The sequence below is a fragment of the Mastigoproctus giganteus genome, chromosome 11 (assembly GCF_048544385.1).
Source record: "Mastigoproctus giganteus isolate SK-2022 chromosome 11, ASM4854438v1, whole genome shotgun sequence".
Classification (NCBI taxonomy): Eukaryota; Metazoa; Arthropoda; class Arachnida; order Uropygi; family Thelyphonidae; genus Mastigoproctus; species Mastigoproctus giganteus.
Window position 1 is genome coordinate 145,160,953 of NC_143585.1, and position 1,153,433 is coordinate 146,314,385.

At 37.7% G+C, this 1,153,433-nt stretch overlaps 7 protein-coding genes across 16 annotated transcripts in view; 3 read left to right on the forward strand and 4 right to left on the reverse strand.

Moving 5' to 3' along the window:
* Positions 1-36,028: 36,028 nt before the first annotated feature.
* Positions 36,029-50,650, forward strand: LOC150078497 (intracellular coagulation inhibitor 3-like). Its single transcript, XM_090384306.1, has 2 exons — positions 36,029-36,346; positions 49,227-50,650. Exons 1-2 carry the CDS (start codon positions 36,318-36,320, stop codon positions 50,428-50,430), a joined length of 1,233 nt encoding a protein of 410 aa, XP_090240432.1. The 5' UTR covers positions 36,029-36,317; the 3' UTR covers positions 50,431-50,650.
* Positions 50,651-87,278: 36,628 nt separating this feature from the next.
* Positions 87,279-463,423, reverse strand: LOC150078498 (tRNA:m(4)X modification enzyme TRM13 homolog). 3 transcript variants are annotated; one of them, XM_090385143.1, is made up of 13 exons: positions 463,165-463,423; positions 444,279-444,322; positions 404,971-405,037; positions 359,537-359,593; positions 345,575-345,644; positions 321,793-321,978; positions 258,070-258,158; positions 257,913-257,988; positions 227,812-227,886; positions 166,990-167,059; positions 142,329-142,489; positions 114,276-114,333; positions 87,279-88,131 (listed from the first exon to the last, which is right to left on the reverse strand). In XM_090385143.1, exons 1-13 carry the CDS (start codon positions 463,312-463,314, stop codon positions 87,921-87,923), a joined length of 1,314 nt encoding a protein of 437 aa, XP_090241269.1. In that variant the 5' UTR covers positions 463,315-463,423; the 3' UTR covers positions 87,279-87,920. The 3 variants fall into 3 exon arrangements, with proteins under 3 accessions (XP_090241269.1, XP_090241270.1, XP_090241271.1); XM_090385144.1 differs by lacking the exons at positions 87,279-88,131; positions 114,276-114,333 and having other exon boundaries at positions 142,336-142,481; XM_090385145.1 differs by lacking the exons at positions 87,279-88,131; positions 114,276-114,333; positions 142,329-142,489 and adding an exon at positions 163,362-163,444.
* A 232-nt stretch (positions 463,424-463,655) lies between these two features.
* On the forward strand, positions 463,656-744,273 carry LOC150078499 (lysine-specific demethylase RAD23A-like). Of its 7 annotated transcripts, none has more exons than XM_090385152.1 (9): positions 463,736-463,827; positions 512,274-512,397; positions 616,411-616,489; positions 640,460-640,539; positions 665,446-665,672; positions 686,720-686,903; positions 712,298-712,406; positions 724,696-725,021; positions 743,720-744,273. In XM_090385152.1, exons 4-9 carry the CDS (start codon positions 640,528-640,530, stop codon positions 743,828-743,830), a joined length of 969 nt encoding a protein of 322 aa, XP_090241278.1. In that variant the 5' UTR covers positions 463,736-463,827; positions 512,274-512,397; positions 616,411-616,489; positions 640,460-640,527; the 3' UTR covers positions 743,831-744,273. The 7 variants fall into 7 exon arrangements, with proteins under 7 accessions (XP_090241272.1, XP_090241278.1, XP_090241275.1 ...); XM_090385149.1 differs by having other exon boundaries at positions 512,274-512,393; XM_090385151.1 differs by lacking the exon at positions 463,736-463,827 and adding an exon at positions 463,847-464,017 and having other exon boundaries at positions 512,274-512,393.
* Positions 744,274-794,357: 50,084 nt separating this feature from the next.
* Coa7 (Cytochrome c oxidase assembly factor 7) lies at positions 794,358-836,888 on the reverse strand. 2 transcript variants are annotated; one of them, XM_090384776.1, is made up of 3 exons: positions 836,694-836,888; positions 820,616-820,756; positions 794,358-794,918 (listed from the first exon to the last, which is right to left on the reverse strand). In XM_090384776.1, exons 1-3 carry the CDS (start codon positions 836,746-836,748, stop codon positions 794,485-794,487), a joined length of 630 nt encoding a protein of 209 aa, XP_090240902.1. In that variant the 5' UTR covers positions 836,749-836,888; the 3' UTR covers positions 794,358-794,484. The 2 variants fall into 2 exon arrangements, with proteins under 2 accessions (XP_090240902.1, XP_090240901.1); XM_090384775.1 differs by having other exon boundaries at positions 836,649-836,888.
* A 35,355-nt stretch (positions 836,889-872,243) lies between these two features.
* Positions 872,244-874,025, forward strand: Gabat (4-aminobutyrate aminotransferase). The gene has a single exon (XM_090385555.1). The coding sequence runs from the start codon at positions 872,387-872,389 to the stop codon at positions 873,929-873,931; it is 1,545 nt and encodes a 514-aa protein (XP_090241681.1). The 5' UTR covers positions 872,244-872,386; the 3' UTR covers positions 873,932-874,025.
* Positions 874,026-957,205: 83,180 nt separating this feature from the next.
* LOC150078502 (store-operated calcium entry-associated regulatory factor-like) lies at positions 957,206-1,107,445 on the reverse strand. Its single transcript, XM_090384289.1, has 8 exons — positions 1,107,123-1,107,445; positions 1,088,443-1,088,627; positions 1,045,417-1,045,527; positions 1,031,300-1,031,382; positions 998,502-998,737; positions 987,322-987,412; positions 966,807-966,910; positions 957,206-957,400 (listed from the first exon to the last, which is right to left on the reverse strand). Exons 1-8 carry the CDS (start codon positions 1,107,211-1,107,213, stop codon positions 957,375-957,377), a joined length of 927 nt encoding a protein of 308 aa, XP_090240415.1. The 5' UTR covers positions 1,107,214-1,107,445; the 3' UTR covers positions 957,206-957,374.
* A 42,020-nt stretch (positions 1,107,446-1,149,465) lies between these two features.
* Positions 1,149,466-1,153,433, reverse strand: part of LOC150078503 (DEP domain-containing protein 1A-like) — a 205,152-nt gene continuing 201,184 nt past the window's right edge. Inside the window, exon 7 of the mRNA XM_090384587.1 lies at positions 1,149,466-1,149,579. Coding sequence (XP_090240713.1) covers positions 1,149,466-1,149,579 — 114 coding nt within the window. The remainder of the gene's footprint in view (positions 1,149,580-1,153,433) is intronic.

Below are 1,153,433 nucleotides of genomic sequence, written 5' to 3' on the forward strand. Positions count from 1 at the left end.
ATGTGTATTTACAGTATTGCATAATTGTGAAAAGAGAGCAGTATTACATACTTTTTTCAAAAAGATCTGCTTATTGCACAGGGTGGACTAAATATCATGTTATGATAATCCAAATACTCTATTATCCTGAATGCAAATTATAAAAGTTGTGCTTTTTCTAACAGGTTATTCAATGAATACACCATTGTATTCCTGACAAGTGCAGGGAAAAGATGTAAGCAGATTTCATGACATAGTTTGATAAAGAAACCACCCCACCCCATTCTCAAAAAAAAAAAATAAATAAAAAACTCTTCTGCATTCAGAAGCATATGAGATCTGTTAATAAATGTTTCTGGATTAAATCAATAATTTTTTATTGTAAATTAACCAGTGATGTTTTGCTGTCATGCTTCAAAGAACTTTGAAAGCTGTTTTCTGAAAGGCCATTTAGCTACTTGTGGTTACTGATATTAATCCAGAATGCTTCTTGTGAACTTTGTGCTTTCAGTCTTTTAAACAAAAGGAGAAAAAAATTGTAAGGAAACACCTAAGTAGTAATTGTGGTCTTGCACAGTTTTTAAATGCCTTCTAGGATGGGCCATATGTGCAAAAGCACTGTTTATGATAAAAAAAAATCTGGTATTTTGGTGCAAGCACTTGTCTACTATGCATTACATTTTTTCTCAAATATTTATCTAATACAGCCAGATAAAATGCTTATTTCACAGACTGTCTGAAGAAACAACCTCCTTGTGAATTACTTTGATGTTAAAAAAGTGGAGGAAAAAAAAAGTGTGTGTACCCTGACCGCACGAAAGATGTGAAAACAACTTTGACGAAAATCAGAACCTTTTTAACATTGAACAGCTAGAACCGAGGTTATGAACAATGTAACGTTTTATGCTCACACCCGCTACTTACTCTACCGAATCAATGTTAGTGACTGAGTTAGCATCATTTAGGAATTAGTAGGTATGAGATTATGCTCACACCCCGCTACTTCCTAAATGTCATCCCACATTTTTTTACCAATCGGTTTACTTCAGTCCAATATATTTAGTAATAATGATATAATATTTTATACTTACTCCCACTATTTACTCAACCGAATCAACATTAGTAATGGAAATGATGTCATTTCCTTCACTATTTTCATTACCAATTGGTCACAAAACTGTCTTCCTAAAGCCATCAAGAATCAATGAATGAAGTAACTGAATTAGAGTCATTTAGGAAGTGACGTAATTTGTGTCATTTTCGTGACAAATTGGTTTTACTTCAGTCTGTAATTTAGTAGGTGCCGCCAAAGATGTTTTCACATAAAAAAAAAAAAAAAAAGAGAGAGAGAGAGAGAGAGAGATAAAGTTTACCAAGTACACAAAGCATGTACTGAGATGGCAGATAAGCACTGATGTGTCCATGGAAATTTGGAAGAGTACACTTTGAACAAGCCACTTTGATTCCTGCTTAGGTCCTGGGTGAGCTATCCCAGCATCTCCCATGTTGCTCAACAATGTCGATGCCAAACCTCTATCCTCATGGTCTGAGGACAGGATTCAGGCTGGCATAGTTATGGCCCACCCCAAGTGCATTTATTGCTTGCCAAGTAGTGGGCATCCCTTTAGGCTCTGTGGTGGGTATGGAGCCCAAGCACTGAAACAATTAAAATCCTTTATGAATCCAGATAAACTGAATCTTTCTTTCTATAATTCCGAATTGCCCCCTATCAGAAAATAATAGTTGTGATCCAAATATTGTCACCTCAGCAAAGAAGACCAGAATTGAAACTCTATCAGGTGACCTTCTAAAAATGTCACCCTTCTTTATTTGGAAGGGTTTAGACAAGTTGGCAGCCCCCCCCCTAAATCTGTAAAATTGCTGCATTCTAGGGAATCCTCATTGAAAGTAAATGTGAGAAGCACTCAAAAACAACCCCTCTGAGCAACTTCTACTGGAAAATACCAATTACATAACACCCCACAAGACATTCAGCTCATCTCAAGGCATCATCTCAGAATGGAATCTGCACTGATTAAGCTATGTGCTCCTAACCCACTGAATGCTTTATGTGCCAGAAATACAGATGCACTCAAATGGCCTTCTGTAGTTCACATGAATGCTTTCAGTATAGTGCAAAGGACCACAAAATCACAGTATGTTAGCTCCAAAATCAACATGCATACTCCCAAGCATGATAGCAGTAGAAAATGATCCTATCATTGTTTGCTTCCTCCTTCAAGCAGAGCTCAACATGTCATATCAAAGAGGCAAGAAAATGGGCAAAACCTATAAACAAACCGTCATACACTGAGAAGGTAGATGTTCAGTCAGAACACAAACTGAAATGACTATTTTACCTAAATTTCCATATTATTTATTAAGCTTTCACAAACCCACATAAAGCCCTATCAGCTACCTAGCCTCTTTTGTGCCTTTCAGTCACAAAGGAGGTTAAGAAAGCTAAAAGCAGATTACAAGTCTCTGGCAAACAATACAAGGAAAAGCTGCAAAGACTTCTTTACTTATGGTAAACACTACAAGGAAGGGGGTATGACTCACGTTGGTCAACTAGATATGATTGGTTTAACTGTTGATGATCCTGTTAAGGTTGTTAACAAACTTAATGGACATTTTGCATCTATATTAATGTATGAAGAATTATTTACGTATGGGGATGCCAATATTCTAAAAACAGATCTAAAGGAAAGTGGAAGAGTAATTGTTGAAGCTAAACATAAAAAAGCACCTGAGGGGAATGGGAACTATCTGACTATATTAAAGGAGGCAGCAAAAGAAGTAAACAAACCTTTAATCATAATTAGAGAGCATCCTTAGATTCAGGGAAGGTCCACGTGGAGATGTGAAAATGTAGCCCAATTCATGAAATAGGGGAGGGGGATCAAAGGGTGACATGAGTAATTACAGACCTATTAACTTCAGCTCCAGGAAAAATAATGGAAACACTGGTTAAAGAATTAATGCAGGATCATCTAGACTAGTGGTGTCCAACCTTTTCCCATACAGGGGCCCATATTCAAAGTTAGATTTGTTTCACAGGCCACACTGGGTGATTTGAGAAAAATTAGTGTTACATTTTCAATGAAGTGCACTGCACATACACTTTTGTGCAGCCACCAAGATCAAACAGAAGGCACACCATAATTGGTGTGTCTTCTGTTTGAGTCTGGGAACATTTTGATAACACCTTGTATATACACACATACTTCTGGTCAAGCATGTGCATATTTTATACAAAACATAGATAAAAGAAACAGCTACATACTCACAACACTAACACGTGGCTTCGTAACTTCAACACTCTCACATATTCACCACAACAAGTGCAGAGCCCCTAGTTATTATTATAAAAACGTATTCTCTTTTTATGGGAATTTTTTCCACCCCATGTTGAGCAATAGTACCAAGTGCGTGGGGTGGTTGGTTGTGTCCAGTTACTATTATTTTTATTATTACTGTTGGTTGTTCAAGTACGCTCTTACTACCCTACATGTGTTCATTATCACAGCTTTCTGTAGTTCCATGTAAGTGTTCTCTGAGAGATCTATTGCTGATAGGTTCTTGTGGAAGCTCTCTAGCACCATCCTTGTGGTTGACAATGTCATCGTGTTGGTCATTACTTGTTCCATATGCCACATTTCTTTGACTTCCTGTCTTAAGTCTGTGTACTTCCCATTCTCTTCCTCATATGTTTTCTAGAGGTTGCTGCTGTTGTTCACCACTATGTAAATCAGGTATGTAGCCCTTTCCTTCTTGTCAATGACAGTTATATCTGGTCTGTTGTGCTGGATTGCCTTGTCTGTTATTATGGCATGGTCACAGTATAGTTTGTGAGTATGGGTCTCTAGTACAGCCTGAGGTTCATACTAATAATATGGTACACTTCCTTTGATCAACTATTATTTTTGTGCTAGCTTCTGGTGTATTATCCTAGCCACCTGCTCGTGTCTGTGAGTGTACTCCATCTGAGGTGATCACCCCGCATGTAGTTCCTGGTATTGATCACCTGGATGTGGATGTCCCCTTTGGTCCCCATGACCGAAGGGGAAATCCCATGTCTCTATGTGAGCCATGTGTTGGAAGCCATCTTATCTGTGTAGTCTTAATGGAGGTCATTTAGTCTGCCATGGAGTGCCTTCTTGGCCCATCTTTCTTCTGTCAGTGTGAGTGGGGTCTCCTTGTTAAGTTCAAGTATTGCATGCTGTGTATCTGTCTTTCTTATGGCTTGGTAGATTGGTGCTGTTTTCCTGGATGTAATCCTGCAGGTTCTTAATGGCCTTCTCTTATTTAGTGAGGTCAGTCTTGATGGCCAACTTCAGTGGTGTTGCCAGCCAGCTCTTCATCATCATTATCCTGGTTAATGTCATAATCTCCTCCAGCTTGGTACTAGTCCAATCTATGATCCTAAAGGAGTGTTAGTACTGGAACTGTATAAGTATTTTTGATCGTGACCATGTTCCTTCCATTCAGCTTTGATTTTAGCAAGCTTCTCCGCCTGTGATGGTATATCTCAGTCAGGTGGGCCTTGATTTCCTTGTGTTCTAATTGATGAGTCTGCATCATCCCCAGATATTTGGTCTGTCCCTCTGTCATGGCTTCAATCTCTTCATGGGTCTTCAGCTGGTAGTTTAGTCCAACTGGATGTCCTTGATGCATTCCATGAGTCTTACATTTTTCTAGGACAAACTGCATCCTGATGTCAATGCTGAATTCTTCGACGATGTGAGGTAACTACTGGAGTTGAATCTCGGTTGTGGCATAGATTTTGATGTCATCCATGTATATCAGGTGAGAGAGGATTACAGGTTCTTCTTCCATTCTTTCAGAATATATCTGTACTAGCTGTTATTGACCTTGGTGGACACTGGGTTGATTGCTGGTCAAAACCACACTCGGCTGAGGGTATCTCCCTGGAAGATTCCACTTCTGATGGGTATTGGTCTGGTTGTCATGTTCTCAACCTTGGTGATGGTCCTCCATTTCACCATGGTTGCTTCTAGGAAAGGTGTCAGTGTTAGGTTGACTTTGTAGATCTTCAGTGTCCCTATCAGTCAACTATGGGGTGCAGAGTTGAAGGCTTTGCTGTAGTCAATGTAGGCCGTGTGTAGGATGCAGTGCTTTTTTGTAGGCTTGTTCGATAACTACAGCATCAGCAGTCAACTGTTCCTTGCATCCTTTGCTCATCTGCTTACATCCCTTCTGCTGCTCAGCCATTATTCTAGCTCTCCAAGTGGTTTGATATCTTCTTAGTTATGCAGCTGGTCAGGATCTTGTGCATTGTTGAGAGAGGTGACTGATCTGTCTTTAGTGGGTTTGTGATGTCTTTGTCCTTAATCTTCAGGTAGGTGATTCCTTGAATCAGTGACTCTGGGATTGTGTCAAGATGACTTATTATCTGGGTGTGAACTTCACTACGTGCCTGTGTGTACATCAAAACTTAGTGTACCAGTAATTGTGGATGTTATCTATTTCTGAGGTTTGCCAGTTGTGGGACTTCCTGATCGAATGTTATACTCGTCCTCCCAAATTTCCCATTCTATCATCTCTTGTACATCCTTGGTTTTCTTCCAATTTAGATCTATACAGGGGGATGGCCTTTGTGGCTAAATTCAGTGTATCATCCGCACAGTAAATGGCTGTGTGGATGATACCTAGTGTTACTTTGTTTTTGTTGAGGAAATCCAATATTATTTTCCAATTAAAGTGGTCTGTGACTTGCCACAGAATTCTGTTAGGTCTCTGCTTTGGTATGAATGTGGGGTCCACACCTTCAAATTCTGCTAGGGCCTTCTTCCACTCTTCTATTCTGGATGTTGCAATCTTGTCTGTTTCAACTTTGGCTGCTCTGAGTTGTAGTTCTTGCACTTAGTGGAAGTTCTTGCCTTTTGAGGAAAGACAGATGTAGGATAGACGTGCGGAAATTTGCCTTTAGCCAGCGGGTGGTTGGTTGGTGGAACAGACTGCCATCCCTTGTGGTGGAGGTTGATAGCCTAAATAAGTTTAAGGCTCAGCTGGACAGGTATTAGCATTAGCAGAGGCATATGATGCAAGAAAGCAAGCTTATTCAGCATCAGCCAAAAAAAAAAAAAAACCCACTCCCATTTCACCCCTCCGTTCGTTCGAAATACCTGTCCAGTTGAGCTTTAAATTTGTTTAGGCTATCAACTTCAACAACAAGTGATGGAAGTCGGTTCCACCAACCAACCACCCGCTGGCCAAAGGCAAATTTCCGCACATCTATCCGACATCCGTCCTTCCTCAATTTGAATTTATGCCCTCTGAGGTGATTATTCTGAGAAAGATGAAGAATCCCATTGGCATTGAGCATGCTCAAACCATTCAAAGCCTTATACACCTCTATCAGATCACCTCGCCGGTGCCTAGTCTCCAAACTCTGTAATTTGCAAAACTTAAGCCTTTCTTCGTAAGAGCAACCCTTTGTTCCATTTACTAATCTTGTTGCCCTTCTCTGTACCCGTTCCAGCAGCTCTACATCCTTCTTGAAATGAGGCCTCCAGACCTGTATACAGTATTCAAGATGTGGCCTTACCATTGCCTTATACAAGGGAATAATCACCTCCTTATCCCTGCTAGAAAAATTCCTGTATATCATTGACAAGACACCATGAGCTACTCTTGCAGCTCGTCTGCACTGCTCAGAGAACTTCATATCTGCCTGCACAATTACCCCAGGTCCTTTTCATTCTCCACCACTGTCAGTGTAGTACCGCAGAGTTGATACGTTGCTCTGGGGTTACTGTTTCCCATATGCAGCACTTTACATTTGTCGATGTTAAACCTCATTTGCCACCTCTCAGCCCATCTGTTCAACCTTTCCAGATCCTGTTGCAGCAGCATAGCGTCAGTATTGTCCTTAACGACCCTGCCAACCTTTGTATCATCTGCAAACTTGGACATTAAACTTGATATCCCATCATCAATATCATTCATAAACACCGAAAACAACAACGGACCCAACACTGAACCTTGAGGAACTCCACTAATAACATTAGTCCACGTTGAGCAGTGTCCATTGATTACCACTCTCTGTCTTCTGCCACTCAACCATCCCCTTATCCATAGCAGCAATTTGCCTCCAATGCCACACTGCTCCAATTTGTGCAGCAGTCTTCCATGTGCAACAGTATCAAAAGCCTTTCTAAGATCCAAATATATAATATCAAAGTTATTCCCTGCATCCAGTTCTTTTGTGACTACATCATAGTATCCAATCAAATTGGTCAGGCAAGACCTGCCCTTAACAAAACCATGCTGTGTCTGAGCTATAACTGAATTCTTGTCTAGATGATCCTGCAGTGCTTCTTTAACCAGTGCCTCCATTAATTTACCTGGAACAGAAGTTAAACTAACAGGTCTATAATTACTTGTGTCAGCCTTTGATCCTCCTTTGTGAATTGGGGTTACATTTGCACATCTCCAGTCTATGGGTACCTCCCCTGAGTCCAAAGAAGCTCTCATAATTATGGCTAGGGGTTTGCATACTTCCTTTGCTGCGTCCTTTAATATAACTGGATAGATCCCATCCACCCCAGGTGCCTTTTTTATGTTTATCCTCAACAATCTCTCCTCCACTTTCCTCTCAGTTATTACAAAATCATCCAGCTCACTGCCAATGTTTACTTTACCTACATCATTCTCCTTCCTGAATAACTCCTCATGCGTGAATGTAGATGCAAAATACTTGTTTAGATTGTTAGCCACCTGAGCAGGATCCTCAACTGTTGAACCATCAATATCCAGTGGACCAATCTGATTCATCCCTTTCCTTTTCGAGTTCAAGTATGTAAAGAACTCTTTTCTGTTTTTCTTTGCATCCTTTGCCAAGGATTTTTCATAGTCTGCCTTTGCCTGCCTAATCTCCTTTGTGACTTGGTTACAGACCAACTTATATCTATCATAGGCTTCCATGTCACCCATTAATTTGTATGTATCCCATGCATTTTTCTTCTCTGCCACATGTCTCATTAGTTCATCTGACAACCATTTAGGCCTAAACCTTGAACAATACCTTGAACAGTATTTTGAACGAACAGAGGGGTAAAGTGGAAGTGGGTTTTTTTTTTTTTTTTTTTGGCTGATGCTGCATAAGTTTGCTTTCTTGCATCAAATGCCTCTACTAATGCTAATGCTAGTGTCCCTCATCCAGTTCTGGTTCAGTTGTGTCTGTATTCTTTGCTGTCTGTAGTTGGTTGCTCACATCCTGCTTCATTCTTTTCAAGCTTGCAGGAACTAGAAAGTCTTCTTGACAATGGTCCATCTCTGGTCTGCTATTCAATGTTTCATGACCTGAACAGTCAGGAACCATTCCAACCACCTGGTGTGTAGTTTGATCCTGTACGTTGTCATGTCTGTCTCTAGATTTGTTACTTCATAATATGCTCACATGATGAAAGAATTCAATTTTATGCTCCACTTCATGTATTGATTTCTTCTTCCTACCTGGATGATCTCTAGCACAGTTGTGCAGGAAGCACTTCCAGTTGGTTGGGCAGGTGGGGCTTGCCCTTCAGTCGTGGTAGCCATACAGGAAACAGTGTCACTTCCTCCACTGTTGTCCACAGGAGACAGTCTCCAACTTTTCGAACCAACCCCTCTGCTTAAGGCCTTTAAACTATACCACACTCGCAGTGTGTTCAATATTTCTACTTCTCACCTTCATACAGCTATGGGGTGGACCTGTTTCATCCTTGGCTTTTGCATCCAGTGGTTGGGGATAGTCACTGAGAGCAATGCCACATGATACTACTCTCTGCTCAGCCAATACTGCTCAGCCAATACTGGCCAATGTTGGTGACTCTATTGTCAGGGAAACGGGGAACATGCTTTGTAAAAAGGATAGGTGGAATAGGACCAGGGTATGTCTGCCAGGGGCAAAGGTTGATGACGTTGTAGAGCGGATATCATCTTTTAAGGGCACAAAAGGTGATATAGTTGTACACGTTGGCACGAATGATATTAAGAGTAGGAGACCGGCGGAATTACTTAGCAAGTACAGGTCACTGCTGAAAAAAAGCCGTGAATTAGGGTTGAACTTGAAAGTGTCTGCAATTCTGCCCAGACACGATAGGAGGGAGTATATGATGAGAGCCTTGTCGATCAATTCGGCCCTGGAGGGATTGTGCAAGGCTCAAGGGGTAGAATTTTTTTCAGCCTGGACTGTACTTGTTAACAGGAGAGATTGCTTCTACAGGGATGGGATACACTTAAATAGAAAGGGTGCAAGAATTTTTGCTGATGCTGTCGAGGCAGTGTTAGGTGGGTCGGAAAACTGCTAGTTGGGGGGGATACAAGGACTAATAGATTAACAGTAGCCACTGGCAGAGGTGGAAGTGATTCTTGCACTGCTTCTATTGATATGAGCAGAAGTCTGAAAAACAAGATGCAGGATATTTCAGAGACTGCTGGTAGTCATTGCGGTACAAGTAAACACATGGGTTGCGTTAGGGTAGCAAAGAATAGAAACAGGTGCATGTATACCTGCGTGTACACCAATGCTAGGAGTTTGGTAAATAAATTTGATGAATTTGAGGTATTGCTCAAAACATCAAAGGCAGATATTGTTGGGATATCAGAGACGTGGTGTCACACAGATATAAGTAATGCGGAACTGGAATTTGGGGAATACAATGTGTATAGAAAGGATAGACAGGACAGGAGGGGAGGAGGGGTTATGCTATTAATTAAGAAACACATAAAGTCCAAGGAAGTGAAGCCAGTTGACATCGATGGACAGGGCAGTGCCGAATCAGTTTGGTGTGACATAAGCATAGGGAAATCAAAATTGAGAGTAGGAGTGTGCTATAGGCCTAATGACTCTGATGAGTATAATAAGATATTGTACAGGGAAATAGAGTGGGCCAGTAAATCAGAGAGTCTTATAATGGGGGATTTTAATTTCCCAGATATTGACTGGAATTTGTGGGTTGGTCACTCGCACACTAGCAAGGCTTTTGTGGATTTATTGGACGATTGTTTTCTACATCAGCATGTTCGTGAGGCAACAAGAGGGAGCAATACTCTTGATCTGATTATCAGTAGTGACTCTTCGTGCATTAAGAACCTGCAGATAAATGAACCACTAGGTGGCAGTGATCACAGTGTGTTGAAGTGGGATTTACTCAAGGAGGTAACTACCATCAGAGGTAAAGGGAAGGGTTTTTGTTTTCGTAAAGGCGACTATGATGGTCTGAGACAGTATTTAAATTCGGTACAGTGGGACCAACTGATGATGTTACCAACAGCAAACTCTAAATGGGAAGCATTCAAGGAACTAATCTTGGAGGCTACCAGGCTTTACATACCAACTAAGAAATATTGTTCAAGGTTTAGGCCTAAATGGTTGTCAGATGAACTAATGAGACATGTGGCAGAGAAGAAAAATGCATGGGATACATATAAATTAATGGGTGACATGGAAGCCTATGATAGATATAAGTTGGTCTGTAACCAAGTCACAAAGGAGATTAGGCAGGCAAAGGCAGACTACGAAAAATCCTTGGCAAAGGATGCAAAGAAAAACAGAAAAGAGTTCTTTACATACTTGAACTCGAGAAGGAAAGGGATGAATCAGATTGGTCCACTGGATATTGATGGTTCAACAGTTGAGGATCCTGCTCAGGTGGCTAACAATCTAAACGAGTATTTTGCATCTACATTCACGCATGAGGAGTTATTCAGGAAGGAGAATGATGTAGGTAAAGTAAACATTGGCAGTGAGCTGGATGATTTTGTAATAACTGAGAGGAAAGTGGAGGAGAGATTGTTGAGGATAAACATAAAAAAGGCACCTGGGGTGGATGGGATCTATCCAGTTATATTAAAGGAGGCAGCAAAGGAAGTATGCAAACCCCTAGCCATAATTATGAGAGCTTCTTTGGACTCAGGGGAGGTACCCATAGACTGGAGATGTGCAAATGTAACCCCAATTCACAAAGGAGGATCAAAGGCTGACACAAGTAATTATAGACCTGTTAGTTTAACTTCTGTTCCAGGTAAATTAATGGAGGCACTGGTTAAAGAAGCACTGCAGGATCATCTAGACAAGAATTCAGTTATAGCTCAGACGCAGCATGGTTTTGTTAAGGGCAGGTCTTGCCTGACCAATTTGATTGGATACTATGATGTAGTCACAAAAGAACTGGATGCAGGGAATAACTTTGATATTATATATTTGGATCTTAGAAAGGCTTTTGATACTGTTGCACATGGAAGACTGCTGCACAAATTGGAGCAGTGTGGCATTGGAGGCAAATTGCTACTATGGATAAGGGGATGGTTGAGTGGCAGAAGACAGAGAGTGGTAATCAATGGACACTGCTCAACGTGGACTAATGTTATTAGTGGAGTTCCTCAAGGTTCAGTGTTGGGTCCGTTGTTGTTTTCGGTGTTTATGAATGATATTGATGATGGGATATCAAGTTTAATGTCCAAGTTTGCAGATGATACAAAGGTTGGCAGGGTCGTTAAGGACACTACTGACGCTATGCTGCTGCAACAGGATCTGGAAAGGTTGAACAGATGGGCTGAGAGGTGGCAAATGAAGTTTAACATTGACAAATGTAAAGTACTACATATGGGAAACAGTAACCCCAGAGCAACGTATCAACTCTGCGGTACTGCACTGACAGTGGTGGAGAATGAAAAGGACCTGGGGGTAATTGTGCAGGGAGATATGAAGTTCTCTGAGCAGTGCAGACGAGCTGCAAGAGTAGCTCATGGTGTCTTGTCAATGATATACAGGAATTTTTCTAGCAGGGATAAGGAGGTGATTATTCCCTTGTATAAGGCAATGGTTAGGCCACATCTTGAGTACTGTATACAGGTCTGGAGGCCTCATTTCAAGAAGGATGTAGAGCTGCTGGAACGGGTACAGAGAAGGGCAACAAGATTAGTAAATGGAACAAAGGGTTGCTCTTACGAAGAAAGGCTTAAGTTTTGCAAATTACAGAGTCTGGAGACTAGGCACCGGCGAGGTGATCTGATAGAGGTGTATAAGGCCTTGAATGGTTTGAGCATGCTCAATGCCAATGGGATTCTTCATCTTTCTCAGAATAATCACCTCAGAGGGCATAAATTCAAATTGAGGAAGGACGGATGTCGGATAGATGTGCGGAAATTTGCCTTTGGCCAGCGGGTGGTTGGTTGGTGGAACCGACTTCCATCACTTGTTGTTGAAGTTGATAGCCTAAACAAATTTAAAGCTCAACTGGACAGGTATTTCGAACGAACGGAGGGGTGAAATGGGAGTGGGTTTTTTTTTTTTTTTTTTTTGGCTGATGCTGAATAAGCTTGCTTTCTTGCATCGTATGCCTCTACTAATGCTAATGCTAATGCTAATGCTAATACCTTGGAGGAAGTAATCCAATGAACTAACTTTCAAGATTATTATTATTTCTCCCTGAGAGGAAGGGGTGGTTACCACCCCATGGTGGTGGTGGTGGTGGTGGTGGTTAAGTCCAGCTATTACTGTTGGCCAAGGAACTCTGACTATCCTACGGGTGTTCGGGATTGTGACTTTCTATTCCTTGTAGGTGTTCTCTGGGAGGCTTATTGCTGCTAGGCTGATGTTTAGGATACTTGGCACCATTTCAGTGGTTGACACTGATTGGGATTGGACATTACTTGTTCCATATGCCACATTTCTTTGACTCTGTGTTAGTTCTGTGTACTTCCTGATCTTTTCCTAGTAGGTTTTCTGCAGGTTGCTCATGTTGAGTACCACTATGTTGATCAGGTAGGTAGCCATTTCCTTCTTGTCAATGAGGGATATGTCTGGGCTATTGTACAGGATCATCTTGTTCATTATTATGACACAATTCCACTACAGTTTGTGAATAGGGGTCTCTAGTATAGTCTAAGGTTTGTACTTGTAATACACTTTCTTTGATTGTGTGGTATTTTTGTACTAGCTTTTTTGTATTATTATTCTGGCAACCTTGTCATGTCCGAGAATGTACTCTGTCTGGGTGATCACCCTGCAGCTGGCGGTGATGAGCTGGATTGTTTCTGAGACCAGATGGCATTGTCGACATGCGTCATCTGCACGCCGGGGTCCTTGGCAATGTATTTCCTGGTGTTGATTACCTAGTCTTGGATGGTGAGCAGAATCCTTCGGTCTTGGGAAAGGTTTTCCTCCTAGTGATATTTATTCGAGCCAATGGGAGAAGAGGGCAGGGCAATTACGTCACTTATTTGAACCATAACTGCCTCCATAACATTCACCACCCTCACACACATGCTTCACTGTCTAATACATGACCACGTGTGGCATCATTTGATGTTCCATTGTAATGTTAGCTGATGAAGGGACCCGATATAATTTGTATATTTGTAAATATTTTAGTTAAATAATTTAGTCCTGCTTTTTCAAATGCAACAATATTCTTCATGCATTATGGAACCCAAAGCAAAAGGCCCTTTCCTAAGTGACCTATGTAAATGCAGGTAAATAATTACATAGTGATATTTATTCAACTTTGAGAATGCCGTGTGGTAGGGGATGGGAGAAGAGGGATGCAGGTCACGTGGTACATGTGAGTGGGGGAAATTACGTCACTACAAATAAACAGGTAAATAATTGCATAGGTTATTTCCTGATTAGATATCAATCAGTGCGTTTCGACAGGTGTATCTTTTACATAGAAAAGATTTGACTTTCTCAGTCATACCTCTACATTTTACATAGAAAAGTATAAATTAAAGCCTTTCTTCATAAGAGTACCCCTTTGTTCCCCTCACCAGCCTTGTTGCCCCTTCTCTGTATGCAGTATTCAAGGTGAGGCCTGCCTTATACAAGTGGGATAAGCACCTCCTTATCCCTGCTCGCAAAATTCCTGTATATCATTGACAAGGCCCCCATGACCTACTCTGGCAGCCTGCCTGCACTGCCCCAAAAACTTCATATCTGACTGCACAATTACCTCCAGGTCTCTTTCATTCTCCACTACCCTGAATGTAGCTAATAATAATAATAAAAATAAAGACGAGTAACTCGCCTGGTGAAATTGACAAAAGGGTGTCCATATGAAGAAAGACTTCGAATATGTGGGTTGCAGAGTCTGGAAACTAGACACTTTAGAGGAGATTTGATTGAGGTGTTTAAGGCTCTGAGAGGCATCAGTAAAATGAATGAGGACGAAATTTTCAAGGTTATAAATGATGCTAGAACTAGGGGACATAAATTCAAGTTACGGGGGGAAATGTTTAGATTGGACTGCAGGAAGTTTTATTTTAGCCAGCAAGTTATAAATTACTGGAATAAGTTGCCTACATGGGTGGTAGAGGCTGACAGTTTGGGGAATTCAAAGTACTTTCGGGTCAGGGTAGCGCATAGAATGATAAGTTTAATTTCCTTTTCTTTTACAAATTATTATTTATTTTATTTTATATCTTTTTTTTTTTTTGGCTGGTGCAGCATAAGCCATAGGCTTTCTTGCACCATGTGGCCATTACTAATACTAAAGTGCGAGTGCTGGCAGTGCCAGGAAACGAAACAAAATAAATTTATTTAGAAATGAAGATGGAAAATGATTAAGAAGTATGAAGCAGGACAAAGTTTGTCATCTATTGCACAGGAATTAGGTCTCGCTGTTTCAACAGTGAATACTATTTTAAGGGATAGTGCGCGTGTCTTGTTTTTTTCTTTTTTTTTTATGTACACCTCAAACACGACAGGTATTAGAACCTATAGTACTTAGTACCGTGCTTGGGTTGGAGGTTGACAAGACGAAAGAAGATATTTGTTGACATTGGACTTGAACTTCTGTAGACTAATTTTCAGGAAATAAGTATAAAGGAAGGTTGTTCCAGAAAACGGCAGTGGAATGAATAAACGAGGATGATGAAAACTTGGTTCTGTGAGTTTGAAGTTGGGCAGTAAATGGATGTTGGCTGGTGGCGGCACGTGGTCGGACTGTTTTGAAAGAGAGAGCGGGAATTATAGAAGCCAATTCAGAAGAACAGTGCCCATGAGAGAGACTGTTACAGAGGAGTCGTTAATTAACCTAATTGCCCTCTTCTGAATGGAATCAAGCAGCCTGAGAGGTTTGGGGGCACCACCCCAGAAGTGGGAAGACTATTCCATGGCAGCGCGTATTTGCGATTTATACAGAGGGAGCAGCTGTTTGGAAGAAAAGTAACGCTGAGAGCGAAAGAGAAAACCAAGTTTTTAGATGCAGAAGAATCAATATTTGTAATGTGCTTGTGCCAAGAGAGATTAGAATTCAGGGTAATCCCCAAAAAAAGATGTATAATTTTGGCTAGAAATTGGAGTGTCACTAAGGATAAGCATAGGAGCAAAAGAATCCTTTTTGCGAGATATAAGACAAGACTGAGTTTTGGAAGGGTTGAAATCAACTAAGTTGTTTTTGCCCCACTGGAGAATTACCTGAAGATCGGCATTTAAGGAATTGGTAGCAGATTTTCGAGAAGTTGAAGCTGATTGAGCAGGACAAGATTTCTCAAAATGGAAAGTAGAATGCAATGTACTATCATCGGCAAAACTATGGATAGGATTTCCAGTCAATGGAAGAAGGTCATTGATATACAAGAGGAAAAGAGTGGGGGAAAGAACTGAACCATGGGGGACACCAGCATTCGTGGATAAGTTAGAAGACAGAGAGCCATCAGAAAGAAAACTGGATAACCAATTACTTAAAACGGTTGGAAAACCATAAGATGGAAGCTTGTTTAGAAGACCTTTATGCGAAACACGATCGAAAGCCTTCGAGATGTCAAGAGCAACTACTTGTGTTTCACCAAACCTTTCCATTGAATTAGTCCATAAACGGGTAACATAAAGCCAGAATATCACTAGTGGATCGACACTTATGGAATCCATGCTGGCGATCGTTGATCAGATAGATAGTTTCTGGGTAGTTTAAGAGTTGGCGGTTAATTGATTTCTCCATTATTTTAGAAAGAGTAGAAGTAAATGCAATGGGACGATAATTGGATGGGAGAGATTTGTCACCCTTTTTAGGAACTGGCTGGATATGAGCAAATTTCCAAGCAGAAGGAAAAACACCTTTGGAATAAGAAAATGAAAAAAAAAAAAAAAAAAGGTGGCAAAGAATAGGAGTAAGTTCAGGAGCACAGGTTTTGAGAACAAGTGGAGAAATACCATTGGGACCTGGAGCTTTCTTAGCATCAAAATTCGTCAAAATCCTTCTGATATCCTATTGACGGAAGACCAGAGGAGGCATTGAATGGAGCGTGTTGGGAACGGTGGGAGGTGTTTTACCAAGATCGTTAATACATGAGTTGGAAGAAAAATGGGATGCTAGCAGGTCAGCTTTATCCTTGGCTGAAGTGACAACAAAACCATCTGGTTTGGACAGAGGTGGGAGCACAGATGGGCAAAAGTTGCGGCCAATAGCTTTGGCAAGAGACCAGAATGCTTGGCTACCATTACGGCAAGAAACAAGTTTTCTACTCTTAGCCTGTTCAAACTCTAGTTTGGACTGATAACTGCTTTACAATTGTTGTGAGCTTTGGTGTAGGCAGAAAATGAAACTGAAGAATTAGAAACAAGCCAATTACGATATGCAACATTCTTCTCTTGAACAGCCTTAGCACATTTATTGGAAAACCAAGGTTTATATAAAGGACGAGATTTTAAAGTGGAGTGTGGGATAAAGGATTCCATTCCTGCAAGAATAATTTCACTGACACGATCTGAGCAAACGTTGACATCAGATGTTTTAAAACAGTAATCCAACCAAGCAACAGAAGAAAAGGAGTCTTGCAGGTCATCCTATTTTACATTCTTGTAATGCCAAACAACACGAGGTTCGGAGTAGCCATGAGATAAATATTCCATTGGAGAAGAGACAATCACCAAGTTGTGATCTGAGATACCTAAAGGACCTCTCACTTCGACCGTGTACTTAGAAGGGTTGTTTGAAAAAGATCAAGCGTGTTGGCTGTATGATTAGGATTGTCCGGTATTCTTGTAGGTAAATGAATAATCTGTGCAAGGTCATTAGTAATTGCAAAAGCCTCAGCATCTCGACCAGCTGGGTCAGTGTGACTAGAAAACGGAAGCCAGCTGGAGTTGTCAACATTAAAATCACCAAGGAAAATTACCTCCCTGTTAGGAACGTTGGCCTGGACAAAGTCAAGTTGCAAAGAGAGAAAGTCAAAGAGCTCCACGTGATTAGTGGAGTTGGGAGAACGGTAGAGACAACAGATGAATTTGACACAATGAGGTAGAGAGATTTTAAGCCAGAGAAGATCAAAGAAGGAGATTCCAAATTGCCAACTGATGGGAATATCAGAATGGACATTTGCACAAGTACCACCTTTGAGGCAAAAGGAATCATACAGCGAATAATTTGGGCATCTGAGATGAGCAGTAGTTGAATCAACCGATAATTGAGATTCTGTCAGGAAAAAGTACATGGGGTTTGGCTGACTGCAAGTGGAAATGGATATCGTTGAGATTAGAATTGAGACCACGTATATCTGTGAAATGAATTAGGAAGTGTTTGGGAGGTTTAGATCTTTTTGCAGATAAGCTTGCTCTATTAGTTCAACAATTCATGGTGTATTCAATAGTAAGAAAAAGTGGGTGGGACATGCTATAAGAAGTAATGCAATTTTTGGATATGGCGTACACATTAGCATTAGCATTAGTAGAGGCATATGATGCAAGAAAGCAAGCTTATTCAGCATCAGCCAAAAAAAAAAAACACACACACACACCACTCCCATTTCACCCCTCCGTTCATTCAAAATACCTGTCCAGTTGAGCTTTAAATTTGTTTAGGCTATCAACTTCAACAACAAGTGATGGAAGTCGGTTCCACCAACCAACCACCCGCTGGCCAAAGGCAAATTTCCGCACATCTATCCGACATCCGTCCTTCCTCAATTTGAATTTATGCCCTCTGAGGTGATTATTCTGAGAAAGATGAAGAATCCCATTGGCATTGAGCATGCTCAAACCATTCAAAGCCTTATACACCTCTATCAGATCACCTCGCTGGTGCCTAGTCTCCAGACTCTGTAATTTGCAAAACTTAAGCCTTTCTTCGTAAGAGCAACCCTTTGTTCCATTTACTAATCTTGTTGCCCTTCTCTGTACCCGTTCCAGCAGCTCTACATCCTTCTTGAAATGAGGCCTCCAGACCTGTATACAGTACTCAAGACGTGGCCTAACCATTGCCTTATACAAGGGAATAATCACCTCCTTATCCCTGCTAGAAAAATTCCTGTATATCATTGACAAGACACCATGAGCTACTCTTGCAGCTCGTCTGCACTGCTCAGAGAACTTCATATCTGCCTGCACAATTACCCCCAGGTCCTTTTCATTCTCCACCACTGTCAGTGTAGTACCGCTGAGTTGATACATTGCTCTGGGGTTACTGTTACCCATATGTAGTACTTTACATTTGTCAATGTTAAACTTCATTTGCCACCTCTCAGCCCATCTGTTCAACCTTTCCAGATCCTGTTGCAGCAGCATAGCGTCAGTATTGTCCTTAACGACCTTGCCAACCTTTGTATCATCTGCAAACTTGGACATTAAACTTGATATCCCATCATCAATATCATTCATAAACACCGAAAACAACAACGGACCCAACACTGAACCTTGAGGAACTCCACTAATAACATTAGTCCACGTTGAGCAGTGTCCATTGATTACCACTCTCTGTCTTCTGCCACTCAACCATCCCCTTATCCATAGCAGCAATTTGCCTCCAATGCCACACTGCTCCAATTTGTGCAGCAGTCTTCCATGTGCAACAGTATCAAAAGCCTTTCTAAAATCCAAATATATAATATCAAAGTTATTCCCTGCATTCAGTTCTTTTGTGACTACATCATAGTATCCAATCAAATTGGTCAGGCAAGACCTGCCCTTAACAAAACCATGCTGCGTCTGAGCTATAACTGAATTCTTGTCTAGATGATCCTGCAGTGCTTCTTTAACCAGTGCCTCCATTAATTTACCTGGAACAGAAGTTAAACTAACAGGTCTATAATTACTTGTGTCAGCCTTTGATCCTCCTTTGTGAATTGGGGTTACATTTGCACATCTCCAGTCTATGGGTACCTCCCCTGAGTCCAAAGAAGCTCTCATAATTATGGCTAGGGGTTTGCATACTTCCTTTGCTGCCTCCTTTAATATAACTGGATAGATTCCATCCACCCCAGGTGCCTTTTTTATGTTTATCCTCAACAATCTCTCCTCCACTTTCCTCTCAGTTATTACAAAATCATCCAGCTCACTGCCAATGTTTACTTTACCTACATCATTCTCCTTCCTGAATAACTCCTCATGCGTGAATGTAGATGCAAAATACTCGTTTAGATTGTTAGCCACCTGAGCAGGATCCTCAACTGTTGAACCATCAATATCCAGTGGACCAATCTGATTCATCCCTTTCCTTCTCGAGTTCAAGTATGTAAAGAACTCCTTTCTGTTTTTCTTTGCATCCTTTTCCAAGGATTTTTCGTAGTCTGCCTTTGCCTGCCTAATCTCCTTTGTGACTTGGTTACAGACCAACTTATATCTATCATAGGCTTCCATGTCACCCATTAATTTGTATGTATCCCATGCATTTTTCTTCTCTGCCACATGTCTCATTAGTCCATCTGACAACCATTTAGGCCTAAACCTTGAACAATATTTCTTAGTTGGTATGTAAAGCCTGGTAGCCACCAAGATTAGTTCCTTGAATGCTTCCCATTTTGAGTTTGCTGTTGGTAACATCATCAGTTGGTCCCACTGTATAGAATTTAAATACTGTCTCGGACCATCATAGTCGCCTTTACGAAAACAAAAACCCTTCCCTTTACCTCTGATGGTAGTTACCTCCTTGAGTAAATCCCACTTCAACACACTGTGATCACTGCCACCTAGTGGTTCATTTATCTGCAGGTTCTTAATGCATGAAGAATCACTACTGATAATCAGATCAAGAGTATTGCTCCCTCTTGTTGCCTCACGAACATGCTGATGTAGAAAACAATCATCCAATAAATCCACAAAAGCCTTGCTAGTGTGCGAGTGACCAACCCACAAATTCCACTCAATATCTGGGAAATTAAAATCCCCCATTATAAGACTCTCTGATTTACTGGCCCACTCTATTTCCCTGTACAATATATTATTATACTCATCAGAGTCATTAGGCCTATAGCACACTCCTACTCTCAATTTTTATTTCCCTATGCTTATGTCACACCAAACTGACTCGACCCTGCCCTGTCCATCGATGTCAACTGGCTTCACTTCCTTTGACTTTATGTGTTTCTTAATTAATAGCATAACCCCTCCTCCCCTCCTGTCCTGTCTATCCTTTCTATATACATTGTATTCCCCAAATTCCAGTTCCGCATTACTTATATCTGTGTGACACCACGTCTCTGATATCCCAACAATATCTGCCTTTGATGTTTTGAGCAATACCTCAAATTCATCAAATTTATTTACCAAACTCCTAGCATTGGTGTACACGCAGGTATACATGCACCTGTTTCTATTCTTAGCTACCCTAACACAACCCATGTGTTTACTTGTAAGGCAATGACTACCAGCAGTCTCTGAAATATCCTGCATCTTGTTTTTCAGACTTCTGCTCATTTGAATAGAAGCAGTGCAAGAATCACTTCCACCTCTGCCAGTGGCTACTGTTAATCTATTAGTCCTTGTATCCCCCCCAACTAGCAGTTTTCCGACCCACCTAACACTGCCTCGACAGCATCAGCAAAAATTCTTGCACCCTTTCTATTTAAGTGTATCCCATGGTAAGAATATACCCAGATCCTTGACATAACATGGCCTCGATAATGCCCCCACATATACACTACTCGGACTCCCTCCAGTCACTATCTGGCAGAGTAGAGGTAGCAAGATTATACACTACCTGATCTGGAAGCCTCCTAGAGAGTTACCAATAGGTTCAGTCCGATGTACTAACTAGCGGCCGGCCTGCGAACACTGTTTTAGAGCTGTGCCTTCGAAATATAAGGAATATTGGATCTCGACACGATGTTCATCATAACCTCAAAAGTCATCAATCATACTGCATGATTGAAGAGATAGGGAAGGGTTGACTGGAACTTAGCTTTAGAGACTAAACATGGGTTCCAACACTTCAAGCCTCCAATAAGCAAAGTGGTGGTATTGCACCGGTTGATGAGTCATCTACCACCTAGTACTGCCTGGTAACATAGAGGGGCGTTATTCCTCAATGTGGTGTGGGCCACACACCTCGACCCCTGATTACATTGGTTCACACCTGGGTGGTCACCCACCATGTACCATGGAGGTTATACCCAGGATTACTAACAGTCCCACCATCGTGAAGGTGCAAGCAGAGGATTTGGCTGTTACAGACCGTCCGGACATCGCAGAAATTGTGTCCATTTGACTTAAGTGTCACCCGAATATCAGTTCCATCAGGGTTTTAGACTCCCAGGTAGGAAGTACAGCTTTTTCTTTTTGGCATATCTGAGAGAATGTCTGTGACAATCTCAAGGACCTTGTTAAAGATCAATGCACTTAAGATCAACGGAGATCACTAAACAGCATTCAGGTGCTATATCGAAGATAAGTTATTAATAATTTGGATGGAAAATCAGATTCAGAAGAAAGTACTCCTGAGTCCATTGGCCATTCAAGCAAAAAGTATTAATGACGATATTAAGGATAATTACAGCGAACCCCAAGCCATGTTTGTGGCAAGCAACGGGTGGTTTAATAGGTTCAAGCATTGCACTGGTTTCCACAACATTAAAGTATGCAGTGAAGTCGCCAGTGCCGATTCTGCAGCTGTAGAGAAATTTTGTTATGTGTTGGAAAATATTGTTGATGAAGGCGGCTATTCAACATAGCAAATGTTTAAAGTTGACAAGACTGCTTTGTATTGGAAAAAAATGCTGGATCGAACATACATTGCCAAAGAGGAAAAGACAATGCCAGGTTTCAAGGCTTCAAAATATAGAGCCCCGGTCTTGCTTGGGGCTAATGCAGCAGGAGATTACAGATTAATACCACTGCTTGTGTACCATTCTGGAAATCCTCGTGCATTTAAGGGCATCAATAAAGCCACTCTACCCGTGCATTTCCGATCGAACCAGAGAGCATGGATAACAATATTTCTCTCTCTGAGGATTGGTTTAAATGCTGCTTCATTCCCGAGGTTAAAAAATATTGTAAAGACAATGACGTTCCTTTCAAGATTTTGCTTCTATTAGATAATGCTCATTGGACATCCTACGCATCTAGATGATTTAAATTCGAATGTAAGAGTCATATTTCTACCACCAACCAAGACTCGACTCAGCCAACATATGGATCACCGGTGTTATTTCGAATTTAAAAGCATACTATTTACGCACATTTGCTCAGGCATTGTCTGCAGTAGACTGTGAGAAAAATTTTACATTAAGAGACTTTTGGAAATCTTACAATGTTTATCACGCCATCTTAAACATTAATAAGACCTAGGCAGAAATTACTAAAAGTTGTTTAAAATGTTGCATTGAAGAAAAAATTTCCAGGGCACGTAAAAGGCTTCAAAAGATTTGAAAGAGACGAATCATATAAAGAGGTTACAGATAAGATTGTAAAGGTTGCAGAGCTACTTCAGTTGGAGGCTGATGCCAAAGGCATGGAGGAGTTAATAGAGGAAGAAGAGAAGGAATTATATAACGAAGAACTTATTGACTTGCAGGCAGCAATAGTGAAAGAAGAAAATGCTGAAGAAGCTCAAGATGAACCAAATGAGGTGCCGAGACGTTTCATCACCAAAGATATGGCAATGGCGAGGTTTGAGAAAATGGATCCTGACAGCGAACGATTCTTAAAAGTTAACAGAGGGATGAATGATATACTTGCTGCTACAAATAAATCTACAATGAAAAGAAAAGAGCCACCATCCAGTCATCCATTAATATGTTCTTTCAACATAGCAAATGGAGGGGTTGAGTGGCCGACCCCTTCTAAATCTCCACAGCAGCGTACTTCTCAACTGAAGACATCAATTCTGGCAACAATGCTCGACAAGTAAATCTTACCGACATTATTCCTGTCTCCTCTCTTTTTTTGTAATTTTATAATTTTTGAAATTTTTTAAAATTACACGCTTTTGTAATTTTTCCGGCACGAGATAAAAAAATTGAATAAATACAATAAATAATTCTGTTCACACGTCGAACATTTCTTTTTTGATTCAATCAATTCAGCAAGCACAGTTGCGAGTGCTGCACAAGCGTGGGGAAAATTCCGACTTACGTAGAGTTCCGTGGAACACAATCCTTATGCAATTTTAAACTTTCATAACTTCCATTCTATACATGAAAAAACCAATCCGTGAAAAACGTTAGAAATGTAATTTAGTGAAGTTTAGTATGTACTAAGTAGTGATTCATTTATTTTATTCTGGTTTAGCAAAAATTTTATTATTATTTTTTATTTTATTTTTTTTTGCAGAATTAGGCTTAACCAAATGGCTTCAATAGAAGAGAAAGTAAATTGTGTGCTGTGGTTGGCCGAGTTAAAGTCTGTAATCACAGTACAAAAAAGATTCAGAACCCATTATAACAGATGCACGACACAGAAATTCCATAACTAACTGGATGAAAAATTTTAAATAAACAGGTTCCGTCAATGATAAACTGCGATCTGGAAGGCCAAGGGCGGGTTGCTAATAATGAGAGTTATTTGGAAATGCTGCAGAATTAATTTATTCCTTAACTAACAACCAACATCTTTAGGACTTATAGGTGATACAGTGCTTCAGCAAGACGGTGCACCTTGCCATTTTGCTCTCAGTGTTAGGAAGTTTCTGAATGAAAGTTTTCCTAACAGATCATTGTCATTATCAGCCATATGGTGCAAGGAAGCCTGAGGCTTTTGCTGCACTAGGCAAAAAAAAAAAAAATTCTGAATTACCCTGAGAGAGAGAGAGAGAGAGAGAGAGAGAGAGAGAGAGAGAGAGAGAGAGTTAAAAGGGAATCACCAAGAAAGAGAAGAATGATGATATCCAGCTCAGGACCCTGGGTGTGCCAAGCCCATACTCACCACATGCGACCGATTGGAAGAGGTGGACCGCTCTCTTAGTTACCGTGTCCACCAAATTTGAGCCCACTGGATTTTTTCTATGGGGACATGTTAAGACTTGTTTATTCAACAAAACCTTGCTCCGTAAACGATCTTCAGACTAGGATAACTAATGTGATTCAGGGTATTCTGAAAATCAACTGCAAAATGTATTTGTAGTACTTCAGAATCGTATCTCAGTTTGTATATGTAATTATGGTGGACATATTGCTAAATAACAATCCCAATAATAAATGTATGTAAAACTGTAATAAATTATTTTCCTTACCCTTTTTACAGATTGATTTTATCATGTATAGGACGGAAGTTATGAAAATAACTGCACAAGGACTTTATAATGATCCTGTATGTATGTAAAAATAAGAATGAAGTTGAGTTGTTTTAAACATAAAACTTTGAATTTTCTTTTCAAAAAACCCCGTGGTCATATATATATATACATACAGAGAAATATTTGGTGAAACTCAGGCATACAGGGGTCCACAAACTTTTTTTGATTTTTGAAAGGGTCAGTAGATCTCATTAGTTTGGGAACCACTGATCCAACACAAACTATAGACAAAGTGCACCAATGTTCTGAACCTCCTATGCCCATTTCATCTAATAACTTGGTAGCAGATCACTGCACTCTTCACCTCTATCGTGCACTTCTCTGCAGTCTTCCCAGTACAGTACACTATCTGAGAAGATTCTCCACCGCATTAAAGCTAGTAGCTGAGTGGTCAGGAGCAGGAGTGCAATAACACACACTCTTTGAGTAGACCAGGGTTCAAGCCCCGACTGCTAAATACGGTTGATCTGCCAACCCGCACTGGACCAGCGTGGCAGATTATGGTCCATTTCCCTCAACATGAATTGTTGAGGAAGCTTCCATCCTACAATGGGTTGATAATGGCTGCAGTTTACTTTTTTTTTTTTTATCAAAGGTGTATGGTATACACAGATTCCCTAAGTGCATTACAGGCTTTATCAAGGTGAGATATAATCGGTATCCAGTCCCATTCGGAGTTCAACAAAAGTTATATTCTCTTTTTGAATCTACTGTCAACATCCACTTCTTCTGGATCGCAAGCCACCTTGGTATCAAGGGTAAATAAAATAAAACAAGTAGACAAAAATAAATAAAATTCAAAACCAATGAACTGGCTGACACTACACTAGATCACCACAACTACAGCCTGTACAGACTACAGGCGAATAATTTGCAATAGATTACTCTCAGTGGCAACAATCATGGCATAGGCAGGTCACAAACAAGCTGTATCAGATTAAGCCTGTAATCCAAACTTGGCAGTCTATAGTCTGCACAGGAACCATAGAGGAAGTTGTTCTTGCTCACCTCTACATAGAACATAGTCATTTAACCCCAGGGGCTCACATCTGGTGGTATGGGCTTGGCACACACACCAGGGTCCTGAGCTGGATATGATTCTTTCTTTTCCTCTCTCTCTCTCGAATTTTTTTTGGCTGGTGCAGCATAAGCCTCGGACTTCCTTGCACAATATAGCTAATAATAATAATCTTGCACATTCTTTCCTGCTGAGGGCTGATGACCCTCCTATGTGTGAGGATTGCAACACATTTTTAACTAAATGTCCACATTCTATACATTACCACTTTAAATCATCTCACTGAGCCTCTGTATACTCAGTCATATACTGTACAAGTAGATCACCATGTGTCAAGTAGATCAACAATGACCATGTGTCAGCTGTTTTTATCTATTTAAAACTATTGGATATTTTTAAACTGATCTAAAATTTACTTTTTACACTTATTCATACACTTATATATATATATATTTATATATATATATATATAATTCAAATAGCAGAAGACTACTATAGAGAATTATACAAGGAGCAGGGGAATGATGCCGGCAGTGGGGAAGATGGATTGCAAAGTAGCAACACATACGACATACCCAATATTCTTCCTGATGAGGTAGAGCATGCATTGAAGAAAATGAAGAATCAGAAAGCCCCGGGGGAAGATGAAGTTACTGTAGAGTTGTTAAAATTGGGAGGAAGAGACATAACACAAAAACTGGCAAGGCTCTTCACAAAGTGCATTAGAAAAGGTGTGACGCCTAAGCAGTGGGATAATGGAATCATAGTTTTGCTGCATAAGAAAGGAGATAAATCAGAAATTGGAAATTATAGACCAATTAGCTTGTTATCCCACATCTACAAGTTGTTCACAAGGGTCATTACTAACAGATTAGAAAGAATACTGGATGAGAATCAACCGAAAGAGCAAGCTGGCTTTAGGACAGGATTCTCAACTATGGATCACCTTCATGTAATATCACAGCTAATGGAGAAAGCAAATGAATATAAAACACCATTATGCCTGGCATTTGTGGATTATGAAAAGGCATTTGACTCCATACAGCATAAGGCAATGTTTCGGGCACTGGAAAGACAAGGCATTGATACCCCATATATTATGATTTTGAAGAAAATATACGAGAGTGCTACCTCCTTTATTAGACTAGACAAAGACAGTAGGAAATTTAAAATTGAGAAAGGAGTTCGACAAGGAGACACAATATCTCCGAAGCTGTTTACTGCTGCCCTTGAGGAAGCTTTCAGAAGATTAGACTGGTCGCAGAAAGGAGTCAATGTGAATGGAGAGTACCTAAACCATTTACGATTTGCAGATGACATTGTGGTCATAAGCCATGATCCCAAAGAATTAGAGGAAAATCTTAATCAGTTATGCACAGCTAGTAAGGATTTTGGACTAAAGATGAATATGGCTAAAACAAAAGTAATGATGAACAAGTATGCCACAGAAAGGGAAATAATGATTGAAGGAGCAGTAATTGAAAAGGTGGAGTCATATACTTATCTGGGACAAGTTATTAGCTGTAATAATGATAAATGGCTGGAAGTCAAGAGAAGAATAAATTTTGGATGGATAGCATTCAGGAAATATAGTCACATACTGAAGAGCAATATCCCAGTTTGTCTGAAACGTAAAATAATGGACCAATGTATACTCCTCATCATGACTTATGGAAGTGAAACTTGGGCACTCACCAAAAGAATGGAAGAGAAGCTGAGAACTACACAGCGAAGAATGGAACGAATCATATTGGGAATAAGACTGTTAGATAAGAAGAGAAACACATGGATTAGGCAACAAACTCAAGTAAAGGACATTCTTATCAAAACTAAAGAACTAAAATGGTCTTGGGCAGGACACATAGCTCGAAGACATGATGACAGATGGACTAAGAAAATAACAGAATGGTATCCAAGAGGAGCTAGAAGAAAACCTGGAAGACAAAGGCGGAGATGGATAGATGAAATTCATGAGTTTGTGGGTAGTAAATGGATGTCCAGTGCTCAAAACAGAAGGAACTGGAAAGTTGCTGGAGAGGCCTTCATCCTGCAGTGGATTGAAAATGGCTGATGATGATGATGATATATATATATATATATATATATATATATATATATATATATATATAAAGTACCATGTTTCTATATTTTTAACTATATAGCCTAATATTAGTGCGCAAGATATATATATATATATATATATATATATATATATTATTTTTTTTTTTTTTAGAATATACCAATTAGTTAAAATTTTGCGGTGCCCTGAAGGTAGCACCAGTTCCAAATTACGTGAAATATCACTAAAAACGGAGACGACGACCGACTACACTTGACCAACAAAATAAAAAAATAATAAATAAATAAATTAGACTGACCATTATACCCCATCTCGAATTATGCATAATGACGGCACATGGGTCTGACAGACCACTTGCCATCATTTATATTTCTAACAGATTCTGCCAGATTCATTTTACACACAATTCCTAGAAAACTGTTATTACTCTTATAACTGTTAAAATCATGTTAATACTTCCAATCTGAGTAAGAATATGTGTATAATTAGGAATGTAGAGAGAGTTACAGCCATTAATCTTGAACCAGCAATTAATGCACAATAGATATTTTGCTGAGGAGGCTGTCGGACCAGGCACCACAGTGGCCAGATTAAATCTTGCATGGCTTGATGCTACATAATGCTGCATGACAGTGACTCATTTAGACATTGATTATACATAATTACTAAGCTTTTTAGGTAAATTATCAAGAATTCCAAATAAAGTATTTTTATTACATTATTGAAATAAAAAAAGCATAAAATATGTTCTTTAAATCTGCATTATTTTAATATAAGAACTTGAACTCGCCAAATCTCATAATAGCCAAATCTACTAAATTCCATCATCATCTCTGCCATTGTCCACTTTGTTACAACAATTGTGCAATTTAAATATGTTCAAGATGTAATAATTCTCCATAGGTTAGGGGATGGACAATTAACATGACAATTACATAATACTGACATGCTAGTTCATAACAAAAAATCATTTTGGTTCATTTACCCTTTTTTGTTATTATTGCTGTGTGCATAATTTTTTTATATGCATAGCTGCCAACTCTCCAGATTTATGAGGGAGAATCTGCATTTTTTACTTAATTCGACCATTCTCTGTCACACGAATTTGTGACAAAGGGTTTCTCTCTTTTTATTTTTCACAAAATAAAAAATTATAATAGAAATAAGTTAAAATTGGATTTTTTTTTTTTTTTTTTCAGTTAAGATGCCAAAGAAATACCATGTAAAATTTCAGAAGAAAATTTCAGAATACAAGTTTTCACGTATTGCAAAATCTGAAAGAGGTAATATGTTTGCCTTGTGTACCATATGTACGTATGATATTTCAAGCAGTGTAAAGTAAGATGTAATTGGACAAATAAATAAGCATAATGGCAGCACGCAGTGCATAGAAAGAAATTCAAAAACAGATGGTGCATTTCATGGTGACGACCAGGGCCTAACTTGAGGATATGCAGGCCCCAGGCAAAAAGTATTTTTGGGGTCCGTGTTTTTCCAAAAACATTAAATGAAATGACATTTAATGTTTTTGGATTAATAATAATGATAAATAGATAGGTTTTGGTGCCGCTCCGCTTTGTGAAGTCATTGCGCATTCAAAGGCAAATATATGGGATCTCTCGTGTGATTGTCATGAGTGCATGACAATTTTGGAGTCACGGGTAAGAAAAAGTTGGATCCCCTGGGCTAAAGTCCGATAATGCCACTGGTGCAGTGGCATCTTTGGCTGTCTTCTGTTTTTGTAATTTTCATTAACTAAGTAGGGCCCCGAACATGTTCTTTGCCTCCGGGCCCAAAAAAGGGTAGCTACTCTAGTGCACTGGTGTATACAAGCATTCATACACAAATAGCAATAACTCGGTTCATGCACTTATCTAGACTCAAGTGGATTCACCAATGGCTAAAGCAAAATTGTGATGAAGGGAACTCTGAAAGTTTCCAGAAGAAGGCATTTTCTTTGGCCGTAATCACCGAGGAAAAACAGTTGGCATCCCATTATCCGTAGTTTTAAGGTTCTCACAGCAGCAAAGCGTACTATAGTAGAATTTTGTGTTTTTTGAATTGTAAATAAAAAATTTTATTTTATGATTAGAGGGGACCGGGCCCCGTGATTTTATGGGCCCTAGACAACTGCCTTGTTTGCCTAGGGTTAAGATTGGCCATGGTGACAATAATGTCATACATGCCAAATGTTTTTTTTTTGCACCTTTTGTCCTAGAATACAATCTTCCTCTGCACTGTGCTTATCATGCAAGCATGTTGTTTAGAAATATGTTTCCCTGATAGTGATATAACAAAACAGTATGGTTGTGGAAAAACTAAAGCATTGGTAGTGAAACTGCACAGATAGGGAAAGAAGAGGTAGTGATGGCTCTGAAAAATGAGCCATTTTCAATTGCTACAGATGGCAGTAACCAAAGCAACTCGAAGCTATATTCCATTGTGGATACTTTTGGGGGGAAAAAATCATAAAATTGAAAGCAACTCTGCAGGGTACAAACATCGGACATCTTCTTGACAGAACTTGAAAGCATGTGAGATCCCGTCAAAAAATAGTCCAGCAGTTAGTGTTGATAACCTGCCTCTTATGGTAACCCTAAATATTATAGTAGCAAGGGTATTAACAGAGGAGGTTGAGATGGGAAGATTTTTTTTTTTTTTTTTTTTTTGGCTGATGCTGTATAAGCTTGCTTTCTTGTGTCATATGCCTCTAGTAATGCTAATCATGACCAAGACTACAGCTGTGAAGCAAAGATCACAGACTAGCAAGAGTGCTGTGACTCGGGGGAGAAACGAAGGAGGCGATTCTCCAACACATCACAGTCTCAAAAAATGTGCGAAATGTGAAATATTTGCCGACCTTTCTGAAACAGAACATGGTCTAGCCAAGGAGGATGCCTTTGTGTGTGTGCTAGGTGTCCAAAGTGTCAAAAAATTAGGTGCCAGCATTCTGATGGGCGTCTATGAGAGCTTGAGGTGTAGGGTAAATGCCCAGATTTAAAAACAAAAAACCGGGAGACTATGAAATGCAGGTCTATCTATATGTTAGGGGCAAATCTATATTTTCGAGCGCAAATACTTTTGATCGACTTTTTAAAGAAGTGTACATGCATGAAGTAAATATACATATAAGGAAATAACTATTTTGAAAAGGAACGAGACAATTCACATATGAAAAATTAATAAAGAGAATATTAAGTATAAATAAGAAAAACACTAAAAAATCATATAACCACTCATATTTTTTTATTAATCCCTTCCCCATCCTTCGCAGTCGCAGTTCATACTCTATAATCATTAATTTGTACAACTTTTTCTCTCCCTCCTTATGATTGACTGGTTGCTGGATGACATGTTGTTATATACGTATTCTCGCTTTCATCACTTCTGACTTATTCAAATAATTAACTTTTTCTAAAAGCTTTAGGTCTTTAGATATAAAATCAAAAAACTCTGAACGTGGTACGTCCTTATAATGAGTTTTAACAATCAAAATTGATTTAACTGTGTCCAGCTGAAGGCGGTTTTTCCCATCAATCCAAAAAGAATACATTAAAGTTAAAATACGTTCTACTGAGGCATTTGATCCTGGTAGAGTAAGACAAAAATCCACAAGTAACTTTATTTCATTACAGGTTATTTGTTCTTTCTGAAAATGAGCAAATACTTCTTTCCATCTGTCTGCAGTCTTACAATTATTATTATTCCATTCAGTCATTTTATTCTCCGTTGAATACAATTTCACATTACTGTAGTCATCAAAGAGACTTTCTTCATTTATACTGAGATTATGTAAGATAATATTTATTTCCTCAGAAAATTCTGTGAAACTTTCCCAACAAAAGTATTCCCTCAGTGAAATCCGTTCCATTTTTTTCAAATACACTAAACGAATGAACGGTCCCTTCTTGAATATACTGAAGTGCAGTATTATAACAATTTGCAGAATTTTATTTTGAACGATTCTTCAGTCATCACACCTTCTTTATGAACACTTTTAAGTTCAGTTCACATCACTGTGCAAGAACATTTCATTTCGTCGCATTATAAGATTGTAATGGGGAAATCTATTTCTTTCTTAACATCAAAACCTGTCGCCTCTTCACATTCTCGCTGAATAGCATCAGAAAATATATCTTTATCTGACTTCTCAGAAATAGAAGAAATACAAAAGATTTCCTGTTGTTAAAAAAAAAAAAAATCATAAAATATTTGGACATTTATCCTGACTCAAGAAATAATTCGTCCATCGTGAAGTTCAATAAATTGATTCCAAGTTCGTTCCAGTGACAACCATCGTGTTTTTCTATGCCCTACAACAGTTTTATACTCGCTGTCCACAAAACCACGCCGACCGGGCTAGCCGAGTGGGTAAAGTACCTGCCCGGCAACCCAAAGTTCGCGGGTTCGATTCCCGCCTCGGGCTTGGATCAAAGTACTGCAAAAACCTTGAGAGGTGCAATATGGCCACAGAAGCCGATGCGCCAACAACTACCAAATCAAAAAAAAAAAAAAAAACCCACAAAACCACAAAAAGATTTCAAATATTTTACTCTGACTGTGAAATGGTGAAAATACTGAACAACTTTCCACAGAATCGCCTGAACGTCTATAGGTAATACATCAACCGCAATTTGTACACTATTATGAATAATGTGTGCTGCACAGCCTACACCTATTATTCTTCTGGAATTTTCGTAAAAATATTGTTTTTGCCTTTCCTTTTTAATCCACTAAAGTTTGTATTGGTATTATCTGCTGAAATACTTATCATTTTATCAACAATGGCATGCTTATTAACAACTTTTAAAATGTAGTCAACAATAAGATTGGAGGTTTCTCCAGGGAGACTCCAAAATTCTAATATTTCTGTTGCAATGCCTTTCTCCGGAATAAAATACCTCACTAAAATCGGTAAAATTACGTTAATGATTGACTGGAGGATTCTGCAGCCACAGAAGCCTTATGGTTTTTTTTTTTTTTTTTTTTTTTGTGCTGACATGATCAAATACTGTATATCTGCCTTTCCTCCATGACCAACATTAAACACAGCACAAGGAACACTCCACTTTTGAGGAATCACCATTAACACTACTTTCGTTTACAAATGGGAATTGCTCCTTTAAACTGTTAGTAAACATGCATTTTCTCTTCGGCATTTTAAAGAAGGATTATTTATATATTCAAAATATAAAAACTGAAGATAAGAAAGAGGAAAGACACTAGTGTATCTATAATTTACAGGCTACTACAATATTTATAACACTAATCTACAATATTATGTCTACAAAGAATACCGCTAGTAAAATCCTGAGCCATGAGGAAATAGTTTTAAAGAAAACTCCAGCTGTGGGAGCAGTCAGATAATTACAATCAATCAAATAGATTTTATATACGTAGTATGGTACCATCAACAATCCTCTCAACAAGGAATCCTATTCGGGAGAGGAGAACAGGAGCAAATATAGTCCTGATCTATTATTTTAAGAAAATCTATCTTAATCTAGGGAAAAATTTGATAATAACATAAAAACAATTATTTCTAAGCCATTTGAGCTTGTCTATTTAAATACTATAAGCATCTACCTTATAAGATAATTTAGCGATCTAAACAAGGCTTGATTACAACAGCAACCTGCAGCAAAACCATTTAACAAACACACGACTACTCACAATCTGAAGATTTCAGAAAATTTTGGAAATTACACAGATTCACTTCACCTCAAATACCAGTTGGTCTACAAGTTAGAGGAAATCAACAAAGCCACAATCAAATTACGGCCAAGCTAAATATAATACATATCAGAATCACCTATTGTAAATAGGTGATAGGCTGATGCCTACCAAGTCAAAACCAAAAAGGAGCAATTTACTTCTCTGCTGGTTATATTTCGCATAAATTTGGACTTGGTGCCCATCAGAGGGGGCGCCGTTAAATTTCTATTTAATTGTCTTTCAAAATTTAGTCGATTATTATCTTTGTATTTAGAATTTCTAAATTATCTTTGAAATTTTCTGCCGCAATATTTTTACTCTTGTTACCCTTCTCTTCCCTCCCTGTTGGTTTGATCGTTATGTTTAATTTTGACGATTTTCGCTTTTCTGTCTTGCCATGCTACGGGCATTATTTTTATTTTATTTTTTTTTAATTATCACTCTGATTTACTTTACTTTTATATATATATATATATAGCGGGGAAAAATATGTATATATATATATATATATATAGTGGATATGGCAATAGTTAAGTTATAAACGTAAGATAATTAATTATAATGGTGATACAATAAGTGTAAACCTAAACAAAGGACCTGACAAGGGAGAGAAGAGCTGATTAATGCCATCAATGTCTAGATAAAACATTACATCAGTCTTAATATCTATGAACTTATTGTGAATGAGCAGGTGGTAACTAAGTGCTGTGATAGCTGTCATAGCTGTCTCTGGTCCATGGTAATAACCTGGTAGGGAAACATAGTGGTTATATGCAAAAATGAAACATATATATATATAAGGATAATTACTAAATACTATGTCCAGCCAATTGTGGTAAAGATAGGGTGGACACATTGCAAAGGACTTTATCGAGGGCTAACCCTTACAATGTGTCCTCCTACAATTGGCGAGCTATCAGTTTCTGTCATCATCTGCCTGTTATTCCTGACGAATGGTAAATAGATATCATAATGATATCTGTAAGGATATATATATATATATATATATATATATATATATATATATATATATATATATATATATATATGTCACATGACGTGTTATTGTCTTATTCTTTTTCCTTTCTTTTTGCCTTTTATAAGTGGTTGGAGAGGAATATTAAAATATAGTAATATAGATTATGGACTAGGGACACTGCGTATACTGGCAAAAGGCAAAACCCAACGACCATAATGAATATATAAATTAGATGATAGAGACGACCAGAATAAGTAATGAGCTACCAAACGCGAATTGGAGCAACGGAAAACACTGAAAGACATAGGAAGAATTCCCATTCTAGGTTTTACAGCATTAAGTACTTCTTTTTATTCATCCCATATTTTATATATATATATATTGAAACACCCATCGTGAGCAGTGTTGAATCCAGAGCGTTTGCACCCGGGGGAAGAATGTAAATTTCGGCGGGTGGGTACATGTAGTATATTTTTTTATTATTTACAACATATGTATATGTTACAAACAAATCTGTATATTTATATTTATGCATATTTATGAATGCTATTATAAGAGAATATGAGAATAAGAAACAAACGGAAATATTTATTATTTAATATCTAAATGCTAATAGTCAAAAACCACATTACTGACAATAATCACAATTTGGATCAGAAAATTAAACTAATAAGAATGTATGAAAATGGTCAAATATTAACAAGTACCGCGCTGAGTTCAGATTTGTCAATAATAATATAGTAGCAATATATTAGCCATTCCCGAGTTAAGTAAAACGCAACAAAGTAAGACGTTAGGTCTTATGTTGCTCTTACGAATGTCGAGGACTTCTGTATTTTTGGATTAACCCGAAAATTGATTATCCGGGATTTGTTTTTTTTTTTTTTTTTTTTTACCATCTATCCCGGAACATCGAGTCTACTGTATTTTGAAAATTTCGTGTCTTGAATTTTAGAGATTTATATTCGCTGTCTACCACCTAACAAGTACCACACTTAGTTGATGTGATTTTTCGTGTTGTTTATTTGACATAAATTTATTGAATTCGTGTTTTATAAAATAAAAATTACTATTTTTCACCGGAGGAACTCATCCCCGGTAACCCACCTGGATTCAACACCACTACCATAGCTACCCTTTTTCGGGCCCGGTGGCAATTGCCTTGCCTTGCCTACATTGGTAGCTACACCACTGTTAACCCTGATTGTGAGGAAGAAGACGAAGAATCTTTATTGCGCTGTACTGGCAACGATGACCATTTGGTAGTCACGTTATTATGCGAGTGACAGGTCGGTATATATATACAATGTATATATATATATAGTAGGCTAGTAATTCCAAATTAAGTAATGCAAAACTTGATTCTTCGGGAAATTAAGTTCATTTAACCATAATGAAATTACATTTGAATACAATTTTATGAATGTGAAGTTAGTTAAAATGAAAAGATCAGTATGGAAAATTATTGAATGTGCGTGCGTGAGAGAGACAGAGAAAGGGATGTAAAACTGGTGCTAATAATGATTAGCAGCAAATTCCGAAACGTGAAAGTTTTTTCACTTTCCTGATGATCAAGTAGCACTAGCTCTAAATCTACAAGTTCAAAAGTATATCCATTTGTAATTTAACATTGGTTAGAACGCGAAAGTTCTTGGAAGTCCTCTCACATCACATAAAGTTCAGAAAGGTCACCGCAAAGGAAAAAAAAAAAAAAAAAAAAGAAGAGTCTAAACAGGTTAGACAACTACAAATACTACATACAACGTCACATGAACCCCCTATACAGAATTGCCTCAAGACTAAAATTTAACCGACAGTCTACACGACTCTTTCGCCCTCCCTATTTCATCATTACTAGTAGAGTTGGTTTCGTAGGTGCACTGACCTTGAACAAGTATCTTCTGCCGCGAGTGAACAATTTTCCATTAGCAAACCAAGTTATATAAAATCAATTAACGCTTCCAAACGTCAGACTTGAAGATCAAGACAAGGATTCCTATAATGTTCTTGAGTCTTCACAGAGGCAAGCTTTAGGCATAATAAATTATAAGTATAAAGTTATACATCACTATTCAGTTAAAAAAAATAAACTACATGTCTAAAGTGGTTAACGGATCTTCCAGGTATGCTTGTCCATATTCATTGAAAAATTGTATCAAAAATACTTTTGTTACAGTTTTGTGTTATGAAATTACTTTGTAAACAGTTAAGGGGATGGGACTGGAAAGAAAACACCCAGAAAGGGGGAAAAATAGGTATATATATATATATATATATATATTGTACATATTTAAAGAATTTATTTCTTTGTTTGTGAGTACCGAGGCTTTCCGAGATCTTTCTGGGAGTCATTGGGTGCGGTCTGATTTTGTTTTCAAAATTCTATTTTAATTTATTTCTTTATTGCTTAAATTCCCTATAGCTTGGACGAATTCACTTGTAAAAAAATCGTTTACATTACATACTTACTGTCACGGAGAGATTGGGACCATAAAGTGCTAAATGAATTTTATCGTGATGTAAGGAGTGTAGGTGATTTGTATCAGTCTTTGTGCGTGGATGAATTATATTTCTAATAGGCCATATTTTCTGACAATTCTTTGGCAACATTTCAAAAAATTTCGCCATATTATTCACCATGGTTAGACAGCTTATATTTGCAGGAGGTCTGGAATTTTAATACCATGCAAGAAAATCATGAATGAAACGACACATGGAAATTTATTCCAGCAAACAGCCATCCGCTGGCTAAAGGCAAATTTCCGATGTCAGAATTCTGCTGTTTATCAAATTGTACAATCAAAAATGGAGTCAAGAATGACAAATATTTTGAGACATTGGGCAATAACTACTGTATTTTTTGTTTAAAGCCAGCAATTCCCAAATGTTTTAAACTTAACGCTCGCCCCTTTACTAAGTATTATTTAATAATGCTCCTTTATGGAAATCAAAATAAATTTTCTGCTTAAAACTATTTAAAACAATATTTATTGTGGATATGAGTATGTATTTTAATTGTATCTTTATGATTTTCCTGTAGAAACAAAATATGCATAACTATGTTAATTAAGCTAAGACTATTTGTTATTCTTTGTAACCTATTTCCATTGAAAAACTCGATATGTTTATAATCTTTGGTAGATATGGAAATAAAAAAAAATGTATTTGATATAATATGTATAAATATACACATAAATTAAATAAATTTAATATCATTAATTATATTTATTTAAAAAGCACTTCTGATAAGATCCCTGAGCTTCATGCAGCTCAGCTAGTTTACGAATTTTTGGGTCTGCGGTAATGCCTCCATTATCGGTCTCATAAACAAATCATTCGGAAATTTCTAATACGTGCCCTAGAAATAAGGCGCCCTCCTCCCTTGGTACTACTGTTTTAAAACAAGCGAAATAATTTACCCAAAAGATTAAATGTTTCATTATCTACGTGAGTTAAATGTTTCGTTATTCTTGCTCATCAACCACATGTAAGTACAGTACATTAAACCCTTTCTTCATTGCGACTATACGACACAGCAAAATCAATTTCCTAAACATCACAGTATAAAAGCGGCAAAGTACAGTATTACAACTTCAAACGTTTTATTAATTTCACAACATTCTAGCAATTTCTGAAACTTTATGTATTTCTTCCGAGTTTAACTGAGGATCGGATTTAGCGGACAGCTCTTACTTCCATATAGTCCTCAAAAGCGAGCAGGAGCTCAAATCTGGTGAGTATGGGCTTGGCACACCCAGAGTCCTGAAGTGGATATTATCATTCTCTCTCTCTCTCTCTCTCTCTCTCTCTCTCTCTCTCTCTCTCCCCGCTTAATCCGATCCCGGTAAATCGAGATTCTGCTGTATCATAAATTCAGACTTTTCTGGATTTATTTTTAGTCCAAACTGATTCAGGTAGTTTGCAAATTTTAGGAGTATTGTTAATTGATGCTCTTATCATGAGATCATCATGTGGAGAAATCAGTGTGAGGAGTTTCATATCATCAGCATAACATAGAGTATCATGCCTGGACTCAACAAGCGGCGAGATAAGTGCTGTAAACAAGAGCCCAGATAACATCGCTCGTATGTTTGGCCGTGGCAGTAAGCCGGATTATTATATTTTGAAGGAGTGAAATGAGGAACTGTAGAGTGTCTCACTTGATTTGATAATTGTCTGAAAGTAGCTTCAGCATTGCAGGAACGTTTATTGAGTCGAAAGCTGCTTCGAGGTCTACACAGGTGACTGCAAGTTCTGCATGAGATTCAAATGCAAAGAGGACAGAGCTGGTGGTGGCTAAGAGATTAGTCACAGTGGATCTATGAGGAATGGAGTAGTGGATTTGATGAAGCTGATGTGGAAGCATGAGGCGTTGGAGATTGGCCAGTAATGCTTTAGAGTAGGAGATTGAATTTTGGGTATAGGCTCACAAGGTAGATGTTCCACTGCTGGGGAAAGAAATGACTTGACAAAAATAGCATTAAATATAGTTAGAAGGGGACCCAAAATGTATGGGCTAAGACCTAAGATGGAATACCCCAATTCATTTAACAATGAATTGGAGTATTCCATCTGCACCTGCCTTAGCAGAAGCGGGTGTAGAATTTATGGCAGCAATAAGCTGTTCCCTGGAGATTGATACTGCAGACAGCTTGTCAGGTGGGATTCCAGTTGTTGGTGTCTGAAGATCAGCACATTGTTCCTAGTTCGAAGCAAATCTAGATATAAAGCCTGGCCACTGGTCAGGTTCAAAATTTAGGGAGAAATCAGAAGACCGCTCAAAGTAGGGGGTTTTCCCTCTACGAAGGGTAGTGTCCATATAATTCTTAATTGCTTGAGATTTCAGCTTGTTGAATGTTGCACGGGCTCTAGAGTAGGCTATCCTGTCTTGAACACTTTGAGAGTGCTTCCATATTTTGTGTAGTTGCTATTTTAATCTGAAGCTCATATGAAGATGGGAAGTCCACCATGCTCTGGACCGAAGCATAACAGAAATTCTCTTTGATGATGCCAATGTTGCAATCGTCTTAAGTAAGCAGATTCACTGCAATTTCAAGATCACAGTTTTCTAGGACTGACCACGGGAAGGCAGACGCAGCCTCAACTCAAAAATCTGGGACTAACTATTACTCTAGTGTTAGTTGAATTCACAACATTGAAGTTTGGAGCAGGTATCTGTAAAAGAACAATAATTGGCTCGTGTTCCGAATTAAAATAAGTCTCTTTCAGGTAATCAGGTGTGCAAGGAAAGGAGGCAAGAGTTACCTCTGGTCGGGAAGTCGTTGATCATTTGTAACAAGATAGGTTTGACAGGAGCATTTTCTGAAGGTTAGCTAGCTGGGTAGGAAGATTAAAGTCTCCACAGACAAAGTGCAAGGCTGAAGTATGAAGCTGTTTAATGATCCAGTTTGATATTTCATGAATGGCGTCATATGAAGGTGATGGGGGTATACATATAGCAATTACATCATAAGGACGCTATGGTAGCTGAGAGTAACAGCGAGTGCTTCATATGCTGGTGTTTGGCTAGAAACTTGATGAACAAGTGAGGCCTGTGAAAATGGCAACACCGCCTCCTCTTTGGCCAACTCTAGAAGTAAACGTTTCTGTGACACGAAGAATATCGATATCACTAGCGATCAGAATTTGATCAATGGTATCCAGTCTGTTGCAGAGGCTTCTAAGATTCTGGTATAAGACTCTGATTATGCAAGTTTTATGGATCTTTTTAAGGCAGGCGTCTCTGCCATTTTTATTCAAGGCAGGCTTCCGAGTTTGTCGATTCGTGACCCACGTTGGGATGAGCATTCCCGAACTGTTTATCATTGGTGATTGAAGCCGGATGGTACCAATTTGATGATGCCAATGTTTGTCACCACTGGTATAATTTTGAATTATGCTGCGCACATTTTAAGAAATTGCCCGGATGTGGGGCATTCATGCTTGTTTCCTTGCAGCATTGATTGCTATCGAGGAGAATGAATTAGTTGAGGTTGTTGATGGGGGCTCTTTTTCTCAGAAAATGGTCTGATATATTATACCTTGGGGCCAGGAGGCTGGATCTATAACCTTTTGGTAGACAGTGGGTGAACACATAAGGAAGGAAGCGTAGCGTGTTTGCCGGCTTTTAAGCTGTTTAACCTGAACTGAGAGGTTATGTTCCTCTTTAAACATTCTCCTTACAGATTCGAGAGATGTTCTAGGTCCAAATCTGGACACAAAAATCTTGGCTCTGGTGGAAACTATGGAGATGTTATATTTCTCGGCCAGTGTCAGACGATATTTGCAGGCTGTTTTTTGATGTAAGGAGATCTGGTTATGAATATTAGCGTGATGGGGAAGGCAATAAATATTGGTATCAGGAAGGCATCCAGAGGAATGTGAGGCAGGATTGGCTGTGGTCATGAGGGAATTTTGTGTTTCTCCAGATGGGACGTAAGTATCGCTAGAATTGCTGTTGGTAAGTATACCAGCAAATGACGTGGGCAGAGCTTGATGGGCGTTAATTGAATTACTGTTTGGTTCTTCGGCTTGTAGGGATTGTTTGTTATTTTCTGGTGGGTTCTCTGGCTTGGATACTTCTTCACAAGATTGCATCTGTGGTTGGTCACCAGCCTTCTGCTGAGTGCATGACTGGGCACTGCTAATGTGCTCAATCGGAGTCTGGAGATCTATCTACTAATTGTCTCGAGTGAATTTGAGCGTGGGAGCCAGACTTTATAAGGCTAAGATGTTTGACAGGTTGAGTAGTTTTTTTCCGTTTAGGTATTATTGGTGGCTGAGATGTCAGCTTGCCATTTCCGATCACCAAAGAGCAGAGGTCGGAGAGCATATGAGTGATATGTTTATTTTGGTACCTCAGCGAGTAAACCTCATCCTTCAGATCCTCAATTTGGGACCTCAACTGGTCAATTAAGAGGATCAAGAAGTCTATGCTGTCTGGCTGTAGAGGAGGGGTCGACACTGACTTCGGCGTTAATTCTTGGAGAATCATATTCACTTTGAAAAGTACCTGTTGCGACTAGTGTCTGGTTTGAGCTGCAGAACACGTTACCGACCGAGGCACAGTTTTGATCATTAGTTTCTGATGGAGAATTGGACTGATGAGCGCTGCATATATCGTGGTTGGCAATCCCGTCAGGTGGTGTTTCGTTGCCTACTGTTTCGTCGCATCCGATTGTCATAGGTTCAGGCAAACCTGAACTTATGACAATCGGATGCGACTTATGTGAATGTTGAACGCGATCAGTGAACATCTGGTCGACAGGGCTAGTTTCAGTCTGGGACAGAGGAAGTTCAGATATGTCTTCTCCAAGGCATTTGTCACATGCGAACCTTCGACGTAGTTTAGAAAGATGTGTGATGTTTGTTTTAACTGAATGGGCACAAAAGATTAATTTGCATACATAAAATCGAATGGTTGGCTCCTTTCCGTCGCGGCAGGCTAGGCAGACGGATTGTTGCAAGTTATTCTGTTTCTGTGACATGCCTGATTTCGGTTCTTTAAATCACTTGGAAGCAGTGAGCAATGTTCAGTTTTAAGAGTTAGTCTTTAATTCCGAGTAGTTTGCTTGCTCTGCCACTATTAAGCTTGCAGCTTTTATATTCGCGTTTCCAAAGAGATTACTGAGAGAACACAAGAAAGCATAAATGGTTGAGACAGGTGTGCTAAGAAGACAGAAGAGAGGGAGGATTTCCCTAGGGAACTCAGTAATGACGATGTTTTGTGACTCGGTCAAGGTTGACTCATTGTCACCTTAAGTCTTTTGGGTAGTGGGGCATTTGCTAGATTCATGAGGGCTAAAGCGCTGTGCATACATCGTAATGAAGGACTTCAAATGTGAGCAGGAATAATTAACAAAACAGAAATACCTGTTTATCATATCATGAAGATGTTACCACAAGCTTGAGCAGAGGAAGAGGAATTCAATAGTGGGCGAATCATTTTATAACGTTAGGTATAACTAATCTAAAACTGAATTAATATCAGGAGCGTAAACGAACACCGTATGCCACAACTCGCGCACGGGCATCATTTCCTGGCCACTTATCCCTTCCTGGTTCTGAACAAGCCTAATAACCTGCCTACCTGTTCCAGCACTCTGTGGGAATCCACAATAGATATCTCCATAGCCACACGATCCATTGCCAGCAAAATTTCTGGGTGGCAGGTCAATGAGGCCTGGACCACCTCAGATCACAGAGCTATTACATTTAAACTCACAAAATCCATTGATCCAACTCCACCACCTCACTACAATATTAGTCGCTATGCCATTAACAAGGCCAATTGGGAAATCTTTTGCTCCACGCTGCAGACCATGATCCGGGACCACAATTATTCTTATCTTCCAGCACTGGACCGCCAACCAACAAACTCACAACAGATATCATCATCCAGGCCTGCAATCAATCAATCAATTAGAAAGAAAAGATCAATGTCTAATGCCGTCTCATGGTGGTTCCCAGAGCTCGAGCACCTTCGCCGAATTGTACCTCCAAAAGAAAAGCCTTTCAGAGAGCTCGTACCTCTTGGCCCCCAAATGAAGTAAACACCCTCCATGAAGAATATCGAAGAGTCAGAAACGACTACACCTCCTTTATAAAGAAGCGTAAATGATCATCTTGGGAACGACTCGTGAAAACGACTGGCAATACTGAACCCTGGGGGAAGGTGTACCGCATCACCAACTACATCACCCCAGGAGTAAAGTTATCCAATCCACTTTCACACCAAAAGGCACTATGACTACATCGTGGTAGCAATCTATGGTCAATATTCTGGACACTTTTTGACACAGATACTGAACTTCTGACAGTACAACAGCAAGAAATATGCCAGGCAAACAACACCTACTTCAGCAATGCTGTAGAAGACCAATTTACCACCGATGAACTGCAGCAGGCTCTTACCAAAATGAAGGACAGGAAATTCCCCGGACCAGACCTCATTGAACCTGAAGTCCTTAAGACCACCAAATCAACATCCAGTTTCTAGTCGACCTCTTTAATAAGTGCTTTTCCCCTGGATCTTTCCCAGAAGAATGGAAAAACGCCAATGTAAAGCTGATCATAAAATATCCGTCTAAACTGTTCCAACAACCAGAGTCATATCGATCCATTGCTCTTTTATCCATGGTCAGTAAACTGTTTGAACGTCTATTCCTAGTATGGCTCCAAGACCATTAACACCAAAGCCGGGCTCCAGTCCAACTTCCAGTTTGGATTTCGACCGAGGCGTTGCACAGAAGACGCACTGCAAAGGATCATCTCTGCAGTTTCAACTTCTACCTTCAAATACTACCTACTAATAGCAATAGATTTCGCTGGAGCCTTCGAAAGGCTCTGGTGGGCAAGTATTCTTCACAGACTTAGGCAAGCAAATATTCCATTAAATTTATACAAATGCATCCAAAACTACTTATCAAATAGGAAAATTAAAATCTCCTCAACATACCAAAAAATCATCAGGTCTGTCTACAGAGGTTGCCCCTAGGGTTGTCTTTGGTCCTTTTCTGTGGAATATTGCCCTGTAGCTATACAAGCCTTTGCTGATAATGTCACCATCTCCATTGAGGCTGACAGCAGAGCTTCTCTGGAAACCAGAGGAAACCAGGCACTTCAAATCCTTCAGAACTGGGCAGCCCTACACAAGCTAAGATTCTCACCCCAAAAGACACAATCCATTCTCCTGAAGGGATCACTGCAGCCTACTAGAAACCCCACTATCAAACTTCAAGGCCAAACCATGAAGCTTGTTTCCATGTTAAAACTACTGGGAATAGTACTTGACCTTAAGCTCACTTTCTCTCCGTATCTTGTACACCTCCACGCGAAAGTGAGAAACTTCACTGTTCTCATTGCACGGGTGATTGGGGATTGAATCGGCGCACCCTTAAGGTTCTGTACAAATCAATCTTCCTTCCATTCATAACGTATGGTCTGGTTTCGCAGGGCAACACTTTACAACAACAAACGTAAACTGGAAACCATCCAGTGCACAATCCTCCTGACTAGTATAAGGGCATACTGCACAGTTAGCAACCCAGCCCTTCAGGTTCTTGCGGGTGGCCTTCCGCTCGATCTGGAGGTTATTCGAAGGGGCCTCCACTACTGTCTATCCAGGGGTATACCAGCAACTATCCTTGGACACTCCATCAATAACCCTGAATGAAATCAGGCAGGAAAAGAAACAAATTGCCATCCTACTACTTCAGACTTGGCAGAACAGATGGACTGCTACCGACAAGGGCCCAATCACCAAGAAATTTATACCTTATGTGAATGCCGTATTTCTCAAATCTCCAAATTGGTTCCTCTCCTGGTCTTTATACCACAAGGAGAGAACTTCATTACCGGACACGGATGAATAAACCACAAATCCATGGGAATCATTGACAACCCCTATGTGGTGAAATAGAAGACTGGAACCATCTAGTATATACCTGTCAATACTATGAGGACCTCCGCAGCATCCTGTTTACTCGTATACAAGATAACCCTCAAGAAAATGAACACTTATTCATCACAGAAGAAAACTACTACTATCAGTTTACCAAGTTTGCACAAGCCCTCTTCACAAGACGGAGCACCCTATTGCCAACACAAAATAGGAATACCCCAAACAACTGATCCTTACCTAACTGGCCAACCGATCTTAATCTGGATAGGATCAATTGGCCTATGGGCCACCTGATTCGTCAGTGGCAACCTACACGCAGCTCTCTTGCTGTGTCTTATTTATCCTCCTCCCCGGGTTCCCCTTTCACCTGATGGTGCTCATTGCTCCATTGATAACGTGGAGGATGCCTTCTTCTACATCCATATTTCTAGCCTTACCCTCATTTTTGCGTACACTCTGTACTTCTCCGACTCTGCCTTTTTTTTTTTTTTTTTTTTTGTCTCCGTCCAGGAAGCTCTGGCGATCCTGGCAGAGACAAGCCAGAGAATAATGGGCAGCCTAGCTACCCCCTAGTGGTGTGTGCGGGCAACCTGGAGTCCCACCAGGGGCCCTGCGGCCAAATGCCAGGACACACAACAGAACCTAACGCAATGTCATATACAACACTTTTCTGACATTTACAGTAGTACTGTATTTCTTCACAGCGTAAATATGGCCCAGATGTGAGAAACTACGGGTGGCGCCTGACCCTAATACTATGCACACTATGCGGTCCAGATCATGGTGGATTATGTTACAACCTTTCATAATAATGTGAGTTATCTTTACTGCAGAAATAAACATTCCTCTTACGAGTGCTTCGATAAATTGCACATTCATTTGAGAATAAACTTAACGGAGTTGCGGGAGCATTACAAAAATCTGGAGTAACTTTGTACTTTCTATACTTCTCGTTTCACACAGCATCATCTCTAAGTGATAATGACTTAATGATGATCGCTTAATGTTAATGCGTTCGTTAATGAACGCAGGCCTGAAGGATTCAGGTGGTTATAATTGAAGATTACATATCATGTGTTTAGTAATGTGGGTTATGGAAGCAAACAACAACAACAAGAACAACAGCAGCAAAAAACTGTCATACTAATGCTAACTAGGACGAACTTATAAGACTACGTGTCTTATAAGTGTCTTATAATTGAGTGTGTGGACGTGTGTATGTAAGGGCGGCACCTAGAACGTTTGTTCAACTCCGCCTCGTATCTCTGTGAAGAACAGTATCACTACAAATGGGCCAGATGTGTGTGACGTAGGTTTGTGTGTATTATGTGTGTGTGTTCTGTTGTTATGTTCTGACCTCTTGGCTACCTAGAAGCATCAGTCACCTAGACAGATGATTCTGGGTACTCGTCCACACCATGGGAAGGTGGTTGGCCAGTTCCAGCAAAACACGTACTGTCTCAAGAGAAACTCTGACCCAACCTAGAGTTGCCTGGTGGGCCAGATTCCCCTGGAGGCCCATTCCAGAGGGAGGAGGAAAAAAGAAAGAGGGGAAAAAATAAATAAGAGGTAAAAAGGAAGGGGAAAAAAAACCACCCGTGGTGCACTTAGGAAAAAAAATAATAAAAATTAATTAGTTAATTAATTAAAAATAATAAATAATAATAAAAATAACAATGAAATAAATTGGCTGCGTGAGTACTCAAGGCAGAGCGCGTGAAGAAAAAAAAATAAAATAATGAAGTAAATAAAAATAATAAATAAATAAAATATTAATAAAAAATAATAATAATAAATAAATAAATAAAAGTAATAAAATAATAATAAATAAATAAAATAATAATAAATAAATAAATAGAAATAAAAATAATAAAATAAAATAAATAAAGAAAAAATAAAATAATGAATAAATAAACTAGCTGCACTAGAGTGGGAACTCCAGACAGAGTACATGGAAAAAAAAAAAAAAGAAGAAGGTGGTGGAATGCGAATATGGAACCCGTAAGTCACTGAAGAGGTATTGTTAGGTGAAGTAACAACTATGTAGCTCTGCTTCCTGCGCTCAAAGACTTCGGATGCATAGGATTGCATAGCCTTTAGATGGTCAAGTGTTTGGAGTAGAGGCTCTGGTTGCTGTTCCGAGATACCTGGCACAGCCTGCAGCAGGGTCCTTCTTAAGTCGTCGTACAACCTGCATTCGAAAAGAAGATGTTTCCAATTTTCTGACCTGATGCAGAAACAGCGATCTTTGGTAGCAAACCTAGCAGATGTAACTTTTCGTTGAGGGACACGTGTCCGGTAACCAATAAAAATTAATTAGTTAATTAATTTAAAAAAATAATAAAAATAACAATGAAATAAATTGGCTGCGTGAGTACTCAAGCAGCGAGCTCTTTCTGCTATGGGGTTAGCATTGAAATTTAGTTCTAGGCCCTGTATCTTCGTTGGTATTTTCTTTTTAATTCTGAAGTAGTTAAGCCCTCTGAAGATTACAAATAGATCAAGCAGCAAAGTTCCAGCTATCACCTGGATGGCAGCTGTAGACACTGTTCGGCATAATCTGTGCATGGCCAGGAGCATAGCACGGTGAATGGAGTTGGCCTTGATTTTCATATTTACTCGTTGAACCCGGTGAAACCACGCTCCTGCTGCGTAGGTCACAATAGGGATGAAAACGGCTCTATAATACAAAGAGTGTTTTGTTGGAGTCCCCAGTTACTCTTGGAGATCCTCATGATTGCACTGAAAATCGTTTCGACCCCTAGGTATTATAGATGTGGAAGGAAGTTCAACTTATGGTCAATGACCACTCCTAGGACTTTAGCCTGTGTCATAATAGGAAGCTCTTTGAAGGAAATCTTGATTTGTGGTGGGCGGCGTAGGTCAAGCTTTGATTTAAAAAGCATCATTGTTGTTTTGCTGGTACTGATTTGAAGCTTGTTAAGAACGTCCAGGAGTAGAGATCTGCTAGGACAAGATTTGCTTTGTTTTCAAGGTAGGAGCGTGATTTTCCAGAAACAACCACTGTCAGGTCGTCTGCAAACGCCACAATTTTGCATCCTTCAAAAGATTTAGAAAGCCAGCTGTGCAGGACCATGTTCCACACAAAGGGCCCCAGCACAGAACCTTGTGAGTACCCCCGAGAGGTTGGTTTAGTTATCTGCAGAAGATTGGATTTAACCACGACAGTGCGCTCTGAGAAATAGTTCTGGAAGAGCTTATAAAGATGGGAGGTACAGTTAGCTAGGCGGAGGGGTGCCAATGCACTGTCCCACCAGACACTGCCAAAGGCACCTTCAAAATCCACCAAGATGGCCAGTTCAAATTTAGATGTGGAGTTTTCAATAGGGAAGACGAAGTCAAACAGCGCTCTTCTGTAAATCGCCCTGGTGTGAAGCTATACTGTGCTGGGGAGAATAGGTTCTGTTCCTGGAATAGTTCTGTGATTCGGAGAGCCATGAGCCTTTCTAGTACTTTGTCTAGGTTTGCCAAGGGTACAATTGGCCTAATGGAGCGCGGATCTCCTGGGGATTTGCCAGACTTCCTAATGAGTTGCAGTAAGGCCACTTTCCATGCCTTGGGAAAAACCCCCCTCAAGTAGGCATTTGTTGTAGAGCAGTTGGAGATATAGGGGTCTAAGCTTGAATAAACGATAAATTTGGTGTGTTATGTCCATAAATTGAGTGTGTTGTCTGGCGGGCCTTTTCCTGATGGGGAGAGGATGGCGACTATAGCCACTATGTTAGTCTCTACAGTTTATTTGTAAATAGTCCAAAATAGCACTACGCGCAGTTTTAGTCCTTAGGGCAGACAAAGGTTTTAGGGGTCCACCTCCTGGTGGACAGGGATACACTTAGTTGTGGTCCACCTCCCTTTGGTGTAGACGGACATTGGGCAGGCTTTCCAAGTGACAGAGAGGCCAGAAACAACTAAACAACACACACACTGCATAAACATAACATTACACTCATTTCTGGAAGTTTTACAGAGTTTCTGTATCATCACAAAGTACCTGGGTGGGGTTGAACTAAAGTTCCGGAGCCGCTGTACATAATATACTATACATACAAAAGTCAAAAATGACTATTCTGAGCACTAAATGTCACCCCTATTACATATTGTCTGTTGTGCTGACAGTTATCCAATTTTTTTTTTTTTTTTTTTTTTTTAAGCTAGAATTGGTTCAGTCGTGAACAGCTAACGTTCACATTGGAATATTATTGTTTTAGGAGGGATTTCTTTTTTGCGGAAAAATCCTGTTGCATTTTTTTTTTTTTTTTTTTACCGAAATACGTTCGTCAGCCCTACAGTCATATCTACACCCACACTCACAACGACCCGCTCCTCTGCATTATTGCAGCTTGTCTCAGCCATTGTCCCTACTTCTCATAACTGTACCTAAATTTACTCCTTCAAAGAAAAATATGGTAGTAACAAGACTTTCGGCCTATCCTCAATGGAAAATTTTACTTTATATTAAATTCTATGGGTAGAAATGTTTTCAAATGACATGACCAAAAGAAAAATTACATTGACAGATGCCTTTTTATATAATAAAAACATTTTTTCTGTTATTTATTATCCATTATTTTGTTATGCAGGGTCGCCATGATTCCATCCTCAAGGACGTCGAGTTTCATCATCGCCCTGGTTGTTATCTTCAGTCATACTACGAACTGCAATCTGTCCAAAGTTGCTAAAACATTAGTCGAATCCAACAACAGATTTGGGATTTCTCTGTTTAATGCTTTGCTTGCCGACAACAGTAACATTATGCTATCTCCTTGGAGTTTATCATTAGCGCTAGGAATGCTATATCTAGGCGCTGGAGGAGATTCAGCACGTGAAATGGAAAAAGTTATGTATTTGTCCTCGAATAATTCTGAAATTGTTCATTATGGATTCTATGAACTACGTGAATTACTAGAAGAAAGTAATGGAGAATATGAAATGAATATATTCAATGCAGCAATAATTCAAGAGAACTATAACATCTCAGGTCTTTACAGAGAGCAACTGCAAAGGTTTTACAAGGCCGATTTATTTGAAGTAAATTTTGAAAGGTATGGTGATCTCATTATGGAATGGCTAAATGCATGGGCCAAACTGAAAACGGAAGGGAAAATACAAAATATCTTGACCAGCGTGCCTAGTACAACAACCCGACTACTTTTGTTGAATGCAAACCATTTTAAAGGAATGTGGCAATATGAGTTCAATCCAGAAAACACAACCCAGTCTACGTTTTATAATAAGGGAACAGATGAAATCAAAGTACCAATGATGATGATCACAGGAAACTTTTCTATTTATACTGAGGAAGCACTGGACATTCAAGCAATAACACTACCGATGAAAGGAGGTATTACATTTTTACTAATGATGCCTATTAGCAATGAATATTTTCAGGAGCTAGAGAAGAATCTTACAACTGCTTTCTTGGAAGAAGTTATTGAAAACCTAAGCATGAAGCAAGTTCAAGTATTCCTCCCTAAATTCCAACTAGAAAGTAAGTTTTACGTCCAGAATCAACTGAAGGCCCTCGGGATGGATAGTATTTTCAAAGCAACCACAGCGGACCTGCAAGGTATAAGTAAATCTAACGATCTTTATGTCGATGAAATAATTCATCAGGTTAACATAAATGTGAAGGAAGAGGGTTCTGAAGCCTCAGCCATCTCCGTTGTGGGTATAGTGAGCAGAAATCGTTTTACTGTTCTTGAATTTAATCGCCCATTTTTATATTTCATCGTTGATGAAATGAGCGGATCTATTTTATACATGGGACGTGTAATGGAACTTTGATGAGACTGTGATCACTACAGAAAGTCAAAAAAGGAAAGGACCGATGCTGAATGGGAAATTTTTATTTTTTTAACTTTATGCATATTATCTCTCTTTGATAGAGTAAGATAGATAGTGTAAAATAATAAGGAAAATGAAAATATTTTCAAGTTGGATATAATTACGAAATACATTTTCAATTACGAGAGCTTTGTTTGAATAAAGTATGTATGTAGCATAAGCTTCATTTTCGTAACTTTGCTTTATACATGTTTGGTTATTTTAAATGCATAATTTAAAGAAGCTACAGCAGGTGTAAATTGAAAACTAAAATAATTCATCATCATAAAATAAAACATTAAGACAACACCCGTGGAGAAGCGTATCTCTCAAAAGTATGGTAATGAAAAGACAGGAATATAGCGAAAATTCGAAATGAACAAAATTAAAATTACAACACAGATTGCAGAAACTGCAGCAGGAGAAAGCCAGTAATTAAAGCCAAAAATTAGTGTTACTAGCAAAAGTTCGCACTACCATAGAATACGGTTCCTTCCCTGACGATTCAAACAAGAAATACAATATTTAGTGCAGGCCTTTTGCTCACGGAAAAGCAGCGATCACCAGTCCGTCCATCTAACAGTTTTTCTAGCTTTTCCTTGAATTTCATTGAAATTTATTCAACCTACCAAAACATCAGATGGGAGGTTGTTCCAATAATCAACAACCCGTTGGCTGAAGGCAAATATCAGCACATTTATCCGACAACTGTCCTTCCCTCCTCCCTCCCTCCCAAATGTGTATTTAAGTGCCCTCATAGTCTCCGAAAGAGGAAGGATCAGTCAACAATGAGTTTAGTTAATCCATTCAAAGGCTTAAACACCTCAATAAAATCAGATCTACTCGCAAGTGCCAAGAGGCCAGACGGCGCAATTTGCAGCAGGAGTCTTTCTTGGTAAAGCACCATTTTATTACTGTCGCTAATCTTGTTGCTCGTCTCCGCATCCGTCATAGTAATTGAGGCATGTGATGCAAGAAAGCAGGAGTATGAGCTTATGTAGCATCACCCAAAAAAAAAAAAAAAAAAAAAAAAAAAAAAATTTTCACACATTCATTCCCTCTAAAAGTTTGTCCAGTTCCTACTTGATTTATTTAAGCTTTCATCTTCCACAGCGACAGATAGAAGTTTGTTCCAACAAATAACCACCCTCTGGCTAAAGGCAAATTTCCGCACATCTATTCTATAACTGTCTTTCCTCAATTTGAATCTGTGTCCCCCTCAGGTTCTTAATCTGAGCAAGTGGAAGAATTCCATCGGCATTCAAGCTTGCTCAAGCCATTCAAGGCCTTATACACCTCTATGAGATCACCTCGCCGGTGTCTATGCTTCATGCACTGCAATTTGCAGAACTTAAGTTTTTCTTGGTAAGAGCACCCCTTTTTATCCCCTCACCAATCTTCTTGCCCTTCTTTGTACTCGTTCTAGCAACTCTACATCCTCCCTAAAATGAGGCTTTCAGACCTGTACGCAGTACTCAAGGCGTAGCTTGACCATTGCCTTATACAGAGGGATAATCACCTCCTTTTCCCTACTAGCAAAATCCCTGTATATCATTAACAATATCCCACTACCTGCTCTGGGAATCTGTCTGCACTGTTCAGAAAACTTCATATCTGACTGCACAATTACTCCCAGGTCTTTTTCATTTTCTACCACCCTAAATGTAGTACCACACAGTTGGTACGTTTTCTGGAGTTACTTCTACCCATATGCAGTACTTTGCATTTGTCAATGTTAAACTTCAGTTGCCACTTCTCAGCCCATCTGCCCAAATTTTCTAGATTCTATTGCCGTAGCATACTGCCATTAACAACCCTGCTAACCTCTGTATCATCTGCCTGATATACGTTCATCAATATCATTGATACATATACAAAACAACAGTGAGCCCAACACCGAACCCCGCGGGACTCGACTAATCACATTAGTCCACGAAGAGCAACGTCCATTGATTACCGCGCTCTGTCTTCTCCCACTCAACAACCCTTTTAAAAATAAAATCATTGTAGCAACCTAATACCATACTGCTTAATACCATTACCCGTAATACCATACTGCTCCATTTTTGTACAGTAGTCTTCCATGAGCAACAGTGTCAAAAGCTTCCCTGAAATCCAAGTATATGATATCAAAATTATTTTTTGCCTCCATTTCCTTTGTAACCACATCATAGTATCCAATCAGATTTGTCAAACAAGACTTTCCCTTAAGAAACTCATGTTGCGTCTGAAATTTTACTGCAGTCTTGTCTAGATGATCCTGCAAAGCATCTTTAACAAGTGACTCCATTATTTTTCCTGGAACAGAAGTTAAAATAATTGGTCTGTAATTACTCGTGTCACTCTTAGATCCTCCTTTGGGAATTGGGAATACATTTGCACATCTCCAGTCTGTGGGGACTTCCCCTGAGTCCAAGGATGCTCTCAAAATTATGGCTACGGGTTTGCTTACTTCCGTTGCCGCCTCCTTTAATATAACTGAATAGATCCCATCCATCCCAGGAGGTGCCTTTCTTATGTTTAACTTTAACAATTTCTCCTCCACTTTGCTCTCAGTTATTATAAAATCATTAAACATCCTGTAAAATCAGGCTTCCAGAACTGCATGTAATACTTATATAACGGGATAACCGCCTGCCTAGCACTGCTTGCAAAATTCCTGTATATCTTTGACAAACCCTATGAGCTGTTCCTATAGCCTGAGTACACAGCTCAGATAACTTATTATCTGACTACACAATTACCATGAGGACCCTTATATTTCCCACAATGCTGAGTATGGTTTCAAACTATATTAACTACGCTGTCAACCAACGTATCCTCTGCAAACATTAAGATTGATAATTTCATCAATGTTATTAATAAATATAGAAATCAACAAGCCCAGACCTTAGCTAGGGGGAATTCAGCTAATAACATTAGTCCAAGAAGAGCAGTGCCCATTGATAACCACTCTGTCTTTTCCCACTCAACCATCCCTTTATACATTACAGAATCTTGTCCATAATGCTACAAAGTAGCAATTTGTACAGCAGTCCTTTACGTACAACAGTACGTAAAGGACTGCTGTGAGACCGAAAGTTTAACTTCCTCACTAGTCTTATAATCACGGGAGTCAGAAGCTCTTACAACTACAACATGTTTACTCTTTAATCCCTGAGAAATTAAATTACCATCTGATTTTATGGCCGTGCCGGAAGCAACCATAGAAGCATAACACTGATCGCCGAAGGGGCAGCAGGCAAAATCTTACTCTCTGTGTTCTGGCACTTACACACTCTAAAACCTTGGTTTTAAGTTTTTCATTTTCAATTGTCAAGTCCAAGACAAGTCTCTCAAGGTTGTTCCAGATCTTACAAGCATCAACGGGCATAGAGGGCGAAAACTGAGCACTCTCCTTAAGTGTGTCGAGCAGATTATTTTTTAATCCATACGTCAATTCCAATACAGCAGTACAATTAGTCTGGTCCAAGTCACACAACCCACTTGAATTAAGATCACGAACAAAAGAATGATCCAAACGAAGATGTGGAACGTCCTCCACCATTTTGACATCCGCCAGAGGCTCGCCAATCTCCAAGTCAGGAGCCAGAGTAAGATCCCCAGGCATCTCAACCATAGAAGCAGTCATCAGTCATAACAAAATGTAATTTTGAGACGATAGAAAACACAATACCCTCAAGGGCAACTCAGTGGACACAATATAAACAATATTCCAGTTTAACAAAATATTAAGAAATATATTCTCGTCACTGCAAACTCAGTGGACAGGAGAGCAATACTATATATTTAAGCAGTTTCAGTACACTGTCCCAGCTGCTAACGCAGTGGACAAGCAATTTCCATAGTAGTTAGACCACATGTACAAAATAAACCTCAAAATATTACACAACCTTTCCCAGCCAGAAAATCAGTTCTAATTCAAAGGTCCTTACCCCAATGCAGTGGACAAGATATTTACTCCTCAAATAATGAGATGACAACGTTTACAACATAATAAATTATATAATTTAATCTGCAAAGTAACCTTAATTTCGACTGTTTAAAATTATATTCCACAACACCAGAGGGCGCCACAAAATTTACGAAAATTAAGTAATTTGTCCATTAATCTATTGGCCAAAGCACAGGTCATTTCGACCAATAGGAGTTGAGATATTAAAGGTTAAAAATGTATCCACTGTCAGCCCAAAAGAGCCCAATAATAAGTTGAATGGCATTTTTGTACAGAATGTAAAAAACCTTATTAAACTTTTGATCTAATGATCCAATTTGCAAAAAACTTGGTAGAGGGGATACTCAGGGCCTATAGCAAACATATACACTAAGTTCAAAAAATTAGGGTCACCTACAAAGAAACTTCAATTTATGTTACAAATATTTTTAACACTACCCCCACACACACACACACTATGGTATACATACTGGTATCTATTTTGTGAACACGATTAATTACGTAATCACTGAGAGAAATCCAATCAGAGCACAGCATTCAGTATCAAACAATTGGGCAACTACAGTCCATAGGAATAACTTCAGTCATAATATTTTGTCATCGATTGTATAAGCTATGACGTTCCAGATGACGACCTCCTATAACAGGTTTCCCTCCAAAAAGCACACGTTACGACGCCATGTTGTCAGTAAGAAGGGAGGAGACAAGATGGCAGCATAAGAATAACAACAATACATTTTGTGTAGCTAGAGCCAACGATTATCAAAAATTAAAATTGGCTGGCTATTGGTGGAAAAAATGTCATAAAAAGTAACCCACCACCACAATCGGCCACCCTGCAGTCCAAAATGAGTGTCAAATCTGTTGTCCAACCCAAGTTTTAGGAAGAACAAACCTAAGAATAAAATATTCACAAGCTGACAGTTAAGAAATAAAGTTCTCTATGGTAGCCATTATGCCACACAACAGTTTCAGAATTCGAAATAAACGCCCAATTGAATCAATTATATAATGTCAACCTCTCAACTGTTAGCAAAACCAAAGGTATCAGTCAACTCACCCAAAGTTTACTTTCTTCTAGGACATATTTAGAACTAGGGGGATAGCCAGAAAACACAATATTACAATGAAAATCCAGGAGCTAACTAATCAACATCTAACACCGACAAAACCGTGGTAAAAAGTACGAACTAACATAAGCAAAACATTCCCAGTGAACATCGGGCCGCAAATGAAGCGTTTTCGAGATAATGCACGTTTTCTGTTAAGATCCGCCACTGACTATGGGAGCACTAGTTTAGCAAAAAACTTGAATCCTTTGTTAAAGGTGTTTTTAATAAACATAAGATAATAAATTTTTAATTTTTGGTTTCAACACCACAGGATTTTACAGGATGTTCTTTCTAACACCCTTTCCTCAACATCAGGTGCATGCTTCTGGGCCTACCTGCTCGTAGTGCGAAGCGTCCATGTTCTCTAAGGCGTTGATGTACCCTGCTGCACAGAATAGTAAGATACAAAGTGTCACCTCCCATAGACGATAATGTTAATTCCGGTTACACGTTAAAATGCATAAAAATTGACGCCACCAATTTCGGACCTAAGAAACGGGCTATAACATTACGAAGAGTGTGGAGAATTTTCTGACCAAATCAACTTCAGCTTTGTAATTGTGATGGACATATCAATTCACCGATTGTTAGTATGAACTATTCACAATTAATTATTGTTTCAATACAAAAAAAAAAAAAAAAAAAGACAGTGCAAAAGACGGAAGAATAATAAAATATCGGCAATCTTAAACTAAAAGTTGATAGTCGTGTGGTAACACTAAAATCAGGAATTTCCTTCCTCCTCAGTTTATAACTCTCTTTTAAACCCAAGTACCTTTTTTCTCCCTTCTTTTAATTTAAATTCTTTTCTCAAGTATACACATGGTAATTTACGTGTTTTGAGTTTTTTAATTTAATTCTTTTCCTTTATTTATTTATTACTTTTGCTATATCATCTATGAAATGAACACTGCATCATATGCTGCTAACCTCAGTGATTTGGAGTTGACCAATCAACAGAATTCCATCCAATTGAAATGAAATTGTATCTTATTTGTGGATTTGTCATGTTTTATGTAGTTCAGAATAGTCAGTTAATATGAATTCATATTCTTCTTCATATTAATTAATGTAATAAGTTTGGAATTAGTTAATAATTAGCTATTCAGTAGTGTTTTTTTTTTTTTTTCTTTTTCTTTTTTCATTTAATTAAATATTCCCTCGTTCTATCAATTATGATAAATTACCTTAAATGTCCTTTCGGAAATCAGTATAATCGCACTCGGATTTATTACATGAGAAGCACTTCTCTTCATAATGACAGAAGACAAATCCAAAAAAAAAAAAAAAAAAAAAGAAGGAAGATGATAATAATAATGCACAAAAATAATTATAATGATAGTAACCAAAATGCAATGAAAAATGAAATCGCTACGCTAATAATAATACACAAATAATTATAATAATAGTAACCGAAATGCAATGAAAAATTAACTCGCTACTCTAATAATAATACGATACGCCAAAAATAATACACAAATATTTAAAATAATAGTAACCAAAATGCAAAGGAAAATGAACTCGCTACGCTCAAAGAATTAATCTTTCCAAACCAGTACCAATTTTATTAGCAATGGGCTAATAAAATTGGTACTGGTTTGGATGCGCGTTAGCACTCTGTGGATTTTGATGGCCGCGTTAGTTTATAGGTCCGAAATTGGTGGCGCTGGGAGTAATTCAGAGAGTTGACACTATATCTTATTACTCTGTGCCCTGATGAATGTGCGCCTGTTGAGCTGCCTTTGGCGGGGAAATGCTTCTTGATACAAACATGCAGCCTCGAGTGTACTGCCGTTGGCTTTACCATACATGTCCGCTTACTCTTCGTTGCTGTAACATCTTTCCATGTTGACTATCTTTTGACAAGTACTAGTATGCCTGCTACGTCTCAGAGCATTGAGAGAGGGGAAAGAAAGAGAATGAACATAACCTGACCTAAACAAACAAGTCAGTGGTGGATCTCAACTCTGTACAGTTCAATTTGTCAGTGGTGGATCCCAACTAGAAATGTGAAATATCTCGAAAATGATTCACTTAAGGACCCATGTTTACTAGGATATTTTTTGCGTATTGTAGTCTGTACAGTTCACCTTTAAATTATCGAAACACCCTGTATACTTGTATAGGGTGGCACCAGACACATGTCTATCTCCAGCTATTCTGTATCGACGTAGTACTACTATAAATAGGCCTGCAGTGTAATGTGTAGTGTGTTGTCTACTAATCTGTCAATTAGTGTAGTGAAATGTGTCAATGCACATTTCACTATATTCCCGCACCCACCGAAGATAGTGCAATACTGGTGAGTGCCAGCAATCCTGCTCCCAGGCTGGACCTGGAAGCCAGCGAAAAAAAAAAAAAAAAAATAATAATAATAATAAATAATAATAATTAAATTCAAAAAATAAAATAAAATAATAATAATAAATAATAATAATTAAATTCAAAAAATAAAAATAAATAAATAAATAAGGTTTCCCGCATTCACCGGAGGCAACCAAGAACGGTAGATGCTTAAATCTCATTCCCACACTGCTTGCGCCAGGAGCCCGCAAAAAAAAAAAAAATAAAAAATAAATAAATAAAATCAATAATAATAAAAAGTAATAATAAAATAAAAAATAATAATAAAAAAAAGTGTACAGTTAAACTAGCTAGTATCAATAACAACTGAAATTAGCCTCCTTTTTCTAAACACCTGCCTGCAATATTCTTGAAAAACCAAAGTGTTCTTCAGAAGATAGCCACACAGCCTCAAAACCACTGTTAAAATCCGGCTGTAATTTTTTTAAATACGCATCTAAATTCGTCGTATAACGGACAATCACATAAAATGTGGTCTCAAGTTTCAAGCCTACCTCATATACAAAATGGTTACTCCTCTAATCCTAGTTGAAATAACTTATTTCTTAGGGAATGGCTCCCTAAGAAATAAGTAGGCAATTACAGGGCGTGGCTCCCTAAGAAATAAGTTATTTCTTAGGGAGCCATGCCCTGTAATCAAATATGAGACCTCCGTACATGGGTAAAACCATCTATTCAGTTTATTATTACAATTAGAGCCTACATTAGGGATAAAAAAATATGTCGTTTTGCCAGTCAAGCTACTGACCCAACGAGTTTGCAAAATGTCAATTAATTTTAGCATAATATTTTTCTTTTCCTGATTAATTCTGACTGTCAAATCGTTAGAAACACTCATAAACGATATCCGTCTCCCTTTACGCAAAAAATAGCAAAATGCTCTATATAAGCCTGCAAAATCCAACGGAAGAGTTTCTGCAATAACTTGCGGAGAATTCGTCGACACTGTTTTGCAGATCTTTAATATTGTCGATAGAATTATTCTTTGGATGGATATTACCTTCTGTGTAAATTTCACTTTATTTATTCGAACGTATCAATTCAATGCACCGTATACCACTATTGGGAGAAACATAGCCTTGTAATAAAGGTTCAAAACTCTTTTGCCTAACCTCCAATCTTTCATAGTGATCCTCGCCATAGAGACAGTATAATGTTTTAATCTTATTACTCAAATGCTCTAAGTGATCTTATATATAGATCACTTAGAGCTGTTACTTTTTGGACAGCTCCTATAAACATCTCTACTATAAGTTAAATGAGGAGATCTTACAATCATTCTCCTACCTGTAAGGTAGCTCCTAATAATGTTATATAACAAGTTCGGGCATGACAGAGTCTTTCAAGCTGAAAGGACATTTTGATACCACAAAGTATCAGAGGCCCCTTCGAAATCTATATATAAGACCATTACATACTTTTAATTGGAATTATGACTATAACTAATCAAATCATTTATTGCATCTTCTGTAGAACAAATTTTTAAAAACCATACTGATAATCAAAATTCAACTTCTTAAGATTAAACAATTTTTCCAACCTTAATAATATCAGACAGTCAAATATTTTTCCTAAATTAGCCAGTAATGAAATTCGTCTTTAGGCACGTGGATCTGTCATCAATTTACCAGGTTTTTGAATTAACTTAAGCAACGCAACCTTCCAGAAACCTCGAAAAGTTGTTCAATAATACATTTGTTAAACAAATTTACCAATATATCAGGAAAAATCACAACAAATTTTTTAATACAACTGTTTTTTAACAAGTTAATTTTTGGTGTTTTATTTATTTTAATACTACCACAAATTGTTTTGTGGTAGTATTAATTAAATTGCATAAACAATCGTTATTATTATTATTTTTTTATGAAAACCCGAAACACGAGAGCTATTAGAACCAATAGTACTTAGTACCGTGCATGGATTGGAGATTGAGAAAGACGAAAGATGATATTTGTTGACATTTGACGAACTTCCGTAGACTGTAATTTTCAGGAAATACGTATGAAGGAAGGTTGTCGTTCCAGAAAACGGCAGTTGAATGAATAGACGAGGAAGAAGAAAAGTTGGTTCTGTGAGTTTGAAGTTGGACAGTAAATGGATGTTGGCTGGTGGCGGCACGTGTTCAGACTGTTTTGAATGAGAGAGAGCGGGAATTAAAGAAGCCAATTCAGAAGAACAATGCCCATGGAAGTATCTGTAGAAAAGGCATGCAGCAGAAACAGTATGTCTATAGTGCTAGACATAGAGTTGAGACACTATGCTAGAGATGAGTCATTAATTAAACTAACTGGCCTCTACTGAATGGAATCTAGAAGCCTGAGAGAGGTTTTGGGGGCACCGCCCCAGATGTGGAAACAATATTCCATGGTAGGGCGGATTTGAGATTTGTACAGAGTGAACAGCTGTTTGGAAGAAAACTAACGAAAGAGAGCGAAAGAGAAAACTAAGTTTTTGGATGCTGAAGAAACAATATTTGTAATGTGCTTGTGATGAGAGAGAGATTAGAAGCCAAGGTACTCCCCAAAAAGAGATATATCTTTTGCTAGAATTCAGAGTGTCACCAAGATAAGCACAGGAACAGAAGAATCCTTTTTGCGTGATATAAGACTGGACTGAGTTTAAAAAGGATTGAAATCAACTAGGTTGTCTTTGCCCCACAGGAGAATAACCTGGAGATCGGCATTTAAGGAATTGGTAGCGCATATTCGAGAAGTTAAAGCTGATTGAGCAGGACGAGGTTTTCTCAAACTGGAAAGTGGAATGCAATGTGCTATTATGAGCAAAACTATGGATAAGATTTCCAGTAAATGGAAGAAGGTCATTCATATACAAGAGGAAAAGGGTGGGGGAAAAGAACTGAACCTTCGGGGACACCAGCATTAATGGAGAAGTTAGAAGACAGAGAGCCATCTACCATTACCCTCAGTGAGCGATCAGAGAGAAAACTGGATAACCAATTATAAAAAACAGTTGGCAAACCATAAGATGGAAGCTTGTTTAGAAGACCTTTACGCCAAACATGATCGAAAGCCTTTGAGATGTGAAGAGCAACTGCTTGTGTTTCATCGAACTTTACTATTGACTGTCCATAAATGAGTAACATAAGCCAGAATACCACCATTGGATCATTGACTGAATCCATACTGGCGATCGATGATCACACGGAAGGTTTCTAGATAGTCAAGCGTTGGCAGTTAATTAATTTCTATATTACCTTAGAAAGAGTAGAAGTAACTGCAAGCGGACGATAATTAGATGGGAGGGATTTGTCACCGTTTTTAGGCTGGATATGAGCAAATTTCCAAGCAGAAGGAAAAACACCTTTGGAATAAGAAAGTGAAAAAAGGCGGAAAAGGCGGATAAGTTCAGGAGCACATTATATTGTGGGAACTGTACACCCACTCTAAAAAGTACGCGGCTACCCAATGGTATATAAGATTTTACAGTCTGAGGAAGACACTCCTTGGGCTGCCATTGTGGTTCATTGTCCCAACTTTACAGTAACCAGAGTAAGCCAACTATGCATAGCCTGGGCCGCATGTGCTCACATCTTAACCCCACTGGGTCCCTTCTATGCTGTCGCACTGTACTGCAGACCGGAGGATGAGATCATTTTTGCCACCAGGTACCTGCAGTTGCTGCTTGACACACTCCCAAACCAGAGAATCATAGTTGGGGCGGATATCAACTGTCGGTCCCTGGCCTGGCACACTCAAACTCCTGATCAAAGAACTAGGAATGGGCAGCTCCTTGAGGAGTTCCTGGTAAACTCAACCATGGTTGTCTTGAACAAGCTACACCAATTACCTACATTTTGTAACACTCTGTGGGAGTCCACCACTAATGTCACGATGGCAAATGGGAACATCGCTGGCTATGTCACGGACTGGACAGTTCAAGATTCCTGGATGACATCCGACCACAGAATAATTACTTATGAAACCCAACTATCCCTTACCAGGACACCAGTAATCAAACAGACGGGTAACCAGTTTCCGGTTAATAAAGGAATCTGGAAGCTCTTTGTTGAGTTGCTCGCACTGGCTGCGGCCCAACATCTAGTTGCAACGAACATGTAACCTGATCCAAACGAAACAAAAGAGAGTTACCAGGATAATCACAACCATCAGTGAGGCGCCAATCAAATGCAAGACATCAGATCCAGACTTTGAGACGCAAAGTGATTAAAAGAAGGAAGCAGTTTTAGAGGGCGCGGTGATTGTGGCCAGCTGCTAAGTTGCGGCAATGAGGGAAAACTATAGGAATGTAAGAAATAGATACACAGGTCTGATAACGAAGAGCAAACGCAAACCTTGGGAGCATTTGGTCAGTACTGCAGGAAATACTGATCCCTGGGGAGTGGCATACAGAGTCACAACAAACAAGCTCCCCAGAGGAGAGGTTATTACTACTACACAGACACCATTACTACATGGAAACAATCAATCCATATCATATTAGATGCAATCGTCCAAGAACTAGCCACTCCGACTCTACTGGAGCAGCTCGAAATCTGCACTGATAATAACACATATATGACAGAACAGCAAGAACCAGCCTTTATCTTGGAGGAACTACAACAGGCCACCAACTTAATTAGAAATAGGAAATGTCCAGGCCCAGATCAACTGGAGCCAGAAATCATCAAAAAAAGTAGTAGAAACTACACCAAATCTCCTCCTCACCTTATTTAATACATGTATCAAAACAAGGACCTTTCCAAGTGAATGGAAGACAGCAAACAAAAAAAAAAACTTATCCTGAAAAATCCCACCAAGCTCCCTGACGTGCCGGATTCATATCGCTCAATAGCTTTGTTACCAGTTGTCAGTAAACTCTTTGAAAGATTGCTGCATAAAAGGACTAGCCATCACCATGAAGCAGCAAATCGAACTATGCCAACTCAGTTTGGGTTCAAACCTGGATGTTCCACTATTGAAGCTCTGAGAAATCTGGATTCTGCATCCACTTGCGAAAAGATGTATTTTCTTGTCATAACTATTGATTTTGCTGGGGCGTTTGATACCATCTGGTGGCTGAGCGTCCGTGCCCGGTGAGATGCGTCCAAACCTCAATTAATCTCTACCTAACAATCAAGTTCTACCTCTCGCAGAGAAAAATAAATGTAGTCACACCACACAAAAAGCTCACCAGACTGGTTCGCAGGGGCTGCCCCCAGGGATATGTTCAGGGGCCGCTCCTCTGAAATATGATTCTGTTGTTGTTTGTTATTTGGTTTTTAGGAGCATTAGCAACTAAGGCCATATTGCTCCGGGATATGCGGTGGTCATTCCCTGACCTTTCCGCATTCTCCGTATTTGGTGGTGACGGGCTCGAACCCCGGTCTAATCAAGAAGCGTGTGCTATGCACTGCTGCTCCTTCCCACCTGGCTACGGAGGCGCCCAAAAATATGATTCTAGATGAGTTCCTGGCTATGGACCTTGGTGACAGCTCCCCGGCTTTTGGTGATGACTTAATTTTGATGATTGCTGCAGAGAGCAGGGCCCAGCTTGAAACTAAGGCAAACCAGACATTGAGGAACCTACAAGACTGGGCACAAACCCACCTCTTAAAAATCTTACCAAGACGTCCTCCATTTTACTTAAGGGAAGCCTCAACCTACAAAAACACCACAGATAAAAGTTGATAATACAACTATAAAACTGGTAAACCAGCTAAAATATCTTAGCGTCATCTTGGACCCTAATCATTTGAAGCACATAAGAACAAAGATTAAGAATTATTCTGCGCTGTTTGCCAGAATCACAAGACGGGATTGGGGACTCAATAAGCGCATCCTGTCACTCTATTATAAAACTACATTCCTACCTGCAATAATTTACGCTTCTCCTGTTTGGTTCCATAAAGCTGTAACCGCAGTAAACTGAAGAACATTGGGCACAATCCAGCGGTCGATACTACTCGCCATCACCCGTGCCTGCCGTACAACCAGTACACACGCCCTTCAGGTCCTTGCTGGGGCCCTCGCTCTGGACCTTGAGATAATCCGCTGCGGTATGGCTTATTACATTCCCAAGGGATTGCCCTGCACCTTTCACCATAGACCCAACAGCGAATCAGAAGGCAGAGAAAACTAGACTCCAAAGGCATCTACAGCAGGCATGACAGGATCGATGGACTGCGTCAACAAAAGGCGAAATCACAAAAAAGTTCTTACCCAGTATTGACAAGGTGTATCCAAAGCCCCCAACTTGGTTCCATCTCGAACTATTCGCAACTTACCTACTTCCGGCCATGGATCATTCAACGCAAAATTAACCAACTTGGGGATCATTGAGGACCCATGCTGCACATGTGGGGAAGGCAGAGACCTGGCACCACATTATGTTTGACTGTACCCATATGAGGACCTTCGCTGCCTGCCGGTTAATGACAACAATCCCTTACTTCCCACGGAATCTGGAATCACATCTCCTCGACTCACCAGAAGAGTACAAGGCTTTTATTAAGTATGCACAGGAACTTTTTGCCCGATGCAGGACATTAATTGCCATCCACAGAGACCACTGGCATGCACCTTACTGATGAATGCCATGGAATTGACTATAGGACTAAACTGAACAGAAATGGACAAACTACGTAGATCAACTGACCTGACATAAATGACCAACAAAATAAATACTTCTAATGAAAGGCAACTGAAAAATGACTATTTGACAACCAGGGACTTGAAACTGTTAGCTCACGGACACTAACATGGACCTTTTAAATGCATGCTATGGAACACTGACCAGAAATTGACAAACCATTTGGACGAACTGACAACGTGATGCTTTCAATGAGACACATAGGGATCAGCACCTAACTGTGACTTTGTTAGAGGCAACTAAACTGGACCTGACCTTTCCAGACAACGGCCATTGATAAGGCAAGGAAGACCCAAGAAACACCCGAGGAAGCAAAATAACACCAAATGCCAGCCTCCTGAAAGTACTTCTTGTCTGGATTAATGGATCCATTACCTGACAGTGACTGTTGACATTGGCGACCTGAACGGGGAACTCTTGCCCAGTTCACTTTTAATCCCCATCCCTTGGGCAGGGAGGAGGGGATGGTTTTCGTCCCCTCCCCTCCCTGCTCCCTCTTTTCTCCTGGTGGGGCTTGTCCCCACTGACCAAGCTGGGGTTGCCTTCCCTATTATCCCCATGTTTCTACCTTCCCCCCTTCAGACTATTCCTGCCCTAAACTTGTCTTGCATTTTTTATTTATTTATTTATTTTTATTATTTTTATGTATTATTTGTTTAGGCCCTTGCCCCTGAAATTAGGTGGCAGGGCCTGCCAGAGTATTTAAGCGATCCCCCTAGTGCCTGACCTGCCTCCTCAGGGCTAAGTGTGGGCAACGGAGGGTCTCACTAGGGGCCTGGCAGCTAATGGTCAGAAGAACAACATAACATGACACTACACAACGCTAACACATACATTACACTTTTTAAACCTCTGGCCTTCACAGAGTTCTGTGCTACACAACCAGAGTACACAATGTGGAGATGGAAGAAACCCCTGGGGCCGTTAGATATTGAACACTTTACACTATACTTATACCCCATGGGCAGGAACATCGCTACATAATTGACGAAACCAACTACAAAGCCTTCACCACTTTTGCCCAGACTGTATTTGAAATTCATCAAATCCACCTACAGAAAACTGTTAAGCACACTTCCATCTTATAATGGACCCACAACTGAATTCACAGAACGTCTTCTGAATGGAATCAAAGAAAACACCATCAGGATACTGATCTTTATCCTCACATAACAACAATCTCTCTATGCTCACAAAGGGAATTTTCTTACAAACCCACCAACCCAAATGACTTCTCTACATTAGACACAAGTACTCCAAGCAATCCTTGAGCTTGAAGAATCCCTGTCCTACACTCATCCCCTAACTTGTGAAGACAACCCATATCCCCTGCCCAGCGAGGACACTGTTCATTGCCTTCAAATTACCCTTGGCTGAGGAAGATTTAATTGCTGAAGTGGATCCCACCCTGGGCAATTTAATTTAATTGCCCAGGGTGGGATCCACTCACTTGCTGGCACCTCTTCTCTTCGAGGTGTGGGACAATATCTGCTTTTCCTATTAGAGAAGGAATGCACATAAATACTTCTCTAGGAGAGGGACTGGCATTTGGCTTGTGAAATGCAGGGTCATGCCATTAGGCAACCTGACTTTGTGGGTCACTTGACCTCCGAATTTTTTCTCCTTTTCCTGGGGTTGGGTGGGATTCTCCCATGGGGGACACCCTACCTCGCACTCTCTCTTCTGCTTACTATCTTTCTTCTCCTCAGTCTCTCACCCCCTCTCCAATTTGGGGGGTTGGGTTATTCATCACTTGAGCTGTGAGACTCAAGTGATGGACAACTTTCTTCATAATCCATGTTAGCTACTTTGGAAGATTAACTTTTTTGCCAAGCTTATGGTCCCGCAACAGGGAGGCAGAAGCAGTGCCTGGTGTGACCAAGACACTCTGCTCCCCAGGCCATAGAAAGGAGGTAGTAGTAGGGTTTTAGGAGCATCAGCGACTAAGGCCATATTCATATTGCTGGGTATATGCTGTCTGTAAATTGTGTGTTCTGTGATGGATTTTCTGTTTGCTGGACGAAAAATCAGTTTTTCCAACCATGCCATCCTCGCCTGAGATCAATTGACTCAGCCAAGTTTCGAAACAGGCTTTTAAAAAATTCCTCACGTCATTGACGGGACCGTATAAAGGACATGTAAAGATAATGTGTGTCATATATAAAGTAGCACTAGGAATTTTGAGTTCAACACCAGTGTATAACATTGTGAAGATTCTGACTGTGTAGAAGAGGCCAATCTGTGAGGGAAGTGTTGTTTGCGTGCATGTGTCATGTTCTGTTGCAGTGTCGTTTGGCCTCTTTGCTGCAGGGAAGCAATGATTACTTAGAGAGATGCTTCCAAATGCCAGTCGCTGGGGCAAAGAGCAGGTTGTGCACAGATACAGAGCTCGACAGGGAAGGCAGAAAAAAAACTGTCATATTAGGAAATGAAAGATCTAACTTATATGTGCATGTGCATTATGTTCATAAATTGCATGTGTTCTCTGGTCGATTTGACTTTTTTTGCCGAAAGAAAAATCAGTTTCTGTGTTAAAAACCTTACTGTCCGCTTCTCAGACAGACTGTTATAATCACTCTGCTACCAGGTATTCGAAATGGTCATTTCCACCTCGCTGTGGAGAGAACATTGATTATAATCACTCTGCTACCATGTAGACTATACAGAATGGACAGGAAAGAAGGTAGGGGGCCATGCTCTTAATTAAAAATTACATTAAATTTAAGGCTGTGCATACAGTTGACACTGGTGGCCAGTACAATTTCAGTTTAGTGTGGCATACCTACTGGGAAAATGTTGAATTATGTTATAGGACTAACGACTCTGATCAGTATAACAAACAACTAAAAATAAATATATTTTCTGTTTATACTCCGGGACGACCAAACGGTAAGAGGAGTTCACAAGATAGACAGAATACAAGAAACAGCAACATATTCAGCAGTCACGGGCTTGAACCCCGGTCACTCAAGGCGCGTGTCCTTATGCACCCGTGCGCCTGACTGCTACGAACATATAAAGTAGGCCAGTAAATCAATGTGCTATTATGAGAGTAACTTTCCAGATATTGACTTGACCTTTTAAATTGATCACTCACACAGTAGCAAAAATTTGTGGATTTAGTGGTCTGACGTCAACAGTGACCCTTCAGGCATTACGATTCTGCAGCTAATAGACCCACTAGGTGGCAGAGATCACAGTGTATCGATGTGGAATTTACGTATAGACATGTGCGTCCGCAGAGGGGGGAATGGGGCACTTGCACCCCCCCAGAGAGATTTAAATACATTATGTATGTGTTCTTGTATTGATGCAGCACTGTTTTCTATAATCTACTGGTGAAAAAAATCTCCCCAAAAATATTAAACAAAAATTTATTGACGTAATTGTCTCCAAAGAAATGAAAGAGGTGAAAGACTTGTGGAATTTGCAGAATCTCAAGGACTGTCAGTAATGAACACTTTTTTCAAGAAAAGGGTGAACAGAAAGTGGACATGGAAGAGTCCAAATGGATTAACTACTAATGAAATCGACTTCATCCTCACTAACAGAAGATATATTGTGAATGATGTTACCGTCCTGAATAAGGTAAATGTTGGAAGTGATCACAGAATGGTAAGATGTACACTTGATATAGATGTAGGAAAGGAAAGGAAAAAACTGACTCGAGTAAATAATACAAAGGTCTTTGAGATAACAGAAGAGGGGAAAAAGCAGTATGTACTGGAATGTAAGAACAGGTTTGAGCTTCTGCAGACTGCTCACGACCAAGATATCGACAAGGAATATTACAACTTTCTGAAAGTGATAAAGCCCAAAAAACCTATATGGAAAAAGAAATCCAAAGAAGAAAAAATTAGTCAAGAAACACTTGATGTCACGACAAATGAAGAGCAAGAAAAACACTGACAGGGAGAATATTGAGTATACTGAGTTATGCAAAGCCTTTAGAAAGAGACTCAGAGAGGACATAAGAAGATTCAACACAAGAAAAGTAGAAAAAGCATTAAGGGAAAACAAAGGATTTAAATCAGCAGCCATGAGCACTAATACAGAAAGACAAATGATACTGAAACTGAAGAATAGCGATGGTGTACTTATAAACAGCAGAGAAGGCATAATTCAAATAGCAGAAGATTACTATAGAGAATTATACAAGGAGCAGGAGAATGATGCCAGCAGTGGGGAAGATGGATTGCAAAGTAGCAACATATACGACATATCTGATATTCTTCCTGATGTGGTAGAACATGCATTGAAGAAAATGAAGAATCAGAAAGCCCCAGGGGAAGATGAAGTTACTGTAGAGTTGTTAAAATTGGGAGGAAGAGACATAACACAAAAACTGGGCAAGGCTCTTCACAAAGTGCATTAGAAAAGGTGTGACGCCCTAAGCAGTGGAATAATGCAATCAGAGTTTTTCTGCATAAGAAAGGAGATAAATCAGAAATTGGAAATTACAGACCAATTAGCTTGTTATCCCACATCTACAAGTTGTTCGCAAGGGTCATTACTAACAGATTAGAAAGAATACTTTATGAGAATCAACCGAAAGAGCAAGCTGGCTTTAGGACAGGATTCTCAACTATGGATCACCTTCACGTAATATCACAGCTAATGGAGAAAGCAAATGAATATAAAACACCGTTATGCCTGGCATTTGTGGATTATGAAAAGGCATTTGACTCCATACAGCATAAGGCAATGTTTCGGGCACTGGAAAGACAAGGCATAGATACCCCATATATTATGATTTTGAAGAAAATATATGAGAGTGCTACCTCATTTATTAGACTAGACAAAGACAGTAGAAAATTTAAAATCGAGAAAGGAGTTCGACAAGGAGACACAATATCTCCGAAGCTGTTTACTGCTGCTCTTGAGGAAGCTTTCAGAAGATTAGACTGGTCGCAGAAAGGAATCAATGTGAACGGAGAGTACCTAAACCATTTACATTTGCAGATGACATTGCGGTCATAAGCCACGATCCCAAAGAATTAGAGGAAAATCTTAATTGCACAGTTAGTAAGGATTTTGAACTAAAGATGAATATGGCTAAAACGAAAGTAATGATGAACAAGTATGCCACAGAAAGGGAAATAATGATTGAAGGAGCAGTAATTGAAAAGGTGGAGTCATATACTTATCTGGGACAAGTTATTAGCTGTAATAATGATAAATGGCTGGAAGTCAAGAGAAGAATAAATTTTGGATGGATAGCATTCAGGAAATAGTCACATACTGAAGAGCAATATCCCAGTCTGTCTGAAACGTAAAATAATGAACTAATGTATACTCCCCACCATGACATGGAAGTGAAACTTGGGCACTCACCAAAAGAATGCAAGAGAAGCTGAGAACTACACAGCGAAGAATGGAACGAATTATATTGGGAATCAGACTGTTAGTTAAGAAGAGAAACACATGGATTAGGCAGCAAACTCAAGTAAAGGACATTGTTATCAAAACTAAAGAACTAAATGGTCTTGGGCAGGACACATAGCTCGAAGACATGATGACAGATGGACTAAGAAAATAACAGAATGGTATCCAAGAGGAGCTAGAAGAAAACCTGGAAGACAAAGGCGGAGATGGATAGATGAAATTCATGAGTTTGTGGGTAGTAAATGGATGGCCAGTGCTCAAAACAGAAGGAACTGGAAAGTTGCTGGAGAGGCCTTCATCCTGCAGTGGATTGAAAATGGCTGATGATGATGTCTCCAAGCCCCCCCCCCCAGAAAATTTTTTGTGGACGCCCATGCTTAGAGATGTAACTACAGTCAAAAGCAAGGGAAAAGGGCTTTTGTAAAGGTCACTCCTATGGTCTGTTCTAAAATTCTATAGTGAGACCAACTGGTGATGTCACCAACAGCAAATTCTAAATGGAAACATTCAGAGAAATAATGGAGGTAGTAGACATTTTATACCAATTAAGAGATACCAGTCAAGGCTAAGACCTAAATGGTTGCGATATAAATTGACGAGAAAAGATAAATGTATGAGATGCACATAACTTATCAGGTGACACCAATCTATTATTATTATTATTAGCTATATGGTGCAAGGAAGCCTGAGGGTTATGCTGCACCTGCCAAAGATTTCTCAGTTACCCTGAGAGAGAGAAAACAACAATCAAATGTAGAAGAGAATCACCACGAAAGAGAAGGATGATGATATCCAGCTCAGGACCCTGAGTGTACCAGGCCCATACTCACCAGATGCGAGTCCCTGGGGTTCACTAGTTAGAGACCACTTCAACCTGCCAAGTAACTGCATCTTTCAGGACGCCTCTGCTGCTTGTCATCGGGTGAAAAATGCAAGTAGGCACTTTTGTAGTTACGTCAGATTCATTTCCGCATTAGAGGTTCAAGAGTAATGTGTATACATTTGTTTTTTTACAGGTGAAAAAATGGTTGGAAGAATGGTCCATTACAACTCTTAGCTGACCAGGAAACAGCCCGGACCTGAATCTTATAAAGAACTGTTGGCATCGTGTGGAATCTGCAGTTGCCAGAAAAAGACCAAAGACCCTTTGTGAACTTCATAATTAGTGTTTGGAACCACAAATTATCAGTTGATTATCTTCAGAAATTTATCTTGTTAATGCCTCGACAGTGTTGTTTTTGTTTGTTTTGTTATTTTGGGTTTTAGGAGCATTAGCAACTAAGGCCATATTGCTCTGGGATATGCGGTGGTCATTCCCTGACCTTTCCACATCCTTCGTATTTGGTGGTGACGGGCTCGAACTCCGGTCTAATCAAGAAACGTGTGCTACGCACTGCTGCTCCTTCCCACCTGGCTATGGAGGCACCTTCTCGACAGTGTGCTGCTGTCATCAGGGCCAGAGGCAGTTCAACTAAATATTAGTTTGTACCTGGTGAACTTTTTATTTTGTTTTCCATTTACATTTAAAATGATAAACTGATGCAAATTGAGGACTTCTGATAACATTTCAGCCATAATTGTCGTCTTTACCAAAACTGTTGTATAAAGGTTGCAAATGCTAATTTTGGAATACTTTGAAAGCACCTGTCAAATATTACTTAGTTTTGCCTTAACTATTATTAAGTATCTTTTGTTTATATTTCTATTTGCAATGCTAGTCATTAATGTAACATACCATCACGAAAAAGGGTTAGAAATGTGAAATTCCTAGGTAATGCATTCCTTTGAACACCAGTGTACAGTACCGTGTAAGGGCACACGTTCTTAGCCTGCCCACAGAGCAGTAGTGCCTAGGGGCCTTAAAGAGAAGACGACTGAATTCAGTGACACAAATCTTGTTACGAAGTACAAAGCCCAAGCATAAATTACTTGAAAGTTTCCTTGGGGGTACGACTAGTCATGTCCACTAGAAAAAATATGCGTGACAGAACCATTGGGAGGGGTCTTATCTAATCTGCTACTCACTAGCAAGTCGTTGCCAGCACTTGAATTTTTTCTTTTTCATTTTACTCCAGATATTGATTTGGATGCCAAAGAAATCAGGTGGAATCAGCCTCTTAATCAAATATGATATACAATGTGCAAGTCAAGAGATAAAGTACCTGTCAATAGTGTGAAGAGATAATGTGAAGTGCAGCAGTAGACACTAAGGTACACTAGCAAGATTGACAATAACATTCTTTGCTGGATATCCATAACCAGCCATTCCATTTTACATTTGCTAGCTCACACAAACAGGAATGTTTATCAAGTCCATCAATGAGGTGTGGGGGGCACCCACCACTGGGCCATCCACTCTTGGAACATATCAACTACAACACTCGAGCAAACAGCCTACAAGATTCGCAGTTTCCATAATACTGCTACCCTTCAACTGTTTCTCAACAATCATCACTTTTTCAGTCTGTCATGTCACATCCCTTTCAAAGTCGATCAAGTACTTCATATGGACACTTTGTAGTATCACTTTTACTGGTTCTCAGTAAAAGTGATACTACAAGGTCATTCATTCATGGAAAATCCTGAATTTGGGGAGTACAGTGTGTACTCCCCAAATTCAGGATAGGAAGGGAGAGAGGAGGAGATATGCTATTAGTTCAGAAACACATAAAATCCAAGGAAGTGAAACCAGTCGACATCGCTGGACAGTGCAGTGTCGAGTCAGTTTGGTGTGACATAAGCATTGGGAGATCAAAATTGAGTAGGAGAGTGTTACAGGGCTAATGACTCTGATGAGTATAATAAGAAACTGTAGAAACAGAGTGGGCCAGTAAATCAGAATCTTATAATGGGGGATTTTAATTTCCCAGATATTGACTGGAATTTGTGGGTTATTTATTATTATTAGCTTTATGGTGCAAGGAAGCTTGAAGCTTATGCTGCACCAGGCAAAAAAAAATAATAAAATAAAATAAAAATTTCTGAATTACTCCGAGACAGAGATAGAGAGAAGTAGAAGGGAATCACAAAGAAAGAGAAGAATGATGATATCCAGCTCAGGACCCTGGGTGTGCCAAGCCCATACTGGGTGTGAGCCCCTGGGGTTGGTTGGTCACTCACACTCTAGCAAGGCTTTTGTGGATTTATTGGATGATTCTTTTCTACAGCAGTATGTTTGGGAGGCAACTAGAGGAGGAAATTAAGATCAAGAGAAATTAGCATTTCTCTTGATCTGATTATCGGTAGTGATTCTTCATGCCTTAGGAATCTGCAGATAAAGGAACCACTAGGTGGCAGTGATCACAGTGTGCTGAAGTAACATTTAGTCAAACAGGTAACAGGAAAGGTTTTTGCTTTCGTAAAGGTGACTACAGTGGTCTTAGAGTTTTTAAATTCTATATGGTGGGACCAACTGATGATGTTACCAACAGCAAACTCAAAATGGGAAGCATTCAAAGAATTAATCTTGGAAGCTACTAGGCTTTTCATACCAACTAAGAAATATTGTTCAAGGTTTAGTCTTAAATGGATGTCAGATGAACTAATGGCATATGTGGTAAAGAAGAAAAATGCATGGGATACATATAAATTAACAGGTGACACGGAAGCCTATGATAGATATAAGCTGATCTGTAACTAAGTCACAAAGGAGGTTATAGGCAGGCAGTGGATGGGTGAAATGAAAAAGTTTTTTTATTTTTTTTTATTTTGGCATATTCTATATAAGCTTGCTTTGTTGCATCATGTGCCTTTACTAATGCTAATACCTTTGCTTGGCCTGGCCATTAGCATTAGTAAAGGCACATGATGCAACAAAGCAAGCTTATATAGCATCAGCCAAAAAAAAAAAAAAAAAAATCCCTTCTCATTTCACCCATCCACTTGCTCCAAATGTTAGTTCTGCCTTGAATCTATTTAAGCTAACTTCTACAATGACAAATGGAAGTTTGTTTCAGCAATCAATCACCCGCTGGCTAAAGGCAAACTTCGGCACAACTATCCTACCACTGTCTTTCCTCAATTTGAATTTAGTCCTCTCAGGCAATTATTCTGAGCAAGAGGAAGAATCCCATCAGTATTGAGCTTGCTCAAACCATTCAAGGTTTTATACACCTCAATTCAATTACCTTGCAGGTGCCTAGTCTCCAGAAGCTGCAATTTGCAGCACTTTAGCATTTTTTTTTTGTTAACACCAACCCTTTGTTCCACTCACCAATTTCATTGCCCTTCTCTGTATTCATTCCAACAGCTTTACATCTTTCCTAAAATGAGGCCTCCAGACCTATGTACAGTACTCAAGGTTTGGCCCGACCATTGCTTTATACAAGGGGATAATTATCTCATCCCTGCTAGAAAAATTCCTGTATATCACTGAACAAGACGCCACAAGCTACTCTTGCAGACCATCTGCACTGCTCACAAAACTTTATATCTGCCTGCACAATTACCCCAGGTCCTTTTCATTCTCTACCATTGTCAATGTAGTACTGTGCTGGTGATCCTGCAGGAATGGACGACGACTCACTGCCTAAAGATATCAACGATGAAGACTTGGTGAATCCTACTGAAGGGCACGCTTGATATCAGAAAACCACTCCAAATTAAGCTCCAAAGGAGCACGATAAAACTGATGAAGCAAGTGAAATATCTCGGACTTATCATAGACAACAACCTGTCCTTTAAACTGCACTTCATATACTTAAAAGAAAAAATAAGGAAATACGCGGCCACAGTTGCCAGGGTGTCAAGATGAGATCGGGGGCTAAAAAGACATACCCTGTCTCTGTACTACAAGAGGGGGACTAAAGAAGAGGGCCCTCTCCCTTCTATACAAAGCTCTCTTCATCTCTATTCTTACCTATGGTGCAGGTATCAGAAAGCAAACACGTCAACAAGAAAAAGCTGGAGTCGATCCACCGATCCATACTATTGACAATTAGAGCCTGCTGCACTGTGAGCACCCATGTACTCCAAGTCCTGGTGGGCTTCCTTCCCCTGGACCTGTGCTGTGGGCTGCTACAATAACATTTGAAAGGAAGAACCACAACTTATCTAGACTATACAATAGATCCACAGAAAAGCAAATCATCATAAAATAAGAGGTTAACTGAACATCTCCAATCTATCTGGCAAAATAGGTGGACTCTTATCACAAAAAAGCAAGTCACCAAAAAATTTATACACAATGTCAGTAGGGTATATCATATCTCCGTCCTGGTTTCCCCTGACTTGCACACCACTGGACACAGCTCCTTCAGAGGGAAACTCCACGAGCTGGGAATCTCCGACAACCCGAGCTGTAACTGCGGTCAGGAGGAAACCTGGGAACATCTTATCCATGACTGTGACAACTATGAGGACCTCAGATGTCAGCTATATACATGCTCACCTCCTTGCTAAGAAACCGAGAAGAAATAATATTGCAAGAAGATAATTACTGGCCTTTCACTGTCTTTGCCCGCGAACTCTTTGAAAGACAAAAATCCCTGCCACATCATCACTAACCTATGAAAACACAGATGAATCTACCTGAGATTACTGCAAAACTCTGAACTAGTGACCACCTGAAGTAGATACAACACATGAACGTAACGAACTGGACCTGACTTCTGGACTTGGACCTCCACCGGACTAATGCAAAGACGAAGATTGCAACTTGGTCTCAGACCTCCGAAGGACCCAAACACAAAGGTGAAGATTGCATCTTATGATGCCATACAGCCATATGGCGCCCTGGCTCTGTCTAGCCCGCTTTTTACTCCTATTTCCCTAACGGGGGGGGAAACACCAGTTGAAATAGTATTTGATGTACAAATGCACATTATACGAAGACCTAAGATGTATACTTATTACACAAATCACGTACCTGCCTAAAAACCGGGAACACCAACTCCTTGAATCCGAGGATGAATATAAAGCCTTCAGCACATATGAACAAAAACTATTTGCAAGAAGACAGCGAGCGGTCCCATAAAACAACATGCAGAACGCACTACCAGCTGGTGGGCGCCTCCGTAGCCAGGTGGGAAGGAGCAGCAGTGCGTAGCACATGCTTCTTGATTAGACCAGGGTTCGAGCCCGTCACCACTAAATACGGAGGATGCGGAAAGGTGAGGGAATGACCACTGCATATCCCGGAGCAATATGGCCTTAGTTGCTAATGCTCCTAAAAACCAAATAACAACAAATCAAGTAGAAGAGACAAAATCATGGAGCTGACAGAAGCTGCTACCTCATGACGCAGGAACCACAAAGAAGAACTACAAAACCAAGGATTAAAGTGCACCCACACTGTTGACAAAACATCAATGAACTGAAAGGAAAAACGTCCCATGAGTGATCACAAGACTAACCCTCGCTGAACTTTGTCGTTCACTGAGCTATATCAGCGTTCTCACCTCCACCCACTCAAGTGACAACCAGGTGCGGGGCACCAGCATGAGGACAAAGAACCTACCAGGCCTCACCTACCACAATATGTCCACACAGATGAAGATGACTCCACCTACAAATGGATGAAACTGCACCACAAGTGCAACCAAAGCCTATATGGCTCTGATCACACCGGGCAAGAATCTGGTCCCATAACTTCCAAATTCTGGTGACCCGGATAGGAATAACATGACGGCAAAAGAGAGAAGCAGCATTGCTTTATGGCAAAATTTGCCTTCCTGACTACACTCCCTTGTGTGGTCCTATCTTTCCCCTCCCCCCAGGTGGGGGGTAGGTTCTGCAGTCTCTTCCCTCCGTGTTATTTGCCTGTGAGGCATGGGCCTGCCTCACTGACAATCTGGGGACTCCTCTATCGTCCCCATACTTCTGCCTTTCACTCCCAGCCTTCAGTTCTTTACCCCACTCTAGCTATACGCTAGCACATGTCCCACACTGTAAAACTCTAACAATTTCTAACACCAGTTCCATAAATCACATTAATCTTTTCTGCTTATCTTATTCCTAATGTCGCCTTCCTTGATAAGTTTTTGATAAATAAATATATTTTTGTCTTCATTTTTGTTGTATTTACTGAATTGTACACATTGAACAAAATGATTATAATGCAAGTCAATCTCTCGGTTATCTGGCCCATCGTGAAAAAGGTTTGGTGACCGCTGGTCTAGTCTAATAAAGGAGGTAGTATTCTCATATATTTTCTTCAAAACCATAATATATGGGGTATCTATGTCTTGTCTTTCCAGTGCCTGAAACATTGCCTTATGATGTATGGAGCCTTTTCATAATCCACAAATGCCAAGTATAACGGTGTTTTTTATTCATTTGCTTTTTCCATTAGCTGACATTACGTGAAGGTGATCCATAATTGAGAATCCAGCTTGCTCTTTCGGTTGATTCTCATCAAGTATTCTTTCTAATCTGTTAGTAATGACCCTTGTGAACAACTTGTAGATGTGGGATAACAAGCTAATTGGTCTATAATTTCCAATTTCTGATTCATTTCCTTTCTTATGCAGCAAAAGTACGATTGCACTGTTCCACTCCTTAGACGTCACACCTTTTCTAATGCATTTTGTGAAGAGTCTTGCCAGTTTTTGTGTCATGTGTCTTCCTCCCAATTTTAACAATTCTACAGTAACTTCATCTTTAACCCCGGGGCTCACATCTGGTGAGTATGGGCTTGGCACACCCAGGGTTCTGAGCTGGATATCATCAATCTTCTCTTTCTTGGTGATTCCCTTCTACTTTTGACTCTCTCTCTCTCATGGCTACTCGGGAACTTTTATTTTTCCTGGTGCAGCATAAGCCTCAGGCTTCCTTGCATCATCATAATAATAATAATCTTCCCCCGGGGCTTTCTGATTCTTCATTTTCTTCAATGCATGTTCTACCTCATCAGGAAGTATATCAGGTATGTTGTATGAGTTACTAATTTACAATCTTCCCCACTACTGGCATCATTCCCTCGCACCTTGTATAACTCTTTATAGTATTCTTCTGCCTTCTCTGCTATTTATAAGTACACCAACGCTATTCTTCAGTTTCAGTATCATTTGTCTTTCTGTATTACTGCTCATGGCTGCTGATTTAAATACTTTGTTTTCCCTTAATGCTTGTTCTACTTTTCTTGTGTTAAATTTTCTCATGTCCTCTCTGAGTCTCTTTCATAACTCAGTATTAGTAAAACAATAAGAGGAGTATACCTCAATATAGTACGTAGAACACTTCCGTATGATACCCTCCAGAAATTAAAACGAAAAAAAAATCGACAACTTACCGGTACATTAGAGTAAAATATAAATAATTAAATAATCAATTTAACACAATTCAAATCAATTTAAAACAATTAAAAATCAAATTAACACAATTAAAAGAATCTAACGAAAATATTCAAAACGATTTTCCTTCCTGAAGCTGACAACGCTTTTTGACCGTATGTCGTGATCACAGGAATGAAAATTCCTATGATATATTACATAGGTTTCTTGGGCTTTATCACTTTCAGAGTTTTAATATTCCACGTCGATATCTTGGTCGTGAACAGTCTGCAGAAACTCAAACTTGTTCTTACATTCCAGTACATACTGCTTTTTCCCCTCTTCTGTTATCTCGAAGACCTTTGTATTATTTACCCGAGTCAGTTTTTCCCTTTCTTTTCTTACATCTATATCGTTGCCGACCGGGCTAGCCGAGTGGGTAAAGTACCTGCCCGGCAACCCAAAGGTCGCGGGTTCGATTCCCGCCTCGGGCTTGGATCAAAGTACTGCAAAAACCTTGGGAGGTGCAATATGGCCACAGAAGCCGATGCACCAACAACTACCAAATCAAAAAAAAAAAAAAAACATCTATATCGTGTGCATCTTACCATTCTGTGATCACTTCCAATTTTCATTTCTGTGATCACGACATACGGTCAAAAAGCGTTGCCAGCTTCAGGAAGGAAAATCGTTTTGAATATTTTCGTTAGATTCTTTTAATTGCGTTAATTTGATTTTTAACTGTTTTAAATTGATTTGAATTGTGTTAAATTGATTATTTATATTTTACTCTAATGTACCGGTAAGTTGTCGATTTTTTCGTTTTAATTTCTGGAGGGTATCATACGAAAGTGTTCTATGAACTATATTGAGGAATACTCCTCTTATTATTTTACTAATATTATTATCAAAGTAGAACATATTGAGTAGTACAGCTCTGATTCATACTATCTTCATAACTCAGTATACTCAATTTTCTCCTTGCCAGTGTTTTTTTTGCTCTTCATTTGTCGTCTTTGGTTCATCATGACAAGTGTTTCTTGACTAATTTTTTCTTCTTTGGATTTCTTTTTACCTATAGGTTTCTTGGGCTTTATCACTTTCAGTAAGTTGTAATATTCCTCGTCGATATCTTGGTCGTGAAGTCTGCAGAAACTCAAACTTGTTCTTACATTCCAGTACATACTGCTTTTTCCCCTCTTCTGTTATCTCGAAGACCTTTGTATTATTTACTCGAGTCAGTTTTTCCCTTTCTTTTCTTACATCTATATCGTGTGCATCTTACCATTCTGTGATCACTTCCAACATTTACATTGTTCAGGACAGTAACATCATTCACAATATATCTTCTGTTAGTGAGGATGAAGTCTATTTCATTAGTTGTTAATCCATTTGGGATTAACTCTGCCATGTCCACTTTCTGTTCACCCTTTTCTTGAAAAAAGTGTTCATTACTGACATTCCTCAAGATTCTGCAAATTCCACAAGTCTTTCACTTCTTTCCTTTTCTTTCACCAATTACAAAATTTCCTATAGTTCCCCTTTCTGCACTGTTTTGTCTCTTTCCAACCTTAGCATTGAAGTCCCCCATAATGATAGTGTAGTGAGTTTTCTGTTCCTCTAGAAGGCTCTCAATTTCGGTGTACATTCTTCAACCTCTTCATCATCATGGCTCGATGTTGGTGCATAAATCATTATAACCTTTAGCTTATACCTATTAGAAATCCTGAGTAGTAGTCTTGACACCCTTGGTGATGTACTTTTGAATTCCAAAACATTGTTTTTTATATCTTTATGGACCAGAAAGCCAACTCCAACTTCATTCCTTCCACTGGTTCCATTGGTGTACAGCAGATTTCCACTTGATAAACTTATAAGTGATTAATTTCTTCTTCTTGTTTCCGCCAAACTGATGATATTCCAATTCACATATTATAATTCTTTTTCCAGCTCTAATATCCTGTCTTCACCGATGAGCGATCTTTCGTTGTAACAGGCCAAGTTCAGTTTCCGTACACGGCAGCCTGGTCGTACTCAGAGATTCTTAGCACCCTCTGCTTCCACTCTAATACTCTTGGTGCTGTAAGAGGGGGAGTGAAAGCCGCTGGGGACTGAGGGCCATTTGTTTCGTTTTACTGTCATGTGCTGGAGGATTTGGTCTTTTTCTCTTCACACTGACCAGGCATCTTGAAGAGAACCACTCTACACTTTCGTTGCCACCTAAGTGACATAACAGGGCTTACCATTGAGAAAGTATGCATGAGTGGATTTTAGGGAGGCAGGCCAACTGGACTTCTCCTAAATCTTCTGAAATAGAAAGATATTGGATCCATCAGTGTTTTAGACTGTGTCTGATAACACACAGAATGCTTGTTAAAGCATTCTGTGTGTTACCAAACTCCTAGCATTGGTGTACACGCAAGTATACATGCACCTGTTCCTATTCTTAGCTACCCTAACACAGCCCCCATGTGTTAGGGTAGCTAACAATGACTCCCAGCAGTTTTTGAAATCCCCTGAACCTCTTTTTCCAGGCTGCTGCTCATTCCAATAGAAGCAGTCAGTGCAAGAATCACCTTCACCTCTGCCAGCGGCTACTGTTAATCTATTAGTCTGTGTATCTCCCCAAGCTAGCAGTTTTCTGACCCACCTAACACTGCCTCGATAGTATTAGCAAATATTCTTGCATCGTCCCTGTAGAAGCAGCCTCTCCTGTTAACAAGCAAATTAATAGAATCACCAGTCCAATTGGAACCTGCATCATTTCTGATTTAGCTTTGTGTATGCAGGCTATCTGATTTCTTTTTATTTTATTTTCATTTTTTGGTTGAAGTCCTGATTATTCTTGTTTTCTTGTGAGTTTACATCATTCATTGGCTTGAGCCATTATTCTTTTTAAAGATGTAAATGGTGCATCATCATCATCACGAGTCATTTTCTTACACACAATATAGATAAGAGCTCATACTTCTAGAGACCAACATGAGTTGTCAATGGCGAGATCTAATTTAAAATGTTCTTCTAGAGATAAAAACAAGAAGCTAGTTCAAAAGCACATCAACAGAAGGTGCCGCAATCATCCACAAACAGTCTTAATGAATGCCCAAGCAAAACATCCTTCTGTATGCTCAAATTAAGGCTTGGTGATGGACCCCCTCTTCTGAGTTTTAGAAAGCCAAGGAAACTAAGTCAAGACGTGGGTAATACAACTCAAAGTAACTCTCAAACAGGTGTCAATATTTTCAGGAACTCCTAACTATCTGACAAACTGCTTCCAATTGTTCAACAGTTTATTTTTTTACAGCTAAATATCAATGGTCCAGATTAGTTTGCGACAAGATCCAGAAAGCTGAGTCATTATGACATTAATGCTCAGGAGCCTCACTAGCATAACAGTCAAGTATCTGGTTATGCTTTGACGGAATAATGCAGTCAGACCACCTAGAACCATGATTAGCCTTTGTAATTATTAACAAAAAGATGTTACAAAAATTGGAAACTTAGCTGCACAACAAGTGGTCTGTATCCAAGTTACTGGTCCTCCAGACTCTCCCTCCACTTGGTATCTTTATAGTGTCTTCCACTTCAGATTTGAGATTACATGATTAAGATACTGCATCTGCAGTATCTTAATCATGAATGGCATTCATGATTAAGATTTTTGCCATTCCTTAAATGGCAAAAACATTTGTGTCCTGTAGTTTTTCATACAATATCATTAAAGATCTGACTGGACTGTTGGAACAGGAACATGTTTCAATGACCATCAGACCATTACCTTTGAGCTCCAAGAATGTTCTCCCTCTAGCTATTATCTTCAGGATGTAAAATGCTTCTCCTTAAGAACCACAGAGGCTCACATCTGGTGACTATGGGCTTGGCACACCCAGCGTCCTGAGCTGGATATCATCATTCTTCTCTTCCTTGATGATTCCTTTCTACTTCTGACTTGCGCGCTCTCTCTCTCTCTCTCTCACAGGGTAACTCGGAAATTTTTTTTGGCTGATGCAGCATAAGCCTCAGGCTTCCTTGCATCATATGGCTAATAATAATAATAATATACTCGTGGCATTGTTTTGATGTTTTCAACTTCTCTGACTTGCCCTCCTTGTTTATGATTTCTCTTTATAATTTGACTGACAGAATTTGCAACCTACTTTCGATGAGCCTTATTTTGCATCGGTCCCCACTCATTAAGAAGAATGTTGTCACCCCCATCATTCTGATTGTTGCCATCTTCTATCGACATGTCCATAACGCATGACATTTGAACGGTATTGAAAAAAAAAAAATCTAGTTTGCCTCAGATTTTGAACAGCTAAAAGCCAATTATCAGGAACTTACAAGGCAGTATGTTAAAGAAATTGAGAATATTAAAAGAAGAAATATGTGGCAAAAATTTCTGGAATTCATTTGTGGATGATTTATCATTTAACATGCCATAAACTATACCTATAGACCTACACTCACCTAAAAGTCTGGAATCACATTTCATTTTTCTTAATTTTCAAAGTTTTTCTTAAAATATTTTCTATTCTATATAAAATTTAAAAATTTAAGAAATTTCTAGAAGATTCCCTGAATGTGGCAGAATGCTGTAGATGATTCTAGAAAATTGGAGTATTGTTTCATTATTATAGATGATTGTAGTTTTGTGTTTCGTGATAAACCCGGCAAGAAATATGGAAATGAGTGTCGTAATTACCATTTGACAATTCAAGCGACTGGTATTTAAATGACAAACCAAGATCAGGACTGTGCATAACAAATTAAGCATATGACAAGACCATAACAATGATTTCTAAATGCAGTTGACTTACTGAACCTGAAATGAGTTTCTACATTCACTGTAAACTTTGTTGTAAACAAGCAGGACTTAGTGGTTGAAAACCATTATTAAAACCAGAAAATCAAAAGAAATGGCTGGCTTGGGCTATGAGCCATCAACTTTGGACAAATGAAAAGTAGAAAAAAACATACTGCGGATGGATCCAAATTTGAAATTTTTGGATCCAAGTGTAGAGTTTATGTGAGATGATCAACTGAAGGAACAAATGGTGGCAAATTGTTTAACACCTAGTCAAGCAGTAGTGGTTCTATCATGATCTGGGGTTATTTCTGGAGTAGGTGACTATCAAAATTGAAGGAATTTTAAGAAAAGGCAAATCTTCAATATTTGCTGGACTTTGTGGAAGAAATTTTATATTACAAGAGAGTGACCTGAAGCACAGCTCTAAACTGTGCAGGGACTTTCTATTAACTAAAAAACAGGAGAGGGTACTGCAAATTATGGTGTGGCCACCCCAACTGCCTGACTTAAACCCAACAGAGCTTTTATAGAATCACCTAGACTGCAAAGTCCACGAAGCCTGCCCATCTTCACAAAATTTATGGGGAACTTGCACCACTTGGAATAACGTTAGGCAAGACACTATTATAAAATTAATCATAGAATGCCACATCTGTGTAAAGAATGATAAAATCTTGTAGATGGTATTTTGATGAAAAATCAGCATAGTCGTTAATATTAATCATTTCAACGTTTTTTCTGCAAATTTTTCAATGCTTAATAAAAACTTAAAATACTTCTGTTTTTTTTTTTTTTTTTTTAAGAATAACCTTACATTTTCATAGCTGATTTAAAAAAAAAAATTAACAAAACTGTTGTCATATGCTGCGATTCCACACTTTTAGGCAGAAGTGTATATTCTGAAATCTACAGTTGTATTCTTTGTAAGATTTCTGAAATTGTTACTTGATCCGATACTATTAATGCTATTCTGGATTCTTTACTACTCTCTGATAATATAAGATGACCTTCCAGTATACCAGCAGATCAAGACTACTTAAGATAATTTCTATTTAAGTTCTGTTGATACTCCTTTATTCACACAAGCTGAAGTTGACTTTACTGTCAATAAAATCAACAATTCCATTGTCTCAACTTGAACTGTCTAGATGACATCTACATGAACTCTCTTATTGGGGAGGGGGGGAGGTTCTCATCAATTTGGAAAGTGGCTTTGCTGAAACTTGTAACTAAACTGACTAGTTTGCCTGCTCACAATTCCTACTGACCCATAGTCCTTTTAGCTAATCTGGGCAAACACCTCATTGCCTTCTGATTCAATGATTTGTCTGAAGTCAGGCTTTCACTTCACTTGACCAATATGGTTTTCAATCTGACCACAGCATATGATTGGTGATCAGAATGGAAGCAGCCTGGTACTGAAAGGAAATGACTTGAAAAACCTCTGAAGCTGATGGAATATGAGAGCAGAGCACTGCAAAGAATTATTCACTTAGAACATAGGCTGATGTCATTGCAACGCACACATCACCAGTAAGATGACTGGGGCACATCAGCACTGGTATAGTGCACAGGATGCTGCACGAAATAGGTCAGTCATGCAGCCTTCTGTAAACCCCAAATCACTCTGACTAATATCAGATGCTATACTGGTAGACCATATGTGTTAGAGTATAGGGTCTACCAGTCTGATGATCATGTTTGGTATGGCAGATGACTGGAAAAAGCTACCTGTAAATTGTACTGACTCCAAAATGAAGTTTGACAGAGGTATACTGATGTTCTGGTGCTGTTTGGCATGTGTTAGAATGCAAGTTACATTCTAATCACTGCTTTATATAATGGAATAATCATCTCTTTATCTCTCTTGGAAAGTTTCAATGTATCACTGACAGAACCCCATGGGCTGTCCCAGAAGCCTATCTACACCGTTCAGAAAACTTCATATCAGGGTTGTACAGTTACTCCCCCCCCCCTTTTTTTTTTTAAACTATATTCTTCAATGTGGTGGTGCCAAATACTACCACAAAGATGCAAGACCTTGCATATTTCAGCATTAAACTTCACAGATATGCTATATTGGCTGATCCACATAATTTATCTGTTTTGTTAAAGTAGTGTACCCTGATTACTGTCATTAACTACTCTGCCACCTTTCTATCATCAGAAAATTTAGACATGAAATACATATACCAACATCATTAATAAATATTAAAAACAGTAAGGAGACCAAGAACCAAATGCGATACTCTACTAATAACAATTGTCCCTTTAACTGTCTTTTTATTCATAAGCGTAATTTCTCCTCATGCCACTTTTCTCCAATATTATATAATTCTATATTCTATGCTTTATATAATTCTATAATTTTAATTTTTCTTCCTTTTTCCCTCTCTTTCCTTTCCTTTGTTATGTTGTGCAGGACGGTGTCATAATACTGCTTTATATAATTTGTGTTACTCATCGTGATTTCAATTATGATGCCATATGCTTTGAGAGTTGAGAAAGAGAAGACAAATGCTGTGAAAGCTACTCCTTTATCTTTGTGTATATTATTCACTTTTAGTAATTATGTGTTTGTTTTTATATTTCCCATTCTTTGTTTTGAAAAATTTATTATTATTTTTTATTCGTGTTCAGTGGCTGCAATCATATTTTATTAATGATCATATAGGAACATAGTTCCATAACAGAATTGCTGGAATGATTAACAGAAAACTTATTTGGCAGCTCTGCTGTGCTGCTTGCATTTCTTAATTACAGATATTAAAAAATAACTTGAGTTCTTCTGATTTTCTGACAGGGCCTACACTTGAACTTGGCTAAAACTACATTTGGTGAATGTGTCATACTAATAATACAAAGTCCAATATCATTTGCAAAAATGAAATTTAAGGTGTGAATTGTAAACTCAAAGTAAGATTTTAATCATAATGCAACACTCCATTTTTTTATATTTGATTTCAGTCAACTTTTATTAAGAATGCTTTTTCATGCATAACCAAATTTAAAAAAAAAAAAAAAAAAAAAACATTTTTAAAGAAAACTATTATTTATCTGGCTCTTATTTCAATTTGGATAAAATTTGTGTAATCCTCCAGCAGATGTATAACAAATTTTAGTTTAGGAGATTAACACATCTTGCATATTATTCAGAATTTTTAAACCATCATATGCTATTCTTTTTATTAACATTTTTTAAAATTGCACAATATAATTCAAATACATATTACAATAAAAGTGCAGATTGGTGAACTTTTTGTGGGGTTTAATTCAAATCATTGACAATCAATATATCAAAAAATGGCATCCAAAATAGCAACATTTCAACATGCTAATGGTTCAAAACAACAACTTCCTCAAACCACGGACCCAGAAATATCAACAAGTTCAAAATGCTAAAAAGATCAGAATGCCCAAGTCTTTAAATGCACAAAACAATACATGGTTATTACACAAAATATCATCTGTTATTAATAATTTATACAAAATTTCTGATGGGAAAGTTTGACGAATTTCATACATTATCATGAAGTGATAAATCGTTTTCATGAAAAAAATTATATTGGACACAAAATTATTTTCTACAATAGTTTTAGTGGAATCAACTTTTACTTTTTTCTCACTCATTCTTAAGTTTTCCTTTTATTTTTTTCCCATTTTTTTTCAATTTATAGGAAGGGTGGATTTTAGAATCCAGTCCAATTTTGAAAATAATTTAATCATTATGTAATATCATTTATAAATGCACTACACCAAGCTGAACCATAATTGAGCCCCACAACTGGAACTTATCACTGACATTATCACAGCTTCTCCCTAACCTGCAACAAAAATGAAATTGGCATTAGGGATCCTCCAGTCTTAGAGACAATCCACATCTCCTTTCAGTAGCAAAATAAGACCCCACTTCATAAACAGGTTCATTCCAAATCAGATAATTCACAAACTAGATGCTGACCTTTTGCAATTGTCAAAGAGCTAGATATCACAGAGACATCTGGGATAGACTTACACAACTAATTTCTGATCATCTAACTTTTCTTTACATTCTGCTAATTCCTAATCATTCTGCAGATTCTCTGTTTCTTCACTTTCCCAATATTTCAACATACAAACCCATTAGTTAACAAAAGACCTTTGGGGTTTTAAGAAAACTAATGCCCTGAAGAGGAGGCATTTGAATGGTATGACTGTGCTTTAAAAATATAACAAAAGCATACTCTGTCATGATCCATATGTAAGAAACAGATGTATTAATAAAGATGATATTTAGTTGTTTATACACCCAAATCATCATGGTTACCACTAGTGTGTGCCTATCTGCAGATGGGTGGGGGGGAAGTGATCTTTTCTGATGTAGCTTTTTTTTTTTTTTTGAGTAGTTTACATTTGCAACATTCTGAAAGAACTTCACTTTCTAATGGATTCCATTGAAAAAGTGGTATTCTATATTTTTTATGACCTAAACTTAGTTTTTAAGTTAATGTATTTTGAGGCTTTGGTTGTTAATATATATTGCTGTTAGTGTTGAATCATAAGATATAATATTTTTGAAATTTTTGATTATCCAGCTATCCTAAAGTTCTATGAAACCTAGATAAACAAAAATAGATGAAATGCCATAAAAATATAATAAAAGCATTTGTGTGTACCCGTCACGATTCTTACATAGGAGATAAAAGTGTAATAAAGATAATATTCAATTGTTTACACATCAAAATCATCAAGATTATCACTGATGTTTGCCCTTTCTGAAGATTTGAGAAAGGGAAGATAGATTTTCTCTGGACTTCTACAATGGATTTATCTAATGGTACACTATCGTGAGCTTGGGTCTGGTGGAATATCTGCAGATATTCCATTACACAGTTACTACATATATAGTTACCCCAGTTGTATGATGTGTGTTGATCATATGAAATCTGAATTTAAACTATAGAAATCATGTATTATATTAAGACTAAACAACTTATTCAACGTAAGATTTTTTTCATGGAAATTTAAGGTATATGCAAATCACTGGTATGTTTATGGGTAGGCACTGCAACCAATGCCACATTTTCCAAAGAGGAAGATAAATCAACATAAAAAATGAGTTCACTGTGAAAATTGTATTGTTCAAGATACTTCATTCTTCCAATGTCTAAGAGCTGTTTACACTTCTTTCCAATTTCTTCTCTTTGTTGAGGAAGTAATTTCAACCTTTTATACCTTAAAAGGAGAGAAAAAGAAAAAAAAAAAAAAAGGATGCAGAAGGAAAGAATACTTTTAAAATAAAAATAAAACTTAAATATGAAATTCTGAGTATAACACATTAAATACTTTATTCAAATTTCAACACTGGTCAGATCTTAGAATAAAGTATTTTACTCTAAGATTACTGCTACCCAGATGTAGGACCTTGCATTTTTCAGTGTTAAACAACAGCTACCACATATCAGTTAATTCAAATAACTTATCTGTCTTGTTTAAGTAGCATCCCCTCATTACTGTCATTAACTACCCTGCCCACCTTTGTATGGTCAGCAAATTTAGACAGTAAACTTGAAATACCTACGCCAGTATCATTAATAAATATGAAAAACAGCATATGAAAAATATGAAAAACATAACATCACTACTCCAATCATATTTTCTATGGCTGGATATTTGATATTATCATCAGTAATCTGTAATTTACTTGGGTCTGCTAGGTTTCTTGCCAACATTTTATTTAGCTATTGTCTTTCTGTCTTCTTTGTATGGGACTTGGTGATTGTTTACAAAAAAAAAAAGTGTTGTGACTGACTTGGTTGCCTGGTTGTCTGTAATTCATTGCTGTGAATTCTTATACAGGAATTTGGCAGAATTGGATATCTTTCTTTCTTTGATAAATTTCACTAAGTCGTAGATTTGCAATAGTGGGAGTCACCAAGAAGATTTCTTGGCAATGTCACCTTCTCTTATTATCCTCTGAATTTTCAATTAAAATATTTTAAATGCAATGTATTCTAAAGTCACTGCTCTTTCCCAGCTAATGTTATAGGGTTTTTATATGCATTTTAGCAAATAATTCAAAATATGGTTAAAAAGAATACAATGATATAAACCAGTAAAACGTATTTAATAAATAACACAATAAAAATTTTTTGTGTTATCTATTAAATACGTTTTACTGGTTTATATCATTGTATTCTTTTTAACCATGGGCCCCAGTACACCAGGCCCATTTATCATAATTCAAAATATGTCTACAGTGAAATTCAAAGTCTAAATTGAGTCTGTTAACTTTTGACATATCCTCCAGAATTGTGCAGAGAATCAGAGAAAATTTACAAAGATTTACAGAGGAGAACTGGCTACAGTTGACCAAGGCAGCAACACAACAACATTGTACCCCCATTCTACTTCTTGCAGCAGTAACGCATAAACACTATTAGTCCCAGAGACAATCGCTGCCTAGGCCAGTCTGCCACTGCTTCTAAGTCATGAATCTATAATCTACTTTGTTCTCATCACTGAAACTACAATGAACTGCAATCACTAATGATACATTGCCATTGCAGGTGCTGTACATCTCTATATTTAAATACTGCACTGTATATACTCAAAATAAGAATGATAATGTGCTTCACAGAAAAAATACCTTCACAATGGAGGATAAAATTTACTTGTTCCTCTTAAGGAATTCTTAGATTTTTGTATGCAATAATAATGATCACTGAGTTAGCATTAGCAGAGGCATATAATGCAAAAAAAAAAAAAAAAAATGATTATTGAGTACCAGCTAAAAAAAAAAAAAAAAAAAAAAAAAAAAAATCCCATTTAACCCATCCATTTGCTCCAAAAGTTTCTCTAGTTCTTCCTTCAATTTATTTAAGCTATCAACTTAAAAAATGACAGATGGAAGTTTGCTCCAGCAATCAAGCACCCACTGGCTAAATGTAAGTTGTTCCTCAATTTGAATTTATGCTCCCTCAGGTGAGTAATCTGAGCAAGAGGAAGAATCCTATCAGCATCGAGCTTGCTCAGACCATTCAAGGATTTATAACACCTTGATCAGATCACCTTGCAGGCACCTAATCTCCAGCTGCTGCAATTTTTAGAACTCAAGACTTTCTTGGTAAGAGCAACCCTTTGTTCTCCTCACCAATCTTGTTACTCTTCTCTGTACTCATTCCAGCAGCTCTACATCCTTTCTAAAATGAGGCCTCCAGACTTGTATGCAGTACTCAAGGTGTGGCCTTACTATCGCCTTATAATATACTATCTGCCTGAGCAGTGCAGGCAGGCAGACTGCTGTTCTAGCAGTCCGCCTGCACTGCTCAGAAAACTTCATATCTGACTGTACAATAACCCCCCCCACAGGTCTTTTTCATTATTCACTACCCTGAGTGTAGTACCGCACAGTTGTTGTTGTTGTTTGGTTTTTTTTTTTTTAAGGAGCATTAGCAACTAAGCCATATTGCTCCGGGATACGTGGTGGTCATTCCCTGACCTTTCCGCATCCTCCGTATTTGGTGGTGACCGCACAGTTGGTATGTTACTCTGGGGCTACTGCTACCCATATGAACTACTTTGTATATGTCAATGTTAAACTTCAGTTGCCACCTCTCAGCCCATCTATCCAACTTTTCTAGATCCTGTGGCAGTAGCATACTGCCATTAACAACCCTGCTTAGCTTGCCTGCCAACCTTCGCATCAGCAAACTTGGAAATTAAGCCTGATATGCCTTTATCAACATAATTGATAAATACAGAAAGCAACAAAGGGCCCAACACTGAACCCTGAGGAACTCCAATAATAACATTAATCCATGAAAAGCAATGTCCACTGATTACCACTCTCTGTCTTCTCCTACTCAGCCATCCCTTTATCCACAGCAGCAACTTGCCTTTAATGTCACACTATTTTAAATTAAAATACATCAGACTTTTATGTGCAACAGTATAAAAAGCTTTCCTGAAATCAAAGTACATGATATCAAAATAATTTTTTGCATCCAGTTCCTTTGTGACCACATCATAGTATCTAGTCAACTTGTTCAGACAAGATAAAAACCTTAAAACCCATGCTGTGTCTGGACTATAACTGCAGTCTTAGCATTAGTAGAGGCATATGATGCAAGAAATCAAGCTTAAACAGAATCACCAAAAAAAAAAAAAAAAAAAAAAAAAAATAAAATAAATAAATAAATAAATAAAACCACCTTCCCATTTCACCCATTCATTTTCTCCAAATGTTTGTCTAGTTCTGCCTTGAATTTATTTAAACTGTCAACTTTTACAATGACAGATGGAAATTTTCTGTACATCTATTCTACAACAGTCTTTCCTCAATTCAAATTTGTCCCCCGAGGCGATTAATCTGGACAAGAGGAAGAATCCCATCAGCATTGAGCATACTCAGACCATTCAATGTCTTATACACTTCAATCAGATCAACTCACAGGTGACTAGTCTCCAGACACTGTAATTTGCAAAACTAAAGCCTTTCTTTGTAAGTGCAACCCTTTGTTCCATTCATTAATATTGTTGCCCTTCTCTGTGCTCGTTCCAGCAACTCTACATCCTTTCTAAAATGTGGCCTCCAGAGCTGTATACAGTACTCAAGGTGTGGCCTGACCATTTCCTTATAAAACGGGAAAATCACATCCTTTTCCCTTCTAGAAAAATTCTGTATATCACTGACAAGACACCCTGAGCTACTCTTGCACACTGTCTATACTGTTCAGAAAACTTCATATCTGACAGCACAATTACCCTCAGATCCTTTTTATTCTCTACCATTGTCAGTGTGGTACCACACAACTGATATGGTATTCCTGGGGTTACTGCTACTCATATGCAGTATTTTACATTTGACAATTACTCCCAGGTCTTTTTCTCCTTCTACCACCTTAAGTGTAGTGCTACACAGTTGGTATGTTTCTCTGGGGTTATTTTTACCCATATTAAACTTCAGTTGCCACTTTTCAGCCCATCTGCCCAAAATTCAGTTGCCACCTCTCAGCCCATGTGCTCATCTTTTCTAGATCCTGTTGCAGTAGCATACTGTCATTAACAACCCTGCCTACCTTTGTTTCGCCTGCAAACCTAGATATAAAGTCTGATATTCCATCATCAATATCATTAATAAATACAGAAAACAATAATGGACCCAACATTGAACCCAGGGGGACTCCGCTAATAACATTAGTCCACGAAGAGCAGTGACCACTGATTACCACTCCCTGTCTTTTCCCAATCAACCATCCCTTCATCTATAGCGGCAATATGCCTCCAATGCCACACTGCTCCAAATTGTGCAGCAGTCGTCCATGTGCAAAAGAATCAAAAGCCTTCCCAAGATCCAAGTATATGATATTAAAATTATTCTTTGCATCTAGATCCTTTGTAACCACATCATAGTATCCAATCAACTTGATCAGACAAGACTTCCCCTTAACAAACCCATGCTGTGTCCGAACTATAACCGAAGTCTTGTCCAGATGATTCTGCAATGCATCTTTAACCAGTGCCACCATTAATTTCTCCAGAACAGAAGTAGTAGTAATAGTGGCATGTGATGCACAAAAGCAAGTGTATGAGCTTATCCAGAACCAGGCGGGAAAAAAAAAAAAAAAAAAAAATTCACAAAACAATTCTCTCTAAATGTTTGTCCAGTTCCTCCTTAAATTTATTTAACCTATCAACTTCCACAACGACAGATGGAGGTTTGTTCCAGCAATTAACCACTCTCTGGCTAAAGGCAAATTTCCACACATCTATTCTACATCTGTCTTTCCTTAATTTGAATTTATGCCCCCATGGTTCGTAATCTGAACAAGTGAAAAAATCCCATCAGAATTCATCGTGCTCACCCATTCAAGATCATATACACTTCAATAAGATCACCTCACAGGTGCCTAGTCTCCAGCCATTGCAATTTGCAGAACTTAGCCTGTCTTGGTAAGAGGATCCCTTCATTCCCCTCACCAATCTTGTTGCTAGCAAAATTCCTATATATCATTGACAAAACCCTATGACCTGCCCTGGCAGCTTGTCTGCATTGTTCAGAAAACTTTAAATCTGACAATTACTCCCAGGTCTTTTTCTCCTTCTACCACCTTAAGTGTAGTGCTACACAGTTGGTATGTTTCTCTGGGGTTATTTATACCCATATTAAACTTCAATTGCCACTTTTCAGCCCATCTGCCTAAATTTTCTAGATCCTGTTGCAGTAGCACACTGCCACTGCTGTCATTAACTACCCTGCCAACCTTTGTATCATCTGCAAACTTCGACATTAAGCCTGATATACCTTCATCAATATCATTGATAAATATACAAAACAACAGTGGACCCAACATCGAACCCCGTGGGACTCCACTAATAACATTAGTCCACGAAGAGAAGCACCCATTGATTACTATCTTCTGTCTTCTCCCACTCAACCATCCTTTTATCCATTGTAGCAATTTACCCTTAATACCATTCTGCTCCAATTTGTACAGTAGTCTGCCATGCACAACAGTGTCAAAAGCTTACCTGAAATCCAAGTATATATTAAAATTATTTTTTGCATCCAGTTCCTTTGTAACCACATCATAATAACCAATCAAATTCGTCAGACAAGACTTTCCCTTAACAAACACCTTGCTGTGTCTGAATTATTGCTGCAGTCTTGTCTAGATGATCCTGCAATGCATCTTTAACCAGTGACCCCATTATTTTACCCGGAACAGAAGATCCCCTTTTGTGAATTGGGGATACATTTGCAGATCTCCAGTCCGTGGGGACCTCCCCTGAGTCCAAGGATGCTCTCATAATTATGGCTAAGGGTTTTCTTACTTCCTTTGCTGCCTTTCTTATGTTTAACTTGAACAATTTCTCCTCCACTTTGCTCTCAGTTATTACAAAATCATTAAGCACCTTGCTACAATTTGATAACCTTCTGGCATTTTCAAACCTTAATAATTCCTCATGTGCAAATGTATATGCAAAATACTCATTCAGTTTGTTTACTATCTGAGCAGGATCATCAACAGTCGAACCATTGATATCATGTGGACCAATCAGATTCATCCCCTTAATTTTAGAGTTATATAAGTAAATAAATCCTTGCTATTTTTCTTAGCATCCTTTGCCAAAGATTTCTCATAATCTGCCTTCGCCTGCCTAACCTCCTTTGTGACCCAATTACAGATCCCATCCTTCCTTGAATGCTTTCCATTTAGAATTTGCTTTTGGTAACATCATCAGTTGGTCCCACTGTAGAATTTAAAAACTGTGTCAGACCACCGTAGTCACATTTATGAAAGCAAAAACCCTTCCCTTCCCTTTATAGCAGATAACTCTGAGTAAAATCCTCACCGCACACTGTGATCACTGCCACCTAGTAGTTCCTTTATCTGCAGATTCTTATATTTACTTAATGCATGAAGAATCACTACTGATAATCAGATCAAGAGTGTTACATCTACGCTCATTCCAATAGAAGCAGTGCAAGAATCACTTTCACCTCTGCCAGTGGCTATTATTTATTCTATCAGTCTGTGTATCCCCCCCAAGCTTTTCGACCCACCTATCATCCAATAAACCCACAAAAGCCTTGCTAGTGTGTGAGGGACCAAACTACAAGTTCCAGTCAATATCTAGGAAATTAAAATCCTTCATTATAAGACAATCTGATTTACTGGCCCATTCTATTTCTCTGTTCAGTTGTTCATTATACTCATCAGAGTCATTCGGCCTATAACAGACTACTACTCTCAATTTTGTTTACACAGTGCTTACCTCAGGGGCTCTTATCTGGTGAGTATGGGCTTGGCACACCCAGAAGTCCTGAGCTGGATATCATCATTCTTCTCTTTCTTGGTGATTCCCTTTTAACTCTCTCTCTCTCTCTCTCTCTCTCTCACAGGGTAACTCAAATTTTTTTTTGGCTGGTGCAGCATAAGCGTCAGGCTTCCTTGCACCATATAGCTAGTAATAATATCACACCAAACTGACTTGACATTGCACTGTTCACCCATGTCAACTGGCTGCACTTCCTTAGATTTTGTGTGTTTCTTGACTAATAGCATAACCCCTCCTCCCTTCCTATCATGCCTATCCTTCTTGTACACATTGTACTCTCCAAATTCCAATTCTGCATTCCTTATATTTGTGTGACACATCTATGATATTCCAACAATATCTGCCATTGTTGTTCTGAGCAACACCTCAAATTCATCAAATTTATTTACCAAATTCACAGACAATGTATTTACTTATTCCATGACAATTCCCAGCAGTCTCTGAAATCCTCCACATCTTGTTTTCCAGCCTACGCTCATTCCAATAGAAGCAGTGCAAGAATCACTTTCACCTCTGCCAGTGGCTATTATTTATTCTATCAGTCTGTGTATCCCCCCCAAGCTTTTCGACCCACCTAACACTGCCTTGATAGCATCAGCAAATATTCTTGTGCACCTCATCTCCGTAGAAGCAGTTTCTCCTGTTAACAAGCACAGACCACACTGAGAAAAATTCTACCCCACGAGCCTTGCACAATTCTTCTAGGGCCAAATTGTAGACACTTTCAAATTCAATCCTAATTTGCAACTTTTTTTTTTTTTTTTCAATGTTGCCCTGTACTTATTAAGTAAATCTGTACATCTACTCTGTAATGTCATTAGTGACCAATGCAGATATCACCTTTTGCCCCTGGCAGACACCCTGGTCCTATTCCACCTATCCCTTTTACACAAAATATTTCCTGTTCACATTTTCATACTATAAGAGTTTTATATTTTGTAACTATAACAGTCATATAGCACAATAGAGTAAACTCCCACTATTCACGGGGGTTACATTCCTGAGAAATGCCACAAATACTGTATCATGGCTCCCATAGTAATAAAGGGGTTCCGTTCCAAAGTATGAAATATATAAGAAAACGTAGTCTAAAATTTTGTCTATGTATGTATTATATGTACCTTCATAATATGACTATGTACATAGACAGTACATAGTGAAATGCAAGCATATGGCATCGAAATGAAAATAAGAAACAATTTAATATTAAATGTAATATTTATTAGAAATTTCAAACCAGCGCCTTTGCTAGCTAAAAAACTTATCCCGCCAGTGCTATCACCAGTTCGCTAAAGTGTTGATAAAAGAGTTTTGCCTTTTCACGAATGATGAGTGAACTTAAGGGAATTTTATTTTGAGTTTGATCTTCTACCCACAGATTTAAAGCCTCTTCCGTTTTTTCTAATTTAACATCACAAGTTACAGAGCAAATTTTTGAAGCAATTAGCGCGTTTTCACCGACACTATGGCAGATTTTTTTCTTCCGATTTCTTGATTGATCGTACCGCTGACTCATTGATTTTATAATGTTTTGCCACTGAGGAGACATTTTCACCATTAGAAATTTTATCTAATAACTCAATTTTATTCGCTAATGTCATCACCTTCTTTGATCTTTTCACATTTCCCTTGTTATTCATAGCCATATTTTTGTACGGGTTAGAAAGAACTTGTCCACAATAAAGTCACTTTCTTCCGTTAACACACTCGAAAAAGTCTGTTTTACACTGCAAAACGGTAGATTTATCATTTTTGTAAGCATATCACAATTTATAAATTGATAAATTTATGCAATTTATAAGTATAAAAATTAAAAGCAACGAAACCTTCCACGACAAGCGCATAACGCATACTGAACAAGGATTAGCAAGAAACATACACGCAAGTGATTTTGTCACCCCTCTCCCCCCACCCACTGAACGCTGTTTGACCGGGAAAGATAATTTTAGCCACGCCCATGTTTTTTTATGGCGGAAAAATGTTCACAGCGTTTTAAAATTCACATTTTTTAGGTTTCATTTTATATTAAATCAGCGACCGCGAATACAGTTACCACAAATAGAGGGGGTTTACTGTATATACAAGTTGTACATTAAAAGAAATGCTCTGTTGTTTATCATTTTTAACTTTCAAAATAATGAGAGGCATTACCTCAATATAGGAAAAGAAGAAAACACTACTCAGCACACCGGGTGACCGTTGGTCAGATGGCTGTAGTTCAAAGTGCTCCGTATTTTTTTAATCAAAAAAAGTAGTTCAAAATGCTCCAACTGAACTTACATTGTGTTCTTTGGATTCCTTAAGTGATGGTGAGTCCTCAGATATCTTTATATTGCCAAACTTCTAAGGCGTTTTGAAATTATTACTATTTTTCAAATTCTTGCTGTTGTCGTGGTCACTCACGAATGCCAGTGTTGTAATGCCATATAGGTTTGGCCATTGTGTATTATAGGATTCTTTTACTTTCTTCTATTGGTGATATATTCCTTGTAGTTGAATTTAGGTAATGAACATTGTTCCCTGAACTTTCAACTTGACGTCCGATTTTAAAATATATAATTTTTGAAATGTATAACTTAGTTATTTTGGAGTTATGGCTCACTATGTTTTTGTGTACAATAATTCAGTTACCTGGTGGCAGCCATACCCTCTTCCTTGAGTGTTGAGAACAAAGGCATTTGTTCTCAGCCAATCAGGCAGGAGTCTTCCACAGCCTGATTGGCTGGGGAAGACTCCTGCTTACTAACGGAACTCAGTGATGTTGCTCAAGTGAATAAAGTGTCTTTGTATCTATAATATGAAAATGAGGAATGAATTATTAATGAGGATTATTAATTAATGATAGTATTAGGAAATTATGATGCAATAGCTACTCCATCCTTAATAACTTTTAGCTATAATAATCTGATTAATATGTCTAAAGTGTGTTGTGCATATTGCCTACTGTGACGTCACTCTGTATGTGGCACACGTGTTACTAGTACGTGTGGACAAATAGTGTTCCCTAACTGATTTCCTTAGAACTACAAAATTCAGGAGCTTTGTTCCTCTTCCTGTAGACCTTTCAGAAGAAATCAAATTTACTCAAAAGCAACCCTTTACAATTGCTTTATTATAACTTTATTGGTCTTTCACCCCAACCATACAACCCTTAGACATGAGCTCAAGAGAAGCATCCTCATCATCAGCTGACGAGAATGTTGTAGCAGACGATTCAGACCAAGTTGGCCTCCAGCCTCCCCCAAAGTCAACAAGTCCAAGAAAAATAAACAGAAAAGTAAGAGGAGAGCAAAAACCAGGACACCCCGGTCTCCTCAAACCATACTAGAATTTCTCAACAAAGTGCCTCTTGATGAATCTGAACCTGTGATCTCATCTAAGTTTCAATTTAACACCTCAACGCCAGTTGCAGATCGCCTAGCCCCTGTTCCTCCTACTCTGCAACCTTCACAGGCAAGCTCTCCCTACACTGGGAAATTACAAACCACTCTCTCTTCAACAGTAAAAGTACTCCTGCCTCCCAGGCAGCTTCAGGGCCCTCCCCCAATCTATCTGAGAGTCCTAGCACAGTATCTGCAGCCAAACTATCAACTAATCTTCCTACCCCATCAGGGGCCCCCTAAGACCTCCTCTGCCAAACAACCAGAGGGACCACGCACAGCATTAGATCAGACTGAGGCAAAAGGCCTCCCCCAATCCAGAAAACTAACCATCACAGCAACTACACCTTCTGCATACCTTACAACTCACAAACCTATAGATGAAGAAGACCCATCAAATAAAATCTGCTTTACATAGGAATCTTGTGACCTTTCTTAATCAAGACAGTAGTCGATTCACCAGACAAGCGGCAAGTTATGTCCAGGAACTCTGGGCCACCATTGAATCTATTACCACTGCCCTCCTCATCAACAGAGAGAAACTAAAAACCACTAACGAGGAACTTAAAACAAGAACCTCCATGCTTGAGGAGGTGCTGGACACTTTACCGAATCTTCCTACACCACAGTCTCCACAGCGTATTCCCACATATGCACAAGCACTGAGGAATCCAAACAACAAAGTCAAACCCAAAGGCCCCACAACCTAGAAAACAACCGCTGCTTCGAACACCAAACCTTGTTGTCCTCAGACCAGCAGAGATAGAAGGAACACAAACAAGTGAGGATTTTAAAACCACCATAATGAAAAAACTGAAGGATGATTTAAAGACAACAAAGAAAAAAGTGAATAGAAAGACGAGAAATGTAGGGGTAATAATAGAAACAGAGTCAAGGGAGGATATCAAGAATATCGTGGAAAACCCCAAGATAGCCACACTGGGTATCACTGCAGAGCCACCCAAGAGAAGAGGGCCATCAATCTTAATTTTCGATGTCAACAAAGATGTGACACCTGCCCAACTTGCGGAGGAAGTGCTAACTCGTAATCTACAAGGGATAAATCAAGACATGACAAATCTTGTGCGACCAAGATATTCAAAAAAGTCAAAGTCCGGAGAAAACAACTGGATAGTGAAACTGGCTCCTGCCGCTTGGCAGATTCTAAAACACCAGACAAGACTCTATATTGAGTGGTGTAGCCATAGGTTCAGGGAGCATGTGACCGTGCCTAAATGCTATAAATGCTGCAGGTATGGCCACACCTCCCATACATACACTCGGATCACACCAACTTGCGGACACTGCTCTAGCAAAGGGCATGAATACAACAGTTGTCCAAACAAGGAGCAAGAACCAGTTTGTGTGAATTGTAAATCCTCAAAGCTTGTACATACCCATTCCATCAGGGACCCAAAATGTCCGATGTACAACAAGATAAAGAGTTTATACCAAATGACGACCGACTATGGCAATACAATTTAAAAAGTTCAATACAACCAAGCTGTTAATACTACAACAAAATGCACACCATGCCAGAGCAGTGCCTGAACAACTCAGAAAAATAGCAGACAAGGAAAATTCCGACATCCTCTTGTTGCAGGAACCCACTCCAAAAAACCCACTACACTACACCCACTCCAAAAAAGTAAAGGGCTATCCAATAGCACATACAGGCTGAGTATGAGACCCCAAAAGCGGCCATAGTGATCAGCAATCCAGCCATTACTGCTACCCGTATCACACAACTCTGCACAGGCTGGGCTGCTTGTGCCCATGTAATATCACCCCTGGGATCCTTCTACGCGATTGCCTTGTATTGTAAGCTGGGGGAAGAAATAACATTTGCCACGAGATACCTCCAGGTTGTGTTGGACACTCTCCCAGGCCAATGGATCTTGGTAGGGGCAGATGTAAACTGCCGCTCCCCAGCTTGGCACAGCCAAACACTGGAAATGGGCAGCGTCTCGAGGAGCTCCTGGCAAATTCTCCCTTGACAGTCCTAAACAGGCCTCACCATCTATCTACCTACGTTTTGTAACACTCTGTGGGAGGCAACAATTGACATCACCCTTGCCACAGGAAACCATGCAGGACACATCACTGGCTGGACAGTCCAAGACTCCTGGACCACGTCTGACCACAGAGTGATTACCTTCCAAATCAACCGATCTCTCTACAGAGCACTAATAGCCAAACAGATGCTTAACCGCTTTGCAGTAAACAAAGCTGACTGGAGACTCTTTGGGGAACTGCTGACTCAAACCTTATGCCAACACCACATTGAAGCGGATCGACAAGAAGACCCAGACAACATCCAGAGAAAAATTACCAAGACCATAATAGCGGCCAGTGAGGCTGCGATGAAGCGAAAATTGCTCACACCTGGTGCAGTCCCTTGGTGGACTCGGGACATCCAGAACCTTAGAAGAGAAGTCATAAAGGCAAGAAAACAATTCCAAAGGGCAAGATGTACCTGGCTGGAAGTGGAAGTAACAGCACTCAGACAAAGATACGCAGCAGTAGAAACAGATACACTGAGTTAATATGAAAAAGTAAGCAGAAGGCCCGGGAGCAATTAGTCAGCACGACTGGAAATGCCGACCCCTGGGGGGGGTGTACAAAGTCACTACGAATAAGCTCCCCAGGGGTGAGGTCATGACCTCCACCCGCACCCTGCAGGGAACGTTGGCCACCACCTGGAAACAGTCTATCATCGACATCCTCAATGTGATTTTCCAAAAACCAACACACCCGCAACTACCAGAACAACTGCAGATCTGCGATGGAAATAAAGCATATCACAATGGAACCACTTTTTGCCCTAGAAGAACTACAACAGGCAGCACAACAAATAAGGAATAAAAAATGCCTAGGCCCAGATCTTCTGGAGCCGGAGATTATTAAAAAAGTAGTAGACATCTTCCCACAGTCTTTACTAAACCTCTTCAACACATGCCTGAAGACTGGAGTCTTTCCAACCGACTGGAAAATGGCCAACGTCAAATTAATTCTAAAAAAAAATCCTATGAAGCCACCCGAACAACCTGAATCATACCGGTCAATTGCCCTGCTCCCAGTTGCTAGTAAACTCCTTGAAAGCCGACCGGCTAGCCGAGTGGGTAAAGTACCTGCCCGGCAACCCAAAGGTCGCGGGTTCGATTCCCGCCTCAGGCTTGGATCAAAGTACTGCAAAAACCTTGGGAGGTGCAATATGGCCACAGAAGCCGATGCGCCAACAACTACCAAATCAATCAAAATCAACTCCTTGAAAAGATGCTCCATAAGTGACTCCTGCACCACTATGAAGCTGAATAGTGGTGCCCACACAGTTTGGGTTTAAACCCGGAACCTCAACAGTGGATGCTCTCAACAGCCTCCTAAGTTTGGCTGCTGCCTGTGATAGGAAGTATTTCTTGGTTATTTCGGTTGATTTTACTGGGGCATTCGACACCATCTGGTGGCCGAGCGTCCTGGCCAGACTGCAGAAAGCAAAAACACCCATCAACCTTTATAAAATGAAGTCATATTTATCCAAGAGAAAAATACAAGTAGTGACTCCGTACAAGAAACTGACCAGGCCTGTTTACAGGTGCTGCCCCCAGGGCTCGGTACTGGGACCGCTCCTCTGGAGTATGGTATTGGATGAGTTTCTGTCCTTCGACCTGGGGGAAGTCCACTCACAGGCATTTGCAGATGACCTGATACTGACTGTTGCCACAGACAACTGACTTCAATTAGAAACCCAGGCAAATCGAGCAATTCAAATTCTACAAGACTGGATGAAGGTCCATTTTCTTAAGATCTCAACGGGAAAAACCTACTCAATGCTACTGAAAGGAACATTAAATCTCCGTAGACCACCGCAAATTAAAGTAGAAAATACAACTATCAAACTACTCAGTGAGATGAAATATCTAGGAATCATACTGAACAGGAACCAATCTTTCAACCCATACTTGAAACATATCCGAGCGAAAATCAGGAGATATTCTGCCCTACTTGCAAGAATAGCTAAAAGGGATTGGGGACTCAAGAGGCACACCTTGGGACTGTATTACAAAACGACATTTATACCAGTCATAATTTATGCATCACCCATCTGGTTCCAGAAAGCAACTACTGCAGTTAACAGACGGACACTAGATTCCATCCAGCGGACAATACTCCTCTCTATTACATTGGCCTGCTGCACTGTGAGTACACATGATCTGCAGGTTCTGGCGGGAGCACTCCCCCCCCCTTGACTTCGAGGTGGTGCGTTGTGCCATGGCACAGCATCTTGCAAAAGGGCTTCCCTGCACCTACCTGCGCCACTCCACTGACCCCTACAGGAAACCTGAAAAGAGAGAAAACAAAACTCGCCACCCACCTGCAGCAGGTCAGGTGGTCAGAATCCACAAAATGGGAAATAACGAGGAAATTTCTGCCTGATGTCGGAAGACTATACCCAAAAGCACCATCATGGTTTCACCCTGGACTGTACACTACGTATCTTTTAACAGGTCATGGGGCCCTGAATGCCAAACTAAGCAGTTTTAAATTAGTAAACGATCCCCGCTGTGTCTGTGGGGAAGTGGAGACATGGTCTCACATAATGTACAACTGCGAAAACTATGGGGATCTCCGCTGCCTCCTGATGACAAAGCTGACTTACTTCCCTCGTGACAGGGAATCAAACCTGTTGGACTCACAAGAGGAGTATAAGGAGTTGACAAAATTTGCCCAGGGACTGTTCACCCGAAGGAGGACACTTATTGCTATCTACAGGGATTAAGAACAGGTGCCACGACTAAACTAACCACCCTTGGACTCAACGAAACTGGCTCTCACCCAGATACAAGACCTTCCTTTGGGACTGAACTAGCATAAGAAAGGACTCGCAGGACCCGACCCAAGGAACCCACTCAAGATTAATTTTTTTTCCCCCCTTTTGGTAGTTGTTGGCACATAGGCTTCTGTGGCCATAATGCACTTCCCAAGGTTTTTGCAGTACTTTGATCCAAGTCCGAAGCGGGAATCGAACCTACAACCTTTGGGTTGCCAGGCAAGCACTTTACCCACCCGGCTAGCCCGATCGGCTCAAGATTAATACCACGGACCTGACAAACCACAGATGGACTCCAAAGACCGGGCTGCATGGATGGGATTTATCCCACGAATGACCTTATAATTGGTCTCATCCCTGCTGGGATCAGACTGGGACAACCGGACAGATCGCACCTCTGCTGCCAAATGCTATTGGGTGATCTGAATAGGGTGCTCTAACCCTATTCACATTTAATTACCAAATCCCTGGCAGGGGAGACTTTTCCCACCCTCCCTTTCCTGCTGTGTTTTTTTTTTTTTTTTTTTTTAGCCACACTCCCTTGTGTGGCCTTTTGCCTCCACTCCCTGGGCGAGATGACTTCTGGGCTCCTCCTCTCGCCACCCCTTTCGTGGGGCATGGGCCCGCTCCACTGATTTGGGGGGGTCATCTTCTCTATGGACCCCTTATTTCTGTCTTTTCCCCCCAGCCTTCAGTCCCCCCCTCTCTCTCTTTTAATTATAATTACTAGTGTCTGAACCATTGTTAAATTGCTTGAGCCCTACACCCAAAAACTTAACATCTATTTGCATAAATAGTACTTCTTTTTGGCTGACCCATAACTATAACGGTTTATTTTATTTTATTATTATTTTTTAAAATTTATTTATTTATTATATTTTTTAAGGTCCAAGCCGCTGAAATCTCAGGAAATTAGGTGACAGGACCTGCTAGAGTAAATAACTATAATAGTGGTGTACCTGGTCTGCCTCCACGAGGCAGAGTGTGGACAACGTTGGGTCCCATTAGGGGCCCAGTGGCTAAATGACCAGAGGAACATCGGTACATGACACTACACATGTACAAAATCCATACACTTTTAAACCTCTGGCATTGACAGTGTTCTGTTTCACACCCACGATGTACAGCACGCGGAGATGGGGGAAACCCCTGGTGCCGTTTGACACTATACACACTCTACCTCAATATATACATATAGGACATTTCTTCCCTAACACTCTCTTTGAATTTATTGAATATTAAAATAATGAAATTTATTTTACCCATGGAGGCAAACCATTAGAGGTCCAATGTATCGGGCTTCCAAGGTCCAAGGCTTCTAAACTAGTCACCAAAATACAGTCAGTTCTTCTATAACACGAATTTGCTCCAAAGCTATTGATATATTAGGGAACAATGAAAGTATAACATGATTTTTGCATTGGCTCATGCGTGATTTCATCTAAGAGTAACACCAGGTGAAAAACTGGTGTTACTATGTTCAGCTTGGTGCCCAAAACTGGGCACCAAGCTGAACATAGCGACCTGCGCAGCAATACAACAAGTTTATGAAGCTTAAAAAATGTCAAACGTGAGATGCATGACACCAATGTTTCCTGTAGTTGTATTGGTCAAAGACACACTGTTGTCAATTTGCTGTATTCAAAAGATAATTGGTGATATTGTAGCCTGACTCACATTTTTCTGGAGGTAACTACCAGAAAACAATAAAAAAAAAAAAAAAAAAAAAATTGCAGTTCCTGGTTTATTGGAAATAAGGAAAATGAATCAAAAGGGAAGCTGGTGCTGATCCATCAAATACAGCTGTGATGGAAGCACAAGACACCATTAAGAATTTCATCTATTCTAGAGGACTGCTGCAACTGGGAGATTCTTTGGCCTATAGAAAATGGTGTAATAGCAGAAAGATGCAAAACCACTAAGCAAAACACTTTATTTGATATTTTTAAGATTGCATAAAAGAGACCATCAGTTATTTTCTTACCGGGAACATTTTGATTTCAGTACTGTGCATGTTTGTTATGGGAAAATTGGATGTTAATTTAAAAATCTATAGCATGTCATTTAGCCACTTTGTAGACAATGTATTATCATTTACATTATTAGAGGATAGTTTTGATGGGTTTAATTATAGTTACTGTAAAGTGTTTTCATTTCTGTGTTTTTTCTTCTATAAAAAAGATAGGAAAAATTTGTTTATGCTATAAATTTATTAATATATCGTTACATAAACAAATCAATCAAAAAACAAATCTCATGAACATGCATATGGAAGATAGTCATAGTGCCAACACATGCATCTTTGTCACCATGACAGCTCTTGGCCCTTAATCTTGCATACCAATAATTGCATATAATGATGGATCACACATTTTACTAGGAAAAAATTACCATGCAAGTGATTTTTTCCGAGTAAAATGTGTAAGCTGGTAATTCGAGCTCCTGATACTTTGTATAATTTAAGTGTTTAAAGTGGAATACATCTGGAATTATGTTCTCCCTAGATGAGTTTTAGAAGAGGATTCCATTGGTGAGACTCTTGGTGTTTTCTGGGATCTGTTTGCTAGATATTAACATTAGTTATTCAACGTCTTTGCCAATTGGTTAGGTTGTCATGCCACCATTGGCAGGAAATTGAAGAGGTTGGTTTTCGATCTTTTTTGGAGCTGCCACTCTAATATCTAGCAAACTGTGACTGGGGAGGGGAACACCCCCTGTGTGTTTTTAGTCAGCAATTGTCTGCTCAAGATAATATGCTTAACAAGGTCAAGGACAACGTCAATTTGGCAACAAGGTTAGGGATTATACCTTCTCCACACTACCTGTACTTTTCTCCTCTTATGACCCACAGGCACAACATTTTCTGAAACTTTCCGCTTGATTTAAACTAACTTTATGATGTTTTTTGTATGCTCCCCCCAACTCTGTGGCACATGGGGGAGCATACAAAACGTGCCAGAAACTTCCCCAGGGCTTACCCTGCAAGAAAATGAAGAGTGCTATCGTATTTCTTGTCCCCAAAAAACTTCTAAAAAAAAAAAAAAAAATCACCTTGTTCTGTTAATTTAGAGGTTTTTTCCACTTGGGCTCTTCCTTTTTCCCATTCGTTTTTCCCAACGAAGTTTTGGTGACTATCACCAGAAGGTGATAGTCACCAAAACTTCGTTGGGACATTGCTCGGTTCCTATTTATTTTAGAGACTTGCTTCAACCATCATTTTCCATTGTTGTTGCTCCTTTTTAGGAGAACACAACGGCGACCCAATTATCCGGAAACCCCTGTTTTCCGTATTTTGAAAATCATGTCTACTGCAGACCATAATATCATTGATGAAAACCAGGAAATTACTCCTGAAACTATCCTAACTGTAGGCCTATGGGATGATATGGAGGACTCCAGGCCTACACCAGCCTCCAAGAAGCCTAATAAGAAAACATTTCTGAAATCAGAAAGGGAAACCTGATCCCAAAGTGAATGAAAGGAACTCAAGACCAACCTTCCCAGCAAGGAGAAAATAAGGATGAAGAGACCACCATTGGATCCCACTTACCTGTGGGTCCCATTTTAGAGCAGGTTATCTACCTGAGAACTGCACTTGACCAACAGCAGTCAGTACAGCTCTGTGCGCATACATAGTTTTCCTATGGACGAAGTTGGAAACCAACTTACTTGCAATGCACCTCGAATGCGAGAAGACAGTGGCTAATCTCGAGGCATACCTTGATGGCAGGGATAATCAAATGCAACAGTGCCCTACCTATGCAGATGCGCTGAGGATCCCCAGAAGCAGAGAACAAACAACTGAATCAGGAAACTCTTCTACACAAACCACATCTGGTCATTATTAGACCTACTTCTACAGAAGATCTTCACACAAGTGAGGAAGTACAAAATAGAATGGTTACAAATTTAGCAGAAGACCTGAAAATGACAAAAATTAATCTGTGCGGAAGACACATAATATTGGTGTCATCATTGAAACTGAGACGAAAGAGGAAGCTAACAAAATCGTTAGTAACTCCAAAATACAAACACTTGGTCTAGAGGCTGCACCCTCGAAAAGAAAGGGGCCCAGCATAATAATTTATGACACCAAAAAGGACCTAACCCCAACAACACTCCAGGACCTAATCCCAAAAACACACTAAGGATGAACTATACAGAAGAAACCTCCAGCAGGACCACCCTGATGTTGAACCAAATGACCTCGTTTTCCCGAAATTTAAAAAAAAGGCCAGGGTGGGAAATTCTACCAACTGGTATTGGAGCTTTTCCCCACAGCCTGGAGAACAATGTCAACAAACTAGTCTTCATAAATTAGGGCAGTCACTGCTTTAAGGAGCATTTGGCTGTCCCCAAATGCTAGAAGCGTTGTCGTTTTGGGCACACGACACACACGTGTACCCAAGCTCAACTTACATGTGGACACTGTGTGAGAGGAACCATGACTTTAACTCGTGGCCTAAAAAAGAAGACCCACCCACTTGCAAAAACTGCAAATCAATGAAAGTGCAGATCATTCCATCCGGGGCAAAAAATAAATGCCCAGTCTACACAAAAGCTAAGAGCACATACCAACTAAGGCTCGATTATGGGGACTTACCTTAAATCATTTAATACTACCACTGTAAAATTTGCACAGATTAATGCCCAATGAGCTAAAGCAGTTGCAGCACAGTTGAGGAAAAAGGCAGATGAAGAGAACCTTGACATCCTCTTTCTTCCAGAGCCATACTCCCATAGTAAGAAGTCAGATGGGGTATCCATTGACTTATAAGATTGTTCAAGTGGACAGGATACCCCGTGGGCAGCTATTCTGGCCAGGAATCCTGATCTCACTGTCACCAAAATATCACATTACTGCCTTCCCTGGACAGCCTGTGCCCATATCATCACCCCTTAGGGTAATTTGCCTTCCTGATCATTAGATACTTACAAAGCTCACTGGAATTCCCAAATGCAAAAATAATCACTGGCGCTGACGTAAACTGCCGGTCACCAGCTTGGTTTCTGGAGGTTGCTGTTCGGCCCCGTTATGTCTGGTCTGTTGTGCAGCATCATTTTTTCTGTTATTATGATACAGTCCCAGTGTAGTTAATGAGTAGCAGTCTCTAGAACGGCCTGTGGTTCATACTTGTAATATTGTATACTTTCTTTGATCAACTGATAGTTTTGCGCTTACTTCTGATCTATTATCCTGGTCACCTGGTCATGTCTCTGAGTGTACTCCATCTGGGTGATCATAGTGTGCTGCATTGCATCTAGGTCCACATGGCATTGTCAACATGTGTTGACTGTCACTCCAAGATTAAAGGAAAATGGGCCTGTAGTATGGGATTCCATGGTTTAAGATGATAATAAAACAGCACATCCAGTAGAGACAATAACTAGATTTTTAATAACTAAGTAAGTACTCCATGGTTCTTGGCAGTGTATTTCCTGTAGTTCCTGGTGTTGATTAACTGGCCTTGGATGGTGAGTATGAATCCTTCACTGTCAGGAAAGATAGTCTTGTTGGAGGTTATTGTAGAGTCTGCCATGGAGTGCCTTCTTCGACCATCTTTCTTTGTTTCTTCTGTCTGTGAGTTAGTCTCCTTGTTAAGTTTGAATTTTGCATGCCATGTGTCTGTCTTTCTTATGGTTTGGTAGATTAGTGTTGTGTTTTCCTCTGCAGGTTCTTAATTGCCTTCCTGTCTTGTGCATAGAGGTCAATCAGTCTCCTATCCTTTCTGGTTTGTGATCAGTCTCTCAATGGCCAACTTCAGGTGGTTCTTTGTCACCATTATCCTGTTTAATCTGTTAATTTCCTGAAGGAGTACTGGGACTGCATAAGTGTTTATGGTTGTGACCATGTTCCTGCCATTTAGCTTTGATTTTAGCAGACTTCTCACTTTCTGATGGTATTTCTCAGTCGGGTGGGTCTTGATCTCCTTGTGTTCTAACTAGTGAGAACACAAGGAGAACACATCATCCTCAGATATTTGTAGGTCTCTCTCTCTTTCTGTCATGGCTTCAATCTTTTCATCTGACTAAGTATCCTTGATGCAATCCCATTAGTCTTGCTAGGCCATTTTTCTAGGCCAATTTGCAGAACAATTATTTTATGGAAAGAATACCCCCTTCTGTTCTTGACTAATCTGGTTGGTCTTTTCTGCTCTTTCTTAAAATGACGCTTCCAAACCTGTATACAGTACTTGAGACATGGCAAGTCATTGCTATAATGTTCAAGGTATTTTTTTTTTTTTTTTTTAAGATTTGAATGATGAACAGATTGGATTAGTGGCAGAGAACAAAAATAAATAGAATGATTATAAATTATCAGGGAGTGCAAAAATTTAGTCAGTATAAGCTAATCTGCAGTAGAGTTACTAATATGGTTAGGTAATAAAAGCGTTTGAGCATAAAGAAGTTTTCAGGGATGAGGATACTAGACAAAAAGTGGAAGAGAAATTCTTTAAGCTAAAAGTAAATAAGGCACCTGGGGTTGAAGGAATCTACCCATTTATATCAAAAAAGAGGTAAGGAAACCAGGAAAATAATGGAGTTAATTGCTGAAGAAGTAAAAACTGCAGCCATTATCAACCCACTGCAGGATGGAAGCCTCCTCAACAATTCACGTTGAGGGAAATGGACCACAATCTGGCACGCTGGTCCAGTGCGGGTTGGCAGATCGACCGTATTTAGCAGTCAGGGGCTTGAACCCTGGTCTACTCAAGCTAACAAACTAAATGAATATTTTGCATCGACATTCACACATGAGGAGTTATTCAGCAAGGGGAATGCCAGAGGTGTATTCAACTATAGCAGTAATCTAGAGAATCTTGAAATAACTGGGAGTAAAGTGGAGGAGAAACTGTTGAAGATAAACACAAGAAAGGCACCCGGGGTGGATGGGATCTATCCAGTTATATTAAAGGAGGCAGCAAAGCAAGTAAGCAAACCCTTAGCCATAATTATGAGAGCTTCCTTGGACTCAGGGGAGGTACCCATAGACTGGAAATGTGCAAATGTGACCCCAATTCACAAAGGAGGATCAAAGGCTGACACAAGTAATTATAGACCTGTGAGCTTAACTTCTGTTCCAGGAAAATTAATGGAGGCACTGGTTAAAGAAGCACTGCAGGATCATTTAGACAAGACTTCAGTTATAGCTCGGACACAGCATGGTTTTGTTAAGGGGAAGTCTTGCCTGACCAACTTGATTGGATACTATGATGCAGTTACAAAAGAACTGGATGCAGGGAATAACTCTGATATAATATACTTGGATCTTAGAAAGACTTTTGATACTGTTGCACATGGAAGACTGCTACACAAATTGGAGCAGTGTGAAATTGGAGGCAAATTGCTGCTATGGATAAAGGGGTGGTTGAGGGGGAGAAGACAGAGAGTGGTAATCAATGGACACTGCTCATCGTGGACTAATGTTATTAGTGGAGTCCCTCAGGGCTCAGTGTTGGGTCCATTATTGTTTTCTGTATTTATAAATGATATTGATGATGGTATATCAAGCTTAATGTCCAAGTTTGCAGACGATACAAAGGTTGGCAGGGTTGTCAAGGACACTACTGACACTATGCTGCTGCAACAGGATCTGGAAAGGTTGAACAGATGGGCTGAGAGGTGGCAAATGAAGTTTAACATTGACAAATGTAAAGTACTACACATGGGAAACAGCAACCCCAGAGCAACGTATCAACTCTGTGGTACTACACTGACAGTGGTAGAGAATGAAAGGGACTTGGGGGTGGTTGTGCAGGCAGATATGAAGTTCTCTGAGCAGTGCAGACGGGCTGCAAGAGTAGCTCATGGAGTATTGTCAATGATATACAGGAATTTTTCCAGCAGGGATAAGGAGGTGATTATTCCATTGTATAAGGCAATGGTCAGGCCACACCTAGAGTACTGTATACAGGTCTGGAGGCCTCATTTCAAGAAGGATGTAGAGCTGCTGGAACGAGTACAGAGAAGGGCAACAAGATTAGTGAATGGAACAAAGGGGTGCTCTTACGAAGAAAGGCTTAAGTTTTGCAAATTACAGTGTCTGGAGACTAGGCACCAGCGAGGTGATCTGATAGAGGTGTTTAAAGCCTTGAATGGTTTAAGCATGCTCAATGCTGATGGGATTCTTCCTCTAGCTCAGAAAAATCACCTGAGAGGGCATAAATTGAAATTGAGGAAAGACAGATGTAGGATAGACGTGCGGAAATTTGCCTTTAGCCAGCGGGTGGTTGGTTGGTGGAACAGACTTCCATCCCTTGTAGTGGAGGTTGATAGCCTAAATAAGTTTAAGGCTCAGCTGGACAGGTATTTTGAACGAACAGAGGGGTGAAGTGGAAGTGGGTTTTTTTTTTTTTTTTTTGGCTGATGCTGCATAAGCTTGCTTTCTTGCATCAAATGCCTCTACTAATGCTAATGCTAATGCTAAAGGAGCGTGTGCTACTGCACTCCCGTTCCTGACCACTCAGCTATGGAGGCTGAAGAAGTAATGCATGATCAAGGTGACAGACAGACAGTGTGATCAGCACAAACTCAAAATTCCTTCATAAGGAGGGAAAGTTGATTCTTTTAATGTCTTTAATGGCCACTGCTCTTTAGTTGTTACTTGTAGAGTCATTCAGAATTCACTGATGGGCCCCCTTTATTTTTTTTTTTTAATATGTATTAACAATGTTAATGAGACCATACTTAATGTCTAAGGTCTACGGTTATTAATGATTTACAGGATGGTTAATGATTCAGGAATAAGGGAGTGCTGCCACAACTAGACAGATAAACATTTGCAGTTTACATTGATAAATGCAAGGTACTACTGGCATTTATTTAATTGGGTGGTATCACACTCAGTATGGTGATGATCGAAAAAAAAATTAGAGTACAGTCTGCAGTTCAAACAGTGCGACAAGCTGCTAGGATAGTTAACCAGCTCTACTTTGTAGGGAATGTAACAAATGCAACCTTTTCACTTTTTAAATAGAATCCACTTGTAGAACCTTTTAGTACAATCATATAGTTCTGACCATATAACCATGGCATGAAAAACTCAGAGAAAGCCATTATTTTTCCACTAAACATCTATACAAACAATGAGCTTGCATTGTGGAAGTAGGTAGTTAGAATAAGTTAGAGAGATGAGGGGTATAAATAAGGCGGATATTTTTTATTTTGGCTGATGCAATATAATTGGTTCATTGCATCATTTCCCACTATTAATACTAATTCACACAAACATCCTGTGACTAGCTTTTATACCTGTATTTTGTAACAACAGTAATATACTAAAATACAGATAATCTCTCCCTTTAGCTGGTGTTGTGTGTATAGTTTTAGGCTGGTGCATCAAAAGCTTTAGGCTTTTGATGCACCAGCCAAAAATTAAAAAAAAAAAAAAAAAAAAAAAACTGAGAGAGAGAGAGAGAGAGAGAGAGAGAAAAAAAAACATGCATCAGCAGCAGAAGGGAATCACCAAGAAACAGAAGAATGATGATATCCAGTTCAGGACCCTGGATGTAAGCCCATACTCACTGGATGTGAGTCTCTGGGGTTAATACATGATTAGTAAATGAAAGAGCAATAAGGGTCAGTATGTTCTATGTTATTAATCAATTTTCAAAATAATGAGAGGAATTACCTCAATATATACATGTAGGACTTTTCTTCACTAACACTCTCCTTGAATATAAATGAATATTAAAATAACAAAATGAATTTTACCCTCGGAGACAAATCATTAGTGATCCAATGTACCCGGCTTTCATGGTCTGAGAGTTCTAAACCCATCACCAAAATACATCAGAACTCCAATTAACAACGAGTGGGAAAAAACATTGTGTTTATAAATTAAAATGAATACAAATAACTGACTTCCGAAATTCCTAAAAATTCTTAAACCTTATTTACTTTCCTTAAGTGGACAGGACTTTTCGAATTTAGTCATGATCACAGGATAGTAAACTTAAAATGAATCGTTGAATTTATATATGAGAGATTATTTGCTGACATGAAGCATGCACATAAATGACCAGGAATCGGAAACAGGGCAGGGGTGTCATGCGTTAATTGAATTACGAGTTAATCTAATTGCCAGTATTTCAGCTATTAATAATTTTTGTATCAATAATTAAAAATTCAACCCTATATAGCACCTTCTACTGTTCTAAAGCCTATCAATGTTGGGAATGATACCATTTCTAGTGCACTATGACAGGAAGCATTTCCACACCCAAACTGTCCATCTGAACCAGTGTGTAGCAAAATTCTTCATTACATAGCACCTGACATTATTCTAGATTCCATCAAAGTCAGGAAAGACGCCATTCTGCACTGGTGGAATTTATTGAGCTTATGTGCAGCTGAATATCACAGTCATCCCTACCACTGAAGACAATGCCATGCAGTTCCCTACGAATGGTTGATGTACTGATGGATGTTTGTGTGGTCTCTTGTACTTGCTTCATGATATATTCTGCAGATTTATTTATGGTTTTTTTTCGAAATCATTGATCTTCTTTGAACATCTTCTATGAATTCGAGGCTGTCAAACTCTTTTCATTGAGATACCTAGTCCTCCATCTTCGAATAACATCCAGTACAATGGATTTTGAGAAGTTCAGTCAAGTCAGTTTTACACAAAGAAAAGCATGATGTGACATCAAAAGTCCAAGTTCAATCCATAATGTGTAGTGGTTTCTAATGCACTATACCTGCATAGGCACTCATGAGATTTATATTGGCATGTCTGAGCCAAGACACAAGTGCAGGAGACGTGTGATACAGTACAAGGAGGGGTGTCGAAAATAAGTTTTGTCACGTATAAAGGTAGATACAGCTTTCTAAATATCAATGCAAATCCAAAAAGCATTCTACAGAGCTGGCATCTTTCTTAGTAACCTTTCACTTAAGTTGCAATTTCAAAAATTTCATCTACTTTTAAGAATTAAATTTTAAAATTAATATTAAACTAGGGATGCTGCACTCACTTCTTTTGATAAAATAAAATAAAATATTTATTTTATTTTATCAGTCTCTCTTCCTCGACTATGAATACATAAATACATTACATATGGAAATCAAGAATGATACCGCGTGATCATGCTAGATCAACAAAGCACGTACACGAGGTTTATCTAGCATGATCACGCTAAAACAGAAGCTTGTTTTACCACAGAAAAACAAGCTTCTGTTATTTATTTCACATTTCTCTTCCCCCATTGGCTAAATATCACTTGGAGGAAGATTATTTTAATGTATAGAAAGATATGTCTTTTTAATTGAAAAATCAATATTTTAATTTTTTTTTTCCATTAAGAAAGAAGATTTTTTCATACCTATTTATTTTTATTCCACCTATACTGCCACTTTCATGAAAATAGTTCTTATCAGCACCTGCATAAGAAAAAAAAAAAAAAAAAAAAATATATATATATATATATATATATATATAAAAATCTCATTTTAATTTATTCTTAGCTTTTGCCCTCCTTTTGTAATTTATATTTCATGGTTTTCATATCTTTACCCTGCTACTATATCACTATTTCATATTACTATTATTTCTTAATTTGATATATACATGTATATATCAAAACACGACTGCTCAATATGTTTTAGTAATCCGCCATTCCTCCACACATAGGGGAACACATGTGGTGATAACCAGTAAGTGGAATATTGCAAGTTCATGGCATACAGTTCATACAACGTACCTGAATGACATGGGCAAGGGACATAATCCAACACATTTCAAAAAAAGGGAAGATTTTTGGTACTGGTTAAAAGGGGAAGGGGAACAGTATTGTGGGAAATGTGAATAATGTGGGCTGTTCACAGAGTGTTGTAGTTAAGGTGTCCCCAAGAGTGGACAGAGCAAGTTGCACAGCCAATGGTGTTTCCAGCACCTTATTGATGGTTGTGGTGAATAGGCTGTCCCACCTTGTGTGACCTAATGGAAAATGGTGGCATGCCTGACCATGGACTTTAATCAGGGGATGACCAAGGTGTTTCCAAGCCCACAATGCAATGAACTTTCCACTGTATGGACCATCAGAGTAGGCACCCATGCTTATGAACCATCGTCAATGATGCCTAAAGTCTGCATCTGAATGGCACTATTAGACCACCGATGACAGGAAAAAAAAAATGTTGGCTTTTCTGATCAATCATGTTTCCTGTTATGTTGTATGGACAACAGCTTTGGAGGTGTGCACAGGTAACAGTTATTACTGCATAATTTAAATAGATATACACAGTCACAGAAGAAACACTTTTCTAGTTTATGCTCATATTGATTAGCTGCTAGTCTCCTTTTACAAATGATACTGCAGTATGACTGAACTAATGAAACACTTTCTGTGCCTTATACAACTACAGTAAAAGTGTTCATCATAAAAAACAAGAAATGACTTCAAAATGAACAGCAAACAGTTCTCCAGGAAATAAATTAAATAAAAATTGAAAATACAGTAAGTGCCGGTTATAGTGATTATGTTTGCAAACTGAATTTTGATTCTAATAAATGCCAATTCTAATAAGCGAAAATCGATGAATATTATCCTCCACAGGCTATAAAAATAAAGATAAGAACGAATTTACACTTTATTACCAAAAGTTCAATACCAATTAAATGATAGGTGAAAATCAGAAAAATATTATCCACAGGTTAGCAAAATAAAAATAAATTTATACTTATGCACGCTATGTCTTATATTTAATTAATATACATATTGGCGCCTCCGTAGCCAGGTGGGAAGGAGCACACGCTTCTTGATTAGACCGGGGTTCGAACCCGTCACCACCAAATAAGGAGGATGCGGAAAGGTCAAGGGAATGACCAGCGTATATTTCCGGAGCAATATGGCCTTAGTTGCTAATGCTCCTAAAAACCAAATAACAAACAATAACAACAATATACATATTAATTAAATATAACACTTTGTAATATGATTATAATTTAAAATAGTCACTTATTTTAGATTGGTTTAAGTTGTCACTACAAAATCTGTTTATAGATTTTTCAATATTGTATAACAGTCTATACTCATGATCATTTACACCAGTTTTTTCCAATGCTCGCCTCTAGATGCTACAGCTTCATGAGTTTGCCGTTTTGTAATTCGTTTAGGTTCATCTTCATTTTCATCCTCCTCTGCAAAATTATCAGACTGGACAATTTCTTCATCTATTAAAGCTGTAGTAACTTGTAGGTCACCATCTATGTCCACCCAATCATTAAACTCCTGTTCAACATGTCTTCAGGCTTTTAACGCAGTAAGTATCGTGACTTAGTTGTTGTATGTTTCTATAATTCGTAACTTATCTTTTACACTCAAATTCACTCTCTTTCTGTTCACTTATTTATTTATTTATTTATTTTTGATAGTAAAATTTAAAACACAGTAAAAAAGATAAGCGTCAATCAACAACAAAGCACACACAAATTGGAACTATATCACACGGAAGTGAGATATCAAGTAAAAAGTTTATAGAGTTTAGATAGAGGAATGAGGAGCAGATTTCAGTGAAGGGAAAACACATTTCATTGTAATAATGTAAAAACAGCTATCGGTATTACTGCAAATGCAATAAGATCGAGTTTATAACACATTGTACAAACAAAAAAAAAAATCCAATATACCAAAAACTGCAAATTGTTTTTATATTTTATAGTTGTGACCACCAGAAACGTGCTTTAGAAAAATATCAGAGGAGTTTTCAAAATTGATTCTTATAAACAAAGATGTGATTCTAATAAACGATGAAAGTGTAGTGCATTTTATTGATTTTAATCGGTTTTTTTTTAAAAATTGATTCTATAAAGCGGCTGATTCTAATAACCAGTGATAAATGGGCTTACTGTATTTCATTCTTACTCATTTTACTTTCAAATGATAAATTTATTAAGTTGGGGAAATGTCTACAAATTGAGATGCAAATTCTTAAATTGGATGTTCATAAAATGGGGGGGGGGTCACTGTAGTCAAAATTTATTAAAAATTAGACAAAAAAAACTTGCACCTATTTCTTCCTGGTATACTAAATAATATTGCATTCTTCTCAATATTTCAGATCCAACACTGGATACTGTTATCAAGAAAGAGGTGAGCAGGTTAATGGGTTTCCAAATTTGCTCAAAGTTGGAGACCTGTTATTATTATATATTATTATCAAGTGAAAGATCCAACTTTGGGTACTATTATCAAGAAAGAGGTGAGCAGGTTAACAGATCTCCAATTTTGCTCAAACAAATTTGAAGGAGACCTGTTATTATCAAGTTTTTTTTTTAAATTTTTTTTTTATCGTATGATGTGAGCAATACACGAAGGAACCAATTTTTTCCTGCTTCTTTCGTGTATCGTGGCCATGAGATCCAACCGGATAGTGCGGCACCATTGTGATATCCAAGCCCGAGGCGGGATTCGAACCCGCGACCTTTGGGTTGCCAGGTAGGCACTTTACCCACCTGGCTAGCCCGGTTGGCTATTATCAAGTAAAAGAACCCTTAAGAACAGCTGGTAAAAAGGTGGTTTTTGTTTCTGTACAAACAAAACATATTAAAGATGATAATTCACATCTTAAAAGTTATAAGGTATCTTTTACTGGCACAGAACAATTTTTTTTTCTGAAAAATACTATGACTGAAAGGAATTTGATTACACCACTGAACCAACAGAGAAAGACCACTAACTTAGCAGCAGTGACACCAACAATTCTTAAAATCACAGTGCAGCCTGGTCTCACAGAACAAAATTATACTTTTTTTTTTATTTATGAAAAAAAAAAAAAAAGAAAAAGAAAAAAAAAAAGTGTTTTTCTTTTGAATTTTACCACGACTAGACCTCTTTTACTAAAGGATTGCAATACTCATTAAATATAATTATTTTTCAATGAAAAATTTAAAAATGTTATATTTCTTTAAACCTGTTATTTTCAGCAAAACAAAAAACTTCATTGTACTATAGTTTCATGCTTAGCAGAGCTAAAGATGAAACTACAGTAAAATGTTGTTACAATGAATAACAGATTCCAATAACATCCTCTCCCATAAAAATGTTTCATTTTAGGTAGTATAAAAAGTTAGAACACTGCTGGGATTTCAAAGTAAAAATAATTTACTAAATGGGCCTGCTCTCAGATATACAGGTTTAAAAATAAAAAAACTATATACAGCAGCAGAATCCTGAAACAGAGTAATTAAAAAAGTGTTCTAACTTTTATAGTACTTATGTCATGTTACCTGATGCAGAAGACTGCTCTTTAACTCCTTTACATTTCATTTCATATTACATTTCATTTTAACAAATATCATAACAAAAACATCAGTTCAGCACAATAAAAATTCATACTGGTATGAAAAAATACAATGATTACAACAAAATATATAAAAAGGAAATCCTTAAACAATGATACACCTCTTGTTCTTTGGTCTTACGCACCTGGTAGTGCTTTAATAAGTGAACAGTTATTTGCCTGTTTGCGATTAGCAAATCTTGATCTGTCTTACTTGAGTAATTTTTGAAGGGGTTGTTTACAAATTTAAATATGTAGTGAAGTGTGCTGGAAAATGAGGCACCAGCATTGAAACTATGTTCATTTACAGTTTTATGCAAATAAGTACATTTAAATTATATCATCTGAAATTGCACTTATTATGGTATAAATTTGAAAATGGAACAGTTTCATGTTTATGTTTTTCTATTTTTACAGGCAGAATTGATAGAAGCTTTGTTTGACTGAAAATAATAATAAAATACTAATTTTTTTAAATATTTTATTAAAAAATATAAAACTGCATTTAATAAGAAAGTTTCATTATACAATGGATTCCGGTATAGGGGCCACTGGTTAATCGGGGCAACCATTTATTTGGGGAAAATCTTAAAAAACAGAACCCAATCGTGAAAATAGCCAGAATTTATTTCACTTAATTGGTGCAGGAAACCGCAGCACTGGAGATTACCCTATGATTGTCTCCGACAGAACCACGTGGTTCGGTCGGATTTCTGGAGGTCACAACCATAAAATAATTAGCAGTCACCTGTTTATTGGGCTTTTCTGTTAGTGTATTCTATGATAAACAGATAGTAAACTTGATCTTATTGAATTTGCAATAATACCGATTTCTGGAATTCTGTGGGTTATTAGGGTGAAATGTGTTTACACTTCCATAGAATCTTCTCTTCATTCCTATTTTTAAAGCTTCGTAACTTGTTACTCTGTTCTCACTTGCGCGTATCGTGTTACTTGCAATTTGTGTGTGTGTGCCGTGTTCTTTGTTATTGATTGCTTATCTTTTTACTTTTTTACATTTTAACCCCCACCCACAAATGTCAGTGAACAGAAATGTATTACAGTACGTATTAATTATTCCGATTATCACGTATCATTTAATTATTTTAATTGGTAAGGTGATAAAGGGTAAATTTGTGCTAAATATATCTTTACTTTTATAGCCTGTGGATAACATTTCCTCCTATTTTCGCTAATTAGAATCACTGCTTATTAGAATTAAAATTCAATTCACAAACGTGATCACAATGGCCGGCGCTTACTACACATCGCATAGTGAACGGTACTTTACTATGGTGACTAGGTTCATAATCTCAGCAAGCAGACGAATCCCATCAGAATTCAGCGTGCTCAACCCATTCAAGGCCTGATACACTTCAATCAGATCACAATGCAGGTGCCTAGTCTCCAGCCATTGCAATTTGCAGAACTTAAGCCTCTCTTGGTAAGAGGACCCCCTTCGTTCCCCTCACCAATCTTGTTGTCCTTCTCTGTACATGTTCAAGCAAATCTACACCCTTCCTAAAATGAGGACTATAGACCTGTATGCAGTACTCAAGACATGGTCTGACCATTGCCTTATACAGAGGGACAATCACCTCCTTTTCCCTGCTAGCAAAATTCCTATATATCATTGACAAAACCCCATGACCTGCCCTGGCAGCCTGTCTGCATTGCTCAGAAAACTTCGTATCTGACTGCACAATTACTCCCAGGTCTTTTTCATTTTCTACCACCTTAAGTGTAGTACTACACAGTTGGTACACTCCTCTGGGGTTACTTCTACCCATATACAGTACTTTGCAGTTGTCAATGTTAAACTTCAATTGCCCCTTCTCAGACCATCTGCCCAAATTTCCTAGATTCTGTTGCAGTAGCACACTGCCATTACTGTCATTAACAACCCTGCACTCCTTTGTATCATCTGCAAACTTGGACATTAAGCCTGATATACCTTCATCAATATCATTGATAAATATACAAAACAACAGTGGGCCCATCACCGAACCCCGTGGGATTCCACTAATAACATTATTCCACGAAGCGTTCATTGATTACCACACAACCACCCTTTTATCCATTGTACCAACTTACCCTTAATACCATTCTGCTCCAATTTGTACAGTAGTCTTCCATGCACAACAGTGTCAAAAGCTTTCCTGAAATCCAAGTATATGATATCAAAATTATATTTTGCATCCAGTTCCTTTGTAACCACATCATAGTATCCAATCAAATTTGTCAGACAAGACTTTCCTTTAACAAACCCATGCTGTGTCTGAATTATTTCTCCAGTCTTGTCTAGATGATCCTGCAATGCATCTTTAACCAGTGATTCCATTATTTTACCTGGAACAGAAGTTAAACTAACTGGTCTGTAATTACTCATGTCACCCTTCAATCCTCCTTTGTGAACTGGGGATACATTTGCACATCTCCAGTCCGTGGGGACTTCCCCCGAATTCAAGGATGCTCTTATAATTATGGCTAAGGGCTTGCTTAGTTCCTTTGCCGCCTTCTTTGATATAACTGGATATATTCCATCGACCCCAGGAGCATTTCTTATGTTTAACTTCAACAATTTCTCCTCAACTTTGCTTTCAATTATTACAAAATCATCAAGCACCCTGTTACAGTTTGATAAACTTCTGGCATTTTCCTCCCTTAATAACTCCTTATGTGTGAATGTAGATGCAGAATACTCATTCAGTTTGTTAGCTATTTGAGCAGGATCATCAACAGTCAAACCATCGATATCAAGTGGACCAATCTAATTCATCCCCTTTCTTTTAGAGTTTATATAAGAATGATATAAATGCAATTTAGTAGAACTAGACATCTTTTTAATTCTAGAGGTGCAGTTTTAGTATTTAAATATTTAGAGGTACATGTTCAGTGTTTTGGCAATTTCTGATTAGAAGAGATGGACAAATCCAGCAAAAATTATGATATAGCTATAGTTTCACCTCAAGAATACTGCATATATGTATATAGAGCAGTGTGCAAAAACATAGTACACCGAGTACTGTTCAGCTTCACACTGTAGAAAAATAAGTTAAAAATCAATTATTAAACAGTATTATATCTTTAAATAGCGATCTGTTTTCCAAACATAGAATTTTATCATCAACGTTAGTAGAGACATATGATGCAAGAAAGCAAGCATATATAGCATCAGCCAAAAAAAAAAAAAAAAAAAAAAAAAACCATTTCATTATCTCCAAATATTTGTCTAGTTCTGCCTTCAACTATCTACCACCTGCTGGCTAAAGCCAAATTTCTATACATCTATTCTACAACTGTCTTTCCTCAATTTGAATTTATATCCCCTGAAGTGATTTGAGAAAGAGGAAAAATCCCATCAGCATTGAGCTTGCTCAAACCATTCAAAGCCTTATTAGACCACATCGCAGGTGCCTAGTCTCAGGAAGCAGCAATTATGCCTTTCTTGGTAACAGCAACCCTTTGTTCCACTCACTAATCTCATTGCCCCTCTTTGTACTTGTTTCAGCAGCTCTACATCTTTCCTAAAATGAGGCCTCCAGAACTATATACAGTACTTAAGGTGTGGCCTGATCATTTCTTTAAAAAAGGTGATAATCCCTTATCCCTGCTAGCAAAATTCCTGTATATCATTGACAAGACATCACGAGCTACTCTTGCAGCCTGTCTGCACTGCTCAGAAAACTTCATATCTGACTGCATAATTAGGTCCCCCAGGTCCTTTTCATTCTCCACTACCCTGAGTGTAGTACCACCCAGTTGATACGTTACTCTGGGGTTACTGCTACCCGTATGCAGTACTTTACATTTGTCAATGTTAAACTTCAGTTGCCACCGCTCAGCTCATCTGTTTAACTTTTCCAGATCCTGTTGCAGAAGCGTACTATCATTACTGTCAATTAACAACTGTGCCAACCTTCGTATCATCTGCAAACTTAAACATTAATCCTGATATACCTTCATCAATATCATTAATAAATCCTGAAAACAACAATGAACCAACACTGAACCCTGGGGGATTCCACTAATAACACTAGTCCATGAAGAGCAGTGTCCATTGATAAGCACCACTCTGTATCTTCTCCCACTCAAACTTTCTTTCACCTATTATAGCAACTTGCCCTTAATGCCATACTGCTCCAATTTGTACAATAATCTTCCATGTGCCACAGTATCAAAGGCTTTCCTAAAATCCAAGTCATCATCATCATCAACCATTTTCAATCCAATGCAGGATGAAGGCCTCTCCAGCAACTTTCCAGTTCTTTCTGTTTTGAGCACTGGCCATCCATTTACTACCCACAAACTCATGAATTTCATCTATCCATCTCCGCCTTTGTCTTCCAGGTTTTCTTCTAGCTCCTCTTGGGTACCATTCTGTTATTTTCTTAGTCCATCTGTCATCATGTCTTCGAGCTATGTGTCCTGCCCAAGACCATTTTAGTTCTTTCGTTTTGATAAGAATGTCCTTTACTTGAGTTTGCTGCCTAATCCATGTGTTTCTCTTCTTATCTAACAGTCTGATTCCCAATATAATTTGTTCCATTCTTTGCTGTGTAATTCTCAGCTTCTCTTCCATTCTTTTGGTAAGTGCCCAAGTGTCACTTCGATAAGTCATGGTGGGGAGGATACATTGGTTCATTATTTTACGTTTCAGACAAACTGGGATATTGCTCTTCAGTATGTGACTATATTTCCTGAATGCTATCCATCCAAAATTTATTCTTCTCTTGACTTCCAGCCATTTATCATTATTACAGCTAATAACTTGTCCCAGATAAGTATATGCCTCCACCTTTTCAATTACTGCTCCTTCAATCATTATTTACCTTTTTACATGTTCATTTTTACTTGTTCATCATTACTTTTGTTTTAGCCATATTCATCTTTAGTCCAAAATCCTTACTAACTGTGCATAACTGGTTAAGATTTTTCTCCAATTCTTTGGGATTGTGGCTTATGACCACAATGTCATCTGCAAATCGTAAATAGTTTAGGTACTCTCCATTCACATTGACTCCTTTCTGCGACCAGTCTAATCTTCTGAAAGCTTCCTCAAGGGCAGCAGTAAACAGCTTCGGAGATATTGTGTCTCCTTGTCGAACTCCTTTCTTGATTTTAAATTTCCTACTGTCTTTGTCTAGTCTAATAAAGGAGGTAGCATTCTCATATATTTTCTTCAAAATCATAATATGTGGAGTATCTATGTCTTGTCTTTCCAGTACCCGAAACATTGCCTTATGCTGTATGATGTCAAATGCCATGCAAAATGGTGTTTTATATTCATTTGCTTTCTCCATTAGCTGTGATATTACGTGAAGGTGATCCATAGTTGAGAATCCTGTCCTAAAGCCAGCTTTCTCTTTCGGTTGATTCTCATCAAGTTTTCTTTCTAATCTGTTAGTAATGACCCTTGTGAACAACTTGTAGATGTGGGATAACAAGCTTGGTCTATAATTTCCAATTTCTGATTTATCTCCTTTCTTATGCAGCAAAACTATAATTGCATGAAAATCCAAGTATATGATATCAAAATTATTTTTTGCATCCAGTTCCTTTGTGACCACCTCATAATATCCAATCAGATTTCTCAGACAAGACTTTCCCTTAACAAACCCATGCTGTGTCTGAATTATAACCACAATTTTGTCTAGATGATCATGCATCGCTTCCTTAACCAGTGACTCCATTAGTTTCCCTGGAACAGAAGTTAGACTAACAGATCTGTAATTACTTGTGTCTCCCGTTGTGAAATTGGGGCACGTTTGCATATCTCCATAATGACCTTCCCTGAGTACTTGACCAGGTTTTGGTGCATTATAGCCTTAGTTGCTAATTCGCCAATAAAACCCACCCACCCAACCAACCAACCCTGAGTCCAAGAAAGCTTTCATAATTAAGGCTAAGGATTTGCTTACACCCTTTATTTAATATAACTGGATAAATTCCATCCACCCCCAGGTGCCTTTCTTATGTTCAATTTCAACCATTTCTCCTCCACTTTGCTCTCAGTTATTACAAAATCATTTATCTCTGTACCAGAGTTTGATAAACTTCTGGCATTCCCCTACTGGAATAACTCCTCATGTGTGAATGTAGATGCAAAATAGTCATTCAGTTTGTCAACTACCTCAGCAGGTTCATCAACAATCGAACTGTCGATGTCAAGTGGACTAATCTGATTCATCCCCTTCCTTCTAGAGTTTACATAAGTAAAGAAGACTTGACTGTTTTTCTTTGCATCGTTTGTCAAAGATTTCTCATAATCTGATTTTGTTTGCCTAATCTCCTTAGTGACTATCTTATATCTACCACACGCATCTGTGTCTTCTGATAATTTATATGCATTCCATGCATTTTTCTTTTCTGCCATGAGTCTCACTAGGTAGTCTGACATCGATATAGGCCTAAACCTTGAACAGTATTTCTTAACTGGTATGAAAAGCTTAATAGCTTCCAAGATTAATTCCTTGAATGATTCCCATTTAGAATTTTCTGTTGGTAACATCATCAGTTGGTCCCACTGTATAGAATTTAAAAACACCACTGTAGTCACCTTTACGAAAGCAAAGGTGTGTGTGTGTGTGTGTGTGTGTGTGTGTGTGTGTGTGTGTGTGTGTGTGTGTGTAGGGAACTGATAGGGTAATTACGGACCTATCAGCCTGACTTGTGTTCCAGCGAAAATAATGGAGTCACTCATTAAAGAAGTAATGTAGGACAATCTATATGGGAATGCAGTTACACTACAGTCACAATAGGATTTGTTGAGTGGGGGGGGGGGATCGTGTTTGACCAATATGAATAGATACTATGATAAATCACAAAGGAAGTGGAAGCAATAAACAATTTTCACATCATATATTTATATTTCAGAAATGATTTTGACACTGTTCAACATAAAAGACTGCTGAAGAAATGAGAGCACAGCTGCATTAATAGCAAGTTACTGCTGTGGATAAATGGATGACTGAGAAGGAGAATACAGTGAGTGGTTAACAATGGGCAGTGCTCTTCTTGGACTAAATATTACGAGTGGAGTCGCCTAGGATTCAGATATGAAGGATGGCATAGTGGTCAATGAGAACAATCAGAGTATGCTACTGCAACAAGATCTAGAAAAATTAGGCCAATGGGCTGAGAAATGGTAGCTGAAGTTTTTAACACTGACAAATGCAAGGTACTTCATATGGTAGCAGTAATCCCAGATTAACATAACAACTCAGTGGTACAACACGGGTATTTGATTGCTTTGCTGGAACAGACTTCCATCTGTTGTGGAAGTTGATAGCTTAAATAAATTTAAGGCTGAACTAGACAAACATTTGGAGTAACTGAATGAGTGAAATGGGAAGGGTTTTTTTTTTTTTAGTTGATATAAGCTTGCTTTCTTGCATCATATGCCTCAACTAATGCTAACACTCAGGGTAGTGGAGGATGAAAAATGTCTTGGAATAATTGTGCAGTCAGATACGAAATTCTTTGAGCACTGTAGATAGGCTGCCAGAACAGCTCACAGGGTTTTGTCAATGATATACAGAATTTTGAAATTAGGGATAAGGATGTGATTCTTCCTTTGTATAAGGCAATGGCTGGGCCACATCTTGAGTATTGCATGCAGGTCTGGAGGCCTCATTTGTGGAAGGGTGGTGCCTCCGTAGTCAGGTGGAAAGGAGCAGCAGTGCGTAGCACACGCTTCTTGATTAGACCGGGGTTTGAGCCTGTCACCACCAAATACGGAGGATGCGGAAAGGTCAAGGAATGACCACCGCATATTCCCGGAGCAATATGGCCTTAGTTGCTAATGCTACTAAAAACCAAATTATAACAATAACAATTTGTGGAAGGCAGTGGTTCTATTGGAATGAATGCAGGAAAAGCAACAAGATTAGTGAGAAGCAAATCTGTGGGTTTCAATTCTGCAAAAATTGTAGTGCCAGAGACTAAGCACTTGAAGGAGACCTAATTAAGGCTATAAGCAGATTGAGTAAACTTAACAATGAAGGCAACTCTTTTCCAGACAATGCACAAAAGGGGGACAAAAACTGAAAAATGATACCTACAGGATAGAAAAATCATGTATCACTTTTCATTTGTGTGAAATGTGCTTTCAGGAAGTGAATAATTGATTGCTGAAACAAAGGTGCTTCCGTAGCCAGGTGGGCAGGAGCAGCAGTGTGTAGCACACTTCTTGATTAGACTGGGGTTCGAGCCCATGACCACCAAATACGGAGGATGCAGAAAGGTCACTGCATATCCCCGGAGCAATATGGCCTTAGTTGCTAATGCTCCTAAAAACCAAAAAGTAACAAATAACATAGCTGGAACAAACCACCATCAGGTGTTATGAATTTTTTTTAATTCAAAGGTCCAGCTGACCATTGAATTTCCCAAAATTGTCAGCCTCTACCACCCATGTAGGTAACTTATTCCAATAATTTATATTACTCGCTGGCTAAAATAAAACTTCCTGAAATCCAGTCTAAACATCTCCTCCATAACTTGAAATTATATCCCCTTGTTCCAGAATCATTTATAACTGTGAAAATTTTGTCCTTATTCATTTTGCTTATGCCTCTCAGAGTCTTAAACACCTCAATCAAGTCTCCTCTAAGGTGCCTAGTTTCCAAGCTCTGCAACAAACATATTCAAAGTCTTTCCTCATATGAACACTCTTTTGCCGATCTCACCAGGTGAATTACCTGTCTTTGGACAATTTCAAGAAGCTAAATGTCTTTTTTTAAGTGCGGTCTCCACACGTGAACACAGTATTCCAAGTGTGGTCTAACAATAGCCTTATATAATGGGATTATGATGTCCTTATCTCTACTTGCAAACGCTTGATAAATCATCGATAGAACACCATGGGCCTTCCTTACAACCAGTCTACAACGCTTGGAGAACTTCATGTCTGATCCTATTGTAATACCAAAGTCCTTTTCCTCCAGTACCGGATTTAGTTCAACTTTGCCAAGTGTTGGGGGTTACTGTTCCCCAGGTGCAATACATTACACACTGCTTGATTAAAGCATAGCTGCCATTTTTCTGACCATCTCCGAAGTCTATCTAGGTCACTCTGAAGAAGCTCTAGGTCACTCTGCTTGGCAGTGATCATTTACTACTCTACCAATCTTTACATCATCTGCAAATTTAGATATTATGCCCTCTATCCCTTCATCGATGTCATTCACGAAAATCAAAAACAACAGTGTTCCTAATACTGATCCTTGGGGAATCTCACTTCTTACTTCAACTCAATCTGAGGAATAACCATTTATCACAACCCTCTGCCTCCTGCCCTGAAGCCATCCTGCTATCCATCTAAGGATGTTCCCTGATTCCAACATGTTCCAGCTTATAAAGTAACTGCTCATGTGAGACTGAGTCAAATACTTTGCTGAAATCCAAATAAACAATGTCAAAATTATTCCCTTAGTCTAGCTCTTGAGTGATCGTGTCAAAATAGCTAACCAGATTAGTTAAATTTGATTTTCCCTTTACAAAACCATGCTGAGTATCCTTCAGAATTACATTTCTATTTAATGATCCTGAATTCAACCCTTGATCATTGTCTCCATGACTTTCCCTACTAATGACAGGGTGGGATACACTTAAATAGAAAGGGTGCACAAATATTTGCTGATGCTATCGAGGCAGTGTTAGGTGGGTCGGAAAACTGCTAGCTTGGGGGGAGACAAAGACCAATAGATTGACAGTAGCCACTGGCAGAGGTGAAAGAGATTCTTGCACTGCTTCTATTAGAATAAGCAGAAGCCTGAAAAACAAGATGCATAATATTTCAGAGACTGCTGGAAGCCATTGCGGTACAAGTAAACACATGGGTTCTGTTAGGGTAGCTAAGAATAGAAACAGGTGCAGGTATACTTGCGTGTACACCAGTGCTAGGAGTTTAGTAAATAAATTTGATGAATTTGAGGTATTGCTCAAAACATCAAAGGCAGATATTGTTGGGATATCAGAGACGTGGTGTCACACAGATATAAGGGATGCAGAACTGGAATTTGGGGAGTACAACGTCTACAGAAAGGATAGACAGGATAGGAAGGGGGGAGGGGTTATGCTATTAGTTAAGAAACACATAAAAACCAAGGAAGTGAACACTGCACTGTCCAGTCGACATCGCTGGATAGTGCAGTGTTGAGTCAGTTTGGTGTGACATAAGCATTGGGAGATCAAAATTGAGAGTAGGAGTGTGCTATAGGCCTAATGACTCTGATGAGTATAATAAGAAACTGTACAGGGAAATAGAGTGGTCCAGTAAATCAGAGAGTCTTATAATGGGAGATTTTAATTTCCCAGATATTGAATGGAATTTGGGGGCTGGTCTCTTACACACTAGCAGGGCTTTTGTGGATTTATTGGATGATTGTTTTCTACATCAGCATGTTCGGGAGGCAACTAGAGGGAGTAATACTCTTGATTTGATTATCAGCAGTGATTCTTCATGCATTAAGAATCTGCAGATAAATGAACCACTAGGTGGCAGTGATCACAGTGTGCTGAAGTGGGATTTACTCAAAGAGGTAACTACCATTAGGGGTAAAGGGAAGGGTTATTGCTTCCGTAAAGGCAACTACGATGGACTGAGACAGTATTTAAATTCTATACAGTGGGACCAACTGATGATGTTACCAACAGCAAATTCAAAATGAGAAGCATTCAAAGAACTTATCTTGGAAGCTACTAGGCTTTACATACCAACTAAGAAATATTGTTCAAGGTTCAGGCCTAAATGGATGTCAGATGAACTAATGAGACATATGGCAGAGAAGAAAAATGCATGGGATACATATAAATTAACATGTGACACAGAAGCCTATGATAGATACAAGTTGATATGCAACCAAGTTACAAAGGAGTTTAGGCAGGCGAAGGCAGATTACGAGAAATCCTTGGCAAGGGATGCAAAGAAAAACAGCAAAGAGTTCTTTACCTATGTAAACTCTAGAAGGAAGGGAATGAATCCGATTGGTCCACTTGATATTGATGGGTCAACTGTTGATGATCCTGCTCAGGTAGCTAACAAACTAAATGAATATTTTGCATCGACATTCACACATGAGGAGTTATTCAGCGAGGGGAATGCCAGAGGTGTATTCAACTCTAGCAGTAAGCTACACAATCTTGAAATAACTGGGAATCTTGAAATAACTTGAAATAACTGAAATAAGTGGAGGATAAACTGTTGAAGATAAACACAAGAAAGGCACCCGGGGTGGATGGGATCTATCCAGTTATATTAAAGGAGGCAGCAAAGGAAGTAAGCAAACCCTTAGCCATAATTATGAGAGCTTCCTTGGACTCAGGGGAAGTACCCATAGACTGGAAATGTGCAAATGTGACCCCAATTCACAAAGGAGGATCAAGGCTGACACAAGTAATTATAGACAAGTGAGCTTAACTTCTGTTCCAGGAAAATTATTGGAGGCACTTCTTCTTCTTCTTCTTCTTCTTTGGTCCTTAGCTGGCAGCTGGGGGAGGCGGTTGGCCACGCAACCAGTATGCTGCTGTAGGTGCTGCAGGGTTTCGGACTTGCTCTGTGATGTTCTTCCATACCTTACGATCCATGGCTTCAGTCGTGGCCTGGTTAAGGTCGAGACGTCGGCTCTTCAAGTCATCTTCCACTTGCTTGGCCCACGTTTTCCTAGGCGCGGTCCGTTGGATGCTCCATTGGGTGGGTCGTTGTCTCCAAAGGAGTGTGGATGGTATTCTGTTCGTGCCCATTCTACATACGTGGCCAAACCATCTGAGCCTTCGCTTCTGGATTTGGTCGGCAATGGTTGGTTGCTGTTGGCATCTGGCGCGGATGGTATCATTAGTGATGCGGTCGCGAAGAGAGATGCCCAAGATCTGCCGCAGGCATCGCATTTGGAATACCTCAAGTTTGTTCAAATCTAACTTGAGACAAATCCATGTTTCCGATCCGTAAAGAAGAATGGGCAGGATCAAAGTCCGGAAGAGTCCGATTTTATTCTTTGTGGAAATGTTGGTCCTCTTCCACAGACACCATTTGAGCGAGGCGAACGCAGTGGCCGCCTGTCCAATTCTGCTGTGGATTTCCATGGTGGATGCAACTTTCTTCTCCTGGACCAGCGACCCAAGGTATTTAAAGTCCTGCACTTGCTCGATCTGGATGCCTTCGAGATAGATGGTGGCTTGCGACCCATCTGTTGTCAGGGCCTTTGTCTTACCAGCATTGATCTTCAAACCGTATGGCCGGGCAATGCGGGCAATGTCGTAGAGGATGTCCGTGGCTTCAGCGTCGTTACCGGCAAGGATAGCACTATCATCAGCAAACATCAGGTCAGTCACATAGTGATCCTTGTCATATTGTATGCCCTGTCTGTTTCTGAATGCTTGCCTCATAATGGCGTCAACCACGATGTTGAAAAGCAACGGGGAGGCTACATCCCCTTGGCGGACTCCAGTTTGGATGGTAAATTCCTCTGATAAATCGTTCTGGATGCGCACCTGGCTGGTTAAACCGTTGTATGCAGTTTGGAGGAGTGTGATGACTTTTCGAGGTACATGTTCAACCTCAAGTAGTTTCCATAAGGCAGGCCGGTGGACACAGTCGAAAGCAGACTTAAAGTCAATGAAAACAATGACGGTTCGCTGTCCACACCGGATCCTCTCCTCCACCAGCTGACGAATGGCAAAGATTTGATCACAGCATCCTCGCCCGGGTCTAAATCCTGCCTGTTCTTCTCGACTGGGTTGCTCGCGATGTTTTTGCAGTCTTGACTGGATGATCTTCATAAAGACCTTTCCGATGATGGAAAGGAGGCTGATGCCACGGTAGTTCTTGCAGTCCCGGTTATCACCTTTCTTGTGGATCGGTACGATAATGGCTTTCCTCCATGTTAACGGAATTTGTTCAGTGCACCAGATGGTTTTGAGGAGTGAGTGTGGTCGGCGAAGCAGTACATCTCCCCCGGCTTTGATCGCTTCTGTGGTGACTTGGTCCACTCCTGGTGCCCTGCCATGCTTCAGGGATTGTATGGCTGCTTTCACTTCTTCTACTGTAGGCTCAACATCGACCATGGAGACCTCAGGGGGGTCGATCGAGAGTGCTGTTGCTGGCGGTCCCTGAGGTGGGTCGTGATTATACAAAGCTTTGAAGAATTCACTCCATCGTTGCAGGCGTTCGGATGGTGATCACACGAAGGTCCCATCAGCATTCTTGATGTTGTCACTAGTCAATTTGGTCTTTCCACTCAGACATCTGAGGGTGCGGTAGAGAGTGCGATACTCGTTTCTGGATGCCGCCACTTCAAGATCGTCTGCCACTTGGTTCCAGTATGCTTCTCTTTCTGCTGTCATTCTTTGTCGGACTTCTCGGTTTAGCTGCCGGTACCGTTCAAAGTCGACCAACTTTGCCTGTTTCCGTTTGTCCACGAGGTCGAGGCACTCGTCTGATATCCATGGTTGCGTTCGACGTCGGGCAGGTGGACATAGGGGCTTGGCACATTCCAGGATGGCATCAGAGATCTGCTTTTCTTCTTCATTTATATCCTCGGGCACGGCCAGCATCTCGAAGCGGTTGGATAGGGCGATCTGATATGCCTGTTTGTTGGCAGCATTCATTAGCTGCCTCCAGTCCAGCTTGGCTGACCGAGATGATCTTTTTGCATGCCGTAATTTGAGCTGCACCTTAGCCCGGATGAGGTAGTGATCAGATCCGCAATCAGGTCCCCTCATGGCACGAACGTCCATGAGTGATGAGCGAAATCTGGCATTGATCAAAATGTAGTCCAGGATTGCTGAGTCCTTGCCAGATGGATTTCGCCATGTAAGTTGATGTTTTTGAGGGTGCTGGAAATGGCTGTTTCCAATGATCAGGTTGTTAGATGCGGCAAAGGACAACAAACGTAACCCGTTGTCATTGATCTTCCCATGGCCAAACTTGCCCATTGTTGTTTCCCAACCAGATCTGTCCACGCCAATATGGGCATTAAAGTCCCCTGTGAGGATGATCACTTCTGTCTTCGGAATTGAATCCAGCGTATGTTGGAGCTGGTTGTAGAAGTCATTCTTGGTCGGGTCCAGGCTAGTCTCAGTTGGCTCATAGGCGGAGATATGATAGGGGTCTTGATGGTGCCCTTGACAGTAAGGACTGCCAGGCGGTCCGATATTGGTTGGAAAGCGATCACACTACTGGTGGCCTGAGCATCGACCATAAAGCCCACTCCTGCTTCTCGTTTCTCACCACCAGAATAGAATAGCATAACCGCTTCATTAGGTGCTGGTGGTTGGATGATCATCGTTCCAGACCCGGTGAGCCTTAATTCGGATAATGCCGCGATTGATATCTTACACCTAAGTAGTTCTTGGGCAATGATTTCCTTTTGTCCAACGTGGTGCCCCGTTCGAACATTCCATTCGCCAATGTTAATTGTCCTTTTTGGCGTAGTAAGCTTATTGCTGTGGCCAGTGATCCACTTCACACCAGCACCCTGGGTCCCCAGTGCTGGCGCATCGGCTACCCCGGATGCGGTAACATTGTTATAACAGCTTGTTCTGTGGCCAGTGGTCCACTTCACACCAGTACCCTGGGTCCCCAGTGCTGGCGCATCGGCTACCCCGGATGCGGTAACATTGTTGTAAGAGATTGTTCCGAATTTCATGCGGTTTCTTGCCTAGTTTCCCCGGTTTCCCGGTTCTGGTCATTTCGGCAGGATGACCACCCTCCTCCTTTTGCAGCCGGGCTTGGGACCGTCCATGGCGGAGTTATTGGAGGCACTGGTTAAAGAAGCACTGCAGGATCATTTAGACAAGACTTCAGTTATAGCTCGGACACGGCATGGTTTTGTTAAGGGGAAGTCTTGCCTGACCAATTTGATTGGATATTATGATGCAGTCACAAAAGAACTGGATGCAGGGAATAGCTTTGATATTATATACTTGGATCTTAAAAAGGCTTTTGATACTGTTGCACATGGAAGACTACTACACAAATTGGAGCAGTGTGACATTGGAGGCAAATTGCTGCTATGGATAAAGGGGTGGTTGAGGGGGAGAAGACAGAGAGTGGTAATCGATGGACACTGCTCATCGTAGACTAATGTTATTAGTGGAGTCCCTCAGGGCTCAGTGTTGGGTCCATTATTGTTTTCTGTGTTTATAAATGATATTGATGATGGTATATCAAGCTTAATGTCCAAGTTTGCAGACGATACAAAGGTTGGCAGGGTTGTCAAGGACACTACTGACACTATGCTGCTGCAACAGGATCTGGAAAGATTGAGCAGATGGGCCGAGAGGTGGCAAATGAAGTTTAACATTGACAAATGTAAACTACTACACATGGGAAACAGCAACCCCAGAGCAACGTATCAACTCTGTGGTACTACACTGACAGTGGTAGAGAATGAAAGGGACTTGGGGGTGGTTGTGCAGGCAGATATGAAGTTCTCTGAGCAGTGCGGACGGGCTGCAAGAGTAGCTCATGGAGTATTGTCAATGATATACACGAATTTTTCCAGCAGGGATAAGGAGGTGATTAATCCCTTGTATAAGGCAATGGTCAGGCCACACCTAGAGTACTGTATACAGGTCTGGAGGCCTCATTTCAAGAAGGATGTAAAGCTGCTGGAACGAGTACAGAGAAGGGCAACAAGATTAGTGAATGGAACAAAGGGGTGCTCTTATGAAGAAAGGCTTAAGTTTTGCAAATTACAGTGTCTGGAGACTAGGCACCAGTGAGGTGATCTGATAGAGGTGTATAAAGCCTTGAATGGTTTGAGCATGCTCAATGCTGATGGGATTCTTCCTCTAGCTCAGAATAATCACCTGAGAGGGCATAAATTCAAATTGAGGAAAGACAGATGTAGGATAGACGTGCGGAAATTTGCCTTTAGCCAGCGGGTGGTTGGTTGGTGGAACAGACTTCCATCCCTTGTAGTGGAGGTTGATAGCCTAAATAAGTTTAAGGCTCAGCTGGACAGTATTTTGAACGAAGAGAGGGGTGAAGTGGAAGTGGTTTTTTTTTTTTTTTTTTGGCTGATGCTGCATAAGCTTGCTTTCTTGCATCAAATGCCCCTACTAATGCTAATGCTATATAACTTTATTGTTGGTTGGTTGATATGTTGTTTAATGGCACAAGGGCTGCAAAGGCCATATTGTGTCTGATTCTATTCGGTACTGCAATTACCAGTTAAAATCTGTAAAATGATCCCATCTGCTTTAAGAAATAAAAGAACTCAGCTAGATTTGCATTGTCTCTAATCAGATGAGATAATGTCAAAGGTTCTTGCAGATGTGAAAGCGATTAGAAAATTTTGTTTCGATAATTATTATAATGATTGCAATTTATTAGAATATGGCTCACTGTAAGTGTAGTCTGACAAAATGTACAAATAGGTGGATCTTCCCCCTTGAGTAGATAAATATGGGTTAGATACGTATGCCCAATATGTGTCCTAGCCAGGATCACCACCTCTTGCCTATTTGATCACATGCTTCATGGCCACAACTTAGGTTCTGGTTAAATTGAAGCAGTTTATTGCCGCACTGAGCCTGCCAGATTTGCAACCATTGCTCTTCACACACACACACACACGTTTTTTATGACTAATTTGTAGTCTGTATATGGCACTTGGTAGTTAGGAGATCTTGCAATGATTGGATGTTTAGCGGCTTGATCTGCGTATTCATTTCCTTTGACGCCTACATAACCTGGCATCCAACAGAAACTGACTGATTGGTTTACAGCTTGTAACGCAATAATCAGTGATCTAATTTCCTTCGACAGGGTATAACTTTATTGTATTTAGTAATGAAAGGGTGCAAGAATATTTGCTGATGCTATCGAGGCAGCGTTTGGTGGGTCGGAAAACTGCTAGCTTGGGGGATACAAGGACTAACAGATTAACAGTAGCCACTGGCAGAGGTAAAAGTGATTCTTGCACTGCTTCTACTGGAATGAGCAGAAGCCTGGAAAACAAAATGCAGGATATTTCAGAGACTGCTGGGAGTCATTGCGGTACAAGTAAACACATGATATGTGTTAGGGTAACTAAGAATAGAAACAGGTGCATGTATACGTGCGTGTACACCAATGCTATGAGTTTGGTAAATAAATTTGATGAATTTGAGGTATTGCTCAAAGCATCAAACGTGGATATTGTTGGGGTATCATAGAATAGACGTGGTGTCACACAGATATAAGGAATGCAGTACTGAAATTTGGGGAGTACAATGTCTACAGAAAGGACAGACAGGATAGGAAGGGAGGAGGGGTTATGCTATTAGTTAAGAAACACATAAAATCCAAGGAAGTGAAGCCAGTTGACATCGCTAGACAGTGCAGTGTCGAGTCAGTTTGGTGTGACATAAGCATTGGGAGATCAAAATTGAGAGGAGGAGTGTGCTATAGGCCTAATGACTCTGATGAGTATAATAAGAAACTGTACAGGGAAATAGAGTGGTCCAGTAAATCAGAGAGTCTTATAATGGGGGATTTTAATTTCCCAGATACTGACTGGAATTTGTGGGTTGGTCACTCACACACTAGCAAGGCTTTTGTGGATTTATTGGGTGAGTGTTTTCTACATCAGATTGTTCGGGAGGCAACTAGAGGGAGTAATAATCTTGATTTGATTATCAGTAGTGATTCTTCATGCATTAAGAATCTGCAGATAAAGGAACCACTAGGTGGCAGTGATCACAGTGTGCTGAAGTGGGATTTACTCAAAGAGGTAACTACCATCAGGGGTAAAGGGAAGGGTTATTGCTTTCGTAAAGGCGACTACGATGGTCTGAGACAGTATTTAAATTCTATACGGTGGGACCAACTGATGATGTTACCAATAGCAAATTCAAAATGGGAAGCATTCAAAGAACTTGTCTTGGAAGCTACTAGGCTTTACATACCAACTAAGAAATATTGTTCAAGGCCTAAATGGATGTCAGATGAACTAATGAGACATATGGCAGAGAAGAAAAATGCATGGGATATATATAAATTAACACGTGACACAGAAGCCTATGATAGATACAAGTTGATCTGTAACCAAGTTACAAAGGAGGTAAGGCAGGCGAAGGGAGATTACGAGCAATCTTCGGCAAGGGATGCAAAGAAACACAGCAAAGAGTTCTTTACTTATGTAAACTCTAGAAGGAAGGGGATGAATCAGATTGGTCCACTTGATATCGATGGTTCAACTGTTGATGATCCTGCTCAGGTAGCTAACAAACTAAATGAATATTATGCATCAACATTCACACATGAGGAGTTATTCAGCGAGGGGAATGCCAGAGGTGTATTCAACTCTGGCAGTAAGCCTGATAATCTTGTAATAACTGAGAGTAAAGTGGAGGAGGAATTGTTGAAGATAAACTCAAGAAAGGCACCTGGGGTGGATGGGATCTATCCAGTTATATTAAAGGAGGCAGCAAAGGAAGTGAGCAAACACTTATCCTTAATTATGAGAGCTTCCTTGGACTCAGGGGAGGTACCCATAGACTGGAGATGTGCAAATGTGACCCCAATTCACAAAGGAGGATCAAAGTCTGACACAAGTAATTATAGACGTGTGAGTTTAACTTCTGTTCCCGGAAAATTAATGGAGGCACTGGTTAAAGAAGCACTGCAGGATCATCTAGACTAGACTTCAGTTATAGCTTGGACACAGCATGGTTTTGTTAAGGGGGAAGCCTTGCCTGACCAATTTGATTGGATACTATGATGCAGGGAATAACTTTGATATTATATACAGTAAACCCCCACTATTCGTGGTATCACGTATTCGCGGTCGCTGATTTAATATAAAATGGAACCTAAAAGATTGTGAATTTTAAAGCACCGTGATCATTTTCTGCCATAAAAATACATGGGCGTGGCTAAAATTATCTCTCCCGGTCAAAACAGGGCTCATTGGGTGGGGGAGAGGGGTGACAAAATCGCGAATGTAGATGTTTCTCACTAATCCTTGTTCAGTATGTGTTGTGCACTTGACATGGAAGGTTTCGTCATTTGCTTTTAATTTATATATGCTTATAAATTGAATAAATTTATCAATTCATAATTTGATATGCTTACAAAAGTGATAAATCTACCATTTTGCAATGTAAAACAGACTTTTTCGAATGTGTTAACGGAAGAAAGTTACTTTATTGTGGACAAGTTCTTTCTAACCCCCTACAAAAATATGGCTACGAATAACAAGGGAAATGTGAAAATATCAAAGAAGGTGATGACATTAGCGAATAAAATTGAGTTATTAGACAAAATTTCTAATGGTGAAAGTGTCTACTCAGTGGCAAAACATTATAAAATCAATGAGTCAACGGTACGATCAATCTAGAAATCGGAAGAAAAAATCCACCGTAGTGTCTGTGAAAACGCGCTAATTGCTTCAAAAATTTGCACTGTAACTCAATGTTAAATTAGAAAAAATGGAAATGGGTTTAAATCTGTGGAGGGAAGACCGAATTCAGAATAAAATTCCCTTACGTTCACTCATCATTCGTGAAAAGGCAAAACTCCTTTATCAACACTTTAGCGAAACTGGTGAGAGCACTGGCGGGATAAGTTTTTTAGCTAGCAAAGGCGCTGGTTTGAAATTTCTAATAAATATTACATTTAATATTAAATTGTTTCTTATTTTCATTTCGATGCCTTATGCTTGCATTTCACTATGTACTGTCTATGTACATAGTAATATTATGAAGGTACATATAATACATACATAGACAAAATTTTAGACTAGTTTTTCTTATATATTTCCTACTTTGGAACGGAACCCCTTAATTACAATGGGAGCCATAACTCAGTATTCATGGCATTTTTCAGGAACGCAACCCCTGCGAATAGCGGGGGTTTACTGTATTTAGATCTTAGAAAGGCTTTTGATACTATTGCACATGGAAGACTGCTGCACAAATTGGGGCAGTGTGGCATTGGTGGCAAATTGCTGCTATGGATTAAGGGGTGGTTGAGGGGGAGAAGACAGAGTGATAATCAATGGACACTGCTCATCGTGGACTAATGTTATTAGTGGAGTCCCTCAGGGTTCAGTTTTGGGTCCATTATTGTTTTCAGTATTTATAAATAATACTGATGATGGTATATCAAGCTTAATGTCCAAGTTGTCAGACGATACAAAGGTTGGCAGGGTTGTTAAGGCCACTATTGACGCTATGCTGCTGCTGCAACAGGATCTGGAAAGGTTGAGCAGTGGGCTGAGAGGTGTCAAATGAAGTTTAACATTGACAAATGTAAAGTACTATATATGGGAAACAGCAACCCCAGAGAAACGTATCAACTTTATGGTACTACACTGACAGCGGTAGAAAATGAAAGGGACCCGGGGGTAATTGTGCAGGCAGATATGAATTTCTCTGAGCAGTGCAGGTGGGCTGCAAGAGTAGCTCATGCTGTCTTGTCAATGATATACAGGAATTTTTCTAGCAGGGATAAGGAGGTGATTATTTCCTTGTATAAGGCAATGGTCAGGCCACACCTTGAGTACTGTATACAGGTCTGGAGGCCTCATTTCAAGAAGGATGTAGAGCTGCTGGAATGAGTACAGAGAAGGGCTAGTTATTAGGGTTTTTAGGAGCATTAGCAAATAAGGCCATATTGCTCCGGGATATGCGGTGGTCATTCCCTGACCTTTCCACATCCTCTGTATTTGGTGGTGACGGGCTCGAACCCCGGTCTAATCAAGAAGTATGTGCTATGCACTACTGCTCCTTCCCACCTACAGAGAAGGGCAACAAGATTAGTGAATGGAACAAAGGGTTGCTCTTACGAAGAAAGGCTTAAATTTTGCAAATTACAGTGTCTGGAGACTAGACACCGGCAAGGTGATCTGATAGAGGTGTATAAAGCATTGAATGGTTTGAGAATGCTCAATGCTGATGGGATTCTTCCCCTTGCTCAGAATAATCACCTGAGAGGACAAATTCAAATTGAGGAAAGACAGATGTAGGATAGATGTGCGGAAATTTGCCTTTATCCAGCGGGTAGTTGGTTGGTGGAACAGACTTCCATCCCTTGTTGTGGAAGTTGATAGCCTAAATAAATTTAAGGCTCAGCTGGACAGGTATTTCGAACGAACAGAGAGGTGAAGTGGAAGTGGTTATTTTATTTTTTTTTTTTTGGCTGATGCTGCATAAGCTTGCTTTCTTGCATCATATGCCTCTACTAATGCTAATGACAAACTGATAGGATTACATTTTCATATATCAAAAAAAATACGTAAATAGTAAGAAGTTTTAATCAAAATTCTGAAATTTTCATTAATCAGACCTTCATCTCTTTGTTTGAAAAGAACGTTTAATCGTTCTTTTCAAACGATTGTGCCAGGTTTCTCTCTTTTTAAACACCAGCAGTAGTCAGCCATCATGCTTGTATTCTATCTTCTCTGGTAACTCTGCTCCATTTCCTTTATGTCCTGATGGAATCTTTGCTCATTTGTGCAAGATTTTAAGGGAAAAAATCAAGATGGGCATGCAAAAAGTGAATTTTGATGCTCATATTGCAACCTAAATTGTGAAGCTTTTCGAGCATATTTTGAATAATTTTCTCATAATCCTGTGATTTATGATTTCCTAGAAAGTTTTCCATTATACTTTTAAAAGCACTCCAGGCTTCCCTTTCAACATCAGTTATAGTAGTTTCAAACTGACCGTCTAAAACCAATTTTCTAATTTGGGGACCAATGAAGATATCCTCCTTAAGTTTTGCGTCAGATAAACCAGGAAATTTACTGCAAAGGTAATTAAAGCAGTTGCCATCCTTATTCAATGCTTTAACAAATTGCTTCATTATGCCTAACTTGATATGCAGTGGAGGTAAAAGTATTTTATCTGGCTTCAAACTTTCGTGCACAATATTTTTTGACCCCAGTGTAAGATTGTGCCTCCGAGGCCATTGCTTCTTTGTCCAATGCAGTGCTTTAGCTCTGCTATCCCATTCACAAATAAAGCATGCCATTTTAGTGTACCCACCCTGTTGCCCCAAAAACATACCTAACACTTTTAAGTCTCCAGATAGTTGGCATTCGTGATCTTGATATCTAATTTTCTCCAGAAGCAACTTTAGATTGTCATAAGTTTCTTTTAAATAGACTGAATGAGCAACTGGCACAGATGTGTACTTATCTCCATTATACAAGAGAACACCTTTTAAACTAGTCTTAGAAGAGTCCATAAATAGTCTCCATTCACTAGAATATATGATAGAGCTCCTAAGGCACTTATTAAATCAGCGATATCACTGCAATATACGAGAGGACTTTGGTGTTCGACACATGTATGGCATACTTTATGCGGTGTATAACGTATGCCATACATGTATCCCACGATTTATCCTGATTGCCTAGTTTTATGCCAAAGTATGCATAATATGATTTTTTTACAAAATCGGTAATATTTTGCCTCTGCTTTACAGGAATAAAACAACCACATATGTAACAAAAATATGTCGGGACTGTTTATACACTTTCTTGTTGCCATACTAAAAGAAAACTAACACACAATGAGAGCTCACAACGTTTTTTACAGGAGTACTGTGACCGCATGAGGGATGTGCCACTTATATAGGCTCTGTGGTTGAGTGGACTGTACAAACAAGTGAGGTCATGCTCAGACAAGTTTAACCCGTAACTACGCACAGGAGTCTCCAAGACTCCACTTGGAAAATAAAATTCTGGGAATCACAGTTGGGCCAGAAGAACAGGGTGGGGGGGGGGGCATTTACCTTCCTGGGTCAAGGTCAGCTACCTTGCAATGTGTGTAGTTACGGATTAAACATGCACAATCTGTTGTATCTGAGGCAAATATTTGATACTGATTACGAATATAGGGGTACAAAACTTGGAAAAATTGTGAAAAATCTTTACATGATAGAAACAAACGGACTTCGGTTTAGTAATCAATAAACATGCATAAATAACTGCCACATACTTTTACTCAAACTCCAGATACACTGTAAACCAGTGTAATGTTTGTTTTTGGAGCACCTGCCAGACCCTTCCAAACCCTTCTATATAGAGAAGACATTCTTCCTATGGTCTTTTCATTTGTTGAATATATAATCAGACATCAAGGTGTTGGATCTGATATATCTTTAGGTTCTGGTGTCTCTCTCTCTCTCTCTCTCTGCTGAGGTCACTTTCCTGTGCCATTGGCAGAGTTACCTAGTAGGTAGGAACCTTGTAGAGTTATCAACGAGTTCCTCCAACATATGTACAGTTATCAACAAGTTCCTACAAATCTCCCAAAGAGGAAAAAATTCCAGAGAATTAAGATCAAGACACCCTTAGTAGCCAGGAATAGCACATGCTCTATCCATTTCCCTGGGAATGCCATATCCTAATGCTGTATTGAACAAAACTTTACAGTAACTACATTTTGTTCAATACAGCATTCCAATCTATATAAAGGGTTTTTTATAAAAAACAGAAAAGGATTCATACAAAAATAAACAAAACCGATCTGAATGTTGAAATCAGAGGTTTTGAAAACCAACAGCATGCCTATGTCTCCAAGAACAAAAGTAATACTTCATTCAGTACCAATATGAAGACATTAGAGGCTAAACATACACTTATACCACCCCTCAAGTGTAATTTGTGTGTGAACTGGTTTGTTCTCTGGCCAGTTTGCTGAATGAAAAATTGGTTTCCAGGAGAAAACCCTCATCTGATGCTGACTAACCCAGCCATACTATTAATAAAAGCTTATAAAAAATTCCTTGGGTAATTGATGGGATTTGTACTTGGGCATTTCTATCTGTTTTGGAGGAAGGTGGTTATAACTACTGTGCTACCCATGTTGAGTCTCATAGCACACAAGCAGAGACTACATCACAAACATTTGTCCAAGAACATTACATTAAAACTTTCATGTGCTATACTTGAAAATGACCACCCTTAATTCAAAAATTCTCCAGAGTATTTTATTCATATTTTCCCCTCAAACATTCGGTCCATTAGGTTTTGCATGCAATTTATTGCATACCCTGTATATTAAATGTATATGCACTTTATGTGGCTGTTTATTTCTTTTTTTTTTTAAAGGAACTAAATATCAAGATGTATATTAACTGTATATTTTAAACTTACTGGTTAAAAGCTTATTGCCACATGTTGCCCAACTAGCCATTGCAGTCATCAACTGAAAATCTTTTTTGCTAAACCCCAAATCTTGTAAGAATTGTTGTCCAACATAGTTGTCCCATTCACAGCGATGATGACAGCAGAGAGCAATTAAAATACCTGTAAGACTTAAAGTTTTTGACGAGGTAACAAAACTGAGCATAAATGTTCAGTAATTGCAAAAGTTATCTAAAATATGAATGGTAACAATCATATACATCAAGTGACTAAATAATAGTTGAATAAAATTATTAATTTTTTACTCTAACAGAAAATTCACATGTAAAATTTGAACAGTGAAATGGAAGCAGTACAATCTCGATACAACCTAAGCTTAAAGTTCTCATTTGTACAAAATCCATACCATTCCCCGTGTGAAAGGATAGGCTTTTCTATGTAAACATATTCATTTATCACAAAATTCAGTTAATATTAAACAATGTCTGTTTTTACCCTGGCAAAAATAAACAATGTCATTTTGTGGGATTAATTAGTATTAGCATCAGTAGAGCCTCATGATGTAAGAAAGCAAGCTTACACAGCATCAACCAAAAAAAAAAAAAAAAAAAACTTCCCATTTCACTGATCTATTCATTCAAATGTTTGTCTAGTTCTGCCTTGAATTTATTTAAGCTATCAACTTCCACAACAACAGATGGAACTTTGTGCCAGCAATCAACTACCCGATGTCTAAAGGCAAACTTCTACACATCTATTCTACAACTGTCTTTCCTCAGTTTGAATCAATGCCCTCTCAAGTTTGTACTCTGAGCAAGAGGCAGAATCCCATCAGAATCGAGCCTGCTCAATCCATTCAAGGCCTTATACACCTCAATCAGATCGCCTCGTTAGTTATTTGGTTTTTAGGAGCATTAGCAACTAAGGCCATATTGCTCCGGAATATGCAGTGGTCATTCCCTGACCTTTCCACATCCTCCGTATTTGGTGGTGACAGGCTCGAACCCCGGTCTAATCAAGAAGCGTGTGCTACGCACTGCTGCTCCTTCCCACCTGGCTACGGAGGCGCCCGATCGCCTCGCAGGTGCCTAGTCTCCAGAAGCTGCAATTTTCAGAACTTAAGCCTTTCTTCATAAGAACACCCCTTTGTTCCTTTCACCAGTTTTGTTGCCTAAAATGAGGCTTCCAGACCTGTACGCAGTACACAAGGTGTGGCCTGACCACTGCCTTATACAAGGGGATAATCACCTCCTTATCCGTGCTAGCAAAGTTCCTGTATATCACTGACTAAACCCCCATGACCTACTCTGGCAGCATGTCTGCACACACACTCAGAAAACTTCATACCTGCACAGAAAACTACACCATTCCCAGGTCTCTTTCATTCGCCACTAACCAGAGTGTAACACCACCCAGTTAGTACATTTCTGTGGAGTTACTGCTACCCATATGCAGTACTTTGCATTTGTCAATGGTAAACTTCAGTTGCCACTTCTCAGCCCATCTACCCAACTTTTCCAGATTCTGTTACGGCAGCATACTGCCATTGCTGTTATTAACAAGGACAGTATACCCTGCTAACCTTTGTATCAACTGTTTCCTTAATGTCTGCAAACTTTGACATTAAGCTTGATATACCTTCATCAATATCATTGATAAATATACAAAACAACAATCGCCCAACACAGAACCCTGAGAGACACCACCACCAATAACAATAGTCCACGTAGAGCAGTATCCATCAATTACCACTCTGTCTTCTCCCATTCAACCATCCGTTTATCCATTGTAGCAACTTGCCTTTAATGCCATACAGCTACAGTAGTCTTCCATGTGGAACAGTAGCAAAAGCTTTCCTGAAATCCAAATATATGATATCAAAATTATTTTTTGCATCCAGTTCCTTTGTGACCACATCATAGTATCCAATCAAATTGGTCAGACAAGACTTCCCCTTGACAAACCCATGCTGTGTCTGAATTACTGAATTATTATTGCTGTCTTGTCTAGATGATCCTGCAATGCTTCTTTAACCAGTGACTCCATTATTTTCCCTGGAACATAAGTCAATCTAACAGGCCTGTAATTACTCATGTCCCCCTTTGATCCCCCTTCGTGAATTGGAGATATATTTGCACATTTGCAGTCCATGGGGATTTCCCCCAAGTCCAAGGATGCTCTCATAATTAGTAAGTAAGCATACAAAGCTTAGTACAGTTGTTCCATTACTGCCCCACCACCAGCAGCATGCATGTGTGTGTCCACCTGGTTCTGCATTTCCAGAAAGAATGCACTGATTTGTTAATTTGAAATTGACTTGTCAACAGAAATATAACAACAGTAGGTCACCTGCAATTGTTGCACTGTGTTCAGAGCCTTTTGTTATAATATATTTTTTGTGCCATTTTTAAAAAATCTGAGCTGATATCTTTTTTGGTCCTGGTGTCTGTAAATTAATTTAAGTCTGTTTATATTAAAGCCTCATCTAGAAGTTATGATCACAAAGTGTAAAAACAAAGGTCGATAGGTTGGAATGAAGTAAAACTGGCATTGTGAAAAAATACATCCCCTTACCAATAGCTCTACTGCCACGAGAATGAAATCAAGGTCACTGCTATACATAGTCTATTTAAGAGATAGAGAAATTAGTGAACTATAGGAAAAGGAGGATAAATGCAGATATCATATTATAGATCAACTTCCTTAGATCTCCTTCCTTGGTCCCCAAGGCTTGTTACAGACATTCTTACAGGTACGACAAGATAGGGCTTACTAATTGAGAGTCTAAAATGTTGTTTGAACTGATATTTAGCTGACATTTGTGAGTCAACTGGACTGAATTTCAGTGAAGTCTGGTCATTCTGCGGCAAGTAAATCCTATGTTTCACCTTCATGATGGTGGGACTGTTAGTAATCCTGGATACAATCCCCCCCCCCACCCATGTGCAATTTCTAAAACACTGGAGATGAATTCATGCCCAAAGCAAACGTGGGCACAGGTGTGCTATCCACACCATGCAGAGTAATGATGTCCCATCTATGTTACAAAATACAAGGTTACAGATGACTCTCATCAACCAGTGCAATACCACACTAGCTTAGTGCAGGCCTGAAGTGGTGAAACCCATGTTTAGCCACAAGAGCAAAGTGCTGGCAATCCTCCATCTCTTCCATCACACTGTCTTTTAAGGATATGATGGGCATAATGGTCAAAACCTGCTTACATTGAGGGTACAGCTCTAAAACACTATTCGTAGGCCAGCTACTGAACTGAACCTATTGCTAACTTTCTCAGAGGCATCCAAGGTCAGGACATGTATAATATTGCTGCCTCTACTGTGCCAACTAGCGTTTGGAGGGAGTCCAAGTAGTGTGTATACATGGGACATTGTTAAGCCACATTATGTCGAGGAGCTGAGTATATTCTCACTGTGTATGCCATATCCAAAAATGTCATTGTTTCATACAACACGCACTCCCTCTACTTTTACTTTGTCTATTGAATGTATCACGAATAGTCAAACTAATAGAACAAACTTATCTGCAAAAAAAAAAAAAAAAAAAAAACCCAACAAACACTTCCTCATTCATTTCACAAATATATACGGTTTCAGTTCCAATCTCAATGAATTCCATTTCCATTTACAGTCTGCCTAGCTTCAACTAGTTTATCTGACAGAATACTAATTATCAGTTGCATCAACCAGTGCTCATAACAGCTGTTCTAACTATTTGCTGTGCAATTCCTTTTGTTTCCAAGTATGCTCTGATACTGCCTGTCAAAGACAGTAATTTTGAACCTTCTCTGGCTTCAAGTCTCACTACCCAATCTGTCAAATTTACCTGTTTCCTTTATCATTCTCCCAACTCCAGTAATCACTTGGAACTTTAACTTCTTTTCTCTGAAACTCAGCTTTCTCCAGTCCAACTTTCATTGGTAAAATTCACAACTCCAGCTAGCTTCAGTTTTCTAGTTATACAGAACCAGCTGATCAGGATGCTGAGGCTTTTGCAATTACTAATGACCTTGCAGAGATTGTTCATTAAGCCACATGAATACCAGACAATCCTAACCACAGGATCAACACTCTTGATCTTTTTCTCATAAACAACCCTTCCAAGTACAGGGTCAAGGTGAGTGGTCCTCTAGGCACCTCAGATTACAACTTGGTGATGGTCGCTTCTCCAATGGAGCCTTTCCTCTTGTGGCCATTCTCAATCTTATGTTGTTTGGCATCACAAGAATGCAAAATGGGATGATCTCAGAGATTTATATTCTTTTCTCCCTTGATTGGATTATGGTTTTAAATCTTCCGATGTAAATATTTCCTCAGTTCATGCTGGTGAACTTATTCTTTTAGGGATGAAATCCTTTATTCCACACTCCACCTTAAAATCCCGTCCTTTTTCTAAATCTTTGTTTTCCAATAAATGTGCCAAAGTTGTTCATGATAAGAATATGGCATATTGCAATTAGCTCATCCAAATCTCCATGTTCATTTCTTTCTTATAATAAATCTTGCAGCAATTGTAAAGCAGTTATTAATCAATCTAAACTAGTTTTAAATAGGCTACGAGTAAAAAACATGCTTCTCCAATGGTAGTTGATCATTTTGGTCTCTTTCCAAAGATACTGGAAGCAATTTTTGCCCATATATACCTGCATCCCATTGGTAAACCCTGATCGTTAAAAACTTAAGTGTACTGCAAATTTTACTGACCAAACTTATGACATATTTGCTATTATCGAGATCTGGCTTGTTAAAACAATTTTAAGTGACAAATTCTCAGTCTTCAGTTATGCAACTTAAGCAGTTGCTGTTGACATTTTTACTCTTTTCTTCATGTTTGCACAAAGGTCTTCTAAACAAACTTCCATCTTACGGACTGCCAATTGTTTTTTTGCAATTCTGTTCCCAGTTTTCTCTCTAACCACTCTCTGCAGGTGATTGTAGATAGCATTCTATCTTCTAGTTTCTCCATAAATGCTGGTGTTCGCCAAGGTTCAGTTTTTCTCTCATTATTTTTGTTTTTTATATTAATGACTTTCATTTGATGACTAGAAATCCTATTCATAGTTTTCTGATGATAGCATGTTACATTCCTTCCACCTTCCAGTTTCAATAACCCTGCCCTAGACAAACAGCCCCAACCTTTTGAATATCCAGCACCAATACCTTAAATGCTGACCTATAGATTTCTCCAGTAGGCAAAGTTAACTTCAATCTTTCTAAAACTAAGTCCTTACATTTTGCCTAAAGCAGTACTACTGCTATGCTTATCTTCAATGATACACAGATTTCTAGACAAGATTGCATATCTCTATTAGGATTTACTCTGGTTTCTAATCTCTCTTGCCACAAGTATATCACAAATATTGTTTCCTCCGCATCTAAAAAACTGAGTGTTCTCTTTTCCTTTCAGTGTTACTTTTCTTCTAAACAACTACTCATTCTGTACAAATCTCAAATCTGCCCTATCAGGGAATACTGTACCCAACGCCTCTCCTATTGTTGAAGATAAACATAAGAAAGGCATCTGGAGCAGATGGAATCTATCCAGTTATATTAAAGGAGGCAGCAAAGGAAGTAAGGAAGTAAGCAAACCTTTAGACATAATTATGACAGTTACCTTGGACTCGGAGGAAGTTACCCATGGACTGGAAATGTGAAAATGTGATCCAAATCCACAAAGGAGGATCAAAGGGAGGCACTGGTTAAGGAAGCACTGCAGGATCATCTAGACAAGACTTCAGTTAAAGCTCGGACACAGCATGGGTTTGTTAAGGGGAAGTCTTGTCTGACCAATTTGATTGGATACTATGATGTGGTCACAAAGGAACTGGATGAAAAGAATAATTTTGATATCATATATATGGATCTTAGAAAGGCTTTTGATATTGTCGCACATGGAACACTGCTGCACAAATTGGAGCATTGGCTTAATGATATTGATTATGGTATATCAGGTTTGCAGACTATATGAAGGTCGGCAGGGTTGTTAATGACACTAATGACAGTATGCTGCTGCAACAAGATCTAGAAAAGTTGAGTAGATGGGCTGAGAGGTAGCAACTGAAGTTTAACATTGACAAATGTAAAGTACTGCATATGGGAAGCAGTAACCCCAGAGTAGCATATCAACTCTGTGGTACCACACTGACAGTAGTAGAGAATGAAAAGGACCTGGGGGTAATTGTGCAGGTAGATATGAAGTTTTCTGAGCAGTGCAGACCATCTGCACTGCTCAGAATGGTGTCTTGTCAATGATATACTGGAATTTTTCTAGCAGGGATATGGAGGGGATTATCCCCTTGTATAAGGCAATGGTCAGGCCACACCCTGATATACATATATCCTGTATATCAGGGTGTATACAGTATACAGGCCTCCAGACCTGTATACTGTATACAGGTCTGGAGGCCTCATTTTAAGAAGGATGTAGAGCTGTTGGAACGAGTACAAAGGGGAACGAGTACAGAGAAGGGCAACAAGATTAGTGAATGGAATAAGGAGTTGCTCTTATGAAGAAAGGCTAAGTTTTGCAAATTACAGTGTCTGGAGACTAGGCACTTGCGAGGTGATCTGATTGAGGTGTATAATGCCTTGAATGGTTTGAGCATGCTCAATGCTGATGGGATTCTTCCTCTTGATAAATTCAAATTTAGGAAAGACAGTTGTAGGACAGATGTGCCGAAGTTTGCCTTTATCCAGTGGGTGGTTGATTGCTGGAACAAACTTCCATCTGTTGTTGTAGAAGTTGATGGCTTAAACAGATTCAAGGCAGAACTAGACAAACATTTGGAGCAGGTGGATGAGTGAAATTTGATTTGATTCGATTTGGATTTTATTGGCGCATTAGCAACTAAGGCTATAATGCGGCAAATCCAGGTCATATATAAAAGGTTAAACATTCAGTGGCCTAATTAGTTAGGCCACCATGTCGAGATATAACATAGATATAAAAGGTATAAAAGTAAAAAAATATATCAACAAAGAAATAACAATACAAGGTAAATTTTAAATACAAGTCAAAACGTTTACTGATTTTAAATAGCTAAAAACAGCAGACACGTTGTCATTGTCGGATAAAATATGACTGAGTGTATAAGGCTCAGCCAGATGACTAAAAGCGGTAAAATAAAAATCACATTCGTGTCTAAAACGTGGACACTCGGTTAAAACGTGACGAATACTTAAATATCTATCCCAGTTCTCACACATATGAGAGTCATTTGCCCTCAGCAGAAATGCATGTGTAAGATGACTGTGTCCTGTGCGGAGTTGAGCTAGAACAACTTCCTCTCTGCGATTCCTGCACAGACTAGACTGCCAACGTTGGATTACAGGCTTCATCTGATAGAGCTTGTTTGTGACTTGCTCATGCCAAGATTGTTGCCATTGGGACAGTAATTTAGTGCATATTAGCTGCCTGTAGTCTGTATAGTGGACTAACAGGCAATAAGTGTTGTGGGGTTCTGGTGCCTGGCCGCAGCATCTGCCAGTTCATTTTCCCCAATCCCAATGTGGCTTGGAATCCAGCAGAAACGAATGTCGAAAGAACACTCGGACAGAGAGTGTAGCGTCTGCTGAATCCGGGTCACAATTGGATGAGGATTATACCTTATACCCGATAAAGCCTGCAGTGTACTTAGAAAGTCAGCATATACAATACACCTTTGATACCTATGGGTTTTAATGTGGTCCAAGGCTAACTCTATAGCATACAACTCAGCTGTATATATGCTGCATTCTTGGGGAATCTTTCCCGATATAGAATGACCTGGAAAGATAGCAGCAGATCCAACAGAGAACTCAGACTTTGAGCCATCAGTGAAGACAGGCAAGAAGTCAGAATATTCGGCCCGGTGGGCAGCGTAGAGTTGGTGGTAGACAGAAGATGGAATTATGGACTTACCCCAATTTTTAAGGGAGAAGTCGCATGATGGTAAGTGAGCATGCCAGGGTGGAAGTGGTTGCCTTGGTGACTGGGCAACATGATGTCTACCATGATGTCGAGCTCTCTGAGCAGCTCTTGGACACGGATACCAAAAGGCTGGTTGGCAGTCTGACGAGTGTTATATAGGTTTTTCCATCGTGGCTTGAAAACGGATGTCCACGTAGGTTTGTCTGGCAGGGATTTTAATTTAAAGGTATATTTTAAAGACAATTGCTTTCGTCGAAATGACAGTGGTGGTTCAGTTGCTTCAACATATAAACTCTGGATAGGGGATGTTTTAAATGCTCCAGTAGCAATACTGATGGCTTGGTGGTGAACTGGGTCCAGCCATCTATGTATGCTGATTCTAACCGATGTGTACACTTGAGACCCACAGTCTAGTTTCGATCGGACAAGTGCAAGATAGGGGCTGAGTAAAGTGGAGCAGTCTGCTCCCCATTTATTGGAGGAAATAGAGCGTAAGAGATTCAACCCTCTTGTGCACTTTGTCCACAGTTTATGAATATAAGGTAAAAATGTCAACTTCTTGTTGAAAATGAGCCCCAAGAATTTTGTCTTGGGTGCTACTGGAATGATGTCTTGTCCAAGTTTAAGTTCTGGTTCAGGGTGAAGGTTCCATTTGCGACAAAAGTGTACATAGACAGTCTTTTGTGGCGAGAACCTAAATCCATTAGTCACTGCCCAAGAGAGATGTGGTCTATGGCATGCTGCAATTGTCTTTCAATGACCCTCATATTGCATGACTGCAAAAAGATGCTAAAGTCATCTACAAAGAGGGCACTGTTTACGGGTGGAGGAAGTTGTTCAGTTATAGAGTTAACTTTGATAGCAAAAAGCATAACACTTAAAACTGATGCTTGTGGAACTTCCTCTTCTTGGCAGAATGGCCGGGACAGAGGGTGGATCCTACACGAACTTGTAAAGACCGGTCTGTGAGGAAGTTTTTAATAAAGAGGACAATGTGTCCCCCTAAGACCAAAGTTATATATGTCTTTTAAAATTCCACATATCCAAGCCATGTCGTATGCTTTTTCCATATCAAAGAAAACTGACACCTGGTGCTCACATTTCAGGAAAGCATCACGTATATGTGTTTCCAAGCAGATTAAATGGTCAAGTGTTGACCTGTTCCTTCGGAAGCCACACTGTATCCTGGAAAGGAGGTCATTAGCTTCTAAATACCACAAAAGACGAGCATTGACCATTCTTTCCAGGATTTTGCACAAGAAGCTCATCAGAGCGATAGGATGGTAATTTTTTGGTATTTTTGGATCCTTTCCTGGTTTCGGAAAGGGAAGGACGGTTGCCATATGCCATGAGTCCGGAAATGTCTCTTCAATATAGATTCTATTATAGAGACAGAACAAACGATCCATGGATTCCAATGAAAGGTGTTTAATCATCTCATAATGGATGTCGTCTGGCCCAACAGCACTCGCCTTGGATAGTGAGAGTACTGCTTTCAGCTCCCACTGTTTAAAGGGCTGATTGTATTCCTCGCAATTGTTAGAGAACAGTTTCAGGTGATGTTTTTCTGACCTTTGTTTGATCGCGAGGAACTCTGGGGGGTATGATGTTTCTGAAGACACTTTAGCGAATGTCTCCCTGAGAGTATTTGCAATTGCAGTTAGATCTGCAATTGTACATCCATTATGTTCCAGGATCGATGAAGGGTGTGAGGTGTATTTGCTCTTCATTTTCCGAACTTTGTCCCAGATGGCTTTAGAATTGGCAGCCTGTGTAAGGGGAGATGAAAATTTGATCCAAGATTCCTTTTGGCTCTGACGTCTAATGTACAGTGCTTTGGCATGTGCATGCTTGAAGCTTATTAAATTATCTGTGGTGGTGTAACGATGAAATATTACCCATGCTTTGTTTTGAGCCTTCCTAGCTGCTGTGCATTCTCCATTCCACCATGGTTTTGGAAAACATGGAAAGCAGGACGATGTCCTTGAAACTGCAACTGCTGCTGCTGCTGCCTGGACTATACTTTCTGTGATGTGTTTTACTGACTCATTAACTGGCTCCTGGCCGACTATAGTGGTATTCAACTTGCCAGATGATGAAAGGCATTCCAGTCGGGATGATCGATCTTCCAACGTGGTATCCTTGACTGGTGACATTGTCTCCCATTTGAAATGGTGGATAATACGGGGAAGTGATCACTACCATAAAGGTTTTCTTCAACCTCCCATGTACTCAGAGGCAGGAGGGAAGGGGAGCAGATGGAAAGGTCAATGGCAGTAAATGTACAGGTAGCTGTGTGGAAAAGAGTGTTAGATCCCACATTTAAAAGGGCCAGATCATTGTTTTCGAGCAATCGCTCGATAATCCAACCTCTTCTATTGATGTCAGAACTACCCCACAGCGGATTATGCCCACTGAAATCCCCTAATAATAGAAAAGGGGGTGGCAGTTGCTTAATGAGATCATCCAGGTCTGCCTGGGCGGTGTCGTTCCCAGGTGGCAAATAAATGGAGCAAACAGTTAAAAGGAACCCTACTGTAAGACGAACTGCTACAGGCTCTAGATTAGTGGTAAAAAGCACAGCTTTTTTTTTTTTTTTTTTTTATGAAAACCCGAAACACGAAAGGTATCAAAACCTACAGTACTTAGTACCTTGCATGGGTTAAAGGAGAAGTATGGGGGAAGGGGGGGGGGGGGGCAGTGCTGGAAACTTTGCTCTAGAGACTAAACATGGGTTTCACCACTTCAAGTCTCCAAATAAGCAAAGTGGTGGTATTTCACCGGTTTTGAAAGGGGCTGTGGATACCCACAAGGATAGCGACTCCTCCATGGGAGGTCCATCCCCAGCTCTGTCTCTGCGAATAATTGAGCAGTTAAGTAAGTAAAGGTCCTCATTTGCTTTAAATACGCCTCCTGTTAGCAAAAGCAAGTTGGTTCGTGCTTACTCAGGAGAGCCTTGATATCATCTCTATTTCTACGAAATCCACGGCAATTCCATTGGAGAAATTTAAATGTACCCATTATTTTGATTTATCGGGTCTGTCTGGTGGCTTCCGAAGGGCTGAGGGCTTCATTTCCTCAGTCCTGGGTTTATCTCTCTTTGGAAAGACTGGACGTTGGCCTGTATCCATTTCTTCTTCTTCTTCTTTCACAAAGGATTCCAGGACACACTCGTCCTGTACCTCCTTATCTTCAACATCCATCGTCTCTTGGATTGTAGATGTCTGTTCCCCTTTCTTCGGAGTTTCTTTAGCACTCTGTTTTGGAAGTGGTGGAGCACTAGGAGGTACGGATATAGAAGTGGCAGCTGATTGTGATTTTTGGGAACTTAATAAACAGCACGCAATGGGGTTATTGACTCCCTTGGTGGAATACTCATATCAGTCTGAGTACCAATGGTACTTTTTCCCAGAAGCTTTCTGGGCGTATGAGGGCTTGGCGCTATTTATAGGTTGGATGCGTTTTCTGGCCTCCTGATAGATGTTTAGCTCTGTTTTGAGATTTTTAATTTCCTTCTCATCTTTCCACCGCTGGCATGCTCGAGAGTATGCAGGATGTTCTTGGCAGTTAGTACAACTTGGCTTAGAAGCTAAACATTCCTTGCTCTCGTGGTCTTTAGCACCACACCAGGCACAGGCAGGGGTGTCACGACAAGCTGTTTGAGAGTGGCCATACTTTTGGCATTTAAAACACCTCAGTAGGTTCGGGATATAAATCCTCACTGGGCAGTTTAAATAGCCTGCTTTTATAGAACTTGGAGGTGTTGAATGTTATGATGAGAACTCAGATAGGGACGAGATTCCCATCCTTCCGCATCGATATTCTTTTGACAGCCGTCACTCCTTGGTCTAAGTTCAGAGCAGATCTCTTCTTCAGAAACACGAAGAAGGTCCCACTCTGATATTACACCGCACGAGAAATTCAAGGTTTTATGGGGAGTAACGATGATGGGTAATCCCCCTAACGATGTGGCTTTCAGTAATTGCTGTGCATGTTTTTGGCTTGCAGCCTCAACTAAAATGTCTCCAGAACGTAGCCTTTTGACAGATTTTGGAGATCCTGTCAACCCTTCTAATCCTTTCTGGATGAAAAAGGGGGACATTTTCCCGAGTGCCTGCTCTCTGGTGGAATGGAGAATGAGGAAAAGCGGTGTCACAGATGGTAGTCTCTCTCTCTCTCCTCAGTTCTGGGCCTTTTTGAGCTGCAGTTATTGGTATCTTCCGATCGGTAAGGTAGGGGCCTTGTTGGGGCCCCAGAAGAAATAGAATTTAAATTACTCACGAGTAAGATAAAAATTTCAGATGCCCTAAGTACCTCACCCACCATAGAGCCCTACGAGTGGATGCCCACTCATTAACTAGCAGGTTCTGTGTACACGAATGGGATGCCAAGTTCGCTTAGGAGCACCATATCCATGTATCCAATAAGCCTTGATCCCGTCCCATGATCAAAGGGAGAGAGACTTATTGGAATGCATTTGACCCAAGCAGTAAGAACCACACGCTGATTGATCCCAGTCGGGCTGGTCCAGGACCACCCGTCTTGTCGAAGCAGGGGCCAAAGTGGTGTATCAAGGCTGGGGTCCCTCAACCACCAGGATCCCCCTTTCCGAGTTCGTGGCGCATGGCTGCACACGCCGGATTCCAAAGATGTAACCCTGGAACCAAGGTATGGGCATTAGAGCCCAGTGATGCTAATCTGGAAGCCCAGCAGTATCACTGGGAGGTCTCCTCACCACGTTCAGGTGTCCACATCGAAAGGGATGAGTGAAATGAGAAGGGGGGTGTGTGATTTTTTTTGGCTGATGCTATATAAGCTAGCTTTCCTACATCATGCGCCCTTGCTAATCCTATGGCTTCCAGACTCCACTCAAAGAAGGATAGTCTGGCTAATTAATGCTTGATGTCTTAAAGAGTCTCTCTACAGTCTGTCTCATAGACTTTGCTTGCTTCTGCCACATGCTTTTTCTATTGATATTTCCATGGACACCATTCTTCTGAATCAACATCTGTAATTCACCCTTTCTCTTCCAGTTTAATTACTTAATTATTATTTTGGTTTAAATGAACTGCATACCCCCTGATTGAATTATAGGTTGGATGCGTTTTCTGGCCTCCCGATAGGAGATGTTTAGCTCTGTTTTGAGATTTTGAATTTCCTTCTCATCTTTCCACCGCTGGCATGCTCGAGAGTATGTAGGGTGTTCTCATGGATGAATGGAACAAAAAAAAAAAAAAAAAAAAAGTATAAAAAATTTGTAAAATGTAAAAACTATAAAATGCCTTTAAAATGTAGGGAAAAAACTATAAAACATAAAATGTAAGGAAAAAGTATAAAATATAAAATGCAAAAAAAAAAAATAAAAAATAAAAATAGTATGTGCAAGAGAATGATGAGTGAAGTGATATTAATTGCATTTTCTATTCCAGCCATTGTACTCGATAGACGGATGGCAATGGGAACCTTATGGACCCCAAGATCATCCATGCTGTTCGCTTTTCCTAGCCAGCATGGAATGGTATGGGATATGCTGACACTGGCCACTTGTTTGATGCGGACTTCATACCCATAGGGATCCCTTTCCCCATGTTCTTTCATTCCTACCACATGGGTGGTGGGAATGAAAGAACATGGGGAAAGATGGTGGGGTTAACCTGGTGGTTAACCCCACCATCCTCTTACACACACCCCAGGACCAGGATGGGCTTCCTGTTGGGAACCCTTTACTGTCATCCCTTTCCAAACACTTGGGCTCCTTTGCTACAGTCCCCTCTTTTCCTCTTCCCCCTTATTTCCTTTCCAATAAAATTTAATTTTTTATTTTTCTGGGCACTCCCTGGAAGCCTAGGCTATCCCAGGGTTTTCTCTGCCAGAGCTATTCTCTCCTACAGTCTTGGCCCGCCTCCCCGTGGCGATGATGGAAACGGGGTTGGTGGCTCTCCACATGCCCCCTGGCCAGGTGGCCAAAAGAACAAAACCCACACTAATATCTCACAAAGCATGGATGGCCTTATAAAGGGTATTCTACACAATGAAGAGTTGGAGGAAAACCCCAGTGCTGCCAGACAAAAGCACTATGTCACTATGTTTTTTGAGTAGACCTGGGTTCAAGCCCCTGACTGCTAAATACGGTCGATCTGCCAACCCACACTAGACCAGCATGGCAGATTACAGTCCATTTCCCTCAACATGAATTGTTGAAGAGGCTTCCATCCTGCAGTGGTTTGATATAATGTGCAGGTTACAATAACTGAAATAGCTAATTAGTTGAAACAAGGGGTGTTACATAGTTATTCATCTCATGGATGTGAAATACAATAAGTGACAACAATCTAGCATGTGTAAAGATAAGCAGTTTTACAGGATGTTAGAAATTTAATTGAACACAACTGAACAGAAACGTTTAAATACTTTGTCATTCTAACAGGCCTGTTAGAATGGCTCCTACACTGATATGGAATGAAAACTATGGCTTTCAGTAGTTTTCAATGCACCCATTGCTTATTTTATTTCATATCCATAAAACAGTTAAATGAAATATATTGAAGGTGGTTATGGGGTTGCATAAAACGTTTTGATGAATCGACCATTTTCCAAGGGCTGTGCATCACTGCATGGCCTTTTCTATTTTATCCTACCATTTTAGTATATGTGAAATGGGAGGTTTAAAAAAAAAAAAAAAACAATCACGTCCAATTTTTTAAGTCAATCATATTCCATAAAATAATCTTCATTGCCAGAATGCTTGCATTAGAATTAGTAGAGGAATATGATGGAAGAAAGCAAGCTTATGCAGCATCAGCAAAAAAAAAAAAACCCACTTCCATTTCACCCTTCCGTTCGTTCAAAATACCTGTCCAGCTGAGTCTTAAATTTATTTAGACTATCAACTTCCACAACAAGGGATGGAAGTCTGTTCAACCAACCAACTACCCGCTGGCTAAAGGCACACATCTATCCTATATCTGTCTTTCCTCAATTTTAATTTATGCCCTCTCAGGTGATTATTCTGAGCAAGAGGAAAATCCCATCGACATTGAGCATGCTCAAACCATTCAGGGCTTTATATACCTCTATCAGATCACCTCGCCGGTGCCTAGTCTCCAGACACTGTAATTTCCAAAACTTAAGCCTTTCTTCGTAAGAGCACCCCTTTGTTCCATTCACTAATCTTGTTGCCCTTCTCTGTACTCGTTCCAGCAGCTCTACATTATTCTTGAAATGAGGCCTCCAGATCTGTACACAGTACTCATGGTGTGGCCTGACCATTGCCTTATACAAGGGAATAATCACCTCCTCATCCCTGCTAGAAACATTCCTGTATATCATTGACAAGACACCATGAGCTACTCTTGCAGCCCATCTGCACTGCTCAGAGAACTTCATATCTGCCTGCACAATTACCCCCAGGTCCTTTTCATTCTCTACCACTCTCAGTGTAGTACCACAGAGTTGATAAGCTGCTCTGGGGTTGCTGTTTCCCATATGTAGTACTTTACATTTGTCAATGTTAAACTTCATTTGCCACCTCTCAGTCCATCTGCTCAACCTTTCCAGATCCTGTTGCAGCAGCATAGCGTCAGTATTGTCCTTAACAACCCTGCCAACCTTTGTATTGTCTGCAAACTTGGACATTAAGCTTGATATACCATCATCAATATTATTTATAAATACAGAAAACAATAATGGACCCAACAATGAACCCTGAGGGACTCCACTAATAACATTAGTCCACGATGAGCAGTGTCCATTGATTACCACTCTGTCTTCTCCCCATCAACCACCCCTTTATCCATAGCAGCAATTTGCCTCCACTGCCACACTGCTCCAACTTGTGCAGCAGTATTCCATGTGCAACAGTATCAAAAGCCTTTCTAAGATCCAAGTATATAATATCAAAGTTATTCCCTGCATCCAGTTCTTTTGTGACTGCATCATAGTATCCACTCAAATTGGTCAGGCAAGACTTCCCCTCAACAAAACCATGCTGTATCTGAGCTATAACTGAAGTCTTGTCTAGATGATCCTGCAGTGTTTCTTTAACCAGTGCCTCCATTAATTTTCCAGGAACAGAAGTTAAACTAACAGGTCTATAATTACTTGTGTTGCCCTTTGATCCTCCTTTGTGAATTGGGGTCACATTTGCACATCTCCAGTCCATGGGTACTTCCCCTGAGTCCAAGAAAGCTCTCATAATTATGGCTCCTTTAATATGACTGGATAGATCCCATCCACCCCAGGTGCCTTTCTTGTATTTATCTTCAACAATTTCTCCTCCACTTTACTCTCAGTTATTACAAGATTCTCTAGCTTACTTGCCAGAGTTGAATACACCTCTGGCATTCCCCTTGCTGAATAACTCCTCATGTGTGAATGTCGATGCAAAATATTCATTCAGTTTGTTAGCTACCTGAGCAGGATCATCAACAGTTGACGCATCGATATCAAGTGGACCAATCTTATTCATCCCCTTCCTTCTAGAGTTTATATAAGTAAAGAACTCTTTGCTGTTTTTCTTTGCATCCCTTGCCAAAGATTTCTCATAATCTGCCTTCGCCTGCCTAACCTCCTTTGTAACTTGGTTACAGATCAACTTGTATCTATCATAGGCTTCTGTGTCATGTGTTAATTTGTATGTATCCCATGCATTTTTCTTCTCTGCAATATGTCTCATTAGTTCATCTGACATCCACTTAGGCCTAAACCTTGAACAATATTTCTTGGTATGTAAAGCCTAGTAGCTTCCAAGATAAGTTCTTTGAATGCTTCCCATTTTGAATTTGCTGTTGGTAACATCATCAGTTGGTCCCACTGTATAGAATTTAAATACTGTCTCAGACCATCATAGTCACCTTTATGAAAGCAAAAACCCTTCCCTTTACCCCCGATGGTAGTCTAATGCATTAAGGGCTTATGCCTCAAGCTGTGTAAGAGTTAGACAATGTATATCTTAGTGCAACTGAATCATTTATACACAGCCAATTATAGATTAGCAAATTTGCAATAGCGGCATTGTCTAAGTTACATCTCATATTGATGGTAGTTACCTCTTTGAGTAAATCCCACTTCAGCACACTGTGATCACTGCGACTTAGTGGTTCCTTTATCTGCAGATTCTTAATGCATGAAGAATCACTACTGATAATCAAATCAAGAGCACTGCTCCCTCTAGTTGCCTCCCGAACATGCTGATTTAGAAAACAATCATCCAATCATCCATTTTGTTCCCCCCTCTTTCCAAACTTGTCTGTAGTATTAGAAAAAGGGGGCAAATATGCGGCCTTTTATCGTAATACTAGTAGACAGGGTAGTCCCTACACAGTGTAAAAAATGTAAATTAAAATAAATACAAATTTACAAAAGTGTAATGTGGAATATAATACAAATGTATGTGAAGTGTATGAAAAAGTATAGACAAGCAAATGGTAAATTTTAGGTGAGGGGAAGGGGAGAAAAGATGTTCAAAACAAGGCAAAAATAGTGATAGGATTTAGGATAGACGGAACGTTCGTGTCACCCTCGTATTGCACTAATAGTTTAAGAACGGGGAAAAATATAGAAAAAGACAGCATAAAGAAAAAAAAGTGTAGAAAAAGTCATTAAAAATACTGAACTTACTGGGTGTGTAAGGCCCAACCTTAAAGAAAGGGTTCTGGTATAAGCAAGCATTAGTAAAAATGGGTGTTAATACCATAGGCTTGTAGAGAAGAAGGGAAATTGAAACCAAAACAAACTAAAACTAAAAAGAAACAGAAAACAGAACAAGAATAATTATGAACTACAAGAGATTAAAATCTGGTAAAATTTAGATGATCAGATAACAGGGTTTATAGATTACAGCTTCAAACTTCGAAGATGACAAACCATGGTAGAAAGAGAAAAGCAGAATTAGGCACATTGATTCACTAAACCTCCAATCAACTGCAGATGTGCCTAACTGTGCTTTTCTCTTTCTACTGCGATTTGTCATCTTGGAAGTTTGGAGCCGTAATCTATAAACCCTGTTATCTGATCATCTAAATTTTACCAGATTTTTATCTCCTGTAGTTCGGAATTATTTTTGCTCTATTTTCTGTTTTGCATGTTCCTTCACATTTTGGTATGTCTGCAGCCTTCTGTCTGACGTTTCATGTTTTTAGGCCATCTTTCCCAAATTTTTTTCAATGATAGAGGTCATCCCTATCTGTTTCTCTAAATCTATAAAAACTCTGACTTGTCATTGTTTCTCCCTTTCGCATCTTGGCTGTGTACGTCGCTCCTCCACTCTACTTAATGACTCCAGGTAACCTTTCCCAAATTTTTTTCAATGATAGAGGTCATCCCTATCTGTTTCTCTAAATCTATAAAAACTCTGACTTGTCATTGTTTCTCCCTTTCGCATCTTGGCTGTGTACATTGCTCCTCCACTCTACTTAATGACTCCAGGTAACTTTTAGTTTTGGTTTCGATTTCCTTTCTTCTCTACAAGCCTATAGTATTAACACCTATTTTTACTAATGCTTGCTTATACCAGAACCCTTTCTTTAAGGTTGGGCCTTAAACGCCCAGTAAGTTCAGTATTTTTATGGCTTTTTTTTACACTTTTTTTTTCTTTATACTATCTTTTTCTATATTTTTCCCCATTCTTGAACTATTAGTGCAATACGAGGGTGATACGAACGTTCTGTCTATCCTAAATCCTATCGCTATTTTTGCCTTCTTTTGAACATCTTTTTTCCCCTTCCCCTCTCCTAAAATTTACCATTCCCTATACCATTTGCTTGTCTATACTTTTTCATGCACTTCACATACATTTGTATTATATTCCACATTACGCTTTTGTAAATTTGTATATATTTGTATTTATTTTAATTTACATTTTTTACACTGTATAGAGACTACCTTGTCTACTAGTATTATGATAAAAGGCTGCATATTTGCCCCCTTTTTCTAATACTACAGACAAGTTTGGAAACGCAGTGCCTGATACATGGTCAGGAGTAGTCTCCTGATGAATTTCTTGGCTATGTATCATATTTTCATCTACTATATTCAGATCCTGCATATTTGCCATCCCCTGATTTGATCTCTTACTAATTTGCCCTCCCATATCTGAATATGGTGTTGTTTATTTACTTGTATATTCCTTATTTTTTTATTCCCCCCCCCCAGTCCCAGTTCATATTTGTACTAGGTTTTTCAAATTCTTTCACCTGTTTAACCACTACTTCACTTCCACTTTCTACTATCCCTTAACCTTCTCTTAGTTCTGGCACCTTTTGTACTTTTCACTTCCATTTTCACAGACACTTTATTTATTCTACAAACCATACATTATTTATTTTTATATATATATGCTATTTTGCTTGCAATCCTGGCTGCTGACACCTGAAGGGAGGCCGATTTTGTAACATTCTCATTTTGTCAATTTTATGATTTCTTATTATGCATATTTTATTTGTTATCTTTCTATCTGCCTTCTATTTTCCTTTCTTTCCTCATTATTTTTCTTCCCCCCTTGCTTTATTGTCCATGCACTGCTTAGGTTTTAGTATTTGCTGCCCCTGACTTCACTAGATTACTTCCCAATTTTTCTACCTTCTTATTTCCACTTTCTTGTTATTCTATTCAATACATACATACATACATATATATATAAAGAGCAAGAAGCAAACTTTTATGCATGTACCGAGAGCATTTCATTGCTGTTCTTCTACCATATTGCCCATTTATTCCTCCAATCAGTGTACAGTAAGTAACAAACATACCTAGTGCTTCAACTATAATTTATATGGTATGTGGATGGCTTATGTGATACGTATGAAAAAATAAATAATAATTGCCAGATTTCTATTGGTCTTAATTTTGGATGGCTTGACAAGTCTCTCTCTCTCTCTCTCTCTCTCTCTCTCTAAAATTCCATCCACTGGGGACTCAACATTATTATATGCAGACAGATGGGCAAGGAAATAATAATTCTGGGATTTCTATTGGTGAGATTTTAATGAAATTGGAGACAGCTTGACAAATTTTTCTGAAACTATCAGAACATTTCAAGCATTTAATATCAGAAAAGGACTGCAATTCCTAGAAAATATATTGGATGATATTTTTCAAATGGGAAATTTATCAAAGAGTTTTGTTGAGTGGTACAAAAGAATACTAACCAACAAAAAAATTACATTTTTAAAATGCCACCAGAGTGTTCAAGTATATATAGTGCACAGGTTTTTGTCTATGTTCTATACCTGTACATTAATTTTGTACATTAATTCCATCCGGTATACGCAGTATATTTTTTTATGGAATTAATGTATTATATATGCAGTGTGTGGATACCATTCATTTCTTAACAGAATAAGTCACAATCATATCTGAGTGGACAGCATGCAATTACAGATGTATACATGATTGAATTCAATGTGATTCTGTTTATACTCTGCAACTGCCATGTAGGGTTACCTATATGGCAGTTCCAGATCTGTTTCCACAAAGGCTGATTTTAGAACTTGAATGATTTCAAATAATTTGGCGTATTTTGTGTACCATATGGATTCAAGCATAGGATGAGTACCTCTGAACTTTTACACTAACCACTAGGCCGCGATCATGGTTTACTGCTTATGTGCACTCTATGCCATGATGATTTTTTTTTTTTTTTTTTTTTTTAAATATTCACAGATGTAGGACACTTAATTTAAAATTGCTCAAAAAGTATCCACTATATTATAAATGAAATGCTGCCTGAAAATTATCACATTTGAAATGAAATTGGATATTCCAAAAAGATCAGATTTGGGAGAGCATTAAATTTACCTGTGATAAGTAATTAATTTAATAGAATTGACTATTAGAATGGTAGTAAAAAAAAAAAAAAAAAAAAAACCACCTCAGGATGTGATATAACTTCCTACCTACTGGTAACAATTGATTCACATCAGGGTTAAGTTCCTGGGGGGACAGGCGCAAATGGAACCTTTTATATAATGGAGTTAATCGGAAATCACAGGGTTACGTTCTGGGCACAAAAACTTTTATCTACCAACCTTGCCTCAATTGTTTTATTTTATTAGCATTCTTCATAGCTGTAGTAATAGTTGACAGAGGCATATTCATATTATGCCTTACATACATTAGGGCGGTTTTCACCAGATTCCATCCTCCGAATATTGCACTAGGATTCAATGAACTTCTTTTACCAGACATGGCATCTCTTTATTCTATTAAATTAAAAACTTTATAACATGACTGGCAAAAACAGCACACTAGTATCACTATTATCATTATTTAATTTATTAATAGCACAATTAATAAAAAATGTTAGCGTAACAAATTTAAAACACGTGTAAATAGCGTAAACAACAGCGAACTGAATGGTTCACCACATGGACTTTACTGCCCGCATCCACGAGTGGTTACTTTGAGGGCGGGAATCTTTCTCGTTTCTGATATGGATGCACTAATTGCTGATTGCCTCAGATTGTTGTAAATCACGTGAATAGCGCACAGCACAGTATGATGCCAACAAATTTTGTCTGATAATTTTAAACTTTCAATTTATAAAAAATTTGCAAAAAAAAAAAAAAAAAAATTTGCAAAAATAAATAAAAAAGGCATTGTGGTTAGTGATTGGTGCAAATCAGACCAGCGTAAAGTAAGGACACATTTTTTAATGCTCTGTAAATTTTGCTTTGAAAATGTGTATTTTTTGCAGATTTCAGTCGAGTTTTTGTGCACACAGTAAGATCTCAAGTGGAACACTGTGGTAAGAAAAATTTTGTGATTCTTCTGGGATATTTACCGGATTTCAATGTTATTCTCTGTTTCCTTTGTTCTGGGGACTGTATGGTCACCATGCAGCTCACAACAGAGAAGGCGCCTCGGTAGCCAGGTGGGAAGGAGCAGCAGTGCGTAGCACACACTTCTTGATTAGACCGGGGTTCGAGCCCGTCACCACCAAATACGGAAGATGCGGAAAGGTCAGGGAATGACCACCGCATATCCCGGAGCAATATGGCCTTAGTTACTAATGCTCCTAAAATCCAAATAACAAACAAACAAACAACAGAGAAATAGGGAAATGTACCGATATAATGCGGTTGCCATGCTGAAGTCTGGACCTAGACTGGGGTGCTACCGAACTGTTAGTAACCTTGGATTGAACTGGTTAATGCTACCATTGTCACTGCCGTCCCCAGAAACCCCACAGCAAAGTAGTTACGTTGTTCTAGAACCATTTTCACATCTGACTGTTCCCCCCCCATAAGTGCCGAGGGGGATAGCCCAAAAACTTAAAGGCACATAACTCGCCTTCTGTTTGTGCTACGAACTTGTAATGGGTATCACTTGTCTTCATTCCAAGCAGCCATTCTGCATATAGCATCTGTAATCCGATAATCCGAATTGTCCGATTATCCAGAGCAAGTGGAAATAGAGGAGAAAACAAACAGAGTATAGAGTGTGTTAAGTGTCAAATGGCACCAAGGGTTCCCCCCCCCCATCCCTGCTAAACAAGCAAAGACTGGGATCCCTGACCAAGAACCAGGACAAAGGCTGTGACGTCATCATCGATCAACCAGAGGAAGGGGAGGACACCCGATCGAAGTCTCCCCAAACCAGGCGGTAAATCCACAAAAAGGCCGTGACAAGGTCGGAAACGTGCTCCCAGACGAAGACAAAGGAACAGGAAGAAATCACCACATCTCAAAACGACGACAAACAGCAGGAGCCACCCTTGAATCCCACACTGCCGGAGGGTACCATTTATGAGAAACTCTCATTCTGAAAACGGCCCTCGAGAACATCTTAAAGGAGTACCCCAATAGTGTCCACAGGGCTAAGATCCCAAATCATCACCATTTTCCACAAAATGTAAACACTAATACATGTAACGTGTACTTGAAGCCGCTACACTAATACGTGTAGCGGCTTCAAGCCTACAAGGAATGTGTGGCAAACAAAATGCCACAGCACACCTCACATATGCCCAAGTGCTGAAATATATACCAAACGAGGCAGAGAAAACAAACAAAGGGGAAATCCAACGAAAGAAAGCATTACTGAAAACCCCAAACATCGTCACACTGAGACCAACCGGAGAAGAGAGGCCCCTCCAGTGAACAAATAGAGCAAAAAGTCATAAACAATCTCAAAGAGGACTTTGAAGGCACTAGGATAAAGTCTATCCAGAAAACAAGAAGTCCTGGTATCGTAATTGAGATGGAAAGCAAGGAGGAAGCCGAGGGGATAATAACTAACCCCAAACTAAATGCCCTGGGACTCATGGCTAAGGCCCCAAAATAGAAAGGCCCATCAATAGTTATTTTCAATGTGGACCAAAAATCTACAACAACAGCAACTTGTGGAAGAAACCTAAAAAGACCTACCGAATCAAGAAGGGACGGCACTGCTGACCCCAAAATACAGAACCCAGTCCAAAACAAATGAAGGATATAAGTTGAGCTGACCCCCGCCTGCCTGGCAGGTCCTAAAAAACCAAAGCAGGATTTTTATCGAGTGGAGCTACTTCTGTTTTAGAGAATATGTGGCCATACCGACGTGCTTTAGATGTTGCAAACATGGCCATACCACTCACACCTGCACCCAAAAGGAACCAACCTGCGGCCGCTGCTCAGAGAGGGACATATTTTAAGAACTGCCCCAACAAAACTCAGGAACCCATCTGTACCAATTGCAAAAGTCTCAGAACGGAACACAACCACTCCATCCGAGATGCAAACTGTCCCATTTACCTCAAGGTAAAAGGCACCTACCAACAAAGAATCGATTATGGGAATACACCATAAAAAATACAATTACGGCATACTAAAGATACACAACTAATAGAGTAAGCTTATCTGCAAAAAGATCTAAACCTCCCGAACACTTCCTAATTTATTTCACAAATATACGTGGTCTCAATTCTAATCTCAACAATGTCCATTTCCACTTGCAGTCGGCCAAACCCCATGTACTTTTTCTGACAGAATCTCAGTTATCGGTTGATTCAACTACTGCTCATCTCAGTTGCCCAAATTATTCGCTATATGATTCCTTTCGCCTCAAAGGTGGTACTTGTGCATATGTCCGTTCCAATATTCCCTGTTAGAGACTTGGTAATTTGGAATCTCCTCTTTTCGATCTTCTCTGGCTTAAAATCTCTCTACCTCATTGTGTCAAATTCATCTGTTGTCTCGACCGTTCTCCCAATTCCATTAATCACTTGGAGCTCTTTGACTTCCTCTCTTTGCAACTTGACTTTCTGCAGTCCAACTTTCCTAACACTGACGTAATTTTCCTTGCTGATTTTAATGTTCACAACTCTAGCTGGCTTCCGTTTTCTAGTCACACCGACCCAGCTGGTCGAGATGCCGAGGCTTTTGCAATTACTAATGACCTTGCACAGATTGTTCATTTACCTACAAGAATACCGGACAATCCTAACCATACAGCCAACATGCTTGATCTTTTTCTCACAAACAACCCTTCTAAGTACATGGTCGACGTGAGAGGTCCTTTAGGTCCCTCAGATCACAACTTGGTGATTGTCTCTTCTCCAATGGAGCCTTTATCTCAGCTAAATTGGGTCCACCCCTACATCACTTGTCTATGACTCCTAATCGAATGTTGTTACTTAAAATTTTTTCTTTTTAATTTTTTGAAATATAAATAGTGTTACGATAAGTTCATGTTGGCTGGGGGGGTTTCTGTTTGTATTTGGTGTATGTGTGTGCTCATTAAAGGCAAAATCAATTGTTACACTCACCTGGACTCAAGGGGAGTATTGCAGCTATCTTTAGAAGTTAAAGTTTCCATCAAGCATCTAAGGGATAAATCTGTAAGGAAATAAGGATGAAAAATCTATCAGAGTTAAACATGTGTAGGTCATTGGTATATTATTCTCCAACCTGTTTTATGTAATAGATTTAGATACAAACTTCTTCGGAGAACACAAATCATTTCTATGTACTGAAACCGTCCTAATGAATGTTAACCAAACATTAATTTATAGCAATCAGCATTTGTTGAGATAAGTTCTGTACTTTTTTAAGCGTAAGGAAGTAGTAATTTCTACTTTATTTTACTTAAATATTGACTTGAGAATCAATATTAAAATTAGGGCATCTGTAAGTCACTTCCTATTTTTAAATTATCATAACTGCTTTATGTTTTAACTGACTTTAATTAAACCAATATTAAATGATTTATAACTTATTGAAGTTTTTGACACTATTTTTAAATTCAACCCAGGCATTCTGACATATTTCCTTAAACAGACTGATATGTTTCTCTACTGTCGATTGCAAAAAGTTAATTGTAATTTCTATGAGTACATTAGTGATTGTATATTTCAGTTCGTTCAAGCTGTCCCCCCCAATAAATATTCCTTGGCCCCTCCTCATACAAAAATAAATAAATAAATAAATAAAAAAAATTACGTACCAGGTACATAATGAGTTGCTGCTGCTCTACTCTGAGACTGATGGCGTCACTGATAATGTCACAGCAGCAGCCGTTAAAAATGTCTTTACTGCAGGAACTCATTATGAAACTGGTACAGTAAAATAAATAAATAAAAAGTATTGCTGCATTTTTTTATTGAAAAAATAATTTCAGTACAATGAAATAATTCGTATAAAATATATTATAATAACACTAAAATTATTGGTCTATGGTAACTGAAATAAGATATATAATTTTGACACTCAAATGATTTTAATTCCCGAGTGAATGCTCCATCGATTGTCATTCCATTACGTGTAGTACTTACTAAAGTATTTGACTTAATATCTGAATTGACGACATCTTTCATAAATTAACAAAACTTCTTTCCAGCTTCAGAATTTCATTCTAGATTGAAATCACCAGCGAGAACTACAGGCATATGATCCAGTGGATCTTCCAATAATTTTGCACCTTCAATGGAATATGGCATCAAATTCTTGTTTATGAATTTTTGAATTATATCTAACGACATTCCTGGAGTGATGTATATGGCAACGATGAAAATAGATTCAATATTGAATTTGCACAAAGATCCACAAATGTCTCCAATTTCATCTGAGAAAATCTGTCTCCAATTTCAATTACCGCTGTCGCATTGCTGCTATAATATTGTGCAAAGATTTGTGGTGTACTGATGATAGTTGAACATTCGTGTTGATATATCGCAACGCCACCACTACGAACACCCGACCTTTTAAACTGAGTCACACACTGGAATGGTTTAAGTAATATATGATCATCATTATCCAACCACGTTTCACTTAATATCAATAGTTTGGATTGCTGTCAGATTGTGTCTGTTTCGATATCTCGAACATGGGCCTGTAAACTTTGTACGTTCATTGACGATATACCACTCTGTATGAAATCTTGCAGTTCATCCTGTACAGACGGTAGCTTATTATTTTTCGAGCGATCTAGTTCAGCACGAAGTTCTATATTACTAGTAGCTTTGCCATGATGAAATGTGAAATCGTCGTGGGGATTTGTAATATATAAACCTTGGAATGAGGTCACTCGAGATAACGCCACGTATACAAGTTGCTGTCGATGATCTTTCTCATAATTATATACAACTATATAACTTTGTCGAAGGTCCCTCCTTCAGATTTATGTATAGTCAAAGCACTGGAAACACAAAGGAAATTGTGTACATCTACATGCTAATTTCCTATTGTTCTTGAATGGAATCTTAGTTGATCGTTTTATAATAGGTACAGATTGACTAGGTAAATGTTTATCTTTCACATTACTGTTTATAATGAGATTGAAGTTATGTTCTATTTTTGAAAAGTACCAATTGCACCATTTACCAATCCATCGACCACATCTATATTTGTAGTAATCATGTACGCTTCTCCTTTCAATAATGGTAGAATGTATAGAAGTCCTGCAGTTTCAGTCACTGCATTTTATGAATTTTATTTCACATACTTGCTAATTGTTCTTCAGAATGATATCCGTGGTATAAATCTTGGGCAACCACTTCATGGGTTTCATCTGCAGCTAAAGCATTTGTATTATAGGCATTCACACCACTATTTCTTAAAAATAGTTGAATCCCTTGCGGACATAAATTAGTAGCATCTTCTTTGGTAACAAATCTCGATTCTATAATTTTAAGTTCATCTGGTAATAACGCATCTCCATTGCCTATTTTTGTAAGAATTTTACAAAATGTACTATCGGACTGTCGAACAACTTGTACTAATTCATGAAATTGTAGTGAATGCCATAATTCCGGAGCAATCTCTAATGACTTGTTCATAAATTCTTTCGATTCCAATATAGAACGAGTAATGTTAGCTGTTATTCCTACTGATTTAAATGCAATTTGAAAATTTTCTGCCGTACGCACTCACATAATTTTCATTGTCATATAGAGCAAATGTTAGGGAGTTACTCCACGATGATCAGATCTACGAATTTCACTTGATGCCATCATAAAGGGAGTAATTTTAAATCCGTTTTTAAATTTTTGTGCATGTCCCAAATATATAGCTGGATTCTGCATGTACACGTTGTTAAAATTAAAGTATCCCTATGTAGAGGGCTCTGGAGCAAGTTCTGAGGCTCATACTGAACAGAAATTTGGACAACGGGTACAATAAAGAATGCGCTTGGCATTTATTGGAAAAAGAAATTAGTGACAAATACAGCACATACAGCACCACTACTCAGCTCTACTGTACTGTATAAAAGCAAAGCAGTCTCTTCAAAATCATACGGTAGATGTTTGCCTGCTCTACAGCAGCAACGCCAACAATTGCAGGAAAAGGCACTATTAGTGAAGCTGTCTATCAGACAGCAACAATGCAGCTGCGGCTATAAAGAATTAGCATTAGCATTAGTAGAGGCATTTGATGCAAGAAAGCAAGCTTATGCAGCATCAGCCAAAAAAAAAAAAAAAAAAAAACCCACTTTCACTTCACCCCTCTGTTTGTTCAAAATACCTGTCCAGCTGAGCCTTAAACTTATTTAGGCTATCAACCTCTGCCACAAGGGATGGAAGTCTGTTCCACCAACCAACCACCCGCTGGCTAAAGGCAAATTTCCGCACGTCTATCCTACATCTGTCTTTCCTCAATTTGAATTTATGCCCTCTCAGGTGATTTTTCTGAGCTAGAGGAAGAATCCCATAAGCATTGAGCATGATTAAACCATTCAAGGCTTTATACACCTCTATCAGATCACCTCGCTGGTGCCTAGTCTCCAGACACTGTAATTTGCAAAACTTAAGCCTTTCTTCGTAAGAGCACCCCTTTGTTCCATTCACTAATCTTGTTGCCCTTCTCTGTACTCGTTCCAGCAGCTCTACATCTTTCTTGAAATGAGGCCTCCAGACCTGTATACAGTACTCTAGGTGTGGCCTGACCATTGCCTTATACAATGGAATAATCACCTCCTTATCCCTGCTGGAAAAATTCCTGTATATCATTGACAATACTCCATGAGCTACTCTTGCAGCCCGTCTGCACTGCTCAGAGAACTTCATATCTGCCTGCACAACCATCCCCAAGTCCCTTTCATTCTCTACCACTGTCAGAGTAGTACCACAGAGTTGATACGTTGCTCTGGGGTTGCTGTTTCCCATGTGTAGTACTTCACATTTGTCAATGTTAAACTTCATTTGCCACCTCTCAGTCCATCTGCTCAACCTTTCCAGATCCTGTTGCAGCAGCATAGTGTCAGTAGTGTCCTTGACAACCCTGCCAACCTTTGTATCGTCTGCAAACTTGGACATTAAGCTTGATATACCATCATCAATATCATTTATAAATACAGAAAACAATAATGGACTCAGCCCTGAGGGACTCCACTAATAACATTAGTCCATGATGAGCAGTGTCCATTGATTACCACTCTCTGTCTTCTCCCCCTCAACCACCCTTATCCATAGCAATTTGCCTCCAATGTCACACTGCTCCAATTTGTGTAGCAGTCTTCCATGTGCAACAGTATCAAAAGCCTTTCTAAGATCCAAGTATATAATATCAAAGTTATTCCCTGCATCCAGTTCTTTTGTGACTGCATCATAGTATCCAATCAAGTTGGTCAGGCAAGACTTCCCCTTAACAAAACCATGCTGTGTCTGAGCTATAACTGAAGTCTTGTCTAAATGATCCTGCAGTGCTTCTTTAACCAGTGCCTCCATTAATTTTCCTGGAACAGAAGTTAAGCTCACAGGTCTATAATTACTTGTGTCAGCCTTTGATCCCCCTTTGTGAATTGGGGTCACATTTGCAATTCCGCCGTCAGAAGTGCATAAGGCGTAGACCTATGAATGTTTGTGCTGTCCGCAAAATGATTGCAAAATTTGAAGTGACAGAACATCTTGGAGTTCAAACAGGTAGAGGTAGAAAATGAGTGGACTCCTCTCGTGTTGAAGATGTGGCTATGGCTGTTGTGGATTTATCAAGTCAATCTCCATGTGGTAACACAAGTGTGCCAGCTGTTTTTCGTGAAGTGGACGTGCCGTATTCCAATGTAAGGCTAGTAATGCGTCAGGTGTTGCAGTACTATCCTTACAAGATGCACATGCTACAGCAGCTATTCGTTTCACACACGCACTTCAGTTTCTGGCACGAATGACAGCCCCGGAACATCCTTTGGAGTGATGAAGCCCACTTCTGCTTAAATAGGCAAGGGAATAAGCACAACTGTCGCATTTGGGCAGAAAACCCTAGAGTTATCGAAGAGGTCTCATTGCATTCTCCAAAAGTGACAGTGTGGTGTGGATTTTAGGCCACATTCATGATCAAGCCATATTTATTTGAACAGGTAACACTGACTGGCCCACGCACCTGCTCCATCACTGGACAGCAATATTATGAAATGTTGGCAAATTTTGCAATGCCAGAGCTGCAACAACGTGGGTGCCTTCAGGATACCATATTGATGCAAGATGGTGCACCACCCCCACATCCACCATTGTGTCCAAATATTGCTAAGATATTTGGATACAACATTGCTAAGATAAGACATCTTGGCCACACCAATCACTGGACCACACCTCATGTGACTTCTGGTTGTGGGGTTTTTTGAAGAACCAGGTGTATCGGGAAGGATGTTAAACTCTGGCAGATCGGAAGGACAGCATTAGACGTCATGCGTTGGCTATTCCAGTTGACATGTTACATTCTGCTGCAGAAAATGCTGTTCTTCGAATGTAAACTGTTGTTGACCAAAATGGAGGTAACATTGAACAATTGTAGCGCTGTTCAAATGATTTGTATTGTCACAGCGCCACATAGTGACAAATTTTGTAACTATTTTTTTTTTTTTTTTTTCAATAAATGGCGAGCACATTCTTTATTGAACCTGTTGTCCAAATTTCTCTTCAGCACAAGCCTTAGAACTCGTGCCAGAGCCCTCTACGTAGGGATAATTTTAACAACCCTGTATATCAAATATGAAACTTGTTGGAAATGATTTCTGACCCAGTGCTATACATAAATATTTATCTTCAGATCATAATAATGTTTGTTGTTGAATTAACAGTAGTTCATCATTGTTAACAGGTTCCACAATTTCATCTGAATGTTCCTGTTCACTATCATAATTTGTCCCCAAAGAAATCGTCACTCACTTTTATACCATAGAATTTATACAAAGGTGAATTTATCAAATACCATAACCATATTTTCACTACTTTCTTCTGCACACATCCTTGTAGATATGATGATTTATGTATAAGTCTTTGTTTTATATATACATTAATGGCATAATCGTCATCTAATACTCTAGGTAATTGATGAACCATCGTATTTATATTAACTGGTACATTTATTACTTGTCCAATGATCCCATATTGTTCATGTTCATAACGTAAATGACGTTATGAACTTATGTATTCCATAGTTGGTATCTGTCCCTCTTTTAATGAAGTATGACATGTATTACACATCATGAAAGTACTCACTTTTTGTAAATGAAATTCATTTCCAATAACTTCATATGAAGTTGTTGGAAATGGTTTCAAATCTAATTTAAACCATAAACGATCACAAACATTACAACTAAATACAAATGGGTTTTTGAACACTAGTTTTTCAAATTCACTGTCAGCTCGTGTAGACACTATAGGGAAGTAATCAGGAATCTCATTATTAGCTATTTCTAATTTCGCTTTTTTTTGTGCACGATATTCCTTCATTCATTCTGCTGGAGTTTTAGATTCCTGCTAAGTATCAGGCAAGTAGAATTCTGTGGTTGAATTTCATTATTATTCGGAATTGTTTGAATTTCTAATTTTTTTTCTTCCGTTCACGACATTTCATCATTATTTCAGCTCGAGTTTTTTTTTTGGGTGCAGTTTGAGAATTTCCAGGCATAACGAAACACTCTTGTTGAATTTCATCTGATTCACATTTCTGTCCAACTTTCCTTTCTTTCTACACTGGGTTGTAGATTTTGGCAGTCACTCGCATGTTAATCATTATGCTCATATAATGGTATAACATAGAGCATCACTGTACTTGTTGCAATACAATTGAGTTTTCTTGGGTGCATGCAGTGTACTTGTGTCACTGCAGCAACAAGTATAATGCACGGGCATTGGGTTTCATGACGATTTCTAGGTAATGCAACACTTTTTTTTTCATATGACATCAGCAAAAACGTTTTTAACGTTAAAAATCACAGAGCTTCAGATCCATCCTGTGGGTAGGTCATCTGTGCACATTGTGTCTACCAATACATTGTCCTGGAAAATGTCTTCCTATTATCTATCTGCCTTCCTTATCTTTACTCCCCCCCTACTTCCCTACACTCAACTATCATCCCCGCATTCCCTTTCAAATAAAAACTTGCAGAGTTCTTTCTCTCTCCACCACCTCAGAACCCTCCTTGGCAAGCTCAGGCAACACCCTAAGCCAGTCTTTACTTATAACCTATACCCTACTTCCTCGTGATGTTGGATGGCCAATGGGGGGATCCCAAAGCTAAATGGCCGGAGGAACAACATATCAACACAACACTACGTATACTACACCAACACTCACACTATCGCTATCTCTGGCCTTTACAAATTTTAACTGTGTATCATGAAGAGTATACTATGGGGAGTTGGGAAGGAGGACCCCTGATGCTACTTAACAAGAAAAACTATATCCTTGAAAATGATTATGCAGTGAATTATAGACATCATTTGCAAAATGGGGGATGGTGTATAAAATTATGTATAAAATGAAGGGTTTGTGTGAAATAACTGGTCACACAAGATTTTGTAACATTGAGGTATCCTTTGGCATTCATTGTGTCTTGCAGAATGAAAGGTCCAATGATTATGGATGATGTGATACCACACAAGATTGTTACCTTAGGATTACCCCAAGCCTTTTGGCATTATGGTATAGATTTTCTGCTGTCCAATAACGGCAATTGTGTCAATTAACAAAACCACAAATAAGAAACATGTCCCAATGTTATCAAAAAGCTTTGGCCATTCTTCCACCATCAGCATAATTTTTGCAAATTCCATCCATGCAATGGGTAACATAAGGCAGTATACCACTAGTTGATCAACACTGACAGAATCCATACTGGTGATAGTTGATCAGATGGCAGTCGTTTAGATAATTTAAGATTGCTGGTTAATTGATCTCTTCAGTACTTAAAAGTGAAATGGGACGATAATAGGATGAAAGGAGTTGTCACCTTTTGTAGGAACTGGCTGGATATCAGCAAATTTCCAATCAGAAGGGAAAGCACCTGTGGAATAAGAAAGTGAAAAAAGGTGACAGAGAAGAGGAGTAAGCAAAATGCGCAAAGGTTTCGAGAACAAGTGGAGATATACCATCAGGACCTGGAGCTTTCTTAGTATCAAGATTGTTCAAAATCCTTCTAACATCTTTTTGACGGAAGACCACAGGAGGCATTGAATGGCGTGTACTGGGAATGGTTTACAAAGATCATCATTTGCTTTATTTTAAACTTCAGTTGAAGATAAAGCAGGTCAGCTTTTATCTTCAACTGAAGAGGCAACAGAACTACCTGGTTTTGACAGAGGTGGGAATAGAGATGGGCAAAAGTTGCAGACAATAGCTTTGGCAAAAGACTAGAATACTCAACTACCATTTGGACAAGAAGCAAGTTTCCTACTCTTAGTCTGTTTGAAATCTAGTTTGGACTGATTGATAACCGCTTTACAATCGTTGCAAGCTTTGTTGTAAGCAGAAAATTAACCTGGAGATTTGGTTACAAGCCAATTGCAATATGCAATATTCTTATCTTGAATAACTCTAGCACAATACTGGAAAACCAAGGTTTAGATGAAAGACAAGATTTTAAGGTGGCGTGTGGAATAAAGGATTTCATTCCTACAAGAATAATTTTGTTACGATCTGAGCAAATTTTGACATCAGAAGACAAATGAGTAATCCGCCCAAGGAAAAGAAGAAGAGAAATCTTGCAGATCACCCCATTTTGCATTCTTGTAATGCCAGACAACACAAGATTGAGAATGACCATGAGAGAAAGGCTTCATTGGAGAAGAGTCCTTCACCAATTTGTGATCTGAGTTGCCTCGACTGTGTACTTAGAAGGGTCATCTGTGAGAAAAAGATCAAGCGTGCTGGCTTGTGGTTAGCACTGTCTGGTATTCTGGTAAGTAAATGAACAATCTGAGGTCGTTAGTAATTGCAAATACCTCAGAAGTTAAACCAGCTGGGTCTATTTGACCAGAAAATAGAATATCTGGAGTTGTGAACATTAAAATCATCAAGAAAAATTACCTCACTGTGAAGAAAGTTGATCTAGAGAAAGTCAAGTTTCAAAGAGAGGAAGTCAAAGAGTTCCAAGTGATTAGTGGAGTTGGGAGAACAATAGAGGCAAGAGAGGAATTTGATAGAATGCAGAAAAGAGATTTTAAGCCATAGAAGATTGAAAAAAGGAGATTCCAAATTACTAAGTCTCTGACATGGAATATCACAATGGATATATGCACAAATAACATATTTGAAGCAAAAGGAATCATATAATGAATAATTGGGACAACTGAGATGAGCAGAGATTGAATAAAATTTTAAATTTATGTCAACCTAGTATGTCATCTTACAAATGATATGGTTGCCATCAAAAGCCTTAAACACTTCAATAAGTTCTCACAGATGCCACAGGTGTTGTCAAGCATGTAAGTTTAACCGAATATGTTCAAGGGATAGGGCATCATTACCTCCTCCCTTAAAGTAATAATGGATTCTTCCTATTATTTAAGGTAAGACATATTTTTTCATTTCTGGGATTTTCAAACAGCAATCCATATCCTCGGTAAGCTACGCTTTGAAAGCATACCATATTGGTAAACAATCGTATGTGTATATTTTTTAATATAAAATTTTAATTTTGCGTGAAATTTAATTCCTAGTCTTTGTAGACAGAAATGTTCCTGCCTTTTCTGAAAAATATGTTTTTCACCTGTTTTGGCCCAAAAATCTGCTGTTTTCTTCCCGCTTACAAACCTGATCTCCAGTTTTGAAAGAGAAAAATTTGCTTTTGTGTGCAATATGAAACAAATATATTATAAGAATGTGCATCAGTATGTGATTTCTAGTCCGGAAACATTTCTATCTTTTAATATGTAAATATTTAAAAATTAAAAAAAAAAAAAAAAAATGACGTATTATTATTATCCATATGGTGCAAGGAAGCCCGAGGCTTATGCTGTGCACCAGCCAAAAAAAATTCCCAAGTTATCGAGAGAGAGAGAGAGAGAGAGAGAAGAATCATCAAAAAAGAGAAGAACGATGACATCCAGCACAGATTAGTTTTTTATAATTTTCTATATTTTATTTTTCATAAATGCTTAAATTTTTTCTGTAAAAAAAGCTGTTTACACTTTTTTATTCTCTCTCTCTCTGAATTTTATATACAGGTTATCTGATAAAAGACTCCCTATTTTTAAATTATTGTTCTTTTGTGTTGTAATGTTAGTTTCTTTTAATCATGTAAATCATGTCTCCAGTTTTGAGTGTTCAAGAGAGTGCCAAAATCGCAGCCTGCTGTGAGGTTCGGGGCTCCATTAAGATTTCAAAGATGGTGGAGAGCTGAATATGGAATCCATGCAACGCTGGATGCAAAAACAATAATAATAATAAAAAAAATTACCACACAAGTTAATAACAATGGGCTGTGTCACCAATGGAAAGAGAACAGGAGGGCCATCAACCTTGTGCACTCTAGAGAACATTGCGACAGTCATGCGAGAGTCCACTTTCACTGCTAGTGAAAGTGGACTCTCCCATTATGCAGTTGCAACCATCTTCGGGAAAGAATGTCATTCAAAACATGGAAGAAGCAACTTTTCATTTAGCAATTATTTCCTGATGATAGTACATTGCATTCCACCTTCCAGTTTGAGAAACCCTTTCCCTGCATAAACAGCTCCAACTTCTTGACTATCCACTAACAATTCCTTAAATGATAATCTCCAGTGGGGCAAAGATAACTTAGTTGATTTCAATCTTTCTAAAACTCAATCCTGTCTTATATCTCACAAAAAGGATTATTCTGCTCCAATACTTATATTTGATGACACTGATTTGTAGACAAGATCATATACCTCTATTGGGGATTTTACTCTAACTTCAAATTTCTTTTGGCATAACTGCATTACAAATACTGCTCCCTATGCATCTAAAAAACTGAATTTTCACTCTCGGTTACTTTTCTTCCAAACAGCTGTTCACTTGTACAAATCGCAAATCCGTGCTACCATGGAATATTATTCACATCAGGGGCAGTGCTACAAAAAACTTTCTCAGGCTTCTAGATCCATTCAAAAGAGGGCAGTTAATTTTAATTAATGACTTATCTTTAACAAAGTCTCTCCACTCTCTGTCTCATAGATATTCTGTTTCTGCTGCATGCATTTTCTATAGATGCTTCCATTGGCACTGTTCTTCTGAATTTAGTTCAATAATTCTCACTAACTCTTCCAAAACAGTCCAAACAGTAAGAAAATTCTGCCACCAGTCAACATTCTTTAACTGCCCAAATTCAAGTTCACAGAACCAATTTTTTTTCGTCCTTATTTATTCATTCTACTTCTGTTTTCTGGAAAAATCTTCCATCATACCTATTTCCTAAAATTACAATCCATAGAAATTCAAGTCTAATGTCAACAAATATCTTTCATTTTCTCAACCTTCAACCCATGTACTAAGCATGTATAGGTTCGAAAATCTCTTGTGCTTGGGGCTCCCATAAAAGAAACAGATGGAATGTTTTGGAAGAAGCCTTTGCCCAGCAATAGCTAAAAAGAAGTATCACCTATACAACCTATAATCTGCGCAGGCAGCACAGTGGTATCGCCACCATCCTCCCCACCCAGGTTTGAACCCTGTCAATGACTCAAGGAACTTTAATGGGCTTTTTTCATTCTGTGGCTGAGTTAATTGGTCTCAGGCATAGATAGCAAGGTTTCCCCCCCCCCTAGAAAAACAGGTAAATCGACCAGAGAACACACGCAATTTACAGATATATGTAAATTACATACGGGTATATGTAAATAATTACAGGTAGCCCTAATATAATAATTTGTATTTTTGTTTTTATACAACCTACACACTACTGTACTGAGAAATTGCTCTGGTCAACTGCTATCTATGTGTCCACAGCCATTGGCAAAGATTAGGACATATTCCCAATGCAGACATTGGGTCTGGTCAACCTGTTTAACAGCGTAAACATCCTATTAGAGAATTAGGAGAGAGTGATGTTTCTTAATCCCGGAAATTCATCTGTTATTTCGAACAAATGAGTCATCCACACTTTCACTAAATTTCACCTGTCTCTGTTTATATGGTAGGTATAAGTGGTCTCTAAATCAGTTTTGTTTTGGCTGCTGTGCAAGTAATCTTGCAATGTCTAAGAGAAAACATTGAGTGTAGTGTGAAAAAGTGGAAAGTGCTTAATAGTGTAGATTGGGGCATTAAAAAAAAAAAAAGGAAGAAAAATAGAAATTGCTTTAAAATAGCGGTATGTGAATTCAGTAATCCTGCCAGTAGAGTGTTAACCATTCTGAAAAACTGTTTCAATTTTCAAACTGTTTGACGAAATGGGACCCAGTCAGAAGCGTGCAAAATTATGCCTGTGTGAAGATGTAGATGAAGCAGTTTTTAAGTGGATGAAGTTCATTCGGGACCAAAACGTACCAATATCAGGGCCATGATATTGGCACGTTTTGGTGGCAAAATAAAAGAAAAGGCTATGGAGTATGCATCTTTTCTGTGGCATAAAACATTCAAAGCCAGTTCTGGTTGGCTGGACAAATTTAAAGAGCACCATGGCTTACTCCAAAAAGATATTTCTTATGAAAGTGGAAAGAAACAGTTTTGAAAATAATTATGGAGAACTAAGAGCAAAAATGAAAAAAAAAACAAGTCTATTTTTTAAATGTTTGTCGGACAAGACACTAACTTTTAAAGGTGAAAAATGTTTAGGTGGTAAAAATAGTAAGGAGACAATTACAGTTTTGGTTGGTGCAAATATGGCTGGTAATGAAATACTGAAGCTTTTGGTAAAGACAAAAGAAAACAACCCCAATGTTTCAAAGGTTGGACTACACCAAAAAAATCTTTGATGACAAGTGAAATTTTTAAGCAGTGGATTTTCAATTTTGTTTTAAAGATGATGAAAGAAAACAGAAAAATCGCTTAGATTGTCGACAACTGCCCTGCCCACCTTCACTCGGTAATTGCGAAACTTACAAGTGTGAAGCTTGTTTTCTTCCCTCTGAATACCTTGTCTAAACTGAAGCTAATGGGACAAGGCATTATCAAGAATTTGAAAATGCACTACCAAAGGCTCACACTGAAAAAAATTATACTGAGAATAGAAACCAACCAACCTATAGATACTTATATGCTTGCAGATGTGCATATCAGAGTTGGCAAAAGTGTTGATCAAGATGTGATGGAAACAACGATTAAGAATTATTTCACAAAAGCAGGTTTTGCTAAAACACTAATTAACAATGATGAGAGGGATGAACTACTACAAGACATTGAGCAATCTTGGGAAGAGTCCCAAGCAAGGTTTGATCAGTAGAGAAATTGTTCTTGACGAATTTTTAGGTGATGATGTCATAATAGCTGAATATCTGAGGGACTCCCAACATTTTGGAGCGCACTTAAAGAACTAGTGATAATATCGACAATGAGTTGGATGAAAATGAGGGTAATATTAAGCCTTCCAAACAAGAAATGTTGGCAGCATTTGAAACTTTGCATTGAGGCCTTCAGTGGGAAGAAAATGTGCCAGAGTGTTTAAACAAATGCAAACATTTTTAAGATTGGTGTATAGTAGAATCCAGCGTACAACAAAAAATAACCAAAAATTTTGCGACATAATTCTTAAAAATGTACTAATACATTGTACACATCATGTAAGTAATCATTTCTTAATATTATTATTAGCCATATGGTACAAGGAAGCCTGAAGCTCATGCTGCACCAGCCAAAAAAAAAAAAAAAAAAAAAATTGAGTACTCAGAGAGAGAGAGAGAGAGAGAGAGAGAGAGAGAGAGAGAGAGAGAGAGAATCACATAAAAAGAGAAATTGTTTGTTTGTTATTTGGTTTTTAGGAGCATTAGCAACTAAGGCCATATTGCTCCAGGGATATGCGGTGGTCATACCCTGACCTTTCCGCATCCTCCGTATTTGGTGGTCACAGGCTCGAACCCCGGTCTAATCAAGAAGCGTGTGCTACGCATTGCTGCTCCTGTCCATCTGGCTACGGAAGCGCCCCGTAAAAAGAGGAGACTGATGATATCCAGCTCAGGACCCTGGGTGGGGAAAGCCCATACTCACCAGATGTGAGTCCTGGGGTTAATATATATATGTATGTATTAATAAATTAGTTTTAAAATGTTAGAAAATTTATTCATTACCATTTATTTCTGAATTTACAGTAAAATTTCTGTTTAATGAATTTTTTTCAAGGGAACAATTGATTTTGTTATATAGAAGTCCGACTGCATGTCCAAAAAATGTGATTTTAGCCAAAGTAACTAATTATTAAAACAACCTTCCCTCTTGTGTTGTTGGAAGTGAATAGTGTGAATATATTTTAAAGACGGATTAAAAAAAATTATTAGAAGGGTGGGGACAAAATGAAATGAGGTTTTTTTTTTTTTTTTGATGCTATATAAATGCCAGACTCAAACTTCAATTTATCATAATTACAATTTAATTATCCTTCGCAGATGCCATTAAAAAAAAAAAAAAAAAAAAAAAAGATTCATTTAGCATTTTCAACGTTTCTTGTTCACAATACTATGTGAATTACAACAATATAAGCTCACGCCGACAAAAGAAACGTTTCACCCATAAACTGAACCCTTTCCAAAGGAATACAACTTTGGTTTTGCTTACTTGTAAATATGACTTAGGTATTATATTTCAAAACAAGTTTACTTTGATGGTTATAAAAGAGAACAAAAATGCATACAATCTTTCGGTTTTTCTATAAAACTGATTACAGTATTGATAAAAGAAAGCAAGACCAGTCATTCCATTAGCTGAAAGTTAAATTTGTTTTATTGAGAAAATTTTATCGTTGATAGTAAACTATCAGAACTGAGGCAGTTATGTCAACAGGTCACAAACAGACAAAAAGCATGACTCATTGGAAGCTATCCATTATTTCTAAGTTCATTAAATTGAGAGGTTACCATATGTCTCAACTGATTAACTAATGTGAACAGACATACTAAAAGCTATGAGGATTGTTTGAATGATCAGTAACAGATTAGGTAATAAAAAGCATATACACCTAATTCTGTTTTTACACGATAGATACGTTCCTGAAAAATACGTGTAAAAAAAATTCGTGTAAAAAAAGACATTGTATTTATGGAAGGAAAGACGATTGGTTCCGGATCTAAAAAATCAGTAAAAATAATTAAAAAAAAAAAACACATAAAAATATTCTTTTTAAGCTTATTATTTTATTTCAACAAAATACACATGTAATAATATGTAATGAAAATGTATTAAAGTAAATTTGTATGCATATGAAATGAAAAAAATTCTTCATGAACAAAAAAAATCTGTTTTACACATAACAAGATTTTATTCATTTTCACTTTCTGATAATAAACGGCGCATACGTTTGCGTACGACTGGAATATCACTAGAAATGTTGTGGACATGGTCATACATGGGTATGAAATTCTATCTGTGATCTCTTGAGAAAAATCAGCACGAGTCTCCTCTGGTGCTGATGTTTCACCGGTTTTTACGAACGAATTCAGTTATTAATCGTTGTGTTCGTGTTTTGGTTAGGCCGTTATATAATTCTCTGTAAGAGGCTGTCAACAACTTCAGTTCACGTTGAAACTTCCCAGCGCGTTCTTCATTAGGGTCATGTTTGACAAAATGATTACCTAATTTTCTGGCCAGTTCCAGACCTTCTTTTATTAAATCTGCATTTAGAACAGAATCATTTTCTTCATTATCACTACGTTCTGTGGGATAAGGAGTCCCAAGGACAACCTCTAATATTTCATCTTTGCTTAGGGCTTTGTCGGTTAACAATTCATCAATATCTTCAAACGATAGATCATCGAATCCTTCTCCACCAATTTTGTGTGCCATTGTAATGATGTTGGGAAATTCGGTCGTATTAGGGATGATGGGATCTTTGCTTTTTACACATTGTGGCCAAACCGCTTTCCAACATGCATTTAAAGTTGCTGGTTTTAATTCAGTTAGCGCTAATCCAACTTGATTGATACAATCCATAATTGAGAATTTCTTCCACACATTAATGACTGTTAGTGTTTCATCATTCAGTTTGTCCAAAACGTGTTGGAATGTTCGTTTTACGTAGTATGTTTTAATTGTCGCAATTATACCTTAGTCTAGCAGTTGTATCAAAGATGTAGTATTAGGTGGCAGAAATAAAATTTGTATGTTTGGGTGTTCCAAGACAGGATGGCCGGGTGCATTGTCAAGAAATCAGAAGAACTTTAAATTCGAGACCTTTCAAATTTATATAACATCTGACTTCTGGGGTGAAACATTTGTTGAACCATTCTGTAAAGATAGCAGTTGTCACCCAGGCCTTCTTGTTTGACATCCAGTGAACAGGCAGTTTATTGATATCTACACCTTTCATTGAACGTGGGTTTAGGGCTCGATTTACCAGCAGTGGTTTCAACATACGATCTCCTGAAGCGTTGGAGGAAAATAACAAGGTCACACGATCCTTAGCTACCTTAAAACCACCAGCAGTTTTCTGCGATTTGGCTACATACGTTCTGTTCGGCATTCGTTTCCAGAAGAAACCAGTTTCATCTGCATTCCACACTTGATCAGGAGTGTATCCTCCGTCTTCAATAATTTTTGCAAGTTCCTGCGGGAATACTTTAGTGGCCGGTTCATCTACAGATGCAGTTTCACCTTTAATTTTTATATTGGGAAGAGCATTCCTTTTAAGAAACCCTATCGTCCAACCTGTACTCGCAGAAAATTCATACTTTCTGTTTAACTTTCTGTTTTTTGTTTGAGATGAAGTGCTTGGCTTCTTTTCTTTAATCTGTCTGTAAATTCTTAGTGCTGTTTGCTTGATGGCATTTCCATCTACTGGTACTCTTTTTTGTGACTGATCTTCTATCCATATTACCAGAGCCTTTTCCATTTTTTCCTTGACAATATCTCTTGTATATGATGATGAATTAACACTTACTTTTGTTCCAGAACATACCGACTTCCTAATTGCAGCTTCATTTTTCTTAATAGTTCTGACGGTAGCTTCATGTACACCAAAATGCTTTCCTACAGACGTAGCCCCTTGTCCAGTTGCAAGACGATCTAAAATTTGAATTTTAAGTTCCAAAGAACTCGCTTTCCTTTTCATTTTGGTAATAGGCGAATTATTCGACATTATATAAGGGCTACCGAAAAATATCTCAGTTATAGTTAATAAAAAAAGTATGAAAAATTTGTAAACTTGCAATTTATTGACTATAGGCAAAATTAATAAATTTATATGTGCACAAATTTCACTAAAGATTCTTTCACTTTGAAATAGAGCTTACTACTAAATGTCTTTCGAAGATACAATGCACGAATACCGTAGATGTGCACCAAATTCAATAAAAACGTTGATGATTCATAGATACCTAGACGTACACACTGGTAAACAAAAGCACGCATTTCAAAACGCACACACTGGCTAATCCATCACACTAATAAATAGCTGATAATCACACTAATCTATTGGTGCGTGTAATATAGAAATGATACTAATATGCCACAAATAAAAAAAAAATTCTTAGAATTTAGGCAAAAAAAAATTCATAGAAATCGTGTTAAATCAAAATGACTCGTGTAAAAAGAGATTGAAATATTTATTTTGAATTCGTGTTAAATCAAATTCGTGTGAAAAAAGTTCGTGCAAAAACAGAATTAGGTGTATATATATGAAACATACACATTTTAGATATACAGTGGAACTTCTCTATTACGAACTTCTATTTAACGAGTTTCTCTATATTATGAATATTTTCGAAAACATTGCACCTTGAAATGAAACTAAATGTAAAATTAACCCCATATAACGAAGTGTTAGTCTCTCTATAACGAATTTTTAAAAAAATTAGTAAAAGCAGTTTTGAAGATTTTCAAGCATTTATTGCTAAACAGCCACTCAAATATACTGCCTCCTTCCTCCCGAAATTGCGCATTAGCATCTGGAATTAAATAATCATCCTTTTAGTGAACACATGTGGCCATTGACGCCCGTAGGAGGGTCTTTGTTTCATTTTTGTTACAGTTATTAAACCAAATGGATTTTCTTAAAAGTGGTCTTAAACTTTACAATAAATAGGGTAGATTTGTAAATTGATGTTGGCTCAGGGGAAAACGAAATTCGCTGCGGTAAACCTTTAGCATGCTGCGGCAGCAATACATAGAATGCCACCATAGTCGGTTTTTAGTAACACCTACTGAGTGACATTCGCTTCTCACCTCAACTGTACCACGTGACTTTCCTGTCAATCATTATGTGGTACGTCCGTTCTCTTCTAACTGGACTCCCAGTAGATGGTTTTCATGAATTTTTTTTTTTTATTTTTATTTCGTTCGTCATCAATCACATAGGCTATATGCTCTTGTATTTTTTTATTATTTTTTTTTTTTTTTCTGAAAAGTAACATACAGCATACGTTAATCACAAATTTTCTTTTGTGTATACAGTGAAACTTCCCTTTAACGGACACCATGGGGAGCGAAAATGTGTCCGTTAGAGAGAAGTGTCCGCTAACAAGAAGTCTGAGGGAGAAAAAAAAAAAGAAAAAAAAAAAAGAAAAAAAAAAAAGAGAAAAATCGTTAAACGTTTAATGTAAAATTAAATTAAAATATATACAGATTTTGAACAATATATTTGTAAATAATATACATACAATTGTGCTATGCATATTATGACTTTATCTTAAGAAAAATACATACAGTAATCACTTATTTTCTTCTGCACTTTCTTCCGGCTGATAATTTTGTTTTCAACATTTGTTTGGAGTGAAGAAACCATCGAAATTCCTTCAGTATCCTCTTCAGCAGCGAAAAACATTTTTAAACGATTGATTTGTACGAGCGCTTCTTCTATTTTCATTGGTGGTTCGTCGTTAATATATTCTTCGACAGAATGACCTCCTCCTATTTCTTCATCTTCGTGAGGAACTTCTTGAAAAATATCGAAGATAATGTTGTTGATATCTAGAACACCATCTTCTGTAGTGAGGTTAGAGTCTATATCTTTGTAGCCAGAGTCACTTGTAGCTGAAGTATCGTACGTTATCAATAGATGTTGAAGTTCTTGTTCTTCTTGGTGCTCCACATTTCTGTTCACAACTTCAATTTTTGTGTTTGAGAAGCCAGACTTTACAAAACAGTTCACGACAGTTTGTTTTCTAATTGCGTTTACTGAAGAGGAAATCCACTGAATCGCATCTAGGATGCTGATTTTCTTTGCAAGGTCACTCGCACATGTTACATCGTTCATGTTTGCAATGAGATGTCTTAAAACATGTTTTCTGTAGTGAAGTTTAAATTTTTTTATTATCCCTTGATCCAAGGGCTGACACTCTGCAGATGTGTTTGGTGGTAGAAAAACGATTTGAATGTTGCACCATTCAATGTGCGGGTGAGATGCAGCATTATCCATGAAAAGAATATAATTTTTCTGTTTTGACGAATCATGTTTTGGTTAAAATGACTTATTCATTCGCTCGTGATATCTCGTGTCATCCACGCTTTTTTATTAGACTTCCAGTCAACATTCAAAAGATTCAACTTTATGCCCTTGAAACAACGAGGATTTTGTGGTTTTCCTATAACAAGAGGTTGTTCAAAGTCTCCCAGCATATTTGTACACAATAGTACAGTCAAGCGTTCCTTAGAAATTTTTCCACCCTAGCACTTTTCGTTTTTTAGACCCATTGTTTTTTCAGGAAGAGCTTTAAAAAACAACCCTGTTTCGTCACAGTCTTAAATATCCTTAGCTTCAAAATCACGACATAAATCTTCCAATTTGACGGTCCACTCTGTTACAACCCCAGTATCAACAGATCCACCTTCACCACTTACGGTTTTCCAAGAAATTTTATGCCGAGTTTTGAACTTGTCTAGCCATCCCACAGAAGCTTTGAACTCATTTACTCCCATAGATTTCGCAACCTCCAAAGCCTTTTCCCTAATAATAGGCCCATTAATGGGAATTTTTTTAGCACGTTCGCGACAAAACCACTCATACGTAACATTTTCAATTTGAAGTCCAACAGTTTTTGGGAATCATTTTTGAACCTGATCATTTAAAATCTTTTAAAGTTAAATGTTTACGAGAAGACATTGTGCACTTCACACGACACTGAACAAAACTGAAAACTGAAAAGATGAAAGGCAGACCATATTCCGCCCCCCCCTGCACACACCGAATTCATCAGAAGTTTTACACATGCCTTAAAATTCTTGAAAAAGGGTTTAGAACCGCGACGTAGACCTTGATAAAATTCAGAGAATCGGAAATAGAAAATAAACACACAATTGAGGCAATACGTGGAAGAAAAGTTCCTAAAAAAGGGCCGTAAGCTCGCCCACTGTCCGTTATGGGGAGATCAAATTAAGTGCTAATCTAAACGAAACAGTGCAGATTGCCTGTCCGCATCCGTTACAGAGAATGTCCGATAGACAGAAGCTGCAAACACGTTAAAACCAATAGAGGTGAGTTGGGGAATTTGAAAATGTCCGTTGTAGAGAGATGTCTGTTAGGAGAAGTTTCACTGTATATGAATGAAAGCAGAATAAAAGAAATTCACAAAGTCATATATTTCTTCAAAGCGAGTGATACTGTTGAATTGGCAAGCGAACGTCATTGAGTAGGTGGTACCTGTACTAACAACTCACTGTATGGCCAGCGCAGCAAAGTTTGCGGTGTATGTATTGGCAAGAACTGCAGTAGAGTAATTTTTATAATTGCGGAAACAATGTCGAAGAGAAAGTATTTATGATAAAGCAAAGATTGTTATGATATTGACCAGGATTTTAAGAAAAAATATGTTGCGGAGAAATATGGCATCTGCAAGCAGTTTATCCACGATTTAAAAAAAAAACCGAGAATCAATTTTAAATATAATTGAAGGAGGAGGAGCAGACAAGAAGCGAATTAAGTTGTGTATATACGAAGATGTTGATAAAGCTGTTCTAAAATGGGTGCAAATGATACGTGAAAAGAATATCACAATATCGGGCCTAATAATTAAGCAACAAGCTCTGAAATTTTCACAGTCCCTTGGACATACAGAATTTAATGCGAGCACTGGGTGGCTAGATAAATTTAAGAAGTGCCACAGAATTGTGGAAAAGGTTATTTGTGGAGAAAATGTTAATGTAAGCAAAGAAGATCGTAACGGTTGGAGGAACAATACCTTAAAGAAGATTTTGGAAGAATGAGCGTAAGGATGTTTTTAATGCTGACAAAATGGGTTTATTCTTTAAATGTTTACCGAATAGAACACTTGCTTTTAAGGATGATAAATGTTTTGGCGGAAAACAAAGCAAAGAAAGAATCACTGTGCTAGTTGGAGCAAATATGACAGGAAGTGAAAAATTAAGACTTTTAGTCATCAGAATATCAAAAAACCCAAGATGTTTTAGAGGCACAAAATCTTTGGAAGTTGACTACACCTATTAATAAAAAAGCATGGATGACAAGTGATATTTTTGAAGAATGGATATTAAAACTAGACAAGCGTATAACAAAAGAAAAAAGGAAAATCGTGTTGGTAACTGACAACTGTCCTGCACATCCTGCCAATATTTCTGCCAAACTTAAAAGTGCAAAGTTGTTTTTATCACCAAACGTAACGGCAAAACTCCAGCCAATGGACCAAGGCATTATTAAAAATTTTAAATTTCTTCATCGAAAGAGAATAATAATGAAGATTGTCAATGCGTTATCAGAAAATAGAAACTTGGAGGTTACAATTAACCTTAGAGATTGCATCTGTGAACTGCAAAAGTCTGGACAAACGATATCACTCAATACACTATTCAAAATTGTTTTTCGAAAGCGGGATTTGCATTGAATACAGAAGTCGAACAACGACTGGACGAACAAGATGAACTGCCCCTTTCACAACTGAAAAATTTTTGGACATTATTAGAATCGTCTGGAAACATCGAAAATGAAATAACATTGGATAGTTATGTTTATGTAGATCACAGCAGAACATCCAAATGAAGATGAAATACTGCTGAACAGTGTTAGATGCGACCTGATCACGAAGAAATTAACGATGACTCCGAAGACACATCAGAACAACCGGAAGAAAAGCCAACTCGCGAAGAAATGATTAACGCTTTTAAAATGGTACGTATGAGTCTACAGTTTTGTGAAAATGTTCCTGATGTTTTTAATGCTCTGAACAAATATGAGGTTTTCTTTGAGAATCAGACAATTTTTAATTGTACTGTGCAAACGAACATTACAGGTTTTTTTAATTTGTGATATTTACCGGCGAAAATTGTGTAAACGTAATTTAAATAAGCGTTTTTGAAATAAAATACATTAAAAATAAATGTAGATTCGTTTTAATTTTCTAATTAGATAACAATTTCTAATAAAAAAGATATTCTCTGTATAACGAAATTTCTCTATAACGAATTTTTTTGCCGGATTTATCGAATTCGTTATAGGGAAGTTCGACTGTATATGATTTTTATTCCTCAGATTTTGTGAGAACCCATCTAATTGGTTCAACTACAATACATGATAAATCCAAATAAGATTTCGCGAAAATCCATTTTCCTGGGATTTGAGTAGTTGCAGATGTGGTAAAGACATAATATTCTATTATGCATAACAATTTAGCACATTTTTTTGCCAGCAAAAACTTATGTAAAGTCGAATTTACAGAAGTCAAGTATTATGTAAGTCGGGGAGTGCCTGTAGTTTGGGAACCCACTGGATTAGAGTACTGATCTTTGCTACAAGTAAACAAGCTAAAAAAAAAAATTCAGAAAAAGAAATCCTCCCCCCCCCCAAAAAAGAAGAAAATAAATTATATCCTCCTTGGGATGATGATAATAATAATAATAATAATAATAATAAAATTGTTTCCAATGCATGGCTCACAAGCGGGACACTCTTCCCTGAGACTGAAGGATTCATGCTCACCATCCAAGACCAGGAAAATCAATGCCAGAAACTATAGAAAATACATCGCCAAGGAGTCCAGAGTGTCAGATGACACATGTCGATGATGCCACATGGACTCAGAAATGATCTAACACATCAATGAGGAATGCAAGGTACTGAGTGTACCTTGCATCAATACTATGTGATGATTTATTAAAAATTCCCAAGTAATTACATTTATAATAGTTTCAGTAGAATGAAGAAAATTTCCATATAATGAATGGGTTATGAGACTTTACTGGGAACACATTGTTTGCACCTCTGGCCTTCAGGCAATTGAGTCAATTAGTGCTGCTGCTAGGCACGAATTAAGAGCCACAGGGATTATTCTGTAACTTAATGTTACTCTTAAAACCTAACCAACCGCATGTCTCAAATACGCAGGTCGCTCTGGTCATCTGATTGGTTTTATATAAAGAGATGATCAACGAGACTTCCATCAGCTACCAGTATTCAACACAGCAGGTAAATAATTCATTTCAAATAAATACAGTACATGAAATTGCAGACATGTTAAGTTGCTTATCTGGATCTGTGTTTCATATTTACATTTTGCAGTTATAAAATCCTCTTTTTCTTCAAGTTCTCTGCCCTCAGGCAGGTTCAGGGCTCCACTGGTGCCATGCTTCTCAATCTTGTGCTATACTTTTAATTCCTATATAATTTTCTCTTACCATTTAATCCATCATTCTAATTCTCCTTCTCCCATATCTACCCCTCAATCCCTTTCCTCTACATGCTTTCCCTTCTCAATACATGTGCTATAAAATTATTTTGTCTCCTTAATTCTTTACTAAAGTTCTCTCTTCTACTTTCCTCAAAATCTCATTACTCACTGTGTCCATCCATTTCACCCTTTCCATTCTCCTCCACACCCACATCTTGAAAGTTTCTAGGCGACTAATCTCCTCTTTCCCAGAGCAATATAGTACAATAGTCCATATTAATGTTTTTACCATTTGCTTTCTTAATTCCTTCTTGAAATTTCTTCTAAATAGTTCTTTTCTATTACTAAATGCCTTTTCCCATTGCAATTCTTGTTTTTATTTCTTACAGGCCTTTTCAATTTTCTGTCATTATGCTTCCCAAGTACAGTCAGTCAGTCTTCGTATAACACGTGTTTACACTACATGAATTCAATCATACACGATTTATAAATAGGAGAACAATATCGTACATAAGCGCCTACGTAGCCAAGTGGTCAGGAGCGGGAGTGCAGTAGCACACGCTCTTTGAGTTGACCAGGGTTCAAGCCCCTGACTGCTGAATAAGGTCAATCTGCCAACCTGCACTGGACCAGCATGGCAGATTATGGTCCATTTCCCTCAACATGAATTGTTGAGGAGGCTTCCATCCTGCAGTGGGTTGATAATGGCTGCCCTTTGCCTTTTTTTATCGTACATAACATGAACCGAATTGGCTTATGCACGAATCGCCTTTGTGTTTACAAAAAATGGCAGGCGAACATGGAATCACCCCAACTGAATGCAACATGACAGGAATGAAGAGAAGGTTCTGAAAATGTATTCGTTTTTCATATCAGTGAAGGGGAAACACATTTCACCATAACAACGTAAAAACCCACACAATTCCAGCTATTGTATTATTGCAAATGCAATTAGATCGAGTTTACTACCAGATTATAACAGATTCCACTAGCAGAAACGCAACTGGAAGTTGTTTTTATTGTTTTTATCGTAGAGGATTTATTGTAGTAACCCCCAGAAATGTGCTTTAGTAAAATGTGAGCTAGTGAGGTGTTAATAGTGTGTACTGCCTTTATGGTGTTGTTTATTCTATTCAGTTGCTACATTTGCACAGCTTTGTTTATGTGTATCAAGGTTGCCTCCTCATTTTGTAATTGTGCTTTATTCCCTAAAAACGAGTAAAATTCTTAAAAGGTGTGAAGAGGAAGCGTCCTGGTGAAGACACTACAGATTCAGAGAGAAAAAGAAAAGCAATATCGACAGACAGAGGCGGTGGGTCAAAAATTCTTACCCGGGAAAATTTGTAGCGGCTTCATACTACTGTGATTTTAGCCATAAACGGCATTTATGGCTAAAATCACACCGGCCTCCATAGCCTCTGGCCCACCGGGGTTTCTCTGGGCTTATGGCCAGTCCGTTGTATTGATTCTCTGTCAATAGAGAAAAATATATGAAATTGTGAAACGTTTTGAGCGAAATGAACGAACATGTGATATTGCATGTGCTACAGGCCTAAATGACTTTCGTAGCAGGAGAAACTCAAAGTACGTGTCTTTTTTTTTTTTTTTTTGGCTGATGTTATATAAGCTTGCTACCTTGCACACGTGCCTTTGCTAATGCTAAAAATCCATTAGATCAAGACACAAAGAATTGGAAGAGATGGAAAGGCTGTCATCTGCTTGGATAGAAAATCAAACAAAGAACAAGTTTGCTTACAATAGAAGCAAAAGCATTAGAAATATTTTATTACGTAATAAAATTGATGAATTATGAATAATAAATATGTAAGTATTTTATTACGAATATTTATTTGTGTCTGGTAATGTTTTGGTTACAAAGGTGTGTTCAAATCTTGGGTGGTCGGCACCTAACCCTATTTTTCCCATAGGGCCTGTTGTTTATATTGCATGATTTTGCATTGCAAGAGAGTTTCTAGGAACACAACTATTGTACTATTATACAAGGACTGACTGTACCTGTAGACCTGTTCCAATATTATTCCATCTAATGTTGTATTGATTCTTCTTCCTGGCCTCTTTGAAATTAACATTACCTTGGTTTTATTGCTGATAATCTTCATATTTTACTCCTTTATTGTGCTATTCAAGATGTCCAAGGAGCTCTGTAATTCTTCATTATTAGCAATCAATACCTAGTCATCTGCAAATCTTATTTTCTTTATCTTCTCCCCTCCTACTTTTACACCTCCTTTCAGCTCTTTGAATTCTTTCATCAATGCTTCTGTGTATGAATCAAACACTATGGGGGACATGGAACATCCTTGCCTTACATTCCAACTAATGGGAATTCATGGAATATTTTCAAGTAAATAGAACAGAGGAAGCATTCCATAAAATTCTTGATTTGGCTAATTGTTATGGCTATTATCATTGGCATTGCCGCTTAGTGTCCAGAAGTAAACACTGTAAGGAAAAGACTGAAAAGGCACCATTTCGATTATGAAAGTAGAAGGAAACTATTTAGGATCTGCAACAAAATTTCAAAATTAATTTTTTCTCTCAAATTATGGACACAATTTTCTCATTTGTTTGTTATTTGGTTTTTAGGAGCATTAGCAACTAAGGCCATATTGCTCCGTAAATATGCGGTGGTCATTCCTGACCTTTCCACATCCTCCGTATTTGGTGGTGAGACAGAATTTTCTCGTTAACTGAAAGGTTTAGAAATATAAAAGAATACGTAGAAATATTTTATAATATTTCTGAATTTAAAAAAAAAAAAGATTTCTTAAATCTTTGCAAAGATTTACATATTAAATTAAGTGACATCGATCATAATGAGTCTGATATTGATGGTTTAGCATTATTTGAAGAACTTAAGAGTATTTATATTTTTATTAAAGACAATATTACTCCACCATGAGGTGTTACAATATATTTTTAAAAATGATTTTAAAAATACTTTTCCAAATATAGCAGCTGCATTAAGAATTTATGCAAATGAGGGGAACAGAGGGATGCTCTTACCAAGAAAGGCTTTAAGTTCTGCAAATTGCAGCATCTGGAGACTATGTGCCTGCGAGGCTATCTGATTGAGGTGTATAAGGCCTTGAATGGGTTGGGCAGGCTCAGTGCTGATAGGATTCTTCCTCTAGCTCAGATTATGCACTTGAGAGCATAAATTCAAATGGAGAAAAGAAGTTGCAGAATAGATGTTCTAAAATTTGCATTTAGCCAGCAAATGGTTGAATGCTGGAACAAACTTCTATCTGTCGTTGTGGATTGTTGTTGTTGTTGTTATTTGGTTTTTAGGAGAATTAGCAACAAAAGCCATATTGCTCTGGGGATATGCGGTGGTCATTCCCTGACCTTTCTGCATCCTCTGCATTTGGTTGTCACGGGCTCTAACCCCAGTCTAATCAAGAAGCGTGTGCTATGCACTGCTGCTCCTACCCACCTGGCTATGGAGGCGCCATGTCGTCATTGTGGAAGTTGATAGCTTAAATAAATTCAAGGAAGAACTGGACAAACCTTTGGAGTGGATGGAGAGGTGAATGGGAAATGGGTTTTTCCTTTTTTTTGGTTGATGCATCTCCGTATAAGCTTAATTTCTTGCATCATGCCACTACTAATGCTAATTTTTCTGACTTTACCAGTTTCTGTTGCATCAGGTTAATGGAGTTTTTCAAAATTAAAATAAATCAAAAATTATTTACGATCGACAATATCTCAACAACGACTCTAATTTGGCAATAATTTCAATAAAAAATGATCATTAGGAACAAATAAAATAATTAATAAATTTGCATCTCTTAAAGAAGCAAGGAAACATAAATTAGTATAATTTTCCTTTTTTTTATTATTGTAATTGAATATGATTACTGTGATTTAGAATTTAAAGTTTATTTACAGAATTTCAGATTAATTTTGTTATTTTTCTTTGTTGTTTCATTATATGTGAGATATGTTGTAATTCTTTCCTTTTTTCAATAAATTAATAATAATTATTTATGCATTATTTTATTTTTTAATCAAAATATTTTGGGGCAGAAAATTTGATTTCGCTTACTAGCGGCACACAGGGTCGCAGCGGCCCTGGACAAGCAGGACACTCTTCCCAGAGACTGAAGGATTCGTGCTCGGCATCCAAGACCAGGATAATCAATGCCAGAAACTATAGAAAATACATCGCCAAGGAGTCCAGAGTATCAAATGACACATGCTGACAATGCCGCCTGGCCTCAGAAATGATCCAACACATCAATGCGAGATGCAAGGTAATAAGTGTACTCGTTACTGACCGTACTCAGTAATGAGTACATTCTGTAGGTAGCTAGGATAATACATTAGAAGCTAGCAAGGAAATGCCAGTTGATCAAAGAAAGTGTATCATATTACAAGTATGAACCCCAGGCAGTGCTAGAAATTCCAACCCACAAGCCGTACTGGGACTGTGTCATAATAAAGGACAAGACAAGACAAACCGGACATAACCCTTTTTGACAAGAAGGAAAAGGCTTCCTAACTGATTGACATAGTGGTGCCCAACACTAGCAACCTCTAGAAAATGCATGAGTTAAAAATCAGGAAGTACATGAACCTAAGACAGGAGAAAAGAGATGTGGCATAGGCAACAAGTAACGACCATCTTGATCATTGTGTCAACTACAGTTAGCATTAGCAAAGGCACATGATGCAAGAAAGCAAGCTTATATAGCATCAGCCAAAAAAAAAAAAAACCCTCATTTCACCCATCCACTCGCTCCAAATGTTTGTCAAGTTCTGCCTTGAATCTATTTAAGCTATCAACTTCTACGACAGACGGAAGTTTGTTCCAGCAATCAACCACCCGTTGGCTAAAGGCAAACTTCCGCACATCTATCCTATAACAGTCTTTCCTCAATTTGAATTTATGCCCTCTCAGGTGATTATTCCGAGCAAGAGGAAGAATCCCTTCCACACTGAGCATGCTCAAACCATTCAATCAGATCACCTCGCAGGTGCCTAGTCTCCAGACACTGTAATTTGCAAAACTTAAGCCTTTCTTCGTAAAAGCAACCCTTTGTTCCATTCACTAATCTTGTTGCCCTTCTCTGTACTCAGCTCTACATCCTTCTTAAAATGAGGTCTCCAGACCTGTATACAGTACTCAAGGTGTGGCCTGACCATTGCCTTATACAAGGGGATAATCACCTCCATATCCCTGCTAGAAAAATTCTTGTATATCATTGACAAGACACCATGAGTTACTCTTGCAGACCATCTGCACTGCTCAGAAAACTTCATATCTGCCTGCACAATTAACCCCAGGTCCTTTTCATTCTCTACCACTGTCAGTGCGGTACCACAGAGTTGATACACTATTCTAGGATTACTGCTTCCCATATGTAGTACTTTACATTTGTCAATGTTAAACTTCAGTTACGGTGCTAAAGACCCTGCATAACAGCTTAGCAGCAATAGGCGTCTCAGAGAACACCTACAAGGAACTCCAGAAAGTTGCAATTCTGAACACCTGTAGGATAGTCAGGGAGTTCCTCGACCAATGGTAATAACAGACATAACAACCACCTTGTGTACTTGGTAGCAATACCCATCATGGGGGGTGGAACACCCCTGGTCAGGGAGAAATAATATAAGAGCAACAATATAATAATAAAGAGACCGGACATAACCCTTGTCAACAAGAAGGAAAAAGGCTACCAATAAGATTGGCAGAGTGGAGCCCAACACTGGCAACCTCCAGAAAACCCACGAGGAAAAAATCAAGAAGTACGCGAACTAAGAATTGAGATCAAAGTGACATAGCATATGCAACAAGTAACAACCATCTCAATCATCGTGTCAACCACCAGTATGGTGCCAAAGATCCTACAATACAGCCTAGCAGCAATAGGTCTCTCAGAGAATATCTACAAGGAACTCAAGAAAGTCGTACTCGTGAACACCTGTAGGATAGTCGGAGAGTTCCTCGACCAACAGTAATACCACCAACAACAACCTTGTGTACTTGGTAGCTATAACCATCACAGAGTGGAATCTCCCAGTCAGAGAGAAAAAATATAAGAGCAACAATATAATAATAATAAGAGTTTGATTTATGCCCTCATCCTCAGCGAGTAGATATTACCAGCTGGCAAGTAGCTACAGACTAGACAAAACAAAATGTTTTTGAGACCATGTCAAATGTCATTGAATGACAAACAACGATAACTACCACTACACAACACATATGCTATCCTGGTCTCCATTGGTGCGTGGTTGGGGTTACATGAACCACACTGGCAGCACGGTGGTTGGCAGCACAAGCTCAGTCACATTTTTGCCATTGTATAGTGCCATATGGTGTTTTGTTTAATAGCTGGCCAGCACCTTTCATATTTGATTAATAATTTTTCTTCATATTTCTGCTTGTGTGCTTATGTTCGCATTGATTGATTGGCAATCAATAATTTAAAATTGAAATATTTTATTCTAAATTTTAAACATTAAGATGAGTAAAAAGAATAAAAAGTAAAAAAGAAAGATGAGTAAAAAGAAAACAAATCCATATGCTTTTTGGAGATAAAAGCACTGGCAAAACAAGGAAAAGATGCACATTGTCAACCACACAAAGAACTTAAATAATCCTCCTAAATATTAAATAATCCTTCTAAAGATTCTGGTCAAATGGAAGTGAAGTTAATTCATAAAATACAAAATTTCTAAGTCAAGTGGGTAGAAGAATAATTTACATGATTAAAATGACAGTGATTCTGACATGGCATTGTGTAGTATTTAATCTGACAGTGTTCAATGTCAACTCAAATTTCATGGAGGGGGCCCATCATCATGGATTCCATCAGTGTCGATCCACTGGAGATATTCTTCTGGCTTATGTTACCCATTTATGGACAAATTCAATGGAAAAATTTGGTGAAACACAAGCAGTTGCTCTTGACATCTCAAAGGCTTTTGATCGTGTTTGGCATAAAGATTTTCTAAACAAGCTTCCATCTTATGGTTTACCAACTGCTTTCTGTAATTGGTTATCCAGTTTTCTCTCTGACCGCTCAACTGAGAGTAATGGTAGATGGCTCTCTGACTTCTAACTTCTCCACTGTTGTCCCCCCCCATGGTTCAGATCTTTCTCCCACTCTTTTCCGCTTGTACATTAACGACCTTCTTCCATTGACCGGAAATCCTATCCATAGTTTTGCTGATGATAACAGATTGCATTCCACTTTCCAGTTTGAGAAACCTCGGTCTGCTCAATCAGCTTCAATTTCTCGAATATCCACTACCAATTCCTTAAATGCCATCTCCAGGTAATCTCCAGTGGAGCAAAGACAACTTACTTCTATCGAGGCAATGTTAGGTGGGTTAGAAAACTGCTAGCTTTGGGGGGGGGGGATTCACAGATTAATAACTAAAGTAGCCGCAGGTAGAGCTGGAAACAATTCTTGCACTCCTTCTATTTGAAACCCCGGAAAGCCAGTTGTAGGGGACTTCAGGAACTTCTGGGAATCATGAAACAAGTAAATACATGGGCTGCATTAGAGTAGCTAAGTAAGAGTAAGAACAGGTGCATGTATACTTGCAAGTACACCAATGCTAGGAGTATAGTAAATAATTTGATGAATTTGAAGTGCTGGTTAAGACATCCAAGGTGGATATTGTTGGGATATCAGAGACACAGTGCTACTCAGACATAAGGGATGCAGAATTTGAATTTGGGGAGTACAATGTGTACAGAAAGGTGGACAGTGCAGCGTTTGGTGTGACATAAGCACAGGGAAAGCAAAATTGAGAGTAGGAGTGTGTGTTTCTACCCTAATGACTCTGATGAGTATAATGAACAACTGTACAGAGAAATAAAGTTGGCCAGTAAATCAGATTGTCTTATAATGGGGGATTTTAATTTCCCAGATATTGACTGGAACTTGTGGGTTGGTCACTCAAACACTAGCAAGGCTTTTGTGGGGTTTATTGGATGATTGTTTTCTAAAAGCATCATGTTCGGGAGGCAACCAAAGGGAGTAATACACTTGATTATCAGTAGTGATTCTTCATGTATTAAGAATCTGCATATAAAGGAACCACTAGTGACAGTGTGCTGGTTTGGGATTTACTCATTGTTAACTCACATCAGGGGTAAAGGATAGGGTTTTTGCTTTCGTAAAGGTGACTACGGTGGGCTGAGACAGTTTTTAAATTCTATAAGTCGGACCAATTAATGATGTTACCAAAAGCAAATTCTAAATGCATTCAAGGAAGGAAGTAATACTGGAAGCTACTAGGCTTTTTGTTCCAACTAAGAAATATTGTTCAAGGTTTAGAAAATGGATGTCATATGAACTAATGAGATATGAGGCAGGGAAGAAAAATGCGTGGGATACATATAAAGTAAAAGGTGACACAGAAGCCTATGGTAGATATAAGCTGGTCTGTAATCAAATCATAAAGGATATTAGGCAGACAATGACAGATTACAAGAAATCTTTGGCAAAGGATGCAAAGAAACATAGCAAACAGGTCTTTACTTATTAAATTCAAGAAGGAAAGGATGAATCAGATTGGTCCCCTTGATATCCATGGTTCAACTCTTGATGATCCTGCTCAGGTAGCTAACAAACTGAATGAGTATTTTGCATCAATATTTACACAATGGGAGTTATTCAGGGAGGGAAATGCCAGAGGTGTATTAAACTCTAAATGATTTTGTAATAGCTGAGGGGAAAGAGGGAAACAACTTTCTTATGTTGAAAATAAAAATAAGAAAGGCACCTGGGGTGGTGGGATCTATCCAGTTATAATAAAGGAGGCGGCAAAGGAAGTAAGCAAACCTTTAGCCATAATTATAAGATATTCCTAAGACTCAGGGGAGGTACCCAATGACTGGAGATGTGCAAATATGGGCCCAATTCACAAATCAGGATCAAAGGGTGACACAAGTAATTACAGACCTGCTAGTTTAACTTCGGTTCCAGGGAAAATAATGGAGTCACTGGTTAAAGAGGCAATGCAGGATCATCTAGACAAGACTGCAGTTATAGTTCAGACACTGCATGGGTTTGTTAATGGAAGTCCTGTCTGACAAATTTGATTGGATACTATGATGTGGTCACAAAGGAAGTGGATGCAAAAAATAATTTTGATATCATATACTTGGATCTTAGGAAGGCTTTTGATACTGTTGCACATGGAAAACTGCTGTACAAATTCCAACAGTGTGGCATTAAGGGCAAGTTGCTGCTATGAATAACGGGATGGTTGAGTGGAAGAAGACAGAGTGGTAATCAATGGACACTGCTCTTCGTCGTAGACTAAAATCATGGAGTCCCCAGGGTTTAGTGTTGGGTCCATTGTTGTTTTCTGTATTTATTAATGATATTGTTGAAGGTACATCAGGCTTGATGTCTAAGTTTGCAGACGATATGAATGTTGGCAGGTTGTTAATACACTAATGACAATACCCTACTGCATCAGGATCTAGAAAAGTTGAGCAGATGGGCTGAGAGGTGGCAACTGAAGTTTAATCTTGACAAATTAAAGTAATGCATATGGGTAGCAGTAACCCCTATAAGAACTTATCAACTGTGTGGTACTACACTCAGGGTGGTAGTGAATGAAAAGGACATGGGGTAATTGTGTAGTCACACATGAAGTTTTCTGAGCAGTATAGAGGGTCTTCAAGAGTAGTTCATGGTGTCTTGTCAATGATATGCAGGAATTTTTCTAGCAGGGAAAAAGAGGTGATTATCCCCTTGTATAAGGCAATGGTCAGGCCATATGTTGAGTACTGTATTCAAGTCTGGAGGCCTCATTTCACAAAGGATGTAGGGTTGCTAGAACGATTACAGAGAGGGCAACAAGATTAGTGAATGGAAGAAAGGTTTTGGAAATTACAGTGTCTGGAGACTAGGCACTTGCGAGGCGACCTGATTGACGCAATATAATAAAGTCTTGAATGGTTTGAGCAAGCTCAATGCTGATGGGATTCTTCCTCTTGTCCAGATTAATCGCCTGAGGGCACATACATTCAAACCGAGGAAAGAGTTGTAGAATAGATGTGCAGAAATTTGCCTTTAGCTAGCGGTTGGTTGATTGCTGGAACAAACTTCCATGTGTCGTAGAAGTTGAGAGCTTAAATAAATTCAAGGCAGAACAAAACAAACATTTGGAGCGAATGGATAGGTGAATTAGGAAGGTTTTTTATTTTTATTTTTGGCTGATGCCGTATAAGCTTGTTTTCTTGCATCATATACCTCTACTAGTGCTAATGTTAACATATCAAGTGTGTTGAAAGTTTGGGTGTCCAATTGAATCCAGGAAGGGAAAAAAAACAAACCCCAGATGGTGCTAAGTTTGTAAAAGATGGAAGGTGAAAAGTTTCAACAAATGTGCATTATTTTCAATACAGCTTATTATAATGCTAAAAATAATAAACCATTCAGCAACATGAAAGAACTGTTAAATCATGCACACAAACTGGATGTTAATGTTCTTGAGCAACAACATGACAATGATAACAGGTGTGCAGAATTCATATAATTTACTGCTGAAATGATAAGAAATGACATTACAACCCAATTAAAACTTATTCAGTTCTTTAGTATATTAACTGATGGTTCTATTGCCAAATCTATAACTGAGCAATTGATAATGTAAATGAAATATTGTAATGCAAAAGAAAAGGAGTCAATGAAAAGAAAAACATTTGTAAGCATAGTTAAATTAAAGGATGTTATTGAAGAAAGATATTTTGATGTAGTTCAAGAAGGATTATGTAAATCTGGACTTGACTGGAGAGAGACTGAGCAGTTAGTAATATTAGGGACAGATGGAGTGCAAGCATTTGAGGAAGTGTTAATGGAGCTGCAGCAAGTGAAAAATGAAGTGAAACATTTGATTTTGTGCAATCTTAGTTCATAAATTACAATTGCATGTGCTGAAATCTGTGAAAGATGCTCCTTACAAAAGAGACAATATTTTTATTGGATATTTCAAATTTTATGGAAGTTCTCCAAAAAAGGCAACACGAACTTCAAAATTTTGCTAAATCTTAGCCTGCAAAAATTTTAAAATACAGCCTATTCATCAAGTTCAATGGGTTGCTAGTAAAACTGGGGCTCTCAAATCCATATGGAATCTATTATGCAGTCAGGAAACACAGTTGAATCTGACTATTGCAAAGGATTTCTGAAGATGATGAAAAATTTTAAGTTCTTACTAACAGCACATTTCTTACTAGATTTCCTTCCAATTTTTAAAAATTGGTCCCTAATTTTTCAGCAAGAAAATCTTTTATTAAGCCATGTAAAATTGCATATGGAAGGTACAATACATTTTTTAGAGAAACTGGAACATATTTTTTTTTTTTTTTTTTTTATGAAAACCCCAAACACGAAAGGTATCAAAACCTATAGTACTTAGTACCGTGCATGGGTTGGAGGAGAAGTATGGGGGGAGGGGAGGGGGATGCCGAAAACTTTGCTCTAGAGACTAAACATGGGTTTCACCACTTCAAGCCTCCAATAAGCAAAGTGGTGGTATTTCACCGGTTGATGAAAGTCATCTACAACATATGGTAAGAGAGGTAGATAAATCATTTCTTGATAACACATTTATGTCCAGGAAATTTAAAAAAGGTAGATTATCTGGAATATCACATCATAGGGAAAACTGGAATATCAACAGGACAGAATTAAATTAATTAAAGCAGGTATAAAAATTTTAAATAACAGATTTTTGGGCAATAATCACTGTAAAGTATCTGGCACCTGCACTGTATTCAATACCATTTTGTTGCTGTCTGGCTGTGACAGATGCTATGGCTCAGAAGCTATTCTTAATGAATGGTTTAAAGTTAAAGTATTATATAAGCATTACAACCTAATAGATACACTAAAATCAATATAATCACACATAGAAAGATTACAAGTTTACATCTATAATAGCAGTTCTTCCAACTTCAACAGCATCATGAATTTAATTAAATCCAAGAACAGATCCATTCTACTGAGTTCTATAGAAGACATCTTGATAAGTGGCGTTTTTCAAGTGAAATGAGTCACGTAAAGGGCCACTCAAGTGGCACAAATTGAAATATATGACATGAATATTGTAGAAATTTAATATAATAAATTATATTATTAAAAACTATTGTTATTACTGTTCTTTCTCTTATTAGGACTTTATGCCATAAAAAAAAAAACCACTTTGGAGGGGGGGGGTCCCATTTTTTGAGTGGAAAATAGGGTTTGCATAACTTGTTGAGCCCTGATAATACTAAAAAAAAAAAGTACACTTTTGAGCATCTGTGTTATTTGGTTGGTGTGAGCATTCTCAACTAGTGACGGGCATAATGAATAATTTTTTTAATCAAATTCTTAATAATTGATTCTGAAATCAAGAAAAATACTGACTGACTGACTGCCTGCCAGAGTGGTAACAACAGTTTATTAACTTCTGTAACACTTCTCATGCACAGTCACCTTATTTGAATTTTCATTTTTCATCACAAAATGAGTATTGCCATTCAATCTCTCTTCTGTATCTGAAAATAATAGCCTCCTTCTAGAAATGGCATCCTTTACTAGCTGAACCAAAACTTTTTTCGAAATTGGTTGTGACAGTTTCTTTGAGATGGATCTGTCATATTCATCAGGATGACATTATTCAAAATTGAGACCTCTCAAAGCCAGAAAAACAACTTCCTCCAGCATTTCATTTATTTTTAACTGAATGAATGACCAGCACAGTAATGGTCAGCACCCACATTTATTCTGTATTCGCAAATAACTTGCTTTTCAACTTGAAAAGCAAGTCATTATTATTTATCAGCTGTTATTTCACTTTCAGTATTATACAAAAAGCATAAGTACACTTATTTTGTCTTTCCATGAGAAAAAGCAATGATCCTGCATCTAATTTTCTTTGCAGTTTTCATCTCTGGTGGCAATCCCTTTCTGTTTCCCATAACAGTGTCTGTTAGGTGTATATTTAGATTATGAATGTGTCAGTGAATAAATGAAAGCCACTACCCCAACACTGCATGGGTGAGACAGAGCATGGTCCTTGAGAAGTCGTGTCACCGCATTAAGTGTCGTTATTGTTGTTGTTATTTGGTTTTTTTTAGGAGCATTAGCAACTAAGGCCATATTGCTCCGGGATATGCGGTGGTCATTCCTTGACCTTTCCGCATATTCCGTATTTGGTGGTGACGGGCTCGAACCCCGGTCTAATCAAGAAGCGTGTGCTACGCACTGCTGCTCCTTCCCACCTGGCTACGGAGGCGCACATTAAGTGTCAGTAGTAGGTATTCCAAAACAAGGTACAGTACAATAAATGCCATTTGATCTGTTTCTGAGTTCTCTAAAATAAATACACAAAGGCTCCACTTCATTCACTTTTGAGGATTATAACATTTGAATAAAATTCTACTCTTGAAACTAATAATATTTCAATCTAATGCAATAATCCTGGAACAAAATATCCACAAAACTTTCATCAAGATAACTAACAATATATTTTACTTTAGAGTCACTACTTTGAAGCTGGTGTTCGGTGCTGCTATATCAATCAGGTAGATAGTTTTTTCCTTCTTGTCAGTGAGAGTTTGTCTGATCTGTTGTGCAGAATTGTCTTGTCCTTTATTACGGTATGGACTCAGTTTGTGAGCAGGGTTCTCTAGTATGGCCTGGGGGTTCATATCTGAAATATCGTACACTTTCTTTAATCAACTGGTATTTTTTGTGCTATCTTCAAATTTATTATCCTGGCATCTATGTCATGTCTATGAGTGTACTCTGACCATGTGATAACCCCACATTCCATGGTGATGTGCTCGATTGTTTCTGGGGCAAGGTGGCATTGCAAAGGTGTCAATATGGCACTCCGGGGTCCTTGTAAATGTATTTCCTGGTGTTGATAACCTGATCTTGGATGGTAACCTAATCATGAATCCTTCCACAGTCACAACTGGATGAAGATGAGAAGTAAAAATATTGAACATACTAGATCAAGGGTGGCTCAGGATAAAGTCACTTGTGTTCAGGCCTTAGACACAGTGTTCAAGCTTGCAAAATTGGAGAGACTCCCAAGAAAAATGGTGGAGAAAGTGATGCTGTCTCCACATACGGATACAACTGAAGGGCAAGATCATCAATGAAGGAAGAAAGAGCCAATGCATGAAATGGGGCACCGAAATGAATATGTTCTATGAGAACATAGTACAAACTAATCAAGCCAGAGGTGGAAATGAGAATGTACAGGATGAAACTACACACCAAGTGGTTGGAATGGTTCCTGACTGTTCAGGTCATCAAATAGCAGACCAGAGATGGACTATTGTCATGAAGAACCTGATAGCTCCTGCAGTCTTGGAAAAAAAATCAAGTATGGTGTGAGCAATCAACTAAAAAGAATAAGGATAAAACCAAACCAGAACAGGAGGAAGAGCAAATATAAGAAATATAACCAAGTGCAGACGAAGTGAAATGAAACAAAGTTGCAATAATAAGAAGAGAAGGTCCTAGCAAAATGAGGGAATGGACCTCACAGAGACCCATGCCACACAGAAGGAGAAACCCCAAAAGAATCCTGTGGCAAGTCACAGACCACCTCAACCAGTGAATAATACTGGATTACTTGAACAACACAGTAACACTAGATACTAACTGCACAGCCATTTAGTGTGCTGCTCTAGCAGGAGAAACAGAAGGGAAACCAGAGACAATGCAAAATAAAATACAAAGAAAAGGAACCAACAACCTGGGAAAGAAAGCTACAGCAGAAGATAGCACGCCAACTGAGCCAGTACTAACAAGGCAACAGAAGAAACTGAGCAGAAAAGTGACGCCCATCCAAAGAAAGAAAATATCTACACAAAACACAAGTCCTATGATTAGAGGATTGAAAAACACCTTGACAACCTCAAGCAGAGCCTCCTGGCACTCATCAGGAGACTTTGCCCATACAGGGAGAGAGAGAGTCCCTGTATGGGGAAAACAGCCAACTGGATATTCAATTAATACTAGAGAGCCTTCTACAGGAAAATCGGCCCCGAGAGGAGAAGGAAGACAACACCCCCCACCCCAACAAGAAGCACTCAAGGAATTCTGGGGTAACCTGTGAGGCAGCAAAGTTAGTCTTAATGGCCATGCGCTGGATATACCTAGAACGGAAGAAAGAAATCCAAGGACATACAAGAGACGAGACAACGGGAGATTTAGGGGTGGGGTGGGAGAGAGAACAACAGCCAATCAGGAAATCATGCAACTAGTGAATTCAAGGGATAGATAACATCCACACTTAGGGGTACAAGTTCAACAACACATAAGAGGCATACAGTGGAGCAGTTCACTCAGATAAAGCACTTTGACACAATCCCAGAGTTTCTTTTTTTTGTTAGTTGTTGATGCATCAGCTTCTGTATCCATAATGAACCTCCCAAAGTTCTTACATTTTACTCTGATCCAAGCCCGAGGCAGAATTTGAACCCGCAACCCTAAGGTTGCGGGTTCAAATTCTTGTGGTACTTAGGGCAGCCTGATCAGCCCAGAGTTTCTGATTCAAGGATTCACTTATCTGAAAAGTAAATGACACACCATTAACCTGGTAAAATACAATACAGAACAATCAACAGGTTTGTGGCTTCTTTGTATTAGTATCAGCAGAAGGATATAAGCAGATGAGTAAAGGATGCAAGGAGCAGCTGACCATCAATGTGGCAGCTATGGAACAAAGCTAGAAGCAGCACTGGATCCTATACACTGCCTACATCGACTACTTCAGGGTATTCCACTATGTGCCATAGCTAGCTGATGTTGACATTGAAAATCTATGAAATCAACCCATCACTGGCACATACTTCCTAGGAGCAACCATGATCAAATGGAGGATGACCATCAAGGTTGAGAACATCACGGCTAGGCCAAATGACATCAGAAGAGCAGTCCTCAAGGGAGATGCCTTGAGCCCACTGTAGTTCTATCTAGCACTCAACCACTCCCCAACATACACAATGTACAGGTAAATGCTGAAAAAAAAAAATTGCGAGTTGGGGTTAACTTTGAAAGTATTTGCAATTCTGCCCAGACATGATAGGAAGGAGTATATAATGAGAGCCTTCTCAATCAATTCGGCCCTGGAGAGATTGTGCAAGGCTCACAGAGTAGAATTTTTTTCATCGTGGTCTGTGCTTGCTAAAAGGAGAGCTAATTCTAAAGGGAAGGGATGGGATACACATAAATAGAAAGGATGCAAAAATATTAACAGTAGCCACAGGGCAGGGGCAAAAGTGATTCTTGCACTGCTTCTATTGTAATGAGCAGCAGCCTAGAGAGCAAGTTGCTGGGGATTTCAAGAGCTGCTGGAAGTCATCATGGAACAAGTAAATACATATGCTGTGTTAGGATAACTAAGAGTAAGAACGGGTGCATGTATACGTACATGTACACCAACGCTAAAAGTATAGTAAATAAATGTAATAAATCTGAAGCTGATCAAGGCATCAAAGGCAGATATTGTTAGGATATCAGAGTACAGAATTGAAATTTGGGGAGTACACAGTGCAGAATTGAAATTTGGGGAGTACAATGTGTACAGAAAGGATAGACAGGATAGGATGGCAGGAGAGGTTACGCTGTTAGTTAAGAAACACAAAATCTGGGGAAGTGCATCCAGTTGACATGGGTGAATAGTGCAATGATGAGTCTATTTGGTGTGACAAAAACTGGAAAAGGGAAAATGAGAATAGAAGTGTGTTATAGGCATAATGACTCTGATGAGTACAACGAATAATTGTGAAAAGAAATAGAGTGAGCAAATAAATCAGAATGTCTTGTAATGGGGATTTTAACTTTACAGATATTGACAAACTTGTGGGTTAGTCACTCACCTGCTAGCAAGACTTTTGTGAATTTATTGGAGGATTTTTTTTTTTTTTTTTTTTGTTAGTGGTGCATCGGCTTCTGTGGCCATAGCGCATCTCCCAAAGTTTTTGCATTTTACTCTGATCCAAGCCCGAGGCGGGATTCGAACCCGCGACCTTTGGGTTGCCAGGCAGGCACTTTACCCACCTGGCTAGCCCGGTCGGCATTGGAGGATTGCTTTCTACAGCAACATGTTCGAGGGTTGTTATGTTATTGTTATTTTGGTTTTTAGGAGCATTAGCATCTAAGGCCATATTGCTCTGGGATATGCGGTGGTCATTCCCTGACCTTTCTGCATCCTCTGTATTTGGTGGTGACGGGCTCGAACCCCGGCCTAATCAAGAAGCGTGTGCTACGCACTGCTGCTCCTTCCCACCTGGCTACGGAGGCGCCTCATGTTCGAGGGAGTAATATTCATGATCTGATTATCAGCAGTGATGATTCATGAATTAAGAATTTGCAGATAAAGGAACCACTAGTTGACAGTGATCGCAGTGTACTGATGTGGGATTTATTTAAACGTGTTGATATGGAGGTTTGATGGCGCATAAGCTACTTTGGCTATAATGCATTTAAACGGGTAATTACCATCCAAGGAAAAGGGAAGGGTTTTTGCTTTTGTAAAAGTGACTACAATGGTCTCACAGATTTTTTTCGGTTCTATACAGTGGGACCAACTGATGATGTTACCAACAGCAAATTCTAAATGGGAAGCATTCAAGGAATTAATCTTGGAAGCTACTAGGCTTTTCATGCCAACTAAGAAAACCTGTTCAAGTTTCAGGCCTAAATGGAGGTCCAATGAATTAATGAAGCTCGTGGCACAGAAGAAAAATGCATGGGATGCCTATAAATTATCAGGTGACACAGAAGCTTACGCCAGATATAAGCTAGTCTGTAATCAAGTCACAAAGGAGGTTAGGCAGGCAAAGGCAGATTGCGAGAAATCTTTGGCAAAGGATGCAAAGAAAAACAGCAAAGAGTTCTTTACTTATGTAAACTCCAGAAGGAAGGGGATGAATCAGATAAGTTCATTTGATGTTGGTGGTTCGACTAATGATGATCCTGCTCACACAGACAGAAAGCTGACAAACTGAATGAGTATTCTGCATTTACATTCACGCATGATGAATTCTGTAAGGAAGGGGAGGACAGAAGTTTACTAAACACTAACAGGGAGCTAAGTGATTTTGTAATAACTGAGAGAAAAGTGGAAGAGAAATTGTTGAAGTTAAACATAAAAAAGGCACCTGGGGCAGATGGAATCTATCCAGTTATATTGAAGGGAAATTAGCAAACCCATAGCCATAATTATGAGTGCATCCTTAGATTCAATGGAGATCCTCATGGACTGGAGTTGTGCAAATTTATCCTCCATTCACAAAGGGGGTTGAAACGGTGATGTAAATAATTATAGACCTGTTAGTTTAAACTTCTGTTCCAGAGAAAATAATGGAGTCACTGGTAAAGAAGTGATGCAGGATCACCTAGACAAGATTGCAATAATAGTTCAGACACAGCATGGGTTTGTTAATGGGAAGTCTTGTCTGACCAACTTGATTAGATACTATAATGTAGTCACAAAGGAATTGGATGCAAAAGATAATTTTGATATCATATACTTGGATTTCAGGAAAGCTTTTGATCCTGTTGCACATGGAAGACTGCTGTACAAATTGGAGCAGTATGGCATTAAGGGCAAGTTGCTGTAATGGATAAAGGAATGGTTGAGTGTGAGACAGCAGAGAGTGGTAATAAATGGACACTGCTTTACGGGGACTAATGTTATTAGTGGAGTCCCCCAGGGGTCAGTGCTGAGCCGATCGTTGCTTTGGTATTTATCAATGATATTGATGAAGGTATATTAGACTTAATGTCCAAGTTTGCAGATGATACAAAGGTTGGCGGGGTTGATAACAACAGTAATGACGGTATGCTACTGCAACAGGAACAAGAAAAGTTTGGCAGATGGGCTAAGAAGTGGCAACTGAAGTTTAATATTGACAAATGCAAAGTACTGCATATGGGTAGCACTAACCCAAGAGAAATGTACCAACTGTGTGGTACATTTCTCTTCAGGGAGTGTAGTACCACATATATTGTCTTCCAGAAATTTGTGAATTATGAATAAAATATTTACAATACAAAATCTCCTTTATTTCGTAATCAATATATACAAATCAAAATATCTAAAAGAAACGCAAACCATGTTTCACATAAAACTATCTACGTACTCGGCAGACGTGCAACTTTTTTTTTTTTTTTTTTTTTTTTTTTACAACTAGGGAAATATAATGGATACATTTTTTTCATGATAAAATTTTAATATTGCAAATAAAAAATAACATGAAATATTTCCCATATCAGAAATAACAAATTATCACAAAACATTCTAGAATATAAAAACAAATACATAAAAAAACAAAATGTTCTAGAAAAGGTACACAAAAATCACAGATTACATGAAAAAAATCATTACACAAATATTCAAGAAAAATTTATTCTACAAATTGCGTATGCAATTTACTTCTTTATTAATATTTGTTTTCGATCTTCTTCTTTGCTCAATAGCTGAGCTATTATTATGGAGGAATGATTTGACATAACAATCCGGATCAACTTGAAGCAATGGTTTTATTATTCATTCATTTATTCACACAATATTATTCATTATTCTGAAAGCTTGCTCAGATTCAGCACTGCTAATCGCAATGGTTTCAAAGATATTTCTGGCTTTCTTAATTGAAAAGGGAATTTCACTCGAATTTAAAGATAAATTGTCTTCGACAAAAACTCTAAAATCATTAATTTTTATTTCATATTTTATCAGAAAACAAATTTCTTATTTGGTTTTCACCATCTTGCCACCGAGACGAAAGTTCTTTCATATTCCATGATTTCCGATAGCATATGTTTAAAATTTCTTCCAGAAATTTCTTTCATTATTTTCTTTATTTAATTTAAAATCACTCTGTTGCGTTAATAACTTATCCTTTAAGAATAAAACAATGCATTTAATAACTTGTTACGAGATAACTTTACTGTTCTTACTTTCGATTTTGATTCCTTCAAATTCTTTCCACTTCAACATGCTCTCAATTTTAGCTTCATAATTTCCTTCAAAATTTTTTAAATTAGCAATAGCATTGATAGTTCGAATAATTAATTTATCTGCTTTTACCATAGTGAATCTGTAAAGCTTCTGAAAGGTAAGAGAGCTCCTGCAGGATGCTGATCATTAGTGCTAAATGGTTAAAAAATTCCAGATTTAAAAAGATTTAATAATCCAGAATATTTAACTTCCGATTCAAAATGTTTGCACAATTCAAGATAATTTCCTTAACCCGCAATTACCATCCGCAAGGTACAGACTGCTCATCACAGCCCAAACACACGAACAATCTTTATAGTTTCCACATCAAGTTCTTTAGCAATCATCTTTAATTCGGTGGTTTTTTGGAGATTGGTGATATCCCAGAGTACTACTCTGTGGGCAATATAATGCATACAGTTTTTTTTTTAATTATTGCCCCTATGCCATTATATTTTAGAACATTTTCTACAGTAAAAGGTTTGACGAAATTTCAAAATCTGCTAACATTTCATCTTCGTAAAGTTTATATATTTTCTTAGTTGTCTTAATCCCCCCCCCCTCCCCACGTTGCTACAGATCACTAGTTCTTGCGAATATTGTGCAAAATGTCAAAATCACACGGATATTATTCAGCTGCTGTGACAATGTAAACATAGACAGGAGAAATTTACTGGAAGGCGTGGATCACTCACTTCTCCGAAAAACATACGCCCGTTTGTCGGAGTAAAGAGGAACCACAACACAGCTAGACCAGAGGCTATTATCCATGTCAGGAATCTTCTTAATCCTCTGACTGGCTATGGAAAGCCATATTGGCTTGCGTGACTTCTGGGAATGGGACTGCATAGGTTTTACGGACACTACTAACATTGTGAAATGGTACTTTCACCCTTAATTCGCGCTTTCTAATTACCTAAATTGCCTAAAGGAGAACAATACATACAAAGTCGTCTTCCCCTAACTGTTCGTTACGTGGAAATTTTCTTCGTTCAACGGAAACTTCTGTATTTTAAATGCAATTACCAAGAGGAATTTTAAAAATTAAATAAAAAATGAAGCAATTTTAAAATACATAACTGATCGATTGCGCACTAAAATACTGGAAATGGGGCCCCGCTTGTCCCACCGTAGTTTCGGCGCTGGATACTCAATAATTGCATCCAGGATTTCATTTGTAAAATAAATGATCATCCCAACAATGGGCTCGCAAATTTTCAAGGAAAATAACAATGGGCTCTCGCGAGCTCATGAGAGCCCACTATAGCTCACCACTGTGTACTCATAGAGTACTTACTTGCTGAACAAAAGAAAAGTATGTTCTCCTCTCATTTTAGATTCTCCACAAACCAGCTTCACAATAGATATGCCTGTGATTATGAATCTTCTTTCTGGTTTAGTCTGCTATGGTAATCAATTTCCAAAATGGAGGTGGAACATTTTAAAACTTTTGGTAAAATAAATTTGCATACGATATTTTTCAACACACCTAAGAGTAATGACCTTGGTATATGGATGTAAGTTATGTTGGAATGAAAAACTAAGTACAGTCAGTCCTCGTATAGCACGATAGTTGTGTTCCTATAAACCCTCATGCAATGCAAAATCGTGCAATATAAACAACAGGCCCTATGGGAAAAATAGGGTTAGGTGCCGACCACCCAAGATTGAACACACACATTTGTAACCAAAACATTACCAAACACAATAAATAATCGTAATAAAATACTTACGTATTTTATTACGTAAGTATTTTATTACGATTAGTCATAATAGTCGTAATAAAATACTTACGTATTTTATTACGACTATTACGTAATAAAATATTGCTACTGCTTTTTCTTCTATCGTAAGCAAACTTGTTTTTTGTTTGATTTTCTATCCAAACAGATGACAGCTGTTCCATCTCTTCTAATTCTTTGTCTTAATCTAATGGATTTTAATTACACTTTGAGTTGTTCCTGCTATGAAAATTTTTTTTCTCTGCATTCTTTGTAATTCTCGGCATTGCCTCATTTAGGCCTGTCGCACATGCAATATCACATGGTCTTTCATTTCGCTCAAAGCGTTTCACAATTTCATATTTTTTCTCTATCGACAGAGGCGGACTGGCCATAAGCTTTACCGGGGAAACCCCGGTGGGCCGGAGGCCGGTGTGATTTTGGCCATAAACGCTAGTATGAGGCCACTACAAATTTTCCCGGGTAAGAATTTTTTGACCCAGTCCGCCCCTGTTTATCGATATTGCTTTTCTTTTTCTCTCTGAATCTGCAGTGTCTTCACCAGGATGCTTCCTGTTCACACCTTTTAAGAATTTTACTCGTTTTTAGGGAATAAAGCACAATTACAAAACGAAGAGGCAAGCTTGATACACATAAACAAAGCTGCGTGCGTGTAGCAACTGAATAAACAACACCATAAAGGCAGAGATACACTATTAACACCTCACATTTTACTAAAGCACATTTCTAGGGGTTACTACCATAAAACAATAAAAACAATTTCCAGTTGCGTTTCTGCCAGTGGAATCTGTTATAAACTGGTAGTAAACTTGATCTAATTGCATTTGCGATTATACCGATAGCTGGAATTGTGTTGGTTTTTACATTATTATATTGAAATGTGTTTCCCCTTCACTGATATAAAAAACATAAATACATTTTCAGAATTTTCTCTTCATTCCTATCGTGTTGCGTTCGGTTGGGGTGACTCCGCGTTCGACTGCCATTTCTTGTAAACACAAAGGCGAATCGTGCATAAGCGAATTCGGTTCGTGTTATACAAGATATCGTTCCCCTATTTATAAATCGTGTATGACCGAATTCGTGAGTGTAAACACGTGTTATACGAGGACTGACTGTATGGGTTTTCAAATGTTGCCATAATGTTTAAAAGAGTTGGGATAACATGCCTAAAATGTTTGGACGTTTGGTGCTGCTTTCACCAGAAGTTTGAGTCTCCTTGGGGAGATCATTAATTTGTTTTCCTTCAGAACTGCTTCTGGATCAGAACTGTTTCTGGATCACAAAATGAATTTGGATATGAGTCAATGGCACTCACTAGTGATGGCTTCTTGTAGTTTTCAATATAGTAACTCTGAAAACTGCTCACATCACTTTTCTGACCACTTCCAGCCTTTTCTTTAAATATACCTGTCAAAGTTTGCCACTGTTCTACCATTATAGTTAACATTTAACAGAATGTCAGCTAAAGTGTACACCCAAGCTTAAAAAACTTTATTTCAGCGGAATGCATCTGTTCAAAGCCATCTTTACTTTTAGCAACTCTCTCTCTCTCTCTCTCTCTCTCTCTCTCTCTCTCTCTCTCTCTCTCTCTCTCTCTCTCTCTCTCTCCCCCCTAGTAAATGTTACATCCAAAAGTAGCCATATTTCACATGAAAGCATGCAACTGCCTCCTCAGCGCACAAATTAAAAAGAATGCAAGGACAACCTATTACCAAGTGCTCAATCTCCTCTCTTAATACCTTTGTTACTCTAGTTTTCATGCCTACCAATACACCACTCTGCATGGTTTTTGATATTTGAAAACTAATAACTGTTTTTTTAGAAATGTTATTAATTTTTTTTCCCTATCACGTGCCGTTTTTTCACAAATCACTTAAGTTGATGTCATGAGTTGTATTATTGAATGTATTAAGTTACAAATAAATTCTGTGAATTTGTAAACTAAATCTTCACATGTTGGCAATCATTTGTTTCTCGACTTAGAGAGCTCCACACAGCAGTGTTTATCAGTGAGTAAAATATCTTCATGCAAGTGTTTGAACAATCCAAACTTATTTTGTTTCATTTGTGGAAGTTATGCAGTAGCCCTCAAGCAAAGACAAGATATTACAGAATTTGTAAAAAAATGTGTATTGTGCTTATTTTGGAGTGAAACTAGATGACCAATATAAACAATGGGCTCCATATAAAGTTCGTGGAACAACCTGCATTGAAGCATTGAGATTGTGAAAAAAATTATAAAAAAAAAAAAAGGCCCTGCCTTCTGCAATTCCCATGATTTGTTTTATGGGAACCTATAAACCACTATAATGACTGTTACTTTTGCTTAGTAAGTGTAAAGGAATGTGAGGGGCATCGTTAATCCTAATATTCCATCTGCCATTAGACCAGTCCCACATGGAGATAACCTGATGATTCCATGCTTTCCACTCATATTGGAGAATGTAGCAGCAGATAGAGTGCTGAAAGTGAAGCTTCAGATGAAACTGAAGTCTACACAGCTGGAGACATTGAGTCCAGCCATCTGAGTCTATGTTTTCACAGCATGAACTGAATGATCTGTAAGAGATTTAAATTATCAAAGAATCTGCAGATCTCCTTGGTTCTAGACATAGGTCAAAAAATCCAGCACATGGGATTTTTCCCATGCTACAGAGAATGAGAACTATTCCCCTACTTTTCTGAGAATGATTCTACAGTTTTTTGTAGTAATATAAATGACTTAACAAACTATTTAGAAATTAGTTACGATCCTACACAGTGGAGACTTTTAACTGACCCAAAGAGGAGTCTCAAAGGTGTGTTACTCCAAAATGGAAATAAATATGGGTCAATACCAATAGATCACTATGTGCATTTGAAAAAAAAACATAAGAAAACTTGAATGATAGGCACATAACTTGGATAGCAATCTGGCTACACAAAAATGCTTTGCTTTTTGTGTTAGTGGGACACTTGAGCAGAGAATAAGCACTGGGATGTCAAGGTCTGGACAAAGAGGGGCAGTTCATTACATGGATCAAAGAACAGAGTTCACAAACCACTGTTCATAAACCTCCCCATCCATTAAATTTTACTAACAATGCATGTTGTTTCTGTCCTTACAGAACTTTTTTTTATTTCACTATCAGCACAACTCAGAGGAAGATTATGTTCTATGATAAAAGAAGCAAATAAAACATTTGGCACGTATGACATCATCTATTTTCACATTTCTTTCTATGTGTATCTGTTTGTAAATGTACGATTACATCACATTTCCCACTGTGAAATTGAAAAATTACATCTATACATAGTACACAAGGTAAATGTATTACCTCATTTTGGTTTTAAAATCCATGGAAAATCTTTTGTATGTCTTCTGAATTTTACATCATATTTCTTTGGCATCCTATGAAAGACTGTTAATTATATTTGCACTGCACAAATACTATGAAACTGAAATTATCGCATTAACAGAGAACAATACTATTATCATACTTTCTATTTTGCGACACTGACAACATTGCACATCTACTGACCAACTTGTTAAGCAAAATAACCAGTAATTTGCAAAATTTTAAAAACTTACAATTTTATTGTAGTTTTATTATTTTTGTTGTGAAAAGAAAAAGCCAGAGAAAGGTTGTCACCAAAGTGAGATAAAGAACGGTGAAATCAAGTAAAATGATGGAGTCTCCACCATACATCTAGAGTGGTGCAGCTATGATTTTGTTTTTGGTTTCACCCTTGAAAATTTGGCACCTTAAATTGTAGTCAGCTTTGCATAAATGGTATATGCACACTGCATGCAAGGATATGGCCACCGTGATGAAAGGAGAACTGCCCCCTGGCAATCCCCACCAACACTGTTCAAGCTTGAGATATAAAATTTGGTTACAAGATTATGTTAAAACTACAGCACTATGCCTGAACACTAACAGTAATCCCACAGCAATATTTGCTAAAGAATTTACATTTATATATTTAATGTAATACAAGTATGTATTACATTAAATATATAAATGTAACTTTTGTTACATCTACAGAATTATACTTATTTCCTATAAACTAATTTTAAAATTCCTTTATTATATTAGTTTTAAAATCTAACTACTCACCCAATCAGAAAAAATAAATATACCTGCTTAGTCAGAACAGAAACAATAAGATAGCTACCATGAAAGGCAAAGGAAGAGATTTTGCTTTTGAAAATGTGATTACAATGATCAAAATTTTTCCCACATGAATATAGATACAAAATATCAATTACAGTCTGTCATGTTTTTCAACAGTCCAAACAAGCTACTAGGATTGCTCATGGAGTTCTGTCATTGACATAAAGGAATTCTCAAGCAGGGAGAAGAAGCTGATTATCCCACTGTATAAGGCAATGGTTAGGCTACAACTTGAGTACTGCATGCAAGTCTGAAATTTTCATTTTAAAAAGGATGTGGATCTGTGGGAATGGTGTAGAAAAGAGCAACAAGGTTAATCAGGAAACACAAAATGGTATTCTCACCAAAAAAGACTTAAAATTGCAGTGTTTAAGGCTCAAATGGACTTAGTAAACTAAATGCTGATAGCATCCTTAATCTTTCTTGGACAACACTTATATAAACACTAGAAAGAAGGGGATGGATCAGGTTGGTCCATTTGATAGCAATGGTTTGACTGCATGATGACACTGCTCAGATAGCTGACAAACTGAATGAGTATTTTGCATCTACATTCACACATGAGAAATTCTGTAGGGAAGTGGAGGACAGAAGCTTATTAAACTTTAACAGGGAGCTTAATGATTTTGTAATAATTAAGAGCAAAGTGGAGGAGAAGTTGTTGAAGTTAAATATAAGAAATGCACCTGGGGTGGATGGGATCGATCCAGTTATATTGAAGGAGGCAACAAAGTAAGCAAGCAAACCCTTAGCCATAATTATGAGAGCATTCTTGGAATCAGGGGGTCCCCATGGACTGGAGATGTGTAAATATATTCCCAATTCACAAAGGTTGACACGAGTAATTACAGACCTGTTAGTTTAACTTCCATTCCAGGGAAAATAATGGAGTCATTGGTTAAAGAAGCATTGCAGGATCATCTAGACAAGACTGCAGTAATAATTCAGAGAGAGCATGGGTTTGATAAGGGGAAGTCTTGTCTGACCAATTTGAGTGGATATTATGATGTGGTCACAAAGAAACTGGAAGCAAAAAATAATTTTGATTTCATATACAGTAAGTGCTGGTTATAGTGGTCACTGGTTATTAGAATCAGCCGCTTTAGAGAAACAAATTCCAAAGAACTGATGGAAATCAATAAAATACACTACAATTTTATTGTTTATTAGAATCACATCTTCGGTTATAAGCATCAGTTTTGAACGCTTCTGTGATATTTTTCTAAAGCACATTTCTGAAGGTTACAATCATAAAACAATAAAAACAATTCACAGTTTTTGGTTTATTGGGCCTTTTTCTTTGTAAATCTGTTGTAAATGAGTAGTTGTTGTTGCTATTTGGTTTTTAGGAGCATTGGCAACTAAGGCCATATTGCTCTGGGGATATGCGGTGGTCATTCCCTGACTTTTCCGCATCCTCCGTATTTGGTGGTCATGGGCTTAAACCCCTATCTAATCAAGAAGCGTGTGCTACGCACTGCTGCTCCTGCCCACCTGGCTACGGAGGTGCCAAAACGAGTAGTTACTACAGCTTTAACAAAAGAAGAAATTGCCTAGTCTGTTACAGATAATTTCACAAAGGAGGATAAAAATGATGATGAACCCAAACAAATTCCAGCAACAAAATGACAAACTCGTAAGGCTATAGCCGTTCTCAGAAGAGTGTTGGAAGCAACAGATCGTGAATATAGACTATTATACAATAATGAAAAATCTATAAATAGATTTTGTAGCAATAATTTAAATAAATCTAAAATAAGTGACTATTTAAAATTATAATCATTTACAAAGTGTTATGTGTAATTAATATGTATAATAATTAAGCTACGTACGTAAGTATAAATTTATTTTTATTTTGCTAACCTATGGATAATATTCTTCCGATTTTCATGCATCATTTAATTAGTAATAAACTTTTGATAATAAAGTGAAAATCTGTGCTTTATATCTTTATTTTTATAGCCTGTGGATCATATTCCTCGATTTTCGCTTATTAGAATCAAAATTCAATTTGCAAACGTGATCACTATAACTGGCACTTACTGTACTTGGATTTCAGGAAAGCTTTTGATACTGTTGAACATGGAAGACTGCTGTACAAACTGGAGCAATATAGCATTAACGGCAAGTTGCTACGGTAGATAAAAAGTGGTTGAGTGGGAGAAGATAGAAAGTGGACACTGCTTTTTATGGACTAATGTTATTAGTTGAGTCCCCCCAGGGTTCATTGTTGGGCCCATTTTTGTTTTCTGAATTTATCAACGATATTGATGAAGGTATATCAGGCTTAATGTGCAAGGCTGCAGATGATACAAAGGTTGGCAGGGTTATTAATAACAGCATGCTACAGCAACAGGATCTAGAAAGGATGGGCAGATGGGATGAGAAGTGGCAACTGAAGTTTAAAATTGACAAATGCAAAGTACTGCATAGTAGAAGTAACCCCAGAGAAACATACTAACCGTGTGGTACTACACTCAGGGTGGTAGAGAATGAAAAAGACCTGGAGATAATTGTGCAGTCAGATATGAAATTTTCTGAGCCCTGCAGGCAGGCTGCAGGAGCAGGTCATGGGGTCTCGTCAATGATATACAGGAACTTTGCTCGCAGGAATAAGGAGGTGTTTTCCCTTTTTAATAAGGCAATGGTCAGCCATGCCTTGAGTACTGCATACCGGTATGGAGGCTTCATTTTAGGAAGGATGTAGAGTTGCTAGAACGAGCAGAGAAGGGCAACGAGTGATGAGGGAAACAAACGATTGGTCTCAATAGAAATGGCTTAAGTTGTGTAAACTGCAGTGTCTGGAGACTAGGCACCTGCGAGGTGATCTCATTGAGGTGTATAAGGCCTTGAATGGGTTGAGCACGCTCAAATGTTGATGGGATTCTTCCTCTTGCTCAGATTACGAACCTTGAGAAAAGACAGTTGTAGATTAGACGTGCAGAAATTTACCATTAGCCAGCGGGTAGTTGATTGCTGGAACAACTGGACAAATGTTTAGAGCAAATGGATGTGTGAAGTGGGATGTTTTTTGGCTTATACTGTATAAGCTTGCTTTCTTGCATCACATGCCTCTAATAACGCTAACATACCACATAGCATTAGCATTAGTAGAGGCATTTGATGCAAGAAAGCAAGCTTATGCAGCATCAACAAAAAAAAAAAACAAAAAAAACAAACCACTTCCACTTCACCCCTCTGTTCATTCGAAATACCTGCCCAGCTTAGCCTTAAATTTATGTAGGCTATCAACTTCCACGACAAGGGATGTAAGTCTGTTCAACCAACCAACTACCTGCTGGCTAAAGGCAAATTTCCTCACGTCTATCCTACATCTGTCTTTACTCAATTTGAATTTATGCCCTCTCAGGTGATTATTCTGAGCAAGAGGAAGAATCTCATCAGCACTGAGCATGCTCAAACCATTCAAGGCTTTATACACCTCTATCAGATCACCTCGCTGGTGCCTAGTCTCCAGACATTGTAATTTGCAAAACTTAAGCCTTTCTTCGTAAGAACACCCCTTTGTTCCATTCACTAATCTTGTTGCCTTTCTCTGTACTCATTCCAGCAGCTCTACATCCTTCTTGAAATGAGGCCTCCAGACCTGTATACAGTACTCTAGGTGTGGCCTGACCATTGCCTTATACAAGGGAATAATCACCTCCTTATCCCCTAGAAAAATTCCTGTATATCATTGACAATACACCATGAGCTACTCTTGTAGCCCGTCTGCACTGCTCAGAGAACTACATTTCTGCCTGCACAATTACCACCAGGTCCCATTCATTCTCTAAATAACTGTCAGTGTAGTACCATAGAGTTGATACATTGCTCTGGGGTTGCTGTTTCCCATATGTAGTACTTTACATTTGTCAATGTTAAACTTCATTTACCACCTCTCAGCCCATCTGCTCAACCTTTCCAGATCCTGCTGCAGCAGCATAGTGTCAGTGGTGTCCTTGACAACCCTGCCAACCTTTGTATTGTCTGCAAACTTGGACATTAAGCTTGATATACCATCATCAATATCATTTATAAATACAGAAAACAATAATGGACCCAACACTGAACCCTGAGGGACTGCACTAATACCATTAGTCCACGATGAACAGTGTCGATTGATTACCACTCTCTGTCTTCTCCACCTCAACCACCCCTTTATCCATAGCAGCAATTTGCCTCCAATGCCACACTGCTCCAATTTGTACAGCAGTCTTCCATGTGCAACAGTATCAAAAGCCTTTCTAAGATCCAAGTATATAATATCAAAGTTATTCCCTGCTTCCAGTTCTTTTGTGACTGCATCATAGTATCCAATTAAATTGGTCAGGCAAGACTTCCCTTAACAAAACCATGCTGTGTCCGAGCTATAACTGAAGTCTTGTCTAGATGATCCTGCAGTGCTTCTTTAACCAGTGCCTCCATAAATTTTCCCGGAACAGAAATTAAACTCACCGGTCTATAATTACTTGTGTCAGCCTTTGATCCTTCTTTGTGAATTGGGGTCACATTAGCACATCTCCAGTCTGTGGGTACCTCCCCTGAATCCAAGGAAGCTCTCATAATTATGGCTAAGGGTTTGCTTACTTCCTTTGCTGCCTCCTTTAATATAACTGGATAGATCTCATCCACCCCAGGTGCCTTTCTTGTGTTTATTTTCAACAATTTCTCCTCCACTTTACTCTCAGTTATTACAAGATTCTCTAACTTACTGCCAGAGTTGAATTCACCTCTGGCATTCCCTTTGCTGAATAACTCCTCAAGTGTGAGTGTCGATGCAAAATATTCATTTAGTTTGTTAGCTACCTGAGCAGGATCATCAACAGTTGACCCACCGATATCAAGTGGACCAATCTGATTCATCCCCTTCTTTCTAGAGTTTACATAAGTAAAGAATTCTTTGCTGTGTTTCTTTGCATCCCTTGCCAAGGATTTCTCGTAATCTGCCTTTGCCTGCCTAACCTCCTTTGTAACTTGGTTACAAATGTTTAGAGCGAATAGATGTGTGAAATGGGATGTTTTTTGGCTTATACTGTATAAGCTTGCTTTCTTGCATCACATGCCTCTAATAATGCTAACATACACACATAAGGGGACATAAATTTAAATTTAAAAAGCATGATTGCAGGAGAACTATGCATTCAGCCAGAGTGACTGATTGTTGGAAAATCTTCCACTGAAATTGTGAAAGTGGCTACTTTGAACAAATTTAAGGAAGAATTAGACAAATTATTAGAGGGGATAGAAAGATGTGGTGAGAATGTGTCCCCCCCCCACAACTGATGTTGTTTAAGCTTGCTTCCATGCATCATTTGCTGCCTCTAATACTAATATTTATATCAATATCATTAATAAATATTAAACACAATAAGGGCCCTGATGTATCCCATGCATAATGTTAGCCCAAAAAAAGTGGTGGCTACTTTTAACTCTGTCTTCTCCCACTTAACCATCTCTTTATCCACAGTAATAACTTGGCCCTAATGTCAAACTGCCCACTTTATAAAACAATTATGAACAAATCCATGCCTGTGATTGCCTTATAGCTCTAGTCATATCAAAGTGATCTTGCATTACTTGTTTAACTACTAACTCCATTATTTTCCCTAGCACAGCAGTCAATCTTATAGGTCTCTTTATTTAGTTATCCACGTTATTGTTTGAACCACCACTGTAAACAGGAGAGACATTTACTGATCTCAAATCTACAGGTTCCTCCCTTAAATAACAGGCTCAACTGCCTGCACGGTTGCAGCTTTTAATGTAATTGAGTAGATCCCTCAACCTCTAAACACCTGTAATTTTAAGGTACATCAATTTTTCTTCAATTTCCTTTCAATTATCCTAAAATTATTTAACTCTCCATCAGCATTAGACAGCCTTCTGATATCCCCATGTCATAAAAATTCATGACTGTAGATGAAGAGTATTTATTCAATTTTCAGCAACCTGTATGGGATCATCACTCATATCAAATGACCAATGTGATTCATTCTTTTCCTTTTAGTGTTAAGATATGCAAAGAAATACCTGCTACTATTAATTGAATTCCTTGCCAAAATTTTTTTTCTCATCAGCATGGCATGCATAAGCTATGAATCATTTGATTACAGAGTAATTTGTATTTATGATAGGCATCCTCTATAACAGTATATTGGTTTGGCCACTTATCACTCATTTGGAGAGGTCTAGATTCGAGTACAGTCATAGAATGGAGGAATTTTGTAATCTTAGAATGAAGGAGTAGGGTTTTTCAGTTTGCACAACATGCAAATCTGTCTGTGAAAAAACATACACATACTTGTACAGACATAATAAATAATAGTGCAATATGATCTAATGTGCCTAAAATCCAACAACAACTATTACTTCACAATGCATAATTATTGTACATATTTTTATCACAATTAAACTTATCAGTTCATCTGGCATCCATTTTGATTGATGCCAGATATCATGAACAATATCTCTTACTCAGTACAAAAAGCTTAGTAGCTTCTACTTAGAGCACTTCCCATTTAGCATTCATATTTGTTAACAACATTCTGGACCGTTGGAAAAAAAAAAAAATTAAAACTATTATAATCTCCTTTGCAAAAGCAAAATTTCTTCCTTTTATCCTTAACAGCAGTTATTTATTTATATTAACCTTTAAATAAATCCCACACTGATAACACGATGATCACTGTAGCCTAGTTTTTTTTTAACTGAAGATTCCTCTGTGGTCCAATGCAGTGTCCCCTGTTGGCATGATTCCAATTAAAACACTTGTTTTTTTTTGCTGTTGGTACAAATATTGTATTGCCATTTATGATGTTTATATTCAATTGTTATTGGCGAGTGTTTTTTTTTTTAAGTCTTCTTCCGGTTGGATGTTGTAGTCACTGCAACCACCAGCGTTACTGATTATGAAATTTGTTTTCTTGCTGTGCTGGCATCTATTTATACTTCATATAAACTATCTGAAAAACTAATTTGATGTTTATTCATGTTTATGAAGGGCACTGAAAAGTTTGTGAAAGGGTAGTGGTTTAGTTTTAAAAATGTCTGTGCTTAACATATAACACTTCAGTTAAACATTAAGTAAGTTTCATGTGGTTTCAATAATGCATTTTTTTAAAAAAAATTACAACCCAAAGACAATGGATTTGTGTGATGAAAATGATGACGAAAGATAGTCACCCAATATCTGGGAAAAAAGGGACTAACATCGAAGGCAATTCACGAGGGTATGGTATAATACTGGGGGAGGAGGTCCCTACCTATTCCATGGTTAGGAGATAAGTGGATAGCAGAATTTAAACAAGGGTGGAAGAGCCCGGAAGATGACACATGCTGTGGAAGACTTGCAATGTCAATCACTCCAGAAGTTGTTAACAATGTGCATGATCTGGAGATGAGTGGTCAACAATTGACACTTCGGTATATTGCCAGTTTCTTAGGCATTTCATCTGAACATGTGTACATAATAACAGAGGTCCTCACTATGAAATAGATGTCAGCACAATGGTCCTAAAGTTTACAAGAAATCAAAAAAAATGCACAAGAGTTCAAGTGAAGGCAAAGTATTTAAATATCTGCATCATTTTCAAGCAGATCCAGCAAATTTTCTTGCAAAATTTGTGACCATGGATGAAATACGGATCCATCACTTTTGGCCAGAGACAAAGGAGCAGTCACTTGACTTTCTTTGGAGGAAGTCAAGTTAATTTCTTCTGCTGGCAAGTGACTGCACTGGTTTTATAGGATTCTGATGTAGCATTGCTCTAGTGAATAATCTTCAGAAAGGCCAGTCAGTCACAGGCATATTACACACACACCTTGTGAATTGTTTGCAAGAAAACAAAGGAAAAACACAGAGGAAAACTTGGCAAAGAAGTCTTGTTCCACCATGGCAATGCACTTACTCAACAAGTTTGTCATTGCTGCACTGCATGAGTGTGGTTTTGAAATCTTGGATCATTCCCCTCCTCCCATATTCACCAGATCTAGCATCAAACTTTAATTTATTTCCTAATTTGAAAAAATACCTGGCTATCCATTTTTCATTTTCCCATCAACTGTGACATCACTACTACAGTGGATGCACTAAAGCAATGGTGGCAAAAGTGCAGTGACTCCAAAGGGGAGTATGTTGAAAAGTAATATGTTATCAGACTCTTCAAATAAACCCTTCAGACTCAGGCCAAGAGCTTTTCAAATGCCTCTCACATATTCATTTGATAATGGCAGGTGGGTAGCACTGTTTTACCTCCCACCCACCCCTAGTTCCGAGTCCAATGAAATTTGTATTTCTGCTGTGCTGATGCAATTATTATACTGTCCTCTATTTATACTTCATATAAACAGTACGAAAAACTACAGGGGTACTGATGTTTATATTGAACTATTAATTGTTAGGTTCCCCTCTTCAGTGCAGAAGTTGCAGAGTAATTTATACTTTGTCAGAGTGAAACATTTAGACATGCTGTTAAGATCTCATAAAGGTCTTTCTGAAGAAGAAATTGAGCAACTGCTGGACCTTTTTGATGAAGAAATTGATGAGAGAGGGAAAAAAAAGGAAACTTTCACTCAAGACAGTTTCACCCTCTTTCCATATTGATGGGACTGGGTTTCAGTTTCAATTAAACAAATTAAAGGCATTTTTGATCTAATGGACACGTACCCCCTAGGGGTACTTTGGGTGTTGCATTCAAAAGGCAGATTTTCATATGCTTAGTTTTTAGTAAAGTATTTATCAGCTAATTGAAAACCTTCACTTATTTTACTGTGTACAGTAAACCCCTGCTATTTGCGGGGGTTACGTTCCTGAGAAATGCCATGAATACCGAAAACGCAAATACTGAGTTATGGCTCCCATAGTAATAAAGGGGTTCCATTCCAAAGTATGAAATATATAAGAAAAACTAGTCTAAAATTTTGTCTATGTATGTATTATATGTATCTTCATAATATGACTATGTACATAGACAGTACATAGTGAAATGCAAGCATATGGCATCGAAATGAAAATAAGAAACAATTTAATATTAAATGTAATATTTATTAGAAATTTCAAACAAATCTTTCAAACCAGCGCCTTTGCTAGCTAAAAAACTTATCCCGCCAGTGCTATCACCAGTTTTGCTAAAGCGTTGATAAAGGAGTTTTGCCTTTTCACGAATGATGAGTGAACTTAATGGAATTTTATTTTGAGTTCGGTCTTCTATCTACAGATTTAAAGCCTTTTCCGTTTTTTCTAATTTAACATCACGTGTTACAGAGCAAATTTTTGAAGCAATTAGCGCATTTTAACGGACACTACGGTGGATTTTTTCTTCCGATTTCTAGATCGATCGTACCGTTGACTCATTGATTTTATAATGTTTTGCCACTGAGGAGACACTTTCACCATTAGAAATTTTGTCTAATAACTCAATTTTATTCGCTAATGTCATCACCTTCTTTGATCTTTTCACATTTCCCTTGTTATTCGTGGCCATATTTTTCTACGGGTTAGAAAGAACTTGTCAACAATAAAGTCACTTTCTTCCGTTAACACATTCGAAAAAGTCTGTTTTACACTGCAAAACGGTAAATTTATCACTTTTGTAAGTATATCAATTTATAAGCATATAAATTAAAAGCAAACGACGAAACCTTCCATGACAAGCGCATAACACATACTGAACAAGGAGTAGCAAGAAACATCCACGCCGGGATTTTGTCACCCCTCTCCCCCCATCCACTGAGGGCTGTTTTGACCGGGAAAGATAATTTTAGCCACGCCCATGTTTTTTTATGGCAATAATGTTCACAGCGTTTCAAAATTCACATTTTTTTTAGGTTTCATTTTATATTAAATCAGCGACCGCGAATACGCGAATAGAGGGAGTTTACTGTATTTACATTTCTGATGCCCTAAAATTTATCTTGTTTTGAGAAAACTAAATCAACTAATTCTGACTTGACAGAAGAAAGACATGACATGACATGACATTTTTATTAAGCAACCTCTGCCAGAAGCTGACTAATTCAATCATAGTGAGAAGAAAGTGCAAAAATGTCTCTGTCCTCCCCAATCCAGATTGAAAAAAGGTTGTCAGAAAAGCCTGCAATAAAAGTGTCAAATCATTTTAATAATTTACCCACTATCATGTTATTATCAACATGGGACTAAATGAAATACTGATACCAAAACCAAACCAATCAGATAATTCACTCTTGAGAATCAGATCAAGAATATTGTTTTCTCTTATAGCCACTCTAAGCAGTCATCTAGCAAGTCCAGATGTATTCTACTAAATAACAAACAGCTGATCCAGTAATTCCAATATGAAATCAGTAACAGAAAAGTTAAAATCCCCCACAATAAGACATTCTGATTTGATTTCCCATTATTTGTCTATATACTCATTCATTATACCCACTGCATTCATTTGGCATACAACTCTCATTGTTTTTTTCCCAGTGCTTATGTCCAAACAGAGTGACTTAACATTGCACTGGCAATCTGTATTGACTGGTGATACTATTTTTGGAATTAAAATACACTAAAATAAACCGGGATAAAAACGATAAAAATCAGGAGCTTTCGGAAGCATCGGCTTCCTTCCTCAGCAGTAGCAAAACTTCCTGCAGCACGTCCTTATATAACAGGCTCACGGTACTTATACATGTGGTTCAGTCGGTGCATGGTCTGAACTGAAAGCGGAAACAGCTCGGGAACAGTTCAAGCAAAACCGTTCATCCGTACTTAGGATGATAGTTTCAAACAGAGGATGCATACGCATGCCTCTGTCCCTATTCATAATATTGTGATTGGATGAACAGATTTGTAGGCTCTTGAGCCATTTACGGTTCCAGAACCCATGCGCTCGATCCACAATAACCGCATCCTCTGGGGAGATTTGATGCTGCTTCAAATCTTCCCAGAGACATAACTGGCATGTGGTCATTATATTAAAATGAGCAGAGCTGTTATTGAATGAATTCACAGAATTGCAATTGAAAAAAAAAAATAATAATAAATAAATAAAATAAAAGAAAACAACATATCTGCATATTTCAAAAATAAAAAACAGCTAAAAATCAGAAGAAAACTAAACCTAACAACAAAAAAAAAAAAAAAAAAAAAGGCAGAAGACACATCCGACTACTGAAATTTTTCTAACTAAATTGGAAGAGTTCAGAGGTATGAACACCATTTTGGTTTAAATTTCAATGGCAGAACAAATTATGATATCATATCTGATGTCCCCTTTCTCATACAGGAGAGACTATGGTTTTGTAAAGCTGCAACCTAGCACAGATTGCATCAAACTTACCGGTAGCTGCTCCACACAAATGTTTACTAACCGCAGTAACTCTTTTTCCATGAGACAATATGTTAGGCACTTTACCTACAATTTAAGAAAATTGATTTGAAATACACTTTAAAAATTTCACTCTTATCAATGTTATCTCTATATACAAAAAATCATCTCTCTCTGTCTCTTAAACATGCTAAAATTAAAAATAATTATATTTTTTAAGAAAAAAAAAAAAAAAAAAAAAACCAAGCAAAAAACAGTAGGTTGAAGCTAATATGATTAGATAAAATTTCCCATTTTTAATTATTTCATAAACTATTCATTTACGCAGGAAATAATTTTGTCATTTAAACACACCACTCTCTGTAAAATAACTAAGAAACCTTAAGTTCTTGTAAGGTTTACAGTTTTACAAATGCAATAAATTACCTCTCTGTAAAAACATCCCATCTCCCTTAAAAATGGTTATTTTCCTAATATAAACAATAATTTGAAAAACATGTTTTAACAGAAATAACCATAAAAATTTCCGTTTTAATAATTTCATACTATTAATTCACATATAAAATTAAAAGCACTGTTCTAATTCCATTATACACAACTTATATAACTGTTGCACGTGCGTGCACATGTGCATGTAGTATAGAAGCTACTAGCCTTTTTATACCAACTAAGAAATACTCTTCGAGGCTTAGACCTAAATGTATGTTAGATGAACTGATAAGATTTGTGGAAGAGAAGAAAAATGCGTGGGGTGCATATAAATTATCAGGTGATACAGAAATCTATGGTAGACATAAACTAGTCTGTGATCAAGTCACATAGGAGGTTAGGAAAGTTAATGCAGATTATGAGAAATCTTTGGCAAAGAATGCAAAGAAAAACAGCAAAGACTTCTTTACTTAACAAACACTAAAAGGACTGGGATTAATCATATTAGCCCAGTTGATATCAAAGGTTCAACTGGTGATAATCCTGCACAGGTTGCTGACAAACTGAGCAAGTATTCTGCATCTATATTCACATGAGGAATACCTTAGCAAAGTGAATGCCAGAAGTTTATCAACCTCTAATAGAAGGCTAAATGATTTTGTAATAACTGAGAGGAAAGTGGAAGAGAAACTGTTCAAGTTAAGAGGAACAGGAGTGGATGAGATCTATTTAATTATATTAAGGGAGGCAGCAAAGAAGGTAAGCAAAAACACTTAGCCATAATTATATGAGAATCCTAGGATTCAGGGAAGTCTAAGTGGACTGGAGATGTGCAAATTTATCTCCAATTCATAAAGAGGGAATATTAAAGGCTGACATAAGTGATTACAGACTGGTTAGCTTCTGTTCCAGGGAAAATAATGAGGTCAGTGGTTAAAGAAGTAATGCAGGCCCATCCAGGCAGGGGTGCAGATATATAACATCATGTTATATAGGTTCAGTAACATCATGGGTTTGTTAAGGGGAAATCTTGTCTGACCAATCTGAATGGACACGATGATGCAGTCATGAACTGGATAAAAGATAATACTTGGATTTCAGGAAAGCTTTCAATACTGTTGCACATAAGACTGTTACATAAATTAGAGCAATTTGGCACTAAAGGAAAGTTACTGCTATGGACACAAGCGATGGGGTTGAGTGGGTTATCATGTACATTGTTCTTTGTGGATTAATGTTATTAGTGGAGTCTACCAGGATTTGGTGCTGGGCTTGTTTTTTTTTTTTTTTTTTTCCCTGCATTTATTAATGATATTTATGATTAACCCAAGGAGCTCACATCTGGTTAGTATGGGCTTGGCACACCCAGGGTCTTGAGCTGGATATCATCATCACTCTCCTTCTTGGTGATTCCTCCCTCCCTCTCTCCCTCTCTCTCTCTCTCTCTCTCTCCAGGTAACTCGGAAATTTTTTTTTTGGCTGGTGCAGCATAAGCCTCAGGTTTCCTTGCTCATTATGTGCCTTTCTGTGGCATACTTGTTCATCATTACTTTTGTTTTAACCATATTCATCTTTAGTCCAAAATCCTTACTAACTGTGCATAACTGATTTTTCTCCAATTCTTTGGGATTGTGGCTTATGACCACAATGTCATCTGCAAATCATAAATAGTTTAGGTACTTTCCATTCACGTTCACTCCTTTCTGCAACCAGTCTAATCTTCTGAAAGCTTCCTCAAGGGCAGCAGTAAACAGCTTCGGAGATATTGTGTCTCCTTGTCGAACTCCTTTCTCGATTTTAAATTTCCTACTGTCTTTGTCTAGTCTAATAAAGGAGGTAGCGTTCTCATATATTTTCTTCAAAATCATAATATATGGGGTATCTATGCCTTGTCTTTCCAGTACCCGAAACATTGCCTTATGCTGTATGGAGTCAAATGCCTTTTCATAATCCACAAATGCCAGGCATAATGGTGTTTTATATTCATTTGCTTTCTCCATTAGCTGTGATATTACATGAAGGTGATCCATAGTTGAGAATCCTGTCCTAAAGCCAGCTTTCTCTTTCGGTTGATTCTTATCAAGTATTCTTTCTAATCTGTTAGTAATGACCCTTGTGAACAACTTGTAGATGTAAGATAACAAGCTAATTGGTCTATAATTTCCAATTTCTGATTTATCTCCTTTCTTATGCAGCAAAACTATGATTGCATTATTCCACTGCTTAGGCGTCACATCTTTTCTAATGCGCTTTGTGAAGAGCCTTGCCAGTTTTTGTGTTATGTCTCTTCCTCCCAATTTTAACAACTCTACAGTAACTTCATCTTCCCCCGGGGCTTTAGAATATTTTAAAAGACTACAGGTCTCTACTAGAAAACAAGGAACAGAATTTTATAGTATGGCTAAAATATCTGATAAAGCTTAAGAAGCCTTTTGAGTAGGCGAACTTGTGGGGGAAAAAAAAAAAAAATTTCAACTGATCGCAGAAAGTGATTTTACCAGCATGTCAGGTAATTGCAAAAAGTATTTTGGGAGAGGAAGCTGAAAAAAAAAAAATAAAAAATAATAATAATGATAGATCACTTTCAAACAGCACAATTAGCAGGCATATAAAAGAAATGTCCGATGACATCGAAGGAAAATTTGTTCGAAATATTAATAATTTTAGGCGACTGTTTGAATTGCAAGTAGATAATTCTACAGATATTAGCGGGAAAGCTCAATTAACAGCATTTGTCAGGTTTATCGAAAATGGCACAATTAATATTATTATTATTTATTTTTTAGTTGTAAATAACTCACCGGCCAACATATTTCCAAAGTAATGAATAATTATTTACAAAAGCGTGATATATTATGGAAGTCGTGTGTAGGCATTTGTACTGATAGTGCTCCCGCAATGACAGGAGCACTAAAAGGATGTGTAAACTTAGTAAAAACGACACAATTCAAATATTATTACAACACACTGTTTTTGACTCAGAGAAGTTCTAGCAGTGAAGATAGTCATACCCGATTTAAAACTTGTACTTGATCAAGCAGTTAAAACACTCAATTATATCAAAAGTAGATCACAAAAAATATGCATTTTCAGAAAATTATGCAAGGAACTGGAGTCTGATCATGATCACAAATGCATACAGAAGTTCAGTGGCTATCAAAAGGAAAGATACTTATGCGTATGTACGAGTTGCGTAAGGAAATGCTAAAATTTTTTCACTGGAGCAATCAGAATTTTGTGATTATTTAAGTGATGAAATTTGGTGCTGTAAATTAGCTTTTATAGCAGATTTATTCACGCAGATTAATAAATTAAATATCAGCAGGCAAGGCAAACAGGAACATTTACTCACTTCTACTGACAAGTTATTCACCTTTAAAGAAAAGTTGAGTACATGGGGAAAAATGTGTAAATGAAAAAAATTTAGATGTTTCTCTTGACTGTCAAAATGAATTATACTAAAATAATTAATGTAATAAGCGAAATATTAGAGTTGTTAAAGACAAAAAACTAGGCATTACTTTCATTCCTTTGATACCAAAAAATATTTGTGGGTATTTGTAATCCATTTGCAACAAACAACCTTCCAACGTTAGAACTTAATTTGCAAGAGGAAGAAGAAATTGGTTGAGATCTGTAGTGGCCAGTCACTGGAAAATTCACTTTAATTACACTAATATGGGCAAATTTTGGATCAAAATTCAAAATGAATTTCCACGAATTTCGGAAAAGGCAATTAGAAATTTATTGCCGTTTTTCACTTCCTACTTGTGCAAAACAGGGTTTTCCACTTTAAACGAGATTAAACAAAAAAAGATAGACTGAAGTCGGTAGAATAGAAGCTGAGAGTAAGCCTATCCACAACAAACCCTCATATTAAAAAACTGTGCCTCTCACATCAAACCAACCGTTTCACTGATTAAAATGTTATAATTGTATATTTGTTTGTTTTTATATAATTATGTTCATTTTTTACTATATAATATTGGTATAGACGTACCATAGTTTACCCATAAATTAAACTACTTATATAGTGCGAAAGGCATCCTTTTTGTGCTATATCATGGAAGCAAAATTCAATGTGAAATTGACATTGGATTTATTGTCTCAAGTGTGAAGTTTTGAATGCTTCTTCCTCCATTAACTGTGAAGAATAGTCCAATAATAGGGGAGTAATATTTGAACATGTGTGTCATTGCCTAAACACACAAGGAAAACTTAAGTTTCAAAGATTACGCAGAAGTGGACGCAGACACTGAACGTTTCAGGATATGCGTGAACGAAGAGGAACTCACTGCAGATGTAATGTAATCTTTCGAAATTTGTAGTTATGAAGATGACAAGCCTATTGTGGTTGAACAAAAAGTTTCAGTGAAAGATACTCATCAATGGTCTGAACTTGTACTTTGATTTTTTCACGTGCAACCTAAATGCAAAATTGAAATAACTGCTATCATGCACCTACATAATTCTCTTTTAAAACATGCTCTACCATTGAAACAGCAGGTTTTCACAAATTATTTTAAAGTATGAAACAGTTCTCTTGTTAGGTCCTGACAGGTATGTAACCTATTTAGTGAAATTTACAATTTAATTGTAACCTTACTGCACTCTACAATCAACGCAAAATTTACAATCATAATTTTCTTGTTTAATACTGAAGTACATATTATAAATAAGATTACACTACATTAGATTAATAGAATTACATTAAAATTTCAAGCTTTTACTTGTTTTGTTGCTCATTTTATGAACAATTGACATAACATCCTTCCGATATAAATACCATTTTTCACAATCCCCTGGGGGTTGTCATATAGAGCTTAGACTGTATTTTGTATTTTTTACTTTGGTAGTATGCATCAATTGAAATTGCCGACCTTTCCTTTTAGCAGTTCTTTGCAGATAGCAGTAAATTTCCACTAAATATTCATCCACTTTTTTCCTTTTTTTTTTTTTTTTTTTTAAATGAAAGGTGACCGCAATGGGAAATAGCATGGAATCACTTTGATTACTGCCATCTGTTTCATTTGAAAATAGTATATTTTTCAAAGCCATTACCACTTCTTCACTCCCTAACAATTCCTACTGTTTTTAGATCTTTCACAACCATATTTTTTGCTATTTCACTATTGAGAACCATACTTCTGGACATGCCTGCATGATCAGCACAACCCAGAGGAAGATTATGTTCTTTAACAAAAGATTTAAATAACCATTAGGCATCTTAGGCAAGTAAATGAACATTAGCCATCTTAGTGTTGTAATCATTGTCGTTAACATATATTTTTGAATTTCTTTCTGTGCACTGCATACTGTCCTTATGCTTATTTGTTAAAATATATACACTGTACAATTAAAACTGCTCAATAACTAAAACAAAGTTTATATACAATTTTAAAAACACAATAATACACTGATATGAAAGTTTTCATCAATTGGATGTTGTGATCAGCAGTCACATCTTCTCTTTCTTGGTGATTCTCTTCTACTTTTGACTCTCTCTCTCAGGGTAATTTGGACATTTTTTTTGGCTGGTGCAGCATAAGCCTCAGACTTCCTTGCACCATATGGCTAATAATAATAACAACAAATAACAATATGACAACTCTCCAATGCATCACAACCGAAAAAAATGTGCAACTTGTGAAATGTTTGCAGACTTTCTAAAACAGGAAATGATTTAGCCAAGGAGGATGTCTGTGTGTGTGTGTGTGTGCTAGATGCAAAGAGTGTCAAGAAATTAGGAGCCAACTCAGCGTTCAGATGGACGTCTATGAGAGTTTGAAGAGAAGGGTAGATGCCCTTGAAAGAATTGAAATGGAGACCCCATCAAACTCGCAGCTGCCCAACTCAATACCAGAGCTCAATGTTGTGCATCAGGCAACACAGTGGCAACCTTCAGGGTAGAATGTGCTGGTACCACAGGAGCTGGTTATTGTCAATGACTCAATTGTCTAGAAATATATTCTGCAAAAAGGATAGGTGGATTAGGACCACGGTATGTTTGCCAGGGGCAAATGTTGATGATGTTGTAAAGCAGATTTCATCTTTTAAGGGCACAAAGGGTGATACTGTTGTACTTGTTGCACAAATGACATCAAGAGTAGATCTGTAGAATTATTTAACAAGTACAGGTCAATATTGAAATAAAAAAGTCAGGAGTTAAGGTTTAAATTTGTAATGGTCTGCAATTCTGCAGACATGAGAGGGAGTATATGACAGAGCCTCATCCATCAATTCGGCCAAGAGAGAGATTGTGCAAGGCCCATGGGGTCAAATTTTTCTCAGTGTGGTCTGTGATTGTTAACAGCAGAGATTGTTTCTAAAGGGATGGGATACACTTAAATAGAAAGGGTGCAAGAATATTTGCTGATGCTATCGATGCAGAGTTAGGTGGGTCGGAAAACTGCTAGCTTGGGGGGGGGATTCACACACCAATAGATTAACAGTAGCCACAGGCAGATGCGAAAGTGATTCTTGCACTGCTTCTATTGGAATGAGTAGCAGCCCGGAAAGCGAGGTGCTGGAGATTTCAAGGAGTGCTGGAATCATCTTGGAACAAATAAGTACGTGGATAGTGCCAGGGTACCTAAGAGTAAGAACAGGTGCATGTATACCTGCATGTACACCAATGCTAGGAGTATAATATATAAATTTCATGAATTTGAGGTGCTGGTGAAGACATCAAAAGCTGATACTGTTGGGATATCAGAGTCATGTTGTCACACAGAGATAAGGAATGCAGATTTGGAATTCGGGGAGTACAATGTGCACAGAAAGACAGAAGGGGAGGAGGGGATGCTGTTAAGAAATGCATAAAATCTAAGGAAGTGCATCCAGTTGACATGGACGGACAGTCGAGTTTTGAGCCAGTTTGGTGTGACATAAGCACTGGGAAAGGAAAGTTGAGAGTAGGAGTGTGTTATGGGCCTAATGACTCTGATGAGTACAACGAAAAACTGTACAGAGAAATACAGAGCGGGTCAGTAAATCAGATTGGCTTATAATGGGGGGTTTTAACTTCCCAGATATAGACTGGAACTTGTGGGTAGAAAGGCTATTGTAGATTTATTGGATGATTGTTTTCTACAGAAGCATGTTTGAGAGGCAACCAGAGGGAGTAATACTCTTGATCTGATTACCAGCAGGGATTATTCATGCATTAAGAATCTGCAGATAAAGTAACCACAGATAAAGGTGACTACAGTGGTCTCAGAGATTTTTTAAATTCTATGCAGTCGGACCAACTGATGACGTTACCAACATCATCATCATCAACCATTTTTAATCCACTGCAGGATGATGGCCTCTGCAGCAACTTTCCAGTTCCTTTTGTTTTGTGCAATAGCCATCCATTTACTACTCACTAACTCATTAATTTCATCTGTCCATCTCCGTCGTCGTCTTCCAGGTTTTCTTCTGGTTCCTCTTGGGTGTCATTCTGTTATTATCTTAGTTCATCTGTCATGTCTTCGAGCTTTGTGTCCTACCCAAGACCATTTTAGTTTTAGTTCTTTAGTTTTGATAGGAATGTCCGCTACTTGAGTTTGCTACCTAATCCATGTGCTTCTTATCTAACAGATTCCTAATATAATTCATTCCATTCTTCAGCAGACACCTCCGTAGCCAGGTAGGAAGGAGCGGCAGTGCGTAGCACACGATTCTTGTTTAGACCGGGGTTCGAGCCTGTCACAACCAAATACGGAGAATGCGGAAAGGTCAGGGAATGATGACCGCATATCCCCGAGCAATATGGCCTTAGTTGCTAATGCTCCTAAAAACCAAAATAACAAATAACCATTCTTCAGTGTGTAGTTCTCAGCTTTTCTTCCATTCTTTTGGTGAATGCCCAAGTTTCATTTCTATAAGTCATGGTGGGGAGTATACATTGGTTTATTAGCATTAGCATTAGCAGAGGCATATGATGCAAGAAAGCAAGCTTATTCAGCATCAGCCAAAAAAAAAAAAAAAAAAAAAAACACTCCCATTTCACCCCTCCGTTCGTTCGAAATACCTGTCCAGCTGAGCTTTAAATTTGTTTAGGCTATCAACTTCAACAACAAGTGATGGAAGTCGGTTCCACCAACCAACCACCCGCTGGCCAAAGGCAAATTTCCGCACATCTATCCGACATCCGTCCTTCCTCAATTTGAATTTATGCCCTCTGAGGTGATTATTCTGAGAAAGATGAAGAATCCCATTGGCATTGAGCATGCTCAAACCATTCAAAGCCTTATACACCTCTATCAGATCACCTCGCCGGTGTCTAGTCTCCAGACTCTGTAATTTGCAAAACTTAAGCCTTTCTTCGTAAGAGCAACCCTTTGTTCCATTTACTAATCTTGTTGCCCTTCTCTGTACCCGTTCCAGCAGCTCTACATCCTTCTTGAAATGAGGCCTCCAGACCTGTATACAGTACTCAAGATGTGGCCTTACCATTGCCTTATACAAGGGAATAATCACCTCCTTATCCCTGCTAGAAAAATTCCTGTATATCATTGACAAGACACCATGAGCTACTCTTGCAGCTCGTCTGCACTGCTCAGAGAACTTCATATCTGCCTGCACAATTACCCCCAGGTCCTTTTCATTCTCCACCACTGTCAGTGTAGTACCGCAGAGTTGATACGTTGCTCTGGGGTTACTGTTTCCCATATGCAGCACTTTACATTTGTCGATGTTAAACCTCATTTGCCACCTCTCAGCCCATCTGTTCAACCTTTCCAGATCCTGTTGCAGCAGCATAGCGTCAGTATTGTCCTTAACGACCCTGCCAACCTTTGTATCATCTGCAAACTTGGACATTAAACTTGATATCCCATCATCAATATCATTCATAAACACCGAAAACAACAACGGACCCAACACTGAACCTTGAGGAACTCCACTAATAACATTAGTCCACGTTGAGCAGTGTCCATTGATTACCACTCTCTGTCTTCTGCCACTCAACCATCCCCTTATCCATAGCAGCAATTTGCCTCCAATGCCACACTGCTCCAATTTGTGCAGCAGTCTTCCATGTGCAACAGTATCAAAAGCCTTTCTAAGATCCAAATATATAATATCAAAGTTATTCCCTGCATCCAGTTCTTTTGTGACTACATCATAGTATCCAATCAAATTGGTCAGGCAAGACCTGCCCTTAACAAAACCATGCTGCGTCTGAGCTATAACTGAATTCTTGTCTAGATGATCCTGCAGTGCTTCTTTAACCAGTGCCTCCATTAATTTACCTGGAACAGAAGTTAAACTAACAGGTCTATAATTACTTGTGTCAGCCTTTGATCCTCCTTTGTGAATTGGGGTTACATTTGCACATCTCCAGTCTATGGGCACCTCCCCTGAGTCCAAAGAAGCTCTCATAATTATGGCTAGGGGTTTGCATACTTCCTTTACTGCCTCCTTTAATATAACTGGATAGATCCCATCCACCCCAGGTGCCTTTTTTATGTTTATCCTCAACAATCTCTCCTCCACTTTCCTCTCAGTTATTACAAAATCATCCAGCTCACTGCCAATGTTTACTTTACCTACATCATTCTCCTTCCTGAATAACTCCTCATGCGTGAATGTAGATGCAAAATACTCGTTTACATTGTTAGCCACCTGAGCAGGATCCACAACTGTTGAACCATCAATATCCAGTGGACCAATCTGATTCATCCCTTTCCTTTTCGAGTTCAAGTATGTAAAGAACTCTTTTCTGTTTTTCTTTGCATCCTTTGCCAAGGATTTTTCATAGTCTGCCTTTGCCTGCCTAATCTCCTTTGTGACTTGGTTACAGACCAACTTATATCTATCATAGGCTTCCATGTCACCCATTAATTTGTATGTATCCCATGCATTTTTCTTCTCTGCCACATGTCTCATTAGTTCATCTGACAACCATTTAGGCCTAAACCTTGAACAATATTTCTTAGTTGGTATGTAAAGCCTGGTAGCCTCCAAGATTAGTTCCTTGAATGCTTCCCATTTTGAGTTTGCTGTTGGTAACATCATCAGTTGGTCCCACTGTATAGAATTTAAATACTGTCTCAGACCATCATAGTCGCCTTTACGAAAACAAAAACCCTTCCCTTTACCTCTGATGGTAGTTACCTCCTTGAGTAAATCCCACTTCAACACACTGTGATCACTGCCACCTAGTGGTTCATTTATCTGCAGGTTCTTAATGCATGAAGAATCACTACTGATAATCAGATCAAGAGTATTGCTCCCTCTTGTTGCCTCACGAATATGCTGATGTAGAAAACAATCATCCAATAAATCCACAAAAGCCTTGCTAGTGTGCGAGTGACCAACCCACAAATTCCAGTCAATATCTGGGAAATTAAAGTCCCCCATTATAAGACTCTCTGATTTACTGGCCCACTCTATTTCCCTGTACAATATCTTATTATACTCATCAGAGTCATTAGGCCTATAGCACACTCCTACTCTCAATTTTGATTTCCCTATGCTTATGTCACACCAAACTGACTCGACACTGCCCTGTCCATCGATGTCGACTGGCTTCACTTCCTTGGACTTTATGTGTTTCTTAATTAATAGCATAACCCCTCCTCCCCTCCTGTCCTGTCTATCCTTTCTATACACATTGTATTCCCCAAATTCCAGTTCCGCATTACTTATATCTGTGTGACACCACGTCTCTGATATCCCCACAATATCTGCCTTTGATGTTTTGAGCAATACCTCAAATTCATCAAATTTATTTACCAAACTCCTAGCATTGGTGTACACGCAGGTATACATGCACCTGTTTCTATTCTTAGCTACCCTAACACAACCCATGTGTTTACTTGTACCGCAATGACTACCAGCAGTCTCTGAAATATCCTGCATCTTGTTTTTCAGACTTCTGCTCATTTCAATAGAAGCAGTGCAAGAATCACTTCCACCTCTGCCACTGGCTACTGTTAATCTATTAGTCCTTGTATCCCCCCCCCAACTAGCAGTTTTCCGACCCACCTAACACTGCCTCGACAGCATCAGCAAAAATTCTTGCACCCTTTCTATTTAAGTGTATCCCATCCCTGTAGAAGCAGTCTCTCCTGTTAACAAGTACAGTCCAGGCTGAAAAAAATTCTACCCCTTGAGCCTTGCACAATCTTTCCAGGGCCGAATTGATCGACAAGGCTCTCATCACATACTCCCTCCTATCGTGTCTGGGCAGAATTGCAGACACTTTCAAGTTCAACCCTAATTCACGGCTTTTTTTCAACAGTGACCTGTACTTGCTAAGTAATTCCGCCGGTCTCCTACTCTTAATATCATTAGTGCCAACGTGTACAACTATATCACCTTTTGTGCCCTTATATATCAGACAAACTGGGATACTGCACCTCAGTATGTGACTATATTTCCTGAATGTTATCCATCCAAAATTTATTCTTCTCTTGACTTATAGTCATTTATCATTACTACAGCTAATGACTTGTCTCAGATAAATATATATGAATCTAACTTTTCAATTACTGCTCCTTCAATGATTATATCCCTTTCTGTGGGATACTTGTTCATCATTACTTTTGTTTTAGCCATGTTCATCTTTAGCTGAAATCAATACTAAATCTTCATAACTGATTGAGATTTTCCTCCTATTTTTTAGGAATCATGACTTATGATCACAATGTCATCTGCAAATTGTAAATCATTTAGGTACTCTCCATTCACATTCACTCCTTTCTGCGACCAGTCTAATTTTCTTCTAAAGCTTCCTCAAGGACACAGGAAACAACTTTGGAAACAGTTGTCTCCTTGTCGAACTCCTTTCTCAATTTTAAATTTACTACTGTCTTTGTCTAGTCTAATAAAGGAGGTAGTATTTTCATATATTTTCTTCAAAATCATAATGTATGATGTATCTATGATTGGTTTATTATTTTATGTATCAGACAAACTGGGATACTGCACCTCAGTATGTGACTATATTTCCTGAATGTTATCCATCCAAAATTAATATGATGTATCTATGCCTTGTCTTTCCAGTGCCCGAAACATTGCCTTATGCTGTAAGGAGGCAAATGCCTTTTCATAATCCACAAATGCCAGGCATAATGGTGTTTTATATTCATTTGCTTTCTCCATTAGGTGAAGGTGATGTCTGTGACATTAGGTGAAGGTGATCCATAGTTGAGAATCCTGTCCTAAAGCCAGCTTGCTCTTTTAGTTGATTCTCATCAAGTATTCTTTCCAATCTGTTAGTAATGACCCTTGTGAACAACTTTTAGACATTAATTGATCTATAATTGCTAATTTCTGATTTATATCCTTTCTTATGCAGCAAAACTATGATTGCATTATTCCACTCCTTAGGAGTCACGCCTTTAACTTTTTGGACTAATCTGCAAATCAGACCAAACCTCAAAATTTTCTCAACAGTTTATTCCATATACATTAACTAACCTCAACATAAGCAAAGAATAAATAAAGCTCTATACTAAGACTTTATACCACATAATTGATAATAAACAAAACAAGGCATTGCTACAAATTGCATGGAATTTAAACAGTCTAATGCATTTTGTGAATAGTCTTGCCAGTTTCTGCGTCATGTCTCTTCCTCCCAATTTTAACAACTCTACAGTAACTTCATCTTCCCCGGTGCTTTCCAATTCTTCATTTTCTTCGACACATATTCTACCTCATCAGGAAGGATATCAAGTATGTCGTATGTATTACTAATTTATAACCCATCTTCCCCACTGTTGGCATGATTCCCCCACTCCATGTATAATTCTCTATAGCAGTCTTCTAATATTTGAATTATGCCTTCTCTGATATTTATAAGTACACCTGCAGTTTCAGTATCATTTGTCGTTCTGTATTACTGCTGTATTACATGGCTGCTGATTTAAGTCCTTTGTTTTCCCTTAATACTTGTTTTACTTTTATTGTGTTAAATCTTCTTATGTTCTCTCTGAGTCTCTTTCTAATGGCTTTATATAATTCAGTATACTCAATTTTACCCTTGTCAGTGTTTATCTTGCTCTTCATTTGTTGTCTTTGATTCATCATGAAAAGTGTTTCTTGACAAATATTTTCTTCTTTGGATTTCTATTTACCTATAGGTTTCTTGGGCTTTATCACTTTCAGAAAGTTGCAATATTCCTCGTTGATATCTTGGTCCTGAACAGTCTTTAGAAGCTCAAACTTGTTCTGAAGTTCCAGTACATACTGCCTTTTCTCCTCTTCTGTTATCTCAAAGACTTTTGTAATTTTACTCCCACAGGGTTCGGTGTTAGGTCCACTGTTGTTTTGTATATTTATCAATGATATTGATGAAGGTATATCAGGCTTAATGTCGAAGTTTGCAGATGATACAAAGGTAGGCAGGGTTGTTAATGACAGTAATGGCAATGTGCTACTGCAACAGGATCTAGATAATTTGGGCAGATGGGCTAAGAAATGGCAACTGAAGTTTAACCTTGACAAATGCAAAGTAGTGCATATGGGTAGAAGTAACCCCAGAGAAACGTACCTACTGTGTGGTACTACACTTAAGGTGGTAGAAAATGAAAAAGACCTGGGAGTATTTGTCCAGTCAGATATGAAGTTTTTTGAGCAATGCAGACAGGCGGCCAGGGCAGGTCATGGGGTTTTGTCAATGATATATAGGAATTTTGCTAGCAAGGAGAAGGAGGTGATTGTCCCTCTGTATAAAGCAATGGTCAGGCCACGCCTTGAGTAACTGCGTGCAGGTCTGGAGGCCTCATTTTAGGAAGGATGTAGATTTACTTGAGCGTGTACAGAGAAGGGCAACAAGATTGGTGAGGGGAATGAAGGGATCCTCTTACCAAGGGAGGCTTAAGTTCTGCTTAAGTTCTTAAATATATCTGCAAATTGCAGTGGGTGGAGACTAGGCACCTGCGCAGCGATCTGATTGAGGTGTATAAGGCCTTGAATGGGTTGAGCATGCTGAATTCTGATGGGATCCTTGCATTTGTTCAGATTACGAACCTAAGGGGGCATAAATTCAAATTAAGAAAAGACAGATGTAGATTAGATGTGCAGAAATTTGCCTTTAGCCAGCGGGTGGTTAATTGCTGGAACAAACTTCCATCTGTCGTTGTGGAAGTTGATAGGTTGAAAAAATTTAAGGAGGAACTGGATAGGCATTTGGAGGGAATGGTGTGATTTTTTTTTTTGGCTGATGCTGCATAAGCTCATACACTTGCTTTCTTGCATCAAATGCCACTGCTACTACTACTCGAGTCAGTTTTTTTCCTTTCTTCTCTTACGTCTATATCAAGTGTGCATCTTTCCATTCTGTGATCACTTCCAACATTTACATAGTTCAAGACAGTAACATCATTCAAAATATATCTTCTGTTAGTGAGGATGAAATCTATTTCGTTAGTTCTTAATCCATTTGGGCTCTTCAATGTCCATTTCCTGTTCACTCTTTTCTTGAAAAAAAGTGTTCGCTACTGGCATTCCTCGAGATTCTGCAAATTCCACAAGTCTTTCACCTCTTTCTGCGATGTTTTGTCTCTTTCCAACCTTAGCATTGAAGCCCCCCCCCCATAGTGTAGTGGGTTTAGTGCTCACCTAGAAGACTCTCAATTTCGGTGTATATTTTTCAACCTCTTCATCATCATGGCTCAATGTTGGTGGATAAATCATTATAAACTTTAGCTTGTATCTCTTAGAAATCCAGAGTAGTAGTTTTGACACCCTTGGTGATGTACTTTTGAATTCCAAAATGTTGTTTTAATATCTTTATGGACCAGAAAGCCAACTCCACTTTTGCTACTTTCACTGTTTCCAATTGGTGTAAAGCAGATTTCCACTTGAAAAACTTATAAAAATTCCTGGTTTATTCTTGTTTCAGCCAAACCAATGATATTCCAATTCACCAATTCACATTTTATAATTCCTTTTCCATCTCTAATATCCTATCTTCACCAATGAGCGACCTTACATTGTAACAGGACAAGTTCAGTTTCCATGCATGGCAGCTTGGTTGTACCCAGAGATAATTAGCACCTTCTGCTGCCGTAAGAGGTGGTGTGAAAGCTGCTGGGGATTGAGGGCCATTTGTTTCGTCATGCTGTCCTGTTCTGGAGAGTTTGGTCGTTTCCTCTTCCCGCTGGCCAGGTATCTCGAACTGAACCACTCTGCACATATGTTGCAACCTAAGCATAACAGGACTTACCATCGAGAATGTATGCACGAGTGGAGTTTAGGGAGGCAGGCCAACCGGATAAATAAATAAATTGTCTGTTTATACTCCGGCACAACAACCAAGTCAGTAGAGTTCACAATAAATTGTCAATACAAATATTTATTGTATTTAGTAGTCACGGGCGTGAACCCCGGTCCACTCAAGGAACGCGTGCTCTGCACTCTCGCTCCTGACCACTGGGCTACGTCAGGCCTGTCTTCTACATCTTGGAAGCTACTAGGCTTTTCATACCAACTAAGAAATACTGTTCAAAGTTTAGGCCTAAATTGATGTCAGATTAAATAATAAGACTCGAGAAGAAAAATGTATGGGATGCATATAAATTATCAGGTGACACAGAAGCCTCTAATAGATATAAGAGGTTCTGTAGCAAGTCACAAAGAGGCTTAGGCAAGCAAAGGCAGATTACAAGAAATCTTTGGCAAAGAAAAACAGTAAAGACTTCTTTATTTATGTAAGCTCTAAAAGGAAGGGGATGAATCAGATCGGTCCACTTGATATTGATGGTCCGATTGTCGAAGATTCCCCTCAGGTAACTGACAAACTGAATGAGTATTTTACATCTATATTCAAACACAAGAAATTCTGTAGGTAAGTGTAGGCCAGAAGCTTATCAAACTCTAACAGGGAGTTAAATGGTTTTGTAATAAGGGAGAGCAAAGTGGAGAAGAAATTGCTGAAGTTAAACATAAGGAAGGCACCTGGAGTGGATGAGATCTCTCCAGTTATATTAATGGAGGCAGCAAAGGAAGTAAGCAGCCTCTTAGCCATGATTACGAAGACATCCTTTTTACTCAGGGGAAGGTCCCCACGGACTGGAGATGTGCAAATGTATCTCGAATTCACAAATTTGCAAACTACTCTGGTTAAAAAGGACTTTGTTTTATTAGGAGACTCCACTGTCAGGGAAACGGGGAATATTTTTTGTAATGAGGATAGGTGGAGTAGAACCAGGGTATGTCTGCCGGGAGCAACTATTGATGATGTCACCAACAGATTGTCAGATTTTAAAGGGGGCAAAGAGAATATTATTATTCATGTGGGGACTAATGACATTAAACGTACATGATCTGACGATTTGTTGGAAAAATACAGGACCATGCTGAGGAAATGCTGCGAGCTAGGCCATAATGTCTATATGTCTGCAATTCTGCCCAGACACGATAGGAGGGATTATATGTTAAGAGCCTTGTGGATTAACTCAAGACTTGAAGGAATCTGCAAAGCTTTAGGGGGGAAATTTCTAACAGCATGGCCCACACTTGTAAGTAGAAGGAATTTGTTTTGTAGAGATGGGATATGCTTAAACAAAGGTGGTGCAAACGTTTTTGCCAGTATTATTGAGGATACCTTAAAGGTTCAGGGAAACTGCTAGCTAGGGGGGGATGTGGGTAATACTGACACGCGTTTATCTGATAATATTGGTCAAAGTAACTCTTGCACATACCTTAAGAGTTCTTATCTGCTACCCCAACTGGACGTATTATCTAGATGTTCTGGGGGCAGAAACGTTTCACGCGAACGGGTAGCTAATATCAGGAAAGAGAGCCTAAAAAACTTCAAGGGTTGTGTTAGGGTTGTTAAATATACAAGAACTGTAAATCTTAATTGTTTATACAGTAACATTAGAAGTGTCATCAATAAAATGAGCGAATTCGAACTGCTGGTTAAAACAAGTAACGCGGACATAATAGGTAGGGCTAACAGAGACGTGGTGCCACCCAGAAACCGGGGATGATGAGTTTAAGTACGGCTCGTATAATGTATTTAGGAAGGATAGGGTAGATAGAAGAGGTGGTGGGGTAATGCTTCTTATCAGAAACAGCCTGAGTGCGACGATAGCTTTCCCGGATTCAGACATTTCACAAGCTAGTATAGAGTCTGTATGGTGTGAAATAGTTGGAAACAAAGGTATAATACGAGTAGGAGTAATCTACAGACCAGGTGATTGTGAAGATTATGACAAAAGCCTCTACACGCAAATGAAATGGGCAAGTAAGCATCAATGTCTTATTATGGGTGATTTCAATTTGCTTCTAATTGATTGGAGTAAATGGGAAGGAAACTCGACATGGGGAACAAAATTTTTAAATCAACTAGATGACTGTTATTTGTATCAACATGTCAGGGAAAGTACTAGAGAAAAGAATATCCTAGACCTCATCATCACCCATGAATCAGATGACATAACAGGGTTGACAGTAGAGGAACCAGTAGCAGGAAGTGATCACGGAGTTCTACGGTGGATGATGACGAGAGAGAGGTAGCAGAAGTAAAAGGCAAAGGAATGGGTTTTAATTTCAGAAAAGGAAATTAGGATGCCTTAAGGTACTACATGGCCTCTATTAACTGGGTAGATATCGTGCAGAAAATGAATATATTTGAACTGTGGTACACTTTTAAAACATTAATCACAGATGCCTTGAATGCGTATATACCATTAAAAAAATACTCCATGAGAAGGGTTCCAAGTTGGATGAATAGTGAAGTTGCCACATTACTTGAGCAGAAAAAGGTGGCATGGAAAGGTTACAGAGCAATAAAAAGTACTGAAGCCTATAACAGCTACAAAATGATGTGTAACAGAGCCACAGAAAAGGTTCGACAGGCAAAGGCAGTTCATGAGAAATCACTAGCAAACAGAGCAAAGAGGGGGGATAAAGAATTCTTCACATATATAAATGCCAAGAAGAGCAGGACAAACCAGATCGGATCTTTACGTAAGGGAAAGGGGATAGTATTAAATACACCAGCTGCCGTTGCAGATGAACTCAACAGTTATTTTGCATCGATATTTACAAATGAAACACCTTTCGTGGCAATGGGAAATTGTGGGAGCGAAGTTAAAAAATATGTAATTAATAATATTGAAATTTCGCAAGATTATTTAATGAAAAATCTTTCAAGCCTACAGACTAGTAAGGCTCCTGGAGTTGATGGAATATACCCTATAATCTTAAGGGAGGTGGCAAGCAAGTGCATTGAACCATTGAGGCTAATTATGCAAGCATCACTAGACTCTGGGGAGATTCCCTTGGATTAGAAAGGTGCAAACGTATCTCCCATACATAAGGGTGGCTCTAAAAGTGAAGTTGGAAATTATTGACCTGTCACTCTGACTTCAGTAGTAGGGAAAATCATGGAGGCAATGATCAAGGGTGGAATTCAGCATCATTTGGATCGAATTGAAATTCTCAAGGATACTCAGCATGGTTTTGTACAGGGAAAATAATGTTTAACAAATTTGGTTCGCTATTTCGAAAGGGTCACTCACGAGCTGGATTTAGGGAATAATTTCGACATTGTTTATTTAGATTTCAGCAAAGCTTTTGACTCAGTCCCACATGAGCGGTTGCTTTATAAGCTGGAACAGGTTGGAATCACTGGGAAAATTCTTAGATGGATAGAAGGATGGCTTCAGGGCAGGAGGAAGAGGGTTGTGATAAATGGCTATTCCTCAGATTGGGTTGATGTAAGAAGTGGGGTTCCCCAAGGATCAGTATTAGGACCACTGTTGTTTTTAATTTTCATAAACAACATTACAGGGAAAATAATGTTTAACAAATTTGGTTCGCTATTTCGAAAGGGTCACTCACGAGCTGGATTTAGGGAATAATTTCGACATTGTTTATTTAGATTTCAGCAAAGCTTTTGACTCAGTCCCACATGAGCGGTTGCTTTATAAGCTGCAACAGGTTGGAATCACTGGGAAAATTCTTAGATGAATAGAAGGATGGCTTCAGGGCAGGAGGAAGAGGGTTGTGATAAATGGCTATTCCTCAGATTGGGTTGATGTAAGAAGTGGGGTTCCCCAAGGATCAGTATTAGGACCACTGTTGTTTTTAATTTTCATAAACAACATTGATGAAGGGATAGAGGGCGTGATGTCTAAATTTGCAGATGATGTTAAAATTGGTAGAGTAGTTAATGATCACTGTGAAGCTGAGCTTCTTCAGAGAGACCTAGATAGACTTCAGGAATGGTCAGAAAAATGGCAACTATGCTTTATTCCAACAATGTGTAAGGTATTACACCTGGGAAATAGTAATCCCAAAATAACTTATTCACTTGGTGGAGTTTAACTAAATCCAGTACTGGAGGAAAGGGACTTGGGGGGTGTTACGATACGGTGAGACATGAAATTCTCTGAGCATTGTAAACAGGGCAAGGAAGGCCCATGGTGTCCTATCGATGATCTATCGAACTTTTGCAAGTAGAGATAGGGACGTGATAATCCCATTATATAAGGCTTATGTTAGACCACACTTGGAATACTGTGTTCAAGTATGGAGACCGCACCTAAAGAAAGACATCGAGCTTCTTGAAAGGGTGCAAAGACGGGTACCTCGCCTGGTGAGATCTGCAAAACGGCGTCCTTATGAAGAAAGACTTCGAATATGTGGGTTGCAGAGTTTGGAAACTAGACACCTTAGAGGAGATTTGATTGAGGTGTTTAAGGCTCTGAGAGGCATCAGTAAAATGAATGAGGACGAAATTTTCAAGATTATAAACGATGCTAGAACTAGGGGAAATAAATTCAAGTTACGGGGGGGGGGGGATGTTTAGATTGGACTGCAGGAAGTTTTATTTTAGCCAGCGAGTTATAAATTACTGGAATAAGTTGCCTTCATGGGTGGTAGAGGCCGACAGTTTGGGGAAATTCAAGGGTCATCTGGATGGTGCCTTCGGGTAGGGGAGGCGCGTGGGATGATAGGTTTAATTTCCTTTTTTTTTTTTTTTTTTTTTTTATTAATTATTATTATTTCTTTCTTTATTTTTATTTTTTTTATCATTGTTTTGTTCGGATATTTTTTTTTTTTTTTTGGCTGGTGCAGCATAAGCCATAGGGTTTCTTGCACCATGCGGCCATTACTAATACTAAGGGGAATCGAAAGGTGACACGAGTAATTACAGATCTCTCAGTTTAACTTCTGTTTCAGGGATAATAATAATGGATTCACTGGTTAAAGAAATCTTGTCTTAGTCACTGGTTAGACAAGACTGCAGTTATAGTTCAAGACACAGCATGTACTTATTAGGGGGAGTCGTGTCTGATCAATTTGATTTGATACCATGATGTGGTCACAAAGCAACCGGATGCAAAAAATAATTTTGATATAATTTACTTGGATTTTAGGAAAGCTTTTGATACTTTTGCACATGGAAGACTACTGTACAAGTTGGAGCAGTATGGCATTAAGGGCAAGTTGCTACAATAGACAAAAGGATGGTCGATTGAGAATCAATGGACACTGCTCTTCATGAACTAATGTTATTAGTGTAGTTTCCCAGGGATCCGTGTTGGGCCCATTGTTGTTTTCTATATTTATCAATGAAGGTATATATATCAGGCTTAATGTCCAAATTTGCAGACGATATGAAGGTTGGTAGAGTTATTAATGGTAGTAAGGATGGTACACTACTAGTGTACCATCCATCTCAAATTTCCTAGATCCATCTTGGAAATTTGAGATGGGCTGAGAAGTGATAACTGAAGTTTAACATTGACAAATGTAAAGTACAGGTAGTTCCCGACTTTATGAATAAATTCGTTCCTAGCACATGCTCGTAAAGCAGGAATTTATTTTCCATAGACAATGTTAAAAACAGGGATTAAATTCTCAACAATGAAATTAGTTTATCCAAGGAAATGAAAACAGCCTGTAAAATCAAGCAAATTATAATTTAAAGAAATTATTTATGACCTTCAAATGTCAAAGAATGTTTATTCTTCATCATCATCGACTAAATGCACAATCGTTGATCACTCACTGTTGGTTCGGCACTCATGGTTGGCTTGTTGCACAAGGAGTCGTTTTCTTCAGAAATGCTTCAAGAAGCATTTGTTTCCAAGATAATCTCTACTCTTCTCTTTTCTTTATAAATTTCACGATAGCATGCATAAGCATTTTTTAACAGCACTCACAAATTGCAACTAACTAACACGATTCGCGTGGAGTAACAAGTTTTCCAAGTTAAAAAAAAAAAAGGAATGAAGAGAAGATTCTGAAAATTTATTTGTGTTTTATATGATTGAAGAATACAGTGAAGGGGAGACACATTTCACCCTAATAATGGTAAAAACCCACACAATTCCAGCTATCGGTATTTTTGCAAATGCAATAAAGTGAGTTTACTTTTTCTTTTTTTTTTTTTTTTGTCCTCGCTTTTTCCCATTATAAATGGGGTCAGCATTTTTATTGTTTCAGCATGCAATTTTACGGCCGGATGCCCTTCCTGGCACCAACCCTCACCCTTTATCCAGGCTGGCGATATGCGATGGTCATTCCTTGACCATCCGCATCCTCCATATTTGGTGGTCACGGGCTCAAACGCCGGTCTAATCAAGAAGCGTGTGTTACACACTACTGCTCCTGCCCACCTAGCTACGGAGGCACCAACAACAGTGAGTTTACTACCAGTTTTTAACTGCTTCCACTAACAGAAAAGCCCAATAAACCAGAAAGTGCAAAGTGTTTTTATTATTTTTTGGTCATTACCTCCAGAAATATGCTTTAGATAAATATCACAAATGCTTCAAAATTGATTCTTATAACAGAACATATGATAACGATGAAAGTGTAGTGTGTTTTAATGATTTGAATTGGTCACTAATACAATTTACATTATAAAATTACCTTTTAGAGAGATAAATAGCTTAGTTACATAGCAAAAATTTAAACTTCCAAGGTCTTGCAATGAATGACTAAAAAACAATGTGTTATTGGATTCACATTATGATATTTTCACGATACGATGGTGTCTCTGAAATGGATTAATATAGTAAAGCGGGGTGCATTGCATGAATGTTTAAAATTCATTTTTTGCAATTAATGTTCATATTTTGAATTTTGTTGATACTTGGAGTTAATTAATTAATCTACATATTTTCAATTTTGTTGATACTTGGAAAAAAAAAAAAAAAAAAACTTGTGAATCCAGGAACTTGTAAAGTGGGAACTGCCTGTACTGCATATGGGGAGCAGTAACCCCAGAGTAGTAGTAGTGGCATGTGATACAAGAAAGCAAGTGTACAAGCTTATGCAGCATCAGCCAAAAAAAAAATTTACAAAACAATTCCGTCTAAATGTTTGTCCAGCTCCTCCTTAAATTTATTTAATCTATCAACTTCCACAACGACAGATGGAAGTTTGTTCCAGCAATTGACCACCCGCTGGCTAACTGTGTGGTACTAAACTCAGCATAGTGGAGAATGAAAAAGAGCGGGGGAATAATTGTGCAGTCAGATATGAAGTTTTCTTAGCAGTGCAGACAGGCGCAAGAGTAGTTCACGGGATTCTGTCGATTATATATAGGAATTTTGCTCGCAAGGATAAGGAGGTGATTATCCCCATGTATAAGGCAATGGTGAGGCAACCGTGAGTACGTCATGCAGGTCTGGAGGCCTCATTTTAGGAAAGATGTTGTTGAGCTACTAGAACAAGTACAGAGAAGGGCAATGAGATTAGTGAGTGGAACAAAGGGTTGCTGTTACCAAGATAGACTTAAGTTTTGCAAATTGCAGCCTCTGGAGACTAGGCACTTGCGAAGTGATCTGATTGAGATGTATAGATGGAATTCTACCTCTTGCTCAGATGCCACACATGGGGGGGGGGCATAAATTCAAATTGGGAAAAGACAGTTGTAGAATAGATGTGTGGAAATTTGCCTTTAGCCAGCAGGTGGTTGGTTGCTGGAACAAACTTTTGTCGTGGAAGTTGACAGCTTAAATAAATTCAAGGCTGAACTACACAAATGTTTTGAATGAATGGATGGGTGAAACAGGAAGTTTTTTTTTTTTTTTTTTTGCTGATGCTATATAAGCTTGTTTTCTTGCATCACATGCTGCTATGCTAATATGACTTGTGTATGGCATGTGCTTAAACAGCTGAAATGACATATGTGATTTCCCATGAGAATAATGTTGACTATTCTCTTTACAATATTCTAGTACTCTATCAACTTATTAAATGCCTCCTCCCACCATCATATACTATCACAGCAAAGAATAGCAATTGAAAAACCGAGATGTTTATGGATGCCGCTACCTCCTGTTTATTAAATGTTTTTTGTAAGCTTCATCTCTAATCAGCATTAACACTGTTGGTTGTTTTGTATCTGATATCCATGTGGTGTATTTATGTGGTGCCCTTGCCCACATGTATTCAGCAATGGCTGAACTGAAATCAGTTTCACATCACATTAATATGCCCAGCAAATCCCTGAGATGTCTCTTAGCCTTGCCGATGAAGTTCGCATTACAGTATGGTCAGTGTTTAATAGAACTGAGACATATCAAGTTCCCATCCTTGAAGAGTTCTTTCAAAATGTCCTTAACTTCTTCTGGTGAAGAGTTACTGAAGTCTACTTCTGCTTCTTCATTATATATGCAATTTGCTACAATATCATTGTAACTGTAGAACAAATATCCTTCTAACATTTCTTCGACAGTCCAATATTATTTTGAAATGAAGCATCTGCCCCCAAAATGACTTATAGATTTTAAACAAATCAACATGTCCTGGGTTTTCTAAGGCTGATTTATTAGAGAACTCCCCTCATTTACAAATAGATAATCTGTTTCTCTCACCAATTAGAAAAGATATCATCATTCTTTGGTGAGAAAAAAAAATTTTACTGCCAAAATAAATTAAATAGGGCATAGCATACAGTGAACACATTGTTACTCCAGAATATATTTATATTCAGGCACTGCATTTAACAAATTGGTCACTGGCAAATTTCTGGGCTTCCTGACTTGTCTCTTTTAAGACTTTTTTTTTTTTTTTAAATATTTCTTAATTTGTCACTAATTCCCAAGTTTAATTCACTGAATGATGGAAACTTGCCCAATTTCAAAACCAATATATATTTTTATAAATTCAACTAGTTATTTCGGACCCTTTTTTATAACGATACATTCAATTATGCTTTTCTTGTTGATATTATACTTTTTTCCACATTACTTTGCTGCTATCTTTATACCAAAATACTGTGCTTGTAATTAAGAGAGCATAAAATTCCAATAGTCTTTTACCTTTATTGTTAGGTTTACCATTCTCTCAATTTTCATGAAATGTCTCTGTAAATACAGCTGTCATTTCCTATCCTGCCAATTAAATCTGTGACCATTATTATTCTTTCTCATTAGTTTTTACTGCTGAAACACATTAAGGCTGTTCTACTTCATTTTTTTAAACCTTTCCTAACTACATCAATATTATGAACCCCCCCCCACCCATAAATCGTGACGTCATAATTTGGCTACAATTAACCAGGTGGCCTTTTTTTTTATAACTTCAATGACATGCTATGCTTAGAAGAAGAGAATACAGCAGAACCAGTGGGAACAGTAACTAAAATAAATTTAATAAGTTTTAATACAAGTAGCTTTTTCAGGGAAACGAACCTCTTTCTCAGCATGAACAGATGACTGGGAGAGCACGTACATGAGCGCAAGAGTGTTCAGTCATTCACTAGGCTAGATCAGGCGACTGTTGTTGAAGTGTAGCGTGCATATGGGATTGCTGCCATTGTTTGTCGTGTTTCAAAACGACTGACTACAAAATTGAGTGATACATTGAATAAAAAGTACCTCTATTGCAATTTAAAAGTTTGCTATGCATTTTGGATGAATGCATAGGCAAAAATTGATTTTACCAGCGTTAGTGAATCAAGTTCTGTATTAGAAAAAATAAAGAAATAAATAAATTCTTATTAGCTTACGGCTTACTAAAAATTTTTCATATTATAGTTATTACTAAAAGTCTATTTTTTAATTTTTTTCCTCTATGGGGAAAAATAATAACAGTATTTTGCAAAATGTTTTATTTTATTGCATAATTATAAATCATGTGCGACCTGTTTATATATCCAGATGAGGTGTGGCAATAAAGTTCGTGGACTGGTGCAGTTGCAGTCATGTTCAACGAGTTTAAAAATAAACAGAACTGGCACATTGTAGTTCAAATTTTCTTAAGCAGATGGTGGTACAGAGACTGTCCAATAGACTGATAGGTTGTAAGTAACAAGTTTCAACAGCAGCATTAATGTTACATGTTACAATTTTGCAATGGTGCAATGAACCACTATCTAATTTTGCAACAGAAAATGTATGAAATGTTAAAAACAGTTTGAATGGTACAAGCATTTCAAAGATGGATGTGAGGATGTTTAAAATGACCCAAGAACTGGATGTCCATCAATCTTTCAAAATGATGACAGAATTGCTAAACTTCAGCAAATTGTGGAGATTGTTTGACCCTCAGAATGATGGCTGATGATTTGGATATGAATAAGGATATAATTCATAAAATTCTGCTTGAAGATTTAGGGAAAAGGAACATCTGTGCAAAATTTGTGCTGCATGGATGAGCAGAAGCAACGAAGAGTGTCATCATGCGAAGACTTAACCCAAGACAATCCTAATTTCCTTTGTATTGTCACTGCAGATGAGTGTTTCAGTACAACCCAGCAATGAAATGTCAGAGCATGCAGTGGACTTCAAAATCATCACTAAGGCCCAAAAACGTTTCATTTACAGAAATTCTGGATCAAGATGATGCTGATCATCTTGATCTCCGCTACCTGGAGTGGGGGGGGGGGGAAGTCAACGCTGTGATCTACACACAGGTGCTTTAAAGACTATTGTCATGCATTTCCAGGTGATGCCACAATTTCGAGAGAAAGGCAACTGGTTCTTGTTGCAAGGCAATGCCTCTGCTTCTGCAACGTTTCAGATGAAAGGACACTGTACAGACCAACCATTCACTCTACTCTCCTGATTTATCACCAGTAGACTTCTTTCCCTTTCCCAAGGCGAAAACTGCCCCCAAAGGAAGATTTCAGGATGTTGAGGACACAAAGAAAAATGTAACTGCTGCAACATCATTACTTTTGCTGACTCTTTTCAGAGCCTTTCAGAATGGTGATTACTTTGAATAAAAATAAAATCTTTTTTGAGCTCACTCATTTTAGCATTCTTTTTATTGTGCCAGTCCTGGAACTTTATTGTCACACCTTGTGTGTATATACAGCCACTCCCTGGCTTACGTAATACTTGTCTTACAGAAATTAAACTTTACGTAAGTTTTTGTTGGCCAGTGCAAACTTAAAAAAATTGTGGAAATTAATTTTGCATCCTGTAGGAATAAATGGAGGTATCGCAAAAATATCGTAATGTGAACCCAATAACACTTTTTTTTTTCTTTTTTTGGTAATTTGTTCAAAGATCTCTGAAGTTGAAATTTGCTCTATAACTAAGCTATTTATTTCTTTAAAAGTCATTTTTATAATGGAAATTGCACAATACTTTCATCGTTATCATATGTCCCATTAAAAAAACCAATTTTGAACACCTTTGTGATAATTTTCGAAAACACATTTCTGGAGGTCACTACCATAAACAATAAAAACAAGTTGCACTTTCCGGTTTATTGGGCTTTTCAGATAGCACAATCTATTTATTATAAACGGGTAGTAAACTCGATCTTATTGCATTCGTGATAATACCATTAACTGGAATTCTGTGGGTTTTTACATTACGATATTATGGCGCAATGAGTTTCCCTTCACTGAAATCTTCAATCATATAAGAAACAAATAAATTTTCAGAATCTCTTCATTCCTATTTACTCATTACAATGATGAAGGGAAAGCGACCAATGAAAGTGCAAGTGCTGGCAGTGCTAGGAAATGAAACAAAATTGATTTAGAAATGAAGATGATTAATTAAGAATTACGAAGCAAGACAAAGTTTGTCATCTATTGCATGGAATTAGGTCTCGCTGCTTCAACAGTGAATACTATTTTAAGGGACAGTGAGCATTAAAAGAATACATTAAAGGAGCAATGCATTTAAGAGCAACGGTGATAACAAAACAGCATTCAGGTGCTATATCAAAGATGGAAAAGCTATTAATAATATGGATGGAAAATCAGATTCAGAAGCAAGTGCCCCTGAGTCCAATGGCCATTCAAGCAAAAGCAAGAAGTATTTATGAAGATATTAAGGATAAGTACGGTGAACCCCAAGCCAAGTTCATGGCAAGCAATGGGTGGTTTAATAGGTTCAAGCATCGCACTGTTTTTGACAACATTAAAGTATGCAGTGCCGATTCTGCAGTGAGAGAGAAATTTTGCAATGCATTGGGAAAAAAAAAAAACCCTTCTAAATCTCCACAGCTCTCAACTTCTGCAGCGGCATACTTATCAGCTGGAGAGTTAATTCTGGCAATGATGCTCAAAAGGTAAAACTTGCTGATGTTATGCCTACTCCTCTCTCTTTTTGTAATTTTATAATTTTTGTAATTTTGTATGCTTTTGTAATTTTTCCTGCGCATAAGATAAAAAAAAATGAATAAATAATTCTATTTACATGTTCGTTGAACATTTATTTTTTGCTTCAATCAAATTTGCAAGTGCTGCATATACGTAGGTTTTGTGGAACACAACCCTTATATAAGTCAGGGAGTCGCTGTATATAGGGACACACGCATGCACACAGCAGTATGATGGTTTCACCACGTCATTCACTTTGAGGGGATCTGCGTCTGAGTCTGATCACAAACTGCATGAATTTCTAAAGGCTTCGAATGGGGATGTAGTCAGCTGATCTAAGGTGGTGGAGGAAATAGCCCCCCACACGAGTGAGTCAGGTTTTTTTCAGCCAGAACAAATTACAAATCAGCCCAAGAACATACATCTCCATAGTCATTCACACATATGTCATGTTATTAATACCCACAGCTGGCATACACTAACAAAAAACAAAAGCCAGTAAGAGTAAAATACTTCAGGGGTAATTAAAACTAGCAAGCTGGCATTAGAAACAAACTTTACAGCTGAATTGTGAGAAGAAATGGAAGAATGGCTTTGTATGTTTCCCTGGTAACAACTTCATAGAACAGAAAGCAAAATAACCTTAGCAATAAGCACTGATAGGTGGTTTCAGAAGTTTACTGGAGAGAATCTGCAAATCTGAAAGTAAAACTCATAATAAGTAACATTATGAAAAACAACTTACAAATATAAAGGTAAAACTTAAATTTTATACACAATCTCTGGTGGTGAGCAAAGGCAACCATCAACATCAAGTGCTCACTTTCCAACCTCAATATCACGACATTAAAATACTGACACAGAGCAATCATTGAAAGATTCAATTGAAATGTGAAAATGAAACAAATAATTATTATTATAATTATAATAATTATTAATAATAATTAAACAAATAATTGAGTCTGAATGTGACTTTACAAATTCATGTAGAAATTTTCTATATTCCAGCAATGTTTTGGAAGTCTACAGCACTTACATATTATATCACCAGTGATGAACCTACGTAACTGTTTCCATTGTGATGTCCTATATGCAATACTATAGCAAAGCATTAAACAATATACAGTAAATCCTTGATTTACTGTATATTGTTTATTACATATTATAATATGTAATGTACATATTAATCTCGACCATATTATTTTTTTTATGGTTATGGTTATACAAAACTTCTCGACCATATTATTTTTTTATGGTTATGGTTATACAAAACTTCGGTGTTATTAAAAATTAATAATAATTACCTATTTCCATTATTGTTTTGATAATTACCTACTTTTATTTTTATAATCAAATTCAGTAAATTGTTTTTTTATTTTTTCTGAAAAAGTGTTCAAATAGCTGTTTTGGCAGATTATAGATAAGAGCTGGCAGTTACTTGCAAGCTGAATGTGACTCGGGACAATAAACTGCAGATCTATCTTTTGTTTCGGTCTCAGTCTGCCTCAAGCTATCATGCAGTCAGGTTGTATACAAAGTGCTTCTGTGATTTCTGAATTGCGACTTTATTTATTAAATAATTTTGCAATCCTTACAATTTAAAATGGCATCAAGTGATAGAGGAGTTAAAAGAAAGCATGTGAACTTAAATGTAGCTCAGAAATTAGAGCTCATTGAGAAATTAGAACAAGACGTCTCAGTAGAAAGTGTTTGTGAAATTTACACTAAAAAAAAACCAAACTGTTTCTGATATCTGTAAATCAAAAGCCAAATTGCAACATTTTATATTTACAACAGAATATTACATATTCTTTATTATAATTTAATAATTTTATATTGTACAGTACAAGGTTTTTTTTTTTTTTTACGTTAAGAACAATAAAAAATGCTCCCAGGTTACATTTTATTCAATGAACTTTTGGCATTAACGTAAGTCCCTTCTCCCCTATTAGTCCATTAAATCAAGGGTTTACTGTATTGTTAACATCAATGAAGACTGAAGTCACATGATTTTATCAGGGGGAAATCAAAAAGAAAAAACTGAAAAGTGACAAATATCAAACAATGACGCTCAACATTTCTTTATTTTTTAAAGAAAAAGTTTAGATAACTTTAGCTAAGAGCAGCTAATTAAATAATCCCAACATTTTTCTATAAAAACAACTATTAATAAATAAAAAAAAAAAAAAAAAAAAAATCAAATATTTACCCAAGCAAAGATGTTGGATATCCATTCTAATTCTATCCACCTTAAGTGTCGTTTCACCCTTGAGCCTATTATCAAACTAGAACATAAATTAGCAAATATGTTGAAATGGCTAAAGAATCTCAATCATAAGATAAATATAATCTAATTATTTCTTTACCTTATGTTTCTGTGAAGCTCTATCTATTAATATGTAGCTGCAGTTTTGCTTCCCAATAAGAGCTTTGTATATCCAGTAAGTAAGCTGACCTACAGGTAAAAGATTACATTAATGAATGTTTTTAGCAAGAGCTTTAAAATATTAGTTTAGTCTTGTTATTAAAAAAGTAGCATCTATAATAATGAAATATAAATATCTGAAAAACTACCCTAGCAACTCTCTGTTGGAAGCAAATAAGTTATGAATAGTATACATACGAACAGTATAATAATTAAATTGTTATATATATATAAAGTAGAAGCTCTATTTACCCATCCATCCGAGGAAAGAGAAAAACAGTTATGTAGAAAAGTCATTATTAGTATTAGTAGTGGCATATCATTCAAGAAAGTAAGCTCATACAGCATCAGCAAAAAAAAAAAAAAATAATAAAAAAACCCCTTCCCATTTCACCTATCCATTCCTTCCAAGTGATATTTATTATGGCGATAGTTCACAAAAATCAGGGGGAGAAAATTTGTCATTCTACTAATAAGTATGATTTAATTCAGAATATGGGTGAAGGTAAAGAAAGCCAACAACGAGAACCATGGGAAACTCATTTCCTGCTACCCCAGTTTCAGCCCATATTCTCAGTAAATAGATGGTGCATGTTATAGGTAGTGGCAGTAGAAGTCGTTTTTCTACTGGGTTAAAACAGCAGGAAAGGTGGGGGGATAAACACCCTAAGACTCAAGTATACCAGTAAGTAAATTTCAGCCCACTCATGAACTCCAATAATCTGCTTTTAATAATGAGAAAAAATGAATCAATACACTGTTATCAACTTCTACTGCCACTACTGATAACACGCACCATCTGTTTACCGAGAATACAGGGAGAAACTGCAGTAGCAGGAAACAAGTTTGTCCAGTATAAGTTTACTGAAGATTCCCGTGGTTCTCATGTTGGCTTTCTTTACCTTAGCCAGAATATGTACTATATAGTGTTAAGAAAATACTATATAAGAAAACGAAGACTACATTTTGCATTGATTGTTGGTGTAGTGCAATTGATTTGTTGTTTGTACATATGTGTACTTACAAACATAAAAATCAAGGCCTAATCATAGAGAAGGGATCTGGTTTCAGATTTTAAAATCATATGTGAAAATGTGTTGTGTAGCAGAGCATGTTACAAATGAAAATTATAAAGGTGCATGATACTGGTAAATTAACATTTGGGGAATAAAAAAAATCAAAATGCACAAGTTCTAAAATCTTTGACTGTGAACAAAAATTCTTACTCACCCACAGTGGTTTCCTCCTCTTTGTCACAAATTTCAAGGTCCACTGCACCTGCAATAAGCTCCTCTTGATTTGTGCATATCCTGAAACATGCAATGTATGCATCCACTTCAGCGTACTCTCTTCAAAACACATTTCCCTCTAACATAAGTGATGACTCACTCACCTCAAAAATTTCACTATAATTGACTATTCTTCACAATTAATAAATGAAGAAGCATTTGTATTTTATTTTGTTTTCAAGACAGCAAAATTTTATTTAATAGGAGTCTTTTGAGTTTTCTTTGAACCACTGGATTACACCCTGATCAAAGAGCTGAAGAACTAATGTTATATTAAGTGGTGAGTATTTGGTAGGAAAGGTAAGCAAAAATATACTTCCAGCCAGAGTAACTGATTGTTGGAACTAACAACCATTTGGTGTTGTGGAAATGGGTAGTGTGAATAAATTTAAGGAATAATTAAACATATTATTAGAAGGGATGAACAGATGAGGTGGGTAGTGTTTTTTCTTTTTTTGCTGATGCTGTATTAGGTTACTTCCTCAGGGTCTGTGATGGGGGGCAAGGAGTACATCGCACCCGGGCCCGGGAGCCAAAGTATTAACTGTAACCTATATTACATGTTATTGCAACAGTTCATAGCTTATCTATAGAACTTTTGTGGCCAAATGATGATAACTATGATCACTAGCTTGGCTAAGCCTATTCAAAAGATCAGGCATCACATATTGTACGTTCTGATAAGCCAATTATTTTATGCTACAAAGAAACTTAAGTAGGTATACAATTTGTACGTGAATCATGAAAAGGTAAAGTGTATATTAATATACAATATTAAAAATCAAATAGGCTTTTATCGTTTGCTGGTGGATGTTGACATTGCCTGAACTTAGCTGTAGTAGCATGTTCTCTTAAATGACAATGTACGTCACATTAATTAAAGCAGTACTACTACTATTATTACTACTATTAGTACTATCAATACTAGTCTGCTACCACTACTAAATTATCAGTATATAATATCTTTTGTCTTATTTTCTTTTTTTTCCCTTTTTTCAGATATAAAAGTATAAATTATAAATCAACTCTCCAAAATGTATTCTCGCAAATCAGGAGCCCAGAAAAGAAAAAAAAAAGAAAGAATGAGAGGAAAATGAAAAAAGGGGTCAAACAAACGCTCTTTCAATTTGGATTAAGTGAAGCTTCAAAAAATTTTTCATTGAACTCACCTATAGAATTGGAGAAAGAAGAAACTGCTGAAAACCTCATCCCCATTAGTAGATGCCTGGTGTGGCATCCACTAATACTTTGCAGTAATAGTAGATGCCATACCAGATTCCTCCCATTGAACAAACAACATTTCTTTTAGGATCATCATCATCATCATCATCAGCCATTTTCAATCCACTGCAGGATGAAGGCCTCTCCAGCAACTTTCCAGTTCCTTCTGTTTTGAGCACTGGCCATCCATTTACTACTCAAAAACTCATGAATTTCATCTATCCATCTCCGCCTTTGTCTTCCAGGTTTTCTTCTAGCTCCTCTTGGGTACCATTCTGTTATTTTCTTAGTCCATCTGTCATCATGTCTTCGAGCTATGTGTCCTGCCCAAGACCATTTTAGTTCTTTAGTTTTGATAAGAATGTCCTTTACTTGAGTTTGCTGCCTAATCCATGTGTTTCTCTTCTTATCTAACAGTCTGATTCCCAATATAATTCGTTCCATTCTTCGCTGTGTAGTTCTTAGCTTCTCTTCCATTCTTTTGGTGAGTGCCCAAGTTTCACTTCCATAAGTCATGGTGGGGAGTATACATTGATTCATTATTTTACGTTTCAGACAAACTGCGATATTGCTCTTCAGTATGTGACTATATTTCCTGAATGCTATCCATCCAAAATTTATTCTTCTCTTGACTTCCAGCCATTTATCATTATTACAGCTAATAACTTGTCCCAGATAAGTATATGACTCCACCTTTTCAATTACTGCTCCTTCAATCATTATTTCCCTTTCCATGGCATACTTGTTCATCATTACTTTTGTTTTAGCCATATTCATCTTTAGTCCAAAATCCTTACTAACTGTGCATAACTAATTAAGATTTTCCTCTAATTCTTTGGGATCGTGGCTTATGACCACAATGTCATCTGCAAATCGTAAATGGTTTAGGTACTCTCCGTTCACATTGACTCCTTTCTGCGACCAGTCTAATCTTCTGAAAGCTTCCTCAAGGGCAGCAGTAAACAGCTTCGGAGATATTGTGTCTCCTTGTCGAACTCCTTTCTCGATTTTAAATTTCCTACTGTCTTTGTCTAGTCTAATAAAGGATGTAGCACTCTCATATATTTTCTTCAAAATCATAATATATGGAGTATCTATGCCTTGTCTTTCCAGTGCCCGAAACATTGCCTTATGCTGTATGGAGTCAAATGCCTTTTCATAATCCACAAATGCCAGGCATAATGGTGTTTTATATTCATTTGCTTTCTCCATTAGCTGTGATATTACGTGAAGGTGATCCATAGTTGAGAATCCTGTCCTAAAGCCAGCTTGCTCTTTCGGTTGATTCTCATCAAGTATTCTTTCTAGTCTGTTAGTAATGACCCTTGTGAACAACTTGTAGATATGGGATAACAAGCTAATTGGTCTATAATTTCCAATTTCTGATTTATCTCCTTTCTTATGCAGCAAAACTATGATTGCATTATTCCACTGCTTAGGCATCACACCTTTTCTAATGCAGTTTGTGAAGAGCCTTGCCAGTTTTTGTGTTATGTCTCTTCCTCCCAATTTTAACAACTCTACAGTAACTTCATCTTCTCCCGGGGCTTTCCGATTCTTCATTTTCTTCAATGCATGTTCTACCTCATCGGGAAGAATATCGGGTATGTCGTATGTGTTGCTACTTTGCAATCCATCTTCCCCACAGCTGGTATCATTCCCTCGCTCCTTGTATAATTCTCTATAGTAGTCTTCTGCTATTTGAATTATGCCTTCTCTGCTGTTTATAAGTACACCATCGCTATTCTTCAGTTTCAGTATCATTTGTCTTCCTGTATTACTGCTCATGGCTGCTGATTTAAATCCTTTGTTTTCCCTTAATGCTTGTTCTACTTTTCTTGTGTTAAATCTTCTTATGTCCTCTCTGAGTCTCTTTCTAATGGCTTTGCATAACTCAGTATACTCAATTTTCTCCCTGTCAGTGTTTTTCTTGCTCTTCATTTGTCTTCTTTGGTTCATCAGGACAAGTGTTTCTTGACTAATTTTTTCTTCTTTGGATTTCTGTTTCCCTATAGGTTTCTTGGGCTTTATCACTTTCAGAAAGTTGTAATATTCCTCGTCGATATCTTGGTCCTGAGCAGTCTGTAAAAGCTCAAACTTGTTCTTAAGTTCCAGTACATACTGCTTTTTCTCCTCCTCTGTTATTTCAAAGACCCTTTGTATTATTTACTCGAGTCAGTTTTTTCCTTTCCTTTCCTACATCTATATCAAGTGTACATCTTACCATTCTGTGATCACTTCCAACATTTACCTTATTCAGGACGGTAACATCATTCACAATATATCTTCTGTTAGTGAGGATGAAGTCGATTTCATTAGTTGTTAATCCATTTGGACTCTTCCATGTCCACTTTCTGTTCACCCTTTTCTTGAAAAAAGTGTTCATTACTGACATTCCTTGAGATTCTGCAAATTCCACAAGTCTTTCACCTCTTTTATTTCTTTCACCAATTCCAAAATTTCCTATAGTTCCTCTTTCTGCGCTGTTTTGCCTTTTTCCAACCTTAGCATTGAAGTCCCCCATAATAATAGTGTAGTGGGTTTTCTGCTCATCTAGAAGACTCTCAATTTCAGTGTACATTTCTTCAACCTCTTCATCATCATGACTCGATGTTGGTGCATAAATCATTATAATCTTTAGCTTGTACCTCTTAGAAATCTTGAGTATTAGTCTTGACACCCTTGGTGATGTACTTTTGAATTCCAAAATGTTGTTTTTAAAATCTTTATGGACCAGAAACCCAACTCCACCTTCACTCCTTTCACTGTTTCCATTGGTGTACAGCAGATTTCCACTTGATAAACTTATAAGTGATTCATTTCTTCTTCTTGTTTCAGCCAAACCAATGATATTCCAATTCACATTTTCTAATTCCTTTTCCAGCTCCAACATATTTTAGGATATGTACTTTTAAAAGAAATGCAGTATGAAATTCAAGAAAGATTTCTCAAGTTTGCAGATTGTAGCAACAAAATAGGGAAAGAAATTGCTCACTTGATTTGGGTAATCATGCACAGGATTTTGAAGAAGGGGGCAGATGTAGAAAATGAAAAACAGAAAGAAACATTAGCATTAGTATTAGCATTAGTAGAGGCATTTGATGCAAGAAAGCAAGCTTATGCAGCATCAGGCAAAAAAAAAAAAATAATAAAATAAATAAATAAAAAATAACCACTTCCACTTCACCCCTCTGTTCGTTCGAAATACCTGTCCAGCTGAGCCTTAAACTTATTCAGGCTATCAACCTCCACTACAAGGGATGGAAGTCTGTTCCACCAACCAACCACCCGCTGGCTAAAGGCAAATTTCCTCACGTCTATCCTACATGTCTTTCCTCAATTTGAATTTATGCCCTCTCAGGTGATTATTCCGAGAAAGAGGAAGAATCCCATCAGCATTGAGCATGCTCAAACTATTCAAGGCTTTATACACCTCTATCAGATCACCTCGCTGGTGCCTAGTCTCCAGACACTGTAATTTGCAAAACTTAAGCCTTTCTTCGTAAAAGCACCCCTTTGTTCCATTCACCAATCATGTTGCACTTCTCTGTACTCGTTCCAGCATCTCTACATCCTTCTTAAAATGAGGCCTCCAGACCTGTATACAGTACTTTAGGTGTGGCCTGACCATTGCCTTATACAAGGGAATAATCACCTCCTTATCCCTGCTAGAAAAATTCCTATATATCATCGACAATACACCGTGAGCTACTCTTGCAGCCCGTCTGCATTGCTCAGAAAACTTCATATCTGCCTGCACAACCACCCCCAGGTCCCTTTCATTCTCTACCACTATCAGTGTAGTACCACAGAGTTCATACGTTGCTCTGGGGTTGCTGTTTCCCATATGTAGTACTTTACATTTGTCAATGTTAAACTTCATTTGCCACCTCTCAGCCCATCTGCTCAACCTTTCCAGATCCCGTTGCAGTAGTATAATGTCAGTAGTATCCTTGACAACCCTGCCAACCTTCGTATCGTCTGCAAACTTGGACATTAAACTTGATATACCATCATCAATATCATTTATAAATACAGAAAACAATAATGGACCCAATACTGAACCCTGAGGGACTCCACTAATAACATTAGTTCACGATGAGCAGTGTCCATTGATTACCACTCTCTGTCTTCTCCCCCCTCAACCACCCCTTTATCCATAGCAGCAATTTGCCTCCAATGCCACACTGCTCCGATTTGTGCAGCAGTCTTCCATGTGCAACAGTATCAAAAGCCTTTCTACGATCCAAGTATATAATATCAAAGTTATTCCCTGCATCCAGTTCTTTTGTGACTGCATCATAGTATCCAATCAAACTGGTCAGGCAAAACTTCCCCTTAACAAAACCATGCTGTGTCTGAGCTATAACTGAAGTCTTGTCTAGATGATCCTGCAGTGCTTCTTTAACCAGTGCCTCCATTAATTTTCCGGAAACAGAAGTTAAACTAACAGGTCTATAATTATTTGTGTCGCCCTTTGATCCTCCTTTGTGAATTGGGGTCACATTTGTACATCTCCAGTCCATGGGTACTTCACCTGAGTCCAAGGAAGCTCTCATAAGGGTTTGCTTACTTCCTTTGCTGCCTCCTTTAATATAACTGGATAGATCCCATCCACCCCAGGTGCCTTTCTTGTATTTATCTTCAACAATTTCTCCTCCACTTTACTCTCAGTTATTACAAGATTCTCTAGCTTACTGCCAGAGTGGAATACACCTCTGGCATTCCCCTCGCTGAATAACTCCTCATGTGCGAATGTCGATACAAAATATTCATTTAGTTTGTTAGCTACCTGAGCAGGATCATCAACAGTTGACCCATTGATATCAAGTGAACCAATCTGATTCATCCCCTTCCTTCTAGAGTTTACATAAGTAAAGAACTCTTTGCTGTTTTTCTTTGCATACCTTGCCAAAGATTTCTCGTAATCTGCCTTCGCCTGCCTAACCTCCTTTGTAACTTGGTTACAGATCAACTTGATTCTATCATAGGCTTCTGTGTCACGTGTTAATTTGTATGTATCCCATGCATTTTTCTTCTCTGCCATATGTCTCATTAGTTCATCTGACATCCACTTAGGCCTAAACCTTCAACAATATTTCTTAGGTGGTATGTAAAGCCTAGTAGCTTCCAAGATAAGTTCTTTGAATGCTTCCTATTTTGAATTTGCTGTTGGTAACATCATCAGTTGATCCCACTGTATAGAATTTAAATACAGTCTCAGTCCATCGTAGTCGCCTTTACGAAAGCAATAACCCTTCCCTTTACCCCTAATGGTAGTTACCTCTTTCAGTAAATCCCACTTCAGCACACTGTGATCACTGCCACCTAGTGGTTCATTTACCTGAAGATTCTTAATGCATGAAGAATCACTACTGATAATCAAATCAACAGTATTACTCCCTCTAGTTGCCTCCCGAACATGCTGATGTAGAAAAAAATCATCCAATAAATCCACAAAAGCCTTGCTAGTGTGTGAGTGACCAGCCCCCAAATTCCAGTCAATATCTGGGAAATTAAAATCCCCCATTATAAGACTCTCTGATTTACTGGCCCACTCTATTTCCCTGTACAATTTCTTATTATACTCATCAGAGTCATTAGGCCTATAGCATACTCCTACTCTCAATTTTGATCTCCCAATGCTTATGTCACACCAAACTGACTCGACACTGCACTGTCCAGCAATGTCGACTCGCTTCACTTCCTTGGATTTTATGTATTTCTTAACTAATAGCATAACCACTCTTCCCTTCCTATCCTGTCTATCCCTTCTGTAGACATTGTACTCCCCAAATTCCAGTTCTGCATTCCTTATATCTGTGTGACACCACGTCTCTGAAATCCCCACAATATCTGCCTTTGATGTTTTGAGCAATACCTCAAATTCATCAAATTTATTTACTAAACTCCTGGCATTGGTGTACATGCAAGTATACATGCACCTGTTCTTTTTCTTAGCTACCCTAACACAACCCATGTGTTTACTTGTACCCCAATGATTCTCAGCAGTCTCTGAAATATCCTGCATCTTATTTTCCAGGCTGCGGCTCATTCCAATAGAAGCAGTACAAGAATCACTTTCACCTCTGCCAGTGGCTACTGTTAATCTATTAATCCATGTATCTCCCCAATCTAGCAGTTTTCTGACCCACCTAACACTGCCTCGATAGCATCAGCAAACATTCTTGCACCCTTTCTATTTAAGTGTATCCCATCCCTGTAGAAGCAGTCTCTCCTGTTAAGAAGTACAGACCAGGCTGAAAAAAATTCTACCCCTTGAGCCTTGCACAATCTTTCCAGGGCCGAATTGATTGACAGGGCTCTCATCATATACTCCCTCCTATCGTGTCTGGGCAGAATTGCAGACACTTTCAAATTCAACCCTAATTCACGGCTTTTTTTAAACAGTGACCTGTACTTGTTAAGTAATTCCGCCGGTCTCCTACTCTTAATATCATTAGTGACAACGTGACAACTATATCACCTTTTGTGCCCTTAAAAGATAATATCCGCTCTACAATGTCATCAACCTTTGCCCCTGGCAGACATACCCTGGTCCTGTTCCACCTATCCTTTTTACAAAGCATGTTTGCCGTTTCCCTGACAATAGAGTCACCAACAACTACTAGTTCCTTTAGGACCAGCGCATTCTGCCTTGGGGGCTGCCGCCGTGTTGCGTAATGACCAAGTGCAAGCTCTGGCATTGGTGTGGGCAGCTGAGAGCTTGATGGGTCCCTCACTTTAAATCCTTTGAAGGCATCCACCCTGTCCTTCAAGCTCTCACATATAGGCCCATAACAATGCTGAATTGTTGCCTGATTTCGTTACACTCCTTGCATCGCTCACACACAAAGACATCCCCCATGGCAGTATCATGTCTTGTACCCAACTGCTCCACAAACATCAAGCAAGTAGTGCATTTTAATAGGCTGTGATTCAGAGGGCAACTGACCCCCTCAGTTCTCCCCTGAGCCACAGCACTCCCATTAGCTTGAGCCTTTTGCTTTGCTGCTCTGGTCTGAGTCATGATTTCGATTTAATTTCAATAAAATTTCAATTTCAGTACAAAATTAAATCCCTAAACTTATATCCCAACACAGTTATAACGCTATATTTATGTTTCAGTATCGAGTGTTATCTGCGAAATCCCTTTATATAACTTCTGTATCAAGTTAAGTATTAATTATTTATTTTTTACTAATTATTTATGTTACGTAACCCAAGTCGTTACATGCATAGTTAAAAGTACAATTTAATTATCTGATTAATTGACAATATTATGTACTATACTACACTATATTAAGCTTATGCTATCTATTATCGCGTAACAATGGCGGCAATTTACAAACGGTAAACACGTGGATTTAATACCCTTTCCTATACTAAGTAATACCTACAAAATCTCTATCTAAGTTACTTTAAACTAAGTGTCGTAAATAGGAATATAAAGCTACTTTAGAAAATAAGTTAATATGGCAATATGGCCACGTGTTTACCGTTACGAACGGTAAACACGTGGATTTGATACCCTTTCCGATACTAAGTAATACCTACAAAATCTCTATCTAAGTTACTTTAAACAAGTGTCGTAAATAGGAATATAAAGCTACTTTAGAAAATAAGTTAATATGGCAATTTAAGCTAATAAAACAGAAAATAAATCAGAAAAAAACTTCTCTGTTCCAGGAGCGGCAAAAATGTACCAACATACATACATACAGGCACATGTGGAAGTGAATTTGGAAAACGAGAGGAGTAATCATAACGTAATCCTTGACATTGGACGTATCACAACCAAGTTTCCATCTCAAAAGGAAATAGAAAAGTATGTTACGAATGGTCATCCCTCTGCCTAAAACATTCCTAAAAGATACCTGCAATCAAGTTTTCCCAGAAACATACTGAAATTTCAAAGCACCAATGGAGAACTACATGTAAGAGATGGGCTTGTCTGGAGTCAACAGAAACAAGCATTATATTGCCTTCCATGTCGATTATTTTGGCACAAGACAGTCAATATTCTCAAGACTAGGACTCCTGTGACTAAACCTGCACTGGTATCTGGTATAGCTGAAGGCTGGGAAGTGGTGGAAATTTCCAACAGGATTCCAAAACATGAAAAAGGCAATAGTCACAGAGAATGTTACCTAGCTTGGCAAGAACTAGAAAGGCACCTGCTGTCTGGGACAGGAGTTGACACCATCTTAGAAGAATCAATCAAAACTAAAGCTGTGAAATGGTAAAATCTTTTAAAGTGCATCATCAATTATATACTGTGTGTGTGTGTGTGTGTGTGTGTGTGTGTGTGTGTGTGTGTGTGTGTGTGTGTGTGTGTGTGTGTGTGTGTGTGTGTGTGTGTGTGTTGGCGCATTATCAGCTATAGCTATAGTGCACCTATTCGTAGGAATATTAGAAAATAATTAACAATGAAGCCAGTTCAATTTAATTTCAGTTCTGACACCTATTCATAAACGATTATACGCTTCAATTTGTTTCAAAATGCAGAAAAGTTCATTAACATTTGCCTCCTCTCCAATGATATGATGCAATATCAACGGTTCTCGAAGATTATTGAAGTTCGATGTTGTTGATAGTGTGGACAGTCAATCAGAATATGTTTGACTGTTAGATGTTCTTAGCAGTGTGGACACTGAGGAGGATCATCGCCCATTAGTAGATAGAGGTGAGTCAGATGGGTGTCTCCTATTCTCATCCGTGTGAGTACCACTTCTACCTGCCACACTGTCTGTTTGCTCGAGTGCCAGAACTTTGGGTCTTGTTTCAACTGGAAAAGTTTGTTATTCGTTTGGTTATGCCATAATTCTGTGCATGGCATGCTGCCTGAATTAAGATATTATAATCAGGCACTAGAACAGGGACAGAGGTTAGGTCTAAAGTTGATGGATTTTTGGCAGATATATCAGCCACTTCATTCCCTTTTATGCCTGAATGTGCTGGAATCAAGCAAAACTTCTAGTTGTTGACGATGATCAATCTGCAAAAGCAAACTCCCGATTTTCATTAAAATATGGTGATTCTTTTGAGAGGGATTCTATATTGCTCTAATTGAGCTGAGTCAGTGTAACACTCACCCAGGTCCTGAGTTGGATATCATCATTCTCCTCTCTCTCTCTCTCTTACGAATTTTTTTTTGGCTTGTGCAGCATAAGCCTCAGGCTTTCTTGCACCATATAGCTAATAATAATAATAACTATATATTTTGCAGATGGGTGTAGAGTCAAATTTTCTAAAGCTAATTGTATTGCATAAAGTTGCTGAAAAGTTGCTATACTCAGGTGGAAGAGAAGCTAATATGATAGCAAAGGGAAACACTGCTGCTGCTGCTCCAACAGTTGAAAGAGATTTGGAACCATCTGTATATACATCAGCAAGAAGTCAGCACAGCTTTGAATATGGCTAGCATGGAGTTGTTGCATAGTCAGTGGCAGTAGACGATTCTTTCCCCATTGAAGAAAATAAGTATCACAGGTCAGTTGAGGAAAGGGGGTCCATTCGATGAGAGTAATTCTTTATCTGTTGCCTACTGTGGAGAGGAACATTCCAATTCTGTGATATTTCAAGGAGCCATAGGCTAGCTGGTCATAATTTACTTGGTTTATTTCTGTAGAGATTGAGTAGTGGTTGATTAAAAAGGCATGGCTGAGTAGGATACGAAGAGCAAGTCTGTATTTTGGCTCCATATTTAAGTAATATGCATTTTTCTGCGGAGATGCAGAGGAGGCTCATGAGATTCAATGTATAGACTGAGTTGGAGATGTCCTATATGCACCAATTGCAATCTGCAGTGCATTATGTTGAATAGGATCCAGCCAGCGCAGTACACTCCTCCATGCAGATTCATAAACTGAAGCGCCATAATCTAAATGGAGTCTAATCAGTGATCTATATAAGAGCAGAATAAAGGGATGCCTCTACAGTATTTGGGAGTTCTTTTGTAATGGAATCAATTCCAAGGGCAAACAGGGTTGCACTCAATACTGATCCTTGAGGTCCTTCTTCCTGGGAGAATGTAGCAGAAAGGTAATTTTGATATCTGACCTGGAAAGATCCACTCTTGAGGAAGTTCCAAATAAAGGAATTGCGAATTTCAGATCGAAGGTGGACCTGTTTTGGCAAAAGCCATGTTGACAATTACTCAGTAGATGTTGATTTTCAATGACCCAAATGAGTCGATTGTGGATCATTTTTTCAAGAATTTTAGCAAGGCAATTTGACAGAGAGATTGGCCTGTAACTATTAGGACTGGAGGGATCTTTTCCAGGTTTCAAAAATGCCAAAACTGTAGCTTGGTGCCAAGAGGTTGAATAAATATTTTCCAGGAAGATCCAGTTAAGAAAGACTAGAAGCAGTTGTAAGTTTTTTGTCATCGAGATGCTGCAGCATGACATAATATATGCCACATGGCCCAGAGACACTGTTTTGTGTTGTTCTGATGGCCTGTAAAAGTTCACAATATTGAAGAGGCTGATTATATGGAAGTGATAGGGGGGTTTGAAAGTCGATAGGTCTCTGTTTGGTGGCGGCCTTAATTTTCTGGAATTTCAGTGTAGTTTGTTGCAGCTGAGGCTTGAACAATGGTTTTGCTCAAGGCATTGGTTATATCTAGAGGAGCAGAGTTCTTGCCCATTGCAGGAAAGAATTGAGGAAGGAACAGTTGGAAACTTCCCAGAAAGCTGCCTAATTTTCTTCCATATTAGTCTGAAGTCAGTGTTTCTATTGATAGTAGATGCGAACCGAGTTCAAGAATCTTCCTTGACTTGCTTTTGAATGTAACATGCTTTTGCCCTTAGCTTCTTGTAGCTAATTAGATTAGCTGTGGTCGGAGATCGACAGAATAAATTAAATGCTTTATTTTTTTCTTTCTTTGCTTTTGTGCACTCTTCGTTGAAATTCCGTCGGGTTGGGAGATTTGATAATGGAATTGAGTACTTATCTGCAACTAAAAGACAGGATGTGATATAATCAGTAACTTCATTTATGGGCTGTAATTGAATAGTTTTTTTTGTCAAGAGTGATTGCTGACTGAAATTGGGCCCAATTGGCTTTAGAGAATTTCCATTTCCTGCAGGGTTGGTCTAATGGTGGTTGTGTAGTCATCAGATTACAAACAATTGGAAAATGATCACTGCCCATGGGATCATCCAGAGCGGACCATTGCATGACTGAAAACAGTATGGGGAAGCAAACTGATAGGTCAGTTGGAGAAGTCTGTCCAGCAGGTAACTGTATATGGGTGTGCGAGCCACTATTAAGAAGAGTGAGGTTTTGTTTTTCCAGTAAACTTTCAATCAGTCGGCTGCGTCAATCTAATTTAGATGAGCCCCCATAAAGGATGGCGGCCATTGAAATCCCCTAGCAAGCAGACAGGGGAGGGTAGCTGTCTTAAAAGTTCTTCAAGGTATGATTAAGTATAAAAGTAAGTATGATTTGGTGAAAGATAAACTGAGACTAGTGTTAAAGCAATCTGAGTAATCAGACGCACAGCAACAGCTTCGAATTGGGTTTGAAGAGTGATTTGCCTAGACGCAATCTTTGAGCTAATCAAAATGGCTACACTACCACGGGCAGAATCGAATGTATTCTGATCTCGTCTATAGATCAAGTCGTTTTTTATGGAAACTTTTTATGGAGATTTGAAGAGTTAAATAGGTTTCTTGCAGAAAGAAACCAACTGGAGAGTAGCGGTGATTTAAGTATTGCATGTCGTCAATGTTGCCACGAAAGCCTCTGCAATTCCACTCCAAAATATAAGGCATTACTTGAATTTAGAAGAAGCTGTACCTGACATGGCTGTCTTATGGCGTTCAGGCTTCGGTTTGTCTCTTTTTGGAAAGAAAGGGCGACTGGTGTCCATCTCTTCTTCTTCTGCAAATATTTCCAGAATCGGATCTTCCTGTTTGGATGAGTACTCTGCATCCATCGATGTGAACTGAATAATCTTTTTTGAAGTCGAACTAAGATTATTTGAAGTAGCAGCATTCACTGGCAGGGGTTGAGATTTCGCTGGGATTGTGAGAGGCATATTACTTGCTTGGTCTGAGTGCTTAAGGGCAACAGACTGTTGCTGAGACAGCTTGAGCCCAGTCAGAGATTGATGTTATTATTGTTCTTATTTAGTTTTTATTTGCAACTAAGGCCATATTGCTCCGGGGATATGCGGTGGTCATTCCCTGACCTTTTCGCATCCTCCGTATTTGGTGGCTCACGGGGTCGAACCCCGGTCTAATCAAGAAGCATGTGCTACGCACTGCTGCTCCTGCCCACCTGGCTACGGAGGTGCCAGAGATTGATGTGTTTGTTGGAACAGTAACATCAGTTTCAGTGGCAATGGTTCGATATTTTTTTGCAATATTGGCATAGGTACGGTTAGGTATACTGGGTGCAATTAATTTTCTTGTCTCCTGAAACTAACTCTGTTTTCAACTTTATATTTCACAATTTTTTTTCTCCATTTTCCATTTCTCTCACATGACTTAGAGTAGGCAGGATGGTTGCCTTTTCAGTTGGGACAGATCATTTCTTTTGCCGAACAATCACTTTGAACTTGATCGGAATATCCACAGTTGGGACAAACTGGGTTCCCTCTGCATGTCGTTTCAGAGTGGCCACACTTTTGGCATTTATAACATCTCAACGGATTGGGTATGAAAGGACGAGTGCGGCAAAGTAGATATCCTGCTTTTACAGATGAGGGTAGGCTTGGACTGTTAAAGGTGAGAATGATATTTCTGGTAGGTGTGAGAATATTGTCTCTTTTGATCATAATTCTTTTTACAGCAATTACATTTTGTTCCTGAAGCTCTATTTTAATTTGTGGAGTTACTTTCATTGGAATACCAGCAAAATTTGTCATTTTCAGCAGTTTTTCAGAATGCCTGCAGTTTAGAGTTTCAACAAGTAAGTCCCCTGATTGCAATCTCTTAACCGTCTTGGGAGACCTTGCAAAATTTTCCAGGTGTTTTGGGATTACAAAGGGGAATAGCATACTGAGAGGCTGTTCTGATAGTGAGTGCATTATTAAGAATGCAGGTAAGTCTGTCGCCGAAGGATTGGTTTTCAACCTCTTTGGCTGCGACGAATCATGGTCATTTTCTGTCTCTGGCTGACAGCTTGGCGGCTCTAAATATGGAAACATATTTTGTTCCATGTTGGCTCCTTTTAGCCCCTGGCAGATGAACTTTTCTTCCAAGGTTACTTGGCCCCGCCACGGGGAGGCGGGAGCAGTGCCTGGTGTGACCAAACGAAATTAGTAGGAGTTAGTCTAGTAAAATATGAAAAGTAAAGAAAGGTTACTTTCCTTCCTTGCTCTCTACCAGTACTTTTGATAAACAAGCTGCTACTAAATAAAAGGATATATTAAGGAGAGAAATGTAAAAGATAACTATAATTCACCTTTTAGAAAATCACAGTGAAAGCACAGAGAAATCGCTCAGTGACAATTGCTTGGCACCCGGGGTCAATGTACTCTTCTTGGGAGAACATGGTCCAGCATTTACTGGTTCATCTCATCAAACTGGTGATTCAAACAATGGACACTTTTAGAACTCATTGAACTGCTCTCCAGGTGGGACCCCACCCTCCAGGAACATGTGTAGAGGAGTCACAGAAAAGGAGTGAGCAGCTTCAAGTTCATTATCTGTCCCCTGACTCACAAAATGAATTTATTGCAGAATTCTCGAATCTTGTGAAACAATACATTTTGCTGGAGAGGCAATCTGCAAAGTACTTTGCAGTAATAGTAGATGCCACACCAGATTCCTCCCATATTGAACAAACAACATTTCTTTTGAGATATGTACTTTTAAAAGAAACGCAGTATGAGATTCAAGAAAGATTTCTCAAGTTTGCAGATTGTAATAACATAATAGGGAAAGAAATTGCTCAGTTGATAACTGATACATACATGCTATTCCTCTCAGTGATTGCAGAGCTCAAGCCTATGATAATGGGGCAAATATGGCTGGAAAATACAATGGCGCACAAGCAAAAATACAAGAACAATGCTCAACAGCAATTTTTTCCCCTTTCAGTTGTCACAAACTCAACTTATGTGAAAATGATGCTGCTGAATACATACTAAAGCAATAAGCTTTCTCAGAACAATTTAAATTCTGTACCACCTGTTCAGTTCCAGTCCTAAGCGGTGGGAATTACTACAAAACCATAATATTGGTTCTCTTCGTGGTTTGTCTGAAACAAGATGGTCAGATCGTGTTGAATGGGTAAAGCCTTTTGCAGTTTACTTGCCTGGCATTAGATTAGCCCTGGAAGACCTCCTAGAACTAAAAATGATGGCCAAAACAAGAAATGAAGTCCACTGAATTTTATTATATGTGACATCTTTTGTCTGTGTGTTAATATCAGCTGCGTGGCACAAAATATTAGCTGGCATAGATATTTGCAACAAGGTCATCCAAGCTAGAGATGCCACACTGGATGTTCAAGTAGCATACATAGAAACTCTCCTCATATATATGAGGAAACTTGAAACAACTGGAAATGCATATGGAATGAAGCCAAATTTGTTGTGTCAAACCTAAAGATAGAAATAAAACTCTCCCATAGATGTGATGGAGTTAGGCGCAAGAGGACAAGGTCGTATGATGACAGCACACCAGAGGAAATGAATTGACACAGATGATATGCCAGAAGAGGCCTACTTCAGAAAGTGTGTTGTACATTTTGGTAGACAATGTTATAGCAGGATTAACTGTCTGCTTCAATGCCGTTACGCAGTTGGCAGAAAAATTTGATTTCTTGTGGAAATATCTCACCATGTCTTAAAGTGATGTGGAGAAAAAAGCTTTATCTTTATCAGAGCAATATCCTGCTGACCTTAACAGTGATGATTTTGGAAAAGAAATGCAACATTTACCCTCAGTACATAAAGCAAATTTTGTAAATGCACAGTTAAAGCCATTAGATCTGTTGAACTTGTTAACAGAGTACAGACTTGGTGACCTGTTTCCAAATGTTTGTGTTAGCTTAAGAGTACTATTAACAAGTGTAGCAACAGTAGCTTCTGCACAGAGGTCATTTAGCAAACTCAAGCTGATTAAGAATTATTTAAGATCTACAATGTCTTAAGAACGTCTTATGAATTTGGCCAGACTAAGTATTAAATCAAACATTGCCAGAACAATTAATTTTCGTGCTGTAATTCGAAATTTTTCACAAAAAAAGGCCAGGAAAGCTTTTTTTAAAGTAAATACTAAGCCTATCTACTTTTTTTTTTTTAAACTTTTTACTAATAATTATGTCTTCTGATGATCTGATCTGCATTGCAATATAAAAGGTTGTTTCAATGTGAATTCTTTCTCCTTATCTGTATTGTAGCATAAACAAAGATGTTCAAATCAAATGTGCTTTCTTCTCTCTGATCCTCTTTTATTTTATTTATAATGGAGGGAGTATAGGAGCACAAGTCCTCAAATGCAGAAAATCAACAGAGTGCTCCATTCCACCCCTCTCTCTCTCATCTTCCACACCCTTTTTGGCCTTACAGGCTACGTTCATGGCATAAAACCGTAATGGATAAAAACAGGATGACTAATTGAAAACTTTGTACCGCCTGATAAAATTCCTCTCAGAGGCCCTGTAATTCCTTTTGCCAGTACCACTACTACTACTACTAATAATAATAATAATAATAAACTGAAGAAAACTGTTATTTACAGGGAAGATATTTAGGTAAAACATGGGCCGAAGGAGCAGCAAAGGTTGTCATGAACGGACATCTTTCAGAGTCTACTATAACAGAATGTGGAATCCCTTCAGAATCAGTGCTGGGATTCTCATTGTCTCATCTTCCTTAATGACACTGATGTAAGAGCAGGGAAGGAGGTGATCAAAACCTAATGATGTGATAGTCAGGAGGATGGTTAATAAGCAGACCCAAACTATGCCATTAACTGATTTGGATTTCATACAAATATGACCTGAAAAATGACAAGATTTAATGCTTCTAAATTAATATTACTGCACCTGAGGAACAAAAACCACCGAATAACAACACATTATTTGGTAAGGTTAAATAGGGTTAACGAATAAGAAGACCTTTGGTTACAATTTAATCAAACATGAAGCTTACCAAGCAGTGTAAATAGGTGGCAAGGATGGCACATTGTCGCCTATCAATGATTTATCAGATAATTGCAAGGCAAGGATTAGGATGTCATTATTTCTCTACATTCGATGATGAGACTGAACTGGGAATATTGTTTTCTAGCCTGTCGAAACACCTAAAAAGGTGACACAGAACTTTAATTGAGAGTACAAAGAAGGCTAACCAGACTGGTAAGGAACATTAATAGTTGTCTCCTTATGGGAAACAGATTAGATCCGTCTAATTTGTTTCTCATAAGCCTGGCAACAACTAGATAACATATGGATATACTGAATAAGTTATGAGGTTCATAAGACTGAGAAGTGAAATGAATGAAAAAGATACATTTTCAAAGCTAAAAAAGACAAACACAGGGGGGATACAAATATAAAATTTTTTATGGCAAAAATTTGGATTTCTTGAAGCTTATCTTCAGGAAGTATGTTATAGATCATTGGAATTGCACCCAAGGTAGACTAAGGGTTGCAATAAAAAATCAAATATGATTTTATTGTAACTCTTGCCTGGTGACTTTATGTTCACTTCTTTTTGGAACAGAAGGATAAATACTTCTCCCTATAACAATTAAAATAATCTTTAATAATTTGAAATTATATACATTATTTGTATCTCACTAAATGTAAGTTCAAGTGTTTTCTCATTTGGATATTGTGCTGGATATCCCAAAGTGCGGTAAAAGTAAGCAAAGACTACAGGCGCTCCCCGACTTACAGATGAATCAACTTACGTAAACTACATATTATTTACACTTTTTCTTGAACCACTAACTAAACATTTCACAGTACGTACACATGCATATAGGAACATTTGTTAACAGGAGAGATTGTAGAATTACTACAATTTCTCCTTTTTAAGAGGAGAGATTGTTTCTACAAAGATGCAATATACTTAAATAGAAAGATTGCAAGAATATTTGCTGATGCTATCAAGGCAGTGTTAGGTGGGTTGGAAAACTTCTAGCTTGGGGGATTCATAGACTAAGAGATTAACGGTAGCCACAGGCAGAGGTGAAAGGGATTCTTGCACTGCTTCTATTGAAATGAGCAGCAGCCTGCAAAGTGAGGTACCGGGGATTTCAAGGGCTGCTGGAAGTCATCATGAAACAAGTAAATATATGGGTTGTGTTAGGGTAATCAAGAGTAAGAAGAGGTGTATGTATACTTGCATGTACACAAAGCTGTTATTTGTTATTTGGTTTTTAGGAGCATTAGCAACTAAGGCCATATTGCTCCGGGATATGCGGTGGTCATTCCCTGACCTTTCCGCATCTTCCGTATTTGGTGGTGACAGGCTCGAACCCCGGTCTAATCAAGAAGCGTATGCTACGCACTGCTGCTCCTTCCAACCTGGCTACGGAGGTGCATGTACACAAAGCTAGGAGTATAGTAAATAAATTTGATGAATTTGAAGTGCTGGTCAAGACATCAAAAGTGGATATTGTTGGGATATCAGTGACATAGTCCAACACTAATATAAGCAGTGCAGAATCAGAATTTGGGGAGTACAATGTGTACAGAAAGGATAGACAGGACAGGAAGGGAGGAGGGATTATGCTGTTAGTTAAGAAACAAAATTTAAGGAAGTGCATCCAATTGACATTGGTGGACAATGCAATGTTGAGTCAGTGTGGTGTGACATGAGCACTGGGAAAGGAAAAATTAGAGAAGGTGTATGTTATAGGCCTAATGAATCTGATGAGTATAATAAGAAATTGTGCAGAGAAACAGAGTGGGCCAGTAAATCAGAATGTCTTATAATGGGGGATTTTAACTTTCCAGGTATTGGCTGGAACTTGTGAGTTGGTCACTCACACACTAGAAAGACTTTTGTGGATTTATTGGATGGCTGTTTTCTACAGTAACATGTTCGAGAGGCAACCAGAGGAAGTAATACTCTCAATCTGATTATCAGCAGCGATTCTTCATGTGTTAAGAATCAGCAGAAAAAGGAACCACTAGGTGGCAGTGATCACAGTCTACTGATTTGGGATTTACTTAAAGATGTAACTACCATCAGGGGTAAGGGGAAGGGTTTTCGCTTTCGTAAAGATGACTACAGAGAGATTTTAAATTCTATACAGTGGGATCAACTGATGATGTTACCAATAGTGAATTCTAAACGGGAAGCAACTTAATCTTGGAGGGTACTAGGCTTTTCATAAAAATGAAGACATTGTTCAAAGTTTAGGCCTAAATAGATATCAGATGAATTAATGCAGCTCACTGCAGAGAAGAAAAATGTATGGAATGTATATAAATTATCAGACGACACAGAAGCAGATATAAGCTAGTTTGTAATCAAATCACAAAGGAGGTTAGGCAGCTGAAGGCAGATTATGAGGAATCTTTGGCAAAGGATGCAAAGACTTCTTTACTTATATAAACTCTAAAAGGAAGGGGATGAATCTTATTGGTCTACTTGATATCAATGGTTTGACTGTAGATGATCATTCTCATACAGCTGCCAAACGAAATGAGTATTTTGCATCTACACATGAGTTATTCAAGAAGGAGAGAACCAGATGTTTATCAAACTCTAACAGGAAGCTAAGTGATTTTGTAATAACTGAGAGCAAACTGGAGGAGAAATTGTTGAAGTTAAACATAAGGAAGGCACCTGGAGTGGATGGGATCAATCCATTATATTAAATTAGGCAGGAGAGGAAGCAAGCAAACCTTTAGCCATAATTATTAAAGCTTCCTTGGACACAGCTTCCTTAAACCCCATGGATTGGAGATGTGCAAATGTGTCCCCAATTCACAAAGAGGGATCAAAGGGTGACACGTGTAATTACAGACCTGTTAGTCTAACTTCTGTTCCAGGGAAACTAATGTAGTCAATGGTTAAGAAAGTGATGCAGGATCATCTAGACAAGACTGCAGTTATAGTTCATGGGGTTTGTTAAGAGGAAGTCTCGTCTGATAAATGATTGAATACTATGATGTGGTCACAAAGGAACTAGATGCATAGCATAATTTTGATATCATATTTGCATTTTAGGAAAGATTTTCATATTGCAGCACATGGAAGACTACTCTACAAATTGGACCAGTATGGCACTAAGGGCAAGTTGCTACAATGGATAAAAGGATGGTCGAGTGGGAGAAGACAAAGATGTGGAGTCCTCCACTAATGTTATTAGTGGAGTCCCACAGGGTTTGGTGTTGGGCCCGTTGTTTTCGGCATTTATCAATGTATTGATGAAGGTATATCAGAGTTAATGTCTAAGCTTTCAAACAACATGATGTTTGGCCAGGTTGTTAAAGACAGTAATGATAGTATGCTACTGTATCAGGATCTCGAAAAGTTGAGGAGATGGGCTGAGAGGGGATAACTAAAGTTTAACATTGACAAATGTAAAGTACTGCATATGGTAGCAGTAACCTCTGAGTAAATTATCAAAAAAAAAAAAAAAAAAAATCCTGGACGACAATCTTGGGGGTAAAATTATCACGAGCCCATCGTGATAATTTTAACCCAAGGGCCTCACATCTGGTGAGTATGGGCTTGGCACACCCAGGGTCCTGAACACTGGATATCATCATTCTTCTCTTTCTTGGTGATTCCCTTCTCTCTCTCTCTCTCTCTAGGTAATTCAGAATTTTTTTTTTTTTTTGCTTGGTGCAGCATAAGCCTCACGCTTCCTTGCATCATATGGCTAATAATAATAATAATAATAAAATGTTTGGTACTACGCTCAGGGTAGTGGAGAATGAAAAGGACCTGGGGGTAATTGTGCAGTCAGATATGAAGTTTTCTGAGCAGTGCAAAAAGGCTGCAAGAGTGGCTTTTTTGGCTACTCTTGCAGCCTTTGCAGCTCATGGTGTCTTGTCAATGATATACAGGAATTTTTTCTAGCAGGGATAAGGGGGTGATTGTCCCCCTTGTATAAGGCAATGGTTAGGCCACACCTTGAGTACTGTATACAGCTGTTGAGGCCTCATTTTAGGAATGATGTAGAGCTGCTGGAACGAGTACAGAGAAGGGCAACAAGATTGGGTGAGCAGAACAAGGGGTTGGTTACCAAGAAAGCATTAGCATTAGATGCAAGAAAGCAAGCTTATGCAGCATCAGCCAAAAAAAAAAAAACCACTACTTCACCCCTCTGTTCGTTCAAAATACCTGTCCAGCTGAGCCTTAAACTTATTTAGGCTATCAACTTCCACGACAAGGGATGGAAGTCTGTTCTACCAACCAACCACCCGCTGGCTAAAGGCAAATTTCCGCAAGTCTATCCTACATCTGTCTTTCCTCAATTTGAATTTATGCCCTCTCAGGTGATTATTCTGAGAGAGAGGAAGAATCCCATCAGCAATGAGCATGCTCAAACCATTCAAGACTTTATACACCTCTATCAGATCACCTCGCTGGTGCCTAGTCTCCAGACACTGTAATTTGCAAAACTTAAGCCTTTCTTCTTAAGAAATGCTTAAGTTTTGCAAATTACAGCTTCTAGAGACTAGGAACCTGCGAGGTGATCTAATTGAGGTGTATAAGGCCTTGAATGTATTGAACAAGCTCAATGGGATTCTTCCTCTTGCTCAGATTATTCACCTGAGGGGGCATAAACTCAAATTGAGGAAATACAATTGTAGAATATATGTGCGGAAATTCACCTTTAACCAGCAGGTGGTTGACAGTTGGAACAAACGTCCGTGTTATCCATAATTGATGCCGCCAACTCGGACCAATTATAACTTTAAACATAGATAAAATTAAATTACAAATAAAATAAATACATCAAATACATAAAATCGACTGTAAAATACAATTTAAAATACAACAAATCACATGAATATATTAAAATAATAAAAATATTATACATTAAAAGCGTTAAACCCGTAATACTCTAAAACTGAAGCTTTCGGCAGCATCTGCTGCCTTTCTCAACATAAGTAGTGCTGCATCAACAATTCATTATAAAGTACTAAGCCTACCGCAGACACAGGGCGTCTATGGTACCTGTGCATGCTCCGTTTCCTATATATCATCACCGGAAGTGGCTCGGGGCTGTACGACTTTAAAACGCTCATCTCTATTCAGGATAATTGTCTCAAATATTAATGTTTGAGACCATTATCCTCAAAGGTGAATAAGATTTTGATGGATTGTGCACATATAAAAGAACATGTAAAAGGTTTAGAATCATTAAAATCCATGGTAATAACAAAGTATCACTCTGGTACTATCTATGAGATGGAAAAGTTTTATATTTATATAACATTATAACACTAATATGTATGGAGATTTACTGTTTTTATGTGAAACAAATAAAAAAATAAATTTAAATACGATTTCAAAGCGGTCTAGAATATTTTTTCAAAAATATATTTCCAAATGAGTAGTGGCAACTTCCATAATTTGTTACTGCTGCTCGTTACAGACAGACGGACTCTCCACCTCACAGATCAACTTTTTTAAAGTTACATTTTTTTGAAAAGCTAAAAACATTTTTTGCGACATCAACAAAAAAAATAATAATAATATAAGTTTAAATTAATAAGTCAGTTAAGTGTGAAGATGGAAGAGTAATTTACACAAAATGCCAAAACCTAATAAGAAAAGGATAGAAGAAGATATAGTTTAAGAAAAGGTTAGAAGAAGATACACAGTTTTTTTCACAGCTTATACATTTCTTGGATTTTTCAAATACTTTCATACTGAATTCCATTGAATACTCTTCCATATTTCTCTTGTCACTTTATCATCTTAAATCTCCAGCATAGTTTTTACTACTCTTACTTTTGAATCCCAATCTGCTCTTTCTCTTGCTAGCACTGTCATCTAAGAATTTTATGGTGTTCATGAACTTTTATTATCCAACATTTATATAGCCTATCAATGCTGGAACACATGAGGATTAATTCACCTCTCTGTCACCATTGGATTTATTCATCATTTTTGGAATTATCTTCTGCACCTGTCCACTTCCAATTACGTGAATAGCTTTATCTCGAATCTTCAGTATTATTTTCACTTACTGTGGTAAGTCTTCCTTATACATTCTTTTTATCCTATTTCAGGTAAGGATTTCATATTACTCTGAACAATTCTAACTTGGATTTTTAATATTTATTTGGGTACTTTGATAAGGCTTAATTGTCGGTACTCACCCCAATTGATCTGCTCTGTTACATGGTATTAAGGTGAATAGGATTAAAATTAATTTAGAATACAGATTAAAAATTAGAAATTCTTTTAAAAATAATAAATAAGGACGAAAATATTAAAAGATCTGTGGTTAAGATTTGCCCAAGGAAGAAGAATTGCACCATTTTATTCCAGGTTGTCATATATGTGAAATATTAACATCAAAGCTAGATGAGGCCAATAGTAGTAATGAGAGGCTTTTGTATAAACTTCTTCAGTTGGCAATGATGGGTAAAAGGAGAACTATGTATTGAAAGAGTCCTGATTTCCCTTGATGCATTTTGAAACACGTGTCAGATTGTGTCACCGCTCACTTGTGTCAGATTTCACCGTTCTGGAATCTGTCGGATTCCAGAACGGTGAAAGATTTGTCAGGAGTTTTGTATTCAAAACGTTAAAATTAGTGTTATGGCGACACCATTCTATAACATATGCCTCGTATTGAAAAATTTTGTAACTGGATTTTAAATTAATAATAGGAACACCTGAATCAATTTGGGGGTTACGGTTATGGAAGTGAATGTGTTGAGCGAGTTCAGTGCTGGCATGATCAGTTTTGAAAACATTAAAATGGTAATAAGTGCATGTATTGGAGGTTTTTATTATACTGTATTTTGCAGTGGTCTGTCCGATATAGCATGCATTGCATCCTGGTTGACACTTAATTAAATAAACGACTTTATTGATGTCACATGTAGGGTAACTGTGTGTTTCTTTGTAAGCATTGAACATAGACCCTAAATTATTATATAAAGAAAACGTTAAGGTTATATTGGTGTTGGCAAATACTTTACGAAGTTGCTTAGCAAGTCGACTATGGTAAGGGAGGACGATATGTGTTTATTATCCCAGTTGGTGTTTTGGTTGTGTGGATTGCTAATTCTGTATTTGGAAAAGGAAATTGTGTGATGAATTAGTCATAAGTGATAGACTATGTATAAATATAGTGCAAATGCATCAGGAATACATAGCTATATCTGAATAAATCAGAATATTTGCAAAACGGCATCGTTTTAAGTTATATCTCATATTGTGAATACCTTCACAACGAGTTGCCATGATATGTGAAGAATACCTTCACAACGTGAATACCTTCACGTTGTGAAGGTATTCACAATATGAGATATAACTTAAAACGATGCCGTTTTGCAAATATTCTGATTTATTCAGATATAGCTATGTATTCCTGATGCATTTGCACTATATTTATACATAGTCTAGACTCCTTCATAGCTTGAGGCTTATGCCCTAAACGCTTGAGTCATAAGGGATAGATATTGTCTAGCAGTAAACTTCTTTGTAAGATATTGAAGTTCTCTGACTAATTCGTCACGCGAAGAACTGTATTTTATGGCATTATGAATCGGATTGTACAGGACGGATTTTTTTATACTACGTAGATGGTGTGATCGGAAATGGAGGTATTTACCTGTGTTCATATCTTTTCTATGAATTTTTGTTCCTAATTTTGGGTGTTTTATACATTGAAATGTTAAGGAAGTTGATTTTATTGTCTTTTTCTATTTCGAGGATATATTTTTGTCTATCGTGTATGGTATTGAACTCAATAAAGAGATTGTCAATGGAAGGTTTATCTCCGATTAACAATGCGTCATCAGCATAACGCATATAGAGCTTTTGGTTCTCGATAGTGGCTAAACAGATTTCGGGTAAGGGGGCTGAAATTCCTAGTCACATAGGGAGACCAAATATTTGGTCCTGAAACCGGAAATATCTGGCATCAAGTAGGGTCGAGGTAAGTTCCATAATGCTGTTTATACTCAGGGAAGTACTTTTAATTAAAGTATCATCTGCTGGTTAGGATTTCTCATAAAGATTGTAATGTAAAATCTAATCATACATCGGTTTATAGGGAAACGATATCGGAGGAGGCTAATATAGGTTCTACAGAAATTGTGGTGGTGTTTATATGCTCGAAGGCCTGGTTGGTGTTGCAAATTCTAAATTTTAAGAATCTTGTGAGGGGTGATATGATTTTTACCAATAAAGTGGAAAGATTGGCAAAGGCAGATTTGCTGAAGGAAATTATTGGTCGAAAGGGGTCGTTGAGTTTATGTAATTTAATAATACCAAACATGTGGAAGGAAACTGCTGTGGAAGCCAATTAATTGTAGCGTGAAGAGGTTAATTTCCTCCTCAAAATAAGGACCAGTTTGTCTTTTGATCTAGAAATGTTATATGAGGTGTCAATTTTGTAAGTGCCCATGTCAGAAAGAATGAGTCGCATTATGTTAATGTATGCGTTTTGTCTAAAATGGTAATAGTGTCACCTTTATCAGCTTTCTGTATAATAATATTGGAGTTTTTCCGTAATTTATGTATATTTGATAATTGCTGCTCATTCATGTTAGGTTGTGGAACTAGTCGAGAATTGATAATGTCGTTGGTCTCATGTATCATTCACCATTTGTCTGGATGGTTTTCTAATTTTGTTTGCAACTCAACGATGCAATCTTTCATGAGATAATGTAGGTCATTTTTTGGATAATTCAGCTGGGGGAATTGGTTTTTATGAAATATTGATGATGGATGATTGTTTAGGGGTGTGTATTTTTTGTGTAAGTGTGTTCCATTTTTTTGAATGTCTTTCTGTCATGATGTCAAGTGTTGCATTAATGCATGAATTATTAAGATCAATAAATTTAGACCAAGTCTGGGGTGGCATGTTCCTTTTAAGTCTAAATTTAAGATGACATATTTGTCATCTTAAATTTGATATTTGTCCAGGAACATTTTATGTAATTCTTGGCGAATGATGTCGATTGATGTCTGATGTGTGAGCATTTTTTACAAGTATTCTTGGCGTAAACGCAAGCAAATTTAGGAATGATATCATGCATGAGACATTTCTTTAAAAATGAAATGTGAAGCTTGCTTGTGAAATTTTTTCTAAGTATCTTGGTATAGTGTAATTTCATGTTACGCGTGTTTGAATCCATTAGGGAACAGGTTGGAAAGGATAAACTGGCAAATGAGGTGGAACAAGTAGCATTAAAATATCTTAAATAGTAATACTTAGGTGATTAATAGAATGTCTTAAAGTACTGTATATCAATTAGACTAAATGGGGTGATATCATCATCAGCCATTTTCAATCCACTGCAGGACGAAGGCCTCTACAGCAACTTTCCAGTTCCTTCTGTTTTGTGCAATGGCCATCCATTTACTATCCACAAACTCATGAATTTCATCTATCCATCTCTGTTGTTGTCTTCCACGTTTTCTTCTAGCTCCTCTTGGGTACCACTCTGTTATTTTCTTAGTCCATCTGTCATCGTGTCTTCGAGCTATATGTCCTGCCCAAGACCATTTTAGTTCTTTAGTTTTGATACGAATGTCCTTTACTTGAGTTTGCTGCCTAATCCATGTGTTTCTCTTCTTATCTAACAGTCTGATTCCCAATATAATTTATTCCATTCTTCACTGTGTCGTTCCTAGCTTCTGTTCCATTCTTTTGGTGAGTGCCCAAGTTTCACTTCCATAAGTTATGGTGGGGAGTATACATTGGTTCATTATTTTACTTTTCAGACAAATTGGGATATTGCTCTTCAGTATGTGACTATACAGGGTGATTCACTACCAGTGTGACAAACTTGCAGGAGGTGTAGGGGGCACAAAGACGAATCGGAATCACATCACAGCATTGCAGGGTCCGAAATGCCTTCGTCATGCGGTAGAGGACATTGAACGGGAGGTCATGTGAACAGCGATCCCGCTGGAAGTCAGCATTTGCGAACCGGTTCCCGAGGCAGTACGATGGACGAGTATTTTTTTTTGGTAATTGTTGGCGCATCGGCTTCTGTGGCCATAGTGTACCCCCCCAAGGTTTTTGTAGTACTCTGATCCAAGCCCGAGGCAGGATTCGAACGTGCGACCTTTGGGTTACTAGGCAGGCCACCTGGCTAGCCTGGTCAGCAACGAGTATTCAAATGTTGAACTGGCCGACATGCACCTCACGTATGGAGCTCCGGACTGTAACGGGTGCACCGCTCTGCGCTTGTCCCAGGAACATTTCCCGCACAGGCATGCTCCTCATCATACGATTTTCGCCTGTGTGCACAGAAGGTTACGTGAGACTGGTTGTTTCACGAGAGGTACCATGAATCGAGAGCGAATGACGAGGATGCCAGACAATGAGGAGAATGTCTTACGTCTAGCAGAAGGTAATCCGAGTATGAGCACTCGAGCGATAGGCCTAAGATTGGGTATTTCCCAATCCACTGTATGGAGGATACTGTCAACAAACCAAATGAGTTCATACCATCTGCCACAAGTCCAATCATTGGAGTCCTCCGGTTTATCCACTCCGGAGGACTTTTGCTACTTGGTTTCTTCAACAGAAACGGTTCGCAAATGCTGACTTCCAGCGGGATCGCTGTTCATGTGACCTCCCGTTTAACGTCCTCTACCGCATGACAAAGGCATTTCGGACCTTACAATGCTATGTGATTCCGATTCGTCTTTGTGCCCCCTACACATCCTGTAAGTTTGTCGCACTGGTAGTGAATCACCCTGTATTTCCTGAATGCTATCCATCCAAAATTTATTCTTCTCTTGACTTCCACCCAATGACTTTTGTCAGATAAGTATATGACTCCACCTTTTCGATTACTGCTCCTTCAATCATTATATCCCTTTCTTTGGCATACTTGTTCATCATTACTTTTGTTTTAGCCATTTTAATCTTTATCCAAAATCCTTACTAACTGTGCATAACTGATTAAGGTTTTCCTCTAATTCTTTAGGATCGTGGCTTATAACCACAATGTCATCTGCAAATCGTAAATGATTTAAATACTCATCATTCACATTGACTCCTTTCTGCGATCAGTCTAATCATCTGAAAGCTTCCTCAAGGGCAGCTGTAAACAACATCGGAGATATTGTGTCTCCTTGTCAAACTCCTTTCTCAATTTTAAATTTACTGCTGTCTTTGTCTAGTCTAATAAAGGAGGTAGCATTCTCATATATTTTCTTCAAAATCATAATATATGATGTATCTATGCCTTGTCTTTCCAGTGTCCGAAACACTGCCTTATGCTGTATGGAATCAAATGGCTTTTCATAATCCACAAATGCCAGGCATAATGGTGTTTTATATTCACTTGCTTTCTCCAATAGCTGTGATATTACGTGAAGGTGATCCACAGTTGAAAATCCTGTTCTAAAGCCAGCCTGCTCTTTTGGCTGATTCTCATCATGTATTCTTTCTAATCTGTTAGTAATGACCCTTGTGAACAACTTGTAAATGTGGGAACACAAGCTAATTGGTCTATAATTTCCAATTTCTGATTTATCTCCTTTCTTATGCAGCAAAACATTTGATTGCATTAATCCACACCTTGGGCATCACACCTTTTCTAATGCACTTTGTGAATAACCTTGCCAGGTTTTGTGTTACGTCTCTTCCTCCCAATTTTTACAACACTACAGTAACTTCATCTTCACCCGGAGCTTTCTGATTCTTCATTTTCTTCAATGCATGTTCTACCTCATCAGGAAGTATATCGGGTATGTCGTATGTGTTATTAATTTGCGATCTGTCTTCCCCACTGCTGGTATCATTCCCCACAGCAGTCTTCCGTGTTATTTTTAAGTACACCATTGGTATTCTTCAGTTTCAGTATCATTTCTCTTTCTGTATTACTGCTCATGGCTGCTGATTTAAGTCCTTTGTTTTCCGTTAATGCTTGTTCTACTTTTCTTGGATTAAATCTTCTTATGTCCTCTCTGAGCCTCTTTCTAATGGCTTTGCATAACTCAGTATACTCAATTTTCTCCTTGTCAGTGTTTGTCTTGCTCTTCATTTGTCGTCTTCAGTTCATCACGACAAGTGTTTCTTGACAAATTTTTTCTTCTTTGGATTTCTTTTTCCCTATAGGTTTTTTGGGCTTTATCACTTTCAGAAAGTTGTAATATTCCTCGTCGGTATATTTGTCCTGAGCAGTATGCAGAAGCTCAAACTTGTTCTTAAGTTCCAGTACATACTGCTTTTTCTCCTCTTCTGTTATCTCAAAGACCTTCGTATTATTTACTCAAGTCAGTTTTTTCCTTTCTTTTCTTACATCTATATCCTTTGGTCCTTTAGGTTGTCACAGACATTCTCTCAGATATGCCAGACAAGCTGTACTTGCTACCTGGGAGTCTAAAACGCTGATGGAACTGATATTCGGGTAACACACAAGTCAAGTGGACCCAATTTTGGCGAAGACAGGACAGTCTGTGACAGCCTAATCCTCTGCTTCCACCTTCACGATGCTGGGACTGTTAGTAATCCTGGGTATAACCCCCATGCACAAGTACATGGTGGGTGACCACCCAGGTGTGAACCAATGTAAGCAGGGGTCGAGGTATGGCACCCACACCACATGGAGGAATGCCACCCCTGAATGTTCCCAGGCAATACTAGGTGGTAGATGACACTGATCAACCGGCGCAATACCACCACTTTGCTTATTGGAGGCTTGAAGTGGTAGAACCCATTTTTAGTCTCTAGAGCTAAGTTCCGGGCAACCCTTCCCTATCTCTTCCATCATGCAGTATGATTGATGACTTTTGAGGTTATGATGAACATTGTGGTGAGATCCAATATTTCTTACATTTCAAGGGTACAGCTCTAAAACGGTGTTCGCAGGCCAGCCGCTAGTTAGTACACTGGACCGAACCTATTGGTAACTTTCTAGGAGGCTTCAGGATCAGCTAGTGTATAATCTTGCTACCTCTACTCTGGTGACCGGAGGGAGTCTGAGTAGTGTGTATGCGGAGAGCATTGTCGAGGCCACGTTATGTCAAGGATCTGGGTATATTCTTACCATGTGTATGCCATATCCAAAAATTTCATTACTTCATACAGCATGTCCCACCCACTTTTTCTTACTCTTGAATACACCATGAATTGTCAAACTAATAGAGCAAGCTTATCTGCAAAAAGATCTAAACCTCCCAAGCACTTTCTAATTCATTTCACAAATATACGTGGTCTCAATTCTAATCTCAAAGACGTCCATTTCCACTTGCAGTCTGCCAAACTCCATGTACTTTTTCTGACAGAATCTCAGTTATCGGTTGATTCAACTACTGCTCATCTCAGATGCCCAAATTATTCGCTGTATGATTGCTTTCGCCTCAAAGGTGGTACTTGTGCATATGTCCGTTCTGATATTCCCTGTGAGAGACTTGGCAATTTGGAATCTACTCTCTTTGATCTTTTCTGGCTTAAAATCTCTCTACCTCATTGTGTCAAATTCATCTGTTGTCTCTACTGTTCTCAAAACTCCACTAATCACTTTGAGCTCTTTGACTTCCTCTCTTTGCAGATTGACTTTCTCCAGTCCAAATTTCCTAACAGTGAGGTAATTTTCCTTGGTGATTTTAATGTTCACAACTCCAGCTGGCTTCCGTTTTCTAGTCACACCGACCCAGCTGGTCGAGATGCTTAGGCTTTTGCAATTACTAATGACCTTGCACAGATTGTTCATTTACCTACAAGAATACCCGACAATTCTAATAATACAGCCAATACGCTTGATCTTTTTCTCACAAACAACCATTCTAAGTACACAGTCGAAGTGAGAGGTCCTTTAGGCATTTCAGATCACAACTTGGTGATTGTCTCTTCTCCAATGGAACCTTCATCTCATGGCTATTCCCAACCTCCAAGGACGCATTGTTTGGCATTACAGGAATGCAAAATTGGATGACCTGCGAGACTTCTTTTCATCTTTTCCTTGGTCGGATTACTGTTTCAAAACTTCTGATGTCAATGTCTGCTCAGATCGTGTCAGTGAAATTATTCTTGCAGGAATGCAATCCTTTATCCCACACTCCACTTTAAAATCTCGTCCTTTATCTAAACCTTGGTTTTCCAATAAATGTGCTAAGGCTGTTCAAGAGAAGAATGTTGCATATCGTAATTCGCTTGTTTCTAATTCTTTGGTTTCATTTTCTACCTACACCAAAGCTCGCAACAATTGTAAAGCAGTTATTAATTAGTCCAAACTAGAGTTTAAGAGTAGAAAACTTGCTTCTTGACCTAATGGTAGCCGAGCATTCTGGTCTCTTGCCAAAGCTATTGGCCGCAACTTTTGCCCATCTCAGCTCCCACCTCTGTCCAAACCAGATGGTTCTGTTGTCACTTCAGCCAAGGATAAAGCTGACCTGCTAGCATCCCATTTTTCTTCCAACTCATGTATTAATGATCTTGGTAAAACACCTCCCACCATTCCCAACACACTCCATTCAATGCCTCCTGTGGTCTTCCGTCAAAAGGAAGTCAGAAGGATTTTGACGAATCTTGATGCTAAGAAAGCTCCAGGTTCCGATGGTATTTCTCCACTTGTTCTCAAAACCTGCGCTCCTGAACTTACTCCTCTTCTTTGCCGCCTTTTTTCACTTTCTTATTCCAAAGGTGTTTTTCCTTCTGCTTGGAAATTTGCTCATATCCAGCCAGTTCCTAAAAAGGGTGACAAATCTCTCCCATCCAATCATAGTCCCACTGCAATTACTTCTACTCTTCCTAAAGTAATGGAGAAATCAATTAACCGCCAACTCTTAAACTACCTAGAAACCTTCCATCTGATCAACGATCGCCAGTATGGATTAAGTCAGTGTCAATCCACTGGTGATATTCTGGCTTTTGTTACCCATTTATGGACTAATTCAATGGAAAGGTTCAGTGAAACACAAGTAGTTGGTCTTGACATCTCAAAGGCTTTCGATCGTGTTTGGCATAAAGGTCTTCTAAACAGGCTTCCATCTTATGGTTTGCCAACTGGTTTTAGTAATTGGTTATCCAGTTTTCTCTCTGATCGCTCACTGAGGATGATGGTAGATGGCTCTGTCTTCTAACTTCTACACTAATGCCGATGTCCCCCCAAGGTTTAGTTCTTTCCCCCACTCTTTTCCTCTTTTATATTAATGACCTTCTTCCATTGACTGGAAATCCTATCCATAGTTTTGCTGATGATAGCACATTGGATTCCACTTTCCATTTTGAGAAACCTTGTCCTGCTCAATCAGCTTCAACTTCTCGAAAATTTGGTACCAATTCTTTAAATGCCGATCTTCAGGTAATTCTCCAGTGGGGCAAAGACAATTTAGTTGATTTCAATCCTTCTAAAACCCAGCCTTGTCTTATATCTCGCAAAAAGGATTCTTCTGCTCCTATGCTTTCCTTTTGTGACACTCCGATTTCTAGGCAAAATGATATATCTCTATTTGGGGATTACTCTGACTTCTAATCTCTCTTGGCACAAGCACATTATAAATATTGCTTCCTCTGCATCTAAAAAACTTGGTTTTCTCTTTTGCTCTCGGCGTTATTTTTCTTCCAAACAGCTGCTCACTCTGTATAAATCGCAAATCTGCCCTGCAATGGAATATTGTTCCCACATTTGGGGTGGTGCCCCCAAAACCTCTCTCAGGCTGCTTGATTCCATTCAGAAGATTGTTGTTGTTGTTTGTTTGGTTGGTTTTTAGGAGCATTAGCAAGTAAGGCCATATTGCTCCGGGATATGCGGTGGTCATTCCTTGACCTTTCCGCATCCTCCGTATTTGGTGGTGACTGGCTCGAACCCCGGTCTAATCAAGAAACGTGTGCTACGCACTGCTGCTCCTTCCCACCTGGCTACGGAGGCACCCCATTCAGAAGAGGGTAGTTAGGTTAATTAATGATTCATCTCTAACAGAGTCTCTCCACTCGCTGTCTCATAGACTTACTGTTTCTGCTGCATGCCTCTTCTACAGATACTTCCATGGGCACTGTTCTGAATTGGCTTCTATAATTCCTGCTCTCTCTTTCAAAACAGTCCGAACTCGTGCCTCCACAAGCCAACATCCATTTACTGTCCAACTTCAAACTCACAGAACCAACTTTTCATCTTCCTTGTTTATTCATTCAACTGCCATTTTCTGGAACAACCTTCCTTCATACGTATTTCCTGAAAATTACGGTCTACAGAAGTTCAAGTCCAATGTCAACAAATATTTTCTTTCGTCTTCTCAACCTCCAACCCAAGCACGGTACTAAGTACTACAGGTTCTAATACCTCTCGTGTTTGGGGTTTACATAAAAAAAAAAATATATCAAGTGTGCACCTTACCAGTCTGTGATCACTTCCAACGTTTACCTTGTTCAGAACAGTAACATCATTCACGATATATCTTCTGTTAGGGGATGATAGCATACATGAAGGCCTAATTGTCAGTACCCACCTCAATTGATCTGCTTTGTTACATGATGTTAAGGTGGAACAGGATTAAAACTAATTTAGAATATAGATTAAAAATTAGAAATTCTTTTAAAAATAATAAATAAGGAAGAAAGTATTAAAAGATCTGTGGTTAAGATTTGCGCAGGGAAGAAAAAGTGCACCATCCTATACAAGGTTGTCATATATGTGACATATATGTTACGATACTTAGTTTAAAGTTTAACTTAGACAGAGATTTTGTAGATATTACTTAGTATCGGTAACGGTATAAAATCCACGTGTCACAAATTGAACGAGAGGTCTTTTTTTTTAACCAAATTTAGTCGATTTATTAACCAATTGTTATATCAAATTATCTTCTATAAGTAGATTATAGACCTAGTCAGGATCCTTAGTTTATTCTAAATTGAGATAGCGAGATTTGGAAGCTAATCAATACTTATGAGTCCGTAGAAGTACCGTTCGAGAATTCCCGCCATTTTTACACGATAGCATAAGCTTAGTGTAGTATAGTGCATAATATAATATTGTCAATTAATCAGTAAATCTATTAATCTTGATAAACTTTATTGTCAATTAAATTGTATTTTTAACTCTATATATATATAACGACTTAATCGTAACAAATAATTAATACATAACTATAGTGGTACACGTGATACGGAAGTTGTATAAAGGGAACTCGTAGAAAACACTAGATACCGAAAAAAAAAAAAAAATATATATATATATAACATAACTGTTTTGGGATATAACTTAAGGATTTAATTTTTGTTTTGAAATTTTATTGAATTAAATCGGAATCATGACTCTGACCAGAGCAGCAAAGCAAAAGGCTCAAACTAATGGGAGTGTTGTGGTTCAGGGGAGAACTGAGGGGGGCAGTTGCCCTCTGAATCACAGTCTTTTAAAATGCACTGTTTGCTTCACGTTTGCGGAGCAGTCGGGTACAGGAAATGATACTGCCAAGGGGGATGTCTTTGTGTGTGCACGATATAAGGAGTGCAAGGAAATCAGGCGACAACTCAGCGTTGTTATGGGCCTTTATGAGAGCTTGAAGGACAGGGTGGATGCCCTCAAAGGAAATAAATTGAGGGGGCCCATCAGGCTCTCAGCTGCCCACATCAACGCCAGAGCTTGCACTTGGTCATCAGGCAACACAGAGGCAGCCCCCTAGGCAGAATGCGCTGGTCCCACAGGAACTAGTAGTTGTTGGTGACTCTATTGTCAGGGAAACGGGGAACATGCTTTGTAAAAAGGATAGGTGGAATAGGACAAGGGTATGTCTGCCAGGGGCAAAGGTTGATGACGTTGTAGAGCGGATATCATCTTTTAAGTGCACAAAAGGTGATATAGTTGTACACGTTGGCACTAATGATATTAAGAGTAGGAGACCGGCGGAATTAATTAGCAAGTACAGGTCAATGTTGAAAAAAAGCCGTGAATTAGGGTTGAATTTGAAAGTGTCTGCAATTCTGCCCAGACACGATAGGAGGGAGTATATGATGAGAGCCTTGTCGATCAATTCGGCCCTGGAGGGATTGTGCAAGGCTCAAGGGGTAGAATTTTTTTCAGCCTGGTCTGTACTTCTTAACAGGAGAGACTGCTTCTACAGGGATGGGATACACTTAAATAGAAAGGGTGCAAGAATGTTTGCTGATGCTATCGAGGCAGTGTTAGGTGGGTCAGAAAACTGCTAGTTGGGGGGGATACAAGGACTAATAGATTAACAGTAGCCACTGGCAGAGGTGGAAGTGATTCTTGCACTGCTTCTATTGAAATGAGCAGAAGCCTGAAAAACAAGATGCAGGATATTTCAGAGACTGCTGGGAGTCACTGCGGTACAAGTAAACACATGGGTTGTGTTAGGGTAGCTAAGAATAGAAACAGGTGCATGTATACCTGCGTGTACACCAATGCTAGGAGTTTGGTAAATAAATTTGATGAATTTGAGGTATTGCTCAAAACATCAAAGGCAGATATTGTTGGGATATCAGAGACTTAGTGTCACACAGATATAAGTAATGCAGAACTGGAATTTGGGGAATACAATGTGTATAGAAAGGATAGAGAGGGGAGGAGGGGTTATGCTATTAATTAAGAAACACATAAGGTCCAAGGAAGTGAAGCCAGTCGACATCGATGGACAGGGCAGTGTCGAGTCAGTTTGGTGTGACATAAGCATAGGGAAATCAAAATTGAGAGTAGGAGTGTGCTATAGGCCTAACGACTGTGATGAGTATAATAAGATATTGTACAGGGAAATAGAGTGGGCCAGTAAATCAGAGAGTTTTATAATGGGGGATTTTAATTTCCCAGATATTGACTGGAATTTGGGGGCTGGTCACTCACACACTAGCAAGGCTTTTGTGGATTTATTGGATGATTGTTTTCTACATCAGCATGTTCGTGAGGCAACAAGAGGGAGTAATACTCTTGATCTGATTATCAGTAGTGATTCTTCATGCATTAAGAATCTGCAGATAAATGAACCACTAGGTGGCAGTGATCACAGTGTGTTGAAGTGGGATTTACTCAAGGAGGTAACTACCATCAGAGGTAAAGGGAAGGGTTTTTGTTTTCGTAAAGGCGACTATGATGGTCTGAGACAGTACAGGTAACCCTCGCTATTCGCGGGGGTTACGTTCATGAGAAATGCCGCGAATACCGAAAACGCGAATACTGAGTTATGGCTCCCATAGTAATAAAGGGGTTCCGTTCCAAAGTATGAAATATATAAGAAAAACTAGTCTAAAATTTTGTCTATGTATGTATTATATGTACCTTCATAATATGACTATATACATAGACAGTACATAGTGAAATGCAAGCATATGGCATCGAAATGAAAATAAGAAACAATTTAATATTAAATGTAATATTTATTAGAAATTTCAAACAAATCTTTCAAACCAGCGTCTTTGCTAGCTAAAAAACCTATCCCGCCAGTGCTATCACCAGTTTCGCTAAAGCGTTGCTAAGGAGTTTTGCGTTTTCACGAATGATGAGTGAATTTAACGGAATTTTATTTTGAGTTCGGTCTTCTATCCACAGATTTAAAGCTTTTTCCATTTTTTCTAATTTAACATCACGAGTTACAGAGCAAATTTTTGAAGCAATTAGCGCGTTTTCACGGACACTACGGCGGATTTTTCTTCCGATTTCTTGATTGATCGTACCGTTGACTCATTGATTTTATAATGTTTTGCCACTGAGGAATTAGAAATTTTATCTAATAACTCAATTTTATTCGCTAATGTCATCACCTTCTTTGATATTTTCACATTTCTCTTGTTATTCGTAGTGATATTTTTGTAGGGGTTAGAAAGAACTTGTCTACAACAAAGTCACTTTCTTCCGTTAAGACACTCGAAAAAGTCTGTTTTTCACCGCAAAACGGTAGATTTATCACTTTTGTAAGCATATCAATTTATAAATTGATAAATTTATTCAATTTATAAGCATATAAATTAAAAGCAAACGACGAAACCTTCCATAACAAGCGCATAACACATATTGAACAAGGATTAGCGAGAAACTTTCACGCTCGCGATTTTGTCACCCCTCTCCCCCCACCCACTGAGCGCTGTTTTGACCGGGAAGATAATTTTAGCCACGCCCATGTTTTTTTATGGCGGAAAATATTCATGGCGCTTTAAAATTCACATTTTTTAGGTTTCATTTTATATTAAATCGGCAATCGCGAATACGCGAAACCGCGAATACAGATACCGCGAATAGCGGGGGTTTACTGTATTTAAATTCTATACAGTGGGACCAACTGATGATGTTACCAACAGCAAACTCAAAATGGGAAGCATTCAAGGAACTAATCTTGGAGGCTACCAGGCTTTACATACCAACTAAGAAATATTGTTCAAGGTTTAGGCCTAAATGGTTGTCAGATGGACTAATGAGACATGTGGCAGAGAAGAAAAATGCATGGGATACATACAAATTAATGGGTGACATGGAAGCCTATGATAAATATAAGTTGGTCTGTAACCAAGTCACAAAGGAGATTAGGCAGGCAAAGGCAGACTACGAAAAATCCTTGGCAAAGGATGCAAAGAAAAACAGAAAGGAGTTCTTTACATACTTGAACTCGAGAAGGAAAGGGATGAATCAGATTGGTCCACTGGATATTGATGGTTCAACAGTTGAGGATCCTGCTCAGGTGGCTAACAATCTAAACGAGTATTTTGCATATACATTCACGCATGAAGAGTTATTCAGGAAGGAGAATGATGTAGGTAAAGTAAACATTGGCAGTGAGCTGGATGATTTTGTAATAACTGAGAGGAAAGTGGAGGAGAGATTGTTGAGGATAAACATAAAAAAGGCACCTGGGGTGGATGGGATCTATCCAGTTATATTAAAGGAGGCAGCAAAGGAAGTAAGCAAACCCCTAGCCATAATTATGAGAGCTTCTTTGGACTCAGGGGAGGTACCCATAGACTGGAGATGTGCAAATGTAATCCCAATTCACAAAGGAGGATCAAAGGCTGACACAAGTAATTATAGACCTGTTAGTTTAACTTCTGTTCCAGGTAAATTAATGGAGGCACTGGTTAAAGAAGCACTGCAGGATCATCTAGACAAGAATTCAGTTATAGCTCAGACGCAGCATGGTTCTGTTAAGTGCATGTCTTGCCTGACCAATTTGATTGGATACTATGATGTAGTCACAAAAGAACTGGATGCAGGGAATAACTTTGATATTATATATTTGGATCTTAGAAAGGCTTTTGATACTGTTGCACATGGAAGACTGCTGCACAAATTGGAGCAGTGTGGCACTGGAGGCAAATTGCTGCTATGGATAAGGGGATGGTTGAGTGGCAGAAGACAGAGAGTGGTAATCAATGGACACTGCTCAACGTGGACTAATGTTATTAGTGGAGTTCCTCAGGGTTCAGTGTTGGGTCCGTTGTTGTTTTCGGTGTTTATGAATGATATTGATGATGGGATATCAAGTTTAATGTCCAAGTTTGCAGATGATACAAAGGTTGGCAGGGTTGTTAAGGACACTACTGACGCTATGCTGCTGCAACAGGATCTGGAAAGGTTGAACAGGTGGGCTGAGAGGTGGCAAATGAAGTTTAACATTGACAAATGTAAAGTACTACATATGGGAAACAGTAACCCCAGAGCAACGTATCAACTCTGCGGTACTACACTGACAGTGGTGGAGAATGAAAAGGACCTGGGGGTAATTGTGCAGGCAGATATGAAGTTCTCTGAGCAGTGCAGACGAGCTGCAAGAGTAGCTCATGGTGTCCTGTCAATGATATACAGGAATTTTTCTAACAGGGATAAGGAGGTGATTATTCCCTTGTATAAGGCAATGGTTAGGCCACATCTTGAGTACTGTATACAGGTCTGGAGGCCTCATTTCAAGAAGGATGTAGAGCTGCTGGAACGGGTACAGAGAAGGGCAACAAGATTAGTGAATGGAACAAAGGGTTGCTCTTACGAAGAAAGGCTTAAGTTTTGCAAATTACAGAGTCTGGAGATTAGGCACCGGCGAGGTGATCTGATAGAGGTGTATAAGGCTTTGAATGGTTTGAGCATGCTGAATGCCAATGGGATTCTTCATCTTGCTCAGAATAATCACCTCAGAGGGCATAAATTCAAATTGAGGAATAACGGATGTCGGATAGATGTGCGGAAATTTGCCTTTGGCCAGCGGGTGGTTGGTTGGTTGGTGGAACCGACTTCCATCACTTGCTGAAGTTGATAGCCTAAACAAATTTAAGGCTCAACTGGACAGGTATTTTGAACGAACGGAGGGGTGAGATGGGAGTGGGGTTTTTTTTTTTTTTTTTTTGGCTGATGCTGAATAAGCTTGCTTTCTTGCATCATATGCCTCTACTAATGCTAATGCTAATATTAACACGAAAGCTAGATGAGGCCAATAGTTGTAACAAAAGACTGTCGTGTAAACGTCTTCAGTTGGCAATGATGGATAAAAAGGAGAACTATGTATTTAAAGAGTCCTGATTTCCCTTAATGCATTTCGAAACACGTGGGAACCTCATGTATGTCAGGTTCCAGACCGGTGAGAAATGGTTCGAAACCATTTCCCACAGGTATTAAGCTCCACATGCGTTATGCTGATGACATATTGTTAATTGGACACAAACCGTCCATTGACAATCTCTTTATTAAGTTCAATGCCATACATGATAGACTAAAATACATCCTCAAAATAGAAAAAAAGACAATAAAATCAACTTCCTTAACCTTACAATATATAAAACAGGTAAAAATTAGGAGCAAAAATTTATAGAAAAGATATGAACACAGGTAAATACTTCCATTTCCGATCACACCACACAAAAAAATCCATCCTGTACAATCAGATTCATAACGTCATAAAATACATTTCTTTGCATGACGAACTAGTCACAGAACTTCAATATCTTATAAAGAAGTTTACTGCTAGACAATATCTCTTACGACTAATACATCACACAATTTCCATAGCCGAATACAGAATTAACAATCCATACAACCAAAACACCAACTGGGATAATAAACACATATTGTCCTCCCTTACGAAGGCAACTTCATAAAGTATTTGCCAACACCGATATAACCTTAATGTTTTCTTCGTATAATAAATTAGGGTCTATGTTCAATGCTTTCAAAGAAACACACAGTTACCCTATATGTGACATCGATAATGTCATTTATTTAATTAAGTGTCAACGAGGATGCAATGCATGCTATATCGGACACACGACTGCAAAATATCGTACAATAAAAACCCCCAACACACGCGCTTATTACCATTTTAATATTTTCAAAACTGATCACACCAGCACTGAACTCACTCAACACGCTTACTTCCATAACCATAACCCTTAAATTGATTCAGATGTTCCTCTTATTAATTTAAAATTCAGTTACAAAATTTTTCAATACAAGGCACATGTTGTAGAATGGTGTCACCATAACACTAATTTTAATGTTTTGAATACAAAACTTCCGACAAATCTTTCAACTGTCTGGAACCTGACACGTGACGTTGCCATGTGTTTCGATATGCATCAAGGGAAATCAGGACTCTTTAAATACATAGTTCTCTTTTACCCATCATTGCCAACCGAAGACGCTTATACAAAAGTCTCTCGTTATTAGTATTGGCCTCATCTAGCTTTCATGTTAATATTTCACATATATGACAACCTGGAATAAGATGGTGCACCACTTCTTCCCTGGGCAAATCTTAACCACAGATCTTTTAATACTTTCTTCCTTATTTATTATTTTTAAAAGAATTTCTAATTTTTAATCTATATTCTAAATTAGTTTTAATCCTATTCCAGCTTAACATCATGTAACAGAGCAGATCAATTGAGGTGAGTATCGACAATTAAGCCTTTACGCTATCATCCCCATTTAGTCTAATTCATATACAGGTGACCCCCGCTTAACGCTGATAATGCGTTCCGGAAAAACAGAGCGCTAAGTGAATCCGCGCTAAGCGAGCGCCACATTCCCATAAGGTAACATATGTATTTGTGAGTTGCGGTCGGTGCGATAAGATATTTCCTAATCAATAATAAACGGTAGTGAAAAGATGCGCAAATGTCGGTCAAAATATTTAATATTCAAATATTTGTACATATAAAATATTCTGCATTACATACGTATATAATTATATGGTAACTACTTACGTATCAAAATTAAACTTAAAATCATGAATTTAATTGATCTAAATTGATTTAATTTAATTGATGAATTTAATTATGAAAAATGTGTCGATTCTGGGTTGAACTTTGGCCCTCTTCCAAATAAACTAAAAGGGGTATTAATTTTAAATCCCCCGCAGTTTAATTACCACCCAACAATAAAGTCAACCGATCCTTCGCCGCATTGAAACCTGGCATGTTTTTTTCTTCTTTCAATACGAAACTTCTTTTAGGCATTCGTTTCCACAAAAGTCCTGCTTCATCTATGTTAAAAACTTGTTGAGAAGTATAACACACAATATACCTCTTCAATAATTTTAACAAGTTCTTTTTTGAAAGGTTAGGCTCCTCGATCTGCACTTGCGGCTTCTCCCTGGATTTTAAATCTATTCAACCAGTCCTTACTAGTTTTAAATGGTTCCAATTTTTTTTTTTTTTTTTTTTAGTTGAGTTTTCTTCAGATCATCATATAGGCTAATCTCTCTCTCTGTTTTTTGAATTCTGCATTGGATATTATCTTCAATAAAATTAGTTAGTCTTTCCATTTCAATCCTAATAGCCGGCCTAGCCCTAGTTGCTTGCTGTGGAACAGCTATCTTTCCCGCTGCTAAAATTAATTCTTTATTTTTTTTTATAATTGTTCTTACAGTTAAACTTGCAAGTCCTAAATTTTGGCACACATCCGCTTGTCTTTGACAGGAACCGATTCGCTTCCAAACGTCTAATTTGATTTTCAAATTCAGGTCTTTTTCCTTACATTTAGTCTTCGTACTGCGCTCAGACGTTGTTGCTTTTTCATTCTTATCGGCCCTTATTAACTCTTCGAAAATGTAACTGCGTTGGTTGCATTAATTATGATACAATGTTCAAGTAAACTGTCCGTTATGCACGATGTCTAATATGGTACTGAGTGATCACTAGACTTCGGATAAATGCATATAACGCAAATATTACAAGCAATATACTTGATCATTTTTTAAAATGTTGATCTCCGAACTACATAACAAGTCACTGTACTGCAATTAAATTAGCGCGCGAGAGAATTTCACTGAGCGTGGGAATATTTCTCAGGTCGGCGTGGGAAACGTTTTAACCGTATTTTTATATACATTTTCAAGCTATCGACTCCATCAAATGAAACGATTTCGTTAAATAGCCAAAAATGCAATCTGTAAAAGAGCGTTATAGTCATATACGGGTTATAATATAAGAACAGCATTATAGCGAATCAGCGTAAAGCGAACCGCGTTATAACGGGAGCCTGCTGTACGGTACTTTAAGATGTTCTATTAATCACCTAAATGTGTACAATTCTTCAACCATCACTGAATTTCTTTATTGAGCCTCCTTGGATATATTCATTATTACTGAAATTTTCTTCTATATTTGTTCACTTTCAATTGGTTGAATATTTCTATCTGGAATCTTTGACATAATTTTTATTTACTGTAATAAGTACATTATTCATTACAGTAAATAATTACTTCATTATTAAGTAAATTATTTACTTCATTACAGTAAATAATTTTTATTTACTGTAATGAAGACTGTATAAGCTCCATTATACAGTCTTCATAACATTTATTGCAATCTAACTACCAATTAGACTACAGATAATTATTCTTGACCTACAATCAACCTTTAGGTCATTTCTATCCTTCCAGCTAAGGATTTCATGTTACTCATTGCATGTTACAAGTTATTCTCTTTGTTATATGTGAACAAATTTGCTTATTGGAGGCTTGAAGTGGTGAAACCAATGTTTAGTTTCTAGAGCAAAGTTTCTGGCACATTCCTCCATACTTCTCCTTCAACCCATGCACAGCACTAATTACTATAGGTTTTGATACCTTTTGTGTTTGGGATTTTCATAAAAAAAAAAAAAAAAGAATTCTAACTTGGATTTTAAATTATTTTTATGTACTTTTATAAAGCATTACTTATACAGACTTTAGTTTCTGATATGTGATGGCCCTGCCATTTTGTCTTAAATCTATTAATTTTAGACTACATTCATTCTATATACTACTTTTACACGTTTGAACCCTTGGCATATTCCATTCCTATTTTCTATATATCTTTTACCTTTATGTCTGCAGAATGTAATTTTTTGTAATATAATTTTCAGCCTACTATCTGCATTATAATTTCTTCTGTATATATACTTTCTCCACTTGTGTATCTCTATACACAATTATCAAAACAACTATAGAGGTCACTAATTATCTCTTTTCACAGCTTTCTTTCAACTCTGTTTTATCACTATAAATTATTTGTCCTTAAAACTGCCCCTATGTGTTACTGCTTTAGTTACATTTATCAACTCAATGGAATATGTTCTCACTGTCATTTCCCGCCTCTTTTCTCTACTACGCTATATTCCAGGTATCGATTTTATACATTATTTTACTTATTCATAATACTTTCGGTTTTTGTTTTTGGCTCTTAATTTTCGACTTACAACAATGAAAGCATTTGGTATTAGTCTCTTTTTCTTACTTTAATATCCTTTTCCTAAATTTTTTATCTTTATACTTTCTACTTCTACGTTTTCCCGTTCGTAAAGCTATTAGTGCAATATGAGGGTAATACGAAAGTTCCTATTATCCTTAAACTCTCGCTATCTTTGCCTTTATTTATTTAGATACAATTTTATCCCTTTCCTATCCTTTGCCTGCACGAAATTCTATTTACATATTATACTAAATTCTGCTTACAAATTCTGCCAAATTATATTCACCAAACTTATATATGCATTTTCTACCTGAATTTTACTCTCCGTTAAATTTTTTTTTTTTACGCTGTAAACACCTAGTTTTTAATTTTATTTCTACTTTTATTCGCCTTAATTTATTTTATATAACATACACTGCAATTGGACTATCGTGCCCATACTTTGTGAGAGTTATACTGCTTTCCCCTTTTGATCCCACTTGGTTGATTCTTTAATTTCTTCTCTTCCACAGTATGGATAAGTATAGAAATGCAGTCCTTGATGCATGGATCAGGTGTAGTCCCTGATGAAATACCTGATCATGTATCAATATTTACTTTGGCTAACATCAGATTTTATTGCATATTTGCTGCACCCCCCCCCCCTTTTTACAACTTAGAGCCAAATTTGTCCACCCATATCTGATGCTAGCTACTATTACCTTTAGTAGTACCTGAGCCAGCTCCCTTGTTTGGCTCACTGTCTTACCTGTTCCTGGCAGAGTGGGGGAGGGGACAATTTGCTGTCCCCTTCCCCCCTGCCACCCTATTTCTTCCCTCTGGTGGGGCATGGGCATGCCCCACTGTAAACTGGAGTTGCCTTCCTTTCAGCTTCTTATTTCTGTCTATCTGCCCTCCAGTCTTCAGCCTTCACCCCACTCTATCTGACAGCAATGTGAACATGCCCCAGACAATCTAAAATCACCAATCTAAATTAATTTTGCCCAACATTTTGGACTTCTAGCGCTCCCCGCGACACGTACGCGATATTTTTTTTTTTTTTAGGCCCTAGCCACTGTAATCTTAGGAAATTAGGGGGCAGGACCTGCCAGAGTGAACTACAGGAAACCCTTGATTAATGCGGTTTTGAACATTGCGGTTTTAATTAGTGCGCAAAATTTTTTTGATACTATCCCCTTAATATATGCGTTATCAAATTTGATTAGTGCGCTGTTTTTTTCTTGCGGTGCTTGGCAACTCACAACGGCGCCTAAAGCGGCAAATACGTGATACGCACTCACCAGGGTCTTCTAACTTAAATGAATGGGAATCGACTCCAAAATGCTCGACGGTAGCACCCCATACCACTCCGAAATTGAAATTTGCTCTGGTAACTCATATTCTTTTATTCTTTTATTATTAATATTAAACTTCTTTAATATTATGATATTAAAGAAGCAGTTGAGAACATACACAAATCGTGGGAAGAAATGATGAACAGCTGCATGAGAGCTGTCTGGCAGAATCTTTTGCCTGAATGCGCAAATGATTTTTGTGGTTTCATTAATCCTGTCAACAAAGTTATTGATGAAATTACTACAATTGGAAAAGACCTCGGCTTTGAGGAAGTAGATTCAGAAAACGTTAGAGAATTATTGGAATCGCATTCAAAAGACTTAAGTAACGACGATCTTCTTGAAATTGAGCATCAACATGCATACGAAGAAGAAGACCAAAATGAAGCAGAAGAAAAGCAATTCGCTCCCAAAGAAATTTCATTCAAAAAACTTGAACTATTTAATACACTTTAAAAAGCAAAAGAACTCACACTAGAGATTGATCCAGATGCAGAGAGAAGCATGAACGTTCGTTGAGGGTTAGATAAGCAAATTGATTGTTATCGCAAAATCATGGAGGAAAGGAAGAAAGCTACCACTGTTCAATTGAAGTTAGATAAGTTTTTTTTGCAAAAAATAAAATTTAAATCATACTATCTTTTTTTAAATTTATTCCTTAATAATTTAAGAACTATGCGAGAGTAAGAAAAAATATATTTTTACAATTTCATAATTTTCAAGGATTCATTATAATTATTCCCATTGTTTCTTAAGTTTGATTAGTGCGGTTTTAATATGTGCGGTATATTTCAAGGATTCATTAACCGCACTAATCAAGGGTTTCCTGTATATACTAGTGAGTACCTGGTCTGCCTCCACGGGGAGGAAGTGGGACAACGTCGGGCCTCAGTAGGGGTCTGGCGGCTAAATGACCAGATGAACAATGGTACAAGGCATCACACATATACAAAGTGAATACACTTTTGAATCTCTGGCTTTTCCAGTCAACTGTTCACCCACAATGTAAACTACGCGGAGATGGGGGAAACCGCTGGTGCCGCTTGACCCTAAACACACTTTACTATTACCTTTATTAATTTAATCATTTTGACTTAATCATTTTTACTTTACAGATCACCCTTTGTAATTGGCTTTACAATTCAGCCTATGATTTTACCTAATTCATTATAATACATAGGATATTTATATTCTTTCTTTCTTTTTCACACCTACAATTTCTCATTTTTCTGCTATCTGCTTCTTATTAGCTTTTGGCATTTTGTGCAATTTATACTTCCATCTTCATACTTAACTAGCTTATTAATTGAGCCATACATATATAAACTTTTGCATCCTCTGCTGCTGCTTTGCAAACTCAGGTGCATTCGTTATATGTTATTTATTTTTACTTTCCACTACTACTTCACATTTTAACCCATTATTCATATATATACACCTAATTCTGTTTTTGCACGAACTTTTTTTACACGAATTTGGTTTAACACGAATTCAAAATAAATATTTCATTCTCTTTTTACACGAGTCATTTTGATATAACACGATTTCTATGAATTTTTTTTTGCCTAAATTCTAAGAAAATTGTTTTTATTTGTGGCATATTAGTATCATTTCTATATTACACGCATCAATAGATTGGATAACAGCTAGTGTATGCGTTTTGAAACGCGTGCTTTTGCTTACCAATGTTTACGTCTAGGTATCTATGAATCATCAACGTTTTTATTGAATGTGGTGCACATCTACGGTATTCGTGCATTGTATCTTCGGCAGACATGTAGTAGTAAGCTCTATTTCAAAGTGAAAGAATCTTTAGTGAAATTTGTGCACATATAAATTTATTAATTTTGCCGATAGTCAATAAATTGTAAGTTTACAAACTTTTCATACCTTTTTTTATTAATTATAACTGAGATATTTTTCGGTAGCCCTTATATAATGTCGAATAATTCGCCTATTACCAAAATGAAAAGGAAAGCGATTTCTTTGGAACTTAAAATTCAAATTTTAGATCGTCTTGCAACTGGACAAGGGGCTACGTCTGTAGGAAAGCATTTTGATGTACATGAAGCTACCGTAAGAACTATTAAGAAAAATGAAGCTGCAATTAGGAAGTCGGTATGTTCTGGAACAAAAGTAAGTGTTAATTCATCATCATATACAAGAGATATTGTCAAGGAAAAAATGGAAAAGGCCCTGGTAATATGGATAGAAGATCAGTCACAAAAAAGAGTACCAGTAGATGGAAATGCCATCAAGCAAACAGCACTAAGAATTTACAGACAGATTAAAGAAAAGGAGCCAAGCACTTCATCTCAGTTAAACAGAAAGTATGAATTTTCTGCGAGTACAGGTTGGATGACAGGATTTCTTAAAAGGAATGCTCTTCATAATATAAAAATTAAAGGTGAAACTGCATCTGCAGATGAATCGGCTGCTAAAGTATTCCCGCAGGAACTTGCAAAAATTATTGAAGATGGAGGATACACTCCTGATCAAGTGTGGAATGCAGATGAAACTGGTTTCTTCTGGAAACGAATGCCGAACAGAACGTATGTAGCCAAATCGCAGAAAACTGCTGGTGGTTTTAAGGTAGCTAAGGATCGTGTGACCTTATTATTTTCCTCCAACGCTTCAGGAGATCGTATGTTGAAACCACTGCTGGTAAATCGAGCCCTAAACCCACGTTCAATGAAAGGTGTAGATATCAATAAACTGCCTGTTCACTGGATGGCAAACAAGAAGGCCTGGGTGACCACTACTATTTTTACAGAATGGTTCAACAAATGTTTCGTCCCAGAAGTCAGACGTTATATGAATTTGAAAGGTCTCGAATTTAAAGTTTTTCTGATTCTTGACAATGCACCCGGCCATCCTGTCTTGGAACACCCAAACGTACAAATTTTATTTCTGCCACCTAATACTACATCTTTGATACAACCGCTAGACCAAGGTATAATTGCGACAATTAAAACATACTACGTAAAACGAACATTCCAACACGTTTTGGACAAACTGAATGATGAAACACTAACAGTCATTGATGTGTGGAAGAAATTCTCAATTATGGATTGTATCAATCAAGTTGGATTAGCGTTAACTGAATTAAAACCAGCAACTTTAAATGCGTGTTGGAAAGCGGTTTGGCCACAATGTGTAAAAAGCAAAGATCCCATCATCCCTAATACGACCGAATTTCCCAACATCATTACAATGGCACACAAAATTGGTGGAGAAGGATTCGATGATCTATCGTTTGAAGATATTGATGAATTGTTAACCGACAAAGCCCTAAGCGAAGATGAAATATTGGAGGTTGTCCTTGGGACTCCTTATCCCACAGAACGTAGTGATAATGAAGAAAATGATCCTGTTCTAAATGCAGATTTAATAAAAGAAGGTCTGGAACTGGCCAGAAAATTAGGTAATCATTTTGTCAAACATGACCCTAATGAGGAACGCGCTGGGAAGTTTCAACGTGAACTGAAGTTGTTGACAGCCTCTTACAGAGAATTATATAACGGCCTAACCAAAACACGAACACAACGATTAATAACTGAATTCGTTCGTAAAACCGGTGAAACATCAGCACCAGAGGAGACTCGTGCTGATTTTGCTGAAGAGATCACAGAAAGAATTTCATTAGAGGAAGAAGACGATGTCCACAACATTTCTAGTGATGGAAGTAATATTCCAGTCGTACGCAAACGTATGCGCCATTTATTATCAGAAAGTGAAAATGAATAAAATCTTGTTATGTGTAAAACAGATTTTTTTTTGTTCATGAAGAATTTTTTTTTCATTTCATATGCATACAAATTTATTTTAGTACATTTTAATTACATATTATTACATGTGTATTTTGTTGAAATAAAATAATAAGCTGAAAACGAATATTTTATGTGTTTTTTTTAATTATTTTTACTGATTTTTTTTAGATCCGGAACCAATCTTCTTTTCTTCCATAAATACAATGTCTTTTTTTACACGAATTTTTTTTTACACGTATTTTTCAGGAACGTATCTATCGTGTAAAAACAGAATTAGGTGTATATATAATGTGGTTATTATGTTTAGATATATGTATTCTTTTAGATTTGCGTGTTCTTCTGTGCAGCGTTAATGCCATTGATATTTTGCCTTTAGGCCAATTGTACATTATACGTGCCAGTATGTAAAATACCATTAATCGATAACAATTAAACGTGTATATATATATATATATATATATATATATATATATATATATGCAGCATTAGCTGAACTTGTCAAAATTATAACATACTTTTACAGCAGACATTATTTTATAACAAGAACACTTCTACAGGCAGTAAGCAATTGCTTCATTATCAACTGTGCACAAATATACTCAAATATGTGTCCCCCATTTCATATCTGAAACAGTTTTGTTTCCTCAGTAAAATGATATGTGTGGTCCAATGGAAAGCAATGTATTCCATCTAAGAAACTTCGCCACGAGAATGAACTCAAGTCACCACCGTATGCAGTGACCTTGAGTTCACCACATATGGTTATTTTAGGATAGAAGGATGATGGGTGATTATAGTACTTTGATTTTGAATAGAAGTAACTGTATAAATATATAACGTGTTTAATGAACAGAATCAATTCTGATTCTGTTCATTAAACTTAATCTTAGTCTACAACAGAAATATAATATTTGCATTCACTCTTTTTTCCATACTTCACTAATGCCTTTACGTTTTAAATAGACTGTGAATGGAAGTGACTTTGAGTTCATTTTAATGGTGGTAGAGACTATAGCTGCTCAACTAAAGGTTTCAGTGCATTCTTCGCCTAAAATGAGACTTAATAAATCTAATACAGGAACTCGCCGACTTAAGTAATACTCAACTAACAGAAATTTGACTTTACATAAGTTTTTGCCGGCCAGTGCAAACTTAAAAAAATCGTGGAAATCTATCTTGCATCCCATAGGAATAAATGGAGGTATCGTGAAAATAACATAATGTGAACCCAATAACACATTGTTTTTTTTTAATTCATTCCAAGTCCTTGGAAGTTGAAAATTTTGCTATATTACTAAGCTATTTATCTCTCTAAAAGGTCATTTTTATAATGGAAATTGCACTACACTTTTTTTGAATCAATTTTGAATGCCTTTCGGATATTTTTTATATCACGTTTCTGGAGGTCACGACCATAAAACAATAAAAACAATTTGCACTTTCCAGTTTATTGGGATTTTCTGTTAGTGCATCTAATTATAAACAGGTAGTAAATGCGATCTTATTGCATTTGCAATAATACCGATAACTGCAATTATGTGGGTTTTTATGCTATTACAGTGAAATGTGTTCCCCTTCACTGAAATCATAAAAAACAAATTTGCAAACGAAAAGTGTAAGTGGTGGTAGTGCCAGGAAACGAAACAAAATTGATTTATAAATGAAGATGAAAATGATTAAGAAGTATAAAGCAGGACAAAAAAAGTTTGGCATCTATTGCAAGAGAATTAGTTCTCGCTGCTTCAACAGTGAATACTATTTTAAAGGGCAGTGCACGTATAAAAGAACATGTCAAAGGATCAACGTACTTAAGATCAACAGTGATCACAAAACAGCATTCAGATGCTATATCGAAAATGCAAAAGCTATTAATAATTTAGATGGAAAATCAGATTCAGAATTAAGTGACCCTGAGTCTATTGGTCATTCAAGCAAAAAGCAAAAAGTATTTATGAAGATATTAAGGATAAGTACAGCCAAGCCAAGTTTGTGGCAAGCAATGGGTGGTTTAATAGGTTCAAGTATTGCACTGGTTTCCACAACATTAAAGTATGCAGTGAAGTCGCCAGTGCCGATTCTGCAGCTGCAGAGAAATTTTGTGATGTGTTGAAAAAAAATTGTTGATGAAGGCGGCTATTCAACACAGCAAATGCTTAAAGTTGACGAGACTTCTCGTATTGGAAAAAAAATGCTGGATCAAACATACACTGCCAAAGAGGAAAAGACAATGCCAGGTTTCAAGGCTTCAAAAGACTATCAAAATAGACTACAACTGTATATATATATATATATATATATATATATATATATATATATATATATATATACAGTTGTAGTCTATTTTGATAGTAAATAGGATAGTGCTAAAAACTTTAGAAACGCTTTTGCTTGGGGCTAATGCAGCAGGAGATTACAGATTAATACCACTGCTTGTGTACCATTCTGGAAATCCTCGTGCATTTAAGGGCATAAATAAAGCCACCCTACCTGTGCATTTAAGGGCATAAATAAAGCCACCCTACCTGTGCATTTCTAATCGAACCAGAGAGCATGGATAACAATCTCTCTCTCTTTGAGGATTGGTTTAAATGCTGCATCATTCCTGAGGCTGAAAAATATTGTGAAGACAACGATGTTCCTTTCAAGATTTTGCTTCTATTAGATAATGCTCCTGGATGTCTGACACATCTAGATGATTTCAATTTGAACGTGAGAGTCACATTTCTACCGCCAAACAAGACTTCACTCATCCAACCTATGGATCAGGATGTTATTTCAAATTTAAAGCATAACTATTTATGCGCAACGTTTGTTCAGGCATTGTCTGCAGTAGACGATGAGAAAAATTTCTGTTAAGAGACTTTTGGAAATCTTAAAATATTTACCACAGCATCTTAAACATTAATAAGGCCTGGGTGGAAATTATTAAAAGTTATTTAAGTGGTGCATGGAATAAAATATGCCCATGGGCATGTAACTTATGTGCACATAACTACGTAACTTACGTAGTGTTCTGCGGAACGCAACCCTTACGTAAGTCAGGGAGTTCCTGTGCTTGGTACTACAAGGTTCATCTGTCCAGTTGCAGTTTGAAAACAGTGCATAGGTTTCATTTTATACAAAAATCTATATACATGCAATTTCTTGTGTGGCAACCCAGAAGCCATTTGTTTGTGCCCATTTATGTACTTTGTTTATTGCTCCATGTAGCCATGATTTTTCTACAATTTGCATATTTTAACAGTGGTAAGAAATAATGAAATCAGTAATATGCAAAGCAGCATAGATGGTTCTTCGTATCCTATTTACTATCAAAATAGACTACAACTGTATATATATATATATATATATATATATATATATATACAGTTGTAGTCTATTTTGATAGTAAATAGGATAGTGCTAAAAACTTTAGAAAAGGCAGCAATCTATAGCCTTGAAAATTTTCATACTATAGAAAAGTTTGAATATATTGAGGGAGATGACCAATACAATATAGGAAATAATGTTGGGATCAGATAAGGAGAGGTCAACTACTGGGCAATTTCCTGATAGAAGATGTATAAGGGTGGCACATTAACTAAAGGAACTATTCTGAAAAGCTGCTGATGTATATATGAACAAACAAGTAGGGAAAAACCTAGTAGACTTTGTACCAGGAAATTTGTAAGAGAAGATACAGAAAGAAGTCTAAAAAACAATCTTAAAGAAAACAAAGTTCGAAACTGAAAATACCTAAAACAAGCTTAAAAAGAATCAAAGGAACTTAAATGCAAGGTTTATCATTCATGGTATCGAACGAAGAGACGTGGTGTCACACAGATATAAGGAATGCAGAACTGTAATTTGGGGAGTACAATGTCTACAGAAAGGATAGACAGGATAGGAAGGGAGGAGGGGGGTTATGATATTAGTAAAGAAATATAAAATCCAAGGAAGTGAAGCCAGTCGACATCGCTGGACAGTGCAATGTCGAGTAAGTTTGGTGTGACATAAGCATTGGGAGATCAAAATTGAGAGTAGGGGTGTGCTATAGGCCTAATGACTCTGATGAGTATAATAAGATATTGTACAGGGAAATAGACTGGTCCAGTAAATCAGAGAGTCTTATATAATGGGGGATTTTAATTTCCCGGGTATTGACTGGAATTTGTGGGTTGGTCACTCAGACACTAGCAAGGCTTTTGTGGATTTATTGGGTGAGTGTTTTCTACATCAGCATGTTCGGGAGGCAACTAGAGGGAGTAATAATCTTGATTTGATTGTCAGTAGTGATTCTTCATGCATTAAGAATCTGCAGATAGAGGAACCACTAGGTGGCAGTGATCACAGTGGGCTGAAGTGGGATTTACTCAAAGAGGTAACAACTACCATCAGGGGTAAATGGAAGGGTAATTGCTTTCATAAAGGTGACTACGATGGTCTGAGACAGTATTTAAATTCTATACAGTGGGATCAACTGATGATGTTACCAACAGCAAATTCAAAATGGGAAGCATTCAATCTTGGAAGCTACTAGGCTTTACATACCAACTAAGAAATATTGTTCAAGGTTTAGGCCTAAATGGATGTCAGATGAACTAATGACACATATGGCAGAGAAGAAAAATGCATGGGATACATATAAATTAACACGTGACACAGAAGCCTATGATAGATATAAGTTGATCTGTAACCAAGTTACAAAGGAGGTTAGGCAGGTGAAGGCAGATTACGAGAAATCTTTGGCAAGGGATGCAAAGAAAAACAGAAAAGAGTTCTTTATTTATGTAAACTCTAGAAGGAAGAGGATGAATCAGATTGGTCCACTTGATATCGATGGTTCAACTGTTGTTGATCCTGCTCAGGTAGCTAACTAACTAAATGAATATTTTGCATCGACATTCACACATAAGGAGTTATTCAGCGAGGGGAATGCCAAAGGTGTATTCAACTCTGGCAGTAAGCTAGATAATCTTGTTATAACTGAGAGTAAAGTGGAGGAGAAATTGTTGAAGATAAACATAAGAAAGGTACCTGGGGTGGATGGGATATCCAGTTATATTAAAGGAGGCAGCAAAGGAAATAAGCAAACCCTTAGCCATAATTATGAGAGCTTCCTTGGATTCAGGGGAGGTACCCATAGACTGGAGATGTGCAAATGTGACCCTAATTCACAAAGGAGGATCAAAGGCTGACACATGTAATTATAGACCTGTGAGTTTAACTTCTGTTCCAGGAAAATTAATGGAGGCACTGGTTAAAGAAGCACTGCAGGATCATCTAGACAAGACTTCAGTTATAGCTCGGACACAGCATGATTTTCTTAAGGAGAAGTCTTGGCTGACCAATATGATTGGATACTATGATGCAGTCAAAAAAGAACTGGATGCAGGTAATAACTTTGATATTATATACTTGCCACTTTAGAAAGGCTTTTGATGCTGTTGCACATGGAAGACTGCTGCACAAATTGGAGCAGTGTGGCATTGGAGGCAAATTGCTGCTATGGATTTTATCAGTGGAGTCTCTCAGGGTTCAGTGTTGGGTCCATTATTGTTTTCTGTATTTATAAATACTATTGATGATGGTATTTAACTTTTATTCTCATTTATTCTTTAACAAGGATTTAAATGCTTCTGGCTTGGAATTTGGATGGGTGTGCTCAGATTTTTTTTCCCTTTGAGGAAACCATAACAGTCAGACTGCTAAAAGACAAATATCATTCCATTAATGCAGTCCAAAATCATATTTCAGCACTGCTTTTTTTATTTGCAGACAGTTTTTGCATATGAACTGGCGCTCAGAGTGGAGGAGCAATTCATATGCAAAAACTGTCTGCGATTTTCTGAGGAACTGTGTCACTCTGCAGAATGGCAGGTATATACCATCACTCAAAAATTGTAAGTTATTTCATCTATCACTTTTCAATTTACTTTGGATCTTGGGTCTATAGCTGAATTACCGCACGAAGGCTTATGTCCAATAAAATTTCCCAGTATACGTGAAGAAAGGTATCTGGATTACTACAGTACAGTGAAATTACTTCCCATTCCCTGCCAATTTACTATTTATTTTCGCATACAAGAAATTTTTACGTATGAAACATCTAAATTGTAAAAATGTTTCATTACAAAATTCATTTTAATAAATCATTGTAATGTAAATTTCAGTTTAACACAATAAAAATCCATCCACTACAAAAAAAAAAATTAAAATTAAATAAAATTAAAAAAAAAAAATCTTTTTGATCTCTAGTCATTAGCATCAATGATTTACTAAATGGAAAGTTACCTAACTGTCCATTTAGGTAAACAGTCTACCAAACTGAACTTTTACTTGAGTAATTTTGGAAGCAACTGGGATTGATTAGACACGGTTACATATTTTATGAAACATACTTATAGATGGAAACCAACATTACTGAAATTATGTTTATTTGTATCCATTTAAAGAAATCCAGTTATTTATGTTGTATCAACTAACGACTGGGGTTATTACAGCTTTATAAATCTGAAAATGGAAGAGACTGACTGCAATTAATGCTGATAATGTTTTTCTTTTTTTAAGAGGAAAAAGTTTAAAAACAGCCAACATTTTTAAATCTTAGAATATAAAACTGGATAAACAAATTTCTTTCATTATATTTATTTTGTAATATGTAACTAGTATTCTGATATTTTTATACTGCATCTGAATGTAACAAATATATTTTAGTCATCCACATGAATTCATTATACTGACATTTCAATGTAGATCCTCTAAATCTTGTAATAATTCTTGGTTTGGGGGAATAAAAATTGACACAAGTTTATGCCTTGACAGCTATGCATATTGCAATTGCTCCAGTTGTATTTAATGGTACTATGCAAGAAAGGATATGAGAATTACCCATATCGTCACACCACATTAGTCTTGCTGACTGTTACGATCTTTATGTTATGTTATGGCTCCTTATTGAGGAATAATCTTGAGGTCTCAGATATATTTCGCATAAACAAAAACACAGTAGAATATGTTATGCAATGAGATTGTATATATCATTTAGGTTTGTGTGGAGCCCTCTGCAGTGCTGTGCATTGTAGTTCTTGTTTGGTTTTGGAAGTGCTTTCAGATTGTCTCCTTGGAAATGCTGTTCTACATTTTTTTTTTTCTCTCCTTCTTGGGTTGTTCCTTTTTGGGGAAAACTGATTAATCCATTAACTGTATATTACTTCTGTTTCTATCTGTTCAGTTTGCTTTTGTTCAACGATGCTACACTTGTCTTTGTACATCTTTTTTTTGAGTATCATATATTGGGAAAGATAAGCAGTGGTGTGTTAGCAAGTTGCTCTTGAAATTGAACATTATAATTCTTTGTGACCAGTCAAATGGATTTTTTACAGAGGAATTGCGAACTCAGTCTGAGTTTCTGTATTGTTCCTGATTTGTGTAGGAAAGTTTGTTTAGTGTGAATAAACTGAATTGGCCAATCTGTAATGGTTGAACATCTTTGTTTAGAGTGTTCATGAGCTACGGGTGGAACAGACAGCATGGTCTGACGTTATAATTCAAATATCCAGACTTGATGTAGGCAGTTTGGGAACGGTCCCAAAAAAGGCTTTTAAATTTTTTTTTTTTTTTTTGGGAAAAGCAAACAGTTCATAAGACAAGACCCAATTTTTATTAATATAAACAAAAGAAAATCTTTTTGAAACTAAACAATAGCTGTAGCTTTAAGGAATTTAGGGAAATAGTGGTGGTAAAAAAGACTGTTTTTCATTTTTTGGGAGCATAACTGAAACCGTTTTATTTCATGATTTTGTAAATGCTTATAGCGATACCGAAATTAGTGAATTATGTTTAATTGATTTGATGCAGAGATAGTCTCCCAGAAACAAATAAGAAGAGTAGAGGACAAAAAGTAGAAGGATTAACATGCCAACCTGCTAGGAAGCTTGAAAGGCAGAAGATGAACTGTGCAGGTTTACTGTATATCTTCCAGCTGCAACAGAAAATAATTTCTCTAAAATAAGTCACATTGAGGACAGTGTGGAATGGAAATCAAAGAAGAAAACGCACCAGATCCTTGTTATAGAACAGCATTTTCCAAACAGTGTTCTGTGGAAAACTAATGTTCTGTGAGATGTCAATAAGTGTTCTGGGAAAATTCGTAATTAATAATTAAAAAAATAAAATAAATACATTTTGCATATTTGTAGCATACACCACTTTTGCATCATTATAATTTTTAACATTATTTTTTTTCGGTTATTAACATACAGGCATAGAATAATAATTAAATAGACTGCAGAACACTTTATTTTAGTGGGCTTTGCATAGAAAAGTATGTATAGAGGTAATGCCATCTACGAAAAAGTAGCAACGTAGTGATTTAATATGCCAAATAAAATATTATTATTAAAATAAATGACCATGGATTTGTGGTTGAAAAAAGGAACTTTAAAATGAGAAGCAAGTACAGTGGACCCCTACTTTACGATATTAATTTGTTCTAGAGACACCATCGTATCGGGAAAATAACGTAATGTGAACCCAATAACAGTTTTTTGATAATTCGTTCCAAGTCCTCAGAAGTTGAAATTTTCGCTATATAACTAAGGTGAAGTTTCAAGATCTCGTTGAGAAGGAGGGTTACCTTCCTCAACAAGTCTTTAATACAGATGAAACGGGCCTCTTTTGGAAAAGGATGCCTAGGCAAACATACATCACAAAAGAAGAGGCCTTGTTGCCTGGTCATAAGCCTATGGAGGATAGGTTTATTCTGCTATTAGGGTCCAATGACTGTGGTATTTTAAACTTAAGCCAATGTTGGTTTACCACTCAGAAACTCCCTGAGTGTTTAAACAACAAAAGGTAATCAAAAGCAGGTTGGGTGTCTTTTGGCGGGGTAACAAGAAAGCCTGGGTGACAAGACACCTCTTCAATGAATGGATATTTGAAGTGTTTTGTCCTTCAGTCAAAGGTTACTTAGAAAAAAACAAACTTCCTTTAAAGGCACTCTTAATTTTGAATAATGCTCCAGGTCATGATCCCCAACTTGCCCGATCTCTGGAGGAGCAATTTAACTTCATTACTGTCAAATTTCGCCCACCCAATACCACCCCTCTGCTTCAGCCAATGGATCAGCAAGTGATTGCCAACTTTAAAAAAATTTACACAAAGAAGATGCTTGCGAAGTGCTTTGAAGAGACTTCAGGAGACAGAGCCATCACCTTAAAGGAATTCTGGAAGACCAGGTTTAACATCTTAGACTGTGTACAAATGATTGTCAGTTCTTGGAATGAAGTTTCAGCTCGGTGCGTCAGTGCAGCCTGAAAGAACTTATGGCCTTCAGTCATCCATGATTTTGAAGGATTTGAAGCTGAAGGTGTTTTAGAGCAGAAAATTATCACTCTTGGTGAGTCCTTGGCTCTAGAGATTGATACGGTGGATGTGGAGGAGTTAATTGCAGACCACGGAAGGGAGTTGACAACAGAGGAACTCCAGGAATTAGAGCAGATGGGCGAGCATGACAGTGGAGATGAAGAACATGAGGAGGATGACTGTGTAGCAACAACTCAAGAAATTAAGGACATGTTTTCTGCGTGGGATATTGTGAAGAGGACAGTAAAAAAAAACCAAGATATTGAAACCACTGAATTGATGACCTGCAAATTTGAAGATCAGGTGTTAAGTTACTTCAAGAACCTTCAGAGAAAGTGCCAAAAGCAAACCACTTTGGACAGTTTTTATACCATAAGTAGCAAGAGGCTGCACTCGGAAAGAACACCAGATCCTGAAGTTTGTCCTGATATCTTGATGGTAAAAGACTCTCTTCCAGCTCCATCACCACACCACCAATGACACAGCTTTTCCAATGTAAGTTAAAGGAAAATTAGGATTTTTGTTTTTTTAATGTTTATAATTATCAATTATCATTTTAAACATTTTTTGGGGGGAATAAGTAAAAATGTGTGGCACCATCAGCATTTTTTTTCTTTTTTCTTTTTTAATTTGTATCGTGCTCTACTGTTTATTCCGGTGCATAAGACGCACCACAATTTTAGGACGAGTTATTGTTAGATAAAAGGTGCATGGTATACACCTTTTAGAAAATACGGTATTCAGTATTCTATATAAAACTAATACAATTTCTCTTATAAAAATCACCAGAGATAAATAGCTTAAAGTTTTCAGCTGCTTCCTGATCAGCACTGCAAGCCTTTTCATGCCTTATAACACTTTTAATATCGGACCTTTTTCTAAAACAGTCGAACCAATCTTTGCTGGCTTTAAAGTCTCCATATCGCGCATCCCTAGCTGAAGGTGTTTTAGTCTTTAAGTCCTCAAAAATCTGCTTTGCACATTCCCAAATGTATTGTCCAGGAACTGTATCACCCTTCATTTGTTTTCCTTTTATCCACAGTAACAAAAGCCTTCCCATTTCTAAAATCAGTTCTCTGCCTTTTTGGACTGTGTTAGATTCATCACTTACTTTTAACTTTTTTAAGGTTTTCCTTATGTTTCACTATGATAGAAATGGTTGACTGTGAAAAACTATATTCGTGCACCAATGACCTAATTTTAGCACCATCATGTTTTTTCACTATTTCTTGTTTAATTTTAATTGAAATTTTCTTCTTACTGTGCTCTTTAGGGGCCATATTATGCAATGTTATACATTCAAGAATTCAATACAGTAAATTTATGGAAAGTAAGCACAAAAAAATCACTTGAACTAAAGGATGCGAAAACAAGAAAAGTGTCCCGACATGTTTACAAATGCTGCTATTGGCTGAGACAAAGGACCACGTGGTCCGGTCGGAGACAATCGTAAGCCATTGTAGAGCGAAATAAGTAGGCATCAGTGATCACTGGTTAGTATAATCAGCCACTCAAATCATCAAAATGCACTACACTTTCACAGTTTATTGCTATGATTTGTTATTAGTATGAATTTTGAATGCATTTATGATATTTTTTAAAGCACATTTCTGGAGGTCAATACCATAAAACAATTTGCACTTTCCAGTTTAATTGGGCTTTTCTGTTAGTGCAAGCTATTATAAATGGGTAGTAAACTTGATCTTATTGCATTTGCAATAATACCGATAACTGGAATTCTGTGGGGTTTTACCTTACAATATTATGGTGAAATGTGTTTTTTCCCTTCACTGAAATCATATAAAAAACAAAAATAAATTTTCAGAATCTTTTCTTCATTCCTATTTTTTAAGCTCCGTTTAATAGAATTAATTAATTAAAATAATATTAAAATTCAATTCGCAAATGTGGTGACAATATCCCGCGCTTTCTACATATCGTATAGTGAAAGGTATTTTATTATGGAGAGTCCATCATAAAGTGATTTGATCGTATAGTGAACCCATTGTAAAGCAGGGGTCCACTGTACTTCTAGTATTACAACTGTGCTCTATGAAAACCAACACAATATTGTCATACTTCAAAGTAAAGATGAACAATTTCAGCCTTTTGTTCCCCAAAAAATCCGAAGCAAAAAAACAGGAACCAACTAATAAAAGACCAAAACGAAAGTATGATGACAGTTATTTCAATTTTGGCTTTACATGTGTTGGAAATAAAGATGCTCCTGATGCACAGTGCATCGTATGTAATAAAATACAGTAAACCCCCGCTATTCGCGGTATCTGTATTCGCGGTTTCGCGTATTCGCGATCGCCGATTTAATATAAAATGAAACCTAAAAAAATGTGAATTTTAAAACGCCGTGAATATTTTCCGCCATAAAAAACATGGGCGTGGCTAAAATTATCTTTCCCGGTCAAAACAGCGCTCAGTTGTGAAAAAATCGCGAGCGTGGATGTTTCTCGCTAATCCTTGTTCAGTATGTGTTATGCGTTTGTCATGGAAGGTTTCGTTGTTTGCTTTTAATTTATATGTTTATAAATTGAATAAATTTATAAATTGATATGCTTACAAAAATGATAAATCTACCGTTTTGCAGTGTAAAACAGACTTTTTCGAGTGTGTTAACGGAGGAAAGTGACTTTATTGTGGACAAGTTCTTTCTAACCCCTACAAAAATATGGCTACGAATAAAAAGAGAAATGTGAAAATATGAAAGAAGGTGATGACATTAGCGAATAAAATTCAGTTATTAGACAATTTCTAATGGTGAAAGCGTCTCCTCAGTGGCAAAACATTATAAAATCAATGAGTCAACAGTACGATCAATCAAGAAATCGGAAGAAAAAATCTGCCGTAGTGTCCGTGAAAACGCGCTAATTGCTTCAAAAATTTGCTCTGTAACTCGTGATGTTAAATTAGAAAAAATGGAAAAGCTTTAAATCTGTGGATAGAAGACCGAACTCAAAATAAAATTCCGTTAAGTTCACTCATCATTCGCGAAAAGGCAAAACTCCTTTATCAACACTTTAGCGAAACTGGTGATAGCACTGGCGGGATGTTTTTTTTTTTGCTATCAAGCAAAGGCGCTGGATTGAAAGATTTGTTTGAAATTTCTAATAAATATTACATTTAATATTAAATTGTTTCTTATTTTCATTTCGATGCCATATGCTTGCATTTCACTATGTACTGTCTATGTACATAGTCATATATTAAGAAGGTACATATAATACATACATAGACAAAATTTTAGACTAGTTTTTCTTATATATTTCATACTTTGGAACGGAACCCCTTTATTACTATGGGAGCCATTACTCAGGAACGTAACCCCCGCGAATAGCGGGGGTTTACTGTATTGGCAAATAGTTCTTTGGCTTCCGCTAAACTTGTGTTTTAAGTGTTCCGTAACTAAGAACGTTTGGGAAACGCTGTTATAGAATATTTTAAATTGAGTGAGTTTACATTTCTATATTTTAATACAGTTCTGTAGTTAAAAATTATTTCATTTTAAAATTTTAGTTAAAATTTGATTAGTAAAACAATGTAGCAATAAGGACTATTGGGTTTTTAGTAGTTCTGTTTATACAGCAACTTAATTTAAAAAAGGTAAGCAGCAGCCATTATCAATCCACTGCAGGATGGAAGCCTCCTTAAACAATTCATGTTGAGGGAAATGAACCATAATCTGCCAATGCCATTCCAGTGTGAGTTGGTAGCTCGACCGTATTTAGCAGTTGGGCTTGAATCCCGGTATACTCAAAGAGCATGCACTACTGCACTCCCACTCCTGATCACTCAGCTACAGAGGCTGTTTATTTTAAATAGATAAGCAGTAATATTTAATAAGCTGAATTTTCAGTACTGAAAGTGTTTCCCTTCATCTTCAAATTAGTTTACTGTATTATTTGAAATACGACTATGGTCAACTAAGTAATTTAACTTAATAAATTTCATTTGTTTTAACTCAACTAAAAAAAAAAAAAAGTTAAAAATATGAATATGTACATTACCTCTTCCAGCACCAAACTCAACATAGCAATTATCATCACTAAGAAGGTTGTATTTCTCCATCAAGAAGAGCAAAGATGACTGTTGTTTCAGATGCTTGAGGACTGAATGACCATAGTCTCTACGCTGCAGTTCAGCTTGAAATACAACATGTGTTCCTTCCACACTTTTTATTTCTGGCATAAATTCTGAAATCAATAAAAATAAGGACAGCCTTAAATTTATTTTCAGTTAAATTAATGAAACGTGTGATTAATACTTTGGAATGGTGGGAGGGGGGAAGGTGCTTATAAAGTAAGTTTTTTTTGATGGATAAAAAATAAGATAAAGGAGTATACACAGCCTTTCATACATCTCGCACACAAACACGTCTTTATTCACACTCTCACTTATGCACTCATTTAGCTCTTGGGATATGGCAATTATATATAGAAATGTTGCCAGCATGGATAAGGAGGTGATTATTCCACTGTATAAGGTAATGGTTATGCCATATCTTGAGTGCTACTTACAGGTCTAGAAGCTTCATTTTAGGAGTGATGCGGTCTACTGGAATGGGTGCAGAGAAGAAAAACAAGATTAGTGAGAATAACAAAATGGTTCTCTTACATGAAAGATTTCACTTCTGTAACTTGCACTTCTGAAGATTAGGCATCTGCAAGGAAATCTGTTTGATTTTTTTAAGGCTCTGAATGGAGTATATTCATTCTAAAAGCTACAGCCTAATATTCAGATAGCCTTTGTTATCGATATATTGGCAGAAATTTTGCAACTTTCATTTGGTAGCTTAAATTTAACTTCTTTAATGATTCAAAATTTGCCAAGAGTTTAATTTCTGCAATATACTGTTAGCTACCTTGACGTCGATTCTAGTGACTTTTGGTTATGGTGATATCTCAAAGACAGGGCTTATAAAGGACAAATCCAATCTCTGCGTGATTTCAAGAAAGCATCACAAGGTGTCACTCTTTGGGTAACAATCTCCAAGGCAGAATGCGCCGGTCCCAAAGGAACTAGATATTGTTGGCAACTATTTTCAGGGAGACGGGGAATATACTATGCAAGAAGGTTGGTGGAACAGCGGCAAAAGTGATTCTTGCACTGCTTCTCTTAGAATGAGCAGCAGCCTGGAAAGCAAGGTAATGGACATTTCCAGGACTGCTGGGAGTCATAGTGGAACAAGTAAATACATGTGCTGTGTGTGTGTGTGTTAGGGTGGCTAGGAGTAGGAACAGGTGCATATATACTTGCATGTACACCAATGCTGGCAGTATAGTTAATAAATTTGATGAGCTTGAAGTGCTAGTCAAGACATCAAAGGCAGATATTGTTGGGATATCAGAGATATGGTGACACACAGATATAGGCAGTGCAGATTTGGAATTTGGGGAGTACAATGTGTACTGAAAGGACAGGAAAGGAGGATGGGTTATGCTGTTAGTTAAGAAACACAAAATCTAAGGAAGTGCATCCAATTGATGTTGGTGGACAATGCAGTGTTGAGTCTGGTGTGAAATAAGCACTGGGAAAAGAAAAATGAGAGTAGGTGTGTGTTATATGCCTAATGACTCGAATGAGTACAATGAACAATTGTGCAGAGAAATAGAGTGGGACAGTAAATCCGAATGTCTTATAATGGGGGATTTTAACTTTCCAGATATTGACTTGAACTCGTTGGTTGGTCACTTGCACATTAGCAAGATTGGGGATTTATTGGATGACTGTTTTCTACAGCAACATATTCGAGAGGCAACCAGAGGGAGTAATACTCTTGATCTGATTACCAGCAGTGATTATTCATGCATTAAGAATTTGCAGATGAAGTAACCACTGGATCACAATGTACTGATGTGAGAATTACTTAAAGATGTAACTACCATCAAGGCTAAAGGGAATGGCTTTTGCTTTCATACAGGTGACTACAGAGGTCTCAGATAGTTTTTAAATTCTGTAGAGTGAGATCAACTAATGATGTTACCAATGCTGAATTCTAAATGGGTAGCCATCAGGTACTTAATTTTTGAGGCTACTAGGCTTTTCATTTTAATTAAGAAATACTGTTCAAGATTGAGGCCTAAATGGATATCAGATGAACTAATGAGGCACGTGGCAGAGAAGAATGCATGGGATGCATATAAAGTGACACAGAAGCCTATGGCAGATAGTTTATATCTGCCATACTGTAATCAAGTCACAAAGGAGGTTAGGCAGGCAAAGGCAGATTATGAGAAATCTTTGGCAAAGGATGCAAAGAAAATCAGCAAAGAGTTCTTTACATAAGTAAATTCTAGAAGGAAAGGGGTGAATCAGATTGGACCACTTAACATAGATGGGTTGACTATTGACGATCATGCTCAGGTAGCTGATAAACTGAATGAGTATTTTGCATCTACATTCACACATGAGTTATTCAATGAGGACAGAAGTTTATCAAATGCTAACAGGGAGCTAAGTGATTTTGTAATAACTGAGAACAAAGTGGAGGAGAAATTGTTGAAGTTAAACATGAGGCACCTGGGGTGGACGGGATCTATCCAGTTATATTAAAGGAGGCAGCAAAGGAAGTAAGCAAACCCTTAGCCATAATTATGAGAACTTCCTTGGACTCAGGGGAGGTACCCCATGGACTGGAAGTGTACAAAAGTATCACAAATTCATAAAGGCCGTTCAAAAGGTGACAAGTAACTACAGACCTGTTAGTTTAACTTGTGTTCCAAGGAAAATAATGGAATCACTGGATAAAGAAACATTGCAGGATCATCTAGACAAGACTGCAGTAATAGTTAAGACACATCATGGTGTTACAGGGTGGTGTTGTCTGACCAATTTGATTGGATACTATGATGTGGTCACAAAGGAACTGAAAGCCAAAAATAATTTTGTTATCATATACTTGGATTTCAGGAAAGCTTTTGATACTGTTGTACATGGAAGACTTCTGTACAAATTGGAGAGGTATGGCATTAAGGGAAAGTTGCTGCAATGGTTAAAGGGATGGTTGAGTGGGAGACAACAGAAGTGGTAATAAATGGACACTGCTCTTCATGGACAAATGTTATTAGTGGAGTACCCCAGGGTTCGGTTTTGGGCCCATTGTTGTTTTGTATATTTATCAATGAATATACAAAGGCAGAGAAGAAAAATGCATGGGATACTTACAAATTAACACATGACACAGAAGCCTATGATAGATACAAGTTGATATGCAACCAAAGGAGGTTAGGCAGGCGAAGGCAGATTACGAGAAATCCTTGGCAAGAGATGCAAAGAAAAACAGCAAAGAGTTCTTTACTTATGTAAACTCTAGAAGGAAGGGGATGAATCAGATTGGTCCACTTGATATTGATGGGTCAACTGTTGATGATCCTGCTCAGGTAGCTAACAAACTAAATGAATATTTTGCATCGACATTCACACATGAGGAGTTATTCAGCGAGGGAAATGCCAGAGGTGTATTCAACTCTAGCAGTAAGCTACAGAATCTTGAAATAACTGGGAGTAAAGCGGAGGAGAAACTGTTGAAGATAAACACAAGAAAGGCACCCGGGGTGGATGGGATCTATCCAGTTATATTAAAGGAGGCAGCAAAGGAAGTAAGCAAACCCTTAGCCATAATTATGAGAGCTTCCTTGGACTCAGGGGAGTACCCATAGACTGGAGATGTGCAAATGTGACCCCAATTCACAAAGGAGGATCAAAGGCTGACACAAGTAATTATAGACCTGTGAGCTTAACTTCTGTTCCAGGAAAATTAATGGAGGCACTGGTTAAAGAAGCACTGCAGGATCATTTAGACAAGACTTCAGTTATAGCTCGGACACAGCATGGTTTTGTTAAGGGGAAGTCTTGCCTGACCAATTTGATTGGGTACTATGATGCAGTCACAAAAGAACTGGATGCAGGGAATAGCTTTGATATTATATACTTGGATCTTAGAAAGGCTTTTGATACTGTTGCACATGGAAGACTGCTACACAAATTGGAGCAGTGTGACATTGGAGGCAAGTTGCTGCTATGGATAAAGGGGTGGTTGAGGGGGAAAAGACAGAGAGTGGTAATCAATGGACACTGCTCATCGTGGACTATATTAGTGGAGTCCCTCAGGGCTCAGTGTTGGGTCCATTATTGTTTTCTGTATTTATAAATGATATTGATGATGGTATATCAAGCTTAATGTCCAAGTTTGCAGACGATACAAAGGTTGGCAGGGTTGTCAAGGATACTACTGACACTATGCTGCTGCAACAGGATCTGGAAAGGTTGAGCAGATGGGCTGAGAGGTGGCAAATGAAGTTTAACATTGACAAATGTAAAGTACTACATATGGGAAACAGCAACCCGAGAGCAACGTATCAACTCTGTGGTACTACACTGACAGTGGTAGAGAATGAAAGGGACTTGGGGGTGGTTGTGCAGGCAGATATGAAGTTCTCTGAGCAGTGCAGATGGGATGCAAGAGTAGCTCATGGTGTATTGTCAATGATATATAGGAATTTTTCCAGCAGGGATAAGGAGGTGATTATTCCATTGTATAAGGCAATGGTCAGGCCACACCTAGAGTACTGTATACAGGTCTGGAGGCCTCATTTCAAGAAGGATGTAGAGCTGCTGGAATGAGTACAGAGAAGGGCAACAAGATTAGTGAATGGAACAAAGGGGTGCTCTTACGAAGAAAGGCTTAAGTTTTGCAAATTACAGTGTCTGGAGACTAGGCACCAGCGAGGTGATCTGATCGAGGTGTATAAAGCCTTGAATGGTTTGAGCATGCTCAATGCTGATGGGATTCTTCCTCTAGCTCAGAATAATCACCTGAGAGGGCATAAATTCAAATTCAAAAAATTCATAAATTCAAATTGAGGAAAGACAGATGTAGGATAGACGTGCGGAAATTTGCCTTTAGCCAGCAGGTGGTTGGTTGGTCGAACAGACTTCCATCCCTTGTAATGGAAGTTGATAGCCTAAATAAGTTTAAGGCTCAGCTGGACAGGTATTTTGAACGAACAGAGGGGTGAAGTGGAAGTGGGTTTTTTTTTTTTTTTTTTTTGGCTGATGCTGCATAAGCTTGCTTTCTTGCATCAAATGCCTCTACTAATGCTAATGAAGGTATATCAGGTTTAACGTCCAAGTTTGCATGTTGATAAGGTTGGCAGGGTTGTTAACGAGAGTAAAGAAGTATGTTACTCCAACAGGATCTAGATAAGTTGGGAAAATGGGTTGAGAAGTGGCAACGGAAGTTTAACATTGACATATGCAAAGTACAGGTCGACCGTTACTAATCCGGTAGCATTTGGACATGTGGGGTGCCAGATTAGGGAGTTTGCCGGATCACCGGTGGTTAATTTAGCACCGGAAGTTTAGCTGAGGAAGAAGAGGAGTCGTGGTATTGGTGACTTCTCAGTTTACCCAACAGCTAACCACCTCATCCTACCTTTAACACGTTGACTGCCAAGCTAGTAATATAAAGTGTTTAGGGCGTAAGCCGCAAGCTATGCAAAAGTCTAGACTATGTATAAGTATAGTGCGAAAGCACCAATAATTCATAGCCAAATCTGAATGAACAGAATATTAGCAAAGCGGCATTGTTTTAAGTTATATCTCATATTGTGAATACCTTCACAATGAGTTGCAATGATATTGCACTACTTCGAATAAGTAATGCTTCACCTCAGGAGAAGACTAATGTTACTTATTCTCAGATGGATACCACCACACAGAGAGCACCGTCTCAGGGCTATTTGGCCCTTCTTCGGTGAGTGAGTAGGTACCCAAGTGATGCAGTGAATATACTTTATAACTGTTTTGCCATCACTGAATATACTTCATAACTGTTTTGCCATCATTGCATCACTCGGGTACCTTCCCACCCACCGAAGAAGGGCCAAATAGCCTGAAACGGTGCTCTCTGGGTGGTGGTATCCATCTGAGAATAAGTAACATTAGTCTTCTCCTCAGGTGAAGCGTTATTTATTTGAAATAGTGCAATAGCAACTCGTTGTGAAGGTATTCACAATATGACATATAACTTAAAACGATGCCGCTTTGCTAATATTCTGTTCATTCAAATTTGGCTGTGGATTATTGATGCTTTCGCACTATACTTATACAGAGTCTGCCAAGCTAGTATAAGAAAAAGATTCCCCCAGGGTTCAAAACATATTTAGCAAATAATTTGATTAGTAATTCTAAAATAACTATTGTAATGTCAGTGTTGTCGTTTTTTCACTTAAAATATCAAAAAAAAAAAAGTCTTTTTTTTTTTATGTCACATATATATAGCTAACGTTGCCCAGTAAGTTAAATCTTGAGAAGCTGTGTCGGCCACATACGTGAGACGCTATTACGGCATACATATGAAGGTTGTTTGTGATTAGTTTATTGCAAGTGCTGCAATAAAATAAACTCTCAAATGTCGCAATAAGTTTGTCAGTATTGTTAGGGATTTTGTGAAAACAAGTTTGTCAAGCGCTCTATTATCCATCATATTTTGTTGTGTTTTTTCGCAAGTTCGTACAAGTGTGTTGTAAAAAAAAAAATAAATAAATAAATAAAATCTAAAAAGGAATGGCTAAATGTTTGTTTGTTGTTGGGTTTTATTGGCGCATTAGCAACTAAGGCTATAATGCACTAAAACCTGTTCATTAAAAAATAAAATTTTTAGTGGCCTAACGAATTAGATCACCAAGTCAAAGTAGAAAAAATAAGTATAAACGGCAAAAGACAAATCAGTAAACAAGTAACATTAACAAAGATTTTTTAAATATGAGTAAAATGGTTTACTGATTTCAAAAAGCTAAAAATAGCAGACACATGATCATTGTCAGATAAAATCTGACTGAGTGTATACGGCTCAGTCAGATGATTAAAAGCAGTAAAACGGATATTACTAAAATCTGGACAATCAATTAAAATGTGTCTAATGGATAAAATTGTGCCACAGGACTCACACATAGGAGGGTCATCAGCCCTCACGGAATGGCTAAAAGAAAATTATTAAAATAAGAGGAACTGAGAGAAATTGCTGGAATTTACAATTAAGCAGAGTTAAACTTCTCACAGACACATCGCTGTCGAGTTTTTTCAGAAGTTCGACTTTATCTGTTATGGACAATGTACAGTGTTTGTAGTTTACACCACGAGAGGCACTTCCTTTATGTGCTGGAACCATGGCAGGGGCTAAATGTGAGCAGGTTATAATAATAAATGCAGAAAAATAAGTGGGAATGTCTTGCCAGTGTTTATGAGTTTGTGCCAACAGCTGATGCTGCAACCAACACCAAAACAGTAGTGGCAGGTCGGTGCGCCAACCAGAGAAATTTGAAATTACGTTCACAGAAATTATGTCCGAATTAGCAGTGGAACCAGATTACTGGTGGCCGGATTAGTGATGGTCAACCTATACCGCATATGAGTAGCAATAACCAAAGAGAAACATACCAACTGTGTGGTACTACACTCAGGGAACTGGAACGTGGAAAAAACCTGGGGGGGGGTAATTGTGCAGTCAAATATGAACTTCGCTGGGTAGTGCAGATGGGCTGCCAGGGCAGGTCAATGGAGTCTTGTCAATGATATATAGGAATTTTACTAGAAGGGATAGGGGGGGGATTATCCCATTATACAAGGCAGTGGTCACGCCACACCTAGAATACTGAGTACAGGTTTGGAGGCCTCATTTTAGGAAGAATGTAGAGTTGCTAGAACGAGTACAAAGAAGGGCAACAAGATTGGTGATGGGAACAAAGGGGTGCCCTTACCAAGAAAGGCTTAAGTCCTGCAAATTGGAGAGTAGGCACCTGCGAGGTGATCTGATTGAGGTGGACTGAGCAGGCTCGATACTGATGGGATTCTGCCTCTTGCTCAGAGTACAAACCTGAGAGGGCATAAATTCAAACTGAGGAAAGACAGTTGTAGAATAGATGTGTAGAAGTTTGCCTTTAGCCAGTGGGTAGTTGATTGGTGGAACAGGCTTCCATCTTTTGACGTGGAAGCTACTAGCCTAAATAAATTTAAGGCTGAGCTGGACAGGCATTTGGAAGAAATGGAGGGGTGAAATTTTTTTGGATGATGCTGCATAGGCTGGCTTTCTTGCAATGTATGTTGAAGACAAACAACGTAGAACAAAAAGACAGTATGATGAATTAGCTTCAGATTTTTTGTTTGATAATAGAGATCAGCTTTTTAAAATCAGTGTTTTATACTATGTTTTAGACAAAATTATAATACAATTAAAAATCGTTTCAAAAGAATGAAGTCAGTAAAAATTTATTTTGCAATACTAGAACCGAAAAAAGTTTAATATATTACGTTAAATGCTGATATATTAAGTGAGTGTGACAATCTCATAAAAAAGATATTCGTCTATACTCTCTCCCCAACTGCTGATTCAATATTGTAATTTAATCATACTTATTAAACAAGATTTATCAGCAGACAATTTTTTCATTTCATAATTTGAAAATATAGTGCCCTAGAAAGTCATTTTTCAGAAATTTCTTTAATTGTGGTATTTTTTACCCTGCCCGTGTCAGCTGCCTTTGCCGAAAGATTATTTAGTAAATTACAAATAGTAAAAGAAATGCTATTAGACAAAGTAGACTGTGCAATCTTGCAGTGTTGGCTATTGAGCATAAATATGACAGTAAAATGGATTTAAAAAATATTATTAATGATTTCGCAAATGCAAACGCGTGAAAAGAAACATTTTAACTTTTTTCGTAAATTTATTAGTTATAGTATAATTTTTTATGTTTGTCAAATTGTATTTAATAAGCAGTATCATATTGTAACATTAATTTTCATGTTTTTGATGTTTGCAAAATTATAAATAAATCTTAAATAAAATACATATTTATGTTATTAAAATGATTCAACATTTTTTTGCATATTATAACTAATTAAAATTTATTTTAATAAAAATAAGGGGCCCAAAATTATTTCTTGCCTAAGGGCCCAAAAAAACCTAGCTATGCCACTGAATGGTAGCTTTGATGTTTAGCAATGTAGTGATGACAGGAAAGGTTAAATATCTTTTTACTCAATTATTCAATAAAATATTCTGTTGTTAATTGCTTTGTGTCCAGTGTATCTCTGTCAGTGTTTATCCATTGTTTGAATTCAATAATATCTTCTGGTTCATTGTTTTCAAAAATATTCTCTAGAAATTTTAATTCATCTATTCCTGGAAATTTTTCACACTGATGAAGCATAGAATATTTTGACTTCAAATCACAGACTGTTTTACCAATGAGAACCTTGTAAACATATTCACCAAGACTTGGTGCTAGCATTAACTTGACATTTTGATGGATTGTGCATACAGATACAGAATGTGTTCCTGGTGCACCAACTGTGACACCACTTGGGCCGAAGTTCACAAAATTAAGAAAATCCAATGTCAGATCCATTTCTATCTCAATAAGTAATAAATATTTCCTTCAAGTTGCTGAGTAGTAGTCACTTCTGCATTTGCATTTTTATTCCATCTGCATTTCTAATAGAAATGTTATCTTTCTTTCCAGGCCATATCCAACTAAATTCGTTATCTTCAAAAAATTTTGCTTTATTTGCTCAGAAAGCTTTTTTAACAGGTATGGTCATGATTCCTTCTTCTGCTTTTAAGTTTTCTAGCTTTCTTGATCATTCTTTCTGAGACACAACTCTTCCATTGTTTTCTTTATGGACCAACTAACTGAAGCTAGTGTTAATATTTGAAATATTTCTGAATGACTTGATACCATCAACTTTTCTTTTGTTTCTTTCAGCAACTCATTGTAATCTAAGCAATTTCCACATTGATGACTTGCACTTGGCTCCATGATGTCATTTGGATCCAAGCCACCAATAGATGCAATTTTACTGGTAATTACATCTTGTACTTGACTTGCCTTCCTTTTGGCATAGCCTTGTGAGTCTCTCTTAGCCATTCGCTGAAATTTCAGAGGAGAAATAACAATGGCCATCAAAGTGGTGTTCAAGCTTTCAGTCACATGCATTTTGTCATCATGGTCTGATCCAGATGAAGATGATGTCCCTGTTGCTGCTTTTCGGCTGTTAGACTATTTTTGGCATGCAGGATACAGCTTCTGGCCTGGTTTTAAGCCTACCTTTGTTAGGTCTTTCAGGTAGTCTGCCATTGACAAATCAATTGGTTGTAAATTTTTTTCACCATATGATTTTTCTTCTGGAAAGGATTGCAACATGAACGCTGCAAAAATTCAAATTTTGCCAAAAGCAAAGCTTCATGATGTAGACAAATTGAGTCTTCTTCATCCAGTTTTAATCCACAACATCGACCTATCAGCTGTTGTTCTTCAAATTCAAATTCTTTAAATAATTTTAACCCAGTTTTGTGTGTATAAGATAGCACATGACATTTAGAATTATCCATATGACTGATGGTGCATGAGTCCAGCTTATCTCTAGCAAAATCTTCTGATTCCATGGCTTTCATGCTGACTAATAAGTGGATGATTCTGCAAGTAATGAAAACCTATGTTCATAAGTTTTTTTTTTTTTTTTTTTGTAATTCAAGAAAATTCTAGAATGTTATGGAATTGTAGAATATTCCGGAATTGTAGAATATTCTGAAATTCTAGAATATTCTATAATTTTTGGGTATTCTAGAATATACTCTCTTTCTAGATTATTCTAAACATTAGGCAGGATTAAGGAAGTGTTCTGCAACAAAAAATATATCACAAAATAACAATATGGCACATAAAACTACTTGATGTTTAGGCTTAATTTTAAGGTCTTAAGTGCAAAGAAACAAAACGGATAAACCATTATTCTTGTAGCTGAAACTTTGCTATTTCCAGTGGAGGCAAAAACGAGAGAATAGGTGTTCCACATTAAGATATTATTTGCCCCTTAAGATAGGTCAAATTTGACTTTCAAATTTTGAGTCAATTTTTGAAGGAAAATATCTCATACGAAAAACAAGTATAAGAGCTAATATTTAGTTAGACTGAATTCATGCAGTTGATAAGTGGAATGTCCAAAGAAGAAGGTACCAAAGGTTTTTATTTTAAAGTTATGACTTTCAAATGTCTTGCTTAAATTTGTTGCAACAAATTTTTGGTGACAGTTTTAGGCTGCATTGTAAAAAATGTGAAGGTTTTTTGAGCCTGGACACCAAACGTTTTGCACTCTCTACCAAAAGTTAACTAGGTATACCAAGTTTCAGAGCACTACCTCTCACCTATGTGCAACAGTAACACTTAAAAAAAAAATTTTTTTTGTGATTTATTCTGCATAACACAAAGTGACCCCCACAAAAAAAAAGGTGCTGGTGCCTCAAGCATACTATATTTTGAACTGAAATTTTGCACAGTTTAATTTGAAACCTGTTTAAACATCGACACCAAGTTTCAACAAAATTGAAGTTGGTCGAGCAGGTACCCCTAGGCCATGGGTCCTTGACATGGAATGGCACATACATCAATTTTCCTTGAATATCTGTATCAGAGCACAAGATTTGAGATGGATTTTTCTTTCTTCCTTTTTATTGAGGCTGAGAACTTTCATAATTTGTCGAATTTCTCAAGAGTAGTCACTGGTTTTCAACCAGTAACTACTCTTGTAAGTAAGTAAGAACAGGAACAGGTGACAAAACTACTTCACGTACTTCATTCTTGAAAGCCATAACCTAAGTATGTACTTTCAAGAACATTTTTCATATTTCTGATTAGTTAGTCAACATTCAGAAATTATCCCTTCACTTCAGCAATTTTGTGTCATGCACGTTAGAAGCATATTATGTGTGCCAATTTTGAGTGGAAAGCTTTCGCAGAAATTGCTTTTTTACATAACACTGGGCCATAATATGTTCATCAATCTGCAAAATAAATTGTTCTTGTTTATACTCCGGTACAACCACAAGGTCAGGGTAGTTTACAATAAATCATGAATGCAATTGATAATCGTATTTAACAGTCACAGACTTGAACCCTGGTCCACTCTGATACATCAGATTGTTTATGGTACAGTTGTTTGCATTCTCTAAAACTTCACAGTGCAAAGGATGTTTCATCAAGATTCACCTCATTATTTCTCTGACAGGTACGATAGTGATAACGTCAAAGGGAATCAGATTTCTTAATGAGGTAAAGCTAGATTTTCTTCTCTTCTAGTGTCTTCCTTAGTTCACTGATGGTAGTATCACAATGTTATTTAACATAATTGCTTTCTAGTATTGATTGATCTGTCAACATGGATTTTTTTCTCCACTATTGTTCTGTTCCTTTAGTGGAATCTTTACTGAAGCTGAGTGCCTGAAATCAGCCACATATTTCTTAAAAAAATGTGTGGGTGATTTCTGCTGCAAGCTATTTTCATTTCTGATTCTTTCAAGGTCATGACTGTTTTCATTCTCTTCACATATTGCTAAGGCTGTGAATTTATGTCAACTATTCTTCTATCAGTAAAACATGCTTCTTTACCATACTCGAGGGGTCGAGGTGTGGCGCCCACACCACATGGAGGAACGCCGCCCCTCTATGTTAGCAGGCAGTACTAGGTGGTAGATGACTCTCATCAACCGGTGAAATACCACCGCTTTGCTTATTGGAGGCTTGAAGTGGTGGAAACCATGTTTAGTCTCTAGAGCTAAGTTCCGGCCAACCCTTCCCTATCTCTTCCATCATGCAGTATGATTGATGATTTTTGAGGTTATGATGAATGTTGTGGCGAGATCCAATATTCCTTACATTTCGAGGGTACAGCTCTAAAACGGTGTTCGCAGGCCGGCCGCTAGATAGTACACCGGACCAAACCTATTGGTAACTTTCTAGGAGGCTTCAGGATCAGCTAGTGTATAATCTTGCTACCTCTACTCTGCCAGATAGTGACTGGAGGGAGTCCGAGTAGTGTGTATGCGGGGAGCATTGTCGAGGCCACGTTATGTCAAGGATCTGGGTATATTCTTACCACATGTACGCCATATCCAAAAATTTCATTACTTCATACAGCATGTCCCACCCACTTTTTCTTACTATTGAATACATCATGAATTGTCAAAATAATAGAGCAAGCTTATCTGCGAAAAGATCTAAACCTCCCAAGGACTTCCTAATTCATTTCACAAATATACGTGGTCTTAATTCCAATCTCAACGATGTCCATTTCCACTTGCAGTCTTCCAAACCCCATGTACTTTTTCTGACTGAATCTCAGTTATCAGTTGATTCAACTACTTCTCATCTCAGATGTCCAAATTATTTGCTGTATGATTCCTTTCGCCTCAGAGGTGGTACTTGTGCATATGTCCATTCTGATATTCCCTGTCAGAGACTTGGCAATTTGGAATCTCCTCTCTTTGATCTTCTCTGGCTTAAAATCTCTCTACCTCATTGTGTCAAATTCATCTGTTGTCTCTACCGTTCTCCCAAATCCACTAATCACCTGGAGCTCTTTGACTTCCTCTCTTTGCAACTTGACTTTCTCCAGTCCAACTTTCCTAACAGTGAGGTAATTTTCCTTGGTGATTTTAACGTTCACAACTCCAGCTGGCTCCCATTTTCTAGTCACACCGACCCAGCAGGTCGAGATGCTGAGGCTTTTGCAATTACTAATGACCTAGCACAGATTGTTCATTTACCTACAAGAATACCGGACAATCCTAATCATACAGCCAATACGCTTGATCTTTTTCTCACAAACAACCCTTCTAAGTACAAGGTCGAAGTGAGATGTCCTTTAGGCACTTCAGATCACAACTTGGTGATTGTCTCTTCTCCAATGGAACCTTTATCTCATGGCTATTCCCAACCTCGTATTGTTTGGCATTACAAGAATGCAAAATGGGATGACCTGCGAGACTTCTTTTCTTCTTTTCCTTGGTCTGATTACTGTTTCAAAACTTCTGATGTCAACGTTTGCTCAGATCGTGTCAGTGAAATTATTCTTGCAGGAATGGAATCCTTTATCCCACACTCCACTTTAAAATCTCGTCCTTTATCTAAACCTTGGTTTTCCAATAAATGTGCTAAGGCTGTCCAAGAGAAGAATGTTGCATATCGTAATTGGCTTGTTTCTAATTCTTCAGTTTCATTTTCTGCCTACACCAAAGCTCGCAACAATTGTAAAGCAGTTATTAATCAGTCCAAACTAGAGTTCGAACAGGCTAAGAGTAGGAAACTTGCTTCTTGCCCTAATGGTAGCCGAGCATTCTGGTCTCTTGCCAAAGCTATTGGCCGCAACTTTTGCCCATCTCTGCTCCCACCTCTGTCCAAACCAGATGGTTCTGTTGTCACTTCAGCCAAGGATAAAGCTGACCTGCTAGCATCCTATTTTTCTTCCAGCTCATGTATTAATGATCTTGGTAAAACACCTCCCACCATTCCTAACATGCTCCATTCAATGCCTCCTGTGGTCTTCCGTCAAAAGGATATCAGAAGGATTTTGATGAATCTTGATGCTAAGAAAGCTCCAGGTCCTGATGGTATTTCTCCACTTGTTCTCAAAACCTGTGCTCCTGAACTTACTCCTATTCTTTGCCGCCTTTTTTCACTTTCTTATTCCAAAGGTGTTTTTCCTTCTGCTTGGAAATTTGCTCATATCCAGCCAATTCCTAAAAAGGGTGACAAATCCCTCCCATCCAATTATCGTCCCATTGCAATTACTTCTAATCTTTCTAAAGTAATGGAGAAATCAATTAACCGCCAACTCTTAAACTACCTAGAAACCTTCCATCTGATCAACGATCGCCAGTATGGATTCCGTCAGTGTCGATCCACTGGTGATATTCTGGCTTATGTTACCCATTTATGGACTAATTCAATGGAAAGGTTCGGTGAAACACAAGTAGTTGCTCTTGACATCTCAAAGGCTTTTGATCGGGTTTGGCATAAAGGTCTTCTAAACAAGCTTCCATCTTATGGTTTGCCAACTGTTTTTAGTAATTGGTTAGTTTTCTCTCTGATCGCTCACTGAGGGTGATGGTAGATGGCTGTCTGTCTTCTAACTTCTCCACTAATGCCGGTGTCCCCCAAGGTTCAGTTCTTTCCCCCACTCTTTTCCTCTTGTATATCAATGACCTTCTTCCATTGACTGGAAATCCTATCCATAGTTTTGCCGATGATAGGACATTGCATTCAACTTTCCATTTTGAGAAACCTTGTCCTGCTCAATCAGCTTCAAGTTCTCGAAAATCTGCTGCCAATTCCTTAAATGCCGATCTTCAGGTAATTCTCCAGTGGGGCAAAGACAACTTAGTTGATTTCAACCCTTCTAATACTCAGTCTTGTCTTATATCTCGCAAAAAGGATTCTTCTGCTCCTATGCTTATCTTTAGTGACACTCCGATTTCTACACAAAACGATATATCTCTTTTGGGGATTACCCTGACTTCTAAACTCTCTTGGCACAAGCACATTACAAATATTGCTTCCTCTGCATCTAAAAAACTTGGTTTTCTCTTTCGCTCTCGGCGTTACTTTTCTTCCAAACAGCTGCTCACTCTGTATAAATCGCAAATCCGCCCTGCCATGGAATATTGTTCCCACATCTGGGGTGGTGCCCCCAAAACCTCTCTCAGGCTTCTTGATTCCATTCAGAAGAGGGCAGTTAGGTTAATTAATGATTCATCTCTAACAGAGTCTCTCCACTCGCTTTCTCATAGACGTACTGTTTCTGCTGCATGCCTCTTCTACAGATACTTCCATGGGCACTGTTCTTCTGAATTGGCTTCTATAATTCCTGCTCTCTCTTTCAAAACAGTCCGAACACGTGCCGCCGCCAGCCAACATCCATTTACTGTCCAACTTCAAACCCACAGAACCAACTTTTCATCTTCCTCATTTATTCATTCAACTGCCGTTTTCTGGAACAACCTTCCTTCATACGTATTTCCTGAAAATTACAATCTACAGAAGTTCAAGTCCAATGTCAACAAATATCTTCTTTCATCTTCTCAACCTCCAACCCAAGCACGGTACTAAGTACTATAGGTTCTAATACCTCTCGTGTTTGGGGTTCTCATAAAAAAAAAAAAAAAATACTATGAAAGAAAGCCTCTCTCAGTGTATTGGAGACTACTTTTTACTTTAAACATGCTAAAAACATTCTGACTTGAGAAACAGTCAACACACACACACTATCAACAATTAACTTTTGCTTTCAATATATGCAGGTCAGGGATGGAGAGCAGAAAGAGAATTGGGTGAGTTTGTGTTGCCTTCCTGCAGGAAAGTGCATTGTGAGGGTAAGAGAGTAACAAAACATTCTTAAGGGGATGCTTACTACCCATACATAAAATTCTTTTCTTTGTCATTGTTCCAAAATTCTCTGCAGTGATAAAAAAATGCATTTCCTGCTGGAAATGTGTTTGAGACATGGTTGTGCGAAATATTTAAAAGCTTTAACCATTTAATTTTCGTATTTAAAGCCACTATCTACAATTAGTTGGGCAAACTTTGTTGATTTTCTGTGAACCAAAACAGATTCCTATGTTTCCTACAAGGCATATCACATTTTTTCCTATCAGATACCTTTTTTAGACAAATCACTTTAGTTGACATCATGAGAATAATTATTGAATGTATTAAGTCATGCTGGGAATTTGTAAACCAAATCTTCACACGTTGGCAAAGCTGCCTTCAATCATTTTCTTCTTGATCTTGAGAGCTCCATGCAGCACTGTTTATCAATGTGAGTTCAGTTTATTTTTCAGGTTATCATATAAAACTTGTGCTGAAAAGCGAGTAAAATGTCTTCGTGCAAGTGTTTGAACACCCAAACCTATTTTGTTATATTTGTGGAAATTATATAGTCCTCAAGCAAACACAAGATATTACAGTTTTTGTAAAATATGCGTATTATGCTTATTTTGGAGTGAAACTCTGTGACCAAGATAAACAATGGGCTCCACATAAAGTTTGCCAAACCTGTATTGAAGCATTAAGATTGTGGAAAAATGGTAAAAAGAAGGCTATGCCAGACATTTGCAATTCCCATGATTTGGTGGGAGCCTACAAACCAATGTGATGACTATTACTTTTGCTCAGTTGATGTAGAGGGATACAATGAAAAGAGTAAGAAGGAATTGTAAATCCTAATATTCCATGCCCTCCACTTATATTTGAAAAAATAGCAGCAGAGAGTGCCGAAGGTGAAGCTTCCAAAGATCAAACTGAAGTCTACACACCTGGAGACATTGAGTCAACCCCTCAACTGTTTTAACAGCATGAACTCAATGATCTAGTAAGAGATTTAAATTTACCAAAATAATGCAGAACTCCTTGCTTCTAGACTTAAATCAAAAAATCTTCTAGCACATGGGTCATTTTTTTCATAGTACAGACACAGAAAACTAAAACTAGTCCCCTACTTTTCTGAGGATGATCCTATGATTTTTTGCAGTAACTACAGAATTCCAATAGCTCACTCTGTGCATTTGAAAGAAATATGAGAACTTGAAGTTGACAAATATTAAGTATGAAGAACATGGTTGATTGGTTGGTTGGTCTATGCTGATTTTGAAGTGATAGGCATGTTATTTGGACAGCAATCTGGCTACACAAAAATACTTTGCTTTTTGTGTGCATGGGGCAGTTCGGGAAAGAGTAAGCACTGTGAATAAAGAGGGGCAATCTGTTACCTGGATCAAAGAACATAGTTCTAAACCACTACCAGACCAAAAATCTGACCTCCTTCCAAATCAAACTGGATTTGATGAAACAGTTTGTGAAAGCTTTACCTCATGATAGTCCCTGCTTCAACTACCTTAGTACGGAATTCCCATCGATCACCCAAGAGAAGCTAAAACAAGGTATTTTTGTTGGACCTCAAATACACAAACTGATGAGGGACTGAGATTTAACTATGAATAAAAGAGAAAAACAGTCATCGATTAGCTTCAGGTGAGTAAAATGTCTTTGAAAACCCTTAGGGAACAACACGGTTACATGACTATGGTTGAAAATATGTTGGTAAACTTCAAGGAGCTGGAGCGCAACGTGAATGTCAAGGTACATTTTTTTTTACACTCTCACATCGACTACTTTTCAGAAAATCTACGAAGTGTTAGTAAAGAACAGGGTGAGCGGTTTCAACACAACATTAAAGACAAGGCGATGAGGTACCATTGAAGGTGGAATGTCAACGCGATGGTTGACCATTGCTAGATGCTGAAGGAAGACTGTAAAGTTGGATCTTCAAGAAAATCAAAGAAGTGAAAATTTTATTTATTGTAGATCAGTTTTTAAAATGAGAGGTGAGAGTTTAGTTGACTCTTTATCACGCTGCTCTTTTTAATAGTGTTTTCAACATGAATTTAAATATAAAAGTAGCATTTTGTTATAATTTCAGTGCACAAATTCTGCCAAAATAAATAAAAATTTGTGAAAAATCAAATTTTCTTTCATAACTTTTGAAGAAACCTGACACGATGAAAACAAACGGAAGCCATTTTTGAAATCAGCATTACAAAACGATTCAGAAATGCCCTTTTCTGAGAAAAGACCAGAGAATTTTTTATCAAAATGTGGAATAGTGTAATCTTTGTGTTGAGTAATTCTTTGACATTTTAATAAGTTGAGAATTTTTTTTTTAGTGTTAATGTAGAAATTTATTAAAAATTATATATTTTCATACAAGGGGGCATGCCTCCGTAGCCAAGTGGGAAGGAGCAGCAGTGCACAGCACACGCTTCTTGATTAGACCAGGGTTCGAACCCGTCACCACCAAATACGGTGAATGTGGAAAGGTCAGAGAATGACCACCGCATATCCTAGAGCAATATGACCTTAGCTGCTAATGCTCCTAAAAAAAAACCAAATAACAAACCAAACCAAATCATACAAGGGGCTACCACAAGGTTTAAACATAACCAAGAAGGGACCTGCCTGAAGTTTTGGATTAATTCTAAATGTAGTCTCCTTGTAACTAAACATGGCTCAGCAGTGGAAAATAGCTTTTATCCCAGCTGATAAAACGTTTCCTCAAGTTTGATCAACAAAGGTACATCAAAAGTTGACAAAATCTCATTGTAAGTGACAAACTAGATACTGGTCAAATTTTATCTGAGGTTAAGAAATAGATGAGAGTCAAGAGGGTTTGGATGAATAATGGAAATGCTGACGTAACCAGAACCTGCAATTGTAGAATGCAGTCGTGGCAATGGCAGGTGTGACTTGGCTCATTGTTCTGGTGAAAGAGCATCCATTTTTCCAATTTGAATTTATTTCTTAATTAAATCACCAGACTGGAATAATAAGTTCCAGAGGAAATCAATGAGTACCATCCCTTCAGAATCCCAAAAGCCTAATGCCATGATTTCTCCTGTGTGAAAAAAAAAGAGAAGAAGAGATGTGGGTTTCTTCAGTAAATGGGAGGTGGCATGTTTCCACTGTTTAGACCGCTGATTAGTTTGGGGACGGTGGTGGTGGTGGACCTGAAACAACAAAAGAATTCTTCTGCATCTAATAAGATTTAGAACAGAGAGCAAAGAAACCTTTCTTATCCCCATGTGACCTGTCATAATTTGATCATGCAAGGTATGGCTATTAAATAATGAGACTGCACATGCATTCCATCACTACATACTAAGCGCAAACCTGTGAAACAAAGGCATGACACTTGACCTCGAACCTTTCTCTGGTTGTCTGCCAAGTCTCGCTCTAACGAGCTCATTAGCTTTGCAGTGAGCCAGGTTTCATTACTATGTGCTTTTGCAGTTTGCCAAAAAAATTATACCTCAAAATTTTAACAAAACTAACACCAACTGAAAGTTATGGGTTGTTACATCAAGTTTATGGAAAGATACTATGTCAAGAGTTCATGTGGTTGAATGACATAAACTCATATATGGACAAAGAAACAAACAAATTTTAACTGAAAATTTAGGCATTGATAAATATGAGTGAAGATGGTGCTAAAGGTTTAGAGTGAAGATCAAGGAATGAGAAGCCTCCAAGTTTGTGAAGATGTTTTGAAAAAAAAATTTTTCAAGGTCCAGATTTTCTTAGTACTGTAATTTCCCCAACCCCAAGACAGGGGAAAAAAAAAAAAAAAAAAAAAAAAAAAAGCAAGAATATCAAAATTAAAAATGAAAACCATGCTTCTTGTTTTCTTTGATATTAATAGAATTATTACAGCTGACTACGTCCCACTAAATCAGACTGTCAATCAAACATACTACAATGAAGAAACCTGAACTTCACATGTGGAAGAATGGGCAGATGCCCCATCAAGACATCTCTGAGGCTTCTCAAGCACACAACACTCTCTATTTGCAAGTTTCTGGCCAAAAAACAAATCCCCATGTGTGTCAACTTGCACCCTATTTGCCAGACATAGCTGCTCGTGACCTTCTCTTCCTAAACTGAAAAGAGTACTTAAAGGAATCCACTTTCAGTTCATTTAAGACTTTCAGAAAAAAATGACCAAAGTATTAAAAGGGTTTACAGAAGATGACATCCAGAAGTGTTTCTGTGCTTTGAAGAAACATATGAACAGAGTGTCCAAGCCCAAGCAATTACTTTGAAAGGAACAACTTGTACTATGCAAATTATTTCATTATATTTATTTCACTGCAACAGCCTCATTATTTAATTGCCACGCATTTTTTGTTTGTTTTTTTGACCAGTCTTGACAATCTGCTTGATCATCAATTGGAAGTCACTCTTAAATTAATATGCTATTAGTTAAGAAATACATAAAATCCAAGGAAGTGAAGCCAGTGGACATCGCTGGACAGTGCAGTGTCGAGTCAGTTTGGTGTGACATAAGCATTGGGAGATCAAAACTGAGAGTAGGAGTGTGCTATAGGCCTAATGACTCTGATGAGTATAATAAGAAACTGAAAAGGGAAATAGAGTGGGCCAGTAAATCAGAGTCTTATAATGGGAGATTTTAATTTCCCAGATATTGACTGGAATTTGGGGGCTGGTCACTCACACACTAGCAAGGCTTTTGTGGATTTATTGGGTGATTGTTTTTTATATCAGCATGTTCAGGAGGCAACTAGAGGGAGGAATACTCTTGATTTGATCATCAGCAGTGATTCTTCATGCATTGGGAATCTGCAGATAAATGAACCACTAGGTGGCAGTGATCAGTGTGCTGAAGTGGGATTTACTCAAAGAGGTAACTACCATTAAGGGTAAAGGGAAGGGTTATTGCTTTCTTAAAGGCGACTACGATGGACTGAGACAGTATTTAAATTCTATACAGTGGGACCAACTGATGATGTTACCAACAGCAAATGCAAAATGGGAAGCATTCAAAGAACTTATCTTGGAAGCTACTAGGCTTTACATACCAACTAAGAAATATTGTTCAAGGTTTAGGCCTAAATGGATGTCAGATGAACTGATGAGGCATGTGGCAGAGAAGAAACATGCATGGGATACATACAAATTAACACATGACACAGAAGCCTATGATAGATACAAGTTGATCTGTAACCAAGTTACAAAGGAGGTTAGGCAGGCGAAGGCAGATTACGAGAAATCTTTGGAAAGGGATGCAAAGAAAAACAGCAAAGAGTTCTTTACTTATGTAAACTCTAGAAGGAAGGGGATGAATCAGATTGGTCGCCTTGATATCGATGGGTCAATTGTTGATGATCCTGGCTCAGGTAGCTACTAAATGAATATTTTGCATCAACATTCACACATGAGGAGTTATTTAGCGAGGGGAAAGCCAGAGGTGTATTCAACTCTAGCAGTAAGCTAGAGAATCTTGTAATAACTGAGAGTAAAGTGGAGGAGAAATTGTTGAAGATAAACACAAGAAAGGCACCCGGGGTGGATGGGATCTATCCAGTTATATTAAAGGAGGCAGCAGAGGAAGTAAGCAAACCCTTAGCCATAATTATGAGAGCTTCCTTGGACTCAGGGGAGGTACCCACAGACTGGAGATGTGCAAATGTGACCCCAATTCACAAAGCAGGATCAAAGGCTGACACAAGTAATTATAGACCTGTGAGTTTAACTTCTGTTCCAGAAAAATTAATGGAGGCACTAGTTAAAGAAGCACTGCGGGATCATTTAGACAAGACGTCAGTTATAGCTCGGACACAGCATGGTTTTGTTAAGGGGAAGTCTTGCCTGACCAATTTGACTGGATACTATGATGCAGTCACAAAAGAACTGGATGCAGGGAATAACTTTGATATTATATACTTGGATCTTAGAAAGGCTTTTGATACTGTTGCACATGGGAGACTTCTGCACAAATTGGAGCAGTGTGACATTGGAGGCAAATTGCTGCTGTGGATAAAGGGGTGGCTGAGGGGGAGAAGACAGAGAGTGGTAATCAATGGACACTGCTCGTCGTGGACTAATGTTATTAGTGGAGTCCCTCAGGGCTCAGTGTTGGGTCCATTATTGTTTTCTGTATTCATAAATGATATTGATGATGGTATATCAAGCTTAATGTCCAAGTTTGCAGACGATACAAAGGTAGGCAGGGTTGTCAAGGACAGTACTGACACTATGCTGCTGCAACAGGATCTGGAAAGGTTGAGCAGATGGGCTGAGAGGTGGCAAATGAAGTTTAACATTGACAAATGTAAAGTACTACACATGGGAAACAGCAACCCCAGAGCAACGTATCAACTCTGTGGTACTACACTGACAGTGGTAGAGAATGAAAGGGACCTGGGGCTGGTTGTGCAGGCAGAAATGAAGTTCTCTGAGCAGTGCAGACGGGATGCTAGAGTGGCTCATGGTGTATTGTCAATGATATATAGAATTTTTCTAGCAGGGATAAGGAGGTGATTATTCCCTTGTATAAGGCAATGGTCAGGCCACACCTAGAGTACTGTATACAGGTCTGGAGGCCTCATTTCAAGAAGGATGTAGAGCTGCTGGAATGAGTACAGAGAAGGGCAACAAGATTAGTGAATGGAATAAATAGGTGCTCTTATGAAGAAAGGCTTAAGTTTTGCAAATTACAGTGTCTGGAGACTAGGCACCAGCGAGGTGATCTGATAGAGGTGTATAAAGCCTTGAATGGTTTGAGCATGCTCAATGCTGATGGGATTCTTCCTCTCGCTCAGAATAATCACCTGAGAGGGCATAAATTCAAATTGAGGAAAGACAGATGCAGGATAGACATGCGGAAATTTGCCTTTAGCCAGCGGGTGGTTAGTTGGTGGAACAGACTTCCATCCCTTGTCGTGGGAGTTGATAGCCTAAATAAGTTTAAGGCTCAGCTGGACAGTTATTTTGAACGAACAGAGGGGTGAAGTGGAAGTGGTTTTTTTTTTTTTTTTTTTTTGGCTGATGCTGCATAAGCTTGCTTTCTTGCATCAAATGGCTCTACTAATGCTAATGCTAATTTGTGGACAATAGTGATGGTTTTTGGAGTAATGACATTGGAGTAATTCAATCTACCATGCTTAGATTCATATGTCCACTTCTTAACAGTAGCCTATGAATGACAAGCTCTCCCATGGTGTCTACCCAATTAGCACACGTATGGCTTATGCATTCAAGGCCTTCTTCTGGAGGTACTTGTTTACTGCTCTCTTCTGATTCCTTCATTTTATAGCACCGTTGGTCAGTTTCATGTCCCACAAAATTCTGAATTAATTGGAGCAAAATTTGCAGTTAAAAAAAAAAGAAAGAAAAATGTTAGAACTCGTGGGACACTCATATTTGAAATTATACATGGCGAAAATTTAATGTGCTGATTTAAAAAAAAGGGTTAAAATGTAATTAATAATTTATTTAGAAATTCAAGAAAAAATTAAACTTGTAATGAATCACAATTTAGTGATTCATCACAGTTGTTATGAAACAAACCAAGGGAATCTCGGATTAAGAAAACCCATCATACCTTGATAAGCTGCACTGATCTTATGGCACAAATGAAGAAGTTCTTCATCAGAAATGTCATTAATTTTGACCTGCTCAAATTAATAAAAATAACACTAGTGAACAAATTTATTAGTAGCTGTTTAAAATGTAATTAATGTAAAACTAAATCATAAAAATGCACTAGTATTAGTAGTGGCAAATGATTCAAGAAAGCAAGGGTATACAGGATAAAAAAAATAGATAAATAAAGGTGTGTGTGTGTGTGTGTGTGTTCGCGCGCGCGCGCACGTACGCACGCACGCACACGCACACGCGCACACACACACACACACACACACACACACCACCTGTCCAATCCCTCTAATAACTTGGCTAGTTCCACCTTTAAATTTATTCAAACTAACAACATCCATAGTACCAGAATGAACTTTGTTACTCAAGTTAAATTTATGCTCCACATGTGAGTTAGTTCAAAATAAACATGGGCATAAACATAACTTTGCTTTTTGCAAGGTTAGACCTCTTACTGCCTTAATCAATAAGTCAGGAACCTGCAAAATTAACGCACAGAAATTTTATCTTCTTACAAAATTTTAATTTGAGATTACAGTGAGTGACAGTGGAAAACTGAAAATAGATGTTTTTAGAAAAAACCCAAAATCGACACATTTTTCAGTCCAAAGATACGAAAACTCAAGAGCACAGGGCCATCAGATTAATAAATTCATGACTTTACTTAGTTAATTACCTCATAAGTATGTGGTAATTAACATATAAGTAGGTTATTACCATATAAGTATATAATGTAGAATATTTTATATGTACAAAAATTTGAATATTAAATATTTTAACTGACATTTGCGCATATTTTCAGTACCATTTATTATTGATTAGGAAATATCCTATGGAACAGACTGCAACTCACAAATACATATGTTACCTTATGGGAATACGGCACTCACTTCACTAGCACTGATTCACTTAGTGCACTGTTTTTCAGGAACAAATCATCAGCGTTAGTGGGGGGTCACCTGTAGTTGCAAATAGCTCGTATGAGAGTTCAAACCACGTAGGTTGGCAATAGATAGTTAAATTTATTATCTATTATAACTACTTGGAATTTACAAATTTAACATCACAGCTTAATACGAATAACTTAAATGTGATAGGAGATACGGAATTCATACAATGTAAACTTGGTAGGAGATACAGAATACATATATCGTAAGCTCAATGCAGAAATATATATGTACTGTATTACTGTATTTGGATATAAGTCCAGTGTAGTATTTTTAAGAGTATTGAAACTGAATCAAAATCGTGCCTCAGACCAGAGCAGTAAAGCAAAATGCTGAAGGTTGTGGGAGTGCTGTGGCTCGGGAGAGAACTGTGTTGGGGGTTGTCCTCTGAATTACAGACTTTTGAAATGTACTGCTTGTTTGATGTTTGTGGATATCAGGAACAGGACATGATATTGCCAAAGATGTGTGTGTGTGTGTGTTATGGAGGTTTAATGGCGCATAAGCTGCTGAGGCTATAGTGCGCCTTAGGAGGAGTGTAAGGAATTTAGGTGCAAACTCAGCATTATGGGCTTCTATGAAAGGCTTGAAGAACAGGTTGGAGGCCCTTGAAGGAATAAAATTGGGGGCCCATCAAACTCTCAGCTGCTCACATCAATGCCAGACCTTGTACTAGATCATCAGGCAACAGCAGCAATCCCCAAGGCAGAATGCACTGGTCCCACGAATTAGTTGTTGGTGGTGACTATTGTTAGGAAAATGGGAAATATACATTGTTCAAAAAGGATAGGTCAAACAGGACCAGGATATGTGTGCCAGAGGCAAAAGTTGATGATTTTGTAGGACAGATATCATCTTTTAAGGGCACAAAAGGTGATATTGTTGTACACATTGGCACTAATGACATTAAGAGAAGGAGATCTGCAGAATTACTTAGCAGGTACAGGTCAATGTTGAAAAAAAAAAAGTTGCAAGTTAGGTTACATTTTTTAAAGTGTCTGCAATTCTGCCCAGACACGATAGGAGGGAGTACATGATGAGAACCTTGTCAATCAATTTGGCCCTGGAGAGACTGCAAGGCTCATGGGGTAGAATTTTTCACAGCCTGGTCTGTGTGTTAAAAAGACAGACTGCTTCTACAAGAATGGGATACTTAAATAGAAAGGGTGCAAGAATATGTGCTGATGCTATCGAGGCAGTGTTAGTGTGTCAGAAAACTGATAGCTTGGGGATGCACAAACTAATAGATTAATAATGGCTGCAAGCAGAGATGAAAGTGATTCTTGCCCTGCTGCTATTTGAATGAGCAGCAGTCTGGGAAGCAAGGGTGGTAGGGATTTTTAGAACTGCTGGGAGTCAACATGGAACAAATAAATACATGAGCTGTCTTCGGGTAGTAAAAACAGGTGCATATATACTTCCATGTTCGCCAATGCTAGGAGTATATAAATAAATTTGATGAATTTGAAGTGCTGGTCAAGACATTAAAGGCAGATATTGTTGAGATAACAGAGATGTGGTGCCATAAGGATATAAGGAATCCAGAATTTGGGGAGTAGATTAGCCTTTTCTTTTATTAATGGCCTTATATCAGCATGTTTTGGTCTCGAATCAACTTCACCCAGTTAAAATCGGCTTAATTTACATCTTCATACAGGCATAATTTCGCATGCTTCTGACTGTGTCCCATTTCCAAAAACAGTTTGGAAATGGAAACAGTTTTTCAGAATGGGTAACACACTACTGGCAGAAATACCAAATTTTAAATCAATTCCTTTTTTTTTTAATACCCCGATCTACTCTATTAAGTAAGCACTTCCACTTTTTCATGCTACACTCAAGGATTTCCTCTGACATTGTAAGCTTACTTTTACAGCAGCAAAAAAAAAAAAAAAAAAAATTTAGGAGCAACTTGTACCTACCATGTAAACAGAGACAGGTGAAATTTATTGAAAGCATGAATGACTTTTTTTTTTTTTGAAACAACAGATGAATTTCTGGGATAGAGGAAAATCATCTGTTTTAATTCTCTCTCCTAATTGTCTAATAGCGTAATTATAGTAGAAAACAGGTTGATCAGACCCAATGTCTGTGTCGGGAATATGCCAATGCCGTGGTTGGATGCATAGATAACAGTTGACCAGCGTGACTTCTCAGAACAGCAGTGTACAGGTTTTACTTCTTTTTTGCCATTGCTAACCCACTGCTCAAAAGCCTCTCCCAAAACCTTCCATCTTTTTCTATCTCTCACCGTGGTTGGCCAGTTTCCTCCAGCAGGGTTTTACCGGAACCGCTAAATTGTAAAATGTTTTAGCTCTTAATTCATGGAATTAATCCCTTTAGCTCTTAAAAGCTAAAAGGATTAATTCTTAATCCTTTTAGTTCGTAATTCGTGCTTTCTACAGCATAAGTCGTACTGCCTGAAGGCCAGAGGTGTGAAGAATGCGTACCTGGGTCTGTCGAAATCAGTTCATTATATGGAAATTTTCTTCGTTATACAGAAACAATTTTCAATGTAATGTCCGAGGGGAAATCAAAACAGTTCATTACATAGAAAAATCCACTGTATATATGGAAGTTCGTTAAAGAGAGGTCCGACTGTATATATACAATAGAGCGTCGATAATCCGAACTAATTGGGACTGGGGTAGTTCAGACTTCCAATTTGTTCGGATTTTCAAACTTATCAAAAATTGGTGGTGACGGGCTCAAACCCCGGTCTAATCAAGAAGCGCGTGCTACGCAGTGCTGCTCCTTTCCACCTGGCTACGGAGGGCCGTGTGTGTGTGTGATGGGGGTTCAATGGCGCCCAAGCTACTGGGGCTATAGCGCGCCTTACAACTTAAATTATCCAAAACTAATTTCTCTTATTATTATTATTTTTTTATCTTTTCACCTTTATTGCGACATTTAACCTTTAAATGCTTAGAAGACTTCTTACATTTCTACATGCTACACATAAGTTCACAAGAAAAAAAAAAAAAAAAATTTAGAAAAAAGCTAAAGCAATAAAATACATAATACGTCATAAATATTTTTAAGACTGCCAGCATAAAGAATAAATGAAGACATACTTGTATGATCTTCATTTATTCTTCAGGAATGCAATTCCCCCCCCCCCCACTTATCTGTATCATGTATGTGATTCGGATAATTCTGAGGGTGCAACAGAAAAAATTACCACATGAAAAATACAACCAAATATTTATAATTTGGCAATAAATTTAAAAAGTATTAAAACAAGATTATATGAATTTCATCTTAACAAGCTTGTGCAACGGCATATCTGCAAAAAGAAATAACACAAGCCCAGAATTGAAATTAATCTTTACAATAAGTAAATTGGAAGTAATAATAATCAGAGAAAGGTTGATGATGGACAAACTTACTGGTGGCAAACTATAGCTACTGTGCAAATTTTTTGTTTTAGAAAAAGTAACTATCAGGCATATGTATTATTTGGTTGTTATTATCAGGCAATCATACTGCAGTAAATGTAACTGTCTACAAAGTAATCTGATCTCCACACATACATTTACCTAAAATTACAAGATGCACATAATTTGCTTATTGCCTGCACACTCAACAACTTGTTTGTTTTGATAAAATGTTCGGCGACTTTACTCTGATGAATAACATAAATTCTTGTTGATGAAAGGTCTTTTAATGGATTTCTGAAAATGAGTAAAAAAATATGCTGAGGTCTTAATGAATTTCTGTGAACAATTTGTGATGGGATATCCAAAAGTTACTGGATTGGTGACCCTGAGCATAAACTGTAAATAGTAGAGTTTTCTGCCACTAGATGCTGCTATGTTAGCATATCTCCCAAGTCAATCTTGTGAATTTGCTTGTGTCAGCCTTTGATCCTCCTTTGTGAATTGGGGTCACATTTGCACATCTCCAGTCTACAGGTACCTCCCCTTAGTCCAAGGAAGCTCTCTTAATTATGGCTAAAGGTTTGCTTACTTCCTTTGCTGACTCCTTTAATATAACTGGATAGATCCCATCCACCCCAGGTGGATTTTTTATGTTTATCTTCAACAATTTCTCCTCCATTTTCCTCTCAGTTATTAAAAAATCATCTATGTCACTTCCAGAGTTCAATTCACCACTGGCAATCCCCTCCCTAAACAACTTCTCATGTGTGAATGTAGATGCAAAATACTCATTTAGTTTGTTAGCCACTAGAGCAGGATCATCAACAGTTCAACCATCGATATCAAGTGGACCAATCTGATTCATCCTCTTCCTTCTAGAGTTTACAAAAGTAAAGAACTCTTTGCCGTTTTTCTTTGCATCCCTTGCCAAAGATTTCTCGTAATCTGCTTTCGCCTGCCTAACCTCCTTTATAACTTGGTTACAGATCAACTTATATCTATCATAGGCTTCTGTGTCATGTGTTAATTTATATGTATCCCATGCATTTTTCTTCTCTGCCATATGTTTCATTAGTTCATCTGACATCAATTTAGGCTAAACCTTGAACAATATTTCTTAGTTGATATGTAAAGCCTAGTGGCTTCAAAGATTGAATGCTTCCCATTTTGAATTTGCTGTTGGTAACATCATCAGTTGGTCCCACTGTATAGAATTTAAATACTGTCTCAGACCATCATAGTAGCCTTTACAAAAGCAATAATCCTTCCCTTTACCCCTGATGGCAGTTGTTACCTCTTTGAGTAAATCCCACTTCAGCACACTGTGATCACTGCCACCTAGTGGTTCCTCTATCTGCAGATTCTTAATGCATGAAGAATCACTACTGATAATCAAATTAAGAGTATTACTCCCTCTAGTTGCCTCCCAAACATGCTGATGTAGAAAACAATCATCCAATAAATCCACAAAAGCCTTGCTAGTGTCTGAGTGACCAACCCACAAATTCCAGTCAATACCCAGGAAATTAAAATCCCCCCATTATAAGCCTCTCTGATTTACTGGCCCACTCTATTTCCCTGTACAGTTTCTTATTACACTCATCAGAGTCATTAGGTCTATAGTCCTATTTTCATTAGGCCTACTGTCAATTTTGATCTCCCAATGCTTATGTCACACCAAACTGACTCGACACTGCACTGTCCAGCGATGTTGACTGGCTTCACTTCCTTGGATTTTATGTGTTTCTTAACTAATAGCATAACCCCTCCTCCCTTCCTATCTGTAGACGTTGTACTCTCCAAATTCCAATAGAAGCAGTGCAAGAATCACTTTCACCTCTGCCAGTGGCTACTATTAATCTATTAGTCCTTGTATCCCCCCCAAGCTAGCAGTTTTCCGACCCACCTAACACTGCCTCGATAGCATCAGCAAATATTCTTGCACCCTTTCTATTTAAGTGTATCCCATCCCTGTAGAAGCAGTCCCTTCTGTTAACAAGTACAGACCAGGCTGAAAAAAATCTACCCCTTGAGCCTTGCACAATCTTTCCAGGGCAGAACTGATCGACAAGGCTTTCATCATATACTCCCTCCTATCGTGTCTGGGCAGAATTGCAGACACTTTCAAATTAACCCAAATTCCCAGTTTTTTTCAACAGTGACCTGTAGTTGTTAAGTAATTCTGCCGGTCTCCTACTCTTAATATCATTAGTGCCAACGTGTACAACTATATCACCTTTTGTGCTCAATAAAATTTCAATTCCAGTACAAAATTATAACCCTAACCTTGTATCCCAACACAGTTATAGCGTTATATATATATTTTCAGTATCAATATTATCTACGAGTTCTGTTTATATAACTTCCGTATCAAGTTATGTAATAATTACATTAATTATGTTTCGTTTGTAATCTAAGTCGTTATATGTATTTAGTTAAAAGTACAATTTAATTGACAATGTAACAGAGTTAATAGATTTTACTGATTAATTGACAATATTATATTATATACTATACTATACTAACACTATCTAGTTCGGGATATAACGTCGTATCGTATAACAATGGCAGCAAGTTATGAACGGTAAATCTATGGACACTTAAGTATTAATTAACTTCCAAATCTCGCTGTCTCAATTCAGAATAAACTAACGATCCTGACTAGGACTATAAGCTACTTATAGAAAATAATGTGATGTAACAATTGGTCAATAAAGCGGCTAAATATGGCTAAAAAACCTCTCATTCAGCGGAGCTGCAACTTGTAACACGTGGATTTGATACCATTACCGATTATTTTATGCAATTACAAGGCCGAGAAAAGAATAAATGCACCAGATTAATCAGAAAATCAAGAGTTCCTGCTGAAAAGGACAACAAAAAATAAAAGGAACAGACAGCTCAATATAATTGCAGAAATTACACTGACAATTTGGAAGGTATTGCAGGGACAACAGAGAATCTATGCTGGCTGGACCAGACATAGATTTAGGGAACATTTCCCTATCCAAAGATTTAACTGCCATAAATATGGTCACACTGGCAGAGACTGCAGTCAGAAAGAACCCATCTGTGGTCACTGTGCAGTAACTGGCAACGATTACAAAAATTAGTTGCAAAAATTAGTCTCAGCAGCCAAAATGTGCTACCTGCATGGCAGCACAACTGACTGACTATGCACATTTATCAGGGATGATAAATGCCCCTGTTATAAAAAAATGGTAAAACTTATAAAATCTAGGACAATTATGGTCCAGATTGAAAACATAAATGTGACTAGGGCTCTAAATCTCATCCAATTGAATTCTCAGAGAGCAAGGGCTGTTGTAGATCAGCTCAAACTCAAAGAGGAAAATAATATCGATATCTTGGTGCTACAGGAGCCTTATGCACATATATGGGTAGGGTTCATGAATACCCAAGAGGCTAGAAAATAATAGAATACACCTCTACAGCAATAGCAGTTAAAAATGCCAAGCTTACAGTCACAAAGGTGGGTCACCTCTGCTCCCCAGTGGCAGTGTGTGCCCATATCAAAAGTGCAGTAGGACAGTTCTATATTATATCTCTTTATGCAAGACCAGGTGAAGACAAACCTTACTATAGATTACTTACAAACAGTTATAAATTTGTTACCTACTGCAAATATCATAGTGTGTGCTGATATCAACTGCTGGTAAGCTATGGCATAGCCATACAGAAGACAGAGCAGGCACACACAATGGCCAGATATTATCAGATTTTATAGCCACTTCACCCTTTCAAGTGATAAATCAACCTAATAACTTACCAGCTTTTAACAGTACTGTGGGAGAGTGACATTGATGTCACTCTTGCCACCAATTCAATTCTGAGGTCAAGCCAGCTTAAACATCAGATCATAGAGCCACCGCTTCAAACTAAACAGGCAATTACAACAACCGAACACTCTTTGTTGGATATCAAACTTAAAAAAAAAAAAAAAAAAAGGCAAACTGGCAGATTTTCAAAGAACATACAGCAGCTGAGCTGTAAAACAGGAAAATGAGTGGTCTAGACCAGGCGGCAACTGTAGCCAGGACGAGCAAGCAGTGATTATGACAAACATTTTAACAAAAACAGCAATCCTGTCTATCCCAAGAAAAAAAAATGAGGAAGCAGACAGTCCCCTGGGGGTGTCATGAACTGACTATACTCGTGAACCAGGTGAGGAAAAATTTTTAAAGAGCCAGAACATCTTGGCCACAAAATGAGGTGGATGCACAGAGATTCCTATAGAATTCTCAGGAATCAGTATACAGTCCTCATAAGAGACAAAAAAAAAAGGAATGCTGGAGGCAGTTGGTGGGAACTACTAGAAACAATAACCCTTGGGAGTTGTCTACAAAATAGTGACCAACAAGCTGCCAAGACAAGATGTCCTAGAAACTACTGTCAAACCCCCAAACCCTGTGCTGGGCTGATTCTGTAAACAACATCCTAGACAGTGTTATTTAGACTGAAACTGGGGATCATTCCCCCACCCAGCTACACATTATAAAAAAAAAAAAAAAAACACTGAATATGACAATGACAATATTGAACCTCTGTTTACTACACAAAACTTAGAAATAGCACTATCTAAAACCAAAAACAATAAATTCCCTGGTTTTGACCGCTTAGATGTTGAGATTATCAAAAAATTTGCTGAAATAGCACCAGACAAATTAATAGCACTATATAATAACTGTATGACAGAAGGTATATTCCTAAAAATATGGAAAAAAGCTGTATTAAGATTAATTCTCAAAGACCTTGAGAAAACCACTACTGATCCCAAATCATATAGACCAATAGTTCTGTATACTACAGAAAATATACAAAATATATAGCAGAAAATATATAGCAGATTAGCTCGATACTACACAGAAGCAGGTTTACATTCCAACAATCAGTATGGTTTTAAGCAGGGCAACTCTACCACCACCTACTGACAGCAGTTAAAAACTCAGAGGAAAAATATATGCTGGCAATCTCTATTGACTTTGCTAGGGCGTTTGACTCACTCTGGTGACCTAGCGTCCTTAGGAGACTCCGCCAGGCAAATGCCCCACAAAACCTCTATAAGATAATAAACAGCTACCTTACAGACAGAAGTGTCTCAGTATGCACAAGGTTCCAGGAATTGACATGCCTGTGAATAAAGGCTACCCACAGGATTAAATCCTTGGCCCTTTCTTCTGGAACATTGTTCTGGATGAATTTCTCGCCTTGGATCTAGGCCCCTGATAACAACCGTGGCATATATTAAAGTTGGGAAAACTTTATCTAACACAATCTATCCAAAAAAGTGGCTGACACAAGGATTTACCTATCACCTTTATTGTTTAATGGTTTCTTGGAATATGCTCTACAAGAATCTACATTCTGTTATGGAATGGGAGTACCAATTAATGACAGATATCTTTTGAGTCTAAATTTTTCCGATAATCAGATTATCATTGCACAAGAAGCTTATGATTTTGAATACATGTTGAGAAAATTGCATCTTACATATGACCAATGGGGCCTCAATATCAATTTTACAAAGACAGAATACCTAAGCACAGCAGAACATCCTGATGAATTGAAAGTTACACAGTCTATACATCTAAAACCTGTTGACTTTTTCAAATATCTTGGATGTAGATTAACTAACGAAGGATTGGGGAAAGAGGAAGTTTACACAAGAATTCATCAAAGTAGGAAGATTCTTAGTGCCCTAAACTCTAATATGGTGGGACAAAAAAAGATATCTCCTGTAGAACTAAAAAACATATCGGACAGTCATTAGTGGAATTGGTACTTTGCTATAGATGTGAGGCGTGGACACTGAAAGAGGGTGAAAAAAGAAACTTAGAGCCCTAGAGATGGACTATCTACATCGGAGTGCTAGGGTTTCTAGGTTAGAGAGGATAACAAATGAGGAAATAAGATGTATACCATGCATATGAATATATTATAGAACGAATAAAAAATAGGAGGTTGAAATGGTTTGGACATCTGCACATAAATGAAGTGAGATGGCCTAAAATTATATATGAGTGGATACCACAAGGGGAAGAGAAGGCAAGGACACCCTAGAAAAACATGGAAGGAAGGTGCACTATCAGCCATGAGAAAGAAAAATTTGAAAGCTGAAGATGCCCAATCTTCAGCTTTCAAAACGGAAAATGGGAACGACAAGGCCGTATTAAATCAAACACAGATAGATAGATATTCTTGCTTATTTAACTTAGCATTAGTATTTAAAATTACATTACACACAATTGCAGCCCCCTGGAATGTGAGAAAAAGATGAATGAGTGAGTGAAAAAAAAAAAAAAAAAATATATATATATAAAACAGAAGAAAAAAGTATAAAAATAGAATGTAGATTATGAAAGAAATAAATGTCTCTCCCCCATTTGCAGTGGGGGAGATTGTTCCCCCCACTGCCAGCTAACATATCCTACTCCCTGGGGCAGGATGACCCATCCTACTGAATTCAACATTTACATGGACCTGACAAAGATCACCGACGGGGACATACTGCAGCTCTGCTGTCGACAAGCCATTTGGCAATCTGAACTGGGTACTCAAACCCAGTTCCCCTTTAAAACCTGATCCCCGGGTGTGTTGGGGGAAGATGGTCTCTAGCTCCACTACTGCCTAGCCCATACTTTGCCTGGTGGGGCTCGTCCCCACTGAACTCTTTGGGGATGCCTACTCTATCTTGCCCATCCTTCTACCTGTTTTCCCTTCAGCCTTCAGTCTCCCCCCCCCCAACTCTGACTAAACCGACCGAATATGCCCTAACAATGCCACCAAATTCTAATCAATGTCTAAATCCAACTGCTTTCTCATAAACCTCTTTTGACCTTTCCAAATTCTAGTGTCCCCCCCTTTTTAATAGGCCGTTGTTAGACCGAGAGTTTTGGATCTCTCAATAATCAGGTGGAATTTATTAACTGACAAGTAGCTAATACAGTGTCTTAGGATATTTTAAATTATTAAAACGATGCTTCTTTAAAACTTTCCGAATGAAATTAAACTCTTCGGTCTACCCAAAATAAACTATTCTATTGTTATAATCGTATCTCAGGAATCTGTAGGATAAAATTATAAAACTATATTCATTTGGAACTTACGTTTAATACAATAAGGGAGCAGAAACTTTGCACAATCCCTCGCCCTAGTTCCCTGTCATTGGCCTCTCACCAACAGAGCGGAAGGAGAGGAGATCATCTCAGTTCCCATGCCCACAATGGTACTAAAAACGGATTTATGGCTTCAGCGGAGACAGGAATGTCCAGTTGATTTCGTGGGACACTTACCAAAAATGGTAGTGTCACTGTAAATGGGCATTCTTGGATGACTTTGTCTTGTGACGTAGAACGAGATAATGTTAGTATATAAGGAGTTCTGGGAGGCACCAAGGGGGAGAGGGAGTTAGAGAGAGAGAGACCTTTTAGCTTTTCCAACAGAGACTGGCAGGAGAGTGGAATGTCTTGTCGTCAAACGTCCAGGGTCCTAACGATGTGAAGGGAAGGTTCTACAGTTGTGGATCACTCCAGCTTTAAGAACGGCCGAGGAGAAGCTGAGACAAAGGAAACATGGCTCAGAAGACCACACCCTAGTTTCTACCAGAGGGAAGGAGGTCTCACAACCTGTCCTGAGGCAAGGGATTTAACTGGTAAGCAGCCCTTATCTCATTTGTGTGAATGTAAACCTAGAACATAACATCATCAGATACCATTTTAATGCTTCCTTCCTAAATATTTAATCTTTGTTAATTTAACAATGAAAGGGAATTTCTCCCATGGTAATTGGTAATTGGTACACAGAATCTTACAGCAAGGTGCTGTGGGAATAAGAAACGGGAGGGAGTGAGCCTGTTCACATCAGAATGGATGTAAGATGGTCTAAAGTGATGAGCACATCAAAAGCACTTTGCCTAAAGTTCTTCTGTTCTATGTTGAAGTGTTTTGTGAATGTTGTAGCTTGTTAAACCAGAGCCAAACAATAAGTCTACTGAAGGAATAGTTCCAGTGATACTAGAATCCAGTATGTTGTAAAGATGTTTTTGCCAATACAATATTGTTGTTATGAACAGAAATCTTGAAGCAATACATACATACCTTTACTTTTACACAAACAACTAGACTGAGTGCAAGTCTGTACACACATTTTCTTTTGTTATAATAAATGTTATTATGTGCTACATAATGTCTCATTCTCCCTGCCCATATTCTCATACACCAGTAGATACAAGTATGAACCAGTAAAGGTAAAAGCGGGAGATTGGGTCGACACTTTGTGTCGCTCAATCTTAAAATCACAACGCGATCCAACGCTGCAGCGATTAAGTGCTAGAACAGCACTTAATTTGCCGAGAGCACGGATTTCGTCCTAGCCCAATGATCATCTCACTTAGAATAATTATCAGAGGAAAAGTAATACGGCCATAAGTCAAGGGGAATAAACGAGAGAGAGAGAGAGAGAGAGAGAGAGAGAGAGAGAGAGAGAGAGAGAGAGAGAGAGAGCCCCTGACACTGAAATCCTCGGAAATTAGGTGGTGGGGCCTGCCAGAGTATTTAAATAATCTATTGGGTGCCTAGTCTGCCTCCTCATGGCAAAGTGTGGGCAATGGTGGGTCCCAATAGAGGCCCAATGGCTAAATGGTCAGAGAAACAACAGAACGTAACACTACACAATGAACAACTCCCCACACACTTTTTAAATCTCTGGCCTCCAGAGTTCTGTGTCACACCTACAAAGAGAATACAATGCGGAGATGGGGGAAAAATCCTGGTGACGTCAAACAACTAACATACTTTACACTTTGTCCAAAGAAAGTGAAGCAAGTCAGGTCCAACATCAAAAGCATGTTAGTGATCTTTTTCAACTGTGAGGGCTGGATTCATCATGAATTTGCACCTCAAGCCAAAACAGTTAACCAGTATTATTACCTGGAGGTTTGAAGCATCTTAGAGGTAAAGTTCGCCGAAAACATCCTGAATGATGGCGGAACAAGGACTAGCTCTTTCACCATGATAATGCTCCCACACACTCTGTGCAGCAATTTTTGGCCAATAAAAATGTGGTAATTGTCCTCCACCCTCTCTACTCACCTCATCTGGCCTCTTGTCAGTTTGTTTCCAAAAATGAAATCCCAGCTAAAAGGGCATCGTTTCCAATAGATTGAAGAAGAATCATAGAAAGCCCTGCATGCAATTCCATAAAAAATTACTTCCAGCGTTGTTTCCAGCAGTGGCAGAAATGCTGAACCCAGTGAATAACCTCACAAGGGTACAACTCTGAAGGGGACAGCTATGAGCAGTAACAAAAGAAAGTCTATTTCTTTTGCATCGACTCAGTACAAAAACTTTTGGGTACACCCTCATATTTATGTTTAAATATAATATATTGGCACATAATTGTTACATATGTCACCTCAATGCAAATTGTTTAGAATTTGACCAATCTGCAAGCAATTTCTGTAAATTATTAATTAAAATTATTTATGGCATTCTGAATGGATTTTATATGAATTGAGATGTTTCAACATATCATTTGAGCATAAAAATTTGTCTAACAATTTACCTTTTTCACTTGAGTATTACTTAATATACCAGAATTAATGTCTTTCTGATAGTATTCCTAAAAATAAAAGAAACAAAAATGTTTTAAATGAACATATATAACAGCTTCTTTGATGTACAATAATATCAACATGAACTATCAAAGTTTTTATTCACAAACTGACTGCTGTTTGCAAAAATATAAGTTCTAATCATCTGCATCTACACCCAAATAATCAACACTTCTGCAAAGACCAAGAAAAATTATCTGAATCACAACAGTTGAACTTGGACCAAAAAAAGTCTGCATCCCAAGATTAAGATTAACTGCTAAGATTAAGACTTCACTGAAAAATGCTACAGAAAAAAAAAGGGCCTGGAAGGCATTCAAAAACATCTGCCGGAACTTTTTAGGCAATGAGAAATCACAAAATTACAGTGAAATTGTGGATGAGCTAATTTTAGCATACAGAGTTGGGAGGCAACATATTGTTAAAGCTTCATTTCCTACATTCCGATTTAGACTTTCCCCCCTGAAAACTTGGGAACAGTCTTCGATGAACATGATGAAAGGTTTCATCAAGATATTTCTAATATGGAAAAGAGATACCAGGGAAAATGGAGTCCAAATATGTTGGCAGACTATTGTTGGAATCGCATACGGGAGATTTGAATGGACAATTACAAAAGACAAAAACAACAAAATAAGTGTTTTGTTATAAAATAAACATTTCTGCAAACAGAATAAGGTTAACACCCATTGCTTAATATTTAGTCCTGTAGGTAACATTTTCTTAAAATATATGAAATCTTTTTTACTAGAAACTTAGCTTTGATTTTAATCCATTCTCCCTTAAAATTGGTTTGTGTTGCAGAAATATGGTTACCATATTTGAACTCAGCAACATCAAATTAATAAGAAATTTCCCTGAATATATTAACAGGGAAGGATATTTTTTTTTTTTTTTTTTTTGCCGACCAGTTACTGATTTTCTGAGCTATGAGTATCTGAAAAAAATTGTGTGACACTGTACAATTTACATAATTTAACTAGGATTTCCTCCTCACCTATATCGTGTAGTACTGGATGTTGAGCAAACAATGGCACACGGCAATGAGCCATTGACGTTGTACAGCGGATATCATCTTTTAAGGGCACAAAAGGTGATATAGTTGTACACGTTGGCACTAATGATATTAGAGTAGGAGACCGGCGGAATTACTTAACAAGTACAGGTCACTGTTGAAAAAAAGCCGTGAACTGGGGTTGAATTTGAAGTGTCTGCAATTCTGCCCAGACATCATAGGAGGGAGTATATGATGAGAGCCCTGTCGATCAATTCGGCCCTGGAAAGATTGTGCAAGGCTCAAGGGGTAGAATTTTTTTTAGCCTGGTCTGTACTTGTTAACAGGAGAGACTGCTTCTACAGAGATGGGATACACTTAAATAGAAAGAGTGCAAGAATGTTTGCTGATGCTATCGAGGCAGTGTAAGGTGGGTCGGAAAACTGCTAGATTGGGGGGATACAAGGACTAATAGATTAACAGTAGCCACTGGCAGAGGTGAAAGTGATTCTTGCACTGCTTCTATTGGAATGAGCCGCAGCCTGGAAAATAAGACGCAGGATATTTCAGAGACTGCTGGGAATCATTGGGGGTACAAGTAAACACATGGGTTGTGTTAGGGTAGCTAAGAAAAAGAACAGGTGCATGTATACTTGCATGTACACCAATGCTAGGAGTTTAGTAAATAAATTTGATGAATTTGAGGTATTGCTCAAAACATCAAAGGCAGATATTGTGGGGATTTCAGAGACGTGGTGTCACACAGATATAAGGAATGCAGAACTGGAATTTGGGGAGTACAATGTCTACAGAAAGGATAGACAGGATAGGAAGGGAGGAGGGGTTATGTTATTAGTTAAGAAATACATAAAATCCAAGGAAGTGAAGCCAGTCGACGTTGCTGGACAGTGCAGTGTCGAGTCAGTTTGGTGTGACATAAGCATTGGGAGATCAAAATAGAGTAGGAGTGTGCTATAGGCCTATTGACTCTGATGAGTATAATAAGAAATTGTACAGGGAAATAGAGTGGGCCAGTAAATCAGAGAATCTTATAATGGGGAATTTTAATTTCCCAGATATTGACTGGAATTTGGGGGCTGGTCACTCACACACTAGCAAGGCTTTTGTGGATTTATTGGATGATTGTTTTCTACATCAGCATGTTCGGGAGGCAAATAGAGGGAGTAATACTTTTGATTTGATTATCAGTAGTGATTCTTCATGCATTAAGAATCTGCAGGTAAATGAACCACTAGGTGGCAGTGATCACAGTGTGCTGAAGTGGGATTTACTCAGAGGTAACTACCATCAGGGGTAAAGGGAAGGGTTATTGCTTTCGTAAAGGCGACTATGATGGACTGAGACAGTATTTAAATTCTATACAGTGGGACCAACTGATGATGTTACCAACAGCAAATTCAAAATGAGAAGCATTCAAAGAACTTATCTTGGAAGCTACTAGGCTTTACATAACAACTAAGAAATATTGTTCAAGGTTTAGGCCTAGTGGATGTCAGATGAACTAATGAGACATATGGCAGAGAAGAAAAATGCATGGGATACATACAAATTAACACATGACACAGAAGCCTATGATAGATACAAGTTGATCTGTAACCAAGTTACAAAGGAGGTTAGGCAGGCGAAAGCAGATTACGAGAAATCTTTGGCAAGGGATGCAAAGAAAAACAGCAAAGAGTTCTTTACTTATGTAAACTCTAGAAGGAAGGGGATGAATCAGATTGGTCCACTTGATATTGATGGGTCAACTGTTGATGATCCTGCTCAGGTAGCTAACAAACTGAATGAATATTTTGCATCGACATTCACACATGAGGAGTTATTCAGCGAGGGGAATGCCAGAGATGTATTCAACTCTGGCAGTAAGCTAGAGAATCTTGTAATAACTGAGAGTAAAGTGGAGACATTGTTGAAGATAAATACAAGAAAGGCACCTGGGGTGGATGGGATCTATCCAGTTATATTAAAGGAGGCAGCAAAGGAAGTAAGCAAACCCTTAGCCATAATTATGAGAGCTTCCTTGGACTCAGGGAAAGTACCCATGGACTGGAGATGTGCAAATGTGACCCCAATTCACAAAGGAGGATCAAAGGGCGACACAAGTAATTATAGACCTGTTAGTTTAACTTCTGTTCCTGGAAAATTAATGGAGGCACTGGTTAAAGAAGCACTGCAGGATCATCTAGACAAGACTTCAGTTATAGTTCAGACACTGCATGGTTTGTTAAGGGGAAGTCTTGCCTGACCAATTTGATTGGATACTATGATGCAGTCACAAAAATAACTGGATGCAGGGAATAACTTTGATATTATATACAATAATACCCCGACTTATGCGAACTCGGAGTTATGCGGATCTTGATTTTTTCGTTTGCCAACACTGCCGCCCACTATCTTCAAGGTCGTTTTTCGTATGCTATCGATATACGGTGTAATGGCGGAGAGTGAGAGCGAAAGATGAACAAAATTCAACTTTGCTGCCGCATGAGATGCACACATATACAAGAATTTGCATTCCAACCGTCATATTTATATGTGTGCGTTCGAATTCGTGCTCAACTTTTGTCGGAAATTACATCGTTTTCACGAATAAAAAACTTTCCAGGCTTTAAGGTTTCCAAAGACCGATTGACAATGATGGTCAGCGGGAATGCAGCTGGTGAGTGCAAGTTAAAACCTCTCTTAATTTGTCGCTCCAAAAACCCAAGAGTTTTAAAAAATATATCTAAAATTAGCTTACCAGTGATTTGGAAGTCAAATCATAAAGCTTGGGGTGACAGCTTCCGTTTTTGAGGACTGGTTTGGTCACCACTTTATACCCGAAGTCGAACGTTATTGCAAGTCTAAACAGATTCCATTTAAATTGATCCTTCTTATTAACAATGCACCCGGTCACCCTCCTGCCACCCTAATTAATTTTGACCGACATGTGAAAGTTGTGTTTTTGCTTCCAAACACAACCAGCTTGCTTCAACCGATGGACCAGGGAGTCATCAAAACATTCAAGGCCTACTACACGAGGCGTTCATTTGCACGTTTGAATGAAGCTATGAGACAAAATAGTGAGATATCTGTTAAAGACTTTTGGAAACAATTCAATGTTTTAGATGCCGTAAGAATCATTGAAGAATCTTGGGATGAAATTCACAAAAAAACATTGAATGGTGTCTGAAAGAAACTTTGTCCATTTTTTTTCAAAAACGAGACGAAAACAACGCCAGAAACTGATCATGATCGCTCATATGATAGAAGAAGTTGTTAATCCTGCCAAGCAATTAGATTTGGAAGTCAATGGTGATGATGTCAATGAGCTGTTGGATGCACATAGTGAGAAGCTGACAATGAATGAGCTCATAGAGATGCGTGAGCAAAACGACACTGAATTATCCGACACTTCAGACCCAGTTCCACCAGAAAAGCACATGACAATTGCAAGCTTGACAGAAGGTCTCAGCTCAATTGAAAAGGGCTTAAAAATTTTAGAAAACAGACTCAAACGAAGAACGCGTTATAGCTACAAAGCAAGGAATAAAAAATTATTAGCTTGCTACGAAGAAATTCTGCGTGAAAAAAAGAAGGCGCTGTGTCATCAGACGAATTTGTTAGATTTTATGAAGACATCAACGTCGAAATAACTTTTTTACGTAACTCATTTATTTTTTTAATACATGATTTGTATTAATATGTATAAATAACTGAAATTTTATTAAATATTTTTCTTTTAAACTAGTGTTTTTGTTAGTCCTTGGTCCCAATTAAACAAAATTTATATGTATTTATATGCAAAGTTTACCCCGACTTACGCGAATTCGACTTAAGCAATTTTCGTCGGACCCACCTATCGCGTAACTTCGGGGTATTACTGTACTTGGATCTTAGAAAGGCTTTTGATACTGTTGCACATGGAAGACTGCTGCACAAATTGGAGCAGTGTGGCATTGAATGCAAATTGCTGCTATGGATAAAGGGGTGGTGAGGGGGAGAAGACAGAGAGTGGTAATCAATGGACACTGCTCATCGTGGACTAATGTTATTAGTGGAGTCCCTCAGGGTTCAGTATTGGGTCCATTATTGTTTTCTGTATTTATAAATGATATTGATGATGGTATATCAAGCTTAATGTCCAAGTTTGCAGACAATACGAAGGTTGGCAGGGTTGTCAAGGACACTACTGACACTATGCTACTGCACCAGGATCTGGAAAGGTTGAGCAGTTGGGCTGAGAGGTGGCAAATGAAGTTTAACATTGACAAATGTAAAGTACTACATATGGGAAACAGCAACCCCAGAGCAATGTATCAACTCTGTGGTACCACACTGACAGCGGTAGAGAATGAAAGGGACCTGGGGGTGGTTGTGCAGGCAGATATGAAGTTTTCTGAGCAGTGCAGACGGGCTGCAAGAGTAGCTCATTGTGTATTGTCAATGATATATATAGGAATTTTTCTAGCAGGGATAAGGGGGTGATTATTCCCTTGTGTAAGGCAATGGGTCAGGCCTAGAGTGCTGTAAACAGGACTGGAGTCCTCATTTCACGAAGGATGTAGAGATGCTGGAACGAGTACAGAGAAGGGCAACAAGATTAGTGAATGGAACAAAGGGGTGCTCTTACGAAGAAAAGCTTGTTTTGCAAATTACAGTGTCTGGAGACTAGGCACCAGCGAGGTGATCTGATAGAGGTGTATAAAGCCTTGAATGGTTTCAGCATGCTCAATGCTGATGGGATTCTTCCTCTTGCTCAGAATAATCACCTGAGAGGGCATAAATTCAAATTGAGAAAAGACAGATGTAGGATAGACGTGAGGAAATTTGCCTTTAGCCAGCAGGTGGTTGGTTGGTGGAATAGACTTCCATCCCTTGTCGTGGAAGTTGATAGCCTAAATAAGTTTAAGGCTCAGCTGGACAGTTATTTTGAACGAACAGAGGGGTGAAGTGGAAGTGGTTATTTTTTTATTTATTTATTTTTTTTTTTTGGCTGATGCTGCATAAGCTTGCTTTCTTGCATCAAATGCCTCTACTAATGCTAATGAGCCACTTATCAATCTCAAATTCCACACTATGGAAATTGTTGTACATATTCTTCAATGGCAGCGTGTGTGTGTGTGTGTGTGTGTGTGTGTGTGTGTGTGTGTGTGTGTGTGTGTGTGTGTGTGTGTGTGTGTGTGTGACTATTCCAAAACCTGTACATAAAATGATAATTCACGTACTCTAAGGAAAACATGTTAGTTAGTTAGTTAGTTGTTGTGCATCGGCTTCTGTGGCCATAATGCACCTCCCACGGTTTTTGCAGTACTTTGATCCAAGCCCGAGGCGGGATTCGAACCCGCGACCTTTGGGTTGCCAGGCAGGCACTTTACCCACCTGGCCAGCCCGGTCGGCTAAGGAAAACAAACTGCATATTCACGGTTAATTCTGTTTAAACACAGCAGGCCCTGCTTGCTAGCTTATATGTTACTTATACCCCTCGTGTGCTGGCTCATATTATATTTCACACACTCGACATTTATCATAGTTCGATAAGTTTCTAGCCTTTGGTGAATATATATATTTTTTTGATATGAATCTTTATACAAATACTTTTTAGCCTGCAAAAATTTAAAATATAACATTGATGTACAAAAATATCTTTATAAAAAGGAGTTAAGAGCAAAGATATTCAAGAAGACATGGTACACATATTTAGAGGAATCTTCTACATCAAATGCAACAATCAAAACTTTGGTGAGTAATTTAAATGGGGCCCAAAACAGAATTTGCAGTGGAAGTCCATCAATAGCAACTACTTCAGAAAACATCAATAAATTTCATGGCATGGCAATGGATGATTGACAAATAACTTACAAAAATTCTACAGGCTACAGGCATCTCAAGTGAACAGGGGCAAAACATTGTAACAAATGAATTAGGTATGACAAAAATTACTGCACAAAGATACCCTACCTTTTGACATCCACCTTAACTACTGTCAATTCAAAATTTCAAAGGATGATTCCAAAAATTCAGTTCAAAATATAGTATTCTTGAGACACCAGCAACTTTTTTGTGGAGGTCACTTGTATTATGGGAAATAAATCACAAAAAATTTTCAGTTTTAAGTGTTAGTGTTGCACAATGGTGAGAGGTAGTGCTCTGAAACTTGGTATACCTAGTTAACTTTTGGCAGAGAATGCAAAACCTTTGGTGTCCAGGCTCAAAAATCTACACATTTTTTACAATGCATTCTAAAACTGGCACCAAAAATTGGTTGCAACAAATTTAAGCAAGACTTTAGAAAGTCATAACTTTGAAATAGAAACCATTGGTACCATATTCGTTGGGCATTCCATTTAACATCTGCATGAATTCAGCCTAACTAAATATGAGCTCTTATACTTGTTTGCTGGATGAGATATTTTCCTTCAAAGATAGACTCAAAATTTCATCTCTAGGGGCAAATATCATAATGTGGGACACCTTCAATTCTCTCTTTTTTGCCACCATTGGAAAGAGCAAGTTTTAAGCAACAAGAATCGTGGTTTTTCAGTTTTGTGTCTTGCAACTTAAGGCCTAAAAAATGGCCTTAAGCATTTTATATTTTACACATCTCAATAAGGACAGAACTATTACATTTACAAGAGTGAAATTTTCTGCAATTACTCTGCCCTTTGGTTTAAGGAGAAAGGATATATTGCCAATGCACAAAAATATCTGTATTTTTTACAATGGGGGTGCAAATGGCAAGAAAAGAAATTTCATGGGTTTCTTTAGTGCAACTTCCCAAGCCTGAAAAGTGGTCTTTATTCAGGATTCCAAGCATAAAGATGATATTCTATTGGTTTCTAAGCTTGAAAGAAGTTATAACTGCAAAAAAATTTATTTAAAACACAATACAATTTGAAATAAGCAAGTGAGTGCAAAGAAATTAAATCACTGCTTCGTAGGACTGGAATTTTTCATTGACGGTTGTTATTACTACTTCAGGTAAGCTATCGTCCCATTGTTGTTGTTGTTTTTGGAGCTGGAAGATTGGCAATAATTTTTTGTTCATTAATCCAACAGACATCTTGTCTAGCAGGCCAGTGAAATGAGTGACTGCTCCATGTGCATGAAATTTACCAATAACATCATGTCCTTCAAATGAATTTCACAAATATTTCCAATCTACCAATTATTGTCATAAATACAGGCAATGTATTGGCCAGTTTGTAAATTAACAATTGGCACATACTGAATATTGGTTTCATTAGTCTGATCTACATGAGCTACAAATGATGGTGTGTCATTTGATACTCTGCAAACACGAATTTGTCTTGCATCAATAGGAATAAAGTGATGATTTTCTCTCGTTCCAGCAATGGTATGACTTATATGAATCTTTTCTCTTGAAATGGCCTTACTTGCTCAATTTCCACTTTAAAAACAAAACAGAATTTTATTCCAGTCACATGTTTGTCACAAAATTCAAACATGTTTCTTGGTGCCAGGATTTGGTTTTAAATTGGGCGTTGGAGACTTACACGTGCTGCCAATCGTTTTATTGTTCCACCAATTCATTTTTTTGGAATTCAAGAATATTCTATAATTCTTGGGTATTCTTCTAGAATATTCTAGAATTCTAGAATTTAACTCTAGATTCTATTCTAAACACTAGGCAGGATTAAGGAAGTGTTCTGCAACAAAAAAGATATCACAAAATAACAATATGGCACATAAAACTACTTGATGTTTAGGCTTAATTTTAAGGTCTTAAGTGCAAAGACATAAAATAGATAAACCACAATCCTTGTAGCTGAAACTCTGTTCTTTCCAGTGGTGGCAAAAACTAGAAAATTGAAGGTGTCCCACATTAAGATATTTGCTTCTTAAGATAGGTCAAATTTGACTTTCAAATTTTGAGTCAATTTTTGAAGGAAAATATCTCATACAGAAAACAAGTATAAGAGCTGATATTTAGTTAGACTGAATTCATGCAGTTGATAAGTGGAATGTCCAAAGAAGAAGGTACCAAAGGTTTTTATTTTAAAGTTATGACTTTCAAATGTCTTGCTTAAATTTGTTGCGACAAATTTTTGGTGCCAGTTTTAGGCCGCATTGTAAAAAATGCAATGGTTTATGTCACGTGGACACCCTAGACCACTTGGCATGGAATGACCCCAAAGCAAATTTTTGCTCCTTATCAAGCAGATTCTGAAAATTTCTTGTTAGAAGTAATGACAGCATGACGATTCACCCACTCTAAAGATGGTCAAATCAGCGTCATCGGTAGACAAGGTCATGACATCTTAGCATTAGCAGAGGCACGTGATGCAAAAAAGTAGCATCCGCCAAAAAAAAAAAAAAAAACTCCCATTTCACCTATCCATTCGCTCCAAATGTTTGTCGAGTTCTACCTTGAATTTATTTAAGCTGTCCACTTCTACGACAGATGGAAGTTTGTTCCAGAAATCAACCACCCGCTGGCTAAAGGAAAATTTTCACACATCTATTCTACAACTGTCTTTCCTTGATTTGAATTTATGTCCCCTCAGGTGATTAATCTGGGCAAGAGAACCCATCAGCACTGAGCTTGCTTGTTCAAACCATTCAAGGCCTTGTACCCCTCAATCAGATCACCTCGCAGGTGCCTAGTCTCCAGATACTAATTTGCATAACGTAAGCCTTTCTTCGTATGAGCAACCCTTTATTCCATCATTTCTCAAACTATGTTCCGTGCGATGTGAACAAGTGTTCCATGAAAAATCGTAATTAAAAATTTTAAAAAATAAAATAAAAATAAATAAATTTTGCATATTTGTAGCTTACACCACTTTTGTATCATTACAATATTTAACATAATTTTTTTTAGTTATTAATATACTGGTATAGAATAATAATCAAATAGACTGCAGAACACTTTATCTTGGGAGGCTTTGCACAGAGAAGTATGCATAGAGGTAATGACATCTACAAAAATGTAGCAATATGGTGATCTAATATGCCATTCGTATGTGATTTAGTCTAGAGTACACGGGTTGAAGGAGAGGTGGAAGCGAACAGATATCATAACTAAACTTGCTTCCTTGTATAAACTTTTTTCATAATTATTAGTATTTTGAAATATTATTACAGTATTAAAATATGTGACCATGGATTTGTGGTTGAAAAAAGAAACTTTAAAACGAGAAGCAAAGTACTTCTGTGATCAAAGAAAACGAACACAATACTGTCAACACTTCAAAGTGAGGATGAACAACTGCAGCCTTTTGTTCCCCAAAAAATCCGAAGTGAAAAAAAACAAGAATCAACTAATAAAAGACCAAAACGAAAGTGTATGACAGTTGTTTGAATTTTGGCTTTACATGCATTGGAAATAAAGATGCTCCTGATGCACAGTGTGTCTTATATAATAAAATATTAGCAAACAGTTCTTTGACTCCTGCTAATTTTGTGTTTCGTAAGTGTTCCGTGAATATGTTGTGAGATGAAAAGTGTTTTGTGACTAAAAACGTTTGGGAAATGCTGCTTTATTCCGTTCACTAATCTTGTTGCCCTTCTCTGCACTCATTTCAGTAGCTCTACATCCTTCCTAAAATGAGGCTTCCAGACCTGTTTACAGTACTCAAAGTTGCCTTATACAAGGGCATAATCGCCTCCTTATCCTTGCTAGAAAAATTCCTGTATATCGTTGATGAGACATCATGAGCTACTATTCCAGACTGTTTCCACTGCAAAGAAAACTTCATATCTCTACCACCCTGAGTGTAGTACCACACAGTTGATACATTACTCTGGAGTTACTACTATCCATATGCATTACTTTACATTTGTCAACATTAAACCTCAGTTGACAACTCTCAGCCCATCTGCTCAACTTTTCTAGATTCTGTTGCAGTAGCATACTCTCATTAGTGTCATTAACAACACTGACAACCTTAGACATTAAGCCTGATACTTTCATCAATATTATTAATAAATACAGAAAACAACAATGGATGTAACACTGAATCCTGGGGACTCCATTAATAATATTAGTCCATAAAGAGCAGTGCCCTTGATTACCACTCTCTGTCTTCTCCCACTAAAATTCCTTTATCCATAGAAGCAATTTGCCCCAATGCCACACTGCTCCAATTTGTACAGCAGTCTTCCATGTACAACAGTCAAAAGCCTTCCTAAGATCCAAGTATAAGATATCAAAATTATTCTTTGCATCCAGTTCCTTTGTGACCACATAGAAACCAATCAAATTGGTCAGGCAAGACTTCCCCCTTAACAAACCCATGCCATTTGAACTTTAACTGCAGTCTTGTCTAGATGATACTGGAGTACTTCTCTGAGCAGTGTCTTCATTACTTTACCCGGAACAGAAGTTAAACTAACAGGTCGTAATCTGGGATTTAAAAGGGATAAAATCCACCAAAGATATGTCTTTTTGACAGAAAAAGAAACAGAAACACAGACAACTACGCTACTTTGGTAACTAAGTCACACTAAATAAACTAAAAAGTAATTAAATCACAAGATTTTGGCTGATGATAATTTTCTTGCATCATTTGCCACTACTAGGCTGACCATAATTCCTTGAGGCTAAACGGGACAGAGAGAAGAAATGTTGTTCGGAAAAAGCAGAAAAAAATATTCAGCAAAATTTTTTTTGGTAGATGTGGAGATGGACTGTACATCAACAAGTTCATAGCAAGAATATTTTTCAGAATATATTTTGCGTAAAAAAATTTGGGTTTTTAAGATTTTGTCGTAAAAATTATCACACTCCATATTACAATTTTGCTTTACAATTAACATGGCTTTCTAAGTTTCAACACTTAATCTGGATGTCTCTTTAGTCCACATGCTATTCTTCCAGGCAGGCAAAGAACAAATTCCACAACATTACTAAAATCCTGGAAAGCTAGACATTTTTCACTCATTTCAGAAAATATTTGAACCCATCAGATACAGATACAGAAATGTTTTCTTTATTCCATGTCCAACTGCCTGACACTATTGCTTTTATAAGTGACCACTGATCAAATCTGTGAGTTTCGTCTGCTCCTGTTCGTGTAATAAGCTCCTCATCGAAACTGTCCAGTATTTCTTTCCATTCAGGTACCTTTCTCAGTAATATCCATTTAAATTTTTCGGTATTTCACAAGCTGCATTTCCACTTGTTTACATATTCTAATCTGGTTTCATAAAAGTTCTTAACAACTTCAAAAAACTTGACTTACTAATTTCACCTCCGTCTATTAACATTTTCAACATCTGTTATAAAAAGTTTGTTTTTTCTGGCTTCTAATATGTTTGTAAGATTTTTTATGTTAATAGCTACTTCTGTAGCTGAAATAATATCTTTTTCAATAAAACTAATGTATGTTTGGAATATATTCACAAAACAGATTAAGTTTCAACTTGATCTCTTGCGAATAACAACCATAATTTCAAACAGGTTATCTTCAAGTAATTTTTTTCAACATAAAAGACATCTCTTAAGGCGCCTCCGTAGCCAGGTGGGTAGGAGTGGCAGTGCGTAGCACACGCTTCTTGATTAGACCGGGGTTCGAGCCCGTGCCCACCAAATACTGAGGATGCAGAAAGGTCAGGGAATGACCACCGTATATCTCCCGAGCAATATGGCCTTAGTTGCTAATGCTTCTAAAAACCAAATAATAACGACAACAACATCTCTTAAGAAAGAAAATATGAACAAAATCCCTCAAACATGCTTAAAATTCTGTCAACTGATGGACCTAAAGACAAAATTTTCTTCGACTCTGACTGTGTATATAAAAAAAGTATTTGTATATTTCAACTGCAAAACAATCAATATCAATTGGTAGACAAATGACAACACATTGGAGACAATTGTGAATAATATGTGCACCACAATCAATAATCTCCCACTCCACCTCATTTTCAATTTTTCTCCATGCATTATTTTTACAACCTCCAAAATTTGTGTTGGTATTATCGGCACACAGAACAACAATTTTGTTTTGTAAGGATAATTTATCTATTGTTTTCTTCGACATAATATTTTGTAGTTCGGATGTTTCACCCAGGTAAAGAAGTAAAATCTACAATTTTAACTTTGACACCAGTTTGGAAAAAAAAAGTATTGTAATGTGCTTTTAATTTCATTCAAATCCATCACTATTTCATCCAGTATGGGAGTACCTAAGCAAGGAGTTATCCAGTACCTAAGCAAAGAGTCCCCTCCCAAACAGGAGGCACAAACGAAGCTAGAAAGATGGGCAGAGAAGATACTTCAAGATCACATAGATAAAAGTGCTTCCAATGCGCGGCTCACAAGCAGGATGCTCTTCGCCAAGACTGAAGGATTCATGCTCGCCATCCAAGACTAGGTAATTAACACCAGGAACTATAGAAAATACATCGCCAAGGAGCCAGAGTGTTTGATGACACATATCAATAATGGCACCTGGCCTCAGAAACGATCCAACACATCACCGCGGATTGCAAGGTGATCACCCACACTGAGCACACTCATAGACACGACCAAGTAGCCAGGATAATACATCAGAAGCTAGCAAGGAAATACCAGTTGATCGAAGAAAGTGTACCGTACTACAAGTACAAACCCCAGGCAGTACTAGAGACCCCAACCCACAAGCTGTACTGGGACCACACCATAATAACGGATAAGGCAATCCCGCACAACAGACTTGACATAACCCTTGAGGACAAGAGGGTTAAAGCTACCTATCTGATTGACATAGTAGCACCCAACACTGGCAACCTGCAGAAAACCCAAGGGGAAAAAATCAGGACGTACATGAACCTAAGGCAGGAGATCAAAGAGATGTGGCATATGCAACAAGTAAGGACCATCCCGATCATCGTGTCAACGATGATCGGGATGGTCCGATCATCGTTGGCAATGGTGCCAAAAAGACCCTACATAACAGCCTAGTAGCAATAGGTCCCACAGCGAACACCTACAAGGAACTTCAGAAAGTCGCAATCCAGAAAACCTGTAGGGTAGTCAGAGTTCCTCGACCAACAGTAACACTAGACATAACAACAACCACCCTGTGTACTTGATAGCAATACCCGTCATGAGGTGGAACCCACAATCAGGGAGAAATAATATAAGGGCAATAATAATATACGTTTTTAGTCGCAAACAAATTCTTTCAGTTACTTCCAACAGAGAAAAGAATGCTAGGGTTTTTGTTTTTTTTTTGTTGGCTTATAGAGATTTGGAACTGAAACTGTTAGTAAAAAAAAAAAAAAATCTAACCAAAATTTCTTATATAAAGCCTAGGTTAAAGATGGAAAAAAGTTCGTATGCAGATTTGAGACAAAAATTACCCTTTTTAAAGCAGAGAACATGTTGCATCCTAGGCTAATTTGCACAATATGTCTGTAGCCGAGTGGGCAGGAGCGGGAGTGCAGTAGCACACGCTCTTTGAGTAGACCGGGGTTCAAGCCCCTGCCTGCTGAATAGCGTCGATCTACCAACCCGCACTGGACCAGCGTGGCAGATTATGGTCCATTTCCCTCAGCATGAATTGTTGAGGAGGCTTCCATCCTGCAGTGGGTTGATAATGGCTGCACTTTACTTTTACTTTTTATGTCTGCAGGGGTAAGTGTTCATGGACTGATTTGCTCATTCCATGCTAAAACAAGCTGATTTTCTCATTCTACAGGCTAAGAATACCACATGGGAGGAAACCCTACTCCATCCTTCCATCTGAGAATGCATTAAATTGAAGAGGCCTTTAAGAATTCTTCCAGACTAATGGGAACCAGTCCTTGTCAAATGAGTGTCAAGTGGAAAACAATTACATTAAATGTTATTTGATAATAGAGAGCTATTAAATGCTTGATAATTCCTATATTCTATTATATTATGAAACAACAGGGATTACCTTTATTTTAGACATAGGGAGCTTCTTTTCCAACCAACTCTCCTGGTCCAACGCGCTAATAATTCTTTGGGAAGGCGATATCAATTTTACAAAACATGTGGAACATCTTCCCCACTATCAGAACTGTAGTTTTCAGACCCCTCTGTCTCAACCTTGAGCGCTCAAGACTTCTATCTTCAAACACCATACCTCTGGCAGCAAGGAAACCATTACGTGGATTGACATAAAATAAATTAAATTTTGGAGGTCTAAACCGCTTAATAAATATGGACCGATTATTTTCTTTGGTCCAGTAGCTTGACATTAGAGTTAAATTTAGGGGTATGAAAAAGTTTAATGGATATTGGGGGGGGGGGGGATTTTTCTCTACATTCCTTAAGTCGGACTAGAACTTTTTGGGGCGTCGTGTTCACAGGAATAGAGCAACTCACAATTAATCCAAACTTTTGTCTTATGTTGTAGTGTTTGTTTTTCACTCATGCGTATAAGTGACCAATCATCGGACAACAGGAATGGTCTACGGATATTGATTGAAGTTTCATGTAGTTTCATCTCTAAGGTTTCCGCAATAAGAAGTTTGTGGTAGTTGTGTTGAATATTTATAATTTCTGTTTCATTAAAGCTGAATGAATGTCGTTCATTTATTGAGTGAAACGAAAGTAACGATGCATTTGAACAACCCGCCCGCACCAAAGCTTGGTGTTGTTTTGCTCGAAGCTGTGCCACTCCCATGATACATAAACAGCGTCACAATTTTTGCATGGGATGCTGTATACTAGGTCATGCTGTGATTGGAATGTGGTGTTTGAAGGTTGATTTCTGAAGAATGTGTATAATTTGTTCATGGGTTTTGCTATGATTTTCATGTCGGTTCCCTTGCATATTTGGTCAAATTTATTGTCGAGTGCTGGTACAATAATTAAATTTTTTTAATTATTGTTTCATAATTAAATGTTATTTATTTATTTCTTTTGGTAGTTGTTGGCGCATAGGCTTCTGTGGCCATAATGCACCTTCCAAGGTTTTTGCAGTACTTTGATCCAAGCCCGAGGCGGGAATCGAACCCGCGACCTTTGGGTTGTCAGGCAGGCACTTTACCCACCTGGCTAGCCCGGTCGGCATTAAATGTTATGAAAATGATTATCCTCAAATGCCTTTTCCAGTAAATACAAAAATGCACTGGATGTGTAGGCCACATTTCTCCTACAGTTTGAATCTAGTAAATTCTGACTTCCACTTGTTCAGTTTAATGAAGGAATGCAATCACAGACAATGATTCGTTGACAGAGCTAACTGTGAGATAGCAGAAACAGAAGTTTTTGAAAAAATTTGCTGTCTTTTTATTTAATTAACATACCTAAACATTTTCTCAGCAAATAGTTTTAATAGTCCTAGTCACGTTTGTTAATTTATTTCTAAATTTACCTATGGATTTAGTAAGTTACAACTTAATATTCATAAAAGCTTTGTATCAATAATTTCGGTATAAACATTGTGTGTCATGATTAACAACTTAATTAGAATAGTGGTAATTGTTCAAATGACCACTATTCTACTTTTACCAATTAGTAGTTAAAAGGTTCTAACCTTATATTGTTGTTGTTATTTGGTTTTCAGGAGCATTAGCAACTAAGGCCATATTGCTCCGGGGATATGCGGTGGTCATTCCCTGACCTTTCCACATCCTCCGTATTTGGTGGCTCACAGGCTCGAACCCCGGTCTAATCAAGAAGCATGTGCTACGCACTGCTGCTAGTGCCCACCTGGCTACGGAGGCACCTCTAACCTTATAGACTGACATACTTTTCTGTTTTCAGCTAAGAAATTAGAAACACAGTAGAATTATTTAAAATGTAATAGCATTTACAGTTTACTATATAACAGAACTATCTGATAATCTAAAGTAGCATAGTTTGTACTGCTATCAAATTAGAGAGATTAACAGTATAATTATTTTCACATCTGTTAGTTTTGTGTGCCGATTTCAAATTAGATTTTGAGTAAAATCATGCCTCAGACTACAACAGCAAAGTAACAGGCTCAAAGTAGTGGAAATACTCTGGCAAATCACAATTACATTACATGCATTACTTTCTTCTCATTTTGCAAAGCTCCCTCTAGCAAGACATATAGCAACAGGGTGTGTGTGTGCGTGCGTGTGTGTGTTCTTTGCAAAGAGTATGAGAATGTTGAGTGAAGATTCTATTCTGCATTCTGATGGGGTAATATGAGGGGTTATCTGCTACTGAATCATCTGCCCAGCCAGTTGATTCAATATCAGAGAACACAACAATATCCTCTACAACAGAGATCACTGGTACCACATAATGCCGACCGGGCTAGCAGGGTGGGTAAAGTACCTGCCTAGCCACCCAAAGGTCGTCGGTTCGATTCCCGCCTCTGGCTTGGATATCACAAATGGTGCCGCACTATCCGGTTGGATCTCATGGCCACGATACACGAAGGAAGCAGGAAAAAACTGGTTCTTTCATGTATTGCTCACACCATACGATAAAAAAAAAAAAAAAAAAACCCACATAATGTAGCTATATAGTTGATGACTCAATTGTAAGAAAGCAGGAAATATACAGTGCAAAACAGACAGGTAAAAAAAACAGAAGGAGGAGGAGGATATGCCTATCAGGGGCTGAAGTTGATCACATTATAGAGTAGCTATGACCTTTTAAGGGCACAAAAGGTGTTGTTAACATTGGCACTAAAGATATTAAGAGTAGGAAGTCTAAGGATTTAATTAATAAGTAAAGATAAATATTGAAAAAATGTCGTGATTTAGGACTGAAACAAAGTGTGCAATCCTGCACACAGAATATGATGAGAGCCTTGTCATTCAATCCAGTCCTTCAGATACCTATGATTGTTAACAGATGTAGTATAAACTTAAACGGGGGGGGGGGGGGGGGACAAGATTATTTTTGGCGCCTCCGTAGCCAGGTGGGCAGGAGCAGCAGTGAGTAGTACACGATTCTTGATTAGACCGGAGTTCAAGCCCATGACCACCAAATACGGAGGATGCGGAAAGGTCAGGGAATAACCATCGCATATCCCTGGAGCAATATCGCCTTAGTTGCTAATGCTCCTAAAAACCAAATAACAACAAGATTATTTGATGATGCTATCTAGGTAATTTTACGTAGGTCAGAAAACTGTTAGCTCTGTCCCCCACCCGCCCACTAAGATTAACACCAGCTGCTTGTAGAGGTGTAAGCCATTCTTGCATTACTTCTACTGGAACACACAGCAACCGGGAAAATGATGTGCGGGAGTTTAAGATCTGTTGGGTTTCTTTGTGGAATAAACAAATACATGGGCTCTGTTAGGTTACAGAGATAACAACAGCTGCATGTATAAGTGCATGTACACCAAGCAGCATAATAAATAAACAGGAAGTGCTCATCAAATACAGACATTCGTGGATATCTGGGACATGCTGTCAGTCAGATAAAGGTGACACAGAATTTGAATATCGAGAGTACAATGTGTACAGAAAGAACAAACAGGACAAGAAGAGGAGGTTTATGCCTCAGTTAAGAATCACATCGAATCTAATGCTGAATATCCAGATAACATGTAGCTGCAATGGGGAGCCAGCCTGATGTGATACAAACACAGGGAAAATAAAAATGACAGTAGGAGTGTGTTATAGGCCTAATAACTATGAATAGTATAACAAGCAACTGTATAGATATATAGAGTGGATCAGAATGTCTTATAATGAGGGGCTTTCCAGATATTACCTGGAAGGTTAGTCACAAAGAACAAGACTTTTGTGGATTAATTGGATGATTGTGTCCTACAATATAAATGCAACAAGAAGAAGCAATACTTTTAATCTGATTATCAGGCATCCACACACACGCGCATAATCACACTAGTGAGAAATTTACTGGATGACTGTTTCCTAAAACAGGATATTAGAAAGACAACATGTGAAAGCAGCACTCTTGATCCTATTATCAGCAGCAACCCTTCATGCATTAAGAATCTACAATTCAAAATCTACTAGGATTAAATGATCATAGTATATTGCTGTGATTAAATGATCATAGTTCATTACATAGTATAAAGAAAGATGTAATGAAAACGTTCAAGAGCAAATGGAAGGGCTTTTAGCATTAGTAGAGGCATATGATGGAAGAAAGCAAGCTAATAAAGCATCAGCCAAAGACAAAAAAAAAAAACCTGAACATTTCATCCACCCATTTACTCCAAATGTTTGTCTTGTTCTGCCTTGAACTTATTTAAGTTACTGACCTCCACTTAAAACAGATGGAAGTTTGTTCCAACTATCAACCACCTACTGGCTAAAGGCAAATTTCCGCACATCTATTCTACAATTGTCTTTCCTCAATTTGAATTTATGTCCCCTCAGGTAGTGAGTAATCTGAGCAAGAAGTAGAATCCCATTACCACTGAGCTTGTGCAAATCATTCACGGCTTATAGACCTCAATTAGATCACCTCGCAGGTGATTAGTCTCCAGAAGCTGCAATTTGCAGAACTTAAGCCTTTCTTCGTAAGAGCAACCCTTTGTTCCATTCACTAATCTTGTTGCCCATCTCTGTACTCGTTCCAGCAACTTTACATCCTTCCTAAAATCAGGCCTCCAGACCTGTATGCAGTACTCAACGTGTGGCCTAACCATTGCCTTATACAAGGGGTATTTCATCCATCCCATTATCCCTGCTAGCAAAATCCCTGTATATCATTGACAAGACACCATGAGTTACTCATGGTGTCGTGTCAATGCTGGTGTGTGTTCTTTTCATTCTCCACTACAAGTGCAGTACCACCCAGTTGATACGTTACTCTGGGCCTATTCTATCGTCCCTATTCTTCTCTCTATTTTCCCAGTTTTCAGTTACCCCTTCTCTCACTAAACCAACCGAGTACACCCCTTAACAATGCTGCCAAATTCTAATCAACGTTCCAAATTCTAATCTCTTTTGGCCAAATTCTAGTGTACACCCCCTCCCCCTTTTTTTTTTTTAGGTCTTGCCACTGAAATCATTGGAAATTAGGTGGTGGAGCCTGCTAGTGTACTTAAATAATCTACTGGGTGCCTGACCTGTCTCCTCGTGGCAAAGTGTGGGCAACGGTGGGTCCCAATAGGGGCCCAACGGCTAAATGGTCAGAGAAACAATAGAAGACAACAGCCCACGCCCCACACACTTTTTAAATCTCTGGCCTCCACAGAGATCTGTGTCACTCACAAAGAATACAACGCAGAGATGGGGGAACCCCCTGGTGCCATCAGACAACTAACAGACTTTACATTACTCTGGGGTTACTGCTATCCATATGTTCTTCACATATGTCAATGTTAAACTTCATTGCCACCTCTCAGCCCAACTGCTCAACTTTTCCAGATCCTGTTGCAGCAGCATACTATCATTACTGTCATTAACAACCCTGCCAACTTTTGTGTCATCTGCAAGCTCAGACATTAACCCTGATATACATTCAGCAATATCAATGATAAATACTGAGAACAACAATGGATCTAACAGTGAAACCTGTGGGACTCCATTAATAACATTAGTCCATGAAGAGCAGGGTCCATTAATAACCACTCTCTCTCTTCTCCCATTCAACCATCCTTTTATCCATTGTAGCAACTTACCCTAAATGCCATACTGCTCCAATTTGTAGAAGACTACTGCTCCAGTAGTCTTCTGTGCACCAGAGTATCAAAAGCTTTCCTAAAATCCAAGAATATAATATAAAAATTATTTTTTGCATCAAGTTCCTTTATGACCACATCACAGTATCCAATTAAATTTGTCAAGTTTGTCAAATAAGATACCTTATACCTTATATCCAATTAAATTTGTCAGGCAAGACTACCCCTTACCAAACCTATGATGTGTCTAAACTATAACTGCAGTCTTGTCTAGATGATCCTGAATCACTCCCTTAATCAGCAACTTCATTATTTTGCTAACAGAACTTAGACTAACAGATCTGTAATTACTCGTGTCATCCTTTGATTCCCCTGAATTGGGGACACATCTGCAATCTCTAGTCCATGGGGATCTCCCCTGAGTCCAAGGAAGCTTTATTAATTATGGCTAAGGGTTTGCTTACATCTTTTGCTGCTTCCTTTAATATAACTGGATGGATCCCATCCACCCCAGGTGCCTTCCTTACGTTCAATTTCAACAATTTCTCCTCCACTTTACTCTCAATTCTAACAAAAATTATTTAGCTCCCTGCCAGAGATTGATAACTTCTGGCCTCCACTCCCCTATACACCCTGCAGTATAGGGAAGTGGAGTAAATGTAGACGCAAAATACTCATTCAGTTTGTCAGCTCCCTCAGCTGGTTCATCAACAATCGAACCGTCAATGTCAAGTAGACCAATGTGATTCAACTCATTCCTTCTAGAGTTTTCATAAGTAAAGTCTTTATTGTTTCTCTTTGCATTGCTTGGCAAAGATTTCTTGTAATCTGCCTTAGCATTAGCATTAGTAGAGGCATTTGATGCAAGAAAGCAAGCTTATGCAGCATCAGCCAAAAAAAAAAAAAAAAAAAAACCCACTTCCACTTCACCCCTCTGTTCGTTCAAAATACCTGTCCAGCTGAGCCTTAAACTTATTTAGGCTATCAACTTCCACGACAAGGGATGGAAGTCTATTCCACCAGACTTCCATCCCATTATAATTAACCGAAAGGACAGAATTCATGGCAAACTTTGCTTTGTAATGCGTTGGAGAATCGCTCCCTTTGGTTCTCTGCAGAGCCACAGCACTCCCACTACTTTGTGAAAATTACTTTGCTGCTCTAGTCTGGGGCACGATTTCCATTTACTATACTATACTTGATTATACAATACTATAAGCTGATGCAGTAATACATATTCCGCTGTATAGTTTTATGTTATACCTTAGCCATCAAGTTCAAGATATACATTATTAAGTTACGCTATACTGTAACAATCACAATGTTAAATCAGTTATATCCTTAACTAAATGCAAATGATATAAGCCAAAAAAGTGATTAAAATCTTCAAAATACTTATTTTAATTAAAACCATGCTATTCTTCTGTGCTACTGGTTATGCTATGATAATCCAGCCACAACACCAATATCATAGTGGTACGAGTAGCTAGTTGTAACTTACAAAGTCACTAGCTAAATTTTAAAAATATGCTAACGGACGCTACTAAGCATATTTAATCCATTTTTAAAATGCAAATTGATATGTTAACTAATCAAAAATATGATAAAATTTAAAAGATATATGCCCAAAAGATGATTCAAACCTTAAAAATACTTATTATTATAACTAAAACCTTAATATTCTTCTGAGCTACTGGTTACGCTATGATATTCCCATCAAAACACCAGCACGATAGCAGTATGAGCTCACATACCGATAGTGGTTTGTGAGCTATAACTTACAAAATCACTAGCTACATTTAAAAAATAAGCTAAGAAATGCTACTAAGCCTATTTAAGATATTTGTAAAAAACAAATTAACAGGTTAACTAATCAAAAATACAATAAAATTTCAAGGAAAACTTATCTGTTTGCAGCAGCTACAGAGGACCATTCATAAAGGTGACTACAACATTCTTGGACAGTTTTTAAATTCTTTGTAGAAATATGACATTCATAGGCATAATGAATTATAGGCCTAATGACTGAATAGTATGACAAGCAACTGTACAGATATATAGAGCAGATCAGAATGTCTTATAATGGGGGCCTTTTAAGATACACCGATGGGCCAAAATATTATGACCAGCGAGTCGTTATGCAAATCAAAGCAACTGCAAGTGAACTACGGCACATGTGCGGGTCGAGACACGGTACAAAAACCACCTGATACTGAGCTCTGTTAATCAGTGTTACTCTTATTCTTCAGATGGGAAAGGCAGCAGACTTAAGCAAGTTTGACAGAGGCCAAATTGTAATGGCCAGACGACCGAGTCAGAGCATATCCGAAACGGCATTGACTGCTGGTCGGATGCTCAAGATCAGCTGTGGTTAGTACCTACTGAAAGTCGTCCAGGGAAGGAAAAACCCCACGAACCGGTGGTGAGGTGTTGGATGACCATGGCTCATCGATGCTCGAGATGGACGAAGCTCTCCCGGATGGTATGTGGCAACAGAAGGGCAACTGGTGCAACTCGCTGGTAACTGGAATGAAAATGGGGCTGTGTAGTTGCAGGCCACTCCCAATGGCCATGCTAACTACGGTTCACCAGCAAAAGTGCCTACAATGGGCATGTGAGCATCGAAACTGGACCTTGAGTGAGTGGAAGACGGTTGTTTGGTCCGATGAATCACGTTTTCTTTTCACCATGTGGACAGAAGGGTAAATTTGCGTCGTTTACCTGGCGAAGTGATAGCACCTGGATGCAAGGTGGGACGAAAACAAGCTGGTGGCAGCGGTGTCATGCTTTGAGAGATGTTCTGCTGGGATACTCTGGGTCCAGTCATCCATGTGCCGGGCACTCTGATGTCTACCACCTACCTAAACATCATTGCTGACCAGGTACACCCTTTCATGGCAACAGTCTTCCCCTCTGGCAGTGCTGTCTTTCAGTAGGATAATGCGCAATGCCACACAGCCCGAATTGTTCGAGACTGGTTCGCAGAACATGAGGAAGACTTCCAGGTATTGCCCTCGCCTCCAAATTCCTCAGACAACAATCCCATCGAGCATGTGGTTTCTGTTGGAACAGCAACTCCGATCTTCAGCATCTCAACCACGGACCTTACAGGAGTTAAAGGTTACGTGCTGGTACTAGATACCAGCAGACACATTTAGAAATCTTGTAGCATCCATGCTTGACGGGTACGAGCTGTTTTGGATGCACATGAAGGACCAACATCATATCAGGTAGGTGGTCATAATGTTTTGGCTCATTGGTGTATAACCTGAACCCTGAGGGTTAGTCACAGATTAGCAAGAATTTTGTGCATTTATTGGATATGTTATTAAATTCCGAGAGAGTGTCACACAGATATAAGGAATGCAGAATTGGATTTGGGGAGTACAATTTGTACAGAAAGGATTGACAGGATAGGAAGGGGTTAATGTGTTAGTTAAGAAATACAAAATCTAAAGCAGTGCATCCAGTTGACATGGGTGAACAGTACAATTTTCAGTCCGTTTGGTGTGACATAAGCACTGGGAAGGTAAATATGAGCATACGAGTGTGTTATAGGTCTAATGGCTCTGATGAGTACAACAAAAAAATGTCGAGAGAAATAAGAGTGGACCAGTAAATCAGAATATCTTATAAAGGGGAATTTTAACTTCCCAGATATTGACTGGAACTTGAGGTTTGGTCACTCACACACTAGCAAGATTTTTGTAGATTTATTGGATGATTTTTTCTACACCAGCATGTTCAAGAGGCAACCAGAGGGAGTAATACTCTTGATCCCCTTATCAGTAAGATTATTCATGAATTAAGAATCAGCAGATAAAGGAACTATTAGGTGGCAGTAATCAAAGTGTGTGATGTGGGATTTACTTAAAGATGTAGCTACCATTATGGGGAGGGTTTCTGCTTTCGTAAAAGCGACTATAGTGGTTTTAGACAGTTTTTAAATTCTATACAGCGGTATGAACTGATGATGTTACCAACAGCAGCAAATTCTAAATGGAAAGTATTCAGGGAAGTAAACTTGGAAGCTACTAGTGCATCAATGCATAAAAATTAGAGGGGACACAGAAGCCTATGGCTGTAATCAAGTCACAAAGCAGGCTAGAGGCAAGCAAAAGCATATTAAAAGAAATCTTTGGAAAAGGATACAAAGATTTCTTTACTCATATAAACTCTAGAAGGAAGGGGATGAATCAGATTGGTCCACTTGATATTGATTGTTTGACTGTTGATGGTCCTGCTCAGGTAGCTGACAAACAGAATGAGTGTTTTGCATCTACATTCACACATGAGATATTTAGGGAGGGGAATGCCAGATGTTTATTGACCTCTAAAAGAGAACTAAATGATTTTGTAATAACTGAGAGCAAGGGGGAGGAGAAATTGTTGAAGTTAAACCTAACAAAGGCACCTTGGGTGGATGAGATCTATTCAGTTATATTAAAGAAGGCAGAAAAGGCAGTAAGCAAACCCTTATCCATAATTATTAGAGGCATCCCTGGCATCAGGGGAGGTCCACATGGACTGGAGATGTACAAATGTACCTCCAATTCACAAAGGGAGATCAGAGGGCATTATGTATAATTATAGACCTGTTAGTTTAATTTCTATTCTGGAAAAAATAATGGAGTCACTGATTAAAGAAGCACTGCAGGATGATCTAGACCAGCAATTCCCAACCTTTTTTTTTTTTTGACTCGCAAACCCCTTTCAACGTAATTTTTTTATTGTGAATCCCCTTTATCAATGTAAAAAAAATTTTAGTGAGCCCCTTTCAACGTAAAAAATTTTAGCGAGCCCCTTTCAACGTAAAATTTTTTTTTAGCAAACCCCTTTCAACATAATATTTTTAAAGCAAACCACTAAGCCTATATTCTCTGAAATTGTGTATTACTGAATTTTTATTATAAAATATTTCCAGTACTACGTTTTTATAAGCAACATAACCTAATAATAAAAATTAATATTAAGTATCATTTATACTTTGTATAGCAGTTATTAATCAGTCCAAACTAGATTTCAAACAGGCTAAGATAAGAAAACTTGCTTCTTGTCCAATGGTAGCCAACCATTTTGGTCTCTTCCCAAAACTATTGGCTGCACCTTTTGCCCATCTCTGTTCCCACTTCTCAAAACCAGCCAGTTCTGTTGCCACATCAGCCAAAGATAAAGCTGACCAGCTAGCATCCTATTTTCCTTCCAACTCGTGTATTGATGGTCTTAGGAAATCACCTAAAACCATTTCCAGTACACTCCATTCAATGCCTCCTGAGGTCTTGCATCAAAAGGATGCCAGAAGGATTTTGATGAATCTGATGCTAAGAAAGCTTCAGGTCCTGATGGCATTTCTCCACTTGTTCTCAAAACCTGAGCTCGTGAACTTACTTCTGTTCTTAGCCACTTTTTTAACTTCCTTATTCCAAAGGTGTTTTTCCTTCTGCTTGAAAATTTGCTCATATACAACCAGTTCCTAAAAAGAGTGACATCCCTGCCATCCAATTAATCTTCCCATTGCAATTGCTTCTACCTTTTCTAAAGTAATGGAGAAACCAATTAACTGCCAACTCTTAAAACTATCTAGAAACATTCCGTCTGATCAATGATCGGCAGTATGGATTCCGTCAATGTCGATCCACTGGTGATATTCTGGCTTATGTTACCCATTTATGGACAAATTCAATGGAAAAGTTTGGTGAAACACAAGCAGTTGCTCTTGACACCTCCAAGGCTTTCGTTAGTGTTTGTCATAAAGGTCTTCTAAATAAGCTTCCATCCTATGGTTTGCCAAATGTTTTTTTTATTGGGTATCCAGTTTTATCTCTGACTGTTCAATGGTTAATTAGCATTGGCAGAGGCATACGATGCAAGAAAGCAAGCTTATGGAGCATCAGCCAAAAAAAACCTCCTATTTCACCCCTCCATTCATTCCAAATGCCTGTCCAACTCAGCCTTAAATTTATTTAGGCTATCAACTCTCAACTTCCACAACAACAGATGGAAGTCTGTTCCAGCAATCCACTACCTGCTGGCTAAAGGCAAATTTCCGCACATCAATTTTACGACTGTCTTTCTTCAATTTGAATCTATGCCCCCCCCTTAGGTTCTTAATCTGAGCAAGAATTCATTCAGCATTCAGCTTGCTCAACCCCTTCAAGGTCTTATACACCTTAATCAGATCACCTCGCAGGTGCCTACTTTCCAGGTGCTGCAATTTGCAGAACTTAAGCCTTTCTTGGTAAGTACATCGCCCTTTTTCCCCTCACCAATCTTGTTGCCCTTCTTTGTACTCGTTCTAGCAACTCTGCATCCTTCCTAAAATGAGGCCTCCAGACCTGTACACAGTACTCTAGGTGTGGCCTGACCATTGCCTTGTACAACAGAATAATCACCTCCCTGTCCCTGCTAGCAAAATTCCTATATATCACTGACAACACTCCATGACCTGCCTGGCCACCTGTCTGCACTGCTCAGAGAACTTCATATTTGACTGCACAATTACCCCCAGGTCTTTTTCACTTTTCACTTCCCTGAGTTTAGTACCACACAGGTGGCACGTTTCTCTTGGGTTATTGCTACCCATATGCAGTACTTTGCATTTCTCAATGTTAAACTTGTTGCCGCTTCTCAGCCCATTTGCACAACTTATCTAGATCCAGTTGAAGTAGCATACTGCCTTTACTGTCGTTAACAACCCTGTCAACCTTTGTATCATCTTTAAACTTGGATATTAATCCTGTTATACCTTCATCAATATCATTGACAAATATACAAAACAACAATGGGCTCAACACAGAACATAGTGTGCAAAGTTGACTGAATGTGCTGGTTGCATGATATGGTGCTCCGTGATTTATTAGTAATTCTTGTAGAAGAAATAGTAATAATATCGAATGTGTGATATCGTTATATTCCCCATCACAAGCTATACAGGAAGAAGGCCTTTTCTTTGCTCCATAAATATCTAGTAATTATGTATTTACATTTTAAATTTAATATTCAAATATAAAGTAGACAACGGCCAGCAACCAAGGTCAGTCGTACCCACTAATCCTCTAGCACTCATAGGACTAGTGCAGTCAGGACGAGCAGGTGTTCAATGGCGCCGGAATTTCCAGAGTTAAGCTATCTTTTCCCAGGGTGTCAATTGAAACTAGGTCACGATCCTTGTTTAAACCCATACTGAGTGTCTCCGACTAAGATAAACTTTTATTCTATTGCTACCTCTGTCCCAGAATATCTACAACTGTTTTGTTTCACCGTGAAAATAATTTTAAGAAAATACCAGGATGCCACTCACTCAGGCTAGACAAACCTGCGAGAGCTGCTTCCAGAAGGTCGTACACACAGTGCTATGCAATGGCCCCTGCACACAGGCCCATTGTGAAAAATGTAGCAAAGTAAAAGTCACGAAGCTGACTGGTGCCTCCTGGGCCACGTATGCCTGCAGTCGTGGGAATGCAGTACATGTACTAGTAGACGTATCACCTAACACAGCCTGCACCCCCATCACTGGCACCCCAGCTACGCCGAACAAACCTCCATACAATCATTCGCTAGATACGCAAGATAAATCCGGCACAAAGGGTGACTCGCATCAGCGATTTCAAATGGATAAATCTAATGGCAAAATAGCGTCAACAACAAGATCCCAAGATATGAAGGATGCAACAGCACAAATGTCTACAGACCTGATTCCCAGTCTGAGATGTGTCGAGATCCCAAGAAGACACGTACCCTGCCAGAAGCGACAGACATCCAGACCGAAAATCCAGGCCACCCAGAGACCAGCCCAACTACAGGCAATACTCGACATCTTTCAAGGATCTATAATGGAAATTATTGAAATGAAATTGAAGGAATTGTGCAGTCTGATAACAGTCTATCACCCCCCCTCGAGTAAGCAAGAGCACCCCCAATAGTCTTACGCTTTGTTTCTCAACGGGGATACCTAGTGAGGGGTCACAATGTAAATCTGTACATCTGAGTAGCATTTGTGATTCTTCTTTGAACCCTTCCAGTCATACAGATTGTCAACTGCACGGAAAAGAAGACCGCACTGAAACTCAGCCTAACCCTAGTCAATCGAAGCTGAACAAAACACCTAGCACAAACCATATCCATACAGCTCAGAAGGATGTCACACAATTGCAGCTTGGCAATAACTCATCCATAGATGATCCCAAACTGAGGATACCACCTACCCAACCCACAGGCCTCCAGTCTAAGAATTGTGACAACACCCTCACTACGCTAATCACCAAAATGCCCTTACAGTTACAGTCTATACCTGGGCCCAGATCATGGCGAAGCACTCAACATCTCGAATGAATTCTATGGCAAATAATCAGCCAAAACACATCTCTTCCAGACCAAGGGCCAGCAGCTCCTATTCTAAAGGAACATCCAAGCAATAAGCACTATGGGAAAGTCTAAAAGCAGCTTATACGTCTCAAGACTACCCCCGCAGATCACAACCAATGACATCACTACAGCTCTAAGAGATGAGTGGCAGCTTGATGTTGCAGTTGAACAGCTCCCAGCTAAGCACCAGAACTATGCCTCCTTCAAACTCGAATGTGACTCTGAACTGCATCACTACGTCAAATGTCCATCCATATGGCCATAGGAGCCATCATACGTCATTTTTATAGGACAGCAACATGCCATAATGACAAACTAGGAAATGCACAGGGACCCCCAGAAGGAAACGCAGCTGACTCATCTATAGCTGCAGTAGCGATCATTTCACCGCAAAAGTGGATACCCTAGTTTGCACTCACCTACTTCCCTGCCATCCGAGTCACCTCCATGTAAATCCTCATGAATGACAACCCCAAAATCTAATCCGCCCAACTGAGATGCCTATCAAAACTAGAACACATCAAAGGCAATAGCATGGATTCGAAACAACCAAATGACTAGAGGGAGGGCAATTAAGAGTCCCCTTGACCCCTGTGGTCAAACTACTTTACCAGAATGTCCGCAGTTTAATGAATAAACTTGAAACCATTGACAAAATTTTGCTATCTAAAGAATTTGATATGCTGTGCCTCACTGAAACCTGGCTGGACCCCACTGAGGATTACATTGCAGCTACTACCCCCAGTAGTTATGGTGCCGTGCTCACATCCAGGAATAAAAGGGGGAATGTCACTGTTCTACAATCAAGCCATCTTCACCCTTGAGAACAGCATCTCCAGCAACTCAGATGATTATGAAGTGCTCTATGCACTGCTTAAATTGAGATCCATTTCCATTGAAGTCGTTGTCATCTACATACCACCTAATCCTACAAAGGAAACAATGCAAGAGGTGACCAACCAGATCCTTCACCACCTCCACACTTCATCAATGAAAATTGTCTGTGGAGACTTCAACCTCCCTCCACGTCTGGATCATATAAAATATTGCTCCTATCACAGCTAAACGTTGCTGGCCTAACTATAGCCAATGAGGGCCCCACAAGGGGAACAAACCAACTTGACCTGATCCTCACATCAATACCATGTACACTTGATACTCCTCAAGATTGTTATTTTATCTCAGACCATGACCCAATCCTAATACAACTGGAACCACCAATCCCAATTTTTAATGCAAAACAACAGGTGATACAGAGAACAATTTGTAGTCCCAAATATCTCAATGTTTCCAAATGCATTACAGCAGCATCTCTCATCCCTTGATATGTTCTTGAGTCATGTGATACCCTACTAGCAGCCGATCTGTTAACTAAATGGATTATCATGGTAGCTCAATATGCGGCCTCAAAGACAGCCACAATCTCTCCCCACTCTAGAGCATGGTGGACCCCACATCTAAACTCCAGCTTTCAATTAAAACAGCAACTCCATAAGCTATGGAAGCAAAATTAATGATAGGATAGCCTTTTCAACAGCATGAGCCATTTTCAACTGTCAAAAATCCCAGTCCATCAAGAGCTATTTTGAATGGTTGCTAACAGCGGAAAAGACACCATACAGAGAAGAAACTACTAGTTTCCCAGAGCAACTTTACCCCAGAGATGAATTGACTTCATTAACCGATTTGAAGATGTTGCAGCATCCAACAATAATTTCGAACACATGTTCAATCGTAGTAGACAGGACTAGCTGACATCCATCACTAAGACCTAAACACCAAATCTTAGCAGCATTGAACTGTTTGTTTGTTTGTTTGTTATTTGGTTTTTAGGAGCATTAGCAACTAAGGCCATATTGCTCCGGGATATGCGGTGGTCATTCCCTGACCTTTCCGCATCCTCTGTATTTGGTGGTGACGGGCTCGAACCCCGGTCTAATCAAGAAGGTCTCGGGTGACGGGCTCGAATCCCGGTCTAACCAGGTGGGAAGGAGCAGCAGTGCTACGCACTGCTGCTCCTTCCCACCTGGCTACGGAGGTGCCTAGCACTGAATTCACCCCATCCTCTACAGCTATGGGTAAAGATGGAATTCCCCAGTTCATGCTGAGATGCCTGGGTCCATATATCATTCAGCTCCTTGTTAGCACCTTCAATGCAGTACTAACCAAACACACCTTTCTCCATCAATGGAATGTCTATTTGGTAAGGCTGCACCCGAAAATAAGAACGCCATCATTAGAGAAACAGTTCAGACCCATCTGCAACTCCTCATGTCTCCTGGACTACTAGAAAGGACCCTCCTGCCAACTCTAACAGCTCACACACTTCCAGATACTCCACCACAAATTCATTCATTCATCACTACCAAACAGGTCCACCATTACTAATCTCCTTGTCACCACCAACAGCATCTTTACAGCTTTTGACAGGAAAGAAGAACTCCTCATAACCTACCTCAACATCGAAGCAGCATTTGATGCCATTCAAGTACCTGCCCTCCTACAACTGCTTGAAGACCACTACTCCATAGGTGAGGATGCATTGCATTTCCTCTCATCACTCCTTCAGAACTGTACAATCATACTCCATAATTCTGAAAAAAGCTATATCTGCAGGAGTACCAAAAGGTGTGGGGGGGGGGTCCCTCTCCAGCCTCCTCTTTACTGTCATTATCTCCCCTTTTATAATCCAGAGACCAGATATATTTTCTTATGCTGACGATTTAAAAATACTGACCACCATCCAAACAAATGCAGACTCCAATATAATCACAGAGGGGAAAAAACAGTGTGCTCCTTGCACTAGTAGGCTACCTCAAGCAATTTGGCCTTAATATCAACCCAGCAAAGTCTGAGTGCATGCTCTACTCCTTGAAGAAAGAGCCCACAACCATCTCACCAAAGATTAATGCAGTATCCATACTTCCTGTTTCATGTCATTTAGATTTGGGGGTGGTTTTTGACACAAAGCCGACATTTAACCATCACATCAAAAAATTCATCAGGCGAGTGGCACACCTGAAAGGAGAGCGAAGCAGCACCTTCATTACATCTCAGACAAGGTTACCGCAACAAAATATGTCAGGACCATCATATACCTAACCCACTACTTTATGTAACAGGAATCTGGGCATCAGCAGCACCCCCGAACACAAACCCCATCTGGGCAGCAGAGTACTGGCTCCCCAAGTGGGTAACCTACAAACAGGATACCACCCCAAGCCCATACAACTGAAATGGCCCTGGCCCTGGCCATGGGAATTCCCAGGGTACCTGCTCTCAATGAACAAATGAGACTGGTAATCACGATAAAGATGCTGACCGGTCTCATCACATCTCCCTCATTCTGCGATCACTGTGGCTGGAGGATTCCACCTGCCCAGCTCTGAGCCACCCCAACAATCTGCCCTCTTCACTCACACCTGCACTTATCAGATCACTTCCTACCCTACCAGATGCTCAGAAGAATCCAAGGTATCAATGCCGATTTAGAGAAATTTGCTGTTAACCGACAGTATAGGAAGATGATTCTGGATCCTACACATCCCATGCCCTCCAATCACTCAGCATAGACAGGGGGCATCCTCGAAGCAATCTAGTGACATGCAAATTCACCCCATGTTCCCCCCAGTAAGGAATAGTCGACGACTGTCCGGACAGTCTGCAAAATGAAAAGCCTTCTCTTCATCACATCCAAGCCAACATGCCCTGCACTTGCCACTTTAATGATCCAATTAATTATTGAGCATACTGGAAAAGAAGCCAGCAGTGTGCATCAACTGCTTCCATTCATGCTGTCCTCTGCCATGAGCTGCGAAGACGAAAATCGGGACTTTCAAGTGTCTTTTTGTTAATTTAATCTTAATGTTATGTTACACCAGTATTTATTTAATATAATTTCATTTAATGTAATTTTTATGACATCTCAATATTTTTGTGTAACCTAATACCATTACGGAAGTCATTGTATCCTCTTATTAATGTCTTTTGTCACTTGATGTTATTTTATTTAATTAGTTTTATGTCCTATTTCACTTAATGGCATTTTATTTATTTCTGCAATATATCTGCTTGTTATCATCTCTATAAGTGATGATAACAAGCAGATAAGCCATGAAGGGACATTGCAACACGATCCAATCATGTAACTGTCACAATTGAAGGTGGTGCAATAAAAGTCTCTCTCTCTCTCTCTCTCTCTCTCTCTCTCTCTCTCTCTCTCTCTCTCTCTCTCTCTCTCTCTCTCTCTCGCTCTCCCTGCCTCCCTCCCTCCCTCCTTGCAGAACTCCACTAATAACAGTCCACAAAGAGCAATGTCCATCGATTACCACTCTGTCTACTCCCACTCACCCATCCCTTTATCCATTGTAGCAATTTGCCCTTAATACCATATTGCTCTAATTTGTACAGTAGCCTTCCAGTATTACTCCCTCTGGTTGCCTCTTGAACATGCTGCTGTAGAAAACAGTCATCCAATAAATCCAATAAAGAGTCTTGCTAATGCGAGTGACCAACCCACAAGTTCCAGTCAATATATGAAAAGTTAAAATTGCCCATTATAAGACATTCTGATTTACTGGCCCATTCTATTTCTCTGCACAGTTGCCAATTATACTCATCAGATTCATTAGGCCTATAAAACACACCTACTCTCGTTTTTCCTTTCCCAGTACTTATGTCACACCAAAGACTCAACATTACATTGTCCACCCACCAACATCAATTGGATGCACTTCCTTAGATTTTATGTGTTTCTTAATTAACAGCATAACCCCTCCACCCTTCCTGTCCTCTCTCTACACACTGTACTCCCCAAATTCCAATTCTACACGGCTTATATCTGTTTGACACCACATCTCTGCTATCCCAACAATATCTGCCTTTGATGTCTTGACTAGCACTTCAAGCTCACCAAATTTATTAACTATACTCCCAGCATTGGTGTACATGCACCTGTTCCTACTTTTATTTACCTTAACATAGCCCATGTATTTATTTGTTCCACTATGACTCCCAACAGTCGTGGAAATCTCCATCACCTTGCTTTCCATGCTGCTGCTCATTCTAATAGAAACAGTGCAAGAAATCACTTTTGCCTCTGCCTACGGCGACTGTTAACCTTTTAGTCTGTGTATCCCCCAAGATAGCAGTTTTCCAAACCACCTAACACTGCCTCGATAGCATCAGCAAATATTCTTGCACCCTTTCTATTTAAGTGTACCCCATCCCTGTAGAAGCAGTCTCTCCTGTCAAAAGCACAGACCAGGCTGAAAAAAATTCTACCCCTCGAGCCTTGCACAATCTCTCTTGGGCCAAATTGATCAACAAGGCTCTCATCATATACTCCCTCCTATCGTGTCTGGGTAGAATTGCAGACACTTTCACATTCAACCCTAACTTGAAACTTTTTTCAACACTGACCTGTAGTTAGCATTAGCATTAGCATTAGTAGAGGCATTTGATGCAAGAAAGCAAGCTTATGCAGCATCAGCCAAAAAAAAAAAAAAAAAAACCACTTCCACTTCACCCCTCCGTTCGTTCAAAATACCTGTCCAGCTGAGCCTTAAACTTATTTAGGCTATCAACCTCCACCACAAGGGATGGAAGTCTGTTCCACCAACCAACCACCCGCTGGCTAAAGGCAAATTTCCGCACGTCTATCCTACATCTGTCTTTCCTCAATTTCAATTTATGCCCTCTCAGGTGATTATTCTGAGCTAGAGGAAGAATCCCATCAGCATTGAGCATGCTTAAACCATTCAAGGCTTTATACACCTCTATCAGATCACCTCGCTGGTGCCTAGTCTCCAGACACTGTAATTTGCAAAACTTAAGCCGTTCTTCGTAAGAGCACCCCTTTGTTCCATTCACTAATCTTGTTGCCCTTCTCTGTACTCGTTCCAGCAGCTCTACATAACTCTTGAAATGAGGCCTCCAGACCTGTATACAGTACTCCAGGTGTGGCCTGACCATCGCCCTATACAATGGAATAATCACCTCCTTATCCCTGCTGGAAAAATTCCTGTATATCATTGACAATACTCCATGAGCTACTCTTGCAGCCCGTCTGCACTGCTCAGAGAACTTCATATCTGCCTGCACAACCACCCCCACGTCCCTTTCATTCTCTACCACTGTCAGTGTTGTACCACAGAGTTGATACGTTGCTCTGGGGTTGCTGTTTCCCATGTGTAGTACTTTACATTTGTCAATGTTAAACTTCATTTGCCACCTCTCAGCCCATCTGCTCAACCTTTCCAGATCCTGTTGCAGCAGCATAGTGTCAGTAGTGTCCTTGACAACCCTGCCAACCTTTGTATCATCTGCAAACTTGGACATTAAGCTTGATATACCATCATCAATATCATTTATAAATACAGAAAACAATAATGGACCCAACACTGAGCCCTGAGGGACTCCACTAATAACATTAGTCCACGATGAGCAGTGTCCATTGATTACCACTCTCTGTCTTCTCCCCCTCAACCACCCCTTTATCCATAGCAGCAATTTGCCTCCAATGTCACACTGCTCCAATTTGTGTAGCAGTCTTCCATGTGCAACAGTATCAAAAGCCTTTCTAAGATCCAAGTATATAATATCAAAGTTATTCCCTGCATCCAGTTCTTTTGTGACTGCATCATAGTATCCAATCAAGTTGGTCAGGCAAGACTTCCCCTTAACAAAACCATGCTGTGTCTGAGCTATAACTGAAGTCTTGTCTAAATGATCCTGCAGTGCTTCTTTAACCAGTGCCTCCATTAATTTTCCTGGAACAGGAGTTAAGCTCACAGGTCTATAATTACTTGTGTCAGCCTTTGATCCTCCTTTGTGAATTGGGGTCACATTTGCACATTTCCAGTCTATGGGTACCTCCCCTGAGTCCAAGGAAGCTCTCATAATTATGGCTAAGGATTTGCTTACTTCCTTTGCTGCCTCCTTTAATATAACTGGATAGATCCCATCCACCCCGGGTGCCTTTCTTGTGTTTATCTTCAACAGTTTCTCCTCCACTTTACTCCCAGTTATTTCAAGATTCTGTAGCTTACTGCTAGAGTTGAATACACCTCTGGCATTCCCCTTGCTGAATAACTCCTCATGTGTGAATGTCGATGCAAAATATTCATTTAGTTTGTTAGCTACCTGAGCAGGATCATCAACACTTGACCCATCAACATCAAGTGGACCAATCTGATTCATCCCCTTCCTTCTAGAGTTTACATAAGTAAAGAACTCTTTGCTGTTTTTCTTTGCATCCCTTGCCAAGGATTTCTCGTAATCTGCCTTCGCCTGCCTAACCTCCTTTGTAACTTGGTTGCATATCAACTTGTATCTATCATAGGCTTCTGTGTCATGTGTTAATTTGTAAGTATCCCATGCATTTTTCTTCTCTGCCATATGCCTCATTAGTTCATCTGACATCCATTTTGGCCTAAATCTTGAACAATATTTCTTAGTTGGTATGTAAAGCCTAGTAGCTTCCAAGATAAGTTCTTTGAATGCTTCCCATTTTGAATTTGCTGTTGGTAACATCATCAGTTGGTCCCACTGTATAGAATTTAAATACTGTCTCAGTCCATCGTAGTCGCCTTTACGGAAGCAATAACCCTTCCCTTTACCCCTAATGGTAGTTACCTCTTTCAGTAAATCCCACTTCAGCACACTGTGATCACTGCCACCTAGTGGTTCATTTATCTGCAGATTCTTAATGCATGAAGAATCACTGCTGATAATCAAATCAAGAGTATTACTCCCTCTAGTTGCCTCCCGAACATGCTGGTGTAGGAAACAATCATCCAATAAATCCACAAAAGCCCTGCTAGTGTGTGAGTAACCAGCCCCCAAATTCCAGTCAATATCTGGGAAATTAAAATCTCCCATTATAAGACTCTCTGATTTACTGGCCCACTCTATTTCCCTGTACAGTTCCTTATTATACTCATCAGAGTCATTAGGCCTATAGCACACTCCTACTCTCAATTTTGATCTCCCAATGCTTATGTCACACCAAACTGACTCAACACTGCACTGTCCAGCGATGTCGACTGGCTTCACTTCCTTGGTTTTTATGTGTTTCTTAACTAATAGCATAACCCCTCCCCCCTTCCTATCCTGTCTATCCTTTCTGTAAACGTTGTACTCACCAAATTGCAGTTCTGCATCCCTTATATCTGTGTGACACCACGTCTCTGATATCCCAACAATATCTGCCTTTGATGTTTTGAGCAATACCTCAAATTCAAATTTATTTACTAAACTCCTAGCATTGGTGTACACGCAAGTATACCTGCACCTGTTTCTATTCTTAGCTACCCTAACACAACCCATGTGTTTACTTGTACCGCAACCCAGCAGTCTCTGAAATACCATGCATCTTGTTTTTCAGGTTTCTTCTCATTCTAATAGAAGCAGTGCAAGAATCTCTTTCACCTCTGCCAGTGGCTACTGTCAATCTATTGGTCTTTGTCTCCCCCCAAGCTAGCAGTTTTCCGACCCACCTAACACTGCCTCGATAGCATCAGCAAATATTCTTGCACCCTTTCTATTTAAGTGTATCCCATCCCTGTAGAAGCAATCTCTCCTGTTAACAAGTACAGTCCAGGCTGAAAAAAATTCTACCCCTTGAGCCTTGCACAATCTTTCCAGGGCCGAATTGATCGACAAGGCTCTCATCATATACTCCTTCCTATCGTGTCTGGGCAGAATTGCAGACACTTTCAAATTCAACCCTAATTCTCGACTTTTGTTCAACAGTGACCTGTACTTGTTAAGTAATTCTGCCGGTCTCCTACTCTTAATATTATTAGTGCCAACGTGTACAACTATATCACCTTTTGTGCCCTTAAAAGATGATATTCGCTCTACAACGTCATCAACCTTTGCCCCTGGCAGACATACCCTGGTCCTGTTCCACCTATCTTTTTTACAAAGCATGTTCCCCGTTTCCCTGACAATAGAGTCACCAACAACTACTAGTTCCTTCGGGACCAGCGCATTCTGCCTTGGGGGTTGTCTCTGTGTCACGCGATGCCCAAGTGCAAGCTCTGGCGTTGATGTGGGCAGCTGAGAGCTTGATGGGCCCCTCAATTTAGTTTCTTCGAGGGCATCCACCCTGTCCTTCAAGCTCTCATATAGGCCCAAAAGTTGTCGAGTAAATCTGCAGATCTCTTACTTTTAATGTCATTAGTTCCAACATGTACAACAATATCACCTTTTGTGCCCTTAAAAGATGATATCTGCTCTACAACATCATAATGGTAGAGGCTATCTGTAACTTCTCCACTAATGCTGGTATCCCCCCCCCAAGGTTCAGTTCTTTCTCCCACTCTTTTCTTCTTGTATAATATTAATGACCTTCTTCCACTAACTGGAAATCCTATCCATAGTTTTGCTGATGATAGCACATTGCATTCCACCTTCCAGTTTGAGAAACCTTGCCCTGCTCAAACAGCTTCAACTTATTGAATATCCACTACCATTTCCCTAAATGATGATCTCCAGTGGGGCAAAGATAACAATTTCAATCCTTCTAAAACTCAGATACTTTCACAAAAAGGATTCTTCTGCTCCTATGTTTATCTTCGAGATGCTCCGATTTCTAGGCAAGACCTTGGGGATTACCCTGACTTCTAATCTCTCTTGGCATAAAGCACATTACAAATATTGCTTCCTCTGCATCTAAAAACCTTCGTTTTCCCTTTTTCTCTTAGCGTTACTTTTCTTCCACACTGTTGTGGACTCTAGAAATCGCAAATTCCGCCTACCATGGAATATTGTTCCCACATCTGGGGCAGTGTCCCCCAAAACCTTTCTCAAGGTTCTAGATTACATTCAAAAGAGGGCAGTTAGGTTAATTAATGTCTCATCACTAACAAAAACAAAAAAAAACAAAAAAACAACCTGATTATGATATTTGGGTCACCTGTAAATGATTACATCTACCCATTTGTGTCCATATTTTGCGTGTGTTCTCTGGTCGATTTGCCTGTTTTGCCAGACAACCCCATCTGTTTCTGGGGGGGACCTTGCTATCGATGCCTGAGACTAATTAACTCAGCCCAGGAGTGAAAAAAGCCATTAAAATTCCTTGCATCATCAACAGGATTCGAACCCGGGCCCTTTCCACCCACTATGGGGGAGGATGGTGACGATACCACTATGCTACCAGTGCAGGCAGTCTCATCTCTAACAGTTTCTCCACTCTGTCTCAAAGACGTACTGTTTCTGCTGCATGCCTTTACTACAGATACTTCCACGGGCACTGTTCTGAATTGGCTTCTATAATTTCCGCTCTCTCTTTCCAAGCAACCGAACACGTGCCGCAAAACCAGTCAATATCCTTTTACTGTCCAAGTTCAAACTCCTTTTAAATATCCTTTTACTGTCCAAGTTCATTAATTTCATTTAATGTAATTTTTATGACATCTCAATATTTTTGTGTAACCTAATACCATTACGGAAGTCATTGTATCCTCTTATTAATGTCTTTTGTCACTTGATGTTATTTTATTTAATTAGTTTTATGTCCTATTTCACTTAATGGCATTTTATTTATTTCTGCAATATATCTGCTTGTTATCATCTCTATAAGTGATGATAACAAGCAGATAAGCCATGAAGGGACATTGCAACACGATCCAATCATGTAACTGTCACAATTGAAGGTGGTGCAATAAAAGTCTCTCTCTCTCTCTCTCTCTCTCTCTCTCTCTCTCTCGCTCTCCCTGCCTCCCTCCCTCCCTCCTTGCAGAACTCCACTAATAACAGTCCACAAAGAGCAATGTCCATCGATTACCACTCTGTCTACTCCCACTCACCCATCCCTTTATCCATTGTAGCAATTTGCCCTTAATACCATATTGCTCTAATTTGTCTTTTTCTTCTTCTTTTCCAACTTTTCTTCTTCCTGATTTATTCATCCAGTTTCCATTTTCTGGAACAACCTTCATTCTAATGTATTTCCTGAAAATTACACAATCAACAGAAGTTCAAGTCTAATGTCAACAAATATCGTTTTTTCAACTTTTCAATGTTCAAACCATGCACGGTACTAAGCACTATAGGTTCTAAAAAAAAAAAGTACCCGTACATAACAATGGTCCTTGAGAATCAAAAAAAATTTTGTATGGAAAAACATTTATTTAACATGATATACTGTAAGATATTAAACTAATTATAAGGAATTTTGGGAGATGTGGTTTCTTTCTTTGGCAATTCTTTACTTTTTATTTAATTTTATTTTACTTTATTGTTAATTATTAGTTATATTTTGTAGTTTACAATAATATTACTGGTTGGGAACTGCTGATCTAGACAACAATGCAGTTATAGTCCAGACACAGCATGGATTTGTTAAGGGGAAGTCATGCCTGACCAATCTGATTGGATACAATTATGTAATCACAAAGGAACTGGATGCAAAAGAATAATTTTGATATTGCATACTTGGATTTCAGGAAAGCTTTTGATACCATTGCACATAAAGGACTGCTTTACAAACTGGAGCAGCATGGCATTAAGGGCAAGTTGCTGCTATGATTAAATGGATGGCTTATGGTTCGGTGTTGGGTCATTATTGTTTTTATATTTATCAATGATAATGATATATCAGATTTACTGCCCAAGTTTGACAAACAACATAAAGGTTGACAGGGTTGTCAATGAGAGTACACTACTGAAACAGGATCTAGGAAAGGTTGGTCAGATGGGTTGATTGTTTGTTATTTGGTTTTTAGGAGCATTAGCAACTAAGGCCATATTGCTCCGGGAAATGCGGTGGGCATTCCCTGACCTTTCCACATCCTCCGTATTTGGTGGTGACGGGCTCGAACCCCGGTCTAATCAAGAAGCGTGTGCTACGCACTGCTGCTCCTTCCCGCCTGGCTACGGAGGCGCCAGATGGGTTGAGAGGTGGCAACTGAAGTTTAACATTGACAAATGAAAAGTGCTGCATATGGGTAGCAGTAACTCCAGAGTAATAAAATAACTGTAGTACTACACTCAGGATAGTGCAGAATGAAAAGGACCTGGAGATATTGTGCAGTTAGATATAAAGTTTTCTGAGCAGTGCAGTCAGGCTGCCAGAGCAGCTCATGGGGTTCTGTTTTATACACAATTTTGCCAGCAGGGATAAAAAGGTGATTATTCCTTTGTATAAGGCAATGGTCAGGTCACACCTTGAATACTGTATACAGGTCTGGAGGCTACATTTTAAGAAGGATATAGAGATTCTGAATGAGTACAGAGAAGGGCAAAGAGTGGTGAGGGAAACAAAGGGTTGCTCTTTGTTTCCCTCACCAAAGCATCTGGTGACTAGGCACTGGTGAGGTGATCTGATTGAGGTGTATAAGGTTTTGAATAGTTTCAGCAAGTGCTGATGGAATTCTTTCTCTTGCTCAGATTACACACCTGAGGGGGCATAAATTTAAACTGAGGAAAGTTACAGAATACATGTGCGGAAATTTGCCTTTATTATTATTATATTAGCCATATGGTGCAAGGAAGCCTGAGGCTTCTGCTGCATTGGAAAAAATATATATATATATTTCTGAGTTACCCTAAGAGAGAGAGAGAGAAAACAAGAGTCCAAAGTAAAAGGAAATCGCCAAGAAAGAGAAGAATGATGATATCCAGCTCAGAACCCTGGGTGTGCCAAGCCCATACTCACCAGATGTGAGCCCCTGGGGTTAAACGCCAGCAGTTGCTGGAACAAACATCTGTTGTTGTGAAAGTTGATAGCTTAAATTCAAGGAAAAACTGAAAACTTTTGGAGTGAATGGATGGGTGATATAGGAATTTTTTTTTTTCCTGCTGATGTATAAGTTTGCTTTCTTGCATCATATGCCTCTGCTAATGCTAATTTGTGGAAAAGAAGAAAGCATAGGACACACATAAGTCGAAAATTATAGTTCCTCAGAGCGGTTTAATATACTTAGAACATACATACAAAGAACGGTTTAATATACAAAAAGCTTTCGGCTGAGTAGACAGCCTTCTTCAGTTAAACAGAAAAATATATTAAATGACAGTTAGAATGGAGATGTGCACTGCCAAACTGGTGCGTGAGGCGCGTGGCTAATTGTTTGAGGTTGAAGTTTGTGGCTGTGACGTATGGTGGTGACGCGGCCAGCGTTTGTCTATGGACAGAATTATTGCTTCTGTGATGGGCTTAACTTGACAACCACTGTTCCTGTTCAAAGAGGTATCCGAGCATTTTATGTTTAACGATTCCAACCAGGTGCGCCGTAGGTCAATGTCGTGGTGGGTTGTCCAGACATGCTCGGCAATAGCTGAGTGTTTCACATCTGCCAAACGGATCGCCCTTTTATGTTCTGAGAGGCGTTTCTCAAGCCGACGGCCAGTCTCTCCAAAGTAGCAGCTAGTGCAGTCACGGCAAGAGATGCGATAGACCAAACCGCTCTGCAGAAGGGTGGGGACAGGTGTTTTCACGTTGGAAAAAATCACATGGGATAAAGTGCATCCAACTCCTAGGCAGGAAACTACGTTCTCTCATTTCCAACATGAAAACACCTGTCCCCACCTTTCTGCAGAGCGGTTTGGTCTATCGCATCCCTTGCCGTGACTGCACTAGCTGCTACTTTGGAGAGACTGGAAGTCAGCTCGAGAAATGCCTCTCAGAACATAAAAGGGCGATCCGTTTGGCAGATGTGGAACACTCCGCTATTGCCGAGCATGTCTGGACAACCCACCACGACATTGATCCACACCGTGATGTCGTGGTTGTGGACAGGTCCCACCATTACCTACGGCGCACCTGGTTGGAATCGTTAAACATAAAATGCTCGGATACCTCTTTGAACAGGAACAGTGGTTATCAAGTTAACCCCATCACAGAAGCAATAATTCTGTCCATAGACAAACGCTGGCCGCGTCACCACCATACGTCACAGCCACAAACTTCAACCTCAAACAATTAGCTACACGCCTCATGCACCAGTTTGGCAGTGCACATCTCCATTCTAACTGTCATTTAATATATTTTTCTGTTTAACAGAAGAAGGCTGTCTACTCAGCCGAAAGCTTTTTGTATATTAAACCGTTCTTTGTATGTATGTTCTAAGTATATTAAACCGCTCTGAGGAACTATAATTTTCATTTTAATAATATGAATCAGGAGCGCATAGGCCTCTTTCACCACACATAAGTCATCAGTTGATATAAAAGCCTATAGTAGATAAACTGGTTTGCAATCATGCCACAAAGAAGGTTAAGCAAGCTATGATAGATTACGAGAAGCCTCTCGCAAAGATATCTTTACTCATGTAAACACTAGAAGGAAGGGGATGAATCACATTGGTCCACTGGATACGAATAGTTTAATCATTGATGATCCTGCTCAGGATGATGACAAACCAAAGAGGTATTATTCATCTACCTACACACAAGGAATTTTAAAGGAAAAAGATGCCAACAATGTATAAAATTCCAACAGAAGGTTGAATGATTTTGTGAAAACTGAGTAGAAAGTGGAAGAGAAATTGTTGAAGCTAAATGTAAAAAATACATCTGGAGTATATGGGATCTATCCAATTAAATTAAAGGAGACAGCAAACATTCAGTCACAATCAGGAGAGCATCCTTGGATTTATAGGAGGTCCATATGGATTAGGAGATATGCAAATGTATCCCCAATTCACCAAAGGGGATCAAAGAGTGACATGAGTAATTATGAACCTTGATGTCTGTTCCAGAGAAAATAATGAGGTTGCTGGTTAAAGAGGTAATTCAATAGTACTAGACAGTAACATGTTTATACTACAGCGACAACATAGATTTGTTAAAGGATGGTCTTGTGTGACCAATCTGAATGAATACTGTGACACAGTGAGGAAATGGATGTACATGATGTCTACAAAAACAACTTAGATATCATATGCTTAAATTTCAGAAAAGCTGTTAATACTGTTCCAACTAAAAGAAAGCTGTACAAATTGGAACAATGTAGGTTTAAGGGCAAATTATTGTTATGGATAAAGTGGATGTTTGACTGGGAGAAGAGAGTGAAATGGGCACTGCGGTTCATGTAAATATATTATTAGTGGAGTCCCCCGGGGCTCATTGTTGTTTTCACTATTTATTAATGATATTGATGAAGCCATATCAAACCTAATGCCTATGTTGGCAGATGATACTAAGTTTGGCAGGTTAATGACAGTAATCAAGTTATGCTACTGCAACAAGATCTAAATAAATTATAATAGGCTGAAAAGTGGCAGTTGAAGTTTAACACTGACAACTGCAAGGTACTTTATATTAGCATTAGCAGAGGCATATGATGCAAGAAAGCAAGCTTATGCAACATCAGCAAAAAAAAACCCACTCCCATTTCACCCTTCGTTCAAAATACCTGTCCAGCCGAGCCTTAAATTTATTTAGGCTATCAACTTCCACAACAAGGGATGGAAGTCTGTTCCACCAACCAACTACCCGCTGGCTAAAGGCAAATTTCCGCACATCTATCCTACATCTGTCTTTCCTCAATTTGAATTTATGCCCTCTCAGGTGATTATTCTGAGCAAGAGGAAGAATCCCATCAACACTGGGTATGCTCAAACCATTCAAGGCTTTATACACCTCTATCAGATCACCTTGCCGGTGCCCAGTCGCCAGACACTGTGATTTGCAAAACTTAAGCCTTTCTTCGTAAGAGCAACCCTTTATGAGTTGTAGTGATCCCAGATTAATGTACCAATTGCTTGACATCACACTCAGGGTAGTGAAAAATGAAAAAGACATGGCATTTTGATAATGATGTACAGGAATTTTGCCAGCAGGGATCAGGAAATGATTATTCCATTGTATAAAGCAACTGTTGGGCCACACCTTGAGTACTACATAAAGGTCTGGAAGCTTCATGTTATAAAGGATGTAGATCTGTTAGAATGGGTTCAGATAAAAGCAACAAGGTCAGTCAGAAAAACAAAAAAATATTCTTACCAAGAACAGCTGAAGTTCCTGCAAATTTGAGAATATGAACTAGGTGCATGAGAGGAGATCTTATTTCGGTGTTTAAAGCTGTGAATGGATAAAGTAAGCTCAATGCGATGGAATCCTTCCTCTTGCTCAAGACTATACATCTGAGGGGGCATAAATTCAAACTGTGGAAGAATGATTGCAGGAGAGATGTGCAGAAATTTGTCTTCAGTCAGCGGACAGTTCGCTGTTATAAAAAACCGACATCTGGTGTTTTAGGGATTAGATGATTTGAATAAATTAAAGGAGGAACAAGCCAAACTGTTCGAGGCGATGGGAAGTGGTTTTTTTTTTGCTAATGCTATATAAGCTTGCTTTCTTGCATCATTTGCCTCTACTAATACAATCTGTAATATAACAATTACAATAAATGACCAGAAAATCTGAATTAGGAGCTTTTTTTACATTTTTTTTAAGGTAAGGTGCAGACCAAATGGACATTTCTCAGTACAATACATGCATACTTCACAATTTAATGTATAATCACAAAGAACAAAAAAAAAAAAAAAAAAAAAATGCTTACTGGCTGATTTATTTCTCTAGCATTACATTTCTTCTTGTGCTTCTCTAGATTAATGACAGAACAAGTGCTAAAAGAATAAATTTTTCACAATCAGTGGTAGTTTTTATATAATACATATATTTTGATGCACATAGCAAAATATATCAAAAAGTAAATAGCTCATTCGGTGAGCTACAAAATGATATTTCTTTTGTATACAGTAAGCGGATTAAGGTCTGTTGAGGCCCCAGGCGCTGAAGAAAATATTGGGACCCTTAAAAAAAATATTATGTACTATTGATGTTTTATTTCCAATAAAATTTGAATATATGTATAATATAATTAATAATAGCATAATAATAATAATCACAAAGTTTTGAACTAATAGTTCAACATATGTAAAAGTATAATTATAATTAATGATAGTATACGTATAATAGGAGTAACAATCAGAAATTTGAACAAACAAATCATAAAGTTTACTTGAAATTAAAATTACAAATGTGAAAATATTTAAAATTTTTTTCTTTATTAATTTTATCTTAATATAATTTCAACAATATACGATATATGCATATATCATAAGTCTGCACTGCAGGAGAACCTTTGTAAGTACAGTCAGTCCTCGTATAGCACGACAGTTGTGTTCCTAGAAACCCTCGTGCAAAGCAAAATCGTGCAATATAAACAACAGGCCCTATGGGAAAAATAGGGTTAGGTGCCGACCACCCAAGATTGAACACACATTTGGAACCAAAACGTTACCAAACACAATAAATAATCGTAATAAAATACGTATTTTATTACAACTATTACGTAATAAAATATTGTTAATGCTTCGGCTTCTATCCTAAGCAAACTTGTTTTTTATTTGATTTTCGATCCAAACAGATGACAGCCGTTCCATCTCTTCCAATTCTTTGTGTCTTAATCTAATGGATTTTAATTACACTTTGAGTTGTTCCTGCTATGAAAGGTGTTTTTATTTTCTCTGCATTCTTTGTAATTCTCGGCGTTGCCTCATTTAGGTCTGTATCACGTGCAATATCACATGGTCTTTCATTTCGCTCAAAGCGTTTCACAATTTCATATTTTTTCTCTATCGACAGAGGCGGACTGGAGATAATAAGCCTTACTGGGGGAAACCCCGGTGGGCCGGAGGCCGGTGTGATTTTGGCCATAAACGCTAGTATGAGGCCACTACAAATTTTCCCGGGTAAGAATTTTTGACCCAGTCCACCTCTGTTTATCGATATTGCTTTTCTTTTTCTCTCTGAATCTGCAGTGTCTTCACCAGGATGCTTCCTTTTCACACCTTTTAAGTATTTTACTCATTTTTACGGAATAAAGCACAATTACAAAACGAGGAGGCACGCTTGATAGACATAAACAAAGCTGCGCGTGTGTAGCAACTGAATAAACAACACCGTAAAGGCAGAGATACACTATTAACACCTCACATTTTACTAAAGCACATTTCTAGGGGTTACTACTATAAAACAATAAAAACAATTTCCAGTTGCGTTTCTGCTAGTGGAATCTGTTATAAACTGGTAGTAAACTCGAATTAATTGCATTTGCGATAATACCGATAGCTGGAATTGTGTGGGTTTTTACGTTATTATGGTGAAATGTGTTTCCCCCTCACTGATATAGAAAACAAATACATTTCCAGAATCTTCTCTTCATTCCTATCGTGTTGCGTTCGGTTGGGTTGATTCCGCGTTCGACTGCCATTTCTTGTAAACACAAAGGCGAATCGTGCATAAGCGAATTCGGTTCATGTTATATAAGATATTGTTCCCCTATTTATAAATCATGTATGATCGAATTCATGTAATGTAAACACGTGTTATACGAGGACTGACTGTACAAAGTAGCAAATATGATTCTACTGCTCCGATTAGCGGTAGCGCAGCCGCGCAGGGCCTATGCAGCGTAGTATGTGTTATAGTATGCAGTGTAATAATGAAATAATGAAAATAAGCGAATATAAACATACTATCAGGTTTTACTGCTGATTGTAAACTTGTACGTAATTAAAATTGCACATATGAAACCAAACTTGGTGTAATTAGAAAAAAGTGTAAAGTTGGGGTTTTGTGGGGCCCAGGGCGCGCGCCCACTGTTAAATCTGCCTCTGTTTGTATATTAGCAGTAAGATTTATTAATCCAAAACTAACACACTATGTTCTTTACTAGAGTTTACTGGAAATTAGAAAGTAATCATGCAGCTTGAGATATGATCTGTAATACAACAATTATATTCAAAAACTGTTTGACTTTGGGGAATGCATAGTGATTCACAGCAATGTTAAGTTTTTGCAATACTCCAAATTATGCAGTGAGACATTGACTACTGTTCACCAACAGGATCATCAACACTGATAATAAACAACAAATTAGTCAGTTTCTCAGTATCACAATTTGTTAAACAGGTTTATTGTTTACTGAATGTTTTATAGAACTTTTTATTTGTGAACATCAATAAAGCAACTTTTATTCATTTATATTTTTGCATGTGATCCCTAAAGAAAAATTAAGCAGCTGCGAGGATTTTTGCTTCTAAGAAAGCATATACAGTGGGGCCTCGATTTATGATGACATCGACATCCGATATTCTCAGGAACTGATCTCTTATTTTAAGGACCAATGATATTTGCAGATACCGATGGCTTTCCAATATAGTTGGAATGATACATGGGCGAAAATTTTCAGATGCGTGCTGTATGGAACATCACTCGTACAATTATTCTGAACTAATTAGAGTCTTTGTTATCATTCAACAAGGTTACTGTTCAACGCATGGCACGCAGAACATCACTCATATGATTGTTTCAGATCTACGACGATCTGAAACTGAAAGCTCCATCAACCAGTAACAGTGCTGTGCGCTTTGAAGACTTTAAAGCTAGCACAGGCTGGTTTGAGCGCTTCAAAAAAAGGCAAATATCAAAAGTGCTGTGAAAGGCATGGGGAGGCATCCAGTGTTGATGAAAAAAGCAGCTGAGACCTTTAAAATTGAATTTGTTGAAATTTCTATAAAATTGAAATTGAGTTTGTTGATCAGGAGCAATCTTCACCAGCAGGTTTTTAACACTGATGCCCAGGAGAACGTACATCACTAAGGATGAGGCTAGTTTATCTGGTTCTATAGGAATGAGCAGAAGCCTGAAAAACAAGATGCAGGATATTTCAGAGACTGCTGGGAGTCATTGCAGTACAAGTAAACACATGGGTTGTGTTAGGGTAGCTAAGAATAGAAATAGGTGCATGTATACTTGCGTGTACACCAATGCTAGGAGTTTAGTAAATAAACTTGATGAATTTGAGGTATTGCTCAAAACATCAAAGGAAGATATTGTTGGGATATCAGACACGTGGTGTCACACAGATATAAGGAATGCAGAACTGGAATTTGGGGAGTACAACGTCTACAGAAAGGATAGGATGGGAGGAGGGGTTATGCTATTAGATAAAAAACACATAAAATCCAAGGAAGTGAAGCCAGTCGACATCGATGGACAGGGCAGTGTCGAGTCAGTTTGGTGTGACATAAGCATAGGTAAATCAAAATTGAGAGTAGGAGTGTGCTATAGGCCTAATGACTCTGATGAGTATAATAAGATACTGTACAGGGAAATAGAGTGGGCCAGTAAATCAGAGAGTCTTATAATGGGGGATTTTAATTTCCCGGATATTGACTGGAATTTGGGGACTGGTCACTCACACACTAGCAAGGCTTGTGGATTTATTGAATGATTGTTTTCTACATCAGCATGTTCGAGAGGCAACTAGAGGGAGGAATACTCTTGATTTGATTATCAGCAGTGATTCTTCATGCATTAAGAATCTGCAGATAAATGAACCACTAGGTGGCAGTGATCACAGTGTGCTGAAGTGGGATTTACTCAAAGAGGTGACTACCATTAGGAGTAAAGGGAAGGGTTATTGCTTTCAAAAAGGCAACTACGATGGACTGAGACAGTATTTAAATGCTATACAGTGCGACCAACTGATGATGTTAACAACAGCAAATGCAAAATGGGAAGCATTCAAAGAACTTATCTTGGAAGCTACTAGGCTTTACATACCAACTAAGAAATATTGTTCAAGGTTTAGGCCTAAATGGATGTCAGATGAACTGATGAGGCATATGGCAGAGAAGAAACATGCATGGGATACATACAAATTAACACATGACACAGAAGCCTATGATAGATACAAGTTGATCTGTAACCAAGTTACAAAGGAGGTTAGGCAGGCGAAGGCAGATTACGAGAAATCTTTGGAAAGGGATGCAAAGAAAAACAGCAAAGAGTTCTTTACTTATGTAAACTCTAGAAGGAAGGGGATGAATCAGATTGGTCCACTTGATATCGATGGGTCAACTGTTGATGATCCTGCTCAGGTAGCTAACAAACTAAATGAATATTTTGCATCGACATTCACACATGAGGAGTTATTTAGCGAGGGGAAAGCAAGAGGTGAAGCAAGACAGACTGGAGATGTGCAGTAAGCTAGAGGATCTTGTAATAACTGAGAGTAAAGTGGAGGAGAAATTGTTGAAGATAAACACAAGAAAGGCACCCGGGGTGGATGGGATCTATCCAGTTATATTAAAGAAGACAGCAGAGGAAGTAAGCAAACCCTTAGCCATAATTATGAGAGCTTCCTTGGACTCGGGGGAGGTACCCACAGACTGGAGATGTGCAAATGTGACCCCAATTCACAAAGGAGGATCAAAGGCTGACACAAGTAATTATAGACCTGTGAGTTTAACTTCTGTTCCAGGAAAATTAATGGAGGCACTAGTTAAAGAAGCACTGCAGGATCATTTAGACAAGACTTCAGTTATAGCTCGGACACAGCATGGTTTTGTTAAGGGGAAGTGTTGCCTGACCAATTTTATTGGATACTATGATGCAGTCACAAAGGAACTGGATGAAGGGAATAACTTTGATATTATATACTTGGATCTTAGAAGGCTTTTGATACTGTTGCACATGGAAGACTGCTGCACAAATTGGAGCAGTGTGACATTGGATGCAAATTGCTGCTGTGGATGAAGGGGTGGCTGAGGGGGAGAAGACAGAGAGTGGTAATCAATGGACACTGCTCGTCGTGGACTAATGTTATTAGTGGAGTCCCTCAGGGCTGTTGTTGGGTCCATTACTGTTTTCTGTATTCATAAATGATATTGATGACAGTATATCGAGCTTAATGTCGAAGTTTGCAGACGATACAAAGGTAGGCAGGGTTGTCAAGGACACTACTGACACTATGCTGCTGCAACAGGATCTGGAAAGGTTGAGCAAATGGGCTGAGAGGTGGAAAATGAAGTTTAACATTGACAAATGTAAAGTACTACACATGGGAAACAGCAACCCCAGAGCAACATATCAACTCTGTGGTACTACACTGACAGTGGTAGAGAATGAAAGGGACCTGGGGGGTGGTTGTGCAGGCAGATGTGAAGTTCTCTGAGCAGTGCAGACGGGCTGCAAGAGTAGCTCATGGTGTATTGTCAATGATATATAGGAATTTTTCTAGCAGGGATAAGGAGGTGATTATTCCCTTGTATAAGGCAATGGTCAGGCCACACCTAGAATACTGTATACAGGTCTGGAGGCCTCATTTCAAGAAGGATGTAGAGCTGCTGGAACGAGTACAGAGAAGGGCAACAAGATTAGTGAATGGAACAAAGGGGTGCTCTTACGAAGAAAGGCTTAAGTTTTGCAAATTACAGTGTCTGGAGACTAGGCACCAGCGAGGTGATCTAATAGAGGTGTATAAAGCCTTGAATGGTTTGAGCATGCTCAATACTAATGGGATTGTTCCTCTCGCTCAGAATAATCACCTGAGAGGGCATAAATTCAAATTGAGGAAAGACAGATGTAGAATAGACGTGCGGAAATTTGCCTTTAGCCAGCGGGTGGTTGGTTGGTGGAACAGACTTCCATCCCTTGTTGTGGAAGTTGATAGCCTAAATAAGTTTAAGGCTCAGCTGGACAGGTATTTTGAACGAACAGAGGGGTGAAGTGGAAGTGTTTTGTTTTGTTTTTTTTGGCTGATGCTGCATACGCTTGCTTTCTTTCATCAAATGCGTCTACTAATGCTAATGCTAAAAAGGTTGACAAAGGCATGCTGGGAGTATTTTGGCACAGTAACAAGGCCTGGGTTACAGAATATGTCTTCAATGAATGGGAGCTTGAAGTTTTCTGTCCTTCAGTGAAGAGTTATAGTGAGAAAAATAAGCTTCCTGTAAAGGCACTGCTCCTGCTGGATAATGCACCAGGCCATGATCCCAAACTCGTTCAGTCTCTTGAGGCACAATTTGACGTTGTTCAAGTCAAATTTTTGCCACCCAACCCCACTCCTCTTTTTCAACCAATGGACCAGCAAGTGATTGCAAACTTCAAGAAAATCTACACTACGAAAATGTCTGCAAGCTGCTTTGCAGCAACCTCTGGTGAAAATACTGTCACCCTCAAAGATTTTTGGAGGTCGAAATTCAACATGCTGGACTGTGTGAGGCTGATTGTAAGTTCTTGGAATGATTTTTCCACAAGGTGCTTATATTCAGCCTGGAAAAACATCCGGCCTTTAATTATCCATAACATTGATGGATTTGAAGATGATGGTGCCTTGACAAATCAATGGGTCTGGAGGCTGGCAAAGAGGTTGTGGAGGACCTTATTGATGTCATGGGCGTGAGCTAACAACAGAGGAGCTACAAGAGTTGGAGAAAATTACGGAGAATGACACTGGAGAGGAAGAAAAAGACACCCAAAAAAAATTGCACCTGAAGAGATGAAAACTGTCATTTGATTGTACCACCACTATGCCACCATTGATTTCATCAACTCTGCACTTCAAGTCTAAGGTAAATGCTAATTAATTGTTCATTTTTTATTTTAAGATGTTTTATAACTATTTATTAAATAATCTTTATAAAAACACTCATTTTTAATGTAAAAATTAAGTATAACATATAAGAAATACCTATTTTATGTGTTGTTGGGGAACGAATCACAGGGAATCAATGTATTATTGGTTTCAACTTGCAATATTTTCAACATACAATGGTTTTGTGGAACGAATTGCCATTGGATGTTGGGGCCCCCACCGTATATAAATTGGCTTAACACTTCATTAAAACCACAGAGATTTTAGCCATACACAACAATCTAAACGGGGGGGGGGGATAAAAAAATGGCAGGAAATAAATGACACGCAGTAAAATGCTACAAAGCAGGATTTCCCAAACTTTTTCAAGTGTGGACCGGTGTTTGCAGACGTTTTTTTTCCGTGGCCCACCTATATCTATAAATTAATGCATTTTCAATAATTATACTCATAGGAAATAATGACACTACCATTAGGACATTTAACATACCAGTACTAATGAAATTAGGTATTCATTAACATCAGTAAATATAAATAAAAGATAGGTAATTCATGTCTCTGTTTAATATCATTATCAAAAGTTTACATTAAATTTTTTAAATTCTGTTTTTGGGCAAATAAATATTTATTTAATAAGTAGGGTGATGCTGTTTTCTGTCACATAGTAATATTAAATCAGGGGGAAAATATGTCAACTTGATTCTCAAATCTGGCTCGACGTCCAATCTGTTGCACATTTGTTTTTTTAAAAAAAAAAACAAACGTTGAGAATCTGGTTTCACATTTGTAGGTTGTTACAAATAGCATAAGAAATTTCATATCTTTTTCTGATAGATGCTTATAATCTTCATGGCAACTTAGCCAAAAATTTATCGATGAGACCTGATTGAAGTGATCTTTTAATGCTGTCACATGACAGTTCAATAACAGAATCAATTTCAATTCGATAATTGTAGATTTCTTAAAATATCATTTATAATTGACTTAATATGATAGCATAGCTTAATTTATTATGGTACTCACCTTTTTTTATAATCTGCAATTGATGTTTGAATAGGGTGGATGATAATTTTAATTTAAATTGGGAGTAAGTAAGTTGGAGTTTAAAACAGAAGTTAAAATATGTGCAAGGAACTAGAGTGCACGTCTTCGTCCTTGGTTGTCAATATTAAAGTTGAAAATAAATGGTTAATACTGGAGGCCAATAGCCATAACAAGTGGCTTTCGTTATCCACATCTTCAGTTGGCAATGATGGGTTGAGAGTGAACGCGTGTATTTAAGAAAGCTTAGTTCCCATGATGCTCCTGGTTACATGTGGAAATTTCAAGTGCATGAGATTCCAAGCTCCTGGTTACATGTGGAAATCTCATGCACCTGAGATTTCCACACGTAACCAGGAGCATCATGGGAACTTAGCTTTCTTAAAAAAAACGCGTTCACTCTCAACCCACACGAGCTTGGAATCTCATGCACCTGAGATTTCCACATGTAACAAAGGGCATCATGGGAACTTAGCTTTCTTAAATACATGCGTTCACTCTCAACCCATCATTGCCAACTGAAGACATGGATAACGAAAGCCACTTGTTATGGCTATTGGCCTCCAGTATTAACCATTTATTTTCAACTTTAATATTAACAACCAAGGATGAAGACGTGCACTTCTACTTCCTTGCGAATATTTTAACTTCTGTTTTAAACCCAAACTTACTTACTCCCAATTTAAATTAAAATTATCATCCACCCTATTCAAACATCAATCACAGATTATAAAAAAAAGGTGAGTACCATAATAAATTAAGCTATGCTATCATATAGTCAGATTCAATTTCTTGTTCATTGAAACAGAATTCTTCCGCATTTAAAGTAAATGTGGTTTCGAATCCACATTTTACTGCTGTCAATTGGAGAAAAACATTCTTGAAAGTTTGATTTCATTTCCAAGAGGTGTTCTTTACTTGTCATAGAAATATCAGATGGAATGTCGCTTCAAACATACTCTTTTCATAATTTAGTTAAACCAGTAAAAATTATAATTCCCGTTTCAAACTTGAAGTACCCATATGTGAATTTTCTTCGTAGCTGCTTCTACTTTTCCTGAACTTTAAAAATATTTATATCAATACCTTGTAAATTTAAATTTAAGGCATTTATAAAACCAAAAATATCACATAAGTAGGACACCTTAATTAACCAATTAAAATAATTAAATCTGTCTTTAAATTCGAATATTGTGTCCTTTCCTGATGGAAGATGTTGCTCCAAAAACAGTAAGTATTCATTCTTCATTTCAATTAGTTGTTTCAATACATTCCCTTTTGATAACCATAGAATTTCACTCTGTAATAGAAGATATTCATAATCACTTCCTAATTCTTTCCAAGTGGAAGATGTTGCTCCAAAAACAGTAAGTATTCACTCTTCATTTCGATTAGTTGTTTCAATACATTCCCTTTTGATAACCATAGAATTTCACTCTGTAATAGAAGATATTCATAATCACTTCCTAATTCTTTGCATAAAGCAGTAAAGATTCAGGAATTCAAGGAACGGGCTTTTATAAAGTTAACAAATTTGACACATTCTTGAATACCTGTGTTCAAAACCAAAGGGTTTTTTTTTTTTTTTTTACAGCTAACGGTTCTCTGTGAATACTACAATGCACCCTTCACAATCTGGAGCCACTTCTCGACCCTTGGGAAAAGTTCCGTATGAGAACCTGCCATTGACCGGGTGGCATCGCAACTTAATTTGACATATTTTGTTCCAATCGATTCCACTTTGAGTTATATAATTATTGATTAATTTAAAAAGTTCTTCAGCTGTTGTTCTCATTGGTAGGGGTTTACAAAACAAAAAATCTTCACTGATGTCCTTAAAATCATACCTTACAAAGCACATTAAATTGGCATTATCTTCTATGTCTCTGCTTTCATCCACTTGTAAAGAAAAAAACTGACAGCTTTAAATACACTTTATTAGAGATTCTTCAATATTATTCGCCATTTTCACAATTCTATGCTTCACCGTATTGTTTGATAAAGAGAGTAAATGCACTGATTTTCTTTCTTTTTATAAAGGTGAGATTCAATTACTTTTAGTGCAGGAAGTATTAACTTTCCTCCAATAGTATGAGGATATCCTGTACTGGCTATTAGTTTTGCAACTTCATATGAAACCATAACCAAATCTTCATTGCAACATCTCAGGGAAACCGTATTTACAAAATTTTTCTAGATGAAATATATTAATTTTTCTTATTAATGAAAAATACCTTTGACTTATTTGAGTATTCTGGATGCAAACAATCTAAGTGCCATTTCAGTTTCAATGGTTTTGTGCATTCAATTAACGTTTCAAAGCAAAAAACGCACAATGACATGTGGTTATCGCAGATGAAACCAAATTTTAAATAATTTTCATAATACTGCCTTGTTCAAGAGGTTTGGAATTTCTTTTCCATGCTGTCAGTCTGCCCATCACTGGGGGTTTATTAATATTATTTCCATTTTGTTTACTTGTACTAGGAGGCTTCACTTGACTAGGTAGGTGGACATTTCTTCAGCCACTTATCCATATTAAAAATGACAGGATGTTCTCACTGACTGCTGCTAACTGTGGCATGGTTCATAAGTTAGAGATGGCACAGGCAGTTCGTAACCTCAGATGCAAGATGTACGCATGCATGCTAATTACATAGAATAATAAAAATTTATGAGCACAACTGGTTTTTTTTTTTTTTTTTTTGTTTAGAGCATAAGAGATATAAATTTAATACTTTATAAAAGCATTAAATTAATTTTTGGGATAACTGGGCATTTGGTATTTTATTACATTTTCACTTTTTTAAGGAAATTTTCTTATAGTTTTATTTTATTTATTTATATTTTTTTTTTATGTAAACCCCAAACATGAGCGGTATTAGAACCTGTAGTACTTAGTACCGTGCTTGGGTTGGAGGTTGAGAAGACGAAAGAAGATATTTATTGACATTGGACTTGAACTTCTGTAGACTGTAATTTTCAGGAAATACGTATGAAGGAAGGTTGTTCCAGAAAACGGCAGTTGAATGAATAAACGAGGAAGATGAAAAGTTGGTTCTGCGAGTTTGAAGTTGAGCAATAAATGGATGTTGGCTGGTGGCGGAACGTGTTCGGACTGTTTTAAAAGAGAGAGCGGGAATTATAGAAGCCAATTCAGAAGAACAGTGCCCATGGAAGTAGCTGTAGAAGAGGCATGCAGCAGAAACAGTACATCTATGAGACAGCTAGTGGAGAGACTCTGTTAGAGATGAATCATTAATTAAACTAACTGTCCTCTTCTGAATGGAATCAAGAAGCCTGAGAGAGGTTTTGGGGACACCACCCCAGATGTGGGAACAATATTCCATGCCTGGGCGAATTTGTGATTTATACAGAGTGAGCAGCTGTTTGGAAGAAAACTAATGCCGAGAATGAAAGAGAAAACCAAGTTTTTTAGATGCAGAGGAAGCAATATTTGTAACGTGCTTGTGCCAAGAGAGATTAGAAGTCAGGGTAATCCCCAAAAGAGATATATCATTTTGCCTAGAAATCGGAGTGTCACTAAAGAATAGCATAGGAGCAGAAGAATCCTTTTTGCGAGATATAAGATAAGATTGAGTTTTATAAGAATTGAAATCAACTAAGGTGTCTTTGCCCCACTGGAGAATTACATGAAGATCGGCATTTAAGGAATTGGTAGAATATTTTCGAGAAGTTCAAGCTGATTGAACAGGGCAAGGTTTCTCAAAATGGAAAGTGGAATGCAATGTGCTATCATCAGCAAAAATTATGGATAGGATTTCCAGTCAATGGAAGAAGGTCATTAATATACAAGAGGAAAAGAGTGGAGGAAAGAACTGAACCTTCGGGGACACCGGCATTAGTGGAGAATTTAGAAGACAGAAAGCCATCTACCATCACCTTCAGTGAGCGATCAGAGAGAAAACTGGATAACCAATTACTAAAAACAGTTGGCAAACCATAAGATGGAAGCCTGTTTAGAAGACCTTTATGCCAAATACGATCGAAAGCCTTTGAGATGTCAAGAGCAACTACTTGTGTTTCCCCGAACCTTTCCATTGAATTAGTCCATAAATGGGTAACATAAGCCAGAATATCACCGGTAGATTAACACTGACGGAATCCATACCGGTGATCGTTGATCAGACGAAGGTTTCTAGGTAGTTTAAGAGTTGGCGGTTAATTGATTTCTCCATTACTTTAGAAAGAGTAGAAGTAATTGCAATGGGACGATAATTGGATGGGAGGGATTTGTCACTCTTTTTAGGAACTGGCTGGATATGAGCAAATTTCCAAGCAGAAGGAACACCACCTTTGGAATAACAAATTGAAAAAAGGTGGCAAAGAATAGGAGTAAGTTCAGGAGCACAGGTTTTGAGAACAAGTGGAGAAATACCATCAGGACCTGGAGCTTTCTTAGCATCATCATTCATCAAAATCCTTCTGACATCCTTTTGACGGAAGACCACAGGAGGCATTGAATGGAGCGTGTTGGGAATGGTGGGAGGTATTTTACCAAGATCATTAATACATCAGTTGGTAGAAAAATGGGATGCTGGCAGGTCAGCTTTATCCTTGGCTGAAGTGACAACAGAACCATCTGGTTTGGAAAGAGGTGGGAGCAGAGATGGGCAAAAGGTGCAGCCAATAGCTTTGGCAAGAGACCAGAATGCTCGGCTACCATTAGAGCAAGAAGCAAGTTTTCTACTCTTAGCCTGTTCAAACTCTAGTTTGGACTGATTAATAACTACTTTACAATTGTTGGGAGCTTTGGTGTAGGCAGAAAATGAAACTGAAGAATTAGAAACAAGCCAATTACGATATGCAACATTGTTCTCTTGAACAGCCTTAGCACATTTATTGGAAAACCAAGGTTTAGATAAAGGATGAGATTTTACAGCGAAGTGTGGGATAAAGGATTCCATTCCTGCAAGAATAATTTCACTGACACGATCTGAGCAAACGTTGACATCGGAAGTTTTGAAACAGTAATCTGACCAAGGAAAAAAAGAAGAAAAGAAATCTTGCAGGTCATCTCATTTTGCATTCTTGTAATGCCAAACAACACGAGGTTGGGAATAGCCATGAGATAAAGGTTCCATTGGAGAAGAGACAATCACCAAGTTGTGATCTGAAGTGCCTAAAGGACCTCTCACTTCGACTGTGTACTTAGAAGGGTTGTTTGTGAGAAAAAGATCAAGGCTGTATGATTAGGATTGTCCGGTATTCTTGTAGGTAAATGAACAATCTGTGCTAGATCATTAGTAATTGCAAAAGCCTCAGCATTTCGACCTGCTGGGTCGGTGTGACTAGAAAACGGAAGCCAGCTGGAGTTGTGAACATTAAAATCACCAAGGAAAATTACCTCACTGTTAGGAAAGTTGGACTGTAGAAAGTCAAGTTGCAAAGAGAGGAAGTCAAAGAGCTCCAAGTGATTTAGTGGAATTGGGAGAACGGAAGAGACAACAGATGAATTTGACATAATGAGGTAGAGAGATTTTAAGCCAGAGAAGACCAAAGAGAGGAGATTCCAAATTGCCAAGTCTCTGACAGGGAATATCAGAACAGACATATGCACAAGTACCACCTCTGAGGCAAAAGGAATCATACAACGAATAATTTGGGCATCTGAGATGAGCAGTAGTTGAATCAACCGATAACTGAGATTCTGTCAGAAAAAGTACATGGGGTTTGGCAGACTGCAAGTGGAAATGGACATCGTTAAGATTAGAATTGAGACCACGTATATTTGTGAATATTTATATTTATGTATATTTATGTAGGTATATTTGAAATATGTTGTTCCCGGATCGGTACCGGCCCGCGGACCACACTTTGGGAAACCCTGCTATAAAGCCATGTGATCTGCTTTATAGCTTTATTGCCAAATCAGTTCATGAATGGAGAATTGATAGGATCTCATGGAATCCACAAGAAGGTGGGATATTACTGACTCTACGTACTTAGCAATCTCCAGAGCAGAGGTGCTCTGAAGCCTGCTAAATCTGCACTTATGAAATTCTTTAAAGACAGAATGACAATTATCATTGTTGTTGTTGTTGTTTTGGTTTTTAGGAGCATTAGCAACTAAGGCCATATTGCTCCGGAATATGTGGTGGTCATTCCCTGACCTTTCCGCATCCTCCATATTTGGTGGTGACGGGCTCGAACCCCGGTCTAATCAAGAAGCGTGTGGTACACACTGCTGTTCCTTCCCACCTGGCTACGGAGGCGCCACAATTATCATTTGAATCTTTTAAAGAATAGAAAAATTTTTCTGAAACCATCTGTGAAAACATCTCAGATTGTCTTATAATGGGGAATTTTTACTTCCCAGATATAGACTGGAACTTGTGGTTTGGACGCTCACACACTAGCAAGACTTTTGTGGATTTATTAGGTGATTGTTTTCTACAGCAGCATGTTTGAGAAGCACCTGAGGGAATAATACTCTAGATCTGATTATCAGCAATGATTCTTTGTGCATTAAGAATCTGCAGATAAAGGAACCACTAGGTGGCAGTTATCACAGTGTACTGATGTGTGATTTACTTAGAGATGTAACTACCATCGGGGTAAAGGGTTTTTGCTTTCTTAAAGGTGAATACAGTGGTCTGAGAGATTTTTAAAATTCTATACAGTGGGACCAACTGAAGATGTTACCAAGAGAAAATTCTACATGGGAGGCATTCAAGGGACTGCCTCCCATTCTTGGAAGCTACTAGGCTTTTCATATCAACTAAGAAATACTGTTCAAGGTTTAGACCTAACTTGATGTCAGATGAACTAATGGTACTCGTGGCAGAGAAGAAAAGTGCATGGGACGCATATAAATTATCAGGTGACACAAACGCCTATGGTAAATATAAGATAGTCTGTAATCAAGTCACAAAGGATGTTAGTCAAGCAAAGAAAAACAGTAAGGACTTCTTGACTTGACTAGAACATGCTGTACAGTTAGTATCCCGGCGTTGCAAGTTTTGGCCGGTACTCTACCACTGTACCTTGAAATTGCAAAAAATGGGCTATATTATAGACTTAAAAAAGGAATCCCTATGAGTTTCCTAGGCATAATCCCAAACCTTACCAATGACATCAAGGCAGAGAAATGAAAAATTCTCACATGGCTACATCAGATAGGGCAAACAATGGGAGCAAGAGCCCAAAGGTGTTCTACCAAAAGGTTTTTTCAACAGGTGGCTTTGGTTAGCCCAAAACCACCTAAGTGGTATGCTCCAGAACTTTATACCACATTTCTATTGACAGGTCATGGATCCCTTAAAGCTAAATTGCACTCTTTGAGAGTGGCCGATGATCCCCACTGTACCTGAGGCAAAAGATGATTTTCACAGATTACACAGTCTATATGACTGTGTAATCTATGAAAATCAATGTAAACAGTGAATTACAGAAATTGGACCCCTTCCTAGGGGCCAGGAACACCATTTCATCATGGAGGAGGTTTTTTACAAGGCCTTCACCAAGTATGCTCAAAACGTTTTGAAATCTGCCGAAACTTGCAGAGACAGGCTCTTCAACCAGTCCCTGTACAAAATCAACAGACCAAATATAAACCACTGCATTTCCCTCCCCATGCCCAGTGAATGACTGAACATACCTGAATTAACACAGAAATTACCAGACTTTACCAGATTTGATGCCCTGCCTCTGAGGACTCCTTTGGCTCATTGCCAAGGCACCATAGAGGTAGGTAAATAACCAAATGTGACTGATGGGAATAAAGGCAGGCTGGTACTGCCCTCATCATAGCATACGTCCACCCAAAACAGACTGAGTTCCCAAACATGGCAACACTCCGGAAATGACTTTAAAGAGACTGGTACAGACATGCAGCCAGGGTTACCTGTCAGCTGGAAAAAAACTAGTAAGCTGCAGGTTTCTGAAGTATGCTAGTATGAATGAGGATTGAATGAATGAGAACTGAAGTGAATGTAAAGGAGGGAGAGAGAGAGAGAGAGAGAGAGTATGAAAGGAAATGCTAGGAAGGGTGAGTGAATGATAATTTATGCCTCTGGGATGAATGTGTGAAAAGAGAGTGCTGAAAGAGTAAATGTGTAAATTGAGTAAAATTAGCGAATGATTGTGGAGTCTGAGTGAAATGGGCTGTGTGAATGTAAGGATGTAAAAGTGTGTGTATGCGCCTGGATGAGTGAATGAATTCGAGAAATAGCGTGTTGAATGTATAAATGTCGAAAGCAGAATGTAAAAGTATGACAGGAAATTTGAAAAAAAAAAAAAAAAAAAAAAATTGGTATTAATATAATTGTTATATAAATGTGTGTGGTTTTTTTTTGCTTTTTTTTTGTTCAACTAGATATGCAGATAAATATTCTCCTAAATTTCATTTCATTATTTGTATGTCATTTAAATTGTGTGAGCTTTCTTTAAATTATTTGCTTGTTTAAATTGTTTTGTCTTTAAAGCAATGGTTAAACAAGCATTGAATTATTTTAAAAGCAATAATTGAACAGGCAAGATTGCAGCTTGGTGTCAATTTTCAATTTAAATGTATGCCTCCTCATAGATTTGTGTCCATTCGAGCGAGAATAAGAATGACATTGCCATTTAGTTTACTAAATTAATTTTGAATACTTGATTAACACTTGGTATATGCTGTCCATGCTGAAATTTGAAGAACTGGTAAGGTTATCATTTTGTACATTTCTTGGTAAGATTATCCTTTTGTGTCCCTGACTAATCTTGCCCCTATCCTCTGCAATCCCCATCCCAACAATTCCACATGGAAGACTGCTGTACAGATTGGAGCAATATGACATTAGAGAGAAGTTACTGCTATGGATAAAGGGATGGCCGAGTGGCAGATGGTGGTTATAAATGGGTGCTGCTTGTGAGATTAATATTATTAGCTGATTTCTTCAAGCTTCAGTGCTGGACCCCTTACTGTTTTAAATATTTATTGAAAATATTAATTAAAACTATATCAAACTTAATGTCTAAGTTTGCAAATGATACAAAGGTTGAATCCTGGCCAATGACAGGATTCAACGCATAGTACAATAACAAGACAAAGCAATGTGATAAAAATTCAGTAGTTGGGTGAGAAACGGCAATTGAGGTTTAACACTGACAAATACGTGGTACTGTTTGGATAGCAATGATCCCAGAGATGTATACCATATGGATGGTATCACATTCAAGGTGTTGGAGAATGGAAACAACCTATGGGCATGAAGTTATCTAAGCAGTGCAGATAGGCTGCTTGGAGAGCTCTGAGTTCTGTTAATGATATACTGCAATTTTGCCAAAAGGTGATTATCCTGTTGTATATGCAATAGTAAGGCCACACCTTGAGTAGTGAATTATTGGTCTGGAAGCCTCATTTTAGGAAGGACATGGATCTGTCAGAATGGGTGCAGTGGACAGGAGCAAAATTAGTCAAAGAACACACAAGGATAATCTTACCAAGAAAGACAAAAAAAAGTAACCTTACCAGTTCTGCAAATTACAGCATGGAAACTAGGCACCTACAAGGAGACCTGATTGAAGTGTTAAATAAGTCTTTAAAATGGATTGAGTAAACTAAATGCCAATGTCATCCTTACTCTTTCTTAGACGGAACCACATATCCATGAGGGGACATAAATTTAAACTGGAAAAGCATGCTGCAAGTCAGTTGCGAGGAAATCTGACCTCAGCCAGAGAATAACTGAAGCTGGAACAAACTCCTATCTGGTGTAGCAGTAGTGAGTAGTTTTAACAAATTTAGGGATTAGACAAATTGTTAGAAGGGATGGGTAGAGGATTTCCCCCCCCCACTTCTGGCTGATGCTGGAAGAGTCAAAAGCATTACTAAAATCTAAGTAGAGCAAACTCTTTAAAACTTGGCGCCTTCATGGATCAAGAACTGTTGTTTTGTTATTTGATTTTTAGGAGCATTAGCAACTAAGTCCATATTGCTCCGGGATATGCGGTGGTCATTCCCTGACCTTTCCGCATCCTCCGTATTTGGTGGTGATGGGCTCGAACCCCGGTCTAATCAAGAAGCGTGTGCTACACACTGCTGCTCCTTCCCATCTGGCTACGGAGGCACCAAGGATCAAGAACTGCTGGAGACTTATTTTCCTGATTTTAGGGAGGCATATGTGTGATTGACGAGTTTTAGAGGAGTGCATTTCAATAAATATTAAGCACACACAGCTGAACTTCTTTACATCTGTAAACATTTCTAATGACTATATTGGTCTTTCATTTGTTTGAGAACAATATGATTTAAACTGTATGGATAATAAAACAGAAAAATAAATTAAGAATATTCTAAATTTATTTTTCTTACTTTTTTTTTAAATTAATTACTTTTAGTCGGGAATCAGCTATTAGTCAGGAGTCCATACAATAGAGAGAGGAAACATTAAGACAAACAGACCACTGGTTGCAGGTTTGTCCAGAAGCATATTGGACAAAGTCACAGATTGATGTAGCTATGTCCAGATGTACCACCCATAATGATCAAAATAACACTGACAATAAGCATGCACCAGGACAACCGATGAAACAGATATAGATTACAAGGTAGAGAGAGAAAATAAACTTAAAACAAAACACAGTAATAATACAGTACATAATAATGAAATGAGATGACTAAAACAGAATTGTCCAGATACTTAAAATTGAAAAAAAAAAAAAAAAAAAAAAATTTTAATAAATTAAATGGAATTACAGATACCTTAAACCAGAAAAACACAATATGCAAAAGGTAAGTGACCAAACAAATTTCAAACTGTAAAGTCTGGGTGGAAGGAGAGAAAAGATGTAACGTGACTGTTATTTCCTATTTATTTTTTGTTTGGTTGAGATTCATTAGTATAAGTTTAGCAGCCTGGGACAGAAGAGTTTTGTTTTGAGCTATTAAGATACGGTCTAAATTCAATGAGTTCACAAAAGTGTGTTGAACAGAGAGCGATTTTTGGTCAAATGGGGTCTGGTTGATAAAGGAGAAAGGGTTTAAATCTTGAAGACTTCCTGGGAATTTTCCATGCTATGAATTCCCAATATTCTGGGCAATTAGCGACAGAGTTATACAATTTGACAAAGAATGAGATATTGTGGTACCAAATTGAAAGAGAAAAATCAGAGTAGTTAAGACAGTCAATCATGAAAGCCTGAGAAGAATCGGGTTCAAAGTGAGATTTAAAAAAAGTCCATTTGAGAAACCAGTATCTGAATACTGGTTTCTCAAATGGAAGAGAAGACATTTTTTTGAAATTTGCATTGGCAACACCAGCCCAGACAGGAGAAGCATAAATAATTTTTAGCTTGATCATTTTGAAGAATTGGATGATAACATGGGCAGAGTGAATATGTCGTAGGTTTTGTTTTGTCTGCCAAATATTATTATTATTAGCCGTATGGTGCAAGGAAGCCTGAGGCTTATGCTGCACCAGACAAAAAAAAAAAAAAAATTTCTGAACTACCCAGAGAGAGAGAGAGAAAATTACCAAGGAAGAGAAGAATGATGATGTCCAGCTCGGGGCCCTGGGTGTGCTAAGCCCATACCAGATGTGAGTCCCTGGGGTTATGCTCTTGTGAGTTGTTTCGACAGGTAATTTAAATGAGTAGAGAAGTTGAATTTGGAGTCAGACAATTCCAAGATGCCTATGATCAGATATAAGAGGAATGATTTCAGAATTGAACGAGGTGGTGATAAGAAAGATGCTCTTTCTAGGAGAAAATTGAAGGTGTGACTAGAGGATTAGCATTAGTCGAAGCATATGATGCAAGAAAGCAAGCTTATATAGCATCAGCCAAAAAAAAAAAAAAAAAAAAAACCCTTCCCATTTCACCCATCCGGTCACTCCAAATGTTTGTCTAATTCAGCCTTAAATTTATCTAAGATATCAACTTTCACAATAACAACAGATGGAAGTCTGTTCCAGCAATCAACTACCCATTGGCTAAAGGCAAACTTCCGCATATCTGTTCTACAACTGTCTTTCCTCAATTTGAATCTATGCCCACTCAGGTTCTTAGTCTGAGCAAGCAGAAGTATCCCATCAGCATTGAGTCTGCTCAAACCATTCAAGACCTTATATGCCTCAATCAGATCACGTCACAGGTGCCCAGTCGCTTAAGTTCTGCAATTTCCTAAAAGTTATGCAACTTGCAGAACTTAAGCCTTTCTTCATAAGTGCATCCCTTTGTTACTCTCACCAATCTTGTTACCCTTCTCTGTACTCGTTCTAGCAACTCTACATCCTTCCTAGGCCTTCAGACCTGTATACAGTACTCAAGGTGTGGCCTGACCATTGCCAAAACTCCATGACCTGCTCTGGCAGCCCTTCTGCACTGCATCTGACTGCACAATTACTCCCAAGTCTTTTTCATTCTCCACCTCCCTGAGTGAAGTACCACAAGTATTATTGTTTAATAGAGCGGTTACCAGGGTTTCCCCTATATGCCAGTGAAGTACTACAGAGTTGGTACATTTTTCTTGGGTTACTGCTGCCCATATGCAGTACTTGGCATTTGTCAATGTTAAACTTCAGTTGCCACTTCTCGGCCGATCTGCCTAACTTTTCTCGATCCTGTCTTTAGCGTCATTAACAACCCGCCAACCTTTGTATCATCTGCAGACTTGGACATTAAAGCCTGATATACCTTCATACGGCACTGAGGGAGTCGGTAAACATAACACTATGGGTAAACTGATACAATTTTATGGTTTCCAGGGCCATTTGTATGGCAGTGCCCTTCTCACTTTACAGCAACCAAGAAAACATCACAACTACCTACTTGGTAATATTCATAACTTGCTGAATGACCTAGTTAAAGACATGAAAGTAGTAAAATTTTGTTGTGTCACTAGCCATGTATCAAAAAAAATTGCATAACTAGCAATGAGTGCTGACCATGCAGCCAAATCTACTGTGGAACCAGTTGACACTTCTTGCAAAATCCCTTTCACTGACTATAAAAGTCTTATAATAAGGCGAAATATGGATCACTGGCAAGACTGCTGTACAAAGTGGAGCAGTATGGCATTAAGGGCAAGTTACTGCAATGGATAAAGGGATGGTTGGGTGGGAGACGTCAGAGAGTGGTAATAATTGGACACTGCTCTACGTGGACTAATGTTATTAGTGGAGTCCCCCAGGGTTCAGTCCTGGGCCCATTGTTGTGTTGTATATTTATCAATGATATCGATGAAGGTATATCAGGCTTTAATGTCCAAGTCTGCAGATGATACAAAGGTTGGCAGGGTTGTTAATGATGCTAAAGACAGGATCGAGAAAAGTTAGGCAGATCGGCCGAGAAGTGGCAACTGAAGTTTAACATTGACAAATGCCAAGTACTGCATATGGGCAGCAGTAACCCAAGAAAAATGTACCAACTCAGTGGTACTTCACTCAGGGAGGTGCACAATGAAAAAGACTTGGGGGTAATTGTGCAGTCAGATATGAAGTTTTCTGAGCAGTGCAGACGGGATGCTGCAATCTAAAGGTAACTGACTGGAAATTATGGACGATGAAAGAACAACAGCATCAGCGATATGATGGTCAGTTTTGGAGCCATCAGTATATATATCTGGGTATAAGATTCATATTTTTCAATTAGAGATTTGTGAAGCTGTTTAATATTCTGTGGAGAAAGAGTACATTCCCCCATTCTTGCAGGGACAGATCACATGCTGCAGGACAGAGAGACCATGGAGGAACAGTGAAACTGGTGGTGGCTATTTTAGAAAGGTCTAGCTGCCAATTATTGAGTAATGAGAGATGTTTGCCAGCAGGTCAATTTATTGATGGATAAATGGCATACAAGTTCTCCCAATCTGGAGTAAATAGATGTTTTCACTTTTGATTTTGACAGCATAATTTAACAGTAAAATTTGCCTTCTTAGATAGAGTGAAGGATCATGAGCTTCAGCATAAAGGCTCTGGACTGGAGATATGCGGTAGGCTTCAAGAGCAATGCACAGGTCACTGTGGTGAATAGGGTCCAAAAACCTTAAGACGCTGGGTCTAGCAGAGTTGTAAATTGGAGATCCAGAGTCTAATCATGACCTTACAATAGCGTGATATAAATGAAAATGTGTAAGACGGTCAGCACCCCATGATGTAGCTGATAATACTATCAATATGTTTAATTTCTTGAAACAGGTGATTCTAACTTGTTTGATATGGTCAATAAAGGTCTATTTGTTTGTTAGTTGGTTTTTAGGAGCATTATCAACTAAGGCCATATTGCTCCGGGGATATGCGATGGTCATTCCCTGACCTTTCTGCATCCTCCATATTTGGTGGTCACGGGCTTGAACCCCCGTCTAATCAAGAAGCGTGTGCTTCAATAAAGGTCAATTTTTTATCTAAGGTTAGGCCAAGAATTGGATAGTAAGCACAACATGTATGTCGTAATATCCCAGCTTCAGAATTGGGTCAGGATGGAGATTCTACAGAAGTGAATTACGACAGATTTTTCAGGTGATATGCGAAAACCATTATCTGCAGCCCACATCGTAATCTTGTTAAGAGCACCTTGAAGTTGTCTCTCAATCATTCTCATGTTTTGGGAGTGACAAAATATACTAAAGTCATCTGCATATAAAGTAGTAAAAACAGTGGGTGGAATGATCTTTGATACCAAGTTGATTCTTATAATGAATAGCGTGGCACTTAAAACTGAACCCTGTGGAACACCTTCTCTTCTTGGATGAAGTTATGAGAGAGGATGGATTGAATGCGCAACTGGAAATACTGCTTTTCAGTTCTGTATGAACTACAGCATATTGCCCCTGAAACCTAAAGGGTAGAGATCGTGAAGAATTCCATATTGCCAAGCTGTGTCGAAAACTTTCTCAATGTCTAAATAAACTGTAGTCAGATGTCCTTTCTTTATGAAAGCATTGCGAATCTGGGTTTTCATTTGAATCAAAAGGTCTAAAGTTGATCTACCTGTACGAAATCCACACTGCAATGAACTGATAAGGTTATATTTGTTCAGCAACCAGGTGAGATGAGAGTTTACTATTTTTTCCATTATTTTGCCCATACAGCTGGTGAGGGCAATAGGCCGGGTAATGACGTGATTCATTAAGTCTTTACCAGGTTTTAATAATGCTATTACATATGCATGTGTCCAGGTATCGGGGAAAGCATTTTCTGTAAACATTTGGTTATACAGAAGAAGTAAGACACGAAGCTACTTTTCGCTCAGCTCTTTTAACATGGAATAGTGAACTCCATCAGTCCAGCAGCACTAGGTCTTGAGCTGTTAAGAGCAAGCCGTATTTCTAGTATTGTAAAGGGGCAGTCGTATGATTGATGGTGGTTAGTGCTAAAATTTAACTTCTGTTTTTCAGCAAGGGACTTTAATTTCTGGAATTTTGGTGAGTATGAGGATCAGCAGAGGTTTGAGAAAAAGACTCTCCGACAGTGTTAGCTATGTCCTAAGGCAGTGAACGTCATTACCATTTACATTCAGTATCGATAGATGTGAAGGAGGATATTTGTTATACATTTTTCTAATATTTTTCCAGATTGTTTGTGTTTGGTGGTCCATGTAATCGTGGAAGTGAAATGTTTCCATAATTCTGTTTTGCTTGACCGCCGAATGCACCTAGCATTGGCTCTGGCTTTTTTAAAACTGGACTAGAATAAAGCCTGGAATAACTTGTAAAAGTTATTCCAGGCTTTATTTTCCTCTCATTTGGCTTGGTTGCATTCATTGTTCCACCAGGGTCTTATTCACTGACTTTTGGAAACTCTTGGTATTGCTGCTTCTGCAGCCTACAATATTTGGTTTGTTATGTAATTAACAGAATCGTTTATTAACACATTTGAAACCATGTTTTTTCTAAGATTGCTAGCTGCCTATATTTTTCCCAATCAGATTTAGCAAAGTTCCATTTGGCTGTTTGAATATGGTAGAGTGATAAATTTGCTTCTAAATTCTGTACAGCGGGATCAACTGACAATGTTACAAACAGAAAATTCTAAGTGGGAAGCAGTCAAGGAATTAATCGTGGATGCTACTAAAAGTTTCATACATATTCAAAAATATTGTTCAAGGTTTAGGCCCAAAAAATGGTTATCAAATGAACTAATGAGACTCGTGACAGAGAAGAAAAATGCATGGGATGCATTTAAATTATCAAGCGACTCAGAAGCCTATGACAGACAAAAGCTAGTCTGTAATCAGGTCACAAAGGAGGTTAAGCAGGCGAAGGCAGATTACGAGAAATCTTTAGCAAAAGATGCTAAGAAAAACAGCAAGGATTTCTTTACTTATATAAACTCTAAAAGGAAGGGAATGAATCTGATTGGTCCACTTGATATCGATGGTTCGACTGTTGATGATCCTGCTCAGATAGCAAACAAATTGAATGAGTATTTTCCATCTACATTCACACATGAGGAGTTATTAAAGTTTGAAAACGGCAGAAGGTTATAAAATTGTAGCAGGGTGCTTAATGACTTTGTAATAACTGAGAGCAAAGTGGAGGAGAAATTGTTGAAGTTAAACATAAGAAAGACACCTGGGGTGGATGGGATCTACCCAGTTATATTAAAGGAGATGGCAAAGCAACTAAGTAAACCCTTAGCCATAATTATGAGAGCATCCTTGGACTCAGGGGAGGTCCCCATGGACTGGAGATGTGCAAATGTATCCCCAATTCACAAAGGGGGGATCGAAGGGTGACACAAGTAATTACAGACCAGTTAGTTTAACTTCTGTTCCGGGGAAAATAATGGAGTCACTGGTTAAAGATGCATTGCAGGATCATCTAGACAAGACTGCAACAATAATTCAGACACAGCATGCTTTTGTTAAGGGAAAGTCTTGTGTGACAAATTTGATAGGATATTATGATGTGGTTACAAAGGAACTGGATGCAAAAAATAATTTTGATATCATATATTTGGATTTCAGGAAAGCTTTTGACACTGTTGCGCATGGAAGACTATTGTACAAATTGGAGCAGAATGGTATTAAGGGTAAGTTGCTACAATGAATAAAAGGGTGGTTGAGTGGGAGAAGATAGAGGGTGATGATTAATGGGTGCTGCTCTTCGTGGACTAATGTTATTAGTGGGGTCCCACAGGGTTCGGTGTTGCATCCTCTGTTGTTTTGTATATTTATCAATGATATTGATGAAGGTATATCAGGCTTTGTGTCGAAGTTTGCAGATGATACAAAGGTTGACTGCGTTGTTAATGACAGTAATGGCAGTGTGCTACTGCAACAGGATCTAGATAATTATGAGCAGATGAGTTAAGAAGTGGCAACTGAAATTTAACCTTGGGAAATGCAAAGTGCTGCATATGGGTAGAAGTAACCCCAGAAAAAACATACCAACTGTGTGGTACTACACTTAAGGTGGTAGAAAATGAAAAGGACCTGGAAGTAATTGTGCAGTCAGATATGAAGTTTTCTGAGTAATGCAGACAGGCTGCCAGAGCAGGTCATGGGGTTTTGTCAATGATATATAGGAATTTTGCTAGCAGGGAAAAGGAGGTGATTGTTCCTCTGTATAAGGCAATGGTCAGGCCATGCCTTGAGTACTGCGTACAGGTCTGGAGGCTTCATTTTAGGAAGGATGTAGATTTGCTTGAGCGTATACAGAAAGGGCAACAAGATTGGTGAGGGGAATGAAGGGATCCTCTTACCAAGAGAGGCTTAAATTCTGCAAATTGCAGTGGCTGGAAACTAGGCACCTGCACGGTGATCTGATTGAGGTGTATAAGGCCTTGAATGGGTTGAGCACGCTGAATTCTGATAGGATCCTTCCACTTGTTCAGATTACGAACCTAAGGGGGCATAAATTCAAATTAAGAAAAGACAGATGTAGAATAGATGTGCGGAAATTTGCCTTTAGCCAGCAGGTGGTTAATTGCTGGAACAAACTTCCATCTGTCGTTGTGGAAGTTGATAGGTTAAATAAATTTAAGGAGAAACTGGACAGACATTTGGAGGGAATGGTGTGATTTTCTTTTTTTTTTTGGCTGATGCTGTATAAGCTCATACACTTGCTTTCTTGCATCACATGCCACTACTACTATTATATAACAAACTATTGGGTAGTTGTCACTACCCAGCAGACTATCATGAACAGACCAGTCAAACAATGGAAAAAGGGCTGGTGAGCATATGGAGAGGTCAATTGCTGAGCTTGACCCAGAAGACAAATTGGGATATTGCTCATCAGTATATGACTATATTTCCTGAATGCTATCAATCCTACATTTATTCTTCTCTACTTCCAGCCATTTATCATTATTACAGCTAATGACTTCTCCCAGATAAGTATATGACTCCACCTTTTCAATTACTACTTCTTCAATAATTATATCCTTTTCTGTGGCATACTTATTCATCATTTAACCCCAGGAGGCTTACATCTGGTGATTATGGGCTTGGCACACCCAGGGTCCTGAGCCGCCGGATATCATCATTCTTCTCTTTTTTGGTGACTTGGAAATTTTTTTTTTCGCTGGTGCAGCATAAGCCTCAGGCTTCCTTTGTTTTAGCCATATTCATCTTTAGTCGAAAATCCTTACTAACTCTGCATAACTGATTAAGGTTTTCATCTAATTCTTTGGGATCGTGGCTTATGACCACAATGTCATCTGCAAATCGTAAACGGTTTAGGTACTCTCCATTCACATTGACTCCTTTCTGCGACCAGTCTAATGTTTTGAAAGCTTCCTCAAGGGCAGCAGTAAACAACTTTGGAGATATTGTCTCCTTGTCAAACTCCTTTCTCAATTTTAAATTTACTACTGTCTTTGTCTAGTCTAATAAAGGAGGTAGCATTCTCATATATTTTCTTCAAAATCATAATATATGGGGTATGTATGCCTTGTCTTTTCAGTGCCCGAAACATTGCCTTATGCTGTATGGAGTCAAATGCCTTTTCATAATCCACGAATGCCAGGCACAATGGTGTTTTATATTCATTTACTTTCTCCATTAGCTGTGACATTACGTGAAGGTGATCCATAGTTGAGAATCCTGTCCTAAAACCAGTTTACTCTTTCAGTTGATTATCATCAAGTGTTCTTTCTAATCTGTTAGTAATGACCCTTGTGAACAACTTGTTGATGGGGGATAACAAACTAATTGGTCTATAATTTCCAATTTCTGATTTATCTCTTTTCTTATGCAGCAAAATTATGATTGCATTATTCCACTCCTTAGGCATCACACCTTTTCTAATGCCCTTTGTGAAGAGCCTTGCCAGTTTTTGTGTTATGTCTCTTTCTCCCAATTTTAACAACTCTACAGTAACTTCATCTTCCCCCGAGGCTTTCTGATTCTTCATTTTCTTCAATGCATGTTCTACCTCATCAGGAAGTACAGCAGGCCCCCATTATAACGCGGTTCACTTTACGCTGATTCGCTATAACACTGTTCATATATTATAACCCGTATCTGACTATAATGCTGTCACAGATTCACTTACAGACTGCATTTTTGGCATATTTAACGAAATTGTTTCACTTGATGGAGTCGATAGCTCGAAAATGAATATAAAAATACGGTTAAAAGGTTTTCCACGCCGACTTGAGAAATATTCCCATGCTCAGTGAAATTCTCTCTCGTGCTAATTTAATTGCAGTACAGTGACATGTTACTTAGTTCCGAGATTTTAAAAAATGATCAAGTATATTGCTTGTAATATTAGCGTTATATGCATTTATCCGAAGACTAGTTGTCACTCAGTACAGTATTAGACGTCATGCGTAACGGACAGTTTACTTGAACATTGTATCGTAATTAATGCAACCAATGCAGTTATATTTTCGAAGAGTTCATAATGGCCGATAAGAATGAAAAAGCAACAACGTCTGAGCGCAGTACAAAGACTATAAATGTAAGAAATAGATTGAATTTGAAAATGAAATTAGACGTTTTGAAGCGAATCGATTTCAGTCAACAACAAGCGGATGTGTGCCATAATTTAGGACTTGCAAGTTTAACTGTAAGAACAATTATAAAAAAATAAAGAATTAATTTTAGCAGCGGGAAAGATAGCTGTTACACTGCAAGCAACTAGGACGGCTATTAGGATTGAAATGGAAAGACTTAATTTTATTGAAGATAATATCCAATGCAGAATTCAGTTAAGTTAAATATTATAAATAATAAAAAAAGAGAGAGAGATTAGCCTATATGATGATCAGAAGAAAACTCACCTAAAAAAAAAAAAAATTGGAACCATTTAAAACTAGTAAGGGGTGGTTGAATAGATTTAAAATCCAGGGAGAAGCCACAAGTGCAGATCAAGGAGCCGAAACTTTCAAAAAAGAACTTGTTAAAATTATTGAAGAGGGGTATTGTGTGTTATACTTCTCAACAAGTTTATAACATAGATGAAGCAGGACTTTTGTGGAAACGAATGCCTAAAAGAAGTTTCATATTGAAAGAAGAAAAAAATATGCCAGGTTTCAAAGCGGCGAAGGATCGGTTGACTTTATTGTTGGGTGGTAATTAAACTGCGGGGGATTTAAAATTAATATCCCTTTTAGTTTATTTGGAAGAGGGCCAAAGTTCAACAAAAAATCGACACATTTTTCATAATTAAATTCATCAATTAAATTAAATCAATTTAGATACGTAAGTAGTTACCACATAATTATAAACGTATGTAATGCAGAATAAATATACAGATATTTGAATACAGTGGTACAGTCGGTCCTCGTATAACACGTGTTTACATTACACGAATTCGATCACACACGATTTATAAATAGGGGAACGTTATCTTATATAACATGAACCGAATTCGCTTATACACGATTCGCCTTTGTGTTTACAAGAAATGGCAGTCGAACGCGGAATCACCCCAACCGAACGCAACACGATAGGAATGAAGAAGATTCTGAAAATGTATTTATGTGTTTTATAGCAGTGAAGGGGAAACACATTTCACCATAATAACGTAAAAACCAACACAATTCCAGCTATCGATATAATAGCAAATGCAATTAGATGGAGTTTACTACCAGTTTATCACAGATTCCATTAGCAGAAACGCAACTGGAAATTGTTTTTTTTTTTTTATTGTTTTATGGTAGTAACCCCCAGAAATGTGCTTTAGTAAAATGTGAGGTGTTAATAGTGTATCTCGGCCTTTACGGTGTTGTTTATTCAGTTGCTACACGCGCGCGCGCGCAGCTTTGTTTATGTGTATCAAGCGTGCCTCCTCGTTTTATAATTGTGCTTTATTCCCTATAAATGAGTAAAATACTTAAAAGGTGCGAAAAGGAAGCGTTCTGGCTAAGATACTGCAGATTCAGAGAAAAAAAAAAAAGCAATATCGATAAACAGAGGCGGACTGGATCAAAAATTCTTAACCGGGAAAATTTATAGTGGCCTCATACTACGGTTTATGGCCAAAATCACACCGGCCTCCGGCCCACCGTGGTTTCTCCCGTAAGGCTTCTGTCCGCCTCTGTCGATAGAGAAAAAATATGAAATTGTGAAACGCTTTGAGCGAAATGAAAGGCCATGTGATATTGCACGTGCTATAGACCTAAATCAGGCAACGCCGAGAATTACAAAGAATGCAGAGAAAATAAAAACAACTTTCATAGCAGGAACAACTCAGTGTAATTAAAATCCATTAGATTAGACACAAGAATTGGAAGAGATGGAACGGCTGTCATCTGTTTGGATAGAAAATCAAATAAAAAACAAGTTTGCTTACGATAGAAGCAAAAGCATTAGCAATATTTTATTACGACTTACGTATTATAAAATACGTAAGTATTTTATTACGACTATTTTATTTAATATAATAATTTTATTACGAATAAAATACGTATTTTATTCGTAAAAAATACTTTTTTAGTATTAAAAAATACTAAAAATACTTTATTATAATATTTTTATTACGTATTTTAATCGTTATAAAATACTTACATTTTATAACGATTAAAATTACCCGATTATTTATTGTTTGTAATGTTTTGGTTCCAAATGTGTGTTCAATCTTGGGTGGTCGGCACCTAACCCTACTTTTCCCATAGGGCCTGTTGTTTATATTGCACGATTTCGCATTGCACGAGGTTTTCTAGGAACGCAACTATCGTGCTATACGAGGACAGACTGTACCTTGGTTTGCGAGCATAATTCGTTCCAGAAACGTGATGGTAATCCAAAGCACTCGTATATCAAAGCGAATTTTCCCGTAAGAAATCATGGAAACCCATATGATTTGTTCCAAAACTCAAAAATATTCATATACTGTAAAAATGATTAATACAAAATACATACATACCTTTTCATATTTTTAATATTTAAATTTAATATACATAAAGCAATCGGATTTATAGTAGGACGACTTTCACTGTCACTAACGGAATCACCGCTATCTGTTGACTCTTTCTTTTTGTGCAACTTTAACAAGGAACCTCTCCAATGACACTTGCCTCCTCTTGAGGATTTCACGGAAATATGACATTGCATTGTCGTTAAACAGATTCATCGCTCGCACTATTACAAAATGAGGGGGCACACTTGATACACATAAACAAATCTGCGCGCGTGTAGCTATTGAATAAACAACACCGTAAAGGCAGAGATACACTATTAACACCTCACATTTTACTAAAGCACATTTCTAGGGGTTACTACCATAAAACAATAAAAACAATTTCCAGTTACGTTTCTGCTAGTGGAATCTGTTATAAACTGGTAGTAAACTCGATCTAATTGCATTTGCGATTATACTGATAGCTGGAATTGTGTGGGTTTTTACGTTATTATGGCAAAATGTTTTGCCCCTTCACTGATAAAAAAAAAACAAATATATTTTCAGAATCTCCTCTTCATTCCTATCGTGTTGCGTTCGGTTGGGGTGATTCTGCGTTCGACTGCCATTTCTTGTAAACACAAAGGCGAATCGTGCATAAGCAAAATTGGTTCGTGTTATATAAGCTATCATTCAGGTATTTATAAATCGTGTATGATCGAATTCGTGTAGTGTAAACACGTGTTATATGAGGACTGACTGTACTCGTATTGCAAGACCTCGCTCGTTTATCAAGTTAAAATTTATTAAAAATTTTTGCTCGTCTTGCAAAACACTCATAGAACAAGTTACTCGCAATCCAAGGTACCACTGTATTAATTATTTTGACCGACATCTGTGCATCTTTTCACTACCGTTTATTATTGATTAGGAAATATCCTATGGCACCGACCGCAACTCACAAATACATATGTTACCTTATGGGAATGCGGTTCTCGCTTAGCGCGGATTCACTTAGTGCTCTGTTTTTCCGGAACGCATTATCAGCATTAAGCGGGGGTCACCTGTATATCGGGTATGTGATATGTGTTACTAATTTGCGATCCATCTTCCCCACTGCTGGCATCATTCCCTCGCTCCTTGTATAACTCTTTATAGTAGTCTTCTGCTATCTGAATTATACCTTTTTTGCTATTTATAAGAACACCATCGCTATTCTTCAGTTTCATTTGTCTTTCTGTATTACTGGTCATGGCTGCTGATTTAAATCCTTTGTTTTCCCTTAATGCTTGTTCTACTTTTCTTGTGTTAAATTTTCTTATGTCCTCTCTGAGTCTCTTTAAAATGGCTTTGCATAACTCAGTATACTCAATTTTCTCCTTGTCAGTGTTTTTCTTGCTCTTCATTTGTCATCTTCGGTTCATCATGAAAAGTGTTTCTGGACTAATTTTTTCTTCTTTGGATTTCTTTTTACCTATAGGGCTTTATCACTTTCAGAAAGTTGTAATACTCCTCGTCGATATCTTTGTCCTGAACAGTCTGCAGAAGCTCAAACTTGTTCTTAAGTCCCAGTACATACTGCTTTTTCTCCTCTTCTGTTATCTCAAAGACCTTTATATCATTTACTTGAGTCAGTTTTTTCCTTACTTTTTCTTATATCTAAATCAAGTGTGCATCTTACAATTCTGTGATCACTTCCAACATTTACCTTGTTCAGGACAGTAACATCATTCATGATATATCTACTGTTAGTGAGGATGAAGTCAATTTCATTAGTTGTTAATCCATTTGGGCTCTTCCATGTCCACTTTCTGTTCACCCTTTTCTTGAAAAAAAGTGTTCATTACTGACATTCCTCGAGATTCTGCAAATTCCACAGGTCTTTCACCAATTCCAAATTTTCCTATAGTTCCCCTTGCTGTGCTGTTTTGTCTCTTTCCAACCTTAGCATTGAAGTCCCCCATAATGATTGTGTAGTGAGTTTTCTGTTCATCTAGAAGACTCTCAATTTCGGTGTACATTTCTTCAACCTCTTCATCATCATGGCTCGATGTTGGTGCATAAATCATTATAACCTTTAGCTTATACCTCTTAGAAATCCTGAGTAGCAGTCTTGACACCCTTGGTGATGTACTTTTGAATTCCAAAATGTTGTTTTTTATATCTTTATGGACCAGAAAGCCAACTCCACCTTCACTCCTTTCATTGTTTCCATTGGTGTACAGCAGATTTCCACTTGGTAAACTTATAAGTGATTCATTTCTTCTTGTTTCAGCCAAACCGATGATATTCCAATTCCTTTTCCAGCTCTAATATCCTGTCTTCACCGACGAGCGATCTTACGTTGTAACAGGCCAGATTCAGTTTCCTGTGCATGGCAGCCTGGTCATACCCAGAGATTCTTAGCACCCTCTGCTTCCACTCTAATCCTCTTGCTGCCACAAGAGGGGAGTGAAAGCCGCTGGGGACCGAGGGCCATTTGTTTCATTTTACTGTCATGTGCTGGAGGGTTTGGTCTTTTCCCTCTTCACGCTGACCAGACGTCTTGAAGAGAACCACTCTACACGTTTGTTGCACCTAAGTGACATAACAGGGCTTACCATCGAGAAGGTGTGTATGAGTGGATTTTAGGGACGTAGGCCAGCCGGACTTCTCCTAAATCTTCTGTAATAGAAAGATACTGGATCCATCAGTGTTTTAGACTGAGTGAGAACACACAGAATGCCTGTTCCCCCTCTAAGCCCCCACGTGATATGTGAGGGGTATTAAATATAGTAATAATCTTATTACAAAATCATTTAGCTCCCTGTTAAGAGTCGGATAAACTTCTGGCCTCCACTTTGCTACAGAATTCCTCATGTGTGCATGTAGAGCAAAATACTCATTCAGTTTGTCAACTACCTCAGCAGGCTCATCAACAGTCGAACTATCGACATCAAGTGGAAAAAATCTGATTCTACAGTTGCACAAAGTTTATCAAACTACAGAGAATAGATGGTAAGCAATCCTTATATATGCCTCCCACATATCCTTTTTAGTAAAGTTTAAGATATACATTTGCTCTGAAAAATAATTTCATTGAAATGGTTGTGTTGTGGTTCTCCCAAGTTTTTCTGCACATCTAGTTCCCAACAAACAGAAAGCATAGCTCGTATTCTAGTAACAGGAATGTGCAAAATCTTGACGAGAAAGAGTGCCTGCCAGAATGGGATCTGGATGTTTCATGTTCGGTTGCATTCCAGAATGTAATGTGAACTCAAAAAAAATATATATATATATTAGTGTCACCAAAAAAAAAAAAAAACTACTAGGCTTTTCATACCAACTAAGAAATATTGTTCAAGGTTTAGGCCAAAATGGATGTCAGTTGAACTAATGAGGCATATGGCAGAGAAGAAAAATGCATGGGATACATACAAATTAACACATGACACAGAAGCCTATGATAGATACAAGTTGATATGCAACCAAGTTACAAAGGAGGTTAGGCAGGCGAAGGCAGATTACGAGAAATCCTTGGCAAGGGATGCAAAGAAAAACAGCAAAGAGTTCTTTACTTATGTAAACTCTAGAAGGAAGGGGATGAATCAGATTGGTCCACTTGATATTGATGGGTCAAATGTTGATGATCCTGCTCAGGTAGCTAACAAACTAAATGAATATTTTGCATCGACATTCACACATGAGGAGTTACTCAGCGAGGGGAATGCCAGAGGTGTATTCAACTCTAGCAGTAAGCTACAGAATCTTGAAATAACTGGGAGTAAAGTGGAGGAGAAACTGTTGAAGATAAACACAAGAAAGGCACCCGGGGTGGATGGGATCTATCCAGTTATATTAAAGGAAGCAGCAAAGGAAGTAAGCAAACCCTTAGCCATAATTATGAGAGCTTCCTTGGACTCAGGGGAGGTACCCATAGACTGGAAATGTGCAAATGTGACCCCAATTCACAAAGGAGGATCAAAGGCTGACACAAGTAATTATAGACCTGTGAGTTTAACTTCTGTTCCAGGAAAATTAATGGAGGCACTGGTTAAAGAAGCACTGCAGGATCATTTAGACAAGACTTCAGTTATAGCTCAGACACAGCATGGTTTTGTTAAGGGGAAGTCTTGCCTGACCAACTTGATTGGATACTATGATGCAGTCACAAAAGAACTGGATGCAGGGAATAACTTTGATATTATATACTTGGATCTTAGAAAGGCTTTTGATACTGTTGCACATGGAAGACTGCTACACAAATTGGAGCAGTGTGACATTGGAGGCAAATTGCTGCTATGGATAAAGGGGTGGTTGAGGGGGAGAAGACAGAGAGTGGTAATCAATGGACACTGCTCATCGTGGACTGATGTTATTAGTGGAGTCCCTCAGGGCTCAGTGTTGGGTCCATTATTGTTTTCTGTATTTATAAATGATATTGATGATGGTATATCGGGCTTAATGTCCAAGTTTGCAGACGATACAAAGGTTGGCAGGGTTGTCAAGGACACTACTGACACTATGCTGCTGCAACAGGATCTGGAAAGGTTGAGCAGATGGGCTGAGAGGTGGCAAATGAAGTTTAACATTGACAAATGTAAAGTACTACACATGGGAAACAGCAACCCCAGAGCAACGTATCAACTCTGTGGTACTACACTGACAGTGGTAGAGAATGAAAGGGACGTGGGGGTGGTTGTGCAGGCAGATATGAAGTTCTCTGAGCAGTGCAGACGGGCTGCAAGAGTAGCTCATGGAGTATTGTCTATGATATACAGGAATTTTTCCAGCAGGGATAAGGAGGTGATTATTCCATTGTATAAGGCGATGGTCAGGCCACACCTAGAGTACTGCAGGTCTGGAGGCCTCATTTCAAGAAGGATGTAGAGCTGCTGGAACGAGTACAGAGAAGGGCAACAAGATTAGTGAATGGAACAAAGGGGTGCTCTTACGAAGAAAGGCTTAAGTTTTGCAAATTACAGTGTCTGGAGACTAGGCACCAGCGAGGTGATCTGATAGAGGTGTATAAAGCCTTGAATGGTTTAAGCATGCTCAATGCTGATGGTATTCTTCCTCTAGCTCAGAAAAATCACCTGAGAGGGCATAAATTCAAATTGAGGAAAGACAGATGCAGGATAGACGTGCGGAAATTTGCCTTTAGCCAGCGGGTGGTTGGTTGGTGGAACAGACTTCCATCCCTTGTGGTGGAAGTTGATAGCCTAAATAAGTTTAAGGCTCAGCTGGACAGGTACTTTGAACGAACAGAGGGGTGAAGTGGAAGTGGGTTTTTTTTTTTTTTGGCTGATGCTGCATAAGCTTGCTTTCTTGCATCAAATGCCTCTACTAATGCTAATGCTAATGCTAATGCTAAAAAACAACTATGTGGCTATACAGTTTAAATGGAACCCTGTTCATGAGGTATTGCTTTCTCTCATGCCAACTAAATTTTAACAATAGAGAAATACAAGGACAGTGGATAAGGGCAACAGTAATCCCAAAGTAGCAATTATGTGGTACCACACAATGTACAGAATGAAAAATTTGGGGCTAATTGTGCATTCAGACAGTTCGCTGAGAAATGCAGACTGGCTGCTAGGGGGCAGCTCATGGAGTTTTGTCAATGCTATACAGGAATGTTGTTGTTATTTGGTTTTTAGGAGCATTAGCAACTAAGGCCATATTGCTCCGGGATATGCGGTGGTCATTCCCTGACCTTTCCGCATCCTCCCTATTTGGTGGTGACGGGCTCGAACCCCGGTCTAATCAAGAAGCGTGTGCTACGCACTGCTGCTCCTTCCCACCTGGCTACGGAGGCGCCGCTATACAGGAACTCCACCAGCAAGGATAAGGAGGTATTCATCCCATTGTAAAAGGAAATGGTAGGGTCATGTCTTGAATACTGCATATAGTTGTGGAAGACTCATTCTAAAGAATGTGGATCTGATAGAAGAGGTGCAGAGAACAGCAAAGAGATTAAGGAGGGTAACAAAAGTGCACTCTTATCACAAAAGACTTCAGTTCTACAAATTGCAGTATCCAGAACCTAGCCACCCATGAGAAGATCTGACCGAGGGGTTTAAGGCTTCAGTTGGATTGAGTAAGTTAATGTTGATGGTATCCTTACTTTTAATCAGACAACACACACACACACATAAGGGGATATAAATTTAAATTGAGGAAGGATTAATAGGAGAAATGTTCTGGTAGTTTATAGAATAATCAGCCATAATAATAGAGGGGATGAGCAGTAAATGTGAGAAGTGTATTGTTTTTGTTTATTTTTAATTATTATTTTCTTAGCTGATACTACATAAGCCTGCTTCTTTACAGTATTTGCCAATTCTAATAGTAATAAGCCCCACAAATAATAACCCAGTGATTTTAAATCTGGAAATCATGGGAGATTTAACAAATTTTAGAAATAAGAAATTCACAGAAAACGTTTCTCACCATTTCAATGAAACCAACATTAATGTTTTTTCACTGTCGAGTAGCACAATACATTGGTGTATTAAAAACTTGTATACTTTTCCATCAACTATAATAGTAGAGGAATGTGATGCAAGAAAGCAAACTTATGTAGCATCAGCCAAAAAAAAAAAAACCAATTCACATATCCATTCCCTCTAAAAGTTTGTCCAGTTCCTCCTTGAATTTCTTTAAGCAATGACAGATGGAAGTTTATTCCAGCAATACCCTACTCTCTGGCTAAAGGCAAATTCCACAACTGTCTTTCCTCAATTTGAATTTATGTCCCCTCAGGTTTGCAATCTGAGCAAGCGGAAGAATCCCATCAGAATTGAACCTGCTCATCCCATTCAAGGCCTTATACACCACAATTATCACCTTACAGATGCCTACTCCCCAGATGCTACAGTTTTCAGAATATAAGCCTTTCTTGGTAAGAGAATCCCATGATTTCTCCTCACCAATCTTGTGTAGCCCTTTTCTGTACTCGCTCAAGCAACTCTACATCCTTCTTAAAATGAGGCCTTCAGACCTGTACACAGTACTCAAGCCGTGGCCTGACCATTACCTTATACAAAGGGATAATCACCTCGTTTTCCCTACAAGCAAGCTTCCTGTATATCATTGATAACAACACCATGACCTGCTCTGGCAGCCTTTCTGCACTGCTCAGAAAACTTCATATCTGACTGCACAATTAATCCCAGGTTTTTTTCGTGTTCTACCACTCTAAGTGTAGTACCACACAGTTGGTACGTTTCTTTGCATTTGTCAATGTTAAACTTCAGTTGCCACCTCAGCCCACTGCCCAACTTTTATTGATCCTGTTGCAGTAGCACACTGCTATTAACAACCCTGCCAACCTTTGTATCATCTGCAAACTTCAACATTAAGCTTGATATACCTTCATCAATATCTTGATGAAGGTATAAAACAAATGGGCCCAAAATCGAACCCTAGGGGATTTCACTAATAACATTAGTCCACGAACAACAGAGTCCATTGATTACCATTCTGTCTTTTCCCACTCAACTACCCTTTTTTTCCATTGTAGCAACTTTTCCTTAATACCATACTGCTCCAATTTGTATGGTAGTCTTCCATGTGCAACAGTATCAAAAGCTTTCCTGAAATCCAAGTATATGATAACAAAACCATTTTTTTGCATACAGTTCATTTTTAACCGCATCATAGTATCTAATCAAATTTGTCAGACAAGACTTTGACTTAACAAATCCAAGCTGTCTGAATCATTACTGCAGTCTTATCTAGATGATCCTGCAACGCTTCTTTTACCAGTGACTCCATTATTTTCTTGAAGAAGAGAAATTCCATCAACTAAAGATATAAAAAGCATACCGCACTCCAATTTTTTTTAGGGTTGCAAGTGCATTTCATGAGAAACATAACCAAATAATGGAATTAGACTTCCTCACCAAAGAAAAATTTCCAAAATGCCCATCCCATTAAATCAATAAAGGCACAATCATCGATAAGGAAATCAATCAACAAAGAAATCCATTAAGTTTTTTAATTCATGGTTGACTACATGAATACATTCGGGATGAAGGGTTAATTTTTTAACAGCACTCTGAGTACTTCAACAAGACATACCAGCCTGAATGCAAGTTTATTACTGTTGCTTTTTTTTGGGGGCAGCAATAAACACCGATTAGCATCTCTGCTTAGCAATGAAGAACATCCATTTTTTTTTTTTTTTGTTGTTGCTGTTACAAAATGCTGTTTCACAGAAACAGATTAATTGTGAAATCATTGATTTATTTTTTACTGGTGAATTGGGTTTTTTTCTCAAAATTCAGCTTTGACATTTATATAGGATTTTTAATAATTTTTTTTTTTTTTTGATAAAGTGTGCACATTCAAACAAGGAATATGTCATTTGATATTGCAAACAAACTGATATGGATGAGTTTGTGTATATATATATATAATCTAACAACTACTGTTCTGCATTGAATTGTACATCAGGGGCTCACATCAGGTGAGTATGGGCTTGGCAAACCTAGGGTTCTGAGCTAGATATGATCATTCTTCGCTTTCTTGCCTTCTTGATGATTCCCTTCTACTTCTCCCCCCCCCCTCTCCCTCTCTCTCTCTCTCTCTCTCTCTCAGGGTAATGTGGGAATTTTTTTTTTTTTTTTAGCTGGGGCAGCATAAGCCTCAGGCTTCCTTGCACCACATGGCTAATAATAATAATGTATCACCAATGTGGTTTGGTAACAATTGCACATGATTATGAAAATGAGAAATTAGCATTCATTTTGGGTTGTGTCAAATTAATTTTCCTGTATTATGGAAATTACAAGAATCACCTGCCTGAAAAGAAGCTGTGTAATTGGGATCTGGGATAGAAAAAGAAAATTATATTAAACTGCACAATCATTAATAAAATATCTTACTTTTAATAATCAAGAAGTATGTATATGACATTGCTGTTAAACATGCTGTACTGGAACAGCATTTCCATACATTATGGTCCACCCAAGGCCCAGTTATGAATGATGTGAAACAATCAAGAATTTCATAATTTAGAAATCTTTGTAAGATCAGAGACAGTAAAAAACTTAAAATAAATATAAAAGTGGTGAAAATGATTAGGAGTAAATTTGATCATTTTTATTCTTTTGATATTAAAATATGAATTATTACACTTTGTAACACTATTACTCACTGAGTAGGATCCAGAGGGCATACAATACGAAAGTCACTGTTTCCCTGTACAAAAAAAAGTTGCAATTTTATAGACTACTCAAAGTTAGGCTTTATAGTTATAATCATATAAAACAGAGCTGAAAAAAAACCAACTTTTAATTTATTTTTAAGGGAAATACAATCAATCTGTTAGAAGTAACAAGCTTCACTTATATTTTAGCTATATAACAACATTGTATCTAGTGCAGAAGCATCACATTCAGTATGCCATTTGTCACTGACCTGAAGAGGTCTAGGTTTGAATCCCTGCAAAGATAAAGAGGGTTTCGTAAATCACATTTCAACTGGGGATGCGGTTGGCCTATCTCAGGCAAAGTGGAGTCCCTTTTCCCAGAAGCAAAATATTGCATTAGATGCTAATGAACTATATATGTACAGGCATACCTCGAATAACGAATAGGATGCGTTCCACGAAATTACTTCGTTAAGCGAAACTTCGTTTTCAGAGGTAAAAATACTATGACCGGAATAGGGATACGTTCCTACGTAAAGAAAATGAAAAGCTTTTTTTTCGAACAAAGAAAAGTTTTATTAAATAAACAGTCAACTTACATACAAAGTGAAATCACATTTTAAAATATGAGTCTAAAGTTGATTGCTTATGCTTTTTTTCTCTTTCATTTAACAATTGCTGCCTATATGGAGTTATTGCATTTAACACTGATCGCTTAACAATAAAACTTCTTCCTAAATCAGGATCATTTTCACTAAAAAAATTTAAAACGTTTTCAATGTCATTTAAGCACCTTTTTAAATCTTTGGTTAACACTTTTTCAGCAGGAACTTCTTTAACTTCGTTTTCATTATCTTTGTCTTCGTTGCTAACAAGGTTTTCTAAATCTTCCACTGAAAAACCATCATCTTCTGCATTCAATAAATTTCTAACATCCTCTTCATCGACATTTTCGAAACCTATTGATTGAGCCATCTGGATAACTTCATTTCTAATTTCTTGGATGTTATTTTCTTCTTCTAGTACAACTTCTGGCCATATTTTGTGCCAAACTCCATTTAAGCATTTCTTAGTGACTTCTTTCCAAGAACTATCAATGTTTTCAATTGCGTTTTTAATGGTGTAGTTTTTCCAAAAAAGTTTTAACTGTCATTTCCTCTTTATCCTCTAGTTCAGTTAAATTGCTTAATGTTCGACGCAGATAATAAGCTTTAAATGATGCTATTATTCCCTGATCCAATGGTTGAATCAGGGAAGTTGTGTTTGCTGGAAGAAACACAACTTTGACAGGAATGCATGTGTCCAACGTGTTAAGATCAGTAGGATGTCCCGGAGCATTGTCTAACAACAAAAGAGCTTTTTCTTCAAAGTTGTTTTTTTGACAATACCGTTTTACTTTAGGACAAAAGTGGTTAACAAACCAATCAGTAAATAACTCCTTGGTAACCAGGCTTTTCTATTTGCTTTCCATATTCCAGGTAAATTCATTTTTATGTTACCTTTTAACGCCCTCGGATTTTCTGAATGGTAAACTAATAACAATTTTAATTTATAATCGCCAGAGGCATTTGATCCAAAGAGTAACTATAAACGGTCTTTGGCTGCTTTGAACCCAGCAGCTGATTTTTCTTCGATAGAAATGAAGCTTTTTGTTGGTAGCCATTTCCAGAACAAACCGCTTTCGTCAACACTGAACACCAAATTTGGTGGAAATTTTTCACATTCAATTATTTCCTTTAGTTTTTCTGGAAACTTATTTGCAGCTTCTGTTAATTTTACACTATGAATCCTGGGCCGTTTTTTAAATTTCTCGAACCAACCACGAGAAGCCCCAAAGGTTTCCGTAATTTCTTCAGTTTGTTTAGATTTCAGGTGATTAAACTGGAATATTTTTTTATGTTAAATGGGGCTTGAAATTGTGGACTTCGTTATATCGAAGCTTCGTTATCAGAGGTAACGTTTACCGAGGTATGCCTGTATAATAGTAACTATATATATATATATATATATATATATATATTTATCACTACAAGGTGCTGCGCATTTGGGTAGAACAAATGAAAGTTAATTCATAACAAAAATTACCCAGGTATAATTGTTATACAGTAATACCCCGAAGTTACGCGATAGGTGGGTCCGACGAAAATCGCGTAAGTCGGGGTACAACTTTGCATATAAATACATATAAATTTTGCTTAATTGGGACCAAGGACTAACAAAAACACTAGTTTAGAAGAAAAATATTAATAAAATTGCAGTTATTTATACATATTAATACTAAATATGTATTAAAAAAACAAATGACTTACGTAAAAATTATTTCGATGTCGATGGCTTCATAAAATCTAACAAATTCGTGTGACGACACAGCGCCTTCTTTTTTTCACGAAGAATTTCTTCGTAGCAAGCTAATAATTTTTTTTATTCCTTGCTTTGTAGCTATAACGCGTTCTTCGTTGGAGTCTGTTTTCTAAAATTTTTAAGCCCTTTACAATTGAGCCCTTTTCAATTTTCAACCTGTCAAGTTTGCAATTGTCATGTGCTTTTCGCCGTTGCTTCATTTAGGCCTGTAGCACGTGCAATATCACATGGTCTTTCATTTCCCTCAAAGCGTTTCACAATTTCATATTTTTTCTCTATCGACAGAGGCGGACTGGCCATAAGCCTTACCGGGGAAACCCCGGTGGGCCGGAGGCCGGTGTGAATTTGGCCATAAACCATAGTATGAGGCCACTATAAATTTTCCCGGGTAAGAATTTTTGATCCAGTCCGCCTCTGTTTATCGATATTGCTTTTCTTTTTCTCTCTGAATCTGCAGTGTCTTCACCAGGATGCTTCCTTTTCACACCTTTTAAGTATTTTACTCCTTTTTAGGGAATAAAGCACAATTACAAAACGAGGAGGCACGCTTGATACGCATAAAGCTGCGCCCGTGTAGCAACTGAATAAACAACACCATAAAGGCAGAGATACACTATTAATTAACACCTCACATTTCTAGGGTTACTACCATAAAACAATAAAAATCCAGTTGTGTTTCTGCTAGTGGAATCTGTTATAAACTGGTAGTAAACTCGATCTAACTGCATACCGATAGCTGGAATTGTGTTGGTTTTTACGTTATTATGGTGAAATGTGTTTCCGCTTCACTGATATAAAAAAACATAAAAGCAGCAAAGTTGAATTTTGTTCATCTTTCGCTCTCATTCTCCGCCGTCGCACCGTATATCGATACCATATGAAAAACGACCTTGAAGATAGTGGGCAGCAGCGTTGCCAAACGAAAAAATCAAGAACCGCTTAACTCCGAGTTCGTGTAAGTCGGGGTATTACTGTATTTTGAATTACAGTGAAACTTCCCTTTACCGGACAGCCATGGGGAACGAGAATGTGTTCATTAGAAAGAAGTGTCCGCTAACAAGAAGTCTGAGGAAGAAAAAAAAAAGAAAGAAAGAAAAATCGTTAAACGTTTAATGTAAAATTAAATTAAAATATATACAGATTTTGAACAATATTTTTGTAAACAATATACAATTACCTACACAAGAGATAAAGAAAAATCGTTAAACGTTTAATGTAAAATTAAATTAAATTATATACAGATTTTACACAATATTTTTGTAAATAATATACATACAATTGTGCTATGCATATTATGACTTTATCTTAAGAAAAATACATACCGTAATCACTTATTTTCTTCTGTACCTTCTTCCGGCTGATAATTTTGTTTTCAACATTTGTTTGGAGTGAAGAAACCATCGAAAGTCCTTCAGTATTTTCTTCAGCAGCGAAAAACATTTTTAAATGATTGATTTGTATGAGCACTTCTATTTTCATCGGTGGTTCGTCGTTAATATATTCTTCAACAGAATGACCTCCATCCATTTCTTTATCCTCATGAGGAACTTCTTGAAAAATATCGACGATAATGTTGTTAATATCTAGAACACCATCTTCTGTAGTGAGGTTCGAGTCTATATCTTTGTAGCCAGGGTCACTTGTAGCGGAAGTATCGTACATTATCAATAGATGTTGAAGTTCTTGTTCTTTTTGGTGCTCCACATTGCTATTCACAACTTCAATTTTTGCGTTTGAGAAGCCAGACTTTACAAAACAGTTCACGACAGTTTGTTTTCTAATTGCGTTTACTGAAGAGGAAATCCACTGAATCGCATCTAGGATGCTGAGTTTCCTTGCAAGGTCACTCGTACATGTTACATCGCTCACATTTGCAATGAGATGTCTTAAAACACGTTTTCTGTAGTGAAGTTTAAAATTTTTTATTATCCCTTGATCCAAGGGCTGACACTCTGCAGATGTGTTTGGTGGCAGAAAAACGATTTGAATGATACAATTCAATGTGCGGGTGAGATGCAGCATTATCCATGAAAAGAATATAATTTTTCTGTTTTGACGAATCATGTTTTGGTTAAAATGACTTATTCATTCGCCCGTGATATCTCGTGTCATCCACGCTTTTTTATTAGACTTCCAGTCAACATTCAAAAGATTCAACTTTATGCCCTTGAAACAACGAGGATTTTGTGGTTTTCCTATAACAAGAGGTTATTCAAAGTCTCCCAGCATATTTGTACACAATAGTACAGTCAAGCGTTCCTTAGAAATTTTTCCGCCCTAGCACTTTTCGTTTTTTAGACTCATTGTTTTTTCAGGAAGAGCTTAAAAAAACAACCCTGTTTCGTCAGAGTCTTAAATATCCTTAGCTTCAAAATCACAACATAAATCTTCCAATTTGACGGTCCACTCTGTTACAACCCCAGTATCAACAGATCCACCTTCACCACTAACGGTTTTCCAAGAAATTTTATGCCAAGTTTTTAACTTGTCTAGCCATCCCACAGAAGCTTTGAACTCATTTACTCCCATAGATTTCGCAACCTCCAAAGCCTTTTCCCCAATAATAGGCCCATTAATGGGAATTTTTTTAGCACATGCACGACAAAACCACACATACGAACATTATCAATTTAAAGTCCAACAGTTTTCAGGAATGAATTTTAAACCTGATCATTTACGTGTTGCCAAAATTGTTTGAGAAGTTCATTATTTTTCTTTAGAATGTCGCTTACCTGCGTCTTCCCGATTTTGAATTTTGCAGCGAGATTGCGAACACTACTTTTTTGCTGATCATACACATTAATGAGTTCGACTTTATCTTTTAAAGTTAAATGTTTACGAGAAGACATTGTGCACTTCACACGACACTGAACAAAACTGAAACTAAAAAGACGAAAGGCTGACCATATTCTCCCCCGCCCCCCCGAATTCATCAGAAGTTTTACACGTGCCTTAAAATTCTTGAAAAAGGGTTTAGAACTGCGACATAAACCTTGATGATATTCAGAGAATCGGAAATAGAAAATAAACACACGACTGAGGCAATACATGGAAGAAACGTTCCTAGAAAAAGGGCTGTGAGCTCGCCCGCTGTCCGTTATGGGGAGATCAAATTAAGTGTTATTCTAAACGAAACAGTGCAGATTGCCTGTCTGCATCTGTTACAGAGAATGTCTGCTAGACAGAAGTTGAAAACACGTTAAAACCAATAGAGGAGAGTTGGGGAATTTGAAAATGTCTGTTGTAGAGAGATTAGCATTAGCATTAGTAGAGGCATTTGATGCAAGAAAGCAAGCTTATGCAGGATCAGCCAAAAAAAAAAAATAATAATAAATAAATAAATAAAAAATAACTACTTCCAATTCACCCCTCTGTTCGTTAGAAATACCTGTCCAGCTGAGCCTTAAACTTGTTTAGGCTATCAACTTCCACGACAAGGGATGGAAGTCTGTTCCACCAACCAACCACCCGCTGGCTAAAGGCAAATTTCCGCACGTCTATCCGACATCTGTCTTTCCTCAATTTGAATTTATGCCCTCTCAGGTGATTATTCTGAGCAAGAGGAAGAATCCCATCAGCATGGAGCATGCTCAAACCATTCAAGGCTTTATACACCTCTGTCAGATCACCTCGCTGGTGCCTAGTCTCCAGACATTGTAATTTGCAAAACTTTAGCCTTTCTTCATAAGAGCACCCCTTTGTTCCATTCACTAATCTTGTTGCCATTCTCTGTACTCATTCCAGCAGCTCTCCATCCTTCTTGAAATGAGGCCTCCAGGCCTGTATACAGTACTCTAGGTATGGCCTGACCATTGCCTCATACAAGGGAATAATCACCTCCTTATCCCTGCTAGAAAAATTCCTATATATCATTGACAATACACCATGAGCTACTCTTGCAGCCCATCTGCACTGCTCAGAGAACTTCATATCTGCCTGCACAACCACCCCTAGGTCCCTTTCATTCTCTACCACTGTCAGTGTAGTACCACAGAGTTGATATGTTGCTCTGGGGTTGCTGTTTCCCATATGTAGTTCTTTACATTTGTCAATGTTAAACTTCATTTGCCACCTCTCAGCCCATCTGCTCAACCTTTCCAGATCCTGTTGCAGCAGCATAGTGTCCAGCATAGTGTCAGTAGTGTCATAGACAACCCTGCCAACCTTCGTATTGTCTGCAAACTTGAACATTAAGCTTGATATACCATCATCAATATCATTTATAAATACAGAAAACAATAATTGACCCAATACTGAACCCTGAGGGACTCCACTAATAACATTAGTCCACGATGAGCAATGTCCATTGATTTGATTACCACTCTCTGTCTTCTCCCCATCAACCACCCCTTTAACCATACCAGCAATTTGCCTCCAATGCCACACTGCTCCAATTTGTGCAGCAGTCTTCCATGTGCAACAGTATCAAAAGCCTTTCTAAAATCCAAGTATATAATATCAAAGTTATTCCCTGCATCCAGTTCTTTTGTGACTGCATCATAGTATCCAATCAAATTGGTCAGGCAAGACTTCCCCTTAACAAAACCATGCTGTGTCCGAGCTATAACTGAAGTCCTGTCTAGATGATCCTGCAGTGCTTCTTTAACCAGTGCCTCCATTCATTTTTGTGCTTGGGAACAGAAGTTAAACTCACAGGTCTATAATTACTTGTGTCAACAATTGACCCATCGATATCAAGCGGACCAATCTGATCCATCCCCTTCCTTCTAGAGTTTACATAAGTAAAGAACTCTTTGCTGTTTTTCTTTGCATCCCTTGCCGAAGATTTCTCGTAATCTGCCTTCACCTGCCTAATCTCCTTTGTAACTTGGTTACAGATCAACTTGTATCTATCAAAGGCTTCTGTGTCACGTGTTAATATGTATGTAATCCATGCATTTTTCTTCTTTGCCATATGTCTCATTAGTTCATCTGACATCCATTTAGGCCTAAACCTTGAACAATATTTCTTAGTTGGTATGTAAAGCCTAGTAGCTTCCAAGATAAGCTCTTTGAATGCTTCCCATTTTGAATTTGCTGTTGGTAACATCATCAGTTGGTCCCACTGTATAGAATTTAAATACAGTAATACCCCGACTTACGCTACCCCGACTTACGCGAACTTGGAGTTACGCGGTTCTTGATTTTTTCGTTTGGCAACGCTGCCGCCCACTATCTTCAAGGTCGTTTTTCATATGTTATCGATATATGGTGCGACGGCGGAGAATGAGAGCGAAAGATGAACAAAATTCAACTTTGCTGCTTTTATGTTTTTTATATCAGTGAAGGGGAAACTCATTTCACCCTAATAACGTAAAAACCAACACAATTCCAGCTATCGGTATAATCGCAAATGCAATTAGATCGAGTTTACTTCTAATTTATAACAGATTTCACTAGCAGAAACGCAACTGGATTTTTATTGTTTTATGGTAGTAACCCCTAGAAATGTGAGGTGTTAATAGTGTATCTCTGCCTTTATGGTGTTGTTTATTCAGTTGCTACATGCGCGCAGCTTTGTTTATGCATATCAAGCGTGCTCCTCGTTTTGTAATTGTGCTTTATTCCCTAAAAATGAGTAAAATACTTAATTAAAAGGTGTGAAAAGGAAGCGTCCTGGTGAAGACACTGCAGATTCAGAGAGAAAAAGAAAAGCAATTATCGATAAACAGAGGCGGACTGGGTCAAAAATTCTTACCCGGGAAAATTTATAGTGGCCTCACACTATGGTTTATGGCCAAAATCACACTGGCCCACCGGGGTTTCCCCGGTAAGGCTTATGGCCAGTCCGCCTCTGTCGATAGAGAAAATATATGAAATTGTGAAACGCTTTGAGCGAAATGATAGAACATGTGATATTGCACATGCTACAGGCCTAAATGAAGCAACGGCGAAAAGCACATGACAATTGCAAACTTGACAGGTTGAAAATTGAAAAGGGCTCAATTGTAAAGGGCTTAAAAATTTTAGAAAACAGACTCCAACGAAGAACGCGTTATAGCTACAAAGCAAGGAATAAAAAAATTATTAGCTTGCTACGAAGAAATTCTGCGTGAAAAAAAGAACGCGCTGTGTCGTCAGACAAATTTGTGAGATTTTATGAAGCCATCGACATCGAAATAACTTTAACGTAAGTCATTTGTTTTTTTAATACATATTTTGTATTAATATGTATAAAGAACTGCAATTTTATTAATATTTTTCTTCTAAACTAGTGTTTTTGTTAGTCCTTGGTCCCAATTAAGCAAAATTTATATGTATTTATATGCAAAGTTGTACCCCGACTTACGCGAATTCGACTTATGCGATTTTCGTCGGACCCACCTATCGCGTAACTTCGGGGTATTACTGTACTGTCTCAGACCATCATAGTAGCCTTTACGAAAGGAATAATCCTTCCCTTTACCCCTAATGGTAGTTACCTCTTTGAGTAAATCCCACTTCAGCACACTGTGATCCCTGCCATCTAGTGGTTCCTCTATCTGCAGATTCTTAAGGCATGAAGAATCACTACGGATAATCAAATTAAGAGTATTACTCCCCTCTAGCTGCCTCCCGAACATGCTGATGTAGAAAACAATCATCCAATAAATCCACAAAAGCCTTGCTAGTGTGTCAGTGACCAGCCCCCAAATTCCAGTCAATATCTGGGAAATTAAAATCCCCCATTATAAGACTCTCTGATTTACTGGCCCACTCTATTTCCCTGTACAGTTTCTTATTATACTCATCAGAGTCATTAGGCCTATAGCACACTCCTACTCTTAATTTTGATCTCCCAATGCTTATGTCACACCAAACTGACTCTACGGTGCACTGTCCAGCGATGTCGACTGTCTTCACTTCCTTGGATTTTATGTATTTCTTAACTAATAGCATAACCCCTCCTCCCTTCCTATCTTTTTTGTAGACGTACTCCCCAAATTCCAGTTCTGCATTCCTTATATCTGTGTGACACCACGTCTCTGAAATCCCAACAATATCTGCCTTTGATGTCCGCTAAAGAGAGGTGTCCATTAGGAGAAGTTTCAATGTATATGCAATTGCATACAAATATTACAAGCAACAAGCATATTTTCTTGCATATGATGCAAGAAAGCAAGCTTATACAGCATTAGCCAAAAAAAAAAAAAAAAAAAAACTTCACATTTCACCCCTCCATTCACTGCAAAAGTTTGTCCAGTTCTTCCTTGATTTTATTTAAGCTATCAACTTCCACAATGACAGATGGAAGTTTGTTCTGGCAATCAACTACCCACTGGCTAAAGGCAAACTTCTGCACATCTATTCTACAACTGTCTTTCCTCGGTTTTAATTTCTGTCCCCTCAGGTTTGTAAACTGAGCAAGAGGGAGAATCCCATCAGCAATGAGCCTGCTCAAACAATTCAAGAAAGCCAGTTGCTGGTGATTTCAGGAACTGCTGGGGGTCATGAAACAAGTAAATACATGAGCTTTGTTAGAGTAATTAAGAGTAAGAACAGGTGCATGTATACTTGCATGTACACCAATGCTCGGAGTATAGTAATCAAATTTGATGAATTTGAGATACTGGTTAAGACATTCAAGGCATATATTGTAGGGATATCAGAGACTTGGTGCCACTCAGATATAAGGGATGTTTTGAGGAGTGTAAGGTGTACAGAACAGATAGACAGGATTGGAAGGGAGGAGAGGTTATGCTGTTAGTTAAGAAACAAAATCTAATGAAGTGCATCTAGTTGACATAGATGGACAGTGCAATGTTGAGTCAGTTTGGTGTGACATAAGCACTGGGAAAGCAAAATGTGGATAGCAGTTTGTTACAGGCCTAATGGCTCTTATGAGTACAATGAACAATTATACAGAGAAATAAAAGAGTGGGCCAGTAAATCATTGTGTCTTATAATGGGGGATTTTAACTTCCCAGATATAGACTAGAACTTGTGGGTTCGCACACTAGCAAGGCATTTGTTGATTTATTGGATGATTGTTTTCTACAGCAGCATATTCGAAAGGTTACTCTTGATCTCATCATCAGCAGTGATTATTCAAGCATCAAGAATTTACAGATAAAGGAACCACTAGGTAGCAGTGATCAAAGTGTACTGATGTGGGATTTACTTAAAGATGTAACTACCATCAGGTGTAAAGGGAAGGGAAGGGTTTTTGCTTTCGTAGAGGCAACTACAGTGGTCTCAGAGATTTTTTAGGTTCTATACAGTGGGACCAACTGATGATGTTACCAACAGCAAATTCTAAATGGGAAGCATTCAAGAAAGTAATCTTGGAAGCTACTAGGGTTTTTGTTCCAAGTAAGAAATACTGCTTTAGGTTCAGGCCCAAATGGATGTCAGATGAACTAATGAGACTCGTGGCAGAGAAGAAAAATGCATGGGATGAACATAAATTGTCAAGCAACACAGAAGCCTATGGTAGATACAAGCTAGTCTGTAATCAAGTCACAAAGGAGGTTAGGCAAGTGAAGGCAAATTATGAAAAATCTTTGGCAAAGCATGTAAAGAAAAACAGCAAAGACTTCTTTACTTATATTATTATTATTATTATTAATATCAATATGATGCAAGGAAGCCCGAGGCTTGTGCTGCACCAGGAAAAAAAAAAAAAAAAAAACAGTTCCCGAGTAACCCTGAGAGAGAGAGAGAGAGAGTGTGTGTGTGTGAGTGTGTGTGTGTGTGTCAAAATTAGAAGGGAATCACCAAGAAAGAGAAGAATGATGATATCCAGCTCAGGACCCTGGGTGTGCCAAGCCCATACTCACCAGATGTGATTGGTCCACTTGATATCAAGGGTTTGATTGTAAATGATCATTCTCAGATAGCTGCCAAACTAAATGAGTATTTTGAATCTACATTCACAAATGAGGAGTTAATCAAGGAGGAGAGGGCCGAATATTTATCAAACTCTAACAGGGAGTTAAATGATTTTTTAATAACTGGGAGCAAAGTGGAGGAGAAATTGTTGAAGTTAAACATAAGAAAGGCACCTGGGGGTAGATGGGATCTATCGAGTTACATTACAGGAGGCAAGCAAACCCTTAGCCATAATTATGAGAGCATTCTTGGACTCGGGGGAAGTCCCTAGGGATTGAAGATGTGCAAATGCATCTCAAATTCACAAAGGATGATACAAGTAATTACAGAACTGTTAGTTTGACTTCTGTTCCAGGGAAAATAATGGCATTACTGGTTAAAAAAGGCATTGCAGGATCATTTAGACAAGACTGCAGCAATAATTCAGACACAGCACGGGTTTGTCAAGGGGAAGTCTTGTCTGACCAATTTGATTGGATACTATTAGCATTAGCATTAGTAGAGGCATATGATGAAAGAAAGCAAGCTTATTCAGCATCAGCCAAAAAAAAAAACAACCACTACTGTCATTTCACCCCTCTGTTCGTTCGAAATACCTGTCCAGCTGAGCCTTAAATTTGTTTAGGCTATCAACTTCAACAACAAGCGATGGGAGTCTATTCCACAAACCAACTGCCCGCTGGCTAAAGGCAAATTTCCGCACATCTATCCGACATCCGTTCTTCCTCAATTTGAATTTATGCCCTCTCAGGTGATTATTCTGAGCAAGAGGAAGAATCCCATCAGCATTGAGCATGCTCAAGCCATTCAAAGCCTTATACACCTCTATCAGATCACCTCGCCGATGCCTAGTCTCCAGGCTCTGTAATTTGCAAAACTTAAGCCTTTCTTCGTAAGAGCAACCCTTTGTTCCATTCACTAATCTTGTTGCCCTTCTCTGTACTCGTTCCAGCAGCTCTACATCCTTCTTGAAATGAGGCCTCCAGACCTGTATACAGTACTCAAGGTGTGGCCTGACCAATGCCTTATACAAGGGAATAATCACATCCCTGTCCCTGCTAGAAAAATTCTTGTATATCATTGACAAGACACCATGAGCTACTCTTGCAGCTCGTCTGCACTGCTCAGAGAACTTCATATCTGCCTGCACAATTACCCCCAGGTCCTTTTCATTCTCTACCACTGTCAGCGTAGTACCACAGAGTTGATACGTTGATCTGGGGTTACTGTTTCCCATATGTAGTACTTTACATTTGTCAATGTTAAACTTCATTTGCCACCTCTCAGCCCATCTGCTCAACCTTTCCAGATCCTGTTGCAGCAGCATAGTATCACTAGTGTCCTTAACAACCCTGCCAACCTTGGTATCGTCTGCAAACTTGGACATTAAGCCTGATATCATTTATAATATCATCATCAATATCATTTATAAATACAGAAAACAACAATGGACCCAACACTGAACCCTGAGGAACTCCACTAATAACATTAGTCCACGTTGAGCAGTGTCCATTGATTACCACTCTCTGTCTTCTGCCACTCAACCATCCCTTTATCCATAGCAGCAATTTGCCTCCAATGCCACACTTCTCCAATTTGTGCAGCAGTCTTCCATGTGCAACAGTATCAAAAGCCTTTCTAAGATCCAAATATATAATATCAAAGTTATTCCCTGCATCCAGTTCTTTTGTGACTACATCATAGTATCCAATCAAATTGGTCAGACAAGACTTGCCTTTAACCAAACCATGCTGTGTCTGAGCTATAACTGAATTCTTGTCCAGATGATCCTGCAGTGCTTCTTTAACCAGTGCCTCCATTAATTTTCCTGGAACCGAAGTTAAACTAACAGGTCTATAATTACTTGTGTCAGCCTTTGATCCTCCTTTGTGAATTGGGGTTACATTTGCACATCTCCAGTGCATGGGTACCTCCCCTGAGTCCAAAGAAGCTCTCATAATTATGGCTAGGGGTTTGCTTACTTCCTTTGCTGCCTCCTTTAATATAACTGGATAGATCCCATCCACCCCGGGTGCCTTTTTTATGTTTATCCTCAACAATTTCTCCTCCACTTTCCTCTCAGTTATTAGAAAATAATCTAGCTCACTGCCAATGTTTACTTCACCTACGACATTCCCCTTCCTGAATAACTCCTCATGTGTGAATGTAGATGCAAAATACTCGTTTAGATTGTTAGCCACCTGAGCTGGATCCTCAACTGTTGAACCATCAACATCCAGTGGACCAATCGGATCCATCCCTTTCCTTCTTGAGTTTAAATAGGTAAAGAACTCTTTTCTGTTTTTCTTTGCATCCTTTGCCAAGGATTTCTCATAATCTGCCTTTGCCTGCCTAATCTCCTTTGTGACTTGGTTACAGACCAACTTATATCTATCATAGGCTTCCATGTCACCCATTAATTTGTATGTATCCCATGCATTTTTCTTCTCTGCCATATGTCTCATTAGTTCATCTGACAACCATTTAGGCCTGAACCTTGAACAATATTTCTTGGTTGGTATGTAAAGCCTGGTAGCTTCCAAGATTAGTTCCTTGAATGCTTCCCATTTTGAATTTGCTGTTGGTAACATCATCAGTTGGTCCCACTGTATAGAATTTAAATACTGTCTCAGACCATCATAGTCGCCTTTACGAAAGCAAAAACCCTTCCCTTTACCTCTGATGGTAGTTACCTCCTTGAGTAAATCCCACTTCAGCACACTGTGATCACTGCCACCCAGTGGTTCCTTTCTCTGCTATGATGTGGTCACAAAGGAACTGGATGTTTCCATTATTTTCCAAGGAAAAGAAGTTAATCTAACAGGTCTGAAAATACTTGTGCCACCTGTTAATCCCTCTTTGTGAATTAGAGATACATTTGTACATCTAGAATCCGTAAGAACGTCTGAGTCCAAGGATGCTCTCATAATTATGGCTAAGGTTTGCTCACTACCTTAAAAAAACTGGATCCACCCCAGGTGCCTTTCCTCTGATTAACTTCAACAATTTCTCCTCCACTTTCATCTCAGTTAATACAAAATCATTACGCTCCATGTTACTGTTTAATAAGCTTTTCTCCTTCACTTTCCTCGTGTGAGTGTAGATGTTAGCTAGCTATCTGATCAGCATCATCAACTCGAACCCTCGATATCAAGATGACCAATCTGATTCATTCCCTTCCTTCTAGAGTTGGTATAAGTAAAGTCCTTACTGTTTTCCTTCTGTTCCATAGTATCCTTTGCCAAAGATTTCTCGTTATCTACTTTGCTTGCCTAAATCTCCTTTATAACTTGATTACAGACCAGCTTACATCTGCCATAGGCTTCTGTGTTGCCATAGGCTTACATCTACCATAGGCTTCTGTGTTGCCTGATAATTTATGTGCATCCTGTGCATTTTTCTTCTCCGCCTTGAGTCTCATCAGTTCATCTGACATCCATATAGGCCTAAATCTTGAACAATATTTCTTAATTGGTATGAAAAGCCTAGTAGCTTCCATGACTAATTCCTTGAATGCTTCCCATTTAGAATTTGTTGTTGGTAACATCATCAGTTGGTCCCACTGTGCAGAATTTAAAAACTGTGTGAGGCCACTGTAGTCACCTTTACGAAAAAAAAACCCTTTCCTTTTACCCCTGATGGTAATTATATCTTTAAGTAAATCCCACATCAGTACACTGTGGTCACTGCCATCAATGGTTCCTTTATCCGCATATTCCTGATGCACGAATAATCACTGCTGATAACCAGATCAATAGTATTAAGCTGTCTGGTTGCCACTTGAACATGCTGCTGCAGAAACAATCATCCAATAAATCGACAAAAGTCTTGCTAGTTTGCGAGTGACCATCCCACAAGTTCTAGTCAATATCTATGCCATCAATGGTTCCTTTATCCGCATATTCCTGATGCACGAATAATCACTGCTGATAACCAGATCAATAGTATTAAGCTGTCTGGTTGCCACTTGAACATGCTGCTGCAGAAACAATCATCCAATAAATCGACAAAAGTCTTGCTAGTTTGCGAGTGACCGTCCCACAAGTTCTAGTCAATATCTGGAAAGTTAAAATTCCCCATTATAATACAATCTGATTTACTGGACTATTCTATTTCTCTGTTCGTTGTACTCGTTAGAGTCATTAGGACTATAACACACTCCTCTCATTTTTCTTTCCCAGTGCTCATGTCACACCAAACTGACTCAACATTGCACTCTCCATCTATATCAACTGGATGTACTTCCAGGATTTCATGTGTTTCTTAACTAACAGCATAACCCCCTCCTTCCTTCGTATCCTCCCTGTACACATTGTATTCCCCATATTCGAATTCTGAATTCCTTATATCTGTGTGACACGTCTCTGATATTCCAACAATATCTGCCTTTGATGTCTTGACCAGCGCTTTAAATTCATTAAATTTATTTAATATACATCTAGTATTGGTGTACACGCACCTATTCTTATTCTTAGTTATCCTAAAACAGCCCATGTATTCATTTGTTTCGTGATGACTCCCACCAGTCCCTGAAACTCCCAGCACCCAACTTTTACTTCTGCCTGCGGCTACTGTTAACCTTTGTCTGTGAATACCCCCCCCAGCTAGCAGTTTTCTGACCCACCTAACGTTACCAACTGCAAATACTCTTGCACCCTTTCTATTTAAGGGTATCCCATCCCTGCAGAAACAGTCTGTCCAGTTAACAAGCACAAACCACGCTGAGAAAAATTCTACCCCATGATCCTTGCACAATCTCTCCAGGGACGAATTGATTAACAAGGCTCTCATCATGTGGATGTGGTTTGTTTCTTTCCCCTCAGTTTCTACGCCAATGGTATGTACGTCAAGGTATTTTCAGTTTGGCAGCCATGTTTCCCCGTTCAATGCATTTTTACCAAAGGCTGAACTCGAGATTATGGGTACACCTTGTCACTGCATTGCGGGCACAGCCAAATTTGGGAAGGATTCAACCAAAGAACACCACTTAATCTGGATATCCAGATTAAGTGGTGTATCCATAATCTGGATTATAACCGAAAAAATTTATGTACAACGTTGAAATTCTTCATTGGCTACTAGCTCTGAGTCGGAACAGATACAAAAGTGCTATAAGCTGTCACTTATTTCGTATGTTCTCTTATGCATTTCACAGTAACGTGTCTGAAACACTGATAAAATTATGTTGTGCATTTATGACAGAGCTAATTTCGGTTCATCCACTGTAGGTGTTATAAAGTCTTAATGGGTTAAAAAAAAAACATCACCAAAAAAGAAAAACATTTAGTCTTTACAATCTAGTACCCCTTTTGGCTAAAATCTATTATTTGGATACCACTTGACTCTGTGGAGTGGACGTGGGCATGGAACGGAGTGATTGTATGGTCGAGTTCTGTGATTATTGTGAAGGAGAAGGAGGGGTGCTTATTCCCCCCATCCCACTGTTTTAAAATCGGAAAACGAGTTCCCAATTTTAAAACAGTGGCAAGTGGAGGGATAAACACCCTAGGCCAGGGGTCGGCAACCTTTTTTGAATGAAGAGCCATTGATCTTTAAAAAAAAAAAAAAAGAATCTAGAGAGCAGTACCTCAGCTCAAGCTGGGAGGAGGGGGGGGTTAGGAAATGGAATAGAGTTGGAAGGTGTTTTATTAAAAAAAAATATATTTTTTGAAATATTATTTATTAATACTGAAAAACCAACAACCACTGAATTCCAATATACGGTGCACTATTATAATTGGCTGTCAGAACGGGGGAAAGCAGTGATTGACAGGTTTTGACTTCGCCCACTGACTGCGTCCCCTCTTTGTTTTAGGCGGACATCATGTGACACAACATCACTGTAGCGCTAAATGCGAAATTCATTGCATATACTTTACTTTCATTTGAATGCTGGTTTCTGTTCTGTTCGGTGATCTGCTGGTGTTAATGTTACTTTTCTACTTGCCACATGGTCCTGAGTTTCTGCGTCGTTATCCCATTCCATCCTGCAGGTAAACGGTTTCTTTGTTTTTTGCTACCATGTGTTGCCGTCACATTTTCTTATTTCTTAGGTTCTTTTGTGTTTTTTGTCTGTGTTTTATGTATTTTTTTTGCCTTTGTTCAGTCCCAATGGAGCGAGTGAGTGCGAGAATGTTGAATATTAAACACCTAGTATTGTGTCAGTTGCGTTAAAAAAAAAAAAAAAATCTATGTTGCTGTTTTGTGGTTATGCAAAGGGCAATTTTATTGTTCACTGCACGTATTAATTGACTTTCGTTTCTGTTTAGCGAGAAAAGGTTAGGTTTTTATGACTTCAGCAGGGATTCAAGCTAAAAATTGGTTGTTGGATGAAAAAAAATTATAACAGCCGTCATGTTTTTAATCGACTTTCATTTGTGTTTAGAAAAATGGTTATGTTTTTATGTGACTTCGGGAGGAATTCAAGCAAAAACCAGTCATTGGACGAAAAAAAAATTATAATGAGAGTCATGGTTTTCATCAACTTTCATTTGTGTTTAGTGAAAAATGGTTAGGTTCTTAGGTCACCTTTTTATGCAACTTCGGGAGTTATTTAGTGAAAATTGGTCGTTTACTGCATCTCATTAGTTTGTTTCGTTTTGGAAAAAAAAATTGCTGTATTATTTTTATGTATAATTATTTTAGTTGTTGCTCCGAAAAAAAATTTCCGTATTGCCGTTAATTTCGTAGTTTTTCAGCTCCGCCATACTGTTATGTCGCGTGACATTTGCCACGTGCGGTCGTCGAGAAGAGGGGGAAGTCAGTGAGTGGGCGGAGTTACGAACCGTACGTCACTGCTTTCCCCCTCTTCTTCTCGACGTGATTTTCAAAGGGGCACCGTGTTCTGGAGAATTATTACCAACGTAACAAACATCCAATTAGGTACGAATTAATGTGACTTTTTGCTGCTGAACTTCTTGAGCGAGTCTCTGAACATCAGGCGAGTATGCCATAATTTTCATCTTTAAACATGCTGATAGACTCACATTGTTCAGATGGTTTGTTGATTTATTTTTAAAATAGTTCATGTTCGAAAATATTTGCCCGCAGAAATTCGTCGAACCAAAAACTGAGAGAAGTGCAAACGCAAATAATTTCAAATTTATGTACGTGTCCAGTAAGCTACTCCACGCATCGAACACAATTTGGTCTTGCTTTTCAATTCATCTATCGCCGTCCATTTGTGTAGAATTGCAACTTTTGCCTCTCCAAATCTCAATTTTAAGGCATTCTTGCATTCCACATGTCCTTGAATTTTAAGTCCTCTAACTCCATTTCAAATTGTGCTTCAAGTGGGCTAAAAGTTAAAGAGCCGCAGGTTGCCGACCCATGCCCTAGGCATATTAACCTAGTAGAGTAGGAGAAAACAGCGAGTGGCACCTACCAATCACTGCCTTCTTTCTGACTTTTAGTCGATGTATGGAGCGGTACTCATGATCTGAATTTTAATACCCCCTTCCGATTGATCGTTACGAGTAACAGTGATTGACATGCCTAGCCCCCTATGGTTAGTTACAGTGTTTATCCCCACGTTGCCGCTATTTTCCGATTATAAAACAGCGGCAAGGGAAGGATAAACACTCTACGACTAACTATAGCGGGCTAGGCATGCCAATCACTGCTACTTGGAACGATCAATAGGAAGGGATACCAAACTAAAATTTTCTTATTTTAAAATTACACATTTCTAAAACAGAACAAAAAAAAACAAAAAACTTACTTTAATATTCCAACCGGACTTATTTTCGGACAATATACAATGTTCAGCACAGAACGCATTATTCCTTACAGGTGTCAATCTACAAAACCGTTTTTTCCGAACAACATAAAAAGAACAATGAACCTTGTTCATTTGTCTGTCGTTTTGCATAGTATTCTATCTCTTCAAACTGTAGCAGGAACTATATACAATAAAGCACAGAGAAGTAAGATAAGATATGTTACTATTCTGTGCAATACAATTCTGCTACATCAGTAAACTTTCTCAATCTCATGTGCACAAATCAGAATGGAAGTAGGTAGTTAACACTAAACATTCGTCTCGCAGACAAAATTAAAGTAATGCTACAGCGAAAACAGTTCAAATCGAATATATACTCACCCATATATAAAACAGAAAAATACATGTTCTCTAAGTAAAATAATATTTCCAATAACTTTTCCAATAAATTTCGAGTTTCTAATGACGTCATTATTCATGGCGACGGTGTGAATTCTAGTAGTGTGAATGTCGTTATTAGTTTCCATTTCAGTTTAGTTCGTGATAGGTTCTTGGATAATAATTAACCAATCATAATAACAATTTTGAACTGTGAAGATGATTATAACGCTGAAAACTTTACAACAACAAACATTTAAAATGGAAATTGACCCCTCTGAGACGGTAAGTTTATTGCTGACTTCGGCTGATGGGATCAGAGAACGAGAAGAGCAAATTGCTTGCAAGATGACAGTGCTATTTTATAAAAGTTTTTTTTTCCTTCTTTCTCATTTTAATCCATGAATAATTTACTTGCAACCCCATAAACTCGTCAACAGCAGACATTTAAATGGGAACTGAGGCCTCTCAGACGGTAAGTTTTTTGCTCGCTTTTGCTAATGGGATCACAGAACGACAGACTTAAATTTCAAGATGCCATTCCTCTATTATTATTAAATAAATGTGTAATATACTTGTCGTATGAAATAGCCATTGCCACAAAGACAACCACATTCTTTCATTGATGTTTGCATTTTAGGTTGTGTTGAGTGAATTAAATATTCACATTCAGATTTGGTCAGATTTTTTAGCACTGATTTGAAACCTTTGTTTACAAACGTTGGTTCCTTTGTGCAGTAGCGTAGAAAACTAAATATTTGTTTTACAGCATGAATAATAATGCGGGTGTTTATTTTTATAAACGATAGGAGGTTGGAACATAAAGGACCTAGAAATCACATAAGAATATGTACACTAGGTATGTACAAATATTCAAAAAAATCATAAAAATTGAAATCGTAAGCAAAGCAAAACAAAAAAATACCTTCTGTGTCAATTTAAGTTTTGATATTTCTTTAAATTACTTATTTAATCCAAAAAAATCTCAAAATGAAATATATGTTATTAAATAGACAAACTGTAAGTGTGGGTGTCCTTCCTTTTTTTTCTCCTATTTTTTAACCACCTTCTTCTAGTGTGACATCTGAAAGATGTTACTTTTTTAAATTTGTAAATGAAATCAAATCCTCATATGTACTTTTACCCACCAATATTCCCTAACTGTTTATACAGTTCTTTTCATTTCAGTAGAGTATGAATTTCAAGACAAGTTTATGTGTGGTATTTAATAGATGCCAGTCAATCAAAAGCATTTGTCTTTCTTCTAGTCAATTCCCATGTGGCATCCATGAGACACCATCAGTAGATGTCTGATCTTGCAATAGTGCTTTTGTTTACCAATCTGAACATGAACAGCTGACAAAAATAAGACATTCACGTTGTATCTGTGTTTTTCTCTGGGGTAGGAGTAACCTTAAATTGTCTTCTCATTTATCTTCACTCAGTATTTTTTAATTGAGTTTGGCAAGTCATAATAGACCACCATTTTCAATTTAGTAAAAAAAATGTAAAAATATTTTTAATTAAAAAGTTTAATTTAAAAAAGTTTTAATTAAAAAAAAATATTTTTTTTAAATTAAAACAGAGGGGTGCCTCACAGAAATGCTGTGTGTACATCTTTGTTAAATTGAAGATACAAGTAACGGAGAGTTAAATTTCCAAATGAAATCAAATGCTTCTGCATATCTTTGCTCACCAGTATGTTCTACATAGTTATACAGTATTTTTTGGTTTCAATATATGGTGAATTATGAATAATTAAATTTTTTGTTTGGCATTACAGGTGCCAGGTGAGCAAAGTCATCTTTCTGTCTTCTAAAAAATGCCTATTTCCACATGGTATTTGTGAAATACCAATAACCATTATTTGATCTTGCCATGGAGTTTGGTTTCACTGGCCTCACAGAAACAAAATTCAAACAGTTGACAAAAATACAGACATTCGCGTTGCATCTGCCAGACTTATGCAAGCATTTGAGTTTTGATTCAGGGAATATAATCTTGAAATTTTTAAAAAATATGAAGAAAACATTTATTATTATTATTATTGGTTACTCTTGTTTATTTTTGTTCGAGTAATAAATGAATGCCATTTTCAATTCAGTAAGAAACATTTTTTTTTATAATTAAAACAAAGCATAGGAGGGAGTATATGATGGGAGCCCTGTCGATCAATTCGGCCCTGGAAGGATTGTGCAAGGCTCAAGGGGTAGAATTTTTTTCAGCCTGGTCTGTACTTGTTAACAGGAGAGACTGCTTCTACAGGGATGAGATACACTTAAATAGAAAGGGTGCAAGAATGTTTGCTGATGCTATCGAGGCAGTGTTAGGTGGGTCGGAAAACTGCTAGATTGGGGGGGATACAAGTACTAACAGTAGCCATTGGCAGAGGGGAAAGTGATTCTTGCACTGCTTCTATTGGAATGAGCCACAGCCTGGAAAATAAGATGCAGGATATTTCAGAGACTGCTGGGAATCATTGGGGTACAAATAAACGCATAGGTTGTGTTAGGGTAGCTAAGAAAAAGAACAGGTGCATGTATACTTGAGTGTACACCAATGCTAGGAGTTTAGTAAATAAATTTGATGAATTTGAGGTATTGCTCAAAACATCAAAGGCAGATATTGTGGGGATTTCAGAAACGTGGTGTCACACAGATATAAGGAATGCAGAACTGGTATTTGGGGAGTACAGTGTCTACAGAAAGGATAGACAGGATAGGAAGGGAGGAGGGGTTATGCTATTAGTTAAGAAATACATAAAATCCAAGGAAGTGAAGCCAGTCGACATCACTGGGCAGTGCAGTGTCGAGTCAGTTTGGTGTGACATAAGCATTGGGAGATCAAAATTGAGAGTAGGAGTGTGCTATAGGCCTAATGACTCTGATGAGTATAATAAGAAACTGTACGGGGAAATAGTGGGCCAGTAAATCAGAGAGTCTTATTATAATGGGGGATTTTAATTTCCCAGATATTAACTGGAATTTGGGGGCTGGTCACTCACACACTAGCAGGGCTTTTGTGGATTTACTGGATGATTGTTTTCTACATCAGCATGTTCGGGAGGCAACTAGAGGGAGTAATACTCTTGATTTGATTATCAGTAGTGATTCTTCATGCATTAAGAATCTGCAGGTAAATGAACCACTAGGTGGCAGTGATCACAGTGTGCTGAAGTGGGATTTACTCAAAGAGGTAACTACCATTAGGGGTAAAGGGAAAGGTTATTGCTTTCGTAAAGGCGACTACGATGGACTGAGACAGTATTTAAATTCTATACAGTGGGACCAACTGATGATGTTACCAACAGCAAATTCAAAATGGGAAGCATTCAAAGAACTTATCTTGGAAGCTATTAGGCTTTACATACCAACTAAGAAATATTGTTCAAGGTTTAGGGCTAAGTGGATGTCAAATGAACTAATGAGACATATTGCAGAGAAGAAAAATGCATGGGATACATACAAATTAACACGCGACACAGAAGCCTATGATAGATACAAGTTGATCTGTAACCAAGTTACAAAGGAGGTTAGGCAGGCGAAGGCAGATTACGAGAAATCTTTGGCAAGGCATGCAAAGAAAAACAGCAAAGAGTTCTTTACTTATATAAACTCTAAAAGGAAGGGGATGGGTCAACTGTTGATGATCCTGCTCAGGTAGCTAACAAACTGAATGAATATTTTGCATCGACATTCACACATGAGGAGTTATTCTGCGAGGGGAATGCCAGAGGTGTATTCAACTCTGGCAGTAAGCTAGAGAATCTTGTAATAACTGAGAGTAAAGTGGAGGAGAAATTGTTGAAGATAAATACAAGAAAGGCACCTGGGGTGGATCAGATCTATCCAGTCATATTAAAGGAGCCATAATTATGAGAGCTTCCTTGGACTCAGGGGAAGTACCCATGGACTGGAGATGTGCAAATGTGACCCCAATTCACAAAGGAGGATCAAAGGGCGACACAAGTAATTATAGACCTGTTAGTTTAACTTCTGTTCCTGGAAAATTAATGGAGGCACTGGTTAAAGAAGCACTGCAGGATCATCTAGACAAGACTTCAGTTATAGCTCGGACACAGCATGGTTTTGTTAAGGGGAAGTCTTGCCTGACCAACTTGATTGGATACTATGATGCAGTCACAAAAGAACTGGATGCAGGGAATAACTTTGATATTATATACTTGGATCTTAGAAAGGCTTTTGATACTGTTGCACATGGAAGACTGCTGCACAAATTGGAGCAGTGCGGCATTGGACACAAATTGCTGCAATGGATAAAGGGGTGGTTGAGAGGGAGAAGACAGAGAGTGGTAATCAATGGACACTGCTCATCGTGGACTATATTAGTGGAGTCCCTCAGAGTTCAGTATTGGGTCCATTATTGTTTTCTGTATTTATAAATGATATTGATGATGGTATATCAAGCTTAATATCCAAGTTTGCAGACGATACGAAGGTTGGCAGGGTTGTCAAGGACACTACTGACACTATGCTACTGCAACAGGATCTGGAAAGGTTGAGCAGATGGGCTTGAGTGGTGGCAAATGAAGTTTAACATTGACAAATGTAAAGTACTACATATGGGAAACAGCAACCCCAGAGCAACGTATCAACTCTGTGGTGCTACACTGACAGTGTTAGAGAATGAAAGGGACCTGGGGGTGGTTGTGCAGGCAGATATGAAGTTTTCTGAGCGGTGTAGATGGGCTGCAAGAGTAGCTCATGGTGTATTGTCGATGATATATAGGAATATTTCTAGCAGGGATAAGGAGGTGATTATTCCCTTGTATAAGGCAATGGTCAGACCACACCTAGAGTACTGTATACAGGTCTGGAGGCCTCATTTCAAGAAGGATGTAGAGATGCTGGAACGAGTACAGAGAAGGGCAACAAGATTAGTGAATGGAACAAAGGGGTGCTCTTACAAAGAAAAGCTTAAGTTTTGCAAATTACAGTGTCTGGAGACTAGGCACCGGCGAGGTGATCTGATAGAGGTGTATAAAGCCTTGAATTGTTTGAGCATGCTCAATGCTGATGGGATTCTTCCTCTTGCTCAGAATAATCACCTGAGAGGGCATAAATTCAAATTGAGGAAAGACAGATGTAGGATAGATGTGAGGAAATTTGCCTTTAGCCAGCGGGTGGTTGGTTTCTGGAATAGACTTCCATCCCTTGTCGTGGAAGTTGATAGCCTAAATAAGTTTAAGGCTCAGCTGGACAGGTATTTCGAACGAACAGAGGGGTGAAGTGGAAGTGGTTATTTTTTATTTTTTTTTGGCTGATGCTGCATAAGCTTGCTTTCTTGCATCAAATGCCTCTACTAATGCTAATGCATAACATCTCATCAGATAGTATGAATCAGAGCTGTAATACTCAATATGTTCTACGTTGATAATATTAGTAAATTAATAAGAGGAGTTTACCTCAATATAGTACGTGGAACACTTCCGTATGATACCCTCCAGAAATTAAAACGGAAAAAACGAAAAAATCGACAACTTACCAATATATTAAAGTGAAATATAAATAATTAAATAATCAATTTAACTCAATTCAAAATCAATTCAAAACAATTAAAATTCAAATTACTTTAATATATTGGTAAGTTGTCGATTTTTTCGTTTTTTCCGTTTTAATTTCTGGAGGGTATCATACGGAAGTGTTCCACGTACTATATTGAGGTAAACTCCTCTTATTAATTTACTAATAACATCTCATCATACACGAATTAAATTGTTCCATTTAGGGATACAAGTCATAATTTCAATGTGCATTTTAATGAAGATTTGTAACTCATTAGCCCATAAGTGAGTATGAACGTATAGTACTATATTGGAGAGAAAAACAAAAATTACATCTATTGAGTTAAGAAACCTTGTAATTTCATATAAAGAAGGGAAAACTCAGCAGAAGCTATTCTGCTATAAAGTGTTTCGTAAAGCGATGTAAAGAAGAAAATCTTATTGTTGATAAACCAAAATTGGGACCCAAGTTTTTGTTAAATGAATAAGATTAATGCTGTGTTAAGAGAAGTGCACAAAACCCATCATTAACGGTCTCCTAAGCTTGCTACCCGGTGAAATTAACTTTGGAAAGAATTTTTCAAGGAAATGATTATAATAGTTGAGTAGCAAGGATAAAACTGTATCACCAAAGTAAATAAAAGGAAATTGTTGCAGTTTTCCCAAAGCTTCTTCAGAGAAACTCTTGAATTTTGAAAAACCTTATTTTTGTAGATGAGAGTAAATGTTTTCAGATCAGATGAAAGAATAATGGTGTGTAAGAAACCAAACCAGGAGCTAAACATAGAAATTCTTAAGCCAACTGTCAAATATGCAGGAGGTTCAGTCGTGGTTTGGGGTTCAATGTCAGCTCATGGTGCAGGGAATCTGCATTTTTTTCGAAATAACCATTGATATATACATATCAAAATTACCATTGATACATGTATCAAAATAGCCATTGATACATATCTTGATATATTAAAATATAGTATCATAAAAATGAATTTCAGATAGTTTGTGTTTGCATAGTACAGATAGAAAAACAAAACCCAAGCTTCTCTCGTACTGGATGCTACACTGTGGTAATCAAATTTCATGTCTTATGAAAGACACTAAATTTAAGATAAATCTTAAAATAAACCTGAGAATAGAATAATTATTAGTAGTGAATATAAATATATTCACTACTATTAATTCTATTCTCAGGTTGTATTGTATTTGCTTTTTCGAAATTTTGCACATGTAATTTGAATTGGAAAATGATGTTTGTTTTGTCCAAAACATTTTTTGCAATTTTTAGCAGAATTATTTTTTTGTTGTTTATTTTAAATAATAAAAGGTGTGAACAATGTTTTTAATTTAAAAATTTAAACTTAAAACGTACATACTCGCATCTGGTGTGTATGGACTTGGCACACCCAGGGTCCTGAGCTGGATATCATCATTCTTCTCTTTATTGGTGATTCCCTTCCCCCCCCCCCTCTCTTTCAGGGTTACTCAGAAGTTTTGGTTTTTTTTTTTTTTTTTTTTGCCTGGTGCAGCAAAAGCCTTAGGCTTCCTTGCACCATATGGCTGATAATGATACTGTAATCCATAACGAAAACAAGAAATATTGCCATTGTTTAGGCAGAATGCAAAAAACCCTAAACATTTTCAAGAAATCAAAAGACAGATGAGCACCACCACCACTGCAGGATTAACAGGCTCCAGTTGTCATTTTGGTTTTCACAGTGTTTGTTACACCAGACTGACCCAGTAGTGGTTGCATCTCAGTTTAGTGCAGTTATTGTTGTTTGGATTTTAGGAGCATTAGCAACTAAGGCCATATAGGCAACCAGTGTTGTTTTTTTTTTTTTTTTTTTTTTTTATTAAAAAAGTTTCTCGATCTTATGAATTCTACTTGCAGTATACCAATTACTTCATTGTGTTGAATGTTTTATTTTTTAACAAGAAAATTAATTATTTAAGTGCCTTGCTTTGCATATCTTATTTTGAAAAAAACAAAATATATTAATTCTACTGCTTTTTTTTTTTTTTTTTTTTTTTTTTTGTCAAAATAAAAATTATTATACCCATATAATTAAAACATGAAATTAATGGGCTGTTCCATTTTTCAGTACAGACAACTGTTAAGAGTGTATGAACTTTCATGTTGTGCATATATTAAAAAAAAAAAAAAAAAAAAAATTCTGTTTATACTCCAGCACGACAACCAAGTCAGTAGAGTTTACAATAAATTGTCAATACAAATATTTATCGTATTCAGTAGTCATGGGCTTGAACCCTGGTCCACTCAAGGAACGCGTGCTATGCACTCTCACTCCTGACCACTCTGCTACATCAGGCCTAAATTACTAGTTATATATTGCAAATTCATGCAGCAAAATATGTTAAAAGTTATAAAATGAAACTAGTAAGCACTTCAGTTTTAGCGTTGATAAAATCATTCAGTGTGTGAAAATTCAAATCTGCACACATGCGCATATTTCTGCCTTGTAATTATGTAATAAGTAAAATGATTAGAATCTAACTTAATAAGTAACTATATATATATATATATATATATATTTTTTTTTTTTTTTTTCATCAACCAAAGTGTTCTTGTCAGAAATAATTACAAGAATTATTGTCGTTAAAGAACAAACCTTTTCATAATTTTTGTATATTTTCAGTTAATTAATTTGGGAAAGAAAATATATTCCTCCCAAGAATGAGACTACACTTTATTTAGAAATTTGGAGCATGAGTTTATTTCCTTGAACAAGAACAGCCTGGGAACTCCCCCCCCCCCTATTATTAGGTTTTATTTGTTGTTACTTGCAGAAACATTAAATTAATAATGCCACCTCCAGAAAACTGATGAAATATAATATCCGTTCTGCCTACGCTAAAGAAATTCTTCATATCAAACAAAATACGGGAGCATCACCTGTCAGGGGACACGTGGCATGTGTCTGGTTCTTTTGTACAATAATGCTATGAAAAACAAAGTGTTACTTCAAAATCAACCTGATTAAAACTAGGTCATTATTTAGGAAAATAGAGAAAGTTTTAGTCATTAATTTTCAACTTAAAAAAAATGCACAAACCTTTTTCTTGTGTCACCTGACAGGTCTCATGTTATAATTCCCAGGTTAACCAGAAGCATTCATGCTCTTCACCCTCCTTTCTTGTCTTTCCTTTTTGTTCATGTTATAATCACTATATTCGTCCTCATCATCCAAGTGATACTGTTTCTTTTATACCTGTAATATCAGCATTTGATGACTTAATACTTGAGACTTTTCAAATTTATTTTTTAAACTCCTGCCATTAGTGTAATGCACCAAATGAGAGGAGTTTAGAAAATAAATTTGTGATTTTAGCAACTGATATATAGCCTGTGTAATTGCCAGTTACATCAGATTATTAATTACCAGCATTGATTTCATCTCTGACATTACAGTACTTTCAGTTTGATAACCCATGCCTGCACAAACAGATCCTAAAATTATGGTATTCTTTTCTAATACCATATTTTTAGGATCACAAGGTGCAAACAGGTTCTAAAAGCAAATTTTAAGAAAAAAAATTTATTACGTGTTTTTGAAACAAACATCCACAAGTGCTTACAAAACAGAATTTCTCTTCTTTTGCATAATGAAACTTTTTACCCATTGCAGAATCTTAAACACTGATTGACATTGTCACACTGCATTATCGATGCTATAGTTAGAACTTTCTTTTTCCTTAGTAATAGGGATTAGGAAAGTTAAAATCCCTCATTATAAGACATTTTGATTTGTCCCACTCTACATCTCTGTTAGTTTGTTATACTCATCAGTCATTATGCCCTTATAATACACTCTTCTCAGGTTTGTTTTTTCCAGTGCTTATGTCACACTAAACTGACTCATCATTGCACTGGCCGCCCATGTCCACTGATTCACTGCCTTATATTTACTGTGCTTCATAAGTAATAGCCTAGCCCCCCCCCCCACCCACCTGTCTTCACATTGTACTCCCCATATTCAAATTCTGCAGCTCTTATGTCTGAGTGACACATTTCCAATATTCCTAGATAAAAGGTATAGGTTGCAGTTTGCCCAGTGCTTCTTCGGGGAAACTTTTGAATTTTGGAAAAACATTATTTTTGTAGATGAGAGTAAATTAATTGTTTTTAGATCAGTTGTAAGAATAATGGTGTGGAGAAGTGGTTCCCAACCTCTTTTTACTTGCAAACCCTTTCAACGTAATATTTTTATTGCAAACCAGTAAACCTATATTCTCCGAAATTGTATAATAATTCTGAATTTTTATTATAAAATATTTCCAGTACTATGTTTTTATAAGCGATATTGTGTAATAATAAAAATTATTATTAAATACCTATGGCATAACAAATGGTCTTTGAAAATGAAAAAAAAAATTTAGTATTGAAAACATTTATTTAACACAATATGCTATGAAGTAGTAAACTAATTATAAGGAATTGTGGGAAATGTGGTTTCTTTCGTTGGCAGTTCTTTACTTTATTGTTTATTATCAGTTATATTTTGTAGTTTACAAAAATATGTCTATGTAAATCTAAGCAGACACCATTACAGCATTTTTAGAGTGAACCTCCTGGAACACTCTTGCAAACCACGCCCAACTGCTGGTGTGGAGGAAACCAAACCAGGAACTAAAAATAGAATTTCTTAGAACAATGTCAGCCAATGGTGCAGGGAATCTGCATTTTATCGAAACAACCATTGATAAATATATGTATATATATTAAAATAAAGTATCATAAAAATGAATTTCAGATATTTTGTTTTTGAAAGATTTATTGTTTTTGCAATAGTAAAGATGACGGAAAAATCTCAAGATTCTCGTATACAGGCTGCTAGACCATGAGAATCAAATATCATGTGCTATGAAGGGCACCATATTGGTGACTTAATCAGTACTTCAAATGCATTAAATTTATTTATTATATGCCTAGCATTAGTGTACATATAAGTATACATGCACCCATACTTATTTAGTTATCCTAACATAGCCCAGGGAAAACCACACCATCGGAAGTTTCCCAGGACTGCACCATTTGTACTTGTGCGAAGTAAACAGTCTGGTATTCTTTTGTCTTTTGGCTGCAGGGCTCCTAGTGGGACTCTACGTTGCCCATCACCACCACTGCAAGGTAGCCGGGCAGTCTATTGTCTCTGCCACGGTTGCCTGAGCTTCCTGACAGAGATAAGGGGGTAGTTAAAGGGAGGGAAGGATGTGGAAAGGTTGCAGGGTTAGTTACCCTGCAAAGGGGGATGCCATATGGCATTTCACACCTGAAGGCGTCAGTAGCACCTGGCCACCTTCCAGTATTCGGATGCAAAGTCATCCCACATCCGGTGTTTGCAGCACCTGGCTCACTTTACGGTATGCAGGTGAATAGACATCCACACTCGAAGGTGTCAGCATGGTTTATAGTTAATCCTACCCCGAAGGGTGCAGTGCATTTAGTTGGAGTTCTCCTTTGTACTGCTGTTGAACTGTTGCCTGGGAGATTTTTGTCTGAGTCAGAATGTTGATTGAGCAAACTCAGTAAGGACATGATAGTCAAGTTCATCTTACAGAAATAATGTTCCTGATGTAGGTTCCCCGTTTTTTTGTGATCAGTCTTGTCATGTAATCCTCATAATGAGGACAGTAATACATTACATGCTCCCATCTTTTGGGTTGTTCACATTTGCAAAGTGGGTTTTGTTTTGTGCCCAGATCTATTAATTTTTTTCTGAAAGGTCTGTGTAATATTCCAGTAAATAACTTGTGAGGCCAATGAAAACCAAGGAGCAGACTTTGGGTGACAGAAGGTAGGAATAGTTTGGTAATAGCTCCTTTGCTTGTGTTATTCTATAAGTCTTGCCAAATTTTGATGAGTTTGTTTGCTATAGATTTTCTCTCTCTTCTGGGATTGTTAGCCAGATCAAGATGGATGTCAAGGATCTCAGAGGGAATACTTTCTTTCTTTAATCTTTGAAATAGGCCTCACTTCATTACCTCAAGATACAAGGGTAGATATCCAGCCAGGACTTGAAGGCCCAACATACTAACAGTGCAACAGATTTTAATAACAGTGAGAAACATAGCTCTCTGAATAGAATCCAACTTATCTCTATTTTGCCTTATGTTGGCTCTGATACACCACAGCCGACCGGGCTAGCCGGGTGGGTAAAGTGCCTACCTGGCAACCCAAAGGTCGCGGGTTCGTTTCCCGCCTCGAGCTTGGATCAAAGTACTGCAAAAACCTTGTGAGGTGCATTATGGTCACAGAAGCCTATGCGCCACCAACTACCAAAAAAAAAAAAAAAAAAAAGATACACCACATCGTAGCAGACATTTAGGGGAGGGGGGGAGACTTATTGCACCACCTTCAATTGTAGGCAGTTACAAGATTGGATTGTGTTTCATTGTCCTGCAAGGCAAAAAGCCAGAGGTTAGTAAGAAGATGGTTTCACATATTAGTGCAAGCACTCTTTGTTTAAGGTCCCTGTCTGCTTTACTAATTCTAGCAATCAGTGCTGTGTATTTCCTAATTTTTGTTGCAACATGAATGGGATGCAGGTAAAATGCCAGATGGGATTCTTCTTGCTCAGATCACACACACATGAGGGCACAGTCCTCTTATGAAGAAGTTGATAGCTTAAATAAATTCAAGGTAGAACTAGACAAACTATTGGAAGGGAATGAACAGGTGAAATGAGACGTGCTTTTTTTTTTTTTTTTTTTTTTTTGCTGATTGTGTATAAGCTTGCTTTCTTGCATGCTTTGCTCCTGGTGCCTAATGATACTACAAATGCTATTATAATGCCTGTAATGGTACAAATACTCCTATAATGCCTACTTGTTAGAATTTCAAGATATAAAGGCACCATTGAACTTTTTCACCACACACACACACACATACACACACAACCAACCAAGTGCAGTACCAAGGTAACTCATGGCAAAGTACCTCCTCAATATAAGATCAATGCAATAAGTAGCAAACCCAGTTTGCTATTTAGCCCATGCCCATATATAGAAATAGTCTATGCCTGACATGTACAATAACTTTATTGTACACGTCATGTACATGTATTGTACCCAGCCAGCGACCGGGCTAGCCGGGTGGGTAAAGCGTCTGTCTGGTAACCCAAAGGTCGCAGATTCGAATCCCGCCTCGGGCTTGGATCAGAGTACAAAATACAAAAACTTTGGGAGGTGCAATATGGCCATAGAAGCCAATGTGCCAACAACTAACAAAAAAAAAAAAAATTATATAATTTTGATAGCTTCAGTCTTGTCTTGGACTTAAATAAAATATATATTTGGTAACCAAAGAGGAAAAATGGGTGTAACAACTTTTACAAAACTCACAACATATATTTAGTAATTTGACAATATTTCTTACAGATGCAGTGTTGATTGTCATGATTATAGCAGTGGCATAAATTTTGAACTACATTCAGTCCTGTTTACCTGCAGTTCATGGGAGAATGTCCCATTCATTTTAGAAAGTTCAAGAATTGTATGCACATCACATGTTACTTGCCTGGGCAACAAGGTACAAAATGGGGAGAATTGATTTTTCTGAAAATAAAATGTTAGGATATACATTATACAACATTTTTTGGGGAAATTCAAAAGGAATTTCTAGTTAAATGTTTAATAAGTTAATCATAGTGAATAGTGATTTTCTTATGAGAAAAAAATTCAAGTTAAAAGGAGCCATATTTATATTTTTGGATAACTAAGAAGATATGCAGATTTTAATAAACAAGGTTGGCAAAGATTTCTTATACAGTTCTGAAAACTTATTCTTTCTTTTACTTATACTGCCTGTCATACTTTGATCATTGGCATCAAAAGAGGCATTAATGACATTACAAATGCTAAAAGTGTTTAAACTGCAATTTTATCATTAGATATAAACAGATGGCAGTAATTATTTGATAACTGTAAAACTTATAATGTTTAAAAAAGCATTTGAATTATCTTGCTGTGTCATCCTTTATATACCAAACTTTGTATAATCATATATTCTGAAACTTGTACAGATTGTCTGAGAAATGAATGTACTCATTTTGTTTTGTTTTTTAACAAAGCCTTTATTTCCGTATAGTTAACTACACAAAAATTTAATTATAGTTTGCTTAGGTGACAATCTCTCTTTAAATAAAAGAGAAAATCTGTAGAACGGCCATTCTAAGACAAATCAAATATGGACATTATTGGGATATTAGAGACGGGGTGTCATGCAGATATAAGGCATCCCTTATATCTCAATTTGAATATGGGGAGTACATTTTCACAGAAAAGACAGTTTTGATTGTCGAGTGGCAACTGTGGTCCCCCCCCCCCCATTTCCACTATGCACAGAAAGGACAGACAGGATGGGGAGAGTTATGCTCTTATTTAAGAAGCACACAAAATCTAAGGCAGTGCAATGTTGAGTCAATTTGGTATGACACAAGCTCTGGGAAAGCAAAAATGAGAGTAGGAGTTTGTTATAGGCCTAATGACTGATGAGTGCAACAAAAAAGTGCGGAGAAAAAGTGTGGGCCAGTAAATCAGAATGTCATATAATGGGGAATCTTAACTTTCCAGATATTGACTGGAATTTGAGGATTTGTCACTCACACGCTAGTAAAACTTCTGTTGATTTATTGGATGTCTGATTTTCAACAGCGATTATTCATGCATTAAGAATCATCAGATAAAAATACCACTAGGTGGCAGTGATCACAGTGTATTGATGTGAGATTTACTTAAAGATGTAAGGAACATTTCAAAGATAAAAGGAACGCTTTTTGCTTTCGTAAAAGTGACTAAATTGGACCAGTAAATCAGAATGTCTTATACTGGGGGATTTTAACTTTCCTCATATAGACACTAGCAAGACTTCTGTGGATTTATTAGATAACTGATTTCTACAGCAACATGTTAGAGAGGCAACAAGAGAGTAATACTCCTGATCTGATTATCAAGTGTGATTATTCATGCATTAAGAATTGGCAGATAAAAGAACCACTAGGTGGCAGTGATCACAGTGTATTGATGTGAGATTTAAAGATGTAACTACAGGCAACCCCTGTACAACATGGTACTTCTACAACACGATTGATAAATTGTGGCAATCCTCGCACAACACTATTTCATTCTTACAAGGTTAAAGAATTGCGGCAAGCCTCGAATAACATGGTATTTTTGAGCTTTTGTGCGGGGAAAACTGCTATTATGTTGGATATAATTTTTGAACATTTGCATTCTTTTTTGTGAATCCCTGCTTTTGGCTCGCTAGTCATTGTGCAAAATAAAATATATATATATATATTGGGAAGTCCCAGTATTTTTTTTTTTTTTTTTTTTGCTGGAAATCCCTGTGTTAAGTTCTGTACTATTGAACTTGTGGGGAAAAAAAATCTAGATTTCAAAATTTTATTACTATTGCATAATGTGCTAGACCATCCAAAAGATTTAAGTCATCCAAACGTTGAAGTTGTTCCTACCACCTAATACAACTTCTTTAATTTACCTTTAAAACTCGTTATACCAAAAAATCTTTAATTTATTTTGGAAAAAATTGATTTCGAATCTATTGAAGTGATGGAGGCATGGAAACATTTTTCAATTGCAGACTGTATTGGAAGCATAAGTTTATTGCTCAAAGAAGTAAAATCAACGGTCATCATTAACTGCGTGTTGGAAAAATGTATGGCCAGAGTCAGTTCGTTCAGGAAATATGGTCAGAAAACAGAATTTGTGCAATAGTAGAACTTGCTAAGTAGGTAGGGGGCAAGGTTTTGATATAACTACTGAAGACATTCAAGGATTATTGGTTGGAAAAGAGGCTGGTGAAACGGATTTGGTGGAAACAGCATCAGAGGTAAACTAAATCAATTCAGAGGATGATAGCATGGGTGAAAATTCTGAAGTTTCAAATTTTACACTAAAAAGCATATAGGAAGGCAACTTAGCCGAGCAATTAGAATCTATTTTTTTAATGCAGATCCTTTGACTGAATGGAGCACAAAGTTCAAAATGGAGCTTCAAAAATGCTTAGCTCCATACCATTACAGAGATCTCTCAAGCAAAAGCAAACAAGCCCAGATTATTGATTTTTTTTAGAGACGAAGCCAAAGATACACAAAGTCTAGATGGTGCAGAAGAAAGTTCAGAAGGCGAAAATACACTGTGCTGCCACTTTATTAGGTACACTTACCTAGTGGCGTGTTGAGCCTCCTTAACCTTTAAAACAGCCTGAATTCGTCTAGGCATGGATTGAACAAGATGCTGAAAACATTGTGCAGAATGGAATACCATGCAGACATGAGTGTGTCACGCAGTACCTTAAGATTCGACGGAGGTGTAGGCTGCAAGGAACAGCCCTTTCCAGCTCATCCCAAAGATGTTCATTGGGATTGAGATCTGGGGAACCAAGCAGGCCACTGCAGCAAAGAAAAGTCATTGACATATTCCTAGAACCATTCCATAGTGATTTGGGCTTTGTGCACTGGTGCATTATCCTGCTGGAAGTAACCATCTGACTGAGGATAAACTGTCAACATGAACGGATGCACTTAGCCAGCAATGATGTTTAGTTACGATGTGGCATTCAGGCATGAATCTATGGGTATCAATGGACCCAACATGTGCCAAGAAAACATTCCCCTACACCATAACACTGCCCCCACCACCTTGCACAGTAGTCGTCACACATGGTGGGTCCAGGGATTCATGTTGTTTTTGCCAAATTCTGAGCCTTCCCTCAACGGATGCACCAGGAACTTCCACTCGTCAGACCAAGCAACTGTTTTCCAATCCTTGATAGTCCAGTGCTGGTGCTGCTATGTCCACAGGAGGCATGCTCTCTTGTTCTTCATCGATAACAAAGGTGCGAGATGTGGCTGTCGGCTGTTGTAGTCCATTCCCGACAAAGTGCGACTAGTGGTCCATTGCGATATTTTGCTCTGCGCACCAAGGTTGTATTCTGACATGATGTGCGACGTTGTGGCCCGTCTGTTTACTTGCACAATTCTAGCCATCCTCCTCTGACCTCTCATCAACAAGCGATTTTCTTCCACAGGAGTGCCATTGAGAGGATGTTTTCTGTTCGTTGCACCATTCTCGATACACCCTTGAAACTGTGGTGTGTGAAAAGTTCAGTAGAACTGCAGTTTCAGAGATGCTTTGTCCAGCACGTCTTGCACCTACTACCATGCCATGCTCGAAGTCCATTAGATCGCTCCTTTTGCCTATTCTTGCTACGGTTTGTATGCTTAACTGATACTAGAAAGGGGTTGTTCTGCTGCATTTATATCCATAACTTGGTCATGTGACTTGCAGCGTTGTGGGACAAACCATTTGTGTGCACAGCAGGGGTGTACCTAATAAAGTGGCAGCACAGTGTATTCTGCAATAGAGAAAATGTTTTCATTTGATTGTGTTTAGCAACAATGAAGAGGAAGAAAATTAAAAGAACGTACATTATCTGGCATATATGTATCACAGCTTGTAAGACATTCGTTTAATTATTACTATTTTGTAAAAAAAAAATTTGGTAGTTATAAAAAAAAAATGGTGTATTATTGTTAGCTTTTGGAACGTAACCCCCCTTTTTGTACTGGTTCTTAGTCCCATATAACATGGTTTTGCATAACACGAGATTTTATACGACCTAACAGCCGTGTCATACGAGGGTTACATGTACTATCAAAGATAAAAGGAAACACTTTTTCTTTTAAACGTGACTGTGATGGTCTCAGACAGTTTCTAAATTTTATACAGTGGGACCAGCTGATATTATCATCAGCAAATTCTATATGGGAAGCATTCAAGGCCTTAATCATGGAAGCTACTACGCTTTTCATACCAACTAAGACATGTTGTGTTAAGGCTTAAATGAATATCAAATGAACTAATGAGACTCATGGCAAAGAAAAAACATGCATGGGATGCAAATGTTTATATCGCATGTGATACACAGAAAGCTGTGGTAGATATAAACTGGTCTCTTATAAAGTCACAATGGAGGTTGGGCAAGTTAATGCAGATTTTAAGAAATCTTTGGCAAACAGTGCAAAGAAAAATAGCAAAGACTTGCTATGTAAACACTAGAAGGGAGGGGATGAATCAGATTGGTCCACTTTATATATATATATATATATATATATTTTTTTTTTTTTTTTTTTTTTTATGTGAACCCCAAACACGAGAGGTATTAGAACCTATAGTACTTAGTACCGTGCTTGGGTTGGAGGTTGAGAAGACGAAAGAAGATATTTGTTGACATTGGACTTGAACTTCTGTAGATTGTAATTTTCAGGAAATACGAATGAAGGAAGATTGTTCCAGAAAATGGCAGTTGAATGAATAAATGAGAAAGATGAAAAGTTGGTTCTGTGGGTTGGACAGTTGGTTGAAAAGTTGGACAGTAAATGGATGTTGGCTGGTGGCAGCACGTGTTCGGACTGTTTTGAAAGAGAGAGCGGGAATTATAGAAACCAATTGAGAAGAACAGTGCCCATGGAAGTATCTATAGAAGAGGCATGCAGCAGAAACAGTACATCTATGAGAAAGCGAGTGGAGAGACTCTGTTAGAGATGAATCATTAATTAACCTAACTGCCCTCTTCTGAATAGAATCAAGAAGCCTGAGAGAGGTTTTGGGGGCACCACCCCAGATGTGGGAACAATATTCCATGGCAGGGCGGATTTGCAATTTATACAGAGTGAGCAGCTGTTTGGAAGAAATGGTTCAACTGTTGATGATCATGCTCAGGTTTCTGAAATACAAAATGATTGCATCTACATTCACACATGAGTAATTCTTTAGGGAAGTCAATGCCAGAAGTTTATCAGATCCTAACTGGGAGCTAAATCTTGTCTGACCAATTTTATTGAATGCTATGATGCGGTCACAAAGGAACTGGATGCAAAAAATAATTTTGATATTTACTTGGATTTCAGTAAGGCTTTTGATGTTGTTGCACATAAAAGACTACTATACAAATTGGAGTAGTGTGGTATTAAGGGCATATTGCTGTGATTGATAAAGGTCCTAATGAGTGGACTGCTGTTCGTGGACTAATGTTATTAGTGAACGTCCCCAGGGGTTCACTATTGCATCCATTGTTGTTTTTCATAATTTTCAGTGATATTGGTGAAGGTGTATCAGGGGTTAATGATAGGAATGAGTGTATGCTACTGTAATTATGATATTAGCAGAGGCATATGATGCAAGAAAGCAAGCTTATACAGCATCCAAAAAAAAAAAAACCTTCCCATTTCACCCATCCTTTCACTCCAAATGTTTGTCTAGTGCCTTGAATTTATTTAAGCTGCCAACTTCTACAATGACAGATCGAAGTTTGTTCCAGCAATCAACCACCTGCTGGATAAATGCAAACTTCCGCACATCTATATAGCAATTTTTTTTCTTTCAATTTGAATTTTGCCTCAGGCGATTAATCTGTGCAAGAGGAAGAATTCCATCAGCAAACCATTCAAGTCCTTATACACTTCAATCAGATCTCAGGCGCCTCCGTAGACAGGTGGGAAGGAGCAGCAGTGCGTAGCACACGCTTCTGAATTAGACCGGGGTTCGAGCCCGTCACCACCAAATACGGAGGATGCGGAAAGGTCAAGGAATGACTACCGCATATCCCGGAGCAATATGGCCTTAGTTGCTAATGCTCCTAAAAACCAAAACAACAACAATCAGATCACCTCGCATGTGCCTAGTCTCAGACACCGTAATTTGCAAAATTTAAGCCTTTCTTCATAAGAGCAATCCTTTATTCCATTCACTAATTTTGTTGCCCTTCTCTGTGCTCGTTCCAGCAGCTCTACATCCTTCCTAAAATGAGGCCTCCAGACCTGTATACAGTACTCAAGGTGTGGCCTGACCATTGCCTTATACAAGGGAATAATCCTCCTTTTCCTGTATATCATTGACAAGATACCATGAGCTACTCTTGCAGACCATCTGCTCTGCTCAGAAAACTTCATATTTGACTGCACAATTACCCCAAGGTTGTTTTCATTCTCTACCACCCTCAGTGTAGTACCACACAGTTGATACGTTACTGCTACCCATATGCAGTACTTTACATTTATCAATGTTAAACTTCATTTGCCACCTCTCAGCCCATCTGCTCAACTTTTCTAGATCCTGTTTCAGTAGCGTATTGTTATTAGTGTGTCATTAACAACTCTGCCAACCTTCGTAGTATTGTGTGCAAATCAGTATCATTAATAAATACAGAAAACAACAATGGACCCATCACTGAACCCTGAGGACTCTACTAATAACGTTAGTCCACGAAGAGCAGTGTCCATTCATTGTCACTCTGTCTTCTCCCACTCAAGCATACCTTTATCCATGGCAGTAATTTGCCTACAGTGCCACACTACTTCAATTTGTGCAGCATTCTTTCATGTGCAACAGTAAAACCCTTAAGATCCAAGTATATGATATCAAAATTATTCTTTGCATCCAGTTCCTTTGTGACCACATCACAGTATACAGTAAAATTGGTCAGACAAAACTTCTGCAACAAGATCTAGAAAAATTAAGCAGATGGGCTGAGAAATTTTTTTTTTTTTTTTTTTTTTTTTAATGAAAATCCCAAACACGAAAGGTATTAAAACCTATAGTACTTGGTACCGTGCATGGGTTGAAGGAGAAGTATGGGGGGGGGGTTACCGGAAACTTTGCTCCAGAGACTATACATAGGTTTCACCACTTTAATTGCAATGGAAGGAAGTTTAACATGAAAAGTACTGTATGTGGGTTGTAGTAACCCCACAGTAGCATACTAACTGTGTAGTACTACACTCAGGGTAGTGAAAAATGAGAAAGGCCTTGGGGTAATTGTTCAGTTAGATAAGAAGTCATCTGAGCAGTGCAGACATGCAGCAAAGACAGCTTGTTGGGTTTTTTTCAATGATACACAGGAAGTTTGCTTGCAGGGATAAGGAAGCTATTATGCCACTGTATAAGGCAATGGTCAGGCCACATTTTAAGTACTGCATATAGGTCTGGAGTTGTCATTTTAGGAAGGGTGTGAGCTGCAAGAATGAGTATAGAGAAGGACAACAAGATTGATGAGTGGAACAAAGGGAGTGCTCTTACTAAGAAAGGCTTCAGTTCTGCAAATTGCAGCATCTGGAGACTAGGCACCTGCAAGATGATTAATTGATTTGTTTAAGGCTTTGAAAGGATTGAGCACCCTCATTGCTGTTGGGATTCTTACTCTTGCTCACTATGCACATTTGGGGTTCAAACTGAAATTGAGGAAGGAAAGTTGCAGAACAGATGTGTGGAAATTTGCTTTTAGCCAGCATGTGGTTGGTTGGAACAAACTTCCATCTGTTGTTGTGAAAGTTTAAAACTCATAAATTCAAGAAAGAACTAGACATACTACCTATTGGAAGAGAACAGATTGGTGAAATGGGAAGGGTTGGGTTTTTTTTTTAATACTGTATAAGTTTACATCATTTGCCACTACTAGTGCTAAATCAGTTTAAAGAAATACCTTTTCTTAAGATCTAGGTTAAAAGTCTTAAGGGAAGTACACTGATAACATTAGTCTAAGAAGAGTGGTGCCCATTGATGATCACTACTTTCTTCCCCAACTCGATTATCTCTTTATTCGTAACAGTAACTTGTATTGCTATGAATAAAAACTTGACGTTAATGCCACACTACTCCAATTTGTATAGTCTTTTGTGTGTATGAGTATTACAAGCTTTTCAAAAATCAAAGTATATCATATTAAAATTATTTTTTGCATCAAATGTGTTTGTTTCTGCATTATTTTCTATATTATTTTACATTCACACCTCATCTGTAATCTCTAAGAGACCTCTCCATGAATCCAAGGATTCTTTCATGATTATGGTTAAAAGTTTGCTGCTCCTTAATATAATTGGCTCAATCTCATCTGCACCAGAACATTATTATTAAATTTAGCTCCAAAAATTTCTCTTTGTCTGAGTTTTCACAAAAACAATTTGCTCACTGTAATTTAATATACTTTTGGCATCCCCATTCCTAAAAAATTCATTGTGTGAGAGTAAATTAAAAATATTTTTCTCAGCTTGTTAGCATCCTGAGCAGTGTCATCAACAGTTATACCATGCGTATCTAGCTGACCACTGTCATGTATCTACTTCCTTTTAGTGTTTACATAAGAATCTTTTGTCAGAGAATTCTCATAATGTGCCTTCGATTGCTTAACATGAAGACTCTGTAACTCATTTGCAGACTGGTTTATACATTTTCAAGATTTATGTAAATTCGATAATTGTAGATTTCTTAAAATACCATTTATAATTGACTTAATATTATAGCATAGCTTAATTTATTATGGTACTCACCTTTTTTTTTTTATAATCTGCAATTGATGTTTGAATAGGGTGGATGATAATTTTAATTTAAATTGGGAGTAAGTAAATTGGGATTTTAAAAACAGATGTTAAAATATGCGTAAGGAAGTAGAAGTGCACGTCTTCGTCCTTGGTTGTCAATATTAAAGTTGAAAATAAATGGTTAACACTGGAGGCCAATAGCCATAACAAGTAGCTTTCGTTATCCACGTCTTCAGTTGGCAATGATGGATTGAAAGTAAACGTGTGTATTTAAGAAAACTATGGTTCCCGTGATGCTCCTGGTTATATGTGGAAATCTCAGGTGCATGAGATTCCAAGCCGGTGCGATGTTGTAAGGTAGTTTGGTATTTAATACTTGGAGATTGAATGGCAGCGGAACCATTCTATAACTAGAGCTTCATATTGGAAAATTTTAAAACTGGATTTTAATTTGATAATGGGAATGGCTGAGTCTACTAAGGGGTGTGATTGTGAGATTGAACATGTGATGCTAGTTCTGTGTTGGTTTGACCTGTCCTAAAACTGTTGTAGTGGTAATACGCGCGCGTGTTTGATGTTTTAATAGAATCATTTAAGTTGTGCTACCAATGTAATATGAATTGCAGTTAGGTTGACATTTTATTAGGTAAATAATATTGTTCATATTGCTGATATATTTTTGTGTGTCTTTGTATGAATTAAATAATTAGCCAAGTTTATTATAAGTTGCGAATGTGATGGTGATGTCAGTACCTTTTGAATATGCGGTGAAACTGATTGCAAAAATTACTATGGTAAGGTAGGATAATGTGTAAATTATTATTAGAGGTGTATTTGGGTGGATTATTAATATTATTTTGGACGGTGAGAATGGTTTGTTGAATTAATTGAGTAGGATACCTTCTAGATATGAATTTTGTTGTAAGATATTGAAGTTCATGGTTAAGATCGTTTTGTATAGAACTGTATTTTATAGCATTGTAAATCTGATTATAAAGAACAGCTTTTTTTATGTTAAGGGTGTGGTGCGAATCAAAATGTAGGTACTTTCCAGTATGGGTATTTTTTCTAAAGATTCTTGTTCCTAATTTGGTGTCATTCCTATATATGGTGAGGTTCAGAAAATTAATTTGTCCGTTTTCTTCGAGCAATCAGTACCTTTTTCTTAGTTTTCTTAAATACACGCGTTTACTTTCAACCCATCATTGCCAACTGAAGACGTGGATAACGAAAGCCACTTGTTATGGCTATTGGCCTCCAGTGTTAACCATTTATTTTCAACTTTAATATTGACAACCAAGGATGAAGACATGCACTTTTACTTCCTTGCGCATATTTTAACTTCTGTTTTTAAAACTCCAATTTAAATTAAAATTATCAACCACCCTATTCAAACATCAATTGCAGATTATAAAAAAAAGGTAAGTACCATAATAAATTAAGCTATGCTATCATATTAAGTCGATTTATGTAAATATAATTTATGAGCAATCAGTACCTTTTTCTTCTTTGTTTCTATTCTCATCTGATATCTATTTAGGCCTAAATCTTAAACAGTATCTCTTAGTTGGTCGAAAAAGTTTAAGCTTCTGTGATCTCCCTGAATGCTTCCCATTCCCATTTAATGTGTGCTGTTGGTAACATCATCAGATGGTCCCACTGATTAGATTTTAAAACTGAGACCAGTGTAGTCACCTTTACAAAAGAAAAAGTCCTTCCCTTTGCCCTTGACAACAGTTAGTAAATCCCACATCAATACACTATGATCATTGCCATTTAATGGTTCCATTATCTACATATTCTTATTGCATGATGACTGAGTGCTGATAATCAGATCAAGAATATTGGTATTTCTTGTCTGTCTGACTTGGCTGCTGTAGAAAGCAGCCATCCAATATAAACAGAAAAGGCTTGGTACTGTTCGAGTGAAACAACCCCCAAATTCCAGGAAAGTTAAAAACCACCATTACGAGACATTCAGATTTGCTCGTTCACTCCAAAAGTCACCCAGTTCTTAAAAAGTTTTGTGAAAGAGATTGGTCCTGGACAAATTATTCTTTGAATATAGAAATATACATTTTAATTTCATTATAGCTTATTATCAACTTCTTCAGGCTGTCACTAACATGCCTTTGAGAGTAATCTGAACAACCCTTGAAAGGTCAGTGTGTAGAGAAGAGAGAATACCTTGATAAACTGATTTGCTATATTCATTAGTTCAGTTATGCAGTCATTAGCATCAACTATGGAGGAGATTCTGGAATTCGTAATGGAAGACATCAGTAGATTCCAAAAAGGTTTGTTGTAGGAATATTGTAATAGTTCAGAATTAATAGACTGATTGATTATATCTTGTATTCTTTTTAACTCTGCTATTATCATGCCAAACTGTAGCGCAAGAAGAATCTATGTGTGAAAATAGTTGGTTCAAATTTACTCATTTGGACCAACACTACCTTCCTAATTAATAGTTTTTAATGGTAAATAACTTCCTAATTAATACATTTTGGTAGTTTTTAAGATGAAATTGAATAGTGTTTGCTGAAAATCTGTGCAAAAAAAATAAATAAAAATGTTTGAGGAGTACTTGCAAGTATTCTTACACTTTTTTTTTTTTTTGCATACTCCACTTCACAGATAGTAGTCCAAAACAAATTAAACTAAATAATATGCTTTCTTATATATATATATATATATATATACAGGCAACCCCTGTATAACATGGTACTTTCTACAACACAGTTTCGCTCTAACACGATTGATAAATTGCAGAAATCCTTAACAGGATGGTTTTTAGCTTTTGTGCGGGGAAACCCTGCTATTATGTTGGATGTAATTTTGCAACATTTCCACTCTTTTTTGAATCCCCGCTGTTGACTCGCTAGTCAAAAAAAAAATTGAGAAATCCTCGTGTTACGTTATGTGCTTGTTGAACTTGTAGAAAAATCTAGATTTCAAAGTTTTATTACTATTGGATAGCACACCAGGCCCTCCAAAAGAGTTAAGTCATCCAAACATTGAAATTATATTTCTACTACCACAGTTGTACTAGCTTAATACAACTTCTTTCATTCACCCATTAGATCAAGGCATTATATCCTTTAAAAGGCACAACTTTTAAAACTCATTAAATCAGATAATCGTTACAATGGAGTTAGGAAAAAATTGATCTGTTGAAGTGATGGATGCATGGAAACATTTCTCAGTTGTGGACTGTATCAGAATCATAACGTTATTGCTGAAAGAAGTAAAACAGTCGATGTTAAATGCGTGTGGAAAAATGTATGGCCAAAGTGATTTCATTCAGGAAATATGATCAAACAGGCACAAAATGGAATTGGTGCAATAGTAGAACTTGCCACGTCAGTAGGAGGGGAAGGTTTTGATGATGTGACTACTGAAGCCCTCGTGGGTAGCACAGTTGATAGAATCGCCTTCCACTCCACACCGGGTTGAAAAGACCCGAGTTTGGATCCTGTCAATAACAGGACAAATTTTTATGCGTCTTTTTTACAACGTGACTGAGTTAGTCGGGCAAAAGTAGCATGGTTTTTCTCCCGGAAACTCTGGTTTTTCGTCCAGCAAAACAGAAAATCGACCTCAGAGCACACGCAATTTGTAGACAACAAACACAAAGTAATGTGGCCTTGGTTGCCAATGCTCCTAAAAAAATAAAATAAAGATATGATTACTGAAGACGTTCAAGAATTACTGGCAGAAAAGAGGCTTGTGAATGGATTTGGTGGAAATGGCATCGGAGGTAAAACCAAATCAATTCAGAGGATGATAGCACAGATGAAAATTGTAAACTTCCAAATTTTACAGTAAAATGCATACAGTAAGGCATAAAGTTAGCCAAGCTAACTTTAATTTTAATTTTACTTTAATTTCCATACGATGAAATTCACAAGGATTTATCAAGCAAAAGCAAACAAATCCAGATTACTGATTTTTTTTAAGGAGAGTAGAAGATAAACGAAATCTGGAATGGTGTATTTTTGTTAGTTTTTGTTAACGAAATAGTGTATTTTTGTTAACTTTTGGAACGTACCCCCCCCCCCCCATTGTACTTTTTCTTAGTCCCTTATAACACGATTTTGCACAACACAACATTTTATTGGAACCTAACTACCATGTTATATGATGGTGGTATATTTGTATACATAATATATGGCTGTATATGCATATGTCCAATTCTGAAATTTCACCGGTGCTTAATGATTTTATACACGTAAAAGTGAAAAATAGTTTCATGTTTTGATTTTAGCATGCATTAGAATGTATTTTAATTTCAGCAGAATTAAAAATAGCAGGTGTAAAACATTACATTTTCAAATTTTTTATTAAAAAAATAAAAAATTTGTATAATTAATTAAATCCATTAATGAACAGGCAAGCAGATTTCAAAATAGCCAAATATTTTTTTTCCAGGAATGAAAAAGGTTTGTGCACCTGCAAGATGTACTATGGGAGTTTTTGTTACTATTGGCAGTATGAGCACGTTTAGGTTAAGATTTTTTTTGTATTCAGCTAGCCACTGAGAAAAAGGAATTTACATTGTAATTAACTAATACAAAATAATATAGCATATATCATTTGATATTAGTGAATAAACTAATATAATATAGCAGTAACTAATATAAAAATTATGATTTAGATATAAAGTTTTGCATCAAACTTTATATTCAAGTACATCACATCACACCAATGAAGTTTTATTTATTTTTTTATTTATTTATTTTTTTTTTTTTTTGTCTTGTGTTGGAAAAGGATGTGAAAATGTCTAAGTGATTCAGTGGGAAGTGATTTCATTGTGCCAAGTGTAGTACCACACAGTTGGTGTTAATCTGGGATTGCCACTTCTCATATGCAGTACCTTGCATTTGTCAGCATTTAACTTCAACTACCATTTCTTCGCTGAACTGCCTAATTTTTTCAGTAGTTGTTGCAGTAACGTACTTGATTACTGTCATTAACCACCCCGCTAACCTTTTTTTTATCATCTGCAAACTTTGACAATAAGTCTAATACATTCAGTGTCATTAATAAATATGGAAAATACTAAGGGCCCAGCATTAATAAATAACATTAGCCCATAGCATACTATCATTATTGCCAGTAATCACCTTGCCAGTCTTTGTATCATCTGCAGATTTCGATATTAAGCCTGATATGCTTTTATCAATATTGTTGATAAATGAGAGAAAACAATAATGGACCCAACACCAAACCCTGGGGAACTCCACTAGTAACATTAGTCCATGAAGACCACTCTCTGTCTCTTTCCACTCAACACTTCCTTTATCCATAGCAACTCTTAATGCCACATTGCTCCAATTTGTATAGCAGTCTTTTATGTGCAACAGTATCAAATGCATTCTTGGAATCCAAATATATAATATAAAAATTATTTTTGCATCCAGTTACTTTATGAATGGATACTCTACATCAGAGTATCCATTCAGATTGGGCAGACAAGATTTCCCTTTAACAAATCCATGCTGTGACTGCAACATAACTGCATTCCTATTGAGATGGCCCTGCATTACTTCTTTAACCAGTGACTCCATTAAAATTACAGGCCATGCTGAGATAAATTGTACTCAATGAACCTTGCAGTATCCGTCCAGGGCTGAACTGATCAATAGGGCTCTCAATGTGTATTCCCTTCTCTCTTGTTTTGGAAGGATTACAGATAAAACTTTCAAATTTAAGCTTGACTCATGACTTTTCCCAATTTCCTTTTACTTGTTAAGTAAGGCCTGAGATATCTTACTCTTAATATCATTGGTGCCACCTTGTACAACATCACCTTTCATGGTTAAAAGGCTTGCAAGTCCAGTATTCGTGATAAGGTTAAAATTGCTGTTTACTCCGGACAAACAGAAAATAAATATGTTGTAGGTAGAACCCTTTAATAAGGTAAACTAAAGCAAAAACAAACAAATTAGTACAGAAGCTTTCAAGTCAAGGAGTCTCTTCTCCAGCTGAATATACGTCAGTAAGAAAACAAAGAAGAATGTCATGTTAGGTAAAGCATCGCATGAGTGCAAGCAACAATTACTGGTTGAGGTTAGATGTTTGTGGCTGTGATTGCAAAGTGCATACATGGGGTGCGTGCCAAAGTTCGTCACACTGGAGGATAACTGCCTTCATAATAGGAGGAATATGTGCTCCTTTATTGCAGTTTAAAGCACCATGACAACGTGATATGTGAAGCGATTCTAGCCACAATCATTGGTGATCATTTTGAGTGGTCGATGACTTAGATGTCTCGGCATGGGTAATGCTCGGCGATTGCCGAATGCTCTGAATCAGCAGACCGAATTGCCCTCTCATGCTCTGAGATCCGGTCTCTGAGTCTTCTATTAGATTCCCCAATGTAAGAACCACTGCAGTCCCTTCTATCGAGAGTGAAAAGGCCGATCCCCTCCCTGTTACAGAGTGGTTCGGTGTATTTCATTTCCTACCATGACTGTGATGGTTGTTACTTTGGGGAATCTAACAGAAGACTCTGAAACCAGATCTCAGAGCATGAGAGGGCAATCTCGTGTGCTGATTCGGAGCACTCGGCAGTTGAGACCATTATTAGTCACCTTAGCACGATCTTGACCCACGTCGAGACATCAAAGTTATTGATCACTCGTGAAATTACCAACGATTGTGGCTAGAATCGCTCCATACATCACATTGCCATGGTGCTTTAAACTGCAATAAAGGAGCACATATTCATCCTATTATGAAGGCAGTTATCCTCCAGTGTAATGAACGTTGGCTTGCACCCCATGCACTTGTGCCATGCTTTACCTCACATGACATTCTTATTTGTTTTCTTACTAACGTATATTCAGCTGATGAAGAGTCTCCTTGACTTGAGAGAGCTTCTGTACTAATTTGTGTTTTTTTGCTTTAGTTTACCTTATTAAAGGGTTCTACCTACAACATATTTGTTTTCTGTTTGCCCAGAGTAAACAGTAATTTTAACCTTATCACCATGCATGCTCTTAAAAAAGATATTTGCTCTATAATGTCATCCACTTTTGCCCGCACGTATACCTTGGTCCTATTCCACCTCTCCTTTTCCCGCAATATATTTCGTGTTTCCCTAACAATAGTCACCAACAGTAACAACACTCCTGTGGAACTAGTGCATTCTGCTCTGGGAATTTTTTTTTTTTTTTATGAAAACCTATAGTACTTAGTACTGTGTGTGGGTTTAAAGAAAATGGGAAAAGGAGGGAGGATGTCAGAAACTTTTGCTTTGGAGATTAAACATGGGTCTCACCACTTCAAGCCTCCAGTAAGTGAAGTGGTTGCACTAGTCAATGAGAATCATCTATCATGCCTTGGGGATTGCTGCTGAATTGTCGGATGCACAGTTGTAAGCACTGTCATCGAATTGGACAGTTGAGAGTTTGATAGGCTCCATTTTAATTTTTTCAAGGATATGCATGCTGTTCTTCAAGCTGTCATAAATTCCCATCAAAACACTAGTTTGCAACTAATTTTGGCCCGAGGTGCCCAAGTGATTTTGTGATCATGTGTCTTTGCCAGTATATTTGCAATTGGTGAAATAAAATAGTTCCCTTATTTTCAGCATTACATTAACACTCAATTAATTTAGTAAAGAAAGCACTTTATTAGATCAGAAGGAAAAGTAACCTTTCTTTCTTCCTTCTCTTAGTTTCTTCTTTTACTACTAACCCGCTACTGCTTGGTCTGCTCCTGCCTCCATATGGCGGGGTCAGTAACCTGGGGGGGGGGGGGGGGAAATGGAGCAAACTGTTCCTAAAAGCCAGAAATCCACTGGGTGCATGGATGAAACTCTTCCAGGACAAAAACAATTGGAACCTGATTTTGTTGCAGCTAAACATCAAAAGGTTGACATAGACAGAATCCGAACTTCAGCCTTCCTTATTGGCGAGAATTTGCCAGTCGGCATTTCTGCACTAGAAATGCCTAGAAAGCTTAAATAGGTACCCAAAGATAGTTTGTCGTTTAAGATCGAGAGACTTAATGGCTGAAGCTGCCACTGCTCAATAGTCTAATCAACTACTAAACTAAAATCTTTTGGTGGAACTTCTGTTACCATTTCACCACGTGTTTCCCCAAACAAGTGGTATCATCACCAAATGGGATCTCATCAATGTTTCAGATGGAAAACTAGAGCAGGAACTACAAGGTGAAGGAGTCATCAGTGTCAGAAGAATTATGACAAACAAGGACCTCTTACTTTTGACAACCCTAAACCACCAGAGCACGTTATCTTAACTGCTATGTTAAAGTCTACATTCCAAACCCCCTTACACTGCTACAATTGCCAGAAGTTCAGGCACAACATCTGCAGAAGAGCAGCTGCCTGTGCCACATGTGGATCCACTGTGCACACTAATGCTGACGTGCAGCTACAACACCCAGCTGTCCTAACTGCAGAGAGGCACATCCAGTGTTTTCCAAGGCGTGCCCCTTTGGAAACGTGAAAAACATATACAGCGATATAAAATTTAACACAATGTCACCTACCAAGAGGCCAAAAAATCCTTACCAGCCCCAAATACTAAAATCTTACACATCTCATTTTTAGGTACACACAGGCTGAGAAACATTTCATTGACTACGAATCAGCATCTAGTTCTGCATATAATCTTGCTTTCACAATGTCAGAATTGCACTATGATCTAGCCACCACCAAACTCAGTGCAGCAGAACCAAATGCTGCACTGAGTTGCATTACACCATGTAGTACTGTGTACCAAGAGGCCAAAAAATCTTTACCAGCCCCAAATACTAAACCTTCATGATACTACTAAACCAGCAACAGAATTTTCAAATACCCTCCCGGACAAATGGCATCATGCTTATATTTTGAGATCCTACAAATCCACTACATTACCGACCTGTTACCTTCACAAGTTGTACAAGTAAGGTCTTGGGAAAAATTATTAATGCCTGCTTAACTTGGTTTCTAGGTCAAAATAACCTCCTTAACCCAATACAATGTAGTTTCCATGAAGGCAGATCCACTTTTGACCTATTGATCAGGGAAGAAATAAACATCCATGACACTTTTGTACAAAAAGAACACCATGTCATGGTTCTCTCTGACATAGACAAAGCCTTTGACACAGACAAAGCCTTTGACACAATTTGGAGATATGGTGTAATGCAAAACCTATATGATCTAGGACTACACGGCCAACTGCTACAGTTTATCAGAAACTTTCTACATCATCATTCATTTCAAATTTTATTCAGGAAGAAGGGATCCCACAAAGTTCAGTGCTAACTGCCCCCTATTTAACATAATAATGAACTGTGTAATGCAGGATCTACCACACACAGTGTCCACTACCCTGTATGCCAGTGACTTAAGTATCTCCTGCCATTTCCCTAATATGCAAATGGTAGAAAGACAGTTGCAAAGTGATATCAACAAAGTTGTTAAATGGTCCCAAAACAATGGTTTTTGCCTCTCACCACAAAAGACTGTCGGGATACACTTATGTAGAGAATGTAACATACATCTAGACCCAGAACTTCACCTAGAAAATCAAATCATCCCAGTGGTTTGTAGTGTCCTCTTTCTTGGTGTGATTTTTGACCAAAAACTTACCTTCCTTGAACATATAAAAGTTAAAAGTGCTCCAGATTAATTATCTTAAAAAGATACACATCTTAAGAGTACTATCTGGCACAACATGGGGAGCCTACCGTTACACCCTACTGCATTTGTATCACACATTAATATGGTCACTTCTAGACTACGGCTCTGTGGTTCACAGCTCTGCTAGACTAAGTGTCCTTCGTTGTCTTGATCCTGTACACCACATTTCTCTTTGTCTTGCACTAGGGGCATACCGTACATCACCAGTTTAGATCTTATATGCTGAAGCTAATGAAACTTCCTTTCATTTAAGCAGACAACTACGCAGCAAACCTCGAAGGTCAACCAGACAGCCCTACTCAGAATGTAGTTTTCTCACCAAAATGGGAGAATGTTTACATAGCTTACCCATTTACACATATCCTATCAACAGGAATACGTGTTCTTTGCCTGCTCACTGACTGGCAAGTTCACCTTGGTATGATACAGTCTACTGCCTCTTGTATAATCCCACCTTGAACGTATTACATACTGCTGTATGACTTGTCACTCACATTGTTGGGGAAACACACCTTATCCCAACATATCCCTGTAAATTCACTCCACATTGAAAACCCAGCATGCACACAAGTCTATACAGACAGATCTAAGACTGATGTTCATGTTGGTGCAGCAGCATTATTTCCCAACCTTACCATAGATAAGAAACTCCCTATTGAATGTAACAGCTACACCGCAGAACTCTGTGCTATCTACATACCTTAAATTTCACATTCTCAACAAACATATTGCATGGTGTTATCTATACAGACTCCATTAGTGCTATCCAGTACAGCAGAATAAAAATCATAACCCCCTTACTCATATAAATTTGGAATACCATGACCAGGTTAAATAAGAACAAACAAGTTCACTCTTCTTGGATCCCTCATCACATTGGAATTACTGGAAATGAACGTGCTGACCTAGCTGCCAAAAATGCTACAGATCCTATAGATCAGTCCTTTGGTATACTGGTCTCAGGTTACAAAGTTAATTATGAAGACACGATGTCTTGAAAAATAGCAGCACATCTGGCAAAGTCAAGTTGGTAACAAGCTTCTCCGTATAAAGAAAAATCTCAAACCTTGGAAATCCAGTATACATGAGAACAGGAATGAAGTAGTAGTATGAGCTTGACTATGAATAGGCCATACAAACTTAACACAACTTTATCTGCTTGCAGGCACTAATCCACCACAGTGCATAAACTGCAACACCCAGCTCACTTTTCAACATGTATTCATTGATTGCCCCAAATACCATAGGTGATCAACAAGCAAAGTCATTTCCCTTGGCTCTGTTGTGTCCTCTTTCAAGGAGTCTGCAAACATCACACAAGTAGCACATTATTTCTTCTTCATTCTTCCAGTATTAGGCTTAGTGGCCTGTTACTGTCTCTCCATCTTTTCAGGGGTCTGCCTCTGTCTCTCCTTCCCCAGGGGTGCCTCCGTAGCCAGGTGGGCAGGAGCAGCAGTGCGTAGCACATGCTTCTTGATTAGACTGGGGTTCGAGTCCGTGACCACCAAAGGTGGATGCGGAAAGGTCAGGAAATGACCACCACATATCCCCGGAGCAATATGGCCTTAGTTGCTATATTGCTCCGGGCTAAAAACTAAATAACAAACAAACCTTTCCCAGGGTTTGTACTTTGGAATCTCTTGGATAGCATCCAGCCTCCATTCTCTCTACATGCTGGATCTATCTGTTTCTGTATGAGTCAATAAAATTCAGTACTGAAGTTGTCTCCAGTTCCGACAGGATGCCTTGATTTCTTTTCGTGTCAAGTTTGGTATAGCCTGTGGTTCTGCACCAGTCAACCTCCTATCCCTTTTGCTCATTGTACATGGTTCAGAGCCATAGATTAGGATGGGTCTGGCGAGGGTGTTATGTATTAGTGTCCTTGTTTTCTTATGCACCAGATTAGATTTGAAAATAAGATTTATACTTTAGTAATTCCTACGTAATTGTTTATTTTATGCTCAATATACTTTTCTTTTTCATAGGACAGGTGCTATCCTAGGTATTTGAAAGTATTAACTTGTTCAATGATATTAGCATTAGCATTAGTAGAGGCATTTGATGCAAGAAAGCAAGCTTATGCAGCATCAGCCAAAAAAAAAAAATAAATAAAAAAAAAAAAAGTAACATAAATAAATAAAAATAACCACTTCCACTTCACCCCTCTGTTCGTTCGAAATACCTGTCCAGCTGAGCCTTAAACTTATTTAGGCTATCAACTTCCACGACAAGGGATGGAAGTCTGTTCCACCCACCAACCACCCGCTGGCTAAAGGCAAACTTCCGCACATCTATCCTACATCTGTCTTTCCTCAATTTGGATTTATGCCCTCTCAGGTGATTTTTCTGAGCTAGAGGAAGAATCCCATCAGCATTGAGCATGCTCAAACCATTCAAGGCTTTGTACACCTCTATCAGATCACCCCGCTGGTGCCTAGTTTCCAGGCACTGTAATTTGCAAAACTTAAGCCTTTCTTCGTAAGAGAACCCCTTTGTCCCATTCACCAATCTAGTTGCCCTTCTCTGTACTCGTTCCAGCAGCTCTACATCCTTCCTGAAATGAGGCCTCCAGGCCTGTATACAGTACTCTAGGTGTGGCCTGACCATTGCCTTATACAAGGGAATAATCACCTCCTTATCCCTGCTAGAAAAATTCCTATATATCATTGACAATACACCATGAGCTACTCTTGCAGCTCGTCTGCACTGCTCAGAGAACTTCATATCTGCCTGCACCACCACCCCCAGGTCCCTTTCATTCTCTACCACTGTCAGTGTAGTACCACAGAGTTGATACGTTGCTCTGGGGTTGCTGTTTCCCATATGTAGTACTTTACATTTGTCAATGTTAAACTTCATTTGCCACCTCGAAGCCCATCTGCTCAACCTTTCCAAATCCTGTTGCAGCAGCATAGTGTCAGTAGTGTCCTTGACAACCCTGCCAACCTTCGTATCGTCTGCAAACTTGGACATTAAGCCTGATATACCATCATCAATATCATTTATAAATACAGAAAACAATAAAGGCCCCAATACTGAACCCTGAGGGACTCCACTAATAACATTAGTCCACGATGAGCAGTGTCCATTGATTACCACTCTCTGTCTTCTCCCCCTCAACCACCCCTTTATCCATAGCAGCAACTTGCCTCCAATGCCACACTGCTCCAATTTGTGCAGCAGTCTTCCATGTGCAACAGTATCAAAAGCCTTTCTAAGATCCAAGTATATAATATCAAAGTTATTCCCTGCATCCAGTTCTTTTGTGACTGCATCATAGTATCCAATCAAATTGGTCAGGCAAGACTTCCCCTTAACAAAACCATGCTGTGTCCTAGCTATAACTGAAGTCTTGTCTAGATGATCCTGCAGTGCTTCTTTCACCAGTGCCTCCATTAATTTTCCGGGAACAGAAGTTAAACTCACAGGTCTATAATTACTTGTGTCAGCTTTTGATCCCCCTTTGTGAATTGGGGTCACATTTGCACATCTCCAGTCAATGGGTACCTCCCCTGAGTCCAAGGAAGCTCTCATAATTATGGCTAAGGGTTTGCTTACCTCCTTTGCTGCCTCCTTTAATATAACTGGATAGATCCCATCCACCCCAGGTGCCTTTCTTGTGTTTATCTTCAACAATTTCTCCTCCACTTTGCTCTCAGTTATTACAAGATTCTCTAGCTTACTGCTAGAGTTGAATACACCTCTGGCATTCCCCTCGCTGAATAACTCCTCATGTGTGAATGTCGATGCAAAATATTCATTTAGTTTGTTAGCTACCCGAGCAGGGTCATCAACAGTTAACCCATCGATCTCAAGTGGACCAATCTGATTCATCCCCTTCCTTCTAGAGTTTACATAAGTAAAGAACTCTTTGCTGTTTTTCTTCGCATCCCTTGCCAAGGATCTCTCGTAATCTGCCTTCGCCTGCCTAACCTCCTTTGTAACTTGGTTACAGATCAACTTGTATCTATCATAGGCGTCCGTGTCACGTGTTAATTTGTATGTATCCCATGCATTTTTCTTCTCTGCCATATGCCTCATTAGTTCATCTGACAACCATTTAGGCCTAAACCTTGAACAATATTTCTTAGTTGGTATGTAAAGCCTAGTAGCTTCCACGATAAGTTCTTTGAATGCTTCCCATTTTGAATTTGCTGTTGGCAATATCATCAGTTGATCCCACTGTATAGAATTTAAATACTGTCTCAGTCCATTGTAGTCGCCTTTACGAAAGCAATACCCCTTCCCTTTACCCCTAATGGTAGTTACCTCTTTGAGTAACTCCCACTTCAGCACACTGTGATCACTGCCACCAAGTGGTTCATTTATCTGCAGATTCTTAATGCACGAAGAATCACTACTGATAATCAAATCAAGAGTATTACTCCCTCTAGTTGCCTCCCGGACATGCTGATGTAGAAAACAATCATCCAATAAATCCACAAAAGCCTTGCTACTGTGTGAGTGACCAGCCCCCAAATTCCAGTCAATATCTGGGAAATTAAAATCCCCCATTATAAGACTCTCTGATTTACTGGCCCACTCTATTTCTCCGAACAGTTTCTTATTATACTCATCAGAGTCATTAGGCCTATAGCACACTCCTACTCTCAATTTTGATCTCCCAATGCTTATGTCACACCAAACTGACTCGACACTGCACTGTCCAGCGATGTCGACTGGCTTCACTTCCTTGGATTTTATGTGTTTTTTAACTAATAGCATAACCCCTCCTCCCTTCCTATCCTGTCTATCCTTTCTGTAGACATTGTACTCCCCAAATTCCAGTTCTGCAATTCTTATATCTGTGTGACACCACGTCTCTGAAATCCCCACAATATCTGCCTTTGATGTTTTGAGCAATACCTCAAATTCATCAAATATTGTCAATGCAAATCTTGCTTCTAATTGAATCTCTTCCTTTAAATATCATCACTTTTGTCTTTGAAGTTGAAATTTCCATATGAAATGATTTTGCTATTTTGTTTAATGAGAAGATGGCTTTCTGCAATGAGTTCTCGTGTTTTCTTCTATTAGAACCTGGTCATCAACGAAAAGTAGTGTGTCTATTCTTGCTTTGTGGCTAATTCTGTGCCTATCTTGGAGATTTTTCTCCATTCTCTTATAATATTATTTACATAAATGTCAAATAGAAGCGGGGACAGTCACATCCCTGTCACACTCCTGTATTTATTGTCTTCAGTTCAGTTGTGATTCAATCTTAATTGTTATTCTGTTATTTTTATAGATATTGAGGATGGCCAATCAACTGATTTGGTATAATGTCTTCTTTTAAGATTTCGAATAGTTTTGTTTGGTTCACTTTGTCAAACCTTATTTTGGATTGTATGAATAAGATATGGATTTCCAAATTAAACTCTTCTTTTTTTCTATCAGAAGCTTGAGTGTGAAGTAAGTATCTGCACATGATCTTCCCCTCCTGAACCTGTTTTGCTCTTCTTCAAAGATGTTTTTGTAGTATTTATTAAATTACAATTTTAAAAGGCTTGAGTATACTTTATATTCTAAGTTTAGGAGACTGATTCCTCTGTATTTATTGCAGTCATTTATGTTGCCTTTTTTTGAAAATTGGCACTACAATTTTTTCCTTTGGATTTGATGAGCTCTATGTTAATTCCATCATTGCCTGTACACATTTTGGTTTTACTATTTTTAAGCAGTTTCCAGTCCTTCATTAGTGAATGCTTCTATTATATTATTGTTAGATGTTGTTTTATTTATGAGAGGATCAGCTATGGTCCATAGGTTGAGCCAGTCTAATGGTATTGTGTTAATTTTGGCTATTTCCTTGAAGTTATTGTTCATTTGTCTTTATTACTTTGTATGCTTTGGTATGTGGCTTATTAATGACTTATTAATAACTATTTTATTTATGTATTTTCACATTATTTATTTATTATTTTTTTATTTTATTTTATTTTTTTTTTTTTTTTGATGCTATCTATTCTTGCTTCCTTGCATTATTTAGCATTACTAATAATGCTTCAGTTTGAGAAACTGAAGCATGGGCATTTCTGGCACCCTAGAACTTCATCTATATATTCTTTTGAACAGTTTATTATCCGAGATATGAACAATTCAGTATGAAGAATCTCTGATGTGGGGTTTACTTAAAGACATAACTACCATCAGGAGTAAAGGGAAGGGTTTTTACTTCTGTAAAGGTGAATACAGTGGGACCAACTGATGATGTTACCAACAGCAAATTCTAAATGGAATTTACTGCTGGTAATATTCAAGAAATTAACCTTGGAAGCTACTAGGCTTTTCATACCAACTAAGAAATACTGTTCAGGGTTTAGGCCTAAATGGATGTCAGATGAACTAATGAGACTTGTGCCAGAGAATAAAAATGTATATAATGCATATAAACTATCAGCTAACACAGAAGCCAATGGTAGATATAAGCTTGTCTGTAATCAAGCCACAGAGCAGGTTAGGCAAGTGAAGGCAGATTACAAGAAATCATTGGAAAAGTTTGCAAAGACTTCTTTACTTATATAAACTCTAGAAGGAAGGGGATGAATCAAATTGGTCCACTTGATATTTTGGTTCAACTATTGATGATCCTGCTCAGGTAGCTAATAAACTGAATGAGTATTTTGCATCTATATTCACACATGAGGAGATATTTAAGGAGGGGAATGCCAGTAGTTTATCAACACCTCTAACAGGAAACTAAATGATTTTGTAATAACTGAGAGCAAGGTGGAGGAGAAATTGTTGAATTAAACGTAAGAAAGGCATCTGGGGTGGATGGGATCTATCCAGTTATCTTAAAGGAGGGGACAAAGGAAGCAAACAAACCCTTAGCCATAATTATGAGAGCATCCTTGGGCACAGGGAAGTCCCCACGGACTGGAGATTTACAGATGTATCCACAATTCACAAAGGGTGACACAAGTAATTAGAGACCTGTTAGTTTAATTTCTGTTCACAGGAAAATAATGGAGTCATTGCAGGATCATCTAGACAAGACTGTAGTAATAATTCAGACACAACATGGGTTTGTTAAAGGGAAGTCTTGTCTGACCAGTTTTATTGGATGCTGTGATGCAGTTACAAAGGAACTGTAGACAAAAAAATAATTTTGATATTATTGGTTTCCTGAAATCCAAGTATGTACTTGGATTTCAGGAAAGCTTTTGATACTGTTGCACATAGAAGACTGCTGTACAAATTGGAGCAGTATGTCATTAAGGACAAGCTGCTACATTGCTTTTTTTTTTTTTTTTTTTTTTTACATTTTTATTAACAAGTGGCCTGTTGCCAGAAACTGGCAAATCTGCAATATAACACAGACACATGTGTTATATTATATACAAAGTCATGTTAATTACAATGCCATAAAGTGAAATGAGCATATAACGTGTGCATACAAAAAATCACATCAAAAATATAAATTGTGGCACAAGGAACTAAAAGACAAGCACATCGCACAATGAGCATGAATAAGATCAAGCGTAGCACAAGGAGCCACTGATCTTATGAAGTCAACATGAGATGAAAAATACCAGTATGGTCACAAATAACTGCATAAATTGTCCAGTAATATTTTCCTATTTACAGAGATACATGATGATCATTAACTACAAGGTCAATTACACGGTTTATTTCAGCATCCCAAACTGTTACACAGAATTCATATCAATGTCTTCTACTGTTTTCCTCAAGTTCAAGCAGTACTGATTTTCTCTAGAATAATTTTTTGGAAAAATTTTGAAAAGCCTGAAAATCTTCCTCAGTCTTAATTGAGCATAATCTCCCTCAGTCAGGTGAGCAAGATTAGGACTACCAAGTTGCTACAATGGATAAAAGGGTGGTTGAGTGAGAGAAGACAAAGGGTGGTAATCAGTGGCCACTGCTCTTTGTGAATCATGTTAGTAATGAAGCCTCCCATGGTTCGGTGTGGGGGCCTGTTTTTTTTTTTTTTTTGTGTGTTTATCAGTGATATTGATGAAAGTATATCAAGCTTAATGTTGAAGTTTGCAGATGATACAAATGTTGGCAGTGTTGTTAATGACAGAATGCTACTACAACGGGATCTAGAAAAGTTGAGCAGGAGGGCTGAGAAGTGGCAATTGAAGTTTTACATTGGCAAATGCAAAGTACTGCAGGGTAGCAGTAACCCCAGAGAAACATACAACTGTGTGAGCTTACACTCAAGGTAGTGTGAAATGAAAGAGACCTTGGGGGTAATTGTGCAGTCAGATATGAACTTTTCTGAGCGGTGCGCACAGGCAGCCAGAGCAGCTCGTGGGGTCTTGTCAATGATATACAAGAATTTTACTAGTAAGGATAAGGAGGTGATTATACCTTTGCATAAGGCAATGATCAGGCCACACCTTCAGTACTGTGTACAGTATACGGATCTGGAGACATCATTTTAGGATGTAGAGTTGCTAGAACGAGTACAGAGAAGGGCAACAAGATTGGTGAGGTGAAAATGAAGGCAGTTCTCTTACCAAGAAAGGCTTAAGTTCTTCAAATTACTGCATCTGGAGAACTAGGCACCTGCGAGGTGAATCTGATTGAGGTGTATAAGGTCTTGAATGGGTTGACCAGGCTCAGTGCTGATGGTATTCTTCCTCTTGCACAGATTATAAACCTGAGGGAGCATAAATTCAAATTGAGGAAAGGCGGTTGTAGAATAGATGTGTGGAAATTTGCATTTAGCCAGCAGATAATTGATTGCTGGAACAAACTTCCATCTGTTGTTGTGGAAGTTGATAGCTTAAATAAAAAAAAAATCAAGGAAGAACTGGACAAAATTTTAAAGCAAATGAATATGTGGAATGGTGTTTTTTTTTTTTTTTTTTTTGGCTGGTGCTGTATAAGCTTGCTTGTACAACATCATATGCCTCTACTAATTCAATTCAAGGGAAAAATGGCCTTGTTAATTTTAAGAAATGCCATTGAAACATTCATACCAGTTTCTCTCATTTATTATTTTTTTTCAATATTTTTAATTCAGTGTATCAAATCATTATTAATAGATTACCATTTTCCATTCACTTAGAAAGCTAAAAATATATTTTTTTTTTATATTTAAAACAAAAAGGACTGTCTCACAGATGCCATACATATATTTGTTAAATTGAAGTCATGCGTGGTGGAAAGTTCATTAAGAAATTTAAATCCTACTAGTTGCAGAAAAAGATAATTCTGATTCCATATAATTTAATAATTATTTTATAATTTTATTATTATTGCTTAATTCTGGCCCAAAAGTGTATCTTTACTTTCCGTATTCACCATGTTTTGTCATTTTGTTCCTAGATGTGAAGAGAGGGAGAGTGGTATTAACTCTGTTTAATGGCTGTATATTTTTATGGTAGTACTTTTGTACATGATGTCAGCAAAATTCTGGGATTTAATATAGAGTGGAAAACCATTTCAGGATGAGGAATATTCTCCAAGAAATAGAACACTAAATACCATTGAATAAAAGCCTGTGAACTGTTCTAAGAACACTCAACATTTTTAACTATGAAGAAGACCACTCAGATTTGTCAAGAAAATTGCAAAATCTCCCATTTGTTATTTTTTATCATCACAAAGAATTAACAGAGGAAGAGGAGAAAACTGAAAAGTGGGAATTAAGAATTAAAGTGATGTCCGAGATTGTAGATTTATTGGTCAGCTTAAATTATTGATTCATCTTCAAAAACTGTGTTTGCCTGAATGATGATTGTGAAAATAATCTATAAATATGATTTATTTTTCAAAAGCAACGTATTTTAACGAGGTTATTGACATAGGAAAGTCCTTTATTATGTAATGAGTAGTTGTTTGAAGTAGAATATTCAGGAATATATCTGTCTCCAATTATTTTAGGTTTTAAATAACACTAGTCAACAAAATTAAACTTTTTTCCCCATTGAATATATAAACACTGAAACAGGTGGGTATATGGGATGTGTTAGAGTAATTAAGAATAAGAATAGGTGCATGTATACTTGCATGTATACCAATGCTAGAAGTATAGTAAATAAATTTGATGAATTTGAAGTGTTGGTCAAGACGTCAAAGGCGGATATTGTTGGGATATCAGAGACGTGGTGTCACACAGATATAAGGAATGCCGAACTGGAATTTGGGGAGTACAATGTATACAGAAAGTATAGACAGGATAGGAAGGGAGGAGGTGTTATGCTGTTAATAAAGAAAAACATAAAATCAAAGGAAGTGCATCCAGTTGATATAGATGAACAGTGCACTGTTGAGTCAGTTTGCTGTGACATAAGCACTGCGAAAGCAAAAATAAGAGTAGGAGTGTGTTATAGGCCTAATGACTTGAATAAGTACAATGAACAATTGTACAGAGAAATAGTGGGCTAGTAAATCGGAATGTCTTATAATGGGGGATTTTAACTTCCCAGATATTGACTGGAACTTGTGGGTTGGGCACTCACACACTAGTCAGACTTTTGTGGATTTATTGGATGATTATTTTCTGCAGCAGCATGTTCGAGAGGCAACCAGAGAAAGTAATACTCTTGATCTGGTTATCAGCAGTGATCATTCATGTATTAGGAATTTGCAGATAAAAGAACCACTAGGTGGCAGTGATCACAGTGTACTGACGTGGGATTTACTTAAAGATTTAACTACTATCAGGGGTAAAGAAAAGGATTTTTGCTTCCGTAAAGGCGAGTACAGTGGTCTCCGACAGTTTTTAAATTCTGTACAGTGGGGTCAACTGACGATGTTACCAACAGTAAATTCTAAGTGGGAAGCATTCAAGGAATTAATCGTGGAAGCTACTAAAAGGTTCATACCTATTAAGAAATATTGTTCAAGGTTTAGGCCTAAATGGTTGTCAAATGAACTAATGAGACTCGTAACAGAGAAGAAAAATGCATGGGATGCATATAAATTATCAAGTGACTCAGAAGCATATGGCAGATATAAGTTAATCTGTAATCAGGTCACAAAGGAGGTTAGGCAGGCGAAGGCAAATTACGAGAAATCCTTGGCAAAAGATGCTAAGAAAAACAGCAAGGATTTCTTTACTTATATAAACTCTAAAAGGAAGGGGATGAATCTGATCGGTCCACTTGTCATCGATGGTTCGACTGTTGATGATCCTGCTCAGATAGCAAACAAACTGAATGAGTATTTTGCATCTCCATTCACACGTGAGGAATTATTAAGGTTTGAAAATGGCAGAAGGTTATCAAATTGTAGCAAGATACTTAATGATTTTGTAATAACCGAGAGCAAAGTGGAAGAGAAATTGTTGAAGTTAAACGTAAGAAAAGCACCTGGGGTGGATGGTATCTATCCAGTTATATTAAAGGAGACGGCAAAGCAACTAAGCAAACCCTTAGCCATAATTATGAGAGCATCCTTGGACTCAGGGGAGGTTCCCACGGACTGGAGATGTGCAAATGTATCCCCAATTCACAAAGGGGGATCGAAGGGTGACACGAGTAATTACAGACCAGTTAGTTTAACTTCTGTTCCGGTTAAAATAATGGAGTCGCTGGTTAAGGATGCATTGCAGGATCATCTAGACAAGACTGCAGCAATAATTCAGACACAGTATGGGTTTGTTAAGGGAAAGTCTTGTCTGACCAATTTGATAGGATATTATGATGTGGTTACAAAGGAACTAGATGCGAAAAATAATTTTGATATCATATATTTGGATTTCAGGAAAGCTTTTGACACTGTTGCGCATGGAAGACTATTGTACAAATTGGAGCAGAATGGTATTAAGGGTACGTTGCTACAATGGATAAAAGGATGGTTAAGTGCTAGAAGACAGAGGGTAGTAATCAATGGGTGCTGCTCTTCTTGGACTAATGTTATTAGTGGAGTCCCACAGGGTTCGGTGTTAGGTCCACTTTTGTTTTGTATATTTATCAATGATATTGATGAAGGTATATCAGGCTTAATGTCAAAGTTTGCAGATGATATAAAGGTTGGCAGGGTTGTTAATGACAGTAATGGCAGTGTGCTACTGCAACAGGATCTAGATAATTTGGGCGGATGGGCTAAGAAGTGGCAACTGAAGTTTAACCTTGACAAATGCAAAGTACCACATATGGGTAGAAGTAACCCCAGAGAAACGTACCAACTGTGTGGTACTACACTTAAGGTGGTAGAAAATGAAAAAGACCTGGGAGTAATTGTGCAGGCAGATATGAAGTTTTCTGAGCAATGCAGACAGGCTGCCAGGGCAGGTCATGGGGTTTTGTCAATGATATATAGGAATTTTGCTAGCAGGGAAAAGGAGGTGATTATCCCTCTGTATAAGGCAATGGTCAGGCCACGGCTTGAGTACTGCGTACAGGTCTGGAGGCCTCATTTTAGGAAGGATGTAGATTTACTTGAGCGTGTACAGAGAAGGGCAACAAGATTGGTGAGGGGAATGAAGGGATCCTCTTACCAAGAGAGGCTTAAGTTCTGCAAATTGCAGTGGCTGGAGACTAGGCACCTGCGCAGTGATCTGATTGAGGTATATAAGGCCTTGAATGGGTTGAGCACGCTGAATTCTGATGGGATCCTTACACTTGTTCAGATTACGAATCTAAGGGAGCATAAATTCAAATTAAGAAAAGACAGATGTAGAATAGATGTGCGGAAATTTTCCTTTAGCCAACGGGTGTTTAATTGCTGGAACAAACTTTCATCTGTCGTTGTGGAAGTTGGTAGGTTGAATAAATTTAAGGAGGAACTGGACAGGCATTTGGAGGGAATGGTGTGATTTTTTTTTTTTTTTTTGGCTGATGCTGCATAAGCTCATATATTTGCTTTCTTGCATCACATGCCACTACTACTACTACTAACACATGTTCTAAAGTTTGCACGCTGATTTCAAACATGTTCTCAATATTTTCTAGCATGTTTGATAAGCATTTGTGTTACTGTGATTGATTATGATGATTTCATTACAATACACGGTCTGGTTACATTTGCATTTTTGTTATTTATGTAGTTTAAACCCAATACACTTTATTCACATAGATAAAATAATACATTAAACTATTGTAAAATAAAGATATGTACAATTTAAAAAATAGTGCAGATGATTTCCTTTAGTACACTTTGTCTGGAATGTTTATGCCTTTGTCAGTACAACATCCAGCATTAGTCTGCCAACATGCCTTTGTTCCAGAAATCTTAGTAGTCGTTTTTTTCAATGACTTAATCTTTTAATGGAATCGTTCTCCCTACTCTCATTCACTGTGCCAAGGTTTTAGGGAAACAAGTCTAGATGCAAATGCAGGAAATGAAGTTTGAGCGACATCCCATTTCTTTATGTGTATTGAGCAGTTTCTGATCTCCATCTTTGTTTGCAGATGTTCTGCAACTACCGAAGAAGTTTCCACAATTCCATTTTGAAGCCTTGCATGCCTTTAGTTCAAATCTATTACACTGATGCATTTTTCATCCTGCACATGCCTTCTGATTGAGGCTTGACAAAGATTTCTCTTTCACAGCAGTGAACTTTAGAAATTTCTCCCATTAAGTAATGAAATCCTTCTGAATAATCTTATCTATTGCTTTCACAAAACTCTTCATTAGGCCAAGTTTAATGTGAGGAAAGAGAGAGATGGAAGAAAATCTTCATTGGACCCACTAATAGAACATGTTACACACAAGTGCTTCTTTGAATCAAGTCACATTAATGCAGTAGAACAGCTGTCCCACAGGCATAGGAAACAATGATATTTCTTAAACCATTCTTGTATGCCCATTAACATACCAATAACTTTGGAAGGAAAATGTGGTTGCTGCGGATGAGAGATGTACTGAATTGCTTTGAGTAGTGTCTTCATGTTATAGTATGTGTCCTTTAGATAAACATGGAATGGAATGGATGGCTTTAAGTTCTCATTGTGCAAAAGAGAGAGAGAGAGAGAGAGAGAGAGCAGCTTTCAAAACTTGCTCTAAGGAGTCAATGAACATTCATCGTTCAGATGTGAACTTATAACAATTCCCTGAAAACACTATTGATATCATGGCAGTAGCGGAGCAAACCATTTACGTAAAGAATATCTTCAGAATTTGATTTCGTTTTTGATAGTGAGGCAGTTTGACATTCTTCTTGACCAAGTACTTCTACTTTAGTCTTGAGATGAGAAATCCATCTTTATCTTTGTAGAGGGGTCTAAGTTCTCAGGTTTCTGCCAATCATACCTTCATTGTAGTCCTAAAGAATCTGTCTGTGCTGTGTAGGTACCAGAATTGGCATACTGTCATGTGAGGGAGTGATCTAATCACTGAATCCTGGTTTGGTTAAATAATCTTTTGCATTTTCTTTGCTGAGAATCCGTTTATGTTCATATTATAAATGTAATAGTCACCATCTTGGCTCCCACCACATCATGGTTACGACAAATGGCATCACCTTTTTCTCTTTGTTCTCCTGGTCATGTAAACCATTCAAAGAACTAGAAAAAAGTGCTGTGCCCATTCTTTATTCTGATCACATAGAGGAGACAGCCAGAGTATATAACTAGTAAATTTTCCAAATATCCATCTTGGTTGGACACCGTTTAATTTGGAAAGAGTTGAATTTGAGGTGATTTCTACACTTTTTTTTTTTTTTTTTTTTTTTTAAATCCATGTTATAAAAAAATACTTGTTGACTGTGCAATTTAATCTAATCAAGAAATTTAGCAGAAAAGAACTAAAAAGAAAAATTAACCAAATTTATTAAGATATATGACTGCTTGGTAATGGATGAAATCATATACAAGAGATATTACAAATTTGTGGCTCATATTTACACTATTCGATAGAGATATCTTGAAATTTTTAATAAAGAAAGCATGACGAAAAAATTCAAAAGCACAAGTTACTCCTGGGTGAACAGAATCATTTTAGAGTGACGGTAAGAGCAAAAAGGGAAATGGAATTCAAAATGATCATCATTGGCCATCAAATTATTTATTGAGGAAAAGTTTGGTACTTAGACTTTTACATAAATAAGCATGGCAATATCACCAACACCACTAGAATCCCAATCCCATCTACAAGTTGAATATAGTATAAGGAGAGAAGTTAGAATCTTGTGTATTAATAGACAGACAGTGGAATGTTGAATTTCCATAAAAGTATGAGGGGTTTTCTTGAAATTCCTTCACAAAATTTAGAGAAGAAGAATTCTTTATTGCATACAAAAAGCATACACAATACTCTTCACAGCTACAAGCCAGGGGTTAAGTGCTTCTATATCAGGGATTTAGTGCTTCTGTATCATAATAGTGATCAATAAGAGCAATTCCCAGCTTGTGGTCTACAGAATATGCTGAATATTTATTTCTGCATTTGCTCTGTAATTGACTTTTATACCAAAATATTTCAGTTTGATAAATATTAGAAGAAAGTTTGAGATTGCCAATTTGTATAGGACAAACATTAATCCAGGGGTATCCAACCCACGGGCTGTGTGTGGCCTACAGCCATATAGGCAGCCTTCAAGTGCTATATGCCTCCCCCCCCTCCAAAGTTTAAAACTACCATGTCACAAAATATAGTTTTATATTGATTTCTGAAAATATCTACTTTTAATAATATTCGATTTTGCCCTATTGTTTTCTCGCATTTTATGTATCTTCTTCAGAATTTGGCAATATTATAATAATCGTCTAACAGGAATGTTATTAGTATTATGTAATAATTGGTGGATTTTTGTATTTAATTTATAAATGTGAGCCACTGTTTATGTGGCCTACAACCTTCAGCATTATAACTGTTTGGTTCCTTTGCCCCTCGTGTAATCTCCAAGTAGAATTGCTCGGTAAATAAGTTGAAACAAAAGTATGGTTATAAAAAGTTTTGTACATTAATTTGATTTATACCATGTTTAGACATTTTCTTGAGATAGTTCAGTTTGTTTTATTAACTAAATACTTTCTTAATTTGAACACTTACTAAATAGAAATTTGTTCTTTTACTGGTTTTTTTCTAAGTAAGTTAAAACGAAGACTGAAATTGAACCATTCATATGATAGACTGTTGGTGATCATATGGCAGTTGTGGTAAACATCTCACAATCAGTGAAATGAACTACAGTAGACTTTCAGAATAACAGCACCTTAGGGGATTCAAGGTGCCGTTATTTCAATTTTTCTATTATCTAGAAAGTTTTTTATTTTTAATATATGCAGAAATAATGAGGCTAAATAAGAAATAAAGAGATTGAGAATGCAATTTTATTAACTGCATAAAAAACATAAACATGAATGTTATATTCTGCCATTAATACACTACTGCTTATGCCTCCTTCTATTTTAGTTATTATATCAGGTTTAGTCTCTGCAGGTAGCACAGTGATATTGTCCCTATCATACCCACACCGGATGGAAAAGGCCCGTTTCGAATCCTGTCGATGACATGAGGAACTTTATGGGCATTTTTCATTTTGTGGCTGAGTTAGTTGGTCTCAGGCATAGATAGCAAGGTTTACCCCCCCCCCCAGAAACTGTTTTTTTTTTTTTTTTTTTCCATCCACCAAAACAGGCAAATCGACCAGAGAACATATGCAGTTTATAAACACAATGCATGTGTATATATGAATTAACTTTCTGGGTGATCCTAATGTAATAATAGTTTGGATTATATCAGGTTTGTCACTAAGCTTTAATGTTCTTCTCTGTATAAGGTTTATTAATTTTAGGAGCTATAGTGAGGGATTTTTAATTTAAAATAAATGGAAAACAGCAGTATAAGCTGTGATATCAGTGAGAATTCACTTTCAAAATGGCGAATGTAAACAAATACAGTAATCACATGACTTGCCGTTTTCTTTTTTTGGCACTGCAAGACATCTGCACTGTATGTAAACATCCAGTCTCAATGTGCCATTAGCTCTGTTCCACTATTTTGGGTGCCATTATTTCAACAGTCTACTGTATATCTATTACAATAATAAAGCAAGATTAAAAGATAATCCTTCAATTGTTTGAGATTAATGGCTGGGGGGGGCGTCAATTTACCCAAATTTAACTTAAGGATGAAATGAAGGTTGCTAAAAATTGCAAACATAATGCCTTTTTACTAATGCACAGATAATTACATTTATTACAGTTTTCTTCTGAAGATTGTTTTGGCATGAATACTATATAAATATTGCAATTTATGTCTCAACTTTAAAAATTTTCATTTTAAAATAATATTGCAATAACATAAATTTTTGTATGTTATACAGTTATCTGTTCAGCAAATCGATGCTATGGGGTCCATGAGCCAAAAAAAAAGGTTAAAGTGCTGGTCTACAAGTACAGGATTCTGACATCTGAATGCTGATTGATATAAAGCACTGACCTTGGTCCGTACATTTAATAACTCTTTAATAGCTTTTGTCATAGACATTTAAATATATGGTAATTGTCGGTGATTGCATGTTTCAATCTAGGAAGGTTATTTTATTGTCTAAACTGTGTGTGTGTTCTGTTCTTTTTTTTTTTTTTTTTTTTTTTTTGTACATGTAAGATTAAGTTCTCAGGATATATTTTCATGGAGCTAAACTGGGTTGTTAATAAAACTAATAAATCAGAACGTTGATTTTTATTGCATCCCAAGTGGTAAGTAATAATGCTTTTCACAGTTGCATGGCTAAGGATTTCACAAAGTTCCATTCCACATTAAGAAAATGGTTGTGTATTTGGTACTTGGCGGGGAGAGGAGGATATCACTGATTATGCATGTCTGCAAAATTTGATAATGCCAGGTATGGCTGATTTTGGGGAGGAGGGTGAATTGCATGAAGCAGGGCCAGATCAAGGAACTGGATGTCTCTTGATCAAGTGAGAAAAGAAGCCATTGCTCAGAACGATAAAACAATAATATAAATATTTAAATTTGAGTATTAAAATTATACTGATGAAATTAAGATAATTTTATATTAAACATTAATAGAAGAAAATTAATGAGGAACATGCTATGAACAAAAAAAGTGGGAGAATTTAACTGTTGAGAAATAGGTTTATACTGAATAAGAAACATTTCACTACCATTAATGTTTAAAGGAAAGTGTAACTTATTCTTCTAAAAATTCAATTGGACAAGTTGCTTCTCTGCTATGCCCAGAGGCGGACTGGGTCAAGAATTCTTACTGGGGAAAACTTGTAGCGGCCTCATACTAGTGTTTAGGACCAAAATCATACCTGCCGCCTTTGGCCCACTGGGGTTTCCCAGTAAGTCCTATGGCCAGTCCACCTCTGTCTATGCCCATTGGAAAAATCTGTCGATCACTGTGATGTCTCTCATTGGATGCTAATTAGGACCAACAGCTACCTTTTGAGGAAACTTGAAGAGCAGGTAGGCAAAAGCATCAGGTTTATGCTCTGCTTCGTTTTGCAGTGGCTTTTTAGTGGCAAATTTTTATTGAAGGGATTGTGTTTGCGAATTGAGGAGGCTCTCAGGAAGTAAGGATTCTTGTTTTTGTTGAGAGAGAGAGAGAGAGAGAGAGAGAGAGAGAGACCGGACTGTTACGATGGGGCTCATGTCTGGGCTTTCCTACTTCTGCAGCGCCTCCGTAGCCAGGTGGGCAGGAGCAGTATTGCGTAGCACACGCTTCTTTATTAGGCTGGGGTTAGAGCCTATGACCACCAAATATGGAGGATGCAGAAAGGTCAGGGAATGACCACCGCATATCCCTGGAGCAATATGGCCTTAGTTGCTAATGCTCCTGAAAATCAGATAACAAACAAACAATACTACTTCTGCAGAAAAAAAGCAAATATCACTTGTCGTCAAACCCCCACCTGTTGGACACAGAACAGCTATGGTAGGAAGTAGCTACACTCTTTCTGAGTAAATTTTAACTACTAGTCCGGGGTACCCTATAAAAAAATAAAAGTTAAACTGTTATGTGGGATGCTTTCTAGTACTCTTGGTCCACATTTGTTAATTAGATGCCAACAATGGAAAAACATAGATACAACAAAATTGCCAAAGGAATTACTGGCAAAATTGCTTCAGTAATCACTCTAACAGTTTGGGTTGTGATTGTGTTCTTTTCCCAGATTTTTACCAACAGCCAAAGGGACTAAGCCACATAGGAGAAAAAAATAGGCAGGTAATGCTGACAACTGTGTACAGAGTAGGGTGAGGTGTTGAAGTAATTTAAAATAAACCTTTGAAAAATGGAGTTTGTGTTTGTTTGCCACTTTTACAATCTTTTAACTTATGTCTGGTAAATAAGGTATGAATATGTTAGGTCTCTTGCTGGTAATTGTAGATTTGATAAAGTATTTTTTTTTTTTTTCTTTTTCTTTTTTTTATGCTGGTTTTTTGATGATATTATTTCTGACCATATGGATTATGGTGGCAAATTCTTATTGAAGGGATTGCGTTTGCGAATCGAGGAGGCTCTCAGGAAGTAAGAATTCAGGATTCTTGTTTTTGTTGAGAGAGAGAAAGAGACCGGACTGTGTTATGATGGGGCTCATTAATGTCTATGGCTTTGATTTATTTATGTGATTAGCTTTTATTTCTGAGTGCTGGTTAACCTCCCATGCCATTAATCAGAAAGCAGTATGCTACATTCACAAATAAAGTGAAAATAGTCAATTCGTGAAAAAACTTCATCATTGACCAAAAAATAAGTACTGCTCTTGTTCAGTAGTGTGAATAGACTGAAGGGAACTATAAAATATCACCTTTGGGCTGTTGGTCAAAATTAACAAAAAAAAAAAAAAGTGGTAGTCACTCCAGGGAAGAAAGCATAATTTGATACATCTTATCTTATTCAGAATCCTTATTTTTTTTTTATTGTAAATTACCTTGTAATTTATCTTGATAGCATGTAGTTTAATTCGGTAATTTATACATTCAAAGGCAGTCACTTGTTTACCATGAATCTTTACAAGCTTGTTTTGTAAAATATAACATCGTATATTGTGACAATAAAGAACATTTTTCATTCTACTAATTGTGTGGTGTGGCTGAACCTTTCAGTAAAATTGTGTGTGAAAGTGATCAACTGATAAGCATTTCCAGAGCAGTGAATGTATTGAAAAACAATGGAGAAGCAATTTTCCTACTGAGTTTTCAGAGCTCCTAGTTAGAGCATAACCCCTTTCAACACCATGTATTATATTCACACTGGAAATTCACACACGTGTGAACTTCGGGTTATGGCACAGATTCTGTTTTTTGTGGTACATCCTCAAGGACTGTTGGCCTTTTTTTTTTTTTTTTTTTCACTCACGAGACTCCAATAAGCTGAGAGACCCACATACACAGAGTATGTGTGTCAGAAGAGCAGAATTGACTGGGGTCTGCACTGCACTCAATGCATCATAATAACTGTGAAGTTTTAGGCCAGAAACTGTGGGCTGCAACGATTAGACAGTGGAGAGGGGCAATTTGCTGCAAACTGCTGAATGTAAGATCACTTGTATACCTAAAAATGTTTTCCAGTTTAGATTCTTAGGTTTTGTTTTTCTTCAACTGTTTATTCATAATAATTTAAAAATTAATTAGCTACTCTTACATGAGTGTACACCTTACAAAAATTAAAGGTATACCTCTAATTTGCCTATAGATTCTTTTTTTGTTACAGGTATAATTGACTTCAATACAGAATTTTAATAACCTTCTTGGTGCTACTCGGTGAAACTTAGGTTTGTAAGAATATCTCTTAAATTTCCAGTTGGAATGCATGTAAACACAGTATTGTAATTTTAGGTTTCTGTGCGACCACTTTTTTGTATTATTAAAAACTTTCAAGAAATCAGTATTATTCCTGATTATCCAGGTGTGTCTGATATTACTATACTTTCTAATTTCTATACAGATACAACTCTGTGTAATGCACTTATTAATACTATTTTGTGTATCCATGAGTGTAACTATAGTTTTTTTATGTTTGCTTTTTTAGTAGACATGAGTCCTAATTTTTTTTATTGACTTCTGTTCATTCACTTGCATTACAAAAAAAAAAAAAAAAAACTTCCTCTTACATGACTAGAGGCAATAAAATTCAAAGTACTATCATGGAAATTTTGTTTTTAGTATAGATATATCAAGTAAATTTTAATTTAAAAGTGTATTAAAATGAAAATAAGTGATGCTTTTTGTTGGGACATTTTATGAAAGATGTGGTCATTTCCTGCCACACACCACTGTTCTGAGCACAGTTGAAAAACACATATCCTAAATTATATGTTTGCTTTATGTACTTTTTGGTGTGTCTTATTTTTGTGAATTAAATTGTAATTGATTTGTCAGGTGCTAATAATGCACTATTACACTAATAATAGCACTGACCTCCTACTGTTGAAGTGGTAGTAACTACCAAAATGGTAATGAATGGCAGCACTTTTATTTCAAGAAGCATTGCTCATTTGTATTGTATTACTAAGGCAAAGTAGTGTGATGTTAGTGCTTCAGTTTCAGAAATTGTGTGAAGTATAGACTTATCTTTATTGTAGAGGGCTTTAGCATGATTTAGCTGGTTATTAAATAAATTATTTTTGCAGTTTTTCTAGTTTAAATACAACCTTTTACTTGTGAAAATAAATATAATAAAAATATATTCTTGACTCAGATGTTTTTATTGAATTTGGATATATCTTAAATAAATTGGTGGCTACTGTCTGCAGTGTTAATGCCTAATTTTTGTTTGCATTATGTGGTCAATTTAGCCATGATTTCCTAATGTGAATTGTGAATAGCATCACTTGGATCATCTTGATTATTTTAAAAAAATTTTAAGAAAGGTATTAATAACAGTGACAAAAAAAATACAAAAAATGAAATCCATAGCGAAGGCCAAAATAAAAACAAGAGCCTTGTATACTTGTGTTTACACCAATGCTTAGGGGTGTAGTGAACAATGATGAATTTGAATTACTGGTTATGTCATTGAATGAGGACATTTTAGGGATGTTGGAGATATGTTGCTCAGGCATATGGGATACAGAATTTGAATATGGAGAGCCAATGTATACAGAAAACACACAGGACGGGAATGGAGGATAATACTGTTAGTTAAGAAGCACATAAAATCTAAGTCAGTGCATCCATGTGACATAAGCACTGGGAAGACAAATATGAGAGTGGAAGTGTTAAGTCAAATGACCGTGATGAGTATGATGAACAATTATACAGACAAATAGTGTGTACCAGTAAATCAGAATATCTTATAATGAGGCATTTGAACTTTCCAGATGTTGACTGGAACTTATGGATTGGTCACTCACACAGTAGTAAGATTTTTGTACGTTTATTAGATGGTTGTTTTCCTCATGCATATTAGAAAGGCAACAAGAGAAAGTAATATTATTAACTGGATTATCAGCAGTGACACATTTTGTGTATAAAGAACCTGCAAATCAAGGAACTGCTATATCGTAGTGATCATAGCATAATGATGGGAAAGGGAGGGGCTTATGCCTTTGTTAAGGTGACTACAGTAGTCTCAGACAATATTTAAATTCCATGCAGTGGTACCATCTGATGATACTTCTAAAAACAATTTCTAAATGGGAAATAATTATAGAAGCTAGGTTTTTTTCTAGGAATAACAGTACTGAATTTCGATGAACAAAAGGAAAGATGGAAGAGATATGTGGAAGAACTTTATGAAGATTCAAGCACATATACATGGGGGAATATGGTTGTAGAAGAACAAGAAAATATGCAGACAAAGATGCTTGCTTTCACCTGCTTTGTTCAATGCTTTTGCCGAAGTTATAATAAAGGAGGCACTTGCGAGTAAGAAGTGGGAGTTAAAATTGGTGAAAAGTATGTACAGGCTATTAAGTTTAGATGATTGGGCCATTCTAGCAGGTTTCTCTGCTATGCTGCAAAAAAATGATCAGAAGGCTAAATAAGAACATGCCGAAGTATTGAATGAAGATAAATATGATGAAAACAAAGGCAGTGATGATTGGTAAAATGTCAATTCCCTTCCGAATTGAGATTGATGGAGTAAGAATAGAACAGGTAGATCACTTTAGGTATCTGGGGCAGTTATTTGCACAGGACATTTCATGTCGAACTGAGATTCAAACCAGAATTGCAGTGGAAAAACAATCTTTCAAAAATAGACCGTCATTGATAACACAGAAGATGTCACAGGAAATTAGAAAGAAGTAATAATGACATATCTGGTCAGTGGCACTGTATGCAGCAGAAACATGGATCCTTACAAAGAGAGACAAAAAGAGATTTGAGGCCTTCAAGATGTGATGCTGGTGCAGGATGAAAAAAATTAAATGGACCAAGAAAGTATCAAATGTTGTTATTTGGTTTTTAGGAGCATTAGGAACAAAGGCCATATTGCTCCGGGGATATTCGGTGGTCATTTCCTGACCTTTCCGCATCCTCCGTATTTGATAGTCACGGGCTCGAACCCTGGTCTAATCAAGAAGCGTGTGCTATGCACTGTTGCTCCTGCCCACCTGGCTATGGAGGCACCATATCAAATGTGGAAGTATTAAGACGTGTCCAAGAACAAAGGAAAATTCTAGGTAGAATCAGATCAACTAGACTCATATGCGTGGACCACTTGATTCTAAATGGTGGTTTGCTTCGGAATGCCATGGAGGGGACCCTAGAGGGAGACAAAAAAATACCTTCATCGGGGCGTTGCTGGATGAAGTAGGACTTCGAAATTTCCATCTACATTCTCACATGAACAGTTTTTAGGATACCAGATATTTGACAAACTTTTGATACCAGAAGTTTATTGAATTCTGACAGAGAGCCAAATGATTTTGTGATAATGAAGACAAAAGTAGGAGAGAAATTGATGAAGCTAAAAGTGAAAAGGCTCATGGGCCACCATCTGACTTTCATGAATTCCTAAGACAAAAGTGTTTTCTTACAGTGGTTAAAAGTCTGTTGGTCCCAAACAGAATTCCTAGATCTGAAGTAGACTTCTGCATTTTCAGAAGGGTTAAGTTAAATATTATGTAGGGTTAACCTAATTATAAACGTATTTGGAGAACTAGTCCATTATCCAATTGTGCTATTCGGAGAACAACTTTTTTTGAAATAAATTAAAATTGAACAATTTTTTCAAAAAAAACAAAAGAAAAGAAAGAAAAGAAAAGGCAATATCAGTTCTTCTTGGATTGTTAAGAAAGAATAACTGTCCTTGTTTGTGGAACTGACACATGCACAAGGAAGCTTGAAATATAACATTATCTCAAGTCACATTTAGCATTTTAATAATTCCTCGTAACTGTGCTATATGGGAGAGAATATTCAGCCGGGTAAACAAAAAAAATAAATAAAATAAACTGGATTAGATCTTCTCTTTTTGGCAAAGCATTGAAAATGCTCTTGATGGCCGAGCCTGAATAGTAGTGCTGTTGTTTTAAAAAAAAAAAAAATTTGACTTAAACCATTTCTGAAGGGATCAGAATCTGAAAACAATATCATTCTTATGATGCAGTCATAATCAATTGAAGTCTGGCAGACATCAACTGATTATGTACATGTATACTTGCATGTACAGTAAACCCCCGCTATTCGCGGTATCTGTATTCGCGGTTTTGCGTATTCGCGATCGCCAATTTAATATAAAATGAAACCTAAAAAAATGTGAATTTTAAAGCGCCGTGAATATTTTCAGCCATAAAAAACATGGGCGTGGCTAAAATTATCTTTCCCGATCAAAACAGCGCTCAGTGGGTGGGGGGAGAGGGGTGACAAAATTGCGACCGTCGATGTTTCTCGCTAATCCTGAATAAAATTGAATAAATTTATCAATTTATAAATTGATATGCTTACAAAAATGATAAATCTACCGTTTTGCAGTGTAAAACAGACTTTTTCGAGTGTGTTAACGCAAGAAAATGACTATTGTGGACAAGTTCTTTCTAACCCCTACAAAAATATGGCTACGAATAAAAAGGGAAATGTGAAAATATCAAAGAAGGTGATGACATTGGCGAATAAAATTGAGTTATTAGACAAACTTTCTAATGGTGAAAGTGTCTCCTCAGTGGCAAAACATTATAAAATCAATGAGTTAACGGTATGATCAATCAAGAAATCGGAAGAAAAAATCTGCCGTAGTGTCCGTGAAAACGCGCTAATTGCTTCAAAAATTTGCTCTGTAACTCGTGATGTTAAATTAGAAAAAATGGAAAAGGCTTTAAATCTGTGGATAGAAGACCGAACTCAAAATAAAATTCCGTTAAGTTCACTTATCACTCGCGAAAAGGCAAAACTCCTTTATCAACACTTTAGCGAAACTGGTGATAGCACTGGCGGGATAAGTTTTTTAGCTAGCAAAGGCGTTGGTTTGAAAGATTTGTTTGAAATTTCTAATAAATATTACATTTAATATTAAATTGTTTCTTATTTTCATTTTGATGCCATATGTTTGCATTTCACTATGTACTGTCTATGTACATAGTCATATATTAAGAAGGTACATATAATACATACATAGACAAAATTTTAGACTAGTTTTTCTTATATATTTCATACTTTGGAACGGAACCCCTTTATTACTATGGGAGCCATAACTCAGTATTCGCGTTTTCAGGATTCGCGACATTTCTCAGGAACTTAACCCCTCGCAAATAGTGGGGATTTACTGTATATAATCGCTGGTCCAGTGCTGGTTGGCAGATTGACCGTATTCGGCAGTCAGGGGCTTGAACCCCGGTCTACTCAAAGAACGTGTTCTACTGCACTCCTGCTCCTGCCCACTCGGCTACGGAATGGTGTATTTATTCTTTACTCGGCCTTACAAACACTGCTTGTAATTTCATAAAAGTATCAGTAAGGATATCATATCCACGTGTTAACGCCTCCGTAGCCGAGTGGTCAGGAGCGGGAGTGCAGTAGCACACGCTCTTTGAGTAGACCGGGTTTCAAGCCCCTGACTTCCAAATACGGTCGATCTGCCAACCCGCAATGGACCAGTGTGGCAGATTATGGTCCATTTCGCTCAGCATGAATTATTGAGGAGGCTTCCATCCAGCAGTGGGTTGATAATGGCAGGTGCACTTTACCTTTTTTTTTTTTTTTTTTTTTAATCCACGTGTTACAAGTTGCAGCTCCGCTGAACGAGACGTTTTTTAGCCACTTTATTGACCAATTGATACATCAAATTATTTTCTATAAGTAGCTTATAGACCTAGCCAGGATTGCTAGTTTATTCTGAATTGAGACAGCGAGATTTGGAAGTTAATTAATACTTAAATGTCCATAGATTTACCATTGGTAACTTGCGCCATTGTTATACGATACATTATATCCTGAACTAGATAGTGTTAGTATAGTGTAGTATATAATATAATGTCAATTAATCAGTAAAATCTACTAATTTTGTTGAACTTTGTTGTCAATTAAATTGTACTTTTAACTAAATACATGACTTAGATTTCGAACGAAGCATAATTAATTAATACATAACTTGATACGGAACTTATATAAACAGAACTCGTAGATAATATTGATACTGAAAAATATATATATAGCGTTATAACTGTGTTGGGATACAAGTTTAGGGTTATAATTTTGTATTGAAATTGAAATTAAATCGAAATCATGACTCAGACCAGAGCAGCAAAGCAAAAGACTCAAGCTAATGGGAGTGCTGTGGCTCAGAGGAGAACTGAGGGGGGCAGTTGCCGTCTGAATCACAGCCTTTTAAAATGCACTGCATGCATGATGTTTGTGGACCAATCGGGTACGGGACATGATATTGCCATGGGGGATGTCTTTGTGTGTGCGCGATGCAAGGAGTGTAACGAAATCAGGCGACAACTCTGCGTTGTTATGGGCCTATATGAGAGCTTGAAGAATAGGGTGGATGTCCTCGAAGGATATAAAGTGAGGGATCCATGAAGCTATTAGCTGCCCACATCAACGTCAGAGCTTGCACTTGGTCATCGCGCAACACAGTGGCAACCCCCAAGGCAGAATTCGCTGGTCCCACAGGAACTAGTAGTTGTTGGTGACTATTATCATGGAAACGGGGAACATGGTTTGTAAAAAGGATAGGTGGAACAGGACCAGGGTATGTCTGCCAGGGGCAAAGGTTGATGACGTTATAGAGAGCGGATATCATCTTTTAACGTCACAAAAGGTGATATAGTTGTACACGTTGGCACTAATGATATTAAGAGTAGGAGAACCGCAGAATTACTTAACAAGTACAGGTCACTGTTGAAAAAAAGCCATGAATTAGGGTTGAATTTGAAAGTGTCTGCAATTTTGCCCAGACACAATAGGAGGGAGTATATGATGAGAGCCTTGTCGATCAATTCGGCCCTGGAAAGATTGTGCAAGGCTCAAGGGGTAGAATTTTTTTCAGCCTGGTCTGTACTTGTTAACAGGAGAGACTGCTTCTACAGGGATGGGATACACTTAAATAGAAAGGGTGCAAGAATGTTTGCTGATGCTATTGAGGCAGTGTTAGGTGGGTCAGAAAACTGCTAGCTTGGGAGGATACAAGGACTAATAGATTAACAGTAGCCACTGGCAGAAGTGAAAGTGATTCTTGCACTGTTTCTATTGGAATGAGCAGAAGCCTGGAAAACAAGATGCACAATATTTCACAGACTGCTGGGAGTCATTGCAGTACAAGTAAACACATGGGTTGTGTTTGGGTAGCTAAGAAAAAGAACATGTGCATGTATACTTGCGTATACTTGTGAATACCTCAAATTCATCAAATTTATTTGGTAATTAAATTTGATGAATTTGAGGTATTGCTCAAAGCATCAAAGGCAGATATTTTGGGATATCAGAGACATGGTGTCACACAGATATAAGGAATGCAGAACTGGAATTTGGGAAGTACAACATCTACAGAAAGGATAGACAGGATAGGAAGGAAAACACATAAAATCCAAGGAAGTGAAGCCAGTCGACATCGCTGGGCAGTGGTGTCGAGTCAGTTTGGTGTGACATAAGCATTGGGAGATCAAAATTGAGAGTAGGAGTGTGCTATAGCCCTAATGACTCTGATGAGTATAATAAGAAAATGTACAGGGAAATAGAGTGGGCCATTAAATCAGAGAGTCGTATAATGGGGGGATTTTAATTTCCTGGGTATCGACTGGAATTTGTGGGTTGGTCACTCAGACACAAGCAAGGCTTTTGTGGATTTATTGGATGATTGTTTTCTAAATCAGCATGTTCGGGAGGCAACTACAGGGAGTAATACTCTTGATTTGATTATCAGCAGTGATTCTTCATGCATTAAGAATCTGCAGATAAATGAACCACTAGGTGCAGTGATCACAGTGTGCTGAAGTGGGATTTACTCAAAGAGGTAACTACCATTAGGGGTAAAGGGAAGGGTTGTTGCTTTCGTAAAGGCGACTATGGTGGTCTGAGACAGTATTTAAATTCTATACGGTGGGACCAACTGATGATGTTACCAACAGCAAATTCAAAATGGGAAGCATTCAAAGAACTTATTTTGGAAGCTACTAGGCTTTACATACCCACTATGCGCTTCTGCAGTCAGGTGGGAAGGAGCAACAGTGCATAGCACACGCTTCTTGATTAGACTGGGGTTCAAGCCCGTCACCACCAAATATGGAGGATGTGGAAAGGTCAGGGAATGACCACTGCATATTCCACGAGGAATATGGCCTTAGTTGCTAATGCTCCTAAACACCAAATTACCAACTAAGAAATATTGTTCAAGTTTAGACCTAAATGGATGTCAGATTGACTAATGAGACATATGGCAGAGAAGAAAAATTCATGGGATTCATGTAAATTAACACGTGACACAGAAGCCTATGATAGATATAAGTTGATCTGTAACCAAGTTAAAAAGGAAGTTAGGCAGGCGAAGGCAGATTACGAGAAATTTTTGACAAGCGATGCAAAGAAAAACAGCAAAGAGTTCTTTACTTATGTAAACTCTAGAAGGAAGGGGATAAACCAGATTGGTCCTTCAGCAGTTGAACCATCGATGATCCTGCTCAGGTAGCTAACAAACTAAATGAATATTTTGCATCGACATTCACACATGAGGAGTTATTCAGCGAGGAGAATGCCAGAGGTGTATTCAACTCTGGAAGTAAACTAAATAATCTTGTAATAACTGAGAGTAAAGTGGAGGAGAAATTGTTGAAGATAAACACAAGAAAGGCACCTGGGGTGGATGGGATCTATCCAGTTATATTAAAGGAGGCGGCAAAGGAAGCAAGCAAACCCTTAGCCATAATTATGAATGCTTCCTTGGACTCAGGGGAGGTACCGATAGACTGGAAATGTGCAAATGTGACACCAATTCACGAAGGAGGATCAAAGGCTGACACAAGTAATTATAGACCTGTGAGTTTAACTTCTGTTCCAGAAAAATTAATGGATGCACTGGTTAAAGAAGCACTGCAGGATCATCTAGACAAGACTTCAGTTATAGCTCGGACACAGCAGGGTTTTGTTAAGGGGAAGTCTTGCCTGACCAATTTGATTGGATACTATGATGCATTCACAAAAGAACTGGATGCAGGGAATAACTTTGATATCATATACTTGGATCTTAGAAAGGCTTTTGATACTGTTACACATGTAAGACTGCTGGAGCAGTGTGGCATAGGAGGCAAATTGCTGCTATGGATAAAGGAGTGGTTGAGGGGGAGAAGACAGAGAGTGGTAATCAATGGACACTGCTCATCGTGGACTAAAGTTATTAGTGGAGTGCCTCAGGATTCAGTGTTGGGTCCATTACTGTTTTCTGTATTTATAAATAATATTGATGATGGTATATCAAGCTTAATGTCCAAGTTTGCAGACGATACAAAGGGTTGGCAGGGTTGTTAAGGACACTACTGACGCTATGATGCTGCAACAGGATCTGGAAAGGTTGAGAGATTGGGCTGAGAGGTGGCAAATGAAGTTTAACATTGACAAATGTAGAGTACTACATATGGGAAACAGCAACCCCCAGAGCAACGTATCAATTCTGTGGTACTACACTGACAGTGGTAGAGAATGAAAAGGACCCGGGGTGTAATTGTGCAGGCAGATATGAAGTTCTCTGAGCAATGCAGATGGGCTACAAGAGTAGCTCATGGTGGTTTTTTTTTTTTTTTTTTTTATGAGAACCCCAAACACGAGAGGTATTAAAACCTATAGTACTTAGTACCATGCTTGGGTTGGAGGTTGAGAAGACGAAAGAAGATATTTGTTGATATTGGACGTGAACTTCTGTAGATTGTAATTTTCAGGAAATATGTATGAAGGAAGGTTATTCCAGAAAACGGCAGTTGAATGAATAAATGAGGAAGATGAAAAGTTGGTTCTGTGGGTTTGAAGTTGGACGGTAAATGGATGTTGGCTGGTGGCGGAACGTGTTCGGACTGTTTTGAAAGAGAGACCGGGAATTATAGAAGCCAATTCAGAAGAACAGTGCCCATGGAAGTATCTATAGAAGAGGCATGCAGCAGAAACAGTGCGTCTATGAGAAAGCGAGTGGAGAGACTTGTTAGAGATGAATCATTAATTAACCTAACTGCCCTCTGCTGAATGGAATCAAGAAGCCTGAGAGCGGTTTTGGGAGCACCTCCCCAGATGTGGGAACAATATTCCATGGCAGGGCGGATTTGCGATTTATACAGAGTGAGCAGCTGTTTGGAAGAAAAGTAACGCCGAGAGCGAAAGAGAAAATCAAGTTTTTTAGATGCAGAGGAAGCAATATTTGTAATGTGCTTGTGCCAAGAGAGATTAGAAGTCAGGGTAATCCCAAAAGAGATATTTCATTTTGCCTAGAAATCGGAGTGTCACTAAAGATAAGCATAGGAGCAGAAGAATCCTTTTTGCGAGATATAAGACAAAACTGAGTTTTAGGAAGGTTGAAATCAACTAAGTTATCTTTGCCCCACTGGAGAATTACCTGAAGATCGGCATTTAAGGAATTGGTAGCAGATTTTCGAGAAGTTGAAGCTGATTGAGCAGGACAAGGTTTCTCAAAATGGAAAGTGGAATGCAATGTGCTATCATCGGCAAAACTATGGATAGGATTTCCAGTCAATGGAAGAAGGTCATTAATATACAAGAGGAAAAGAGTGGGGGGGAAAGAACTGAACCTTGGGGGACACTGGCATTAGTGGAGAAGTTAGAAGACAGAGAGCATCTACCATCACCCTCAGTGAGCGATCAGAGAGAAAACTGGATAACCAATTACTAAAAACAGTTGGCAAACCATAAGATGGAAGCTTGTTTGGAAGACCTTTATGCCAAACACGATCAAAAGCCTTTGAGATGTTCAGAGCAACTACTTGTGTTTCACCGAACCATTCCATTGAATTAGTCCATAAATGGGTAACATAAGCCAGAATATCACCAGTGGATCGACACTGACGGAATCCATACTGGCGATCGTTGATCAGGCGGGAGGTTTCCAGGTAGTTTAAGAGTTGGCGGTTAATTGATTTCTCCATTACTTTAGAAAGAGTAGAAGTAATTGCAATGGGACGATAATTGTATGGGAGGGATTTATCACCCTTTTTAGGAACTGGCTGGATATGAGCAAATTTCCAAGCAGAAGGAAAAACACCTTTGGAATAAGAAAGTGAAAAAAGGCGGCAAAAAATAGGAGTAAGTTCAGGTGCACAGGTTTTAAGAACAAGTGGAGAAATACCATCAGGACCTGGAGCTTTTTTAGCATCAAGATTTTGATATCCTTTTGAAGGAAGACTACAGGAGGCATTGAATGGAGCGCGTTGGGAATGGTGGGAGGTGTTTTACCAAGATCATTAATACATGAGCTGGAAAAAAATGGGATGCTAGCAGGTCAGCTTTATCCTTGGCTGAAGTGACAACAGAACCATCTGGTTTGGACAGAGGTGGGAGCAGAGATGGGCAAAAGTTGCGGCCAATAGCTTTGGCAAGAGACCAGAATGCTCGGCTTCCATTAGGGCAAGAAGCAAGTTTTCTACTCTTAGCCTGTTCAAACTGTAGTTTGGACTGATTAATAACTGCTTTACAATTGTTGCGAGCTTTGGTGTAGGCAGAAAATGAAACTGAAGAATTAGAAACAAGCCAATTACGATATGCAACATTGTTCTCTTGAACAGCCTTAGCACATTTATTGGAAAACCAAGGTTTAGATAAAGGACGAGATTTTAAAGTATAGTGGGGGATAAAAGATTCCATTCCTACAAGAATAATTTCACTGACGCGATCTGAGCAAACGTTGACATCAGAAGTTTTAAAACAGTAATCCATCCAAGGAAAAGAAGAAAAGACGTCTTGCAGGTCATCCCATTTTGCATTCTTGTAATGCCAAACAACACGAGGTTGGGAATAGCCATGAGATAAAGGTTCCATTGGAGAAGAGACAATCACGAAGTTGTGATCTGAAGTGCCTAAAGGACCTCTCACTTCAACCGTGTACTTAGAAGGGTTGTTTGTGAGAAAAAGATCAAGCATATTGGCTGTATGATTAGGATTGTCCAGTATTCTTGTAGGTAAATGAACAATCTGTGCTAGGTCATTAGTAATTGCAAAAGCCCCAGCATCTCGACCAGCTGGGTCGGTGTGACTAGAAAACGGAAGCCAGCTGGAGTTGTGAACATTAAAATCACCATGGAAAATTACCTCACCGTTAGGAAAGTTGGACTGGAGAAAGTCAAGTTGCAAAGAATGGAAGTCAAAGAGCTCCAGGTGATTAGTGGAGTTGGGAGAACGGTAGAGACAACAGATGAATTTGACACAATGAGGTAGAGAGGTTTTAAGCCAGAGAAGATCAAAGAGAGGAGATTCCAAATTGCCAAGTCTCTGACAGGGAATATCAGAACGGACATATGCACAAGTACCACCTTTGAGGCGAAAGGAATCATACAGCGAATAATTTGGGCATCTGAGATGAGCAGTAGATGGGTTGAAATCAACTAAGTTGTCTTTGCCCCACTGGAGAATTACCTGAAGATCGGCATTTAAGGAATTGGCAGCAGATTTTCGAGAACTTGAAGCTGATTGAGCTGGACAAGGTTTCTCAAAATGGAAAGTTGAATGCAATGTGCTATCATCGGCAAAACTATGGATAGGATTTCCAGTCAATGGAAGAAGGTCATTCATATACAAGAGGAAAAGAGTGGGGGAAAGAACTGAACCTTGGGGGACACCGGCATTAGTGGAGAAGTTAGAAGACAGAGAGCCATCTACCATCACCCTCAGTGAGCGATCAGAGAGAAAACTGGATAACCAATTACTAAAAACAGTTGGCAAACCATAAGATGGAACCTTGTTTAGAAGACCTTTATGCTAAACGCGATCAAAAGCCTTTGAGATGTCCAGAGCAACTACTTGTGTTTCACCGAACCATTCCATTGAATTAGTCCATAAATGGGTAACATAAGCCAGAATATCATCAGTGGATCGACACTGACGGAATCCATACTGGCGATCGTTGATCAGATGGAAAGTTTCTAGGTAGTTTAAGAGTTGGCGGTTAATTGATTTCTCCATTACTTTAGAAAGAGTAGAAATAATTGCAATGGGACGATAATTGGATGGGAGGGATTTGTCACCCTTTTTAGGAACTGGCTGGATATGAGCAAATTTCCAAGCAGAAGGAAAAACACCTTTGGAATAAGAAAGTGAAAAAAGGCGGCAAAGAATAGGAGTAAGTTCAGGAGCACAGGTTTTGAGAACAAGTGGAGAAATACCATCAGGACCTGGAGCTTTCTTAGCATCAAGATTCATCAAAATCCTTCTGATATCCTTTTGACGGAAGACCACAGGTGGCATTGAATGGAGCGTGTTAGGAATGGTGGGAGGTGTTTTACCAAGATCATTAATACATGAACTGGAAGGAAAATGGGATGCTAGCAGGTCAGCTTTATCCTTGGCTGAAGTGACAACAGAACCATCTGGTTTGGACAGAGGTGGGAGCAGAGATGGGCAAAAGTTGCGGCCAATAGCTTTGGCAAGAGACCAGAATGCTCGGCTACCATTAGGGCAACAAGCAAGTTTTCTACTCTTAGCCTGTTGAAACTCTAGTTTGGACTGATTAATAACTGCTTTACAATTGTTGCGAGCTTTGGTGTAGGCAGAAAATGAAACTGAAGAATTAGCAAGAAGCCAATTACGATATGCAACATTCTTCTCTTGGACAGCCTTAGCACATTTATTGGAAAACCAAGGTTTAGATAAAGGATGAGATTTTAAAGTGGAGTGTGGGATAAAGGATTCCATTAGAATAATTTCAAGAATAATTTCTCCTGCAAGAATAATTTCACTGACACGATCTGAGCAAACGTTGACATCAGAAGTTTGGAAACAGTAATCAGACCAAGGAAAAGAAGAAAAGAAGTCTCGCAGGTCATCCCATTTTGCATTCTTGTAATGCCAAACAATACGAGGTTGGGAATAGCCATGAGATAAAGGTTCCCTTGGAGAAGAGACAATCACCAAGTTGTGATCTGAAGTGCCTAAAGGACCTCTCACTTCAACCTTGTACTTAGAAGGGTTGTTTGTGAGAAAAAGATCAAGCGTATTGGCTGTATGATTAGGATTGTCTGGTATTCTTGTAGGTAAATGAACAATCTGTGCTAGGTCATTAGTAATTGCAAAAGCCTCTGCATCTCGACCTGCTGGGTCGGTGTGACTAGAAAACGGAAGCCAGCTGGAGTTGTGAATGTTAAAATCACCAAGGAAAATTACCTCACTGTTAGGAAAGTTCGACTGGAGAAAGTCAAGTTGCAAAGAGAGGAAGTCAAAGAGCTCCAAGTGATTAGTGGAGTTGGGAGAAGGGTAGAGACAAGAGATGAATTTTACACAATGAGGTAGAGAGATTTTAAGCCAGAGAAGATCAAAGAATTTTTTTCAAAGGAATCAAAGGAATTTTTCTAGCAGGGATAAGGAAGTGATTATTCCATTGTATAAGGCAATGGTCAGGCCACACCTTGAGTATTGTATACAGATCTGGAGGCCTCATTTCAAGAAGGATGTAGAGCTGCTGGAACGAGTACAGAGAAGTGCAACAAGATTAGTGAATGGATCAAAGGGTTGCTCTTACAAGGAAAGGCTTAAATTTTGCAGATTACAGTGTCTGGAGACTAGGCAACTGCGAGGTGATCTGATAGAGGTGTACAAAGCCTTGAATAGTTTGAGCATGCTCAATGCTGATCGGATTCTGCCTCTTCCTCAGAATAATCACCTGACAGGGCATAAATTCAAATTGAGGAAAGATAGATGTGTGGAAATTTGCGTTTAGCCAGCGGGTAGTTGGTTGATGGAACAGACTTCCATCCTTTTTTGTGGAAGTTGATAGCGTAAATAAATTTAAGGCTCAACTGGACAGGTATTTCGAATGAACGGAGGGATGAAGTAGAAGTTTTTTTTTTTTTTTTTTTTGCCTGATGCGGCATAAGCTTGCTTTCTTGCATCATATGCTAATGCTAAAGTCACCTGGGGTGGATGCGATCTATCCAGTTATATTAAAGGAGACAGAAAAGCAACTAAGCAAACCCTTACCCATAATTATGAGAGCATTCTTGGACTCAGAAGAGGTCCCCACAGACTGGAGATGTGCAAATGTATCCCTAATTCACAAAGGGGGATCGAAGTGTGACACGAGTAATTACAGACCAGTTAGTTTAACTTGTGTTCCGAGTAAAATAATGGAATCACTGGTTAAAGATGCATTGCAGGATCATCTAGGACAAGACTGCAGCAATAATTCAGACACAGAATGTGTTTGTTAAGGGAAAGTCTTGTCTGACAAATTTGATAGGATATTTATGATGTGGTTACAAAGGAACTGGATGCAAAAAATAATTTTGATATCATATATTTGGATTTCAGGAATGCTTTTGGAAGACTATTGTACAAATTGGAGCAGAATGGTGTTAAGGTTAAGTTGCTACAATGGATAAAAGGATGGTTGAGTGGGAGAAGACAGAGGGTGGTAATTAATGGGTGCTGCTCTTCGTGGACTAATATTATTAGTGGAGTCCCACAGGGTTTGGTGTTGGGTCCACTGTTGTTTTGTATATTTATCAATGATATTAATGAAGGTATATCAGGCTTGGTGTCGAAGTGTGCAGATGATACGAAGGTTGGCAGGGTTGTTAATGACAGTAATGGCAGTGTGCTACTGCAACAGGATCTAGATAATTTGGGCAGGTGGTCTAAGAAGTGGCAACTGAAGTTTAACCTTGACAAATGCAAAGGACTGCATATGGGTAAGGTTAAACTTCAGTTGCCACTTCTTAGACTGGGAGTAATTGTGAAGTCAGATTATGAAGTTTTCTGAGCAAACTTCAGTTATGAAGTTTTCTGAGCAATGCAGACAGGCTGCCAGGGCAGGTCATGGGGTTTTGTCAATGATATATAGGAATTTTGGTAGCAGGGAAAAGGAGGTGATTGTCCCTCTGTGTAAGGCAATGGTCAGGCCACGCCTTGAGTACTGCATACAGGTCTGCAGGCCTTATTTTAGGAAGGATGTAGATTTGCTTGAATGTGTACAAACAAGGGCAAGATTGGCGGCGGAATGAAGGGATCCTCTTACCAAGAGAGGCTTAAGTTCTGCAAATTGCAGTGGCTGGAGACTAGGCACCTGCTAGGTGATTGAAGTGTATAAGGCCTTGAATGGATTGAGTACACTGAATTCTGATGGGATCCTTCCACTTGTTCAGATTAAGTACCTAAGAGGGCATAAATTGAAATTAAGAAAAGACAGATGTAGAATAGATGTGCGGAAATTTGCATTTAGCCAGCCGGTGGTTAATTGCTGGAACAGACTTCCATCTGTCGTAGAAGTTGATAGGTTAAATAAATTTAAGGAGTAACTGGACAGGCATTTGGAGGGAATGGTGTGATTTTTTTTGTTTTTGGCTGATGCTGCGTAAGCTCATACACTTGCTTTCTTGCATCACATGCCACCACCACCACCACGACTACTACTACAGTTATGGCTGCAAACAGATATCTACAGAACAAACTCCTAGATAAGCTATTGAAGCTTATTATACTGGTAAGCAATCTTGTAAATATATTTTAATATGTAAGGTGTGTGTGTGTGTGGTCAGTAAAATTTAGTTTTGAGTGGAGTGCAGTGTGGACTTTTAAAAACCTGGTGCTTTTTCCAAAAAATTACCAATTTCACTTTTGTTTGTTTGTTTTTGTTTTTTTGTGCTTATAATTACTTGATCTCTGTGTTTTCAAGTTAGAATCTGTATGTGTATTTTTACACATGCTCATACACAATGTTTTTCAATTAAAAGGCATTAGAATCTGCCTAGCTTACTTGTTGTGTAGGCTTGGGGCTGGCATTTTTAAATTTTTTGTTAAAATCAGAGTATTGTTGTTTAGATTTTACATTGTATAAATTTAAATTTTGCATAATAACCTTCTCAATTAGCAAGTTATTCCCACACTCTCTCATTTTAGTCTAAAAACATAATTATTGTATTTCTGAAACATGAAAACTATCTTTATTCGAAGAACAAAAAAATAATAAATAATAAAAAAATAGTCAGTGTGCAAAAATGTGGCACAGACTGCACGTGATACAGGTGTCTGATTTAATTTAGAAATCTTAATCTAAATAGTAATAATTAGTCTAGCTTTACCATCAAATTCAAAAATTTCAGCCGAATTATTTTAAAAATGGTCCAGATGGTAAATAGTCTAAACAAACTAAATAAGTGAGTAGGGGACTTTTAATTTAAATACCCTGTATAGCTGATTTGTCGTAGAAGTGTACATTTCTGAAGGACTCACAAAACCATTAAGCTTGAATACATTATCCCTGTGATCACCATAATGATATGATACAAGTTAATTAGTATACATAATATGCTACATATCAAGCACATTAGCAAATAGTAATAGCAAATTCATGATTTATAGGACAAAAAGTGAGTAAACAATCAGCGACTTTTTATGTGCAAACCAAACACATTTTCTCTGCACATCTGCCATATTGCTCATATCTTTGTACATTCAGCGCACAGCAACAAACTTAACATCCAGTGCTTCAGCTACAATATATAGTATATGAATCACTTGTGTGATGTGTAGGAAAAAAAGAAATAATTGCAGGTTTCTATTGGTCTGATTTTAATGATTGTGAACTCGACAAATCCTGCTACAAGAGACAAACAAAATTTTATGAAAATCCATCCACTAGGAGTCAAAATATTACATGTGGATGGATGGATGGACAGACAAGGAATAATAATTTCCACGTTTCTATTGGTCCATTTCTATTAATGAAATGTGTTATGTCTTTAAAAATCTTTTTTAAAAATAACAATATAAAATTTTGTGAAACCCATCCACTTGTAAGTTGAATTATTACTTGTGGATGGATGGCAGTGAAATAACTGCTTAAGTTTTATTGGTCTGATTTTAATGAAATTTGGAATTCTTGATGCATCTTTCCAAAAGAGCTGAATATAAAATTTTTATGAAAATCAATTCATTAGTAATTGATTTTTGTGCATACAGATAGATGGATATTGTGAAGACAATAGGTGCTTTATGCATATGTGCTAACACATTGTATGTGTTAATGCTAATACTTTGCATTGCCAATTGAAGTCACTGTTAAAGTATGGAAGTAACTGGTTTACTAGAGTACCGTCTAGTTTCAAACTAATGGGCAAGTTGTTTGCAAGTTTTAAAAACTCACTGTACATGTGATGTATAATTTGTTGCTAATTTTAATGGCTTCTAAATTAGCACTTTTAAGTTGGTTAGATGTGAATTATTAAAATTTATAGTGGATTTTGTTTCTTCTGTTTTATCACTATAACCTTGATCATTTACGAATACTTGATAAAAATTAATTTCATTGAACTGGTTTTGGTGCAGTGAAATTAATTTTATATTGATTGTAATATTAGCTCTGATTCTCGAGACATTCCAAATAAAAACTGGTCAGTTGACTCATTGGGTGCAGTTTCTATTTATTGACTCTCTAATACTTTCTGCTTTAAGTTTGAAATACATGTTAATAATAACCTGCTTTATTTGATGCAAAACCTTACTCAGTGCTCTGAATGAACTTCCATTCAGCCTAGCCAACATGTTATTATATGCAGAATCTTATGTTGCATGCTGTTATTTCTGATAATTTTTATTCACATTAAATGCAAAGCTTTTAATATTTATTTATTCATATAATCTCATCAAAAAAAGTTACTTAAATTACCATTGCTTCTTTTAATTTGCCTCTGCGGATGCAGGATTTTTACAAACTGTATTATCCAGGGTATTGATGCAAACTCATTTCACCTGTCTACAGACAGTGACTTTAGTTGCTGTTACAAAGTATATAAATGATAGTATGATTGAAATTTTATTACATCTTTTATGATCATCAATAATTTTGGGGATGAACATACTTCTATAGGTATAGTGCTACCTTGATATAATGCAGGTGTCAGGGAACAACTTTAATACCTGGGTTATGAGCAAAAAAAAAGTACACCCCCCCCCCCATTTTTTTTTTTTTAATATGAATATACTTTACTTATTTCTGGTACCCTAATGATTTATGAGTGTGCAGACTAAAAGTAATGAAGATTATACCATTCCCTTAATAATGTACTAATACATAGTATTGTTATTGATGTACATTTATACACCTGTTCTCAAATAGTCAGGTAATTTAGTTTGCCGCAACTAATGAAAGCATTTTTTTCAGTACATAATTCTTAATAATGGTCAGATGCAATAAATTAATATGTTCACTATCACTCTAACATTTTGACCATGCCATCACCTCACTACTTTTCAAGCACTTTGTTAATATCTGGTGTTTTTTCCTTACATGAGTCATCCACATTATTTTCTGAATCAGTCCCCTTGTCACTGGCCCTTTGTTTGTTGATTGTCTTTCTACTGTTCACAGAGTCTGCAATTTCTTCGTTGCTCATACAGTGTGCAGCTTGGATTTCTCATCCATCTCAATCCAAGTGGTCAGGGAATTTGCTCCAACTGCCCCCAAGTATATTATAAGCAGCCTTTTGCTTCTTGTTCTAAAAATGCTGCTAATTCAAGGTTATTATCAGTAAACTCATCTTTTCTGATACATTTTTTTCCACCAGTTTTCAATTGCTGTTGAGCTTACTCCCATGCTCATCCAGTATTGTATGCAATGTTTTCAAAAATACTACAACTTGAATTTCTAACTTCATAATACCAGCAAGTAACTCAACATGATAGTAGGTTTTTGAGGCTTGAATAATGCCTTGATCCATGGGCTCAGTTATTGCAGTTGGGTTCCTTGGCATAAGTGCAGCTTAGATCTTACTATCTTTCAGTTTCAGGACATCATCCGAAGGATGAGCTTGGCAGTGATACAACAGCAACCGAGCCTTTTCTTCAAGTTTTTTGGAAAGCAAGTGGCATCTCACTAATGGTACAAACACACTTTCAAACCATGGTGCAAAAATATCACTCGTCATCCAAGCGTTGGAGCTATTTTTATAAATCACAGGTAGAGATTTCACAAACCTGTGTTTTACACCCATGATTTTGACTTTTACCAATGCATGGTGGGTTTAGCTTGTGATTTATGGTCTTGTTAGTTTTCATGTCTGCTTTGTTGGGTGCCTTGTTAATATCCAGTGTCTTGTCATGGGAGAAGTTTATATTTACAGCACTGTTTTGTTGCAGTTGTACAACTGTTCATCTGTGATATCACCACTGGAATCATATTATTTAGAAATTCAGGAAATGATTCTGCTGCTGTAATGTCACTAGTGCAGATTTGCCTATAAAACTAACCTTGGCTATCCCATGACGAGCCTTCCACCTCAAAAGCCACCCCAGAAGCTTTAAATGTTGTCTTCATCTCCAGCAAGTAGCTTACAAAATTTAAGTGCCTGTGCTTTCAAAATTACCCCATTTATTTGGCACTCCTTCACCATACTTTTTAGAAACACTGTTTCCACATCACTGTTTTCACAAAGTTTTTAGTTTTCTTTCCTGGAAGCTTACTTCATCTTCTGTGGAGTTTAAAAATGAATGCAATTTTTCTTCCTCTTTCATCCAACTGCTGATCGTTCCTTCTGGAATTCTGCACTTGTGAAATATACTGGATTTTGTTTCGCCATTCTTAACTCTTTCAGTAATCTTTAACTTTTCTTCAACTGTATAATTTTTTATTTTGGTGGCCATTACTTTAGTCCTGCTGATTCTGCATTATATTTATTTCTGGTACCCTAGAATTTACCATGTTTTGAGAAAACATGGTAAATTCTAGGGCATCAGAAATAAATACTAGGCAAAATCAAAACTAACTGTCTGGCCTATCATAGTGCTGAAGTGAAGTTATGATTTCTCCATAAATCACTTGTCAATTCATGTATATTTTTGTTTAGTTTAGCCTTGAGTATTTTTTGCTATTCTAAGAAATTACAAATTTCTGGGTGAAGAAAGGATATCCTGTGTGCTGTTATTTACAAAATATTCACCCATACTCACCAGATGTGTACGGGCTTGGCACACCCAGGGTCCTGAGCTGGATATCATCATTCTTCTCTTTCTTGGTGATTCCCTTTAACTCTCTCTCTCTCTCTCTCTCTCTCTCTCTCTCTCTCTCTCTCTCTCTCTCTCTCTCTCTCTCTCAGTGCAGCAAAAGCCTCAGGCTTCTTTGCACCATATAGCTAATAATAATAATAGTAGTAACACATTTGACAAATGGCAACCGTATTCTCCTCCAGAGATAGCTGTTTGTAATTAGTGTTCCCCTGATATACTCTTTTATTGAGGTGCCTCCATAGCCAGGTGGGCAAGAGCAGCAGTGCGTAGCACACGCTTCTTGATCAGACTGGGGTTCGAGCCCGTGACCACCAAATACGGAGGATGTGGAAAGGTCAGGAAATGACACCGCATATCCCCAGAGCAATATGGCCTTAGTTGCTAATGCTCCTAAAAACCAAATAACAACAACTCTTTTATTGTATCTCTAGCTGAGGAGAGTCTCTGATGAGGCCTGTTCACAAAAATTACTCTGCAACTGAATACTGAATGTATCGAAGTGAATGTTTTCATTGCATTTTTAGCTAATATTTTCTCTTGGAAATACAGTAATAGGATGTACAGTATACATTGTGACAGCAACTAAAATAGTGTTCTTTGAACACACTACTTTTTTTTTCATAATTCATTTTGGGGGAGGGGGGTCATGATCATACTCAAGTTATATCTGAAGCCAGGGTATGAAGAGGCATGTTATGTTGAGTTTGCACTGTATTTCTAACTAAAGATTTAAATAAAAGCAGCAGATTTTAATGACCCTGTAGCTGAGGAGTTGTCAAACACAAGGCTACATTTGCATGTTCATTTCAGTTTACTGTGGCTACAATCAATATACAGGCATACCTCGAATAACGAATAGGATGCGTTCCACGAAATTACTTCGTTAAGTGAAACTTCGTTTTCAGAGGTAAAAATACTATGGCCAGAATAGGGATACGTTCCTACGTAAAGAAAATGAAAAGCTTTTTTTTCGAACAAAGAAAAGTTTTATTAAATAAACAGTCAACTTACATACAAAGTGAAATCACATTTTAAAATATGAGTCTAAAGTTGATTGCTTATGCTTTTTTTCTCTTACATTTAACAATTGCCTATACGGAGTTATTGCATTTAACACTGATCACTTAACAATAAAACTTCTTCCTAAATCAGGATCATTTTCGCTAAAAAAATTTAAAACGTTTTCAATGTCATTTAAGAACCTTTTTAAATCTTTGGTTGTTAACACTTTTTCTGCAGGAACTTCTTTAACTTCGTCTTCATTATCTTTGTCTTCGTTGCTAACAAGGTTTTCTAAATCTTCCACTGAAAAACCATCATCTTCTGCATTCAATAAATTTCTAACATCCTCTTCATCGACATTTTCGAAACCTATTGATTGAGCCATCTGAATAACTTCATTTCTAATTTCTTGGATGTTATTTTCTTCTTCTAGTACAAACTAGAATTTTGCGCCACACTCCATTTAAGCATTTCTTAGTGACTTCTTTCCAAGAACTATCAATGTTTTCAATTGCGTTTTTAATGGTGTAGTTTTTCCAAAAAGTTTTAACTGTCATTTCCTCTTTATCCTCTAGTTCAGTTAAATTGCTTAATGTTCAATGCAGATAATAAGCTTTAAATGATGCTATTACTCCTGATCCAATGGTTGAATCAGGGAAGTTGTGTTTGCTGGAAGAAACACAACTTTGACAGGAATGCATGTGTCCAACGTGTTAAGATCAGTAGGATGTCCCGGAGCATTGTCTAACAACAAAAGAGCTTTTACTTCAAAGTTGTTTTTTTTTGACAAAAGTGGTTAACAAACCAATCAGTAAATAACTCCTTGGTAACCCACGCTTTTCTATTTGCTTTCCATATTCCAGGTAAATTCATTTTTACGTTACCTTTTAACGCCCTCGGATTTTCTGAATGGTAAACTAATAACAATTTTAATTTATAATCGCCAGAGGCATTTGATCCAAAGAGTAACGTTAAACGGTCTTTTGCTGCTTTGAACCCAGCAGCTGATTTTTCTTCAATAGAAATGAAGCTTTTTGTTGGTAGCCGTTTCCAGAACAAACCGCTTTCGTCAACACTGAACACCAAATTTGGTGGAAAATTTTCACGTTCAATTATTTCCTTTAGTTTTCTGGAAACTTATTTGCAGCTTCTCCTGTTAATTTTACACTATGAATCCTCACCCTTTTTTTAAATTTCTTGAGCCAACCACGAGAAGCCCCAAAAGGTTTCCGTAATTTCTTCAGTTTGTTTAGATTTCAGGTGATTAAACTGGAATATTTTTTTTATGTTAAATGGGGCTTGAAATTGCGGACTTCGTTATATCGAAGCTTCGTTATCAGAGGTAACGTTAACCGAGGTATGCCTGTATATATAAAGTAAACCCCCGCTATTCGCGGGGGGTTACGTTCCTGAGAAATGCTGCGAATACTAAGTTATGGCTCCCATAGTAATGAAGGGATTCCGTTCCAAAGTATGAAATATATAAGAAAAACTAGTCTAAAATTTTGTCTATGTATGTATTATGTGTATCTTCATAATATGACTATGTACATAGTGAAATGCAAACATATGGCATCGAAATGAAAATAAGAAACAATTTAATATTAAATGTAATATTTATTAGAAATTTCAAACAAATTTTTCAAACCAGCGCCTTTGCTAGCTAAAAAACTTATCCTGCCAGTGCTATCACCAGTTTCGCTAAAGTGTTGCCTTTTCACGAATGATGAGTGAACGTAACGGAATTTAATTTGAGTTCGGTCTTCTATCCACAGATTTAAAGCTTTTTCCATTTTTTCTAATTAACATCACAAGTTACAGAGCAAATTTTTGAAGCAATTAGCGCATTTTCACGGACACTACGACGGATTTTTTCTTCCGATTTCTAGATTGATCGTACCGTTGACTCATTGATTTTATAATGTTTTGCCACTGAGGAGACACTTTCACCATTAGAAATTATCTAATAACTCAATTTTATTTGCTAATGTCATCATCTTCTTTGATCTTTTCACATTTCCCTTGTTATTCGTAGCCATATTTTTCTATGGGTTAGAAAGAACTTGTCCACAATAAAGTCACTTTCTTCGGTTAACACACTCTAAAAAGTCTGTTTTACACTGCAAAACGGTAAATTTATCACTTTTGTAAGCATGTCAATTTATAAATTGATAAATTTATTCAATTTATAAGCATATAAATTAAAAGCAAACGACAAAACCTTCCATGACAAGCGCATAACACATACTGAACAAGGATTAGCAAGAAACATCCACGCCGGGATTTTGTCACCCCCCCCCCACCACCACCACACCCACTGAGTGCTGTTTTGACTGGGAAAGATAATTTTAGCCACACCCATGTTTTTTTTATGGCGGAAAATGTTCACGGCGGTTTAAAATTCACATTTTTTAGGTTTCATTTTATATTAAATCAGCGACCGCGAATAGCTGGGGTTTACTGTATATAAAGAAATACGAAAGCAATGAAATTACAAAAGTGTTATAAAACCAGAAAGAGCTATAAGAGTTTATGCAAAATTTATAAAATGTATATAAGATTGGTTATGGATCCGGGAACTACGGTAAATGCAGAAAGGACTGGCAACCATAATGAATAGACGACAAGGTAAAAGTCAGTATATTTGTGTTTATGGAAGGGGAGTTGGGCTATAAGATGTAGTAACCATGGAAGAAGAGGGAGTGCCTGTAAGTAAAAAATCAATTTACCTGAAATAATAATAAAATACTATTAATAATTGTAAGAACCAAAAACTGTGGGTCCCAGGACTTTAACTACTTCTTCAAAAGGGTCGGCAACAAAAATCATAGGAGCTACAACAATAGTCCAGGTCTCTGTTTCTGTTATGATGTATACATAAACGGCATACGTATACTTCATAGCCGACCCGACAAAGACCAGAAGGAAGAATAAAAAATTTCATGTAGCATATACACAAATATACTGACTTTCACCTTTTTGTCTATATATATATATTATCATTGATTTATATTAAATAAAATTAAATTATAATGAAATAAGTAAATAAATGTTGAGCATTCATTAGAGGCAGCGACATGCAATTCCTCCATATGAAGCTGAAATACATCCAATATGTTAAATTAAATAAAATAAAACATAAGCCAGTAGTATGGCAAAAACTGTAGAGCGAAAATTAACATAAAAATAACCCAAATAAACAATCGAACGAAAAGAAAGAATAGATATAAATAGTAGCCCGTAAACCCTTGTATAATTTTGAACTTTTAATCCAATTAAAACTATACAAAATTTAGACTAATGCCAATTATTTATTAATTTAGCGGTACCCCCCAGAGGTACCAGTTCCGAAAGACGTGAAATATCACCAAAAGAAGGTTAAAGGAACTACCAGACGATAACAAAATCAAAATAAATTAAAATAAAATAGACTGACCATCATGCCCCATATCGACAGAGGACCACGAGGCCAATAATGGTCATGGAATCGCTGCATTTCAATCGCTATACAAATCGTCGCCATGGTGAAAAGATTGAAGTACCAATTCACCCTCCCTCCTCCGATCGATCCACCAGTGCAGAGAATTTGCACGGCGGTGGTCCTTATGCAACGAGAAATAAAATATAGAACAGACAGCACTCTAGAGCAGAGCCACACCACTGACATACTGTAAGCTGAATCAGCTTATATAGAAGAAAAAAGGAAAATAGATGGCGGCACAGGCGTTGCTAAATTAGCATATCGACCCATTACTGTTGAATTATATTAAATGTTGACAAAAGTTAAATTATAATAAAATAAATAATTAATTTATAATAAAATAAATAATTAAGCATTCATTAGAGGCAGCATCTTGCAATTCCTCCATATGAAGCCAAATTATATACTATCATTGAATTATATTAAATAAAATTAAATTATAATGAAATAAGTAAATAAATAGTTGAGTAAATAATTAGTTGAGTAAATAAATAGTAATAAGTAAATAAACCAGTTCCGAAAGACGTGAAATATCACCTCTTTTGATGATATTTCACGTCTTTCAGAACTGGTACCTCTGGGGGGTACCGCTAAATTAATAAATAATTGGCATTAGTCTAAATTTTGTATAGTTTTAATTGGATTAAAAGTTCGAAATTATACAAGGGTTTACGGGCTACTATTTATATCTATTCTTTCTTTTCGTTCGATTGTTTATTTGGGTTTATTTTTATGTTAATTTTTGCTCTACAGTTTTTGCCATACTACTGGCTTATGTTTTATTTTATTTAATTTAACATATTGGATATATATTAGCATAATGAAGTGGTTAAAAAATAAAAAAAAAAGAGGCAGCAAAATGCACATTCCTGCACATGATGCCCAATGTATGGCTGATATTAAATCAAAATTAATGCCAGTAGCATGGCAAAACAGTTTTGCCCTGCTACTGGCATTAATTTTGATTTAATATCAGTTGTGTGTGTGTGTGTGTGTGTGTGTGTGTGTGTGTGTGTGTGTGTGTGTGTGTGTGTGTGTGTGTGTGTGTGTGTGTGTGTGTGTGTGTGTGTGTTTTGCAAATATTATTAATTTACAGGTGTGTTCCAAAAATGTGAACTGTAAAATGAAATGAAAATTTATGAAAACACAAATTCTGCAATTCATTATGATTATTCACAGAAATTGTTGAGCGGTGTCTGCTGATGTAGTTTTTTTTTTTAATTATCCCAATTGTGGATTGTGTCTTTCCCAAAATTGTTGGCTATTTGTGATGCAACAGACAATAATTTACTTTTTTTTTTTTTTAATTGTTTTTAATTTTCATGTCACCCTAGCTTTATCTTCCCTATTTAATACTGTACTTGTAAGTATGAGTATTAAAAAAAATTTCATGTAGCAGCAGTTTTACTGATTACAGGTGGGAGAGTGTTGTAGATTTAATTTGGCGCCATCAGATACCACCACATCATATAACTATAATATCTCTAGCTATTTTGTAATTGAGCCAGCTCTGACTGATTTACATTTAGTTCATATGTCATAATGGATTTATGGTGGGAGGCACATCCTGAATTAACTCGTTTGCTGCCACCTAAATGTAAGAAAATCCATTCGATGTGCCGTAATTTTCTGAATGATAAAAAAAAAAATAATAAACATTCTGACATCCGTAGCATTCCGAAAATTCATACATAATGGTTGAAAATTAAAAGTTTGGAATTCATTGCTGAAAGCAACCACTTTTTGTACTGAGCTGTAAATCGGAACAAATTTTTAAATTTTATAAAGTTTATTCATTTACATAAATTAACATCAACACAAGCAAAGAACAAATAAAACTGTGTTCCAAGTCTATAAACAGAATCCAAGCATTTCTGCAACACGTTCAACCAGTGCGCCAGTATTCTGCTCAACTGAGTAGTTGTTAATTTCATGTGCCTTTAGGTTTGTCGACTGTTTAAGAATAACTGCTCGTGTGCATTATGGCCCAGCACTTGGGTGCATATTGATCTGAGATATGCATTGCGGAACATATATAAAGTAAATGGCATTTGCTCCCACCTCTGTTTTACCCTTAAATATGCGTAAAGGCAGCAAACGTGTTAACATACAAAATTAATGATGGGGAACTCTAGTTCCTTAGTTCTTTGATTCTTGCATAAAGTGTTAGACTGATGCAATGCATTTGCTGAACATACAAGTTTCTGGTGCTGGGGGTGTTGTTAATAGCTTGTACAACACCTTGAATTTTACCAGACAAAATAATCTGAGTTTAACTGTACTGTACGGTATTTCTCTTGGGGGGGGGAGTTATGATCCTACCTGCAGTTTAAATAAACCATTATATAAGAAGCAATGTTATTTTAAGGTTGCACAGTATTCATAACCAGGTGGGGGGAAATAGATAAAAAATACCAATATATGATTGTATTAGTATTGGTAGCATGATGCAAGGAGGCAAAGCCTATCCAGATATTGTTATGTGCATAATGGTGATGTGGTATTATATCTCAAATACCCCATTTCCTCAAAAAATTGGGTTTTTCAAATAACAAGGTGACCTACTTTAGAGATGACTCTCAACCAATATACACTTAAAATCTTCATAAAAGATATCAGACATCTGGATAATCTTGAATAATTATCTTTAAAGCTTTGAATAATACAAAACAAAGCTGTTGCATCAAATTGCAAGTTAATAGACATTCTTAATGAATACTATAGTTTATTAAATTAAGCAAACTCTACCTAATCATGCTGGTAATAATTGGGGGAGGGGAACCTATTCTTTGTCAATAGCAGTTATATCTCTAATGGAAAAGACATCTATATACAAATTTAAGGTATACCCGAGGGCACCTTACACTCTGTGTACTAACCATTTTGTAATTACATTATTTTGAAAACAAATCTGAAGAACAACCTGAAAAATAAGCTGGTAAACATTTTCAGTTTGTAGACAATCCTAGAATATTAACACCCACACCTTAGCTCCATGATAAATCATATATACCCTGCAAATTTAATATAGAAAAAAAAAAAAATGTGTTTAGACAATAATAAAAAACTTACTTAGATTTAGACATAAATTCATAGATAGTTATCATCTATGAGGGGGGGGGGGAAAGAACTGCTTTAATATCCCTATTATATCACTGACTAGTGGTTCAGTGTGGCAAAAGTTACTGATGGGCCACAGTTCTTTTAAACATTAACCTCACTAATTGGAAATTTAGTCCCTCTTGTAACAAGTTTATAAATAAATAAATCATCTTTTGTAATGTGCCAAAAAAGATAGATAAATAAAATGTCAGGCACAGGAACCCTTCACTGCATTACTCCAGCAGCTCTAACATTATATAACACCTCTCAGGCTAAGTTGTAATTGTAGCACACAACTAAGTATAACATTAATTACAAAGTATCAAATGCATGATCCTTCCCCACCTCATAATAGTGAGCTGTTAACATGTCATTTGCTTCCTTGATGGCCAAAGGCTAGCAGTACAAAATCAAACCAAAGAACCCACCACTCCACTCCATGCACATACAATAGAAATGAATGTGCCACCTTTGGAGTTATGAGTATTTACATATTTATAATGATCTTAAAGAGAATGTTATTAAATCTTCAGGTCACTATTATATAAAATAGATTAATATAGATGAATTCAAAAAAATTCTGCTGATTCAGTTTGTTAATATACAAATCAGGTCAGCAATTATCAGAACTGCTAACTTGATTTGTACATTCACACATCAGTAGTTTCGTGATTTTTCCCCCTCCCTCTGCTATTAATAGGTGCAACTAGGATTCAAAAGATGCTTCCAGACAAGGATTCTAGTGTTTATCTGACCACATCACTTTTAGTTAAAAGTATTTTAGTGTATAGGGTCTGATGTACTCAATAATGTGGAACTATGATCCAACTGAAATTTTTCTTGGTCTACCTTTTGTTCCTATCATTATTCTCTTACCTGTTTTCTGTATGCCTTCCAACATATCCACATACTTCCTAAAATGAGTCATGGAGACTTGTATGCTGTACTCACCTTGAGTACAGCATACAGGTCCACACTGCTCTGAAAACTTTCATCTCTGAACAGTTTTTCTGGTATTAGTGCTACACATATGCAGAGTACATCTTACATTTACCATTGGTAAACTTCAGTTGCCATTTCTTGGCCAATCAGCCTTATTTGTAATTGATTTTTGGAAAAACTTCCAAAACCATTATTGTTTGCTGTATTAATGATATTGATGGAAGTATATCAGTCATAATGTATAAGTTTGCAGATGATACAAATGTTGGCAGAATGGTTAATAATAGTAATTGGGGTGAGCAACTGCAACATAATCTAAAAAAATTAGGCATGTGATTGAAACGTAGCAGTTGAACTTTAACATTGATAAATGCAAGGTACTGCCTTTTGGTATCAGTAATCCCAGATTAACATTCCAGTTGTGTTGTACTACATTCAGAGTAGTAGAAAATGAAACAGACCTGGGGATAATTGTACAGTCAGATATGAAGGTCTCTGACAGTGTAGACAGGCTGCCAGGACAGCCCATGGGTTTTGCCATTGATATACAGAAACTAGCAGGGAAAAGGAGGTAATTATCCCTGGTGCACAGAAGGGCAACTAGATTAGTGATGGGAACAAAAGGGTAGTCTTACCAAGAAAGCCTTTAGCTCTACAAATTGATGCATCTAGAGATTCTTTTTTTTTTGGTAGTTGTTGGCGCATCGGCTTCTGTGGCCATAATGCACTCCCAGGGTTTTTGCAGTACTTTGATCCAAGCCCGAGGCGGGATTCAAACCCGCGACCTTTGGGTTGCCAGGCAGGCACTTTACCCACCTGGCTAGCCTGGTCGGCCTAGAGATTCTGCACCTAAGGATAATCTGATTGAGGTGTTTATGGCTTTGAATTGATTGAGCAAGCTCAATGGTGGTGCATTCTTCCTCTTGCTCTGGCATGAGGGGACAAATTCAAATTGAAGGATGGTTGCAGGATAAATGTGTAGAGATTTTCCCCAACCCAGTGGGTGGTTGATTGTTTGAACAGCTTCCATCTGGTGTTGATTGTTGGAACAAACTTCCATCAGCCATGGAAGAATTAGACAAATTAATGGAGACGATAAACAGGTGATATAGGATGTTTTTTTTTTTTTTTGTTTGGCTGATGCTTTATAAGCTTGCTTTCATCATATGGCCTCTACTACTAATAATAACAGTACCTTGATACACAGTGTGTTGGAGTTCAAGAAAAACAAATTGAGATGTTAATGTAATCACTTCTACTGCACATGTGTAAACCTCAAAAAAGCAAATTAGCTATAAGCTAATAAAACTGAAGTGCTGATTACAGTAATCGTTGATTTTTCTTTTGTATTAGTGTGTCTGATCAGGACCTCATGCAAGTGATAACATTATGTGAATAATAACTACCTGTGATCATAATAAGCAGCATACACTGTATTTCAGTATTTCTTTCATATGTATTTAATATAATCATAAAATTTCTTATAAATTTTAAATGCTTATTTGTGATATTAGGAAGTCTGCATTCCTAATATCACAGAAGCATTGCAGTCTCATGTAGATGATCCTGCAATGCTTCTTTAACCAGTCACTCCATTATTTTCTGTGTTCCACAGAAAATAATGGAGTGACTGGTTAAAGAAGCATTGCAGGATCATCTACATGAGACTGCAGTAATAGTTAAGACACAGCATGGGTTTGTTAAAGGGAGGTCTGCTCTGACCCATTTTATTGGATACTATGATGTGGTCACAAAGGGAACTGGATGCAAAAAATATTTTTGATATCATATACTTGGATTTCCCAAAAGCTTTTTTTGTACAGATTGGAGCAGTATGGCATTAAGGGTAAGTTGCTACAATGGATAAAGGGATGGATGAGTGGGAGACAACAGAGAGTGGTAATCAATGGACACTGCTCTTCATGGACAAATGTTATTAGCAGAATTCCCCAGGGTTTGGTGCTGGACCCATTGTTATTTTGTGTATTCGTCAATGATATTGATGAAGGTATATATCAGGATTAATGTCCAAGTTTCCAGATGATAGAAAGGTTGGCAGGGTTATTAATGATAGTAAAGGCGGTATGCTACTCCAACTGGAGCTAGATTAGTTGGGCAAATTGGCTGAGAAGTGGCAACTAAAGTTTAACATTGACAGATGCATAGTACTGCATATGGGTAGCAATACCCCAAGAGAAATGTACCAACTGTGGTACTACACTCGGAAGTGGAAGTGAAAAAGATCTAGGGGTAATTGTGCAGTCAAATATGAAGTGTGCTGAACAGTGCAGATGGACTGCCAGGGCAGGTCATGGAGTCTTGTCAATGATATATAGGAATTTTGCTAGCAGAGACGGAGGTGCTCATCCCTTTGTACAAGGCAATGGTCAGGCAACATCGAGAATACTGTGTATATATCTGGAGGCCTCATTTTAGGAAGGATGTAGAGTTGCTAGAACGAGTACAAAGAAGGGCAGCAAGATTGGTCAGAGGAACAAAGGGGTGCTCCTTAAGAAAGGCTTAAGTTCTAGAAATTGCAGTGCTTGGAGAGTAGGTACATGCAAGGTGATCTGATAGAGGTGTATAAGGCCTTGGATGGGCTGAGCAAACTGAATGCTGATGGGATTCTTCCTTCTGCTCAGATTAAGAACCTGAGGGGGGCATAGATTCAAATTGAGGAAAGACTTGTAGAATAGATGTGTGGAAATTTGCCTTTAGCCAGCAGGTTAATTGGTGGAAGACTTCCATCTTTTGTTGTAGAAGTTGATAGCCTAAATAAATTTAAGGCTGGACTGGACAGGCATTTGGAACAAATAGAGGGGTTGAGGGGTGAAATGGGAGGTTTTTTTTTTTTTTTTTGGCTGTTGCTGCATAAGCTTGCTTTCTTGCATCGTATGCCTCTGCTAATGATAATGCTAAAAGGAACTTGCCAGAATAAAACATCTATGTAGAAAATGACATCCAATTAGCCAAAAACGACTATGACAATTTGCATTGAATCAAAAAAAAAAAAAAATCAGTTACTAATGTTTGAAATGTATAATGCAGCTTCCATAGACAAATTACCCTATTTTTTTTTTTTAGTAGATACAATATGCACACTGGAGAAAGAAAGTACAACCCCCCCCCCCAAAAAAAAAAAAAAAAAAACAGTGGAATTTTATACTTCCATAACCTGATGTAAAACTGAAAAATTGTGTGCGAAATAAATTACAATGGGGGAGTACAATGTATACAGAAAGTATAGACAGGACAGGAAGGGAGGAGGGGGGGTTATGCTGTTAGTTAAGAAACACATCTAAGTAAGTGCATCCAATTGATATGGGTGGACAATGCAATGTTGAGTCTGTTTGGTGTGACATAAGCACTGGGAAAGAAAAAATGAGAGTAGGTGTGTGTTATAGGCCTAATGAATCTGATGAGTATAATGAGCAATTGTGCAGAGAAATAAAGGTGGGCCATTAAATTAGAGTGTCTTATAATGGGGGATTTTAATTTCCTGGATATTGACTGGAATTTGTGGTTTGGTCACTCGCACACTAGCAAGGCTTTTGTGGATTTATTGGGTGATTGTTTTCTACAGCAACATGTTCGGAGAGCAATAGAGGGAGTAATACGCTTGATCTGATTATCAGTAGTGATTCTTCATGCATCAAGAATCTGCAGATAAAGGAACCACTAGGTGGCAGTGATCACAGTGTGCTGAAGTGGGATTTACTCAAAGAAGTAACTACCATCATGGGTAAAGGGAAGGGTTTTTGCTTTCGTAAAGGTGACTAGGGTGGTCTGACACAGTATTTAAATTCTAACTGATGATATTACCAACAGCAAATTCAAAATGGGAAGCATTCAAAGAATTACTCTTGGAAGCTACTAGACTTTTCATACCAACAAAGAAATATTGTTCAAGATTTAGGCCTAGATGGATGTCAGATGAACTAATTAGACATGTGACAGAGAAGAAAAATGCGTGGGATACATATAAATTAACATGTGACACAGAAGCCTATGATAGATATAAGCTGGTCTGTAACCAAGTTACAAAGGAGGTTAGGCAGACGAAGGCAGATTATGAAAAATCTTTGGCAAAGGATGCAAAGAAAAACAGCAAAGAGTTCTTTATTTATGTAAACTCTAGAAGGAAGGGGATAAATCAGGTTGGTCCACTTGATATCGATGGTTCACCTGTTGATGATCCTGCTCATGTAGCTAACAAACTAAATGAATATTTTGCATCGGCATTCACACATGAGGAGTTATTCAGGGAGGGGAATGCCAGAGGTGTATTCAACTGTGGCAGTAAGCTAGATAATCTTGTAATAACTGAGAGTAAAGTGGAGGAGAAATTGTTGAAGATAAACACAAGAAAGGTACCTGGGATGGACAGAATATATCCAGTTATATTAAAGGAAGTAAGCAAACCCTTAACCATAATTATGAGAGCTTCCATGGACTCAGGGGAGGTACCCATTGACTGGAGATGTGACCCAATCCACAAAGGGAGACACAGGTAATTACAGACCTATTAGTTTAACTTCTGTTCCATGGAAATTAATGGAGGCACTTGTTAAAGAAGCATTGCAGGATCATCTTGACAAGACTTCAGTTATAGCTCGGATACAGCATGGGTTTGTTAAGGGACAGTCTTGTCTGACTAATTTGATTGGATACTATGATGTAGTCACAAAGGAACTGGATGCAAAGGATAACTTTGATATTATATATTTGGATTTAAAAAAGCCTTTAATATTGTTGCACATTGAAGACTGCTGCACAAATTGGAGCAGTGTGGCATTGGAGGCAAATTGCTGCTATGGATAAATGGATGGTTGAGTGGGAGAAGACAGAGAGTGGTAATCAATGGACACTGCTCTTCGTGGACTAATGTTATTAGTGGAGTCCCTCAGGGTTCAGTGTTGGGTCCATTGTTGTTTTCTGTATTTATAAATGATATTGCTGATGGTATATCAGGCTTAATGTCCAAGTTTTCAGACGATACGAAGGTTGGCAGGGTTGTTAATGGGACTAATACAATACAATGCTGCAGCAGGATCTAGAAAAGTTGAGCAGATGGGCTGAGAGGTGGCAAATGAAGTTTAACATGACAAATGTAAAGTACTACATGTGGGAAGCAGGAATCCCAGAGTAACGTATCAACTCTGTGGTACCACACTCACAGTGGTAGAGAATGAAGAGGACCTGCGGGTAATTGTGCAGGCAGATATGAAGTTTTCTGAGTAGTGCAGATGGTCTGCTAGAGTAGCTCATGGTGTCTTGTCAATGATATACAGGAATTTTTCCAGCAGGGATAAGGAGTTGATTATCCCCTTGTATAAGGCAATGGTCAAGCCACACCTTGAGTACTGTATATAGGTCTGGAGGCCTCATTTTAAGGAGGATGTAGAGCTGTTGGAACAAGTACAGAGAAGGGCAACAAGATTAATGAATGGAACAAAGGCTTAAGTTTTGCAAATTACAGTGTCTGGAGACTAGGCACCTGCAAGGTGATCTGATTGAGGTGTGTAAAGCCTTGAATAGTTTGGGCATGCTCAATGCGTATGGGATTCCTCTTGCTCAAAATAATCGCCTGAGAGGGCATAAATTCAAATTGAGGAAAGACGTTTGTAGAATAGATGTGTGGAAGTGTGCCTTTAACCAGCTGGTGGTTGATTCCTGAAACAAATTTCCATCTGTCGTTGTAGAAGTGGATAGCTTAAACAGATTCAAGGCAGAACTTGACAAACATTTGGAGCAAGTGGATAGGTGAAATAAGTGGTTTTTTTTTTTTTTTTTGGCTGATGCTATATAAGCTTGCTTTCTTGCATCATGTCCCTTTGCTAATGCTAAGTGCACACTATTTGTGAATCAAAAAAGGAAAAGAATGTAATTAAATTAATGTGATTGTTCTTTTAAATATCTGCTGTGATTAGGATTTTCAACCTAGATAATACAAGGTGTGGCTATTAAATAAAACTGTTGCAATAAAATGAATATAATGAAATATTTTTTACCTTCCAATTTATTCTCCAGAATACTTGCCTTTGGCTTGCACACACACACACACTGTGCTATATATTTCTTCCAAGTACAGAAGCATTTCTGGACGTTATCTTCTGTTAGCCCTTTGAACCCTTTGGTCAGTTTTATTCAGTGGACTTGAAGATGGGTTCCTTTAAGTACACTTTTCAGTTTAGGGAAGAGAAAAAACTGACAGTGGACTATGTCTGGAAAGTAGAGTGCGTGTTCTTACATGCAGAAAGACGTTGAAAGAGGGATGATTGGGGTGCCCAACATATGGGTCACTGTATCGGAGGTGGTATAGAAATTGCACTATCCCTGTTCAACAGTATCAAGAGTGTATTGGGAATATGCCATTTCCTGAATAACATCTCATTGTGGACGGTGCTGTGGGCAGAGAAAGGTGGTGGATGAATGTGGCCGTCGACATCTGTCTCGCGCTGTTTCAGACAACCAGAGAGTGATAGTGGCACAAATCACCACCGACTTTGAGGGAGGTGCCAGAAATATCTCCACAAGATGATCAGGCGATCATTAGCTGCAATAGATTATGGGAGGACTGCTGACCCACCAGTCCCATTGCTAACACCACAACACAGAACTCTAGGCCTTAACTGGGCAAAAGAACATCGGCACTGGACCTTGGATGATTGGTGATGGGAGGGTGTGTATCTGCACCCATCGCATCAACAAAAAACTGTTCAGGCAGGTGGACGGTCGGTAATGGTCTGGGGCATGTTCAACTGGCACACATTGGGACCTCTGGTACATCTAGACACATCTCTGAACAGTCCGTGTTTCGTGTCCATCCTTGCAGATCATCTGCATCCCTTCATGGTCATCATGCACCCACAGAGCCGTGGTGATGACTAGAAATGGTTCGAAGGTCATTCCACAGATTTTACCACCATGGAATGGCCTCCCTGTTCACCATACATGAACCGTGAGCACCATTCGAGCTTTAGATCCTACGCCCAGGAATGCGATGGAATTATGGACAGTGGTGCAGCAAGCATGGATGGAAATACCTGTGGAGCGCTTTCATGAACTAGTGGACTCAATGCCTCACTGTGTGACTGCCTTTGTCCGTGCGAAAGATGGGTCTACCTGTTAGGAGATGAGTATCCCATGATTTCTGTCCACTCAGTGTACATTTGATTGGCAGTTTGATTTGGTGGGATATATTCAGCCATAATAATTCCTTTAATATTGAAGAAAACAAGAAGCATAGTTTTCATTTTTGATTTTGACATTTGTGATTTTTTAGGCCTTGGAGATTGTTTTGTTTTCCGTTGCATTGACTATCTTTTAGTTTCTGGGTCATGGTGGAACAGTCAGCTTTCACCCCAAGTGACCACCAAATACGGAGGTTGCGGAAAGGTCAGGGAATGACCACCGCATATCCCTGGAGCAATATGGCCTTAGTTGCTAATGCTCCTAAAAACCAAATAACAAACAAACAAACAAACATCACCCCAAGTATTCAGAAAGTCAGGACCTTCTTCAGCTTTTTCAAAACATCTCTGCAAACTTGGAGCCTTCTCATACTTTGATCCTGGTTCAAAATTTTTGGCACCATCATCACAAATATTTTTCCTCATACTTAAATTTTCAGTTAAAAATTTGTCTGTTTCATTGCCTATGTTGAGCTCTGATGCAACCATTCTAATGTTTAAATGATGATCCTTCTAATCAGTGTCCTTATCCGGTCCACATTTTAGTTTTCATGGATACCACACGGCCTGGCCACTCATCATTTTCCACATTCTGTCTTTCTTCTAAAAAATCTTTTATGACATTCAAACATCCAAGCTCTTGGCATAGTATCTTCCTTGTGAACTTGACATAACTCATATCTTTGAGTTGTGTTTTCCTTAATTTTGTTAAAAATTTGAGGTTGATTCATTGATTCTTTTGTGTCGTTTTTCTGGAAAACTGCAAAAATGAAACGTAATAAAAACTTGTTTCTCTGAAAAGCTAATGAGTGTGTTAGAACATGATTTAGCAGACAACTAGGTAAAGGGCTCAGGGGCAATTGTGCCTTTGTTTCACAGTCAAAATTAACTTGTGATTTGTTGTGTAGTGTCTGCTTGCACACACTAGAAAAATAAAGTAAAAGCAACACTTCATTACTTACCAAACGGGGGGGAAAAGTTAAGAAATTTCCATAAATGTGCACTATTGAGTGGTCCTTTGGATATTTTTGGATTGTTCAGACCCAATTACACAATAATCATGAAGGCCATGTTATGTACATCGTTTCAGCTTAAAAGCCATTGATTAAACCATCAATTACTCTCGTTCTTGACATATGTTCATGTAGTTTCTTGTCTGTGCTATGCTTGTATTGGATAGTCCAGTTCTACAGCATAATTCAAAGATTACTAACTGCAGTCAGTAGGGACAATTATAAAAATATACGGTTGTGTCCCCCGTATCCACTGATTCAGTTCCACGGAAAAAAAACGAAAAAACTTAACACTTACTACTCACATGTCCAATACGATGCTTCCTTTTATTTTTTACAATGTCGCGTATGGTTTGATCACCAACATTATAATGGTTCTTTAGAGATTTAACGGATGCACCGTTTTCAAACTTTTGAATAATTTGAAGTTTTTGTTTAATTTGAAAGCACAACTCTTGTGTTTGCCCATCATTTTTGCGATTTTAAGTGGTAAATAAATCGAGAGTCTGCTGTACTTTATTATTACTATATTTAATGTTCGTAATGTCTTACTGTGTGTTTAATTTATCAGTTAAACTTTATTATACTTATGTATGTACAAGAAAATCATGTTATATATGGGGTCAGAAGGTGTTCGCTTATATCCACGGTTTCAGCCATCCATGGTAGGTCTTGGAACGTATCCTCTACGGATATGGGGATCTTACTGTACATAGTTTGTGCTTATTTTGCAATGTGTCTTCGGCAGTTTTTGCCATTTAAAATGTGATTTCGTCCTTGAAAAGAATGTCATATGCTATTGTTTACAAAAATTTGTAGCTGATTATATCGCAACTGATAAGTGTTGCTGATCCTTCTCTCAGTGGAAAACATTTAGTATCTCAGGTTTTCCAGGTTTAATTTACTCACTGATGTATATTTTTTTACATCTTTAATTGATGTGACTTAGGAAGAAACTGAACATCTGCAGTAATTACTCTCTCATAACTACCTTTGTTTATAACTTCAGGGGCTCACATCTGGTGAGTATGGGCTTGGCCCAACCCAGGGTCCTGAGTTGGATATCATTATTCTTCTCTTTCTTGGTGATTCCTTTCTACTTCTGACACTCTCTCTCTCAGGAATTTTTTTGGCTGTTGCAGCATAAGCCTCAGGCTTCCTTGCACCATGTGGCTAATAATAATTAAAAAAATAAAGTAAAAAAAAAATTTAGTATTAGTAATGACAAATGATGCAAGAAAGAAATCTTATACAGCATTAACCAAAAAAAAAAAAGAACCTCTTTCATTTCACCTACCAATCCCATCCAACAGTTTGTCTAGAATGTCTTGAATTTATTCAAACTGTCCACTTCCACAACATCAGAAGTAAGTCTGTTCCATCAGGTCGATGAACCGATGGCTAAAGGGAAACTTCCGCGCATTTATTCTGCAATCATCCTTTCTCAGTTTAAATTTATGCCACTTGATGTGCATGGTCTCAGCAAAAGGAAGAATCCTATCAGCATTGAGTCTACTCAGTCCATCCAGGCTTTAAACACCTCATTCAGATCACCGTGTAGGTGCCTAGTCCCCAGGCACCTACACGGTGATCTGAATTGAAATTTAATGTTCGTAATTCTTTATTGCCAACAATTTTTTTTTTTTCTTTATTGAATTCCAACATGTGTGCCTAGTTACTGCTGTTGCTTTATACAGTTTTTATTATTGTTATTATTATAAGTAGTAGAGGCATATGATGCAAGATTATAAAGCATCAGCAAAAAAAAAAAAAAAACACATATCCTCTTCAATAATTTGTCTAGTTTTTCATCAGATTGAAGTTTGTCCCAGCAATCAGCTACCTGCTGGCTAATATCAAATCACATCGATCCTGCAACCATCTTTCCTCGGTTTGAATTTATGCCACCACTCCTGATGGCATTCCCTTTATTAAAGCCATAAACACTTGAAATCACCTCTCAGGTGCTGAATCTCCAGTTGCATTAATTTGCAAAATTTCCTTATCCTTTCTGGATAATAGCACCCCTTGATCCATTCACAATCTCGTTGCCCTCTCCAGCTGCTCTACATCCTTCCTAAAATGAGACCTCTGGACCTGTATACAGTACTCAACATGTGGCCTAACCATTGCCAGTGGAATAATCATATCCTGGCAGCCTGTATTTGCTGCTGAGAGAACTTCATATCTCACTGCACAGTTACTCCCATAACTTTTTCATTTTCCACTACCCTGAGTGTAATACCACAGTTGGTACATTAATCTGGGTTTTACTGCTACCCATGTTCAGTACTTTTCATTTCTCAATGAACCTAAGTGCCTAATTTTGCTAGATCTTGTTGCAGTAGCATACTGTAATTATCATTAACCACACTGCCAAACTTCATATCATCTGCAAACTTAGACATTAAGCTTGATATACCTTCACTAGTATCATTAATAAATGTACAGAACACAACATTGAGCTTAGCATCAAACTCAGGAAAACTCCATTGATAACAACTTTGTCTTCTCCACTCAACTATCATTTTATCCATAGCAGTAACTTGCCCATAATGCCACAGTGCTCCAGTTTGCACAGCATTTCATTATGTGCAACTGTATCAAAAGCTTTTCTGAAATTCAAGTTTATGATATTAGAATTATTCTTTGTATTCAGTTTCTTTGTTATAGTATCCAATCAAATTGGTGAGACAAGATTGCACCTTGACAAACCCATAATGGCCTTTGCTCTTGCACCCCTTAAAGCCTACAAACAAACAGACAAACCAATGCTGTGATTTAAGTATAACTGCACTCCTGTCTAGATGATCCTGCATTACTTCTTTAACCAGTAACTCGATTATTTTCTATGGAGCAGAAGTTAAGTTAACAGGGCTGTAATTATTCCTGTCACTCTTTGATCTGTTTTTGGTAATTAGGGCAACATTTGCACATCTGCTGTACATGGGAACTCCCCTGAATCCAAGGATGCTTTCCAAATTATGGCTATAGGTTTTCTTACCTACTTTGCTGCCTCCTTTAATATAATTGTGTAGATCCCATTGACCGCAGGTGCCTTTTTTACATTTAACTTCAATTTCTCTTCCACTTTCCTCTGTTAATAGAAATTCATTTAGCTCCATGGTAGAGTTTGAATGTAGATGCAAAATATTTGTTCAGCTTGTCAACAACCTGAGCAGGGTCATCAACAGTTGAACTATCAATATAAAATGGACCTGTGTAGTTTATTCCCCTTCCTTCTAGCAAGGGGATAAACCACACATCCCCTTCCTTCTAGGAAGAGGATAAACCACAAAAAAAGAAGTCTTTGCTATTTTCCTTTGCATCCTTTGCCAAAGATTTTTCATAATCTGCCTCAGCTGGCCTAAGTGACTTGATTGCAGACTATTTTATATCTATCATAGGCTTCTATATCACCTGAAAATTTGTGTCCTGAAAATTTGTGCATTTTCTTCTGTGCAACGTTTTCATTAGTTCATCTGACATCCATTTAGGTCTAAGCCTTGAACGGTATTTCTTAGCTTTGGTATGAACTCCCCTGATTCCAAGGATGCTTTCCGAATTATAGCTATGGGTTTAAGGCGCCTCCGTAGCCAGTAGCCAGGTGGGCAGGAGCAGCAGTGCATAGCACACGCTTCTTGATTAGACCGGGGTTCGAGCCAGTGACCACCAAATACGGAGGATGCGGAAAGGTCGGAATGACCACCGCATATCCCCAGAGCAATATGGCCTTAGTTGCTAATGCTCGTAAAAACCAAATAACAAACAACAACCAAACAGCTATGGGTTTGCTTACCTACTTTGCTGCCTCCTTTAATATAATTGTGTAGATCCCATTGACCCCAGGTGCCAAAAGCATAGTAGCAATATATGATTATTTCCTTGAATGCTTTCCATTTAGAATTTGCTGATGGTAACATCATCAGTTCGTACCACTGCATAGAATTTAAAAATTGCCTGATACCACTGTAGTCATCTCTATGAAAACAAACTCTTCCTTTTACCCTTGCTGGTAGTTACGTCTTTAAACAAATTCCTCATCAATATACTGTGATCGGTGCATTCTATTGGTTCTTTTTATCTTCAGATTATTTGCATGATAATCACTGCCGGTAATCAGATCAAGAGTATTACTCTCTATCTTGTTGCCTCTCTAAGCTGGACTGTAGAAACAGTCCTCCAGTAAATTCACAAAAGTCTTGATAATGTGCGAGTGACCAAACGACAATTTCCAGTCAATATCTGGAAAGTTACAATCCCCCATTTTAAGACTTTCTAATTTACTGGTGCACTCTATTTCTCTGTACAGCTGTTCATTGCACTGATCAGTCATTCAGCCAATAACACACTCCTGTTCTTTTTTTTTTTTTTTTTTTTCTTTTTTTTTTTTCCCAGTGCTTACATCACACCACACTGACTCAAAATGTCACTGGCCACCCATGTTAACTGGATGCACAGCCATATTAAATCTAAGATATAATATGCTCCTTAAAATTAGGAGCATTCCCTCCCCCCATCCTTTCTGTACAAACTGTACTCCCCATATTCTAGTTTTTCATCTCTTATGTCTGAGCACCATGCCTCTGATATACCTGCAATGTCTTCATTTGATAATTTAACCAGTTCTTCAAACTAAATCAAATTTATTTACCATGTTCCTATCATTGATGTACATGCACCTGTTTTTTTATTATTAATTACCGTAACAGAGCCATGTATTTTCTTGTTCATAATGATCCACAGCAAGCCTTGAAATCCTCAGTAGCTTTCTCGGAAGGCTGCTCTTGTTCTAGTAGAAGCAGTGCAAGAATCAATTTTACTTCTGCCTCCAGCTATTGGTAATCTAATAGACTGTGTATCTGACAAAGCTAGCTGTTTTCTGAAGCACCTAACACTGCCTCGAGGGCAAATATTCTTGCCCTTTTATTTAAGAGCATCCCATTCCTGTAGAAGCACTCTCTCCAGTTAACAAGCACAGACCATGCTCAGAAAAATCTACCCCATGAACCTTTCACAGTCTGTCGGGGGCCGAATTGATTGACAAGGCTCTCGTTATATATGCCCTGCTATATTGCCTGAGTAGATTTGCAGACACTTTTAAATTTAACCTTAAATTGCAACTTTTCCTGTTCTAATTAAGAAAGTCAGGAGAGCTACTTTTAACATCATTTGTGCCAACATGTATTCTGCCCTTAAAATATAACTGCTCTAAATCTTCAACTTTTGCCTCTTGCACACATGCCATGGTTCTATTCCACCTATTCTTTTTGTGCAATATATTTCCCATTTCCTTTACAATTGAGTAACAATTGCTCCCTGCTTTTGGGCCAGCACGTTCTGCCCTGGGGATTGCCTTTGTGTGTTTCCTGATGCTCAAGTGTGAGCTCTAGCTTTGAGTTAGACAGTTGAGAGCATGATGGCCTCCCATTGTAATACTTTTGAAGGCATCCTTCCTGCTCTTCAAGCTCTCATAAAGGCCCATCACAACACTGAGTTAGCACTTAATTTCTTCACATTATCTGCATTGCGCATGCACAAAAACATCTCCCATGGTTATGCCTTGTCCTGTTCCAGAAAGTTCTCAAACATTGTACAGACAGCACCTTTCTTCAGGCCATGATTTTTAGGAGAATTTGCCCCTTCATTTCTTCCCACAGCACTCCCACTGTTTTTTTTTTTTTTTTTTTTGCCCTAGGCTTTTTCATGATTTCCATTTAAATTCAATGTAAGTTAAAATACTCTACTAAACTAACAGTTAAATGCAATAGCAACACTATTATTCACCAGTTATGCAGCAATAATATGTATTACCCTATCAAGTTTGTGTTATGCTATACCATTACCATTATGTTTGTAAAGTTATTAGTTAATTATAATGGATAATAAAATTATCTGGTTAACACCAGCCTACGTGATTCAAACTATCGAGATAACTTTACCACAATTAGAACTAGAATTTCCCATACTATCTACAGTATATGTTGTGAGATGTGATATTCGTGCCAAATCACCAATTCAAAAGTTCTCCATATATTCAGTTGTAACTTACAAAATCCCTGACCATAATTAAAAACAAGCTAACAAATGTGACTAAGACTATTATGCTATTTATTGAAGACAATTTAATATATTAATTAAGTCAAAGAGGACAAAATTTTCCAAAAAACTTGCTATTCCCAGGAGCTCAAAATTCCTCATATTCACAAAGCCAGCAAGGCCACTTTTTTAGTTATATATTGTGGAAATATACTGTAAAAGATGATGCAGAAGTTCATTGTCCACATTTTGGGAATAATTGTACCTGCTGGTTTCCCCTCTGTGAGGTATAGACTTTGCTTCTACCAGTGTACAGCCTTGCACATAAAATCAATGACTCCACTGTCTGATACATTAAAAAATTCGAAGAAAAGATGTAATATAGCGTTTCTGAGAGTGCATCTATTGCAGCAAAAATATGTATCATTAAGCTCACTTATCATATATGAAAAGGCAAAAAACTATACGAATATTTTGGGAAGTCGGTGAAAGTTCTAGTGGCATGAGTTTTTAGCCAGCAAAGGCTGATTTGAAAATTTTAAAAAACCTTTAAACCTCCATAATGTAAAGCTTGTGGACGAATTTGCATCGGCAGATTTTGTGGCTGCAAAAAGTTTTCCAGAGGAATGAAAAAAGTTAATTGTGGATAAAGGATATTTATCTGAGCAAGTATTTAATGCAGATGAAATTGGCTTGTTTTGGAAGAGAATGCCTTCCAGAACATGAAAATTAGCAAAACATGAAATATCTGCTCCTGGATTTAAGGCTGTCAAGGACAGGCTTGCTCTGTTGTTTTGTGTTAATGCACACGGCCACATGATCAAACTGATGGTCATTTACAAATCAGTGAATCTACATGCATTAAAGGGAAAGAATAAACAATTGTCAATTTTTTTGAAGGCAAATCAAAAGATCTGGATAATAGCTTCCCTTTTCACACAGTGGTGCCATGATTTCCTTCTAAATGAAGAAAATTTTACTTAGTTTTGAAATCATTGCCATTTAAAGTTCTTCTTATAATTGAAGACCTGGATAATAGCTTCCCTTTTTACAGAATGGTTCCATGATTGCCTTCAAGATGAAATAAAACTTTACTTAGTTTTGAAATCATTACCATTTAAAGGTTTTCTCATAATTGATAATGCTTCGGGACATCCAAAGAATGTAATATTTGAACAACTGTTGCTGTGATACTGTTAATATGTGCACAGAATACTTCTTCCTCCTGTAGTTGTTAAAGAAATACTGTTCTCCTCACAAAATAGATTACTGAAATCAACCTAATATGGAACTCTTTAGTTCATTTTTAAATGAAGTGGAACTTAAGTTTCCTTTTATTTTTTGGCGTGTTTGTGTATAATAATGCATATGCACATATTATTTTTACCATGTCCCTCCACCCACATGTAACAGAGGAACTCCCAGTGGATAGATTTTCATGAAATTTTATATTAAGAACTTTTAAAAATATTTTAGAGCCATTCAAAATTTCATTAAAATCAGACTAATAGAAATCCAGAAATTAATATTTGCTAGATTTCTTTTGTCCTGACTAGATTAAATCTAGTTTCTGTGCAGTATTTTTAGCTTTAGACAGTCCATGCATGCTTCATGTGTATTGTTATGTAAGACTAATGAACATGGTGTTGCCTGTAAGAGATAAATATACATAGAAAGAAAAGAGGCAAAAAATAAAAGAGTATATGGGAGAAGAGCAATAGGTATTATACAGTTGAAATCAACTTGATTACTAATAGTTTGAAGAATGTAAAACTGTAGAGATCTGTTGAGTGTTCATATAAAGTTATAACCTTAGTAATTAACTGATAAGGAGATAAGTATATTTACTTTTGACTTTTGTTAATCACAGGAAAATAAAAAAATAAATAAAAATCCAATTAATTTAAGAAGAAAAACATCGAATGCGCTTGAAATTTAATGCAATGCATGCATTAACTTGGCTTGATGGGTTTTTTTTTTTTTTTTTTTTGTCTCTCTAGCTCCTTGTCTCAACCCCTGGCAGCATGCCATGATGGGTATATTGTATGGTATCTTTGTGCACAATAAAGATTAATTATTTTTCTTCTTCTTAGTGCAGAAGTAGAACTTGAAATAGTTCTCCATTGTTAGGAACTTTCTCAGCATTACAAGTATCTTTCTATTCCTAATTTTCAATTCAGCCACAGTATCAGAATCTATAGTACTAAAATACAACATTAACTACAAAATAATTTTGTAATTAACCAACAAAAACTTTTGACATTTTCTTGGTTTACCAGAAATGTACTTACAGGCCAAGCTAACTTGTAAAGTACTAGAGAGATACAGTTCTATGACATGATATGCATTGTTATTTGCATAAAGCAAAACTAAAGTTGAAAAAAAAAAAAAAAAAATACCATTTTGTAGTTAACGTTTGAGGCTAAACCCTCAATTTCGGATTATCATCATCATCATAAAAAAAAAAAAAAAAAATATATATATATATATGTATATATATATATTTTTTTTTTTTTTTATTATTATTCATTATAATTTTAAAATATCTGAAATTGCTTTCTTTATTTTGCCACTAATATTAAATTGAGGTGAGAATAGAAAATACTTCCTCATCATTTAGAGCAGTGGTTTTTAGCCTCTTGCCTCCTACCTCCTGGGGCGCCTCCGTAGCCAGGTGGGCAGGAGCAACAGTGCGTAACACACACTTCTTGATTAGACCGGAGTTCAAGCCCGTGACCACCGGATGCAGAAAGGTCAGGGAATGACCACCACATATCCCCGGAGCAATATGGCCTCAGTTGCTAATGCTCCTAAAAAAAAAAAAAAAAAACAAATAACAGAAACCCACCTCCTGAAGAACTGTTGGTCACACCATAAGTTCTTAAGGAGGAACTGTTGATGTGACCATAGAAAAAAGAAAAACTTCACTTTTTGAAATCAGTGTATTTCTACATTTTTAGTATATAATAGTACTATTCCTCCGTAGCCGAGTGGGCAGGAGCGGGAGTGCTCTTTGAGTAGACCGGGGTTCAAGCCCCTGCCTGCTGAATACGGTCGATCTGCCAACCCGCACTGGACCAGCGTGGCAGATTATGGTCCACTTCCCTCAGCATGAATTGTTGAGGAGGCTTCCACCCTGCAGTGGGTTGATAATGGCTGCACTTTACTTTTTTTTTTTTTTTAGTACTATTATAAATCAACAGGGATTACCTTTATTTTAGATATAGGAAGCTTCTAGTCCAACTCGCTAATAATTCTTGAGGATGGCGATATCAATATGGCGATAATAGTACTATAATGATTGGTAGATATTTTTAAGGATTTAATACTTGTAATAATAACTTAAAATAATGTTGTTATATCACATCATATTCCCTTTCAGTGGCATACTTGTTCATCATTACTTTTGTTTTAGCCATATTCCTCTTTAGTCCAAAATCCTTACTAACTGTGAATAACTGATTAAGATTTTCCTCTAATTCTATTGGATCATGGCTTATGACCACAATGTCATCTGCAAATTTTAAATGGTTTAAAGTACTCTCCATTCACATAAACTCCTTTCTGCAAGCAGTCTAATCTTCTGAAAAAGCTTCCTCAAGGGCAGCAATAAACAACTTTGGAGATATTGTGTCTCCTTGTCGAACTCCTTTCTCAATTTTAAATTTGCTACCGTCTTTGTCTAGTCTAATAAAGGAGGTAGCATTCTCATATTTTCTTCAAAATCATAATATATGGGATATGTATGCCTTGTCTTTCCAGTGCCCAAAACATTGCCTTATGCTGTATGGAGTCAAATGGCTTTTCAGAATCCACAAATGCCAGGCATAATGGTGTTTTATAATCATTTGCTTTCTCCATTAACTGTGATATTACGTGAAGGCGATTCATAGTTGAGAATCCTGTCCTAAAGCCAGCTTGCTCTTTCGGTTGATTCTCATCAAGTATTCTTTCTAATCTGTTAGTAGTGACCCTTGTGAACAACTTGTAGATGTGGGATAACAAGCTAATTGGTCTCTAATTTACAATTCCTGATTTATCTCCTTTCTTGTGCAGCAAAACTATGATTATATTATTCCACTCCTTGGGTATCACACCTTTTCTAATGCATTTTGTGAAGAGTCTTGCTAGTTTTTGTGTCATGTCTCTTCCCCCCAGGGCTTTCTGATTCTTCATTTTCTTCAATGCATGTTCTACCTCATCAGGAAAAATCTGGTATGTCATACGGGTTTCTAATTTGCAATCCATCTTCCCCACTGCTGGCATCATTCCCTAGCTCCTTGTATAATTCTCTATAGTAGTCTTCTGCTATTTGAATTATGCCTTCTCTGCTATTTGAATTATGCCTTCTCTGCTATTTATAATTACACCATCGCTATTCTTCAGTTTCAGTATCATTTGTCTTTCTGTATTAGTGCTCATGGCTGCTGATTTAAATCCTTTGTTTTCCCTTAATGCTTGTTCTACTTTTCTTGTGTTAAATTTTCTTGTCCTCTCTGAGTCTCTTTCTAATGGCTTTGCATAACTCAGTATACTCAATTTTCTCCTTGTCAGTGTTTTTCTTGTCATGTTTTTCTCTTCTTGGGTTCATCATGACAAGTATTTCTGGACTAATTTTTTCTTCTTTGGATTTCTTTTTACCTATAAGTTTCTTGTGCTTTATCACTTTCAGAAAGTTGTAATATTCCTCATCGATATCTTGGTCCTGAGCAGTCTGTAGAAGCTCAGACTTGTTCTTAAGTTCCAGTACATACTGCTTTTTCTCCTCTTCTGTTATCTGAAAGACCTTCGTATTATTTATTCGAGTCAGTTTTTTCCTTTCTTTTCTTACATCTATATCAAGTGTGCATCTTACCATTCTGTGATCACTCTTTTCTTGAAAAAAAGTGTTCATTACTGACAATTCTCGAGATTCTACAAATTCCACAGGTCTTTCACCTCTTTCATTTCTTTCACCAATTCCAAAATTTCCTATGGTTCCCCTTTCTGCATTGTTGTCTTTTTCCAACCTTAGCATTGAAGTCCCCCATAATGATAGTGTAGTGAGTTTTCTGCTCATCTAAAAGACTCAATTTCGGTGTAAATTTCTTCAACCTCTTCATCGTCATGGCTCGATGTTGGTGCATTAATCATTATAATCTTTAGCTTGTACCTCTTAGAAATCCTGAGTATTAGTCTTGACACCCTTAGTATCAGTAAGGGTATCTAATCCACGTGTTGGACAAGATTTTGCAACTCCAGTGAACACTAAATTTTTAATTATATTTAGCCGTTTTATTGACTTAATTGTTATATTAAATTATTTTCTGTAAGTAGCTTATAGACCTAGTCAAGCTCCTTGGTTTATTTTGAATTTGGATAGCAATTTTGAAAGTTAATTAATGCTTAGTGTCGGTAGATTTACCGTTTGTAACTTGCCGGCATTGTTATAAGATACAACGTATATCCCGAACTAGATAGCATGCGGTTTACCATAAAACTAGATAGCAAAACACATGGCACTGTATTAGAAGTCTGTTATCTTAGTATAGTATTATTAATTAATCAATAAAATTTATTAATCTTATTAAATGTCATTGTCAATTAAATTGTACTTTTTACATGTCGATTGATTTGGCCCTGGAGAGATTGTGCAAGGCTCAAGGGGTAGAATTTTTCTCAGCCTGCTCTGTACTTGTTAACAGGAGAGACTGCTTCTACAGGGATGGGATACACTTAAATAGAAAGGGTGCAAGAATATTTGCTGATGCTGTCAAGTCATTGTAAGGTGGGTCGGAAAACTGCTGGCTTGGGGAGATACACAGACTAATAGATTAACATTAGCTGCTGGCAGAGGTGAAAGTGATTCTTGCACTGCTTCTATTGGAATGAGCAGCAGCCTAGAAAACAAGGTGCAGGGGATTTCAGAAACTGGTGGGAGTCATTGCACAACAAGTAAATACGTGGGCTGTGTTATGGTAGCTAAGATTACGAACAAGTGCATGTGTACACCAGTGCTAGGAGTTTTGTCAGGTGTTGGTCAAAACATCAAAGGCAGATATTGTTGGGATATCAGAGATGTGGTGTCACACAGATATAAGGAATGCAGAAATGGAATTTGGGGGGGTTATCTATCCTTCCTCACAATGTATATAGTAAGGGAGGAGGGTTATGCTATTAGTTAAGAAACACACAAAATCCAAGTAAGTACAGCCAGACAGCATGGCTGGATAGTGCAGTGTTGAGTCAGTTGGGTTTGACATATGCACCGGGAAAGCAAAATTGAGAGTAGGAATGTGTTATAGGCCTAATGACTCTGATAAGTATAATAAACAACTGTACACAGAAATAGTGGGCCAGTAAATCAGAGTGTCTTATAATGGAGGATTTTAATTTCCCAGATATTGACTGCAATTTTTGGGTTGGTCACTCACACAGTAACAAGGCTTTTGTGGATTTATTGGATGATTGTTTTCTACAGTAGCATGTTCGGGAGGCAACTAAAGCGACAAATACTTTTGTTCTGATTATCAGTAGTGAGTCTTCATGCATTAAGCATCTGCAGATAAAGGAACCACTAGGTGGCAGTGATCACAGTGTACTGAAGTGGGATTTACTCATTAGGGGTAAAGTGAAGGGTTTTTCCTCGACTATGTATTTAAATACTGTCTCGTCTGAGACAGTATTTAAATTCTATACGGTGGGGTCCAACTGATAAAGTTACCAACAGCAAATTCAATATGGGAAGCATTCAAAGAATTAATCTTGGAAGCTACTAGGCTTTTCATACCAACTAAAAATATTGTTCAAGGTTTAGGCCTAAATGGATGGGGCGCTTCCGTAGCCAGGTGGGAAGTGCGTAGCACACGTTTCTTGATTAGGCCGGGGTTCGAGCCCGTCACCACCAAATGCGGAGGATGCGGAAAGGTCGGGGAATGACCACCGCATATCCCAGAGCAATATGGCCTTAGTTGCTAATGCTCCTAAAAACCAAATAACAACAACAACAACTAAATGGATGTCAGATGAACTAATGAGACGTGTAAGAGAAGAAAAATACATGGGATACATATAAATTAACAGGTGTCACGGAAGCCTATGATAGATATAAGCTTGGTCTGTAACCAAGTCACAAAGGAGGTTAGGCAGGCAAAGGCAGATTACGAGAAATCTTTGGCAAGGGATGCAAAGAAAAACAGCAAAGCTTTATATAAACTCTAGAAAGAAGGGGATGAATCAGATTGGTCCACTTGATGTCGATGGCTCAACTGTTGATGATCCTGCTCCGGTAGCTAACAAACTAAATGAGTATTTTTGTATCTACGTTCACACATGAGGAGTTATTCGGGGGGGGGGGGGTGCCAGAGGTGTACTAAACTCTGGCAGTGAGCTAGATGATTTTGTAATAACTGAGAGGAAAGTGGAGGAGAAATCGTTGAAAATAAACATAAGAAAGGCACCTGGGGTGGAGGAATCTATCCAGTTATATTAATGGAGGAAGCAAGGGAAGTAAGTAAATAATTATGAGCCTTAATTATGAGAGCTTCCTTGGACTCAGGCGAAGGTACCCATGGACTGTAGATGTGCAAATGTGATCCCAATTCACAAAGGGAGATCAACGGGTGACGTGAGTAATTGCAGACATGTTAGTTTAACTTCTGTTCCAGGGAAATTAATGGATGCACTGGTGAAAGAAACACTATAGGATCATGTAGACAAGACTTCCGTTATAGCTCGGACACAGCATGGGTTTGTTAAGGGGAAAGTCTTGTCCGATCAATTTGATTGTATACTATGATGTGGTCACAGAGGAACTGGATGCAAAGAATAATTTTGGTATCATATATTTGGATCTTAGAAAGGCAAAAATTGGAGTAGTGTGGCATTGGAGGCAAATTGCTGCTTTAGATAAAGGGATGGTTGAGTGGAAGAAGACAAGAATGGTAAACAGTGGACACTGCTCTTCCTGGACTAAAGTTTTTAGTGGAGTACCCCATGGCTCAGTGTTGGGTCCATTGTTGTTTTCTGTATTTATTGATGATTGTATACCAGACTTAATATCCAAGTTTGCAGATGCTACAATGGTCGGCAGGGTTGTTAATGACTATATGCTACTGCAAAAGCATCCAGAAAAGTTGAGCAGATGGGCTGAGAGGTGGCAGCTGAAGTTTAACATTGACAAATGTAAAGTACCACGTATGGGAAGCAGTAATCCCAGAGTAACGTATCAACTGTGTGGTACTACAATGACAGTGGTAGAGAGCGAAAAAGACCTGTGGGTAATTATGCAGGCAGATACGAAGTTTTCTGAGCAGTGCAGATGGTCTACAAGAGTAGCTCAATAGTGTTTTGTCAATGATCAACAGGAATTTTTCTAATAGGGATAAGGAGGTGATTATCCTCTTGTATAAGGCATTGGTCAGGCCACACCTGGAGTACTGTATACAGGTCTGGAGGCCTCATTTTAAGAAGGATGTAGAACTGTTGGAACGAGTACAGAGAAGGGCAACAAGATTAGTTTTGAATGCTGCAGTTTAACATTGAACTTTATACATCTCAGTCAGATCACCTTGCAGGCATCTACGAGGTGATCTGATTGAGGTGTGTAAAGCTCTGGATGGTTTGAGCATGCCCAATGCTGATGGGATTCTTCCTCTCACTCAGAATAATCGCTTGAGAAAGCATAAATTCAAATTGAGGAAAGTCAATTGTAGGATAGATGTGCGGAAGTTTGCCTTTAGTCAGCGGGTGGTTGATTGCTGAAACAAACTTCCAGCTGTCGTTGAAGTTGATAGCTTAAATAGATTCAAGGCAGAACTAGACAAACATTTGGAGCGAGTGGATGGGTGAAATGAAAAGAGTTTTTTTTTTTTTTGGTACTATATAAGCTTACTTTCTTGCATCATGTGCCTTTTCATATCAGTAGTAATGCAAAAAATTCCTTACATTATCAACGGGGCTCAAACGCGTGGGAGGTGCTGCTCATACTAACTGTGCTACTCACTTGGCCTAATATAGAGGACTTATATGAAGCCAAAGACATATTTAATGTCTTTGGTCTATTTTTGGTTTATGAAACAGGTCTATTTTTTAAATGTTTGCCGAACATGACACTGACTTTTAAAGGTCATAAATGTTTATGTGGTTAAAGTAGTAAGTAGAGAATTACTGTTTTGGTTGATTTAAATATGGCTGGTAATGAAAAAATAAAGCTTTTGCTAATAGGCAAAAGTAAACAACTCCAATGTTTCAAAGAGTAAAGTCATTAGAGTTGCACTACAACACAACATCTTGGAGGGCAAGTGAAATTCTTGAACAGTAAAATTTAAATTTCGATAGAAAGATGACGAAAAAGAAAGGAAAAATCACAATGATTGTCAATGACTGCCCTGCCCACCTTCACTCAGTAGTTTCGAAACTTACATGTGTGAAACTTGTTTTCCCTCCAAATACCTTGTTGAAAATGCACTACCAAAGGCGCATACTATAAAAAATTATACTGAGAATAGAAACCTACCAATCTATAGATTCTGTTATAGATTTGTAGATGTATATATTAGAGTTGGTGAAAGTGTGGAGTCAAGATGTGATGGAAACAACAATTAAGAATTGTCTCGTTAAAACAGCAACGACAAGTACAAACTACTACAAGATATTCTGCAATCTTGGGAAGAACTCCAAGAGAGGTTTGTTCTGTGGAGAAATTGTTCTTGACGAATTTTTGTGTGTTGAAAATGATGTTATAGCATCTGAATATCCAAGTGACTCCATTTTGGAGAGTATTCAAAGTATTAGTGACAATATCGACATTGAGTTGTATGAAAATGAGGGCAACGAAGGCGAAGGCAGTGAGGTCACTATTAAACCTTCCAAACATGAAATGTTGGCAGCATTTGAAAACGTTCTATTGAGGCTTTCAGCGTGAAGAAAATGTGCCAGAAAATATATTTCAGTGTTTAAAAAAATGCAAACATTTTTATGAATGATGTACAGTAAAATACAGCGTACAACAAACAAATTACCAAATATTTTACAAAATAATTCTTAAAAGCGTACTAAGATATTGTGTGCATCTTGTAAGTAGTCGTTTCTTAAAATGTATGTATTAATAAATTGTTTTAAAATGTTGGAAAATTTATTTATTCCCATTTAATTCTGATTTATTTCCCATCTTTTACTATTTTTCTGAATGTTGAATTACAGTATGTTTCAATGTTGAAAAGGTCATATTTCTTTATAACGAAATTTCAATTTAACGAATTATTTCAAGCAAACGATCAATTTCATTATACAGAGGTCTGACTGTATTTCCTGTGATGCTTTAAGCATTTCTAACTTTTCTCAGAAAAAGAAACTGGAAGGTTGTTAAAAGAAAAGGCACCAAGAGAAGTGCATTTGTTCATAGTTTCCCTTAGGTAGGAGGGCAGTGAGTGGAATAATTGGGAAGTTAGGTTCATAAGAAAATCATATGCACTCTTGCTGTACCAGCTTAGTCTGGAAGTTTCATGAGCCAGCAGGAGGCATTCATGGAAAGTTGAAAATTAAAATTTCTGGAATGAGTTACGATTGGATTAACTTTGTTTACCATGTGTTTTCAAAGTTCTTAATACTGTAAACTCGCTAACATTTTCTTTGCTCCATTCCAGGGATAATAAAAAAGTTGCGTGGGCATGTGAGCTGCTATGTTAACCGGTAGTCAGAGATTTGATATTTTTACAGCTATACTTCAGAGTTTAACACAGATACTCATGCAAATCAATTACCAAAACTACAGTGAAGGAATACTAAAATTAACATAGTGATACAATAAATTTAAATAATTTTGGTTATGGCTGTTACCAATAACAAATTCTAAATGGGAAGAGCATTCAAAGAGCATTCATAGAAATAACCATAGACACTACTAGACTTTTTCCTATCAACTAAGAAATTCTGTTCAGGGCTTAGACCCAAATGGAAGTCAGATGATCTAATGATGAGGCACGTGGAAGTGAAGAAAAATGGATAGGAAGCATATAAATTATCAGAAACCTATAGTAGATGTAAACTGGTCAGCAATCAAGTTACAAAGCAGGTTAAGCAAGCCAAGAGATTATGAGAAATCTTTAGCAAAGGATGCAAAATAAACCAACAGAGGCTTCTTTACGTATTTAAACACTAGAAGAAGGAGGAGGATGAATCACATTTGTCCACTTGATATTGATAGTTTAACTGATGGTCATGCTCAGATTGCTGAGAAACTGAATGAGTATTTTGCATTCACACATGAGGAATTCTGTAAGGAAGCGAAGGCCAGTAGTTTATGAAACTCTAACAGGAAGCTAAATGAATTTTTAATAACTGAGAGGAAAGTAGAAAATAAATTGTTGAAGATAAACATAAGAAAGGCACCTGGGAGTAAATGGGATCTATCCAATTATATTAAGGTAGTCAGTAAAGGAGATGAGCAAACCCTTAGCCATAATTATGCGAGCATCCTTGTATTCAGGGGAAGCACTGAATACAAGGGCTGGAGATTTGTGATTGTATCCCCACTTCACAAAGGGGAGGGGAGGGTCAAAGATTGACACGAGTAGTTAGACCAGTTAGCTTAACTTCTGTTCCTTGGGGGGGGGGGGAATGGAATCGCTATTTGAAGAAGTAATACAGGACCATGCAAACAGGAATGTAGTTACGTTGCAGTCACAGCATGGGTTTGTTAAGTGGAAGCCTTGTCTTACCAAACTGATTGGATTCTTTTATGCAGTAACCAAAGAGGTGGATGCAGAAAATTATTTTGATATCACATACTGGAATTTCAGGAAAGGTTTTGATACTCTTGCACATAATAGACTGCTGTTCAAATTGGAGCAGTGTGGCATTAAGGGCAAGTTACTGCTAAGGATAAAGGGATAGTTGACTGTGAGAAGACAAGGGTTGTTATCAATGGACACTGCTCTTTGTGGAGTAATGTTATCAGTGGAGTTCCCCAGGGTTTGTTACTGAGCCCATTGTTGTTTTCTGTTATTTATTAATGATAATTGTAGAAGGCTTAATGTCTATAAGTTTGCAGATGATACAAAGGTTGGCAGAGTGGTTAATGACAGTAATGATGTATATTAGTGGAACAAGGTCTTGCAGAAGGCATCAGAAGTGGCAAAAATAGACATTATATTCTATTAATAATTTTCAAACACTTTCTTTATGTTTTACATATTTGTTTGTGAGTATATCATTATTATTATATTGTTACTTTGTATTTACAACAATTTTGCTACATTCACTACTAGTTCACAGTATAGTACTAAATAGTACAATAGTGTGTATTTGGTTTAAGGAAATTCATTTGCTGAAATTATATTTATGTCAGACTATTTATATCTCATATTAAAAAATAGTGGACAATTGTAACACTCATACTGGAGCCATCATTTCAACCTTTATCTTCATTTCTTAGGAGAGTAAATTACACATTTAATTTATTCTGATGATTATATGGATCAGAGTCGCCTAAATAACAAATTACCTCTGAGTTCTTAGGCTTTGTGCATAACCTTCAAAAAAACCTGAATTTAAAAAAAATAATAATAATAAAAAATTGTAATTCTGTTATTTTCCCCAGCATTTCTGGCTTTATAAGGTTCTGCTGTAGTTCATTATTTTTAGAAGTTTTCAAGCATTGCAAGAAGCATCTGTCTCCTCTCAACCTTCAACTTATGCACAGTACTAAATTCCTATAGATTGTAATAATATCTTTCTTATTTGAAGTCACCATAAATATATTTTTTAAATCACTGTGATAGATTGTTTTATTTACTCATTTATGATTTTATGATGATTTTGTTTTTTTTTTTATGAAAATCCCAAACATGAGAAGTATTAGAACCTATAGTACTTGAGTACATGGATTAAAGGTTGAGAAGATGAAAGAAGTTTTGTTGACATTAGATTTGAACTTCTGTAGATTGTAATTTTCAGGAGATACGTATAGAGTAAGGTTTTTCCAGGAAACAGAAGTTGAATGAATAAAAGAAAAAGAAAGTTGGACAGTGAAAGGATGCTGACTAGTTATGGCTTATGTTTGGACTGCTTTAGAAGAGAAAGCAGAAATTACAGAAGCCAATTCAGAAGAAAATACAGTGCCCGTGGAAAAGTATCTATAGAAAAGGCATACAGCAGAAACAGAACGTCTATGAGACAAAAGTAAGAGACTCTATAAGAGATGAGTCATTAAGTCATACAGAATCCTGGGTGAGGTTTTGGGGCCACTACCCCAGATATGGGCCAATATTCCATAGTAGGATGGAGTTGTGATTTAGAGATTGAACGGCTGTTTGTAAGAAAATTAACGCTGAGAGAAAAAGAGAAAACCCAGTTTTTTTTTTTAGATACAGAGGAAGCAATATTTATAATGTGCCTATGCCAAGAGAGACGGCCTCCGTAGCCGAGTGGTCAGGAGCGGGAATGCAGTAGCACACGCTCTTTGAGTAGACCGGGGTTCAAACCCCTGACTGCTGAATACGGTCGATCTGCCAACCCGCACTGGACCAGCGTGGCAGATTATGATCCGTTTCCCTCAACATGAATTGTTGAGGAGGCTTCCATCAGTGGGTTGATAATGGCTGCACTTTACTTTTTTTTTTACTTTATTCCAAGAGAGAGATTAGCAGTCAGGGTAATTCCTAATAGAGATTATCTTGCGTAGAAATTGGAGTGAAATCAAAGATAAGAATAAGAGAGAAGAATCCTTTTTGCAAGATATAAGATGGGATTGAGTTTTTAGAAGGATTGAAATCAACCAAGTTAACTTTGCTCCACTGGAGAATGTCATTTAAGGAATTGGAAGGGGATTTTCAGGAAGTTGAAGCTTTTGTGCAGGGCAAGACCTCAAACTGGAAGATGGACTGCAACAATGATGTCACTGACATCAATTGTTGCAGTGGATGCATTACTGTTATTACTATTAATATTAATAATAGCCATATAGTGCAAGAAAGCCTGAGGCATATGCTGCACCAGCCAAAAAAAAAAAATCCAAGTTACCCTGAGAGAGAGAGAGAGAGAAGGGAATGAATCATGAAGAAAGAAAATGATGATATCCAGCTCAGAGCCCATACTCAACAGATGTGAGCCTCTGAGGTTAAATTTTTGCATTCCACCTTCCAGTTTTATCAGCACTAGTAGAGGCATATGATACAAGAAGCAAGCTTATACAGTATCAGCCAAAAAAAAAAAAAAAAGACCCTTCCCATTTCACCCATCCATTTTCTCCAGATGTTTGTCTAGTTCTGCCTTGAATTTATTTAAGCTGTCAACTTCTACAATGACAATTGGAAGTTTGTTCCAGCAATTGACCACTTTCTAGCTGAAAGCAAATTTCTGTACATCCATTCTATAACTCTTTCCTTTGTTTAAATTTATGTCCCCTCAGGTAATTAATCTTGGCAAGAGGAAGATCAGCATTGAGCTTGCTCAAACCATTCAAGGCCTTGTACACCTCAATCAGATTACCTTGCAGGTGTTTAGTCTTCAGACACTGTAATTTGCAGAACTGTAATTAAGCCTTTCTTCGTAAGAGCAACCTTTTGTTCCCATCGCCAATATTGTTGCCCTTCTCTGTTCTCGTTACAGCAGCTCTACATCCTAAAATGAGGCCTCCAGACCTGTATATAGTACTCAGGGTTTGGCCTGACCATTCCCTTATACAAGGGAATGGTCAGGCCACTTCACCTCCTTATGTCACCAACTCCAGCCCATCTGCTCAACCTTTCTAGATCCTGTGGCAGTAGCTTACTGTCATTAACAACCCTTTTGTCGTAAGCGTAATCTTCATCCTGAACCTGAATTAAGGCTCAGACAAAATGCTATTCCAGTAGCAGGGGACACAAAATTCTTGGGACTCATATTTGATAAAAAACTGACATTTCTGGATCACATCTGTCAACTCCGCACAAAGTGCACACGAGGGCTTAATATTCTCCACTCGCTCTCCTCTACATCTTGGGGAGCAGAACAATGCACCCTTCTATGGCTTTACCATGCACTTGTGTGATCCAAATTAGATTATGGGTCCCCGGTATATTCCTCAGCCAGAGACAATGCCCTTCGATGGCTGGATCCTGTCCATCATCAGGCTCTCCGTATCGCTACTGGAGCATATGCACATCTCCTGTCTAGAGCTTATACGTCGAAGCAAACGAACCACCGTTATCACTTCGACATAAACAGTTGTCTTTAAAACTGAAATCCCTGCCAGACCACCCTACATGGCTATCCGTTTTTCAGCCACGATGGGAAAATTTGTACAATACCCGTAAGACTGCCAATCGTCCTTTTGGTATTCGTCTCCAAGAGCTACTCAAAGAACTTAATATCAAGGTAGACAAGGTTGCCCAAACACCTAAGCAACCCCTTCCACCCTGGCATGCTCATGTCCCGAAATGTGATTTGTCCCTTCGGAATTGGGGAAGGTCGGACACTCCATCATCTGTCTACCTGCAGCTTTATTCAGCACACCGAGCTGAACATTCTGACTTCGCGCCAGTTTACACAGACAGTTCGAAGTCAGAATCATATGTGGCATCTGCTGCTGTCTTTACAGACAGCACTACATCGGAGCAGATTCCCTCTGAATGTGGCATATTTACTGCAGAGCGGCACGCAATTGAGTTAGCCTTGGATCACATTAGTAAATGCCAATACCAACGGTTCATTTTATATTCCGACTCTCTTAGCATGTTACAGGCTTTAATATCTGTGAGATATAATCCTCATCCAGTTCTGTCTAGTATTCAGCAGAAGATTCACTTCCTCTGTGGACGTGAATTTGATATCCGCTTCTGCTGGATTCCCAGCCACATTGGGATTATGGGAAATGATTTGGCTGACGCTGCAGCCAAATCAGCAATTCCCAATAATAACTGCTGCCTGTCAGTCCCCTATACAGACTACAGGCAAATAATACACGAGAAGATACACTCCCAATGGCAGGATTCGTGGAATAGACAGACTGCGAATAAATTATATCATATAAAGCCTGTAATTGAACCGTGGCAGTCTAGTCTGCGCAGGAATCGTAAGGAGGAAGTTGTTCTTTCCCCGGACCCGCATAGGACACAGTCATTTAACTCATTCGTTTCTGATGAGGGCTGATGACCCTCCTATGTGTGTGTCCTGTGGCACAATTTTAACGATTAGACACCTTTTAATTGACTGTCCAGATTTTGGCAGCACCCATTTTACCGCTTTTAATCATCTGACTGAACCTTATACACTCAGTCAGATTTTATCTGACAATGACAACGTGTCTGTTGTTTTTAACTATTTTAAATCAAAAGTTTTTAATTGTATTTAAAATTTATGTTATTGTTATCTCTTTATTGGTTTATTTTTTATATAGCTGTTATTATATATCTGGACATGGTGGCCTAACTAGATCACTGAATGTTTTAACTTTTTATAATATGACCGGTATTTGGCGCATCATAGCCTCAGTTGCTGATGCACCAATAAAACCCAAACCCAAACTCGTTAACAACCCTGCCAACCTTTGTATCGTCCCCAAACTTAGACATTAATCTTACTATATCTTCTTCAATATCAATAAATACAGAAAACAACAGTGGACCCAAAACTGAACCCTGGGGGACTCCACTAATAACTTTATCTTTAATCAGTACCTCCATTAATTTCCCCAGAACATAAGTTAAACTAACAGGTGTGTAAGTACTTGTCACCCTTTGATCCTCCTTTGTGAATTGGAGGTCACATTTTCACATCTCCAGTCAATGGGGACCTCCCCTGAGTCCAAGGAAGCTCTCATAATTGTGGCTAAGGGTTTGCTTACTTCATTTGCCACCTCCTTTAATATAAATGGATAGATCCCATAAACCTTAGGTGCCTTTCTTATGTTTAACTTTAATTTGTCTCCACTTTGCTCTTGGTTATTACAAAATCATTGAGGTCACTGCCAGAGTTTAAGAAATCTCTGGCATTCTCCTCTCTGAATAACTCTTCATGTATGAATGTAGATGAAAACATTGTTTTGCATTGGATTCATTCCTGGAGGCTCGAGAGAAAATTTCTTGGCAGCTGGGATCAATATATTGCAGTATTGGTAGGAAAAGTGTATTGGCTCCAAAGGGAACTATGTTGAAAAGTAACATACTACCAAACTCCTGAAATAAACCCTTCCTACTCATGCTGCAAAATATTCAAACATCTTTCATACGTTAGAATAACAACTACAGGAACTCCCCAACTTACAGAAATTAGACTTTATGTAAGTTTTTGCTGGCCAGTGCAAATAATAAAAAAAATTGTGGAAACGTATTTTGCATCACGTAGGAAAAAATGGAGGTATTGGGAAAATATCGTAATGCAAACCCGATAACACTTTTTTTTTTTTTATTGTAATTCATTCCAAGTCCTTGGAAGTTAAATTTCACTATTTCACAATTTCAATGGAAATTGCACTACACTTTCATTGTTATCATATGTTCCCATTATGATATTTTTCTAAAGCACATTTCTGGAGGTCACGACCAAAAAACAATTTGCACTTTTCTGTTAGTGCATATAATTATAAACAGGTAGTAAACTTGATCTTATTGCATTTGCGATAATACCGATAACTGCAGTTGTGTGGCTTTTTAAGCTATCATGGTGAAATGTATTCCACTTCACTGAAATCTTTAATCATATAAAAAACAAATTTTCAGAAACTTTCTCTTCATTCCTATTTACATATTACATTCAGACTATGTATATAAAGTGCTTAGCATCATAATTATATATTACATTCATGAAGTGAAAGCGACCAATGAAAAGTGTAAGTGGTGGTAGCGCCAGAAAACGAAACAAAATTGATTTAGAAACTGAACAGGGGTTACCCACTTGCTACAATAGACAGAATTAGGGTACAATTCTGTATTCTTTTTGTATTCTAAGGATAGAATACAAAAAAAATACACCAACCAACAATAGTAATGTCAAAAAATACTTTATTTCTGTCCCATATGTTGAACAGTGGCACAAACAACTTAAAAGATTCTTTAAAGATGCCAAATTTAAAATTGTAGCCAGGCCAATATGGAAATTACACACTATATTGAACATTCGCTCAGTCCTTTCTTCATTGGCAACACAAATAAATGATCTAGTATACAACATTTCTTGCGGTGATTGCGACTTGTCTTATCAGGGTTCTATGCGGTTTCCTCTGAGTTTTTGTGTTAATCAACACTTGGCCTCAGTTCGTGCTTCTCGTTCAGCAGCGTCAGAATTATCTTTTCGTGCTGTTAATGAAAAACATACTTTTTTATTTAACGTGGCCAAAATACTTTTTGTGTCCAACATAATTATACAAGACTATTAATTGCAGAAACCGTCAAAATTAAATTACATGAGAATTCTGTTAATGTTTGCCGGCCATTTCTAATCTCCGACTCTTGGTCCTTTACACGCATGTGCGAAGACAATCCCTATTTTAATTCCATGCTCACCCCTATTCGGTAATTTTCATTCCTGTGATCGCGACATACGGTCGAAAAGCATTGTCAGCTTCAGGAAGGAAAATCGTTTTGCAATTTTTTTCGTTAAATTAATTTTTTGAGTTAATTTTTAATTGCGTTACATTGATTTTTAATTGCTGTTAATTATTTCTTACTGTAATGTAAGATTTTTGATTTTTTTAAAATTGTTTTCGTTTTAATTTCTGGAGTGTATCATACGGAAGTGTTCTACATATCATATTGAGGTAAATTTTTTTATTCTTTTACAAAATTAGAAATTATTCATCAAAGTCATGATGAATTTATTGTGACTTAGATTATTGACAGACAAACAAACAAACAATATATATGCTTTCCTAAGTGTTTTTCTTGTTATATCCTCTTTCTAAGTTACTTATTACCATATTTCTAGTTTTGGCTTATCATTATTAGGGTGTTATGAATTTTCTGCCACAGACTAAATATCTGTCTATGGAGCTTTACAGAGGAAGTTCAAGGGGGGAAAAATTTCAAATAATGTTGCTCAAAACAATTTTTGTTTAAGAAGGGCTTTTTACATTCAGCTGTGTCGGTGTTCTCTAAAGATAACTTAACAGACCCTGAATCAGGAGTTGTCACAGTCCCTAGAGAACTGTATAACTGGCCTAGGCATAAACTATACTAAGTTTCACATTCATACTGGATCAAACATTGCGAAAATATTTCACTGTTAAAAGTAATAATGTATATCAGTATTGGCTACTTTGAGATCAACAGTAACACAAAACTGAATGCTTATTGAGTTAAATAATATTTAAATATTTATGGGTACTCTGGAAATGCAAATTTTTATGTGGATTGGATTTTGCATGCACGGTAGGCCATTTAATTTATCTGAGTGTTCTATCAGTCTAGGAAAAACCAATGGAAATTATATTGTAATAACAACTAGTCCTTCCTCTGGTACTATTCTGGTAATGTGTTCAACTTTTTTTTTTTTTTTTTTTAAATGTTTTCCAATTCATTCTAATATATACAAAAATTGCTGTTAGTGTTCTTTTAATTAATCAAATAAATGATCATATTCACTTTTTAAAAAAAGAAAAACAATTTTCCACGAAGTGTAATTCCTCATCCAAAAAAATTAGACCTTGAAGACTGTTATATGTGTATTTCTTGTATATTTCCTTCATTTCACATTTAAAAGGCTTTCATTACCAGCGGTAGGTTCTCATCAGCTTGCATTATGTGTGTCCATAGCGACTACATGTAATCGCCAACCTATGCCCCTATAATTTCATTATTTAGTTTAGGGATCGTAACTAGGTTAGTATCTTATATCAGTTGAATTAATGTCTTTTGCCTGACACATTTACTTTTCATAAAATTAATACTAGTGTTTATCTAAACAGAGACAATATTAGCATTAGCAGTAGTAGAGCCATATGATGCAAGAAAAAAAAAAAACTTCCCATTTCATCCATCCATTCATTCCAAAAGATTGTCTTCCTTGAATTTGTTTGTTATCAATTTCCATAACAACAGATGGAAGTTTGTTCCTACAGTCAACTCCCCCACTGGCTAAAGGTTCTTTAAAGGTAAAATAGATGTGCGGAAATGTGCAAATTTCCGCACATCTATTTGACAACTGTCTTTCCTCAATTTCAGTTTATGTCCCCTCAGGTTTGTAATCTGAGCAAGAAGAAGAATCCCATCGACATTGAGCCTGCTCAATCCATTCAAGGCCTTATACACCTCAATCAGTTCACCTTGCAGGTGCCTAGTCTCAAGATTCTGCAATTTGCAGAACTTGAAGCCTTTCATCGTAAGAGCACCCCTTTGTTCCCCTCATCAGGCTTGTTACCCTTCTCTGTACTATACATCCTTCCTAAAATCAGGCTTCCAGACCATTACACGGTACCCAAGGTGTGGTACTCTTGGAATTGCTGATGCGTGCAATAATTATTCCCATAGACTGAAATATTTTGAAAAAATTAAGGCCGAATCACGTGCACATCAGACAAGGGGATAATCACCTCTTTATCTCTGCTAGCAAAATTCCTATATATCATTGACAAGACCCCATGATCTTCTCTGACAGCCTGTCTAAACTGCTCAGAAAACTTCATATCTGACTGCACAGTTACCCCCCAGATCTCTTTCATTCTCCACTACCCGAGTGTAACACCAGCCAGTTGGTACATTTCTCTGGGGAAATGTACCAACTGCTACCCATATGCAGTACTTTGCATTTGTCAAGATTAAACTTCAGTTGCCAGTACTCAGCCCATCTGCCCAACTTTTTCAGATCCTGTTGCAGCAGCATACCGTCATTACTGTTGTTAACAACCCTGACATCCTTTGTATCATCTGCAAACTTTGACATTAAGCATGATATACCTTCATCAATATCATTGATAAATATACAAAACAACAATGGGCCCAACACTGAATCCAAGCTTAATAACATTAGTCCACGAAAAGCAGTGTCCATTGATTACCACTCTTTGTCTTCTCCCACTCAATCATCCTTTTATCCATTGTAGTAACTTGCCCTTAATACCATACTTCTCCAATTTGTACAATAGTCTTCCATGTGCAACAGTATCAAAAGCTTTCCTGAAATCCAAGTATATGACATCAAAATTATTTTTTGCCTCCAGTTCCTTTGTGACCATGTCATAGTATCCAGTCAAATCGGTCAGACAAGACTTCTCCTTAACAAACTCATGCTTTGTCTGAATTATTACTGAGCCTTCATATAAAGTGTGTTATATAGTTACATCTTTTTTAACCTCCCAGCATATTATAATGATAGTGTGGTAGGTCTCGTCAGTTTCTCATAAACCTAATGCTGTTTTGCATTCATTGTAATGACCTTGAAAGACTAATGAATTTTCTCTAAGAAGTCAAAAATTACCACCATTTCCTTACTTGTTTTTCTTATGATAATTGCATATCAAGAAAAGAGAACAATTTATTGAAGCTAATGATGAGCTTGAGGGCTGACCATGAGAAATTACTTATTGACTAGAAGTTCATTTGATTATACGCTTTATATAGACTATGTTTATGGATATAGCTCTTACAAAAGAGGGAGAGGTGGCTTTGCCAATCACAGACAAAATTAAGATTTTGCAAACTTAAAGAAATCTGCTGCACCATGTAGGATCAGAGTAGATAAAGCAAAATATCTGGATTTTGTAAAATTTACTCTTGGAATGGTAATGATGATGAGTGCAATAATTATTCCCATAGACTGAAATATTTTGATAAAATTAAGGCTGAATCAGGTGCACATCAGACAAATATTGAAGATTTCAAGTTTCCTAATGGAAAACTTGAAAGAAAGAAAAAGTGTGCGGCAAAAGTGTAGCCATCGGTTCTGAACTACAAAGGAATGGGAGGCAGTTTAAAAATTTTTCAATGACAAAGACCAAAATTCATCTTCAATGCTAATAAAACCGGATTCACTTTTTATTTTTTTTTTATTTATTTTTTTAAGTTGCTATTAGATAAAACATTTGAAGATTGAAGATATTGTTGACTGAATATCAATTAAACCCATAGGCTTACAATAATGAAAAAGCTAAGAAGATCGATAAGTGACTTGATTGCAAAATGAGTGGGGAAGAACAGAAAAATTTTGCTATTTGGGGATAACTGCAATCCTCATTGCCAAGTGAATGGTGTGTGTGCAGTCTTTGTTGCGTATGTGCCACCTAATATGACATGCTCTTCAGCCACTTGATGAAGATCTAATTCAGTTCTTTAAGAAATACTGTTGAATAATGCTATTAAACAAAATTGTGCTGTCTCTCGAATACAAAATCAATGTGTGTGTTTTTCAGTGGGATGAGATTGACAAATAAAATAATCATGAACAGATCCAAACAGTTTGAAGCTGGATTTGTTAGCTTGAATGATGCAATGAATGAAGCTTCATGCACTTCTTTCTCTTAATTTCGAAGAACCACCTCTAATAATAGTGAAGAAACTTGCGGATATGAGCCATTGCCTAAACTTAAGGGTGTTTTGATGACTATGCTGAAGTGCATATGGATGTTGCGGGCATATAGAACCTGAAATTTATAGCGACAAAGAGGACCTGTGAGCATGCATTTTTTTTTTTTTTTTTTTTTTTTATGAAAACCCCAAACACAAGAGGTATTAGAATCTATGGTACTTAGTACCATGCGTGGATTGGAGGTTGAGAAGAAGAAAAAAGATATTTGTTGACATTAGACTTGAACTTCTGTAGACAGTAATTTTCAGGAAATAAGGAAAGTTGTTCCAGAAAACGGCAGTTGAATGAATAGCTGCCAGAAACACGGTGATGATATCGTGCCAGTCATCATTTTGATTGTAGTTATTAATCGTTTCCAGGCAATGATGTCTAGTAAACGCTGCAGTTTAAGCTGTTCATAGAGCTGCGTGGTCCTTAACTGTTGCGGGAGGTGGTGCTTATGGTTTGCCCACTTCAGCAGCCAGAATTCACTCGCATATATTCTAATGTGGGTAGGGGTGGCTGACGCCCACAATTCGGCGCCATACAAAATGGCCGAATACACTGTGGTTCTTAAATATCGTGTGGTTGTTGCAGTCTGTTTCACGTGCAAGAGGTGCTGTTTTGTTGCCCAACGTAAGTAGTTCATTTTCTTTACAATCAGGTCAATATGAGACTTGAACGTAAGTTTCGTATCAAATGTTACTCCGAGATCTCTATGCGTCTCAACAACTGGGATAGGTTTGCCATTAAGTTTCGGGCGTACGAGCGTAGGCGATTTTTTTGAGCGAGTACACCATGATTACAGTCTTCTGCGGATTTAGGGCCAAGCCAAATTTGTCTAAGTACACGAATAAGTTCAGAAGCTTATAATTAATCTGCTCACACAAAGCCCTATTGTTCATGGACGGTTGGATGGGTGTTAGGATCTTAATATCGTCTGCACAAGTGCATACATCATCCCTATCGCTGCAGAACGGAATCATCATGGGCGTAAACAGGAGTCCAGATAAAACTCCACCCTGTGGAACTCCTGCATGGAGTTCACGTTGGAGGATCTGACTATCTGTGCGGTAATAAATGGACCGACAAGTAAGTAGGGCCTGCAGGAACTTCAGCAAATTTCCTTTTATTTGGAAGGCGTGTTGGAGCAGATGAAGTAAGGCATTTACATCCAGACTATCAATGGCTGCTTTTATATCGGCATAAATTATTGCAATTTCCTTTCTGGCTTGGAAAGCATTTAGTATCGTGGCCTGAACTGTGAGGAGGTTAGTTATTGTTGATCTTGCAGTCATTGAATAATGAATTTGTTGAGGCTGCCCAGCCAGTATCTGATTCAACAGCTTTGGCAACAGAGCTTTCTCCAGTACTTTTAACAGGGTAGATGCAGTAGATATTGGCCTATAGTGCTCCACAAGGTTAGGCTTTGTAATTTTCGGCATTGGAATTACAGCGTACTTATTCCAGTTCTCAGGAAAACTCGGCAAGCAAGGATAGAGCTATAAATTGCTTGGAGTCGTTCAATTAGGTAAGGGCTGAGAGACTTTACCATGAAGTGGGGGACTCCATCAACTCCAGCTGTGTTAGTTGGCCTGAGGGAGTTAATACTCTATATTAGTGCTTCTTTAGTGATAAGAACAGACTCCATCTCATTGTCAACTAATTGATCCCACTCAAACTCCCTGACTTGAGACTCATGGTATAGGCTGGAGAATCTGCTGATGTGGTCCATCCCCACTTCTTTGTCAAGCCCCTGATTTGTGTCGCTTTTATGTGTGCAACGAGGTAGCTTTCCCCTGTCAAGTGTGTCTTTCATGTAGCGGTTGATTGCACTAGATTTTTCCCTATTAAATATTGCTCTGGCCCTCAAGTAATTAATTCTATCTTGTGTGTCATTAGAGAGTTTCCATTTTCTGTGCAGAGTTTGCTTTAGTTTAAACAATGCAGTTAACCTAGAGTTCCACCAGGTTTTAGATTTTGATGACATCCTTACCACTTTGGAAGCTGCAAATTCTGTAATAGAGTTGATCCAACTGGTTAAGAGAGTTGTTGCAAATAAGGCATCACATTTGAGTAGACATTCCCACGGGATACAGCTGTCAGCAAATAAGCATTTATTTGGGTCCAGAAAGGCTGGCAAAGTGACAAGCTGGCTCTTAATTTTTTCCTTGACATTGAAGTCCACATACGGTAGCATTATGAGCATTGCAATTGGGCTATGATCGGATGGAAAGAACATTTGGGGGGGGGGGGGGTACATCAATTATGCATTTCCCAGAAGGCAGAATTAGGTCAAGTCTATTTTCACCTCTTGCAGGTTGGTCATTGAGAAGTACCGTCAACTGATACTTCATGATTCAGGGTCCGTTCAAGAGCTGCATCATGATGAGTCCATATTCTTATTAGAAACTGGGCATCTCTACCTGCTTCACCCTCAATTGTCATTCAGTTATGAAGACAAAAGATGGCAACGTAGTACAACAACCAACTGAACATTGTCATGATTCCTGTCCTCAAAAAAGCTGAAGCCAATGTTGCCAGAAGCAAGATGAGACAATAAATGAGAATAGTTAGTTCTACTCCTTGCAATGTGGTGGGGAATGTGTTGTCAGAGTTCAGTAACGATGTACTGGCCCATATGCCCAAACAATCATCCCTTGCGAGAAATCTTCTCAATCACAGAAAAGATGGTCATTTGCCTAATCCAACAACAATAAATTTTGACATTCCTGAGAAGTACCGTCAACTGATACTTCATGATTCAGGGGTGGATGGTTAGGAAAACCTAACCTGGTTTCCCTAAGTCTATTTACTTTCACTTCCTTCAGGTGAGGTTTCTATTTAGTCAATACTGTTTCTTTGACTTCACTACTTTTTAATGAGGATTTTTCTGTAGCCTTTAATATTATTATATTTGCATCCTTTTTGGGATGGTCAGTCTTTTTTAACCTTGTTATTATTATTATCTCTTTAGGTTCAGTCTAATCTTTGTTTGTGGCAACTCCAACAGCCTGTGCATAAGTTTGTACATTTATGCTTTTATGTGCTTCCTTTTCAGAGTTTAAAGCCTCAACTCTGGCTCTTAACACTGTTTTCCACAATCAGTTTGTTCACTGTGCTCTCTAATATCGTCCAGTATTGGGCTATTTGTAAGCTTACTGCAACTGTAATTCAGCTAGCAGCCATGAGGTCTAGCTAGTTTGGATTACTGGGTCCTTTATGTTTGCAATAGCGGCCAGCTTTTCTACAACTTCTTTTCCCAAGATTCATGCATTTCAATTGCTTCTTGAGTTTTTGGCTTTCTCTTTCCCTTAGCACTAAGAGGTCCAGGTGGGCATTTTTCTATTTCATCATTAGGTTCGCCTGCGGGTGTGTTTTCCCACATTTCGCGATCGATATCTGTTTATAGTGCATTTTTAGTTCCGGTTTCAAAATCAGCATATTGCATATTTTTGCACTTTTTTTTTGCATTTGTTTAGAGTTTCTGCATCTTAATAGCTTATAAGATGTTAGAAGACATTGAGAGCTATCCAGGGATACTAAAGTTAAAGCTAAAATTCACAGAATAACTGGAGATATTAGTATTTAAAGTTGTGTGGGGGATGGAAGTTTCTGGAATTTCTAGTTCTATAACAAAGAAAACTATTTTAATTTCATGTAAAATCCCCAAATAAAGTATATTAATTTACTCTGTATGATAGATAAGCTCTATTTCACCGTTTATAATAGTAATATTTCTATTATTTTTACAGTTCTAAGCCTTGACAAAATAGTAGGTGGTTACTGCACATTTGCTAGCGATATAGTGATCGCGAAGCAATGCAAATGGGTCAGAAATGTGTAAATAGGCTAATATTATAACAAGAAAAACACTTACCTGTGATTCTTCAACTGCAGTCATAAATACTTACCTTTAGTTTCCTCTGGTCCATGTTGGAAAATGCCAATCCTAAAAAATCTAAACATGGGTTATTGGGAATGCCTTCCTCCAAAACAATCAAGTGCTACTCACCTCTACATGTCTTACCTCCTCAACGACAACCCCACAAGTCCCCTCGCTACATGAAATGGCTTCATTGAGCCATTTCATGAGTCAACAGTTTGATTCCAGATGATGCATCAGTGTTACTAATTCAGATAACTTTAAATTTACAGATTGAAGGAAAGAACAACAGGCCCCAGTCAACATTCTGCTCATAATTAAGTTATTCATGATTCATTTTTAACTTAACCGAGGCTTTTTAGAAATTGTGTGATAATTAACAGAGATATGTGGAATTTTCACTTTGAGAAATCAAAGAAAACATTTCCAAAAATAGCAATTAGGAGTTTGGGCTATTTGGACAGAGCAGATGGAGCACAAATTCTCATATATTTTTGAGGTCTCATCCAAGCCTTTCACCTAACCGAGGGTTATACTTATATTTGGTTGTTTTGTGTCTGTGTTGTTCATTTAATATTATTACAGAGCTGCCTTACTGGTCGCAACATAAATGCAGGCCTGTTCCAACACGATAAAAAGAGCACTATGGTAAACACTTCCTGGATGCAGTATCTGTAGGTCAGTTTCTGTGAATCCCTTCGTGTTCAAATGGGTACCCAGAAATCTCACATTTCCAGTCTTTTCTTGATCACTGCTACCAGATTTTTCAAGAAGGCTCTTTTTCTTTATTTAAGCTTTTGCCAAGTGATGATTAAACAATCCAGTCAATATTGAACGGACATTGCTGTTCCACATATCTGTGATAGTGGTACCTGGAGTGATTTATTTTTGGGGGGATTTCATGAGTGTTGGCTAATGTGGATTATGGTCATTCAATGTTTTCTAGATTTGTAATGATTGCATAATTTTTTTAATTAGCATTTTTGCTGTGTGTGTGTGTGTGTGTGTAAAATCTCACCTACACAACAGTATTTTCATAGGTTGTTGAAGGGTGAAAAATGTTGAAGTATATTAAAAGAAAGCACAACAGTGAAGAATGAAAATTGCCATGTACCATTATGCATTGTTTACAAGAAAAAACAGCTATGGCCACTTGTTAAATATAATGTTGATTACTTTCAACAACTTTTGGATTTACAAGGCAAACGACGTAAAGGTTTTGAAAATAAAGTTACTATTGGTGAAAAAGCTTGAGAAGAAATATCTTTAGCACTAAGTTTAATAATTGCAGGCTTGTAAAAGAATAGTGAAGACCACGAAAGGCTGAAAGTGAAATTGCCAAAGTTCCTATTTCTAATGATACTATTAGTAGCCATGTGGATGACTTGTCGCATGATATTGATGTTGTCTGAAATGCTAAAAAAAAAAAAAAAAATACCACATCCAGGTCAACGAGTCAGCATACAATAAGTAAAATTCAGCTATTGACATTCATACAATATGAAGATGAAATAATGAATTTTTGTTGCAAGTGACTACCAGAAATGACTAAAGTTTAAGACATTGGTGACATAAGTAATTACAGACCTGTTAGTTTAACTTCTCTTCCAGAGAAAATAATAGAGTTGCTGGTAAAAAAAAGTAATGTATGATCATCTAAACAAGGCTGCAATTACACTGGTGTTCAAAGAAAGTTCATCCCCCCTTAAAATTGTCATCCAAATAACGTAAGTATATGGCAATATTTCTTACAGATTGCATCAGATAAGATTGACACGCGTAGGTGATGACGTAATATTGCATCAGCTGTTACTTTCAGTTATATAAGCACACTCTGCAAGAGTTGCAATCATCCCTTACTTGTGCGAGGATGGCGAGTTACGTGAGGAAGGATGTTCTTCCCTGTCATATTGCTTATAGAGTGTCTTGTAATCAGTCGACAGTGAATAGATTTCTTTCCAAACTGAAAAATACTGGTTCTGCTGAGAGGAAAAAAGGAACTGGATGCAAACAAGTCTCTATGCCAATGTAGGACCGCCTTTTGAAGCGCTTGTGCCTTAAAAACCGTAAAGCTTCTTCATTTGAGCTGAAAAGAGAATGGAAAGAACATACAGGAGTGGTAGCAAGTGCAGTAACAGTCAGAAGTCCTCTTCCAAAATGGACTTGTAACCTGTCGTCCTAAGAAGAAGCCCCTCACACAAAAAGTGAAATGGGCCCGATTAATCTGGTGTAAGCAGCATGGAAATGGACCCCCCCCCCCCCCGAGCAGTGAAAGTCAGTTATTTTCTTGGATGAGAAAAAAAAATTCAACTTGCATGGCTCTGATGGGAGACTCGCCATAAACGTGATGAAGAATACCATCCAGACTGTATGGCGTCTACAGTGAAATTCCCTATCAGCCAAATGATATGGGGGTGCATTGCGTATCGTAGAGTAGGTCACCTTTGCAGGTGACCTACTCTGCGATACGAAAAGGAACCTTTTCGTATCATTTTCTTATTTATGGAACCTTTTATAAAAGGTTCCATAAATGCCAATGGATACTTGGTTATATTGGAAGGCAAATTGCTGCCAACCATTAGAGACCATTTCACCTGCCAAGTAACTGCATCTTTCAGGACAACTCTACTCCTTGTCATCGGGCAGAAAGTATAAGTAGGCACTTCTGTAGTTACTTTAGCTTCATTTCTGCATTAGGGGTTCGACAGTAATGTGTTTACATTTTTTACAGGTGAAAAAAAAAATGTTGGAAAAACGGTCCATTACAACTCTTAACTGGCCAGGAAACAGCCCAAACCTGAATCCTATAGAGCAGGGGTAGCCAACAAGTCGATTGCGGCTTTAATTTCGGTCGATCACGACGAATTTTAAATATATATATAAAAAATAGATTAGTTAAAATCTAAATATCATTATTATGCACTCCACTTGCATACACTTATTACAAATCCGTTGAATCACGTGACTACTCTTGTCGCCGTGCATCCGCTAGGCTTTGTCTAGTGAAAATTCACGCAGTTACGTTGTGGAGAGCATAGTTTTTGTCGAATTCTTATTTAGCTTACTTACTATTAATAACTGGACAGTATTTATAATTCATTTTAAATCAAAGGTTAATTTAATAACCTTTGATAAAATGAATACTACGAAAAAGAGCAAAATGTATCATTTTCATCAAGAGTGGGAACTAGAATACTTTTTTGGAATGATAAAAGAAAAATGCTGTTTGATTTGCAGTGCTCCCGTGGCCATACCCAAAAAGGTAAATTTAGAAAGGCACTTCAACCCACTGATTAGTAGTATTTCTGATATGCATATAAATATCAATTTTTGGAAATGGCTAAGGATCTGAAAGGACAGAAAAATCTGATCATTTTGCAAATATGCAAGATCATTTGCAAAAATATCCTGTTTTTGATTTTAATAGCGAGAAATATGTTTCTGAAATTGAGAAAGTTCTGGATGATTTTGAAACCAGATTCAGTGATTTTAAAACAATTGAAGACATTGTCAATATATTTATTATCCATTTAATGTCGATTTAGATACGAAACAAATTACAGTAAAATCGCTGAATTTTCCACATGGAGAAAATATTGCTTAAAAATTAAATTATTACATTGCGAAACAATATCTTCATAAAAGCCAGGTCATCAGAAGAAGACTTTTGGAAATATGTTTGCCGAGAAAAGTACCCAATGTAAAAAAAAAATGCAAGAACTTTTAAATTCCTGTTTTGGTTCCACATAAGGGGCTCACATCTGGTCTCTCTCTCTCTCTCTCAGGGTAATTCAGAAATTTTTTTTGCCTGGTACAGCAAAAGCCTCAGGCTTCCTTGCACCATGTGCCTAATAATGATAATGAATCGGCCTTTTCATATTTGAAACAAACAAAGACAAGAATTGCTCTACTCTTACGGACCTGCATATAGAAGATTCTTTACGGTTGGCCTTATCACAGTATATCCCCGATTTTGAAAGCTTGGCAGACATGACATGAAGACAAAAACTTCACATAAATTACAATTTTAAATACGTATGAATTTAAATTAATAATTCTGAATTGTTTTTAATTTTGAAATTTATAAACAACATTTTTCAATGTGTTGATTAACCTTTTTAACCATGTGCAATGAAATTCTCGAGATGGTAGATCGCGGCACACTTCGAAGGACAAAAGTAGATCGAATCACAAATTAAGTTGGCCACCCCTGCTATAGAGAACTGTTGGCATCGTGTGGAATCTGCAGTTGCCAGAAAGATACCAGAGACCCTTCGTGAACTTCATAATTCCTATTTGGAACCACAAATTATGAGTTGATTATCTTCAGAAATTGATCTTGTTAGTGCCTCGACAGCGTGCTGCTGTCATCAAGGCCAGAGGCAATTCAACTAAATATTAGTTTGTACCTGGAACTTTTCATTTTGTTTTTCCATTTAAAAATGATAAACTAAAGTAAATCGAGAGTTTCTGATAACATTTCAGCCATAATTGTCGTGTTGACCAAAACTGTTGTATAAAGGTTGTATAAAGGTGCTCATTTTGCAATATTTTGAAAGCGCCTGTCAAATATTACTTAGCTTTGCCTTAACTATTAATAAATATCTTTTATTTGTATTTGTGATGCTAGTCATTAATGTAACATACCATTGCAAAAAAGATTAGAAATGTGAAATTCCTAGGTGATGCACTTTCTTTGAATGCCTGTGTATACTTCAGAGATTGCATGAGTTATGAGAAATCTTGTTTGACCAATTTGATTGGATACTTCAATGTAGTCACAAAGGAGCTGGATACAAAAAATAATTTTGATATCATTAAACACAAGAAAGGCACCTGGGTTGGATGGGATCTATCCAATTCTACTGTTGATTTATATTGTTATCCAATTATACTGTTTGGCACTGTTGTATAAAAGACTGCTGTACAAATTGGAGCAGTGTGGTATTAAGGCTAAGTTGCTGCTATGGGTAAAGGGATGGTTGAGTGAGAGAAGTCAGAGTGGTAATCAGTTGACACTGCTCTTGTTTAGTGGAGTCCCCCAGGGTTTGGTGGTGTCTCCATAGCCAGGTGGGCAGGAGCAGCAGTGCGTAGCACACACTTCTTGATTAGAACGGGGTTCAAGCCAGTGACTGTGGAGAGGTCAGGGAATGACCACCACATATACCCGGAGCAATATAGCCTTAGTTGCTGATGCTCCTAAAAACCAAATAACAAACAAACAGGGTTTGGTGTTTAGCTTGTTTTCTATATTCACCAACGATATTGATGAAGGCATATTAGGCTTAATATCCAAGTTTGTAGGTGATTTTGCCAACAAAGGTTGGCAGGGTTGTTAATGACAGTCATCATCATCAGCCATTTTCAATCCACTGCAGGATGAAGGCCTCTCCAGCAACTTTCCAGTTCCTTCTGTTTTGAGCACTGGCCATCCATTTACTACTCAAAATCTCATGAATTTCATCCATCCATCTCCGCCTTTGTCTTCCAGGTTTTCTTCTAGCTCCTCTTGGGTACCATTCTGTTATTTTCTTAGTCCATCTGTCATCATGTCTTCGAGCTATGTGTCCTGCCCAAGACCATTTTAGTTCTTTAGTTTTGATAAGAATGTCCTTTACTTGAGTTTGCTGCCTAATCCACGTGTTTCTCTTCTTATCTAACAGTCTGATTCCCAATATAATTCGTTCCATTCTTCGCTGTGTAGTTCTCAGCTTCAATTCCATTCTTTTGGTGAGTGCCCAAGTGTCACTTTGATAAGTCATGGTGGGGAGGATACATTGGTACATTATTTTACGTTTCAGACAAACTGGGATATTGCTCTTCAGTATGTGACTATATTTCCTGAATGCTATCCATCCAAAATTTATTCTTCTCTTGACTTCCAGCCATTTATCATTATTACAGCTAATAACTTGTCCCAGATAAGTATATGACTCCACCTTTTCAATTACTGCTCCTTCAATCATTATTTCCCTTTTCGTGGCATACTTGTTCATCATTACTTTTGTTTTAGCCATATTCATCTTTAGTCCAAAATCCTTACTAACTGTGCATAACCGATTAAGATTTTCCTCTAATTCTTTGGGATCGTGGCTTATGACCACAATGTCATCTGCAAATCGTAAATGGTTTAGGTACTCTCCGTTCACATTGACTCCTTTCTGTGACCAGTCTAATCTTCTGAAAGCTTCCTCAAGGGCAGCAGTAAACAGCTTCGGAGATATTGTGTCTCCTTGTCGAACTCCTTTCTCGATTTTAAATTTGCTACTGTCTTTGTCTAGTCTAATAAAGGATGTAGCACTCTCATATATTTTCTTCAAAATCATAATATATGGAGTATCTATGCCTTGTCTTTCCAGTGCCCGAAACATTGCCTTATGCTGTATGGAGTCAAATGCCTTTCATAATCCACAAATGCCAGGCATAATGGTGTTTTATATTCATTTGCTTTCTCCATTAGCTGTGATATTACATGAAGGTGATCCATAGTTGAGAATCCTGTCCTAAAGCCAGCTTGCTCTTTCGGTTGATTCTCATCAAGTATTCTTTCTAATCTGTTAGTAATGACCCTTGTGAACAACTTGTAGATATGGGATAACAAGCTAATTGGTCTAATTTCCAATTTCTGATTTATCTCCTTTCTTATGCAGCAAAACTATGATTGCATTATTCCACTGCATAGGCATCACACCTTTTCTAATGCACTTTGTGAAGAGCCTTGCCAGTTTTTGTGTTATGTCTCTTCCTCCCAATTTTAACAACTCTACAGTAACTTCATCTTCCCCTGGGGCTTTCCGATTCTTCATTTTCTTTAATGCATGTTCTACCTCATCAGGAAGAATATCGTATGTGTTGCTACTTTGCAATCCATCTTCTCCACTGCTGGTATCATTCCCTCGCTCCTTGTATAATTCTCTATAGTAGTCTTCTGCTATTTGAATTATGCCTTCTCTGCTGTTTATAAGTACACCATCGCTATTCTTCAGTTTCAGTATCATTTGTCTTTCTGTATTACTGCTCATGGCTGCTGATTTAAATCCTTTGTTTTCCCTTAATGCTTGTTCTACTTTTCTTGTGTTAAATCTTCTTATGTCCTCTCTGAGTCTCTTTCTAATGGCTTTGCATAACTCAGTATACTCAATTTTCTCCCTGTCAGTGTTTTTCTTGCTCTTCATTTGTCGTCTTTGGTTCATCCTGACAAGTGTTTCTTGACTAATTTTTTCTTCTTTGGATTTCTGTTTCCCTATAGGTTTCTTGGGCTTTATCACTTTCAGAAAGTTGTAATATTCCCCCCTCTTCTGTTATCTCGAAGACCTTTGTATTATTTACCCGAGTCAGTTTTTCCCTTTCTTTTCTTACATCTATATCGTGTGCATCTTACCATTCTGTGATCACTTCAAATTTTCATTCCTGTGATCACGACATACGGTCAAAAAGCGTTGTCAGCTTCAGGAAGGAAAATCGTTTTGAATATTTTCATTAGATTCTTTTAATTGCGTTAATTTGATTTTTAACTGTTTTAAATTGATTTGAATTGTGTTAAATTGATTATTTATATTTTACTCTAATGTACCGGTAAGTTGTCGATTTTTTCGTTTTAATTTCTGGAGGGTATCATACGAAAGTGTTCTATGAACTATATTGAGGAATACTCCTTATTATTTTACTAATATTATTATCAACGTAGAACATATTGAGTAGTACAGCTCTGATTCATACTATCTTCATAACTCAGTATACTCAATTTTCTCCTTGCCAGTGTTTTTCTTGCTCTTCATTTGTCGTCTTTGGTTCATCATGACAAGTGTTTCTTGACTAATTTTTTCTTCTTTGGATTTCTTTTTACCTATAGGTTTCTTGGGCTTTATCACTTTCAGTAAGTTGTAATATTCCTCGTCGATATCTTGGTCCTCAGCAGTCTGCAGAAGCTCATACTTGTTCTTAAGTTCCAGTACATTCTGCTTTTTCTCCTCCTCTGTTATCTCAAAGACCTTTTGTATTATTTACTCGAGTCAGTTTTTTCCTTTCCTTTCCTTTCCTACATCTATATCAAGTGTACATCTTACCATTCTGTGATCACTTCCAACATTTACCTTATTCAGGACAGTAACATCATTCACAATATATCTTCTGTTAGTGAGGATGAAGTCGATTTCATTAGTTGTTAATCCATTTGGACTCTTCCATGTCCACTTTCTGTTCACCCTTTTCTTGAAAAAAGTGTTCATTACTGACATTCCTTGAGATTCTGCAAATTCCACAAGTCTTTCACCTCTTTTATTTCTTTCACCAATTCCAAAATTTCCTATAGTTCCTCTTTCTGCGCTGTTTTGCCTTTTTCCAACCTTAGCATTGAAGTCTCCCATAATAATAGTGTTGTGGGTTTTCTGCTCATCTAGAAGACTCTCAATTTCAGTGTACATTTCTTCAACCTCTTCATCATCATGGCTCGCTGTTAGTGCATAAATCATTATAATCTTTAGCTTGTACCTCTTAGAAATCTTGAGTATTAGTCTTGACACCCTTGGTGATGTACTTTTGAATTCCAAAATGTTGTTTTTAAAATCTTTATGGACCAGAAACCCAACTCCACCTTCACTCCTTTCACTGTTTCCATTGGTGTACAGCAGATTTCCACTTGATAAACTTATAAGTGATTAATTTGTTCTTCTTGTTTCAGCCAAACCGAGGATATTCCAATTCACATTTTCTAATTCCTTTTCCAGCTCTAATATCCTGTCTTCACCGATGAGTGATCGTACATTATAACAGGCCAAGTTCAATTTCCGTGCATGGCAGCCTGGTCGTACCCAGAGATTCTTAGCACCCTCTGCCTCCACTCTGATCCTCTCGCTGCCGTAAGAGGGAGAGTGAAAGCTGCTGGGGACTGAGGGCCATTTGTATTGTTGTGCTCTCATTGCTGGAGGGTTTGGTCTTTTCCTCTTCACGCTGACCAGGCGTCTTGAAGAGAACCACTCTACATGTTCGTTGCCACCTAAGTGACGTAACAGGGCTTACCATCGAGAAGGTGTGCATGAGTGGATTTTAGGGAGGCAGGCCAACCGGACTTCTCCTAAATCTTCTGTAATAGAGAGATATTGGATCCATCAGTGTTTTAGGCTGAGTGTCTGATAACACACACAGGATACCTGTTCCCCTCTAAGCCCCTTAATGACAGTATGCTACTGCAATATTGAAAAGTGGCAACTGAAGTTTAACATTGACAGATGTACGAGGTGTTACCCAAATGTTCCCAAAATTTGAATGTTGTGCGGGAACTACATCTAGTAAGGAGTTGTAGCACTAGGTAACACTGCATGCATCCTTTGTGAATCAGTTTGCCATGTGGCTTCGAGCTGGATGGAATCATTGAATATTTATGCACACAATTCTTTGGCGTTGTGTTTCGCGTAGGTTGCGAGAGCTAATGTGGGAGAGCAATGTGCTTGCATCAAGTTTTGTTTCCTTCTTAATGATACAGCAGCAGAAACCCATAAGAAGTTAAAACAAGCTTTTGGTGGCAATGCTTAAGGCCAGACACAGGCCTACTACTGGTTTAACCGTTTTAATAACAGTCTAATGTCAGTTGATGACTACAATCGCTCTGGGCATCCATCAAGCACCACCCGGAAAATGTCGCAAAAGTTCGAGCGGCAATCCGTAAAGACCGCAGGCAGACCATCCATGATGTTTGTGGCATTGTAGGACTATTGTATGACACGTGTCAGCGGATTTTGTCAGACAAGCTGAACATGAGAAGGATTGTGGCCAAGTTCGTGCAATGGTTAATGACTGAAGACCATACGCAGCATTGCATGGAAGTTAGCAGAGATCTTCAAGAACGTCCCAGGAGTGATCAAAACTTCCTTTTTGTGGTTGTCACTGGTGATGAGAATTGGGTATATGGGTATGACCAAGAAACCAAGCAACAATCATCCCAGTGGAAGAACCCATCTTTGCCCCAACCGAAGAAAGCCCAAGAACTGAGGAACAATATGAAATCCATGCTGATCTGTTTTTGGGACATTGAAGGGATTATCCATAAGGAATTCGTCTCTCCTGGCCAGACCATTAATGCAAAGTTCTACTGCAACGTCCTGAAATGGTTAAGGGAAGCTGTCAGGAGGAAACATCCAGAGAAGTGGCGCACAAAAAACTGGGTCTTTCATGACAATGCACCAGACCACACATCTCTCACTGTGGCACAGTTTTTGGCATCCAACAGTATAACAATCGTCCCACACCCCCTTATTCGGCACATTAAGCCCCCTGCGACTTCTTCCTCTTCCCAAGAATGAAAATCAAGCCTAAAGGTCGAAGATTTGACAGCCTAGAGGATATCCAAACTGTATTGGAGGCGGTGCCAAACATTATGATGAAGAAGGACTTTCAGGACGCATTCAAAGCATAGGAGAAGTGCTGGGATTGGTGTTTATGCTTTCAATGGGACTACTTTGAAGGTGATGGCAAATAAGACCCGGGGTGAGTCTGATTTATTTTATAAATACATTTCAGGAAGTTTTGGGTTGCACCTCGTAAAGTACTGCATATGGGCATCAGTAACCCCAGAGTAAAGTACCAACTGTTTGGTACTACACTCAGGATAGTGGAAAATGAAAAAGATCTGGGGTTAATTTTGCAGTCAGATATGAAGTTCTCTGAGCATGGCAGACAGGCTGCCAGGACAGTTCATTGGGTTTTGTCAATGATAGTAATTTTGCTAGCAGGGATAAGTAAGGGGTTGATTATCCCATTTTATAACGCAATGGTTAGACCACACCTTGTGCACTGCATTCAGGTCTGGAGCCTCATTTGAGGAATGTGAAGCTACCGGAATGAGTACAAAGAAGGGCAGCAAGATTGGTGAGGAGAACAAAGTGGTGCTCTTACTAAGAAATGCTTCATTTTTGCTAATTTGAACATCTGGAGACTAGACACGCTTGTAAGGCAGTCTTATTGAGGTGTTTAAAGCTTTAAATGGATTGAACAACTGAATGCTGATGGATTCTTCCTCTTGCCGACCACACACACACAGACATGAGGGAGCACAAATTCAAATTGAGGAAGGACGGTTGCAGAATATATGTGCAGAAGTTTGCCTTTAGCCAGTGGGTGGTTGATTGCTGGAACAAACTTTCATCTGCTGTTGTGGAAGTTGATAGCTTAATTAAATTCAAGGAAGAATTTATTTAAGGTAACAAATAAGTGAAAATGGGGATTTTTTTTTTTTTTTTTTGCTGATGCTGCTGCTTAAGCTTACTTTCTTGTGTCATTTTCTACTACTAATACCCCATACTATTACTTTCCTTCTTTATCATGACTGGGTTAGGAATCCCTTTGTTGAGTTCTCACAAAATTCACATAGTTTACTTAGTCATAAGAACCATAGGCAAAACTATTTGAAAATAAAATTCTGTACAGTGTCACTTGATGTACTTTGGATTTCAATAAGGAAAAAAGTACAGTCAGTCTTTGTATAGCACGATAGTTGTTCCTAGAAACCATCTTGCAATATAAATAACAGGCCCTATGGGAAAAATAGGATTAGGTGCTGACCACCCAAGATTGCACACACAGTTGTAACCAAAGCATTACCAAACACAATAAGTAATCGTAATAAAATATTGCTAATGCTTTTGCTTCTATCGTAAGCAAACTTGTTCTTTGTTTGATTTTCTATCCGAACAGATGACAGCTGTTCCATTGCTTCTAATTCTTTGTGTCTTGATCTAATGGATTTTGTTATACTTTGAGTTGTTCCTGCTATAAAAATTGTTTTTATTTTCTCTGCATTTTTTCTAATTCTCGGCATTGCCTCATTTAGGCCTGTAGCACGTGCAATATCACATGTTCTTTCATTTCGCTAAAGCATTTCACAATTTCATATTTTTTTCTCTAACAGAGGCGGACTGACCATAAGCCTTACCAGAAAAACCCCAGTGGGCCAGAGGCCAGAAGTGCAATTTTGGCCATAAACGCTAGTATGAAGCCGCAACAAATTTTTCCGGGTAAGAATTTTTGACTCAGTCCACCTCTGTCTATCAATATTGCTTTTCTTTTTCTCTCTGAATCTGTAGTGTCTTCATCAGGACACTTCCTTGTCATACCTTTTAAGTATTTTACTCATTTTTAGGGAATAAAGCACAATCACAAAACAACCAGTATAATGAAAAGATAAAATGAGGAGGCACGCTTGATACACATAAACAAAGCTGCACACATGTAGCAACTGAATAAACAACGCCATAAAGGCCACTAGAGGCACACCATTAACACCTCGCTAGCTCACATTTTACTAAAGCACATTTATGGGGGTTACTACCATAAAACGTAGGTAGTAACCTACGTTTTATGGTCTAGTATAGACGTAGGTAGTAACCTACGTCTATACTAGTTACTACCATAAAACGTAAGCATAAGTAAATCAAAATTGAGAGTAGGAGTGTGCTATAGGCCTAATGACTCTGATGAGTATAATAAGATACTGTACAGGGAAATAGAATGGGCCAGTAAATCAGAGAGTCTTATAATGGGGGATTTTAATTTCCCAGATATTGACTGGAATTTGTGGGTTGGTCACTCACACACTAGCAGGGCTTTTGTGGATTTATTGGATGATTGTTTTCTACACCAGCATGTTCGGGAGGCAACTAGAAGGAGTAATACTCTTGATCTGATTATCAGTAGTGATTCTTCATGCATTAGGAATCTGCAGATAAAGGAACCACTGGGTGGCAGTGATCACAGTGTGCTGAAGTGGGATTTACTCAAGGAGGTAACTACCATCAGAGGCAAAGGGAAGGGTTTTTGCTTTCGTAAAGGCGACTATGATGGTCTGAGACAGTATTTAAATTCTATACAGTGGGACCAACTGATGATGTTACCAACAGCAAATTCAAAATGGGAAGCATTCAAGGAACTAATCTTGGAAGCTACCAGGCTTTACATACCAACCAAGAAATATTGTTCAAGGTTCAGGCCTAAATGGTTGTCAGATGAACTAATGAGACATATGGCAGAGAAGAAAAATGCATGGGATACATACAAATTAATGGGTGACATGGAAGCCTATGATAGATATAAGTTGGTCTGTAACCAAGTCACAAAGGAGATTAGGCAGGCAAAGGCAGATTATGAGAAATCCTTGGCAAAGGACGCAAAGAAAAACAGAAAAGAGTTCTTTACCTATTTAAACTCAAGAAGGAAAGGGATGAATCAGATTGGTCCACTGGATGTTGATGGTTCAACAGTTGAGGATCCTGCTCAGGTGGCTAACAATCTAAACGAGTATTTTGCATCTACATTCACACATGAGGAGTTATTCAGGAAGGGGAATGTCGTAGGTGAAGTAAACATTGGCAGTGAGCTAGATTATTTTCTAATAACTGAGAGGAAAGTGGAGGAGAAATTGCTGAGGATAAACATAAAAAAGGCACCAGGGGTGGATGGGATCTATCCAGTTATATTAAAGGAGGCAGAAAAGGAAGTAAGCAAACCCCTAGCCATAATTATGAGAGCTTCTTTGGACTCAGGGGAGGTACCTATGGACTGGAGATGTGCAAATGTAACCCCAATTCACAAAGGAGGATCAAAGGCTGACACAAGTAATTATAGACCTGTTAGTTTAACTTCTGTTCCAGGAAAATTAATGGAGGCACTGGTTAAAGAAGCACTGCAGGATCATCTGGACAAGAATTCAGTTATAGCCCAGACACAGCATGGTTTTGTTAAGGGCAGGTCTTGTCTGACCAATTTGATTGGATACGATGATGTAGTCACAAAAGAACTGGATGCAGGGAATAACTTTGATATTATATATTTGGATCTTAGAAAGGCTTTTGATACTGTTGCGCATGGAAGACTGCTGCACAAATTGGAGAAGTGTGGCATTGGAGGCAAATTGCTGCTATGGATAAAGGGATGGTTGAGTGGCAGAAGACAGAGAGTGGTAAACAATGGACACTGCTCAACATGGACTAATGTTATTAGTGGAGTTCCTCAGGGTTCAGTGTTGGGTCCTTTGTTGTTTTCTGTATTTATAAATGATATTGATGATGGTGTATCAGGCTTAATGTCCAAGTTTGCAGACGATACCAAGGTTGGCAGGGTTGTTAAGGACACTACTGATACTATGCTGCTGCAACAGGATCTGGAAAGGTTGAGCAGATGGGCTGAGAGGTGGCAAATGAAGTTTAACATTGACAAATGTAAAGTACTACATATGGGAAACAGTAACCCCAGATCAACGTATCAACTCTGTGGTACTACGCTGACAGTGGTAGAGAATGAAAAGGACCTGGGGGTAGTTGTGCAGGCAGATATGAAGTTCTCTGAGCAGTGCAGACGAGCTGCAAGAGTAGCTCATGGTGTCTTGTCAATGATATACAGGAATTTTTCTAGCAGGGATAAGGATGTGATTATTCCCTTGTATAAGGCATTGGTCAGGCCACACCTTGAGTACTGTATACAGGTCTGGAGGCCTCATTTCAAGAAGGATGTAGAGCTGCTGGAACGAGTACAGAGAAGGGCAACAAGATTAGTGAATGGAACAAAGGGTTGCTCTTACGAAGAAAGGCTTAAGTTTTGCAAATTACAGAGCCTGCAGACTAGGCATCGGCGAGGTGATCTGATAGAGGTGTATAAGGCTTTGAATGGCTTGAGCATGCTCAATGCCAATGGGATTCTTCCTCTTGCTCAGAATAATCACCTGAGAGGGCATAAATTCAAATTGAGGAAGGACGGATGTCGGATAGATGTGCGGAAATTTGCCTTTAGCCAGCGGGCAGTTGGTTTGTGGAATAGACTCCCATCGCTTGTTGTTGAAGTTGATAGCCTAAATAAATTTAAGGCTCAGCTGGACAGGTATTTCGAACGAACGGAGGGGTGAAATGGGAGTAGTGGTTGTTGTTGTTGATGCTGAATAAGCTTGCTTTCTTGCATCATATGCCTCTACTAATGCTAAAAAAAAAAAAAAAAAAAAAAAACAATTTCCAGTTGGGTAAACTCGATCTAATTGCATTTGCAATAATACCGATAGCTGGAATTTTGTGGGAGTTTAAGTTATTATGGTAAAATGTGTTTCCCCTTCACTGATAAAAAAAACATAAATACTTTTTCAGAATCTTCTCTTCATTCCTATCATGTTGCGTTCAGTTTGGTTATTTCCATGTTCGACTGCCATTTCTTGTAAACACAAAGGCGAATCGTGCATAAGCAAATTCGATTCGTGTTATATATGATATCGTTCCCCTATTTATAAATCATGTATGATCAAATTCGTGTAGTATAAACACATGTTATACAAGGACTGACTGTATGCTGTGATCTCGGCAAAAACATTGGACATTTTACTGCAGTTTTCAACTTTGGCAAGGAAGAACTGCGACTGTGCTTTTCAAAAATTCATCTAGAAATTTAACATTTGCACAAAAGAAGCAAGCAGAATTATTACACTGAAAGGAAAGCTTATGTTGACTTTGAATGTGAACTTTATTTTTATATTTTTTATATTAAAAAAAAATAATAAAATAAATTCAGGGAAAATGCTCCGGCGGGTTTTTTTTTTTTTTTTTTTCTTTCCTTAATGTAAGTTGACGGGAATTTAGCAGTAATTGAAATGCTGCTCAACCACTGGCCTGTAAACATTTTCATAACTAGGGATTCCTTCCTCCATGGAAAAAATGTTGAGGCTCACTGTCAGAGAGGAATACTAATAATGTTTTTATAAAACTTTAACAACTGGTATAATGAAAAGATTACGTACAAGGTAGTGTAAATACATTACATCTGTATTTGATAGTATGAACCAGAGCTATAATGCTCAATATGTTCTAAATTGATATCAATATTTGTAAAAGAATAAGAGAAGTTGACCTCAATATAATACGTAGAACACTTCCATATGATACTCTCCAGCAATTAAAACGAAAAAATCACAAATCTTACATTACAGTAAAAAACGAAATGAAAAAAAAAATTAAAAATAATTAAAACTCAATTGAACACAATTAAAAAACAATTGAACACAATTAAAATTCAATTTAATGCAATTAAAAATTAAATTCATTAAAAGAGCTTTAACAAAAAAAAATTTGCAATAATAATTACATTGGACAATGAGTATTTTGGCCTCGTTAAATAAAAAACTGTTTTTCTTTAACGGCAGCATGAAAAGCTAATTCTGACGCTGCTGAGCGAGAAGCATGAACTATGGCTTCGTGTTGATTTACACGAAAATTCAGAGTAAAACGCGTAGAACGTTGGTTCGACGAGTTGCAATCCCACAAGAAATGTTGTATACTGGCTCATTTATTTGTTTTGCGAACGAGGAGAGAACAGTGAATTTTCAGTATAGTGTTGTAGCCTCCAATAAGCAAAGTGGTTACCACCATTTTGCTTATTTGAGGCTTGAAGTGGTGGAACCATGTTTAGTCTCCAGAGCTAAGTTCCGGTCAACTCATCCCCATCTCTTCCATCATGCAGTATGACTGATGACTTTTGAGGTTATGATGAACATCATGGTGAGATCCAATCTTCCTTACATTTCGAGGGTACAGCTCTAAAACAGTATTTGCAGGCCAGCCGCTAGTTAGTACACTTGACAGAACCTATTGGTAACTCTTTAGGAGGCTTCCGGATCAGCTTTTGTATATCTGCCAGATATTGATTGGAGGGAGTCCAAGTAGCGTGTATGCAGGGGACATTGTTGAGACCATGTTATGTCAGGGATCTGGGTATATTCTTACCATATGTACACCATATCCAAAAATTTCATTGCGTCATACAGCATGTCCCCCACTTTTTCTTACTATTCAATACACCATACCATGAATTGTCAAACTAATAGAGTAAGTTTATCTGCAAAAAGATCTAAACCTCTCAAACACTTCCTAGTTCGTATCACAAATATACGTGGTCTCAGTTCTAATCTCAACGATGTCCATTTCCACTTGCAGTCTGCCAAACCCCGTGTACTTTTCTGACAGAATCTCGGTTATCGGTTGATTCAACTACTGCTCATCTCAGTTGCCCAAATTATTTGCTGTATGATTCCTTTCGCCTCAAAGGTTGAACCTGTGCATATGTCCAATACCGATATTCCCTGTCAGAGACTTGGTAATTTAGAATCTCCTCTTTTCAATCTTCTCTGGCTTAAAATCTTTCTACTTCATTGTGAAATTCCTCTGTTGTCTCTACCATTCTCCCAACTCCACTAATCACTTGGGCCTCTTTGACTTCCTCTCTTTGCAACTTAACTTTTACCAGTCCAACATTCCTAATAGTGAGGTAATTTTCCTTGGTGATTTTAATGTTCAAAACTCCAGCTGGTTTCTGTTTTCTAGTCACACCAACCCGGCCGGTCAAGATGCTGAGTCTTTTGCAATTACCAGTGAGTGACCTTGCACAGATTGTTCATTTACCTACAAGAATACTGGACAATCCTAATCATACAGCCAACACGCTCAATCTTTTCACAATCAACCCTTCTAAGTACATGATCGAGAAGTGAGTGGTCCTTTAGACACCTCAGATCACAACTTGGCGAGGCTCTTCTCCAATGGAGTCTTTATCTTGTGGCTATTCCCAACCTCATATTCTTTGGCATTACAAGAATGCAAAATGGGATGACCTGCGAGATTTCTTTTCTTCTTTTTTTTCCTTGATGGGATTAGTGTTTCAAAACTTCTGATGTCAACGTTTGCTCAGATCGTGTCAGTAAAATTATTCTTGTAGGAATGGAATCCTTTCTTCCACACTCCACTTTAAAACCTCATCCTTTATCTAAACCTTGGTTTTCCAATAAATGGGCAAAGACTGTTCACGAGAAGAACGTTGCATATCGTAATTGGTTTGTTTCCAAATCTTCTGTTTCATTTTCTGCCTACACCAAAGCTCACAACAATTGTAAAATAGTTATTAATCAGTCCAAACTAGATTTTGAACAGGCTAAGAGTAGAAAACTTGCTTGTTGCCCTAATGGTAGCCAAGCATTCTGGTCTCTTGCCAAAGATATTGGCTGCAACTTTTGCCCATCTGTGCTCCCCCCCTCTGTCAAAACCAGATAGTTTTTTTGTCACTTCAGCCAAGAATAAAGCTGACCTGTTAGCATCCCATTTTTCTTCCAACTCATGTATTAATGATCTTAGTAAAACATCTCCCAGCATGCTCTATTCAATACCTCCTGTGGTCTTCCATCAAAAGGCTGTCAGAAGGAATTTGACAAATCTTGAGGCTAAGAAAGCTCCAGGTCCCGATGGTGTTTCTCCACTTCTCAAAACCTGAACTCGAAACCTGTGCTCCTGAACTTACTCCCGTTATTCGCCACCTTTTTTTTTTTTTTTTTTTTTTTTCCTTTCATATTCCAAAGGTATTTTTCCCTTCTGCTTAGAAATTTGCTCATATCCAGCCAGTTCCTAAAAAGGATAACAAATCCCACCCATCCAATTATCTTTCCATTGCAATTACTTCTACTCTTTCTAAAGTAATGGAGAAATCAATTAAACGCCAACTCTTAAACTACCTAGAAACCTTCCATCGTGTTAATCCACTGGTGATATTCTGGTTTATGTTACCCATTTATGGACAAATTCAATGGAAAAGTTCAGTGAAACACAAGTAGTTGCTCTTGACATCTCAAAGGCTTTCGATTGTGTTTGGCATAAAGGTCTTCTAAACAGGCTTCCATCTTATGGTTTGCCAACTGTTTTTTGTAATTGGTTATCCAGTTTTCTCTGTGATCACTCACTGAGGGTGATGTTAGATAGCTCTCTGTCTTCTGACTTCTCCACTAATGCTGGTGTCCCCCAAGGTTCAATTCTTTTCCTCTTGTATATTAATGACCTTCTTCCATTGCCTGGAAATCCTATCCGTTGTTTTGCCAATGATAGCACATTGCATTCAACTTCTCGAATATCCGCTACCAATTCCTTAAATGCCGCTCTCTAGTGGGACAACGACAACTTAGTTGATTTCAATCTTTCTGAAACTCAGTCTTGTCTTATATCTCGCAAAAAGTATTCTTCTGCTCCTATCCTTATCTTTGGTGACACTCCAATTTCTAGGCAGAATGATATATCTCTTTTGGGGATTACCCTGACTTCTAGTCTCTCTAGGCATAAGCACATTACAAATATTGCTTCCTCTGCTTCTAAAAAGCTTGGTTTACTCTTTCGCTCTGGGCGTTACTTTTCTTCCAAACAGCTAATTGCTCTGTACAAATCGCAAACCCACACTACCATGGAATATTTTTACCACATCTGGAGCAGTGCTTCTAGATTCCATTCTAGAATCTAGAATGGAATCTAGGCTTCTAGATTCCATTCAGGAAGAGGGCAGTTAGATTAATTAATGACCCCTCTCTAATAGAGTTTTTCCATTTGCTGTCTCATAGATGTACTGTTTCTGCTGCATGCCTTTTTTACAGATCCTTCCATAGGCACTGTTCTTCTAAATTGGCTTTTATACTTCTCACTGTCTCTTTCAAAACAGTCCGAACACGTGCTGCCACCAGCCAAGGTCAATTTACTATCTAACTTCAAACTCACAGAAGCAACTTTTCATCTTCCTCGTTTATTCATTTAACTGCTCTTTTCTGGAACAACCTTCCTTCATACATATTTCCTGAAAATGACAGTCTACAGAAGTTCAAGTCTAATGTCAAGAAATATCTTCTTTCGTCTTCTCAACCTCCATCCCAACCACGGTACTAAGTACTATAGGTTCTAATACCTTTCGTGTTTAGGGTTTTAAAAAAAATAAATAAAAATTTCCGTATTGGCCTGGTGACAATATTAAATTCGGTATCTTTACTATATATTCGCTATCAATATTAAATTCGCTATCCTAGGCCACACATGTATATAGCATTATGAAACCCTTTAGATAGGCAATACAATTTTGGATTAAGAACTACAATACACTATTTAATAACCTTAAGGACTGTAGACTTGGCAATAATGATAATTTATTCTCACTGGATGTTACCTCTTTATATAAGAATGTAAATTGAATACACGTTAGATATTATTTGGGATAGGTTAAATAATAACTGTATACCGATTAATTATATGAGGCTTCCTATTAAAGAAATTTTTCACTTAATTAAATTCTTAGTTTTGGCTATATCACCTTTCGAGACAAAGTATACAAACAAATTTTTGGTTTGCTAATGGGATTGAGCTTGAGCGGCTTAATATCGGAGATCTATCGTTCAATAATTGAGCGTATACATTTGATGGCTTTTCTACCCCATATCGCATACTATGGGAGGTATTTAGACAATGTTCTAGTTATTACTGATAGTAGTACTATCCAAGACATTTTACATTCATTTAATAATATTCACTCTAGACTCAAATTTACATTGGAAAGGGAGAGTACGGATACAAAGTCATTAAAATTTCTAAATTTCACGCTTACTGGGGACTCTAATAAAAATCCAATTTAACATTTATCAAAAACCTACAAACATCGGTATGCTTCTGCATTATAACAGCTATCACCCGTTCTCTTACAAGATTTCTATTATCTTTAATCAGTTTCTAAATGCCTATAAATATTCAACGGCGGAATCTGCTTTGGGCTCAGAAATACAAATATTAACCAGCAGATTCTTAAAAAGGGGTTATCCCCTTGCTATAATAAACCGAATTAGGGTACAAGCTGGGGATAGGATAAAAAATACTACATCAACCAACAATTGTAATATTAAAAAATACTTTATTTCTGCCCCAAATGTTGAACAGTGGCACAAACAGCTTAACAGATTTTTTAAAGATACCGAATTTAATATTGTGGCCAGGCCAATATGGAAACTAAACACTATACTGAAAAATCGCTCAGTCCTTTCCTCATTTGCAACACAAATAAATGACCTAATATACAACATTTCTTGTGGGGATTGCAACTCGTTTTACCAAGGTTCTATGCATTTTCCTCTGAATTTTTGTGTAAATCAATACATGGCCTCAGTTCGCACCTCTCATTCAGCAGCCTCAGAATTAGCCTTTCGTGCCATTAACGAAAAACACTTTTTATTTAACGAGGCCAAAATACTTGCTGTCCAACGTAATTATACCAGACTATTAATTGCCAAAATTAAATTACATGAGAATTTTGTTACTGTTTGCCAGCCATTTCTAATATCTGATTCATGGGTGTAAAAGCACATGTGTGAAGACATAATCTCTATTTAAGTGTCATGCTCACCCCTATTCAGTAATTTTCATTCCTGTGATAACGACATACGGTCGAAAACCATTGTCAGCTTCAGGAAGGAAAATCGTTTTTTGCAATTTTTTTTGTTAAATTTCTTTGAATTAATTTAATTTTTAATTGCATTAGATTGAGCTCTATTTATTTTTTACAGTAACATAGGATTTGCAATTTTTTTCGTTTTAATTGGAAGTGTTCTACGTATTATATTGAGGTAAACTTCTCTTATTCTTTTACAAAAATTAGGTCTGTATGTATCCGACTATTAAATAGTTATAAAATTGGTATCATTTAAGTACAGTAATACCCCGAAGTTACGCGATAGGTGGGTCCGACGAAAATCGCGTAAGTCGAATTCGCGTAAGTCGGGGTACAACTTTGCATATAAATACATATAAATTTTGCTTAATTGGGACCAAGGACTAACAAAAAGACTAGTTTAGAAGAAAAATATTAATAAAATTGCAGTTCTTTATACATATTAATACAAAATATGTATTAAAAAAACAAATGACTTACGTAAAAAAGTTATTTCGATGTCGATGGCTTCATAAAATCTAACAAATTCGTCTGACGACACAGCGCATTCTTTTTTTCACGCAGAATTTCTTCGTTGCAAGCTAATAATTTTTTTATTCCTTGCTTTGTAGCTATAATGCGTTCTTCGTTGGAGTCTATGTTTTCTAAAATTTTTAAGCCCTTTACAATTGAGCCCTTTTCAGTTTTCAACCTGTCAAGTTTGCAATTGTCATGTGCTTTTCGCCGTTGCTTCATTTAGGCCTGTAGCACGTGCAATATCACATGGTCTTTCATTTCGCTCAAAGTGTTTCACAATTTCATATTTTTTCTCTATCGACAGATGTGGACTGGCCATAAGCCCTACCGGGGAAACCCCGGTGGGCCAGTGTGATTTTGGCCATAAACCATAGTATGAGGCCACTATAAATTTTCCCGGGTAAGAATTTTTGACCCAGTCCGCCTCTGTTTATCGATAATTGCTTTTCTTTTTCTCTCTGAATCTGCAGTGTCTTCACCAGGATGCTTCCTTTTCACACCTTTTAAGCATTTTACTCATTTTTAGGGAATAAAGCACAATTACAAAATGAGGAGGCACACTTGATACGCATAAACAAAGCTGCGCGCGTGTAGCAACTGAATAAACAACACCATAAAGGCAGAGATACACTATTAACACCTCACATTTCTAGGGGTTACTACCATAAAACAATAAAAATCCAGTTGCGTTTCTGCTAGTGAACTCGATCTAATTGCAGTTGCGATTATACCGATAGCTGGAATTGTTGGTTTTTACGTTATTACGGTGAAATGTGTCATAAAAGCAGCAAAGTTGAATTTTGTTCATCTTTCGCTCTCATTCTCCGCCGTCGCACCGCATATCGATAACATATGAAAAACGACCTTGAAGATAGTGGGCGGCCAAACGAAAAAAATCAAGAACCGCGTAACTCCGAGTTCGCGTAAGTCGGGGTAGCGTAAGTCGGGGTATTACTGTATATCTCATATTGTGAATACCTTCACAACGAGTTACCATGATATTTCACTACCTCGAATAAGTAACGCTTCACCATAGGGCAAGACTATTGTTACTTATTCTCGGCGGATTCCACCGCCCAAACTGCACCGTTTCCCAGCTTATTGCCTTCTCATCCGTGGTTGGGCAGGTACCCCGGTGTCGCAATGATGGCAACCCAGTTGCGAAGTTTACTGCACAGTATGAGAGATGCCTGATAGTAATTTAAATTACAACGGAATTTTAGGGTAAGTGCCTCAGTAAAAAGTTAACTATGAAACAGTGCTGTCTAGATGGTGGTATCTACCGCCAAGAATAAGTAATGATAGTGTTCTCCTATCTTGAAGCATTACTTATTCAAGGTAGTGCAAATCATGGTAAGTCATTGAGAAGTATTTGCAATGTGAGATATACTTAAATGAGGCCAGTTTCGTAACTACTTAGTAGTTGACTGCTTACAGATCTGATTACATGAGGTAACTTCTTATGCAACCTGAGACACTTGCCCTAAAATTGAATTGTAGTTAAAAGATTATTAATGATCACTCCACTCTATTAATATTTTATATTCAAAATGAATGTCGTTTTGAAAGACGATAACCCCGTCTATCTCTTCAATCATGCTGAGATCCAATCTTCCTTATATTTTGAGCAGAAAAAGGTGGCATGGAAAGGTTACAGAGCAATAAAAAGTACTGAAGCCTCTAACAGCTACAAGGTGATGGGTAATAGAGCCACAGAAAAGGTTCGACAGGCAAAGGCAGTTTATGAGAAATCACTAGCAAACAGAGCAAAGAGGGCGGGGGGGGATAAAGAATTCTTCACATATATAAATGCCAAGAAGAGCAGGACAAACCAGATCGGACCTTTATGTAAGGGAAAGGGGATAGTAATAAATACACCAGCTGCCGTTGCAGATGAACTCAACAGTTATTTTGCATCGATATTTACAAATGAAAAACGTTTTGTGGCAATGGGAAAGTGTGGGAGCGAAGTTAAAAAATATGTAATTAATGATATTGAAATTTCGCAAGATTATTTAATGAAAAAACTTTCGAGCCTACAGACCAGTAAGGCTCCTGGAGTTGATGGAATATACCCTATAATCTTAAGAGAGGCGGCAAGCGAGTGCATTGAACCATTGAGGCTAATTATGCGAGCATCACTAGACTCTGGGGAGATTCCCTTGGATTGGAAAAAGTGCAAATGTATCTCCCATACATAAGGGTGGCTCTAAAAGTGAAGTTGGAAATTATCGACCTGTCAGTCTGACTTCAGTAGTAGGGAAAATCATGGAGGCAATGATCAAGGGTGGAATTCAGGATCATTTGGATCGAATTGAAATTCTCAAGGATACTCAGCATGGTTTTGTAAAGGGAAAATCATGTTTAACAAATCTGGTTCGCTATTTCGAAAGGTTCACTCACGAGCTGGATTTAGGGAATAATTTCGACATTGTTTATTTAGATTTCAGCAAAGCTTTTGACTCAGTCCCACATGAGCGGTTGCTTTATAAGCTGGAACAGGTTGGAATCACTGTGAAAATCCTTAGATGGATAGAAGGATGGCTTCAGGGCAGGAGGCAGAGGGTTGTGATAAATGGCTATTCCTCAGATTGGGTTGATTTAAGAAGTGGGGTTCCCCAAGGATTAGTATTAGGACCACTGTTGTTTTTAATTTTCATAAACGACATTGATGAAGGGATAGATGGCGTGATGTCTAAATTTGCAGATGATGTTAAAATTGGTAGAGTAGTTAATGATCACTGTCAAGCTGAGCTTCTTCAGAGAGACCTAGATAGACTTCAAGAATGGTCAGAAAAATAGCAGCTGTGCTTTAATCCAACAAAGTGTAAGGTATTACACCTGGGAAATAGTAATCCCAAAAAAACTTATTCACTTGGTGGAGTTCAACTAAACCCAGTACTGGAGGAAAGGGACTTGGGTGTTACGATACGGTCAGACATGAAATTCTCTGAGCAAAAGTTCGATAGATCGATGATCTATCGAACTTTTGCAAGTAGAGATAGGGACGTGATAATCCCATTATATAAGGCTTATGTTAGACCACACTTGGAATACTGTGTTCAAGTATGGAGACCGCACCTAAAGAAAGACATCGAGCTTCTTGAAAGGGTGCAAAGAAGGGTAACTCGCCTGGTGAGATCGGCAAAAGGACGTCCTTATGAAGAAAGACTTCGAATATGTGGATTGCAGAGTTTGGAAACTAGACACCTTAGAGGAGATTTGATTGAGGTGTTTAAGGCTCTGAGAGGCATCAGTAAAATGAATGAGGACAAAATTTTCAAGATTATAAATGATGCTAGAACTAGGGGACATAAATTCAAGTTACAGGGGGAAATGTTTAGATTGGACTGCAGGAAGTTTTATTTTAGCCAGCGTGTTATAAATTACTGGAATAAGTTGCCTTCATGGGTGGTAGAGGCCGACAGTTTGGGGAAATTCAAAGGTCATCTGGATAGTACTTTCGGTTAAGGGAAGCGCATAGGATGATAGGTTTAATTTCCTTTTTATTTTTTTTTATTTTATTTTATTTTTATTTATTAATTATTTTATTTATTTATTTATTTTTTGTTTTTATCATTGTTTTGTTCAGATTTTTTTTTTTTTTTTTTTTGGCTGGTGCAGCATAAGCCATAGGCTTTCTTGCACCATGCGGCCGTTACTAATACTAATAAACCTGAGACACTTGCCCTAAAATTGAATTGTAATTAAAAGATTATTAATGATCACTCCACTCTATTAATATTTTATATTCAAAATGAATGTCGTTTTGAAAGACGATAACCCCGTCTATCTCTTCAATCATGCTGAGATCCAATCTTCCTTATATTTCGAGGATACAGCTCTAAAACAGTGTTTGCAGGCCTGCTGCTAGATAGTGCACTGGTCTGAGCCTATTGGTAACTCTATAGGAGGCTTCTGGATCAGCTAGTGTATAATTTCGCTGCTTCTACTCTGCTAGATGGTGACTTGAGGGAGTCTGAGTAGTGTGTTTGGAGAGCATTTTCAAGGCCAGCTCCCAAACTTTTTTAGTTGTGGAACACTTCATCTTACAATATATTTATGAAACGCTTTTTTATATTTACGGAACATAAGTTTAGCAGGAGCCAAAGAACTGTTTGCTAATATTTTATTACATACGACTCACTGTGCATCGGGACCATCTTTATTTCCAACACCTATAAAACCAAAATTCAAATAAATATCATTATACTTTTGTTTTGATCTTTTATTAGTTGGTTCTTGTTTTTTCACTTCCAATTTTTAGAAACAAAAGACTAAAGACTGCGATTATTCATCCTCACTTTGAAGTGTGACAATATTGTGTTCGTTTTCATCGACCACAGTTGCACTACTAGAAATACTTGCTTTGCATTTCAAAGTGCCCTTTTCAACCACAAATCCATGGTCATTTATTCGATAATAATATTTTGAAATACTGATAATTATCAAAAAAATATTTATACAAGGAAATGAGATTAGTTATGCTCACTAGTTTTCCGCACTACGACAGAAGTAATCTCGTAATTGCAAAGACAGTCTACACCAGTGTTTCTCAAAGGGTGTGCCGCGTCACATTAGTGTGCCGCAAAATTTTCCAAGTGTGCCGCGAAATTTAGAAATTTCTTCTTCTATGACTACGTAGGTGTGCCGCGAAATTTAGAAATTTCTTCTTCTATGACTACGTAGGTGTGCCGCGAAATTTTTCTTCTTTGGAAAATGTGCCACGAGAGTAAAAAGATTGAGAAACACTGGTCTACACCACACCACCAGCACTGTGTAAACATGCAAGAATGTGTCAGCAGAAGGCTACTTTATTTCATCCACCGAAACGAATGCATGATATCGGTTCCATCTATTCTAGGCTAAATTGCATACGAATGGCATATTAGATCACTACATTGCTAGTTTTTTGTAGATGCCATTACCTCTATGCAAAGCCCGCCAAAATAAAGTGTTCCGTGGTGTATTTGATTAGTTGATGCCAGTACAATATATTAATAACCAAAAAAAAAAAAAAGTTAAAAATTAGAATGGTACAAAAGTGGTGTACGCTACCAATATGCAAATTTTTTACTTTATTTTTATTTTATTTTTTTAAATTATTAATTAGGATTTTTCACGGAACACTAATTCACATCTCACGGAACAGTTTAAGAAATGCTGTTCAAGGCCATGTTATGTCAAGGAGTTGAGTATATCCTTGCCGTATGTCATATCCAAAAATTTCATTACTTCATGCAGCATGTCCTCCCCACCCTTTCTTAATACCGAATACATCATGAATAGTCAAACTAATAGAACAAACTTATCTGCGAAAAGATCTGCACCTCCTAAACACTTCCTTGTTCATTTCACAAATATACATGATCTCAGTTCCAAACTCAATGATGTTCATTTCCACTTATAGTCTACCATACCCACATACGTTTTCTGACAGAAACCCAATTATCAGTTGATTTAACCACCGCTCATTTCATTTGTACTGATTATACCTTGTATGATTCCTTTTGACTCAAAGGTGGTACTTGTGCAAATGTCCATTCTGGTATTTCCTGTCAGAGACTTAGTAATTTGGGATCTTCTCTTGCTTGAAATCTCTCTACCACATTCTGTGAGATTTATCTGTTTCCCCTATCATTCTCCCAACTCCACTAATTACTTGGAACTCTTTGACTTCCTCTCTTTGAAACTTGACTTTCTCCAGTCCAACTTTCCTAACAGTGAAGTAATTTTTCCTTGTGATTTTAATGTTCATTACACCAGCTGGCTTTCATTTTCTAGTCAAACGTACCCAGCTGGTAGAGAAGATGGAGCTTTTGCAATTACCAGTGACCTCACACAAATTGTTCATTTACCTACCAGAATACCAGACAGCGCTAACTAAACAGCCAAAACGCTTGATCTTTTCCACAAACAACCATTCTAAGTACACATTTGAGTTGAGTGGTCCTTTAGGCACCTTAGATCACAATTAGATAATGGTGTGTTCTCCAGGGGATCCTTTCTCTCATGGCCAATCCAACCTTTTGTCTGCATTACAAGAATGCAAACTGGGATGAACTGCAAGATTTCTTGTCTTGTTTTACTTGGTCAGATTACTGTTTCAAATCTTCTGATGTCAACTTTTGCTAAGATCGTGTCAGTGGATTATTCTTTTAGGGACAGAATCCGTTATTCCACACTCCACCTTAAAATTCTGTCCTTGATTTTCCAATAAATGTGCTATGGCTGTTCAAGATAAGAATATTGTTTATCGCAATTGGCTTGTAACCAAATCTCCATTTCGTCTTCTGTTCGCACCAAAGCTCACAACAATTGTACAGCAGTTATTGATCAGTCCAAACTAGATTTCAAACAGGATAAGTGTAGAAAACTTGCTTCTTGTCCTAATGGTAGTTAACCATACTGGTCTCTTTCCAAAGCCATTGGCTGCAACTTTTGCCCATCTTTATTGCCACTTAGGCTGAAGATGAAGCTGACCTGCTAGCATCCTACTTTTCTTCTAACTCGTGTATTAATGATCTTTGTAAACAAACTACCATTTTCAGTACACTCCTTTCAGAGCCTGCTGTGGTCTGCCGTGAAAAGGATGTCGGAAGAATTTTGAACAGTCTGATTGCCAAGAAAGCACCAGGTTCTGGTGGTATTTCTCCACTTCTCAAAACCTCAAAAACATGTCAATAAGTATCTTCTTTCATCTTCTCTACCTTAAACCCATGCACAGTACTAAGTAGTATAGGTTCTAATACCTCTCATCCTACGGGGGTTTCATAAAAGAAAAAAAAATGAATTGTTAGTCAGAATGTAGGAAATATTTTTAGTAATCAAAATTAAGCATGCAGGATATTTAGTTTTGTTAGGGTTCACAAAAAAACTGTCAACCAAGAAGTGGGGGGGGAGGATCCTTAAGCTACTGAAGTTTGAGAATCACTGCCAATTTATGATATTTTGGCACTGATCATAGAGTAATAATAGAAGCAATTTTCCAAATGTTCTGCTAACTGGGCACTGATAGCATTTTGCTATCATGCAGCACAGTATATTCTGTTTATAAATATTACTTCTGGGTTGTGTATACCGTATTTCCCCATGTATAAGACGCACCCTTATTTGAAAAATTTGGGGTCTAAAAACTGGGTGTGTCTTATACAGTGGTTATAGATTTTTTTACTTGCATTTCCCGCTTTTTCGTGCTTACTGTCTTTGCGCTCATTGTTTCGCTCTTTTTACCGGTATATTAGGTTAATTTTTGCCACATTCTGCTCAGAAAAGCTTTTCATACAGTGCTGAATTCAAGTTAAAAGTGATCCAGTTTTTGCAAAAGTGAATGGAAATCATGCTGCTGAACGTAAGTTTGGTCCTCCTCCTCCAACTGAGAAAACAATCCGAGACTAGCTACGGGAAGAAGAAACCCTACTGAAACGCCACGGCAGAAGAAGGCCATGAGAGGCAAGTCAGCAAAATGGCCTGATTTAGAGAGGGAATTAAAGACATGGATTGAAGAGCAAAGGGCAATTGAAATTTCTGTGTCCACAAAGATGGTTCAGCATGAGGCAAGAAGAATTGCTGGTGAAAAAGAAGTTACTGATTTCAAGGGAGGACACAATTGGTGCTTCAGGTTCATGAAACGGAATGGACTAAGCATGCATACACGCACCAGACTTGCCCAAAAGATGCCTGAAAGCTATGAGCAGAAGGTCCTTGAATTTCATCGTTTTGTCATTCAATGTTGGAAGACACATCAGTTTGAGTTGGGACAGATTGCAAATATGGATAAAGTTCCCTTTCAATTTGATGTCCCAAGTAACAGAACTGTTGATGAGAAGGCGGTGAAAACTGTAACTGTGAAGACAAGTGGACATGGAAAGAGCCATTATACAGTTGTTCTAGCTTGTTGTGCTGACGGAACTAAGCTGCCTCCTACTGATTTTCAAACGCAAAACAATGCCAAAAGAAGACATTCCTCGAGGAGTGATTGTCCACGTTCATGACAAGGGTTGGATGGATCAGGATAGGGTGAAGATCGGGTTTGAGAAAGTTTGGAGCAGGAGACCAGGTGGGCTCTTATGCAAACCTGCTCTATTGGTGCTTGATCAGTTCAGGGCACACATAACAAAAAACACAAAGCAAGATTGCTGCAGAGCAAAAAACAAAACTTGCCGTCATACCTGGAGGCTTGACATCCCAGCTCCAACCACTTGATATCAGCATTAACAAACCCTTCAAAGCTGCCATGAGAGACAACTGGAACCAATGGATGAAGACTTCTGGGGACAATTTGACACCAGCAGGAAGAGTGAAGAAACCAACTATAGGAGAAGTTTGTACCTGGGTGAAAAGATCCTGGGATAATATCAAGATTGAGATCGTTGTCAAGTCATTTAAGAAGTGTGGCATTTCAAATGCCATAGATGAAACTGAGGACGAGGCGATATATGAAAACAGTGATTCGTTATCAGACACAGATGAGGACAAGCTAATGGACTGGAGTTTTGACAGTGATGAGGAGTTGTATGAATTTTATGGTGAATAAAACTTGAGTTCAATAACTTTATGTAATACATTTTTTTTTTTTTTTTTCAAATTTCGGGCCCCAAAATTAAGGTGTGTCTTATACATGGGGGAAATACGGTATATAATGCATGACATGTCTGCATGAGATTTTATTAAAATCTGAGTAGGTAGTGATGAGGTAAGTTAAAGAAATATATGACTTCCTTTACTTTTGCATATTAATGCAGTATTTGTAATGATAGTTATGGCAAACAGGATTTTTTATTCAATCAAGAAGAAAAATCATCAGCAACATTAGATCAAGTTTATGTACAGTTACAGGAATAAAGGTAAGTTTATTATATAAACTTCAAAGTTTATAGAGAATTATAACTAGATAATTGTATATAATATTGTAGCTAGAATTCACAAGTCAGATTAATTTTTAGAATTCTCTGTGTGGCACACTTCTCTCTGTCAAGTGATATGCTCATTCCCATTTTATGCAATGTTATTTATCTTTCTAGGTTAAAAGCTTTAAAGAAAAGATCGAAACACAGAAAGGAAAAGATTACCCAGCATCATTTCAGAAGTTGATTTATGCAGGCAGGTTTATAGTTTATTCATTTATTTACTTTTAAAACATTTAACCCGTCCTGCCCTCCCCAAGACCATGTAGATAATTGTGCTGAAGTGGAAATCTGGGGAAACTATAATACCTATGAAACAGGAATTATATTAATAACAGTTAAGGGTCCTCAAATATTACTTAAATCAAAATGCTGCTTAGCTAAATCCTTCCTATCCCCACATACGCCAAAAGTATTTGGACATGAGAACAGTATGATTTAACAAACAACTTAACAAGGTTTAGGTCAACTTTTGACTTCAGTGCAACATCATTTCTTAACTGAATGTTTTCAGTAGTGGCTTGTAAGTAGGTAGAAAGAATGCAGTATTGATTGTGCCCTGATTTGCTATGCAGATTCGTTCCAGACGTGTTTGATTAGATTCAGATCTGGAGTATGTGCCAGCCAAGTAGGATGGAGTATTTTCATCCAGAACAGGAGGACCCATTTTAATAGTACTACCAGAGTGTGGAGAAGGAATTGCCCATGGTATTTCTGTATAACTTGGCATTTATGATTTTTGGTACTACAACTGATCGTTAGTTTACCAAGATAAGCAGCCTCACACCATATCTTGCTGACTCAACTTCATGCATGCAAGCATGGTACACTGTAGTAGATATAATTCCTCAGGCATCCACTACATGCAAATTCAACCATTTAATTTGGTGACTGTGATGCAGCTTGTTCCTCCATTGGACTTGCCATTGTGCTGCAATCCAAGAAAAATAGACTAGGATAGGCTGAATCATAGTCCATATTTTTAGCAATGGTGCATTTATGGATGCTCGGTGCAATGGTGCATTTATGGATGCTCGGATATCTGAAGCTTCACTTCAATGGTAATACAAACATTACTTTGTTTGTATTACCACTTTATTCAGTGCTTGGTAATTCCTATCCATCAGAGTTTATCATAAGAAGATGGTATATTAAGGAAGCTGACGACCAGCTGAGATTTACTGTTGAGAACAGTTTAAATTTTAAACAGTATGTCCAGTAGATTCATATATGTAGATCTTTTGGGGATCACAGTATGCAGATGTTTAGGTCTATGAGAGAAGCATTGGCCAATCAGTACTGATAAGATAGTTTTCTCAAACACTTTTAATAGAGAGCAGCCCACTGAGATTGGTCTGAAGTCTTGTTTTTGTTTTTGGTTTTTTATTGGCGCATTGGCAGCTGTGGCCATAATGCGCCTTGGTCTGAAGTCCTTAGGTTCTTTAGGGTTTCTTATTTTGAGTATGGGTTGTACCCTGTAGTGATTTCGCATTATCGGGATTGTTCCAGAATTTAATATCTGATTAAAGATTGTTATCCATGAATAGAGGAAAGCCATCAGGACCAGTTGTAGATTTATTGGGAAGACTGTTGATGGTATTTATAAGGTGTGCTTTGTTATACGGGGTGTTTCAAAAGTGATAATTTAAAGGTGAATTGTACAGACTACAATATGCAAAAAAAGCCTAGTAAACATGGGTCCTTAAGTGAATCGTTTTCAAGATATTGTACATTTCTAGTTGGGATCCACCACTGATAAGGTGAACTGTACAGAGTTGGGATCCACCACTGACTTGTTTGTTTAGGTTAGGTTATGCTCATTCTCTCCCTTTCCCGTCTCTCAATGCTTTGAGACGTAGCAGGCATACTAGTACTTGTCAAAGGATAGTCAACGTGGAAAGAGGTTACAGCAATGAGGAGTATGCAGACATGCACTTCATGTATGGTAAAGCCAACAGCAGCGCACTCAAGACTGCACGTTGTATCAAGAAGCATTTCCCTGCCGAAAGCAGCCCAACAGGTGCACATTCATCAAGGTACGTCAACATGGATGCTTCGCACGGTTTACGGAAAAGTGGCTCCCCGCATTTCACCCCCAGTAGATAATGAGTAGACCCCTAAATTTAACTCTAAAAGTCCAGCTACAGGACCAAAAGAAATAATCGGTCCATATTTATTAAACAGTTTGGACCTTCAAAAATCTGATTTTATGCCAATCCACATAATGGTTTCCTTGCTGCCAGAGGTATGGTGTTTGAAGACAGAAGTCTTGAATGCTCATTGTTGAGATTGCATGGTCTGAACACTACGGTTCTGACAGTGGGGAAGATGTCCCACCTGTTTTGCAAAATTGATATCGCCATCCTCAAGAATTATTAGCGAGTTGGACTAGGAGAGTTGGAAAAGAAGCTTCCTATATCTAAAATAAAGGTAATCTCTGTTGATTTATAATAGAATAGAATACAGCTAGGCCTCGCATAATGCGAGTTCGATTAACGCGATATTCAGTTAACACTATTTGAAAAATGATACCACTTTTCACTTTACACGATGCAAATTTCCAGTTAATGCGATCTTTTTTTTTTTTTATGCGATAGTTGAAAAAGATTTGAATCGTGCGTTAAGCTTACCACGAGTTGTATGGTCAATAAACAAACGTTTCCCTTCTGCTGCCTGCCTCGGTGTGTTCCATCAACCATCGGAAGAAGACGTGTTTGTCTCCTGCTAATAAAGTCAATGCAGACTTGCATTTAAAAATTCAAATTTTTAAATGAGCCAGATGAAAATGTTACCACAAAGGAGATAACGGTAAAAGAATTAGATGAAATCTTTCGTATTGCATAGAACCTCAAACAAAAGGTTTGATGTTCTCTGCGATATTTATTTCACCAGGGCCCAAAGAAGATTGTTGTCGGCTATCAGAAATTGATTGATGAAAAGAGAAAGTCAACACTGTTCAAATATTTCTGCAACAGTAATTTCTTCATTGTGTATTTTATGTCAGAGGTTCCCAAAGTTTCTCGGTTCACGGCGCCTTTAATGTCTCAGTAATTTTTTCAAGGCGCACCTAGACCAAAAGAAATACTTAACAGTTTCGTTTAGTAGTTAGATCCAAACAACTTAATAAGAAATGCTGAAACTGTGAACTACCTCGAGCTAGTAGTGTCCGACAGATGTTGAGTATCACTGTGTTTCCCTCGAAAATTTAAAATATTCCGCAGTGCACAGTTTAAGAACCTCTGTTTTATGCAATAAACATTTAATTCCATAATAATTTTCATTATCTTTTACATTATATACAGTTAAAAAGTTATTTAAAAGGTATTTTTAAAATTCTTTATGGACATTCCATATTCGATTAACGCATTTCTGTTTTCGATGCGCTCGCGGGACGAATTAATCGCATTAATCAAGGCCCACCTGTATAGGAATTATCGAGCACTTAATAGCTCTCAATTATCAAATCTATTAAACAGTTTTTAATGTATGATTCTCAGGACGAACTGCTCCCGGGTCGCATGCTTATTTTTTCCACTAGTAACAATCTTCAGTTATTGGCGCGTAGCCAGGAGTAGTTTTCTGATGGAACAAGAAGTATGCTGCAATTTCTGCTGCAATCAAAAGAATAGTCCAAGATTTTCAAAATCGTAATGTGATTGATTACCTTAGAGGCATTGCATACAACTTCGAGTTTTAAACAATAATAATGTGCATTTATTCTATGATTGATTACCTTTGATTGATTCATTCATTCTATTAAAACAAAAATAAATTAGAATTAATAAAAAAAAATTAGGTGAAATTCATTATCTACTGGGGGCGAAATGTGGGAGACGAAATGCGGGTGGGGGGGCAACTTTTCCGGATCCCGCTTCGCACATGGAGTATGAACAGTTAGGCCCAGACGCGTAACACCTGATGTTGAGGAAAGGGTGTTAGAAACAACACCATGTAACATCTTTAAAATCCTGTGGTGTTGAAACCAAAAATTAAAAATGTATTATCTTATGTTTAATAAAAACCACCCTAAGCAAAGGATTCGCAGCTTTTTGCTAAACTAGTGCTCCCATAGACAGTGGCGGATCTTAACAGAAAATATGCATTATCTCGAAAATGGTTCATATGCGGCCCGATGTTCGCTGGGACTTTTTTTGCTTATTTTAGTTCATACTTTTCACCTTTAAATTATTGACTATCATTTTTGAAACACCCTGTATATATAGTTGAAAGGGACTGTATGAAGAAATCGCTTAGGTTTAGGGTTTTTGGGTCTGATGGCACCTCGTTGAAAGTCAAAATACTCACTCTTGAAATACCTTCTCTTCCGTGTGGAAATCCTTGGATGGTTCAGTCAATTCAGAAATTGAGCAAATTTGCACTATTTAAGAATAACTGGGGAATCGGCAAGAGAGTGCTGATGAATTTGTCAACGAATTTCAAGGATCAAGTGGAAAAAAGTACCCACCAAATTGATTTTTAATTTTCACGAAACTGGTCTTTTTTGGAGGAGGATGCCATCCAAACATTTATTTCACGAGAAGAAAAAGTTGCATCCAGTTTTAAAGCTGCTAAAGATCATGTTACAATTCTTTTAGGCATAATGTGACAGAAGATTTTAAAATGAAGCCACTTGTTATCTATCATTCCAAAAATTCACTTTGCATGCACATCTATAAAAATAATAAAAATTCTCTTCCCATTATATGGAAGAGCAACTGCAAAGCTTGGGTGATGCAAACAATTTTTGAAGACTGGTTCAAAATTAATTTTGTCCATCAGTTCAGAATTATTGCTCTAAAATTGGTGTTGAATCTCTAGCTTTATTGTTATTAGATGCTCCTGGTCATCCTCTTAATTTGGAGTCATTTAGTGATTTTCCAACTCAAATTGAATTTCTACCTCCCAGCACAACATCAGTTTTGCAGCCTGTGGATCAAGGAGTAATAGCCACATTGAAGGCATACTGTTTAAGGCGAATTTGAACAGTTAATAGAACAGTTTGTTAGAAGAGCATGACAGTGACTTTGCAAAGAAAGGTGTAGTTAGACAAGGTTATGATCAGATGACAGACTGTTAAAAGCAAATTTTACGAACAAAACGTATGCAAGTGAAGTACACCACATTGGTGCAGACACTGATGGTCAAGACAAGGACAGTATGAGAGAATGATGGAAAAATTTAGCATCCTAGAGGCAAATTCATAACATAGATGAGTCATGGAAAGAAGTTTCAACATCTTGCTTAACAGCAGTATGGAAAAAAATTATTCCCAGAAAACGAAGAGAGCTCACCCTCAGATAAAAGTCCCTGAATTGTCGAATAGATCAGGAACATGGCAGCTGAAGCAGGAATCGATGGTATAACAGTGGATGATCTGAATGAATTACTAAATGCCCACAGTTAACTTTTGACAAATGAAGAGCTACAAGACCTATAATTTAATGCGGCACTCATAGAAAAAGAATCTGAATAGACACCAGAAAAATCATTGTCAATTCAAATTCTAGTAAAAAAAAAAAAAAAAAAAAAGCACTATCACTGTATGATCAGTTCATGAATTTGTTAGAGGAGCATGACAGTGACTTTGCAAAGAAAGGTGTAGTTAGACAAGGTTATGATCAGATGACAGACTGTTAAAAGCAAATTTTACGAACAAAACGTAGGCAAGTGAAGTACACCACATTGGATTCATATTTTAGAAAAAAAATAAAATAAATCTGCTACATGTGAATGAGTTCTACGTGATTTTTGTTCTAGGCCATTTTGAAAACTGCTGTATGTATGCAATTAAAGTTTGTATTTGTGAAAATGATTTGTTTTGAGATATTTTGTACACTGCATTAATATGAGAAAAGAAAAAAATCAATCAGTGAAAACAGTCAAAAGATGTGAAAAAAAAAATGTGGAAATTCGCTTTACGCTGATTTCTTGGAACGCATTCCCTGTTTAAAACAGGAGTTTGCTTGTATAAATGTACTCAAACTGTTATTGAAAGCAAAGGAATAAACTGATGTATCTACAACTTTCACAGAGGTGGTAACAAAACAATTGATGTCAGCAGTATAAGAAAAGAAGTTACAATTCATGTGAGAAAAAATAAATAATCATCTCTGGCCTGATACAAACCTGGAAATGCCAAGGATTACTTCATTTCCCATTTGAAATAAAATCTCCTATTCATTAATATGCATGTAATTCTAGCAGAAGGCCATAAATTGAATATTTCTGTGAATATATTGAATATATCACCGTGTCAAAAGCCAACAGAATATCAAGGAATGTGTATTCCGTGATTCTTAAATCAGTCACGAGAGAAGGCAAATCATGTTGGGAGGAATGCTGGTTATTGAGGGAAAAAATGTGGAAATAATACTTGATCATTCGAATGAGAAGGATAAACCGTAACGTAAGGAATACAGTTAATGTGGAGATAATACTTGAAGCAAAATCTTATTTAAGACAAATAGGGAAAAAAAGGACACAAACTAAAATGGGACATACTTAGATTTAGAAAATTCACACACAAACCAAACTGAAGATATAATCTATAAATGTACTCAAACTGTTATTGAAAGCAGAGAAATAAACTGGTGTATCTACAACTTTCACAGAGGTGATAACAAGACAATTGATGTCAGCAGTATAAGAAAAAGTATAAGTTACAGTTCATGTGGTAAAAAAATGGAAACAACAGAAAAAATTAATCTCTGTCCTGGGATAAACCTGGAAATGCCAAGGATGACTTCAGTTCCCATTGAAATACTAATCTTCTATCCATTAACGTGCATGTAATTCTAGCAAAAGGCCACAGATGAAGTATTTTGGAATCAAATATAATAGTGATGTAATATCCACTATGCCATAAGCCAACAGAATATCAAGGAATATGCTATTTTTTTTTTTTTTTTCTTGTTCCCTGCTTCTTAAATGAGTTCAGTGAAATCATGATGTGAGGAATTCTGGTTATTGAGAAAAAAAATGTGGAGATAATACTTGGTCATTAGACTAAGAAGAATAAACCGTGATGTAAGGAATACAGTTAATGAGGAGATAATACTTGGTCATTAGACTAAGAAGAATAAACCGTGATGTAAGGAATACAGTTAATGAGGAGATAATACTTGAAGCAAAATCTTATCTAAGACAAATAGAAATTGGCCTGTAATTAGCAATGGAGAAAGGACACTGCTGGAACAACTGTATATTGCTTCAAACTAGTAGGGGAAAAAATAATGTTCGATGACCATTACCTCGGTAGCATGGCATCCATCAAGATTTCTTGTCCTTGATGCTGCTCCACAGATATTTGCTTTGTCCTTGAAAATGAGTGTCCACTTAAAACTTGGCTCCAGATCAAAGTAAGGAATCCAAATTTCATCTGGTCACTGATTGGCTGATACACTTAATCGAATCCTGGACACATTTTTCATACAATGAAATAAGTCAAAACTGCAAAATTAGGGATAGAATTTGGACCAGCAACCAGTACTCCCTTTAAAGATTTCAGCTGCACTTCAGTTACTGTAACATTCAGAATAAGAGAAAACTGAGAATAAGCCAAACAAAAATTGAAATTATCAGAAAGATGGGATAAACTTGGTTTAACTATGCTATTTTAAAATAATCTTACACTTGGAAGACTACTTAAACATATAATCAGATAACACTTGAACTTTAGCAATATTGAAATTCTTAAAAGAGTATTAGAAAATACAGATTTTTCTGTATTTGTATTAGAAATACAAATAAGAAATCTTTATTGCAATAATAATGATAATAATAATGATACAATTCGATAGATTGCAATGTTGCCCTTCACGGCCACCAGGGTTAACAGTAATAATACAGTATAAATAGGGAACATTGATATATAAAACATAGGAAATGCATATGCGGAAGTACAATTCCAAACTCCAAGTATCGTACAGTTATTTACAATACAATATATAAAGAAGATATTGGCGGAAACAGATAATTTCATATACATATAGTAGTATAAACAGGCAACGTTCTTTGCGCTGAACAGAAGTAGTTAGTCCATCATTACTAACTGTCATACTGAAGAGTTAGTATGCTGTCTTCACATCAGGTGTTATTGATGGCTTGCAGCATTAAGACGAGCTTTGAGGAGAAGGATCAGGGACAGGGAAGTACAATTCAAGGATGCGACATCTGTATTCCCTGTCAGAAGCGAACTTGTTAAGGTCAGCATCCAAGGACTGGGCACACGAAAGTAGCTGAAAAGGCAGAAACCTATCAGATAGGTGGAGACGGCTGTGATGTGGGCATCGAGTTGGAGTCGCTCTGAGGGAAGACTGAGGGATTCTCCATGAGCACAGATCCCAGAATGATGGTGCCGAAATCTCGCCAACCATCATTTTGATAGTCGTGGTAAGACGTTTCAGCCAAATCAGCGTGGGGAGCCTGTGAATCTGAACCAAGCTGGCCATTTCGGTTGTCCTTAGCTGTGGGGGAAGTTTGTGTTTGTTTATGGCCCATTTTAAGAGCCAGTACTCAGCAGAAAAAAGTGGCCTGATTGTGCTAGTGGCAGCTGATGCCCATATCTCGGCAGCATATAAAAGCGGAGAGTATACAGTGGTTTTTATATTTTTTCTAGTAGTTGTGACTTCATTTATATAATGTAGATGCTGTTTGGCAATCCATCGGAGTCGAGCTGCCAGGGTGAGGAGCTTGTCTATATGGTAACTGAAGCAGAGCTTAGGATCAAACACAACCCCGAGATCAGTATGCTTATTGACGATGGGAATTGGAGAATTACACAGAATGGGCTGAATATATGAAGGCGCTTTCTTTAAAGAGAATATCATAAATTCAGATTTCCCTGGGTTTATTTTTAATCCGAACTGGTTGAGGTAGTTTTCAATTTCAGTCAGTGTACTATTGATCCTGTTATCATGAGAAGATCATCGTATGGAGAAATCGGTGTGAGGAGCTTTATATCATCTGCATAACATAAGATATCATACCTGGACTCAACAAGTGGAGAGATAAGTGCTGTGAACAAGAGCCCAGATAAGACACCACCCTGTGGCATGCCTGAAGAGATACTTCGCTCATATGTGCCCATGGACAATAAGCTGGATTATTCTGTTTCGAAGGAGTGACGTGAGGAACTGTAGAGTATCTCCCTTGATCTGGTAGTGGTCAGAAAGTAGCTTCAGCATTGCAGGAACGTTTATAGATTCGAAAGCTGCTTCAAGGTCTACATAGGTGACTGCAAGCTCTGCTTGGGATTCAAATGCAGAGAGGATAGAGCTGGTGGTGGCTAAGAGGTTAGTCACAGTGGATCTATGAGGAAGGGAGTAATGGATTTGAGGAGGCTGATGTGGAAGAAGTTGTTTAGTTAGAACGGGGAGAAGTACCTTCTCAAGGAGCTTTAGAAGACTTGAGGCATTGGAGATTGGCCGGTAATGCTTAAGAAGTGAAGGAGATTGAGTTTTGGGGACAGGCTTCACAAGGTAGATATTCCACTGCTGGGGAAAGAAGTGGGTTGACAAAACAGCATTAAAAATAGTTAGAAGGGGGTCCAAAATATATGGGCTGAGACATTTAATAATGAATTGGGGGATTCCATCAGCACCTGCTGTCGCAGAAGCTGATGTAGAATTAATGGCAGCAATAAGCTGTTCCCTGGAGATTGATACTGCCGACAGAGTGTCAGGCGGGATTCTGGTTGTTGGAGTATGAAGATCAGGACATTGTTCCGTGTTCGAAGCAAATCTAGATATGAAGTCAAGCCACTGGTCAGGTTCAAGATTTTGGGGGAAATCCGAAGGCCGCTCAGAGTAGGGACATTTTCCGCTACGAAGGGTTCTATCCATATAATGCTTAATTGCTTTTGACTTCTGCTTATTAAATGTTGCGTGAGCTTTGGAGTAGGCTATCCTGTCATGGATACTGTGCGACTGCTTCCACATTTTGTGCAGATGCTGCTTTAACTTGAAGCTCATGTTAAGATGGGGAGTCCACCATGCTTTGGACTGAGGCATGATGGAAATTCTTTTTGATGCTGCAAATGTCGCAATAGTCTTAAGCCAGTTAGTCAGCAAATTCACTGCAATTTCTAGGTCACAATTTTCTAAGACTGTCCATGGGATGACAGAGGCAGCCTCAACACATTTAGAAATACTCAAAAACCTGGGACTTACTATTACTTTGGTATTAGTCGAATTCACAATATTGAAGTTTGGAGCAGGTATGTGTAAAAGAACTCCAATTGGCTTGTGATCCGAATTGAAATAAGTCTCTGGCAGGTAATCAGGTGTGCAGGGAAAAGAAGCAAGGATGAGATCTAATTGGTTGTTACCTCTTGTCGGGAGATCGTTGATCATTTGTAACCCTGTACAAGATAAGTTTGATAGGAGCATTTGCTGAAGGTTAGCTAGCTGAGGAGGAAGATTAAAATCTCCACAGACGAAGTGCAAGGCTGAAGGATGAAGCTGGTTGATGATCCAGTTAGATATTTCATGGATGGCTTCGTAAGAAGGTGCTGGGGGTATGTATATAACAATTACATCTATGAGAACCCTATGGTAGCTGAGAGTAACAGCAAGCGCTTCGTACACTGATGTTTGGCTAGAGACTTGATGAATGAGTGAGGTTTGTGAGCTCTTAAAGAAAATTGCAACACCACCTCCTCTTTGCCCAACTCTGGAAGTGAAAGCAGATTTATATCCAGCTGGAACACAGGATATAAAATATTCCTAGTCTTTATCCAGCCAAGTCTCAGTGACACAGAGGATATCGATATCACTGGCGAGGAGAATTTGGTCAACGGTATCCAGCTTATTGCGAAGGCTTCTAACATTCTGGTACAAGACTCTGACTGCATAATTCCGGGGGATCTTTTTTAAGGCACATGCCTTGTTTTTATTGATGTCAGGCTTTCGAGTTCGTTGAATCGTGACCCATGTTGGGATGAGCATTCCCGAACTGTTTGTTACTGGTGATCGCAGGCTGGTGGAATCAGTTTGATGATGCCGATGTGGTTCACCACTAGTATAATTGCGATTTATGCTGCGCACATTTTGAGACGATACCCGGAGCGTGGAGCATTCATACTTGTCTCCTTGAGGCCTTGATTGCTATCGAGGAGGGTGAGTTAGTTGAGATTGTTGATGGGGGTCTGTTTTCCTCAGAAAATTGTCTGATATATATTCCTTGGGGCCAAGAGGCAGGATCTACAACCTTTTTGTAGACAGCGGGTGAGCACATTATAAGGAAGGAGGCATAAGATGTTTGCCGACTTTTAAGCCGTTTAACCTGAACTGAGAGGTTATGCTCCTTAATAAACATTCTCCTAATAGATTCAGGAGAGGTTCCAGGTCCAAATCTGGAGGCGAAGATCTTGGCTCTGGTGGGAACGACAGAGATATTATATTTCTCGGCCAGTGTCAGACTAGATTTGGAGGCTGTTACTTGGCGGGATAGAGAGGCCTGGTTAGTGATAACAGCATGATGGGGAGGGCGATCAATATTGGTAGCTCGGCGGCATCCTGAGGAATATGGGGCGGTGTTGGCTGCTGGACTGAGGGAGTTTTGTATATCTCCAGATGGGACGTAGGTATAACTAGAAGGGCTGTTAGTAAGCACGCCAGCATATGAGGTAGGCAAAACATGATGGGCGTTAGTTAGATTATTGTTTTGTTCTTGAGCCTGTAGGGAGTCTTTATTTCCTGGTCGGTTCTCTCGCTGGGATACTTCTTCAATAGCATGAAGCTGTGGTTGCTCACCAGCCACTGAGTGTGTCTTTCTGATGAGTGCATGATCGGTCCGTGCTAACATGCTCAGTCAGAGTGTCTGCAGAACTCCCCAGTGATTGTCTTGATTGGATTTGGGTGTGGGAGCCAGGCTTTACTGGATGATTGGTTTTTGTCCTTTTGGGTATTATTGGTGCCTGAGATGTCAGCTTGCCATTTTGGCTAGCCAAAGAGCAGAGGTCCGAGAGCATATGAGTGATATGCTTATTTTGGTTTCTCAGTGAGTAAACCTCATCCTTGAGATCTTCAATTTGGGACCTTAATTGGTAAATTAGGTGGATCACGAAATCTGCACTGTCTGGCAGTAGAGGAGGCATCGACACTGTGATTTCGGCATTAATTCTTGGAGAATTACCTTCGACTTGGAAAGTATCTGTTGTGACTAGTGACTGGCTTGAGGTGGAGAATACGTTAGCGTTCGAGGCACAATTTTGATCATTATTATGATCTGATGGAAAATTGGAGTAATTAGTGCTGCATATAACGTGATTGGCAGTGCCGTCATGTGATGTTGCGTTTCCCACTGCTTCAACGCCTGCGACGGTCATGAGTGAAGGTTCAGGCAAACCAGTATTTGACTGAAAATACTGGTTTGGAATGGGTTTTCAGGAAAGAAATACAGAAAATTCTCCATTATGGCACTTACAATACTTGGGATACTGAAGCTGCCCAATCATAAATAAGAAAGACAAGGAAGCATTCTACTATGGTTCGCTGTATGATGAAATTGCACACATTCAAGACATTGCATTATGTGAAATAAAAGCCATCCAATATGTGAACTAAAACAATGCATAAGCTAAAAATGACACAGATAAAGCAATGACCTCACAATGACAATGAGGACACACAATGACCTCAGATAAAGCTTAAATGACAATTCAACAACTGAAGAATTTACATTTTTGGGATAAAAATCCTATAACTAATGACGCTTGGCTTTGAATTTTCAGTAACATGAGAGATATTTGCAGATTTAGAAACAACTATACTTTACATTAAAATACCAAATGATCAGAATTAAAAATTGCTCATCAGCACTAATAAAGGAGTAATTGCAAATTCAAGTCATTGAATGAATTAGGGTGCAATGTTATTCAAGTCATTAGAACAAAAGTTAGATCATCTGAGAACCAAAAGGCATCACTGTGTGAAAGAGTAGACAGTTATCAAATTGGTTCTTTTAAGTGACAACTAGTAATGTTGAGAAGACACTAAACTACAACAGTTATAACACTAGTCACCAAAATTACCCCCCCCCCCATCAAATATATACACTTTTCTAAACTAGTTTGTACACTGATTTTAAATATGTGATTGACTTTTTCTTTTTTTTTTTTTTCCTAGCATATGTAGTTTTCTTAATATGACTTCATATAATCAGTAACAGGATATTTCAAAAATCTGGTTACAGTAACATTTTTTTTTATCACCCATTGTTAAAATAATAACAGTACACTATTGTAAAAATGATATGTACAATTTCAGTGTTGTGCAGATGATTTCATTCCTTGGTAGCAAGTTTACATTGACTTAATGCAGAGGTTCACGGCACCCCTAGGCCAAAATAAATATCTAACACAGTGGTTTTCGACCTTTTAATAATCCAAATCTATCTGTGTGTATATATATAATATTAAAAAAATATATGTTATATGATAGTTATTATAATAATATAATTATAAACAAAATTGCAATTCACAATACAATTATATATACTTATATAATAACTTTATTCTTTATGTAGAGGTACTAAATAAACATCAATTATAGATCACCACAAAATTAAAAGGATACAGCACAATGGATACCATACACCTTTTTTATAATGAAATAAATATATAAATTTCAAAAAAAAAAAAAAAAAATTTTAAATAACTTAAACCAAAATTACATGACACCCCTGGAATGTTGTTGCAGCACCTCAGTTGAAAACCACTGACTTGATGTCTTTATGTAATTGTTTGCCTGCTTTTTTGCCATTCACTGTGCCAGGGTTTTCAGGAAAGAAGTCTAAATGCAAATGTCAGAAGTTTCAGTGGCATACGACATCCCATTTCTTCATATGCATTGAGCAGTTTCTGATCTCCTTTTATATGAGAGAGCTGTGGTTGCCCGAAAAGTTTCCACAAAACCATTCAAAAGCCTACCATTCCTTTACTTCGAAAGCTTTCATCCTGCAAATGCTCTATGATTTGAGGATTCCCTCACAGAGATTCCCCTCTTTCACTTTCAAGTCACTGACCTTTGTAAATTTCTCATTTAAGTAATGAAATCCTCCCAAATTCACTTACTTTTCACAAAACTCTTAATTAAGCCAAACTTAATGTAGGGAGGTGAGAGGAAAACCTTCATTGGATCCAATAATGGGACATATTGCACATCATTCCTGGCTCATATATGCTTCTTTGCAGCCAGTCATGTCTGGAGTAGAAAAGCTGACCTATGGGCATAGGAAACAACAGTATTTTGTGAATTCTCCTTTGATATGAGAGAGCTGTGGTTGCCAGAAAAGTTTCCACAAAACCATTCAAAAGCCTCCCATTCCTTTACTTCGAAAGCTTTCATCCTGCAGATGCTCTATGATTTCAGGATTCCCTCACAGAGATTCCTCTCCACAGATATTCCATTGATGAGTGCTGTATTGAATTGAATTGAATTATGAAGATACTAGAATTGGCACACTCATCAGTGTCTCCATGTTACATTATGTATATTTTAGGAAACACTATAACATGAGATAGGCAATGGAGAAGGAAGGCTTTAATTACCCATTATGTAAGAGATCAGCTTTCAAACTTCACTGTGAGATGAAGAAGCACCATTCAGGTGTACTTGTGACAATTCCATTAAAACCCCATGGCAGCAGCAGAGCAGACAGCTTACTATAAAGAAACTTCATTCATTTTTCAATAGTGAGACACTTTAATGAAGTGATTTTGCTTTAAACTTGAAGTGAGAAGTTCATCTTTATTTTTGTGGAGTGTTAGCTCTCTAATGAAGTCATTCAGAACATCTTGGGTAAACAGCTCCAACTGTGGTGTCTTTTGTCTAGTGTGTACTCACTATCATCTAAAATTTTCAGGTCTCCACCAATCACATTACTTTTCATCTTCTAAAGAATCTGGAAGATGAAATGGAATGCTTTCATCTTGTGAAGCTATTGGAGTTGGCACAATCATCATGAGGAATTGGTCCATTTGCTGAGAATCCAATTACGTTCTCATTATAAAAGTAGCAGTCATCATTGTGGTCTTTTGGTTCCTTCCACATGGTAAACAGCATTGACTTTTTCTTTTTGTTCTAGCCACGTAATCCATTTGAACAAGCAGTACGAATAATGTGGTGCTCATGCCTTATGGAAAGTAATACTTGGACTTTACTGAAGGTTTAGAATTAAACAGTCATTATTCACTGAAATTTACAAACAACTGTAAAAGCACTTGGAATAAAAGCACTAAATGTAGAAGATCAGGGAGCATGATATAGAAGGTGATCCTGCTTGAAATATCAAAAGAATTTAATATTTCAGGCAGTATCCAAGTAGGTGAATGTGAAAGATTCACCTTCATAAGCAGTACCTGTACCTGTTTCATACACAAAAAGTGAAGGCATTAAAACGTTATAATTACCACTGCATATTAAGTTCTGTGTGTGGTTAGCATTAGCATTAGTAAAGACACATGATGTAAGAAAGCAAGCATATATATAGAATCAGCCAAAGAAAAAAAAAAAAAACCTTCTCATTTCACCCATCCACTTGCTCCAAATATTTTTCCAGTTCTGCCTTCAATCAATTTAAGCTATCAACTTCTACAAGGACCGATTGCAGTTTGTTCCAGCAATCACTCACCCGTTGGCTAAATGCAAAATTCCACACATTTATCCTACAAATGACTTTCCTCATGTTGAATTTATGCCCTCTCAAGTGATTATTCTGAGCAGGAAGAAGAATCCCATCAGCATTGGGAATGCTTAAACCATACACCTCAATCAGATCACTTTTCAGTGCCTAGTCTCAAGACAGTGTAATTTGCAAAACTTAAACCTTTCTTTGAAAGACCAGACCTTTGTCCCATTCACTGATCTTGTTGTCCTTCTCTATACGCTACATCCTTCTTCAAATGAGGCCTCCAGATCTGTTTACAGTACTCATTTAGTTTGTTTGTCAGGGTGTGGTCTGACCATTGCATTATACAAGGGGATAATCACCTCCTTATCCCTGCTAGAAAAATTCCTGTATATCACTGATAAGACAGCATGAGCTACTGTTGCAGACTGTCTGCACTGCACAGAAAACTTCTTATCTACCAGCACAACACCCCCAGGTCCTTTTCATTTTCTACCACTGTTAGTGTAGTACCACACAGTTGATACGTTGCTGTTTCCCATATGCAGTACTTTACATTTGTCAAAATTAAACTTCAGTTGCCACCTCTCAGCCCATCTGCTCAACTTTTCTAAACCCTATTACAGCAGCATACTGTCATTAGTGTCATTAACAGCCTTGCCGGCCATCATATTGTCTGCAAACTTGGACATTAAGCCATGATATCAGTATCATTAATAAATACAGAAAACAACAATGGACCCAACACTGAACCCTGGGGACTCCACTAATAACATTAGTCCACGAAGACCAGTGTCCATTGATTACCACTCTCTGTCTTCTCCCACTCGACCATCCCTTTATCCATAATAGCAATTTGCCTCCAATGCCACGCTGCTCTAATTTGTGTAGCAGTCTTTCATGTGCAACAGTCAAAAGCCTTTCTAAGATCCAAATAAATGATATCAAAATTATTCTCTGCATCCAGTTCCTTTGTGACTACATCATAGTATCCAATCAAATTGGTCAGACAAGACTTGCCCATAACAAACCCATGCCGTGTCCGAGCTATAACGGAAGTCTTGTCTATATGATCCTGCAGTGTTTCTTTCACCAGTGCTTCCATTAATTTCCCTGGAACAGAAGTTAAACTGACATGTCTGCAATTACTCATGTCACCCGTTGATCCCCTTTGTGAATTGGGGTCACATTTGCACATCTCCAGTCCAAGGAAGCTCTCATAATTAAGGCTCATAATTATTTACATACTTCCCTTTCTGCCTCCATTAATATAACTGGATAGATCCCTCCACCCCAGGTGCCTTTCTTGTGTTTATCTTCAACAATTTCCCCTCCACTTTGCTCTCAGTTATTACAAAATCATATAGTTCACTACCAGAGTTTAATTCATCTCTGGCATTCCCCTCCCTGAATAACTCCTTATATGTGGTAGATGCAAAATACGCATTTAGTTTGTTAGCGACCTGAACAGAATCATCAACAGTTGAACCATTGATATCAAGTGGACTAAACTGATTCATCCCCTTCCTTCTAGATTTCTTTACATAAGTAAAGAAATCTTTGCTGTTTTTCTTTACATCCTTTACCAAAGACTTCTCGTAATCTGCCTTTGCTTGCCTAACCTCCTTTGTGACTTGGTTACAGACTAGTTTATATCTATCATAGGCTTCTGTGTCACCTGTTAATTTATATCTATCCCATGCATTTTTCTTCTCTGCCACATGTCTTATTAGTTCATCTGACATCCATTTAGGCCTAAACCTTGAACAGTATTTCTTAGTTGGTATGAAAATCTCAGTAGCTTCCAAGTTTAATTTTTTGAATGTTTCCCATTTTGAATTTGCTGTTGGTCCCACTGTATAGAATTTAAATACTGTTTCAGACCACCGTAGTCACCTTTACTAAAGCAAAACCGTTCCCTTTCCTGTTTTTTTTTTTTTTTTTTTTATAAAAACCCCAAACACAAGAGGTATTAGAACCTATAGTATTTAGTACCGCACTTGGGGTGCAGATTGAGAAGAGGAGAGAAGATATTTGTTGGCATTAGACATGAACTTCTGTAGAAAGGAATTTTCAGGAAATACATATGGATGAAGGTTTTTCCAGAAAATGGCAGTTTAGTGAATAAATGAAGAAGATAAAAAGTTGGTTCTGTGAGTTTCAAGTTGGACAGTAAATAGATGATGGCTGGTGGCAGTACATGTTCGGACTGTTTAGAGAGAGAGAGAGAGAGAGAGCAGGAATTATAGAAGCCAATTCAGAAGAACAGTACCCAAGAAAGTATCTGTAGAAAAGGCATGCAGCAGAAACAATACATCTATGAGACAGCAAGTGGTGAGACTATTAGAGATGAGTCAATAATTAACTGAACTGCCCTCTTTTGAATGGAATCTAGAAGCCTGAGAAAGGTTTTGGGGTCCCAGATGTGGGAACAGTATTCTATAGTAAGGCAGATTTGCAATGTCTACAGAGTGAACAGCTGTATATGGAAGAAAAGTAATGCCGGCAGCAAAAGAGTAAACCAAGTTTTTTAGAAGCAGAGGAAGCAATATTTGTAATGTGCTTGTGCCAAAAGAGATTAGAAGTCAGGGTGATATATCAACTTGCCTAGAAATTGGAGTGTCACCAAAGATAAGCATAGGAGCAGAAGAATCCTTTTTGCATAATATAAGAACAGACTGAGTTTTAGAAGGATTGAAATCAACTAAGTTGTCTTTGCCCCACTGGAGATCGACATTTAAGGAATTGGTAGCGAATATTCGAGAAGTTGAAGCTGATTGATCAGGGCAGTGTTTCTCAATATGGAAAGTGGAATGCAATGTGCTATCATTGGCAAAACTATGTTGTGGTTATTTGGTTTTTAGGAGCATTAGTAACTAAGGCCATATTGCTCAGGGGATATGCAGTATGGTCATTCCCTGACCTTTCCACATCCTCCGTATTTGATGGTCACGGACTCTAACCCCAGTCTAATCAAGAAGCGTGTGCTACGCACTGCTGCTCTTGCTCGCCTGGCTATGGAGGGGCCAGGAAAACTATGGATAGGATTTCCAGTCAATGAAAGAAGGTCATTAATATACAAGAGGAAAAGAGTGGGGTAAAGAGCGGAACCTTGGGGACACCAGCATTAGTGTGGAAGTTAGAAGACAGAGAGCCATCTACCATCACCCACAGTGAGCAATCAGAGAGAAAACTGGATAACCAATTACAAAAAACGGTTGGTAAAACATAAGATGGAAGCTTGTTTAGAAGATCTTTAGGCCAAACACGATCGAAAGCCATTGAGATGTCAAGAGCAACTGCTTGTGTTTCACTGAACTTTTCTATTGAATTTGTCATGAATTTGTCAATCAGCCATAAATGCGTAACAAGTCAGAATATCACCAGTGGACACTGTCGGAATCCATACTGACAATCGCTGATCAGACGGAGGGTTTCTAGGTAGTTTGAGAGTTGCTGGTTAATTGATTTCTCTGTTACTTTAGAAAGAGTAGAAGTAATTGCAATGGGACAATAATTGGATAGGAGAGATTTGTCACCCTTTTAAGGAACTGGCTGGATATAAGCAAATTTCCAAGCAGAAGGAAAAACACTTTTGGAATAAGAAAGTGAAAAAAGGCAGCAAAGAACGGGAGTAAGTTCAGCAGCATAGGTTTTGAGAACAAGTGGAGAAACACCATCAGGACCTGGAGCTTTCTTAGCATCAATATTCGTCAATTTCCTTCTGACATTCTTTTGATGGAAGACCACAGGAAGCATCAAATGGAGCATGTTCGGGTTCCATTCATACAAGAATAATTTCACTGACACGATCTGAGCAAACATTGACATCAGAAGTTTTGAAACAGTAATCCGCCCAAGGAAAAGAAGAAAAGAAATCGTGCAGGTCATCCCATTTTGCATTCTTGTAATCCCTAACAACACGAGGTTGGGAATAGCCATGAGATAAAGACTCCATTGGAGAAGAGATAATCACTCCATTGTAATCTGAGGTGCCTAAAGGACCACTCACTTCGACCGTGTACTTAGAAGGATCATTTGTGAGAAAAAGATCAAGCATGTTGGCTGTATGGTTAGGATTGTCCGGTATTCTTGTAGGTAAATGAACAATCTATGCAATGTCATTAGTAATTGCAAAAGCCTCAGCATCTCGACCAGCTGGGTCGGTGTGACTAGAAAACAGAAGCCAGCTGTGGTTGTGAAAATTAAAATCACAAAGGAAAATTACCTCACTGTTAGAAAAGTTGGACTGGAGAAAGTAAAGTTACGAAGAGAGGAAGTCAAAGAGCTCCAAGTGATTAGTGGAGTTGGAGAAAGATAGAGGCCACAAATGAATTTGACACAATGAGGTAAAGAGATTTTAAGCCAGAGAAGATCGAAAAGAGGAGATTTCAAATTACCAATTCTCTGACAGGGAATATCAAAGTGGACATATTGCACAAATACCACCTTTGAGGCGAATAATTTGGTCAACTGAGGATTTGGTCTACTGCACAAAGTTTCAACTGAAACTTTGTGCAGTAGTTGAATCAACCGATAACTGAGATTCTGTCAGAAAAGGTAGATGGGGTTTGGCAGACTTCAAGTGGAAATGGACATTGTTGAGACCACGTATATTTGTGAAATGAACTAGGAAGTGTTTGGGAGGTTTAGATATTTTCACAGATAAGCTTGGTGTATTCAATAGTAAGAAAAAGTTGGGGGGGGGGGACATGCTGTATGAAGTAATGAAATTTTTGGATATGATGTACACATGGTAAGACTATACTCAGATCCTTGACATAACATGGCCTCGACAATGCCCCCCCCCCCTGCATACACACTACTCGGACTCTCTACTGTTAATATCTGGCAGAGTAGCGGTAGCAAGATTATAAACTAACTGATCCGGAAGCCTCCTAAAGAGTTTAGCAATAGGTTTGGTCCGATGTACTAACTAGTGGCTGGCCTGCGAACACCGTTTTAGAGCTGTACCCTCAAAATGTAAGGAAGATTGGATCTCACCATGATGTCCATCATAACCTCCAAAGTTATCAGCCATACTGCATGATGGAAGAGATAGGGAAGGATTGACCGGAACTTAGCTCTGGAGACTAAACATGGGTTCTACCACTTCAAGCCTTCAATAAGCAAAGTGGTGGTATTGCACTGTTTGATGAGAGCCATCTACCATCTAGTAGTGCCTCTTAACACAGGAGTGGCATTGCTCCATGTGGTGTGGGCGTCACACCTCTACCCCTGCTTGTGCATGGGGATTATACCCAGGATTACTAACAGTCCCATCATCGTGAAGGTGCAAGAAGAGAAGTTGGCTGTCACTGACCGTCCGGACTTTGCCAAAATTGAGTCCACTTGACTCTAGTGTCACCTGAATATCAGTTCCATCAGCGTTTTAGACTCCGAGGTAGTGAGTACATCTTGTCTGGTATATCTGAGAGAATGTCTGTGACAACCTCAAGGACCTTTACCCCTGGTGGTATTTACCTCTTTGGGTAAATCCCACTTCAGCACACTGTGATCACTGCCACCTAGTGGTTCCTTTATCTGCAGATTCTTAATGCATGAAGAATCACTACTGATAATCAGATTAAGAGGATTACTCCCTCTATTTGCCTCCCGAACATGCTACTGTAGAAAACAATCATCCAATAAATCCACAAAAGCATGCTAGTGTGCGAGTGATTAACCCTCAAATTCCAGTCAATATCTGAGAAATTAAAATTCTCCGTTATAAGGCACTCTGATTTACTGGCCCACTCTATTTCACTGTATATTTGTTTATTATACTCATCAGGGTCATTAGGCCTATAGCATACTCGTACTCTCAATTTTGCTTTCCCCATGTTTATGTCACACCAAAATGACTCGACTGCACTGTCCAGCCATGTCAACTGGCTGAACTTCCTTGGATTTTATGTTTCTTAACTAACAGCATAACCCCTTCTCCCTTTCTGTCCTTCCTGTACACATTGCACTCCCCAAATTCCAGTTCTGCATGCCTTATCTGTGTGACACCATGTTTTTGATATCCCAACAATATCTGCCTTTGATGTTTTGACTAACACCTCAAATTCATCAAATTTAATTATGCCTAGCATTGGTGTACACAAGTATACGTGCACCTGTTCCTATTCTTAGCTACCCTAACACAGCCCATGTATTTACTAGTTCTGCAATGACTCCCAGCAGTCTCTGAAATACCCTGCACCTTGTTTTCCAGGCTGCTGCTCATTCCAATAGAAGCAGTGCAAGAATCACTTTCACCTCTGCCAGCAGCTACTGCTAATCTATTAGTCCATGTATCCCTCCAAGCTAGCAGTTTTCCGACCCACCTAACACTGCCTCGATAGCATCAAAAATATTCTTGCACTCTTTCTATTTAAGTGTATCCCATCCCTGTAGAAGCAGTCTCTCCTGTTAACCAGCCCAGACCAGGCTGAGAAAAATTCTACCCCTTGAGCCTTGCACAATCTCTCCAGGGCCGAATTGATCAACAAGGCTCTCATCATATACTCCCTCCTATCGTGTCTGGGCAGAATTGCAGACACTTACAATTCAACCCTAACTCACGACTTTTTTTCAACACTGACTTGTACTTGTTAAGTAATTCCGCTGGTCTCCTAGTCTTAATTTTTATTTGTGCCAACGTGTACAACAATATCACCTTTTGTGCCCTTAAAAGATGACATCTGCTTTACGTCATCAACCTTTGCCCCTGGCAGACATACCCTGGTCCTTTTCCACTTATCCTTTTTGCACAATATGTTCCCCGTTTCCCTGGCAATAGTCACCGACAACAACAAGCTCCTTTGGGACTAGTGCATTTTGCCTTGGGGGTTGCCACTGTGATGCGCGAAGTTCAAGTGCAAGCTCTGGTGTTGATGTGGGCAGCTGAGAGCTTGATGGGCTCCTCAATTTAAATCCTTCAAGCTCTCATATAGGCCCATAACAGTGCTGACTTGCTCACACTCCTTACATTGCTCACACCCAAAAGCATTCCCCTTGGCAATATCATGTCCCATTCCTGATAACCCTACAAACTTCAAACAAGCAGTACATTTCAAGAGGCTGTGAATCAGAGGACAACCGCCCCCCCCCCATCAGGTATATTTCAGTATCGAGTGTTATCTCCGAGTTACGTTATATGACTTTTGTGTCTCCTATCAAATTATATGTATTATTTTATAGTGTTACGTTTGTAAAATCTAGGTCATTATATGTATTCAGTTGAAAAGTACAATTTAATTGACAATGAAATTTAATAAGAGTAATAAATTTTATTGATTAATTGATAATACAGTGCTACGTGTTTTTGCTATCTAGTTCGGGATATACGTTGTATTGTATAACAATGATGGCAAGTTATGAACAGTAAATCTATAGACACTAAGTATTAACTTTCAAAATTGCTATCTAAATTCAAAAAAAACCAAGGAGCTTGACTAGATCTATAAGCTACTTATAGAAAATAATTTAATATAACCATTAAGTCAATAAAACGGCTAAATATAATTAAAACTTAGCGTTCACCGGAGCTGCAAAATCTTGTCCAGCACATTGATTGGATACCCTTACCAATACTAAGAAATAACCTACAAAATATCTGTCTAAGTTTAAAATAAACTAAGTATCGTAACTTGGAATATAAAGCTACTTCTATCAAATAAATTAATATGCCAATTTAAGTCAATAAAATAGCAAAAATTTAAGAAAAACTTCTATATTAGCTGGAGCTGTAAAAACTTTGACCACACGGAGCTAATCTCATTTCCGTGGTTGCTAGTGTTATGCTAAAGATTCAATTTGCCAGTATATATACAAAGTATATGTACTGTATGTATATACTTTTGCCAGTATATGTACTGTATATATACAAAGTAATTTTTACAAAGGATGGAATCATGAACTCTCACAATATGCATGTTTAGGCACCAGTAACTAATAGTACTTAATATGCAGTAGGTAATTATAGTGTTAAATGATAATTATATGGGCTTCGATACTAGCTTTCTATATATAATATTAGTGTTAGCTATCTGGTACAAGGAAACTCAGGACTTCTGCTGACCAGCCAAAAAATAATAATAAATTAATATATTAAAAAAAAAAAAAAAACCCTATCTATATGACCTCCTTATCACATAGGCTCCTCTCTGGCTGACCTGTGAATAGCCCCAGTAGTCAGCCTCAACCACCCATAGAGGCAACTTATTTTAGCAATCAACAGCTTGCTGGTAAAAAGAATGTAAAATAATGGATAAAGAAGAGTGGGGGGGGGGGACCCGTAATTAGTTTATGTGATATAATAGCATGCATTGGTCCAGCCCAAGTTTACATGAACTTGTTTTAGTCCTGTGGTTAAAATCTGCCATGAAATTTACATAATACAAACATCTACCATGTATATACTAAAAAAAAAAAAAACATTTCACATGGTTTAAAAATTACAAATGAATTTCCTTAATGTTTCTTGAAAATTAATTTTAAGGTTCATTCTTTTAAGTAATTTATGCATTAATTTTATACTATTACCTAGGTAAAATTCTCAACGATGAAAGTAGACTGAGTGAATATAACATTGATGAAAAGAAGTTTGTAGTGATAATGGTAACTAAGGTAAGTAAATAACTGTTAATTGTGCTTGCAAGTTTTATATACTTGTTTGAGGGTGTTTGAAAAGCAGTGAGACTGTTCACATTATTCACTATCTGGAATATCCTGAATAATGATCATAAGCCATGCTGAAATTGGGGATAATGTCATTTTCAAAGTAACATCCATAACATGATATACAATTTTTCCAGTGATCCATCCATATCAGTAGATAACTTTCAGACTTCATTCATGAGATAACCTTCAATGGCTTGCTTCACTTCTGCATCAGAAGCAAATTTGTGTCTTTGTAGCTGACATTTAAACGTCAGAAATACTGATAAATCGCAAAGGGTGAGGTTGGAACTATATAGCAGATATTCTACTAGTGTTCTACCGGTGATGGCCACCATCACCTCCTTTCCAGATATGATAGTTCAAAACAGTGCATCCATGCAGCACTGTTTTGAAACAAAAGCTACTTTCATCAAGAACTCTCTTTGTTTTTCAAATTTTAAAATGTCTTTTGCATAATATTCGCCATTTTTTTATTTGTTTCTAAGGTACCTATCCATTGTTAAGGAATTGTGCTTCTAGAGTAAAATATAAAAATATATATATATATATATATATATGTGTGTGTGTGTGTTTGGAAAAAATGGCTGGCAGTTAATTTAATGTCTGTCTCTGACCATTACGATAATTTGTATTACGTTCAAAATACAGTAATGTTCATGGCTGTTCTATTTAGGGAATCTCTGACGCGATTCGATGCAACGATTGCCTATTTTTGTTCTGTTTTGTTTATCCTATATCTATTTTTCTTTTGTGGTTGGTTTTTCCTATCCATTTCAGTGATATTTCAAACTTTTTTTTTTTTTTTTTTTTTGCCCTCGGCATTGTCATCATGGTGCACATCTAAATTTATTATATTTGTTTATAACTTTGTCTGTATTTGCTCTTAATACTTTTCAAATTTTTCGATACATATTACTTCCATTTTTACTTCTGTCTGCATTATTTATTGTACGTGAGATAGCTGCAATGGCTTGCTTCATTTCTGTTACTTTGCTCTTTTTCCACTTTTTTTTCTTCTTCCCCCCCCCATATTTTTTCTATATAAATGGGGGGGAATATATACAGTGGATTCCGGGTATTTGGGCCATCGGTTAATCGGGGCTGCCGATTATTTAGAGAAAATCTTAAAAAACAGAACTCAATCGAGAAAATAGACAGGATTTACTTCACTTAATTAGGACAACATGCCATTTAATCGGGGCAGGAGACCACAGCACTGCAGATTACCCTACAATTGTCTCCGACAGTACCACATGGTTCGGTCGGATTTCTAGAGGTCACAATCATAAAACAATTAACAGTCACCTGTTTATTGTTCTTCTCTGTTAGTGCAATTTATCATAAACGGATAGTAAACTTGATCTTATTGAATTTCCGATAATACTGACAGCTGGAATTAGCATTAGTAGAGGCATATGATGCAAGAAAGCAAGCTTATGCAGCATCAGCAAAATAAAAATAAAAAATAAAAACCTCCCATTTCACCCCTCTATTCATTCCAAATGCCTGTCCAGCTCAGCCTTAAATTTATTTAGGCTATCACCATCCACAACAAAAGATGGAAGTCTGTTCCACCAATCAATTACTCGCTGGCTGAAGACAAATTTCTGCACATCTGTTCTACAACTTTCTTTCCTCAGTTTGAATCTGTGCCCCCTCAAGTTCTTAATCTGAGCAAGAGGAAGAATCTCATCAGCATTGAGCTTGCTGAAGCCATTCAAGACCTTGTACACCTCAACCAGATCACCTCGCAGGTGCATACTCTCCAGGCGATGCAATATGCAGTATTTAAGCCTTTCTTGGTAAGAACATCCCTTTGTTACCCTCACCAATCTTGTTGCCTTTCTTTGTACTCATTCTACATCCTTCCTAAAATGAGGCCTCCAGACCTGTACACAGTACTCTAGGTTTGGCCTGACCATTGCCTTGTATAATGGGATACTCACCTCCCTGTCCCTGCTAGCAAAATTCCTATATATCATTGACAAGACTCCATGAACTGCCCTGGCAGCCCGTCTGCACTGATCAGCTAACTTCATATTCGACTGCACAATTGCCCCCAGGTCTTTTTCATTTTCCACTTCTCTGAGTGTAGTACCACACAGTTGGTACATTTCTCTTGAGTTATTGCTACCATATGCAGTACTTTGCATTTGCCGAGGTTAAACTTCAGTGTATTCATGTAGGCGCCTCCATAGCCAAGTGGGCAGGAGCAGTAGTGGGTAGCACACGCTTTTTGATTAGACCGGGGTTCGAGCCAGTGACCACCAAATACAGAGGATGCGGAAAGGTCAGGGAATGACCACCGCATATCCCCAGAGCAATATGCCTTAGTTACTAATACCCTAAGAACCAAATAACAGAAACTTCAGTTGCCACTTTTCAGCCCATTTGCCGAACTTATCTAGATCCAGTTGGAGTAGCATACTGACTTTAGTGTCGTTAACAACCCTGCCAACCTTTGTATCATCTGCAAACTTGAGCATTAAACCTGATAAACCTTCATCAATATCATTGATAAATATACAAAAGAACAATGGGCCCAACACCGAACCCTGGGGAACTCCACTAATAACATTTGTCTGCGAAAAGCAGTGTCCATTGATTACCACTCTCTGTCGTCTCCCACTCACCCATCCCTTTTCAGCTTACCCTTAATGCCATATTTCTCCAATTTGTGCATCAATCTTTCATGTGCAACAGTATCAAAGGCTTTCCTGAAATGCAAGTATATGAAATCAAATTTTTTTTTTTTGGCATTCAGTTCCTTTGTGACCACATCATAGTATCCAGTCAAATTGGTTAGACAAGGCCTCCCTTTAACAAACCGATGATGTGCCATTACAAACTATTACTGCAGTCTTGTCTAGATGATCCTGCAATGCTTCTTTAACCAGTGATTCCATTATTTTCCCCGGAACACAAGTTAAACTAACAGGTCTGTAGTTGCTTGTGTCACCTTTTGAACCTCCTTTGTGAATTGGTGATACATTGGCACACCTCCAGTCCATGGGGACCTCCCCTGAGTCTAAGGAAGCTCTCATAATTATGTCTAACGGTTTGCTTACTTCCTTTGCTGCCTCCTTTAATATAACTGGATAGATCCCATCCACCCTAGGTGCCTTTTTTATGTTTAACTTCAACAATTTCTCCTCCACTTTGCTCTGAGTTATTACAAAATTGCTTAGCTTTCTGTTAGAGTTTGATAAACGTCTGGCACTCCTCTCATTGAATAACTCCTCAAGTGTGAATGTAGATGCAAAATACTCATTCAGTTTATCAGCTACCTGTGCATGATCATCAAGAGTCAGCCCATCTATGTTAAGTTGTCCAATCTGATTTATCCCTTTCCTTCTAGAGTTTTCATAAGTAAAGAACTCTTTGCTGCTTTTCTCTGCATCCTTTGCCAAAGATTTTTCATAATCTGCCTTCGCCTGCCTAACCTCCTTTGTGACTTGATTACAGACTAGTTTATATCTGCCATTAGCTTCTGTGTCACCTGAAACTTTATATGCATCCCATACATTTTTCTTCTCTGCCACGAGCCTCATTAGTTCATCTGACATCCATTTAGGCCTAAATCTTGAACAGTAATTCTTTGGGTTATTATGGTGAAGTGTGTGTTTACTCTTCTATTCATTCCTATTTTTAAAGCTTTGTAACTGGTTACTCCATTCTCACTTGTGCGCATAGTGTTCTTTGTTATTGATTCTTTATCTTTTTAATGTTTTAAATTTTAACGGTGACACACAAATGTCAGTGAACAGAAATGTCAACTAGTTAGTATCTACATATTACAGTACATATTAATTATTCCGATTATCACGTATATTCTTCCGATTTTCACGTATGATTTAATTTTTTAATTGGTAAGGTAATAAGTATAGTGCGAAAGCATTGTACAGAATATTAGCAAAGTGGCATCGTTTTAAGTTATATCTCATATTGTGAATACCTTCACAACGAGTTGCAATGATATTGCACTACTTCGAATAAGTAACGCTTCACCTGAGGAGAAGACTAATGTTACTTATTCTCAGATGGATACCACCACCCAGACGGCACCATTTCAGTGCTATTTGGCCCTTCTTCGGTGGGTGGGTACTAGTACCTAGATCCTCTTCCAGCAGCGTACTGTCATTAGTGCCCTTAACAACCCTACCAACCCCCATATTGTCTGCAAACTTGGACATGAAGCCTGGTATAGCTTCATAAGTATCATTCATAAATATACAAAACAACAATGGGCCCAACACCGAACCATGGGGGAAACACCATTAATATCATTAGTCCATGAAGAGCAGTGTCCATTAATTACCACTCTGTCTTCTCTCACTCAAATATCCTTTTATCCACTGTAGCAACTTGCCCTTAATGCCATACTGCTCCAATTTGTATTTAGGTAGTTTTGCATGTGCAACAATATCAAAAGCTTTCCTGAATATCATATACTTGGATTTCATATACTGGATGCAAAAAAAATTGTTTTTTGCATCCAGTTCCTTTTGGACCACCTCATAGTATCCATTCAAATTAGTCAGACGAGGCTTCCCCTTAACAAACCCATGCTGTAGTAGTACTAGTAGCAGTGGCATGTGATGCAAGAAAGCAAGTGTATGAGCTTATGCAGCATCAGCCAAAAAAAAAAAAAAAAAATCACACCATTCCCTCCAAATGCCTGTCCAGTTCCTCCTTAAATTTATTCAACCTATCAACTTCCACAACGACAGATGGAAGTTTGTTCCAGCAATTAACAACCCGCTGGCTAAAGGCAAATTTCCGCACATCTATTCTACATCTGTCTTTTCTTAATTTGAATTTATGCCCCCTTAGGTTCGTAATCTGAACAAGTGTAAGGATCCCATCAGAATTCAGCGTGCTCAACCCATTCAAGGCCTTATATACCTCAATCACATCACCGCGCAGGTGCCTAGTCTCCAGCCACTGCAATTTGCAGAACTTAAGCCTCCCTTGGTAAGAGGATCCCTTCATTCCCCTCACCAATCTTGTTGCCCTTCTCTGTACACGCTCAAGTAAATCTACATCCTTCCTAAAATGAGGCCTCCAGACCTGTACGCAGTACTCAAGGCGTGGCCTGACCATTGCCTTATACAGAGGGATAATCACCTCCTTTTCCCTGCTAGCAAAATTCCTATATATCATTGACAAAACCCCATGACCTGCCCTGGCAGCCTGTCTGCATTGCTCAGAAAATTTCATATCTGACTGCACAATTACTCCCAGGTCTTTTTCATTTTCTACCACCTTAAGTGTAGTACCACACAGTTGGTACGTTTCTCTGGGGTTACTTCTACCCATATGCAGTACTTTGCATTTGTCAAGATTAAACTTCAGTTGCCACTTCTTAGCCCATCTGTCCAAATTATCTAGATCCTGTTGCAGTAGCACACTGCCATTACTGTCATTAACAACCCTGCCAACCTTTGTACCCACTTAACCATCCTTTTATCCGTTGTAGCAACTTACCCTTAATCCCATTCTGCTCCATTTTGTACAATAGTCTTCCATGCGCAACAGTGTCAAAAGCTTTCCTGAAATCCAAATATATGATATCAAAATTATTTTTTGCATCCAGTTCCTTTGTAACCACATCATAATATCCTATCAAATTTGTCAGACAAGACTTTCCCTTAACAAACCCATGCTGTGTCTGAATTATTGCTGCAGTCTTGTCTAGATGATCCTGCAATGCATCTTTAACCAGTGACTCCATTATTTTACCTGGAACAGAAGTTAAACTAACTGGTCCGTAATTACTCGTGTCACCCTTCAATCCCCCTTTGTAAATTGGGGATACATTTGCACATCTCCAGTCCGTGGGAACCTCCCCTGAGTCCAAGGACGCTCTCATAATTATGGCTAAGGGTTTGCTTAGTTGCTTTGCCACCTCCTTTAATATAACTGGATAGATCCCATCCACCTCAGGTGCTTTTCTTATGTGTAACTTCGACAATTTCTCCTCCACTTTGCTTTCAGTTATTACAAAATCATTAAGTATCCTGCTACAATTTGATAACCTTCTGCCATTTTCAAACCTTAATAATTCCTCATGTGTGAATGTAGATGCAAAATACTCGTTCAGTTTGTTTGCTATCTGAGCAGGATCATCAACAGTCGAACCATCGATGTCAAGTGGACCAGTCAGATTCATCCCCTTCCTTTTAGAGTTTATATAAGTAAAGAAATCCTTGCTGTTTTTCTTAGCATCTTTTGCCAAAGATTTTTTGTAATCTGCCTTCGCCTGCCTAACCTCCTTTGTCACCTGATTACAGACTAGCTTATATCTTGCCATAGGCTTCTGAGTTATTACTGCAGTCTTGTCTAGATGATCCTGAAATGCGTCTTTAAATAGTGACTCCGTTATTTTTCCCAGAACAGAAGTTAAACTAACAGGTCTGTAATTACTCGTGCCACCCTTTGATCCCCCTTTTTGAATTGGGGATACATTTGCACAACTCCAGTTTGTGGTGACTTCCCGTGAGTCCAAAGATGCTCCCATAATTATCGCTAAGGGTTTGTTTACTTCCTTTGCTGCCTCCTTTAATATAATTGGTTAGATCCCATCCACTCCAGGTTCCTTTATTATGTTTAACTTGAACAATTTCTCCTCCACTTTGCTCTCAGTTATTACAAAATCATTAAGCTCCCTGTTAGTTTAATAAGCTTCTCCCCTCCATTTCCCTACAGAATGACTCATCCGAATGTAGATGCAAAATACTTGTTCAGTTTGTCAGCTATCTGAGCAGCATCAACAGTCGAATCATCGATATCAAGTGGACGAACCAATCTGATTCATCCCCTTCCTTCTAGACTTTATATAAGTAAAGAAGTCTTTGCTGTCTTTCTTTGCATCCTTTGCAAAAGATTTCTCGCAATCTGCCTTCGCTTGCCTAACTTCCCTTGTGACTTGATTACAGAATTGTTTATATATACCATTGGCTCCTGTGTCACCTGATAATTTATATGCATCCCATGCATTTTCGTTCCCTGCCACAAGTCATTAGTTCATCTGATATCCATTTAGGTCTAAACTGTGAACAGTATTTCTTAGTTTGGTATGAAAAGCCTAGTGGCTTTCCAAGATAATTCCTTGAATGCTTCCCATTTAGAATTTTTTGTTGGTAACATCATCACTTGGCTGCACTGTATAGAATTTAAAATCTGTCTGATACCACTGTAGTAACCTTTACAAAAGCAAAAACCCTTTCCTTTATCCCTGATTATAATTACATCTTTAAGTAAATCCGACATCACTGCCACCTAATGGTTCCTTTATCTGCAAATTCTTAATGCATGAATAATCACTAATATTAGTATCATGTATTCTGTCTTTCCAGTTTGAAGACTGGAAAGACAGAAATGCAGTTGTAATGTCTTATTGACGTTACACTTAAATTTCTACGGATTTGTAACTTTTGGGAAATACATGTGAAGGAAGGTGTTCAAGTTAATACTATGAGTTTCATTTGAGGAATGAATGAAAGTAAATAGTTGAGCATGTCTTTAGGTTGGCTTGGAAGGTAGCAGCGAAATTAAAAATGTCAATTTGGAAGAACAGTGCCCATGGAAATATCTACAAAAAGCATGTAGCACAAACTGCTCATGAGAAAGAGATGGGTCATGAGCTCAAGAGAAATTTTGGAGAAACCATGCCAGATGCTGGAATATTTTCCGGATATGGAGGAATTGGGATTTGTACAGTCATTAGTTGTTTATAAGAAAACTATCAGCAAAAACAAAAAGGGGGGTTTGAAGCCACAGTTTCGCTGAGAAAAAATGGATAAAACTAATAACAGGTTTAGGGTAAAAATTCTTTAATGAACTTTGAGACAAGTTAAAATAAAATAAAGTAATTGAATCACAAAAGCTTTTGGACATAAGTTTCCCTTCCTTAGTTGTGAACGTTATTTCAAAAAAATTACTATTTTTTGTAATAATCTACAAAAAGCATGCAGCACAAACTGCTCATGAAAAAGAGTTTGAAATAGATGGGTCACCTTCATTGCTCTCCTTTGTATATAGGGTACATGAGCTCAAGAGAAGTTTTGGGGACACCATGCTAGATGCTGGAATATTTCATGGATTATGGTGGAGTTGAGATTTGTACAGTCGTTAGTTGTTTATAAGAAAACTAACATCAATAACAAAAAAAAAAAAGGGTGAAGCCGAAGAAGCAATGTCTATCTACTAAATATAATGCATTTTTCGTTGAGAAAAATGGATAAAAATAATAACAGGTTTAGGGTAAAAATTTCTTTAATGAACTCGAGACAAGTTAAAATAAATAAAGTAATTAAATCACAAAAGTTTTCAGATATAAGTTGCCCTTCCTCAGTTGTGAAATTACTATTTTTTAACTTGTCTCAAGTTCATTAAAGAAATTTTTACCCTAAGTGGAGTAATAATAAACCTGTTATTATTTTTATCCATTTTTCTCAGCCAAACTGCATTATATTTAATATGGATTCTTAGAACAGAGGCCTCTTTTGATACTATCTCTACTTATGTTAGGGGAGAGTTTAAGGTGTGCTAAATCCCACTAAAGATATGTGATCTTGTCTGAGTGTTATTGAAAATGAGGGAAGAAGCACTGCGCATTTTTTTGTGAGAAATAACACAGAACTGAGTTTTAGAAGGAACTTTTTGAAGTCACTAAGTTTTCTTCACTCCACTGAAGAATTAACCAAAGATTAATGTTTAAAAATTGATGATGGATATTTGAAGAATTAACCTGAAGAATTCCACTGAAGAATTAACCAAAGATTAATGTTTAAAAATTGATGATGGATATTTGAAAATTTGAAGCTGTTTGTGCAGATAAGGTTTGTCACATTGTAGGGTGGATTGTAGTGCACTATTATTGTGAAAACTATGGATAGGATTTCCGGTCAGTGTGAAACAGTCATTAATATATCAGAGGAAATGAATGGAAGAAAGAACTGAATTTTGGTTAGATCCCATTCACCCCAAGTGCCTTCCTTACGTTTAACTTCAATAATTTCTCCACTTTGCTCTCAGTTATTACAAAATCATGTAGCTCTCTGTTAGAATTTCATAAACTTCTGGCATTCCCCTCCTTGAATAACTCCACATGTGTGTGTGACTGTAGGTGCAAAATACTCATTCAGTTTATCAGCAACCTGATCATCAATAGTCAAACCATCTATGTTAAGTGGACCAATCTGATTCATTCCTTTCCTTCTGGAGTTTACATGAGTAAAGAACTCTTTGCTGTTTTTCTTTGCATCCTTTGCCAACGATTCCTCGTAATCTGCTTTCACTTGCTTAATCTCCTTTATAACTTGATTACAGACTAGCTTACATCTAACATACTCTAACAGAGAGCCACAAGCCACATTAATTCATCTGATATCCATCCAAGCCTAAACCCTGAACAGGGTTTAGTTGGTATCTCCCAGTTGGTATTAAAGGTCTAGCTCCCACCAAGACCCACTCCCTGAAGGCCTCTCACCTAGAATTCACTGCTGGAAACATCACCAGTTGATCTCATTGTACAGAATTTAAAAACTCTCTGAGACCACTGTAGTCACCTTTATGAAAGCAAAAACCCTTCCCTTTACCTCTGATGGTAGTTACATCTTTAAGTAAATCCCAGATCAGTACACTGATCACTGCCACCTAGTGGTTCTTTTATCTGCAGATTATTAACTCGTGAAGAATCGCTGCTGATAATCAGATCAAGAGTATTACTCCATCTGGTTGCCTCTCGGACAGCACCTCTGTGTAGCCATGTGGACTGGAGCAGCAGTGCGTAGCACACCCTTCTTGATTAGACCGGGTTCGAACCCGTGACCACCAAATACAGAGGATGCGGAAAGGTCAGGGAATGACCACCGCATATCCCCAGAGCAATATGGCCTTAGTTGCTAATGCTCCTAAAAACCAAATAACAAACAAATAAACAGCCTCTCGGACATGCTGCTGAAGAAAACAGTCATCCAATAAATCCACAAGTCTTGCTAGTGTGCGACTCACCAACGCAAGTTCCAGTCATTACCTGGGAAGTTAAAATTCCCCATTATAACACAATCTGATTTACTGGCCCACTCTATTTCTCTGCACAATTGCTAATTTTTCCTCATCAGATTCATTAAGCCTATAATACTACTCATTTTCCCTTTCTCAGTGATTGTCACCACACTGACTCAATATTGATTTGTCCACCAATGTAAATTGGATGCACTTCCGTAGATTTTGTGTGTTTGTTAGCTAACAGCATAACCCCTCCTCCCTTCCTATACTCCCCAAATTCCAATTCTGCACTGTTTATATTTGTGTGTCACCACCTCTCTGATATCCCAACAATATATGCTTTTGATGTCTTGACCAGCACTTCAAATTCATTACATTTATTTACTGTACTCCTAGCATCAGTGTACATGCAAGTATACATAAACCTGTTCTTACTCTTAGTTACCCTAACACAACCCATGTATTTTCTTGTTCCATGATGACTCCCAGCAGCCCTTGAAATCCCCAGTAGCTCACTTTGCAGGCTGCTGCTCATTCCAATAAAAGCAATGCAAGAATCAATTTCATCTCTACCTGTGGCTACCATTAATCTATTAGTCTGTGAATAAAGTCCGCAGATCTCCTACTCTTCATGTCATTAGTGCCGACGTGTACAACAATATCACCCTTTGTGCCTTAAAACATAATATCTGCTCTACATTATCACCTTTTGCCCCTGGCAGACATATTGTTGTTTGTTTGTTTGTTATTTGGTTTTTTGGAGCATTAGCAGCTAAGGCTATATTGCTCCAGGAATATGCAGTGGTCATTCCCTGACCTTTCTGCATCCTCCGTATTTTGTGGTGACGGGCTCGAACCCCTGTCTAATCAAGAAGCGTGTGCTATGCACTGCTGCTCCTTCCCACCTGGCTATGGAGGCGCCTGACAGACATACCCTAGTCCTATTCCACCTATCCTTTTTGCACAATATATTTCTCATCTCAATAGAGTCACCAACAATAACTAGCTCCTGTGGGACCATCGCATTCTGCACTGAAAGTTGCCTCTGCGTTGCTGGGTGATCAAGTGCAAGCTCTGGCATTGTTGTGGGCAGCTGAGAGCTTGATCTGTCCCCAAATGTAAGTGCTTCGAGGGCATCTACCCTGTCCTTCAAGCTCTCATAAAGGTGCCAATTCAACAATGCTGAATTGGCACCTTACTTCTTCACAATGCTTACATCGAGCACACACAAAGGCATCCATCCCCCTTGGCAACATCATTTCCCATCCCAGAAAGGTCTGCAAACATCACAAGTTGCACATTTCTTTAGGCTGGGATGCGTTGGAGAATTGCCCCCTTTGGTCCCCCCCGGGGGGAGGAATGACATCCTCCCAGGCATACAGTGATGATCTCATTCAGTAGTTGCGTTCCCCTTTTCTACTACCAGGAGATTTTAATTTTAACCAATGTGTATAAGAAATAAAGAAAATAATGTCAATTTTGAAAAGGAAGAAAAATAAGAGCATAATGTAATACAGTAGAAACCAAATTAACTGGGGAGGTTAGGAAATTAACTTTCCCAGATAATCTGCAAAATAAGAAAAAAATTGGAATTATGAATAACATGCATTTAATACTTTCATATGTTCTGTTATTTGCTGGTAAAGGAAAGTAAAGAAGGGTGGTTTTTTTTTTTTTTTTTTTTTTGCATCAGTGACCTTCCTACGAATGGCAGAACGTAAATTATGCAACATCATCTTGTCGGCAAGAACATCTCCTTGCTCTGCATTGTCAAGCATAGTCTTCACATGAGACAAAGCAGTACAATGTGAGATTTTATTTATTGGCAATAGATTTTCTTCAGCATACTGTCTGTTTGGTTCTTCTGTATTGATAGAACTATATACTATTTCATATTCAAATAACATTTCATGGCAGATTAAACTTTTATCTGAATTAAACCACTCAAACAACTGCTTCATCTAAAATTTCAAAACCTTCAGTCTGTCTTAAATTGTATATGGCATCATTTTATCCCATCACTAAGAACTCTTCATCTTTTGCAAGTAGGTGTAATATTTCTGAAAATATTTTTGTGATGTGCTTTTGATTGACGGCCACAATATTGAAATTTTATAAATTGCATTCAGTACTGTCATACGTTTCCAAAATAACACCAAATTACCTTCCTTGATTAATTTATGTTACAAGTTTTTTTTTTTATATATATATAAATTTCTTTAAAATTTGAATCACCCCTTGATCTATTGGTTTTTACTAATGCTGTCATCATATTTTGCATCATATTTTTGTAAAAACATTTAAATTTTAAAAAAATACATATTTTAAGTAGGTACTGTAATTGATTTTTTTAAGACATTTATTTTATTTATTATTTTTTTTTTAATGAAAACCCCAAAAGCAAGAGGTATTAGAACCTATAGCACTTGTTATTGTATTGTAGTATTGTTAATAATTACTTACATGGATGGTTGAAACTGAGAGCCTGGAGAAATTCAGAGCTCAGCTAGATAGATATCTATGTGGCAAAGGATTCAAATAGAGTTGTGTTTTTTTTTTGTTTTTTTTTGCAGCAAAAGCCCAGGGCTTGCACCGTACAGTTAATACTAATTCTAATATTAAATGGGCAATGCTCTTCTTAGACTAATGTTATTACTGGAGTCTCTGTAGGTTCACTGCTGGACCCTTTATTGTTTTCAGTATTTGTTAACAGTATTGATGAAGATATATCAAATTTAATGTTAAAGTTGGCAGATGATGCAACTGTTGCAGTGCTGAGCATGAGAGAATATTCAGTCAATTTAGAAAAGCAAAAACTGAGTTCAGGTCTTTGTTTTTTGATGATGCTTTGTAAATGCTACAGCCAAATCTAAATGCCAGTGGTATAAAGAAATTTTTGACTCGACATTCCTGAGCAGGGTAAAAGTTGTCTAACAGACATTCCAAAGAGGAATCTACAGAAAAATCTTTCTAGTGTTTGAAAGTATACTGTATTGGTAAACAATTCTATGGCTGGATTTTTATGTGAAATGTGTATACTGTAAGTGATATTAAATTTCTAGTGCTCTATGGCCTTTTTGTGACTTCTGTTTTCCTCCCATTCATAGTTACCTGATTACCCTCCAGCTTTTCAAAAATTGAAATGTTGGCAGCTATTGGTATGCACTACTTTAAAATAAAATGATCTGCCATTTTTTTTTTTTTTAAAGATGAGATATTGCATGACATCCTATTTTATTACTTTGCATCTGGTAGTAGGTGATGTATTTTAAATAAATTTTAAATGGCAAATTAACCTTTCGGCGATGTTTTTTGAAAGTAGTGCAGTACCAGGGATGCTTTGAGTGATAATTCAGAGCAGCCTATCCTTCCATGTGCTTTTGTTGATAAAAGCATATGAAAGGACAAGGCAGTCCTTCCAACTTCATATAAATTAATTTAAGTTCCTGCATTATGTCAGCCTAGTGCTGAGAACCAGGAGATCAAGGAACTCTAGTTTTCCATTGCTAATTATCAATGGTTGTATGTTATCGTGTGTGGCTTATGTGCCGTGTTCTAACACTGAAAATTAACCTACATACCAGTCCCTTTTAACTTTGACCAGCTAACTGAGTTCATTACTATGGGTTTCTTATTAAAGGTTCCAGTTTCTAAATCTTTCTGAAAATTGCATATAGTCAAGTTTTTATTAGTGGTTTTAGTAGTAATGGCATATGATGCAAGAAAGATGGCTAACAAAGCATTATTTGCCAATGATGCTTAGTAAAAAAAACAAAAAAAAAACCCCCACATCACTTGTCATCCCCTTTAATAATTTGTTCAGTTCTTCCTTGAATTTGTTCAAACTGCCCACTGGCTGGAGGCAAACTACTGCACATCATTGCTGCAACCATACTTCCTCTGTTTGAATTTATGTCCCTTCATGTATGTAGACTGAGCAAGAAGTGCCATTAGCATTGAGCTTGCTCAATTCATTCAAAGCCCTATACACCTCAATCAGATCACTGCACAGGTGTCTAGACTCCAGATGCTGCAATTTGCAGAACTAAAGCCTGTTTTGGTCAGGCCACCCTTTCATTCCCTTCACCAATCTCATTGCCCTTCTCTGCACCCATTCCAGCCAGTCTATCCTTTATAAAAATGAGGCCTCCAGAACTGTATGCAGTACTTAAGATGTGGCCTAACCACTGCCTTATACAGTAGGATTATTACCTCCTTATCCCTTCTAGAAAAGTTCTGTATGTCATAAACAAAACCCTGTGAATTGAACTGGCAGCCTGTCTGCATTGCTGAGAGAACTTCATATCTAATTGCAAAAGTAACTAGAAACAGAGTTGGCCATCAAAACTTTTAAGACTATCTTCTTATTCAAAACCTCGGTTCAAATCCTATCTAAAGCAATACTTTAAAATTAAGAAAAAATGCCACAGACCCCTGACTGCTGAATACGGTCGATCTGCCAACCCGCACTGGACCAGCGTGGCAGATTATGGTCCATTTCCCTCAGCATGAATTGTTGAGGAGGCTTCCATCCTGCAGTGGGTTGATAATGGCTGCACTTTACTTTACTTTACTTTTTACCACAGACAGTGGAAGAAGTATGGCTAAATGTTTAGGCTAAAACACAATAAAAGAGCAGTTATGTTGTAGAATGAAGTGCAGTATGGAAACAAGTGAGTCTGTCTTTTGTACTGAAGTTACCAGATGTACAGATTTCAAGAATTCAATCCTTACAAACAAGCAGATCACATGCGACATGAAATGCCACCTAGTCAAGCCTTGCTTATTAACCAACTTGTGAACAAGAATACAGTACAGCAGATAATTAACTAGTTACACCTTGATAATTATGAAGGCCCTGATGGCATCCCTAGTTGTATTATTAAGTTGTCTGGTCCAAACATCACTGACTGTTTAGTGCAAATTATTACCAGATGCATTTCCCAACCATTCTTTTCAAAATAGTGGAAAACTCAGGATTACTCTGATTCCTAAGCAAGCTACTGACCGATTGCTGTTTCATCAGTAATAACTAGAATTATTGATAAAATCATGCTGCCATACCTTCAAGATACAATCTTCATTAATGCACCTCTAAATGTGCAGTTTAATCATTGGGGGTGCTTCCCAACAACATGCCTACCTGAGACCATTGTGTGCATTCAAACTGCATTTCAAGATAAGGCACAATGTGATGTCTTTTATTTCGACATCAAAGGTGCTTACAACAATATAGATCCAGGAAAGCTCTTGAGACACTAAAAAATCATTTTAACATTGTCACGGTGGTAATCTCCAATCTCTACAGCCATTCTCACAAGAAAATCCAAATCTGCTGGCATATGCCAATGATACTTTGTATAATGCTATTCATTATTTCAAAATCTTGTGAGATGATATTCACAGTTAGCCAGGATGTGAATTTATAGTGTATCGGATCACCAAGTATCTGAAAGAACTCAGTCTTATCAGTGCAAACAAACCTGCTCAGATAATTATTCCAATCCACAAACAACTAAACCACATAGAAATTAAAATTGCAGGTGTCTCAATTCCAAATGGGTATGCCCACAAAGACCCTAGAGTAGTTTTTGACAGAAATCTTTCTTTTCATTCCCACTATTTACATATTGCTCAGAAAATAAACAGGAAACAGCAACAATCCAGGATAAAATAGTGGTGATAAATCATGTTCAAAGATGCATCTTTGCCATACTGTCATATGCTTCCGTCATCTGGAGCCCCTCAAGTAAATGTCAAGAAATTCCTTTCCCCTACAGTATTGGGTGATAAGGTGGCTCAATATCAAACTTGGTTTTCCCCATACTACAATATCCAGGCAACACCTTTATACCAACTTAAACACATGCTGCAATGAATCATCAACGAGTCTGGAGTCGCGCTTTTTGCAAAGTTGATAATTTCTGCAATTGATTCACCAAATATAGCCAACATAATAACAGCAGCTCCCAAAAGAAAAAATTCAACATATCAACAGCAGTTCAAATCTAACCTCTCCAGACTCAACAATGTTTCAAATGCACCCCTTCATCTCATAAATATTCACAATATTGATTGCAAAAGATTTCTAAAATCTCAAGCCTACAGGAGTATCATTTCCAATCAGATAAAAGAAAGACAAACAACAGCCTGCCTTCAATCTCAGTTATTGGTCTATTCAACTACTGCTCATCTCAGTTGTCCAAATTATTCGCTGTACAATTCCTTTCACCTCAAAGGTGGTACTTGTGCATGTGTCCGTTCCAATATTCCCCGCCAGAGACTTTTTCTAGTCACACCAACCCAGCTGGTTGGGATGATGAGGCTTTTGCAATTACTAACAACAACCTTGCAGAGATTGTTCATTTACATAGAAGAATACTGGACAATCCTAACCATACAACCAATACGCTTGATCTTTTTCTCACAAACAACCCTTCTAAGTACACAGTCGATGTGAGTAGTCCTTTAGGCACCTCAGATCACAACTTGGTGATTGTCTCTTCTCCAAAGGAGCCTTCATCTCTCATGGCTATTCCCAACCTTGTGTTGTTTGGCATTACAAGAATGAAAAATGAGATGACCTGCAAGATTTCTTTTCTTCTTTTTTTCCTTGGTCAGATTACTGTTTCAAAACTTCCGATGTCAACGTTTGCTCAGATCGTGTCAGTGAAATTATTCTTGTAGGAATGGAAACCTTTATCCACACTCCACTTTAAAATCTCAACCTTTATCTAAACCTTAGTTTTCCAATAAATGTGCTAAGGCTGTTCAAGAGAAGAATGTTGCATATCATAATTGGCTTGATTCCAATCCTACAGTTTCATTTTCTGCCTACATCAAAGCTCGCAACGATTATAAAGCAGTTATTAATCAGTCCAAGCTAGATTTTGAACAGGCTAAGAGTAGAAAACTTGCTTCTTGCCCTAATGGTGGCCGAGCATTCTGATCTCTTGCCAAAGCTATTGGCCACAATTTTTTCCTATCTCTGCTCCCACCTCTGTCAAAACCAGGTGGTTCTATTGTCACTTCAGCCAAGGATAAAGCTGACCTGCTAGCATCCCATTTTCTTCCAACTCACATATTAATGATAATGGTAAAACACCTCCCACCATTCCTAGCACGCTCCATTCAGTGCCTCCTGTGGTCTTCCATCAGAAAGATTTTGACAAATCTTGATGCTAAGAAAGTTCCAGGTCCCGATAGTATTTCTCCACTTGTTCTCAAAACCTGTGCTCCTGAACTTACTCCTGCTCTTTACCGCTTTTTTTTCCCTTTCTTATTCCAAAGGTGTTTTTTCCTTCTGCTTGGAAATTTGCTCATATCCAGCAAGTTCCTAAAAAGGGTGACAAATTTCTCCCATCCAGTTATCGTCCCATTTGCAATTACTTCTACTCTTTCTAAAGTAATGGAGAAATCAATTAACCACCAACTCTTAAACTACTTAGAAACCTTCCATCTGATCAGTGATCACCAGTATGGATTCCGTCAGTGTCGATCCACTGGTTGATATTCTTGCTTATGTTATCCATTTATGGACAAATTCAATGGAAAAGTTCGGTGAAACACAAGCAGTTGCTCTTGACATCTTCGATCATGTTTGGCATGAAGGTCTTCTAAACAAGCTTCCATCTTATGGTTTGCCAACTGTTTTTTGTAACTGGTTATCCAATTTTCTCTCAGATCGCTCACTGAAGGTGATGGTAGATGGCTCTCTGTCTTCTAACTTCTCCACTAATGCTGGTGTCCACCCGAGGTTCAGTTCTTTTCCTCTTGTATATTAATGACCTTCCATTGACCGGAAATGCTATCCATAGTTTTGCCGATGATAGCACATTGCATTCCACTTTCCATTTTGAGAAACCTTGCCCTGCTCCTTCAGCTTCAACTTCTCGAAAATCTGCTACCAATTCCTTAAATGCCGATCTCCAATGGGGCAAAGACAACTTAGTTGATTTCAATCCTTCTGATATCTTGCAAGAAAGATTCTTCTGCTCTTATCTTGTGACACTTCGATTTCTGGGAAGTTGATATATCTCTGTTGGGGATTACCCTGACTTCTAATCTCTCTTGGGCACAAGCACATTACAAATATTGCTTCCTCTGCATCTAAAAAAACTTGGGTTTCTCTTTCGCTCTCGGCTTTAATTTTCTTCCAAACAGCTGTTCACTCTGTACAAATTGCAAATCCGCCCTACCATGGAATATTGTTCCCACATCTGGGGTGGTGCCCCCAAAACCTCTCTCAGCCTTCTTGATTCCATTCAGAAGAGGGCAGTTAGGTTAATTAATAATTCATCTCTAACAGACTCTCTCCACTTGCTGTCTCATAGACGTACTGTTTCTGCTGCATGCCTCTTCTACAGATACTTCCATCTTCTGAGTTGGTTTCTATAATTCCTACTCGCTCTTTCAAAACAGTCCGAACACATGCCGCCAACATCCATTTACTGTCAGACTTCAAACTCACAGAACCAACTTTTCATCTTTTTCATTTATTCATTCAACTGCCGTTTTCTGGAAGAACTTTCCTTCATACGTATTTCCTGAAAATTTCAGTCTACAGAAGTTCAAGTCTGATATCAACAAATATCTTCTCTCGTCTTCTCAATGTCCAACCCAAGCACAGTTCTAATACCTCTTATGTTACGGGTTTTCATAATAAAAAAATAAAAATAAAAAGTGCTATTACTGCAGTCTTGTCTAGGTGATCCTGCATCACATCTTTAACCAGTGACTTCATTATTTTCCCCAGAACAGGTTTAGAATTATTTGCCTCACCCTTTGAACCCCATTTGTGAATTGGGGATACATTTCCACATCTCCAGTCCATGAGGACCTCCCCTGAATCTAAAGATGCTCTCATAATTATGGCTAAGGGTTTGCTTACTGCCTTCGCTGCCTCCTTCAATATAATAAATTCCATCTGCCCCGGATGCCTCTTCCATGTCTAACTTCAACAATTTCTCTTCCACTTTGCTCTCCGTTATTACAAAATCAATTAGCTCCCTGCTAGAGTTTAGTAGACTTCTATCCTCCCCTTCCTTATAGAATTCCTCATGTGTGAATGTAGATGCAAAATACTCATTCAGTTTGTCAGCTATCTGAGCAGAATCATCAACAGTCGAACCACCAACAATTGAGTCAGACCAATCTGATTCATCCCCTCCCTTCTAGATCTTTCACAAGTAAAGAAATCATTGTTGTTTATCTTTGCATCCTTTGCCAAGGATTTCTTATAGTCATCCCTAGCTTGCCTAACCTCCTTTGTGATTTGATTACAGACTAACATATCTGCCATGGGCTTCTGTGTCACTGCTAATTTATATGCATCCCACGCATTTTTCTTCTCTGCCACGAGCCTCATTAGTTCAACTGACATCCATTTAGGCCTATATCTTGAACTATATATCTGTGTTGATAGGAAAAGCCTAGTACCTTCCAAGATTAATTCCCTGATGGCCTCCCATTTTGAGTTCACTGTTTTTAACTTCATCAGTTGATCCCACTGTATAGAATTCAAAAACTGCGTAAGTCCACTGTAGTCACCTTTACAAAAACCCTTCCCTTTGCCCTTGATGGTAGTTACATCTTTAAGTAAATCACACATCAGTATACTGTGATCACATTCACCTAGTGGCTCCTTTATCTGCAAATTCCTACTGCATACATCATCACTGTTGATAATCAGATCACTACCTGGAAAGTTAAAATCCTCCATTACATTCCGACATTCTGATTTACGGGCCCACTCTATTTCTCTGCACAATTGCCCATTAGTCCTATAACACACACCTACTCTCGTTTTCCCTTTCCCAGTGTTTATGTCACACCAAACTGACTCAACATTGCACTGTCTACCCATGTCAACTGGATTCACTTCGTTAGATTTTTTGTATTTCTTAACTAACAGCATAACCCCTCCTGCCTTCATACCCTGTCTGTCCTTTCTGTACACATTGTACTCTCCAAATTCTAATTCTGCACTGCTTATATCTGTGTGACACTGTGTCTCTGATATCCCAACAATATCTGCCTTTGATGCCTTGATCAGGACTTCGAATTCATCAAATTTATTTACTTTACTTCTAGCATTAGTGTACATACAAGTATACATGCACTTGTTCTTATTCTTGGTTACCCTATCACAACCCATGTATTTATTTGTTTCATGATGACTCCCAGCAGCTCTTGAAGTCTCCAGCAACTTGCTCTCCAGGCTGCCGCTTGTTACAATAGAAGCAGTGCACGAATCGCTTTCACCTCTGCCTGTGGCTACCACTAATCATTTTGTCTGTGAATCCCCCCCCAAGGTAGCAGTTTTCGGACCCACCTAACATTGTCTCCCATCCCTGTAGAAGCAGTCTCTCCTGTTTGCAGCAAGCACAGGCCATGTTGGAAAAAAAAAAAAAAAAATTCCACCATGAACCTTACACCTACATTGCATCCAGACCACTGTCCCAAGCTTCTTGAGTTTTGGTTTGATACTGGTGAAATTGGACTCTTGGCATCCAAAGTTGAAAGTTTTGCTGATTGCAATTATCTGTGATCATATTGTCCCTTTGTAAAATTGAACAACCCTAGTAGTTACTAATTGTAGGGCGCCTCCGTAGCCAGGTGTGGAAGAGCAGGAGAACCCCAGTCTAATCAAGAAGCGTGTGCATAGCACACACTTCTTGATTAGATTTTCTATAATGATCCCCCCCCCCCCCTTGTTCCTATATTACAAGTACAGGTAAATGTTGAAAAAAAGTTGTGAGTTAGGGTTAAATTTGAAAGTGTCTGCAATTCTGTCCAGACACGATATGAATGAGTATATGATGAAAACCTTGTCGATTTAATCAATTTGGTCCTGGACAGATTGTGCAAGGCTAATGTGGTAGGATTTTTCTTAGCATGGTCTGTGCTTGTTAACAAAAGAGATTGTTTCTACAAGCATGGGATACACTTAAATTGAAAGGATACAAGAATATTTACTGATGCTATCGAGGCAGTGTTAGGTGGGTCGGAATACTGCTAGCTTGCAGGGGGGGAGGTTCACAGACTAATAGACTAACAGTAGCCACAGGCAGAGGTGAAAGTGATTCTTGCACTGCTTCTATTGGAATGAGCAGCAGCCTGAAAAGCAAGGTTCTGGGGATTTCAAGTGCTGCTGGTTGTCATCATGGAACAAGTAAATACATGGGCTGTGTTGGGGTAACTAAGAGTAAGAATGGGTGTATGTATACTTGCATGTACACCAATGCCGGGAGTATAGTAAATAAATTTGATTAATTTGAAGTGCTGGTCAAGGCACCAAAAGCAAATATATTGTTTAGATATCAGAGATGTAGTGCCACATGGATATGAGTAGTTCAGAATTGGAATTTGGAGAGTACAATGTGTACAGGAAGGGAGGAGGGTGTTATGCTGTTAGTTAAGAAACACATAAAGTCTAAGGAAGTGCATCCAATTGACATTGGTAGACAATGCAATGTTGAGTTAGTATGGTGTGGCATAAGCACTGGGAAAAGTAAAATGAGAGTAGGTGTGTGTTATAGGCCTAATTAATCTGATGAGTATAATGAGCAATTGTGCAGATAAGTAGAGTGGGCTAGTAAATCAAAATGTCTTATAATGTGGGATTTTAACTTTCCAGATATTGACTGGAACTTTTAGTTTGGTCACTCGCACCCTAGGAAGACTTTTGTGGATTATTGGATTCCTGTTTCCTACAGCAATAGGTTCGATAGGCTACCAGAGAGAGTAATATTCTTGATCTGATTATCAGATCAAGTGTAGTGGTTACATTATCTGCAGATAATGTAACCACTAGGTGGCAGTGATCACAGTGTACTGATGTGGAATTTACTTAAAGATGTAACTACCATCAGGGGCAAGGGGAAGGGTTTTTGCTTTCATAAAGGTGACTACAATGGTCTCAGAGAGTTTTTAAATTCTATACAGTGGTGGGATCAACTTATGATGTTGCCAACAGTGACTTTTAAATGGGAAGCCTTCAGGAACTTAATCTTCGAGGGCGCTGGGCTTTTCATACCAACTAAGAAATACTCTTCAAGGTTTAGGCCTAAATGGATGTCAGATGAACTAATGACGCAAAGAAGAAAAATGCATGGGATGCATATAAATTGTCAGGTGACACAGAAGCCTATGGCAAATATAAGCTAGTCTGTAATCAAGTCATAAAGGATGTTAGGCAGGCAAAAGCAGATTACCAGAAGTCTTTGGCAAAGGATGCAAAGAAAAACAGCAAAGAGTTCTTTATTTATATAAACTCTAGAAGGAATGAATCAGTTTGGTCCACTTAAAATAGACGTTTCACTATTGATCATGCTCAGGTAGCTGATAAACTGAATGAGTATTTTGCATCAACTTTCACATATGAGGAGTTATTCAAGGAGGGAAATGCCAGAAATTTATCAAACTCTAATAGGGAGCTAAGTGATTTTGTAATAACTGAGAGCCAAGTGGATGAGAAATTGTTGAAGTTAAACATGAGGAAGGCACCTGGGATGGACAGGATCTATCCAGTTATATTAAAGGAGGCAGCAATGGAAATAAGCAAACCCTTAGCCATAATTATGAGAGCTTCCTTGGACTCAGGGGAGTTCCCCATGGACTGGAAGTGTGCAAATTTTTCACCAATTCACAAAGGGGGTTCAAAAGGTGAAACAAGTAACTACAGACTTGTAAGTTTAACTTGTGTTCTGGGGAAGAAGCATTGCAGGATCATCTAGACAAGGCTGCAGTAATAGGTAAGACACAGCATGGGTTTGTTAAACGGAGGTATTGTCTGACCAATTGGATTGGATACTATGATGTGGTCACAAAGGTACTGAATGCCAAAAATAATTTTGATATCATATACTTGGGTTTCAGGAAAACTTTTGATACTGTTGCATATGGAAGACTGCTGTACAAATTGGAGCAGTATGGCATTAAGGGCAATTTGCTACAATGGATAAAAGGATGGTTGAGTGGGAGAAGACAGAGAGTGGTTATCGATGGACACTAATGTCATTGGCACCTCCCTAGCCAGGTGGGAAGGAGCAGCAGTGCGTAGCACATGCTTCTTGATTAGACTGGGGTTCGAGCCTGTCACCACCAAATACGGAGGATGCGGAAAGGTCAGGGAATGACCACCACATATTCCCACAGCAATATGGCTTTAGTTGCTAATGCTCCTAAAAACCAAAACAACTAATGTCATTAGTGGAGTACCCCAGTGTTCGGTCCATTGTTGTTTTCGGTATTTATCAGTGATACTGATGAAGGTGTATATCAGGGTTAATCTCTTAGTTTGTAGATGAAACAAAAGTTTGCAGGGTGATTAATGACAGTAATGATAGTACACTACTGCAACAGGCTCTGGAAAAGTTGAGTAGGTGGGCTGCGAGGTGGCCACTGAAGTTTAATATTAACAAATGTAATGTTCTGCATACGTGTAGCAGTAACCCCAGAATAATGTATTAACTGTGTGGCACTATGCTTAGGGTAGTGGAGAATGAAAAGAATCTGGGAGTAATCGTGCAGTCAGATATGAAGTTTTCTGAGCAGTGCGAAAAGGCTGCAAGAGTAGCTCATGGTGTCTTGTCAATGATACACAGAAATTTTGCTAGCAGGGATAATGGAGTGATTGCCCCTTCTATAAGGCAATGGTCAGGCTACACCTTGAATACTGTATACTGGTCTAGAGGCCTCATTTTAGGAAAGATGTAGAGCTGCTGGAACGAGTATAGAGAAGGGCAACGAGATTGGTGAGGGGAACAGAGGGTTGCCTTACAAAGAATGGCTTCAGTTCTGAAATTGCAGCATCTGGAAACTGGGCACTTGCGAGTTGATATGATTTAGTTATTTTTCAGTGAGATCGCTGTTGGCATTCTTCCTCTTACTTAGACTATAAAACTGCAGCCATTATCAATCCACTGAGGATGGAAGCCTCCTCGTGTTGAGGGAAATGGACCATAATCTGCCATGCTGGTCCAGTGCGGGTCTACTCAAAGAGGTCTACTCTGGTCTACTCAAAGAGCATGTGCTACTGCACTCCCACTCCTGATCATTTGGCTACGGAGGCCTACTACGCATATAAGAGGGGGGGGATTCAAATTCAAAGTTAACAAGGATAGTTTTAGAACAGATGTATGGATATTTGCATTCAGCCAAGTGAGTGGTTGATTGCTGGAATAAACTTCCATCTGTTGTTGTGGAAGTTGTTAGCTTACATAAGTTCTAGGATAGACAAGGCATTGGAGGGGATGGACCCTCCAATGCCTTGAGAAAAGTGGGTGGATTTTTTTTTTTTTTTTGCTGTATAAGCAGGTTGGGCAGGTCACTGGTCTCCTCCAAGCGAATTTGGAGGAAACTTTGTAATATTATTTACTTTCTAAATTGAATGTGTCTGTGGGTAAGAAATGGCATGAGTTGGACACAAATTGAAATTGAGAAAAGATGGTTGAAGTATAGTTGTGCAGAAGTTTGTGTTTAGCCAGCTGTTGGTTGATTGCTGGAGCAAGCTTCCATCTATTGTTTAAGTTGATAGCTTATATAAATTCAAGAACTGGTCAAACTATTGGAGTGGTACCATTACTATTCCTTATTTTCCATATTGGAAATATAACTCATTTATTTATAATGTGGATTCTATTTTTTTTTGCAATGTTGCATCATTTTCCACTACTAATGCTAATGCTAATATTTTCTTAATCTGATCAGTTTGTTGTGCTTAAACTGTATTTTTGCCTTGTTCACTTATTTTGATTATAAAACATCCTCTCACAATCAGTTAATATGTAAAAGTTGAACAAGTTTTATCTATTGTTAAAATATTATTCTACATAGCCTAAACCTTTACCATCAGAAGCTGCTCCTAGTGAAATGGCCACACCTCAGAATGCAACCATCTCTACTACTCCGACCTTACCTTCAGTTACTACTTCACAGTCACCATCTGATGATATAGTTAGTAATTCAGAAGTTGTGACAGAAGCTCCGAATGCATCAGAAGAGAGGCAACCTGAAAGAAGGGAAGAGGTAGTAGAATCACCATCACTACCCTCAAATATTAGGTAAGCATGTTTATGATATTTTAAGGCGAAGTATTTTTTCCATTTGTAGGGGAAAATCAGAATAATAGAAAAATTAATGGAAAGTTTTATTAAATATTCTTTATATTAATTTAAAAAGGAAAGTTCTTTAAAAGCTTGTGCCCCAAAATTTTTTACATATTATGTAAAAAATTTTGATTAAATGCATTTCCACCACAACACCAGAATGTTGATAAATTGCATGTATTTTCCTTATTGGAAGTATAACTCATTTATTTCTAATGTAGATTCTAAGTTTCTTTCTACTGTATTAATGCAACTTATGATAGTGAAACTGCAGTTACTATGATTAAAACAGCTATATTTCCTGTTTCACCTTAGGCCAAAGACATCTAGCCTTTTGATGCAATGGTCTGAAATAAATTATGCATACATTTGAACAAAATTTTTAAATTAATTTTTGGTTGAATACTATTTACTTCAAATTCACTAGTTATGAAATTAAATAAATTGTTACCATTGTTGTGGTTGCCAATATAAAATTTTCTCTACAATCTAAAACTCATATATATATATGAGTCATGAATGCAGGGCCGACCGGGCTAGCCGAGTGGGTAAAGTACCTGCCCGGCAACCCAAAGGTCGCGGGTTCGATTCCCGCCTCGGGCTTGGATCAAAGTACTGCAAAAACTTTGGGAGGTGCATTATGGCCACAGAAGCCGATGCGCCAACAACTACCAAATCAAAAAAAAAAAAAAAAAAAAAAAAAAAATCATGAATGCAGTCGTGCAGATTATTGCAGTCATGAATGCACATGTGTGGTGCTATAGAGCAGCAGAAAGAAGGTAAACTGGCCATTCACAGGTAATGTATCCAGGTAACGTAAATGTTATGTGCAGGCTAAAGATATATTCTGGAACACTTCCAGAACACTGAATGTGTCTACTGAGTGACAGGAAAAGTATGTATAGATGGTAGATGATAGCAGACAAGGACAGGATAATAGAGAACAAGGACATGGAATCAATCTTAGAAGTTCTTTTCTATATGTAAACAATCCCCACCCCCTCAGAGAAGTTCCATACACAAGACACTGTATTGCCTTGGTGATATGTATAAGAAGATTGCATTTTTAACTACCTATGGTTAATGTGTTTCTCATAACCCCACCACCTCAAAAGATAATTTTTTTTATTTTTTGCAGAGATTGTAATAACCAGTAAAGGTAATGTTTATTGATAGTGCTAAGTTTAGTTTCAATTATGAGTTCACATGTATTATGATCTGGTGAGAATGATAGCCCAGAACCAAATACAACCCTTTCATGAGTACATACATTTATTTACATTTTACATGCACAAGCTCCCAGTGGTGGTACATACACAGATTTATGTTTTGACAGTCACCTCAAACAGTATATATTTTAATATAAGAGTTGTTGTCGTCTTGCAAATTTCCTAGTATTTGGGCTACTATCTGTTGTTAATGTTTCAAACTAATGGAGGAGAAATGGCAATTGTTACTAATATTTCCACTTTCATGTTGAAACTTCATCTGAAATTTTTCTGATTTATAGATCATGTCAAGTAATACTTCTGTACAAAATTTTAGCTGTTGATATTACCATCTGTAAGTGTCTGGGGGAAAAAAAATGCAAAAATTTTAATTTGTTGGTAAAACAGTGATGTTTCATTACATTGCTTTCCAACTCAAGATTTTCAGCGGAGATTTTTTTTTTGGGTCCAGTTCTCCTATCTTAACTGATTTCTTCTTCTTTGTTTTCCAGAAAAGACTAAAACTTTGCCATTAAATTCAAAATTTTTTTAAGCATTTTTTTATTTTTATTTATGCACAAAATTCCTTATTGGAATTTTCCTTATTCATCTGCAGTTAATGAGCTGGCCATCAGCGTGTGCTAATCTGTGTTGTATAAAACGTGGAATTCACAAAACAAAATTTTATTCTGAAGTGATAAATCATAATTTCTTTGTATGTGTGATGCAAAGCTAAATTGGACTTTAACAATACTCTTCAATAAGATAAAGAAATAAGTCATAGTGTTTTGAGGACACTCAACGTTGAGTGTCCTCATAGTGTTTTGAGGACACTCAACGTTTTCAGCATATTATAAAATCTCAAAAAGGAAGCACATTTACTTTGCATACTGTATATACAGTAGAACCCCGTTAATATGGACTTGACGGGACCACGTCAAGTGGTCCCGTCAAGAGACCACTTGACTTAAAGAAGCTTCTGCTCCAGACTAACTGGAACCTTCTTTACATGTACCAATTTTTATTTAAAGTTACTAAATAACAAAATTTTAATTAAATTGGTTTTTATGTTAATTAATAAAACAATATTTTAAAGTAAAAATTATAAAAAGTAGAAGAATATGGTAAGTAAACAAAATACTGTACAAAGCAATAAAGTTTTAATGTAGAACATTATATTGCACAAAATTAAACACAAAAATATTACAACACAAAACAAATAACTATTTCAGGCCGCATGATCTTGCAACTGCTTAAAGGTCATGGACATGTGGACAGTGTTTTGGTAAAGGGCGGCTCCTAGAACGTGAGTTCATCTCCGCCTCTTATCTCTGTGAAGAACAGTATCACTACAAACGGGCCAGATGTGTGGTGACGTACGTTTTTGTGTATTATGTGTGTGTTCTGTTGCTCTATTCTGTCCTCTTGGCTACCCAGAAGCATCAGTCACCTGGACAGATGATTCTGGGTACTCGTCCACACCACGGGAAGGTGGGCCAGTCCCAATGGAGCATGTACTGTCTTGGTACGAGACTCTGAACTACCTGATGTTGCCAGAAGGTGGGCCAGATTTCTCTGGGGGCCCACTCCAGAGAGGGGAAAAAAAATAATAATATAAAATAAAATAATAAATAAAAAGTAAATAAATAAATAAATAAACTAAAAACAAAAACAAAATATATTTCCCATGGTGCAAAAAAATAATAATAATAATAATAAATAATTATAATAATTCCCCGTGGTGAAAAAGAAAATATATTAAATAAATAAAAAATAAAAAAATAAATAAATTCCCTGTGATAAAAGAAAAGAAAGAAAGAGCTGTCTGGCACCACTGATAGCCCAAATCCCAGGTGTCAGAACAGAGCGCAAGTAAAAAAAAAAAAAAAAAAAATGAAGCTAAGTAAATGAAAAAATAAAAAAATAATAATTACAGAATAAATAAATAATTTTAATCCCACAGTGAAGAGGAAGATGTAAGTCGGGGTGCCAGCAGAGAGAGTAAGAAAAAAAAAAAAAATGGGAGAGTGGTTATCTATCCTGCCCAGAGTGAGAAAGAAGAAAAGGTGAGCCAAGGCTGCTCCTAGTTTCAGGGCAGGACCCGGAAACAGTGCAGAACGCAGGCTAGAGGGGGGAAAAAAGAAAAATAATAATAAATAAAAATAATTAAAGAATAAATAAATAATTTTAATCCCACACCCTGGCTACAGTGAAGAGGAAGATGTAAATCGGGTGCCAGCAGAGAGAGAATGAAAAAAAAATAATAATAAAATAAAAAAAATAAATAAATAAAAAAAAAAATGGGAGAGTGGTTATCTATCCTGCACAGAGTGAGAAAGAAGAAAAGGTGAGCCAATGCTGCTCCTAGTTCTAGGGTAGGACCCGGAAACAGTGCAGAACGGAAGTTAGAAATAAAAAGAATAGTCAGTAGAAGGAGTGACTTTCAGTTGGCAGTGGAATTATTAATGATCGGCATTTCCACGTGAGTGATTGGCGATCAGTGTCCTCCTCCAGGCAAATACCTCAGCTGCAAAGGTCTGGAAGGCTTCGAGGTTGTTCTGGGTACATATCACTTGATGCAGATCTGCTGGTGGGAAGTCCTGGATCTTATTCTGGAGACGGTTTCTAATGTCGTAATGTACACACTCCAGAAGCAAGTGTTTCCAACTTTCACTTTGTCCGCAAAAGCAGTAGGGAGTGTCGATGAGTTCCAGTGTATGCAGTTTCTCATTTAGAGAACCGTGTTCGGTAATGAGAAAGAAAGATTCGAGGCTGAGGGAGAACCATCGGGCTTTATTTTTAGTGGTTGCAAAGGTTACCTCCGGAAGAAAACTCACGAGTTACAACCCCTACAGTAGAAGAATCCCATCTGGTCTGCCATACATTGAAGAGTTTATTAAGACATCGAGATTTCTCCTGCTTTATATCCGTAGTTAGTGAGAGTTCTATATCCAGGCTCGTTGCCGGAATACCTTTTTTAATTCGATAGCAGAGCCCCTTGTAGATTGTGTAAAAGGTCGAGAGGGAGGGTGCCTGCTATAACTTGGAGAGCTGCTGTAGAGACTGTACGGCAGATTTGATTGGTCACCAGTAACATAGCTCTTTGTATAGAGTTTAGCTTTTCTTTCATCTTAATGATGGGAACTCTGTGAAACCAGACCCCGGCAGCATAGGTTACTATTGGGAGAAAGACAGTTTTATAATAAAGAAGAAGGGTTCGTTTTGATAGTCGCCCTCATTTCTTGAGATCTGTATAATTGCGGTGGAGAACTTTTTGGTCTTGGAACTCAGATGCTGTAGATGGTGGAAGAAAGACAGGCGGTTGTCTATTACTACTCCCAGGACTTTTTTGTCTGTTCTATGAAGGTTAGCTGGGTTCCATTGATTTTGACTTGGGGAGGCCTTCGTAAGTCGAGTCAGTTTTTAAACACCATCATCTTCGTTTTGGCAGGGTTAATTTGCAATTTGTTGATTGTTGTCCAGGTAGAGAGATGGTTGAGTACTCGCTGTGCTGTGGATTCGAGGGCTGCTCTGGAATGACCAGCGACCACGATGGTGAGGTCGTCGGCAAATGCTATGATTTTCGTTTTTTTCAAAACTGTTACTGAGCCAGCTCTGGAGCACCATATTCCACACCAAGGGCCCTAGGACAGAGCCCTGGGGACACCCACGGTGGATGGGTTTAAGGACTTGGCGATATTTTGACTTAACTACTATTGTGCGTTGTGAGAAGTAGCTTCTGAACAGCCAGTAAAGATTGTTTGGACATTCTGCTGTGCGAAGACGTTCCAGTGCACTTTCCCACCATACATTATCGAAGGCCCCCCTCGAAGTCAATAAACAGAGCGAGTTCATATTTGGATTGCGAAGTTTCCAGATGCAGGATCAAATCAGAGAGGGCATCTTCACATGATCTGCTCTGGGTGAATCCATATTGGGCTTGTGAAATCGTACCTTTGGAGAGAAAGAGATTCGTGATGTGGATAGCCATTAGTCTTTCCAAGGTCTTGCCCAGGTTTGCCAGCAGGGCAATTGGTCTGTACGAACGAGGGTTTGTTATTGGTTTATTTGGTTTTGGTATTAGGCGGAGAAGTTTAAAGGTCAGAAGCTCACCAGCTGATGTGTCATCATGTCTCTCGAAATAAATCAGTAGCTTCTCCAGTATTCCACTTGCTTCAGTGTAACTCGTGCCAGTTTTGCCTCACACACTTCATCATCAGAGTTGTCATCTTCATTAGCTTGCATGATGTCTTCCTCAGTGAGGATCTGATGTCCTAGATCATTATCATCCTTGTCATCATCAGGATCTGGAGGAATATCCATTTCCTCCTCAGATCTTTCCATTGGAACATCAGGCCAAAGTTTTTTCCACCACTTGATAAAGGTAATCTTGTCAGTTTCGTCCCAAGCTGCATGCAGCAGAAAAATAAGTAATTGTCTTTATGTTGACATTTTTAAGAAGGTCCATAAAGTTTGATTTTTCTTCAAGCACCTCTTGTTGTTCTAACAGTGAGATTATCAACTTCTTCTGTACCATCGCTTCACAGCCTCTATAACTCCTTGATCCATAGGCTGTAATAGTGCAGTAACATTGGGTGGCAAAAATTTGACAAAGATGTTGCCAGATCTCAGTTGTTCTTCTGCTGGGTGGGTTGGAGCATTATCAATGAATAAAACTGCTTTTTCTTCCATTCCTTTTGATCCCCTTAAATATTTTTTAACTAAAGGAACAAACGAGATGAAAAACCAATCTTTAAAAACAGCTGAGCTCATCCAAGCTGACTTTTGTGACGTGTACTTAGCTGGGAGGGCATTTAAGTTCACATTTTTAAGAGTGTGGGGATTAGCAGATTTTCCTATGACTAACCGTGGTAACTTTAAATTCCCAGACATATTACTGCTCAAAAGCAATGTCACTCTTTCCTTACTCGATTTATGTCCTTTAGTTGAATAGTCAAGTTTTGAGGCAAGTGTTTTTTTGGATAACATTTTGAAAAATAAACCAGTCTCGTTGGCATTAAAAGTTTGGGATGGAACTAAATTTTCTTCACTAATAAACTTGAGAAACTGTACTTTAAATTCTTCTCTTGCAACACAATTGCCAGAAAGACTTTCACCTCTAATTCCAAGCTGTCAGATTCCATGACACTCCTTCCACCTTGATAACCACCCCAAACTCGCATTAAAAGAGGGGTCACCTCCTAACTTTTCATTAAGGTTACGAGCCCTTGATTGAAGGATTGGGCCTGAAAGAGGAAGCCCTTGCTCTCGTTCTTGACAAAACCAAATGTATAAGGCCTCGTCCAAATTTTAATTTTTTGCCTGCTTAATGGTAGCTCTATTTCCTAAGCTGTCTTTGACCACCATTTTTGCACAAAAGTTTTCGATTTTTTGTTTCCAATTGGAAACAAAAAAAGCGATCTTTTTTTAAACTTTCCTCCTTATCAATGCAAAAAAGCACGTTCAGTTTTTGTTCCATCGACACAGTAGCACTCTTTCTTTTTGTTTCCATCTTCTTTTAACCCAAAATCACAAAAAAATAAAATAAGTAAAAACACTCTAAAGAACTGAAGTAAGGTGTGTATGCATGGACAATGCTAGCTGCAGCTGTGAACTGAATAGGTCAGCACTCTAGATTACCCTACAATTGTCTTCGACCATACCACATGGTCCGGTTGGATTTCTGGAAGTCACAGTCATAAAACAAAAACAATTAGCAGTCCCCTATTTATTAGGCTTTTCTGTTAGTGCAATCTATTATAGACAGATAGTAAACACGATCTTATTGAATTTGTGATAATACCGACAGCTGGCATTCTGTGGGTTTTTACGTTATTATGGGGAAATGTGTTTCCCCTTCCTTGAAATTTTCAATCATATTAAAAACAAATAAATTTTCAGAATGTTCTCTTCATTCCTATTTTTTAAGTTTCGTAACTTCTTACTCCATTCTCACTTGCATGTATCGTGTTAGTTGAAATTTGTGCATGCAGTGTTCTTTGTTATTGATTCCTTATCTTTTTTACTGTTTTAAATTTTTCCCCTGACTGAAAATCCAGTCCGGATTAACAGGGTTCTACTGTAGTTGTGATTTTTTAGATTTAAGTAGCAAGAAGCTATTATTTATAGAATATTTAATAACTTGTTAACTCACCTTTGGCCTTAATTACAGACTGTATCCTTGTTAGTAACTACCATGCCAGTTTTTGATAACATGAAGGTAGTGTTTTGGTCCATTTATTGTTTTTTCAGTATGGGTACTGATTGGGGGCATTGTTGGTCTGACGCAAAGCCAACATTCCAATTCATCCCTGAGTTGTTGATTGGAATTATTGCTGGGGCTCTGGACAGACCAAATAGACTTTTGCATATCCATGTTTTAAAACAAAGTCACTACAGGCAGTGGAGTATGACATGGTTCAGTCACATTGAATCAGAAAGGGCTCTCTGCATACTTCTGCCACAACATAGGAAGAGCAGAATTGTCCAGAATGTCAGTGCATCACATGGTATTCAGTGGCTCAAGCCCAAACCCTGAGAAATTAACTTCTTTAGTGGCTTTGTCAACTGCTATATATCTTTATTAACATAAATTCTGTAATATATTGTAAATTTAAATTTCCTATTCTTTCTAAAGTTCAAATTTTACTTAAATAATGGTTGATACTAGATCCACTTACAATACAAAGTCCAAGGATATCTGGAAATGCTTGTAGACATTTCAGGTGTGAGTCATTACTTCATTGTTTGTATAGCCTGTGGCATGTATTCTAAGGCTGGTCTAGTGGACAGACCTAGCTCAAATCTTTTCTTTTCAACCAATGTAAAGAGGGTACTGATCTTAAATTAGAACTTGTGTCATGTTACAAGAAGAATTTGAGTCACTGCAGAAACACATACACCTCAATCAGACTAGGCACCTGTGTGGTGGCCTGGTGCCTAGTCTCCAAATGCTGCAATTTGCAGAACTTAAGCCCTTCTCTGTACTTGTTCTGGCAGCTCTGTCCTTCCTAAATTGAGGCCTCCACGCGTATGCTGTACTAAAGGTGTGCACTGATCACTGCCTTATACAAGGGGACAATCACCTCCTTCCTTATCCCTGCTAGCAAAATTCCTATATATCATTGGCAAGACCCCATGAGCTGCTCTGGCAGCCTGCCTGCACTGCTCAGGAAACTTCATATCTGACTGCCCAATTACTCTCAGGTCTCTTTCATTCTCCCCTACCTTGCTTGTAGTACTGCATAGTTGCTACATTGCTCTGAGATTGCTGCTACCCATATGCAGTACTTTGTATTTGTCAATTTTAAACTTCAGTTGCCACCACTCAGCCCATCTGCCCAACTTTACTAGATCCTGTTGCAGTAGCATACTGTCATTAACAATCCTGCCAACCTTCCTATAGTCTTCAAACTTGGACATTAAGCCTGATATACCTTTATCAATATCACTGATAAATATAGAAAACAACAATGGGCCCAACACTGAACTTTGGGGGACACCACTTATAGCATTAGTCTGCAAAGAGCAGTGTCCATTGATTGCCACTCTCTGCCTTCTCCCAATCAACAGGGCCACTGTGACTCTATGTGCCGCCAGTAAGCGAAATTAAATTTGCCACCATCAAAATACAGGGTGATCCAAAAGTCAGTAAACAATTAAAGAATCGGTATTTCGGTGTATTTTTGACGTATGGTAATAAGATTAGTGCAGAAATGCATAAAATTACGTGGTGTTTTTTCTGAGAGAATGTCAAAATTATTTCCAAGTATGTCCACCAGGTGGCCCCTGATCTGTAATACTACAAAGCATCTCATTATAGTAAATGTTTAGTGTGGCGGCCTTTGTTGTTAAGCACTGCCTAAAGACTATAGATAGCCATATTATGGACAACAGAACTACACATTGTAATTATGGTTTACATCTTTTTTTCACACTTCCTTATATCAGTAGCTTTGCCTTATTAGCTTATATTTCTCCTTGTTGAAACCTAATTTTTCACACTTCTTTATATTGGCACCATTGCCTTATTAACTTATTTTTCTTTCTTCATATCAGGAACAAACCTTGCTTTATAAGCTTATATTTCCTTAGTGAAACGGCGCCTGTGTAGCCAGGTGGGCAGGAGCAGCAGTGCATAGCACATGCTTCTTGATTAAACCAGGGTTCGAGCCCGTGACCACCAAATACGGAGAATGCAGAAAGATCAGGGAATGACCACCGCATATCCCCGGAGCAGTTATGGTCTTAGTTGCTAATGCTCCTAAAAACCAAATAATAACAACAACCTTAGTGGAACTTGATTTTGAATTAATATCATACTTAGGTATCTTATTTCCTCGTCCTTTTCTGATTTTATTTTCACCTTGTTTATTGAGTTTTTCAATTTATTATTATATTCACTTTATTTATTGATTTATTTTTTATACTATGTATATTGAGCTCTTATATGGATAGACAAAATTTACCAAACGTGCTACACAGGCAGAGTAGAATACGCTTGACTCCGGGAGCCTATGCACTGTATGGCTCTTCGTTACACTCTATTATTCCTAAATATACACATGTTACACGCACACTCTCACAGAGCAAACTAGCATCAAATGCTCCCAGCTTAGCTAGCACTGGGATAACAGACTCTCATTCTATCTCTTCCATAAAAAACCTCAGATTCAACAAATGTAGCAATAGGTGATGCCTTACCTGTCTTTGTTCCATTCATTCCCTGTCTTTGTTCCATACAAGCCTTTGTTCCATTCATTAATCTTGTTGCCCTTCTCTGTACTTGTTCCAACAGCTCTACATCCTCCTTAAAATGAGGCCTCCAGACCTATATACAGTACTCAAGGTGTGGCCTGACCATTGCCTTATACAAGGGGATAATCACCTCCTTATCCCTGCTAGAAAAATTCCTGTATATCATTGACAAGACACCATGAGCTACTCCTGCAGACTGTCTGCACTGCTCAGAAAACTTCATATCTGCCTGCACAATTACACCCAGGTCCTTTTCATTTTCTACCACTGTCAGTGTGGGCAACGTTGGGCCTCAGAAGGGGTCCAGCAGCTAAATGACCAGATGAACAACGGTACACGACAGTACACATGTACAATATCCATACACTTTTAAATCTCTGGCCTCAACAGTGTTCTGTTTCACATCACAATGTATACTACGCGGAGATGGCGGGAAACCCCTGGTGCCGTTTGACATGAATACACTTTACACTTGTCAGTGTGGCACCACAGAGTTGATACGTTACTCTGGGATTACTGCTTCCCATATGTAGGACTTTACATTTGTCAATGTTAAACTTCATTTGCTACCTCTCAGCCCACCTGCTCAACTTTTATAGATCCTGTTGCAACAGTGTACTGTCATTAGTGTCATTAACAACCCTGCCAACCTTTGTATCGTCTGCAAACTTGGACATTAAGCCTGATATACCATCATGAATATCATTTATAAATACAGAAAACAACGATGGACCCAACACTGAACCCTGATTAACTCCACTAATAACATTTGTCCACTAAGAGTAGTTTCCATTGATTACCACTCTGTCTTCTCACACTCAACCGTCCCTTTATCCATAGCAGCAATTTGCCTCCAATGACCAGGCTGAAAAAAATTCTACCACTTGAGCCTTGCACAATCTCTCCAGGGCCGAATTAATCAACAAGGCTCTCATCCTATACTCCCTCCTATCATGTCTGGGCAGAATTGCAGACCCCTCTCACCTTCAACCCTAACTCATGACTTTTTTCAACATTGACCTGTTCTTGTTGAGTAAATCTGCAGATGTCTTACTCTTAATGTCATTGGTTCCAATGTGTACAACAACATCACCTTTTGTGCTCTTAAAAGATATCTGCTCTACAACGTCATCAACTTTTGCCCCTGGCAGACATGCCCTGGTCCTGTTCCACCTATCATTTATAACCACCCTCTCTATATTGTTACTCAAACATTTCTTTATCAATAGTATTAACTTGTCCCTAATGACAGACAAGATACCACATTCCCATAACTATCCATTCTGTGATTTGCATGTAATTTCAAAATTGAAGAGGCTTATGGTACCGGGTTCAATAGAGGAATAAAGAAAATTGAGTTCAACCAGTAAAAACAGAAACTAGATTTTTAATAAACGGTAACTAAGATTAAGTAATTAACAGAAGCTTTCGAGATTAAGTATATCTTCATCAGCTGTGGGAATACATACATAAAATATAAAAATATAAAACATTACAAATGGAATGCAGAGTGTTGTCATGTTGAGGGAAAAGAGAGAGCATTCGCGAGGATGTACGAATGCTAAAACATCACTGTGTAGAATTAGGCATTTGGTGTAGATCCTGGGTATATACATGGGCTGAGTGCCAGCATTTGTCATGCTGTAACACTACAGATGCCATGATTGGGTGCTGCTGCATGTCACTTTTGCAATTAAAAATGCTATAACAACCAGATATGTGCAGTGACTCAAGCCACAGTCTTTGATGGTAGTGGTGGAATTGGTTAACCACCTCGGTATCACGTCTAGGATTGAGGTCATGTTGCATTGACCAATAATGCTCTGCAACTGCAGAGTCAGCTAATCGAATAGCCCTTTCATGTTCTGAGAGGCAGTCTTGGAGCCTTCCAGCAGTTTTCCCCCACATAGCAGCTGCTGCACGCACTATTCTCTCGAGCCTGGAGGCATTCCGGCTCCATGGATGCCAGGCGCAACAAAGTTTCTGAAATATGAGCTGACCTCCCCAACTGCGGGCATCCTGCCTATGTCTTGAACAAGTGCAACCTACAAGCCCGTGAGCCAGCCACACGTCCGAGCTCCTCCCCCCCCCCCCATAGCAACAAGGCAACATCTACCACTTATATCCCATGTTACCCGGACACTTCAGATCGCATTTATGAGATCTTGTGTGGGTACTGGATAAAGTGCCTGGAACTTCCTGGTAGAGAATTGCAGTCTCGAGGATGAAGACACCCTTTCCCCCTCTTTTACGCAATGGTGCGATATACCGCATCACATGCCACGATTGTGGCAGCTGCTACGTGGGGAAAACTGCCAGAAAGCTCCAAGACCATCTCTCAAACATGAAAGGGCCATTTGATTAGCTGACTCTGCATATTTCGCAGTTGCAGAGCATTATTGGTCAATGCAACATGACTTCAATCCCAGACATGATACCAATGTGGTTGACCAATCCCACCACTACCATCAAGAGGTGTGCAGCTACACCCAATCATGGAGTCTGGTGTTACAGCATGACAAACACTGGCAATCAGCCCATGTGTGCACTCAGGATCTATAACAATCATCGAGTTCTACACAGCAATGTGTTCACGAGGATGTACGAATGCCTTAGCATTCGTACATCCTCATGAACGCACTCTCTTTTCACTCAACATGACCACGCTCTGCACATTCCATTTGTAACATTTTATATTTTACGTATGTATTCCCACAGCTGATGAAGAGATACTTAATTTTAGTTACTGTTTATTAAACTTAGTTTCTGTTCTTACCTGTTGAACCAAATTTTCTTTATTCATGTAATTTCATTCCTGTTAAGATGGTCTTGTAGTACCTATTTAATGACTGACTCCATTATTTTTGCTGGAACAGAAGTCAAGCTTACAGATCTATAATTGCTTTGATCTGCCATCAATGAAACATCTCCTGAATCCAAGGAGACGTTCTCATAATTATGGTTAAACTATTACTTACCTCTTTTCATGCAGTATTAGTAGTGGCAAATGATGCAAGAAAGCAAAACCACCTGTTCACTCAAGGATAACTTCCACATATCTATCCATCCATCTTCAATTTGAATTTATGCCCCTCGTGTATTGTCTGAGCAAGAGGAAAAATGCCAATCCATTCATTGCCTTATACACTTCAACAAAAATCAGATCCCATTGAAGATGGCTAGTTTCCAGATGCTGCAGTTTGCAGAACTGAAGTATTTCTTGGTAAGGCCAACCTTTTGTTGCCTTCAGTAATTTCATTGCCCTTCTCTATTCCCATACCAGCAGATCCACATCCTTTTTAAAGTGAGGCCTTCTGACCTGTATGCAATACTCAAGATCTGCCCTAACCACCACCTTGTGAGGCGCCTCCGTAGCCAGGTGGGAAGGAGCAGCAGTGCATAGCACACGCTTCTTGATTAGACCGGGGTTCGAGCCCGTCACCACCAAATACGGAGGATGCGGAAAGGTCTGAGAATGACCACCGCATATCCCGGAGCAATATGGCCTTAGTTGCTAATGCTCCTAAAAACCAAATAACAAACAAACCACCACCTTGTGCAATGAGATAATCACATCCTTATTCCTACTAGCAAAGTTCCTCTATATCATTGACAAAACCCCATGAGCTCTCCTGGCAGCCTGTCTTCACTGCTTTAATCATAGACTTTCTAACTGATTGCACAATTATCCCCAGGTGTTTTCACATTTTTCTTTACCTTCAGTGTGATACCAAATACAGTGAATTCCGGTTATTTGGGCCACTGGTTAATTGGGGAAATTCTTAAAAAACAGAAACCAATCGAGAAAATAGCCAGGGTTTAGTTCGCTTAATTGGGACAGCATGCCGTTTAATCGGGGCAGGAGACCACAGCACTGGAGATTACCCTACAATTGTCTCCGGCGGTACCACGTGGTTTGGTCGAAATTCTGGAGGTCACAACCATAAAACAATAAAAACAATTAGCAGGCACCTGTTTATTGGGCTGTGAAATCTATCATAAACGGATAGTAAACTCAATCTTACTGAATTTGCGATAATACCAACAGCTGGAATTCTGTGGGTTATTATGGTGAAATGTGTTTACACTTCCATGAAATCTTCAATCATATAAAAAAATTAATTTTCAGATCTTCTTTTCATTCCTATTTTTAAAGCTTTGTAACTCGTTACTCCGTTCTCATTTGCGCGTATTGGGTTACTTGCAATTTGTGTGTGCCGTGTTCTTTGTTATTGATTGCTTATCTTTTTACTGTTTTAAATTTTAACCCCCACCCACAAATGTCAGTGAACAGAAATGTCAACTAGTTAGTATGTACATATTACAGTACGTATTAATTATTCCAATTATCACATATATTCTTCCGATTTTCACGTATCATTTAATTTTTTAATTGGTAAGATAATAAAGGGTAAATTTGTGCTTAATATATCTTTGCTTTTATAGCTTGTGGATAATATTCCTCCTATTTTCACTAATTAGAATCGCTGTTTAATAGAATTAAAATTCAATTCACAAACATGATCACAATGACTGGCGCTTACTGCACATCATATAGTGAACAGTACTTTACTATGTTGAGTTTGTCGTAACGCGATTTGATTGTACAGTGAACAAATTGTAAAGGCGGGGGTACATTGTATTTTTAACTATTTGCGTGGAACTTCGGATAATTGGGGCAGCCGTTTAATCGGGCCAAAATGCACTAGTCCCAATGTGTCCCAAATAACCAGAATGGACTGTAATTGGTACATTAATCCAGGATTACTTCTATCCATATGCAGTACCTTGCATATATCAAACTTCAACTGCCATTTCTCAGCCCATTTGCGTAATTGTTCTAGATCTCCTTTCAGTAGTTTACCTTGGTTACTGTTATTAACCACTCTGCCAACATTTTTATCATCTCCAGACTTAGACATTAAGCATGATATATATTTATCAATATCATTAATAAATATAGAAAGCAACATTGAGCCCAATATTGAATCCTAGGGGATTACATTAATAACGTTAGTCCAAGAAGAGCAGTATCAATTAATAACCACACTCTGTCTTCGCCCACTAAACCATCTCTTTATCCAGAACCGTAACCTGACCTTAATCAAGCTGCTTCAATTTGTACAGAAAGCTTATATGCAGTATCAAAAGCTTTCCTCAAATTCAAGTGTATGATATCAAAATAATTTTTTGCATCAGTTCCATTGTTACTGCATCATAGTATCTGATCAAATTGGTTAGATAAGATCACACCTTTAAAAAATCCATGCCATGACTTAAGTTTAACTGCATTCCTGTCTGGATGAGCCTTCAATATTTAACCAGTGACTCTGTTATTTTCCCTGAAACAGAAGTTAAGCTCACAGGTCTGTAATTACTCATGTCACCTTTTGATCCCCCTTTCTGAAGTGAGATGGATTCACGCAGCTCCAGTTCATAGAGTCCTCCCCTAAATCCAAAGATGCTGTCATAATTATGACCAAGGGTTTGCTTACCTCCATTGCTGCCTCCCTTAATATAATTGGATAGATACCACCACCTCGGGCACTTTTTTTATGTTTAGCTTCTGGTTAGAGTTTGATAAATTTCTGGTATTTCCCTCCCTTAAACTACCCATGCATGAATATGGAAAACACCTGACCGCCTTTGTGACTTGAATACAGACTAGTTTTGTCTATCATAGGTTTCTATAACATGAAAATTTCTATGCATCCTATACACTTTTTCTTCTCTGTCACAAGGCTCATCTGACATCTATTTAGGTCTAAGCATTGAAGCATATTTTTCAGTCGGAATGAAAAGCCTAGTAGCTTCTACTATTAACTTCCCTGAATATGCTTTCCATTTAGAATTTGCTGTTGGTAACATCATCATCAGTTGGTCCCACTGTATAAAATTTAAAAACCAGCTGAGACCACTGTAGTCACCCTTACAAAAACAAAAGCCCTTCCTTTACCCTTGACAGTAGTAATCTCTTTAAATAAATCTCACATCAGCACACTGTGATCACTGCCACCCAGTGAGTCTTTAACCTGCAGGTTCTCAATGCATGAAGAATCGCTGCTGATAATCAGATCAAGGGGGGTTGCTTCCTCTTGTTGCCTTTGTAACATGCTGTCATAGAAAAGAGTAATCCAGTATATCCACAAAAGGCTTGCTAATGTATGAATGATCAACCCACAACTTCACTCCGTATCCACCATTATAAGACATTGTGTACTGGTCCACTCTATTTCTCTGTGTAGTTTGACTTGTTAGTTATTTTCATCACAGTAATTAGACCTATGGTACACGCAACTCTCATATTTGTTTTCCCTATGCTTATGTTACACCAAACTGACTGAACATTGCCCTGGCCAGTCTTGTCAACTGGATACGCTGTCTTAGATTTAATATGCTTCTTAACTAAGAGCTAGGCACATTATGGCCTCATTGCCATTGCACTGTAAAGCCCATGAACAAACAAACATCTTAACTAAGGGATCTTAACTCTTCCCCACACCCAAATCCTGTCTGGCCTTTTTGTACTCCCCATATCCAAATTCTGCATCCTTTATCTGGCTGAGACTGTCTTTTATATCCGTACAATGTCTGCATGTGATGACTTAATCAGTATTTGAAATTTATCAAATTTATTTATTATGCTCCTGGCATTAGTATACATTCAAGTATACCTGCACGCATTCTTACTCTTAGTTACAGTGTATGAAACAATGTATGAATCACTTTCATCACTACCTGTGACTTTAGTTAATCTGTTATTCTCATATCCTCCCAGGCTATCAATTTTTCAACCCATCTAACACTCTAAACAGCACAGCAAATATTCTTGTCCCAGACTCTCCTGTTTACAAGCACAGACCACACTCAGAAAAATTCAACTCATGCTCCATACAGAAATCTGAAGCATTTCAGGGAAGTAATCATTGTGGCTGCTAGGCTTTTAATACCAAGAGAACTGTTCAAATCTTAGTCCAGGAGCAGCAGTGCGTAGCACACGCTTCTTGATTAGACCGGGGTTTGAGCCCGTGACCACCAAATACAGAGGCTGCGGAAAGGTCAGGGGATGACCACCGCATATCCGCGGACCAATGTGGCCTTAGTTGCTAATGCTCCTAAAAACCAAATAACAAACAAACAAATCTTAGACCTAAATGAATGTCAGATGAACTGATGAGACTTGGGATAGAGAATAAAACTGCATGGGGTGCATATAAATTATCAGGTGATATGGAAGCCTACAATAAATATGAAATATCTGCAATCAAGTCACAAAGGAGGTTCAACAAGCTAAGGAAGATTACGAGAGGGCTCTGCCAGGGAAGGCAAAGAAGAAGAACCAAGACTTATTTATTATGTAAACAGTAGAGGGAGAAGATTCAATCACATTGGTCCACTAGATAGTAATAAAGTAATTGATGATTCTGCTGAATGGGTATTTTGCAACTACATTAGTAAATGATTTGATACTAGAGAGCTATTAAGTGCTCGATGTTTCCTATATTCTATTATATTATGAATAGGTTGCAGACAAACTGAATGGGTATTTTGCAACTACATTAGTAAATGATTTGATACTAGAGAGCTATTAAGTGCTCGATATTTCCTATATTCTATTATATTATGAATCAACAGGGCTTACCTTTATTTTAGATATAGGAAGCTTCTTTTCCAACTCTCCTTGTCCAACTCGCTAATAATTCATGGGGAAGGCAATATCAATTTGAAAGACATTGTCTTAAAGTTAGATTTTGGAGGTCTAGTTGAGAATAGTTGTGCGGAAGTTTGCATTTAGCCAGCGGGTAGTTGATTGCTGGAACAGTCTTCCATCTGTTGTTGTGGAAGCGGATAGCTTAAATAAATTTAAGGCTGAACTAGATAAACATTTGGAGTGACTGGATGGGTGAAGTTATTAGCCAGTTTAGACCTCCAAAATCTAACTTTATGACAGTGTCTTGCAAATTGATATCGCCTTCCCCATGAATTAGTAGCGAGTTGGACAAGGAGAGTTGGAAAAGAAGCTTCCTATATCTAAAATAAAGGTAAGCCCTGTTGATTCATAATTAGTAAATGAGGAATTTTTTAGAGATGGAGAAGCCGGAAGTGATTTAAATTTTGGCAAGGAATTGAATAGTTTGTGATAACTGAGAGGAAATTGGAGAAGTTTGGAGGGGGGGGGAAACACCTCACATTTTATCTATCCATAACTTCCAATGATTTGTCTAGTTCTTCCTTGAACCTATTTTAGCTATCAAATTCCACAACAACTTATGGAAGTTTGTTCCATGGAAAACCACCTGTTGGCTAAAGGTAAACTTCCACACGCTTAGAGGAAGAGTCTGGTTAGTATTGAGCTTGCTCAATCCATTAAACACCTTAAACTCCTCAATCAGATCATCTTGCAGATGCCTAGTCTCCAGACACTGCAATTTGCAGAACTGAAGCCATTCTTGGTAAGAGCACCCTTTTGTTTCCCTCTCCAATCTCATTACCCTTCTGAACTCCTCTCTACATCCTTCCTAAAATGAGGCCTCCAGACCTGTATGCAGTATTCAAGGTGTGACCTGACCATTTCCTTATACGATGGGATAATCACCTCCTTATTCTTGCTATTAAAATTCTTGTATATCATTGACAAAACCCCCATGAGTTGTCCTGGCAGCCTGTCTGCATTGCTCAGAGAATTTCATATCTGAATGCACAATTATGTCCAGGTCTTTCATTTTCCACTATCGCTGCTGAGTACAGTTGAGACCCTTTGTTGTTTTCTATATTTATTAATGATATTGATGAAGGTATAACAGGCTTAATGTCTACATTTGCAGATGATACGAAATTTGGCAGGATAGTTAATATGTAATCAGGATATTCTATTGCAACAAGATCTAGATAAATAGGCAGATATGCCAAAAATGTTAATTGAAGTTTCCTTTTGATGAGAGCAGCAGTCCCAGATTAAATGTGTGGTACCACACTCTGGGCAGCAAAGAGTCAAAAAGACCTGATTTTGCAGTCAGATATGTTATCTGAGGAGTGGACCTAGTTCATGGAGACTTGCTATGAAGAGCAACAAAATTTGTGAGGAGAGAAAAGGGTGCTCTTACCATTGCAGCATCTGGAGTCCAGGCACCTGCAAGGAGATCTCTGTTGAGGTGTTTATGGCCATGAATGGATTTGTGTAAGCATCAATGCTGATTTTAGGAAGGATGTAGAATTGCTAGAATGAGCACAAAGAAGGATAACAAGATTGATGAGAGGAACAAAAGGGTGCTCTTACCAAGAAAGGCTTAAGTTCTGTAAGCCTCTGGCGACTAGTCACCTGCGAGGTAATCTGATTGTGGTCACCTCGCAAGTACCTAGTCTCCAGAGGCTGCAACTTGCAGAACTTCAGGTGATCTGATTGAGGTGTATAAGGCCTTGAATGGGTTGAGCAGACTCAGTGCTGATGAGATACTTCTGCTTGCTCAATTTATGAACCTGAGGGGGCATAGATTCAAATTGAGGAGAGGCAGTTGTAGAATAGTTGTGCGGAAGTTTGCATTTAGCCAGCGGGTAGTTGATTGCTGGAACAGTCTTCCATCTGTTGTTGTGGAAGCGGATAGCTTAAATAAATTTAAGGCTGAACTAGATAAACATTTGGAGTGACTGGATGGGTGAAGTGGGAAGGATTTTTTTTTTTTTTTTTCTTTTTGGCTGATACTGTATAAGCTTACTTTCTTGCATCATATGTCTCAACTAATGCTAAGTCATTTTGGTTTGTGAGTGAAATTTAAGACATAAGAACAGAGGTTTGAAAGGCATAACCTTCTGAGAGGCTCACATCTGATGAGTATGGGCTTGGTACACCCAGGATCCTGAGCTGGATATCATCATTCTTCTCTTTCTTGTAATTTTGTCACACTCTCTCTTCACCCTTCTACTTTTGACACACACACACACACACACACTCTGTCTCTCTCAGGGTAATTTGGAAAATTTTTTTTTTTTTTTTTGGCTGCTGCAGCATAAGCCTCAGGCTTCCTTGTACCATATGGCTAATGATAATAGTAATAATAATAAATATGGAATGCAGTGCTGTGTTGATTTGAGCTAGGTTTCCTCAATTCATAAATTGAAGGTGTTTGTCAATTGTTTTCAGAGTCCTTCCCCCCCCCCCCCCAAGTCTCAGTCAAGTTTATATTTGACTGAGACTGTGGTGTAGGATATGTGGTGGAGGGTATGTAAGGCAAGGGTTCTGAAACTACATCTCTCATTAGATGATGGGCAGTGCCGAATTACGGTATGGGCTCACAGGGCCCTTGCCTGGAGTGCCATTCTTTAATGGTGCCAAGATTAGAACAGTGAGGCAAAAAATATGTATATCTTTAGTAAAGGGATGTTAAAAAATCTTTTCTGCCCAGGGTGTGGAAATACGTTGCTACAACTTTTGTGATGGGTTGGAGAAGGGGTTAAGAATTTGTTTAAGTTTTTAGATTTAAAACCTTAAACAAATGGCATTTTTTTTTTTATTCTCTCCCTACTTGTATTTATAATTTAGAGTGGTCCACTCAACACCTTACAGACATGCTAATGTTTCAGACGTGACTAAATAAATTTAATTAGACCAGGGTTCGAACCCGACAGCACCAAATACGGAGGATGCGGAAAGGTCAGGGAATGACCACCGCATATCCCGGAGCAATATGGCCTTAGTTGCTAATGCTCCTAAAAACCAAATAACAAAACATAACAAACAAACTAAATAAATCAAATTAGAGTTTCGGTTTCTCTATAAACCTGTGCATATTGTTCAGAAGTAGACTGAAAATAATTCAGTTTTTTTGATTCAATTCAGTTCAGAACTATATCATTTAAATAAATATTACAGAGTACTGTTATAAATCTTCTTGGACATGGAAATATTTTTTTTATAGCGAAATTTTACTTAAAATACTATATGTGATAACAGGATTTTACTGTATTTCTCATTTAAATTGAAATTATATTTATATTAATCATGAACTAATATAAAATACCTTATCTGAGATTTTCTTACAGTTCCAATACAGTAGATGATGCCTCATTAAACCTGTCGGCTGCAGAATCCACTCTTGTTCTTGGGGAAGAGTATCAAAAAATGGTACAGCAAATAATGGAAATGGGCTACGAAAAGGATCAAGTTGAAAGAGCTCTTAGGGCTAGCTTCAACAATCCTGACCGAGCTGTTGAGTACTTACTCTCAGTAAGTTAATAATAATATTTGGTGTTTTGATTTTAGCTGTTTAAAATAATTAGCTGAACTTGTGTCAAGTATACCCTTAATATATTTTGCAAAATGTACAACTTTCAAATTTTTGGGATAATAATTTATAATTAATATATTTTTTTTTTTCTTAGAGTTATTTGACTTGTTTTCTTATACTTTTTTTGTATTTCAACTGGTGACTATAACTAATGTATTTTCATTGTCATGATGTGTGGAATTCTTTGACATTATCCATTTTTGTAGAAAGATCATGAAATGTAGTCAGACTGCAAACATAGTTGCTTAGCAGTTATATTATTATGAAAAATAATGGGATAATATTCAGATAAAAGGAGACAGATTGTGAAGCAAGAATACTAAGTAAATACCACACAAGCTTGTGTCAGCAATTGTAAACAAGTATCATGTAGATATTGTATAATAATGATGTAACAAAATTAATCACCTTTATAACATGTACCAGAATTGCTGATAATAACAACAAACTGTTTACAAGCACTAATTAAAAATTACATGAAAGAAATGAAAAAAAAAAAACAGAAAGAAAGAAAAAATACAAAAGTTAACATGCAAGAGCCAGTACTTTTGCAGTCAAATGTCACACATCACTCACAGTCAAATACCAGTACCTAAGAAGGAAAATAACAAAAAAAGAGCGTTTTGGGGGAACCACGGTGACAATTTCATTAAAAGGGGTATCTGTGAAAGTTCACAAATGTTTGCATTTCTGTCATTACCTGCTAAATCAGCAAAACCATATGCTAATAGCTAATTAAATTTTGCAAGATCCTACTATAATACCTAATGTTTGGTTGTGTTCAACTTACCAATAGTACTAGCATTGTACATATACAAATTCCAACAGTCAAGTTGAAAATAAATTGTAGCATTTAGCCAATATATGAATATCCAAGCATCAGGTTCTTAATTGAAAAAAAAAAAAAAAAACAGTCCCAAAAGAAATGTTTAACATCTAAAAATTCGAGAGTTACAGACAATCTTGCGATTGCCCCATTTTTCTAAAGAGGGAGGGCTGGAGTAGTGTTCAGAGAATCATTAAGCTTTAATCATTATGCAGTATTTAAAAAAATCCATGTTATTTAAATTAATAGCTCCTACATGTGACTGCTTAAGTTAAACCTAAGTTAACAGTTAACTCCTTAACCATTGAACTTTCTTTCAAAACATCCTAAGTACATCTTATATAGGAGGTGGCCACCTTACGTGTCATGCATACTTTTTAACTTATAGAACAAAATTCACTTAAAGCTAACTTATTCATATAAGGTTAACTTTGCAGCAAACAAATTCCTTTCATTAGCATTTGTAGAGTCATGTGATGCAAGATTTATAGCATCAGCCAAAAAAAAAAAAAAAAAACCTTCCCGGTTTACCCATGAATAATTTTACCCATGAACGATGGAAGTTTGTTCCAGCAATCAGCCACCCCCCTGTCTAAAGGCAAATTTCCACACATCTATTCTACAACTGTCTTTACTCAATTTGAATTTATGTCCCATCATTGAGCTTGCTCAAACCATTCAAGGCTTTATACACCTCACGGGCACCTGGTCTCCAGACTGCAATTTGCAGAACTTAAGCCTTTCTTCGTAAGAGCACCCCTTTGTTCCTCTCACCAATCTTGTTGCCCTTCTTTGTACTCATTCTAGCAACTCTCCTAAAATGAGGCCTCCAGACTTGTACGCAGCACTCAAGATGTGGTGTGACCATTGCCTTATACAAAGGGATAACGACCCCCTTATCCCTCCAGCCAGAAAAATTCCTGTATATCATTGACAAGACACCATGAGCTATTCTTTCAGACTGTCTGCACTGCTTAGAAAACTTCATATCTGACTGCACAATTATCCCCCAGGTCTTTCATTCTCCACTATGCTGAGTGTAGTTCCACATAGCATAATTGATAAGTATCTCTGTGGTTACTTGCTACCCATGTGCAGTACTTTACATTTGTCAATGTTAAACTTCAGTTGCCACCTCTCAGCCCATCTGCTCAATTTCTCTAGATCCTGTTGCAGTAGCACACTGTCATTAGTGTCATTAACAACCTTGCCAACCTTCATATCATCTGCAAACTTGGACATTAAGCCTGATATACCTTGATATACTTCATACACCTGATATACCTTGCCAACCTTTGTATTGTCTGCAAACTTGGACATTAAACCTGATATACCTTCATCAATATCATTAATAAATAAAAAAAACAACAATGGGCCCAACACTGAACCCTGGGGGACTGGACTAATGTTATTAATGAAATTGTGAATGTGGGAAAGCTTTTCTTATAGTCAGGCTGCTTTTGACAAAAAAGCGTGACTGCCGCACCTTCTATCATGCCTATCCTACCAAAAAATATATACCATAGTAAATCTTACCAACTCCTGTTTTTGGGTAACACCATGCACGGTACTAAGTACTATAGGTTTTGATACCTTTCGTGTTTGGGGTTTCCATAAAAACCACTTTCCCATTGACCCTGTTACGTTAGCATTAGTTGTCCTAACTTGGAGTTCAAATTCACCCATCTTATTGCTAACAATCTGGCATTACCTCAGATATTAAGACTAATTGTTCTGATTGTACTACTCTTACAAAATTTGTTTTCTTATTTTTATTTGTACTCCTTATGTTTTTTTTTGTCCCATTCATTTGTAGCATCACTATTCTTGGCACATCTTGCCATTATCAGCTTTTGTGGCTGCAAGCAAGGCCTTGTTAGAATTCATAATTAATAATTCACTTAAATATCTATATATTCAACAAATTATTACATTGTGGGTTATCATATGCTGTAAGGCAGCAAGCTTATACATCAGCCATAAAAATAAATAAATAAATAAAAGAAAACTGCCCACATGATTTGTCCATTACCCTATTAAATTTTGTAATCCTTCCTTATATTTATTGAAGCCCACAACACCAGAAAGAAGTTTATTTTCACCAGTTAGTCACTCTGGCTGAAAACAAATTTTTGCATAAATTTTTGTTCCCTTTGTGCAATGTCTGAGAAGGTGCAAAGCTTTAAGCACTTGTTATGTGTCTTTGTGATGCCTGGTTTCCACACTGCAGTTTACAGAACTGAAGCCTTTCTTGATAAGAGTACTCATTTGTGCCCCTGACTAATCTTACTTCTCTTCGGTGCAAGCATTCCAAGAGATTCACATCATTAGTAAAATGTGTCTTCCAGCCCCATATGATAGTCTCAAGATGCAGCCTAATGTGCCATAATATCTGTATTCTGCCACTTAACCATCCCTTGATCCATAGCAGCAACTTGCTCCTGATGCTACACTGCTCCAATTTTTATAATAGTGTTTAATGTAAAACAGTGTCAAAAGCTTTGCTGAAATCTTAGCATATGATGTCAGAATTATTTTTTGCATCCATTTCCTTTTCATTGCATCATGACAGCTAATCAGACCTCTCCTTAAACTAAGGATGCACTCATAGTGAAAGCTTAGCCAACTTTTCTTTTGCTGCTGCTTTTAATATAATTGGATAAATTCCATCAGCTTCAGGTGCCTTATTTATCTTCAATAGTCTTTTCCACTTTCCTCTCAGTTGTCACAAAATCATTCAGCTCCTTGTTATAATATGGTATACTTCTTTTATCCCCTGCCCTAAATGCTTCTTTACGCATGAATGTTGATACAGAATATAGCCTGAACATGATGATGAATAGTTATGCCATTCTTATCTAGTAGACCAATATGGTTCTCCTGTTACTTCTAGTGTTAACATAAGCAAAGAATTCTTTGTTATTTCACTTTTCATTCTTAACCAATGACTTCTTGTAATCTGTCTTAGCTTGTCCAATCCCTTAGTGATAATGCTCCCTTGACAATTTATCATCATCTCGTGCATTTAATTTTCTTCTCTGCTGCTGGTTCATCTGGCATTTATTTAGGTCTGAACCTTGAACAGTATCTCATAGTTGGTATAAAACATTTAGTAGCTTCTAAATAGTACGTTCAAAAAGTTCCCGAAATCGCACACTGACATTTAAATGGTTGCACTAAAGCTATAAGGTTTTGTGAGACATTAACTTTGGTGTGCACATATGCCAATTGGGAATATGCTCAACTATTTCACCCATGTATCACAACCAATCAATTGCAGAATATCACAGTTTGAACCACATGCTAACATCAGATTCTTCTTTAAACTTGGGTTAAAGTGTTGCAGAGATGTTGGCATTGCAGAAAGTTTGTGGAGGTGGTGCTTTAAAGAAAACACCAGTTTACGTGTGGTTTAATCAGTTTAAAAATGGGCAGGAAACACTGAAAGATTAACCTTGCAGTGGACACCCTTTGATGTCATGGAAAGTGAAAGAACTCATGCCAAAATGATAGGTAAATGGCTGTTGTTGAGATTGTTCATGAAGTTGGACTGTCTGTGGGCTTGATACACACAATCCTGATGTAACATTTAGGAATGTAGTGTCCAAGCTTTCTAAGAAAAGTGGTCATGGGGGGTTGAGAGTAGAGTGTTTGCCTACAACCCTGGGACCAGGGTGGAATCAGTCAAATGGTACATTAAAATATCCCCACAGTCCAAGAAGGGCTGTGCAACAAAATGCATCACAATCGTCCCTCTTTTTTTTTCTTTTTTTTTTATGGTGAGGGTGTGTAGTGTTATTTGTAATGTGCCTCTGGGGGTTTCCCCAACTCTGTGACAAATACATACAATGTAAAAGCCAGATTTATGTAGGTTAGGGTGTTTATGTAGTGTTAGTGAGGGTTATGTTGTTCATTACGGGTTTTTGTGTCCAAACACAGGCCCCTAGGCTCTTAACCTAGGGCAGGGGTCAGCAACCTATGGCTCACGAGCCGCACACAACTCTTTAACTTTTAGCCCACTTGAAGCACAATTTGAAATGGAGTTAGAGAACTTAAAAATCAAGGACATATGGAGTGCAAGACTAAAATGCCTTAAAACTGAAATCAGGATTTGGAGAGGCAAAAGGCTGCCCTTGCAATTGTGCACAAATCGATGGTGATAGATGAGTAGAAAAAAGCAAGGCCAAATTGTATTCAACACATGGAGTAGCTTACCGAAGACTTATATAAATTTGAAAATATTTGCGTTTGGACTTCTCTCAGTTTTTGGTTCGGCGAAATTCTGCGGGCAAATATTTTTGAACATCAACTATATTAAAAATAAATCAAGAAACCGTCTGAACAATGCGAGTCTCTCTGCAAACTTAAAGATGAAAATTACGGCATACTTGCCTGATGTTGAGAGACTTGCTTAAGAAGTTCAGCAGCGAAAGTCACATTAATTCATACCTAATTGGATGTTTGTTACATTTTTTCAGTATTAATAAATAATATTTCAAAATATATATATTTTTAATAAAACACCTTCCCACTATTCCATTTCTTAAAAACTCCCCACTCCTCCCAGCTTGAGCTGAGGTGCAGCTCTTTAGATTCTCTCTCTCTTTTTTTTTTTTTTTTAGATAAAAAATGGCTCTTTGCTCAAAAACAGGTTGCTGACCCCTGGCCTAGGGGTCAGCAACCTGTATTTGTACACAAAACCTTTAGTTTGCCATCCCACACCACAGGGTGGCAGGCCAAGCAGTAGGGTAGTATTGTAAACTTTGGTGGGGCAAAACCTGAGGTAGCCAAAGCTACAGCCAGGGAAGGCCCAGAATTTAAAAAAAATGAAATTGGGAAAGAGTAGTGGGGGGATAAAGTGGTAGGAGAATAAGGGATGGAAGTATTGGAGGCACCCACCTGGTTGAAAGGGGAGACAGCAAGGGAACCACAGCACAAAACCCATCCTGGTCCAGGGGTGGGAGTTGAAAGTTGACAGTAGGGTGAACCACCAGGCAAATGGGGGAGGAGCCACCCAGGGTGGGTAGGGAATAGGGAACAACCACCCCAAGTGGTAGGAATGATGGTAAGGGATCCCTATGCTGGAGTTCCTGTAGCCAGCTCTGTCCCACACTACAGCATAGTGTCTTAATGAATGTGAGGCCATAATGGTCTTCTTCACATCCATCAGTCCATCCAGTGAGGTAGGGGGAGACACAATTTGTAATACACTCTTTCATTCAGATTTTATGTTCTTTTCTTACATTTTCTATTTAATTTTTTTTTTTTTTTTTTGTGTATATATATATATATATATATATATATATATATATACACACACAAAATATATATATATATATTATATATATTATATATATAAATATATTATATATAATATATATATATATATATATAATTATGAATAAAAATTAAAATTAAGTAAAGAAAGAAAATGGATTTGAATTTGAATAGAGATAAAATGGAATATCAATAATATGAATTATGGATCAGGGACACTGCAAGAGCAAAGGTACCCTACAACCATAATGTATATATAGAAAATTATTTTAATGTTATGTGCAAATCTTTAATTTAACTTATGCTAATAATGAAAATACCGTGTACCCTGGGAGCGATGTATGTTGAATAAAGGGGGGGAAGAACGGAAAAGAGTAACGTTATAAACAAAGTGCGAATTTTGAAAAATGTAAAATTTGAAAAGAACGAAAATAGAAATAGCAGATTATTGAAAAGAACGACCAAAGTAGAAATAGCATTGCAGTATCTTTCATAATTTCTGTGTCATCTTCAGAGGTCATCCACCTAAATTATGAAAAAGAACAGCAATACTCTTACTTCTGTTTCTGACATGTTCTGTATGTCAAAAAAAAAAAAAAAAAAAAAAAAACACGTGTACGCGGACACGTTGTAAAAAATAATTTAGAATATAAATTTTGAAAAAATAAAATACAAGTTAAGCAAAAATATTATTCCAAAGTATAACATACAGAACATGGATGACCTTACAGAAGTAAGTAACCCGCCAAAAAGAGAAGACAAAGGAAGCGAGTGTCCGATTGACAAGAATGACAAGAATGTCAATAACTTACCGCTACGTGACCGGTCGACAAAAAAGAAAGAGCCGGAGGCTAAACAGTGTATATATGTGAAGAAACGCTAGCGGCACCTAGCGTTAGACGAATTTTGGTGTATGTATATTTTGTAATTTACGTAAGCGGTGGAGCTACGCTAGGTTCAAGTTAAGTACATGATATTCAAACTTTCGGGATAGCAAAGAAATATAATTGCTTACAAAGTAGCAGTAGAGTAGCTAAACTTTGTTAAGGCGAAAAATTATGATTTGGTATAGTGAGAAAAATAGTACTCTGATATTGCTTTCGTTACACTAATCGCTCACAGAGTATAAAATGTAGAATTTAGTAAAGCAAAAAGATGATGAAATTAGGGATATAAAGTTGGGCTAGGGTAGTTCGGGGTTGCAAACCCGTTCCTATAGTTAGGACCCTGAACGACTGTCCGAGAGTAGGTGCACCATGTACTTAAGTCAGTTGTGTTAAAGTGTAAGATATATATAAGTTACAATTAACAAATAAATAGATAAATAAATCAAGATATAATCAAAATTAATTACAAGATAATTACAAGGTAATACACTATGTTAGACCAATCGGTGGGTACAAGTTTTCCAGACCGTAAGACACCAAAGAGGCCTAGTGTATTGTATTTACACTATTTACAAACTTGATGCGTATGGGAGTAATTATTAGTTATAAACTAATAATGCTGTTTATATTGATATCTATTAAGTTTTTGTGCCTTAATATGTTAAGGGCTTTATTGATATGATGACGCAGGTATTTAATAGGAAAAAGATTTCTGGTCAGTTTACTGTACAATGATCTGATGTTATCAATAACTGTTGTTTTGTCGCTGCATATCGTTGCAATTCTGATGCATTGTGCTAAGATAACGTTAGCATGTACCTGTTTGGAAATATTGGAATTCCATTGTGTATAGTTTACTATGCTAAAGTTGAAAGCTTCACGTTTGTTGTACAAATTGATGGAGGCTATACCATTTTTTATATTGATGTCTAGATCCAAAAATTGGGCTGCTGTGTCAGAATTGTTAGTTCTTTCTAGTACAAGTTCGCTAGGGTATAGATGTGCATAATCCTGGATGAAATTCGGGCAGTTAATTACTATGAGGTCATCTATATATCTAAATAGTATTAGTTCCTGTGGAAATGAGGTTTCTGACCAGTATAGATATAGGTTGGCTATTATGCATGAGGCTGGGCTGCCCAAAGGTGTTCCATTGGTTTGGTGATATACTGTATCGCCATCATATATGAAATTATTGGAAATACATAAATTAAGTATGTTGTTCCAGTAATAGGTGTTGCAGGAAATAAAATTCTTATGTTTATCATATATATCTTTGAGTACCAATTTGAGATTGGTTTGATTGATACTGGTAAATAGGCTATGGAAATCAAAGGTTTGAATATTATTGACTGTATTACTTTGCAAAAATTTTAATACAGGTTGGTTGTTGCCTATGATTTTGCTGTTATGTATCTTATTCATCAGTGGTTGCAGTAGTCGTTCAAGTGTTTTTCCTGATTTGTGTACATAACTATTTTTGCATGAGGTTATGAATCTGAAGCCTGTTGGTTTTTTATGAAATTTAGGAATGAAGTAGATGTAAGGTAAGCAGTAATTATTTAAGTTGAGCTTTAGTTTTTTGTTGAAGGCCATTAGTTTTTTTGTAATGATATTACATGTACTGGAAATAGGTTTGTAGGTATTGCTTGAGTTAAGTTCATTAGTTAAAGTATATGTATAAAAATATTTGCAAATGAATGCAAAATTATTGGCTGCTTTATCTACCGGTGTGATTACGAAGTTTTTGTGAAAATCTAGCAGTTTTTGTTTTAATGCAGTCAAGTTATAGTATGTGCCCTGATAATATAAATTTGAACTCTGTAATGCATATTTATGTTTGAATAGGGCGAATGTATGGCTAATCCACATATGGTATGCTTCTATAGGCGTGTTATTTTTGTAGGCTAGATGGAAGCAGTAGTTTAACAGGTCTTGATATAGCTGCTTATTGAAGTTGGTTATGTTTATTTTGGTGGGCGGCCTGAATTTGAATCCTTGTGATAGTACATGTCTTAGCATTGGGTCCGTAACTATGTTTAGATTTCCTGTAATGATGTGTCCATAGTCTGGATCAATATATTGCTGCATGTTGGTTTGTTGACAAACGCAGTTATTGGTGTCTGTTATATGTGATGTTAAACTGGTAGCTATAGATTTGTAGTTGCAAGCTAATAATCCAAAGGGTTTATTATACTTATATCTTACTTTAATATGACTGGGACTAGTATTTGGAAGTAGATGATTATGCTGATTTACAATTTTACTGATATTTATGTTATCCATGATATGGTTGTTGAAGTTCAAAATAATAATAGAATCTTTATCATGTGTTGTCGAGCTTATGTTTTTAAGATTAAATTTACAAATATCATTTATTATATGAAAGAGATGTTTGGATTCGAATTTGAAAGTGCGTATGAATTTGTGCAATGCTTTCAGTATACTGTGTTTAGTACTGAAAAGTAAATTATGTATATCATTTACATTTATAATGTTCTTATCCCAGTTTTTAAGTGTGACTTCGAAATCACCTAAAATATTACTGTGTTTGTTGCTAGTATTTTTAGATTTATGAGTACGTTTGCGAGGGTTCCTATGGAACTTTATTATATTAAATTTGTCATATATACAACAATCTGCTAAGTTATTGGTAATAATTTTATGGTTGAATTTATTATTTAGACCATATGGGTATAATGTTTTTAATTTTAACATAAATATTTCCTCTTGTTTAGTTCTAATATTAGCGTTATTAATCTGTGCTAATATGGATATGTATATATTGTTGAAGTTGTGAGATTGAAAATGCATATATTCTATTTCTTGTTCTATATTGTTAATATTTCTTTTTAAGTAGTTATTGATGTCAGATCTATGCTGATTAATTCTTACGTGTAGCTTATTGCTGGTTTGTCCGACGTATTTTATATTACATGTTTTGCAGGTTATGAGGTATATAACATTACTAGTTTTACAAAAAGTAGGTTTTGATGCATCATTTGTAATATTAATACAGTCAATAATATTCAAACCTTTGATTTCCATAGCCTATTTACCAGTATCAATCAAACCAATCTCAAATTGGTACTCAAAGATATATATGATAAACATAAGAATTTTATTTCCTGCAACACCTATTACTGGAACAACATACTTAATTTATGTATTTCCAATAATTTCATATATGATGGCGATACAGTATATCACCAAACCAATGGAACACCTTTGGGCAGCCCAGCCTCATGCATAATAGCCAACCTATATCTATACTGGTCAGAAACCTCATTTCCACAGGAACTAATACTATTTAGATATATAGATGACCTCATAGTAATTAACTGCCCGAATTTCATCCAGGATTATGCACATCTATACCCTAGCGAACTTGTACTAGAAAGAACTAACAATTCTGACACAGCAGCCCAATTTTTGGATCTAGACATCAATATAAAAAATGGTATAGCCTCCATCAATTTGTACAACAAACGTGAAGCTTTCAACTTTAGCATAGTAAACTATACACAATGGAATTCCAATATTTCCAAACAGGTACATGCTAACGTTATCTTAGCACAATGCATCAGAATTGCAACGATATGCAGCGACAAAACAACAGTTATTGATAACATCAGATCATTGTACAGTAAACTGACCAGAAATCTTTTTCCTATTAAATACCTGCGTCATCATATCAATAAAGCCCTTAACATATTAAGGCACAAAAACTTAATAGATATCAATATAAACAGCATTATTAGTTTATAACTAATAATTACTCCCATACGCATCAAGTTTGTAAATAGTGTAAATACAATACACTAGGCCTCTTTGGTGTCTTACGGTCTGGAAAACTTGTACCCACCGATTGGTCTAACATAGTGTATTACCTTGTAATTATCTTGTAATTAATTTTGATTATATCTTGATTTATTTATCTATTTATTTGTTAATTGTAACTTATATATATCTTACACTTTAACACAACTGACTTAAGTACATGGTGCACCTACTCTCGGACAGTCGTTCAGGGTCCTAACTATAGGAACGGGTTTGCAACCCCGAACTACCCTAGCCCAACTTTATATCCCTAATTTCATCATCTTTTTGCTTTACTAAATTCTACATTTTATACTCTGTGAGCGATTAGTGTAACGAAAGCAATATCAGAGTACTATTTTTCTCACTATACCAAATCATAATTTTTCGCCTTAACAAAGTTTAGCTACTCTACTGCTACTTTGTAAGCAATTATATTTCTTTGCTATCCCGAAAGTTTGAATATCATGTACTTAACTTGAACCTAGCGTAGCTCCACCGCTTACGTAAATTACAAAATATACATACACCAAAATTCGTCTAACGCTAGGTGCCGCTAGCGTTTCTTCACATATATACACTGTTTAGCCTCCGGCTCTTTCTTTTTTGTCGACCGGTCACGTAGCGGTAAGTTATTGACATTCTTGTCATTCTTGTCAATCGGACACTCGCTTCCTTTGTCTTCTCTTTTTGGCGGGTTACTTACTTCTGTAAGGTCATCCATGTTCTGTATGTTATACTTTGGAATAATATTTTTGCTTAACTTGTATTTTATTTTTTCAAAATTTATATTCTAAATTATTTTTTACAACGTGTCCGCGTACACGTGTTTTTTTTTTTTTTTTTTTTTTTTTTTTTTTTTTTTTTGACATACAGAACATGTCAGAAACAGAAGTAAGAGTATTGCTGTTCTTTTTCATAATTTAGGTGGATGACCTCTGAAGATGACACAGAAATTATGAAAGATACTGCAATGCTATTTCTACTTTGGTCGTTCTTTTCAATAATCTGCTATTTCTATTTTCGTTCTTTTCAAATTTTACATTTTTCAAAATTCGCACTTTGTTTATAACGTTACTCTTTTCCGTTCTTCCCCCCCTTTATTCAACATACATCGCTCCCAGGGTACACGGTATTTTCATTATTAGCATAAGTTAAATTAAAGATTTGCACATAACATTAAAATAATTTTCTATATATATATATATATATAGTGGTAATATATAACAGTTAAGAAGCAAAATAAGCAGAAAAAGGAAAATAACAAAAGTTATAGTATGTCTAATGCTCCAAAACGCACAGTATATATATACTAGCATAAAACTTTTGATTTCACCAACTTGTTCACTTCCATCCCACTCAACCTACTCGTGTTTGTGCTAAAACAATTGTTCAACAAAAACCATGAAAAACTTAATATCCATAAGAGTACTTGGGACAACCTCGTTAATCTTTGCATACAAACAAATAATTGGAGTTCCCATGGGTTCACAAATTTCCAGCCTTGTCTCTAACTTGTTTTTACACTACTATGAGGAATTATTTTTTACCAGCAATCCCAATCATAAATTTTTAGCCTTCCAGTATGTTGATGACATCTTAGTTTTAAATTCTGACTTTGAACGCTTAGCTGCAAATATTTACCCCTCTGAACTTAAACTCAATAAAGAAAATGTTGATAATTGCACAGCCAACTTCCTTGATCTGAAGATTACACTCTGCAGTGATGCAGTTCCTCATCTTATTGACATTTATGACAAAAGAAACTACAGTAAACCCCCACTATTCGCGGGGATCACATTCCTGAGAAATACCACGAATACTGAGTTATGGCTCCCATAGTAATAAAGGGGTTCCGTTCCAAAGTATGAAATATATAAGAAAAACTAGTCTAAAATTTTGTCTATATTTGTATTATATGTACCTTCATAATATGACCATTAGAAATGCAAGCATATGGCATCGAAATGAAAATAAGAAACAATTTAATATTAAGTGTAATATTTATTAGAAATTTCAAACAAATCTTTCAAACCAGCACCTTTGCTAACTAAAAACCTTATCCCGCCAGTGCTATCACCAGTTTCGTTAGTGTCGATAAAGGAGTTTTGCCTTTTCACAAATGATGAGTGAACTTAAGGGAATTTTATTTTGAGTTTGGTCTTCTATCCACAGATTTAAAGCTTTTTCCATTTTTTTTTTTCTAATTTAACATCATGAGCTACAGAGCAAATTTTTCAAGCAATTAGCACGTTTTCACGGACACTACGGCGGATTTTTTCTTCCAATTTTTTGATTGATCATACCGTTGACTCATTGATTTTATAATGTTTTGCCACTAAGGAGACACTTTCACCATTAGAAATTTTGTCTAATAACTCAATTTTATTCGCTAATGTCATCTCCTTCTTTGATCTTTTCACATTTCCCTTGTTATTCGTAGTCATATTTTTGTACGGGTTAGAAAGAACTTGTCCACAATAAAGTCACTTTCTTCCATTAACACACTCGAAAAAGTCTGTTTAACACTGCAAAACGGTAGATTTATCACTTAAGCATATAAATTAAAAGCAAACGAGGAAACCTTCCATGACAAGCGCATAACACATACTGAACAAGGATTATCGAGAAACATCCATGCTCGCGATTTTGTCACCCCCCCCCCACACACACACCACCCACTGAGTGCTGTTTTGACCAGGAAAGATAATTTTAGCCACGCCCATGTTTTTATATGGCGGAAAATGTTCACGGCGCTTTAAAATTCACATTTTTTTTAGGTTTCATTTTATATTAAATCAGGGACCGCGAATACGCAAATACAGATACCACGAATAGCGGGGGTTTACTGTATTTTAACTTTTGAGGTCATTTACCTCACAAATTGGCAATCTAATATTTCCAAAAAAATTCACAAAAATACCATTTGTGTTCAAGCCATCAGATTAGCCAACATATGCAGTAACCATATCCTTTTCAGCAAAGCAATAAAAGTTTTTTATAACAAGCTTTTAAATAATAATATACCTCCCTTTTTCAAAATAAATTCAATTTCAATTTACTTGGCACCTGTCCGTGTTAAAGGTATTGTACAGTTGTATATTATTTGGTGGGATTTCTGCTACTTAGTTAGTAATCACTATTCGTGACTTCCATTTAAGGTTCCTTTTCGGAATGAGATTACTGTTGCTTTACTCTCTAAGTTTTTTCACGCGTTTAGTTTGAATTCATCCTCTTCTTTTTGGAATCGCCGACCGGGCTAGCCGAGTGGGTAAAGTACCTGCCCGGCAACCCAAAGGTCGCGGGTTCGATTCCCGCCTCGGGCTTGGATCAAAGTACTGCAAAAACCTTAGGAGGTGCAATATGGCCACAGAAGCCGATGCGCCAATAACTACCAAATCAAAAAAAAAAAAAAAATCTTTTTGGAATCTTGTACGTATGGCTTTTTATTCCTGAACTTATGAAGTGTGTCTCTTCCCTGATTACAACCACTAGGTTTGACACTTTGCTTCTCTGACACCGGTCTCCTATCTACTGTCTATATGGTAGCCTTGCATCATTTAACCAGGCCTTTTATTTGGTGAATAAATTTTATCATTGGATACGAAAATTCTTCTTCAAGGTTTTTAATTCTGTTTCCATCAAAAGTTTTTCGCTTCCCGATTTTTTTGTCACGCTCATCAATGGATTCACTAATGGTGTGTGTGTTTTTTTTTTTTTTTTTTTTTTTTTGGTTGATGCTGCATAAGCTCATACACTTGCTTTCTTTTCTTGCATCACATGCCACTACTACTACTACTACCTCCAATCAACTGCAGATGTGCCTAACTGTGCTTTTCTCTTTCTGTCGTGGTTTGTCATCTTGAAAATTTGGAGCCGTAATCTATAAACCCTGTTATCTGATCATCTAAATTTTACCGGATTTTTGTCTCCTGTAGTTCAGAATTATTCTTGTTCTATTTTCTGTTTTGCGTGTTCCTTCACATTTTGGTATCCGCGGTCTTCTGTCTGACGTTTCATGTTTTTAGGCCATCTTTCCCAAATTTTTTTAAACGATAGAGGTCATCCCTATCTGTTTCTCTAAATCTATAAAAACTCGATCACTTGTCGTTGTTTCTCCCTTTCGCATCTTGGCTGTGTACGTCGCTCCTCCGCTCTACTTAATGACTCCAGATAACCTTTAGTTTTCGTTTTGATTTCCTTTCTTCTCTACAAGCCTATGGTATTAACAATCATTTTTACTAACGCCTGCTTATACCAGAACCCTTTCTTTAAGGTTGGGCCTTACACACCCAGTAAGTTCAGTATTTTTAATTACTTTTTCTCTACACTTTTTTTCTTTATACTGTCTTTTTATATTTTTTTCCCCCATTCATAAAGCTATTAGTGCAATACAAAGGTGATGCGAACGTTCCATCTATCCTCAATCCTATCACTATTTTCGCCTTATTTTGAACATCCTTTCTCCCTTCCCCCTCCCCTGAATTTGCCATTCCCTGTACTATTTGCTTGTCTATACTTTTTCATTACCTTTCACCCCTTCCGCACTTCACATACATTTGTATTATATTCCACATTACACTTTTGTTAAATTTGTATATATTTGTATTTATTTTAATTTACATTTTTTACACTGCGTAAGGGACTACCTTGTCTACTAGTATTACGATAAAAGCATACATATTTGCCCCCCCCCTTTTTCTAATACTATAGACAAGTTTGGAAACACACTGCCTGATATATGGTCAGGAGTAGTCCCCTGATGAATTTCCTGGCTATGTGTATTCATCTACTATATTCTATTCTTTCACTTGTTTAACCACTACTTCACTTCCACTTCCTACTATCCCTTAAACTTCTCTTAGTTCTGGCACCTTGTGTACTTTTAATTTCCATTTTCACAGACACTTTATTTATTCTACAAACCACACATTATATATATATATATATATATTATAATAATAAAACAATACACTACCGATGCACTACCGATTTGGGCCCCAGAAGAGATAGGCCAGGTGCAAACTGCTCTGGTTCAAAAGGACTTACTTCTGTTAGAAGACTCCATTGTTAGGGAAATGGGAAATATTTTTTGTAATAAGGATAGGTGGACAAGAATCAGTGTATGTGTGCTGCCAGGAGCAACAATTAATGATGTCACTAACAAACTGTCAGATTTTAAGGGGGGTAAAGAGAATATTATTCATGTGGGAACTAATGATATTAGGCATACACAATCGGACGATTTGTTAGAGAAATATAGGACCATGCTGAAGAAATACTGTGAGTTAGATCAATGTCTATGTGTCTGCAATTCTGCCTAGGCATGGTAGGAGGATTATGTGCTGAAAGCCTTGTGGATTAACTCAAGACTTGAAGGACTCAGCATGGCTTTTGGGGGGGGGATTTTTATCAGCTTGGCCTGCACTTTTAGGTAGAAGGAATCTGTTTTTTAGAGACAGCATACATTTAAACGAAGGTGGTGCAAGGGTTTTTGCCAGTATTATTGAGGATACCTTAAGGGTTCAGAGAAACTGCTAGTTTTGGGAGGGACAAAGTAATATAGATATGCATTTATCTAATCATATTGGTTAGGGTAACACTTGCATATACCGCAACAGATCATGTCAGGAAGATGTTCTGAGGGCAGAAACATTTCAAGTGAGCAGGTAGCTAATGCCAGGGAAGCAAGCTAAAACAATTTCAGTGGGTGTGTCAAGGGTAGTTAACTATACAAGAATGCTAAATCTTAATTGTTTATACAGCAATATCAGAAGTGTCATCAATAAGATGTTTTTATTCAAGCCACTGTTTAGGATAAGTAATGCTAATGTAATGGGGCTTACGGAAACATGGTGTCATCCAGAAATAGGGGATGATGAGTTTCAGTACAGCATATACACTGTGCTGCCACTTTATTAGGTATACCCCTGCTGTGTACACAAATAGTTTGTCCCACAACGTTGCAAGTCACATGACCACAGTTGTGGATATAAATGCAGCAGCACAACCTCTCTAGTATCAGTTAAGCGTACAAACTGTAGCAAGACTGGGGAAAAGGAGTGATCTAACAGACTTCGAACGTGGCATGATAGTAGGTGCAAGACATGCTGGACAAAGCATCTCTGAAATGGCAGTTCTCCTGAACTTTTCACGCACCACAGTTTCAAGGGTGTATCAAAAATGGTGCAACGAACAGAAAACATCCTCTCAACGGCACTCCTCTGGAAGAAAATCGCTTGTTGATGAGAGAGAGAGAGAGAGAGAGGTCAGAGGAGGATGGCTAGAATTGTGCAGACGGGCCACAATGTCACACATCACGTCAGAATACAACCTTGGTGCCAGAACGAGATATCGCAGCGGACCACTAGTCACACTTTGTTGCGAATGGGCTACAACACCTGTCGACCACATTGTGTACCTTTGTTATCAATGAAGAACAAGAGAGCATGCCTCCTGTGGGCACAGCAACACCAGCACTGATCTATCGAGGATTGGAAAATAGTTGCTTGGTCTGACAAGTCGAAGTCCCTGGTGCATCATGGTGATGGAAAGCTCAGAATTTGGCGAAAACAACATGAACCCATCATGTTTGATGACTACTGTGCAAAGGTGGTGGGAGGAATGTGTTCTTGGCACACGTTGGGTCCATTTATACCCATAGATTTACTTCTGAATTCCAAGTGCATCTGTTCATGTTGACAGTTTATCCTCAGTCAGATGGTTACTTCCAGCAGGATAATGCACCAGTGCACAAAGCCCGAATGACTATGGAATGGTTCCAGGAACATGACAATGACTTTTCTTTGCTGCAGTGGGCTGCTCAGTCCCCAGATCTCAATCCTATTGAACATCTTTGGAATGAGCTGGAAAGGGCTGTTTCGCTGCAGGCCTACACCTCTGTCGAATCTCAAGGAACTGCATGACACACTCATGTCTGCACGGTACTGCACGGTACTGCATTCCTGCACAACATTTTCAGCATCTTGTTCAATCCTTGCCTAGACGAATTCAGGATGTTTTGAAGGCTAAAGGAGGCTCAACACCCTACTAAGTAGGTGTACCTAATAAAGTGGCAGCACAGTGTATAATGTATTTAGGAAGGATAGGGAAGGTAGAAGGGATGATGGGGCCGTGTTTCTTATCGAAAGTAGCCTGAGCATGATGAAAGCTTTCCCGGATTCAGACACTTTGCATGCTAATATAGAATCTGTACAGTGTGAGATAGTTGGAAGCAAAGGTATAATGAGTGGGAGTAAAATACAGGCCAGGTGATTGTGAAAATTATGATGAGCGCCTCTACATGCAAATGGAATGGGCAAGTAAGCGTGAATTTCTTATTATGGGTGATTTTAATTTCCCTCCAATTGATTGGAGCAAATAGGAAGGAAACTCTACATGGGTGACAACATTTTTAAATCAACTATAATTTTTATTTATATCAGCATGTCAAGGAAAGTAATAGGGAAAAGAATATTTTAGACCTGATCATCAATCATGAATCAGATGACATATTAGGGCTGACAGTACAGGAACCAGTAGTAGGAAGTGATCACCGAGTTCTACAGTGGACAATGAAGAGAGGTAGCAGTAATTAAAGGCAAAGGAATGGGTTATATTTTCAGGAAAAGAAATTACAAGAGCTTAAGGTGCTACGTGGCTTCTATTAACTAGGTAGATATCTCACAGAGAGCAAATGCAATTGAAGTATGGTATACTTTTAAAGCATTAATCGCAGAATCCTTGAATATGTATATACCATTAAAAATATACTCCATAAGCAGGATTCCAAGTTGTATTAAATGATGATAATGAACTTGTCAGATTACTTGAGTATAAAATGATGGCATGGAAAAGTTACACAGCAACAGAAAATACTGAAGCCTATAACAGCTACAAATTGAACTGTAATAGTGCCACAGAAAAGGTTAGGCTGGTAAAGGCAGATTATGAGAAATCACTGGCAAAGAGAGCAAAGTGTGGCTATAAGGAACTTCACTCTTCACACACAAATGCAAAGAAGAGAAGGACAAATCAGATAAGACCATTATGTAATGGACGTGGTATAGTATTTATTATACATCCCCGGCTGATGTTGCAGATGAACTCAGCAGTTACTTTGCATCAATATCTACAGAAGAAAAACCATCTATGTCAATGGGAAATTATAGGAGTGAATTTGAAAAATATGTAATGATATTGAATTTCACATGATTATTTAATGAAAAAACTTTCAAGCCTATAGGCAAGTAAGGTTCCTGGGGTTGATGGCCTATACCATATAATTTTTTAGGTAGGCAGCGAGTGCATTGAACCATTAAGGCTAATTATGAGAGCATCGCTGGATTTGGGTGCCTCCGTACCCAGGTGGGAAGGAGCAGCAGTGCATAACACATGCTTCTTGATTAGACCGAGGTTCGAGCCCGTCACCACCAGATGCGGAAAGGTCAGGGAATGACCACCGCATATCCCAGAACAATATGGCCTTAGTTGCTAATGCTCCTAAAAAAACCAATCAACAAACAACAGATCGCTGGATTCAGGAGAGATTCCTTTGGATTGGAAAAGTGCCAATACATAAAAGTGGTTCTAAGAGTGTAGTAGGAAATTACCAAACAGTCAATCTAATGTCAGTAGTAGGGAAATTCATGGAGTCAATGATCAAGGGTGGAATTCAGGATCATTTAGATAGAAATGGAATTCTGAAGGATGCACAATATGGTTTGTAAAGGGAAAATCGTGTTTAACGAATCTGATTAGCTATTTTGGCAGGATCACTCATGAGCTGGATTTATGGAATAAATTCAACATTGTTTATTTAGATTTCAACAAAGCATTTAACTCAGTCCCACATGAGCAGTTGGAATCACAGGAAAAACCCTTAGATGGATAGTAGGATGGCTTCAGAGCAGGAGGTAGTGTTATGGTAAATGGTTATTCCTCAGATTGGGTTAATGTAAGAAATGGGGTTCCCCTAGGACCAGTATTGGGACCACTGTTGTCCTTGATTTTCTTAAATGGCATCGATGGAGGAATAGAGGGCATGATTTCTAAATTTGCAGATGATGTAAAGATCAGTAGAGTAGCTAATGATCACTGCCAAGCAGAGCTTCTTTAGAGTGACCTAGGTATACTTCAGGGATGATCAAAACAGGGGCAACTGTGCTTTAATTCAGCAAAATGCAGGGTCTTACGCCTGGGAAACAGCAACCACAAAATAATTTATACACTTGGTGGAGTTGAACTAATTGAGTAGTGGAAGAAAGGGACTTGGAAGTTATGATACGAAATGGTCAGACATGATGTTTAATGAGCATTGTAGACAGGTTGCAAGGAAGGCCCGTGGTGTCCTATCGATGATTTATCGAACATTTGCTAGTAGAGATAAGGACATCATAACTCATTATATAAGGCTATTGTTAGACCATACTTGGAATACTGTGTTCAGGTGTGGAGACCGCACCTAAAAAAAGACATTGAGCTTCTTGAAAGGGTCCAAAGCAAAGATGGTAACTTGCTTGGTGAGATCAGCAAAAGTGTATCCATATGAGGAAGGGCTGAATACGTGAGTTGCACAGCTTGGAAACTAGGCACCATATAGGAGACTTGATTGAGGTGTTTAAAGCTCTGAGAGGCAAAAATAAAATGAATGAGAACAAAATTTTCATGGTTATAAATGATTCTAGAACTAGGGGCCATAAATTCCAGTTATAGGGGAAGATGTTTAGACTGGATTGCAGGAAGTTTTATTTTAGCCAGCAAGTATAAATTATTGGAATAAGTTACCTACACAGGTGGTCAAGGCTGACAGTTTGAGGAAATTCAAAGGTCAGCTTGATAGTTAACAATGGGAGGAGGGAAGTGCATAAGTTGTCTATTTCCTTTTCTTTTATTATTTATTCATTTTGTTTAATTTTATTATTTTATCCTTTTTTTTTTTTTTTTTTTTTTTTTTTGTGGTGCAGCATAAGCCTTAGGCTTCCTTGCACCACATAGCCAATACTAATACGAATCTTTCCACTCTCTGTCTCATAGACATTCTGTGTCTGCTGCATGTCTCTTCTATAGATACTTCCATGGGCACTGTTCTTTGGTTCCTGCTGTTTGGAAGGGAGAGCTGGAATTATGGAAGAACATGTGTCATAACCAGTCAGCATCCTTTTACTGTCCGACTTCCAACTCAGAATAAACTGTTCTTCTTCATACGTATTTTCTGAAAATTACAATCACAGAAAAAGTTAGTGTCAACATGTATCTTCTTTTATCTTCTTGTGCTTGGAGTTCTAATAAAATATATACCTTTTTTTTTTGTGTGTGTGTGTGTATTTAAGAAAAAAGTCCTTATTGTCGGTAAAAAAGCTATACCTGATGGGTAAAAATGATTTAGATTTTTAGAATTAGCCTTAAATTTCACATAAAAAGACCATGAAAACATTAAAATCTATCTAGGCTGGTATAATCTGTTAGAATTACAGTAGAAGTGCTCTTATCTGATGTGATCAGGACCAGTAATTGGTCAATTGATCAAAAATTTCATTAGATCTAATTCTAATAGATTCCAATAATCTGTTAATCTGCAAATTAAAAACCCACTTAATTATACTGAGTTTAAATTTTAAAAAAAAATTATTCAAAAACAATCAACTAGTTAAATTGCTTTGTTTTTAATTAGCAACAAATTACAATTTGTATAATTCCTGTGGGAAAATGCATATACAGTAGAACCTGGATAAGAAGTTTTCCAGGGGACTGGAGATTTAGAACTTCATAGAAGGGAAAATGACTTAAGGGTATGAAATATTAACTACTCAAATGAAAATGAAAAGATATACATACATAAGTTAAAGATCATTTATAAGTACTATTTCAGAATTTATAAATATTTTACTCTGCCTGTGGGAAACATTTTTAAACTCAAAATTTCTAATTGCTTAACATTGTGTTCATTAAACTCATTGCTAAGTTGGAAGGATGAGGTCCTTTGGAGTTTCAACATACCTTAAAAGGTCACAATTACAATAAGACAGAGAACAATCCACTAAATAATTCAGAACTGTTCAGAAAAATCAGAACTTAATGGCAAATGCTTCACTTGGTCTACATATCCAATTATGGATATCGATGAAAACAATTGCAATATGTCACTTCCATTATATTAAAATTTTTATACTAAAAGGGTTTTAAGGCTGAAAGCATCAGACTACGGAAAATTGACTAACCAAAGAAGTTGGTGGCATCGTTTTTGTGATCTCATATTGTGAATGCCTTCACGAGTTGCCCTGATATTGAACTACCTAGAATAAGCAACGCTTCAACACTGGGTTAGTATTAGTAACGGCCGCATGGTGCAAGAAAGCCTATGGCTTATGCTGCACCAGCCAAAAAAAAAAAAAAAAACAATGATAAAGACAAAAAAATAAAACAAAATAAATAACTAAATAATAATAATTAATAAAAAAAATTAAAAAAAATATCATCCTATGCACTTCCCTTACCCGAAAGTACTATCCAGGTGACCTTTGAATTTCCACAAACTGTCGACCTCTACCACCCATGAAGGCAACTTATTCCAGTAATTTATAACTCGCTGGCTAAAATAAAACTTCCTGCAGTCCAATCTAAACATTTCCCCCCATAACTTGAATTTATGTCCCCTAGTTCTAGCATCATTTATAATCTTGAAAATTTTGTCCTCATTCATTTTACTGATGCCTCTCAGAGCCTTAAACATAGGATGTTTAAGGCTCTGAGAGGATGATATTTATAGTGCATAGGATGATATATTTTTTTTTTTTTTATTAATTATTATTATTTAGTTATTTATTTTGTTTTATTTTTTTGTCTTTATCATTGTTTTTTTTTTTTTTGGCTGGTGCAGCATAAGCCATAGCTCAATCAAATCTCCTCTAAAGTGTCTAGTTTGCAAACTCTGCAACCCACATATTCAAAGTCTTTCTTCATAAGGATGCCCTTTTGCCAATCTCACCAGGCGAGTTACCCTTCTTTGCACCCTTTCAAGAAGCTCTATGTCTTTCTTTAGGTGCAGTCTCCATACTTGAACACAGTATTCCAAGTGTGGTCTAACATAAGCCTTATATAATGGGATTATCACGTCCCTATCTCTACTTGCAAAAGTTCGAAAGATCATCGATAGGACACCATGGGCCTTCCTTGCAAACTGTTTACAATTCTCAGAGAATTTCATGTCTGACCGTATCGTAACACCCAAGTCCCTTTCCTCCAGTACTGAGTTTAGTTGAACTCCACCAAGTGAATAAGTTTTTTTGGGATTACTATTTCCCAGGTGTAATACCTTACACATTGTTGGATTAAAGCACAGCTGCCATTTTTCTGACCATTCCTGAAGTCTATCTAGGTCTCTCTGAAGAAGCTCAGCTTGACAGTGATCATTAACTACTCTACCAATTTTAACATCATCTGCAAATTTAGACATCACACCCTCTATTCCTTCATCAATGTCGTTTATGAAAATTAAAAACAACAATGGTCCTAATACTGATCCTTGGGGAACCCCACTTCTTACATCAACCCAATCTGAGGAATAGCCATTTATCACAACCCTCTGCCTCCTGCCCTGAAGCCATCCTTCTATCCATCTAAGGATTTTCCCAGTGATTCCAACCTGTTCTAGCTTATAAAGCAACCGCTCATGTGGGACTGAGTCAAAAGCTTTGCCGAAATCTAAATAAACAATGTCTAAATTATTCCCTAAATCCAGCTCGTGAGTGATCCTTTCGAAATAGCGAACCAGATTTGTTAAATATGATTTTCCCTTTACAAAACCATGCTGAGTATCCTTGAGAATTTCAATTCGATCCAAATGATCCTGAATTCCACCCTTGATCATTGCCTCCATGATTTTCCCTACTACTGAAGTCAGACTGACAGGTCGATAATTTCCAACTTCACTTTTAGAGCCACTCTTATGTATGAGAGATACATTTGCACTTTTCTAATCCAATGGAATCTCCCCAGAGTCTAGTGATGCTCGCATAATTAGCCTCAATGGTTCAATGCACTCACTTGCCGCCTCTCTTAAGATTATAGGGTATATTCCATCAACTCCAGGAGCCTTACTGGTCTGTAGGCTCGAAAGTTTTTTCATTAAATAATCTTGCGAAATTTCAATATTATTAATTACATATTTTTTAACTTCGCTCCCACAATTTCCCATTGCCACAAAAGGCTTTTCATTTGTAAATATTGATGCAAAATAACTGTTGAGTTCATCTGCAATGGCAGCTAGTGTATTTAATATTATCCCCTTTCCCTTACGTAAAGGTCCGATCTAGTTTGTCCTGCTCTTCTTGGCATTTATATATGTGAAGAATTCTTTATCCCCCCCCCTCTCTTTGCTCTGTTTGCTAGTGATTTCTCATAAACTGCCTTTGCCTGTCGAACCTTTTCTGTGGCTCTGTTACACATCACCTTGTAGCTGTTATAGGCTTCAGTACTTTTTATTGCTCTGTAACCTTTCCATGCCACCTTTTTCTGCTCAAGTAATGTGGCAACTTCACTATTCATCCAACTTGGAACCCTTCTCGTGTAGTATTTTTTTTAATGGTATATTTTTCGCATTCAAGGCATCTGTGATTAATGTTTTAAAAGCGTACCACAGTTCAATTGTATTCATTATCTGCGCGATATCTACCCAGTTAATAGAGGCTATGTACTACCTTAAGGCATCGTAATTTCCTTTTCTGAAATTAAAACCCATTCCTTTGCCTTTTACTTCTGCTACCTCTCTCGTCATCATCCACCGTAGAACTCCGTGATCACTTCCTGCTACTGGTTCCTCTACTGTCAACCCTGTTATATCATCTGATTCATGTGTAATGATGAGGTCTAGGATATTCTTTTCTCTAGTACTTTCCCTGACATGTTGATACAAATAACAGTCATCTAGTTCTTGAATAGGCAACAGTTTGCTGGTGGATTCTCGGCGGATACCAATACCCGGGAGGGAGGTATCCACAGAGAATAAGCAACATTAGTTTTCTCGGTGGTGAAGCGTTGCTTTTTGGAGGTAGTGTAATATTAGGGCAACTCGTTGCGAAGGCATTCACAATATGAGATGTAAAAAACGATGCCATTTCACATACTTCGGTGGTTTACTACGAACTAAAATTATGCAACACACTAACTTATTTGATTAATAAATGTTTATATTTTTTAATATTAAAAAAATAGAATTTCTATATTTAAAAAGCGTATTAAGTGGGAAAACATCATTATAATAATACACTGTGTATTCTTTATCACAAACTTTTTGTGTGGGGGAAAATGTTTTACCCAGCAAGCTTCTTACATGGGAAAATAATACATTACAATATATAGAGGTGAAATTGGAACTTAAGAAACCAAACCTTAGTACAGAAGAAAATTTCTTATACGGGAATTCCTTATCCAGGTTCTACTGTATATATATTCCCGTGAGAAAATTCTAAATTTTTAATATTCAACTTTTCCCCCCTCTGATTTTTCATGTAACTTGTGTTTATAGGGCCTTCCTTCTGTAGAACAGCATGAACCTCAAAGTGAGGTTCCTGCAGCAGCTCCTATTATAAGTAATGTTTCCAGTAACAGTAGTTCCAATACTACGTCTAGTGAAGGTAAGTAAATAAATATATTTTAAATGTAGAGTGAATGTCTGGGATATATGCAGTTAGAACTATGCATCTTTCAAAAAATAGCATTGCAAGGCATAAAGAGAACAACAAACATTAAATTGGTATTAAGTGGATTTAATTTAACTGGAATACCAGGGATAATTTGCATTACAAATTATAAGACTTAAATGCTTGTGTAGTGACAACAATGGTATATAACATAATCAAGTCCAGACCAAAACAGATATTTCTAGTCCCGAAATATAAGGAATGATAAAAGGCACAAGACTTGGAGTACACTAATGTTAAAAGAAGAAAGTTATAAAGTTGCATTATTTTAACAACTTGGAGAGCACCCTGGCAATCTTTCTAGGATTTTTTGGTTAGCAGAGAATTGGCTCATATGCATTGCAACCATTAATATACAGACACCTGCATATCTTCAAATAACCTTTTTTTAACAGAACAACCATTAATGTATGCTGAAACCTTTAACCTTTATGGCAGACAGTAGTCTCCGTGGGGGACAAGCTCCACCAGTTTTTTTTTTGTAAATATCCTTGATATTTTTTGCCATTTGGCCTTCAAAGTGGCAAGTAAACAGTTCAGCTCCTTTTTTTTTTTTTTTTTTGTGCAGTCTTTGCTCGCATACCCCTGACTATCCAGTTCATCCAGGGGGTTCTCTATAGAGTTGAGGTCATAGCTATATGCTGGCCAGTCCAACATTTCAATGCTCATATCCTCAGACCAGTACATCACAATTTGAGCAATATAACAAGGAGTGTTGTCCTGCTGATACAGATATGGGCCTTCCTCGACATGTCACGTCTTAGGTTACACGTTATTGTCGAGATCATCTAGGTAGACGTGAGCATTTGTGGTTTTGTCTAAAACCTATTCTCATGGCAAACCATTAAAAAACAGCACCATCATGCTGCTTCCTATCAACTTCATGGTTCTGATGATACATTTCAACAGATAGCTTTCCCAGCTTTTTTATTGGTCTACTGTCATTCTTGACAGTAAACCAACTTTAGACCAAGCTAGACAGCATTTGGAATTAGGCAAGGTTATACGTGGCTGCACAACTATGGTAACACATCATGTAGCATTCTGTACTGGTGCTGACATGTTCCCCAATCATCTCATTGAGGGCATTGTGTTCTGCAAAAATATCAACCTGCATACCAAGTATATGATTCTTTGCAGGCTGTCTTGTCATATTTTGTCGGCTTCAAAGGTTTTCTGAGTTGTTTATTGGCAGTTTTAGCACCAGTCCACTTCCATTTACAGATTTCATTGCCATTCGTCTTCTTAGTTCCATTGCAGTGTCACATACAGCCCGTCGCCTCCACAGCCAGGTGGGCAGGAGCAAGAGTGCGTAGCACACGCTTCTTGATTAGATTGGGGTTCGAGCCCGTGACCACCAAATACGGAGGGATGTGGAAAGGTCAGGGAATGACCACCGTATATCCCCAGAGCAATATGGCCTTAGTTGCTAATGCTCCTAAAAACCAAATAACAAACAAACACATACAGCCCAACTGCTTATGTGTCACCAATGATCATTCCTTGCTAAAAGTGTGTTGTCTGTCAGTCAATGTCATCTTGCATTCAGAGTTGTACTACTGTCTCCTCAAAAGCCTACAAGCATATTTATCATTGTCTGACTTGCAGTGCTTGTGTAGGATGTGACCAATTATCAATGGAGAGATGTCAAAAAAAACTAATGGTCAGGCATTGTAAGACTACTAAGTATTGACTGTCTGTAGTTTGTAGATAGTCAGTACTTGTGTGTTTGGGTTCAGTTTGCAAATTATGCATTAATTCCTGTTCTGATGCACAAGAATAGCATTGTGAGAGCATTGGCGGAAAGGCATAGTTGCACTGCAGTATCTTGGAGGATAGATGGGTGGAAATTAATAGGAAAATATTGGATCTTTAACTTATGTTGGCCTATGTCAGCTATGTTCAACTTCCAGCTGGAAGCTTTGTGCAATGGTCTCACAGGTTAAGACTCCTCTTCTGGAGGAGTCAAGAGCAGATAGTGTACAGGAACCAAAGGATCCAAATCCTAGAGTGTGAGACATGATATGTCTGAGAGATGGGTTGTCATATTAATGACAGGGTGAGGGAACACTGGAATGTTATTAGGAAAGCTGATTTTGATAGTTCAGTGTGGTTCACATGAGGGAAAGTGGCCAACTTTGTCTGGCAATTTCATATCCCTAATCATGTAATTGTTGACAGGGGGCACAGTACATAGCCTTTATGACTGAGAGTGGCTCAAGAGTCTTCATATATCAATGGCATGAAGGGTTACGAAGCACAAATCAGAGATAGCGCGTCCCTGCCGTTGATTCTCTATTTAGGCAGTATGTAATAGTAATCGTGGCGTGTGATGCAAGAAAGCAAGCGTATGAACTTATGTAGCATCAGCCAAAAAAAAATTTCACACAACCATTCCCTCTAAATGTTTGTCCAGTTCTTCCTTAAATTTATTTAACCTATCAACTTCCACAACGACAGATGGAAGTTTGTTCTAGCAATTAACCACCCGCTGGCTAAAGGCAAATTTCCGCGCATCTATTCTACATCTGTCTTTTCTCAATTTGAATTTATTCCCCCTTAGATTCATAATCTGAACAAGTGGAAGAATCCCATCAGAATTCAGCGTGCTCAGCCCATTCAAGGCCTTATACACCTCAATCCGATCATCTCCAGTAGCGGCTGGAGACTAGGCACCTAGTCTCCAGCCGCTGCAGTTTGCAGAACTTAAGCCTCTCTTGGTAAGAGAATCCCTTCATTCTCCTCACCAATCTTGTTGCTCTTCTCTGTACATGTTCAAGCAAATCTACATCCTTCCTAAAATGAGGCCTCCAGGCCAGTGCACAGTACTCAAGGCGTGGCCTGACCATTGCCTTATAAAGAGGGATAACCACCTCCTTTTCCCTGCTAGCAAAATTCCTGTATATCATTGACAAAACCCCATGACCTGCTCTTGCAGCCTGTGTGCTGTGGCAGCCATACAGACAAAAAACACTTCGGGTAGCATGGTGGGATTATGACAGTAGTCACATGTTGCCACCTGGCAGCCATGTTGTGTATTTATATTGTATAATTTGTATTGTAATCAGAATGTATAATCCGCTGATGAAGAAAGCCTTGGCTTTTGAAAGCTCCAGAATATATATTTATTTTAAGATTGTATTCATAATAAAAAGGATCATAAAAACAAAATTGTTTTTGCAATTCTTATAGTGACTTAGTTACAGTGATATTGGTGTATGTGAGAAAATGATATAAAGGTTATAAAAACATTAACTAAACTAGAAAACATGTGAAACCATATGCCATGCCTTAGACAGCTGTTTTAGTGATTTTTGGCACTTCACCAATAAGGAAGGAACTATGCATTGACAGAGAAACCTAAAGTTGAGTAAACTTCCACTGTTTTATCAAGCTGGGTGCAACCATTTCAGACATGGATAAGGGAAACATCAAATACAGATTGGTATGAAGTACAGGATCAACAACCAGGCTTTCAAAATTGTGATTATGGATCAAACATATGAAATCATTCACCATTCCCTGAACAACTGTTTCAGTTCCTTCTGTCACTTCATCAGTGAGGAATTAAGCATTAACAGAAAGAACAAGGTATGCGCATGAGATCAAAAGTCACAATGTCAGTGGAAGAGGACATGCTCATCACATTACTATTGGAGAAATTGTCAAGACATTAATATTGTGCTGGTTCAGAGCACACTATCACCGAGGAATTGCACATTCAAAAAGTGTGTACTCAGTGTATTCTTCTGTGCTTAATTCTGAAACTGAAAGAATGATGATCAGACAATAACATAATGTGTGTTCTGAATTTTCTACACACACCGTACAAGTACAGTGGAGGTGTCTTCTTAGAACACACAATGATTGGAGATTAATCCAGGGCTCACTGTGACACATCATAAAACAAACATAGGTTTTTAGGAGTGGCACCATAGAGGCCCACCTCAAACAAAAAAAAGTGTGTACCTAAGCATCAGCCATGAAATTCTTGCGTATTATATTCTCATCACAAAAAGGAGAAACAGTTATAAGTGAAAATACTGTGGTTTGCTGTACTCAGGTATGCTCATGCAATATGATAATTCTCACCACTCCCATTCTACAGTTAGAGATGTGTGAGATAAAATTTGAGGCATTACCTCATCCGTCATGTTCACCAGATATTCGTTATTATCACCTTTTGGCCACTAAATGACACATTAAAACGATATCAGTTTTATCACATGCAAAGGACAAGATGGCAAGGTGCATAAATGGCTTTAACAGCAGTCACAAAACCTGTTCTCTCAAGAAATCGAGACATGCAGCATTAGAGAAAGTGTGTGTTGAATGTATTGGTATCTACACTGAGGATTAACATGCATAGTTTCTTTGTTGTTTTTATGAAATACAACTTTTATTAATTTTTACAGTTTTCAGTTGGATGACCTTTATAGTTTCCAAGGAGTTAATACTCGAGTTGGTTTAGTATTCTGGTTCTGTTAATGATTTGTTTCACAGCACCATTAAAATGCTTAAAATACAGCCAGTCTCAGAAAGAATATTAGCATTAGCATTATGCTAACGCCATATTATTTTCATTTAGAGATTATAACTCTCTCTCTCTCTCTCTCTCTCTCTCTCTCTCTCTCTCTCAGTGAGAATTGTAAGAATCTGTCTCTAATCTACTACAGCCACTTCCCGACTTACGTAAGAGTTGCGTTCCTTGGAACTCCATGTAAGTCGGAATTTCCATAAATGCTTATGCAGCACTCCCAACTATGCACGCTGAATTTGATAAATATGTAAATAGAATTATTCAATTTTTTATCTCGTGAGCAGTAAAAATTACAAAAAGAGAGAGGTTACAGGCATAACATCAGCAAGTTTTACCTTTCGAGCATCGTTGCCAGGATCAATGTTTCCAGCTAATAAGTATGACTCTGCAGAGGTTGAAGGCTGTGGAAATTTAGAAGGGGTCTTTTCCAACACATCACAAAATTTCTCTGCAGCTGCAGAATCATTACTGGCGACTTCACTTTAATGTTGTGGAAAATAGCGTGATGTTTGAACCTATTAAACCACCATGAACCTTCCATGGACATGGCTTGGGGTTCGCCATATTAATATCTTCATAAATACTTTTTGCTTTTACTTGAATGGCCATTAGATTCAGGGTCATTTGCTTCTGAATCAGATTTTCTATCCATATTATTAATAGCTTTTCCATCTTCAATATAGCACATGAACGCTGCTTTGTGATCACTGTTGATCTTAAATGTATTGATCCTTTAACATGTTCTTTTATACGCTCACTGTCCTTTAAAATAGTATTCACTGTTGAAGCAGTGAGACCTAATTCCCATGCAAAAGATGACAAACTTTGTCCTGCTTCATACTTCTTAATCATTTTCATCCTCATTTCTAAATCAATTTTGTTCCATTTCCTAGCACTGCCACCACTTGCACTTTCTGTTGGTCGCTTTCCTTTCACCATTGTAATAAGTAAATAGGAATGAAGAAGATTCTGAAAATTGAAGATTTCAGTGAAGGGGAAACACATTTCACCATAATAACGTAAAAACCCAAACAATTCCAGTTATCAAGATTATTGCAAATTCAATAAGATCGCGTTTACTACCCGTTTATAATTAGATGCATTGACAGAAAAGCTCAGTAAACCGGAAAGTGCAAATTGTTTTTATTGTTTAATGGTAGTGATCTCCAGAAATGTGTTTTAGAAAAATATCACAAAGGTGTTCAAAATTGATTCTTATAATGGAACATATGATAACGATGAAAGTGTAGCACAATTTTTCATTATAAAAATGACCTTTTAAGAGATAAATAGCTTAGTTATATAGCGAAAATTTCAACTTCCGAGGAAACGAATTACCAAAAAAAAAAAAAAAAACACACAATGTGCTATTGGGTTCACATTACAATATTTTCATGATGCCTCCATAACCAGGTGGGCAGGAGCAGAGCAGTGCGTAGCACACGCTTCTTGATTAGACCGGGGTTCGAGCCCGTGACCACCAAATACGGAGGATGCGGAAAAGTCAGGGAATGACCACGCATATCCCCCCGAGCAATATGGTCTTAGTTGCTAATGCTCCTAAAAACCAAACAACAACAACAACCTCCATCTTATGATTGCAAAATAAGTTTCCACAATTTTTTTTAAGTTCGCACTGGCCAGCAAAAACTTACGTAAAATCGAATTTCCATAAGTCAAGTATTACCTAAGTCAGGGAGTGCCCGTGTTTGGATTAGACAGACCGATAGTGGATTAGAGAGAGAGATTCTTACAGTGCATGACATGAACTGGTCTCACATCATAGCTGTCAATGCTCCTTCTCACTGATGTGCTTAAGTTGGTACCATAAAGTTTCTCCATCGATTCTTCCCACAAAAAATAATAAAACTGCATTAAAATCATAATTTTTAAAAAATTCTGTGAATTTTTCTTAAATATGTTTTTTTTAATGAATACAGCCACAATCATCATATTATATTTACAAAATACAGTGTAAGTAGGGAAACAGCATACATATAAACAATTTTTTTTTTTTTTTTACAAGCACACCAGCAGTTCTGGCATAAATAGGCAAGTCTGGTACAAGAAAAGTATTGTATGAGTGAGAGCAGAGTCTGTCTAGTTTTTCTGCTAATAGGAAAATGTCAGTAGGATATAATTCTGCAGATTCTTTAAGGATTTTGTTGATATACTGCTACAGTTGAATTTTGGATCTCCCTCAATTCCTATGGCCGTTTTTTGGTTTGTAAAGAGCAAGCAGAATAAAGTGAGCTGCTGGCAGATGTCTAAGTTGGTGTCCATGCCATCTCAGTTCATTTGTTTTTTGGAAAGTTGTCACCAAAGGTTCCTGAAGACTTTCTTCTAAAATTGTTGCATTGGTAATATGGTCCCTCCAGGAGTACCCTAGTAGAGTTCTAAGGCAGGAGGCGCCAGAACTATTGATGATGTTGGAAGCTTTTTTGGTAGCAACATTCAGGTTTGTGCACCATATAGGAATAATGATAAACCATTGCTCTTATTTAATCTTATCTTTGTATCTGTAGGGTGAATTTCCATATTTTATTTAAAGTTGAGTGAAACTGCAGAGCCTTTTGCTTTCTTTTGATAATTTCATTTAGTGAATCACTTATATATGCACCTGGGTATTGAAAATCTTACTTCTAGTCTATAACTTTCATTTTTTCTAGTCTTGCTTCTAGTCTATAACTTTCATTTTAAAAGGATCAGTTCTATTAAGAATTGATCCTTTTAAAATTGGTTTATAAGAACTTTTGTTTTGCTGCCGTTGATTTTTCATCCAAAGATTTCTGCCATTTGGCAAAGCTTGTTGAAATGTTTTTGCGCCAGTGTAATGCTATCGTCAATAAGCACGATATCTTCTACAAAACCGACATTCTGTAAGAGAAGTTTACCTGAAGAATCCTCTAAGTTGATCCTGAATTTGTTAGCCTGAAAATATAGTCTAGGGCAAGGGTGCCGAACCTTTTGGAAGACAGGCCAATTTGAAAATTTGGTACACGTCGCAGGCCATACAATAGACAAGTCTTAATACCACTTTTAGGCCCGAATTCAGGGAAAATTTGTTGAGTAAGAACACTTAAAACCAGTTGCAGTGTTGTTCCATGCACTTTACTATAATGTGATTCTTTTAATTTTTCAACTTCAAAATATTGTCCTTGAGAGTTGTTTCTGAATTCGACTCCATGTAATAACTTTTGTAAACCTAAGGATCGTTTAACTTTAAAAGAATGAAACCAACTGCATTTATAAGCAAAAAGTATGTGCTTCCAAAGAGGGAGAAGATTCTTGCTGCATACATTCTTAAACTGCCAAATTTTCCCCTTTCTACATATTTTTGGTAAATTAAAGGAGAAGACATTTCATCAAATTTGATTTTCACGTCTGATTCACATTGAAGGTCAATGATTTCCATTTGGAGGTCCCCTGGAGTCTCCACATTCACAGTTACCATGTTCAGGGTCCTTTTTTGAGCACAGAAATCTTGGAACTCGGTCTGGAGTTGAGATATTGCAGCCACATATTGAAGAGCATATTTTGCAAACTGCAATTTCAACAATCCTTGGAAATGAGTTAAATTCTGGTCTTGAAGTTGGCACTTAAAGAGTTCTAATTTCATCTGAAAAGCTTTGATGTGATTAAACAGGACATACACCAGTTGATCTTTTGACCGGAGCTTCAAATTTAACTCATTCAAATGAGAAGACATGTCCGTAAGGAAGGCAAAGTCAGCCAACCACTTCAGATCGTCGAACTCTGGTACTGGCTTGCCTTTTGCTGTCATGAACTCTTGGATGGCATCTTGTAACTCAAAAATCCTCATGAGCACTTTTCAACGGCTTAACCATCGCACGTCGGAGAAGTAGACAACATTGCCACGATCAGCATCCCCTTCCATCTTTTGAACAAGCTTTCATTTTATGATTTGCCTAATGTAACCCACTCTTTTTGGTTGGGTATCCAGTTCTCTCTCTCTGTCCATTCTTTCACTCAGTAATAATAGATGGCTGGCTTCAAATTTCTCAGTTAAAGCTGTTTTTTTTTTTTTTTTTTTTCAAAGGTTCAGTTCTTTCTCCCATCTATTCCTCTTGTATATTAAAACCTTTTTTCCACTGACAGATTACTATTTATAAGTTTTCTGGTGATTACGCACTACATTGTGCCCTTCACTTCAAGAAACCTTGTCTTTTACAAACTTCAACTTCTCTTATATCCACCACCAATGAAATTCTTCAGCAAGGCAAAGAAAACTTTGATCCTTTTCAAGTTCCTTGATGTGTTTGTTTTTGATAACACTCAGATTTTTAGACATTTGCATATCTTTGTTGGGGATTACCTTGACTTAAATGTCTCTTGGCATAAGTGTATCATAGATATTGTTTTCTCTGTGTCATAAAGGGGTTTTCTCTTATTGCCTCAGCATCACCTTCCTTCTACATAGGTACTCATTCTGTACAAACCTTAAATCTGCTATACCATTATCCACATCTGTGTTGTCATGTTTAGGTTATGGCGTACACATGGTAAGAATATACCCAGATCCTTGACATAACGTGGCCTCGACAACGCCCCCATACACACTACTTGGACTCCCTCCAGTCACTATCTGGCAGAGTAGAGGTAGCAAGATTATATACTATCTGATCCAGAAGCCGCCAAAGAGTTACCAATTCGGTCCAGTGTACTAACTAGCGGCCAGCCTGTGAACACCGTTTTAGAGCTGTACCCTCGAAATGTAAGGAATATTGGATCTCGCCACAATGTTCATCATAACCTCAAAAGTCATCAATCATACTGCATAATGGAAGAGATAGGGAAGGGTTGACCAGAACTTAGCTCTAGAGACTAAACGTGGGACTAAACTGCCAACACCACCTGAAATTGGTCGTGGAGAGACTGGGCACAGTGCAGAAAGGAGGAGGAAAGGTTGTGGTAGACCTTGCCGAGCAACAGAAGAGAGAGCAATAGCAAACCTGAAGGATTACATCCTGAAAAACACAGTACCACTCTACAAGACCATAAAGAAGATTGACAAGTGGCATACCCCACTCAACCTAAGCGGGGAGACCACTCCCACTGATGGAACAAATGAATCTAGAAAGATGAGCAAAGAAGACACTCCATGGCAGACACTACAGCGACTTCCATCAAGACCACATAAATGGCTTCCAATCTATGGCTCACAATTGGAACACTCTTCCCCAAGACTGAAGAATTCGTGTTCGCCATCCAAGACCTGGTAATCAACATCACCAAGGAGCCCCGAGTGTTAGATGACACGTGTTGACAATGCCACCTGGCTTCAGAAACAATCCAACACATCAGATATAGTGATCACCCAGACAGAGTACACTTGTAGCCAAGATAATACATCAGAAGCTCAGCAAGGAAATACAAGTTTACCAAAGAAAGTGTAGCATATTACAAATACGAACCCCAGACCATACTATAAATTCCAACCCATAAGCTTTACTGGGACCGCAACATAATAATGGACAAAACAGTCCTGCACAGCAGACCAGACCAGACCAGACCAAACCAGACGTAACCCTTGTCAACAAGAAGGAAAAGTCTACCTATCTGATTGACATAGCAGTGCTGAACACTTGCAACCTCCAGAAAACTCACGAGCAAAAGATCAAGAGGTACACAAGCCTAAGACAGGAGATCAAAGAGATGTGGCATAAATAACGAGTAGCTATCATCATGTCAACCATCGGTATATTGCCAAAAACCCTATACAAGATTCTAGCAGTAATAGGTCTCCCAGAGAACTCCTACAAGGAATTCTAGAAAGTCAGAGAGTCCTCGACAAACAGTAATACCGGACATAACAACCACTCTGTGCACTTGATACCAAAACTATCACGGGATAGAAACCCTACCCCTCCATCAGGTAGAAATAATATAATAATATCGCTTAGATGCCTTAGGAAACCTTTATGTGTACCCTAAAGTTGATCTGGATTGGGCTCTCTACATCAAAGTTCTAAGTAGGTGGTGCTTACAATTTGATTGACCATCTTATTTCTGGATGCCAATTAAGATAGAAATATTTCCATCTAGATATCTGAGGCTACCCTCATATATACTGTAAATTTGGTTTTGAGCATACTGTAAATGTGAAAATTCTAAATGGTTGTGTTTTAATTCAAGTACCTGCCAATAATAAGATGGCAAATCAAGATAAAATATCTTACTCCCCTCCCATTAGAATAATCTAATATCATATCATATCGCTTAAAAATAATCCAATTTAAAAAAACTTCCATGTAAGAAATCAGGTCTTGCTCCTTTTCTTTTTCCACATTTTTAGCTCTTTTACTGAGACTTCTACTCAGATTTTGTCATATTATGAATCTGTCAGGCTTCACTAAGGAGGATGCACCACTTAAAGGATATATCAGAAATTCTGCAACAGCAAATTCTGAAATTTTAGCATCTCCCTGTTTACTTTGGGTCTCCAATGAACATATTGCTCTGGCTGCCTTAAGTAAGGATTGGAATTGAATTATTATGTACTTTTCAAGTATTGCTGACCTAGAGTAAGATAGTATTGCATCAGTTTTTAAGAAGCTTTGGAAAAAACTGAAAGATATCAACTTTGCATAATATATTTTCATGTTTTATACACTGTGCTAAGGAATTTTTCCTTAGCACAGTGTATTACTGGTCAATGGACCCCTGGGGGGGGGGTCCATTGACCAGTTCCAGGAAATATATATATATATATATATATTACATGCTTTATTCATATGTTATATATAGGGGTCTGCAAACTTTTTTTTTTTTTTTTGGAGTCCGTAAACTTTTTTTTTGATTTTTGAAATGGTCTGTAGATCTCAGTAGTTTGGGAACCACTGCCTTAGCACATTAAAATACCTTGATCCACAGTTGCATGTGCATGATACACATACCTACATCAGGTCAAAATTGCAAGAAAGCTTTGTTGGTCAGAGGAGATTAAATGTATAAGGGGAAAGTTTTGGAACAATACAAACAGTATTGAAATGTGCACAAAGATATCTGATACTCTCCCCTGGAAAAGGGAAATGAGATAGAGGAAATATCATTGCTGGCACAACATTTTGAGGCACAAATATCATTTAGCAATGTAAGGATGAATTCCTGGTATGAATTAATCCCCTTACAAAGTGTAAGGAGTTGAAATTAATTAATACTTGGAAACCTATGGTGCATTGCATCAGGTTTGTTTGTATGTACTGTTTCTTGTGGATGTAAGTTCAACAATTTGAATGTAATTGTAAACTAATGGAGGTCCACTTGGCAGCAAAGTTAAAATGACAATGCAAATAAGTATTAATGGACCATTGTTATAAAAATTCAACCCTTCAAAGGCTAAGTATCACTGGTACTTCAGTGCCAGAAGTTTGAGGCACTTACATGCTTTAAGCAAAAGTGAGATAAGTTCATAGTTGCAGGACTTATTAAGAAAATTTTTAAATGCAAGTTTTTGTCTCATCTCTATAAATTATATATATTTCATATAAGTAGAAACAAAAGAAAACGTTAGGGGAGGGGGGATGTTATAATAAATATTTATTATATATGTATATCTTGTTTGTGTCCGTCTTTCTCCTATCCACCCCATCTCTTAATTTATGGAGGTAGCAACTAGATTTTTGGAAAACTTATAAAGCCTATTTATTTATTTTTAAATAGAAGATCCTCTGGCTTTTTTACGATCACAACCACAGTTCCAGCAAATGAGGCAGGTTATACAGCAAAATCCACATTTACTTAATGCAGTGTTACAGCAAATTGGACAGAGTAATCCACAGTTATTGGAGCTCATTTCTGAAAACCAGGAAGCCTTTGTCCGAATGTTAAATGAACCACCTGCAAGTGGAACTAGTAATCAAGGAACTACAGGCCAGGCAGCTAGTGGGGGACGTGGAAGTGCCAATCAGGGAGGATCTTCACTTGAGGCTGGACTTGCCCAAGTTACTACTCAGGTTACACCACAAGATAAAGAAGCAATTGAGAGGGTAATTTTCACTTAGTGGGGAGTTTTTTAAACATTCTGGTTTTTGCCTTAATTTAAGAAATTTTTAATCATTGCATTTTTATTTTATTTTTATTATCAGTTAAAAAATTATGCTTTGTATAAATTTCATTGGTAGTACATTCTACCCTAAATTTTGTGGATGATCTCTTATCTGCCTATCTTAATTTTTGTAGCTGTTGGTTAGCTCTAACACTATATATTCTAGTATCTAGGAATGATGAAGACATTTAATACTGCTTATCTCATCTTACTATACTTCTTTTGTATTGTATTGTATTGTATATTAAATTTAAACAAAATCATATTAATCGCTAATTGTTGATTAGCTCTGACACTCTATATATATTTATATTAGTGATAAAAAAGAAAGTTAATAGTTATAACGACAGTAACTGTAACTAATATTTATGAGTCAATGCAGTTGCAAGCAATCATGCAATACACCCATAATGTATATAAAATATTAAGGATAACAGAAAATAATAGAAAAAGTAATCAATCAAATAATAATACTTTCAGGGACTTAAGAAAATGCAAAAAAAAAAAAAAAAAAATGGGTCAACGATGATTAATATATGCTTACATTTATATTTTACTTATATTTTCTTACTTTTGATTCTAATATTTCTAAAATTTCTTAACTTTCTATTTACTACATTTGAATTATATTTGGCCTATATTGGTTTTTATTTGGTTTAGATTTAAATTACTTAGCATATATTGATCATTACAGAAACAGAGAACCTCTTGTCGCTTTTTGCCTTCAATCTGGGTGGTTGGCCCCAGTTGAAGTCATCTGGATTGTGGGTAAAAAGCAATGTTTTTTTTTTTTTTTTTTTTTTGCATTTTCTTAAGTCCCTGCAAGTATTATTATTTGATTGATTACTTTTTCTATAATTTTCTATTATCCTTAATATTTTATATATATATATATATTCTAGTATCTAGGGATGATGAAGATATTTAATGATACTAATCTCAACTTACTATACTTCTTTTGTATTGTATATCGAATTTAGACAAAAGCATATTAATCGCTAATTCCTCCCCCCCCCCCCCCCCGGTTCATACTCTGAAAATTGATGGCAAATTTTTCGAGTATGATCTGCTGGTCCCTGAGAAGGTTTTAGTATTGTTTCCAATACTCAGTACTACAGATCCAGTGCCTCCTTCCCACACAGAAACATATCAGATTATAACATTATTTTGAAAGTTGTCGTAAAAATAAAAATTTTAATGTACTTTCAAATTTGTTCACTTACAACTAATCTAATCCTTTTCAGAGAGAAAAAAAAAACACACGAACAAGGATATGTGTGCATGTTTTTTTTTTTTATCTCTGTCTCATTCTCCAAAGTAATGTCCAGCTCCATCCTTTGAATTTCAAATTAACTTAACGATAATTTGATTATTTTGATTATTGAAATCTCTCCATTACTAATTGTTTGATTGTGCCTATCACTACTTGGAACCCACGACTAGCAACAGTAATTGAGAGGGTAATTTCTCCCTAGTGGGGAGTTTTTTAAACATTCGAGTTTTTGCCTTAATTTAAGAAATGATTTTTAATCATTGAATTTTTATTTTATTTTTTATTCTCAGTTACAAAAAATTATACTATGTATAAATTTCTTTGGTAGTACATACCGACATATGCAACTATATTAGTCCAGTCCCCTCATAGAGCAACTATAGGAACAGAACCCACAATAAACACTCAGACATGATTGGAAACTGAGACCAAATCATTAGGAGTTAAGATTATTGCTATATTTAATACCATTCATATACCATGTGAAATTAATAATATAGTTTATTAACTTATTCACCTTAACTACTATACATTAAGGTGACGTTTCACGCATCTTACCGATACCCATTGTCATCAGACCATGCTGTTGGGGGAACAGAAAATAGAAATGGTTACAAATTTGAATATATTACAATTACAAATATACGATTCTAAAGTATTAAGTTTGAATTACTGTGCCAAGTGTTCTTGGCACAATCCTAATTTAATGCATTCTACTCCTCCAGACATTTGGCCTATTTTCTTTTCCTGTTTTTTCATTCCTCCTTCTATTTTCTTATCAAAAAGATGGAAATATTGCTAGTTGAATTTGATTTCACGTTTTCTGTTGATTGCTGAGGCTCTGAACATTTTTATGAAGAAGGCTTCTTTGAATTTCCTTCTGTTGTATTGGCTGTCTGTAGAAAGGATTCTAATGTTGTTGAAAGCGCAAGTGTCACCATTGAAATGCATGAAAGGCTGTATCAGACTTCAGAACTTTTCCATATTGTACATCTTTTTTGTGTTCTTTGATTCTGCAGTTTAGACATCTGTATGATTCTCCTATATATTTTACCCCAACACCTACAGTCTATTTTATAGATAGGAACTCTAGGATTGTATGGGGTTGTTGAGCTGTTTTTTTGTTTTTTTAAGATTTGTTTGATGGAAACTGAACTCTTAAAAAAGGTGAAGACACTAAATTTCCTGGCTTCTTTTGCTATTTTAGTGCTGACTGAAGGTATGTAAAATATTCATATGGATGTCCTTCTGTCCCTGCTGGGTTGGGGTTGTAATATTCTTCGAGGATGTTGATAACGTGTAGAGAAATCCTTTCTTCATGGCAAGGAAGCATGGTCATTGTTTGTAGTTCCTGTTGTAGATTATCTTCTTTACAAATTCTGTAAGCCCTTAGGACTTGAGCACACAGATTTTTGTTGAGAAAGGATGGCAGGATTTGTAGTTTAATATGATTCCAGTGTCAGTGGACTTCCTGTAAACTCTCATATATAGTCCTGAAGGCTTTTTTGTGAACAGGATGTCCAGGAAAGGAAGGCTGCTATTCTTTTCTATTTATGGCAAAATTTTAAGAAATTTTCTTGGAAAACCAACAGAAAAAAAAACTAAAAAACAGAAAAAAATTCTAGAGCAGGTACGTCGATGACATCATAACTATCTGGAACCATGGAACAGAAAATCTACAAAAATTCTTTGAAGCTCTCAATAACCACCACCAAAAAATCAAATTCAAAGTGTAAATAGAAAACAGCAACAGTAATAATCTTAAAGGAAAACAACCACGTAACATTCTTCCCCAACTACATTAGAAGAATTTGAAAAATTCCAGAATTACTGAACTGCAGTTACGCAAGAAAAATTGTTCAGGTTTGATGGAATACCAAAGCCGTAATTCTGTTCAATAAATAGTTTAATAGTCCTGGTCATGTTTTTCAGCTTATTTTTAAGTTCAGCTAGAGATTCTATAAGTTATGAATTCATATTATAGAGCTTTTGTATTGCTGATTTTACACAAATATTGTATCTCGTAACTAGTAGCGTAGTGCATGGTAGTGGAATTGTGGTAAATAAGTAGCTTGAAGGTTCTAATCATTTAGGTTGGCATTTTATTTTTTTATTTTAAGCTAAGAAATGTTTTTTTCCCAGTAAGCCTTATAACTAATTAAATTCTACAAATTACAGTATAGTGTAATACACATGATGTAAACATTTAGGCAACTATTAGTTTAGTGGTATTCTCAAATTAAATTGAATTTAAATGGAAATCATGCCTCAGGCTAGAGCAGCAAAGCAATGGGCTCAGTGTAGTGGTTGTGATCCTCATCAAACTTTGTAATTCATCCCACCTTGCTTTTCTGGGATACTGAATTTCTAAATAGAAGCACTGACAGTGCCTGACAAAGGTATTTCCCCACCCCGAGCAGAATGATTTTTCGGTGCCCTATACTAAGCATATATATTTTTTGCCTCGTTGTTCATTCTTCCATTTTTGGCACCCTGGGCAAGGGCCCTGCTAGCCCATACCTTAATCCAGCACTGAGCATGGAAAGAATAAATTTTGCTTCAGCTACCAGCTGAAATTAAACTATTAGTCTACATATCCTCCTCCCCAGAATAGCAATTTCCCCATCCATATAACACTGCTTCTATAGAAAACAAATATTCTTGCACTCTCTCCACTTGTGACCAAATGGGTTTTAACAATTTTACAGGAGACATGCATTACAGTTTTTAAGAGACAAAACTTTTTTTAGGCACATTAGCATGTATGCATAATGTACTTATTAGCTTCACCATGTTTGTTCGCATATAACAACTCAACTCCCATGGACAAAATTTCATAAAAATACGACCAATAGAAATCAAGAATTTTTTTATTTATTTTTTTAATTTCTTTGAGAGTTATTAATCCTTTATGTTAGGTTTGAGGTATCTTGTATGTATATAAAAGATTATTTCAATTTTTTTTTATTCTTAATACGCTTGTCATCAATGGTTCTGCAACTTTAGCTTGCATTAAACATTAACTTGCTGACAAGATGAAACATTAATACACATTCCACAAATTTAGTATTCAGATTTCTTTACTGAAGGAAAGGTTTTTCTGAAATGTGTCCATAATTAAATTCAGCATATCATTTACAAGGTACATCAAATTGTTACAAATGCATTTTATAAAATTGAACATTTACCCATTTCCCTTCCCAAATAAATGTTCGTTAATGCCAAGCGCTGTCTTTCCAATAAAAAGAAATGACATCATTGGTTAACTTCTCTAAGCAAAACGTCTCTCTTGATTGCCCATTAAATAGGAAAACAGCTGTTCCACGAATCAGTTGTCCTTTTGTGGAGGTTATCTTTCCACTTAATAGTACTCCCCACATATCCACATGATAACTGCATGAGGATGAGGATCACAATGTTGCACTCTCATGCAGTTATTATGTTAGCATGATATAATGCTCTCACAACTTGTGATTTTGTTACTTTGAGATTGGATATGTATTACTTATCCAATCTTATAGCTAGGAATAAGAGTAGGAGCATGTATGCTTGCATGTATACCAATGCTAGAAGTAGAGTAAATAAATTTGATGAATTTGAAGTGTTGGTCAAGACATCAAAGGTGGATATTGTTGGGATAGCAGAGATGTGGTGTCACACAGATATAAGGAATGCTGAACTGGAATTTGAGGAGTGCAATGTGTACAGAAAGGATAGACAGGATAGAAAGGGAGGAGGTGTTATGCTGTTAATTAAGAAAAACATAAAATCAAAAGCAGTGCATCCAGTTGATATAGATGAACAGTGCACTGTTGAGTCAGTTTGGTGTGACATAAGCACTCCGAAAGCAAAAATAAGAGTAGGAGTGTGTTATAGGCCTAATGACTCGAATGAGTACAATGAACAATTGTACAGAGAAATAGTGGGCTAGTAAATCGGAATGTCTTATAATGGGGGATTTTAACTTCCCAGATATTGACTGGAACTTGTGGGTTGGTCACTCACACACTAGTCAGACTTTTGTGGATTTATTGGATGATTGTTTTCTGCAGCAGCATGTTCGAGAGGCAACCAGAGAAAGTAATACTCTTGATCTGGTTATCAGCAGTGTTCATTCATGTATTAAGAATTTGCAGATAAAGGAACCACTAAGTGGCGGCGATCACAGTGTACTGATGTGGAATTTACTTAAAGATTTAATTACCATCAGGGGTAAAGGAAAGGGTTTTTGCTTCCGTAAAGGTGAGTACAGTGGTCTCCGACAGTTTTTAAATTCTGTACAGTGGGATCAACTGACGATGTTACCAACAGTAAATTCTAAATGGGAAGCATTCGAGGAATTAATCGTTGATGCTACTAAAAGTTTCATACCTATTAAGAAATATTGTTCGAGGTTCAGGCCTAAATGGTTATCTAATGAACTAATGAGACTCATAACAAAGAAGAAAAATGCATGGGATGCATATAAATTATTAAGCGACTCAGAAGCCTATGGCAGATATAAGCTAGTCTGTAATCAGGTCACAAAGGAGGTTAGGTAGGCGAAGGCAGATTACGAGAAATCCTTGGCAAAAGATGCTAAGAAAAACAGCAAGGATTTCTTTACTTATATAAACTCTGAAAGGAAGGGGATGAATCTGATTGGTCCACTTGACATCGATGGTTCGACTGTTCATGATCCTTCTCAGATAGCAAACAAACTGAATGAGTATTTTGCATCTACATTCACACATGAGGAATTATTAAGGTTTGAAAATGGCAGAAGGTTATCAAATTGTAGCAGGATACTTAATGATTTTGTAGTAACTGAAAGCAAAGTGGAGGAGAAATTGTTGAAGTTAAACATAAGAAAAGCACCTGGGGGTGGATGGGATGTATCCAGTTATATTAAAGGAGGCGGCAAAGCAACTAAGCAAACCCTTAGCCATAATTATGAGAGCATCCTTGGATTCAGGGGAGGTTCCCACGGACTGGAGATGTGCAAATGTATCCCCAATTTTCAAAGGGGGATCGAAGGGTGACACGAGTAATTACAGACCAGTTAGTTTAACTTCTGTTCCTGGTAAAATAATGGAGTCACTGGTTAAAGATGCATTGCAGGATCATCTAGGACAAGACTGCAGCAATAATTCAGACACAGCATGGGTTTGTTAAGGGAAAGTCTTGTCTGACAAATTTGATAGGATATTATGATGTGGTTACAAAGGAACTGGATGCAAAAAATAATTTTGATATCATATATTTGGATTTCAGGAAAGCTTTTGACACTGTTGCGCATGGAAGACTATTGTACAAATTGGAGCAGAACTGTATTAACGGTAAGTTGCTACAATGGATAAAAGGATGGTTAAGTGGGAGAAGACAGAGGGTGTCAATCAATGGGTGCTGCTCTTCGTGGACTAATGTTATTAGTGGAGTCCCACAGGGTTCGGTGTTAGGTCCACTGTTGTTTTGTATATTTATCAATGATATTGATGAAGGTATATCAGGCTTAATGTCGAAGTTTGCAGATGATACAAAGGTTGGTAGGGTTGTTAATGACAGTAATGGCAGTATGCTACTACAACAGGATCTAGATAATTTGGGCAGATGGGCTAAGAAGTGGCAACTGAAGTTTAACCTTGACAAATGCAAAGTACTGCATATGGGTAGAAGTAACCCCGAGAAACGTACCAACTGTGTGGTACTACACTTAAGGTGGTAGAAAATGAAAAAGACCTGGGAGTAATTGTGCAGTCAGATATGAAGTTTTCTGAGCAATGCAGACAGGCTGCCAGGGCAGGTCATGGGGTTTTGTCAATGATATATAGGAATTTTGCTAGCAGGGAGAAGGAGGTGATTGTCCCTCTGTATAAGGCAATGGTCAGGCCACGCCTTGAGTACTGCATACAGGTCTGGAGGCCTCATTTTAGGAAGGATGTAGATTTACTTGAGCGTGTACAGAGAAGGGCAACAAGATTGGTGAGGGGAATGAAGGGATCCTCTTACCAAGAGAGGCTTAAGTTCTGCAAATTGCAGTGGCTGGAGACTTGGCACCTGCACGGTGATCTGATTGAGGTATATAAGGCCTTGAATGGGTTGAGAATGCTGAATTCTGATGGGATCTTTCTACTTGTTCAGATTACGAACCTAAGGGGGCATAAATTCAAATTAAGAAAAGACAGATGTAGAATAGATGTGCGGAAATTTGCCTTTAGCCAGCGGGTTGTTAATTGCTGGAACAAACTTCCATTTGTCGTTGTGGAAGTTCACAGGTTAAATAAATTTAAGGAGGAACTGGACAGGCATTTGGAGGGAATGGTGTTATTTTTTTTTTTATTTTTTGGCTGATGCTGCATAAGCTTATACACTTGCTTTCTTGCATCACATGCCACTACTACTACTTGTCGTTTTAAACACGTGAATAAGTACAGTAGGCCCTCATTATAATGCGGTTTGCTTTATGCTGATTCACTGTAGTGATGTTTTTATATTATAACCTGTAACTCACTATAACACTGTCACAACTCACTGTAACGCTGTTTTACCAGCATACAGATTGAATTTTTGGCATGTTTAACGAAAATGTTTCCTCTAATGTAGTCAATAGCATGAGAATGAATAGCAAAACAGAATTAAGACATTTCCTACGCAGACTTGAGAAATTTTCCCACACTCAGTTAAATTCTCTCCCATGCTAATTTAATTGCAGTACAGTGACTTGTTACATAGTTCCTAGAACAACATTTGAAAAACTTATCAAGTTAAGGAATATGCAGCATTGATTGTAATATTTGCGTTATATGCATTTATCCAAAGTCTAGTTATCACTCAGTGCGGTGTTAGATATTGTCCGTAATGGATAGTTTACTCGAACATTTTGCTGTACTCTTTTGCGAGTACAGCGAACATTTTGCTGTACTCGAACTTTTTTTGCTGTACTAGGTTAAAGATAAAGACAAAGACAAACATTGTATCATAATTAATGCAACACAGTTACATTTCGAAAAGTTAATAATGGTGGATAAAAATGAAAAGCAACGTCTGGATGTAGCACGAAGACTACAAAGGTAAGGAAAAGACTGAGTTTAAAAATTAAATTAGACAATTTGAAGCAAATCGATTCCAGTCAACCAATAATTTAGGACTGTAAGAACAACTATAAAAAATAAAGAATTAATTTTAGCAGCAGGAAAAACAGCTGTGCCATTATTGATTAGGAAATATCCAATGGCACACACCGCAATTGACAATTGCATATGTTAACTTATGGTAAAGAATGAAAAAGCAACAACATCTAGACGTGGTACGAAGAATACAAAGGTAAGAAAAAGACTAGTGTGAAAATTAAATTAGACATTTTGAAGTGAATCAATTCCGGTCAATGACAAGTGGACATGTGCACATTAATTTAGGACCGACAGGTTCAACTGTAAGAACAACTATAAAAAATAAAGAATTAATTTTAGCATTGGGAAAGACAGCTGTTCCATTTATTCATTAGCCCACAACTCACAAATACATATATTATCTTATGGTGATATGGCGCTCGCTTAGTGCCGATTCACTTAGTGATCTGTTTTTCTAGAACTAATTATCAAATAACACCATCACTTGTTCATTACAAACAATAGACTATAGAATGAATTATAAAATAACATCACTTGTTCATTACAGACAACAGACTATCCTTGCTGGGAGCACAGCAATAATAAAGTTAAAAGTTCTTTACTTCCATACAGCATAAGATTATTAAAATTGTCAAATAAAATGCTGGAAGAATGAAAAAAGTCCCAAACTCTATGAGAAAAAAAATACCCCTTATGTCCTGCACAATCTCTCCATGGGTAAATTGATTGAAAAGTCTCTCACTGTGTACTATCTTCTATTATACCAGAGCAGAATTCCAGCTACTTTCAAATTTTTAATCCTAAATCATGGCTAAGATTGCAACTGTCCATTGCATTTCTATATGTGTTTTTCCCTCCCTCAGAGGAGAGATGGAACAGGGAAAAAGGTTCAGATATTTCTTGGAATACTCTGAACTCCATAGAAGTGAAGACTAATATGTCAGAAGCTTATAACCATTCAGGCAGATCTCCTTCAGAGTAATCAATGTATATACAGAATCATGCCCTCATTTGCCTATTTCAAAGGGTGCCTTAAACAAAAGGGTAAGAAAAAAATAACAGAGAGAGCTAAATCCACTGAGTATGGCAGACGGGGAACACAGTGACAATGTTTTTATAAGAACTTCTTGAATGAAAAGCACCAAGTACGTAAGGGAATTGTCATGATGCAAGTGATGATTCCCCAAAGCTCACTTTTTAAGACATTTTCTCTGGCATAGAAAATGTACACCTGCTGTAAAACTGTTTTGTAGTATTCCTGATTCACTGTTTGCCCTGCTTTTCTTTTAAGGGTACAAAAGGTGATATCATTGTGCACTTTAGTATTCAATATTAAGAGTAGGAGATCTGAGGAGTTAATTACCAAGTACAAGGCAGTGTTGAAAAAAAGTTGCAAGTTATGATCTAAATTAAAATCTTATTGTGTTTCCAATTCTTCTCGGGCACAATAAGAGGGATTACACATTGAAAACGTGGTCAGTCAGTTCAGGCCTGGAGAGACTGTTCAAGGGTCATAGAGTAGAATTTTTCACAGCATGGTGTGTGCTTATTAACAGGAGAGACTATTTTTACAGAGATGAAATACACTTAGATAGAAGGGGTGCAAGAATACTTGCTAATGCTATTGAGACAGTGTTAGATGAGTCAGAAAACTGCTACATGGGAGTACAGAGACTAATTGATTAACAGTAGCCACAGGAAGAACTGTCACTGATTCTTGCACCTTCTCTTAGAATATGGAGCAGCATGGAAAGCAATGTGTCAGGGATTTCAGGGCTTGCTGGGGATCCTCAGGGAAAGCAAATTCATAGGCTGCATTAGGGTTACTAAGAGTAAAAACAGGTCCACATATACTTTCATGTATACTGCTAAGAGAGTACAGTAAATAAATTTGACGTACTGGTCAAGTCATCAAAAGCAGATACTGTGGAGATATTGAAGATGTGGTGTCACTCAGGAAAAAAAAAGGGATGCAAAATTTGAATATGGGGTACACAGTGTGTACAGATGGGGCAGGTGAGGAGGGGTTAAACTGTCTCAGATGACTACAGTCATCTGAGACAATTTTTAAATTCTGTGCAGTGTTGATGTTACCAGGTGCAACTGTTGATGTTACCAGCAGCAAATTCTAAATTGAAAGCAGTCAGGGAAATAGTTGGAAAAGCTACTAGGCTTAGCCTAAATCTATGTCAGATTTACTGATATGACTCATGACAGAGAGTAAAAATTATAAGGTAATACAGAAGCCCTCAGTAAATATAAACTAGCTGGATATCATCATTCTTCTCTTTCTTGGTGATTCCCTCTCTCTGTCTCTCTCACAAACAGCAGGGTAATTCAGAATTTTTTTTTTTTTTTTTTTTTTAGCTGGTGCAGCATAAGCCTTAGGCTTCCTTGCACCATATGCTAATAATAATAATATTAATAATAAATAGTCTGCAATTGAGTCACAAAAGAAGTTGGAAAGATTATGAGAAATCTCTGGCAAAAGTAGCAGACTACTTTACTTAGGTGAGTACTAGGAGGAATGGCATTAATCACATTGGTCCACTAGCGTTAATGGTTTAACTACAGGAATACCTCGCATAGTGCGGTTTCGAACAGCACAGGTTTCGCTATAGCGCAGTTTACAAATGGAAAAAAAATTAACTGTGTTACGCACCAATACATTTGATATGTATGTATGTATTATGATAGGACTACATGCCAGCACATAGGCCAATGCATTATGGATTCAAGGCCATTCTGACTGTTGTCGAAACTCCCATTATATATGGACTCTGCTAGTATTCATACATTAGTAAACACTCTAGATTCTGAGCGGTGAGGTCGTTGCTTGTGCGTAAGCTGTACAAATATTTTTTGCTGTATAATTTTTATTAAAGATTATTTTTAAAAACGTTACACCTTTTATATGCAAATATGAGTGGAAAGAAGAAATGTAATGGCGGAAAGTGTTCTTCTAGATCCAAACATTGAACGAGGTATGAAAGTAAGGCAGGTGTTGCAAAATGACATTCGATGTTATAAAAAGATGCATAGACAAAAAGAAGAAAAAAACTGTGCAAACTAAGCTGATCAGGTATTTTTCATTTTTATTGTTTTAGTTTCTTTTTTTGCAACAACTTTGTGTGCATCAATTTATAGTAAACAAACAGCTATATATTTTTGCAACTCAACCCATATAATCAAATTGTCGGAACGCATTATATTAAAATACATACTAATAATGCATCGATCAGCGCAGTTTCACATAGCGCAGTATTTTTTTGGCACGAATTAACCGCGCTATACGAGGTATTCCTGTATTGATGATCCTGCCTAGGTTGCTGATAGACTGAATAACATTTTGTATCTACATTCACACAGGATGAACTTTTAGGGATGGGATGCCTGAAGTTTATAAAATTGTAATGGTGAGCTAAATAATTTTGTGATAACCGAGTGGGAAAATGAAGAGAAATTGTTGAAGATAAATATATAAAAAGGTACAAGCTGTGGACAGGAGCTATCCATTTATATTGAAGAAGACAGCAAACCTTTGGATTAAGGGATATCCCTGTGGACTGGAGATGCGCAGACGTAACCCCTATTCACAATGGGGGATCAAGAGGGTGACATGAATATTAGCATTAGCAAGGGCACATGATGCAAGAAAGAAAGCTTATATAGCATCAGCCAAAAAAAATAAATATATAAACACACACACACACACACCCTTCTCATTTCACCCATCCACTCACTCCAAATGTTTGTCTCATTCTGCCTTGAATCTGTTTAAGCTATCAACTTCTACGACAGATAGAAGTTTTTCCAGCAATCAACCACCCGTCGGCTAAAGGCAAACTTCCGCACATCTATCCTACATCTGTCTTTCTTCAAATTTGAATTTATGCCCTCTTAGGTGATTATTCTGAGCAAGAGGAAGAATCCCATCAGCACTGAGCATGCTGAAACCATTCAAGGCTTTATACAACTCTATCAGATCACCTCGTCACTGCCTAGTCTCCAGAAACTGTAATTTGCAAAACTTAAGCCTTTCTTCGTAAGAGCAACCCTTTGTTCCATTCTCTAATCTTGTTGCCCTTCTCTATACTCATTCCAGCAGCTCTACATCTTGAAATGAGGCCTCCAGACCTGTATACAGTACTCAAGGTGTGGCCTGACCATTGCCTTATACAAGGGAATAATCACCTTATCCCTGCTAGAAAAATTCCTTTATATCATTGACAAGACACATGAGCTACTCTTGCAGCCCATCTGCACTGCTCAGAAAACTTCATATCTGCCTGCACAATTACCCCCAGGTTTCATTCTCTACCACTGTCAGTGTAGTACCACAGAGTTGATACGTTACTCTGGGGTTACTGTTTCCCATATGTAGTACTTTACATTTGTCAATGTTAAACTTCATTTGCCACCTCTCAGCCCATCTGCTCAATCTTTCCAGATCCTGTTGCAGCAGCATACTGTCAATAGTGTCCTTAACAACCCTGCCAACCATTGTATCATCTGCAAACTTGGACATCAATAAGCTTGATATACCATCATCAATATCATTTATAAATACAGTAAACCCTTGCTATTCGTGGGGGTTACGTTCCTGAGAAATGTCGCGAATACTGAGTTATGGCTCCCATAGTAATAAAGGGGTTCCATTCCAAAGTATAAAATATATAAGAAAAACTAGTCTAAAATTTTGTGTATGTATGTATTATATGTACCTTCATAATATGACTGTACATGACAGTACATAGTGAAAAGCAAGCATATGGCATCGAAATGAAAATAAGAAACAATTTAATATTAAATGTAATAGTTATTAGAAATTTCAAACAAATCTTTCAAATCAGCGCCTTTGCTAGCAAAAAAAAACATCCCGCCAGTGCTATCACCAGTTTCGCTAAAGTGTTGATAAAGAAGTTTTGCCTTTTCACGAATGATGAGTGAACTTAACAGAATTTTATTTTGAATTCGGTCTTCTATCCACAGATTAAAAGCTTTTCCATTTTTTTTTAATTTAACATCGCGAGTTACAGAGCAAATTTTTGAAGCAATTAGCGCGGTTTCACGGACACTACGGCAGATTTTTTCTTCCAATTTCTTGATTGATCGTACTGTTGACTCATTGATTTTATAATGTTTTGCCACTGAGGAGACACTTTCACCATTAGAAATTTCGTCTAATAACTCAATTTTATTCGCTATTGTCATCACCTTCTTTGATATTTTCACATTTCTCTTTTTATTCGTAGCCATATTTTTGTAGGGTTTAGAAAGAACTTGACTACAATAAAGTCACTTTCTTCCGTTAACGCACTCGAAAAAGTCTGTTTTACACTGCAAAATGGTAGAGTTATCATTTTTATAAGCATATCAATTTATAAATTGATAAATTTATTCAATTTATAAACATATAAATTAAAATCAAACGACGAAACCTTCCATGACTAACACATACTGAACAAGGATTAGCGAGAAACATCCACGCTCGCAATTTTTTCACCCCTCTCCCCCCACCCACTGAGCGCTGTTTTGACCGGGAAAGATAAATTTAGCCACGCCCATGTTTTTTATGGCGGAAAATATTCACTGCGTTTTAAAATTCACATTTTTTTAGGTTTCATTTTATATTAAATCGGCGATCGCGAAACCGCGAATACAGATACCGCGAATAGCGGGGGTTTACTGTACAGAAAACAGCAATGGATCCAACACTGAACCCTGAGGGACTCCACTAATAACATTAGTCCTCGATGAGCAATGTCCATTGATTACCACTCTGTCGTCTCCCCCTCAACCATCCCTTTATCCATAGCAGCAATTTGCCTCCAATGCCCCAATTTGTGCAGCAGTCTTCCATGTGCAACAGTATCAAAAGCCTTTGTAAGATCCAAATATATGATATCAAAATTATTCTTTGCACCCAGTTCCTTTGTGACTACATCATAGTATCTAATTAAATTGGTCAGACAAGACTTCCCCTTAACAAACCCATGCTGTGTCTGAGCTATAACTGAAGTCTTGTCTAGATGATCCTGCAGTACTTCTTTAACCAATGCCTCCATTAATTTCCCTGGAAGTTTAACTAACAGGTTTGTAATTACCTGTGTCTCCCTTTTGATCCTCTTTTGTGGATTGGGGTCACATCTCCAGTCCATGGGTACCTCCCCTGAGTCCAAGGAAGCTCTCATAATTATGGCTAAAAGTTTGCTTACTTCCTTTGCTGCCTCCTTTAATATAACTGGATAGATCCCATCCACCCCAGATGCCTTTTTTATGTTTAACTTCAACAATTTCTCCTCCACCTTGCTTTCAGTTATTACAAAATCACTTAGCTTTTTCATGTGTGAATGTAGATTCAAAATACTCATTCAGTTTATCAGCTACCTGAGCATGATCATCAATAGTCAACCCATCTATGTTAAGTGGTCCAATCTGATTCATCCCCTTCCTTCTGGAGTTTATATAAGTAAAGACTCTTTGCTGTTTTTCTTTGCATCCTTTGCTAAAGATTTCTCGTAATCTGCCTTTGTGACTTGGTTACAGACCAGTTTATATCTATCATAGGCTTTTGTGTCACCTGTTAATTTATATGTATCCCATGCATTTTTCTTCTCTGCTACATGTCTAACTGTGCCTCCGTAGCCAGGTGGGAAGGAGCAGCAGTGCGTACGTAGCATACGCTTCTTGATTAGACCGGGGTTCGAGCCCGTTACCACTGCATATCCCGGAGCAATATGGCCTTAGTTGCTAATGCTCCTAAAAACCAAATAACAATAAACAAACATGTCTAACTAATTCATCTGACATCCATTTAGGCCTAAATCTTGAACGGTATTCCTTAGTTGGTATGAAAAGCCTAGTAGCTTCCAAAATTAATTCTTTGAATTCTTTCCATTTTGAATTTGCAGTTGGTCCCACCGTAGTCACCTTTACGAAAGCAAAAAATCTTCTCTTTACCCTTGATGGTAGTTACATCTTTAAGTAAATCCTACATCAGTACATTGTGATCACTGTCACCTAGTGGTTCCTTTTTATGCAAATTCTTAAAGCATGAATAATCACTGCTGATTATCAGATCAAGGGTATTACTCCCTCTGGTTGTCTCTCGAACATGTTGCTGAAGAAAACAATCCTCCAATAAATCCACAAAAGTCTTGCTAGCATGCAAGTGACCAACCACAAATTCCAGTCAATCTCTGGGAATTTAAAATCCCCCATTATAAGACATTCTGATTTACTGGCCCACGCTATTTCTTTGCACAATTGCTCATTATACTCATCAGATTCATTAGGCCTATAACACACACCTACTCTCATTCTTCCTTTCCCTGTGCTTATGTCACAGCAAACAGACCCAACATTGCATTGTCGACCAACATCAATTGGACACACTTCCTTAGATTTTATGTTCTTAGTTTAACTTCTTTTCCAGGAAAAATATTGGAGTCACTGGTTAAAGAAGTAATACAGGACCTTCTAGACATGAATGTTGTTATATTATAGTCACAGCATGGGTTTGTTTGCTGCCTCTACACACCTTGCTATAAGTGATCTGCAGCAATGCATATAAATATGATTTTTATTGTAAGGTTCATAGGTACCCACAGGTACCCTAACTTTACAAACCTTCACGGCACTAAGCCAGGGGTTAATAATTTCAGAAATGTTCTTGTTTATACTCTGGCACGACCGCCAAGTCGGTGAAGTTTACAAAAAAATCAGTCGATACAAATGTTAATTGTATTTAGCAGTCACGGGCTTGAACCCCAATCCACTCAAAGAGGGTGTGGCTACTTCGCACTCCTGACCACTCTGCTATGTCAGGCCATATGTGCAGTCATTCTTAAGCGATCAGCCAGCAAGTGCCATAGATGTAAAGGCATGTGGAATTAATAAATACTCAGTATTAACACACCGAGTGAACCATTTGCAGCAATATTTGGCTTGTGTTTATAGATTTGCACACAGTTTTATTAGTTGTGTGCATTTTAATTTATGTACATGAATAAACTTTTTATGAAATTTTACAGTTTGTTCTGATTTACAGCTGAGCACAAAAGTAAGAGTTTGCTTCTAGCATGAATTCCAAACTTAATTTTCAATCTTTCTTTGTGAATTTTTGGAATGATGGGGATTTTTGCAACGTTCCAAAAATTACAGCACACTGAATTGGTTCTCTCAAATTTAGGTGGCAGCAAACGTGTTAATGGGTGATCTTGTTTGACCAATCTGGCAGTAAAGAACTGGATGTTAAAATAATTTTGACATTGTATACTTGGATTTCAGACAATATTCCACCGAAAGGAGTGGGCCTTTGTTTCCACATCATAGCCAAACACTTAACAATTCGTAACCAGTAGTGATTAAAGCAACAAAGTGTGGGTCAGCAGCAGCACACTGACAAAGATCCTAATGTGCAAGAACATGCTGCTCTGCAATAATGAGTGAGGATGCAAGGCACAAAGTTCACTGAAATGCATTGCAGTACCAAGTTTTGTGTTAAGTTAATTGATAAGCAGTATCACTAACACTTTGTAGATAATTAAATCATTGGTTTTTGAAGTAGAGCGGCAGCCAAGCTAGGATCATCTCTGACATACACGTGTCCCTCTTTAAACTTTGTGAATATGCTAAAATGCTTTTAGGGCTTAAGCTTCGGGCTGGTTAAAAATTTGACAACGTACAAATTTGTGCAATAGCAGCTAATGTACTAACATGTGCGCAACAAACTCTAAAATAGCTAAAAACAGCATCATTTTAGTTGCACAGTCTGGGTGGATACCACCACCCAGACAGCACCATCTGGGTGGTGGTAGCCACTGAAAAAAAGTAACAGTAGTCTTCTCCATGGGTGAAGCGTTACTTATTCGAAATAGTGCAATATCATGGCAACTCATTGTGAAGGTATTCACAATATGAGATAAAACTAAAACGATGTTGTTTTTATCTATTTTAGTTTGCTGCGTACTAACTTGTACTTTGTGACTATTTAAAATTCATGGCATCTTCTCTGAAAAGTATTTTTAACATATATCGTGTTTCTGTGCCACTTTCCATAATTTGAAACAAAATGTGATGAAAATTTTCTGATCATTAAAATTGTTCATTTTAAACTGCTGTAAAACATATCAATCACCTTCAGTTCAGTGTGTGTGTATGCGCGTGCGTGCACGTTAATTCAAACTGAGTGCAGATAAATGGGAGATTTGTGTGTTGCTAGTCTAGGTGAACCACTAAACTTGTTTGGTCACACCTTATATGTGTGTGTCTGTGTATACAGGGATTACACAGTTGTTTCCAAAAGAATGGAACTGTGAAATGATGCCTGATAGAAATAATCTGTTAAGCGGTCATATAAAATTTAATGGTTTTGTTTATTGGGGTGACAATAGTTCCAATATTGTACAGATTACTGTGGGGTTTTTTTAATAATAACATACAATTACAGAAATTGCCACTATTACAGTAAATCAAAATTGTTCCATAGATCCCCTCATTGATCTATAACTGTAAGTAGACAAGAACATTGTTTGCCCTGACCTCAGCTGAAACCCAATGTCAGCAGACCTGGCTTTTAAGTGTCCTATAAATAAAGTATTAAGTTACCATATTGCACAGTCACCTCTGCATAATGGAAGAGGACCTTCTGAAACTGATGTGAAAGCCTAATGAGATCTTTCATTGAGTGAGACAGTGTTCAGTGCCTCACTCAGCTAAAAATGTGCTTCATCCGTTCAGAAACAGATTTGCCAGCCAAGATGCATTCAGCACCCATGGGTCAAAGGCTGCGTGTTTAGACTTCTCGAAAATAGGATTTGAATGCACCTTGTGATTTTTAGGGATATTGATGCACATAAACACAGACCATCCTAACAGTACTCCACAGAATTCAACAATTCAAGATTCACCTACACTAGAAATGCTGTTGCAAGATTTCCAATGTACATAATTCAAATTTCATAATCATGTTGATGAAGGTTTTATCTTGAATATGGAGCTTGTGTTACATGTTTGTGAGCTTGAAAACCGCATAAAGCTGTAATAACACTGTGGTCATTTTCATAAAAAAGCAAATTACACTAGCCAACACAATTTTATGACAACTTTGTTTATTTTATTTATTTTTCCCTACGAAATCATTGTACAACTCTCGTGTTTTAAAAATATAAGCAACCTGTGTGTGTATATATATATGTATATATATATGTGTGTGTTTTAATCTTTTTTTTTTTTTTTAATTTTATTTTCTAGCTGAAAGCTTTAGGCTTCCCAGAATATCTTGTTATTCAAGCATATTTTGCATGTGACAAAAATGAAAATCTTGCAGCCAATTTTCTTCTTTCACAAAACTTTGATGACTGAAATACATATTTTCTGCAGTAGAGGAATTAAAGAAATGCTGCTGAGGAGTAGCTCTGTTGTTTGTTGATTGCCCATTTCATGAAAGATGCTTTAGTTTCCAAATACATTTCTCCAACTTACAAGTGATAGCATCGAGTTTTGCCATGAGAGAGAAAAAATAAAAGGATATACTGCTTATAGGAAAGGTGCATCAGGCCAGGTGTGGGGATAAAGATAAAATAAATAACTAAGTACCCACCTTAATATAATAAAAAATTTACCTTTTTCTTCTGGAAAGTTTACTAATTTTGTATTAATTCTGTAAAGTATGTTAAATGCTTATAAATTTTCAATTATTGTATGTTTAGAAATTTTTAAATAGTTTTGTTTCCAAATTATTGAATAACCATGTTGCCAGAATTGTACAATATGAAACAAAGAAAATCTAAATGTTCTAAGTTGAATTTTAATCGGCTCAGCTAGTTTATCTATTACAGCACTTCTGAATCTGAAACATATTTAAGATTTATTGTGTGCTGTTTCTTTTATATATATATAGGAAAAATTACTAATTCCTTACATATGTACAATTTACCTGTCTTAAAAACAAGTTACAGTATTGTGCAAAATATATATGCCGTTAAAACTTGTAATGTTTGAACTGAAAAAGAAAAAAAAAAAAGAATTTTATTGCTTTATTTACTATTATAATGATTTTTTCATAAACTGGCATTTCTTTTCCTTTTATTAAATATAACGTTACATTCTTACATTAGGTTTAAAATTCATTCAATCTTGATGTATATTTGTAAGCCACACATGCTCCTCAGTAGTTATTAAATTTTGTTTGCCATGATTCATTCCAAGTACAATTTATAGAATAGATACTACTTGTCATTTTTTTCATTTTGGAACCAAAAAATAAAAAAATTATTGTAATTTTTTTATTTTTTGTCATTTACCATTTCACTATGGTAAATAGTACCCAAGCAGTTGCTAGGTGTGGCCCATATTTAAAATAATTTCAGATGGTCTTATTTCTTTATGTATATAGTTCAGCTTTGATCCAGTGGATAAGCTATTTCGATAAGCTACTCCAGAGATATGATTGAGTTAAAATTGAAAAAGATCATTGATGTCCTAGTTGATAGTTATCGAAGCTTGTCAGAAATTTTAAAAAATTATACACTTGACTCTGCATTATTTATTGAGTCGAAATAAAATTATACCAGAGGTTAGCATTAGTAGAGGCATATGATGCAAGAAATCAAGCTTATGAAGCATCAGCCAAAAAAAATAAATTAATTAAAAGATGGAAGTCTGTTCCACCAATCAACTACCCACTGGCTAAAGGCAAACTTCCGCACATCTATTATACAACTGTCTTTCCTCAATTTGCCACTTAATCTGAACAAGAGGAAGAATCCCATCAGCATTCAGCTTGCTCAATCCATTCTGAGACTTATTTGCCTTAATCAGATCACCTCACAGGTGCCTACTCTCCAGGCACTGCAATTTGCAGAACTTAAGCCTTTCTTGGTAAGAGCACCCCTTTGTTCCCCCCTCACCGATCTTGTTGCTCTTCTTTGTACTCATTCTAGCAACACTACATCCTTCCTAAAATAAGGCTTCCAGACCTGTACACAGTACTCTGGGGTGTAGCCTGACCATTGACTTGTATAATGGGATAATCACTTCCCCTGTCACTGCTAGCAATATTTCTATATATCATTGACAAGACTCCATGACTTTCCCTGGCAGCCCATCTGCACTGCTCAGCAAACTTCATATTCGACTGCACAATTACCCCCAGGTCTTTTTCACTTTCCACTTCCCTGAGTTATACTACCACACAGTTGGTACATTTCTCTTCGGTTATTGCTACCCATATGCAATACTTTGCATTTGTCAATGTTAAACTTCAGTTGCCACTTCTCAGCCCATTTGCCCAACTTATCTAGATCCAGTTGGAGTAGCATACTGACTTTAATGTCGTTAACAACCCTGCCAACCTTTGTATCATCTGCAAACTTGGGCATTAAACCTGATATACCTTCATCAATATCACTGATAAATATACAAAACAACAATGGGCCCAACACTGAACCCTGGGGAACTTCACTAATAACATTTATCCACGAAGAGCAGTGTCCATTGATTACCACACTCTGTCGTCTCCCACTCAACCATCCCTTTATCCATTGTAGCAACTTACACTTAATGCTATATCTCTCCAATTTGTACAGCAGTCTTCCATGTGCAACAGTATCAAAAGCTTTCCTGACATCCAAGTATATGATATCAAAATTATTTTTGGCATTCAGTTCCTTTGTGACCACATCATAGTATCCAATCAAATTGGTCAGACAAGACCTACTGCAGTCTTGTCTAGATGATCCTGCAATGCTTCTTTAACCAGTGATTCCATTAATTTCCCTGGAACAGAATTTAAACTAACAGGACTGTAATTACCCGAGTCTCCCTTAGATCCTCCTTTGTGGATTGGGGTCACATTTGCACATCTCCAGTCCATGGGTACCTCACCTGAGTCCATGGAAGCTCTCATAATTATGGCTAAGGGTTTGTTACTTTATTTGCTGCCTCCTTTAATATAACTGGATAGATCCCATCCACCCCAGATGCCTTTTTTATGTTTAACTTCAACAATTTCTCCTCCACTTTGCTCTCAGTTATTACAAAATCACTTAGCTCCCTGTAAGAGGTTGATAAACGTCTGACACTCCCCTCATTGAATAACGCCTCGTGTGAATGTAGATGCAAAATACTCATTCAGTTTATCAGTTACCTGAGCATGATCATCAATAGTCAAACCCATCTATGTTTAGTGGTCCAATCTGATTCATCCTTTTCCAAAGATTTCTTGTAATCTGCCTTTGCCTGCCTAACCTCCTTTGTGACTTGATTACAGACTAGTTTATATCTGCCATAGGCTTCTGTGTCACCTGATATTTTATGTGCATCCCATACATTTTTCTTCTCTGCCACGAGCCTCATTAGTTCATCTGACATCCATTTAGGCCTAAACCATGAACAGTATTTCTTAGTTGAAATGAAAAGCCTAGTAGCCTCCAAAATTAAGTCTCTGAAGTTTCCCATTTAAAATTCAACGTTGGTAACATCATCAGTTGATTCCACTGTACAGAATTTAAAAACTGTCTGAGACCACTGTAGTCACCTTTACGAAAGCAAAAGGCCCTTCCCTTTAGCCTTGATGGTAGTTACATCTTTAAGTAATTTCCACATCAGTACATTGTGATCACTGTCACCCAGTGGTTCCTTTATCTGCAAATTCTTAATGCATGAATAATCACTACTGATAATCAGACCAAGAGTATTACTCCTTCTAGTTGCCTCTCGAACATGTTGCTGTAGAAAACAGAAATCCAAAAATTCTTGCTAGTGTGCGAGTTGCCAGCCCATAAGTTCCAGTCGATATCTGGAAAGTTAAAATCCCCCATTATAAGACATTCTGATTTACTGGCCCACTCTATTTCTCTGCACAATTGCTCATTAACTCATCAGATTCATTAGGTCTATAACACACACCTACTCTCATTTTTTCTTTTCCCAGTGCTTATTTCACACCAAACAGACTCAACATTGCATTGTCCACCATCATTTGAATGCACTTCCTTAGATTTTATGTGTTTCTTAAATAACAGCACGACCCCTCCGCTCTTTCTGTCTTGTTTATCTTTTCTGTGCATATTGTACTCCCCAAATTCCAATTCTGCATTTCTTATGTCTGTGTGACACCACATCTCCGATATCGCAACAATATCTGCCTTTGATGTCTTGACCAGCACTTCAGACTCATCAAATTTATTAACTATACTCCTAACATTGGTGTACATGCACCTGTTTCTACTCTTAGTTACCCTAACACAGCCCACTTTTTCCACTATGACTTCCAGGCTGCTTCTCATTCTGATAGAAGCAGTGCAAGAATCACTTTTGCCTCTGCCTCGTGTTAACCTTTTAGTCTGTGTATACCGCCAAGCTAGCAGTTTTCTGACCCACCTACACTGCCTCAATATCATCAGCAAATATTCTTGCCCTATTTCTATTTAAGTGAGCCCCATCCCCAGTCTCTCCTATCAACAAGAACCAACCAGGCTGAAAAAAATTCTACCCCTTGAGCCTTGCACCATCTCTCCATGGCCGAGTTCATCAATAAGGCTCTCATCATACACCCCCCCCCCCTCCTATTGTGTCTGGGCAGAATTGCAGACACTTTCACATTCAACCCTAACTTACGTTTTTTCAACATTGACCTTCCCCTTGTTGAGTAAATCTGCAGATCTCTTATTCTTAATGTCATTAGTTCCGACGTGTACAACAATATCACCTTTTGTGCCCTTAAAAGATGATGTCTGCTCTACGTCATCAACTTTTGCCCCTGGCAGGTTACCCAACTGTGGAGTACACCTCCCCCCCCTTCCCCCCAATGGAGAATTGTTTGTATGAAGCATATTTTATCTCATTCTAATATTTGGAATTAAATCTATTGAAATATATATATTAATTGAAAAAGGTATGTATGTTCAGAACTAAATTTTGTCAAATCTATTTATTTGCACTTCTGAAAGTGGGGCATAAAATTTATGAAATTTGTTAAAGGGAGCACGAGGTCTAAATTTGGGAACCACTGAATTAGACAAAAGATTTAAACCTATTTCCTACCAAAAGGAATGCAATATTATTACTAAATAATATTGCAAACTGTCAAACAACGTTGCAAATAGGTTTAAAAATTGTCTAATTTCTGTTTTAAGGAGTCAATTAAAATTCATTTAAAATTACATAATGTGGGGGCGAGTGTTAAAGTTTTAAGATATGAACTTAATTGTTATGAACAATATGTTCATATCCTAACTGTTTCTGCACATTGTCATTGATATATTTGAATTTTATTGAAATTATAAAAGCAAACTTATATTTCATTATTCGTGATTAACTTGAAGAAATGTAGATAGATATAACATTTCCAATAATACAGAATTCAGTCCATTGCACAAGTGGCAGTTTACATGTTTACCTTCTTCTGTTGTGCTGCTGTGAAGATGACATTGTGGTAGGTGATGGAACAAAGAACAGACGTTAAAAGTGTTGTTTCAAGTTTAGAAAAAATCTGAAATCTATAAATTGGCAAACTAAGTTAATGTTGCTCTCTGATTTATGTATTTTTCATTGGTTTTCAATATTTCATAGTGGCCATGGGAATCTGGAATGCTGCAGACTCTAATAACACTTTGAACCCCAGAAATGGTCCAAAAATTTTGCATATTCATTATGTCAAATTGGCAAATAACTTTGCAGTGATGGAAGAACAACTGTACATTCACAAAGAAATAATATGTGCAATTCTGAATGATATGTGAAAATAGATCTGCACTGATTGATGAACAAAAGCTGCTCTAATTCAAATTAGGTGAAAAGCTCATTCAAGCTGTTGATTGTTGATGATGATGATTCCTTCTTGCTTAACTCAATTATAGAAGGTGACAAGTTGTGGTATTTCAGATTGAGTCACAAAGAGACAAAGCATGGAATAGCAATCAACATGCTCTTGAAGTCACAAAAAACTTCACTCAAAATTCAAAAAAACCAAAGTAATGTTTATCTTCAATAACAAGGCTGTAGGCTGCACTTTTCATCAAGGAATTTTTGGTAAAGCATGGAGTGGACTGTGGAGCTAATCCCCCTTCCCCTTATTTCCATCATTTATTTTTCCTGGTGTACTACTTCTACTCCGAAATCAAATCTATGCTGAAACAACAACAATTTGATAGTGTAGGGCAGTGGCGCGCAAACTTATTTCACTCATGACCCCCTTTATTAAATATAAAATTGACGCGACCCCTTAATGTAAACCCCGAGGTAGGATGACCAGATTTTTAGAGAACAAAAATGCCATTTTATAAATTATGTAGTAGAAAATTATATTCAAGTACTGAGAAAGGAACAAAAAACTGTCTCCTTTTTAATTTACATATTAAAATAATTGTTTAATATTTTAATTGAATACAGTATAGCAAAACACAATAAATCAAATTCTATAATTAAAATTACAAAACAATAAAAAATGAACAATTACAAAACAATTAATAAGAAGGATGAGCCTGGATAACCGATAATATTTGGTGCAATATTTGAAATTGCTAATCTCATGTCGTCTTCTGGATCAAGTCTGGAATATATAGCTGTTAATTTTATAGCTAATTAACAGCTTTTATAGCTGTTAATTTTGAGAAGCCAACTTCGCATCAATTTGTAGACCCAAAAGGTAGCAAGTTTGTATCGCCATTTTCGATAATTTTGGATACTCTTGAAGAGAAAGCCAAAAATTCTCACAAGCTGAAATGTGCAAGTAATGATTCGTCAGACTTCAGATCGATAAGATCTTCCTTTTGCTCAATGGTAATTTCGGGGCACGAAGCAATTTCAAAAACAAGGGGATCACGAATCCAATACAACTTTTTTTTCTGAAGATACATTAAATCATTCGGAAAAATTCTTAATTAGCATTGTCAGGTGGGTGGCAGTGATATCCCTAAATTGTAGACTGTCAGTATTATTGCTATTAACAAATTCAGAAAAACGAGGGAATGTCTCAGTATTATTATGCTCCAATTCAATTTTCCAAAGATTAAGTTTCTTTTTGAAAGCTTCTATTTTCCTGTTCTTGAAGACTTAAATTTAAATCATTAAGTTTTTCAAATATATCAACAAGGTAACTAAGGTTTCCAAACCATTTTTGATTTGTAAACAATTAAGCAAGGTTCTGATTTTTATCTGATAAAATCAATAAAAACTACGTGTTTGAAATCAAAAAGACGTTGCAACACTTTACCACTGGACAGCCACTTCATTTTCATGTATAAAAGAAGTGTTTCATAAGCGGATCTCATTTCATTACAAAGTTAGTGAAAATTCTACTATTTAAGCTTTCACTTTTAATCAAGTTGATCACACTTACTGCATCTTTCAAAACTTCGTCCAATTCAGTTTGGGCCCCGGGTGCCAAGTGAATTCGAGGTCAAGCGATTTTCGAGTGCTCATCAAAAGCGATTAAAGTTATTTCTAATTTCGTACATTTTTATTAGCAAATTTATTTTTATATCGTTCTAAACTCAAAAGCCACAAGTTAGAACAGAGAAAGGAAACTCACCTTTCTTTCTTTCTTTATTTATCCATATATTTCTATTTCCACTAACCAACTAGCGGCACTGCTCCTGCCTCCCCGTGGCAGGGCCGGAAATCTTGGCAGGTAAGTCCACTTGCCAAGGGCTAAAAGGAGCAAACATGGCAAACACAGACCATCAGGATATTGAGAACGATAATCCAAAGAGACAAAAGACTGATCGGATGGAGCAACCTTGCCCATCGTTCTTAATTATCCACTCTCTTACTAGTCAGCCCATTAATAAATTGTCTCCGTTTGTCATACAAAAACATCTGGAGGGTATTGCAGGATCTCCCAAGACGGTGAAGAGACTGCAATCAGGAGACTTACTAATAGAAACCACCAACCACAGACATTCTGAGAAGCTGTTACAGCTTACAAGTTTTGCTGGAATTCCAGTTAAAATATCTCCGCACACAACCCTAAATTCATCTAAGGGTGTGATATCCAGTTGGGACTTATTAAACATTACTGAGGAAGAAATAACCCAAGAGCTGCAGGGACAACATGTAATTGAAGCAAAACGAATAATGATTAAAAAAAGATAATGAACTTACACCTACAAGAAATATTATTCTCACCTTCAATACACCCAACTTACCCTCCTCTGTAAAAGCAGGTTATTTACTTTGCTGAATCCGCCCTTACATTCCAAACCCTTTAAGATGTTACAAATGCCAAAAGTATGGCCACTCACAAACTGTATGCAGAGGAGTTCCTGTCTACCCCTAATTGTGGATCCTCAAATCACATACACAGTAACTGTACAGCTTCAAAAATGACCTGCCCAAATTGCAAAGGTGACCATCCTGCATATTCAAAGACATGTGAAAAGTGGAAAACCGAGAAGAAAATAGTAAAATACAAGGTTGAGAACAAAGTAAGTTACCCAGAAGCGAGAAAATTACTTGCTCCTTCTATAACCAAAAATATGACCTATGCCAATGCTGTAAAAAAATATCAGACAGTCTCTACTCAAACCTATGTAACAGTTCCCACTAACAAATCAATTTCTGATTGGGCTAGAAATGTTCTTTCTAAGCAACAATCCAAGTTCTCTGACCAGGCAAATAATACTCCTCTGACAATACCAGCGGCATCTCCTACTCCAGCCATAGAAACCATATCTCATAGTTCAAATGGAAATGTAGTGAAAAATTTTCAGGACACAACCACGGACACAGATGGCACATCCATACAGGAAGATCCCCTTCTAAAAATCCATGCAGAAGAAATGGACACAGGTCGGCCAGTTTTCTCCAAAAAAGACTCACATACAACTCCCATCTGGACACACCTCAGCAATAGATCTCTCAATTTGTTCTCCAATACTCCTCCCAATCATAGAGTGGTACGTTTTAAATGATCCTATGGGCAGTGACCACCTTCCAATCATATGCAATTTTTTAATATCACAGTCTCCTTCAAACGAACTCCGCAGGAAATGGAAATTTGTTCGTGCAAACTGGGCAAAATTGCGATCATCAATCTCTTGACGAGGAAAAAATCCAGCTCCAGAATATTGATAATGTAACAGATTACATCACATCTCCTAAAAGTGGCCAAGGACACAATACCATTATCAAATCCCCCTGGTCACAAGCATTATAATTACTGGTGGAATGACGAATGCACAAAAGCAAAGAAAGCAAAAATCAAAGCCTAGAATTTATTTTGGCAATGTCCAACCACAACCAATCTCATTAATTATAAGAAGCTAAGAGCAAAAGCACGATTTGTACAAAGGCAAGCCAAGAAATAGATCTCTCCTGGACCCATTTTGCATCGACCTTTAACAGAAACACTGATCCGAAAACTATATGGAAAAAAATTAGACAGTTATCTGGTATGGTAAGCTTCCTACTATACCTTCTCCAATCCTCTCCTGGAAAGGGCAAGATCTATCCAGTTCCTTAGATATTGCTAATGCTTTGGGCAATACTTTTGCTGAAATATCAGCGGCATCATCATTCCAAAGAATTCAAAGCACTAGAGAAAAGCATGCCATAAAATTTCAAACCGCGTGTACTGTTCCATATAACAAACCTCTGCAACACTCTGAACTTCTGCATGCCATTAGAACAGCCCACAACGGTGCTGCCGAGCCAGATGGGATTTATTATGTCATGCTTCAACATCTCGATGACAAAGCTTTAAGCCTGCTTCTGGTTTTTTACAATCGTATATTTTTAGAAAATGTTTTTCCAACTTCTTGGCATCACTCTACTGTTTTGGCATTCCTAAAACCTGGGAAAGATCCAACTAACCCCTATAGCTATAGACCGATCTCTCTCTCAAGCTGCCTGAGCAAAACCCTTGAAAAAATTGTCCACAGAAGACTCGTATGGATCATTGAGTCGCAACGTCTAATGAGCCATAGCCAATATGACTTTCGTAAAAATAGGTCATGCTTAGATCTTATGGTCAAGGCTGAATTCGCCATTCGAAATGCCTTTGTTAAATGTGAACATCTTGTAGTGGTTTCAACAGATATCGAGAAGGCTTTTGACACTACCTGGCGGCATGGCATACTTAGTGATCTTTACTCTCTTGGTCTGCGAGGCAACCTTCCTATATTTGTTCAGAACTTCCTATGTACTAGATCGTTTCAAGTTCAGTACCAACATGCCCTCTCCAAAACGTTTATACAGGAAGAAGGAGTACCACAGGGATCAGTACTGAGTGCCACTTTGTTTGCTCTTAGAATAGATTCCATCACCAATCAGCTTCCAAATACAGTTGAGACCTACCTTTATGCAGATGATCTTTCCATCTCCTGCCATTCCCAAAACATGAGGTCTATTGAACAGCAACTCCAGATATCACTTAATAAAATACAACAGTGGGCCAGCCTCAATGGCTATCGACTCTCGCAGCAGAAAACAGTTGCCATCCATTTTTGTAGACAGCACAAACTTCATCCGGATCCTGAACTTCAAATTTATAATGTCTCCATCCCTGTCACTAATAGCATCAGATTTCTAGGATTAACACTTGATAGTAAGTTAAATTTTATAGACCACATAAAAAATGTACGTACTTCCTGTCTAAAAAAGTTAAATATACTCAGAGCTTTATCCTCCCAAACATGGGGTGCAGATCGTACATCTCTGCTTCGGCTATATCGGGCATTAATCAGATCCCGTCTTGATTATGGAGCGCCCATCTATGATTCAGCCAGATTGAGTGCATTGCGCTGGCTTGATCCAATCCACACAGTGCCTTGAGACTCACTCAGTGCTTTCAGAACATCACCAGCACATAGTCTCTACATTGATGCCCATGAACCCCCATTGACTTTACGTAGGAAAACACTGTTATTGAAGTATGCTGTCAAGATACAAAGCTGTGCCATGCATCCGACTCAATCATACCTGTTCAATCCACCATTAGAAAACCTTTTCAGAAATAAACCAAGCATAGTAAAGCCAGCTGGTCTTCGCCTTCTTGAACTGATGCAAATTTGGAATGTTTCCATCCTTTCTGTACAACATGTAACAACTTGTACTCAACCACCATGGGTTCCACCTCCTATACCGACCTGTGACACTTACCTCTCTCAATGGGGAAAGAACATTTTACAAACATCAAATATCAAACAACTTCACGAAGCTCACACTCAAAGATACTTTGACTTTTCTCCAATTTATACAGATGGCTCTAAATCTAATTCAAAGGTTGGAGCGGCTGCAGTGTTTCCAAATACCGTTATTTCAGCATCCTTGCCATCTGAATTCAGTATCTTCTCAGCTGAATTATATGCAACCAAACTAGCTTTACAGAATCTCTCTCCTGACTGTGCTTTAAAATCTGTTATTTACACTGATTCCCTCAGCTCAATCTTGGCTTTATGTAACCCCTTAGATAAAGTACACCCTGTTCTAGACGAAATAAAAAGCATATTACTAAAAATTGAAGAACGCCATCAACTGGTCACCTTCTGCTGGATTCCAGCTCATTCTGGCATTTTGGGCAATGAACTCGCTGATAAAGCTGCAAAAAAAATCCAACTAGCTTCGACTTAACTGATATCCCTGTTCCGCCATCAGACTATGCATTAACCATTCAGGCTGCATGCCTGTCAAAATGGACAGCAATATGGCACTCTCAAATTAATAATAAACTCTTTCAATTTAAACATGATCCAAAAATTTGGCGCTCCAGTGTCCGCACATCAAGACGAGAAGAGGTAGTCCTTTCAAGGGTAAGAATAGGACATACTTACCTGACCCACCTTTATTTACTCACAGGGAACGACCCGCCACAGTGTTCACTTTGTAATATAAATCTGAGTATTAAACACATTCTCGTTGACTGCCCTTACTATGAACAAGATAGAACTTCAACCCTGCTATCACTGGTTAATCTTCGTAGACCAATAACTTTAGAGAATCTCATTGGAGATGACGCAGATATTTCCGAATTTTTCAACTTCTTAAAGCAAACTGGACTTTTTAATCAATTCTGAATTTATGAAACTTTTTCATTTCTTTTTATTATAAATGAATAGGCGCATTATAGCCAAAGTAGCTTATGCGCCATCAAACCCCCATATCAACAGCAACCAATTCAGTTTGCATTTCCTTTGCTACTAATGCTTCCCTGTGTATAATGCAATGTAGCTACCCTTTTTTGGGCCCCTACTTAATTAATGAAAATTGCAAAAACAGGAGACAGCCAAAGACATTGGGCTCCTAAAGGGCCCGGGGCTGGAGGCAATTGCCTTGCCTGCCTACATGGTAGCTACACCACTGATGCAATGGTTCCAAACTATATTTGGAGCAATTTCCTTTACTTCGCCCTTTAAACCCTTATTTTCTCCCGTTAATGCAGCTGCACCATCAGTACAAATCACAACACAGTTTCACGTTAGATCAGTTGTTTGAAAGAAAATATTTATAACATCAGAAATCTTCTCGCTTGTCATTCTTCCTTCGAAAGCTTTGCAAAATAGAAAATCCTCCAAAATATCTCCCTCATACTGACATATACAATAAGTTGAGCAAGGTTGAAATATCTGTGGATTCATCTAACTGCATTGCAAAAATTGGACTTTCTCTCAATCGATTTAATAAATTGAATTTTATGTTGTCCGTGATAACTGTAATATGCCACGAGACTGGTCTCTGGACAGAGGAATGGTTTTTAAATCGTTGCTGTATTTTTCTCCATGCATAATTGAAATCATTTTTGTTGCAGAGGGAGAACAAGTTGATATGAAAGCAGCGAATTACGAAGCAGAATAAAGCATGTGTGCAACAGACTTGCTATTTGCAGCACAATTTCTTCGTTATGTTTCAAATTATTTCAAGTATCTCATATGGTCAATACCTAAGCAGAGTATGTATACATTCTGTGATTTGGGTCAATTGATTCCGGTCCTCAGGCACTGGAATCTGCTAGTATTAACAATATGAATCTATATTGTCCATAACAATATGGGTCCATAGCCAGTGAGCAAATTAAGGTATATTCCCGACACAATAGGCAGTAGGGTTCATTCGTATCTCAGATTTAGTTCGAGTTGTAAATTCTCTACACCTACAGTATTGAAAAAATAATTTTAACAGCAGGTTTTTAGCTTTTATGTACACCAAAAATAAATTTATTTAAGAATTGCCGCGACCCCTCTGTGGGTCACGCCCCGTAGTTTGCACACCACTGGTGTAGGGAATACTTAAAGATATGTGACAAAAGAGTAGATGATGGTCAGTTCATATGCATGTAAAAAAAATGTTCCAGCAGCTCTACAAGCATCTAGTTTCTAAAGTGGATTATTGCTATGAAAAATATTAACTGCTTTATTCATTCTAACAACTGGATTTCTTTAAACTGACTCAGTGCCAGAACTTAATTATCAAACCTTGTGCATGTATACAATCAAATTCTCAAACTTTCCATTCCTGACAAACACTATATATTTAATGAAAAATGTTAATTTAATGTCTGTTAGTGTTGTATTTTGAACATTAATATTATTTTATTGTTTATTATGCTCTTTATAGTGTAATCTCAGCACAGTTTATCATGCTGAAATCAGACAAACTATGCACTGCTGCTTAGCAACATACGTATCATATTTGTCAACTTATAAGACGCTGCACCTTGGAAACGCGTCCTAATTTTCGAACAGTAAATTTAAGGGGGGAACCCTTCGAAAAAAATTTATTGTTAATAGAATGGAAATTTAAAATTCAATAAAAATAAAACCCAAAAGACAATAAAGAAAGGTATAGGATTATTACTCCTATTATTTTAGTATTATTCAACTTCACATTCATTACTGACTTGATCATCATTATCATCGTCCTCGTCACTAGTATCACTGTATTTGCAAACAATAAATGATCTTCAGTGTCATCCATTGCATTACTTATACCACATTTTTAAAGGACTTTACCAATTTCAGTCTTAACATCATGCCATGCCTTCAGCACCCATGCACTTGTGCTATTGATGGACATTTCATCTTTCCCATAGGCATCATATCATGGTTCCCCCTCTATCATCCATTTATTCCATTGCTCCCGAATGTTATTCTTGAATGGCTTAGTAATACAGACATCTAATGGCTGTAACTGAGAAGTTAAGCCACTCGGAATTACCGCCAATTCCGTGTTCATCATTTTGGCCAGTTGTTTGATGATTTCAGTTCTATGTGCTCTAAACTGATCCCATACTAGTAGTGCATTTTTACAGAGTAGTCCACCAGGACTACTCTGTAAAAATGACCAAACTTTTACAAACCAATCTTTGACACATTCTTCATCGATCCATCCCTTCGGTTGTATAAGTACATGAATTCCATTTGACAGTTTATTTTTAGTAAAGTTTTTCTTTTAAAAATTAACATTGGCAGAAGTATGGCCCCATCAGCACTACAAGTTAAAACTGCAGTGTAGCGTGTCTTTTCGTGTCCTTTCTGATTTACGGTTTTATTGGATAGCACATCAAAAGTCAACGGAATTCATCCATATTTCTGATTTGGCTAAGTTCATAGTTGCTTCATTTTCTAGCATTCAGGACCAATTTATTTTATTATTTATTTTATTTTATTATTATTATATTACAAAGGACAAATTTATGGAAATATAATATTTACTGTTCATACTCAGCAGTTCATAGTTGCTTCTTTTTCTAGCATTCAGGGCGCATTATAGCCTTAGTCGCTAATGCACCAATAAAACCCAAGCAACAACAACTTCTAGCATTCAGGACAAATTTGTGGAAATGTAATATTTACTGTTCATACTCAGCATGCATTCTCTGGGCTATTCTAGTTCTTGTGCATAAACTTAACCCGTTTCTTTTCTTGAGGTGATAACACCAAGATTCGGTTCCTTTAAAGTTGTGTGTCCCAATATTAGCTGCTCGTTTCAGTACTTCTACTATCATCATTTTAGTACTCACTGCAGTACCCACTTGTCTGAGTTCCATTATCCAACTATACAAGTTTTCATCCAAATTTGGCCATTTAGGTGGAATTTTACAAAGGTTCTGCTTTGTTTTATCAGCTTCTTGTAATAATATAGGAGAGACTACTTCTACAGGGATGGGATACGCTTAAATAGAAAGGGTGCAAGAATATTTTCTGATGCTCTCAAGGCAGTGTTAGATGGGTCGGAAAACTGTTAGCTGGGGGGGGGTACACAATTAGATTAACAATTGCTGTTGGCAGAGATGAAATGATTCTTGCACTGCTTCTATTGGAATGAGCAGCAGACTGGAAAACAAGATGCAGGATATTTCAGAGACTGCTGGAAGTCATTGTGATACAAGTAAACACATGGGTTGTGTTAGGGTAGCTAAGAATAGAAACAAGTGCAGGTATACTTGCGTGTACACCAATGCTAGGAGTTTAGTAAATAAATTTGATGAATTTGAGGTATTGCTCAAAACATCAAAGGCAGATATTGTTGGGATATCAGAGACGTGGTGTCACACAGATATAAGGAATGCAGAATTGTAATTTGGGGGGTACAATGTGTACAGAAAGGATAGACAAGATAGGAAAGCAGCAGAGGGGTTATGCTATTAGTTAAGAAACACACAAAATCTAAGGAAGTGCAGCCAGTTGATATGGGTGGACAGAGCAGTGTTGAGTCACTTTGGTGTGACTGGCAAAGCAAAGTTGAGGGTAGGAGTGTTTTGTTATAGGCCTAATGACTCCAAATGGGTATAACGAACAACTGTTCAGAGAAATTGAGTGGACAAGTAAATCAGATTGTCTTGTAATGGAGGATTTTAATTTCCCAGATATTGACTGGAACCTGTGGGTTGGTCACTCACACACTAGCAAGGCTTTTGTGGATTTACTGGATGATTGTTTTCTACAGCAGCATGTTCAGGAGGCAACTAGAGGGAGTAATACTCTTGATCTGATTATCAGTAGTGATTCTTCGGGCATTAAGGATCTGCAGATGAAGGAACCACTAGGTGGCAGTGATCACAGTCTGCCGATGTGTGATTTACTCAGGTAACCACTATCAGGGGTAAAGGGAAAGGTTTTTGCTTTCGTAAAGGTGACTATGGTGGTCTGAGACAGTTTTTAAACAGTGAGACCAACTGGTGATGTTACCAACAGCAAATTCTAAATCAGAAGCATTCAAAGAATTAATCTTGGAAGCTATTAAGCTTTTCGTACCATCTAAGAAATATTGTTCAAGGTTTAGGCCTAAGTGGATGTCAGATGAACTAATGAGATGTGTGGCAGAGAAGAAAAATGCATGGGATACATATAAATTAACAGGTGATACAGAAGCCCATCATAGATATAAGCTGCTCTGTAATGAAGGCACAAAGGACGTTAGGCAGGCAAAGGCAGATTATGAGAAATCTTTGGCAAAGGACGCAAAGAAAAACAGTAAAGACTTCTTTACTTATGTAAACTCCAGAAGAAAAGGGATGAATCAGATTGGTCCACTTGACATTGATGGTTCAATTGTTGATGCACCTGCTGAGGTAGCTGACAAACTGAGTGAGTATTTTGCATCTACATTTACACATGAGGAGTTATTCAGGGAGGTGAATGCCAGCAGTTTATCAAACTGTGCCAGGGAACTAATTGATTTTGTAATAACTGGACAAAGTGGAGGAGAAATTGTTGAAATTGAACATAACAAAGGCTCCTGGGGTGGATGGGATCTATCCAGTTATATTAAAGGAGTTAGCAAACCCTTAGCCATTATTATGAAAGCTTCCTTGGACTCGGGGGAGCTCCCCATGGACTGGAGAAGTGCAAATTTGTCCCCAATTCACAAAGAGGGTTGAAAAGGTGACACAAGTAACTATATACCTGTTAGTTTAACTTGTGTTCTGGGGAAAGTAATGGAATCACTGGTTAAAGAAGTATTGCAGGATCATCTAGACAAGTCTGTAGTAATAGTTATGACACAGCATGGGTTTGTTAATGGGAGGGCTTGTCTGACCAGTTTTATTGGATACTATGATGTGGTCACAAAGGAACTGAATGCCAAAAATAATTTTGATATCATATACTTGGATTTCAGGAAAGCTTTTGATACTGTTACCCATGAAAGACTGCTGTACAAATTGGAGAGATATGGCATTAAGGGTAAGTTGCTACAATGGATAAAAGAATGGTTGTGTGGGAGAAGACAGAGAGTGATAATCCATGGACACTGCTCTTCGTGGATTAATGTTGTTTGTGGATTCCCCCAGTGTTCGTTGTTCGTCCCGTCGTTGTTTTCTGTATTTATCAATGATATTGATAAAAGTATATCAGGCTTAATGTCTAAATTTGCAGACGATACGAAGGTTGGGTTAGAATTTGCTGTTGGTTAATGACATTAATGACAGTACTCTACTGCAATAGGATCTAGAAAAGTTGAGCAGATGAGCTGAGAGCTGGCAACTGAAGTTTAACATTGACAAATGGAAAATACTGCATATGGATAGCAGTAACCCCAGACTAATGTATCAACTTTGTGGTACAACTCGGTTTGGTAGAGAATGAAAAGGACCTGGGGATAACTGTGCAGTCAGATATGAAGTTTTCTGAGCAGTGCAGACAGTCTGCAAGTTTAGCTCATGGTATCTTGTTAATGATATACAAGAATTTTACTAGCAGAGATAAGGAAGTGATTATCCCCTTGTATAAGGCAGTGGTCAGGCCACAGCTTGAGGACTGTATACAGGTCTGGAAGCCTCGTTTTATGAAGGATGTAGAGCTGCTGGAACGAGGACAGAGAAGGCCAACGAGATTAGTGAATGGAACAAAGGGTTGCTCTTACAAAGAAAGGCTTAAGTTTTGCAAATTACAGTGTCTGGAGACTAGGCACCTGTGAGGTGATCTGATTGAGGTGTGTAAGGCCTTGAATGGTTTGAGCAAGCTCAATGCTGCTGGGAATTTTCCTCTTGCCCAGATTGAATTGCCTGTGGGGATATAAATTCAAACTGAGGAAAGACAGTTATAGAATAGATGTGCAGAAAATTTCCTCTAGTCAGCAGATGGTTGATTTCTGGAATAAACTTCCATCTGTCATAGAAGTGGACAGCTTAAATAAGTTCAAGACAGAACTAGACAAACATTTGGAGTGAACGGATGGAAGAAGTGGGAAGGTGCGTTTTTTTTTTTTTTGGCCGATGCTGCATAAGCTTGGCTTCTTGCATCATATGCCTCTCCTAATGCAGAACTTCATGCTTCCTCCATTGATGAGTCATCTTCTCAGTAGGCAGTGGTCCGAAATTTAATTCTGCTGCTCCGTACCTGTGTTCTTTGATATATTGTACTACTTTTAGCTTAAATCTAATAGTGTCATTTTATCTTTTTGGTGTGCCTGCCATTGATTAGGGCTTAAATGTATAACTGGAATTCATTTGTTACTCCAACTACAGCCTGGTAATTACTGAAAAGTGTACTGACTTATAGTAGCTGACTATCCGTTAACTACTATACATTAACTCTTAGTTTTGTACGTGTGTTGTATTGCCACTTTCGGCTTCTGAGACTCAGGGCAGTTTTTTAAGGTATTTATAAGGAAAAAAGTGCATCTGATAAGCCGACAAATATGGTAACACATCTAGTCAGCAAGCAGTTTACTCTAGCATATTCATTTCAAAAAAAGTAAGGCTTTTCACCTTTGTTTATTTTGTAAACTCACTGGATAGTCTCTTATCAGTCAACTGGTAATGAAAATTCATTTTGGCTGCTCGTTCAGTGGTACTAACATTTTGCCTTTCCTCTTGAGATGCCGGTAAATTCAACTGCTGTTTGAATGATTTCTGGATAGTATTTTACTAATTTGCCATAAACATTCTCCACAATTTTCTGCATTTATCTATACAGGGTGTTTCAGTTAAACGTTTCAGAACTTCTAAGAGGGGTAGGGTACATCCTGACAACTCGAAATCATATAGCAATGTGGGGTCGGAAATGCTTTCCTGAAGCGGTGTTGTACACCGAAGCACCATAAAGAAAAGAGACCGTAAGTGAGAAATCGTTTTAATAATACATGAAAAGAAGCAAAAGGTACATGGATTAAAGTAAGTGTTCGAAGTTTCTTCCACGGGCTACAATGCACGCCTCACATCTCCGACGCATGGACATCCGAACATTCTGGAATACTCCAGGCGAATTTCGTCGGCAGCTACTGCGATTCTTGCAACCAGCTCCTCAGCATTGTCAACAGGGGTGTCATAAACTAGCGATTTCATATGACCCCAGAAATAAAAATCAAGACATGATAGGTCGGGTGACCGAGCAGGCGAACGCACAGGACCACCACGTCCGATCCACTGTTGACCAAATGTGACATCCAGGTAGTTACGAACATCTCCGCTATAATGGGCAGGGGCTCCATCGTGTTGGAACCACATTGTCTGTTGCGTCGATGCAGAAATCTGTTCATCTCTCAAAAGTTGTGGCAATACTTTCTGCCGAAAGATCAAGTAGATAGGTCCGGTTAGACGACACGGTAACAGGTAAGGTCCGATGAGGTGATCTCCCATAATACCGGCCCATACATTGACCGAAAATCGAATCTGTGCTGCACGACGTCGTATTGCATGCGGGTTCTCGACCGCCCAGATATGGTCGTTATGCGTGTTGAAAATTCCTTCCCTTGTGAAGGATGCCTCATCGGAAAACAACACTTCAGCAGGAAAAAGGGGATTTGTAGCACATTTTCCGAGGTACCACTGTGCGAAAGCAATACGAGGTTGAAGAAACTTCGAACACTTACTTTAATCCATGTACCTTTTGCTTCTTTTCATGTATTATTAAAACGATTTCTCACTTACGGTCTCTTTTCTTTTTATGGTGCTTCTGTGTACAGCACCGCTTCAGGAAAGCATTTCCGACCCCACATTGCTATATGATTTCGAGTTGTCAGGATGTACCCTACCCCTCTTAGAAGTTCTGAAACGTTTAACTGAAACACCCTGTATAGCTAGCTGCTGCTTCACCATCATTTCATTTAGTAAGAATAGGGCATCATTACAGTGTAACTTCTTTTGCAATCCAAAAATAACCTTGTTATTAGAAACATAGAACATTGGTTTAATAGTTATAATTCCAAGAATGTCACAGACCCTCAGTGACATACAAAAGTGAGTGTGACTGTGTATATATTTATATAATAAAACAGGCAATGATTACAAGAACTCTGCCATTCCTTTTAAATTTTCTTGGATGCAAACAAGAAATTGCTATTTACTGCTCCTGAGAACTGGAACATGGATGTGGCAGCTTCCACATGGAATTAACATGGAAGCCTGGAAAATGCAAAAAAACTAACACACTTGAGTTTTCTTGTATTCAATTTTTTCTTTATGATTTGAACAGCTTGATTAGTAGTTCTTCCTCTTCATTTTCTCAAGTATTCTGTTTAATGTGGGAAGTTTTTTATGCCATCAGAATACTTGCCATCAGATGAGTAAAAAATTAAATACGGGTAAAACATCCAAAAACTAGACAAATACTATGATTGCAGGGATATTTCAGTGCAATAGTTGAAATTAAATCAAAATTCTCTCACTTAAACTGCGTTCAATTAATCTAGCCTGGTGCTATACGAAGATGTTGTCAATTTAGGCAGAACCTTGGGTAATGGTAATTATCTCTAAGTAGAACAAACCCAAGCCTTAGTTCCAAATGATTTCTCCCCCCCCCCAAGTCTTTCCTTGGCATAACGCAAAAACTTTTAATACAAATATATTTATGCTAAAATTAAATATTTTATTTTTATGCTCACAAAAATTCCTTTTGCAGCTAGAAGACTTTTAGCTTCCATAAGTAAAGTTAATTATTACTGCTAAACCCAAGCCTTAGTTTCAAATGATTCCCCCCCCCCCAGTCTTTCCTTGGCATAGTGCAAAAATTTCTAATACAAATATATTTATGCTAAAATTAAATATTTTATTTAATGCTCACAAAAATTCCTTTGGCAACTAGAAGACTTTTAGCTTTCATAAGTAAAATTAATTATTACTACTATGATTTTGCTAACTTCCTGCTATTACCAAATTTGTTTCTAAAGTTGCTATAGTATTATGCAAAGATAAGAAGGTTTTTATTTCTAAATAAATAAATACTGCATCCTCTAGAAGCACAAAAGATAATAAGCGAAAAATAAATATACATTTTTGCATGTAAATTAATTGTCAGTACTACGTTTTCATACTGTATTTGATGTTGTGATAAGCTAGGTATGCTCACTGGAAAAATCCAAGAAGTAAATGCCAATACATTTACTTCTGCTTTTAGCCTACTCCATCAGCAGAACATACTCATAATTGTCATACCACAAATTATAATCACTATCATTTGATTGTTTTAAATAGAACATTGTGAAAGCAGTTTTTTCAGCAATCACTTGGCAAATTGTGATGTACCTAGGTTTCTATTTTCCAAAGTTTAAACTAAATAATCAGGGGCAGGCTGTCCAAAGGATGCAAGGGGTGCACTGCACCCCTTGCACTTATATATGAAGAAAATTTTAAATTTCCATATGTAAAATTTTACATATGAAGAAAATTTTAAAGGAGGTACCAAATTTCAACTGGCACCCAAGCACCACATCCCCTAGGAATGCCCCTGTAAATAATAATCACATGGATTATTAAGGATAAGCTAGCTAAACTAGCACTGATGATTGAGTGTACACTGGCATGTTCTCTGTTGGCATTTAATTTTGCTATTCATGCTTGTTGTATTGTTCAAAAACTGACAATCCCAAGTTTCCAGTTTTTGGATATTATGCCTGTATTAATGAATAAATTTCAGCCCTAAAAGGCTTTTTTTTTTTTTTTTTTTTGTCTGAATAAGTTTTGTGTAACACCCCTCATTTTTCTGTGGGACAATATTTTTATACATTAAAGTAAGGAACACTAAACAGTAATGTCTTTAAAAAGGATCAAATGAGAATATAAATGTATCTATCCTTATTTGCGATACTGAATGCATTACTATATGCCAGATTCCCGTAAGAATCCTGTAATAATAACTAAACAGAATTCTGTACAAAAATTTCCCACACCATAAAGTACAATATGACTGCAAAGAAAACTTAAATCCATGCACTGCTGGTGGGGGAGGCTGCTACAGTCTAGTGGTTTCACCACTATTCACTCACTTGGAGAGAAGTCTATGTTGAAATCTCATCAGGATTAAGGAATTCTTAGCCTCTTCAGTTAGGCTGCAGTCAGCTGATCTTGGGGGGGGGGGGTGGATTCATAACCTATATAGGAGAGGAGAGTTGGTTTCATAATAATTTTACAAGATTCATTTATGCTGTTATTTGAGCTTAGCCTAAAACCAGCCCTCCTCTCACAAATACGTTATGAATTAGAATAGCCCAGCATAGCAGCCTAAAGTGGTTTGGGCAAAAAGTAACCAAGTGATATTTATATTTTACGCTACTGTAAAAAAAAAAAAAATATATATATATATAATATATGCAATCCATTGCTTTCCCATGTTTAAGTCCAAAGGAATGAACTTATTTGACCATGCCCAGAAATAAATACAAAAACGAGGTGAGTAATGAAGCAATTTCATTTTCTCTTAAAGAGCATAAATATCTAATTAAAACTTTGTGTTAATATAAAAGGCAGTTCAAATTGAAAACTAAACTAGTAAATAAAAAAAAATAATAAAAAAATTAGACTTATAAAAAGCACTTTCAAGTTCCAGGCCTTCTAGTAAAAATTAAACTATTTGAAGTTTTAAAAAGATCGACATTATTTATACATTTTTAAAACTATGGTCGCCTGTAGCACAGGGTTCACAAATGTTAATCACCTCATTCAATAAAACCGTAATATAGTTTTACAAACCACCTTTGTAATGCAAAATCTAACAAGTTTTTCCGTTTTCCCACTAGCAATAAAGTAAAAAAATGTAAAATCACCTGAATAGCCAAACAACAGTTGACAAAATAGTTCTGCATTGATTAACTCCACATACAATAAATGTACAGAGAAACAGAGTGAGCCAGCAAATCAGAATGTCTTGTAATGGGGGATTTTAACTTCCCAGATATTGACTGGAACTTGTTGGTTGGTCACTCACACACACACACACACACACTAGCAAGAATTATTAGATGGTTGTTTTCTACAGCAGCATGTTCGAGAGGCAACCTCTTGATCCGATTATCATCAGTGATTATTCATGCATTAAGAATTTGCAAATAAAAGAACCACTAGGTGGCAGTGATCACAATATATTAATGTGGGATTTACTTAATGATGTAACTACCATCAGGGGTATAAAGGGAAGGGTTTTTGCTTTCATAAAGGTAATTACAGTGGTCTCAGACAGTTTTTAAATTCTATACAGTCCGACCAACTGATGATGTTACCATTGACAAATAAATGAATTCAAGGAATTAATCATGGATGGAAACTACTAGAAATACTGTTTAATGCTTAAACCTAAATGGATGTCAGATGAAATAATGTAACATGTGCCAGAGAAGTAAAATGCATGGGTTGCATGTAAATTTTCATGTGATGCGGAAGACTGACAGATATAGCTAGTCTATAATCCAGTCACAAAGGAGAATAGGCAAGCTAAGGCACACAATGAGAAATCTTTAGCAAAGAATTCAAAAAGAAAGCAAAGATTTCTTTATGGAAACACTAGAAGTAAGGGGGATGAATCCATTGGTCAATTTGATATCAATGGTTCAATTGTTGATGATCCTGCTAAGATTGCTGACAAATTGAATAAGTATTTCGAATCTACTTTCACACATGAGGAATTGTTTAAGGAATTGGATACTAGAAGTTTATCCCTCTTTAACAGGGTGCTAAATGATTTTGTAATAATTGAAAGGAAAGTAAGAAAATTTGTTGAAATAAAACATAAGCCACCTGGGGTGGATGGGATCTATCCAATTATATCAAGGGAGCCAGCAACGGAGGTGAGCCAACCCTTAGAGATTATGAGAGCATCCTTGGATTCGAGGAAAATCCCAGTGGACTGGAGATGTGCAAATGTATCCCAAATTCACAAAGGTGGATCAGAGGGGTTGAGCGAGTAATTACAGACTTGTTAGCTTTAACCAGTGACTGCATTGTGTTCCAGGGAACACAATGCAGTCACTGGTTAAAGAAGTAAAGCAGGAGCATCTAGAAAAGAGTTCAACTATACAAATACTTCAGAAACAGCATGGGTTTGTTAGAGAAGAAAGTTACACTGCTGTACAAATTGTAGCAGTGATATTAAGGTAAAGTTAATACTATTGATAATAGGATGATTGAGTGGAAGAAGAGAGAGTGGTAATTAATGGACACTGATCTTTCTGCATTACATATAAGCAGCAGTATCATGCCAACCTTGCAGAGGGCTGCACGGCTCTTCCCATGGTGAAAGTAAGTTATCTTTTAATTTAATTTGATTTTTTTTTTCATTTGATTTAAGAGTAATTAATTCAACTGGCCTGTTTATGTTTGGTTAAGTCTAGCATATAAAGCCTTTCTTTTTTTCCTCTTTTGAGATCCTGCTTATATTTTTGATGCAAAGAGCATCATTATTTATGAATATTCCATGTGACCAATGAAATAGAAATACCACAAAACAGTTCTACAGTGATTTCACGATGCTGTTCAGAAAAGAAAAAAAAAAAGTGAGTTTCAGAAAATTGGCAGTTTCAGCATGTGCTCTCTGCACTTGCCATTCAACAATTTCTTTAGTATTCCATTACACTAATTCCATGAATTTTTTCCTCAGATACAGCTTAACATGAACGATCCTGCATAAAAGTTTAGAATCACGTTTCATTCTTCTTAATTTTATAGTTTTTATTAAAGTAGGCCCAACTTGTTTACCAATTTTGATTAAAATTTTTCCAGAAAGCTGCAGAAGATTCCTTAATGAGGTAAGACTTTGACCTCTAGAAAGCAGGAGTAGTGTTTCAATATTATTGAAAATTATAAATGATTCTAAACTGTTTTGTAATAAAATAAATAGAGTAAGAAGGAATTTTAAGAAACATAAAATCGAACACCTCATTGAGTGCTAGGTGTACGTTTTGTGTTTCGTTATAAACATGGTAAGTAATATGGAACTGAGTGTTCAAAAAAGAAGTGCTATCATAACTATAAAGAAATTTATTCCATGAGAAGCATTAGCTAAAACTAGATGTTTCATTTAAAGTAACAAACCACCATTCAACGATTCAAGAATGGCAGTTTAAAGGACAAACCACAATCCGGATGACTGCACATAGCAGTGGAAGGACAAGATAAGACCATAACACTGATTCTAAATGCAATCTACAATTTATTGCACTTGAAATCTGAGATAAGTTCAATAGGAGCAGAGAAACTCCTGTTTATATGCACTGTAAAACTTCAACTTAAGCAGGATTTCATGGTCGTGTAGCAGTCTGAAAATCTTATTATGACCATTAAATGAAAAGAAATGGTTGGCTTGGGCTAACAGCCATCAATGTTGGAAAGGTGAAAAAAACGTAGATGGATGAATCCAAATTTGAAATTTTGGATCCAAGCATAGGGTTCATGTGAGATAATCAACAAGAAAAAATGGCAACATTGTTTAGTGCCTACAAACACTGGTGGTTCCATCATGACGGAATTGCTAGTTTTTCTGAATTGGGTGACATCAGAATTGAAGGGATTTTAACGAAATGGCTATGAAAGTATTCTTGAACTTAATGCGTTTTCCTCTGAATTTCGACTTTGTGGAAGAAATTTTTACTACAAGACAATGACCCAAAGTGCAGCTCTAAATGTGTGCAGAGACTTTAAAAAAAAAGAACAGGAGGTGGTATTACAAATTATGATGTGGCCACACCAATTGCCTGACTTAAACCCAATATAACTCGTAAGGGTCATCCAGACCAGTGGTTCTCCTTTTTGGGCTTGTGGCACAGTTGAAAAATAATGTGAAAATTGTGGTGGTTTTAACTAAAAAAAAAATTATATATTCAGATCAAGAAAGAACCTATATCGATAAAGCCGAAGCCAGAAATGTTTTATTTAGTTACCAAATGTATAAATTGGAAGTTTTCACTGAAATACCTGAGCTTGGTACTTTTAAGCAATTACCTGTATGTTAGGGTGTGTTTCAGATAAACATTCTAATGTCATCTTCAACATACAGTTTTCTCCTTTTATTGGATGTTAATGTCGAGAATCCAAACAACAATTAGTGGAGAACTACGATAAAATTCTCAAGGCACAATCTGAAATTGCACGATGCTCATCCTTGAAATCCAGAATGCATCTAGGAGGACTTCAGTAAGTTTCATCTTAAGACATTGATCACATGAAATTGAATCGCTGTGAAAAAATAAGCCAGATGAGATGGACATAAAAGGTTTTCATGCCCAGTCAAAACTATATTTAAGGATGTACAGTCGAACTTGGTTATAACGAGCATCGAGGGACCAAAAATTTCCTCGTTATAACTATTACTTGCTATATCAGTGATAGTGGAGATGGGGAAACCCCTGGGACTGTTAGACAATGAACACTTTTATGTTAAAACATAATGTTATGTAGCAACCATTCGGATAATGGTAAGTTGCTTTCTTTGTTTCCATCTTCATCTACCATTGAAATTATATTTGAATTTAATTTCGATTTCTTGAAGCAAATTGATATAGACTGTAAATTGCTGTTCTCTTTGACTGATCAAATGTAGAACTAGAAATCTTTTATAAAATCCTTTCAAACTCTTGATTACACCTACATCCATTGATTGTAAAATTGATGTCGCATTGGGAGGCAGAAACGTCAACTTAATGTTGGACATTTTGAAAATGAGGATGTTGCAGGATATCAACTAACAAAATATTGTTCTTTTTTGGATAGCTGCTTATTCCAGTCATTTACATATTGCCGAAGTCATCCAAGCCACCTTGTTTGCAGCATAATCTATAGGATGTTTCCTTACGTTTTTGAAACACCAAGGTTTCAATGATTTTCTGATATATATATATTTTTTTTTTTTTATCGTTTCCTGTCATATTTGCGCATATGAGTACCGTCAAGCTAGCCTTTGATTTTTTTCCCTTGGAATTTAAATGTATTGTCAGGTGTCAAATTATAAAAAAGTCCTGTTTCGTCGGCATTGTAAATGTTTTCGTCATTGAATTCTTTCCTGATTTCTGCCCACAGTCAATCCATTCATTTGCCATTATTGGATATGCGGATCGAGATTCTCTGCTAATTTTTGCATAAACGATGTTATGTCAGTTTTTAAATCGATCCAGCCAACCATTACATATAAAATCGTTGCATCAAAATTGCATAGTAAAGTTTTTCTGCTTGAGCCTTGTAGATCAGACCGTCTGATCTTGAAAAATCCAGCACTCCTGTGTGTAGTGAAGCAATGCTTCATCAACGGTTTTTTTTTTTTTTTTTTTCGGCTATGTTCTTTTCCAGTGCCGATATGTAAACATCTTTATTCTTCCACAATGTCGATACACTTGAAGAGGACAAAAACTTTTTACATACTTCAACATTTTTTGCACCTCATTCTAGCTCACGAATAATTTCGACTTTTTTGCAAATCGAGAGAGACTTTCTTTTGTTAGTAGAATGTTTCCGAAGGAAGGGTTCAGTTCTAACTGATTTTACTTAAAATGATAAAGTGCTCTGCATACAAAGTTCTTAGAAGTCCCGGGAAGGACAAGGTTATAAACTGGCCGCTGATCCAATCAGATGGTCATAAAGCTAAGTCGCCCTTTTAACTTTCGTCTATTCCAGGAATTGGGTTTTTTTCCCGACTACCCGAGCAATTAAGAATGTTTGCATAGTTACCAAAATTTGTTCGGTATAGCCAGTGCTTTTTTTGTAAAAAAATAGGTGCCGGTACTCATTCTTTGCTATCAGAAAAAATTGAAAATTAAAAGGATATGAAAAGTACTCTGAAATTTTTTTTTTTCCTGATATTGTTACTTTAGTAGTAATATTTTCAGAATAAGAACAACAAATTAAGTGTATTAACACACAGTTTATTAAGCATAAATTTATTCAAGTATATAAAAAAAATAAGTAAAAATAATTTCATAATCAAGTTTTTGTAGAATATTCCAAAATTTTATTAAGTTCTCATCCGACACCCTATGCCAGGGGTCGGCAACCGTTTTTGAGTGAAGAGCCATTTTTGATCCAATTAAAAAAAAAAAAAAAAAAAGAGAGAGAGAATCCGAAGAGCCTCAGCTCAAGCTGGGAGGGGGAGCGAGAGTTTTTTTAAGAAATGGAATAGAATAGGAAGGTGTTTATCATTTTGAAATATTATTTATTAATACTGAAAAAAAGTAACAAACATGAATTAGGTACAAATTAATGTGACTTTTGCTGATGAACTTCTTGAGCAAGTGTCTGCCAACATCATGCGAGTATGTCGAAATTAAACATGCTGAGGGTTAAACATGCTCGCATTGTTTAGACGACGGTTTCTTGATTTATTTTTAATATAATTCATATTCAAAAATATTTGCTCGCAGAAATACTTTGAACCAAAAATTGAGAGAAATCCAAACGCAAATATTTTAAAATTTATATATGGGTCTGGTAAGCTACATCACGCATCGAACACAGTTTGGTCTGCATTTTAAACTCGTCTATCGCCGTCCATTTGTGTAGAATTGCATTGGCAGCATTTTAGTCTTTTCACTCCACGTCCTTGGTTTTTCAGTCCTCCAACTCCATTTCAAATTGTGCGTCGTGTGAGCCGTAAAGTTTGAGCTGCAGTTACATGTTAAAAGAGCTGCATACGGCTCGCTAGCCGCAGGTTGCCGACCCCCCCCCCCCCCCCGGTTCTATACCGACCTCTTTTCTTCCTCTTTGTGTGTCGGTTGCTGAATGACGTTTCCGAAGCCACGAATCGACATTTTGCTGGAACGAAGCGGGTCAACAATTTTAAGAAACAGTAGTGAAAAAATTGTTTTTGTCATCAACGAAGCACTGGTTGGGCTGGCGATCAGATTCATTTGTGAAAATCCTCATTCATCAAATGCTTCAATTCTTCGGAAACCTTATCATTTGGGTATCCACTAATTGCCTCTCATTTAACTGTAAACTAATTGACAATTTTCTTACTTTCACCAAATGCCAACAATTCATGTTTAGAAGGTTTAATACCATCGTCCTCGTTTTCCTTCTCTCCTCATCACTATTGTCACTAGTTCTTAAATTTGATTTTATTTTTCTTCTTTTTTTTTTTTTTTTTTTTGAAGCTGTCCAAAATGTCGATGTCATTTGGATATTCAGGTACTGTGACCATGTAAACAGAAATAGGGAAATTTTACGGAAAAATGTGGAGAACGTACTTCCACGAAACAACAGATGGTTATTTGTTGGAGTAAAAGAAAATCACTTTTCTAATTCTCAAATGGGGCGCTTACGGGTGATTCACAGATGTCCAACCTATGGACCGCGAGGAAGGTGAACTAAAACAGCATTTTAAATTTTGTTAATTATCAAAAATTTTCTCATTATATGTAATTGTGATTGTACTTAATAAAATTTTCGAATATTTCAAATTTTACTTTTACATGCAACAAAATAGGGAAAATATAACACTAAAGAAATCTAAGGGAATTTTTTTGAATATGGCCCCTGTACGGGAAAAGGTTGGGCACCACTGCAATAGAACGTGGGCCAGAGCCCATTGGGAATACACCTTAATCTGCCCTCCTGACTAGCGCAACTCCTCCATACGTGGGACAGGTGGTCGGATAGGTTTTCCGAGGTAGCACTAAGTTGTAGAATGCGTTAGCTCTCTTAATTCGTGCAGCAGCACTAATTGCCTGAAGGCCAGAAATGCGAACAGTGCGTACGGGGTTAATTCTCTCTTAATCTGTTCGCTATATGAAGATTTTCTTCACTCAATGGAAACTATTTTAAATGTAACTTCCAAGGGGAATTCAAAATAATTCGCTATAAAAGGACTTCATTAAACAGGCGCGACTGAGTAATTTAGAATTATAAAAATGGTTAGTTTTATATAGAAAATATCTTAAAAATACACAGTAAAAAATGCAAATTTAGTTAAGAAATTTTAAGCTTATTTGAATAGGTAAACGTGAAAAAAAAACTGATGGAATATTACAAATTTTGAAGTGCACTGCATCCAAATGTCACATGTCACTGTTAATAAAGGTGCCGGTACGCTGTACCGTCCCAAAAAAAGCACTGGGTATAGCCATGTAGTACGCTGGTTATAGCAGTGAGCAAGTGCATGGGAATACAAGTAAATTAAAATCATGGCTTTTTGCTTGTTACAACCGTGATCTCATTATTTCCGTGCTCGTTATAACCAAGTTCAATTGTATTTCTCAATATTGTATTGTTTTTTAATGCTTCTGAGTGATTACTTAAGAGAATAGCAATATCCTTTTTATTGTTTCCGGGTTTTAATGGAAAAATCGAGATTTCCCCTTCTTGCTGTGTGCGGCCAAAATCAGTTTTTTTTCTTAAATGCTAGTAGCTTATCTATAGAAGGATGTTAGCCTTGCTATTCAAGCTGTCCATCAAAAAGGATGAATATTTCTGCTAGATAAGTTAGCCTCGCTCTCCTCAGCCGATTACTTAGATATTCGCAAAAATTGTTCTTTTCTTCTTATTGAAAGAAGACATCTTTTAGTTCATAGATGCGAAACATATTTCCTTCAGACACCAAACTTACTTCTGTTTGCAAAATTAACCATTCATTCTTAGCATCCATGGCACTACAAAGATTAAAGATTCGGTTTTTAGTGGTCTTGATTTATTACAATTGAACACTAATAAACCTGATCTGATTTCAGCTCACCGATGTTCTTCCAATGCCGGCCTCTGAGCAGAAAGCAATGAATGACCATTGCAAATAAAATTTCTGTTAAACCTATCATCAGATTCCCGGAAGAGGTAGTTGTTGCCTACAGGCAGCAGTACAGGAGGGCGCAAGTTTTTATTTCGCCTACTAGCACACGGTTACTATTATTATGAGCCATATGGAAATAATGTTGAGGCTAAGGCTGCACCAGCCAAAAAAAAAAATACCTGAGTTATCCGGAGAGAGAGAAGAATAATGATATCCAGCTGAGGACCCTGGGCTGCAACCTTGAACAGTATTTCTTAATTTTAAAAAAGCCTAGTAGCTTCCAAGATTACTTCCTTCAATGCTCCCCTTGGAATTTGCTTTTGGTAACATCAGTTGATCCTACTGTATAGAATTTAAAAACTCTGAGACCACTCTAGTCATCTTTACGAAAGCAAAGACTTCCATTTACACCTGATGGTAGTTACATAAATCCCATATGGTCACTGCCACCAAGTGGTTTCTTTATCTGCAGATTCTTAATGCATGAAGAATCACTGATGACAATCATATCAAGAGTATTACTCCCTCTAGTTGCCTCTTGAACATGCTTCTGTAGAAAATCCAATAAATCCACAAAAGTCTTACTATTGTGTGAGTGACCAACCCACAGGTTCCAGTCAATATCTGGGAAATTAAAATCTCCCACTATACAGTTCATTATACTCATCAGAGTCATTGGACCTATAACACATTCCTACTCTTAGTTTTGCTTTCCAAGTGCTTGTCACAACAAAAACGACTCAACATTGCACTGTCCGCCCATGTCAGCTGGATGCCCTTCCTTAAATTTTGTTTTTTAACTAATAGTATGACTCCTTTCTGTACATATTGTAATTCCAATTCTGCATTCCATATCTGTGACACCACGTCTCTGATATCCCAACAATACCTGCCTTCGATGTCACATGCACCTGCTCTTCTTCTTCCACACCCATGTATTTACTTGTTCCATGATAACAACCACCAGTCCTAAAAATACCCAGTATCTTGGATTCCAGGCTGCTGCTCATTCCAATAGAAGCAGGCAGCTACTGTTAATCTGTTAGTATGTGATTCCCCTTCCCAAGCTAGAAGTTTTCCAACCAACCTAACTGCCTCGATAACAGCAAATATTGTTGCACCCTTTCTATTAAGCATATTCGATCCCTATAGAAATCTCTCCTATTGACAAACAAAACCAGGCTAAGAACAATTCAACTCCATGAGCTTTGCACAGTCTCTCCAGGGCCGAATTGATTGACAAGGCTTCCATCATATACTCCCTCCTATCGTATCTGGGCAGAATTGCTTTTTTTAAACATTGACCTGAATTTGCTAAGTAAATGCAGATCTACTCTTAACATCATTAGTGCCAAGAGGTAGAACAAAACCAGCTTTTGTGCCCTTAAAATATATCTGCAGTCTACTTTTGCTGCTGGCAGGCATTCCTTGGTCTTGTTCCACCTAATCTTTTTGCATAATATACAGGGTGTCTCAAAAATACACGGCATAACTTCAGGAATGAGTTCCTCATATGAACACAATAAAAATATTGGCACCTCCGTGGGCAGGAGCAGCAGTGCGTAGCACACTCTTCTTGATTAGACCGGGGTTCGAGCCCGTGACCACCGAATATGGAGGATGCGGAAAGGTCAGGGAATGACCACTGCATATCCGCGGAGAAATATGGCGTTAGTTGCAAATAACAAACAAAAATATTTTATATCAACATAGTTCCGGAAATGCTTGGTTTCCAAATTTTGAAGACTTAACTGTTCACATCCATCACCTTATAGTAACTGCATTCTTGCTTTGCTGCTCTAGTCTGGGGCATGATTTCCGTTTAAATAAAATTTAATTAGCAATGAAAACAAGGTTAATAAATTTAATTGATTAATAGACTATGCTAATGCAGTGATACATATTACTCTAGTTTTGTTATTCCTTACGCTGGCAGGTTTGAGATATATGCTATCAAGTTACACTAATCACGATGATCACGATGTTAAATTAGTTATATCAGCTAAATACAAAGGATATATGTCCAAAAAGCGATTAAAACCTTAAAACTGCTTATTTGTTACAATTGAAATCCTTCTGTTCACGTCCTACATTTGCGATCGAAACTCCGATACAATAGCGGTATTTACAAAAACACTGGCTAAATTTAAAAAATAAGCTAATGAGCGCTGCTAAACCTATTTAATCTGTAAAACAAAATATGTGAATAAATTGTAAGAAAAACATCGTTTTCGGGAGCTCAAGAACCCTACATCTTCCCATTAACATCTGCACTAGTTCCAGCAATCAACCACCTGCTGTCTAAAGGCAAACTTTGGAACATCTATTCTGCACACCATCCTTCCTTAACTATAATTTGCTTCCACGTGCATAGTCTTGAGAAATAGAAAGATCCCATCCCAATCAGTTTTGAGCTTGCTCCATCTCGTCAAAGCCTTAAACACTAGGCAGGTGAAATAGCCTCAAGATGCCGCAGTTAGCAGAACTGAAACTTTCATGGCAATTTCTATAGCACCCACATTTTTTCCCATTCACCAATCTCGTCCTCTGAATTTGCTCTAGCAGATCTACATCCTTCCTAAAATGAAGTCTCCAGACCAGTATGTAATATTCAAGACGAGACTTGACTATTGCCTAATTCTTGTATATCGCTGTCAGTACCCAATGATCTGTCCTGGAAGCCTGTGGTTACAAAATCATTTGTATTCTTGTTCAATAAACTTCTGGCATCCACTTCCATAAATTCAGGCGAAGTGTACACTAAATCAACCCCAGGGGCTCATATTTGGTGAGTATGGGCTTGGCACAATCTCTCTCTCTTTCTCGGGGTAGTTCAGATTTTTTTTTTTTTTTTTTTTTTTTGACTGGTGGCTTCCTTGCACCATATGGCTAATAATAATAACTCCAGATCACCGAAGAATTCAGCAAGGACATCAAGATGGAATTTGGTCTAGAAAAATGCAAGCCCCACACACAGCGCCAGGGAAAATTAGTTGGCCGAAACTACCAGCTGCTGACAGGTAAAGAGATCGAAGCTATGACAAGAGAGACCTACAAATACATAGGGATGATGCAGGCTGAGCAGTTAGAACACAGGGAAATCAAGAAGTGCTAACCGAAAAATATCATGAGAGACTCAGAAGCCTGCTGAAAGCAAAATAGAACGGAGGGAACACAGTTAGAGCCATAAACAACTATGCAGCTCCAGTACTAACATACGCATTCACATTCGAGGTCATAGATGGACTAACATCGAGCTAGAAGATATCATGCGAAGGACAATGATGACCAAGAGTAGCCAACACCACCCGAAGTCAGCAGTGGAGAGAATAACAATACCTCGGAAAGAGGGACCTGATAGAACAACAGAAAACATCGATAGTTAACCTGAAGGATTACTTTGAGAACAACACAGCACCAGGCCATAAGGAAGATAGATAAGTGTTATACCCCACTCAACCTAAGCGAGGAAATCCCCACCCAGACGGCACATGAAAAGAAGCAAGAAAGATGGGCAAAGAAGACTCCACGGCAGGCATTACAACGACCTCATCAAGATCACATCGATAACATTGCTTCCAATGCATGGCTCGCAAGCGGGACGTTCTTCCCCGAGACTGAAGGATTCATGCGAGCCATCCATGACCAGATAATCAACTATAGAAAATACATCGCAAAGGAACCCGGAATATCAGATGACACATGTCGACGATGCCACCTGGCCTCAGAAACGATCCAAAACATCAATCAAGGTGATCACCAAGACTAAGTACCCTCATAGACACGACTAGGTAGTCAGGATAAAAATCAAAAGCTAGCGCGGAAATACCAGTTGACCAAATAAAATGTACCATACTACAAGTATGAACCCCAGGCAGTACTAGAGACCTGAACCCACAAGCTGTATTGGACCGGACATAATCCTTGTGAACAAGATGGGAAAGGCTACCTACCTGATTGACATAGTGGTGCCCAACACTAGCAATGCCCAGAAAACCCATGAGAAAAAAATTAGGAAGTACACGAACCTGAGACCAAGGAGATGTGGCATATGCAAGAAGTATCAACCGTCCCAATCATCGTGTCAACCACCGGTATGGTACCACAGACTCTACATAGCAGCCATAGGTCTCCCAGAGAACTCCAGAAAGCCGCAATCCTGAACACCTGTAGGATAGTCAGAGATTTCCTCGACCGCAGTAACACTAGACATTGCTTTCTTTTGCTTTCGTTGGCAATTCTTTACTTTATATTTAATTCGATTTTACTTTATTGTATCTGTGTTTATTATTAGTTATATTTTTTTATAATCCTTTTACCACAGTCCATTGAGGCAAAAAATATATATCAATAGCTTATGAGCAATGCCGAGGACACCAATAATGATCAAAAAATATATTATTAACATACAAAACTATCTGACACTTGACTGAACGATGCGATAGATATCGGCACGTTCGCACCGAATCCCTTCCTACCAACATCCTGTCGCGCATGCTCGCTATGTAAGGGCGGGTGAGGCAGACCATAACTAATATAAAATTTGAACAGAACCGCATAAACGAATATTAACCTAGTTTGTAGTTTACAAAAATATGACTGTAAATTTAAGCCATTACAGAATTTTTAATGCGAACCCTTTCACGATACTTTCGCCAACCGTTGCGGTGAGTCTAGCTAAATGAACGTTTTCTTTAGTATTTTCAAAATAGACAAATTCAAGTGATTTGCAACACCAATTCTTCAGCAGATGTTTCCAGAGGATGCCCTCAAGAATGGGGCCTCTCTTCTTTAACATTGTTTTACACCAAAGTTTTCCAGAAACTTTGAATACTGCTTTAAAATTGCATGCGCCTGTCGTTATATCCCACAGGATTCTTGAAGAGCATGAACTTATCTGCAAGATCTGTCTTCTTCAACTTCCGCTAATACACTGAAAATATCGTCAAGCAAAAGTAACATGACAGTCTTCAAAAGGTAGAATTTGTTGAAGACTGTCATGTTCCTTTTGCTTGTCGTGTTAGTTTTGTAGAAGTTATAACCAAAGATGAGTCTAAGTCTCGTATAGATTAACATTAATGGTCAACAGTTTCCTTTTGTGGTTCAAATCAGGTACTTGGGTATTACATTAGATGACCGACTAAGCTATCTCCCCCAACATAAGAGTATCAATTAAAAAATATTATCCGCAGGGACATTCCTAGGGTATGTTGCGCACGGGTGCCAATTGAAATCTGGCGCCCCTGTTAAAATTTTCTTCATATATGTATGTCAGTTTCAGGTTTTCCGGCGCCCCTTGAACGTTGTTACCCAGGTGCAGTGCACGCCTTCACCCGCAGGACAGCCCGCCCTTGATTATCTGTTCGGAATGGGTCGCAATAAAAAATTCCTTAGGCTGAAAAATGCAAATTGTATTTCTCCCTATAATCTCTTATGCTTCAAACATTTGGTTCTATAGAATTACCATTATCGAAATCCAAGCCAAAAAAATCCTTTCACTGTAAAGTACAAAGCTTTTGGCAATGTTTAGAATACGCCAGTGCTCTCCAGGTCATCGTTAAGCCATACATTTGGATCTCACTGTTTTCTGAGGTATTGTATTCGATAAAACAATGGTCTCCCAACTGCGAAAATCTGAAAAAAAAACGAGGATTTCGAAAGAGCTTTATATCAGGCAGACACTGGACTTTTATTGAAACAGATCATATCACAAGTTTTTCATCCCAGGAATTTCATTTGCAGAAAGGGTTTTACCTTTCTACAAGCACATACTTTGTTTTACATCCTTTAGAGAACAGGGCTCAGTTCTCTAAATACGAAACTCTCTTCTGGATCTGGAAAGTAAAAATACCATTTGTGTGGACTGAATATACCTCAAGTCTAGGGGCTCACATCTGGTATGGGATTGGCACACCCAGGGTCCTGAGCTGGATATCATCACTCTTCTCTTTCTTGGTGATTCCTCTCTCTCTCAGGGTAACTCGAAATTTTTTTATTTTTTTTGGCAGGTGTAGCATAAGCCTTAAGCTTCCTTGCATTATACGACTAATAATAATAAAGTTACATTTTACAATATTGTCCACTTTTTAATGTAGAGAGAAATTATCTGAATCTTTTCCAACACCTTTCCGAGCGTAGGGAACAATTCTGCTTGAGAATTTACGAATTTTAACAATTAGCATTAGTAGAGGCATATGATGCAAGAAAGCAATCTTATGCAGCATCACCCATAAAAAAAAAAAAAAAAAACCGACTTCCACTTCACCCCTCCGTTCTTTCGAAATACCTGTCCAGCTGAGCCTTAAATTTATTTAGGCTATCAACTTCCACGACAAGGGATGGAAGTCGTCTGTTACACCAACCAACTACCCGCTGGCTAAAGGCAAATTTCCGAACGTCTATCCTAGATCTATCTTTCCTCAATTTGAATTTATGCCATCTCAGGTGATTATTCTGAGCAAGAGGAAGAATCCCATCAGCATTGAGTGCTCAAACCATTCAAGGCTTTATACACCTCTATCAGATCACCTTGCTGGTGCCTAGTCTCCAGACACTGTAATTTGCAAAACTTAAGCCTTTCTTCTTTGTTCCATTCACTAATCTTGTTGCCCTTCTCTGTACTCGTTCCAGCAGCTCTACATCGTTCTTGAAATGAGGCCTCCAGGCCTGTATACATTACTCTAGGTGTGGCCTGACCATTGCCTTTTACAAGGGAATAATCACCTCCTTATCCCTGCTAGAAAAATTCCTATATATCATTGACAAGACACCATGAACTACTCTTGCAGCCCGTCTGCACTGCTCAGAGAACTTCATATCTGCCTGCACAATTACCCACAGGTCCTTCTCATTCTCTACCACTGTTAGTGTGGTAGCCCGGAGTTGATACGTTGCTCTGGGGTTGCTGTTTCCCATATGTACGAAGTTTAACGAAGTTTAACATTGACAAATGTAAAGTACGTTTGCCACCTCTAAGCCCATCTGCTCAACCTTTCCAGATCCTGTTGCAGTAGCATAGTGTCAGTAGTGCCATGACAACCCTGCCAACCTTTGTATCGTCTGCAAACTTGGACATTAAGCTTGATATACCATCATCAATATCATTTATAAATACAGAAAACAATAATGGACCCAACACTGAACCCTTAGGGACTCCACTAATAACATTAGTCCACAATGAGCAGTGTCAATTGATTACCTCTCTCTTCTCCCCCTCAACCACCCCTTTATACATAGCAGCAATTTGCCTCCAATGCCAAACTGCTCCAATTTGTGCAGCAGTCTTCCATGGGCAACAGTAGCAAAAGCCTTTCAAAGATCCAAGTATTAGTAAATTAATAAGAGGAGTTTACCTCAATATAGTACGTGGAACACTTCCGTATGATACCCTCCAGAAATTAAAACGAAAAAATCGACAAGTTACCGGTACATTAAAGTAAAATATAAATAATTAAAGTAAAATATAAATAAATAATTAAATAATCAATTTAACACAATTCAAAACAATTAAAATTCAAATTAACGCAATTAAAAGAATCTAACGAAAATATTCAAAACGATTTTCCTTCCTGAAGCTGACAATGCTTTTCGACCGACTGACTGTCGTGATCACAGGAATGAAATTTTCATTCCTGTAGCATTTAATTTTTATTTCTTTTTTATTTAATTTTTATTTAATTTTTAATTTCATTTCGAATGCCTTCCAGGCATTCGAAAACGTCTAGGCGTAACTTTTTAAGCAATGAGAAATCATAAAATTACAACTGAATTGTGGATGAGCTAAATTTAGCATACAGAGAGTTGGGATGCAACATGTCGTTAAAGCTTCATTTCCTACATTCTCATTCAGGCTTTTTTTCTGAAAACTTGGGAGCGATCTCCGATGAACACAGTGATAGGTTTCACCAAAATATTTCTCAAATGGAAAAAAGATACAAGGGAAAATGGAGCCCAGATATATTGACAGACTATATCGTTTGAATCTCGTATGGGAGATACCAAAACGACTATAAAAGGCAAAAAAGACAAAATAAGTTGTTATCAGATAAACATTTTTGGAAATAGAATAAGGTTGATAGATCCATTGTTCAATGTTTAGTACTCTATAAGATTTATTTTTTACTAGAAACTTAGTTTTGTAAATTTCACTACATTGGCTACATCCCTGTCAAAGGCCTAACAAGAGAATTGTTTCATACTTTAAAATAATCTGTCAAAACGCTGTTTCAATGGTAGAAAATGTTTTAAAAGAGAATTACGAAGGTGCACGATAGGAGTTATTTCACTTTCGCAGTTAGGCTGCTCTTGAAAAAATCGACCTACAAGTTATAATCCTTAATGAGCATCTTTCACTGAAACTTCTTGTTCAACCACAATAGGTTCTTCATCTTCGTCTACAAATTTCAGATGATTCTATTAAATCTGCAATGAGTTCCTCTTCATTCGTGCATATCCTGAAACATTCAATGTCCGCATCCACTTCTGCATAATCTTTGAAGCTTAAGTTTACCTGCAAGGCCTGATTACGCACGTGCTCAAATATTTCTTCCCTATTATTGGAGTGTTCTTCGCAACTAATAGAGGAAGATGCGTGTGAAACTTCGCACATTGCATCATTCAAGGCGGTAAATCCAGCATTTTTGAATCAGTTGGCGAACACTTTTTCATCAAATTCATCCCATGCTGAAAACACATTGTCTGCAGGACGTTGATGTCTCATTGAGTGTTGCTTTCAAGACAACCGTTTTGTTTAATAGCATTCTTCGGTAGTTTTTCTTAAACGACTTTCCTTCCATTTGTTTGTAACCTCAATGTCCATGGCTACATCTTCGCCACACTTTTTTGAAAGACAAGCCATGACGAGTCTTAAATTTCTGAAACCATCCATCTGAACTTTTAATTTCTTCAATATCCATTCGATGCGCAAACGATTCAGCCTTAGCTTTTAAAAGATTACCATCTACAGGAACGATTGTTGCACATCATTAGTCATTCCAAAAGTACCTTTTCAAGATCCGGATACTTCGATTTTCGTGCTTGAATCCTACCAGGTGCAACAGATTTCTCTGCTCTTTCTCCGATGTTTCAGAATAGCGAACAAAGTACTCTTAGGAATTGTTTGACGATGTCAGTCTTAGAATGCACATCATTATCTACAGCGTGCAAAATCCTAATTTTATCTGCGATTGGCAAAACTATTTGCTTTTTTGGAGCCATACCAATAAACATACACTCTAACGGAAATGAACTGCTAGTAGATATTCATTTCATTCCGCACCGAGAAAATAGCGAGGGAAATCCTAACAAATGGTTTCTCATGGTCAGGCTGCAATTTCTTCAATATATTTTAAGCAGTCTGTCATTTTTAAACGTGAATATTGTAATGAAAAAGTAAAAATCAAATTAAGAAGTAGAAATTTATGTTCGTTTTAGTATAACGTTTTTCAGTATAACCTTGAAAATAAATGGAGTTTATTTTCAAGGTTATACCTAATGTAAAATAACATTAGGTTAATGACAAAATGGCCGGAACCAACCACATTATTATTATTAGCTATATGGTGCAAGGAAGCCTGAGGCTTATGCTGCACCAGCCAAAGGAAAAAAAAAAAAAAAAATCTTTAAAACCCCGAGAGAGGGGGGGGGGGGAAGGAAGGAATCACCAAGAAAGAGAAGAATGATGATATTCAGCTCAAAACCCTGGGTGTGCCAAGCCCATACTAACCAGATGTGAGCCCCTGGGGTTAATAAGACGGTATAACTTTGGAACGTTAAAAACAGGGTATCTATAAAGAGCTTCGACTGTATTACTTAAAAATAGACTTTCTGAAATCTATATTTGCGAGTCGTAAAAAATAATTATTAGAAGCCTCATAAAAAGTGTGCTGTTGCATTTTCTGTAAAGGAGAGGCCCACACTATTGGTGAAAATATGATAATGTCATGCGCTATTGACCTGTGCTAGACATTATTCGGACAACGAATCAGCAAAAATAAAACTGGTACCGCTGTCTAATGACACTAAAAAGAATTTTACTTTGATCAGCCGAACTTCTCAAGGAACTCATTCTTAGTTGTTGCCTTTTCTTACATTGCAACCGATAAGAGCACTGCTGTCAGTAGCCCAGCTGAGCTGATTTTTGAAAATATTTACACCTTTTTTGTGCTCATGAACTCGACTAGAAGAAGTATACTGACAGTGCCAAGGCTACACAGGGCCCCATTTCAGTTGTTACAAGAATCAAGGCACCATCCTGTTCAAGTAATCACTGTATTTCACAGGGAAAATTTAGCTTTGAAGAGTATTCTTGCAAAACTGAAAGATTTTTTAAGACACTAAGTTAAATACATTAGCAGTAAGGATCACAAAGAATGAGGTATGTTGAAAAGGTTCGGAGGACTGAAGTAATATTTGGGAAATGAATCTTCCTAGCTATTCGCATGGATTATCTTTGAAGTAATTTAACACTATTTACTGGTTTCAGTGCTTCAGCAACTTCTAGAAATATTCCTCATAGGCTTCGTTTAGAATTGCTGACAGTTCCTGAATAATTTCGAGTTGATTCAAATCTCTGATCTTTCAAGGGAGTTTTAAGTGTGGGAAAGGGACGGAAGATGCGTCGAATATGGTAAAAAAAAAAAAAAAAAAAAAAAAGTCACCTGAGAACCTCTTATCTGCCCAAGTGTAATTTGTCCACAAATTACTCTGATTGATTTGCTTGTTTTGCTGCCTTCACAGGTATCACGGTAGAATAGCCGTCCTCCCCACACTGGAGGAAGAAAGACCTGAGTTTGAGTCCCGTCGATTACTTTAGGAATTTTTTATGGGCCTTTTTCACAATGTGGCTGAGTTAGATGGTCCCAGGATTGGGTGCATGGTTCCCCTCTGGAAACTCAGGTTTTTGGTGCAGTAAACAGAAAATCGACCACAGAACACGTACAATTTACAGACAATATATACGGAGGAGTATAGCCTTAAGTTGCTGATGTCCATTACAGCATATTTTGCTTTATGAAAAACCCGAATTTCCAGAAAAAAAAGTATACCTTCCTGAGACCGATTAATACAACTAGGGAGTGAATAAGTTCCTTGCGTCATTGATGACATTAGAACCCAAACTTTTCCACCTGGTGTGAGATTATAGTCACTACTACCGGCACACATCCTGCCAAATTTGGTTTAAAGGAAAGTGTTGTATTACGGCCAACCAACTCATCTGATCATGTGTACATATGTCCGTAAATTGCGTGTGTTCTCCGATCGATTTTACTGTTTTGCTACAAGAAAAATGTGGGTTTACGGAAGAAAAAGAAACCTTTCTGTCCACAGCTCCTGAGACCAACGAGTGAAAAAAAAAAAGTTCATAAAACTTCCAAGTCATTGACAGAATTCGAGCCTGGAGGACGTTGATTATAACCACTGTACTACCGTGCGTACTGTCCGATTTTGTTAACAGAAAAAAAAAAAAGTCATGGTACAGCCAGCAAAGACCAAACTTAAATTCCCATGTGTATAAAAACAGAAAACTGTTTTTTGGTCGGTATGCATTTCGCCGGACACAGCACTGAAGTTAGCATTAGTAGAGGCATAGGATGTAAGAAAGCAAGCTTATAGAGCATCAGCTAAATGAAAAAAAGAAAGAGTGATCAAATACAGCAGATGGAAGTATGTTCTAGCAATCAACTACCCGCTTGCTGATTCTACAACTGTCATTTCTCAATTTGAATCTATGCCCCTCACGTTCGTAATCTCAGCAAGTGGAAGTATGTCATCAGCATTGAGCCTGCTCAAACCATTCAGGGCCTTGTACACCTCATTCATATCACCTCGCAGGTGCCTACTCCCCAGATGCTGCAACTGACAGAATTTAAGCTTCTCCTTGTAAGAGAACCCCTTTGTTCCTCTCACCAACCTTGTTGCCCTTCTCTGTACTCGTTCTAGCAACTCTACATCCTTCCTAAAATGAGGTCTTCTGACCTGTAGGCAGTATTCAAGGTGTGACCTGATCATTGCCTCATACAAAGGTATAATCACCTTGTCCCTGCTAGCAAAATTCCTATATATCATTGACAAAGCTCCATGACCTGCTCTAGCAGTCCGTCTACACTGCTCAGAGAACTTCACATACGACTGCACAATTACTCACAGATGTTTTTCATTCGCCACCTCCCTGAGTGTATTATTATTATTAGCGATATGGTGCAATGAAGACTGCGGCTAATGCTGCACCAGCCAAAAAAAAAAAAATTCCCGAGTTACCCTGAGAGAGAGAGACAAAGAAAAGTAGAAAGAAATCACCAAAAAAGAGAATGATGATGATATCCAGCCCAGGACCCTGGGTGTGCCAAACCCATACTCAGCAGATGTGAGCCCCTGGGGACATTATCACACAGTCGGTACTCTCGGGTTATTGCTACCCATATGCAGTACTTTGCATTTGTTAATATTTTTCTCTTAGTTGCCATTTCTCAGCCCATCTACCAAACTTTTCGAGATCCTGTTGAAGTAGCATACTGTAGTTGCTGGGGGAAGGAGGGAGAACTTTCTAGAGTTCTCCCTCCTTTTTGAGACTGATTAACTCAGCTCACAACAGCAAAAGAAAAAAAAAGGAGGGGTCGATAAAAGTTCCACATTTAATATTCAAACAGAGGCAATTCTATCCAGTGTGGTGACATTATCTTATTTATGGCGCCACCCGAACGCCAGTTCAACTCTGCATTAGTACGCTGTGATGAATACAGAACTGTAAGAGGCCAGAAATGTGCATAATGTCAGTTTTATACAGTTTAGTTGTTTCTTGTTACCAGGAAGGCGATTACTAAAGCCTGCCCAGTGTTTCTCTGTACCAAGGTGATGTTTGTTTGTTTTTGGTTTTTAGGAGCATTAGCAACTAAGGCCACATTGCTCCGGGGATATGCGGTGGTCATTCATTGACCTTTCCACATTCGGTGGTCACTGGCTCGAACCCCGGTCTAATCCAGAAGCGTGTGTTACGCAATGCTGCTCTGCCCACCTGGTTACGGAGGCGCCTCACCAAGGTGAGGTGTGCCACACTAAGTGTAACATAACCACCAGGTGTGCCAACTTGTACTGTTGTCTGTTCTTTAGTAGGATAGAATCCGCAAACCTGGAGCAGGTGCAATATTAGTGGGTGGAGCAAATCCAGTGCCATTGAGGTCCAATCCAAGAGCACTAGATCAAAATCCCGCATCCACTGGAAATAGCAATATCATTGAATGACAGCAAAATTCTGATACCCATACTGCCCAATCCTGTGTACCATCCAAAAAAAACGAAAACAGAGAAGATCAATTATATCGTACATAAGAAGAAAACAGCTAAAGATTCGAGTAGACAAAAGCTATATATACATACATACACACACACACACACACACACACACACACACACACACACACACACACACACACACACACACACTTAAAGAAGAAAAATGAGCTGTCCACAGGAATGGATATACATAATGATATCTATGTATTTGATAACAAGTGTTTTCCGCTGTTGAAGACTTCCATGGTAAAATGAATGAATATTTGAATAAATGAATATTTTGCATCGACATTCACACATGAGGAGTTATTCAGGGAGGGGAATACCAGAGGTGTATTCAACTCTAGCAGTAAGCTACAGAATCTTGAAATAACTGGGAGTAAAGTGGAGGAGAAATTGTTGAAGATAAACACAAGAAATAAAAAGTGAATCCCACATCTTGGAAAAACAGTTTGATTTGAGGACCCACAAAAATTCCCTTTTATCTTCGCTTCAGGTCTGAGGAAACAATTGCCTCAAAAAGGAAAACCCTTTTTTGTCCATCACTTTCACAAATATTTTTATCAAACCTAGCTAGATGTGCAATAGAGGTAAAGAGTTTTGATTTATCCACCAAAGGAATATGTGCTACATTTTTCTGGCCTGGTTTAGTTTCTGAATGGTCTGGCCATTTTTCTTACCGTGTAGTGGCAATCCTTCACTCAGCTGTCCCACTCGCATAAAAAGCAGTAGTATTTAGTGTAGCCACCTCGCAAACCCACCACACGTTTAGGTTTGCACAGGCAGGGGAGAGCAGAAGGGGAATATGCCCCCCTACCATGTGTGTGTGTGTTCCTGGGTCTATCAACCCCGCCCCCAAAAGCTGGTCATCATGCCCCCGTTGATATATGGCTACGACAGTGGGCATAGGTACTCCATTCTTGATAGCATTTTTTTTTCACAAAAGAACCTGTAGGCTCAGGGGCGGGCTGTCCGGAGGGTGAAAGGGGTGCCAACATTCAAGGGGTGCTTGAAAACCTGAAACTTACATACACATGATAAATTTTAAAGGGGACACTAAATTTCAATTCACACCTGGGCGTCACATACCCTAGGAACGGCCGTGTAAGTTCTTTTGTAAACTGTTTCTTTCACGTGAACTGCATGGGCCAATAGTATAGACGGATACTTATTTCCAGTATGGTGGACGATGAGCCCTACGGTGTTTGTGGCATGGTAGAATCATGGAATCATGTGTTATACAATTGTAATTTGTATGATGAGTTCAGATGTGAGCTGATACATTTGGTGGCTAATTTTGGTACGGGGAATGAGGCAGTGTTGTCTTCAGCTGTTAATTATAAATATTACAGCATTTTTGTAGAATGGTTTTTAGAAAGAGGAGGTTGTTATCAGTTAGTACTATTACTGAATAATTGCATTAATGACATTACTAATGTTTATATTAACTATGCCTGTACGTCCCCCCCCCCCCCACTGGCTTCCTGTAGATTCAGGTTGTGGGATGATTCCCCGTATTTGGGAGTTATCTCCTGGGGTAACAAACAAGGTGTCTCATTATACAGGGTGTCTCAAAAATACACGGCATAACTTCAGGAATGACTTTCTCATATGTAGACAAAAATATTTTATATCAACATAGTTCCGGAAATGCTTGGTTTCTGAGTTTTGAAGGTCTGTCTATGACACTTAACTGTTCACATCACCTTATAGTAATTGTTCAAAATGTCCACCTTCTGCCTGAATACAGGCCTCACATCAATGTCTCATGGACTCGTGAAGACAATGCCAAATTGGTGACAAGGCCTGTACCCGTTGCAGATGGAAAGGATACAGTTGGTGTTCTCGCAACACTATCCATATAGTCCACATTGAACAGCCAGTTGCATTGCTATTCTGCCTCTGCTGATTCCAGGAGTGGCATGCACAACATCCAAAATCTCCTCTACTTCAGGAGTCGTAGATCTTGGTTATCCTCTGTCGGCAGCACGAGGTGTAAAGGTCCCATGTTCACAAAGGCAGCGATGGATACCTTCAAACGTTTTCCTATCTGGACATCTTCATTCTGAGAACCTTTCATGGTACAAACGACGAGCCTCCAAAGCATTGCCATCCGCCAAACCATACATAAAGTGCATATCCTCTTGCTCCTGATTTGAGTACATTGATGCAGGCATAATCAACTTCTAAATCTGCAGATGGAGCCAAGGTCTTTAGAATGACTAATGACTTAAGGGATCACTAGAAAATCTAAAAATACTGGACAGGGAGCTGAGAAATGGCAATTAAGGCTTAACTTTGATAAAGACAAGGTACTGCATTTCATGTAGTAGTAATACCAGAATGCCATGCTATTTGGGTGGTACCACATTGAAGGTGATGGGGAACAAAATAGACATGGGGCAAATGTAGTCTGACAGTTTTCTGAGCAGTGCAGACAGGTGCAAGGGCAGCTCATTGGGTTCTGTTAATGATACATAGGAATTCTGACAGTACGCACAAGGAGGTAATAATCTCATTGTATAAAGCCAAGCATTTTGATTACTGCATACAAGTCTGGAAGTATTATTTTAGGAAGGATGTGGAACTGTTGGAATGGGTACCAAGAAGAGAAAGATTAATTAGGGACACAAAAGGGTATTCTTAGCGAAATATTTCAGTTCTGCAAATTGCAGTGCTTGAAAACTAGGGACGTGCAAGGACACCTAATCGAAGTGTATAACAAAGGTCTTAAATAGATTAAGGGATTTTTTTTTTTTTTTTTCTTTTTAGGAACAATAGCAACTAAGGCCATATTGCTCCCGGGATATGCGGTGGTCATTCCCTGACGTTCTGCATCCTCCGTATTTGGTGGTCATGGGCTCGAACTCTGGTCTAATCAAGTAGCGTGTGCTACGCACTGCTGCTTCTGCCCACCTGGCTACAGAGGTGCCTTAGATTAAGTAAACTCTCAGACATGCTTAAGAGAACCTAAATATAAGCTGAAAAAAGGCTGGATGAAGTATAAATGTATCAAAATTTGCTCCCAGCCAAAGGGTAATTGATTGTTGAAACAAATGAGGTAGAAAATATTTGGGGGTGGGGGAAGTAAAGCATGCATCATTTTCCACTACTAATACAAAAACAGGTAACACTGTCTGAACAAAAGGATAGTATTAAAGGGTAAAAATTAATTTATTAGTTCTTTATAATTGACTATAAAAACAAGCATGCTTATAACTGGAGTGTATCAAATATGCTTTACATCATTGCAATGCTTGGCATTGCAATGGCACTATAAATCCTCAATCACCTACTCTTAAAATCATTAGTACCAACACATACAATGATATCACCTTTTATGTCCTTAAAAGATAACTGCCCAATGTAAAACTCCCTCTCCGGGCAGGAGATATAACCTAGTCCTATTCCAGCTTTTCTTTTTACAAAGCATATTTCCCACTTCCCTGAAAACAGAGGTATCAATAACAGCTACCAACTGTGGGAACAGCACATTCTACCATGGAGGATCTTGTTATGCCTGTGTTGAATAAGTATACTCTCCAGCACTGTGTTGTGCAGCTGATTGCTTGAAAGACCACACTGTTTTTAATTTCTTTAAGGGCATCAACGTTGTTCCTCAATTCTTCAAATAGGCCTCTGGGGTTGGGTATATTCATACTATGATTTTTAGCATTTCTCACCAACCATTGAAGTAAAAACGAAAACCAAAATCTTAAAAAGCTTTATATTTAAATTTACAATAAATTTACAGTAGATCAAACAAAATAAATGTGATTATACAAATAAAATGTTACTGCTAATAAAATACTGAATTAAGATAGAATAAAACAAATGTAGTTTACAGTGAATGTACAAATAAAATGATAATAAAATACTGAATTAAAATGCAATAAAATATACTAGATTAAAAGCGCTAAATAACTGAAGCTTTCAAAGGCTTCTGCCTTCTTCCTCAAACAGCCTTCAGAAAATTACTTTCTCGGAAGGTTGTATGTTACAACTGGATGAATAGAATGAGTTTAGATTTTCAGTCAGCTGTCTTTCTTTGAGACTGGAGAAAGTAAAGTTTGAGATGAATGTCATTTTTACATAGTATATGTTCCACAACAGTCTACTATAGGAATTTGAGAATACTTCACTGCACTGAGACTGAATAATTTCTTTATTAAACTAAAAATGTATAACTGCTCAGATGTGCTTACATCGATAAAATTTAGGATAAATTTTAGAAAGATTAAATTAGTTTGCCTTTGCAAAAGAAAATGGTCATATATTAAAAGCTGCCTTTAAACAACTCTGCAGTAATCTTTAAATATAATAAAATGACCAATGTTTGTTTCAAATTTTAAAATTATGCAGGGTGGAATATAAGTTTTTAAACCTAAAAGTAACTGTCTCCAGGCACTGGCTCTCAGAAACAAAAAAACAGGTACAATATTACTGTATTCATTTTACTGCCTTAGAGCAAAATGGATATAGTACTACTGGGACATTTTTGTGGGCAATGGTAGTTTTTGTTTGTATCCCAGGCACTTAATTCCTGAAGTGACCTTGGTTAACCTGGTCGTGTTTGTGCTCTTGAATTATGTTAAAACAGGTTCCCAAACTGAGGCACACCTGGTTTTTGTGCTTTTAACAAATATGGACAAACCATCCCACTAATCCATGAATGAAAAGCATGTTAATTCTGTCTTTGAGATTAAATATATTGAAGTATATATTAAAAATTTATTATATTTATTATTATTATAAAAGTACTCATATCTGAATTTTGCAAGATCTGTTTATTTGGAAGGTGGTGTTGCAAGATCTGTTCTGGAAGACGGAAGGTGGTGTGTGAAATTTATGAAATATTTTACAGGGTAGTGCATGGTATAAAAGTTCGGAAATATCTGTATTAAAATAATAAAAAGGAGTTTTTGTTTTAAATTTAAAATGGAGATCCTTGACATAAAATTGCCTCGACAATTCACCCCCCCCCCCACATACACACTACTCAGACTCCCTCCAGTCACTATCTGGCAGAGTACAGTTAGCAAGATTATACACGAGCTGATCCAGAAGCCTCCTAAAGAGTTACCAATAGATTCGGTCCGGTGTACTGACTAGCAGCTGGTCTGTGAACACCATTTTAGAGCTGTACACTCAAAATATAAGGAAGATTGGATCTTGCCATGATGTTCATCATAACCTCAAAAGTCATCAGTCATACTGCATGATGGAAGAGATGGGGAAGGGTTGACCGGAACTTAGCTCTGGAGATTAACATGGGTTCCACCACTTCAAACCTCCAATAAGCAAAGTGGTGGTATTGCACTGGTTGATGAGAGTCACCACCTAGTATTGCATGGTAACACAGAGGAGTGGCATTCCTCCATGTGGTGTTGGCGCCACACCTTGAACCCTGCTTACATCGGTTCACCCACAGTGTGCTTGTGCATGGAGATTATACCCAGGATTACTAACAGTCCCACCATCGTGAAGTGGAAGCAGAGGATTCGGCTGTCACAGACTGTTCGGACTTCGCTGAAATTGGGTCCAATTGACTTGAATGTCATCTGAATATCAGTTCCATCAGTGTTTTAGACTACCAGGTAGCAAGTACAGCTTGTCTGGCACGTCTGAGAGAATGTCTGCGACAACCTCAATCATTCATTTTCTTGAAACCTTGGAAGGTTTGAAAAATTTTGCCATTTTTTACTTAATTAACATACTATTAAATTTAGCTAAGGATTTAATAAATCACAACTTAATATTTGTATAACCTTTGTTATCAGTGAATATCATATCCCATAATTAGTATCTTTTAGCATAGGCATAGTAGCAGTAATTGTAATGTTTTAATTGTAGTTAATATGTAGTGTGAAGGTTCTAATCATGTAGGTTGGCATATTTTTTGTTTTTAGCAAATTAGAAAAGCAGTAGTATTATTTAGAAAAGTAATAGTGCAGTATGTACTTTGTAACAAATCTGGAAACAGCATGCAATGTTTTAAATTAAATTTAGGCTAGAACCTTAAACAAGAGCAGAAATGCAAAAAGCTCAAAGTAGTGGAATTGCAATGCTTGAAAGAGAACCATCAGTGGCAGATCCCTTCCAAAGTAGGGCTATATTTGTTATGCTATTTGTAGCATTTTTGTGTAGTTATCTGTAGTGGAATATGATCCAGCTAAGTGGGGGGAGGGGAGTGTTTTTGTGTGCTTTCATTCTAGAGCATGAGGGCGTCTTGGGCCCTAGTCAGCTTTCTAATAGGCTCATATGAGGGCTTGAGGAACAATACTATGATTTTTAGCTTTTCTCACCAACCATTGAATTAAAACGAAAACCAAAATCTTAAAACGCATTTAAATTTACAATAAATTTACAGTGGATCAAACAAAATAAATGTGATTATACAAATAAAATGTTACTGCTAATAAAATACTGAATTAAGATAGAATAAAACAAATGTAGTTTACAGTGAATGTACAAATAAAATGATAATAAAACACTGAATTAAAATGCAATAAAAATATACTAGATTAAAAGTGCTAAAATAACTGAAGCTTTCAAAGGCTTTTGCCTTCTTCCTCAACAGTTGGAGAGGAATGTGAAAAGTTTGAATTCTGTGTGATTTGAGAACAAATGTTTCAAGCTACAAAAAAAAAAAAAAAAAAATGCAACTAATGTATTAGTATGATAACATCACACTTTACTTAGAACAAAAGCAAAATTTACATGAAGGACATTATTATACACCTCATAGGACAGACATTTCTTAAAAACATATATAATATCAACTAATTAAAAATATATATTATATATATCTTAAATATTGCAAATTTGAGAGCCAGCTATTTCAACTATGAATTTTTTATTCACTGATTTGCATCAGGTGCCTCTTTCAAATTCAATCGTCAATGGCTCCAATAAGGCAGCTGCTTTTGCCTTATACACATCGGCTTTGTTTTCATCCCTTGTTACTCCTTCACCTCTCCTGTACATTTGGCTTAGATTAACACATGCATAAGCATTACCAAGTTCACAAGCTTTTACAGAGTAATAAAAAGATAATTTCATATCCTTTGGTACATTTACTGCACCAGTCATATATATACCACTGGCAAAATAGCAACTCTTTTCATTTTGTCCTAAACAACCTCTCTCAAAGAATTTTAAGCCTTCCACAAAATTCTGTTGCTTTAAATTATATTGTTTGTCATCTGAAGTTAGCATTAATCCTGCGAAAAAGCATCCATCAGAACATCCAGCTTCACATGCTTTAGTGTAATACTGATATGATATATGTGGATCCCTCCTACAACCTAAAAACAAAAAAAACAGAGGACTACTCAAGTTCATTTCAGAAATATAAATAGAAATTTCACTTAAATAGAAAGGGTGCACGAATATTTGCTTATGCTATCGAGGCAGTATTGGGTGAGTCGGAAAACTGCTAGCTTGGGAGGATTCACAGACTAATAGATTAACAGTAACCATAGCCAGAGGTGAAAGTAATTCTTGCACTGCTTCTATTGGAATGAGCAGCAACCTGCAAAGCGAGATACTGGGAATTTCAGAGGCTGCTGGGAATCATCATGGAACAAGTAAATACATGGGTTATGTTAGGGTAACTAAGAGTAAGATTAGGTATACAGGCAGTTCTTGCTTTACGAGTATTTTTTTCCCCCAAGTATCAACAAAATCGAAAATATGAACATTAATTGCAAAAAATGAATGTTAAACATTCATAAATACTGTACCGCATTCCAAACAATGTGGGGAGCTATACAATACAGTGCATCCCGCCTTACGATATTAATCAGTTCCAGAGACACCATTGTATCATTAAAATACCGTAATGTGAACTCAATAACACATTGTTTTTTGCTAATTTGTTTCAAGATCTCAGAAGTTGAAAATTTTTCTGTATAACTAAGCTATTTATCTCTCTAAAATGTCATTTTCAAGGTCACAAGTGTGACCTTGAAAATGACATAAAAGGTTGTGAGCATGGTTTGAAAATTCTATTAGTTACTAATTCAAATCATCAAAATGCACCACACTTTCATCATGATCATATGATCTGTTATAAGAATCAATTTTGAATACCTTTGTGACATTTTTCTAAAGCACATTACCATAAATCAATAAAAACAATTTGAACTTTCTGGTTTATTGGGCTTTTCTGTTACTTACTGCAAGCAATTATAAACGGGTAGTAAACTCGATATTCTTGCATTTGCGAAAATACCAATAGCTGGAATTGTGGTTTTTTACGTTATTATGGTGAAATGTGTTTCCCCTTTTACTGTAATATTCAATCGTATAAAACACAAATAAATTTTCAGAATCTTCTCTTCATTTCTTTTTTTTAAGCTTCGTAAACTTGTTACTCCACGAGAATCGTGTTAGTTGCAATTTGTGTGTGCCTTAAAAAAATGCTTAAAAAAAAATGCTGTTTTGGGCCAATTGTTGTTTTCGGTATTTATCAATAATATTGATGAATATATATAGTTAATGTCTAATTTTGCAGACAATACAAAGGTTGACAGGGTTGTTATTGACAATAATGATAGTACACTACTGAACAGATCTGGAAAGTCTACTGGGCTTAAGTTCTGCAAATTGCAGCTTCTGGAGACAAGGCACGTGCGAGGTGATCTAATTAAGGTGTATAAGGCCTTAAATGGATTGAGCTAGCTCAATGTTAATGAGATTCTTCCTCTTGCTCAGATTACTCACCTGAGGGGGCATAAATTCAAATTGAGGAATGACAATTGTAAAATAAATGCGTGGAAATTCGCCTTTAGCCAGCGGGTGGGTTGATAGTCGGAAAAAAATTAAATCTCTTGTAGTGGAGCCAACTTAAATAAGTTCAAGGCAGAATTAGACAAAAATTTGGAGTGAATGGAAAGGGTGCTTTTTTTGGCTGATGCTATATAAGCTTGCTCTCTTGCATCATATGCTCTACTAATGCTGATATTAAACATAATTAACAGCTGCATCTATAAATCAGTGCACTTAACAATATATATTTCTTTATATTTCTTATATATTTCTTCTACCTTTTGAACAATAGTACCTATTGCTCAAAGCCAGCAGATACTGCTATTCAGCCACTTCCTAAAAAGGGCAACAAATTCCACCCTGTCAATTATTGTGCAATTGTACTTCTACTCTTTCAAAGTAATGGAGAACTCCAAACATTAACCCAAAACCTTCCATCTGATTAATAATTGCCAATAAGGATTCAGTCAATATAGATTCACTGGTGATATACTGTTTTGTTAATCACTGGTTAAAATTTGATGGAAAAATGTGGTATAGCTCAAGCAGGTTGGTCTTTACATTTCTTAGGCTTTTGATAGTATTTGCATAAAGGTCTTTTTTTATTTTTTTTTTTTGTAGTTCAATATCCAAGTTTTCACTCTGATGAGTTCACTGTAGTGACGGTAGGTGGCATTGAGCCTTCCAACTTCTACACTAATGTTGACAATTCCAAAGTTTCAGTATACTTTGACCAATTCTTTTCCTCTAGTTTATTAATGATCTTTTACTGGCTAGAAATTCTATCCACAATTTTGCTTATGATAGCACGCTACATTTCACATCCCAATTTGAGAAACCTTTCCCTGCAAAAACTGCCTCAACTTTGCAAATATCTTTCCAAAATGTCAATAACCAGGTAATTCTCCAATGCACAGAAAACTGCAATCCTTCTAAAACTCAGTTCTGTTTCATTTCTCACAAAACAGTCTAATGCCACTATGCTCATATCAATGACACTCAAATTTCCAGACAGTCATATATCTCTATTATGGATTACCTTGATTTTTAATCTCCCTTATCAAATATTACTTCCTCTCCATCAAAAAAACCTTATCTCCCTTATCAAATATTACTTCCTCTCCATCAAAATTAAAAGGATAGGTGGAATAGGACCAGGGTATGTCTGCCAGGGGCAAAGGTTGATGACATTGTAGAGCGGATATCATCTTTTAAGGGCACAAAAGGTGATATAGTTGTACACGTTGGCACGAATGATATTAAGAGTAGGAGACCGGCGGAATTACTTAGCAAGTACAGGTCACTGCTGAAAAAAAGCCGTGAATTAGGGTTGAACTTGAAAGTGTCTGCAATTCTGCCCAGACACGATAGGAGGGAGTATATGATGAGAGCCTTGTCGATCAATTCGGCCCTGGAGGGATTGTGCAAGGCTCAAGGGGTAGAATTTTTTTCAGCCTGGACTGTACTTGTTAACAGGAGAGATTGCTTCTACAGGGATGGGATACACTTAAATAGAAAGGGTGCAAGAATTTTTGCTGATGCTGTCGAGGCAGTGTTAGGTGGGTCGGAAAACTGCTAGTTGGGGGGGATACAAGGACTAATAGATTAACAGTAGCCACTGGCAGAGGTGGAAGTGATTCTTGCACTGCTTCTATTGAAATGAGCAGAAGTCTGAAAAACAAGATGCAGGATATTTCAGAGACTGCTGGTAGTCATTGCGTTACAAGTAAACACATGGGTTGTGTTAGGGTAGCTAAGAATAGAAACAGGTGCATGTATACCTGCGTGTACACCAATGCTAGGAGTTTGGTAAATAAATTTGATGAATTTGAGGTATTGCTCAAAACATCAAAGGCAGATATTGTTGGGATATCAGAGACGTGGTGTCACACAGATATAAGTAATGCGGAACTGGAATTTGGGGAATACAATGTGTATAGAAAGGATAGACAGGACAGGAGGGGAGGAGGGGTTATGCTATTGATTAAGAAACACATAAAGTCCAAGGAAGTGAAGCCAGTCGACATCGATGGACAGGGCAGTGCCGAATCAGTTTGGTGTGACATAAGCATAGGGAAATCAAAATTGAGAGTAGGAGTGTGCTATAGGCCTAATGACTCTGATGAGTATAATAAGATATTGTACAGGGAAATAGAGTGGGCCAGTAAATCAGAGAGTCTTATAATGGGGGATTTTAATTTCCCAGATATTGACTGGAATTTGTGGGTTGGTCACTCGCACACTGCAAGGCTTTTGTGGATTTATTGGATGATTGTTTTCTACACCAGCATGTTCGTGAGGCAACAAGAGGGAGCAATACTCTTGATCTGATTATCAGTAGTGACTCTTCATGCATTAAGAACCTGCAGATAAATGAACCACTAGGTGGCAGTGATCACAGTGTGTTGAAGTGGGATTTACTCAAGGAGGTAACTACCATCAGAGGTAAAGGGAAGGGTTTTTGGTTTCGTAAAGGCGACTATGATGGCCTGAGACAGTATTTAAATTCTATACAGTGGGACCAACTGATGATGTTACCAACAGCAAACTCAAAATGGGAAGCATTCAAGGAACTAATCTTGGAGGCTACCAGGCTTTACATACCAACTAAGAAATATTGTTCAAGGTTTAGGCCTAAATGGTTGTCAGATGAACTAATGAGACATGTGGCAGAGAAGAAAAATGCATGGGATACATATAAATTAATGGGTGACATGGAAGCCTATGATAGATATAAGTTGGTCTGTAACCAGGTCACAAAGGAGATTAGGCAGGCAAAGGCAGACTACGAAAAATCCTTGGCAAAGGATGCAAAGAAAAACAGAAAAGAGTTCTTTACATACTTGAACTCGAGAAGGAAAGGGATGAATCAGATTGGTCCACTGGATATTGATGGTTCAACAGTTGAGGATCCTGCTCAGGTGGCTAACAATCTAAACGAGTATTTTGCATCTACATTCACGCATGAGGAGTTATTCAGGAAGGAGAATGATGTAGGTAAAGTAAACATTGGCAGTGAGCTGGATGATTTTGTAATAACTGAGAGGAAAGTGGAGGAGAGATTGTTGAGGATAAACATAAAAAAGGCACCTGGGGTGGATGGGATCTATCCAGTTATATTAAAGGAGGCAGCAAAGGAAGTATGCAAACCCCTAGCCATAATTATGAGAGCTTCTTTGGACTCAGGGGAGGTACCCATAGACTGGAGATGTGCAAATGTAACCCCAATTCACAAAGGAGGATCAAAGGCTGACACAAGTAATTATAGACCTGTTAGTTTAACTTCTGTTCCAGGTAAATTAATGGAGGCACTGGTTAAAGAAGCACTGCAGGATCATCTAGACAAGAATTCAGTTATAGCTCAGACGCAGCATGGTTTTGTTAAGGGCAGGTCTTGCCTGACCAATTTGATTGGATACTATGATGTAGTCACAAAAGAACTGGATGCAGGGAATAACTTTGATATTATATATTTGGATCTTAGAAAGGCTTTTGATACTGTTGCACATGGAAGACTGCTGCACAAATTGGAGCAGTGTGGCATTGGAGGCAAATTGCTGCTATGGATAAGGGGATGGTTGAGTGGCAGAAGACAGAGAGTGGTAATCAATGGACACTGCTCAACGTGGACTAATGTTATTAGTGGAGTTCCTCAAGGTTCAGTGTTGGGTCCGTTGTTGTTTTCGGTGTTTATGAATGATATTGATGATGGGATATCAAGTTTAATGTCCAAATTTGCAGATGATACAAAGGTTGGCAGGGTCGTCAAGGACACTACTGACGCTATGCTGCTGCAACAGGATCTGGAAAGGTTGAACAGATGGGCTGAGAGGTGGCAAATGAAGTTTAACATTGACAAATGTAAAGTACTGCATATGGGAAACAGTAACCCCAGAGCAACGTATCAACTCTGCGGTACCACACTGACAGTGGTGGAGAATGAAAAGGACCTGGGGGTAATTGTGCAGGGAGATATGAAGTTCTCTGAGCAGTGCAGACGAGCTGCAAGAGTAGCTCATGGTGTCTTGTCAATGATATACAGGAATTTTTCTAGCAGGGATAAGGAGGTGATTATTCCCTTGTATAAGGCAATGGTTAGGCCACATCTTGAGTACTGTATACAGGTCTGGAGGCCTCATTTCAAGAAGGATGTAGAGCTGCTGGAACGGGTACAGAGAAGGGCAACAAGATTAGTAAATGGAACAAAGGGTTGCTCTTACGAAGAAAGGCTTAAGTTTTGCAAATTACAGTCTGGAGACTAGGCACCGGCGAGGTGATCTAATAGAGGTGTATAAGGCCTTGAATGGTTTGAGCATGCTCAATGCCAATGGGATTCTTCATCTTTCTCAGAATAATCACCTCAGAGGGCATAAATTCAAATTGAGGAAGGACGGATGTCGGATAGATGTGCGGAAATTTGCCTTTGGCCAGCGGGTGGTTGGTTGGTGGAACCGACTTCCATCACTTGTTGTTGAAGTTGATAGCCTAAACAAATTTAAAGCTCAACTGGACAGGTATTTCGAACGAACGGAGGGGTGAAATGGGAGAGGGTTTTTTTTTTTTTTTGGGCTGATGCTGAATAAGCTTGCTTTCTTGCATCGTATGCCTCTACTAATGCTAATGCTAATGCTAAAACTGGAATTTATTTTTTGCTCATGGTGTTACTTTTCTTCTGAAAAAAATACAAATACTCACTCTTGTACAAAGCTGAAATCTGCCCTACCAAGAAATATTGCTCCCAACATCTCAGGTGGTGCCACCAAAACCTCTCTCAAGATTCTGAGATTCCATTCAAAAGAGGGCAATCAGGTTAATCAATGACCCATCTCTCTCTCTCTCTCTCTCTCTCTCTCTCTCTCTCATAGATGTTCAGCTTCTGCTGCATGCATTTTCTATAGATATTTCCTTGGGCACTGCTCTTCTGAAATGGAATCTGTAATTCCTCCACTCTCTTCCAAACCAGTCCAAACACATGCTGCAATTAGTCAGCATCCATTCACTGTTCAACTCCAAAGTTTTCCTCTTCCTAATTTATCCCTTCTACTTCTGTTTCCTAAAACAAACCTACATTCACCTGTATTTTCTCAAGTCTAATATCAACAAGTATCTTCTGTCTTCTCAGCCTTCCCATACACTGTAGGTTCTGATAACTCTCATGTTTGCCATTTCCATTAAAAAAAATAAAATAAACATTTTTTTCTTATAACACAGTTGTGTTGTATGAAGAAGCAATTAAATTAATAAATGTTCTATTTTAGACTAAAAAAAATACTGTATGATAAAACTACTATTATTGTGTAATTACTTTCTGGGGAGGAGGAGAGTTTGTGCCAAGGATCAGAAATTTATGGGTGGGCCCCTGTCATCATGCACTGACTGAAGGCTGAAAAGATGGCATACTTGTTGACATTGTTTGTTTTTTTTTTTTTTTTTTGTTCCTCTTTTCTGCCAAAAATAAAAAAATAAAATAATAATAAAAGTTCAAATAAAACTAAATATTCATCCAATCCTGCTTTAAAATTAGTCAGACTCACTGCCTCCACCACATAGAGAGGCAACTTATTCAACAATGTTCAACATCCCACTACCCATAGGTGAAAGCCATGAGATCCAATCTTCTGTTATTCCCTGAGCATTTATATCTGTGTCTCAGCCACGAGGGAGAATACACCTTCCTCCATTTATTTTCTCAATCCCTTCACCCCCCTTTGCACTTGTCACCAAACTGGTTGTCCTTCTCTGAACCCTCTCCACAAGCTCTGTCTATTCTTTAGGTACAGTCTCCAGACCTGAATACGTCAATACAAAAGCAGTCTAACCATCACCTTGTAAAGAGGTGATAATAACACATCCATCTCCCTACTAGCAAAGGTCCTAAAAATCGTAGGAAGGCACATGATACCATGTGCCTTCCTAGCTGCCTGTTTACACTGCATGGAAAATTTCATGTCAGACTGAATCATAATACCAGTCTTTTTCATCTTGAAGCACTTTTAGTTCCTCTCCTCCTTCTAGTTCATGCATGCAGGTTTCTGTTCCCCAATGTATAACCTTAAATTTAGAAGCATTAACCTTTAGTGCCACTTTTCATACCATATATATGAAACCAACCCAACTCTTCCTGAAGTAACACGACCTGGCTCAGATTATTAACCATCTTTCGCACTTTCAAATCATCAGCAAACTTTTACGTCTTACCTTGACTACTCTCATCGATATCATTTATAAAAATCAGAAATAAGAGCCCAATACTGATCAATAAAGGCCTCTACTTGTTACCTGGTCCAGCCTGAAGACTAACCATGTATGACAACCCTCATCTTTTAGACAGCCTGCAAATCCAGCATAGCATACCAATAACTCCATCTTCCAGTTTATACAGCAGTCTTCTATGAGGAACCATATCAAAAGCTTTACTAAAGTCTAGGTATATAATGCCAAAATTGTTACCTGCATCCATTGGTCAAGCATGACCTGCCCCTAACAAACCCATGCTGGGATCTCTCCAGTCCAAGGGAGAAGTTCTAATATCTGAAATCTGGGATTCTTCCCAGAATTCAATTATGTTCTCATTAACATTCCAAACAGTTTGATGCTCATATGTAGCCTTTCTAATTACAACTGAATATATACTGAGCTGGCTATGCATTAGCATCACCTACCTAATAACTCATGAGACTACCTTTAGCCTGTAATACAGCCCAAACTTGTCTTGGCTAACTCCACAAGATGCTGCAAGAATATCCTGCCACTTGTGTTGCACAATGTGTCCAGTAATGCCTGCCTGTTGACAAGTATCATAGCATCAAATATCCTTTTCCAGTAGGTCCCGAACACGATCAATTGGTTCAGATCAGGTGAGTTCGGTGGCCATGGATGGAATATATGATCCAATCGCAAAAAAACTGATGATAATCCATAAGATGAGGGCTTGTTTAGAGTTCTTTATGCTAAACAATTAGCCATTTAGCTCATTAAATAATTAGATAATTAGCCAAATAAATAATTATACGGATTAGCTTGTTGTCCCACATCAACAAGTTTTCACAAGGATTATTAAATTAGATAAATGAACCACTAGGTGGCAGTGATCACAGTGTGTTGAAGTGGGATTTACTCAAGGAGGTAACTACCATCAGAGGTAAAGGGAGGGGTTTTTGTTTTCGTAAAGGCGACTATGATGGTCTGAGACAGTATTTAAATTCTATACAGTGGGACCAACTGATGATGTTACCAACAGCAAACTCAAAATGGGAAGCATTCAAGGAACTAATCTTGGAGGCTACCAGGCTTTACATACCAACTAAGAAATATTGTTCAAGGTTTAGGCCTAAATGGTTGTCAGATGAACTAATGAGACAGGTGGCAGAGAAGAAAAATGCATGGGATACATACAAATTAATGGGTGACATGGAAGCCTATGATAGATATAACTTGGTCTGTAACCAAGTCACAAAGGAGATTAGGCAGGCAAAGGCAGACTACGAAAAATCCTTGGCAAAGGATGCAAAGAAAAACAGAAAAGAGTTCTTTACATATTTAAACTCAAGAAGGAAAGGGATGAATCAGATTGGTCCACTGGATATTGATGGTTCAACAGTTGAGGATCCTGCTCAGGTGGCTAACAATCTAAACAAGTATTTTGCATCTACATTCACGCATGAGGAGTTATTCAGGAAGGAGAATGATGTAGGTAAAGTAAATATTGGCAGTGAGCTGGATGATTTTGTAATAACTGAGAGGAAAGTGGAGGAGAGATTGTTGAGGATAAACATAAAAAAGGCACCTGGGGTGGATGGGATCTATCCAGTTATATTAAAGGAGGCAGCAAAGGAAGTAAGCAAACCCATAATTATGAGAGCTTCTTTGGACTCAGGGGAGGTACCCATAGATTGGAGATGTGCAAATGTAACCCCAATTCACAAAGGAGGATCAAAGGCTGACACAAGTAATTATAGACCTGTTAGTTTAACTTCTGTTCCAGGTAAATTAATGGAGGCACTGGTTAAAGAAGCACTGCAGGATCATCTAGACAAGAATTCAGTTATAGCTCAGACGCAGCATGGTTTTGTTAAGGGCAGGTCTTGCCTGACCAATTTGATTGGATACTATGATGTAGTCACAAAAGAACTGGATGCAGGGAATAACTTTGATATTATATATTTGGATCTTAGAAAGGCTTTTGATACTGTTGCACATGGAAGACTGCTGCACAAATTGGAGCAGTGTGGCATTGGAGGCAAATTGCTGCTATGGATAAGGGGATGGTTGAGTGGCAGAAGACAGAGAGTGGTAATCAATGGACACTGCTCAACGTGGACTAATGTTATTAGTGGAGTTCCTCAGGGTTCAGTGTTGGGTCCGTTGTTGTTTTCGGTGTTTATGAATGATATTGATGGGATATCAAGTTTAATGTCCAAGTTTGCAGATGATACAAAGGTTGGCAGGGTTGTTAAGGACACTACTGATGCTATGCTGCTGCAACAGGATCTGGAAAGGTTGAACAGATGGGCTGAGAGGTGGCAAATGAAGTTTAACATTGACAAATGTAAAGTACTACATATGGGAAACAGTAACCCCAGAGCAACGTATCAACTCTGCGGTACTACACTGACAGTGGTGGAGAGTGAAAAGGACTTGGGGGTAATTGTGCAGGCAGATATGAAGTTCTCTGAGCAGTGCAGACGAGCTGCAAGAGTAGCTCATGGTGTCTTGTCAATGATATACAGGAATTTTTCTAACAGGGATAAGGAGGTGATTATTCCCTTGTATAAGGCAATGGTTAGGCCACATCTTGAGTACTGTATACAGGTCTGGAGGCCTCATTTCAAGAAGGATGTAGAGCTGCTGGAACGGGTACAGAGAAGGGCAACAAGATTAGTGAATGGAACAAAGGGTTGCTCTTACGAAGAAAGGCTTAAGTTTTGCAAATTACAGAGTCTGGAGACTAGGCACCGGTGAGGCGATCTGATAGAGGTGTATAAGGCTTTGAATGGTTTGAGCATGCTCAATGCCAATGGGATTCTTCATCTTGCTCAGAATGATCGCCTCAGAGGGCATAAATTCAAATTGAGGAAGGACGAATGTCGGATAGATGTGCGGAAGTTTGCCTTTGGCCAGCGGGTGGTTGGTTGTTGGAACCGACTTCCATCACTTGTTGTTGAAGTTGATAGCCTAAACAGATTTAAAGCTCAACTGGACAGGTATTTCGAACGAACGGAGGGGTGAAATGGGAGTGGTGTGTTTTTTTTTTTTTTTTTTTTGGCTGATGCTGAATAAGCTTGCTTTCTTGCATCATATGCCTCTACTAATGCTAAATTTTCTGTTTATACTCTGGCATGACAACCAAGTCAGTAGAGTTTACAATAAATTGTCAATACAAATATTTATCGTATTTAGTAGTCACGGACTTGAACCCCGGTCCACTCAAGGAACGCATGCTTATGCACTCCGCTCCTGACCACTCGGCTACGTCAGGCCTTACTAATAGATTAGAAAAAATACTTAATAAGAATCAACCAAAAGCAAGCTGGCTTTAGGACAGGATTCTCAACTATGGTTCACCTTCACATAACATTTCAGCTAATGGAGAAAGCAAATAAATAAAAAACATCATTATTATCATCATCAGCCATATGGTACAAGGAAGCCTGAGGCTTATGCTGCACCAGCCAAAAAAAAATTTCTGAATTATCCCGAGAGAGAGAGAGAGAGAGAGAGAGAGAGAGAGAGAGAGAGAGAGTAGTAGTAGTAGTAGTAGTAGTAGTAGTAGAAGAAGGGAATCACCAAGAAAAAGAAGAACGATGATATGTCTGACATTTGTGGATTATGAAAAGGCATTTGACTCCATACAGCATAGGGCAATATTTCGGGCACTGAAAAGACAGAGCATAGACATCCCATACATTATGATTTTGAAGAAAATATATGAAACACTATCTCCTTTATTAGACTAGACAGACAGTAGCAAATTTAAAATTGAGAAAGGAGTTCGACAAGAAGACAATATCTCCAAAGTTGTTTACTGCTGCCTACTACTCATGTCATGTCATCTACTCTCCACGTGAATGGAGATAGATGACATGATTACAATTTTCAGATAACATTGTAATCATAAGTCACGATCCCAAACAATTAGAGGAAAATCTTAATCAGTTATGCAGAATTAGTAAGGATTTCGAACTAAAGATGAATACGGCTAAAACGAAAGTAATAATGAAAAAGTATGCCACAGAAAGGGATATAATCATTGGAGGAGCAGTATTTGAAAAGGTGAATTCATATACTTATCTTGGACAAGCCATTAGCTGTAATAATGATAAATGGCTGGAAGTCAAGAGAAGAATAAATTTTGGATGGATAGCATTCAGGAAATATAGTCATATACTGAGGAGCAATATCCCAATTTTGTCTGAAATGTAAAATAATGAACCAATGTATACGCCCACCATGACTTATGGAAGTGAAACTTGGGCACTCACCAAAGAATGGAAGAGAAGCTGAAAACTAATGACACTCGTGGCAGAGAAGAAAAATGCATGGGATGCATATAAATTATCACGGGACACAGAAGCCTATGGCAGATAAAAGCTAGTCTGTAATCAAGTCACAAAGGAGGTTAGGTAAGAAAAGGCAGATTATGAGAAATCTTTGGCGAAGGAATGCTAAGAAAAACAGCAAGGTTTCTTTACTTATATAAACTCTAAAAGGAAGGGAATGAATCAGATTGGCCCACTTGATATCGATGGTTTGACAGTTGATGAGCCTGCTCAAATAGCAAACAAACTGAACGAGTATGTTGCATCTACATTCACACATGAAGAGTTATTAAGGATTGAAAATGGCAGAAGGTTATCAAATTGTAGCAGGGTGCTTAATGACTTTGTAATAACTGAGAGCAAAGTGGAGGAGAAATTGTTGAAGTTAAACATAAGAAAGGCACCTGGGATAGATGGGATCTATCCAGTTATATTAAAGGAGGTGGCAAAGGAACTAAGCAAACCCTTAGCAATAATAATTGAGAGCATCCTTGGACTCAGGGGATGTCCCCACGGACTGGAGATGTGCAACTGTATCCCCAATTCACAAAGGGGGATCGAAGGGTGACACGAGTAATTACAGACCAGTTAGTTTAACTTCTGTTGCGGGTAAAATAGAGTCACTGGTTAAAGATGCATTGCAGGATCATCTAGACAAGACTGCAGCAATAATTCAACACAGCATGGGTTTAAGGGAAAGTCTTGTCCAACAAATTTGATTGGATATTATGATGTGGTTATAAAGGAACTGGATGCAAAAAATAATTTTGATATCATATATTTGGATTTCAGGAAAGCTTTTGACACTGTTGCCCATGACAACTACTGTACAAATTGAGCAGAATGGTATTAAGGGTAAGTTGCTACAATGGATAAAAGGATGGTTGAATGGGATATGCCAGAGGGTGGTAATTAATGGGCGCTGCTCTTCGTGGACTAATGTTATTAGTGGAGTCCCACAGAGTTCGGTGTTGGGTCCACTGTTGTTTTGTATATTTATCAATGATATTGATGAAGGTATATCAGGCTTAGTGTTGAAGTTGGCAGATGATACAAAGGTTGGCAGGGTTTGTTAATGACTGTAATGGCAGTGTGCTACTGCAACAGTACCTAGAAAATTTGGGAAGATGGGCTGAGAAGTGGCAACTGAAGTTTAACATTGACAAATGTAAAGTACTGCAAATGGGTAGAAGTAACCCCAGAGGAACGTACTAACTGTGTGGTACTACACTTATGGTGATAGAAAATGAAAAAGACCTGGGAGTAATTGTGCAGTCAGATATGAAATTTTCTGAACAATGCAGACAGGCTGCAAGAGCAGGGGCATGGGGTTTTGTCAATGATATACAATAATTTTGCTAGCAGGGAAAAGGAGGTGATTCTCCCTCTGTATAAGGCAATGGTCAGGCCATGCCTTGAGTACTGCATACAGGTCTGGAGGCCTCATTTTAGGAAAGATGTAGATTTGCTTGAGCGTGTACAGAGAAGGGCAACAATTGAGGTGTATAAGGCCTTGGGTTGAGCACGCTGAATTCTGATGGGATTCTTCCACTTGTTCAGATTATGAACCTAAGGGGGCATAAATTCAAATCGAGGAAAGACAGCTGTAGAATAGATGTGCAGAAATTTGCCATTAGACAGCGAGTGGTTAATTGCTGGAAAACTTCCATCTGTCGTGGAAGTTGATAGGTTAAATAAATTTAAGGAGTAACTGGACAAACATTTAGAGGGAATAGTTGTGTGATTTTTTTTTTTTGGCTGATGCTACATAAGCTCATACACTTGCTTTCTTGCATCACATGCCACAATTACTATTACTACAGAGTGGAGAACGGAACAAATTATATTAGGAATCAGAATGCTGGATAAGAAGAGAAATATGTGGATTAGACAGCAAACACAAGTAATGGACATTCTTATCAAAACTAAAGAACCGAAATGGGCTTGGGCAGGACACACAGCTCGAGGACATGATGACAGATGGACTAAGAAAATAGAATGGCACCCAGATGGTCACTGCACAAAACAGAAGGAACTGGAAAGTTGCTGGAGAGGCCTTCATCTTGCAGTGGATTGAAAATGGCTGATGATGATGCTAAACAACCTTCTACTGACTGGAAATCCTATTCATAGTTTTCCTTATGATAATGTACTATATTCCACTATAGAGTATTTCATATATTCTAGTTTGAGAAGTTAAAGCTCTTTGCCCTGCACAAACAGCTTTAACTTCTTGAATATCCACCACCACCAATTTCTTGAATGGCAACCTTCAAGTAATTTTCCAATGGAAAGAAAACTGAATTAACTCCAATCCTTCCAAAATTCAGTCCTGTTTTATTTCTTGCAAAAATGAGTCTACTGCTTCTACACTCAGCTTTGATGACACTCAGATTAGACATGATCATATATTTTAATCGAAAAATATGCGATCACCCCAACTTCTAATTTCTCCCCTGGTATAAGCACATCAACAAATAGTTCCACTCCTGCATCCAATAATGGGTTTTCTTTTTTGCTCTCAGCATTACTTTTCTTCTTGACAGCTAGTGACTCTTTACAAACCCCAAATCCAACCTATTGTGAAATATTATTTTCACATCTGGTGGTGGGGGCTGGGCAGTCAGGTTAATTAATGACTCATCTCTTACAAATCTCTCTTGACTCCGTCTCTCTGACTCCAAACTAACAGAATTAACTTTTCCTCTTCCTCATTTATCTTTTCTGGTTATATTCTTTGGAACAACCTCCCTTCACATGCATTTCCAAAAATTACAATTCATAGAAATTCAAGTCTAATGTCAACAAGTATTTTCTCCTTTCAGCCTTCAACTGATGCATGGTACTAAGCATTATAGGTTCTAATATCTTTCACTTTTAGGATTTCATTTAAAAGAAAAAGAAAAAATGTAATCTTCCCTGGCAAAAAACTGAAACGTACAGATCTATAGTTACTCATTTCGCTCTGTGCACCACCTTTGAGAACAGGAGAGATGTTTGCACACTTTCAATCTATAAGGACTTTATGTGAATCCAAGGATTACGACAGTAAATGTGTGTGCAAGTATTACAATAGTAAATTTGTGTTAACCTCTTCTGCTGCTTCCTTTAATATTGCTGGATACATTCCATCTGCCCCTTGCACATTTCAGTTTTTATTGTGGTATCACTGGTTTTAGTTCTAAAATCATCCAACTAACAATTAGCATTAACTAGATCACAGGCATCCTGAAGTTTAAAAACTTTGTCACATATAATTGTGGATGCAAAATATTATTCAGCTTATCAGCTGAAGAGTTCAGGATCATAAATATTGCATAAGGAATTCATTACTAAAATAAGTAATGAATTCCTTGCTATTGTTCTTTGTATTCTCAAAGCCTTAGCATACCTAACTCTCTCATAGCTTTTTTTCTGTCAATAAAGTTATCAATTCTTTTGTCATTCATTTTGGTCTATACCACAAATATATACCCTTCAACTAGTTTTAAGATCCTTTTCTAAATCATATGGTAATTATGCTCTTCTCATCTAAACTTGTAGCCATATTTATGCTGAAATACTGTGTTTGTAATTACAAGTGCATAATTTGAAAAAAATTGTAAGCCTTTTTACCATAGTCTCTCTCTCTCTCCACCTCCCAAATTGTCTAAAACTAGTAGTTTTGTCATATACTCATAAATATCTGTATCTTATCTGCACAGGTTCATCTCAATATAAATGTTACAGAAGAACAGAAAAAATTTAAAAGTAGCCAACCCAAGAGAAAACAGGGATATCACAACATTGGAGCATCAGGCTCTCATCAAATTTTTGACAAAAGAAGAAAATGGACCAAAATTTATTCATGAATGTATAAAAAGTTGTACATGATGATGCTGTCCCTTTTTTTTTTTTTTTTTTTTTTATGTGAACCCCAAACACGAGAGGTATTAGAACCTATAGTACTTAGTACCGTGCTTGGGTTTGAGGTTAAGAAGACGAAAGAAGATATTTGTTGACATTGGACTTAACTTCTGTAGATTGTAATTTTCAGGAAATACGTATGAATGAAGATTGTTCCAGAAAACGGCAGTTGAATGAATAAATGAGGAAGATGAAAAGTTGGTTCTGTGGGTTTGAAGTTGGACAGTAAATGGATGTTGGCTGGTGGCGGCACGTGTTCGGACTGTTTTGAAAGAGAGAGCAGGAATTATAGAAGCCAATTCAGAAGAACAGTGCCCATGGAAGTATCTGTAGAAGAGGCATGCAGCAGAAACAGTGCGTCTATGAGAAAGCGAGTGGAGAGACACTGTTAGAGATGAATCATTAATTAACCTAACTGCCCTCTTCTGAATGGAATCAAGAAGCCGGAGAGAGGTTTTGGGGGCACCACCCCAGATATGAGAACAATATTCCATGGCAGGGCGGATTTACGATTTATACAGAGTGAGCAGCTGTTTGGAAGAAAAGTAACGCCGAGAGCGAAAGAGAAAACCAAGTTTTTTAGATGCAGAGGAAGCAATATTTGTAATGTGCTTGTGCCAAGAGAGATTAGAAGTCAGGGTAATCCCCAAAAGAGATATATCATTTTGCCTAGAAATCGGAGTGTCACTAAAGATAAGCATAGGAGTAGAAGAATCCTTTTTGCGAGATATAAGACAAGACTGAGTTTTAGAAGGGTTGAAATCAACTAAGTTGTCTTTGCCCCACTGGAGAATTACCTGAAGATCGGCATTTAAGGAATTGGTAGCAGATTTTCGAGAAGTTGAAGCTGATTGAGCAGGACAAGGTTTCTCAAAATGGAAAGTTGAATGCAATGTGCTATCATCGGCAAAACTATGGATAGGATTTCCAGTCAATGGAAGAAAGTCATTGATATACAAGAGGAAAAGAGTGGGGGAAAGAACTGATCCGTGGGGGACACCGGCATTAGTGGAGAAGTTAGAAGACAGAGAGCCATCTACCATCACCCTCAGTGAGCGATCAGAGAGAAAACTGGATAACCAATTACTAAAAACAGTTGGCAAACCATAAGATGGAAGCTTGTTTAGAAGACCTTTATGCCAAACACGATCAAAAGCCTTTGAGATGTCAAGAGCAACTACTTGTGTTTCACCGAACCTTTCCATTGAATTAGTCCATAAATGGGTAACATAAGCCAGAATATCTCCAGTGGATCGACACTGACGGAATCCATACTGGTGATCGTTGATCAGACGGAAGGTTTCTAGGTAGTTTAAGAGTTGGCGGTTAATTGATTTCTCCATTACTTTAGAAAGAGTAGAAGTAATTGCAATGGGACGATAATTGGATGGGAGGGATTTGTCACCCTTTTTAGGAACTGGCTGGATATGAGCAAATTTCCAAGCAGAAGGAAAAACACCTTTGGAATAAGAAAGTGTAAAAAGGCGGCAAAGAATAGGAGTAAGTTCAGGAGCACAGGTTTTGAGAACAAGTGGAGAAATACCATCAGGACCTGGAGCTTTCTTAGCATCAAGATTCATCAAAATCCTTCTGATATCCTTTTGACAGAAGACCACAGGAGGCATTGAATGGAGCGTGTTGGGAATGGTGGGAGGTGTTTTACCAAGATCATTAATACATGAGCTGGAAGAAAAATGGGATGCTAGCAGGTCAGCTTTATCCTTGGCTGAAGTGGCAACAGAACCATCTGGTTTGGACAGAGGTGGGAGCAAAGATGGGCAAAAGTTGCGGCCAATAGCTTTGGCAAGAGACCAGAATGCTCGGCTACCATTAGGGCAAGAAGCAAGTTTTCTACTCTTAGCCTGTTCAAACTCTAGTTTGGACTGGTTAATAACTGCTTTACAACTGTTGCGAGCTTTGGTGTAGGCAGAAAATGAAACTGAAGAATTAGAAACAAGCCAATTACGATATGCAACATTCTTCTCTTGGACAGCCTTAGCATATTTATTGGAAAACCAAGGTTTAGATAAAGGACAAGATTTTAAAGTGGAGTGTGGGATAAAGGATTCCATTCCTGCAAGAATAATTTCACTGACACGATCTGAGCAAATGTTGACATCAGAAGTTTTGAAACAGTAATCCGACCAAGGAAAAGAAGAAAAGAAGTCTCGCAGGTCATCCCATTTTGCATTCTTGTAATGCCAAACAACACAAGGTTGGGAATACCATGAGATAAAGGTTCCATTGGAGACGAGACAATCACGAAGTTGTGATCTGAAGTGCCTAAAGGACCTCTCACTTCGACCGTGTACTTAGAAGGGTTGTTTGTGAGAAAAAGATCTAGCGTATTGGCTGTATGATTAAGATTGTCCGGTATTCTTGTAGGTAAATGAACAATCTGTGCTAGGTCATTAGTAATTGCAAAAGCCTCAGCATCTCGACCTGCTGGGTCGGTGTGACTAGAAAACGGAAGCCAGCTGGAGTTGTGAACATTAAAATCACCAAGGAAAATTACTTCACTGTTAGGAAAGTTGGACTGGAGAAAGTCAAGTTGCAAAGAGAGGAAGTCAAAGAGCTCCAAGTGATTAGTGGAGTTGGGAGAACGGTAGAGACAACAGATGAATTTGACACAATGAGGTAGAGAGATTTTAAGCCAGAGAAGATCAAAGAGAGGAGATTCCAAATTGCCAAGTCTCTGACAGGGAATATCAGAACGGACATATGCACAAGTACCACCTTTGAGGCGAAAGGAATCATACAGCGAATAATTTGGGCATCTGAGATGAGCAGTAGATGAATCAACCGATAACTGATATTCTGTCAGAAAAAGTACATGGGGTTTGGAAGACTGCAAGTGGAAATGGACATCGTTGAGATTACAATTGAGACCACGTATATTTGTGAAATGAATTAGGAAGTCCTTGGGAGGTTTAGATCTTTTCGCAGATAAGCTTGCTCTATTAGTTTGACAATTCATGGTGTATTCAATAGTAAGAAAAAGTAGGTGGGACATGCTGTATGAAGTAATGAAATTTTTGGATATGGCGTACATGTGGTAAGAATATACCCAGATCCTTGACATAACGTGGCCTCGACAATGCTCCCCGCATACACACTACTCGGACTCCCTCCAGTCACTATCTGGCAGAGTAGAGGCAGCAAGATTATACACTAGCTGATCCGGAAGCTTCCTAGAGAGTTACCAATAGGTTCAGTCCGGTGTACTAACTAGCGGCCGGCCTGCGAACACCGTTTTAGAGCTGTACCCTCGAAATGTATGGAATATTGGATCTCGCCACGACGTTCATCATAACCTCAAAAGTCATCAATCATACTGCATGATGGAAGAGATAGGGAAAGGTTGACCGGAACTTAGCTCTAGAGACTAAACATGAGTTCCACCATTTCAAGCCTCCAATAAGCAAAGTGGTGGTTTTTCACCGGTTGATGAGAGTCATCTACCACCTAGTACTGCCTGGTAACATAGAGGGGCGGCGTTCCTCCATGTGGTGTGGGCGCCACACCTCGACTCCTGCTTACGTTGGTTCACACCTGGGTGGTCACCCACCATATATTTGTGCATGGAGGTTATACCCAGGATTACTAACAGTCCCACCATCGTGAAGGTGCAAGCAGAGGATTTGGCTGTCACAGACCGTCCGGACTTCGCCGAAATTGGGTCCACTTGACTTGAGTGTCACCCAAATATCAGTTCCATCAGCGTTTTAGACTCCCAGATAGCAAGTACAGCTTGTCTGGCATATCTGAGAGAATGTCTGTGACAACCTCAAGGACCAAGATTGCACCCATGCTTAGAATGATTGATGGAAGTGACAACTCCAGAAATGTGTCAAAAATTTGAAGACCTGGTTACACAGGATATGTGTAACCCGCATAACCAGGATTTAAAATTTATGTAAATTTTCCATGCAAATTTAAGGAAAATTTGTGAGGGAACTTTACATGTGTGTAGCACAGTTGGTAGGATTGCAGTCCTCCCCCACAAGATGGGAAAAGACTTCAGTTCGAGTCCAGTCTATGATGGGAGGAATTTAGGCCTGACCTAGCTGAGTGGTCAGGAGCGAGAGTGCTATAGCACGCGTTCCTTGAGTAGACCGGGGTTCCAGCCCATGACTACTAAATACGATAAATATTTGTATTGACGATTTATTGTAAACTCTACTAACTTGGTTGTCGTGCCAGAGTATAAACAGAAAAAAATTTATTTATAATGCAGATCCATAAGTTTCTTTCAACAATTTTAGCTGGTGATGAAGTGCAAATTCATCAATGAAATCTGGAAACAAAACAGCAGTCCAAGCAATGAAAAACACCCAACATATTCAGGCTTGGCCTTCTGCTGGGAAGAACATGGCCACCATTTTTTGGGACACTGAAGGAATTCTTTTGATAAATTACATGCCACATAAAAAAAAACAATCACTGGATATGCCTATACTACTTTTTCAAAAATTTATGAGGAGCCATAAAGGAACAGAGAAGAGGGAAAATTGACAGTCTTGCTTTTTTCGTGACAATTCTCCTATACACAAGTCCTATAAAGCAATTGCTGCTCTGAGAGACTGCAGAGTTCAGAAGTTAAACCACCCACCGCTACAGCCCAGACCTGGTCCCCAATAATAATTTTCTCCACAGAAATCTGAAGAAACACCTGAATGAGCATCAATTTTCAAGTGACAATGATATCAAGGAAACTATGAATGGCTTTTCAGAAACCATAAAAATACTTTTTTTTTTTCTGTTATTTCTTTGTTTTCAAAATGGATGGCATGTATTTAACTCCCAAAGTTATATACTAAGAGGAAAAAAAAACTAGGCTATATAGTGAGGGAAGGATGCTATGTGGTTTTTTTCCGTTAAGGTTGTTATTATTATATTAAAACCACTCTTATACCACATGAAAATTAATACTATACTTTATTAGGCTGTTCGCCTACATTACTATACATTAATATGACGTTTTGGGTATCTTACCGATACCCATCATCAGACAAAGCTGTTGGGGAAACAGAAAAATAGAAAGAGTTACAAATTTGAATATTTTAGGATATTACAATTACTAATAATACAATTACAGTTACCAATTTACAATTACAATATTACTATTACAATTACCAATATTATAATTACAATTTACAAATTATACAGGTGACCCCCGCTTAACGCTGATCATTCGTTCCGGAAAAACAGAGCGCTAAGTGAATCCGCGCTAAGCGAGCGCCACTTTCCCATAAGGTAACATATGTATTTGTGAGCTGCGGTCGGTGCCATAGGATATTTCCTAATCAATAATAAACGGTAATGAAAAGATGCACAAATGTCGGTCAAAATATTTAATATTCAAATATTTACACATATAAAATATTCTGCATTACATACGTATAATTATGTGGTAACTACTTGCGTCTCAAAAGTAAACAAAATTCCAATTAAAATAATGAATTTAATTGATTTAATTTAATGGATGAATTTAATCATGAAAAATGTGTGGATTTTGAATTGAACTTTGGCCCTCTTCCAAATAAACTAAAAGGGGTATTAATTTTAAATGGCCCGCAGCGTTACCACCCAACAATAAAGTCAATCGATCCTTCGCCGCTTTGAAACTTGGCATGTTTTTTGTTCTTTCAATATGAAACTTCTTTTAGGCATTCGTTTCCACAAAAGTCCTGCTTCATCTATGTTAAAAACTTGTTGAGAAGTTAACACATAATACCCCTCTTCAATAATTTTAACAAGTTCTTTTTTGAAAGTTTCGGCTCGTTAATCTGCACTAGCGGCTTCTCCCGGGATTTTAAATCTATTCTACCAGTTTTAAATGGTTCCACATTTTTTTTTTTTTAGGCGAGTTTTCTTCAGATCATCGTATTGGCTAATCTCTTTCTCTCTCTCTTTTTTTAATATTTAACTTAACTGAATTCTGCATTGGAATATTATCTTCAAAAAAATTAGTCTTTCCATTTCAATCCTAATAGCCGGTCTAGTCCTAGTTGCTTGCAGTGGAACAGCTATCTTTCCCGCTGCTAAAATTAATTCTTTATTTTTTCATAATTGTTCTTACGGTTAAACTTGCGAGTCCTAAATTATGGCACACATCCGCTTGTCGTTGACCGGAATCGATTCGCTTCAAAACGTCTAATTTAATTTTCAAATTCAGTCTTTTTCTTACATTTATAGTCTTCGTACTGCGCCCAGACGTTGTTGCATTTTCATTCCTGTTGGTCATTATTAGCTCTTCGAAAATATAACTGCGTTGGTTGAATTAATTATGATACAATGTTCAAGTAAACTGTCCGTTACGCACAATGTCTAATACTGTACTGAGTGATGACTAACTAGACTTCGGATAAATGCATATAACGCAAATATTACAAGCAATATATTTGATCATTTTTTAAAATGTTGATCTCGGAACTACGTTACAAGTGACTGTACTTAAATTAGCGTGAAAGAAAATTTCACTGAGCGTGGGAAAATTGCTCAAGTCGGCGTGGGAAACTTAATGCTGTTTTGCTATTCATTTTCAAGCTATCGACTCCATCAAATGAAACGATTTCGTTAAATATGTGAAAAATGTAATCTGTAAAAGAGCGTTATAGTGATCTGTGACAGCGTTATAGTCAGATACCGGTTATAATATAAGAACAGCGTTATAGCGAATCAGCGTAAAGCGAACCACGTTATAACGGGGGCCTGCTGTAGTTGTAAAGTATTAATTTTAAGTCACCATTACAATAGAAAACAAGAAATCTAAGATGATTACAAAGAGATTAAATTCTTACCTGCTGACATACTCCTCTTGCCAATGCTCCCAGAAACCGGGTGTGCATACAGGCAAGAGGCCTGCCAGCAGTTAATTTATAGGAGAGGGATTAACTCCATTAGGTAAGATACCCAAAACGTCATATTAATGTATAGTAATGTAGGCAAACAGCCTAATAAACCATAGTATTAATTTTCACATATAAGAGTGGTTTTTATATAATAACCTTAATGGAAAACTAGGATATGTTTCATTTCTTTATTACAAAGGTAGATAACTTTTCTGAGTGACCCTCATATTTAAATCTCTAAACAATACTATTTGTTCTTCATCATTAGTTTCTACTGTTCTTTTAAGATATTACAGCAGCATTTCCTAGACTGTAATTCCGCGAGATGCGAACAGTGTTCCATGAAAAATCGTAATTAATAATTAAATAAATAAAATAAAATAAATAAATTTTGCATATTTGTAGCAATACACTACTTTTGTATCATTATAATTTTTAACATTTTTTTTCGGGTATTAATATAGTGGCATAGACTAATAATCAAATGGGCTGGGGAGCGCTTTATTTTGGCAGGCTTTGCATAGAGAAGTATGCATAGAGTAATGACGTCTACAAAAAAGTAGCAATGTAGTGATCTAATATCCCATTTGTATGAAATTTAGCCTGGAATACACGGGTTGAAGGAGAGGGGAAAGTGAACTGATATCATAACTGAACTCACTTCCCTGTATAATTTTTTTTTTGATAATTATCAGTATTTCAAAATATTAAAATAAATGAAGCAAGTACTTCTAGTAGTGCAACTGTGGTCAATGAAAACGAACACAATATTGTCATACTTCAAAGTGAGAATGAACAATCGCAGCCTTTTGTTCCCCAAAAATCCAAAGTGAAAAAAACAGGAACCAAATAATAAAAGACCAAAATGAAAGTATGATGACAGTGCGTTGTATGTAATAAAATATTAGCAAACAGTTCTTTGGCTCCTGCTAAACTTGTGTTTCATAAGTATTCCGTAAATATATTGTGAGATGAAAAGTGTTCAGTGACTAAAAAAGTTTGGGAAATGCCGTATTACAGAACTCTTCTATTTCATAGTTTTTACAGCCTTCATCATCTGGGCTCTATACACAGACAGATTTAATCACTCAACTTTCCATCTTAAATACTACCCACATAACTCTCTAGATAATTCTTCCCTGACAAACTTTCTTCCAAACCAGTTATAAAAGCTGCTATATATCATACCCCACACTTTGATAAACTCATCCCTAGCTACTAGATTTTTTTTTTTTTTTTTAAATGTAGGATAGGAATACAACTGAATTTGAAGTTCATTCAGATCTCAACTGCAATTGGCCTACCATTACTGAATGAGCATATACAGCAGGCCCTCGTTATAATGCGGTTCACTTTACACTGATTCGCTATAACGCTGTTCTTATATATAACCCGTATCTGACTATATCGCTGTCACAAATCACTATAACTCTTTTACAGACTGCATTTTTGGCATATTTAACGAAATTGTTTCATTTGATGGAGTAGATAGCTTGAAAATGAATAGCAAAACAGCATTAAAACGTTTCCCACACTCAGTGAAATTTTCTCACGTGCTAATTTAATTGCAGCACAGTGACTTGTTACGTAGTTCCAAGATCAACATTAAAAAAAAAAAATGATCAAGTATATTGCTTGAAATATTTGCGTTATATGCATTTATCCGAAGTCTAGTCATCACTCAGTACAGTATTAGACATCGTACATAATGGACAGTTTACTCGAACATTGTATCATATTTAATGCAACCAATACATTTACATTTTTGAAAAGTTAATAATGGCGGATAAGAATGAAAAAGCAACAAGGTCTGGATGCATATGAAGACTACAAGCGTAAGAAAAAGACTGAATTTGAAAATTAAATTAGATGTTTTGAAGTGAATCGATTCCAGTCAACAACAAGTGGATGTGTGCCATAATTTAGGACTGAATTATTGAAAAGTTTAACTGTAAGAAGAATTATAAAAAATAAAGAATTAATTTTAGCAGTGGGAAAGACAGCAGTTCCACTGCAAGCAACTAGGGCTAGGCCAGCTATTAGGATTGAAATGGTGACTTTGACTAATTTTATTGAAGATAATATCCAATGCAGAATTCAGAATTAAATATTATTAAAAAAAAAAAAAAAAAAGAGAGAGAGAGAGAGAGAGAGAGAGAGATTAGCCTATATGATGATCTGAAGAAAACTCATCTTAAAAAAAAAAAATGTGGAACCATTTAAAACTAGTAAGGGCTGGTTGAATAGATTAAAATCCAGGGAGCTGAAACTTTAAAAAATAACTTGTTAAAATTATTGAAGAGGGGTATTGTGTGTTATACTTCTCAACAAGTTTTTAACATAGATTAAGCAGGTCTTTTTTTGGAAATGAATGCCTAAAAAGTTTCATATTGAAAGAAGAAAAAAAAACATGCAAGGTTTAAAAGCGGCAAAGGATTGGTTGACTTCATTGTTTGGTGGTAACGCTGTGGGGGATTTAAAATTAAAACTCCTTTTAGTTTGCCAAAGTACAACCCAAAATCGACACATTTTTCATGATTAAATTAAATCAATTAAATTAATGATTTTAATTGGAATTTTAAGTTTAATTTTGATACGTAAGTAGTTACCACATAATTATATACGTATGTAATGCAGAATATTTTATATGTACAAATATTTGAATATTAAATATTTTGACTGACATTTGTGCATCTTTTCGCTACCATTTATTATTGATTAGGAAATATCCTATGGCACTGACCGCAACTCACAAATAGACATGTTACCTTATGGGAATGCGGCACTCGCTTAGCGTGGATTCACTTAGCGCTCTGATTTTCCAGAACAAATTACCAGCGATAAGCAGGCATCACCTGTACTCATGAATGACATACAGATTGATCATGCTTGATATAATAAAATCAAAACTATATTTTATGATTAAAAATATACCTTTTCCAAGAAGACTATAGCTTCCATATTTAAAACAACTTTTACCATAATTCATTTCATCACAATTATTTCTATATATTTTTGCGGCTTGTTTGAATTCTTTTTTTATGGCTTCCATAAAGTCTCCCAACCGATGACAGCCTAATAAAAAGTAAAAAAAAAAAAATAAATAATAGTACTGTAATTGCTAAACAGTGCAAATACTATGAGAAACATGTCAGAATATATATATATATATATATATATATATATATATATATATATATATAAAAAGGCACTTTTCTCATTAATTAATGCTAAATAAATCAGTTACAAACTCAATATTACAAGGCCAGTAAATTGTGGCCAGAGAAGACTCAAAGCACATTTTTTTTTTTTGGCTAGTGCAGCATAAGCCTCAGGCTTCCTTGCACCATGTAGCTAATAATAATAAAACATATTGATTAAGAGTCCATTATTAAAAGAACAGCCTATAATAAGAAGTCTGATGTATGAGGGGTATTTAAGCAGTTACTGGTCTACAGAAAGAACAAAGTAATCTGAAAATTAATCAACTTTTATTCAAAACAACCACACCTGAAGATTACACTTTCCTCATCTCTTCTAGACCTCCTTACATAGAACCCATTGCCTTGGTCTCTAACTACTCATCCATTGCATAAATAATGTCATTATTTGTTTCCTTTTTATTTTTATTTTTCCAGTGCAGGAAACAACTAATAATCCAAAGGAGATAACAACTGGGAAAAGGCGTCAATGCGACAACAATTTCTAACCAAAATTGTTTCTCCATGGTTACCCGAACTTTGTGAATGAAAGCACTGTCACGCAGGAAGACAATCCCTATTTTATTTGGTCTTTAACTTTAATTCTTTATAGCTAAATTTCATTTGCTCATGAAATTTAACAATGAAGAATAATATTCATAATGGATTTACCCATTTAAAGGTAAAAAATGGCTAAAAGCCCTTCAAACTTTGTGTTCAGAAAATCTGTATGATGCCATTTTGCAGATGGTTTCATTTGTGATCATGCTAGTGAATTGAAATTTCACCCAGAATCACAAATTTGGCTGACAAATTTGTTTGAATCCTAAACAAATTTTGCAATAATTGTTATTATGCACTCCATCACTCTAGGTTTACATCATTCTGCTGAATTTTTTTTTTTTCATGCTTAGTTCTTTGTGGACATATATTTAGTATACTTTTAGTGTTGTATTTTAACCATATATTGTACAATATATGAATAAAATACATTTAATACACTAAATATAAAAAATAAATGTTCTAAACATAAAAAAATAATTAAAATATAATACTCTAAAAATTGAGTTATATGCATATAAATACCCTCAAACAGGCCTATGAGGCTGGGAAATTCCATATTCAAAAAAATTAATACTCACACACCAGCCAAGTATTTAATAAAATGGAATAAAATAAGATGATACAGTAAACAGGACTATTACAATAAGCACTAAAAATATATACATAAAATCAGTATGATGAAACAGTTAAAAACAAAATACTAACGTTAAAATAAGTTAAAATACCGGAAATCCGAAGCTTTCGGAGACAGCTGTCTCCTTTCTCAACAGTGTTGAGAAAGTGCATTAGTGTTTTATCATACTGATTTTATGTATATATTTTTAGTGCTTATTGTAATAGTCCAGTTTACTGTATCATCTCATTTTATTCCATTTTATTAAATACTTGGCTGGTGTCTGAGTATTAATTTTCTTGAATATGCATATAAATGTTTGTAATTTAATATTAAGATGTTCATTTTATTTTCATGTGGAGTGTGAATGAAGTATGTGTTAACCAGAAGCTTTTCAATACCCGTAATAAAGAGGATTACTTAATGTACTAACAATTTCGTAATATTCAATAGCAAGTAAACTATCTGAAACTTTTCATTACGATAAGAGCTTGTTATTGTGAAACTATGATGATAGTCTTGTGCAATTTTGAAAAGGAAAACACACTGAACAATGGCTATTATAATAAAGACACTTCTCTGCATTCAAAAGCTGTTTAATTTTGAAATAAACTTTAAGACAATTAATAATAAAATTAATACTAAATGGCATTTTATTTTATTTATCTCTGTGTTCCTTCTCCAGAGATGAAAATTGAACTACAATTCTACTAAAAGAACAACAAAAGTAAAAACAAACAATAACAAAAGTAAGACAAAGGAAATATGTTGTGCAAAAATGTTAGATGGAACAGGACCAGGGTATGTCTGCCAAGGCAAAAGTGTAGAGCAGATATCATTGTTTAAGGTCATGGAAGGTAATATTGTTGTACAAGTTGCCACCAATGATATTATGAGTAAGAGATCTGAGGATTTACTTGTTAAGTAAATCCTCAGATCTCTACAGCAGCATGTTTGGGAGGCAACTAGAGGGAGTAATACTCTTGATCTGATTATCACTAGTGATTCTTCATGCATCAAGAATCTGCAGATAAAGGAACCACTAGGTGGTAGATGATCACAGTGTGCTGAAGTGGGATTTACTCAAAGAGGTAACTCCCATCAAAGGTAAAGGGAAGGGTTTTTGCTTTCGTAAAGGTGACTACGGTGATCTCAGACAGTATTTAAATTATATACGGTGGAACTAACTGATGATGTTACTAACAGCAATTTCAAAATGGGAAGCATTCAAAGAATTAATCTTGGAAGCTACTAGGCTTTTCATACCAACAAAGAAATATTATTCAAGATTTAGGCCTAAATGGATGTCAGATGAACTAATTAAACATGTGAGAGAGAAGAAAAATGCATGGGATACATATAAATTAACATGTGACACAAAAGCCTATGATAGCTATAAGCTGGTCTGTAACCAAGTTACAAAGGAGGTTAAGCAGGCGAAGGCAAATTATGAGACACCTTTGGCAAAGGATGCAAAGAAAAACAGTAAAGAGTTCTTTTCTTATGTAAACTCTACAAGGAAGGGGATGAATCAGATTGGTCCACTTGATATCAATGGTTCAACCATTGATGATCCTGCTCAGGTAGCTAACAAACTAAATGAATATTTTGCATCGACATTCACACATCAGGAGTTATTCAGGGAGGGGAATGCCAGAGGTGTATTCAATTCTGGCAGTAAGCTAGATAAACTTATAATAACTGAGAGTAAAGTGGAGGAGAAATTGTTGAAGATAAACACAAGAAAGGCGCCTGGGATGGATGGAATCTATCCAGTTATATTAAAGGAGGCGGCAAAGGAAGTAAGCAAACCCTTAGCCATAATTATGAGAGCTTCCCTGGACTCAGAGGAGGTACCCATGGACTGGAGATGTGCAAATGTGACCCCAATCCACAAAGGAGGTTCAAAGGGAGACAGGTAATTACAGATCTGTTAGTTTAACTTCTGTTCCAGGGAAATTAATGGAGGCACTGGTTAAAGAAGCATTGCAGGATATAGTATCCAATAGATTAGTCTTGTCTGACTAATATCCAATTAGTATCCAATTAGATTAGTCTTGTCTGACTAATCTAATTGGATACTATGATGTAGTCACAAAGGAACCGGATGCAAAGAATAACTTTGATATCATATATTTGGATCTTAGCAAAGCCTTTAATGCTGTTGCCCATGGAAGACTTCTGCACAAATTGGAGCAGTGTGGCATTGGAGGCAAATTGCTGCTATGGATAAAGGGATGGTTGAGTTGGAGAAGATGGACAGTGGTAATCAATGGACACTGCTCTTTGTGGACTAATGTTATTAGTGGAGTCCCTCAGGATTCAGTGTTGGGTGCATTGTTGTTTTCTGTATTTATAAATGATACTGACGATGGTATATCAGGCTTAATGTCCAAGTTTGCAGCCGATATTAAGGTTGGCAGGGTTGTTAATGACAGTACACTGCTGCAACAGGATCTAGAAAAGTTGCAGATGGGCTGAGAGGTGGCAAATGAAGTTTACCATGACAAATGTAAGGTACTATATATCGGAAGCAGTAATCCCAGAGTAATGTATCAACTCTGTGGTACCACACTGACAGTAGTACAGAATGAAAAGGACTTTGGGGTAATTGTGCAGGCAGATATGAAGTTTTCTAAGCAGACGGTCTGCAAGAGTAGCTCATGGTGTCTTGTCAATGATATACAGGAATTTTTCTAGCAGGGATAAGGAGGTGATTATCCTCTTGTATAAGGCAATGGTCAGGCCACACCTTGAGTACTGTATACAAGTCTGGAGGCCTTATTTTAAAAAGGATGTAGAGCTGTTGGAATGAGTACAGAGAAGGGCAACAAGATTAGTGAATGGAACAAAGGGGTACTCTTAAGAAGAAAGGCTTAAGTTTTGCAAATTACAGTGTCTGGAGACTAGGCACCTGCGAGGTGATCTGATTGAGGTGTATAAGACTTTTGATGGTTTGAGCATGCTCAATGCTGATGGGATTCTTCCTCTTGCTCAGAATAATCCTTTTAGAGGTCATAAATTCAAATTGAGGAAAGACAGTTGCAGGATAGATGTACGGAAGTTTGCCTTTAGTCAGCGGGTGTTTGATTGCTGGAACAAACTTCCATCTGTCGTAGAAGTTGATAGCTTAAATAGATTCAAAGCAGAATTTGAAAAACATTTGGAGCGAGTGGATGGGTGAAATAAGGGTTTTTTTTTTTTTTTTTGCCTGATGCTATATAAGCTTGCTTTCTTGCATCATGTGCCTTTGCTAATGCCCTGTACTTTCCAAACATTGCCCTGTACTTAGTATAGGGCAATGTTTGGAAAAAGTTTCAAATTAGGATTAAAGTTCAGTGTCTGCAATTCTGCCCAGACATGAGAGAAGGGAGTATATGTTGAGAGCTTTATCAATCAGGTGAAAGTGATTCTTGCACTGCTTCTACTGGCACGTGCAGCAGACTGAAAAACAAGGTGTTGGTGATTTTAAGCCATACTGTTGGTCATCATGAAACAAGAAAATACTTGTACTGTGTGAGGGTAACTAAGAGTAAGGGCAGGTGCGTGTATACATATACATGCACCATGTTTCTGCATTAGTGTACATGTACTTGCATGTGCACTAATGCCAGAAACATAGTAAATAAATTGGATGAATTTGAAGTACTGATTAAGTCATCAAATGCAGACCTTGTGGTGATATCAGAGATCTGGTATTACACAGACATAAGGGATGCAGAATTTGAATATAAGGTACAATGTACACAGTAAATCTAAGGCTGTAGTTGTAGTAGTAGGAGCATCAGTGAATAAAGCAATGTTGCTCCATATATGTTTGTAAATTGCGTGTTCTGTGGTGGATTTGCTATTTGCTGGACAAAAAACTCAATTTTCCATGAGAAAACAGCATGCAAACCCCCACCTGAGACTGACTAAATAACCATATTGTGAAAAAGGTACATAAAAATTCCTTACATCATCAATGGGAATCGAACTCGGGTCTTTTCCACCCAGTGTGGGGAGGACAGCAATTCCATCAACTGTACTACCAGTGGTGAGCTATAGTGGGCTCGCGAGAGTCCATTGTTATTTTTCTTTGAAATTTGCGAGCCCATTGTTGGGACGATCATTTATTTTACAAATGAAATCCTGGATGGAATTATTGAGTATCCAGTGCCGAAACTACGGTGGGGCAAGTAAAGCCCCATTCCCAGTATTTTAATGGGCAATCGATCAGTTATGTATTTTAAAATTGCTTCATTTTTATTTAATTTTTAAAATTCCTCTTGGTATTTACATTTAAAATACAGAAGTTTCTGTTGAACAAAAAAATTTCCATGTAACGAACGGTTAGGAGAGACAACTTTGTATACATTGTTCTTCCCTCTGGCCTTTAGGCAATTTAGGTAATTAGAAAGTGCGAATTAAGGGTGAACAGTACCGTTTCACAATGTTAGTGGTGTCCATAAAACCTATGCAGTCCCGTACCAAGAAGTCGTGCTAGCCAATATGCTTTCCATAGCCAGTCGGAGGATTAAGAAGATTCCCGACATGGATAATAGCCTCTGGTCAAACTGTGTTGTGGTCTCCATTACTCCGAAAAACAGGTGTATGTTTTTCAGAGAAGTGAGTGATCCAAGCCTTCCAGTAAATTTCTCCTGTCTATGTTTACATGGTCACAGTAGCTGAATATCCGTGCAATTCCGATATTTTGCATAATATTTGAAGAACTAGTGACAGTAGCAACGTGGGGGGGGGGATTAAGGAAACTAAGATATTATATAAACTTTACGAAGATGAAATTTTGGCAGATTTTGAAATTTCGTCCTAGCTTTTACTGTGTAGAAAATGTTCTAAAATATAATGGCATAGGAGCAATAATTAAAAAAAAAAAAAAAAAACTATGCATTATATCGCCCACAGATTAGTACTCTGGGATATCACCAATCTCCAAAAAAAAACCCCACTGCGAATTAAAGTTGGTGTGGAAACTATAGAGATCGGTCGTGTGTTCGGGCTACGATGAGTTTCCACAAGGGAATTATCCTCCATTGCGCAAACATTTTGAATCAGAAGTTAAATATTCCGGATTATTAAATCGAATTTTAAATCTAGAATTTCTTAACCATTTAGCACTAATGATCAACTTCTTGCAGGAGCTCTTTCAGAAGCTTTACAGATCACTATGGTAAAAGCAGATAAATTAATTATTCGAACTATCAATGTTATTTCTAACTTGAAACATTTTGAAGGAAATTATGAAGCTAAAATTGGTAGCATGTTGAAGTGGAAAGAATTTGAAGGAATCAAAATCAAAAGTAAGAACAGTAAAATTACCTTGTGACAAGTTATTAAATGCATTGTTTTATCCTTAAATGTAAGTTATTAATGCAACAGAGTGATTTTAAATTAAATAAAGAAAATAATGATACCATTGAAAGAAATTTTAAACATATGCTACCAGAAATCGTGGAATAATTGAGTGGCAGAAGACAGAGAGTGGTAATCAATGGACACTGCTCAACGTGGACTAATGTTATTAGTGGAGTTCCTCAGGGTTCAGTGTTGGGTCCGTTGTTGTTTTCGGTGTTTATGAATGATATTGATGATGGGATATCAAGTTTAATGTCCAAGTTTGCAGATGATACAAAGGTTGGCAGGGTTGTTAAGGACACTACTGACGTTATGCTGCTGCAACAGGATCTGGAAAGGTTGAACAGATGGGCTGAGAGGTGGCAAATGAAGTTTAACATTGACAAATGTAAAGTACTACATATGGGAAACAGTAACCCCAGAGCAACGTATCAACTCTGCGGTACTACACTGACAGTGGTGGATAATGAAAAGGACCTGGGGGTAATTGTGCAGGCAGATATGAAGTTCTCTGAGCAGTGCAGATGAGCTGCAAGAGTAGCTCATGGTGTCTTGTCAATGATATACAGGAATTTTTCTAGCAGGGATAAGGAGGTGATTATTCCCTTGTATAAGGCAATGGTTAGGCCACATCTTGAGTACTGTATACAGGTCTGGAGGCCTCATTTCAAGAAGGATGTAGAGCTGCTGGAACGGGTACAGAGAAGGGCAACAAGATTAGTGAATGGAACAAAGGGTTGCTCTTACGAAGAAAGGCTTAAGTTTTGCAAATTACAGAGTCTGGAGACTAGGCACCAGCGAGGTGATCTGATAGAGGTGTATAAGGCTTTGAATGGTTTGAGCATGCTCAATGCCAATGGGATTCTTCATCTTGCTCAGAATAATCACCTCAGAGGGCATAAATTCAAATTGAGGAAGGACGGATGTCGGATAGATGTGCGGAAATTTGCCTTTGGCTAGCAGGTGGTTGGTTGGTGGAACCGACTTCCATCACTTGTTGTTGAAGTTGATAGCCTAAACAAATTTAAAGCTCAACTGGACAGGTATTTCGAACGAACGGAGGGGTGAAATGGGAGTGGTGTTTTTTTTTTTTTGGCTGATGCTGAATAAGCTTGCTTTCTTGCATCATATGCCTCTACTAATGCTAATACGAAAGAACTTTTGTCTCGGTGGCAAGACGGTGAAAACCAAATAAGAAATTTGTTTTCTGATAAAATATGAAATAAAAATTAATGATTTTAGAGATTTTGCCGAAGATAATTTATCTTAAAAATAGAGTGAAATTCCCTTTTCAATTAAGAAAGCCAGAAATATCTTTGAAACCATTGCGATTAGCAGTGCTGAAGCTGAGCGAGCTTTCAGTGTAATGAATAATAATGTGTGAATAAATGAATGAATAATATTGTGACAATTAAACACGTTGCAGATTATGATGACCATACATCTATATGGAAAACCATTGCTTCAATTTGATCCGGATTGTTATGTCAAATCATTCCTCCGTAATAACAGCTCAGCTACAGAGAAAAGATCAAAAACAAATATTAATAAAGAAGTAAATTGCATATGGCAATTTTTTAGAATAAATTTGTCTTGAATATTTGTGTAATAATATTTTATCAGGTAATCTGTGATTTTTGTGTACCTTTTCTAGAACAGTTCGTTTTTTTATGTAATATTTGTTTTTATATTCTAGAATGTTTTGTGATAATTTGTCATTTGTGATATGGGAAATATTTTCATGTTATTTTTTATTTGCAATATTAAAATTTTATCACGAAAAAGTATATCCATTCCCCCAAAGGAGGGTTGCTATTCCCCAAATGTGAGACCTTTCATCAATGTCATATACGAAAATGAGAAACAACAGTGGTCCAAGAACTGATCGTTGAGAGAACTCACTCCTGATGTAACATCAGGAATGAGTTCTGAAGTATTGTATATATCTGTGTGCATATGCATAATAAATGTAGTGAGTAATGGCAAAAGTAACATATAGCTACAATAACGGATACAAGTAAAGGTAATTACGAGTAATATTCTTTGGTCTCTTGGATCTTGTAATAACTGAGTTTGCCTGTATTTGCAGTTTATGGTTTTGTGCATGTCAATTATTTCAAAGTATTTAGGCTTGCCAGATGATTTTCGAGCCTCAGAGGCTCAAGTAAAGTAATAAATATTTGAATTTTGATATTATAATATAAAATGATTATACTTTTAAAGCATCATTTTTCACACCATCAAATGGGAAAATTAATGATATCATTGTGCCATAATAAGCTCCATCCCATACCCGATTTAAAATTCTCAAAGAAAACAACTATAACAAAATTAAACTCTGAATACTTTAGAGTCATAGCATAACTTTCAAAACACTTTAGCTTTGACCTGTCACTCCAGCAGGAGTTAACTGAATAACAAGCTAGAAACTGTGATTCTAGCCTGTTATGCATGTCACTCATTTTATTTGCTCATCTGTATGATGGGAATTTACAATGCACTTTCAGTAGTTCAAAAAGAATTAAAAATAGCTTTTTTTTTTATACTTGCAACATTTTTTTTAATTTGCCTTCCTCTATGCTGGTAGTTTAAGCTTATTATTTGGTGCTTATATATTGGATTCCCCAAGGGATTCGTTGTATTTTTTAGTAATAAAAAATACATTTTTTTTTCACTGTTGTTAACATTAATTTTAATTTCCTGCACTTATAGCAGTGATATTTTTACCACTACCCCAAACAGGTAAAAAAAAAAAAAATTTTGGGCTTCATATCATGAAATTCACAAACAAGTGTAAATGTCACAACAATAATTAAGTACAAAGGGATATGTGGCTGCATATTGTATTCTCTTGCTACAGTGAATCAAGACATAAGGCAGATTGTAACAATATCTTCAGTCCCACTATAACAAGAGAATACATATATGCATCCACATAAACTTTTGTACTTAAATTTTGTTGTAACATACACACACTTGCGTATATGCAAATTTCATGATATGATACCCTAAAATTATATTACCAGTTTGGGGTAGTAGTGAAAATATCACTAATATAAGGAAATTAAAATTAACAATGTTAACTGCAAGAAAAAAAAAAAAAAAACGCTTTTTAATTCTTTCTTCTATCTATAATATCCTCTAAATTGTTGAATGGTGGCTAAAGAAACTGGGATAAAAAAAAAAGTTCCTTCAATGGAAGAATATTTGGTGAACTGAAGCAAGTGAAAATATGACAGACCTCTTATAAAAGTTTTCCAATAAACAAGCAAATAGAAAAGTTCTTTGGCAATAAATTTCTAGAGAGAGAGGCAAATGGTGAGCAAAATGCATGGTCCCTCAGAATAACATGTTTGGTCACAGGTTGGAGCTGATGCACCCAAACATATTCTTCTTATTATTATTAATAGCCACATGGTGCAAGGAAGCCTGAGGCTTATGCAGCACCAGCCAAAAAAAAAAAAAAATTCTGAATTACCCTGAGAGAGAACTAAAAGGGAATCACCAAAAAAGGGAAAAATGATGATATTCAGCTCAGGACCCTGGGTGTGCCAAGCCCATACTCACCAGATGTGAGCCCCTGGGTTTAATGATACCCAGAGCTGTGCTAAGGTACTTAGGGGCCTGGATGCAAAAGGGGTTAAGGGGCCTTGTTTATTTATGTTGAGACTTCAATGGCTCCCGCAATTTGGGCCCTATAGATCAGGGGCCCCTGGTGCAACGCATCCAATGCATGGCCCTGATTGATGCCACCACTCTAAAGTTAAAGATTACAAATTAAACATGATTAATTAAAAAAAAAGTTGATGTAAATTTGTCTAAAAAAAAAAAAAAAAAAAAAAAAAACTTGTAAATGTCCACTACTTTTTCAATTTAACTTTCAACCAGACAGCAAGCTTACAGCATACTGGAATGTACGAAACCCTCACAACATTAAGTTACAGGCTGCACATATGATGAAACATAAATTACATTTTATGGAGAAAAATGTAAATTTTTAAATAAAAATGTAATTTAAACATAAATTACATTTTACTATAGAGTGTGACTTGCACATTATAACCCTAGTCGTTTTTGCACATAAAAAAAACAAAATCAACCCAGGAGCAAGACATAACGTGGTCACTAAACCCAAACACGTGAAGTGGCCCCAGAATATTTATGGATTTGGCATACTTGCAATTTACGGGGTATATCACAATGTCATTCTTGCAAATCTAGGTTTAATGTATCATGTAACTTATACATAGATTGAGAAAACACACTTTCCTTCCCTCTCGGCACTGGATTATTCAAGCACAAAAATTAGTTTTTGTTTATAAAATTTTCATTTTAAACTAGTCAACATAGTTTAAAAAAGGTTAGGTTAGTTTTCTCCAATAATTCAGGGATAATTCAAGTGAAAAACGGTGTCTACAATCTTGTATACCAGCAGTTCCCAACCTTTTATTTTACTGGCTAACCTCTTTCAACATATTTTTATCGCAAACCACTAAGCCTATATTCTCTGAAATCATAATAGTTCTAAATTTTCATTATAAAATATTTTCCGTTTTGATCCGTTTAACTGGTTTTCCCATCATTTTTATGATGGATGCTAATGCTCACTCCCAGCTTTGGAATAGTCCTACTACAGACTCTAAAGGTGAGCTTTTGGAGGAGCTTATTCAGTCCAATAACCTCACTCTGTGGAATACCCCAGGCCATCCACCTACTTTTGTTTCTTCTCTGGGTCAATCTTATATTGACATTACCCTTTCACTCTACTCTTGGTTATAGCATTTCCAACTGGCTTAGCCATACTTCGTGGTGCTCGAGCGACCACAATGTCATCACTTTTATGATCAGTCCAAACAACAATCCTAGGGTTGTTAGGTGCTGTTTTGACTTCCCGCGGTTTAAGACAAAACACATTGATTGGAATATCTTTGATGTAAAGGTTCAAGAGCTTACTTCAGAAGAAATAATCATCCAACTTGGTTCGCTTCCTGCTGATATGCAGGTTTCTAGAGTTCAAGAGATTCTAATCACCGTCTGTGAGTCCACTCTAAAAAAGAAAAAACGAAAAATGAATAGTGTTTCATGGTGGACCCAAAATCTCACAATTCTCAGAAGAAACTTACAAAATGCTCATCGTAATTTTCAGAGAGCAAAGAGAGCTAACAGGCCGAGAGATGAGATTGACAGACTTGGTGAGTTGTATAAATCCAATAGAAGGAGTTATTTCAATACCATTTTCCAAGAGAAGAAACTTGCCTGGGCAAGGTTTGTTCAGCATAACATAAATGAAGATCCGTGGGGATTACCCTACAAACTTGTTACTAACAAGGTTCATCCCGGCGATGTTCTTTCTTCTATTATTGTAAATGGTAACGAAACCCTGGACTGGAGTTTGTCCATAAATGCTATCTTGGACGGTTTGCTCCATGAGGACACTGCTTCCTGTGAAAACACCATCCAAACTATAATGAGATTAGATCATTTATCTTACCCAGGGCCCCGAACCGAAGCTCCTTTTATGGATACGGAGTTGGAATCAGCTATCTCAACCTTAAGGAATGGTAAATGTCCTGGACAGGATCTCCTTGAGGTTTCTGTACTTAAAAGATTTTGGAAAAATTGTCCATTAATTATATTAAATCTTTTGAATGCTTGTCTGTCTTCAGGATTATTCCCGCTGGCTTGGAAACAGGCTAGACTTAAACTTCTGCTTAAGTCCTTTGACAAACCCTCCAATGATCCGTCCTCTTACAGGCCCATTGCACTGCTGCCCATCCTTGGCAAAGTCTTGGAAAAATTAATTGTTTCTCGTCTTCTAAATTATTATTTAGACAGAAACCTAAGTTCCCCACTTCAATTTGGCTTTACACGTGGAAGGTCTTCTGTTGATGCTATTTGTCAGATCTTGAGTTCTGTTCAAAATTCCAATTCTAAATATGTCCTCGGTCTCTTTGTTGATTTCCAAGGGGCATTTGACACTGTTTGGTGGCCAAGTGTCCTGGCGAGGTCCAGAGAGGCTAGGGTCTCTGCTCCTATTTACCGTCTCCTTTCGAATTACTTTGATTCTCGCAGCATCACAGTTTCCTCAGGATTCTGCTCTGTCTCCAGATCTGTTTCTAGGGGCTGCCCTCAGGGCTCTGTTCTTGGCCCTGTGTGCTGGAACATGGTCCTTGATGGGTGGCTCGCGGTTGATCAAGACAACATCCTTCAGATAGCTTACGCAGACGACCTTGCTATTCTGATTTTTGGTAATTCCCGCCGGGAGCTAGAGTGCAGAGCAAATGACGTTCTAGAGGACTTGGATATCTGGTGTCAAACACATAAACTTCAAATATCGACTAATAAAACAAAACAAATGTTGCTAAAGAGCTCTCTTGATGTGAATAGACCACCTGTTATTAAGTTGAATGGAGTAATGATTAGGAGTACTCGGCAGCATAAATACTTAGGAATTTATCTTGACGACCATCTTAATTTTAATTACCACGCAAAATATGTACTTCAGAAAATAAAAGCTATGACCTATAAAATTATTAAGATTACCAGGAGTACTTTTGATGTAAAGAAATCTTCCATTAAATTATACTACTCTTGTATATTTATACCAATTGTGTGTTATGCTGCTGGGGCCTGGGGATACAGAATCGGTAACTCCCTTGTTCAAAAATATCTTAACCAAGCACAACGATTCTTTCTTCTCGCTGTAAGTAGAGCTTGTCGAACTGTCTCTACAGCTGCTCTCCAGGTCCTCAGTCAACGACTGCCAATCCAATATGAAGTAACGTTACATTATCTTTTATATTGTAGAAGAAAAAATGTTCCTGCGATTGTAAATGGTATAACGTATAATACTGACTTGCAAGAAAAGGTAGACATTAAAAGAATGAGAAAAGAATGTTGTAGAGCATGGCAAAATACCTGGTCTACCTCTACTTTGGGTAGAGAGACCTTTAAGTTTTTTCCCGAGGTTGTTGATTACGACAAGAAAATGGATTGGTTCAATCCTGGTTTATATGTTACGTTTTTATATACCAGTCATGGAAGTCTTAATTTTAAATTGTTCTCACTAGGATTAAGTAACACTCCTCTCTGTAGTTGTGGTGCTCAAGAAACTGTCGAGCACCTCGTGTTTCATTGTCCTCTGTACGATGATTTAAGACTGGACTTTCAACTTCTCACAAATGTATTTGACTGCTCCGAACTGCCAAGATTGTTCCGAATATTATACTGCCTTCTCCACCTATGCAGAGAAATTGTTTAAACAGAGGAAAAGAATTCTTGCCCCCTGAGGTTCAGTAAAATGCTAGACTGTTTCTTTGAATTACTCTTACCTGATGTATTGATCAGTCTGCTGGACTCCGAAGCCCAGTATTTATTTATGTACCACCATTGTATATAGTCTCTTTATGTACCACCATTGTATATAGTCTTTTTATGTATCACAATTGTAAATAGTCTTTTTATGTATAATTAATCATTGTACTCTTTATGTATAACTAATCATTGTACTTTTATGTACAATTAATCATTATAAATTGCACCCAATGTATAGATTACTTTCAGCGGTGAATAGGGGGAACCCTGGAGCCCGCCAAAAAAATAATAAAATACTTTGAATTTTCAGTACTACGTTTTTATAAGCGATATTGCATAATAATATAAGATTATTAAGTACCTACACATAACAATGGTCTTAGAGAATGAAAAAAAATTTAGTATGAAAAACTTATCACAATATCGGCTACGAATGAAACCACAGGAACTGTGGTTTCATTCGTAGCCAGTTCTTAAATTTATATTTAATTTTAGGTAAAATTTAATACCAGGTAAAATTTAATACAGTAAAATAATAGGCTAGGCATATGCAGTGACGCTGGTGACGTCACTGCATATGCCTAGCCTGTTGTGATTCCTCGTTTTCCGATTTAAAACAGCGGCAAGGGGGGAGGTAAACACCTTAAGACTAACCAAAGTGGGATGTTAATCACTGCTACTCGCAACGATAAACAGGATGGGTACCAGATTGTAAATTATTAGTCAGATGCATATCATATCGGCACGTTCACACACTAACATCCTGACACGCATGCTAGCTATGTAAGGGCGCCAGACTCAAACCAAATCTAAATACAAATTTTGAACAGAACTGCATAAATTAATATTAAACTATTTTGTAGTTTACAAAAATATGCCTATATAAATCTAAGCAGACGCCATTACAGAATTTTCAATGTGAACCTCCGGAACATAAGTTCGCGAACAGGGTTACTCGATGTCTACCTAGTTTTTTGTAATTTAAAAAATTATCTCATCATAAAATGAATTTTCATTAAATACATTCTGTGCGTTGCATCTTCGGTCAATACAACAGATTAAGTAGACTAACACATTGCAAAATTAACAAATAGATTATTTGACCAATTTATGAATTTTATGGAATTCGTTTCTGAGAAAAAGAAAGATGATAATTGGGAAAATTTATTATTAGAAAGTGGGCTGAATATTTTAATCGATGCAAGAGTTCTGAGAAATGTCCCGAGCTGTTAAAAATGGCTCAATATACATTTTATATTTTTGCCCACAATGGGAACGTAGAGAGTCTATTTTCATTAATCAATGGAACATTAGAAATAGAATGGAAATACTGTGAATAGTATTTTGTTGAATACTTATAATTTTAAAATGGATTGTAAAACATTTTGCCACTTACATTGTAATCCAAACTTACTGAAAATGATTGGCATAAATATGTATTAAATTTTTTTAGTTATAAATATAACGAGACATTTTAAAATGTCTCGTTTTTAAAACTAAAAATATGTTAGTTTTTGAATTCTAGATCTGGTAACCCTATTCGCGAACCACAAGTTGGGAATCGCTGTTGTATACTATGGATTACGAAAACCGTTTTATGCATGAATCCATCCCGAATTAGTGGCGTAACTAACCTAACTTTATTAAAACTGTATTTCTTTCGCTTGAATAATCCGGGAGGTTTATTCAATCCAGCCAAGAGCGGGAAAAGTGTGTTTTCTCACTATGTATGAGTGACACGATACTAAACCTGGATTTGAACTTCGCGCATTGATTCCCAATGCAAGTACAGTAAACCATAGATTTTTATTTTCACACAAGAAAAACAGTCGGACCCCCTAAATTATTAAAACCCCAAGCTTAAAAATGAGGCACTGTCCAGAATACTTCTGAAAGTATTTAATCTCAGTAGAAACATTACCATCGGGTTTCTTCTCATAATAACATTCAAATCGATATTCTATACCAAGATTTTTTAGATATTCTTCAACATCTTCTTCTTTCTTTAAATCGAACGCCATGTCGAATAATTACGTATCATAAAAATCATACGAAACGCAGAACACTACAAAAGCATCACAATATAGTAAGTTGTGTACTCTGTGAGCACAGAGTAATAAGATACAGAGTGGACACGCCGCTCAATTACTCCCAGCGCCATCATTGTATGAAAACGGAATTAACGAAGCCATCAAAACCCAGCGAGTACTAACGCGCATGCCCAATGCTAATGAGGCCGTTACTGTACAGTATTTGGATTTGATTAGTGTTAATGGAGCTGTTATTGTTATTTGGTTTTTTTAGTTGCATTAGCAACTAGGGCCATATTGCTCCGATGATATGCGGTGGTCATTCCCTGACCTTTCCGCATTTGGTGGTCACAGGCTCGAATCCAGGTCTAATCAAGAAGCGTGTGCTACTCCTGGCTACGAGGGCGCCATGTTATTGGAGCGTACAAATTTCGATTTACATTGTTTTTATCGTTATTATGATTATAATTATAATTATTTGGGTAGTTGGCTCTGACATCGTGGATAAAAAGAAGTCTTTCTTTTGTAACAAAGCTAGAGTGCGATTCCACTGATTTCCAAAAGAACATTTAACGTAATTTATCGTAATAACTGATACAACTGTGAAATAATTAATGAAATGTTAAAAAAAAAAAAAAACTACTGTTAATAGCTAATTAATAAATAATTCAAAACTTATTACATTAATTAATATGAATAATGTTTTGATATTAATCGAAGTAATGGGTTTATCGAATAATTTAAATCTAGATATTTCTAGATGACAGCTCCCATTTGTTTTAGTCTAGTGAACTGCCCACAAGAAAGTACTTTTAGCATTAGTAGAGGCATACAATGCAAGAAAGCAAGCTTATGCAGCATCAGCCAAAAAAAAAAAAAAAAACTCACTTCCACTTCACCTCTCCGTTGGTTTGAAATACCTGTTCAGCTGAGCCTTAAATTTATTTAGGCTATTAACTTCCACAACAAGGGATGGAAGTCTGTTCCAAAAACCAACTACCCGCTGGCTAAAGGCAAATTTCCGCATGTCTAACCTACATCTGTCTTTCCTCAATTTGAATTTATGCCCTCTCAGGTGATTATTCTGACCAATAGGAAGAATCCCATCAGGATTGAACATGCTAAAACCATTCAAGGCTTTCTACACCTCTATCAGATCACCTCCCTGGTGCCTAGTCTCCAGACACTGTAATTTGCAAAACTTAAGCCTTTCTTCGTAAGAGCACCCCTTTGTTCCATTCACTAATCTTGTTGCCCTTCTCTGTACTCGTTCCAGCAGCTCTACATCCTTCTTGAAATGAGGCCTCCAGACCTGTATACAGTACTCTAGGTGTGGCCTGACCATTGCCTTATACAAGGGAATAATCACCTCCTTATCCCTGCTAGAATGTTAAACTTCATTTGCCACCCATCTGCTCAACCTTTCTAGATCCTGTTGCAGTAGCATAGTGTCAGTAGTGTCCTTGACACTACTGACAACTATGCTACTGCAACCTTTGTATCGTCTGCAAACTTGGACATTAAGCTTGATATACCATCATCAATATCATTTATAAATACAAAACTATAATGGACCCAACATTGAACCCTGAGGGACTCCACTAATAACATGAGTCCACGATGAGCAGTGTCCATTGATTACCACTCTGCCTTCTCCCCCTCACCACCCCTTTATCCATAGCAGCAATTTGCCTTCATTGCCACACTGCTCCAATTTGTGCAGCAGTCTTCCATGTGCAACAGTATCAAAAGCCTTTCTAAGGTCCAAGTACATAATATCAAAGTTATTCCCTGCATCTAGTTCTTTTGTGACTGCATCATAGTATCCAATCAAATTGGTCAGGCAGGACTTACCCTTAACAAAACCATGTTGTGTCCAAGCTATAACTGAAGTCTTGTCTAGATGATCCTGCAGTGCTTCTTTAACCAGTGCCTCCATTAATTTTCCTGGAACAGAAGTTAAACTCACAGGTCTATAATTACGTGTCAGCCTTTGATCCTCCTTTGTGAATTGGGGTCACATTTGCACATCTCCAGTCTGTGGGTACCTCCCCTTAGTCCAAGGAAGCTCTCATAATTATGGCTAAGGGTTTGCTTATTTCCTTTGCTGCCTCCTTTAATATATCTGGATAGATCCCATCCACCCCAGGTGCCTTTCTTGTGTTTATCTTCAACAATTTCTCCTCCACTTTACTCTCAGTTATTACAAGATTCTCTAGCTTACTGCTAGAGTTGAATACACCTGTGGCATTCCCCTCGCTGAATAACCCCTCATGTGTGAATGTCGATGCAAAATATTCATTTAGTTTGTTAGGTACCTGAGCAGGATCATCAACAGTTGACCCATCGATATCAAGTGGACCAATCTGATTCATCCCCTTCCTTCTAGAGTTTACATAAGTAAAGAACTCTTTGCTGTTTTTCTTCGCATCCCTTGCCAAGGATCTCTCGTAATCTGCCTTCGCCCGCCTAACTTCCTTTGTAACTTGGTTACAGATCAACTTGTATCTATCATAGTCTTCTGTTTCACGTGTTAATTTATATGTATCCCATGCATTTTTCTTCTCTATCATATGTCTCATTAGTTCATCTGACATCCATTTAGGCCTAAACCTTGAACAATATTTCTTAGTTGGTATGTAAAGCCTAGTAGCTTCCAAGATAAGTTCTTTGAATGGTTCCAATTTTGAATTTGCTGCTGGTAACATCTTTAGTTGGTCCCACTGTATAGAATTTAAATACTGTCTCAGACCATTGTAGTCACCTTTATAAAAGCAATAACCCTTTTCTTTACCAATAATGGTAGTTACCTCTTTGAGTAAATCCTACTTCAGCACACTGTGATCACTGCCACCTAGTGATTCCTTTATCTGCAGATTCTTAATGCATGAAGAATCACTACTGACAATCAAATCTAGAGTATTACTCTCAATTGCCACCCGTACATGCTGATGTAGAAAACAATCATCCAATAAATCCACAAAAGCCTTGCTAGTGTGTGAGTGACCAATCCACAAATTCCAGTCAATATCTGGGAAATTAAAATCCCCCATTATAAGACTTTCTGATGTACTGGCCCATTCTATTTCCCTGTACAGTTTCTTATTATACTCATCAGAGTCATTAGAGAGTAGGCACACTCCTACTCTCAAAATCGATCTCCCGATGCTTATGTCACACCAAACTGACTCGACACTGCACTGTCCAGCGATGTTGACTGGCTTCACTTCCTTAAATTTTATGTTTTCCTTTCCTTTTGATCCTCCAATTTCAAAATTATCTGAATTTTGATGCTAGAGTTGGAAGAAAGATACTGATATTTGTATTAGCAAAGGAAGCAAAGCTTATCCCAGTAACAGCATGGAATATATGTCACAGCATCTTTACAGTTTATAAAATCAAGGATTGTATTAAAGACTGTGACACACTGCTTTATTATTACTATTATTCGTTAATTTAGTTCTGTTGCTTGTACTGGACATATAAGTCTTTATTCTTGCTTTTAATTTTATGACTTAAATCAACATGCCTTTATATATATATATATATAAGTTTCTATTAATATATTGAATAAAGTATGCATAAATGGATGTGAAAGTTACACAAAGTGCCAGTAACTAGAAGGGTGAAGATACTTGAAAAATTAGTAGTACTGGCAGTATTGGCATCTGATGCAAGAAAGCAAGTGTATGAGCTTATGCAGCAACAGCCAAAAAAAAAAAAAAATTTCACACAACCATTCCCTCTAAGTGTTTAACCTATCAACTTCCACAACGACAGATGGAAGTTTGTTCCAACAATTAACAACCCGCTGGCTAAAGGCAAATTTCTGAACATCTATTCTACATGTGTGTTTCCTTAATTTGAATTTATGCACCCTTAAGTTCGTAATCTGAGCAAGTGGAAGAATCCCATCGGAATTCAGCGTGCTCAACCCATTCAATCCCTTATACCCCTCAATCAGATCACCACGCAGGTGCCTAGTCTCCATCCACTGTAATTTGCAGAACTTAAGCCTCTCTTGGTAAGAGGATCCCTTCATTCCCCTCACCAGTCTTGTTGCCCATCTCTGTACACACTGAAGCAAATCTACATCCTTCCTACCATGAGGCCTCCAGAATTGTATGCAGTACTCAAGGCATGGCCTAACCATTGCCTTATACAGAGGGACAATCACCTCGTTTTCCCTGCTAGCAAAATTCCTATATATTGAAAAAAACCCCATGACCTGCCCTGACAGCCTGTCTGCATTGATTGCTCAGAAAACTTCATATCTGACTGCACAATTACTCTCAGGTCTTTTTCATTTTCTGCCACCATAAGTGTAGTACCAAATAGTTGGTACATTTCTCTGGGGTTACTTCTACCCATATGCAGTACTTTGCATTTGTCAAGGTTAAACTTCAGTTGCCACTTCTCAGCCCATCTGCCAAAATTTTCTAGATCCTGTTGCAGTAGCACACTGCCATTACTATCATTAACAACCCTGCCAACCTTTGTATCATGTGCAAACTTCGACACTAAGCCTGATATACCTTGATAAATATACAAAACAACAGTGGACAAAACACCGAACCCTGTGGGACTCCACTAATAACATTAGTCCACGAAGAGCAGCGCCCATTGATTACCACCCTCTGTCTTCTCCCACTCAACCATCCTTTTGTCCATTGTAGCAACTTACCCTTCATACCATTCTGCTCCAATTTGTACAGTAGCCTTCCATGTGCAACAGTGTCAAAAGCTTTCCTGAGATCCAAATATATGATATCAAAATTATTTTTTGCATCCAGTACCTTTGTAACCACATCATAATATCCCATCAAATTTGTCAGACAAGCCTTTCCCTTAACAAACCCATGCTGTGTCTGAATTATTGCTGCAGTCTCGTCTAGATGATCCTGCAATGCATCTTTAACCAGTGACTCCATTATTTTACCGAGAACAGAAGTTAAACTAACTGGTCTTTAATTACTCGTGTCACCCTTTGTGAATTGGGGATACATTTACACATCTCCAGTCCATAGGGACCTCCCCTGAGTCCAAGGATGTTCTCATAATTATGGCTAAGGGTTTGCTTACTTCCTCTGCCGCCTCCTTTAATATAACTGGATAGATCCCATCCACCCCAGGTGCTTTTCTTATGTTTAACTTCAACAATTTCTCCTCCACTTTGCTTTCAGTTATTATAAAATCATTAAGCACCCTGCTACAATTTGATAACCTTCTGGCATTTTCAAATGTAGAGGCAAAATACTCATTCAGTTTGTTTGCTATCTGAGCAGGATAATCAACAGTCGAACCATCAATATCAAGTGGACCAATCCGATTTATCCCCTTCCTTTTAGAGCAAAATTATATAAGTAAAGAAATCCTTGCTGTTTTTTTTAGTATCCTTTGCCAAAGATTTCTCGTAATCTGCCTGACCTCCTTTGTGACTTGATTATAGACTAACTTATATCTGCCATACGCTTCTGTGTCGCCTGAAATTTATATGCATCCCATGCATTTTTCTTCTCTGTCATGTGTCTCATTAGTTCATTTGTCACGTGTCTCATTAGTTCATTTAGGCCTAAACCTTGAACAATATTTCTTAATAGGTATGAAACTTTTAGTAGCGTCCATTAATTCCATTTAGCAGATTAATTCCTTGAATGCTTCCTACTTAGAATTTCTGTTGGTAACCTCGTCAGTTGATCCCACTGTATAGAATTTAAAAACTGTCTGAGACCACTGTACTCACCTTTACGGAAGCAAGCACCCTTTCCTCTACCCTTGATGGTAATTATATCTTTAAGTAAATCCCACATCAGTACACTGTGATTACTGCCACCTAGTGGTTCCTTTATCTGCAAATTCTTAATACACGAACGATCACTGATAACCAGATCAAGAGTATTACCCTCTCTGGATGCCTCTCGAACTTGCTGCTGCAGAAAACAATCATCCAATAAATCCACAAAAGGCAATCAATATGTGGGAAGTTAAAATCCCCTATTATAAGACATTCTGATTTACTAGCCCACTATTTCTCTGTACAACTGTTCACTGTACTCATTCAAGTCATTAAGCCTATAACACACTCCTACTCTTATTTTTGCTTTCGCAGTGCTTATGTCACAACAAACTGACTCAACTGTGCTCTGTTCATCTATATCAACTGGATGCACTATTTTTGATTTTATGTTTTTCTTAATTAACAGCATAACACCTCCTCCCTTCCTATCCTTTCTGTACACATTGTACTCCCCAAATTCCAATTCTGCATTCCTAATATCTGTGTGACACCACGTCTCTGATATCCCAATAATATCTGCCTTTGATGTCTTGACCAATACTTCAAATTCATAAAATTTATTTACTATACTTCTAGCATTGGTATACATGCACCTATTCTTATTCTTAGTTACCATAACACATCCCATATACCCACCTGTTTCACGATGACTACGAGGGGGGTACTCGAGTTTCCATCAGTCCTGGAAACTCGAGTACCCCTCGCTCCAGTCAGCTGCTTATTCTAATAGAAGTAGTGCAAGAATCACCTTTACCTCTGCCTGCAGCTACTTTTAACCTTTTAGTCTGTGAATCCACCCAAGCTAGCAGTTTTCTGACCCGCCTAACACTGCCTCGATAGTATCAGCAAATATTCTTGCACCCTTTCTATATAATTGTATCCCATCCTTGTAGAAGCAGTCTCTCCTGTTAACAAGCACAGACCACGCTGAACAAAATTCTACCCCTTGAGGGCCAAATTAATTGAAAAGGCTCTCGTGTCTGGGCAGAATTGCAGCCACTTTCAAATTTAACCCTAACTCACGACTTTTTTGCAACATTGACCTTTACCTGTTAAGTAAATCTGCAGATCTTCCTACTCTTAATATCTATGGTGCCAACGTGTACAATATCAGGAGCTCACATCTGGTGAGTATCAGCTTGGCACACTCAAGGTCCTGAGCTGGATATCATCATTTTTCTCTTTCTTGGTGATTCCTTTCTACTTCTGTCTGGCTCTTTCTCACTCTCAGGTTAACTTGGGATTTTTTTTTGGCTGGTGCAGCATAAGCCTCAGGCTTCCTTGCACCATATGGCTAATAATAATATCACCTTCTGTGCCTTTAAAAGATGATACAGTATATGCTTTACAATGTCATCAACTTTTGCCGCTGGCAGACATAGATATGTGAAAGAATGTTAATATCCTAAAAGTTATAATGAATTAAGAAAATTACAGGCTGAATTACTAAGCTAATAGAAGGTGGGAGAACTGTAAAAAAAATTAGTACAGCAAAATACCAATAAAATAAAAAAAAGTAGAAAGTGGTACAGCTGTCATAATGTATCAATATTTGTTTCAGCTGACACCAGATTAGCATTAGTAGAGGCATATGATGCAAGAAAGCAACCTTATGCAGCATCAGCAAAAAAAAAAAAAAAAAAACCACTCCCATTTCACCCCTCCAGTCGTTCAAAATACCTGTCCAGCTGAGCCTTAAATTTATTTAGGCTATCAACTTCCACAACAAGGGATGGAAGTCCTTTCCACCAACCAACTAACTGCTGGCTAAAGGCAAATTTCCGCACATCTATCCTACATCTGTCTTTCCTCAATTTAAATTTATGCCCTCTCAGGTGATTATTCTGAGCAAGAGGAAGAATCCCATCGGCATTGAGCATACTCAAACCATTCACGGCTTTATACACCTCTATCAGATCACCTCACCAGTGCCTAGTCTCCAGACACTGTAATTTGCAAAACTTAAGAAGCCTTTCTTCGTAAGAGCAACCCTTTGTTCCATTCGCTAATCTTGTTGCCCTTCTCTGTACTCGTTCCAGCAGCTCTACATTCTTCTTGAAATGAGGCCTCCAGACCTGTATACAGTACTCAAGGTGTGGCCTGACCATTGCCTTATACAAGGGAATAATCACCTCCTTATCCCTGCTAGAAAAATCCTGTATATCATTGACAAGACACCCTGAGCTACTCTTGCAGCCCGTCTGCACTGCTCAGAGAACTTCATATCTGCCTGCACAATTACCCCCAGGTCCTTTTCATTCTCTACCACTGTCAGTGTAGTACCACAGAGTTGATACGTTGCTCTGGGGTTACTGTTTCCCATATGTAGTACTTTACATTCATCAACGTTAAACTTCATTTGCCACCTCTCAGCCCATCTGCTCAACCTTTCCAGATCCTGTTGCAGCAGCATAGCGTCAGTAGTGTCTTTAACAACCTTGCCAAACTTTGTATCGTCTGCAAACTTGGATTTTAAGCTTGATATACCATCATCAATATCATTTATAACTACAGAAAACAATAATGGACCCAACACTGAAGCCTGAGGGACTCCACTAATAGCATTAGTCCACGATAAGCAGTGTCCATTGATTACCACTCTCTGTCTTCTCCCCCTCAACCATCCCTTTATCCATAGCAGCAATTTGCCTCCAATGCCACACTGCTCCAATTTGTGCAGCAGTCTTCCATGTGCAACAGTATCAAAACCCTTTCTAAGATCGAAATATATAAAATATCAAAGTTATTACCTGCATCCAGTTCTTTTGTGACTGCATCATAGTATCCAATCAAATTGGTCAGGCAAGACTTCCCCTTAACAAAACCATGTTGTGTCCAAGCTATAACTGAAGTCTTGTCTAGATGATCCTGCAGTGCTTCTTTAACCAGTGCCTCCATTAATTTTCCTGGAACAGAATTTAAACTCACAGGTCTATAATTACTTGTGTCAGCCTTTGATCCTCCTTTGTGATTTGGGGTCACATTTACACATCTCCAGTCCATTACCTCCCCTGAGTCCAAAGAAGCTCTCATAATTATGGCTATGGGTTTGCTTGCTTACCTCCTTTCTGCCTCCTTTAATATAACTGGATAGATCCCATCCACCCCTGGTGCCTTTTTTATGTTTATCCTCAACAATTTCACAGGACAGTGCATGCGATGATATGCTGTTACTGAGAGATAAGCTTTGCTTCCTTTGCAAATACAAATATCAGTATCTTTCTTAGAAGTAATGCTAAATTCAGATAATTTTGATACTGTGGTTGTAAGAAAGATAATGATACAGATAAAAGACTCTGAAACATGCTTAAGACTTTCTTGTGGACAGTTCACTAGACTAAAACAAGTGGGAGCTGTCATCTTCAACAATATCAGAACCTTTTTTTTAAACTACAATGCCAATTCTGAACTATATTTTTTTTAATAAAAAGGAACAGGCATTTTTCATATTTCCAATAATCTTCAGGTCTGGCTTTCAGAGACATTCTGAAGATTACTTTGAAATGTCTCTGAAAACCAGAAGAAGATACTTCAGTGGTTTGGAGTTCATCAGACAATACAATTCCATCAAAATTATGGAGTTGTATCTTATTTGTGGAATTGTCATGTTTGTTCAGAATAGTCAGTTAATATTGCTTTCATACAACTAAACTCTAATAAAAAAAAATCATGACACAATTTTTACCTCTAACTTTCACAGCACATGTTTAACATTTCTCAGTTACATGTGTTTAACATATTTCAGTTTTTCTAAATGGATTTTGATGCTTGACTAGACTGGTAAGCCAAGTTCACATTTTTCACTTTTTGTCTTAACATAATTTTCAAGAAGGACTGAATAAGAATATTTTGAAAATTATCTTTGTGCTTGTGGTTCCCAATCCACTCAAGGTCAATAAAGGTCAAGGTCATGTTTGTTTTTTTACAAAATTTTCCTCATGAAATACCAAATCAACTTCAGAAAAGAAGATATTTTATACACATATCATTGTATTCAACAATTCTGTTGATAGCCATTTCAATCCATACTCCTCACATTAAAATCTTTAAAATACAACAATTTTTCAATATCAAGATCTTTTGAGCCTAATAGTAAATTTTTACATGTTTTACTGTTGCTGTTTAAAATATCTCTGGCTAGGTAATCTGAAACATATACCAGTACATTTTCATCAGAAATATCCATATCCTCACTGTACCTGGTTGATTCTGACTCTTTCACTTTGTCAATGAGACTTACTGGCTCACTAGCATCCTGGTGAACCAATTCAAGCAAAGTATCAGAATGGTTTGAGAGGTCAAGAAGAACAGCAGCATAGTCACCTTTACAATTAGATAATGCAGTTCATTTATTCATTGTATGCACAGTTTGTCTTTTTTTCTGCATAGCTGTTATTTGCTTCCTTAAACAATTCAGCAAAACAGGGCAGAATCCTGCCCTGTTTTGCTGAATTTGCTGGCTTATTAGCAATGTTCAACATTAAATGCTTCAGGGTTTTTCTGCTTGGTAAATTGAGCTTCCTTCTCAATAGCTTATAATAACTTGGACTTTGAAGGTAAACATTAAAAGCAAAAGCCTTGTCTATGGCTGTCCACCTTCTGGCCTTTCAAGCTGCATGCAGATGATAGAATTTAGGATAGAAGAAATGCGTATTGTACTGCAGTAAAGCTACCCTTAACCATTTCGAGCAATAAATTGTTATTCTGCCGAAATTCCAGAACTTTATTTTAAGCCTGGATGTAATTGATATCAACATTAAGATTTTTTTTTGTATTTTGGGTGTTGGCTCATTCTCTGCACTTAAACCAGGTACTTCATGCAAAGTATCACTCACCGGAGTTGTTTCTGTGTCTGGAATGGCTGAAAAACATGGACTGAACACCTCGCAATCAGTTGAAGGAGAAACTCACTATTTGGCCAAGCAAATTTGATAAGGTTTTCCCTTTCAGTGCTTGTAAAACACCAATCATAAAGATGAGATCCACACAGTCTAGCATTATTATATAACAATGATTCATAATTATCTTGAGGTCAAATACTATCATACTTACCAATTGCTTTCAGCCAGTCAGTAACGCAGAAAAAAAAAAAAATAAATAATATGAGCAGGAATGGCATTTATACAGTATATAGATCCCCAATCCAATCATATGTTTACATCTATAAATTCAAATTCTTTAATTATTCAATAAACTTTTACTTTGATTAATATCAATACACTATTCATATTAATGTAGCCGAGTGGTCAGAAGTGGGAGTGCAGTAGCACACATTGTTTGAGTAGACTGCAGTTCAAGCCCCTTGACTGCCAAATACAGTTGATCTGCCGACCAGTTCATGGCAGATTACGGTCCATTTCCCTTAATATGAATTGTTTGAGGAGGCTTCCATGCTGCATTGGATTGATAATGGCAGCTGCTCAGCTCTTATTCATATTAATTAATGTAATAAGTTTGGAATTAGTTAATAATTAGCTATTCAGTAGGTTTTTTTTTTTTTTTTTTTTACATTTCATTAAATATTTCCTGGTTCTATCAATTATGATAAATTACCTTAAATGTTCTTTCGGTAATCAGTTTAATCGCACTCCACATTTATTACATGAGAAGCACTTGTCTTCATAATGTCAGCATGAGAAGCACTTCTCATTCATAATATCAACAAACAAATACAAAAAAAAAAAGATAATCATAATGCACCAAAATAATTATAATGATAGTAACCAAAATGCAATGAAAAATGAACTCGCTACACTAATAATAATACAGAAATATAATTATTATTATTATTATTAGCCATATGGTGCAAGGAAGCCTGAGGCTTCTGCTGCACCATCCAAAAAAAAAAAAAAAATTTCTGAATTACCGTGAGAGAGAGAGAGAGAGAGGTAGAAGGGAATCACCAAGAAAGAGAAGAATGATGATATCCAGCTCAGGACCCTGGATATGCCATGTCCATACTCACCAGATGTGAGCTCCTGGGGTTAATTAAAATAATAGTAACCAAAAATGCAATGAAAAATGAACTCGCTACGCTAATAATAATACAGAAATAATTAAAATAATAGTATCCAAAATGCAATGAAAACTTAACTCACTACGCTAATTATAATATACAAATAATTAAAATAATATTTATTAAAATTATCAGATGAACTTATGAGACGTGTGGCAGAGAAGAAAAATGCATGGGATACGTATAAATTAATGGGTGACATGGAAGCCTATGATAGAAATAAGCTGGTCTGTAACCAAGTCACAAAGGAGATTAGGCAGGCAAAGGCAGATTATGAGAAATCTTTGGCAAAGGATACAAAGAAAAACAGCAAAGAGTTCTTTAAATATGTAAACTCTAGAAGGAAAGGGATGAATCAGATTGGTCCACTGGATATTGACGGTTCAACTGTTGATGATCCTGCTCAGGTGGCTAACAAACTAAATGAGTATTTTGCATCTACATTCACACATGAGGAGTTATTCGGGGAGGGGAATGCCAGAGGTGAATTAAACTCTGATAGTGAGCTAGATGATTTTGTAATACCTGAGAGGAAAGTGGAGAAATTGTTGAAGAGAAACATAAAAAAGGCACCCAGGGTGGATGGGATCCATCCAGTTATATTAAAGGAGGAAGCAAAGGAAGTAAGCAAACCCTTAGCCATAATTATGAAAGCTTCTTTGGACTCAGGGGAGGTACCCATGGACTGGAGATGTGCAAATGTGACCCCTATTCACAAAGGAGGTTCAAAGGGAGACACAGGTAATTATAGACTTGTTAGTTTAACTTCTGTTCCAGGAAAATTAATGGAGGCACTGGTTAAAGAAGCACTGCAAGATCATCTAGACAAGACTTCAGTTATAGTTGGGACACAGCATGGTTTTGTTAAGGGAAAGTCTTGCCTCACCAGTTTGATTGGATACTATGATGTGGTCATATATATATATTTTTGTGTTTCTGTATGGGCAGCTCCTAGAAACAGAAGTTCAAATCCGCCTCGTTGCTCTGTTCAGTTTTTACAGACTCTGTCAATGTAAGACCAGTGTGTATCGTGTAAAAAAAAAAAAAATAATAATAATTTTTTTTTTTTTTTTTTTTTTTTTAAATCCGCATAGGAATATCCAATGATGGATGAAAATAGATGAAAAGAAAGGCAAGAAAGAGAGAAAAAAAAAAAGAAGTTTTTCATCCCACACGGGAGAAAGTGATAGGAAAGAAAAACTGTTGGGGAGCTTATGTGCGTGTTCTGTAGCGTCATGTTGTGTTTTGGCCTTTTGGCTACCTGGAAGCAGTGATCACCTGGACAACTTCCTCCTGGTACTTGACCCTAGCAGAAGAAGGGCTATCCCGGCCCAGGGAAGTCCCAATCCAGGATGGATTGCTAGAACAACGCAAACATACAAAAAAAAAAAAAAATTTAATTAAATTAAATAAAAATAAATAAATAAAAATAACAAATCTATGATGTGGTTACAAAGGAACTGGGTGCAAGGAATAACTTTGATATCATATTTGTGGATCTTAGAAAGGCTTTCGATACTGTTCCACAGGGAAGACTGCTGCACAAATTGGAGCAGCGTGGCACTCGAGACAAATTGCTATGGATAAAGGGATGGTTGAGTGGGAGAAGACAGAGAGTGGTAATCAATGGACACTGCTCATCGTGGACTAATGTTATTAGTGGAGTTCCTCAGGGTTCAGTGTTGGGTCCATTGTTGTTTTCTGTATTTATAAATGATATTGATGATGGTATACCAAGATTAATGTCCAAGTTTTCAGATGATACGAAGGTTGGCAGGGTTGTTAAGGACACTAATGACAGTACACTGCTGCAAAAGGATCTAGAAAAGTTGAGCAGAAGGGCTGAGAGGTGGCAAATGAAGTTTAACATTCACATTCACTTCATATCTGCCTGCACAATTACCCCCAGGTCCTTTTCATTCTCTACCACTGTCAACTCTGTGGTACTACACTGACAGTGGTAGAGAACGAAAAGGACCTGGGGGTAATTGTGCAGGCAGATATGAAGTTTTCTGAGCAGTGCAGATGGTCTTCAAGAGTAGTTCATGGTGTCTTGTCAATGATATACAGGAATTTTTCTAGCAGGGATAAGGAGGTGATTATCCCCTTGTATAAGGCAATGATGAGGCCACATCTTGAGTACTGTATACAGGTCTGGAGGCCTCATTTTAAGAAGGATGTAGAGCTGTTGGAATGAGTATAGAGAGGGGATAGAGTATAGAAAGTTTTGCAAATTACAGTGTCTGGAGACTAGGTACCTGCGAGGTGATCTAATTGAGGTGTATATAGCTTTGAATGGTTTGAGCATTCTCAATGCTGATGGGAATGCTCAAAATAATCCCCTCTTGCTCAGAATAATCACCTGAAAGGGCATAAATTCAAACTGAGGAAAGACAGATGTAAGATAGATGTGTATAAAAGTTTGCCTTTAGCCAGAAGGTAGTTGGTTGGTAGAACATACTTCCATCCCTTTGTTGTGGAAGTTGATAGCCTAAATAAATTTAAGGTTGAGCTGGACAGGTATTTGGATCAAATGGAGGGGTGAAATGGGAGTTTTTTTGTTTTTTTTTTTTCCTTTGGCTGATGTTGTATAAGCTTGCTTTCTTGCATCATATGCCTCTATTAATGCTAATGCTAATAGTAACCAAAATGCGAAGCAAAATGAACTCGATACACTCAACGAATTAATCTTTTCAAACCAGTACCAATTTTATTGGCAATGGGCATGCACGTTAGCACTCTATGGATTTGATGGCCGCATTAGTATACAGGTCCGAAATTGGTGGCTCTGGGCACAGAGTAGTAACATATTTTACTTCTCTGTGGCACTGGGAGTAATTCAGGAAATGGACACTCTGTATCGTATTACTCTGTATTAGGTACTGTTTTGAAAAGATTAATATTCATTGACTGTAGCATAGCGAGTTAATTTTTCATTGCATTTTGGTTACTATTATTATAATTATTAGTGTATTATTATTAGCGTAGTGAGTTCATTTTTCATTGCATTTTGGTTATTATTATTATTTATTATAATTATAATAAATAATAATAATATTTATTATTATTTATTAATTGTTTGTTGGTGGAACAGACTTCCATCCCTTGTGGTGGAGGTTGATAGCCTAAATAAGTTAAAGGCTCAGCTGGACAGGTATTTTGAACGAACAGAGGGGTGAAGTGGAAGTGGGTTTTTTTTTTTTTTTTTTTGGCTGATGCTGCATAAGCTTGCTTTCTTGCATCAAATGCCTCTACTAATGCTAATGCTAATTATTGTTCTTTTTTTTTCTTTTTCTTTGTATTTGTTGAATATGTATCTGCTGACATTATGAACGAGAAGTGCCTCTCATGCTGACATTATGAATGAGAAGTGCTTCTCGTGTAATAAATCTGGAGTGCGATTATACTGATTTCCAAAAGAACATTTAAGGTAATTTATCATTGATAGAACCAGGAAATATTTAATGAAATGTATAAAAAAAACACTATTGAATAGCTAATTATTAACTAACTCCAAACTTATTACATTAATTAATATGAATCAGAGATAAGCAGCAGTTATTATCAATCCACTGCAGGATGGAAGCCTCCTCAAACAATTCATATTGAATTGGACCATAATCTTCCATGCACTGGTTGGTAGATCAACCATATTTAGCAGTCAAGGGGCTTGAACTGCAGTCTACTCAGAGTGTGTGCTACTGCACTCCCACTCTTGACCACTCAGCTACATTAATATGAATAGTGTATTGATATTAATCAAAGTACTGTAATAGTTTATCAAATAATTAAATAATTTCAAGTTATAGATGTGAAGACATAATTGGATTGCAGAGTTTACTCTTCTCTTCTAAAATGTGCCATTTCTGCTCATATTAATCTTTTTGTTTTTTAATTATCATCCTTGGTTTCGACTTTTTTTTTTTTTTTCTGGTTTACTGGCTGAAAGCAGTTGGTAATATGATAGCATTCTACATCAAGATAATTATGCATCATTATTACATAATAATGCTAGACTGTGTGGATCTCATTTTTATGATTTGTGTTTTACAAGCACCAATCATAAAAATGAAAGGAAAAACCTTATCAAATTTGCTTGGCCGAATACTGAGTTTCCTCCTTCAACTGACTGTCAGGAGTTCGGTCCATATTTTTTAGCCATGCCCGACACAGAAACAACTCTGGTGAGTGATAATTTACATGAAGTACCTGGGTTAAGTGCAGAGAATGAGCCAACACCCAAAAAATAAAAAAATCTTAATGTTGAGATCAATTACATCCAGGTTTAAAAAGAAAGTTCTAGAATTTCAGCAGAATAAAAATTTATTGCTCAACAGGGTTAAGGATAGCCTTAATGTGGCACAATATGCATTTCTTTTATCCCAAATTCTGACATCTGCAGGCAGCTTGAAAAGCAGAAGATGGACAGCCATAGACAAGGCTTTTGCTCTTAATATTTACCTTCAAAGCCCAAGTTATTATAAGCTATTGAGAAGGAAGCTGAATTTACCATGCAGAAAAACCCTGAAGCATTTAATGTTGAACATTGCTAATAAGCCAGGGTTCTGCCCTGTTTTGCTGAATTGTTTAAGGAAGCAAATAACAGCTATGCAGAAAAAAGATAAACTGTGCATACAATGAATAAACTAAGTGCATTATCTAATTGTGAAGGTGACTATGCTGCTGTTCTTCTTCTTGGCCTCTCAAACCATCCTGATACTTTGCTTGAATTGGTTCACCAGGATGCTAGTGAGCCAGTAAGTCTCACTGACAAAGTGAAAGAGTCAGAATCAACCAGGTACAGTGAGGATATGGATATTTCTGATGAAAAATGTACAGGCATATGTCTCAGGTTACCTAGCCAGAAATATTTTAAAGAGCAACAATTGTGAAACATGTAAAAATTTACTATTAGGCCCAAAAGATCTTGATATTAAAAAATTGTTGTATTTTAAAGATTTTAATGTTGAGGAATATGGATTGAAATGGCCATCAAAAGAATTAGCATTAGTATTAGTAGAGGCATATGATGCAAGAAAGCAAGCTTATTCAGCATCAGCCAAAAAAAAAAAAAAAAAAAAAATCAACCACTACTCCCATTTCACCCCTCTGTTCGTTCGAAATACCTGTCCAGCTGAGCCTTAAATTTATTTAGGCTATCAACTTCAACAACAAGCGATGGGAGTCTATTCCACAAACCAACTGCCCGCTGGCTAAAGGCAAATTTCCGCACATCTATCCGACATCCGTCCTTCCTCAATTTGAATTTATGCCCTCTCAGGTGATTATTCTGAGCAAGAGGAAGAATCCCATCGGCATTGAGCATGCTCAATGCCGATGGGATTGAGCATGCTCAAGCCATTCAAAGCCTTATACACCTCTATCAGATCACCTCGTTGATGCCTAGTCTCCAGGCTCTGTAATTTGCAAAACTTAAGCCTTTCTTCGTAAGAGCAACCCTTTGTTCCATTCGCTAATCTTGTTGCCCTTCTCTGTACTCGTTCGAGCAGCTCTACATCCTTCTTGAAATGAGGCCTCCAGACCTGTATACAGTACTCAAGGTGTGGCCTGACCAATGCCTTATACAAGGGAATAATCACATCCTTATCCCTGCTAGAAAAATTCCTGTATATCATTGACAAGACACCATGAGCTACTCTTGCAGCTCGTCTGCACTGCTCAGAGAACTTCATATCTGCCTGCACAATTATCCCCAGGTCCTTTTCATTCTCTACCACTGTCAGCGTAGTACCACAGAGTTGATACATTGATCTGGGGTTACTGTTTCCCATATGTAGTACTTTACATTTGTCAATGTTAAACTTCATTTGCCACCTCTCAGCCCATCTGCTCAACCTTTCCAGATCCTGTTGCAGCAGCATAGTATCAGTAGTGTCCTTAACAACCCTGCCAACCTTGGTATCGTCTGCAAACTTGGACATTAAGCCTGATACACCATCATCAATATCATTTATAAATACAGAAAACAACAATGGACCCAACACTGAACCCTGAGGAACTCCACTAATAATATTAGTCCACGTTCAGCAGTGTCCATTGATTACCACTCTCTGTCTTCTGCCACTCAACCATCCCTTTATCCATAGCAGCAATTTGCCTCCAATGCCACACTTCTCCAATTTGTGCAGCAGTCTTCCATGCGCAACAGTATCAAATGCCTTTCTAAGATCCAAATATATAATATCAAAGTTATTCCCTGCATCCAGTTCTTTTGTGACTACATCATAGTATCCAATCAAATTGGTCAGACAAGACCTGCCCTTAACAAAACCATGCTGTGTCTGAGCTATAACTGAATTCCTGTCCAGATGATCCTGCAGTGCTTCTTTAACCAGTGCCTCCTTTAATTTTCCTGGAACCGAAGTTAAACTAACAGGTCTATAATTACTTGTGTCAGCCTGTGATCCTCCTTTGTGAATTGGGGTTACATTTGCACATCTCCAGTCCATGGGTACCTCCCCTGAGTCCAAAGAAGCTCTCATAATTATGGCTAGGGGTTTGCTTACTTCCTTTGCTGCCTCCTTTAATATAACTGGATAGATCCCATCCACCCCTGGTGCCTTTTTTATGTTTATCCTCAGCAATTTCTCCTCCACTTTCCTCTCAGTTATTAGAAAATAATCTAGCTCACTGCCAATGTTTACTTCACCTACGACATTCCCCTTCCTGAATAACTCCTCATGTGTGAATGTAGATGCAAAATACTCGTTTAGATTGTTAGCCACCTGAGCAGGATCCTCAACTGTTGAACCATCAACATCCAGTGGACCAATCTGATTCATCCCTTTCCTTCTTGAGTTTAAATAGGTAAAGAACTCTTTTCTGTTTTTCTTTGCGTCCTTTGCCAAGGATTTCTCATAATCTGCCTTTGCCTGCCTAATCTCCTTTGTGACTTGGTTACAGACCAACTTATATCTATCATAGGCTTCCATGTCACCCATTAATTTGTATGTATCCTATGCATTTTTCTTCTCTGCCATATGTCTCATTAGTTCATCTGACAACCATTTAGGCCTGAACCTTGAACAATATTTCTTGGTTGGTATGTAAAGCCTGGTAGCTTCCAAGATTAGTTCCTTGAATGCTTCCCATTTTGAATTTGCTGTTGGTAACATCATCAGTTGGTCCCACTGTATAGAATTTAAATACTGTCTCAGACCATCATAGTCGCCTTTACGAAAGCAAAAACCCTTCCCTTTGCCTCTGATGGTAGTTACCTCCTTGAGTAAATCCCACTTCAGCACACTGTGATCACTGCCACCCAGTGGTTCCTTTATCTGCAGATTCCTAATGCATGAAGAATCACTACTGATAATCAGATCAAGAGTATTACTCCCTCTAGTTGCCTCCCGAACATGCTGGTGTAGAAAACAATCATCCAATAAATCCACAAAAGCCCTGCTAGTGTGTGAGTGACCAACCCACAAATTCCAGTCAATATCTGGGAAATTAAAATCCCCCATTATAAGACTCTCTGATTTACTGGCCCATTCTATTTCCCTGTACAGTATCTTATTATACTCATCAGAGTCATTAGGCCTATAGCACACTCCTACTCTCAATTTTGATTTACCTATGCTTATGTCACACCAAACTGACTCGACACTGCCCTGTCCATCAATGTCGACTGGCTTCACTTCCTTGGACTTTATGTGTTTTTTAACTAATAGCATAACCCCTCCTCCCCTCCTGTCCTGTCTATCCTTTCTATACACATTGTACTCCCCAAATTCCAGTTCTGCATTCCTTATATCTGTGTGACACCACGTCTCTGATATCCCAACAATATCTGCCTTTGATGTTTTGAGCAATACCTCAAATTCATCAAATTTATTTACTAAACTCCTAGCATTGGTGTACATGCAAGTATACCTGCACTTGTTTCTATTCTTAGCTACCCTAACACAACCCATGTGTTTACTTGTATCACAATGACTTCCAGCAGTCTCTGAAATATCCTGCATCTTGTTTTTCAGGCTTCTGCTCATTCCAATAGAAGCAGTGCAAGAATCTCTTTCACCTCTGCCAGTGGCTACTGTTAATCCATTAGTCTTTGTCTCCCCCCAAGCTAGCAGTTTTCCGACCCACCTAACACTGCCTCGATAGCATCAGCAAATATTCTTGCACCCTTTCTATTTAAGTGTATCCCATCCCTGTAGAAGCAATCTCTCCTGTTAACAAGTACATTCCAGGCTGAAAAAAATTCTACCCCTTGAGCCTTGCACAATCTTTCCAGGGCCGAATTGATCGACAAGGCTCTCATCATATACTCCCTCCTATCGTGTTGAATACAATTGTTGAATAGCATTAGCATTAGTAGAGGTATTTGATGCAAGAAAGCAAGCTTATGCAGCATCAGCCAAAAAAAAAAAAAAAAAAAAAAAAAACCCACTTCCACTTCACCCCTCTGTTCGTTCAAAATACCTGTCCAGCTGAGCCTTAAACTTATTTAGGCTATCAACCTCCACCACAGGGGATGGCAGTCTGTTCCACCAACCAACCACCCGCTGGCTAAAGGCAAATTTCCGCACGTCTATCCTACATCTGTCTTTCCTCAATTTGAATTTATGCCCTCTCAGGTGATTTTTCTGAGCTAGAGGAAGAATCCCATCAGCATTGAGCATGCTTAAACCATTCAAGGCTTTATACACCTCTATCAGATCACCTCGCTGGTGCCTAGTCTCCAGACACTGTAATTTGCAAAACTTAAGCCTTTCTTCGTAAGAGCACCCCTTTGTTCCATTCACTAATCTTGTTGCCCTTCTCTGTACTCGTTCCAGCAGCTCTACATCCTTCTTGAAATGAGGCCTCCAGACCTGTATACAGTACTCTAGGTGTGGCCTGACCATTGCATTGTAAAATGGAATAATCACCTCCTTATCCCTGCTGGAAAAATTCCTGTATATCATTGACAATACTCCATGAGCTACTCTTGCAGCCCGTCTGCACTGCTCAGAGAACTTCATATCTGCCTGCACAATCACCCCCAAGTCCCTTTCATTCTCTACAATACGTGTATCAAATATCTTCTTTTCTGAAGTTGATTTGGTATTTACTAAGGAAGATTTTGTAAAAAAACAAACATGTTTTATTGACCTTGAGTGGATTGGGAACCACAAGTACAAAGATAATTTTCAAAAAGTGCTTATTCAGACTTTCTTGAAAATTATGTTAAAGCAAAAAGTTAAAAATGTGAACTTGTCTTACCAGTCTAGTCAAGCATCAAAATCCATTTAGAAAAACTGAAATAGGTTAAACATATATAACGGAGAAATGTTAAACATGTGCTGTGAAAGTTAGAGGTAAAAATTGTGTCATGATTTTTTTTATTAGAGATCAGTTGTATGAAAGCAATATTAACTGACTATTCTGAACAAACATGACAAATCCACAAATAAGATGTAATAATTTTGATGGAATTGTATTGTCTGGTGAACTCCAAATCACCAAAGAGTCTTCTTCTGGTTTTCAGAGACATAGTAATAGAGGTATGTGATGCAAGAAAGCAAGTGTATGAGCTTATGTAGCATCAGCCAAAAAAAAAAAAAATAAATAAATAAATAAAAATTACTTACAAACAACTTACAAATAAAAACTTACAAACAACCTGCCATTCCATTTACGGAAGAAACACATTGCATCCAGCAACAAATAGTCAATACTAATTATCATCCGGCTATGATAATTAGTATTGACTAATTATCTAGTGATGATAATTAGTATTGACTAATTATCTAGTGATGATAATTAGTATTGACTAATGATTATAATTAGTATTGACTAATTATCATCACTAGATCGACAGCAAAAAAAAAAATATATATATATATATATATATATATATAAATCCTCCCCCTCCACAAGGCCAAATGAAGCCAGGGAGGTGGGGGGGGGGGAAGTGTACAGCATTTATGAACTGTAAGAACTAATCTTCCAAAATTTTGTAAGGCCTGAAAGACTTGTTTATTATCTAAACATATATACTCTTGTCCTCTGACAAGATATGACAGTACAAGCATTAACTCCCTCCTGTAGAGAGAGAGAGAGAGAGATAATCTTTATTGTCCTTCACGGCCATAAAACCAGGGGCTTACAGCCTCGTAGTCCTCATATATGGGGCAATCAAATAAAATATGATCCCACGATTCTGGCATTGTGCAAGTACAATTAGGATGAGTTTCTAACCCAAAATAAAACAACTTTTGGTTCAAAGACCCATGACCCGTAATTAAATATGTTTCCGTATTTGGGTAAAACCATTTCTTAATTTTCAAATTGTGATTAAACCATACATTGGGAATAAATAATCTGGTAACTTCTCCTGTTAAACTCTGCTCCCAATGATATTGCCACAGCTCTACTTATCTACTTCTAATCACTTCCTTTTCTTTTTTAACATTTCTTTTTTAACATCATCCATACAAGTACAAAGCTTGTTCTTACCCTTTTTCTCAAGAAATAACAAAACGCTCTATAAACAGCATATAAATCTAAAGGCAATACCCCTCCAATTACCTGTAAAGCATTTGTTGAAACGGTCTTGAATGCTCTTATAAAAGCCAACATTTTTAACCTCTGTAGGGATAATAACTTTTTTCTAAACTTAACAATATTTATATGCTTAAACCATATAGACTGCATATACTACGATTGGAAGAAATACTGCCTTATAATATAAACTCAAGACCCTTTTCCCAAGTTCCCAATCAGTTTTTGTTACTCTAATAACTGCTGATGTAAATTTTTTTGATCTTATTACTTATATAATCAAGATGCAGGAAAAATGACAATTTGTCATCTAGTAAAATTCCAAAGTATTTAACTTGAGATCTCAAAGGTATTTGTTTTCCATTAATTATTAATTAATTTCGGTGGCCTTCCATAATTACTGTCTACTATCTGAGATCTTAAGTTTATTTACACCTGCCCACATACTCAGATCTTTTACAACTCCCATCCTCTGCTTTAATACTAACTTGAATTTACTCTCAGTACATATTTCTAAACCATCTGCATATGCAACCAACTTACAATGCGGAATTTCTCTCTCCAGCCACTGATTTAACACCAAATTCCTACACTGATCCTTGCGGCCAGCCTCTATTAATAGCACTACCAAATTTCAAATGTTGTGAATATAATTGAACTCTCCTACCACTTAAATAACTTCTTAATTTTTGATACAATGCTTGAAGACAATTTATTTTTCTTAATGAGCATAAAATGCTCTTGTATCAGACCTTGTCAAACGCACCATCAAAATCTATAAATAATGCCAAAACTTATTTACTTGTTGATTGTGAACTTTAACTCACTAATGTATTTATAGCACCTTCGGTTGAAAGACCTTTTCTAAATCCAAACTGACCTAAAAACTCCATTTTAGATTTAATAAACACATGTTCTAATCTTAAAAGTAACTTCTCAAAAATTTTCCGAAATTTGCCGTGTTGCGCAGGATTTTTCTCTGTTGTACTGTGTGCTTGCCAATGTTCCAAAGCTTCTCGGCTATGATGTGTTATGTTAGTTGGTCAAAATTAGCTGGGAACCAAACGGTCTCTGGCAAGAATGCACAGTAATATTTGCATCCAGAGAAACCTGGCTTTCATATGATTGTCTAGCAATTTAAATTACGACAAAAAATCTTGCGCCCTCAAGACTCACTCTAATTGACACTGAGAGCAAGCTCGCAGCGTCGAGTCTATACTTTGGGCACCTTTCTATGTGATTGGGCTCCAAAGCACCGCATAACTATGGTTCTTCTTCAACAATTTGTTCAGTGAGTTATGTGTAGCAGAGAGTAATCAGGAGGCAAGCAGCATTAGTAGAGGAATTTGATGCAAGAAAGCAAGCTTATGCAGCATCAGATAAAAAAAAAAAAAAAAACCACTTCCACTTCACCCCTCTGTTCGTTCGAAATACCTGTCCAGCTGAGCCTTCAACTTATTTAGGCTATCAACTTCCACGACAAGGGATTAGCATTAGCATTAGCATTAGCATTAGCATTAGTAGAGGCATTTGATGCAAGAAAGCAAGCTTATGCAGCATCAGCCAAAAAAAAAAAAAATAATAATAATCACTTCCACTTCACCCCTCTGTTCGTTCGAAATGCCTGTCCAGCTGAGCCTTAAACTTATTTAGGCTATCAACTTCCACAACAAGGGATGCAAGTTTATTCCACCAACCAACCACCCGCTGGCTAAAGGCAAATTTCCTCACGTCTATCCAAATCTATCTTTTCTCAATTTGAATTTATGCCCTCTCAGGTGATTATTCTGAGCAAGAGGAAGAATCCCATCAGCACTGAGCATGCTCAAACCATTCAAGGCTTTATACACCTCTATCAGATCACCTCGCCGGTGCCTAGTCTCCAGACACTGTAATTTGCAAAACTTAAGCCTTTCTTCGTAAGAGCACCCCTTTGTTCCATTCACTAATCTTGTTGCCCTTCTCTGTACTCGTTCCAGCATCTCTACATCCTTCTTGAAATGAGACCTCCAGACCTGTATACAGTATACTCTAGGTGTGGTCTGACCATTGCCTTATACAAGGGAATAATCACCTCCTTATCCCTGCTAGAAAAATTCCTATATACCATCGACAATACACCATGAGCTACTCTTGCAGCCCGTCTGCACTGCGCAGAAAACTTCATATCTGCCTGCACAACCAACCCCGGGTCCCTTTCATTCTCTACCACTGTCAGTGTAGTACCATAGAGTTGATACGTTGCTCTGGGGTTGCTATTTCCCATATGTAGTACTTTACATTTGCCAATGTTAAACTTCATTTGCCACCTCTCAGCCCATCTGTTCAACCTTTCCAGATCCTGTTGCAGTATCATAGTGTCAGTAGTGTCCTTGACAACCCTGCCAATCTTCGTATCGTCGGCAAATTGGACATTAAGCTTTATATACCATCATCAATATCATTTGTAAATACAGAAAACAATACTGGACCTAATACTGAACCCTGAGGGATTCCACTAATAACATTAGTCCACGATGAGCAGTGTCCATTGATTACCACTCTCTGTCTTCTCCCCCTCAACCACCTCATTATCCACAGCAGAAATTTGCCTCCAATGCCACACTGCTCCAATTTGTGCAGCAGTCTTCCATGTGCAACAGTATCAAAAGCCTTTCTAAGATCGAAGTATATAATATCAAAGTTATTCCCTGCATCCAGTTCTTTTGTGATTGCCTCATAGTATCCAATCAAATTGGTCAGGCAAGACTTCCCCTTAACAAAACCAGGCTGTGTCTCTGAGCTATGACTGAAGTCTGGTCTAGATGATCCTGCAGCGCCACTTTAACCAGTGCCTCCATTAATTTTCCATGAACAGAAGTTAAACTAACAGGTCTATAATTATTTGTGTCGCCCCTTTGATCCTCCTTTGTGAATTGTGGTTACATTTGCACATCTCCAGTCCATGGGTACCTCCCCTGAGTCCAAGTAAGCTCTCATAATTATGGCTAAGGGTTTGCTTACTTGCTTTGCTGCTTCGTTTAATATAACTGGATAGATCCCATCCTCCCCAGGTGCCTTTCTTGTATTTATCTTCAACAATTTCTCCTCCACTTTACTCTCAGTTATTACAAGATTCTCTAGCTTACTGCCAGAGTTGAATACACCTCTGGCATTCCTCTCGCTGAATAACTCCTCATGTGTGAATGTCGATGCAAAATATTCATTCAGTTTGTTAGCTACCTGAGCAGGATCATCAACAGTTGACCCATCGATATCAAGTGGACCAATCTGATTCATCTCCTTCCTTCTCGAGTTTACAGAAGTAAAGAACTCTTTACTGTTTTTCTTTGCTTCCTTTGCCAAAGATTTCTCGTAATCTGCCTTCGCCTGCCTAACCTCCTTTGTAACAGATCAACTTGTATCTATCATAGGCTTCTGTGTCACTTGTTAATTTGTATGTATCCCATGCATTTTTCTTCTCTGCCATATGTCTCATTAGTTCATCTGACATCCACTTAGGCCTAAACCTTGAACAATATTTCTTAGTTGGTATGTAAAGCCTAGTAGCTTCCAAGATAAGTTCTTTGAATGCTTCCCATTTTGAATTTGCTGTTGGTAACATCATCAGTTGGTCCCACTGTATAGAATTTAAATACTGTCTCAGTCCACCTTTACGAAAGCAATAACCCTATTTTTTTTTTTATATTTTAGTATTAAATCAGCTCACACCAACCATAAGAATAAGTATTTACTGTAACTAAAATATTTCTCGTAATCTGCCTTCGCCTGCCTAACCTCCTATATATGGACTTGCTGCAGGAAGTTTTGTTACTGCTGAGGCAGGGCGCGCAAGCTTCCGAAAGCTCCAGAGATTTTTATCGTTTTTATCGCTTTAATCCGGTTTATTTTAATGTATTTTATCTCAAGGATTTTATCGTAGTTTTAATGTTTTTACATGTATATTTAATATAATAGCAGTTTTTGTAAATATTTATTTTATTTTAATATAGATAGTATGAATCAGAGCTGAAATACTCAATATGTTCTACGTTGATAATAATATTAGTAAATTAATAAGAGGAGTTTACCTCAATATAGTACGTGGAACACTTCCGTATGATACCCTCCAGAAATTAAAACGGAAAAAACGAAAAAATCGACAACTTACCGGTACATTAAAGTAAAATATAAATAATTAAAGTAAAATATAAATAATTAAATAATCAATTTAACACAATTCAAAATCAATTCAAAACAATTAAATTCAAATTAACGCAATTAAAAGAATCTAACGAAAATATTCAAAACGATTTTCCTTCCTGAAGCTGACAATGCTTTTCGACCGACTGTCGTGATCACAGGAATGAAAATTACCGAATCCGGCTAAACCTGCAACTTAAATAGTGATTATGTGTCTTCGCGCATGCGCGTAAAGGTCCACGCATCGGAGATCAAATATGGCCGCCGAACATTAACAGAATTCTCGTGTAATTTAATTTCAGCGGTTTCTGCAATTAATAGTTGCGTATAATTACGTTGAACGTTAAGTATTTTGGCCTCGTTAAATAAAAAAGTATGTTTTTCGTTAATGGCATGAAAGGCTAATTCTGACGCTGCTGAACGAGAAGCACGAACAGAGGCTTCGTGTTGATTTACACGGATATTAAGAGAAAACCGCGTCGAACCCTGATAAGACGAGTCGCAATCACCGCAAGAAATGTTGTATACTAGATCATTAATTTGTGTTGCGAACGCCGAAAGAACCGAGCGATTGTTCAGTATAGTGTGTAACTTCCGTATAGGCCTAGCTATAATTTTAAATTCGGTATCTTTAAAGAATCTGTTAAGCTGTTTGTGCCACTGTTGAACATATGGGACAGAAATAAAGTATTTTTTGATATTACTATTGTTGATTGGTGCAGTATTTTGTATCTTATCCTTAGCTTGTACCCTAATTCGATTTATTGTGTTAATGGGATAACCCCTGTTCAAGAATCTGCTAGTTAATATTTGTATTTCTGAGTCTAAAGCAGAATCCGTCGTTGAATATTTATGGGACAGAAATACTTTATTTCTGTCCCATATGTTGAACAGTGGCACAAACAGCTTAACAGATTCTTTAAAGATACCGAATTTAAAATTATAGCTAGGCCTATACGGAAGTTACACACTATACTGAACAATCGCTCGGTTCTTTCGGCGTTCGCAACACAAATTAATGATCTAGTATACAACATTTCTTGCGGTGATTGCGACTCGTCTTATCAGGGTTCGACGCGGTTTTCTCTTAATATCCGTGTAAATCAACACGAAGCCTCAGTTCGTGCTTCTCGTTCAGCAGCGTCAGAATTAGCCTTTCATGCCATTAACGAAAAACATACTTTTTTATTTAACGAGGCCAAAATACTTAACGTTCAACGTAATTATACGCAACTATTAATTGCAGAAACCGCTGAAATTAAATTACACGAGAATTCTGTTAATGTTCGGCGGCCATATTTGATCTCCGATGCGTGGACCTTTACGCGCATGCGCGAAGACACATAATCACTATTTAAGTTGCAGGTTTAGCCGGATTCGGTAATTTTCATTCCTGTGATCACGACAGTCGGTCGAAAAGCATTGTCAGCTTCAGGAAGGAAAATCGTTTTGAATATTTTCGTTAGATTCTTTTAATTGCGTTAATTTGAATTTAATTGTTTTGAATTGATTTTGAATTGTGTTAAATTGATTATTTAATTATTTATATTTTACTTTAATTATTTATATTTTACTTTAATGTACCGGTAAGTTGTCGATTTTTTCGTTTTTTCCGTTTTAATTTCTGGAGGGTATCATACGGAAGTGTTCCACGTACTATATTGAGGTAAACTCCTCTTATTAATTTACTAATATTATTATCAACGTAGAACATATTGAGTATTTCAGCTCTGATTCATACTATCTAATTAATTTTCAAACTCTTATTGACGATTTCATTCACTTCCTGTCTCTCCAGTGGTATACAATCGATACACACAATTATGGGAGATTTTTTGAATGGCCTGGTACAAAATTACATTAAATCTACACTAAGGTACTCGGCCCAAAGTTACCATATTTCTTTCCTAAAATATTGCCTTCAAAACAACATCGTTCCGAAATTTGCCAGGGTGAATTTAAATCAAAAAATTTCAGGCATAAAACAACTATCACTGGCGACATCACGTAATATTGTTAAGCTTGCCTTAAAATCTCGATATTCGGATAAACAAAAATACCTTTCCCAGGTTAGGAAGCTTCGCGATAAATTAAAAAATTATCTACATCCGAACGATTGGTCTGTATTGAAGACCTCCATAGATTCGCGACGGGAAGCACAAGCCTCAGAAATAAAAAACAGACACGTTAATAAGTTGCAAACATTATCGAATAGTTCAAGACACGTTCATGCGAATTCTAACACATTGTCGCGAGCTTGCGACCAAGTTCACACGAGTTGGGTGACATCCCCCCCACAGACACATAACGCACTACCACAGAATATGTCGGCTAGTTCTCGAACACCCCCTCACCCAGTATCCAACGAACCGACATATCAACAGGTTACAAATCTTTCCTCGTGTACACTATCGCAGGACCAGATTTCACTTTTATCCAAAGGATTAAATTATAATTTACCACCTCGAAAGCTGCCAAAAAAAAACAATGCGTAATTGATATTGAATTTGGACTTCGTAGTGTTCCACAAAAAGATGTATTTATTCAACAAGTTAACCAAGTAGTGAATAACATAAAAGAAACGCGACTTCCTAAATTGAATACACATGACAGTTCAGCTTTACGGGAACTTCGAGAAAATAAGGACATTATTATACAGAGGGCAGATAAAGGAGATACAGTGGTAATACTAGATAAACATGATTATATTAATAAGTTAGATTCAGTTGTATCTGATACCTCCACTTATTGTGAAGTGGACCCGACTCTGTTTACCAATTTGGTAAATCAATACAATAAAACGTTAACCACATATCGTAAAAACGACTACATTACTATGGTTCAGTTGAAGGAATTGAAGTCCAGAACATACAATATTCCTGCACTTTTTGGTCAGGTAAAATTACACAAGCCTGGATTTCCGATTCGACCTATTGTTTCCTACAGGAACTCGGCATTTTCAGCCTTAGCCACCCATGTATATAACATTATAAAACCTTTTAGACAGGTTATACAATTTGGAATTAAGAATTACGATACATTATTTAATAATCTTAAAGACTGTAGACTCGGCGACAATGACAATTTATTCTCATTAGATGTTACCTCATTATATACGAATGTAAACGTTGAATACACATTAGATATTATTTGGGATATGTTAAATAAAAACTCGACACCGATTAATTGAGATTTTTCAATTAAGGATTTTTCACTTAATTAAACTATTAGTTGAGGCTAACTACATCACCTTTCGAGACAAGGTGTACAAACAAATTTTTGGATTACCAATGGGTTTGAGCCTGAGTGGCTTAATGTCAGAGATCTATCTCTCAACGATTGAGCAGATACATTTGACACCTTTTCGTCCCCGTATCACATACTATGGGAGGTATTTAGACGATGTTCTAGTTATTACCGATAGTAGTACTATCCAAGACATTTTACATTCGTTCAATAATATTCATTCTAGACTCAAATTTACATTGGAAAGGGAAGATACGGATACTAAGTCATTAAACTTTCTAAATTTCACGCTTACCCGGGACTCGAACAAAATACAATTTAGCATCTATCGAAAACCCACAAACACCGGTATGCTTCTACATTATAATAGCTACCACCCGTTCACCTACAAAAGATCGATTATCTTTAATCAATTTCTAAATGCCTATAAATATTCAACGACGGATTCTGCTTTAGACTCAGAAATACAAATATTAACTAGCAGATTCTTGAACAGGGGTTATCCCATTAACACAATAAATCGAATTAGGGTACAAGCTAAGGATAAGATACAAAATACTGCACCAATCAACAATAGTAATATCAAAAAATACTTTATTTCTGTCCCATATGTTGAACAGTGGCACAAACAGCTTAACAGATTCTTTAACCCCGAACCGGTCCACCTTTTTTTTAACTCTACTTTAACCCTAACTTGAAAGTTGCCCCTCCTGAAAAAAACAAGTAATTTCCATAATTTCTACTCAATTTACAAAATTGAAACTCCCAATATACATAAACAGAAGTATATTCTTTGATTTCCTACCTTTAGCGCTCAGCAAAAACTATTAATTTACTCTAAAACAGCAAAAATGTACGATCACATTTCAATTTACTAAATTTTGATGTCGGCAAAACAAGATCCAAGCTTTGAAAATAAAACGAGTTATATCATTAGTTCAAAAATTTGCGCGTCATCTGGACGCCTCTGGCTAAAACGAATCAACGCAAGCGGAGAGATAATTGACTGATCGAGCTTACGTCAATTAGCGTTACCAAGGTGATCCAAGGAGAACGTAAAAATGTAAACGATTTTCGTGGAAAACAAACAGTTGAGCATCATTACACTAATTTGCATAGCTCTCCCGCATGGCTCTCTCACAACAGTTTGCTTTACTGGTTTTCGTAATTGTTGTACGAAAGAATTGCAACGAATTTTTGAAAAACAAAAATATCTTTTCTTTTCTTCAGTATGTATTGTATCTACTAACAAAATATCAAGGAAATTCATCTATTGGAAGCCATACTGGAAACGGAAGGAAAACAGAAGAAAAAACTGATCACCACAATGCGCAATTACAATAAAGCCAACTTTTTTTTTTCAAAAAAAAAAAAGTTGGCTTTATTGTAATTGTTTTTAGAGGACTAAATCAGATATTTCCTCGATACCATCAAAAATTGTTCATTGTGAACACACGCCCGAAATATTCAGCACAAAGAGTCATATGTTTCGATGCTTGAATTCAGTTTCACAACAGATGCTAATAAGTCAGCTTCAACGTAGGACGCCTAAGTCCTACAGTGAAGCCGATTAGCTTTTTCGTAATTATTTTCAGGAACAATAGTTTGAACAATCCCTCTGGAAATATTAGCGAGTGAATTGCATTATGCATTTCAAAAATCGCTGTATAGCTTGTCCCTGAATGCAAATAGCTTCTTTTGAGTGAGCGCCCTTGTACAGATGTTTTATTGCCGACAGTTCCTTCCAGTCAGTAAAAATCATCAGTAGTCGTCCTTTATTATACCTATAAAGTAATTCGTTATGTTGGGGGAAACGGTTTGTGCTCCTAATTGATGTAGCAATTTCGAATTTTGGCAAAGTGTATTATTTGAACACAAACTACATTAGAAGGTCACTAAAAGAGTTGATAATTGGTGGGCAGCATTCCGACAAACAAATTCCATTTATATTCCGGGATGACCTCTCTTTCTCTATTTCGGGATCTTTGACCACAAGGAGGGAGACTGCTAAATGCGGTCACCGGTCACCGACCGCATTTAGCAGTCAGCGACCCATCTGCCAAAAATCACAGAAAAACAAGAGAAGTGATGGGGAGAAAATATATTTTTTGAGCGGGGTTATCTGTTTATTGCAGCTAGAACAGCTTTATGACCGTGGATAGTGAATTTATTCCGCTTCTGTACTAAATATGAATTTCTCCCTTTGTGATGACATCAAAGCGTAACAAGCAAATATCTTCTAACAATAGGTTTTGAGCAGCCGTTAGTCGTAATCTGTTAGCTTTGAATTGTTATAAATATTGCAGTTTTGTGAAGAATACACAGTTCAAGAAAGAACGTTATTCATAGCGGATGATTTTTTTTCTTTCCTTTTATGCACAAGTTTTCGAAGTTTATAACGCAACTATAAATAAATACTTTCTCGAAATTTCGTTACAAGATCAAACCCAGGAAACTGCTGTTCCGATATTGTTTACTAAAAATAATTACAATAAAGCAAACTTTTTTGTTTTCATAAAATGCGCTTTGCAGTGTTATCAGTTTTACAGTTTTGTCCGGTTTACAACAGATGAATTTCCTTGATCTTCTGTTCGTAGGAGCAATACACGTTGAAGAAAGGAAATACGATCTGTTCGCCTTTCAAAAACACTGCTACTCAACTAAAAGTATTTACCTACCTTCCCTTCCCTTCCCTTCAATATTCGACGTAACTTTACGGGCGACGGTGTGACGTAGCCAACGGTTTTCTCACGCTCCGCGCCACGAAAACAATTTCGCTCTGTAAAGAGAAACTCCCCCTCCAAAAGAAACGAACGAATCAAGTGTCATGTTTCATAAGCCATAGGCAAATTAGGTGGGTTTAATGCACACTTGATGTCACATTTTTGTAAATTTCGTGAAATTCAATAGAAGATTTTGAAAATTGAAGTGGGAAAATTCAAGAAAACAGTTCTGGCTCCAACTATAGCGAGTTTCAGCTATGTAAGTAGAGTAAAAATTATAGAATTTATTAGTTGTAATTTGATCTGGGTAGATATTTACCCAGGGGATCGGATCAGATACCGAATTTAAAATTATAACTAGGCCTATACGGAAGTTACACACTATACTGAACAATCGCTCGGTTCTTTCGGCGTTCGCAACACAAATTAATGATCTAGTATACAACATTTCTTGCGGTGATTGCGACTCGTCTTATCAGGGTTCGACGCGGTTTTCTCTTAATATCCGTGTAAATCAACACGAAGCCTCTGTTCGTGCTTCTCGTTCAGCAGCGTCAGAATTAGCCTTTCATGCCATTAACGAAAAACATACTTTTTTATTTAACGAGGCCAAAATACTTAACGTTCAACGTAATTATACGCGACTATTAATTGCAGAAACCGTTGAAATTAAATTACACGAGAATTCTGTTAATGTTCGGCGGCCATATTTGATCTCCGATGCGTGGACCTTTACGCGCATGCGCGAAGACACATAATCACTATTTAAGTTGCAGGTTTAGCCGGATTCGGTAATTTTCATTCCTGTGATCACGACAGTCGGTCGAAAAGCATTGTCAGCTTCAGGAAGGAAAATCGTTTTGAATATTTTCGTTAGATTCTTTTAATTGCGTTAATTTGAATTTTAATTGTTTTGAATTGATTTTGAATTGTGTTAAATTGATTATTTAATTATTTATATTTTACTTTAATGTACCGGTAAGTTGTCGATTTTTTCGTTTTTTCCGTTTTAATTTCTGGAGGGTATCATACGGAAGTGTTCCACGTACTATATTGAGGTAAACTCCTCTTATTAATTTACTAATTTTATTTTAATATGTAAATAAATATTTTAGTTACAGTAAATACTTATTCTTATGGTTGGTGTGAGCTGATTTAATACTAAAATATGAATTTTCCCAACCTCAGAGGCCTTTTTCAGGATAGCAATAACCCTTCCCTTTACCCCTAATGGTAGTTACCTCTTTGAGTAAATCGCACTTCAGCACACTGTGATCACTCCCACCTAGTGGTTCATTTACCTGCAGATTCTTAATGCATGAAGAATCACTACTGATAATCAGATCAAGAGTATTACTCCCTCTAGTTGCCTCCCGAACATGCTGATGTAGAAAACAATCATCCAATAAATCCACAAAAGCCTTGCTAGTGCGTGAGTGACCAACCCACAAATTCCAGTCAATATCTGGGAAATTAAAATCCCCCATTATAAGGCTCTCTGATTTACTGTCCCAGTCTATTTCCCCGTACAGTTTCTTATTATACTCATCAGAGTCATTAGGCCTATAGCACACTCCTACTCTCAATTTTGATCTCCCAATGCTGATGTCACACCAAACTGACTCGACACTGCACTGTCCAGCAATGTCGACTGGCTTCACTTGCTTGGATTTTATGTGTTTCTTAACTAATAGCATAACCCCTCCTCCCTTCCTATCCTGTCTATCCTTTCTGTAGACGTTGTACTCCCCAAATTCCAGTTCTGCATTCCTTATATCTGTGTGACACCACGTCTCTGATATCCCAACAATATCTGCCTTTGATGTTTTGAGCAATACCTCAAATTCATCAAATTTATTTACTAAACTCCTAGCATTGGTGCACACGCAAGTATACATGCACCTGTTCTTTTTATTAGCTACCCTAACATAACCCATGTGTTTACTTGTACCGCAATGACTCCCAGCAGTCTCTGAAATATCCTGAATCTTGTTTTCCAGGCTTCTGCTCATTCCAATAGAAGCAGTGCAAGAATCACTTTCACCTCTGCCAGTGGCTACTGTTAATCTATTAGTCCTTGTATCCCAAAGCTAGCAGTTTTCCGACCCACCAACACTGCCTCGATAGCATCAGCAAATATTCTTGCACCCTTTCTATTTAAGTGTATCCTATCCCTGTAGAAGCAGTTTCTCCTATTAACAAGTACAGACCAGGCTGAAAAAAATTCTACCCCTTGAGCCTTGCACAATCCTTCCAGGGCCGAATTGATCGACAGGGCTCTCATCATATACTCCCTCCTATCGTGTCTGGGCAGATTTGCTGACACTTTCAAATTCAACCCTAATTCACGGCTATGGGGAATACCGAACTCTGCAGCCATACTCCTGGTACTTCGACCTTCCCAATTATTCGACCCCGTGTAAAATCATCCAGATGTTGTCTACTGGCCAATTCGTTGTCTGTAGCACTGTATGAAACCAATAGAACGTCTGTAATAATCGTGCTCACCATTCGGTAATTTCCACATAACTGCTGAACTGCTGCTTTTATCGGTTTATGTGAGCCCTCTCATCACGATTCAAATTTTTGCATGTACTGGACTGAACGGCCACAGTTATGCAAGCTTTCTACTGAACGGCCACAGTTATGCAAGCTTTCTACTGAACGGCCACAGTCTGTTTCGTTCGATTTTGTGGTTGAAACCTTTAGAAATAGTGTTGCTGCTTACGTTTTGCACACCAGTGTACTGTTGATTTATTGGATATATCCTTATGGAAAATAAAAATTTGAGAACCGCTGTTCTAAAATACTGTATGCATCATCTATCTGACTTACGAAGGTTTTTCTGACGGATAAGCGCCCTCTATTACATACTTGATATACAACTTCGCATCCAGAATTTCCAAATTGATATAGCCTTGATCACAGTATCGTACGTTACTTTGCTGTCTCAGTGACAGTACGTTATCTTGTCAGTAGTCTTCCTGCTTTACTTGGTTAGAGTGGCGTGTTGTCAGTGTACGTTTTTTTTTAAATATGTATATTTAAAAAAAAAAAAAAAAACCTATGTGCAAGTAAGATTTATGAACTTGGAATATGATTATGGTATCTACGTTCGCCTGCTTATGTGGTTGAAGTATCAGCTGTTTGGGTATTATGGCATTTCTATTAAGAATTTCTTTCGGCAACAACCGAATTTCTTTAAGAGGTAGGCACACCAGTCAAACTTACAAAAGTTTCATTCGGAATTATGTGACAGAGAGCTGGATTCATTTTAATAGTTCTTCCTCGCCAAAATTGTTAAATTTGAAAGAGCCACCAGGCCCATGTATTATTACCCAAGAAATTCCAGGTCCGAAATCAAAACAGTTGATCGAGCAGCTCAGTGTGATTCAGAATACTGAAGCAGTGCAGCTCTTCGTCGACTATGGCAAATCAGTTGGCAATTATTTGTGTGACGTTGACGGTAATGTATATTTGGACGTGTACAACCAGATTTCATCACTTCCTCTCGGTTACAATCATCCAGCACTAATAAATGCAGTGCAGGATCCTCGAATGATCACTGCTCTGGTTAATCGACCAGCACTAGGAATCCTGCCTCCAGTAGACTTTGCAGAAAGATTAAAAGGAGCATTATTAAGTGTAGCTCCACCTGGCTTGAGTCAAGTGCAGACAATGGCTTGTGGATCGTGTTCCAATGAAAATGCCTTCAAAGCTGCGTTTTTATGGTATATGACTAAGGAACGAGGAGGAAAACCTCCAAGCGATAAAGAACTAAATAGTAGTATTGTGAATAAGGCACCTGGCTCGCCATCACTTACAATCCTTTCATTTATGGGTGGATTCCATGGACGGACATTTGGAGCTCTGACCTGTACTCACTCTAAAGCAATTCATAAGCTAGATTTGCCATCATTTGACTGGCCGATTGCAACTTTTCCACAGTACAAGTTTCCATTTGAACAATTTTCTAAAGAAAATGAGCTGGAAGATAAAAAGTGTCTTGAACAAATAGAAGATCTTATTGAAAAGTATCAAAAGAGTAACAAACCAGTTGCTGGATTAATAGTAGAACCAATACAAGGAGAAGGTGGAGATAATCGTGCATCCGATAACTTTTATCGGCAGCTACGTAAGATGGCTGATGAAAAGAGAGTGGCATTTATTTGTGATGAAGTGCAAACTGGCATGGGCCCAACTGGCAAATTTTGGGCTCATGAGTACTGGAATCTTGATAACCCTCCTGACATAGTAAGCTTTAGTAAAAAAATGCTAACAGGTGGCTATTTTTATAAAAATGATTTTCGTCCAAAGGATGGATTTAGAATATTCAACACTTGGCTTGGGGACCCTACAAAAGTTCTGTGTTTAGAAGCAGTTGTAAACATCATAAGAAAGGATGATTTATTAGATAATGTAAAAAATGCTGGCTTGCACATATTACTTGGTTTTAAAGAACTTGAAAATAAATATCCACATTTGATAGAAAATGCCAGGGGAAGAGGAACTTTCTGTGCTGTAGATTTTAAAGATGCTGGTACAAGAGATAAAGCTATCAGGGCCCTCCATGTAAAAGGTATTCATTGTGGGGGAAGTGGAACAAGAAGTTTAAGAATCCGAACTGCTCTTACATTTGAAATTAAACATGCTAATATTTTGTTAGATGGTTTAAATAAAGTTTTGTGTGAGGGATTTTAATTAGAGAATGGTATTCTCCTCAGTTTCAAGCCCAGTTACTGAATATAAGAAACAAGTTTCTACTGCTGTTTATATTCCCAATAACTCATTTAAATTAGTGAACAAAAATTTTCTTTAAAATGTAAAAGAAATTGTTTTAGTTTTATAAGTAAGAATACACTTTATCAAAACTTTCCTTACTTGACAAAGTATCAAAAGCTAATCGTATTTTAAAATTGCTAAAACTAAATTTAAAGAAGAATATAGTAATTGCAATTGTTTGAACATATCAGTTTTACTATAATAATAATAATAATAAATTATCAGTATTGGAATCCTTTGATTTTAAATATAGATTTAGATAATTAAATATAGATTCATGCCAAACTTTATAAGGTTAATTTTAAATTTATTCTACAGAGAGTTTGAATTTTAATGGAGAAATGAAGGAGAAAACTTTGCAAGTTCAGATTTCAAAGCACCAAAGAGCTTAACAAGGAGAGTCAAAATAACTCCAACTCAAAATGCCAGCTGGTCCTAAGAATTTATAGCATAATACATGTGTTAATAAGTTAAACTTAAAATATATTAAATCTCACCATATTTATATATCTATCCCCAATTTTAACCAAATAAAGGAAAATAGTTAAGGTGCTTTGTGCTGTTCTTCCTCCACTCCACCCATACCCAAATTTAAAATATTGTGGCCAGCAGTGCTTCTTTTGCCAAGTGTTGCAATGGCAGGTGCCTTTTTTTTTTTTTTTTTTTTCCATCCCCCTTCTGGAGAAAGTTCATAGTTTTGTTTTTTTTATTCTACGAGAGGTGAACCTTTTACTAATAGATTGCATTAATTATTACATGTAATTTTTGTTTTAATTAAAAATTTAAAAATGTTATATTGCATATTTTCAATGATACAGACTTTTAATTCTGCTGGAAAAAAAAAAAGTATATATAAAATATAAACATGAAACTATTAACATGAATTTTTAAGCTTATATATTGTCAGCCCTTCCATTTTCCAGTTTATAAAAACTGTTAAACATGCAAAATTTCAAAAGTATGCATTCGCACATTTCTCCTTCAGTATATACACAGTAAACCCTCGCTAATCCGGTTACAGTTAATCCGGATGTTGGATAATCTGGATCAAAATATGAAAAATTCTTTTCACAGTTGAGTACTTTGAAAGACACAGGATTTAGGAAGGCAGATGAATCACTCTGACTGCGCACAGAGAGATGGAGCATACATTACATACAGTCTTGCGTGTTGTTCAGAATCATTGTTGACTGAGTTGTTACTGCTTATATTTGCTTCTTTTGCGTACTGTACACGTATATATGTACATAAGTTAACATATTTTATATAATTATGAGTTCTAAAGAATTGAAAGTGGAATAAAGAGAAACCATATTACTTTAACTATCATTAACATGCTCAAAGCGATAGAACAACTTGAAAATAGTGTTCCTTGGAAAAAAAAAAAATTGCTGAAGAATTTGGAATTGGCCAACAGACTGTCAGATATATAAAGACATCTGCATTAAAATTCGATGTGGGAAGTGAAAAAAGCAGTGTATCAAATTAGCATTTTAGAATTAGTAAAGGCATCCGATGCTCTTGCAGCAGCCAAAAAAAAAAAACGCTCCCATTTCATCCCTCCATTCGTTTCAAATACCTGTCCAGCTCAGCTTTAAATTTATTTAGGCTATCAACTTCCACAACAAAAGATGGAAGTCTGTTCCACCAATCAGATACCCGCTGGCTAAAGGCAAACTTCCGCATATCTATCCTACAACTGTCTTTCTTCAATTTGACTTTTATGGCCTCTCAGGTGATTATTCTGAGCAAGAGGAAGAATCCCATCAGCACTGAGCATGCTCAAACCATTCAAGGCTTTATACACCTGAATCAGATTACCTCGCAGGTGCCTAGTCTCCAGACACTGTAATTTGCAAAGCTTAAGCCTTTCTTCGTAAGAGCAACCCTTTGTTCCATTCACTAATCTTGTTGCCCTTCTTTGTACTTGTTCCAACAGCTCTACTTCCTTCTTAAAATGAGGCCTCCAGACCTGTATACAGTACTCAATGTGTAGCCTGACCATTGCCTTATACAAGGGGATGATCACCTCCTTATCCCTGCTAGAAAAATTCCTATATATCATTGACAATACACCATGAGCTACTCTTGCAGCCCGTCTGCACTGGTCAGAAAACTTCATATCTGCCTGCACAATTACCCCAAGATCCTTTTCATTCTCTACTACTGTCAATGTAGTACCACAGAGTTGATACATTACTCTGGGGTTACTTCTTCCCATATGTAGTACTTTACACATGTCAATGTTAAACTTCATTTGCCATCTGCTCAACTTTTCTAGATCCTGTTGCAGTAGCGTACTATCATTAGTCTTTAACAACCCTGCCAACCTTCGTATCATCTGCAAACTTGGACATTAATCCCGACATACCATCATCAATATCATTTATAAATACAGAAAACAACAATGGATCCAACACTGAACCCTGAGGGACTCCACTAATAACATTAGTCCACGAAGAGCAGTGTCCATTGATTACCACTCTCTGTCTTCTCCCACTCAACCATCCCTTTATCCATAGAAGCAATTTGCCTCCAATGCCACACTGCTCCAATTTGTGCAGCAGTCTTCCATGTGCAACAGTATCAAAAGCCTTTCTAAGATCCAAATATATGATATCAAAGTTATTTCCTGCATCCAGTTCCTTTGTGACCACATCATAGTATCCAATCAAATTGGTCAGACAAGACTACAAGACTTCCCCTTCCCCTTAACAAAACCATGCTGTGTCTGAGCTATAAAAGGTTGTACAGTGATATTTTTTTATTTATTTTCATCAGCACTACCTATATTTTATTTATTAAATTTGCCATTTACATATTTATTCTAATTTTTGTTTTAAGGCTATCTTTTGCCTCACTAATCTGGATTGTTGCTTAATCGGGATGACCTCTCCCCCCATTAATCTGGATTAGCTAGGGTTTACTGTATATGAAATATATATTATGTATATATATTTCATTCTTGCTCTGCTGAGGGCAGGTTCATATACTCATTAACTCTCCATATCGCACTATCCTCAGACAACCTGTTTATCTCCCCATATCTATGCCTCTCTCAATTTATGTTTTTCTCAGTCCCTTTGGGCCCCTTAACTTTCCCTCCATCCTTGCAGTACAGTCCAATTAAATTTCTCTTCCACCTTCTGAGTACCCCACTCAATCCTTCTTTCCCAAAACTTCTTTATTACTTACTTTATCAACCCTTATCTTTTCCATCCTCTTCCTTATCCACACTTCAGAGCTTTCCAGTTATTTGATTTCTTTCATTCCCAGTATCTATGTTTCTATCTCATAAAGCACCACATATACCAGATATCATGCCACTCTTTCCCTTAAACCAGTTCCTAATCTCCCGCACAATATTATTTGCATTTCAAAAAATATTTTTTTCCATAGGAATATATTCATAATTTTATGCTGCTCTTTGGCTTCCCAAATGTATTTGCTTACCTGTTTCCCTCTTGCTCCTTCCTCTTTCAGTATTTAACTTGTCTTCTTCCTACTCTCATAACCTTTGCCTTCCCAATAATTATTCTCATTGCAAGCCTATCACAACTTTCCATTAGCTTATTAACCATTTTCTGCAATCCTTCCTTAGAATCAATACCATTTCATGTACAAATCTAATATTCTCAGTAACCTCCCCCCCCCATCTTCACCTACACAATTCTCTCTCATCCAAATTTCCTCTCAAATGCCTCTTTAGCCTTTATTCTACATATATATTATGTGGAAGAATAAGAAAAATTTACCTCAATATGATATGTAGAATGCTTCCATATGCTACTCTCCAGAAATTAAAACGAATATAATATTAATGCAAAATGATTACAGTAAAAAGTAATAAATTTAAAATAATTAAACAATTAATTATTAGTCATATAGTGCAAAGAAGCCTGAAGCTTGTGCTGCACCAGCCAAAAAAAAAAAAAAAAAAAATTTCTGAATTACCCTGAGAGAGAGAGAGAGAGAGAGAGAGGCAGAGAGAGAGGAATCGCCAAGAAAGAGAAGAATGATGATATCCAGCTTGGGACCCTGGGTATGCCAAGCCCATACTCACCAGATGTCAGCTCCTGGGATTAATTTAAATGAACTTGTCAACAAATTCATGTGCACTTGGTCAAAAGCTTGCGAGAATGTGTTTGAACTCGTGTGAACCTGTCTTGATACCTGTGATAATGTATTCAATTTGTTAATGTGTCTGTTTTTTATTTCTGTGTTTCATGTCGCATCTATGGAGGTCTTCAATACAGACCAATTCTACATCCAAACAATTGGTCTGTATTGAAGACCTCCACAGATTTGCAACATGAAACACAGAAATAAAAAAACAGACACATTAACAAATTGAATACATTATTAGGGTATCAAGGCAGGTTCACATGAGCTTTTCACCAAGTGTATACAAGTTCGTTGATGGACCCCCCCCTCAACACATGCATACAATATGCTAATGCACAATCAGAATGAGAAGGAAAATCGTTTTTCAAAATTTGCATTGAACTTTAATTTTTTTTATTAATATTTTAATTTGGTTCAATTGATTTTTTGTGTTTTAATTATTTTCAATTTATTATTTTTTGCTGTAATCATTTTGTGTTAATGTTATTTTAATTTCTGGATAGTAGCATACAGAAGTTTTCTATGTATCATATTGAACTATATTTCTCTTATTCTTCTACAAAAAATATTGAAATCAATGTAGAACGTATTGAGCATCATAGCTCTGGTTTATACTAACATATATATTATATATAGTTGGAGACAACACCAGTCTTGCACCCCTTCCAGTCTCTACTTTCGGTATTGCCTTGTCTTACCTTCTGTCCTACCAGTCCACTCCTATCCTTTTTTCTGTATATTTAATAATTTAACCTAATCTACCTGATCAAAACCTTCTCCAAGTCTAAAAACATAAGAGTTGTGGTAATCAAGTTCTTAGACTGGTGCTCTTGTGGTCATATTCACTGCACTTGAAAATAAATGGAAGTGGTATAGCATAGCTCAAATTTCCTCTAACAGATGATGATACAGAGATTGTCCAGTAGGCTGACAAGTTTAAAGTAACAACCATGTCATGATTTTGCAATGGGGCAATGGATGAATATCAATTTTGGTTTAAACTTGGAAAATATGCAAAAGAAACATATGAAATGTGGAAAACTGTTTATGGTGATGAAACATTAGGTAATACCAGTGTGTTTGAATAGTATAAGTGGTTCAAAAATGGATCTGAGGATGTTTGCAATGACCCAAGAAGTGGGTGTCTGTCGACCTGTTGAAATCAGGACAGGTTTGCAAAAGTTCGGCATTGTTCGACTCTTAGAATGATGACTGATGAGTTGGATATGAATGAGACAATTCACAGCCTCGTGGATGAGCAGATGCAATGAACAGTGTTATCGTGCAAAGACTTCATCCAGACTAGTCAAAAGAATCCTGATTTCCTCAACTATATGACCCAAAGATGTGCCAGAGCATGCACTGGATTTCAAATCGTCACCAAGGGCCAAAAAGTTTCATTTACAGAAGTTCAGGATCAAGACAATGCCCTCAAAAGGAAGATTTCAGGATGTTGAAGACAAAGAAAAATGCAACTGCCAAACTAAATATCATCTCTTTGGATGCCTTCACTGACTGCTTTCAGAAACTTTTACAATGGTGTAATAAATGCATTGAATCAGGTGGTTTTATGTTTATTCAATGTGCTTTGAATAAAAATAAAACCATTTTGATCTTTTCTTTTTATTACAACAGTCTGAGAACTTTATTTCCACACCTCATACATTCACTTCCTATTGCATCTCTTGTCCCCTCCCAAAACCAAACTGGCCCTTAACATGATCTTTACATGATTTAATAATCTTAACATGATCTTTGCTTCATCCATTATTTGTACATTATCAAAATCATCCTCTTCCTACCATTTGTTTGACTGATATAATTCTCTTATATATTCCTTTATCTCCTCTGGTTTCCTTAGTACTTTCCCATTGCTTCAACCATAACCTCTTCCGTTTTTCTCCATGCTCATATTTATTCTTTCATACATTAAATTGTGTTTTCCTAACCATTCTAATATGTCTAATTTCATTCCATCATTCCTCTCTTGCTTTGTTATTTATCTAAGCCTGTCTTATCTAAGTTAATCTCTGTATATCTCCTCCTGCCATCTTCAGTATTAGTATTTTTATTTTTCCTATTTTTTTTCAATTTCTCTTATATGTCTGGTATTGAGTATGCATGGGAATTCTTCATTGTGTCTGTTCCGAACCAAGATGTAATCCAATTGAAATGTTTGTCTCCAAGTACAGTAAGCACCAGTTATAGTGATCACGTTTGCAAATTGAATTTTTATTCTAATAAACAGCGATTCTAATAAGCATGAATTGACAAATATTATCCAGAGGCTATACAAATAAAGATATAAAGCACAAATTTACACTTTATTACCAAAGGTTTATTAACAATTAAATGATACGTGAAAATCGGAAGGATATTATTCACAGGTTATGAAAATAAAAATAAATTTATACTTACATATATAGCTTAATTAATATACATATTGATTAAACATAACACTTTGTAATATGATTATAATTTAAAGTCACTTATTTTAGATTGCTTTAAATTATCACTACAAAGTATATTTATAGATTTTTCAATATTGTATAACAGTCTATATTCACAATCACTTGCACAAGTTTCTTCCAACGCTCTCCTCAGGATGGCTATATATCTTCACGAGTTTGCCGTTTTGTAACTGGAATTCGTTCAGGTTCATCTTCATTTTCCTCCTCCTTGGTGAAATTATCAGTAACAGACCGGGCAGTTTCTTCATCTGTTAAAGCTGTAGTAACTCGTAGATCATCTATGTCCACCCAATCATTAAACTCCTGTTCACCCATTTCTTCAGGCCTTTCAACGTGATCAACATTGTGACTTGGTTGCCCATCATGAATAATTAATCCATATTTTTTGAAACAGTTGCTAATGCAAGTTTCGGAAACTTTATTCCAGGCACTCATTGTCGTATGAAGTGCATATAGAACAGTTATCTGCTTTGCGATACTGGAAGATGTTCCTAAACCTTCATCTATAGACTGGATGATTCTTTGTCTCATATCCGATCTATAAAAGGTCTTAAAGATTTTTATCATTCCCTGGTCAAGAGGTTGAATCAGTGACGTGGTATTTGAAGGTAGAAAAACTAATTCAATGTTTTTGAAAGTCAACTTTGGATGAGCTGGCTAAATCCCATTTACGAAGATAATCTTCAAATAAAGAAGCTGTCATCCAAGCATTGGCATTATTGGCATATTCAACAGGCAGCTGTTTTACTCCTTTAAAACATATAGGTAATTTACCCTTGCCTATAACTAATGGCTTCATCTTGATTGTTCCCGTCATGTTGCATGTTAAAAAACTGTAATCCTATCCTTGATCTTCTTTCCTGCAGATGCAGAGGAATTTTTAAAAACCATGCAAAGGTCTGGGGTAGCCCTGTTGTACAACCCTGTTTCATCTGTATTAAAAATGTCTTCAGGATTATAAGTGATTATATGTGACCACAGTTTGTCAAGAGGTTTTCAACCAGGTGTCAGCTGCAGAACCATCAGAGTTCTGTTTTTCTCCGTGAAGTTTTTTTTTTAAACAATATCATGCCTCTCCTTCCATCTTGCCAGCCATCCATCCGTCGCCTTAAACTCTTTGTGTAGTTTTTGAGAAAAATCATTATTTGAAGAAGAATGCTATGATTGATTGATTTATGCATTAAATGAGCTGGCCTGTTTGAACTAAACAGAGCTTCATCTACTGTTTGGCATTTCCTTTACGCTTCCTTTTTCTGGTTTCACTAATCACATTAGGGTTAATGTGTGACATGATTTTAATAATTTTGATAAAGATGACTGAGGCACTATTAATTTTACTGCTGCCTCCCTTTGAGACATATTGCCTAAGTTTAATTTATCGTACGTTTCTATAATTCGTAACTTACTTTTACACTCAAATTCACTTTTTCTGTTCACTGACTCTTTTTTTTTTTTTTTTTTTTGGAAGTAGTAAAATTCAAAACAGTAAAAAAAGATAAGCCTCAATCGATAACAAAGCACACACAAATTGGAACTAACACTGACAGATACAAGTGAGACAAAGTTTCGATATAGAAATGAAGAACAGATTTCAGCGAAGGGGAAACACATTTCACCATAATAATGTGAAAACACAGAATTCCAGAAATAGGTATTATCGGCAAATGCAATAAGATTAAGTTTATTACCCATTTATTGCATTAAGAAAAACCCAATAAGCTGGAAACTGCAAATTGTTTTTATTGTTTTATGGTTGCGACCTCCAGAAATGTGCTTTAGAAAAATATCACAGAGGCATTCAGAATTGATTCTTATAAAAATGTGATTCTAATATACGATGAAAATGTAGTGCATTTTATTGATTTGAATCGGTTCTTTGAAATTTGATAATGCGGCTGATTCTAATAACCAGTGATCACTATAACCGGTGTTTACTGTATTTTCATGTACATATGAAATATACCTGGGGACTGAAGTAGATTTCAATACCTATATATCTCCTTTATATATCTTTAAATATATGTACAGTCGAACCTCTCTTTAACGAACTTCCATATAGCAAATTTTTCTATTTAGCAAAATGTTTTGATTTCATCTTGGTTGTTACATTGAAAATTGTTTCCTTATAACAAAGAAAATATCCACATAACACTGATTTCAAGAGACCTGGGTACACATTGTTCGCACCTCTAGCCTTTAGGCAATAGAGCTGATGCTGTAGAAAGCACGAATTAAGAGCTAAAAGGATTAAGAATTAATCCCTTTCACTTTGAAGAGCATGATTTAAGAGCTAAAACATTCCACACTTTAGTTGTGACTCTAAAATATACAATTGTACCTAGTGTGTCTATTGTACCTAGAAGTCGCACTAGTCAACTGCTGTGTCCCCAGCCATTGGCATTAAGGCATATTCCTGAAGTGGACATTGGTCTGGTTAACTTCTTTTCTACTGTAAGCACCCTATTAGAGAATTAGAAGAGTAATTTTCCTTTATCCTGGAAATTCATCTGTTGTTTTGTAGAAATGCTCACACTTTCACTAAATTTCACCTGTCTTTGTTTACATGGTATAGGTACAAGTGGTCCCTAAATCAGTTTTGTTATAGCTGCTGTGCAAGTAACCTTGCAGTGCCTAAGAGGAAATCCTTGAGTGTAGTGGAAAAAGTGGAAGTGCTTAATAGTGTAGATGGGGGGGAATTAAGAAAAAAGAAAATAAATCGCTTTAAAATTTGGTAACTGCTAGTAGCGTATCAACCATTCTGAAAAACTGTGTTTTTATTCTCAAACTGTTTGAGGATAGTCGGAACAATAAAAAAGAAGAAATCTCTTTAAAATTTAGTAACCCTGCCAGTTCTCAAACTGTTGGAGAAAATAGGACCCAGTCGGAAGCATGCAAAATTATGCCTAGATGAAGATGAAGTCACTTTTAAGTGGGTGGTTGATTCTAGACCAAAACATACCAATATCAGGGCCATTAATAAAAGAAAAGGCTATGGAGTATGAATTTTTTCTGGGGCATAAAACATTCCAAGTCAGTTCTGGTTGGCTGGACAAATTTAAAAAGCACCATGGCTTACTCAAAAAAGTTATTTCTGGTGAAAGTGAAGTTGTAATCAAAGAAGACTGTACTCATTGAAAAGAAACAGTTTTGAAAAAAATTATGGAGGACTAACAGTCCAAAGATATCAACGTTGATGAAACAGGTCTATTTTTAAAATTTTTGCCAAACAAGACTGACTTTTAAAGGCGATAATTGTTTTGATGGTAAAAATAGTATGGAGAGAATTAGTCTTGGTTGGTGCAAATATGGTTGGTAATAAAAAACTGAAGCTTTTGTTAATAGGCAAAAGTAAACAACCCCGATGTTTTAAAGGAGTAAAATCGTTACAGTTGGACTACAAATACAATAAAAAATCTTAGATGGCAAGTGAAATTTTTGAACAGTGGATTTTAAATTTTGATAGGAAGATGATGAAAGAAAACAGAAAAACCTTGTTGATTGTCGGCAACTGCCCTGGCCACCTTCACTCGGTAATTTCAAAACTTAAAGGTGTGAAACTTGTTTTCTTCCTTCTGAATACCTCCTCTTAACTGCAGCCAATGGACCAAGGCATTATCAAGAATTTGAAAATGCACTACTGAATGTGTATACTGAGAATTGAACCCAACCAACCTATAGATTCTGTTATAGATTTGCGGATGCACAAAAAAAACCCAACTATTTTATTAGGGTCACCCGGTAATTTCTTACATCTATCCATGTGTATTGTGTCTGTAAATTGCGTGTGTTCTCTGGTCATTTTTCTGGACGAAAAAAACTCCCATTTTCTGGGGGGGAGGGAACCTTGCTATCTATGCCTGAGACCGACTAATCCAGCCACAGAGTGAAAAAAGCCCATTAAAGTTCCTTGTGTCATCAACGGGATTCAAACCCAGGCCTTTTCTATCCAGTGTGGGGAGAACTGGCGATACCACCTGTGCAGACTTTGTGGATGTGCATATCAGAGTTGGCGAAAGTGTGGAGTCAAGATGTGATGAAAACAATGAATTAAGAATTGTTTCGCAAAAGCAGGTTTTGCTAAAACAGCAATTAATAGCAATGAGAAGGATGAACTACAACAAGATATTGAGCGATCTTGGGAAGAACTCCAAGCATAAGATTTGATCAGTGGAGAAATTGTTTTGATGAATTTTTAGGAGCTGATGTCATAGCTGAATATCTGAGTGACTCCAACATTTTGGAGAGTATTCAAAGAACTAGTGACAATATTGACGATAAGTTGGCAATGAGGGCAATATTAAACCTTCCACACATGAAATGTTGGCGGCATTTGAGACTTTGCATCAAGGCCTTCAGTGTGAAGAAAATATATTTGAATGTTTAAACAAATGCAAACATTTTTATGAACGATGACAGTAAAATCCAGTGTACAACAAAAAATAACCAAATATTTTACAAAATAATTCTTAAATGTACTAATATATTGTGTGCATGCATCATGTAAGTAGTCATTTCTTAATATTTATGTATTAATAAATTGTTTTAAAATGTAAGAAAATTTATTCATTCTTGCTTATTTCTAATTTATTCCCATCATTTATTTTTCTGAATTTTGAATTACAGTAATTTTAATTGTTGAAAAGTTCATATTTCTTTATAATAAAATTTCTGTTTAATGAATTTTTTCAAGTGAACAATCAATTTAATTATATAGAGGTCCGACTGTATTTGCTTGTGTGCGCATATGTAGAATGTTAACTGCATGGAAAAATGTAGGAGCGTATTCCAGCTAAAAATAAAAATATTTCTATGAATGCAGGTCTCAAGTATCTTTAGTTCCAAGATATGAAATTAAAAATTATAAATTACAAAACATAAAAAGAAACTGAAATACACTTTGGAAGGAAAATATTTAAAGTAGCAGCTTTGGTTATTTTCCTTTCAGTAAATTAACAAGAATCGTCATAGCAGCTCTCCAAAGTGTGATTTCTCGGTTCATCTTGTATGGCAAACACCAATTTCATGTAATCCTATACAAAGTAATCTAAGGATGCAAGGTCGAGTGAATATCTACTAATTCATCAGTTGTGTTCTGTATTAAAAAATCCAGAAATATCACAAGTCAGAGTGGGTGTGTGCACCATCATCCATAAAACACATTCTTTGCTGATTTTCAAGCAGTATGTCTTTTAGTAATTCCACCAATGGAATTAACTTTATCTTTCTATTCTACCAATTGTTCCCTAGAAAGGGTGGGCATTCCATTTCTGAAAGCTTTTGATGATAAAAAAATAAGGACCAATAAGATTGTCCCCAAACATTAAACATTAAAGAAAAAGTTATGTTGATAATGAGTACTCATGGTTGTATGTGCATTTTCTTTGGCCTGTGTGGGAGTGTTACAAGAGTTGAGAATTCCATTTCTTGTAAACATGTTTTGTCCATAACTAGAAGCTGGGAACGTGAGGATCACATTATGTTGCAAAATGAGCCATTGACAGTAGTTAGTATTTATTAATACTTTGTGATAACAATTCTTATACAGATGTACTGTCAAATGGATAAAATTGATGTTTATATAATGTCCTCCATACCCTAGCATAGCGGTTCCCAAACTACTGAGATTGACAGACCCTTCAAAAATCAAAACAAGTTTGCTGATACCTATATGTACAGGGTGTCTCAAAAATATTGGTACAAATGTTTAGGGGAAGTAGGCAACATCTAAATGAATGTGAATCGCATAGGAACCCATAATCGGAAACGTCACGGAAAAGTAGTAGCAGAGGCACAAGAAGCATAAATGACACAAGACAGTAATTAGTGACAAACATTTATTTGACATAATATTAACAATGGAGTATGAGATGGACGCATTTCATGATGTTACAACAGATGCTCGAAGGTTCCACCACAAGACGCGATGCATGCGTGACACCGACGCAGCATGGATTGGCGGACACAGTTGAACACACCTGGAGTTTCTTTGACAGTAGCAGCAGCACAGACGAGTCTCGCCCCGAGATCCATTTCCATCTCCACAGGCGATTCATACACGATAGATTTGAGGGTCCCCCCCCACAGAAAGAAATCAAGGCTCGATAAATCAGGTGAGCGTGGGGGCCAGGAAATGAGTCCACCATGGCCAATCCATCGATGCCCAAAATGCCTGTTCAAATGGTCACGAACACACCTTCCATAATGGGCAGGTGCCCCATCATGTTGAAACCAAATGTTGCGTCTCACATTTGCTGGAACATCGTCAAGTAACCCTGGTAGAACTTGTTCAAGAAAGATCCGATATTTAGCGGAGTTCATGTGGGATGGTAACAGGTATGGGCCAACTAAGGAGTCACCAACCATACCTGCCCACACATTTATTGCGAAGCAATGTTGTGGGGTGCACACCGTTTGGGTTGTCATGAGCCCACACATAAGCATTGTGCTGATTGAATAAGCCTTCCCGAGTGAAATAAGCCTCATCAGTGAACAAAACATAGGCTGGAAAATTCAAGTCTTGAACACTTTTTTTGGAGAAACCATGCGTGCAGGATGATCTTGGGGGAGCAGTAACTGAACCCTTTGGAGATGAAAGGAGTGTAAGAAATCGTTGTGTCAGACACGCTGTATGCTGCAATGAGACACTCCTAAGGCAGAGGCAACGGCACGTGTGCTGGTAGTAGGATTATTCTGGATGGCATTCAACACACTTTCTTCCATGATGGGAGTTTGCGTCGAATGTGGTCTGCCTGCACTACACCTGTTACCTCTAAATGACCCATAATCGCCCAAATTTTGATGCATACACGCAAACAAATGGTGGTCCGGTACATGTCTGTCTGGGAAGCATTCTCCATAAATTCGTTGAGCGGTTCGTCCATTGCCCTCTGCTAATCCATACACTAGGTGCATGTCTGCCAGCTCACAGTTTGTATATCAATGCATGCTCTTCGTCCAGTGAGTACTGCTTGAATGAGTAAACCAGAAATTTTCCCTCTCGCGAACTGATGAACAGTGCCGTGTACCGACTTACGGTGACGTTTCTGGTTATGGGTTCCTACGAGATTCACATTCCTTTAGATGTTACCTACCTCCCCTAAACGTTTGTGCCAATATTTTTGAGACATCCTGTATATATGCATGCATATGCTTGTGTGTGTGTAAACACTGGGTTTTCTGAAAAGAAAATTCAAATTTTTATGTGTGAAACAACTCAAGTTTATTCTTATTTTTATACAGATATATAATAATAACTTTATTTATCATCAATCTGCTATACGTAAAATGAATAATTTGAAATATGTATACAATTATATATATACTAATCGTACTGAAAATAAGTAATGTTCTATAACAAAATTCGTTGTGATTCTATTAGTTTTCGCAGACCCTCTGAAAGTGGTCTGTGGACCCCCAGGGGTCTGCAGACTCCAGTTTGGGAAATGCTGTTCTAGCAGATGAAATATTTACACAACCTAACAAACTCTGGTACTTGTAGGAGGTAACTTGTACAGCACAAAGGTATTTTCTCTTCAGTGTTTGAAGTTTGTCAATCTCTCTTTCCTCGTGGTTTTGGAGTACTTGTTTCTCTAGATTGTCTCTCCACTGCAGTAAGTGTTTGATTTGGTACCCATCAAGTTGAAATTTTACTGTGTATCTACAAACAACAGTTATGGAATTCTTATGAATCTCACCATAAATTTAAATCATATTAGTTAAGTTGGGAAAGTAGTGTCTCCAGTAATATGAGTAAAATGACATTGTGAAAACAACAAGGCAGTTACCATGGAACACGATACTAACACAGTGCTAGTTTATTTTCCACCACATGGTCACTCATAGCAAAGTAATTGGGGTGATTTGTGTTAGTATGTATGTTTTTTTCTGTGTAATAATTCATGTAGATGTTGGTACGTATGTTGTTCACTGTATAGTATTTCATGCAGATGTTGGTATGTATGTTTTGCACTTTGTAAAGTCTGTTTTACATTTTTATGACATAAATTTGAACAATGTTTTGCTGTTTTACATAGTTTTATAATTTATGATTAATATCCAATATCTTGTAAATAGCCTTTTGAGACATGTTTATGTGAATTTTTTTCTTATGTTTAGTTGTGGAATATGCTCCTACATTTGTTCTGTGCAGTTTTGAAATGTCCTATATATATATTTTTTTATTTATTTATTTTATATATATATATATATATTCTTATAGCCTTAGTAAACTAGGTACATGCTATTTAATCGGATTTTAAGTTAGCTATGTTGGTAAAGGCCGAAAAAATAAAACCTAATCTTTATAAATGCACAAACATAAATAATTTAACATGCTGACCAAATTTTACCTGTAGATTAAATCACCCAAGTAACTCTAAAATAGCGGATACCGGCTCCGTGGCCAAACCTAGTGAAGAATAATAATTAGCAATATATATATATGTATATATATATTTTTTTTTATTATTATTATTATTTTTTTTGATGCCCATGAAGTGTAGCACCCCTACCAAACAAAAAAGTTATGAGAATGCTCACATTATGCTTCACAGTTGTTTTTATGCAGTTCTGCAAAAAATCATAACATTTCGCTTTAGAAATGGCTTTAGTAAATCTGTCTATATTTAGGAATGTAGAGGAAGTTAGCCATTAACCTCTAATTTTTGCATAAAGATTCTTCTGGCTCTGTACTTAACCTGGCAGTGCTTGCACTGCATCTATTAAGCTTGGAGATCTGTGGGATACAATATTTGTAAATGAGAAAGGTTATTTTCAGATTCAGATTGAAAACTGAGCAAAGCTATACTACAACATTAATGTTGGGAATAACCTATTCATCATTGATATGATTTATTGGTGTACTCATTTCCCAATATAAAAACCTGTTGCTTTATGGAGCCCAGTTCACTTTTCTGTTGCCTCCCAACACTGCACTAAGGGATCTGCAAAAAACTGCAGTGCTGCTCTTTAAAAAAATTCAAAATTATATTTAGTCCTCTTTTATATTACTTCTGTTGAAATTTCCTGAGGAATATACAAATTCATGGAAAAAAAGGAATTTGTTATTCCTTAAGAAATTCAGGAATTTTGTACACAAGGTCTTAATTTCTATAAAGGAAATTAAGAATTGTTTATGAAACTATCATAACTCTGATTATGAATCAGTGTGATTATTTGGTGTGACACATCATTATTATTCCCAAATGTTATATATATTTTTAATTTTAAGATCTGTGTTGAAAGAGTAGATAAGAAACATCAAATAAATTTTATCTGCTATAAAACTAAATAAATATTTTTGCTATTATTAAATTTGGTTAACAACTACAGTGGCAAAAACTAATAGCATTTAATATGAACTGTGGCAAATGATTTAAAACTTTTGCCAGAGAACTCTTAAAGCTATAAAAAATAATAATAATAAAATAAATAAATAAAATCAAAATTGATATGATGCTAAATATCATTTTATTTATAAATATTTGATATACATTATGGCATTAAGTTTATATTAATCCCACAGTTCTAGAACAGAAATATTATTGGAATTAAAAGGGATTAGTGGAATCAATTATATTAAAAGTATATTAAACGTATTTAGTATATTAATATATCAGGAGTAGAACCAATTTTTGGATAATGTTTAATATGCAAAAACTGCATATGGATAAAAGAATTTTTTTATATATATATAATGCAGCTCCTAAATGTTTTTTTCGTTCTTAACATATCTGTATACAGAATGACATAAAGATTTCCATTTAAGAAGAAAAACTTTCATTTACATTACTTTTCTTTACATTCCCAGTATTCTTTTTTCATTTCTGGTTTCAAAGATGTAATTTTGCTGACTTTTTTTTGTTTTATGCATGGTATTAATTCACAAGTTACTTTATTTCAATTTCTTGTTTTGTAGATAACATGCAAATGATATGCATAGAAGCTCCTTTGTGTACGCACAGGATTGTAAAACTTAGTTCATATGGCCTTGCATGGTTCTACAGGAACTTGCAAGACATTCTTTGTCTTGCAAGTTCCTGTAGACTAAGATCGCCAGACATTTCAGTAATTATTCAAGACATTTCAGATGGGCTGAGAAATGGCAATTGAAATTTAATATGATAAATGCAAAGTACTATATATGGGTAGCAGTAACCTCAGAGTAACATACCAACTGTGTAGTACTACAACTCAGGGTAGTGGAAAATGAAAAAGACCCGAGGGTAATTGTGCAGTCAAACATGAATTCTCTGACAGTGCAGACAGGCTGCCAGGACAGCTCATGAGGTTTTGGCAATGACATACAGAAACTCTGTTAGCAAGGTTGAGGTGATTATCCCTTTGTATAAGGCCATGGTTTGGCTGCATCTTGAGTACCGTATAAAGGTCTGGAGGTCTCACTTAAGGAAGGATGTAGATCTGCTGGAGTGGGTGCAGAGAAGGTAACAAAAGGGTGCTCTTACCTAGAAAGGCCTCAGTTCTGCAAATTGCAGTGCCTTGAGACTACTCACCTGCAGGGAGATATGATTGAGGTGCTTAAACTTCTTTAGTAAGTTGAATGTTAATCACATTCTTCCACTTGCTGAGACTACACACATGAGGGGAGCATAAATTCAAGTTGAAAGATGGTTGCAGAATAGATATGTGGAAGTTTGCCCTCAGTCAGCAGGTGGTTGATTGTTGCAACAGGCTTCCATCTGTTGTTTGGAAGTAGAAGGGTTGAATAAATTCAAGGAAGAACTGGACAAACTATTGCAGGGAATGAATAGGTGAAATGGGAGGTGTCTTTTTTTCTTTTTTTGCAGATGCTGTATAAGCTTTCTTTCTTACATTATTTGCCACTACTAATGTTAATTAACTACCAGTTCTCAGAAATTTTGTTCTTGGAATGTCCCAGTTTTGTAAAATATATTCCTGGAAAGGTAACACAGGAACTGCAAATTATTGTAGGCACTAAAGGCTGTTCTCCTTCCAGGCCAGAATTTATTTTTTATTATTATTCTTTTTTTTATTTCAGTTCTTCTAAACTGGACTGTGATGACATATTCTTTTACCACTACTATTGGCCACATTAGGTTTATCATTTGTTTGCTTACACTACACTGACTACATGTCAGATTATAGCAAATGTTGCCTTCATCATAGGCATCAAATAAGGTTAAAGAAAATACTGAGAATAACTGGATTTAGGTCAAAAATGACTATAATTTTTATCAAAATCAATTATTATAAATGTGTAGCTTTTTGAAAGTTATAAAATAGCTAATACTGTTTGACCTCATCGCATTTATATGAAGTTATATGAGGAGCTATCCTGATCTTTTGAATGTTTTTGCTGCCAACAGGATTTTAAATTGCATAGTTACTACATCGGTCTTAAGACCACTGCAACTCTAATGGTATTGCAAAATTGTTAATCTGCTATTTATTTAACCCTTAAGAGACTGTGCTATATCTCTGATATATGAGCATCCCTCATGGGTAGCACAGTTGGTAGAATAGAATTGCCATCCTCCCCACACCAGGTGGCAAAGACCTCAGTTTAAGTCTCATCGATGATGTGAGGAATTTTTATGGGCATTTTTCACAACATGGCTGAGTTAGTTGGTCTCAGGTGAGGGTAGCATGGTGTTTTCTCCAGCAAACAGAAAATTGACCACAGAACACACGCAATTTACAGACAGTGTGCATGGAGCAATATGGCCTTAGTATGAAACAAGTATGACATTCAGCCTCCATGTAGCTTAGAGTACATCACCCTTCCCCACAATTTCCACAAACAGTGTTGTTACAACATCTCTACCAGTATTAGTTTTTGTTTGATGTTCATCAGAATTCTGGTTTTTATATCTGTAAGATACAAAAACCAGAATTCTGTAAATATGAGTATGGATCATATAACAGTTTAAAGACAGATGATTCAAGTAATGACAGTGAAGTATGACTTTGATGATGAAACTGGGGTAGAAGATGAAGACTATCAAAACACGTTCTGACAACTCCAAAATGGAACAAGATGCTTGCAACAGTGAAGATAGCGAAGATAATACTGCCAATTGCAAAGATAAAAATTTTATTTTTTGGAAAAGACAAAAAACCAAGTGAAGAAAATCTATCTCTAAGGAGGTAAGAAGACAACCACAAAATGTATTGTCACAGTTGCCATTAGCAAGAAAAGAAGGTAGACATGCAAAAATGGAATATGATGCATGGAACTGTTTTATTGATGATGATGAAATATTGAATCTATTGAATATACACTAACGAATACATAGAATCCATACAAGACAATTACACCTGCCATACTCTTAAAAAAAAAAATGGTTTTTCTAAGTTTTCCTACAAGTATTGCGATGATTTTTTTTTTTTTTTTTGCCTAGAACATGCAGTAATGAAGTGTAGTAACTGTTTTCAAAAGTTACAAATGTTGACGATTTGCATTTGTCTACAACATTTTATTTTTGAACTGTAATTTTTTTTTTTTGTTTTTATATTATGATATTATTTTTTCATTTATTTAAATGTATGCTCAGATTTGAAATAAACTGAAATTACTTTTTTTAAGTGCAGTCTGATTCAATTTCTAAAAATATGTTAACAAATTAAGGTTAAAAACATTATCAAAATAGTAAAATAAAATTAAAACTTTAAATTCAGTGCGAAACTACTTGAAAAATGCAAAAGCTAGTTAAAAAAAACGGTGTATCTGACAGATACATCGTGACCTTCCACTTTCTTAAAGGGATGTGATCTCTGAAATTTAAAAAATTAGATATACAAAGGGTACTAGGAAAGTTTTGCAATATGACGCAACAATGAATCACAGAAAGCTGCTTGTTGCTGCATGTTGAGACATGTTCATACGTGCATAGTAGCCGCCGCGCCAAGTCGATGGGCTCAGTTATTCATTAGTAGTGAGAGTGTAAAGTGCTTGCGATGGCATCGTGGTCACGAAATGAGATAAGGACAGTTTTGCGGTATAATTTCGTGCGTGGTTTAACCATAGACCAGTGCTTAGAAGAAATGACTCTTGCACTAGATGATGATTGTCCACATCGTACAACGATATTCAGGTGGTATAGAGAATTCCAAAGGGGAAATTTCACTCTGGAGGATTCGGAGAGGCCGGGAAGGCCACGAACGTCAGTTACGGAGGTAAACGTTACTGCTGTGAGGAAAATGCTTGACGAAAACAGGCGAGTGACCTACCAGCAGATAGAGGATACTTTGGGCCTAAATGCACCAGCAATTCGTTCGATTCTGCAAGATCATTTGCACGTGAAGAAACTTTGTTCTCTCTGGGTGCCGCATTAACTGACTGAAGAGCAGATGGCACGACGTGTGACTTGGTGCTGGGAGATGTTAAAAAAGTTTGATAAGGGACAATCTCGGTATGTGAACAACATCGTGACAGGTGACGAGACTTGGCTGTACTATTACGATCTGCCGACCAAGGCTCAAAACAAAGTTTGGGTCTTTGATGATGACTACACACCCGTAATTGTCAGAAAATCCCGATCTGTAAAGAAGAAAATGATAGCTGTATTTTTCAAATCGAGTGGAATTGTGGAACGTGTCGTTTTGGACACGCAGAAGACAGTCACAGCTAAGTGGTATACTGAACAATGCCTGCCTAAAGTCATTGGATCTATGAAGAACCTGCGGCCAAAGTCAAGAATGGACACCTGGTACCTCCATCACGAAAATGCTCCAGCTCACCGCGCCAAAGCCTGCACCGAATATTTGACCATGACAGGACTGAAACTTCTCGAGCACCCTCCCTACAGTCCAGACCTTGCTCCCTGTGACTTTGCACTGTTCCCGCATGTGAAAATGAAACTAAAAGGGAGGCGGTTTTCCAGTGATGAGGACCTTCTACGGGCTTGGGACAACGAGCGTGCTTTACTCCCTAGTGAAACTTGGCAGAACTGGTTTAAAGATTGGTTTCGGAGGATGGAGAGGTGTATTGAATGTAGAGGAAATTACTTTGAAAAAATTAAATAAACAAAGCTGTATTGCAAAACTTTCCTAGTACCCTTTGTATAAGAGAGCATGTTTTGAGGCTTGGAGTTCCTTCATCAGATAGTAGGTAAATAAATGACAGTTAAACTTTTGAGGATTGGTTCATTTGTTACACTGCTGCAGTACCTGGGCAACTCCTTAGTGTGACTTAAGCACTGTTAAAATAAAAATGAGTTGTTTTGGTTTTTAGGAGCATTAGCAACTAAGGCCATATTGCTCTGGGAATATGCGGTGGTCAGTCCCTGACCTTTCCGCATCCTCTGTATTTGGTGGTGACGGGCTCGAACCCCAGTCCAATCAAGAAGTGTGTGCTATGCACTGCCGCTCCTTCCCACCTGGCTACGGAGGTGCCTGACAAAAATGAGAGCAAGAGTGTTATAGGCCTAATGACTGTGATGAACATAACAGAGTGGGCCAGAAAATCAGAATGCCTTACGATTGGGAGATTTTACTCTGGATATTTACTGGAACTTGTGGGTTCATCACTGACACAGTAGCAAGAATTTTATGGATTTACGGATGACTGTTTCCTACATCAGCATGTTAGAGAGGCAACAAAAGAAAGTGACACTCTTAACCAGCAGCAATTCTCATACATTAAGATGTGCATATAAAAGAACCACTAGGTGGCAGATCATGGTGTATTGATTTGGGAGTTACTTAAAGATGTAACTACTATGAATGGGAAAGGAAAGGGCTTTTGCTTTTTTAAAGGTGACCTACAATGGTCTCGGACAGTTTTTAAATTATGTTAGTGGCATCAACTGATGATGTTTTTAACAAGAAATTCTAAATGGGAAGCATTCAGGGAAGTAATCATAGACTATTAAACATTTTATACCAACTAAAATTAAACATTTTATACCAACTGTTCAAGGGTTAGACCTGCACGGATGTCAGATGAAACTTGTAGAAGAAAAGAAAAATGCATGGAGTGCTTATCAGGCAGTACAGAAACTTACAGTAGATATAAACTAGTTTGAAATCAACTTACAAAGGGGGTTAGGCAAGCTAAGACAGATTATGGGAGTCTCTGACAAAAAAATAGTAGCAAAGATTAATGTACTTACATAAACTAGAAGGAAAAAAATGAATGAATTTCATTGGTTCTGTTGTGATCCTGCTCTGGTTGCTGATAAACTAAATAGATACTTTGCATTCACGTTCATACCTGAAGAATTTTTAGGGATAGAGATCCCAGAAGTGTATCAAATTATAACAGGAAGCTAAACAATTTTGTGATTACTTAGAAGAAAGTGGAAGAGAAACTGTTGAAGCTAAAACTAGAGTTGATGGGATCTATCCAGTTATATTAAGATAAGTAGCAGATGATGTAAGCAGGCCTTTGGCCATAATTGACATCCATAGATTCAGAGTATGTCTCTTCTACTCAAGGATGAGGGATCAGAGGTTGAAGTGAGTAATTACAGAATTGTTAGCTTCACTTCTGTTCTGGGGGAAAATAATGGAATTACTGGTTAAAGAAGTAATGCAGGACTGTCTAAAAATTACTATTTGCAGGTATATTGCAGTCATAGCTTGGTTTTGTTACTAGGCAGTTTTGTCTCTGACTGATCTGATTAGATTCTTCAGTAACAATGGAACTGAAAAATGAAAAAAATAATTTTTACATCATATATTTAGAATTCGGCAAGTATTACGATAAAAGATTGTTGAACAAATTACCCCTAATGTGTGACATTAGCATTAGTAGAGGCATATGATGCAAGAAAGCAAGCTTATTCAGCATCAGCCAAAAAAAAAAAAAACAACCACTACTCCCATTTCACCCCTCCGTTCGTTCGAAATACCTGTCCAGCTGAGCCTTAAATTTGTTTAGGCTATCAACTTCAACAACAAGCGACGAGAGTCTATTCCACAAACCAACTGCCTGCTGGCTAAAGGCAAATTTCCGCACATCTATCCGACATCCGTCCTTCCTCAATTTGAATTTATGCCCTCTCAGGTGATTATTCTGAGCAAGAGGAAAAATCCCATCGGCATTGAGCATGCTCAAGCCATTCAAAGCCTTATACACCTCTATCAGATCACGTCGCCGATGCCTAGTCTCCAGGCTCTGTAATTTGCAAAACTTAAGCCTTTCTTCGTAAGAGCAACCCTTTGTTCCGTTCACTAATCTTGTTGCCCTTCTCTGTACTCGTTCCAGCAGCTCTACATCCTTCTTGAAATGAGGCCTCCAGACCTGTATACAGTACTCAAGGTGTGGCCTGACCAATGCATTATACAAGGGAATAATCACATCCCTGTCCCTGCTAGAAAAATTCCTGTATATCATTGACAAGACACCATGAGCTACTCTTGCAGCTCGTCTGCACTGCTCAGAGAACTTCATATCTGCCTGCACAATTACCCCCAGGTCCTTTTCATTCTCAACCACTGTCAGCGTAGTACCACAGAGTTGATACGTTGATCTGGGGGTTACTGTTTCCCATATGTAGCACTTTACATTTGTCAATGTTAAACTTCATTTGCCACCTCTCAGCCCATCTGCTCAACCTTTCCAGATCCTGTTGCAGCAGCATAGTATCAGTAGTGTCCTTAACAACCCTGCCAACCTTGGTATCGTCTGCAAACTTGAACATTAAGCCTGATACACCATCATCAATATCATTTATAAATACAGAAAACAACAATGGACCCAACACTGAACCCTGAGGAACTCCACTAATAACATTAGTCCACGTTGAGCAGTGTCCATTGATTACCACCCTCTGTCTTCTGCCACTCAACCATCCCTTTATCCATAGCAGCAATTTGCCTCCAATGCCACACTTCTCCAATTTGTGCAGCAGTCTTCCATGCGCAACAGTATCAAAAGCCTTTCTAAGATCCAAATATATAATATCAAAGTTATTCCCTGCATCCAGTTCTTTTGTGACTACATCATAGTATCCAATCAAATTGGTCAGACAAGACCTGCCCTTAACAAAACCATGCTGTGTCTGAGCTATAACTGAATTCTTGTCCAGATGATCCTGCAGTGCTTCTTTAACCAGTGCCTCCATTAATTTTCCTGGAACCGAAGTTAAACTAACAGGTCTATAATTACTTGTGTCAGCCTTTGATCCTCCTTTGTGAATTGGGGTTACATTTGCACATCTCCAGTCCATGGGTACCTCCCCTGAATCCAAAGAAGCTCTCATAATTATGGCTAGGGGTTTGCTTACTTCCTTTGCTGCATCCTTTAATATCACTGGATAGATCCCATCCAACCCGGGTGCCTTTTTTATGTTTATCCTCAACAATTTCTCCTCCATTTTCCTCTCAGTTATTAGAAAATAATCTAGCTCAGTGCCAATGTTTACTTCACCTACGACATTCCCCTTCCTGAATAACTCCTCATGTGTGAATGTAGATGCAAAATACTCGTTTAGATTGTTAGCCACCTGAGCTGGATCCTCAACTGTTGAACCATCAACATCCAGTGGACCAATCTGATTCATCCCTTTCCTTCTTGAGTTTAAATAGGTAAAGAACTCTTTTCTGTTTTTCTTTGCATCCTTTTCCAAGGATTTCTCATAATCTGCCTTTGCCTGCCTAATCTCCTTTGTGACTTGGTTACAGACCAACTTATATCTATCATAGGCTTCCATGTCACCCATTAATTTGTATGTATCCCATGCATTTTTCTTCTCTGCCATATGTCTCATTAGTTCATCTGACAACCATTTAGGCCTGAACCTTGAACAATATTTCTTGGTTGGTATGTAAAGCCTAGTAGCTTCCAAGATTAGTTCCTTGAATGCTTCCCATTTTGAATTTGCTGTTGGTAACATCATCAGTTGGTCCCACTGTATAGAATTTAAATACTGTCTCAGACCATCATAGTCGCCTTTACGAAAGCAAAAACCCTTCCCTTTACCCCTAATGGTAGTTACCTCCTTGAGTAAATCCCACTTCAGCACACTGTGATCACTGCCACCCAGTGGTTCCTTTATCTGCAGATTCCTAATGCATGAAGAATCACTACTGATAATCAGATCAAGAGTATTATTCCCTCTAGTTGCCTCCCGAACATGCTGGTGTAGAAAACAATCATCCAATAAATCCACAAAAGCCTTGCTAGTGTGTGAGTGACCAACCCACAAATTCCAGTCAATATCTGGGAAATTAAAATCCCCCATTATAAGACTCTCTGATTTACTGGCCCATTCTATTTCCCTGTACAGTATCTTATTATACTCATCAGAGTCATTAGGCCTATAGCACACTCCTACTCTCAATTTTGATTTACCTATGCTTATGTCACACCAAACTGACTCGAAACTGCCCTGTCCATCAATGTCGACTGGCTTCACTTCCTTGGATTTTATGTGTTTTTTAACTAATAGCATAACCACTCCTCCCCTCCTGTCCTGTCTATCCTTTCTATACACATTGTACTCCCCAAATTCCAGTTCTGCATTCCTTATATCTGTGTGACACCACGTCTCTGATATCCCAACAATATCTGCCTTTGATGTTTTGAGCAATACCTCAAATTCATCAAATTTATTTACTAAACTCCTAGCATTGGTGTACACGCAAGTATACTTGCACCTGTTTCTATTCTTAGCTACCCTAACACAACCCATGTGTTTACTTGTACCGCAATGACTTCCAGCAGTCTCTAGAAGCAAGTTACTGTGATGACAGGTATGGTTGAGTGGCAGAAGACAGATTGCACTTATAAATGGGCACTGCTTTTGGACTATTTATTAGTGGAATCCCCCAGGGTTGAGTGCCATTCCCATTGTTTTTTTTTTTCTTTTAGTATTTATTAATGGTACTGGTGAAGGCAAATCGGGCTTAATGTCTAAGTTTGCAGATGATATGAAGGTTGGCAGGATGGTTAATGACAGTAATAAGGAAATGCTAGATCTAGAAAAATTAGGTACATGCCAATACTTTGCATATATCATATGGCTAGTAGTAACTAATAATATTATTAATTACTAATATATACCCAACGATGTGGTACCACACTCGGGGCAACAGAGAATGAAAAAGACCTGGATTGATAGTGCAGACTAATATGAAGTTCTCTGAGCAGTGCAGTGAGACTGCCAGGATAGCTCAGGTGTTTTATCAATATCTTCATGCATTAAGAATCTGCAGATAAAGGAACCACTAGGTGGCAGTGATCACAGCGTGCTAAAGTGGGATTTACTCAAAGAGGTACCTACCATTAGGGGTAAAGGGAAGGGTTATTGCTTTCGTAAAGGCGACTACGATGGACTGAGACAGTATTTAAATTCTATACAGTGGGACCAACTGATGATGTTACCAACAGTAAATTCAAAATGGGAAGCATTCAAAGAACTTATCTTGGAAGCTACTAGGCTTTACATACCAACTAAGAAATATTGTTCAAGGTTTAGGCCTAAATGGATGTCAGATGAACTAATGAAACACGTGGCAGAGAAAAAAATACATGGGATACATATAAATTAATGGGTGACATGAAAGCCTATGATAGATATAAGCTGGTCTGTAACCAAGTCACAAACGAGGTTAGGCAGACAAAGGCAGATTATGAGAAATCTTTGGCAAAGGATGCAAAAAGTTCTTTACTTATGTAAACTAGAAGGAAGGGGATGAATCAGATTGGTCCACTTGATATCGTTGGTTCAACTGTTGATGATCCTGCTCAGGTAGCGAACAAACTAAATGAATATTTTGCATTGACATTCACACATGAGGAGTTATTCAGCGAGGGGAATGCCAGAGGTGTATTCAACTCTGGCAGTAAGCTAGATAATCTTGTAATAACTGAGAGTAAAGTGGAGGAGAAATTGTTGAAGATAAACACAAGAAAGGCACCTGGGGTGGATGGGATCTATCCAGTTATATTAAAGGAGGCAGCAAAGGAAGTAAGCAAACCCTTAGCCATAATTATGAGAGCTTCCTTGGACTCAGGGGAGGTACTCATAGACTGGAGATGTGCAAATGTGACCCCAATTCACAAAGGAGGATCAAAGGCTGACACAAGTAATTATAGACCTGTGAGTTTAACTTCTGTTCCAGGAAAATTAATGGAGGCACTGGTTAAAGAAGCACTGCAGGATAATCTAGACAAGACTTCAGTTATAGCTCGGACACAGCATGGTTTTGTTAAGGGGAAGTCTTGCCTGACCAATTTGATTGGATACTATGATTTTTTTTTTTATGAAAACCCCAAACGCGAAAGGTATCAAAACCTATAGTACTTAGTACCGTGCATGGGTTGAAGGAGAAGTATTGGGGGGGGGGATGCCGGAAACTTTGCTCTAGAGACTAAACATGGGTTTCACCACTTCAAGCCTCCAATAAGCAAAGTGGTGATATTTCACCGGTTGATGAAAGTCATCTACCACCTATATGCAGTTACAAAGGAACTGGATGCAGGGAATAACTTTGATATTATATACTTGGATCTTAGAAAGGCTTTTGATAATGTTGCACATGGAAGACTGCTGTACAAATTGGAGCAGTGTGGCATTGGAGGCAAATTGCTGCTATAGATAAAGGGGTGGTTGAAGGGGAGAAGACAGAGTGGTAATCAATGGACACTGCTCATCGTGGACTAATGTTATTAGTGGAGTCCCTCAGGGTTCAGTGTTGGGTCCATTATTGTTTTCTGTATTTATAAATAATATTGATGATGGTATATCAAGCTTAATGTCCAAGTTTGCAGATGATACAAAGGTTGGCAGGGTTGTTAAGGACAGTACTGACACTATGCTGCTGCAACAGGATCTGGAAAGGTTGAGCAGATGGGCTGAGAGGTGGCAAATGAAATTTAACATTGACAAATGTAAAGTACTACATATGGGAAACAGCAACCCCAGAGCAGCGTACCAACTCTGTGGTACTACACTGACAGTGGTAGAGAATGAAAAGGACCTGGGGGTAATTGTGCAGGCAGATATGAAGTTCTCCGAGCAGTGCAGACGGGCTGCAAGAGTAGCTCATGGTGTCTTATCAATGATATACAGGAATTTTTCTAGCAGGGATAAGGAGGTGATTATTCCCTTGTATAAGGCAATGGTCAGGCCACACCTTGAGTACAGAGAACGCTGCTGGAACGAGTACAGAGAAGGGCAACAAGATTAGTGAATGGAACAAAGGGTTTCTCTTACGAAGAAAGGCTTAAGTTTCGCAAATTACAGTGTCTGGAGACTAGGCACCGGCGAGGTGATCTGATAGAGGTGTGTAAAACCTTGAATGGTTTGAGCATGCTCAATGCTGATGGGATTCTTCCTCTTGCTCAGAATAATCACCTGAGAGGGCATAAATTCAAATTGAGGAAAGACAGATGTAGGATAGATGTGCGGAAATTTGCCTTTAGCCAGCGGGTAGTTGGTTGGTGGAACAGATTTCCATCCGTTGTTGTGGCGGTTGATATCCTAAATAAATTTAAGGTTCAGCTGGACAGGTATTTCGAACAAACGGAGGGGTGAAGTGGAAGTTTTTTTTTTTTTTTGGCTGATGCTGCATTAGCTTGCTTTCTTGCATCATATGCTTCTACTAATGCTAAAATAACCCATATACAGGAATTGCGTCAGCAGGAATAAGGTTATGATTGTTTCTTTAGGCCTCACCTTGAATACTCTAAGAAGTCTGGAGGCCTCATCTTGAGTTTGGCAATACATGGTTGGAGGAACCATTTTAGGAATGTTGTTGAACCATTTCAAATGTGTTTGAAATGAGATTAGTGTAAGAGATGAACAAAGGAATTCTTATACCAAGACAGGCTTTAGTTTTTCAAATTTGCTGCTTCTACTGTGGTTACAAATTAATGTTGATATATGTAAGAAGAGGAAGAAAAATAAATAAAGAGAAATAAATTTGTCTACTTTAGATTCTGTTGCAAATGAGAAAACAACTCAATTAACTTTAGATGAAAGTTTATCAGATAAACCTGTGTTATTGGATAGACTATTTTTGGATGTAATAATACAAAGTATCCAAATATTATTTGCTTAATATACAGCTTACTAACTTTCTAATTATTAGCATAATGTAAGTTTTCAAACTTATTAAATTATCTGCTTCTAATTACATCGTTGGTCACCTAATTATGTAGCCAACAATGACGGTTAGCTGTGATGATTGCTTTTATGTGTGCTCTTGCAAAATACTTTATAAATGTAGTTTATATGGCTGCATAGGCCTTTACAAAATAAAACTCGGTCTTTAAAAATCTATATCTTTTCTAATAAAGTGATATTTTTTCGCAAAATTAGATACAACTAATCAATGTCACAAACCCCTCCACCTAATTAAAGTCACCTACATCCATGACTTGTAGAATTTAAAAAGCAGTTCTTCAAACTTTCAAATACTAGTGCTATGCTAAAGCACAGGCAGTTGAAATTGGAACAAAATGCTCTAACTGCCAAAATAGACTTATTGCAAATTTAGCGTAAATATTACCTTTCCTTGATTATAAATAGTCAAAGGTGGTGATCCTTATCACGTTTGACTCTATACTCGAGTTTCACAAAAGAATTGAAAATAAACACCTTAATAGTACCACCACTGGAGAAAGACATGGTGAATTTTTCACTGGAAAACTTTATGAACAAGCTCAAGAATTTATCAGAGATGGATCCTGAAGGTAGATCCTCCAGGCTGGAATGTATCAAACATGCTACTGGAGAAGAGTGACAACCTGTTTCTAATAAGGTGGGTACGGATGATGCAATTCAGTTAAAGCCCTCAGGAGGCCTGTTTGCTGAGTCAGGCCATGGTGGAAGTAACAGTCTGTGCTGTAAAAAAACATAAGAATGGCACAGGCAATGTTCGGAGTTTGAATCATGGATAGCTGGATATCAAATTGAGTGAAATGGTTAGGACCAAGATTGACATCCTCAGTGTCAGTGATATAAATTGGATAGGAAATGGCTACTTTCAGTCAGACGATTTTATAGTTTACTACTCTGGGAATGCAAAAATCAGGAGAAATGGCGTGGCATTTATAGTGAACAAGATTTCAAAATATAAGAGCAATAAAGCTCAATCCTTCCTACTTAAGTACTATTTGTAAAATATAAAGATTACTCATACCTTTTGATGGTGGATTCTTGGTGCTCTTACCAAGAATTCTTACCACCTTTCTTGGTAAGAGCATCCCTTTGTTCCCCTCACCAATCTTGTTGCCCTTCTTTGTACTCATTCTATCAACTCTACATCCTTCCTAAAATGAGGCCTCCAGACCTGTACACAGTGCTCTAGGTGTGGCCTGACCATTGCCTTGTATAATAGGATAATCACCTCCGTCCCTGCTAGCAAAATTCCTATATATCATTGATGAGACTCTGTGACCTGCCCTGACAGCTCGTCTGCACTGCTCAGCGAACTTTACATTCGAATGCATATTACCCCCAGGTCTTTTCCACTTCTCTGAGTGTAGTACCACCCAGTTGGTACATTTCTCTTCGGTTATTGTTACCCATATGCAGAACTTTGCATTTGTCAATTTTTTTTTTTTATTATTATTTTAGGGTTGCCCGTAATTAAATACATTAACCCATATTTGTGTCTGTAAATTGCGTATGTTCTATGGTCGATTTGCCTGTTTTGCTGGACAAAAAACCCCCAGTTACTGGGGAGAAAAACCATGCTATCTACGCCTGAGACCGACTAAGCCACGGAGTGAAAAAAGCCCATTCAAGTTCCTCGTGTCATTGACGGGATTCGAACGCAGGCCTTTTTCACCCGGTATGGGAAGGACGGTGACGATACCACTGTGCTACCCACGCAGACTTGCATTTGTCAATGTTAAACTTTAGTTGCCACTTCTCGGCCCATTTGCCCAACTTATCTAAATACAGTTGGAGTAGCATACTGTCATTATCAACCTCGCCAACCTTTGTATCATCTGCAAATTTGGACATTAAACCTGATATGCCTTCATCAATATCATTGATAAATATAAAAAACAACAATGGGCCCAACATTGAACCCTGCGGAACTCCACTAATATCATTTGTCCACGAAGGGCAGTGTCCATTGTTTACCACTCTCTGTCGTCTCCCACTCTACCATCCTTTTATTCATTATTGCATCTTAATGCCATACCTCTCCAATTTGTATAACAGTCTTCCATGTGCAACAGTGTCAAAAGCCTTCCTGAAATCCAAGTACTGTATATGATATCAAAATTATTTTTGACATTTAGTTCCTTTTTGATCACATCATAGTATCCAATCAAAGTGGTCAGACAAGACATCCCTTTAACAAACCCATGCTGTCTTAACTATTACTGCAGTTTTGTCTAGATGATACTGCAATGCTTCTTTAACCAGTATTTCTATTATTTTCCCTGGAACACAAGTTAAAGTAACAGGTCTGCAGTTAGTTGTGTCACCTTTTGAAACGCCTTTGTGAATTGGTGATACATTTGCACACATCCAGTCCATGGGACCTCCCTGGGTCCCAGGAAGCTCTAATAATTATGGCTAAGGGTTTGCTTACCTCCATTGCTGCCTCCTTTAATATAACTGGATAGATTCCGTCCACTCAAGGTGCCTTCCTTATGTTTAACTTCAAGAATTTCTCCTCCACTTTGCTCTCAGTTATTACAAAATCACTTATCTCCCTGTCAGAATTTGATAAACCTTTGGAACTCCCCTCATTGAATAACTCCTCATGTGCGAATGTAGATTCACAATATCATTCAGTTTATCAGCTACCTGAAAATGATCATCAATAGTCAACCCATCGATGTTAAGTGGTCCAATCTGATACATCCTTTTCCTTCTAGAGTTTACAAAGGTAAAGAACTCTTTGCTGTTTTTCTTTGCATCCTTTGCCAAAGATTTCTCATAATCTCCCTACACTTGCCTAACCTTTGCGATTTGATTACAGACTAGTTTATATCTGCCGCAGGCTTCTGTGTCACCTGATACTTTATATGCATCCTATACATTTTTCTTCTCTGCCACAAACTTCATCTGACATCCATTTAGGGCTGAACCTTGAACGGTATATCTTAGTTGGAATGAAAAGCCTAATAGCCTCCAATATTAAGTCCCTGAAGGCTTCCCATTTAGAATTCAACATTGGTAACATCATCAGTTGTCCTACTGTACAGAATTTATAAACTGTCTGAGACCCCTGTAGTCACTTTTATAAGAGAAATAGCCCACATCAGTACATTATGATCACTGACACCCAGTGGTTCCTTTATATGGAAATTCTTAATGCATAAATAATCACTGCTTATAATCGGATCAAGGGTATTACTCCCTCTGGTTGCCTCTCAAATATGTTGCTGTAGAAAACAGTCATCTAATAAATGCACAAAAGTCTTTCTAGTGTGCGAGTGACCAGCCCACAAGTTCTAGTCAATATCTGGAAAGTTAAAATCCCTCGCTATAAGACATTCTAATTTACTGGCCCACTCTATTTCTCTGCACAATTGCTCATTATACTCATCAGATTCATTAGGCCTATAACACACACCTACTCTCATTTTTCCTTTCCCAGTGCTTATGTCACACCAAACAGACTCAACATTGCATTGTCCACCAACATCAATTGGATGCACTTCCTTAGATTTTATGTGTTTCAGCTAACAGCATAACCCCTCCTCCCTTCCTGCCCTTTCCGTACACATTGTACTACCCAAATTCCAATTCTGCACTGCTTATATCTGTGTGATACCACGTCTCTGATATCCCACCAATATCTGCCTTTGATGTCTTGACTAGCACTTGAAGCTCATCAAATTTATTAACTAGGTGGAACATTTATTAACTAGGTTGATAGGTGGAACAGGACCAGGGTATGTCTGCCAGGGGCAAAGGTTGATCACGTTGTAGAGCGGATATCATCTTTTAAGGGCACAAAAGGTGATATAGTTGTACACGTTGGCACTAATGATATTAAGAGTAGGAGACCGGCGGAATTACTTAACAAGTACAGGTCACTGATGAAAAAAAGCCGTGAATTAGGGTTGAATTTGAAAGTGTCTGCAATTCTGCCCAGACACGATAGGAGGGAGTATATGATGAGAGCCCTGTCGATCAATTCGGCCCTGGAAAGATTGTGCAGGACTCAAGGGGTAGAATTTTTTTCAGTCAGGTCTGTACTGCTTCTACAGGGATGGAATACACTTAAATAGAAAGGGTGCAAGAATGTTTGCTGATGCTATCGAGGCAGTGTTAGGTGGGTCGGAAAACTGCTAGATTGGGGGATACAAGGACTAATAGATTAACGGTAGCCACTGGCAGAAGTGAAAGTGATTCTTGCACTGCTTCTATTGGAATGAGCCGCAGCCTGGAAAATAAGATGCAGGATAGTTCAGAGACTGCTGGGAATCATTGGGGTACAAATAAACACATAGGTTGTGTTTGGGGGGCTAAGAGGAAGAGCAGGTGCATGTATACTTGCGTGTACACCAATGCTAGGAGTTTAGTAAATAAATTTGATGAATTTGAGTTATTGCTAAAAACATCAAAGGCAGATATTGTTGGGATTTCAGAGATGTGGTGTCACACAGATAGGGGGAGTCTGCTGACAAGGCTACTAGAGACGGTCGTGTTCCAAGCCGCTAAGTGGATTTTTCTTATTTATTGATTTGAAATTATTGTTTTTCTAAAACTTTTGATTTAAATTTAGTAGTATAACATTATTTTGTGATTTTCTGATTAACTTGGTGTATTTATTCTTTACTCGGCCTTGTAATTGCATAAAAGTATCGGTAAAGGTTTCCACGTGTTTCAACTCCGCTACGTTCGTAATTTTCCCGCCATTGTGATACGATAGTTGTATGCCGTACTAGATAGCGTTAGTTGAACTTCGTTAGCAGTTAAATTGTACGTTTAAATAAATACATATAACGACTTAGATTACAAACGTAACATAATTAATTATATTTAACATAATTAATAACATAACATAATTAATTATAATTAATTAATAGAATCATGACTCAGATCAGAGCAGCAAAACAAAAGGCTCAAGCTAATGGAAGCGCTGTGGCTCAGAGCAGAACTGAGGGGGGCAGTTGTCCTCTGACTCACAGCCTTATAAAATGCACTGTTTGCTTGATGTTTGCAGAGCAATCGGGTACGGGACATGATACTGCCAAGGGGGATGTCTTTGTGTGCGCGCGATGCAAGGAGTGTATCGATATCAGGCAACAACTCTGCATTCTTGTGGGCCTATATGAGAGCTTGAAGGACAGGGTGGATGCCCTCGAAGAAACTAAATTGAGGGGCCCATCAAGCTCTCAGCTGCCCACATCAACGCCAGAGCTTGCACTTGGGCATCGCGTGACACAGAGACAACCCCCAAGGCAGAATGCGCTGGTCCCGAAGGAACTAGTAGTTGTTGGTGACTCTATTGTCAGGGAAACGGGGAACATGCTTTGTAAAAAAGATAGGTGGAACAGGACCAGGGTATGTCTGCCAGGGGCAAAGGTTGATGACGTTGTAGAGCGAATATCATCTTTTAAGGGCACAAAAGGTGATATAGTTGTACACGTTGGCACTAATAATATTAAGAGTAGGAGACCGGCAGAATTACTTAACAAGTACAGGTCACTGTTGAACAAAAGTCGAGAATTAGGGTTGAATTTGAAAGTGTCTGCAATTCTGCCCAGACACGATAGGAGGGAGTATATGATGAGAGCCTTGTCGATCAATTCGGCCCTGGAAAGATTGTGCAAGGCTCAAGGGGTAGAATTTTTTTCAGCCTGGACTGTACTTGTTAACAGGAGAGATTGCTTCTACAGGGATGGGATACACTTAAATAGAAAGGGTGCAAGAATATTTGCTGATGCTATCGAGGCAGTGTTAGGTGGGTCGGAAAAATTGCTAGCTTGGGGGGAGACAAAGACCAATAGATTGACAGTAGCCACTGGCAGAGGTGAAAGAGATTCTTGCACTGCTTCTATTAGAATGAGAAGAAACCTGAAAAACAAGATGCATGGTATTTCAGAGACTGCTGGGTTGCGGTACAAGTAAACACATGGGTTGTGTTAGGGTAGCTAAGAATAGAAACAGGTGCAGGTATACTTGCGTGTACACCAATGCTAGGAGTTTAGTAAATAAATTTGATGAATTTGAGGTATTGCTCAAAACATCAAAGGCAGATATTGTTGGGATATCAGAGACGTGGTGTCACACAGATATAAGGGATGCAGAACTGCAATTTGGGGAGTACAACGTTTACAGAAAGGATAGACAGGATAGGAAGGGGGGAGGGGTTATGCTATTAGTTAAGAAACACATAAAAACCAAGGAAGTGAAGCCAGTCGACATCGCTGGACAGTGCAGTGTTGAGTCAGTTTGGTGTGACATAAGCATTGGGAGATCAAAATTGAGAGTAGGAGTGTGCTATAGGCCTAATGACTCTGATGAGTATAATAAGGAACTGTACAGGGAAATAGAGTGGGCCAGTAAATCAGAGAGTCTTATAATGGGAGATTTTAATTTCCCAGATATTGACTGGAATTTGGGGTCTGGTTACTCACACACTAGCAGGGCTTTTGTGGATTTATTGGATGATTGTTTCCTACACCAGCATGTTCGGGAGGCAACTAGAGGGAGTAATACTCTTGATTTGATTATCAGCAGTGATTCTTCATGCATTAAGAATCTGCAGATAAATGAACCACTAGGTGGCAGTGATCACAGTGTGCTGAAGTGGGATTTACTGAAAGAGGTAACTACCATTAGGGGTAAAGGGAAGGGTTATTGCTTCCGTAAAGGCGACTACGATGGACTGAGACAGTATTTAAATTCTATACAGTGGGACCAACTGATGATGTTACCAACAGCAAATTCAAAATGGGAAGCATTCAAAGAACTTATCTTGGAAGCTACTAGGCTTTACATACCAACTAAGAAATATTGTTCAAGATTTAGGCCAAAATGGATGTCAGATGAACTAATGAGGCATATGGCAGAGAAGAAAAATGCATGGGATACTTACAAATTAACACATGACACAGAAGCCTATGATAGATACAAGTTGATATGCAACCAAGTTACAAAGGAGGTTAGGCAGGCGAAGGCAGATTACGAGAAATCCTTGGCAAGGGATGCAAAGAAAAACAGCAAAGAGTTCTTTACTTATGTAAACTCTAGAAGGAAGGGGATGAATCAGATTGGTCCACTTGATGTTGATGGGTCAAGTGTTGATGATCCTGCTCAGGTAGCTAACAAACTAAATGAATATTTTGCATCGACATTCACACATGAGGAGTTATTCAGCAAGGGGAATGCCAGAGGTGTATTCAACTCTAGCAGTAAGCTACAGAATCTTGAAATAACTGGGAGTAAAGTGGAGGAGAAACTGTTGAAGATAAACACAAGAAAGGCACCCGGGGTGGATGGGATCTATCCAGTTATATTAAAGGAGGCAGCAAAGGAAGTAAGCAAATCCTTAGCCATAATTATGAGAGCTTCCTTGGACTCAGGGGAGGTACCCATAGACTGGAAATGTGCAAATGTGACCCCAATTCACAAAGGAGGATCAAAGGCTGACACAAGTAATTATAGACCTGTGAGCTTAACTCCTGTTCCAGGAAAATTAATGGAGGCACTGGTTAAAGAAGCACTGCAGGATCATTTAGACAAGACTTCAGTTATAGCTCAGACACAGCATGGTTTTGTTAAGGGGAAGTCTTGCCTGACCAACTTGATTGGATACTATGATGCAGTCACAAAAGAACTGGATGCAGGGAATAACTTTGATATTATATACTTGGATCTTAGAAAGGCTTTTGATACTGTTGCACATGGAAGACTGCTACACAAATTGGAGCAGTGTGACATTGGAGGCAAATTGCTGCTATGGATAAAGGGGTGGTTGAGGGGGAGAAGACAGAGAGTGGTAATCAATGGACACTGCTCATCGTGGACTAATGTTATTAGTGGAGTCCCTCAGGGCTCAGTGTTGGGTCCATTATTGTTTTCTGTATTTATAAATGATATTGATGATGGTATATCAAGCTTAATGTCCAAGTTTGCAGATGATACAAAGGTTGGCAGGGTTGTCAAGGACACTACTGACACTATGCTGCTGCAACAGGATCTGGAAAGGTTGAGCAGATGGGCTGAGAGGTGGCAAATGAAGTTTAACATTGACAAATGTAAAGTACTACACATGGGAAACAGCAACCCCAGAGCAACGTATCAACTCTGTGGTACTACACTGACAGTGGTAGAGAATGAAAGGGACTTGGGGGTGATTGTGCAGGCAGATATGAAGTTCTCTGAGCAGTGCAGACGGGCTGCAAGAGTAGCTCATGGAGTATTGTCATTGATATACAGGAATTTTTCCAGCAGGGATAAGGAGGTGATTATTCCCTTGTATAAGGCAATGGTCAGGCCACACCTAGAGTACTGTATACAGGTCTGGAGGCCTCATTTCAAGAAGGACGTAGAGCTGCTGGAACGAGTACAGAGAAGGGCAACAAGATTAGTGAATGGAACAAAGGGGTGCTCTTACGAAGAAAGGCTTAAGTTTTGCAAATTACAGTGTCTGGAGACTAGGCACCAGCGAGGTGATCTGATAGAGGTGTATAAAGCCTTGAATGGTTTAAGCATGCTCAATGCTGATGGGATTCTTCCTCTAGCTCAGAAAAATCACCTGAGAGGGCATAAATTGAAATTGAGGAAAGACAGATGTAGGATAGACGTGCGGAAATTTGCCTTTAGCCAGCGGGTGGTTGGTTGGTGGAACAGACTGCCATCCCTTGTGGTGGAGGTTGATAGCCTAAATAAGTTTAAGGCTCAGCTGGACAGGTATTTTGAACGAACAGAGGGGTGAAGTGGAAGTGGTTTTTTTTTTTTTTTTTTTTGGCTGATGCTGCATAAGCTTGCTTTCTTGCATCAAATGCCTCTACTAATGCTAATGCTAATATAAGGAATGCAGAACTGGAATTTGGGGAGTACAATGTCAACAGAAAGGATAGACAGGATAGGAAGGGAGGAGGGGTTATGCTATTAGTTAAGAAACACATAAAATCCAATCCAAGAAAGTGAAGCCAGTCGACATCGCTGGACAGTGCAGTGTCGAGTCAGTTTGGTGTGACATAAGCATTGGGAGATCAAAATTGAGAGTAGGAGTGTGCTATAGGCCTAATGACTCTGATGAGTATAATAAGAAACTGTACAGGGAAATAGAGTGGGCCAGTAAATCAGAGAGAGTCTTATAATGGGGAATTTTAATTTCCCAGATATTGACTGGAATTTGGGGCTGGTCACTCACACACTAGCAAGGCTTTTGTGGATTTATTGGATGATTGTTTTCTACATCAGCATGTTCGGGAGGCAACTAGAGGGAATAATACTCTTGATTTGATTATCAGCAGTGATTCTTCATGCGTTAAGAATCTGCAGATAAATGAACCACTAGGTGGCAGTGATCACAGTGTTCTGAAGTGGGAGTTACTCAAAGAGGTAACTACCATTAGGGGTAAAGGGAAGGGGTATTGCTTTCGTAAAGGCGACTACGATGGACTGACACAGTATTTAAATTCTATACAGTGGGATCAACTGATGATGTTCCCAACAGCAAATTCAAAATGGGAAGCATTCAAAGAACTTATCTTGCAAGCTACTAGGCTTTATATACCAACTAAGAAATATTGTTCAAGGCCTAAATGGATGTCAGATGAACTAATGGGGCATATGGCAGAGAAGAAAAATGCATGGGATACATACAAATTAACACGTGACACAGAAGCCTATGATAGATACAAGTTGATCTGTAACCAAGTTACAAAGGAGGTTAGGCAGGCGAAGGCAGATTACGAGAGATCCTTGGCAAGGGATGCGAAGAAAAACAGCAAAGAGTTCTTTACTTATGTAAACTCTAGAAGGAAGGGGATGAATCAGATTGGTCCACTTGATATCGATGGGTCAACTGTTCATGACCTTGCTCAGGTAGCTAACAAACTAAATGAATATTTTGCATCGACATTCACACATGAGGATTTATTCTGCGAGGGGAATGCCAGAGGTGTATTCAACTCTAGCAGTAAGCTAGAGAATCTTGTAATAACTGAGAGTAAAGTGGAGGAGAAATTGTTGAAGATAAACACAAGAAAGGCACCTGGGGTGGATGGGATCTATCCAGTTATATTAAAGGAGGCAACAAAGGAAGTAAGCAAACCCTTAGCCATGATTATGAGAGCTTACTTGGACTCAGGGGAGGTACCCATGGATTGGAGATGTGCAAATGTGACCCCAGTTCACAAAGGAGGATCAAAGGCTGACACAAGTAATTATAGACCTGTGAGTTTAACTTCTGTTCCTGGAAAATTAATGGAGGCACTGGTTAAAGAAGCACTGCAGGATCATCTAAACAAGACTTCAGTTATAGCTCGGACACAGCATGGTTTTGTTAAGGGAAGTCTTGCCTGACCAATTTGATTGGATACTATGATGCAGTCACAAAAGAACTGGATGCAGGGAATAACTTTGATATTATATACTTGGATCTTAGAAAGGCTTTTGATACTGTTGCACATGGAAGACTGCTGCACAAATTGGAGCAGTGTGGCATTGGAGGCAAATTGCTGCTATGGATAAAGGGGTGGTTGAGGGGGAGAAGACAGAGAGTTGTAATTAATGGACACTGCTCATCGTGGACTAATGTTATTAGTGGAGTCCCTCAGGGTTCAGTATTGGGTCCTTTATTGTTCTCTGTATTTATAAATGATATTGATGATGGTATATCAAGCTTATGTCCAAGTTTGCAGTCGATACGAAGGTTGGGGGTTGTCAAGGACACTACTGACACTATGCTGCTGCAACAGGATCTGGAAAGGTTGAGCAGATGGGCTGAGAGGTGGCAAATGAAGTTTAACATTGACAAATGTAAAATACAACATATGGGAAACAGCAACCCCAGAGCAACTTATCAACTCTGTGGTACTACGCTGACAGTGGTAGAGAATGAAAGGGACCTGGGGGTGGTTGTGCAGGCAGATATGAAGTTCTCTGAGCAGTGCAGACGGGCTGCAAGAGTAGCTCATGGTGTATTGTCAATGATATATAGGAATTTTTCTAGCAGGGATAAGGAGGTGATTATTCCCTTGTATAAGGCAATGGTCAGGCCACACCTAGAGTACTGTATACAGGCCTGGAGGCCTCATTTCAAGAAGGATGTAGAGCTGCTGGAACAAGTACAGAGAAGGGCAACAAGATTAGTGAATGGAACAAAGGGGTGCTCTTACGAGTTTTGCGAATTACAGTGTCTGGAGACTAGGCACCAGCGAGGTGATCTGATAGAGGTGTACAAAGCCTTGAATTGTTTGAGCATGCTCAATGCTGATGGGATTCTTCCTCTTGCTCTGAATAATCACCTGAGAGGGCATAAGTTCAAATTGAGGAAAGACAGATGTAGGATAGATGTGCAGAAATTTGTCTTTAGCCAGCGGGTGGTTGGTAGGTGGAACAGACTTCCATCCCTTGTCGTGGAAGTTGATAGCCTAAATAAGTTTAAGGCTCGGCTGGACAGGTATTTCGAACGAACAGAGGGGTGAAGTGGAAGTGGTTATTTTTTATTTATTTGTTTTACTTTATTTTTTTTTGGCTGATGCTGCATAACCTTGCTTTCTTGCATCAAATGCCTCTACTAATGCTAAATGCTAACTATACTCCTAGCATTGTGTACATGCAAGTATTCATGCACCTGTTTCTACTCTTAGTTACCCTAACACTGCCCATGTATTTACTTGTTCTACTATGACTCCCAGCAGTCCTGGAAATCTCTATTACCTTGCTTTCCATGCTGCTGCTCATTCTAATAGAAGCAGTGGAAAAATCACTTTTGCCTTTGCCTGCGGCTTCTGTTAACCTATTTGTCTGTGTATTCCTCCCAAGCTAGCAGTTTTCCGACCCACCTAACACTGCCTCGACAGCATCAGCAAATATTCTTGCACCCTTTCTATTCAAGTGTATCCCATCCCTGTAGAAGCAGTCTCTCCTGTTAACAAGTACAGACCAGACTGAAAAAAATTCTACCCCTTGAGCCCTGCACAATCTTTCCAGGGCCAAATTGATCGACAAGGCTCTCATCATATACTCCTCCTATAGTGTCTGGGTAGAATTGCAGACACTTTCACAATCAACCCTAACTTGTGACTTTTTTTCAACATCGACCTGTATTTGTTGAGTAAATCCGAATATCTCTTACACTTAATGTCGTTAGTTCCAACATGTACAACATTATCACCTTTTGTGCCCTTAAAAGATATCTGCTCTACAATGTCATCAACGTTTGCCCCCGGCAGACATACCCTGGTCCTGTTCTACCTATCCTTCTTGCATAGTATCTTTCCGCTCTCCCTGACAACAGAGTCACCAATAATAACTATTTCCTTTGTGACCAGCCAGATAAACGCAAGATAGAAGAAAAATTTATGAAAATTACAATCCTTGGATTTTAGGAGTGCTCAAGTCTAATTCGGATTTACAATTTATCATAGAAGAATATTCATGTGCAGCATATGTAATTTAATATGTGATAAAACTAACAGAGGAATAAGCAACCTGGAAATGAAAATTATAGAGCTACAAGCAGAATATCCTGATATGGATATAACAGATTTAACACGAGCATTAAGTGTAGATATATTGGATTCTGTGGAGATGAGTTCACAAGAGGCGGCTTGGTATTTATTTTGATATCCAATGTCCGTGTCTTCAAGAGCGATTGAATACGTGCCAACGGTATGGCCACATGTGTGTCAGAAATTACGTAAATCAAAAGCTGAATTGGATGAACAAGTTGATAGTGAGTCTTTGGATGTATGGAAAGATAGTATTTTTGATAAATATGAAAAACGGGGCGAAACATTAAAAGATATAACTCTTGCCCAATTTACTGCTCATTATCGAAAAGGAAATAGGTGATGGGTGAAAAGACATTTGCCTAAAATAATTCGGTATCGGCATTGTAATACATGTCTTCCTGAACATATGCGCGAAATGATAACTTTACACACAATTTGTTTCATAATGAGTTCCTGCAGTAAAGACGTTTTTAAATCCATTATGAGATCGCAGATCCACTACAAGGAAAAATTACAATAAATTATTAGCATGTCTGGACTACTCAAGTTGTCTGTCCTAATGAATAAATACAGTGGCATAGACAGGGTAGGGTCAGCAGGTACATTGTCTCTCTGACGCCGAAATCTGGTATTGTGGCGGTTTTTTTAGAAAGTAAATGGCGCCTTTTTGTGAATGTACTAGTTAATAAAAAATCCTGGCTACGCCACTGTATAAATAGAAGAAATCCATTCTTTTTACAATTCACTTTGTCGGACAAAAACATGGAATGTCGTAACAATTTTTTTTAAAAGTATTATATAAAATTTAAACGGATAACTGATCATTTTCCAGCATGTACTACGTTTCTCTCCTATGATTTTCATGTCCATAGCAATTGGTACTCGTTCGGTCGAACTTGGCAACCGTAGAAACTGGTACCGCAGCTTCACCATCAGATCAGTGCTGCATGGGAATTTGATCACGTGAAAACTTCAGCTCGCTTCGCGCGGCATCAGTTTTCCTGCAATCTTCGCATCCGTAGAAACGGTACCTCGGCCGATGGCAAAAAAATATTGGTCACACCTCATCAAAACTCAACCAAAAGGGTACCAGGTTATTATTATTATTATTATTATTATTATTATTATTATAGGGGCTCACATCTGGTGAGTATGGGCTTGGCACATCCAGGGTCCTGATCTGGATATCATTCTTCTCTCTTTGGTGATCTCTCTCAGGGTAACTCGAGAATTTTTTTGGCTGGTGCAGCATAAGCTTCTGGCTTCCTTGCACCATATGGCTAATAATAATAATAATAATATGGTGCAAGGAAGGCTTATGCTGTACCAGCCAAAAAAAAAAAAAAAAAAAATTCCTGAATTACCCTGAGAGAGAGAGAGAGAGAAAGTGGAAAGGGATCACCAAGAAAGTGAAGAATGATGATATCCAGCTCAGGACCCTGGGTGTGTCAAGCCTATACTCACCAGATGTGAGCCCTTGGGGTATTGTAAAGATTAACCCGCTTTAATAATGATCTTAATGATCCCCTTCTTTTCCGCTGACGCTTATTATTATTATCAGTGGTGGTGGTAGTAGTAGTACTAGGGGAAACCATGTAATTCAGCAAGCAGCAAAACAAACAACAAAAAAAAAAAAACATCAAGGCGATATTCATTTGTAATATTCACATGCAGAATATTCAACTTTTCCCGCGCTTCCCGGAACACCAATTTAAAATAAATTTTGGGGGGAAAAAAATTTAATTAAATAATATCTGATTTACATATATTTTTTTAACTATTCACATACACAGTACTCAGAAATATGTGTTTCCGCACGTCTGAAATTTTCTGAGTTTTCTTTAAACCTCAAGGAATAACAGAATATATTCTCAAAGTGACGGCTTGCTTTTGCTTATCGAGTAATGCCCAAACATCGAAAACAAGCTTCCATTTATTTACGAGTAAGTCAAAATGTTATTTAAAAGAATTGACAAGTTCCTATTGGTCCATTTTCACACCACAAATATTTCTAAAAGATCTAAATATAAATTTTCATAATCCGTCAACAAGAAGTCATTGCATGTGGACGAACCGACAGGGAAAAGATATATAGGCGCTTTACGTATAAGCAGACATACCTAAAACTTTTTTTTTTTTTTTTTTCGTTCCCATAACAGCGTACTGCTCTTCATTTCCTACACTCCCTAAAGCAACAGTAATTACTTTGTTTTTAGGCTACCACAACCTTGGGGCCCTAAACATAGCCCCAGAATAGGATAGTCTTGTAGCAACAGTGCCTGAATAAATCCAGCCTTGAGTATCAGTAAAGACAAAATGATGATGCAAGGATACCAGGGTTAGATTAGATTAGATTAGGCAAGTCGAAGGTGTTAAAAAATAAATAAATTACAGTTTAGTTTTTATACACACAGAAGACTTTACAAGGTTATCATTATCACCCAGAAACAACGTAATATAACCTCAATATCGCGCGCGTAGTAGTGTTAATTGGTTTCCTGTCGTGAAGCAGGAAGTAATTGAACTTTTCTCTTGTAATCTACGAGTTCACAGTTTATCAGGAGAATAATACAGTACTTGAGTCACTCGACCACTAAGTATGATAAAGCTCTTGTAACAAAATTAGTGCAAGTCTAAGCACCAACTTTGTTGCAAGCGCTTACAACACACATCCGCATGTTTCTTTCCATATTTTACATAAAATATTGAACAATGTATAGACTATTAATATACCTTTCTTATTTTTATTATTATTATTTAGCCATATAGTGCAATGAAGCCTGAGGCTTATGCTGCACCAGCCAAAAAAAAAAAAAAAAAAAAATTCCCAAATTACCCTGAGAGAGAGAGAGAGATGTAGAAAGGAATCACCAAGAAAGAGAAGAATAATGATATCCAGCTCAGGACCATGGGTGTGCCAAGCCCATACTCACCAGATGTGAGCCCCTGGGTTTTGAAAATTGTAAAATTTTTGAACCACCTCATATCGATTTATATTCATATTGAGAAACTGTTTCTCATTTCTTTTCAGTTTGCTTAGAAGTGGCAAGAAATTTATGTTGCAGCACTCGCTCACGCTAAAACCGGGAGCTCAAACTTGTGATTAATACCTTCATCCAAGTTAGGGTGTGCATAGCGGGTCAAGAACTTAAACAACATAAAAAAATTCCAGTATATCTAATATATGTTTTAATGTGGACACGTTGGTTGCAATATATCGCTACATGGATATTTTCATGCTTCCATTTCCATACTAGCAGTGAGATCACCATTCGTCAAAGAACCCCACCTTGGTAATCCCTTTAGACCTCAGGGGCAGGATTAGGGATCAAATCCTGGTATGCTAAATATGTCAACTTGGAAGTCTAGGGTTCAGTGTCAAACAACTTTAACTACAAATTTGCATTTTTGTTTTGAGATAACTTTAGTTTTACTTTATACATATAACAATGCATATCATGTCAAAGCAGCTGTTACTCTCTAGTACGTTATAAGGTAGCTTGGGCTGTAAGCACATTTCAGGTAAACCAAGAAAATGACTTTTTCTTGGTTAATTACAAAAACGTTTACTACAAAATGATTTTATACACTAAAATAACGTTGTTTGACACTAAACCGTCGAAGTGGGAATAACAAAAAATAAGATCGATTTTACTATTTTTCCTGGGACGAAAGGACTATCACAAGTTTCAACTCTTGGGTTGAACGTGTAGGGCCCTGAAACCTCTGTGTGACATTTACCAACACTCCTTTATTTTTACATCCAGTAACCTTAAAACGAAATAATTTTAACACGCTGAAATAATACTTTTGTTAAATAAAATATAATGAAATTATATGATACTTCTTAAACAATATTTTATTTTTACTTAAAACATTAAACAGGTATTCTCTCACTCTAAAATATATATTTAAAATGCAGTACACGTTACTGAATATGAAGCTGCCATTTTTTTTTTTTTTATGTTCTTACCCCTCCGTAAGGGATCCCGTCACAGCAGGAACTGGTGAATAGCATTCACCAGTATTCCTGTCTTGAAGTTTGTTCACAGAATGTTACACAAGGAAAACTGGATAGGGGGGGGGGTGAAAATAAAACCATAGGACATTTTGATGGTTGTGTCTACAGCTGCTGTACTTATTAGCATGGAAAAAATCCAGATTACTTTAATTGGCATTATTCCGTCAATTGACCCTGTGGACATTTGACAACTAAAGCTCTGCCATTTAAAAGTTTAAAATGCTAATGATGCTGATAATTCCTTGTGAATATTTACTTGTGAGTCAAAAGCATTGAATTTGGGGGGGGGGGACTATTCATTCTAAACATTCAGATTCTTTGCTTGCACTGTCTTACTGTTGGATAGTAATCCTACACATATATCCCAATGTATGAGTTATACATATATATACTGTATATACAGGGTGTCTCAAAAATACACGAAATATCTTTGGGAATGAGTTCCTCATATGTAGGCAATAAAAATATATTATATCAACATAGTTCGGAAATGCTTAGTTTCCGAGTTTTGAAGGTCTGTCTATGACACTTAACTGTTCACATCACCTTATAGTAATTGTTCAAAATGTCCACCTCCTGCCTGAATACAGGCTTCACATTGACGTCTCATGGATTCACGAAGACGATGCCAAATTCCTGGCATGTTTCGTGTTGTTCAAAGGTCAACCTGCCACAATTCGATTGAGTTTCCACATCAACTACTGGAGTCGAATACACCAATAACTTTAAACGGCCCCACAAGAAGAAATCTAGTGGGTTTAAAACAGTAAGCGTGGAAGCCAGGCAGTTGGTCCTCCTCTACCTATCCACCGACCAGGAAACTTTCGATTCAGGTAATGGGGAACGGTGGCTGAAATGTGCGGGAGCGCCATCGTGAATGAAGTGTGCTTGTTGACGAATGAACAGTGGCATGCCGTCCAAGAAATCAGGTATGTTGTTTTCCAGAAAGTTTCTGTACGCCTGCCTTGTGAGTTTGTTTGGAAGTATATGGGGCCCAAATAACTTATCACCAAAAACACCCGCCCAGATGTTGAGGCTGAATCGCTGTTGGTGATATGATGGAAGAATTGCATGTGGGTTTTCCTCAGCCCATACATGCTGATTGTGAAAGTTTTGGATTCCGTCTCGGGTGAACTGTGCTTCATCTGTGAACATCGCTAAGGCAGGAAAGTGAGGAGTTGTACCACACTGCTGCAAGAACCACTGGCAGAACATTACTCACGCAGGGTAATCTGCTGGTGATAAGGCCTATACCCGTTGCCGATGGTAAGGATACAGTTGGTGTTCTCGCAACACTCTCCAAATAGTTGAACAGCCAGTTGCATTGCTATTCTGTGTGTGTGCTGATTCCAGGAGTGGCATGCACAACATCCAAAATCTCCTCCTCTACTTCAGGAGTCGTAGATCTTGGTCGTCCTCTGTCGGCAGTACGCGGTGTAAAGGTCCCATGTTCACAAAGTCGGCGATGGATACCTTCAAACGTTTTCCTGTCTGGACATCTTCGTTCTGGGAACCTTTCGTGGTACAAATGACGAGCCTCCAGAGCATTGCCGTCCGCCAAACTATATACATAAAGTGCATATCCGCTTGCCCCTGATTTGAGTACATGGTCGGAATGGAAAACCACCAAATTCTGTCAGTACCTTGTGATGAAGGAAATGACCTACGGGAGATAAGACATACCAGTTAATTCCAGTTTAACCCAAGCACGGTACTAAGTACTATAGGTTCTAATACGTCTCGTGTTTGGAGTTCACATAAAAAAAAAAAAAAAAGCATTTCCGGAACTATGTTGATATAAAATATTTTTATTGTCTACATATGAGGAACTCATTCCCGAAGTTATGCCGTGTATTTTTGAGACATCCTGTATATGCTATGAATGCCTACTGGAGGTGATCATAATGTAACATTATGATCTCTTCCATTGTTACAAGGATGAACATAAGTAGAGGAAGAGATATGTGGCATCCATACCACACAAAGAAATTGATAGATGACTCTCATTACCTGGTGCAATGCAAACACTATGCATAATGGAAACCATGTTAAGCATCCAGAGCATAACTTTAAGATCGATATTTCTTCTGTCATGTAGGGTGATTAATTTCTTTTGATATTGCGATGGTCATTGTGGTAGATCCATAATTATGACATATTGGGGAATACCATCAGAATGATTCAACTATTTTTGGCAAGTTGGTTACCTGGTAGTCACCTAGACTGAATTGAATGGTAATATTCTAGGAGGTACCCCAGAATAGCTGGTGTATAATCTTAATACCTCTACTCTGCCCTTCTGTGACAATTGATAGATCCCATTAGGTTATACATCCAAGGAACTAGGTATAACTTGCCATTTTCATCAATGACAAAGGGATAGGAGTAATGTCAAAATTTGCAGATGATGTCAAGATTGACAAAGTCGTTAATGATCACTGCCAAGCAGAGCTGCTTCAGGATGACTTGAACAGACTTCAAAGATGGTCAGAGAAGTGGTGGTTATGCTTTAATGCTACTAAATGCAAGGCCTTACACTTGGGAAACAGCAATCCACAAATAAATTATACACTTGGTGGGGAAGAATTAACAACAGTGGAGGAAATGGATTTGCGAGTTACGATGCGGGCAGATATGAAGTTTTCTGAACAGTGTAAATAGGCAGCCAAGCCCATGGTGTTCTACTGATGATTTATCAAACGTCATGCCGTAGAGATATGGAATTCATAATCCCACTGTATAAGGCAATTATGAGACCGCATTTGGAATACTGTGTTCAGTTATGGAGACCTCATCTGAAAAAAGACATTAAACTTCCTGTTATGGTCCAAAGATAGGCGATACAAATGATAGATTGTCAGGATGACCATACGAGGAAAGACTGCAATTATGTGGGCTACAGAGCTTGGCAAAAAGGCACCTCAGAAATGATCTGATTGAGGTTTATAAAGGTCAGAGGGATTAGTAAAAGGAATGAAGGTGCAATTCTCACTGTTATCAAGAATTCCAGAAGTACGGGTCATTAATTCAAATTACAGGAGTTTAGGTTTATGTTAGATTACAGGAAGTTTTCCTTTAGCCAGCAAGGTGTTGATTGTTGAAACAAGTTGCCCTCGCAGATAGTTGAGGCTGACAGTTTAAATAAATTCAAAGGTCAACTGGATAGTTTCCTGTATGAGGAGGGAAGTATATACAGTAGATCCCCGGATAAGAAGTTTTCCAAAGGACTGGAGGTTTAGAACTTAGAAGGGAAAATGACCTAAAGGTATTAAATATTAACTCCACAAATGAAAATGAAAAGAAACAAACACATAAGTTAAAGATTTTTAAGTACTATTTCAGAATTTAAAAATATTTTACTCTTTTGGCACTTTTTACTCTAAGTGAAATGAATATTTTACTCATTTCACTCCAAATGTTTGTCTAGTTCAGCTTTAAATTTATTTAAGCTATCAACTTCCACAACAATAGATGGAAGTCTGTTCTAGCCAGAGCTTTTTTTTGTGACAGCACGCAACGGTACTGTGTACCGGCACCTTTATCAACCTACGGGAAACATTTTTAAACAGGATTTTTAATTGCTTAACATTCTGTTCATTAAAATCCTTACCAAGTTGGAAGAATGCGCTCCTTTATAGTTTCAACACACTTTAAAACGTCACAATTACAACAAGACAGAGGAACAGTCCACTCAGTAATTCAGAACTATTCGCAACCATCAGAACTTAACTCTTACCGTGTTCGATGTATTCAATTATGGATATTGATGAAAACAATTGCAATATGTTACTTCCATTACATCAAAATGTTTACACTAAAAAGGTTTTAGCGCTGAAAGTCTCAGACTATGGAAAATTCACTAATGGAACAAGTTAGTGCCAAGCATCATTTTAGTTCGTAGTAAACCATCGAAGCTGGTGAAATGGTCTAACAAACTCCTTTTATAGCAATTTTTTTTTGAATTCCCCTTGGAAATTACATTTAAAATAGTTCCAGTTGAGCGAAGAAAATTTTCATATAACGAACGGCTTAGGAGACTTAACTGGATACACACTGTTTGCACTTCTGGCCTTCAGGAAATTTAGGAAATTAGTGCTGCTGCTGAGCAAGAACTAAGAGAGATAAAGGGATTACCATTCTACAACTTAGTGGTACCTGGTAAAACCTATCCGACCCTGTCCCACATATGGAGAAGTTGCGGTGGTCAACAGTGAGCAGATCAAGGGGTATTCCCAATGGGCTCTGGTTCGCACCTTCTACTGCAGTGGTGTGCAATGTTTGTTTGTTTGTTATTTGGTTTTTAGGAGCATTAGCAACTAAGGCCATATTGCTCCGGGATATGTGGTGGTCATTCCCTGACCTTTCTGCATCCTCTGTATTTGGTGGTGACGGGCTCGAACCCCGGTCTAATCAAGAAGCGTGTGCTATGCACTGCTGCTCCTTCCCACCTGGCTACGGAGTCGCCGTGGTGTGCAATCTTTTCCCGTATAGGGGACATATTCAAAGTTAGATTTCTTTTGGGGCCACACTGAGTGATTCGAGAAAAATTAGTGCGTTACATTTCCAGATATCATTACGTGTAAAAGGAAGTTTCTCTTTTCATGTTACCGTTTTTTATTTTCAGGCTATATATAAAAAATGCAAATTCCCAATACTTTTATGTATAACAAATCTGTCACTAATTTATTTTTTAGATTTTATTAAAATCTAAAAAATGACAGAATCATAAAATACGACTTTCTTTTGTTTTTCAAAAAATACCTTACTTTTGCCTTTAAATGCTCACTTTAGAAAATTTACAACCCTGAAATGATCACTGCTTAAGATGAATATAAGGTGAATAAATAAAAATAATGATACACCTGAAATTGAAAATATTCGAAAATTTTATTACAGGATTATAAATAATACAGGATTACATTTACTAAACAAAACATTTAATGAGAAAATTTTTTTGATAATTAGCAAAATTTAAAATGCTGTTTTAATTCTCTTTCCACACAGGCTTTCAGTTGTAAGCCTGTATTCTCTTTCCTTACAGTTGACCGTAGGTTGGACAGCAGTGTCCAACCTTCGGTCAACTGTAAGCACCCCGTTCGAGAATTAGGAGAGAGAGTGATTTTCTTTTACCCAAACAAATAATCATCTGTTCTTTCGCGAAAGTGCGTTATCCACATTTTTCCGTAAATTTTACCTATATTTGTTTACATGATCACAGTAGCTGAAAATCTGAATGATACTGACATTCTGGACAGTTCCAAAAAAATAAAAATAAAATAACATTGAAATTTAAGAACTAGTGACAATATCAATGACGAGAGAAGGAAAATAGGGACAACAAAGTTATTAAACCTTCTAAACATGAAATGTTGGCATTTAATGCGAATGAAGTTAGAAAATTGTCAATTAGGTTTCAGTTAAATGAAAGAGATACAATTTGTCCATTTCGGGAATACCTAATCGAAAAGACAGTTTCGGAAAAAATGAAGAGCATTTGACGGTCGCTCTGAGTACGATAACAATTTCATCGAGTGAATGTGAACGAGGATTTTCACAAATGAATCTGATCGTCAGCCCAACCAGAGCTTCGTTGATGACAAAATCAATTTCTTCACTACTATTTCTTAATTAAAATTGTAGGCCCACCCAGAACCGGACCAAGGTATTTCCGTGCCCTCTTACTAAGGGTATGTATATTTCTTGTCTCATTGTTCTTCTGTTTTTGGTGCCCCTTAAAGAATTGCGCCCCAGGTAAGGGCCCTACTAGCCCGTGCATTAATCTTACACTGGGACCACCACTGACACGCTTCGATCCAGCAAATATGTCGATCTGGCTGCTTCGGAAACGTCATTCAGCAAAAGACACAAACAGTAAGAAGTCGGCATAGTGTGTTATATGAGAACTCAATAAAAATTTGGAAATTTCTATAAAAACTTTATGAAATTATTTTTTTATATACTTGAATAATAAATTTATGCTTAATAAACTGTGTTAATATACTTAATTTGTTGTTCTTATTCCAAAAACATTACAACTAAGTAACAATATCAGGAAATAATATTTTAGAGTACAGGCTGGCCTCGATTAATGCGATTAATTCGTCGCGCGAGTAGTAGTAGTTGTAGTAGTAGTAATAGTGGCATGTGATGCAAGAAAGCAAGTGTATGAGCTTATGCAGCATCAGCCAAAAAAAAAAAAAAAAATCACACCATTCCCTCCAAATGCCTGTCCAGTTCCTCCTTAAATTTATTCAACCTATCAACTTCCACAACGACAGATGGAAGTTTGTTCCAGCAATTAACCACCCGCTGGCTAAAGGCAAATTTTCGCACATCTATTCTACATATCTGAACAAGTGGAAGGATCCCACCAGAATTCAGCGTGCTCAACCCATTCAAGTCCATCGCACAAAACGGAAACACATTAATCGAATATAATAATCAATAGGAAAAATTATAATTGGTCCTTTACCTTCTGGAATGTCCATAAAGAATTTTAAAAATACCTTTTAAATAACTTTTTAACTGTATACAACGTAAAAGATAATGAAAATAATTATGGAATTAAATGATTGTTGCATAAAACAGCGGTTCCCAAACTGTGCCGCGGAATATTTTAAATTTTCGAGGGAAACACGGCGATACTCGACATCTGTCGGACACCGCGCAAAACTACCAGCTTGAGGTAGTTCTCAGTTTCAACATTTCTTATTAAGTTGTTTGGACCTAACTACTTAATAAACGGAACTGTTAGGTATTTCTTTTGGTCTGGGTGAGCCGTGAAAAAATTACTGAGACACTAAAGAAATGTGCTGTGAACCAAGAAAGTTTGGGAACCTCTGACATAAAATACACAATTAAGAAATGACTGTTGCGGAAATATTTGAACAGTGTTGACTTTCTCTTTTCATCAGTCAATTTCCGATAGCCGAAAACAATCTTCTCTGGGCCCTGGCGAAACAAATATCACAGAGAACCTCAAACCTTTTGAAGTTCTCTGCGATACGAGAGATTCCATCTTGTTCTTTTACCGTTATCTCCTTCGCGGTAACATTTTCATCTGGCTTATTTAAAAATTTGGATTTTTAAATGCAAGTCTGTATTGACTGTATTAGCGGGAGGCAAACAAGTAACACTTCTTCGCTTGCTAGCCATCAGGGGTTCGTAGCATAGCGGTCACGTTATTTTTAGCTCCTGTATTATCGTGTTAGAATTATGGATTTATTTTGTGTTAAAAGAGCAGTTTTTTTTTATCAAATAGATAATTACGACTTGAGGATTCTGTTGGTAAGCATAGTTTTGTGTTATTAGAGCTCGCTTTCGAGTTTCTTCCATTTTCTTCTCACTGCTATTGTTCTTTAGTCACTCAGCTTAGCCTTAGCCGCAGCTTTTGGGAGGTGGCCACCCCTTTTCCTGACCTCCACAGCCTCTTTCCTTGCTAATTTTACTGGGGCTGTTTTCCCCCTTCCATGACCTTGGACGGGCGTCGCATTGAAGCTACAAGCTCACCGTTTTGTGTCTCCGGTGTTTACTTCCTTCTTACACTTACCCAGTGCCAGCAGTGCTTGTCTCAATAGCACGCATGCGTCGCAAATTTTCACCATCTGCATAAAGATCTGTACAGCACACCCATTTTATGCCAAGATCAGCTACCAGACTGCAAAAACCTGACCTGAAGAGTCTGTTCTCCTGGACTCCGCGAAGACTGAAGAGGTTTCAAGTTAAACTCTTCTTTTGTCTCAGTGCCATCACTTTTAGATATTAAATTTGCTCTACGCATATATTTCCGATTTCAGTTAATATGGATGATAAACAACCTACTGCAGCTGATATCTTTTCTCCGTTGCCATCTCTTGGTGAGATCTCAACACCTCTAACCCCTCAAGTGCCATTGACTCAATCACCGGAACCGACTATTGCCTCAGGAAAGCTCATCTTCAAAAGTTGCTACTGATTCTCTTTCACAATCAACCCTTGACAAAGAACGTCAGACGGAGCTCCCTTCGAGTAATAAACTTGGAACTGCAGGTGCAGAGGAGAAAAATAATTTAACAAATGCTCGGCAAGCGAGCGCATATTTCTTGCCTGGAGTTCTCATAGACCTTATACTGTTGTGACGAAATGCTTTCACTGCTTGGGATATGGTCACACCGCTCAGTACTGCACGCACGAGTCCCCGTCTTGCAGTCACTGTGCGCATGGTAGTCATGTGTTTAACGAGTGTCCTAATAAAAACGAAGAGCCATGGTGTATCAATTGTAAGAGAGGAAAACGTGACTTTCACCATTCGGCGAGAGATAGCAACTGTCCTGTCTACAAAAAGGCCTTGGAAACAGCACGACTGATGATTGCTGATGAGTAACACACCCAATTCTAGTGTATATAGTGTAAATAATTCCCCTGCTGGTGATGTTAATAGTACGAACTTGCCTAGTGTTCAGTCTATTAATCTGAAATTTATGCAGATCAACCAACGGGCATCATTCTCGAGATGTTTCGGACGAGATTATATTTAAGAGCAGAACAAAACTCAATCGACATCACTGTTCAAGAGCCATATTTTGCTAAAGGGCGAATGGGAGATTGTTCAAAGATCACAAGTTATTCTCTTTCCACCCGAATAATCCAACCTGCTCACCAGCAACCGAAGACTTGTATTGTTGTAATAAACGACAAAATTGATGTAACTGTCATTAATGGTCTCTGTCACCAAACTGCAACTTCTATCCTTGTCACATATTCTACCATGACCTTTTATATCATCTCAATATACTGCCCTCCATCTGAAGACTTAAATAACTCATTAACTTATTTAGAATCCACATTGAATTTTCTGGGTCCTCATAATGTCCTTATTTCAGCGGATGTAAACGCCAAGTCTAAGTTTTGGTTTAGTGCGCGCTCTGATGCTCGAGGGCAATTACTGGAAGAATTTATTATTAATAATAATATGAAGATTTTTAACAGCCCTCAACAGTTCTCCAGCTTCTCCGGAGAATCAAACATTGATATCACTTTTTCAAATTCCTTCTGTAATCTAGCTATCAACGATTGGACTGTACAGCCTAACTGGACAACAAGTGACCATCGGGCAATTTCTTTCTCAGTCTCCATACCTTCTCGTCCCTCAGATTCAAGTATCTGTGTGCCTGAGTACGTTCGCTTCTCAATTAATAACATTAATTGGGACATATTTGAATATTCTGTAAATGCTGATTTCTGCAAACTGACTAACTGTCATTTTGACGTCATGTCTGTGTCTGAAGCTGCGACGCAGATTCAAAAAAGTTTGATTAATGCATCATATAAATCATCAAGGAAAAAACGTGTCAATTCCAGAACTTGTTCCTGGTGGTCCTCAGAATTATCTTCGCTTCGGAAACAGGTCCACCACGCTCGACGCACCTATCAGCGCAATCGTCATTTGTCTCAGGCTGATGTTCGCATCTTTTATAATTATTACGTTGATCTCAAGAAACGTTATGTGAAGGCAATTGCTACCAGGAAGAAGGAAACGTGGACAGAATTTGTGTACAACTGTGGTAATGCAGACTCGTGGGGACTACTTTATAAAATCGTAAGAAATAAATTATATACACAAGAACAGCGGTCAAACAAGTGAAAGTTAAGAAATGCCCAGGGACGGACATGCTGGAGAATACCTTTATTGTACGGCTCGCCAAGATTAAGCCCAGTATACTTCTACAACTTTTCAATAAATGTTTAGATGCTGGGACTTTCCTGGATCTGTGGAAGACAGCCCTTATCAAGCTGATTAGGAAACCAGACAAGCTCCCCAGGAACCGAGGTCTTATCGGCCAACCTTGGTAAGCTATTAGAACGTAGCGTTACTTATTCGAAGTAGTGCAATATCATGGCAACTCGTTGTGAAGGCATTCACAATATCATACACCATCATACACCATCAGGCATCTCTCATATTGTGGAGCTATACTTCATAACTGTTTTTGCCATCATTGCATCACTTGGGTACCTACCCACTCACTGACGAAGGGCCAAATAGCCCTGAAACAGTGCTGTCTGGGTGGTGGTACCTATCTGAGAATAAGTAACACTAGTCTTCTCCTTAGGTGAAGCGTTACTTATTCGAAGTAGTGCAATATCACGGCAACTCGTTGTGAAGGCATTCACAATATGAGATATAACCTAAAACGATGCCACCTTAAAAATTTTCTGTTTATTCAGAAATGGCTGTGTATTATGATGCTAAGCACTTTATATACATAGCTATTAGAACGTTTAATTGCCCTGCGATTAAACAACTTGTTATTGGAACGGGGACTAATTGTGCCTAATCAATATGGATTCACTCCTGGAAAGTCCTGCGAGGACGCCCTTATAGACTTCATTTCTTCTGTCCAGTTTCAAGTATACTCTTGCTATCTTTATTGACTTCCCTCTTATTGACTTCGAGGGTGCTTTTGATTCCCTTTGGTGGGAAATAGTGACATAGTGACATAGTGTTTTTTGACAAGCGGCACCGGTGCTTTCGCACAACTCCGCATTTGAATCTCTTGTGAAGTAAGACAGTACAGTACTGTCAAGGCCAGATATCATATGTTAGTGTGTGTTCATGTTTGCTTAGTGCGGGTTATGTTGTTCATCTGGCCGCTTAGCCTAGGGTCTGTGGAACACCACAGACTGCTAGTTACCGTCACTGGCACTGGGAGCCGGACCAGGTATGTGGAAAGAGAACTCTGGCTGGCCGACCCTGGGGTTAGCCTGAGCTTCCCAGGGAGGGCCGAAAAAAAAAAAAAAAAATAAATAAAAATAAAATAAAATAAATAAATAAAAAAAAATTAAATAAATAAAAATAAAAAATAAAAAAAATAAAAAAATAAATAAATAAATAAAAAAAAAATAAATAAATAAATAAAAAATTAATTAATAAATAAATGAAAAAAAATTTTTTTTTTTTTTTTGAAATAGGAGAAGGGGTGAGAGATTGAGGAGAAGAAAGAAGGTAAGCAGAAGAGAGAGAGGGTGAGGTAGGGTGGGCTCCCCCCCAGGGGGAGCCCACCCTACCTCAGGAAGAAGAGAAAAGGCTGTGAGGTCAAGTGACCCACAAAGTCAGATTGCCTAATAGCATGATCCTGCATTTGATAAGTCAAATGCCAGTCCCACTCCCAGAGGAGTATTTATATGAGTTCCTGCACAAGTAGGAAAATCAGATATTGTCATACACCTTGAAGAGAAGAGGTGCCAGCAAGTGAGTGGGTCCCACAATGGGCAAGGGGCCCAGTGTCAAGCAATTTAATCTTCTTCATCCAAGGGTGACTTGTAGGCAATGAGCAGTGTCCCACACTGGGACTTGGATAATCTTCTCTTAGGGGATGAGAGGAGGCACATGGATTCATGAAGCTCAAGGATTGCTTGGAGTTCTTGGGGCTATTGTAGAAAAGTCCTTTTTTGGGTTCGTGGGTTTGTCAGATAGCTACCTTTGTGAACGTCGAGAGATTCCTGTTAGGTCATGACAAAGATCAATATTCTGTTTGTGTTTTCTTTGATTCCATTCAGGATATGTTCTGTGAATTGAGTTTTGGGTTCATTATAAGATGGGGGTGCGTTGAACAGTTTGCTGTAGGTGAATTTGACGCATTTCAAATACAGTCTGGGCAAAGGTAGTGAAGGCTTTGTAGTTGGTTTCGTCAATTATGTAGAGGTGTTCCTGCCCACTGGGTATATTTCCAGTTTTGGTGATTAGGAGACTTCTGGGTAAATCATAAAGAGGGCAATTATACATGAGGTGAATCCAGTCTTCATTGTCACCGCATGTGCAGAGAGGAGAATCGGTGAGACCCAGGGCATGCAGCTTGGCCCGAAACGATCCATGACCAGTGAGGAAGAAGGAGACGTGAAGGCCTGGTGAGTACAATGGAGGAGGTTTTGGTGCAGTTATCATAACTTGTGGAAGAAATCTTTTAGTTGTTTCACCTTTGGTTGTTTGCTCCCAAGATCTTTGCCAATGCTGGAAGAGCTTAGAGTAAATCTGTTTCATTTCGTTTTTTGGATCGTTAGCTAGATCGAGTGTTATATCCAGAATGGTGGTGGGAATTCCTCTCTTTATGCGGTATGCAAGGCCGCGACGAATAACCTCCAGGTCCAGAGGGAGAGTGCCTGCTAAGACCTGCAGGGCAGGGTTACTGACTGTGCGGCATGCTCTAGTCACAGTGAGTAGGATATTGCGTTGAATTGTATGTAGCTTTGCTTTATTACGTGCAATGATGGCACGAGGGAACCATATGGCTGCACCATAGCACACAGCTGGTAAGAAGATGGTTTTATAAAGTAGCATGAGAGTCCTCCTCTTCAAACCCCAGTCTGCTCTGCTAATTCTTACGATCATGGCAGTATAACGACGTATTTTATTGGAGAGGTAATTAAGATGAGGTAAGAATGTTAATCGGGAGTCGAAGGTTACTCCTAGATATTTTAGTTCTGTTTTGAGTTGCAATGTCTGCCCAGAGATTTTAATTTGGGGTGGTCTTCTTATGTCCAAGGATCCTTTGAGGAGGATAGTCTTCGTTTTTTCCCCAGAGATGACTAACTTGTGGTTGTTTGCCCAATTTTGGAGGGTCGTTAAGGCAGGGGAGGCAATTTGCTCAAGCTGAGTTCTAGAATCAGCTTTGATAAGGAGGATGAGGTCATCTGCATAGGCCATGCAGTCCACAGGACCCAAATCCATAAGAAGAAATTCATCTAGTATCAAGTTCCAGAAGTAGGGCCCAAGAACCGAGCCCTGTGGACACCCTCTAACAACTGGTCGGGAGGTTTTCTGAAAATTTGTTTGAACAGTGACTGAGCGGTTGAAGAGGTAGTTCTGGAGACAGCGGTAGAGGTTGAGTGGAATATTGATTTGACGTAATCTCCTGACAATGCTGGGCCACCAGATGGAATCGAAGGCACCAGCAAAGTCAATGGAAATAGCCAGTAGATATTTTTCTGTGGTTGAGTTTGCTGTGTTGAGCAGATTGTTCATAGCATCTTCAGTGGAGCATCCTGGCTTAAAGCCATACTGCTTTGGAGAGTCTAAGTTGGCTGTCTGGTAGTAGGTGGATAATCTGGATTGAAGCAGCCGCTCCATTACCTTTCCCAAGACCGGGAGAAGAGCAATGGGGCGGTAAGATTTGGGTAGAGTAGGATCTTTATTTGGACCTTTTAGGATGAGTCGAAGCACTGCCTGTTTCCAAGAATCAGGGAAAATTTCTTTCGCAAGGCATTTGTTGAATAGTGCTAATAGGTGGTTTGGGAGATGTGTTGCTGCTTTCTTGATGACCTCAACCTCAATATTATCATGACCAGGGCATTTATTCATTTTTGTTCTGTCAAGTGCTTTGTTCATTTCCTCAGAGGTGAAAGGAGGTTCTATTTTATTGTTGGAGAAGGCCTGGTTGTCTTGTTTAATTTGCTTTTGTTCATCATTGAGGGGACTCTCATCAGTCTGAAGTAGGGCATTCAGAATATTATTCATGGATTCAGCCCATGTGTGTGTTGGATTGCCATCAGGAGTCAGGGTTGCATTTAACATCTCTCCCCTGGGCAGCTTGTTCATAACAATGCGATAAACGACCCCCCAAGGATCTGCGTTACCAGTGGTTGTCACAAGGTTCTGCCAAGACACTTTCTTTTTCTGCCGAATGAGGCTTGTGTAGTCGTTACGATATCTTCTATATGCTTCCCGTAGAGCCTGGACCTCAGCAGGAGGCCAGGAGTGCCTCGCTCTCTGGAAGGCTTTTCGGGCAGTGTGGACTTGCCGCCTTAGGTTTTCTAGTTCCCTGCACCACCAAGGGACAGCTTTTAGGTGCTTCTGACGTTTTTTCATAGTTCTCACCCTTTGGTGGGAACTATGCTCACTTTCCCACCCTTTGGTGGGAAAGTGTCCTTGAACGTTTACGTCATGCCGAATGTTCCCACAACTTTATCTTCTAATTAAGAGCTATTTCTCTAACAGTTTTATCACCGCCAGATCTAAGTACAGACAAATTTTGCGTCAGGTCTTTCGAGGGTGTCCTCAAGGCTCCATTTTGGGACCACTTTTCTGGAACTTTGTTCTGCAAGGTTGGATTACCCGAACCTTTGACAACGTGAAGATCATGGCATATGAGGATGATTTGACAGTCCTTGTTGGTGGCAATTCAAGGTCTTCTATTGAAATATCCGCTGAGAAAGTTCTATCTGATCTTCAACAATGGCCAGTTGAAAATAAGTTCTACCAAGACAAAAATTATGATCCTTGGCTCTAAATTGGACGTTCGTTGACCACCAAGAGTTAAAATAAACAATAGACAAATACCTCTAAGAACGGAAATTAAACTTTTGGGAATAACTATTGACAGCAAGTTAAACTTTCTCCCTCATTTATCCAATCTGCGAATAAGATCAGAAATTTCACCGGCGCTCTTGTCAGAGTTTCTAGAACTGAGTGGGGTCTTTCTAGAAGTTGTTTAAGAATCTCCTGTAACTCTGTCTTTCTCCCTATGGTTGCCTATGCGTCTGGCGCTTGGTTCCATAGGGTGCGGACTGTACAATTTCAATCAAAATTGATGTCAACCCAGCGTACAATATTACTTTGTATTTTGAAGATTTGTCGAACAGTTTCAACACCTGCTTTACTGGTTTTAGCCGGGACCACTCGATCTCTTCGTAATTTTCAGAGGCTTATGTTATCGCTTGAAACGCCAGATTCCCACTCAGATCCTTGGTATTTCTATTAACACTCAAGTCGATGTTAAAGCTGAATGACAAAGTTGATCAACTTGTGGCAGAGTAGGTGGGATGGCACAACACTGGGCAGTTTAACGCTTAAGTTTTTTCCTGAAGTTGACTCTCTTACGGATAAAAAATCTAGTCTCGTTTAGCCTTGACTTGTTTACCTCCTATTTGATATCAGGACACGGATCATTAAATAAGAAATTGTTTAAATTTCGCTTGTCTCCTACGGAACTCTGCCATTGTGGCAGTGTGGAAGATTGGCAGCACATGTTGTAACATACAATGAATTTCGAGTAATTCTGCAGAATGCAATTCCCAACTTTTCATCAGGATTGGAACCTAATTTTGTACCAAATGCCACGAGTTACCGCGCTCTTCACGATTTTGCTAAGGCAACCTTCAATAAAAGGCTCGCAATCCTTTCTGCAATGACTACACATGCGAATGTTTCAAATTCAACACTCTTCACCTTCACTGCAATGACATCCATTTTCTCAACAAGATCTACAATTCTGGATGTTACTTTGTTACTTTGTGTGTTGTGTTTTTTTTTTTTTTTTTTTTTTTTTGAAATTCTACAAGTGCCCTACAACTACAACTCAATTTGGCGATGAAAATTCCTGTGCTCCTTTGCTCGGATGGCTGTTAACTGACTGTGACTTTGTTATTGGTGATTGACTGTAACTTTGCTACATTGACTGCAGGACTCACTGGATTTAATCTCAACTGTTTATAAGGTTTGTGCCTGTTTCTGGGCTTGTGTAAAGTTTTGTCAGTTGAATGGTACTGTTATCCTTAATTATTTTCTTTGAACTTGTTTTTTTTTTTTTTTATGTTAATATGCATAAGTAAGATTACTTTCATTGTTTACTTTGAAATTTCAAAGTATCATCTGTGTTTACCTCAATCTGTTGAAGTTATCTTTTGTACAGTATTTAATCTTTGTATAGTTGTATAAGTTCATTTTTTTTTTTTTTACTATTTTTGGCTCGTACTTTGTTGGGCTCTTGGCGTCCCTCTCTTCTGCTGCCGCCGGTTGGTTGCCCCTGGTCTACCTTCCCGTGGCGGTGGTGGTGGCGCGTTTCCGACCTGCTGATTCTGGGTAGCCAAACAGCCAGTTCACTTCTGGCCATTTCTGCAGAATCCTCCAATTTAAAAGTGAAACGAGGCGGAGATGAACTAACGTTCCGGGTGCCGCCCAAGACAAATACATACATACAACACTTCTTCTTCTTCCGATGGTTGATGGAACACACTGAGGCGGGCAGCAAGCAAATGTTTGTTTATTGCCCGTCTCACGTGCGGTAAGCTTAACACGCGATTCAAATATTTTTCAACTATTACATAAAAAAAAAAAAAAAAACATCGCGTTAACTGGAAATTTGCATTGTGTGCAGTGGTATATTTTTTTAAAATAGTGGTAACTGAAAAACGCGTTAAATGAACTCGTGTTATACGAGGCCTGGCTGTACTCTAGGGGAAGTATCCCACCAGCATTGAGAAGACTGCTCCAACCATTCAAGGCCTTATACACCTCAATCAGATCACCTCGCAAGTCTCCAGATGCTGCAACTTGCAGAACTTAAGCCTTTCTTTGTAAGCACACCCTCTTTGTTCCTATCACCAATCTTGTTGCCCTTCTCTGTACTCGTTCTAGCAACTCTACATCCTTGCTAAAATGAGGTGCCTTCAGATCTGTACACAAGCTGTGGCCTGACCATTGCCTTATACAAAGGGATAATCACCTCCCTGTCTGCTAGCAAAATTACTATATATCATTGACAAAACTCAATGACCTGCTCTGGTCACAGAACTTCACATCTGACTGCACAATTACTCCCAAGTCTTTTTCATTCCCCACTTCCCTGAGTGTAGTATCACTCAGTTGGTACGTTTCTCTTGGGTTACTGCTACCAGTATGCAGTACTTTGCATTTGTCCATGTTAAACTTCAGTTTCACTTCTCAGCCCTTCTCCCCAACTTTTCATTACTGTTATTAACAATCCTGGCAACCTTTGTATCATCTACAAACTTGGACATTAAGCTTGATATATCTTGATTGATATCAATAATACACAAAACAACGATGGGCTTAGCATTGAACCCTGGGGGATTCCACTAATAACATTAGTCCACATAGAGCAGTGTCCATTAATTACCACTCTGCCATCTCCGCCTCAACCATCCCTTTATCCATTGCAGCACCTTGCCCTTAATGCCACACTGCTCCAATTTGTACAGCAGTCTTCCATGTTCAACCGTATCAAAAGCTTTCCTGAAATCCAAGTACAGCCACTCCCCGGCTTACGTAATACTCAACGTACGGAAATTTGACTTTACGTAAGTTTTGCGGGCTGGTGCTTTAAAAAATCATTAAAACCTATTTTGCATACCACAGGAATAAATATCGTGAGAATATCGTAATGTGAGCCGAATAACACTTTTTTTTTGGTAATTCGTTCCATGACCTTGGAAGTTGAAATTTTCACTATATAACTAAGCTGTTTTATCTCTCTAAAAGGTCATTTTTACAATGGAAATTGCACTATATTTTCATTGTTATCGTATATTCCGTTATAAGTACCAACTCTGAATGCCTTTTTGATATTTTTCTAAAACACATTTCTGGAGATTACTATCATAAAAGAATAAAAACAATTTGAGCTGTTCTGTTAGCGCAATCTATTATAAATGGGTAGTAAACTCGATCTTATTGCATTTGCGATAATACTGATAACTGGAATTCTGTGGGTTTTTACGTTACGGTATTATGGTGAAATGAGTTTCCTTTCACTGAAATCTTCAATCATGTAAAAAACACAAATTTTCAGAATCTTCTCTTCATTCCTATTTACTTATTACAATGGTAAAGGTACCAATGGAAAGTGCAAGTGCTCGGAGCACTAAGAAACGAAACAAAATAGATTTAGAAATGAAGATGATTAATTAAGAAGTACGAAGCAGGACAAAGTTTATCATCTATTGCACAGAATTAGGTCTCGCTGCGCGTATAAAAGAACATGTTACGGGATCAACACATTTAAGATCAACAGGGATCATAAAATAGTGTTCAGGTGCTATATTGAAGTTGGAAAAGCTATTAATAATATGGATAGAAAATCAGATTCAGAAGCAAGTGCCTCTGAGTCCAATGGCCATTCAAGCAAAAGCAAGAAAAAAAAAAAAAAAATTGAATGGCAAATGCCTAAAAAACTTAGTCAGTTTGTCACGGTATTATAAGACTACTATAATTTGACTATCGCAAAAGCAAGAAGTATTTATGAGGATATTAAGGATTAGTACGGTGAACCCCAAGCCAAGTTCGTGGCAAGCAACGGGTGGTTTAATAGGTTCAAGCATTGCGCTGGTTTCCAAAACATTGAAGTATGTGGTAAAATCGGCAGTGCTGATTTTGCAGTTGCAGAGAAATTTTGTGATGTGTTGGGAAAAACCCCTTCTAAATCTCCATAGCCCACAACTTCCACAGCAGCATGTTTATCAGCTGGAGAGTTAATTCTGGCAACGATGCTCGAAGAGTAAAACCTGCTGATGTTAAGCCTGTCTCTTCTCTCTTTTGTAATTTTATAATTTTTCCTGTGAATGAGATAAAAAAATTGAATAAATAATTCTATTTACACGTTCGTCGAACATTTCTTTTTTGCTTCAAATTTGCGAGTGCTACATAAGCATTTAGAGAAATTCTGACATACGTGGAGTTCCACGGAATGCAACCCTTAAGTAAGTTGGAGAGAGGCTGTATGATATTAAAATTATTTTTTGCATCCAGTTCCTTTGTGACCATATCATAATATCCAATTAAATTGGTCAGACAAGACTTGCCCTTAAGAAACCCATGCTGTGTCTAAACTATTGCTGCAGTTTTGTCTAGGTGATCCTGTATAACCTCTTTAACCAGAGATTATTATTTTCCTCGGAACAGAAGTTAAACTAACAGGTCTATAATTATTTATGTCACCCTTTGCACCCCCTTTGTGAATTAGGAATACATTTGCACATCTCCAGTCCATGGGGACTTCCCCTGACTAAGGATGCTCCCATAATTATGGCTAAGGGTATGCTTACTTCCCTTGCTGCCTCCTTCAATATAACCGGATAGATTCCATCTGCCCAGGTGCCTTTTTTATGTTTATCTTCAACAATTTTCCCTCCACTTTGCTCTCAGTTATTAGAAAATCACTTAGCTCTCGTTAGAATTTGGTAAACTTCTGGCATTCCCCTCCTTGAATAACTCATGTGTGAATATAGACGCAAAATACTCATTCAGTTTATCAGCTACTTGAGCAGGATTATCAATAGTCGAACCATCTATGTTAAGTGGACCAATCTGATTCATCCCCTTCCTTCTAGAGTTTACATAAGTAAAGAACTCTTTGCTGTTTTTCTTTGCATTCTTTGCCAAAGGTTTCTTGGAATCTGCCTTTGCCCGCCTAACCTTGTTTGTGACTTGATTACAGACTGGCTTATATCTGCCATGGGCTTCTGTGTCACCTGATAATTTATACGATTCATCTGACATCCATTTAGGCCTGAACCTTGAACAGTATTTCTTAGTTGGTATGAAAAGCATAGTAGCCTCCAAGATGAAATCCCTGAAGGCTTCCCATTTAGAATTCATCAGTTGAACCCACTGTATAGAATTTAAAAACTGTCTGAGACCACTTTAATCACCTTTACGAAAGCTAAAACCCTTCCATTTACCCTTGATGGTAGTTACATCTTTAAGTAAATCCCACATCAGTACATTGTGATCACAGTCACCTAGTGACCTAAAGAATCTGAAAATTCTTTATGCATGAATAACCACTGCTGATAATCAGATCAAGAGTATTACTCCTCCTGGTTGCTCCTCGAACATGTTGTTGTAGAAAACAATCCTCCAATAAATCCACAAAAGTCTTGCCAGCATGCGAGTGACCTACCCACAAGTTCCAGTTAATATCTGATAAGTTAAAATCACTCATTACAAGACATTCTAATTTACTCGTCCACTCTATTTCTCTGTACAACTGTTTGTTGTACTCATCAGAATCATTACACCTATAACAGACGCCTACTCTCATTTTCCCTTTCTCGGTGTTTATGTCACACCAAACAGACTCAATATTGCACTGGCCACCCATGTCAACTGGATGCACTTCCTTAGATTTTATGTGTTTCTTAACTAACAGCATAACCCTTCCTATGCTGTCTATCCTTTCTGTACACATTGTACTCCCCAAATTCCAATTCTGCACTGCTTATATCTGTGACACCATGTCTCTGATATCCCACCAATATCTGCCTTTGATGCCTTGATCAGCACTTCAAATTCATCAAATTTATTTACTATACTTATATTATTGGTGTACATGCAAGTATACATGCAGCTGTTCTTACTTTTAGTTACCCTAACACAGCCCATGTATTTACTTGTACCATGATGACTCCAGGAGCTCTTCAAATTCCCGGAAACTTGCTCTCTAGGCTGCTGCTCATTACAATAGAAGCAGTGCAAGAATCACTTTTGGGTCTGCCTGCAGCTACTGTTAATCTTTTAGTCTGTGAACCGCCCTTCACCCGAGCTAGCAGTTTTCCAACCCACCTAACACTGCCTCGATCGCATCAGCAAATATTCTTGCACCCTTTCTATTTAAGTGTATCCCATCCCTGTAGAAGCTGTTATGTTTGTTATTTGGTTTTTAGGAGCATTAGCAACTAAGGCCACATTGCTCCGGGAATATGCGGTGGTCATTCTCCGACCTTTCCGCATCCTCCGTATTTGGTGGTTACGGGCTCGAACCCCAGTCTAATCAAGAAGCGTGTGCTATGCACTGCTGCTCCTGCCCACGGAGGCGCTCCCTGTAGAAGCAGTCTCTCCTGTTAGAAAGCATAGACTATGTTTAAAAAAAATTCTACCACGTCAGCCTTGGACAATCTCTGCAGGGCCGAACTGATTGACAAGGCTCTGATCATATACTCCTTCCTATTGTGTCTGGGCAGAATTGCACACTCTTTCAAATTTAATCGCAACTTGCGACTTTTTTTCAGTATTGACCTGTGCTTGTTAAGTAAATCTGCAGATCTCTTACTCTTAAAGTCATTAGTGCCAACGTGTACAACAATATCACCTTTTGTGCCTTTAAAAGATAACTGCCCTACACATCATCAACTTTTGCCCTGGCAAACATACTTCTGGCCTATGACACCACATCTATGATTAGCTGGTTATTTCTGACTGGACATCTAGTGACTATAGAGTTATCTCTTTTTATGTAAACAATGTCACAGCAATTCAGCTAGTCAAAAAAAAAGTGTCACAGTTGGTTTGGGTCTTATTGAAAACAATAGATTGGTCTGTGTTTGATGCATCAATTCATATCGACTTCTCTGTGATAAGGCAACTTCAGTTAATATAGGTTTTAGCTGACTATCTTGCTACACTTATACAGGATTCAATTATAAGAACAGCATGCAAGTCTGGCAGGTAGAAAGTTGTGAGATCGAAATCATCCTGTCCTCGGTGGACTTTAGAGTTAACAGTATTAAGGCAAGCATTACACAGAGCTAGAAGACAATATCAATGCGATAGACATTCTTTCCCCTTCAAAGTTACAAGGTTGCATGAGAAGTATTTGTCCTTAAAAAACAGTTATAGTAGGAAGATAGCTGATCAAAAACAGATGACTTGAGAGTTTTTGTGAAAGAATCGGGGAATTCAAATGTGTGGGGTTTACTGTACATCACGTGACAAATTAAGTTATGGGGAAGTGTTAAATAATGTAACCATGGATATCAGTAGAGACTATCGGTTGGAAGGACTCCATTCAGGTAATTTTGAGTAAGTTATTTCCAACTGATGTTCCTCAGGATCAGCAGTTATATGTAGAGATAATCAGCTTTATGTAGCTCAAGGACATACTGCTGAGTTTGCGATGGATGAACTTACACGAGTTTTGAAAAAGCTTAATTTCACAAAACGTCATGGAATTGATTTAGTGAAGAATAATTTTATAACAAGGTTCTTCTATAAGTCATTACCTAATGACAGAAGGGCTCTTTCCAACACAGTGGAAGATTGCATTATTGAAGTTAGTGAGAGAACCTGGGAAGGCACTATCTGAACCTAAATCATATCACTCTTTTGGCAAAACCTTGGTAAAATTCTTGAAAGGTTAATGGCATTGCAGGTAACTGACCTGCTAGTGTAGCAGGATATGATATCACCTCAGCAATATGGGTTTACTCCTGGGAAATACTGTGATTGTCTAGTGGAATTTCAAATGCATATTAGCAATCTATGTTGATTTCGAAGGGACATTTGAAACTGTTTGGTTGGAGGCAGTGATGGCTCAGTTAAGAAATTCTGATTGTTCCAAGGAATATATATATATATGCTTTCTAACAGTTATTTTTTGAATAGATGTGCTAGTAAGATCCAAGCATTTCCCACTGAAAACAGGTTGTGGGGGGGGGGTGTCCTTAAGGCTTTATCTCTGTTCTGTTATTTGGAACCTCGTCTTATAGAATTGGTTGGTTTGCATGTTCCCTAACTGTAAGGTTCTGGTATTTGCAAATGTTCTGATGATTATAATAGCAGGATGATCTCACTCACTCCTAGAACAGAATGCTAGTAGTGGGCTGACAAACTTAAATTCTGGGGATCAAAACTATAAGATTGTTATTAGTCCTTATAAAACCAAAATGATATTTAGAACAGGTTTGAATCTAAATTATCTCCTCAGATCAAGTTGAATGGTGTACAGTTACCTATGGTCCTTGATACTAAATACCTGGGAATTATTGTGGACAGTACGTTATCATTTTACCAGCACTTAACATATTTAAGCAATAAAATTAGGAAATTTTCTAGTTCTATCATTAGAATTTCAATGTCTGACTGGGGTCTGTCACATAAAGCACTGTTTCTGTTACAAGGCAGTATTTCTTCCTATAAATACATATGCTACAGGAGCCTGGTTCCAGAGTTAAAATAGCTGGGTTTTAGGCTAAACTAAATTTTATGCAGCACATCACACTTCATGGTATTCTAAGAGTGTGCAGAATGTCAGAGAATATGCAGTGTCTGCTGCAGGTGTTGGCAGGAGCGATACCTTTGGAAAATATTTGTTGTATTGTGGTCTGTGTTACCGTATTAAGAGGGAAATTCCTACAGAAATATTAGGTATAGAGATTAATATCTGCTCTGATTGTAGAGGCAAAAAGAAAATATGTTTGAATGAAGTAATTAATTTATGGCAGACAAGATGGAAAACCATACCCACAGGAAGGGTGACCAACTTATTCATCCCTGATGTGACTTTCCTCAGATAAAAGAGTTTATAAAAGACATTTATAGGGATTATATAGGAATTACCAAAAAGGTCATATTACAGAAGTCAATGCAAGATCTTGAAAATATGGTGACATTATTACAGTCCCCTCCAACAGTTAAACAGGCCTGACAGTGATGAACCATGCTCTATATAAGGGTGCCCATAACATTCTGTGGTAATAAATCCCATTATTCCACTAGTGCAGATCTTAACTCACCAAGTGACCAAGGAATTGGCCGTTGGCATGCAATGCGACACCCACACATTAGCATTAGTAGAGGCATATGATGTAAGAAAGCAACCTTATGCAGAATCTGCCAAAAAAAAAAAAACTCTCCCATTTCACCCCCTCCATTCGTTCCAAATACCTGTCTAGCTCAGCCTTAAATTTATTTAGGCTATCAACTTCCACAAAAAGGGATGGAAGTCTCTTCCGCCAACCAACTAACCGCCGGCTAAAGGCAAACTTCTGCACATCTATCCTGCATCTGTCTTTCCTCAATTTGAATTTATGCCCCCTCAGGTGATTATTCTGAGCAAGAGGAAAAATCCCATCAGCACTGAGCATGCTCAAACCATTCAAGGCTTTATATACCCCAATCAGATCACCACGCAGGTGCCTAGTCTCCAGACACTGGAATTTGCAAAACTTAAGCCTTTCTTTGTAAGAGCAACCCTTTGTTCCATTCACTAATCTTGTTGCCCTTCTCTGTACTCATTCCAACAGCTCTACATCCTTCTTAAAATGAGGCCTCCAGACGTGTATACAGTACTCAAGGTGTGGCCTAACATTGCCTTATACAAGGGGATAATCACATCCTTATCCCTGCTAGAAAATTTCCTGTATATCACTGACAAGACACCATGAGCTACTCTTTCAGACCGTCTGCTGTTCAGAAAACTTCATATCTGCCTGCACAATTACCCCCAGGTCCTTTTCGTTCTCTACCACTGTCAGTGTAGTACCACAGAGTTGATACGTTGCTCTGGGGTTACTGCTTCCCATATATAGTACTTTACATTTGTCAATATTAAATTTCATTTGCCACCTCACAGCCCATCTGCTCAACTTTTCTATATCCTGTTGTTATTTGTTATTTGGTTTTTAGGAGCATTAGCAACTAAGGCCATATTGCTCCGGGGATTTGTGGTGGTCATTCCCTGACCTTTCCGCATACTCCATATTTGGTGGTCACGGGCTCAAACGCCGGTGTAATCAAGAAGCGTGTGCTACAAACTACTGCTCCTGCCCACCTAGCTATGGAGGCGCCTTCTATATCCTGTTGCAGCAGCATACTGTCATTAGTGTCCTTAACAACCATGCCAACCTTTGTATCATCTGAAAACCTGGACATTAAGCTTGATATACCATCATCAATATCATTTATAAATACAGAAAACAACAATAGACCCAACACTGAACCCTGTGGGACTCCACTAATATTAGTCCATGATGAGCAGTGTCCATTGATTACCACTCTCTGTCTTCTCCCATTCAACCATCCCTTTATCCATAGCAGAAATTTGCCTCCAATGCCACACTGCTCCAATTTGTTCAGCAGTCTTCGACGTGCAACAGTAACAAAAGCCTTTCTAAGATCCAAAACAGTCCATTCCGGTTATTTGGGACACATCGGGACTAGTGCATTTTGGCCCGATTAAGCGGCTGCCCCAATTATCCAAAGTTTCATGTAAATAGTTAAAAATACAATGTACCCCCTCTTTTTTTACAATTGGTTCACAGTACAATCAAATCACGTTAGGACGAACTAAACATAGTAAAGTACTGTTCACTATACGATGTGCTGTAAGCGCCGGTCATTTAATCACGTTTGTGAATTGAATTTTAATTCTATTACACAGCGATTCTAATTAGCGAAAATAGGAGGAATATTATCCACAGGCTATAAAAGCAAAGATATATTAAGCACAAATTTAACCTTTATTACCTTGCCAATTAAAAAAATTAAATGATACGTGAAAATTGGAAGAATATACGTGATAATCAGAATAATTATTATGTACTGTAATATGTACATACGAACTAGTTGACATTTGTGGATGGGGGTTAAAATTTAAAACAGTAAAAAGATAAGCAATCAATAACAAAGAACACGGCACACACACACACAAATTGCAAGTAACACAATACGTGCAAGTGAGAACGCAGTAACGAGTTACAAAGCTTTAAAAATAGGAATGAAGAGAAGATCTGCAAATTAATTTTTTTATTTGTTTGAAGATTTCATGGAAGTGTAAACACATTTCACCATAATAACCAGCTGTCGGTTATTACGGTGAAAATTCCAGCTGTCGGTATTATCGCAAATTCAATAAGATCGAGTTTACTGTCTGTTTATGATAGATTTCACTAACAGAAAAGCCCAATACACAGGTGACTGCTAATTGTTTTTATTGTTTTATGGTTGTGACCTCCAGAATTTCGACCAAACCACGTGGTACCATCAGAGACAATTGTAGGGTAATCACCAATGATGCGGTCTCCTGCCCCGATTAAACGGCATGCTGTCCCAATTAAGCGAAGTAAACCCTGGCTATTTTCTCAATTGGTTTGTTTTTTCAAGATTTGCCCCAAATAAATGGCTGCCCCGATTAACCGGTGACCCAAATAACCAGAATCCACTGTATATGATATCAAATTATTCCCTGCATCTAGTTCTTTTGTGACCATATCATAGTATCCAATCAAATTGGTCAGGCAAGACTTTCCCTTAAAAAACCATGCTCTGTCCGAGCTATAACTGAAGTCTTGTCTAGATGATCCTGCAGTGCTTCTTTCACCAGTGCCTCCATTAATTTTCCTGGAACAGAAGTTAAACTAACAGGTCTATAATTACTTGTGCTGCCCTTTGTGAATAGGGGTCACATTTGCACATCTCCAGTCCATGGGTACCTCCCCTGAGTCCAAGGAAGCTCTCATAATTATGGCTAAGGGTTTGCTTCAGCGGCACATTACGGCTTCATGGGGCCCCGGGCAAATTTTAATTTGGGTGCCCGATGTATAGTGTTGAATTTTTCTTCGGGGGGAAATCCCACGCCTCCAGTATACTCTTACCCATGAAAAAAGAAAAATAATAATAATTGTAGATATAATTTTATTAAAAATAAAACAAAATTATATGTATGATATTTATGAAGAACTTTTATATATAGATTAAGTATAATCCACAAGAAAAAAGTCATAAATGAACTCAATTAGTATTTAAGTACTTTAATTGCATTAAATAATTAACTAGATTAATTGAACGAGAATTAGAATAATAATATAAATCGTTGTTTGCCTGCCAATTCCACATCCTCATCTCCATCCCTTTTCTCATCAAAGTGTAATTTTCTTTTGTGTTTTCTCCCTTTGTCAGATTCATAATTTGTATTGTTTGTTAATGCAAAACATTCTGACTCTATAGTATTAAAAAATTCATTGTGGTTTCAAATATCTTCTGATATGTACAAAGATAACAATTTTAAAAGATTTATGGCATTGTGTAAATCAGAATTTTTATTTCAAAAACTTTTACTAGTTGCATTCAATCTTTGTAGAATTGCATTCCATATGAAAAGTAAAAGCGTTGTTTCAAAATCTTCAAAGTTTTCACATAGCTTTTTTGCTTATAATTTTGTTACAGGTTTTTCATTACAATCTTCAAAAATTTTAAATAAAGATTCTTTTATGGCCAAAAAATTCATCTTAACAGCTAAAATTGCATCTGCCCCTGAGGACCATCTTGTAGAACAAATTTCTTTTAATGTTACATTTCCTTTTGTAGACGCTTTCATTAAAATATCCAATCTCTTTGCGGAAGAGAAAATTACAAATAAATTTTGAATAAAATCGAAGAAATGGAGTGGGGTGAAGTCTTTTGGACAACCTTCTGCAGCAGAATTTCCCACTGAATTTAGGCTATGAGCCGCACAAGGGACATAAAATGCAGTTTTACTATGGCTCTTAATCTTCGCTCTCCTTTACCACATTTACCATAAGTTTCTAAGTGGGTTTTCAAAAACATATCAAAATTAGCTAAGTATTCTAATCAACTCAAAATTTCCTGCACTACTATCATGCCCTCGAAATCCCAACCCTAATGAAGCTAACAGTTTCACAGTCGCAACAACTCTTTTTAGAACCTCACGCCAATAATTTGTTTGTTTTTCATAAGCTTTTATCAACTCTAAATCAATTCTTCCTACACTTTTCAAGTGCTTTACGTACACACACATATTTTCCTTATGTTCTTTAGACTCATTGTGCCTTTTTAAAATATCAACATGTTTCCAATCATTACATCCAGTAACTAATACATTTTTTGATTTAACTGAAAACAATTTGCAAATAAAACAGTACACAGATTTTGCGGTTTCTGAAAATATTAACCACTCTCTTTTTTCTGTGGTACCATTAGCTCTACTTAAATAGAAATGGGATTCTTTTTTCTTGTTTAATTTTCTTGTAATGATTTTTCCATCACAATTAAAACTTCGATTTGAATTTTTAATGTTTCCAAAATTTTGCGGTTTTTCGCGAAGGCAAAACTCAATAAAATCATTTGTGATGGGGTTTAGCCATAAAGCAATATCTTTAGTGTATGTTTTATGTTTGATATTATTTATATATGTATTGCTTTTGTATTTTTATCATTATTATCATTGATATTGTAAACAGTTGCGTTGTTGGCATTGTTTTCAATTTGATCAATAATAATGCCGACTGATACTTTAGAGTTGGAAGGTTCATTTTCTATCCTATTTTCTTCTGTTTTGATGCTGTCATCTTCTTGATTTTTTATTGCTACAAAATCCTGTAATGAGGTTTGTTTCTTTTTTAATTCCGCCTCTAATTTTCTGCTTTTTTTTTTTTGAAACTCAGATTCATACATTCTTTTCATCGCCCTAAAATATTATTTTTAATACAAATAATTCTAAAATTATATAAAAAATTTTTATATTCGTATATTGTATAATTTATTTTTTATTTTATTCATCTAATCGTTTTTCATAATTTAGTAAAATAATCTTTGAATGTACAATGTAAAATAGAAATCCAGTATTCTACCCCAATTACAGAAAATAAAATGAAAGAAAATTTGTTTAAATTAATTGAACATTATCGCGGAAAAGAGCCTGCGGCAAATTATGTGTTAGAATTAGTATAAAATATAAAATAAAACAACAAAACAAACAAAATACTAGTATTAATACCTACCTCGAATTTTCTCTTTATTTATTAAATAAGTTGTTTATATTTCATATGTTGCCCTATGCCGGCGTCGCACCTGCAATCTTGGGTCCCCAGATATGGGACCGAAATTTAATTCCCGATTTTTTTTTTACCAGAAAAATCAGTTTATAGAATATTGATTTGGGGACTTTGCCCCCCCCATCCCGTTGATGGGGCCCCAGGCAATTGCCCTTTTTGCCCATAGGATAACGTGCCGCTGGTTTGCTTACTTCCTTTGCTGCCTCCTTTAATATAACTGGATAGATCCCATCCACCCTAGGTGCCTTTTTCATGTTTATCTTCAACAATTTCTCCTCCACTTTCCTCTCAGTTATTACAAAATCATCTAGCTCACTGCCAGAGTTTAATTCACCTCTGGCATTCCACTCCCTGAATAACTCCTCATGTGTGAATGTAGATGCAAAATACTCATTTAGTTTGTTAACCACCTGAGCAGGATCATCAACAGTTGAACCATCAATATCCAGTGGACCAATCTGATTCATCCCTTTCCTTCTAGAGTTTACATAAGTAAAGAACTCTTTGCTGTTTTTCTTTGCATCCTTTGCCAAAGATTTCTCTTAATCTGCCTAATCTCCTTTGTGACTTGTTTACAGACCAGCTTATATCCATCATAGGCTTCCATGTCACCCAATAATTTATATGTATCCCATGCATTTTTCTTCTTTGCCATATGTCTCATTAGTTCATCTGATCCATTTAGGCCTAAACCTCGAACAATATTTCTTTGTTGGTATGTAAAGCCTGGAGCTTCCAAGATAAATTCTTTGAATGCTTCCCATTTTGAATTTGCTGTTGATAACATCATCAGTTGGTCCCATCGTATAGAATTTAAATACTGTCTCAGACCACCATAGTCGCCTTTACGAAAGCAAAAACCCTTCCCTTAACTCCTGATGGTAGTTACCTCTTTGAGCAAATCCCACTTCATTCTTAATGAATGAAGAATCACTGCTGATAATCAGATCAAGAGTATTGCTCCCTCTAGTTGCCTCCCGAACAAGCTGATGTAGAAAACAATCATCTAATAAATCCACAAAAGCCTTGCTAGCGTGTGAGTAACCAAACCACAAATTCCAGTCAATATCTGGGAAATTAAAATTCTCCATTATTAGACTCTCTGATTTACTGGCCCACTGTACATTTCCTGTACAGTTTCTTATTATAGTCATTAGGCCTATAACAGACTCCTACACTCAATTTTGATCTCCCAATGCTTATATCACACCAAACTGACTCGACACTGCACTGTCCAGCGATGTCGACTGGCTTCACTTCCTTGGATTTTATATGTTTCTTAACTAATAGCATAACATGTTCAAGATATTTCTCCACCACTTGAGCTCTATGTGCATTGGCACTGTCATGCATGAAAAGGAAATCTGGGCCAACCACCCCTCCCTAAAATGTCATACATAGGGTTTGAGGATCTGTTCTCAGTACCTCTGTGCAGTTACAGTACCCCTATCTAAAACAAGGAGGGGGGCACAGCTTTGATCATTATTCCATACACACAAGAACACTGCTTTCACTGTAAGTGTCCCTTTCTCCGATGGAGAAAGGGACACTTACAATGTACCACATTCCTTGTCTCCAGATGAAATAACATCCAGCATCTATGTGTGTAGGCTAAAACAGGACTAATCAGAGAACAGAACCGTACCCCATTTGTCAGGGCTCCAAGTCACATGTTCATGGCATCAGTTTCTACGAGCTCTGCGGTGGTTTAGGGTTAATGGGATACAAGTTTTTGTATCTCATTAACTGGCTTCCCTGTATAGAGTCGACCTCAATTGAACCTTCTTAACACAGTATGGTTGGAAATGTTTTCGCTTGTGGCCGCAGCAAGGACAACGAAAGTTGATGACAGGACATTGTAAGTTCTGTCTTGCTGTAGCTTCCGAGTAAACTTGGCCAGCAATTCTTGTAATGGTTCCTGTCTTCTGAAACTGCTTCCACAGTGCCGAGAAGGCACTGGATGATATTTTAAGCCAACATGCAGCTGCAACTGCCTGGTTTAAAGTCGTCCAAGAAGAAGTATTGCTAATCTTCAAGGTAACCACTACACTGTTTTAGCCACTGCAGTTAGTATTGAGTATCTATCGCTTGTGTACGAGTTTTCACTGCAAACAGAAAAAGACAATCCATACTTTGAGAACTTAGCTCTGCCGGTTGTCTTTTTTGTGGCTGTTTGGCATCTGTGAATTTTTACATTTTTGTGAGTTTTAGATATGTACATAACTGAAAGGATTTAGGAATAACACCTCAATTTACAGAAAATTCACTAGACTTAACAGGTTAGTGCATTAGCATCATGTTTGTAAGTAGTAAATTACCGAAAATGGTATAATGGCATTGATTTTATATCTCATATTGTGAATACCTTCACAACAAGTTGCATGATATTGCACTACCTCGAATAACCTTTCACCAGTGGAGAAGACAATTGTTACTTATTCCCAGTGGATAGCACCAACCAGATGGCCGTTTCAAGTCTGTCTGGCCTCCATCGGTGGGTAGATATCCTGGCGCTGCAAAAGTGACAACCCAGTTATGAAGTATAATTTCGCAATATGAGAGATGCCAGATGTTGTAATATAGACTGGAAGGATTTAGGGCTAAAACCTTAACTTACGGAAAATTTGCTAGACGTAACAGGTTAGTGCATCATGTTTGTATGTAGTGAATTACCGAAAATGGTAAGTTGACGTCGTTTTTATCATATCTCATATTGTGAACACCTTCATGAGTTGTCTGATATTGCACTACCTCAAATAAGTAAAGCTTCACCAGTGGAGAAGACCACTTATTCTCAGTGGATACCACCACCCAGATGGCCATTTCAAGGCTGCTTGGCTGCTCTTGAGGCAATAACTGTGAGTTAGGATAAAATATAAAGTTTCTGGAATTTTGCCCTAACATGATAGAAGATTATATGACCAGAGCATTGTCAATCATTTTAGTCCTGGAGAGATTGTGAATGTCTCAAGGGGCAGAATTTTTCCAGCATTTCTATGCTTGTTAACTGGAGCCTCTTTTTACAGGGATGTGATACACTTGTACCCTTCTATTAATTAGAATAGAAGGGTACAAGAAGGCAGTGTTAGGTGGACCAGAAAACTAAGTTTCAGTGGGGGGGGGGAGATGCACCTACCAATAATTCATTGGTAGTTGCAAGTAGAGATAAATCTTGCAGTGCTTCTACTGGGACATGCAGCAGCCTGTAAAGCAAGGTGTGGAGGATTAACAAGACCTGCTGGGGTGCTTCTGAGACAATAAAATATACAGGCTGTGTTAGAGATACTAAGAGTATTGTATTAGAAGTAGTTATATGGTGCAAGGAATCCCAAGACTTTTGCTGCTCAAGCCAAAAAAAAAAAAAAAGCTACTTATTTGACTTCCTCCTCCTAAGTATCTCACCCTGAACCACCCATCAGGCAAATTCCAGCAACTACTCACTGACCAACAAACAAAACTTCCTCCAATCCAGTGTAAACTAGTTCCAGCAAATACTGGATTGGCCACTAGTTTGGAATTATTTTTAACAGTGAAAATTTCACCCTCATTCATTTTACTTTCTCCTCTCATAGCCTTATACACCTCAATTAAGTTTCCTCTAAGGTGCCTAGTAATCAAGCACCATAGCCCAAATATTCAGTCTTTCCTCATGGATACCCTTTTACTGATCTCACCAATAAAGTTACCCAGTGAGATTAAGTCTACAGAAAGGGTGTATATGTATGTATCACATGTAAGCAGCACTCATCATTTCCCTCATTGTCTACAAAGTGTTTGTGTCAAAATCACAGGACCCTGCAAAGCTAGACATGAGTATTATTTGTGGGTTATGTGTCACCTGTTGTTTGACTGACTGCTTTGCTAGCAGGGAGTATTGATCACTGCTTCCTGACACTCATTTTTGCTACGAGGACATGGGCCAATAACTGTACTTCGATTAGGTGCCAATCCCCCACCTACATATGGGGTGATGAACCATCCGCAAAAGAATATTTTAAGGGTTGAGGGACCAGATAAATTAAGTATGGAAAGAAAAGAGGTAACCCCTAGGCAATTGGAAGAACAAGAAGGAGGAAAAATAATTAGTTGTTAGTCACCTCCAGAACACCAGGTGTCGGGAAAGTGAATTTCATACCTTATGCAAGTACAGTATTGCATATGCATAAAATTCCACACAAAAAGAAAAAGCCAGAAAGATCCCACCCTTAGGTAGCCAAGGGCCAGCAAGGAGATATCTCTAAAGGAGGTACTTGTGGCAGGCAGAATAAATAAGATCTTTATTGTACAGTTCACCGATACACGCAGGTACCACGACCATACAATACCTTTTACAGCACCATGCCAGGGGTTAACAAACGGCAGAGAATAAAGGAATTGTAAAGATTAATTATAAGCAAATTATATAATAAAAAAAAAAAAAAAAACTCATAGCAGATCACATTGACTTGAAAGGAAAACTAATACAAAATAACAAATTGTGATAACAAAAGATTTTCCTCAAGTCCAGTTTTCTGAGAGTCTCTTGCCCCGCCATAACGATCTGAGATCAGTTGGTAGTTCTGGAGACCACGTGCAGATCTAGGATGATCCGTCTATACAATGCAATTATATGCAATTATACTGAAATAAGGAGCAAAAGAGGTAACCAAACCTTTAGCCATAATAACAAGAGCATTGTTGGGTTCAGGATTAGCATTAGCAGAGGCACATTAGCATTAGTAGAGGCATTTGATGCAAGAAAGCAAGCTTATGCAGCATCAGCCAAAAAAAAATATATATATATAAAAAATAACCACTTCCCACTTCACCCCTCTGTTCGTTCAAAATACCTGTCCAGCTGAACCTTAAACTTATTTAGGCTATCAACTTCCACGACAAGGGATGGAAGTCTGTTCCACCAACCAACCACCCGCTTAATAAAGGCAAATTTCCTCACGTCTATCCTACATCTGTCTTTCCTCAATTTGAATTTGTGCCCTCTCAGGTGATTATTCTGAGCAAGAGGAAGAATCCCATCAGCATTGAGCATGCTCAAACCATTCAAGGCTTTATACACCTCTATCAGACACCTCACTGGTGCCTAACCTCCACACACTGTAATTTGCAAAACTTAAGCCTTTCTTCGTAAGAGCACCCCTTTGTTCCATTCACTAATCTTGTTGCCCTTCTCTGTACTCGTTCCAGCATCTCTACATCCTTCTTGAAATGAGGCCTCCAGACCTGTATACAATACTCTAGGTGTGGCCTGACCATTGCCTTATACAAGGGAATAATCACCTCCTTATCCCTTCTAGAAAAATTCCTATATATCATCGACAATACACCATGAGCTACTCTTGCAGCCCATCTGCACTGCTCAGAAAACTTCATATCTGCCTGCACAACCACCTTAAGGTCCATTTCATTCTCTACCACTGTCAGTGTAGTACCACAGAGTTGATACGTTGCTCTGGGGTTGCTGTTTCCCATATGTAGTACTTTACATTTGTCAATGTTAAACTTCATTTGCCACCTCTCAGCCCATCTGCTCAACCTTTTCAGATCCTGCTGCAGTAGCATAGTGTCAGTAGTGTCCTTGACAATCCTGCCAACCTTCGTATCATCTGCAAACTTGGACATTAAGCTTGATATACCATCATCAATATCATTTATAAATACAGAAAACAATAATGGACCCAATACTGAACCCTGAGGGACTCCACTAATAACATTAGTTCACGATGAGCAGTATCCATTGATTACCACTCTGTCTTCTCCCCCTCAACCACCCCTTTATCCATAGCAGCAATTTGCCTCCAATGCCACACTGCTCCAATTTGTGCAGCAGTCTTCCATGTGCAACAGTATCAAAAGCCTTTCTAAGATCCAAGTATATAATATCAAAGTTATTCCCTGCATCCAGTTCTTTTGTGACTGCATCATAGTATCCAATCAAATTGGTCAGGCAAGACTTCCCCTTAACAAAACTATGCTGTGTCTGAGCTATAACTGATGTCTTGTCTAGATGATCCTGCAGTGCTTCTTTAACCAGTGCCTCCATTAATTTTTCCGGGAACAGAAGTTAAACTAACAGGTCTATAATTACTTGTGTCGCCCTTTGGTCCTCCTTTGTGAATTGGGGTCACATTTGCACATCTCCAATCCATGGGTACTTCCCCCTGAGTCCAAGGAAGCTCTCATAATTATGGTTAAGGGTTTGCTTACTTCCTTTGCTGCCTCCTTTAATATAACTGGATAGATCCCATCCATCCCAGGTACCTTTCTTGTATTTATCTTCAACAATTTCTCCTCCACTTTACTCTCAGTTATTACAAGATTCTCTAGCTTACTGCCAGAGTTGAATACACCTCTGGCATTTCCCTCGCTGAATAACTCCTCATGTGTGAATGTCGATGCAAAATATTCATTTAGTTTGTTAGCTACCTGAGCAGGATCATCAACAGTTGACCCATCGATATCAAGTGGACCAATCTGATTCATCCCCTTCCTTCTAGAGTTTACATAAATAAAGAACTCTTTGCTGTTTTTTCTTTGCATCCCTTGCCAAAGATTTCTCGTAATCTGCCTTTGCCTGCCTAACCTCCTTTGTAACTTGGTTACAGATCAACTTGTATCTATCATAGGCTTCTGTGTCATGTGTTAATTTGTATGTATCCCATGCATTTTTCTTCTCTGCCATATGTCTCATTTGTCCATCTGACATCCACTTAGGCCTAAACCTTGAACAATATTTCTTAGTTGGTATGTAAAGCCTAGTAGCTTCCAAGATAAGTTCTTTGATTCACATGATGCAAGAAAGCAAGCTTATACAGCATCAGCAAAAAAAAAAAAAAAAAAAAAAAATTGTCCCATTTCACTGATCCATTCATTTCAAATGTTTGTCTAGTTGTGCCTTGAATTTATTTAAGCTATCAACTTTCACAACAACAGATGGAAGTTTGTTCCAGTAATCAACTACCTGCTGGCTAAAGGAAAACTTCCGCAAATCTATTCTACAACAGTCTTTCCTCAGTTTGAATCTATGCTCCCTGAGGTTCGTAATCTGAGCAAGAGGAAGAATCCCCTCAGCATTAAGTCTGCTCAATCCATTCAACAGATCCCTACAGATTGGAGATATGCAAATGCCTTCCCTATTCACAGAAAGCATAAAGGACAAAGAAGTGGGTAATTACAGACCCTTCTGTTCCAAGGAAAATAAGGTAGTCAATGGTTAAAGAAGTAGGTGATTATCCCTTTGTATAAGGCAATGGTCAGGCCACACCTTGAGTATACTGCATACAGGTCTGGAGGCCTCATTTTAGGAAGGATGTAGAGCTGCTAGAACAAGCACAGAGAAGGGCAACGAGATTGGTGAGGAGAACAATGGGTTGCTCTTACCAAGAAAGGCTTCAGTTATGCAAATTGCAGCATCTGGAGACTAGGCATGCTGGCCTGATTGAGGTGTTTAAGGCTTTGGATGGATTGAGCATGCTCAATGCTGATGGCATTTTTCCTCTTGCTCAGATTACACACTTGAGGTGGGCAGGGGCATATATTCAAACTGAGGAAAGACAGTTGCAGAATAGATGTGCAGAAATTTATCTCTAGCCAGTGGATGGTTGATTGCTAGAACAAACTTCCATCTGTCATTAAATTCAAGGAAAAACCAGACAAACTTTTGGAGTGAATGGATAGGTGAAATGGGAAGTGTTTTTTTTTTTTTTTCTTGGCTGATGCTGTATGAGCTTGCTTCCTTGTATCATACCACTACTAATGCTAATGAAGGATCATCTTGACAAGAATGCAATTGACAAGAATAGCAGTCAGAGCACAGATCTGTTAAGGGGAGATCTTGACCAATCTGATTAAATATGATCCAGTAACAAAGGAACTTGATGAAAAAATAACTTCGACTTATGTACTTAGATCTCAGTAAAGCTTTTGATACTGTTCCAAGTGAAAGACAATCCATGTCTTTCTTGTGGAACAGTATTCTTCTCTGAATAAAGGGATGGTTGAGTAGGAGACAATAGAGAGTGGTTATTAATGGGCACTGTTTTTCTTGGACTAATGTTATCAGTGGAGTCCCTCAAATTGCTGGACCAATAATCATTTTCAATATTTATTAACATAACTGAAGAAGGCATATGAAATTTAATGTTATATTTATTGCTAAGTTTGCTGATATTACAAAAGTGGTTAACAATAGTAACTGGGGTTTACTACTCCAAAAAGACCTGGATAAATTTGGTTGTGAGCATTTGAAAAGAGGTATTTCAGGTTTAGCAGAAATCCCAGGATTACACATCTATTGGGGTAACGTAGTGGAGAATGAAAAACATCTATGGGTAATTTTGGCATGAAACAGTGTAGACACACTGCTAGGTTGATTTATGGGATTTCATCAACCATATACAAGAATTTTTCTAACAGGGACAAGGAAGTCATTATTTCATTGATACGGCAATGGTTAGGCCATATTTTGAGCACTGCGTACAGGTCTATAAGACTCATTTTAGGAATGACATAGATTTGTTGGAATTGGTATAAAGATCAGCTAGATTTTTCTTAGTAAGAGCAATTTTGTGTATTCTGACTAAGAAAGACTTCATTTCTGCAAATTGTAGCATTTGTGAGGAGGCACACCTCACTGAAGTGTTTAAAAGGCTTAAATAGATTGAATAAACTAAATGCTGATAGAATTGTTACTCATTCTCAGATGAGGGGACAAATTTAAAATGAAAAAGGATAGATGCGCAAAAATTTGCTTTTAGACAGAGTAACTGAATGTTTGAACAGCCATCTGGTATTGTGGAATTGGGTATTTTGAATAAATTTAAAGACTAGACTAATTATTAGGAATGGAGAATTCCCTCTAATAATTAGTCTAGATTGCTGCATGGTTAGTTTGGTATGGTAGTTGAAGATCACACGGCTGCCATGCAACAATCTGGTGGTGGGAATTTCACCTCTAGACCAGATCAGAATTTCCAACAAGGTGGCATAACAACCCTCACTTCCTGTGTTATCTTATGTAACATCTTTAAGAATTATATGGTTTCAAGATTTGCTGACTTGAGTAGCCTCCGAGGTCCACTGATCTCAGTGCAAATGACTTTTGTCCTGTGAGAATATTTGAATGAGTTTTAAATAATTATCTTTCAAAATATTACCGAATTAAAAGTGATTTCAAATGAAAACAGTGTGAATGATGAAAAGCTTGTTATGTCATTTAAAATGGAGAATTTTCAGCATAGGTTAAAAATGTGCATAACAAAACAGGGAGCACATTTATTTTAACTTAAATTTTTGAGCTAAAACTACATTATTCATATTATTAAATAAAGTTTTTGACAAAGTTATTTGAATTTGTTCAACTGATTATCACACTACTGACTTTTCTATGGAAAGGATGTGCATCACAGCAGTTGCTTTGAAGCGAAGAAAATTACCATTTTATTTTTGTGAGTGCACTCCTGGTTCAACCGATATTGCAAAATAAAACCACTAGTTAGCTAACACCTATACTAATAAGTAAAAAGGAAAGCTCTTGCTTAATAGTTTTGTAATAGTATATTATTGCAGGCCATGTGTGTCTTTTGCTACTTTCTTCAAGTTATAACCTGTGTGATTTCATTGAAAGATTGAATTGGCATTAATCTATATTTTTTAAAATATTTCTGATATGTTCTTAGAAATAAATCAATCTCTCTAGAAAGACAATATTTCATTATAAAACTAGTAACTGTGAAGACTTTTTAAAATTAACTACACTCTAATCACACAAACAACAGTTTAAAATAAAGAAAAAATAACATTATAGTACATTCACTAATTTTCAAACTCATCTTCATAAAATAAATAGCTTATTTCACACAACTATCTTCTTCGAGTTCCACCAAAACCTGGGTGAGAAAAAAATTCAAATAAAAAATCTGTTCGCACATTATTGCATGACTTCCATATATACAAACTCAATTTCATAAAAATTTGCAAATAATTATATTTCGAATTGTGATTTTTTAATTAAAATTTCTGAATTTCTTATAGGGATTTAAGAAATTGCAAACTTAACATCTAGCAGATATTTTCAAAGTTAAAAAACTATTCATTTCAAGCAGTCATACTTTTTTTTTTTTTTTTTTTATTATTCTGTAAATGACATACTTTGTTCCCAGCATTTTGTCTGTCAAATACTCTGTCAGTACTATGTGGCAGAACGAAGTACTTGAGATTCATACTGTGATAAATCTGAAGTACTTTGTTCCACACTGTGTTTATTTAGTAACCAGAACAGGTGCTAAGTATTCAACCAGAACAACCATTAGAGTTAGAAGAAATTAATTGGCAGTTAGCAGAAGAACCAGGTTATATAATAAGAGAAACTATACAGATGAATAGAAGTCATTTGCAGCTAGACAATATGAGGACTGGTATGAAAGTAATGCCTCCTAATTTTTTGCTTTCAAATGTGGCACCATGGATCATTTTGCATGTCACTGAGTGGTCACTAGAGGTCTCTAGTTCCACCATACTGAGTGGTGCTGCGAATGGTCTCGGGATAGTTCAAAATTGTGGATGTTACAGATATACATATCAAGCAAAGAGTGGTGACTGAATTTCTTACCAAGGAAGAAGTGATGCCTTGAAATCCATATGCATCTCAAAAAATGTTTATGGTGACAATACTGTAGATGTGAATACAGTTAGACATTGGGTAAGACACTCTAAGAGTGGGGAATGACATTGTTGACAAGCTCCAAAGCAGCTGGCGAATAACGTCAATGACAACACACAACGTGTGTTGTCACTGGATTGATGTGTGCTGATCAAAAAGGACTGCCACATCACAACAAGCAAATTGTGTGATGCAGTAGGTATAGGGAAACCTGTTGTGATAACCATCATAAAGGAACTAGGTTACAACAAGGTTTGCACCTAGTGGGTCCCGAAAATGCTGACACATGAGCACAAAGAAGCCCAGAAAGTCATCTGTATGGAACATCTCCAGTGCTATAAGAGTGAAGGAGAAGTTTTTATTTCACGCATAGTCACAGGTGACTAAATCTGGGTCCACTATTATGACCCTGAAGTGAAGAGACAGTCAATGGAGTGGCATCATCAAAATTTTTTGGCAATTTTATAAAACTGCCAAATGAATGCTTCAGTTATACCCACAGCAGAAATTATTATATTATTATTAGCTATATGGTGCAAGGAAGCTTGAGGCTTATGCTGCACCAGCCAAAAAAAAAATTTTTTGAATTACCCTGAGAGAGAGAGAGAGAGAGAGAGAGAGAGAGAGAGAGAGAGAGAGAGAGAGAGAGAGAGAGAGAAGTAGAATCACCAAGAAAGAGAAGAATGATGATATCCAGCTCAGGATCCTGGGTGTGCCAAGCCCATACTCACCAGATATGAGCCCCTGGAAATGACAGAATTCCAGCTACCTCCTTTGAATATTTACATCCTTCTCACCCTCTACTACAGAATCCCTTACCGGAAACCCAGCTAACTTGAAACAATTTGCAATTCTATTTTCAATAACAGCATACTATTCTCATAGTCCACAGTAATTTGATTCCAAGCGCATTCCATTCTCAATGTCCTGGATACATTTCTGAATGGCTTAAAATCTTTCTTTCTTGAAATCCTAAATAACTCATTCCTTGGTATTTTTCACGATCGACCGAAACTTCAATGTAATATTTGCTGGTAGGAATTTAATTGAAACATAACTAACCGTGGAATAACATTGTGAGCCATACAATCAATAAAGAAAATGGTGGTTGTTATTTTTATCTGCTATTATGAGATATAACTTCAGTAGCCATTCAGAAAAAAATTCAGTTTTCATAGGGGGATTTTTCCTGGTGTAATTTATTTATAACAGAAAACCATTACAGCATCAAAGATTTTCCAATTACTGTTTTTTATTTGCTAGATAGGCTGAGAACACATTATGAAGAATTCCAAATTCATCAGTTATTAGCTTTCACCTTGTTACACTTTTCTAAAGTTTGAATGACTTTGATTTTATCAGCAGTTGACAGCCTTATTTTCCTCTGGTTTCTTTCTGCACAGTGTTGAAGCATTCATTATATGTGTGTGTACATCTACTCCAAAACCAGCCAGTTGCAGAAAATGAACAACTGGTGTCAAATTCATTAAGAGAGGGTCTTTTCTGACCAATTTGACTGGCTAATACGATGTAGTAACAAAGGAACTGATACAAAAAATCATTCTGACATCATATACTTAGATTTCAACAAGGCTTTTGATATTGTTCTATATGAAAGACTGCTATCCAAATTTGAGCAGTTGAGTGGCAAAAGGCAGACAGTGGGTGCTGCCCTTTATGGACTAATGTTATTAGTGGAGTTCCTCGGGGTTCAGTGCTGGGCCCATTACTGCTACTAATATTTATTAATGATATAGATCAGGAGTTCCGTACCTTTTTTAATCTGCCAACCCTCTTAAAAAACACATCCCCCGCAAGGAGCCCCATCCAAAAAATACACACATTAATGAGAGCTTATGTTTTTTATGGTACTCAACTCTTAATTCATATGGTTCAAAGACATGGAATTGAAAAGTGAAAGTTAAGTTGAATATGACACAAGGAAAAAAGGAGTGCATTTCTCTTTACTTAGGTTGTCATACATAATTATAACTGTAACATGAACTGAGCAACCAAGAGTCTTGAGGGGAAACTTTTGTCAGTTGGTTATTTCAATAAAAGAAGATTATGTGTGTTAGACGCTGTATTGGCAAAAGGTTGGCCGATAGTTTTGTATAGAGAATTACATTTTGTGAGTTCTGATGAAACCATTCAATAGCTAAAGCTTCATATAATAATAATTTGAAATTTGAATTTAATTTCATTAAGGTTATTGCTGAGTTGAGGGTTAGGGTTATGTGACTGATGGCTAAGTTCTATTGCAGAATAATTAGATTGAAGGCTACTTCTATGATAATAGGCTCTAGTATTCGAAATTTTAATTGATTCAAATTTTAAAGTTGTGCTGCTTATATAGTATGCATTACAGTCGTGTTGACATTTGATAAGATGGATATAAACAACATAATGTTATTTATCCCTGGGGGGCTCACACATCTGGTGAGTATGGGCTTGCCACACCCAGGGTCCTGAGCTTTGCACTATATAGTTAATAATAATAATATCCTGAATATTATATGTTTCTTTATAACTGTTAAAGAAAATTGCTTCTCGGCCTTTTGGCTAAGATCAAAGTGTATTGCCTAGTCTATTATTTGAAGAAAAAATTAGAACTATGCCAGTACTACAAAACTAGATAGCATAAGGTTTAACAGAAAACTAGATAGCGAGTATAGAATTATCAATTAATCAGTAAGATTTATTAATCTTATTAAATTTCATTGTCAATTGAATTGTACTTTTTTTAACTAAATAAATATAGCGACCTAGTTATTACAAACGTAACATCATAAATTAATACATATAAGTTGACAGGGAATAAGAAAGTCATAACGTAACTCTGAGATAATATTTGATACTGAAATACATATATATATATATATATAGTGTTATAACTGCATTGGAATATAGGTTTAGGGTTATATTTTGTATTGGAATTTTATTGAACTTGAATAGAAATAATGACTCAGACCAGAGCAGCAAAGCAAAATGCTCAAACTAGTGGAAGTGTGCTGTGGCTCGGGGAGAACTGAGGAAGGGGGGGGGGGGAGGGCAGTTGTCCTCTGAATCAAAGTCTATTGAAATGCATTGCTTGTTTGATGTTTGTGGAACAATTAGGAATGGGACATGATATTGCCAAGGTGAATGTCTATGTGTGCACGTGATGTAAGGAGTGCGAGGAAATCAGGTGACAACTCTCATATGGGCTTATATGAGAGCTTGAAGGACAGGGTGGGTGCCTTTGAAGGATTTAAATTGATGGGCCCATCAAGCTCTCAGCTGCCCACATCCAGATACCAGAGCTTGCACTTGAACATCATGCAACACAGCGGCAACCCCTAAGGCAGAATGAACTGGTCCCAAAGGAACTAGTTGTTGTAGGTGACTCTATTGTCAGGAAAATGGGGAACATATTGTGCAAAAAGGATAGATGGAACAGGACAGGGGTATGCCTGCCAGGGGCAAAGACACTGTAGGGCAGATATCATCCTTTAAGGGCACAAAGGATGATATTGTTGTACACGTTGGCACTAATGATATTAAGAGTAGGAGAACAGCAGAATTACTTAACAAGTACAAGACAATGCTGAAAAAAAAAGCCGTGAGTTAGGATTGAATTTGAAAGTGTCTGCAATTCTGCCCAGATACGATAAGAGGGAGTATATGATGAGAGCCTTATCGATCAATTCGGCCCTGGAGAGATTGTGCAAGGCTCAAGCGGTAGAATTTTTCTCAGCCTGGTCTGTGTTTAACAGAAGAGACTGCTTCCACAGAGATGGGATACACTTAAATAGAAAGGGTGCAAGAATATTTGCTGATGCTATCAAGGCAGAGTTAGGTGGGTCGAAAAACTGCTAGCTTGGGGGAGATACACAGACTAATAGATTAATAGCAGCCGCTGGCAGAGGTAAAAGTGATTCTTGCACTCTATTGAAATGCAATTGAGCAGCAGCCTGGAAAGAGGCAATGGGAATTTCCAGGACTGCTGGGAGTTATAGTGCAACAATAAATACATGGGCTGTGTTAGGGTAACTAAGAGAAGAAAAAGGTGCATATATACTTGCATTACTCCAATGCTAGGAGTATAGTTAATAATTTTGATGAGCTTGAAGTGCTATTCAAGACATCAAAGGCAGGTATTGTTTTGATATCAGAGACATGGTGTCACACAGACTTAAACAGTGCAGAACTGGAATTTGGGGAGTACAATGTGTACAGAAAGGATAGACAGGACAGGACAGGAAGGGAGGAGGGGTTAGTTAACATAAGCATAGGCATTTGATGCAAGAAAGCAAGCTTATGCAGCATCAAAAAAAAAAAAAAAAAAAAAAAAACACCCCACTTCCACTTCGCCCTTCTGTTCGTTCAAAATACCTGTCCAGCTGAGCCTTAAACTTATTTAGGCTATCAACCTCCACTACAAGGGATGGAAGTCTGTTCCACCAAACAACCACCCGCTGGCTAAAGGCAAATTTCCGCACGTCTATCCTACATCTGTCTTTCCTCAATTTCAATTTATGCCCTCTCAGGTGATTATTCTGAGCTAGAGGAAGAATCCCATCAGCATTGAGCATGCTCAAACCATTCAAGGCTTTATACACCTCTATCAGATCATCTCGCTGGTCTAGTCTCCAGACACTGTAATTTGCAAAACTTAAGCCTTTCTTCGTAAGAGCATCCCTTTGTTCCATTCACTAATCTTGTTGCCCTTCTCTGTACTCGTTCCAGCAGCTCTACATCCTTCTTCAAATGAGGCCTCCAGACCTGTATATAGTACTCCAGGTGTGGCCTGACCATTGCCTTATACAAGGGAATAATCACCTCCTTATCCCTGCTGGAAAAATTCCTGTATATCATTGACAATACTCCATGAGCTACCCTTGCAGCCCGTCTGCACTGCTCAGAGAACTTCATATCTGCCTGCACAACCACCCCCAAGTTCCTTTCATTCTCTACCACTGTCAGTGTAGTACCACAGAGTTGATACGTTGCTCTGGGGTTGCTGTTTCCCATGTGTAGTACTTTACATTTGTCAATGTTAAACTTCATTTGCCACCTCTCAGCCCATCTGCTCAACCTTTCCAGATCCTGTTGCAGCAGCATAGTGTCAGTAGTGTCCTTGACAACCCTGCCAACCTTTGTATCGTCTGCAAACTTGGACATTAAGCTTGATATACCATCATCAATATCATTTATAAATACAGAAAACAATAATGGACCCAACACTGAGCCCTGAGGGACTCCACTAATAACATTAGTCCACGATGAGCAGTGTCCATTGATTACTACTCTCTGTCTTCTCCCCGTCAACCACCCCTTTATCCATAGCAGCAATTTGCCTCCAATGTCACACTGCTCCAATTTGTGTAGCAGTCTTCCATGTGCAACAGTATCAAAAGCCTTTCTAAGATCCAAGTATATAATATCAAAGCTATTCCCTGCATCCAGTTCTTTTGTGACTGCATCATAATATCCAATCAAATTGGTCAGGCAAGACTTACCCTTAACAAAACCATGCTGTGTCCGAGCTATAACTGAAGTCTTGTCTAAATGATTCTGCAGTGCTTCTTTAACCAGTGCCTCCATTAACTTTCCTGGAACAGAAGTTAAGCTCACAGGTCTATAATTACTTGTGTCAGCCTTTGATCCTCCTTTGTGAATTGGGGTCACATTTGCACATCTCCAGTCTATGGGTACCTCCCCTGAGTCCAAGGAAGCTCTCATAATTATGGCTAAGGGTTTGCTTACTTCCTTTGCTGCCTCCTTTAATATAACTGGATAGATCCCATCCACCCCGGGTGCCTTTCTTGTGTTTATCTTCAACAGTTTCTCCTCCACTTTACTCCCAGTTATTTCAAGATTCTGTAGCTTACTGCTAGAGTTGAATACACCTCTGGCATTCCCCTCGCTGAATAACTCCTCATGTGTGAATGTCGATGCAAAATATTCATTTAGTTTGTTAGCTACCTGAGCAGGATCATCAACAGTTGACCCATCAATATCAAGTGGACCAATCTGATTCATCCCCTTCCTTCTAGAGTTTACATAAGTAAAGAACTCTTTGCTGTTAGTTAAGAAACACAAATCTAAGGAAGTGCATCCAATTGATGTTTGTGGAAAATGCAATGTTGAGTCTGTTTGGTGTGACATACGCATTGGGAAAGGAAAAATGAGAGTAGGTATGTGTGTGTGTGTGTTATAGGCCTAATGAATCTGATGAGTATAATGAGGAATTGTGCAGAGAAATAGAGTGGGCCAGTAAATTAGAGTGTCTTATAATGGGAGATTTTAATTTCCCAGATATTGACTGGAATTTGTGGGTTGGTCATTCACACACTAGCAAGGCTTTTGTGGATTTATTGGATGACTGTTTTCTACAGCAGCATGTTCGGGAGGCAATTAGAGGGAGTAATACTCGATCTGATTATCAGTAATAATTCTTCATGCATCAAGAATCTGCAGATAAAGGAACCACTAGGTGGCAGTGATCACAGTGTGCTGAAGTGAGATTTACTCAAAGAGGTAACTACCATCAAGGGTAAAGGGAGGGTTTTTGCTTTCGTAACGGTTACTACGGTGGTCGGAGACAGTATTTAAATTCTATATGGTGGAAGTAACTGATGATGTTACCAACATCAAATTCAAAATGAGAAGCATTCAAAGAATTAATCTTGGAAGCTACTAGGCTTTTCCTACCAACAAAGAAATATTGTTCAAGATTTAGGCCTAAATGGATGTCAAATGAACTAATTAGACATGTGACAGGAAAGAAAAATGTATGGGATACATATAAATTAATATGTGATACAGAAGCAAGCCTATGATAGATATAAGCTGGTCTGTAATCAAGTTAAAAAGGAGGTTAGGCAGGCAAAGGATGCAAAGAAAAACAGCAAAGAGTTCTTTATTTTTGTAAACTCTAGGAGGAAGGGGATGAATCAGATTATTCCACTTGATATTGATGATTCAACTGTTGATGATCCTGCTCAGGTAGCTAACAAACTAAATGAATATTTTGCATCTACATTCACACATGAGGAGTTATTCAGGGAAGGGAATGCCAAAGATATATTCAACTCTGGCAGTAAGCTAGATAATCTTGTAATACCTGAGAGTAAAATGGAGGAGAAATTGTTGAAGATAAACACAAGAAAGGCACCTGGGGTGGATGGAATCTATCAAGTTATATTAAAGGAGGCGGTAAAGGAAGTAAGCAATCTGTTAGCCATAATTATGAGAGCTTCCCTGGACTCAGGGGAGGTACCCATGGACTGGAGATGTGCAAATGTGACCCCAATCCACAAAGGAGGATCAAAGGGAGATGCAGGTAATTACAGACCTGTTAGTTTAACTTCTGTTCCAGGGAAATTAATGGGGGCACTGGTTAAAGAAGCATTGCAGGATCATCTAGATAAGACTTCAGTTATAGCTCAGACACAGCATGGGTTTGTTAAGGGAAAGTCTTCCTGACCAATCTGATTGGATACTATGATGCAGGGAATAACTTTAATATTATATATTTGGATCTAAATAATCTAAATACGATACGTAATTTAATTTAATCTTCGATCAAATCACTTTATGATGGACTCTCCAAAATAAAATACTGTTCACTATATGATATGTAGTAAGCACGGGTAATTGTGATCATGTTTGCGAAATGAATTTTAATTGTATTAAACGGCTATTCTAATAAGCAGAAATAGGAGAAATATTATCCTTGGGCTATTAAAGTAAAGATATAGAGCACAAATTTACACTTTACTTCCTTCAATTAACAAAATTAAATGATGCATGGAAATCAGAAGAATATTTCCCACAGGTTTGCAAAATAAAAATAATAAATTTACGCTTCGTAGATAGCTTAATAAATAGTGTAACTAATTGATATTTCTGTTCACTGACAATTTTTTTTTTGTTGTAAAACGGTAAGAAAATAAGCAATCAAGAACACAGAACACCCAAATTGCAAATAACACGATATACACAAGTGAGACACAGAGTAACAACTTTACAAAGCTCAAAAAATAAGAATGAAGCGAAGATTCAGAAAATTTATGTTTTTTTATATGATTGAAGATTTCAGTGAAGGGGAAGCACATTTCTACCATAATAACGTAAAATTCCACAGAATTCCAGCTATCGATATCATCGCAAATGCAATAAGATCGAGTTTACTACCCGTTTTTAATAGTGCACTAACAGAAAAGTCCAATAAACCTGAAACTGCTAATTGTTTTTATTGTTTTATGGTAGTGACCTCCAGAAATCTGCTTTAGAAAAATATCCCTAAGGCATTCAAAATTGATTCTTATAACCAAACACAGCAACAGCTTTGTACGTATCTGTGAGTTGTACACAAGTCATTCTTTTTTTTTATTATTTAAAAAAATTTTAAGTTTTAACATTAAAAAAAAAAAAAAAAAAAAAAAAAAAAAGACTTTTTTCTGAAAAACCTAAATTCATAAGTTGGCAGCTAAGAATATTCAGGCAGTCCATACAAATACTTACATTTAGAAGTAAAATTTGCCAGAAGCAAAGCTATTCAACTGTAAATTACACTTTTCATATAAAAGAAAATGTTCACTTTAAGTTTTTTTATAGCATTAGTAGTATATTTGAGAATTACATACCAGATGCTGTCCTTGTGCTCAAGTTGTCTTCTGTTTCACTAGTTCCCCAACTCCAGGCAGATGACCTTTCCCTATGACCATGATTTGAACCTGACGTGCTTGAGCTATTAAAACATTAAAACTTATTAAATGTCATGTGATATATATTAATACAAAGTTGATTTAAAAAAAGTAAGAGCAATTTATTTATAGTTAAAATTTATGATTATTAAAAATTATTTATTTTATTTCATTTTAATAAACATCTGATAATGTTTTGTAATCAATTTTAAAACTATCTACGTTTGGCACAAGCAGTTTATTTACGAAGGTGGCATTTCACAAGATCGCACCAAGTTCAAGTAATAATCAATATTATTTTTTTTACAAATGATAATGGAGTAGAGCTTTCATTGAGTAGCAGTGGTGCAGTGAAGCAGGTATTGATAAAATTAAAGCTTATGGTAGAATACAGGTGTTTACTAGATTGCTAGAACAAAAATGTCATATGCTAAGTAAGAGAGTTTTATTATGGATGACAATGGAATAGAATAGAATAGAATCTTTAATTGCAGCAATGATAGACATACAATTAGTCCCATCACGGCATGGTGGTGCCAGGGGTTTACAAAACAATGCTAAGTCACATCCTGTAACATTTGCTGATAAATTATTATCTAAAAATTTCACTTTGAAATATTAGAATATTGCTCTTACTACTTTTATTACTCTAGCCTCCTACAGAATTTAGCTTTTTTTGTACAATGTGGGAACACTTGTATGATAAAGAATGAGAATTACATAGAAAAAATTAATAATAATAATAAATTAAAATGCTTTTCCTATGTAATGCATTTTGTTTTTTGTTGTGTATTGAATTGCAGATATGCTTTAAAATTGAAAAGTAATCTAAACATTATAATGATTGTTCAGAATGAAACAACACTCAAATGCATGGAAAACATTTCCTTAATAATTTCCCGTATAATCACTAGGTTATTTCTCTACACAACCAACATTCTCCCCACTTCTTCTTGTCCACCCCATTCTGCAAACTAATAACAGGCTGTGCCATCTACTGTGACCATGAACAAGAAGTCACCACATGATCTGACCAAGGAAAATAAAATACAGTGAAACTTCTCCTGACGGACATCTCTCTACAATGGACATTTTCAAATTCCCCAATTCACCTCCATTGGTTTTAACGTGTTTGCAGCTTCTGTCTAGCGGACATTCTCTGTAACGGACGCGGACAGGCAATCTGCACTGTTTCTTTTAGATTAGCACTTAATTTGATCTCCCTGTAACGGACAGCGGGCGAGCTTACGGCCCTTTTTCTAGGAACGTTTCTTCCACGTATTGCCTCAATCGTGTGTTTATTTTCTATTTCCGATTCTCTGAATTTTATCAAGGTTTACGTCGCGGTTCTAAACCCTTTTTCAAGAATTTTAAGGCATGTGTAAAACTTCTGATGAATTCGGTGTGTGCAGGGAGGGGGGAGAATATGGTCGGCCTTTCGTCTTTTCAGTTTCAGTTTTGTTCGGTGTCATGTGAAGTGCACAATGTCTTCTCGTAAACATTTAACTTTAAAAGATAAATTTGAACTCATTAATGTGTATGATCGGCAAAAAAATAGTGTTCGCAATCTCGCTGCAAAATTCAAAATCGGGAAGATGCAGGTAAGCGACATCCTAAAGAAAAAAAAACGAACTGCTCAAACAATTTTGGCAACACGGAAATGATCAGGTTCAAAAATCATTCCCGAAAACTGTTGGACTTCAAATTTGTCGCGCACGTGCTAAAAAAATTCCCATTAATGGGCCTATCATTAGGGAAAAGGCTTTGGAGGTTGCGAAATCTATGGGAGTAAATGAGTTCAAAGCTTCTGTGGGATGGCTAGACAAGTTCAAAACTCAGCATAAATTTCTTGGAAAACCGTAAGCGGTGAAGGTGGATCTGTTGATACTGGGGTTGTAACAGAGTGGACCGTCAAATTGGAAGATTTATGTCGTGATTTTGAAGCTAAGGATATTTACAACTGTGACGAAACAGGGTTTCTAAGGAACGCTTGAAAAATTTCTAAGGAACGCTTGACTGTACCATTGTGTACAAATATCCTGGGAGACTTCGAACAACCTCTTGTTATAGGAAACCCACAAAATCCTTGTTGTTTCAAGGGCATAAAGTTGAATCTTTTGGATGTTGACTGGAAGTCTAATAAAAAAGCGTGGATGACACGAGATATCATGAGTGAATGGATAAGTCACTTTAACCAAAACATGATTCATCAAAACAGAAAAATTATTCTTTTCATGGATAATGCTGGATCTCACCCACACATTGAATTGTCCAACATTCAAATCATTTTTCTGCCACCAAACACATCTGCAGTGTCAACCCTTGGATCAAGGGATAATAAAAAATTTTAAACTTCACTACAGAAAACGTGTTTTAAGACATCTCATTGCAAACATGAACGATGTAACATGTGCGAGTGACCTTGCAAAGAATATCAGCATCCTAGATGCGATTCAATGGATTTCCTCTTCAGTAAACGCAATTAGAAAACAAACTCTCGTGAACTGTTCTGTAAAGTCTGGCTTCTCAAATGCAAAAATTGAAGTTGTGAACAGCAATGTGGAACACCAAGAAGAACAAGAACTTCAACATCTATTGATAATGTACGATACTTCCGCTACAAGTGAACCTGGCTACAAAGATTTAGACTCAAACCTCACTACAGAAGATGGTGCTATAGATATCAATGACATTATCATCGATATTTTTCAAGAAGTTCCTCATGAGGATGAAGAAACGGAAGGAGGTCATTCTGTCGAAGAATACATTAACGACGAACCACCGATGAAAATAGAAGAAGCGCTCATACAAATCAATCGTTTAAAAATGTTTTTCGCCGCTGAAGAAGATACTGAAGGACTTTCGATGGTTTCTTCACTCCAAACAAATGTTGAAAACAAAATTATCAGCCGGAAGAAGGTGCAGAAGAAAATAAGTGATTACCGTATGCATTTTTCTTAAGATAAAGTCATAATATGCATAGCACAATTGTATGTATATTATTTACAAAAATATTGTGCAGAATCTGTATATATTTTAATTTAATTTTACATTAAACGTTTAATGATTTTTCTTTCTTTCTTTTTTTTTTTTTCGCCCTCAGACTTCTTGTTAGCGGACACTTCTCTCTAACGGACACATTTTTGTTCCCCATGACTGTCCAAGGGAAGTTTCACTGTACATCCTTTTTGGTTGCTGTTATTAAGAACTTTATGGTGCAAGGGCAACTAAAGGCATAATGCATGAAACAAAGGTTGTAATAATTCTACTCAGTGTCAGGTGTGTATATCACATAGGTTACAGTATCAAATGTTATTGCTGGATAAATTTCTGGAAGGCAAATACTGAATCAGTGTAAGAACTGTCATTCAAAGCACAGTTTGGATTGTTTTATCTCAATAAAAATCTTAAATTGTAGGAGAAAACCTCATACTGTTTTAGTAGGACTATTAAATAAAAAGGTATGAGATAATTTTTATTGAGATAAAAAGGCATTTTTATCTCAATAAAAATGTAATGTGTTAAACTTTGTTATCAAGAGAGCAGTCATTAATGATAGGCCTGACTGTAAGCTGAGTACAATAGCAAGGGCAGAAAGGTCAGGTCTTGGGCAGTAACAAATAAGCAGTACGGTTACATGTACCTTACTAAATCCTGCTCTTATTTTATTATACTCTTACTTATACCATATTGACTGGATGGCTAAGACTCGAGTTCTGGTTTAATTTGTTTCTTGCAATCTTGATATTATGCATTACTGGCCAGATCACCTGTACCTTGCCAGTAATGCATAGATTGAGTCATTAAAAGACTTTTATAATCTGAAAGGGTCTAATTTTAATTTCTTTGATTTTTTTTTAATGGTGCATGAGCAATTCAAGCCATGATGTTTCAATTCCAAAAATAAAGTACATTAAAAATCAGTAGCCTACAAATAGGTGGTTGTAGTTTGTTACTGCTGCCAGATTTGGTAGCTCTGCCAATAACAAAATTGTGAGATGTTACTTTGATGTAACTTCATCTTGTATTTAGAATCTATTTTTACAAACAGAGTATACAAATCTTGTTTTGCAGATGTTTTCTCTGCAATTTCATTTTTTAATCTAAACAAATTTGTTTAAACAAAAGTAATCAAGTTTAGTTATCTTCATTTTTTTCTTAATGACGTTTAAGTTTCATTTCACAAAAAAATAAAAATAAAAATAAAAATTTTTTTTTTATTTAATGCCACCCAAGGAACTTGAGGCCAAAATCATCACGATACTAGTGCAGTAAAAACATTTGTTTTTACAGCACTAGGCCATAATGGGCTAAAGATGCTTTTGCTTTGTTAAACACATGGATTCAGATAATTGTTTATCATTTTTAGAAAAGGTCATGAATGCCATCAGTCTTACTGAGTAGAGTAGAGTAGAGTAGAGTAAGCAGTACTTACCACCTATGGTCCTCCCACCAGTGTAAGTTATGAAAGTCTAACAACATAACGTACCCAGTGTATATTTATTTATGTTTATATTTAGGCATATGTATATTTATTGTTTGCCGTAACTACTGGTGGGAGGATAATAGAATAATGGAATGACCATTCTCTTAAACATAATGGTCATTTCATGATATGATGTTTTACTGAGTTCGGTTTAAGAGTTGCTGCATAGTGGAAGCAACACCTCTACATATCTATACCTATGAATTAGATGAGTACATCCTATCCACAATCTGAAGCATGACTTCTTTATGTTTCTTCTTAGTCTTGTAACCATTTTTCTCTACAAGTATAATAGGATTGTAATCAGCATAAGGCAATGGAGGTCTACTGACGTTAAGCTGAAAGAACCGTGGGCAGAAAAGTCTGCTTTGTCTGTTTCTCACGATTCTAACATGCCCATGGATCCAACTTTGTTGTAGATGACTAAAAGGCAGTTTATACTGAAAAGCATTTACAGCACTTAAACAATCAGTAGAGATAATGATTTGAGGATATAATGACTATTTTTATATTCTCTAAAGCTAGTAGGATGGCATTTGTTGTGCAGTGTAAGTGTGGCACTTTAAGAGATTATAATGTTCTGCACCAACTCTTACTGTCTTGGAACTGTCAGTGTATATTTAGGTGAAACTGGAAAACTGAAAAGAAGAAACCACATGAAGTTGCTTATGTGGAACAGCATTCTTTCCTCATTGTTGGAAATTGTCATCATTGTGTAGAAGAGGGTATTTGCAATAGCATAGTAGCCATATTAATATTTGGAAGAATATATTAGCATTGCATTAACATAGGCATATGATGCAAGGAGAAGGTTATACAGCATCAGCTTGCTTTCTAGCATCATATGACAATGCTTGTTGTTATTTTGGTTTTTAGGAGCATTAGCAACTAAGACCATATTGCTCCGGCATATGCGGTGGTCATTCCCTGACCTTTCCGCATCCTCCGTATTTGGTGGTAACGGGCTTGAATCCCGGTCTAATCAAGAAGCGTGTGCTATGCACTGCTGCTCCTTCCCACCTGGCTATGGAGGTGCTTATATGCCAATGCAATTTCACCTATCCATTCACTCCAAAAGTTTGTCTAGTTCTGCCTTGAATTTATTTACTGTCAACTTCCACGACAGATGGAAGTTTGTTGCAACAATCAACCACCCACTGGCTAAAGGCAAACTTCTGTACATCTATTTGGCAACTATCTTCCCTCAATTTGAGTTTATGCCTGTTCAGGTTTCTAATCTGAGCAAAAGGAAGAATCCCATCAGAATTGAGCCTGCTCAGACCATTTAAGGCTTTATACATCTCAATCCAATCACCTCGCAGGTGCCTAGTCTCCAGACAGTGCAATTTACATAACTTAAGCTTTTTCTTGGTAAGAGCAACACTTTGTTTCACTCACCAATCTGGTTGCCCTTTTCTGTACTAGTTCCAGCAGCTCTACATCCTTCCTAAAATGAGGCCTCCAGACCTGTATACAGTATTCAAGGTCTCACCTGACCATTGCCTTATACAAGGGGAAAATCTCCTCCTTATGCCTGCTAGCAAAATTCCTCTATATCATAGACAAGACCCCACAAGCACTGCTCAGAAAACATCATACCTGACTGAACAATTACCCCCAGGTCTTTTTCATTATCCACTACCCCAAGTGTAGTACTGTACAGTTGGTATGTTACTCTGGGGTAACTGCTACCAATATGTAGTACTTTGCATCTGTCAATGTTAAACTTCAGTTGCCACCTCTCAGCCCATCAGCTCAAATTTTCTAGATCTTGTTGCAGTGGTATACTCTCATTACTGTCATTAACAACCCTGCCAACCTTTGTATCATCAGTAAACTTAGAAATTAAGCTTGATATACCTTCATCAATATCATTGATAAATATATAAAACAACAATGGGCCCAACACTGAACCCTGAGGGACTCCATTAATAACATTAGTCCACGAAGAGCAGTGTCCATTGATTACCACTCTGTCTTCTCCCACTCAACCATCCTTTTATCCATTGTAGCAACTTGCTCTTAATGCCACAGTGCTACAATTTGTGTAACAGTATGAAAAGCCTTTCTAAGGTCCAAATATATGATATCCAAGTTATTCCCTGCACCCAGTTCCTTTGTAACTACATCATAGTATCCAATCAAATTGGTTAGAGAAACCTCCCCTTAAGAAACCCATGCTGTGTCTGAACTATAACTGCAGTCTTGTCTAGATGATCCTGTAGTGCTTCTTTAACCAGTGACTCCATTATTTTCCATGGAGCAGAAGATAAGCTAACAGGTCTGTAATTACTCGCGTTGCTTTCTAACTCCGAAAAAAATATAAACCATATCAAAATAGTTATATTTCAATAATACATAGTCAGCATACCTGAAATTGTCCTTAAAAATAATTGCTACTGAGGGATTTTCTCTTGTATTCCTGCTTACTTTCCCTAACAAGGACCCAGCAGTAATCTCTCATCATTACAGGAACCCAGCAACCCTGGTACTGCTTTTCCATCATGGAAATATCTCGATGAAACCACTCCCTTTGTTCATCACTCACATCTCCCAGATTTTTGAGGAAAAATTCAAGATGGGAATGAAGAAAAATGTTCAACGACATTCAACAAGCCATGTTTTTGTAGCACTCAAGTAAATTAGACACCAACAGTGCATAGTTTTCTTCTTTCCTATTACCCAAAAAACCATATACTACCACCTTAAATGATCGCCAAGCTACCAAATTCAACTTCCTCTAACTGGGTTTCAAACAGTTTTTCAGGGTTTCCTAATTTGGGGTCCTACGAAAATTCTTTCCTTAAGTTTGGCATATTTTAAATTAGGAAACACACTTCTCAAGTATGCAAATCTGTTACTTTCTTCATCTAGTCCCTTCATGAAATTTTTCACCAATCCAAGTTTGATGTGCAGGGGTGGAAGAACTTGTTTAATTGCACTAAAGGATTGTCTTGGTATGAACTTGTCTCGCTTGTCCTAATGTTGCACAACATAATGTTGTTCTATCGCACGGCTGCCCCACAAACACAAAAAAAAAAACAACATTTTGTGAAACCCCTATGCAAACCAATAACCTTAAGATCACTACATATGTTCCGACCATAATCCTGGTATTTTATAGCATGTAGAACGTTAGACATGCTTCCATGACATCTACTGCTCTCTTTAAAAAATCAGTATTCTGGGATTGTTTGCTTTTGCTTGATAGATCTTTGTAAATTGCATGGAATGGAGCTAAATTAATTAATTAAATTAAAATGAATAAATAATTGCATGGGTTAGAGCAAAAATGCTCTAATACAGGTTAGAGCATTTTTGAATTTTGTGTTCCTTTCAGTCGAAGGATCTGCATTCAAAAAATAAGATTCTATTTGCTTGGCTAAGTTTATGCCTTTCCGTATGTTTTTTGGTGTAAAATTTGGAACCTCAGAACATCTGGTGGTATCATCCTCTGAACTGATTTGGTTTCCCTCCAATGCCATTTCCACCAAATTTGCTTTGCCAGCCTCTTTTTCTACCACTAATTCTTGAATGTCTTTAGTAGTCATATCACCAAAACATTCCCCTCCTACTGACTTAGCAAGTTCTACTATCGCACCGATTCTGTTTTCTGCTGGTTCGACCATATTTCCTGAATGAACCGACTCTGGCCATACATTTCCAACAACGCACATGTTGACAGTTTTACTCCTTTGAGTGGATAAAGCTGATTCCGATACAGTACACAATTGAAAAATGTTTCCATGCCTCCATCACTTCAACAGATTCGGAATCAATTTTTTTCCATAATCCACTGTAACGATTTTCTGATGTAATGAGTTTTAAAGGTAGATATAATGCCTTGATCTAATGGTTGAATTAAAAAAGTTGTATCAGGTGGTAGAAATATTACTTCAACAAGATAATGTCTATGCCATACTGCTGGTGCTGTTGAAGAATACTCCATAGACATCTATGTGCAAAAGTTGCAGAGATCAAATTTGAATCCTGTAGAACACCCATTTAAATGAACTGGAATATATCACAGGGCTAGACCAATACATTCCAGACTGGGATTTTTTTTTTTTTTTTATAGGCCCTAGCCACTGAAATCCCAGGAAACTACGTGGCAGGATCTGCCAGAACAACTTGTGATACTGGACACACCCGGCTAGCCTCCACATGGTGAGGTATGGGCAATGTCGGACTCCATTAGGGGCCTGGTTGTTTGTTTGTTTGTTTGTTATTTGGTTTTTAGGAGCATTAGCAACTAAGGCCATATTGCTCCGGGATATGTGGTGGTCATTCCCTGACCTTTCCGCATCCTCCGTATTTGGTGGTCATGGGCTTGAACCCCGGTCTAATCAAGAAGTGTGTGCTACGCACTGCTGCTCCTTCCCACCTGGCTACGGAGGCACCCTCACACTTTCAAGTCTCTGGCTTGAAGTATACTGTCCTTGATACAGCAAACACATGCAGAGATGGGAGAAATCCCAGGTGATGTCTGACACTAACATACCTTATACCTTATACTGGGAACTCAACTGGTCACTGTTCTGAAGGCTATTGCTGTTTGGTGGAAAGCCTACCAAGGAGGATGGAGTATGTCATAGGAGACAAATGTTTTTAAATGAGTGCCAATGATGTCAGTGTGACATAGGTCTGGATACTTTTTTGGAAGGCGGGGTATTTTCAGGTTTTTCAGAAGAAAGTGATGTTGTATGCAGTAGAATTTTTCAGCCTTGGCACTTAAGAATTTGCTGAATATAAGTAAATTTCCAGGTAGAAGGAAAACATTGGTATAAAACATCATTAAAAAAAAAAAGCAGGAAAAACAAAAGTTAATTCTGATTTTACCAGTTTTAAGAACAAAAGTTCAGAAATGCTATTAGGACCTAAAACTGTTCAGGATTCTTTTAATCTCTCTCTCTCTCTGTATTGAAAAATTGGATGCATCAAGGTCTATGCAAGAGTTAGAAAAAAAGTAAGCTGCTAATAATTAGCTTTACCTGTAGATGAACATGCAATAGAACCTGTGGTGAGCTATAGTGGGCTTGTGAGGGCACATTGTTATTTTTTTTTTTTTTGAAAATTTCTGAACCCATTGTTGAGATGATTATTTATTTTACAAATGAAATACTGAATGCAATTATTGAGTATCGAGAGCTGAAACTACGTGGGGCGAGTGGTTCCACATCCCCAGCATTTTAATGGTGAAATTGACCAGTTATGTATTTTAAAATTGGTTCATTTTTGATTTAATTACAGTGGGATCTCGGTTTAATGAATTTTTTTGAATTCCCCTTGGTAATTACATTTGAAATAGTTTCTGTTGAACAAAGAAAATTTCCATATAATGAACGAATTATGTTTGTTTTTTTTTTTTTTTTTAGGAGCATTAGCAACCAAGGCCATATTGCTGCGGGATGAAGTGGGATTTACTCAAAGGTGTAACTACCAACAGGAGTAAAGAGAAGGGTTTTTGCTTTCGTAGAGGCGACTACAGTGGTCTGAGACAGTATTTAAATTCTATACGGTGGGACCAACTGATGATGTTACAACAGCAAATTCAAAATGGGAAGCATTCAAAGAATTTATCTTGGAAGCTACTAGAATTTACATACCAACTAAGAAATATTGTTCAAGATTTAGGCCTAAATGGATGTCAGATGAACTAATGAGACATATGGCAGAGAAGAAAAATGCATGGGATACATACAAATTAATGGGTGACATGTAAGCCTATGATAGATATAAGCTGGTCTGTAACCAAGTCACAAAGGAGATTAGGCAGGCAAAGGCAAATTATGAGGAACCTTTGGCAAAGGATGCAAAGAAAAACAGCAAAGAGTTCTTTACCTATGTAAACCCTAGAAGGAAAGGGATGAATCAGATTGGTCCACTGGATATTGATGGTTCAACTGTTGATGATCCTGCTCAGGTGGCTATCAAACTAAATGAGTATTTTGCATCTACATTCACACATTCAGGGAGGGGAATGCCAGAGGTCAATTAAACTCTGGCAGTGAGCTAGATGATTTTGTAATAACTAAGCGGAAAGTGGAGGAGAAAATGTTGAAGATAAACATAAAAAAGGCACCCGTGATGGATGGGACCTATCCAGTTATATTAAAGGAGGCAGCAAAGGAAATAAGCAACCCCTTAGCCATAATTATGAGAGCTTCTTTGAACTCGGGGTAGGTATCCATGGTTGTTGTTATTTGGTTTTTAGGAGCATTAGCAACTAAGGCCATATTGCTCTGGGGATATGCGGTGATCATTCCCTGACCTTTCCGCTTCCTCCGTATTTGGTGGTAACAGGCTCGAACTCCGGTTCGAGCTTCTAATCAAGAAGCGTGTGCTACCGCACTGCCGCTCCTGCCCACCTGGCTACGGAGGCGTCAGGTATCCATGGACTGGAAATGTGCTAATGTGACCCCAATTCACAAAGGAGGATCAAAGGGCAACACAAGTAATTATAGACCTGTTGGTTTAACTTCTCTTCCGGGAAAATTAATGGAGGCACTAGTAAAGAAGCACTGCTGTATCATCTAGACAAGAATTCAGTTATAGCTCAGACGCAGCATGGTTTTGTTAAGGGAAAGTCTTGTTTGACCAATTTGATTGGATACTATGATTTGGTCTTTGGTGACACTCCAATGATGTGGACTTATCTTTGGTGACACTCCAATTTCTAGGCAAAATGATATATCTCTTTTGGGAATTACCCTGACTTCTAATCTGTCTTGGCACAAGCACATTACAAATATTGCTTCCTCTGCATCTAAAAACTTGGTTTTCTCTTTCGCTCTCAGTGTTACTTTTCTTCCAAACCGCTGTTCACTCTGTACAAATCGCACATCTGCCCTACCATGGAATATTGTTCCTACATCTGGGGTGGTGCCCCCCAAACCTCTCTCAGGCTTCTAGATCCCATTCAGAAAAGGGCAATAGTTAGGTTAATTAATGACTCATCTCTAACAGTCTCTCCAATTGCTGTCTCATAGACGTACTGTTTCTGCTGCATGCCTTTTCTACACTATTGCAACACCAGGGTACCTGCCCACCCACCAAGGAGAAGTCAACAAGCTTTGAAATGGTACCGTCTGGGTGGTGGTATCCACTGAAAATAGGTAATAGTAGTCTTCTCCACTGGTGACGTGCTATTTATTCGAGGTAGTACAATACCTTGGTCCTTGAGGTTGTCACAGACATTCTCTCAGATATGCCAGACAAGCTGTACTTGCTACCTGGGAGTCTAAAACGCTGATGGAACTGATATTTGGGCGACACTCAAGTCAAGTGGACCCAATTTCAGCGAAGTCCAGACGGTCTGTGACAGCCAAATCCTCTGCTTGCACCTTCACGATGGTGGGACTATTAGTAATCCTGGGTATAACCTCCATGCACAAGTACATGGTGGGTGACCACCCAGGTGTGACCCAACATAAGCAGGGGCCGAGGTGTGGCACCCAAACCACATGGAGGAACGCCGACCCTCTACGTTACCAGGCAGTACTAGGTGGTAGATGACTCTCATCAACCGGTGAAATACCACCACTTTGCTTATTGGAGGCCTGAAGTGGTGGAACCCATGTTTAGTCTCTAGAGCTACATTCTGGTCAACCCTTCCCTATCTCTTCCATCATGCAGTATGATTGATGACTTTTGAGGTTATGATGAATGTCAATGTGTCAATGGCAAGATCCAATATTCCTTACATTTCGAGGGTACAGCTCTAAAACGGTGTTCGCAGGCCGGCCGCTAGTTAGTACACTGGACCGAACCTATTGGTAACTCTCTAGGAGGCTTCCGGATCAGCTAGTGTATAATCTTGCTACCTCTACTCTGCCAGATAGTGACTGGAGGGAGTCCAAGTAGTGTGTATGCGGGGAGCATTGCAGAGGCCACGTTATGTCAAGGATCTGGGTATATTCTCACCACGTGTACGCCATATCCAAAAATTTCATTACTTCATATAGCATGTCCAACCCACTTTTTCTTACTATTGAATACACCATGAATTGTCAAAATAATAGAGCAAGCTTATCTGCGAAAAAGATCTAAACCTCCCAAGCACTTCCTAATTCATTTCACAAATATATGTGCTCTCAATTCTAATCTCAACGATGTCCATTTCCACTTGCAGTCTGCCAAACCCCGTGTACTTTTTCTGACAGAATCTCAGTTATCGGTTGATTCATCTACTGCTCATCTCAGATGCCCAAATTATTCGCTGTATGATTCCTTTCGCCTCAAAGGTGGTACTTGTGCATATGTCCGTTCTGATATTCCCTGTCAGAGACTTGGCAATTTGGAATCTCCTCTCTTTGATCTTCTCTGGCTTAAAACCTCTCTACCTCATTGTGTCAAATTCATCTGTTGTCTCTACCGTTCTCCCAACTCCACTAATCACTTGGAGCTCTTTGACTTCCATTCTTTGCAACTTGACTTTCTCCAGTCCAACTTTCCTAACGGTGAGGTAATTTTCCATGGTGATTTTAATGTTCACAACTCCAGCTGGCTTCCGTTTTCTAGTCACACCGACCCAGTTGGTCGAGATGCTGAGGCTTTTGCAATTGTAAATGAGTCAACATTCTTCTGTTGGCTTACACATTTGGAGTTGTTTTTCTCTACTGCAGGTTCATACATAAAATCAATGATATTTTCACCAGCACTTTCTTTGCAAAGTCAATTTTTCACATACTTCAAGTTTGTTATCGAGCCCATGTATTTGGATGGTCTTATTTTTAAAATTCAAAGCACAATCAAGCCACACTAGGGAATCCAGTCACAAGACAAGGTGATGTTAATTTATGTGAGACTGTTCTACAATCAATGCCTGGATTCCAAAAGTATAAGATCTGGGAGCCACAATTACAAAATCAGTCATCTCATGTGACTTTAAATTAATGATTTGTTGGACCAAAAATTTTGACTACCTGAAATGGCGTAATGCCACAGCAGATCTTTGGAATCTTTTTTTTTTTTTTTATCCTATTGATAAAACCTCTTTATACCAACAAAGTTTGTCTAATGGAGCATTACAATTTATCATCTCATCCATATAAACATTTAAAGAAGTATAAAATCTGTCCATCATCAAGAAGGATCACTAAGAAATGAGTAGCTCATATAAGCATCACTACACATTTCAATAAAATGTTATTTGTCTCTCACCATGCTTATTATCAGGAATCATAGCCCAATTAAACTGAAATTCCTTAGCAATTTGCTTGCTACTACTTAAGTGACTATTATGTTTCACTGCCTTTTGAGTATCAGAAATTTTTACCTGGGATTTGACACCAGATTGAAACCTATCAGATTTTGCAAGTCAATGTAATTTTGGGCAAACTCTTTTGTTGTGTCCAATCATATGGCAATAATAACAATGAGGTTGAGACTTGCTTCTCTTCTGAATAAATTTAGGAATCTCCAACTTCACCAATAAGTTGCTTCTGTTGAACAAGAGCATCAACTTTGTTCACATGAGACATTAACCTCAACTTGGTTGCATTTACTGTTGCACCACATGCATATACTGCAACTGAGGCATAACAGTATCATTGTGCGAGGGGTCATCATTCAATTCATGGACCGGTGCAAGATTTTATGTTTACCACACAAACTTTCCATAACTGCTGCTAGAGGCACTCTCCCTGATCGCTACTGAGCAGACTCCGTGTGTGCAAGCAGTACTTGTCAAGCTAGTGTTGCATGAAGAGGCTTTTTTTAGCCATGTGTCACTGGCGATCGTTTTGAAGCAAGCATCATGTCTGACATACAGATTGAACAGCGATATGTGATTTGTTATTTTGTGTCAGATGGGGCTTAAATGCATCAGAAACAGTTAAAGAGATGAATGAAGTGTATGGTAATGAGTGTCTTGGTAGGATGGGCATATTTAAATGGCACAAGCAATTCAGCGAAGGCCGTGAGTCTGTTGCAGATGACACAAGACCCCCATCAGCCTTCCTCCTCAACAACTCCTGAGCAAATCGCAAAAGCCCAGGAAATCTTGAATGAAGACAGGAGAATTACACTTCATGAATTAGCTGTTAGAATGTCCATTTCATATGGCAGTGCTCACAATATTGTGAAAGATAACCTAAACATGTCACAAATCTGTGCCCATTGGATTCCACACAATTTGACTCCAGAACAAAAAACAGCAAAGAGCAGACTTATGCAAAGAAATGATTGATCGCTTTGAAATACAGGGTCAAAACTTCTTAAATCGAATAGTGACTTGTGATGAAACTTGAATTTTTCACTATGATCCAAAGACAAAGCAACAGTCGAGTGAGTGGAAGCACTCCGATTCATGAAGACCTGAGACATTTCGAGCTTCTCATTTGGCTGACAAAGAAATGGTTCTTCTGTTTTTTGACATAAAAGGCATTCTTGTTACACATTTTGTGCCCTAGTGGAACAACTACAAATAAGAAAAGATACTCTGAGGTTCTCAGAGTCAAAATTTGCCAGCCATTTGTGAGAAACATCAAGAACTTTCTGGTGTGAAGTGGTTTTACCATCAAGACAATGCCTGGCCCCATACAGCAAATATTGTGCAGCCAGTGATCACTGCCAGAGGTGCTGAGGATCTGCCACATCCCCCTTATCCCGGACTTAGCTCTGTGTGATTTCTTCCTGTTTCCAAGTCTGAAGAAAGCTCTGAAAGGCAAGCATTTTGTGTCTGACAACAATGGTCGCAGAGTCACAATGGAAACACTTTGCAGTCTTTTGAAAAGTGGCGTGCAAGAAGCATTTAAAGCGTGGGTGGCAAAACTGAGTAAAGTTTAAGGGACAGTATTTTGAGAAGAAATCCACAGAAGATTGAGATGATGACAATAAAGATAAGTTCTTGCAGCAGTCTGCAAAAAAAACAATCATCCCTCTTAATTTTTCTGTATTTCTTGTTTATTAGCAAAATCTTTCAGCTTTATCATAACTCCAAATTTCCTTCAAATTTGTTTCAAATTTCCTTCCTTCCTTAATAAGGGCTAAATCACCAACTAATCTCACTAAATTATCACTGTGCATGTTTACCAGTTATTCATTTTTAGTATTAACAACTATTCATAATCTTAATATTAAATAAGATGGGACCATTTTTTAAAGATAAACAAAAATGATCAAAGTAATGATTCTACAGATTCCTGTAATGTAACTGCATCAATTTTTATATATGTCTTAAATACTAAGCTATCAAGATTGCGGTAACATTAGTTAAACATATAAACTTCCAATTCGGATTTCCCAAGATTCCTGCCAGGTTCAAGTGATCAATCACATTGTTATCATCAGTTGAATAACTAATGAATAACATAACAAACAATAAAAAATAAAGAGCAAAGTTTATTAAATTTCTTCCATTTAACGTGCAAAAATTAAATTTATGTATTCTCTACACAGGTTAATTCAACAATTAATGCAACAATAAAGCAAGCTAGTCTTATCTAGTGGCAAATTTCTTCTGCCTTTGTTAAGAGCATAAGCCAATGAATAGTTAATAAAATGATCCAATTTTCAGTGTAATGCTTCCAGTGTTCTATGAGCAATTTGCAAGCAGTAATAGGACTTAAGTTGCAGAGTTTATCTTCAAAATTCTTCCTTCTTCCAATAAAGAAAACAAATAAAGTAGCATTAGTCACAATAGCTGACAACCAACTAGTTGCTGGTTACATGTAAGCTATTATGTTGAAAGGTTTGAAACTAATGCTGGAAAAAGTTGTTTTGCAGAAGACAGATTGAATGGCTGCCATCATTTTGTGATGAAAATCAAAATAAGAAGAAAGACTATGGTATGCAGTGTCAGAAGTGTTAAAGGAGGGAGAAAAGAAATATTGTGAGACATGTTATGCCTCTGAAAACTATGTTTGCAATAATTTTTTTTTTTTTTTTTTTTTTGTTGAATAGGGCCGTAAGCATTAAATTTTTATTTGCATAGTCCCTTGACTTTAACTTATCATATAAACATGGGTTTTCTTGCACAGTAATTTGCCTTAATAAATTCTTACGATTTTCAATAGGAATGCAAGAACTAGAGTAAAAGAATGAACTGTGCATTAGGATGTTTCCTTAGCAATCCAGGTTATAACTTTCTGACAGATGGGGAAACAGATTCCCTGTTAATTATATAAATCCAAATCAGTTAAACTGAAAATAAAGAGAGACATTATGATGAGAACACTGTTGGACTCAGGAAGAGATTCCCTGGATCAGCAAAGTGGTAACTACATACTGAACAGTCTGACAGGGACATAGTAAGGGCAGTGCGACTGCACAGGGCGACAATCTGATCAAGAGTAAATTACAAAAAAATAAATAAAAATAATTAGGCTCGATGGATGGGTGGGCTTGCACATCTTTGATTCGTTTGGCCAAGAATGAAGCATGCCAGACACATGCCAATATTTTAGCAAGCTTCAGCCATAGGTGTTGAATTTGAGTCCTTATGGGCCAACAACAACCATAATATCAGTTTCTCATGCCTTTAGCTCTCAACACAGACTATCTGTGCCTGCTATTTGCTAATAACAGTGCAAGTGTGATTTAAGTGCATTATTCATTTATTAGATTTTCATAAATGTTTAGTTTTTTTAGCTCTGAAAAGGATCCCCAGCTTTGCACAGGGTGTCTTCAAAGCTTACTATGAGCCTGCAGTCTGACTTCAGTGGCATGCGTGAAGGCAATAATACAGAAAGAATGCAATACAGGGACATCTAGATAAAAATGGGATTCTGAAGGATACAGAATTGAAGGATATATAACAGTTTTGTTAAGGAAAAATCACGTTTAACCAAACCTAATTAGCTATTTTGACAGCCACTCATGAACTGGATACAGGAAATAATTTTGTGATGGTTTATTTGGATTTTAGTAATGTTTCATTCAGTAATGCACAAGAGGTTATTGTATAAGTGGAACAGGGTGGCTGTGGAGCAGGAGGCAGAAGGCTGTGATACAGATGCTGGCTAACAAACAGTTGCTGTGAGTAAAACAATACCAGTTATAAATATGATTACAATAATCAGAAAACATATTTTATCATTTTCATAAGAAATAGCTCTTAGTATGAATATTTTGGGATATATACCGGGTGGTTATAAAGTAAGTTTCCCTATTCCGGAGACCCTAGTATCAAAATGGTTAGAAATAGCAATGTTAAAATTGGTGGGTATGTCATTTAGGGCATTGGGAAGCGATTTGTAGAAGAAAAAAATTAGTTCAAATTTCTGCCACAAGGAGAAAATGACACTGCACATATGTAAAAGTTGTCATTTACTTCAAGACACTGTTTGTGCAACTGGCATCCTATTAGATAAAAGCAGAAAGGCCAATGCCACCGTCAATAACCATTATAGCTTTTACAAAAAGGTACCTGCTCTTTTAATAAAACTGTTCTACCAGAATAATAGTAACGCTAATGCAGCACTATGTGAATATTGGAAACTTAAAGGCTTGTGTAAAGGACTTTTGACGTCAGTGGGGCTTCGAAAACTAATAAAGAAAGTTGAAGTGACTAGAGAGTTAGATGTAATTCCAGGCAGGGGACGACCACAAATCAAAACAGAGGTAGTGGATGAAGTGGTGGTTGCAATGGTCAGAATGTAAAACACTACCAGTCAGCCGACCGGGCTAGCCGAGTGGGTAAAGTACCTGCCCGGCAACCCAAAGGTCGCGGGTTCGATTCCCACCTCGGGCTTGGATCAAAGTACTGCAAAAACCTTGGGAGGTGCAATATGACCACAGAAGCCGATGTGCCAACAACTACCAAATAAAAAAAAAAAAAAAAACTACCAGTCAGTAACGCCAGAGGTGTGTCAAGAGACTTTAACCTTCCTTGGTCTACTGTACGTAAAGTGCTTTGAATAACTTTATGCTGGTTCCCATACAAGATTCACGTAGTGCAAGAACTAAGAGTCTTGTGATCAGTAACAACGAATAGATTTTGCTCTACAATTTCTGCCTCGTATGGAACTTGATGATACATGAGCTTGAATGATCTTGTAGTTTGATTAGGCACATTTCACTCTTCATGGGGCTGTAAATGCACAAAACCACTGAATATCGTCCATCTGCTGTGCATGAAAGACCACTACAAAGTCCATACAGTTTGGTGTGGATTCACAGTAGAGTTTATAATCAGACCATTTTTCTTTGAAGAATCTACACCTCATGGCCCTGTAAGATGTATGGTAACTAGTGCATGTTACTGTGCTCTCTTCTAAGAGATCACATTATTCTCGCTCTGCAAGAAAGGCAATGGAGACCATAGTGTTCATGCAAGATGGTGCCTCTCCCCACGTTGGTCGACAAATGAAGGAAGTGCTCCATTCAACATTTCGGAAACGAAAGACAGAGTTTACTGTGGTGACATACAGACGCTTGTTGATTTGAAAGCAAGCATTAAACAGCATGTAGCCAACATCCCCAAAGAGATGCTACACAAAACTGTGTCGCACGCAATACGCCGTTTTCAGAATGTCATCTCAAGTGAAGCAAAGCACACAGAACAATATCTGTAGATTTCTAAGTTCTGATATTAAAATCTAATCCCAAGTTTTCATCTCATGTTTACAATGCCAATTTCTCCCCTGTGGCAGAAATTTGAACTAATTTTTTTCCTTCTATAAATCGCTTCTACATACCCTAAATGACATACCCATTGATTTTCACAGCGCTATCTCTAACCGTTTTGACACTAGGGTCTCCTGAATAGGGAAACTTATTTTATAACCACCCAGTATACACTGTGCTGCCACTTTATTAAGTACACCCCTGCCGTGCACAAAAACGGTTAGTCCCACAACGTTGCAAGTCACATGACCAAGTTGTGGATATAAATGCAGCAGAACCTTTCTAATATCAGTTAAGCATACAAACAGTAGCAAAAATGGGGAAAAGGAGTGATCTAACGGACTTCGAATGTGGCATGGTAGTAGGTGCAAGATGTACTGGACAAAGCATCTCTGAAACAGCAGTTCTCCTGAACTTTTCACGCACCACAGTTTCAAGGGTGTATCGAGAATGGTGCAACAAACAGAAAATATCCTCTCAATGGCACTCCTGTGGAAGAAAATCGCTTGTTGATGAGAGAGGTCAGAGGAGGATGGCTAGAATTGTGCAAGCAAACAGACGGGCCACAACGTTGCACATCACGTCAGAATACAACCTTGGCATGCAGAACAAAATATCGCAACGGACCACTAGTCGCACTTTGTCGTGAATGGGCTAAAACAGCCGACGGCCACATTGTGTCCTTTGTTATCAATGAAGAACAAGAGAGCACACCTCCTGTGGGCACAGTAACACCAGCACTGGACTATCGAGGATTGGAAAACAGTTGCTTGGTCTGACAAGTCGAAGTCCCTGGTGCATCATGTTGATGGAAGGCTCAGAATTTGGCAAAAACAACATGAATCCATGGATCCATCATGTCTGACAACTGCTGTGCAAGGTGGTGGGGGCAGTGTTATGGTGTGGGTAATGTTTTATTGGCACACGATGGGTCCATTGATACCCATAGATTCACGTTTGAATTCCACACTGTACCTAAACATTGTTGCTGACCAAGTGCATCCGTTCATGTTGACAGTTTATCCTCAGTCAGATGTTTACTTCCAGCAGGATAATACGCCAGTGCACAAAGCCTGGATCACTATGGAATGGTTCCAGGAACATGACAATGACTTTTCTTTGCTGCAGTGGGCTGCTCAGTACCCAGATCTCAATCCTATTGAACATCTTTGGGATGAGCTGGAAAGGGCTGTTCGCTGCAGGCCTACACCATCGAATATCAAGGAACTGCATGGTACTCCATTCCTGCCCGTTTTCAGCATCTTGTTCAATCTATGCCTAGACGAATTCAGGCTGTTTTGAAGGCTAAAGGAGGCTCAACACGCTACTAGGTAGGTGTGCCTAATAAAGTGGCAGCACAGTATATATATATATATATATTAAAAACAAAAATTTACTTACGTTCTCCTACCAAACATATATCCCAGCAAGCCCCCAGTCATGGCTCCAGACCAAAAATTTGTGCCATTCGATGAACTGCTTCCCGAACAGCCTTTAAAATACAAATTTTTAAAGGTTTTATATATACTGTATATGCAAAAATTTATTTTTTATTACTTCATCTGATGACTGAAAATAGAATTACAATATATATTTCTAATGTAATAATTAAAATTTCTTAATTTTAATTTTTTTATGTTAAAAAAGTAAGCTGCAACTTTAGTGAAAAGCCACAACACAAATGACTGATAATTTATCAGTCATTTGTGTTGTGGCTTTTTACTTTAGAGGAATATTATTAAATTGTAACAAAATAAGATAAATCAGAAAACAGAGCAAAAACATACATGATGAAGATGAATGAATATACATGTAAAGGTAATGCAATGACAAAATCAATATTCTAGCAACTAGGTAGAACTAAAACAATAATTGTAATACTAAAAGAATAAGCACGGTAGCCTGCTTTGGAACAGTATAAATGAGCAATAAATTAAACACATATTTTAAGCTCTGTTCAATCTCTAGGAAAAAAGTTAATAACAACATATGAATGAGAAACACTAAAACTTCTCTTTAATGGATGCAGGAAAGTTTTAAACAACACAGCAGATGTTGCTGATAAAATTAACAGGTACTCTTTGCATTGATCTTTACAGATTAAGGCCCCTTTTACAATGAGAAGGAATTATGTGAATCCTTCTGTAGCAGTATGAAATTAACAATATTGCATTTACAGAAGACTATTTATTAGAAAAATTTACAAGCCTGTAGACAACAAGAGCTCCTGAAATTGATGGCATGTAACCTAATTTTGAGAGAGGTGGCAAGAGAGTGCATTGAATCATCAAGATTAATTATGAGGGCATCTTTAGATTGGAGATGTGCTGCCATATTTTCAATACATAAAGGTGGCTGTAAGAGTGAAGCGGGTTAACTGAAAGCATGTCAATCTGACTTCAGTAGTAGGGAACATCATGCAGGAGATAATCCAGATGGAAAAAAATCTGGATAATCATTTAAATAAAAATGAAATTCATGAAAGAAACACAGCACAATTCGTAGAGGGAAAATAATGTTCAATTAATCCAGTTAACTATTTTGACAGGGTTACGCACAAGATTGTAGCAAGAAATAATTCCAACATTATTTATGTGGATTTTAGCAACACATCTGACTCAGTCCCACATGAGAGGTTACTGTATATACTGGAATATGTCAGGATCACTGGGAAGCTCCTTAGACGGACTGTGGAGTGGCTGTGACTGATGGTAACTCTTCATGCATTTGGCTAATTTTAGAGGTGGAGTCCCTTAAGAACTGGTACTGGGATCACTGTTGTTTTTTTATTTTCTTAAATGACATGGACAAAGGGACATTGGGTGTGATGTCAAAATTTGCAGATGATTTTCAGATTGGGAGATTTGTTAATGATCAATGACAAGCAGCATTCATTCTATTTGGTAGGCTGCAAGAATGGTCAGAAATGTTTTAGCTATGTTTTAATGCTGCAAAATATAAAATCTTACATTTAGAATCTTTCACAAATAGAAAATTACTAAAAAAAAAAAATAAATAAAAAAAATTCACTTCAGTATTATTAATTTTGATATTTTTACATTTGATTGGTAATTTTGAAGAAAAGAAAATATATCCATATCTGAATGCAGGTTAATGGGTGTTGCAATTACTTGTTTTTGCTGACTTCACTAGACAGTGAAGGCCTCCATGATGATGTCATTTAACACATTTATTTGAAGCCTTTCCTCATATGGATGCCATTTTTGTCAATCTTCCGGGAATTGCCCACCTTTGGAGATCTTTCAATATGTCTTTTTGACTATACCTAACATACTGCCAAATGCAGTCTGAAAATTACCTTTTATAGTGGGATTATGATCACTCTACAAGATGTTTGATAGATCATTTATGGGACATAATGGACCCTATTTGCCACCTGCATAGAGAACTTTTCATCATAACCCCCAAAACCCCTTTATGCAGGTGGCAAATAGGGTCCATGATGTCCCATCAATGATCTATCAAACATCTTGTAGAGCGATCATAATCCCACCGTAAAAGGTAATTTTAAGACTGCATTTGGGAGTATGTTAATTATAGTCAAAAAGACATCTTGAAAGTATCTCCAAAGATGGGCAATTCCCGGACGATTAACAAAAATGGCATCCATATTTTTTTATTTTTATTTTTTTTATGTGAACTTCAATGATAGCAAGCAAAATAAACCACGGCCCTGAGTCTCGGCGTCCCTTGAATGGGACAGGGGTGCTAAGAATCTCCGAGCTTGCGTCGAATTTTCTGAAACTAGCTACATGGAACGTTAGAAGCCTACTACAACCAGGAAAACTAGCCAATGCTTTACAAGAAATGGAACGCATTAACATCAACATACTTGGGCTAAGTGAAACCAAATGGCCTGGAACAAAGAAGTTTATATCAAACGACCACCACGTCTTCTGTTCCGGAGGAGAAGAGAACACCAAGCAGACATACGGCGTCGCTTTTGTTGTCCATAAACAACTGGCCAACAAAGTCACCAGTTTCACCCCAATATCGGAACGAATCGCACTACTACAGCTAGCAGGCAACAAGATCAACCTGAATGTGCTCCAGGTCTACGCACCAACAGCGGACAAAGACGATCAAGAAATTGAATTGTTCTACGACAAGCTAAGCAACACTTTAAAGTCGCTGAAGAAGCACGACATAACGGTCATCCTCGGTGACTTTAATGCCAAAATCGGTCAAGGAAAGCTACAAAACATAGTCGGAGAACATGGCTTGGGGACACGGAATGAACGAGGCGACAGACTCGTCCAGTTCTGCCAAGAAGAAAAATTTAGCATTGCCAACACTTGGTTCAAACTACCACCTCGACGACTATACACCTGGACCTCACCACAAGACTCTGACAACAATATCGTCAGGAACCAAATTGACTACATCTTAATCAACATCAGATATAAGTCAAGTGTCCTCAAGGCAAAAACTTACCCCGGAGCTGACATATCATCAGACCATAACCCAGTAATAGCAACACTACGTCTCAAATTATGAGCAGTCAAACGCACAAGCACAACAAAAAGAATCAACCTGGAGAAACTGAAGAACAACGCCAACAGGCGACAAGTACAGCTTCATCTCAACACTACAATCCGATCGATCGAAGCAGTAACAACAGACGTGCAAGCATTCGGGCGTTCACTCAAACAGTGCATCAATGAAACAGCAGAAACCCTGCCTAGGACATCAGGCGTCGAAAAAGAAACAACAGTGGATGACCCAGCACATACTAGACCTAATGGATGAATGGAAAATATTCAAAAGCAACAACAACCGGGAAAAATACAAAGAAATACAACAAAAGATCAAACAGGAAATCCGGAAGGCGAAGGAAAAATGAATGGAAGATCAGTGTGCAGAAATCGAAGACCTAATCAAGAAAAATGACAACTATAACCTGCACAAGAAGCTTAAAGAAGCTGGAAACATCTACAAACCGGCTCCTATCCCAAGTTTATCTACGGACAACAATCAACCTATACTAAGCAAACAAGCCAAACTCGACACCTGGAAGAGCTATATATACAATCTGTTCGGCACCAACAGAAAACCGGCAGAAACGCAACAACAAACACAGGAAGACAATCTCCACATATTAACATCTGAAGTGGAACATGCCATCCGAATAACAAAGCCAGGCAAGGCCTGTGGACCTGATCAGATTCATGTGGAACTGCTGAAACAACTAGACTACAGCAACATCCAACAACTAACGAAATGGTTCAATCAAATCTACAACAACAACAACGACATTCCATCCGAATGGCTCCAATCCATCTTTGTGGCCCTACCAAAAAAGGCTACCAGCCGGAAATGTGAAGACTTCAGGCTGATCAGTCTAATGAGCCAGGTGCTAAAAGTCTTCCTCAAGGTGATTCAGCAAAGGATAAGATGTAAGTGCGAAAGTGCACTAGGAAACACACAGTTCGGATTCTGCAGGGGACTAGGCACCAGAGAAGCAATTTTCTGTTTACAAATATTGCTACAAAGGTGCTATGAACATCAAAAAGACGTGTATATATGTTTTATTGACTACGAGAAAGCCTTCGATTCAGTAGACCACGACCGCCTAATTGACCGACTGAGAAAACTTGGGCTTGAAAACAATGATATCAACTTTATTACAACTCTCTACTGGAATCAAACAGCCCGGCTTCGCTATGACAACGACCTGACAGACCCAATTCCAATAAAAAAAGGCGTCCGGCAAGGCTGTCCATTATCTCCCATTCTTTTTAACATCTATTCGGAAATGATCTTCAACCAAACACTGGCTGACAAGAACATCGGCATAAAAGTTAACGGACACTACATCAATAACTTAAGATATGCTGATGACACAGCACTAATAGCGGATTCAGAACAAGATTTACAGACCATCTTGAACGAAGTGGACATAGAAAGCCAAGCATGGGGGCTACGAATCAACAAAAAGAAAACAAAGGTGATGAAGGTCAGCAGGACTGCAAGCAAAATCACGATCAAACTAAACAACGAAAAATTAGAGCAAATGCACCGCTTCAAGTATCTCGGAGTACTCATTGATGACCAGCTGAACCATGAGGCCGAAATCAAAAGCAGAATTGAACAAGCCAGGCAGGCATTCACCAAATGGAGAACCCTCCTCACCGACAGAAGCTTGAACATCATGCTCAAATTACGCACATTGAAATGCTACATCTGACCAATACTGCTCTACGGTGTAGAAACCTGGACTCTAACATCAGCCACTACAAAAAAGCTCCAGGCCTTCGAAATGTGGCTCTACCGAAGAATGCTGAAAATTCCGTGGACAGCCAAGATAACCAACGCACAGGTCCTGCAGGACATGCACACGGAACGGGACCTGCTCAAAACCATCATCAGCAGGAAATGCAAATACCTAGGTCACATCGCTAGGAACCAACAAAAATAACACCTATTACCACTCATCCTGGAGGGAAAGATTGAAGGCAAGAAACGCCCAGGCAGACCGAAAATGGCATGGCTAGATAACATCAACACCTGGCTTCACATGACAACAGCACAAATTCTACACGCAGCGCTAGACAGAGAACAATATCAAAACGAAGTCGCAAATGCCATTCGGCAGCATTAAAGAAGAAGAAGAAGAAGATGTGAACCCCAAACACGAGAGGTACCGTGTACCTCTCGTGTTTGGGGTACCGTGCTTGGGTTAGAGGTTGAGAAGATGAAAGAAGAAATTTGTTGACATTGGACTTGAACTTCGGTAGATTGTAATTTTCAGGAAATACATATGAAGGAAGGTTGTTCCAGAAAACAGCAGTTGAATGAATAAATGGATGTTGGCTGGTGGCGGCACGTGTTCGGACTGTTTTGAAAGAGAGAGTGGGAATTATAGAGCCAATTCAGAAGAACAGTGCCCATGGAAGTATCTGTAGAAGAGGCATGCAGCAGAAACAGTACGTCTATGAGAAAGCGAGTGTGAGACTCTGTTAGAGATGAACCATTAATTAAACTAACTGCCCTCTTCTGAATGGAATCAAGAAGGTTGAGAGAGGTTTTGGGGACACCACCCCAGATGTGGGAACAATATTCCATGGCAGGGCGGATTTGCGATTTATACAGAGTGAGCAGCTGTTTGGAAGAAAAGTAACGCCAAGAGCGAAAGAGAAAACCAAGTTTTTTAGATGCAGAGGAAGCAATATTTGTAATGTGCTTGTGCCAAGAGAGATTAGAAGTCAGGGTAATCCCAAAAGAGATATTTCATTTTGCCTAGAAATCAGTGTCACTAAAGATAAGCATAGGAGCAGAAGAATCCTTTTTGCGAGATATAAGACAAGACTGAGTTTTAGAAAGGTTGAAATCAACTAAGTTATCTTTGCCCCACTGGAGAATTACCTGAAGATCGGCATTTAAGGAATTGGTAGCAGATTTTCGAGAAGTTGAAGCTGATTGAGCAGGACAAGGTTTCTCAAAATGGAAAGTGGAATGCAATGTGCTATCATCGGCAAAACTATGGATAGGATTTCCAGTCAATGGAAGAAGGTCATTAATATACAAGAGGAAAAGAGTGGGGGGAAAAGAACTGAACCTTGGGGGATACCGGCATTAGTGGAGAAGTTAGAAGACAGAGAGCCATCTACCATCACCCTCAGTGAGCGATCAGAGAGAAAACTGGATAACCAATTACTAAAAACAGTTGGCAAACCATAAGATGGAAGCTTGTTTAGAAGACCTTTATGCCAAACACAATCAAAAGCCTTTGAGATGTCAAGAGCAACTACTTGTGTTTCACCGAACTGTTCCATTGAATTAGTCCATAAATGGGTAACATAAGCCAGGATATCACCAGTGGATCGACACTGACGGAATCCATACTGGTGATCATTGATCAGACGGAAGGTTTCTAGGTAGTTTAAGAGTTATTATTATTATTATTATTATTATTATTATTATTATTAATAACCATATGATGCAAGGAAGCCTGAGGCTTATGCTGAACCAGGAAAAAAAAAAGTTCCCAAGTAACCCTGTGAGAGAGAGAAAGTCAAAAATAGAAGGGAATCACCAAGAAAGAGAGAAGAATGATGATATCCAGCTCAGGACCCTGGGTGTGCCAAGCCCATACTCACCAGATGTGAGCCCCCGGGGCTAATTATAGGCCTAATGACTCGAATGAGTACAATGAACAATTGTACAGAGAAATAGTGGGCCAGTAAATCAGAATGTCTTATAATGGGGGATTTTAACTTCCCAGATATTGACTGGAACTTGTGGGTTGGTCACTCACACGCTAGTCAGACTTTTGTGGATTTATTGGATGATTGTTTTCTGCAGCAGCATGTTCGAGAGGCAACCAGAGAAAGTAATACTCTTGATCTGGTTATCAGCAGTGATCATTCGTGTATTAAGAATTTGCAGATAAAGGAACCAGTGGTGGCAGTGATCACAGTGTGCTGCAGTGGGATTTACTCAAAGAGGTAACTACCGTCAGGGGTAAAGGAAAGGGTTTTTGCTTCCGTAAAGGGGAGTACAGTGGTCTCAGACAGTTTTTAAATTCTGTACAGTGGGATCAACTGACGATGTTACAAACATAAATTCTAAGTGGGAAGCATTCAAGGAATTAATCGTGGAAGCTACTAGACTTTTCATACCGATGAAGAAATATTGTTCAAGTTTTAGGCCTAAATGGTTATCAAATGAACTAATGAGACTCGTGACAGAGAAGAAAAATGCATGGGATGCATATAAATTATCAGGCGACGCAGAAGCCTGTGGCAGATATAAGCTAGTCTGTAATCAGGTCACAAAGGAGGTTCGGCAGGCAAAGGCGGATTACGAGAAATCTTTGGCAAAAGATGCTAAGAAAAACAGCAAGGATTTCTTTACTTATATAAACTCTAAAAGGAAGGGGATGAATATGATTGGTCCACTTGACATCGATGGTTCGACTGTTGATGATCCTGCTCAGATAGCAAACAAACTGAATGCGTATTTTGCATCTACATTCACATGTGAGGAATTATTACAGTTTGAAAATGGAAGAAGGTTATCAAATTGTAGCAGTGTGCTTAATGATTTTGTAATAACTGAGAGCAAAGTGGAGAAGAAATTGTTGAAGTTAAACATAAGAAAGGCACCCGGGGTGGATGGGATCCATCCAGTTATATTAAAGGAGGCGGCAAAGCAACTAAGCAAACCCTTAGCCATAATTATGAGAGCATCCTTGGATTCAGGGGCGGTTCCCACGGACCGGAGATGTGCAAATGTATCCCCAATTCACAAAGGAGGTTCGAAGGGTGACACCAGTAATTACAGACCAGTTAGTTTAACTTCTGTTCCGGGTAAAATAATGGAGTCACTGGTTGGCGGTTAATTGATTTCTCCATTACTTTAGAAAGAGTAGAAGTAATTGCAATGGGACGATAATTGTATGGGAGGGATTTGTCACCCTTTTTAGGAACTGGCTGGATATGAGCAAATTTCCAAGCAGAAGGAAAAACACCTTTGGAATAAGAAAGTGAAAAAAGGCGGCAAAAAATAGAAGTAAGTTCAGGAGCACATGTTTTGAGAACAAGTGGAGAAATACCATCAGGACGAGCTTTCTTAGCATCAAGATTCATCAAAATCCTTCTGATATCCTTTTGACGGAAGACCACAGGAGGCATTGAATGGAGCGTGTTGGGAATGGTGGGAGGTGTTTTACCAAGATCATTAATACATGAGCTGGAAGAAAAATGGGATGCTAGCAGGTCAGCTTTATCCTTGGCTGAAGTGGCAACAGAACCATCTGGTTTGGACAGAGGTGGGAGCAGAGATGGGCAAAAGTTGCGACCAATAGCTTTGGCAAGAGACCAGAATGCTCGGCTACCATTAGGGCAAGAAGCAAGTTTTCTACTCTTAGCCTGTTCAAACTCTAGTTTGGACTGATTAATAACTGCTTTACAACTGTTGCGAGCTTTGGTGTAAGCAGAAAATGAAACTGAAGAATTAGAAACAAGCCAATTACGATATGCAACATTCTTCTCTTGGACAGCCTTAACACATTTATTGGAAAACCGAGGTTTAGATAAAGGACGAGATTTTAAAGTGGAGTGTGGGATAAGGGATTCCATTCCTGCAAGAATAATTTCACTGACACGATCTGAGCAAACGTTGACATCAGAAGTTTTGAAACAGTAATCCGACCAAGGAAAAGAAGAAAAGAAGTCTCGCAGGTCATCCCATTTTGCATTCTTGTAATGCCAAACAACACGTGGTTGGGAATAGCCAAGAGATAAAGGTTCCATTGGAGAAGAGACAATCACCAAGTTGTGATCTGAAGTGCCTAAAGGACCTCTCACTTTGACCGTGTACTTAGAAGGGTTGTTTGTGAGAAAAAGATCAAGTGTATTGGCTGTATGATTAGAATTGTCCGGTATTCTTGTAGGTAAATGAACAATCTGTGCTAGGTCATTAGTAATTGCAAAAGCCTCAGCATCTCGACCTGCTGGGTCGGTGTGACTAGAAAACGGAAGCCAGCTGGAGTTGTTGTTGTTTGGTTTTTAGGAGCATTAGCAACTAAGGCCATATTGCTCCGGTGCGGTGGTAATTCCCTGACCGTTCCGCATCCTCCGTATTTGGTGGTGACGGGCTCGAACCCCGGTCTAATCAAGAAGCGTGTGCTACGCACTGCTGCTCCTTCCCACCTGGCTACGGAGGCACCCCAGCTGGAGTTGTGAACATTAAAATCACCAAGGAAAATTACTTCACTGTTAGGAAAGTTGGACTGGAGAAAGTCATGTTGCAAAGAGAGGAAGTCAAAGAGCTCCAAGTGATTAGTGGAGTTGGGAGAACGGTAGAGACAACACATGAATTTGACACAATGAGGTAGAGAGATTTTAAGCCAGAGAAGATCAAAGAGAGGAGATTCCAAATTGCCAAGTCTCTGACAGGGAATATCAGAACGGACATATGCACAAGTACCACCTTTCGCTGTATGATTCCTTTCGGAATCATACAGCGAATAATTTGGGCATCTGAGATGAGCAGTAGATGAATCAACCGATAACTGAGATTCTGTCAGGAAAAGTACATGGGGTTTGGCAGACTGCAAGTGGAAATGGACATCGTTGAGATTAGAATTGAGACCACGTACATTTGTGAAATGAATTAGGAAGTCCTTGGGAGGTTTAGATCTTTTCGCAGATAAGCTTGCTCTATTAGTTTGACAATTCATGGTGTATTCAATAGTAAGAAAAAGTAGGTGGGACATGCTGTATGAAGTAATGAAATTTTTGGATATGGCGTACACGTGGTAAGAATATACCCAGATCCTTGACATAACGTGGCCTCAACAATGCTCCCCGCATACACACTACTCGGACTCCCTCCAGTCACTATCTGGCAGAGTAGAGGTAGCAAGATTATACACTAGCTGATCCGGAAGCTTCCTAGAGAGTTACCAATAGGTTCAGTCCAGTGTACTAACTAGCGGCCGGCTTGTGAACACCGTTTTAGAGCTGTACCCTCGAAATGTAAGGAATATTGGATCTCACCACGACGTTCATCATAACCTCAAAAGTCATCAATCATACTGCATGATGGAAGAGATAGGGAACGGTTGACCGGAACTTAGCTCTAGAGACTAAACATGGGTTCCACCACTTCAAGCCTCCAATAAACGAAGTGGTGGTATTTCACCGGTTGATGAGAGTCATCTACCACCTATTATCAGTTGATCCCACTGTATAGAACTTAGAAAATGTCTGAAACCACTGTAGTCACCTTTATGAAAGCAAAAACCCTTCCCCTCATATCTTTGCTGATAATCAGGTCAAGAGTATTACTTCTTCTGGTTGCCTATTTCTCTGCACAATTGTTCATTGTACTTCTCAGAGTCATAGTCATTAGTCCTATAACACACTCCTACTCTCATTTTCCCTTTCCCAGTGCTTATGTCATACCAAACTGACTCAACATTGCACTGTTGACCAATGTCAACTGGATGCACTTCCTTAGATTTTATGTGTTTCTTAACTAACAGCACAACCCGTCCTCTCTTCTTAACCTCTCTATCCTTTCTGCACACATTGTTCTCTCCAAATTCCAGTTGGGGATTTCAATTATTAATTTGCAATTTCTGTAACCAAACTTTTAGCACAATAAATTCTACATCAAGGTTTTAGATTTTATGACATATTAGAGTCTAAGACTATAATTCACCAAGTCAAAAAGGTTTAAAATATAAAAGTATAATATTATAATTGTTTATATATTATTGTGAAAGAGTATACGATATAAAACGTTTATAAAACATAAAACATTCTAGATAAGTTATTTAAATTAATAAGTTGTAAAAACTTAAATATAGCTGACACGTTGTCATTGTCCGATAAAATCTGTCTGAGTGTGTAAGGCTCAGACAGATGGCTAAAACAAATGACATAAGTGGTTTACCAGAGCATTATTTTTAAGGTAAGTTAAACTGAAGTCCATTAACATTAGAATTTATTGTATTAATATTTTCTGTTTTTATTTTAATAAAGATATACAATTTTTAAAATACAAGTTTTATAAATATCAAATGATATTACTTTTAAAGATTTACTTACTGCCACCAAAGTAATCTTGTCTGAAGCCAGGGGGTGAAGGCCTACTATTATTCCCAAACCTGTTTCCAAAGAATCCTGCACCAAAATGACTATCAGTATCAGGGTAGTCATCATTCGTATGACTTTGCTGATAGGTGTGCAAGCAAGTCTTATATAAAGCATAGATTACGATTACGACTACAAGCAACAGGATAATATCACTAAATCGGTGGCCTTTGTACTGGTTTTGTGGTGAGCTGCAAAATCCATAACACAAACTGATCTTGAAAAAAATAAATAAATAAATAAAAAATAATAATAATAAATAAAATAAAATATTAATTAATAATAATAATGTATACACTACCCCCCAAAAAAGTGCATGCAAGTCTTATATAAAGTATAGATTACGATTTCAACCGCAAGCAACAGGATAATATCACTAAATTCATGGCTTTTGTACTGATTTTGTGGTGAGCTGCAAAATACATAACACAAACTGATCGTAAAAACTGAAGGCAGAGGGTTGTGATTAATGGATATTCTTCAGATTGGTGTAACGTCAGGAGTGGGATCCCTCAAGGATCGATTGGGACCACTTTTGTTTGTCAATTTCATAAATGACATCAATGAAGGAATAGAAGGCATGGTATCAAAATTTACAAATGACATAAAGATTGGCAGAGATTGGCTTCAGGATGACTTGAACAGACTTCAAAGATGGTCAGAGAAGTGGCAACTATAATGCTGCTAAATGCAAGGTCATACACTTGGGGGAAAAGCAACTCAAATTAATTATACATTTGGTGGGGTTGAATTAAAAACAGTGGAGGAGGAAAGGGAGCTAGAAGTTATGATATGGGTAGATAAGTTTTCTGAAAGGTGTAAACAGGCAGCAAGGAAAGCCCATTATGACCTATCGATGATTTATCAAACGTTATCCTGTAGAGATAGGGAAGTCATAATCCCACTGTATAAGGCATTTGTAAGACCATATTTGGAATATTATGTTCAAATACGGAGACCTCATCTGAAAAAAAAAAAAAAAAAACACCAATCTTCTTAAAAGAGGCTAAAGATGGGCAACTAGAATATTGAGACTGGCAGATGGCTGTATCAGGAAAGACTGATTATGTGGGCTACAGAGCTTGTCAACCATCCACCTCAGAGGACCTGATTGAGGTTTATAAGGCTCTGAGAGGGATCAGCAAAATGAATGAAGGTGGAATTCCCACTGTATAAAGAATTTAGAACTATGGAGTCATAAATTCAAATTACAGGGTTGCGGTTTAGATTAGATTGTAGGAAGTTTTCTTTTAGCAAGCAAGTTGTTAATTGTTGAAACAAGTTTTCCTCACAGGTAGCTGAGGCTGACAGTTTGAGTAAATTTAAAGGTAAAGTGGATAGTTACCTGTGTGAGGAGAGAAGCATATAATTTTTTTTTCTTCTCTACTTATTTTTTTTTTTTTTTTTTGCCGGTGCAGCAAAAGCCTGTGGCTTCCTTGCACTATATGGCGAATACTATTACTGACTTCCCTAGGTGCCTTTTTTACACCAGGCTTCAGCAGTGTCTCTTCCAATACTCTCTAGGTTACCACCAATTCATTCAGCTTTCTGTTAGAATTTAATAAATGTCTGGTATCCCCCACCCCTAAAAATTCCTTGTGTGTATGTGTATGTAGTAGTGGCATGTGATGCAAGAAAGCAAGTGTATGAACTTATGCAGCATCAGCCAAAAAAAAAAAAAAAAAAAATCACACCATTCCCTCCAAATGCCTGTCCAGTTCCTCCTTAAATTTATTCAACCTATCAACTTCCACAACGACAGATGGAAGTTTGTTCCAGTAGTTCACCACCCGCTGGCTAAAGGCAAATTTCCGCACATCTATTCTACATCTGTCCTTTCTTAATTTGAATTTATGCCCCCTTAGGTTCGTAATCTGAACAAGTGGAAGGATCCCATCAAAATTCAGCGTGCTCAACCCATCCAAGGCCTTATACACATCAATCAGATCACCGCACAGGTGCCTAGTCTCCAGCTGCTGCAATTTGCAGAACTTAAGCCTCTCTTGGTAAGAGGATCCCTTCATTCCCCTCACCAATCTTGTTGCCCTTCTCTGTACATGCTCAAGCAAATCTACATCCTTTCTAAAATGAGGCCTCCAGACCTGTATGCAGTACTCAAGGCGTGGCCTAACCATTGCCTTATACAGAGGGACCTCATTTTCCCAGCTAGCAAAATTCACCTCATTTTCCCTGCTAGCAAAATTCCTATATATCATTGACAAAACCTCATGACCTGCCCTGGCAGCCTGTCTGCATTGCTCAGAAAACTTCATATCTGACTGCACAATTACTCCCAGGCCTTTTTCATTTTCTACCACCTTAAGTGTAGTACCACACAGTTGGTACGTTTCTCTGGGGTTACTTCTACCCATATGCAGTACTTTTCATTTGTCAAGGTTAAACTTCATTTGCCACTTCTTAGCCCATCTGCCCAAATTATCTAGATCCTGTTGCAGTAGCACACTGCCATTGCTGTCATTAACAATCCTGCCAACCTTTGTATCATCTGCAAACTTCGACATTAAGCCTGATATACCTTCATCAATATCATTGATAAATATACAAAACAACAGTGGACCCAACACCGAACCCTGTGGGACTCCACTAATAACATTAGTCCACGAAGAGCAGCACCTATTGATTACCACCCTCTGTCTTCTCCCACTTAACCATCCTTTTATCCATTGTAGCAACTTACCTCCAATACCATTCTGCTCCAATTTGTACAATAGTCTTCCATGCGCAACAGTGTCAAAAGCTTTCCTCAAATCCAAATATATGATATCAAAATTATTTTTTGCATCCAGTTCCTTTATAACCACATCATAATATCCTATCAAATTTGTCAGACAAGACTCCCTTAACAAACCCATGCTGTGTCTGAATTATTGCTGCAGTTTTGTCTAGATGATCCTGCAATGCATCTTTAACCAGTGAATCCATTATTTTACCCGGAACAGAAGTTAAACTAACTGGTCTGTAATTACTCGTGTCACCCTTCGATCCCCCTTGGTGAATTGGGGATACATTTGCACATCTGCAGTCCGTGGGAACCTCCCCTGAATCCAAGGATGCTCTCATAATTATGGCTAAGGGTTTGCTTAGTTGCTTTGCCGCTTCCTTTAATATAACTGGATAGATCCCATCCACCCCAGGTGCTTTTCTTATGTTTAACTTCAACAATTTCTCCTCCACTTTGCTTTCAGTTATTACAAAATCATTAAGTATCCTGATACAATTTGATAACATTCTGCCACTTTAAAACCTTAATAATTCTTCATGTGTGAATGTAGATGCAAAATACTCATTCAGTTTGTTTGCTATCTGAGCAGGCTCATCAACAGTCGAACCATCGATGCCAAATGGACCAATCAGATTCATTCCCTTCCTTTCAGAGTTTATATAAGTAAAGAAATCCTTGCTGTTTTTCTTAGCATCTTTTGCCAAGGATTTCTCGTAATCTGTCTTCGCCTGTCTAACCTCCTTTGTGACTTGATTACAGACTAGCTTATATCTGCCATAGGCTTCTGAGTCGTTTGATAATTTATATGCATCCATGCATTTTTCTTCTCTGTTATAAGTCTCATTAGTTCATTTGATAACCATTTAGGCCTAAACCTTGAACAATATTTCTTAATAGGTATGAAACTTTTAGTAGCATCCACGATTAATTCCTTGAATGCTTCCCACTTAGAATTTACTGTTGGTAACATCGTCAGTTGATCCCACTGTACAGAATTTAAAAACTGTCTGAGACCATTGTATTCCCCTTTACGGAAGCAAAAACTCTTTCCTTTACCCCTGATGGTAATTAAATCTTTAAGTAAATCCCACATCAGTACACTGTGATCACTGCCACCTAGTGGTTCCTTTATCTGCGAATTCTTAATACACGAATGATCACTGCTGGTAACCAGATCAAGAGTATTACTCTCTCTGGTTGCCTGTCGAACATGCTGCTGCTGTTGCGTGTGTGTGTGTGTGTGTGTGTGCGTGTGTGTAGGAAGAACAAAAGCAGCAATCTGAGCAGAATCAGCAACAGTTTAACCATTTACAACTACTGGACCAATGTGATTTATCTTCTTTCTTCTAGTGTTTACATAAGTAAAGAAGTTTTAACTGCTTTTCTTCTTTGCATGCTTTGCCAGAGCCCTCTTGTAATCTGCCCTTAACTTGCCTAAACTCCTTTATGACGTAATTGCAAACTAGTTTATATCTACTGCATACTTCTCTCTATAACAAGATAATTTTTATGCATCTCATGCATTTTTCTTTTCTGAGTCTGAATTAGTTCATCTTACTAATTAGTTAGGCCTAAGCCAGGGGTTCTCAATGAGGGCAAAAAATCATGGGTATTACAATAGTTTGTGGCCCTCCAAAGTTCAACCCTACCCGACAATATCCTATTTCTTAATACTTAATTTCTGTCATTGGGTTTTCTTTTCCCCTGAGACAACTGATTTTTAACATATAGGTATATTAGGAGTGAGTGAGAAATTGATAAAAGGAACATAGTGGGCGTGGTTTAATTCTGAAAGCAATTAGGCATTAAATGCCTAAGTGCTTTCAGGGGTAATGTCTCAGGAATTCTTGGCGTTTGCACCTTTCCGACAGCTTCAACCTTGGAGGCTTATTTATTCATTCTATTGTTTCATTGGTCAATATATGAGGCACAGATGGGATCAGGAAATGTTTCAGTCTATTGTTTCTACTTTCTAAGCAACAATTAGTATTGATTTATTGTTTCCTTGTGGAAGTTGTTTCTTTTTGATTCACAGTCCTTTTGTGAGTGACATGGGCTATGAGAGTTAAATAAAAATAGTTTATATTTTATTATCTAATTCTTTGTAGTTATTCAACTCATCATCAATCATGTCAAGTGCTGAAACAAAAAAATGTTGACAGTATCTAGCTTATGGTTTTATTGAAAGCCCATTTGACTGAAGACAACCCATGTGTCTAATGTGTAAGAGTTCTTTTTCAAACGAGGCTATGAAACCATCAAGGCTTGTAGATCACTTAAAAAGGAAACATATCAAATATTTTAAAAAATTTAAAACAGAATTTTGAGCAATGTAACACTGTTACTTCCTTATTTAAGACACACAAACAAATGACAATGGAATGATTGTGTCTTATAAAATTGCAGAAATCACTGCAAAAACTGGTAGTGCTCATACAGTAACTGAGACTGTTATATGACCTGCATTAGAGACTGTAATTTCAACAGCGATGCATCAAAATCCTTCCAGTATTTTAAAAGCATTGCCATTGAGCAACGACTCAATTCGAAGACGAATCGATAAGATGTCAGTTAACATTGAAGAGCAACTAATTGACAAATAAAAACGAGAAAATTTTTTATTCAGATTGATGAATCCACAGTTACTGTCAATAAGGCCCTTCTAATGGCATACATTCATTATTTCGATGATGATTGTAAATTTCAAGAACAGATGTCGTTTGTAAAATCTATAGAAACTGACTGTACTGGAGCATCTATTTTTTGCTGATATTCAAACATGGTTTGATGAAAAACGAGTATCAGTGGAAAATTTTGGTATCCTGTGCCACTGATGGTGCTACCTCCATGGTTGGAAGATAAAAATTTTATAGCCCACCTAAAGGAAGTAGGTCCTGAAGTTCTTGCAGTACATTGCACTGTGCACTGACATCATCTGGTTGCAAAAAATATTAGTCTAGTTCTTTATCAGTCCTCTCAGTATAGTTATTAAACCCATCAATACAATAAAGCCACATACCAGTTATGATCACCTTTTGCAGAAAATTTAGCATTGATAATGAAGAACAGTATGTGAGGCTTTATTTACATATAGAACTCAGATGGCTCTATAAAGAAAACTGTCTAACAAGATTTGTAAACCTTTTTGATATGATAATTAGTTTTTTAGAAAGTGAAGGAGATACAGATTTAGCAACGGAGATCGGCAAACACAAAAACGCATTCATTTATGGCACAGGGAGCTGGCCCAGGGAGCCTGGAATCAATGCTGTTGCTAGGCTGTCCCAGGGTAGCTTGAGTTTCCCATGGAGAACACACACACACACACACACACACACACACACACACACACACACACACACACACACACACACACACACACACACACACACACACACACACAGTTTGGGTAGGGTTGTGAAATTAGGTGAGGACAATTGAAGCGGGGTAGGGAGAAGAAAGAGTAAGCAAGGAGGTTCATATAGTCCATCATACAATATATGCTGGTAGGCAAAAGGGACAAGAAGAGTGTTCCCTCTAGAGTGGGCCCATATGCTAAAGAGAGTGAGAGACATACCTGTGGCAAGAAAGTGTTATTTAGGGAGGGACAATGGGCTTCATGGTTAACATCTGGGAATAGGGTCTGAAGCAGTCAGCAGCAGAGGCCTACTACTGGAGAATCCTACACCAGGAGTTGCCCTGGTGTCAGCAAAAGCTACTTCATGCATCCTACACAAGTGTGTCCTGTGTCAGCTGTTTTGTATCTGGGAGTTTTGGCACAAGGGCCTCTTGGACCATAGTGCTTATTCATGATTTACTTATGATCAATTCTATATGTTATTACAATCTGAGACAATTATACAAATTTATGAGTTTCAAATAGTTACACAGTTCTTCGAAATTTGCATCATTGTCAAGAATATGTGGTAAAGTTAAGGGTTCCTGCAAGTTGGATAGCTGGCATAAGAAACACCGAGGAGGGTTCTCTCCCATAATTAAATTCTGGAATTGGATGAGAATAACTGATGTGGGGTCTTGTCAGAATCACTTCTTGCCTGTTTCTCCTGAAACTAGATGCCCACAGCAGTTGCTCTTTTTTTATCTACAGCAGTTTATTATTGATTTGAGCCTTTCTTTCCTACATGTTATTTTAATAATGGATTTGTAGTCACTGTAGGGCACTTTCAGTTGACAGAAAGATCCAGTGTCAGGATGTTGAGCAGCTTCACCTGCTCATTCATTACCTGGGATACCAACATGACCGGGGATCCAGCAGAAAGTAACCTTTCTGTAGACTGTTTGATAGAGACATAATTTAGATTGGACCTCTATAAAAATCGGATAAGAGGGAGAAAAGTAGATTGAATGGCAGTTATTGCACTTAAGGAGTCTGTATATATATCAAAGATTTTTTGATATGGTGATTCTTTATATTATCTAGAGCTAGTTTTATTGCAAACAATTCTGTGGTACAGATACTGCATTCATTAGGAAGAGTAACAGCTACCGAGTAAGGGGAAGAAACTGCTGCAGCACCTAGAGCTGAATCTGTTTTGGAGCCATCAGTGTAGAGATGTACTTTCTCTGAGTTTTCCAAGGAATGTTTTATGTAGTTGTTGAAAGTTGGCTAGTAGGATTTTAGCATTAGCATTTGTAGAGGCATACGATGCAAGAAAGCAAGCATATGCAGCCATCAGCCAAAAAAACACACTCTGATTTCACCCCTCCGTTCATTCCAATTACCTGTCCAGCTCAGCCTTAAATTTATTTAGGCTATCAAATTCCACAACAAAAGATGGAAGTCTGTTCCACCAATCAAATACCCGCTGGCTAAAGGCAAACTTCTGCACATCTATCCTACAACTGCCTTTCCTCAATTTGAATTCATGCCCTCTCAGATGATTATTCTGAGCAAGAGGAAGAATCCCATCAGCACTGAGCATGCTCAAATCATTCAAGGCTTTATACACCTCAGTCAAATCACCTCGCAGGTGCCTAGTCTCCAAACACTATAATCTGCAAAACTTAAACCTTTCCTGTATACAGGTGTGGCCTGACCATCGCCTTATTTTTTTTTTTTATGAAAACCCCAAACACGAAAGGTATCAAAACCTATAGTATGGGGGGAGGGGGATGCCGGCAACTTTGCTCTAGAGACTAAACATGGGTTTCACCACTTCAAGCCTCCAATAAGCAAAGTGGTGGTATTTCACCGGTTGAGGAAAGTCATCTACCACCTACGACACAAGCGGATAATCACCTCCTTATCCCTGATAGAAAAATTCCTGTATATCATTGACAAGACATCATGAGCTCCTCTTGCAGACCGCCTGTACTCAAAAAACTTCATATCTGCCTGCACAATTACCCCCAGGTCCTTTTCATTCTCTAATACTATCAGTGTAATACCATAGAGTTGATACGTTACTGTGGGGTTACTGCTTCCCATACGTAGTACTTTACATTTGTCAATGTTAAACTTCATTTGCCACCTCTCAGCCCATCTGCTCAACTTTTCTAGATCCTGTTGCAGCAGCATACTGTCATTAGTGTCATTAACAACATTGCCAACCTTCGTATCATCTGCAAACTTGGACATTAAGCCTGATATACCATCATCAATATCATTTATAAATACAGAAAACTACAATGGACCCAACACTGAACCCTGAGGGATTCCACTAATAACATTAGTCCATGAAAAGCAGTGTCCATTGATTACCACTCTGTCTTCTCCCACTCAATCATCCCTTTATCCAATTTGCCTCCAATGCCACACTGCTCCAATTTGTGCAGCAGTCTTCCATGTGCAACAGTATCAAAAACCTTTCTAAGATCCAAATGTATGATATCAAAGTTATTCCCTGCATCCAGTTCCTTTGTGACCACATCATAGTATCCAATCAAATTGGTCAAACAAGACTTCCCCCTTAATAAAACCATGCTATGTCTGAGGTATAACTGAAGTCTTGTCTAGATGATCCTGCAGTGCTTCTTTAACCAGTGCCTCCATTAATTTTCCTGGAACAGAAGTTAAACTAATAGGTCTATAATTACTTGTGTTGGCCTTTGATCCTCCTTTGTGAATTGGTGTCACATTTGCACATCTCCAGTCCATGGGTACCTCCCCTGAGTCCAAGGAAGCTCTCATGATTATGGCTAAGGGTTTGCTTACTTCCTTTGCTGCCTCCTTTAATATAACTGGATAAATCCTATCCACCCCAGGTGCCTTTCTTATGTTTATCTTCAACAGTTTCTCCTCCACTTTCCCCTCAGTTATTACAAAATGATCTAGCTCACTGCCAGAGTTTAGTTCACCTCTGGCATTCCCCTCCCTGAATAACTCCTCATGTGTGAATGGAGATGCAAAATACTCATTTAGTTTGTTAGCCATCTGAGCAGGATCAACAGTTGAACCATCGGTTTCCAGTGGACCAATCTGATTCATCCTTTTCCTTCTAGAGTTTACATAGGTAAAGAACTCTTTGCTGTTTTTCTTTGCATCCTTTGCCAAAGATTTCTCATAATCTGCCTTTGCCCTTCTAACCTCCTTTGTGACCTGGTTACAGACCAGATTATATCTATCGTAGGCTTCCATTGTCACCCATTAATTTATATGTATCCCATGCATTTTTCTTCTCTGCCACATGTCTCATTAGTTCATCTGACATCCATTTAGGCCTAAACTTTAACAATATTTCGTAGTTGGTATGTAAAGCCTAGCAGCTTCCAAGATTAATTCTTTGAATGCTTCCCATTTTGAATTTGCTGTTGGTAACATCATCATCAGTAGCAAATTCAAAATGGGAAGCATTCAAAGAATTAATCTTGGAAGCTACTAGGCTTTGCATACCATATTTTCTCAATCTTATGAGTATAAATAAATTGTCACAAAGAGTCGAGAATTGAGTCCAGGGATTTCAGGAGTGGCAACGTCTTGGAAGATATTCTGGAAATTAATGTCCCAACTGAGCGTGAGCTCTTGCAGTTGAAGCCCTGTGGATTTGTTTTCATTAGGTTCATTGTAGTATAGCATAGTATACTGAGGGTCAAACAGATACTGCCAGATGGGGGTGGGATGGAATATTTTTAATCTTTGCTGCATAGTTACAGAATAAGAATTATTTACTGAGATGTAGGGGGGAGGGTTCATCTACCTCAGTACATAGGCTGTGGACCAGAGATGTTCTGAAAGCTCCCACAGCTATCCTAAGGGAACTGTGCTGGATGGTGTTCAGATGTAATAGAGAACTTTTCCTAGTGGAGTTGTAGACAGTTGATCTATAATACAAATGTGACCTTATTAAGGTTCTACAGAGATGCAGCAAGGAGCTTCTATCAGAACCCCAGGACATAATAGCGGAGACAGCTATTAGGATGTTCAGTTTAAGGCAAGTTGTCTGAAGATAAGCTATATGAGTAGCAAAATTAAGTTTCTTATCTAAATATAAGCCCAATACAGAGAAATTGTTGGTAATAGCAATCAGGCTGTTTTTTAAATAAATTTCTGAATTCAGATGTAGTTCACATTTTTTTTCAGAAATGAATTGCAATTAATTTGAAGCTGCCTTTCAGTGGTATTCACAGTTTGACAGGAGATAATGAGGTCATCAGCAAACATGTATGATTCTATCATATTTGATATACATCCCATGTCACATTTGAAATTCTTATTGCAAATAATGTCGCACTGAGAATAGAGCGAAGTAGACCCTCCTCTTGTTCAAATGATTTGGATAAATTGTTTCACGTATCTCACCTGAAATGTTCTGTGACGATGAAAGTTTTGATTAAATTGGGATAACTGACCTCTCAAGCCAAATGAATGAAGATCTTGAAGTACACCATGTGACCAGGTGGTATCAAATGCTTTCTCGATATTGACATTAATCATGACCAGACGAAGGCATTACAAATGTTTGCTTCTGCTTTTATCATTACATCTAATGCAGACCAATTCTTTGGAAATCCATACTGGTTACTGTTTAACAAGTTGTTAATTTCCAGGAATCATGTTAGCTGCCTATGAACCATTTTTTTCCAGGATTTTGCCTAAACAGCCATTCAGAGAAATTGCCCTGTTGTTACGTGGAAAGATAATCCTTTCTTAGCTTCAACAAGGCTACGATAATTGAGTAACACATTGAGTAATTGGGTTTGGGTAAGTATTTTCTAAGAATATTCAGTTGTAATATTTTAACAATGTTCTTTTTGCTCTGTTGTTTAGCTGTTTTAACATTAGGTAGTAGATCCCACTTGGACAAGTAGCACTACTGGATGGTTCCTAAAAGTTCTGTTAATGTGAATGGCTGGTTGTGTGTCTATGAAACTATCATAGAAAAATTGATCTTATGCTGTTCTGCAGAAGAGGGTTTAATATGCTGGCAAATGATTTGGCTAAGGCATTTGCCAGTTCCTTCGGAGAGGACAACTCCTTCCCTTCCATGTTTAGTATCGAAACTGGGGACTGCACATATTTACCATTAAGTGTTTGTATTTTCCTCCAGATCAATCTGGTGTCCATGTCCTTGTTTATAGTTGAGAAAAACCTAATCCAAGCATCTTTTTTTTTTTTTTTCTTTTTCTTTTTGGTTTTCTTATTTGGCAGAACTTGCTTTCAGTCTTTTAAAATTAATTAGGTTACTAGTTGCGGGGAATTTGCAAAACAAATTCCAAGCCCTATTTTTTTTTTCCTGTTCAGAGTGTGAACAATTCTGATTCCACCAGTAATTACTGTGTTTGCATTTTTCCGGCAGCGATTTTGGTATTGCAGAGGTAGCACAGCTTGTAATATCTGATACAGTAGACTCCCGATTAACCAGCCCCTATGGAACCGGACCTCAGGCTGGATAAACGAATGGCCGGTTAATCTGAAAACACACGCAAAATACCATTTATTATTATTATTAGCCATATGGTGCAAGGAAGCCTGAGGCTTATGCTGCACCAGCCAAAAAAAAAAAATAAATAAATAAAAAAAAAATTCCTGAGTTACCCTGAGAGAGAGAGAGAGAGAGAGAGAGAGAGAGAGAGAGAGAGAGAGAGAGAGAGAGAGAGAGAGAGAGAGAGAGAGAGAGAGAGAGAGTCAGAAGTAGAAAGGAATCACCAAGAAAGAGAAGAATGATGATATCCAGCACAGGACCCTAGGTTTTATCTAAGTAAATGTTTAATAAACATTTACTTAGATAAAAAATTGATAATTTTCATTTTGTCTTTTTGATTTAAATTCATTTTTTGAAGAAAAATCACACCACTTTTTCATAAGAATTATATGAATGGCAGATGTATTACCTTGCTGTTTGATATATCTTATCGCAGTTTCAAATGACTTTCCTTCCAAATGACTTATTCTTTTGTCATTTTTATCTCTGCTCATAGTTTCTGGGTTCTCTGGTTCATCACTTTCTGCCATTTCTTCTTGACTAACTGCTTCAATAATTTCATCGTCTGTTAACATTTCATTCTCTAGAATGTTATTGCCTACAATCCATTTATCAATGTCTCTTTCTTCCAGGTCTTTGCCTCTGATAATTGTTTCAAATTGTTAAGCAGAGCAATGTTGTCACGGTCTGCCAGATCATCGCCGCACGGCTCTTTGTCCAGATTGCAGTTTGCAGTTAATTTTTCAATATCAAGCCATAGTTTTCTCCATGGCCTCACAAACATTGTTGGCGAAATTTCCTCAAAAGCAGATCCGAACATGTAAATCACATCCTTGATGTTAATTTTCTTAAGGGCCTCATGTGAGTTTCGTTTCTTCATTGGCAGTCTTCTCAAGAATTTCTGAAAGAAGTTTTCTTCTGTAACGCCTTTTCAGACTAAGTGTCACACCTTGATCCATAGGTTGCACCAAAGATGTAATGCCAGGTGGTAAAAACACCACCTTGATGTCATCAGAAGATAGGTCAATGGGATGTGTTGGAGCGTTGTCAAGGCGAACAATCCCGAGTGGTAATTTCAAACGTGTCAAATGTGCCTGCCTTAACTTTTAGAATGAATTCAGTCGAAAACCGTTCTTCAAACAGAAAATAATCCATCCAAGCTGACCTCTGGGCCCTGTAGTAAACTGGTAGAGCAATCAAATTTACAATTTTAAATGCTCTTGGTTTGGCTGACTTTCCTACAATGAAGAGGGGCAGTTTGGGACTCCCAGTAGGATTTGTACAAAGGGCCATAGTGATTCTCTGTTTATTCATTTTGAAACCAGTAGCGAATGTTTCTTGTGGTGCTGCTAGCGTTTTCATTAGAAGAGCTTAAAATGTATGCCTGTTTCATCCAAATTGTAGACATGATCAGGAGTAAGAATTTGCACTTCTGCATAATGTCTAAAAATTTTTGGGAAAATTCACTTGCAGCATTTTGATCTGCTGACAATTTCTCGCCGCAAACACCTAGATAACAAATTCCACGGCACTTTTTCCATCATGAAAGCCATCCCTCGCTGGCTAAGAATTCTTCTTCGCTGTTAACTTTCTTGTGCAAGCGTACTGCCTTTTTCTTCAAAACCGGCCTGCTAAGAGGTGTTCCTCTTTATCATTCTTGCATGAACTGTATCCATGATGCATCATCAAAGACTTCATTTTTTTGGCTTCTTCATAGTGCACCTGTCTGAGAGCACTTTTTCCTGATTCTATTTGCGTACTGAAGTCTTGAAGGGATTTCCGGTTTCTCCACCAATCATTCACCATACTTTTTCCAACACCTAGTTTGTTACATATCCGTTTTACAGGTCCTCCATTATCAATACATTCCAACACTTTTAATTTTGTTTCAATAGTTAACACATTCCATTTACACTTGTTCAAGCCTATCATTTCAAGTTAACGTAATTTAAAAAAGCAAAAATTAACGACGAAAATATGTACACACTGAGTGACTGTGATCCAAACAGTCACAGATAACAAAGACTAACTGAAGTGAAAAAAGTTATAATATCATTACAGTGCACTGAACTCGTTCCCAGAATCTTTTAATTTTTTTTTCTACCGAGCCCGTGACACAGGAAATCTGATTTGTAGAAAAATCTCTATGAAAATATGGCCGGTTAAAGTGAGACCAGATAAGAGGGAGTCTACTAGTTATATTTTGTGTGGGCTGGGATGTGACTATTTCATCATCAAACTGGACATGAAAGGCATATTCATTCTAGCGTGCCCTTCGAAATTTCCAAATGGAGCGACACAGTGTAGAAGAGTTTACTGTGTTTGGAGCTTGCAGAGAATCAGTAGGTAATCACCATTTAGTAGGTTATCAAGAACAGGCTACTTCGTATTGAAAGGTCTATTGCACTTATGGATCCTGTAGAAAAATGAATATAGGTAGGCTCACCAGTTTTCAAGAGGGTAAGCTGACAAGCATTAAGAAGTGATTATATTAGTTTACCTCTCTTTTCAATTGTTAGAGATCACCACAGCGGATGATGAGCACTGAAGTCTCTGAGTAAGCAGAACGGAGATGGTAACTGGTCCATTAGACTTACTAGGTCATTTAAGGAGAATGAGAAATTAAGAGGAATATATATATATATATCTGATAATTAAAATAAATGATATTTAAAATAAAAAACATCAGCCAGTAGTACGGCAAAAATGCAGAGCGAAACGAAACACAAAATAATATAAAATAAACAAACAGGGAAGGGAAAGTAGAGATAATAAGACAAAAAGGTAGTCGATAATCCCCTGTATAATTTAGTAATTAAACCCAATTAATAAAAACAATGTAAATTTAAAATAATGCCAATTATATATAATTTAGCGGTACCCCCCCTCGAAGGTACCAGTTCCAAAAGACGTGAAATATCACCAAAAAGGGGTTAAAGAAACCACAAAAACTAAAATATCAAAATAATAGACTGACCATTATGCCCCATATCGACAGAGGACCAGGAGGCCAATAATGGTCATGGAATCGCTGCATTTCAATCGTCATACAAATCATCGCAAAGGCGGAAATATCAAAGAACCAAACCACCCTTCCATTCTCCGATAGATCAACCAATGCAGAGGATTTGCAGCGGTGGTCCTTATGCAGCGAGAAATAATCTATAGAACAGACAGCACTCTTGATCAGAGCCACACCACTGACATAATGCAAGCTTAACCAGCTTATATAATAGAAAGGAAAAGAATAGATGGCGGCACAGGCGCTGCTTATTTAGCATATCAACCCACTACTACCACTAATTTATATAATGTGATGTAAAAGTCTAATTATGGTGTGTATATATATATATACACCATAATTAGGTAAGTTATAGTGCAAGAACCCTCCATAGTTTGAAAATCTGGTCAGTCCCCAGCCAACCGTACCCCCAGTAAAAATGAAAAAACATATATAATAGGTTAATTAATATAATAAGCCTTATGTGGGAAAAGGTATTTTGCAAGGGACTTTTTTGAGGGCTAAACCCCTACAAAATATCCAACCCTAGTTAGGCTGAGCTATCAGTTTCTGTTGTCATCTGCCTGTATAACTAAGACCAAAAAGAGTCCATAATGACGGATAATAACATTAAAAGGAGAACTAAGCAAATAGGTTAGGCAAGTAAGAACTAAGCAAGCAAGGAGAACTAAACTATGGAGGGTTCTTGCACTATAACTTATCTAATAATGGCATATCTAATGTCCGATGTAATGTTCTATCTCACAATGGCATTAATCGATTCGTTCTATATTTAACATGTAATATTTTATTGTAACATTTTAAACGCTGTAATATTACTATTCTATAATTATATATATATATAGATGCTATTTTAAGAGTAATACCAATTTTGGTGTGAACTGTCACTACTTAAAATGGAGTCTGAAGAGCAAACATGTTTGGATGGAACATTGTTTCTAACAAGAACTGCCACCCATCCATGGGCTAGCAAATCAGTAGTCCTAACTCATCTGAAGATAGTGCAATTTTTAATGGTAGGACATACTTGTGGATTTAAATAAGTTTCCTGCAGGCATATGCCTGCTGGTTCATATCAGTCAATAAGATCATGTAAATTGCCTTTCGTACCACAAATGACTCTACAATTTCATTTAAGGATTCTTTCCATCATGCGATTTTGTTCCCCACTTTGGGTATCCTTTGCCCCATGGAGGCAGACCGAGTCGAAAGAAAGGACAGGAGGGGGGGGGGACATGCTCTTAGTTAGAAGCACAAAATTTAAGACAGTGCATGTAGCTGACATGGGTGGCCAGTGCAATGCTGAATAAGTTTAGTGCGACATAAATTCTGGAAAACAAAAATGAGAGTAGGGGCGTATTATAGGCCTAATGACTGTGATAAGTACAACTAACAGCTATACAGAGAAATAGAGAAATAGAATGTCTTATAATGGGGATTTTAACTTTCCAGATGACTGGAACTTGTTAGTTGGTCACTCAAATACTAAGCAAGATTTTTGGGGATTTACTGGATGACTGTTTTTTATTTCAGCAAGTTAGAGAGGGCATTTGCTTTTATAAAGGAGACCACAGTGGTCTCAATTCTATACAACAGGACCAACTAATGATGTTACTAACAACAAATTCTAAATGAGAAGCATTCAGGGAAGTAATTGTAGAAGCTAATAGGCTTTTCATACCAACTAAGAAATAATGTGACTTAAACCTAAATAGATGTGAGTTGATCTAATGAGACACTTGGAAGAGGGAAAATGCATGGGATGCATATAAATTATCAGATGATACAGAAGCCTATGGTAAACATAAACTAGACTGCAAATCAGTCACAAAAAGAGGTTAGGCAAGCCAAGGTAGATTGTAAGAAATCTTTGGCAAAGGATGCAAAATTAAAGCAGCAAAGATATTATTACTTACGTAAACGCTAGAAGGAGATGAATCACATTGGTCCACTTGATATTGATGATTAAACTGTTGATGACCTGGCTCAGGTTGCTAATACTCATTCACACATGAGGAATACTTTAGGGAACTGAATGCCAGAAGTTTATCAAACTCCAACTGGTTGTTAAAAGATTTTGCAATAACTGAGAGGACAGTGGAAGAGAAATTGTCGAGTGAAACATATTAAAAAAAAAAGCATCTGGAGTGATCCAGGACTATCTAGACAGGAGTGCAGTCATACTTTGACTGGATACTATGATGAAGTGACAAAGGAACTGGATGCAAAAAATTATTTTCATATCATATCAAAATAATTTGATATGCACTACGGGCAAGTTACTGCTATGGATAAAGGGGTGGTTGAGTGGGAGAAGATGGTGAGTGGTTATCAATGGACACTGCTCTTCATGGACTAATGTAATTAGTGGAGTTCCCCAGGAGTCTGTGTTGGGCCCATTGTTGTTTTCTGAATTTATTAATAACATTCATGAAGATATATCAGGCTTAATGCCTGAGTTTGCAGATGATACAAAGACTGATAGTATGATTAATGACAGTAATGAAGGTATGCTGCTGCAACAAGAAAAATTAGACCAATGGCTGAGAAATGGCAATTGAAGTTTAACATTGACAAATACAAGGCACTGCATATGGGTAGCAGTAATCCCAGAGTAACATACCAACTGTGTGTTGGTATGTTACTCTGGGTACCTAAGGTAGAGGAAAATGAAAAGGACCTGTAGGTAATAGTGCAGTTTGATATGAAGCTCTCTGAGCATTGTGTGACAGGCTGCCAGGCCAGCTCATGGGGTTTTGTCAGCGATATGCAGGAATTTTGCTAGGAGGGATAAAGAGGCGATTATCCCATTGTAAGGCAATGGTCAGACCACATCTTGAGTGCTGCATACAGCTGGAGCCTCACTTTATTCAATACATAGACAGCTCCTACCAAGAAAGGTTTCAGTTCTGCAAACCGCAGCATTTGGAGACTAGGCCCCTCAAGGTGATCTCAATGAGGTGTTTAATTCTTTGAATGGCTTGAGCAAACTGAATGCTGATGGGATTCGTCCTTAGACCCATGAAAACAAAAATTCAAATGAGGAAGGATGGTTGTAGAATAGATGTGCAGAACTTTGCCTTCAGCCAATGGGTGATTGATTGTTGGAACAAGCTTCCATCCCATTTTGTAGAAGTGGATAATTTGGATAAATTCAAGGAAGAACTAAGTATACTATTGGAGAGTATAGATAGGTGAAATTATTTATTTATTTATTTTTTTTGGCTGATGCTGTCTAGGGTTGCTTCCTTGCATAATTTGCCACTACTAATACTGCAAATTCCATTCAGTGTTTTAGTGATCAGAGAACATTATACCACACTTTCGTGTTTAACTAACTTATGCTGTATAAAAACACCACAAACCTCGTATGTCCACTATGACTCTCAACCAGTCAGAAACTTTATGGTGCAAGCACACTGCACGATTTCAATAATCTATCATGTTCCGGATTAACATAGCTGAGTACCACTAATTTTATCTAGTCAAATTCACTTATCTATGCACAAATTAACCTGAGCAGTTTTGATAAATTCAAGAAATTGCTTTTACTATTTTGAAAACATCTGTTTGGTTCTAATTTATCTGGGATCACCATATCCCACATAAGTCTTGTTAATAGTTTGCCTTCAATCAGAAGACACTTGATTGTTGAAACAAACTTCCATTCAATGTTCTAGAGGTATAAGTAGTTTCAATAAATTTAAGGAAGAATTAGGCAGACTGTTAGAGTGTATAGACTTATTCCCAAAGTGATAATGGGAAGTATGGTATGGTTTTTTTTTTTTTTTTTTTTATGACACCCAGGGTTCTGAGCTGGATATCATCATCTTCTCTTTCTTGGTGATTCCCTTCTTTCTTTCTTTCTTTCTCTCTCTGTCTCTCTCTCTCTCTCTCTCTCTCGCTCTCTCTCTGCAGCATGAGCCTCAGGCTTCCTTGCACCATATAGCAAATAATAATCTCATGATAAAAATAATCACATCTGACAATCCAAAATATGATGGAATCATGTCTGGCCAATAATTTGATTTAGTGACACTAGTCTCAGACTATGAGATTTATGGAGAGTGATCATCACTTCTTATAGTTCATAATCAAATGATCAAATTAACAGAAATAAGAGAGCAACTGAACCACCAAAATCTGGCAATCCATCTTCATCTAGTTTTTAAAGAAAATGAACAAAAGCAAATCAATCAAAATTAGCATATTCAGTGTTAAGGTTGCCATTTGGCCTAACAAGTTTATCAGAAATTTTTTGGAAAATACAAAAATTTTGAGAACCGAATTTTTCAGCTATTTTTAGAAAAATGGGTGAATCCAGCAAACCATTCAGAATCAGCAAATCCAGTTCTTGTGGTTGGGTTCATCATAGCTATATAAAAGTATTTATGCAATCCAATCACTTTGAACTGACAGTGATGTGCAATATAGTTGGTGTGTGTTTGCATTACGATCAGTTTATGACATGGAGAAGTTTTTTAGAAGGTTCACAGAACTGTATATTGCTACTGGCGAACAAAAATAAAGATTCACTGATTAGCAATGGAATATTCAGAGTTTCTAGGTGCTGCAATTCATATATGACATTCATCAATGAAATTCATATACGACTTTAAAATTTTATTCTTTAATAAAATTTTAAAGGAATTCTGTTCATACAGTATGTATTAATGTTCACAGTTTGGGAAGTGTTGGTATATTCCAAATATATTTACCCAAAAAATAATTAGCCCAGAGATTTGTGGTTGTTCAAAATACATAGACAGGCCAATATCTATCATGGAAACAAGTTATATTGTTAAGGCAAATGTGAAACTTTTGATATTGGTTCATCATTTGTATTTAGTATATTCTGGAAGGGGAAATAATTTGTTTTATATTACTCAGTTTACAACATAATACTCATTCACATACTGTACATTACTTTTTTCTTGATATACTATGGTTGTTAACCCCGGGGGGCTAACATCTGGTGAGTAGGGGCTTGGCACACCTAGGGTCCTGAGCTGGATATCATCATTCTTCTCTTTCTTGGTGATTCCTTTCTATTTTTGACACACTGACACACACACACTTTCTTTCTCTCTCTCTCTCTGGGTAACTCGGGAATTTTTTTTGGCTGGTGCAGCATAAGCTTCAGGCTTCCTTGCACCATATGGCTAATAATAATAATAATGTGTCTAAAAATTTTACTTTTGAAAAATTACACAGAAGACACTTTTAGCTTTTAGCAAGCTTCTACAACATCAACCAAAAAAAAAAAAAAAAAAAAAAATTCCTGCATTTCAAGTCCATCCCCTCTAATAATAACTTAACTAATTCTTCTTTAAATTTATTAAAATTACCCACTTCAACAATCCCAGATTGAAGGTTGTTCCACTAATTAAGTATTCTGAAAGCTAAAGGCAAATTTATGCACATCTATCCTGTAATACATTATTTATTAATGATATTGATATCATTAATATCTAAGTTTGAAGATGTTTACAAATGTTGGCAAGGTGATTAACAACAGTAATCAGAGTATGTTACTGCAAGCAACTCCAAAAACTGCTGTTAACCAGATCCCACTGTGTGCCATGCAAAATTAAATTTAAGAAAGAAGAGGGTAAACGTAGCCACATGGAATGTAAAAAGTTTAAAAGAAGGCAAGATGGATATGGTCATCAATAAAATGGATAGGTATAAAATTGGCATTTTAGGAGCAACCGAAGTCATGTGAACAGGACAAGGTCATTTCAAAACTGGAAATAGGTTTTTGGTTGTTTTTTCTGGAAGTGACCAAGTAAAAGAACATGGTGTCACTGTCATTTTGAATAAGGAATGTTCAAGGTCTCTTCTTGGATACAATCCTATTAATAGTAGAATGATGACGGTTAGACTTCAGAGCCAGCCAGTAAATCTCACAGTTTTAGTTGCATATACACTGACAGACGAAGATATGGACGTTTATTATGAAATCTCCCGTCAACTCTTGATCTGGTCCCAAAAAAAGGATGTTTTGATACTCATGGGTGATTTTAATACAAAAGTAGGCAAGACAGTTTCTTCTAGTCCAGAATGTGGTAGGTTTGGTCTTGGCACTAGAAATGAGCGGGGTGAAAGTTTAATTGAATTTTGTCATCTGAACAGTCTTGTCATATGTAACACCTCCTTTCAGCAGCACCTGAGAAGGCTCTACACATGGAAATCTCCTGATCATAAAACAAGCAATCAGATTGATTATATCCTTATGCAGCAAAGGTGGCGTTCCAGTGTAATCACAGCAAAAACACTTCCTGGAGAAGATTGTGGCAATGATCATCAGCTACTCCACATTGTTCTCAAGCTGAAGCTGAAAAAAATCATGAATAAGGTTTTCCCTAGACAATTGGATGTAGAAAATATTCCAAACGATTATATGCTTGAAACAGGCAATCGTTTTCAAGCTCTATTAGAACTAGATGACGATATGCTGCCTGAGGAAATGTGTGAAAATACAAAAAGCATTATTAAGGATTCAGCAAGTAGACACATTAGAGAAAGGTCAAAGATCAGAAAGCCTTGGATTACAGAAGCCACTTTTAAACTTATTGAACAGAGAACTGCTAAAGCCCAGAGTGTACAAGGAAAGGAAGAGTATCAGGAACTAAGCAAAGTCATCAAGCGCTGTTTAAGCCAGGACAAACAGGATTATATCAATCGAAACAGTACAGAAATTGAATATTGTTATAACAAACGAAGCAACACTAAAAAGATGGATGACGTTATTAAGTCCTTAAGACAAAAGTTTCGACCAAAACTTAATGTAATTAAGGACTCCAAAGGTGAAATTTTAACAGAGAAGAACACAATTGAAGGAAGGTGGAAAGAATACTGTGAGCAGCTCTTCCGAGCACCTGCTGGCACTAATGATCTGCCACCCCCTTTTCAAGAGTGTGATCTTGAACCAGTTCCGCTGAAGGAAGAAGTCGAAAAAGCCATCAGATAACTAACGTGTGGCAAGTTGCCTGGAATTGATGAAATCCCAGTGGAATTGATTAAAGCTACAGGTGTGAAGGGCACCAAGTTTTTTCATAAAATGATTCTAAAAATTTGGGAAATGGGATGGTGGCCATCAGATTGGAAGAAATCAATTTACATCCCTTACCATAAAACGGAGATCTGAAAATTTGCTCAAATTACAGGACTATTAGCCTAATTTCTCAGGCCAGCAAGATTCTTCTTAAAATCGTATTGAACAGAATCTCAAGCAAACTAGAAGAAATGCCAGAAGAGCAAGCAGGTTTCAAAAGGGGTAGAGGAACCAGAGATCAGATCTTAAGCCTATGACTGATTATAGAAAAATGCAAAGAATTCAATGGTCCAGTCATTTTGTGTTTTATACATTATGCAAAAGCATTTGATTGTGTTCAACATAAGAAATTATGGGAAATGATAACTATTATGGGTTTCCCAATCCACACAATTCAGCTGATTAAGCTACTGTACCAGGAACAGGAAGGAACTGTGAGAATGAACATGAGAAACACTGACTTTTTTTCATAATAGGTAACGGTGTCAGGCAGGGCTGTATTTTGACACGTCACCTTTTTAATCTTTATGCCAAAGATATCATGCGTGAAGCTTTGGAAGATTTAGAGACTGACATCAAACTTGGAGGACTGACGATAAACAACCTTCGTTATGCAGATGATACTGTGCTAATTTGTAATTCTAAGTATCATCTTAAAGAAACTATGAGGAGAGTATGTGAAGCAAGTAAGAAAAAAATATTATTTCTGAATGTGTGTAAAACTAAAATTATTATGATTATCTTGATTCCAGTAAGTTGAATGGGCAAGATATTGAAGAAGTTAATGAATTTGATTACTTGGAGTCAAAAATAAATAAAAATAAAAATAGTGACTGCTCAAGCGATGTAAAGAGATGATAGGCAATTGTTAAAACGTTGGTCGCTGATCTAGCATTAACATTAGCAAAGGCACATAATACAAGAAAGAAAGCTTATATAGCATTAGACAAAAAAAAAAAAAAAAACCCTTATTTCACACATCCACTTGCTCCAAATGTTTGGCAAGTTCTGCCTTGAATCTATTTAAGCTATCAACTTCTACAACAACAGATGGAAGTTTGTTCTGGCAATTAACCACCTGCTGGCTAAAGGCAAACTTCTGCACATCTATCCTACAACCGTCTTTCCTCAATATTGAATTTATGCCCTCTCAGGCGATTATTCTGAGCAAGAGGAAGAATACCATCCACATTGAGCATGCTCAACCCATTCAAGGCTTTATACACCTCGATCAGATCACCTCGCAGGTGCCTAGTCTCCAGACACTAATTAGCAAAACTTAAGCCTTTCTTCATAAGAGCAACCCTTTCTTCCATTCACTAACTTTGTTGCCCTTCTCTGTACTCATTCCAACAGCTCTACATCCTTCTTAAAATGAGGCCTCCAGACCTGTATAAAGTACTCAAGGTGTGGCCTGACATTGCCTTATACAAGGTGATAATCACCTCCATATCCCGTCTAGAAAAATTACTGTATATCATTGACAAGACACCATGAGCTACTCTTGCACACCATCTGCACTGCTCAGAAAACTTCATATCTTCCTGCACAATTACCCCCAGGTCCTTTTCGTTCTCTACCACTGTCAGTGTGGTACCACAGAGCTGATATGTCACTCTGGGGTTGCTGCTTCCCATATGTAGTACTTTACATTTGTCAATGTTAAACTTCATTTGCCACCTCTCAGCCTACTGCTCAACTTGTCTAGATCCTGTTGCAGCAGTGTACTGTCATTAGTGTCATTAATACCCCTCCAACCTTCGTATCGTCTGCAAACTTGGACATTAAGACTGATATGCCATCATCAATATCATTTATAAATACAGAAAACAACAATGGACCTTGAGGTACTCCACTAATAACATTAGTCCACAAAGAGCAGTGTCTACTGACTATCACTCTCTGTCTTCTCCCATTCAACCATCCCTTTATCCATAGCAGCAATATGCCTCCAATGCCACACTGCTCCAATTTGCTCAGTAGTTTTCCACGTGCAACAGTATCAAAGACTTTTCTAAGATCCAAATATATGATATCAAAGTTATTCTTTGCATCCAGTTCCTTTGTGACTACATCACAGTATTAAATCAAATTGGTCAGACAAGACTTCCCGTTAACAAACCCATGCTGTGTCCGAGCTGTAACTGAAGTCTTGACTAGATGATCCTGCAATGCTTCTTTAACCAGTGCCTCCATTAATTTCCCTGGAACAGAAGTTAAACTAACATGTCTGTAATTACCTGTGTATCCCTTTGATCCTCATGTTGGATTGGGGTCACAGTTGTACATCTCCAGTCCATGGGTACCTCCCCTGAGTCCAGAGAAGCTCTCATAATAATGGCTAAGGGTTTGCTTACTTCCTTTGCCACCTCCTTTAATATAACTGGATAGATTCCATCCACCCCAGGTGCCTTTCTTATGTTTATCTTCAACAATTCCTCCTCCACTTTACTCTCAGCTATTACAAGATTATCTAGCTTTCTGCCAGAGTTGAATACACTTCTGGCATTCATTCCACTCCCTGAATAACTCCTCATGTGTGAATTTAGATGCAAAATATTCATTTAGTTTGTTAGCTACCTGAGCAGGATCATCAACAGTTGAACCATCGATATCAAGTTGACCAATCTGATTCATCCCCTTCCTTCTAGAGTTTACATAAGTAAAGAACTCTTTGCATCCTTTGCCAAAGATTTCTCGTAATCTGCCTTCGCCTGCCTAACCTCTTTTGTAACTTGGTTACAGACCAGCTTATATCTATCATATCTTCTGTGTCATATGTTAATTTATATGTATTCCACGCATTTTATTTCTCTGTCACATGTCTAATTAGTTCATCTGACATCCATTTAAGCCGAAATCTTGAACAACATTTCTTTGTTGGGATGAAAAGCCTAGTAGCTTCCAAGATTAATGCTTTGAATTCCTCTCATTTTGAATTTGCTGTTGGTAACATCATCAGTTGGTTCCACCGTATAGAATTTAAATACTGTCTCAGACCACCGTAGTCACCTTTACGAAAGCAAAAACCCTTCCCTTTACCCTTGAAAGTAGTTACCACTTTGAGTAAATCTCACTTCAGCACACTGTGATCACTGCAACCTAGTGGTTTGTTTATCTGCAGATTCTTGATGCATGAAGAATCACTACTGATAATCACTACTGACCATGAGGCAGCCCCTCTATGTTACCAGGCAGTACTAGGTGGTATATGACTCTCATCAACTGGTGCAATACCACCACTTTGCTTATTGGTGGCTTGAAGTGGTGGAATCCATGTTTAGTCTCTAGAGGTAAGTTCCGGTCAACCCTTCCCTATCTCTTCCATCATGCAGTATGATTGATGACTTTTGAGGTTACGATAAACATCGTGGCGAGATCCAATATTTCATACATTTCGAGGGTACAGCTCTAAAACAGTGTTTGCAGGCTGGCCACTAGTTAGTACACCGGACCGAATATTGGTAACTCTCTAGGAGGCTTCCGGATCACCTAGTGTATAATCTTGCTACCTCTACTCTGCCAGATAGTGACTGGAGGGAGTCCGAGTAGTGTGTATGAGGGGAGCATTGTAGAGGCCACGTTATTTCAAGGATCTGGGTATATTCTTACCATTTGTACGCCATATCCAAAAATTTCATTACTTCATACATGTCCCACCCACTTTTTCTTACTATTGAATACACCATGAATTGTTAAACTAACAGAACAAGCTTATCTGCAAAAAGATCTAAACCTTCCAAGCACGTCCTAATTCATTTCACAAATATATGTGGTCTCAATTCTAATCTTAAAAATGTCCATTTCAAGTTTTGCAGTCTGCCAAACCCCATGCACTTTTTCTGATAGAATCTCAGTTATCGGTTGATTCAACTACTGCTCATCTCAGATGCCCAAATTATTCGCTGTATGATTCCTTTTGCCTCAAAGGTGGTACTTGTGCATATGTCCGTTCTGACATTCCCTGTCAGAGACTTGGCAATTTGGAATCTACTCTTTTTGATCTTCTCTGGCTTAAAATCTCTCTACCTTATTGTGTAAAATGCATCTGTTGTCTCAACCGTTCTCCCAACTCCACTAATCACTTGGATTCAGCTCTTTGAGTATGATTTACTGTTTTAATTTCAGGCAAAATGAAGTGACATCCTTTTAACTTTTTTAAATGGACTAAAAACACAACATTCACATTGTGAAAAATCTGAACTGTCAACTGAGTAGTGAAAAATGATACAAGCAAGCAAGCTTATAAAAAATTAGTCAAGAAAGAAAAAAAAAAACATTCCCACATTACCCATCCATCCCCTCCAATAGCCTGCCTAGTTCTACCTTGAATTTATTCAAACTGCCCGCTTCTATAACAACAGATCGAAGTTTGTTCCAACAATCAACCACCCACTCTTTAAGAGCACACTTCTGCACATCAATCCTGCAACAATTCTCCTTCAATCTGAATTTATGACTCTTCATGTGTGTAGTCAAGAGGAAGAATGCCATCAACATTGAGCATCCTTAATCCATTCAAAGCCTTAAACACCTCAATCAGATCACCTCACAGTGCCTAGTTTCTAGATGCTACAATTTGTAAAAGCAAAGCCTTTCTTGGTAAGACTACCTTTTTGTTCCCCCTTTCTCTGCACCTGTTCCAGCAGATCTACATCCTTCCTAAAATAAGGTCTCTAGACCTGTATACGGTATTCAAGATGCAGCCTAACCAATGATTTGTACAATGGGATAATCCCTGCTAGCAAAGTTCTTCTACTATCATTAATAAAATCCCCATGAGCTATCTGGGCAGCCTGTCTGGATTGGTTTATGGAATATGGGATTACTGTTACTCGTACGCAGTATGCTGCATTTATCAATGTTAAACTTAAACTGCCATTTCTCAACCCAGCTGCCTAATTTTTATAAATCTTGTTGCAGTAGCTTACCTCGGTCATTAACCACCCTGCCAAACAATCTGCAAACTTAGACGTTAAGCTGGTTGATATTCCTTCATCAATATCGTTAACAGATACAGAAAAAAATGGGCCAAGGCCTGAACCCTGGGGGGGGGGGGGCACTAATAACATTAGTCCACGAAAAGCAGCGTCCATTAATAACCACCCTTTGTCCTCCCACTCGATCAGCCCTTTATTCATAATAGTATGTTTCCCTTAATGCCACACTGCTCCAATTTACAGAGCAGTCTTTGATTTGCAACAGTATCAAAAGCTTTCCTGAAATCCAAGTATATGATATCAACATTATTTTTTGCATTCCATTCCTTTGCGGCTTCATCATAATATCCAATCAGGTTGGTTAGATAAGATTGCCCCTTAGCAAACATGCTGTGACTGCACTATAATTGCATTCCTGTCTAGATGATCTCGAACTACTTTTATAACCTGTAATGGGGCTCATGTCAGTCCTTTTCCCTGCCTTTTTTTACTTTTATTGTTGGCAATGCTGGTTGAAACTTTCCTCACTGTTGTTGCTTCAGGTAGCTGTTTATTATTTATCTATCAACAGTGTGATCTGTTTGTTATCTCTCTTCACTGCTTTTTTTTGTAAATAACTGAATAGTTTTTACAATGTTGGTCTTTCAGACCGTCGTGCACCCTGAAACACTAGTTTTATATTTGTATTGTTCGTTTTTTAGACCAAAATGTGCCTTTTAATATTGATGACAATTTTGATTTACAAAATCCTTGTGATGTTAACTGACTTCATAGAATGCTGCTAGAAACAGAAACAAGTGATGATGAACTGGAAATAAGTGAAGATGAATCAGGGAAAGATGATTTTTTTACAAGACTCAAAACACAACACTGATACAGAATATGAAAGAAACATTCTGACGAAGGATTCTTTGTAGGCGAGACCATTGACATTATCCTTGGAAAAGCTCTTGAGACTATCTGGACATCAACACCACCACCACTGCAGAGGCAAGTGAGAACTAGATGACATAACACAGTCATGTTAGATCTTGAAGCGAGAGAGAGGCTAGTTCTATTGTTGATGTCTGGAAGTTATACATTTCTGATGCTATGCTGGATAAAATCGTTGCATATACTAATATTTATACTGAAAGTATAAGAGCCAATCTAGTGAATGTGATGCTAAAAACATATATTGTTACACAATTTCGCACTCACCCTATTCACCAGACTTAGGCCCATGCGACTTTTTTTTGTTCCTGAAACTTAAGGCACCACTGAAAGGCAATTATTTTGATTATCAATACCATTTAAAGAGCTGTGGTGAGAACATTGAATAGTAAAACTGTCACAGCCTTCTACCAGTCATTGCAGCTGCTTCATGATTGTTACATGCAGTATATGAATGCAGGAGGAAGTCTCTTTCAATAAACCAAGGTTATTTTACTCATACATGGGATCATTATTTTTTTAGAGAATCAGTTTCATTTTCCAATTGCTACACTGAATTGATCTAAATTTAATTTAATATGTTTGATATTCGATGATAAAGGAACTATAGAAGAACAAAAGATATTTGACTAATTGTAAATACTTTATTTAGAGCAAAACTCGCTCCAATTAAGACAAGTATTTATGGACTTTGTTGAAGGATGCAAAAAAGTCAGTTTCAATAAATATGCCATTATTGAAGAAATGTTGGAAAGTTTTCATAAAAGGTGCCCCCCATTGCAAAAGCATATAAAATCTAAGCCTGTGCAATATCAAATAAAAATATTTGCTCTTGTTGACACTGTCAAATTTTATACCAAAAATTTAGAAGTAAATTTAGAAGTTCACACTGGAATGCATCTGGTCCTTTTGCACAGAGAGATGTGACAAATGATGTGGTGAAACAACTTTTCCAGCCAATTTCTAACACAGGTGGAATATTACCACTAATAATTGGTTTACCTCCATCCCACTAACAGAAAAACTTAGAGACGAAAACAACCTGACTCTTTTAAAAACAATAAGAAAAAACAAGCACAAACTACCACCTGACCTTGTGAATATCAAGGGCAGAACCATTCATTCCAATGAATTCTATTTTAATCATTATGTTACTGCCATATCCTACGTACCAAAAGAAAACAGGAATGTGATAATGATTTCTACCAAGCACTGTAATGCTGCGATTGAACAAACTTAGAAAATAAACGAGATATGATTACTCTGTACAACAAAACCAAAGGAGTGGATGTTGTTGACGAAATGAAAGGGACATATTCAGTCGCGAGACGAAGCTCTCGATGGTTGTTAGCAATTAATTTTCTATGATGAACATAGCTAGCTGGCATAAACATGTACATAGTCCACCAAATAAGAGAAAAGTACAGAGACCACCACATTGCATCTTTTTAAAAGTACTAACCCTGAGTTTGAAAAAGGAACATATGCAGGACTGTTTACAAAACATTATGGTGCCAACAGATACCATAATGTTTTTTACCATTCAAAAATTACTGGTTGAGGCATGTCAAAAGAAACTGCATGATGACATCAAAAGCAGATACATATATTATACAGCAGAAATAAAAGAAGGAAAACAAAAACAAAAGTGTAAAAAATGTAGGATGTATATAAAGAACACAATGCCATATTTTGTTGTGAAGAATGTTCAGCCACAGATTAAAGCACTTTAATTGTTTTTATGTGTTTACAGGAACAATTTGAGCAACTTTTTATTTTTGTGACCCGTAATATCTTTTTTATGTTCCTAAAATATTTAAACTAAAATATATAACTTTTACATTTTATTCATATTTGTATTACTTTAAATGTTTATTTTATCGAATTATACAGGAATTTTGATGAAAGGTATCCAAGGTGGAGAAAAGACCAATGCACAACCACTTGTGTCACAATATAAGGTGCACCCCACTAAGGGTTAAACTGTGATGCCATTATTTTCCTTGGAGCAGAAATTAATCGATTACGTCTGTGTCACCTATGTCACCTTTAATCCTCATCTGAATAAATCAGATATATTAGTAAAACGGCATCGTTTTAAGTTATATCTCATATTGTGAATACCTTCACGACGAGTTGCCATGATATTGCACTACTTCGAATAAGTAACGCCCTCAAATGGTGCCATCTGGGTGGTGGTATCCATCTGAGAATAAGTAACATTAGTCTTCTCCTTAGGTGAAGCGTTACTTATTCCAAGTAGTGCAATATCATGGCAACTCATTGCGAAGGTATTCACAATATGACTTAAAACGATGCCGTTTTTCTAATATTCTGATTTATTCAGATATAGCTATGCATTTCTGATGCGATTGCACTATATAAATATAGTGCAATCGCATCAGAAATTTATAGTCTAGACACTCCCATAGCTTGAGGCTTATGCCCTAAACGCTTTAGAATCTAAATACATGATACACCATCAGGCATCTCTCATATTGTGGAGTTATACTTCATAACCGTTTTGCCATCATTGCATCACTTGGGTACCCACCCACCTAAGAAGGGTCAAATAGCCCTGAAACGGCATCACTCGGATACCTACCCACCCACCGAAGACAGGCCAAATAGCCCTGAAACGGCACCAGGGGGAGCCTGATGATGTCTGGAGTTTCCAAGAATAGGTAACAACAGCCTTCTCCACTGGGGAAACGTTGCCCATTCAAGGAGTTTATGAGTTTTTGAGTGGTGTGAGTTGAAGGAATTACTGTCCCTTTCATTCTTCTACACAAAGTTTCTTTTCCTCTTCGACTCCTACTATTACTTTCCCTCTACCTTTTTGCTTTTCTAAGTCTAATAGGGACAAGTGGATAGTTGAGTTATTATCCCACACATATACAAAATAGCCCTGAAACGGCACCAGGGGGAGCCTGATGATGTCCGGAGTTTCCAAGAATAGGTAACAACAGCCTTCTCCACTGGGGAAGCATTGCCTATTCGAGGAGTTTTTGAGTGGTGTGAGTTGAAGGAATTACTGTCCCTTTCATTCTTCTACACAAAGTTTCTTTTCCTCTTCGACTCCTACTATTACTTTCCCTCTACCTTTTTGCTTTTCTAAGTCTAATAGGCACAACTGGATAGTTGAGTTATTATCCCACACAAATACAAAACAGCCCTGAAACGGTGCCGTCTGGGTGATTGTATCCATCTGAGAATAAGTAACATTAGTGTTCTCCTTAGGTGAAGTGTTGCTTATTCGAAGTAGTGCAATATCATGGCAACTCGTTGTGAAGGTATTCGCAATATGAGATATAACTTAAAACGATGCCGTTTTACTAATATTCTGATTTATTCAGATATAGCTATGCATTTCTGATGTGCTTGCACTATATTTATACATAGTCTAGACATGTCCTAAATGCTTTAGAGTCATAATCATGTCTAAAGACTTACCTCTTTTGCTATCTCTCTTAATAAGTGGATAGATCTGATCCACCACAGATGCCATTTTAACATTTAGATTCAACAATTTCTCTTCCATTTTCATCTCGGTTATCACAAAATCATTTAGCTCCCTAGGAAGAGGTGAAAGAAGTCACCCCTTTCTAATGAATTCCTCATGTGTGAATGTAGTTGTAAAATGCCTATTCACTTTTTCAGTAACCTGAGCAGGATAATCAACAGTTAAACCATCAACATCAAGTGGACCAATGTGATTCAAACCCTTCTTTCTACTTTAATATAAATAAAGAAGTCTTTCCTACTTTTCTTTGCATTTTTTGCCAGAGTCTGAACCTTTGCCAGGATGTCTGAGTGCCCCAGTGCATCTTTCTGAAGGAAAGTCTGGCTCGGTTAGGCAACATATGAGCACACATTACCACGAATGCATGATGATTTCTTCTGTTGGTTATCACAGCCAATTGTTTTTGAGGTTGTGGACCAGGCAGATCAAAGTTTCGGCATATCATTCAAAGTTAATAATAGCAACATTCTTTAAGTCAACAGTAAAATATCAGCAGTCAAAGAAAATGGTTCAAATAATTTTTCCTGGAGAAACCTTGCATCTACCTCTTCTCCCTTTGAGACTGAAGATACTTCCAATGTATACTAGTATGCTTATAGACTCAATTCAAAATGAAAGCACCTGAACTCTTTACTTGCTAGTCATATTCAAAAAATCCAGTCTTCTTTATAACAGCATAAGTGTTTAAACGATAATCCCATTTGCATGTTTTTCAGTAACCTAGGAATCAACTGGACTGTAACTTAACTAAGGCCATAACATGCCATGTGTATTATTCCCTACAAGAGTGAGAGTGTGTGTGTTTCTCGGCTGATTTGTATATTGAGCAGAGTGAAAAAAAAAAAAAAAAAAAAAAAAACCTCAGATTAACTCATTTGGGGGAGGGAGAGTGATGCCTACTCACCCAGCTTGAGATTGATTAACTACAGTCCTCGTCCTACAGGCCTTTAAAAATTCCTCCCATCTTGCATGGAATTTGCATAAAGACCTCTGCAAATGAGTGGTGAAACTGTATCCCATTCTGACATTCCACTGTTATTAAGTAGTGCAATTTCCAAACATTGCATTGTGGATCTGTGGTAAGTAAAGTGAAGTAAACTCACTCACTCACTCTTTCCCCCCCATTCTTAACTTTCTTGATCATTCTATAACAGCAATCTTCAGTAGCAACTTTCACTACATACACCAGCCTTCATTCTGTTATAAACTTCATATAATTATTATTCAGCAGTTAAAAACTGAAACACTGCATGCTGATTTATTTTGGATACTGTCTGTGTCTGAAATTATATATGAAAAATTACACACAGAGTGATAACAAAGAGCAAACATAATGAAGCAATAGCATGTTGACGTATTAGCTTAAGCATGGCAATACATCAACATGAGTAATCAGTAACCCTCACTGGATGCAGTGTAGAGTAATATGTACAATAAATTGCAGGGTATATAATGCTAATCTATAATGCAACCACCCGAAATCCTGCAAAATTCCAAGTTCTCTCAAATCTGATCATATGTTCATTTAATTGTATAGATGCAAAGAGTGTTGCATCTTACTATCATGAAATGAAAAATACAAAAAATTTACACAGAGCCATATTATGCAGAAATAAAAAAGAAAAAAATTCAAAATTAACAATAAAAATTTACCTTTTGTAATTATCTTGCTGATGATAATTATATCCCTTTTTTGTCTGTAAATTTTCTTTTGTCAGCTCTACAGTGTACTCAAGCTGAAAAAACCAAAGATATAAATGCATAATAAAGTTTTTTTGCAACAGTTTTCACAGAAATTTCTTAAAATCTGGCAAACGTAATACCTAGTTGTTGTTTTGTGTGTGTGTGTATGTATGTGAAAGAGAGAGAGAATTTCTTTTAATGGTGTTTTAAGATAGTGCAACAGCAGGATACCAGTAACTAAAGAAGCTTGTATAAAAATAAAAATTACAAAATGAATAACATTTAGACAGATTAAATATTGCTAAAACTTTACACAAATGAAGTGTTTTTATTTAAAGCATTGTGAGATCAGATAATGCAACATACAATTCGAAATAGTGTCATTAGCAACATGATGCAAAGATGCAAAATAAATGAAACAATCATCATCAGCCATTTTCAATCCACTGCATGATGAAGGCCTCTACAGCACTTAAGGTTGCTGTAGGATGAAGACGTAGACTTCTGTAGTTGGTGCAAGCCAATAAGTTTCCTTGAAATTTTATCATATTTTTGATTAGTTAATGGATTAATCTGTGTTTTACAAATAGATTAAATAGGCTAAGTGGCATTCGTTGACTTATTTTTTGAATTTGAATAATTTACAACTCTATTCGTGCCGCTATCGTATTGCTGTTTTTGGCATGAATACTGTAGCACAACCAGTAGTGCAGAAGAATAGTTTATATTGTAATAAATAATTATTTTGAAGGTTTTAATCACTTTTTGGGCATATATATTTTGCATTTTATCGTATTTTAGATTAGTTAAGGTATTAATTTGTGTTTTACAAATAGGTTAAATAGGCTTAGTAATGCTCATTAGAGTATTTTTTAAATTTAGCTGGTGACTTTGAAAGTTACAACTCACCCTCGTGGCTGGAATACCATGGTGTAGGATTTTAATTGTAACAAGTAAGTATTTTGAAGGTTTTAATCACGTTTTTGGGGATATATCTTTTGTATTTAGCTAAGGATATAGCTAATTTAATATTGTGATCATTACGATATAGCGTATATCTCAAACTTGATAGCTAAGGCATAAGGTAAAACTATATAGCAGAATACGTATTATGGCATTAGCTTAGTATAGTATTGTATAGTATAGTATAGTATAGTAGATAAATTAATTAAATTTATTTTATTAATTTTTATAGTTAACTGAGCAGCAAAGCAATGTACACAAAGTAGCAGAAGTGCTGTGGCTTGGGAGAGCCGAAGGTGGCGAAGCCTAAATAAAATGTGCAATTTGTGAAATGTTTGCAGACTATCTGGAACAGAACATGTTCTTGCTGAGGAGGATGTTTTGTGTGTACTAGGTGCACAGAGTATCAAGAAATTAGGTGCAAACTCAGCATTCTGATGATCCATGAGAGTTTGAAGAGTAGGCTAGATGCCCTTGAAGGAATTGAAATGGAGGGGACCCATCAAATTCTCTGCTGCCAAACTCAACACCACAGCTCACTCTTGTGCATCAGATGACACAATGACAACCTTCAGGGCAGAATGAGCTAGTCCCACAGGAGCTAGTTATTGTCAGAGAGATGGAAAATGTATTGTGCAAAAAGGATCAGTACAATAGGACCAGGGTATGTCTGCCAGGAGAAAAAGTTGATAACACTGTAGAGCAGATATCATCTTTTAAGGGCACAAAGGGTGATAATGTTGTACACGTTGGCACTAATGACATTAAGAGTAGGAGATGTGCAGACTTACTTAACAAGTACAGGTCAATATTGAAAAAAAAAAAAAAAGTCCCAAGTTAGGGTTAAATTTGAAAGTGTCTGCAATTCTGCCCAGACACAATAGGAGGGATTATATGATAAGAGGCTTGTCAATCAATTCAGCCCTGGACAGATTCTGCAAAGCTCATGGGGTAGAATTTTTTTCAGCGTGGTTTGTGCTTGTTAACAGGAGAGATTGTTTCTACAGGGATGGGTTACACTTAAATAAAAGGGTGCAAGAATATTTGCTGATGCTACCGAGGCAGTATTAGGTGAGTCATAAAACTGCTAGTTTGGGGGGTATTCACAGACTAATAGATTAATGGTAGCCACAGGCAGAGGTTCTTGCACTGCTTCTATTGGAAATCATCATGGAACAAGTAAATACATGGATTGTGTTAGGGTAACTAAGAGTAATAGAGAATTATCAAGGCATGAGGGAATGATGCCAGCAGTGGGAAAGATGGATCACAAATTAGTAACACACGACATACCCGATATCCTTCCTGATGAGGTAAAACATGCGTTGAAGAAAATGAAGAATCAGAAAGCCCCAGGGGAAGATGAAGTTACAGTAGAGTTGTTAAAATTTGGAGGAAGAAACATTTGATCGGATACTATGATGTGGTCACAAAGGAACTGAATGCCAAAAATCATTTTGATATCATATACTTGGATTTCAGAAAGCTTTTGATACTGTTACACATGGAAAATTGCTGTACAAATTGGAGAGGTATGGCATTAAGGGCAAGTTGCTACAATGGATAAAGGGATGGTTGAGTGGGAGACGACAGAGAGTGGTAATCAATGGACACTGCTCTTCGTGGACAAATGTTATTAGTGGAGTTCCCCAGGGTTCGGTGCTGGGCCCATTGTTGTTTTGTGTACTTATCAATGATACTGATGAAGGTATGTCGGGTTTAATGTCCAGGTTTGCAGATGATACAGAAGTTGGCAGGTTTGTTAATGACAGTAAAGATAGTATGCTTCTCCAACTGGATCTAGATAAGTTGGGCAAATGAGCTGAAAAGTGGCAAATGAAGTTAAACATTGAGAAATGCAAAGTACTGCATATGGGTAGCAATAACCGAAGAGAAACGTACCAACTGTGTGGTACTACACTCAGGGAAATGGGATGTGAAAAAGACTGGGGGGTAATTGTACAGTCAAATATGAAGTTCGCTGAGCAGTGCTGAAGGGCTGCCAGGGCAGGTCATGGGGTCTTGTCAATGATATATAGAAATTTTGCTAGCAGGGACAGGATGGTGATTATCCCATTATACAAGGCAATGGCCAGGCCACACCTAGAGTACTGTGTACAGGTCTGGAGGTCTCATTTTAGGAAGGATGTAGAGTTGTTAGAAGGGCATCAAGATTGGTGAGGGGAACAAAGAGGTGCTCTTACCAAGAAAGGCTTAAATTCTGCAAATTGCAGCGCCTGGAGAGTAAGCACCTGCAAGGTGATCTGATTGAGGTGTATAAGGCCTTGAATGGGTTGAGCAAGCTAAATGCTGCTGGGATTTTTCCTCTTGCTGAAATTAAGAACCTGAGAAGGCACAGATTCAAATTAAGGAAAGACAGTTGTAGAATAGATGTGTGGAAATTTGCCTTTAGCCAGCGGGTAGTTGATTGGTGGAACAGACATCCATCTTTTGTTGTGTAAGTTTATAGCCTAAATAAATTTAAGGCTGAGCTGAACAGGCATTTGGAATGAATGGAGGGGTGAAATGGGAGGTTTTTTTTTTTTTTTTTTTTAGCTGATGCTGCATAAGCTTTTTTTCTTGCATCATATGCCTCTACTAATGCTAATGCTGTGTTTTTTTTTTTTTTTTTTCTGATGCTATATAAAAGCTTGCTTTCTTGTATCACATGCCATTACTACTAGTACTAGTTCATGCATGGGCACAGGTGTAAAATATTTATTCAGTTTATCAGCAATATAAAAAGGACCACCAACAGTTATTCCATTCATATTCAGTGGACCAATGTTATTCATCCCTTTCTTTCTAGTGTTATCAAATGCAAAGAATTCCTTGCTACCTTTCTTTGTATTCTTAGACAAATATTTCTCATAATCTACTTTAGCTTGTCCCCTAATTAACAATTACAGATTATTTCTGTAGTTACCATAAAACTCATATCTCCTGGCAATTTATAATTCCATGCATTTTTATTCTCTGCATCTGTTCATCGAACATTCATTTTGGTCCAAACCTTGATCAATATCTTAGTTGGCATAAAACAATTAGTGGCCCTATGATTACTCTCTGAACATTTCCTATATGGCATTTCCACTTTTTAATTACATTATTTGGTCTAATAAAAAGAGTTTAAAAAACATCTCAGCCAATTATAATTACCTTTGTGAAAAAACATTCCTTCCTTTTACCTTTGATTTCAGTTATTTCTTTGAATAAATCCCTCATGAATACATTACAATCACTGCTATTAACTAAGGTTCCTACAACACGCAAATTGGCTCATTAACGCACACTTCTACAGCCATAATACACGACATAACATGGTCTAAGTTGTTGATGCACCTAAAATCCCTGGTGCAGCCTAAAATTCTGAAATTTTAAGAACCACTTAAAAGTCCTCTTACTTGAAGATTACTTGATACGAATATCAGCAGTGATTCATCATATATGATTCATCATATATCACATCACTGCTGATATTCGGGTCTAGAATATTTTCTCTTGTTGCCTCTCTAGCATATTGGATGTAGAAAACACTCATCTACAAATCAAGAAATGCTTTGTTACTGTGGGAGCTGCCAACCTTTAGCATTATAAATAATTATCTGAAAAGTTAAAATCCCCATGATAAGACAAGGATATGATTTGGCATTTCACGGTTGTTGTTGTTATTTGGTTTTTAGGAGCATTAGCAACTAAGGCCATATTGCTCCGGGGATATGCGGTGGTCATTCCCTGACATTTCCGCATCCTCTGTATTTGGTGGTCACAGGCTTGAATCCCGGTCTAATCAAGAAGCGTGTGCTACGCACTGCTGCTCCTGCCCACCTGGCTATGGAGGCGCCGCATTTCACAGTGCAATGGCAAATAGGCCATAATGTGCCAAGGTCCAAGGATAATACAAATTAAAGGTATTTGGTGAGACACAAATAGGCCACCACATCAAAAGGGTAAATAAATAAAAGAAGTAAATAACAAAAATCAATTTAAATATCAGAATTATAGTTTTTAAAAAGGTAAAAATTTCTGAGACATTGTCAGATAAAATTTGACTGAGTGTATGTGGTTCAGTCAAATGGTTAAAAGCACTAAAACAAACATTGTGCAAAAATAAAATCATTCAATAAAAACAAGACTAATTGTTCGAATTGTATCACAAGACACAAAAAGGAAGGTTATGAGCCCTCAGCAAAAGGGAAGGTGGTAGAAGATTGTGCCCTATACAAATTGAGCAAAAACAATTAGTCTGTTCATTCCCACGTATCTTGCCACTGGGAGTATAAATGCATTGTGTATTATTTGCCTGTAGTCTGTATAGGAGACTGACAGGTCAGGATTATTTGTGGTAACTTCTGATTTGGCTGTTGTGTCAGCCAAATCATTTTCTCTAAACCCAAACTGGGATTAGAAGAAATATTTCACTGAACCTGACACAGCACTGGATGAGAATTTTATCTCATCACTGATAAAACCAGTAATTTAATTAAGGAATCTACATATATAATACAATGTTGGTATTGGTAACTCAAGACTAACTCTATAGCAAGCAGTACAGCACTGTATATGCTGCACTCATAGGGAATCTGCTCAGATATTGTTGTGTCTGGAAACAAAGCAACAGATCCAAAAGACAATTACAACTTTGAGCGACATGCAGAGACTGACAAGAAATCTGAGTATTCAGCTTGTTGTGCTGAATACAGCTCCTGATAGACAGGTGATGAAGCATAGTACATTACCCAGTGCTTAAGGGATGAGCTGGTCATTTGGAACATGAGCATGCCAGGGTGGAATAGGATGCCTTGGTGACATAGCAACATTATATACCATATGTATATTTTGGAGTAGCTCTTCAAGCTACTGAAAGGATGGTTGACAGTGATAGGTGTTATACAGATATCAGATTAAATTTGATTTTCTTTAATTTTCTTTCAGTCTCCTGTCCAGATTTTCTACTGGACAGGAGACTGACCACCCGGCCAATCTACAAAGGTTGGCAGGGTGGTCAATGACAGTAATCAAAGTATGTTACTAAAAGATCTGGAAATAATTACACAGATGGGTTGAGAAATGGCAACTGATGGTCAACATTGACAAATGCATGGTACTTCATATGGGTGGAAATAATCATAAATTAACATACCAACTGTGTGGTACTACACTTAGGGTAGTGTAAAATGAGAAAGACATGGAATTAATTGTGCAGCCAGATATGAAGTTCTCTGAGCAGTGCAGACAGGCTGCCAGGACAGCTCACGAGATTTTGTCAATTATATATAGGAATTTTGCAAGCAGAGATAAGGAGGTGATTATACCACTACATAAAGCAGTGTGGTAAGACTACATCTTAGGAAAGATGTCGATCTGCTGGAACAGGTGCACAGAAGGGCAGCAAGATTAGTGAGGGGAACAAAAGGGTGCTCTACCAAGAAAGGCTTTGGTTCTTCAAATGGCAGCATCCAGAGACTAGACACCTGAGGGGTGATTTGACTGAGGTGCTTAAGACTTTGAATGGATTGAGCAAGCACAATGCTGATGGCATTCTTCCTCTTGCTCAGACAATACATGAGAGGCATAAACTCAAATTGAGGAAAGGTGGTTGCAGGATAGATGTGCAGAAAATTTGCTTTCCGTCAGGAGGCTTTTAATAATTTAGTTGATTGTTGGAACAAACTTCCATCTGTTGTGGAAGTCGGCAGTTTGAATGTATTCTGGGAAGAACTGGACAAACTATTGGAGGAGATGGACAGGTGATGTGGGATTTTTTTTTTTGGCAGATTCTGTATAGCATTAGTAATGGAAAATGGTGCAAGAAAGCAAGCTTATACAGCATCAGCCAAAAAAAAAAAAAAAACTTCCCATTCACCTCTCCATTTGCTCCAAAAGTTTGTCTAGTAATTCCCTGAATTTATTTAAGCTATCAACAATGACAAATGGAAGTTTGTTCCAGCAGTCAACCACATGCTGGCTAAATGGAAAATGGGATGCCTTGGTGACACAGCTAAAGGCAAATTTCTGCTCATCTGTACTGCAAACAACCTTCCTCAATTTGAATTTATGACCCCCTAAGTGCATAATCTGAGCAAGAAGAGGAATGCCATCAGCACTGAGCTTGCTCAAACAATTCAAAGCTTTAAAATACCTCAATCAGATCACCTTGCAGATGCCTAGTCTCCAGATACTGAAATTTGCAGAACTTAAGCTTTTCTTTGTAAGAACACCCCCTTTGTTCCCATCACCAATCTTGTTGCACTGCTCTGCTCTTGTTCCAGCAGAACTAGAAGGCACTGCCTATGCCATCCCCCATAGGTGCTTTAGGCTGTGTCCAATCATAGAGACAGAAGTAGTCAGTGTTTTGGTTCATGAGTGCATATTTGTCACCAAATGTAAACACAATATTTGGGTCTGTCCCAATAAATTTTTTTTATATATATTATAGAAGAAAACGATATCAAATAATAATAACTATTTATATAACAATAGAGAGCCACTACATTATTTCGTAGATTTCTGGTAATGGTGGCTGAATCGTAGCACCTTTAGTAAATTAAAAGTAATAAAAGAATACAAAACGAATTTCTATAAGGCAAACAAAGTCAAATATCTTGCCTATACTAGCTAGTGAACACAAAAGTGCAGCCAAAATGGACCTTAAAAAACTAATTAGCGATTTTGCAAAGACTAGAAATATGAATTTTTAAATAAGTACTTCCCTTGTTCCCTCTCCTAATGGAGGTCAGCAACTACTACAGCAAAAGTCTTTCAGTCTCTGGTAGCTCTTAACTACCAGAGCTACCAGAGACTGGTAGCTGTTAAGAGCTACCAGAGACTGAAAGACTCTGGTAGCTCTTAACAGCTGCTTGGTGTTCAGTCCCATCCAATTCTTGATGTTATCTAGCCATGATATGCGTCTTCTCTCAGGCTTTTTTCTTCCCTCCATTTTCCCCTCAATAATTAGCTATGGAATTGCATATTTGTTGTTCTGCTTCAGGTGTCCAAGATATGCTGTTTTTTTTTTTTTTTTCCTTTACATTCTTCAGCAATTCACGGGTTTTTCCAATTCTCTACAGGACACTCTCATTGTCTGCGGTATCTTTAGTGATCTTCTGTACGTCCACATTTCAAATGCTTCTAGTTTTTGGAAGTGTTAGGTTTCAGTATCCATGTCTCAACACCATACAACAAAACTGACCTAACGTAACATCTCATTATGCGATTTCTAAAGTGGAGATCCAGGTTGCCATTGCACAATGCAGATCTCATTTTAAGGAAATACTGCCTGGCCATTTCAATCCTTGCTTTTATTTCCATATCTGGTTCATTATTGTCACTGATCCAACAGCCTAGATTCTTTAATTTGTCAACTCTCTATCAGCCTTCCTTTTAGCTTGGGTTTGGGTTTTATTGGCGCATTAGCAACTTAGGCTATAATGCGCTCCTTTTAGCATGAGTGGAGGTGTTCACATTGCTCCATTAAGCACCATTAGCTTAGTCTTGTTGACATTAATCCTGAGGCCCATTCTTTCACTTTCCTCACGCACACATTTGAGGAATATCTGTAAGTCCTACATATTACTTGTAAAAAGCACAGTGTCATTCACATAGCAAAGGTTGTTAATCGCTCTACCATCGATATTCCTTCATTTCTTCTGTCTAATGCTCTTTTGAAGATGTCGTCCAAATAAATGTTAAACAGGAAGCGGGGGAAGAGTTACACATCCTTGCCTCACTCCACATTCAATGATGTTTTCTGTCTTTCTGCCATCACCTACAACAGGTGCTGTTTGGTTCCAGTAGAGGTTTCTGATTATTCGGATGTCCTTTTCATCAAGGCCAGACCCCTCAAGGATCTCTATGAGCTTGGTGTGTCAAAGGCCTTCTCAAAGTCAATAAAACAAAGATGGGCATTGATCTGCATCTTTGCATCATGACCTGGGCACAAAATAGTGCTTCTCTTGTACCCAGTCCTTACCTAAATCCAAACTGCCCATCATCCATTGACTCCTCACAATTCCTGAAAATCTGATTTTGAATTATTTTTAAGAACATTTTGAGGACTTGGCTCATCAAGCTGATTAGTCTGAAGTCTCCACAAGTCCTGGTGGTTTTTTGAGAAGAGTAATGAATGCTGATGTCAGCACAGTCCTGAGGGATATTGCCCATGTTGTAAATTCTGTAATAATTCAACAAGAATATCAATGTTTTTGTAGTTGAGCAATTTGACTATTTCTGCTGTGATTTCATCAGGTCCTTTGGTTTTTCCCTTCTTCACTGATTTTATAACCCTCTCCACCTCAGATCTTAGGATGGATGGTCCTACCACTGCATCGTTATGTCATCTAACTCATGTTCACTGTCGGCGAAGAGCTCTTATGTATTTAGTCCACATGTCCAGTTTTTCTGATTCTTCTACAATAATCTCACTTTTGTCATTTCAGATTGAAGTTTGTTGTTTCCTTCTATTAATTCCTGTAACCAATATTTTGTGAAGATTGAAATCATGCTTTTCTTGCAGTGCTATTTCTCTGCATTTTTCTGTGATCTAGCTTTCTTTAGCTCCTTTAATTTTTAGTCCCTGTACCTTAGTGCATTGCAGTTCTTAAATGTTCTGCACTGCTCCATGAGTGTCAAACTTTCATCTGTCATCCAGACCTCCTTCAGAAATTTCTCATAACCTAAAACTTCTGAGTTTGTTTTTGTCAGAACAGATTTTTAAAACACTTCCAAAAATCTTCCACTCCCCCTCCTCCTGCCTTTGGATATGTTGCATTCTTCCATTAAGGTATGTCTTCATAAGTAAACTTTCTTCATAGTTTATTTCTCCTAATAGCCTTCAATCTCAGCTTGATCTCAGTTATGACTGAATTATGCACTGGGGTATCTTGGTGCTTTTAATACTGCTTCGAAAACACCGATTAATCATGATATAACCAATTTAGTTTCTGACCACGTTTTGTTTGCTGTCTAGGGGCAACAATGTGTAGAGCCTTCTTTTGGCAAAATTGTGTCAGCCGATCCCCTCTTTAATTCCTTGCTCCAAGACAAAATTCTCTTACAGTTTCACCAGATCTGCCTTTTCCAATTTTAGCATTCAAATCTACCATAACAATAATTAGGTCTTGTTTCTTTGTTAGTTTCTTTGTTAGACTACTACTTTCAGCTCTGCATAAAAACATTCAATTTCCACACCTTCCTTATCAACCATTGAAGCATATACTTGAATTATGCTAACATTTAAAGGTTGTTCCTTCAGCTGCAGTAACATTATTTTCTCAGTGTGACACAAAGTTGAGGATGCTTTTGGAAACATCCTTGGTGACTAGGATCCCCTCTCCATACTGGTGTATTTTGCTATTTCCAGAGTAGCACAAGGTTGTGTCTTCGGAAACAAATGTGCCTGAACTAGGCCATCTGGTTTCGCATAGCCCCATCATCTGTACATTAAGTACTTTCATCTCTTGGGTTTTGGCATTCTTAAGTTTTCCAGCAGCAAACAGTGTTCTGACATCTTATGTTCCAATTCACAAAAGATTGAACTAGGCCATCTGGTTTCGCATAGCCCCATCATTTGTACATTAAGTACTTTCATCATCTCTTGGGTTGCATTCTTAAGTTTTCCCACAGCAAACAATGTTCTGATGTCTTACGTTCCAATTCTCCTTGCCATGGTGATTGTTTAGGGATAGAATAATGCCATAGTTTCCCTGCTGGCTTTCTGCATCACAGTGCGGTAATGACAAAATCTATCACTAAGCTGTCAGGGCAGTGAATGGGTGGGAATAGCTTCTATCCCCACTCATTGCCAGTACCGTAGGAGCTGCTGCCCTCATCCAGAGGTGTTATTTCTGAAGCATCTGAAGCTTCTGAGCTTCCCCCAAATGATTAGAGAAGAAGCTCCTCTGTGCAAGTCATGTTTGCTGCTAGGATAATAATTATCTGTTGTTCTGTATTTTTTTTTTATTTCCATCTATGGAAATGTTTTTTTTTTTTTTTTTTTTTTGTATTTCACATTTTTTCTTTCATTTTGAAATGTGAATACTGTAATCAAAAAGTAAAAAATGAGATAAAAGTGGTAGAAATTTTTGGTCCTAATAGAGAATTCATTCATCTTTTAAGGTCATTATAAAATGTAAAGAGCATTGTTTGTGGGAAATGAATGAAAATATATGCAGAGCCCTAAAGTAAATAGCACCTGGGGGTGAGTAGTATACATTTTCAAAACTAAATAAAATATACTTTTTTTGGGCCTTTGTCCCAGCAAAATGAGTCAATTTCAAGTCAAGAGCTTACCAACAATCTCATTTTCAATTGACAATTTCACCAAATGAGAGCTCCTTGTTTGTCATGGACCAAAGGTTTTAAAGTAGTTCTAATTTGGAGAAGCTTCTTTCTGCCTTGGCAACTGTTATTGGTAAGTTCAGTGAAACAGGTAGCACCACCCATACATTCTGGAAGATGTTACTCATTTTTGTTATGAAAAAATTGGAGCTTTCCTCAGCAGGCAAAACAAAACAGATTTTTCAGTTCAATTTCATTCTGTTTATAACAATAATCACTGTCAGTGAGGACTTACTGTAAATTCATTAGCTGTTTTTCCAGTAGTTTTCTGAGGTTGTATAAATATCCCCATGGTTTATGATTTCCGACCTGCTTAAACTACCTCTTTCAGGGAAACACGAATGGTGTCCAATGTAAACTACAAAGTCTTACATGTGAATATTTCTTCCAGTCTTTGCCTTAAGCAATTCATCTTGTCAACAAACATTTTTCGTCTATGCTTTTGTGCAAGTTCCTTAAAGGAAGTGTTAGTACTGAGAAATTCTATAATTTCTTTTGCAATGTTCACTTTCAAACCCATTATTTCTATAGTAAGAGAGGTATTCTGAGCAACTCTTAAGAAGAAACCTTATAGCTGCAATATGCTAATGGATTTTGTATTATCTTACAATATTTACTTGAAATAGAATGTTATACCATACAGTAATAGATATTATAAATCTGAATTCCATTAACTGATTTACTAGGCAAAGCACTTCATGCCTAATACTGGCATTCCCACGAGCAAACCCAAACACCTTAACAGTGGAGGTGAAACATGATCTTTCAGAAGTTTCCATTGCAGAGTAGTTGCTGAGAATAGTACATATGTGCTACAGTATTCCAAAAAGACTTATGGATTCTGTTTATGCGAATGCTGCATCTGAAATCACTAGATTACAGGAGATTTATTCACAAGATGGAAATATAGCTCTTGATTCTTCGTTATTTTCACATATTCTGTTGTACAATGGGTTTTTAAGTTAACATCATATATTTTTCTTGCAGTAGCAGTCAGCACAATGTTTTCGGATACAAGAAGCAAATTTGATGTAATATGTGAATACTATTAAGTGTTCACATATTACATTAAATCTGCCAAATAATTCTATTTAGCATAAAATATTTACATTATTGGCTGTGAACAATTTGTCTGAAGAATCTCTAAATATCAAGTTATGCTTAGATAAAAATAAAGTAACTGTATAAAGAATTCTGGGGTGTTTTTCATTCTCAATTTTTTTGTTAATCAGTCACTCATTTTGAGTGTCAATTCTCAGATTAAACTGAAGTCTCGATCAGTTTTAATCTCTTTGCAATATACTTTGATGCAAAAGATGATGTTTTGTGTTCTCATATTCTTTCTCTCATGAAACCAATTATGTCCAGTTGAGAAGTTGACCTAGAGCCCACTATAAATAATTTACAGCAGAAAAAGAAAGCCCTGTTTGTTGATTATGAATGCTATCACTATTTTAACTACTGACCATACTGTTTTTTTGAACTATGGTTTTGAACGATGGATTTTATCTCCTCTAGGAACTTTTGAAAAGAATCAGCTCAACTGATTCTTTTCAAAGTATGGAACTCCTTATGAAAACTTTTCAAAAGTTTTCATAAGGAGTTCCTGTCTGGCTTTGAGGATTCTGTAATTAGACACATTGTTTTGCAAAGAGTATAAACATAAAACTATTGATTAATGCTACCATTCCTTTGGCACATAGTAACCAGGAGTGAAGTTGTATGTAAATTTTTAAGACCACAGGCCTTAAAAATTCTTACCTTGATTTTAGTTGCCACTGCTGGGGATGTCCACCAAACAGGCATTAATATTTTATGGCAAAATAATTTTAGTTGCTTAAGATGAATGTTACCTGCTAAAGTATCCTTCATCTGTGAAGCAAGATAATGGAAAATGTCACAACAGAAAAAATGCTCAGATTATAGAGGAATACACCTGTTATCAATTCTATTAAAAATATATAACAAAATTTTGCTAAATGGTAAAGCATAATGGTAAATGGTATAACTTGACTTCTACGCAAAAAAATCAAGCAGGATTTCTCCAAAAGAGAAGTACAATAGAACTAATCTTGTGTTGGATATAAACTAACAGTTCGTATAACAAACTACAACTCCTTGTTCTGAATTCCATTTACTTTGCTAAGGCCTTTGACACCATTAAAAGAAATCAGCTATTCCAAATCCTCACACATTATAATGGTCCTGAAAAGACTGTTAAGGCAGGAAGAACATGATGCAGTCAAGATTCCATATACAAGTATAAATATAAGAATTTTAATTGGGCAGAATGACTGATTGTTTTGAAGTGACCACAGATGAACTGTAGGGTGACATTTTAGCACCTTATTTCTTCATAACTGCAGCGGATTACATATTTCAAATTCTTCCAGAACTTTCAGAACCTGGAAGAATTTGCAACTATTGGAATCTTCAGAAACATAAGAGAATACAATAACTTTAATTTGCAGATTTTAATGTTCTTGATAACAAAACAGCCTTTAAGATGTCCAGTGCAATTCTGATAGTACTGGACATCTTAAAATGCAATTTTGCATAATTTTGACACACAGTCCAACCATGGTTAATCAGTTCAACTTAAAGTGATGTTAAGCAATTTAACAGGTTGGTCATACTCAGTGGAGTTCCTCTTGATCAGATCATATTGATGATTTCAAATAACTTTGCCCACATTTTTTATAAACTTAAAAAATGAAAATTAGTAAAAGGAAATTCTGCTTTTTAAAATTCAGATTTAAACTGAATCAAGAAAACAATATACTTACCCCACATGACCCTTTCAATACATAGGGATCATCAGCATAATCATATCCCTCACATACAACTTCAATCCTTCCAAATCTATAAGCATTACTCATATCTGCTTTGCACTCCCACTAGAAAAAAAAAATATATATACTATTTCAAAGTGATGATTTTCATTCAAAGTTGAATTATTTGAAACATCAAAAAAATCAACAAAGGCCATTATGCACCTGTACATTATACCTAGAATTTACATTTATTGCAAAGGTTTGGATGTATGTTTTATGGGTAAAAAAAGACAAAAAAGAATTCAGCATATTACTGAGGGGGAGAACTCTTTTTAAGGCAGATGTTCTGAAACTGTAGACCCATGTGGGGGGCTGCAAGAAACACCAAAATTTCTTTAAATTTTGCCTCCCATTTTAAACTTGAGTGCTTTTTTTTGGGGGGTTTATTATCAATGAATCTGTTTTACTTTATAAAGTTTTAAGATTCTGTTTTCTTTGATATATTTTACATTGTTAAGTGGTATATGTATTTCTTGCTCAACTCTTAAGTTATTTGTTTTATTTATAGGAGGTCACCTCTCAAAGCAGGGGTTCTCAAAATAATACTGTACATTTTGATATCTGTAGCTGATGCTGTGAATAAATGATGCTCGTTTTGAATTCATGCTATTCAAGGAGGAGAAAGTCAGATGAATATCAAACTCTAACAGAGAGTTAAAATGATTTCGTAATAACTGAGAGTAAAGTGGAAGAGAAGTTGTTTGAAGTTAAACATAAGAAAGGCATCTGGGGTGGATGGCATCTATACAGTTTGGAATGCATTTTAAATAATGTGTAATCTCTGATAACAAAGGACGCGGCAAAGGAAGTAAGCAAATCCTTAGCTATAATTACGAGAGCATCCTTGGACTCAGGGAAGTCCCCACAGACTGGAGATGTGCAAATGCATCCCCAATTCACAAATGTGGATCAAAGGGTGACACGAGTAATTACAGACCTGTTAGTTTGACTATTATTGCAGGGAAAATAATGGTGTCGCTAGCTAAGGAAGCATTGCAGGATCATCTAGACAAGACTGCAGTAATAATTCAGACAGAGCATGGGTTTGCTAAGGGGAAGTTTTGTCTGACTGGATTTGATTGGATACTATGACGTGGTCACAAAGGAAATGGATGCAAAAAATTAATTTTGATATCATATATACTTGGATTTCTAGGAAAGCTTTTGATATGGCTACACGTGGAAGACTACTGTACAAATTGGAGCAGTTAAGAACAATTTGCTATTAATTTGCTATTAATTTGTAGCAACTTGTTCTTAATCCATTAAGAACAAGTTGCTACAATAGATAAAAGGATGGTTGAGTGGGAGAAGACAGAGTGGTAACCAATGGACTGGTCTTTGTGGACTAATGTTATTGGTGGTGTTCCCCAGGGTTCGGTGTAGGGCCCATTGTTGTTTTGTATATTTGTCAATGATATTGATGAAGGTATATCAAGCTTAATGTCAAAATTTGTAAATGATACAAAGGTTGGTGGGGTTGTAAATAACAGTAATGATCTGGAAATGTTGGGTAGATGGGCTGAGAAGTGGCAACTGAAGTTTAACATTGACAAATGCAAAGTACTGCATGGGTAGCAGGAACCCCAGAGATATATACCAACTGGGTGCCGTTACACTCAGGGTAGTGGAGAATGAAAGAGATCTGGGGGTAATTGTGCAGTCTGATATGAAGTTTTCTCAGTAGTGCAGACAGGCTGCCAGAGTAGTTCATGGGGTCTTGTCAATGATATACAGAAATTTGGCTAGCAGGGATAAGGAGGTGATCATCCCCTCGTATAAGGCCACACCTTGAATACTGCGTACAGGTCTGAAAGCTATCCGCTTCCTGAATCTTCGAATCCTGTTGTTGACACAAAGAACTTTTATGGTGTTTTTTTGCTCTGTGGCTGAGTTAGTTGGTTTCACATGTAGATAGCAAGGTTTTTTCTGCAAAACAGGCAAATCGATTAGAGAACACACGCAATTTACAGACACAATACACATGGGTATATGTAATAACTTACTGGGTGACCCTTATGTAATACATTAGAATGTCGATTATCTGAACTAACTGGGACCAAGGTTGGTTCAGTTAATGAAATAGCTCAGATAATCAAACATACATGAGAATACCCAGTTTATACGAAACAAAATGTAATTAGGCCTACAATTAAATCACTGCACGCAAGGTTATTGCTAACGTATTTTGAAATGTGAAGTATTATAAAAAAAATTGATTTAGGAAATGGTTTGTAAATAATAACCTTTGTAAATAATAGCCATGAAAAAAAAAAAGACAATCTCGCATGGTTCAAAAAAAAAAAAAAATAAATAAAAAATACAAGATTACATATTTTAAAAAATAAACCTTCTCAAGATTCATTTATTCTTGTGCGCACTTTTTTTTTTTTTTTACAGAAACAAACAAGTAATTGCACACAAGAGTATAATGAATCTTGGGAAGGTTTATTTTTTAAAATATGTAATCTTGTATTTTTTTTTGAACCATGCGAGATTGTCTTTTTTTTCATGGCGAGGTCTCTCATCTTCTTTAATAGCATTCGGACAGTTGCTCACACCATGTCATTGCAGTTTCTAGCCAGTGAAGGCCTCTGCGTGAGCAGACCTGCTCCCTCTTCTTCTTTGTCATCAGAATCACCTTGGTTCAAGTTAGACCATTCTTCATCCTAGACCAGTGGTGTCCAACCTTTTCCTGTATGGGGGCTGTATTCAAAAGATTTGTTTCACGGGCCGCACAGAGTGATTAGAGAAAAAATTATGTGTCACATTTTCTATATCTTGTTACTCGTAAAAGGAAGTTTTTCATATTACTTTTTTTCTTTTCAAGCTATAATAAAAATATGCAAATTCCCAGCACTTTTATGTGCAACAAATCTATATTAGTGATATATTTTTTTAGATTTTATTAAAATTATAAAAATATGACTTACTTTTGTTTGTTTCTTTTTTTTTTTTTTTTTTTTTTAAATATTTTGCTTTTGTTTCTGTTTGAAATACTTCACTTTTGTTTAAAAAAAAAATACTTTACTTTTAAATGCTCATTTTGGAAAATTTACAACCTGAAAAGTATCACTGCTTTTCAATATAAGGTAAATAAACAAACACAGTATAATGATAAACCTAAAATTGAAATATCCGAAAATTTTATTAAGTACAATACAAAATAACATTTACTGGACAAAACTTAACATTTAATGAGATGATTCAGGCAAGACATTTTTAAATAAATGTTCAAAATTTGGTTGCAAATTTGTGACGCCAATCTCAATACATAATGAAGATTATCTGCTGATGGTATTTCTTGATGGAGCTCTAGGTCCTGATGGTATTTCTCCACTTGTTCTCAAAACCTGCGCTCCTGAACTTACCCCTGTTCTATGCAACCATTATTCACTTTCTTATTCCAAAGGTGTTTTTCCATCTGCTTGGAAATTTGCTCATATCCAGCCAATTCCTAAAAAGGGTGAAATATCCCTCCCATCCAATTACTTCTACACTTTCTAAAGTAATAGAGAAATCACTTAACCGTCAACTCTTAAACTATCTAGAAACCTTCCGTCTGATCAACGATCGTCAGTACAGATTCGTTCAGTATCAATCCACAGGTGATATTCTGGCCTATGTTAACAATTTATGGACAAATTCAATAGAAAAGTTTGGGGAAACACAAGCAGTTGCTCTTGACATCTCAAAGGCTTTCAATCATGTCCCCCAAGGTTCAGTTCTTTCCCTCTTGCATATTAATGACCTTCTTTCACTGACTGGAAATCCTATCCATAGTTTTGCCGATGATAGCACATTGCATTCCACTTTCCATTTTGAGAAATCTTGCCCTGCTCAATCAGCTTCACCTTCTCGAATATCCGCTACCAGTTCCTTAAATGTTGATCTCCAGGTAATTCTCCAGTGAGGCAAAGACAGCTCAGTTGTTTAAATCTTTCTAAAACTCAGTCCTGTCTTATATCACACAAAAAGGATTCTTCTGCTCCTATGCTTATCTTTGATGACACTCCAATTTCTAGGCAAGGTGATATATTTCTTTTGGGGATTACCCTGACTTCTAATCCCTCTTGGCACAAGCACATTACAAATACTGCTTCCTCTGCATCTAAAAAACTTGGTTTTCTCTTTCGCTCTCAGTGTCACTTTTCTTCTAAAGAGCTGTTCATTCACTCTGTACAAATTACAAATCCACCCCACCATGGAATATTGTTCCCACTTCTGGGGTGGTGCCTCCAAAACTTCTCTCAGGCTTCTAGATTCCATTCAGAAGAGGGCAGTTAGGTTAATTAATGACTCATCTCTAACAGTCTCTCCACTCGCTGTCTCATAGACGTACTGTTTCTGCTGCATGCCCTTTCTACAGATACTTCCATGGGCACTGTTCTTCTGAATTGGCTTCTATAATTCCCGCTCTTTCTCTCTCTCCCTTTCAAAACAGTCCGAACACATGCCGCCACCAGCCATTTACTGTCCAACTTCAAACTCACAGAACCAACTTTTCATCTTCATTCAACTGCCATTTTCTGGAACAACCTTCCTTCCTTCATATGTATTTCCTAAAAATTCAACAAATATCTTCTTTTGGCTTTTCAACCACCAATCCATGCATGGTACCATAGGTTTTAATACCTCTCGTGTTTGGGGTTTTCATAAAAAAAAAAAAAAAAAATGCTCATCTGTTATTCTGTTTCTTTTTAAATATTTATTTGATTTTACGAGTGAAAAAAATCTGCTTGCAAACATACGAATCCGAAAAAAGCAGCCATTTTCACGGAATTTTCTTTTATTAGCAGAAAATCTTCATATGGGAAGCCTTGTAGAATTCAAATAGTTTATTTTTGGAGTCTATATACTTATTTTTGAATCCTATGTTAGCTTGAAGATAATTGAATAATTTCAAGTTGCAATCTGGGATTATAGTTTTTAGCTATAGAAGTAAATGGGTTCTCAAACAAAAGCTTGTTTTTTTCATGAGATTTTATATCAGAAAATTGACTTTCAAACTTGTCAAAAAGTAATTGTAATAACGAAAGGCAACGATTCTTTGGAAATATGTTTCTCCTTTAGCTCAGTACAACATGCATGAACTAAATTGTCTTGCTCAACTGGAATTTAAATAATAACAACCTATTCTGAAATGATTTGATGTCACCAAACAAATCAGACCAATTTTCCTTTCCCTTGTAATTTTCAATTAAGAGATTTAAATGACTAGAAATGTATGTATGAATTTCAAGATCAAGCAGCCACTCCATATTTGATAGTTGTTTTATTGATTTCCCTATTTCTGTGTTGAAACATTAGATATATGTGTCTATTCGGTGATGTTTCAATAGACACGTTAAGGCCACGTGATCTTGTAAAATTTACAACTGAAATAACTACATTCATAACGTGTTGGTGATACAATATTTTTCCATGAAGAGCTTCTTGATGCACAATGTAGTGAATTCCAATCGGAGTTTCAGCTCTGATATCTATCATTTTCTTGGTTATTCTACCCATATGTTTTTACCAATCACATTTTTTGCATCGGCAGTTGTGACTCCTACAGGTTTTTAATATTTAATCCTAACTTTTTGATAGATTGGTAAAGATTTTCACCTGAAGTTGTTCCGCGCATACCCTTGTAGATCAGCTAAATCTTCAACTGGTACAAAATTATCATTAATTCCACGTATGAAGATGAGGAGTTGGGCTGTGTCATTTACATCCGTATTGCCATCCAATGCCACACTAAAATATTTCATTTGTTTTATGTTTTCTAAAAGTTATTTGAACAAATTTTTTCTAATATCTTCTACTCTTCACATAATTGTTTGTCAAGACAAACTAATGTCTTCATTGTTTGTTTCTCCGGACAAATTTCTGCCACAACTTTTAACAAACAACGCTTAACAAATTCACCATCATTGAACAGTTTACTTTCAAAAGTGATCAAATGTGCAACTTGATAACTGGCACGAATAGCAGATAAATTTCTTGACTGATGCATTTTCAGTATGTTTTGTTGTTTTCTTAATTTGTTTGTAACCTTGAACACTTTTCTTTTTGTAGCACTCCTTTATGTTGATCATAAGATTTATGATTGGAATCAGTGTTATATTCTTTAAAAATTCACAATCTTCTGATACACCAAACACACTGCTTTTTCGTGGTAATCAATGACGAAATAGTCTTCAGTCTACCTTGGATCAAAAACATGACACTCCAAATCGATTTTCCCCTTTTGGAACATTTTAAGAATATTTTTTTTTAAATTCAATACTAATTAATAATTAATTCAATGCAATGAACAAGCTATATCAAAATACATAACTGTACTTAGCGTACATATGACTGCACTGAATCACAAGTACATGTTTGATACAGTCGAGCTGGATGCTTGCATGCCTGTACACACAGTGGAGAGATCGATGCTGATTTAGTTCACTTTCCGCACAGGCCTTATAAAAATTATTTGGGGGCCGGATCCGGCCCGCAGGTTGGACACCACTGTCCTAGACTAATGCAACAATTTCTTCTTCGGTTAAAATATGGATAACCAGGATCATCAGCATCGTTCTTTAACCATGCCTCTGCATCATCTTGCCCACACTCGGAAAACTCGGGAATCCCTTGAAATAAAGTTACAATCTCACTTACGACTTCATTCAAATCTTGCACATGTGTGGCCAGCTCTTCAGCAGCACCCCAAAGTTTATGCCATTTCTTTTTTCAGATTTCTCTCCGACAACATGTTCCAGACATCTGCTAACATGCAGCAATGATCCTTAATGTTGAACTTCTTTGAAAACTCAACCACGCTCTCTTCATCTCCCTCTGGTAGAAGCAAGCGACACAAGACTTGTTTTTTGTACATCTTTTTTAGTTTTTGTATAACACCTTGATCCACTGGCTACAGCAGGGCTGCAACATTTGGCAGTAAAAACCTGACAATGAAGTTCTTGTCAATTGAATTCATTTTTTCAAGAGGAGGGTGGGATGTTGCATTATTGATAATAAACAAAACTTTACCAGCTTTACCGTCATTTTCTCAATGCTTCTTCACACGGAATAAAATCTTCGCTAAACCAATACAAAAAAATATTGGAATTCATTCAAGCATTTTTCTGTCTTTTATATCATACTGGTAGGCACTTAACACCTTTAAAGCATCTTGGATTCCCTACAACCAACAATGGTAAAACATGCTGTCCACTTACATTTGCACACACACCATAACTATAACACGCTATCTGTTAGCTTTGTAACAAGGAGCAGCCATTTAGCATCGTGATGCAAGTGATTTACGAGGGAGTGACTTCCAATTAAGACCAGTTTCATCTGAATTATAAATGTCATCCTTGGAAAACCTTCTTTCTCTGCCATTTTCAGAAAAGACTCTTTAAAAGCTTTTGCTTTTAGGACATCACCTGATAAAGTTTCTCCTTGAATTTCAAGCTGCCTTATATTGTGGAGAGATTCAAAATTTTTCAGCTATCCTATACTGGCTTTAAATTCAGATGGGCTTTAAAAATTATGATTCAATTGTAATGCTTTTTCACATGACAGAGGTCTAGAAATAGGTTCACCTTGACTTCTCTTTTATAGAAACCTATAAAAACAAATAAACAGTGTCTTCTAATTTCTCATCACTAGCTTTTTTCATAGTTTTTCCTTTTTTTTTGGAGCCATCTTCATTGTTAAACTTCGAAGTAAATTTCAAATTTTCATTTTTTTTTCTGCTATTTATGTCAGATATGGTTGCTTTACCAAAGTTAAAAATCTTAGCAAGAGATACACTGGTTTCGCCCTTTTCCAGTCTATTAATAATTGTTATCTTCTATTGACAACACATTTCTTTTGCCTGTGGATGCTATTATTAACACCAAGGGGCAGCAGTATCAAAATTAAAAAGCAAAACGACACAATATTTTACATTGAAATAGCCATGAACAAAAACTCAAACACTGAGTGATTAGAAGCAAAAAGCCTGAAATAACCTCATACTGCAGTGGCTGGCAGCAGACTGAGTGAAAGCTAAACTCCCCCACCATACTCCCACGCATACAATGGACAACATACAATGATGCAACAAGGTCACGGGAGACTATCCCGAGTCCACACAGTAGTTAAAGCCAACATTTGATTTTTAACTCCTGCAATGACAAATTAAGACTTTCTATGTTATACTGCATATACCTTCAAATATGTAATCGGAAACAAATGCATCACGCGGCAGGAGTAATATTTTAGCATAATAACCAGTACACTAAAAGTAGATACTGTCTACTGTCATTTGGAGGGGGGGGGGATTCGGATAATCAAAATTCTATTGTAATTTTTTTTTTTTTTTTTTTTTTGCACCACCTTTCAAAATATCCTGCCGGCACCCATGGTTCACAGCTTAAATAAATTTAAGGAAGAAGTGAACAAACTTTTGGAGCAAATGGATGGGTGAAATGAGAAGGCTTTTTTTTTTTTTTTTTTGCCGATGCTGTATAAGCTTGCTTTCTTGAGTCATATGCCTCTACTAATACTATTCAAATTAGGTAAAATAAAATATAATTAAAATATGTGAGCTAAAATAAAAATTATAATACTTTACCTAAGCACAATTAAAATAAAAATATTAAACCAATAAATATCATGATAAACAGTAGAAACTTAGTAGTTTTTGATAACTGAATATTTACCATCTACCACCATTCAAACCATATCAACTAGGGCTTGGTGCAGTAGCAGTATTTTAAATACTGTGCTGAAGGAATGTGGATACAGAAATCAATGAGATCACATCCATGTGATCTCAGCGATTTCTGAAAGCAAATAACACTTATGTCAATGTATTCATGCAAGTATTCATTTATTCTGAATTGATTCATGCATGTATTCATTTTCTTGTATTCTGTGTATCTTGTAAAACTCCTCTGACCGTTTGGTCGTCCCGGAGTATAAACAGAAAATTTATTTATTTTATTTTTATTTTCTGAATTGAGACAGCGAGATTTGGAAGTTAATTAATACTTAAGTGTCCGTAAATTTCCACCATTGTTATACGATATGTTATATCCCGAACTAGATAGCGTTAGTATAGTGTAGTATAGTATATAATATAATATTGTCAATTAATCAGCAAAATCTATTAATTTTGTTAAACTTCGTTGTCAATTAAATTGTACTTTTAACTAAATACATATACCGACATAGATTACAAACGTAACATAATTAATTAATACATAACTTCATACGGAAGATATATAAACGGAACTCATAGATAACACTTTCGGTATAATATGTGATACCAAAAAATATATATAGCGTTATAACTGTGTTGGGATACAAGTTTAGGATTATAATTTTGTAACGAAATTGAAATTAAATTGAAATCATGACTCAGACCAGAGCAGCAAAGCAAAAGGCTCAAGTTAATGGAAGTGCTGTGACCCAGAGGAGAACTGAAGGGGGCAGTTGCCCTCTGAAACACAGCCTTTTAAAACACACTGCTTGCATGATGTTTGTGGAGCAATCGGGTACGGGACATGATATTGCCATGGGGGATATCTGTGTGTGTACATGATGAAAGGAGTGTAACGAAATCAGGCGAAAACTCAGCGTTGTTATGGGCCTATATGAGAGCTTGAAGGACAGGGTGGATGCCCTCGAAGGATCTAAATTGAGGGGCCGATCAAGCCCTCAGCTGCCCACATCAAAGCCACAGCTTGCACTTGGCCATCACGCAACACAGCGGCAACCCCCAAGGCAGAATGCGCTGGTCCCACAGGAACTAGTAGTTGTTGGTGACTCTAAAGTCAGGGAAACGGGGAACATGCTTTGTAAAAAGGATAGGTGGAACAGGACCAGGGTATGTCTGCCAGGGGCAAAGGTTGATGATGTTGTAGAGCGGATATCATCTTTTAAGGGAACAAAAGGTGATATAGTTGTACACGTTGGCACTAATGATATTAAGAGTAGGAGACTGGCAGAATCACTTAACAAGTACAGGTCACTGTTGAAAAAAATGAATTAGGGTTGAATTTGAAAGTGTCTGCAATTCTGCCTAGACACGACAGGAGGGAGTATATGATCAATTCGACCCTGGAAAGATTGTGCAAGGCTCAAAGGGTAGAATTTTTTTCAGCCTGGTCTGTACTTGTTAACAGGAGAGACTGCTTCTACAGGGATGGGATACACTTAAATTGAAAGGGCAAGAATATTTGCTGATGCTATCGAGGCAGTGTTAGGAGGGTCGGAAAACTGCTAGATTGGGGGGGGGATACAAGGACTAGTATTAGTATTAGTATTAGTAACGGCCGTATGGTGCAAGAAAGCCTATGGCTTATGCTGCACCAGCCAAAAAAAAAAAAAAAAAAAAAAAATCCGAACAAAACAATGATAAAAACAAAAATTAAATAAATAAATAAATAATAATAATTAATAAATAAATAAAAATAATAAAATGAAATTAAAAATTAAATAAAAAGGAAATTAATCCTATCATCCTATGCGCTTCCCTTACCCGAAAGTACTATCCAGATGACCTTTGAATTTCCCCAAACTGTCGGCCTCTACCACCCATGAAGGCAACTTATTCCAGTAATTTATAACTCGCTGGCTAAAATAAAACTTCCTGCAGTCCAATCTAAACATTTCCCCGCGTAACTTGAATTTATGTCCCCTAGTTCTAGCATCATTTATAATCTTGAAAATTTTGTCCTCATTCATTTTACTGATGCCTCTCAGAGCCTTAAACACCTCAATCAAATCTCCCCTAAGGTGTCTAGTTTCCAAACTCTGCAACCCACATATTCGAAGTCTTTCTTCATACGGACGCCCTTTTGCCGATCTCACCAGGCGAGTTACCCTTCTTTGCACCCTTTCAAGAAGCTCGATGTCTTTCTTTAGGTGCGGTCTCCATACTTGAACACAGTATTCCAAGTGTGGTCTAACATAGGCCTTATATAATGGGATTATCACGTCCCTATCTCTACTTGCAAAAGTTCGATAGATCATCGATAGGACACCATGGGCCTTCCTTGCTAATAGATTAACAGTAGATTAACTAATAGATTAACAGTAGCCACTGGCAGAGGTAAAAGTGATTCTTGCACTGCTTCTATTGGAATGAGCAGAAGCCTCGAAAACAAGATGCAGGATATTTCAGAGACTGCTGGGAGTCATTGCGGTACAAATAAACACACTAAGAACAAGGGAATGTACACTTGCGTGTATACCAATGCTAGGAGTTTGGTAAATAAATTTGATGAATTTGAGGTATTGCTCAAAGCATCAAAGGTGGATATTGTTGGGATATCAGAGACGTGGTGTTACACAGATAAAAGGAATGCAGAACTGGAATTTGGGAAGTACAATGTCTACAGAAAGGATAGACAGGATAGGAAGAGAGGAGGGGTTATGCTATTAGTTAAGAAACACATAAAATCCAAGGAAGTGAAGCCAGTCGACATCGCTGGACAGTGCAGTGTCGAGTCAGTTTGGTGTGACATAAGCATTGGTTCATCAAAATTGAGAGTAGGAGTGTGCTATAGGCCTAATGACTCTGAGTATAATAAGAAACTGTACAGAGAAATAGAGTGGGCCAGTAAATCAGAGTCTTATAATGAGGGATTTTAATTTCCCAGATATTGACTGGAATTTGTGGGTTGGTCACTCACACACTAGTAAGGCTTTTGTGCATTTATTGGATGATTGTTTTCTACATCAGTATGTTTGGGAGGCAACTAGAGGGAGTAATACTCTTGATTTGATTATCAGGATCTGCAGATAAAGGAACCACTAGGTGGCAGTGATCACAGTGTGCTGAAGTGGGATTTCCTGAAAGAGGTAACTACCATCAGGGGTAAAGGGAAGGGTTATTGCTTTCGTAAAGGTGACTACGATGGTCTGAGACAGTATTTAAATACTATACAGTGGGACCAACTGATGATGTTACCGACAGCAAATTCAAAATGGGAAGAATTCAAAGAACTTATCTTGGATTGTTATTGTTCGTTATTTGGTTTTTAGAGGCATTAGCAACTAAGGCCATATTGCTCCAGGGATATGTGGTGGTCAGTCCCTGACTTTTCTGCATCCTCCATATTTGGTGGTCATGGGCTCGAACCCCGGTCTAATCACTAAGCGTGTGCTACACACTGCTGCTCCTGCCCACCTGGCAACGGAGGTGCCAACTTATCTTGGAAGCTACTAGGCTTTACATACCAACTAAGAAATATTGTTCAAGGTTTAGGCCTAAATGGATGTCAGATGAACTAATGAGACATATGGCAGAAAAGAAAAATGCATGGGATATATATAAATTAAGACGTAACACAGAAGCCTATAATAGATATAAGTTGATCTGTAACCAAGTTACAAAGGAGGGTAGCAGGCGAAGGCAGATTACGAGAAATCTTTGGCAAGAGATGCAAAGAAAAACAGCAAAGAGTTCTTTACTTATGTAAACTCTAGAAGGAAGGGGATGAATCAGATTGGTCCACTTGATATCGATGGTTCAACTGTTGATGATCCTGCTCAGGTAGCTAACAAACTAAATGAATATTCTGCATCGACATTCACACATGAGGAGGTATTCAGCGAGGGGAATGCCAGAGGTGTATTCAACTCTGGCAGTAAGCTAGATAATCTTGTAAAGACTGAGAGTAAAGTGGAGGAGAAATTGTTGAAGATAAACACAAGAAAGGCACGTGGGGTGGATGGGATCTATCCAGTTATATTAAAAGAAGCAGCAAAGGAAGTAAGCAAACACTTAACTATAATTATGAGAGCTTCCTTGGACTTAGGGGAGGTATCCATAGACTGGAGATGTGCAAATGTGACCCCAATTCACAAAGGAGGATCAAAGGCTGACACAAATAATTATAGACCTGTGAGTTTAACTTCTGTTCCAGGAAAATTAATGGAGGCACTGGTTAAAGAAGCACTGCAGGATCATCTAGACAAGACTTCAGTTATAGTTCGGACACAGCATGGTTTTGTTGTTTGTTTGTTTATTATTTGTTTTTTTTTAGGAGTATTAGCAACTAAAGCCATATTGCTCCGGGATATGCGGTGGTCATTCCCTTACCTTTCCGCTTCCTCCGTATTTGGTGGTGATGGGCTCGAACCCCGGTCTAATGAAGAAGCTCATGGTTTTGTTAAGGGGAAGTCTTGCCTGACCGATTTGTTTGGATATTATGATGCAGTCACAAAAGAACTGGATGCAGGGAATAACTCTGATATTATATACTTGGATCTTAGAGGCTTTTGATATGCCAAGAGGAGCAGGACAGACCAGATCGGTCCTTCACGTAAGGAAAGGGGGATAGTATTAAATACACCAGCTACCATTGCAGATGAACTCAACAGTTATTTTGCATCGATATTTACAAATGAAAAGCCTTTTGTGGCAATGGGAAATTGTGGGAGCGAAGTTAAAAAATATGTAATTAATGATATTGAAATTTCGCAAGATTATTTAATGAAAAAACTTTCGAGCCTACAGACCAGTAGGGCTCCTGGAGTTGATGGAATATACCCTATAATCTTAAGGGAGGCGGCAAGCAAGTGCACTGAACCATTGAGGCTAATTATGCAAGCATCACTAGACTCTGGGTAGATTCCCTTGGATTGAAAAAGTGCAAATGTATCTCCCATACATAAGGGTGGCTCTAAGAGTGAAGTGGGAAATTATCGACCTGTCAGTCTGACTTCAGTAGTAGGGAAAATCATGGAGACAATGATCAAGGGTGGAATTCAGAATCATTTGGATCGAATTGAAATTCTCAAGGATACTCAGCATGGTTTTGTAAAGGGAAAATCATGTTTAACAAATCTGGTTCGCTATTTCGAAAGGGTCACTCACGAGCTGAATTTAGGGAATAATTTCGACATTGTTTATTTAGATTTCAGCAAAGCTTTTGACTCAGTCCCACATGAGCGGTTGCTTTCTAAGTTGGAACAGGTTGGAATCACTGGGAAAATCCTTAGATGGATAGAAGGATGGCTTCAGGGCAGGAGGCAGAGGGTTGTGGTAAATAGCTATTCCTCAGATTGGGTTGATGTAAGAAGTGGGGTTCCCCAAGGATCAGTATTAGGACCACTGTTGTTTTTAATCTTCATAAACAACATTTATGAAGGGATAGAGGGCATGATGTCTAAATTTGCAGATGATGTTAAAATTGGTAGAGTAGTTAATGATCACTGTCAAGCTGAGCTTCTTCAGAGAGACCTAGATAGACTTCAGGAATTGTCAGAAAAATGGCAGCTATGCTTTAATCCGAAAAGTGTAAGGTATTACATCTGGGAAACAGTAATCCCAAAATAACTTATTCACTTGGTGGAATTCAACTAAACCCAGTACTGGAGGAAAGGGACTTGGGTGTTATGATACGGTCAGACATGAAATTCTCTGAGCATTGTAAACAGGTTGCAAGGAAGGCCCATGGTGTCCTATCGATGATCTATCGAACTTTTGCAAGTAGAGATCGGGACGTGATAATCCCATTATATAAGGCTTATGTTAGACCACACTTGGAATACTGTGTTCAAGTATGGAGACCGCACCTAAAGAAAGACATCGAGCTTCTTGAAAGGGTGCAAAGAAGGGTAACTCGCCTGGTGAGATCGGCAAAAGGGCGTCCTTATGAAGAAAGACTTTGAATATATGGGTTGCAGAGTTTGGAAACTAGGCACCTTAGAGGAGATTTGATTGAGGTGTTTAAGGCTCTGAGAGGCATCAGTAAAATGAATGAGGACGAAATTTTCAAGATTATAAATGATGCTAGAACTAGGGGACATAAATTCAAGTTACGGGGGGAAATGTTTAGATTGGTCTGCAGGAAGTTGTATTTTAGCCAGCGAGTTATAAACTACTGAAATAAGTTGCCTTCATGGGTGGTAGAGGCCGACAGTTTGGAGAAATTCAAAGGTCATCTGGATAGTACTTTCGGGTAAAGGAAGCGCGTAGGATGATAGGTTTAATTTCCTTTTTTTAATTAATTATTATTATTTATTTTAATCATTGTTTTTTTGGATTTTTTTTTTTCTTTTTTGGCTGGTGCAGCATTAGCCATAGGCTTTCTTGCACCATGCTGTCATTACTAATACTAAAACTAAATAATACTATTGCACGTGGAAAACTGCTGCACAAATTTGAGCAGTGTGGCATTGGAGGCAAATTGCTGCTATGGATAAAGGAGTGGTTGGGGGGTAGAAGACAGCGAGTGGTAATCAATGGACACTGCTCATCGTGGACTAATGTTATTAGTGGAGTCCCTCAGGGTTCAGTGTTGGGTCCATTATTGTTTTCTGTATTTATAAATGATATTGATGATGGTATATCAAGCTTAATGTCCAAGTTTGCAGACGATACAAAGGTTGGCAGGGTTTTTAAGGACACTACTGAAGCTATGACGCTGCAAAGCGTCAGTAGGATCTGGAAAGGTTGAGCAGATGGGCTGCGAGGTGGCAAATGAAGTTTATCATTGACAAATGTAAAGTACTACATATAGGAAACAGCAACCCCAGAGCAACGTATCAACTCTGTGGTACTACACTGACAGTGGCAGAGAATGAAAAGGACCTGGGGATAATTTTGCAGGCAGATATGAAGTTCTCTGACAGTGCAGATGGGCTGCAAGAGTAGCTCATGGTGTCTTATCAATGATATACAGGAATTTTACTAGCAGGGATAAGGAGGAGATTATTCCCTTGTATAAGGCAATGGTCAGGCCACACCTTGAGTACTGTATACAGGTCTGGAGGCCTCATTTCAAGAAGGATGTAGAGCTCCTGGAATGAGTACAGAGAAGGGCAACAAGATTAGATGGAACAAAAGGTTGCTCTTATGAAGAAAGGCTTAAGTTTCGCAAATTACAGTGTCTGGAGACTAGGCACCAGCGAGGTGATCTGATAGAGGTGTGTAAAGTCTTGAATGGTTTGAGCATGCTCAATGCTGATGGGATTCTTCCTCTTTCTCAGAATAATCACCTGAGAGGGCATAAATTCAAATTGAAGAAAGACAGATGTAGGATAGATGTGCGGAAATTTGCCTTTGCCAGCGGTTAGTTGGTTGATGGAACAGACTTCATCCCTTGTTGTGGAAGTTGATAGCCTAAATAAATTTAAGGCTCAGCTGGACAGGTATTTCAAATGAACGGAGGGGTGAAGTGGAAGTTTTTTTTTTTTTTTGGCTGATGCTGCGCTTGCTTTCTTGCATCATATGCTTCTGCTAATGCTAAAGTTGCCAATGCAACCCCTCACCCCAATCTTTTAAAACATAACTGCATATTATACTGCAGCATTAGAGATTCAAACAGTGTGGTTACAGATTCCTGCTCCTGGTAACACCCCCTGGTGTTTCCATCTGCATTTGTCGACCTAAGAATTCATTCAAATAGTAGCCAAACATCACCATGACATTTGCTCTTAACAGGGGATAATACCTATTAAGGTTATTATTATATTATAATTATAATATAATTATTGTTATATTATAATACAGGAACTCCCTGACTTACGTAAGGGTTGCATTCAGCGGAACGCTATGTAAGTCAGAATTTCCTCCATGCTTGTGCAGCACTCGTAACTGTGCTCGCTGAATTGATTGAATTAAAAAAGAAATGTTCAATGAACATGTGAATAGAATTATTTATTGTATTTATTCAATTTTTTTTATTTCATGCCCAGGAAAAATTATAAAAGCGGGCAATTTAAAAAAATTTCAAAATTATAAAATTACAAAAAAATAGAGGAGATAGGCATAATGTCAGTAAGTTTTATCTCTTGAACATCATTGCAGAATTGACGTCTTTAGCTGATGAGTACGCCGCTGCGGAGGTTGAGCGGTGTGGAGATTTAGACAGGATCGGCTGCTCAACCTTACGAAAGAACATATTAATTGATGACTGATGGCATTTTTTTCATTGTAGATTTCTTTGTAGCAAGCAAGCATATTATTCATCCCTTTGTTAACTTTTAAGAATCGTTCGCTGTAAGGATCCATTTTTTCAGAAGTTGCCGTTGCCGATGCAATTTAACGAAATGCAATTGCCATCTCACTGTTATTGTTATTTGGTTTTTTCTTTTTTTTAGGAGCATTAGCAACTAAGGCCATATTGCTCCTGGGATATGGGATGGTCATTCCCTGACCTTTCCGCATCCTCCGTATTTGGTGGCTCACGGGCTAGAACCCAGGTCTAATCAAGAGGCACGTGCTACGCACTGCTACTCCTGCCCACCTGGCTACGGGGGCGCCATTCTATCTCACTTGTGATGAAGCGTCTCAGCTCCTCATTTGGTTCATCAGCATTTTCTTCTTTCACTATTGCTACCTGCAAGTGATTTGGTTCTTCGTTAGATAATTCCTTCTCTTCTTCCTCTATTAACTCCTCCACGTCTTTGGCATCAACCTCCAACTGAAGTAGCTCTGCAACCTTTACAATCTTATCTGTAATCTCTTCATATGATTTGTCTTTTTCAAATCCTTCGAAGCCTTTTATGTGCCATGGGCATATTTTCTTCCATGCTCCATTTAAACAACTTTTAGTAATTTCAACCGAGACCTTATTAATGTTTAAGATAGCATGTTAAATATTGTAAGATTTCCAAAAGTCTCTTAACGTAAAATTTTTCTCATTGTCTACCGCAGGCAATGCCTCAGAAAATTCTGTGCATAAATAGTATGCTTTTAAATTCGAAATAACACCCTGATCCATAGGTTAGATAAGTGAAGTCGTGTTTGGCAGGAGAAATATGACTCTCATGTTCGAATTGAAATCATCTAGATGCATGGGATGTCCAGGAGCATTATCTGATAGAAGCAAAATCTTGAATGTAAATTCAAGATTTTGCTTCTATTTTGATAGATTTTGATTTTGAATTTTGATAAATTCAAAATCTTGAAAGGAATGTAGTTGTGTTTACAATATTTTTTAACCTCAGGAGGTCTGAAATGAAGCCTCCAGGTCTGGAGGCCTCATTTTAGGAAGGATGTAGAGCTGCTGGAATGAGTACAGAGAAGGGCAACAAGATTAGTGAATGGAAAAAAGGGTTGCTCTTATGAAGAAAGGCAAATTACAGTATCAATTACAGTTTTGAAAATTACAGTGTCTGGAGTCTAGGCAGATGCGAGGTGATCTGATTGAGGTGTATAAGGATGAATGGCTTGAGCAAGCTCAATGCTGATGGGATGCTCCCTCTTGTCCAGATTAATCGCCTGATTGGACACAAATTCAAAATGAGGAAAGACAGTTGTCTTTAATTTAATTTATTTATTTTTTATTTTTTTTGGCTGATGCTACATAAGCATCGGCCAAAAATGCTTGCTTTCTTGCATCACATGCCTCTATTACTATTATGGCAGGCGGGTCTCACCCAAAGAGTGGCCTCATTTTCAGTGTAAATATTTTCTAAAGAACTGATAAAATTTTATAATAATAATAAACCAAGAAAATGTGTAATATAAAAGCATACTTAAACTTAACTAGTTAAGTGTTTAAATTTTATTCTTATAGCTTTTTATTGTACATAAATAAGTTAAAAGTTTGTATTAAAATTGCTTTTATTGTTACTTTTTTTTCCAGTCAAAAACCATAAAATATTTTTGGCCTCTTACTTTACATTTTTATCAAGGAATTATTATTCACAATATAAATATAAAAACCGATGTAGTATTTGTATTTATACATATGTGCAATATATATATATATATATATATATGAGGGAGTTTTGATAAGTTTCTGGCCTCAGAAAGAAAATATGGCGCCAGTGGCAAATGAATGTCATTTTATTAAACATAGTTCCTTTCCAGGTTGATACACTTGGCGCAACGTTCCTGCAGCAATTCTATTCCATGGTAACAGAAGTCTTTGTCTGCAAACCACCCCTCTACTGCTGATATAACATCTCTTGTGTACCTAAATGTAGTACCTTTGAAGTGCATTTTGAGGTTGGGGAACAGATAATAGTCCGAGGGGGCAAGGTCTGGGAATAAGGGGGATGTTCAATGATTTCATACTATGTCGTGAATTTTCTCCATTGCAATTCTGGCCTTGTGGCAAGGAGCATTGTCTTGGAGGAAAAAGATGCGTTTTGACCACTTTCCCCGCCTCTTTTCCTCCAAAGCAGCATGCAATTTGTCCAACATGACCACATAACATTCAACATGGTGCCTTTTTCCAGGTATTCGCTGAGTATTATCCCCTCACAATCCTAAAATATCACGCCCATCACTTTCCATGCAGATTTCTGTCTGCAAAATTTTTTGGATCGTGGTGATCCATCATGACACCACTGCATGGATTGATTTTTGGTCTCAGGTTCATACACGTACAATGGTGTTTCATCAACTGTCACTAATCGTTGAATAACATTGCTTGCACTACTTGAAAAATGGTCCAAAAATGCCTTCGCACAGTCCCTTCTTTTCCTCCTATCATCAGTTGTCAAGAATTTGGGAACCCACTTGCAGACAGTTTTCTCATACACGATGTAATGCCCCACTTCAAACTGATGCCTAGGGTGTCTGCTACACGTTGCAGATTCGTCCTTCTGTCTGCAAGGATCAGGTCGTGGACACTATCGACAATTTCCACAGTCACTACAGTCCTGGGTCTTCCTGGTCTTTCCTCATCTACTGTGCTTGTTCTCCCCCTCCTGAAATCCGCCACCCATGATTTCACTGTGCTATATGAAGGGCACTCCTTGGCCATTGTTTGTTTCAATTCGTCATAAATTTCTTTGGCTCCCATTTTCTTGGAGAAGAGGTACTTGATGATGGCTCTCTTCTCAACTTTGGAAAAACTCACACTTTGTGTTGTTGCCATGGTCGCTTCAGACCTGTAAAAAAAAATTACTACTATCAGGAAATGAATGAAATTTTGCACAACACGTTAGGAGACATTGGATAACAACATAATAAAAGGATTTTCATCTATTCACATTTTTCCTTGTCAGGCCGGAAAATGTGATTTATCAAAACTTCCTCGTATATATATACATACACATATATTAACATAATGAAGTAGTTAAAAAAATAAAAAAATGTACAAAATATAATACGAAAATTAAGAAAATAAATACAATTATAAAGCTATCATTAGAGGCAGCAAAATGCACATTCCTCCACATGATGCTCCACATGGCAAAACTGTTAAGCGAAAAATATTTTTATTTAATATCAGTTATATATATATATATTAAAGGGGTCTCAAATTTAAATATGGCCAGGTGCCTCTTTCATCCTTAATCTGACCCTGTTGATGCCTATCATCATCAGACCATGCTACTGCCAAGTTTTTATCCTGGATCCTTGTGTATTATGCACAGAGGCCAAATGTTTCCATTTCATTATATTCTTCTTCCAGATAAGTCAAAATCAACTTACAATTGCATGTTCCGATTAATTCAACAGAAAGCATTGCAAATTGGGACGTTTCAACCTAGAAAATTTCAAGTTGATTATGAAAGTGCTGCGATTAGATCCGTAGATGAAACATTTTCCTGATGCTAATGTTAAGGGGTCTTTATTTCATTTCATTCAGGCAATTTGGCGGAAAGAACAACATTTAGGATTACGATTGGCATAATTGAGGAACAAATTGTCAGAAAGTTAGTAAAGTCAATGGTGGGATATGCATTTGTTTTTTTTAGAGGAACTAGAGGAAGCTTGGGAATGAATCATTCAAGAACGTCCAGCGTCAGAATATCCTCCATATGAAAAGAGTGAAGTCTTTATAAAATACTTTGAAACAAATTGGATTGGACCCACTGCTCACTTTTCACCATCATTGTGGAATCCTGCTAATTTTGGTCCTCAGATAATAAATCATATGGAAGGATGGCATTATGCCTTAAATAAATCTGTGGGGCACCATCATTAACATGATGGTGCCCCACAGATTTATTTAAGGCATAATAATGCCCTTCTAAAAAACAACAAGATAACTTTAAGAGAATAATAGGATTAGTAAATATTGGAAATCTTCCACTTTGTAAAATACATAAATACTAGAGCATTAATAACAAATTAATGAAATTAAGAGCAGATAGACAAAACGGGGACATCGATTTATACACTTTTGTGCAAGCAGTTGGTTACTTTCTTCCACTAAATGATTAGTATAATTTAAACTTTAATAAATTGTATTTTAAACCTGTGTTTATTTCTTTATTTGATTTCAAGACATTGGTATTTTAAACATAATTTGTTTAAAGAAAATAAATTGATTATTATTTTGATGTTATATTTGTTAATTTTAAAAATAGAATGCGGTTACATGCACACAACAGAAATGTGATTAGGGCAAGTGGACCATAGAGCATATACTTTTAGGGCAAGTGGGAAACAGAGCTTAAGCTATTAGGGCATATGAATTAGCGCAAGTGGGGTAATGCCCTCTAGCACCATAGTATAGTCTGTAGTACAGCCTAGGGTTCATACTTATAATACAATACACTTCCTTTGATCAACTGGTATTTTTATTCTAGGTTCTGATGTATTTCCTGGTGACTTGGTCGTGTGACTTGGCCGTGATGTGCTGGATTGTTTCTGGATGAGGTGGCATCATCGACATGTGTCATCTGTCACTCTGGGGCTTGGCAAGCTATTTCCTGTAGTTCCTGGTGTTGATTACCTGGTCTTGGATGGTAAGCATCCAGTGCATGGAAGAGCTTCCTACTTGTGAGCCATGCACTGGATGCTATGTAGTCCATGCAGGTCATTGTAATTAGCATTAGTGGAGGCATTTGATGCAAGAAAGCAAGCTTATACAGCATCAGCCAAAAAAACCCTTTCCATTTCACCCATCCAGTCACTCCAAATGTTTGTCTAGTTCAGCCTTAAATTTATTTAAGCTATCAACTTCCACAACAACAGATGGAAGTCTGTTCCAGCAATCAACTACCTGCTGGCTAAAGGCAAACTTCCGCACATCTATTCTACAACTGTCTTTCCTCAATTTGAATCTATGTCCCCTCAGGTTCTTAATCTGAACAAGCAGAGTTATCCCGTCAGCATTGACCCTGCTCAAACCATTCAAGACCTTATACACCTTGAGCAGATCACCTCGCAGGTCCTAGTCTCCAGTTGCTGCAACTTACGGGAACTTAAGAGCCTTTCTTCATAAGCACACTACTTTGTTTCTCTCACCAATCTTGTTGCCCTTCTCCGTACTCATTTTAGCAACTCAACATTCTTCTTAAAATGAGGCCTCCAGACCTGTACCCAGTACTCAAGGTGTGGCCTGACCATTGCCTTATACAAAGGGATAACCTAGTCTCTGCTAGCAAAATTCCTATATATCATTGACAAAACTCCATGACCTGCTGCAGCAGTCCATCTGCACTGCTCAGAGAACCTCATATCTAACTGCACAATTACCTACAGGTATTTTTCATTCTCCACCTCCTTGAGTGTAGTTGGTACATTTCTCTACCCTTGGAGTTACTGCTACCCATATAGAGTACTGTGCATTTGGCAATGTTTTTTGCCTAACTTTTCTGGATCCTGTTGCAGTAGCATACTGTCTTTACTGTCATTAACAACCCTGCAAACCTTTGCATCATCTGCAAACTTAGACATTAAGCCTAATATACCTTAAAGGATATCACTGATAAATACACAAAACAACAATGGGCCCCAGCACCGAACCCTGGGGGATTCCACTAATAACATTAGTCCATGTAGAGTTCATTTATTACCAGTGTCCATTTATTACCACTCTATGCCACCTACCACTCAACCATCCCTTCATCCATTGCAGTAACTTGCTCTAAATGCCATACCACTCCAATTTGTACAGCAGTTGTCCATGTGCAACAGTATCAAAAGCTTTCCTGAAATCAAAGTATATAATAACAAAATTATTTTTTGCATCCGTTCTTTTGTGACCACATTGTAGTATCCAATCAAACTGGTCAGACAAGACTTCCCCTTAACAGACCCATGCTGTGTCTGAGCTATTACTGCTGCCTTGTCTAGGTGATCCTGCATCACCTCTAACTAGTGACTCCATTATTTTCCCCGAAATAGAAGTTAAACTAACAGGTCTATAATTATTTGTGTCACCCTTTGAACCTCCTTTATGAATTGGAGATACATTTGCACATCTCCAGTCCATCCTTAGAGTCCCTGATTCTAAGGATGGACTGGATAATAATTATGGCTAAGGGTTTGCTTGCTGCCTCCTTCATTATAACTGGATAGATTCTATCTGCCCCGGGTGCCTTTTTTATGTTTAATTCAACAATTTCTCCTCCACATTTCACTCAGTTATTTCAAAATCAGTTAGTCTGATAAATTTCTGGTATACCTCTCCATTAATAACTCCTCATGTGTGGATGTAGATGCAAAATACTCATTCAGCTTATCAGCTACTTGAGAGGGATCAACAATAGTTGATCCCTCTCAATAGCAGGACCAATCTGATTCATCCCGTTTCTTCTACAGTTTACATAAGTAAAGAACTCCATGCTGTTTTTTTTTGCATCCTTTGCCAAAGATTTCTCGTAATCTGCCTTCGCCTGCCTAACCTCCTTTGTGAATTGATTAAAGACTAGCTTACATCTGCCATAGGCTTCTGTGTCGCCTGATAATTTATATGCATTCGATGCATTTTTCTTCTCTGCGACGAGCCTCATTAATTCATCCGATATCCATTTAGTCCTGAACTTGAACAGTATTTCTTAGTTGTATGAAAAGCCTAGTAGCCTCTAAGATTAAGTCCCTGAAGGCTTCCCATTTAGAATTCACCACTAGTAATATCATAGTGGTGATATTACTACGTAGGGCCTGACGTAGCCCAGTGGTCAGGAGCGACAGTGCATAGCACGCGTTCCTTGAGTGGACCGGGGTTCAAGCCCGTGACTACTAAATACGATAAATATTTGTATTGACGATTTATTGTAAACTCTACTGACTTGGTTGTCGTGCCGGAGTATAAACAGAAAATTTATTTATTTATTTATTTATTATCTTTAAGTAAATCCCATATCAGTACACTGTGATCACTGTCGCCTAGTGGTTCCTTTATCTGCAAATTCTTAATGCATGAATAATCACTGCTGATAATCATATCAAGGGTATTACTCCCTCTGGTTGTCTCTCGAACATGTTGCTGAAGAAAACAATCCTCCAATAAATACAAAAAAGTCTTGCTAGCATGCAAGTGACCAACCACAAATTCCAGTCAATCTATGGGAATTTAAAATCCCCCATTATAAGACATTCTGATTTACTGGCCTACTATTTCTCTGCACAATTGCTCATTATACTCATCAGATTTATTAGGCCTATAACACACACCTACTCTCATTCTTCCTTTCCCTGTGTTTATGTCACACCAAACAGACTTAACATTGCACTGTCCACCCATGTCAACTGGATGCACTTCCTTAGATGTTATGTGTTTCTTAACTAACAGCATAACCCCTCCTCCCTTCATATCACGTTTATCCTTTCTGTACACATTGTACTCCCCAAATTATAATTCTGCATGCCTTATATCTGTGTGATAACACATCTCTGATATCCCAACAATATCTGCCTTTGATGTTTTAACCAGCACCTCAAATTCAAATTTATTTACTAAACTCCTTGCATTGGTGTACACTCAAGTATGCATGCACCTGTTCTTATTCTTAGCTACCATGTACTTATTTGTTCCACAATGACTCTCAGCAGCACCTTGTTTTCCAGCCTGCTGAGCATTCAGAAACAGACGGGGCATACAATATGACAAGGATCACTATGTGACTGACCTGATGTTTGCTGATGATAGTGCTATCTTTGCTGGTAACGACTCTGAAGCCACGGACATCCTCTACGACATTGCCCGGCCATACGGTTTGAAGATCAATGCTGATAAGACAAAGGCCCTGACAACAGATGGGTCGCAAGTCACCATCTATCTCGAAGGCGTCCAGATCGAGCAAGTGCAGGACTTTAAATACCTTGGGTCACTGGCCCAGGAGAAGAAAGTTGCATCCACCATGGAAATCCACAGCGGAATTGGACAGGCGGCCACTGCGTTCGTCTCGCTCAAATGGCGTCTGTGGAAGAGGACCAACATTTCCTCAAAGACTAAAATCCGACTCTTCCGGACTTTGATCCTGCCCATTCTCCTTTACGGATCAGAAACATGGATTTGTCTCAAGCTAGATTAAACAAACTTGAGGTATTCCAAATGCGGAATACCTCAAGATTTTGGGCATCTCACTTCGTGACCGCATCACTAATGATACCATCTGCACCAGATGCCAACAGCAACCAACCATTGCCGACCAAATCCAGAAGCGAAGGCTTAGATGGTTTGGCCATGTATGTAGAATGAGCACGAACAGAATACCATCCACACTCCTTTGGAGACAATGACCCACGCAATGGAGCATCCAACGGACCACGCCTAGGAAAACGTGGGCCAAGCAAGTGGAAAATGACTTGAAGAGCCGATGTCTCGACCTTAACCAGGCCAGGACTGACGCCATGGATCGTAAAGTATGGAAGAACATCACAGAGCAAGTCGGAAACCCTGCGGCACCTACAGCAGCATACTGGTTGCGTGGCCAACCACCTCCCCCAGCTGCCAGCTAAGGACCAAGAAGAAGAAGTCTGTTTATCCCCTAACACTGCCTCTGTAGCATCAACAAATATTCTTACACCCTTTTTATTTAAGTGTATTCCATCCCTGTAGAAGCAGTCTCTCCTATTAACAAGCACAGACCACCAAGCTGAGAAAAATTCTATCCCATTAGCCTTGCACAATCTCTCCAGGGCCAAAATGATTTATAAGGCTCTCTCATCACGTAATCCCTCCTATCGTGTCTGGGCAGAATTGCAGACACTTTCAAATTTAACCCAAACTCACGACTTTTTTTCAACATTGACCTGTACATGTTAAGTTATTCCGCTGTTCTCCTACTCTTAATGCAATTAGTGCCAACTTTTACAACAATATCACATTTTATGCCCTTAAAAGATGATCTTCTCTACAACATCAACCTTTGTGCCTGGCAGACATACCCTGGTTTTATTCCACTTAACCTTTTTTGCACAATATATTTCCTGTTTCTCTGACAATTGAGTCACTGACAATAACTAGTTCCTGTGGGACCAGAGCATTCTGCTTTGGAGATTCTCGCTGTGTTGCCTGCTGTACAGAAGTGAGCTCTAGCATTGACATGGGCAGCTGAGAGCTTGATGGGGCCTCCTCATATTAATTTCTTTGAGGGCGTTTACCCTACACTGTTAGGGTAAACGCCCTCAAAGTTTACCCTACACTCTGTTAACAGGAGAGATTGCTTCTACAGGGATGGGATACACTTAAATAGAAAGGGTGCAAGAATATTTGCTGATGCTATCGAGGCAGTGTTAGGTGGGTCGGAAAACTGCTAGCTTGGGGGGAGACAAAGACCAATAGATTGACAGTAGCCACTGGCAGAGGTGAAAGAGATTCTTGCACTGCTTCTATTAGAATGAGCAGAAGCCTGAAAAACAAGATGCATGGTATTTCAGAGACTGCTGGGAGCCATTGCGGTACAAGTAAACACATGGGTTGTGTTAGGGTAGCTAAGAATAGAAACAGGTGCAGGTATACTTGCGTGTACACCAATGCTAGGAGTTTAGTAAATAAATTTGATGAATTTGAGGTATTGCTCAAAACATCAAAGGCAGATATTGTTGGGATATCAGAGATGTGGTGTCACACAGATATAAGGGATGCAGAACTGCAATTTGGGGAGTACAACGTCTACAGAAAGGATAGACAGGATAGGAAGGGGGGAGGGGTTATGCTATTAGTTAAGAAACACATAAAAACCAAGGAAGTGAAGCCAGTCACAATCGCTGGACGTGCAGTGTTGAGTCAGTTTGGTGTGACATAAGCATTGGGAGATCAAAATTGAGAGTAGGAGTGTGCTATAGGCCTAATGACTCTGATGAGTATAATAAGGAACTGTACAGGGAAATAGAGTGGGCCAGTAAATCAGAGAGTCTTATAATGGGAGATTTTAATTTCCCAGATATTGACTGGAATTTGGGGGCTGGTTACTCACACACTAGCAGGGCTTTTGTGGATTTATTGGATGATTGTTTTCTACATCAGCATGTTCGGGAGGCAACTAGAGGGAGTAATACTCTTGATTTGATTATCAGCAGTGATTTTTCATGCATTAAGAATCTGCAGATAAATGAACCACTAGGTGGCAGTGATCACAGTGTGCTGAAGTGGGAGTTACTGAAAGAGGTAACTACCATTAGGGGTAAAGGGAAGGGTTATTGCTTCCGTAAAGGCGACTACGATGGACTGAGACAGTATTTAAATTCTATACAGTGGGACCAACTGATGATGTTACCAACAGCAAATTCAAAATGGGAAACATTCAAAGAACTTATCTTGGAAGCTACTAGGCTTTACATACCAACTAAGAAATATTGTTCAAGGTTTAGGCCAAAATGGATGTCAGATGAACTAATGAGGCATATGGCAGAGAAGAAAAATGCATGGGATACTTACAAATTAACACATGAAACAGAAGCCTATGATAGATACAAGTTGATATGCAACCAAGTTACAAAGGAGGTTAGGCAGGCGAAGGCAGATTACAAGAAATCCTTGGCAAGGGATGCAAAGAAAAACAGCAAAGAGTTCTTTACTTATGTAAACTCTAGAAGGAAGGGGATGAATCAGATTGGTCCACTTGATATTGATGGGTCAACTGTTGATGATCCTGCTCAGGTAGCTAACAAACTAAATGAATATTTTGCATCGACATTCACACATGAGGAGTTATTCAGCAAGGGGAATGCCAGAGGTGTATTCAACTCTAGCAGTAAGCTACAGAATCTTGAAATAACTGGGAGTAAAGTGGAGGAGAAACTGTTGAAGATAAACACAAGAAAGGCACCCGGGGTGGATGGGATCTATCCAGTTATATTAAAGGAGGCAGCAAAGGAAGTAAGCAAACCCTTAGCCATAATTATGAGAGCTTCCTTGGACTCAGGGGAGGTACCCATAGACTGGAAATGTGCAAATGTGACCCAAATTCACAAAGGAGGATCAAAGGCTGACACAAGTAATTATAGACCTGTGAGCTTAACTTCTGTTCCAGGAAAATTAATGGAGGCACTGGTTAAAGAAGCACTGCAGGATCATTTAGACAAGACATCAGTTATAGCTCAGACACAGCATGGTTTTGTTAAGGGGAAGTCTTGCCTGACCAACTTGATTGGATACTATGATGCAGTCACAAAAGAACTGGATGCAGGGAATAACTTTGATATTATATACTTGGATCTTAGAAAGGCTTTTGATACTGTTGCACATGGAAGACTGCTACACAAATTGGAGCAGTGTGACATTGGAGGCAAATTGCTGCTATGGATAAAGGGGTGGTTGAGGGGGAGAAGACAGAGAGTGGTAATAAATGGACACTGCTCATCGTGGACTAATGTTATTAGTGGAGTCCCTCAGGGCTCAGTGTTGGGTCCATTATTGTTTTCTGTATTTATAAATGATATTGATGATGGTATATCAGGCTTAATGTCCAAGTTTGCAGATGATACAAAGGTTGGCAGGGTTGTCAAGGACACTACTGACACTATGCTGCTGCAACAGGATCTGGAAAGGTTGAGCAGATGGGATGAGGTGGCAAATGAAGTTTAACATTGACAAATGTAAAGTACTACACATGGGAAACAGCAACCCCAGAGCAATGTATCAACTCTGTGGTACTACACTGACAGTGGTAGAGAATGAAAGGGACTTGGGGGTGATTGTGCAGGCAGATATGAAGTTCTCTGAGCAGTGCAGACGGGCTGCAAGAGTAGCTCATGGAGTATTGTCAATGATATACAGGAATTTTTCCAGCAGGGATAAGCGGAGGTGATTATTCCATTGTATAAGGCAATGGTCAGGCCACACCTAGAGTACTGTATACAGGTCTGGAGGCCTCATTTCAAGAAGGATGTAGAGCTGCTGGAACGAGTACAGAGAAGGGCAACAAGATTAGTGAATGGAACAAAGGGGTGCTCTTACGAAGAAAGGCTTAAGTTTTGCAAATTACAGTGTCTGGAGACTAGGCACCAGCGAGGTGATCTGATAGAGGTGTATAAAGCCTTGAATGGTTTAAGCATGCTCAATGCTGATGGGATTCTTCCTCTAGCTCAGAAAAATCACCTGAGAGGGCATAAATTCAAATTGAGGAAAGACAGATGTAGGATAGACGTGCGGAAATTTGCCTTTAGCCAGAGGGTGGTTGGTTGGTTGGTGGAACAGACTGCCATCCCTTGTGGTGGCGGTTGATAGCCTAAATAAGTTTAAGGCTCAGCTGGACAGGTATTTTGAACGAACAGAGGGGTGAAGTGGAAGTGGGTTTTTTTTTTTTTTTTTTTTTTTTGGCTGATGCTGCATAAGCTTGCTTTCTTGCATCAAATGCCTCTACTAATGCTAATGCTAATACACCTCACACTCTCATAGACGGCCATCAGAACGCTGAGGTGGCACCTAATTTCTTCACAGTCTCTGCACCTAGTGCACACACACATACAAAGACATCCTCCTTGGCTAGATCATGTCCTGTTCTGGACAGGTCTGCAAACATTTCACATTTCAGGAATTGTTTTCGAGTGTGATGCAGTGGCGTAGCTACCATGTAGGCAGGCAAGGCAATTTCCTCTGGGTCCGGCGTTTTTGGCTGTCTGAAAAAGGGTAGCTACGCTAGTGGTGTGATGCACTGGAGAATCGCTCCCTTCGGTTCTCCCGCAAGCCACAGCATTCTGGCTATTCTGTGAATGCTGCTTTGCTGCTCTAGTCTAGGTCATGATTCCGTTAAGTATAATTTAATTAACAATGAACTTTAATAAGATTAATAAATTTTACTGATTAATTGATAATACTGTACTAATCTAACAGATTTCTGATACGATGCTACCTTTTTCACTATCTAGTTTTACGTTAAATTTTACGCCATTCCGTATTGTATAACAATGGTGGCAAGTTACGAATGCAAAATCTACAGACACTAAGTATTAACTTTCAAAATCACTATCTAAATTCAAAAATAAACCATGGAGCTTGGCTAGAACTATAAAGCTACTTATAAAAAATAATTTAGTATAACAATTAAGTCAATAAAACGCCTAAATATAAATGAAAACAGCATTTCCTGGAGCTGCAAAAATCTTGGTCAATGTGGTAATAACCTTGTACCCACTCTTTAATGTCTACCATGGATGGCTTCTTTGCCCATCTTTCTATCTTTATCTCTTGTGTCTGTGTTTGTGGGGTCTCCTTGTTAAGATTGATTGTTGTGTGCCATTTGTCGCTCTTCCTTATGGCTTGGTAGATTGGTGCTGGGTTTTCCTTGAAGTAACCCTGCAGGTCCTTAATTGCTTTCTTCTCTTGTTCAATGAGGTCAGTCACTTCCCTCCTTCCTCCTTTCCGGGCTACGATCAGTCTCTTGATGGCTGACTTCAGGTGGTGTTGGCAGCTCTTGGTCATCATTATCCTGGTCAATCTCACAATCTCCTCCAGATATGTGTTAGTCCAATCTATGATCCTGAAGGAGTATGTTAGTATTGGAATTGTGTAGGTGTTTATGGCTCTGACCATGTTCCCACAATTCAGCTTTGATTTTAGCAGGCTTCTGAGTCTCTGGTGGTATTTCTTAGTAAGGCAGACCTTGATCTTTTTGTGGTGTTCTAGCTGTTGAGCCTGCATCATACCCAGATATTTGCAGGTCTCTTCCTCTATCACGTCTTCAATCTCTTCACCAGTCTTTGGCTGGTAGTTTTCACCAATTGGATTTCCCTGATGCAATCTGTGCGTCTTGCATTTATCCAGGCCAAAGTGCATCCTGATGTTAGTGCTGAACTCTTCAGTGATCCAGAGTAGCTGTTGATGCTGAATTTCAGTTGCGGCAATTGTTTGTTGTGATTCGTATATTTTAAGTGAAAGAGGGTGTATGGGTTCTTCACCCCTTCTTTTAGGGTATATCCATACTTGTTGTTGAGCAGGGAGGACAGTGGGTTAACTGCTAGAAAGAACATTGGACTCAGGGCAGCTTCCTGGAAGATTCCTCTTCTGATGGGGATCGGTCTGGTCATGATGTTCTCGAGCTTGATGGTGGCCTTCCATTTCATCATGGTTGCTTTTAGGAAGTGCAAGAGTGTTGAATTGACTTTGTAGATCTTCACTTTCTCTATCAAACAGTTATCGGACACAGAGTCGAAGGCCTTTCAGCAGTCAATATGGGCTACATACAGGTTGCAGTGCTTCTTGTAGTCTTGCTCCATATATCTGTTGTGTCAATGTTCAGTTGTTCCTTGCATCCTTTGCTTATCTGCTTACATCCTTCCGCTGCTCAACCATGATGTTCTGGCTCTCCAGGTTGCCTGATATCTTCTTAGTTATGCAGCTGGTCAGGACCTTGTTTGAGGGTGCCTTATTAACTGGGTGAACTGCTCCACTATGTGTCTGTGTCCAGCTGAACTTTTTGTACCAGTAGTTGTGGATGTTATCGATTCCTGGGGTTCACCAGTTGTGGGACTTCTTGATTGGTATACTAGGGGCATTCAATAAATTATCTATCTACCTATGAAGAAAATGAGTTAGCGGCAAAAATCTTTTTTTATTTTTCAATGTAACTCCCCTAAACTTCAATACGGTAGTTCCATTTTGTTAGCAATGAGGAAATGCCAGACAAATAAAATTCTTTATTCTTGCTTTTATCCTCTATTAATATATTAAAAATTCTCTATTCTTGCTTTTATTTCTGCATCAAAGAATGCAGAAACAGCAGACTTCAATTCATTATCAGCAAAGCGATGTTCACATACGATTTTCTTGAGGAGTTGAAAGAGGAAATAGTCACTGGGGGTCAGATCTGAAAAGTAAGGTGGATGGGTAAGTTCTCTAAAGTCAGTCTCTCAAAGCAGCAGCAACAGCATGTGACCTGTGTACTGGTGCATTGTCGTGAAGAAGCAGCACACCTCTAGAAAGTTTTCCACCGCGTTTTTCCTTTATGACATCCCTTAGGTTGTACTGTAGGGATGCATATGACTCCTCAGCGACTGTCTGCTTATGTTCCAATTAGTCAATGTACAAAATTGCCCCAGCATCCCAAAAAATGGTGGCCATAATCTTGCCAGCTGAAGGTTGCGTCCAAAATTTTTGGGTGGGGGAGAACGCTTGTGCTTCCATTGCATTGATTCGTCTCAGGATTCCAGTAATGAACCCATGTTTCATCACCCATAACAATTCTGGAGATGAACATTTCAGGATTCCTTCCACAAAGCTCTAAATTCTCCTCACAACACTGTATTCTGAATTGCTTCTGCACAGCAGTCAGAAATCTGGGGACCCAACTTGCACTAACCTTAGTCATCCTCAAATATTCATAGACGATGGTTATAAATGTTCCCCCAGATATGTTACAGTCCCTAGAGATGTGGGGCACCCTTAAACTTCTGTCATTCAGCACAAGGGTTTCCACAGCTTAGCACATTTCTGGAGTGGTCGCTGTCACAGGCCTTCCTGGATGTGGATCATCTTCGATGGACTCTACCCCGCTTAGATTATTTTGACCAGAATTTCACCTAGTATTCTGCAGGTATGCTGTTGCCATACACAGCTGCCATCCTTTCATGAATGGCCTTTGGCCCATTTCCTTCTTTGGTGAGAAACTTTATGACTGAACGATGTTCCAATTTCAGAAAATCCATAATTTAATACAGGTGTCTTCCTTCTTTCTGTTACAACAGCACAACCTAAAAACATAGTGGAATCAAAATTAGCATGATTCAAGTTGAGATATGTAGGAACATGAAAAATCACGAATCACTGAAATATAACTAGGGAAAGTACCTTAGGTAGATAATTTATTGAATGCCCCACTCATACATCTTCCTCCCAAATCTCCCATTGTCTTCACTTTTACATCCTTGGTTTTCTTCCTTTCTAGATCTATCTGGGGGAAAGCATTATGGCTAACTTCACTGCTCCACAGGTTGCCCCAGAACTACAAATGCTTTCCAGTTGGTGGGGGGGGGGGGAACCATCACTTTTCTACTCTTCTTGTCAAATTTTCCTGTAGAAGACTCTGGTTTTCATCAAATAGCATTAGCATTAGTAGAGGCATATGATGCAAGAAAGCAAGCTTATGCAGCATCAGCCAAAAAAAAAAAAAAACCCACTCCCATTTCACCCCTCTGTTGTTCGTTCGAAATACCTGTCCAGCTGAGCCTTAAATTTATTTAGGCTATCAACTTCCACAACAAGGGATGAAAGTCTGTTCCACCAACCAACTACCCGCTGGCTAAAGGCAAATTTCTGCACATCTATCCTACATCTGTCTTTCCTCATTTTGAATTTATGCCCTCTCAGGTGATTATTCTGAGCAAGAGGAAGAATCCCATCAGCATTGAATATCCAGTTATCTGTTTTCACCTGGACACTCTCCCTATAAGGGCAAAGTCTCTTGCTGAGTGTCAGTTGTTTCTGCTTGAGAGTGTCAAGGTATTCTTCGATACTCTGATTTAGCATATTTTTAGCCCGCATCTGTAGATCTACATTTCAAAGGCCTCTATTTTGTTCATGCTTGATGTTTTCAGCATCCAAGTTTAAACTCTGTATAATAGTATGGACCACCCATAGCATCTAATGAATTTCAGTCTGATGACAGATCTAGAGCTTTGTGATGCAGCATTGTTCTGTATTTTGTAAAGGCATTTCTCACAACCTCTATTCTTGCTTTTATTTCTGCTTCGGGATCAAGATCAGCATTTAACCAACTACTAAGGTATTTAAAATGAGTCACTATCTATTGGAGCTCAAAATTCAATAATAGCTGGACTTGGCTTACTGGAGATTTACTCACAGTCACGTATTTGGTCTTGTTGACATTGATTCTTAAACCCACATCATTACACTTGTTGTTAATACAGTCCAAAAGCAATTGAAAGTCTTCTGCATTTTCTGCAAATATAGCAGTATCGTCAGTGTATTGTATGTTATTTATCAGCTGACCATTTATTTTACTTCTTTCTTTCCTTTCCCACAATGCATTTTGAAAATAACTTCAGAATAGATGTTAAATAGCATGGGCAAGAGAATGAAACTCTGCCTTACCCCTCTTTTTATACCGATCTCGTCAGTTTCACCCTCTTCGACACTTACAGTAGCTATCTGATTCCAGTAGATTTATTTGATGAGTCTGATGTTCCATCCATCAAGATCTAGCTTTTTAAGTGCTTCTATAAGCTTTACATGTTGTACCTGATTGAAAGCCTTTGCAAAGTCTATGAAGCAGATGAATATTGTCTTCTGGTATTCTCTACATTTTTGTAACACATTCATGCCTGGAAGAGCTTCACTTGTGCCTAGTCTGCTTTGGAATCCAAATTGGGTGTCAGAGATTACTGATTCACAATTTTTGTAAATCCTGTTTTGGATTATCCGTAGCAGCAGCTTCAACATGTGGCTCATCAGACTAATAAGATGAAAATCGTTGCATGAGATGACAATGTTCTTCTTTGGAAGAGGGATGAACAAGGACCTCAACCAATCGTTAGGTAGTGTTCCATTTAGATAAATTTTATTGAACATTTTGGTTAGATGTTTCAGATTTTCTTCATCTAGAAGTTTCACTATTTCATTTGGGATTTGATCTAGGCCGACTGCCTTGCCAGTCTTTGCCACTCCCAGAGCATATTTTACTTCAGACTGTAGAATTTCAAGGCCTTCCTCCATAGGTATTTCAACATTTACATCCTATCTGGCATCATCAAAAAGCATCTTGATGTAAGTTTCCCACATCTTTCTGTCACCTCTTAAAACTAATTAATTCTGAGCATTCTTTATTGTGTATGCATCCTTCTGTTTGTATTTCCTGTTAATTCTTTTAGCTTCATATGTAAATGGAAATTATCATGCCTTCGCTCTAATTCTTCTATCCCTATTGATTTTTTTTGCATCCACTCTTCTTTTGCTTCCTTAATTTTCCTCTTTATCAATTTTTTGATCTGCTGGTTGGAACACCAATTTTGAACTTCCTTCTTTCATCCATTAGGTTTAGGATCTCTTCAGTCATCCACTATTTATTTTACAGGTTGTTTTTCATCACTTAAAATTTCTTTTCCAGTACTGATAACGATCATACCAAACTCCTTCCATTCTCATTTATGTTTTCAGCTCTCACTCTGTTGTTTTATTTTATGTTCAGCTCTTTACTCAGTTTTTCTTTCACAGTTGAGACCATGCATTTTTCATAATTTAATCTGCTTGTCTTATTTCCTTTCCTAATAGTTCTCAACCTTGTTTTGATAGTAGCTGTTAATAAGTTATGATCGGAATTAGTATCCGCACCAGAGTAGGTTTTGGCTCCTTTGAAATTATTCCGAAAGCACTTATTTATCAGTATGAAGTCAATCTGATTTCTAACTATGTCCCTGGTTGTCTTGGAGGGATTTCCAAGTATAGATCCATCTCTGGCAGGAAGTTTAAACCATGAGTTTTCTATTATCATGTTCTCCTCTTGACAGAACTGTATGAGCTGATTTCCTCACTCATTTTGTAAACCCAATCCAAAATCACCCACAATGTCAAGCACCTTCCCTTTGCCAATTTTGGCATTAAAGTCTCCATGATGTCTTTCAATTGCCTGTAGAATTCTTCAATAACATTGTCACTCTTATCTGCTGTAGATGCATATATTTGTATCACATTAACATTAACTGGGTTACCCTGCAGTTGTAGCATAATGATGCGATCCGAGTATGGAATTAAATTAGCTACTGATTTCTTCAGTGAATCATGGATTATAATTCCCACACCATTTTGATGTGTATTGTCTCCTATCCCAAAGTACTATAAGACCATACCATCGGAATGGCAGATTCCCGAGTTAGTCCATTTGGTCTCACTTAAACTGAGAATTTCTACTTCATAATGTTTCATTTCCCTAGCCACATTTGCCAGTTTCCCAGCTTCATATAAGGTTCTAATTTTCCATTTTCCTATTTTTCCTAATGAAAGTTAATGCCACCCGGGGATTCTTAGCACCCCTGTCCCATTTAAGAGATTCCAGGGACTTGGGGCCATCTCTCTCGTTGTACTAGGTGGTGATTATTCTTGGGTAGCATAGTGTGCAGTAGTTTCTCCTTGCTTTCAGTGCAGAAAGCAAGGAGTAACAGCTGCATCCGTTGGTTCGACTACGCCTGAAGTAATCTGAAAATGGGCTGGAATGAAGTCCACTTCTCTGCCTACGCCACGGTACTGGTAGTTACTGCTGCCCTCTACCAGGTAATTTTATTTTGGAGTTTTCTTCTCCCAGTAGGACTTATGGTGGTCCTAACTCACCTTGTCATGGTGTCATTGTAAGACATGAACTTTTCATTTACATCCTGATAGCACTATTGTTCTTGGTCCACAATTGCTTATTGGATATTTGCAGCTCACCTCCCTATCTGGGGACAATTCCACTATCCACCACCTGTGGACACACCGAGGCCTCAGACATCCAAGACTAAACAAATGTTAATGAAAGGGTATTTAAGTATGAATAGACCACCCATTGTTAGATTGAATGATAATGCAATCCAAATTGTAAGAACATATAAATATTTAGGAATTATGATGGATGATTATCTAAATTTTTTAGCACACGCTAAATATGTGCTTCAGAAAATTAAAATTCTTACAAGGAAATTAATGAGGATTTCTAAAAATGTTTGGGGCATTAAGCCAACAACAATAAAATTATACTACAAATGTATCTTTATCCCGGTAGTGTGTTATGTGGCAGAAGCGTGGGGTTTACATGTTACAAATTGCTTAGTTTAAAAAAAAAAAAAAAAAAAAAAAAAGGTAATACAGAATCAAAGGTTTTTCTCCTTTTAGCCATTTCTAGAAATTGTAGAACAGTCTCTACTCTAGCACTGCAGGTGTTAAATGGAAAATTACCCATTGATTAGGAAATAATGTTTCACTACCTTCAGTATTCCAGAAGGAAAGCTTTGCCAGCAAGAGTTGGAAACTTTGTACTGGATTTGAATTGGTTTTTAAAAGGAGGATGATGCTAAAATTAGAGCTGAACTAAATCAATGACTGGCATATTGGCTGGTCACATGCAGAACAACTTACAAATTCACTGAAATTACATATTCCTGGAAATTGCTAAACAACATGGCTGAAGCCTGTGTTAAATGTGTCATTTCTATTATCTGGACATAGACTTAACTATAAGTTTTATATTCTTGGGCTGTCTGCTACCCCCAATTGTGTAAATGTGGGGACCAGGAGACAGCTGAATATCTAATCTTTGATTGTTTTTTATATCTCGACCTTAGGAAGAACCTCCAGTTACTTACAAATGTATATAATGAGGATGAAATACCTCGATTTTTAGTCTCTAGGGAAAATTTTAATGCTTTTTCTGACTTTGCAGATAAATTAATCAGACAAAGGAAATGTTTTTATAGACATTTCCTTCGTCTCAACTATTTTCCTCTAATGCATTAGAGGAAAATAGTTGAATCGGTCTGAGATTTGATTTTAAAAGTTTGTTTAATGGTGTATAAATGAAATGCAGAATGCTAACTTTGGTTCTGTTTTGAAGTTAAAATGATTTATTACCTCTTTTGAAAGGAGTTGTGTGCTTTACCAGGCAATGTTGTGGACCCAGTATGTTAAGAATCATTACATTGACGTGGTTACCATTAGTTTTGGTGAAGAGATAAATAAGTTTTTTCTGTAGCTGGTAGAAACCATACTAAGATATATACTAACACTGATTGGTGTTGATGGATGTAAATGAACTGAATGTGTTTGATTTTCTGCTCTTCATTGTGCATCAATTTGATGTGTATAAGTCACGACGCACCATCATAAACTTTAAGCGAACATTGCTCAGGATATATTCTTAAAGGATTTCAAGTTCAAGGTTGTAGTCTATAAACTGGCTTTGAATTTGCAGAAAAACTATTAATGGTTGGATTGTAGCAGTTTTGGTATTTGAATAGTTAGTAGCTATAGACAGATTGGTAGCAAAAACTTGTTAAGCTTTTTTTCTTTTCAAGACCAGGTTTTTATTGTTACTTGCTGTCTATAGGTTGTAGATTTGTATATAATTTTCACATGATACTGTTAATCAAATATGCTTAAGAATCTTAAGATTAGATTAAAAATGTAAATAGAATATAGTCCACTATACACTTTTCTCTTCTATTTCAGGGGATGTCTATTTCTTCTTCCCCTTACCTTCTATCCAACACTCCCTTCCAATCCTCATTCTCATCTCCACTTCCTTTCCCTAAACACCTTGGGGCTCCCAGGCTTGTCTGATAGCCCCAGTAAGAGTTTCAGCTAAAAAGTAGTCCCTAGCATGCCTCCTCGTGACCAAAGTTGGAAGTTGAGGGAGGGGACCAGGTGTTCCCTGACTCCCAACTGCAAAGTCACCAGGTGCTGGCACTCAACAACCCACAAACTCACACACCTACATACATACATACACTTGCTGGCCTTAGTTGGAAGTTGGGGCAGGGGACCAGGTGTTCCCTGACTCCCAACTGCAAAGTCACCAGGTGCTGGCACTCAACAACCCACAAACTCACACACCTACATACATACATACACTTGCTGGCCTTGGCCAGCAAGTGTATGTATGTATGTATGTAGGTGTGTGAGTTTGTGGGTTGAAAAGATATGGAATATCTTTTTTATTTTCGAGGATTTCGTTAAAAACGAAGTGTTTACCAGTTTAACTACGTGAATAAAGTAAATGTACCAGATTTTGTAAAGAAAGAAAGGAAATTAAGTGAGTTTTTTCGAGCACAATTCACCCGTATGCTTTCCTATGGGAATCCTCCCTATGCTTTACTATGGGAATGAAATACCATGTCGATTCACTTACTTCATGTGAAGGATTTCTATAAAACCACGTGTTTCCATCTATATCTGCGTGAATTAAGTAAACTAGCCCCTTTTTTTAAAGAAAGACCTGAAATTAAATGAGTTTTTTCCAGAAAAATCACTCCAATGCTTTACTATGGGAATATGACCTCATATGGAATATCTTTTTTATTTTCAAGGATTTCGTGAAAAATGAAGTGTTTTCTATTAAATCTTGGTTAGATACATTAATTGGCTAATTTTTGTCGAGAAATAAACACCTTGGGACTCCCAGGCTTGTCTGATAGCCCCAGTAAGAGTTTCAGCTAAAAAGTAGTCCCTAGCATGCCTCCTCGTGACCAAAGTTGGAAGTCGGGGCAGGGGACCAGGTGTTCCCTGACTCCCAACTGCAAAGTCACCAGGTGCTGGCACTCAACAACCCACAAACTCACACACCTACATATACTTGCTGACCTTGGCCTTATGCCTTTTCAAATGCTACAGCTGAATATAGGGGGAATCCTGGAGACCGTGATTAAAACAAACACACTTTGACGTCGTTCATCCTCCAGTACTGGTTTGGTTGTGCCGGTATTCATTGTTCTTTGTAGTTGGTAGCTCACATCCTGCTTGATTTATTCCAGGATTACAGACGCTATCAGGTTCTTCATGATAATGGTCCATCTCTGGTCTTATATTCACTGTCCGTTTCTACTTGATGTATAGTTTCATCCTGTACATTGTTTTGTGTCTTTAGCTTTGTTACTTCATAGCATGCTCGCATGATGAACGTATTTATTTCAATGCTCAACTTCATGTGTTGGCTGCTTCTTCTATCCTGGGTTGTCACTAATGCAGTTAAGCAGGAAGCACTTCCAGTTGTTGTTGTTTGTTATTTGGTTTTTAGGAGCATTAGCAACTAAGGCCATACTGCTCCGGGGATATGCAGTGGTCATTCCCTGACCTTTCCGCATCCTCCGTATTTGATGGTGATGGGCTCGAACCCCACTCTAATCAAGAAGCGTGTGCTATGCACTACTGCTCCTTCCCACCTGGCTAGGGAGACGCCTGCACTTCTAGTTGCTTAGCTGGATGGTCTTGCCCTTCAGTTGTGATAGCCATATGGGAGACAGTGCCACCTGCTCCACTGTCATCCACAGGAGACAGTCTCTGACTTTTTGAACTGACCACTCTGCCAAAGGCCTGGTTGTGTGTGACGTTACTGTGTGCCACACTCTATGCAGTATGTTGAAAATGGAGCAGACCTGTTTAGCTTTGGCTTTTGTGTCAAGTAGTAGGTAGTTATTGGGAGCAATACCAGATGGTGCTACTATCTGCCTCAGTCATCGGTTTGACCCTGGGGAGGCATGTCTAGTTCACTTTTTTTTTATTATTTTTTTTTTTATTTGATGCGGGATTCGAACTCAGTCAAAGATATTGGTGGTCTAGCATGATAACCACTGGGCTATCCGCGCACATTGTTATTATTATTTTATTTTTAGCTAACAGAGCAAAAGGGTGTGGTTAACTTGCACTATATAACTAATATTAATACCTTTTGAAAATAAAATGGTGAAATTTTAACTTTTCAATTTGCCCTTTGATAAGTGGAATGGAAATTCAAATTAGGATTTAATTCCAAGCAATTTCAGAGCATATGCTTCAAGCTATGGAAAAGGAATAAAACTAATGTACATTTAGTCCAGTCGCATCAGATTGTACATATCCATATAAAAGCAAAGTTTGCATAAAGTGTCATAATACAATATCTCATATTGTGAATCCCTTCATAATGAGTTTTTCCACTTGTACACTTTGAATCAGGAAACTTTCCCAAGCACAGAAGTATATTCTCAGCTGTGTACTACCATCCATATTGCACTGTATCAGAACTGTTGTCTTCTCATCAGTGGGTGAGTTGGTACCCTCAGCATAGGAGCTGACAATCCAGTTGTGATTTAATTGCACAATATAAGAAATAACAAAAGATGTAAGAAGTTTTAACTTCTAAACAATTTTAATCAAATGCTTCAAGCTACAAAAAAAGGTGCTAAAACGTTCTCTCTCTCTGAAACAATGCTGTCTAGGTGGTGGCACTGAAGAAAGAATAAGTAACATTGTTCTCTACTTGGGAAGAGTTACTCATTTTAAGTGCACAAGTACAGCAACTGGTTATGAAGAGATTCACAATATGAGATGGTGTACAATGATGCCATTGTATTTCTGTTTATACTCCGGGACGACCAAACAGTCAGAGGAGTTAACAAGATAGACAGAATACAAGAAACAGAACTGTATTCAGCAGTCACGGGCTTGAACCCCGGTCACTCAAGGCACGTGTACTTATTGCACCCGCGCGCCTGACCACTAGGCTACGGCAGCCTTGCCAATGTATACAAACTTCGTTTGCTTTTATATTGCTTCATAAAATCTGATACTATTGTATGCATCTGTATGATAATTAAGATTTAATTTCAGTATGTAAGTATCAATTATATACAAGTGTATATTTGATATATAAGTATACACACAAATGTGAATATCACTGATTTGGGACTTCTCATTTAATATTCATTTAATAGTCTCATCTGTTACTGAAGTGATAACAGGAAGTACCATCTTAAAAAAAGAAAATGTCTCTAGCAGATTAGCATAGGCACATGATGCAAGAAAGCAAGCTTATACAGCATTAGCCAAGAAAAAAAAAAAAAAAAAAAAAATCCCTTCCCATTTCACTGATCCATTCATTCCAAATGTTTTAGTTCTGCATTGAATTTATTTAATGCTACCAACTTCCACAACAACAGATGGAAGTTTGTTCCAGCAATCAATTACTCGCTGGCTAAAGGCAAACTTCCACACATATTTTCTACAAATGTCTTTCCTCAGTTTGAATCTATGCCCCCTCAGGTTTGTAATCTGAGCAAGAACCCCATCAGCACTGAGCCTGCTCAATCCATTCAAGGCCTTATACACCTCAATCAGATCGCAGGTGACTAGTCTCCCAGAAGCTGCAATTTGAAGAACTTAAGCCTTTCTTCATAAGAGCATCCCTTTGTTCCCTTCACCAGTCTTGTTGTCCTTCTCTGTACTCATTCTAGCAACTCTACATCCTTCCTAAAATGAGGCTTCCAGACTTGTACACAGTACTCAAGGTGTGGCCTGACCTTATACAAAGGAATAATCACCTCCTTATCCCTGCTCGTAAAATTCCTGTATATCATTGACAAGACCCCATGACGTACTCTGGCAGCCTGTCTGCACTGCTCAGAAAACTTCATATCTGATTGAACAATTACCCCAGGTCTCTTTCATTCTCCACTACCCTGAATGTAACACCTCGTAGCTGGTACATTTCTGTGGGGTTACTGCTACCCATATGCAGCACTTTGCATTTGTCAACATTAAACTTCAGTTGCCACTTCTCAGCCCATCTACCGAACTTTTTCAGATCCTGTTGCAGCAGCATACTGCCATTACTGTTATTAACAACCCTGCCAACCGTTGCATCATCTGCAAACTTTGACGTTAAGCTTGATATACCTTCATCAATATCATTGATAAATATACAAAATAACAATGTGCCCAAAACCGAACCATGAGGGACACAAACAAATAACATTAGTCCACATAGAGCAGTACCCATTGATTACCACTCTGTCTTCTCCCACTGAACCATCCTGTTAACTTGCCCTTAATGCCATACTGCTCCAATTTGTACAGTAGTCTTCCATGTGCAACAGTATCAAAAGTTTTCCTGAAATCCAAGCATATGATATCAAAATAATTTTTTTCATCCAGTTCCTTTGTGACCACATCATAGTATCCAATCAGATTGGTCAGATAAGACTTCCCCTTGACAAACCCATGCTGTCTGAATTACACAATATCAGATAGTCTCTTTAAAAAAAAAAAAAAAAAAAAAAAAAAAGCTATTCTGATCTGAAAAGTTACAATCACTAAGTTAAAACATTTACATCCCAAGCTTTTATTATAAATTTTTTTTTTTTTTTTTCAGAAATAAAACTGACCATCTCATTCTCCACTCTAAAAACAGTATAAAATTTTATAATTATACTATGTATTATTAACAAAAACTATTTTATACCTGGATATCATAACCATCACTACCTCTATTATAACACTGTACTATTTCAGGAATAAATGCTGTGCATCCAGCTGAACCTCCAACGCACTGAAGTTGAGGAACTGGCAAGGTTCGCCGACCTGCTGTCATTCGACCTTGATATAAAGTCAAGGATGCAATATCTTTCAGTTTTATTTTGCTGTACTCTAAAAGAAGATAATTTCAAGAAAAAAAATAAAAAAATCAATAATGATATATTTACAATTTTATAATACAGTGCAACCTCTTTACAGCATAATTTCAAATATACTGTCCCCCAAAATGAATTATGGAAAAAAAAAAAAAAAAAAAGCAATGTGTTCAAAGAACTAGCAATTTCATACTGGAAACTGGAAAACGTGAATGCCATATATACATACATATCTACTGTACATCCTACTACAGTATTTCCAAGAGGGGAAATTTCCTAAAAAATTTGCTGTATATTCACTTCAATATATTCAGTATTCAGTTGTAGAGTAATTTTTTGAAAAAGGACTCGTCAGAGACTAATTACTGTTGACACCCAGCTTTTCCCCTCAGCTAGAGATGCAATCAAAGAGCATATCAGGAATATTAATTACAAACTACCTTTTGAGGGGGATACGGCTAATGTTCGTCAAGTGCATTACATTAGTTATAAAAGTAAATTTTTGTAAACAACAGCATATAAAATCCTTTCTTCCACTAAAAATTACACTTAAAATAGTAAACACTACTAAAGGCTAAACTAGACAAAAATATGCATGAATTGACAATGGGTTTATGGAGAAATCAAGTGACTTCACTTCGGCACTACAATAGGCCAGACAGTTCGGTTTTTATTTAGTTTTCTCAAAACATTGTAAATTCTAGGGCATGCATCAGAAATAAATATACACCAAAAATTAATAAAATTAGTAGGGCTGAAGTAATGGCCACCAAGAGAAAAAAAAATTATACAGTTGAAGAAAAGTCAATAAAAATTTAGGACAGAAAACCTCAGATACATAGAAAACTCACTAGACATAAGTTAGTGCACTGCATCAAATCTGTATGTAGTAAGCCAACCGAAGTTGATTACAAGGCATAATTTTATTTACATCTCACATTCTCAATGTCTTCATGAGTTGCCTGTTTGCTATACTTCAAGTAAGTAATGCTTCCCCAATAGAGAAGACTACTGTTACTTATTCTCACTGTGAAGGCAGTCACAATATGAGATGTAAATAAAATGATGCTATGTAATCAACATTGGTTGTTTACTACAGTGGTCTCAAACTGGCAGCCCGCAGGCTGCATCTGGCCCCCCCGAATACATTTCAATTATGTATTTGTTAAATACGGTGCTTATAGTTTTAGAGACAGAGATATGGACTGAGCTTATGTGCACGACTGCTATTGAAGGAAAAAGAGATAGAATGAATGGTTGGGGCTTTGTCTTTGTCACTGTATGCTTGTATGCCATGCCACGTGACTGGGGTAAGGTGGGAGAACTTCCCATGTCGGTAAAAGCAGTAAATTTAGTTTGCCAGCCGACAGTTGGTGGCGCTTCAGTATTCTGGTGTTTCCGATTTTTTCTATTGAGTTGGTACTTCTGATATATATTTACCTTGAGTCAGTCACTAGTTGGTTAGCTGGATGCACAGCTGCGCAGTTCATATTGCTATATAGATGGAGACAAACTAACGTATGGCTTATAAAACCTGTTTATTTGTGCTTGTTAGATCTACAATGTAGATCTAACGATAAACGATAGGTATTGATATAATATAGATTCTACATTATATCAATACCTATTGTTTAGAATTGTGCATAACTTTTGAGTGTTGCATTCATACGAAAATTCATCTTGTTAAATTAAAGTTGTAAATAAAATTATGATAGTGATTTTAATTAAGAGATTAAACTGCAAGCCATGTCTTTAACAAAGGGTAAAAGAAAAGTGTACGAAGAAGGATGTGTTTTTTTTAAGATAAATGGGAAATTATGTACTTTTATGGTGTTGTGCGCAATAAAATTGTATGTTTTATTTGTAATAAGGGAATATCAGTTCCAAAAGAATACAATTTACGTCTCCATTAAGAAACAAATCATGAAGAAAAATTTGAATTGTTGGAAGGCAAATTGAGGGAAGAAAAGTTAGTTTCTGAAATCTAGCTTACAATGACAACAAATTTTTTTTTACTGAAGCAAATAAATCCAGTGAAGCAACAGTTCACGCAAGTTTTGCTCTCGCACACATCACTGCAAAACGATCAAAACCATTTACTGATGGCGATTTCCTTAAAGACTGTTTGATTAATCTGCTGAACTTCTTGATATACAGGAATTTTTCAGGTCAATGATATACAGGAATTTTTCTAGCATGGAAAAGGAGGTGATTGTCCCTCTGTATAAGGCAATGGTCAGGCCACACTTAGAATACTGCGTACAGGTCTAGAGGCCACATTTTAGGAAGGATGTAGATTTGTTTGAACATGTACAGAGAAGGGCAACAAGATTGGTGAGGGGAATGAGGTTATGTTATTTGGTTTTTAGGAGCATTAGCAACTAAGGCCATATTGCTCCGGGGATATGCGGTGGTCATTCCCTGACCTTTCCGCATCCTCCGTATTTGGTGGTCACGGGCTCGAAACCCGGTCTAATCAAGAAGCGTGTGCTAAGCACTGCTGCTCCTGGCCACCTAGCTACGGAGGCGAATAAAGGGATCCTCTTACCAAGAGAGGCTTATGTTCTGCAAATTGCAGTGGCTGGAGACTAGGCATCTGCGAGGTGATCTGATTGAGGTGTATAAGGCCTTGAATGGGTTGAGCATGCTGAACGAACATAAGGGAGCATAAATTCAAATTGAGGAAAGACAGATATAGAATAGATGTGCGGAAATTTTTCCTTTAGCCAGCAGGTGGTTAATTGCTGGAACAAACTTCCATCTGTCGTTGTGAAGTTGATAGATTTAATAAATTTAAGGAGGAACTGGACAAACATTTAGAGGGAATTGTTTTGTAAATTTTTTTTTTTGGCTGATGCTGCCTAAGCTCATAACACTTGCTTTCTTGCACCACATGCCACTACTACTACTACTATTTCCAGGACAGACATTTTCAGCCGCTTTTATCATGCATTCCTTAACCACGGCACCTTCACTGAAAGATTTGGAATGTTTTGCCAGTAAATAGCTGATTTCATAACTGGATTTTGCTACCGATTCAATGCCTTCATTAATTTTTGTAATTACATTTTGCTGCTTATGAAGAGTTCTTTGTATCCTTTAATTTTTCTTCTCTTAATTTACCCTTGAAGCAGGAAAATTTTTCTTTGTGAATTGTATCATCACGTCGTTTAACGTTGTACTCTTTTATGACACTAATCAATTTATTGCAAATAATAAACACAATTTTACCTTTTATCTCTGTGCAAAAGTAACTCAATTCCGATCTTTCTAGGAATTGTCTAACCTCATCAATAATCTTTCAAAAGCGACATCACAATGGAATCAAGTGTATATAAGAGCCATAACACAAAACTGTTTGCTTACTGACTTGATTAAATAGAAATGGCAACACAAATATTAGCTCACTCGCATTACGATGCAACCGACTCGAACAGTATGAAAGCTGCAGTAAAACTAACTGTCAGCGCGCAAAACGATTGCTTAAATAGGCAATGGAAAATTCCGGAAATTGAATTATCACAGATATGAAGTTCTCAGAGCATTGTAGACTGGTTGCAAGGAGGGCCTATGGTGTCCTATCGATGATTTATCGAACAATCGCTAGTAGAGATAAGAACGTCATAATCCCATTATATAAGGCTATTGTTAGACCACACTTGGAATACTGTGTTCAAGTATGCAGACCGCACCTAAAGAAAGACATTGTTCTTCTTGAAAGGGTCCAAAGATGGGTAACTTGCCTGGTGAGATTGGCAAAAGGGCGTCCATATGAAGAAAGACTTCGAATATGTGGGTTGCAGAGCTTGGAAACTAGGCTTAATTTAATTTAGCTTAATTTTTCAGCACTCACCTCAGAGTAATCCGCTTAGTTGGTGGAAAGTTTTACCACATACATAGTGGTTATAAGATTCTAATAACTTACGGGGATTATGGATTTAAAAACTAAGTTATGGGCTTTAAAAATTTTGTTAAGAAAGGAAAGTGCACCTTCCATTCTATGGTTGCCTAATTAAAATAAATTAAATGAAGAAAGATAAATGAAGTCACTCGCGCACGAGTGACTTTCGAAATCCTTTTCTTATTATTAATGTTTTTATTCTTACTATTTAATTTATTTTTTGTTATTTTATTATTTTTTTTTCTTTTTTTTGTGGCTGGTGCAGCATAAGCCATAGGCTTTCTTGCAACATATGGCTATACTAATACTTTTTTTTTCTGGTTAGCTTGGAAAGCAACATCACGTCGGAATCATGTGCATATAAGAGTAACCATCTCTAACAGTATGAAAGCTGCAGTAAACCTAACTGTCAGCAAACAAAACGATTGCTTAAATAGGCAATAAAAAATTCTGGAAATTGCATGATCACAGAAAGCAGTGGAAAGTGGTAGAAATGCATATTTGAAATGTCATTTGCCATGGAGGAGGCATGGGCCACCAGTTTAACATCCCTGTTCTAGATGAATTTCAGGCCTTTGATCTGGGTCCAGTGGAAAACATAGCCTTTGCATATGATTTGATTCTCCTTGTAAACGAAAACACAAGAGGGGTTGTAGAGCAAAGATCAAATGCCACTGCAGCTGCAGGAGTGGGCACAAATGCACATGCTTAGGGTATCACCCGAAAAAACTAAATCCATACTTTTGAAAGGAAACCTAAGGAGACATTCTCAAATTAAAATTACTGGAAAAACCATAAAAATGGCATCAGAACTAAAATACCTAGAGGTCATTTTTGACTCAAAATTAACTTTTAATCCCCATTTGGTTCTTGGCAAAAAAAGTGAGAAACTACGCAGGCATGATTGCCATGATCAGTCAGGCTGACTGGGGACTCAAAAGAAGAACCCTGTCAATCATATACTGAGCAGTGTTCTTGCCTGTCATCACCTATGGAGCTGGTGTGTGATTTACCTGCATGGCCATAGTCAGAAACAAATTGGAGACAATTCAGAGAACATTACTTCTCACTATCACCAAGGTATATTTCATTGTGAGCACACCGGCACTGCAGGTGCTGGCTGGTACTCTCCCACTTTACTTGGAAATAGCCAAGGGGCTTCTATTACAGACTTAAGAAGGACACACCTGTAGAACTTCTGGGCATAGCCCTTGACAAAGCCAATGACATTAAGGCCAAAAGGAAAAGAATACCAAAGCTCCATGAGCAATGGCAATCAAATTGGGAGTGGGAAACTGGAGGGCTGGTTACCAAAAGGTTTCTGCTACAAGTGGCAATGGTTAGCCCAAAGCCACCAAAGTGGTTCGCCTCTGAGATTTTCCACAACATTTATACTGGCAGGTCATGGCTCCCTAAATGCAAAATTAACTGCATTAGGGTTGATAGACAACCCAAATTGTGCAGAGAGTGAAGAATGGGAAAACATTCTCTATGAATGTATAATCTATGGCATCTCCAGAACTCAATTAATAGCAGAAATTGGCCCCCTTACCAGGGATAAGAACATGATTCATAATGGAAGAGGAATACTATAAAGCTTTTACCAATTTTACTAAAAAAAGTTTTTGAAATGATAAGAAATATTCAAAAAAGGGCAATTCAGCCCCCCCCCCCCTAGCAGCCAAACAATAATCAACAGCTAAAAATGTCCATATCTCTCACCATGGCCAGAGGATAACATTTTAAACTGACAAGGCAGATGTATTCAACACCCTGAAAGAAAATTTAATGTGACTAAACTGGATACTGTGGTTCCCCCCCCCCCCAGACATATCCTGCTTTATACAGGGACCTGGGAGGCTCCACACATCTGCTGTGTAAACATGTAGGGGAGGGAGGGCAATGTACAGGCAGCCAGGAAAGCATCTTAGCTGGAAAGCACTAGTAAGTAGTAGCAAGTGAATGCGATGTACAATGAAAGAGGAATGAATGAAAGTGTGAAAGACTGAGTAATTGGGCTGGGCTCTGAATGATAAGAGTGTGAAATAGGAATTGTGATAAAAGGGAATGTGTGCTATTTTTGATAACAGAGCACTCTCTTTCACCACTGCCACCTCTCAACTCCTACCCCCATGTAGAATGGACTTCTACTCCGGGGGAGCCTCTACTGTCCCCTCCTTTCAACCAGGTGGGTGCCTTTACTACTGTCTCCCTCTTTCTATTGCCTGGCCCACCTCCTTGTGGCATTGGAAGATAAACTAGAGATTTTAGTGTGAAAACACAGACCCATTGGCTAAGTGGCTGGATGAACACAACCCCACACTAATACTACACGAACATTCACTTTTTTTTTCCCTTTTTTTTTGTTAGTTGTTGGCGCATCGGCTTCTGTGGCCATACTGCACCTCCCAAGGTGTTTGAATTTTCTACTCTGATCCAAGCCCGAGGTGGGATTTGAACCCACGACCTTTGGGTTGCCAGGCAGGCACTTTACCCACCCGGCTAGCCCGGTCGGCACGAACACTCACTAACCTAAATAAATCTGGCCTTTACAGAGTTTTTCATTCATCACATTGCCTGACATGGAGCTGGGAGAAACCACTGGAGCCACTTTACAATTAACACTAACTACTGTCTGCCTCCCACACCACACTGGCTAAGTAGTCCTGGCTCGGATGGGCAGGAGGCCATCATCCAATTTGGGGGGGGCAAATTTAACATACTCATAATCGTAATTTGCACTCTGCTTTCATTCTGGTTTTTAAGCTTTTTTTTCTTACATTTTACAGATATGATTTTTTTTTTTTTTTGTTAGATTATATGTTTTTCATTTTTTCATACATCCATCCTCTTTCTCACACCACGGGTGTATGCAATGGTATGTAGTGTAATTTACGACATAATACTTTAAGGTATTATTTGATTAAACGAATTAATTAAGATATAAAAACAGCAAAATATAAAGGTTAGTTTTAACCCACTTACAAAGTATTTAAAATTTGTGTTGTTTCTTACTCACACCCATACTTCCATTCTCTTCACTTATTACATTCCATTCTCTCTTCACTGCTACCCCATACCCCCTCAACTTACTATTTCTATTCAGTTGGGGTGCAATCCTGGCTGCCTCTCTTGCATGATCTCTCTCAAGTAAAAAAAAAAAAAAAAAAAAAAAAAAAAAAAAAAAAAAAAAAAAAAAAAGTATACTCTAATATTATATACTTAACAATAATGTACGTTTCTTATTCTCAATTTCATTCATACCTGAGTTATTCACTCCCTTTTACCAAAATTTACATTTACTCTCTCTCTTACTTCCCTGCTGGGTCACTTTCTTTCACCATAACTTCACAATTTTTACCTTCCACCAAAATTTCAGCTTCGCTCTATCACATTCATTCAGTTCCCAGGATATTCACTCAGTCCTTTCACACTCTTTCATTCATCCTTCCTTCCTTTCATTAAACATTGCATCTCCTTGCAGTCTTACTAATATTATTCAGCTAAGTTGATTCCCTGGCTGTCTGCACATCTCCCTCCCCTTCATAATTACTTAATAAGTGTGGGCAATGAGATTTGCGACGGAAATAAAGGGGTGCTCTTACCAAGAAAGGCTTCAGTTATGCAAACTGCAGCATTTGGAGACTAGGCACACTGATTCAGGTGTTTAAGAATTTGAATGGTTTGAGCATGCTCAATGCTGATAGGACTCTTCCTCTTGCTCAGATTACACACTTGAGGGGAGGGATAAATTCAAATTGAGGAAGGTTTGCAATACAGTTGAGCAGAAATTTGCCTTTAGCCAGTGAGTGGCTAATTGCTGGAACAAACTTCCGTCAATCGTTGTGGAAGTTGATAGCCTAAATAAATTCAAGGAAAAACTAGACAAAACTTTGGAGAGAATGAATAGGTAAAATGGTGTGGGTTTTTTTTTTTTTTTGGCTGACTGTATAAGCTTTCTTTCTTGCATCATATAGCACTACTAATGCTAATATCAAAAAAGTAGACTTGAGCAAATTTACAAACACCTTAGGCACCATCTTAACAAGAGTAATGCCTGAGGCTAACAACTTCATCTAAATAACCAGGTTAAAAAATTAACTGATACTATTATTAATAGCTGCTGACACCTTCAGAGGAAGAAACAGCCTCCAACCCAATGCAATTCTTGTGGCGTCCTTAGCTGGAAAATCTCTGGCAAAGGGTCAATGAGGCCGGGAAACACTTTCAGACATCCAGATCAAATAGGCAGTCAGGAGAAGTCAATGCTCAAAGAGAGTCATATAAAAACTAGAATTCAATACACTAGCCTTATTAGGCAGAAAAAGAAAGTACCTTGGCAATCACTAGTGATAATAGGGATGGTACACCACACTGTTACCAACAAGCTATCAAAAGGAGATGTAATCAATGCTACAAACACTGTAGCTAGTGAGACTCCTACCTGGAAGCAACATATTAGATGCACTGTTTCCAATTGACAACCAATCCCAAAATGCAGTACAAACCAACATCTATACCGAAAACAGTGACTATCAAAATACTGACATTGTACAGTACCACCTTTTACTGCTGAGAAATTAACTGCAGCTTTAAATGGAATTAAAGATAATAAACTCCCAGGAAACAACCTTATAGAAATATTACAAGAACTGGCCAAAAATTTCTCAGATTACCTACTACAACTCCTTAGCAACTGCTTGCAGCAGGGGATATTTCCCCTATCCTGAAACTAGCAAATATCAGATTAATTCTCAAGAACCTAGAAAAACCACCTATGGATGCAAAATCTTACAGATCCATCACCTTGTTCATGTCTTGGGCAAGGTGATGGAAAGGATGTTGCTAATCTGCTACTCATGAGTGCTAATCATGAGTGCAGGCTTACAATCTGAAAAACAGTTTGGTTTCAAACCAAGAAGCACACCAGAATATGCAATGAATTAGGTAATGAATACTGCCAGTACTACACAGGAAACCTACCTGCTTGTTACATACATTAAATTTTCTGGTGCATCTGAAGCATTCAGAAGTCCAGCATACTTCACCTCAGAATTTACATAGGTGCATACAAGACTATCTCAGTGATAGGCAAGTTTCAGTTAAGACAAGAAAGCAACGCATCACCAGAAATGTAACACAAGGATGCCCACAGGATTTATTGCTAGGCCCTGCTTCTGGACTCCAGTGCTGGAGTTTCTGGAGATGGATGACCCGATGACCTCCCTATGGTCGTGGATGTAAACTAGGGGACTGCAGTGTTCCACAAACCCCTAGGCCAAGAGGCCAGATTAACAACAGACCAACATAACCCAACACCACACAATGCAAACCATATAAAATTTCACACCTTTTCTGCTCTTTACGTAGTTTGTACTGTGTCACAACAGCTCATCGTGGAATTGGGGGGAACCCTGATGCTGCAAGACCTTGAACACTACACAGCATGTTCCTTGCAGACTCATTTAAGGTCCAATCTCCTCTCCCACTTCCAGTATGCAATTTCTGGTTCCCAAGCCAAATTAGGGCACCCATGACAGGCAAGGAAGGAGTTTGTTGGGTAAGCATGCAGTTTGTTTGCAAGTGGACAGCTTTACATAAGTGGGAACAACTGCCTCACCCAGTAAAAATCCTCATGAGTGACCATTGAATCTGGGGTGGCTTTAGCCTGCAAAAAATAAATAAATAAAATAAAAATTTTGTTTTATTTTATCTGGCCTTTATGTGGTACTGTATTTAACACAGGAGAATTAATCACACAGGTGTGGGAACTACCAGCACCACTTGACCCTAAAAACCATGTTACCATGGCACCCATAACTGATTGCCAAGTGGGCAAACTACAATCTTGTTTCAGCCATTCTCAACTTTGAGCCTTCACCAGTGTCACAGTCCAGTCCAGTCCACTCCTAGACAAGGGGTAAGGCTAATAAAAAGCAGACTGTGTAAAGCAATGTTTAGACCTCATCTATAATACTGCATACCGATTTTGAAACCTCACTTTAGTAAAGTCATTAATCTGTTGGAATGAGTGCAGAGAAGAGAAATGAGATTAGTCGGGGAAACAAATAGATATTTTTATTGAAAGATTAGAGTTCTACGAATTGCAGTCTCTAAAAACAAGGCATCTGTATGGTGACCTAATTGAAGCATATAAAGATTAAGAATGGTTATGTAAATCATATGCTGATGGCATTGTTGCCTTTGCTAATATGAAACACAAAGGAGCATAAATTTAAATTGGAAAAGGGTAGAATAAGTGGAAATTCATTCCACCAAAAAGAGTAATCAATTGTTGGAAGACTCTCACCTAATATTGTTGAGGTGAAGTGAAAATAAGCAAAGGAAGGTATTGAAAGGAATGGGCAAATTAAAAGATTTTTTTTGGCTAAAATGCAGTTAAGCTGCAGGTCTGATTACTAAAACTACATGACTTGCTGTTTGTGTCATCGAGGAGGGGGAGGTGCTTAGCTTTGATTGGAAGGTTACGTTACTGTATGTATAATTTTATGTGTTTCTTTTTGCTTTTGCATCTGGCACTTTTTTTAGTTCACTTTTCATATCATTATTTTCTTCTCGCACTTTCTTTCTTTCTTGTGGTTTTTTACCATGTGACTATTGTGTTTATCCGATTTTTTTTTTACCCGCCAGCTTAACTGCATTTTCACCTTATAACAGCAAATGTGAAATTATTGTGCTATTGTTCAGCCATCTTTGTGCTGCTCAGCTGCCCTCGGTTATTGTTATTCCATGTTCATAGTTTGCAAAAGGATGGATGTAAGATTGTAATTAAATGATGAATTGGTGCAAATTTGACAGGTTTGGAATACAAGTGTTTTCAGTGTGATGTTTGATAAAGTGTACCAGCCAGCATGTGAAGAATGATGTGGTGAGTTTTTCTGTTTTCAAGTTGTTTCTTGACAGTTTGATTTTTTTTCGCAGTAATTGTATGAGTTGTTAGTTGTATGAGTATTTGTTAGTTGTATGGGTATGAGTTGTTAGTTGTATGAGTTTGATTTTTTTCGCAGTAATTGTATGAGTTGTTCTCTTTATAGTAGTAGGGGTGTGGGGGCAGCAGCCTTTACAAAAAGTGCAAGTCTGGCAGCGGCAGCCCCCCCAAAAATAAAAAAGTCGGATGAATTCCAAATTATGGGTACACCTCTTCACCGCATTGAGAGCATGGCCAAATTCAGGATGGATTCAAGCAAAAGAAGTGCAGGTTTTTTTAAGACTTTCACTTTTGGCTGGTGAAAAAAGGTTAGGTTAGTTTATACCAGTAATTAAGGACAAATTCAAGCAAAAGAAGCTACTTCCTCCGGAGGTGTACCCATAATCTGGAGTATAATCAAAAAGTAATTTCTGCTGACATGCAAGAGCAATTCTCATTGTTAATGCTCCTGAAATCGTCTAGTAATGTACAAGCGAGAACAATCAGTGATTGCATGTGGTGGTAATTTTTGTCAGTTGTTTTTAAAAAAAATTGCCGTTTGCCATTAGTGTCATGCACAAATGGAGAGGAAAGCAGAGTGTGGGATGTGGCTTGTTTCTGCCAATCAGTGTTGATACTACTCCCCGCCTTCAGCAAAGATAAGTCATGTAGTTTCACATTTAGTCGTCAGGACCGCCGGCTCAACTGCATTTTTACCTTTTTTTGGTTGGTGCTGTATAAGATTTGCTTCCTTGTACCATACTATGAATACTAGCATTAATATTGATATTTAATTAAAGCCCTATTTATTATTATTATTATTATTATTGAAATCTAGAGCTAAGGTAAAATTAAGACATCAGGTATGCTTTTCGAGGAATCACAGATTTTAAATTCACCATTACATTTTTTAAACAATCCGAATATTCAAGCTCTTATTATTAATAAAAATCAGTTCTTTCTGGTAGCTCTAAATATCAGGTCATTAAGAAAAAATTGGTTTAACTTCTTGCAATATATAAATGCAATGAAAGAATTTATTTCATGTCAACGATAAAGTTTCTTACCTTAATCCCACCGTCTGCAAACCCAATGGAAATTACGTCTTCCATCACAGAGAACTTGACCACTCTTTCAACTTACTTGAAGATGTTTGGATTAAACCTTAACCCGTCAAAATCTGCAATAATGACTTACTCATTGAAACAGCAACCAACAATAATTCAACCTTCAGTTTTAGGTACTCTAATTCCAGTGGTTACCTGCCATAAAGATCTCGGGGTCTATTTTGATCCGAAGCTGAAATTTAATGATCACACAGAATACCTCCGGAAGCGTTTTAACACCCTACACTGGAAAGCGAAACGACACTTACTTCATTCCAACGATGCCGCAACCACTACCAGATATCTTCAAGCCACTGTTTATCCGGCTATTTTATATGCTGCTGAAATTTGGGCATCTGCGTCGCCTTCACTTCAAAAACCGGTGTTCTCATGTGAATACTGGACCCTGAAATGGGCCACAAATAAGCATCGCCGACCCCCTCAATTGAGAACAACTGACATGGCTGAGCAGCTAAATTTACCCAGGCTCCCGAGGTTAATTGACAGCAGGCGTTTAATGACTTCAGTAAAAATGTACACAGGAGTAATAAACGGCCCAAACATCTGGGATTTCTGTCAGTGGCACAATCCTATGCCATCCTTGAGGTCAGAGCCCACACTAATACTCAAATACAACCGGTTGAAACTGTGTAGTCGGTTCCTACCTGCCCAGGCACTCCCCAAAATTCAGGCACTGCTCCGTCTTGGAATCAGAAATTAGCTACCGACTACAAATACCGTCACATGCTCCTCGAGTGGATTCCATCTGTGGAACTAGGATAATTTCCTCCATATGACGTTTAGTCCTCATTTTTCATTATTATAATTTACATGTTTGTAACTCATAATTTCCATGTAACGGTATTTTTTATTTTCCATTTTGCCAATTAATTTCATTTATAATGTAAAACTCCTGGCCATGTTGCTGTGTTGAGTATTATTATCTCTTGTACATGTCCTGTACTTATTAACAGTAAAGAATTTATTTATTTATTATTTATTTATAGTTTTAACAGAGGTTAACATAAAAAGTGATGAAATTTCTAATTATAACATACAAGGTTATGACAAGGTCTATATATCGAGAGATTTGAGAAGGGATGGAGGAATAATAATATACTATAGAATATGCTTTAAGGCAGTACTGGTTTACCACTTAACACAGTCTTGTGAAAACTGCTGTGTCAAATTATTAGGAGAGGATCCAGAAAACACATTCATGATTTGTGCTTTTTATAGGCCACCATCAGATTCTATTCATTTCCTAATTGAATTAGATAACACAATTCTGCTATGGGATGACATACAGGCTGATAAGACCATACTAGTAAGAGATTTTAATATTAATTTACTAACCAATGAAACTGATGTGTCACTCAGATACTCTGCAATCTTAAACAATTATGGATTTGAACATACCTCATTTGGAATAACTAGGCAACAAAGGATGGAGGGTGACAGAACAGTAACCTCTTGTTTAGATCACCTTATAACAAATATAAAGTTGAAGTATGCTAATTCTTACATACTATTAGATCAATTTTCAGATCACAGAACATGTATACTAATAGTGGATATGTACTCAAAACAACATCCATGTGAAGATATAAAATTAACAAATGTTATGAAGAAAAATTATTTATCAACAGGTAAACTGAAACAGAACATAGATAATGTTAATACAAGAACAAGTATCTTACACAACAAATGTAAATGTCTTTTCAAATAAGATAATACAAATGATAAACAATTCGAGGTTTAATACAGAAAGAAAAGTAAACCACTCAGCTTGCAACATAAATTCTAGGAGTAGCAGGATTAAGCTTAAGAAACCTTGGATGACTAACAAAATAGAAGAATTAATGGTACAAAGGGATAAATACTTCAGGCAGTATAGAAATTGTCCATCAAAGATAGAACATTATCACAATTATAAAACACTCAGAAATAAACTGACAGATATGATTAGAAAACAAAAAAACACTTATTACAATCAACTTTTTATGGATGAGCAGATAAAAGGATAAATGGAAAATTATAAATAACCTGTTAAGTACAAGGAAGAAATTATCAAGGGGAAATCAAATTAAAACACTATTAGAACAGATTTCTGGTACAAACAAACAATATGAAGCTGCAAATAGGTTTGCCAAAGCTGTATTAGATCTCAACAGATATTACATTCATTATTGCCAAATTCCTTTAATCAACAAGATAGTCTTCCTCAGATAGTAAACTCTTGTGTAGTCTTAACTCCACAATATACTGAGATTCTTAAGATTATAGAACAGTTAAAGAACAAGAAATCTTACGGACTGTATACTGTATTACTTCACTTAGTTACTTTACTTTGGTTACTGTAATGTATTACAGTAACCGAAGTAAAGAGAAATAAAGAACAGTTTTCTTTTCTCTTGGTGGAGCTCATAGCACGGATGGTAGATTCAGGAAACTATTCTACAAATTTACTTTCATTAAAGGTAATTCGTATATATAAAAAGGGATCATCAGATTACTTTTGCAATTATAGACCAATAACAATACAGTAAGTTATAAATAAGATAATAGAAAATTATATTTTTTCCCCATATAAGCAAATATTTACATCAATATGGACTGTTAAACAACTCTATTCTCATGTCAGAAGGGCAAGAGCACACAGACATTATTACAGAATTTAGTAGACTCTTTTAACTTGCATTTAAACAACAATAACTTCATAATGATTTTATTTATAGATTTTACAAAAAGCATATGACTTAATTGATATCCCAATATTGCAACAAAAATTACTGAAATATGGTATAAGGGGAAGAATCAATCAACTCTTAGTATGTTATTTAACCAAAAGAAAAATAACAGTTGAAGTAGAAAATACAAAGGGAAAATCATATAATGTAAAGAGAGGAGTACCTCAGGGCACTTGTGCAGGGCCAATCATGTTCAACATCTATATAAATGACATATTTGTCATTTATTAATAAATAACTCCTTTATAAAAAAAATTTATGCAGATGATATAATCTTACATACAATTGGAAAGAACCTGACAAAAATAGCTAAAGATTTACAGCAGGATGTAATACATTTACAAACTTGGTTGCATGATAATAAATTAGCACTCAGCTTTGAAAAAACAAAATATTTGGTAATTAGACCTCCTCATCAAACCTTGGACATTCATCCCTCTATCAAATTACATAAACATGAATGCCTACATGATCAGAATTTCCAGCATTGCAAATGTCTAACTGTGGAAGAAGTTTCAAATCATTGTTACCTTGGGTTATGGATTAACTACAGTCTAAGTTGGGCAATGCATATAACAAATTTGTACCAAAAAAAAAAAAAAAAGAGATTTTATGTGTACTTTTTTTACTACATTAAGAATAAGTTAAATCTTAGAAGGCTTTTTGGGAGTGAAAAAAAGTCTGGCCTTTTACAAAAGTTACCTTATATTATGCATTAGTGGACTCCCAACTCAATTATTTAGTAAATGTATGGGGCATGAGCAAATATAACTGAAATAAGGGTAATAAACAACTTAATTCACAGGATTTTGAGACTTTTAAAGGGAAAAAAAAACTTTTGGAATGACCTGAATAAGAGAAGGCAATTTTTGTTGAGATACAAAATACTTTATCCAGTTCAAAAACTGAAGTTAAATTTAATTTTGAAAAATCTTAACACTATTTTTGAAGAGTCGAATCTGCAAAGGAATGTCTCACATAATTTAAGGAACCCAAAAGCAATTGTTTTGCCTCACCCTAGGGTACTAAATAGATTTGGAGATAGGAATACAATGAATACAATAAAACAACTTGTTGGCTAGTGTAGATTTCAGGATCAGGAGAAGTTATTCTAGCTCCAAATTAAAATTCTTAATAAGAAAATTTTTGATACTCAATGATACAGTAGATTAGAATTGCTATCTCTGTTTGCAGTGCAGAATGTACTTTGTGTTGTGATTTCATTATCTTTTCTGTTATATAACAAATTTGTATGCAAAAACTGTTGTAAATGAAGAATTACAACTTGTTGTAAAGAAATTTATTTTTCTTAACAAGTTCATATATTGTAAACAAATTCGCGTGATAAAAATAAATTGTATTGTATTATTAGCCATATAGTGCAAGGAAGCCTGAGGCTTATGTTGCACCAGCCAAAAAAAATTGAGTTACCCTGAGAGTGAGAGATGAAGAAGGAAATCACCAAGAAAGAGAAGAGTGATGATTTTCATCAACTCAGATCTAGTTTAAATGAAACTAAATGTAAAATTGTTTTGGGGCATGTAGTAGTAGTAGTAGTAGTAGTAGTAGTGGCATGTGATGCAAGAAAGCAAATGTATGAGCTTATGCAGCATCAGCCAAAAAAAAAAAAAAAAAAAATATCACACCATTCCCTCCAAATGCCTGTCCAGTTCCTCCTTAAATTTATTCAATCTATCAACTTCCACAATGACAAATGGAAGTTTGTTCCAGCAATTAACCACCCGCTGGCTAAAGGCAAATTTCCGCACATCTATTCTACATCTGTCCTTTCGTAATTTGAATTTATGCCCCCTTAGGTTCGTAATCTGAACAAGTGGAAGGATCCCATCAGAATTCAGCGTGCTGAACCCATTATACACCTCAATCAGATCACAGCACAGGTGCCTAGTCTCCAGCCACTGCAATTTGCAGAACTTAAGCCTCTCTTGATAAGAGGATCCCTTCATTCCCCTCACCAATCTTGTTGCCCTTCTCTGTACACACTCTAGTAAATCTACATCCTTCCTAAAATGAGGCCTCCAGACCTGTACGCAGTACTCAAGGCGTGGCCTGACCATTGCCTTATACAGAGGGATAATCACCTCCTTTTCCCCTGCTAGCAAAATTCCTATATATCATTAACAAAACCCCATGACCTGCCCTGGCAGCTTGTCTGTATTGCTCAGAAAACTTCATATCTGCCTGCACATTTACTCCCAGGTCTTTTTCATTTTCTACCACCTTAAGTGTAGTACCACGCAGTTGGTACGTTTCTCTGGGGTTACTTCTACCCATATGCAGTACTTTGCATTTGTCAAGGTTAAACTTCAGTTGCCACTTCTTGTGTCAACAGTATCACACAGTACCCTCAAAATGGTATGATTAATCGCTGATTAATTCAGAAATTGCATAATCTTTCAGGTTAATTCAGAGATTAAATAATCATACGAATAGTGGTCAAGGCAATATCTTGGTCAGTGGAATCCAATGTGTATGTGTGTTTACCATAGTGATTTTTGTTTTTAATAATGTAAGTTTGTATTCTAGTGAAATTTTTAAGTCTCTCTACATTGAAATTCATGCTGAACTCCATTTTCTGGTTACTCTTGTCTGGGCGTGGTCGTAGAAAGGAGTGATTGTTCAGTCCAGTTCTGTGATTGGATGATTATTGTGAAAGCGTTTGTTTCCAATTGTTTTGTGTCATCGAGGAGGGGGGTTGCTTAGCTTAGGTAGGGTGTCTATCCCCCCATCCCGCTGTTTTAAAATCGGAAAGAGAATTCCTGTGGAAGGATAAACACCATAGGCATGTCAACCTAAGAGGGCAAGGGGAGGGGGAAAGCAATGAGTGGCACTTGCCACTCATTCCTTCTTCCTGACTTTTAGTCAAAGTACGGAGGGGTAACCAGATTCTGGATTTTACCAAAATTCGTATCCCAATCAGATTTATTTGTCACGTTCTCAAAAACACTGACATTAGCATTAGTAGAGGCATGTGATGCAAGAAAGCAAAGCTTATACACCATCAGTCTAAAAAAAAAAAAAGATAATCCTGCACTTTGGTGTCATGAGTCACAGAAAGCCCACAAGTCCCCGCCAGCTCCAATCTGTCGCGAATCGTATTCTGACAGGCAGTTCCAACTTGCTGAGCATGTGCGGTGGTGTTTCTTGTATTCTCTCTCTATCTTGTGAACTTCTCTCACCGTTTGGTCATCCCGGAGTATAAACAGAAATTTTATTTATTTATATTTATACATAGTATGTGTAAAAAAAGCGGCCTGCGTAGCCGAGTGGAGTAGCAGACGCTCTTTGAGTGGACCGGGGTTCAAGCCCCTGACTGCTAAATACGGTCGATCTGCCAACCCGCACTGGACCAGCGTGGCAGATTATGGTCTATTTCCCTCAGCATGAATTGTTGAGGAGGCTTCCATCCTGCAGTGGGTTGATAATGGCTGCAGTTAACTTTTAACGTGTAAAAGGAATTAACATTACTGCCTATGGGAGTGTCCACTGTATCTGTGGCCAGTATATAGTCAGTTTCGCGCATGCTCAGTCAAGTTGGAACTGCCCGTCAGAATACGATTCGCACCACTTCGGAGCTAGCGGTGACTCACTATACTAACGTGCAGGATTACCAAACAGGTAAAAACATAAAATAAGCTTCCCATTTCATCCATCCATTCGCTCCAAAATGTTTGTCTAGTTTTAATAGTAATAAGGATATAACTTGCAAAGTGACATCTAAAGAATCGTATTACCACAGTTTTATTTGTCAAACGAACACGATTCGTAACCTATACAAAGAGAATGATCAAATCATAGCACTTACCCGCTGCACAAACATCAACTTTCGAAGAAATATACAGGACGATAACAAGCAAAGCCTGTAAGCCCAATTGGCTTAACATTCGAATAATCATTCTAAATCGAACGTTCAGTAAAAGCAATGTAAACAACTAAAAATAAACACAACGGTTTGGGTGGCTTTCCTAATGATACGACTGGCAATATACATGACAACAATTAGATTTAGAAGTACTAAAGTACTGTATTATCATTTTACGTAACGAATTTCCGGGTATAATGGCATTTTACGGGGGTGTATCAATGCGCCTGACGTCATTCTTACAAATCTACGTTTAGTGCACATAGAAAGATACATTTGCGAGTTAGAAATATCACCGGAGGTCACCCCCATCCCCTGGATTCGACACCGCGAACAGTGTCGAATCCAGGGGGTGGGGGTGACCTCCGGTGAAACACGACTTCAATAAATGTATTTAGTGTTTATTTTTGCTGTGTGTCAACTAATAAACACAATACGAAAAATCACATAAACTGAGTGTGGTACTTAGTTGACACACGTCAGTGGTACATGACAAAAATAAATCACTAAAATTCAAAAGACACGAAATTTTCAAAATAATTAAATGGGCAATATTTCTGGCTGCACAGATTGTAACTAAAAGCCACTATTTCAAGTGTCCGCATTTTTGTTTTATGGTTTTCAGATTCCTTTATTTTCACACTAACAATCTCTTGGTTCTTTCTACTTGTGGCTAATTCTTTGTATATCGCAAACAAGACCGCAGGCCGTGAATAGGTTCGCCTGAATTGGTTCCTAACAGATGCTATTTAATTATGAAGTGTCCCGAGGCTTTCAGGGGAAAACTAAAATGTCTGGCGAGTCTACTGCAGCCACTAATTGATCACTGCCACCTAGTGGTTCATTTAACTGCAGATTCTTAATACATGAAGAATCACTACTGATAATCATATTATAAAGAATCACTACTGATAATCAAATCATAAAGAATCACTACTGATAATCAAATCATAAAGAATCACTACTGATAATCAAATCATGTAGATTCTTAATGCATGAAGAATCATTACTGATAATCAAATCAAGAGTATTACTCCCTCTAGTTGCCTCCCGAACATGCTGAGGTAGAAAACAATCATCCAATAAATCCACAAAAGCCTTGCTACCGTGTGAGTGACCAGCCCCCAAATTCCAGTCAATATCTGGGAAATTAAAATCCCCCATTATAAGACTCTGATTTACAGACCCACTTTATTTCCCTGTACAATTTCTTATTATACTCATCAGAGTCATTAGGCCTATAGCCACTCCTACTCTCAATTTTGATCTCCCAGTGCTTATGTCACACCAAACTGACTAGACACTGCACTGTCCAGGGATGTCGACTGGCTTGACTTCCTTGGATTTTATGTGTTTCTTAACTAATAGCATAACCCCTCCTCCCTTCCTATCCTGTCTATCCTTTCTGTAGACATTAAAAGGCCTGGGTTCGAATCCCGTCGATGACGCGAGGAACTTCAATGGGCTTTTTTTATTCCGTGGCTGAGTTAGTCGGTCTCAGGCATAGATGGCAAGGTTTTTCTCTCCAGTAACGGGTTTATTCGTCCAGCAAAACAGGCAAATCAACCATGGAACATATGCAATTTACAGACACAAATACGGGTTAATGTATTTAATTACAGGCAACCCTAAAATAATAATTTGATTTTTTTTTTTTTCTGTAGACGTTGTACTCCCGAAATTCCAGTTCTGCATTCCTTATATCTGTGTGACACTACGTCTCTGATGTCCCAACAATATCCGCCTTTGATGCTTTGAGCAATACCTCAAATTTATTTACCAAACTCCTAGCATTGGTGTACACGCAAGTATACATGCACCTGTTCTTTTTCTTAGCTACCGTAACACAATCATCATTCTTCTCTTTCTTGATGCCTCTCTCTCTCTCTCTCTCTCTCTCTCTCTCTCTCTCTCTCTCTCTCTCTCTCACACACACACACAGGGGGGTAACTCGGGAATTTTTTTTTTTTTTTTTGGCTGGTGTAGCATAGGCCTCAGGCTTTCTTCTATCATGTGGCTAATAATAATAATAACCCATGTGTTTACTTGTACCGCAATGACTCCCCGCAGTCTCTGAAATATCCTGCATCTTGTTTTCCAGAGTTCGGCTCATTCCAATAGAAGCAGTCCAAGAATCACTTTCCCATATGTAGTACTTTACATTTGTCAATATTAAAAAGCCGTGAATTAGGGTTGAATTTGAAAGTGTCTGCAATTCTGCCCAGACACGATAGGAGGGAGTATATGATGAGAGCCTTGTCGATAAATTCGGCCCTAGAAAGATTGTGCAAGGCTCAAGGGATAGAATTTTTTTCAGCCTGGACTGTACTTGTTAACAGGAGAAACTGCTTCTACAGGGATGGGATACACTTAAATAGAGATGATGCAAGAATATTTGCTGATGCTATCGAGGCAGTGTTAGGAGGGTCGGAAAACTGATAGCTTGGGGGGATACAAGGACTAATAGTTTAACAGTAGCCGCAGGCAGAGGTGAAGGTGATTCTTGCACAACTTCTATTAGAATAAGTAGCGACCTGGAGCGAGGGGTGTTGGGGTTTTCAGGGACGGATGGCAGTCATCGTGAAACAGGTGGATATATGGGATGTGTTAGAGTAACTAAAAATAAGAATAGGTGCATGTATACTTGCATGTATACCAATGCTAGAAGTATAGTAAATAAATTTGATGAATTTGAAGTGTTGGTCAAGACATCAAAGGCGGATATTATTGGGATATCAGAGACGTGGTGTCACACAGATATAAGGAATGCCGAACTGGAATTTGGGGAGTACAATGTGTACAGAAAGGATAGACAGGATAGGAAGGGAGGTGTTATGCTGTTAATTAAGAAAAACATAAAATCAAAAGAAGTGCATCCAGTTGATATAGATGAACAGTGCACTGTTGAGTCAGTTGGGTGTGACATAAGCACTGCAAAAGCAAAAATAAGAGTAGGAGTGTGTTATAGGCCTAATGACTCGAATGAGTACAATGAACAATTGTACAGAGAAATAGAGTGGGCTAGTAAATCGGAATGTCTTATAATGGGGGATTTTAACTTCTCAGATATTGATTGGAACTCGTGGGTTGGTCACTCACACACTAGTCAGACTTTTGTGGATTTATTGGATGATTGTTTTTTACAGCAGCATGTTCGAGAGGCAACCAGAGAAAGTAATATTCTTGATCTGGTTATCAGCAGTGATCATTCATGTATTAGGAATTTGCAGATAAAAGAACCACTAGGTGGCAGTGATCACAGTGTACTGACGTGGGATTTACTTAAAGATTTAATTACCATCAGAGGTAAAGGAAAGGGTTTTTGCTTCCGTAAAGGCGAGTACAGTGGACTCCGACAGTTTTTAAATTCTGTACAGTGGGATCAACTGACGATGTTACCAACAGTAAATTCTAAGTGGGAAGCATTCAAGGAATTAATCGTGGATTCTACTAAAAGTTTCATACCTATTAAGAAATCTTGTTCAAGGTTTAGGCCTAAATGGTTGTCAAATGAACTAACCAGACTCGTAACAGAGAAAAAAAATGCATGGGATCCATATAAATTATCAAGCGACTCAGAAGCCTATGGCAGATATAAGTTAATCTGTAATCAGACACAAAGGAGGTTCGGCAGGCGAAGGCAGATTACGAGAAATCCTTGGCAAAAGATGCTAAGAAAAACAGCAAGGATTTATTTATTTATATAAACTCTAAAAGGAAGGGGATGAATCTTATTGGTCCACTTGACATCGATGGTTCGAGTGTTGATGATCCTGCTCAGATAGCAAATAAACTGAATGAGTATTTTGCGTCTACATTCGCACATGAGGAATTATTAAGGTTTGAAAATGACAGAAGGTTATCAAATTGTAGCAGGATGCTTAATGATTTTGTAATAACTGAGAGCAAAGTGGAAGAGAAATTGTTGAAGTTAAATGTAAGAAAAGCACCTGGGGTGGATGGAATCTATCCAGTTATATTAAAGGAGGCGGCAAAGCAACTAAGCAAACCCTTAGCCATAATTATGAGAGCGTCCTTGGACTCAGCGGAGGTTCCCATGGACTGGAGATGTGCAAATGTATCCCCAATTCACAAAGGGGGATCGAAGGGTGACATGCGTAATTACAGACCAGTTAGTTTAACTTCTGTTCCTGGTAAAATAATGGAGTCACTGGTTAAAGATGCATTGCAGACTCATCTAGACAAAACTGCAGCAATAATTCAGACACAGCATGGGTTTGTTAAGGGAAAGTCTTATCTGACAAATTTGATAGAATATTATGATGTGGTTACAAAGGAACTGGATGCAAAAAATAATTTTGATATCATACATTTGGATTTCAGGAAAGCTTTTGACACTGTTGCGCAAGGAAGACTATTGTACAAATTGGAGCAGAATGGTATAAAGGTAAGTTTCTACAGTGGATAAAAGGATGGTTAAGTGGGAGAAGACAGAGGGTGGTAATCAATGGGTGCTGCTCTTCTTGGACTAATGTTATTAGTGGGGTCCCACAGGGTTCGGTGTTAGGTCCATTGTTGTTTTGTATATTTACCAATGATATTGATGAAGGTATATCAGGCTTAATGTCGAAGTTTGCAGATGATACAAAGGTTGGTAGGGTTGTTAATGACAGTAATGGCAGTGTGCTACTGCAACAGGATCTGGATAATTTGGGCAGATGGGCTAAGAAGTGGCAACTGAAGTTTAACATTGACAAATGCAAAGTACTGCATATGGGTAGAAGTAACCCCAGAGGAACGTACCAACTGTGTGGTACTACACTTAAGATGGTAGAAAATGAAAAAGACCTGGGAGTAATTGTGCAGTCAGATATGAAGTTTTCTGAGCAATGCAGACAGGCTGCCAGGGCAGGTCATGGGTTTTGTCAATGATATATAGGAATTTTGCTAGCAGGGAAAAGGAGGTGATTATCCCTCTGTATAAGACAATGGTCAGGCCACGCCTTCAGTACTGCATACAGGTCTGGAGGCCTCATTTTAGGAAGGATGTAGATTTACTTGAGCGTGTACAGAAAAGGGCAACAAGATTGGTGAGGGGAATGAAGGGAGCCTGTTATCAAGAGAGGCTTAAGTTCTGCAAATTGCAGTGGCTGGAGACTAGGCACCTGCGCGGTGATCTGATTGAGGTGTATAAGGCCTTGAATGGGTTCAGCACGCTGAATTCTGATGGGATCCTTCCACTTGTTCAGATTACGAACCTAAGGGGGAATAAATTCAAATTAAGAAAAGACAGATGTAGAATAGTTGTGCGGAAATTTGCCTTTAGCCAGCGGGTGGTTAATTGCTGGAACAAACTTTCATCTGTCGTTGTGGGAGTTGATAGGTTGAATAAATTTAAGGAGGAACTGGACAGGCATTTGGAGGGAATAGTGTGATTTTTTTTTTTTTTTTTTTGGCTGATGCTGCATAAGCTTATACACTTGCTTTCTTGCATCACATGCCACTACTACTACTACTACTACTACCTCTGCCAGTGGTTATTGTTAATCTATTAGTCCTTGTATCCTTCCAAGCTAGCAGTTTTCCGACCCCCCTAAAACTGCCTCGATAGCATCAGAAAATATTCTTGCACCCTTTCTATTTAAGTGTATTCCATCCTTGTAGAAGCAGTTCCTTCTGTTAATAAAAAATGAATGTCTTGGATACTGTTAATAAAATACATACCAAACTAAAATTAACTTTAGAAAAGGAAATCGTGCAGAAAAAAGCTATTAAGTTTCTAAATTTTACTCTGACCAGGGTTAACGAGAACATACAATTTAAAATCTATAGAAAACATTTTAATGAATACCGGAAAATTCCTACACTGTTCCAGCTACCATCCTTTTAAATATAAACGGAGCATCATTTTTTAACCAATTTTACAATGCAGATAGATACAGTTCTACTCAGGGATGCTTGTTAGATGGACTTATGGAAATTACAAAAAGATTTTTAAATAGGGAGTACACATTGGGTACCATCATGAAAATTAGTCAACAGGCAAAATATAAAATGGAAACAGGCACAACAGATAACAGATCCAGATCAGAATTATTTTATTAAAGTTAGCGTTAGCATTAGTAGAGGCATATGATGCAAGAAAGCAAGATTATGCGGCATCAGCCAAAAAAAAAAAAAAAAAAAAAACAACGCTCGCATTTCACCCCTCCATTCGTTCCAAATACCTGTCCAGCTCAGCCTTAAATTTATTTAGGCTATCAACTTCCACAACAAAGGATGGGAGTCATTCACACAAAACTACCCGTTGGCTAAATGCAAACTTCTGCACATCTGTCTTTCCTCAATTTGAATCTATGCACTCTCAGGTGATTATTCTGAGCAGGATAAAGAATCCCATCAGCATTGAGCATGCTCAAACCATTCCCGGCTTTATACACCTCAATCAGATCACCTCGCACGTAGACACTGTGATTTGCAAAATTTAAGCCTTTCTTCGTAAGGGCAACCCTTTGTTTCATTCACCAATATTGTTGCCCTTCTCTGTACTCATTCCAACAGCTTTACATTCTTCTTAAAATGAGGTCTTCGACCTGTATACAGTACTCAAGGTACTGTATACAGGCCGAAGTATAAGACCATTGTCTTATACAAGGGGTTAATCACCTCCTTAGCCCTGCTAGAAAAATTCCTGTATATCCTTGACAAGACACTATGAACCACACTAGCAGACCGTCTGCACTGCTCACAAAATTTCATATGTGCCTGCACAATTACCCCCAGGTCCTATTCGTTTCCTGCTACTGTCAGTGTGTACCACAGAGGTGATACGTCACACTGGTGTTACTGCTTCCCATATGTAGTACTTTACATTTGTCAATATTAAAAATCATTTTCCACTTCTCGGCCCATCTGCTCAAATTTTCTAGATCGTGTTGCAGCAGCGTACTGTAATTATTGTCCTTAACAACCCTGCCAACCTTCGTATCGTCTGCAAACTTGGGCATTAAGCTTGATATATCATCATCAATATCATTTATAAATACAGAAAACAACAATGGACTGAACACTGACGGACTCCACTAATAACGATAGTCCACGATGAGCAGTGTCCACTGATTATCACTCTGTCCTCTCCCACTCAACCGTCGCTTTATCCATAGCAGCAATTTGCCTCCAATGCCACACTGCTCCAATTTGCTCAGCAGGTTTCCATGTGCAACAGTATCAGAAGCCTTTCTAAGATCCAAATATAAGATATCAAAGTAATTCTCTGCATCCAGTTCCTTTGTGACCACATCATAGTATCCAATCAAAGTTTCCCTTAACAAAACCATGCTGTGTCAGAGCAATAACTGAAGTCTTCTCTAGATGATCCTGCAGTGCTTCTTTAACCAGTGTCTAAATTAATTTTCCTTGAACAGAAGTTAAACTAAGACGTCTATAATTACTTGTGTCGCCTTTTGATCCTCCTTTGTGAATTGGGTTCGGTCCATGGGTACCTCCCCTGAATCCAAAGAAGCTCTCATAATTATGGCTAAGGGTTTGCTTACTTCCTTTGCTGCCTCCTTTAATATAACTGGATAGATCCCATCGAACCCGGGGTCCTTTTTTATGTTTATCTCAAAAATTTCTCCTCCACTTTCCTCTCTTATTACAAAATCATCTAGCTTACTGGCAGAGTTGAATACACCTCTGGCATTCCCCTCGCTGAATAACTCATTCGTGAATGTCGATGCAAAATATTCATTTAGTTTATTAGTTATCTGAGCAGGATCATCAACAGTTGAACCATCGATATCCAGTGGACCAATCTGATTCATCACCTTCCTTCTACAGTTTACATAGGTAAAGAACTCTTTGCTGTTTTTCTTTGCAACCTTTGCCAAATTTTTCTCGTAATCTGCCTTCGCCTGCCTAACCTCCTTTGTAACTTGGTTACAGATCAACTTATAGCTATCATTGGCTTCTGTGACACCTGTTAATTTATATGTATCCCATGCATATTTTTTTCTCTGCCATATGTCTCATTAGTTCATCTGACATCCATTTAGGCCTAAACCTTGAACAATATTTCTTAGTTGTTATGTAAAGCCTAGTAGCTACCAAGATAAGTTATTTGAATGCTTCCCATTTTGAATTTGCTGTTGGTAACATCATCAGTTGGTCCCATCGTACAGAATTTAAATGCTGTCTCAGAACAGCGTCGTCGCCTTTATGAAAGCAAAAACCCTTCCCTTTACCCCTGATGGTAGTTACCTCTTTGAATAAATCCTATCCTGCCCTGTCCCTTCCTATCCTGTCTATCTTTCCTGTACACATTGTACTCCCCAAATTCCAGTTGTGCATTCCTTATATTTGTGTGACACCACGTCTCTGATATCCCAATATTATCTGCCTTTGATATTTTGAGCAATACCTGAACTTCATCAAATTTATTTAACAAACTCGTAGCATTGGTGTACATGCAAGTATACATGCACCTGTTCCTATTCTTACCTACCGTAACTATATCCAGGTGTTTATTTGTACCGCAATAACTCCCAGCAGTGTCTGAAATACCCTGCATCTTGTTTTACAGGCTGCTGCTCATTCCAATGGAAGTGTAGGAATCACTTTCACCTCTACCAGTGGCTACTGTTAATCTATTAGTCCTTTTATTCCCCCCAAGCTAGCAGTTTTCCGACCCACTTAACACTGCCTCAATAGCATTAGCAAATATTCTTGCACCCTTTCTATTTAAGTGTATTCCATCCCTGTGGAAGCAGTCTCTCCTGTTAACAAGTACTGACCGGGATTAAAAAAAATTCTACACTTCGAGCCTTGCACAATCTTTCCAAGTTCCCTTTATACAACACTGGTACAGACAATTCATTAACATTTTCAAGAACTCGTAATTAAAAATAGTTCCACAACCCATCAGTAAACTGCAAGTTCTTCAGAAGCATAGAATGGCTGATACCGTTACAAGCCCAGGGGTTTCCATTTGGTGAGTATGGGCTTGGCACACCCAGGTTCCTGAGCTGGATATAATTATACTTCTCTCTCTCTCTCTCTCTCTCTATCAGGGTAACTGAGAATTTTTTTTGTATTTTTGACTGGTGCAGCAAAAGCTTCAGACTTCCTTCCGCCATATAGCTAATAATGATAACCATGGAAGCACACAATATTGTTTACAATATTCCTTGTGGCGGGTGCAATTCAGCCTATATTGGCTTCACCCAGAATCCAATTTCAACGAGACAACACCATGCGGCCTGTTAAGACAGGTGCCTCAGCTGGGCCGCAGCGACCCTATGTGCCGCCAGTAAGCGAAATTAAATTTTTCCGCTCCAAAATATTTGGATTAAAAAATAAAATAAGGCGTAAATAAAATAGTATTCATTTATTGAAAAAGAAAATAATTACAAAATAACTCACATATAATATAATGAAACAGCAAGCAAAAATAACAAATTTATTTCGAAATCTAGGAAATAAACTTTAAATTCTAAATCGCAGTAATCGTATTCTATCACAATAATACTGTATTTTTTCGATTCTAAGACGCACTTTTTTCCGCTATAAACGTCTCTAAAAACTGGGTGGACTTAGAATCATTGGCGTCTTACAATTGGGTTTTTTTTTCGAATTTTTTTTGCGGTTTGCACCGCACACGTTTTGTTTTTACGTGAAAACCCCGCCTTCTCATTCTCCAGTTCCATTGGAGAATAAAGTGGCTTCACGTGCTTTCGAAATGTGAGGCCACGGCTATTTCATTATAGTGGAGGTCACTCAGCGAAAACTAAGATGTTTTGTTTGTATCTTCGAAAGTACGTAAGAAGTGGAGTTACTGTATTTCGTTAATTTTGATCCCTTACTGCATATTAAAATGTCAAAAAGATTGCACTACGAAGCCGCATTGAAACAAAAAGTTATTGTGTATGCAAAAGAACATGGAAATAGAGCTTCGAGGCGGAATTTTGACATTAGGAAAGTAAATGTTCGTCGGAGAAATGATTGCAATTCCATATTTTCATGCTAAGCAACAACCAAGTGTTTTACAGGGTCTAAAGAATGGAAGATTTCCACAAGTCGATTATGCTGTGATACGTTTTGTAACGGAGACACGCGCAAAAGGATTACCCATGCAATTGAAAGCCGGAGAAATTGCCAAGTCCCTCGGAATAGAGAAAATATTTTTAGACTCATGCGTCGTAGTGGATTATCGTTAACGCGCCAAACATCTATTTGTCAAAAAATTCCTGCAGACTTTCAACAGAAGCTGATTAACTTTCAGCGACAGGTGATGAAATTAAGGGAAAAAAGAAACTTGAGTTTAGTCAAATTGAAAATGCTGATGAAACCCGAGTCTTCTTCGATATGCCTCAAAATTACACAGTCAACGCTAAAGAAATCAAGATTATAAGCACGGGCTACGAAAAACAGCGTATCACTGTGATGCTATGCATCACCGCTGATGGTCGAAAGTTGCCACCATATTTAAAATTGAAAACCACACCGACGAATGAAAATTTCTCCAAAGATGTCATTGGGCGTGCACAAAAAAATGAATGGATGGCGGCAGAGCTTATGGAAGACTGGCTAAATGTTGTGTGGAATTGACGTCCTGGAAGACTTCGTAACCCACATAGCATGATAGTACTTGATGCATTTCGTGGACATTTGTCCGAACGTGTCAAAAATAAAATCGTGCAAAAACATGGTGACTTGGTTGTGATTCCTGGTGGCATGACTAGCCAACTGCAGCCACTCGACGTTTCAGTCAACAAACCATTTAAGGATTACTTGAGAAAGGAATGTGAATCCTGGCTGTTGACCGACAACCTTCCGGAAAAATTAAGGAAGCGCCGGCATCAAAATTGGCGGAATGGGTATCAACAGCTTGGAAGCTGATCCCAGAAAGAACAGTAAAGCACTCATTTAAAAAATGTTCCATCACCAACGCTATCGATGGCTCAGAAGATGATATATTATGGGATAATGAAGATAACGACGGCTCAGAAGAATATGACCCGGAATGTGAAGTAGACTCTGATATTGATTCAGATGCAGATATCGACTCAGAAGGAAGTGATGAATAACATACCTACTAATAAATACCGTTACTATTGTTGTTAGTAAATTGAATTCTATTATAATAAAACTATTTGTTAGATTTATTTCAGTGTTTTATTTTATTTATTTATTTTTTTTTTCTTAGAATCAAAGCATTTTTTTCTGAAATTAAGGTGCGTCTTAGAATCGAAGAAATACTGGTAAAATAAAAGGAAAATTATAATGTTAAAAAAATTATACAAATTTATTGTTTCGTTGCTTTAAGAAATGCGAATTTATTTCATTTATGTTTATTTTTTCCAAAAGGTCATTTTATATTGAAATTACAGCCAGGCTTCTCATAACGCGAATTCGATTAACGCGTTTTTCAGTTACCGCTGTTTTTAAAAATTATACTTTTCACAATGAAAATTTCCAGTTAACGCGATCTATTTTTTTTTTTTTTATGTGATAGTTGAAAAAGATTTGAATCGGGAAGGCGGATTAAGTTTATTAATGGAACAGTGAATGCAGAAACTTACACTGCTATCTTGGAGGAGTCCCTGAAATCCGTTATTAGGGATCACCACACAGACGTCCAAAACTGCATTTTTCAACAGGACTCAGCACCTTGCCACACAGCAAAATTGGTAAGTTTTATTCTATGTAGATTTAATGGCGAGTTTGTCTTCTTGTCTCACAAGGCTTAAACCATACTTACACAAATGTTTTCTCTTGTTTTTTTCCCTTAAGGTGCAGTCATACCTCAGAAATGCTGGCCTTACAGTGTTGGACTGGCCTGGCAAGTCTAGATTTGAACCCCTACAGAAAATTGTGGTACATAATGTCTAAAATTGCTCAGAAGCCAACAAGTAACATTCAGCTGCAGGAGAGCATTGTAAGGGTGTGGTACCACAAAATTAGGCAACTGTATATCCAGAAGTTGAATAACTCTGTACCAGATCATTGCAAGGCTGTAATTACAATTTGAGGAGGAACAACAAAATATTGAGGACTTATTTTGCTGATTTACAGTACATAATACTACACTGGTGTGCAAAATTTAAGGACCAGTCAGGTTTTGACCTGTAGTTCCTCATAGGAGTGGCCTGGTTATGGGAAAAGCATACCAAAGGAACCTCGTGAAGTACAGAAATGATGGAAACAACTCCAACACATCAACAGAAACAAAACGGTACAGCGGGACTTTATTCAAAAATGGAAACAGCACTGGCTGCCACGATACAGATGCATCACTGCCAAAGATGGAACAAAGGGAAGAGGTGTTCCTCAGTAGGAGATATGGCCACCCCTAATGTCGATGCAGGCTTTAAACCTCCTGTCCATGCTTAGAACAATGTTGTTGATAAGTTCTTGTGGTAACATCGTTCATTCTTCTGTCAGTGCCATTTTCAGCTGGTGAACATTTTATGGTGGGTGTGGTAGGCATCTCCCCAGAGGGTCCAATGGGATTTAGATCATTGGAACGGGGAGCAATCCATACGAACAATGTCCTCACTTTCCAAAAGCATATCAACAGCTGCTGTACGATGGGGTGTGGCGTTATCATCTGTAAACACAAACTAGGGGCCAATGGCACCTCTGAACAGACGCACATGGGAAGGGATTACCTCAGTACAGTAGCATGCACCGGTTACAGTACCCCTTCCAGTATCAGTTGGGTACGTCCATCCAAGAATCCACCTCCACCTCCCCAGACAAGAACAACTCAACCGCCATATCGATCCCTTTCATGATGTTTGCGGGGTGATACCGTGTGTCAACCTCTTGCCAGATTAGCTGACATCCAAAATCGCTCTGCTGAGACTGAATCTACTCTCATCAGTAAAGAGTACCTTAAGTAAAGATTTTGTGGTCGTAACTTTAGAAATAGTGTTGGTCCTTAAGTTTTGCACACCAGTATATTATGTTAACTTGCCATTTCAGTTTGTACACGTAAATGCAATAAAATGTATGTTTGATTGTCATGATTTCTATTCATTATGTATCTTACCCTCTGGGAAGATTTTATGGAAATTAGGTATATCAGGTGGAGTCTTTTCATTGAATTTCATTCACAGAGATATATATATCCCATGTAACAAATGCATTTCGAACATTTCTGCAACCCACAATGCAGCAAAACATATTTGCAAAATTCACAAGTGATACAGTTTTTTTTGTAAGCCAATGTATATCAGTTCTGTTTCTTTCTTTTGTTAATATTTTATTTACTGAACTAAAACCACTTTCAACCATATAAGACATTGGAAAACAAAGTAGTAGTGGCATGTGATGCAAGAAAGCAAGTGTATGAGCTTATGTAGCATCAGCCAAAAAAAATTTACAAAACAATTCCCTCTAAATGTTTGTCCAGTTCCTCATTAAATTTATTCAGCCTATCAAGCTCCACAACGACAGATGGAAGTTTGATCCAGCAATCAACCACCTGCTGGCTAAAGGCAAACTTCCGGACATCTATTCTACATGTCTTTCCTCAATTTGAATTTATGCACCCTCAGGTTCGTAATCTGAACAAATGGAAGAATCCCATCAGAATTCAGTGTGCCCAACCCATTCAAGGCCTTATACACCTTAGATCATCTTGCAGATGCCTAGTCTCCAGCCGCTGCAATTTGCAGAACTTAAGCCTCTCTTGGTAAAAGGATCTCTTCATTCCCTTCAATCTTGTTGCCCTTCTCTGTACATGCTCAAGCAAATCTACATCCTTCTTAAAATGAGGCCTCCAGACCAGTACGCAGTACTCAAGGCGTGGCCTGACCATTGCTTTATACAGAGGGACAATCACCTCCTTTTCCCGGCTAGCAAAATTCCTGTATATCATTGACAAAACCCCATGACCTGCCCTGACAGCCTGTCTGCATTGCTCAGAAAACTTCATATCTGACTGCACAATTACTCCCAGGTCTTTTTAACTTTCTACCACCTTAAGCGTACACAGTTGGTACGTTTCTCTGGGATTACTTCTACCCATATGCATTACTTTGCATTTGTCAATGTTAACCTTCAATTGCCACTTCTCAGTACTTTGGCCATTTCAGACCACATCGTTGGATAAAGACGTTTAGTTGAAACTAAACGTCTTTGTCCAACATTTAGTTTCAACTAAACGTTTTTTCGTTTTAAAATGGAATTTTAAAACTAAACGTTTTTAAATTTCATCCTTTGACCTTTTACTTAGTTCGCTAAAACATTGTCAAAAATTAAAATTGTAATTACAAACCTCGAGCTATTCAAAACATTCATCTATTGTGCTTATTGTAGTATCTAAAATGGCAAAAAAGAAGTTTATTTTAAAATTATCTTTTGGTGTTGGCTCAAATTCATAATCAAATAATTTTTGTTTCCTTCCATTAAGTTTTCTTTCGGAAAATCAGTGTCAATTTCTAATGAGTTAGCAATTTTTGCTGCATTTTGAAGTACACATACAAAATGCTCATCTGTTCAAAAGTTTACAATCGTTTCCTTTAATTTTTTTTAAATGCATTAGTGATGGCAATACATCCGATTGTGTATTTTGCAATAATTAGCTTAAAAAATTTACATTAGATAAAATGTCAAACCAAATAATAGAAGAGCACTCGAATTCAAAAGATCTAATTTAATTTGACAATGACTGTGACTGATGTTTTGTGTTTAAATCGAATTTATTATCACAATCCGAATATATTTCATAAAGAGCATCATCAATTTGTTGTAGAACGTATACTAGAGGTTTTGTAGCGTCAATTCGACCTCCCCAAAGTGTGCTTGATAAAGGTTTCAGCCAAAGATTTGAAACTGTTTTTTAATATGGCTCACCATTTAGTACTACTAGAAAAAAAAAAAAAAAATTATAGTTTCTTTAGAATTACAAAAAAATAAATTGTCTTAAAAGATATTTTTGCCACATCATTCACCACTAAATTCAAAGTATGAGCAGCACAGGGTACGAAAAAGCTCGGGAGTTTATATCTAAAATTTTTTCATGAAGACCGTTTTCCTTTCATATTGGCCCCATTGTCGTAGCCATGCCCACGCATATTTTGAATATTAATGTCATATTTTTCCAAAAATTTTAAAATGAATGTAGTTAGCCCACTACCAGTCACATTTTCAATTTCACAGAAATCTAAAAAATGTTCCATAATTTAAATTTTTTGTGTTTCATTACAAATTACAAATCTTAAAATAATTGTTAATTGTTCCTGATGACTGGTATCAGGTGTACAATCTAAAATCAAAAAATATTTAGTTTCCTGTAACTAACCTAAAATTTTTGTCCTTATACTATTTCAAATTATATTTAAAATATCATTTTATCCAGAATATCCAGAAATTTATCAATCTGAATAGTTAGATGTGTTCCGATGAAGTGGACTTAAATTTGGCAATCATTTGTATTAATTGCAAAAAGTTTCCGTTGTTGTAATCGAATAATTTTAAATTAGTACCCCTTAAAGCCAAATTTTGTTTTGCCAAATATTGAATGCAACCTCTTTAATACTGATTGCCATCTTATTTTTTATTGATGTATCAAAATTTGGTGATGTGCATCTACTGTATTTTGTAATTCTAAGTTTTTACACAAATTAATTGTGTAAAAATTGTGTTTTTTAGTGCATTCAGCACGTATATTGCTAATCTTTGAATCCACCATTTACAAGTTGAACTGAAACAGTACTATTTAAAAATAATTTACAATTATAACATAAGACATTTTGCGAAAGCCAATTACGCAAACCACAAACTAACCATTTGCAAAGTACTGCATAAGGGTAGAAGTAACTCCAGAGAAATGTATTAACTGTGTGGAACAACACTTAGGACGGTAGAAAATGAAAAAGACCTGAGAGTAATTATGCAGTGAGATATGAAGTTTTCTGAGCAGTGCTAACAGGCTGCCAGAGTTGGGGATCTTGTCAATGATATACAGGAATTTTGCTAGCAGGGATAAAGTGATTATCCCCTTGTATAAGGCAATGGTCGGCCACACCTTGAGTACTGCATATAGGTCTGGAAGCCTCATTTTAGGAAGGATGTAGAGTTGTTGAGCAAGTACAGAGAAGGGCAACAAGATTGGTTTCAGCAAGAAAGGCTTAAGTTCTGCAAATTGCAACATCTGGAGACTAGGCATCTGCGAGGTGATCTGATTGAGGTGTATAAGGCCTTGAATGGTATAAGCAGGTCCAATTTTGATGGAATTCTTCCTCTTGCTCAGATTACGAACCTGAGGGGGGCATAAATTCAAATTGAGGAGAGAGTTATAGAACAGATGTGCAGAAATTTGCCTTTAGCCAACTTATTGCTTTTTTATTTGGTAGCTTTTCATTTTTTTTTCTTTTTCTGTATTCATAACCAGAGTTGTTTCCTTCTGTCAGACCTCTGAGAAATATTTAAAAAAATAAATAAATAAAATAAATTTAAAATTCATTATTTGTTAATTTAAGTAAGAATAAATGCAACTGGGCATAATATTTTAAAGTTATAATTATCTATATAATATCGGTGTAAAAAAACCATAAACAACTCTTAAAGGAAAAAACTACGATAGTAGTGTAAAGGGCATCATTTCAACTGTATCTCATATTGTGCTCATCCTTCGCGAGTTACCATGTTTTGCACTACCTCAAATAAGTACTGTTTCACTAACAGAGATGGCACCCTGGTATTGCAAACATGACAACCCAGTTGTGAAGATAATCCCACAATACGAGAAATGCCAAAAGGTGTATGTAATAATATTTAAGTAAGACTAAATGCAAGTGGGCATATTTTATGCCCACTTGCATTTAGTGATGTGTATCATAATTATCTATATAATATCGATGTAAAAACACCATAGACAACTCTAGATAATATTTAAGTAAGACTAAATGCTACTGTGCATAATATTTTAAAGTTATAATTATCTATATAATATTGGTGTAAAAACACCAGACAACTCTTAAAGGAAAAAACTACGATAGTAGTGTAAGAGTTGTCTATGGTGTTTTTACACCGATATTATATAGGTAATTATAACTTAAAAATATTATGCCCAGTTGCATTTAATCTTACTTAAATATTATCACGTACACCTTTTGGCATCTTATATTGTGTGATTAACTTCACAACTGGGTTGTTATGTTTGCAATACCAGGGTGCCTGCCCACCCACCATGAAATGGTGCCCACTGTGAATAACTAACAATAGTCTTCTCTATTAGTGAAGTGGTGCATATTTGAGGTATTGCAAAACATGGCAACTCGTGAAGGATGAGCACAATATGACAGTTGAAATGATACCCTTTACTATTGTAGTTTTTTCCTTTAAGAGTTGTCTATGGTGTTTTTTCACCAATATTATAGACTATTTGTTAATATAACATACTTTTAGTCTTTGCTGTCTCTTTCAGCATTTACAGAACATTGGTCTTCACTGCCTTTGTCTTTGAAGCCTGGTGCGGTACACCACTTTCACCACTGGGTGGGGCAGCTCTGCTGATGTGTATCATAATTCATTAAATGAAAATAGTTCCTCCTAAATCGGAAGAGTATCTAATAGGTTTCTTTTTTTTAATCATTGCATTGGCTGGAAAGAGAATGTATGAATTATAGTTTAATTCTAAAAGCTAACAGAACAATATGTTTAGGACTTCCTGAGATAGACATATATCGGTGTGGAAAATAAGGAACCTTTATAGTTTTGTATGCATGCAAACCTCAAGCTGAATGATATTATCAAGCAAATTTTCCCTTTTAGAAGGAATGCCCTCTACATGTAAAAATTTTGTTAATACCGATTACTTATACAGTAGACTGTTGAAATAATGGAACATTGAGATCAAATTAGTGGAGATGTCTTGTTGTGCCAGAAAAAAGAAAACAGCAAGTCACATAATTACTGTATTTAGCATTAGCAAAGGCACATGATGCAAGAAAACAAGCTTATATAGCATCAGCCAAAAAAAAAAAAAAAAAAACCCTTAATTCACCCATCCACTCGCTCCAAATTTTTGTCAACTTCTGCCTTGAATCTATTTAAGCTATCAACTTCTACAATGACAGATGGAAGTTTGTTCTACCAATCAACCGCTCACTGGCTAAAGGCAAACTTCCACACATCTATGCTACAACCGTCTTTCCTCAATTTGAATTTATGCCCTCTCAGGCGATTATTCTGAGCAAGAGGAAGAATCCCATCCGCATTGAGCATGCTCAAACCATTCAAAGCTTTATACACCTCAATCAGATCACCTCGCAGGTGCCTAGTCTCTAGACACTGTAATTTGCAAAACTTAAGCCTTTCTTCAAAAGAGCAACCCTTCGTTCCATTCACTAATCTTGTTGCCCTTCTCTGTACTCGTTCCAACAGCTCTACGTCCTTCTTAAAATGAGGCCTCCAGACCTGTATACAGTACTCAAGGTGTGGCCTGACCATTGCCTTATACAAGGGGATAATCACCTCCTTATCCCTGCTAGAAAATTTCTAATAAGAATCTATTTCTTATTACTGTATTTTTTTTACATTTTCCATTTTAAAAGTGAATTCTGTACTGATATCATGGATTATACTGCTGTTTTACATTTATTTTAAATTAAAAACTACACACTATGGCTCCTAAAGTTAATAAACCTCATACAGAGAATGACATTGAAGCTTAGTGACAAACTTGATATAATTCAAACTATTACATTAGGATTACCTGGAAAGTTAATTCATATGCAGTACTTATGTGTAGTGTCTGGAAATTTTAACGAACGGAGGGGTGAAATGGAAGTGTTTTTTTTTTTTGGCTGATGCTACATAAGTTTGCTTTCTTGAATCATATGCCTCTACTAATGCTAATTGTGTGAGTTCTCTGGTCGATTTACCCGTTTTGCTGGAAAAAACCTTGCCATCTACGCCTTAGCCGCAGAATGAAAAAAGCCCATAAAAGCTTCTCGCGTTGACGTGATTCGAACCCAGGCCTTTCCCATCCAGGGTGGGGATGATGGTGACACTACCACTGTGCAGTAGCAGGAGTGTATTAATGGCAGAATATAGGATTGGATCGTCGTGGTTTTTTTTTTTTTGTGCAGTTAATAAACTTGCATTCTTAATCTATTTCTTATTTAGCCTCATTATTTCAGCATTAAATATATTAAAAATGAAACTTTCTGAAAAATAACTGAAAAATCGAAATAACGGCACCTTGAATCCTCAAAGGTGCCATTATTCTGAAAGTTTACTGTATTATTATTATTGTGCCCTCAGCAGGAAGATTGGCCATCCTCCCCACACAGGATGGAAAAGACCAGAGTTCGAGTCCCATTGATGAAAGAAGGAATTTTTATGGGACTTTTTCACCAAGTCGCTGAGTTAGTCGGTCTCAGGAGTTTTAGCATTTTTTCTTCCGGAAAGTTGGATTTTTCACCCATCAAACAACCTCAGAACTCGCACAATTTATAGACAATATACATGGAGCAATATGGCCTTAGTTGCTGATGCTCCTAAAATGCTACTACAGCATATTATTATTGTACACTGTATGTTGAAAGTTTTTATTTGCATACATCATTAATTTGAAAAATAGATTTTGTTGTACATAATGTTGTACTAATTTGTTATGAAACACAAAATGTTCACCAGGTGAACTTCTCACAACTTAGTTTTGGTTTCACAAGCAGAGCTTATGGGGGGGGGGCGTTAAATAATTTATCTGCCTAAGTACTTACCACAGTTACATTTCAATGATTCCTTATTTATCATGTTCCTACATATGTCAACTTGAATTACTGTATACTAATTTTGATCCCATGTTTTTAGGTTATGCTGCTGCAAGAGAAAGAAGACACCTGTATCAAATTATGGATTTGTTGAAATTGGAGTATTGTTTACTCAGCAAGTGTCTCACCAAAGAAGGAAATGGGCCAAAGGCCATTCATGAAACAATGGTGGCTGTGTATGGCAACAGTGCACCTGCAGAGTACCAGCTGAAATTCTGGTCGAAACAATTCAAGTAGGGTTGAATTGAGACAATTGAGAGACTGACTTTACAAAGTTGATACACATCCAGGAAGGCTGGTGACAGCGACCTTCCAGCAATGTGATAAGTTGTGAAAACCCTTATGCTGAATGACATGTTTAAAGGTGTACCATATCTCTAGGGAATGTGACATATCTGAGGGAACAGTTATAAAAATCCTCCACAAACATTTGGGGATGACCAAGGTTAGTGCAAGGTGGGATCCCAGATTTCTGACCTCTGTACAGAACCAAATCAGAGTATGATGTGAGAATTTTGCTTTAAAATTGTTAGTGATGAAACATGGGTTTTCTTGGATCCGAGACCAAGCAAGAATCAATGTAATAGAAGCACAAGGATTCTCTCCCGACCCAAAAAATTTTGGACACAATCTTCAGCTGGCAAGATTATGTCCACAATTTTTTGGGATTCTGAGGGAATTTTGTACGTTGACTAATTGGAACACAAGCAGAGAGTCACTGGGAAGTCGTGCATCCTTACTGTACAACCTAGGGGATGTCAAAGGAAAAACGCTGTGGAAAACTTTTCAGAGGTGTGCTGCTTCTTCACAAAGCACACAGGTCATATGCTGCTGTTGCTGCATTGAGAGACTGACTTTACAGAACTTACCATCCATCTTACAGTTCGGATCTGGCCCCCAATGACTATTTCCTCTTTCTACATACGGTTTTCCCCGAGGAAAACCGTATGTAGAAGTCACTTTATTGATGATAATGAGCTGAAGTGTGCTGTCTCTGCATTCTTTGATGGATAGGATAAAGAATAAAATTCTTTATCCTATCTACCCAAGAATGTATTTCCTCACTGCCAACAAAATGGAACAAGTGTTATGAAGTTCAGGCGAGTTACACCTTCACTCCTTGTCGCAAAGGTGCATGGGTAAGCACCACAAACTAAATTTCTAAAATTTAAAAAACTACATATTGTGTATACCCTAAAACCAGCTGTTTGCATTATCAGAACTTAGTCAACATCGAAACTCATGATTTTTCATCTAGTTCTGATGGAATTTTTAAGTCAAAGATACTTGATCGAGGCAGAGTTGGGGTCAAACCTGAAAAAGATTTTCAAATCTCCAGTTATTGTACTCCAGCTGTCTTGGGAATTGAGGATTCATAATAGATTACCTAAGCTTTCAGAGAAATACAATGTCTGCTAAGTGCAAATCAATGATTTCCACCTGTGATAAATTGGAATCATAAATTTCATGATTATAATTAAGATCTGTAATGCTTTCCTTACACACACACACACACACACACACACACACACACACACACACACACACACACACACACACACACACACACACACACACACACACACACACAAACTTCCTAGCATACAAAAGGGAACCCCAAAGAACTGCACAACATCTGCCAAAAACTAGGGCAGTAACCGTGCTAGTTTTTAGTCTATTATCTGTTACCAGAAATGCCTGTGCCACTAGAATAGCTTTGCACAAAGCTCTCAGAATTGCTTTGGGAGCCTTTGGACCTTCCGCTCAAAATAAATATGCAGCCCATGAGTCATTATTAGGGGAAAACTGTTATTAGTAAACTATGCATCAAAGTTTGAACGCTTCACTGCTATTTGGCTATACCTATTGAAACCTCAATGGACAGATCTATATCAAATAAATCCCCCATGAGATCACATTTCAAAGAGAAATCTAGATTGACAAAATATATTAAGATGTGGACCCATCTGGCCTCCTGGACTATTATTTTTGTTAAAAGTGATATTTACTTGTCATCGAGAAGGCATTTCCTGGCAAGCCTAAATATAAGAATTCATGCTATCCATTTACAAAATTATGCTAAATGTAACCAGATATACACTGAAAGCTGGAAATTGTAACAAAACAGTAGGTTCTGCTGCAGTCTTACCTGCTTTCAATTTTTCTGCCTCTAGAGTTTAGCAATGTTGGTGCAGAACTTTTTTTTTTTGCCATCTGTCTATCTCTTAACCACTTTGATTCTCAATCCAACAGAGCACATCATCTTTTCTTCTACTTTTTAAAATATGTATCAATATTTGTAATGGCTAGCAGAATAGATTGATAACTGTTTTTTATGTGAAGGGAGAAGGGGTAAGAAATATAGCATTAGCGTTAGTAGAGGCATACGATGCAAGAAAGCAAGCTTATGCAGCATCAGCTAAAAAAAAAAAAACCCTCCCATTTCACCCCTCCATTCGTTTCAAATGCCTGTCCAGCTCAGCCTTAACTTTATTTAGACTATCAACTTCCACAACAAAAGATGGAAGTCTGTTTCATCCATCAACTGGCTAAAGGCAAATTTCTGCACATCTATTCTACAACTGTCTTGCCTCCATTTGAATCTGTTCACTCTCAGGTTCTTAATCTGAGCAAGAGGAAGAATCCCTGGCGTTTTGCAGAACTTAAGCCTTTCTTGGCAAGAGCAACCCTTTGTTCCCCCTCACCAATCTTGTTGCTCTTCTTTGTACTCGTTCTAGCAACTCTACATCCTTCTTAAAATAAGGCCTCTAGACCTGTACACAGTACTCTAGGTGTGGCCTAACCATTGCCTTGTATAACGGGATAATCACCTCCCTGTCCCTGCTAGCAAAATTCCTACATATATTATTGACAAAACTCCATGACCTGCCCTGCTCAGCGAATTTTACATTCGACTGCACAATTACCCCCAGCTCTTTTCCACTTCCCTGAGTGTAGTACCGCACAGTTGGTACGTTTCACTTCGGTTATTGCTACCTATATGTGGTACTTTGCATTTGTCAATGTTAAACTTCAGTTGCCACTTCTCAGCCCATTTCCCCAACTTATCTAGATCCAGATGGGGTAGCATACTGTCTTTATTGTCGTTTAACAACCCTGCCAACCTTTGTATCATCTGCAAACTTGGACATTAAACCTCTTATACCTTCATCAATATCACTGATATTCAGTTTCTGTAGATTGTAATTTTCAGGAAATATGTGTGTGAAGGAAGGATGTTCCAGTAAACAGAAGGTGAAGGGATAAATCTAGTTCTGGAAAAAAATTGGCTGAGGAGTTGAGAAATGGCATTTACTGCCAATTGGTAGTAGTAATCCCAGATTATAAAGAAATAGTGTAGTGGAAAATGAATAATACATTTTCATATCTGACTGCACAATTACCCCTCAGGGGTAATTGTGCAGTCAGATATGAAGTTTTCTGAGCAGTGCAGAGAGGCTGACAAGTACAGTTTATGGGGTTTCGTTGTGATATAAAGGAACTTTGCTAGCAGGGATAAGGAGGTGATTATCCCTTTGTACAAGGCAGTCGTTATGGCAAAAAGATTGGTGAAGGGAACAAAAGGGTAAAAACCAAGAAAGGCTTCATTTCCGCAAATTGCAGGATCTGGAGACTAGGAACCTATGAGGAGATTTGATTTAGGTGTTTAAGGCCTTGAATGGATTAAGTCAACTCAGTATTGATGGCATTCTTCCTCTTGCTGAGATTACACACACATAAGGGTGCATAAGTTTTAATTGAAGAAGGTTGGTTTTAGGATAGATGTGTGTAAGTGGGTAGTTTGAAGTTGGATGTAAATGGATGCTGAATGAAAGGTGTAAAGAGAGAGTGGGAATTACGCCTTTTCTACAGTGGGCATCTGTAGAAAAGGCATAAAGCAGAGACTTAATTAAGAGATGGATCATTAATTAACCAGACTGCCCCCTTTTGAATGGAGTCTAGAACCCTGAGAGAGGGTTTGGGGGCACCACTTCGGATGTAGAACAATATTCATGGTAGGGCTGATTTGAGATTTGTATAGAATGAGTAATTGCTTAGGAGAAAAGTAATGCCAACAGCAAAAGAGAAAGCCCAGTTTTCTAGATGCAGAGGATGAAATATTTGTGATGTGCTTATGAAAAGAGAGACTAGAAGTCAGGGTAATTTCTAATAGAGATGTTATCTTATCTAGATGTATAAACATCAAAGATTAGCATAACAATGTGAATGTGAAACCATCCAGGTGGATGGTTTCACATTAGCAGTTAATAGATTTCTCCCTATACTTGGGAAAGAAGAGAGGTAAGTGCAATGGGGCGATAATTTAATAGGATGGATTTGTCACCATTTTTTAGGAACTGGTTGGACGTAGGCAACTTTCCGAACAGAAGGGAAAACACCATTAGAATAGAAGTGTGAAAAGATGACACAGAAGAGCAAGCTCAGAAGCACATGTTTGAGGACAAGTGGAGAAATGTCAGTAGACTCTTGTGAGATATGACAGGACTCGGTTTTAGAAGGATTGAAATTAACCAAGTTATCTTTGCCCCATCAGCGAATTACCTAGAGATCATCATTTAAGTAACTGATGGTGGATGTTAGAGAAGATGAAGCTCTTTGTGCAGGGCATTGTTTCTCCAACTAAAGGTGGAATGCAATATGATATCATAAATGAAACTATAGATAGGATGTCAGTGAAAGAATGTCATTAATATACAAGAGGAAAAGAGTGGGAGAAAGAGCTGAACCTTGAGAAGATCAGCATTAGTGGGAAAGTTTGAAGTCGGCCATCTGCCATCACTGCAGAAAACAGTCTGAAAGGAAAATGGATACCCAATAGTCATCAATCCATATGATGAAATCTTGTTTAGAAGACCTTTATACCAAACAGATCATAAGCCTTAGAAATGTCAAGAGCACCTGCTTGTTTCCGGCAAAATTTTCCATTGAATTTTTCCATAGGTTATATAGAGTCCAGTTGGCAATCATTGACCAGGTGGATGGTTTCACATTAGCAGTTAATAGATTTCTCCCTATACTTGGGAAAGAAGAGAGGTAAGTGCAATGGGGCGATAATTTAATAGGATGGATTTGTCACCATTTTTTAGGAACTGGTTGGACGTAGGCAACTTTCCGAACAGAAGGGAAAACACCATTAGAATAGAAGTGTGAAAAGATGACACAGAAGAGCAAGCTCAGAAGCACATGTTTGAGGACAAGTGGAGAAATGTCATCTGGACCTAGAGATCCCACTCTGTTACCCTACTTGCGCTAATACACCGATGTGCAAAACTTAAGGACCAACATTATTTCTAAAGGTTACAACCACAAAATCTTTCCTTAAGTTATTCTTTACTGATGAGAGGAGATTCGATGTCAGCAGCGATTCTGAAAGTCAGCTAATCTGGGGAGAGTTTGGCACACAGTAACACCTCCGCAAGCATCACTGAAAGGGATCGATATGGCCGTTGAGGTGTTCTCATCTGAGGAGGCATTATCTTGGATGGATGTACACAACTCCAGATACTGGAAGGTGGTGTAACGGGTGCACGCTACTTTACTGAGGTAATCCTTCCCCGTGTGTGTGTCTGTTCCGAGGTGCCATTGGCCCCGAGTTCTTTTTTGGATGATAACGCCACACCCCATCGCACTGCAGCTGTTGATATACTTTTGGAAAGTGAGGACATTTTTCGTATGGATTGGCCTGCCTGTTCCGTCGATCTCAATCCCATCGAACACATATGGGAAGCTCTGGGGAGATGCCTAGCGGCACGTCCACACCCACCAGAAAATGTTCACCAGCTGAAGATGGTGCTGACAGAGGAATGGACGATGGTACCACAAGAACTTATCAACAACATTGTTCTAAGTATTGACAGGCGGTGCAAAGCCTGCATCGACATTAGAGGTGGCCATATCTCCTACTGAGGACCACCTCTTCCCTTTGTTCCATCTATGGCAGTGATGCATCTGTATCATGGCAGCCAGTGCTATGTTCCTTTTTGTTTCCATCGTTGTGTCAGTGTTGTTTCCTTCATCATTTCTGTACTTCAGGAGGTTCCTTTGGTGTGCTTTTCCCATATCCAGGCCACCACTATGAGAAGCTACAGGTGAAAACCTAACTGGTCCTTAAATTTTGCACACCAGTGTAGCTTAAGCCCTATTTCCCACTTGCACTTAAAGTATATGCACCGTGTTCCACATGTCCTAATTACATTTCTACTGTGTCTATGTAGCCTATTTTTTTCAAGGAATTAATTGTGGAAGCTACTAAAAATTTCATACCTATTAAGAAATACTGTTCAAGTTTTAGGCCTAAATGGTTATCAAATGAACTAATGAGACTCGTGACAGAGAAGAAAAATGCATGGGATGCATATAAATTATCAGGCAACACAGAAGCCTATAGCAGATATAAGCTACTCTGTAATCAAGTCACAAAGGAGGTTAGGCAGGCGAAGGCAGATTACGAGAAATTTTTGGCAAAGGATGCAAAGAAAAACAGCAAGGATTTCTTTACTTATATAAACTGTAAAAGGAAATGGATGAATCTGATTGGTCCACTTGATATCGATGGTTCGACTGTTGATGATTCTTCTCAGATAGCAAACAAACTGAACGAGTATTTGCATCTACATTCACACATGAGGAGTTAAGGTTTGAAAGTGCCAGGTTATCAAATTGTAGCAGGGTGCTTAATGATTTAGTAATAACTAAGAGCAAAGTGGAGGAGAAATTCTTGAAGTTAAACATAAGAAAGGCACCTGGTATCTATTATATAATATATCTATCCGGTTATATTAAAGGAGGTGGCAAAGGAAGTAAGCAAACCCTTAACCATAATTATGAGAGCATTCTTGGACTCAGGGGAGGTCCCCCACAGACTGGAGATGTGTAAATGTATCCCCAATTCACAAAGGGGGATCGAAGGGTGACACGAGTAATTACAGACCAGTTAGTTTAACTTCTGTTCCGGGTAAAATAATGGAGTCACTGGTTAAGTATGCACTGCAGGATCATCTAGACAAGACTGCAACAATAATTCAGACACAGCATAGGTTTGTTAAGGGAAAGTCTTGTCTGACAAATTTGATAGGATATTATAATGTGGTTACAAAGGAACTGGATGCAAAAAATAATTTTGATATCATATATTTGGATTTCAGGAAAGCTTTTGACACTGTTGCGCATGGAAGACTATTGTACAAATTGAAACAGAATGGTATTAAGGGTAAGTTGCTACAATGGATAAAGGATGGTTGAGTGGGAGAAGACAGAGGGTGGTAATTAATGGGTGCTGCTCTTTGTGGACTAATGTTATTAGTGGAGTCCCACAGGGTTCGGTGTTGGGTCCACTGTTGTTTTGTATATTTATCAATGATATTGATGAAGGTATATCAGGCTTAGTGTCGAAGTTTGCAGATGATACAAAGGTTGGCAGGGTTGTTAATGACAGTGTGCTAGTGAACCGGATCTAGTTAATTTGGGCAGATGGGCTAAGAAGTGTCAATTGAAGTTTAACCTTGATAAATGCAAAGTACTGCATATGGGTAGAAGTAACCCCAGAGTAACGTACCAACTCTGTGGTACTACACTTAAGGTGGTAGAAAATGAAAAAGACCTGGGAGTAATTGTGAAGTCAGATATGAAATTTTCTGAACAATGCAGACAGGCTGCAAGAGCAGGGCATGGGGTTTTGTCAATGATATACAATAATTTTGCTAGCAGGGAAAAGGAGGTGATTGTTCCTCTGTATAAGGCAGTGGTCAGGCCACGCCTTGAGTACTGCGTACAGGTCTGGAGGCCTCATTTTAGGAAGGATGTAGATTTGCTTGAGCGTTGGGGGGGGGGAATGAAGGCTTAGGGATCCTATTACCAAGAGAGGCTTAAGTTCTGCAAATTGCAGCGGCTGGAGACTAGGCACTTAAGAGGTGATCTGATTGAGGTGTATAAGGCCTTGAATGGGTTGAGCACACTGAATTCTGATGGGATTCTTCCACTTGTTCAGATTACGAACCTAAGGGGGCATAAATTCAAATTAAGGAAAGACAGATGTAGAATAGATGTGTGGAAATTTGCCTTTAGCTAGCAGGTCGTTAATTGTTGGAACAAACTTCCATCTGTCGTGGTTACAAAGGAACTAAAGTTGATAGGTTAAATAAATTTAAGGAGGAACTGGACAAACATTTAGTGGGATTTGTTTTGTAATTTTTTTTTTTTTTTTTTGGCTGATGCTGCTTAAGCTCATACACTTGCTTTCTTGCATCACATGCCACTACTAATACTTGAAGAAGTGCGTGAGACTGGAGCAATGATGAAAAACAGGAAACGAATTCGTGGTGCAAAACATGAGGAGCTTGAAACAAAACTTTGAGTGCTACCAACAAATGTGTGCATCTAATTTGCCAATATCAGCTGTAATTTTGCAAGAAAAGGCAAATTATCTAGCTCAGCAACATGGGATTAGTGACTTCAAATGCAGCAGTGGCTGGCTCCAAAGATTTAAAGACAGGAATAACTTGGTTTTACGAAATGTTTGTGGTGAGTCTGGATTAGTCGACAAAGAAAAGGCTACAGACTCGTGTTCTGTACGGTCAATCCTTGAAAAATATGAGGCAAATGATATATTTAATCTTGATAAGACAGGTTTATTTTATAATTTTCTGCCAAACAAAACATTTGCTGTTAGAGAAAAGTGGTCTTGGTTGAAAATTAAGTAAACAAAGACTCGCTGCTCTGTTATGCTGCAATTCAGATAACAGTACAAAGCTACGACCACTTGTGATTTGTAAGTTTCCCAAGCCAAGGTGTTTTAAAGCAGTTAACCAACTTTCCTGTGAGTATGAGGCCAATAGAAGTGCTTGGCTTACGGTCAAAATTTTTCAGTCTTGGTTATCAAAATTGGACCGAAAAAAGGAACATTTTGATTATTCTAGACCGTTGTACAGCACATTCTGCCGAAACACTTAAGTTGACAAATATACGGCTGTTGTTTTTAACCCCTCTTCCCCAAATCACCAGTTTAATGCAACCACTGGATCAAGGCATTATTTATAACCTCAAGAGAGCATATAGAGCCCCCCCCCGATAAGGTACTTGGCTCCGCAACATAGGAGGGAACAATTTGCAGCCAAATTGGAATGTCTTGGATGCTATCCGTAATCTTGTCATTGCTTGGGAAAGTATTAGATCAAGTGTAATAATCAACTGCTTCAGAAAGAGTGGCTTTGGAGAGAATGTCATCGAAAAACATGGTCCAGCAGACAAATGTGATAGCAACAGTGAGGAATTTGAAGAAGCATATGAATTTTATTGGCGAATTTGAAGAGTTTGTGAAAGTGGATGATGAAGTTGCTACCACTGCAACATCAACACCAGAAGAGCTGCTGGGTACGATGATGTTTTTGTTACCAGTGAAAGTGAAGAAGCACGCACACTGCCATCTAAAAAAGATGCCCAAAATGCATTGAACGTAACAGAGAATGTGTAACGTTGTTAAAAAAAAAAAAACTATTGCATCCGTGCTGTAGTTAAAAATGCATATAGGACAAAAACTGCAAACAACATTGGACTCTTTCTTTAAATTAGATTAATTTATTAAAAAGTTAATAGTTTGTATGTCTCCTTTTATATTAAGATTGTAATTCCTTTTACTATGATACTAAAATATTGTACATATCAAAATATATACTGTACAATATTTTCATTTCCATTAATATTGCTTTTCTCTTAGTTTATCTTACAAATAAAATAAAATCTTTAAAAAATTTTAAATATTTTATTTTATTATAGGAATAACAGCCCATGTGGCATGGGCTGTTATTCCTATTACTGTATTGTTAGACAAGGCTTTTGTTTTTGTTTTTGTTTTATTTTATTTTTATTATTCTTAGATATACAGTATGTACAAAAAAAAAAACAAAAAAAAAAAACAGTAAAATTTTGACACTTTTGGGAGGGGGGACCACATTATTACAAAACATGAAAATTTAGGTCCCTTGAACTTTGTATTAACAAGATTCCACTGTATATGCTTTAAAGTCTTGTATATTAACTTAGGACTTGAGGGACTCTGCATTGCTTTTGGGGATGAATTTTTATCAGTGGTCAGCACTTGCATTTTGAAGAGACAATATACATTTGAACAAAGGTGGTGTGTGGTGCTAGAGTTTTTTCCAGAATCATTGAAGCTAAGGGTTCAGGGGAAACTGCTGGTTATGGGGAACAAGGGGGGTAATATAGATACACATTTAATAGTGATTATAAGGGTAAACGTAACACTTGCACATATCTTAAGAGTTATTTGTTGCTGGAACAGCTGATATTAGTAAGATGTTCTGAGGGTAGCGATATTTCCTAATGCTGGGGAGCATGCTTAAATAACTTTGAGGGATATGTCAGGTAGTAAACTATATGAGAACACACAGTTACTCTTAAGTGTGTTTACACTAATGTAAGGAGTGTCATCAAAGCAATTAATGCTGGCATTGCATAATAGGGCTAACTGAAATGTGATGCTACCCAGAAATAGGAAATAAAGTTTTACTGTGCTGTGTATAGAATATTTAGGATGGATAGGTAAGATAGAAAGTGCGGTGCAGTCATGTGCTTCATATCAAAAGCAGCCTGATTGTGACACTAGCTTTCCCAGATTCAGAAGTAACATGCTAAGTGCAGAATGATAACTAATAATAATTATATTTTTAACAGTCCCTGGGCTTTACCCAAATCCATATGTGTATACTGTGTCTGTATAACTGTGTGGCTACAAACTGATTTGCATGTGGCATGGGCTGAAAAGGCTGCAATAATTCATAGGGCAAAATCCTACTCCCTCCTGAGATCAGCTAACTACAGTCTTGATTGAAGAGGACTTTAGAAATTCCTTGATCATGGACCTCTCCAAACAAGAAACAAGTGTTGAAACCACTATACTGTTATGGCAGACCATAATATAGAGAATTTGTATGGTGTGAGATAGTTGAATCAAAGATATAACGAGAGTGGGAGTTTTCAATTGCTGGAGAGTATGATATGGAAGTGTATTTATATTAAGGTGAACTTCTCTTTACAAATATTGATATAAACGTAGAACATATTGAGCATTACAGCTCTGGTTCATACTATCAAATATCATGAGAATTATGATGAGAGCCTCTGTTCCAAATAGAATGGGTTAGCGAGTGTGTGTCTTATTGTGGGTGATTTCAATATGCCCCTAATTGGAGCAAATGAGAGGGAAGTTCACCACAGGGAACAAATTTTTAAATCAGTTAGATGAATTTTATTTGAATTTGTATCAGCATGTTAGAGAAAGTTCTAGGGGCAAGAATGTTCTTAATCTCATCACCCATGAACCAGATACATCATAGGGCTAACAGTTCAGGAACCATTAACAGGGAGTGGTTGCAGAGTTTTAAGTTTTTTTTTGGATAATGAGTACAGAATAATGTTGGATAATCGGTAGCAGGTGTTAAAGGTAAAGAAATGAAATGGATTTGGTTAGTGAAAGCAGGTCACGACAGCTTAAGATAATATGCAACCTCTATCAGCTGGGGAGATATTTCACAGAGTTCTACATTAGAATTATGTCTTACCTTTAAGGTTATAGTCACAGAAGTCTTGAATGCATATATGAGGTGACAGTAAAGTTTCGAGATTAATTTTGCTTCCGTCAAAGTGGCCACACTGTCAACTATTACGTCCTCCCGCTGTGTAGCCTATATCCCCTCTGCCTGCATGCAAAGGGTAAACATCGTCAGTCGTCTCAGTCATTGTACAAGTTGGTTCGTGTAAAGACATGTTTCAGTTCCGTGTTTATAAAAATTGAAACACAATTTAGAGCAAAGAGTTGTGATAAAATTTTTGGTGAGAATTGGCACATCGTCAACAGGTATTTATGAAAAGTTGACCAGAGTTTATCGAAATGATACCATGTCGAAACCACACATTTTCAATTGGGCAAAACAGTTTTGAGAAGGATGTGAATCTGTCGAAGATGCTGAGTGTTCAGGGCGTCTTTTCACGACTCGACATGACGAAAACGTTGTTCGCGTGCGTGATCTTGTTCAAAGCGATATGTGGTTAACCACAAGGATGATTGCTGAAAAACTAAACATTAATTGGGAAAATGTTAGATTAATTTTGAATGAAAATTTGTTGATGAGGAAAGTGTGTGCAGGGCTGGTATCGAAAAACCTCTCATGAGCAGGAAGAAATTTGGTTACGACATTCTCAGGAGTTGTTGGAAAGCATTGAACATGTTCCTAATTTGCTTTCTCGTGTGATTACAGGGGATGAAAGCTGGGTATTTGCTTATGACCCTGAAACAAAACTTGTAGAATTTAATACATTAATTTAAACTCATTCTCTCTCTCTCTCTCTCTCTCTCTCTCTCTCTCTCTCTCTCTCTCTCTCTCTCTCTCTCTCTCTCTCTCTCTCTCTCTCTTGTGTGTGTGTGTATTTTGAATATTTCTCATTTGGAAATTAGATTAGTAATTAAGTTTATTTGCATTTCCATTTCAAGTTGCAGCTATAAGCATACATTTGTCATTCGATGTGGTCTACCCTCTCTCATTCTATATCCTCCTTCATTATGCTTTAATAGGCATACAGAAAGGTACTGTTTTTCTCTGTACCTTACTTGGCTTGGCCTTGCTGCTACCTATTAATTTTTTTTTATTCAAACAACTTTTGAGTGAATAGATGTTTGTTTGCTTTACTATATTTTCTTTATTTTGCTTACTTGTATTTAATACATTAATTTAACCTTTCCTAAAAATGTGCCATAACGAATCGACTTTTTTTATTTTACAGATTAAAAGTATCCATTGTGCAAATACTCATTGTATAATTTTTTTGTGTTTTTTATAAATTTTTTAGTAGAAAATACATGGGAGTAATTAACCCATTTGGGCCAGCGAATTATCTTGATCTTGTGTATGCCAGAAAGTTTGCAAATTATACAGATTTATTTTTTAATAAATTAGCTCTTGAGCTAAAAGAAAACAACAGAAAAACACTACTCATATAAATAAATTTTAAAAAATCAAGTGGAACGCACAAGCAATAATCGTGAACTAACTACATTCTGACACACAGCCGCTGCGAGTGGATAGGCGAGGTAAGCATCGCTTACGGGTGGCAGTTCAAGGAGGCACCAAAATATTTTTCGATACAGTTTTCTAATTGGTTAATGCTTATTAGTATTCAGCATTTAGGATGGCAAATTTTATTTTGCTTACTGGCTACACATAGGAACGCGTGCTACTCTTCTGACATTGCTGTACAATAAGTAAAATGAAAGCCAGTCGTCTGTTGCCAGACGTAAGAAAATCCCGAGAAATCCCAGAATTTATCTGGCTAATTTTGCATTAGCCAGATAAATGCCCGAGAAAATACATTTGAATCCTAAATTTGGAGGTATTATTGTATCCCAAGATATTTCGGGTAGTTCCGAATAACTTTTAAAACTAAAAACGAGATATCTTGGGATAATCCATGAAAGGTTAAACTCAATTTCCATGTGTGTGTTTCTCATTTGGAAATTACTAAGTAATTAAGTTTATTTGCATTTCCATTTCAAGTTGCAGCTATCAGCATAGATTTGTTATTCGGTGTCGTCCACTTGAGTATCAGAGTGGCGGTGGGGACCAGTGTTCTATACCATTGTAGATAATTCTAGAATGGTAGATGGATCACAAAAAGCAAGGCTGTAATATAATAACTTATCTTCTAAGCAGCCATAAACAGAAAATTTGAGTTATGTAATTAAGCCCTGCTTAATTACATAACTGTGAAAATACTGCTGTTTATATCTTGCATGTTTGTAGTAATATCAATTAACACTGTCCATGCATAATGAAAAAAAGCACTAAGATTTTAAATTGCTGAGTCACACCCTGAGTTACAACAACTGTCTATTCAGGGTTCCATAAAATAAACAGTATGTTTTCATGAATGAGCTATCTTGAAATATTTATTTTCCCCCCCTTAATTAATTAAAAAAGGATAAAGTTTGCTGTATCATTGTTCAATAAGAAACTAATTATAAATGAAAATGATTAAATGAATAAAAAAAACTTATTACAACTTAAAAAATGATTTACAGGCAATTTTAATTTTTTCAAAATTCTCACAAAATCTGGAAGTGATTTAAAAGTTTGTAAAAATGACTTTTCATTCACTTTTTGAAAAGATTATTTTAGGGTTAATACCGATAAATATGTTGTAAATGGCTGGTGGTTGACATAACAGCATGTATGTGAGGAGGGGTGGGGTCCAAAAAGATTTGTATTCACCCAGAAGTAGTTGTTGAAACAAACACCATGTATTACATTTTTTAACATAGTCAATAGACAAAATATTTTCTCCACCTCTCAATACACTTCTGCAGGTCAGTTTTGTAGCAGTCGTCTGACTGTCCTTCAAACCACAACTCAGCAGCAGAGATCACCTCATCAGTAGCAAAATGTTTTCCTCAAAGAAATTACTTCAATGCAGGAAAGAGAGAAATCCAAGGGTGCAAAGGTTGGGGGAATAAGCAGGATGTAGCAATATTTCAGACCCACATTCATGGGCACACCTCACTACAGTATGCGAGGAATGTGCGGGGGCATTATCATGGAGCGAGCACACTCCTTTTGACAACTTTCCATATCTTTTTTCTTTTATAGCAGCAAGTAGCTTTATGAGGAGGTTAATACTTTGCCATCACAGTGTGGCCTTTTTGAAGGTAATTTGTAAGTGTATTACACCCTGCTGATCCCAAAAAAAACCTGACAGCATCATCTTGCCAGCACTTGGTTGCACCTTTGCCTTTTTTGTGAGGGGGAGATTCTGCATGCTTCCATTGTTTTGACATTTGTTTGGTTTCAAGATCATAGTGATTGATCCAAGTTTCATTCATGATGACTAGTCATGAATAAAGCTTCTTGCTTTTCCTGGCACATTGACAACATTTCATGTGCACATTGCACCCTTTCCTTCTTCTGGTAAGGGAGAAAAGCATGTGCAACTTATATGCGACTGTTGATGGATGATCTTCTCCACAGACCCTACATTAATTTGGAGTTCTGATGCTAATATGTCGATCTTCCAGGATTAATGCCTCAATTTTTGCAATACTCTTTTACAGCAGTTGCTGGGCATCCTTGGATTTATTCTTGTACTAAGATTCTTCTACATCTGAATTGTTTATACCAATGTGCAGCAACAAAATCTGAGCAGTCTTCTACATAAACAGCAACCATTTCTCCATGGATTGTTTTGGGTCTTTACCCTTGTAAAAAGAGGAACTGAATCAGTAATCTGTATTCCACTTTATACATTGTGGCACTTCTTCATTCAGTGCTGAAAAGAAAAAAAAAAAAAAAAAAAAAAAGAATATCAGATGGGAATCAGATTTTGTGTGATTGCTATAAAAGTTAAGGTATCAAACAAAAAAAAAAAAAAAAATCTTTATATCAAACACCCAGGGACCCGAGATGGATATCATCATTCTTCTTCTCTTTCTTGGTGATTCCCTTCTATTTCTGACACTCTCTCTCTCTCTCTCTCTCTCTCTCTCTCTCTCTCTCTCTCTCTCTCTCTCTCTCTCTCTCACACACACACACACACACACACACACACACACACACACACACACACACACACACACACACACACACACACACACACACACACACACGGTGCCTCCGTGGGCAGGAACAGCAGTGCGTAGCACACGCTTCTTGATCAGACCGGGGTTCGAGCCCGTGACCACCAAATATGGAGGATGCGGAAAGGTCAGGAAATTACCACTGCATATCCCCGGAGCAATATGGCCTTAGTTGCTAATGCTCCTAAAAAAAAACCAAACCAAATCTCTCTCTCTCACACACACACACACAGGATTTTTTTTTTTTTGGCTGGTGCAGCAAAAGCCTTAGGCTTCCTTGCACCATATGGCTAATTATAATAATAATAATAATAATAAATATACAAAACAACAATGGGCCTAATACCGAACCCTGGGGAACTCCACTAATAACATTTGTCCACAAAGAGCGGTGTCCATTGATTACCACTCTCTGTCGTCTCCCACTCAACCATCTCTTTATCCATTGTAGCAACTTACCCTTAATGCCATACCTCTCCAATTTGTACAACAGTCATCCATTTGCAACCATAACTATTGTATATTTACAGGGAGGGAGAATCGACATAACCATATAATGATACAACTATCCCTACCATTAATATTCAGACATCCTTCCATTGATAAATGGCCACATCCTACCCAAGAACACAGGGTCAGATAACTCTAAACATGTGCATAGCTCTTAGAGGAAACCACAGTATGGATTTAAGTGCAAGATGCAGCGATCGATGTAATGAACAGACTTCCAGCAGAGTGATAATTGGGTTCCATGTTACCAATCAGTTACTATGTGATATTTCAATGACACTGAAAATCCCTAGGTTGTTGATTGGTAACCTACCTTGCTTCCATTTCAGGTTGTTGCTGAAACCGTCATGAAAAATCAGAAACATTCAAAGCTGATTGTGAGTAGAGCCCTGCAAAAAGTCATCTCTATGGAACACAGGTCAACATTCTAGTTATCCACACACAGATGACTGTGACATGTCAGCACCAATACCATGTACAAGATGGTGCATGATATGAATTGCCATGGTCATGCAGCTGTCTACATACCAATAATTACCCAAACTAATACCAGATGCTGTTTAGCTTTGTGCAGCACCAGCTGTTCTTGTTCTTGTACTGTAAGATTAATGGAAAGCTATGCAAAATTTGGAGTAGTGAGTCAGGGTACACAGTCTCCAGTCTGCTGGTTGTGACTGGATGTTCTCTGAATGACTGAACACACTATGGTCCAGTTTTTCATGTTTTGGTCTGGGACCACTGGTTATTTTGGACAAAACCATTAATGCTGAAGTCTATCCAGGTGTCCTGTACAATGATGTTTTCTATATCAAGGAAAGTCCATACCTGTATCAACAGGTATGGACTCTCCACATCATGTTTGTGTTAGCATTAATAGAGGCATATGATGCAAGAAAGAAAGCTTATGCAGTATCAGCAAAAAAAAAAAAAAAAAAAAAACATGCTCCCATTGTGTTGTGACAGACTGCTCCATCCCATTGCTGAGGATGGGCATCAAAAATTATGCACGAATCATTGAAAACAGCTGAACTGGTCTTAGGTTTGAAGGCCGAATGGCAGAAATTATAGAACACTTATAAAAAACTGGAGTCTTTTGTATAGATTAGAGCAAGGGTTCCCAAAACTTTTTAGACATCGGAGCCCCACATCAGAACGAAAAATATTCTGAGCCTTAATAAAAAAAATTACACTAAAAATAGAAACAGTCTGTCACTAGCACCAGATCAAGTTTACTTCAAGCTTTCAGAATAAAAATTTATTAAAAATATCAATATTCAAAGAAAAATTTTACTTCTACTTCAAAAATTTCTGCTTGCAAAATTTATATCAATAAAAGTACAGTGTACATATTTATTAGCGGCTCGGATGGGCTTGCTATTGTTCACAAAGTAGTTCAATATTTGGAATATGAAAATGTTTGCTCACAAAGATATGTCGTTGGAAAACACATCAAAATTTTCAAAGCTCTGTTACTTATTTCAGGGTATTCCGTGGCCATTTGAATCCAAAATTGTGTAATTTCTTCCTGCTGAAATTTTGCTTTTAGGGTGTAATCAGTTGAAATTTCTATAAGCTGTTCTTTCTCTTTCAAAGGCAAATTGTTGGTATTTGCAGAGTCAACAAAGAGATTTTGAATCCACAGTAAATTTTCTAAATAAGTAGGGAAGTACTCTCCAACAGTTGTACACAAATCATGTGCTGCAAGACTAAAACTTTTGTATTGTCACTTAAGGAAATTTCATTCATAAGTAAAAACCCACTGAGATTTTCAAAGCAATCAAGCTCTTCCCAAGTATACATTCACCCCAGAGTTTTAGCTTACACTGAAGCACTTCCATTTCACTTTGAGTTTTGAAGTACGTTACCCTGGTATCCTGCACTGTAGCATTCACTTCATTTAGATAGGCAAATACGTCCGAAAGGTAAGCCACTTTCTGTATCCAGCATTTGTCCCTTAATTTGTATGCAAGTTCAAAATGGCATTCAGATAAAAAGAAACCTATCTCCTCCCGCAGTTCGCAAAACCAAGCAAGCACTTTTCCCCGAGAAAGCCATTGGGCTTCAGTATGAAGCAGCAAATTTTTATGCAAACTTCCCATAACCTTGCACTGCATGGTCCTGATTTTATAAAAATAACTATTCTTACGCCATTAGCCATTACCTCTGTTAAGTCTTCTGGCATTCGTTTCATTGCAAGTTCATGATGATGAAGACAGCACTGGATATTCTTGATTTCCGGGTTTTTCTTTTTTATGCATGCCACTGCACCTGAAATTTTTCCAATCATAGCTGCAGCCCCATCAGTGCAAATACTTGAGCAAAGCTGCCATTGGATCTCAGGTTCTTCCATAAATAAATCGATCAGTTTAAATATTTCTTCGCCTGTTGTTTGAATACACAAAGGTTTGCAAATCAACATGTCTTCTTCAAAACTAGCTCGTGAATATAGCGAACAAACACAAGCAACATCGCATAACCTGCAACATCTGTTGATTCATCCATCTGAAGCAAAAAAGTTCGACTCACTTTTACTCACCTTACTAACTCTGCTAAGCAATTTGCTGACATATCCTCGATTATTCGAGAAATTGAGTTGTCAGAAAGGGGCAGAGAGTTAATGTTTTTAAGAAATTTCTCATCAAGCGTGCACTCTACCAAATCTTTTGTGCATTGTTTTATCAAATCTGCAATTGTATGAGCTTCGCCTGCTCTTCCAATACAGTAACTAAAACAATATGAAGCAATAAGAGCACCTTTGTTGTCCAGATGGACAAATTAATGAAATGTAGCTTTCCTTGCATTTAATTGCAAACACTTTCTTTTGAAATACTCGGAAGTTCGATTTTTTAATTGGGAGTGTTTGGTTTCTATGTGCTGTTTTAACTTTGCTGGTTGCAAATTACTGTCATTCAACATTGTTCCACATTCAATACACAACCCACTAGGTTCATTTTCATTACCTGTCCATGCAAAACCATATTCAATAAAACTTTCATCATACTTTCTTTTCCTCATTGTTTTGGTACTTCTTGCATCATCCTGTGTTGAAGTGTTTGCACCAACGATAACGCTAACAAATTCATATTAGGCCTAAGCAGATTTTTCTTGTATCAGATTTATTACTGATATTTAGCCACATCCATTATAAGGGTGACAACTAATTATTAATTTGTCTAAAAACTATTCTTATATTTTTCGCACTTCAAAAGTATTTTCACGGACACCAGAGAATATGTGACCAATATTTATAAGAAAATTAGCAATACACAATAAGCCTTCATTTTAACGTTAAAAGAGTATGAAATTCTTGAAAAATGAGGTGTTTTGGTTCAAGGTCACATGTACTGTCATTCAACCATGCATGCATGTGCTCTTTACATATGTAATACAGTCAAATTTACTTTTATGTACAGCGTATTCTGATTAAATTTTATAGTTTTAGAAAAAAATATTAACATTCTAAAATTTTCTCTGGAGCCCCAGATAACTATGGCGGAGACAAAGGGCTCCGCGGAGCATAGTTTGAAAAACTATGGACTAGAGGCTGTCTTAATGGTTAAAAGGATTCAGCACACATTATTAGTTTTCCTGTAAATGAAGGTTATTTGTAGATATGCAGGTTCTGGAATCCGGGGGGGGGGGCTCACATCTGGTGAGTATGGGCTTGGCACACCCAGTCCTGAGCTGGATATCATCATTCTTCTCTTTTTTGGTGACTCCCTTCTACTTCTCTCTCTCTCTCTCTCTCAGGGTAACTCGGAAATTTTTTTTGGCCGGTGCAGCATAAGTCTCAGGCTTCCTTGCACTATATGGCTAGTAATAATAGTAATAGCAGGTTACTGCTCTTACTGTTGTAGTAGATTTTAAAGAGCACCACGACTAAGACCATATTGCTCTGTGTATATTGTCTGTAAATTGCATGTTCCAAGGTTGATTTTCTGTTTTGTTGGACAAAAAATCCGAAATTCTGGGATAAAAAAACCATGTTACCCTAGCTTGATATTGACTAACTCAGCCATGTGAAAAAGCCCATAAAAATTCATTGTCGATGGGACTCAAACGCAGGTCTTTTCCACCCATTATGGGGAGGCCTACCGCCTTTGTGACTTGACTGCAGACTTGTTTATATTTACTGTAGCCGTCTGTATAGCCTGATATATGCATTCCATGCATTTTCCTTCTCTACCACGAGTCTCACCAGTAATATTTCCATCAACTTAAACCTTTAAATTTTTTTTCCTACAACAAATAATGTGAAATTTGATGTTAAAAAAGACAAGGGTGCTGATGATGCTAGCATAACTTGTATTTCTGTAAAAACAACAAACTGTATGCTAGAAACAGATGTGCTATCATCCTGTCAACAGCAAAAGTTCTAATCAGAAACTTTCTAGTGGTGCTACCAATAAATACTTAATAAATTTTATTAATATATTTCATTTTATTCAGTTTTTTATTTTTAACAAAGGGCACACAGGTCAGAATATGTTCACATTGTTGGCACAGAAATTATTTTTAAATCATATAATTGTGGTTTTGACATCTAAGGTGGCCAATTCTTTTCACATGTTGACTCTCACACATGATAAATATGAATATTTTGTTTCATCCTTAAAAAAAAAAAAAAAATTAGGGACACAATTTTTGCCATCACTGATGTACTTCACAATCCTTTCAATGAAAATGAAATGTAATTACATGGGTGACACTGACCACCCCTGTAGCTTTTTCTATCCCAGTTTATGAAAGGGTTTAGCTTAAGTTACTCTGGCAGTAAAGTTATTAATTTCAGAAACAGACTTTAAGTAACCACACTTACAATCTTATAACATTGTATATATTATATTATTTCAGTGTGGGTTATCTTGGAATAAATATTTAGCAATCTGCAAGAAGCCATCTAATATTGCAAATTATCTCTAATTATAATTTTACATAAAGGAAATATTTAACTTTGAATTAACCTTAGCAAAAAATCAAAAATGTTTGATATTGGGTAACTTGTTTAAACTTATTTCAATTAACTACATGGCTAAGTAGGACAACACTTTTATGATACAGTCGATTCCGGTTATTTGGGACACATCGGGACTAGTGCATTTTGGCCCGATTATCCGAAGTTTCACGTAAATAGTTAAAAATACAATGTACCCCCCCATTTACAATTGGTTTAGTGTACAATCAAATCATGTTACGACGGAGTTACCATTATAAAGTACCGTTCACTATACGATGTGTAATAAACGCCGGTCATTGTGATCACGTTTGTGAATTGAATTTTAATTCAATTAAACAGCGATTCTAATTAGCAAAAATAGGAGGAATATTATCCACAAGCTATAAAAGTAAAGATATATTAAGTACAAATTTACCCTTACCAATTAAAAAATTAAATGATACGTGCAATTCGGAAGAATATACATGATAATTGGAAGAATTAATACGTACTGTAATATGTACATACTAACTAAACTAGTTGACATTTCTGTTCACTGTCATTTGTGGGTGGGGGTTAAAATTTAAAACAGCAAAAAGATAAGCGATCAATAACAAAGAACACGGCACACACAAATTGCAAGTAACACGATACGCGCAAGTGAGAACGGAGTAATAAATTACGAAGCTTTAAAAATAGGAATGAAGAGAAGATTATGAAAATTATTTTTTTTATATGATTGAAGATTCCATAGAAGTGTAAACACATTTTACCATAATAACCCACAGAATTCCAGCTGTCGGTATTATCGCAAATTCAATAAGATCGAGTTTACTATCAGTTTATGACAGATTTCACTAACACAAAATCCCAATAAACAGGTGACTGCTAATTGTTTTATGGTTGTGACCTCCAGAAATCCGACCGAACTACGTGGTACGTTCGGAGACAACCGTAGGGTAATCTTCAGTGCTGCGGTCTCCTGCCCCGATTAAACGGCATTTTGTCCCAATTAAGCGAAGTAAACCCTGGCTATTTTCTCGATTGGGTTCTGTTTTTTAAGATTTGCCCCAAATAAACGGCTGCCCCGATTAACCGGTGGCCCAAATAACTGGAATCCACTGTATATATTTTCAAAGATAGTGGTAATATTTTACCTATATCAGTTTCACAACTATTAGTATCAAACAAAATATTTTATGAATTGAATGTATATATATGGCTTCCTTTCACTACATGAATAGTGATAGTAATAATAATAATAATAATATGGGATAAAAAAAAAACAACTTTTGCATTTGTGGAATTTAACCTCCAAGTCAGAAGTGTAATCAATATTAAAAAACTTAATTTTCTAGTATAACAGTTATTTCATTACTTTGCATAAAATTATTTTATGTTAACATTTTCAATCAAATATTATATATGTCACCCCTACATTCTTATACTAAGGAATTTCTTATAAAACGTTTCTTTAGGTTGCTTCAAAACTTTTCCATTTATATGAAGCTGTGGTGACATAAAGACATCTGGATAATTTTCCTTGAGCTTGAAAAGAAAAAATTTAATGTATATAAATACACTTAGTTTAAGAAATGGATAGATGATTAAACAATCAGTGAAACATATGTCTAAAAAAAAAATAAAATTACCAAATCATTGGAAATCCTCTTTTTATAGCCTTGATTTAAATTCAGTGGAAAGTTATATACTAATATATAGTTGTAAAATAAGAGAAGTTTACCTCAATATAGTAAGTAGATCCCTTCCGTATGATACTCTCCAGAAATTAAAAATGGAAAAATCGAAAACCTTACATTAAAGTAACAAATAGTTTAAAAAAATAATTAAAAATCGGTAATCCTGCACATTAGTGTCGTGAGTCACGGTCAGCCATCCAGTCACTGGAGCTCGAAACTGTCGTGAATCATATTCTGATGGTCTCAGACAGTTTTTAAATTCTATACAGTTAGACCAACTGATGATGTTACCAACAGCAAATTCTAAATGGGAAACATTCAAGGAAGTAATCTTGGAAGCTAGTAGGCTTTTCATACCAACTAAGAAATACTGTTCAAGGTTTAGGCCTAAATAGATGTCAAATAAAAGTAATGATACTGGTGATAGTGAAGAAAAATGCATGAGATGCATATAAATTATCAGGAGACACAGAAGCCTATGGTAGATATAAACTAGTCTGTAATCAAGTTAAAAAGGAGGTTAGGAAAGCGAATGCAGATTATGAGAAATCCTTGGCAATGGAAAAACAGCAAAGACTTCTTTACTTATGTAAATTCTAGAAGAAGGGGATGAATCAGATTGGTCCATTTGATATTGATGGTTTGGCTGTTGCTGATCCTGCTCAGGTAGCTGACAAACTGAAGGAGTATTTTGAATCTACATTTACACATGACCGATTCTGTGGGGAAGCAGAGGCCAGAAGTTTATCAAACTCTAAGAGGGAGCTAAATGATTTTGTAATAACTGAAAGTAGAGAGGAGGAGACATTGTTGAAGTTAAACGTAAGAAAGGCACCTGGGGTGGATGGGATCTATCCAGTTATATTAAAGGAGGTGGCAAGGGAAGTAAGCAAACCCTTAGCCATAATTATGAGAGCATCCTTAGATTCAGCGTAAGTCTCCCCACGGAATGGACATGTGCAAATGTATCCCCAATTCACAAAGGGGATCAAAGAATGACATGAGTAATTACAGACTTGTTAGTTTAACTTCTGTTCCAGGGAAAATAATGGAGTCACTAGTTAAAGAAGCATTGCAGGATCATTTGAGAAGATTGCAGTTATAGTTCAGACACAGCATGGGTTTGTGAAGGGGAAGTCTTGACTGACTAACTTGATTGGATACTATGATGTAGTCACAAAGGAACTGGATGCAAAAAAAATAATTCTGATATCACATATACTTGGATTCAGGAAAGCTTTTGATACTGTTGCACATGAAACATTTGAGTACAAATTGGACAATATATACCAACCTATGTGATTAGATCCTTCGAGCTACTTATTTATTGCAATTAAAACCACTATAATTCCAATATCGTGTGCTACACTATTACTTATGCACTGCAATATTTGCTCCAAAATCACCGATACAAAAGCTCTACAACTATTAAGTCATAACTTGCAAAATCTCAAGCCAAATTTAAAAATAAGCTAACAAATGTAACTAAGATTATTAAACTATTTATTGCACATAATTTAATATGTCAATTAAGTCAAAAAGACAGCAAAATTTTCCAAAAATCTTATCTATTCCCTGGAACTCAAAATTCTTCATCAAATACAAGCCACAAAAATCTGGTCTTAGGAACTACTAGAATAGAATTAAGTTCAAATCTCAATTCACTGATCCAAAAGGAACTCCTTTGCCTAGGTGTTCCTTTTGGATCAGTGGCAGGCTGCAGCTGTCTTTCAATGATCCTTGTGTTGAATGATACATACAGGGCATTGTGTATAGCTGGAGGAAGTTGTTCCTTAATGGAAATGGCTTTGATGGCAAAAAGTGTAACACCACATAAAGTATTCTTTGAGAACTCACTCTTCTAGGCAGAAGGACTAAGAAAGGGTGGATCCCAGACATACTTGGGAAGGACAACAGGATAAAAACTTTCTAATAAAAACAGGGAGGTGATCTTTAACACCAAAGCTATAAAAGTAATATATAAAAGACAATATGAAGGTCGGCAGGGTTGTTAATGACAGTATGCTGCTGCAACAGGATCTAGAAAAGTTGAACAGATGGGCTGAGAGGTGGCAACTGAAGTTTAACATTGACAAATGTAAAGTACTGCATATGGGAAGCAGTAACCCCAGAGCTACGTATCAACTGTGTGGTACTATACTGACAGTAGTAGAGAATGAAAGGGAACTGGGGGGTGGTTGTGCAGGCAGATATGAAGTTCTCTGAGCAGTGCAGACGGGCGGCAAGAGTAGCTCATGGTGTATTGTCAATGATATATAGGAATTTTTCTAGCAGGGATAAGGAGGTGATTATCCCCTTGTATAAGGCAATGGTCAGGCCACACCTTCAGTACTGTATACAGGTCTGGAGGCCCCATTTTAAGAAGGATGTAGAGCTGTTGGAATGAGTACAGAGAAGGGCAACAAGATTAGTGAATGGAACAAAGGGTTGCTGTTACGGAGAAAGGCTTAGGTTTTGCAAATTACAGTGTCTGGAGACTAGGCACCTGCGAGGTGATCTGATTGAGGTGTATAAAGCCTCGAATGGTTTGGGCATAAATTCATATTGAGGAAAGATGGTTGCAGGATAGATGTGTGGAAGTTTGCCTTTAGCCAGCGGGTGGTTGATTACTGGAACAAACTTCCATCTGTCGTAGAAGTTGATAGCTTAAATAGATTCAAGGTAGAACTTGACAAACATTTGGAGCGAGTGGATGGGTGAAATAAGGGTTTTTTTTTTTTTTTGGCTGATGCTATATGAGCTTGCTTTCTTGCATCATGTCTCTGGGCATAATTATCTTCTGTCTTCTCATGCCCAACGTAACCTGGAAAAAATATATATATGTCAAAAATAACATAAAATAAGCAATACAAATGTACAATTAAAATGTTAATTATAGGCGATAACATACATTGAAAGGGACTTTTTCAAGGGCTAACCCTTTCAATGTCAACCATAATTAACGAGCTATCCGTTTCTGTAGTCATCGTCCAGCATAACTTGTCCGAATGATAGTTAAAAATTAATGAGATAGAAAGCCATAAATAATATATAAATTTAACAAAGGTATATTCGTTGATACATTCCAATTTAGCAGTATGCTGGAAAGATGACTGTTAGCCCGACGGATAGTCAAAATTTTAATTAGAGAAGGAGATACATCTATTTTTAGGCTTATGTGTGTAGTTTATAATATATGCAGTCTAAGCGATTGCCAAGTAAAGTAGAAGCTTGTGCTAACTAAGGCGAAACGGATAGCTCGTTAATTATGGTTGATACATTGAAAGGGTTAGCCCTTGAAAAAGTCCCTTTCAATGTATCTTATCGCCTATAATTAACATTTTAATTGTACATTTGTATTGCTTATTTTATGTTATTTTTGACATATATATATTTTTTCCAGGTTACGTCGGGCACCCGTATAGGTTTTTGGTTTTCTTGAGAAGCTATCTTACTAGCTTTCATTTCATGTTATACATTATAACTTAACTCAAATAATATACAGACGGATATAATGTTTAATCGTTTTTTATGGCATTAATCGGATCTGTGACGAATTAATATTATATATTAGAAATAATATTATAAAATAGATATAAATTAACTATCCTATTTGCTTTTTACATACTTGGATATATATATATATATATATAGAATATCATTAGAAAAAATAAATCAATCCAATAATAAGAATACCATCAA

Bases quoted from the DNA above. Each gene is read 5' to 3' on its own strand.
- Coa7 (XM_090384775.1), bottom strand. From the start codon at position 836,748: ATGGCGTTCGATTTAAAGAAAGAAGAAGATGTTGAAGAATATCTAAAA. The intron at 820,757-836,648 runs GTAATGTTTCTA...ACTTTTTATTAG, and splicing joins TTATGAGAAGAAACCCGATG to GCTGTCATCGGTTGGGAGAC. The intron at 794,919-820,615 runs GTATATTTTTAA...TTTTGTTTTTAG, and splicing joins CTATAGTCTTCTTGGAAAAG to GTTGTAGGAGGGATCCACAT.
- LOC150078497 (XM_090384306.1), top strand. From the start codon at position 36,318: ATGTCTAAAGTGGTTAACGGATCTTCCAG. The intron at 36,347-49,226 runs GTATGCTTGTCC...TTTGTTATGCAG, and splicing joins GTGGTTAACGGATCTTCCAG to GGTCGCCATGATTCCATCCT.
- LOC150078499 (XM_090385146.1), top strand. From the start codon at position 463,762: ATGATTATAACGCTGAAAACTTTACAACAACAAACATTTAAAATGGAA. The intron at 616,490-640,459 runs GCAGGTTTATAG...ACTATTACCTAG, and splicing joins TCAGAAGTTGATTTATGCAG to GTAAAATTCTCAACGATGAA. The intron at 640,540-665,445 runs GTAAGTAAATAA...TATTCTACATAG, and splicing joins TAGTGATAATGGTAACTAAG to CCTAAACCTTTACCATCAGA.
- LOC150078502 (XM_090384289.1), bottom strand. From the start codon at position 1,107,213: ATGATTATTCGAATGTTAAGCCAATTGGGCTTACAGGCTTTGCTTGTT. The intron at 1,088,628-1,107,122 runs GTAAGTGCTATG...ATCTTCTTTTAG, and splicing joins AGTTGATGTTTGTGCAGCGG to AGTACAGCAAAATAAAACTG. The intron at 987,413-998,501 runs GTAAGTAAATCT...TGTATTTTAAAG, and splicing joins ACAAGATTACTTTGGTGGCA to GCTGTTCGGGAAGCAGTTCA.
- Gabat (XM_090385555.1), top strand. From the start codon at position 872,387: ATGGCATTTCTATTAAGAATTTCTTTCGGCAACAACCGAATTTCTTTA.
- LOC150078498 (XM_090385143.1), bottom strand. From the start codon at position 463,314: ATGCAAAACGACAGACAAATGAACAAGGTTCATTGTTCTTTTTATGTT. The intron at 444,323-463,164 runs GTAAGTTTTTTG...TTTTTTGTACAG, and splicing joins AGTCCGGTTGGAATATTAAA to GGAAACAGTGACTTTCGTAT. The intron at 142,490-166,989 runs GTGAGTGTAACA...AAAAACTTTAAG, and splicing joins AATACTCCCCTTGAGTCCAG to TCTTACAGGTATTTTAATTG.